Here is a 902,732-nt window from a genome sequence, read left to right on the forward strand (position 1 = left end):
AATTTGAGGAAACCAGGCCCCAAAGAGAAAGTAAAGGCCTTCTGCTTTTCCCAGACCTCAGAAGGCTACAGATTGCTGTGTGAGATCGCCCCCTGGTGAGCAGTCACCTGCAGGTGTCCTGGGTTTGTACCGCATGTTGAGAGGCTTGGTTAGCGGGCTCTGGCTGACCCTCTCCATGGAAAGAGCTCTTCAGGTAATATGAGCAGGGGAAGGGCCTGGTCATGCATCATCTGCAGGAGTCACATGCTTTTGACACACAGTGATACACAGGGGCCTCACAAAGGCAGACAAGCTAATGTGTGGACACTTGAGCAGCACAGAGATGAGGCTGCCTGGCTTAAGCAGGAAGGGTCAGCAGTCAGCAGTGGTAGCAACAGCTGCCGCATTATTAGAGGAGAACAGATAAAAGGGCAAACGTAGATTCTAAATTTAGAGCAGATTTTAGAGCACCAAACCCCTTACTGGGGACACTGTCTCCAACCCAGTATCTCTGCTCTTGTCTACTAGCAAGCACTCTGGAATTCGCAGGTGCTCTTTTTAAGGCATATTCCAGAAGAGTGGCTGCCAGGCTTAAGGTTTGTGTTCCTGAGGAGCAGCGTAACAGAACCCGTGTTGGTGTGGACCCAAAAGCTCTCTGCGTGTCGCCTGGGCCAGGAGGAAGCGTCAACAGCAAGACTGACTGGACAGTCCCCAGGAATACAGGCCCTGCCTGCTGCAGCTGTGTGGCCTGCTTGCTGGAGAAGAGCCCGTGGCACTTCCCTCCTCATTGTCAGCACAACACACTGGCTTCTTCGGGAAAGGAAGCAAAGAAAAAAGTAGGCAGTTGGGGTTGGGAGGTCACAGAAACCAAACACACCAGGATGGGGCTGCTGTCTGAAGCTCTGCTGGCCAGAGTGCCACCTGTGTGGAGGCCAGATCTCACTAACGCAGGCCTCCATAACTGAGGGATTCAGTTAAACATTAAAAGCTGAAGGAGCCAGTGCCCTTATACAAAGGCTGTGATGTAACAAAAGCACATAGAGAGTTTTGCCTGGGCCTTTCCTGGGCCTTGAAGCGTGACAAAATAACAAAGGAATTCTTACAGGAGCCATTCAGGATTAAACAAGTTTATTGGGGGTCTGAAGGAACTCCCCCACACCTCCATGATTTAGCAGGAGACAAGAGAAAGGTAATCACCCCAGCACCTGGACCCTTCTGGATTAAACTTACTGAGGCGTCAGTGGAAGGTCTTCAAGACTCAGACGTTAGTAATAGATTAAAAGAAGTTAGTCACTTGGGTCTTCAGATGAACGCACACTTACGACGTATAGCTTAGAAGATATATAAGCTCTTGGAAACTGTCATTTTCAGTTGGTCTGGTGATAATTTCCAGGCCTTCTCCCTATAACCGGTTACAGAAATAAAAACTCCCTTCTCTCCCAGTTCATCTGCATCTGGTTACTGGGCCGCAAGACTAAGCAGCCCAACCCTCAGTTTGGTTCAGGAACGTCTGGAACCCTGAAAGGATATAGGGATGGTGGGACCAGTTCAGGATTGCCCAAGCCAGACTCCAGGTGAGGTGGAACAAGGCCAGCACTTGAGTTTCTATTCTTCAGTGGGATCACTTTGTCCTTTGGTGTAACAGGAGAGCCTGGAGATAAATTATCCTATTCCCCTTCCCCATTACCCAGCATGGGACTCATTCCTGCGAATTCCATTCGTGGGTCCTCAGTGACACCATCCTGACTCTGGGTTGCCCAGAGGTGATGGGCCACTGACATGTGGATGGGGCCTTTGGCAGCTCCATGCCTGTAGAGTGTGGTCCTTCAACCGAAGCCACAGAGAATCTTGATTTCTTTCCTGCCTGGAGTGAGTTGTGGGGAGTTCTCCATTGCCTGGGGTTGCAAGTGTGTACCTTCTGCTCCAGGAGCTCTTTGCTTCTTCTCTAAAGCCCAGCAAATTATGCTTCCTTTTAAGTGAGTTTGCACTCTGCTCTACAAGAGAAGGAACTTCATTAGTGCCATAGGAGCCAAGAACTGCAGTTGGCAGATCACAAGTTGTTAAGAGCAGCTCAAGGCAATTACAGGTGAAACTTACAAATTGGATTTCATACTGGGTGGGGGGTAGGAAGGAATTGGTTGTCAAGATCCAGTTCTCTGAAATTTGCAAACTTCTAAAAGGAAATAGGCTTCCTGGACACAAACTGACTTCCTTGGATCCCAGATAACCCTCTGTACAGGTATGTGCACACACACACACCAACTAGTGCCTCCCTTGCCCTCTGGGAGGTGCATGGAAGCAGCCAGAAAGCTGAGTGATAACGCTGTGAGGGCTTCTGAGGAATCTGCAACTATGGTGACCAGGGTCCTCGAAGCAACTCTCCTGCGAGAAGGGCGGTATAGGGACTCAGGTTTTCCCCACCAGGACCACCCATTGCTCACCAGCCCACACTTGAGCTGGCATCAAAGAGCAAAAACCTACAAGCCCTGGTTCATCTTTGCCCTGGGATGGGGGATGGGAGGCAAAATGTACCTCAGGTAAAGAGAACGTGGAAAGGTAAAGTCACCAGGCCCCCCAGGGAGGGGCAAAGTTGAATGCCTTGAAGAGCTGAGATGCTCCTCTTCCAGGGTAAAGGAGTCTGTCTCTAGAAAGCCATCCCTGGCAGTGCTTCCCATGGACTAGCTAAACAGCTTAATTTCATTTTCACAATCCAGTGAAGTGGTTTCTAGAATTATCCCCATTTTGCCCACGTGAAAACAAACCAGAGAGCATTTGTTTGCCCCAGATCCTTAGTGAGGGAACTAGCATTTGCCCTCTGGCGGTCTGACTCCACCTCCCAGCTTCCTGGAGTGAGGGACAGTCTTCCCTCACTCTCTGGTTGTCACACCAATATTATCAGTAGCTCCTTGGTGTCCAGAGAAGAAAATCCAGTTGCTGATTCTTCCACCTCTCATGCTTCTTGCTGAGCAGACACTACAGCAGCCCCCACTCTCCAGGCTGGCCTAGAAGACATGCATTGAAATTCTCCGCACTGGCATTGTTCCTCTTCTTTTTCTTCCTGTTCTTCAGGGCCCCATTCAGCCAAGAAGCTTTTGGGGGGACATCCATCTGAAATCACCAACTCACTCCCCAGATTCAGCTCCTGGCCTGGTATGTGTGTGCATCTCCCTTCTGGTGAGCTCCTCCAGGGAGGCTGGAGCTTTACCTGCTCTGCCTGCTATCCTCAATGTCTGACTCGAGTGGCAGGAAGACAGGAGGAAAAGAACTACCGGTGGCTGCTCTGCTGGGCCAGGCTTTCCCTCACATTACCTCATTTGATCCCCACTACAGCCGTTTTACAGATGAGGAAACTCAGAGTGGGTAAGAAACTGGCCCAAGGCTGCATAGCTGGTAAGTGGCACAGCTGAGATTCAAACCGAGGCCTGAAGCCAGTTCTCCCACCACCTTACAAGTCTTTGTCTGTTGACTTGTTTTTGTGCCAGTGGATAGGTAGGCTCAGGCCTAAGGGTGTTTGCTCCAACTGTGACAGACTGGGGTAGCCCAGGAGTGCTTCCTGCTGTGGGCAGAGTGTGTGAGTGAGAAGGAAGGGCTGGACCCACAGCACTGGCCAGGCTGAGCAGTCAGATCGTAGCTTACCTGTACGGCCAGCACTTTTCCCTGTCAGACCTTCGCTGAGCTCCTGTAGGGTGGCCAGGCCAACGCAAGGTATGGACACTGGCCACCTTTGAGACGTTTCCTCTCCAGGCCCCTGAGCAGACGTGCTGTTGGCTCTCCACCAGGAACCACAAAGGCAACTAAGTGGCCACCAGCTGCCACAGAAGCAACTGGCAAATTTATTTTCCTTTTTATCTTTCTCTTTTTGGTTAACAATCTGCTCTCCATTTACCTACCCCCTCCACTCCCACCCTGTCTTGGTAATCAAGGGTGTGAAGTCCTCAACCCCTAAGAGCTCCATGCATGAACAAATATATACAAGACATACGTATATACCTGTAGGGTTCCAGTCTCTTACAAAAATTAGATTTTAATGTGTACAATACTTTGCAAATTGCTTTTATCAATACAGTACATTGCTTTTCTTAACAATACATCATTGGCCAGCTGTGGTGGCTCATGCCTGTAATCCCAGGACTTTGGGAGGATCGCTCAAGCTCAGAAGTTTGAGACCAGCCTGGGCAACACGGTGAAACTCCATCTCTACAAAAACAAAAATACAAAAATTAGCCAGGTGTGCTGCACACCTATGGTCTCAGCTATTCAGGAGGCTGAGGAGGGAGAATCACTTGAGCCCAGGAGGTTGAGGCTGCAGTGAGCTGTGAACTGCACTCTAGCCTGGGCAACAAAATGAGATCCTATCCCCCAAAAAAAACAAAAACAAAAAAAATCATGGACATCGTATTTCTTTAGCTTCTCACGTTAAAAATAGTAGCAGTATATAATATACACATATACGAATAGTATGATTTATTATTATTATTTCCACTTCTTCAGACATTCAGCCACCTTCTCATAGGGATAGCTAAACAACAGAATATGAGAAACTACTCCTGAGAACTATAAAAAGAGATGCACAGATACAGAGTTGAACTATCGGGTCATCTTGAATTTTAATAAAATTTGAATTTTAAATCTCAATGGGTTTTTTTTCTGGAGTGAGAAACTTTACAAAATAGTTCTCAGAGTCACTTGGAGGAATGAATAGATGAAAGAAACTCAGAAATTTTTGAAATTCAGGGCATCATGGAGCAATGAAAAAGCTATGATCAATAAAACAGTGTGATACAGATACAAAAAAAAAGATCAATGTAATAGAATAGGTAACTTAAAAACAATTTAGTATGAAACTAGCATATGTAATATATGATAAGACATCACTATATGAGAAGGAAAAAAGTTTATTCAGTAAACTGTGCTGGTACAATTGGTTAGCTATTTGGAAAATATTAATCTGTATACTATAAGCTGAAATAAATCCAAACAGATCAAACAAAGTTATATGCCATAAAGGAGAGAAAAGAAAAATTCCAAGAACTAGAAGGAATGTCAAGTCAACACATGTTTCATCTCTTGTTGGGAAAGGACTTTGTATGCTCAGGAGCAGTGGAAGGCATCTGAAAGGGAACGATCAATGGGTTTGACTAAAGATGATAAACCTTTGTCCACGGAAAACAGCAGAAACAAAATCAAAAAGTAAATAACCAAGAAAAAGATTTCAGCACACATAACAGACATAGGGTTAAAAATCTGAGTTATAAAGAGCTGTTACAAATCATTAGGAACATAAAACACTAATAGATGAGAACAGAGAAGCCACAGAAGAACCCAAATGTTTAATCTTTCTAGAAACGAGAAATAACCTAAGATGGAATATCTTAAAATAAAAAATCAACAGCTTTTTCTGATTGATTACAAAATAATACCTGTTTATAGTAGAAAATGTGGAAGACAAAATTGACCCACTAGGTCACCATCTAGAAATGACCACCATTAACATGCCCTGTAATCCTGCAACAGTTGTTGACTCAGTCTGTTTTCTTTTCATTAAGATCACATTGTTGGCACCCTATTTTCCGTCTATCAAATTAAAAAAGCTTATACTCCATGCTGGTGACAGTGTATACGGTTCCATCAATGTTGGTGCAATTCAATTGTATGGAAACGGACTTGATTTATGCCATCCTGGGATGCTGGGCAAGGGCTGAGCCCAGTAGTCAGGGTGGGGGCGGGTAATAGAGATTCAGATCTCCAAGGTCAAAGTGACAGAGTCACCAGGGAACTTTTCAAAAGGAAAGACCTCCCATGTCCAGTGACTCCGAGACCCCCTCCTCCCCAGGTCCTCCAGCTATTCTGAGCTTGTAAGGAGCCTCTCTGCCTGAATCTGGATTTCGCTCCAGGTTCCACCTCTAGCAAACCGTCCTCAGCCACCCTCTGAGCCTTGGTTTTGATGGGGCTGCTACCCCACAGGGTCATTGTCAGGATTAAAGGTCAGAGTCCGGCAAGTGTGTGTAGTCCACTGCCAGGCAATAGTAAGTGCTCAAATATTGTTAGATCAGAAAGGCAAACTCTGAGCGAGTATTTACTTTCTGTTTTTATAGCCAAGGACTCATCACGGGATTTCTGCTGAACAAAGGCACTGTGAATTCAAATCTTGGCCTCATGAGAGTCAGAAGCTGCGTGCAGCTTTTGAGTGGCAGTCTCTCCAGCCTTCCAAATATCTCCTGGCTGATTTCAGAAAGCCTGGTTAACAGTCGTTTCTCTGAACACCTCCTACCTGCCCAAGGTGACATAGCACATCAGAGGCAGAAATAGGTCCACACCTCTGATTCCAAGCCTGCCTTCCTCCCTGCCTTCCTCCTTTACTGGGGGAGAGTCAGGCACAGTGGTAAACTGACAAGGGGCAGGGCTGTGATAGGAAGTAGGGGGTGAGGATAAAAGCAGCTATTGGGGGCGCCTCCAGCTCTGGGCCGATGTGCTCTTTAGAGGGTCAATGTGTCCAGAAGCACCCCCTCCCTCCCTCAGCAAGGGGCCGGCCCAGGCCCTCGGCCTTCCTCGGAGCCAGCTGCCCACATCACAGCCCTCATTTCAGCTCCCCTCATGACACTGTGCCTTGCATAATAAATGCTTCAGTTGAAGGGACTTTACTTTGGGGAAAGTCATTAAACTACTTTTGTGGAAACATTTTAATTGAATTAGATTGTTTTCTGATTGTAATAAATGTTAATTAATTGAGTGGGCTGAGTGTCCTTGGATCTAGCTGGCTTCTCTCCGTTTAATTAGGAGGTGAATGTGGACTTACTTCTTTTTACTATGAGCCTGTGGTTTAAATTTATCTTTTCAGCTAATAAAGTGATCAGGCGAATGCAGGGAGCAGATTATTTCTTCTATCTGAAATTTAATAGCCTGCTTCGCTCACAGAGCCAAGTGGCAGCGTCTGCCTGGCATCATTGGGGCATGACCCAGTTCTCCATCTTGTCTTAATGAGGTTTCTCTATTTCTCTTGGGAAAAGAAGTAAGTTTTAAGTTCTGCAAGCCTGCCTTTGTCTCAAGGATACTAGTCACCTTGGGGAACGACGCTGCTGGTTCCCACAGGTGTGGATGACCTGACAGGCAGGTGGTCTGCCAGGCAGCTGAGACTCCTGAGCTTTTTGTCCATCCCTGGAGCAGGCAGGTAGGACTTGTGTAGTTACTGAAACTCAGAATAGCCAACAGCCTCTGGCAGCTTCCTCACTGTAGAGATGCTGCAGCTGCAGCCCAGAGACGGAAAGGGCATGCCCAAGGCCACACAGCGTGGCCCTGGGACAGTAACACTTACATCCCCTGGCATCTCTGACTAGTAACAAATTCAGTTTGGGTCAGCCATCACTGACATAAGCCAGAGCCTTGGCTAGGTGAGAGGGTCAAGGTAGGTCCAAGGTCCTCAAGGAGATTGCAAAATAGTGACAGCCATGTTGTATAAACTGAATAATGACAGAGGGATCCACACAACATAGAAGATAGCATGAGGGGCCAGGCATGTTACCTTGACTTGGGGATGGAAAGGGCAATCTTGGAAGCCTTCTGAGAGGAGATGAGTCTGCACTGGGTTTTGAAGGATGAATAGGAGTTCTCAGGAGGCAAAGTGTGGTGAAGGTTATTACAGACAGAGGCAACAGTATATGCAAAGCCATGTTCATTCTGGCATGTGCTGGCAAAATGTAAGAGCCACAGGAAGCTCTCAGCAGAGGCAGGATATGCCCAGATTTGCACTGTAGGAATGATCTCTCAGGCTGTAGAAGTGGAGAGACCAGAGGGGGAAATTAGGGGTAGAAAAAACCAAGGGAGAGAGGCTGGGAGCCCCCAGCTCAGCTCACAGCCATGGAGATGGAAGAGCAGGGGCAGATTCTGGAAATATTTAGGAGGTAGAGTCACCAGTCTCCAGCTTCCCAGAGAATCAGGCCTCCCGTGGAGGCCCCCACGAGGGAGTAGGTGAAGAGGAAGGAAGGGGTAATTCCCTCCCTCTTGGACAAGTTCTTTGGCAACTAAATGGCTCGTGTTCCCCTGAATAGTGCTGCGAGGTGACAACACTTGCAGTGACAGTGACAGCTCACATTGAGGAGCTTCCTTAGGCCAGATACCATTACATGTGACATGTGATGAACCTTATCTTCAGGACAAGCCTGCAACATGGCTCCTTTTCCCATCCATTCCACCAGTGAGGAGACCTGGGTGTGGAGATGGACCCTGACCTGCCCAAGGTCACCAAGCTTAGGAAGAAGCAGAGTGGTAGCTCTCCTAGGCCAGCCAGGGCCTCTCTGATAATATATATGTGCTCCACATTCAAATAGGGCTTGCTTGACTCTTTACCCAAAATTATCTATTGTAACAGGCAACAAGAGTCGAGGTTTTCCTTTGAAAAAATCAAAAGGCCTTCCAGCACCAAACATCATTCCCCAGGGCCTTGCCCTTCCTTGTCCATGCCCAGGCCCCCTGCGGTCTGGTGCGAGAAGGCAAGGAGTCCAGGCTGGACTGCTTTTCTGCAGACCCCTCACTAGAGAAAGGAGGGCCTGGTTCAAACTCACTGACTCCCTGTGTGATCCTGGGCAAGTCCCCCCGTCTCCAGGCCTCAGCAACTGACCAGGTCTGCATCAGCCCCTCCCAGGGCTGCTGTGGAGTCTCCAGGAGCCACATGGGTAAGGCTTCCGTCACACAATAGTTGATGGCTGCTGTGATTAAGGCTGCCTGGGCCTTGCTCCTGGTTTTCTCGAGGCAAAGGAGGTTTGAGACACAGGACACAGAAAAGTGTCTTCACAGGGGCAGCCACTAACCCCAGAAATTGGCCCTCAGGTCCTGCCGCCCAGGAATCAAGCTCACGGCTTGTGGAGTCTCTTTCTTCAGTAGGCATCCTTCTTCTGCAAACCCCTAGTTTGCTGGGGACCCCAGAGGCACATCCTTTCCCACCCACATGTCCCCACTATCTCTGCCTGGCAAGACTGTATTCACCCTTCAAGGCCTCAGTCTAGCCCATCTCCTCCCCAACCCCATCAGACTTCTCCCCCATTGCCCTTTTGGTGCTTCCTATGGGTATCTGGCCCCACTCTGCCCTTCTCTGCCACTGGGCACTTGTCTGATGCTGGAGAATTCCCAGGGCAGGCTCATGCCTCTGACTAGCCCAGAGCCTGCCAGAGTCCTCCTCTGGGCAGCTCCAGCTGAGGACTGTGGATAGCTAGAGAGAGGAAGAAATTCACCCTCCACACTGCTGAGCATGCACACATGCACGCACACACACCACACCACACACACACGCACACCACACACACCACACACTGCACACACACCACACACGCCGCACATGCACAAGCACACACAACACCCATGCACACGCGCGCATGCACACCGCACACGCGCGCATGCACACCACCCACGCACACACCACACACCACATACACACACAGCACACACACACACAGGCACACACACACAGGCACACACACACACATGCACACACCACACACATACCACACACACCATACACATGCCACACACACACCCACACATGCACACACACACCACACACCCTCACACCCCCACACACGCACACACACCACATACCACCCACAGCACACACACCACACACAGGCACACGTGCACACACGCACACACCACACACATACCACACACACCCACACACGCATACACACACCACACACACACATGCACACATACACCACACACATATCACACACACACACCACACATGCACACACACACCCCTCACACACACACACACCCCACACACCTAGCCCCTCTCCCATTTTGCAGCCACAGCTGGCCTTCTCCCTAGCTCTGCCCTGTCACTCTGGGACCTCTCCCCACTCTGCCCTGCGCTTCATCAGGCTGTTCTGGATGCTTATCCAGCCCCGGGACATTCTCACCCCACCCTTCTCACTGGAACATGCCCTGACTTTGGGCAGGGGCTGGCACTAGGCAAGCTGTCACTACACACCACAGTGGCCCTGTCTCTGGGAAAATAAATGGAACATGGCTCTGGAGCTGGTCATCTTCCGGCTCCAGGAGACTCCCACAAAAACCCAGGGAGGAAGCAACTGAGATCTTTCTCAAGTAGGCCAGTAAAATAGGCCCTGAAAAACAGGATTAAGAAGCTTTTCCCTCTCTCTCTCTCTCTGCTTGCTAGAGAGCAAAGCATCAGCAGGGTTAACTGGTTCCCAATTGATAGGTTTCCTGTCACCCTTCCCCCTCCTTCGCCTACAGGACAGACCAGCTGTTGGGGCCAGATTAATGGCCACAATTAAAAGCAAAATGCCCTTGGTGTGGCCCACTCTCCTCCCACACCTGTGAGCCTGGAGGCTGCGCTCTAAGCCCCAGGAACGGGAGATTTGTAATGAAAACAGACAGGCCTCTTAACCGCTGATGCTATCAGGGCCCAGGGGAGATGCAGACTTATTTCCTAATCTCCCCAGGAGCATCTGTCAGCCTCACTACACAGCAATGTCATTCCTGCGTGCAGCAAGGACCTTTCACGGGGCAGACTGTCAACTGCCTACCCGGCTGCCCACCCGCCCCCAAAGCTCCCAGTGGCTGCTTCCCCTTTCCTGGGCTCAGGCTGCACAGTCATTCACAAATGCTCACACTCCACACACTCACATCCTCTCATCCACACACAATCATTCTGATTCATTCATAAATTGCCTGCTGTGCCCCAATTGCATTGACAGACAAAAGAGAAAATAAGAACATCTCTTCAGCAGTGTTGGAAAACAGAAAAGGGTATCACTGATAAAGCAGTCATTTGGAGGGATTCCTAGAAGCTGAGAAGCGGATGAGAACAAGCGAAAGGAGAGGCCCATTGATGCTACACAGCTAGACAAGTCGCGGCCGCTTTCCCTACTGGAGCCCAGGGATCTCCCCAACTCCGGTGGCAGAGCTGAGCAAGGAGCCTGGAGGAGGCCTCAGGAGCTGTCTCCAGCCTGGCCTTTGTCCCAGGCTTTACTGGGTTGGAACCATGTGCTGAGTCCTCAAGGGGTTTGGACAGCCTGCGCGGGACAAAGGGTGTAGGACCCCACGGTCCCCACAGAGGGAAAGCAGGGAAGGGTCTCTTTCCAGCAGTGGCCGCTTTTACCATAGCCTACTGGTCCCTGTGAAGCCTGGTCCCTGCAAAGACACCCTAAGGTCCCATTAGCAGTGGCAGGTGGAGGGAAGCAGGCGGCATGACCTGGACTCTGCTGAAGCAGTGCCTGGAAAGCTGCCTCTCCCCACCCTACCCCTTAGCCCCAGCCTCAGCACCAGCTGCACTCCCTGACACCTCAGACTTGAGGCACAAGGGACCCCAGGGCCATTCGCCGCCAGTTCATGCACTTGGAAAGGGAACACTTCCTGCCCACACCCCTTCAAGAAGGGTCCAATTACGTCAGGAAACCCCAAGTACCATAGCCTGCTTCTTGACATTCATAATATGCCTTAGCTTGTTGAAGGCTCTGAAAAGTCTTGTGGCATCTTTTATTATGTAATTTACATTCCGTGCAGTTACAGATCTTAAGCATTGAGTAGAATCAATTTTGACAAAAGATTACACCCATGTAACCCACACACACATCAATATGTAGAAAATTCTCATCACTCCAGAAATTCCCCACAGCCACCCCACTGGCAACCGCATTATGACTTCTGTAATGATAGATTCATGTTGTCTGTTCTAGCGCTTCACAGAAATGGAGGCTTCGGGCCTGGCTTCTTTCACTCACTGTACCCATGTTGCTATGTGTCAGGAATTCCCTACTTTTCATCATCAAGTATATTTTATTGTAAGAATATACTTACGGCCGTGCGTGGTGGCTCACGCCTGTAATCCCAGCGCTTTGGGAGGCCGAGGCGGGTGGATCACGAGGTCAGGAGATCGAGACCATCCTGGTCAACATGGTGAAACCCCGTCTCTACTAAAAATACAAAAATTAGCTGGGCATGGTGGCGCATGCCTGTAATCCCAGCTACTCGGGAGGCTGAGGCAGGAGAATTGCTTGAACCCAGGAGGCGGAGGTTGCGGTGAGCCGAGATCGCGCCATTGCACTCCAGTCTGGGTAACAAGAGCGAAACTCCATCTCAAAAAAAAAGAATATACTTACTACAATTTGCATATCTATTGTCCTGCTGGTAAATATTTAGTTTCTTTCCATTTTTACTGTGAACACAGCTGAGATGAACACTTGGGTACTAGTCTTGTTGTAAGAAGATGTTTCACATTTTCCTGGGCAGGTGCACCTGGAAGTGGGAGTTGCAGGTGTGTGCACACTGGCAAACTGTTTGCCAAAGCAGTGTGAGAGTGCAAAGCAGTGCTCCACGGCCTCACCGTTATTCACGTCGCTTCTACAGGAACGTTAAAAACAATTGGTTTAATTTAGCATGTCCCACACTAATTGAGCTGCTGAACTTCTAACATTTTAAATTTAGTATTTTCTTATTTGTTTTGAGATGGAGCCTCACTATGTTGCCTAGGCTGGCCTCAAACTCTTGGGCTCATGCCACTGTGCCTCCAAAGTAGCTGGGACTGCAGGTGTGTGCCACCACGCATGGTTGAACTTAAAAAAAAAAATCCCTTTTACCATAGAATGGAACAAGTGTTTTGTAAAATTTATTTTGGAGAATGAAGATCTAGATCTTTGTTTATAAGTAGGAGAAACAAAAAGATTAGCTACAACGGTAAATCACCAGATCAATGAGAAGGAGAGGCTCAGAAGACAGGGCAAGGCTGAGAAAGCTGAAGAAATGGCCTCCCATGAAAAGGAACGTGTGCAATCGATCAGACTAACTGCGAGGTTCAAGAGAATGTTGCACAGATAAAACCAAATGGAGCAGCCTGCAATGAAAGAGAAAGAATTTGGAAACGACCAGCGTGGCTGCCAACATGAAAGACTTGAGAATTAATAAACTACGGTATAAGCTCTGCCCCAAACTAGTGATACCTGTGGTTAAAGATAGTGGAGTGAAGGCATCTCCACCCCTTTCTCCTCTCTGAAATCAAGTAAAACCTTAAGGAAAATGGGAAAAGAGAGAAACGCTCTTTTGCGTGAAACTTGGACATTCATAGCACCAAAACATAATTTACGAATACGATAACAATTGGTTTGTATCCCAGTCTCCAGGGATAGGGAGAGGATTCTGAGAGACCATACACCCCTAGGGACCGGGAAGGATAAAACCAAAGATCCCTCTGCTGGAACAGCAAGGTCAGAGTGTTTGGATGGGCTTCCAAACTTGCCCGAATGCTGCTTGACCATGTGGCATGGCTGGGGAGGGAGCACTGAAAACGGGAAGGCCTGGGTTGCCATCTTTGCGGGAAGCTGGATGACCACCTAGTGGGTGACTGTGAGCCCTGCCACTGCTGGTCTTGATGGCTACAGAGAAGCAAAGATTGAACTGCCACATACAAACCCGGGATATTCTGGGGGCTTGACTGTAGGTGCCCTGCTAGTCTAGGGTGAAGTCACACCCTGAAGAAATTGTGGATTCAAAAGTATATTAGTTCCTGTGACTGCTGAAACCAATCACCACAAACACCAGAGATGAATTCTCTCGTAGGTCTAAAGAGCAGAAGTTCCAGACCTGTGTTACGGGGTCTCAATCAAGGTACTGGCAGTGTGGGGCTCCCTCTGGAGGCTTAAAGGAGAATCTCCCTCTACCAGCTTCCAGGGGCTGCCAGCACTCCTTAGCCCGTGTCTGCCCCACTCCAATCTCCGCCTCAGTGGTCATATTGCCCTCCTCCCTCCTGTCTGTGCGTCAGATCTGCTCCCGCCTTCTTCTCATTAAAAAACTTGTGATTGGCCAAGCTCTGTGGCTCACGCCTGTAATCCTAGCATTTTGGGAGGCCAAGGTGGGCAGATCTCCTGATATCCAGAGTTCAAGACCAGCCTGGCCAACATGGTGAAACCCCGTCTCTACTAAAAATACAAAAATTGCTGGGTGTGGCAGTGCGCACCTGTAATCCTAGCTACTCAGGAGGCTGAGGAATCACTTGAACCGAGGGAGGTGGAGGTTGCAGTGAGCCAAGATTGCACCATTGCATTCCAGCCTTGGAGACAGAATGAGACTCTGTGTCAAAAAAAACAACTTATAATTGCATTTAGGGCTCAGCCAGATAATGCAGTATAACTTCTCCATCTCAAGACCCTTAATTTAATCACTATGCAAAAATCTTTGCCATTTAAGGTAACATTCACAGGTTCCAGGGATTAGGCTTGATATATTTGGGGCAATTATTCAGTTGACCACAGAGATTATCACAAGACAAAGCTCAAAGATAAGCTGCACGCTGGCTCCATACAATCTTGTTTTTTGTTGTTGTTGTTGTTTGTTTTGTTGTTTTGCCTTTTTTGTTTGTTTTTTTAAAACAGAGCCTTGCTCTGTGGCCCAAACTGGAGTGCAGTGGCAGGATCTCAGCTCACTGCAGCCTCCACCTCCAGGGATCAAGAAATTCCTTTGCCTTAGCCTCCCAAGTAGCTGGGAGTACAGGCACACACCACCATGCCCAGTTAATTTTTGTGTTTTTGGTAGAGACAGGGTTTCACCATGTTGGCCAGGATGGTCTCAAACTCTTGGGCTCAAGTGATCCTCCCACCTCAGCCTCCCAAAGTGCTGGGAGCACAGGCCTGAGCATCACACCTGGCTCTCTGTACAATCTTTCCATAGAAAACGAGTCCAAAAAGACTAGAAAAAGCAAGTCAAAAATGAATAACAAACAACATACAAAACAGCAGAAAGGCCAAACATGTCCTTTTTGCCAGACAGCTGTGACTTAGCCAAGTACCTCTACTTAAAGAGAAAGACCCAAATACTGGGCAGGCACTGCAGATACACTCTCATATGCAGACTTACACAACTCCAGCTGTACACCAGTCACAAAATACTCAAGACAGCAAGAGTCACATGGAAGGCCTGGCTGAGATGTCCCAGGCAAACGCTGACATAAAGAAAGCAACAAAGGACATGCTTACATCAGACAAAATAGAATTCAAGGCAAGATGCACTAAACAAGACAATAACTTGTTTTTTTTCAAACAAAAGTACAATGTGCCAAGAGGACGTGAAATGAAAAGGTCTTTTACCCAGCAATCGTCTCAGTGGGAGGATTTATCATAACTTCCTCAGACTCAAATTGAGTAGAGGAAACAGAGGTTTAAATAAACTTTGTGTATACTCTTAAAGCAGACTGTTTTATTTTCAAATCCTCATGCAACAATGAAAAAAACTGACCACATACCAGTCTACACAAAACTCAGTAACCAAAAAGTAGGAATCATATGAACCACATTTTCTGATCACAGTGGAATCAATCTAGAAATTAACAACAAACAGACAACCTCTTCACCCCAGGTCTAACCACTTATACATTTTCAAACATTTCTCCACAGCTCAAGTTAAATTAACAGATTACAATTGAGGCCAGGCATGGCGGCTCACACTTGTAATCCCAGCAATTCGGGAGGCCGAGGCTGGAGAATCACTTGAGGCCAGGAGTTCAAGACCAGACTGGGCAACATGGTGACACCCCATCTCTGCAAAAAAAAAAAAAAAAGATATCACAAATTGTCTGAAATTATTATTAACAATGAGAATATCATTGTTAGTAATTGGAATATTAAAACCTAGATAATGAGACGAAAGATTTTCTCAGAGCAGTGGTCATAGTCTTAAACCCTTATGTATAAAGTCAATAACTCATTCATTCATTCATTCCAGAGATATTTTCTGAGTGCCTATTACATGCCAGCACTGCTCTAGGTGCTGGGACTGAACAGAAAGAAGAGAGATTCTTTTTGCAGAGCTTACATTCAAATTGATAATGGTAAAGAGTTTGCAGGGGGGTGGGTGGGAATGCCCTGAATATTCAATTCAAGAAGCTAGAAATGTACAACAAAATACTCTCAGAAAACCAAGGAAGTTCAAAAAGAAAATATGCAAATTAATGACAGAAAAATAAAGAACTGATAAAATTAAGCTTTGGTTGAACTCTGTCAAGTCTAAGAAAAAAGAGAAAACACAAATATTTATAAGTAGTAAAAGCAAAAGGGATTATAAACTGCAAACACAGAGGCAATTGTATAGATTATAAGCAAATAATATGTGTACAATGATGCCAAAATTTGAAAACCTAGATAAAGCAGGTAGTATGTATAAAAACGGATACATTTCCAGAAACATGTAAATTACCAAATAGGTTCAATAAGAGGTAAAAAAAAAAAAAAAAACCTGAGCAGCAGCCAGGCGTGGCGGCTCACTCCTGTAATCCTAGCACTTTGGGAGGCCGAGGTGGGTGGATCACCTGAGGTCAGGAGTTCTTGACTAAAAAAGAAAAAGAAAAAAAAAAACACCTGAGTAGCCCAGTGACCACAGAAGAAATTGAAAAGCATTCAGGGTCTACCAACCAAAACACATAAATATCTAGATGACTGACTGAAGGCAAAATCTGACAAGCCTTTTTTTGTTGTTTGAGACTGAGTCTCCCTCTGTTGTCCAGGCTGGAGTGCAGTGGTAAAGTCTCAGCTCACTGCAGCCTCTGCCTCCCGGGTTCAAGCCATTCTCCTACCTCAGCCTCCCCAGTAGCTGGGATTACAGGTGCCTGCCACCACGCCTGGCTAATTTTCTGTATTCTTAGAAGAGACGGGGTTTCACCATGTTGGCCAGGCTGGTCTCGAACTCCTGATCTTGTCATCTGCCCACTGTGGCTTCCCAAAGCACTGTGATTACAGGCATGAACCACTGCACCCAGCCTGACAAACTTTCAAGACACTGATAATATTAAACTATGTAGAACATAAAGATGGAAAGATACTCTTTTGCAAGTCTGGCATACCAAAATCTGATACACAAAACACTCATTGGAATCACAATTCCAAGCAGGAAGGCTGGAGCACACACTGCCACTGTTGTGGCTGAAAGCACCAAGGGGTGTTCCCTGGAGCACACGGGTGGCTTGGTGGCTTGTCGCCCAAACACAGCTGTGGGGATATTTCACCTACTGTGGTCCTGTCCTCCTCTCACTCAAACTGCACTCCACATCTACGGCTTCACGGGTGTTCCTTTCGGCCAGTTGACAGAGGAGGATAATTGAGTAGAGTTTACCCCAACTGATCCAGTAAAAGTGCACAGCTGAAGTGTTACTCTCCCACTCCGGAGTGGCCCCAAAAGACAGCGTGGAGGAGAAATCCTCTCAGGGAGTGGAATTGAGAGCATGACATCTTGAACACTTTCCCCGAAGGCCAGATGGCCTGAGACATGGATCTACATTGGCTCACGGCCAGTAGTGGTTTTGCTGGATAACCGGGGACTCCAGAACAAGATGGGAGATTGGAGACAGGGTGGTTTGGGGAAGAGAATGTGCATGCATCACTCAGACCTGACCCAGAGGCAATAACTATTTGTGTGCCACGTGGATTCTCTCCAAAATGTCATCACTATGGAGGAAATTCTCAATAGTCAGGTGGACAAGATGACCCACCAGTGGATGAGTAAGTGCATGTAAGTCTCTCTCCTCAGTCATCCTTGAGCCCACTCAGGAATAAAGCAGTTTTGGCGGCATTATTCTGGCTACCTATCCAAGTAAGGGCCTAATGGCCTCTCCAAAGCTGAAGCAGCCACTGCCACCGATGAGGGTCTAACTTCCAGCAGTAAAGGCCAATTCTGTAAATCTGTTATCATACTACAGGGAGGAGGACCAGTTAGCTACTTGATGGGAAGTTAGTTTTACTGGGGCTCCTTCCATCGTGGAGGGGCAGGGACTTGACATCACCAGAATAACTATTTATATTGAAGTTGAATATACATCCTCTGTTTATCATGTTTCCATCCACACCACCGTCGGGGGCCTGAATAATGTCCTCCTCTCCATCACAACAACCCATATGACACTGTTTCTACCCAAGGATCAAGAAGTAAAGCAATGGGTTGAAAGTACAGTCAAGAAGTAAAGCAATGGGTTGAAAGTCGTGGGATTCACTGGGCTTTCATACATGCAGGAGCAGCTGGCCCTATAAAAGGGCAGAGTGGACTGTTACAAAGGATCAGTCCGGGCCAGTGTGGTGGTTCATGCCGGTAATCATAATACTTTGGGAGGCTGAGTGGGGTGGATTGCCTGAGCTCAGGAGTTTGACACCAGCCTGGGCAACATGGGGAAACCCCATCTCTGCTAAAAATACAAACAATTAGCCAGGTGTGGTGGTATGTGCCTGTAATCCCAGCTACTTGGGAGGCTGAGGCACAGGAATTGCTTGAACCAGGAGGTGGACATTGCAGTGAACCGAGATCATACTACTGCACTCCAGCCTGGGTGACAGAGCGAGACTCTGTCTCAAAGAAAGAAAAGGATCAGTCCCAGCACCCTGGTAGACAACATCTTATAAATTTGGGACACTGTCCTCCAGCATTTGGTATGTGAGCTCAACCAGCAACCAATTTAGAGTGATCACAGCAATTTTGGCACCAAAGCATGGATGTGGGAATGGTGCCCTTCACTGTTACCCAAATAACCCCCTTTCAGTAAATGCACTTCTTGTTTCCGCAGCTCTGCACTTGCTGGTTTCAAGGTTTTGATATCCAAAGGAGTAAAGCTTCGATGTGAGTACGACATAATGGCTGCCTACACAGGGAGTGAATATGGACAGCCCGCTATGGACTCTCCATGGTGCTGAACGAACAGGCCCAAAGGGAGTTCCCAGCTTTGGCTTCAGTGATTGATTTAGACCGGTGTTGTCAATACTGCGGCTGCTAGCTGCACTTGGCTATTGTATTTAAATTAGCTTGAATTAAACAAAATTAGAAGTTTAGCTTCTCAGACACATGAGCCACCTTTCAAGTGATCTGTATCCTCATGTGGCTCCTGGCTGCCATATTAGCCAGAGCAGCTATGGAACATTTCCATCCATGCAGAAAGTTCTATGGGACAGCACTGATTTAGACTATCAAAGGTAATGGGGAGGTCACTGCAACGGGGACATGAGAAATGAGGTTGACTTCCAGGGACCCTCTGTCCTGCCTGCTTGTCCTGCTGTGGTCAACATGGGAGAAGATCCAACAAATCTATTTAGGTGAGGGCACCAGGGCTTAGCTCCCTCAGGAATAATGGTCTAGGTCACCCCACCGGTAAAGAACGCCTGCCACCCGGGGTGTGGGCGGAGGGCAAAGGATGGAATAAATGAGGGGGGAGGTCACACAGCCTAGCCACAACCGTATGGAAACTGTATGTTTTTCCCCACAGTGCCATGGGTATGCAAAAATAAAAAATATATTTTAATGAATTGATCTTGTCTTTCCCTTTAATCTGCGATTGTATACATTGTTTGCAGAACATTGAGACAGGATTGGGACAGAACTAGAGAAGGAATGGACTTCACCCAGAAATACTGGACTTGGAGTTCTACAGGGTAACCAATTAGGCTGTTCTGGCATTGCTACGAAGAAATACCTGAGAGTGGAAGATTCATACAGAAAAGAGGTTCTGCAGGCTGCACGGGAAGCATAACGCTGGCATCTGCTTCTGGGGAGGCCTCAGGGAGCTTCTGCTCATGGTGGAAGGCAAAGGGGTAACAAGCGTCTCACGTGGCAAGAAGCAACAACCAGTCTCCCGAGAACTCACTGTCTTCCCTGACCCAAACACCTCCCACCAGGCCCCATCTCCAGCACTGGGAATTACATCTCAACATGAGATTTGGAGGGGACATGCAAGCTGTATCAGCAATTGAGAAAAGAAATGAAGATATTTTCAGATGTTAGCCTGCACCTTCTGAGGGAGGGGTACTAAAGGCCCAGAAAGAACGTGGAACTGTGATAAAACCTTGGTGATTTTGCCTGCCCAGAGTTTGATTCTCCCAATAGCCTTCCCATGTCGGGTTAAGTAGAGCTGGTCTCTGCTGTTGGCAAACGAAACCTCTGACTGATCCAGAAGTCTAAATGTTCGTGAAGAACGGACCACGTGGCTGTTTGCAAATAACATGTTTGTCTTCCCAATCAACAGAAAAAGAAAATAGAAATCATCAAGGAATTTACTGTGGTGCAAAAAACAATAGTAAGTTTTGGAGGTGATGGACATGCTAACTACCCTGATTTGGTCACGACACACTGGTGAAACATCACGCTGTACCCCACAAATATGTACAATTACTATGTGTCAATGTTTTTAAAGGTCAAGAATTTACAGTGGTGGCCAGATACAAGATTGCTTTCTTGTTTATCAGTTTTATTCTGAAATAAAATCTTAATTTTTAAAACCTATTTTCAGCCAGGTACGGTAGCTCACACCTGTAATACCAGCACTTTGAGAGGCTGAGGTGGGTGTATCACCTGAGGTTAGGAGTTCAAGAACAGCCTGGGCGACATGACGAAACCCTGTCTCTACTATAAATACAAATGTTAGTCGGGCGTGGTGGCCGGCACCTGTAATCCCAGCTACTTGCAAGGCTGAGGCAGGAGAATCGCTGGAACCCAGGAGGCAAAGGTTGCAGTGAGCCAAGATTGTATCATTGTACTCCAGCCTTGGCGGAAAGAGCGAAACTGTGTCTCAAAAAAGAAAAAAAAAAAAAACAAACTATTTCCAATGTAAAATAAAACCAGACCCAGAAGGGCCTTAAATGCCCAACTGTTTTGTCCTGGAGGACGTGAGCAGCCAGAGAAGGTGTGAGAGCAGCAAGGCCCAGTACAAAGCCTGGTTGCAGGAGTGTGTGTGAGGGTGGGGCCTCCCAGGACCAGGGGGAGGTGCCTGCTGCTGTATGCGGCACGGGGACCTGGGGCTGGGCATGGCTCAGATCCACGGCAGTGCCAGCTGCAGTGCACTCTGGTGAGAGATGGGGGTGTCTCACCCACAAGAGCCAAAGGAGAGAGTAGGAGGGCCTGGGGTATTGGAAGGATCTTTTGCGGAGTGTGTATCAGTGCAGCCCCTCAGCAGATGCAAGTTTTGTGGGCCCTAAGCTTGTGCAATTTGGAGGCCTGCCTTAAGGAAAATAATAAAAATCTTAAAGACAAAATTAGGAGCTGGGTGCAGTGGCTCACACCTGTAATTCCAACACTTTGGGAGGTCAAGGCAGGACGGCTTCAGGCCAGGAGTTCGAGACCAGCCTGGGTAACATGGTGAAACCGTCCCTACTAAAAATTCAAAAATTAGCTGGGCCTAATGGCATGTTCCTGTAATCCCAGCTACTCAGGAGACTGAGGCATGAGAATTGCTCTTGAACCCTGGGAGACTGAGGTTGTAGTGAGCTGAGGCGCGCCACTGAGCTCCAGCCTGGGTGACAGAGCGAGACCCTGTCTTAAAAAACAAAAAGACAAACTTAGGTACAAACATGAATAGTTACTTGGGATGAGAAATATGAGAAACTAAAACAGCCTGCAAATAAGAAAATTGGACACTACAAACATTGTAAAATACCCTCCATAGCAGTGTGTTTCTTATTCAGTGCTTAATAGACATTTGTAATACCTTTTTTCCCTTCATTTTTGGCTATATGTCATTTAGCTGCTTTTTCATATGACAGTATTTTGGGCTGCCATTTTCTTTCTTTCTTTTTTTTTTTTAGACGAAGTCTCCCTTTGTCGCCCAGTCTGGATTGCAGTGGTGCAATCGTGGCTCACTGCAACCTCCACCTCCTGGATTCAAGTGATTCTCCTGCATCAGCCTCCTGAGTAGCTGGGATTACAGGTGCCCGCCAAAACACCCAGCTAATTTTTATATTTTAAGTAGAAATGGGGTTTCACTATGTTGGCCAGGCTGATCTTGAACTCCTAACCTCATGATCCACCTACCTTGGCCTCCCAAAGTGCTGGGATTACAGGCATGAGTCACCACATCTGGCCTTGGCTGCCATTTCCTATAAAGAAAATAGAAAGATAACTCATTGCTTGCCGTGGCGTGGTTGACTAATTTGTCATTTTATTAGTGAGAGTTTACAAAAATCTATTTTGGTTTCATGACTTACTGGTAAAGTTGTATAAATTTTTATAGGATTGTTGTCAAACTGGGGGAAACCTTTATCAAATTTCTTTTCTAAGTGAGCTATAAGATTTCAGGGGTTTCAAGTTTTCTTGCACTAAGGACCAATCTTAAATACTCTGAATTGATGGTGCTCGTTAAGGAGAGCAATTCAGATGCATTCTTAAATTGCTACTACATTGCTTTCAGCTACATAATTGTGTAATAAAATTACTCTTATGTTCTATCCACCATACTTACTGATGAGCTGGTGTAGGAGTTTGGTGGCAGGAATGCTTGTTTCTTCAGGCTGTCTTGCTGTGTTGGTGACAATTTCATGTGCCATTTCATCCAGAACTGCCAGACCTTATTAGGACAAGATGTATCAGTTACACCAAGATGTGATTCCATATACTGGGGTACATAAAACATCCAACTTCACACACAAAAGTACTTGGTGCTTGTAGAACTGCTGTAACACTCAAGCACTCACTATCAGCAGTGATTTTTTTTTTTTTAAGACAGGCTCTCTCTCTGTTGTCCAGACTGGAGTGCAGTGGCTCAATGACAGCTCACTGCAGCCTTGACTCTCAGGCTCAAGTGATCCTCTACCTCAGCTTCCCAGATAGCTGGGACTATAGGCACACACCCTCCACAGCTGGCTAATTTTCATATTTTTTGTAGAGAGAGTGTTTCACCATGTTGCCCAAGCTGGTCTCAAACTCCTGGGCTCAAGTGATCCTCCCACCTCAGTCCCCCAAAGTGCTGGGATAACGGGCATGAGCCACTGTGCCTGGACTAACAATGGAATTCTGATCAATTTTATTTTGCATGAATCTCATCAAAGAGAAACAAATGTGTGGCACACATGTCATGGTATATGCTACATTACTGCATGTATTCTTGATGAGAGAGAACCTTCGTTCTGACTGGGCATGTTTGAGAAACGAGTCCCATATTCTGATGGTGTAAGAATTTTCTACAGACTAGCTTCGGGCTTTGTACAAACTTTGTTTCTCTTCCACAAACTGCTAGTGGTGGGAGTGACATTCATATTTCAATATGGCATCTGGCCCTGCATCATCATGTCACAATGACGGGTGAGGCAGCATGGTGAGTACTGGTGGATAGGAGGACCATTCCTGGAAACCATTCCTAAACCAGAATGGCTAGTAATAATTATACACTGTAAGCTTCATAAATAGATCCCACTAAGCCAGATAAACATGTCTTTGACGCAACTTCCCTTTAACCAGATCCCCAAAATGCCCATGGCCATCCCAAACCATCCCACATGTGTGGAAATACAACACAGAAGTTGGCGTGGAAGAGACAGTGATCTTCACAGATTGTAGTTGAAACATTTTACTCCTATAGGTTTTACAGAAACATTAGGACCGTGTAAATACATTGCTAGTACCACTCCTGTGGCTTTGGAGGGGAATGTTATTAAGCTTAATTCACAACACACTTCATCCTCCTTTGGGCTTGGGCTGCCGGAGTGGGAGCTGGGGAACCAGGGAATGGTCCCATTCATCATCCTCTCACCACAAAGCACTCCACAGTTCACACAGCAACCCTCATGCTCGCCTTCTCATTTCTTCGGGCAGGCCTTGTCATTCCCACTCCACAGAGAAAAGTGGAGGCCCAGAGAGGAAGAACTCTAGGCCAGGGTCACATAGTTGGCAAGTGACAGAGCCCAGCTTTCTGGGGTCCCCAGTCAGGCGTTCAATCCCTGCACCAGGGTCCTTCTGCCTCATCTGAGCCCATTGTCATCCTGACGGGGGCAGGGAAGGAATCACGTCCCTGTCTCATAGAAGTGGTGGCCTTTATATTCACCCATCTACACCCACAGGACAGCAGAGGGGACACTTGGTGCAGAGAAATTTATTTAACTCTCACGGCAGTGTGCAGGGAGTGTTACCCCCATGTTCTGGTGGAGGAAACTGAGGCTCACGGAGGTCACGTGGTCTGATTAGGAGTCGGGGAAGAGGCACCTGAAGCCAGGTCTCTGGACTCGTAGTTCAATGCTCTTTTGCTGATCTTTGCTTCTTCCCCTTTAGAGATGGACGGGACCTCGGACTATCATCCAGCCCAATCCCCTTTCCACATGAGAAACCGAGGCCAAGAGGAGAAGCCGGGTCCTACAGCAATCGGGACGGATGCCTGACTCAGCAGTCTGGTTCGCCTCTCTCCTTCAGGCCCCCGAGAACCTTCGATCTGCTCCCTCATGTCTAGGGATCCCCATTGCAGGCTGGACCTTTGCTCTGACCTTTGAGTGACCCATCCAGCAACAGCCTGGACCAACCAAGCCTATGACTGTCCGTCTGTCCAAACTCCTCTACCTTGAAACTGTCTCCACCCACAGCCCAGGAAGAGAGAGACGAGTGCCTGGCAGCCCGAGAGCACAGAGTCACCACGCCCTCATGGCCGAAGCTGATTGGGTGACACCCGATCCAGGAAAGCCAATCCAGTCTGAGCAAAGCCAGGCAGCTCTGAGAGCGCAGAGTCACCACGCCCTCATGGCCGAAGCTGATTGGGTGACACCTGATCCAGGAGAGCCAATCCAGTCTGAGAAAAGCCGACTGAGTAGGCGGCAAACCGGAGTGATGGGAGAGAAGCCGGACGGATGCAAATGCAGAGCCCACTGGCAGAGGTGCAGAGGCACCCACCGGAGGCAGGAGGCCCCCAGAAACAGCCGCCGCCCTGTAAGTTTCCCACGCCCATGAGCCTTAACAGTCCCTGTGTCTGTGCTTTAACACACTCGCCTACCGAGTCGCAGGAGAGGGTTTTTGTGCCCTGCAATTTAGACATTATAGAATTTATTTTTATTTCAGAATAATGGCTAATGTTTATATGGTTCACAAATCAAAACCAAATGAAAGGAATACCTTAGGAAGTCTCATTCCCACTCACCCTATTCTTTAGTCCCCACTCACCTCATTCCCACTCACCCTATTCCCAGACACCCTATTCTTTATTTAGTACCCAGTCGTCACTTTTATTCATTTCTGGCCTATGTTTTCCAGCATTTCTTGGTGCAGATATAAGCAAATACCAATATATTCCCTCTCTCTCTCATTCTCTCTCTCTCTCTCTCTCTCTCTGTCTCTCTCTCTCTCTTTTTTCTTTTCGTGAGATAGAGTCTCGCTCTGTCACCCAGGCTGCAGTGCAGTAGCACAATCTCACCTCACTGCAACCTTGACCTCCTGGATTCAAGCAATTCTCCTGCCTCAACCTTCCTACTTACTAGCTGGGATTACAGGCACACGCCACTATGCCTGGCTAATTTTTATATTTTTAGTGGAGACGGGGTTTCACCATGTTGGCCAGGCTGGTCTTGAACTCTCGACCTCAGGTGATCCTTCTGCTTCAGCATCCCAAAGTGCTGGGATTACAGGCGTGAGACACCACGCCCAGCCCCAATATATTTTCTTACTCTACCCTCCTTACCCAAAGGGAGCATTTATTTGTGTTCCTTGAGATCGCATCACGGCACTCCAGTCTGGCAACAGAACAAGATTCCATCTCAAAAAAAACAAAAAAGAGCAGCTCCTATATGACGTCCTTAGCCTGCCTCTCTGCTACCCTCAATGCACCAGGCTGGTGGCGCTGGACGCTGGACAGAGCTGAGCCCCAATGATGAAAGAGAGCAATTGGCCTGCACAGGGTAAGGGGCAGGAAGCAAAGCTTGTCTATTTTTCTGCACCCGTACATGAGGGCACAGCTGCCGGAGACTGCAGTCCTATGGGAATCACTGGAGCTGTCCTTGCCTTTCAGTGAACCAGCACCTTCATATGTGTGGAGGCCTTAATATCACCTGAATCCCGTCAGTCGGAGCCCCTGGTCTGGAGGGAGCCACACTGTTCAATCAACAAACCATTACGAAGGCCCTGCCATGAACTGGGCACAGGATAAGAGATGCACAAGAAACAGCTCTTCCTCTAAATAGCCTAAGAACTGCAAACAATTGTCTGGGTGCAGTGGCTCATATCTGTAATCCCAGCACTTTGGAAGGCCGAGGTGGGCAGATCACCTGAGGTTGGGAGTTTGAGACCAGCCTGACAAAAACGGAGATAACTTGTCTCTACTAAAAATACAAAATTAGCTGGGCATGGTGGTGGATGTCTGTAATCCCAGCTGCCCAGGAGGCAGGAGGCTGACGTAGAAGAATTGTTTGAACCCCAGAGGTGGAGGTTGCAGTGGGCCGAGATCGTGCCATTGCACTCCAGCCTGGGCAACAAGAGCGAAACGCCATCTCAAAAAAAAAACTGCAAAGAATCCAAATGTCCCTCTGCTATAAAATACATACATTCTTTGTGCTATCATTACACAACTGAATATATGAATAGTCACAAGAAATGAATGCACCTCTTCATGCAACAACATACATGAATCCCATAAATATAATGTGGAGTGAAAGACGCTAAACACAGAAGATCATGACTCTTCATGATTCATGTATATGGAAGATTTTATTCATAAAAAGTTCAAAAGCAGATAAAACGGATCTAGTGTTAGAGTCCGGATGGTGGAGAGTCCTGCTGGGGAGGATGGCAAGGGACCGTGAGAGATTTCTGGGTAGCTGGCCACCACTGTTTCTTCATCTGGGTGGTGGTTCCACAGCTGCTCTCGCTTTGTAACAGTAAAGCCATGTACTTACTGTTTATGTACTTTTCTGTTTTTTTTTTTAATTCAGTAAAATTTTTAATTAAAAAAAGTAGGAAGTGGCAAATTGCGATATAAAGGACTTCTAAGGCGTCTCACACTCAGCGACCTGGCTGCCGTCTGTGTCACGTGCTGCTGAGCCGTAGAGCTGAGCACTGCGTTTGTTTTCCCATGTAATCCCCTGGGATTAAATGCACTCTGTGAAATCGGTATTATTCTTATCACCACACCCATTTTGAAGAAAGTACAGTAGTCCCCTCACATGCACAGTTGCACTTTCCACAGTTTCAGAAACCCACGGTGAACTATGGGCTGAAAATGGCAAATGGAAAATTCCAGAAGTAAACACTTACTACGTTTTAAATGTTGTATCATTCAGAGTAGCATGATTAAATCTCTCGCCATCCTGCCCGGGATGGGAATCCACCCTTTGTCCAGTGTACCCGGCCATTGGGTGGTGTATACGGTGAGGGTGCACTGGACACTCAGTAGCCCTCTTGGTAATTGGATGAAAAAACACAGTGGATATAGGGCTCCATACTGTCCTTGGCCTCAGGCACCCAATGGGGGACTTGGAACTTATCCCCTGAGGATAAGGGGGACTGCTATACTAGTATATATATAAATATGCATATATATATATGCATATATATATGCTGTCTGCAGTATATATATATATATATATATATATATATATATATATATATACTTTTTCTTTTTCTTCTTTTTTTGAGACAGAGTTTCACTCTTGTCACCCAGGCTGGAGTGCAGTGGCACCATCTCGGCTCACTGCAACCTCTGCCACCAGGTTCAAGTGATTCTCCTGCTTCAGCCTCCTGAGTAGCTGGGATTGTAGGCATGCACCACCCCACCCAGCTAATTTCTTGTATTTTTAGTAGAGATGGGGTTTCACTATGTTGGTCAGGCTAGTCTCAAACTCCTGACCTCAGGTGATACACCCACCTCAGCCTCCCAAAGTGCTGGGATTACAGGGGTGAGCCACCGCATCTGTCCTATACTAGCAAATATTATTCCTTATTTTACAGATGAGGAAACTGAGTCCCAGAGAGTTTAAAGTAACTTGGCTAAGGTCACCTGAGGAGTAAGAACTCAGAGTCGCATCTCAGCAGTTGGTCCTGGGACCCATGCTGTTTGCCACCCCACTGACTCAGTGTGTCAGCTGTGTATCTGTTTCACTCCCTTCCCGGTTCCTGGAAAAGTGTTTTCCAGCTACACAATTCATCCCGCAATTCATGTGGCATCTTTGCCATGTTTGATGACACGAAAAACAATAATGGCTCCTATTGTTTCCAGCACTTGCCAATAATAGACAGACTTTTAAAAAGCTTGGGACACAGTGCCAGGAAAATAGCTGAACAAAAGGTCTTCTGTATTTTGTCAGTAGAAGCAGAGTTGTGAGGGGCAACACAATGCATTTTCACTGCCAAGAAACTTGCATAATGATTTTCTGCCTCTGTAAAGGCCTGAATCTATTAAGGCTTTATAATTGGTAAAGAGTAATACACGAGCAAATGGAAAGTATTATCCATCCTCAGCACCCCTTTGTGTCCTCTTTTATCTCGGAACTGCTAAAATGTTTCAGTTAACTAGGCATAAGAATTCAGAGTAATCAGTGTATTACTCTGTATCTAAAAATGCAGAGGCAAGTTTTAGGGAAACACACCAGATTATTAATAATAGTTATCTCTGGGTTGTTCTTGTAGACTCAAATTTTCTATAATGAATATATGCCAACTTTTAAAGCAGACAACAATTTTTCAATCAGGCTAGAATACATAGTTTTATAAAATACGTAACTACGATTGTATTAAAATGTGCACATGGCAGAAATTGTTAATAGGTTTTTTTCCAGATGTAGAGAAATGAACTTTTTTCTTTCTTCTACTTTTTGGAATTTTCCGATTTTTCTGTAACAGTCATTGTATTCGTCAGCATTCTTGATGATAAATGACAGGAATAGACTCCAGCTACCTTGAGCATGAGAGGATTTATTGTAAGAACATTAGGTAGTTCCAGCATTCTTTGGAATGCTGGAGGCTAAGGAAGGTTTAGCAGGAGGGAGCTCAGCCAAGGTCAAACTGCAGGGATGGTGTGGTTAGAAGGCTGCTGCTGGCACTGCCACCCGGCACACACAGCCACAGCCGGCACTGCCACCTGGCACACATGACCACAGCCGAAACTGCCACCCAGCATGCACGGCCACAGCTGGCATTGCCACCTCGACACACATGGCCACAGCTGAAACTGCCACCCGGCATGCATAGCCACAGCGGCATAGCTACCTCAACACACAGCCACAGCCGGCGCTGCCACCCAACATGCACAGCCACAGCCGAAACTGCCACTCGGCACATATGGCCACAGCCAGCATTGCCACTTCGGCACACACAGCCACAGCCGGCACTGCCACCCAACATTTACGGCCACAGCCGGCACTGCCACCCCAGCACACACAGCCGCAGCCGGCACTGCCACCCCGGCACACACAGCCACAGCTGGCATTGCCACCCCGGCATGCATGGCCACAGCTGGCGCTACTGCTAGACTCAATGCTTGCACTGCCACTGTAAACATTCTCTTTCACCGTCCCTGTGTCTTTGCGTCACTCTCTCAAGGTCCAGATTCCTGGGCAGGATCATCTGACTTGCCAGCATTCATCACATGGTCATGTTGTAGCTGCCTGAGTGCAGGCAGAAAGACTGTCAGGCTCCAGACTGGGTGCCCCCAAAATTCATACAGTGGGATTTTCCCCAACAGATAGGGTGATCCAATGCAGGGTGGCACAAAACAAGACAAATGGCCACAAGCAGGTATTGTGATTATTATTTATTATTTACAATGGCCCAAATCATACTGCAGAGCTGGTCTACGAAAGGCACAAACCGCCACAAGCAGGCACTGCTTTTACAGTGGAAAAAAAATGAATGAACCTTTTCTTCTTTGGTAAGAGCTAGACTCTTTGCGTCATAAAACATGGATCAGAGTGGATTTAACTTCACACAGTATGGGTTGAAGAACACAGTTTACTGTGGCAAGTTATAAGCCAGGGGTCAGTAAGCAAAGGCACAGGTGCTCCATCCTCCCATTGTCCCTAGACAGATGTGCCTCGGTCAAAGGCAGTGAAACAGAGGGGGTCTGTGTTTCGTTGGGAGGGACTTCATGCCCTCAGTTTCTCTCTTTCTTATAGGAGCAACTTTGTCAGTGGAGGGAAAATCAGACTTCTTGAGCACGGGGTAGTAGGAATTTGGAGTTCCAAGAGTTACCCAGAAAGGCTAATTTTCCAGTGAGCAGGAGGATCCTCTCAGTGGGTAGAAGGGATCAGTGAGGGAGCCTGTGCTGGGTCATAAAACCCAAGTCTTGGCCCAGGTAAGAGGATGGGTGTGCTGTTCAGCGAGCTAAGGAACACAGGGAGAGGAGAGGCAGGCTGAGGGGGAGTGGTGAGTTCAGTCTTGGGCCTGCCAGGTCTGGTGCACATGTAAGTTAACCCCATGCAAGGTTAAGATATGGTCCCTGTTATAAACTCTCACGGCAGCCTGAGAGTCTCCTTTGCATTGCTTATCCCAACTACAATTAGATCAATAATTTCAAAATCAGTGTTGAATCTCTGCTCTGGATTGCAAGCTCCCTGGGGCCATCACACACCCAGGTCTAACCACTTTGCTGCTAGAACCCCACCCAGCACCTGGCATAGGGTCAGGCACAGAGCAGGTAACCAATAAACATGTTGAATCAATAAGTGAATCCACCTGGAGCAAGGCAGCAGGCAGCTGTATATCCGGATAGGAAATTGAGAAAAAGACCTGGGCTGAAGCTGTAGGTTCAGGAAAGTCCTGTGTGTGGATAGCAACGGAATCCAGGGCTCTGGGTGAGCTGGCCCAGGTGGGTTGAGAAAATCGAAAGACCTAAGCTCGTACTCTGGGAAACACCAGCATCCAATGGGTGCACAAAACAGGTGCTGCTGGAGAGGCAGACAGTGAACTAAGGGACAAAGGTGTTGCGGAAGCTAAAGGAAGGGAGAGTTCTGGGTACGAGGAAGTCAATGGAACCGAAAACACTGCTAGGTCTCGGAATAATACACTCTGATGATTATGTAGCATCTGTGTGCTGGGTACTTTTCTGACAGCTCTATGTGTATGAACGCACTTAATTCTCACAGCAACCACGCGATAAGGAAGTAATGTCATCATCACTTTCTTCCTATGATGAGGATACTGAGGCACAGAGAGAGGACCCAGCTAGGCTACCTGGTCCCTGAGCCTGCTCTTAACCATGATCTATGCCACCTCAGAGAAGGGGTAGCCGATAAGTCACTGGTAACATTGGCAAGAGCAATCTTGGTGGCACCGTGAGGGTGATGCCACATGGAATTTGAGCATTGAGATGCCAAATGCTCAAAAAGTGAGTGGGAAGCAAAAGAGTCAAGGGCAGAAGTCCAGCACTTTGCTACCAAGAGGGGTCCAGCTGCAGCACCACTACCTGGACTCTGCGTCTTCAGGTGATGTGTGCACGTGGCAGAGTCTGAGCAGCACTAGATGAGATGATTCATTTAGGACCTTTGGCTGAGAGGAAAAAGAAAATGCAAAACATGGTGTTTAAATGAGAGGCTTTTCTTTTTAGGATAGGAGAGGCATGACCATGCTTGTAAGCTCAGAACTGTGGTTTGCAGCCTCCACAGCATAGTCAAATCACCTGGGGAGTTTTTGAAAAAAAACTGATTCCCTGAGGCTCACCCCCAGAGAATCTGATGGAGTTTGTCTGTGTGGCCCAGAAGATTCTAATGTGGGGTGGGGTGGTCTGAGACACACTCAAGGAGAAGGCACAAGTAAAGGACAGGATGAGAGCTCCGCAGGGAAATGAGAAGGGATGTCACGAGGACGAAGAAATGAACAGGAGATGTTTTGGAAAAGGAGGAAAAGCAGTCAGAGCAGAGAGAGAAATTTACAGAGGGTAGGGGCCTCAAGAAGATAGATGTTCAAGGGGAATCATATTTGAGAGCCATGGTTTTCCTTTCTTCACAGTTTTATCTAGGACCTACGTGTTATGGCAAGAATAGCACTTGAAACACTTAATCAGATGGTGTTACTGGTCTGCTCAAAGCCTTGCTCCTGGCTTCGTCGGCTGCTGGTGATCTGGCCCTGCTGACCTCCAGCACACCAGGCTCTCGTGTTCCCCTTCCTGCAGCACAGTGATCGTGTTCCTGCCTCGGGGCCTTTGGCCTTGCTGTTTCCATCTCTGGGCTGTTCCCCTCACCTCCCTTGGGTCCCCTCCAATGCCCTCTCCTCAGAGAGGATTCCTCTCATCACTCCATTCCTTTCCTCTGAATTGTTTTCTAACACTACCGCATGTCATATACCAACTCGCCTGTTTGTTTATGGTCCGCCTCCTCTGCCGGAGAAGGAATGATGTCTCTTGCTCACAGCGGATTATCCACCACCGACAACAGTGAGGCACAGAGGTGAGTGACACTCGCGGCAAGTTTGATGAGTGACTCAATGGCTGTTGCTGCTGCTCGGTGTAAATGCACAGGATGCTGAGATGAACAGGTACTTCTGAGAGTGCCTGGGGAAAGTGATGAGTGGGGGAGATTGCATGAGAGCGAGCTGGTTAAAGACAAGTAAATGGGTATCCTTAAGGGTCCAATCAAGGAGGGAGTGCAGGATTATAATGGCAGGAAAGACAGCAAACAGAGGCAGTTTACCGTGTGACTGATGATGTGGTTTTTGCACTAGACCACTTACTACATGTGGCTCCGGGTGAGCTTGTTAACCTTTCTAAGCCTCAATCACCTGATCAGTAAAATGAGGCTGATATTGCCTTCCATCTAGGGTTGTGGTGGGGGTTAAATGAACTAATGGAGCCTGGCACCCGGTAAGCACCCAATGATTAATTGCGATGATGGATTCAAGGTTGGGGGAAGAGTGTGAAACGTCGCAGTGCAAAGAGATGTAATCGCTGCGAATCTTGGTCCAAAACGTACCACCCTGGAATAGACCTCGCTCCCAACCACTCACTCACACAAACATGACTCTGCCTTGCCAACGCCATCACCAGCCTTTTCTCCTGACTCTTCCAAGAGCTAGCCCAGCGCCTGGCACAATACGTTTCTCCATAAGCATTTGTGGTTATTCACTGCACTTCTCACCAACAGTGCTGCCAAGATTTTAACCTGGTCAGGAAAATCTTGATATGGACTGGGAGAGATTAGTGTCTCCGAGCTTCCCAGGGGAGAGTGGGCTAGGTAGAAAGATAGCGCTCAGAGGGCTCTGAATTATCTATAAGGCTGGCATACTAAACGTAAGTCATAGAAGGAGAGTGGGTTTGGTCTACCAGAACCTCCCTAGGGAGCCATCTGCATCCAAGGGCGGCCAGAGGCCCGGAAAAGGCGTGAGGCGTTGTCTCCTTTAAGAGGCGTGGCCTCATTGCAGCCTCCGTAGAGATGATTGGCTGAAGCGGCCGGCCACGGGGGGCGGGACCCGGTTGCCAGGGAGCGGCGCGGGAGCCCTGAGGGGACTGCGGCGGCTGCGCGGAGGAGAGAGGCGCTTGTTGGGGTCGACGCGGCGCGACGGCGCAGGGGCTGCGGGAAGAGCCGCGCAGGCAGTGCAGTTCCCAGCGGGGAGGCGTCGCCGCCATTGCCGCTCTCTCGGTGAGCGCAGCCCCGCTCGCCGGGCCGGGCCGGGCCGCCGTGGGCCACCGGCGCCATGGGCCAGTGCGGCATCACCTCCTCCAAGACCGTGCTGGTCTTTCTCAACCTCATCTTCTGGGTGAGCCGAGCCGGGCCGGGCAGGGCGAGGGGCCGGCGGCTGGGCAGGGCGAGGCAGCGGCGGAGGCGCCTGTGGGGGCGGGACCTGGGCCTGGGCCTGGACGGGTGCTGCGGGGGCGGCGCTCAGGCCGCTGAGGCGAGGGTAGGGCCGGATCCGAGGCGGCTTCGCGAAGTCCCCGCCGAGCAGAGCCGGGAGCCCGGGCGCGGAGGACGACGAAGGGAGGGCTTCGGAAACTCCAGGGCCTCCGAGACTCCAGGGCCTCCGGAGACTCCAGGGCCTCCGATACTCCAGGGCCTCCAGCCGGCGCCTCGGCCCTCGGCCCACGCGGGCTGGCTCCGTACCAGGGGCCCCCGTCGCCCCCTGGAGTCGCCGGCTGGACGGAGAGCGAGCGCTCTTTACAGACTCTTCTAGGACAACGGGCTTGAAATAATATCTTCCCCAAAGGCTCAGGTTGCGCGCTGTCTGTCGGGGCCCGCAGTCGAGGGGCCGTCCCGAGGAGGGCGGATCCGCGGGGAGGCTGCGAAGCCGGGGCGGGGGTTCGTTCCCCTCAGCGCCCTTTGTGTGTGGAGAACCGGCTGGCTCTCACCAGCCCAGAAAATGAAGGGTTTCATCTCGAGGAGCCAAATAATCTATTGACCGAGATAATCGGTCTGTTTGTTTTGGTCATGGGGATGACCAAACCATGAGATTATAACCCTGTGTGATTGAGATGTCACAAGATTTTAAGAGTGGTGAGTTCACTTTCAATAAAAGGAGGCTTATGAAATTTTGGGGGGGCACGCCCGCGGAGAAAAGAGTATTTATAACCATGTCGTCTTAGTTTGGGTTCTTATCTCATAAGGGAATTTTATAGTAAGTAACCTATGCTGTTCCTATCCGTCTCTCCACCCTCCAGTCTAGGTGGAGAGTCCGGTCCATCTGGACTTTGCACCCGGATAAACCTTTCAAAACGTTTCCTCCACCACTTTATCTAAAAATAAGAAAAACAGAAGCTTCAGCGGTGGAATAAATTTCGGCTCCTTCACCTGGTCTTGCAGCTGAAGTCCTCAGTCTGGTCCCTAATCACCTTGCCTCTCTGAACCTGTCGTTTCCTTAAACACTTGCGTGCCCTGGACAGGTTGCTCTGTCCACAGTCCCCACAGCATTCCTTGAACATTCCCGTTAGCCTTACTCTGTGCCGCCGCCTCCTCCTCCTCCCCCGCCTCCATCTCACTGGTCCTCATTCAGCTCTTCCCTCCCACGCGTACACACACCTGTTCGGGAAAGAATCCTTTCCTCCTCCCTGCAGCCCCCCAACAAGGGATAAAACTGTCATATCCTGACAGCTGTCCCATAAAAGGAAGCTTATGTATTAAAAAGCACTCACTACACACTTGTATTGCCAGAATCCTTCAGGGCATTGGTGTGTGAAGAAGAATTCTGACTGGGAGGTAGGACCAGTTTGCAACCACCCAGGTGACACTGGGACTTACGTGACTTCTTCTTTTCCAATTAGAGCGGTGTTTCTTATACTTTAGTTTGAGTTACAGGCTTTTTTATTTTATTCTTCAGTTTCATGGACTTATTGTGCAGAATGAAATGTAGATACAACCAGTTCCACTAAGCAAAAGTCAAGTCAGTCTCCTCTTTGAAGATGTAGCATGATTTGTGAATCTGACCATTGTAACTGCATCTCTTGCTAATTTAATACGTATCTATATACCTGCTGCTACTTTTGCATCCGTAACATTTTTTATTCCATAAAGAAAAATATCTTCTACGACGATTAAGTCACTAACTGATAGCATCTTGTTATAAACCAGGAGTCAGCAGTCTCCAACCCAAGAGCACAAAACGGTTAGCCACCTGTTTTTCTACAAAAACAAGTATTCTCGGAGAGCTGAGAATAGCATTTACATTTTTAAATGACTGAAATAATATTATTCTTTTCATTTGTTTCATAACTGAAATAGTATTACATTTTTAAATGACTGAAAACAAATGAAAAGAATACTATTTCTTGACATATAGAAATTAGATGACGTTTTCCTGGGACCCGGTAATCCCACCTACTGGGGTAGATCCCCAGAGGAATAGAAATCATTCTATTATAATCCAGATACGTGCACACGTTTATCCACTGCACCACCATTCACAGTAGCAAACATGGAACCATCCCAAATACCCATCAGTGGTAAACTGGACAAAGAAAACGTGGCACAGATACATCATGGAACACCATGCAGCCACAGAAAAAGAACAAGATCATGTCTTTTGCAGGGACATGGATGGAGCTGGAAGCCATCATCCTCAGCAAACTAATACAGGAACAGAAAACCAAGCATCATGTTTTTTTCATTTTTTTAGTTACAGGCTCTTTTTAAAAGGAAAAATAATTTTCAGGAGTCCCCAAATGAGAAACACTTTGTTAGCTACTGAGCTACTTAAGAGGCAGAGATGTGGCTTTGTACTCTTTACAGTTCCTTGTGAATTTATGGCCATGACTATTTGATTTTGAAGATTATTAGGCATCTTCTAGGTTATTCAAGCTCAGGGACTAGAATTGTTCATGTAACAAAATATTGGAAATACGGTAACCATTTTCTTTAGATTTTTAAATAACTAAAATACAGTAATTTAAAAATTAAAATAACAGTTCCAAGTGATTGCTTTGAATCTTTGGTTAGTATGTAAATATATGTACTGTTATTCCAGTGAAGAAAGTTATTTTGAACTTCAGTGGTGCGTTTTATTGTGGGTTATTGCCAAAATTGAAGTCCTACTGTTTAGTAACAATACCATTTATCTTGGTTAGTAGGGTAGTAAAGTTTTTGTGAGCTTTCATAAGGAAGTTAAGCAGATATGCCAGGGGGGCAAATGTGGCATAGTGCAACGTAACTAATGAGGAAACAGCATTAGGTAGGTCTCTCAACACAGTATTAGTTTATGGACTGACTGTGGGAATCTGATGATGATGGGTAATGACAGTTTTTTTTTTTTTTTTGAGACGGAGTTTCGCTCTTGTTACCCAGGCTGGAGTACAATGGCGCAATCTCGGCTCACCGCAACCTCCGCCTCCTGGGTTCAGGCAATTCTCCTGGCTTAGCCTCCCGAGTAGCTGGGATTACAGGCACACGCCACCATGCCCAGCTAATTTTTTGTATTTTTGGTAGAGACGGGGTTTCACCATGTTGACCAGGACGGTCTTGATCTCTTGACCTCGTGATCCACCCGCCTCGGCCTCCCAAAGTGCTGGGATTACAGGCTTGAGCCACCGCGCCCGGCCGGGTAATGACAATTAACATTTGAGTGCTTACTACACCCCAGACATCGTGCTAAGCACATTATGTGATGTATCCTCGCAGCATTCCCATCTGGCAGGGAATATTATGTGTATTTTACAGATGAGAACATTAAGGTTGACTGAGCTAAAGTAGCACACCCAAGGTGTGGTAGAGCCTGCGTTTAAACCCAGGTTGTCCCATACTCTAGAGACTGTGGTGCTAGGACAGTGTGATTTCAGAAGATTTGTAAAGAGAAGAAACTTGTTAGAATCACTTCTCTAAAGCATACTGATTTTAACATTGCTAAAATTAGAAACTGCACCAGTATTTACATGACCCTTTGTGTTGAATTAAGTCATTATGAGGAAGTACATTAAAAAATATTAAGACTCTTCCTGAGAGTTTGTAATGTGTTCTTCAGTTCTAATAAGTATATTCCTATATAGTGGCCCCTCCCTCCTCTTAATGCCTTGAGATGTGTAAGTGGAAGAATAAACATTCTCTCCATAGAGCGTATCAGAAGTTTACCTAGGTTCCTTTGGGCAACTGTAGGCAATAAAAACTTTAACTCTGTTGCACTGGCTCTTCACTGTCGGATGGTAATGACTGATTGTGAACAAGTGTCAAAGTTTAATTGCTTTGGCAAGACCTTTAAACTACACCTTCTTATATCTTGATATCCTGATTCAGCTGGCAGTTTGTTCACTGAGCTGTGATGTGGAGATAGATATATACCTGAAATACTCAGGCTCTAAATGATCTGACAGCTAAAATCGTTATTGTTGATTTGGTGTAGATAGTTTGGAACAATGCTGTAAGTATGTTACTGTGGAAAGCACAAACCAAAAGTGGAAACAATCATTTCGAAAATCCTGAAGTTTGTCTTAATGGAAATAGGAAATTCCTGCTGTGGTTAGCATGTTTGTCCTTTCTAAACTCATGTGGAAACTTAATCCGCAGTGTGGCAGTTTTGAGAGGAGGGGCCTTTAAGAGGTTATTGGGTCATGAGGGCTCTACCCTCATGAATGGATTAATGGGTTTTCATGGGAATGGGAGGCAGAGAGACCTGAGCCAGCATGCTTAGTCCCCCTCACCATGTGATGTTCTGGGCCACTTCAGGACTGCAGGAGGCCCTTACCAGATACGGCACCTTGACCTTGAACTTCTCAGCCTCCATGTATGTAAAAATTCCTTAAATTACCCAGTTTCAGGTATTCTGTTCTAAGCAACAGAAAACAGACCAAGACAGTTTCTCACCAAATTCTAGAATATTAGGATTTGTAGCTTGAAAGATAATCTTGGACAAGTGAGAGGACATACAACTTGGATCTCTGTTTTTATAGAGTGATGTAGCTTTAAGTATAAGTGTATTCATGCTAGACTTGTGAGGATTTATTGAAGAAGCTTAGAAGTGTTTGACAAATGACTAAATTTTAACGGCTATTGTATTAAAAAGTCATTAGCCCATGCTGTAAACTGTACCTTTGTACCAAGGTCAGACAGGATTTTTAATTTGGTAGGTCATATTTGACCAAAGAGGGTGCATCGAAGACAAGTTTAAATCAGTACTTCCTAATAGTAAGTTTTTATTCTGATAAGTTACTGAATAGTTAATCAAGTCCTGTGTTGTACAAATTATCTTTTTTTTTTTTTTTTTTTTTTTTTACCATATGAGAAAAACTGGTTGGCTAATACTTATTTTGCTCATACTTATCTTAGGCATTACAAGGACTGTAACAGAAAACTTTGTTCATGCTTATATAATTTATAATCTTAAATATCTATTTAGGTTGCTATTTTTCATCTGAGAGGTGATAATATAACACAGACGCCTGTGGAGTGGGGGAAGTACCACAAAAAAGTCAAACACCTTTTAAATAAATGCCTTTAGAAATAGCTTTGGAACATGGCACCTTCACTAACCATCATTCAGCATATGAAATACTTTATACATACAAATTATATTTGAAAGCCATATGTAACCTTTAAAACTTATCCTGCTTTAAAAAATAAAACTTACAGACTTATATGTCTGTAAATGTATAATTAAGGAAAATTTGCTTTATTAAACAAATATTAACACTAATATTTGAGCACCTACTTTGTGCTTATATTGCTGATAAATGACGAAAAGACAGTGAAAAATCCCTATTCTTACATAACTTACTTTCTGGTGAAGCAAGGTCACACAATTAAAAATAAACAAGAAAAATAATCAGAGTGATGTGTTAGGCAGAGAATTAAAGGGTGAATGACAAGGTGATTGGGTAGTGTATCTTGGGAAAAAATCTGGAGTATAAGTTGCTGGCTTGGGGTGATTTAGAAGAGATTGGGAGATTGAGGGGATTCAGAACTGAAGGAGCAGGCTATGTAGGCTATAACGTGAAAATATGCTTGCTATGTTCAAATTGCCAAGAGGTTTATATCGTCATGCTTTTGTTTAAAAAATAAAATTTCATTATGAGGTATTTCAAGTGTGGTTCCCCCTTGTCACAAATATTTTTGTACATACTTTGTGTTTTCCAGCATTCTACACATTCCAGGTGGTAATAAGATACTTTTAAACTGGAACCTGTATCTGATATCCTGGAATTTGTTTCTCTACTTCCTGTATTTCTCCTATCATGAATGACTGCTCTGACAAAGAATATGTAATTGGGACACACCTTCAGCTAACTTTTCTTTTTCATACTTGTTTTCAATTCACTAGAAGAAAATCTAACTTGTCAGGAAGCAAGTACATAATAGGAAATGTATGTCTTCATTTGTCTTCAACAGTTAAGAAAATGAATGTTTCCACTCTTACTACACTCTTCAGTCAAATGTCTGCTGATCAAGGGCCTTGTGGCCCTGAGTAATCATTTAGAACTTGGAATCAGCAGGAGCACTCCCTAGTTGCAGTTTAAGGAATGAGTTATTAGCTTTCTAGGATATTTATCATGCATTGAAATAATTTAATGAGATTTATTCCGTAAGATCCAATTCAGGTTAGGCTTGTTTGATTTTTTTCGGAAAACGTATTCCATAAAATTTGTATTTAGACCGAACAGGTAGTCAGTCATCATTCGTGAGTAAATGCATATTGAATATCTACCCTTGACCTATTTTTGAGAAATCGAGTAAACATACATTCCCTGTTGTCTGACACCTAATAGGGGGAGAGGGCAGACTTTTTATCAAATTAAATTCCTAGGTGCACCTTTCCCCCAGAAATCTCACAGGTGGTCTCAAGTCTTTATTGAAAAATATTAACATATCTTCTTTCTCTTCCTTTTCCTCACCCTCTTCCTTTTCGTAGTTAGGCAGAGGTAATAGATTTTTAAAAATTATCTGCATTTATGTGTTGTTTTTAATCTAAAGAGGTTCTAGAATAAATGTTGACATTTTGTAACTTTTTGTTACTACTGATTAAACACATAACCCAGACATGGATGAACTCTAGCTTTACAAAACTTAAGGACCTCAGGCTCCTACGGTTTTGTAAGACTCTTTTTACAGTTAGAGTAGGATGGGGTACAAGAGGGTCAAAAAGAAAATACATATTTAAATTTCATGCTTCTCAGATAACCTCAGGAGCCCTACCGTCTGGAAACAACGAGCTTCCATGCTGTTACAATAATTTGGCAATGGCAATTGGTTAGTCTCGAGTTTCTTTGCCACCTGAACTTTTCAGTTGTTCAACCAGTAGATATAAATTGGATTAAATAGAACAACTTTGTTGAGCTGGATAAACAATGATTATGAAAAACCAAATAGAGAAAAAGTAAAAGTAAAAATAAGGCAGAATTGAGGATTATGACTTGGCATATCATCAGAGTAATAGCAGTATAAAATGATGAAAATATTTCTTATTAAGAAGAATGGCAATAATAATAGTGCTGTTGATGGCAAAAGTGGCTTATCAAACTTGACACTCTTAGCCAGGCATGGTGGCACGTGCCTGTAATCCCAGCTATGAGGAAGACTAAGATGAGAAAATCCCCGGAGCGCAGGAGACTGAGGCCAGCCTGGGCAACACAGCCAGACCCTGCCTCGAAAAAACGAAACAGAATTTTCTCATTAGTATAGTCGTGAGTTTAAAAAAAACAGAACACAAAACTTTACACCCCAGTTTAAGTACAACTTTTAAAAAACTTGTCTCCTTGAAAAGTATTATTTATGAGAAAAGGAACATAATGTGCATTGAAAGAATTGTGTTAGGTAATAAGATAACATGTACAGGATGAGTCAAAGCCACACAGACCTGAGAAAAGTGGCAAGTGGGAGAGATTGGCAGAGGTGCCTAAAATATTTAGGATGGAAGAGGTGCCTGTGTTTTTTTTTTTTAAGACAGAGTTTTGCTCTTGTTACCCAGGCTGGAGTACAATGGCGCTATCTCAGCTTACCGCAACCTTCGCCTCCTGGGTTCAAGCAGTTCTCCTGCCTCAGCCTCCAGAGTAGCTGGGATTACAGGCGCACACCACCATGCTCAGCTAATTTTTTTTTTTTTTTTAGTAGAGACTGGGTTTCACCGAATGTTGACCAGGATTGTCTCGATCTCTTGACCTTGTGATCCACTCTCCCAAAGTGCTGGGATTATAGGCGTGAGCCGCCATGCCATGCTTCAAGAGGTGCCTGTTTTATGTTGGTTGGTTAAGGACACATTTAGGAATTAATTTATTGGCGATAGAACAGCAAAGCCTCAATTTCAGACATTCTTTTAACTATTACTCTGATTATGCAGGTGATGTGTTTTCTCTTAAGACACTAAAAAGTATTTTAAAAAGCAAACTGATAACACCCATAGTTCTACCACCCAGAGACAACCAATATTAACATTTTGGTTTGTTTCTAATATGTGAGATGTGTGTTTTCCCCATCACACCCACAAGCATATTACTAAAATATGCTTTAAGAAAATATTTCAGGGCTGAATGTAGATGTACCTCTGAATACCAGGGCTTTTTCATTTTCATTTTTGCAGCCACAATTTCGTTATAACAGCCCAATGAATTACCTTCTACACAAATCTGTGTTTCTGACTAACTTTCTTAAGGATAGATTCCTAGAAGTGGAATGAGTAGGTATAAAGGCATCAATGCTGAGGCAGATACATATTGCCAGATTGCTTTCCAACAGGATGATTCTGTTAGTTTGTGCTTCCTCCCATCTGAGGCCCCTTCTCTCTGCACCCTCACACATCTTTAAAATACTCCTTAACTTGAACATTGACCAGTTTGTTAGGTAAAATATGATACTATTTAATAGCTTCAGAAATTCTTGGTAAGAGTAGCTTTAATTTCTGAAAGAGGATTTGGAGTCTTTGGAATGGCCTTTTTTCCCCTTGATAATTGGTAGGAGAGTAAATGAAATATGCAGGTAGTGGACTTAAATAGGAAGTAATTGTGTGTAGTGACATAAACTATTCTATCAGATTAAGTCAGAGTTGAAAGAAAGCATGGTTGAATTAGAGAATATACATTATGGCAAGTAGAATGCTAAACGATTTAAGATGATTTTAAGATACCTGTAATGGCATAAGGGTGGATTTTGGGGAAGCTTTCAGAAATCTACTGTATGGAATTACCAGTGATTCTTCCCAGAAGAGAAATGAGATATATGAAAAACTAATATGACAGTACAGGAAACTCTGGATAAAATGTTAAATGCATAAGATGGATTTCTGCCCATTTTTTCCCTCTGCTTTTAAAACCTGCTTTCTTATGAAGTTGGGTACAGCATTTTTTTGCTCAGTCTTTTTTACTTGTTGACTTTTTTTCCTTTCTCTCAATACTCCACTCACTTCTACTTTACTAATTGATTCTTTGGCAGAAATCACTCCAAAGGAGCAATTCACACAGGCAAGCAAGAATTTGTCAGGCACTGTGCTTTTAGCTGAATAAAGTCCAGATGGTGCCTTGTCTTTACATTGTCTTGATTCTTGCCAGTTCTAGATGTGAGTCATCATCAGCGTCTACTACATACCACTGCAAGAAAATAACTTCTGTTCTTTGCTTCAGCTTCGCCCAAAATGTTCTGTGGGATGCTTTCACCTTCACATTTCTAAATCTCCTTATAGGTATACTTTTGACCACAGAGATAAAGTAGCTCTGTTGTTTCATTTTTAATAGTGCCACATTCCAATGGCAAGTTACACTGTAGTTGATGAAAATGAAAGAATTTAGTAGTTTTACAGATTTTAACATGTTATTCATTTGTCTGTTTCATAGAATATTTGAAAATTACCTGCCCCAAAAACTAGTTTCTAAGCTGTGGAAACTCATCTAAAAATGAAATACCTTTAAGAGATTTCACACTTGCGCCTATGTAGAGGAAGGGTAAAGCATAAAATGAAGTATCATGCTTTTAGACAAGATGGCTTTATTTTTTAGAGAAACAGCTTCGTGGAAAAGCACTGGCTCTCCTAAAGTTTTAAAATTCTTAAGAGTACAGGCTTATTAAAAGCTATTATTCTTTCTGTAATTTCAGACCTCAGCCTTTCGCCTAAATTTCCTTTCACTTCTTTGTAAAAAGGATGAATATTTTTAGTACACTGTCCTGGCACAAATCCTCCTTATAGACTCAGATTTTCTCAGTGGTGACTAAAGCAGTTCAGCTGCTTCCAAGTTCTACATTTCATCTCCTCTTCTGTTGCACCTCCCTCCTCCCCACCCCGCTCCTTTGCAGCTGCTTTGTTGGCAAAGCTCAGATCCTTTGACAGATCTCAATCCCATCATAGCCCTTCAAAAGAAGAATTTAAGCTCACCTTTTTATAGCTTTTCTGATAGCCACAAACTTTTACATTAAAAAGCTGACGACAATGTCCCTATGCATACTAGTTAGGAATTTCTTATAACCTTTTGTCGTTTACCATACAAACTCTAGTGTTTTCCATGTTCTTTTGGGTGTTTTTCATACTAATGGTTGGATACCATTACAGCAATTACTTTTGGCTGTTTTTAGGTCTTCAGTCGCTACTGGGATACCTCCTCTATATTTTCAAAGTAACTGGTGTCATTTCATGAAGATATAAGCACCATAAACAGATTTCAGTAAAAGAAGCAAAATTTGAAGCTGTTTTCAATTTAGGAAACACATCCTCTAATAAGCAGTTTGATGTGTATGGTTTCATATCAGCAATCAGTGCAGTTTCCTCTTTGGTGTGTGCAACTAGTAAGTTCTTTTCACTATATGTTGCCAAATAGAGCTTTATTATGCACTCATCTTGTTGTGTGACTTGAGTGTTGACTGGGAAAATAAACTATTCTATAGTCTATCAGAAAAGAAGAGGCAGTTTTACAAATGGCATCTCCCCACAGCCCTCCATTCCATCTGCTTTACGTGTGGTTGTCTCTTGTTGGTTTTTCTGCTTTCAGAAAAACAAACCAAGTCTCAGTTTCAGGTGAGTGCCCCTTTTAGGGGGAGTGGCAGTGGCAGCAGGGGAAACGTTTCCCTTGGCCCATCTCCAGGCAGCACTGAGTGTGATTCTCATAGCAGTCTTTTTAGATTGAAAGCTCATCATTTTATATCTAAAATGCAAGTAGTTCTTCAGGCTGATTGTTAAGGACATAAGTCCTTCTCTTACTTTCATTTAAATATACATAGGCTAAAACTTATCAAAAGCTCAGGAATGGAATTCATTCTAATTCAAGCCTTTTAAGTAATAAATATTGCCTTTTGGATTAAAAAAAAAAAGCTACAACATTAAAGGATAGAGAAATCCCTAGTGGAAACAAATGACGAAATTTGATTAATTTACCCTTTGGATTGCTTCTAATTTAACTTGAGGACTGATACTATTTAGCAAAATATGTGTGAATATATATCACACAAGTGGTCAATAAAAAGGGGTATTTGGTAAGATTGTTAAGTAGTGGGCATATTTCTGTAACAAATACACCCAAATTAAAATTAAGCTATTTCTCTTCTTTTCCCCCCACTTTTTTGCTCACCTTCATTCTCTAGTTCTATGCCCCAAAGCAAATATGTCAGTGAACTCCAAGAACCTTTGAACAGGCAGTTTGCTATAAGTACAACATTTATATTTATGACAGATACTTATGATAAATTAATATATTCCAGTTGTAATAGCCATCAGAATTCAGCCAGCTGGATTAAATTGCCAAATATTTGAATAGTGAACTAAAAGTATAAGCATTGAGCTAAAGAGAAACCAGTTACAAACCAAATAGAAATACAAACCAATGCAAATATACACCAAAGCTTATGATAGAGATGGGAGGGTGATTTCAAGGGAAGCAGTAAGATGAGGTATACTCAATAAATTTTAACTGATACCTGCTATGTGCCAAGCACTGTTCTAGATGATACAAGGCTGAAAGACAGGTGGGGACAATTTGTGCTCTCAAGGTGTGTTGAGACAGGAATAGCAATAATTGGAACCGTTTTGATAAATATTCTGTTAGAGCCATGCACTAGGAGATGTGTATGTCCTCCAAGGTAGCTAATCCAGCCTGAAATGGTCAAGAATGGCTTCCAAAAGGATGAAGTGACATTTAAGCTTCATCTTAATGAGCGACAAGGAGTTCCCAGGCATCTGAAGAGAGAGCATTCTAGAGAGAACAGCAGAGGCAAAGAAGTCAGAGAATATGTGGTCCATTTGGGTATAACAGTTTTATATTGTTCACAGTGCGTGAGGGGTAATGATATCTGAGGCTGAAAAGGAAGAACAGCTTGATTCATCATGGGACTCACTTGTCTCATCCTGATTTTAAGTGAAAGGGATAAGATAAGGCCCAAATTAAGATAAAGCACTGTAGTGGGATTGAAGAGGAATTGAGGTATTCAAATAATGTTTTGGAAGTAAACTTGAAGTTTTGTGATCGATGGGCTATAGAGGTAGGGCAAGGAAAGAGTTAATCCTCGGATGTTTGACCAGAAAAATTAGCTGTCTGGTACCTTTTGCTATGATGGGAATGTAAGGGAAGATTAGATAGGCTGGGCAGGAAGGCAGAAAGGGTTTGAGATGGTTGATGTTGCCATGTCTCTGGAACTTGCAGGTGGAAATGTATAGGTCTGAGATGATAGCTCAGGTAGTGAGCTACGATGACTAGTGAAGCCATGGCTCATGTAGCCCACGGAGAGCCCAGAGAATGACTAAAGAATAAGGCTGAAGACAGAACCCTGGAGATTACTCACGTCTCAGAGTCCGTGAAGAGAATGAATACGTGAGCAGCTGGGGAAGTAGGAAGAAAACCAGCAGTGGGGCCTCTTGGAAGCCAGAGGATGAGAGTTTTAAAACAATGTTTTTAAAAATTGCCTTCATTATTCTAGTTGTCTTCTCATTTTAAAAGTTCATGTTACATTTTTTAAAAATCAAATTACTTTCCCAAATTTACGTAAGTGGAGTCTTTTTCTTCCTCATCTGACAATGATCCTAATGGCCTTGTGTAAGAAAATATACTGATGATGCCCAAGCTTACTAAATGTCATAAACTTAAGTGATCTGGGTTTTCAGGTTCAGAGAAGTTAATGATATTTCCAGTACCATTGTGGCAGCTGTTTCTAGTTTGAAGATGATTTATATGTTAAATTTTAAAGGATGATGAAATACCTCTTGTGAAAGTTTCAAAGTGCTCTACAAATGATAGTTCATTAGACCAAATGTTTTCAGTTACTTGGACACTGCATTTGCTTGTTTGCATATAAGCCAGTGGCACGGGCCGCCAGCACAGAGCTGGTATCCAAAGATAGCAAAATTAACAACAGCAGAGAAAGTAAAACTGCAGCTGGAGAGGGATTCCTGGAGCAGCAGCTGAAATAAGGCACACCTATCACTTGCCTTTGTGTGCTCACCTTCCCTTTAGGTCTTTAATACCCTGTTACCGGAAATGTGCTCCGAGAAGAAGTTGCCCCAGCATCACCGGGGAACTTGTTAGAAATGCACACTCTCAGGATCCACCCTCCTGAACCAGTCTGCATTTTATTCATATCCTCAGGCAGTTCCTATTCACTTGAAAGTTTGAGAACCACCATTCTAAAGAATTATTAGAGGGTTTATAATGTTCTTTAGTGACTGAGCCCTCTAGCTTTGCCATTTCACTGTTTCTAGGACAGCAAGATTTTTTTGGAAGTGGGGTGTAGGTATCATGCTTACTAGTTGGTATATTTTCTTTCCCCTGAGGTGGAGTAGGTAGTGATTAGAAGTACAGATTCTGGAGTCAGATTGCCTGAGTTCAAACCCTAGCTCTGTCATTTCTACCAAATTTCCCCACTTACTGAGGGCAACTGTAGTGAGAAGGGATCCCCGACACCATACTAACCCATCTGGGATGTGGAATGGAGCTACAGTAAGCCTTTAGGGATGTGTAGGTGTGTGTTGCCATCATTGTTATTTCTTGGTTATGGTTTCTTGGTCCTAGCTGAACAATTAATTATTGAAAAGTAGGTGAAGTGTGGACAGCTTTTTAACTTTATCTTGTATGGAAATGTTCTTAATAAGGAATCATAGAAGATTTTTCAGCTTTACTGAAAAAAGTCTGTAACAGTGTAACTCATTAAATTATACTGTACTAAGCAATATAGGAAATTTTTTGCCAGCAGTGCTTAGAGACCAGTACTGACTTTGTTTTCTACAGGGGGCAGCTGGCATTTTATGCTATGTGGGAGCCTATGTCTTCATCACTTATGACGACTATGACCACTTCTTTGAAGATGTGTACACTCTCATCCCTGCTGTAGTGATCATAGCTGTAGGAGCCCTGCTTTTCATCATTGGGCTGATTGGCTGCTGTGCCACAATCCGGGAAAGTCGCTGTGGACTTGCCACGGTAAGATGTGCTGTCAGAACACGCAGGAGTATAGTCTACGATACTCTTCTTGAACATGAGACACCTTGGCTCTCACAGTTGGAACAGAGTTAGCATTTAAACTTCCAACAGTGATTTCTGATATTGTTTTTTTAATCAAGAGTGTATTTAAAGTTATTTCTTCATTTGTATATAATTTTAAACAATTTTTTCTTACAGTTTGTCATCATCCTGCTTTTGGTTTTTGTCACAGAAGTTGTTGTTGTGGTTTTGGGATACGTTTACAGAGCAAAGGTATGTTGTCTATTGTAATTCTCATAATGCCTTAAAAGTGGTTCAAGTTTCTCAAGTAAAATACAACACATTCATTTTATCAGAGTAAATGTTTTCTTTTGCTTTACTTGTTTAATCTGTATTTTAAATATCTAAAGTTAATTGGCAAATATTTACATATCAAGACTCCTGACCTCATTTAATATAGCAGAGTATTATATAGGTATTGTTCTTGATTATAGCTATTTATAGCTGCAAATGAATAATCAGCTGAGAAGTTTGTTCAGGTTTCCTCAGCACATAGATTGCCTATATGAGGGAGAGCCATAATTTTCTGATTTCTGCTTTAGAAGAACCAAACCTAAGATTTCGTTTTCCATTGTCTCTTTAAAAAATACTTCATTCCTGAACATAGAAAAGGATGTCATGAGTTGTGATCCTACCTTCCACCCCATCCTGAGGAAGAAGGGGTCCTGCCAACTTAGAACACCAAGGCAGCTGTTGCCAGCACTCCTTTCTTGCCTTTCATTCTTCTTAGTCATTTTCTTTTATTTCACTGTTCTTTCCTTTCTATTTTGCCTGATTTTGCTGTCTACCTCTAGTACCACTTAAGGCTAAATAGGCTGCTTTAAATTAATTAATATGGGTATAATTTTAGAGGCATGGTAAAGACATAATAGACTCATTCTCATTGTAACTTAATGGTTTTGAGTCAAGGGCATAATATGCCAAGTTAATTTTCAGACCATTGATATGTAAGGTACTATACAACTGTGCTAAAAAAAAATACGATGGATTATGTCCCCACCTATGATCTGGTTGTCAGTTTTATGGACTTCTTATATCACTGTTAAAATTACTAGATAGGTCCAATCCTCAGAGGGATAGGGAGGATCCGGTACAAGCAAACTTCACTAAATTACACTTGCTTGCCACTTTAGCAATTAGCAGCAATAAGCTATGACGCTTGTTTCCTGTCTCCTCTTTGCAATACATTGAACAGCAGCTGTTTCAGAAGGTACCGCTTCTAAGGACTGATTTTTTTTTTTAACCTGCTGATTACTTTTGCACGTTTAGCCAGCTCTGAACATTGAATAAATAAAATGAAGATAATGTTGGCATTTGTCCTAAAAGTATCTTATCAGAGCTTCAGAGTTGTTTTATTTTGCCTCCTTTAGGAAAGGAAAATGAGTAGTCTGAGAGCACACTGAACTTATTTGTACAAGGAAGGCATCCGTTTATAATTCAGGACATCTATCCCAAGCCTGCACTTTTCTCCCTTTTGAATACATTGTTAGCCTGCCATCTTGCACACAATCTTCTCTTTGAACACTTTAATCTGTGTGGTATATGTCTGAATTTTTACCTGTCACTTTTCTCCTTCCTGCCTTCATCTATATATGAAGATGAAAGCAGGAAGGGAGAAAACTTTACAAGAAATCCATAAAGATCTAGCAACTTGTAAACATTGCATTTAAGTATTTTAGCAGGAGCTTTGGCTAATGTTACTTTTACTAGTATTTTCGAGGGACTGAATTCTTTGTTCTGATTCAGGTGGAAAATGAGGTTGATCGTAGCATTCAGAAAGTGTATAAGACCTACAATGGAACCAACCCTGATGCTGCTAGCCGGGCTATTGATTATGTACAGAGACAGGTGAGCTTTCAATCACTATTGGGTCAACATTAATCTCATTGCTATTTCTGTGTAAATTAGCCATGTCTCTTCACATCCATGGCTATCCTGATGTGACCAGTATTTTTCCCCAGCCTTCACCCTTGAAAAGTTTGTTTTATCACCTGGCCTGATAAGAAACATCTTGAACTTTTTTTTTTATCATCTGACTTTCCCTTCCCTGACCCCAGTGTGTACTCTCCCAAAATACTTAGCAAAGGGGTGATAATGGAAGAGCGAGGTATGTGTCACAGGAAAGGTGGGAGTCCAGATAGACTCTAGGGGAGGTGGGAGGTCTATATATCCTTTAGAAAACGAGATCAGAAAAGGCAACAGACAGACTGTCGAAAAAATTGTTATGGACAGTTTGACATACACAAAAGTAGAATAGTATAGATGTTTGCACCCCAGCGTTGCCTCAAAAATAACAACTTTTTGTCAGTCTTAATTATCCCCACTTATTTTTTATTTCATTGTCTTAAAGCAAATCTCATGCTTTTCATACAAAATATTTTAAACACTTTTCATTGGAAATAATATTTAACTTGGAACCAGATATTTAACATGTAAGATATTTAACATGAGCCACTGTGCATGGCCTGGCAATGTACTTTTCAAATGGAGGTTCTAGAGCTACTAACCATATCTGACTGTTTACATGAAATTTTAAAATATAATTCTTTAGTCACACTGGCCACAATTTAAGTGCCAAATAGAGCTTCATGTGGTTAGTGGCAACTATATTGGACCACGGAGACTTTCCATTATTATAGAAAGTTTATATTGAACATCACTGGTCTAGAGTAGCTTATTTTAAAGCTCCATAGTACATGGAACCTCAGATATTTGGGTTTTGTAAGGAATAATACCTATTCTCTTCTCTTCTAGCTGCATTGTTGTGGAATTCACAACTACTCAGACTGGGAAAATACAGATTGGTTCAAAGAAACCAAAAACCAGAGTGTCCCTCGTAGCTGCTGCAGGGAGACTGCCAGCAATTGTAATGGCAGCTTGGCCCACCCTTCCGACCTCTATGCTGAGGTGAGTCTCTTGGCCAAGACTTGAGTTAACCTGATTAACCTGTTTTTCACCACGTCTTATCACCATCTGGAACTTCTTTTCTCCCACCTTTTGCTTGTCTTTAATGTCATTTTGTTTTTACTGTAAATTATCAAATGCATTGTCTTTTGCTTTAATTATGTGTCTATAAATTATATCATCATGGAATCTTCTCCCTCTTTCAGTTTCTGTCATTTTCCTTTCTGTCATTAACCTGTGAATCTGCAGCTTCCACTTTTAAAGAAGACTTCTAATGAGGATGACTGCGTTTGTTACAGGGGTGTGAGGCTCTAGTTGTGAAGAAGCTACAAGAAATCATGATGCATGTGATCTGGGCCGCGCTGGCATTTGCAGCTATTCAGGTAAGCACAGCTTGCCAAGGAGCTGGTATCAGAGTGAGTTGGTTCTTTGATGTCAACCCTGAATGGTTTTAATCCCCATCACAGCGAATCTTTGTGTATGTAGGTAATGTGGAAGTGACTGAGGTACTGGTCTCCGGTTTCCCACATCTTCCATTTCTTGTCTATACACTTAGACTCAGAATAGTCTAAAAAAACCAGAAATCTGGATGGGGAGGGAACTGTTTGCCTTACTGTCTTTCTTGATGAGTGAGTGGCCTGTTCAAAACATAAACAAACTCTTGTCATAGTATATTCTTTGAAGGTATTTTAATAGAATATCACTAGCTGGGCATAGTGGCACGTGCCTGTAATCCCAGCTACTCAGGAGGCTGAGGCAGGAGAATTGACTGAACCCAGGAGGCGGAGGTTGCAGTGAGCCGAGATCGTGCCATTGCACTCCAGCCTGGGTAAACAAGAGCAAAACTCCGTCTCAAAAAAAAAAAAATAGAATATCACAACATTTTTACAAATTATATTTCTTTCAGTTTGGAAATACAAGCTTTATTCAGTCTTTTCGTATGCTAGTTCTCCTTTTAGTTCTTGTTTTTCTGTCCTTACGGGTTTCTATACCTAAATCAAGAACTGGTACTATAACTCTGGTCTCTTGCACTAAAATTTTTAAAAATAGAGACAAGGTCTCACTCTGTCACCCAGGCTTGAGTGCAGTGACATGATAATAGCTCACTGTAACCTGTACTCCTGGGCTCAAGTGGTCTTCCTGCTTCAGCCTCTCGAGTAGCTAAGACTACAAACATGGACCACCACACCCAACTAATTTTTATTTTTATTTTTATTTTTGCAGAAATGGAGTCTCATTATGTTGCACAAGCTGGTCTCAAACTCCTGGCCTCAAGCAATCCTCCTGTCTTGGCCTCCTAAAGTGCTGGGATTTACAGGGGTGAGCCACTGCACCCAGCAATATGCTTTCTTTTTTTTTTTTGAGACAGAGTTTTGCTCTTGTCGCCCAGGCTGGAGTAGTGCAATGATGTGATCTCGACTCACTGCAACCTCTGCCTCCTGGGTTCAAGCAATTCTCCTGCCTCAGCCTCCCAAGTAGCTGGGATTACAGGCAACCACTACCATGCCCAACTAATTTTTGTATTTTTAGTAGAGACAGGGTTTTACCATGTTGGCCAGGGTGGGCTTGAACTCCTGACCTCAGGTGATCCACCCACCTTGGCCTCCCAAAATGCTGGGATTACAGGTGTGAGCCACGGTGCCCAGCCTCAGTTTATGCTTTCTTAAGCTTGAAGCTTATTTCGAGAGCTAAAAGAGCCAGGTATGATGGCTTACACCTGTAATCTTAGCACTTTGGGAGATGGAGGCAGTAGGATCCCATGAGGTCAGGAGTTCGAGACCAGCCTGGGCAATGAGACGCCATTTCTACCAAAAACAAAAAAAATGTTTTTTTTTTTGAGACGGAGTTTCGCTCTTGTTACGTAGGCTTGAGTGCAATGGTGCAATCTCGGCTCACCTCAGCCTCCTGAGCAGCTGGGATTACAGGCATGCGCCACCATGCCCAGCCAATTTTTTTGTATTTTTAGTAGAGACGGGCCTTCACCATGTTGACCAGGATGGTCTCGATCTGTTGACCTCGTGATCCACCTGCCTCGGCCTCTCAAAGTGTTGGGATTACAGGTGTGAGCCACCGCGCCCGGCCTAAAAATGTCTTTAAAGGAAAGTGTAGATATCTATTAATTGTTAGATAAAACCAATGTAATTGCTAGTTTAAATGTAAGTTGCTTGGATTGCTTGCTCTTTGTATATTTGAACAGAAGCTAGTGTAGGAAAGGCCTTTTAAAATGGCAAAAGGATGATTGTTTACTTTGCTGATATTCAAACAGCCCTGAAATGATTCATTAAAAAGCCTACCTCTTTATTTGCCATGGTCTTTGCCCTTCTAAGCATTTACCTTGCAGCTCAGCATAGCAGTAATCTGATGATCAGCAGGGATTTATTTCATATTTTGATTATTTATGCAAACACATTCATTTAGCTAAAAATAATGAAATATGAAGGAGGTCTCTTTTCCCAAGTAGAATTCTGAACTGTGCATTCTTAATGATTTTACGTTCAGTAATAAAGCTGCATGTATTAGTATGCAGCAAAAAAGCTACATACATGAAATATGAAACATGTATATAGAAGACTGATGAAAATAAGCACTTTAGCTATGTCCCTCATCTAGTTAAGCAGCTTAGCCTGGCAGATATTTCTTTATTAAATATTTTTTAATAGGGGCTAATCAATATTTTAACTAGTCTCTTAATTTAAATATGACTGTCATATGTGTTTTATAATTAAGTCACCCTGACCTAAGTAATAGCTGATAGAGCTTGATATTTTCAGTTCAGCAAGGCTGCTCAAGTTTAGGGATTCAGAGCTTTGACACACTCAAAACCTAGTGGTTTTGAAAATTTAAAAAGCTTAGGTTTTTAAGGGGAGAAAATTCATCTGAAATAATAAAAGAATTTTCTCTTTTTTTTTTTTTTGAGACGGAATCTCACTCTGTCACTCAGGCTGGAGTGCAGTGGCATGATCTCAGCTTACCACAACCTCCGCCTCCCAGGTTCAAGCGATTTTCCTGCCTCAGCTTCCCGAGTAGGTGGGATTACAGGAGTATGCCACCACGCCTGGCTAATTTTTGTATTTTTTAGTAGAAACAGGGTTTTATCATATTGGACATATTGGTCTCGAACTGCTGACCTCATGAACTGCCCACCTCAGCCCCCCAGAGTGCTGGGATTACAAGCATGAGCCACCCCGCTGGCCCCCTAATTGTTATTAAGAGTACCTATAAACATCTAAGCTTTGGGTATTCAAAATCTGATAGATTAGTGCCCTGGATATGGAACACCTGAACAAAGGCAGAAATAACTCAAAGATCAGTGAGCTTTTGTGCTTGTACACTGATCCTAATATAGAAATTTAAGGCTGAAGAGGATGCTATGGAGATTTTCTAGTTGCGGTCTTCTTCGTTTTGCCACAAAATTTAGGGCAAGCAAGGATAGTATGACATGACCATCACACAGAGAGTGGCAACACTAAAGCTCGACCCCCACCTCTGTTTGTACTCACCTCCAGTTACAAATATAAGATTCTCAGAAGATTAAATTCCTAAATGTTGTCAGGAAACCTGACGATTGACACTTCAGCTGGATAAAATACAGAGGTAAAATGGTGGAGTTGAATAGTTAGAGCAGAGTCTGATTTTTGTCTTGGTTTGCAAAGCCTAAAATATTTATGATATGGTTCTTTAAGAAAATGTTTGGTGACTCTTGCTCTAGTTCATTAAATAATCCAGATTTGGGTGGGACCAAAATGACCAAGAAAGAAAAACCTGAAAAATAGCAGATAATTATTATAACAGGATTTTTTTTATATAAAAGAATTAGGTGGTTTTTTTTTTTTTTTGAGCCGGAGTCTCGCTCTGTCGCCCAGGCTGGAGTGCAGTGATGCAATCTTGGCTCACTACACCCTCCACCTCCCCGGTACAAGCGATTCTTCTGGCTCAGCGTCCTGAATAACTGGCACCACAGGTGCACGCCACTTAGTAGAGATGGGGTCTCACCATATTGGTTAGGCTGGTCTTGAACTCCTGACCTCATGGCGTCATGGCTCATGCCTATAATTTACAGCACTTTGGGAGGGCAAGGCTGGCAAATCACCTGAGGTCAGCAGATCACCAGGAGGCAGAGGTTATGGTGAGCTGAGATTGAGCCATTGCATTCCAGCCTGGGCAGCAAGAGGGAGACTCAATCTCAAAAAAAAAAAAAACTGTATATACCCTTTATTAATCAGCAGAATATTTCACTTCTTTGAGAATAGCCAGTTAATTTAAGAATTAACTCATGATCAGTTATGAATTTTATATTTAAAGAGTCTGGTCATAATAATTGACAAAAATCTAAGTTTTGATTTGTCAAGCTCCTGAGTATCTGCTGTAAGGTTTCCTACAAAGGCAATATGGGGAAAATGGGAATCGTGTCTTTATTTTGGGGTCTCATGAAACTGGCATGTCCTCAAGATAGAATGATCAAGAACAGACTTCATAGAGAACTGTTTCCCAAGGCTATGTTGCTTTTTTTCTGGTCTCTATGCCATGTGTGAAGCCAGTGGAGACTGCTCTTTCCTCCTCCTCCTCCTCCTTAATTACCAGTTATTCATTAAAATGAGTAACTTCCTTCTCCTTCCCCTCACACCCTGGCAACATTGCAAAATATTATATAAATGGATTCATACAGTTTGCAACCTTTTGTACCTTCTTAAAAACAAATGAGTGTATTTTGGATATAGATCTGCTTTTTTAATTTCATGGCTGCATAGTATTCCATTTTATGGGCATACTTTCATCAACATTAATGGGCTGTTTATAGCAAAAGTTTATAACCATGAAATTACAGGATCAGAATGTATGAATGAATTTTGATAGGTATTTTCAATTTTTACAGCAAAGAGTGTTTCTAATGTGCAAGAATTCTCATTTTTGTGTAAGAATGCCTATTTCCCCATACCACCACCTACATAGTATATCATAGAACATTTTACTTTGGCAGTCAGTTTTTTTAATGACCACTTGTCATTTTTTTGCAATTTTTGCAGTTTCTGGGTGTTAAATTTGGGCTAAGTGAAGTTTAGTTCTTATGCCTTGAATATTGCAGGAGAGCATTTCACCGCAAGAAATAATGTTGGAGCTAAAATATTTGTGTAATATTTCCAAGTCTGTTGTTGAAAAATTTCAAAAATCAATGAAATTTCCGTATAGCAGGCCTTTGGAAATGAGCCTGTAATACTTGATGGTGAGGATGAGAAATTATTGTATAGAGCTTAATGTTCTTAAGCAGACTGATTTCCAAGCATGAGTAGAATTTTATCAAGCTTATTTAATTGTTTTAAGATCAATACAAGTTGACTTCATTGAAATAAACAAATCAGGAAAGAAATACTTATTTCAGACCTCATTTTGAAAATGCTGACTCCTCCAATAGAAGTTAACCAATGGAAAGCAATGTGGGGAGGTGGGGGCAGGAAGAGAGATTTTTTTTTCCCCCTAGCAAGTCAGTGATTTCTGAGCTGAGCATTTTTATTGCTCAATTTAACATTGCCTATGAACATAACTGTGTTTGAGTTTATAGCTGTTCTAACAATGTTTTGATGTACAGAGAACAGAAATGTATTTCTCTAGGAATTAGGTACTACATCAGTCTAGAATTGACTTAAATTATTTAGTAAACTTTAAACAATATTCACCTCTTAAGTGTGTTTAAGGTGCTTTGCATGAGTAAGCACTCAGCAAATAGTGAAACTGATGGATTTGAGCAGCAAATATATATCCCAAATGGGCAGAATATAGGTAATGTGAGGGTAGAATTGGAGTGGGTGACTTTATGCCATGGAGAATTCAGATTGAGGGCATCATCATGTGTATGTGTGTCTTAGTAGTAGTTAATCTTCCACTTCAAACTTCAAGAGGCTGTTTATGAATTGGGTACATTTTGCTGAAATTAGATTGATCCCCATATGTATAGAGGGTCCTGTCTTTTAAAATCAAATAACTGAGGCTTTTCCCCATCAATGAGAAGTTAGAACAGCAAATTAACTTTGTCCTATTTAGCCCTTTGGTTACTGTTTATATTTTGTGAGAAGGTAGGTCAAGAATTCTAGAATCATTTTCTCTTTAATCCAGCTTTATCCTTTTGCTTATCCAAAATAATATGGCATGACTTTATTACTATTCCAGTATGCTACCACAGAAGGATTAGGACTTATTAAAAGAAAATGATGAAGGAAGAGTGACCATTCAAAAGTAATATGTATGTAATACCACAGAGCCATGAATTTCAAAAATAGTAAATGTGAAGGAAACAAACTTCCCAATCCTTTTTTTTTTGGCATCAAAATTGGTTTTCTACCATAGGGCTGTTCACATACTGAATTTTGTGGATTCCTATAAAGCCCGTTTCTCCAAAAACCAAAAGCCTTGAAAAGACCACCATTAAACACACACATTCCTGCTCATTCTACTCCCCAGACCTTTGCTATCCGGATGGTAACCACTAGCCACATGTGTCTACATTTACATTAATTTAAATAAAAAAGAAAATGCAACTCCTTAGTTACAGTAACTACAGTTCAGGTTCAGTAGCCACATGAGGCTAGTGGCTACCAAATTTGACAGTGCAGAAGTGGAATGTCTCCATCGCTGCAGGAAATTCTTTTGGACAGCACTCAAGAGACTAGTAGTGGGGATGCCAAATGAGAGAGACTTGATTCCCTGCTTTCACAAAGAGTTCCTGGGAGGGAAGCTGAAGCTTAGGACTTAGTTCCTTAAATAATGTACTCATAAGAAATTTCTTGTATCACTGTTCTTATTGCCTTGTTGATGATTTGAAGTCATTGAACTTCGAAACAGCTCTATTACCAACAAAGAAATATACACCTGCCATGAGAGGGTTTTCAGCCTTTCTTCCCCATTGTTTTCTTTCAACAGCTACTGGGCATGCTGTGTGCCTGCATCGTGTTGTGCAGAAGGAGTAGAGATCCTGCTTATGAGCTCCTCATCACTGGCGGAACCTATGCATAGTTGACAACTCCAGCCTGAGTTTTTTGGTCTTGTTCTGATTTGGAAGGTGAATTGAGCAGGTGTGCCACTGCTGGCCTCTGGAGTTCATTTAGTTAAAGCACATGTACACTGGTGTTGGACAGAGCAGCTTGGCTTTTCATGCACCCATCTACTTACCTACCCACCTGCGACTTTTTTCCCCTTGTTCCAGCTGACTCTTCATGCCCCTAAGATTTTAAGTGCAGTGGTGAATGTTCTAATTTCAGAACCAGTTGTGAGTCATGTAGTGTGGTAGAATTAAAGGAGGACACAAGCCTGCTTCTGTTACCTCCAAGCGGTAACAGGACTGATGCTGAAATGTCACCAGGTCCTTTCAGTCTTCACAGTGGAGAACTCTTGGCCAAAGGTTTTTTCGGGGGAGGAGGAGGAAGCCAGCTATCTGGTTAAGGTTAACACCAGATGGTACCCCTCATCAGTGTCCTTTTAAAAAATATTTACTGTAGTCCAATAAAATAGCAACTGTACAAAATGACTAAAATAGATGTTAGGATCATACGGTGTATATCTTGGTTCATCTTCAAAATCAGAGACTGATCTTTGAAACTAGTGGTTTTTAATCAAAGCTGGTTTTATAGGAGGAGTATAATGTATGCACTACTGTTTTAAAAGAATTAGTGTGTGTGTTTTTGTATGAATGAGCCCATTCATGGTAAGTCTTAAGCTTGTTAGAAATAATGTACTCATGTAGACTAGCAAAATAGTATGTAGATGTGATCTCAGTTGTAAATAGAAAAATCTAATTCAATAAACTCTGTATCAGCCCCCAGCATGTCATTTTTCATTATTTGGGGGATATTTCGATTCCAGAGCAGCAGTGTAATGTTTTCTTTGTTGGTGCTATCTGTAGTTCAGCATGATTTTCAAGTGTTTTCATTACAGCTGTTGCCAGATTCTAAAGGCCTTGATATTGGAAAAACAAGTGCTTTCAGTCTAGCACAGTGTACCCTAGAAATATGGAGCTCTGCACTGTGCAAGGCACTGGGTGAGGCTGTCCTTGTCTTCAAGGAGGTCGGAGTTCTCGTATAGGAGACACACAGGAACAGATCATTTTCACACTGTGCAGTGATTGTACTAATAGAAGGGGTGGCCCTGAGAGGTCAGGGGTGACTTCCTGGAGGAGACGCTTAAGTGTGGAGGCTGGTTAGGCTTTGTTGAAAGATGGTACACAGGTTGTGTTCAGGGAGCTTAAAATACAGGCTGGGGAACGAAGTTAGAGAAGAGGAAAGCCCAAGTCCTCTAGCGTCTTAGAGGACATCGTGTGGAGGTGAGCCATGACTTGTAGGTGCAAGCGGCTCTTCAGAGGTTTGATTTGGAAGGTGAATTGAGAAGAAGGTGGTGATGCAAGCCAGCCGTGCCGCAGCCAGGATGAGTTGGAGAGGCGTGACTGGGTTTCAGTTAGGCCGGCGTAGCAGTTGAGGAGAGAGAGCTTGGTAGCGGGCAGCAGGGCACTGCTGGGGGCAGTGGTGAGTGGTGGACTGGGGCTGTTTGGAGGCAGAATAGTGGCGGCATTTGATCACTGATGGGATGTAGGATGGAGAAGAAGGGAGGAATCAGGATGAGTCCCAGGTTTCTGGCTCTGTCAACTGGGGAAACAAAGTCACAGAGATAGGGAGTAGTTAGAGAACACATCTGGGGGTGTGAGCTCACAGTCAGTTTTGGGCTTGTCAATTTTGAGATGCCCAAATATGCAAATCGGTCCCTTCTGAAAATGGAAAAGACACGGGAAAGGAGAGGAGTAAAGACTAACTCCTCTTCACAAAGTGGAAGTTACCAGAACATTTGTGATTCCAGAGGCCCAGGGGGATTTGTCATGTGGCTACTGACCCATCCCACCTTTTACCCCTTCCTGTTGCACAGTGGGCAAGAAGGTTTATGACTTTACACTACCACCACCTCCCCCCAGCGCAGTCCCCCAGTTTTCCATATGAACCATCCTGTGGCTACCGTGTCACAGGCTGGCCCTGAGGTGAGCAGTATTTGGACTGTGATGTTGCTTGCCCTCCACTTTTCTGCAGGATAGAGCAGGACCTCTAGAGTGGGAAACGTGCCAAGCAGTAGCCTTGTTCTTGAACTTGCGCAAGAGGATAATTCCCCACACCCTTCCTGTACTCATTCCTCGGTTTGCCTGGTGAGAGAGCAGCCTCCTCCCCTGTGCTCTGCCAGCTGGACCAAAACTGGCCACATTAGTGGTGAGACCAAAAAGGTGGGGGTGGGGAGGTGGCTCTGAGGCCCAGGAAACCATTCCAGCTCCTGCCAGCTTTAAATTGTGTTTAATTCCTGGCACAGTGGTCCTGGAAATGCCTTTTTCTCTTGCCTGGGAACCTCTAGAAGGGGAATGGTGGTCTGTGTTGGCCAGGGCCATAAAATTCAACTTCTCCCTGCCTCACATCTCATTTCTGCCTTTCCTCATGTAGCTGAGGCTAGGCATTCACATTCCCCAGGGACCGTGTTCCCCAGTGCTTATTCTTCATGTCTGGAATTCAGTGAGCTCGCCTGCTAGGCCTGTGTGGCCCGCCCATGGCTACACATTGGAAGCACTGTGGCATTTTGAGAGCTACAGATGCCTGGGTCCCAGAGCTACTGAGGTGGTCTAGGGTGCCTCCAGGGCACAGCCCCGGTGGAGGACCACTGCTATATCACATTGCCTCTTTTAAAAAAAAATTAATCTTACTTGGAAATGATTTCAAACCTACAGAAAAGTTGCAAGAATAAGAACTGTATATATGAGGCTCAAATACCTTTTGCCCAGATAAACCTATTAACATTTCTTCCCATTCGATCCATCATGTGTGTCTCAAATGTGTGTGTGCTCTCTCTCCCTCGCCCCAACCCCCCATCTCTTCCTCTCCCTCCCTCCCCCTCGATCCATACCCACCAAGGCCTTTTACCCCTAATACCTCAGTGGGTACCCACCAAAAAGATTTTCTCTGACAACTGCAGTACCATTGTCAAACTCAGTCCATGTAACACCGTTGAAATACCTCGCCACTCATACTCCCGTTGGCCGAGTCACGTCCTCTAGCATTTTTCCCTCTGTGGGGCTGGATCCAGTCTGGATTAGGTATTCTATTGAGCTATCATGTCTCCCAGGCCACCTTTAATCTGGATCATTTTCATAGCTTTGTCTCTGATGACAGGAACAGTTTGTGTTAGATGGTGCTGCTTATCTGCGTTTGTCTGTGATTTCCTTGTGATTAGATTTGGATTTGCATTCCAGGTGGCTGAACCACTACCTGCGTCACGTGGCCTCTCAGGGCACCCCTAATACCTCGAGGCATGCAGTGTCCATCTGCCCCTCAGTGGGAATGTTCGTTTTGATTGTCTAGTCCGAGGAGAAGGAAATGTGAACAGGAAGATTTTAATATAAATGTTAACTGTGTAGAAGGTAGTTAACTACTAAAAGGGCTCTAAAGCAGCTTAGCAGAGAACAGCCATCACCCCTAGGTCTAAGGGAAGAGAGAACAGGGAGGAACTCGGAAACTCTGAGGAGGTTCCCCAAGGTGGAGAGATCTCCGAGGGCAGCTGTGGCTGCCTGGGACACGCTTCCTGTCCCATGCTGGAGAATCAACTCCCCAGAGATGCCCACCGCCAGGCCACAGGAGCAGAGAGCTGCCATTGCAGGGAATGCTACTGGGACCCGTGCCAGAACAAAGGAGACAGAATAAAAAGACTGTCTTCCTCCTCTAGCCCTGTGGGCCAGGCTGGCCAAGGATAAAGGGGTTTGCAGAGTCCCCTCTTCAGTGTGACAAGGAAGGGCAAGGTCAGGGGAGCTTGGAGCTAAGAGGCAATAAATAAATGAATACCTGGCACACCTGGTGGAGGTGTGTCCACTTTCTCCATAGTATAGTTACTGTTTTTTTCTTTCCAACTAATAAGAAATATCTGGAGACACACCATCTCCACGTGCATACCCTGTTCCTCATCAGACTTGCCCCAGGTTCAGCAAATGTTGCCGATTCTGGCCCGATTTCATCTTTATGATGATTGCCAAGCGACATGTTTGCAGTCCAGCACTCCTTCCTCATTTGCCTCTCATCCCTTCCTTCCCCTCACTTTTATATATCCACTGTGGATTCCCACTTTTCCAACGGTCTACTTCATCATTGACCTTTGGGGGTGGGGGAAAAGTTCCTCAGATAGTTCCAGACTTGGTGAGTGGGAGCCCCTTCAGGTTGCCTCCTATATCCCAGCATTTTTGGAAGCACTCCCCTAATTTCTGGTCTAACAAGGTGTCCCGGGCCCCTGGGCACCAGCCCTGGATCAGCGTTTCTCCTGGGAGTCCTGGTCCCCAGCACTAGGTGTGCTTATTGTAGGTGGGGTGTCTTCACTTCTTGTTCTGCAGATTGACAGGGCTTGTCTTATTGCCTTTTTTAAGTGTATATATTTTTTTAAACAAAAGTAACTGGTGCTTTAAAAAATGTAAATAATACAGATATCTGTAAAGAACAAAGTTCCCACAGGGAAGCGAGTTCAGACTCTACAGACACAGAAACAGTCGATGGTGGGTTTTGGTTTGCTTCTTGCTAATAGGAATTTCATCCTACAAGGTCGTCTCTGTCTTCACAACACACTCTGATGCTCTTTCCGTGTTGGACAGCAGGATGTGTCATTCCACTGTGTTAGCTGCCTGGGTACATTAGTACCCTGATTAACCGAGGTATAAAGGACAGGCCTGCAGGCTGCCTCCAGTGCCTCCACTACTCGCCACAGTGACCGTCTCTGTACACGCTGCAGTCATTTACAAATTTTTTAAATTAAAACAATTTTTATTGCGATGAAATTCACATGGCATAAAATTAGCGATTTTAAAGTAAGCAAGTGGCCTTGAGTACATTCACCATGCTGTGTAACCACCACCTCTAGTTTCAAAGCACTTTCATCACCCTGTATTACGTATTTTTGCATGAACTTCAGGGGTGGATTCTTGGATAGTTGGATTTACTCTGTATCGAAAGTCACATTTGGTGGGCACAGTGGCTCATGCCTAGCACTTTGGGAGGCTGAGGTGGCTGGATCACTTGAGGTCAGGAGTTCAAAACCAGCCCTGCGAACATGGTGAAGCCCTGTCTCTACTAAAAATACAAAAAATTAGCAGGGCTTGGTGGCGTCCTGCATACTCAGGAGGCTGAGACAGGATAATTGCTTGAACCTAGGAGGCAGAGGTTGCAGTTAGCCAAGATTGTGATACTGCACTCCAGCCTGGGTGACAGAGCAAGACTCTATCCCGCCCCCCCCCCAAAAAAAAGTATGTTTAAACATTTTCATGGATATATCTGGTTGCTCTTCAGAAAGATTATATCAATTTAGATTCCCACCAGCAGTGTATGAAGTGTGCATTTCTTTTTTGAGATAAAGTCTCACTCTGTTGCCCAGGCTGGAGTGCAGTAGCGTGATCTTGGCTCACTGCAACCTCTGCCTCCCAGGTTTAAATGATTCTCATGCCTCAGCCTCCCGAGTAGCTAGGATTACAGGTGCCTGCCACCACACCTGGCTAATTTTTGTATTTTAGTAGAGACGGGCTTTCACCATGTTAGCCAGGCTAGTCTCAAACTCCCAACCTCTGGTGATCCACCCACCTCGGCCTCCCAAAGTGCTGGAATCACAGGTGTGAGCCACCATGCCCAGCCTGAAATGTACATTTCTTTATATCCTTGTCGACACTTCTGGTATGATCAGACTTCATCTTTTCTTCCAGTGTGAGAGATGAAAATATGTATTTATTTGACCGTTAGCTAGGGCCAGTGCTTTCAAAGGTGCATCAGCCATTTGTATCTTCTGAATGTTGTTTCTGTCCTCTGCCCGGTTTGCCTGGTTGTTGGGTTTTTTTCTTTCAGATCTTAACAGAATTTACTCAGGAGACTTTTAATGTCTGTTGCTATTGCAAATGAAATGGTTTTCCTGACTTATTTCCCAGCTGGTTGGTGGCAGTGTGTAACAGCAATTGCTTTTTGGGTGCATCCTTGCAGTTCTTGAAAATAACATGTGTGTTGCACGTGGCTTTTTATTGCAGTGCCTGTGAGGCCTCCTGAGGGTACCACTGACCTGGTAGAAACCTCCTATCTCCTGAGTACCTTTTTGGATGGTGCTGCTGCATTGCTAGTTGTGGCGAAGTTGAGTCATATACAGATCCTGCTCTCCTGAGTTTATCCAAAGAAGACAGTAGGACAGATGTAGAAATTATAGGGTAGAAAAGAGTCCTGCTGATCTTTTTTTCCCTAAGAGTCTTGCTCTGTCACCCAGGCTGGAGTGCAGTGGCGTGATCTCGGTTCACTGCAGCCTCCACCTACCAGGGTCAAGCAGTTCTGCCTCAGCCTCCCAAGTAGCTGGGACTGCAGGTGTACACCACCACACCCGGCTAATTTTTGTATTTTTAGTAGAGACAGGGTTTCACCCTGTTGGCCAGGCTGGTCTTGAACTCCCAGAGTGCTGGGATTACAGGCGTGAGCCATTGTGCCCAGCCTACTTGCTGATCTTTGTTACTTCCAGCATCTGGCAAGTAGTGGGCACTGTGGTCTGAGATAAGTCACTATGGTGCCTTAAGTGTTTTCCAAACTTTTTTGAATGTTCAACTGAAGATCCTATTAGCCCGGGGTTTCACAGCTTTAGCTGCATACCAGAATCACAGGGAGAATGTTTCAAATGTTTATGCACAAGCTCAGTTTGCAGGGATTCGGTTTTCATTTGTCTGAGGTGGGACCCAAACATCAGCATTTTGAAAGCGGCTCAAGCAGCCAGGTTGAGAACCACTGCTCGTGCAATCTGTAAACTCTCCAAGTAGAGCTCCAAGTGCTCCTTTCTCCTCCCTTTGGGTTCTACGAGGGCTCTACTGAGCACAGTTTGATCATGGGCAGCGAGCCCACTTGCTGATGTGACCTCATCCTGGGCTAGTGCTGGCTCAAATGCCAGGATGGAGAAACAGGCAGACACCCAGGTTCAGCCAGACCATGGCAAGCCCGTGACCTTATGCTGAGGTTTCTTGGCCTAGGAAAGGCTGTAACAGAGTGGGTGGAATTAGGTGTTGGACACCGGTTGTGCGTGCTTCCAATTTGGGCAAATGTAAGTTGCTTCTGTTCGTCATGATTGCGAAGGATTCACTATAACCACAGTTGTCCCAGAGATGGGCATGCTGAACAAGGGTGCTTATGCCGTGCTCAAAGCTGCTGTTGCGTGTAGCCGAGATTCAGAGCTTGTGGGCCTTTTCCTTAAAAGTGGTATCCCTTGCTTTGAAGTAGCACCTAACCATGTCTGATTTGAACCTTAGGTGATTGCAATCGTGCGCCCATCTGACTGATGCTGAAACAGGCCCAGAGAAATTGTGACTTGCCTAAGATTGCCCAAGGAAGCGTGAGCCTGGATTCAGGCCCTGATGCCCCGATTCAGAGAGCTTACCTGCCCTCCTGCTCCATGCTGCCTGTGAGTGGCCCTCTGTCAGGAAGAGGCTGCAGTTATTTATACACCCAATTACACACTAACTCCCTCTTTATCTGGCACCATCTCTGCTGGGAAGGCCACCCGTCCATGCAGTAGGCTGCCAGCAGCTGAGGTGGTGACCCGGTGCTGGAAGAAGGGAGAAAGCTGCAGAGCAGTGAACCTGACTCAGATTCATTTGTGGGCATTCTCCCCCTGGCATAAACTGTAACCCAAGAATTGCTTTCAGTTCTATTCTCTGGTCGCCGGAACGACTGGAGAATAGGCTCTGTTATCTAACTCTCGTTACCCGTCACCCTCTGGGGCTCACAGACACTGCGGCACCTGTCAGAGATGATGATAAATATCTAGGCCAAAGGTTTTTAAAAAAATCTTTGCAGGGGAATGGAATGTTCAATCAAGATGACAAGGCATCTTCAAGGAATAAATATCGATACCTAACTTTCTACTCTTTCCCTTCCCTGCCCACACACAACCCGACCCAGTGGTAGCTGTCCTGCCTATCCCAGCCCTGGCCCAGGCTTTGTTCCCACCCTGCTCCCCCTCCAGCTCCTCCACTGGGGGAGGAGCCCATCTTCAAGTCACTCCTCACCTCCCTTTCCTGTCTTCCCACCCCTGTCTCCCATCCCCTAAGTCACCAAATTCCATCCCTCTGCTTTCTGAGTTCTCCCAGAATTGCTCTCCAGCCCAGTCACCACTTCCCAGACAAGCCACCCTCCCTTGCTGTACGGCCTGCAGTGGCCCCTCAGGCCCACTCACCCCGCTCACTGCCTCCCAGCTCGGCTTAGAGGGTGCCTGTCTGCCCTCCTGGGCTGAGTGGGCTCTTTGAGGGCCCCTTTATCTTAGCACCACGCACCCATCATCAGGTACAGCGTGGGTCACATAGAAGTCATCTGAATATCCTGGTTGAATTACTCGGACCACCTGACATCTGGAGCCCGGCTGGACCTGGTACGGCTTGAGATGTGTGTCCTGGGCAATGTTTTTGGCCCAGGCAGGCATTTTTGCAGCCAAGGCTTTATCCACAGACTTCTCTCTCCTCCAGGAGAGTGTAAGACCAAGCACCTGATGATATTTTTTTCTCCAAATGTCTCTATTGGGAAACCTCAGATGGATCAGGAGTGGACATCTGGTCAGCTCTCGAAGGATGGCTTTAGGAGGGAAAATGACATTTCAGGAAGGATTTAGGCATCACTGTATTTTTTCAGAGAACCAAAGCCTTTTCCCACCCTGTCTGCCACACACCCTCTGGTGGAAAGCAGTGATAGGTGACACCCAGCAGACAGCTAGCCCGTCCCCAGCTCCAGAGCCCTGCTTCCAGGGTCCCGCATCTGCACCCTAGGGGCTGCATGACCGCAAGAACAGCCCCCTCTGTGCCCAAAGCCAGCCTGCCTGGGCTCTGAAGCCTTGCTCAGCTGGGGCTGCCATATTGAGGGGAGTGTCACGGACAGCAGCGACTTCCCCAGGCCCCAATTGTACATCTGCCTGGCCCTAGCACTAACAACACTTGGGCTGTGGAACAGCCCTCTCACTGCACTGCAGACGTGAAAGGTGCTCAGACACCTAAGATGGTGACCCAAGGGCACCTTCCCTCCCCCGCCTTCACCAGGTCTCATGCTTGCTGAACCAAACCCACTTTTTTGCTCAAGTGAAGATGAAGGTGTAAAGATGGCCATTTGTGTTAAATGCCAGAGCCCAGAAAGTTGAAGCCCCTTTCTGCCAGCCCCTCCTTGCCCTCTTCTTAGAGCAGAGCTTGGCGAAAAGCCTCATTTTTGCCACAGTGACATCTGACAGTGACCTGGGCACGTGGGAGGGCCTCTGTAAGCCAGCTGGCTGCCAACCTGGCAAAGCCAGGACCAGTGGGGAAGCCGCAGGTCCACCCTGGGCTTCTGCGGGGCATGAGAGCTCCCTGTCACTAGAGATGTTGAAGCCGGCTAGGACGTCCATCCCCCGGGGGTGGCGAGGCAGGCATTGTGCAGGAGGTGCCACGAGATTCTCTCGGAGTCTCAGCTAGTCCTCAGTCCTGGGGAATGTCAGGGGCAACCTCACTCCTGTCACACACAGGAAACGTGGTCCGGTGCCTCCTCCTTCCCCAGCTATGCCCTCCACTGGCGCCCTCTGCAGGCCATCTCTGCATCTCCCTGCAGCACCCCTTGCTGGAGCTACCAGAGGCAGGAAGGAGCAGAAGGGAGTCCCCCCATCTCCTTTGCATGTTTGGGGCCTACTCTGCCCAGAAACCTTGGTGACATCTCTGTGCTCTGGGACATTTCCTGTAGCATTCTTCAACTTTCTGGGCTTTCAAGAGTTCCTTGGATGGAGCAGGAGACTGAGGCTTTCACCTCTGATTTGGGGGCAAAGCCGGCCCTCCCTAGGCCTGGCACAGAGCCATGTCTGTAGAGAGCAGTCCCCAAAGGGTATGGATGAGGAGAGGCCAAGCAATTTGCAGTCCAGAAAAAGATGGTCTACAGGGAGCAGCAGGGCCCTGCAGCAGCTCGTCAGCGTGGTCCCAGTGGAGAAGGACCACTGTGTCCCCCGTCCCGCCCCTTACAGTAGTCCTGGGCCTGCCTGGTCCCGGGGCAGGGATCCCAGGCACATGTGGGGTGGGTCAGCTTGGCCACTGCCAGGACTGAGGAGCAGTCAGTGGCCAGGGGCCCTCTCTCCCATACCCACTCCCAATGCCTTAGGCAAGGAGGAAGCCTATTAGTTGAAGCAGGGCTTGGCCAGTGATGGAAGTTATGTCCCTGGATCCAAACAGAAAAGGCTGGAGGCCGTCAAGAACAGCCCCCTCTGTGCCCGGGGCCAGCCCGCCTGGGCTCTGGAGCCCTGCCTGGCTCGGGCTGCCATATTGAGGGGAGTGTCACGGGCAGCAGCAGCTTCCCCAGGCCCCAATTGCACCCATAAGCCGCAAGCCTGTCTTCCTGGGCTCCCACCACAGCCTCTCCAACAAATCCATCATCCAACAGCTTCCTGTTTCCAAACTGAGTCCTCAGAATATTACTGGGTGTACCCCCAATCTCACTTGCGCCCATGCACTTGCTCTGGCCTGGCCGCTGCTGCCCGTTTGTGGCCCTGCTCAATCCTCTGCCCCCAGGAAGCCTGCCCTCCCCATCACAGCCCTTCCGAGCCCCTTTTGCCACATCCTCCTGCACCCCTGTAGCCTCTGTTTGCCCAAGTATGAATGTGTCTCCCTGGCAGTCTGGTAGCTGCTAGCAACTGGGGCCAGGCCTCTTCAACTACAGCTGAAGCCTTGGCTGAGGGGGAGAGCTCCGCCCCCAGGCTCCTTCCCTTGTTCCTTTGCCTCCTCTGAACTGAACACGGACAATAGAGCAGGAGAAAGAGAGAAAGGGACCCCAGCACACCAAGGAGAACAGAACGCACTCCTTTATTCCCTGGGAGACAGGCTGCCGCTCGGGGCTCGGGGATGCTCGGCTCTGGGCCCCAGCAAGGCTGGGACAGTGTGGGGCACTGCTGGCTCCACCAGCAGGGCAGGTCCGAGGGGGCTCCTGCCCCTTCCTCAAAGCTTCTCCAGGTAGGAACCAGGGACGAAGCCACGCTGCCCGTTCCGCTCCACGGTCCACCAGCCATCCTCCCCTTCTAGGATCACCTCCAGGATGTCACCCGCAGAGAGGTCCAGCTCATCTGGGTTCTGGCCAAGAGATTGAAAGTGCATGACTGGAAGGGCCTGTGGGGCAGGGCCTGGCTGATGTTCCCCCACCCAGCAGTAAATGTGGCATGTCTCCCAGGGTGGGCAGGGGCAGCCAAGCTGTGTCCATACCTGCTGGGGCAGCCTGTTGGAGACATAGGATGAGGGTGCCCCAAGAGACCTGGCCTCCCATCCCCTCAGTTTGTCATCGTAGGCCTCCTCCGCACCTGGGTTTTTTCCCCAGCCTCACCTCCCCTCTCCCACTCTGGAGAGACACAGTGACTGGAGCACTTCAGGGGTCAGGGCTGCTCATCATGCCTCAAGCCCAGGGCATACTCAGGCCCAAGCTCACCACGCAGCCTCCCCTCTGTGGTCCCCAGTCCCAGCTAGCCGCTGCCATCCGAGCACCCCATCACTCTCCTGGCCTGGCTTCCCTGCCTCCCGGAGCCTTGGCCTGGTCAGCAGAGCCCACTCACACCCAGCCTGCCTGGCCACGCATGGCGGGGGGTGCTTGGCCTCAGGACAGGTAGATCTGAGGTCTGGCTATGCACCCCTCCCTTCAAGCAGGGAACAGAGTGGACCCTCTCTCACAGCTGCCCTGTGGCTGCCTTAACGCATCCTCACCACGTGGACATCAGAAAATCAATCCTGGCATGATTGCAAGACTCATTTTGGCCAGTTTTCCGCACCCATGGCCAGGAGGATGGCCCTGACCCAAAGGTGCAGAGCCTGGCCCTCAAGCTATGACCTGCAGGCAGCCCCAGGCTCTGCCAGCACCCCACCCCTTGCACCTGTGAAGCACGCAGTGCCCAGCCTGTGTGGATGGCACAGGCACGTGTGCTCCACGTGTGTGCTGTGTGCAGGCTGAGCAAATGCAGGCCTGCTGCTGCCAGTTTCCATTCAGCATATGCGCTGAGAGGCCCTCCAAGCCCCAGGGGCTGTTCTCAGAGCCCACACTGAGCACACTCTCAGGCGCCTTTGCTAGGTGTGGACACACGATCAGGCACATGTGCCCTCCTGAGCAGGAGAGGACACTCGGAGATAACTGAAACCACCAGGAGAGACAAGGCCGTGAGGCACTGAGTGGGACAGGGAGCTCTCAGGTGTGGGGAGGTAGCACAGGTGGCTTGGGACGTGGCGGCCTCACCTGCGCTGTGTAGTCGTAGAGTGCACGGTATTCCTGGGCTGGTGAGGCCGAGTTTCCCTGCATCTCCTGCACTGCGATGGCTGCGTAGACACCCTCATTCCGCTCGGGGGTGGGGGTCAGGGTCTCTGTGGAGGCTGAGAGCAGGGTGAGGCATGAACCCTTCCCCTTTCTGCGGCCCCTGGAGGTCCTGATGGGAGGGGGTTTCTCCATGCTGGGCCCCGCCTCTTCCCTCCCCTCTCCACACTTGCTGTTGGGGGGCACACCCTTCCCCTTGAGGAGTCTCAGTGGCCCCATCTGTGCCATGTGGGAGACCTTCCCCTGGGATCAATGTGTTTGGGGTTCCCCTCCTGACCCCCTTTACCAGCAGAAGCTGCCAACGAGGTGGTCTTGGGACTTCCGTGCAGCAGTCCAGAGAACCTGGGGACAAGCAGAGGAAAGAGGGTAAGAGCCCCACCAGCAGGGAGGGTTCAGCAGGGAGAGTTCTCAGAGCTGTGGGCTCTGCCCCGGCTGGGGCTGCCCCAGCCTCCAGGCATGGATGTGATTGATGAGGTGTTCCTGGGGCAGGAGGGTTCCCCAAAACGTGGTCCCGGTGGCTCCTCCCTCCCCAGCTGTGCCCTCCACTGGCGCCTTCTGCAGGCCATGTCTGCACGTGCTCCCTACAGCGCCTCTTGCTGGAGCTACAGGGAAGACCCCGAGCACCCTTCGGGGATTCTAGGACCTCTGTGCTGAGGCCTCACCCTCAGGGCCCTGCCCCAGCTGGCCCTATCAGCCTCCCCGACGGGGGTGAGAAGTGCACTGCTGCACAAAGTCTGGCTCACACGAGCCCTGCTGGGGTCTCCGCTGCCTGGGCCAAGCCAGCCCTCCTCCCCGCCGGCTCCGGGAATCGGGCCAGCTCTGCCACCCTGTGCACAGGAGTTCCTGGACGGCGCTGGGCAACTTTACCCCTGCGCCTGCGCCAGGCTTAGGCCTGGACTGAGCTGGGGTTGTGAAGATTTACTGAATAAAGGAAATAAAACAGAAGAAGCGAGAGGCCGATGCCGGGGGCACCCCCTGAAGCGGGCAGTAGTGAGGGCTCAGAGGAGAGGCTGACACTGCCTCTGAGGCGGGAAGGCTTCTTGGTGGGCTGCGGCTGAGTCTTCAGAGGTGAGTCTTCAGAGGTCACTGCCGGTGACCAGGAGGGGAGCATGCAGGTGCAGGGGAGGAGGCCCTGCCAGTGACCAGGAGGGGAGCGCGCAGGTGCAGGGGAGGAGGCGCGGGCAGGCAGGGGGCTGTGGAGTGGATGGACCAGTTTGGGTGCGTGGGGGACAGACTTGAAATCGGGACCGAAGCAGATGCTGAGGGACCCTAAATGCAGGTAAGAGGCTGAGCCATGACTCAGGGGCCTGCGGGAGGCTGCCCTGCAATTCAAGGTGGCATGTGGGGTCCTTTCCCATATGAGGGGCCGAGGGCGGAGGCCTAGGAGTGCACACACATGCACAGGGTGGACATGCATGGCCCAGCACGTGAGAGGGCCTGACACACAGGCGTGCAGACACATGCGGCAGCACCCAGCAGCAAAGGACAGGGTGAGAGCGCGGTGGGGGTTGGGGGTGCAGGGCTTCCTGAGCCATTGTGCTCCCCGCCCCACACCTCTTTTCCCCAGACTATCTACACTTCCAACTCTCAGCCACTGACCCCTGCCTCTCCCCAACCCTGCCTGGTTTCTAACTGCCCCATCCAGAGGCCTGACCAGCTCTCTTCAGCAGCCAGGCCTCCCTCTGCCCTGCAGGACACCTCTCTCTGTCTCTCTCCCCCCGTTCCTCTCTCCCTCCCTCCCTGTCTCTTTCTCTCATCCTCTCTGGGGCATCCCTTTCTGCCCCTTCCTGACACTGCCTCAGGTGAGCTCTTTGTCCAGTTGTGTGAATGACCACCTTTGCTGGGATCCAGGTCCTCACCAGCTGCAGGGAGGCCCGAGTACCCCAGCTTTTGTAGGGTGCAAGGCTGCGGATGTGCTGCCTCCTGGGGTGACTGCTTTCACAAGATTCTCAAAGGGGTGTGTGTACCCCCCTCTGTGAGCACGGGTGGTTCCCATGAGCCTCTGCCTCCCAGGAGTAGGAGGCTCCAGAGGCTCCTAAGGCCCTGGAATGAGCTGGTCCTTGCGAAGGCCCGGGAATTGCATCTGCTCCTCCCTGTGGTCTGCTGCCTCCCAGAGGCAGGGCCTTCTTGGTTGAGGGTTGGCTGGAGAGAGGAGGGTGGCATGACACTGGGGGCACAGGCACCACATGAAACCCACCGACCCTCGTGGATGCTCACAGACAGGGCACATGGCCCCCTCAAAGGCCTGGCTCTGAGGGCTCCCTGAGCTGGCTGGTGCTCTTAATGGGCTGTCACCATCCTCACTCAAGACCTGCGCCAGGAGGGGTCCTTAGGTTCTGAATCTGACCCCAAAACCTAGGACCCCGGCCCTAGAGAGTGTGAGTGATTTGCCCAGGTCACACACTGAGGCCCGGCACTAGGACCGCGGCACCTGACTGCAGCCAGGCTGGGGAAAGGGCTCTGGAAGAGTCTGGAGAATTCTCCAGATGCCCCAGTCTTGCCCCAACCAGAGAGCATTGCCCTGCAGGCTGACAGTCAGGGCACCAGGCTCTCATGGGGACCCCAGGCTCTCATGGGGGCCCCAGGGACAAGGAAGCCAACACAGGGGCCTCCCCAGAGCTCGGAAAACAGGCCCTGGTGAATAACTGGGGTGTGATTATTCACTTAATGTCGGGTCCCTTAGGCTGAGGGTTCCATAGGCTGAACCGAGCCTATCTTGTCTCCAGAGAGTGCCCAGCACCCAAACTAGTCACCGATTCATAGAAGGTGCTCAGTGAACCAGGAAGGGCCAGGCGCAGGGGAAGGGTTTGGCCTACTTCCTGGCCCAACCTCGAGCCCTGCCTCCATCTTCCAGGGCCTCACCTCTTTATCATGCCACAGGACGGCTGGATGCTGGGGCTGCCAGTCAGCGGGGTGACCTCCCGGTCATAGTAGTTCTGGTAGAGCACCGGAGCTGCAGAGAGCAAGCTGTGAGGACCGGGGCAGCCCCCAACACCCCATTCTGGCCCTGCCAGAGAGCCAACTGGGGCCCCACGTTCCCAATCTGGTCCTGGCCCATCCTGGTGCCTGTGTCACTCCCATGAGAGACTCCACCGTAGGGACCACCAAGACCTAATATTCTGTACCCATGATTCAGTGGAACCAAACAGGCGAGGAGTGGGACCGTAGGAGCTCCTCCCCTCAATCCCCACCCCCAGCTCTTCCTCTGAGTGCCATCATGCCCTTAGCTTTGCCTGTGAGGAGGCAGCAGGCCCAGGACCCAGCCTGAGACTACACTGTTTCCAAACCCCCACAAGCCCTGGGGTCTAGCTAGGGCTCCTCTGCCCGGAGGGGAGATGTGAGCTACTCCAGCCCTGTCCTGGCACGAGGCTCAGAGGCTCTGGGCCAGGCCTTCCACAGGGCTCAGTGCGCCCAGAGGCTGTGCTGTCTGCAGACGCCTCACCCGGGGGCTCCGTGCCAGTGCTCTTGGCCTGGATGAAGCCGTCGATGTCGGCGTCTATGCTGCAGCCTTCTAGTGTCAGCCGCACTTCCTCGTAGAGCTGGGGTGGGAAAGAGCAGAGGCTGCAGCCCGATGCCCGCTCTGCCCCTCTCTGGGTCTGAACTCTGGCCGGCGGCCCCCACCCCACCGGCCTCCTCACAGGCCTTTGTGCACAGCTCGGGGTCTTTGATCCTGAGGAGTCACAGCCCTGGCTGACAGCTCCCCATTTCCTGAACACCTGCGCGCAAGGCCCTGTGCAAGGGACGTAACTCACACCTGTCCTCTGAAGTAGACACCTTTTTCCATTGGATGGAGGAGGAAACTCAGAGGAGAGTGACTGGCCCAAGATCACAGAGCGAAAATGCAGCACAGCCAGGCTCGGGCCAGAGTCGGTCTGAGCTCACACCTTCCACCCCGAGGAGGCGAGGAGGGAGCAGGGGGCAAAAACAGCAAAATCAACGCCCCAGCCCTGGGCAGGAGCGTCAGGCAGGAAACACAGCAGGCACGGGGGCCAGGGCTGCCTGGGAAAGCTGGCTCTGGGCTTCCTCAACAGTGCTCAGGACCCCTGGTGGGGGTGGCCGCTGTCTGCTGGGGAGGACCACCTCAGCAGGTCGAGCTCGGTAAGGGGAAACAACACACCCTGGAGATGTGGGGAGCAGAGGGAGGACTGTGCCTGCCTCCTGCAAGCACCAGGCCTAGAGCAGAGCAGCCAGGGTCCTCTGGCCTCTGCCAACCCCTGAGAGCTGCGTCCACCTCCCCTCCCAGCCCTGGCAGAGGGAGCAGAGGAGGAGATGGCAGATGCCAGGGGAACCACAGAGTCACCGTCTTCGAGGCAGAGATGCCGTGGCCCTGTGTGGTACTGAGCTCCTGTCCTGGGGTTCTGGAGGCGAAGGCTGAGCTGCTGAGCCCTGAGAACCCTGCGCACCTGGACCACAGAGGACCAGGTGCTTGTTGACTGGCTCAGATGGACCTGGGCATGTTGTTGGCTGGAGGCTGCCCTCCCTCACCCCACCCCAAGGCCCTTAGCCCCTACCTCATCGTCCTTGACACACTGCATGGAGAGCTGGTTGCTGTGTACCCAAAGTGCATTGCGGAGAATGGTCAGCCGGTCAAACTCTTGCAGCTGGAAGGCCTAGGGGGAGCGGGAGCGAGGTGAGCAGTGGGAGGAGGAGCGGCAGGGCCAGGCCAGGCTGGGCCCCACTCACAGCTCAGCTGGAGTTGACCAGGCTGGCACCCTCTGTTGGAAGCCCAATCAGAGGAGAGGGCGCCCTGGGGTCCCTATCCCCACTCTGGACCAGCCCTGAGGCTGCAGGAAGGGAGGTGGAGCTGCCGGGGTGGGGTGGGGGTCCCTGCCCCAGTCTTTCTTGAGGCCACGCCACACTGAAGCAGAGGGGTAGTGAGAGGAACGCTGGACGGGAGTCCTGAGCCTTATTCCCCAGGCCCTGGCCATCGGCAGTGCCCAGAGAGGCTGTGGGTTTTGTCCGAGTTTCAGTTCTGGCGTCAACAAAAAGGGTGGAAGATTGCCTGCCTGCAATGAAGGGGCCCAGGACTGAGGCCAGGCGGAAGCACCCAGGCCAGGGCCCCGCCCAGGGCCTGTGAGCAGGAGGCTGAATGAGTGAGTACCGCCCCCCACTGCCTCTTGTGGGTCCCGTGAAGTGGCGCAAGCAGGGATGGGTGTCTCCCACTTCTCGGCTGGGGAAAGTGAGGCTCCACGTGGGCCACTCACCTCACAGGTGCTCCGGTGCTCCTGCTCCCACTCAGCCCGCACCTTTTCCAGCTGCGCAATGCTCTGCCTGTACACCCGCTCTGCAAGTGCAGGCGGCCTCAGGGAGGGCCCAGACATGAGCTCCTCCACCCTGTGCTCCTGCAGGGTCCCCTCCTGGAGGCCACCTCCCCCGTGGGACCTGCCCTGGCAGCTGGCGGGGCCTCTTCTGAACACGTTGCCAGGGCCACCCTTGCTGGTACTGCTCCCCCACTGTGCTCTGAGCTGCCCAAGGGCTGGAGTGGAGCCTCATATATGCAAGTCCAGAGTTCTGGGCGCCCCACCTCACTTTCCAGAGGGGAAACTCAGGCACAGGGAGAGAAGCTATGCACTGGAGGAGGGGTGGAGGGGTGGAGTCCTGCAGGCTTGGGTCACAACTTGTGCCCAGATCTCTGGAGGTCACCTGTCCCCAGCCAAGAGAGTAGCTGGGTCCCAGGAGAGGCAGAGCACAAGGGAGAAGCCTTCCCAGGGGAAGGGAGGAGGGTGGGCGCTGGGTCTGGTGGGTGGGGCACCAGCAGGGACAAGGATCTGGGCATGAAGTGAAGGACAGAGGCCCACAGAAGTCTGTGTGCACACGTGCGTGTGCCCGAGTTGAGAGCGGGCGTGCACGTGCATGTAGGATGGGATGAGTGGCTCTGTGTTCTGGGGCTGTGCCTGTGTGTGTGGCTCTGAAGCCCGAAGGCCTGGGTCCAAATGCAGTCCCCACCACTTATTGGCTGTAACCTTGGGCAAGCACTGGACCTTTTAGTGCCTCTGTTTCCTCATCTGTTAAGAAAGGGAATCATAACGGCAGCCACCTCAGAGGGCAGCTGTGAGGACTGAACACATGAAGTGCCAAGAATGGCCAGCGAATGGGAGAGCACAGCGTTTACTTTGATTGCAGGCATCTGGACTGAGGGTGCCGCGCCTGCGACTGTGCAGCCAGGTGGAATGTGTGTGTGTCCCCAGGGTAAGGAGGTGTGTGTGGGGAGGACCGCCCAGCCTCCGCCTGGTAGGACGAGGCGGTCTGGGCCCACATACCTGCCTCGGCAGCTGAGTCCCTGCACTGCTTGGCTTTGTTCTGGCTCTGAGGAAACAGGGGGAGCAGTGCTGAGCCCCTGCCCCAGGAGCCAGGGCCCACCCCAGTGGCTTGGAAGTGACTGTCACACCCTCCCCAGCCACCCTGGGGGGGACACTCAGGAGCCAACTGTGGGCAGATGCCATCATCCACCAGCAACCTCCCCCTACAAAGGACCACAGGTTGGTTGCATGGAAAGGGAGTGAAGACAGGAAGCCCAGCTCAGGAGGGGCCCATGGAGGAGACCCATGAACATGGAGAGTGAGACCTCAACTCACAGGAGAGACATGACCACTGCTCAGGCCCCTGGCTGGGACTTGGGCTCTGGCCCCTGACTGACCCCAGCTCACCCTTGGGACACTTCCCTCTGTGATCCTCAGCCTTCCTGTCTGTGCAATGGGTAACATGTTTCCTGGGCCCTGGAAGCTCTGACACCCCCTCTCTGGCCTGGGGCCACAGCATCAGGAGCATGGGTTCTAGACCCCCTGAGTTGGGGTCCCTTCTCTGCTGCTTCCTGGCTCTGAGATCTTAGACAAGTCACTTCCTGTGAGCCTCAGTTTCCTCTCTGTGACATGGGCCTGCTGAGCCCGTCTCCCAGGTTGTGTGAGGGCTGGGTCTGCTCTCATCGCCCCATGAGCCTCAGTGGGCCTTCTTCGAGGAATGATCCCCTGAGTGCCACCTGACGGTGTCAAAGGGGATCCAGCTGACCTACCTGCCCAGGCCCTGAGGCTCTGTCTTGGAAACCCGTTTCACAGAAGAGGAGACTGGGGATCAGAGAGGGCTGAGCAGCTAGCGTGTCCCAGATGCAGACCTTGCCTGGGGTGTCTACGGCACTCCTCCCCGACAGCCCCCAGCCCCGGGCGGCCCACAAGGCCCGGCTGCCCAGCGCACCTTCTCCACCTGCTTCTGGTGGCCGTTGGCGCTAATGCGCTCGAAGGTCTGCTCGGCGTCGTCCGCGTCCCGGCACTTCTGTTCGTATGTCTTCTTGGACTGGGGGTGCGGAGGGGCGTGACTTGGGGGCTGCGCAGCCCTGCTCTGTGGTACCCGGGAGTGAAGCTCCCTGAGCCCAGCCTCCCCTTTTCCCTGGCGGGGCCTGTGGGTGGAGTGGGAGCATCCTCACCAGGGACAGGGATCTGGGGGTCCAGAAGGAGATGGAGAAGGTGTGGGGGCTTCTGGCAGTCCTGCTCCCAGGCCCTCGCGACCGAGGAGGGCGGGGCCTGCCCCAGGCTCCGCCTCCTGGGTGGTGCTCCTCGGCAAGGCCGAGCCATCGTAAGAGCCCCTCCCCTTTCCTGCCCAGTGTCTCGCAGGATCCAGCTCAGGGATCCCTCCTTCCTCCACCCTGGAGTCCCCAGCTGGCTTCATCTGTCCTTCAGCCACGAGCTCCCCAAGGGACGGGCCGGGGCGCATCCCCACGGGCCATGACGCCCAGCGCAGGCCCAAGCGCCCCGCAGGCCGCTGCACGCCGCAGGACAGAGGCCGAAGCCAGCCTGTTCCAAATGCCCCGCCCAGGGCCACAGCCCAGGATCTCACCCTGAGCCCTGCGCTGCGCCCCGAGGGAAGGCCGTGGCCCCAGGCCCTGGCGCTCACCTCCATGGCCTTCTTGTAGAGGGACAGCTTGGTCTTCTGGACCCGGTCCATGACGGCCTCATACTGCAGGGGACACGAGGTTCTGAGCCGAGGGCCGCGGCCTCAGGACGCTCCCCTAGGCCAAGAGGACGGGGTGTCCCTGGGATGAGGCGCAGCACCTCTCCTGGCTCTGGAGAGGGGTGACAGGCTGCCCTCCCTCCCCCAGAGCTTGCTGCTTCGCAGCGACCCTCACCACGGAAGGCGATAGAGAAGCCCAAGGCATGGGTGTGCCATGAGGTCCTTGCTGCAGACTTTGGCCAGAGCTTGGTCTACAGCTGGGGAGTCCCCATCCCCACACACATGCGCACACGGTCCTTCATCCTGCGTCACCCAGCCTCTGCAGGCACTGCAGCTGCTCACACGTGTCTGCATACTCTGACACACGCATGCAGAGTTCCACACGAACTCGGAGGCACACAGGCCCCCATCCCCAGATACCCACACGCATGCTCACCGGCCTTCCTGTGCACGCCCACAGACGCCACTCACAAGTCTACTCACAGTCACCCACACGCAACCACAGGCCACATGCAGGCACAGCGGCCCCTGGGCCCCTGTGCCAGGGGCTTCCTCTTCTGATAGAGAAGGAAACACAGCCAGGACAGAGACTGGGTTATGAGGCAGGAGGAAAGCTGAGCCAGTTTGTGCCTGGGGTCTCAGGGGAGGGGTTCTGTGTCAGCTGGGAGACCAGCGAGGCATGAGCACGCGCACACACACACATACACCCACTCCAAAACACCCAAGTGCACAGGGCTGGACTAGGACACATGCTCGCAGCCCTATGCAGGGGAGGATGGGCACGTGCATACACTCCTGTGAGCCTGTGTCCTTGCTCTGCAGCGCAAGCACACACATACACACACAGGCTCAGACATGCATGTTACACACTACAACACAGCGCTCTGCCTGTGGGGCCCTGGCCACCTGGAGAAGGAGTGCTCTGTCCAAAAGAGCTTTTGCAGCCACTGCAGCTCCTCTGACCACAGGAGGGCCCAAAATAGCTGGGCTGGGGTCCCTCCGTCACAGCAAGCTCTCTGCAGGCTCTGCTGGCAGGTCCCAGCTCAGAGTGTGCCTGCTCCAGCATCTCAAGCCTGGGCTCGCTTCTGGGGACCCACTGTCTGCTCAGAACCCCATATTTGGAATCCGGAAAGCCCAGCTGATGGATGGGCAGGTGGTGTGGGCAACCCCTTTCCATTTCTGCCAGCAGAGCCGCTAACCAGAGCTGCAGCCCTGTCCGTGGAGACTGAGGGGGCGCATGGCTTGGGCTGAGCTTCCAGGACTTGGGAGGTAGACATATGTGTCCCATCGTGAGAGGGAAACTGAGGCACAGAGATGGGAAGTGGCTGGGCCAGGACACCCAGGCCCAGCCAGGCCCCAGCCTCAGGTACAGCTTTTTCCCCTTCCAGGCTCAGCTGTGACTTTCCATTTTCAGTTTTACAATGATCCTTCGTCTCTAAGCAAGCAGTGGGTCTGTGTGCTGCCCTCCCACCCTATGCCGGGCACCACCCTCATCACTAAGGCCTTGAGAGGCCAAGCCCCCATCCCCACAGGCCCAAGCCCAGCCTCCAGGCTAGCCTGCATCCTGCCGGCCCTCCAAAGAGCCCATCCCCAACCCCAGCCCTGCAGCCTCCCTGACAAGGATCTGCCAGCCTCTGCTTACACACCTCCCATGATGAGGACCTCACTTCCATGCAGCCACTCTGTCTCAGGATAGCCATGCCCTACGTATGGGTGAGAAGTAGCTTCGGATGCTAAGCAATGCCACACAACTCCCCCATCCCAGTCTGTGTCTGACTCCTCCGCCTTGGGCAGTCCTGCAGGGTGACTGGCTGCACGTGTCTGACTGCTCCGCCTTGGGCAGTCCTGCAGTGTGACTGGCTGCACGTGTCTGACTGCTCCGCCTTGGGCAGTCCTGCAGGGTGACTGGCTGCACGTGTCTGACTGCTCCGCCTTGGGCAGTCCTGCAGGGTGACTGGCTGCAAGTCCGCCTTTCTCCGGGACAATCAGCCCTGCTCCTTAGACTCAAGCCAGTTTCCAGTGATCTCCCCACAACTCAGACTGCCTTGTCTGGACACCCTCAAGTTGCCACAGACTCTCCATAGTCTGCAGTAGTAGGATCTTCCTAGGCGTGAGGCAGCTTGACCAGAAGGACCCTCCATGGGGCCCTGGGACTGGGAGCTGGCCTTGGTGCCAGCAGCCAGGCCTCTGCCCTCCCCACCCACTTCAGATCACCCTCAAGCCCCAAAGCCTGGGATACTGTCCCACCACCACCCCCCTGCCACCCTCCACTGGCTCTGCGGGGAGGGTCAGCCCCCCCACCCACAGAGCAAGTGAAAGGCTGGTGATGGGGGAATTGCTCCCCTGCCCCCTGCACCTGCCTCACCTTCTTCCTCTGCTCCTTCTGCCTCTCCCGGAACTCCTCGAGACTCCGCAGCTCCTCGCGCAGGGTCAGGGCCAGCTGGATGTGTGAGCTGCCCACATTCTCCATTTCTGGGGGCAGAGCATGGACACTGGTTCCCAGTGTCAGACCTGATGGGCCTCAGCCAGCCACAACTCACCCCTCTGGCCCAGCACAGCCTCAGCCCAACACCTCATTTTCTGTTCCTCCAAACCCTCCACCAGCCTCAACGTCCCTAAAGATCCCATCGCCCCAGGGTAGGGTACTTACGCTGCTTCAAGGAGTCAAAGGAGGCCCTCAGGGAGCTGCAAAACAGACAGGTCCAGGTCAGGAGGAGGAGAGCACAGTGGGAACCTGAAGTCCAGGCTGGCCCAGGGGGACTTTTATTTTGGTGGGAAGACCCTGGGTCACCCTAGAACCAAGGGACCCTTTAGCCAGATGGTGACCATCCACTGGGGCCCCAAACTGTGATTTCTGGAAGGCAAAGCTCTCTGCAAATTAAACAATCAAACTCCCTCCATGTGGTAGAAGAAGGAGGTACCAATGCCCATGCTCCCACCATCTGTGCTCCTGGCTGCATTCTTAGAGAAGAAGGGACTGTCTTTAGGACCCTCCTCCTTCCCCTGAACCCACAGTCACAGCCCTCTCTCCTCTGCAGGTACTGAATGGCCCCACGGTGAGGCTGCAGGGGAGAGGACAGTGTTCAGATGGGCTCTCAGCAGGTGGCCCAGGGGATGTTTGGAGGGGCTGGATGGCCATGGGAGAGGTTAGCAGGGCAGGGCACCGGAGGTGAGAGGTGGGCACTGTCTGCCAGGGAGGGAGGGAGGGAGGGAAGGCCCAGCACAGGGCATGGGAGGAAATGATGGGCAGGGGGGGAGGGCTGTGGAATGAGCACAGAAAACACAGGACACCAGTGCAATGCGAATCTCAGATGAACGAGAACTTTTCGAGTTTAGTATGCCCCTTGTCGTATTTAAATCGTATTTTTATTTTTTAATTTTTTTGAAATGGAGTCTCAGTCTGTCACCAGGCTGGAGTGCAGTGGCACCATCTCAGCTCACTGCAACCCCTGCCTCGAGGGTACCAGCAATTCTCCTGCCTCAGCCTCCCTAGTAGCTGAGACTACAGGTGCCCGCCACCACATCCAGCTAATTTTTGTATTTTTAGTAGAGACGGGGTTTCACCATATTGGCCAGGATGGTTTCAATCTCCTGACCTCGTGATCCACCTGCCTCAGTCTCCCAAAGTGCTGGGATTACAGGTGTGAGCCACTGCACCCGGCCTAAAACCTACTTTTTTTTTCCTCTTGTAACTGCCATTTATCATATATATTGTATATATAGATCAAATACATTTTGTACATTTACATTTTATGGTTTCTTTTTAAAAATTATTTATTTATTTATTTTATTTATTTATTTTACTTTAGGTGCCTACTATATCTGGCATTTCTCCCATGTTATCCCTTCCCACTCCCCATTGTCTGTATAGCCAAGACAATCCTAAGCAAAAAGAACAAAGCCGGAGGCATCACACTGCCAGACCTACTTTTGTTTTTAAAGAATTCGTTGTTTATCTGAATTCACATTCACCTGGGCATCCAGTATTTTATCTGGCTCTCCCCGTAGCTTCTCTGTGGAGCAGCTCGCCCGCCCCCTGGCGGCCATATGGCCTCATGACTCCCACCAGACAGCCCTGGGTGGCGAGGGCAGCGCACCAGGCAGGCTTCTCAGGGAGCTTCTCCTCTCGATAGACACCTGGGGAAGCGGAGGCCAAGGAGGAGCAGCAACCTGGCAGGAGCCCTGGGGGTCCAGGCCTGGGGGGAGATCTGTGGGGGCCAGGTCCCTCGCCCTAAACTCGTGGATCCCAAAGTGAGGTCCACAGGCCAGCAGCAGCAGCATCCGCGGAGCCTCTTAGAAATACAGATTCTCAGGCTTCTCCCTGTCCTTCTGAGGCTGAGGCTTCGGGGTGGGGGCCGGCCCCAAGCGCTGCGATGCCCATCCAGACGTGAGACCTGCTGGCCTGAGAGACGAGACCTCACAACTCTGCCAGCCCTTTATTATCCCATTTCACAGATGAGAAGCCAAGGGTAAGAGGGATGAATGCGCTGCACTCGTGGCCGCCCTGCGGAAGGAAGCGGAACCCAGGGAGAGGAAGGAGAGGGGGTGGCTGAGTGGTGACCCCACCTTCCCTTGTGGGGCTCAGGACTCTGACTCCTCACCAGCCGTGACACCTGCAATCCCTCTGCTTCCTGTCAGTGCACCCCTCGGCTCAGTGTCTCCCATTCACAGAAGCCTCCAGGAGCAGTGCGGTCCCCTGTGCCCCCACCCAGCCCTCACGCATGCCACCCTTGGTCCCCCTTCCTTCATGACACAGCATCCCCAGACTTACTGCCTGGCCCTCACCTCTGGGGTCTCACACCTTTGGAGTCTCACAGCTGAAATCCAGCTGTCCAAAACCAGACTCAGCACCTGTCCCGCAAAGCTCTCCTCCTGCCAGGCTTCCCACTCAGCAAAGATTCCCCTGTCCACCAGCTGTACACACCAGAAACCCAGGACTCACCCCGTCTCTGTCCTCTCCCTTCCTTGCCACCACCTTCTATTTTATCTCCTAAATCTCATGCCTGTCCCATGCTTGCTGCCACTACCCTGCAGCCCCTGCCCCCCACCTTCACCTCCCATCTGTCAGCCCTGCTCTCTGCTCCTCCCCCCATTCCTTCCAAGTGCCATCTCCATCTTGCCTCAGGGCCTTTGCACATGACCATTTCCGTTGCAGGGTCTTTGCCTGACACCCTCTCCTGTCCTTTCTGAGCACTGATGTCACCGTGGGCTAACCCAGTCCATGTCTGCACCCGCTGAACCACCAGCCCTTGAGGACAGGGGCAATGCCTGGCTCTCGTCCCCCTTGTCCCCAGGCTCATAGCCTAGACTTTCTCAACCCCAAAGCCGCCTATGGGCCACCCTGGCCCATTGTCTCAGGCTGGGGGTGCTGTAAGGAATCAAAGGTTCTGGGTGCTGCTGGCCCTTTACCCAGCCCCCCACCTGGAAGCTGGGAGCCTGCCTGAATCCACAGCACTGCCAGGTGGACATTCAGCCTCTGTCCCCGCCCCAGGACAGTCTTGACAATGACAGTCTGTGCTCACCTTGAACTCGCATTTGTCCCCATGACCTGGCTGAGCTTTGGAGGCTGCATAGATGCTGGTGCTGCCTCTGCCTGGGGCAGGGCAACTGGGCAGGTTCTGGCCCCTCCAGGCCCCCTCTGCTGTCCCCTGGGCTGCAGGCCTTCCTGCCGCAGGTCCCCTGTCCCCACTGCTGGAACCATCAGGCTATCCTAGTTCTGCTCACACAACAAGGCCCAGGACACTCCTTTTCCCTTTCTTGGGCCCAGACTTTCAAGGACGCAGCCTCAGCTCTGTGCATGAGCCCAGCTTTGCCCCAGAGCTCCCAAGGTGAACGGCCTTGAGCGCTGATCTTCCAGAGGATCTGGGAGCCCCTGTAAAGTCGTAAAGTCGTTTTCTGCCCTATGAAATTCCCACTTCCTCACCCACCGCCCTCCTGTCCCCCCGCCCCCCCACCACCGCTGCTCAGAGAAACTGTCAAGATGTCCCTGAGCGCCTCTACTGTGTCTCGATCACATGTCGAGGACAGGTTCCCTGCATAGGCCTCTACCTCCTGCCATCTGTCTCCAGTGCCTTCACGTGTAATTCATCCCATTGCCCTTTTTGACTGGGCTCTCAGGAAGCTCAGTCTGAAATTCTGTGCTCAAACACGGTCTAGATTTCCAGTGTGTTTCCTGCTCTGTCCCCACTGCAGCTTGCCCAGCAGCTGACAGGAGTGGCCCTCTCGATTCCCTGTGCTGAGGCTGTGCCCACAGTGAGCCAGTGTCAGGGGACACCTGACAGGAACAGGGCCTGGCTCGCCCTCACCAATATCCTCAGCGAAGTCGTCATTCTCTCTGAGTTCAGAGGAAGAGAGACCATGAAGAAAAATCTCTCTGGCAGGAAAACCACAGCGTTTTTGGTTTGTGACGAGTGGGAGTGAGGCAGGGACGTGAGGATTCAAACTTGCACCCCTTGGTGGCTGCCCTGCTCACCAGTAACCACAGAGGGGCTACAGGAAGCTGGCCCAGCCCTGCCTGCCTCAATTTTCCTTTGTCTTCCAAAACACTGCCCTGCGTAGCTTCGGGGTCATATGGTACCCCCAGTACCTTACCTGAGACAGGAGGAGCAATAGGGGGTGGGGGCAACAGCTTTATCAGGGAGGTGGCATTTCAAGCAGGCCTTGAGGGATGGGTGGGGCTGGGCAGGGGAGGAACAGGGAACCAGCAGGAGCAGAGGCCCAGAGGCTAGAAGGGAGAGTCAGGCACAGCCTCTGCAGGGCTGGACACGTGATGTCAGCAATATTGGTAAGCCCTTGCTGATACTAGCTGCTTCTGTTTGTCTGCTTGTTTGTTTTTGAGACGAAGTCTCGCTCTGCAGCCCAGTGGAGCCAGCTGGGCTCACTGCAACCCCCGCCTCCTGGGTTGAAGCGATTCTTCTGTTTCACCCTCCTGAGTAGCTGGGACTACAGGCTCACACCACCATGCCCAGCTAATTTTTGTATTTTTGATAGAGATGGGGTTTCACCATGTTGCTCAGGCTGATCTTGAACTCCTGACCTCAGGTCGGCCTCCCAAAGCGCTGGGATTACAGGTGTGAGGTATCTCGCCCAGCCTAATATTGTCTTTAAAAGGCACTGAAAGCGCTGTTGGGGATCGCTAGAGTTTGGGGACTGGGTCTTACTTGTTCATCCTCCATTACCGCTGCCCCATGGATGTTTGCTGAGTTAACATGTGAAGGAGCTACACGTCAAAAATCACCTAAGATGTAACCTCCTGTTAATTTCAGTGGCCTGAGGCTTCAGGCCTGAGGGTTGCTCCTGGCTGGTTTGAGGTCAGGGGGTGTGCAGAAATGCAGCACCTTCAGGCAGCGGGGCTGGGGACTCCGGCCAGTTCCGCCTTCAGTACTGACTATGCTATTTATGGGGCCACTTAACCACATGGCTTTTGTCCTCATTCTGCACCCTGTCCCCAGCCTTCCCATCCCCCCAGTCCCTGCCTATTCTTTAAGGGGTATCCCACAGACCTGGGGGGCAGCTGGGGCCTCAGGGAAGCCAGGGCTTCATGTCCTCAGGGTTGGGTCAGCAGCCCCCATGGTGAACAGCCAGGCCACCTTTCCTGAGGGCCAACATACATACCCCCAGGAGTCCAAGATGAGGAAAAAGTCCCCGCCACTGCTCATTCTTCCCCACCAAAAGCCCTTCAGGTTGGCATGGGGAGAGGTAACCTGGTCTAAGCCAAGACTCTGACAGTGAGGCAAGGCAGGGTGTCTGGGAGGTTTCCTGGAAGAGGTGGGGCATAAGAGGGCCCTGATGCAATGAACTAGGAAGAAGAAGGAAGTCACTCTCAGTGTGCTGGACTCTGGCTAAGGAATGGCAAAGCCCTTCATTTTATTTTATTTTATTTTAAATTAATGAATCTTCCTGATGCATCCCGGGCACGACGTATAGCAGGTCCTCAGTTAGATGGTGACTAAATGGATGGAGGACGGATGCTTGGCCTGCACTGAAGAACAGCTGCATGGTCTCAGCATCACTACTTCATGCCACGTGGGTCAACAGCAACACTACGGAGCCCCACTGTGTACAGTGACCCAGCCTGTGCAGCAGGTGAGCAGGGCTGGGCTCAACTCCCCTCCTCCACCAGTCCCTTCCCTCTCCCTCCCTCCCAGTAGGCTCCCCAGTCCACTGCACGGCTCTTCCCTGACAGGGAGCTCAGGCTCTGCAGGTTTCTCCCGACACTTCCCTGTCTGCCCTGGGAAGCTCTGCGTCTGGGTTGCTGGCCCTGGGGCTTTGTTTCTGCCTTTCCTGCTGCTGCTTTGACTGAGCCTCGGGCCTGGTACTCCTCACCCCAGCTGAGCACGAGGCCAGCTCTGACAGTGCTCCCAGCCCTGGTCTGTGGCTCCCCTTCCAGGGACTCCCAGCCTCCAGCTGCCTAGGTGGCTTTCCCAAGGGCCTGCGGTTCTGGGCCAGGGAGGGGCTGGGTCCCAAAGGAAATGGTCTAGGCTACTGGGTCAGGCCTCTCAGCCCCAGACTGAGCAGGGGACTACAACTGATCTGATGTCTAGAGGGCTGGAGCTTTGGGGGGCTGTAGGGTTGGGGGTTGTTATTAGGCACCCCTGTGGCTTGGCAGTCTCTGCTTGTCCTTGTGACTGCCCAGAACACCTCTCCAAATGACCATCCCCTTCCACAGGTACAGACCCTGGACTCAGACAGGGAGGACCATCCAGGACCACACAGGGGATAAGTGAGGGCAGACTCTGCCCCGCCTGGCCTTGCATAACTAAGGCGCACTCAGGGCCGCCCAGAGCCTCCACCTGGCCCCTTCCTAGTTATACAAATGGAGCAAGATGTTGCCTACCTCTGCCTTCCCACAGCCCACCCTGTTCCCCACCCCCATTGCATTTTTCCCATGGGTAGCTTCTCCTTCCTTGCTGTGAATCCCCTGTGACTCACAACCCCCTGAGTCTGCATCACACACACCCCAGCCTGGTCCCCATCATGCCTTGCCAGGGGCTGTCCTCTCCCTCTCTCCTGAGTCTCTGAGTTCTCCCCATGAGGTACCCTATCTTTCTGGGAAAGTACTCTTCCAGCTGGCCTGGAGGCCGGAAGGGGCTCCCCCAGCCATGCTGCCAGGCCTGCACAGCTGCCCCTCCCCTGCCTGAGAGCTCTGGGCACTGCTTCCTGCAGAAGGCACCTCCCCACAGACGCCCATTCACTCCTCACCATGTCCTGCCTTTCCTGCTGCTGCTTTGACTGAGCCTCGGGCCTCCTCACCATGTCCTGCCTTTCCTGCTTCTGCTTTGACTGAGCCTCGGGCCTGCCCAGAACACCTCTCCAAATGACCATCCCCTTCCACAGGTACAGACCCTGGACTCAGACAGGGAGGACCATCCAGGACCACACAGGGGATAAGTGAGGGCAGACTCTGCCCCGCCTGGCCTTGCATAACTAAGGCGCACTCAGGGCCGCCCAGAGCCGGAAATAAAATAAAATAAAATAAAACTCTGTGCCCAGCCTGCACCCGGCCCTCAGCACTTCCCTTGGGAGGCCCTCAGAGTTGATCTGCACAGCAGCTCACTGGAGTGGGAGATGAGAAACCAACTTGGAGAGGCTAAGCGACTTGCCCACAGACCACAGCTCCCAGTGGCTGGGCCTAGACCAGAGCTCCCAGGGATCCTTAGAGCGCTTGTCCTCCCAGGGCTGCGTACACACTTCTGGCCTCATACACGAAACCTTGCGGCATTGCATGTGGATCTCCCCGGCTCACGCCATGTGAAAGCCTTCCTGCCATCGCTCCTGGCTGAAAGCAGGAGCTGCCAGCATGCCCAGTGTCTTTGGGGGAGCTTCAGAGTATGGCACATTCAGTTCCTCTCTCGGGGAGCAGTCAGGAGGGGAAGGGGGTCCGCAGCAGCTGCCAGGTCGGGCCTCAGGGCCCCTCAGCAGGATGACTCTGCAGAGCCCTTTCAAGAACTTGGAGGCCGGCAGTCTGTCTGCCCCTCAGCCTGGCTCTGTCCTCACCCAGGGAGCAGTCTGGGCCTTCTCAGAGCCCCTGCACGCCACTGTTAACGGTGGCTCTGTCCTGACCTCAGCCTCCTCTCCTCCTCTCTCCTCCAGCCCCAGCAGTCTGCCCGCAGAGACCTGCAGGGCTGGAGACCCCCTGCTTCATCAGAGCCACTCCCCTGATGGCCTCCCCTACAGCCAGGCCTCAGCTAAGCCCCTGGGCCCACTTCCTCCTTTGAGGAAGGCTGTGTGATTATCCCATCACTGATGAGGAAACCGAGGCACAGCGTGTGTCAGCAGCAGCCCATGGTCAGACAACTGCAGGGTGAGGAGCTGGCACTGGAATCCGGTGTGTCCCCTCCCAGCCCCGGCCCCGGCCCTGGCTACATCTCCATCCTTGAAGCCCAGGCTGAGCCAGTGCTATAGGGGGCTTGCCTGCCACCTGCCACCTGAGAAGCCTGTCACCTGCCCCTCAGGACTTCAGTGGAGGCCACCCAGGTTGGTGCAGGCTTCGCTGCAAATGACAGAGGATGGATGGCCTCCTGCCTCCCCTGTCCAGACCCTTCCCAGCACTCAGACCTCAGGTTTTTACCCACACAGAACCTGGCCTTACTCTGAATACCAAGGAGGGGTTCCAATGCCGCCTGAGCAATCCAAACCTTCCCTGGTTCTGCCCAGCCCACCCCATGCTAGGAAGCCCTAAACCTCCCCTCAAGGCCCAGAAACTGCCAGCAGAGGAGAGGAGTGAGCCCCAGGCCCAGGAGCTCTTACTTGATCTCCGTCTGGCCGCCTGCCTTCCTTGCGATCTGCACCAGCTCCTTCCCGTACCGCTCCTCCGCCTGGGCCCTGCACAGACAGCGAATTTGAAACTCATCAGTGACTTGCCCCCTTGGGGGAGGCCCAGGTTTGAGGGAACACAGGAGAGTCATACTCCTGACTTTTTAAAGCAGGGGTGTTCTGACTGGGCTGGGCTGGGCTGAGGGCCCTGGCCACTGCCAGAGGAGCCGAGTAGAGGGCACCTGCCTCCTGCCCTGCGTTCCCCGTGGCCTGCCTGGCAGCTCACCTCTGCCTCAGCAGCTCCTCCATGTCCTTGCACATCTTCCTGCCATCCAGCAGCCGCTGCAACAGCACCTCGTAGCCTGTGTGGGCTGTGAAGTCCCTGCACTGTGACACAGGACAGAAGGACACATGAGGGCCACGGCCAGGCGGCACTGGGTACAGCCCTGGGGGCCCTCCCACCACCTTCAGGAACAGCCTCTCTCCTGCCTCCATCTCCCCTGCTCAGGGCAAGCTTTTGGGATTCCAGACCTGGCCTCATGCAGGAAGGCACACAGGAGGTTCCCTCACATCTGCAGAGGCCACAGGTGCATAAGTGAGCCCCAACCATCTGACAGGGCCAGGGGTGCCTGGTCTGGCATCAGAGCTCGAAGGCTGGGACATATTAGCATGAAAGTGATGGGAAGGGCCACCCATAAGTCCCCCGATGACAGCCAGCCCTGAAATTCACTCAGTCATGGTGCCACCTTCCCAATATCCCTATCTCAGCTAAGTGGGGAAACTGAGGTGTAGAGGGGTGACATTCGACCTCATCCAGAGTAGCCCAGCTGGAAGGTGGCTGGCCTGGCCTTGAACCCCAGGCCGTCTGGCTCGAGACCCTGCCTCTCACCCCAGCACTGTACAGTCTCCGTGACCATCACAGCAATTGCAGTTTCTTGGGCACCAGCCATGTGCCAGACGCTGTGCTGGGCTCTCTGTGGGCTCCGGAACCCCTCACGCAGATCCAGGGAGGTGGGCAGGGAGGGTGACTTCCGTGAAGGCCAGAGCACACACAAGCACACCTTACATTCACCTCTGGACTTAGGTGGGGTGGGGGCCTCAGAGAACTCTCCAGGGACAGCTACCCTCTGCTTCCTGGCACTTGCCCGGCTTGCCCTGGCTATCATTCCCTGCCCACCCAATCTCCTTCCTCCCGTGCGGTAGATTCCAGGCCTGTGTCTGAGCCACCGGTGTGGGAAGTTGGGGAGGGAGGTTGTTAAGGACTATGAGGGAACGAGGTCTCCCAGGACATCCCCAGGCCTGGGGTCCCAGAGCCAGTCTCCCCCTCAACTCCCTCAGCTCTCCCAGGCCCTGTGCACAGGCTTACTCCAGGGGAACTGGAGGGGCACTGGGGGAGGCAGTGCTTTTGCCACCAACTACACCTGACATGTCAGGGCAGGCCTGACACTCTGCACCTAGTCTGTCTTCCTTTCTATCCCTGAAGACCCCCAAAGCCTCAGGGACTGGGGAAGAAGCCCCAGCTCCCCTGACCATACATCCACCCTCCAAGGTCACACACACACAACACTCCAGGGTCACGCACACTTCACTCGACTCAGGCAAAGCCTGGTGCTCCTTCCCCTGACCTGTGTCTCCCCTTAAATGCCACCTTAGGGGTGTGCAGAGAGCAGGGGTGGAGTCCAGATCTAGGAGAGCTCTTTGCAGGAAGAGGCATTTGAGTCAGGCGCTGGAAGGAGAAGGTATTCTCCAAGGTCTAAGGAGAATCAGAAGTAGCAGGGAGGGGTAGCAATGGCATAAATTGTCTCAACAGGTGCCGCCCCCTCCCTCGACTCCAGCCCACCCTCAGCAGACTCAGAAGGATGGAATCTCCTGGCCTGTAGGACACGTAGGACCCCAAGCTCCTACCCTCTCCGTAAGCATCCCTAGAAATTCCTGAGGAGGGCTTGGCCCAGGCTCAGCTGTCCACAGAGCAACAAGCAGGTGTCTGGCCTGGAAGATCCCCCAGCCTCAGGTCAGGCATCCACTCCCATGTCCAAGCTGGCATCACTGGGCTTGCCTGGCCCAGGCTTCCATTTCCGTGGCTTTGGTGGCAGCTGCTTGCAGCCAGCAGGCCTCCCCTTCCCACCCCCAGCCTCTGCCCTGGCTCCAGACCCTCCGGTCAGAGCTCGTGGCAGCTGGGAATAAGAGCAAAACTGGAGCCTCAGCCTCCTGCCTCTGCCCAGGGGAGTCATGCTGAGCGGGACACCAGCATTCAGGTCAGAATGCCACAGACCCCCCCCCAGAACTGGGAAGCACCTTGTGCGGCTCCCCTCACTCTTGGGGAAACTGAGGCCTGAGAAGGAAATGGCTTCCCTGAGACTGCAGAGTCAGGACGAGAATCTAGACTCTCAGGGGACCTGTCATTCATTCCTGACACCTCTGGGAGAGGCCACCTGGATCCCAGCCCACCCCCAGCCCTGACGTCAAGGGAACCCTTCTTCTGTCCCTACAGAGGCCCCCAGAGTGGAAAGAGATGCAAATGGAACCTACATTGGCCATTCTGAAGGCGTCAGGAGGCGGTAAGAGGCCCTGCAGGCCGCGTCCTCCGTGCTCAAGTCCCCAGAGGCTGCAGGCTCTAGGATCCCACCCGGTCCCCCGCTCAGACCTTCAGGCTGCTGGCAGGGGCTGTGGTCGAGTGAGCTACTGTCACAAGGACCAGGCTGTTCCAAGGAAGTGCCTGACACTCCAGGGGCAGCTCACGATGCTTCCCAGTCCTGCACCCCTTCCCCCAACCTGCGCCCTCCTCCTTCACCCCCACCCCCGCCACCTCCTCAAGAGCATGGGTCTGACTCAGTGCTCTGAGCTGGGAGAGTCAGGCTCAGGATGCTGTTAAGGAAATGAATGAACCAATCATCCCATAAATTAATCAGTCGTGTGGGTCCACCCAGCACCAGTGTCACCCCCAGGGGGCCTACCCTAGCTGTCCCCCACTCCTCTTCCCTCCCTCTTCCCTCCCACTGTCTGCCCTCTGTCACCCGGTGTGGCCTGTGGCCCTGGCCGTTGGGAATCTCTATTTATCAAGCCCACCTGCCACACACAGCACCAGGAGCAGCAAGGCGTTGTCTTCCTGACCACGACGCCAATCCTGGGAGGGAACAATGGGGACAGGAGGCCCAAACAGGGAAAGAGACTGCCCAAAGCCACTCAGTGGGTGAAGGGCAGAGTTTGGGATCTGAATCCAGGTCAACCTGTCCCCAAAGCCATATACCCATAACAGCCATTTACTAGGGAGCCCAGGAACCATATTCTATTTTGGAACACCCAAACATTATTTGAAAAAAGAACTCTTGAAAATGATTACTCAAATTCTCTCCACCTCAAATCAAAGCTGTATTTCGGGGTATAATTCGGTTACTGTGGATTCAGAGGCTAGCCAGGTGCCCGGGCTGGGTCAGATGATCGCTGCCCTAGAGAACCAGTGAACACCCAGTGGCCACGGCCCAGCCATGTGGCACCCAGGACAACCTGTCCTGGACTAGGGGTGCCAAGTGGGGAGCAGGCACAGTCTCTTCCTCTGGGAGGCTCCCTCGAGCCGAATGTGGGACCCAGCCCTTGCCGTCCATGGTGTGTGGTCATCGAGCCGAATGTGGGACCCAGCCCTTGCCGTCCATGGTGTGTGGTCATCGAGCCGAATGTGGGACCCAGCCCTTGCCGTCCATGGTGTGTGGTCATCGGCTCCAGGCTGCAGCCCAGAACTCCAGGAGGAGGCTCCCGGAGGAAGCATATTCCTGCCTCCACCTCGAGGCCATGCCGCAAAGGCCTGGGTGCCCTGTTCTGTCCAGGGACAGTCCACCGGCTTCATTCTCTGGTGGGTGTTGGTGTGAGCCATGGCGAGGCCTGTGAGCTGGTCAGGGCCCCTCCGCGCCCCACGGTTCAGTGGAGCAGCAGCCTCGGTACCTACCGCCACTTCCCCCTTTTCCTGCCCATAACACTCTTGGTGGCTGCAGGGGTGAGACCACAGACACCAGGGCCTAAAGCAAGTTGTTTTACTTCTCAGGACCTGGTTTCCTCACTGGGGAAGCGGGGACAGGAGGCTAACCCCTTTTCGGGCCCTGATAGCCCAACCCTCTAGGGCGCAGCTCCCCTTGTGTGGACTGCAGATCAGAGAGGGCACTCGGGCCTGTTTGAGAGTCTGGGAAGGGTCTAACCGACTCGCTGTGGGTTCACACCTGCCGTGACCCTGGCCCATCTCAGCTCATTTCCTTCTCTGTGAAAATGGGCCTGATATCGTCACCACATAGAGCTGACCTGAGAAGAAAGTGAAATCACGCACATGGGGGAGAACAGTGGACTCAAGATCGGGCTCGCCACGAGGCGGGTACTGGGCTAAGGATGATGACTCCCATTTTACAGATGTGGAAAAGGCAACCCAGAGAGGCTACCCAACCTGCCCAGGGACCTGCAGGGCACAGCCCGGATAAAACCCAGAGAGGCCAAGCTGCGATCTTGGCTGTTAACCTCCCATTACTTCCCCTCTCTGCAAGCCCCACACTCAGGGCCTGTCATCCAGTGACAGTTCAGCAAGCAGCAGCTCCCTGAGCCCTCCCACCTGCCTGCCACCTCCCCGACCAAACACAGCCTTCCTCAGCTGGGGCCAGGCTGGAAGAAATGAGTCACCTTGTCACCTCCCCTCACCCTACACACCTTCCTCCACCAGAGTGTGGCTTTAAAGGGGAGTAAAACCTTTTTCAAATGCTCCCTTGCCTGGCACTCCAGAATACAGCATCTATCGAAGGACAGCTAAGCCTCCAACCTTGGGGGAGATGCCTGGGTTTTGGTTCCAGTTCCCATCTGCTATGTCCAAGAATTGGCACTGAAATCTTACCTGGGAACCAAGTGGGGGCCGTGAGAACAGCCTGACAGGGAGAGAGGGGCCCCAAGCAGACGCTGCGTGGAGCAGACTGCTGGATGCAGCGGGAGGGGCCGGAAGTGGAAGGGTGTAGGGAACGGAGTGGTCAGGGACTCCAGGGGGGCATGGTCACCACAGAACATGCCCAGATGCCAGGAAGAGAAAGAGCTGACCTGTGTGCGTTTGCTGTCACCAGTTACAACAGTATCAGGGCAGTGAGGTATTTCTCCCCTCTACAGTCATGACCCCATGCCCTGTCGTGCCCATGGAGACCCCAGAGGCAGCTGGCAGTGGAGTGTGGGTACTCCATGGCCAAGGAGGAAAGCGACCCTGTTCTGTTTTCCCCATCAGAGGTTTTCAATGAAAGTTGGGGGACTGGGCACTTTGAATGGAATGATAGAGTGAAGCTGTGATACAAGGTTGGACTGGATTGGGGTCCACCTGAACATGACTGGCAAAGCTCCAGTATGACCCACGGGTGGGGAAGCAAGACCCAGCAGAGGCCTTGAAGGTAGAGGAAAGAAAAGTGTTTCTACCTGCCCCCTACCAAGTTCAAAAGCACCTTGTAAAAGTCTTCCCAGTCTTGTTGAAAATCTTTCTAACAGCTGACACGTTCTTGGGTTGATAGGTTCTTCCCTTTCTGAAAACCTTTTAAAAAGATCATCTTTTATTGGCAGGTGAAGAAATGGAACAGGGAGTGTAGATTCCCTGCCTGTCATCTCACAGGCCTCGGAGCCAGGGCCGGCTGTGTCGGATGACAGTCATGGAGCTGCGTGTGCTGAGCTGCTGGTTTCCCTCACACCAGCAGGGACTTCTGCAGCCGGGGTAGCCGACACTGTGGGTTTGCTAACACCTAGTTTCCTGTTGCTTGTCTTCTGTGGACTGAAAACCTGGGGTAGGAAGGGCCAAGCTCCATGGAGGCAGAGGGGGGGTCTTTCAGGTTCCCCACTGGATCCCAGCACCTGGTGCCTGCACACAGCCCTGCTCACAGACACGCCATGAAGGGCTGGAGAAGTGCCTCGGTGAGGCCCTCTAGAGGACAAGGCTCTATGACTGCTGTTTCCTGAGGTGCCCTGTGGAGGGGACCAGATCGTCTGCTTGCAGATTCAGTGACCCATTCCACAGCACCTTTAAAGAAGCCAGACAAACTAGTCCCCTCTACTTCTTATAACAGTCCTCTGAGGCAGGTATTATCATCCCTATTGTATAGATAGGGAAACTGAGGCATGGGAAGGATAAGTCAATGGGTAGCAGCCAGGCTCCTCCCACTGCCCTATAGTCAGTACCCCACAATGGGACTCCTCTCCACCATTACTGGTTGGCAAATTGAGGCAGGCAAAGGACCAAACACTCAGGTGCAATTTGGATGGATGGATGGATGGATGGATGGGTGCATGGATGAAGGGATGGATGGATGGGTGGATGGATGGAAGGATGGATAAATGGGTGGATGTATGGGTGGTTGGGTAGATGGGTGGGTGGATGGGTGGATGGGTAGACGGGTGGGTGGGTGGATGGATGGACTGGTGGATGGGTGGACAAATGGAGGGATGGGTAGATGGGTGGATGGATGGATGGGTAGATTGGTGAATGGGTGGATGAATGGAGGGATGGGCACATGGGTGGATGGGTAGATGAGTGGGTGGGTGGGTGGGTGGGTGGCTGGATGGATGGATGGATGAGTGGGTAAGTGGATGGATGGATGGATGGGTAGACTGGTGAATGGGTGGATGAATGGAGGGATGGGTAGATGGGTGAGTGGGTGGATGGATGGATGGTTGGATGGATGTTGGATGGTTGGATGGATGAGTGGGTGAGTGGATGGATGGATGGATGGCCAGAGCCCTCAGTAATAAACAAGGCAGTTGCTTACCCAGAGAATCTGGGAGGAGGTGATGGGAGGGAATGGAGGGTTCCAAGCCAAAGCTGTGGAGGAACTGCTGAGGAACAGTCTCTCCGGCAGATCTCTGTGGGGCCATCAGGAGCAGAGGGAGCATTAGAGGCTGGAATTTCCCAAACCAGGACAGGATTCATAGGGACAGAGACAGGGAGGCCAACTCCAGGTCAATGCAAGGAAGGGCTTCCCAGGAGCCTGAGTGGTGACAGGTGTGGAAAGAGGGTGGGGTGCTTTGACAAGTGAGGAGGGCCCATCACTATGGTCTAAGCAGGTTAGGTTCCACAGAGAGGACTCAAGCCTCAGCTTGCCTGTTAAACTAGGGACTTGGTGTCTAGGAGCCCCCTGACCCAAGTACTGCAGCGGTCCAAGTATAGGCAGGTAAATATGGGATGAGGATGACTTACTGCTTTCTGAGATGGCCCAGGGTAAGTGTTGAACAGAGAGGGCCAAGAAGGCAAAGACAGACTTTTAGCTTTTAGAGAACAAATACACATTAATGTCAGATGAGCTACTCTGTGTTCATCTGGGCCAACTGGACCTTGAGATTAGAAATGAGTTTCCAGAGTGCCACAGCTCTCCGCTGAGTCCCAGTCTGATGGCCCATGCTAGGCCTTACAGGGCCCCTTGCCTGAGCAGCCCAGCTGGGCTGGGCTCCATTGTCCTGGGATGCCCACAGACCCGTGGCTGACAGGGGTCTGTCTCCCAGGGGTCTGACTCCCAGGGGTCCCACTGAGGGGGCAACACAAGCCCTGGACAAGGCCACACTGCACATGAGCTTGGCACCTGCCCTCAGCAATACTGACCATGAGGTAGCTACTGCCTGTCATGAGGATGAAGAAGGTGAGGACAAGAGAGGTGACTCTAAGGCTGTGGGGCATCTGGCTTTTGACCAAGATCTGCCTGGCTTGAAAACTTTGTTGTTTTAAATAGGCCTTCTCAATGATGAGGCAGGGAAGTTCCCACCGCCTCCATTCCCACTTCCTCCTGAGCTTTCATGGGGCCAGCGCAGATCCCTCTTCTTTCTCCTGCGTCATGAAACCAAAACATGCAGAAAAGTGAGAGAGGGCCAGGGACAGTGGCTCACACCTGAAGTCCCAGCACTTTCAAAAAAAAAAAAGGCACGTTCAAAAATGTTAACGGATACCTGGATACATTTGGTTGCTCTCCAGAAAGATTATATGAATTTAGATTCCCACCAGCAGTGTATGACATGTGCATTTCTTTTTTTCTTTTTTGAGACAAAGTCTCAGTCTGTCGCCCAGACTGGAGTGCAGTGGCATGATCTTGGCTCACTGCAACCTCTGCCTCCCGGGTTCAAATGATTCTCGTGCCTCAGCCTCCCAAGTAGCTAGGATTACAGGTGCCTGCCACCAGGCCTGGCTAATTTTTGTATTTTAGTAGAGATGGGCTTTCACCATATTGGCCAGGCTGGTCTCAAATTCCTGACCCCTGGAGATCCACCCGCCTCGGCCTCCCAAAGTGCTGGAATTACAGATGTGAACCACTGCACCCGGCCTGAAATGTGCGTTTCTTTATATCCTTGTCAACACTTCTGGCAACAAAACAAAAAGTAGACACATTGAATTCATCAAAATGAAAATCTTTTGTGCATCAAAAGACAATATCAAAAAAGGGAAAATGTGGCACATATATACCATGGAATACTGTGCAGCCATAAAAACGATGAGTTTGTGTCCTTTGTAGGGACCTGGATGAACCTGGAAACCATCATTCTCAGCAAACTGACACAAGAACAGAAAATCAAACACCACATGTTCTCACTCATAGGCGGGTGTTGAACAATGAGAACACATGGACACAGGGAGGGGAGCATCACATACTGGGGTCTGTTGTGGGGAATAGGGGAGGGACAGCGGGGGATGGGGAGTTGGGGAGAGATAGCATGGGGAGAAATGCCAGATATAGGTGAAGGGGAGGAAGGCAGCACATCACACTGCCATATGTGTACCTATGCTACAATCTTGCATGTTCTTCACATGTACCCCAAAACCTAAAATGCAAAAAAAAAATTAAATAGAGTGAAAAGACTCCAGAATTGACTGGGTGCGGTGGCTCACACTCTGGGTGACAGAGTGAGACCCTGTCTCAAAAGAAAAAGAGAAGAAAAGTGAGAGAGGAGGCAAGGAGCAAACACCAGGCAGCCAGAGGTAAAGGGAGCCACGCCCCTCAGGCTCACCTGCCTGGAAGTCCAGTGCTAGCGCTGCTCCTATACAAGCCTGCTTCAAGGCAGCAGGGACAGGTGCGGGGAGACAGAACAGGTGTCTGTAAAGGTGGCCTGAGGCCAGACAGAGGAGAGCCAAGTCATGCAGAGTAAGGGGCAGGACCTTCCCAGGAGGTCACAGGAAACAGGGCCAGGTTCCAGGTGCAGGGGAAGGGATTGAGTGGGTGGGATGCCTGGTGGGGCTCTCAGGCATGACCCCTTCCGATCCTCAGGAAACCCTGTCAAGTCAGTACTGTGCGGTCACTGTCCCATCTTACAGGCAGGCGAGGAACTGAGGCTAACAGTGACCAGCCCAGCTCACACAGCTCTGTACCACCCCTGCCAAGCTAATTTGGCAGTCGGGGCTCACTAGGATCCAGCAATGGGTGAGGGAGATGGCAGTGGCTGAGGGCGAAGGCAACTGAGGGAGGCCGGGGGCCCTTGGGAGTGACTGACACAGGGGAGGATGGAGCTGAGCCACCCCAGACCCCAATCTCTGGATGAGACGCTGACCCGGTAGCCAACCAGGAAAGGTACAGCTGTCTTCATAGGAAGAGCAGGGCTCCCTGCTGCATGGGCTCCCCGTCTGTGAGTGACCAGCCAGGTGGTGATGCAGCCAGGTGGGTCCTGGCACATCCCGGTCCCAAGCATCACCCTCCTGCACCACCTATGCCTGCAGGGATGTCCCAGGGGAGCACAGGCCCACCACAAGTGCAGGCAGCGGGGCGTGGTTAGGCTCAGGCACTGGTTCTGGTTCTGGCCAGTTCCACACAGTCTGCACAAGTCACAAACCTCCTGAGTGCAGACTCCTCCTCTGTGAGACCAGGACCAGCGCATCACCCGCTGCCAGGGGCTCTGAGGACTAAAAGGACAACACCTGCAGGAGACTCACACAGGGCACCTGGCACTTGCTGGGCTCCTGGAAGGGCAGCTGAGAGGATTAGTGCCTGTGAACTCAGAGGAGCTCTGGGAAGGGGCGTTGACAAGGAGAACTGGGTTTGATCCTAGCTGGGACACTTCTCTAGGCTAGTGGCTCCCACTCTCTGGCCTCTATTTTCTCATCTGTAAATTACGGAGAATACATGGCCCCCTAAGCCCTTATAGGGCTGCTATGCTTTGTGGCTGTGAATTGCTGCAGGTGTGAGGGCTGGCAGGCTCCCCTGGGCTTGGGGCTTGCTCAAGAGACAGAAATGAACCCCCAGAGCTTCAGGGGAGCCCCGCTCCTATGCCCATGCCCTTCCCTGAAGGCAGGGACAGACCCGGGCAGCCTCTGGAGACCCTTGGGCCTCCTCTGCCGGCCTTAGCAGGTCCTGGTCCTGCAAAGCTGAGCCTGGGGGCCTCCCGCGCCTGGGGATGATTGGACTCCACACCTGCCGGGGCTTGTGGGGCTGCTTATCCTTGGTTGGCCATTAACATGCGTGTCTCCACTCTCCATCCTCTAACCACCAAGGTGGGTTGAAAATACTACGATGCTTACTGACAAGGAACCAGAGGCTCAGAGAGGTGAGGGCTCCCCAGGGCACCTGGGAGTATAGTAGGATCAAAGCGGGCCGCTGGGCTCTAGGGCCAGAGTGACAGACAAAGGTGGTGCCCGCCAAGTAAAGGCTTCTGCGTGGGAGCCTGGGAAACTGCTCTGCTCTGCCCAGCACAGCCAGTGTACATGTCGCCCAGGGCCACGCTGTGGAAAAGCACGGCTCCAAGTAGAGTCAGATGCCCCGCTGCCCTCAGGCCGGGGGAGCTGGGCTGTGTGAGGAGGTTCTCTGGGACCATTCATTGTTTAACGTTTTACTCAGCCTGCATGGAGGCAAGACTCAACAAGACTGCATGGTGGCTCACGCCTGTAACCCCAGCACTCTGGGAGACCAAGGCGGGTGGGTCACTTGGCCTATCCAAGTAATAGGCTAATAGAAGACCAACCTGGCCAACATGGTGAAACCCCGTCTCTACTAAAAATACAAAATTAGCCAGGTGTGATGGCACATGCCTGTAATTGCAGCTACTCAGGAGGCTGAGGCAGGAGAATTGATTGAGCTCAGGAGACAGATGTTGCAATGAGCTAAGATCAGGTCACTGCACTCCATCCTGGGCAACAGAGCGAGACTCTGTCTCAAAAAACAAACAAAGAAACAAGACTGCCGGAACCTGAGTGAAACCTCCTTCCCTTGAGGACTGGGAGTTATCTGAGGACTGGGATGAAATTCTCACAGCTTCATGGCGGCTCCTGCTCTGACCCTAGACCCAGGCTTAGCCGCTGGTCTTCCCCTGGTCCTGGCACCAGCCACAGCTGTTTCTTTGGTTCCAGGGTCAATTTCCACACGCAAACACCCCACCCATTCCCAGTGCTTCCTGTGCTGTGCAGACATCACACCTGGCTGTGTTTAGTATTCACTGCATCCAGGGACACCGATTCCGAATTCCATGCTGATCTGCCCTCCACCCCCAGCCCTGCTTGCCTGAACCATCCTCAGCTGTTCCGGGTCTTCCTACCACCTATAGTCCAGGGGCCTGACGCCTGGGAGAGTGGGCTGAGAGCTGGTCCAGGCCAATGGCAATTGTTCAGGAGGTGACTGAGAAGAGAATCCTTTCTACTTCAGTGACTGCGGTCCTCAAAGTTTTCTATTTCCCAGGCTGGAGTGGAGGGGTGTGATTAGAGCTCACTGCAGCCTCGACCTCCTGGGCTCAAGTGATCCTCCCACCTCAGCTTCCCAAGTAGCTGCGACCACAAGTGTGCACCACTACGCCCCTGATAATTTTTGTATTTTTTGTAGGTATTGGGTTTTGCCGTGTTGCCCTGGCTAGTCTTGAACTCCTGGGCTCAAGCAATCCACCTGCCTCGGCCTCCCAAAGTGCCGGAATTACAGGCATGAGCCACTGCACTGGGCCAGAAGTCCTGATTTTTAAAGGCCCCTCAGGTCCAGGCAAGCCGAGGCCAGGATCTCCTCTTAATCCGCTAAGGAAGTTGGTGGCCCAGGCCCCAGGCCTTCCCTCCAGACCCTCCTTGAAGAAGAGAGAGCTGGTGGGGCCTCGAGGAAGCCAGGAAGTCATGGATGGACCTTCTTGGGGAGCTGGAAGGCAGGGCAATCACAGGGAGGAGCCCACAACCCCACAACCCTGAGGCCCTCTAAAGCCAGTGTCTCCCTATGTGTGCCCTGGGTGGGAGTATGATGAGGAGTTTGTCATGGACTTATGGCCAGTCCAGTCTGGGCAAGCTCAGGAGGGTCCAAGCCTCAGTCTCCTCACCTATAAAATGGGAACAACAAAAGCAGCTCTACTCGAGCCCTGAAGAGCCAAAAACAATCTTGAAAAAGAAGAACAAGGACTCACACTTCTTGATTTCAAAGCTTACTACAAAGCTACAGTAATTGAAGTAGTGTGGTACTATCCTAAGGACAGACATTTAACCAATAGAATAGAATAGTGAGCTCAGAAATAAACCCTAACATATACGGTCAATTGATTTTTGACAAGGGTGCCAAGACCATTCAATGAAAAAAGGAAATGTCTTCAACAAATGGTGCTGGGAAAACCAGATAGCCACATGCAAAAGAATGAAGCTGGACCCTTACTCTATTCTACATGCAAAAATCAACTCAAGATGAATCGGACACCTAAATGTAAGACCCAAAGCTACAAAACTTTAAAGGAAAACATAGGGAAAAGCTTCATGATATTTGATTTAGCAGTTATTTCTTGGATATGATATTAAAATCAGGCAACAAAACAAAAAATAGACACGTTGAATTCATCAAAATGAAAAACTTTTGTGCATCAAAAGACAATAACAAAAGAGTGAAAAGACACTCCAGAGTGGGAGAAAATATTTGCAAATTATATATCTGATAAAAGATGGGTATCCAGCATATATAAAGAACTCCCACAACTCAACAATAAAAAGACAACCAATTCAAAAGTGGGCAAAGGTCTTAAGTACACATTTCTCCAAAGAAGGTATACAAATGACTGATAAACACATGAAATGATGCTCAACATCACTAATTACTAGAGATATGCAAATCAAAACCATGATGAGATACTACTTCATGCCTCCTAGATTGGCTATGATTTAAAAAAAACAGAAATTAACAAGAGTTGGCAAAGATATGAAAAAACTGGAACGCTTCTGCATGGCTGATGGGAATGTAAAACTGCTTGGCAGTTACTCAAAAAGTTAAACATAGGATTACCATATGATCCAGCAAATCCACTCCTAGGTATATATCTAAAGAATTGAAAGCAGGGTTTCAAACAGGTGCTTGTACACCAATGAAAGGAATATTATTTTGTCATAAAGAGGAAGAAAATTCTGACACATGCTACAACATGGATGAGCCTTGAAGAAATTATGTCAACTGAAATAAGCCAGACACAAAAGGACAAATATTATCTGATTCTATTTATAGGAGATGAATAGAACAGGCAAATCCATAGAGATAGAACGTGGAATCGAGGTTGAGCAAGGTATGCGGTGAAGGGATATAGGGCACATTGGGAGCCTGACGTAGGGCTGATGGCCCCACAGGGTCTTGGGGTGAGCCTTATGCTGTGCTGAGGTGCAGGATCCGAGAAATAAAGAGACAGGACACAGAAGTACAAGAAAAACGCAGCTGGGCTCAGGGGGCCACACCACCTATAAGCGGAGTCAGGCGAGGCCCCGAATGTCCAGAAGCATGAGTATTTATTGTGTATAGGTTAGGGCGCAGGGCAGTGAGTGAAATCATCTTTAAGGATAGTGATAGGGTCGTGAGCAATAAAACATGGGGTCCACCCCCATTAGGTCACTTAGGCCAGGAGGTGGACAGTGCACAGCAAAGGGCCCCTTCCCACGAAGGCAAGGGCCGTGAGCAGTAAGCGGTCCACCCCCATTAGGTCACTGAGGTATGAAGGTGGGCCATGCTCAGTGTGCAATACTTCTATCTATGGTCAAACTACTTCTAGGAAGATTTATAGGAGGATGCTTTGAGTCACACAGCAGTGACAGAGCTGTCAGGGTTACCGCCACCTTCTGGTAGCTTCCAAGGGGTTCTATGGGAAGATGCTTTTCAAGCAGTACAGTAGCAAGAGCTGATAAAGTTCACAGTCACCAAGGTGGATTGCCGGTCTGAGGGCAGCCTTCCACAAGAACTGGAGCAAGGTCCTACAACTCCTTTATCAGGAGGAGTGGCTCTCGCCCCAAGCCTGCCATACAGCGGGCATCTTTATGATACTGAACGCTGCCGCCTGGGCCATGGATTCTTGTCCTGGCATAACTGTTTTCCCTTAAATCATGCTCTGTACTGTGTCCACTCTAGGCATTCCTCCGATATGAACTAAGATATAATTATAGGTATATATGTAGGGAAATATTCTTTAGGCACTCATACTATTAACTATTATATGATTATATATAGAGGATTATATAAAGGGATTTGTCAAGCCCTAATTCTATAAACTAATATATGATTATATAAAGGATTATATAAAAGGAAATAGCTGAGTGGTAACACTATAAAGTGAGATATTCCTCAAGCCCTAACTGTGCCGGGGTTCTGCTTAGCTCTCATTCCTCGGTGCCTGTATGGGGGGTTACCCACAAAAGGGTGGGAAGTTCTTGTTTAATGGGTACAATTTCTGTTCAGAACGATGAAGCAATTGAGGAAATGCTGAATGTTCTTAATGCCACTGAATCATACACTTAAAAATGGTTAAAATGGTTAATTTTATGTTACATCTAATTACCGCAGCTCTCAAAACTTCTAACCTCTGTTCACTCAGGTGAATCGAACAAGGTCATGAAAATGATAAAAATTAGATGTATGCCCATTGTCGGCAATGGTAAGTTTTGTTTTGTTTTGTTTTGTTTTGAGATGGAGTTTTCACTCTTGTTGCCCAAGCTGACGTGCAGTGGCACCATCTCAGCTCGCTGCAACCTCTGCCTCCAGGTTCAAGCAATTCTCCTGTCTCTGCCTCCTGAGTAGCTGGGATTATAGGCATGCACCACCATGCCCAGCTAATTTTTTTGTATTTTTAGTAGAGACAGGATTTCACCACGTTGGCGAGGCTGGTCTTGAACTCCTGACCTCAGGTGATCTGCCCACCTTCGCCTCCCAAAGTGCTGGGATTACAGGCATGAGCCACCACCCTCAGCCAGCAATGGTAATTAATGACCACAATTATCTATGTTGATGCCTCTCAACCTAAAGTTTTACATGGAGGCTCTGGGGAACTTTGAAAAATATGGATGTCCAGGTCCTACCCCCAGAAATTAGGATGTAATTGACCTGGGGTATAGCCTAGGCATTGGGAATTTTTTACAATGACAGTCCTACAAGATCTGACTCTCTGTTGCCCAGGCTGGAGTGCAGTGGTGCAAACAGGCAGTCAGTACAGTCTCCAGCTCCTGGGTTCAAGTGACCCTTCCACTCCAGCCTCCCAATTAGCCGAGACTACAGGTGTGCACCACAGGTCCAGCTAATTTTTGTTTTTATTTTTGCTTTGTTTTGTTTTTTAAGAGAAGACGTTTTACCGTGTTGCCCAGACTGGACTTGAACTCCTGGGTTCAAGTGATCTTCCCACCTCAGCCTCCCAAAGTGCTGGGATTACAGGCATGAGCCACCACATCCGGCCCTGTTCTATTTCTGACCTTATCTTCAGCTACTCTCCACCTTGGTCACTCTCTCCCGCTACGAGGGCATGTTCTTGCCTCAGCCCATCACCCCTTCACTTCCCCCACAGTGTGGCTGTTTCCCGTTCCTGTTTCCACAGCTGGGAAACCCTGAGTTCCATCTGGCCACCACATCCCCACACTGGTTGCTGGTCTCCAGGGCTCTGGCTGGCACTTCCTGTTGCCCAATGGTGGTTGGCCTGTCAACACCAGCAGAAAGAGCTGTCACTCTCCTGCCTGCTCCATCGCCCACTGCTCAGAGCGCCGGGCGTCGGCAAACCACCACACTCTCCCATTTACTGCAAAGGGCTCTCTGACATAGGCCTGAGCAGGTGGCATCCAGGCCCAGCCCAGCCCGAAAGTCCATCTGTGTGGCATCCCCCAGGCCCACATCCCTTCCATGAGGCTCCGTTTCCTCTCTGTAAAACAGGAATAAGAATACTGACCTCACAGGACTATGGGGACTATTGCTGGAATTAAGTGAGATAACATAGATCAGCAGTGGTGCAACTGTGGCTCACTGCAACCTCCACCTCCCAGGTTCAAGCGGTTCTCCTGCCTCAGCCCTTGAAACCAAAGGAACGATTCTCTAATGGTAGTAGTGAACACAGTGGAGGAGGCATCCTGGAAACAGCAAGATCTATATATAAGTCTCGCCCACTAGGTGCATATCCAGTTATACATCTGGGTGCACTGACATGTTCCTGGTCTGCTGTCCCACTACAGTGAGCAGGAGGAGGTGGTCCCTCAGCACTGCCCTGAGCCTCCCCATCCTCAAAGCCCTTATCTTAAGTGAGCATGACTCTGACATCCTACAGATGAGGAAACTGAGGTTCAGAAAGGGAAAATCATTCTCCAAGGCTACCCAGCAAGTGTGGGTAAGGGCTGGGTGAGGCTTTGAAGAAACCCGTTTCCTTCCATTTTTTTTTTTTTTTTGAGACATAGTTTTATTCTTGTTGCCAAGGCCGGAGTGCAATGGTGCAACTGTGGCTCACTGCAACCTCCACCTCCCAGGTTCAAGCGGTTCTCCTGCCTCAGCCCCCTGAGTAGCTGGGATTGCAGGCACGTGCACCACGCCTGGCTAATTTTTTTTTTTTTAGTAGAGATGGGGCTTCACCATACTGGCCAGAAAGGTTTCAAACACTGGCCTCGGCCTCCCAGGAAGCTCACTTCCTTCTAAACCTGGGAGGATGGGGCATGACTGAGTCTGTCAGGGAGAAAGCTTCTGGAGCCAATCCAGAGAGGAGTCCTGGTGTGGGCGGCCCAAGGCCCAGGGCATCATTCTCTCTAGTTGGAAGCAGAGGCAGTCTCGGTTTCCACCCCCAGTTCCCTCCATCGTGCGGTTTGCAGCGTCAGCCAGGCTCTGGGTGAGGAGGAAGGGCATCCCTCTCACAGCCCGCAGCCTCTGTGCTCTTTTGCACGAGAGGAAACAGCCACTGCCAGAGAGGGTGCAAAGAGGCAGAAGACAGTATCTCTGCCACCACTTAGGGCAGAGACCTTTCACAACCCAGCTCACGCCTCCCTTCCTACCAGTCACCTTGCACAATGCTCCGGGCCAGAAAACTGAATTCCAGACCCCCTTCCACACCTTTGCCCATGCTGTACCTCCCACCTTGAGTGCCATTTGTCCTCCTGACATCTCCCAAATCCTCACCCACCCTTCAAAGCCCAAAGCAAGGCCCTCCTTCTCCATCTCACGGGCTGCCCTAGCTCTGTGTAGATGCCAGGAGCAGCCAGGAAAAGCACATGAGTTCCTGGGGACTGGAGTGCAAAGCAGATTATCAAGAAGCGGTTCTTGCTTCCATCAAGAATAAATTTCAATTCAGAATTCAGAACACCGAATCGACCAGAACACTGCAGCCAGCAAATCCTGGCAGTGACCATCTGCAGGCATCACGAAAGCAGAGCGAGCATGACCACAGACCTCTGCGATCTTCTAACACCCGAGACAGCCAGCCGCGTGCCATGGAATGGGCACAGATGAACCCAGCTCTTGGTCCCCAGGGCCCAAGTAGCATAAAGTATGCGCAGAGTGTGTGGAAGAACTCATGCTAGCAAACCACACATTTGGCCTAGAAACACCAACTCAGTCTTGAAAGCAGGAATTGCTTAGTTTTCTTTTTAATGACACAGGTACTCTGTATGGACTTGCAGAAGATTAGCTGGGGAATGGAAAGAATCCTTCTTCCAAATCCACAGACACCAATGTTAACATGTGGGGGCGGGGGGACATCCTTGCATCCTACAGAAATTAAAATAGGATCAAGAACAAACTTTAGCATTCAGGGGCAGAGGGCAATGGAGTCCAACAGACTGGGGTAGGAGTCCCTGCCCTACCCTGCACGTGACCCTGGTCTGGTCCTAGACCTGCTGTGCCTTAGGTTCCATCACAGAGTCAGGAAAACACTGGTGATGGGTTTGGGGGCATGTGGAGTGAATGGCACCGTGCCTGGCATGGAACGGGCACTCAGCAAATGGGCAGCATTGCTGCTCCTCTGGGGGTGATGTAACTAGCTGGGATTCAGGGAAAAAGTCTTCATGGGGTTTGAAATAAGTGTCCTCTTTTCCAGTTTTAGTTGTTTGATTTAATTTTTGAATAACTGATACATTCATATGGTTCAAAAATCAAACAGTATAAAAACATCAATCCTGAAAACGTTCACAGCTGCTCAACCTCATCCTTCATCCATCTCTTTTCTTTCATTCTCCCAGCGGCAACCACTTTAATTAGCTCTCTGTGCCTACACCCACAGATCCTTGATGTTCATTCAACACGCCTGTGCCAGTATAAATGCTTATTTCCCCACTTTTCACAACAGGTTGCCGATCAGACGCATTGCTAGGCTCTCTGCTTTTTACACGGAACACCAGGTCTTAAAGCGCTTTCCCAATCAGGACCGAGAGCGCCTCTGTCCTCATTCCTTCTGACAGATGCAGCCAGGCAGGTGCTGGGAAGGGACTGACTTGGTGGCAGCAAAGGCAGGAGGGCCAGGGCCTCTCTTTCCCACCTCCTGCACTGTCTGCAAGCCCCAGGTTCCCCAGAGAACTGCTCCTCAGTCACTGGTCTCCTCAGCCTCAAGGCCACAGCAGCTTGCCAGGATGCAAGTCTTTCCGAAAAGTCAGAGCAGGCTCTGGTTTCCACAGGGCACCGCCCACAGGCCCTGCCCCTTCTGAGTTCCCTCCTTCTTGTGTGAAAAAGCTCCTGCCCAACCAGAGGACTGCCGGGGATCGATCCCGAAGTGGCTGCTAGTACCCGTGGCTAGAGAACTGGCCCCCGTCTTTCACCCAGAAATGCATCCTCCCCCGGGAAGGAGTCATTAGCCTCCTCTGCTGAAAGAAATAATCCTCAACTGAAAAACTTTTATAGTCAAAGATCTACCCATGCCGTCACCATCCAGAATAATAAATAATTAGCAGTAACCTAAATGCTCAGCAATGGGGGATTGGGCTAATAATCACAGCATGGTCACCAAATTCACAAGCTAGAGAACTGTGCAGCCATGAACAGTGGTGCTTGGGAGATGAGGAAGCCACGTCCACATCCACACGTGGTCCCAATGGAGTGAGTTACGCTAAAAAAAAAGGGGAGGCTTGCAAAGCGCGAACATACCCAAACCATAGAGCAAAAAACAGTTAAGATGGTAAATTTGATGCTGCGTGTATTTCACTACAATTTAAAATAATGCTAGAAAAAAAAGGAGGGAGGGCCATGCATGGTGGCTCACACCTCTGGAAGCCAAGGCAGGAGGATTGCTTGAGCCCAGGAGTTTGAGACCAGCCTGGGCAACACAGGAAGGCTGCATCTCTACAAAAATAAAACATTTTTAAAAGGGAGGGGAAATTCAAAATTGCATACATAATATGCTTGCACCTATGTAAGACGCTCTTATGCAAACACAGTGAAACACTAGCAGTTGTGGGATGAGACTGAAGGTGCTTTTTTGTTTCCTATTTTTCTCCATTTCCCCACTTTCCTTTTAGGATCTTATATTAATTGATTTTGTTTCTTTAGAAAGTATCTGTATAGCTTTAAGTGCCCAGGACAGAACAGGTACCCAGCAAATGTCAGGCTCTGCTGATGCCCCTGGGCCATGGTAGACAGGCCTGGGGGTAGGGACAGGCAGCTTTATGACAGGTCAAAGTAGGGTCCCTCAGTCCCCTTCTCTGTAGCCTCGTAAATGGATGCCTCAGCATCTCAGAACTAGGAATAGAAAAGGCACCAGCGGCTGAATGTCACATAAGGAAGGGGTGGGCTAGCCCTGCAGGTCCCACTGTGTGAAGCTGGTGAGTCACTGCCCCATCCAGCAGCCCTGCTGTCTCCTGTTAAATGGACTTGGGGAGGCTCAGCTCCTCCCAGTGTGGCACAGGGGGTTCCAGATGGAGCCAGAGCCCAGCCTCAAAAGAGAGCTACACCCACATGTCATGGGGGGCTGGGGGGGAATTCAGGCCTATTGTCCCCACTCTTGGTGTCTCCCACCCAAAGGGTGGGTGACGGTCATTGTAGTGCATGTGGCCCAGCTTCCCCAGGTCCTTCCTTTTCCTTTTAACTACCCTGAAAGGGCTAGGATGTGGATCTCAATCGAATCTGGTCCAGAACTATATTTTCCCTCTTAAAACAATATCTAATGACATCTTTGCAAAGGCCATTGGATAGACATACACGTTTCGGGGAATGGGGAACCTGGGAGGGGACAGCACAGTTGAGATGCTGCTCCCCTCAGAGTACTCCTTGCCTGGCCCAGTTATTCTTCCAGCCCTGGCACCAGGCTGTGCCTTCCTTCAGGGCAAGGCAGTCTCATTCGTCTGATTAGATGTGGGGGGTGAAGATGCTCAGGGGTCCAGGGTGGACTACCTAGTAGAGAACCTTGCTCACCAAATATTTGCAGAATATAACAAAAGTGAAATGAAGTGCTGGGCGTGGTGGCTCACACCTGTAATCCCAGCACTCTGGGAGTCTGAGGAGGGCGGATCACCTGAGGTCAGGAATTCGAGACCAGCCTGGCCCACATGGCGAAACCTCGTCTCCACTAAAAATACAAAAATTAGCCGGGTGTGGTGGCAAGCAACTGTAATCCCAGCTACTCGGGAGGTTGAGACTGGAGAATCGCCTGAACCCAGGAGGCAGAGGTTGCAGTGAGCCAAGGTTGAGCCCTTGCACTCCAGCCTGGGTGACAGAGTGAGACTCTGTCTCAAAAAAAAAAAAAAAGTGAAATAAGTAAAAACTGGGTTCAGGAAGGGAGGTGGCCCATGAAGCCAGTCACTCACTGTACATTCGTTTATCCTATCAACACTTCCTCAGCAGGTACCCCACTTGTCAGCCCTGTGCAGAGGATACAGACAGACGTTTCTTGCAATAGTTTGGCCACCTGCTGGGAGTGGAGCCACTGACAAACTGGGTGAATGGGGAGGACCGTTCCTTTTCTAGGCTTCCCAGCACCTTAGCCTCAGTGCTGGGCCAGACAACATGAGGTCTAATGCCCTCTCCACTCAGACGGCTGGTATTCACAGACTCAACCTTGTCTCACTGACAGGTCCCACTCTGAGGCTCATTCACAAACTTCCTGCCAAGGAGTGATGCTCTTTATCATCTGCATGTATCACAGAATCACATTATCCCTTCCCTCCCCCTGTGGCTGGTCTGCCCTGCCTCACTCCTACAGCAGCGTGCATCTGAACGCTCGGCTGCAGCTGAAATCAGGCCATAAAGAAACACTATGTGGCCACGCTGACAAAATTGCAAAAACAGGCTGACTGAGGGGCAGGACTGTGTCAGCTCCCACGCGGAGTGTCCCCACTCCTCCTGTGCCACAGCAGCTGCTTTTCAGACTGTTTCTGTCTCCTTCCTTGCAATCAGGCTACTAGCTGTCTGTGAAACGTTCTCTCATAGGTCAGGTCCAGCAGCAGCTGTAGATCAGGTGCTGTGCAGGCTGCCACTAATCACTACATCTCCAGGCTAAAAGACCCCGTGACCAAGCTGTTAAAACTGAGTGAAATTAGAGTTCATAGGCCCTGAGTAAATGCTAGGGGACATCTCCTAGGAGTGCAGTGTATGAGCTTTCAGGAAAGCTCTTAGGGAAATCATCTTTGGCTCCCGAGAAACCACTTTTGCTTCCTCTCTTACTATGAGCTGCAACCAGAAACAGCAGGGCTGGCTCCCCTCCCCCACCGGTGTTCTGAATGGGTGAGGTTGCCGGATAACTGAAGGGCTGTGGTATCAAACATAATCTTTCTAGTTTAGCCAAAGTGGGGTCCCTCCACTCTGTCAGCTCTGTCACCCAGACTAAAATGCAGTGGTGCGATCTCGGCTCACTGAAACCTCTGCCTCCCGGGTTCAAGCAATTCTCCTGCCTCAGCCTCCCAAGCAGCTGGGATTACAGGCGCCTGACACCACGACTGACTAATGTTTGCATTTTTAGTAGAGGTTTCACTATGTTGGCCAGGCTGGTCTCAAACTCCTGACCTGAAGTGATCCGCCCGCCTCAGCCTCCCAGAGTGCTGGGATTACAGGCGTGAGCCGCCACGCCCAGCCTAAAACCAGTCATTTCTAAACAGTGTGCTGCCAGGCTGCAGCGTTTAATGACAGTGCCTTGGGCTGGGGTGGGGACAGGCATGGACAAGGGCCGAGGTTCCTGGGCTGTACCTAACATAAGCCCTGCAGTCAGAGTAGTGTGCCTTTTCTGTTTTACAGATTGGTCTGCGAATAGAGCTTCAAAACACTGTTCTTGCCGCCTTGTCTGATCTTCTTACCCCTCTGGGAGCTAAGAGGATTTCTTCTTTACCCTGAAGCCAAAAGATTCAGTGATAGGTAGAGAGAGGGATCCTGCAACCACACAGGCTCTGGAGCCCACCTGCCAGGGGTTTAATTCCAGCTGTGTGACCTTGTGCCAGTCTCTGATTGTCTCTGTGCCTCAGTTTCCTCATCTGAATGGAAGAGATAACAGTAGCATCTGTTTTGAGGATTGAATGGGTGACTATGCAGACATCTTGAGAACAGCGCCTGGCACATCCTTCATGCTCAGCAAATGTTAGTTGTTGTGTGCACTGGGATGGGCTGAGCACCAGGAGGTGTTTGCATCCAGAGCCCTGGGCCAGGTGGTGCCTACAATGACCTTTCAGGGTGTCCGCCCAGACTCAGTGTGAGAGGTTCCCACTGGCTACTTCTCACCCCTTCCTGCTGTGGCCTTCCCTAGGGAAACTGTCGGCCTGCCCCAGACCCAGGGAGCCAGCCACAGAGGAGGGCAAGCAGTTGGAAGCCAGGAAGCCCAGAGGTGTGATGAGCGCAGAGTGTAGGCAGGATGCCGCCCAGGAAGCTCCACAGGGGCTGGTTACTTGCTTCTGTGCTGTCGCCACACCCTGCTCCATTATATGCCACCCCTATCTGTGCCAGACCCTGCCATTGAGCCTGCTCCTTGTCCAGCTCTGCCCTAGGGAAGGCAGGCCCAGGGGCTCTGGGCCTGGACAGAGGACTCAGTGTTAAAATAGTCAGGGGGTCCTGGACTGCCTAGGGCTACAGAGTGGCCTGGGTTTCCACCTACCCCTTCCCCCAACTTTGCACACCAAGGCAGGGCAGCGATGTGGTGACCTCACCTCCCTCCCGCCAGGGCTGCGGCTGCCAGCTTGGGCCGTGGGCATCCTGGTGCCTGGTCCTCCGGATGGGCTGAGGCAGCTCTGCTTCCATTGGCTTCTCTGGGCTGGCCCACCCTCTCTTTAGAGATGGGGAAGCCAAAGCCCAGAAAGGCACAAGGCGCCCTCCCCACGGGGAGTCCTTTGCCTACTGTGCAGTCAGTGGAGAGGAAGCAGAACGCTCACACGCTGGCCACAGGCCCCAAGTGGAACTGGCCGGAAGGGAAGGAAGGCCTGGCTCTGCAGCTCTCATCCTCCTGGCCGCAGCCCCAGGAAAGGGCCCGGGGAGGGCCAGGTTGTTGGCCGGGGCTCAGCAGGCTAAGCCGAGGGCCAGAGGGTCCTCGTCAGGGTTGGCAGCAGCACCCCAGGACACCCATATTCCCCAGCTCCAAGAGGTCTCAGCTTTTCCCCAGAGCCCTGGGCACAGACAGAGCTGAGGGGCAGAGGGGTGGTTGAAGGACAGCTGGAAAATTGCTGAGATGATCTGGGACTCCAAGCTGGGCTTCAGGCTACGCCGCCTGGGCCAAGCCACTTCACCTCTACCACAGGCTGGGCGCCCTTATTTCATGGGGAAATGACTAGATGTAAGCCCGTGTTGAATTTAAGAAAGTAAGCAAGCAATTCCCGCCTGGGTGCCTCCTGGAAGGACCCCTAAGGTCTGCAAGGGACAAGGGGCTGGATGAGGGGACAAGAATTACCATTTGGAGTGAGGCAAGGTGCTGGGGGGCTTTAGCGTGTCCAATTGGTCCCCTTGCTTGATCCAATGCTTTAGTTGATGTGTTGATATCTATCCCCATTATATAGATGGAGAGACTGAGGCTCAGAAAAAGAAATGTCTCACCCAGCCCTTAAGTAACAGAGCCAAGACCTGAACCCAAGTTTCTCTGGTCCCTAAATCTGCATCCCCTCCTTTGCTACCCCACACATGCTCTTCAAACCCGCACCCAAGTGTTAGCCTCTCCTAAGGGGCTCCTGCTGTGGGGAGAGGTCTTTCAGAGGAGAAAACAGCTGGGGCAGCAGAGAGGAGGCCCCTCACTCACGGAGTCCGTTTGCCTTCCAACCCAGAGAGGGTGGGGGCCCCGGGCCGCCTCCGCAACGATTAAGACCAAGAATCAACCACTATTTGATGAGAAAGCTGCCCTCTTGGAGCCGCATTCCGTGGCCCCACGGAGATTTCAGCCTCGCTCTGCCCGCTCCACTTGTCCAGTGCCCCCAGCCATCCTCACTTACCCAAAAGGCATCTTTGAACTGCAGCTGGGGCATCATTCTCAGGCGTCTGCCACGGCAAAGCTCGCTCTCCTGCCACAGGCTGGCCTGATGGAGGGCCGTACGCCAGGAGCACCGTCCCAGTCCTGGCAGGGCTGGCCCAGGCCCCCCTTCCCGGCCGGCGCCGTCTGCAGCACTCAGAAGGCAGCCACGAGCCAGGAGGAGCTGCCGAGGGGAGGAAAAAGGCTCAACCTGTTTTGTTTGGGGCTAGAATCGGCAGCAAAATGAGGAAGGAGCGGAGCTCAGTGATGGGAGGGCGGATCCTGGTGTCCAGCCCAGCCCCTCGCCGACCCTGCGGAGATGGAGGACACAGTCTGGGACCCAGGGCAGGGAGCAGGGATGCCAGCCCCGGGGGGGAGGCAGTGGCCAGTGGAAGAGGCAGGCTGGAGCACAGGCCAGGCGGGCAGGCAGCCCGACCTACGCAGTAAGGTTTGTGCAACCTCCCCCGGGGGCAGGCACGGGCCGTCGCCCACAGGAAGTGGAGCTGTGGCTCTCCCCTGTGCAGCCCCGCCTGCCACCTGCCACCCTACTCCTGCCTCTTCCTGCCCCCTTCCGAGGCGCGGGCTCATTTTATTCCAGAGGCCATGCGCTAAGGGAGCTTGAGGCCCACTGACAGTGTGGCCAGGAGGGGCCCAGGAGCCCCAGGTGTGTCACCCTCCAGCCCAGCACTCCTCCAGGCTGGGCCCAGAGACACTAGACTCCACCCCTCACCCCTAAGCCATTCCGGAGGGGCTCACCCAGGCCTAGGACGTTCCTCAGAACCTGGCTGCTCCGGTGGGACCAGGTCCTGCCCTCAAGGAGCTCACGGTCTGGAGGCAGACACAGCTGTGCTCTGGGGGCTGTGAACACACAGAGACGAGGTGAGAGACAGCATATGAGGGAGAACAGCCTCAAGCCCAGCACTGCCCCGCCCCCCACTGCCACCACCGCACGACTCCAGATTAGATGCCCTTTGGAGCAGAGAGCCCTCCTCTGAAGATGGAGTCTTCAGGCTCAGTGAATGGGAAGGGATGGAGAGAGAAACAGGATTATCAAGGCACAGAATGTGGGGTGTTTGGAGACCCAGGCTGAGACCTAGTTTTTGTTTAGTTTTGACCCTACCCTTCAGGGGCTGAGGGACCTTAAAAGACCCTCCAACTCACGGAGCCTCAGTTTCCCCATCTGCCACCCCCAGTCTTTGGAAAGGAGACGGTGTCAAGAACATTTCTGGAATCTCCAGTTTGGCGGGCAGTTGCTGGGGGCACTGTGTGTGCTGGACCACCTTAGGAGGAGCCCTGGGCCAGATCCCAGCCGAGCCCTGAGTCCTGAGGCGCCAGGCCTTGCCTGCTCAGCAGAAGGCCCCGGGTGAGTCAGGGATTGTCCACAAATTACCACTCTCACTGATGTCTGCCTTACAGCTGACGGGGTGATAAGACAGATGAGAGCGGCTGCAGATGAAATAGCTGAGCTCACAAGTGCCCATTATGCACGCCCAGGGTTTAGAGAGGGGGGCACACCCAGGCTCTGAAATAGCCACCCAAGAGGAAACACTTCCACGAGAACTGCAGAGTGAAGGGACTGCCCCCAGAAGGCCCTCATCTCCAGAAACCTTGGACTTGAGCTAATAAACACCTTTAACCTTAAGGCTGCCCAGTCAGGGTTTTTGTTACTTGTAGCTGAAGACAACTAATAGTGTAAAAATCCCCTTGAATTTTGTGGGCCATAGAGTGAGGCAGGCTGCCCCTCCCCTTCCAATGGCACCACCTCCTCTGAGAGCACTGGCTCAGCCTCCCTGAGCTCACTGTCTCCATCCACCCAATGGATGATGCCTCTCCGTCTGGAGCAGACTAGGGACCCGAGTTAAAAGAAGGCTCCTGCCCTCTTATTGGCAGAACATTTCAGAGCTGGGCTCCCTGCCCTTCCTCTCCAGGTGTCCTTCCCATCACCTCCCACAGAATTCCGCTCCAGCCAGGCCGCTTCCTTCTCCCCAGAGGCACCCTTCCCACTCCTACCTGCTCTGTTCCCAGCCTCCCTCCTGGCTTGCCTTCCTTGATCTTCCTCACCTGGGCAAATCCTACCACCCCTCCAAGCCAACCTCAAGGCTCCCACACATGAGGCCTTCCTTTCCCAACCGCACTTGTCCAGGCAGGGCAGCCCCAGATGCAGGGCCATGCTGGTGATGGGCTGGAAGGAAGTGATGGGGGAAACCTCTGGAGAGACTGCAGCTCCTCCTCTCCTCCCCTCCCCCCTTACCTGTTGCAGCTCCCCAGGCTGGGTGAGGAGACCGCCAGTTTGGCTTTGGAGTACCCAGCGCCGGGTACGTCATTCCGCTTTTCACACGGACCGCCTCACTTACGCTGTCATTATCCCACTTTACAGATGAGCAAACCAGTGATAAAAGAGTGTAAGTAACGCACCCAAGTAACAGCCAGTAAGCGGAGGGCTGGGCTTCTGTCCTAGATGTGTCTGATGCCAAAGTACACCCTCTTAACTTCCACAGTTGACTTTTACCAACAGCCCTCTATTTAAAAAGGGTTTCATTGTTCCTTGCTCCAGCTCTGCCTCGAGACCCTCTCACCCAAGTCCGTAGATGGAAAAACCGTCTAGGGAAGCCACTCGGCTGATGGCGCTATTGGGGTGAGAAGCCAGCCTTTAGCACATGCTGTTCTGCAGTGGCTGTGTTATTTGCATCAGTTGAGGATGTTTTTGGCTGCAAGGAGCATAAACCGGAGGGTCTGACACAGATGACGTGTGCTGTCACCCACACAAGGGGGCCAGAGGCAGCGCAGCCTCCAGCTGTGGTACGCCAGGCTTCAGCTCAGTCTCTGAGTTTCTCCTGCATTTACGATCTTCCTCCTTGGGCTGGAGGCCAAGGAGCTACAGCAGCTCTAGTCTACAACTCCAGACACAGCCACAAGCAGAGAAAGAAAAGGACACCTGCCCCAGTGTCTCCTTTTTTCCAAAGCCCCTGCACCCTCCCTTCTGCCCTGCCCCCCAGGAGACCTTACCCTGTGTCTCCTTGGCCTAAAGTGGGGCACATGCTCATACTTCCCTGTGGTTGGCCTTGGGAATGGGCAGCTGTGGATGCTGAAAGCCAACCACATGGTCACCACAACCTTCTCAGCCCAGGCACACAGCACCACTGGGTACACAAGCAGGCACAGCAACTCCTGCAGGGTTCCGCTGGGACCCTGGCCTCAAGGGGAAGCAGACTTGGTTTTTGCCCTGAGGGGCCTGGAAACTGACAGTCAGGTTCCAGGAAGTTCTTTCTCCATTAGGAATGGCTCAGAGCCGGTGAGACCAGAAGACACTGTGATGACTCAGACAGGAATGAGGTCTGGTTGGGGCAGGTGGATGGGACTTGGCTGGATTGGTGGGATGTCAGGGAGGCGGAGGAGCAAGACTGAGGCCCCTCAAAAATGAATACTGCCCTGGGGAGGGCCCTACTTCACACCAGCCCCACCCACACCCAGGCCCAGGCCCCTGGGGAGAGGAATCCAGTCCTGAAAATCACCACTTTTTAGTGACGGTTCCAGCTGCTTCAAAACATAATTTGCCTTGAGGTCTGAGCGGCTGTGCCTCCGGCCGGCTGAGCTGTGGGGGATCCCCCTCCCAGGCAGAGCCCCTGCCTGTTTTGCTTGGTATTTGAACACATCTGCTTGAAGAAATCAAGAAGCAATAGCTCTAAGGATTGAGAATAAAATGAAAAATCAGTTTCTATGACATTTATTGTCATAAAATGACAGGCAGGACTCAGCTCCTGAAGCCACTTCGTCCAGAGTCACATAAACATCAAAACCAGTAGCACCAGCTGTCACAGAAAAAGGATCAATATTTACCGGACCTCCACCAATTTCACCGCCTGTGCAGCTACATAATTTGTGGGGCCAGTGCAAAATACAAATGTGAGACCTCTTAGAAAGCAGGGACAAAATTGCCATTAAAGGTACTAATATATAAAACTTGTTTCTCAACCTGGAATGGTGTTTTTGATTTGCTATTCAACTTGACACTCCCTTGGGCATGGGGACAACCCACCCCGCCCCACCCTCTGCCTTGACTCAGTTCTGTGTGAAATTCACCAGTTGCTGGAGTTCTCCTCCTGCCAGCCACCATGCTGACCTGCGTTCTGGTTCCCTAGCTGGGGTTGGGGAAGGCAAGCCAGGCATTGCCATTTCCCACAGACCTGCCTCCCCAGCCCACAGTGGACAGGCAGTCCTTAGGGGTGCTGCAAAGTCCAGGCCTGGATGCACTAGGGACCTGGGTCAGAGTGAGTGAGAAGCTTAGCCCCAAGTCACCCGCTGAACTTACCATGGTGTTGCCAGCCTGGGGCAGGGGCCACACTGCCATGGCCAATCCTCAGATGCTACCAGGTGAGCCCTTGACCCTGACTCTCCCCACGCCTGCACTCAGATCTCTGCTGGGGGCAGAGGGTGGCAGTGGTTGCTAGGCAGAAGTGGAGAGGGAGACTGAGAACCAGTCCAGGGGAAGCAGTCAAAGGCAGGACCACAGGAGCCAAGGCTCCAAGCCCTTGATGTGTGCTGCATTGTCCCACCAGACGGTACTTAAGAAACGCAAATTCAAAAATAATATGGTGAAGAATTCCAAGATGGCAGTCTCAGAGCTTTGGGCCCGGAGTGCAGTTCTCTTACATGACTTGCGCATCTATGAAGCCAAGCCTGCTCATGCCTGTCTGCGCTTCACACACCAGAGTAACATTTTCAGACCCACATTTGGTCCTGTCTATGTCCTGCTGTCACCTTGCCATGATTTCCCATTATTTTCAGGACAATGGCCATTGCCCTTACATGGCCTACAGACCCTGCATAATTTGGTCCCAGCCAACTCTTCAAAACTGCAACTCACACTATGCCTCCCTCAATTCCTGGTACTGCTTCCTGTACCTTCTTTCAATTCCTCCATTCTGCCTCATTCTCTTCTACCCTGGTCCTTCGCACATGATCTCCCCTCCGCCTGGAAGCTTCTTCCCGCTCCGTCCTAGACCCTGTCTTGTACCAGCTAACTATTCCTCATCCCTCGGCCCTCTTATCAAATGCCACCTCTTCAGGAAAGCCTTCCCTGATCAATAAATAGATGGACGAATGGACAAAATGCAGGCAAGATGGAAAGCAAATAAACTTTTCCTTTTCCCTCCCCTCCCCTTCCCTTCCTTTCCTTTCTTTTTTTGAGACGGAGTCTGGCTGTATCACCCAGGCTGGGGTGCAGTGGTGCAATCTCGGCTCACTGCAAACTCCGCCCCCTGGGTTCAAGCAATTCTCCTTGCCTCAGTCTCCTGAGTAGCTGGGATTACAGGCACGCACCACCATACCTGGCTAATTTTTATATTTTTAGTAGAGACAGGGTTTCACCATGTCGGCCAGACTGGTCTCAAACTCCTGGATCTCAAACTCCTGGAGGATCAAGTGATCCTCCCGCCTCAGCCTCCCAAAGTGCTGGGAGTACAGGCCTGAGCCCCTGAGCCTGGCCAAATAAACACAGTTTTGAAGGAAGTTCAGCCAAGTTCTCAGGGGCTGGAAGAGAAGATGTGGATGGGGGAATAGCCTTCAGAGGTGAGGCGGACACCAAGCTGGAGGGCGGGGCTGCACTCTGTGGGTCCTAAGATTGTCATTTGTTACCCAGGAAGAATCTAAAGCGAGAGCTTCGAGCCTTCTGAAGAGGGGAGGCGGCTGGAAAGACGAGGGAGAGAAGGAGGGTCTGAAAGCTCTTTGGTGACATTGGAAGAGCCAGGAGGCCCTTGCCATGAATTTCCTTTGGAGACAGCATTGCCACTGGTCCAAGGGGTAGTAGGGCAAGTGACGCCTGCTTCTTCCTTCTGCAGGGGAGCATCTGTCCTGCAGGAGTGACCCTCAACCTGTTGCCAGCTTATGGCCAGAAGGGCATTCATGAGTTGGCCATTTAAAGCTCGGTGGGGGCACTGCCATGACGCTGCCCATGACTGTCGGGTTGCCCACCCACCCCATGGCTAAAGTGGGATGTCCCAGCCCCTGGCCATGATGGTTCACTGTTGCTGGTGCAGGGTCCCTCCAGGTGGCCATAGGCACATGTACACTGTGCTGGGCACCCACTGTCCACCCCACCTGCCCTGTTCCAGAATGGAACAAGCTCCACTGAAGCATGCCTGCCAGCATTTTCTGAGCCTTCCTGCCTGGGAACATGGAAATGAACAAGGCTCGCGCCCTGACAGTCCGGTGAGGGACGCAGCCCAGGAAGGGTAACATGCCGAGCACAGGCATCAGAGAGAAGCTGTTGAGGAGCCTGGCCCAGGAAGTCCTCCCCCAGGTGGGGAGCTGGGTCTTGATTAACGGGAAAGGGTTCACCTGTGAGGCCAGACAGGCGTTCCAATAATGCTAATAGCCTACTAGGGCGGGGCTGCATCAGGCTCCGTTGTAAGCACCTCACATGCCTTATGTGTCACTGGATCTTCCCAACAGCAGTGTGAGGCACTGTAGTAGTTCTGGTATATTACGGTACTATTCAACAGATCAGGAACCTGAGGCTCAGAGAGGTCAGTTAACTGTTCAGAGTCCCATCTGCGAATTAGGGTCTTTCCTCCCCAGAGTGTGGGGCTGGCAGTGAAGGGCCAGGGCCTGGGGCAGAAACAGGATGTGGAAGAAGGGAAAAGCAAGTCCCCGCTGAGGAGGAAGTGCAGAGCCCATGCGCGGTGGGGGTGTGGGCCTCAGATGGAGGCTCCTCGCCTCTGACTCTGGGAAACATCCTTGCCCCAGAGTCCTCCACTGGGGCTGAGGGTGTGGCCTTTGGTCTTCAGGATGTGATACAGAGTCTGTTTTTCAGTTTGCCCCAGGGACAGCAGTTGCAAAAAACTCAGCTCTTCGTAGTTGATGAGGAGCTTTCAGATTGACTCATTTGCAGCCACAAGAGGGTGACTGAGTTTCCAGGCATTATCAGTTGCCGGAAGCTGCGTGCTGGTCAGGATTCTTGAAAGACAGCAAAAAGGTACAGAGTGGCCTTTCAGGAGGTGGCCCAGGAACTGGCGGGCATGGGGAAGGCGCCTCGGTGAGTCCTGGGAATCCACTGACACCCGCTCACTGGTCAGAGGGTGGAAGCCTGCAGCAATGGAAGGGCCCGCAGAGGCCATCTGGAGAGGCTCAAATGGCACGAAGGGCACCTACCAGAAGCAGGACTTTGTTTTAAAAAAAAAAAAGGTCACATCGCAGCTTGCATCAATTTCAGGTTTCATAAGTGAGTCGGACACACATTTTGGAGCAGAACTCCTGCTATTGCCTTACTGTTCCATTTTACAAATGGGAAAACTGAGGCCCAATAAGTTGGGGGAGGAGCAGGGCCCAGAGGGGGACCAGTAGAATGATCTCATTGAGAGGGAAGGAAAGGCAAAACCATCTCCCAGCCCTCACCCCCTTTTCTAGCTTGTTCTGTTTTTTTTTTTTTTTTTCCATTATGGCAGCTGTCTCTCAAAACAGCTTCAAAACGTGTTTCTAGCATCCTCTCTCCCGTTGGGTTGGTTTTAATTCAGGTGGAAAATGACTTGTTCGCAGTAAGGCAGAGCTTGATTTTAGCCCAGCTGGTGTTTAATTATCCATGAGAACCTGGGATTCAGAGGCAGGAGACCCCAACTTCAGGCTTGGCTGGGCCAGAAAATCAATAGTCAGAGATGCAGTGGCGGCTGTGTGCTGGCTGTGAGCGTGTTCCGAGGCTCAGAGCAGGAAGCCCCAGCCTGTCCGAGGAGTGGAACTTAGTGGGGGTCGGGGGGGGGGGCAGATGACTCCTGGACTCAGAGTTGGAAGAGCCTCACCTCACTGAGGTTCAGTTACCTCGTCTGGAAAACAGAAATGATGAGCCTACATATTTAAGCAGGTTACTCTAAAACTTAAGCAAGATTCTGGCCAGGCCTGGTGGCTCATGTTTGTAATCCCAGCACTTTGGAAGGCCGAGGTGGGTGGGTCGCTTGAGCTCAGGAGTTCGAGACCCGCCTGAATGACAAAGCAAAATAAAAAAAAAGTAGCTGGGCATGGTAACATGTGCCTGTAGTCCAGCTACCTGCTAGGCAGAGGCGAAGGGATCACTTGGGCCTGGGAGGTTGTGGTCACAGTAAGCTATGTATAATTGTGTCACTGTACTCTAGCTTGGGTAACAGAGACACCCTGTCTCAAAAAAAGGGAAGATATCTAACGTGCCTACACCAGGGTTTGATAACATGAAAAGGCCCCTAGCCAGGTTCCCCCACAGTAGGCTCACAGCCAGGGTGACGGCTGTACCCTTAGACCTGACAGTGTTGCTGCTGACAGCTTTGTCTGCTCAGGCTCAGCTGGAAAAGCCTCATTCCCAGGACTTCAAATCATAGAACCAAGCTGAGGAGCGGCTGGAAGCCAGAATAACAAACAGACTTCCAGGCCCATGAGAGCCCCCGCCCTTGGAGCGCCCCCTCGGGTCATCTAGAAGAGGCAGGCTTTCTCATGTTCCTTTTTTTGTTTTTGTAAACTTTTATTTTTGTATAATTTTAAATTTAGAGAAAAAAGTACAAAACATTCCTGTCCATTTCACCAGATCCATCAGATTGTTTACATTTTACCTCAATAGCTTTATTATTGTCTCCCTATTTTTATATATGCATATTGATTTTTTTTCTATTAGTTGGGTAAGTTGCAGATATAATATCCCTTCACCCTTAAATTCTTCAAGTGTATATTTCCTAAGAACAAGGAAATTCTCTTATCTAACCACAGTACAATTACTTAAATTAAGAAATTTATCACTGGCCGGTGCAGTGGCTCACACTTGTAATCCCAACACTTTGAGAGGCAAGGCAGACAGGTCACTTCTGCTCAGGAGTTCAAGACCAGCCGGGGCAACGCAGCAAAATCCTGTCACTACAAGAAATTAGCCGGGGGTGGTGGCATGCACCTGAATCCCAGCTACTCTGGAGGCTGAGGTGGAAGGATTGCTTGAGCTGGGGAGGTGGAAGCTGCAGCGAGCTTTGATCATGCCACTGAACTCCAGCCTGGGTGACAGAGTGAGACCCTGACTCAAAAAAAAAAAAAAAGAAGAAATTTAACATCAATACAATGCTATTGTTTAATTTGCACTCCATATTCAAATTTAATTTCATGAATTGTAATGTAATTTAAAGTTTGTTTTTCTTTCTTTCTCTTGGTCTCCTTAATTCGGTGACATTTCCCCAGTCTTTCCTTGACTTTCATGATTTTGACACTTCAGAAGATTGCAGGCCAGTTGTTTTATAAATGCCTCTCAATTTGGGCTTGTGTCAAGTACTCTCCTCATGATTAGACGCAGGTGATGTGTTTTTGGCAACAGATAGCACACATGTGATGCTGTGTCTTTCTCAGTGCATGATATTGGGAGGCACGTGATATCAATGTCTTATTATTGGTGGTGTTAACTCACTTGATTAAGGTAGTGTCCACCAATTTTGTTCACCTTAAAGTTACTGCTTTTCCCTTTGTCATCTGTAAGTATCTTGTGGGAAAATCCTTTGAGACTCTGTAAATATGTAGATCACAGTTCTCTTCGCATCTTCGCCCACTAGCTTTAGCATCCACTGGTGATTTTCCAACTCCTTCATTACATCTACATTTATTATACTGTAAGGAAGAATTTTCCCTTCTCCCATTTACTTATCCACTTAATTATATTAGTGTGGGCTTGGTAAGTTCTATTTCATCCAATGAGTTACAGTCTGTTACTATTATTATCTATTTATTTATTTATCTTTTGTGACAGAGTCTCACTCTGTCGCCAGGTGCCAGGCTGGAGTGCAGCCGCGAAATCTTGTCTCACTGCAACCTCTGCCTCCCGGGTTCAAGCAATTCTCGTGCCTCAGCCTCCTGAGCAGCTGGGACTACAGGCGTGTGCCACCACGCCCAGATAATTTCTGTATTTTAGTAGAGACAGGGTTTCACCATGTTGGCCAGGACGATCTTGATCTCTTGACCTCATGATCTGCCCACCTCAGCCTCCCAAAGTGCTGGGATTACAGGCGTGAGCCACCGTGCCCGGCCACTATTATTATTTATTATGATGCTCAAATCATCCCAGATTTGGCCATTGCAAGTCCCTTAGGTGGCTTCTGTTTCTTTCTGTTATGGCCCCATCATTTACTGAGCACTTCTTTACTTTCTGGCACAAGTTTTCAGGCTCAGCTTGTAAGTTACCTGCCTCCCACTCTCAAATCAACCTTTCTCCAAGGATTCCTGGTTCCTTTCAGTGGTGAGTCCAGAGCTCTGGCTCTTAACCTATTATTCTTTACCTCTTTTCTCCTAGAAATTGTTTGAAGTAGACTTTGAGGACACAGTTGAGAATTTTTGTTTGTTTGAGAAGGAGTCTCGCTCTGTAGCCAGGCTAGAGTGCAATGGCGCAATCCCAGCTTACTGCAACCTCCGCGTCCCGGGTTTAAGCAATTCTCCTGCCTCAGCCTTGTAAGTAGCTGGTACTACAAGTGTGTGTCACTGCCCGGCTAATTTTCGTGTTTTTGGTAGAGACGGGGTTTCACCATGTTGGCTAGGTTGGTCTCAAACTGTTGACCTCATGTGATCTGCCCACCTCGGGCTCCCAAAGTGCTGGGATTACAGGCGTGAGTCATCGTGCCTAGCTGACACTTGAGGTTTGGTGTGAGCAGATGAGCCAAGTAACTTTAGCTTATTGCTGGTACTGAGCCCCTCTGCATGCCCATGGTTTGATGGAGACTAGAGAAACATGCATCCTTTGATTATTAACTATTTATTATCACCATAAACAGGAATAAGCATTTTTCCTCATTCTTACTCACTGACCCCCACTCTGTGCCAGGCTGGGGGGAAGCAGCCCAGCTCATCAGGCACTTCATGTCAGGCCGAGGGACTGGATTTCAAGCTAAGGGCACTAGCAGGGCACTGAAGGCCTTGAAGCCAGATGCACCCTCCTCTTGACTCAGTTTCTAGAACTTTCGGGCTGCCTCCTTACTCCTGACTTCAAGGGCTCATGGCCAAATCTCACAGAAATAGGAAAAGAAGGGAAATGAAGCTCTTTGCCTTAAACAGAACTAAAGAATCATGTGGCAGCTTCATCCAGCAGAAAGCATATTACCAGGCCCAGGAGCTAGCACAGTGGGAGGGGAGGGAAGTGGTGAGATATGACAAGCCAGACATTTCAAAACTGCCAGGCCAGAAAGTCAGGAAGCAGTGGACCGAGAGAATCTGACCCTCCTAATTGGGACTCCTTTAGTACAAACACAATGACTTTTATTTTCCGTATCCACATTTATCAAAGCATCTGTTCAAGGCACAGGTTTGTATTCACTAAAGTTTCTCTCTTACAGGGCTGCCATGTACAGTTGAGCAGGTAGTTCACTGCTTAAAATGTGATGGGCATGGAGATGTGCAGCCCAGATTCCCCCTTCAAGGGAGGATCTGCTGCTCAGCTGCAGGGAGAGGGGTCATCAGATAGTCCCAGCTTTCAGTTCCTGCAGAGCCTGCCCCCACTGAGTAATGTTATGCCATTTCTGGGGTAGCCCACATCTGGTGACTGATGGCGGCAGGAGTGTAGAGGCCCATCCACTTAGGTCTGATGCTGGACGACTTTGAACACCACCGGTTTAGCTGAGACTTTGCTGAGCTGCAGCACCGGTCACCTTCCCTCTGCCCAAGCCTGCTTCCCCCTCCTTTCATAGGTGTTGACTGCTAATAAATATCATGTGCCCCAAATTCCGTCTGTGTCTGCTTCTGCGGAACCCAACCTGAAACACAAAGGTATCCAGCCAAGGGGATGAGTGAGGTCGGAAAACCATCCCTCATTCTTCTAGGCAAGCGATATAAACATGAGACTTCAACAGCCAAAGCAGGTGACATTTTCTAATCTTCATTAAGGGACGGTGTGAATGGCAGGGAGCCCAAGACAATCCTTGCCCTGCCTTGGGGCTCCCCACTGGGCACCTCCCACCCCGGCACTCCTCTCACCCTTGCTTCCTCCACCCCCTGCCTCCCTTCCCCCACCCCCCCAACCCTGCTGTGCTCTGGCTGTGTGGTCACTCTCTTTAAGCAAGCCTCCTCCTCCTGGATTTTCTTCCAATAATCCTCCTGAAGGGTTTCCCATTGCTCCAGGAGAATCAACTACACCAGCGCTTGTCCCCTGTCTCCTGCAGGAGAACTGTATTGTGAGGGTTTTGAACTTATGCGGAGGCCCAGCTGGAGTGCCATCAATCTCTTCAGGACACTGCCAGGCCAGAGGATGTCCGAGAAGGAAGGCCACCCAGGAACTTCTGCAAATGGGTAGATCAGTGCACACCAACATGAGGCTTTTGTTCAGAGTCACACAGTGAACTATTCACAGATCCAGGCAGTGGGTGTTGGAACTTCCTGGGACCCATTCCTCTGGCCACCTAGCAGCTGGATTCACCTTATGTCCTAGTACTGAGCCAACCCTTTCCTTTGGATCTCAGCCTCTGGTCTGGAGCTTCCCTGTCCACTCTTCCTCCCCACACCAAGCTCTCTCCCTCCCCCTCCTTCCCAGTCCCCTTTATCCCCCTCCCAGGAAGCCTGGCGGTCACTTGCCCACTCTGTTCTGCCCTCAGAGCCCTTTGCTCCCTTCTCTGGTCTCAGACCTTGGTGTTGGCTTTTGCTTTCTGCCCATGTGTCTGAAAGGATCCTGGGGGCCCTGCTGGGTCAGTGAAGGGACACATATACGTGGCTTGTGGGGTCTCACTCTGCAGCATCAGCTTCCAGAAGCCGAACGTTTATGCCAGTCCCAACCAAGGAGATGCCATGCTGTCATGATAAACAATTCCTGTGCTCCTACTGTGCTCCAGGCCCTGTGCTGTGTGCCCTGCATTCAGGGTCTTGATTCTCACAAAACTGCTTGAGGATATTATCACCTCTATCACACAGACAGAAAATAAGGCTCAGGAGGGTGAGGCCATGTGATCAGTAAGAAGCCCAGAGCTGTGTGACTGAAACCACTCCAAGCCCACCTTCTCTTCTGTAACTCCCATGTCTCCACACAGATGCAAGGACATGGCCATAACTGCAACCGGCCACACCAGAAAGCCACCTGAGAAAGACACTCAGGCCGTGAGAATCAAGGGATTATTGAGAGATTTAAAAATGCTCATATGCTGTGTCCAGAATTTCCATGACTACAAATCTCCCCAAGGTAATAAGAATCATAGGAAACAATTCTGTACAAAGATACTTGTAACAGTATCATTTACCAAAGAAAAAACCTGAAAACCACCTGAATGTCCGAGACTTCTTCTCACACCTGTAATCCCAGCACGTTGAAAGGCTGAGGCAGGCAAATCACTTGAGCCCAGGAGTTTGAGACCAGCCTGCCCAATATAGCAAGACCTTGTCTCAAAAAAAAAAAAAAAAATCAGAAAAATTAGCTGGATGTGTTGTTGCATACCTGTGGTCCCAGCTACTTGGGAGGTTGAGGTGGGAGGATCACTTGAGCCCAGAAGGTCAAGGCTTCAGTGAACCATTATCACACCACTGCACTCCAGCCTGGGTGATAGAACGAGACCCCCTCTAAAAAAAAAAAAATCAAAAACCAAAAAACTATGGCATTGCTTTACTGAAAATACAACTGAAAATGTTCCAAGAGTTTTATAATATTATAGGGCAAAAGTTCATTGCCAAATAAAAATAGCAGATTAGGCTGGTGACTCACACCTGTAACCCAGCAATTCAAGGGGCTGAGGCAGGCTTATTGCTTGAGCCCAGGAGTTCAAGACTAGCCTAGGCAACATGGAAGACCAAGTCCTCTATGAAAAATACAAAAATTAGCCTGGTGTGGTGACACACCTTGGCTCCCCACTGGGCACCTGTAGACCCAGCTACTTGAGAGGTAGAGGTGGGCAGATTGCTTAAGCACGGGGGTAGAGGTGGGTGGCAGAGGGTGGAGTCTACAGAGACCCTATCTATAACAACAACAACAAAAAAGCAGGTTAACAAGGACTCTGAATAGCCAAAGAAATCCTGAGGAAAAAGGATAAAGCTGGAGGCATCACACTTCCAGCTTTACCTGACTTCAAAATTTACTATAAAGCTATAATAACCAAAACAGCATGGTACTGTCATAAAAACAGTCACATAGACCAAAGGAACAGAATAGACAACACAGAAATACATTCACATATTTAGTCAACTGATTTTTAACAAAGGTGCCAAGAATGTCCTTTGGGGAAAGGACAGTCTCTTTAATAAATGAGTGTGGGGAAAACTGGATATCAATATGGAGAAAAATGAAATTAGATTCTTATCTCTCATCATTTAAAACATTAAATCAAAATTGATGAAAAACTTAAACATAAGACCCCAAACTAGAAAACTACTAGAAGAGACCTGGAAGCAGCTTCTCTGCTCTTTCTTGAATCTCCCCCTGGTTCAGCCTGCCTGCCTCCACTCCAGCCTCCACCATGTCCATCAGGGTGACACAGAAGTCCTACAAGGTGTCCATCTCTGGCCCGCAGGCCGTCAGCAGCCGCTTATACACAAGTGGGCCCAGCGCCCACATCAGCTCCTCAAGCTTCTCCCAAATGGGCAGCAGCAGCTTCCGGGGTGACCTAGGTGGAGGCTATGGCAGGGCCAGCAGCATGGGCATGGGTGGCATCACAGCCAACTCGGTCAACCAGAGCCTGCTGAGCCCCTTAACCTAGAGGTGGACCCCAGCATCCAAGCTGTGTGCACCCAGGAGAAGGAGCAGATCAAGACCCTCAACAGCAAGTTTGCCTCCTTCATCGACAAGGTGCAGTTACTGGAGCAGCGGAACGAGGTGCTGGAGACTAAGTGGAGCCTCCTGCCGCAGCAGAAGACGGCTCAGAGCAACGCGGACAACACGCTAAAGAGCTACATCAGCAACCTTCGCAGCAGCTGGAGACTTTGGGCCCAGGGAAGCTGAGGCTGGAGGCGGGGCTAGGCAACAGGCATGCGCTGTTGGGGAGCTTCAAGAACAAGTAGGAGGATGAGGTCAATAAGCGAACAGAGACGGAGAATGAATTTTCCCTCATCAAGAGGGATGCGGATGGTGCTTCCATGAACAAGGTGGAGCTGGAGTCTCCTGGAAGGGCTGACTGATGATACTGACTTCCTCAGGCAGCAGTGTGACAAGGGGACCCGGGAGCTGCAGTCCCGGTCCTAGGCACGTCCGTGGTGCTACCACGGACAACAGCCGCTCCCTGGACACGGACAGCGTCATCGCTGAGGGCCAACCTCAGCCGGGCAGAGGCTGAGAGCCTGCACCAGATCAAGTATGAGGAGCTGCAGACGCTGGCTGGGAAGCACGGGATGACCCACCGCGTACAAAGACTGAGATCTCCGAGATGAACCAGGACATCAGTGGCTCCAGGCTGAGACTGAAGGTCTCAAAGGCCAGAAGGCTTCCCTGAAGCCTCCATCATGGATGCTGAGCAGCGCGGGGAGCTGGCCATTAAGGATGCCAACGCCAAGCTGTCCGAGCTGGAGGCCGCCCTGCAGCAGGTTAAGCAATACATGGCACAGCAGCTTCCTGAGTACCAGGAGCTGATGGATGTCAGTCTGGCCCTGGACATCGAGCTCACCACCTACAGGAAGCTGCTGGAGGGCAAGGAGAGCCGGCTGGCATCTGGGATGCAGAACATGAGTATGCATATGAAGACCACCATGCGCTGAGCTCCAGCTATGGGGCCATCACAAACCCCGGTCTCAGCTACCGCCTGGGCTCCAGCTTTGGCTCTGGTGGGGGCTCCAGCTCCTTCAGCCACAACAGCTCCACCAGGGCCATGGTTGTGAATAAGACGGGGACCCCTGAAGGGAAGCTGGCATCTGAGTTCTCTGATGTCCTGCCCAAGTGAATGCCCTGCCCAAACTACCCCTCCTGTGGCTGCCCCAGAGCCCATGGGGGAGGCTGAAGCCCACCCACAGGGCAGGGGGAGCTTACTGCCTGGGGCACCCCCCTTGCCTATGCCTCCAGCTACAAACCAATTCAATTTTTACAAAAGAAGACCTCAACTAGCTCTGCCTCTCCCCCTGCCAAAAAGAAAAAGAAAAAAAAACTAAAACTACTAGAAGAAAACATAGAGGAAACACTTCAGGAAATTGATCTGGGCAAAGATTTAATGGAGACGACCTCAAATGCACAGGCAACAAAAGCAAAAACTAGACAAATGGAATTAGATCAAACTAAAACACTTCTGCACAGCAATGGAAACCAACAGAGTGAAGAGACAGCCTGCAGAACAGGAGAAAATATTTGCAAACTATTCATCTGACAAATGACTAATATCCAGAATATACAAGGAACTCAAATAACTCAACAGAAAGAAACAAATAATCTCATTTCAAAATGGGCAAATGAGCTGAATAGACATCTCTCAGAGACATACAAATGGCCAACAGGTATATGAAAAAATGGGTGACATCGCTAAACAGGAAAATGCAAATCAAAACTATGATGAGATATCATCCCATCCCGGTTAGAATGACTACCATAAAAATGATAAAAAATAACAAATGCTGAGGATGTGGAGAAAGGAGAAGCCTTTACATTCATGTAGTAATTTACATTCATGGAAATGTAAATTACTACAGCCATTATGAAAACTTTACATCAGTGTAAAGTTTCCTCAAGAATCGAAAATAGAACTCCGAGATGATCCCACAGTCTCACTACTGGGTATACATCCAAAGGAAAGGAAATCAGTATATTGAAGAGATACCTGCACTCCCATGTTTATTGCAGCACTACTCACAATAGCAAAGATACAGAATCAATATAAGTGTCTATTAATGGAGGAATGGACAAAGAAAAGCTGGTATACATACACAACGGACTGCTGTTCAGCCAGAAAGAAGAGTGAAATCCTAACATTCACAGCAATAAGATTGAGCATGGAGAACATTATATTAAGTGAAATATGCCAACGACAGGAAGAAAAATACCACATGTTCTCACGCATATGTGGGAGCTAAAAGAGTTGAATGCATAGAAGTAGAAAGTAGAATAGCGTCACTAAAGCCTGGGAAGGGTGGGGATAGAGAGAGGTTAAAGGATACGAAATTACAGCTAGAACAGGAGGAATAGCTCTCATGTCCTATAACACCCTAGGATGACTATAATCAACAATTTACCATATATTTCAAAATTGCTAGAGGAGTGGATTTAAATGTTCTCAACACAAATAAATGATAAATGGGCTGGATGCCGGTTCATGCGGGTAATCCCAGCACTTTGGGAGGCTGAGGTGGGCGGATCACAATGTCAGGAGTTCCAGACCAGCAGGACCAACATGGTGAAACCCCATCTCTACTAAAAAAATATAAAAATTAGCCCGGTGTGGTGGCAGTTGCCTGTAATCCCAGCTACTCAGGAGGCTGAGGCAGGAGAATCACTTGAACCCAGGAGGCAGAGGTTGCAGCGAGCTGAGATCATGCCATTGCACTCCAGCCTGGGTGACAGAGCAAGACTCTGTCTCAAAAATAAATAAATAAATAAAATAATAATAATAGCTGGATGCAGTGGCACTTGCCTGTAGTTCCAGCTACTTGGGAGGCTGAGGCAGGAGGATCGCTTGAGTCCAGGAGTTCTGGGCTGTAGTGTGCTGTACTGATTGGCTCTCTGCACTAAGTTTGGCATCAGTAAGGTGACCTCCCAGGAGCAGGGGACCACCACATTGCCCAAGGAGGAGTGAACCGGCCCAGATCCGAAATGGAGCCGGTCAGAACTCCCATGCTGATCTGTGGGATCACGCCTGTGAATAGCCACTGCTTTCCAGCCTGGGCAACATAGGGAGACCTGGTTTCTAAAAAATTTTAAAGAAGAAGAAGAAACGGCACGTTATAAAACTATACAGAAAGGTAGGTCTCAATTATTTAAAAAAAAAAAAGTGCTCTGAGGTTAAAAAAGAGAAAAAAAGGAAGCGTGACTCTTCAGCAGCTCCACTTCCTCAGGGTTCCTCCTGTGTCATGGACACACCTCCAACAGCAATTTCACAGTTTCTCTTTGCCTTGTCTCTCTCTCTCTCCATTGGACTGTGAGCAGTTAGGGTGGGAGCAGTTGGGTCTTAGTTCTCTTCGATAGAGCAGCATCCAGGACAGAATCTGGGCCTGAGTAGATGCTCAATCCACATCTGTGGAACGAATGAGCAGATGAATGGAAGGAAAGGATGGGAAGACTGAGCCAGACCCCAAGCCACCGACTTCCTTGAAATCAGTCTCCCCCACCCACACTCTGCTAGGATTCTCTCCTAAAGCTTTTGGCAGCTTTGTTGCCTGAGAAGCAGGAGGATCCTTCCCCTGAGCAGTTCCCCATCACCCTATGCCTGGGGACATGGGGCTGGAGGCCTGAACAGCCACTCGGGAGCAGGCTCTTCAGACATAATTTCCTCCCATCCTCACAGCAATCAAATATCAGAATTGTGACTCCTCATTAACAATTGCAGAAACTAAGTCTCAGGGGTTGAAATTTGCTCAAGCTCTTATAGCAGTAAGTGGCAGCGTTCAAATCTCCCTGTCTCAAAATCCATGCTCATGCCTTAGAGACAAGACTGCAGAAGCGACGTTGGACAAGCCCCCTCTCCTATGTGAGCCTTGGTTTCTCCTCTGGGTAATGAGGCTGCTGGTCCTCAGAGGGCTCAGCGATCCATTTCCACTCAGTCCATGATAATAAAATGTCCCAACTCATTCCTCCCCAGCCTCCTTGAGCTACCGGCAGCAGCCTGGAACCCATCAGAATGTGGGACTGCAAGCCGGCCAAGCGAGGCCATGTTCACCTGGCAGGAGAAGAGCGCCTGTTCCTCCTCAACGCTGGCAGAAAGCCCTGGGAGCATAGGAGCCCCTCATCTGAAGCCCACATAAACAGGCGTGCATGCAGTTGCTGGCCATTGCCTTACATGCCCCCGCCTAACCCCCTGGGTTGGCATCTAAGGGTTGTGGAGGTGTTTCATGCTGGCTTTGTTCAGGTCTTCTGGCCAAGAGGTGCCAAGAAACACAATATCTCCCTCTGTCCCAGTACACACCCCATCCACAGGGAAAACCCTCGTAATAACAGCCCACACCTGCACAGGCTCCCACCTTACCAGGACACGGATGGCAGCCCCGTGTTATAGCTGGGGATCCTGGGGCCCAGAAAAAGACAGCAATGTTCCAGAGACCACCCAGCAGTTAAGTTCCAGCCCCCAGGCCAGTATTTAGTGCTTTCCTTCCAGACCTCATATTTGTCCAGGTCATGTAGCACATTTATTGAGCCCTGCCACAGGCAGGGAACCCTGAGGCCATGGAATGGGCAAGATGCAGCCTCTGCCCTTGAAGGGTTACTGTTCAGAGGAGCAGAAAGATAAGGCCTCACGCAGGAGCTAATAAATGAAGATTAGGTTGGGCACAGTGGCTCATGCCTATAATCCCAGCACTTTGGGAGGTCGAGGCAGGCGCACTGCCTGAGATCAGGAGTTCAAGACCAACCTGGCCAACATGGTAACCCCGTCTACACTAAAAATACAAAAATTAGCCAGGTGTGGTGGCGGGCGCCTGTAGTCCCAGCTACTCAGGAGGCTGAGGCAGGAGAATCGCTTGAACCCAGGAGGTGGTGGTTGCAGTGAGCCGAGATTGTGCCATTGCACTCCAGCCTAGGCAAGAGAGCAAGATACTGTCTCAAAAATAAATAAATAAATATGATTAAGATCACAAAACAAGTGGATGATGTGTCAGAGCGGTCTGAGTGCTGCCCGGGAATGACGGGCACATAGTAGGAGCCTGCAGAGCCTGCTGAATGCAAGGCTGGCTGATGGAATGAGCTGTTTCATTATTGAGAGGAAGGCAGCAGGGTGAGGGCATTGAGGGACAGAAAGAGATGCGGCAGAGGGATGAACACCCACAGTTTGACATACATGCAGGGTGCACCTCTGAAATCAAGCTGTAAAAATTCAGTAAGGCCACAGTTTTGAACCACTTTAGATGCCAGGCCACGTAGTTTCAGAGGTCATCTGCAGATGAAGGCTGCTGTTATAAAATATGGTTTTGAAGCATTAATTTGGCAGCAAAACAGTAAATAGAGAAACAGTGGCAGTCCCTGGTGATACGTGGACAGGGTGAGCTGGAGGCAGGGAGGCAGATGAGGATGCTGGAGAGGGGCTGGGCCAGGGCCAGCCAGGGACAATGGGAAGGGAAGAGTTGTTGGGTGACAGGGGCTGGCTTCTGACATCGCCTTCCTCCTATCCAACAGCTCGGCCTCCCTGATGGCCAGCCTCAGCCTCACCCCATCAGGGGGTCAGTCCTGACCAGAGAGGAGAGTAAGCAGCCAGTCTCACAAGCCCTGCTAGGGTCAGCTTCCTCTCTGGAAGAAGCACACTAACACGGTGAAGTGTGGGCAAGCCCCTGGCATACAGGTCCACTCAGCCTCTAGTCCCAGGCTTACATCTTTCAGACCCGTATGTGCCACTTCTTCTGGATGTGGGACTCTTCCTCCAGCCAGCCAGAGCTGGAGTTAGGATCCTGAACCCCAAGCCAAGCTACATATGGCCCCAATGCCAGGAGCCGCCCAGCTCTCCATGTGGGCCTGTGTCTGTCCCCCTCATTCTTACTGCAATTAACAACGCTGCATTTGCTTACTTGCTGTTTGTCTCTGATACTCTCCAGTGTCAATTCTTTGACACTAAGACCCACACATCACTTGCTCACAACTGTATCCTGCAACCAGCATGATACCTGACGCAAACAGATCTCAAAAATGGTTGTGGAATGAATGAGTGTTTGTTACCCTCATAATCGGTGCCCTTACTCAGCCAGGGGGCCATGTTTATTTCCTAAGGGTCTGCCACCCCCTCCACCTTCACTCTAGGTTGCCCCAGAGGCACTCACAACCCCATGGGCTCCTACTCACCTCCCCACTCTCCTACCCTAATCTCACCTGACTTGTCCCAGGCTGTCCTTAACCATCAGAGTCATGCCATGGGTTAAGGGCCTAGGGGACAAATAAAAGTCCTTCCTCACCCCATCCTCCCACTACTTACTGTGTGGTGGTGTCTATTATACAGAAAAGTCATGGCTCTGTCTTTTTGAGATAGGCCCATCCTGGCGGCCATCAAGGAAGGCCCCTGCTCCCCTGCGAGGCAGAGTTAGGAAATGGAAGTTCTGGGCCAGGCAAGGTTGCGGAGAGCTCAATCCCTCTTGGTCTGCATTTGGAAAATCTGGATGAATGGGAAGAACTCCTGGAGTCAGGGGAGAAAGATGGCACTGGGGTCAAGGCGGACGACACCCAAGCTGTGCCCCAAAGGAGTTTTCCAGGTTTGGGTGCTGCCTGGAAGAATTTCCATTGTTCTTCCTCATGCCTTTATCTGAATGGTCTTTACCAGCCCCACCCCTCGCTGCAGCTGTCACGTGGCAGCTGCCCTTGCTGCAGACTGTTTCTTGGATGCTAGGAGAACAGCGCCCCCTAGAGGCCAGGAAAGTGGGGCAGCAGAAGGCAGCACGAGCCCCCTATACGCCAGGTCAGGGCTTGAAAAGCCTGGTGTGACAACCAGCCTGGATGTTTCTGAATTTTATTTAGCCCAAGAAGCCTGAGCTTCCTATGGCAGCTTCAGTCTAACAGTTAGTGACACTGCATCCATCCCGGGTCCAGGGGCAGGTGCAGAGGTCAAGGAGGCGCTACCCCATCCCAGGGTGTCCCTGCTCAAGTCTTCTGCCTGCCCCTCCCTGCCCTGCCGCAGGCCTCCTCAGCCTTGGGACAAGAAGTGGCTGTTCCCTACCCCGAGCTGTGCAGAAGGGGCAAGCTCGGGGTGCAGGACTCTCCAGCAAGTCCTTGACAGTTGCTGGGACACTTGACTAAACCCCGGGGATACCTTCTCCCAGAGCAGAGGGGTGGGGACTCGTGGATCTCAGCTGTAACCTCCCTACCCCAAATCCTGTTGTTTTGAGAGTTAATTCTGGAGATACAGGGAGGATGGGAGGCATTACTGCTCTTCAGACCTCCAGAAGGTCTTCTTCAGGCACAGGAAAGGGGTTTTGGCACCTGCCGTGCTAGCGGTTTTCCAGACTGAAACTTCCGTATCAGTCTTATGACTCAGAAATTCTGTTCCTGTGCCTGTGATGAGGGAGTGAGGGGCAGCCGGCGGGGCCACCTGCCCGCCTGATGCCCCAGAGGTACGCGGATTACAGATATAATGGAAATATCTTAAAACCAAAGTGTTTAGTGAGAAAAATAGGAAGCAAGGTGAGATTTTTATAACATAATGCCATTCCTGAACGTTAAAAATAGACACGTGCTAATTTGTAGCATTGTGTTATTGCCTCTGGTGTTAATAAAACGAACACGTGAGTCTCTGGCACCTGTATGGGAAAAGGACTTAAAATACTTATTTTTAGGATATGAGGCGAATATGTTTTTATCTAAAATCTGGACATTAACCTCACAGGCAAAGACGATTACATAACATCTCTCTGATGTTAGGGACTTTTTAATCCGGAACTTTTGCATAGTCACATAGTTGGAAGGTATTTCGGTGGTATTTTCAACAATTCAGCACACTTTTTACAATGTGCTTGAAAATTCTATAAATTGACTTAGGAATACTATACTTAGCCGGGACTGTAAATATGCATGCTATATTTTTATATATGTATATTCACGATATATTTTGCTCCCTAAATTATTTTTCATCTTCACATTGCCTTGGCCCTGAGTTTGAAATAATAAGCTTATTCTAAGCAGAGAGGAAACTGGTGAAGGAGGATTATTTTGAAGAGAGTTTTGAGAAGTACTTATGTTTCTTCTCCCTTTAACCTCTTGAAAATAATTATAGCCACGACATCACACCTAAAAAGTAATTAACAATAATTTTAATATCATCAAATATCCAGCCAGTGTTCAAATTTCTAATTGTCTTTTAAACGTCACCAAAAATTTATTTCATTTTGTTTAGATTGTTTGAATCTCGATCTAAATGTTTCACAGGTTGTGATTCTTTTAACTATCAGTTTCCTTTACATTTCTGTTTGTTTTTCAGTCTATTTGTTAATGAAGCTAGATAATTAGGCCTGATGAGGTGGCTCACACTGTAATCCCAGCACTTTGTCAGGCCGAGGCGGGTGGATCACTGGAGCCCAGGATTTCGAGACCAGCCTGGGCAACATAGCAAAACCCTGCCTCTGCCAAAAAACAAAACCAAAAAGTAGCCAGACATGGTGATGTGACCTGTAGTCCCAGCTCCTCAGGGAGGCCGAGGCAGGAGGATCACTTGAGTCTGGGAGGTCAAGGCTGCAGTGAGCTGTGATCATGCCACTGCACTCCAGCCTGGGTGACAGAAAAGACCCTGTCAAAAAAAAAAGAGAGAGAGAGAGAGAAAGAAAGAGAGAAACGAGATCATTTATCCTGTAGTGCTTCCCACAGTATAGATTGACTGATTGCATACCCATTGTGTCCTTTAATATTTTCTTCTGTTTCCTGTATGTCATGTAAATTGCCATTTGAATCTAGATTTAGGTCTAATTTTTTGGCAAGAATACTTCATAAGAGGCCTATGATGTCTGGTTATCTCAATTTGTGATATTAGCAGACATTACTGATCAGTGCCACTATCCATTAATTAGGGGTTGCCACATGGTGATATTCAGATTCTACCATTTCTTCTTGATTTATGAGCTGAATTACTTTTATAAAGAGAAACTTCTCCTTATCTACTATTTGGTTACCTGGTAGTAGTTTGTACAGTACAGGCAGGATAAATGCTCAATTATTTCTCTTTATCAGTTTATGAACCATTGAATACTCCAGTTATGTTAAGTTCTGTGTTTTCTTTTTTCTTTTTTTTTTTAAGACAGGGTCTTGTTCTGTCGCCAGGCACCGGGCTGGAGTACAGTGGTGTAATCTCGGCTCACTGCAATCTCTGTCTCCTGGGTTCAAGCAATTCTCCTGCCTCAGCCTCCCTAGTAGCTTGGACTACAGGCGAATGCCACCACGCCCAGCTAATTTTTGTATATTTTAGTAGAGACAGGGTTTCACCATGTTGGCCAGGATGGTCTTGATCTCTTGACCTCATGATCCGCCTGCCTCGGCTTCCCAAAGTGCTGGGATTACAGGCGTGAGCCACCGCGCCCGGCCAGGAACCACTGAATACTCCAAAGGTGACCAATTAGATATGTTTCAGTATCGTTCTGAACTCATGGAGGTAAACATATTTGATGTGCTTCAATCCATTGCAATTTTTACCTTTATTGATGCAAAAATGGTCCCATCTTTGGCCAGAGGGGACCTCTTCAGGTTGACTCCTGAGTCCTTTGGATAGCATCCTAGGTGTCTTAGAGAACTTTCCTGCCGTCTGATATGGCCAGTGTTCCAGGCCCCTGTTGTCCATTTTCTGTCTCAGACCTGGAATCAATCACTTTTTCAGGGAACACTAGTTCTTTCACTGGGTATATTTCAAGAACACAATCTAGGCATTGCGGTGTTCATAGCTGCTGAAATCTTAGTGTTCTTTGGTCTTTTCTAAGGTCAGAACTAGGAAATACATTTTTTCTCAATCATAAATATAAGCACATCATAAGTTCATATTGATACTTTCAATTAAATTTAGGTCGGTAGGGTGTTTGCACAACTTCTTCCTTCTTCCATCTGCATCTCCTTTCTCCCATGTCCAGAATCTCATTTCTCAAAAACACCAGGAATTTCAGAATTAGAATTTCTCATAGTGTCCCATTTGCTTCATTCCGCATTGACACACAGTCTCGGAACACCAGTACCGAGTCTCCCATCAGCCAAGTGACTGCTGAAACAATCTGAGATTTTCGTTTGTGCCTCTGCAGTTCTTTTTGTCTGCAGGCTATATCCTTTGGGGGTTGTACAGACTGTGTTTAGAACAGTTCATCTGCGTGCGGACTCCACCAACCAGATGCACAGTATGTTTATTTGCTTCTTTTGGGGGGGATTCCTTTTTATGTAATTTTTTTACTTTTATGAAATACTCAGTTCCAAAGTCACATGTACAAAACAAACTATCTTCAATTAAGTCCAGCTTCCATCCCTGTCTCTTCCGTTCTGCTCCCTGCCTCCTCCTACAGGTAGTCACTCTTCATTGCTTGATCTTTCCGTTGCTTGCGTGTTTTAAATGCAAGCAGATACATTTACATGTTTATGTAGTGCATCCCTGCCTTCCTTAGAGAAATATGAAACACACATTCTTTTTCTTAATAATATATTCTGTATGAAAACACTCTTCACTCCTTTCTCCAGCTGCCTAGGACTCCTTTGCATGCTGTACCATAGTTTATTCAACCAGCCTATTGATAGACATTTGGGCCGTTTCTCATTACAAACAGTCTTGCAACTCAATGCCTTTTTTTGTTTTGTTATGTTTTTTATTGTTTTGAGACAGAGTCTTGCTCTGTCACCCAGGCTGGAGTGCAGTGGCATGATCTCAGCTCACTGCAACCTGCGCCTCCCAGATTCAAGTGATTCTCCTGCTTCAGCCTCCCAAGTAGTTGGGACTATAGGCACGCACCAACCCACCCAGCTAATTTTTGTACTTTTTTAGTAGAGATGGGGTTCCACCATGTTGGCCAGGCAGGTCTCCAATTCCTGGCCTCAAGTGATCTGCCTGCCTGAGCCTCCCAAGGCGCTGGGATTACAGGTGTGAGCCATGAAGGTGACTTGCCTGCCTTTTATATTTTGATCCGATTTCATTCAGATGCAAATCCTCTACATCATTATCATTTCATCAGAGTTTTTCGATATTACCAATGCGGTCAAGACTCTCCCCTGCTTAAAACCCAGCAATGGCTTCTGATCACTCATAGGATAAAGTCCAAAGTCAGCTCGACAAACGGTACCCATCAGATCCCGCCTGGCCCCTTGCATTGGTCTACCTTCCGGTCTGAGGCATTTGAACCAGAGCGACTCCATCTTGAGTGAGGGCTAGGAAAATGAGGCTGGGACTTGCTGGGCTGTGTTCTCAGAAGGTCAGGCATTTCTAGCCTCTAGATGTTTATAGTTAAGGGAACAAATTCATACTGTTTACTAAACAAACCCAGACTTGGGAGTGTCCACACACCCCGATATCTGGAGAACAATTTTGCTTTAAAGATAATAATATAGATTCTTGCGCAATATAATAATTAAGAAAATTAATTCTTTATCACAAACCCTTGCAGCAGAGCACATCTCTCTGTATATACAGCATTGTATGTAGGGCGGATGCATTCCTCCCTTACTGTTGGGAACGTCCTACTCCATCTATGGAGCAGCTGTTCTCCTACCACTTTACTTTCTTAACCAACTTGCTTTTACTTTGCACTGCAGACTCGCCCTGCATTATTTCTTGTGCAAAATCCAAGAAACCTCTCTTGGGGTCTGGATTGGGACCCTTTCCTGTAACATTCTGGCCCTCTCTACCCAGCACCTCTCATGCCCTTCTCCACTCAGGAAGAAGCCCACGCTGCCCTGACTCTGGGCCGGGCTGCCCACACATGCTCTACTCTATGTTTTTTTTTTTTTTGAGACGGAGTCTCACTCTGTTGCCAGACTGGAGTGCAGTGATGTGACCTCAGTTCACTGAAACCTCCGCCTCCTGGATTCAAGCAATTCTCCTGCCTCAGCCTCCCAAGTAGCTGGGATTTCAGGCATGCGCCACCGTGTCCAGCTAATTTTTTTGTATTTTTAGTAGAGACAGGGTTTCACCAAGTTAGCCAGCATGGTCTCCATTTCCTGACCTAGTGATCCACACGCATCGGCCTCCCAAAGTGCTGGGATTACGGGCGTGAGCTACCGTGCCCAGTCTCTCTGCTTAGAAGGCTTGAGGTCCTTTTCTTCACCTGGCTAACTGTATATGTATAGCAGCCTGTGTAAACTTATCAGTGTCAATTCCAGTCTGTGATCTTTCTTTCTTTCCTTCTTTCTTTCCTTCTTTCTTTCCTTCTTTCTTTCTTTCTTTCTTTCTTTCTTTCTTTCTTTCTTTCTTTCTTTCTTTTTTCTTTCTTCTTTCTTTTTTTCTTCTTTTTTTCTTTTTTCTTTCTCTTCCTTTTCTTTTCCTTCCTTCCTTCCTTCCTTCATTCCTTCCTTTCCCTCTTCCTTTCTTTCTTTCTTTTTTTTTTTTTAGAAGATGAAGCCTTTAGAACCTGGGCTGTGATTTACTTGTGTCCATCTCCTCCTCATTGACGGCACCTTCAGAGCTGGGGCTGACTGAAGATCCCCAGTGTCTGGACACAGTGACTCATGCCTGTAATCACAGCACTTTGGAAGGCCCAGGCAGGAGCATCACTTGAGCTCAAGAGTTTGAGATTAGCCCGGGTGACACAGCAAAACCCCATCTCCACAAAAAAATTTAAAAATTAGCCAGGTGTGGTAGCTGCTCCTGTAGTTCCAGTTACTTGGGAGGCGGAGGCGGGAGGATCTCTTGAGGCCAGGAGTTCAGGGTTGCAGTGAGCTAAGATGGCATCACTGCACTCCAGCCTGGGCAACAGAGCAAGACCCTGTTTTATGTATTTTACATATACATACATGTATGTATATATACACACAAACATATTATATATATACACTAATATAATATATATATTTATATATGCATATTACACACCCACACACACACACACACACACAGTGACCAGCAAAAGCTCAGTGACTCTGTGGGCTCAGTAAATGTTTGTGGAATGAATGACTACTTGTCTTGTCTTTCCTTTCAAATAAACAAAAACGGCTCCAGGTCACAGCCGTGCCTCTTGCCAAGCAGAGAGGCAGCTGCACTATAATGAAATCTCCTTGGTGCTATTCTTTTTGTTATCGTTCTGAAGGGAAAACATTTTACTCTTATTAGATGTTTATGAGAAAGACTGGCGCTATCATCATTGTCGGGGGGAGAAAAGACTTTCTAATCCAGAAACTCAAGTAGTCCAAGAATTTTATGACAAAGTTCTGGTTCTGTTGGAAAAAACAGACTCAGAGCCAGCAAGTATTGGGCAGACGAAGGAGGGCCCTGGCTGGCGGCCCTCCCCTCCGTGGTACATCCATGGGCCTTCTCACATTTGGCGCCTTTAGAGTCCGGGAAGTCCCCCCAGGTTCCCCTCTGAGACCCCACCAGGGCAGGCTCTGACAGTCTCCTAGGCTACCTTCAAGACGGGTTTCCCCCAACATGGCAAAACCAATTCTACCCATGCCCTTCCCATTGGCCCAGGCTCTGGGCTGTCTGCCTTTTCTCCTGCCTGCACCAAAGGTGGCAAAAGGCTTGGTTAAACCCAAATTGCCTCTGCTGTCTGCTGTCACTGCCATCCTTGACCCCACCATGGAAAGCCCTCACTGTGCGCCATCCCCGGAGAGGGACATGCGAGTCGTGTGGCTGCAGCAGCACTCAATCGCGTTTCTCCCCTTCCCCGTAAACATCACCACCTTGGTGACACCACATCCAAGGAAGTGTGTGGGCAGCTCAGGGAAAGGCTGGGAGGGGAGCAGAAGTTCCAAGTGGCAAAGGTGTTGAAGAACCGTAGACTCAGAGGAGCTCCTGTCAGAAAGAACTTGACACTCACCCAGGATACTCCAAAGGGGTGTCCACAGGGGAGGGCTCCAGATCCCTGTCACAGGGGTCACCAAAGAGGCCTTGCTTTGATTGTTTTATAAATTGTGGTACCACGGTGTATTATCTCATTCGAAGAAAGAGTTCTGCTTTAAAACATGTTTTTAAGGTCTGCAAAATATTGACCCTGGTACAGTTTCCTGCCTGATACAAGAATTGTCTTTCCTACGGCGTCTCCGTCACATGGCCACTCAGACTTACATACTCCCAGTGCCAGGAGCTCCTTTTTACCCCTGAGATGTCACCCCATTGTTGGGTAGCTCTGTTTAGCAAAAGGAGCCCCTGTTTTTCCATGGTTCACTGCAAGCCTCCTGTTCCTGGTCCTCTTCCACATGACAGGGAGGGAGCCCACATCTTTCCCTCTCCCCACCTCATCCCTTCTCCATGTTAAATGTCCTCAGGTCTTTGGTCTGCTCCTTTGGTATTTAACAGACCATTACCTGCCCTAAAGGGACTCTCTTGTCAGAAGTAAAAATGTTTTATGGCTATCACCTCAATTTGCCCTGCCACCGTCTCCAAATAGCAGATGCTTTTCTCTTTAGAGTAAATGTTGTTTTTCTCTCCTGTGAGTTCTTCCCCCTTTTAAAGGTGCGAAGATTGAAGGCTGATCTCTGAAGGTTTCAGGTTTTCTCCCTATGCTTTTGCAGCACTCTACCCTCCACCCTCTCCTGTGGTCATAGTTGTTGCTGACACAACCTTAGAATGAGGCTACTTAAGGTGCACAGAATTGAAGCAAAGAATAAGGACTCAACTACAAGAAAAGCCATTTGATGAACCACCCCAATAGAAACATGTTGAAATCGGTGGTTCTGACCATGCATGAGCGTCCCCCAGAGGACTTGTTAAAACACAGACTTCTGGGCTCGCCCGAGAGTTTCTGATTCCAGAGGTCTGGATGGGGCCTGGGTATTTGCATTCCTACCCATTCCCAGGTGATGCTACTGGTCATAGAACTGCAGTTTGAGAGCCACTGGAGTGCATGGCTGTATTAGCCCATTTTCATACTGCTATGAAGAAATACCAGAGACTGGGTAATTTGTAAAGAAAAAGAGGTTTAGTGGATTGACAGTTCCACATGGCTGAAGAGGCCTCACAATCATGGAGGAAGGCGAAGGAGGAACAAAGGCACATCTTACATGGCGTCAGGCAAGAGAGCGTGTGTAGGGGAACTGCCTTTTGTAAAACCATTGGATCTCCTGAGCCTTGTTTGCTATCACTAAGACAGCAGGGGAAAAACCCACCTCCATGATTCAATTACATCCCACGGGGTTCCTTCCTCCGCATATGGGGATTATGGGAGCTACAATTCAAGATGTGATTTGCGTAGAAATGCAGCCAAACCTTATCAATGGCCATGGAGAAACACCCCCCAAAAAAGCAAGATTGCAAGGCACAGAAGCCTTTCTAAGTGCCCAGTAGGAAAGCGTGTGCCTGGGCCTGCCACTCCACAGCTGCCTGGGCTTACCTGGGCTTCTTCCTGAGGTGCTTCCTCCCCGACCAGCAGCATCTCCCCACAAATCGAGTCTCACAGAGCTGGACACAGAGCAGCTGACACATCTAACCTTGCCCTGCTGAGCATTCTATCTCAGAGAGCAAAGGAAACTTTTCCTCTGGACCCAATTTTGGCCACTAAGAAAGAATTGACAAGAAAACAGCCATTCTCATCTTGGAGACGGCAACACTGTAGCAGGAGCCGCCACGAGAAACATCTCTCTCGAACACCGAATAAAGGAGGGAGGAGTTTATCTGGCCAGGAGACCGGGCAGTAATTTGTCAAAAACCCAGCTCCTCTAACAAAGGAAGGTTCTGCCTTTATATAAGCTTATACTTTAGATGTTACACGTGGAAGAATCTTAGGTTCATAGTTTTAGGACTCACATGTGAAAAGGTTCTGGTTTACAGTTTTAAGTAAAAATAGTGCCTTCTGGAGTTTCCCCAAGGCCTAGCCTGTCACCTATAGGAAGGTAAAACCAGAGGGGCCAGGGTCAACCTTTTCTTCTGTTGAAATGCAGCATGATAGGCAAAGGGGAAGCTGATCTGAGAAGCTGGGTCTCCCTCTTCAGTACCTAAGCATAGTCATGCCCTCATCAGGCGTTTTAAACAGCGCTGTGTATTAAATGCCTGCAGACATTTCCTAGAGACCTTAAAAAGGCAAATTTCAAAATTCCGAGAACACAGGTTTTCAGGATACGTGACGTCCTATGGATGAGAACTACTTTAAAGTAACAATAACAACCACAGCTCTGGAAAAAGAGAGGCCAGATCTCGGCTGACACCACAGCAAACAGATGTTAGAATTTGGAGGTTTCTGTTGGATTTAAAATATTTAACAACGCCTGAGCATCAAAGACTGACAACAAACTGTGAAATTCCCCACACCAAGAGGGAAGGCAATCATGTTCAAGGGACAGAGCTGTCAATTGGTGGCCAATATATGCAGACCAGAAGCCTTCAAGCCTTCATCTTCGACATCTTAACTCCAGCTGCCGAGTTCAATTCACCTTGCAGCCTTATCAAAGCTTTGCCTCCCCACCCAACCCCGGTTTTTTTTTTTTTTTTTTTTGCTTGGAAAGTCACTTTACCGAGATCCTGAAATGCCGTTTTCAAACCATCATCCCCTCTTAGAACTTTGTCGGGCTTTAATCAAAATGTGTGTATTTCCTGCTGTAACCTTTAAGAGAAGCTGTGCCAGTACCTGCTGAGGTTTGATGAGGACTGTTTTATGACAGCGGGTTCCAGAACTTTCCTTCGCTTTGTGTTTTGGCCCTGCTTGTCTCATCCTTCTGTTATTACCTAGCAAGGAAAGAATTTCCGTCTTTTTTTTTTTTCTGGTCTAAACATTCTCCCAGGAGAAAAACTGTCGACTTCTCTATTGACTAATAAGCCCAAAGAGCCTGTTAATAAAAATTAAAGTTCATTTAGAAATTCATGGCAGGTATAAAGCAATATCATTCATATTCATCATATTTTTGCTACCTGATAGAGCATAAAAAGTGGATCAGCTTCCTAAGCTTGCACCAAAGGAGCGAATACAGGGTTTGCTCTGTAATGGAGTGTATCAGGCTAGTCCTGTTGATGGTTCTGCCGCCAAAATGTCCCCACTCTCTGCTCCCAGGACAGTGGCCCTACCCAAAGGCCCGTTATTCCCTTTCCCGAGGAGTCTACACCCTCCTAACTGACCTCCCCACCTACTAATAATCCGTTCTCCACACACTTCCTCAAAATGCAGGTCTGGGCACCAGTTCCTCTCTCATAGCCCGCAGGATCAAGTCCAAACTCCTTCTCAGGGGCGCCACAGAGCCTCTGTCTTGGCCTTATATGCCTTCCCAGCTTTGCTTTGCCCGGGCTCCCAGCTCAGCACACCTGACCTGCTTTTCCAGCCCCAGGCAGGCAGGCCTCATTCAGTCATTGGTTCCTTCCCTCAGCACACATCAAGCCCCCATTCTGTCCCTGGGGAACAGCTTTAAGAACAATAATAGAGGCAGGAGCAGTGGAGCTGGTCTGTAGTCCCAGCTACTCTGGAGGCTGAGGTGGGTGGATCACTTGTGGCCAGAAGTTAGAGTCCAGCCTGGGTAACATAGTGGAAATTCTCCTCCTCGCCTCTAAACATTTTTTTAAAAATTGGGTTGGCGAACTAATTTACACTCCCATCAACAGTATAAAAGTGTTCCTATTTCTCCACATCAAAGACAGTGTGGCAATTCCTCAAGGATCTAGAAATAGAAATATCATTTAACCCAGCAATCCCATTACTGGGTATATACCCAAAGGATTATAAATCATTTCTATTATAAAGACACATGCACATGTATGTTTATTGTGGCACTGTTTACAATAGCAAAGACTTGGAACCAACCCAAATGCCGATCAATGATAGACTGAATAAAGAAAATGTGGCACATATACACCATGGAATACTATGCAGCCATGAAAAAGGATGAGTTTATGTCTTTTGCAGGGACATGGATGAATCTGGAAATCAACATTCTCAGCAAACTGACACAAGGACAGAAAACCAAACACTGCATGTTCTCACTCATAGGTGGGTGTTGAACAATAAGAACAGATGGACACAGGGAGGAGAAGATCACACCCCAGGGCCTGTCGGTGGGTGGTGGGGCTAGGGAAGGGATAGCAGAGGGGATTGGGGCGGCATAACATTAGGAGAAATACCTAACGTAGATGACTGGGTGACGGATGCAGCAAACAACCTTGGCGGGTTTGTTTGTGTAACAAACCTGCACGTTCTGCACATGTACCCCAGAACTGAAGTATATAATAAAAAATAAATAAATAAAATAAATTACTTTGGTGCAAAAGAATCATGATTTCTGCCATTACTTTTAAGTGGCAGAGTCTGCAATTACTTTTGCACCAACCTAATAATTTAAAAAACAGTTATAACAGCTAACACTTATTGGGGACTTTGTGTGCCAATCGCTGTTCTTCAGGTGAGAACTCATTTAATCCACACAATGACCCTATTAGGTAAATTCAGGAACTTGTCAACCCCACTTAGCAGTAATTAAAATAGAGACCCAGAGAAACTAAGGAGCTTGCCCAAGGTCAGACTTCACAGTTTATGGGAGAGGCAGAAGATCCATGGTGCGGTGGTGAAAGTGTGAAATTGTAGTGGGAGACCAGGGGGCTTCCACCATTCATTCAGTCATCCATGCACTCATTCACTAAGTGCTTTTTGGATCAGCTGTTATGTTCCAGGAACTGTTCTAAGTGCTTAGAAATGTGAAAGAAGAAAACAAAGAACCCTGCCCCCCAGGATCTTCTTATGTTCTAGTGGAAGGAAATAGACATTATAAATAAATTATGTGGCGTGTTTGAAGGTGGCAAGTGCTATGAGGAAAAAATCAGGGCAGGCGTAGGGGATGGGGAGTCAGTACGTGGGTGGCAGTTTGGGGTATTAAATAGGGTGGTAAAGAGCAGCTGCATGGAGGAGGTGACTTTCACCAAGAGCTGAGTTATGTAACGAAGTCACCCTCCAGCTATACGGGAGGTCTTGGGAGAGGGAACAGCTCATGCATAAGTCCTGAGGCAGGAGCCTGGTGTGCTTGAGTCTCTACAGGGGTGTCCAGTGTGGAGGGAGAGGAGTAAATGAGGGGAAAACAGTAGAGAGATGATCCTGTAGGGCCTCATAGTTATTGTTAAGACTTCAGCTCTTACCCTGAGTGAAATGGGAAGGACGGCAGGTGTTCTATGCTCTGGTGCCCTGTAGAGAGTGGATAATGGAGAAGGGGGTGGAGAGCAGGAAAGAGGCAATCACGTTAAGGCAGCCAAGAGATGACCCAGGCAGTGGCAGTGGGGATAGTGAGAAGTGGCTGGATCAGAAATGAAATGAAAAAGGGTAGTCTACTGGGCACGGTGGCTCATGCCCAGCACTTTGGGAGGCTGAGACGGGTGGATCACAAGGCCAGGAGTTCAAGACCAGCCTGGCCAAGGTGGTGAAACCCCATCTCTACTAAATATACAAAAAATTAGCCAGGCATGGTGGCAGACGCCTGTAATCCCAGATACTTGGGAGGCTGAGAGAGGGAACTGCTTGAACCCAGGAGGTGGAGGTTGCAGTGAGCCGAGATTGAGCCACTGCCCTCTAGCGTGGGTGACCGAGCGAGACTCTGTCTCAAAAAAAAATAATAATAGAGGAGTCAAAGACTCCAAGATTTCTGGTTGGGGAGAGTGAGGAAGGCTTCACTGGGACTATCTTAGGCGGTCTTAGGGACTCTATCCTGCTCATTAACAGGTAGTTGTATACAGGTCTGTTCCTCTGATTTGATATTAGCTATTAAAGGGCAAGGCCCCATGACAGCCATTTTTGTTTCAGGACTGCCATTTGCACCACTCCAGGGTGCTCCATTCACAGTGTGGCCTTCGGGCAACGCGCTGCCCGCCACCGTGTTTCACTTGTGAACAGCGCCATACACAACGCTGGAAGGATGAAAGGCGGGCAGGCAAGCGGGCGTTTCTTTGGATTATCACAGACTCATCTGAAGTCACACACCCCAAACTGGAAATCGCTCATTTAAATTCACTTCATACTAGCATTACACTTTTTAAAAATAACATCTACCTTTTTAAATTCCTACAGACTTTTTTTTGCCTTTGAAAGTTAAATTGTTCAATTCATCATCTCCACTTTTAAATTCCTCTCATAAAAAAAGGCAGTGTTTCTTCCTGTCTGTTTAAATCATATTCCACACTGAAATTGGTTATGTAACTTAGGAATGAAAACAATGTCATGCCTTACTTTTAGTTTGTCCCCTGGGAGGTTGGGCATGGGGGAGGGTGTACAAGAAACTTACTGAGGTAGAGGTGGGAAATCAATAATGTCACAGCCCTAAAGCAATTTAATTAATTCATTCTTAATTAACTGGGAAACATAACATTCTTTTCAATAAAGGTATCAAATGTAAAATCCAATTCCAACTGGTTGCTAGGGAAAAGCAGGCAGAGAGAAAAAGTCAGAGCTGGAAGGAAATGGAAAGATACACTAGTTGGACCTCTTCCTTAGCCCTCTGCTAAGGAAGCAGACCCAGGGAAGGCAGAGAGCTACCCAGCAACAGTTTTTTTGTTTTTGTTTTTTTGTTTTTTTCTGAGACAAAGTCTTGCTTTGTCGCCAGGCACCAGGCTGGAGTGCAGTGGCGCAGTCTTGGCTCACTGCAACCTCTGCCTCCCAGGTTCAAGCAATAATCCTGCCTCAGCCTCCTGAGTAGCTGGGACTACAGGGGTGCGCCCCATGCCCAGCTAATTTTTGTATTTTTTTAGTAGAGGTAACGTTGAACGTCCCACTACTGAATAGCAGTGAGAACTTCTGACATCAACCCAGTGCTTTTTCCAGGCACTGTTCTGCAGCTTCCTGGGAAGGCATAGGCAGAAAACAAGACAATGGGCTTTCAAAACCAGTCGCTTAAAGCAACTCAGAGCAACTAGGCTGATGGTTCTAAATAGGGTGTGATTTTGCACCTCCAGGGACACTTGGGCAATGTCGGGAGACATTGTTGTCTGGCACACCTTGGCCCGGGGAGGGTAGTACTAGCATCTCATGAGTAGAGGCCAGGGATGCTAAGATCCTTCTAAGCACAAGACAGCCCTCCCCGCCCCAGTGAAGAATCATTCTGCACAAAATCTCGACAGTATCACTGCTGAGAAACCTGAGCTAGACCGAGCTTTCAACCCTAGCCAAGTATTAGAATCACCTGGGCCACCTCCGATCATCTGAATCAGCATCTCCAGGGAGGGAAGCCAGGCATTGACATTTTTGAAAAGCTCTCCAGATGTTCTTAATGTGCCCCAAGTTTGAGAATCACGGATTAAACCTCCACAAATTGGAAAATGAACAAACAATCAAAGCAAATAAGACATTTAGCCCCTATTACATGTCTGGCAGAAACTGAAGGAAACAAAAAGACATCAGTAACACAGTCCCTGCCTCAGGGAGTTTACAGCAGGGATGAGAAACAAACCAAGGAGATCAAACCAAATTCATTGAGGGTAAGTTAGGCAACAGCTGAAGAGCAAGGGGAAGTGCGATGGGAAAGCGGGCAGCACACAGCAGCAGTGTGAAACCAGGAACCCAATGGTCACTGCCAAAGCTAAGGCTATTTGGTGGAGACTGCCTCATTCGTTTGGCATCTTGTCTTACCCTCACTTCTATGATCAGAAAAAGAATTATTTTCTCAGTCTGCTAGACCCAGATTCACCACTTAAGTTTTCTTTCTCCTTGTTCGTAACTGAATAATATTATATATAATGTATTCTATGAGTAAATTCATGCTGCATTATTTTTCTTTAACATTATACAAGCAGTTTTGTGTAACTGATACATTTAAAAAATAATTGTCCCCGAACTGTGATTAGGTGAAGTCATCTTTCCCAGTGGGAGGGAGGTTCCTTAAGGATATCTTGGTCAGATTCCTTCACCTGCCTGTCATTTTTGTGACTATAGCTCTCTCATTTCGCTTAAGACACTGTATTTAAGACGCAGTCTTTTTCATTTTTAAAGGGTCTCTGTTCAAAACTGGTTTCCCTTAGAGGGTGGTTCTAGGCAGTGATTGTCAATCCTAAAGAGATTCAGTTCTCCCTTGCTGTAATTATGTAGCAGCATTTGCTTTACAATCTTGAAATGAAATTCATAGGTAGTCTAACTAACTTATCTACATATAAAAATTTAAAAAGATCAGTGTGTACTGATTACCTCTCTTCCCCCATCTCTTCTGTATTGTCCTATGGCCTGGCCTGGCCTGGCCTGGCCTGTGATTATCCCCCACAGATTGCATCGGCCCGCTTCCCTCGCTCTGTGGGTTCATGGTGCAGCGGTGCAGCAGAAGGCACAGACAGGAGATGCAACAGGGGAGAAAGAAATGAGGGCATTTATTCCCTGCCCCACCAAGATACCTACCGTACAGGCCTACCTCTCTGGTCACAGCTCATGGAGACAGACAGAGGAGGGGCTGGGCTTCACCAACATTATTCCTGTCCCAGGCCCCTTCAGGCCAAAGGGCAGCAAGGCCTTTCTGCTGTTGCTTATTCCAGGGTGCCTCACTAAGCCCAGTTGGTTCCCTTAAACCCACCCTCTACTCTGCAAATATTGAGCCCTCTATTTCCTATTGTAGCAGGTGTAGTGTAATGTTCTAACCAGAATAGGAAGGAGGAAAAAAAGGAAAGTAATTTTGATTAAAGAAGTATTATTTCAATATGTAAATACTTGGATATGACTTTACCGGAGACATATTGAAGTACTGTGGTCAATCACTTGCACCGCGAATGAGCTAAGGACAAATGCAGGCAGTGGAAATGTCATTTGTGACTTAGTTTCCTAAATGGCAACTAACTCTTGAGAATGTTCTGAATAAAACAAAGCATCAAATTCCTTTGATTTACATAGTAGCTGAATTTCTGGAAATGCTATGTCCATGAAAGAAGCTATATAAAAATAATTTAAAATAGAATTTGATTCTAGGCTCAAATGATCACAAGCAGGCCTTTCATCGACATCTGGGGTCCGAAACCCCTGGGCCACAGACAAGTACCGGTTCGTGGCCTGTTAGGAAACAGGCTGTGCAGCAGGAGCTGAGTGGTGGGAGGGCGAGGGAGTGACGCTGCATCTGTATTTACGGTGGCTCCCCATCACTCCCATTAAGGCCTGAGCGCCGCCTCCTGTCAGATCAGTGAGGGCATTAGATTCTCACAGGATTCGAACCCTACTGTGAACTGCGCATGCGAAAGCATCTAGGTTGCACTCTCCTTATGAGAATTAATGCCTGATGATCTGTCACCATTTCCCATCACCTCTAGATGGGACCATCTAGTTGCAGGAAAACAAGTTCAGGGCTCCCACTGATTCTACATTATGATAAGTTGTATTAATATAATTATTTCATTATATATGACAATGTAATAATAATAGAAATAAAGGGCACAATAAATGTAATGCATTTGAATCATCCCGAAACCATCCCCCAACACTGGGTCCATGGAATAATTGTCTTCCATGAAACCCATCCCTGGTGCCAAAAAGGTTGGGGACCACTGATCTACATGAATGTCCACTGGGAGGTTCTAAAACCGTGAAAGACAGAGGATGATTAGTTCTTGTGCAAGACTAAATTGCAGCATCCTAGGATTCCTGACCCTGCTTCCCCCCCACCCCTTTTTTTTGTTTCTTTTTGTTTTTTTGTGATGGAGTCTCACTCTGTAGCCCCGGCTGGAGTGCAGTGGTGTGATCTCAACTCATTGCAACCTTTGTCTCCTGGGTTCAAGTGATTCTCTTGCCTCAGCCTTGCAGTAGCTGGGATTACAGACACCCGCTACCACACCCAGCTAAGTTATGTATTTTTAGTAGAGATGGGGTTTCACCATATTGGCCAGGCTGGTCTCGAACTCATGACCTCAGGTGATCCACCTGCCTTGGCCTCCCAAAGTGCTGGGATTACAGGTGTGAGCCACCACTCCTGGCCGACCCTGCTCTTTAAACGCTTTCAAAATGTCCCCAAGGGTGCTCCCATTGAGCACTAAATTTCAGGGATTGCAGTAGGGTGGGGTAGGTATGTAGTCTGCTGGGAGGCAGGTAGAGCCGGGTTGGGGGTTGGTAACCATCTCTGGGTAGATAGGCTTCTCTCTCAGGTGGTCATCACTATACATAGCTCACACTGATTAGTGAAGCCTTCTGAGGAGCAGCTTTCTGGTGGGAAAGTCATGTGTGTTATGTTTTTTCTTTTTGAAATGGGCTTATGATAATATAATTGACATGCCACAAAATTCACCCATTTAAAGTGCCCAATTTGAGTACAAAAAAGATAGAATGAATAAGACCTATTATTTGAGAGCATAACAGGGTTGACTATAGTCAATAATAACTTAATTGTACATTTTTAAATAACTTGAAAAACTTAAGGAGTGTAAGTGTATTATTTGTAACTTGAAGGACAATTGTTTGAGGGGATGGATACCCCATTCTCCATGATGTGCTTATTTCTCATTGCATGACTGTATCAAAACATCTCCTGTACCCCATAAACATATATACTTACTATGTACCCACAAAAATTAAAAATCAAAAAAACATTTAAAAATAAAGTGCACAATCCAGGGGTTTTTAGTATATTCAGAGTATTGTGCAACTATCACCATAATCTAATTTTAGAACATTTTCATCACTCCAAAAAGAAATCAAGTAGTTATTAGCCAACACGCCATACCCCCATCCTTAGCCCTAGGCAAACATTAATCTGCTTTGTCTCTATGCATTTCACATAAATGGAATTATACGACATATGGACTTTTATGATTGGCTACTTTCACCTAATGATTTAAGGTTCATTCATGTTGTAGCACATATCAGTACTTTATTCCTTTTTATGGCTGAATAAATATTCCATTGTATAGATATACGCCACATTTTACTTTATCCATTTATTACTTGATGAAAGTATAGATTGACTCCATTTTGGGGACTAGTATGAATAGTGCTGCTATGAACATTCTTGTACAAGTTTTTGTGTGGATATGTTTTCATTTCCCTTGGGTATATACCCGAGAGTGGAATTGCTTGGTCATATGGTAACTATACTTAACTTTTTGAGTGACAGCCAGACTGTGTTTTCCAAAGCAGATGGATCATTTTACATTCCCACCAGCGATGCATGAGGATTCCAATTTCTCCACATCCTCTCCAACACTTGTTGTTGTCTGCCTTTTCATTATACACACACGTTTAAATGAATCTGAAGTGGTATTTCACTGTGGTTTTTATTTGTGTTTCCCTAATGAGCATCTTTTCATGTGTTGATTAGCTATTTATATATCTTCTTTGGGTACATATCTATTCAGATAATTTGCCTATATTTTAATTGGGTGATTTGTTGTTTTGTTTCTTAGTTATTAATTTATAAGAATTCTTTATGTATTCTAGATATATAAACCACTTAGCAAGTATATGATTTACAAATATTTTTCTCATTCTATAGGTTATCTTCTCACTTTCTCAATTACTCTTTGAAGCACAAAATTTTTAATTTTGATGAAGTCCAATTTATCTATATTTTTGCTTTGTCACTTGTGCTTTTGGTGTCAGATATATCTAAGAATGCTTTGCCTAACCCAAGGTCATAAAGATTTGCTCCAGTATTTTCTCCTAAGAGTTTTACAGCTCTTACATTTAGGTTTATGATCCATTTTGAGTAAATGGTTGTGTATGGTTTGAAGAAAGCATCTAACTTTATTCTTCTGTATGTAGCTATCCAGCTGTTCCAGCATCGTTTGTTGAAGAGGCTGTTCTTTCCCCATTGCATTGTCTTGATACCCTTCTCTATAAACGTGAGATTTTGTTGCTGAACTCTGTTTGATTCGACTGATTTATATGCCTATCCTTATGCCGCTACCACACCACGCTGTCTTAACTACTATACCCACACAGGTTTTTAAATGGGTCTCACAAGGGCTTCCCCGACTTCATACTTCTCCTCACATGGGGAATCCAGCTCCTGCTTAGCCTGTCCAGAACTGACAAAACCCATGGGGCTTAATAAAGAGGCAAATTGGAAATCATGCTGCATAAGGACACTTCCACAGTCTTGGATATGCCCGACTCCCATGAAAACAGCTCATTAAGATGCAGTCAATCAAAGTGTGCAAACCACATAGGAGTCAGTGAACTAACAGATGGGACCTCCACTACAATTAACAGAATAATCCCAAAGTATTTTAAAATAAATGTATTTAAATATCCAAAGAGATAACGAATATAAAAATCAAAAGAACAGACTAAGAGACGCTAAAAAATACAGTCACTGAAATAAACTGATACTATATCAGCTCTCTGTCATCTTGTATCATTCCATTGGTAAATTTATTCAGTGGCTACTATGTCCTAATCACACGCTGGGCAGGGGAGATACAGTGATGAAAGAAACAGTTGCAGCCCTCAAGGAGCTTGCTTTTTTTTCCTTTTTTTTCATTCTGAGACAGGGTCTTACTCTGTTATCCAGGCTGGAGTGCAGTGGTGTCATCACAGCTCACTACAGCCTCAACCTCCCGGGCTCAAGTAATCCTCCCAATTCAGCCTCCCGAGTAGGTAGGACTACAGACACACCCACTAGGTCCCGCTATTTTTAAAATGTTTTTATAGAGATGAGGTCTCCCTGTGTTAGCCAGGATGGTCTTGAACTCCTATCTTCAAGCAATTCTCCCGCCTCAGCCTCCCAAAGTGCTAGGATTGTAGGCATGAGTCACTGTGCCTGACCTTTTTCACTTTAATGTAGGACAATTGATTTCTTTTTACCTTTTCTTTTTCCTACATGAAATTTTATAAATTAGATGTTTCTCATGTCTTTAAATCTAGCAGAAGGTGGCATCAAAGTACATCATTCTTGCCTCTTTCCTTCTCTAAGCTCCCAGAAACAGTTGTTTTGCTTTGGTGGGCTGTTTGGGAGTTTAGGAGAGTTTCGCCTAGTCATTTGGGATTATAAAGTGGAAGGGCTGAAAACTAATTGCTATATGACAGCAAGATAAAATTACTATAAAGTAGCTTAGTCATAGCTCAGCTTCAGCCTAGCCTCCTTACCACCATGAAGGCAGTCCACAATTAACTTCAATAAAGTTTTTCATTACAGAGTACTCTTACAAAATAAATCACTTGCATGACATCATTTGTTGTAGACGGAACAACAAAGCATTAATTCAGACAGGCCAGCAGCTGGCACAGAAAGACCTTAGTTTATGCTTTTAGTGTGTCTTGTAATGGAACAATCTCTCTACTTTGGTTACCAATCATTGCTAATGGTGCAATACTGAGCAAAATGATGATGCCTCTGCTCATTGGAACCTGCTCTCAGAAGAAAAACATCTCTGGAACAGAAAGCAAAAGTAGAGTTTTTTTCTTTAAGGTGTGAAAAGTCATGATTAAAAGCTATGAATTTTTTTTTAAATCCCTTTAATCACTTTCAAATAGTTTTATAAGCTCAAATGGTTTCCCTTCTACAGCTCAGGAACTAACTGGTTAATTTGAGATAAAGATAGGGCAAACGCTAGGTATTCAGCAGTACTCGTTTTTCTTTGTGCTTGGATTCATTCCCCCCTCCCTGCCCCCAAATAAAATAGAGACGTTTTAGTAGCTGCACTGGAGGCCCTCAGGTCATTGGTTACTAGTTGTAAAAAATTTTATAGCAGGCAGGAAATCTGGCCAAATATTTATTTGACAAAAATTCAATGTTGAAATGCAGCAAATTAGTTGTTATGGTTGTTTAAAAACTTTTACTCTAGGTGGCTTTCCTAAATCATCTTCCTAGGTGGAAAAGAGCTTGTAAGTTTTGAGCTGAAATTTCTCACTCAAAAGGAGGTATTATAACACACAAAGATCTGAGAAACAATAGCGTAAATTTATCCTCACATTTAAATTGCAAAGGAATGATATTCTGCAACAGGCAAAACTGTAGAGACAGAACCATTAGGGAAATGCAAATCAAAGCCACAATGAGATACCACTTCTCACCCATTAGGATGGCTACTATATATATATAAAAAAACTATATATATATACAGAAAGTAACAAGTGTTGGCAAAAATGTGGAGACAGTGGAACCCTCGTGGACTATTGGTAGAAACGCAAAATGGCACAGCTGCTGTGGAAAACACTATGGCAGTTCCTCAAAATACTAAAAATAGAATTACTATATGATCCAGCAATCCCACTTCTATGTATAATATATACCCAAAAGAATTAAAAGCAGGGTCTCAAAGAAATATTTGTACACCCATATTCATAGCATTATTCACAATAAAAAGTGGAGGCAACCTGTCCATCAAAGGATGAAAGGATAAGCAAAATGTGGTATATACATACAATAAAACATTATTCACCTGAAAAAGGAGGAAATTCTGGTAATAATATGGGTGAACCTTGGGGACATTATGCTAAGTGAAGCCAGTCACAAAAAAACAAATGCTATACCAGTTTAATAGAGACAAAAACTAGAATGGGAGGCTGGGCATGGTGGCTCATGCCTGTAAGCCCAGTACTTGGAGAGGCTGAGGCTGTTGGATCACCTGACATCAGGATTTTGAGACGAGCCTGACCAACATGGTGAAACCCCACCTCTACTAACTACAAAAAATTAGCCAGGTGTGGTGGTGCATGCCTGTAATCCCAGCTAGTCGGGAGGCTGAGTCAGGAGAATCACCTGAATCTGGGAGGCAGATTTTGCAGTGAGCAGAGATCATGCCATTACATTCTAGCCTGGGCAACAAGGGCAAGACTCCATCTCAAACAAACAGACACCCAAAAAACTAGAATGGTGTTTGCCAAGTGCTGAAGGGAAGAGGAAAGAAGGAGTTATTGTTTAATGGGTATAAATTTCAGTTTTAAAAAATGAAGTTCATGGAGATGGAAAGTGGTAACAGTTTCACAACATATGAATGTATTTAACATCACTCCACTGAACTGTACAATTAAAAATGGTTAAGATGAATTTTGTTATTACTACAATTTAAAAAATTATGAACAGTAAAAAGAGGAGTATTGCTAAGGGTTACAAGGAAGGGAAGGGTCAAAGGTGGAACAGAGACTATAGGGCAGTGGAAATACTCTATGGCACTACAATGGTGGGAATATGTAATCATACGTTTGTCCAAACCTAGAGCATGTGCAGCACCAAGAGCGAACCCTAATGTAAACTGTGGCCTTTGGGTGATAATGATATGTTAATATAGTTTCATCGATTTTAACAAATATACCACTCTGGTATGGGATGTAGGATAGTGGGGGAGGCTGTGTGTATGTATGTGGGGCAGGGGGCATATGGGAACTCTGTGTACTACTTTTTGCTCAATTTTGCTGTGAACATAAAACTGCACTAAAAAAGCCTATTTTTAAAACTGCAAAGGAAAGAACTAAGTAAAGAAAACATGGTGTGTTGGTTTTTCCTCTGAATGTCCTGGCTTCCTTTAAATTTATATCATAATCTAGACAGTCATTTTCTAGACAATCAGAACTACATATGAGCCAACATGTGCATATCCCATCAACTTTTCCACTTTGAAGTTGTACCTGAAGTCAAATAATGGAAGTGATTTCCTTCAGGCAGAGTCAGCCAATGATTCAGAGTCTCAAACTATTTTTACTCTGATGCTCAAGAATAAATTCAGATTATTCTAATTCTATTAAAACCAAAATAAAAGCTTTATTTTAAAAAACAGTCTTATTTAAAATTCAAATCCAAAAAAAGCCTTAAAAAAAAAGTTTTCTATTTTGACTCAGCAGTAGATATAGCATCTCTGTTGAAGCAGATGATTCTTTTTCTCTGCATGCTTATAAAAAGCCAATTGTTAAATGCGAAATCTTCACTCAGTCACGGCAGGATAGGCTCTGCTGTGGTTAAAAACAAAAAAGCACAACCAAATCTCAGTGGCTTAACATAATAAAAGCTTATTTTTTGATCACACAAAGCCCACTATGGAGCCAGCTGACTGCCACAGACTCAAGATCAAAGCCACTTTGATCTTGTGGCTCCACCATTTCGGCTGAGGCCTCCTGCACAGTGCTGTGACAGAGGAAAGGGGTTTGTCATGAGATAGTCTGACAGTGACACACACTACCGCCACCCATGTTTAACTGGTCAGAACTGGCCATCTCCTACCTACAAGAGGGCTGGGAAGTGTAGTTTTCTGTATACTAGGAAGGAAAGTAATACAGAAATTGCACTTCTGCAAAGGATTGAAATAGAATACAGGAGAAGCTAGAGAGAAAAACAAATAGTTAACATACTAGTCAAACAGGTGATTTCAAATATGCCAGCTTCAGTGAGGCTGACAAATGACAAAGGAGCGATAGTGGTAAATCTGTAATTTTTCAACTGCTATAGCCAGACAGGTATTGTAGGTTAAAATGAAAGTCATGTACTTTAGACACCTGAGTAAGCAAGCACTCATTAAGGTGTGAAAGCTTACAATTTGCAAGCACACCTCACATCAGCAAAGATTTGGCAGTAGACAGGCATATAGGTGCAGTCGATTCTATCAGAAAAGAATGTCTTCTCAAACAGTCACAAGTATTTCTTGAGCCCCCAGAATGCGATGTGTGCTATATAAGAGACAACTTTAGCCTGGAAAGTGATTAAGAGAATGCATAGCTGACTTCTTCATCCACAAATAAAAGTGATTTAAAGAATGAAAAACTATCTCTGTGGGTCAGAACTAGAAAAAAATTAATTCCTCCTCCTTCACTTTTCCCTACCCCACCTCCACCAAAAATAAGTAAGTTGCCTACTGAATTAGGTTAAAATTGATTATCATGCTTATCAAGTGTGATTTTAATTTCAGTAAAATTGATATTGAGCTCTACTGTTGCTATCTGACCAACTCTACTGGTAATTCCAACCTGCATAACTCAAGATTATTTCTAGCCCCAAAGAGCAAAACCACATTTGCTATAAGACCAATTAAAATGTGTCAGGTGCGCATTCAATTATATTATGATTATTTTATTTAAAAAAAATAAGAAAATGCAGCAAGAATAATTTGACAGTTTTGGGAACTACCCAAATAAAGGAATGGATGAGGCAAGATAACATACAATATGACAAAACCTGTGCTAAATTCAAGAGTTATCTGAAAAATTAAAGAAAAGCAAACATATAAAAAGATAGGACATTTCATTTTTAATCACTCAAAAATGAAAAAGGTTTGGACAATGTCAAATTCCACTCACCATAATGCTATAGTTATACATTAAATATAATTACTATCTATACATATGCAAAAATATAAAGTTCTATTTCATACAATAAAACCCTTTATAGAAACCATTTCAAAATTAAGCAGAACTTCTCAACATTAATATGTGAGGTCTAAGTCCTTCTAAAGGTTCCTTTAAAGGTTTTTAAACAAAATGCTAAACCTACAAACATTGTCCTGTCAGTTCTCAAATTAAATCTACTTAGAACACACACAAAAATTGATAGCTCAATCACATACTACTTAAATAATATTGTTCAGGCATCTCTAAAATCCTCCATTTCTTCAAGTATGGAAATAGAACTCAAATATTCCACAATACAGTACTAAACAGATGGAGTATTTAGGAAAGACTTTGTTGTCATATGGCACAATATTAATGTTTTGTTTCTTCAATAGATTTTGAAATAAATATCAGGTTTTTGTTGTTTGTTTTTTCCTAAAAGACCAAAATTATAATCTACATTAAGGTAATTCTGACTGTGGTAAGACTTAAGAGTGTAAAATACAACATCAATATTTTATCACAAAAGTAAAGCTGGTAACAAATTATAAAAGGATCCAGTACTCTACTGAGATGGACTTGGAGATTAAAGCTCATCATGATAGAAATAGTCATCATGGAGCTGTCTGCCATAATCTGTGGCTTCACTGGTAAGAAACAAGTCCTGGTTTTCCAGAATCTCTTCTTCAGAGAGCTTTTTGTCACCATTCAAATCCATTTCATCAATGAGATGAAGAGCCTTCAAACAAAACAAAAAGGTGTCAAGTGTAATAAGTATTTTCAGCAAGATGTTCAGTTTAATGTGATTTGACTTGTCAAAATCATGCAGGTGCACAAGTACTCATTATTGTTTAAGTATCTTAAAATGTTACACATTGTAACCAGGTCTGTCTGCTGCTTTTCCCATTATCTCTTGTCTTCGTTTTTACTGGGTTCTGCCTCTCTCTACTCAAATCCAATCCAGGATGTATCAAGGCAAGGCAAAATTATTATAACCTACTTTGAGTCCCTGTAGGTAAATACAAACTATTATTCTATTCACTGTACTATCAAATTAATATATGACATAATCTTAACTTTCTTGTCTCCCTGATAATCTAAAATAGTTCATAAATTTAAAACATAGCAATGCATCAAACCCAAATAACCCCATTACTTCTTTCTTTGGCTTAAGATTTTGAACTTCTTTCCCTATAAACAGCACCAAATTTAGGGGGAGAAGGTGGAGAGGAACAGTTGTTCTGTAACACTTACCTCCTCTTGTGCAATGCCCTGATTGTTAGGTACTACCCAAGATAACAGCTCTTGGGGATCAAGCCTGCCATCGTTATCTTTGTCATAATCATTCACGAATCTGTCTTTCTCAACAAGTATCCATTCTGGATCTTCATTTGCAGCTTAATATAAAAAAACACAAATATACACACACAAGAATATCACATGTATCCAATAAGAAGTTTGGTATATCCCTAGAATAAAGGAAGTGAATTTAAAGTTTACTACATAAAGGAACCCCAATAAAACAGAGCAACTTAACTGAAAAGTCCTGATATACAAATATAATATTCAAAAATGACACAAGTCTAAATAACCCGTTTTAAAATCATTGGAACTAGTAATTTGTTTGCGACATTTGTTTGTAATTTGCTGCTATTTGTTCTGATATCTAGTTTTCCCAAATGTGAATTGGGTAATGTTTTACTGTATATCATGTGACTATACAAAGTTTCTTACATGTTCTCACAAAGCAATACCATGTGTAATTTTAAGGTGACAATCAGAATAAGTACAACTGGTGATCAATTTAAAAATGGCATTGTTTGGTGCCTTTAAGCAACAATTCTGAAAAAACAGCTGCTAATATAAAAGCAAACTCTTAATTTCAAACACTTATTCACCTTCTACTAAGCTTCCTAATAGTGTTTACGCCAGTATTTATAGTGTTCTATGTTTTCATCTCTTTTAAGATCCACCTGCAACAGGACGGGATTTTGTTTAAAAATATCTACCTTACTTCCTTTCCCATTTGAATTAACATTAGATTTGTTTGAAAAGAAATAAAAATGTTTGAATCTAGACACAGAAGTAAAAGTAAGCAAGACAGTGTTCTCAGATAAGCTATAAATCCATTTGTTGAACTTGTATTACAGTTAACTTAATGAAACAAGCACGATCAGGCACAGATCCTTGTTAAATTTCCTGTTAAAGCTCTCTGAAAGAGCTTTCTTTCGAAGAGAGCTTTCAATGAGCAAGGCTGTCTTTCAATGTCTTTCTTCCATTCCTTTTCTCCTTTCACATTCTCCCAGGTAACTTACTTGGATCCCGCCTGTAATCACCAAGAAATTCTTCCAAACTAACAAATCCATCACCATTTTTGTCATGTTCTTCTAAAGCTTCTTGAATGACAAATTCCTATTCCATGTTCATTAAAAAGAAAAAAAAAAGTTACAAAATGTTCAATCCCACCACCATCTGATTCAATCCTACTACAGAACTTCTTTAGAAATAAACAATTTTTGGAGCTTCGGTGGTATAATCAGCTGGTGAGGTACTTTACAGGAAAAATCATTTTGGTTGTCCATACCTTCAAGACAATCCTTCTAAACACTGGAATTTAGAAGCAAGAATAAAACCTGAAGTATTAAGTAGCTTTAAATTCAACATCCTTAAGCTCCTGATATTGTGAAGAACTCCACTTTCACTCTTATAAACCACCTCAACATTAAACTCATGCTATTTTCTGCATATCTCTCCGTCTCAAGAACATCTTGTACTACCCTTCTATTTAACTCCATTTGCCCTCCAATCCATGAACAACGCTGAAAGAGCCCTTACCTTAGAAGTGCTGTTCTGCCTCCAGATCTAAAATGTGCCAGCCCCCCATTAAACCTGAACTTCCTTGCTTCCCCTTCACCAAACCTAGCCCGGTCTATCCTAAATCGCCCCTAAATCTGTTCCTCCCTCTTATCAAAGCTTCTTATCAAACAACCAATCCTCTTCCCTAAAGATGACCTGTTCAATGTTCAGCTGTTTCAGTACTTTCCTCAATAACTTCCTATGTCTTTTCTTTTTTTTTTTTTTAAGATGGAGTATTGATCTGTTGCCCAGGCTGGAGTGCAATGGTGTGACCTTGGCTTGCTGCAACCTCCGCCTCTCTGGTTCAAGTAATTCTCCTGCCTCAGCTTCCCAAGAAGCTGGGACTACAGGCACATGCCACCACACCCAGCTAGTTTTCACATTTTTAGTAGAGATGGGGTTTGCCATGTTGGCCAGGCTGATCTCATTTCTAACTCCTAACCTCAGATGATCCGCTGGTCTTGGCCTCCCAAAGTGCTCGGATTGTAGGCGTGAGCCTCCGCGCCCAGCCCTGCCTTTTCTTTTTTCCTTCAAAGACAGGATCTCATTCTGTCACCTAGGCTAGAGAACGGTGGCACAATAATAGCTCACTATAGGCTCAAACTGGACTCAAGCGATCCTCTCACCTCAGTCTCCCAAGTAGCAAGGACCACAGGTGCATGACACCACAACTGGCTAACTTAAAAAAAATTTTGTTTGTAGACACAAGGTCTGCTGTGTTGTCTAGGATGGGCTTGAACTCCTGGCCTCAAGCGATCCTCCTGCCTTGGCCTTCCAAAGTGCTGGGATTATAGGTCTGAGTCACCATGCCTGGCCCATCTCTGACTCTTACCTTCCCTTAACACTTATTTAGTAAGTCAACATTCCTGTGTATGCTTTCTTCAAAATGTTGCCCAAATCTATTTCATTCCATTGCCAGATAGCCCTCCGGACCATATCACATAATGTCTAAATTATTTCATTGCTTTTATTGGTAATTCCCCTCTTTCACCTTCAATTATTCCTTATTCTCCAGAGAATTAAGATCTAGCATCCTTTGAATGTCATTCTTGGGCTCCATTAGCTTGTCCCAACTTAATTTTGGCACTTAAATTACACCCAGCACTGTTCTTAAACTGGGTCATGTCTTCTGTGCCAATGAGAAATTAAAAGCTTCACAATGGCAAAAGAAGTGGTATTAATGGCAGTGTCTTACCACTGAGCTACAGAGAAAAATGTATCTGCAGCCTTGTTATTAAAGGTAGAAGGGTCTACCACAACACATTACACAAAAAGCTGTATCTTCCCTCCTTGAAATATCCAGGGAATCAAGCCACATGGCTGGAGGCCGATGTCATACAACAGGCTTCAATATAAATGTTTAGTCTCTTTTTTAAAATAGCTATTTGTTACATTAGTCTTTATTCCCCAATGTGATGTTTATGCTTTCAAGCTTGGACAAGTCATAATAGGGACTCAATTAAAGTTTGTTGAGTTAAACTTATAATTCAACAAAAGTTTTGAAAAACTGGTACTTCTTTTAAATACTAAAGGGATGAGAGGACTCATTATGCTTAAAATTGCAAAAAAACATTACTAGTCATTAGCGGCTGCACCCCCACCAACCCTATGAAGAAGAATCCAAACATGACGTTATCCCAGACCAAAAGCTTTCATAAGTGATGTAAATTAAACAGAAGTCCTAGTGTTATTAACATTGAAAAACCAAAGAAAAGTCTGAAAGCTATAAAACGATAAGGAAGGCACTGAAGGTAACATAGTTATGAGAGAGAAAAGAGCCAGAGGAAGCCTGCTGCTCATATACAGTACAGAGATAAAAAAAACTCAGTCCTTCACCTTATCCCTCCCAATAAGCAACTTTGCCACCACCAAAAGCCTCCTTACTACTCCTAATTTTAGGTGGGGAGAACTCGGATCATTTTTCATCTGTGTGTCTCTTAAAATTCTAGTTGTATGATTCTTCTTTTTTATTATTATTATTTATTTTTATAGAGACAGGGTTTCACCATGTTGGCCAGGATGGTCTTGATCTCCTGACCTTGTGATCTGCCCGTCTTGGCCTCCCAAAGCGCTGGGATTACAGGTGTGAGCCACTGCACCTGGCCTTTTTATTTAAAAAAAAAAAAAAATTTTTTTTTAATATAATTCATTTTAACAATTTAACAGGTTTTAAAGTTTTGGTCACTTGGGAATGTAAACTCGTACAACCACTACAGAGAACAGTTTGGAGGTTCCTCAAAAAACTAAAAATTGAGCTACCATACAATCCAGCAATCCTACAGCTGGGTATATACCCAAAATAAAGGAAATCAGTATAGCAAAGAGATATCTGCACTCCTATGTGTGTTGCAGCACTGTTCACAAAAGCCAAGATTTGAAAGCAACCCAAGTGTCCATCAACAGATGAATGGATAAAGAAAATGTACATATACACAATGGAGTACTATTCAGTCATAAAAAACAAAGAAATCCTGCAACAACATGTTGATCCACACAAGAACATGGACAGCACTGGAGATCATGTTAAGTGAAATAAGTCAGGCACAGAAAGACAAACGTCACATGTTCTTACTCATTTGTGGGATCTAAAAATCAAAAACAATTGAACTCATGGACAGAGAGAAGGATGGTTACCAGAGCCTGGGAAGTATTGGGGGAACAGAGGTCAGTCAATGGATACAAAAAAAAAAGTAAGAATGAATAAGATCTATTATTTGATAGCAAAATAGCATGACTATAGTCTATAATAACTTAATTATACATTTAAAAATAACTAAAAAAGTGTTAGCTGGATTGTTAGTAACACAAAGGATAAATGTTTAAGGGGATGGATACCTCATTGTCTGTGATGTGATTGTTTCACATTGCATGTCAGTATCAAAATATCTCATGTATCCCATAAACATATACACCTACTATGTACCCACAAAAGTTTTTAAATATATTTTTTTAAGTTTTGGTCACTCAGTAATTATTTTAAAAACTTCGTTCTTACCGTCATATAATCAACTTCTTCAGGATGCTCAAAAGCAATAAATTCTTCAAGACTCAAACCGGGACCTGAATCCTGGTTAGCTTTTTCAAATCGCTTCTTATCCTTTAAGTGAAGCTTTGAAAATTAACATTTTTTTCAATGTCTCATTAGTATACCACATCATTTTAAATACTTTGAAAAATATTTTAACATTCCCATCCATTATCTCATTTATTCGTCACATTGTCCTTTGAGGGTAAACTAGGCGAATATATTAAAGGCAGGATAGACTCACAAGCTCTAGAATCATATAGACTCAGACCTGAATTCCAGCGGTGCCACTTACTAGCTGTGGCTCAGTGCAAACTGCTTAACCTCTCTGGTTTCCCCATCTGCAAAACTGGGATAAAAATTTCTAATAAGCAATTGGGAAAGAATCCCTACTACACAATTAATAAAGCTTAAGTATTTAGTGTTATATACTATTATTATTGATAGAAGAGCAGATTAAATGATTTGATAAAAGCCAGAAATACAGCTAAAAAATATTCAGCATGGCATAGTGGTGCATGCCTATAGTTCCAGTGACTTGGGAGGACTGCTTGAGCCCAGAAGTTCAAGGCCAGCCTTGGCACCATAGCAAGACTCTGACTCAAAAAACAAAACTACTGAACTTGGATCCTCCTTATTCTTTCTATGATAGTATACAATCTACTTTAACAATTAATCTCAATACTGTTTGAATGCCCAAAAGTCAATAAATTTATACCATGTATTAAATCTTGGCAGGGCTTTTAAAAATTATTTCTGGTCCTCTAAGTGACTTCTCAAAAATTCATTATTATGTTTCAGAAAAAAGGTACTCTTATGTTGAGAATCTCATAATATTAGTATATATACCTAATATGTGGAAGTCTTTTCTTTTTTGGGGGGGTGGGGGATGGGGTCTCACTCCATCATCCAGGTTGGAGTGCAGTGATGTGATCTCAGCTCACTGAAACCTCCACCTCCCAGGTTCAAGCGATCCTATCATCCCAGCCTCCCAAGTAGCGGGGACCACAGGCTTGTGCCACCACACCCAGCTAATTTTTTGCATTTTTTATAGAGATGGGGTTTCACCATGTTGTCCAGGCTGGTCTCAAACTCCTGAGCTCAGGCGATCCATCTGTTTTAGCCTCCCAAATAGCTGGGACTATAGGCATGAGTCACCATTCTTAGCCTGGAAGTCTAGTCTTAGTAGGCTCTTGATAGTGTTAATTCTGTATATTCAGATATAAATACATCAAAAGTTTAAATGGATCCCATTGTGAGGGTAAATAAATACAGATCCTTTTCTACTTTCTCTCCCATCTTCCCCTCTGCCTCCTTTTTCTAAATGATTCAGCACCTATCAGGGACAACACTGCTTTTGACAAAATTTTCAATGGTAATTCTGTAACCAAGAGGCTTGGAGGGCCATAATGCTACATTGCTAATCCTGCATAATTTCTGTTTTGAGAATTTCTGGGAATAGTTTTCCTTCCTATAAACCGATATGTATTAAACTGTGCATTTTTCAAAAGCACAATTTCAAATATTTCAGAAGCTTTTAAGTGTTTCACTACTGAATAAAAACGTTCTTTTCAGTTTTCTAGAACAGAGGTCAGGGGGCAGTCATTTATCTAAACACTAGTTCTTTTACAATTACTGATTAACAATGGAAAGGCTCACCTCTTTCCCCAAAGAATTTGTTTCATTAACATCTAGACTCTACAAGCCAAGTTATATTCACCCAATCATGACAGAAAAGAAAAAATAATAACCTGTTTCCAAATAGCTCCTTTTAACTTAATGTTTCATAATTTTAAAAAACTAGACCAAATGATTTGCATGTTATGTTCAAGTTTAACATGGAAAAAGCAAACAAACAAGAATTTGAGGTACTTTGTTGAGTCAATCAAGTTCTTTTTGAATAAACCACTATTCAAACGACCAAGTGCTTAGATTTCTTATGAAAGAACCCTTCAATTTGGAGCAAAAAGGTCCATGTTTCAGGAGAAGAGCTAAATTTGGCCAAATTTGCCTATGGAAAGAAAGGATCTCTTTCAACAAGCAGAGATTTCTTTAAAAAAAAAAAAAAAAAAAAAAAGGCAGGAGGGGAGAGGAGGGGGTAGGTTTTTCTGGTTCACATTTCATGGCCATTTGTAGAACACAAAATATGAATAGCTCATATTAAGTCGAAGAGGACAAAAACAGAAAGACTTTTTTCAAAGTGACAAATTCCTAAACACACACACACACACACACACACACACACACACAAAAGATGGTCAGTTTCATAAAACCTCAACACTCTCTTTTTTCTTCTATATAAAAACCTTGTATTCTAGTAGAGGGTAAAAAGTGTTATGTACAGTAATAAAAAAGCTACCATAATCATTTTTATTTTTAGATTGCAACAGAAACTTGTGAGGAACAAAACTGCCATCTTTTGGTAGACTAATGATTCTACATGAGGAAATATATAAAGTGTGATTCTAGAACAAGCATCTAGGTCTTAAAAATTCACATGCAAGGTTATATCTTACATAAATAAATACTGCTTATACATGCACATTCAGTAGCTGACTTTAGAAGTTAGAACACTTCAACTTTTGCCAGATAGGTCCCCAAATTTTAATTATCCTGTGTTGACTACAACTGTTCTTTATATTATAAAGAAATGCTTCTTCAGGCATTTCACAGCCTGAAAGGGTTATCTTTATTCTCTATATGAAAACTTATTAAATATAAGATAAAATTCAGAACAGGCATGGTGGTTCACACCTGTAATCTCAGCACTTTGTAGGCCAAGGCAGGTGGATCACTTGAGATCAGGAGTTTGAGCCCAGCCTGGCCAACATGGTGAAACTCAGTCTCTACTAAAAGAAAAATACAAAAATTAGCCAGGCGTGGTGGCACAAGCCTGTAGTCCCAGCTACTCAGGAAGCTCAGGCAGGAGAATTGCACTCCAGCCTGGGTGACACAGTGAGATTCCATCTCAAAAAAAAAAAAAAAGGTAAAATTCAGACATCAAGTTGGCCTTTGTTTTTAGTAGACTTTCATATAGAAAAATTTATTTTATTCACATATCCAATTACTTTTCTTTTTTTTTTTTGAGACAGAGTTTCCCTCTTGTTGCCCAAACTGAAGTGCAATAGTGTGACCTCTGCTCACTGCAACCTCTGCCTCCTGGGTTTGAGTGATTCTTCTGCCTCAGCCTCCCCAGTAGCTGGGATTATAAGCGCGTGCCACCATGCCTGGCTAATTTTTTGTAATTTTAGTAGAGACAGGGTTTCACCATGTTAGCCAGGCTGGTATCCAACTCCTGACCTCAGGTGATCCGCCTGCCTCAGCCTCCTAAAGTGCTGGGATTACAGGTATGAGCCACTGCGCCCAGCCCCAATTACTTTCTATGATTGTTTTATTTATGGTATAGCGTTTAGTCTATAACTTTGAGACTGATTCATTCTTCATCCTTTATTTTTTGTTTTGAAGAATAATGCATATGACTTCTGGGTTCATCTTTACAATCCACATCAATTTGTAGGAGGTTATTTATTTATTTATTTTTAAAAGGTGAGGTTTCACTATGTTGTCTAGACTGGCCTCAAATTCCTGGGCTCAAACAATCCTCCTGCTTCAGCCTCCTGAGCAGCTGGGACTATAGATACACACAGGAAGTTAGTTATAGCAAATTCTAAAAACATATGATTAGAACTTCATGAAGATAGAGACATATTCCTACGCTGTCAAAAAAAAAAAAAAACCCAAAATGACTTCCATTGAAGTGTTCATTTTAGGGATCAATCAATTCCTTTAGGCTAAGATTCATCTAATTCACCCTTTAAAAGTAGAGTGTTATAATCAACATGTTCTAAGAAGCTGGTGGGGAACACAGAAACAGAACCAGACACCTTTTAAAAAAACTGTTCATAAACAAGTTATATTAATGAGTCATGTATCTCTTCAAAGTGAAGATTTTCTTCTCAGCACCATCTATTATATCACCCCCTTCTAAGAATACAGGAATACACACTTCTTATTTTTTTAAAGTTGATTAAATATAAATTTATATAAATGTTTTCTTCAGCAATATTCTTTTAAATCAAAACAGAACTGCTTACCCCTCCAGTTGCCACCATTTATTACCATTTCTTCACATTATTATAATCCTAAAGGGAGAATATTTATTTTTTATTATCTTTTCAGAAATGGGGTCTCTCTGTTGCCCAGGCTGCAGTGTAGTGACATAAATATGGCTCACTGCAGCCTTGACTGCCTGGGCTGGAGCAATCTTCCTGCCTCAGCCTCCCAAATAGCTGGGACCACAGGCACACACCATCATGCCCATCTAATGTTTAAATTTTGTTTAGGCATTTGTTAACTATACAGCTTTAGTTAGGATTTAATTTTTAAGGGGAAAATGTATCCATAGGCTCAAGTGATCCTCCCACCTTGGCTTAGGTGCTGAGATTACAGATATGAGCCACCACGCCTGGCCTGAATGGGAATTATTATCCCCATTTTTGGAGATGAGGAAACTGAAGCACATGAAAGTTTAATAACTTACCCAAAGTTACACAACTGTGAAGTGCTGGAGTTAAATGTGAAGCTAAGTAGACTGGCTCTGAGGATGGAGCCCCAAACCTCCACATTGGTGGTATAGTTATTAGCAGAGAATTAACCAACTTAGAGTTAGTGGTGGCTTACAGAGTTCAAGGGGCCAACATGATTCTAAATAAACAGCACATTTAGAAAGCATTTACCAAGGGAATGGGGTGTTATTGTTTAACACATAGTTTTAGCTTTTCAAGATGAAAAAGAGTTCCGGGGATTAGTTGCACTACACTGTGAATGTACTTAACACTAGTGAATGGTATACTTTAAAATGGTGACAATAAGTAAACTTGTTATATACTCAATCCCTCCATATTTGTGAAATATTGGTTCCACAACCTCCCTAGGATCCCAAAACCCAAGGGTGCTCAACTCCCTGATATAAAGTAGTACAGTATTTGCATATAACCTACATATATCTTCCCAAATATTTTAAATTATCTCTAGATTACTTATAATGCAAATTACAATTTAAATAAGTAAATAATTGTCATACTATATTGTTTAATATAAATCATGGCCACAATAAAAAAATTAAAAGGTATATACCAAAACAGGTTAAAAAACAGAAGAGCCTCAAATATTTTCGAGGTACCCCTGACTAATGTTTTGGGATGGTTTGCAACAGCATGTTTGAGTTTATTTTTATTTTTTTCTACACATTAAAAGCTATCTTGGGCCGGGTGCAGTGGCTCAAGCCTGTAATTCCAGCACTTTGGGAGGCCAAGGTGGGTGGATCATGAGGTCAAGAGATCGAGACCATCCTGGTCAACATGGTGAAACCCCATCTCTACTAAAAATATTTTTTTAAAAATGAGCTGGGCATGGTGGCGTGTGCCTATAATCCCAGCTATCTAGGAGGCTGAGGCAGGAGAATTGCCTGAACCCAGGAGGCGGAGGTTGCGGTGAGCCGAGATCGCGCCATTGCACTCCAGCCTGGGTAAAAAGAGTGAAACTCCATCTCAAAAAAAAAAAAACAGCTATCTTAAAAAAAGTTCTTGGTGACAGGCACTCTAATTACTCTGATTTGATCATTATACCTTATATGCTTGTATGATATGAAAATAGCACATGTACTCCATAAGTGTGTATAATAAAATATCATATTAGCTTTGAAATACAAAAGTATTTGCTAGAGCAATTTCTCAAGCTCACGGTCATTTCTGTTGATATACTTTCAGTTTAACAGACTTCCTAGAAGTCTTGAAAAGTTCCTACTAATTCCTAAGTAAAATTAGTCTTCTTCAGCTCTGTTTAATTAAGAAGGATGTATTTCAACAAATTAAACCATGAGACACATTAGAACTCATAGTGATACTGAATTTTCAAAAAATCAATAATTTGGGGCCAGTTACAGTTGCTCACACCTGAAATCCTAGCACTTTGGGAGGCTGAGGTGGGTAGACTGCTTGACCTCAGGAGTTTGAGACTAGCATGGGCAAGATGGTGAAACCCCATCTATACAAATAGTACAAAAATTAGATGGGCATGGTGGCTTGAGCCTTAAACCTCAGCTACTTGGAGGCTGTGTTGGGAGGACTGCTTGAGCCCAGGAGGCAGAGGTTGCAGTGAGCTGAGATCACACTACTGCACTTCAGCCTGGGCAACAGAGTGCGATTCAAGAAAAAAAACAAAAAGAGTTACTTTTGAAGGGTGTATACACCATGGAAAATGGTACTGTGGTTTCTCAAAAAATTAAAAATAGAATTACCATATGATCCAGCAATGTCACTTCTGGGTAAATACCCAAAAGAATTGAAAGCAAGATCCCTCAGAGATTTGCAAATCCCAAATCCAAGATGCTTCAATGAGCATTTCTTTTGAGTGTCATGTCAATGCTCCAAAAGTTTCATATTTAGGAGTATTTTGATTTTGGATTTTGGGATTAGGGATACCTAACCTGTACATACAACAGAATATTACTTTGTCTTAAAAAGGAAGGAAATTCTGATGCATGCTACAAAATGGAAGAACCTTGAGGACACTATGTTAAGTAAAATAAGCCAGTTTCAAAAAGACAAATAGTGTATGATTCTACTTAGCTGAGGTACCTAAAGTTGCCAAATTCAGAGACAGAAAGTACAATGATGGTTGCCAGGAGCTACTGGGAGGAGGGAATGAGGAGTTTTGTTGAATGGATAGAGAGCTTCAGCTCTGCAAGATGAAATGAGTTGCGGAAATTGGTTGCACAACACCGTGAATGGACTGAACACTACTGACATGTACACTTTAAAATGGTTACAATGGTCAATTTGTTACACACTCCTCCCTCACACATTCATGAGAAATTGGTTCCAAGACCTCCCTAGAACATCAAATCTGAGAATGCTCAAGTCCCTGATATAAATGGTACCTTACTTGCACATAGTCTATATACATCTTCCTGAATACTTAAAATCAGGGACTCCCAATCCCTGGGCCACGGACGGGTACTGGTCTGTGGCCTATTAGGAACTGAGCAACACAGCAGGAGGTGCGCGGTGGCATTACCATCTAACCCCTGCTCTGCCTCCTATCAGATCAGGGGTGGCATTAGATTTTCATAGGAGCGCAAACCCGATTGTGAACTGCACACGTGGGGGATCTAGGTTGCATGCTCCTTATAAGAACCTAATGCCTGACTACCTGAGGTAGAATAGTTTCATCCTAAAACCATTCCCCAACCCCTCTGCCACACACTGTCTGGTGGAAAAATTGTCTTCCATGAAACTGGTCCCTGGTGCCAAAAAGGCTGGGAACTTCTGCTTTAAATCATCTCTAGATTACTTATAATACAAATTACAACTTAAACGAGGAGTAAATCATTGTTATACTATATTGTTTAAGGAATAACCAAGAGAAATAAGTCTGTATATGTTGAGTAGAAGCACAGTTTTTTTTTTGGAAGGCTTACTTTTTTGGATACTTAATTAAAATCCTCAGTTGTTTGAATCCAAAGATGTGGAACCCATAGATTTTTTTTTTAAGTGACTATATAAACTATGTGCTTAAAATGGGAATGGGCTATAATAGCCATCTTAATAAAGATAAAACTGATTGTTTAATGATATTAAAATATTGAGACACATATTCAAAACACATTTAAAAAGGAACTCTGGAAATGAGGACAATTAAATGATGGAGCTGAGAACAGATACAAGGATCATGTAGGTAATCTAGAATAAGAGCCCCAAATCTGGCCAGAAAGGAAACCATCAAAATGACTGCTGAAGTGGAACAGGTGATTTCCTAGAGAACAAAACAATCCAGTCTACGACCTCAGGCCCTCTTGTGCTCATTCATGTGGGAAGGTAAAGTAAGCTGATATGATCAAAAGGAACAGCTTGTGCACATGAACTCACCTGCCTAAAGGACTCCTCTTCCGCATCATCCAGAGCCGTGTTCTCATCAAAGTCAATCACACGATCATACATCTGAATGTTGTATTCATCCCATGTAACAGTACCATCGTTGTTTTTATCATATTCAACAAACTGTTGTTTTGCTTCTTGCATAGCATAATGCTTAAAAGACATCTGAATCCATGAACTGAGTTCACCTGTGAGAATTTCCCAGAACACAATGCATGTGACGTTAATTAATTCTCATACTTAAGAGTAAGGATTTCTAAACCTTCTCTGAAAAGGCAAAATCTTTGATGTTTGCAAATACTGAGAATTGGCCTAGTTTTATTAATAGAAATAGGGTAGGAGGTGGGAAAGGCTGTTTGGAAGAGCTCATGGAGTTTTGTTTTTTTGGAGACCGAGTCTGGCTCTGTCGCCCAGGCAGAGTGCAGTGGCGCAATATTGGCTCACTGCAACCTCTGCCTCCTGGGTTCAACCTCTGCCTTCAAGCGATTCTCCTACCTCAGCCTCCTGAGTAGCTATGACTACAAGCACACGCCAACATGCCAGGGTAATTTTTTTTTTTTTTTTTGGTAGAAACAGGGTTTCACATATTGGCCAGGCTGGTCTCAAACTCCTGACCTTGTGATCCACTTGCCTCAGCCTCCCAAAGTGCTGGGATTACAGGTATGAGCCACTGCACCCAGCTGGATCTTCTATACTATGACATATGATTCTATATAGAATATAAGCTCCATGAAAGTTTGGGTATGTTCTGTTCACTGATGTATATCAAATACCTGGAAAGTTCCTGGCTCTGTAAGTATTTGTTGAATGAATTATCAACTGGCCAAAATAGACCTTACTTTTTAAAAATATTATCGAAAAAATTGCAGAAAGCCTTTGCCAACTACCACAGATCTCTCAGGAAGCATAAATATGTGGATAACTATTTATTTTAAAATGTATTAGAAAAAAAGTGTTTTTTTTTTATTTATGAAGGCGATATAAAGCTTTCCTTTAAAATACATTTTATGTGGGTTGAATTAAAACTACATTAAGAAAATAATAGATGGTTAAGTAGATACGGCCTAAATTGTGAAAAGGTATTCAAGTGACTGAGAATACTGCTTCAGTATATTACCTTTAAACATGTTGTAAAACATATGGAGGAAATTTTAATGAAGTTATGGGTAGCAATTTATGCCCTTCATGCAACAGCTATCTGTCTTAACTTGGTACCTGAAGGTATAGGAAAAGAGTTTCTATGTCCCGTTTTGAATCAACTTTAAAAAAAATCTATTTGGCTGGACGCAGTGGCTCACGCCTATAACCCCAGCACTTTGGGAGGCTGAGGCAGGCAGATCACCTGAGGTCAGGAGTTCAAGACCAGCCTGGTCAACATGGTGAAACCCTGCCTCTACTAAAAATATGAAGATTAGCCGAGTGTGGTGGCGAGTGCCTGTAATCCCACTATTCGGGAGGCTGAGACACAAGATTATCACTTGAACCTGGGCAGCAGAGGTTGCATTGTGCAAGATCACACCACTGCACTCCAGTCAGGCAAGAGCAAGACGTGGCCTCAAAAAAAAGAAAGGCCAGGTGCCATGGCTCATGCCTGTAATCCCAGCACTTTGGGAGGCCGAGATGGGTGGATCACAAGGTCAAGCGATGGAGACCATCCTGGCAAACACGGTGAAACCCCATCTCTACTAAAAATACAAAAATGAACTGGGTGTGGTGACACGTGCCTGTAGTCCCAGCTACTTGGGAGACTGAGGCAGGAGAATCACTTGAACCTGAGAGGCGGAGGTTGCAGTGAGCCGAGACTGCACCACTGCACTCCAGCCTGGCAACAGAGTGAGACTCCATCTAAAAAAAAGCTTATTAATAGAAATATTTACTCTGCCACATTAAAGCAAACAAAGGGAGGGAAAAACAGGAATATTTATGAGGACAGCATGAGTATACCATTTATCAGGGCCCTCTATATATGTTGCCTCTAATCTTCAAAACAATGTGATTATAATAATCACTATAATACAACTGAGGAAACTGAGGTTCAGAAAAGTCCAAGCCTTCACAACTAATAAATAGCAGAGTCCAGATTCAAACCTGTTTGGCTTCAAAGCCTAAGCTCCTACTGAGTTTTGCTACCTCTTAACATCTGAATCCAGACCTGGCCCTCAGAGTGCAAACTGCCAAAATTCTCTTAAGGGTCCTCAAGTAGAATGAAGGCTTTTGTAAGCACCATGAGTCTTTCTTCTAGTTTATTTAAAGAGAGCAGCACGGCATAGTAGAAAACAGAATGGAACAGGGATCAGAAACATGGGTTCACACTTCAGCTTTGCCATTGGGGGTAGTTTACCATCTCAAGCTTTTTTTCTCATCTGTCTAATGAAGATTTGGACTAAAATTTTTCTAACTTTAAACTTCTTAAAACCTTACTATTAAATATTTGAACATATTTAGGTCTTGACAGACAGGTGCCACACAGTCTTCCAAATCAACATGTTGTGTTCTTTGGTTACTCTAGTATAATCAAAGATTGACTTATTCTCAGCCTGGATAATCAGAGACCAAAGGTTTTGTTATTATTGTCTACTTAAGTAGAAGAAAAAGCCTCCAATCTTCCAGAGGGTTCCAATGTGAATATGTCATTGACAGCACATCTTAAATTTACCAGTTTATAATTTTCTCTGGGAACTTCATTCCTTGATGGTGAACAGCATTTAAATGAGAGTTGCAGAAAAACAGCTAACTTAAAGAGTCACAGTAATAACCTGAATTTTTCTGAAGACCCACTTGGAATGCTGACAGGGCACATCACTTGAGTTGAACAATGGGGAGAGACAGGTGCACAGCAATTTATTTAGAACATTCTTTTAATAGTCTGTGCATTTCATTTCTGACTACACAACTTATCTGAGAGCACTCAGATTTCTTTTTTTAAATGAAGGATATTAAAACCTGAATTAAAAGCGGGATACCTGGATTCTAGTCCTGGCTTTGCCACTTATTTGTAAAAGGCATTTATCCCTATGAACTTCATTTCTTCATCTATAAAGAGATGTAGACAAGATGATCCTAAGGCTCCTACCAGCTCTAACATTTGGGTATAATGTAAGAAACGTAATTCACACACAACAGGTCTTTTTCTGTTTGTTTACAAAAAGAAGCAAATTCCTAAAATTTAAATGAAGCATATATCAAAAGAGCGATAAATCATTTACTGCCTTAGTTTTGGGGCATATTTCTCTAAAATAAATCGTATTGTTGACACTAACAAAAGTCATGTGAGAGGGTGTCTCAAGGTATGACTTGCCTGTAGAGTACAGGGTCAGTGATGGTAATAGATAACCGGAGAAAGCACTGAGTTTCACTTGGTTCTCAGCGTCTAATGATCTGAAGGTATGAAACCTATTCTCCACGTCCTTTTTTCCTTCTCACAGGACTTCAACTTGGGACACTAGCAATCTACATTCAGCAGACGCCCCTGCTTAACATGTCTGTGTTTGTCTCCATTGTTAGTTGTGTGGGACAGTCCTTACTTTCAGTGAGAAAGCCATCTGAGTCCAGGTCGATTTTCTTTATGATCGCCTGCAGTCTTTTTTGCTGCTCTTCGTGGCCGAGTTTAACATATTCATCCACATCTTCCTTTGGGGGGAAGCGACACACAGGAGGGCCAAGCATTACTATCAGCGGGGCAAAATGGTGGAGAAAAACAGCTACTAGAAGACCCCATTGCCAAGGGGTTTCGGGGCGACCCGCACCTGCACTTCAAGGCCCCTATCCCCTACACACCCTCCATGATTCTGCCTCCTATCCTGAAGGTAGACGGGATCCAGCTCTTGGGCCCCGCCATCTCCTCAGGCTTTCCAGGCCCCGGGACCCCCAGAGAGCGAGCGCCGCGCCGCCCCGGCCAGGCCTCTCTCGGCTGCCCCCCTTTGTCCCGGGACAAAGCCGGCGGCGGCTGCGGTGCGAGGCTCGGCCCCCCAAGCCCCGGTCTGGCCGCCTCACCTGGACGCCCAGCAGCGCCTCACGGTCGTAGTCGCTGCGGTGCTCGCCCTGCTGGTAGTGCAGCTCCTCGGCCTTGCCGGCGCCGGCTGCCGCGGCGCACAGCAGCAGCAGCCCCAGCGCCGCCGGCCTCTGGCCCAGCCGCATCGCGCCGGCCCGCGAAGGACACCGAGGGACGCTAGGAGGGAGGCGGGCGGGGGCCCGGGCCGGCTGCGACGCTCCGCGGGCCGCCACGGAGAGGCGGCGCGGTGTACGTCGAGGGCGGAGAGGACGGAAGGCGGAACCCGCGGTAGCGGCCACAACGCCCAGAGACAGGCCAGGGGCCGGTCCTCCACTGCGGTGCGGAGGCGAGCCGGGAGGAGGCCTATATGGCCGGCGCGGAGTGGCGGGGCACGAGGCCGCGCCGCTGATTGGACAGCGCGGCGCTGGGGGCGGGCCGCCGCGATCTCCGGGTCAGCAGCAGCAGATCGCCGCGGCCCAGAGAGCTCCGGGAGCCACGCGGGGGCCGCAGACAGTGGAGAAACCCAGGACCCACTCCTTATGTTTCCCCCGACACCCTTCGAAAAGCACGCCTCCAACCCACCCCACCCCTGCCCTGTCTTCCACTCAGCCTCGTTCCTGCCAGAAACTCCAGGTCCACTCCATGTTTCCCTCCTACCGTCCATCAATGAGACAGGCTGGAGGTTTCAGTGACAGCAATACAATATCGAAAATTTTTTGCCTGAGGAATCTACCAACAGTATTCATTTCCCAGTCTTATATACTTCTACTTATTTATTTAATTAGAGTAGAACGTAAAAACTCAGGAAATGCAGCCAGATGCTTGTATCTGATGCTCAATTTCGTAATTTACAAGTTACGTGACCTTACGTTAAATTTCTTGGCCCCTGAAAACTTGTTTGCTTATCTATAAACTGAGCATAGTAATAAGACTACCTTAAAGAACTGTCGTGAAGATTAAATTAAATAATGTAATGTGTTTAGAACAATAGCACACATGACTAAGCGTTCAGTGAATGTAAACTTTCATCCATGCAAGTAGAAAAGCAAAAGATGATTGCGCAGAAAGAATAGCTTAGTAAGTACCTAGCAAAACCTTCAGGAACAGGATGCATATACTCCATGTCTGTTCACAGGTTTGTGTGATTTCTCCACCTCATCCTGAACACATTAAACCCTTAAAAATTTGTAGGCTGCAGCTCGAGCCCTTTTCTTTATTGATTGCTCCACTTAGGATCAGGGCTTTCACACAGAAGAAAAGGCTTTCTGGGTTCTCTTTCATGTCTCTCAGTCTCCGTTTGGATTGGGAGCAAGAATTCTGTTCCAAACAGAAAAGCTGAGTGGGCACAAGTTGCAGAAATTTCCTGGGTTGGGTTGAAATTTATTGTGTGGTCAAAGACCATTGAAAGATTCACAGAGCAAAGAGTAAGTTCAATCTTTCCAATGTTATAAAGATCAAGGAAGAACAAAGTTTTAAATTTCAGAGTATAAATATAAGCAAATTTTAGAGTTGATTTCATTAAAAATAAAAGAAAACTGGATCAATTTAATTTTCACTTCCATTCTGGGTTTTGAGGGAAAAAAAAAGGGAAAAATGTCCCAATTTAATTAATGTAAGAAACTCAGCTTTGTATAGGTTATTCTCCAATAAGTAAAAGGCAAACTTTGACCAGCTTCCGGAGTGAGTCCAATTACAAAAGGTAGGATACAAGGTACTGTGGAAGATCTACAGATGGAGTTTTTGGGGCCAAGGGGATCTCATGGTATCTAAGGAGACAATGGAGTAAACAGTATCAGAAGGCTGGGTTCTGTCTTCAGCCCCTAAACAGGCGATTTTCTCTCCCTGGGTCTATCATTTTCATCTGGAGGAAAAGGATTGGGTTATCTCAGTGGATTTTAATTTGAGATCTTTGGGTTCCTAAGTGGGTCCCTACGTGGGTTTCAGTGTTGTGTTTATCCCAAAATCCTTGTGCATTGTGTATATTTCCAGGGAGGAAGTCTATAGCTTTGCTTTTATCAGAGTTTCAAAGGATCCATATGGCAGAAAAAGTTAAGAGCCCCTGAAGAAGGCTCTGAGCATCTTTTTGACTCTTAAAATCCACATTTTTTTTGTGATTGTTTGGAAGCAGATTACATTAAAGGCCTATGCTTAAAAGAGTCATGACTGATCCAATGTCATTACTTATAATTAATCCATTTTACTCAGAGAAAAATAAGTATCCAAAACAAGTAACGTGTTTTTAAAAATGTGTTATGAGAATCCAAAGATCAATTTTCTTGACCTATAAAAGCTCATGGTACATAGCAAATTTGGTTTCATTTATATTTTTATTGAGGTATAATTTACATAAAGTACGCAAATATTAAGTATACAGTTCAATCATTTTTTTAGATTTGTTTGCTGTGAGAGCCTTGAGGTAAGGAACTGTGTGATTTCTCCTAGTTCACCTACAAAGAAGAGGAACTAAATAAATTTTTGTGAAATGTATACATTCTGCTCTTTTGGCATTCCTTTAGAAGTATGTATTATGGGTAATAGAGTTAACTTTGAAACTATTGAAAGAAAGATTTGTAGATTTCTTAACTTTTTTAGTTACAACACATTTCTTAACTTTGTGTATTACAATGAGCAGTGACTTAAAAAACAAAGCAGTACTTAACATACATGGGTGCGGACCCTTGTGTTACAGGCTGATTTCTACCAGAATGAATGAGATTTGCCACAATAAACAACTTAAGTGGGAAAGCCAAAAAACTCAATGAGATTGCAGCTTTGCACAGATGGAAAACACAAGACAAAAGAACAGACTATAAGGCAGTGACTGGGAGAACAACTTAGACTGAATGATCATGCAATTACGGGGATTTTGTTGGCTGTTTAATCTTTCGTCAGTCTTTTGAAGGGAGAAGGAAACGTGAGAATTCCAGGGTTATGGTAGAGTCTTAGAAGGTGACAGAAAATGTGTAGGTGAGTGGGTGTATTATAATACCTAGAAAATCTTTTCATTTCCAAGGAATATCTGAATGTGTAAGTAGTCACAAAACCTTTATAACCTGTTAGAAGTACTTTCAAGAAATTCAATGTAACTGTTTTTCACCGAATAAGATTTCTCTAAATTAAAGATGGATCTGTCCCAATGATCAAATGTAATGATAGCTCCAACCTCAAATAGAAGCCGTCCTCTACTTCCGGCAATTCACATTTATGGCCTTTGGCCAGTTATACTGGTGCATCTCTTGCCCTAAAGGTAGCGCAAGTGGGTAGATATTAGAGTGCCTTCCCTGACTTGCTCCCTATACACATAGGGTGACCATACATCCTGGTCGACCGGACATGATTATTAATAGTGACTCTTTCACACTCAAAAGGATACCAGAATGGGGTGATAAATTATATGGTCACCTTACCTTTGGGTCTCACATTCAAACTGTCCAGCCCCCTCCCTGTACTCCTCCCTAAGCCCCAGGCTTTATTATGCCTCAAAACCTTTTCCCACACTCTTTTCCCCAGGTTTTCAACAATAGGTCCTTGAAGTCTTAGTTAAACACATTAGCAGTAAAAATAAAGAACACTAAGAAAGAGGGCATGAAAAGAGGACTAGACTGTGGCTTAAGCAAGCGTTTCTTATGAACTACAATGAAATTGATTTACTTTGGCATTACCAAACCAGCTCTGAAGACAATTTCATGGAGGAAATAAAAAACTGAAACAAGCAGAGTGACTGTGAAAGACAGCACTGCTTGAATTTATAAGTTCTTGAGTGTTTGTAGAAAGAAAACTGAGGCATGGCTTTCTAATCACACCATGCATTTAAGTCTTAGGTATTCACAGTTCCCACTGAAGAAGAGAAAATGCAGTTACTCTGATTGCGACTCCATCACAAGATGGTGTTCAGCGAACTGTGATTGATTTGGTCTTTGGTTTTTTGATTCAGGATCAAACTCAAGTCTATGGAATTTTGAGGTTAATTTCTGTTTAAAAAATAAAACTAAAAATTGGCCAGACTCAGTGGCTCATGCCTGTAATCCCAGCACTTTGGGAGGCTGAGACAGGCAGCTAGCTTGAGCCTCAGTGTTCAAGACCCGTCTGGGAAACATGGAAAAACCCCAGATCTATAAACACAAAATACTAAAAAGAAAATTAGCCAGGTGTAGTGGCATGTGCCTGTAGTCCCAGCTGCTCAGGAGTCTGGGGTGGGAGGATGGCTTGAGCCTTGGGGGGCAGAAGATGCAATGAGCCAAGATCACGCCACTGTACTCCAGCCTGGGCAACAGCGTAGAAATAAAGGAGTTATACAAGTTGTGCATGCTTACTTATTTATTTTGGGAAAAATTAGTGTATACAAATAAGAAAAAAGGAAAAGAGATCCCAAATCACATTCTCATAAATAACTGCTATTAATATTGGTGTACAACTTTTCAAAGGTTTTCTGTGCGCAGTATATATACTTCTAACGGTGGTGTTCTAATCCATTTGTGCTTCCATAACAAAATACCTGAGACTGGATAATTTATAAAGAACAAAAATTTATTTCTCACAGCTTTGGAAGCTGGAAAGTCCAAGATCAAGACGTGGGAAGGATTCGTGTCTGGCAAAGGTTGTTCTCTGCTTCTGAGATGGGACCTTGTTGCCGGATCCTCCGGAGGGGAAGAATACTGTGTCCTCACATGGCAGAAGGAATGGAAGGGCAAAAAAGGCTAACTACCTCTGTCAAGCTCTTTTATATAAGGGAATCTGGTCCTCTTCATGAAGGCTCTGAATCAATCACTGCCTGAAGATCGCACCTCTTAATACTGTTACATTAGGAATTCTGTTTCAGTGTGAATTGTAGAGGAGCCAAAAACATTCAAACCATAGCAGGCAGATACACCTTTTGCAAAAATAGGATACAAAGGAAGCTCCTACTGTCAATGAAATAGCCCAGAAAAGCAGAGAAACTGTCCAGAATGACCTAGAAGGCCTGGGAATCATTTTAAAATCCTCAGCAAATACACACATTTTATCTCAGGAGTTTCTCTGTATCAATTAACTGTTGTCTGATATGCTTTTCCTTATCTTTTACCTCTTTGGTGGCATTTCTTTAGCTCTTACCACAAATAGTGCTTCCTCCGGATTCATCTGAACTCTGGGAACCTGCAATCTATTTTGGAATTGAGTATAGCAAGCTAGACCTTGAGTCCCCTCTAAAATATAACTCCTGGTCTCTACTTGCAGAGTCTACTCATTATACCCAAAGTGAGAGGTATCCCATATCCTCTGGCTAAACAAACCCCTACCTGGCCCTTATTTAATAGTGGAATTAGAATGCAAATGTACAGGGGGCATGGAAACATGCATTTATTGTATTTGATATTTATTCTACTAGAGAGGTCAGACCTTAGACTTCTGCTACCTGCACCTTCTTTGAAAGAGTTCCCACCCATGTGCAATGAGGGAAAACATCTATATTCTGAAGTTGTTGTTTATAGTTTTCTGTATGTGTCAATTAGTAGCATTTGTTAATTGTGCAGTATAGATCTTCACTATACTGGTATTTTGTCTGTTTGTCATTGTCACCTACTGAAAGATGTTTTTATAATCTCCTGCCCTGATTGTATATTTCTGTACTTCTTTGTCAATCTTTGTCATATGTATTTTGAGAATATTTTATTCAGGACTTATATATAATTGTTTTCTCTTCCCTGTGGACTGCGGTTTAATCATTACAAAGTATTTTCTTATCTTTAGTAGAGTTTTTGTTGTAAACTCTGCCTTGTTTGATGTTATTATTGCCCAGAAGATTTTATTATTTCATAAAATTAAAATTTATGTAGAGTTTCCTTTTTCTTTTCTTTCTTTCTCTTCTTCTTCTTCTTTTTTTTTTTTTTGGAGACGGAGTCTCACTCTGTCACCCTGGCTGGAGTGCAGTGGCTCGATCTTGGCTCACTGTAACCTCCACGTCCCTGGCTCAAGCAATTCTCCTACCTCAGCCTCCCAAGTAGCTAGAACCACATGCGCCTGCCACCACACCTGGCTAATTATTGTATTTTTAGTAGAGACAGGGTTTTACCATGTTGGCCAGGATGGTCTCAAACTCCTGACCTAAGGTGATTCGCCTGCCTTGGCCTCCCAAAGTGCTAGGATTATAGGCATGAGCCACCATGCCCAGCCACTTTCTTAATCTGAGAAAAAATATCTACAAATTCATTATACCTAAAGTTAAACTATTGAATGCTTCCCCACTAGAACAAGTAAAGAGACTAAGATGCTCACTATTTTCTCTTCTAGTCAATATCATACTAAAGATACAATTCTTGCTATTGCAAGAAGATAATACAAGGAAATAAAAGGTATAAGTGTTGGAAAGAAAGAAATAAACTGGTAGTATTTGCAAATGACATTGTTTTGTATGCCAGAAAATCCAAAGGAATCCATAAATAATCTATCGTAATTAAATAAGTAAACTTACCAGTATTACTGGTACAAGGTCAATCAATTTAATTCTATATTCCAGAAATCTAAGTTAGAAAGTAAAATTTTAAAACAATACTCTTCATAATAGTCTTTTTAAAAAAATCAAGTATGTTCCATTAAGTATGATGAAAGCTGTTGAAATTATCTACATAGAAGGTTTGAAATGATTTTGAGAGTTAGTGTTTTATATTTAAGGCATTTTCCTGCCAGACTATGAAGATATTCTCCTAAGTTATCTTTTGAAAGAGAAATGAAAGAAGACATTTAAAACCCCAAAGCATATACTATGTTCGAGGATTAGCAGATTCAATATTGTGAAGATGTGAATTCTCTGCAAATTGATGTATATAGTAAATGTAATCCCTTTCAAAGTTCCAGCCGTTTTGTTTTGTGGAATTGATGATGGATTCTAAAACTCATCTGGAAATGAAAAGGACCAAAAACAGCCAGCTCAATCTTGAAGAAGAGAAAGAATGTGGGAGGATTTATGCAACTGTATATTAGACTCATTACACAGTTACTGTAATTAAAACAGTGTGGGATCAGCACTGCATAGTGTCAAGAAACAAACCCACACATATAGGCCCACTTGATTTATGACAAAGTCGGAACTCCAGAAGAGAGTGCTAAAGACAGTATTTCCAGTAAACGTTACTGGGTCAATTAGATGACCATATGGGAAAATACAAAAACAAAGACAAAACTTTGATCCTACTTTACACACATAAATTCCATGTGATTTGTAGATCTAAATGTATCATTAGAATAATAAAACTTCTAGAAGTCAACATAGAAAAATATCTTTATGGCTTTGAGGTAGGCAAAGTTTTTTTTTTTTTTTTGACGTGGAGTTTCGCTCCTATTGCCCAAGCTGGAGTGCAATAGAGGGATCTTGGCTCACAGCATCCTCCACCTCCCAGGTTCAAGCAATTCTCCTGCCTCAGTCTCCCCAGTAATGGGGATTACAGATGCCCATCACCATGCCTGGCTAATTTTTTGTATTTTTAGTAGAAACAGGGTTTCACCATGTTAGCCAGTGATCTTGAACTCCTGACTTCAGACAATCTGCCCGCCTCAGCCTCCGAAAGTGCTGGGATTACACACGTGAGCCACCATGCCCAGCCTCAAAGATTGTTAAACAGGACACCAGAAGTACTAACATAAAGAAAAGAATTCACAAATTTCTGCTTGCTTCGGCAGCACATATACTAAAATTGGAACAATACAGAGATCAGCATGACCCCGGTGTAAGGATGACACGTAAATTCGTGAAGAGTTCCATATTTTTGTACTGAAACAGAGATATAGACCAGTGGAGCATAATAGAGGCCTCAGAAGCACCACCACACATCTACAACCATCTGATCTTTGACAAACTAGACAAAAACAAGCAACAGGGAAGTGATTCCCTGTTTAATAAATGGTGTTGAAAAAACTGGCTAGCCATGTGCAGAAAGCAGAAACTGGACCCCTTCCTTACACCTTACATTAAAATTAACTCCAGATGGATTAAAGATGTAAACATAAGACCTAACGCCATAAAAACCCTAGAAGAAAACCTAGGCAATACCATTCAGGACATAGGCATAGGCAAGGACTTCATGACTAAAACACCAAAAGCAATGGCAACAAAAACCAAAATAGACAAATGGGATCTAATTAAACTTAAGAGTTTCTGCACAGCAAAAGAAACAATCATTAGAGTGAACCAGCAACCAACAAATGTCTTGCATGTTCTGCACATGTACCCCAAAACCTAAAATGCAATAAAAAATTTAAAAAAAAATTTTGCAATCTACCCATCTGACAAAGGGCTAATATCCAGAATCTACAAAGAACTAAAGATTTACAGGAAAAAAAACAAACAAACCCATACAAAAGCGGGCAAAGGATATGAACAGACACTTTTCAAAATAAGACATTTATAAGGTCAACAAACATAAGAAAAAAATGCTCATCATCACTGGTCATTAGAGAAACGCAAGTCAAAACCACATTGAGATATCATCTCACGCCAGTTAGAATGGTGATCATTAAAAAATCTGGAGACAACAGATGCTAGAGAGGATGTGGAGAAATAAGAACACTTTTACACTGTTGATGGGAGTGTAAACTAGTTCAAACATTGTGGAAAACAGTGTGGCAATTCCTCAGGGATCTAGAATTAGAAATTCCATTTGACCCAGCAATCCCATTACTGGGTATATACCCAAAGGATTATAAATCATTCTATTATAAAGACACATGCACACATATGTTCATTGTGGCACTGTTTACAATAGCAAAGACCTGGAACCAACCCAAATGCCCATCAATGATGGACTGGATAAAGAAAATGTGGCACATCTACACCAAGGAATACTATGCAGCCATAAAAAAGGATGAGTTCATGTTCTTTGTAGGGACATGGGTGAATCTGGAAACCATCATTCTCAGCAAACTGACACAAGAACAGAAAACCAAACACTGCATGTTCTGACTCATAGGCGAATGTTGAACAATGAGAACACATGGGCACAGGGAGGGGTACATCACACGCTGGGGTCTGTTGGAGGGTGGGGGCCTAGTGGAGGGAGAGCAGAGGGCAGGGAAGTTGGGGAGGGATAACACTGGGAGAAATGCCTGATGTAGGTGATGGGGGGATGGAGACAGCAAACCACCATGGCATATGTGTACCTATGCAACAATCCTGCAAGATCTGCACATGTACCCCAGAACTTAAAGTACAATTTAAAAAAAAGAATTCACAAATTTGGCAATATAAAAATTAGGGATGTCTGTCAAAACACACTAGAGGGAAAAGGTTGCCAAAAATCCAGAGAGGATATTTGCAATACGTGTAATTGACAAAAGACTCAATCAGAATATATATTGAACTTCTACGAATCAACCATAAGAATAGAAAATACCCTTCAGAAGACTTTCAAATGTCCAATAAGCATATGACAAGGTGTTAGCCCCATTAGTCAAAGGGAAAATGCAAATTAAAGGTCAAATGAGGTACCACTACGTAATCACCAGAATGGCTAAACTTTAAAGGACCAAAATATCAAGTGCATTTGAGCAGTAAGAACTCTCATACATGCTCATGAAAAGAGTAGGGGAAATTAGTACCAACCTCAGAGATTTAAAGGATATGGAGGTTGTTGTCCCTAACATATAAACTCTTACTCTTCTGGGTTTTACTAAAGTCCAGTGGATCGACAGTGGTCAAGACAATGTGTCACTGGCATAAGAATAGACACATAGGTCCATAGACTAGAATTGAGAGTCCAGAAATAAATCCATATCTTTATGCTTAATTGATTTTTTTGACAAAGTTGCCAAGACCACTTAATGGGGAAAAGATAGTATTTTCAGCAAATAATGCTGAGACAAGCAGATATTCACATGAATTAATACATCCAAAAGAATAAATTTGGATCTCCAGCCCACGCCGTATGTAAAAATTAACTCAAAATGGATTAAAGACCTAAATGTAAGAGCTAAACCTATAAAACTCTGAAAAAATAGGTGAAATTATTGTGACCTTGGATTAGGCAATGGTTTCTTAGATATAACACCAAAGCACAGGCAACCAAAGGAAAAAAAGATAAATGTGATTTCATCAAAATTTAAAATTGTTGTAACTCAAAGAACATAGCCTGGAAATTAAAAAGACAATTCACAGAATAAGAGAAAATATATACAAATTATTTATCTTATAAGGGATTAGTATTCAGTATGTATAAAGAATTCCTACAACTCAACAACAAATAAACCAAAATCACCAGATTCAAAAATGAGCAAAGAATCCAAATAGAAATTTCTCCAAAGAAGATATACTTCTTTAAAGAAGAAATGAGAAGCTCAATATCACTACTTATCATTATGAAAATGCAAAACTCCAATGAGATATCATTTCACACTCAGTAGAATGGTTTTATATATATGTATATATATATATAAAGATTAAGTGTGGATAAGGATATGGAGAAATTGGAACTCTTTTGCATTGCTGATGGGAATGGAAAATGGTACAACCACTATGGAAAATAATTTGACAGTTTCTTAGTTAGTTTGACAGTTAAATGTAGAGTTACCACATGATCCAGTGACTCTTCTTCTAAATATACACTCCGAAGAACTGAAAGCAGAGATCTAAACAGATACTTGTACACAAATATTCACAGCAGTATTATTTATATCAGCTAAAAGGTGGAAACAACCCAAATGTCCATCAGCAGATGAATGGATAAACAAAATGTGATATATATATATATATATACATATATATATATATATATATATATACACAAAGGAATATTATTCACCTTAAAAACAAGGAACAGTCTGATACATGCCACAACATGGATGAGCCTTGAAGACATGATACTAAGTGAAATAAGCCAGACACAAATAGACAAACATTATATGGTTCCACTTATATGAGGTGCCTAGAATATTCAAATTCATAGAGACAGAAAGCAGAAGTAGGCTAAGGCTGGGAGAGGAGTGATGGGTAGTTATTATTTAATGGGTACAGAGTTTCTGTCTAGATGATGAAAAGTTTTGGAAATGGAAGTGGTACTATGACACAACAATGGGAACATGCTTAATGACATCAAATTGTTCACTTCAAAAATGGCTAAAATATAAATGTTATGTTACATATGTTTTACCAATATAAGAAAAATAAACTGGCCAGGCATGGTGTCTCACGCCTGTAATCCCAGCACTTTGGGAGGCCAAAGTGGGTGGATCACCTGAGGTCAGGAGATCAAGACCACCCTGGCCAACATAGCAAAACCCCATCTCTACTAAAAATACAAACATTAGCCAGGCATGGTGGTGGGCACCTGTAGTCCCAGCTACTCGGGAGGCTGAGACAGGAGAATCGCTTGAACCCAGGAGGCAGAGGTTGCAGTGAGCCAAGATGGCACCACTGCACTTCAGCCTGGGTGACAGAGCGAGACTCTGTCTCAAAAAAAAATAGAAAAATAAACATTTTTAAAATTTAAAAATGGTTACTTTTATGGTATGTGAACTGTATCTCACAAAAAAAATATTTTTAACTCAGTGGATCATGGTGGATGACAGTAGACTACTGTAAACTTAATCAAGTAGTAGTCCCACCTGCAGATGTTGTGCTAGATGTGCTATCTGTACTGGAATAAATTAATATGGTTGCTGGTGTATGATATGAAGCTATTGATTTGGTGAATGCATTATTTTAACCACCCATTACAAATTGGGATCAGAAGCAGTTCTTTCACATGGGATGGAGGACAGTATACAGTACACACTCACAGTGTTGCTCTAATCTGAAGGGACCCAAATCATATGGACATTCCCTGGAACATCACATTGGACCACTATACTGGCGATATCATGTTGACCATCGGGACAGATAATAAATGGTATCTACTTTGGATACCTCGGTAAGACAATCCAGTCCAGAGTGTGGAAGATAAATCCTACAAAAATACAAGAGCCTGACACAACAAAAAAGTTTTTAGGAGTCCAGTGGACTAAGACAATCTATCCAAGGTAAAAGACAAGTTTTCAAATCTTGCACCGTCTACCACTAGGAAAGAAACACCCACTATGTTGGGGTCCGGCACGTCTGCCGGGGGCTACCAACCTGCGGGAGTCCCCAAGACCGCCAACGTAGATGTCTCGTTCAACCTGAGGGAGAGAGTGCACGGAAGTGAAAGAAAAGAGAAAAGCGGAGTCTGGAGGGCTGGCTTAGGCTATGTCCAAGCAGCAATTTTATTTTTGCAATATGTTCCATTATATACTTTTCTGAAGTTAATGTTGTTTACGCCAGATCAACATATTTATGTTACAGTAAGCAAGTTATGCCCACTAAGTTATGCCCAGTAAGTAAGTTAAGCCCAGTAAGTCAGTTAAGCCCAGTAAGTTACGGTAAGTAAGTTACAGTTATGCCCAGTAAGTTATGGTAAGTAAGTTACAGTTACACCCAGTAAGTTATGGTAAGTAAGTTACCAAGTGTAAATACTTAAGTTAATATTTTACAATGAAGGTAACAAGGGTCCAAAATGAACACAATCAAGCAATAAACCATAAGGAACCGAAAGTGGACACAATGCCTCCCAAGTCCTCATATCCATAAACTAATGTCTGTTAATTATTTTGAATAGCATAGTCCCTCTCTCAGTTCCTGCTTTCCCTCAGCTCGACTCCCCCAACCGGGAATCTGTGTCTGGGCTCAAGATTACCGTATGGTGAGGCCCATTTCCTAGGGGCCTCACATGGGAGCGATCCCCACAGATCCCTCACCACTAAGAAAAAATAAACATAATACTTGGAAGGCCTTTTCAGGTTTTGGTGGCAGCATATTCCACCCTTGGGAATGCTGCTCCAACACATCTATCAGGAGATGCAGAGAGTTGCTAGTTTTGACTGGGGTCTAGAATCAGAGTTCAATAAGCAGTCCTGCCATTTAAGACCATAGAACCTGGAAGATCCTGCAGTATTAGAGTTTCTGTGAGAGAAAAAAGACGCCACCTGGAATATCTGGCAAGTCCCCTAGGAAAGTCGTAGCATGGACCGTTTGGGATATAGAGCAAGGCCACAACATCTGTAGCAGATAACTCTATACCATTTGAAAAGCATCTCCTGGCATGCTATTTTGCCCTGGTGAAGAATGAACATCTATCTATGGTGACATGCTGTGGGGCTAGGTCACTATCTTTATCCTTAAACCAACAGTCACTGTATGACGCTGCCTTTCCAAGTCAGTGCAACACATGGGTCTGAGAATCAAAGAGTAGAGTGGAGGTGGCCCCTTTCCCCGTCACTCTTGGAGACCCAGAATTTGTTCTGCCTGTCCTCACAATTTTAAGTCTTGTGGTGGTGGAGATTGTGATTTTGGGCAAGGATACACTTCTACCAATCAACAGAGGGTCCCACTAAACTTAATACTACAACTGCTTCCTTGACACTTCGGGTTTCTTGTGCTAGTGGAAAGGTGTTACCATCGGAAGAAAATTGACTCTGATAATCATGAGGAGGGTAGGGCTCCTGTTGTGTAAGGGGTGCAGGCAGAAGAAATATATTTGGCATTGGGATGATCCACCATCTTGGTACTCCCATGCCGAGTTTTAACTGTGAATAGAAAAATTCAGTAACCAGAGTCTGATAATGGCATGGTAACCAGGAGCTCAGGCTCCTCAGAGGTAAGGGTCTGAGGCAACTCATCTGACAAATCACGCAGATGGCAGAAGTACTGCCCGAGGGTGAGGAGGGAGAGGTGATGAACACCAGTGATGGCCTTGGGTGCAACTGCAGCAGTGGGGTTTGTAGCTCATCTCACAAACTTTCCTGTCTTAAGTTTTTCCAGAAACTATAACTAACCACAATCCCAGAGAAGCCGTGACAGGGTGGAGTAAACCTGATGTGAAAAGCACACAAACCTGAATGATGCAATAGGTGAACCTCTGCGGACATTGTTGGTGCCTTGCCCAAATCTTCTGGACTCCCCTCTTTCCCCAGTCTGGTTCTCGGTTGTTTATTTCATTTGTTTGTTTTTGAGATGGAGTCTCACTCTGTCACCCAGACTGCAGTGCAGTGGCACAATCCCAGCTTACTGCAACTTCTGCCTCCCGAGTTCAAGCGATTCTCCTGCCTCAGCCTCCTGAATAGCTGGGATTAGAGGCACGCGCCACCACACCCAGCTAATTTTGTATATTTAGTAGAGACAAGATTTCACCATGTTAACCAGTCTGATCTCGAACTCCTGACCTCTGGCGATCCATCCATCTTGGCTTCCCAAAGTTCTGGGATTATAGGCGTGAGCCACCACACCCATCCTGGTTCTTGTTTTTAATGCCCACCTGCCACAGATATCTTGGGTAATGGGTCATACCCACAACTGTCTCTAGATAATTTTCCATGTATGTCTGAAATCTCTGGGGCTAGAGATTCCTGGGAATAATGCTAACCTCTCATTTCACAGACCATGAACTGGGGCATGATAACAAAAATTCCACCCCTTTTTCCAGTGCAGGATGGGTTCTGCCATTCACTTTATACTCCAGAGCTTCCTGTAAGATGTGGTTGAAGCTAGATTTCACCTTGAACCTCATTCTTGCGTATGTTGTTTCCTTTCCTGCTTTGCTCCCTTTTACCTGTCTCTCCAGAATGCGCCCTCAATAAATCACAAGCACACAAATCCCCATCTCACACTGTTTCTGAAACCTACTTAAGACACCAACCAAATAAACTACTCACACCCAAGTTCCTCTCCAAAGCAAGAAAGAGGTTATTCATCCAATGGATTTTTAAAGGTGAGAGACTACAAGACCCTAAGTTATTGTATGAAACAGTTCCTGGACTTCAACTGTTATAAAATCATGAACACCAGATCATAGCATATTTTGGTATACATAACTATATTTATACTTTTAAGGCATTTCAATAGATTGTGAGTTAATTTTTTTTAATTTTTGAGATGGAGTCTTGCTCTGTTGCCAGGCTGGAGTTGCGATCTTGGCTCACTGCAACCTCTGCCTCCCGGGTTCAAGCGATTCCCCTGAGTCAGCCTCGTGAGTAGCTGGGACTACAGGCATGCACCACCATACCCAGCTAATTTTTTGTATTGTAGTAGAGACAGGGTTACAGCACATTGTCCAGGATGGTCTCGATCTCCTGACCTTGTGATCTGCCCACCTCAGTCTCCTAAAGTGCTGGAAATATTGGTGTGAGCCACTGCACCCAGCCGAGTCACTTTCTATATAGAAGATTGTATTTGCAGAAACTTCATTAATAATGAAATGTAAAAGACTTCAAGATTTGAAATTAGTTTCAAGGTATAAGTTACAGTGAGAAAAAATTCCATTGAACACAAAATAACTTGTAGCCATTAGAGTGGCCTCAGGTTAGGTTGACTTTCCTGTCGTCTTAGATTTCTGGACGCAAGCTGGATGCTCACTTGGTGAAGACTAAACAGAGGGCTCTTCAGACATCAAGAGGATTGGACTGGTAGCTAGAAACTTAAGTACAGGGCTGGTCACGGTGGCTCACACCTGTAACCCCAGCACTTTGGGAGGCTGAGGCATGCAGATCACTTGAGGTCAGGAGTCCTAGACCAGCCTGGCCAACATGGTGAAACCTTATCTCTACCAAAAATACAAAAATTAACTGAGCAGGATGGCTTATGCCTGTAATCCCAGCTACTTGGCAGGAGAATCCCTTGAAATTAAAAGGCGGAGATCACAGTGGGGAGAGATCATGCCACTGCACTCTAGCCTGGGTGACAAAGTGAGACTCCATCTCAAACACAAAACAAAACAAAACAAAATAATAAAATTTAAATATGTTATTTTAAACATCTTTAGTTGGAGGAATTACTGAAAAATCATTTCCAGTAATTTACTTTATATATGTGTTTTTTCTTTCTAGCACCCAGTACTAAATTCATCTTTTGTTTTGTACACATTTTTCTTTTTGTTGTTTTTTTTTTTGTTTTTTTTTGAGATGGAGTCTTGCTCTGTTGCTAGGCTGGAGTGCAGTGGCACCATCTCAGCTCACTGCAACCTCCGCCTCCTGGGTTCAAGTGATTCTTCTGCCTCAGCCTCCCAAGTAGCTGGGACCACAGGCACATGCCACCACGCCTGGCTAATTTTTGGATTTTTAATAGAGACGGGGTTTCACCATGTTGACCAGGATGGTCTCGATCTCTTGACCTCGTGATCTGCCCGCCTCGGCCTCCCAAAGTGCTGGGATTACAGGCATGAGCCACTACACCCAGCTACACATTTTTCTTTAAGTAAATCTGATGATGGTAACAACTGTGAGTAACACAACCCATACACTAGCCTGTGGGAGCTTTTACTGAATTGTGCTGGGCAGTGTCTCTTACTGATGCTGTGAACGGAAAACCATGAACTTCCTACCCCTGTAGGTGGCTAAAATGCAATTTAAAATTGACCCTGTGGATTGCTGAATTTAGGCATTTAATGAATTCACAGCCATTCTCTCTTTTTTCTTTTTTTGAGACGGAGTCTTGCTCTGTCACCCAGGTTGGAGTGCAGTGGCATGATTTTGGCTCGCTTCATCCTTTGCCTCCCGGGTTCAAGCGATTCTTCTGCCTCAGCCTCTTGAATAGCTGGGACTACAGGCACATGCCACCACGCCAGTCTAATTTTTGTATTTTTTTTAGTAGAAACGGGGTTTCACCATATTGGCCAGGCTGGTCTCGAACTCCTGACCTTGTGATCTGCCCACCTCGGCCTCCCAAAGTGCTAGGATTATAGGCATGAGCCACCACGCCTGACCTACAGCCATTCTCTTATATGAAAATGAGGGCATCAGAGTGTAGGATGCCTAGAATTAAAGTGGGATATATTGGAGTGTTTGGGTGGTTGCTATCTGATGGCAGCATTTAGTATTCCTGCCCATCATGCCCCTGAAACAACACCATCCGTCACCCTTAAATATCTTGCACACCATCAGGGTATTCCATGTAACATTGCTTCTAACAAAGAACAAAACACTTTATGGTGAAAGAATTAAGGTAATGAATGATGCCTGTGGAATTGACTGGCCTTATCATTTACCCCATCACTCAGAAACACATGGTCATATAGAGAAGTAGGATGGTTTATTGAAGCCCAGGAACAATGTTAGCAGGGAAATTTTTCCAGGTTGGGGTGCCATTCTAAGATATGTTATCTGCACTAAGTCAGCAACAAATATGTGGTGTTTTTTTTCATTGCAAAAATATAGGATACAGCCAGTCATGGTGGCTCACACCTGTAATCCCAGCACTTTAGGAGGCTGAGGCGGGCAGATCACGAGGTCAGGAGTTAGAGACCAGCCTGGCCAAATATGGTGAAACCCCGTATCTACTAAAAATACAAAAATTAGCTGGGCATGGTGGCATGCACCTGTAGTCCTAGTTACTCAGGATGCTGAGGCAGGAGAATTGCTAGAACCTGGTAGGCAGAGGATGCAGTGAGCCAAGATGGCGCCACTGCACTCCTGCCTGGTGACAAAGCAAAACTCCATCTTTGTCTTTCTCTCTCTCTCTCTCTCTCTCTCTCTCGCGCGCACACACACACACACACACACACGGATCCAAGATGGATGTAGAAAATATGCTTTTTACACATAGCACAAACTTGCAAATTTTTGGTTTCCGTCCACAAAACTCTTTAATGTGCTCATTTAGAGGTCTTAGTATGCGTGGGAGGAATCCTGCTAGGGAACAAAACTATAGTCCCACTGAATTGGAAATTAAGAATGCCACTTGGATAATTAAAGTTCCTCATGTCGCCAGGAAAACATGCCAAAAATGGTGCTTGCTGAGATGATTAATCCTCACTATCAAGAGGAGATAAGGGGCCGGGTGTGGTGGCTCATACCTGTAATCCCAGCACTTTGGGAAGCCAAGGCTGGCGGATCACCTTGGTCAGGAGTTTGAGACTTGCCTGGCCAACATGGCGAAACCCTGCCTACTAAAAATACAAAAATTAGCTGGGCCTGGTGGCGTACACTTGTAATCCCAGCCACTCGGGAGGCTGAGACGAGAATCACTTGAACCCGGGAGGAGGAGGTTACAGTGAGCTCAGATCACAGCACTGGCACTTGAGTCTGGGTAACAGCACGACTCAGTCTCAAAACAAAACAAAAAAAGGAGGTGATAAGGTGCTGATAAATAACAGAGGCTAAAAGGACTACCGCTGGGACTCACAGATCTCCTTGGGTGACTCCTGGTACTGCCAAGTTCTGGTGGTAAAGTTCACTAGCAATAACCATCTTATGTGGACAAGACAATCCAGGGCTGAGATCCTTTAGGAATGAAAGTTTGGGTCATTGTATCAGATAATAAAGCCTGCCAGCTGCTCTGGGCAAAGAGAACATGAAATGGCTGGTGGAGGAAGGCAATTAGAAATACCAATTACAGTCTTATGATTACTTGCAGAAATAAAGATCAAAGTTTCTCTCATTTTCTCCCTTGTTCAGTCAGTATACATATTTAACTAATTTTTCTTCCTTTTTTGTCCCTTTTCTTCATGGTATGCTGCTGGTGGTTAATTTTTACAATTTCATTCATGTGTTACAGATTCCTGAGATGAGATCATAATGGAACCAGGAGAGGACTGAGTGTCACCCAGAGATTCTGTATAAGCTGGATGTAGCTGCCAATGAGGTTATCGCCCTTTTAGAGAAGGGATGAGCACATTTTGCTTTCATAAGAATAGTAGCATTATGATAATTGGCAATAATCTTTCTTTCCTATGGGAAGAGGGTTTTATGTTAATGTTGAGTATGCATAGTAAAGAAGTGAACTCTGGTGAATATTGCCAAATTCTGTTTCATCTAGCATCTGTTTTCTTTTTGATGTTTGAAGAACTCCCAACCTTAAAGAATGCCTCCCACTCTAGAAGCTGAAGATGGCATATACTCTTTCTCCTAATCTTTCTTATAGCTGGAGTACATGATCTAGGACCCGCCACTAACCACAGTCTCCCAATTCTCTGAATCAGAGTTAGACAGGAGAGGTCTGAGAGGAGCGCTCAGATGGCACCAACATCATGGAAAGATCAAATTCCCATAGCAGTGCTGCCTTCCAGTACCAATTCTGGTGTGGGAGTTTGGGGTGTAGTTTCTGGCTGAATTGTCCTGAGCTCACTGAGACTGATTCTCCAGCCCTCCCAGCAATTCTGGTGTCACGATCCTTGGGGTGTCACTTAGCCAGCTGGAAACCTCTATGGCTGGCTGCACGTTTCTGCCTATTGCTCGTTCCTGCTGGGCTTGTTCCACTCACTTGGCCTGGCAGGCTGCACTTGGTTCAACTACCAGGCCGGATCCCACACCTGCCTAGTGTGAGCCAGGGGCAGAGCAACAAGGGGTGCGTGTGGGTGAGCACGCATGGGTCCAGCCACCGAACACAGCCAGGCACACTGGCTGCAGCGGTGCAGGTGGCTCCTGGTGCCAGTACGGGTGCCGCCTCCATGCTATGCTGCAGCTAGACCAGAAGTACTGCGTGTGGCTTCTGCTGCAGGCACTCATATTTGGGTGAGATGAACGCGGTGGTGCCCAGAAGCTTGGAGACACCAGGAACTACAGAACCCCAAAGGGGGTGTCAGAGCCTTGGCTTGGGGAACCCTTAGGTGCAGGCTCCCCGGAGAGCCAAAGCTCTTCTTGCCTTCACAACATAGCGAGTAGGGGGGCATGTTTCAGCCCTATTTGTGTTACATCTCTTTCAGTTCCACCATTTAGTAGGTCCCGAGTTCTTGTCCCACATCCATGGACCTCATGGACTACCTCATACATGGAGAGGAGCTTCACTGAAAGCAGAGAGGCAATAGAACACTTCTCAGAAGACCCAAAGCGGACAGCTCCTTTCCTTTCCTTTCCTTTCCCCAGGCAGGTCTGGGTCATTCTCAGGAGTGTCCAGCCCTCAGCGGTGAGAAGACCTGCAGCGGGTAGCTTCCAGCAGAGAAAAGATGAGTGTCTCGCTTGGGGGTAGCTCCCAGCAGAGAGAAAACAACTGTCCCACTCTCAGTAGGCAGAAGACCCGCGGTGGGTAACTCCCAGTGACTCCAATTCCCACGCAGGCCATCCCATCATCTCTACAGCCCTCAGTAGAGAGGAGACCTGGAGAGTGTAGCTCTTATCGGCAGGCAGGTGGTCCTGTCCTCTGCCCCCGAGTCTGGCTGACTCAGGGGCTTTTATGGGCTTCAGAGGAGAGGAAGTGTGTGCTGATTGGTACATTGTGTCCATGGGCAGCCGAAAAAAGCACAAGTTCTCAACCCGTCTGCAGAACTGTCAGGGCGGCCCCCAGACTTCAGGCCATCCCTGGCTTGAAGGTGGGGCTTCATCGGGACTGCCTCTTTCCCTGCTCCCCGCCCTCCGGAGCCTGTCTGCCTCCTGCCACCATCAACCTGCTGTCCGTGGTGTCCATGACTCCCATGGCGCCCAGGGTGTTCGTGCCAAGGGGGGCCTGCAGGCCTGCGCTGAGCTGCCCTCTGCCTCCCTCCCGTGCTCCTCTGTGCCCAGTGTTCGGAGGGGGCCGAGGCGGCAGGAGGCTGGTGTATTAGTGTCGCCCCAAATGTGTGCACACCCAGCCAGGTCGCGACAGAGCCTGGGCTCAACCTCAGCTTTGCTCTGAAATTGGAGTTGGCGCTGCCAGCGGGAGAGACCAGCCAGCAGGAGCAGGCACTTCCAAGCCTGTCGGGGAAAGGGAGCTTCCCGGGTCCTGATTGTGCAGAGATGCCCCAGGTAGGCAGTCGCAGACAGTAGACTGCAGCTGTACCTGGGAGGTATGGCTCTCGTCCCTCCAACTTGGAAGGGGGCGGGGCTCCTACCTGTTCAGGGCTCGGCCGGCTGCTTGGAGCTCACAGCTCGCCTTTTAGCAGCGGCTGCTCCAGATGAACTGCTGTTGCCATCACCGGGAATTACATTTTTGTTTCTTTACAACTTTTAATTTTGATATCATTTCATACTTGAGAGCAAAGTTACAAGAATATTTAAGGAATCATATATACAAGGAACCATATAGAGAGAATATGAATCAGCAAATTTGGGCAAAGTGTAAACAACTAGTACATCTAAATAAAGGAAATATGCGAATTCCTTAATTATTCTTGCAATACTCACACACAGACACATTTTTTTTCTGATTCATTTGAGAGTAACTTGCAGCGTTGTAGTTCCATACCTCTAAATATATCATAAGAACAAAGATATTTTCTTATGTAACCACCATACAATTATCTACATTAGGAAATGTAACTTTGATATAATACTATTATCTATCTAATCTACACTCCATATTCAAACTCCTATAACATTTAAACAAATTCGTTTACTTCTTAAATGAATCAGAATTAGCTTCTATAAACTCCAATTCAAAGTCTCAAATCTCACTCCCTCCGGACCTGCTTTTGGGCCTAACTCTGGGTTAGACAGCTCTGTTATATACCATTATAACATGGAGTACTCTACCAGTGTATTTTAACTCTCTGCTCCTGATTATTTATGTCTGTCTGCCTCTCCTATATGAGTTAAGCCAACTAAGGGCAGATATGTCTCTTTTTCACTGGTCTTTCTTCACTGACTAGCATAGTGTCTAACACATAGTAGATACTCACCAAATACTTGTTGAGCAACTGGATCTGTACACTTTAGTGGCAATTTAAATAAAACACATTTTAAGTTGAACTTGTCATACTCCTTATTTCAACTGAAGGCAGTGTCAGTCAAGGTTCAATGCAGAAAGCAGAAACCACTCCAGGAATTTTTTGCAGAAATAGATTTATTGCGGGAAATTGATGCTTAGAAAGGCTAGCACAGCAAGATCAAGGCTGGACCAATAGAAATGATTCTCAGAAAAATACAGAACTGGACTAATCAGAAACATTCCTAGTTCAAAGGTTATTTGAACCATTCAAGACACACCACCATAGCTTTGATCCCGAGGTCAGGAAACTAATTGAGAAGTAGCTGCTACTGATATGATGAATGCTGGCACTGCCTTTCGACACTCAAAAAGCAGGAAAATGGCCACTGGAGTCCCCTTGCAGAAAAAAAACCCTCATATTTTCATACATTTTCTAGACAGTAAAAAGTATTTAAAAGTGTGTTTTTCCAGGCCAGGCACGGTGGCTCATACCTATAATCCCAGCACTTCGGGAGGCCAAGGCTGGCGGATCACCTGAAGTCAGGAGTTTGAGACCAGCCTGACTAACAGGATGAAACCCTGTCTCTACTAAAAATACAAAAATTAGCTGGGCATACTGGCTGGCACCTGTAATGTCAGCTACTCGGGAGGCGGAGGAAGGAGAATCACTTGAACCTGGGAGGTGGAGGTGGCAGTGAGCCAAGATCGCACCATTGCACTCCAGCGTGGGTGCAGAGCAAGATTGTCTCAAAAAAATAAAAAAGGGTTTTTCCTTCACCTTACTTCTGCCTGTCATGTTTCAGTTCATCACATTATCAGAGACTAACATTCAGAAACTTAGTTGCAAAGAAGTCCAGAATGTGTACTTGTCAACTCTCTAGTCCTCAGTGCAGGAAGACACCTCGTGGTTTGGAAGTTGAGTTAATCCACATTACACATCACAATGACATCTCTATTCATGAAGCCACTGAAGCTAGACACTGGCGTGCAATCCTCAACTTTTGTTAAAGCCAAAATGCTCCTCTTGGATAGAGGTGGTTGCATCCCTTATCCTTGAGATTAAACCTAGAGGATATTTAGTTTGTCAGTGCTTCCAGTGAATGGGATGAAGTGCGCCTTGTTCCACTGCTCCAGAATCAACAATCGTTTGAGAAGTTTTCTGCCTGAGAAAATGGAAGTCACATAGCCAGTTTATACCTTTCCACCTCTAGAAGTGGCAGTAACGTGCTGACTCATTTGCCAGGTACCTCAGTGACTTCTAGGGTCAGAGCAATGGGAAAAAAGTGTGGTAACCAAGGACCAGAGCGATGAGGGGACATGTGCAACATATGGAAAGAGCATGGGCTTTGTAGTCACGTGGATTTGAGTCCAGGTTCTGCCCTGTGCTAAATATAACACCTGGAGCAAGTTCCTTAGTATCTTCATATTTTGGTTTTCTTGTCTCCAAACTACCTACTTCATAGTGTCATTAGGAGGATGAAATTAGGTAACACTTGTATAGTACAGATACATAAAGTGCAAAAAGAAATGGTTCTTTAGTTTCATATGGCTACTGTAACAAATTACAACAAACTTAGTGGCTTAAAACAACACACATTTATGTTCTTATAGTTCTGGATGTCAGAATTCTGAAATCAGTTTCACTGGGCTAAAATCAAAGCGCTGGCCGGGCTTCACTATCTCTGGAAGCTCCAGGGAAGAGTCTGTTTCTTGCCTTTTCCACTTCCAGGGTTGTATTTCCTGTGTGCCTTGGTTAGAGCCCCTTCCGCCACATCTGAAGCCTGCTCCAGTCCTCACACTGTCTTCTTCTTTCTCAAATCTCCCTCTGCCTCTTGCTTGTGATTGACAATTAAGGCCCACCTGGCTAATTCAGAATTACCCCCATCCCAAGATTCTTAACTTAATCACACTTGCAGATTTCTTGTTCCACTATAAGGTAGCATTCACAAGTTTCAGAGAGATGCATATATTTTAGGGCCATTATTCAGCCAACCACAATTTCTTTCATCACCAATCTTTACTACTGTTCTAGGCTAGTTGGCATCAAAGGAGTAAAGTCCAGTAGAAATATAATGTGAGCCACATATGTAATTTTAATGATTCTAGTAGCCAAATTAAAAAAGTAAAAAGAGGCAGGAGGTAGTGGCACATGCTTATAATCCCAGCACTTTGGGAAGCTGAGGCAGGCGGATCACAAGGTCAAGAGATCGAGACCATCCTGGCCAACATGGTGAAACCCCATCTTTACTAAAAATATGAAAATTAGCCAGACATGGTGGCATTCACCTGTAATCCAGCTACTCAGGAGGCTGAGGCAGGAGAATTGCTTGAATCCAGGAGGCAGATGTTGCAGTGAGCCAAGATCATGTCACTGCACCCCAGCCTGGTGACAGAGAAAGAGAGACTCTGTTTCACACACAAAAAAAAGTAAAAAGAAACAGGTGAAATTCATTTTAATGATATGGTTTATTTAACATAATATGCCCAAAATATCCTCAACATGTCATCAATGTGAAAATTATTAATGTAATATTTTCTTTTTTTCATACTCAGTGTTGTTGTTGGTTTTTTTTTTTTTTTTTTAAGATAGAGTTTCACTCTGTCACCAAGACTGGAGTTCAGTGGCAGAATCTGGAGTCACTGCAACCTCCACCTCCCAGGTTCAAGGAATTATCCTGCCTCAGCCTTCCGAGTAGCTGGGACTACAGGCATGTGCCACCACACCCACCTAATTTGTATATTTTTTGTAGAAACAGGGGTTCACCATGTTGGCCAGGCTAGTCTCGAACTCCTGACCTCAAGTGATCCACCCATCTTGGCCTCCCGAAGTGCTGGAATTACAGGTGTGAGCCACTGTGCCTGGCTCATGCTCAGTCTTTGACACCTGATGTGTAATTTACACCTAGTGCAAATCTCAATTCAGATGAACCATGTTTCAGCTGCTTGGTAGCCACACGTAGTTAGTGCTCAGTGTAGGATAGTGCAGGTCTAGAAGGTTGTGAAATTAAAAGGGCTAAGAGTAGCTTGGACCATGTGCTCTTCACATCCAACCCATAGCTGTAGCTTTCACCTCTGCTATTTTATTTTCTGCCTACATTCACCACTGAGATGATGACCACAGCTCAGACCCTTGTCACTATGCCAAGTCTGCCACCAGTAGATCATAATCACCCACAGGGAACCTGACTGGGCATGGGATTAACATTAGGTTATGTATCAGTTAGGTTTATCAAGAAAACATAACCCACCCTAGGGCTGAAAAGCAGAGGGATTTTAGTTCAGGATTTTACTTATACAAGTTGATGGGAAGGTTGAAAAGTCAAATAGTAGACAATGAGACAAACCACACATTAGCAACCTTACACAGCTGCTACCGCTTCTAGTGATAGAGGGACAACAGCAGGAGGTAGCGTTACCACAGGCTGAAACGTGCTGCCCATGAGCTAGATCACGGCAAAGTGCTTGGATCACGAAGGAAGGAACTGTTTAGTGAGAGTTGGAGACACGGAGGAAACATAGCCGCTACTGCAGATGCTGCCTGAGGAAGGAGTGAGAGAAATGCCTTGATGCTCCTTACTTCCATACTCTGGTGTTCTGTCAGGGTCTTCCATTGGCCAAACACACCTGGAAGCCATTTGTCAAGGAATCCTGGAAAATGTAGTTCCTTGAAAATTAGATCCAGCGTAGGGGAGATCAGGGAAGGGATCCAAAAACTAATAGGCAAATAAGTGTCACAGTTCACTTTTTCTTTTCTTTTTTTAAATTTTGAGACAGGGTCTCACTGCTGCCCAGGCTGGAATGCAGTGGCACCCTCTTAGCTCACTGCAATCTCTACCACCTGGGCTCAAGTAATTCTCCTACCTCAGCCTCCTGAGTAGCTGGGATTACAGGCATGTGCCGCCATGCCCTGTTTAATTTTTGTACTTTTAGTAGAGACAGCGTTTCGCCATGTTGTCGAGGCTAGTCTCAAACTCCTGGGCTCAAGCAATCTGCCTGCCTTGGCTCCCAAAGTGCTGGGACAACAGGTATGAACCACTGAGCACAGCCAGTTCACACCTTTACTATTTTTCTATATTTACCTCCAATCTTACAACAACTTCATGTTTCTGTCTAACACAATCTAATTATACTTTACACGAATGAAGATGTCCTCATGGTCTCCTCAACATGGGGAGATTAGTCATCATTGCCATCATACAGTCCAAGATGTTTAGTGAATTTACAGTTTTCTCCATCAAACTGTGGCTTTTCACGGTCTGCTAACATCTGAACTAACTGGCAAGATTAAATACCATTGACCTTTTTGTACAAAATAGTAAGAAGGAGGAAAAAATAATTGGTTAATATTAATATATACATAACAAATATATGCAGTCATTTCCGTAACTGGTCCTAAGGGTACAGTTGATACTTACCAGTTCCTTCTTTCACTGCTCATTTCCTGCTCCCACTGCCCTTAGTTAACACTTTGGCTGGTTGTGGTCCTTCACCTGGGTAATGGCCCAAACCCTTGTTCTTAAAGGATTTGAGTTCTTAGTGGTCTTTCCTTTGTTGAGTCTTGCCTTTAATGGGTCTTGTCTTTATTGAGTTCTTCTTTTAACATTTTCTGCTGGAAACAGAAGAATAAAATGGTGCCCCGGTGGTTCCCACTGGGTTCTAGACAGGCTCTTTCCTGCCCTCATTGTATAGCGGCAACCCAAATTTCCCTTGTTAATGGGAATGTATCACTCCATCCATTATAACTCCTCATTTCGCTGTTGGTTCAGTGGCATGAGAACACCAAAATAGTCAGATGGCAGTTTCAACTTCTCAATCAGTGCGACCAGTATTGTGTACTCCGAAGATGAGAGCATACCTCTCTTGGTAACTATATCAGCTGAGCTAGATGTCTCTCCCCATGTCCCCTTGGACCACCTGAGTTCAGTGGCAGCTGTAATAGAGAGTTTCCTAAACGATGACAGCTTTTCCTCATTTCTCCTCTCTTCCTATGGGCTTTCTCTGGTACTCTGCCACAGGACAATGCATAGTAGTACCCTGTGAATTGGAGTTGGTGGGTATATACTTTGCCTTCCCATCCTCTTAAAGGACAATTCTAAAGCTTATTCCACACTATGTCTTCAGAGAGTTATTGGTGAGAAGCTTTGGTTGCCCTCATCGGTCACCTGCTCATCATTACACACCTTATTGGATTTTCTCCCTTCTCTGACTGATTTTCCTCTTTTCCTGCTTGTGCTTAGTGGGATCACATCCCAGACGAGCTATCTGCGCCCAACAGCTTTTCTTAGGACAAGAACCCAAACTAAGACAGGAAGCAAGACCTATAAAACCAGAAGAGTCTCTAGGTGTGGAGAAAGGAAAATACAGTTGGCTAGTGAGTCATAAGGTGTAATCAATTCCAGAACCTGGGTATTTGGACTGTAAGAGAAATAGCACCATCTGTTGGTCACTGGTCCAAAGCATATACTCTATCCTGTAGGACAGCGCTCGGTCTCACAGGGTGTTATCTCTCAGACAGTGCTCTAATGATGGCTTCAGTAGGCCAATCCACCAACCTACCAGGTTACCTGTTCTCAGATGATGAGTATGTGGTAAGATTAGTGAATTCCAAGAACATGAGCCTGTTTCTCTTGCTTTCAACAGTGTATAGGATATCATGAAGATGAATCATACCATCATAACATTCCATAAGACCACAGAAGGTGATTCTGGCAGAACCATTTTGAATAGGGAAAGTTTTAAAAAATGTCTATTCCAGAGAGGACAAATCTCTGTCTGTCCATGATGGAAGAGGCCCAACATAATCAACATGTCCCCTGAGTCCCAAGGAATGGTGCATCCAGGAGCTCACTGATGGCTTCTGTTTTTGGCAGGCTGCTTTTTCTGCCTTGGAGAGGCGGATCATGTTGCTGATCCCATGGATGGCCCCATCCCTGCAGCCATGGTTAGTAACATATAGGTCCACTAAACAATACTGGCATGACTGAATAAAGAAGCTGACTGACATCCACAGAATGGATCTTCTTGCCCATCTGATTATTGAAAGCCTATTCAATGGATGCCCTTTGGTAAGCATTCATATGGGTCACAAAATCCTCATACAAAAATCCTGCCTCCTTCCAGGTAAAGTGGACATCTTGATATATGCTCAAAGTTTTCCCCACTGAGAGAATTGCCTTTCATCATTTTTTCAGAGACACTTCTCAACAGAATGATAATACTGCAGTTGTCCACTTTCAGCTGATGCCAACATGTTGTACAGACCCATCTTTAAATAAGGCTTAAGTTTTTTTTTCCCCTCTGAAAACTGGTTATAGGAAATTCCTTTTGAGGCCCTAGAGTCTGAGCCACCTGCCCATGCAACTTACTTGTGTCCTCCTGAACTTCTAAAGCCTGACCTTTTATATGCCGCTTTTAATTGATGATGGATTGTGCTGTGTATACACACCCAATCTTATGGCAGTTCACATGGGCAACTCAGAGCCCATTGATCTTGACATCATCAAGACCTAGCCTTTACTAGAATCTAGTACTCTTTCAGCAGAAAAAACCACAGCATCGTGTCAAATCTCTGGGATTCTGTGCTTTGGACCCTTATTGGGGTCCATACAGCAGGATGCACACAGCATCCTTACTTGCCGTAGACACTTTGGGTTTTCTGAATTATCAAGCTTGAGTAGCAGGATAGCTTGCATAGCACCCTGGGCCTGCTACAGAGCCTTTTCATTTTCTGGGAGAAAATGGTGCTCAGTAAGTTAATCAGAGAAATACACCCAAATGTGGCATATGTGCCTCTTTCTTAGTGTTAGGATGTGCAAAATGCAGAAAGTTGTATCTCACTATAAGTTATAGTAGGGATTCTCGATCTCAATCTTGTTATCTTGGGCTTGATCATTCCTAGTCCTGAGGAGCTATCCTGCACATTGCGAGATGTTTACAGCATCCTTGGCACCTACCTGCAAGATGCCAGTAGCCACTAACTTGCCCACCCTCAGTTGTGACAACCAAAAATGTTTCTATACATTTCCTGCAAAATGTCCCCTAGTGAATGAAATCACTTGGTTGAAAAACACCGCTGTACAGGGATATGCCGACATTCCTTTCACTGAATTTTTGTGTCTCTGGCATGCGTGTGCCTTACTACAGCTTCTAGAATATTTGCTACTTTCTGTTCACCAAGCTAATTAGCACGATGTTTTCAATGTGGTGGATCACAGTGATGGTGTTCTGTGGGATGTCTAGATGACCAAGGTCTCTGTGGACTAGACTGCTACAGAGTGGGAGAGCCAGCATAGCCCTGTAAGACTGTGGAGGTGTATTGCTGTTTCTGACAGGTAAAAATTTGCTTCTTTCTAATTTTTCCTGCTAATCGATAGGAAGGGACACGATTTTCCAGATATATAGCTGCATACTAGATGGCAGGACTATGTCGATTTGTTCCAGCAACAATACCATATCCAATATGGAAGCTGCAAGTAGAGTCACCATCTAGTTTTGTCACTTGTCAAACACAGGAATTTATGCAGACGTATGATGAGAATCCTCACTCTTGAATCTATCAAATCTTTAAGGGTGGCACTAGTTAATATCTGCAATTCCCACAGGGATGTGGTGGTGTTTTTGGCTTAACAAAAAGTTAGAGAAGAGCAGTTCCAGTGGCTTCTACTTGGCTCTACCTAACCATAAGAGTCCTGTCTTTACGGGTCAGGGAGCCTGTGCAGGTATTTTGCCAGTTCACAAGTATGGCTAGTCCAAATAACTTCAGAGTGGGTCTGCAGAACCTACTGAGCCCTCTGAGTGATGAACTTGATTATAAATTTCATTTTTTTACCTGATCACCCAAAGCTCTCAATTTATCCAGTGATCCTCAAGGATTAGCATAAACTCAGAGTAGTGTGTAATAATCTTTCAGTCTAGGTATGCCCCTTTCCTCAGTGCACATGCATCCTGATAATAGCCACAGGTCCTTTTGGAAAATGTTTGGAGAAATATATTGTTGTGACAATGTTGTAGTGTCTTTCCTCAAGGGGACCCAGTTTCTGCTTCAATCCCTGGGCCCCATGTATGTGAAGCAGTTTAAATCTGGGAACTGAATGAGAGGCTATGATTTCCTTTCGTGGCAACTCAAGACAGGTTGCTGCTCACTTGACTTCAGCAGGCTGCCCATCTATTTTATTCCCAGGGACGATGTAATCAGTTAGCACGCCCACGGATCTCTCAATGTCAAAACTTTCTGACTGCCTCCTGCCCATTATGGTAATTGTGACTCCTTGTCTCTGTTGGTTAAATATTACTACATGGCCCCTGCCATGATGCCAACATTCTCATTGAAATCAGATCATCGTTTCAATCTTCCTTAGTCTAGAGAGGACAGCCACTGCAGAACTTTCTTTCTTTCTTTTTTCTTTTTTAATAAAGACTGGGTTTCACCATGTTGGTCAGGCTGGTCTTGAACTCCTGATCTCAGGTGGTCCACCTGTCTTGGCCTCCAAAGTGCTTGGATTACAGGCATGAGCCACCGCGCCCGGCCCACTGCAGAACAGGATGACTATGCTTCTCTGAGTAATGTTTTCTCATTGCCTTAGTGCCCTCTGGGTCCTTCCAGGACACACAGTCAGGAAGTGGGTGAACGGGTTACACATCATTCCGACCTTCTCATAACCTTGACCCTTTTGTATATGACACTGTAGTTTGACTTTTTTATTTTTAAATAAAACCCTTTGCTTTTCCCACATTATATGAGATGTTCTGGCATGTCAGCTCAGCTTCATTGAATGTAGGCCACCACTGAATCCTAGTTTCGGTCAGTCAACCAAGCAAACCATTAGAGATGCTTCCTGTTGCTCTATTTATGTATTTGTTTTTTAATTAATTAATTAATTTATTTATTTTGAGATGGAGTCTTGCTCTGTCATCCAGGCTATAGTGCAGTGGTGCAATCTTGGCTAACTGCAATCTCTGCCTCCTGGGTTCAAGCAATTCTCCTGACTCAGCCTCCTGAGTAGCTGGGATTACAGGCATGTGCCACCATACTTGGCTAATTTTTGTATTTTTAGTAGACATGGAACTTCACCATGTTGGCCAGGCTGGTCTTGAACTCCTGACCTCAGGTGATCCAAGCACCTTAGCCTCCCAAAGTGCTGAGATTACAGGGGTGAGCCACTGTGCTTGGCCCAGTTGCTCAATTTAGCACATTAAATGAGAATCTCAGGTAAGGACATCCATATTGTAAGGTTAGCCTAGCCTGTTGTTATATTCTATCTTTTTCTACACAACGCCTGTAGAATCTACTCCCATAAATGTTTTTCAGGTTACTGCTGATGAAAATACATACATTATTGCAGTGGTTTTGGTGTATACATTTCTATCTCTTGGAATAGACCTTACATTTCTCTCCTAAGTCACTAGATTTGACTTTAGAAGTGGGTCTGAGGCTGGTCATGGCATAGTAAACAGTTGAGTGGATTCTTGTTCCTTGCTTTCAAAGAATTCTAACTATTTAAGTTCATACAAAGCGCTTTGGAAGCCCAGAGGAAGGAGCAACCACGCCTGCTGCCAAAGTGCAGGAAAGGATATCTGGGGAAGTCCTAGAGGCAGGTGGGAGTTTATCAGGTAGCAAAAAGGAGCAGGGGCATTTTGGAGAGACTCGTGTGTGGAAGTCAGGAGGTGGGAAAAGACAGGGCAGCTGAAGAAAAGGGGATAGTTGTATAGTAGTACCCACTTCATGTGTTTGTCGTGAGATTAGATATGGTGTTATGTTATAAAAGAAACATTATAGTTGGCACAATTTGACCTCTTTCTCTATGCTAAACTGTTCTAAGTGCTTTCTAAAAACTGATTCATTCATACTCACAAAATCCTTTGAAGTGTACTTTATTGCTCCATTTTACAGATGATGAATGTGAAGTTTAGAGGGTTTTAGTAATTTGCTCAAGGTCACATATTATGTTATCTGTCTCCAAAGTCAGGGTCTTAAATTGCTGTGGGATACCACTATTCTATACTTTGAGTGCATGGATTTCTTTATGTATGTTAAATATAATCCAGGAAAAGTCCATGCTAATATCCATGTAGCATAATGTCTGCCACATAGTAAACGCTGAATAAAATTCAATTGTATCTAGCTCTTAGTATATATAGCATAATGACTCAAAGAAGGGCTTTGGAATCAAACAGATCTAGGTCCAAATTCTGGCCCCACTCCTTCCTAGCTCCAGGAAAAATAAATCTAGGGGCTTTGTTGATTTGAATATAGGATATGGTACCTAATTCTCAGAGTTGTTGTCAGACTAAATATATGTATGTCAGACCAAATGTACCTACACACATACATACACACACACATAGATATTTTATCTGACAACAATGCACAAGAATGTGTGTTGATCTCAATCTCCTCACCTTGTGATCTCACACCTTGTGATCACCTTGTGATCTGCCCACCTCTGTCTCCCAAGTGCTGGGATTACAGGTGCCTGTGCCCGGCCTTTATTGATTTTTGATTCAAGTGGAGATGATCAGTAGGTAGTTAATTACGTGGCCTGGATCCCAGGAGCAGAAATCCAGAGCATAAAGATGCTAACCAAAGTTCTGTAAAATGCAGTGGTCATGTATAGAGTGTGTGCAGTGGGAAAAGAGTGAGCACTTACACCTATTCCTGTGGGATACCAATATGTAAAGGCTGGGAGAAATAAGAGTGATTTTAAAAGAGATGGAGAGGGAGTGGTTAGAGACGGAGAGTAAAAATGGAAGGCAAGGAAAGAAAATGTTTCCAGAAGGAAGGAATGTCACGAAGAGAAATTAAGTTAGGTCATGATGATAATGTCCATAAAATATACAGTGGAGAAATCTCTAGTGACTTTTTTTTTTTCTTGCAGAGTCTTGCTCTGTCATCCAGGATGCAGTGCAATGGCGCGATCTCGGCTCACTGCAACCTCTGTCTCCTGGGTTCAAGCAATTCTCCTGCCTCAGTCTCCTGAGTAGCTGGGATTACAGACACACACCACTAGGTCCAGCTAATTTTTGGATTTTTAGTAGAAACCGGGTTTCACCATGTTGGCCAGGATGCTCTCCATCTCCTGACCTCCTGATCAGCACGACTTGGACTCCCAAAGTGCTGGGATTACAGGCATGAGCCACTGTGCCTGGCCTGGCTTTTTTTTTTTTTAATTGAGACTGAGTCTGGCTCTGTCACCCAGTCTGGAGTGCAGTGGTGTGATCTCAGCTCACTGAAACCTCTGCTACTTGGGTTCAAGGGATTCTCATGCCTCAGCCTCTCAGGTAACTGGGACTACAGGTGTGTGTCACCACACCTGGCTAATTTTTTTTTGTATTTTTAGTAAAGACCGGGTTTTGCCACATTGGCTAGGCTGGTCTTGAACTTCTGACCTCAGGTGATCTTTCCACCTCAGCCTCCCAATGTGCTGGGATTACAGGTGTGAGCCACAGCGGCTGGACCCTAGTGACTTTAGAGAGAATGGCTTCAGTGGCGGTGGTGGGGCAGAAACCACAGTGCAGTAAGTCCAGACTTGAGTAGTGGTTGAGGAATTGCAGGCACTCTTGTTTAGATAATTGGAGAAATGTATTATAGGAAAGAAAGCAGAGGTTGAAGTGGAGTCTGGTAGGTTGGGTGGGAGATTTCAAGATGGAAGAGACTTCAAGTTCTTTATATGCTTATGGATATGAAAGGAAGAGGGGGTAACTAACAAATTAGGCCCTGACCATCCTGTATGAAATTGTCCTATGTTCCCTACCCCACCCCACTTATCCTACTCATTTTGTTTACTGTAGTGCTTATCATCTTACGTAATTTACTTATTTACTGTGTTTACTATTTCTTGTGTTAAAAGCAAAACCTTAGTCAAAGTAAACAGAGTTTAACTGAGCAAAGAACCATTCCCGAACCAGGCAGCCTCCTGAGCCAAAGTAGGTCCACACATGGTGGAAAAACGTTTATAGACAGAGAAAGGAGGGTGAGGCAGGGAAGCAGCCGGATTGGTTATAGCTAGACGTTTACCTTATCTGAACATGGTTTGAACAGTTGGCCGCCTTTGGCCAAAATTTGGTGATTGGCCCAAGAGTAGGTTGCAATCTCTTTATACCTCCATCTGGGTTATACTTCACTATTTACGGAGAAACCTTCAGGTTCAACTTAAACTATGTAAGGACACAGCTTTTGGCTAAACTTGATGATGATGATGATTTGAATTATTATTATTATTTGAGACAGAGTCTCACTCTGAAGGTTTCTCCGTAAATAGTGAAGTATAACCCAGATGGAGGTATAAAGAGATTGCAACCTACTCTTGGGCCAATCACCAAATTTTGGCCAAAGGCGGCCAACTGTTCAAACCATGTTCAAATAAGGTAAACGTCTAGCTATAACCAATCCGGCTGCTTCCCTGCCTCACCCTCCTTTCTCTGTCTATAAACGTTTTTCCACCATGTGTGGACCTACTTTGGCTCAGGAGGCTGCCTGGTTCGGGAATGGTTCTTTGCTCAGTTAAACTCTGTTTACTTTGACTAAGGTTTTGCTTTTAACACAAGAAATAGTAAACACAGTAAATAAGTAAATTACGTAAGATGATAAGCACTACAGTAAACAAAATGAGTAGGATAAGTGGGGTGGGGTAGGGAACATACTACAATTTCATACAGGATGGTCAGGGCCTGATTTGTTACTAGGCTGGAGTGCAGTGATGCAATCTCGGCTCACTGCAAACTCCGGCTCTCTGCAAACTCCGCCTCCCTGGTTCCAGCAATTCTTCCGCCTCAGCCTTGAGTAGCTGGGACTACCGGCGCGCGCCACCACGCCCAGCTAATCTTTGTATTTTAGTAGAGACGGGGTTTCACCATGTCGGCCAGGATGGTCTGGATCTCTTGACTTCGTGATCCGTCCTCCTCGGCCTCCCAAAGTGCTGGGATTACAGGCATGAGCCACCGCGCCCGGCCTAAACTTGATTATCTAACACTTGCCTGGTTTCACCCTGCTCCAAGAAGTCGGAGGTTTTTTAGAGATTACTGTTTATTCTGCTCACTCCAAGCATCTAGAATACCGTCTGATATATAGTATGTGCTCAATAAACTTTTGCTGAATAAATGAAACAGCCAGTTTTCTAAGAAGCGAGAGAGGAGGGGAGCCAGAACTTAGCCAACCATATGGTTCCTGCCCCAGCAGCGCTTGAATCCAGGACTTCCGCCTACTGCGGGTGAGGAGGCAGAGGGAAGGGAAAGAGCTGTTTCCCAGCTGGATGAAAAGGGACGGGGAATATTTGATTGATAATTATGGTGTGCACTGAATCTCTTTTCTATTTTGTTCATACTGATTTAAATGTTAAAGTATTTTATTCATCATGTGTTTGTCTTTGAAGTATATGAAACGTATTCGTTAGGTCTCTGTACCTCGACCTTCCAAGCCTGGCACGCAGGAGGTCCCGATAAAGCTTCTCGGAGGCCTAGCTGTGCTCGGCGCAGCCGGGCGGGCTCCTGTCAAGTGCTTTCACCAGCACAGATTTCCGTGAGGCGCGTCTCTAAGTCCTTAATCTCTGGATTGACTGTGACGATAAGGCCGGCGGAGGGAAGAGATTGAGTACGAGAAGGACCTGTGTGTCTAAAAGCTGCGGTGTGAGCTTAACCTAGGAAAAGAAACAGTTTCGGAGAAGGCTAACCAAATCAACACTCCAACCTCCCGCCGGGAAGCCCCGGCTGCGCGAACCCGGGTGCGCCTGCGCGTGGCGACACGGAGCTTGCAGCCGGGAGTGGCGCGGCAGCGGCTGAGAGTCACGTGGTGCGCAGGGAAGCCGCCCCGCCTCTCCGAGGCTTTCCCGCCCCGCCCCACCCCGCCCCTTTCCCGCCGGGACGCTCTGAGCTGCCCCGAACTGCGCAGGGCGGCCGGGGGTAAGTGTCCGTGAGGGGCGTGCGTCGCGCAGACCCAGGCGGGTCCGGGCTGGGGCGCGGGCCGTCTCAATGCCTGCGGGGACCAGGGGACAAAATGGCGGCGGGGTACGCCCTTTGACCCCCCTCCCCTCACCTGGGACTGCGGGCGGAGCGGGGCAGGGATCGTTGCTGGGGGAGGGGAGCCGCAGTCGCCTGGGGAGGGCTCCGGGGTCGGACTCCGGGCTGGGGCGCGGGTGAGCAGCGTCAGGGCCTGCACTGAGGGCTGAGTAGGGGTGTGAGGGACGTGGGACCCTGCACACCACGCGGTCGAAGGGGTGAGTGCTGGGCTGCCCCGGCCGCGGGTGACGAGGCTTCTGGAGTGTTTAAATGCGAGGGGCTCCCGGGGGAGGCTCCCGTCGTTTGACAGGTGATCGCCGTCGTCATCTCTCAATCCCAGCAGGGTTTACCATGCTTCCCCTGCACCGAGACTCTGATCTTAGCTCCGCTCAGGAAACAGGGCGGGAATGGCCTTCTCCGTCTTCCAGATGCGTGCGCTGAGGCCTGGAGGGGTGAAGAACCCTTCGCACCTGGGAGTGGTGGGACCCAGCCTCCCGTTCTGTTACCGCTCTTTTTCCCGCACTTCCTTCGCTCCTTTCTCCTACACCGTTTTCCAGTCGCGTTCGTGGGAACGGCATCAGGGAGGAACGGATTGTTAGAAAGCTGGCAGAAAATTGGTCCTCTAAGCAACTGACAAGGGTCTCCCGCTGAGATGGGGCCCGCCGGTTTGTAAGCAGCTTCCTGTTGCTGGTGGACTGCATTGCTCATTCTATTTGTGACAAGTTACTTTCCATGAAAATAGCTATTCACTAGTAGTCATTTTACCGAACAGATACTAATTCCTTATATGAATTATAGTTTGTCTTAGTTTATGGATTAATTTCATCATTAACTTTTCATCTTCATAAACAATCTGTGGTAGAAGGATGGATGGGCTAGGAGTAATGCTTATTTTGTGGATGGGGAAACCGGGACTCAAAAGGTAACTTGCGGTATATCACCAGCTGGTGAGTGGTAGATCTGGGATTAAGTTTTCTGACCTAATGTTGGTAGTCTGACCACTGTCCCACTGAGGCCTATACTGGTGTCCTGTCCCTTGTATTATTTCTCTTAACTATAACTTTTCCTCAAAGATTGTTGGGTTCAGATTGATTTATGCTACTTATTGAAGAATGATATCCACCAAAGAATTAGTGTTTTTAATCAATCAGAGTCCGTTTTTAATATGATTTGGAAGGTTGTCTTTGTGGGAGAAGTGATCAGCTTTGAAGGCAGACTGATTTTAATTTGAATCTCAGCTCCACCCTTTGTTTTTGGCGAATTAATTTTTCTGAGCCTTTCTCATCTGTAAAATAGGAATAATATCCACCTCATAAATTTGTTGATAGCAATAAATTAGGTGTCTGTAAAGCATTTAGAACTGTTCCCGGCCCATGGTAAGCCCTCAACAAATGCTGTTTTTCCTCCTTTCTTGCCACTCCCTTGAGCTGCATTAAAAATACTTTATGTGCCGGGCATGGTGGCTCATGCCTGTAATCCCAGCACTTTGGGAGGCTCAGGCGGGTGGATCACAAGGTCAAGAGATTGAGACCATTCTGGCCCTCATGGTGAAACCCTGTCTTTACTAAAAACATACAAAAATTAGCTGGGCATGGTGGTGCATGCCTGTAGTCCCAGCTACTCGGGAGGCTGAGGCAGAAGAATTGCTTGAATCTGGGAGGCAGAGATTGCTGTGAGCTGAGATCGTGCCACTGCACTCCAGCCTGGAGTTGATACTGGACAGTACTGCAATGAACATTCGTGTGCATGTGTCCTTATAGTAGAACGATTTGTAATCTTTTGGATATATACCCAGTAATGGGATTGCTGTGTCAAATGGAATTTCTATTTCTAGGTCCTTGAGGAATCCCCACACTGCCTTCCACAATGGTTGAACTAATTTACACTCCCACCAACAGTGTAAAAGTGTTCCTATTTCTCCACATCCTCTCCAGCATCTGTTGTCTCCAGATGTTTTAATGATTGCCATTCTAACTGGTATGAGATGGTATCTCAGTGTACTTTTGATTTGCATTTCCCTAATGACCAGTGATGATGAGCATTTTTTCATATGTTTGTTGGCCTCATGTATGTCTTCTTTTGTAAAGTGTCTGTTTGTATCCTTCACCCACTTTTGAATGGGCTTTTTTTTTCTTCTTGTAAATCTGTTTTAATTCTTTGTAGATTCTGGATATCAGCCCTTTGTCAGATGGGTAGATTGCAAAAATTTTTCCCCATTCTGTTGGTTGCCAATTCACTCTAATGACTATTTCATTTGCTGTGCAGAAGCTGTGGAGTTTGATTAGGTCCCATTTGTCTATCTTGGCTTTTGTTGCCAATGCCTTTGGCGTTTTGGTCATGAAGTCCTTGCCTGTGCCTATGTCCTGCATGGTTTTGCCTAGATTTTCTTCTAGGGTTTTTATGGTGTTAGGTCTTATATTGAAGTCTTTAATCCATCTGGAGTTAATTTTAGTGTAAGATGTGAGGAAGAGGTCCAGTTTCTGCTTTCTGCATATGGCTAGCCAGTTTTCCCAACACTATTTATTAAACAGGGAATCCTTTCCCCATTGCTTGTTTTTGTGAGGTTTGTCAAAGATCAGGTAGATGGTTGTAGATGTATGGTGTTGCCTCCCAGGCCTCTGTTTAGTTCCATTGGTCTATATCTCTGTTTGGTACCAGTACCATGCTTCTTTGATTACTGTAGCCTTGTAGTATACCCTGAAATCCAGTAGTGTGATGGCTCCAGCTTTGTTCTTTTTGCTTAGAATTGACTTGGCTATGCGGGCTCTCTTTTGGTTCCATAGGAAGTTTAAGATAGTTTTTTCCAGTTCTGTGAAGAAGGACATTGGCAGCTTGGTGGGGATAGCATTGAATCTGTAAATTACTTTGGGCAGTGTGGCCATTTGCACGATATTGATTCTTTCTAACAATGAGCATGGAATGTTTCTCCATCTGTTTGTGTCTTCTCTTATTTTGTTGAGCAGTGGTTTGTAGTTCTTGAAGAGGTCCTTTATGTTCCTTGTTAGTTGTATTCCTAGGTATTTTATTCTCTTTGTAGCAATTGTGAATGGCAATTTGTTCTTGATTTGGTCTCTTTAAGTCTGTTATTGGTGTATAGGAATGCTTGTGATTTTTGCACATTGATTTTGTATCCTGAGACTTTGCTGAAGTTGCTTATCAGTTTCAGGAGATTTTGGGCTGAGAGAATGGGGTCTTCTAAATGTATCATGTCATCTGCAAATAGAGACAATTTGACTTCCTCCTTTCCTATTTGAATACCCTTTATTTTTTTACTTGCCTGATTGCTCTGGCTAGAACTTCCAATACTGTATTGAATAGGAGTGGTGAGAGAGGGCATCTTTGTCTAGTGCCAGATTTCAAAGGGAATGCTTCCAGTTTTTGCCCATTCAGTATGATATTTGCTGTTGGTTTGTCATAAATAGCTTTTATTATTTTAAGATACATTCCATCAATATCTAGTTTATTCAGGGTTTTTAGCATAAAGCGCTGTTGAATTTTGTCAAAGGCCTTCTCTGCATCAATGGAGATAATCATGTGGTTTTTGTCTTTGGTTCTGTTTATGTGGTGAATTACATTTATAGACTTGCGTATGTTGAACCAGCCTTGCGTCCCTGGGATGAATCCTACTTGATCATGGTGGATAAGCTTTTTGATGTGCTGTTGCAATTGGTTTGCCAGTATTTTATTGAAGATTTTTGTATGTGTGTTCATCATGGATATTGGCCTGAAGTTTTCTTTTCTTGCTGAGTCTCTGCCGGGTTTTGGTATCAGGATGATGTTGGTCCCATAAAATGATTTTGGAAGGATTCCCTCTTTTTGGATTGTTTGGAATAGTTTCAGAAGGAATGGTACCAGCTCCTGTTTGTATGTCTGGTAGAATTGGGATGTGAACCCATCTGGACCTGGGCTTTTTTGTGTGGTAGGCTCTTAATTGCTGCCTCAACTTCAGACCTTGTTATTGGTCTATTCAGGGTTTTGACTTCTTCCTGGTTTAGGCTTGGGAGGATGCAAGTGTCCAGGAATTTATCCATTTTTTTGAGGTTTACTAGTTTATGTGCATAGAGTTGTTTGGAATAATCTCTGATGATGGTTTGTATTTCTGTGGAATCTGTGGTGATATCCTCTTTATTGTTTTTTATTGCATCCATTTGATTATTTTCTCTTTTCTTTTTTATTAATCCGGCTAGTGGTCTATTTTGTTGATCTTTTCAAAAAACCAGCTCCTGGATTTATTGATTTTTTTGAAGGGTTTTTTTGTGTCTCTGTCTCCTTCAGTTCTGCTCTGATCTTAGGTATTTCTTGTCTTCTGCTGGGTTTTGAGTTTTTTTGTTCTTGCTCCTCTAGCTTTTTCAATTTTGACGATAGGGTGTTGATTTTAGATCTTTCCTTGCTTCTCATGTGGGCACTTACTGCTTTGTATTTTCCTCTAGACACTGCTTTAAATGTATGCCAGAGATTCTGGTACGTTGTGTATTCATTCTCGTTGGTTTCGAAGAACATCTTTATTTCTGCCTTTGTTTCATTGTTTATCCAATCAACATTCAAGAGCCAGTTGTTCAGTTTCCATGAAGCTGTGTGGTTCTGAATTAGTTTCTGAATTCTGAGTTCTAACTTGATTGCACTGTGGTCTAAGAGACTGTTTGTTATGATTTCCATTCTTTTGCATTTGCTGAGGAGTGATTTATTTCCAATTACATGGTCAGTTTTAGAGTAGATGTGATGTGGTGCCAAGAAGAATGTATATTCTGTGGATTTGGGGTGGAGAGTTCTGTAAATGTCTATTAGGTTTGCTTGGTCCAGACTTGAGTTCAAGTCCTGGGTATCCTTGTTAACTTTCTGTCTGGTTGATCTGTCTAATATTGACAATGGGGTGTTAAAGTCTCCCACTAATATTGTGTTGGAGTCTAAGTCTCTTTGCAAGTCATTAAGAACTTGCTTTATGTATCTAGGTGCTCCTGTATTGGGTGTGTATATATTTAGGATCATTAGCTCTTCTTGTTGCATTGATCCTTTTACCATTATGTAATGTCCTTTTTTGTCTCTTTTGATCTTGGTTGGTTTAAAGTCTATTTTATCAGAGACAAAGATTGCAACTCCTGCTTTTTATTGCTCTCCATTTGCTTGGTAAATCTTCCTTTATCCCTTTATTTTGAGGCTTTGTGTATCCTTGCATGTGAGATAGATTTCCTGGATACAGCACACCAATGGGTTTTGGCTTTTTATCCAATTTGCCAGTCTGTGTCTTTTGATTGGTGCATTTAGCCCATTTACATTTAGGGTTAATATGGTTATGTGTGAATTTGATCCTGCCATTTTGATGCTAGCTGGCTGTTTTGCCCGTTAGTTGATGCAGTTTCTTTATTGTGTTGATGCTCTTTACCATTTGGTATGTTTTTGGAGTGGCTGGTACTGGTTGTTCCTTTCTATGTTTAGTGCTTCTTTCAGGGTCTCTTATAAAGCAGGCCTGGTGGAGTTGAAATCTCTGAGTACTTGCTTGTTCGTAAAGAATTTTATTATTCCTTCCCTTATGAAGCTTAGTTTGGCTGGATGTGAAATTCTGGGTTGAAAGTTCTTTTCTTTAAGGATGTTGAATATTGGCTCCACTGTTTTCTGGCTTGTAGGGTTTTTGCCAAGAAATCTGCTGTGAGTCTGATGGGCTTCCCCTTTGTGGGTAACCTGACCTTTCTCTCTGGCTGCCCATAGCATTTTCTCCTTCATTTCAACCCTCGTGAATCTGATGAATATGTGCCTTGAGGTTGCTCTTCTTGAGGAATATCTTTGTGGTGTTCTCTGTATTTCCTGGACTTGAATATTGGCCTGTCTTGCTAGGTTGGGGAAGTTTTCCTGGATAATATCCTGAAGAGTATTTTCCAGCTTGGATTCATTCTCTCCGTCACATTCAGGTACACCTATGAAATGTAGATTAGGTCTTTTCACATAGTCCGATATTTCTTGGACACTTTGTTCATTCCTTTTTACCCTTTTTTCTCTAATCTTGCCTTCTTGTTTTATTTCATTGAGTTGATCTTTGACCTCCGATATCCTTTCTTCTGATTGGTCAATTCAGCTGTTGAAACTTGTGCATGCTTCATGAAGTTCTCATGTTGCGTTTTTCAGCTCCATCATTTCACTTATATTCCTCTCTAAGTTGTTTACTCTTGTTATCATTTCATCCAATCTTTTTTCAAGGTTCTTAGTTTCTTTGCATTGGGTTAGAACATGTTCTTTTAGCTCAGCAAAGTTTCTTATTACCCGCCTTCTCAAGACTGTTTCTGTCAATTCATCACACTCATTCTCCATCCAGCCTTGTTCCCTTGCTGGTGAGGAGTTGTAATCCCTTGTAGGAGGAGAGGTGTCCTGGTTTTGGGTGTTTTCCTCCTTTTTGTGCTGGTTTCTTCCCATCTTTGTGGATTTATCCACCTGTCATCTTTGTAGTTGTTGGCTTTCATATTGGGTTTCTGAGTGGACGTACAGTTTGTTGATGATGAAGTTATTTCTTTCTGTTTCTTCGTTTTCCTTCTAACATTTAGGCCCCTCTGCTGTAGGACTGCTGAGGTCCACTTCTGGCCCTGCTTGCTTGGGGATCACCTACAGTGGCGGCAGAACAAACAGTAAGGGTGGGTGCCAATTTCTTCTGCTTTATCCCAGAAAGATACCTGCCCAATGTCAGTCTGAGCTCTCCTTTATGAGGTGACTCTTTGGATATATGGGGTCAGGGAGCTGCTTGAGGAGACAGTCTGTCCTTTATAGGAGCTCAAATGCTGAACTGCGAGCTCTATTGTTCATTCAGAGCTGCTGGGAAGGTACATTTAAGTCTGCTGCAGCAGAACTCATAAACCCCTCCCTTTTTTTTTCCCCAGGTGCTCTGTCCCAGGGAGTTAGGGCTTTATAAGTTTCTGTCATGCTGCTGCCTTTTTTCAGGGTTGCCCTGCCTAGCGAGGAGGCACCCTTGTCACTGTCTGCCTGCAGAGGCTTTGCTGAGCTGCAAAGCTGCTGTGTGAACTTCCTTGCAGTCCTTTTCATACGGTTATAGTTAGAACTGCCTCCGCGATGGTGGCCCACCTCTGTAATGGCGGACTCTCTCTTTAATGGTGGGCTGCCTGTGCAATGGTGGGCTGCTTCAGCAATGGTGGACTACCTTCGTAGTGGTGGACTGCCTTGGTAATGGTGGACGCCCCTCCCTGACACAGCTGGGCCATCCGTGGTTCAGCTGTGCTTGCTGTGAAACACTCCATCCAGAGTGTTTCAGATTGCTGTTTTTTTGTGGAAGTGGGACCAGCCAAGCCTGATCACCTGGCTCCCTGCCTCAAACCCCCCCTTTTGTTTTTTCTCAGTTGAACGGGCGACTCTGTCTCCCAGGTGTTCCAGTCGCCTGTTGAAAAGGTGTTGGGATCTGTGTTATTTCCCGTGCGGCAACCCACGGTCAAGATTCGTGGTGCTTTTTTTTGTCCAGGAATCTCCTGGCCTGGCTCCCTGTTTCAGTTCCCTTTTTTATCAGTTGAATGGGCAACTCTGTCTTTCAGGAGGTCCAATCACCAGCTAAAACAGTGCCTGGACCTGTGTATGTTGTGTGGAGACCCACCGTGCCGGGGTGCCAGACAAAACAGTCACGCTGGCCAAAACAGCCCCGCTGGCGACCCGTGGGGCTCCTCCTGGTCTGTGGGTAATAAAAATCTTTCTGTAAATGCGGCATCCACTCACCCTCAGCGCTTTTTGCTGGGAGCTGCAATCCTGAGCTGCTCCTAATCGCCATCTTGGATCCCCAGAGTATTTTTAAAGGAGAAACAGAATTTCTTTGGGAATTACAAGTAATGTTCTTTAAACACTTAGAAAGTGGTGGTATTATTTAGGGGGAAGTTTAATAGAATTCTGTCTAATGGTGCAATTTGATATCTATTGTGGAATTGGCATTTCTGAAATTATAGAAGAGAAAACTGTAAATGGCTGGCATAACAAAAATTAAATCATTAATAAAATTCTGTTTGCAGTTTCTGCTGGATGATAACCTTTTTTTAACAAAAAATTCAATTTTATTATAAAGGGTACATGTGCAGACTTGTTACATGGGTAAATTGTTTGATGCTGATGCTTGGGGTTCCAGCTATCCCATCACACAGGCCATAAGCATAGTATACAACAGGTGGTTCTTCAGCTCATGTCCCCCTCGGTCTAGTTATCTCCAATGTCTGTGGTCTGGTGATCTCCAGTGTCTGTTGTTCACAACTTTACAATCACGTATTTGGTGTTTAACTCTCATTTCTTTTCTCACGTTAAGTCACTTGACAGTGGTCTCCAGCTCTATCCATGTTGCTGCAGAGGGCATCTTTTTTTTTTTAATGGCTCCATAGTATTCCATGGTGCATTTGTAGATAACCTTTTTCACAAACATGTTTGGCTTTCACTTATTGGCTATAAGTCTTGTGAAATATAAAGAGTGAAAAGATCTACAGTCCAATGATGGAGCTAGCCTTAAAAATTATTAGAAATTATTTATGGAAAGACTTTATCTTCTGTAACATGAAACACTAAGAATTTCATGAAGTTTTGCTAAAGTGGTAACTTCTTAAAGTAATATGTTCATTTTGTGTCGTTTTGAAACATATGACAAAGAGAATAGAATGAACTGCTACGTATCAATCTATTTAAAAATTACCTATATGTAATACATGGGCAGTGTTATTCCATAAAAATTACCTCCCCACTAAATTGTTCGGAAGCAAGTTTCAGATATCATATTTCATTTGTCAAGATTTTAGTATGCATTAGCCCCACCTTTAATATATTATTTGGAAAAAAAGAGAAAGTTTCGATACTTTCAATGGAGCATGCCACATTCATGAGAGAAAATAAATGACTTAGTTGACATAGTCATGGCAGTATATATAGAAGTAATCAGAATTGAAAATCTTATTAAACAACTTAGAATTATAAAATGTCTATATTGCTCTTCAAACTACTCATTTTTACCTTAATACACTTATTTTTCATTTAGCAAAGATGTGAGCAGTTACTGGTAGTTTTTGAGTATACCTACAACAACATCAAAGTATCAGACACAGAAAGGCAAATACTCAGATTTTCTTAAATTTTGGAAAAGGCAACAACGTGGGTGATAGATTTTGTGAACCCTGGAGAGGAACGGTGATTGCGAACCTCATTTTTTCTACAATTTATTGACCAATATGTGGATAATTCATAGATGTACTATCCTGGCTTCAGTTAGATGGGCCCCTATATTTTAGAGTAGTGCTACCAGCAGGCTTAGGTTTATCACTATTTTGGGTCTGTCATTTACTCCTTGCCCTTCTACAACCTGTGTACTCAAACATGGATAAAGAAAGGAGAGAGGCTGGGCATGGTGGCTCACACCTGTAATCCCAGCACTTTGGGAGGCTAAGGAAGGTGGATCACGAGGTCAGGAGTTCAAGACCAGCCTGGCCAAGATGGTGAAACCTTGTCTCTACTAAAGATGCAAAAATTAGCCTGGCATGGTGGTGGATGCTTGTAATCCGAGCTACTCTGGAGGCTGAGGCAGAGAACTGCTTGAACCAGGAGGAGATTGGAGTGAGCCGAGATGGTGCCACTGAACTCCAGCCTGGGTGAACAGAGTGAGACTCTGTCTCAAAAAAAAAGAGAAGAAGAGAAATTGAGCCCATCTCTAGGATTCTTAGGCATCTCTATAGATACTTTGGGATTGTGGAGCAGAATGAGACAATTGAGACTTCAGTTCTGAACAAGGCAGGAACTTGTTCAGACACTTTGGGCTCAGCCAAACCTAATGTTCTTTCCCTGTTTACTGCCTTTTTAAAAAAATTCCTTTGTTGGGTGCTCCACTTCCTGCATGGCTACTGTTTTTTTGCAGCCCGAGTTTCTCAAATTTCATTTGAGTACCACATCAATATTTGCCATAGCCAGATTTTTTTGTATCTTAACATTTAAAATAGTATTGCAGATAATTATGTAAATTATTATATAGGTGGTACTTAGTTATGGCAAATATCATGAAGGTAACCGAATGATTCCAATTTTGGACATTTTGGATTAGGACATAGCTTGCTTGCTTTTTTAATTTAAAGCTTTATTGAGATATATTTCACATACCATAAAATCGACCCATTTAAAATGTACACTTCAGTGATTTTAATGTATTCACAGAGTTGTACATCCATTGCCACAATCAATTTAGAATATTTTCAGTACCCCAGTATGAAACCCCATAAGCATTAGCAGCCATTTCTCATTCTGGCCTCCCTCCCCACTTTCCCATCTTATCGCCAGCTCCAGCCACACAATAGTCTACTTTCTGTCTTGATGGATTTGCCTATTCAGGACATTTCACATAAATGGAATTATATGAAATGTGGCCTTTTGTGTCTCGCTTCTTCCATTTAACGTAATGTTTTTAAGATTCATCTATGTTATAGCATGTGTTAGCCCTTCATTTTTATGGACGAATAATACTCCATATGGACATACCACATTTTATTTATTCATTTATCGGTTCGTGAACATCTTGTGTTGCTTCTGCTTTTTGGCTATTGCTGCTGTGAATGTTCCTGTAGAAGTTTTTGTGTGGACTTGTGCTTTCATTTCTCTTGAGTATAAACCTAGGAATGGAATTTCTGGGTTATATGGTAACTTATCTTTTACTTTTTGAGAAACTGCCACGCTGTTACCAAACCAGCTGTACTGTTTTACATTGCCACAGCAGTATGTGAGGACTTCAGTTTCTTCACATTTTCTCCAACACTTGTTTTATCTGTCTTTTTGACTGTATACATCTTGGTGGGTATGAAAGTATGTCTCGTGGCTTTGGTATGTATTTCCCTAATCACTAGTGATTTAAACATCTTTTCATATGTGTATTAGCCATTCATGCAATTTTTTGGAGAAATGAAAACATAACCCTTTTAACCTGATATAGTGGTGCTGTTTAACCTGATGTGGGTGCTTATTCTTCCTCTTACTTGCTCTCTGTTGGCTTTCTATTCCTATAAGTAAGTGAATTGCTCCCCAGAAGTCCTTTATGGTAGTCTACTGTGAAATATACATCTTCTACTTATGTTTACTATTGGATTGTAGTACCTGTTTACCTGAGAGCCCCTGGAAATATCTGGAATTTATTTAAAAAAAAAAAGTCCCGCATCATAAGTATTATTGACTTTCAGTTCACAGGCAGAAACAATAATCTGTCAGGTGCCTAATTGAACAGTAGTATACCTAACGCAGTGATGTAAGGATTTGAAGTTAATCAGTATCTGGTGGGACTAAAGAAATAACAACTCAGTCTTTTTTTTTTTTTTTTTTTTCAAGGCAAAGTCTTGCTCTGTTGCCCAGGCTGGAGTCTAGCGGTATGATCTTGGCTTACTGAAACCTCTGCCTCCTGAGTTTAAGTGATTATCGTGCCTCCATCTTCTAAGTAGCTGGGACATCAGGTATGCGCCACCACACCCAGTTATTTTTTTGTATTTTTAGTAGTGAAGGGATTTTGCCGTGTTGGCCAGGCTGGTCTTGAATCCCTGAGCTCAGGCAATCTGCCCACCTCAGCCTCCCAAAGTGCTAAGATTATAGGTGTGAGCCACTGTGCCAGGCCAATAATTCAATCTTGAAATAACTTTTTTTTTTCCTCTTTGGAGGAAAAGGCCTGTAATTAGATTTTTGTGAACTCTGGACTGAAAAATTTTAAGTCACAGCCTAGTTTAATCTGTAATTTGGAAGTACTTTAAATTTAAATCATTACATGCTTTTAAAGTTGTAATTGCAGTGCAGTTCAATCATATATCAGAAAATCGGAAAATAACAAAGAAAGATTGCCCATAATCTTCGTGGTGCACAGCTACCAAGTATTGAGTGCTGGTTGTTTGCCATCAAACATTTCTTCACATGTACTTTCTTTGATTTTGAAAATAACCCTACAAAGTAGATTTTTTTCTTTGAGACAGGGTCTTGCTTTGTTGCCCAGGCTGAATTGCAGTAGCTTGATCACAGCTTACTGCAACCTCTGCGTCCTAGATTCAAGTGATTCTCCTGCCTCAGCCTCCCGAATAGCTGGGATTACATGCACATGCCACCACACCTGGATAATTTTTGTATTTTTAGTAGAGACGGGGTTTCACCATGTTGGCCAGGCTGGTCTTGAACTCCTGACCTCAGGTGATCTGCCCACCTTGGCCTCCCAAACTTCTGGGATTACAGGTGTGAGCCACGGCGCCTGGCCCAAAGTAGGTATTTTTACTTTTGTTTTATAGCTGTGTACCCTGACGCTAAAAAATGTTAAAGAATTTACGTAAAGACTGTGTAGTTTGTAATTGACAGTATTCAGATATGGATTTGCATCTAACTTCAGAATTTATTATTTTTTTAAAAAAATCAGTGTTTTTAGAGATCAGGTCTCACTCTGTCACCCAGGCTGGAGTGCAGTAGCACAATCATAGCTTACTGCAGCTTCTGTCTCCTGGGCTCAAGTGAGCCCCCCTCCTCAGCCTCCCAAGTAGCTGGGACTACAGGTGTGTGCTACCACCTGTAGTTTTTTTTTGTATTTTTGGTGGAGATGGGGTTTCTCCCTGTTGCCCAGGCTGGTCTCAAACTTTGAGCTCAAGTCATCTTCCCACCTTGGTCTCCCAAAGTGCTAAGATTATAGGATTATAGACATGAGCCACTGTGCCAAGCCTAATATTGTTTTTTCTGTTTCTGTGAGAAACATCATGGAAATTTTGATAGGGATTATGTTGAATTTGTAGGTTGCTTTGGGTAGTATGGATATTTTAACAATGTTAATTCAGTTCATGAATACGGGATGTCTTTCTCTTTATTTGTGTTATTTTCAGTTTGTCATCAATGTTTTATGGTTTTCAGTGTATAGATCTTTCTCTTTCTTGGTTAGATTTTTTCCTAAGTATGTTATTATTATTATTTTTGTTGTTGTTGTTGTTTTTTAGAGAAGGAAAGAAAAAAAAGGAGTGAAGGGGAGGAAGAAAGAAGAAAAAGAGGGAGAGAGAATGGAAATGTTGCTTTATTCTAAAAAAAAATAGGTGTTAATAATGGCCAATCAATATTTCATTTAAACCTATGAGTAGGTGTGATGTGGTATTGACAAGAATGTATATTTTGTGTATTTAAAGTGGAGAGCTCTATAAATATTTATTAAGTTTACTTGTTCCGGATCTGAGTTCAAGTCCTTGATACCCTTATTAATTTTCTGTCTCATTGAGTCTAAGTCTCTATGTATCTGGGTGTTAGGATCGTTTGCTCTTGATGTTGCATTGATCCTTTTACCACTATATCTTTGTTGTTTTAAAATCTATTTTATCAGATACGAGAATTGCAACTCCTGCTTTTTATTTATTTATTTATTTATTTTTGCTCTCCATTTGGTTGGTAAATCTTTCTCCATCCCTTTGTTTTGAGTCTTTGTGTATCCTTGCATGTGAAATGGGTCTGGATGTAGCATACCATTGGGTTTTTGCTGTATCTTTTGATTGGGGGATTTAGTCTATTTAAATTTAGGATTACTGCCATTTGATGTTAACTGGCTGTTTTATCCATTTGTTGATGTAAATTCTTCTTTATGTTGATGCTCTTTACTTTTTGGTACATTTTTAGAAAGGCTAATACTGGTTGTTTCTTTCTATGTGTAATGCTTCTTTCAGAAGCTCTTGTAAAGCAGACCTGGTGGTAATAAAATCTCTGAGTACTTGCTTGTTCATAAAAGATTTTATTTTTCCTTCAGTTGTGAAGCTTAGTTTGGCTGGATATGAAATTCTGGGCTGAAAGTTCTGTTCTTTAAGGATGTTGAATATTGGCCCCCACTCTCTTCTGGCTTGTAGAGTTTCTGCTGAGAGATCTGCTGTAAGTCTGATAGGCTTCCCTTTGTGGGTAACCTGACCTTTCTCTCTGGCTGCCCTTAGTATTTTTTCCTTCGTTGCAACCCTGCTGAATCTAACGATTATGTGCCTTGGGGTTGCTCTTCTTGAGGAATATCTTTGTGGTGTTCTCTGTATTACCTGGGGTTGAATATTGTCCTGTTTTGCTAGTTTAGGAAAATTTTCCTGAAGAATATTTTCCAGCTTGGAATATTCATTCTCTCCGTCGCATTCAGGTACACCTATCAAACGTAAATTTGGTCTTTTCACATAGTCCCACATTTCTTGGAGACTTTGCTCATTCCTTTTTATCCTTTTTTTCTCTAATCTTGTCTTCTCGTTTTATTTCATTAAGTTGGACTTCGACCTCTGATATCCTTTCTTCTGCTTAATCAATTCGAGTGTTTAAACCTGTGCATACTTCTCGGCGTTCCTGTATTGTATTCTTCAGTTCCATTAATTCACTCATACTCCTCTCTAAGTTGTCTATTCTCATTAGGATTTCATCAAACCTTCTTTCAAAGTTCTTAGTTTCTTTACATTGGGCTACAACATGTTCTTTTAACTCACAGAAGTTTCTTATTATCCATGTTCTGAAGCCTGATTCTTAATGGGATGCGCTTGTTCTCCATCAAGCCTTGTTCCCTTGAGGAACTGTGATCCTCTTTAGAGGGAGAGGCATTCTGATTTTGAGTATTCTCAGCCTTTTTATGCTGGTTTCTTCCCATCATTGTAAATTTATCCACCCGTTGTCTTTGTAATTACCAACTTTCAGATTAGGTCTCTGGGTGAACGTCCAAGTTGTTAATTCCCAGGGCCGAAATATGAGCAACCCACTGCCCCGGCCAAAACAGCGGCATTAAGACTGATGGTGCTTTTCTGCCTGGGAATCTCCAGTCTGGATTCCTTGTTGAGTCCGTAATAGGCGACTCTGCCTTCCCGGAGCTCCAAACATCGGTCAGAAGGGGAACCAATTCCGTTTACTCTGCTCCAAGAGCTGCCGTGCCGAGGTGCTGGCAAAACCGCTGCGCTGGCCACCCGTGCAGTTCCTCCACTTGGAATCTTCTGCTCTGTGAGCGACCAAAATTGGTTTGAAAGTGTGGCGTCCTCTCGTTCTCTGTGCTTTCACTGAGAGCTGCAATCCCGAGATGTTAGCGATCGGCCATCTTGAATCGTTCCTCCCTATTTTTGTTGTTTTTAAGACAGGATGTCATTCGGTCACTCAGTCTGGAGTGCAGTGGTATGATCACAGCTCACTGCAGCCTTGACCTCCCCAGGCTCTGGTGATCCTCCCACTTAGCCTCCTGAGTATCTGGGACTACGGGTACACACCACTATGCCTGGCCAGTTTTTGTATTTTTGGTAGAGACACAGTTTCGCCATGTTGCCCAGGCTGGTCTCAAACTCCTCGGTTCAAGTGATCCACCTGTCTTGGCCTCCCAAAGTACTGGGATTAAAGGTGTGAGCCACTGTGCTCAGCCTTTTGTTGTCTTTTATGCTGTTGTAAATGGGATTGTTTTCTTGATTTCTTTTTTGGATGGTTCATTGTTAGTGTGTAGAAAAGCTACTGATTTTTCTATTTGTATTTTGATTTTGTATTCTACACCTTTACTGAATTTTATTAGTTCTAACAGTTTTTGTTGGAGTCTTTAGGGTTTTCTGTATATAAGATCATGTCATCTACAAACAGACAATTTCACTTATTTTTTTCCTAACTTGGGTACCTTTTCTTTCCTTGACTAATTTCCCTTGCTAGGACTTCCAGAACTGTATTGAGTAGAACTGGATGAGATGGCATTCTTGTCTTGTTACTGGTCTTAGAGGAAAAGCTTTTCACTTTTCACCGTTGAGTATAATGTTAGCTGTGGGCTTGTCGTCTATGATCTTTATTACTACATTACTTATGTACCTAATTTGTTGGAAGTTTTTATCTTGAAAGGATGTTGAATTTTGTCAGATGCTTTTTCTGCATGCATCTGTTATAGATGATCATATGATTTTCTTTCTTTGTTCTGTTAATGTGGGGTTTCACTGTGTTGGCCAGGCTGGTCTTGAACTCCTGGTCTCAAGTGATCCACCTATCTTGGTCTCCCAAAGTGCTAGGATTACAGGTATGAGCCACTATGACCAGCCAGTTATAGTTATTTTTAATACTTTTGCCTTTTATCTTTTATGCTGAAGTGGTTTTTACATCACCATTACAGTATTAGGGTATACTGAATTTGACTGTATCCTTACCTATATAGTGAGTTTTATTTTTTAAATTTTTAAAAAATGTGTTTTATTTTTTAAGTTTTATTTTATTTTATTCTTTGACAGAGTCTCACTCTGTCACCCAGGCTGGAGTGCAGTGGCACGATCTCAGCTCACTGCAACCTCTGCCTCCTGGTTTCAAGTGATTCTCCTGCCTCAGCCTCCTGAGTAGCTGGGATTACAGGTGTTCACCACCACACCCAGCTAATTTTTGTATTTTAAGTAGAGACAAGGTTTTGCCGTGTTGCCCAGGCTGGTCTTGAACTCCTGACCTCAGATGATCCACCCACCTTGGCCTCCCAAAGTGCTGGGATTACAGACATGAGCCACCGTACCTGGCTGTGAGTTTTATTTTTATACATTTTCACATTGTTAGCATCCTTTAAAAAAAATTTGTACAGATTTATGGGGTTCATGTACAATATTGTGGAAATGTGAATTACTACACCCTCTATGGAAAACAGTATGGAGATGTCTTAAAAACACTACAAAACAGAATTACCACTTAATCCGACAATCCCACTACTGGGTATCTACCCAAAAGAAATCAATATACCAAAATGATAACTGCACCTATATGTTTATTGCAGCAGTATTCACAGTAGTAAAGATAATGAAATCAACCTGGGTCTATCAACAGATGAATGGTTAGTGTTCCTTTGTTTCAACTTGAAGAACTTCTTTTAGCCTTTTGTAAGGTGGGATGAACTCCCACAGCTTTTCTTTGTCTGGTAGGGTTATGGTTTTAAATAGGGCCTGGTGTACATGGTGGCTCATGCCTGTTATCTCAGCACTTTGGGAGGTCGAGATGCATGGATTCCTTGAGCCCAGTAGTTCGAGACCAGCTTGGGTAGCATGTTGAAACCCTCTCTCTCCCAAAAAATACAAAAGTTATCTAGGCATGGTGGTGTGCACCTGTAGTCCCAGCTACTCAGGAAGCTGTGGTGGGAAGATGGCTTGAGGTGGGAGGCAGAGGTTGCACTCCAGCCTGGGCAATAGAGCCAGACCCTGTCTCAATTGTGGTCTGGCTAACAGACCACAGCTGAGTGAGTGAATGAATGTTATATGGGAAGGCCTTATCGAGAGTGACATTTGTGCAAAGCTAAGTGAATTGGGAGTGTTCCATATGGGAAGTCTAACAGGTATAAACCCCTAATGCTAGAATATGTCTGGCATGCTGGGAAACATAAGGAGGCCGTGTGATTGGAGTAGAATGAATGCTGGGGAGAAGGGGTATATGGAATTAGAAAATTTGGACATGATGGGCCACTATGAGGACTTCGGCTTTTGCCCTGAGTGAGATGGAGAGACATTGGAGGTTTGTGAGCAGAGGTAGTATATTTAAAAAAATATAATAGCTTTACTGGTAAATGATTCGTATACTATATAATTTCCCCATTTAAAAATAGTTTTTAGTATATTCACAGAGTTTTGCAGCCATTACCATAATTAATTTTAGAACATTTTCATCACCTTCTAAAGAAACCCTGTACTTATTAGTAGTTACTCCTCATTTTCTCCTAACTCTCCAGCCTTCAGCAAACTGTTTTCTGACACTATGGCTTTGACTGTTAGGGACATTTCACATATGTGGAGTCATATAATATTCTTTTATAACTAGCTTCTTTTGCTTAGCATAATGTTTTTAAAGTTCGTATTGTAGCATGTATCAGCACTTTCCTTTTTTTGTCTTTTATGCATTATTATGTCCTTTAATTCATTGTGTGAATATACAACATTCTATTTATCCATTCATCAGTTGATGAGTATTTGGGTTGTTTCTACTTTTTAGCTGTTATGAATAATGGTGCTGTGAACATTTGTATATAAATTTTTATCTGGACATATGTTTACATTTGAGGTACTGCATTTTAAAGGAGCAAATTTTCTTGACAGAGGATCAGTGACCTAGGTTCTCTTCCAGAAGGAGGTTTGGTTCTAGTTGCTACTTTCTTTTCTTTTTGTTCACTGAGTCTTCATACAGGGTTAGGTTATTTTTTTTTTAAAGCCATTTCCCTGTCACTTTGTGTTTTTTAATTTCTCTGATTAGGATGTCTTTGAGTAAAAGTTTGGCCACATTAAATAGGTTTTCTGAAAGGTACAGGCTGTTCTGTGTATGTGTGTGTGTGTGTGGTTTGCACTATTTATTGCGGAAGTAAAATTAAAGGTATTTTCTGTATAACTGTTTAGTTCCTTTGAAACGGTAGGTAGCTAGTCAGGTATAAGCAGGGCAGGCAAGGCGCCCCCACCCCACACCTGGAGTGCTGGGAGATCATCAGGTGGTGGTCAGGCGGTTGTTAGCTATTTCTCTAAAGTAATAATTGGTCACAGCTGGTGCTAGGAAAAGGTAGTCTCCTAATAGAAAACACCTGAAACTGATCAGCAGCTTCCCAGTAAGATCTCGGGAGTGGGAGAAGTAATGGAAGATCCTGGAAGTAGGCCGGTGTATAAAGCCCCGAGTCAAGAGGTCAGGCTGCACACTTGGTTTTTCAAGTCACAGGCTTAGCTGTCTTCCAGGTTGTACTTTCCTTCTTTTCTTTCCTTTCCTTCCTATTCTAAAGCTTTTTAGTAAGCTTTCACTCTTGCTATGAAGTTCGCTGTGGTCTCTTCTCTGCTTTGAATTCTTGCTGTGGTCTCTGCCTCAGTTGAATTCTTCTGAGGAGGTGAGAGTTGAAGTTGATGCAGACCTGTGTAGATTTGGGTGCAGGCTGTTCTACTTAGAGCCTTATGTAAGTTATGTTAGTTAAGATATTCTGATAAAATCTCAGTTTATGAACGTTCTTGAGGAAAGTTACACAGGGTTTTCTACTGTGAGTTGAGACTCATTAGTGAGTCATTTCAGTGAAAGCAGCATTTAAAAACTGAAATAGAATACAGAAGGAAATATTAGAGCACATTTGTTACTTTATGAAACTTAATTCCGTTAAACATGTGTGAACTGGGTAAGATATAAAATATGTATATGTTTATGGGTTGTAGTAAAAAAAGTTTGAAACCCCTCTGGGTTAGGATGTCCATGTAATTAATACTGTTTCTTTTCCATTTTTATTTTTTGGAAAGCATTGAGGTCTTGTTCAGTATGGAATATTTAAAGCATTATATATTGTACCCCAACAGGCAATGTAAAGGAGAAGTTTTTGTTGTTGTTGAATGTAAGTGTGGGGATGAGATTTGTATCTTTTTATAAATAATTATGATTTTCTGGTAATATTATAATTAAGTGTGTGTGTATATATATATATATATATATATATATTTTTTTTTTTTTTTTTTTATTGTAGGAGTCATACTCCATGGGTTATGTGATAGATGATCTTGGCATAGAAGACAATTTAAAGAATGATGGTAAGTGATACCTTAAAGACTAGCCTTAGTTTTTTGGACTTTCTATTTTCTTCCTTTTACTTTTCATTTATTAAATGTAGTATTTGTTTCATTCAAGATACCCTATGGAACACACAGTGATAATGTGAGCAGCCACGAAATGTGTTATTTAACTTTAGAGCCCAGGAATCCTGCTCCTCCACATGCTTGCCTCTAACACTTATGGTACCTAGGTTAGGAGTACAAGTGGAAATCAGCTTTTAAAATGTCTTAATATTGAATAGTTACAAATCAATGGATGCCAATAGCCTGACCTGTCCTCCTACCCAGGGTCCAGCTGGCTCTTAAAGGAACCCACTCTCCCTGGACCAGGTAGGGTAGAAGTTAGGTTGGGGTAGGTCTGGAATCTGGTATGAGGACTGATGTGAAATTCCCCAGAGAGCCAGGGAAAACAGGTTTCTGTCGCCTACAATTTATTTTTCTAACTCAAGATTTTTCAGGCAATTCCAAATATCTTCTTAAACTACACAGATTGAGGAGGAGGAAGGAATCCAGGTATACAGGGAGCCCAGTCTGCCTGGATACTTCCTTTGGGATAGCTGGGGTGACTAACCTTAATCAAAAGTGGATATTTTTGCTCTGGTTTTTCCAGCACAGAGGCTGATTTGCCTTCTTCCTTCTCCTCTTATTGTCTGGCCTGAGGGGACCAAGTTTAGTTTGTGAGTCCCTCTCTCTTAATTTGTGTTCATTCAATTAGTTTCTGATTACTTTTGGATTTTGATATTTTTGATAGGTGCAGTTTTTAAAGTGTGAGGCTCAGGGCAGAGCCCCTTCTTCTGGTTGAAAGAGCAGGAGAGCATCTATCTGTGTGCTCTTATCTCATCCCTCCCTGCTTCATGCTCTTTCTCAGTTCTAAGGTTTTGATTTTTCATATCTGTCATTTGGAGTCATTTTCTTTTTGTCTGCTATATCCTGAGAATTTTCTACAGCGAGGAGAGGGTCTTTTGGTCATAAATTATGCTTTTGTTTGCCAGAAGATTTCCTTTTTTTTTTTTAATCTGCCCTAATTTTGAAAGATGGTCTTACAGAGGATAGAAGTCTAAGTTGACAGATTTTTTTCTCTTAATGTCTTTTTTTTTCCTTCTTGAGACAGGGTCTCTCTGTCACTCAGGCTGGAGTGCAGTGGCACAATCATAGCTCACTGCAACCTTGACCACCTGGGCTTAAGCAATGCTTCTGCCTCAGTAGCTTGGGACTATAGGTGCATGCCACTACGCTTGGCTAATCTTTAAGTTTTTATTTTTTTATAGTAGTATAGTCTTGCTTTGTTGCCCAGGCTAGTCTTGAATGCCTGACCTCAAGCGATTCGCTTTGACTTGGCCTTCCACAATGCTGGTATTACAGGCATGAGCCGCTATTTCTTCTCCCTCTCTTTTTTTTTTAGATTTTAAAATTAAATTTAAATTCTTTTTTTATTATATGAATACACATGACCTTTGCAATCTGAACCGTTTTGAAGTGCACAGTTCAGTGGTATTAAGTGTATTCATATTGTAATGCAGCTATCACTATTCATCTTCAGAACACTTTGTCTTGCAAAATTGAAACTTAGTATACATTAAAAAATAACTTCCCATTTCCCGTCACCCCTTGCTCCTGTACCACTTGCTGTCTCTGTGATTTTGACTACTCTGTGTACCACATATAAGTGAAATCATGCAGTATTTGTCTTTTTATGTTTGGCTTATGTTATTCAGCATAATGTCTTCAAGGTTCATCCATGTTGCGGCATATGTCTGAATTTCCTTCTTAAGACTGGATAATATTTTATTGTTAGTGTATGTTACATTTTACCTACCCATTTATCAGACACTGGGCTGTTTTCCCTTTTGAGCTATTGTGAATGATGTTGCTGTGAACATGGGTATACAAATATCTCTTCAAGACTCTGCTTTCCGGCTGGATACAGTGGCTTATGCCTATAATCCTAGCACTTTGGGAGACCGAGGCAGGCGGATCACTTGAGGTCAGGAGTTTGAGACCAGCCTGGCCAACATGGCGAAACCCTGGCTCTACTAAAAATATAAAAAATTAGCTAGCATGGTGATTAGCTACATGAGAGGCTGAGGCTTGAGAATTGCTTGAACCCAGGAAGCAGAGGTTGCAGCGAGCTGCGATCATGCCACTGCACTGTAGCCTGGGTGTCAGAGGAAGACTCTGCCTCCAAAAAATAAATAAAAAAATAGTAAATAACCATTTTCTGTTATTTTGGGTACATAACCAGAAGTGGAACTTCTGGATAATACGGTAAATCTATTTTCAATTTTCTGAGGAACTTTCGTAGTGTTTTCTGTAGTGGCTGCACCATTTAAAATTCCAGCAATGGGAGAACCATCCCAGCAACCCCACCACGGCTGGTCTTCCCTGGACAGCATGAACCACACTGTCCAAACCTTCTTCACACCCACCAACACCGACCGTCCACCCAACTATGAGATGCGGAAGGAGGAGCATGAGATGGATGTGCTGGGGGCACCCCACAACCCTGCTCCCCCGACATCCACCATGATCCACATCTGCAGCAAGACCTCTGTGCCCGACCATGTCGTCTGGTCCCTGTTCAACACCCTCTTCATGAACTGCTGCTGCCTGGGCTTTATAGCATTCACCTACTCCATGAAGTCTAGGGACAGGAAGATGGTTGGTGACTTGACTGGGGCCCAGGCCTATGCCTCCACCACCAAGTGCCTGAACATCTGGGCCCTGATCGTGGGCATCATCAGGACCATTCTGCTGATCATCATCCCAGTACTGATTTTGCAAGCCTATCAATAGATCAAAAGGAATCATCCAGGCCAGGGGCTCTGCCCATGACCTGTCTCCCATGTACTCCACCTTGCATTCTTCGCCCTGCCCCTGAGCTGAGACTGGTATCAGCCCTTTATCCTCACACACTTGTCTACTCCTGGTGAAAAAAAAAAATTCCCACCAATGGTGTACAAGAGTTCCAGTTTTCCCACATCCTTACCAACGTTTGTTATTTTGTTTTTTTTATAGTAGCCATTTTAATGGGTGTGTGGGTAATCATTTTTATTAGTGTTTGATTTATCCTTTATATTTTCAAAAAGAGTGTATACATTCATATGTATATATATGTGTTTTTCTTTCTTGAGCCTGAAGATAATATATTTTAGTATCTTGGGAGGTTTTTTTTTTTCACTTAGCAGTATATCCTAGAGTGTTCGAGATCTTCGTTTCTTTTTGTAGCTGCATAGTATTTCCTATTGATCTTTGTTTTGAAACTCTAGCAAGTAAGATAGAGTAAAGCTTTCCTTATCTGCCAGTTGTGCTTCTAAGAGGAATGTGGCCAAAAACCTGAAAGTAAATGAAAAATGCCTATGATCATACACAACAGATAGTCCACACACTGAAAGTATATTCACTGTACTTGAAGAATTCTCGAGTTCCTTATTCAGAACTGTGATAGTACATTTCCTGTAAGCCTACCAAATAAGAATTGACAGCTAATAGCCTGTTGGGGAAGAGGAGAAAATAATTAAGAATTAAGCTTTTGTGTTCTACTTAATCATTAGGAAGTAAAGAACTAAAAAATTTTTAACACTTTTGTCTGGGCCCATTTATTTTAGGATAACTATCTTTTGTATTTTCATAACTTCTGAGGCATAATTAAATTATAGTATCATACAGAAGTTGTTCATAGTGATAACCTGAAGTTATCAAGAAACAAGTAAGTTTCTTTAGTAGATTCTGTTTCAGAGGTCAAGAAAATGTGTTCAGAGATTTTCATACAGAACAATAAAACCAAAAAGAATCTGTGCTTAGCAGGACAAATTTTGGTTATCAGTTTACGTAGAACACCTCATTTCCCAATAATGTTCATTTATTTATGCTTTTTTTAAAAAATCATGCTGTCAGTCATTCATTTATTCACAACATATTTATGTGCCAGGCACCATCCTAGACAGTGAGAATAGAGTAGTGAACAAAACCTAGTCCTTCAAAAACTTACTGTCTAATGGGAAGACAGAGTAAACACATTAAGTTTATGATTTAAAATATAATTGTGGTAAGTGTTAGAAAAGAGTACACATTGGTTTGAGTATATAAGAGTCCTGGCCAAGTCTGGGGGTTGAAGAAACCTTAGCTAGCCTTAGTGAGTTACATTTAAGTTGGAATTCGAAAGATCATTAGGCTTTGGCTGGGCTAAGAGGAATATTCTTTTAGGATGCTTTTGGTAGCAAGTAGAGTTGGCTTCAGGTAAGAGTTGATCCAGTGGCTCAACAATGTCATCAAGAATTTGATTGCTTTTCCTCCACTTACTCTGTCTTCTGTCTTGTTGCCAGTATTTTAAGGCTTGTTGTCTTTATGATCCCTAGATAGTTAGCAGTAGTTGCCAAAGGTGTATAGTCCCTAACATATGGCCAGTAGGAGAGTCTTTTCTCTAACATTCCATTAAAAGATCTGAGATCCTCTCAGTTTTGATCACCTTAGGTCACATGCTAACCTCTGGATCACTTGTGGCTAGGAGAGTAGATTGGCTTAGGCAAGGTCATGTGCTGCACCCTGGAGTTAGGGACTAAATGTGCTTATCTAGAACCACAAGGGACCCCCCCCAAAATGGAATTGTTAGGAAAGGAGGATGTAGAGAATGAATGCTAGAGAAGAAGCCAATAAATGCATTACAGAGGGGCAGACTATACCCCACAGAGAAGAAAGAATTCTGTATAAATGTCCAGAGTTAGGATGGAGCTTGGTGCTTATGGGGAACTGAATGAAAGTCAGTGGTACTGGAGCATGGCAAAGCAGGAAAAGAATAGTACGAGATGAGACTGGAGGCCAGGTTATATATTAGATCTAGATAGTACCAGATTCCCAAAGTGGTGCTACCAGTTTCGTTTCCTGTTAGTAGTGTATGGGAGGAGTTGCCTCAGATCACCAGTACATGGTATAATCATTTATTTATTAAAAAAATTTTTTTAAGTAATTTTGATGACTGATTCTTAGTACTTTTTCATTTTATTATTGGCCATTTAGATATCATTTGTGAAGTGCCTTCTCAAGTTTCCTGCTCATTTTACTATTGACCCAGTAGACTTCTTTTTTGAGTCAGTGTCTGACTTTGTCTTCTTCCTTTTCTTTTTATTATTTTTTAATAGAGACAGAGTCTCACTATGCTGCCCAGGCTGGTCTCAAACTCCTGAGCTCAAATGATCTTGTCTCAGCTTTCCAGAGTTCTGGGATTACAGGTATGAACCACCATGCCTGGCCTTGACTCAGTGGCTTTCTTTTTTTGCAATGGATTTAAGGAGTTTTTACCTTGACTGTAATAACACCTTTGGCACTTTTATGCATATGTCTTCTAGTCTGCAGCTTGCTTTTTCATTTTCTAATACTGTCTTTTGAATAGGATCTGTTCTTAATTTTAATGAAGTTTGGTTAATTTTTCCTTTCTGATTAGTGCTTTTTGTGTCTTAAGATATTTCTTTCTACAAGAAAATATTCCCCTTTATCATTTTTGGTAACTTTTAATTTCATTGTAATTTCAAATTTAAGAAAGATTGTGAGAAGACTATGAGGAATTCTCGTATATCTTTTTGCCAGATTTACCAATTGCTAATTTTGCCCCATTAGCTTTATTCTTTTCTTTCTCTCTTTGTATGTATAAAACACACAAACATCTATAAATATACATATATCCATATACACACATCTGCCTGCACAGATATGTGAATATATGCGTATCACTTTTTTTCCCTGAACCATTTGAGAGTATTTGAAGCCAACATACTCCTTTATCCTTAAATACTTTAATGTATATTTCCTAAGAATTAAGGGCATTCTTTTACATGACCACAATTCAGTGATCAAAATGTGAAAATTTAACGTTTGTACAATATTACTGTATAATCCACAGTTGATATTCAAAATTCGTTATTACCTGAATGATGTCTTTTATAGTTGTTTTCTTCTTGATCCGTTTAGTTGCTGAGTCTGTTTGGTCTCCTTTAATCTAGAACAATTCTTCAGCCTTTCTCTTGCTTGATTGCCATTTTTGAAGATTACAGAACAGTTATTTTGAAGAATGACTCCCCAACTTAGATGATGTTTCATCATGATTAGATTCAGGTTTTGCATTTTGGGCAGGATATCACATGAATGATGATGTTTCCTTATCAGTACATCACATTAGGGGGTATATGATGTGAATTTGTCCTGCTTGTTAACTTTGATCACTTGGTTAATGTAGTGTAGTATCAAGATTTTTACTTTAAAGTTTATTTTCTCTTTTTATATTAGTAAGTAATTTGTGGAGAAGCACTTTGAGGCTTTGTAAATAGTACCTTATCAGACTGTCACTAACTAGTTTTAGAATCCATTAATGATTAACTTATTAGTTAAAGATCTATAAGGAAGAGGCTTACATTCTCTTCAGTTATCTGTCTGGACTCTAATTGTTAATTTTATTTAATGTAATCTAATATCATTATTTATTTTGATACTTAGATTGTCCCAGATTAGCCAGTGGGAGACTTTAAGCTGGCTCTTGGATATTTTTTTTTTTTTTTTTGAGACAGGGTCTCTGTTACCTAGGCAAGAGTGCAGTGGCGCAATTACAGCTCACTGCCGTCTTGACTTCCTGGGCTCAAGCGAGCCTCCTGCTCAGTCTCCTGAGTACCTGGGAACCTGGGCCAATTTTTTAAATTTTTTCTAGAGATGTGAGGGTCTCCCTATGTTTCCCAGGCTTGTCTTGAACTCCTGGACTCATGTAGTTACCCTGCCTCGGCTTCCTGAAGTGGTGGGATTACAGGTGTGAGCTGGTGTACCTAGCCAAGTCTATTTGGTACATCCATATTATTCTTGGAGCATTTCTATACTTCCTAGTATAATAAGCTGCTCTAGGTTCAGCTTGTAATTTCTGTGTTTTATTCTTTTTCTCATCTTATTACACAGGCTAGAACTTCCAGCATAAATGTTGAATGGAAGTGGTGATAGTAGTTGACATCCTTGTCTCTTTCAATTTTATACCATTAAATATGGTATAGTTTGCTAAGATTTCAAAAGTTATAAACAAATATTAAATTTTATCACATACTTTTCTTTCCATCTGTCGATGTAAATATAAGGCTTTTCTCCTTTATTCTGTTAATATTATATAATTCTGTGAATAACTGGGCTTCCTGAAGTGGGATTACAGGTGTGAGCTGGTGTACCTAGCCAAGTCTATTTGGTACATCCGAATAAAATGATAACATTTTATTATCATTCAACTAAAAATGCAGTTTCCATTGTGATTTTTTTCCTTGATCCTCGAGTTATTCAGAAATGTATTGCTTGGTGTGGTGCTGTAGCTCACACCTGTAATCCCAGCACTTTGGGAGGCTGAGGTGGGCGGATCACTTGATGCTAGGAGTTCAAGACCAGCCTGGCCAACATGGTCAAATCTGTCCCTACTAAAAATACAATAAATTAGCCAGACATGGTGGTGGGTGCCTGTAATCCCAGTTAATATTATATAATTCTGTGAATAAATTTATTAACAGATTAATAAATTCTGTGAATTACATTCATCAATTTGAAAATGTTAAATCAGCCTAGTATTCCTGAAATAAATCCAGCTGGGTTATGTTCTCTTACTTGAATTCAATTTGTACATATGTTTATGTGTGTGTGTACATACATGTATTAATGTGTGTGTATACATACGTGTGTATTTTTTTTTTTTTTTTTTGCTTTTGTCTTGAGACAGAGGCTCACTCTGTCACCCAGGCTGGAGTGCAGTGGCATGATCTCAGTTCACTGCAAACTTCACCTCCTGGGTTCAAGCAATTCTTGTGCCTCAGCCTCCTGAGTAGCTGGAATTACAGGCACGCACTACCACGCCCACTAATTTTTGTGTTTTTAGCAGAGATGGGTTTTGCCATATTGGCCAGGGTGGTCTTGAACTCCTGACCTCGGCCTACCAAAGTTTTGCTGGGATTACAGGTGTGAGCTACTGTGCTTGGCCTACGTGTGTGTGCTTGTACACATACATATATATGATTTTTACATCTTTTCTCTTAAAAGACACTGAATTGTAATTTACCTTTCTTGCATGGATCTATTAGGTTCTTATATCAGAGTTTTGCAGGCCTCATCAGATGAGTTTCTTTATTGTCTAGAAAATTTAATGTAATTTGTTGCTTAAATGATTAGGAGAATTTACCAGTGAAACCTATCTGATCGTGGATTTTCTTTTGCGGGATTCAATTTCTTTAGTAACTATTCAGATTTTCTGTTTTCTTTTATGCCAAGGTTTGGTCTTTTATGCCAAGGTTTGATCAAGGGATTTGTCTGTTTCCTGGAGATTTACAAATTTATTGCTACAATGTTATTTAATTATTATCATTATTATTTTGAGAGGCAGAGTCTCACCCTGTCACACCCAGACTGGAGTGTAGTGGCGTGATCATAGATCACTGAGACCTTGAATTCCTGGCCTCCAGGGATCCTCCTGCCTTAGTTAGCCTCCTGAGTAGCTGGGACTACAGGTAGTGCCACCATGCCTGGCTAATTTTTTTTTAACTTTGATTTTTTGTAGAGAGAGGTCTTGCTATGTTGTCCAGCCTGGTCTTGAACTCTTGGCCTCAAGCAGCAGTCCTCCTGCTTTGGCCTCCCAAAGTGCTGGGATTACAGGCATGAGCCTCAGTGATTGACCAGATACAATTTTATTTACAATATTCTTTTGTTGCCTTTTTGGTGTTTGGAGGTTTCTAGGATCTGTAGTGATATTTCTTTTCAATTCCTGATACTATTTATGCCTTGTCCTCTTTTTACTTGATTCCTCTTGACAAGGAGTGTACATTTCATGAGTGTTTTAAAATAATTCACTGTTGGTTTTATTGATTTTTCTGTATCTCACGTTAGTCTTGTATTATATTGATTTTTTGCTGTTTATTATTTCCTTTCTTTCTTGGGACTTAACATGCTGCTCTTTTACTAACTTCTTGAAATAGAGACTTAGATAATTTATTTTTAGTCTTTTTTCTTTCTTACATGTCCTTTAAAGCTATGAAGTTTCCTTTAAGCTGCATCTTGTATTAACCTGCCATCATTTTATTATCATTGAACTAAAAATACAGTTTCCATTGTGATTTTTTTCCTTGATCCTCGAGTTATTCAGAAATGTATTGCTTGGTGTGGTGCTGTAGCTCACACCTGTAATCCCAGCACTTTGGGAGGCTGAGGTGGGCGGATCACTTGATGCTAGGAGTTCAAGACCAGCCTGGCCAACATGGTGAAACCTGTCCCTACTAAAAATACAATAAATTAGCCAGGCATGGTGATGGGTGCCTGTAATCCCAGTTACTCAGGAGGCTGAAGCAGGAGAATTGCAGGAACCCAGGAAGCAGAGACTGCAGCGAGTCAAGATCGAGCTACTGGACTCCAGCCTCGGCAACAGAACGAGACTCCATCTCAAAAAAAAAAAAAAAAATAATAAAACAAATGTATTGTTTAACTTCCAAACACATGGGGATTATTCAGGTTATATTTCTTTGTACTTTCTGTACTTTGAAATTTAGTGAGACCTGAGTTATGACTAAGGATATTGACGGTTTGGAAAACATACACCTGGAAAAAATATATTTTTGCCATTGCTGAGTGCTGGGTTCTGGATATGTCAGATTGATCAGCCTTGTTAGTTATGTTGTTCAAGTCTTCTGTATGGTTACTTAGCTCTTTTGTCTACTTGTTTCACCAGCTTCTAAAAGAGTGTGTTAAAATCTTCCAAAATAATTGTGCTTTCTCTATTTCAATTTTGCTTGTACATTATTAGATATGTGCACATTTGACATTGTTATGTTTTCCTGGTTGATAAACCTTTTTCTAAAAGTATCATTATTTATATATACTCTAGCAGTATATCTTTCTATTTCTTCCTATAAGCCGGTTATTTATATATTATTATTATTTTTTTTAGTGGGCACCCTAGAGATTATAACATTTCTCTTTTCTCTCCCTCCCCCTCTCCCCCTCCCCCTTCTCTCCCTCCCCCTCTCCCCCTCCCTCTCCCTCTGTTGCCCAGGCTAAGAGTGCAGTGGAGCCATCATAGCTCACTGCAGCTTTGAAATTCTGGTCTTAGGTGATCCTCTCACCTCAGCCTCCTGAGTAGCTGGAACTATGGGTGCCACTATACCTGGCTTAAATAATTTTTTTTTTTGTAGAGACAATTGCCTAGGCTGATCTTGAACTCTGAGCCTTAAGTAATACTCCCACCTTAGTCTCCTAGAGTGTTAGGATTACAAATGTGAACTACTGTGCCTGGCCCAGCATTTCTTATTGATTTATTAGAGTCTATTATAAATTGTTACTTTTTTCACTTCATGGAGAATGTAAAGGCCTTATTACATTTTAATTCTGCTTACTCCCCTTCTACCTTTTGTGAAATTGTCATATACTTTGTTTTTCATGTCTTTAAAATTTCATAAGGTTATAGTCCTTTCATATAGTTTGTGTTCATACTCTTTTATTCATATTTTTGCCCTTTTTTGGTGTCTTCATTTGCATGCCAACCTAGATTAATATAGTGTATTAACATAGTATGATAGTATAATATAGTACATAATATAGTATAATAGTAGAATGTAGGTTTGCATGCAAATCTAGATTATTATACTATATTATACTATTAAACTAGATTAGAATACTTTTTTTGTGTGTGTGTGTTTAATAAGCATATTTTATGCTTATTAAAATGGAGAATTTACTGCCTATACGTACAAGGCTTTTTATACTAGAAAACAATAATTTTCTTTCAGTACTTTAAAGGTGCTCCACTGTTTACTGACATCATGTCTGTTGGAAAATCAGCTGAGGTTTATTTTCACTCCTTTGAAGGTAATGAGCTCTTATCCTCTCTGTACACTCTTAATATTTTCTTTGTTTCAGGTTTTCATCAGTTTTTCTGTGATATATTTATATTTGGTTTTCTTTGTATTTATCCTGCTTGGGGGTTTGTAGAGCTTCTGGGAGAATTTGACTAATACATTTTTGTCAGTTTTAAAGCCATTCCCTTTCAAATTTTTTTCTGTTCCAATTTCTCTTGTACCAGCTAAGATTTTTTTCACTATGACTCATATTTATTTTCTGTTGTGTATTCTTTTTTCCTCTGTGTTTCATGTAGATATTTCCTACTGTTGTATTTTCCAGTTCACTTACCCTTTCTTCTGCTGTATCTAGTTTGTGGTTAAACACATTTATTGAGCTCATAACCTCAGTAATATTTTATTTCTCTTCTAGAACATCCATGTGAATTTCATTTTTTGTTTTTCCTCATTTATTTTTAATTTTCAAAATACGTACTTTTAATGAAAAGGTATATCATATAGCTTTTAAGAATCTGTGTAATATTTTGCTCATAAAAATGCAAATTGTGCTAGGTGTGGTGGCTCACACCTATAATCCCAGCACTTTGGGAAGCCAAGGTCACTTGAGGTCAGGTCAGGAGTTTGAGACCAGCTTGGCCACATGGTGAAGCCCCATCTCTACTAAAAATACAAAAACTACCGGGGCATAGTGGTGTACACCTATAGTCCCAGCTACTCGGGAGGCTGAGGGAGGAAAATTCTTGAAGCTGGGAGGTGGAGGTTTCAGTGAGCCAAGATAGCGCCACTGCAGTCCAGTTTGGGTGACAGAGCGAGACTTCAGCTTGGGTGACAGAGCGAGACTCCGTCTCAAAAAAAGAAAAATGCAAATTGTAATACATAAAGCCAGCAGTTCCTTGGATTTGGTAATTAGTTACCAATTCCCATTCAGATCCCCTCCTGCCCTCGTTTCCCAGGTGACTGTGTTTTTAAAAAACTTCTTTTCTTTTTCTTTTTTTTTTTTTTTTGAGACAGAGTTTCGCTCTTGCTACCCAGGCTGGAGTGCAATGGCGCGATCTCTGCTCACCACAACCTCCGCCTACTGGGTTCAGGCAATTCTCCTGCCTCAGCCTCCTGAGTAGCTGGGATTACAGGCACGCGCCACCATGCCCAGCTTATTGTTTGTATTTTTAGTAGAGATGGGGTTTCACCATGTTGACCAGGATGGTCTCGATCTCTTGACCTCATGATCCACCTGCCTCGGCCTCCCAATGTGCTGGGATTACAGGCTTGAGCCACCGTGCCAGCCTCTTATTTTCATTTTTAATTAGTTTTTTAATGGATATTTTCACATATTTCTGCATGGCAGTTATTTACTGTTTTCACTTTGAAGGTATTATTTTATTGACTTGCATTTATTTCTTATAGAAAGTCACTTGTAAGTTTTATTCTTATTGAGGTTATTTGTGACTACTTCTAAGGCCTTTTTTTCCCCTTTGGTTGTCAGTACTTTTAACCTTAATATGCCTATAGTTTGTCTTTGTATTTTACCTTCTTATTTAAAAAATTCACAATTTTATTCATAATACCTATTGATTTGTGGTATGATCTGTTTTTGTTAATTTTGGAAAGTTCCCAGCCTTTCTGTGCTCTAATCCCATTTTCTGTTTCTCTTTTCCTTAGATTTCAGTTTTTGCTTCTATGTTTGACCTTTTTAAAAATTTCTTATGTTTCTTTTGCTCTTTTCTATTTTGTTCTGTTTTCATTCTCGGTATTTTAGTCTAATTCATTAATTTCTTGTTAAAGCCATTCATTGAGTTACTAATTTCAGTTTTTCTATTTTTAGGTTTTACAATTTCTACTTGATTCTTTTAAGGAATCTAGTTTTCTGTAGAAAATTTTAATCCTTTTATTTTCAGGTCATATTAATTAGAGGTATTTTAAAATCGCTTTCTGATGACATTGCTTGTCTCATGTGTAGGTATATTCCCAGTTTTTATATTTTTTCTTGGTTTTTAGTCTTTGGACTTGTTTTCTAGTATCCCCAGTAAGAATTTATTTTATTTTGTTGCTGTATAAGAGATGTACATAATTTGGGGGGTACATGTGATAATTGAATACAGTCATATAATTTGTTAAGATCAAATTAGTATACTTGGTTATATCATCAACCTGAATATGTCTTTTTATACTAGAAACATTCAAATTATTCTCTTTTAGCCATTTTGAAATGTATAGAAAAGTATTATAACTATAGTCACCCCACTGATATATCTAACACTAGATCTTGTTTTTTCTCTCCAACCATATATTTATACCCATGAATCAATTCTTTTTATTCCCTCCCACTCCACCTCCACTACCTTTTCTGGCCTTGGGTAACTACCAGTCTACTCTCTATCTTTATGAGATCCACTTTTTTAGCTCCAACATATGAGGGAGAACTTGGGATAGTTCTCTTTCTGTGTCTGGCTTATTTAATGACCTCCAGTTCCATTTATGTTGTTGCAAATGACAGGATTTCATTCTTTTTCATGGCTGAATGATACTCAGTTTTGTATATCTAATACATTTTCTTTATTCATTTGTTGATGGACACTTAGGTTGATTCCATAAATGTGAATAGTGATGCAATAAACGTGGGGTACAGCTATCTTTTTGATATATTAGTTTCCTTTATTTTGGATATATACCCAGTAGTGGAATTACTGGATCATATGGTTGTTTTATTTTTAGTTTTTTTTTTTTTTGAGGAACTTTGTACTGTTCTCTATAATGGCATACTAATTTTCATTTCCACCAGTAGTGTACTAGGGTGCCCCTTTTTCCACATCCTTGGTAGCATATTATTTCCTGTCTTTTGATAAAAACCATTTTAACTGGGGGAGATGATAGTTCATTGTAGTTTTGATTTGCATTTCTGTGGTGATTAGCGATGTGTCTTTTTTCATATATCTGTTGGCCATTTTGTATATCTTCCTTTGAGAAATGTCTATTTAGATCTTTTGCTCATCTTTAATTTGGATTATTTGTTTTTTGCTAGTGAGTTGTTGGAGCTCCTCATATGTTCTCGTTATCAATCTCTTATTTGATGGGTAGTTTCCACATATTTTCTCCTATTCTGTGGATTGTCTCTTTGTTGATTGTTTCCTTTTCTGTGCAGAAGTCTTTTAGTTATAATATAGTCCCGTTTGTGTTTTTGTTCTTGTTGCCTATGCTTTTGAGATCTTACACAAAATTTTTTTTTACCAAAACCTGGAGCATTTCTCTTAAGTTTTCTTTTAGTAGTTTCATAGTTTCAGATCTCACATTAAAGTTTTTAATCCATTTTGATTTGATTTTTGTGTATGGTGAGAGAGAGGAATCTAGTTTTATTCTTTTGCATAAAGTTATCCAGTTTTCCCAGTACCGTTTATTGAATAGGGTGTTCTTTCTCTGGTGTATGTTCCTGTCAACGTTGTCAAAGATTAGTTGGCTGTAATTGCATGAATTTATTTCTGGGTCTCTATTCTGTTCCATTGGTCTGTGTGTTTGTTTTTATGCTAGTACCATGCTGATTTTGTTACTGTAGTTAGGTACTGTGATGTCTCCAGCTTTATTCTTTTTGCTTAGGTTTGTTTTGGCTATTTGGAGTATTTTGTCGTTTCATATAAATTTTAGGATTTTTCTGTTTCTGTAAAGAACATCATTGATATTTTGATAATGGATTACATTGAATCTGTAAATGGCTTTGGGTAGTATTGTTGTTTTTATAGTATTCTTCCATTGAACGAGCATGAAATATCTTTCCATTTTTTATATTCTCCTCATTCTCTTTCATCAATGTATTACAAGTTTCCTTGTCTAGATCTTTCACTTGTTTGGTTAAATTGATTCCAAGATACTTTATATTCTTTGTAGCTATTGTAAATGGGATTGCTTTCTTGATTTTCTTTTTTGGCTTGTTCACTGTTGGTTTTTCCATGTTGATTTTGTATCCTGTACCTTTACTGAATTTGTTAATCAGTTCTAACAGATTTTGGTGGAGTCTTTAGGTTTTCTTTTTTTTTTCTTTCTTTTTTTTTTTTTTTTGCGACAAGGTCTCACTCTGTCACCCAGGCTGGAGTTCAATGGTGCAATCATAGCTCACTGCAGCCTTGAACTCCAAGACTCAAGCGATTCTCCTGCCTCTGCCTCCCAAAATGCTAGGATTACAGGTGTAAGCCACCACACCTGGCTGTCTTTATCTTTTTCTAAATAAAAGGTGTCATCTGCGAAGGAGGCTAATTGGACTTTTTCCTTTCCAATTTGGATGGCCTTTATGTTTCAATAACCAGAAGGGGTACCAACAGATTAGTAGCTTATTTGTTGTTCACTTAATAGTTCATTGTAGGTATTCAGCATGTGACCTTTCACATGTTGATGGGACTGAATTTATTGTTATCTTTTGACTCCATCATTCTTTAGAGAGTCCTACTAGGTTCTGTTCATCTGGCCAGTAAGTGGGGAATTGAGGGAAAGAGCATAGTCAATGATACAGGAGACTTTTAAAAAGATAAACCAGGCCTGGAATTAGCTTATCTAATTTTCCCCTATATTCTAGCACGCAGAACTTAGTCACATGGCCATCTGTCTGCAAGAAAGACTGAAAGGTGTCTACCTTTGTGACAGGAAAGAAAGCAAGTGGTTTTGGTGCATATGGTAGTCTCTGTCATGGAGACTTATACAGTATTAATAATTTAGGTTTGAGATGATGATAGCTTGGACTAGGGCAGTGGTAGTGGATTTACATTCTCCAGTTGTGTTTAGGAGATAGACTCGATAAGACTTGATATATTATTTAGGATTTAGGCTAGTGAGCTATAACAGAGACTCCGGAACAGAGTAGCTCATGCAAGATAGAAGTTGTTTCCCCCTTATAATAGTGTAGCCATCCTTAGTTCATCTGTGGTTTTACCTTTAGATGGTGTGAAATATCGGTAAAAACTGATAAAGTTATCATAAATGATTGAACAGGATTCCAGCTTATCTTTCTATTAGGGACGTCGTACTAGTTACATGGTTTCTCAGGTAAGCTTAATGAGTAATCTTGTCTTCGTACTACCCAAAATATTAGGGGCTTTAGTAGTGGGAATTGAAAAGAAAGGTTCTTCTCTGAATTATTCAGAAAGATGAAAAACATTGGAAAAAAGATAAAGGAATTTCATTTTATGGGCAAGTAGTGGTATGAATGGATATTGAGGAACTTGTATAAAGTAGAAAGTTTTGTGGAGGCAGATCCATGGACATTTAGTAAATAGCACTTGTAACTTTTTCAAGATTATGGGGAAAATTGTTAAAATGGAAATTATTTAGATTTTTTAAACCTAAGAGAAGTTTCTTTCTCTGAGAGCAAGTCTTAGAAGTACCTAGCCTCTTTGGTGACTATTCTAAACTTAGATTATGTACTGTAATATTTTAACATAACACTTCCACTCAGGACTCATATTGATACTTTTAATTGAAACGTTAAGCGTTTGAACAGGCCTCTGTCAAAGCTCCATACAGCACTAGGTGGCACACTGTGACTTTGGATGAAAATACTCCTGTAAGAAAAGAACCTAGGTTTAAAAAAACACTGTTTGATATAGACATCTATTTTATGAAATATCTTAGAACCGTTTATTGCATTTTAAACCCTGATACAGAGATTAAAATGCTTAAAACTATTTTATTTACATTACTACTGACATTTTTATAAGAATTGGATTACTAAAAATCATTAGAATTTCTGAGTTTTTACTGAAAGGAGTCCATTCAGCATATATTACAAAAAGCATCTGTGCTTTACAATGAAAACTGTTTTTCAATCAGATCTTGTAGTAAGATGAGTGGTTATAATGTTTTTGCTTATTAAGTATCGGAATTAAGAATAAAATCAAAGTCTTCAGCTAGTGGCTTTTTCTTTGAATGTGTGTCTATGTATATATGCTAAATACAAAAGAGCCAACTTGGTAAAATTCATAGTAGAGCTGAAATGTTTATGGAAGTAAAGAATATTAGATTTGAAGTTTTCTGGTCTAGTGTTAACAACATTGTGATTTTGTGATTATTCATTTTAGTTTTTGGAAACTCATTACTTTGTGAGGACTCTTGGCTTAGAATATAACATATGGCATAGTGAATTTTATGACCTGATACACACACACACATGCACATACACACACAGGATGTTCTGTGATTGTGTAAGGGAATTATCTGAAATAGAGCTGAAAAGTAGGCCATCTATTTATACTTGTTCATTTGTCATGGAAGGAATAGTGGTACTCTTGGTTAAAACAATGCTTAGGTAACCTAAATGATAGATGCCACTGTAAGTAAGTTAGATAGAACTGACCAACGCGTAATGGGAGATGTGCTTAAGTTAAAGAGGAGGTTTTATGGTTTTACATTGATTGCAAAGCATGGGAATGAGAAGAAAAGTGACTTTTGCAAATCTAGAGGACACTGAATGGGATTTGGACAGTGATCACAGACAAATGAGTTTCAGTGAAAGCTTAATGAGTCAGGTAAGTAGATGACACATGGATATTCAGGGTAAGGTCAGAGGAATGAAGGAATATGGGTAGAGATGTTTATGTTAAAGATGTGAAAAGTGACAAGTTCTGGAGGGGAAAATTTGAGTTAGACTCTCATCACAGAGAATTAGAGTAGAAGGACAGAGTCTTTGTTTTCCTAGTAGTTTGGATATTAGTTGATTAGTTCATTTATTTCTGTACCGAAACCTGATTCCTGTCACTCACAGATTTAGCACCGATTGTCGTTCCCTCTTTCCTACCATAACACAATTTCTCTCTCTACTGGATCATTCCCATCAGCATGAAAGTATGATATACTATCACTGATCTTTTTTTTTTTTTGAGATGGAGTCTTGCTTTTTTGCCAGGCTGGAGTGCAGTGGCACAATCTTGGCTCACTGCAACCTCTACTTCCCAGTTTCAAGCAATTCCCCTGCCTCAGCCTCCTGCGTAGCTGGGACTACAGGCATGCACCACCACGCCCAACTAATTTTTTTATTTTAGTAGAGACAGGGTTTCACCATGTTGGCCAGATGGTCTCCGTCTCCTGACCTCATATCACTCATCTTAAAAATCCATTCTGTTTATTTTTTTGTTCTTTTTTATGGCAAAACTCAAAGTATCTTAATACTATCTCCATTTTCTCATCATTCTGTTTTGAAACTTTTTCAGACAGAATTTTGACCCTACTATTTCACTAAATAGGCAATACATTACCAATTTATTAGAGTTTATTATAAATGATTACTTTTATTGCTTCCTGGATAATGCAAGGCTGTCAGTCTCACTGCTGTTGCTTTAAAGGTAGTGAGTTGATTTTTCCCTCTCCTTTGTACTCGTAGGATTTTTCTCTTTGTTTCAGGGTATCATCAGTTTTTCTATGATCTGCTTAAGTGAGGTTTTCTTTGTATTTATCCTCTTTGGAGTTTGTAGAGCTTCTGGGATAATAGGGCTAATATCTTTTTCTCAGCTTTATTTTATGCTGTCAAAGACATTAATGGGACAATTGGTGAAATTTAAATGCTGTAGTTTAAATAATAATTCTGTATCAGTGATAATTTCCTGATTTTGATAGTTGTAGTACAGCTATATAAGAGAGTGTCCTTAAAACATAAAATACATAGTGAATTATTTACTAGCAAGGGAGTATACCTGCAGATTATTCTCAAATGCTTCAGGAAAAAATGTGAGGGTATGCTCGGTATTCTTTGTGTTGATTTATAACTTTTAAGTAATTTGAATTTATTTCAGAATAACAAGTAGTAAATATCTGTTTATCTCACTATTGGCTTATTTGTTTGCATAGTGACTATGGCTGCTTCACAGAAAATGGCAAAACTGAGTAGTTGTCACAGAGATGTTATGGCCTGCAAAGCCTATGATAAAAAAGTATTTTTTATCTGACCCTTTGTAGAAAATTTTTGTTGACCCTTGCTCTAGAGAATACTATAGTGACTTTTTTTTCTTTCTCTGAAGTCATGCTACTCATTAATTTCCTTCATTTGAGAATAATATGTTTTTTCTTCACATATCTCCCAAAAGGATAACAATCAGCCAGTAGGTGGGGAGAATCCAAAATGGAAGGCAAATAGTAACATCTCCCAGGTAAAGATGAGAACTTATTACATGATTTTGGCAAACAGTACTTTGGCTATTGTAAGGCTAAAGATAAGAACTATATATAAATGCTGTAACGTAGTTAATAAATGTGTTTCTTTTAGGAGTATGGGTTAGCAATTCTGAAACTGAACAGATAATAGATTGTAGATAATGAAAGCTGGGGTTCTTATGTTAGAGAAAGAAGTTTCAAACAAGCAAAGAGAAGGGCTGAAGCGAACCTTGTGGCATAGGATTGAGATCAATCAGTATAAACTCACGATTTCTAATATCTGTATACAGCTAGATCCAGATGTGCGTATTGTGGGTTAGGGTGCATTCATATAAGTTCCTTTTATCTTTCTGTGAGTTGACTAAATGGTTTTTATGATGTGATGTTGCTGGGGTACTGGCATGGTAGCAGTTTTTCAGGGGCTCAGCTAGACTGGAATGCCCAAAATGGCTCACTCACACAATGGGCAGAGGATTCTGTCTGTCTTCTGGGAGTTCAGCTAGGCCCTGTCAACCAGAATGCTGCCTATGTGTGGTCTCTCTACTTGTGGCTTGGGCTTCTCTTAGCCTGACAGCTGGATTTTAAGAGTGACTACCCCAAGAAAGAGCATTCTAAGAGACTCAGGTGGAAGCTGCAAAGCTTCTGATGACCTGATCTCAGAAGTTATGCCATGTCCTTTCTGCCTCATTTTATTGGTCAGAGAGCAAGTCACAGAGACATATTCAAGGGGAGTGGATTACACTAGGGCATGAACATCAGCAGGTGTGGTTTACTGGGGTCAAGGGGGACATCTTTGGAGACTACCTGCCATGCTTGTTAATTCATATATTATTTTTTACTCTTTTTTTTTTTTTTTGAGATGGAGTTTTGCTCTTGTTACCCAGGCTGGAGTGCAATGGTGCGATCTTGGCTCACCGCAACCTCTGCCTCCTGGGTTCAGGCAATTCTCCTGCCTCAGCCTCCTGAGTAGCTGGGATTACAGGCACGCGCCACCATGCCCAGCTAATTTTTTTGTGTTTTTAGTAGAGATGGGGTTTCACCATGTTGACCAGGATGGTCTCGATCTCTTGACCTCGTGATCCACCCACCTCGGCCTCCCAAAGTGCTGGGATTACAGGCGTAAGCCACCGCGCCCGACTTATTTTTTACTCTTACATGTTTGCTTCATTTACTTGGATTGTTAGCTCTTTGAGGACAAGCACAATACTCTGTATTTTTTTGTATTCTCCTCAGGCTCTTATTTGATGCGTTTTACATAGTAATTGCCTCGTTAAATGTATTGTGCCTTAGGATTCCAGGAATGCTGAAAGTCTAGGCTGGCAAGAACTGTAAGAGGGCATGGAGGCACCTACTGATTGGACTGGGATTTTGGACTGGCCCAGTGGTGAACTTGTTTCACAAAGAGGCAGGTTGCCCACACAGATTTAAGGTTTAGATAAGGAGGCTGTATCCTCATGTTTGTATGGGTGTTTTATGATCTCTTTCTTCTCATAGATTCTTGGCTTATAAAAACAGATTATTTTGATATTCATTAGTGTGGAAGCAATTTCCTTTATTTTACTGGACCTGGCTCCTAGCTGGCACAGGGTCTTGGTGGGGCTGAACCTGTAGGCTAGTGTTTTTAGGCCAGGAGGGGTTGGAGCAAGCAGGAAATTACACATGTGTGTACAGTAGTTTGAGTTTTAAAAATTGCAATTTAAATCTATCTTTTAACAGCAGTTATTATTTGAATTCTAATAACTTAGAGATAAAATTATATAGCTAACAACTAAATGTTGATTTACTTTAGCAAGATCTCTAGAGAATAAAAAAAGGATTTTCCAAAATATTTTATGCTAAAGAATCTTTTTGGGGAAGTTCATAGCATGTTTGTAAAAACTGGTCTCTTTTACATTTGGACCTGTTGATAAGTAAGGGATGGTGCTGATACTAGTCCACAGCATGTTTGTGCTCTTTAGGCCACTTTTTCAGACCTTAGATTATATTTGTCATTGAAATAGCTTCCTTTTTAGAGTTGTAGAACTCAGTGTTTTTAGACCTAAAAAAGACTTGTGACTTTGTTTTCTCTGCTTAACTACCCACCAAATCCTAAATTAGTTTTAAGTGTTTTCTTTCTGAGAAAAATATGAGAACTAATGACTTTGTTAAATACATTATATATTTTGACTAATATCTAATTAATAAATACCATCTTTTCCATATATAGGCTTCATTCCAGCGCTCCAATAGTCATGACAAAGTAAGGAGAATAGTTGCAGAGGAGGGTCGTACAGCAAGAAACCTAATAGCTTGGAGTGTTCCACTAGAAAGCAAAGATGATGACGGTATGTATTTAAAAAATTAGTTTCATTTTTGTGGTAAATAAGAAGGATGTACTTAGTCCTAAATAGATAGACTGAAAACTGTTTGCAGTTAGACCTCTTGGGCTGATTAGTATATGTTAAGTAAGAAATAATTTTTTATTGCTTTTATATACACATGGCTTTATAAAAGCCTTATTGTTGTTTTACTTTTTCAGATAGTAATGAAATTTGAAATTGGGTTTGTTGTGTTATTATGACCGACAGATTAGGGCTTTTTAAAGCGATAAGAGATTTAGTGATATGATTAGGCTTTCTCTCTCCTACCCAAATCTCACCTTGAATTATAATCCCCATAATCCCTACGTGTCAAGGGAGAGATCAGGTGGAGGTAATTGGATCACGGGGGTGGTTTCTCCCACGCTGTTCTCATGATAGTGAGTGAGTTCTCATGAGATCTGATGGTTTTATAAGGGACTCTTTCCCCTTCACTTGGCACTTCTTCCTGCTGCCTTGTAAAGAAGGTGCCTTGCTTGCCCTTCTCCTTCCACCATGATTGCAAGTTTCCTGAGGTCCCCTAAACCATGCTGAACAATGAGTCATGCTGAACTACGAACTCTTTCCTTTATAAATTACCCAGCCTCAGGCAGTTCTTTATAAGCAGTATGGAAATGGACTACTATATTTGGGGTTTTCTTATATTAAATTCTTATAAAAATAAAAAGTTTTAAAAAAGTCATCATATTTACCATAATTAGGTGCAATTTAATTTAATATTTTAAAAAATAGAAGTTTTTTTAGTTATCTTTATTATTATGTGAACTGGAAAAAAAAAATCTTCTCTCCCCTTCCTTTAATGGCTAGAGGCAGTGTGAGGCCCCTGTTTCTGGGGCTGTTGAAGACTGGTTAGAGATACAGAGGACAGGAGGTCTCACTCACTTTGAAATTTGTTACCGGAGATCTCACTTTGAAATTTTCTGAGGGCTTGTAGAATATTCCTCACAGTTGGGTTTGTCTGATGTCTTTTCATGACTAGATTCAGGTATGTGTTTTTAGTAGGAATTCTATAGAAATGATGTGTCCTTTTCAGTTATCAGAGGAAGTTCATGTTAACTGTCTCATTACTAGTTAAGCTTAATCAACTGCTTAAAGTGGTGTCTGCAAAATTTCTCTACTGTAAAGTAACTAATTTTTACCTGTGTAACTGATGAATAATTTGCAGTAAGATAGTTTGAAATTATGAAAATATCCTGTTTTTTGTTGAGACAGTATACTTACAGCTTTTAGCTTCTATTGATAATCCTTGGTTACGTTACTCCTCTGGTGGTTGCACAGTGGTGATTTGTTAATGCCATCATTCCTTCTGCATTTGTTAGCCTTATAATGTGAGGAAGAGCTTTACTGTCTCCTCTTTATTTTTATGTATGTGTGTATTTATATTTTCAATTTGTGTGGACTCATGGCTTCTTACGGTATTTAATGAGCTACATTTACTCTAATTTGATGCTCAAATTGTTCTTGATTTTTTAAGTGAGAGATGCTTTAACTTGGCTCTTGTTCCTTTTGACATGTTCTAATAATGTTTCCATTCTTTGAGAGCATCTTTATACAAGGTATTTCAAACTAAACAAGCATTCACCTATTTTTTTCTCTTAAATTTATATTTAAATTTTATTTAAAATTTTCTTAAAAATTTTGAAAAATCTTTATCTTCTTTACAGTTGGTCCTCTGATCCATTTGTAGTCTATTCTTACATACAGTGTGTGGTGTGGATCTAATTTTATCTTTTACCTTAGAGCTAACAAGTTGCCTCAGTATAACTTATTATAATGTTTATCTTTGCCCCAGTTACTTCACATTCTACCTTTCTGTAGAGGGAATTTCCATATATAATTGTATCCCATTCTACTAGTTTGCTTACCTAATTCATGAGTGAGTGCCATACTATTTTAATTATGGAGGCATTAAAGTATTTTAAAATGCCTGCTTGGACCTGTCTTCCTCTGTAGCTTTTCTTTCTCAGTTTTTCTAGCTCTTTTTAGAGAGCAGTTACTTTGAATCACAAAAACTATCAAATAAAGGGGAAATTGGATTTGTCTTTGAAATTCAGCTTCTTAACAGTGAATCTTTCCACAAAGATCTTACTATTAGTTTATTTCTTTGATAAAAGTACATATCAACATGATTTATTGCAAAAGTAAAAACAAAAATATTTTGTGGTTGCTATATATTATAAATATTTTTATATGAAGTTGTAATCTCTCATTTTCTATGGGTTATTCTGAACACAAAATAGTACAAAGTTGTTTCTATTAAAGTTGTTCCTATTCAAAAACCATAAAAGGAAAGAAAATATAATAAACATCTATATATAACCTGATTTTTCATATAAGAACATAAATAATTGGCCAGTACAATTTTAAAGCTTCATTTGTGACTATTGTAACATAATAAAACTGTAAGCCAGGCCAGTGCGGTGGCTCACGCCTGTAATCCTAGCACTTTGGGAGGCCGAAGTGGGTGGATTGTCTGAGCTTAGGAGTTTGAGACCAGCCTGGACAACATGGTAAAACCCTGTCTCTGCTAAAATACAAAAAAAATTATCTGAGTGTGGTGGTGGGCACCTGTAATCCCAGCTACTGGGGAGGCTGAGACAGGAGAATAGCTTGAACCTGGGAGGCAAAGGTTGCAGTGAGTTGAGATCATGCCACTGCACTCCAGCCTAGGTGACAGAGTGAGACTCCATCTCAAAACAAACAAACAAACAAAAAACCTGTAAGCACAGATAATTAGAACTTTCTAAATATCTGTGGTAATGATGGCAAAAGAAGAATGTTAACATTTATAATTTTTTTTTTTTTTTTTTTTAATTTTTTATTGGATTATAGGTTTTGGGGTACATGAGCAGAGCATGCAAGACAGTTGCGTAGGTACACACATGGCAGTGTGCTTTGCTTTTCTTCTCCCCTTCACCCACATTTGGCATTTCTCCCCAGGCTATCCCTCCCCACCTCCCCCTCCCACTGGCCCTCCCCTTTTCCCCCCAATAGACCCCAGTGTTTAGTACTCCCCTCCCTGTGTCCATGTGTTCTCATTTTTCATCACCCACCTATGAGTGAGAATATGCGGTGTTTCATTTTCTGTTCTTGTGTCAGTTTGCTGAGGATGATGTTTTCCAGATTCATCCATGTCCCTACAAACGACATGAACTCATCATTTCTGATTGCTGCATAATATTCCATGGTGTATATGTGCCACATTTTTCCAATCCAGTCTATTATCAATGGGCATTTGGGTTGATTCCAGGTCTTTGCTATTGTAAACAGTGCTGCAATGAACATTCGTGTACATGTGTCCTTATAGTAGAACGATTTATAGTCTTTTGGATATATACCCAGTAATGGGATTGCTGGGTCAAATGGAATTTCTATTTCTAAGGCCTTGAGAAATCGCCACACTGTCTTCCACAATGGTTGAACTAATTTACACTCCCACCAACAGTGTAAAAGTGTTCCTTTTTCTCCACATCCTCTCCAACATCTGTTGTCTCCAGATTTTTTAATGATCGCCATTCTAACTGGCGTGAGATGGTATCTCAATGTGGTTTTGATTTGCATCTCTCTGATGACCAGTGACGATGAGCATTTTTTCATATGATTGTTGGCCTCATATATGTCTTCTTTCGTAAAGTATCTGTTCATATCCTTTGCCCACTTTTGAATGGGCTTGTTTGTTTTTGTCCTGTAAATCTGCTTGAGTTGTTTGTAAATTCTGGATATCAGCCCTTTGTCAGATGGGTAGACTGCGAAAATTTTTTCCCATTCTGTTGGTTGCCGATCCACTCTAGTGACTGTTTCTTTTGCCGTGCAGAAGCTGTGGAGTTTCATTAGGTCCCATTTGTCTATTTTGGCTTTTGTTGCCAATGCTCTTGGTGTTTTGTTCATGAAGTCCTTGCCTACTCCTATGTCCTGGATAGTTTTGCCTAGATTTCCTTCTAGGGTTTTTATGGTGCCAGGTCTTATGTTTAAGTCTTTAATCCATCTGGAGTTAATTTTAGTGTAAGGTGTCAGGAAGGGGTCCAGTTTCTGCTTTCTGCACATGGCTAGCCAGTTTTCCCAACACCATTTGTTAAACATGGAATCCTTGCCCCATTGCTTGTTTTTGTCAGGTTTATCAAAGATTGTATAGTTGTATGTATGTTGTGTTGCCTCCGGTGCCTCTGTTTTGTTCCATTGGTCTATATCTCTGTTTTGGTACCAGTACCATGCTGTTTTGATTACTGTAGCCTTGTAGTATAGTTTGAAATCCGGTAGTGTGATGCCCCCCGCTGTGTTCTTTTTGCTTAGAATTGACTTGGCTATGCGGGCTCTCTTTTGGTTCCATATGAAGTTCATGGTGGTTTTTTCCAGTTCTGTGAAGAAAGTCAATGGTAGCTTGATGGGGATAGCGTTGATTCTGTAAATTACTTTGGGCAGTATAGCCATTTTCACGATATTAATTCTTCCTAACCATGAACATGGAATGTTTCTCCATCTGTTTGTGTCCTCTCTGATTTCGTTGAGCAGTGGTTTGTAGTTCTCCTTGAAGAGGTCCCTTACGTTCCTTGTGAGTTGTATTCCAAGGTATTTTATTCTTTTTGTAGCAATTGCGAATGGCAGTTCGCTCTTGATTTGGCTTTCTTTAAGTCTGTTATTGGTGTAGACGAATGCTTGTGATTTTTGCACATTGATTTTATATCCTGAGACTTTGCTGAAGTTGTTTATCAGTTTCAGGAGTTTTTGGGCTGAGGCGATGGGGTCTTCTAGGTATACTATCATGTCGTCTGCAAATAGAGACAATTTGGCTTCCACCTTTCCTATTTGAATACCCTTTATTTCTTTTTCTTGCCTGATTGCTCTGGCTAGAACTTCCAGTACTATATTGAATAGGAGTGGTGAGAGAGGGCATCCTTGTCTAGTACCAGATTTCAAAGGGAATGCTTCCAGTTTTTGCCCATTCAGTATGATATTGGCTGTTGGTTTGTCATAAATAGCTTTTATTACTTTGAGATACGTTCCATCGATACCGAGTTTATTGAGGGTTTTTAGCATAAAGGGCTGTTGAATTTTGTCAAATGCCTTCTCTGCGTCAATTGAGATAATCATGTGGTTTTTGTTTTTGGTTCTGTTTATGTGGTGAATTACGTTGATAGACTTGCGTATGTTGAACCAGCCTTGCATCCCTGGGATGAATCCTACTTGATCATGATGAATAAGTTTTTTGATTTGCTGTTGCAATCGGCTTGCCAATATTTTATTGAAGATTTTTGCATCTATGTTCATCATGGATATTGGCCTGAAGTTTTCTTTTCTTGTTGGGTCTCTGCCGGGTTTTGGTATCAGGATGATGTTGGTCTCATAAAATGATTTGGGAAGGATTCCCTCTTTTTGGATTGTTTGAAATAATTTTAGAAGGAATGGTACCAGCTCCTCCTTGTGTGTCTGGTAGAATTCGGCTGTGAACCCATCTGGACCTGGGCTTTTTTTGTGAGGTAGGCTCTTAATTGCTGCCTCAACTTCAGACCTTGTTATTGGTCTATTCATAGTTTCAGCTTCCTCCTGGTTTAGGCTTGGGAGGACACAGGAGTCCAGGAATTTATCCATTTCTTCCAGGTTTACTAGTTTATGTGCATAGAGTTGTTTGTAATATTCTCTGATGATGGTTTGAATTTCTGTGGAATCTGCGGTGATTTCCCCTTTATCATTTTTTATTGCATCTATTTGGTTGTTCTCTCTTTTCTTTTTAATCAATCTGGCTAGTGGTCTGTCTATTTTGTTGATCTTTTCAAAAAACCAGCTCTTGGATTTATTGATTTTTTGAAGGGTTTTTCGTGTCTCAATCTCCTTCAGCTCAGCTCTGATCTTAGTAATTTCTTGTCTTCTGCTGGGTTTTGAGTTTTTTTGATCTTGCTCCTCTAGCTCTTTCAATTTTGACGATAGGGTGTCAATTTTGGATCTCTCCATTCTCCTCATATGGGCACTTATTGCTATATACTTTCCTCTAGAGACTGCTTTAAATGTGTCCCAGAGGTTCTGGCACGTTGTGTCTTCATTCTCATTGGTTTCGAAGAACTTCTTTATTTCTGCCTTCATTTCGTTGTTTACCCAGTCAACATTCAAGAGCCAGTTGTTCAGTTTCCATGAAGCTGTGCGGTTCTGGGTTGGTTTCTGAATTCTGAGTTCTAACTTGATTGCACTATGGTCTGAGAGGCTGTTTGTTATGATTTCAGTTGTTTTGCATTTGTTGAGCAGTGCTTTACTTCCAATTATGTGGTCAATTTTAGAGTAGGTGTGATGTGGTGCTGAGAAGAATGTGTATTCTGTGGATTTGGGGTGGAGAGTTCTGTAAATGTCCACCAGGTTTGCTTGCTCCAGGTCTGAGTTCAAGCCCTGGGTATCCTTGTTGATTTTCTGTCTGGTTGATCTGTCTAGTATTGACAGTGGAGTGTTAAAGTCTCCCACTATTATTGTGTGGGAGTCTAAGTCCTTCTGTAAGTCATTAAGAACTTGCCTTATGTATCTGGGTGCTCCTGCGTTGGGTCCATATATGTTTAGGATCGTTAGCTCTTCTTGTTGTATTGATCCTTTTACCATTATGTAATGGCCTTGTTTGTCTCTTTTGATCTTTGTTGCTTTAAAGTCTATTTTATCAGAGATGAGAATTGCAACTCCTGCTTTTTTTTGCTTTCCATTAGCTTGGTAAATCTTCCTCCATCCCTTTATTTTGAGCCTTTGTGTATCCTTGCATGTGAGATGGGTTTCCTGGATACAGCACACTGATGGGTTTTGGATTTTTATCCAATTTGCCAGTCTGTGTCTTTTGATTGGTGCATTTAGTCCATTTACATTTAGGGTTAATATTGTTATGTGTGAATTTGATACTGCCATTTTGATTCTAAGTGGCTGTTTTGCCTGTTAGTTGTTGTAGATTCTTCATTATGTTGAAGCTCTTTAGCATTCAGTGTGATTTTGGAATGGCTGGTACTGATTGATCCTTTCTATGTGTAGTGCCTCTTTTAGGAGCTCTTGTAAAGCAGGCCTGGTGGTGACAAAATCTCTGAGTACTTGCTTGTTCGCAAAGGATTTTATTCTTCCTTCACTTCTGAAGCTCAGTTTGGCTGGATATGAAATTCTGGGTTGAAAGTTCTTTTCTTTAAGAATGTTGAATATTGGCCCCCACTCTCTTCTGGCTTGTAGTGTTTCTGCCGAGAGATCTGCTGTGAGTCTGATGGGCTTCCCTTTGTGGGTGACCCAACCTTTCTCTCTGGCTGCCCTTAGTATTCTCTCCTTTATTTCAACCCTGTTGAATCTGACGATTATGTGCCTTGGGGTTGCTCTTCTTGCGGAATATCTTTGTGGTGTTCTCTGTATTTCCTGCAATTGAGTGTTGGCTTGTCTTGCTAGGTGGGGGAAATTTTCCTGGATGATGTCCTGAAGAGTATTTTCCAGCTGGGATTCATTCTCTTCGTCCCCTTCTGGTACACCTATCAAACGTAGGTTAGGTCTTTTCACATAGTCCCACATTTCTTGGAGACTTTGTTCATTCCTTTTTGCGCTTTTTTCTCTGATCTTGGTTTCTCGTTTTATTTCATTGAGTTGGTCTTCGACTTCAGATATTCTTTCTTCTGCTTGGTCAATTCGGCTATTGAAACTTGCGTTTGCTTCGCGAAGTTCTCGTATTGTGTTTTTCAGCTCCTTTAATTCATTCATATTCCTCTCTAAGGTATCCATTCTTGTTATCATTTCCTCGAATCTTTTTTCAAATCTTTTTTCAAGGTTCTTAGTTTCTTTGCATTGATTTAATACATGATCTTTTAGCTCACAAAAGTTTCTCATTATCCATCTTCTGAAGTCTAATTCCGTCATTTCGTCACAGTCATTCTCCGTCCAGCTTTGTTCCCTTGCTGGTGAGGAGTCTTGGTCCTTTCTAGGAGGCGATGTGTTCTGGTTTCGGGTGTTTTCCTCCTTTTTGCGCTGGTTTCTTCCCATCTTTGTGGATTTGTCCGCTGGTCGTCTGCGTAGTTGCTGACTTTTCGTTTGGGTCTCTGATTGGACACCCAGAATGTTGATGATGAAGTATTTCTGTTGCTTGGTTTTCCTTCTACCAGTCTAGCCCCTTCGCTGTACGACGGTTGAGGTCCGCTCCAGACCCTGCTTGTCTGGGGTGCACCTCTAGTAGCCGTGGCACAGCGAGGGATGCTACCAGTTTCTTTTTCTGCTCTCTTTGTCCCAGGATGATACCTGCCTAATGACAGTCTTTTGGATATAGAGGGGTCAGGGAGCTGCTTGAGGAGACAGTTTGTACTTTATAGGGGTTTAATTGCTGAGCTGTGCACTCTGTTGTTCATTCAGGGCTGTTAGGCTGCTATGTTTGATTCTGCTGCAACACAGCTCATTAAACAACCCTTTTTTTTTTCTCAAATGCTCTGTGTTGAGGGGTTTGGGCTTTATTTTTGGATGTCCGATCAGGTGTCCTGCCTAGCTCAAAGGCAGACTAGCCACTGTTTAGCTGCCGAGGCTCCGCCCTGCTGTTGTGTGATTCGCGCTGTTCCTGCCGGCTCTGCTGTGGTCTCCGCCACGCCCTGCGGTGGAGTCTCTTCGTTGTAGCGTGTTGCCTCAGCAACGGCAGGCTGCGTCAGCAGTGGGCGTGTATCTCAGTAGGGACGGGTTGCCTCGGCAACGGCTGGCTGCGTCAGCAGTGGGCGTGTATCTCAGTTGGGGCGGGTTGCCTCGGCAACGGCTGGCTGCCTCAGCCTTGGGCGTGTATATCAGTTGGGGCAGGTTGCCTCCATAGTGGTGGACGCCCCTCCCCCACAGAGCGTCTCGGACCGTCTGCCCCGGGATAGTTTGAAATCGCGGTTTTGTTCGTCCCACTGGGTATCCCAAGCGATCTGTCCCTGCAATCCCCTGGGCTGGGCTACTGTGCAAGTCTCCTTCAGTCTCAAGTCCAGCCCTCTCAAGTCTCAGGTTGCCGGTTCAACAAGGCACCCGGACAAGCGCGCCCTGTGGGGATTGCTGGGTAGGGCCGGCCGCCGCCGCCCCGGCTGCCGGCTTCGCCAGGCAGACCTACTGCCTGGCGTCCTGTGTCTTTTTATACTTGGGAGTTTCCCCGTTCTGTGGGCAACAAAGATCAGTCTGGAAATGCAGCACTGACTCACCGTTTGCGAATTCAACGCGGGCTCCAATCCTGGGTTGTTCTCACAGCGCCATCTTGAGTCCCCTCCAACATTTATAATTTTTATGGATTATTTTATATTGTCAAAACTTTGCCATATATAGGAAAAAAAGTTTTTAATAGCAACTTGTTCTTGTTTTATGATTACAATATATACTTGGGTGTTTTTGAGAAAAATTCCACTTAAAAAAGTTCCCTGCTTCATATTATTTCTGTTTCTAAGCTGATTTTTCTGCTGGATATTCTAAAAGCCTGCTGGTACACTGCAGCTTGTGCTTATTCTAAGCTGGTTTTTCTGCTGGATAGTCTAAGAAAACTTGCTGGTACATTGTTCTATATAATAAAAGGATAAAGGATGTGGCTCTTGAGGTTAGTGTAGCGTTCTCTCCTTTTACCCCTGGTGGAACAGTCAGGGTATCCCACTTATGTCAGATAAGTTGATAGTTAGGTACCTGTGTGTCAAGGCTCATGTAACTTATGCTGCTTCAGGGGACCTGGCCCCAAAATTATTTTGCAGAAAGGAAAATTATTCTATTATACATTATAGAATTTTATTCCTGTTTTGAGACGCTGGCGAGGTTGCAGAGTAAAAGGAACACTTACACCCTGCCGGTGAGGATGTAAATTAGTTTGGCCATTGTGGAAAGCATTTTGATGATTGCTCAAAGAGTTAAAAACAGAATGACCATTTGACCCAGCAATCTGGTTATTGGGTATATTCTCAAAGAATATAAATTGTTCTACCATAAGGACACATGTACATGTATGTTAATCACAGCAGTACTTACAATAGCAAAAACATGGAATCAACCTAAACGCCCATCAACAGTAGACTAGATAAAGAAAATGTGGTACATATAGTACATATATACACCATACACTATGGACTACTATGTAGCCATAAAAAGAATGAATCATGTTCTTTGTAGCAACATGGATTGATCTGGAGATCATTAACCTAAATGAACTAATGTAAGATCAGAAAACCAAATACTGTGTGTTCTCACTTATAAGTGGGAAGTAAACATTGAATACATGCACAAGGACACAAAAAAGGGACCAAAGACACCAGGAACTACTTGAGGGTAGAGGGTGGGGGGAGAGTGAGGTTTGAAAAACTACCTATGGCCAGGCGTGGTGGCTCACGCCTGTAATACCAGCACTTTGGGAGGCTGAGGAGGGTGGATCACGAGGTCAAGGGATGGAGACTATCCTGGCCAACATGGTGAAACCCCGTCTCTATTAAAAAATACAAAAATTAGCTGGGTGTGGTGGTGCATGGCTATAGTCCCAGCTACTCGAGAGGCTGAGGCAGGAGAATTGCTTGAATCTGGGAGGTGGAGGTTGCAGTGAGCTGAGATCGTGCCACTATACTCCAGCCTGGCGCCTGGCGATGGAACAAGACTCAGTCTCAAAAAAAAAAGAAAAGAAAAAAGAAAAACTATTAGGTTCTTTTACGCTAATTACCTGGGTGATGAAATAATCTGTGCACCAAACTCCTGTGAAATGTAATTTGCCTGTATAACAAAGCTGCGTATGTACCCCTGGACCTAAAGTAAAAGTAAAAAAAAAAAGAATTTTATTTCTATTTTGCATTGCTTTTGAGAATAGTAATTACAAAACAGTAAGTTGATATCTTTCTTACAAAGACGAATGAGAAAATACAAAGACTTGAAACCTCACTTTTCACATTGAAATTGTGCATTTCATATATCAGATAAACTAAAACAAAATATTGAGGTTTTATATTGTAAAACATACAATCTTCATTTTATTGTTGAAATAAAATTTGAACTTAAAGAACTATGTCCAGATTTGTTTACAAGTTGAGGAGTACTAGTAACTGGACCTTGTTTTTAAGTTGTCAGAGTATCTGACTTCTTTAAGAAGTAAATTTACTCCTGTTCAGAGAAATGTATTTGGTAATAGCAGTCTCTGGGACTTTGGAAATTTTTTGTTGTTTTAATTATATTGGTTTATATTAACCATGAACAGACTGTACTATACTGTGGTCTCTGGAAGGAGATTAAATGTTAGTATGTCTGAATGATTTGTGTAGTTTAGGTTTATATTATCTAATTACCTATAGTTCAATTTTGTGTTATCTATCATTCTGTATGTCTACATATTTATTTATTTTTTTCTTGCCTTGAAGGAAAACCTAAATGTCAAACTGGTGGAAAATCTAAGAGGACAGTTCAAGGCACTCATAAAACTACTAAACAGGTATGGTAAAAATATATAACATTTTTACTTATTTACTTTTAATTTCAATTTCTCAATGTATTATAAATTATGAAAATGTTATTTTGCAGGAGTTGAATATTTAAATAAAAATTTTATGTACTTTTAAAAAAATGTATATATAGTAATCAGTGCGATTTACTTGTACTAAATACTTTATAGATATTAATTTATTTGGTTCTTATAAACTTTGATGTAAGCATTACAGTTATCCTCGCAGTGAAGTTTTATTACAAAGAGAAACTGAGGCAAAGAGGGGGCATGTAACTGGCTAGTAAGTGACAGAGCCAGGGTTTGAACCCAGGCAGTAAATTTCTTTCTTTTTTTTCTTTGAGACAGTGTCATCCTGTTTCCCAGGCTGGAGTACAGTGGTGTGATCTTGGCTCGCTGCACCCTCTTCTTCCTGGGGTTCAAGCAGTTCTAGTGCCTCAGCCACCCCAGTAGCTGGGACTACAGGCATGTGCCACCACTCCCCGCTGATTTTTGTATTTTTAGTAGAGATGGGTTTTCACCATGTTGGCCAGGCTGGTTCCGAACTCCTGGCCTACTGTGATCTGCCTGCCTTGGCCTCCCAACATGCTGGGATTATAGGCATAAACCACTGCATCCAGCTTAATTTCCACAATTTATGCTCCTAACTCCTCTGCTACATCTTCCATGTTTGCCAGTTCTTTTATGATTTTCTTGAGATAAGGATGCCTTTATGTTGTAGGCTAGTAAAAATGTTTTGACTCTAAAAATTTTAAATTGTTCTACTAAAATTTTAGAGAACACAAGCCTACTTTATTTTTTGAAAGTGTTTAGCATAATTATAGTTAGCTCTTTAATCATAGCTATTTTCTCTGAACTTTTCATATGTGTTATTATTTTATTAATTTAATTTTTTGAGATAAGGTCTCGGTGTTGCCCAGGCTGAGTACAGTGGCACGATCACACGTCACTGCAGCCTTGACCTCCTGGGCTCAAGTGATTCTCCCACCTCAGCCCTCCAGAGTGGCTGGGACCACAGGTGGGCACCATTGTGCCTGACTAATTTTTGATTTTTTGGACAATTATTTTGATATTTTTAAGTATACTAGTATGTATTAGGTAAGATAAAACTTCATATGAGAAAAACGTGGACTTCTAATCATGATATCACTGAGTTCACAAAGAATTCTCCACCCACACACACAAAGGCATCAATGATTTTATATATATATGTAATATATAATACATATTTTCTATATACTGTATATAATAAAGGTTAAAAATATATACATGTGTATGTTTTTAATAAATATACAGCTATAAAATATACATATATACTTATATATGCACATATATACACACACATATATTTCTTATATATGTATATGTATTTTAGGTTCAGGGCTACGTGTGCAGGCTTGTTATATAGGTAAACTTGTTTCATGGGGGTTCATTATACAGGTTACTTTGTCATGCAGGTACTAAGCTTAGTACCCAATAGTTATTTTTTCTCTTCCTCTTTTTCCTCCCACCCTCAAGGAGGACCCACCGTTTGCTGTTCCCCTCTTTGTGTTCACGGGTTCTTATGATTTAGCTCTTATAAGTGAGAACATGCAGTATTTGGTTTTCTGTTTCTGTGATAGTTTGCTGAGGATAATGGCCTCCAGCTCCATCTGTGTTCCAGCAAAATACATAATCTTGTTCTTTTTTATGGCTACATAGTATTCCATGGTATATATGTACTACATTTTCTTTATCCAGTCTGTCACTGATGGGCATTTAGGTTGATTCCATGTCTTTGCTACTGTGAATAGTGCTGCAGTGAACATTCGAGTGCATGTGTCTTTATGGTAGAATGCTTTATATTCCTCTGGGTATATACCCAGTAATGGGATTGCTGAGTTGAATTGTATTTCTGTTTTTAGCTCTTTGAGGAATTGCTATGCTGCTTTCCATGATGGCTGAACTAATTTACACTCCCAGCAATAGTGTATAAGTATTCTCTTATCTCCACAACCTCACCAAGATCTGTTATTTTTTGACTTTTTAATGGTAGCCATTCTGACTGGTATGAAATGGTATCTCATTTTGATTTTGATTTCCATTTCTCTATTGAACAGTGATAATGAGCTTTTTTTCATATGCTTATTGCCAGCATGTATGACTTCTTAAGAAAAGTGTTCAAATTCTTTGCCTACTTTTTAATAGGGTTGTTTGTTTTTATCTTGTAAATTTGTTTACATTTATTAGAGATGCCAGATGTTAAACCTTTGTCAGATGCATAGTTTACAAAAATTTTCTCCCATTCTGTAAGTTGTTTACTTTTTTTTTGGCTATACAGAAGCTCTTAAGTTTAATTAGATCCCATATGTCAAATTTTGCTTTTGTGTCAATTGCTTTTGGTGTCTTTGTAAAGAAATCTTTGCATGTTCCTATGTCCAGGATGGTACTGCTGGTTGTTTTCCAGGGTTTTTATAGTTTTGGGTTTTACATTTAAGTCTACCATCTTGAGTTGATTTTTGTATATGGTGTTTCAGTCTTCTGCACATGGCTTCCTGTTTGCAGAAGGGATAGCCATTTATTGAATAGAGTCCTTTCCCTATACCTTGTTTTTGTCAGCTTTGTCAAAGATCAGATCGTTGTAGGGGTGCGGCCTTATTTATGGGGTCTCTGTGTCAGTTTTTTGTGTCTGTTTTTGTACCAGTAACATGCTGTTTTGGTTACTGTAGCCTTATAGTTTGAAGTTGGGTAGTGTCGATGCCTCTAAGGTTTTTTTTTTTTTAAACTTAGGATTGCCTTGGCTATTTGGGCTTTTTTTTTTGGTTCCACATGAATTTTAAATAGTTTTTTTTATCGTTCTGTGAAGAATGTCATTGGTAGTTTGATACGAATAGCATTGAATCTGTAAATTGTTTTGTGCTGTATGGCCATTTTAATGATATTGATTCTTCCTATTCATGAGCATGGGATGTTTTTTCATGAGTTTATATCATCTCTGATTTCTTTGAGCAGTGTTTTGTAATTCTTGTGGTGATGTTTCGCCTCCCTGGTTAGCTATATTTCTAGGTATTTTATTCTTTTTTGTCACAATTTTGAATTGGATCGGATTCCTGATTTGGCTCTTGGCTTGGCTGTTGTTGTGTATAAGAATGCTAATGATTTTTGTACAGTGATTTTGTATTCGGAAACTTTGCTGAAGTTCTTTATCAGCTAAAGGAACTTTTGTGCTGAGACTGTGGGTTTTCTAGATAGTAGAGTCAGTAATCAAAAGGATGTTTTTACTTCCTCACTTCCTATGTGGATGCCCTTTATTTCTTTCTCTTGCCTGATGGCTCTTGCCAGGACTTCCAATACTGCATTGAATAGGAGTGGTGTGAGAGGGCATCTTTGTCTTGGGCCAGTTTTCAAGGGGAATTCTTACCACTTTTCCCCATTCAGTATGGTGTTGAATGTGGCTTTGTCATAGATGACTCTTACTATTTTGAGGTATCTTCCTTTAATACTTAATTTATTGAGAGTTTTTAACATGATGATATGTTGAATTTTATTGAAAGCTTTTTCTGCATACATCGAGATAACTATGTGTTTTTTTTCTTTAGTTCTGATTATATGATGAATCATATTTATTGATTTGCCTATGTTGAAGTAACCTTGCATCCCAGGGATGCAGCCTACTTGATTATGGTGGATTAGCTTTTTAATGTGCTGCTGAATTTGGTTTGCAAGTATTTTGTTGAGGATTTTTGAGTCAATGTTTATCAAAGATACTGGCCTGAAGTTTATTTTTATGTTGTGTCTCTGCCAGATTTTGGTATCAGGATGATACTGGCTTCATAGAATGAGGTGGGGAGGAGTTCTTTTCTTCTCAATTTTTTGGAATAGTTTTGATAGGAATGGTACCAGCTTTTCTTTGTATATCTGATAGAATCTGGCTGTGAATTCTTCTGGTAGTAGACCTTTTTTGGTTGATAGGCTACTTATTAGTGATTCCATTTCAGAGCTTATTATTGGTCCATTTAGGGAATCAGTTTGTTTCAGGTTCAGTCTTGGGAGGGAGTATGTGTCCAGGAATTTATCTGTATCCTCTAGGTTTTCTAGTATGCATAGAGGTGTTCATACTGGTTTCTGATGGTTATTTTTATTTCTGCAGGGTCAGTGGTAATATCCCTTCTGTCATTTCTAATTGTGTTTATTTGGATATTCTCTCTTCTCTTCTTTATTAGTCTAGCTAGTGGCCTATCTTATTAATTTTTTTAAAGAACCAACTCCTGGATTTATTAATCTTTTGAATGATTTTTCATGTCTTGATTTCCTTTGGCTTATCTCTGATTTTGGTTATTATCATGTCTTCTGCTAGTTTTGGGTTGATTTGCTCTTGCTTCTGTAATTCTCTTAGTTGTGATGTTAGATTGTTAATTTGAGATCTTGCGAACTTTTTGGTGTGGGTGTTTAGTGCTATGAATTTCCCTCCTAACACTACCTTAGCTGCATCCCAGAGAGTCTGTGTCTTTGTTCTTATTAGTTTCAAAGAACTTCTTGATTTCTGCCTTCATTTCATTATTTACCCCAAATTATTTCAAGAGCCTCTTGTTGAATTTCCATGTAATTGCATGGTTTTGAGTGATTTCCTTAGTTTTGACTTCTGTTTTTATTACATTATGGTTTGAAAGTGTGTTTTGGGAAAGAACTCTCTATTCAATAAATGATGCCGAGATAACTGGATAGCCATATGTGGAAGATTGAAACTAGGCCCCTTCCTTATACCATATACAAAAATCTACTCAAGATGGATTAAAGACTTAAATGTAAAACCCTAAGCTATACACAGATACATAGAATCTAGGTACATAGAATGAAGTCATCAGCAAATGGATATTTTGACTTCCTCTCTTCCTATTTGGATGCCTTTATTTCTTTCTGGTATTATGATTGCGGTTCTTTTTGCATCTGCTGAGGATTGTTTTATGCCCAATTATGTAGTTGATTTTAGAGTATGTGCCATGTGGCAATGAGAATAATGTATAGTCTGTTGTTTTTGGCTGTAGAGTTCTGTAGAGATCTGTCAGACCCATTTGGTACAATATTGAGTTCAGGTCCTGAATAGCTTTGTTAATTTTTTGCCTCGATGATCTAATACTGCCAGGGGAGTATTGAGGTCTTCCACTCTTATTGTGTGGGAGTCTCTTTGTAGGTCTTTAAGAAGTTGCTTTATGAATCTGGGTGCTCCTGGGTTGGGTGCATATATATTTAGTATAGTTAGGTCTTGTTGAATTGAATCCTTTATCATTACATAATGCCCTTTTTTTTTGTCTTTTTTGATCTTTGTTGGCTCAAAGTCTATTTTGTCTGAAGTTAGGATTGACCCTTCCTTTTTTTCTGATCTGCATTTGCTTGGTTAATTTCTCTCCATCCCTTTATTTTGAGCCTATGGGTGTCTTTATATGTGATATGGGTCCCTTGAAGACAACATACCATTAGGTCTTTTTTATTCAACTTGCCACTCTGTGCCTTTTAAGTGGGGCATTTAGCCCATTTACATTCAAGGTTAGTGATATGTGTGGATTTGATCCTGTCATGTTGTTGTTAGCCAGTTATTATGCTGGTGTGTTTGTGTGGTCACTTTATAGTGTCCCTAGTCTGTGTTTTTGAATTGGTTGGTAGCAGTCCTTCCTTTCTATATATTGTGCTGCTTTCAAGATCTCTTGTAAGTCAGGACTGGTCATCATAAACTCAGCATTTGCTTATCTGAAAAGGATCTTATTTCTCCTTTGCTTAGGAAGCTTAGTTTGACTGGATATGAAATTCTTGGTTGAAGATTTTTTTTTCTTTAAAAATGTTGAAGATAGGTCTTCAGTCTCTTCTGGCTTGTAGTTGAGAAGTCTGCTGTTAGCTTTATGAGGTTCCCTTTGTAGGTGACCTGCCCTTTTTCTCTGTTAAAGCTGCCTTTAACATTTTTTCTTTCATTTCAACCTTGGAAAATCTGATGATTATATGTCTTGGGGGGGATGATCTTCTTGTGTAGAATCTTGCAAGGGTTCTCTGTATTTCCTGAATTTGATTTTTGGCCTCTCTTTCTATCAAGGTTGGGAAAGTTTTCATGGATACTATTCTGAAGTATTTTTTCGAGTTGTTTGTTTTCTCCCCATTCTTTTCAGGGATGCCAGTGATTAATAGATTTGACCTCTTTACATAATCCCATATTTCTTAGAGGTTTGTTCATTCCTTTTTTTTGTTGTTGTTATTGTTGGTCTTATTTCAGAAACTCAGTCTTCAAGTTCTGAGATTCTTTCCTCAGCTTGGTCTATTCTGTTAATACTTGTCATTACATTGTGAAATTCTCATAGTGTGTTTTTTAGCCCTGTCATATCTGTTAGGTTCTTTCTTATACTGGCTATTTTATTTTTCAGTTCCTGTATTTTATTGTGATTCTTAGTTTCCTTGGATTGGGTTTTGTCCTTCTCCTGAATCTCAGTGATCTTTGTTCCTACACACACACAGACACTTTTTTTTTTTTTTGAGAGAGTCTTGCTCTTTCACCCAGGCTGTAATATAGTTGCGCAATCTCTGCTCACTGCAACCTCCATCTCTTGGGTTCAAGCGATTCTCCCACCTCAACCTCCCGAATAACTGGGATTACAGGCACCCACCATCATGCCCAGCTAATGTTTGTTTTTTTGTAGAGATGGGTTTCATTGTGTTGGCCAGGCTGGTCTTGAACTCCTGACCTTGGATGACCCACCACCCTTGGCCTCCCAAAGTGCTGGGATTACAGGCTCCATTCATATTCTGAATTCTATTTCTGTCATTTCAGCCAGCTCAGCCTGGTTAAAAACCCTTATTGGAGAACTAATGTCATTTGAAGACATATGACACTTTGGTCATTTGAGTTATTGGAGTTCTTGCATTGGTTCTTTCTTTTCTCTGAGTGTGGGCATTTCTTTAACTGTAGTATAGTTTGAGTAGAGTTAATAGACTTCTTTTCTGGATGTTTTCACAGGACCGAAGCTTTGTGCAAGGTCTTTGTTGCTGACTTCTTTTGTTTGATTTCATGGGGACGGGTATGTTAACCATATGGTTTGGCTCTGTGTTTCCACCCAAATCTCACCTTGAATTTAATCCCCCTAATTCCCATATGTCGAGGGCAGGACCAGGAGGAGGTGATTGGATCGTGGTGGTGGTTTCTTCCATGCTGTTCTTGTGATAGTGGTTCTCACGAGACCTGATGGGTTTATAAGTCTCTGGCATTTCCCCTGCTGGCACTCACTCTGTCCTGCCACTCTGTGAAGAAGTTTCCTGTTTCTCCTTTGCCTTTGCCATGATTGTAAGTTTCCTGAGGTCTCTCCAGCCATGTGAAACTGTGAGTCAATTAAATCTCTTTCCTTTATAAGTTATCCAGTCTTGGGTATTTCTTTGTAGCAGTGTGAGAACTAATATGGGAGTGTGTTTTTGGTGTTGAAGCTTTGGGATGTGATCCAGTAGGTGGTGCATAGGTGGTCAGTCGATAGGTTCTTCCTTGGTTGGGTGGTTTCCTCACAGTTGTAACTGTGCTCTCTCTCAATGCTCTCAAAGTGTGGGCTCCTCTCCCACTGCTTTAGATTGTGACTTGACACTCCCAGGCTGCCCATTGCAGCTCTGGGGTGATCTCAGGGTTTATGTTTCCTCCCCAACTTGGAGCCAGGAGAGGAAGAGACTTTAGCAGTGGCATCACAGGGTGAAGGGTCTGTGCTGTGGGCCCAGGCTAGGAGTTCCCTGTCTGTTGATGAGCAGGGGGGTGGGTGGGACCCATGGGAGACAGACTGGCCTTCTCTCCTTGTGTTGACTGCAGCAGTTTGTCGAAGGTGTGGATAAGGCACTTTGGGTGTTTGGTCCTTTGTTAGTCTGAGGATAGCAAGGACTGTTCCATGGCAGAGGTAGTGGCAGAGAGGCTTTTGGTTGCTCCCAGGGGCTCCACCTCCAAGAAATGTGAAGCCACTGTTACTGAGGGTGTTTAGCCAGTGGGATGGGGCAGCTGCACTGCTGGCATGACCTTGGGGTTCCACTTGTTGGGGAGCCTCTTGTTGAAGGCTCACAGGGAGAAGAGGTTGGTCTCTTCTCCATATGGTGGCTATGATGTACTACTGTAAGCTTGGGTGTAGCCCTCAGCCTCTTTGTTTCTGTCCCAGACCAGGGGCAGCAGGGATAGCACCATTACTGTGGCACTGGCAGAGGTGCTGTCATATGCCTTTGGGAGCCTCTTCCCAGGGAAACTCCATGTCACTACCAGTGTGTATGCTCAGCTGTGACTGGGGTGACTGTTCTGCATTCAAGAGCCATGGGCCTTGACTAGTGAAGAGTGGGGGTGTTGGGGTCCTAGGGAAGAGAGGCTGCACTCCTCTCTCTATGGTGGCTGTGGTGTGCTAGAGGTGCCATGTAGGCCCTTTTTTACCCCCCAGTCCAAGGGCTGTTGGGGCTGTACCACTCCAACTATAGTGGTGGGGAGGTTGTGGCTTGACTCTGGGATTTCCTCTTTGGAGAAATGCTGGGCTGTCTCTGCTTGCAGTGATCAGGTGGGGGCAGGGTGGTTGTGCTGGAGTCCCAGGTCAGGTGGCCGTGCCCCATGAGGAGAAGTGAGATCTGGGATCTGCATGAACAGTACAGCTGCCTTTCTGTGAGGTGGTTGCTCTATGCTGGGGGTGTGGACCAGCCCCTGGTCTCCCACAGATTCTTTTGAGCCTGGAGACAGCAAGGGCAAGGGTTGCCACCTTCTTCACAAGGTGGCAGGAAGAACTGCTGAGCGAAGCAGGGAAGAGCACCTTAAAAAAATCCATCAGATCTTGTGAGAACTCACTATCATGAGAACAAGATGGGGAAAACCACCTCCATGATTCGGTTACCACTTGGTCTCTTCCTTTACACGTGGGGATTATGGAGAATTGAATTATAATTCAAGATGAGATTTGGGTGGGGACAGAAGGCCTAACTGTATCAATCTCCCATGGATATCAAAATCTTTGGATGTTCAAGTCCTTTACATAAAATGGTGTAGTATTTGCATATGACCTATGCATATCTTCCCATAGACTTTAAATCTCTTTAGATCGCTTATAATACCTACTGCAGTGTAAATGTTATGTAAATAGTTGTTATACTATATTGTTTAGGGAATAATGACAGGAAAAAAGTCCATACATATTCAGTACAGATGATGCTTTTTATTTGTGGAATAGTTTTGATTTGTAGTTGATTGAATCCATGGATATTGAGCCCATGGTTATGGTGGACTGGCTGTATAGTTCTGTATATATTGTTATTATTGTCATAGTTATCAGCAAAAATAATGGAAGAAAGCCTTGCTTTGGAACAGATGCCAGTTGAAAGGGATTTCGAATTTGGTTTAGTCCAAGAAGGGAATATTTCCATGCTAATTAAATCATTTACCATTTAGTGCTGGAAAGAACTTGGAGAGCAATTGAGGTACAGGTTTTGTGGACTGTTGAAAATATCTTTAAAGTTCATTGCTTTAGTTTTGACAAAGAGATGGCTTTTCCCATCTTCATTGATATTTGGGCCTGGATTTGCTATTTTTTATTTGCTGTATATGCCAACAATAGTCTGGATGGGGAACTAGAGAGGGAGAGGGAAGATGAGCAGCTTCATCTGGAACTTTTGAGAGAGAGAGAATGTGTGTGGGTGTGTGTATTCTCTACTCTAGGGCTCTACTATTAAAAAGAAAAGAACAAAGAAGAAAAACCCAAACAAATGATGTGAGATTGTTTGTTGGTCTAAGTGTAGTAATAAGTTAGCATTTCATTTCATTACATTATTTATTTTATTTTATTATTTTAGTTTAAGTAACTACATAGCGATAAGCAGCTCCTTTGTATTTCTAGTGAGAAAGTTTAGGTTTGAGTTTTTAATTTAGGTCTTATTATCAGTAAATTGCATGCTTATGGTTTTGGTGGAATGATCCTGTGGTGCGTTCTGTAAAAGTATAGACTATAGTTCTGTACTTTCAAAGTCTGCCTCAGGAAGTGAAGAAATAATGGGTCGTGAGAACACTAAAGTTACATTCTTTGGTGAGTCTGCTCTGGCTGTAGCCGGAGCTTGCTTTTATTCTTTGTTTTCTTCTCTAGTAAGTTATTTCTTGTCTATATGTTAAATTTTACATTTAGAGGAAAAATAGTTTAAGAAAATAAAATAACAACATAGCTGTAATACATGGCATTTCTAGATGAAAACAATATATACAATTATTATTTGTGAATATATATAAATGTGCCATGTATACATTCTAGTAAATCATGAGTAACCGGATGCTCCAGTTTTGCTGACATTCTCTTCACTGTTAAAGTCATCCCAATCTTCATTAAGACATGTCTGAAATAAAAGTTGACTTCATAAATCTGTTCCTTTTAAGGTGAGAAACTTGTTTTGATGAACTCACATGTGATATAAGCAGAAAATAAGAATGTCTTATTTTTAAGTATTTTAAAAATGTACTTCATATGAAAATCCAATCCCTAGAAGTCCTTTTATTTATTTCTTTTCATGTTTTATTTTATTTCACCAGAGTACTGCAGTGGACTGTAAAATAACATCATCTACAGCTGGAGATAAGCACTTTGATAAAAGTCCCACTAAAACAAGGCACCCTCGGAAAATTGATCTAAGAGCTCGATACTGGGCATTTCTTTTTGATAATCTTCGCCGAGCAGTAGATGAAATCTATGTAACTTGCGAATCAGATCAGAGTGTGGTTGAATGTAAGGTAAGGTTTGCTTTGAGGCATTGTAATCCATTCGAACTCAGATTCTTTAATTTTTGCACTACATCTGACTTGATCTTTTTTTTTTTCTTTGAGACAGAGAAACATTTTCTTTTTTTTTTTTTTTTTGAGATGGAGTTTCGCTCTTGTTGCCCAGGCTGGAATGCAATGGCACGATCTCGGCTCACCGCAACCTCCGCCTCCTGGGTTCAGGCAGTTCTCCTGCCTCAGCCTCCTGAGTAGCTGGGATTACAGGCACGCGCCACCATGCCCAGCTAATTTTTTGTATCTTTAGTAGAGACGGGGATTCCCCATGTTGACCAAGATGGTCTCGATATCTTGACCTCGTGATCCACCCGCCTCGGCCTCCCAAAGTGCTGGGATTACAGGCCTGAGCCACCGCGCCCGGCCAACATTTTCTTTTTTTCTGTTGCCCAGGCTAGAGTGCAGTGGCGTGATCTTGGCTCACTACAGTCTCTGCCTCCCCAGTGATTCTCCTGCTTTAGTCTCCTGAATAGCTGGGGTTTCAGGCAGATGCCACCACACCTGGCTAATTTTTGTACTTGTAGTAGAGACGGGGTTTTGCTGTGTTGGCCAGGCTGGTCTCAAACTCCTGACCTTAAGTGATCCACCCACCTCGGCCTCCCAGAGTGCTGGGATTACAGGTGTGAGGCACCGTACCTGGCCCTGATTGGATCATTTATCTCACTTTTTCTAGTTTTAATAAATTCCATATGCTTTTCATTTCATTACCTCTTATGAAAAATTGTTCTTTTGATCCATATGCTAACATCAGCATTATGCTTCAGATTTTCTTGATTTTGAAGATTTTTTTTGTATTAACTAATTATGTATTTTATATTCTGTGAAGGATTTGGTAGAAAGCTGTCTTGGTACATAGTTTTGGACAGGGAATTAAAGGGTTGGATATATACACATTGTTTTAAAAATCCTTACCTGTATTCTTCAGTGGTGCTGTAGATGGCACTAGTGAGACTTCACATTCTTTGGTTTCATGTTTAATGTCTTTAATTGGACATTACTCCCTTTCCATTGAGATACTTATCACTCTCCTAATTCACTTTGGTCAGGGAGAAGTGAGATTGATGGCTAACCATAAACAATCCTGGGTGGGATTGGGATGTCATTGTAAGGTGTGTTTTCTAATTTTAGGTAATCTTGTGTTTGTAACAGGATATTAAACAGACACATGGTGTAGAGTGTCTCTAAAAAGCCTGGCCTTTTAGTGAGTAGAGACTGTATACCATATTATTTTTACTGAATAAAACTATTTTGAGGAAGACCAGAGTGATACATGTTTATAGAACTATTAAAGGGATAACTTTTGTTTTTATGGTGAACATGGTTGAAAACCCTGGAATTCATTATTTAACCTTTGAAATATATGAGGGGTCACAGAAGAGTTACATGTTGAGACAGCAGCTATGTTTCCTCTTAAATTGGAAACAGTTAAAATAGGTTTTAGACTAGCTTAAAAATATTAGTTATTAAAAGCAGGTTTCAAAATGAACAGTAGTTGAAAACATCTAAATATGTGTTATGTGGTTGTTACACTTAAATATTGTTACTATCAGCATGTAAAAACTTTCTTTTTTTTTGAGACAGGGTCTTTTTCTGTTACCCAAGCTAGACTGTGGTGGTACAAACATGGCTCACTGAAGCCTTGACCTTCTGGGCTCAAGAGATCCTCCTGCCTCAGCCTCCTGAGTAGCTGGGACCACAGGCATATGCCACCATGCCTGGCTAATTTTTAAAAGTTTTTTGTAGAGATGAGGCCTTGCCGTGTTTCCCAGGCTTGTCTTGAGTTCCTGGGCTCAAGCAATCCTCCTACCTCAACCTCCCAAAGTGCTGGGATTATAGGTGTGAGCCACCATGCCCAGTCACTTTTTATGTTTTAATAAAAACATTTTTAGGTAAAATCATATTCTTGGAGCTCAATGAGTCAGTATGTTGTGGTAGAGGACACTACTGGATTTAGTTTTGTGTTACACTTCATAGACTGAGCATGTGGGTCTAGAATATCTCTAGATTACCCCTAGAAATTAATCAAAGCAGCAGTTTCTTTGGTTTTGTGATTAAAAATAACAAATGACGGATGAAACAAATTTGCTTAAAATATATATATATATATATATATATATATATACTTCTTCAGAGTAAAGTGAGATTGACCAATTGCACTTATGTCTTTTTATGATAAGCAAAAACTCTTGCACGTGTCTCTAACATGACTGTGTTTTAGAAAGCTAGAATTGGCTGCAAGAAAGTGTGGCTTTTATTTTTGGTTCTGTCACTTATTCGAAGCTTTATAAAGGCTTAATAGCAATAGAAATTTTTTTTGTGTAAGTTGTAGATTTAAAAGAATTGAGAAAGTTTTGACAAAGTGAGAGGAATGGAGATGTGTTTTCTGTACTGTGCCAAGATGCTGCAAGGCTTATGCTGGGAAACCAGCAGTTTAAACGTTATTTATATATTCTGTTCTTCTCCTCATCCATACTTACAGGTGGTGATCTGAAAAGACACAATTTAACATTTGGTCTAAGCACATGCTGGGTATCTACTAACTAGTTTTCTTGTTTTGTTTTGCTTTATACTCACTACGAAAGCCCTGCCATCCACGATCTCATTTGGTTAGTGTCTTTACGAGATACATGACTCAATAATTCTTCCTCATTTTGTAAGTGGATTCAACCATTGTTTTGTTGATGCATTGAAGGATTTATTCCTATTTGTGATTTTTATGTTTTAGCCTTGGTTAAATAGCCACAGTTCAGTTCTCTGTCTTATGTGTAAAATGCAGTTAACATTATGTAATTCACATTGTAATATAGCATGATGTGAAAAGTATCTTTCCTGTGTGCCCAGGATTTCTGACTAGATGGTAACTTTGTAATCAAAAGAAGCTAAATTCCCCATTTTTTGAGTTTGAAGATTGTGCCTATTTATGACATCAGCTACTTTACTACATAAATTGCTAAGAACTGGAAAACTCCACTCTAAGCATCACCCCTACATTTCCCATGCTCTCTTACAAAGGAGGCTAGAGTGGGCTGGGGGAATTGTTTTTTGGAATGTACATAGTTAATGAAATGGTGGCCATCCCCTCATTTGTTCTCACAAAATTTTGAGGTAAGGGTTGAAAGAGTTGGTTGTGAAGTTTGTGGGTGTGGCTGCCAGAAGGGGAGATTGGCATCTTCTTCTCTGGTTGAATGTTTGCTGTGTGGACAGATTTTGGTGTCTCTGGAATGTACTGAATGAGTCTAGGGGAAAACATGCTGGGAATACACTTTCCTTTCCTTTCCTTGTTTCCCATTTCAATCTGGAGGGAACGAGATGTGTGTGTCTCTGGAGGTGTGGGGGCACCTTTGGATACAGAGGCTGGCACCTGCATCTGGCTTACAGATTTCTTAGCACAATAGACTTGCTGGAGTAGCCTGTGCCAGCTGGGCTTAAAGGGGCTCTTGGACAGTATGCCTTGAAAGAAGGTCTCGGTGATCAAGTAAAGAAGACCCGAGTGTATCTGATGATCTATGTGAGGGAAGGAGCATAGGCATCAATGAAGATGTCATAGGAGCTTTCTCTGGGGACACTCGGCTAGGTGAGTATATGTAAAACTCTGATGGAGTTGGGCCCGTGTCTCTTATTCCCATGTGTGTTTCTGTGTGTACTCAATCTTTAGCTCCCATTTATAACAGAGAACTTGGTATTTGGTTTTCTATTACTGCATTAGTTTGCTTAGGATAATAACTCCAGCTGCATCTGTGTTCCTGAAAAGCACATGATCTTGTTTTTTCCTATGTCTGCATAGTATTCCATGGCATATATGTACCACATTTTCTTTGTCCAGTCTACCATTGATGGGCATCTAGGTTGATTCCATGTTTTGCTATTGTGAGTAGTGCTATAGTGAACATATGTGTACCTATATCCTTTTGGTAGAGCAGTTTATATTCCTTTGGGCATATACCCAATAATGGGATTACTAGGTCAAATGGTAGTTCTGTTTTCAGTTCTTTGAGAAATCTTCAATCTGCTTTCCACAGTGGCTGAACTAATTTACATTCCCACCAGCAGTGTATAAGCATTTCCTTTTCTCTACAACCTTGCCAGCATCTGTTTTTAACTTTTAAATAATAGCCATTCTGTCTGGTATCTCAGTGTGGTTTTGATTTGCATTTCTCTAATGATTAGTGATGTTGAGTATTTTTTTTCATATGCTTGTATATGTATTCTTTTGAAACATGTCTGTTCATGTACTTTGCCCAGTTTTAAATGGGGTTGTTTGATTTTTCTGACTGATGTGAGATGGTATCTCATTGTGGTTTTGATTTGCATTTGTCTGGTGATTAGTCATGTTAAGCATTTGACGTGATTTGGATCTGTCCCCACTCAAATCTCATCTTAAATTGTAGTTCTTATAATCCCCACATGTCATGGGAGGGAGCTGGTGGGAGGTAATTTAGTCACAGGAGTGGTTACCCTCATGTTGTTCTCCTGATACTGAGTGAATTCTCATGAGATCTGATAGTTTTATAAGGGGACTTCTCCCTTTTGCTCAGCTCTTTTCCTTGCTGCCACCACGTGAAGAAGGATGTGTTTGCTTCCCCTTCCACTGTGATTGTAAGTTTCCTGAGGCCTCCCCAGTTATGCTGAACTGTGAGTCAGTTAAACCTCTTTGCTTTATAAATTACCCAATTTCAAGTATATCTCTATTAGGAGTGTGAGAACAGACTAATACAGCATTTTTACATATGCTTTTTGGCTGTGTGTGTGTCTTTGTTTGAGAAGTGTCTGTTCATGTCCTTTGCCCATTTTTTAATTGGGGCTGTTTGTTTTTTGCTTAAGTTCCTTATAGATTCTAGATATTGGATCTTTGTCAGATGCATAGTTGGTGAGTAATTTTTTCCTATTTCATGGGTAGTCTGTTTACTTTGTTAATTGTTTCCTTTGCTGTACAGAAAATATTTAGTTTAATTATGTCCCACTTGTCTATTTTTGTTTTTGTTACCATTGCTTTTGGGGACTTTGTTATGAAATTGTTGCCAAGGCATATATCCAGAATGATGCCTTTTAAGTTTTCTTCTATGGTTTTTATAGTTTGAGGCTTTATAATTACTTTTTAAATCGATTTTGAGTTGATTTTTACATATGATGAAAGGAAATAGTTCAGTTTCAGTCTTCTGCATGTGGCTAGCTAGTTATCCTAGCACCATTTATTGAATACGGAGTCCTTTATCCATTGCTTGTTATTGTTGACTTGTTAAAGATCTGGTGATTGTAGGTGTGTGGCTTTATTTCTGGGTTCCCTAACAAGTTTCATTGTTCTGTGTATCTAATTTTTGTACCATGCTATTTTGGTTACTGTAGCCTTGTCGTATGGTTTGAAATGGAGTGGTATTCTGCCTCCAGCTTTGTTCTTTTCACTTAGGATCTCTTTGGCTATTGGGGCTCTATTTTGGTTCCATATGAATTTTAGAACAGTTTTTTTGAATTCTGTGAAAAATGACATTGGTAGTTTTTTAGGAATTGGCATTGGTAGTTTAGAATTGGTAGTTGGTAGCTTGGTATTGAATCTGTGAATTGCTTTGGGCAGTATAGTAATTTTAACAGTATTGATTCTTTCTATTCATGAGCATGGTCTATTTTTCCATTTGTTTGTGTGATCTCTGATTTCTTTCAACATTGTTTTGTAATTCTTATTGTAGAGGTCTTTCACCTCCCTGGGTTAATTTATTCCTAGATTTTTTTTTATAGCTAATGTGAATGGGATTATGTTTTTTATTTGGTTCTCAGGTTGGATGTTATTGGTGTGTAGAACTGCTACTGATTTTTGTACATTGATTTGGTATCCTGAAACTGAAGTTAGCAGTTCTAGGAGCCTTTGGACAGAGACTACAACGTTTTCTGGGTACAGAATAATGTTGTCTGCAGAGACAGCTTGACTTCCTCTCTTTCTATTTGGATGCCTTTTATTTTATTCTCTCACCTGATTGCTCTGGCTAGGATTTCCACTACTGCATTGAATAGGAGTGGTGATGTGGGAATCCTTGTCTTGTTCTGGTTTTCAAGGAGAATGGTTTCAGCTTTTGCCCATTCAGTATGATGTTGGCTGAGGGTGTCATAGATGGCTCTTGTTATTTTCAGGTATGTTCTCTTGATACGTAGTTTCCTGAGGGTTTTTAATATGAAGTGATGTTGAATTTTATTGAAAACCTTTTCTGTATCTGTTGAGATGCTTATGTGGTTTTTAGTTCTATTTATGTGGTGGATCACATTTATTGATTTGCATGTGTTGAACCAACTATACGTCTTAGGAATAAAGCCTACTTGATCATAGTGAATTAACTTATTGATGTGCTGCTTGATTGAGTTTGCTAGTATATTGTTGAGGTTTTTTTTTTTGTTTTTTTGTTTTTTAAATTATCTGTGTTCATCAGGGATATTGACCTGAGCTTTTCTGGTTAAATTTATTCCTGTTTGTGGCTATTGTGAATTGGATTGTGTTCTTGATTTGGTTCTCAGGTTGAACATTATCGGTGTCTAGAAGTGCTACTGATTGTTGTACATTGATTTTATATCCTGAATCTTTGCTGAAGTTGTTTATCAATTCTAGGAGCCTATGGACATTGAGTCTCTGTCAGGTTTTGGTATTAGAATGATGCTGGCCTCACAGAATGAGTTAGGAAGGAGTTCCTCTTTCTCAATTTTGGGGAATAATTTTAGTAGAATTTTTATTAGCTCTTCTTTGTATGTCTGATAGAATTCAGCTGTAAGTCTGTCTGGTTTAGGGCTTTTTTGGTTTGTAGATTTTTTTCTTACTGATTTCATTTCTCAACTCACTCTTGGGCTATTCAGGCTTCAATCTTGGGAGGTTGTATGTTTCCAGAAATTTATTCATTTCTTCTAGTTTTTCAGTTGGTGTGCATAGAGGTGTCTATAATAGTCTCTGAGGGTTTTTTTTTTTTGTATTTCTGTGGGGTTGGTGGTAATGTGAACCTTGTTATTGCTAATTGTGTCTATTTGGGTCTTCTTTTTTCTTTGTTCATCTAGCTAGAAGTCTATCAACTTTATTTTTTTTAAGAACCAACTTTTTTTCATTGATCTTTTGTATGGATTTTCACATCTCAATGTTGTTCAGTTCAGCTCTTCCTCATTAGTATGGTGGTGAGTATCCTTGCCTGTCAGTGTTGTTCAGTTCAGCTCTGAGTTTGGTTATTTCTTTTCTTTTGCTAGCTTTGGGGTTGGTTTGCCATTTAATTTGACTTCCTCTAGGTATGATGTTAGGTTGTTAACTTAAGATCTTTCTAACTTCTTGTTGTGTGCATTTAGTGCTGTAAACTTTTCTCTTACCACTGCTGTAGCTGTGCCCAAGAGATTCTCTTATATTATTTCTTTGTTTTCCTTAGTTTTAAAGAGTTTTTTGATTTGTCTTGATTTCATTGTTTACCCAAAAGTGATTCGTGAGCAGGTTGCTTAATTTCCATGTAATTGTATGTTTTTGAGAGATCTTATTATAGATTTCTGTTTTTTTTGCACTGTGGTCTGAGGGTGTAGTTGGTATGATTTCACTTTGAATTTGTTGAGAATTGCCTTATAGCTGAGTGTGTGGTCCATTTTGGAGTATGTACTATGTGCGATGAGAAGAATATATATTCATTTGTTGTTGGGTGGAGTATTCTTTAGATATCTGTTAGGTCCATTTGATCAAGCATCAACTTAGGTCCTTAATATCTTTGTTAATTTTCTACCTTGATCTGTTTAATACTGTCAGTGGGGCATGGAAATCTCCCGCTATTATTATTATTCTCTGAGAACTTAGGTCTTAAATCTAGGTGCTCTAATGTTGGGTACATATATGTTTAAGATAGTAGTCTTCTTGTTGAATTGAACCCTTTATCAATATGTAATACCATTCTTTGTCCTTTTTGATCGTTGTTGGTTGAAAATCTGTTTTCTCTGAAATAATGGCAACCACTGCTGTTTTTTTTTTTTTTTTCTGTTTGCTTGATAAATTTTCTGTCCCTTTACTTTAAGTCTGTGGTTGTCATTGCCTGTGAAATGCATCTTTTGAAGACAGCCCACAGTTGGGTCTTGCTTTTTTTTTTTTTTTTTTTTTGAGACAAAGTCTCACTTTTGCCCAGGCTGGAGTGCAGTGGCACAATCTTGGCTTACTGCAACCTCCACCTCCCAGGTTCAAGCAATTCTCCTGCCTCAGCTTCCTGAGCAGCTGGGATTACAGGCATGCATGTCCATGCCCAACTAATTGTTTTTTGTATTTTTAGTAGAGACGTGGTTTCACCATGTTGGTCAAGCTGGTCTTGAACTTATGACCTTGTGATCTGCCTGTCTCAGCCTCCCAAAGTGCTGGGATTACAGGCATGAGCCACCGTGCCTGGCTGGGTCTTGCTCCTTCATCCAGCTCACAACTCTGCCTTTTAAGTGGAATGTCTGGCCCATTTATATTCAGGGGGCAATATTGATATGTGATGCATTAATTATATCATCATGTTGTTAGCTGGTTGATTCTTATATCAACTTGATTGTATAGTTGCTTTATAGTGTCAGTGGGCTCTTATGGTGGCCGGCATTGTTTTTTCATTTTCATGTTTAGCACTCCCTTAGAGACCTCTTTTAAGGCAGGTCTGATGGTAACAAATTCCCTTAGCATTTGCTTGTGTCAAAAGGATTTTATTTCTCCTTTGCTTATGAAGCTTAGTTTGGCTGGATATGAAATTCTTGGTTGAAATTTATTTCTTTTCCTTTTTCCTTTTCCCACTCCTTCCCCCCTCCCTTCCTTTCTCTTGCCTCCTTTTCTCTCTTCTCCCCTCCTTTCCTCTCCTTTCTCCCCTCCTTTCTTCCCCACTCTCCTCTCCCTTCCCCTCCCTTTCCCTCCCCTCCCCTCCTCTTGTCACCCAGGCTAGAGTGCAGTGATGCAGTCTTGGCTCACCACAACCTCTGCCTCCTGGGTTCAAGTGATTCTCCTATCTCAGCCTCCTGAGTAGCTGGGATTACAGGCATGTGCCACCATGCCCAGCTAATTTTGTATGTTGGGGAGAGATGGGGTTTCTCCATGTTGGTCAGGCTGGCTTCAAACTCCCAACCTCAGGTGATCCACCTGCCTCAGCCTCCCAAAGTGCTGGGATTACAGGCATGAGCTACCACACCCGGCCCAGAATTTATTTTCTTTACAGATACTGAATATAAGCTCCCAATCTCTTCTGGCTTACAGGGTTTCTGCTGAAAGTTCTGCTGTTAGCCTGATGAGTTTATCTTTGTAGGTAACCTGCCCCTTCTCTCTAGCTGCCTTTAAAGGTTTTGTTTTTGTTTTTGTCTCTTTTTTTTTTTTGCACTGACCTTGGAGAATCTGATAAATATGTGTTGGAGGGATGGTTGACTTATAGTATTTTGCAGTTGTTCCCTGAATTTGCATGTTGATGTGTCTAGTGAGGTTGGGGAAATTTTCGTGGACAATTTCCATGTATTTCATTTGTACACTGCTATGAAGAAATCCCTGAGACTAGGTAATTTATTTTTATTATTATTATTTTTAGTGTACTTTAAGCTCTGGGCTACATGTGCACATTCCACAGGGTTGTTGCATAGGTACTGACATGCCATGATGGTTTGCAATCTCCGTCCCCCTGTCACCTACTTCAGGCATTTCTCAGTGTTTTTCCTCCCCAGCCTTCCTCCCCCAACCCTGCTGTTTCTCTCCTAGCCCCCCAACCCTCAACCTACCCCAATGTGTGATGTTCCCCTCCCTATGCCCATGTGTTCTCATTGTTCAACACCCACCTATGAGTGAGAACATGCAGCGTTTGATTTTCTGTTCTTGTGTAAGTTTGTTGAGAATGATGGTTTCCAGATTCATCCATGTTTCTACAAAGGACACGAACTCATCGTTTTTTTATGGCTGCATAGTATTCCATGGTGTATATGTGCCACATTTTCCTTGTCCAGTTTATCATTTATGGACATTTGGGTTGGTTCCAGGTCTTTGCTGTTGTAAACAGTGCCACAGTGAACATACGTGTGCATGTGTCTTTATAATAGAACTATTTATAATCCTTTGTGTATGTACCCAGTAATGGGATTGCTGGGTCAAATGGTATTTCTATTTCTAGATCCTTGAGGAATCACCCCACTGTCTTCAAAAATTGTTGAACTAGTTTATACTCCCACCAGTAGTGTAAAAGTGTTCCTGTTTCTCCACATCCTCTCCAGCATCTGTCTCCAGATTTTTTTTTTTTTTTTTTTGAGACGGAGATTTGCTCTTGTTACCCAGGCTGGAGTGCAATGGCACGATCTCAGCTCACTGCAACCTCCGCCTCCTGGGTTCAGGCAATTCTCCTGCCTCAGCCTCCTGAGTAGCTGGGATTATAGGCATGTGCCACCATGCCCAGCTAATTTTTTGTATTTTTAGTAGAGACAGGGTTTCACCTTGTTGACCAGGATGGTCTCGATCTCTTGACCTCATGATCCACCCGCCTCGGCCTCCCAAAGTGCTGGGATTACAGGCTTGAGGCACCACGCCCGGCCTTGTCTACAGATTTTTTAATGATCGCCATTCTAACTGGGGTGAGATGGTATCTCAGTGCCCTTTTGATTTGTTTTCTCTAATGACCAGTGATAATGAGCATTTTTTTCATGTTTGTTGACTTCTTTTGAAAAGACATAAATGTCTTCTTTTGAAAAGTGTTTGTATGTTTTGTTCACTTTTTGACAGGATTGTTTTTTTCTTGTACATTTGTTTTAGTTCTTTATAGATTCTGGTTATTAGCCCTTTGTCAGATAGGTAGCTTGCAAAATTTTTTCCCATTCTTTTGGTTGCTGGTTCACTTTCATGATTGTTTCTTTTGCTGTGCAGAAACTCTTAAGTTAATTAGATTTATTTTGGCTTTTGTTGCCATTGCTTTTAGTGTTTTAGTCATGAAGTCATTGCCTATGCCTATGTCCTGAATGGTATTGCCTAGGTTTACTTCTAGGGTTTTTAATGGTGTTAGGTTATGTTTAAATGTTTAATCCATCTGGAGTTAATTTTTGTATAAGGTGTAAGGAATGGGTCTAGTTTCAGCTTTCTGCACGTCATTAGCCAGTTTTCCTAACACCATTTATTAAACAGAGAGGCCTTTCCTAATTGCTTGTTTTTGTCAGGTTTGATAAAGATCAGTTGGTTGTAGGTGTGTGGCATTACTTCCGAGGCCTCTCTTCTGTTCCATTGGTGTATATCGCTGTTTTGGTACCAGTACCATGCTGTTTTGATTACTGTAGCCTTGTAGTATAGTTTGAAGTCAGGTAGCATGATGCCTCCAGCTTTGTTCTTTTTGCTTAGGATTGTGTTGGTTATGTGGGCTCTCTTTTGGTTCCATGTGAAGCTTAAAGTGTTTTTTTTTCCAGTTCTGTGAAGAAGGTCAGTAGTAGCTTGACGGGGATAGCATTGAATCTGTAAATTACTTTGGGCAGTATGGCCATTTTCACGATATTGATCCTTTCTAACCATGAGCATGGCATGTTTTTTCATCTATGTCCTCTCTTATTTACTTGAGCGGTCATTTGTAGTTCTCCTTGAAGAGGTCTTTTACATCCTTTTTTGTTGTTGTATTCCTAGGTATTTTATTCTTTTTGTAACAATTGTGAATGGGAGTTCACTCATGATTTGGCTCTCTGTCTGTTATTGGTGTATAGGAATGCTTGTACTTTCTGCACATTGATTTTGTATCCTGAGACTTTGCTGAAGATGTTTATCAGTTTAAGATTTTGGGCTGAGACATTGGGGTCTTCTAAATATACGATTATGTCATCTACAAATAGAGACAGTTTGACTTCCTCTTTTCCTAATTGAATACCCTTTATTTCTTTTTCCTGCCTAATTACTATATTGAATAGGAGTGGTGAGAGAGGGCATCCTTGTCTAGTGCCAGTTTTCAAAGGGAATGCTTCCAGCTTTTGCCTGCTCAGTATGATATTGGCTGTGGGTTTGTGGTAAACAACTTTTATTATTTAGAGATACGTTCCATCGATACCTAGTTTATTGAGAGTTTTTAGCATAAAGGGCTATTGAATTTTGTCGAAGGCCTTCTCTGCATCTATTAATCATGTGGTTTTTGTCTTTGATTCTGTTTATGTGATGGATGACGTTTATAGATTTGGCTTATGTTGAACTGGCCTTGCATCCCCAGGATGAAGCCTAGTTGATTGTGATAGATAAGCTTTTTGATGAGCTGTTACATTTGGTTTGCCAGTATTTATTGAAGATTTTTGCATCGATGTTCATCATGGATATTGGCCTGAAGTTTTCTTTTTTAGTTGTGTCTCTGCCAGGTTTTGGTATCAGGATGAAGTTGGTCCCGTAAAATGAGCAGGGAGGATTCTGTCTTCTTGTATTGTTTGGAATAATTTCAGAAAGAATAGTACCAGCTCCTTTTTGTACGTCTGGTAGAATTCAGCTGTGAACCTGTCTGGACCTGGACTTTTTTTGGTTGGTAGGCTATTAATTGGTGCCTCAATTTCAGACCTTGTATTGGTTTATTCAGGGTTTCAGCTTCTTCCTGGTTTAGTGTTGGGACAGTGTAAGTGTCCAGGAATTTATCCATTTCTTCCAGATGTACTGGTTTATGTGCCTAGAGTTGTTTGTAATATTCCCTGATGGTGATTTATATTTCTGTGGAATCGGTGGGGATAGCCCCTTTATCGTTTTTTGTTGCATCTATTCAATTCTTCTCTCTTTTCTTTTTTATTAGTCTTGTCAGGCATCTATTTTGTTTCAAAAAACCAGCTCCTGGGTTTATTGAGTTTTTTGAAGGGTTTTTTGTGTCTCTGTCTCCTTCACTTCTGTTCTGATCTTAGTTATTTCTTGTCTTCTGCTAGCTTTTGAATGATTTTTGAACTTGCTCCTCTACCTCTTTCAATTTTGATGATAGGGTGTTGATTTTAGATCTTTCCTTGCTTCTCATGTGGGCATTTATTGCCATGAATTTTCCTCTAGACACTGCTTTAATGTGTCCCAGAGATTCTGGTGTGTTGTTTCTTTGTTCTCTTTGGTTTTGAAGAACATCTTTATTTCTGCCTTCATTTTGTTGATTATCTATTCGTCATTCAGGAGCAAGTTGTTCAGTTTCCATGTAGTTGTATGGTTTTGAGTGAGTTTCTTAATCCTGAGTTCTAACTGGATTGCACTGTGGTCTGAGAGACTGCTATGATTTCTGTTCTTTTACATTTGCAGAGGAGTGATTTACTTCCAATTATGTGGTCAATTTTATAGTAAGTGCGATATGCTGAGGAGAATGTATATTCTGTGGATTTGGGGCGAAGAGTTCTGTAGATGTCTGTTAGGTCTGCTTCATCCAGATCTGCATTCACGTCCTGAATATCGTTGTGGATTTTCTATCTCATTGATCTGTCTAACATTGGTAGTGGAGTATTGAAGTCTCCCACTATTATTGTGTGGGAGTCTAAGTCTCTTTGAAGGTCACTAAGAACTTGCTTTATGTATCTGGGTGCTCCTGTATTGGGTGTGTATATATGTAGGATCGTTAGCTCTTCTTTTTGCATTGATCCTTTTACCATTTGTAATATCCTTCTTTGTGTTTTTTGATCTTTGTTGGTTTAACATCCATTTTATCAGAGACTAGGATTGCAAGCTCTGCTTTTTTTTTTTTTTAGCTCTTCATTTGCTTGGTAAATCTTCTTCCATCCTTTTATTTTGAGTCTATATGTGTCTTTGCATGTGAGATGTGTTTCCTGGATACAGCACACCAATGGGTCTTGACTTTTGTATCCAGTTTGCCAGTCTGTGTCTTTTGATTGGAGCAGTTAGGCCATTTACATTTAAGATTAATATTGTTATATTTCCGTTTGATCCTGCCATTTTGTTGCTGATTAGTTGTTTTGCCCATTAGTTGATGCAGTTTTTTCATTGCCTTGTTTGTCTTTACCATTTGGTACGCTTTTGCAGTGACTGCTACTGGTTGTTCCTTTCCATGTTTAGTGCTTCCTTCAGGAGCTCTTGTAGGGAAGGTCTGGTGGCAGCAAAATCTCTCAGCAATTGCTTGTCCATAAAGGATTTTGTTTCTCCTTTACTTATGAAGCTTAGTTTGGCTGGATATGAAATTCTGGGTTGAAAGTTCTTTTCTATACAGATGTTGAATATTGGCCCCCAACTCTCTTCTGGCTTGTAGGGTTTCTACTGAGAGATCTGCTGTGAATCTGATGGGCTTCCCCTTTGTGGGTGACCCAAGCTTTCTCTCTGGCTGCTCTTAGCATTTTTTCCTTCATTTCAACCCTGGTGAATCTGACGATCATGTGTCTTGGGGTTGCTCTTCTTGAGGAGTATCTTTGTGGTGGTCTCTGTATTTCCTGGATTTGGATGTTGGTCTGCCTTGCTAGTTTGGGAAGTTCTGGATAATATCCTGAAGAGTGTTTTCTAGTTTGGATTCATTCACCGTGTCACATTCAGGCACACTGATCAACCATACATTGGTCTTTTCACATAATCCCATATTTCTTGTAGGCTTTTTCATTTCTTTTCACTCTTTTTTTTCTCTAATCTTGCCTTCTCATTTTATTTCATTGAGTTGATCTTCAGTCTCTGATATCCTTTCTTCTGCTTGATCGATTCGACTGTTGAAACTTTATGCCTCATGAAGTTCTTGTGCTGTGTTTTTCAGCTGCATCAAGTCATTTATGTTATTCTCTAAGCTGGTTATTCTAGTTAGCATTTTTGTCTAATCTTTTTTTCAAGGTTTTTAGTTTCTTTACATTGGATTAGAACATGTTCCTTTAGCTCAAAGAAGTTTGTTATTATCCCCCTCTGAAGCCTGCTTTTGTCAATTCATCAAACTCATTCTCTATCCTGTTTTGCTCCATGGTCCCTTGGTGGAGAGCCATTCTGATGTTTGATAATTTTGTTCTTTTTGTGCTGGTTTCTTCCCATCTTTGTGACTTTATCTACCTTTGATCTTTGAAGTTGGTGATTTTGGATGGGATCTTTGAGTGGACATCCTTTCTGTTGAGTTGAAGCTATTTCTCCTGTTTGAGGTGTTTTTTTTGGTTATGCAGTTGTCAGGAAGCCACTTGACAAGGCAGTCTGTCACTTGTCTGCCTGCAGAGATGCTGCTGGGCTGCCTGGGGCTCAGCCCAGCTGCTGGGTAATCTTTCTCCGGGTTTTGTTTACACACATGAAGTTAGACCCGCCTTACCAATGGTGGATGTCCTTCCTCCCGCCAAGCTCGATCATCTGGGGTCGAGCTCAAACTGACCTGCTGGCCACAAAACTCTAGTGAGAGGGCTTCAGTTTGCTGGAGTTTGTGGGGGTTGGACCTGCCAAACTGTATCACCTGTTTCCCTGCTTTCAAGGCTCCCTCTTTCTCAGGGATGGTCAGTTCCGTGCAGCAGGCGTTCTCGTCATTAGCCAAAACTTCCACCCAGATCTGTGCCAACAACTGGCAGCACTGTGCAGGCTGGAGCTATTACTCAGATCTGTATTGATAATAGCTCATGCTTTTTAGCCTTTTGGCATTCTCCTTTGCTGAGTTGCAGAGGGCATGGGGGAAGTGCAGTGTCTGGACCGGAGTGCCGAGGGGGTATGGTCCCTGATCCTCCAGGCCAGTTGCCCTTCCCAGGTGGGGCAGTGCACCAGCCTGCTTTGGTTAGCCCTCTTTGGGCTACTCCTGCCCTGCTTTGCTTTGCCCTTTTTGGGCTGTTCCCACTGTCCAACCAGTCCCATTGAAATGAACCTGTTACTTCGTTTGGGAATGTGGAGATTGCTCACCTTCTGGGTGTCTCTCACTGGGAACTGCTCTCTGGAGTTCTTCCTATTTGGCCATCTTGGTGGAAGTCCCTTGAGACTAGGTAATTCATAAAGAAAAGAGATTTAATTGGCTAATGGTTCCACAGACTGTACAGGAAGCATGGCAGTTTCTGCTTCTGGCATGGCCTCAGGGAGCTATTACTCATGCAGAAGGTAAAACAGGAGTAGCAGGCATCTTACATGGCAGGAGCAGGACCAAGAGAAGAGGGAAGGTGCCACACATTTTAAACAACCAGATCTCGTGAAAAGTCTATCATGAGGATATTACCAAAGGGATGGTGCTAAGCTATTTATAAAGGATTCATTTTTGTGATTCAGTCACCTCTCACTAGGCCCTACCTCCAGCATTGGGGATTACAGTGGAACTTGAGATTTGGGTGGAGACACCAATCCCACCATCTAATTCCTGAAATAGGTTTTCCAAATTGCTTGCTCTATCTCTGACTCTTTCAGGAATGCCACTATGTTAGAGGTTTGGTGTTTTTACATAATCACATATTTCTCAGAGGTTTTGTTGATTTTTAAAAATTCCTTTCTTTATATGCCTGTATTGATTTGAAAGAGCAGTCTTTGAGCTCTGATATTTTCCTCAGCTTCATGTATTCTCTTATTAATTGTATTGTGAAATTCCTTTAGTGAATTTCTCATTTCCAGATGTTCAGTTTCGTTCTTTGTTAAAATGGCTATGTTGTCTTTCAACTCTTGGATCATGTCACTGTTTACCTTGCACTGGTCTTCAGCCTTCTCCTGTATCTTATGGATTTTCCTTCCCATCCAGATTCTGAATTGCAGGTCTTTCATTTCAGCCATTTTAATCTGGTTAAGAGCCATTGCTGAGGAGCTAGTGTAGTTGTTTGGAGATAAGAAGATACTCCGGTTTTAGAGTTGCCAGAATTTTTGTGCTGGCTCTTTCTCATCTATGTTTGCTGATATTCTTTTAATTTTTGAAGTTGCTGTTCTTTGTATAGGGCTTTTTGTTTCTATATTCTTTGATGCCCTTGAGAATTTAACTGTGGTATAATTTGGGTTTAGTCAGTTGGCTTCATTTCTCAATTCTTTAAGGGCACCAAGCCTCAGCAGAGCACTCCTGGGTTGTGCGCTCTAACCTTGATTGGCTGTTAGTAGGCCTGCAGCTTTGTTCTTTGGCCCCTAGAGATCAAGCACCTGCCGCACTAGAGGGATCGACATGCTCCCAGCCAGCTGACAACTGCATTCTGACTGGGACTGCTAGTCACGGAAGGGGTCATGGGAGTGTACTGTGGTTGGGGGCATTGTGGGGGAGTGTGTACCAGTGTGGTAGTGGGGCAACCACAGGTGATCGTGCACCAGTGGGGTGGTGGGGGGTGCTGTAGCTGAGTACTCACCAATGGAGTGGTTGAGGGGGAGGGGTTGGTGTACACCAGCAGGACAGTTGGGGCCCTATGGGTGTGCACAGTGGTGGTGGGTCCTCGTGCATGTGTGTGCCGACTGACAAGGGGATGTTGTGGGTATGTGTGTGCCAGCTGGGTCCTGTCTACAAATTCACTCCTATGGAAGGGTGAGGGCTGCGAAAAAGTTATGGTGGTGGCCACTGACAAGCTTTTCAGTGGGGCCACTGTGGCTGTATTGAAAATGGGTGTGGCCAGGAAGGGGCCCTGGAAGAGGCCAGCAAATGGGAGTATTTATATCAGACTGGCCCTGTACTGCAGGCAAGACAGCCCTGCTCTCTTCTTATCTGGCAGCTAAGAAAGGCTAAAGCCCAACCTGTAGGAGATGATTCTGTGGTAAGCCTTGGGGAACAGAAGCCCTTGGCCATGCTCCATAGTAGCTGTCCATGCCTAACCCTTTGGACTTTGTGCAGTTTGGAGTTCTGTCTCTGCCAACCCCTGGGCAGTTCTCCATGCCATCTCAAATGTCTTTGGAGGTCATGAGGGTCTCCTGCAGGTCCATGGTGAGGGTGGACCACTGCCATGCCTGTTTTACTCACCCCTTCCATAGGAGCCAGTTTGGTCCAGTAATGGGTCATGGAGCTTGGCAGCTTGGTTCAGGGTTCCCAGCTTCCTTTCCCTTGCGCCCTAGGGTCTGTGTTCTCCCTCTATCCACTCTTAATGCTTTCTTTCCAAAGGTCTGCTTGGAGTGTGCCAGTGTACTTGATGTTTTGATCTCTCTTGGTGGGTGAAGCTCTTCTTCCTGGCTACGTCTAGTTGGCCATTTTGGCTCTCCTCTTTCACAACATTTTAAACTGGTAAAAGCAAGTTCATGATCTCTCCTTCCCACCCCAAACCTGATGTGTTTCTTTCCTTGAATGGCGCATACTACTTCCACCCCCAGGTGTTTGGTGCTTGAGACCTGGGAGACATCCTTGGTTCCTCCCCTCACCTCACAAAGCCACTCACTATCCAATGGCTTAATTTCTTTCAGAATTACCTTCTCAGTCTTTCCAGTCCATTCACATCTCACTCTACTGCTACCATCCTAATCCAAGCTGTCATAAAATGCTTAGATTACAAGTGAAGACTTCTAACAGGACTTCCTGCATTCTTCTAATCTATTCTCCATGCTGCAGGCAGATCGATACTTAAAAAATGACAAATATGTCTCTCTCATTGCTTTGCTTATAGTCGTTCAAAGGTTTTCCTTTACTCTGAGCATCAAAATTTTTAATGTCACCTTCCAATCTTGTGTGACTTGATCCATGAATTCTTCATTTCACACCACTTTTGTCTCCTCACTTCTGTCTCATGTAAATCAGCCTGCCTTTAGTTCCTTAACCATGTCACGTCCTTACATGTTTCCTGGTCTTTCTAATTTTTCTGCCCAGAACACTCTTTACTTCTCCTCCTTGCCCAACACCTTCTCACCTCCTTCATTTCTTTTACTTAACTCCTATTCATAATTTACATTTCAGCCTAAGTGTCACGTTCTCAGGGGAGCCTAACTTATGTTTCAGACTGTGATATGTTCGTACAGTATATATGCTTCTCTTTGGAAATGTATATCACATTTGAAATGAAATAATTATATATTTAATTGTTTATATGTTTCCCTTTCTAGATGCTAAGCTTCACTGTATTGTTTACCCCTCCATCTTCAGTGCTTGTCCTAGCGCTGGATCATAGAAAATGCCCAGTAAATAGGTGTTGAATGGGTGTGCATAGCCATGAGACTACATGCACAGTTGCACGGACATTAGTCTTCATAGTTAGGTGATTCTTAATTCCCCCAGTGATCCTTAGCAGCCAGTCATATGCTAAAAAGGCACAAAGATGGTGGGTATATGGATTAACCTTGAGCTAGTATTTTTTTTTTTAATTTTTTTTATTGCATTTTAGGTTTTGGGGTACATGTGCAGAACATGCAAGACAGTTGCATAGGTACACACATGGCAGTGTGTTTTGCTTCCTTTCTCCCCTTCACCCACATTTGGCATTTCTCCCCAGGCTATCCTTCCCCAGATCCCCCCCCGCCGCTGGCCCTCCCCTTTTTTCCCCAATAGACCCCAGTGTTTAGTACTCCCCTCCCTGTGTCCATGTGTTCTCATTTTTCCTCACCCGCCTATGAGTGAGAATATGCGGGATTTCATTTACTGTTCTTGTGTCAGTTTGCTGAGAATTAGGTTCTCCAGATTCATCCATGTCCCTACAAAGGACACAAACTCATCATTTCTGATTGCTGCATAATATTCCATGGTGTATATGTGCCACATTTTCCCAGTCCAGTCTATCATCGATGGGCATTTGGGTTGGTTCCAGGTCTTTGCTATTGTAAACAGTGCTGCAATGAACATTTGTGTGCATGTGTCCTTATAGTAGAACGATTTATAATCCTTTGGATATATACCCAGTAATGGGATTGCTGGGTCAAATGGAATTTCTATTTCTAAGGCCTTGAGGAATCGCCACACTGTCTTCTACAATGGTTGAACTAATTTACACTCCCACCAACAGTGTAAAAGTGTTCCTTTTTCTCCACAGCCTCTCCAGCATCTGTTGTCTCTAGATTTTTTAATGATCACCATTCTAACTGGCGTGAGATGGTATCTCAATGTGGTTTCGATTTGCATCTCTCTGATGACCAGTGACAATGAGCATTTTTTCATATGATTGTTGGCCTCATATATGTCTTCTTTTGTAAAGTGTCTGTTCATATCCTTTGCCCATTTTTGAATGGGCTTGTTTGTTTTTTTCCTGTAGATCTGTTTGAGTTCTTTGTAAATTCTGGATATCAGCCCTTTGTCAGATGGGTAAACTGCAAAAATTTTTTCCCATTCTGTTGGTTGCTGATACTCTAGTGACTGTTTCTTTTTCCGTGCAGAAGCTGTGCAGTTTGATTAGGTCCAATTTGTCTATTTTGGCATTTGTTGCCAATGCTTTTGGTGTTTTGTTCATGAAGTCCTTGCCTACTCCTATGTCCTGAATGGTTTTGCCTAGATTTTCTTCTAGGGTTTTTATGGTGCCAGGTCTTATGTTTAAGTCTTTAATCCATCTGGAGTTAATTTTAGTGTAAGGTGTCAGGAAGGAGTCCAGTTTCTGCTTTCTGCACATGGCTAGCCAGTTTTCCCAACACCATTTATTAAACAGGGAATCCTTTCCCCATTGCTTGTTTTTGTCAGGTTTATCAAAGATTGTATGGTTGTAGATATGTTGTGTTGCCTTTGATGCCTCTGTTCTATTCCATTGGTCTATATCTCTGTTTTGGTACCAGTACCATGCTGTTTTGATTACTGTAGCCTTGTAGTATAGTTTGAAATCTGGTAGTGTGATGCCCCCCGCTGTGTTCTTTTTGCTTAGAATTGACTTGGCTATGCGGGCTCTCTTTTTGTTCCATGTGAAGTTCATGGTGGTTTTTTTCCAGTTCTGTGAAGAAAGTCAATGGTAGCTTGATGGGGATAGCGTTGATTCTGTAAATTACTTTGGGCAGTATAGCCATTTTCATGATATTGATTCTTCCTAACCATGAATATGGAATGTTTCTCCATCTGTTTGTGTCCTCTCTTACTTCGTTGAGCAGTGGTTTGTAGTTTTCCTTGAAGAAGTCCCTTACGTTTTTTGTGAGTTGTATTCCTAGGTATTTTTTTTTTTTAATTTTTTATTGGATTATAGGTTTTGGGGTACATGAGCAGAGCATGCAAGACAGTTGCGTAGGTACACACATGGCAGTGTGCTTTGCTTTTCTTCTCCCCTTCACCCACATTTGGCATTTCTCCCCAGGCTATCCCTCCCCACCTCCCCCTCCCACTGGCCCTCCCCTTTTCCCCCCAATAGACCCCACTGTTTAGTACTCCCCTTTCTGTGTCCATGTGTTCTCATTTTTCATCACCCACCTATGAGTGAGAATATGCGGTGTTCCATTTTCTGTTCTTGTGTCAGTTTGCTGAGGATGATGTTTTCCAGATTCATCCATGTCCCTACAAACGACATAAACTCATCATTTCTGATTGCTGCATAATATTCCATGGTGTATATGTGCCACATTTTTCCAATCCAGTCTATTATCAATGGGCATTTGGGTTGATTCCAGGTCTTTGCTATTGTAAACAGTGCTGCAATGAACATTCGTGTACATGTGTCCTTATAGTAGAACGATTTATAGTCTTTTGGATATATACCCAGTAATGGGATTGCTGGGTCAAATGGAATTTCTATTTCTAAGGCCTTGAGGAATCGCCACACTGTCTTCCACAATGGTTGAACCAATTTACACTCCCACCAACAGTGTAAAAGTGTTCCTTTTTCTCCACATCCTCTCCAGCATCTGTTGTCTCCAGATTTGTATTCCTAGGTATTTTATTCTTTTTGTAGCAATTGGGAATGGCAGTTTGTTTTTTATTTAAGTCTGTTATTGGTGTAGAGGAATGGTTGTGATTTTTGCACATTGATTTTATATCCTGAGACTTTGCTGAAGTTGCTTATCAGTTTCAGGAGTTTTTGGGCTGAGGCGATGGGGCCTTCTAGGTATACTATCATGTCATCTGCAAATAGAGACAATTTGGCTTCCACCTTTCCTATTTGAATACCCTTTATTTCTTTTTCTTGCCTGATTGCTCTGGCTAGAACTTCCAGTACTATATTGAATAGGAGTGGCGAAAGAGGGCATCCTTATCTAGTGCCAGATTTCAAAGGGAATGCTTTCAGTTTTTGCCCATTCAGATTGATATTGGCTGTTGGTTTGTTGTAAATAGCTTTTATTACTTTGAGATATGTTCCATCGATACCGAGTTTGTTGAGGGTTTTTAGCATAAAGCACTGTTGAATTTTGTCGAATGCCTTCTCTGCATCAATTGAGATAATCATGTGGTTTTTGTTTTTGGTTCTGTTTATGTGGTGAATTATGTTTATAGACTTGCGTATGTTGAACCAGCCTTGCATCCCTGGGATGAATCCTACTTAATCATGATGGATAAGTTTTTTGATTTGCTGTTGCAATTGGCTTGCCAATATTTTATTGAAGATTTTTGCATCTATGTTCATCATGGATATTGGCCTGAAGTTTTCTTTTCTTGTTGGGTCTCTGCCGGGTTTTGGTATCAGGATGATGTTGGTCTCATAAAATGATTTGGGAAGTATTCTCTCTTTTTGGATTATTTGGAATAGTTTCAGAAGGAATGGTATTCGCTTCTCTTTGTGTGTCTGGTAGAATTCGGCTGTGAAGCCATCTGGACCTGGGCTCTTTTTGTGTGGTAGGCTCTTAATTGCTGCTTCGACTTCTGACCTTGTTATTGGTAGTTTCAGCTTCCTCCCGGTTTAGGCTTGGGAGGACACAGATGTCCAGGAATTTATCCATTTCTTCCAGGCTTACTAGTTTATGTGCATAGAGTTGTTTGTAATACTCTCTAATGATGGTTTGAATTTCTGTGGAATCTGTGGTGATTTCCTCTTTGTCATTTTTTTTTCTTTTTGAGACAGAGTTTCGCTCTTGTTACCCAGGCTGGAGTGCAATGGCGCGATCTCGGCTCACCGCAACCTCCACCTCCTGGGTTCAGGCAATTCTCCTGCCTCAGCCTCCCGAGTAGCTGGGATTACAGGCACGCACCACCATGCCCAGCTAATTTTTTGTATTTTTAGTAGAGACAGGGTTTCACCATGTTGACCAGGATGGTCTCGATCTCTTGACCTCGTGATCCACCCACCTCGGCCTCCCAAAGTGCTGGGATTACAGGCGTGAGCCACCGCGCCCGGCCCCTTTGTCATTTTTTATTGCATCTATTTGGTTGTTCTCTCTTTTCTTTTTTATTAATCTGGCTAGTGGTTTGTCTATTGTGTTGATCTTTTCAAAAAACCAGCTCTTGGATTTATTGAGTTTTTGAAGGGTTATCTCCTTCAGTTCTGCTCTGATCTTAGTTATTTCTTGTCTTCTGCTAGGTTTTGAGTTTTTTTGATCTTGCTCCTTTAGCTCTTTCAATTTTGACGATAGGGTGTCAATTTTGGATCTCTCCATTCTCCTCATATGGGCACTTATTGCTATATAGTTTCCTCTAGAGACTGCTTTAAATGTGTCCCAGGGATTCTGGCATGTTGTGTCTTCGTTCTCATTGGTTTCGAAGAAATTCTTTATTTCTGCCTTCATTTCATTGTTTATCCAGTCACCATTCAAGAGCCAGTTGTTCAGTTTCCATGAAGCTGTGTGATTCTGAGTTGGTTTCTGAATTCTGAGTTCTGACTTGATTGCACTATGGTCTGAGAGACTGTTTGTTATGATTTCAGTTGTTTTTCGTTTGCTGTGGAGTGCTTCACTTCCAATTATGTGGTCAATTTTAGAGTAGGTGTGATGTGGTGCTGAGAAGAATGTATATTCTGTGGATTTGGGGTTGAGAGTTTTGTAGATGTCCATCAGGTTTGCTTGTTCCAGGTCTGAGTTCAAGCCCTGGATATCCTTGTTGATTTTCTGTCTGGTTGATCTGTCTAATATTGAAAGTGGAGTGTTAAAGTCTCCCACTATTATTGTGTGGGAGTCTAAGTCTCTTTGTAAGTCATTAAGAACTTGCCTTATGTATCTGGGTGCTCCTGTATTGGGTCCATATATGTTTAGTATCGTTAGCTCTTCTTGTTGTATCGATCCTTTTACCATAGTGTAATGGCCTTCTTTGTCTCTTTTGATATTTGTTGCTTTAAAGTCTATTTTATCAGAGATGAGAATTGCAACTCCAGCTTTTTTTTGCTCTCCATTTGGTTGGTAAATCTTCCTCCATCCCTTTATTTTGAGCCTTTGTGTATCCTTGCATGTGAGATGGGTTTCCTGGATACAGCACACTGATGGGTTTTGGTTTTTTTATCCAATTTGCCAGTCTGTGTCTTTTGATTGGTGCATTCAGTCCATTTACATTTAGGGTTAATATTGTTATGTGTGAATTTGATACTGCCATTTTGATGCTAGCTGGCTGTTTTGCCTGTTAGTTGATGTAGATTCTTCATTATGTTGATGCTCTTTAGCATTTAGTGTGATTTTGGAATGGCTGGTACTGGTTGTTCCTTTTTATATATAGTGCCTCTTTTAGGAGCTTTTGTAAAGCAGGTCTGGTGGTGACAAAATCTCTGAGTACTTGCTTGTTTGCAAAGGATTTTATTTTTCCTTCATTTATGAAGTTTAGTTTGGCTGGATATGAGATTCTGGGCTGAAAGTTCTTTTCTTTAAGGTTGTTGAATATTGGCCCCCACTCTCTTCTGGCTTGTAGTGTTTCTGCTGAGAGATCTGCTGTGAGTCTGATGGGCTTCCCTTTGTGGGTGACCTGACGTTTCTGTCTGGCTGCCCTTAGTATTTTCTCCTTTATTTCACCCTGGTGAATTTGATGATTATGTGCCTTGGGTTGCTCTTCTTGCGGAATATCTTTGTGGTGTTCTATGTATTTCCTGGACTTTAATATTGGCCTGCCTTGCTAGGTTGGGGAAGTTTTTCTGGATAATATCCTGAAGAGTATTTTCCAGCTTGGATTCATTCTCTTCATCACATTCTGGTACACCTATCAAACGTAGGTTAGGTCTCTTCACATAGTCCCACATTTCTTGGAGACTTTGTTCATTGCTTTTTTCACTTTTTTGTCTAATCTTGGTTTCTCGTTTAATTTCATTGAGTTGATCTTCGACCTCTGATATTCTTTCTTCTGCTTGGTCAATTCGGCTGTTAAAACTAGTGCATGCTTCGGGATGTTCTCGTGTTGTGTTTTTCAGCTCCTTCAATTCATTCATATTCCTCTCTAAGTTGTCCATTCTTATCATTTCCTTGAATCTTTTTTCAAGGTTCTTAGTTTCTTTGCATTGATTTAGAACATGTTCTTTTAGCTCACAGCAGTTTCTCATTATTCACCTTCTGAAGTCTGACTCCGTCATTTCGTCACAGTCATTCTCCATCCAGCTTTGTTCCCTTGCTGGTGAGGAGTTTTGGTCCTTTGTAGGAGGCGAGGTGTTTTGGTTTGGGGTGTTTTCCTCCTGTTTGCGCTGGTTTCTTCCCATCTTTGTGGATTATTCTACCTGTCGTCTGAGTAGTTGCTTGCTTTTGGATTGGGTCTCTGAGTGTACGCCTAGATTGTTGATGCTGAAGTATTTCCATTACTTAGTTTTTCTTGGACAGTCTAGCCCCTCTGCTGTATGACTGCTGAGGTCCACTCCAGTCCCTGCTGCTGTGGGCTCCACCCTACTGCTGTGGGCTCCGTTCTGCTGCTGTGGGCTTCGCCCTGCTGCTTGGGCTTCGCCCTTCTGTCCTGGGCTCCACCCTGTTGCCCATGGGCTCTGCCCTGCTGTTGTGGGCTCTGCCCTGTTTGCGGAGTCTCTCTGTTATGGTGGGTTGCCTTGGCAATGGCAGGCTGCGTTAGCAATGGGTGTGTACCTCAGTAGGGGCAGAATGCTTGGGTAGTGGCGGACGCCCCTCTTCCACGGAGCTGCACCGTCCAGTATTTAGCTGTGCCTGCAGTGAAACTCTCAACCCTGAGGGTTTCGAATCTACGTTTTGTTTGTCCCTGTCGGGGGTGGGACCTGCCGAGCCTGATCACCTGGCTCCCTACCTCAGAGCCCTTTCTCCCTCTTTTTTTTTTTTTTTTTTTTTAAAGTTGAACGGATGACTCTCTCCCAGGTGTTTTATTCGCCTGCTGGTAGGGCACCCGGATATGTGTGATTTCCCGTGCAGGGGCCCACTGCACCGGCTCAAATGTCGCTTCCCGGGAATCTCCTTGTCTGGCTCACTGTCCAAGTCCCGTTTAATCAGATGGATATGCTCATTTGCCCTCCCAAATCTCAGATTGCCGGTTTAACAGGGCACCCAGAGCAGCGCGTTTTGTGTGGGGTGCCGCTGCGCTGCCGCACAGGCCAAAACGGCCCGTGCAAGCCGAGAGGGCTGTGCTGGCTTCCTGTGACTCTCCTACACCTGGGAATTTCCCCGTTCTGTGGGCAACAAAGATCCGTCTGGAAATGCGGCTAGGTCTCACCCTTTGCACCTTCACTGAGAGCTGCAGTCTTGAGTTGTTCCTACAGGGCCATCTTGGAAAACTCTCTCAAGTGTACTTACATTTCATTCATCTGTGTTTAATGAATATTATAACATGCACTGTTTTGGGTGAAATACAACAAAAATGCTTTAGATAAAACACATTATGTTGATTTAAATGCCACAGTTTTTCCCTTTTATAACTTATTTAAAGGCTTTCTTTTAGGAGGGAACATCCATGCTGCTCCTTCTGTGGATGTCACCTTGGGCTATTTATACATTTTATTGAGAGATTCTGTTTTTTATTAAAAATTCTTTTTTTACTAATAATTTGAAATGAAGAAATTTATCAGAGAATGACTGCAACATAGAAAATAGATTTTTTGTGGCTGGGCATGGTGGCTTACGCCTGTAAGCCCAGGACTTTGGGAGGCTGAGGTGGGGACTAGCCTGATCAATGTGGTAAAACCTTGTCTTTACTACAAATACAAAAATTAGCTGGGCGTGGTGACTTGTGCCTATAGTCACAGCTTCTCAGGAGGCTGAGACAGAAAAGTTGTTTGTACCTGGGAGGTGGAGATTGCAGTGAGCCTAGATCATGCCACTGCACTTCAGCCTGGGCAAGAGAGAGAGACTCCATCTCAAAAAAGAAAGAAAAGAAAGAAAACAGATCTTCTTGGTGCCCAGACCACTAGGTGTAGTAGGAAAGATTATAATTTTGTTGTTTTATTATTCTGGGTTATTGAAGGGATTTGAGATTTAATCACTATGGAGAAAAGAGTCAATTTATGATTTTGGAATAAATTTTGCTCCTCTATGCATGTTGCCTGATTCAAGGTAACTATTTTAAGGAAATAGAGTTTTTTTTTGGACTAATAACTTAGAAAGTGAAATATGTTAATACGGACAAATATGGTTTGAAAGAGAAAGGACTTTCATTTTTATAGCACTTATGAGCTTGACTATGCATTGACATTAGTCATTATACTTGATGTGGCCCATAGGAGGAGAGGTAACTTCATGGGATCGTAGAAGAGTTTCTGTGTGTGGTGTTTGTGCAGGCCCTTAAAAGGAGAATAGGAGCTATCATTGGTTAATAGTCATTTTAATGTGTCCTCTAAGCTAGTTATGCGATTTTGGAAAAAATTACCAAATTGTATTCAACCTTTGTATTCATAAATGAAGAGGTTGGACTAGATAAGGGCTGAAGATACTTCAGGCTGAATAAAAGCATGTAATTGGTATTGGGAGAATATTCTAGGCAAAAGGAAGGCCTTGAAGCAGTTGTTTGGAGGTAACTGTGCAGGCATCTGTGACGGATTTGAATTTGAGTATGTTGATTTTGTGCCTTATCACTTAGCATTTTTGTCTATTTATTCTTATTGTTAGTAGCTCTTCAATTTTTCTTAGTGGGAAATACTATAAGAAGCATCTAGTCAGACCAACTTGCAAGTGAGTTCAGGTAAAAATTGGTTAGCAATTGTAGTAAAACATTTGTTTCATTACCCTGGCAAATACAAATTTTATTTACCCACAGAGATGCAGATAAGGATTAAATGATAAAGGAGAATGGCTTTCATTAGCAGATTTTAATTGTTAAGTTTTTGGTTGGTGAAGATACTAAGTATTCTTTTTCCAGATGAATTATATTGAAAATTTAGGAGAGATATTAAAAAAAATGATTGAGCACTGACGATGGGTGTGAATATTAGTTGACAGTTTTGCAAATGGTTTACTTGATGTTTTGCTTTAAGATGATATTCCTGTTGAACTATTTATTCCAGTAGTAGCGTTCAAAAAACTAGATAAGATGTTCTTTAAAAATAATGTGTTAAAAAGCTTGTTTTCGTTTTGATAAAGCTCCTTTTTTTTCCACGAAGATTCCCTTTTGTCACTGACTTCTCATGCAGTGCATGTTTCTAGCCCTTCATCTCGACGGGAGTATTCCACTGTGCTAATTCCTGTAGCTGAATTGGAGGGCTGTATTGATGTCCTGGGCCCAAGGGCCTGTGCACTAGTATTGTGTGTCAGGAGGACAAAGGGATGGCGCCAACCTTCCTGCTCTGTGCGCCAGTAACTAGAATTAATTACAAACCAATCGAATCCGTTGCAGCCAATTGGTAAACTAATTGGTAATTTTAGCTGTACATCTATATGGAGTTATCTAAATGCCTATAACATTACTTTCAGAGCAACTTTTGTTCTGTTTCATCCTGCTTGACAAAATGGCCTTCATAGCTTTGAGGAGAAAGATGTGCATCAGTGACTATGAGGTTGCTCCAGCTGCTTGTCTTGTTTGTATTCCCTTGTTCGTAAAACATGACTCGGATTACAGCTGCGTGGTACGACTCTGATCATTTTTGATAACGTTGAGTTAAACATTTCTTAAAATAGGCTGTGTAAGCTACCAAATGAACTCTCTCTTTAACAACAAGTTTCAGAAGTTTAACTGCTTATATTCTTGCTCTTTAGATTTTTTTTTTTTTAGCAAAAAGAGAAATCAGTGGGAAACTTCTGAAATCAAATTATTCTGAGTTGTCTTTTTTACCTTAATATAGGTGATTTAAGTGAAATTAATTTGATCAAACAATTTGAATTATATAAGAATAGAGGAAAGGAGGCCAACTAAAATTTAAAATTTGTCCTGTTCCTTCTTGTAGAAGACTTTTTTTTTTTTACCAGTTATTTGTCACCAGGGATTACTTTTGAAAGGAAATAAACAATACTTCTTTGTTTAGAAGGGTATTTTAAAGTAGAATATAACTTTTATGACCAAGGAAAGAGTGGTACTGCCTTCATTTGTGATTAATTTGATGTATATTTATTGTTCGTCTTGGGTCTGATTTCCAAAGTATTTATCTGTGTTTAGATGTTATGTTATGTTATTGGTTTTTTGGAGATGGTGTTTTCACTCTTGTTGCCCAGGCCGGAGTGCAATGGCGTGATCTCGGCTCACTGCAACCTGTGGGTTCAAGCGATTCTCCTGCCTTAGCCTCCTAGGTAGCTGGGATTACAGGGGCCTACCACCATGCTCAACTAATTTTTTGTATTTTTAGTAGAGATGGCGTTTCACCATCTTGGCCAGGCTGGTCTTGAATTCCTGTCCTCAGGTGATACACCCACCTCGGCCTCCCAAAGTGCTGGGATTACAGATGTGAGGCACTGCGCCTGGCCCAAAGTATATCTATGTTTAAAAACACTTATAAGTAAAAAATATTTTTGAGGTATTTGAGCGTGACTGATAGTACAAAGTCAGACTAAGCTATAGAAAAATAATGTATTTATAGTACAAATGATCATTTTTATAGCTGGTTGACATTTTCTGATTGTCGTTTTCTGAGAGAATTGGTAAAGTTGTCTTTGTATTAAGGTAAGACTGGTATATCTTTATGGCAAGGTGAGAATGGTATGAGACTGGTAAAGCAAATATGTTTTAAAGTTCTTTAAATGCAATTAAATGACAGCTTTGGCTGATGTACCAGTACGTACACACACAGTCACATTTGCTCTCAGTTTCTTCTTCCTGAGGAATGGAGTGATTAAATTTTAGTGGCCTATGCTTTTACAGTCTTTTCTTCCATAAAATTTTAATTTCCATTTAGATGCATAAGTGATCAGTACCAAAAAATTACCTTTGCCAAGTGTGTAGAGTGTATTGTCACAATAATATAATTTTGTGTTTTTTAAAGGACAGAATTAGCAGCAATGGTAATCATGAATGGTGCAGTAGGCACAGATGATTTATATGTCTTAGTTAACCTGCTTTGAAGATGATCTGTCAGATCCAGACAATTTAATATTTGTCTTTGGAAGTTCAGTGTCAGTGGAAATGTTACATTTGGTAACAGAAGGCAGCTAACCCATCATATAATTGAAAGTGGTTTTAAATCGTGCAGAGTTGCCTTTATATATTTAGCTTTGTATTAGCTGCTTAAGAAATATTGGTAAAATTTTAAACATTTACTTTTTCAAATGTTTTCTTCTTTTTCTTTCCTTTCCTTCCTTATTTTTGACTTTATTTTTTTAAGACTAGTTTTAGGTTCACAACAAAATTATGAGAAAGGTAGACGTTTTCATATATTACCTACCCCCATACATGCATAGCCTCCTCCTATCAATATCATACACCTGAGTTGTATATTTGTTACAGTTGATGAGCCTTTGTTTGCAAATCATTATCACTTCAAGTCCATAGTTTACATTTGTGTTTGCTCTTGGTCTTATGCATTCTATGATTTTAGACCAATGTATGACGACATGCATTTGTTATTATAATATACAGAGTAGTTTCCTTGCCCTAAAAATCCTCTGTGCCTGTTAATTCCTCTCCAGTCCCCTACCACTAACCCCAGCAACCACTGATCTTTTCAATCTTTCCATAGTTTTGCTTTTTTCAGAATGTTGTATAGTTGGAATCGTATAGTATGTAACCTTTACTTTTATTTATTTATTACTTATTTTTAGAGATGAGGTCTCACTGTGTTGCCCAAGCTGACCTCAAATTCCTGGGTTCAAGAAATTCTCCCACCTTAGCCTCCTGAGTAGCTAGGACTACAGTCATGCATCACCATGCCTGACTAATTTTTAAACAATTTTTAGTGGAGATGAAGTCACACTGTGTTGCCCAGGCTGGTCTTCAACTCCTGGGCTCAAGCAGTTCTGCTACCTCAGCCTCCCAAAGTGCTGTGACTACAGGTGATAGCCACTGTGCCCAGCCCCACTGTAGTGTTTTGTTTTGAGAGAGGGTCTCACTCTGTTACACAGGCTGGAGTGTGGAGGTTGATCAGAGCTCACTGCAGCCTCAACCTCCCACGCTCAAGTGATTCCTCTCCCTCAGCCGCTCCAGTAGCTGAGACTACAGGCATGCACCACTATGCCTGGCTAATTTTTTTGTAGAGATGGGGTTTTACTGTGTTGCCCAGGCTTGTCTCAAACTCCTGTGCTCAAGTGATCTCTCCACCCTGACCTCCCAGAGTGCTGGGATTACAGGCGTGGGCCACTTTACCTGGCCCCCACTGTGTTTTAAAATACTTTGATAGAGCATTCTTTTTTTTTTTTTTTTTTTCTGAGACGGAGTCTTGCTTTTGTTACCCAGGCTGGAGTGCAATGGTGCAATCTCAGCTCACTGCAACCTCCGCCTCCTGGGTTCAGGCAATTCTCCTGCCTCAGCCTCCTGAGTAGCTGGGATTACAGGCATGCGCCACCATGCCCAACTAATTTTTTTTTTTTTGTATTTTTAGTAGAGATGGGGTTTCACCATGTTGACCAGGATGGTCTCGATCTCTTGACCTCATGATCCACCCGCCTTGGCCTCCCAAAGTGCTGGGATTACAGGTGTGAGCCACCATGCCCAGTGATTCATTATTTTTTTACATGTGATGTCCCATTTATTCTAGCATCATGTGTTGAAAAACAATCTTTGTTCCCTTATATTGCCTTTGTACCTTTGTCAAAGATCATTTGTTGAAAAACCAATCTTTTGTTCTTGTTATTGTCCTTGTACTTGAGTCAAAGATCAGTTGATTATATTTATGTAGTCTATTTCTGAATTCTTTGTTCTGTTCCATTGCCCTATTGGTCTTCTACCCTAGTACCAGCCTGTCTTGATTACTATAGGTTTTTAGTAAAGCTTCACATTGGGTAGTGTTAGTCTACCAACTTTGTTCTTCAAAATTGTCTAGGCTCTACTGAGTCTTTTGCTTCTCCATATAAAATTTAGAATCAGGTTAACTTGCTGGGATTTTGATTGAGATTGCATTGAATCTATAAATCAGGTTGTAAAGAAGTGACTGACAACTTGACAATATTGAGTCTTCCAATCCATGAACATGGAATATCTTTCCATTTATTTAGTTCTTTAATTTTTTTTCATCAGTTTTGTTGTTTTCCTGATATAGATGTTATACATATTTTGTTAGATTTATACCTAAGTACTTCATATTTTGAGCCGTTAATGTAAATGTTATTGTTTATTTACATATATATTTGTTATATATATTTGATGTTTATAACTTTTTTAACTTTTAAATTTTTTTAAATTGTACTTTATATTCTGGGGTACATGTGCAGATCTTGCAGGATTGTTGCATAGGTATACACATGTTATGGTGGTTTGCTGTCTCCATCCCCCTGTCACATACATCAAGCATTTCTCCCAGTGTTATCCCTCTCCTACCTTCCCAATCCCCTGCTGTCCCTCTCCTAGCCCCCCATCCCCCAACAGACCTCAGTGTGTGATGTTCCCCTCTCTGTGCCCATGTGTTTTCATTGTTCAACACCTGCCTGTGAGTAAGAAAATGCAGTGTTTGGTTTTCTGTTCTTGTGTCAGTTTGCTGAGAATGTTAGTTTCCAGATTCATCCATGTCCTTACAAATGACACGAACTCATCATTTGTTATGGCTGCATAGTATTCCATGGTGTATATGTGCCACAGTTTCTTTGTCCAGTCTATCATTGATAGGCATTTGAGTTGGTATCAGGTCTTTGCTATTGTAAACAGTGCTGCAATGAACATACATGTGTGTGTGTCTTTATAATAGAATGATTTATAATCCTTTGGGTATATACCCAGTAATGGGATTGCTGGGTCAAATGAAATTTCTATTTCTAGATCCTTGAGCAATCACCACACTGTCTTCCACAATGGTTGAACTAATTTATACTCCCACTTACAGTGTAAAAGTGTTCCTATTTCTCCATATTCTCTCCAGCATCTGTTGTCTCCAGATTTTTTAATGATCGCCATTCTAACTGGGGTGAGATGGTATCTCAATGTGGTTTTGATTTGCATCTCTCTAATGACCAGTGATGGTGAGAATTTTTTCATTTGTTTGTTGGCCTCATAAATGTCTTCTTTTGAAAAGTGTCTGTTCATATCCTTTGCCCACTTTTGAATGGGTTCGTTTGTTTTTTCCCTTGTAAATCTGCTTTAGTTCTTTTTATATTCTGGATATTAGCCCCTCAGATGGGTAGATTGCAAAAATTTTTTCCCATTCTGTTGATTGCCGGCTCACTAATGATTGTTTCTTTTGCTGTGCAGAAGCTCTTAAGCTTGATTAGATCCCATTTGTCTATTTTGACTTTCATTGCAATTGCTTTTGGTGTTTTAGTCATGAAGTCCTTGTCTATGCCTACGTCCTAAATGGTATTGCCTAGGTTTACTTCTAGGCTTTTTGTGGTGTTATATCTTATGTTTAAATCTATAATCCATCTGGAGTTAATTTTTGTATAAGGTGTAAGGAATGAGTCTAGTTTCAGCTTTCTGCACATCATTAGCCAGTTTTCCCAACACCATTTATTAAACAGGGAATCCTTTCCTCATTGCTTGCTTTTGTCAGGTTTGTTAAAGATCAGATGGTTGTAGGTGTGTGGCATTACTTCTGAGGCCTCTCTTCTGTTCCATTGGTCTATGTCTCTATTTTGGTACCAGTACCATGCTGTTTTGATTACTGTAGCCTTGTAGTATAGTGTGAAGGCAGGTAGCATGATGCCTCCAGCCTTGTTCTTTTTGTTTAGGATTGTGTTGGCTATGCGGGCTTTCTTTTGGTTCTATATGAAGTTTAGTGTTTTTTTCCGGTTCTGTGAAGAAGGTTGATGGTAGCTTGATAGGGATAGTGATTAATCTGTGAATTACTTTGGGTAGTATTCATTCTAACCATCAGCATGGGATGTTTTAATGATATTGGCCATTTTCACAATATTGATTCCTTCTAACTGTGAATATGAAATGTTTTTCCACCTGTTGGTGTCCTCTCTTATTTACTTGAGCAGTGGTTTGTAGTTCTCCTTGAAGAGATCTTTTACATCCTTTGTTTGTTGTATTCCTAGGTATTTTATTCTCTTTGTAGCAATTGTGAATGGGAGTTCACTCATGATTTGGCTCTCTGTTTGTCTGTTATTGGTGTATAGGAATGCTTGTGCTTTCTGCACATTGATTTTGTATCCTGAGACTTTGCTGAAGTTCCTTATCATTCTAAGGAGATTTTGGGCTGAGATGATGGGGTCTTCTAAATATATGATCATGTCGTCTGCAAATAGAGACAATTTGACTTCCTCTTTTCCTAACTGAATACCCTTTATTTCTTTTTTTTGCCTTATTGCTCTGGCTAGAACTTCAAATACTATATTGAATAGGAGTGGTGAGAGAGGGCATCCTCATCTAGTGCCAGACTTCAAAGGGAATGCTTTGAGTGTTTGCCCAATCAGTATGATATTGGCTGTGGGTTTGTCATAGATAGCTTTTATCATTTACAGATACCTTCCATCAATACCTAGTTTATTGAGGGTTTTTAGCATAAAGCGCTGTTGAATTTTGTTGAAGGCCTTCTCTACATCTATTGAGATGATCATGTGGTTTTTGTCTTTGGTTCTGTTTATGTGATGGATTATGTTTATAGATTTGTATATGTTGAACCAGCCTTGCATCCCCAGGATGAAGCCTAGTTGATCATGATGGGCAAGCTTTTTGATGAGCTGTTGCATTCGGTTTGCCAGTATTTTATTGAAGATTTTTGCATCAATGTTCATCATGGACATTGGCCTGAAGATTTCTTTTTTAGTTATCTCTGCCAGGTTTTTGTATCAGGATGATGATGGTTTCATAAAATAAGTTAAGTAGGATTCCCTCTTTTTGTATTGTTCGGAATAGCTTCAGAAGGAATGGTAGGTACCAGCTCCTCTTTAGAATTCAGCTGTGAACCTGTCTGGACCTGAATTTTTTTGGTTGGTAGGCTATTAGTTGCTGTCTCAACTTCAGACCTTGTTATTGGTCTATTCAGGGTTTCAACGTCTTCCTGGTTTAGTCTTGGGAGGGTGTAAATGTCCAGGAATTTATCCATTTCTTCCCAGGTTTAGTCTTGGGAGCTTACAAGTGTCCAGCAGTTTATCCATTTCTTCCCGATTTACTGAGTTATGTGCATAGAATTGTTTGAAGTAATCTCCAATGGTAGTTTATATTTCTGTGGAATCGGTGGTGTAACCCCTTTATTGTTTTTTATTGCATCTATTCGATTCTTCTTCTTCTTTTTTAAATTAGTCTGGCTAGCAGTCTGTTTATTTTGTTGATCTTTTCAAAAACCAGCTCCTGGATTTATTGATTTTTGAAGTGATTTTTGTGTCTCTGTCTCCTTCAATTCTGCTTTGATCTTAGTTATTTCTTGTCTTCTGCTAGTTTTTGAATTTTTTTGATCTTGCTCCTCTAGCTCTTTCACTTTGGACAATAGGGTATCAATTTTAGATCTTTCCTTGTTTCTCATGTGGGCATTTATTGCTATAAATTTCCCTCTAGACACTGCTTTAAATGTGCCCCAGAGATTCTGGTACATTGTGTCTTCATTTTCATTGGTTTTGAAAAACATCTTCATTTCTGTCTTCATTTCATTGTTTATCCAGTCATCATCCAGGAGCAAGTTGTTCAGTTTCCATGTAGTTGTGTGGTTTTGAGTTAATTTCTTAATTCTGAGTTCTAATTTGATTGCACTGTGGTCTGAGAGACAGTTTTTTATTATTTCCATTCTTTTGCATTTGCTGAGGAGTGATTTATTTCCAATTATGTGGTCAATTTTAGAGTAGGTGTGATGTGGTGCTGAGAAGAATGTATATTCTATGGATTTGGGGTGGAGATTTCTGTAGATGTGTATTAGGTCTACTTGGTCAGATCTGCGTACAAGTCCTGGATATCCTTGTTGATTTTCTGTCTCATTGATCTGTCTAATATTGACAGTGGAGTGTTAAAAATCTCCCACTATTATTGTGTGGGAGTCTAAGTCTCTTTGTGGGTTGTTAAGAACTTGATTTATATATCTGGGTACTCCTGTATTTGGTGCATATATTTTTAGGATAGTTAGCTCTTCTTGTTGCATTAATCCTTTTACCATTATGTAATGCCCTTCTGTCTCTTTTGATCTTTGTTGGTTTAATGTCCATTTTATCAGAGACTAGGATTGTAACCCCTACTTTTTTTTAGCTCTCTATTTGCTTGGTAAATCTTCTTCCATCCCTTTGTTGAGTCCATGTGTGTCTTTTTATGTGAGATGGGTCTCCTGAATACAACATACTGATGTATTCAGTTTGCCAGCCAGTTTCTTTTGATTGGGATATTTAGGCTATTTACATTTAACATTAATATTGTTATATGTGAATTTGTTCCTGCCATTTTTGTTACTGGCTGGTTGTTTTGCCGATTAGTTGATGCAGTTTCTTCATTGCATCATAGGTCTTTACAATTTGATACATTTTTGCAGTGGCTGGTACTGGTTGTTCCTTTCAATGTTTAGTACTTCCTTTTGGAGCTCTTTTAAGGCAGAGCTGGTGGCAGCAAAACCTCTCAGCATTTGCTTGTCCATAAAGATTTTATTTCTCCTTCACTTATGAAGCTTAGTTTGGCTGGATATGAAATTCTGGGTTGAAAGTTCTGAGGATGTTGAATATTGCCCCCCACTCTCTTCTGGCTTGTAGGGATTCTGTCAAGAGATCAGCTGTGATGGGCTTCCCTTTGTGGGTGACCCGACCTTTCTCTCTGGCTGCCCTTAGTATTTTTTCCTTCATTTCAACCCTGTTGAATCTGATGATCATGTGCCTTGGGGTTGCTCTTCTTGAGTAGTATCTTTGTGGTGTTCTCTCTATTTCCTGTATTTAAATGTTGGCCTGCCTTACTAGGTTGGGGAAATTCTCCCGGATAATATCCTGAAGAGTGTTTTCCAGCTTGGATTCATTCTCCTCATCACATTCCAGTACACTGACTAAATGTAGATTTGGTCTTTTTATATAATCCCATATTTCTTGGAGGCTCTGTTCATTTCTTTTCACTCTTTTTTTCTCTAAGCTTGCCTTCTCATTTTATTTCATTTAGTTGATCTTCAGTCTCTGATATCCTTCCTTCTGGTTGGTCGATTCGGCTATTGAAACTTGTGTAAGCCTCCCCAAGTTCTTGTGCTGCGTTTCTCAGCTCCATCAAGTCATCTTATGTTCTTCTCTAAGCTGGTTATTGTAGTTAGCATTTCGTTTAACTTTTTTTTCAAGATTTTTAGTTTCTTTGCATTGGATTAAAACATTTTTTCTTAGCTCAGAGAAGTTTATTATCCACCCTCTGAAGCCTGATTCTGTCAATTCATCAAACTCATTCTCAATCCTATTTTGTTCTCTTGCTGGTGAGGTATTGTGATCCCTTGGAGGAGAAGAGGCATTCTGGTCTTTGATGATTTCATGCTTTTTGTGCTGGTTTCTTCCCATGTTCATGGATTTATCTACCTTTGATCTTCAAAATTGGTGATTTTGAATGGGGTCTCTGAGTGGACATCCTGTCTGTTGATGTTGAAGCTATTTCTTTTTGGTTTTTAGTTTTCCTTCTAACAGTCAGGTCTCTGCTGTAGGACTGCTGGAGGTCCACTCCAGGCCTTTCTTTTCTGGGAATCCCCGGTGGGGGCTGCAGAGCAGCAAGGATTGCTGTCTGATCTTTCCTCTGGCAGCTTTGTACCAGAAGTGCACTCACCAGGTTCAGCCAGAGCTCTCCTGCGTGAGGCATTTTTTTTGGTTATACAGGGGTCAGGGAGCCCTGTGTAACCCCAATTTTGGTTATACAGGTGAGATTAGACTCACCTTTGCAATGGCGGACACCCTTCACCCCACCAAGCTCAGTCGTCCCAGGTCAGACTCAATCTGATGTGCTGGCTGCGAAACTCTCAAGTGAGAGGGCTTCAGTTTGCTGGTCTTTGTGGGAGTGGGACCTGCTAAGCTGTGTCACCTGTCTTCCTGCTTTCAGCTCTCCGTCTTTCTTGGGTGTGGGTAGACCCATCCCCCAGGTGTTCAGTCAAAACTTCCATCCAGATCTGTGCAGACAACTTGTGGCACGGGGCTGTTGGGAGCTGGTTGCTCAGATCTGTGTTGGTAACTTGCGGTGCTTTTTAGCCTGGCTGAGTTCTTCTGGACTGTGGGTTGCAAAGGCCATGGGAGAAGCACAGTATCTGAACCAGAGTTCTGAGGGGGCAAAGTCCCCAATCCTCTGGCCAGTTACGCTTCCCAAGTGGGGCAGTGCCACAACCTGCCTCAGTTCGCCCTTCTTGGGCTACACCCACTGTCCAACCAGTCCCGTTGAAATCAACCTGGTTCCTTGGTTGGAAATGCAGAGATGACTTCTGCATGTCTCTCACTGGGAACTGTGCTCTGGAGCTGTTTGTATTCAGCCATCTTGGCAGGAGTGCCTCATAACGTGTTTTGACATACAAATAGGTAGTAAAATGATTACTGCAGCCAAGCAAATGAACGTTATTACCTCACAGTCGTCTTTTTTTGTGTGTTAAGAGTACCAAAACTACTCTTTTGATGAATTACTGTATACTGACTTTATAGACCTGTTCATCCTACAGAATCAAAAGTTTGTATCCTTTAATCTACATCTCCCAATTTCCTTCTTCCCTGTGACCTTGTTAACCAACCACTGATCTTCCTCTCTTTCTATGTATTTGACTTTGTTTATATTATGTACATATAAATAAGATCATACACTATTTTTCTTTCTAGGTATGGCTTATTTCTCTTAGCATGATGTCCTTGAGGCTTATTCATGTTGTTGCAAATGTCAGGATCTCCTTTTTAAATATGGAATAATATTTTATTGTGCGGTCATGTGCTGCATAACAATGTTTCAGTCAACAGCAGACCACATATACAATGGTGGTTTCATAAGATTTTAATGTACCTGAAAGATTGTTGTTACCTAGTGATATGATAGCTGTCATAATGTTGTAGCACAATATATTACTCAGCATTTGTGATGATGCTGATAGAAACAAGGCTTTCATACTACCATTCATATGAAAGTATAGCACATACAGTTATGTACAGTACCCAGTACTTGATGATTATAGTAAATTATGTTACTGGCTTATATGTTTTATACTATTTTTTTTTTTTTAGAATTTATTCCTTCTATTTACAGAAAGAAAGTTAACTATAAAACAGGCTCTGGCACATCTTTAGGTGATATTTCAGGATAGAGCATGGTTATCAGGAGATGATAGCTTCATACATGTTATTTTCTTGCTCTTAAAGACCTTGCAGTGGGACAGTATGTGAAGGTGGAAGATCCTGATCCTATGTAGGCCTAGGCTAATGTGTGTGTTCATGTATTTATTTTTAACTAAAAAGGAAAAAAAGTTAGATAGAAAAAAAGGTTATAGAATGAGGTTATAAAGATATTTTTGTACAGTTGTACAATGTGTTTGTTTTTTAAGCTAAGTGTTATTGCAAGAGTCAGGGTTTAAAAAATACTAAAAGGTTGGCCGGGCGCAGTGGCTCACGCCTGTAATCCCAGCACTTTGGGAGGCCAAGGCGGGCGGATCACGAGGTCAAGAGATTGAGACCATCCTGGCCATGGTGAAACCCCGTCTCTGCTAAAAATACAAAAATTAGCCAGGCGTGGTGGTCCGCGCCTGTGGTCCCAGCTACTCGGGAGGCTGAGGAGGAAGAATCGCTTGAACCCAGGTGGAGGTTGCAGTGAGCTGAGATTGCGCCATTGCACTCCAGCCTGGCGACAGAGTAAGACTCTGTCTCAAAAAAAAAAAAATACTAAAAGGTTTATAAAGTAAAAAGATTATAGTAAGCTAAGTTTAATTTATTAGGAAGACAGAAAATTTTTGCATGAGTTTTGTGTAGTTTAAATATACAGTTTATGAAGTCTACAGCAGCATACAGTAATGTCTTAGGCCTTCACTCACCACTGTCTCCCTTACTCCCTTCCTCTCCATCCCTTACCCAGAGCAACATTTAGTCCTGTAAACTCCATTCATGGGAAGGGCTACAGGTGTATCATTTAAAAAATATTTTATAACACATTTTTACTATACATTTTCTATGTTTAGATGTATAAATACTTAGTATCGTGTTACTCTTGCCTGTAGTATTCAGTATAGTAACATGCTGTACGGCAGTGGTCCCCAACCTTTTTGGCACCAGGGACCGGTTTTGTGTAAGACAATGTTTCAACAGATTGGGATTGGGCTCGTTTGAGGATGAAACTGTTCCACCTCAAATCAACAAGCATTAGATTCTCATAAGGAGTATTCAACCTAGATCCTTCACATGTGCAGTTCAGAATAGAGTTTGTGCTCCTATGGGAATCTGATACTGCCCCTGATCTGACAGGAGGTGGAGCTCAGGTGGTAATGCTCACTGGCCCACTGCTCACCTCCTGTTGTGTGGGTCAGGTTTCTGCTATACAGGTTTGTAGCCTAGGAGCAATAGGTCATACATACAGCTTAGGTGTATAGTAGGCTATACCATCTAGGTTTTTGTAAATACACTCTGATGTTCCCACAATGATGAAATTGACTAGCAATGCATTTCTCAGTATATCTCTGTTGTTAAGTGATACTTGACTGTATGTATGTGTATGTATATATACACCACAATGTTTTTATTTTTTATTTTTATTTTACTTTAGGGGAATACTATATCTGGCATTTCTCCCCATGTTATCCCTCCCCACCCTCCCCACCTTCCACTGTCTCTCCCCTATACCCCCCAACTGCCCCCAGTGTGTGATGCTCCTCTCCCTAAGTCCACGTGTTCTCATTGTTCAACACCCACCTATGAGTGAGAGCATGCGTACACCATAATTTCTTTACCCATTTACCCATTGATGGACACTTAAGGTTGTTTCCATATCTTGGCTATTGTGAGTAATGCTGCAAATAAACACAGAAGTTCAGATGTCTCTATGAGGTGCTGGTTTCATTTTCTTTGGCTGTATACTCAGAAGAGGGATTTTTGGGTCATATGTTAGTTGTATTTTTAGTTTTTTGAGAAACTTTCATACTGTTTTCCATAATGGTTGTACCAATTTACATTTTTACAAATAGCATACAAGGGTTTTCTCCACACCCTGGCCAACAGTTGTTATCTCTTATCTTTTGGATAATAGTGGTTCTAACAGATGTGAGGTGGTATCTTATTATAGTTTTAATTTGCATTTTCATGATGATTAGTGATGTTAAGCACTTTTTCTTATGCTTGTTGGTTGTTTTTATGTTTTTTTTTGAAAAAAGCCTCTTCAGGTTCTTTGCCCATTTTAAAATCAGTTATTTGTTTTCTTGTTATTGAGTTGTGTGAGTTCCTTATGTAGTTTGGATATTAACTGCTTACCATATACAGGGTTTGCAAATATTTTTCTCAGTCTGTAGTCTGCTTTTTCATTCTGTTGAATGTTTTCTTTTTATTTTTAGGAAAGTTTTTATTTTGATGTAGTCTCACCTGGATATTTTTGTTTTAGTTGCATGAGCTTTTGGTGTGATATCAAAACAATTATTGCTTGAGGTCACTATTAAGGAACTTTTGCTTTAGTTTTCTTCTAGAAGTTTTATAGTTTCAGGTCTCATGTTTACGTCTTTCACCCATACTGAGTTTGTTTTTGTGTATGGTTTCAGATAAGGGTCGAGTTTCCTTCAACATGTGGTTATTCAGTTTTCCCAACACTGTTGAAGAGTTTAGTCTGTTCTCATTGTGTTTTCTTGGTAGCCTTGTTGAAAATTAGTTGACCATATATGTGTGGGTTTTTTCTGGGCTTTGTGTTGTGCTTCTTTGTTCTGTTGATCCTCATATCTGTCTTTACAGTTTAGATTACTATTGCTTTGTAATGTAATTTACAGTCAGGAATTGTGATGCCTCCAATTTAATTTTTCTTTCTCCACATTGCTTTGGCTATTTAAAGGTTTTTGTAATTCCATCCAAATTTTAGAATTTTTTTTTTCTATTTCTATGAAAAATGGTAGTAATTGCATTGAACACGTCACTTTGGATAGTATGAATGTTTTGACAGTATTAATTTTTACAACCCATAAACATGGACTAGCTTTCTATTTATTTGCATCTTCTTCAGTTTCTTTAATCAGTGTTTTATAGTTTTCAGTATATAGATCTTTCACTTCCTTTGTTATATTTATTCCTAAGTATTCTTTTGATGCAATCATAAATAGGATTTTGGAAATTTCTTTTTAATACAGATTGTTATTGATGTGAAGAACGCAACAGGTTTTTGAATGTTGATTTTTGTATCCTACTTTTCAAGGATGTGGAACAAGGAGAGTTCACATGCACTGCTGATGGGAGGGGCAACCACTTTTGGAAAACAATTTGGTGTTCATACTAAAGTGGAACATATGCTTACTCTGTGACTTAGCAGTTTCACTCATGGGCTTATACTTACCAGTAATTTACATAAATGTGCAGAAGACCTACACATGAATAACAGCATATAATCTGTTGTTTCCAAAAATTGGAAATCACTCCAATGTTTATCAACAGCAGATTAGATAGATATTAAGATAAATAAATAGAAATATCATTCAATAAACATACACAGTAGATTTGATAAATATGCAACAGAATTTAGTTCGGCAAGGACTTTGGACAATGATAAATAAATTGTAGGTATACTTTTCAGTATTGGTGAACCTAGTAAACAGAGGTACAAATAAGAAAAAAATAATAGATGCTGGAAGAGTTCATTTCTGTGCATTTCAAAAACAGGTAAAAATAAATGATTAGAAATCAAGGCAATGGTTAACATGGTGGAGGGATGGAAATAGTGATTGGTATTGGACACCAGGGAAATTTTAGATTGGCATTGTTGTACTTTTTGTCATGGATGATGGTTACATGGGCCTTTGCTTTGCAGTAACTTGTCTGTAGATTTATGTTTGTGTATTAGTGGTGGTTACAAGGGTCTTTTCTTTATGATAATTTATTTGTACATTTATGTTTCTACTTTCTGTATATTAAAATTCATAATAAAAAGGTTGAAAGGATGGCTGTTGGGGGAGGTTTTGAGAAGAAACATCAATATCATTTCTTGGTCTTTAGACTTTTCAACCGATTATATTTTTTATTATCTTACCAAACAGAATGAAAAAGCAAAAACTGTATCAGTAAGTTATGCAGCTTTTACATTAAAGAGCAAAATGTAAAAACTATTAATATGCTTAAGATGTTCACTCTGTTTTTTTTTCTTCAAAGTTTTTAGTCTCAGAATGGAATTTAATGTTTTGTTTGTTTGTTTGTTTGTTTTAGGAGGTGCTAATGATGCTGGATAACTATGTAAGAGATTTCAAAGCATTGATTGACTGGATTCAGCTTCAGGAAAAGCTAGAGAAGACAGATGCTCAAAGCAGGTAATGAGTTCTCTGGTCTCAATATTTTTATCATACAGCAGTTTTCAATAGCAGTCATTGAAAATGACAATGGACTTAACCTCATATTGACTTGAAACTTGTAAAAATCTAAAAATCAGGTGCTGCATTTTTTATTCAATTAAGTAACAAATATTTACTTAATTGGTATTTATCAGTGAGTATTAACTGGTTATTACTTTCTTCAGTACAGAAATTTGTGACACATTTACTTTCATGGAATTTTGAGCCTAAGTGTGATTGAAAATAGAACTAAGTATAAAAAACTATTATGGTTCTTCAAAGAAGGACAGATCTCTCTTGGAGGATAGATAGGGAAGATTTCCGGGGGTTGCAGAAGAAGTGTTTCAAGGATGGGATGGATTTTACCAACTAGTTGTCCATTTCGGTGAAGGGAGTAAATTCAAACAGCTATGTAAGTGTAGGGCATGTGCGAAGTCAAAGTAATATAGGGAAAGATATAGCATTTCTTTTTAATGTATTAGGCAATGAGGAAAATTGATGATTTTTGATTAGGGGAATAATATGAGATGAAAGCTTCTTTAGAAAGATTCATTTGGAATCAGCACACAATATCTGAATGCTGTGTGCCAAGGTCTAGGACTGTTGCAGTGAAGAGGACAGACGCAGTCCCTCCCCTCATAAAGTATATAGTGCATGCTATGGTCTGAATGTGCCTTCTCAAATTTCATATGTTGAAATTTAATCACCAGTATGATAGTATTAAGAGGTGGGGTCTTTAGGAGGTAGTTAAATTGAGAAGGTGGAGCCCTCACGATTAGGATTAGTGACATATAAAAGAAGTGGGAGCTGTTACCCCTTCTACCTTGTGAGGACACAGCTAAAAGATAATCTTTATAAGGAACAGGGCCTGTTTCAGACGTTGAATTTGCTGGCACCTTATCTTGTACTTCCTAGCATCCAGAACTATAGAAATACATTTCTTGGCTGGGTGCGTTGGCTCACGCCTGTAATCCCAGCACTTTGGGAGGATCACAAGGTCAAGAGATCAAGACCATCCTGGTCAACATGGTGAAACCCCATCTCTACTAAAAATACAAAAAATTAGCTGGGCATGGTGGCGTGTGCCTGTAATTTCAGCTACTCAGGAGGCTGAGGCAGGAGAATTGCCAGAACCCAGGAGGCGGGGTTTGCGGTGAGCCGAGATCGCGCCACTGCACTCCAGCCTGGGTAACAAGAGCGAAACTCCGTCTCAAAAAAAACAAAAAAAAACACCACATTTCTTATTGTTGTTGACAAATTATCAGTTGTAAGGTATGTTGTTGTAGCAGCCTGAATGGACCAAGTGCATTTCTAACAGGAAAGGTTGATGTTAAGTAAGTAAGAATATGCCAGGTGTCATCAAGAAGAAATACAGTTTACTCTGGGAGTATAAGAAGAAGCACCCTTAACCAGTTTGCTAAGTCCAGAAAGGCTTCCCTGAGGATATGACATTTAAATTGAGACACAATTGTTAAGTAGGAGTTAAACAAAGAGAAAAGAGTAATTTGAGATAATGCTAACAGTGTGTGTGATGTCTTTGAAGGGGACGGGAGCACAGTGTAATCAAGGAATTTAGAATTTAGTAGGGCGGGAGTGAAAAGAACAAGGGAAAAGTAGCATGAGATGAGCCTAGAGAGCTAGTCTAGGACCATGTTGTGTAGAGCTCTGTAGAAATGATAAGGGATTTAGATTTGACTTTGAGCCAATAAATGGTTTTAAAGTAAGAAAGTGACATCTCAGATTTATGTTTTTAAAAGATCATTTTGGCGGCCATGTAGGAAGGTTGAGATATGGCAATGTAGTTTAGAGATGATGACTACTCAGATTAAGGTAGTAATGTAGGGAGAATGAGCTATTCCAGAGATAGATTATCTAATGGACTTAGTATTGTTTTGGTTATGGACAAAGGCAAAAGAGCAGTTTAGTTTAGACATGTAAATAATTCCTAAACTCTGGCAAACTTGCCAAGTCACTTGGAGCTACAAGGCTGCTTCCCCTACCCCGACCAGAGCCAACAGGCCTCTCCTGCCTTTTTGCCTTGGATTTAGTCTTGGTTCAATCTTACTGGGTGGAACTATCCAGTAGAGAAGACATCTTTTGTCTCATACTGATGTGTCAGCGCTATGGGCAGGCAGAACCAGTAGGGTAAAGGAATTCCAAGAGAGAAATCCAGAAGGGCTGGATTCCTGGGAAACCAAATCCAAGGAAACTAAGATAGGTTGATCCTTTTAACAGTTTCATTTCTCACAGTAGAATTTTTGATATATTTTTTAGTGCCTACTTCATTCACAGTCCCTAGGTGGGTCAGCATAAAAGTCTTTGTTTGTACTAAGTAATTTTATCCTTAGCCCTTGGTAATAGGTGATTGGATCTGTGGTTTTATCCTTTCACTGGGTTGAACCAAGCTCAGAGATCATCATGCTGATTTGGGACTTGTGGCTATATCTCCCTTGTGATAATAAGCAGAGTAAAGCAGGTTGGAAAAGAAATGAAATAGATTTATAGAAAGAAACAGAACTTATGTGGCCTCTGAGAGCCTATACTGTGTCTAATCCTCGTGAGCCCTGATTCTGGTCACCCCCAACTTTTGCATGTCTTTGACCTTGTATAGTTTATATCATTACAGTAAATTTTTATTTTCTTTTCATTTTTTATTTAACTTGATTGAGTTTCTATTTGTTGTATCCAGAAAAGATCTATAATATAATCACCAATGCATTAAAAAATAGATTATTTTTTTGTGCCAGCAAAATTCAATAACCTATTGGTGGCTGTGTTTAGGATTGTATTGAGAAAGATATAGAAGCCAAACCCAAGCTTAACAGAGTGATTACCATTCCTCTCTTGGCATTATGGTTCAGAAATATACCTGAGGCATCGCCCCTCCCCCTCCCTTTTTTGGAGACAGAATCTCACTCTGTAACCCAGGCTGGAGTGCAGTGGTGCTATCTTGGCTCACTACAACCTCCACCTCCCACTTTTAAGCAATTCTCCTGCCTCAGCCTTCTGAGTAGCTGGGATTACAGGTGCTTGCCACCATGCCCAGCTGATTTTTGCATTTTTGGTAGACACAGGGTTTCACCATGTTCGCCAGGCTGGTCTCAAACTCCTGACCTCGAGTGATCTGCCCACCTTGGCCACCCAAAGTGCTGGGATTACAGGAATGAGCCACCATGCCCGGCCGAGGCAGCCCTTTTACTTTCACCAGTTATCAGCGTTTCTCTTCTTTGCCTCATGAGACAGCTCCTAGATATGGAAAGCAGTCTTAAATGCTCTATAGATGGCATTATCCATCTTGCATTCTTCAAATTATGCATCAAAATTTATTTTGGCTAGCCTTGAGATTTAAATGTAAAAACTGAAGTTGTATGTGTTTAAAGAAGAAAATATAGATAAATACTGATAATATTTGTTTTCCATCTGAGGACTTTGTAAGACAAAGGCAGACACCACAAAGAAAAATTTTAAATACCCTTGATTGAATAGGAAGAAAACAAATGTTTCCAAATAAAAAGGAAAAAGGCAGAATAGTTGTATCACCAATGCAAATGGATTTTTAAAAGTAGTAGTAAGCTATTTCAAATTAACCAGAAAATGGTGCAAATTCCCGTGGAAGAAATGAGGCAAAGATACCAACATGCAAATCCCAAATGAAGAAATTCAGATGGTTGGTTAAAAAGTTTATTTTCATTAGTAACTATAATAAACATATAATTTACAAAACAAAGACAATTGAATACCATTTTGCCAATGACATTTTTAAAAGCAGATACTAATAGATGGCAAGATTGAAGGGAAATACAGAGTAAGATACAGGGATACCCATGGGATTTATGGGGATTGGAGTGAGGGCATGTTACACATCCTGTCAACTGATTGGTTGTGGGGCCAGTGAAGGAGGAGGAGTAGACATTAAGTTACACTTCTTTGCTTTCCCAGCAAAGAGCAGTGAAATCTTTATATTCCTGCTCTCATGAGTGATTAAGAGGTAGAGGAAGGACATTTTATATTTTCCTACTCATCATTTAACCCTTAGCGTATTCTTTCTCTTGATACCTGTTTCACAAACTTCTCCAGGGTATCAGAGACAGTAGATTGAAGTAGTACCATTTCATTTTTAATATTTTTTAAGCTGGGTATATGGAAGCTTATAAATAATAAGTAGTGTATCTCATATCCCTGTAACTCCATGACCTTTTTGAGGTAATTAGAGTAGTGTTGCTATGCTGCAGTCATTAGAAAATCCTGAATCATTTATCAGCTATGATTTCTTACTGGTAGTATGGTAAGTTTCTGGTAATCAGTGCTCTAGGGAAAATTTTGCACATTTTGTGATTTTTTTTTCCTGTTGAAAAGTAGGATTATTTTTTTCACCCACTGGCAGCCAAGAGAAAAGATTGTTTGTTTCTCCCCTTTCTCTGTTAATTTAATCTGGTTTGTATATTGAATTGGCAGACCAACATCATTGGCATGGGAAGTAAAGAAGATGTCTCCAGGACGTCATGTGATTCCAAGTCCATCCACAGATAGAATAAATGTAACGTCAAATGCTCGACGAAGCTTAAATTTTGGGTGAGACAAACTAAGATGAAACTACTAGGAGTTGCATTACAGTGAATTATTTTCTTAGATGTTATGGTATTATGAATCTGATTTTCTACTATAAAAATGTTCATGCATATGTTATGCGGAATACTGCATACAGGTTCCAGCACTTAGGAGGGGAACACTGTGTGTTGGTTAGCAATCCCAGGGGAGGACTCTAAACATCTCATCAAATCAATTTCTGCTAAGGTTCCTAGATTTGGTGGAAGGTTTTGCATAAACCCAGTTGCCAGAGGAGGAGTTTGATGAGTCGTACACTGACTTGCACCAGTCAGGTAAAGCAATTTTATTACTCACAGGTAGCCAGCAAGAATCAACAGAAGCCTAGGATCCATGGCAAGATTGTACCCCAGGACTCAGGAAAGCTAACCAAGGGAATGGAGTTTCATTTATGTGAGTTCCACTTACTACCACAGCCAAAAGACCCCAGAAGCACCCTGCTCTGGGTTTTAAACACTGATGTCACTCAGATTACAGAGTGCAAGCGTTGGAGGACATTCTCTTCTACCGGGATAAGGACAAAACCTGGGCCTTTGCGGGTAGTTCCTTCTTATTTCAAGATGTTGCATTCTTGGTACATTTTGCCTGAAAATTGCAAGCCAGAGGGGGAAGAGCTGCATTTACCAAGGGACCTGTCTTCCTGCATTGTGGATATGTTTGAAATTGTCTCAATAAAAACACCAGTAATCCTAGCACTTTGGGAAGCCGAGGTGGGAGGATCACTTGAAGTCAGGAGTTTGAGACCAGCCTGGCCAGTGTGGTGAAACCTCATCTCTACTAAAAATACAAAAATTAGCTAGGTGTTGTGGCACATGCTTGTAATCCCAGCTACTTGATGGGGCATAGGTTGCAGTGAGCCAAGATCATACCACTGCACTCCATCTTGGACACAGAATGAGACTCTGTCTCAAAAAAAAAAAAAAAAATTTAAAATCCAGGAGATTAAATTTTAGCTTTTAGGATTTGTAATATATTCAAACATAAATACTAATTCAGAGATTAAAATTCACATATTTCATTCCAAATATTTTATAACACAAATTAGCAATTTCCTTTGCAACAGATCTAAATATTAATATATATCATACGTTGTGTTATTGTCCTACAAATTACATGATTTCTACATTACAAGCTCATCAACACAGTTTTAAAATTACTGTTTTATGCAGTTGTATCTCTTTAATCAGATAGGAGAAGAAAAGAGTTACAAACAAAAACTACATTTATATAGTCTACCTAGTCTACCTGTATGAGTTCAAGACCAGCCTGGACAACATGGCAAAACCCTGTCCCTACTAAAAATACAAAAATTAGCTAGGCATGGTGGCACACGCCTATAAATCCAGCTACTCAGGAGGCTGAGATTGTGTCACTCCACTCCAGCCTGGGCAATAAGTGAGACTGTCAGAAAGAAAGAAAGAAAGTTTCCTTTTTTAGTCCTTTATTGGAGTCTTCATTTCTTCATATGCATTCAGATTACTGTCTTTTGTCCTTTCATTTCAGCCTGGACTCCCTTTAGTGTTTCTTGTTGGGCAGGTCTGTTAGTAACAGATTTTCTCAGTGTCTTCATTTATCTTTCAGTTTTTGAAGGGTAGTTTTGCAGCATGTAGACTTCTTGGTTAACAGTCCTTTCTTTCAGCATTTTGTTTTCTGACTGTCTTCTGAATGCTGTGGTTTCTTATGAGGAATCAGCTGTTACTGAGGATCCTTGACTGTGATGCATCACTTTTCTCTTGATTCTTTCAAGGTTGTCTGTCTTTGGCTTTTGTTCCTCTGACTATGATATCTCTATATGTGGATCTCTGAGATTATCATACTTGGAGTTTGTTCAGTCTCTTGGATATATATTTAATGTTTTAAATCAAATTTGGGAAGGTTTTGCCCATTATTCTTTTAGATGTTTTTTCTTCCCCTTTTACTGTCTTCTCTCCATTGAAAATTCCACTATGCACATGGTCATACTCTTGATGCCATGCTGTCCCATAGGTATTTGAGGATCTGTTGTTCTTTCTTTCTCTCTCTCTTTCTTTCTTTCTTTCTTTCTTTCTTTCTTTCTTTCTTTCTTTCTTTCTTTCTTTCTCTCTCTCTTTCTTTCTTTCCTTTCTTTCTTTCTTTCTTTCTTTCTTTCTTTCTCTTTCTTTCTTTCTCTTTCTTTTTCTTTCTATCTTTCTTTCCTTTCTCTCTCTTTCTTTCTCTTTCCCTCCCTCCCTCCCTCCCTCCCTCCCTCCCTCCCTCCCTCCCTCCCTCCCTCCCTCCCTTCCTTCCTTCCTTCCTTCCTTCCTTCCTTCCTTCCTTTTTCCTTCTTTCATTGTTTCTCTTTCTTTCTTTCTGACAGAGTCTCACTTATTGCCCAGGCTGGAGTGGAGTGACACAATCTCAGCTCACTGCAATGTCTGCCTCCTGGGTTCAAGCTATTCTTGTGCCTCAGCCTCCTGAGTAGCTGGATTTATAGGCATGTGCCACCATGCCTAGCTAATTTTTGTATTTTTAGTAGGGACAGGGTTTTGCCATGTTGTCCAGGCTGGTCTTGAACTCATGAGCTCAAGTGATCTGCTTTCCTTGACCTCCCAAAGTGCTACGATTACAGGTGTGAGCCAACACACCCAGCCCTCTGTTCATTTTTCTTAATTCTTTTTTCTTTCTGTTCCACAGACTAAATACTTTTTTTTTCTTTTTTTCGAGACAGAGTCTCACTCTGTTGCCCATGGTGGAGGGCAGTGGCGCAATCTTGGCTCACTGCAACCTCTGCCTCCCAGGTTCAAGCGATTCCTGAGTAGCTGGGACCACAGGTGACCACTACCATGCCCAACTATTTGTTTGCATATTTAATAGAGACAGGGTTTCACCATGTTAGCCAGCCTGATCTAGAACTACCGACCACATGATCCTCCTGCCTTGGCCTCCCAAGTTGCTGGGATTACTTAATTTACCTTTTACTTTTCATGAAACATTATTCTGCCAGGTCAATTCTGCCATTGAGTCCCTCTGGTGAATTTTTTATTTCATTTATTACACTTTTCAACTCTGGAATGTGTCTGTGGTTCCTTTTTATATTTATTTACTCTCCTCATTGATATTTTGTATTTGGTGAAATTTTATTTCTTTTCTTTAGTTGTTTAAACATAGTTTCCTTTTGTTCTTTGATGTTCTTTTATTTTTCTTCTTCTTTTTCTGAGACAGTCACTCGGTTGCCCAGGCAGGAGTGCAGTGGTGAGATATTGGCTCACTGCAACCTCCACCTTCCAGGTTCAAGTGATTCTCGTGTACCAGCCTCCCAAGTAGCTGCCTGAGCCACCATGCCCAGCTAATTTTTGTATTTTTAATAGAGACAGGGTTTCACTGTGTTGGCTAGGCTGATTTCAAATTCCTGGCTTAGGTAATCCACCCTCCTTGGCCTCCCAGTGTGTTGGGATTACAGGTAGAAGCCACTGAACCTGGCCACTTGGATGTTCTTTATTGATTTATTTTTTTTAGAACATTTATTTTTTATTTTTTATTGCATTTTAGGTTTTGGGATACGTGTACAGAACATGCAAGATAGTTGCATAGGTACACACATGGCAGTGTGTTCTGCTGCCTTCCTCCCCTTCACCCACATTTGGCATTTCTCCCCAGGCTATCCCTCCCCAGATCCCCCTCTGCTGTCCCTCCCCTATTCCCCCCAATAGACTCCAGTGTGTAGTACTCCCTTCCCTGTGTCCATGTGTTCTCATTTTTCATCACCCACTTATGAGTGAGAATATGTGATATTTCATTCTCTGTTCTTGTGTCAGTTTGCTGAGAATGATGTTCTCCAGATTCATCCATGTCGCTACAAAGGACACGAACTCATCATTTTTGATTGCTGCATAATATTCCATGGTGTGTATATGCCACATTTTCCCAGTCCAGTCTATCCTCGATGGGCATTTGGGTTGGCTCCAGGTCTTTGCTATTGTAAACAGTGCTGCAATGCACATTCGTGTGCATGTGTCCTTATAGTAGAACAATTTATAGTCCTTTGGATATATACCCAGTAATGGGATGCTGGGTCAAATGGAATTTCTATTTCTAAGTCCTTGAGGAATCACCACACTGTCTTCCACAATGGTTGAACTAATTTACACTCCCACCAACAGTGTAAAAGTGTTCCTATTTCTCCACATCCTCTCCAGCATCTGTTGTCTCCAGATTTTTTAATGATCGCCATTCTAACTGGAGTGAGATGGTATCTCAATGTGGTTTTGATTTGCAGCTCTCTAATGACCAGTGATGATGAACATTTTTTCATATGTTTGTTGGCCTCATGTATGTCTTCTTTTGTAATGTGTCTGTCCATATCCTTGTTTTGGGACAAGCCCAAAGAAGTCCAAATGGGCTTGTTTGTTTTTTTCCTGTAAATCTGTTTGAGTTCTTTGTAAATTCTGGATATCAGCCCTTTGTCAGATGGGTAAACTACAAAAATTTTTTCCCATTCTGTTGGTTGTCGATTCACTCTAGTGACTGTTTCTTTTTCCATGCAGAAGCTGTGGAGTTTGATTAGGTCCCATTTGTCTATTTTGGCTTTTGTTGCCATTGCTTTTGGTGTTTTGGTCATGAAGTCCTTGCCTACTCCTATGTCCTGAATGGTTTTGCCTAGATTTTCTTCTAGGGTTTTTATGGTGCCAGGTCTTATGTTTAAGTCTTTAATCCATCTGGAGTTAATTTTAGTGTAAGGTGTCAGGAAGGAGTCCAGTTTCTGCTTTCTGCACATCGCTAGCCAGTTTTCCCAACACCATTTATTAAACAGGGAATTCTTTCCCCATTGCTTGTTTTTGTCAGGTTTATCAAAGATTGTATGGTTGTAGATATGTTGTGTTGCCTCCGAGGCCTCTGTTCTGTTCCATTGGTCTATGTCTCTGTTTTGGTACCAGTACCATGCTGTTTTGATTACTGTAGCCTTGTAGTATAGTTTGAAGTCTGGTAGTGTGATGCCTCCTGCTGTGTTCTTTTTGCTTAGAATTGACTTGGCTATGCGGGCTCTCTTTTGGTTCCATATGAAGTTCATGGTGGTTTTTTCCAGTTCTGTGAAGAAAGTCAATGGTAGCTTGATGGGGATAGCATTGATTCTGTAAATTACTTTGGGCAGTATAGCCATTTTCACGATATTAATTCTTCCTAACCATGAACATGGAATGTTTCTCCATCTGTTTGTGTCCTCTCTGATTTCGTTGAGCAGTGGTTTCTAGTTTTCCTTGAAGAGGTCCCTTACGTTCCTTGTAAGTTGTATTCCTAGGTATTTTATTCTTTTTGTAGCAATTGTGAATGGCAGTTTGTCCTTCATTTGGCTCTCTTTAAGTCTGTTATTGGTGTATAGGAATGCTTGTGATTTTTGCACATTGATTTTATATCCTGAGACTTTGCTGAAGTTGCTTATCAGTTTCAGGAGTTTTTGGACTGAGGCGATGGGGTCTTCTAGGTATACTATCATGTCATCTGCAAATAGAGACAATTTGGCTTCCACCTTTCCTATTTGAATACCCTTTATTTCTTTTTCTTGCCTGATTGCTCTGGCTAGAACTTCCAGTACTATATTGAATAAGAGTGGTGAGAGAGGGCATCCTTGTCTAGTGCCGGATTTCAAAGGGAATGCTTCCAGTTTTTGCCCATTCAATATGATATTGGCTGTTGGTTTGTTGTAAATAGTTTTTATTACTTTGAGATATGTTCCGTCAATACCGAGTTTATTGAGGGTTTTTAGCATAAAGGGCTGTGGAATTTTGTCAAATGCCTTCTCTGCGTCAATTGAGATAATCGTGGTTTTTGTTTTTGGTTCTGTTATGTGGTGAATTACGTTTGTAGACTTGTGTTATGTTGAACCAGCCTTGCGTCCCTGGGATGAATCCTACTTGATCATGATGGGTAAGTTTTTTCATGTGCTGTTGCAATTGGTTTGTCACTATTTTATTGAAGATTTTTGCATCTATGTTCATCATGGATATTGGCCTGAAGTTTATTTTTCTTGTTGGGTCTCTGCCGGGTTTTGTTATCAGGATGATGTTGGTCTCATAAAATGATTTGGAAAGGATTCCCTATTTTTGGATTATTTGGAATAGTTTCAGAAGGAATGGTACCAGCTCCTCTTTGTGTGTCTGGTAGAATTTGGCTGTGAAGCCATCTGGACCTGGGCTTTTTTTGTGTGGTAGGCTCTTAATTGCTGCCTCAACTTCAGACCTTGTTATTGGTCTATTCATAGTTTCAGCTTCCTCCTGGTTTAGGCTTGGGAGGACACAGATGACCAGGAATTTATCCATTTCTTCCAGGCTTACTAGTTTATGTGCATAGAGTTCTTTGTAATATTCTCTGATGATGGTTTGAATTTCTGTGGAATCTTTGGTAATTTCTCTGAGTGGGCGCCCAGATTGTTCATGATGAAGTATTTCTGTTACTTTGTTTTCCTTCTAACAGTCTAGCCCCTCTCCTGTAGGACTGCTGAGGTCCACTCCAGGCCCTGCTTGTCTGGGGTACACCTTTAGCAGCTGCGGAACAGTGATGGGTGCTACCAGTTTCTTCTTCTGCTATCTTTGTCCCAGAATGATGCCCGCCAAATGTCAGTGTGATCCGTCCTTTTTGAGGTGACTCTTTGGATATACAGGGGTCAGGGAGCTGCTTGAGGAGGCAGTCTGTACTTTACAGGAGCTCAAGTGCTGAGTTGTGAGCTCCGTTGATCATTCAGGGCTGTTAGGCCAGTATGTTTAAGTCTGCTGCAGCAGAATTTATAAAACCCGTTTTTTTCCTCAGATGCTCTGTCTCGGGGAGTTAGGGCTTTCTTTATGAGTATTCGTTGCACCTTCCTGCCCAGCTAGGAGGCAGTCTAGTCACTATTTGCCTGCCTAGGCTTCGCCCTGCTGCCATGGGCTCCGCACTACTGTTGTGGGCTCCGCCCTGTTGCTGTGGGTTCCGCCCTGTTGCCGTGGGCTTCGCCCTGCTGTTGCGGGCTCTGCCCTGTTGGTGGAGTCTCTCTGTTATGGTGGGTTGCCTCGGCAACGACAGGCTGCGTCAGCAATGGGAGTGTACCTCAGTAGGGGCGGTATGCCTCGGTAATGGCGGACGCCCCTCCCCCACCGAGCTGCACTGTCCTGGGTTCAGCTGTGTCCCAGTGAAACTCTCAACCCCGAGCGGTTTGAATCGCCGTTTTGTTTGTCCCTGTGGGGGTGGGACCCGCCGAGCCTGATCACCTGGCTCCCTGCCTTAGAGCCCTCCTTTTTTTTTTTTTTTTTAAAGTTGAACGGTTGACTCTCTCCTAGGTGTTTCAGTTGGCTGCTGTTAGTGCATCGGGATCTGTGTGATTTTCCGTGCAGCGACGCATTGCGCTGGCTCAGACGTCTCTTTCTGGGCATCTCCTGGTCTGGCTCACTGTCCAAGTCCCGTTTAATCAGATGGATATGCTAATCTGCCCTCCCAAATCTCAGATTGCCGGTTTAACAGGGCACCCAGACCAGTGCGTTCTATGCGGAGTGCCACTGCGCTGTGGTGCCGGCGGAAATGGCCGTGTGAGCCAAAACAGCTGCACTGGCGTCCCATGTCTCTCCTACACCTGGGAATTTCCCCGTTCTGTGGGCAACAAAGATCCATCTGGAAATGCGGATTGAACTCACCCTCTGTGTCTTCACTGAGAGCTGCAATCCTGATTTGCTCCTACCATGCCATCTTTGCAGTCTCCCCCCTGGATGTTCTTTGAATATAATTAATAGCTGATTTTAAGTCTTTGTCTAGAAACTCCAGTGTCTGGGCTTCCTGTCACTGCTCTTCTTGTGAATGGGCCATACTTTCCTGTTTATTTGCACATCTTCTGATTTTTGTTGTTGTTGTTGAAAAGTAGGTGTTTTAAATAATAAAATGTGACAGCTTTGCAGATCAGATAGCTACCCTCCAGGATTGTAACTGTTGTTGTTATTTTTAGTTTAGTGCTACGCTTAACTCATTCTGTGATGTCTGTATACATTGTTGTATGGCTACATGCAAGATGGCTGTATGTTGATATATGTTGTATGTATCTATACAACAAAGTATGTTTTGTTAACATCAACTAATGATTTGATAGGTTTCCTTACATACCTTGAGCCAATAAATCTCTTAGTTCTCACCTAGGTCTGTGTGTCTGTTGGGGCATACTTTGAATGCTCTGGCAGATTATAACTGCCTTTGCTTATGAGTTCCTCCTTTCTTAAAGCCTCAAGGCAAGTCATAGGTGAGACATTAGGGTCCTCTCAAATTGTTGTTAGGTATGCACACAACCTGCCTATATGTGTGGCATTCTTGATTTTTAGGAATTTGCTAGAACTTTTCAAATCCCCCCATGGATAGCTCAGTCTCAAGCTTTTCCTTTTAAGTTTTTTGGTTAGCCGTTTGCCTCAAATGATATTTCAGCCTCTGGTAGTTGTGCTATTTCTGATGAACATTGATGTGAAAATCCTCAGTAAAATACTGGCAAACGAAATCTAGCAGCACATCAGAAAGCTTATCTACCACGATCGAGTCAGCTTCATTCCTGGGTTGCAAGGCTCGTTCAACAAATGCAAATAAGTACACATAATCCATCACATAAACAGAACCAATGACAAAAACCACATGATTATCTCAATACATGCAGAAAGAGCCTTTGATAAAATTTAACACCCCTTCATGCTGAAAACTTCCAATAAACTACATATTGATGTGATGTATCTCAAAATCAGAGGCGCTATTTATGACACACCTATAGCCAATATCATACTGAATGGGCAAAAACTGAAAGCATTCCCTTTGAAAACAGGCACAAGACAAGGATGTCCTCTCTCACCACTTCTGTTCATCATAGTATTGGAAGTTCTGGCCAGGACAATCAGGCAAGAGAAAGAAATAAAGGATATTCAGATAGAAAGAGGAAGTCAAATTGCCTCTGCGTGCAGATGACATGATTGTCCATTTAGAAAACCCCATTGACTCAGCCCCAAATCTCCTTAAACTGATAAGCAATTTCAGCAAAGGCTCAGTATACAAAATAAACATGTAAAAGTCACAAGCATTTCTATACAACAATAACAGAGAGCCAAATCATGAGTGAACTTCCATTCACAATTGCTACAAAGAGAATTAAATACCTAGGAATACAGCTTACAAGGGATGTGAAGTACCTCTTCAAGGAGAACTACAAACCACTTCTTGAGGAAATAAGAGAGGACACAAACAAATGGAAAAACATTCCATGCTCATGGATAGGAAGAATCAGTATTGTGAAAATGGCCATACTGCCCAAAGTAATTTATAGAGTCCATGCTATCCCCATCAAACTACCATTGACATTCTTCACACAATTAGAAAAAGCTACTTTAAATTTCATATGGAACCAAAAAAAGCCCATATAGCCAAGACTACCCTAAGCACAAAAAGCTGGAGGCATCGTGCTACCTGACTTCAAACTATAGTACAAGGCTGTGGTAACCAAAACAGCATGGTACTGGTACCAAAACAAATATATAAACCGATGGAACAGAACAGAGGCATCAGAAAGAACGCCTCACATCTACAACCATCTGATCTTTGACAAACCTGACAAAAAAAAACAATGGGGAAAGGATTTACTATTTAATAAATGGTGTTGGGAAAACTGGCTAGACATATGTAGAAAACTGGACCCCTTACTTACACCTTATACAAAAATTAACTCAAGATGGATTAAAAACTTATAAGACCTAAAGCCATTAAAACCCTAGACGAAAACCTAGGTGATACCATTCAGGACATAGGCATGGGCAAAGACTTCATGACTAAAACACCAAAAGCAATGGAAACAAATGCCAAAATTGACAAATGTGATCTAATTAAAGAGCTTCTGCACAGCGAAAGAAACTATAATCAGAGTGAACAAGCAATCTACAGAATGGGAGAAAATTTTTGCAATCTGTCCAACTGACAAAGGGCTAATACCCAGAATCTACAAGGAACTTAAATTTACAGGAGAAAAAACAACCCCATCAAAATGTGGGTGAAGGGTATGAACAGACACTTCTCAAAAGAAGATATTTGTGTGGCTAACAAAGATATGAAAAAAGACTCTTAATTACTGGTCATTAGGGAAATGCAAATCAAAACCACAATGAGATACCATCTCACATCAGTTAGAATGGGGATCATTATTAAGTCAGGAAACAGCAGGTGCTAGAGAGGATGTGGAGAAATAGGAACGCTTTTACACTGTTGGTGAGAGTATGAATTAATTCAACTACTGTGGAAGACAGTGTGGAGATTCCTCAAGGATCTAGAACCAGAAATACCATTTGACCCAGCAATCCCATTACTGGGTTTATACCCAAAGGATTATAAATCATTCTATTATAAAGATGCATGCACACATATGTTCATTGCAGCACTGTTTACAATAGCAAAGACTTGGAACTAACCCAAATGTACATAAATAATAGACTGGATAAAGAAAATGTGGCACATATACACCATGGAATACTATGCAGCCATAAAGAAGGATGAATTCATGTACTTTACAGGGACATGGATGAAGCTGGAAACCATCATTCTCAGCAAACCAACACAGGAACAGAAAACCAAACACCACATGTTCTCATTCATAAGTGGGAGTTGAACAATGAGAACGATGAGACACAGGGAGGGGAATATCACACACTGGGGCCTGTTGAATGGGCAGGATCTAGGGGGAGGATAGCATTAGGAGAAATACCTAATGTAGATGAACAGGTTGCTAGGTACAGCAAATCACCATGGCACATGAATACCTATATATACAAACCTGCACGTTCTGCACATGTATCCCAGAACTTAAAGTATAATAAATAAAAAATTGTCACATTTGTTTTTCACAAACAAAAAATTGCTTTTAAGACTAAGTTGTTTTGGATTCTATTTATTTAGAGTGAGTGTTAACATCTGATGTGTAATGGAAGGATTGGTAAGTAGTCTGCTTGGTCAGTTTTCTTTTCTCTGTTAAAACCTGACTTTTCTTGTTTGCTTTTTATCTTCCAACTTCATGTCACAGTTAATAGCTTTCACCTCTTCTTACTGCTCAACCTTGGATGCAGTTGTATTGTCACATTTGCAATGTCTTATGCTTTTTCTTTTAATGTCTATTTTTTTTTGCATTTATACTAGGACCTTATTTGAGGCCAGATTATTGTCATATCTCTTTGTTCTCAGTACCTAGCACTGTACGGCACTTAGTAAAAGTTGATGAAGCGTTTCTAGAATCAAACTTTTGCTTTCAAGTTCCTTTATGGAGTTATTAGATAGTATTGCCTTTAAAGGTTGATGGGCTTTGGGACTATTTAATAATTGAACCATAGTGGGGTGGGGAAAAGATATGTATGCAAATGAAAACACATATTTGTATATCCATGCACCATTTTAAGGAAACTTGCCCTCTAATGTATTTCATTGGTATGTGGTTCAGAATGTTACATAGTGCATGGTTTAACACTCAAAGTTGTTAGTTCATGTGTGGTAAAAGTTCTCATATTGATCTCCACATAACTGTGTCATTTTAATTGTCTTCATTATCATTGTAGAACATACTGTTTCTTTCAGTTTGAGGAACATTTTGCCTCATAGGCCACATTTTGTATATTTACTCACTTCCCTTCTTACTGGTTGAGTGATATAATTTACTTCAAATGTGGTGTTACCAAACTTGGTTTATGTGAATTGTTTTCATTATTTTAACTCATAATTTAAATATTAAGTAAACTATTAGATATGAGTGTCAAAAGAGTCATTGTTTTTGTGAAAACTGATAAATTTTTGTGAAGCTTTGATAAAGGGAACTGTTGCTGTTAAATGAGTGGACAGGACAACTATAAAAATTTGGGGGAAATATTAAGGTTAAGGAGAATTGTGCATTAAATTATATAATAGACATCACTGAATTTTAGTCCACTGTAAAGGAAGCAAATTTAGACATTGTCAGTGAAACATTGTGCTTGTGGCTCATGTAAGAAATGTACACAAAGAAAAAGTCTGTTTAATAGTGTCTGTATCAAGATTGACAAATTAATGCATATTTATATCTTTTTCTTTCTTTCTTTTTTTTTTTTAATTGAGATGGAGTTACCCAGGCTGGAGTGCAGTGGTGTGATCTTGGATCACTACAGCCTCTGCCTCCTGGTCTCAAGCAGTCCTCATGCCTCAGCCTCTTGAGTAGCTGGGATTACAGGTGCACACCACCATGCCCAGCTAATTTTTGCATTTTTAGTAGAGATGGAGTTTCACCATGTTGGTCAGGTTGGTATCGACCTCTTGGCCTCAAGTGATCTTCCTGCCTTGGCCTCCCAGGGTGCTGGGATCACAGGCATGAGCCACTGCACCTGGCCTATATTTCTATCATTAAAGTACATAAGTGAAAATAAAAACTTTAAGGTACCTGTGCATGATTTTTTAAAAGCTTCCTCATTTAAGTGAATTTTTCTTTGAAACAATGGAGGGCTTTAATCCTTATTCTCTTGTTTATTTCCATATGTTATAATATGTTATACTATGTAAAATTAATGAAGTGTTAGATCAAGATAAATTTATGAATATACTTGCCTTAAATTGCGATGGCAAATTATTATTCTGTATATGTCAATATTCATACACATAATTAATTTAAATTTTAAATATATCTAGCATATATTCAGAAGTTTTTCTTTTCTATTTAATTTATTAAATGTGTTTATTTTTCTTCATAGAGGTTCAACTGGCACAGTGCCAGCTCCTCGTCTGGCTCCCACAGGTGTCAGTTGGGCCGACAAGGTAAAGGCTCATCATACAGGCTCTACTGCTTCTTCAGACGTCACATCCGCCCAGTCTTGCCCACCAATGACAGTGCAGAAGCCTTCACGCAGAAATGGCAAGTGACTTCGAATTAGCCATTTTGTGTAGTAAACAGGTGGATATATAGAGATATTTATTTTGTTTAAAATTGGTCCTGTTTTTCTTTTTGTACACTATTTGTGATATTAATTTACCATAGTTGCAACATAAAATTATCTTGAAAGCTGAGCAAAACTACTTTTGAGCACTGTAGATAGCTTATGGAGATCATTCTAGTTTCAGGTTTGCTGTGTGTAAACTCGGCAAAAGAGTATGATGTCTTTTGTCAACTCATTATAAGCTCCTTTAGAATTCTTTTTTTTTTTTTTTTTTTTTTTTGAGTTGGAGTCTCCCTTTGTTGTGCCCAAGCTGGAGGGCAGTGGTGTGATCTTGGCTCACTGCAATCTCCATCTCCTGGGTTCAAGCCATTCTCCTGCTCCAGCCTCCTGAGTAGCTGGGACTATAGGCACCCACCGCCACCACGCCTGGCTAATTTTTTGTATTTTTAGTAGAGACAGGGTTTCATTATGTTGGTCAGGCTGGTCTCAAACTCCTGACCTCAGGTAATCTGCCTGCTTCAGCCTCCAAAAGTGCTGGGATTACAGGTGTGAGCCACTGTGCCCATCCCACTAGAATTCTTTCGACTTCATTTGGGAATAAAAAAGGCTAGTTTATCTCTAGTCCAGGCAGGAGTACCTTTTAAGTAGCATGTTACTACTTCAGCTATTTAACACTTGATTGTTATTTTATACTGCAAAAGAATATTCTGTGTTTATCTTTGCTCACACATCCATTTTCTATACCATCAGAATAACTAAGGAATATACATAATTAGAAGATGGATTATTTTGGAGGACCCACCTGGAACAATTTTATCCCATACGAATTATATAGATGTTTTATATAAACATCTTTTTTATATAGAAGTCACGAGTGGATTTTTATACATTCATAGGGCTGGGATATTAGAATGATAATAGGTGATAATGAGTTTTGTGTCATGAATTCAAGAGAACTTCAGACACTGCTTCTTGTTTTCTTCAGTGGAAGATGCCATTAGAGCTTTTTGGTTCAGAAAGAAATGTTTTATTGCACATAACAGAAGGCATTGCTATCTGTGTGTTACGAATGTGTTTATGTTTTTTCACTTTTCTCAGTTGTATTGGCTTCAGTATGTTGCCCCTCTTTTCTTCATATAGACTGAGTAGCAGATAATTGACTATAGGCAAGGGTTCTTTTAGGAAAGGGTAGGAAAATGTAAAATCAGAAAACTTAGTTTCTGTCTCTTGAAAGATTCTAAGAGAAATGTGTTGTAAAACCAAAATTGCAAAAAACTTAAAGGAATCATGATGTTAGTACATCTTAGTTTTGTTCAAAGCAGTCCACTTCCGATTATTCATTAGTAACTCACCTAGTTGAGATTAAATAATAGAACTTGATTATATCTATACTTAAGGAAACCCTAATGTATTGGGAAATTTTGTTTTGGATCAGTTTTATCTTCAGTTTTGGGGTTTCAATGTAGTGTTATACACAGTGAGTTATGGCATTCTGTGGGAAAAGAAAACTGTTTTTCCTCTGCTCTCATGCCACAATAATCAAACACAAATGACTTTTGTGACCTCTGATCACCACGAAGTATGTGGGGATTTCTCCCCACCAACAATCAATCAATCAGTTCTGCAGCAGACACCAGCTGGTTGTCCTCTAATTCAATTTAATTCTGACACCGTGGATATGTAGATAGTGTCAGATACCACAGGTTGAGGGCTCAACTCCCAAGACTGCTTCCCACTTCTTATGCTAGTAACAAGCCCCGGGTTATTTTACGTGTGCTCTGACCAACTAGCTATAAATTAGGATTCCTTGCCTTTGATTAGTTTGCTAGAGTAGCTCACAGAAGTCAGGGAAACATGTTTACAGGTTTATTGTAAAGGATATTGCTAAGGATACAGATGAAGAGATGCATAGGGCAAGCCGATGGAAAGGGATGAAGAGCTTCCATGCCTTCTCCAGGCACACCACCCGCTAGGAACCTTCAAGTGTTTAGCTATCCAGACGTTCTCCGACCATGTTTTTTTTTTCCCTTCTTCCTCTTTTTTAAAATTTTTTATTGCATTTTAGGTTTTGGGGTACATGTGAAGAACATGCAAGATTGTTGCAGAGGTACACACATGGCAGTGTAATTTGCTGCCTTCCTCCCCATCACCTGTATTTGGCATTTCTCCCCATGCTATCTCTCCCCAACTCCCCACCCCCCGCTGTCCCTCCCCTATTTCCCCCCCAATAGACCCCAGTGTGTGATGCTCCCCTCCCTGTGTCCATGTGTTCTCTTTGTTCAACACCCACCTCTGAGTGAGAACATGTGGTGTTTGATTTTCTGTTCTTGTGTCAGTTTGCTGAGAATGATGGTTTCCAGGTTCATCTATGCCCCTACAAAGGACACACACTCATCATTTTTGATGGCTACATAATATTTCGTGGTGTATATGTGCCACATTTTGCCTGTTCAGTCTATCATCGATGGGCATTTGGGTTGGTTCCAGGTCTTTGGTATAGTAAAGAGTGCTGTGGTGAACATTCGTGTCCATGTGTCCTTATAATAGAACGATTTATAATCCTTTGGATATATACCCAATAATGGGATTGCTGGGTCAAATGGAATTTCTATGTCTAGGTCCTTGAGGAAACTCCACACTGTCTTCCACAATGGTTGAACCAATTTACACTCCCACTAACAGTGTAAAAGTGTTCCTATTTCTCCACATCCTTTCCAGCATCTGTTGTCTCCAGATTTTTTAATGATTGCCATTCTAACTGGCGTGAGATGGTATCTCAATGTGGTTTTGATTTGCATTTCTCTAATGACCAGTGATGATGAGCATTTCTTCATATGTTTGTTGGCCTCATGTATGTCTTCTTTTGAAAAATGTCTGTTCATATCCTTCACCCACTGTGGGGGTCCAGCACGTCTGCTGGGGGCTTCCGACCAGCGGAGAGCCTCAGCCCCACTCAAGTGTTCTTAACCTGGAAGAGGGAGTGCGCGGAAGAAAAGATAGATAGAGAGCGGGGTCTGGAGGACTGCCAGGCAATGCCGAAGCAAGAAGTGCCAAGGCAGCAAGTTTATTTGTGCAAACTACAGGTTATATACCTTTCAGTGTTTGAGGAGTGACGTACATTCCATTGTATCTTGAAATAAAGTCAAGAACAAAAATCACAAGAAAAGGGGTACAGAAAGTATGACTCTTAATCAAAGGGTGTACAGCAAAGGGACAATAAAGCTTGCAAAAAGGGGATCATAAATCTAAACATGTGTTTTTCTAAAATCAGTTAAGCAAGCAAGATCGTTAACAAGGTATAGCTGGACCTTTCTAAATGACATTCTAACCTTGCCTATTCATATAGGATCATATGCAAACAATATGATTGAGTTAGCAGAGGTAAATGAAGTCATACAGTTATTGTGCAGAGAAGGAACTAGGAGGCACACAATGTCTACCCATACAATGTCTCATTAGACCACAAGGCCTGAGCTCAGCCATTCTGTTGCAAATGTCAGAGGCAAAGATTGATGTTTATAAAATCAGTGCAACCAGACTTCCTCCTTTCCCTTAGCTCAACAGCCTCCAGGAGAGGAGAAACGTGTATGGACTCAAGCTCAACATGGCGAGGGTCCTGTCAAGGGCCCTTCACAGGAGCGATCCCCACAACCCACTTTTGAATGGGCTTGTTTTTTTCATGTAAATCTGTTTTAGTTCTTTGTAGATTCTGGATATCAGCTTTTTGTCAGATGGGTAGATTGCAAAAAATTTTTTCCCATTCTGTTGGTTGCCAATTTACTCTAATGACTGTTTCTTTTGCTGTGCAGAAGCTGTGGAGTTTGATTAGGTCCCATTTGTCTATTTTGGCTTTTGTTGCCAATGCTTTTGGTGTTTTGGTCATGAAGTTCCTGTTTTTCAAAAAGGTTTCTACAGAAACCTCATTAGGCATGGTTGATTAAACCATTAGTGAGCAATCTAACCTTCAACTCCTTTCCTCTCTCTCCTCCCTGAAGGCCGGGGAGGTTTGGGGCTGGAAGTTCCCATGTTTTAATACTGCCTTGCTTTTTCCAGTGACCAGCTCCCATCCTGAAGCAACCTAGGGGCTGCCAGCTACTAGTCATTAGCATACAAAAAGACACATCACTCTGGGGATTCCAAAGAATTTAGGAGTTGCATGCCAGGAGACTGAGATGAAGACCAAATATGTATTTTGCAATATTACAGGTGTATACTTCAAGTAATATATAATAACAGTAGCTATAAGAACTGAAGTTTGTAATTTTATGCTATAAAAAATATAGTTAAAGATGACAGTGACCACATGCATTTAATGTTTTCTTCCCCAAACCCACCTAAAATGTTATAAAATGATTTAGAAATTGAACTTAAAAAAAGACAGGAGAAGAGGTGATATGAACACATTTTTGGAAGTTAGAAAGGAGAAAGATTAGTGGTAACTGACGAACATACTGAGTGAGCTAGCTGAATCCTGTGCTAGAAAGAGGAGGCACAACTGAAAAGCAGTCCAATTTGTTCCAAGAAACTCTCATAAACTTCAGAAATTTCTGGGAGCAGGTATCTCTAGAAGTGAGGATAAAGATAGAGCTAGTATTTTCAGAAGCATTTAGTCTTCCAAATCCTCTCCTTCTCCCTCTTCTTCATCTCTGAATGGTAGCACGGTCCTACCTCCCTCACCCAGAGTATTGGAGGTTTATTTTGTAGAGTCGGTTAAAAAAGATGATGTGTGATCTGAGGGATACCAGACACATTGGAAAGGTGGGAGTAGTGTATTGAAAACATGGGATTAAGTGAAAGTCTCTATAAAGGTATTATTGAGGCCTTTCACACTCACTTCTTCCTCCAGCTCTCCTCTCCCATTGAACTTCTAAGCTTCCAGAACAGAAAATTCACACTCACGGAACACTTTCAGATCTGATATAGATCATGAGATACTGATCTACAAGGCTGAAATTGGGTGAGTCATTGGCAGTCTTGGGAGACTTTGGCAATGTAAAGTTAGATTGTGGGCGCTGGTAGATTGTTCACAAAGATGGGTGCCGTCAGTTTCTCCCAGCCCAGTGCTTGCATGCCACTCCCACTGTCAAGTGGTGGAGACTGTTCACCCTCCCCTTGAATCTCTGGTTGGACCTGTGACTTTAAATGATCAATTGAATATGAGAACTGATTTTTTATAACTTCTCAACTGAGGCCTTAGAAGCCTTGCAGCTTTCATTTTCTCCTTGTTGGAAGCCAGATGACAGTTAAAGCAGCCCGGGAGAGATCACTGAGTAATGAGAGACTATGTGAAGAGAAAGAGGCTATAAGAAGAACTTAGGTGTCTTAGCTAAAGCCAGTACCGAGGCTTCAATCATGTGATAAAATCATGTTGGATACTTTGGTTTCAGCTCAACTTTCATAGCTGACACCATATGGAGAAAAAATGAGCCACTCCACTGAGCATTGCTCAGATTTCTGACTCAAACCATTAAGTGAAAATAAAATGGTAACTGTTATAAGAAGGTAAGTTTTGGGCTTGCTACATAGAAATAGATAATTTGTATAACATGTTATATGTTATACAGTATTTGTATATATATACAGTATTTGTGTGTGTATGTATATATACAGTATTTGTGTATATATATATACAGCATTTGTATAACATATGTTAGAGATTGAGAGGTAAAGGAAAAATCATGAAAGAGATAATTTGAGGAAATTTCCTATAACAGAAGGATATTTCTAGCCAAATAGGCCCATTAAGTGCCCAGAACAATGGATGAAAATAGATTGATAGCCAAAGCATGTTGGGAAATTTCTGAATACTACAGAAGATGAGAGATTTTAAATGATTAGAAAGTAATCAGTTTGTATACAAATGACAAAGAATAAGAATGGCATGTGCTTTTGCATAAATACATCTAGGAGCCACAAGAAAATTGTGCAGTCTTCAAAATTCTGAAGGAAAATAACTTTCTAGTCTAAAATTCTATGTCCAGCAAACTGATCCATTATAAGTGAGAGTAGATTAAAGATATTTTCAAACATGCAAGATCTCAAAAGTGTTTTTTTTTAATTTCCCATGGACCCCATCACTACTGGAGGGAACCAGCACAGAAGAAAGGCAAACTTAATAACTCTTTGGTTGTAATCCCAGGGCGGGTGGTAGCTGTGATTAGGTATAGAGAGCAACAAGTCTAGATTTCTGATGATCACAGTGCTCTGAAAGATTCAGGAAGATGAATGAATTTCTTAAAACCTGTTTTTGCTTATATTGAGATTTGAAATTTAGGACAGTTAGGGGTTGATTCTGAGTACAGTAGAAAATATTGAGACTAAATCATGGAGAAAAAAGAGATAGACAAATGGGGAGAATGTAAGAGCCACACCTGTATATGAAGTCCATGAAAGGGTGAAATGAGTGGCACAAAAGCAACATTAGAAAAGATTGTCTCTGAGAATTTCCTCAAACTGTCAAAAGACATAAAGTCTCAGATTCAAAAAGTACTCTAAACCCCAAGCAGGAAGAATATGAAACAAAGCTCATCTAGATAAAATATAATGAAAATGCTGAATATGAAAGAACATCAGAGGGGGGAAGAAGACACTATTTCCAAAGGAGCAAGAGTAAACTGATAGCTGTTTAGCAATAGAAACTACAGATGTTAGATGACTATGGAATGACAACTTTGAGGCCCTGAAAGAAAATAAATGACAAGCTGGACTTAAGTATTCAGCAAAAATATCCTTAAAAATTAAGGTGAATTTAAGACAATTCCAGCCTAGCGAAAGATGAGAAAATTTGTAATCAGCAGTCCTGCACTAAAGGAAACGCTACGGAGAGTTTTTTGGGTAGAAGGAAAATGATTTTAGATGAAAACCCAGAAATGCATGAAGGAATGAACACCTGGAGTAGACATGTGGGTGACATTAAATGTTTATTGACAGTGTGAAACATAATGTTTTGTGGGACTTGAAATATATGTAGAATGAAAATTTATGAAAGTAACACAAAAGATAGAGGAATAAATGGAGTTTATATCTTCTAGGGTCTAACCATTTTCTGGAAGTTTACAAAAGTATTTGTATTTGATTATGATAAATCAAGGAAGTATATTGTAAACTCTAGGAAACCACTAAGAAGAGCAAAATACTGTATAATAGTATATACAGGGGATGATAGATTAATAAAACTATTTGATTAATCCAAAAGAGAAAACAAACATAAAACAGATGAGACAAATAAAAAACAAGTTATGTGATGATAGAAGTAAATACAAATATGTCCATCTCTACATTACATGTAAATTGTCTGGGTATTTAATCATGAAAGCAAAGATTATAAGACTACATTAAAAGCAAAGCTCAACTGTATTTAGCTTACAACAGATGCGCCTTCAATATGAAGACATAGGAGTCAAAAGGATGGGAAAGGATATTTTCTGCATGTCCTATTCAAAGCTGGAGCTCTAATATCAGACAAAATAGACAAAGCAGGCAAAAAACATTCTAAAGGGAGATGTTCTTAATGATTAAAGAGTCAGCTCTATAGGAAGAATTTGTAAAGGGCCAGTTCAAGAGAAAGATACAGTAATTCTAAATTTATACATACCTAAGACAACTTCAAAACAGAAAGCAAAAATGGACAGAACTGAAAGGAAAAATTGATAACTCTACACTCATTCTGGGAAACTTTAACGTAACCGTCTCAACAACTGGCAGTACAAGCAGACAAAATTCAGTAAAGATATAGAATATGTGAATAATGTGATTAATGAACTTGACATAATTGACATGTCTAACAAATAATGGGTATTCTTTTCCTTTTTTTTTTTCTTTTGACACTTCGATCTGGATACTCTTTACTGATGTGAATTCTGGTCCATTAATCCTCTGTTTTGTATGTCTAATATGCTATTAAGCCTGTATGTGAAATTCATAATTCGTATTCTTTATAAATTCTAGAATTTTGATTTGTTCATTAAAAAATAGCTTCCTGTAGCTACTGGTGTTCTTCATCTTTCTATATGTTATTGAACATATTTATCATAGCTATCTTAACACATCTGTGCCTTAAAACATCCGAATTACCTGTGGGTGTACATTAAAATCTTTTTTGGAGTTTTACAATTATTTGACCCCCTTTTTTTTAAGCATCAATCACAATCTTAACACTGTGTATTGAAGATTATAGAGCCTCCTGCTAAAATGATTGTTCTTTTGTCTGTCAAGATGATAGAGAACAAGCAGATTGCCCAAGTTCCCTCCCAAAGGAGGGAGTGAGCTGCCTGTTCACTATCATTTTACCAGACAAAAACCCGATCATTTGTTTTCTGTCTCCCTTTGAGAGAGGACGTGGGTGACCTTTGATTTGGTTTGAGATTTTATTATTAAGTTTGATTTGTTTTAATTTGTCCTTATTTCTTTTTGGGTCTCAGTGAAAAGCTAGGGTGTTTGCCAAGTCCACTGCATTCCTGAATTTGAACATTTTTTTCTCAGCACTATACAGTTGCTACAATATCAGCTTAGCTCATTGGCTTCCCAGTTGCTGCTTTCTGTTAGGTTTCTTGGAGTCTGCAAAGTTTAGCAGTTGTCAGCCTTCTTAAGGAGAGATTAAATGAAGATTATTTGACTCATTTCCCTCCACTACTTTCCCACTCCCTCTAAGATTTTTGCCCCTTAAGTTCCAGTAGTTTAGATTCTCTAAATTCGATTATCTATTTCAGCTTGTTGGGGATGCGGGCTTCCTTGCATCCTGAATTCCAAGTAGTTTTGGAGAAAACGATATGGTGAATGTGGATCTGATCTTGTTGTCTTCTCTTTTCCTGGGAATTGCAGTTCCTTTAAACTTGCCACATTGGCTGCTTTCCAATGCCATGAAATTTTGTCTAGTTTTTATAGTTGTTTTTGGCAGAAAGAGGGCCAGTTTTAACACAGGCTGTTTTGCCATGGCTCTAACTGTAAGTCCAAATAGATAATCAAGCACATATGGAACATTTATCAAAATTGAAACATGCGGGGTCATTAGACATGTCTTAATAAATTGCAGGTGACTTAAGTGATTGTTACTGATCACAGTGGGATTAAATTAGAAATCAACTACAAAAAATACAGCTATATAATTCTCAAAATTTTTGGCATTTTGGAATGTGCTTTTAAATAACTCATTGAGTCAGAGAAGATAACACAGTAAAAATGAGAAAAAGTGAATTGAATGAAAACGAGCATTTAAAAACTAGCCTTAATTATACACACTAGAAAAGAAGAAAAGCTAACATTCACTCTTTGGTCATCTGATGAAGTTAGGAAAGCAAGTTAAATCCAAGGAATATAGAACAAAATAAACTGTGTAGGTGAGAATAGAGAAAACAGAAGAAGACAAAAGTGGTTCTTTAAAATAGACTAATAAAATTAACAGACCTCTAGTTACATAGTACTGCACTTGATCTTAGCCAAAAGATCAAGAAGTGATTGTTACACAAGGTTGATCAAGAAGACGACGACGAAAGGAGTAATACCAGGAATGAAATAGAGGATTTTGCTACAGATCCCACAAATATTAAAAAGATAAGAGGATTTTTATGAGCAGTCTTAAACACTAAATTTAGAAATACAGAAGAATTGACATTCCTTGAAAAACACAAGTTCAAATTTGCATTGTAAGAAATAAAAACTTGAAGAGACTTAGAAGTATTTTAAGAAAGTGTGAGTCTGTAACTAAAAAATTTTTCATGAAGAACATTCCAGGTCAAGATGGTTTCATGTGTTACTTCTTCCAAAATTTTAAATAGCGTGAATCTTATGAAAACTCTTCTGGAGGATAAAAAAGGGGATCAGGTTTTAATGTTGCCAATGTAACCTTAATATAAAAATCTAACCAGGAGTTAAAATAAAACATCTCTTGAGCATTGATGTAAATATTTTAAACAAAATATTAGTGAATTAAATACAGTGATACAAATGGTGTTTCTCAGTAAGATTGAGATTATTCCAGGTGCACATCAGTTACTGGTTGTGTTGACTTGAATTTAGTGCAACTTTCTTAATAACATTTGTAAAATTTTTAAAATTCTACAAGTATAAAAACTATGAAATGAAAATGAAATGTAATTTTTAGTTTTGTATACTCTCTTCTAACCTTCTAAGTATTTAGAAGTTCTCTGACAGTTTAATTGCATGATTTGCTGTTCTTAAACTTTCTTTATTATGGGAATAATTTTTTAATATAGTTTGCACTGAAGGTTTATTAAAAATATAATTTGTCTATAACTAATTTCTCAGTTTTAAAGAGACCTACGTTATAGTTCCTAGTTTGATATATTTCTCTCTTGACTGCTTTAAATATTGTTTCAATTAAAAAAGTTATATGTTAGTGTTTGTGTTGGCAATTTTATTGGTTAAAGGACTAGGTCCAAGTTTTAAGCAGTATTTCTTTCTGTAAGGAAGCTTTCAAAGAAGGGTGTTTTTCTTTCCTTTAAAAAATAAAATGAGTAAGCGTAGTGCTTCTAAGGCTGAGCCAGTTATCTGGAAACTAAGATCTTTTGTTAAACTTTCTTAATTTTATAATATGTTTTTTCCCTCTTGGTATGTGTGGTTTTTATATGATTCATCTTATGATTTTTATTTTAATTTACATTATATGTATTTAAAGGATAAAGCATAAATGCATAATATGTGCTGAATTTTAATAGTGAACAGATGAAAATTGAACATGGAGTAGATACACAATTTAAGGAATTTTTTTGAGTATCATAATGTTGTTATATTTTTAAAGAAAATACCTATTTATATTCTTACAAAGATACATACAAAATATTTACCAGAGAAATGTATTTGCTTTAAATTATTTCAGAAAAGATAATGGGGAAGGGGAATGGATTGAAAAAAGAATGGCAGAAACTGGGCTGGGTGGCTGTGGTTCAGTAGTCCCCGATTCTCAGAAGATTTAGGCTGAAGAATTGCTTGAGCCTATGGGTATGAGCCGGGGCAACATAGCGAGACCAGTCTCAAGAAAAAAAAAGCGACAAAATGTTGGTAATTGTTGAAGCTGGATTATTGGAACATGGGTTCGTTATATTATTTTCTCTGTGTTGTATATTTGAGAACTTTCATAATAAAGAACTTCAAAAATCCACAAAACAGATGTAAACATACTTTTTCTTAGAGATTTCAAAGTCCAGCTCTATGAAGTAAAATGTTAGTTTCTAATATTTATTTTAAAATAAATATAACAATATGAACATACAGTTTTATATTTAAAAAAATAAGATAATGAATTAATATACCAGTTACAGGAATGAGCATTTTGGGTTTTGTTTTCTCCTGGAAATAAATTTTTTTTACCTTTAGTGAATCGTGTGATGGTATAACACACTGTTCTATGATATACAGATTTATTTTGTTTTTGTAGTAATGTACATTTTCAATTTTGTAAAAATAAACCTCAGAAATTGGCTTCCTTTTTTCTGTTCAGTTTTATACCAGCTTTATTGAGATATAATTCACATACCATACAGTTTACCCATTTAAAGTATAGTTCATTGGTCTTTAGTATATTCATACATAATGTACAACTATCACCCCAGTAAATCGTATAACATTTTCTTCACCCATAAAGAAATTACATACACTCTTACCTGTCACTCTCATAACCCCACATCCTCCATAACCCTGTGGTGTTTTGGTGTTATCACAGAATTTTGTTTTAGCAATTTTGATACATGCATTGTGGTTTTAATTTGCATTACTTTAATGACTAATGATGTTGAACATGGTGGGCTTATTTTCCCTTTGTATATCTTCTTCAGTGAAATTTTTGTTCATGTCTTTTGCCCATTTTCTTTTCTTTCTTTTTTGAGACAGAGTTTAACTCTTGTTGCCCAGGCTGGAGTGCAATGGCGTGATCTCGGCTCACCGCAACCTCTGCCTCCTGGGTTCAGGCAATTCTCCTGCCTCAGCCTCCTGAGTAGCTGGGATTACAGGCACGCACCACCATGCCCAGCTAATTTTTTGTATTTTTAGTAGAGACAGGGTTTCACCATGTTGACCAGGATGGTCTCAATCTCTTGACATAGTGATCCACCTGCCTCGGCCTCCCAAAGTGCTGGGGTTACAGGCTTGAGCCACCGTGCCCAGCTGGACTTTTGCCCATTTTCTACTTGAACTGTTTGTAATAATACAAACAGTTTATTAGTTCAGTTTTTAGATTTCTCTGTGTATTCTAGACACTAGTGTTGCATTGAATATTTTCTGCCAGTCTGTCTTTCTCTTCACAGGGTGTTTTGCCCATGAAAAGCTTCAATTTTGATGAAGTATGATTGATTAGTTTTTTAATACATCATACTATTGTTATCAAGTCTAAGAACTCATTGCCTACGTATAGGTTCTGAAGGTTTTTCTCATATTGCCTGAAAGTTTTATAGTTTAAAATTCTGTTTTAAACTATAAAATCTGTGATCCATTTTGAGTTAATTTTTGTATAAAATGTGCATTTAAAGTCAAGGTTTATTTTTTGCCTGTGGATATTCATTTACTCCACCAGTTTGTTGAAAACTCTTGGCCAGGCATGGTGGCTCACCTGTAATCCCAGCAGTTTGGGAGGCCAAGGCAGGAGGATTGCTTGAGCCTAGAGGTTTGCATCCAGCCTGGGCAACATAGTGAAACCTTGCCTCTACTAAAAATAAAAAAATTAACTGGGTGTGGTGGCACCTGCTTGTGGTCCCAGCTGCTCTGGAAGATCGCCACATTCCTGCCTGGGGGATGGAGTGAGACCTTGTCATAAATAAGTAAATAAATGGAAAATTATTTTCTTTCTCTGTTGAATTGCATTTGCAATTTAAAAAAAAATTAGCTGGCCATATTAATGTGGGTATGTTTCTGGGTCTGTCTTCCATTTCATTGACTATATGTTTGTTTTTCTGTCAATTCTATGCTGTCTTAACTCTGTGCTAAGCCTTAATATTGGGTAGAGTGATTGCTTCCTCTTTTTCAAAATTGTTTTTAGCTATTTTAGGTCCTTTGTATTTCTGTATACATTTTAGAATAGACTTATTTACATCAAAAATGTTGCTGGGAGTTTTAGAGAACAGTTACAACTATAGATCAATTTAGGGAGAATTGGTATGTTTACAGTGCTGAATCTTGTAGCCTATGAACATGGTTTGTCCCTCCATTTCCTTAGGCCTTCTGATTCTTTCATTAGTATTTTGTAATTTTCAAGATAGACATTCTCTACTTTTTTGTTGGGCTTACAACTGTTTCATTTTCTTTTTGCGATAAAGTTTTTAATTTTAGTTTCCACACATTTGTTATTAGTATACAGAAATGAAATGGACAATTAGGGTGTTAGTTTTGTATCCTGCAACTTACTGAACCCGTATAATTCTTACGTATATTCTCTGGGATTTTCTATTATGTCATCTGAAAATAGGGACAATTTTATTTTTTTCTTTCCTGTCTGTATGTCTTTTTTCCTCTCTCTCTTTCTCTCTTTCTCTCTCTCTCTCTGTGTGTGTGTGTGTGTGTGTGTGTTTTGTGGCACTGTCTAGAACGTTCAGTACTATATCAAACAGGCTATTGAATGAGCTTAGTGATAGGTGACATCTTTCTCTTGTTTTAGATCTGGGGGGAAAGCAGTTTTGCACCACTAAGTATTATGTTAACTGTAGGTGCTTTTGTGGATGTTCTTTATCAAGTTGAGGAAGTTACCCTCTATTAAGATTTAATGCAAATTTTTATTATGAATGGATGTTGGATTTTGTGAATTGCTTGTCCTATATCAGTTGATATGGTCACATGATTTTTCTTGTTTAGTCTATTGACAATGGTGAATTACACTGACTGGTTTTTGAATGGTGAACTGGGATGGCATACCTGGAATAAATTTCACTTGGTTATACTGTATAATTGTTTATATATATTGATATATTTGATATACTAATATTTTGTTGAAATTTTTTGCATCTAAGTTCATGTGATATTTCTTTGTTTTTAGTCTGTGATTTTTCTTTGTATGTTTCACTAAACTTAGAAATTTTTCAGCCATTATTTTTTCCATACTTTTTTAGTATTGAAAAGTATTTCCTTTTCCTATACTGTTTTTCTTGGACTCTGGTGACACAATTATTGTCTCATAGGTCCTGAGATTGTTCATGGTCTTGTGATACCTTTGCAGCAAAAGTAGCAAACCAACTTGCATCTCTTCCTTTCCTCCTTCTGGTTTTGGAAGCTCACCCCCCTTTTTGGCCACATTGACAGTAAGGAGGGGAGAGGTGGAAGCAGAACTGACTCATATCACCTTGTTGCTGTAGGTTGGGGTGGGGTCCTAGTTCCCTACTGGGCTCTGCTGATATAAGGAAAGGGGGAATCCCAGTGCCAAACAAATCTGCTTCCCACTACTTTTTCTGCCTCGTTGATGCTGGTTGTAGCAGAAGCTCAGTTTTCTATAGGGCCCTGCTGATAATGGGTGAGGGTAAGAGCTAGTTTTGTTTCACACTGTTGTTGATACCAAATGTGAGAGGAGGCTCTGCTCACCATTGGGCCCTGCTGATGCTACTTAGATAGGGGAATCGGAGTACCATCAATTTCTGTTAGGTGGGAGATAGAAGTTAAGCTCCCAGTTTACCCCTACTTAAACCGTGGGGAACACTGGTTACATTGGTGGTTGGCTGCAGTAGAGTGGATATTGCTAAAGAGATTTTCTGTTTTTCTAGCCTACCCCCTTTTTTTTCCTGTGCTTTGTCTTGGCAGAACAGGCATTTCTTGATGCCTATTCTGTCTGTCTGTGCCTATTGATGTTTTAGAGACTTCTGCAGCATCCTGTCTGGAATACATAGGAGGCAGTAAGGAAACCCAGGGAACTCACTTCTGTGCTGCTTTTCAAGTTCCCCAAATCCAAGGCAGTCTACTGTTGTCTGTCTCTCAGAGTCTTCCTATGTTTGATGTGTTTTATCTAGGGTTTTTAATTGTAAGATGGAGGGCCCGAAATGACGGAATGGTTACTTCATTTTGGCCAGAACTGGAATTCTTTATATTAGTTTTGGAAAACTGTAATTAGCTAATAAGAGTTTTAAATTAGGGCTATAAGCACCACTATACATGTAAATCCCTCCATATTGTTGTATTTTAGAGAAAGATTCTTATTTATTTTAGGCTATTTTGGTGTGTGGCTTTGAACGTAGGCCCTTAGTTTCCAGTACATGTGATGAAATATTGGACTAGATCCTCTGGAGTGCTATCAATTAATATCCTATAATTTTATGATCCTAAAAATAGTTTAAGTCAAGGTATGCTGTTGGTGCTGGGATAGAGGAAAGAACTTGGACTTTGGAGGTAGATGTGTGGATTCTGAAAGATGAAGAGACAGTTTTTATGTAGCCATTAGGATAGACACCAGAACCAATATACCTAGACTAGCATTTTGGCATTACCTTTACTCTGTGTGTGATCTGGGACAAATTACTTAATTTCTCTTTGTCTCAGTTTCCTCATTGATTAAATGGGTATGATAATACTGATCTTACAGGATTGTTGTGAAGATTAACAGATGCTATATATAAAGCACTTAAAACAGTGCTCGCACATAGTATACACTATTTAAATATTTATTATTACTCACGGACTGGATAGTCTAAGATAAGCCTTAATCTGAATTTCAGTTTTGTCATTTTTAAAGTAGGAATAATTATACATACGTTTATTTAAGTATGTATATACAAATGCACAATTTGTACGATACTTAATGCCATGTTTGTATATTAGTTGTATTTGTTGGGAATTAAATTGGAAAATGTTTTTATTTTTTGGGTTTCCAAATACTTTTATCATCTAAAGAAATTTTAATTTTTTACTTTAATTTCATAGAACGGAAAGATGCTGAAGGATGGGAGACTGTTCAGCGAGGACGGCCTATTCGTTCTCGATCAACAGCAGTGTTGCCAAAAGTTTCGTTGGCAACAGAAGCTGCAAGATCAAAGGATGACAGTGATAAAGAAAATGTATGTCTTTTACCTAATGAAAGCATACGGAAAGGTGAATTTGTTGGAGATGGATCTTCTGATACTATAGAATCTCATCCCAAAGACTCATTACACTCTTGTGACCATCCTCTTGCTGAAAAAACCCAGGTAGTACATTCTGAAAATCCTTTTACTGTCTTTTTTAAAGGAGTGTGTGTATGTGTGTACTGGAATATCTTAGTCTAGTGTTTCATTTTTTAACTTATTGTGAAAAATTTCAGATCTACAGAAAAGTGGCAAGAATAGAACAGTGAACTCCTCCCACACTGTTCACATACATTCACAAGTTAACATTTGCCACAGTTTTTCTTTTCTCTTACCTGTTACACATACATTAAATACTTAATATTTGAGAGTAATGTGCAAACATCATAATCATTCACCTTTAAATCCTAGAGCATGGATCTCCAAAGAACAAAGAAACTTATTTATATAACCACATTACAATTATAAAATTCAGAGAATTTGACATATATATGTATTATTTAATTTATAGTCTATATTTAAAGTTTTTTAGTTTTCCCAATGATTTTTTAAATAGAATTTCCTCCAGGATCCAATGTGGAATTACATTGTTCATTTGGTATGTTTCTTTAATATCTTTCACTGGATACAGTTCCTCAGCCTGTCTTTCTTTGTCTTTCATTACATTAATAGTTTTGAAGAATACATTGTAAGGGTTTTTTTTTGTACATTGTCCTTGGTACATTGTTTGTCTAGAATTCAGTTTAGCTTATGCATATTTGATAGGAATAAAGTGATTGTCCTTAGTATCACATCTAGAGGCATGTGATATCAATTTGGCTAGGTTTGTTATTAAGTTAAGGTGGTATCTTTGTGCCTCATTTGCAGTGTTAAAATTTGAACTTGTTCTACTTACTGAAAATTGAGTATAATTTGCCAATATTTAATATAAGTCCTTAAAGTTAATATTCCCAATATTTCTTTTGTTAGTTGAGTTGATGTTTATTTTGCTTATTTGATAAACTAGTTTATACTTTTAGGTATTTTTTTATATAAAGGTTTATGTTCAGTTGGTCTAATTTTGTGTAAAATGACTAATGAAATATAGGAACTTTTTTTTGATATCATACTATAGGAACTAAATAGATCAGTTGTAAAATGGTTGTAATATCTTTGGTCTAGAATAGTATCTGCTTTTTAAAACTCTCTCTTTTTACCTGTAGGATCTTTTTTCAACTGGAAATGCTTCTTAAATTCCTTATCTTCCTTTACTGATGAGAATGGCTCTTAACATTGTTTCTGATCTGTAGACTCTTTAATGAGTATTTGTTTTATGCCTGTGTGAGATTGCATATTCCTTCTGGGCAGTATTTTATGTGGCTGTTTAATTTCTCACAATATGGAAGAGTCCTAAATGCATAGGAAGTAATTGGTGTATATTTGTTGGATGTAACTTTAAGAAAATCTTTAGTGTATGTAAGCTACATTAGAGATACTTAGTGAATAAACTACTTTTTATATTACTTAACAAAAGCTAGCGTTTTTGCTGTTTCAGCTAAAAATATAACTTAGTATAAAGATTATGCAGTTGTGTGTGGTGAATAAATCTATATGCTATTGAGATTTCAGGAATAATATGTACATAGGACTTTTGAACAATTAAACTTGCTAAAATTTTTCAGTATAAAAGTTCACTGCTCATGGCAACCAAGCTGATAATTGTTTTTTCCACTGTCATTCTAAAGATGGAATTAACATATTAAGGTCTTTATAGTTTCCCTTTGATTTTGTTATATAAATGATACTGAGTTTTTTTAATAAGTGGGATTGAGTATTGTACACATAAGTAATGCTAATGTAAATATTGCCAAGAAGATTATAAACCATAGTGACTGTCATAGAAATAATGTTGATAGCAATATAAACAATGTTGTATAAAATTTAAATAATGCTTATGCTAAAATCAACACTTTGGGACACTTTAAGTTTTGACCAATAGTAGAATTTTTAAAGTAGTTTATGAGACTAAGCCAAGTTTGATATTTGTATAAATAATCAATCAAACTTGGGGGAAGGTGGTTTATGGCCACTGCAATGTTTTATCTAATGTTTATGTAAGAAGTGATGTGAGTTTTAAATTCACAATTTTAGATTTTAGTTATTTAACTTGGAGTATCATTGGAAAACACAGTACATTCTTTCTCCACTCTGTTAGAAAGTAAAAATAAAGGCTTTACTCTATTATATTGAAAAGTTTTTAAAAAATGGATATGTATTTAGCCTAAGCCAGTGTTCATTTTTTAATATTATATTTATATTTCTCTTGGTTTGGTATTAAATATTCCTAAAGAGGAATAGGGAAGATATCTAAATCTAAAATGTATGACTCTCATAATGAGACACTGCGTGCTTTTGGTCTTCACCCTTAGATCATACTTTTCTCTTTCAGATCTGAGAATTGGTGTCGTGTACCATATGAATTTTTGTCAAAGATACTTTGAGATCATGTTAGTATTATCTGAAGAGAACAAGTTTTACATTTTTGTGTAAAATGCCCTCCAAATATATTTTAGGTAAAAATTGGTGTTAGGATTTTTTCAAAGGTGCTGAATGTCCTCATTTGGTATTAGACAGTTTTTGCAAAAGACCATGTGAATACTTTTGGTTGTATAACACAATGAATGCCTCATACTTGTGACTAGATTTCATTCGTGAGGGATGCAAAGTATTCATCACAAATTGGCCTACAAGAAAATCACCATATAAATTGTTTAATTTCTTAGAATATTTTGGACAGTGCCCAATACATAGTAGGCATGCAAGTAAAATTTGTACTTAATGATCCGTATCCTTTTGTTACACTTAAAACACAAAAAGGATAAGTAAATTTTGTCATCTAGTCAGGTACCTCTTCACAGTTGATAAGTTAAGCAAAATATCTCTTCTAGAGTGGAATAGTTGGTATTTTTTATTATCTCTGATTCATTCTATAAATATGTTTTGTTAGTTCACAGTGAGTACATTGGACGATGTGAAGAATTCTGGCAATACTCAAGACAATTATGTACGAACTTCTGAAATATCTACTGTCCACATTGATACAGAGTGTGTTTCAGTTATGCAGCAAGCTAGTACACCTCCTTTGCAAGTAAATGAAGAAAAATTCCCAGCAGAGAAAGCAGGGATAGAAAATGAAATGGACCCTTCAGATATTTCAAATGTGAGTGCTGCTAACTTGGTAAGAACAACTTATCAGAATTCTGAGTAAATATATTTAAGAGGCATAAAGCCCAATAATAACAACTTTTCAAGGCATTTTTATATGTTATTCATTTTTAACATTTTATTCTTATGGCAATCTTTTCATATAGTTGAGATTCTTGTTCTTTAGAGGAAGAAAGTGAGACTGTGAGAGTTAAATGACTTGTTCAAAATCATTGTTAGTATGTGATTTGATCAAATGACCTTTAGCCAAGAATTAAGAATCTAAACCAGTAACAATAAAGTCTTCCATGCTACATCTAGCATTCTGATAGATGGGAAATGGTGTCTGCTAGACACTTAGTTTTAAAAACTTTCTTAACAGAGTACTTTACTTTAGACAGCTACTTTCATTTGCTTGGAGTTGGGTCTTTAAGATGAGATTTATTTACCATCCCTATTCCAGAATCTCTAAAAATGCATTGATTTGTGTTTATTTATAAGTTTATGATTTTAGATGACAACTTATTTCTACCCATCTCTTCCTATTGCTCATTTTAGTATCAAGATACTTGACCGGGGGATAATCCAGAATAAATCATGCTAACTTTGTTTAAAAACTAACTTTTCAAAGAAATAGGCACATATAAAAAGCTGTGAAAAATTACTTAATTAGTTTCTTCTAAAGTGTAATGCCTTATACTGAAAGATCTTAACAGCAGATGGTATTAGGTAAAATTATACATTTTATAGAGATAAGAATAGAAGTGAAACTTGATATGGGTTAAGCATAAAAAGGAAAAGAAAGATTATAATGATATAAAAAACAAATGTTTAAATTATTTTAATAAGGCAGAACAATTGTTATTCATCTTGTGTCTTTTAGTAATGAATATTTTTAAATGTTGAACATAATTATGGTCAAATAAGTAGTAAGCTTATTGTATGGGGTGGAATTTGGTAATTTTTTTTTGTTTTGGTAGCTGGATATCAAATTGTATATTTTGCAGTTTGATTCTGTGAGAATCAAATTTTAAAAGAGGAAAAGTATCCCATACTTAAATAAGCATGAAATAATTAAAAATTCTTACCTACATAGGTGACGGGGGATGGAGGCAGCAAACCACCAGGGCATATGTATACCTGTGTAATAATCCTGCAAGGTCTGCACATGTATCCAAGAACTTAAAGTATAATAAAAAAATTCTTACCTTATTATTTTTATTCATCATATATATAAACATGCAGAGTCATAAAACTTTTTGGTTATTTTGAGGGTCAAATTTGCATACTTGAGAGAAAGTAAGTTCTGCTTTAAATGTGAATATTAGTGTATTCTTAGAGGTCTTAAGAATACTTTTTGGTTTGTTTTGACAGAAACATTTCTATGGGTTTCTCTAGAGAAGCACCTTATTGTTTAGTTTCCAAGTGGAGAATTACAGAGAATTCCTGTAGTGATGAGACAACTGTTTTTTCTATTCTTTCTCAGTACAGTGTTGTCACATAGCTGTGTAAAGTTATCTGCCATTTGCTTATTTAATAGAAACTTTTACAAAAAGCAATCACAGTGAGATCTTTCTACCTAAGGTCAACTTTTGCCACCCTTATAAATGTGTACTGTTATAAACCCAGCTTGCATTGGATTTACTAACATTTTCAGTATTTATTGAAAATTTATAAAATTTCTAAATAATATATGCAGATATTTTATTTGTATTTCACCATGTGAAAATAGTTAAAGTTGTAAATGATTAATTGAATCACTATTTTACTTGTAAACTCTTCTTCAAGGTTAGAATATTTTCAGGTCTTCAGATGTTAACTAAAGAGAAATGTTACAGCCTGGGGAAAGATAAAACTGAGACAGGAAACAGAGAAGGTTCATGTGAGAGCTTACTGTCTGCAGACTTACATGTATTCAACTCTATATTTAGATTTTAATTATTGTTTCTTATAGAGTTTTATGGCACATTAACAATAGTCAATTGCTATAGGGCTTTTGAGTTTATAGAGAAGAGCTTATAATGCACAGAAATAGTCTCTCTTCTCAACTTCTCCATCTCATTCTGTTACCTAGGGACAATCTGTGTGTTTTAGGGGAGGGGAGCATGGTAGAGAGGGGGAAAGGAAGCCTTAAAAGATGACAACGCCTAGGCTTTAGGCCAGAGCACATATGTAAACTGAGGCTGAAGCATTTATATTTTTAACACTTTTATTGAGGTTATAATTGATTTTTTAGCAAACTTTACATATTTAAAGTATGTAAATGGATAAATCTTGACATGTATTTACATCTATGAAACCATCACTATAATCAGGGTAGTAAACATAATGATTACCACCAAAGGTTTTCCCCTTCTCTTTTATAATTCTTGTATCCTGCCCTTCCCATTACCTCCTTCCTAGGCAAACACCGTTCTGCTTTATTTTAATCTGTATTAATGTGCATTTTCAGAATTTTATATAAATTGAATTGTGTAGACTTTGCTTGGCTTCTTTCACTCAACATGTTTATTTTGAGATTTATCCATGTAGCTATGTGTATTAATATTTTATTCTGTTCATTGACATTACTAGTATTCTGTTATGTGCATGTAACACAGTGTTTGTTCATTCACTCGCCCAGAGACATTTGAGTTACATCTTTTTTTAATGAATAAAGATGCCATGAATGTTTTTGTCTACATCTTTGGGTGAACACATTTTTATTTCTTTGGAGAAAATACCTAGATCAATTTTATTGATAGTATTGTTCAGGTCTTCTATATCCGTACTAGTTTTTTGTTTACTTTTTCTGTCAGCTGAGAGAGGGGTACTGAAATCACTGAATGTAACTGTGAATCTATTTTTCTTTTTTTTAACAACTTTATTGAGATAATTATTTACATATAATTCAATCCATCTGTTTCAGGTTTACTGTTGTTTTTTAGTATATTCACAGAGTTGTACAACCATCACCATAATCAGCTTTGGAATTCTTTCAATACTCTAAAAAGGAAACTCAGTGCTCATTAGCAGTTATTCCCTTTCACTCCATGCACACCCACCGTAGATAACCACTACAATGCTTTTTGCCTATTTTAGGCATTTCATAGAAATTGAATACAATATGTGATTATTTGTGAGTGGCTTCTTTTACTTAGCATGTTTTAGACGTTCATGTCTTAGTTTGTCTCAGTACTTTGTTCGTTTTTGTGATCAAATAATATAGTCCACTGAATATACCACATTTTATTTATTCATCAGTTGATGGACATTTAAGTTGTTTCTACTGTGCTGTTATGAATAGCACTGCTTTAAGTATTTGCATACAAGTTTTTGTGTGGTCACATTTTTATTTCTCCTGGATGTATATCTAGGAGTGGAATTGTTGGGTTATATGAACTCTATGTTTAACCATTTGAGCAACTGTCAGACAGTTTTCCAACCATTTTACATTCTCATTAGGTTTATTTATTTTTGCATTTCTATAAGATTTTGCCTTACATATTTTGAAGTTCTGTTAGGTCTGTAAACGTTTAGGATTGTTTAGACCTCTTGATGAGTTGACGCTTGTATTATTATAAAATGATCTTCTTTATTCCTGGTGATATTTTTTGCTTTGAAATCTGTGTCTGATGTTAATACTTCAGCTTTATTTTAGTTATTGTAGATCTTTTACTTGTAATCTACTTTTTTCTTATAGGAAGGATGTAATTCAATCTAATTTTTTATTCAGTTTGATAATTTTTGCCTATTATATGTTATATTTACATGTAATGTAATTATTGATATAATTTGTTTAAATCCAGCATTTTACTTTTTGTTTTCTCTTCGAATCGTGTTTTTCCTTCCCTTAATTTTTTCATAATTTCATTTTATCTCCTTTAATGGCTTATTAACCACACATACTTGTTTCATTATTTCAGTGTTGGATTTAGGATTTATAGTATACATCTTTAGCTACTCATGAGGATTTATGAATTAATGATTCTCCTGCATATTATTACTTATAATGCATTTTTTAAAGTTAGGTGTATGTATGTTCAGAAATCATCATTACCAGTATGGCATGTATTCTTTCCATGTTCCCATTATAGTATACTATTTTGGTTTTACATTTAATGAGTATATTCAATCTATAATTGTTTTGATTTTTGGTACTCAAATGAAATTCACACTTTGTCATTAATAATACCTGTTATTTATATAACTTCACAGTTTCTCATACATAACTGTCTGGTAAATAAGGTAAGTCATTGATTATTGTTCTATTTGGTGGAATACCAAGTAGGTTCTTGGTTTTTTAGAAGCTTCTAAGGCACACAGCTAGTAAGTGGATGAACCTATATAGAAATCCAGGTTTTTTGATTCTAGATCAATACTATTCTATGTATACTGTTGAGTTCATGATTAGAACTTAAAAACTGATCACTTTCTGGTCAAGTGATGATTTTTCTTTTTGTTTATGTGTTTTTAACTTTATAGTCTATGGCAGAAGTCCTTGCCAAAAAAGAAGAGCTAGCAGATCGTCTAGAAAAGGCCAATGAAGAAGCCATTGCTAGTGCTATTGCTGAAGAAGAACAGTTAACTAGAGAAATTGAAGCTGAAGAAAACAATGATATTAACATTGAAACGGACAATGACAGTGATTTTTCTGTGAGCTTTAAGACTTTTTAACGTAACTATTCAAAATTTATATTTAGAAACAAAATTATCCAGAAAGACTTGGAGTCCATCTAGTTCTATTTCAAATTATTTATTTAAAACTCATCTTCAATAATAATAACTATTATTTGTAGGGTGATTTAGACTTATACAATAAACAATAGCGAATATTTTGTTAGCATTTTACTGTTACTAAGCATTTTCATGTATGATACAGTTGACAAGTTTGAAGTTGTTATTCTTATTTTACAAGTCTAGAATTTGAGTCTGGGCTGGTCCTGGTGCCATATGTCTGTAATCTCAGCACTTTGGGAGGCCAGGACAGTAGGATTGCTCAAGGACACGGGTTCGAGACCTGCCAGGGCAACATTGTGAAATCCCCATCTCTATTAAAAAAAAAATTTTTAAATTGAGTCTGACTTAAAGTGAGAACTCATCATTACTCAGATTATAATTTGTAGAGAGTGAAGAGGAATCTAAGGTATTTTACTTTTGTATTCTATTAAAAAAACAGATGATACACTGCCTTCTGTTACTAAGTGCTTAGGATATATATGTTAATGATGGGAATTTGCTAAAGAATAAAAACAACTAAATGTTGTACATATTCGTTTATTAAACTTTAATTCTTCAGTATTTGCTTTGTATATGTTAGCATTTATATAGTAATAGGATAAGGCCAGTATATTCAGTATATTTCTTAAATTTTCTTCATTAGTCTCTGCTGTTAATGGCTGCTAGGCTCTTAAAGTTTATAGGCTGTTGGTAGTTACTATGATTGTCCTGGTAGTTACCTTTTTTTCTGGTTTTCAGCTGTTGGTTAAATGAAATATATTAACAATAGGTAGGACAGTTTCATGTATAGTTTATTTTCTAAAGTTATAATTGTGTTCAAATATTTTTTTTTCAACTTCCCTTATTATATTTTAGGCCAGCATGGGCAGTGGGAGTATATCTTTCTGTGGTATGTCCATGGACTGGAATGATGTCCTTGCAGATTATGAAGGTATTGTGTGTATATATAGTGAATATGTAGTATGGGGTTTAAAAGTTTGTTCTCAAATGTTCTTTTGACCTATGTGGTTAAATAATAATGGTTATTTTTTTTTTCTTTCCGAACAGCTCGTGAGTCTTGGCGTCAAAATACATCCTGGGGGGACATTGTAGAAGAAGAACCTTCTAGACCTCCAGGACATGGAATTCACATGCATGAAAAACTTTCTTCACCGTCTCGTAAAAGGTCTGGCATTTGAAACTTAATTTGAAATCATTCACAGGAAGGAAACCAGCCACTCTTGACTGTTAAATAAAATTGCTACATGACATTTTTGGGCACATTACTTTAGGACAGTTTCAAATCCATTGGAAAGTAACAAAGCTTTCCTGAAATGTTGGACCAAATTAGTTTTGCATACTTGAAGAACTATGAAGTCTAAAGAACACTCTTTCTGGTCTTATCATGTAAACATTTCATGTCTCTTGTCCGTTTGTTTGTATTAATAGAACAATTGCAGAATCTAAGAAGAAACATGAAGAAAAACAAATGAAAGCACAGCAGCTAAGGGAAAAATTACGTGAAGAGAAAACATTAAAGCTTCAGAAATTGTTAGAAAGGGTGAGTTTTTATTTTTTTAGGAAATAATGATAGTCTGAAGTTGGTGGGCTTAATTTCAACTGCACTTCTGGTCTGAGAGAAGCTAAAACAACCATAAAAATAATTAAATTTGCTAGGAAATAAAGACATTTTAATCTATTGATCCAAGAAGTTTAGCTATAAAAAATTGTCATTTTGAAATTATCTAGTAAATTGATATTTTGCAGGGTTAGCATGGATTATTGAACCTGTACTCGTCTTTTGCCATTTTCATCAGAGGGTTTCCTTGGGGAGGTTTGTCTGAAGTGTAGAATGGCCTGATAGGACAAGTTTGGAGCCTAAGACTATCAGTTTATAGTGTGTTTTCCCATGGTCAGCCCTGATCCTTGCTCTTGGCTCTGATTTTTACTTCCGTTTATGTATCTGCGGCCCTTCAGCTATAGGAATGCAAGCTACTGCCCTGTCCCACAGTTGTTGTCAATGCATGCCCATATGCAGCTGGCCAAATAGCCATGCACACACATGGCCACAGCTGGCCATGGTCCCCACTGCCACATGTATGCCTGCAACCAAACTCCACCTGGCCTCTGCCATCACCTGCCTTGGCTCCCACCCAACCAGGGGTGCTCACTTCTTAACACAGAGGTGCTGCTTGCAGCCACTGCCTATACCCTGTAGCTGCCACAGCAGTGCATACATACAGACCAAGAGTTGTTGTATTTCCCCACACTTTGGCACTCTGTGTGCCAGTAGGCTTAGTGCAACTGTATGCTCCTTCATTTCCCCCAAGTCAGTGCTCCCATCTGAGCAATTGACTATTTTTTCTGAAGCCAGTTCATAAAGAGTGGAGAAGGTGACTGCTTCTTTAAGTGCATAGACAGCAATGCAAGGATACAAGGAACATGAAAAATCAGGAAAACTTGACACCACCAAGGGAACACAATAAATATCCAGCAAGCAACCCAAACAAATGAAGATCCAGGAATAACTGTTGATGGTCAGTGAACTGTAATAGAACACAGATAAGTAATGTAACAAAATCAGGCAAACCGTACAAAAACAAAAAGGGGATTGTCAAGAAACTTGTAAATAAAGCCCCCATCTTCCTGGGACAGAGCACCTGGGAAAAGGGTTGTGGGCACAGCTTCAGCAGACTTAAATGTCCCTGCCTGGCAGCTCTGAAGGGAGTAACAGATCTCCTAGCACAGCACTCGAGATCTGATAAGGGACAGACTGCCTCCTCAAGTGGCTCCCTGATCCCTGTGTATCCTGACTGGAAGATACCTCCCAGCAGGGGCCAACAGACCCCTCATACAGGAGAGCTTTGGCTGGCAGCTGGTGGGTACCCTCCTGGGACGAAGCTACCAGAGGAAGGAAGAGGCAGCAATCTTTGCTGTTCTGCAGCCCCTCACCCCCACCCCCCGATGCTTCCCAGCAAGCAGTGTCTGGAGTGGACCTCCAGCAAACTCCAACAGACCTGCAGCAGAGGGGCCTGACTGTTAGAAGGAAAACTAACAAGCAGAAAGATACAGTTTCAACATCAACAGAGAGGATATCTACTCAGAGACCCCATCCAAAGGTCATCAACTTCTTTTTTTTTTTTTTTTTAATTTTTTATTGGATTATAGGTTTTGGGGTACATGAGCAGAGCATGCAAGACAGTTGCGTAGGTACACACATGGCAGTGTGCTTTGCTTTTCTTCTCCCCTTCACCCACATTTGGCATTTCTCCCCAGGCTATCCCTCCCCACCTCCCCCTCCCACTGGCCCTCCCCTTTTCCCCCCAATAGACCCCACTGTTTAGTACTCCCCTTTCTGTGTCCATGTGTTCTCATTTTTCATCACCCGCCTATGAGTGAGAATATGCGGTGTTTCATTTTCTGTGGTCATCAACTTCAAAGACCAAAGGTAGATAAATCCAGGAAGATGGGAAGAAACCAGCACAAAAAGACTGGAAATTCCAAAAACCAGCATGCCTCTTTTCCTCCAAGGGATCACAATAAAAAAGAAAAAGAAAATCAATAAGGAAATAGCTGACTTACAACACTGCACACTAAATGTGCCTAAGAAATATATACAAGATTTTCTACCCCAATATCAGCAGAATGCTCATTCTTCTCAAGTGTACATGAAACATTCTCCAGAACAGATCACATGTTAGGTCACAACACAAGTCTTTAGAAATTTAAGAAGATGGAAATCATACCAATATCTTTTAGACTACAGTGGAATGAGCCTAGAAATCAATAACAGAAAATAGGAAAATTAGCAAAAATCTGAAAACTAAATATTATATGGTTGAACAACTATTTGGTAAAAGAGGAAATAAAGGGAAATTTAAGTAATACCTTAACAAATGAAAACAAATATAACTCACTAAAATTTGTGGGATGTGGCAAAAGCAAGACTCTGAGGGAAGTTTATAGTAATAGATACCTGCATTCGAAGAGAAGAAAGAGCTCAAACAACCTCGTTTACTAACTCACAAAACTAGAAAAAGAAGAGATAAACTAACCCCAAAATTACTATAAGGAAAGAAATAATGATTAGAGCAGAAATAATTGAAATGCAAAAGAGAAAAATGATAGGAAAAAAATTAACAAAACAGAGTTGGCTTCTTGGGAAGATAAAAAAAAATCAACGAACTCTTAGTCTAAGAAAAAAAGACGCAAATAAATTAGAAATGAAAGTAGAGTCATTATAATGGATAACACAAAAAGGATCATAAAGAACTATTACAAATAATTATATGTTGCTAAATTGGATAACCTTAGAAGTGGATAAATTCTTAGATATATACAACCCACTGTGACTGAATCAAGAAGAAATAAAGAGCCTAAACAGACCAATAACAAATAAAGAGATTGAATCAGTAATCAGAAATCAACAGAAAAAAAAAAAGGCCCAGGGCCAAATGGCTTCACTGATGAATTCTTTGAATTCTATTTAAGGAGAAGTAGTACCAACCTTTCTTGAACTCTTCTGAAAAATTAAAGAAGGGGGAACATTTATATGAAATACAAAATATTCTGTTGGTCTCTGCCTCTAGTTCCTGACATAGAGCTCCTAAAACTCTGGTAGATAGAAGCAGCAGGAGAATTTTTTTGTTCAATATTTGTTCTCTGAGCCTTGTTCCCAACAGATAACTTCTATCATCTTTGTAGTTTCTTGAGCCGTAAGAAAACAGTGCATCTGAAACAGAGTTTCTAAATACCTTAGGCTTTGCTGAGTGATAGGAGTATCTTTTGTTGTAATCAGGCTACTCTTGGTAGTGTCCCTGATGGCCTCAGAATTGGTGCTGGTCACCAGAACTTTGACGTCCTGGTTCAGTTGATGGCTAAAGCCAGTGTTTTAATAAATCATGCCTCTGTAATGAAGTATCCGTTAAATACCCCAAGAACAGAGTTTGGGGAGCTTCTGGGTTGTTAAACGTGTGGAAGCCTGGAAGGTGGCACACTTGGAGAGAGCATGGAAGTTTCATGTTCTTCCTTCACACTTTGCCCTAGGTATCTTTTCCATCTGGCTGTTTATCTGCATCATTTAAGAGTTCCTTTGTAATAAATTGTGAATAATAAGTAAAGTGTTTCCTTGAGTTCTGTGAACCACTCTAGCAAATTAATCAAACTTGAGACAGTTGTGAGAGTGCCAGATTTATAGCTGGTTTGTCAGAAGTATGGGTCAGAACTTGGGACTTGTGATTAGCATCTGAAGTTGTGGGGCAGTCTTGTGGGAGTGAGCCCTTAATCTGTGGAAACAGGTAGAAAATGTCAGAATTACATTGAATTATAAGACAGCTAACTGGTGTCAGAGAAGTGGTCAGTGTGAGAAACCCCCCCTAAAAATCTTGGTGAACAGAATTGTTACTGTATTGTAGGTGAGAGTAGGAAAAACAATTTAGTTTTTGCTATCTCTTATGACTCCCAAACTTGTATTATGAGGCCAGCATCACTCTGATTCCAAATCTAGACGGAGATAACACAAGAAAGGGGAGAAGGCCAATATTCCAGACGAATATAGATGCAAAAATCCTCTTTAAAATACTAGCAAACCAAAATCAAGAGTATGTTAACAATCATACCGTGATTGAGTGGGATTTATCTCTGGAATGTAATGTTAAGTATGGTGAAATATACTAAAATCTATAAATATAATATGCTACATTGATACAACGAAAGGCAAAAAATATAAGAGTCTCATAATAGATGTAGGATAAACGCTTGACAAAGTTCAACATTCTTTCATGAAAAAACCCTTAATAGGTATAGAAGGAACTTTTCTCAGCACAATAAAGGAAGATGCTGCTGTTTTAATATTTGTCTCCTCCAAAACACATATTAAAGTTTCATTGCTATTGTAACAATATTAAGAGGTGGCCTGTTAAGAGGGGATTAGGTTTTGTTGGCTCTGCTCTTAGGAATGGATTGATACCTTGTTGTGGAAGTGGGTCCTTATTATGGTTGCCTTCTAAAAAGTTGGATTCAGCTCCCTTTAGTGCCCCTGCCCCCTTTGCCCTCTCTTGCCCTCTTGCTTTCCTCCAGGGTTGAGTTAGTAAGAAGGCCCTTATTAGATGCCAGCACCTTGATACTGGACTTTCTGTCTCCAGAATGATTATATGATAAATAAATTTCTTTTCTTTATACATTACCTAGTTTCTGATATTCTGTTATAGCAGCACAAAACAGACTAAGACAGCCCATATATACACAACCCATAGTTAACATCATAATTGGGAAAAACTGGAAGTTTTTCTCTATGCCGGTAAAAGGCAAGTATGCCTACTTTTACCGTTTCTCTCCAACATAGTGCTGGAACTACATGGAAAAGCAGTCAGGCAAGAAGAAGAAATGAATGCATTATATGGGAAGGAAAAGGATTAAAATTGTCTATTTGTACATAACATCATAAACATAGAAAATCTTAAAGATTCCACAAAAAACTTTGAGAAATAGTATATGAATTCAGTAGCGTTTCAAGATACAGAATCAACAGCTTAGAAATCAGGTTTCCATACACTAACTGTGAACTGTGTGAAAGAGAAAGTAAGGGAACAGTTTTCTTTTTATTAGCAACAAAAGGAATAAAATATTTAGGAATTAACTTAAGCAGAGAGGTAAAATACTTATATAGTGAACATTTAAATTTATGAAAGAAAATTTAAAACAGCAAGTAAATAGATATTTGTGTTCATGGATTAGAAGAATTAATATTATTTCAATGTCCATACAGCCCTACGTGTGCTGCAGTTTCAGTGCAATCTCTATCAAAATCCCAACCATTTTGTTTTAGAGACATAGAAAACAGTCCTAAAATTCATATGGAGCTCCAAAAGACCCCAAAGATCGAAAGTAATCTTGAGCAAGAACAAAGGCTATGTATGGTCGTAACACTTTCTACAAATGTTATGAAGGTGTAGTAATCAAAACAATTTGGCACTGCCATACAAACATGCACACAGACCAATGGAACTTAATGGAAAACCCAGAAATAAACCTATGCAATTATGGGAAAGTGGTCTTTGACAAGGGTGCTGAGAACATACAATGGGGAAAGCATAAGTTTTTGGATTTCCACATACAAAAGAATGAAATTGGACGCTTATCTTACACCATATACAAAAATCAACTCAAAATGGATTAAATACTATTCTGTTACCTACTGATACTAGAAAGGAGTATAAATACACATAGGTTGAGCATATTATTCAGATTACTTTTAGTGTGTAGTTTAAATTTGGGAGAAATAGTTGGACCACATAACCTGAATATTTATGAAAATGCGTTAGGTAATACAGGATTCTCTTGTACTGCAGTAAAGTTGACTAGGACTATAAGAAAATTTTGTGATTTTTTTTTTCTTGACTCTCAAGAATTTGTCATGTAGATGAACAAATTAGACATGAAAAGCAGTCTCCTGTGGGGTTCTACAGGAGTCAGTGTTTTGTTTTAATTTTAGCTTAAGAGAAGTGCTCTAACACAGTAACAATTCTTCTCTTACTGTGTTTCTTAGTAACAGCAAAATTACAGCGTATTTTTTATATCTAAATATGATCTCTGAGTATTCATGCAAGAAAACCATAGATTAATGAAAGTATAGAAGAGTTCAGATGTTTTCTGGTTATTTTCTTATCAGTGTAGGTATCCTTTTAATTAATTTTAATGGCAGATTTCATCTTCCATTTGTATGATGGATTATTGTTTTCAACACTGTTTCACATGAGTGATGTCATCTGATCACCACAATAAATGTGATGTACACAGGGCAGTTATCAACCCTCATTTTATAGAGGTAAAAAAAAAATCTAGCGGAGGCTAAGTGTTGTTTCCAATGTTACACAGCCAATAATTTGCAGAGCTAAGGCTTTAAGGACGTGTCATCTGGCTCTTAGTATAGTGCTATTTTTGTATCATACTTTTTTGGATGGTTCAACACATTATTTAGAGAAAAATTTCAATTAAAATGTTAGTTTTTCCCACACATAGTGATCCAATTTCTGATTTTCTGTAATTTATTTTCATGGTGGTGAATCTTACTTCCTGGAGCACAGAACAAGCTTTTGTTTATTCTATTTGAGGTTGTTTCAAGGAGTTAAGATTTTAAGGAGTTAATTTCTTAAAACAACATTAAATAGCAATTATTATATCTGTCTATATTTTGTAGGTGAAACCCACTCTAATCCTTTAGAAAATGTTTCTTATGCAAATAATGTGATTTGTTAGATATCATTTTTTAGTTTCTAGGATGAAATTCCTTATTTTTCTTGAATGCGGGTTACATCACAGAGATGTTAAAGCTTATAAGGATAAGAAATATACACTATATTCATTTGAAACATACTCATGGTAACAGTGCAAGAATAATAGCAAATATTTCTGTAGAGGCATGTGTAAGCCACTGTTCTGAGAGTTTTACATACATTAACTCAATCTTCAAATAACCCTATATGAATTAGGTACTATTATTATTCAGACAAGGAAACTGAGACAGGCTAAAAAAGTTGTCCAGACTGTGCAGCTAGTAAGTGGCCAGCGTAGATTATGAATTCAGGTTGTTTAGCTTCATAGTCTGTCCTTAATTGTTAGGTATGCTCCTGCACATTTTCCCAGGCCTTATAAGCTATTTACTTATTTTTACTTCTTTTAAATGATTGTGTATGTTGAAATTAATGATGTGATATGATAATTCACTGTATGTAGGAGAAGGATGTCCGGAAGTGGAAGGAGGAATTACTAGATCAGCGACGCCGGATGATGGAAGAAAAATTACTTCATGCTGAATTTAAGCGAGAAGTGCAATTACAAGCAATTGTGAAAAAAGCACAAGAAGAAGAAGCAAAGGTATATCATAGGAGCTTTAAATGTTGACTTAATTACCTAAGTACTTTTTTCGATTGTTATATAATAGTAATAGAAGATAATGGTTTTCAAATGTTTATTCTGTTCTAGAATAACAGCATTTTACAGGCTCATTTAAAACTTACTAGGTGTAATATTTTATCCCTTTGATAATTCTATGAGCCATCTATTATTTTTACAACTCTATAAACGTATAATTGATAGAGAATAAACAGCACATACATATGTAAGTATTCTGTTTGATGAGTTTTGACATTCGTATGTCCCTGAAACTATCAGTACTGTGAACATAATACACAATTCCTCTTTGTAATTAATTCCTTCATTCGACTCTGTTATCATCTAATTACTGATCTGCTTTCTCTCAGTATAGATGTTTGCATTTTCTGGAACTTTTTGTGCATGGAATCATACAGTATCTACTCTTTCCTCTGGCTTTCCCTCATAATAGTTACTTTGAACTTCTTCCATCCTGTTGTGTGTGTCAGTAGTTCCTTGCTTTTTATTCCTTCCATATGAAAATACCATAATTTGTTAACCCAGTCACTTGTTGATGGACATGTGTTTTCTTTCCATTTTTTATCTATTACAAATAGAGCTGCTGTGGCAATACATATATATGTCATTGTGCAGATGTGTACTTTCATTTTTGTTTTATAAAAACCTAGGAGTGGATTGGTATAGCATCTGAAAATAGGTTCATGTTTAATGAACACATGGTTTTCCATATTGGTTACATATTTTACATTCCTACCAGCAGTGAATGAGAGTTCTAGTTATGCCATAGTCTGACCAGTACTTGACTTACCCATTTTAATTTCAGTCATTAAAAAAAAATGTGTATAGAGTCTCATTTTTTTTCCAATTTTTTTTATTATGGGTAAAACATAAAATTTGTCATCTGAATCATTGTTAAGTATACAGTTAAGTGTTTTCAGTAGTAGTAGTGTACCATTATACATTCCCACCAGTAGTGCCCAAGGGTTCCAGTTATTCCATATCCTCTCTAACTCTCATCATTTTGTTTTTGTGATAATAGTGGTCATTGTAGTGTGTGTTACATAGTATCTCGTTGTAGTTTTGATTTGCATTTCTCTAGTGATTAGTGATGTTGAGCATCTTTTCATGTGCTTATTGGCCGTTTGTTTATCTTCTTTGGAGAAATGTCGATTCAAGTCCTTTGACCATTGTTGTTTGTTTTTTTTATTGTTGTTGTTGTTGAGTTTTAGGAGTTCTGTATGTATTATTGATATCAATTTGTTTTTCAGTCAAATATATGATTTGCAAGTGTTTTCTCCCATTTCGTGGGTTGCATTTTTACTTTGGCAATAGTGTCTTTTGACATGCAAAATGTTTTAATTTTCACAAAGTTCAGTGTGTCTGTTTTTTTCTTTTGCTGCCTGTGACTTTGGAGTCATATCCTATAAGTCATTGCAAAATCCAGTGTCATGACACTTTTATCCTGTGTTTTCTTCTAAGAGTTTTATAGCTTTAGATCTTACATTTAGGTAATTGACCCATTTTTAGTTAATTTCAGTATATGGTGTTAGGTAAAAATTTAGCTTCATTCTTTTGCATGTGGTTGTCGAATTTTCCCATTACCATTTGCTGAAAAGACTGTTCTTTATTTATTAAATTGTCTTGGCACCCTTGTCAAAAATCATTTGACCATATCTGAGGGTCTGTTTCTTAGCCCTCTGTTTTGTTTCACAGGTCTATGTCTGTTTTAGTGCTGGTACTATACTGTTTTGATTATTGTTGTTCTGTTTTAAGTTTTGAAATCACAAAGTGTGAGTCACCCAATTTTGTTGTTCTTTTCAAGATTGTTTTGGTTATTTGGGGTCCCTTAAGATTTCAAATGAATTTTAGGGTGGACTTTTCTGTTTCTGCAGTCATCATTGAGATTTTGATCGAGATTGCATTGAATCTGTAGATCACTTTGTGTATTGCTGATATCTTAACAATATTAAGTGTTCTCGTTCATGATCATGGGATAATTTTTCATTTATTTGTCTCATCTTTAAATTTTCAACGTTTTATAGTTTTTATTGTACAAGTCTTTTGCCTCCTTGGTTAATTACTAAGTATTTTATTATTTTGATCCTGTTGTTAATGGATTTTCATAATCTCCTTTTCAGATTGTTCCATGTTAGTGTATAGAAATGCAGTTGATTTTTGTATGTTGACTTTGTATCCTGCTACTTTGCTGAAGTTTTATTAGTTCTAACAATATTCTGGTGGAATCTGTGTTTTCTACATATAGGTTCATATAATCTGTGAACAAAGATAATCTTACTACTTTCTAAATTTGGACACTATTTCTTTTACTTGCCTACTTTTTCTGGCTTGAACTTCTAGTGCTACCTTAAATAGAAGTGGTGAAAGCAGATATTCTTCATCTTGTTCCTGATATAAGAGTAAAAGTTTTCAGTCTTTTACCATTGCTTTGGTTTTGGTGCTAAGAAATAATTGTCAAATCCAAGATCATGAAGATTTACCTCTTTATTTTCTTCTAAGATTTTGTGGTTTTAGATGTTTAAGTCATAAAGACATTTTGAGTTAATTTTTGTATATGATCTGAGGTAGAGGTTCAACTTAATTCTTTTGCGTAAGAATATCCATATTTCCCGTTTGTTGAAGAGACAAACCCTCCCGTTGGTCTGTCTCAGCCCATTTGTGTTGCTATAAAGGAATACTTGAGGCTGGGTAATTTTAAAGAAAAGAGGTTTATTTAGCTTACAATTCTGTAGGCTGTACAAAGAGCATGGCACCATCAATGGTGAGGGCCTTAGGCTGACTCCACTGATGGCAGAAGGTGAAGGAACCAGTATGTACAGATCACATGGTGAAAAAGGAGGCAGTAAGAGAGGAGGGAGGTGCCCAACTTCTGTAAACAACCAGCTTTTGACGAAACTTTTTGTAGGAACTAATATAGCAGAACTCACCCCTCTCCCCTGAGGGCATGAATCTATTCATGAGAGATCTGTTCCCATGCCCCAAACACCTCCCATTAGGCCTCTACCTCTAACATTGACGATTGTTTCACATTTTGATCACATATTTCTTTTTTTTTTTTTTTTCTTGAGATGGAGTCTAGCTCTGTCCCCAGGCTGGAGTGCAGTGGCACAATCTTGGCTCACTGCAACCTCCGCCTCCCGGGTTCAAGCAGTTCTCCTGCCTCAGCCTCCTGAGTAACTGGGACTACTGGTGAGCGCCACCATGCCCAGCAAATTTTTGTATTTTTAGTGAAGACGGGGTTTCACCATGTTGTCTGGGATGATCTCGATCTCTTGACCTCATGAGCCACCTGCCTCAGCCTCCCAAAGGCTGGAATTACAGGCATGAGCCACCGCACCCAGCTAGATCACATATTTCATCATGTGCTTTGAGAGGACAGACAGCTAAACCATAGCAGTCTATATGTCTATCCTTATGCCAATATTGCACTGTTTTGATTACTGTGCTTTTTAGTAATCTTTGAAATGGGAGCGGTGAGTCCTCCAACTTCTTTATCCCTGTCCCCACCAAACATGATGTAGCAACATAGTGTACCCTGCAATTCCATGCGAATTGAGGTTTGGTTTTTCATATCTGCAAAAAAGCCCATTAGCATTTTGTTATGGATTACATATCTTTATATCCCTTTGATTAGTATTACCATCTTAACAATATTAGTCTTCCAGTTTATGAATGTGGACTTTCCTCATTGATTTGTCTTCTTTAATTTCTTTCAGCATTGTTTTGTTTTCATTATACAAGTATTTCACTGCTTTGTTTAGATTTATTCCTAAATATTCTTTTGGATGTGATTATAAATGCTATTGTTATCTTAATTTCATTTTTGATTATTTATTGGCAGTGTACAGACATACAGTCAATCTTTATATATTGATCTTACGTCTTGTAGTCTTGTTTGAACTCCTTCATTAGTTTTAATAGCTTTTTAGTGAATTCTTTAGGATTTCTCATAAACAAGGTCGCATAATCTGCAAATATAGTTTGTTTTGCTTTTGCTTTCCAGTTGGTTGTCTTTGATTTCTTTCTCTTGTTTAATGCTCTGGCTAGAACCTATAGTGTGTTGTTGAATAGAAGTGGTGAGAGTGCACCTCCGTATGTTATTCTTGATATTCCTAGATAGATTTAATCTCTCATCAAGTATGGTGTTAAATGTAGAGTTTTCATGTACAGTTGATCCTTGGCATCTGTGGGTTCTGCATTTGCAGATTCAACCACCTGCAGATCGATCAGCAGGTGGTCGAATCCGTGAATGCAGAGGGTCAACTGTAAGGGACTTCATCATCTGTTGACTTTGATATCCGTGGTAAATCCTGGAATCAATCCCCCATGGATACTGAGGGACAACTATATGTTCTTTATCAGGTCAAGGAAGTTCATTTTTATTCATTTTTTGTAGAGCGTTTTTATTATTAAGGGATATTGGATTTGTCAAATGCTTTTTCTCAGTCTATCGCTGTTAAAGTGTATTTTTTTGTCCTTGTTCTGTTGATCTGGTATATTATATTAATTGAATCTTAGATATTTTGTATATTTGTCCAATTTGGTTATTTGTTTAAATTTCAAGGGTAAATTTCATCCTGGTACTTATGGCTGGAAGTGGAACTTCTGATCTGTGTATTATTATTATTTTTATTTTTGAGGGACAGTCTAAAGGTATATTATTGATGATCATAGAGGCAGTATTCAAATCCAATTCTTTCTGGTTCCCAAGGCTCTGATTCTACCACTGTACTTACTGCTTTAGTTTTCTTATTTTGTGATAATTTATAATATGACTTAGGTACATTTTGACTTGTCTAATTGCTTAATATACTTACTTTCAATATGATTTTATTAAACCAAAGTGACTCTTACAAGCACATTAACCTAATTATTTATCACAGTTTAAATAATTTCCATAGAGATGGATGGTCAACTCCTGGGTATCTTTACACGAGAATATCAGCTACCATTTGTAATTACTTTAATTCTTTTTCTTAAAATTTCAACTTTTATTTTAGATACAGGGGGTTTATGTGCAGGTTTGTTACATGGATATATTGCACCCAAGTAATGAGCATAGTACTCAATAGGCAGGGTTTTCTTTTTCTTTTTTTGAGATAAAGTCTTGCTTTGTCGCACAGGCTGAAGTGTGGTGGCGCGATCTCAGATCACTGATAGGGCTGCCTCCCGGGTTCAAGCGTGTCTCCCACCTCAGCCTCCTGAGTTGCTCAGACTACAGGCATGTGCCACCACACCCGGCTAATTTTTTAAATTTCAGTAGCAGCGAGGTTTCATCATTTTGGCCAGACTGGTCTCAAACTCCTGACCTCAGGGGATCCACTGCCTCAGACTCCCAAATTGCTGGGATTACTGGTTGCTAGGTAATTTTTAACTCTCTCTCCCTTCCCCGTCCACCTCTAGTAGTCTGCAGTATCTATTGTTCCTCTGATTATGTCCATGTGTGCTCATTGTTTAGCTCCCACTTATAAATGAGACAGTTGTCTTTTGGTTTACTGGTCCTGCATTGATTCACTTAAGATTATGGCCTTGAGTTCCATCCATGTTGCTGCAAAGGACACAATTTCATTCTTTTTTTTGGCTGCATAGTGTGTTCCTTGGTGTATATGTACCACATTTTTTTAATCCAGTCTATTGATGGGCTCCTGGGTTGATCCACGTCTTTGCTATTGTGAATAGCATGGCAATGAACATGCAACTGCACCTGTCTTTTTCGTATAATGATCTGTCTTCTGTTGGGAATATCCCTAGTAAATGGAATTGCTGGGTCAAATGGTAGTTGTGTTGAAAATTCTTTGAGAAATTGCCACACTGCTTTCCACAATGGCTGAACTAATTTACATTCCCACCAACAGTGTATAAGCATTCCCTTTTCTCTGTAGCCTTATGAGCATCTATGATTTTTTGACTTTTTAAATACAAATCAAAACTAACATACACACAAAAAAACAAAAAAGAATTTGTATTTAAAAAGTCAAAAACCAACAGCATCTATTGTTTCTCTGATGCTTAGTGATGTTGAGAATTTTTTCATGTTGGACGCTCGTATGTCTTTTGAGAAATGTCAATTCTTGTCTTTTGCTCATTTTAAAAAATGAGTTTTTTTTTTTTCTTGTCGATTTAAGTTTCTTATAGATCCTAGGTATTAGACTTTTGTTAGATGCATTGTTTGCAAATATTTTCTCTCATTCTCTAGGTTGTCTGTTTACTCTGTTGATAGTTTCTTTGGCTGTGCAGAAGATCTTTAGCTTAATTAGGTCCCACTTGTCAGTTTTTGTTTTTATTGCAATTACTTTTGGAGACATAGCCAAAAATGCCTTGCCAAGGCAGATGTCAAGAAGGGTATTTCCTAGGTTTTCTTCTAGGATTTTTTTTTTTTTTTTTTTGAGACGAAGTTTCACTCTTGTTAACCAGGCTGGAGTGCAATGGCACAATCTCGGCTCACCGCAACCTCCGTCTCCTGGGTTCAAGCAATTCTCCTGCCTCAGCCTCCTGAGTAGCTGGGACTATAGGCGTGTGCCACCATGCCCAGCTAATTTTTTTATTTTTAGTAGAGATGGGTTTTCACCATGTTGACCAGGATGGTCTTGATCTCTTGACCTCGTGATCCACCAGTCTCGGCCTCCCAAAGTGCTGGGATTATAGGCGTGAGCCACCGTGCCCGGCCTCTAGGATTTTTATACTTTGAGGCCTTACATATAAGTCTTTAATCCATCTCGAGTCAATTTTTGTATGTAGTTGAAAGTAAGGGTCTAGTTTTGTTGTTCTGCATAGAGTTTGCCAGTTATCCTAGTGCCATTTATTGAAGGAGTCCTTTTCCTATTGCTTGTTTTTGATGGTCTTTTCGAAGATCAGATGGTTGTAGGTGTGCAGCTTTATTTCTGAGTTTTCTGTTCTGTTCCATTGGCTTGTGTGTCTGTTTTGTACCAGTGCCATGCTGTCTTGGTTACTGTAGCCTTGTAGCATAGTTCGAAGTTGTGTGATGCTTCAAGCTTTTTTCCTTTTGTTTAGGATTGCTTTGGCTATTGGGGCTCTTTTTTGGTTCCATACGAATTTTGGAATAGTTTTTTCTAATTTTGTGAAGAATGCCATTGGTAGTTTGATAGGAATAGCATTGAATCTGTAAATTGCTTATGGCCATTTTAATGATCCGAATTCTTATAATCCATGCTCATGGGATGGCTTTCTGTTTGTGTGTCATCTCTGATTTTTTTCAGCAGTGTTTTGTCATTCTCATTGTTGAGTTCTTTCACCTCCTTGGTTAGCTATATTTTCCTAGGTATTCCATTTTCTTTGGCTATTTTATTTTTATTTTTTATTATACTTTAAGTTCTGGAGTACATGTGCCGATTGTGCAGGATTGTTACATAGGTATACACATGCCATGGTGCTTTGCTGCATCAATTCCCCCATCATCTACATTAGGTATTTCTCCTAATGTTATTGCTCCCCAATTCCCCACTCCCTGCTAACCCTCCCCTAGCTCTCTCACCCTCCAACAGGTCCCAGTGTGTGATGTTCCTCTCCCTGTGTCCAAGTGTTCTCATTGTTCAACACCCACTTATGAGTGAGAATATGTGGTGTTTAGTTTTCTGTTCTTGTGTCAGTTTGCTGAGAATGATGGTTTCCAGCTTCATCCATGTCCCTGTAAAGGACATGAACTCATCTTTTTTATGGCTGCATAGTATTCCATGGTATGTATGTGCCACATTTTCTTTATCCAGTCTATCATTGATGGGCATTTGGGTTGGTTCCAAGTCTTTGCTATTGCAAATAGTGCTGCAGTGAGCATACATGTGCATGTTTCTTTATAATAGAATGATTTTATGATACCAACATCATCCTGATATGAAAACCTGGCAGAAACACAACTAAAAAAGAAAATTTCAGACCAATATCCACGATGAATATTGATGGGAAAATCTTCAATAAAATAGTGGCAAACCAAATCCAACACCACATCGAAAAGCTTATTCATCGTGATCAAGTTGCCTTCATCCCAGGGATGCAAGGCTGGTTCAACATATGCAAATCTATAAACATAATCCATCACATAAACATAATCCGTGACAAAAACCACATGATTATCTCAATAAATGCAGAGAAGGCCTTTGGCAGAACTCAACAGCCCTTTATGCTAAACTCTGAATAGACTAGGTATCAATGGAATGTATCTCTAAATAATAAAAGCTATTTATGACAAACCGACAGCCAATATCATACTGAATGGGCAAAGACTGGAAGCATTCCTATTAAAAACTGGCACAAGACAAGGGTGCCCTCTCTCACCACTCCTATTTAGCATAATATTGGAAGTTCTGGCCAGAGCAATCAGGCAAGAAAAAGAAATAAAGGGTATTCAGTTAAAAAAAGAGGAAGTCAAATTGTCTTCTCTATTTGCAGATGACATGATTGTATATTTAAAAGATCCCATCATCTCAGCCCAAAATCTCCTTATGCTGATAAGCAACTTCAGCAAAGTCTAGGTACAAAATCAATGTGCAAAAAAGTCAAGCATTCCTATACACCAATAACAGACAAACAGCCTAATCATGAGAGAACTCCCATTCACAATTGCTCCAAAAAGAATAAAATACCTAGGAATACAACTAACAAAGGACATGGAGGACCTCTTCAAGGAGAACTACAAACCACTGCTCAAGGAAATAAGAGAGGACACAAACAGATGGAAAAACATTCCATGCTTAAGGTTAGGAAGAATCAGTATTATAAAAATGGCCATACTGCCCAGAGTAATTTATAGATTCAGTGCTATCCCCATGAAGCTACCATTGACCTTCACCAAACTGGGAAAACCACCTTAAACTTCACATGGAACCAAAAAAAGTGACCACATAGCCAAGACAATCCTAAACAAAAAGAACAAAGCTGGAGTCATTATGCTACCTGACTTCAAACTATCCTACAAGGCTACAGTAATCAAAACAGCATGGTACTGGTACCAAATCAGAGATATAGACCAATGGAACAGAACAGAGGCCTTGGAAGTAACGCCACACATCTACAACCATCTGATATTTGACAAACTTGACAAAAACAAGCGAAGAGGAAAGGATTCCCTGTTTAATAAATGGTGTTGGGAAAACTGGCTAGCCATGTGCAGAAAGCTGAAACTGGACCCATTCCTTACACCTTATACAAAAATCAACTCCAGATGAATTAAAGATTTAAACATAAGACCTAATTCTGTAAAAACCCTGGAAGAAAACCTGGGCAATACTGTTTAGGACGTAGGCATAGACAAAGACTTCATGACTAAAACACCAGAAACAATGGCAACAAAAGTCAAAATAGACAAATGGGATCTAATTAAACTTAAGAGCTTTTGCACAGCAAAAGAAAGTATCATTAAAGTGAACTGGCAACCAACAGAATAGGAAAAAATTTTTGCAATCTACCCATCTGACAAAGGGCTAATATCCAGAATCTACAAAGAACTTAAACAAATTTACAAGAAAAAACAACCCCATCAAAAAGTAGGCGAAGGATGTGAATGGACACTTTTCAAAAGAAGACATTTATGCAGCCAGCAAACATGAAAAAATGCTCATCATCACTGGTCATTAGAGAAATGCAAATCAAAACCACATTGAGATACCATCTCACGCCAGTTAGAATGGCGATTATTAAAAAATCTGGAGACAACAGATGCTAGAGAGGATGTGGAGAAATAGGAACACTTTTACAGTGTTGTTGGAAGACGGTGTGGTGATTTTCAAGGATCTAGAAATAGCAATACCATTTGACCCAGCAATCCCATTACTGGGTATATACCCAAAGGATCTTTGGCTATTTTAAATGGGATTGTGTTCTTGATTTGACTCTTTGCCTGGGCATTATTGCTGTAGAGAAGTGCTATTATTTTTGTACATTAATTTTTGTATCCTCAAACCTTCCCCAAATAGTTTATTAGTTCCAGTAGCCTTTTGACAGAATAATTTAAGTTAATCAAGAGTCTGTAACTAAAATTCTTGCTAATATGAGAGATACTGTTTTAAAACCTTGCTACCACTTGCTCCCCTATTGGTGGTCTTAATTGTCACTGTTTTTAGTTCAATAAACTGTGAAATCCTGTCTGGACATGTATTCCATTTCTACAAAGAAAACAAACACTGTATTTGTTTCCTTATTCAAAAGTATTTTTATTATCATAGTGAAGACTGAAGTCTCTTGAGTTAGGTAAACTTGAATTTGGGTTCTGACTCTACCTCTTAGTAGCTGAATGGCCTTAGGTATTATTTTACCTCTCTAAGCCTATTTATTCATCTTTAAAATGGGAATAATTTTACCTACATCTCAATTACTGTAAGTATTAAGTTAGATTATGCATGTTGTGAAGCAGTTAATGTCATCTTTGGTATAAAATAAGCACTAGTAAAATACTAGAATTATAGAAGATGAAATCTACTAATTTTTTTCTTAAGTCTCTCCTGTAGTTCTGTTGTTCTGTTACTAATCAAAAAGTACTAATAATCCAGTGATTTTTTTCCCTGATTTAAAAAATATTTAAATTTTACTGGAAATGTGCTTTCCTTGAGACATGTACCAAATATATTCATTTTAGTCCTGTTACGTACTCAAGATGATCTTTTCCATGTATGCTTTTTATGAGTCCTTGAGGTAAATTAATGGTCATTTCTCATCCTTTAGTTATTTCTTAGGTAGATAGATGGTTGAAAATAAATTAGCTATAGTTCTTTAAGGGCTTTGAAGGAGACTCTTCTACCAGATAACTGTGAAACAAGCACTGACCTTGCCAGGATAGAGGCCACCCAGGCTCCTGAAGCACCTCAGAAGATTTCCAAGACAGTCCCAAGTTTTGACTCCCTCTATCCAGTGACAAATCCGATTACTTCCTCTAGGAAACTGGAAGAAATGGATTCCGAAGAGCAGTTCTCTTCCTTTAGTTGTGAAGATCAGAAGGAGGTCTGTGCCGTGTCACAGGACAGTAGTTCAAATGCTGCTCCAGGCAAGGGCTCAGGAGATCTTACTACCTCGAGAACGCCTTGTTTTTCATCTCCAAATGTGATCTCCTTTAGTCCAGAGCAGACAGGTCGGGCCCTGGGTGATCAGGGCAATGTTACAGGCCAAGGGAAGAAGCTTTTTGGCTCTGGGAATGTGGCTGCAACTCTTCAGCACCCCAGGCCTACAGACATGATGCCCCTGCCTGCTGAGATCCCTCCAGTTTTTCCCAGTGGGAAGTCAGGACCAAGCACAAACTCCGTGTCTGGTGGGGTACAGACTTGCAGGGAAGACTGGACTCCAAAGCCACAATCTGCCTCTGTTGGCAGCATCAAGAATGAGAAGACTTTTGTGGGGGGTCCTCTTAAGGCAAATGCCGAGAACCGAAAAGCTACTGGGCATAGTCCTCTGGAACTGCTGGGTCACTTACAAGGGATGCCCTTTGTCATGGACTTGCCCTTCTGGAAATTACTCCAGGAGCCAGAGAAGGGGCTCAGTGAGCCTCTGGAGCCTTCTCTGCCCTCCCAACTCAGCATCAAGCAGGCATTTTATGGGAAGCTTTCTAAACTCCAACTGAGTTCCACGAGCTTTAATTATTCCTCTAGCTCTCCTACCTTTCCCAAAGGCCTTGCTGGAAGTGTGGTGCAGCTGAGCCACAAAGCAAACTTTGGTGCAAGCCACAGTGCATCACTTTCCTTGCAAATGTTCACTGACAGCAGCACGGTGGAAAGCATCTTGCTCCAGTGTGCGTGCAGCCTGAAAGCCATGATCATGTGCCAAGGCTGTGGTGCGTTGTCATGATGACTGTATTGGACCCTCAAAGCTCTGTGTGTTGTGCCTTGTGGTGAGATAATAAATTATGGCCATGGGAAACATTGTCTATTTAGTGTGTGTATTTTGATAATGATTGATCTTAAATCAGTATACAGAATACCGTTGATACAATACTCTTTTTAGGCGGGAGCACTCTTGCCTTTCCCCCAAATTTATAGTGCTCTGTGTCACTTGTCGACCCCTCTGGTCTTGCTGGAGGGATTTTCTGGGTATAACCCATTGGGCTGCCCAAAGCCAGCCAGCCTGAGCTCTCCTGCAGACAGAGCCTGATGTGGCAGGGAGCAGGGTCGGGGCGGTGGGAGGTGCTGCCTGACTCCCAGAGGGACTTGAAACTGAAGCAAGAAGGTTGCATTCTCTACCAAGGGAATTAACCTACCTGAACTAAGTAGACATTCCAGTCTTCCACTGTCCCCTCCCTGCCATCTTTTCTTCTGCTACTTGGTTGGGGGAGTTGTTGGTCTCAAAGAAGCCAGCACAGGGTTAAAGTAATTCTCATCATTGCCCACCAGGGGGCTGGAGCACCGGCTGACCTTAGGGTCACAGTTGAGTCATTTGCCAGTTGATGGAGCAAGTTTGACGTTAGTTCTGTTGCTGAAGCAAATTTGGGACTTTTCTGTCTTGGTGCAATCCACTAGCCCACAGGATCATTTGGAACCTTGAATAGCTCTGCTTGGACAATGGGGTTGGGGAATAGGGTTGTCTTTCCTATGAAAATGCCATCTGTAGACCTGGCGAGTCAGCTGTCCAGACGGTTGCAGGTGAATTCCTATGCTTGACATCTTCCCTGTCACTTTGGACCCTTTGGGAGTGGGCATCTCCACGCACTTGTGTATGTGAAAGTCATTTTACATTTCAAAGCACAGTTTGTGTTTCTTATTTTTATATTTTTAACTCTTTATTCTTGGATGTATAAAGTGAACTTTTTGGCTTCTGTAAGTATGCTCTATGCACCTCTAATGTTTTATCATGTATTTATATGTTGTACACAGTACTGGCCGATTTTGTAAATGGATGTATTGTACAGAGAACATGAATGTCTCTTCCTAATTTTACATCTTCAGCATCATTGCATTAAAGTGGTGTAATTTGCTTCTCTACACCTGTTGTCAGAGCCACTGAGTGCTGTGCTGCTCGACGTGAGGGTGAAATACTTGACTTGTGACCTGCCAGGTTGCCTGATGCCCTGTCGGGTCACCAGGTGAATCTGCTGCAGCCTGCAGAGCCACAGTCAGCCTGTCCACACGCCACTGAGCAAACGCATCTTGCTTCTCACACCTCTCCTCCTCCTACAGCCTTTAATGGCTGCTCGCTGCCATATGCGACAAATCACCACCACCAGTGTTAAGAGCTTCTGGATTCATGGGTGAGTTCCCTGGGCAGCTCCCAGGAAGGCCTTCCAGATCTGGCTCCAGGGTCACCACCTGTCACAGCAGTGCCTGGGACCATGCTCTCCTGGGACCGTGAGGCTCCTTTTGACGTACTTTTGACATTAGGCAGGTTTGGGAACAAACAAAGCCATGCCTGCTCCTGCCTCTCTCCCAACATGTTCCTAGCAAGTAGATGCCCCTGCATGTGTCTTCTCTTGCCTTGTTCCCTGCCTTATTTCTTGTATTTTCGACTTATTACAGAATTGAGGATCCTTGCTTAATTTAGGACAAGGATAAAATCTTTATGACTTCAAGTCTAATTTTATCTGAAAGTTTTTTTTTCTCATTTAATCTGATGTGGCATTTTCATCATCTGAAGCATGAGTGACAAGTTGCCAATGATGTGATTTAGAATGCAGTATTGGCCAAGTCCAAGTTGTCAACTTAAGCATCTGTTTACCGAAGGACGGGAACAGGGGCCTAAGCACGTCCAGTCCTCTTCCCTCTGCTGGAACCTTTGGGGACACTCAGGGTACACAGTTTGACACTGATCTGGGGCTACCCAGAGAAAGCACTGATCTGGGGCTACCCAGAGAAACCACTGCTTTTGTATGTCTGTTGTGGTATTGGAACAATAAACCCATACAACCTGCAAAAAAAAAAAAAGAAAGAAAAAGAAAAGAAATTAGCTAGTATTCAGTTGATAGTGATTAATATTGGAGACAGAGTTATTCAGAACCTGATTTTATATTCGATCATAGTCCATTATTTAGTAGTATGATATTGACTTTCAGTTTCTTAATGGTCTCATTGACTCATTTTCACTTGCAACATGTCTAGTAATAATTGTTGTTTATTTTTATTTTTGAGGAAGACACCTTTTCTTATTCCTTCTGCTGTGGGTTCTGTTTATGTCTTTCTTGCTGCTCTTGGAATTGCTTTTTTTTTTTTCAATCAGTTATTTTCTTGTACCTGCTCCTTTGCTGTCTTCTTCTAGATAAATAGATTACCGGTTTTGTACTTTTAAAATCCCCAAATTTCTGAGAAATAATTGTCTGAGCTTGCTTCTACTATCTCATCACCCATGTCTTCTTTAATTCCTTATATCATTTTCCCCTTTCTGCTATTATATTTGCCTTTGAGAATATTACTCTGTTTTCACTAAGTTAAAAAGATTTTTCTGAATCACTTCATATGAACACCATCAGGCCCCTTTTTCTAGAATACTTTCTTCTGCACTGTCTTGATTTTCCCTCTACTCTCTAACCAATCCTTTACTCTCTTTCCTTCTTTCTTTTGTTGGTTAAATGTAAATGCAAAATGAAGTTTCACCTCACTTACTCTTTTTTAGTATCACAGTTACTACCACTCCTTCAATTGTCTTCTCTGCAGTGATTTCTAAATCTGAATCTTTAGCTCTACCTTCAGCTGAGCTCCCGACTCAATTTCCTGTTGTTCGGTGCTTGTATCCAGTGGAACTCATCAGCTCATCATCGCCTTCATTCCATACCAAGTGCTTTATACTGAAGTCCATATTTCAGATGATGATGATAATAACTAGTCACCTATTAACCTAGATTTGAAAAACTTGTATTCATTTACTTCATTTCATTGTTCTTCTTAATCTCTTTTTTATTATGTTTTGTGTAATCAGGAAGATACTTTTTTCTGACATTTTCTTTGGAGTCCCATGTATACATTCACCTGCAGTACTATAACTCTGAAGGCACCTGTGTGTTTTCCGTTGCAACTGCCATCAGGTTATTTTTATCTCCCTCCTAAATATTTACAGTTGATATTCTTCCCTTTTGTTTCTCCTCCTTCCAAATTTATCTTTCTGGAGGGCATTATTGTAATACCTCTCAGTCCAGAAATCTTCAGGGACTTTTCATGTTCTTCAAGCTTAAATATAAATCCATTACTCTAGATTTCTTTAATATTATTTTGTATTTAAAATAGTGACCATATTTTTATTTTAAAAGTGATTAATTTTTATTTTGAAGACTTTAAGCAATATGTACACCCACCTAGCCAACCAGATCAGCTGAATTAACCCTGGGATCAATGGGGTAACAGATTTTGCAGCCAGATTGCCCTCACATCCAAGTTACTAATTATGAATGAGCAAATAATGTGGTTTCTTGAGATGGAATCTTCCTGGTGAAGATACTGTGAACATTGTTGAAATAAATTATTTAGAATATTCTATAAAATCAACTGATAAAGCAGTAGCAGGTTTTGAGAGCATTGACTCCAATTTTGAAAGAAGCTCTACTACGGGTAAAATGCTATCAAACAGCATCACATGCTACAGAGAAATCTTTGAGGAAAGGAAGAGTCCATTAATGTGGCAAACTTCATTGTTGTCTAGAAATTGCCACAGCCACTGCAGCCTTCAGCAGCCACCATGCTGATTAGTCAGTAGCCATCAACATCAAGGTAAGACTCTCCTCCAGAAAAAAAGATTGTAACTTGCTAACGGCTTAGACGTTCATTAGCATTTTTTAGAAAAATTGTTTTAGAATTAAGATGTGTACAGTATTTAGACATAATGCTGTTGCACAATTAATAGGCCATAGTATTGTATAAAAATAACTTTTGTATGCACTGGGACATTTGATAATTTGTGTGACTTCCTTTATTGTGATACTCAGTTTATTGTGGTGGGCTGGAACCAAACTTGTAATATCTTTGAGGTATGCCTGTACATGTTCAGTACAAACACAATCACCCATTAAAAAATTTTTTTTGATCTGTGGTTGGTTGAATCTATGGATGCAGAGCCCCATGGATATGGAGGGCTGCCTATATAGGTATTGTTCGTGATTTCAGGCATCCACTGCGGGTCTTGGAATGTATTCCCTGTGGATTAGGAGGGACTACTGTATGTTGTTTTGTCATCTTTTCTTTGCTTCTTTAAATTTATGTTTTTGTCAAATTCTTCAGTGTTGTCGTTTGTCTAATGAATTTTCTGCTGTTTCTTAGGTTGTCGTTATTATTATTTTTTGAGATGGAGTCTTGCTCTGTCACCCAGGCTGGAGTGTAGTGGCACAGCCTCCACTCACTGCAACCTCTGCATCCCAAGTTAAAGCAATTCTTCTGCTTCAGCTTCCCAAGTAGCTGGGATTATAGGTGCACGCTGCTATGCCTGGCTAAGTTTTATGTTTATTTTTTTTGTATTTTAGTAAAGACGGGGTTTCACTGTGTTGCCCAGACTGGTCTCCTGGGCCAGGCTGAACTCCTGAGCTCAGGCAGTCTGCCCACATCGGCCTCCAAAGTGCTGGGATTACAGGCATGAACCTCTGCACCCTGCCAAGATTGAGTTGCTTAATCTGCTTTTGCATACTCTCTCCCTTCTGAGTTTTATTTTATTGTAAAAATTTGCTTACTGTATTAGGTCCCATTACTTTTTTTTTCATCTTGATTATGTTTAATATGTGTGCCCTGATATAGTTTGAACATATTTTCCTTGAACATATTTGTTTATCTTGTTTTTTTAATTTTTATATATTTTTTGAGACAGAGTCTCACACTGTCGCCCAGGCTGGAGTGCAATGGCACAATCTCGGCTCACTGCAACCTCTGTCTCCTGGGTTCAAGCAGTTCTCCTCCTCAGGCTGCCAAGTAGCTGGGACTACAGGTGCCCACTACCACACCCAGCTAAGTTTTATTTTTAGTAGAAATGGGGCTACAGCATCTTGGCCAGTCTGGTCTTGAACTCCTAACCTCATGAGCCACCCACCTTGGCCTCCCAAAGTCCTGGGATTACAGGTGTAGCCACAGCACCCAGCCTGTCTTGTGTTTTGAGTACTTTCAGTACATGTTGAAGGATGTTTTTGTGATTTATTCTACTTATTAAAGTGCTTATAGAAGTGATATCATGGCTTGGAGATTGGGAAAGATTAGTTGGATCTTCAGACTTGTCTGAGATTTATGAAATATCTGAACATAGGTTTTACTCCATCCAGCATGGATTTATGCAGTCTGCAGCTGTCAAAGAGAGTTGTCTGTAGTGTTCACTTCCCTACTTCACTCTACCATTTTAACTGTAGCCTACCCTCCCTCTGGCTTTCAGGAATAAGAGGTTTGATGCCACCCGATTTTTTAGCTTTATTATTAGCTATTCTTTGCTCATAAAATCTCTACTTTCTAGCAAAACTTGACTGGCAAGAATCAATATATGTGAACCCTAAGTATGCAATGTATAGTTTCGTACTTTGTACCTAATTGTCACTCATTCAATATATGTTGAAGAAAAATAATTTGTTTTTTATCTTACATTTGTCCTTTCCAGCTCATTAGAATAACGTGAGCATATCTGTTTCAATGTTTGTGTAATTCGTATAGTTGCAAATTACAGTGTTAATAAGTAGAACTTTATAAGATGGTCTCTATAAGAATTTAAAATTGTTTCTTCACTTAAAAATATTTTCAGTGGCAGACCTCTAAATCACTTCTTTCTAAGGCCTGTGGATTTTTAATACACGTTGGATAATTATCCATTTTGAGGTAAATATTGAAAGAAAAAACCCATAATTCATTTTTTTTGGTTCCACGCCTTACTACTGGTTAATGTTATTATATAAAGACTGTTGTTAGATTTCTTATTTTTGTAATGTGCCCTGGAATTAACTTCATCTGAACCTTACCTTCTTTGTTTTTTAAAGGTAAATGAAATTGCCTTTATAAATACCCTTGAAGCCCAGAACAAACGCCATGATGTTTTATCAAAATTGAAGGAATATGAACAGAGGCTGAATGAGCTACAGGAAGAGCGTCAGAGAAGACAGGAAGAAAAGCAAGCACGTGATGAAGCTGTGCAGGTAGAATTTCATTTAGCAATGTTGATTGAGCACCTGTCATATTTTAGACTTAAAGCCACTTGCTGAGGACCCAAAATAGAGTAACCTAGTGTTTGTTCCCACCAAAGGTGCATGGTTTAATATAGCACTCTAGATAAAGTCTGATTTATAAAAGAGAGTGTTCTCCTTCAGTTACGGCAGTCAGTTCTTTAATCAGTAGACTGTAGTCACAGCAGTAGAATAGTTAGCTTCAACCAGGTGAAGGACTAAATTGCTCTGGATAGGTTATTATCTATTATTTTCTAATTGAGCTGGGCAATAATATGGTCCTCTCCCAACAATGAAAACAAAGGTTGTTTTTGAATCAGTATATATGGCCTCAATGTTTTTGCCTATGATGAGGCAAATTTAGGGCAATTTTTATGCCTACGATAAGGGGCATCTGTTATTTTTTAGACGGTATCATCAGATACCATAATTCGATTTTAACCTCTACAGCAAACCCTACCTTTGCAGCCATTTTCAAGATGAGGAAAAGGTTAATGCATAAACTGTGCTGCTACTTATACTCTATTTTAGATCTCCCTCAGTAAAATGCCTTGACCATAGAGTCTTTAAAAAACCTGACATATTTTTTGAGGTAGAGAACAAATTTTGCAATATTTATATATAAATTCACACATGCTGTATTTATTGTTTATTTGTTCCTTCAGTGATCATTTCATTGAGTTACTGCAAGTCATATGTTAGGCTCAAAGATATGAAAAATATACATCTGTGTTCTCAGTGGGGAGACGTATATGTACATAAAGAAGTTTAGGAAAAATGCAGTTCTAAATGCATTGTCAGTAGCACAAAGGACAACACCTTATTTATATAGAGAGTAGAGGGAACATGAAAAAAGTCAAGAAAAGTTACTGGGTAGAGATGACATTTTTACTGAGTTTTCAAAAATGAAACATACAAGTGATAAGTTGTGGTATGGGAGGGCATTTCATGCAGAAGGAGATATGAGGAAGCAGTGTATGTAGAGTTAGGGTGCAGCAGGTCATGAAAAGCTTTGTAGGTATGTTAAAAAATTTGTGAGTATTGTATTTCATGTGTCTTGTTATCAGTGATTTTAGTGAATTAAAATATTAACATATTTTAAGTTTGTTGATCACCTTTTGCTATTTGTGGGCATTAACAGGCATTCCCATATTCACCCTGATCGCTGTTTGATTTGAGTCCAGTGTACTATTTTAATGAATGCAAAGCTGACTTCATGTTTAAAAACACAGAATGCTCCTGTTAGAGACACTAGTTTTTGCACTCCAAGAAGCAGTAAAAATTTTCATTTTTATCATTTATAAGCTATTTATTAAATTGTATTCTTAAATGAGTAAAAAAATATAATGTTTAATTTGAATCTTCTCTTTAGCATTATTTCTGTTTTTTTATAGGATAAATGCTATAAATGTCTGTAGAGAAACAGAAATACAGATAAAAATAATTATTGTTTGTAAATTTTGTGTTACTTTAATAATAATTCAGTGAGATAAATAAGACATTTTTGCCTTTATAGTAAATAATAAATTACAGTTTAATGTGAAAGAGCGTAATTAGAGTATATACAAGGTACAAAGGTACTGCAGAGGAGGGAATAATTAGCTTGATTGGTAGAAGTAGAATTTCAGGGGAGGTTCTCTAGAAAAGGTAACTTCCTAGCTATTTTTTTTGGTCGGAGACATATGAGTAATATTGTATATTTTTAAATAGACATCTTTGGTCCCTTTCTCTGCCTTTTGCAGATTTGAAATATAAGTTATCTTTCATTTAAAAATGATGACTCTCCACAGTTTGTAATATCCATTAAAACTTAAAGGAAAGCAGTTTACTTATGTAGTAAGGAATTTCCTCTACCAACCAACACTTTAAGAACTGTTTTGGCTCTTGAATTATTTTTGTTTTTAAAAGTGCTGAAATTTCCTGTGGATTTAATTTCAGTGAAAAATTTTAAACCTGTCTACATATGCTTGAGATACACTGAGATAGATAATTAGAAGAATCCACTGGTAGATAATATATGTAAGGTTAAAATTTTAAAAATGTGTAGTCATTACATGCTGTATGACATTACAGGCACTAATGCCAAGCATTCTATAAATACAGTAATAGTAAGATCCTAACTTAACAAAGAATTTCAAAGACCCTCCATCCATTTTATTCTTACTCTTTATTCTTTATTGATTAATTATAAGCTTTTTTTTTTTTTTTAACATATACTGCTTTGTTCTTTTGTCCTAATCATTTGAATTGTAGGCATAAAGAGGAGCTACAGAACCCTTTCTTAGGCTGCCTTAAACACATCCCTGGCTAGGATATGTGGGGGTCTGAGAGGTCCTTCTGTAGGCTTAAGAATTAGATTTTTAATTCCTTTCCTGTAGGTTTTAATTCTTTCCTTGTGGGCATATAGATTCATAATGCATGTTATGTTATAAAGTTGTGCTTCATTTATTAAACAGATATTTAGGAATTCCTGCCTTTTGCAAGGTGCTTTGTGGGGTACAAAGTTTCCTGTCTTTTGGGGATTTAAATTTCAGATTGGGAAATGGTAGCTGAATTTTACTAATTTTATTTGTTAGCTGTGTGGTTACCAATTCTCTTTTCAAGTTATTGAAAATGGAAATTAATAGGTTGGGTAACTTTTTACATCCAATTATCTCTTTTTGTACAGTGTTGGAGTTGGTCTTGTATCCATTAAAGCAATCAGCAAGTTGACATTATGTTTTCAAGTCTACACTTGGCTACATTGTACATACCTGAAGTAATATTTTTACGTAGTATATATCTTATAAGCTCAGTTTAGGATTTTAAAAATTCCATTTCTCAAGCCTTTAGTCTTACATTAAAATATTAAATGCAAAGTTCTGTTTTAATTATTTATAATAATAAAATATGAAATGAAAAGTTGTTTTAATTCTTTATATTTAATGCCTAAGCCTTGGTATTTTGTTATGAAGCACGAGTTTTCATATAATATGGAATTTTTTAAACGTTAGATAAATTGGACTCTTATAGTCCAATTTATTTGGAATTTTTTTGTTCACATTTTTTTAATGGAGGAAATTTACTGTGCCAGATTTGATTGTTTTTAGTCTTAAAAGTTTTGATATCTTTTTGGCTAAACAAGTTTTCATATATTATTTTTGATTAGTAATGAGACATAGCTACAACTATGTTTATGTATAGTATGCCAGATAGTAAAAGATATATTTAAATTCTAAATGCCTGCCTCCAGCATTCTGCAGTGTGCCTGTTATGCCCTCCTGAAATCAGGGCATTCCTCCCAATTCACAGTCTACCAGCTTCCTAATACCACCCATCCCCCTAAAGAAAAAGAAAGAAATAAAGATCCTTTTGGCTATTTTTAAAAGACTTTTTTTCCCTGCAGCAGATAGAGCTTGTTGTGGAGATGAAGTTAGTGTTGTGAGCTCAGTTAAGTATTAGAAATGTTCAAATCTCTCTTCTGTGTTCCCCGATCAGAAATTGTTTTGTTTTTTTTTCCTACTGTTCTTTATTGAGCCCTTACTATGGCTAAACTCTATGCTGAGAACTTACCTAGAATTAGTAATTTACATCTCAAAATCAACTGAGAGTCTCTTTAAGATGAATTGCCTTGCCCAAGGTTATATAAGTAGTAGGTACTAGAGCCTAGATCAATGTATTCCATTAATTATAGAGGAGGGGCCATCGAGAGATTGTGTGTGCTATCTGGGGAGTGGGTATGGATTCAGAGAAACATTAATAACATGAGGAATGTGTTAGTGACAAATATTTCAAGTTGAAGTTAGCTGGTTTTGATAACTTACCTTCTGGCTTGATGATGATAATGATAATGATGATGATAATTACTGAGAATTTTCTATATGCCAGGCCCTATGGTAAGTGCTTTTCTTATATTAGCTCATCTGTTCTTTATAATATCCAAAGAAATACATATTATTATTTATCTTCTAGAAAACTAAGGCACAGAGAATGTGACTAAGTAGCTCAGCATCACTGTGCTGGTGAATAATGGAGTCGGGAAACAAAACCAGGGAATCGGACACAATTTCCACTGTTATACCAACTATGCTATATTACATTACCTCTTTTTCCTTCTCACAAGCTGTCTTCACTTAATTCCATCATGAAAACTTAGTTTAGAAATAAAAACTGTTAACTGTGGTTTTTCATCATATTCAGGTATTTCTATAATCATATTTAACATACATTAACAAAAGGCTTTAGAAGTGATTAATCAGAAAATATAAAGTTCTGTATTAGGGTTCTCTAGAGGTACAGGACTAATAGGATATATGTGTAGGGTGTGTGTGTGTGTGTGTATACACTAATAGATATAAGCATAGATATAAAGGGAAGTTAATTATTTAGTATTAACTCACACAATCACAAGGTCCCATAACAGGCTGTCTGCAAGCTGAAGAGTAAGGAAAGCCAGTCTGTGTCCCAAAACTTGGAGTCTGACGTTTGAGGGCAGGAAACATCCAGCAGGGGAGACAGATGTAGGCTAGGAGGCTAGGCCTTTCCACATTTTGCTGCCTGCTTTATATTCTAACTTTGCTGGTAGCTGATTAGATTGTGCCCACCCAGATTAAGGGTGGGACTCCCTTTCCCAGCCCATTGACTCAAGTGTTCATTTCCTTTGACAACACTCTCACAGACACACCCAGAATCAATATTTGTATCCTTCAATCCAATCAAGTTGACACTCGATCTTAACCATCACAAGTTCCCACAGAACAAATATAACATAGTGTTTGCTTAGGAAAGGAATTATTTTCTTAATTATGTGTAACACTGGTAAATGGCTTTCAAAAACCAGACATCATTGCTATTTGAATTTTGTTTAAACTTTAAGAACCAATGTACCTAGTGGCAAGCGCAGAGTTCTACTTGGCTTAAACAGGTTAAGTTTGGTGAAAGGTATATTACCTTGAATCATTTTTATTTTACACATAGTTCTAATATTTAAAAATACATATATTTCTAACATTAGGAACGCAAGAGAGCTCTAGAGGCAGAACGGCAGGCCCGGGTGGAAGAATTGTTGATGAAGAGGAAAGAACAAGAAGCTCGAATAGAACAACAGAGGCAAGAAAAAGAAAAAGCCCGTGAGGATGCAGCCCGGGAAAGAGCTAGGTATCTCATTTGCTGTCTTGATTTTGATCTTGATGAACATTTTGCACTGAGTGAATATTCAAGTTGAGGTCTTAAAGCCATTCACTGTCATGGAGTTTTTTTGTTTTTTTTTTTTTGAGATGAGGTTTGCAATGTTGCCCAGGTTGTCCTTGAACTCCCTGATTCAAGTGAGCCTCCTGCCTCACCTTCCTGAGTAGCTTGGAATACAGGTGTGTACCACCACGCTCAGATACAGAAACATAGAATATGAATCTGGCTAGCTTCAGAAAAAGGGAATTTTTGGGAAGATACTGAGGGTGTAAGTAATAGGAGGTTAGAGAACCAGACTTGGAAATGCTCTGTCAGTCATCAAAGTCTAGATCACAAGAACCACAGCTGTGGATTTTTTTTTTTTGTTGTTGATGGAAATAGTCTGGTCAGCATCTTTTTAAGTGCTTTTTAGATTTGTATGTTGCTGGTGTTTAGAAATACCATTAATTTTGCTTCTAGCAACCTCGTTAAATTCTGTTAACAATTGTAATATTTAATCTTAGATTTTTTTTTAGGATTTTTCTATATAAATAAACATCTTATCTACCACTATATATTTTGGGTTTTTTTCCTCAAATTTATGCCTTTTGTTTTGTTAGTGGGCATCTTATTTATAAGGGATGCTTTCCACAATTAACCATTAAATATATCTGCCGTAGCTTTTTAGAAAAATAGTGTTTATTTGTTGTTTATTTAAGGTATACGTCATGATGTTGTAGAATACGTATAGATAGCAAAAGGGTTACTGTAGTGAAGCGAATTAACATAGCTATCTTCTCACCTAGTTACCCATTTTACTTGTTTTGGTGGCAAGGGCAACTAAAACCTCATTTATCACAAATCCCAATACTGTACAATTTTATTAACTGTAGTCCTCCTGTTGTACATTAGATCTCTAGACTTGTTAATCTTACATGTCTGTGGTTTTGTATCCTCTGATCTACATCTCCCCATTTCTGCCCTCTCCTTCTTATGCACACCCCTGATAACCCATACCTTGTTTTCTATCTCTGTATAATTGAAATTTTTTTCAAGATGTCACATAGGCAATATTATTCTTTCTGTATCTGGCTCATTTCACTTAGGATAATGTTTCTGTAGGCTGGATACTAGCCCTTTGTCAGATGGGTAGATTCCAAAAAATTTTTCCTGTTCTGTTGGTTGCCAGTTCACTCTATTGATAGTTTCTTTCGCTTTGCGAAGCTCTTTAGTTTAATTAGATCCCATTTGTCTATTTTGGCTTTTGTTGCCATTGCTTTTGGTGTTTTAGCATAAAGTCCTTGTCCATGCCTATATCTTGAATGGTATTGTTTAGATTTTCTTCTAGAGTTTTTATGGTGTTAGGTCTCACATTTAAATCTTTAATCCATCTAGAGTTAATTTTTGTATAAGGTGTAGGGAAGGGATACAGTTTCAGCTTTCTGAGTATGGCTAGCCAGTTTTCCTAACATCATTTATTAAATAGGGAATCCTCCCAAAGTGCTGGGATTACAGGCATAAGCCACCATGCTTGGCCTAGTTGTTTATATGTTTTGGATATTAACCCCTTGTTAGATATACAGATTGTAAATATTTTTCCCCAGTCCTTAGGCTGATGTTCTACTGATTTTTTTCTTTGCTATGTAGAAACTATAAACTTCCCTCTTAGAACTGCTTTTGCTGCAACCCATGGATTTGGCTATGTTGCGTTTCTATTGTTGTTTGTCCCAAGATATTTTTAAATTTCCCTTTTGATTTCTTCTTTAACTCATTTCTTATTGAGGAGCATGTTAACTCATTACTTATTGAGGAGCATGTTATTTAACTGCCATGTATTTGTGAAATTTTCAGGATTCCTTTTTTTATTGATTTCTAGTTTTAAATCATAATGATTTGAAACAACAGTAGATGTGATTTAAATCTTCTTAAATTTGTTAAGGTGACTTGTTTTGTGGTTTAACATGTGGTCTATCCTGGATAATGATCCATGTGCCCTAGAAAAAAATGTATTGCTTTTGATGGAATGTTTTGCCTATGTCTGTTAGGCCCATTTGGTCAAAGTACAATTCAAGTCTGGCATTTATTTTCTGTCCAGTTTATCTATTGTTGACAGTTGGGTATTGAAGTCCCCTGCAATATTATATTGGTATCTGTTTCTCCCTTAATATTTGCTTTATAGTTTTAGTGCTCCAATGTTAGGTGTGTATATATTTATAACTGTTACTTATCATTGATGAACTGACTCCTTTATCATTAAATAATGATCTCTTACTGGCCAACATGATGAAACCCTGACTGTACTAAAAAATACAAAAATTAGCTGGGCATGGTGGCACGTGCTTTTAGTCCCAGTTACTTGGGAGGCTGAGGCAGGAGAATCGCTTGAACTTGGGAGGCAGAGATTGCAGTGAGCCAAGATCACACCACTGCACTCCAGCCTGGTGACAGAGCAAGACTCTGTCTGAAAAAAAAGTCTTTTTATCATTTGTATATTTGCCATAGTTTTTTGCTTTGTAGTTATTGTGAGGCTTATGCAAAACATCTTATAATTAACTGTTATAAATTGATAACAGCTTAATTTCTGGCACATACAAAAACTATACTTTTACTCTCCACCCCACAAGTTATGTTTTTTATGTAACAATATTCATCTTCTGTTATGTATTCCTTAACAACTTATTGTAGCTTTTGTTATTTTTGACTATTTTGACTTTTAACCTTCAGAGTAGAGATGTGCATGGTTTACATGCCACACTTAACAGTTTTGAAGTATTCTGATTTGACTAAATATTTATCTCTACCAGTGAGTTTTATACTTTACATGTATTCATGGTGGTACTTATTAATCATTTTCTTTCTGCTTGAAGAAGCATTTCATGTAACATACAGGTCTAGTGTCAGTGAATTCCTTCAACTTTTATTTGCCAGGGAAAGACTTTATTTCTTCATTTCTGAAGAATAGTTTTCCTGAGTATAGTATTCTTAGTTGGCAGACTTTTTTCCCCTTTCTACACTTTGAATATGTCATCCCATTTTCCAGGTTTGCAAGGTTTCTGCAGAAAAGTCCGATGATACTCTGATGGCTGTTCCCTTGTATGTGACTTGACATATCTCTTGCTTTTAAAATTCTTTCATTGTCTTTTCACTTTTGACAGTTTGAGTATAATATACCTTAGAGAGAACCTTCTAAAGTTTACCTGAGGATCTTTGAGCTTCATTGATTTGTATAGTCATGTCTCTCTCTTCCTAAGTCCCAAAAGTTTTTAGCAATTATTTTATTTATATAAGCCTTTTCTGTTTCTTCACCTTTGGAATTCCTACAATGTGAATATTTGTTTGCTTAATGGTGTCCCATAGGTTCTCTTCATTCTTTTTTATTCTTTTTTCTTTTTCTTCTCTTCTGAGTCATTTCAGAAGCCTTCAAGATTCTTTCTTCTGCTTGATCTAGTCTGCTGTTAACCCTCTGTGGTATTTTTTCTTTCATTGAATTCTTCAGCCTAAGATTTCTATTTAGATTTTATTAAATCTCTTATTGAATTTCTCATTCAGATCATGAATTATTTTTCTGATTTCATTGAATGGTCTGTTTTTATTCTTTTTTTCCCTTAAGACAGAATCTTGCTCTGTTACCCAGGCTGGAGTGCAGTGGCAAGATCTTGGGTAATGCAACCTCCGCCTCCTGAGTGCAAGAGATTCTTCTGGCTCAGCCTCCTGCGTAGCTGGGGCTACAGGCGCCAACCACCACGCCTGGCTAATTTTTGTGTTTTTAGTAGAGACGGAATTTCACTATGTTGGTCAGGTTGCTCTTGAACTCCTGACCCTGTGATCCACCTGCCTTGGCCTCCCAAAGTTATGGGATTAAAGGCATGACCCACCACACCCTTAGTTTCCTTAGTTTATTATTTTGAAATCCTTTTGAGACAATTTGTAGATTTCTGTTACTTTGGGGTCAGTTACTGGAGAATTATTGTGTTCTTTCTAATAGTGTCATATCTCCTTGCTTTTTCATGTTTCTTGTGACCCTGCCTTGATGTTTGTACATCTGATGGTGTAGTCATATCTTTCCAATTTTACGGAGTGTGAAGGGGAAGACTTTCCCCTGAAGATGGGCCTGGAGGTACTGCTTGGGCAGGACACAGTGGCTCTGCTTACGTGTGGGTGTAGTGTTGTAGTGGTCATGCAGCTTCTTAGTTGTGATCAATGTCAATGAAGACTGTGAGTGCCTCAGTGGTCTGGGCTGTAGGAGTCTGTGTCAGTGGTGGTGACTACTGAGGTTATTGTTGCAAGGGTTTTAGGGGTCTTTCTGTTCCTGTGCCTGTCTTCTCCAAAGTAGGGAATCTTCATTGAGGGGATCTCTTTTGGTATCAGGTCTGACATTGCTCACAGGCAGCCACAGCGGTTCTGGGTTCCAGGGCACAGTGGCTCAGAGCAGCTGTGGAGCCAAGTTCCTGGGCTTAGGGTCTTGTGAAACTGCTATAACACCTGGGACTTCAGGCATAGGTTCACTTTCCAAGGCATGAGTGGATTCAGTTCTCCCACTACACAGGGTTTGTTGTTGTGGGGCATACCCCAGCAGCTTGGGCCCAGGGGGCTGCTTGGGGTATGCTGCACTTGGGTGGCAGAGTGAGGCACTGGCATGATTCTGGGGAAGAATGAGTCTCTGGAGACTCAATCTCTGGGGAGCAGAGAATAGTTGTCATTTGGGACCTGGAACCAACTGGGTAACATGGTAGCTTAGGCTCTGGGTGATAAGGAGCATACAGTGGTCACTTTGGACTCTGGCTTGGTACAATAGCCCAGGCTCTATGGGGCTGGGTCCAGTGGCAACAAGGACCCAGGAATGGCAAGATACAGCTGTATCTTCTGCCCTGTGGGGTAGGACACAGTGCAACAATGACTCCTTGGAGAGGTAGGGTGCCTCAATATATTGGAATGTAGGGGAACTAGTCCAGTTCTAGGTAGGTGGGGCACTGTGTCTCTTTGGCCTAGAACACAGGGTATCACTGCTCAGCCAAGGTTATGAATCCCTAGAATGCACGTTGCCACATGTGGTCAGCCTAGAAAGCATAGCTACTTGGGTTAGTAGAGCCTTCGGATCCCTAGGGGGTATGGTACTGCATCAGCTGTTGGTGGGGCTGCAACTGCTTTGGTGTGCCACAGGCTTAGAGCTTCTGGTAGTGTGAGGTGCTGCCTCACAGTGGTATTGGTGAGAGTGTATGTGGGCTAGGGGAGATGTCAGCTGTTTCTGTGTGCCAGAGGCCTGAGGTCTCCAATGGGTGGGATGCCACTTCAGCTCAGTTTTAAGGGGAGGATGTACTAGCAACTAGAATTCAGCACCTCTGCAGTAGCTTGGCCCTATGTGGTAGGGTGTAGCAGCAGTTCAACTGGGAGATGTCATGCTGCTGACTGGATGTTGAGTTTTTCAAGTTTTTAAAAATATTTTTTATATGGAAATAATTCTGTAAAATTTCTCCTTTAATCTGTTAATGTAATTCATTGATTGATTTTTCTAATATTAAATCAGACTTGCATTTCTGGAATAAGGTTAACTTAGGTTTGACGTATTATTGCAATTTACTGACATAAATTATTGTTGGATATGGTTAACTAATTTTCAAAGTTTTTAGCCTGGGGAGTAAGATAACCATATATTTTTAAAAACAGTAAACATTTTTATTATTCATAACAAAAATACACAAATGTGTAAGTGTACATCTTGATGAATTATCATCTCACCCATGTAATTACCTGGTCAAGAAATAGAACATCAGCTCCCCAAAAGCCTCCCTTATGTCCCTCCAAATCACTACTGCTACTACAAGATAATCATGTTTTTAACACTGTAGTCTAGTATATGCTTAGGAATGGAATTGCTGGGGCCCAGGACATGCAAATATTTAACCTAAGAGCAGACACCCTCAAATTGTTTAGTAATATAGTTGTACCAATTTGTATTTCTAATGATTTCTGTATTCAGATGCTCCATACCCTTGCTAGAAATTGAAATTGACAGTTAAAATTTTTTAATTTACCAGTTATTAAAGTGTACAATTTGGTGAGTTTTCACATATGTAACCATTGTAAAACCATCTGCACAATCAAGATAATATATCCATCACCCATCCCGCCCAAATTTTTCATGCTGCTTGGTAATCAATTTCTCTTCTTCTTTATCCTCAGCCCAACACAGCCACTGATTTACTTTCTCTCTTGTCTGCCATCTTTTACTCTGCCTTTTTTTTTTTTGCCACTCCTACTTGTTATATGTATTTGTGGCTTGCTCTTTTTTTTTTAATTGCTGAGTAGTATTTGTATATATGTCATGCAAATTACAATCCATTTACCTCTTTTAGACATTTGGATTATCTCCAGTTTTTTGGCTATTACAGATAAAGCTGATATGGATGTTTGCATATGGGTCTTTGGGCATTCACTTTTGTTTCTCTTGAGTAAATAGAGAAATGGCTGGGTTGTAGAGTAGATGTATATTAAATTTGTTAAGAAACTTCAAACTGTTTGTCAGAGTGTTTGTTCTATTTTACATACCCACCAGCAGCAAATGAGAGTTTGAGTTTTTTCACAACCCTAACAGCATTTGGTGGATCAGTTTTTTAAATATTGAAGTTTTTTCTTGTTGGTGTGTGGTTGTATTTCATTATTTTAATTTTAATTTCTCTGACGACTGGCGCTATTAAACATGTTGTCAGTGTACATTTCTATAGTGAAATGTCAAACCTTGTGCTCATTTTTCAGGTGGTCATTTTGTTATCGAGTTGTAAGAATTCTTTATATATTCTGGATAAACATTCTTTGTGAAGTGTATGACTTATAATCTGTGCTTATCTTTTCAGATTTTAAATAGTGTCTTTGAAGAACTTGAGTTTTTAATTTTGATGTCTAATATATCAAATTTTATTTTATGTATAACAGTTTTCATATCTAAGAAATTGTTGCCTAACCCCAAATCACAAAAAATTTCTTCTGTGTTTACTTCAAGACGTGTTTCAGTTTGAGCACTTATCATTTAGTTCTGTAATTCCTTTTGACTTGTAAATTTATTTGTCTGCATATAGATATCCAGTTATTATAGCACTGTTTGTTGAAAGGCTGTCCTTTCTCCATTGAATTGCCTTACCAACTGTTAAAGATCAAATGATCATTGATGTAATGGTATATTCTATAATCCATTCTGTTATATTGATATCTGTATCTGTTCTTGTGCCAGTACTATAGTTTTAGTTACTGTAGTTTTATAGGATATTTTGAAGTCAGTATAAGTTCTCCAACTTTGTTGTTCTTCTTGAAAGGTGCATTTCCATATAAATTTTAGGGTCAGCTTATCAGTTTCTGCAAGATAGCCTGCAGGATTTTGATAGGAAGTGCATTTAATCTGTAGGTCAGTTTAGGGAGATTGACATCCTTACAATATTGTGTATTACAATCTGTGAATATGATGTTTCTCTCTGTTTAGATCTTTTTAAATTTCTGACAACGTTTTGTAGTTTTTTGCAGATAGGCCCTGCAATTCTTTTTAAAATTTATTCCTAAGTACTCTTTAAAGCTGTTGTAAATGGAATTGTTTTCTTTAGTTCAGTTTTGGATTTTTTCTTGCTAGTATGTAGAAATACAGTAGATTTTAATTTATTTCATCCTACAACTGTGCTTTTTATGACCTTGTTAATTTTGCTTACAGACATTCCTTGACTTATGATGGAGTTAAGTCCTTATAAACCCATCATAAAATCAAAAAGCCGTAAGTTGAATGACTATAAGTTGGGGACTGTCTGTATTAGTTTGTAGGTTTTAAAAATTTGTTTGGTTCATTAGTACTTTTTATACATAAAGGCTCATGGCATCTGTGAATAAAGTTTATTTTGCTTATTTCTTTCTAATGTGGATGCCTTTAATTTCTTTTCTTTTTGCCCTCTTGCACAGGCGCGCTCTTACATAATGTTCAATGGAAGCTGTGATGTTGGATTTCCTTGTTTTGCTCTCAATCTTAGTGGGAAAGCATTCAGTCTTTCACCTCTATGTATGATCTTTGCTGTAGATTTTTTGGTAAATCCTCTTTATTAGATTGAGGAGTTTTCTTCTATTTCTAGTTTGTTGAGAGTTTTTAATGTGGACTTTGAATTTGGTGAAATTCTTCTTTTTATGTGTCCATTAAGATGACTGGTTTTATTCTTTATTTTATTAATATGGTATATTACATTAATTTTTGGATATTAAAATAACCTTTGATTCTTGGGTTAATTCCTGATTTGTCATGATATGTAGTAGCTTTTATATGTTGATGGCTTCTTGCCAAGGGCATGTTCATGAGGGCTATTTATCTGTAGTTTTCTTGTGATATTTTCATCTGGCTTTTGTGTTATGGCGATTCCGACCTTACAGAATGTGAGAAGTATTCTTTCGTGCTCTATTTGAGAAAACATTTGCATAAAATTGGTATTATTTCTTTCTAAATGTTTGGGTGAATTTACCAGTGAAGACATCAGGGCTTGGGTTTTTCTTTGTGGGAAGATTTTAAATTACCAATTAAGTTTTTTTTCCCCTTGTTTTTGGTCTATGGAGATTTTTCTATCTTTTCTAGAGTCGGCTTTGATAATTTGTGTCTTCCTAGGAATTTGTCTTTTTCATCTTAAGTGAGCTAACTTATTATTATAAATTTATTTGTAATTGTTTTATAAGTATTTTGAGTGTGATTTATAGTAGTATCTCATTTTCTTCTTTTTTTTTTTTTTTTTTTTTTTTTGAGACAGAGTTTCATTCTGTTGCCCAGGCTGGAGTGCAATGGCACCATCTTGGCTCACTGCAACCTCTGTCTTTCAGGTTCAAGCAATTCTCATGCCTCGGCCTTCCAAGTAGCTAGGACTGCAGGCATGTGTGCCACCAAACCTAGCTGATTTTTGTATTTTTAGTAGAGATGGGGTTTCACCTTGTTGGCCCAGGCTGGTCTTGAACTCCTGACCTGAAGTTATCTGCCCTCCTCAGCCTCCCAAAGTATTGGGATTGCAGGCATGAGCTACTGCTCCTGGCCAGCCTCCTCTTTCATTCTTAGTTTTGGTAATTTATGTCACTTTTCTTTTTGATTAATCTAGCTAAAGGTTTATGTATTTTGTCGATCTTTCCATTAGGTTTTATTGCATTTCTATATTGTGTTTCTGTTTTTTGCTTCATTGACTTCTGCTTTGATGCTTATTATTTATTTCCTTCTGCTTACTTTGGGTTTGATTAGCTTTGCCTTCTTTTCTTTGTGAGGTTGAAGCTTAGTTGATTGATTTTAAAATACTTTTACATTTATGTATTTAATATTTTTTCTTTTTTTCCTACCCCACCCTCCCTGCATTTCTAATATAAACATTTAAAGGTTTACAGTTTTTTTAAGCATATCTTTAAGTACATCTCATCAATTTTGATATACTGTATTTTTATTTCCATTCAAGATACAGTTGTCTCTCTGTATCTGGAGGTTCTGCATGTGGATTCAATCAACCATGGGTCAAGAATATTCAGGAAGGCAACCCCCCAAAAATGAAAGAATAATACAAATACAAAAATACAGTATAATAACTATGTATATAACATTCATATTGTATTAGGTATTATAAGTAATCTAGGTATGATTTAAAATATGTGGAAGAATGTTCATAGGTTATATGTAAATACTACATTATTTTTTTATAAAGGACTTGAACATCCTCAGATTTTGCTATTCGGGGTAGGAGGAGGTCTTGGAACCAACCCCCCTTGGATACTGAGGGACAACTGTATTTTGAAATATTTCTTACTTGATTCATGGGTTATTTAGAAGCATGTTACTTGTTCCTATTGTTAATCTATAATGCAACCATTTATGATTGGAGAATATACTTTGTATGATTTCATTGCTTTTACATTTATTGAGATATACTTTATGTCTTTGGATATGGACATTACTAGAGAATGTTCCTTATGTTCTTGGAAAGTGTGTGCGTTCTGTTGTTGTTGGATGGAATGTTCTCTAAATGTCAGTTAAGTAAAAGTAATTGATACCATTGTCTGGTCTTCTGTATGCTGACTTACTTTCTCTGTAGTTCTGTAAATTCTTGAGACAGGATTATCAAAATCTCCAAGTGTAAGTTGAACTGTGTATTTCTTTTTTTTAGTTGTGACATTTTGGCTTCATGTATTTTGGTGTACTGTTAGTTGCCTATAGTTTATAATTGTTCTGCCTTACTGAGGTACTGATTCATTAAAAAATGTTCTTTCTTAGCTTTTAAAAAATATTTCTTGTCTTAATGTCAGTTGTCTCTGTTGTAAATGTAGTCATATGTACTATTTATATGGTATGTTTTCTGTTCTCTTCCTTTCATACTTTTTGTGTTTTTGTATCTCAGATCTGTGTCTTGTAGGCTGTATATAGTTGGGTTTTGGTTTTCTATCTGGCTTGCTAATTCCTGTCTTTTGATTGGAATATTTAGTCCATTCTCATTTGATGTAATTATTGATATGACTGAATTTATGTCCGCCATTTTGATATTTGTTTTCTGTATGTCTCAAGTCTTTTTTGTTCTCCTTTACCATTTTTTAAATTAAACCAACACTTTTTGTTGTATTATTTTATTTTCTTCATTGCTTTTCTAAAACTATATTATTTTAGTTACTTGTTTAATAGTTGCTTTTTGGATTGTAGTATTTATCTTGACTTACATTCTACTTCAGAATAAAACTAATTTAATTTTGTTAAAATAGAACAACTTTGTACCAAAGTTCTATGTCCTCTTTCCCTTGTGTTACTATTTTCACATACCTTACATATATATGTCATAAATGAAACAATGCAGTCTTATTTATACAGTCCTATATTTTTAAAAGATATAGGAGAATAAAAGAGAAAATATATTTATTACATTTTGTGTGTGTGTGTGTGTGTGTGTACCAACAGTTTGCTTCTTTTTTAAAATGTTTTTTTTGTTTTTTTTTTTTACTTTTTAAAAATTTATTATACTTTAAGTTCTGGGATACATGAAGGGAGCAGTATGTAAAGCTGGCCATGCATGCTGTATGAGTTTGTGTTGAACAATGAGAACACATGGGCACAGGGAGGGGAACATAACACACGGGTATATGGGGTAGCGAGGGGCTAGGGGAGGGACAGCGGGGAGTGGGGAGGTTCAGGAGGGATAACACTGGGAGAAATGGCTGATGTAGGTGATAATGGGGGATGGAGACAGCAAACCACCATGGCATGTGTGTACCAATGCAACAAACCTGCAAGATCTACATAGTACCCCAGAACTTAAAATACAATAAAAAAAAGTCAAAGGGTGCCACTTGTCTCATCATTTCAGTGTGTAGATTTTCACTTAAACTTTCTGTTTTCAGTATATTATCTCACCTCCAATTTGCCTTCTGTCTTGAATGCCGGTCTTTTTGTTTAGCCACTCTAGGGTGTAATCTCTTCACCTTCTGCCAGAGGGGTTGATTTGGAGACTTGCTGTTTTTTTAAGGCTTTCCCAGTCTGGTTATTTTTATCCTCATCATTTATTCCTTCCTTTATAAGTGAATAGTTTATTCAGTTTCTGAGCTTTAATGGAATTTTGCTAGTAGAATTACCTTGCTTATTAGTTTCCCTCTGAAAGCTTAGATCTCAGTTTTCTTGGGATCTTAGTTTTAGAAATATTGATGTCCATTTTCTGTGATTATTTCCTCTTTTACTTTAATTGTCTTTGTGAGTTTATGCCTTTTCTATTCCTTTCTTGTGTTTTTAATTGAGTTTTCGGAAGGGAATAGAGATAAATATAGTTTTCAACATGCCATCTTTAAATGATAGTCTTTGAGCTAATATTTAAACCCATTTCATAACTGATAATCTCTATTGTTTGCCAGACTTTTAATTAGCAATATGTCTAAGATTTAGTAGGCACTCTTAAATATATATATTTTTTGTTTGTTTGTTTTAAAATAACCTTTTTGACTATATAAGCCTATGTGTCCTAACTGTGTTTTTGAACCTCATGAAATTTGTTACTTTAAGCAGTTGAGTTTATAATTTTTACTCTCTTCTTACAGAGACAGAGAAGAACGATTGGCAGCACTCACAGCCGCTCAACAAGAAGCTATGGAAGAGTTACAGAAAAAAATTCAGCTCAAGGTAAGGATATTACGTATTTTTAATTTGAAATTTTAGAGCTTAAGGTGGAGCATGAGATAAAAATTTTATAGAACAAAAATGGAATTAATTTGTCTTCTTAATCTCTGCACAACAAAGCTTATATGATTTGCATATGACCATTTATAATTCAATATCTGGAAACTAAGTTTACTTTGATATGGTAGAGCCACCGAGAAAAAAAAAATTAAAGAAGTTTGACATTTCCTGTTCTCACTAAGCAACTTATTAATGACTTGAAGGCATTAATGGTAGGCCTTTTATATTCATAGGTTTTAATCACTCAAAAGTAAATTAAAAGATGTTTCTTTTAATTTACTTCACTTGATTTCAGTGCCTATGAATTGCATAATTGTAGCTTGGGAGGTTGTGACAAACTGATATTTTGTGGAAATTTTTTAGCATTACTATAACCTGTAGGGAGTCTCTGATAGTATGAATGTTTTATGTTATATTACAGTTATTTACATGCTGGCTCCTCACAGGGATAGTAAAAGTCTTAAGGTAGAAGACCATATTTTACTATTTGTATAGTCCTAGAAATTTATCATTCATTTAAATTTATTGTAGCAAATATTTATTGAGCCTTGTGGTAGGCAGGGGAATGCAGAGATAAGTTAAGGCATGGCTCTGAATTTTAAGAAGCTCTTCATTTAGTTGAGATTCAGATGCTAAGTACATAACCTCCACAAAGGTAGAGGCATGCATGAAGTGCTGTGGAAGCAAAGAGGACACTGAAAACATGAGGAGTGTCAGAGGTCAGGGAAGTGATTTTAAAGAACAGTTCCTGAACTAGGTCTTGAAAGGAGGTTGAGTAAAATGGATAGGTAGGTGGGATGCCATCCTAGCCATATGAAGTAGATGAGCATAAGGACAAAGGTCTGAAATAGTGTTTTTTCCCCCAGGATTGTCACTGGAGGCATAAAAATGGAGTAGGTTTATAGTTTTGGTCATGATGGGCTTTGCCTGCTATGTGGATAAACATGTGATTTGCCTTTAGGTTAATCTTTCCCATGGTGAGTTCTAGGACATGGTTCTCAAAAATATGTTGTTGCCAAATAATTTGTAAGGTGATGCCTACTAAAAGCTAGGTGTATAGAGTCATGATCTCGGTGACATACTGGAGGCTCTGTAAAGTTCTATGTTAAAAACCTGTTTAGCTTTAGCTTATTGTTTTCCAAATTTATTTGACCATGGAACCTGTTCTGCAAAACACCTATTAATATCTCCTGGAGCACACTTTAATAAACATTATTGTTCATGTGGCTGATATTAAAGGGCTTTGTGTAAAGCTTTGTCTTCAGTGTATAAGTTGACATAGAAACAACACTCTCATATTATTTTTGAAGTTTTAATGGAAATATTATTTTTCTGAGTTCTCACCATAATTTGAATAATTTTTGGAATTCTTGCACTTTGACTTCATGTACAGCATGATGAAAGTATTCGAAGGCACATGGAACAGATTGAACAAAGAAAAGAAAAAGCTGCTGAGCTAAGCAGTGGGCGACATGCAAATACTGATTATGCCCCCAAACTGACCCCATATGAAAGAAAGAAGCAGTGTTCTCTCTGCAATGTCTTGGTAGGTTGTTATTATCAATATGATAATAATATAATTTACCACTGTAAAGTTTATGAAACCATGGAAATTTATTCTTCCAATCTTTTAAAACTCATGCTAAGGCAGGCCAGGTGTGGCGGCTCATGGCTGTAATCTTAGCACTTTGGGAGACCGAGGTGGGCATATCACTTGAGGCCAGGAGTTCGAAACCCCATCTCTTCTAAAAGTACAAAAAAATTAGCTGGGCATGGTGGCACATGCCTGTAATCCCAGCTACTCAGGAGACTGAGGCATGAGAATCCTTTTAACCCTGGAGGCAGAGGTTGCAGTGAACCAAGATTGCACCACTGCACTCCAGCCTGGGCGACAAAGCAAGACTGTGTTTCAAAAAAATAAAATAAAACTCATGTTAAGGCATCTGCTGAGTGACATGGATTTCTTTCACGATTCTGAGTGAAAAGTGGTACAAATAACAGCATTTTGAAATAGCACTACAACATGCTAAAGAATGCAGTTACCATTAAAATGGATGATTACTTGCTTAATGTGATAGCCCAACTCAATATTTTTGGGGTACGAGATCTGAAAAAAAAAGGAAGTAACATTTTTATGCTGAGACTTGAACCTTCAAACTTAGAGGAAATAATTTCCTATTAGGGTGGCTAAACATGCCCTTTTTTTTTAAAGCCATTTGTCTTCTAGAGGATTCTCAGAATTATGTTCTGAGAAAACTATTTTTAAGACTAGTATGTAAATGCTAGAGTTATTTCCACTCACATATACTGGATTGAATGTGTAGTATTTACAATTCATGTAATGCTAAATTGATTACATTGCTTTGATTTTATGCTTTTAGATCTCTTCAGAGGTATATCTTTTTAGCCATATCAAAGGGAGAAAACACCAGCAAGCTGTGAGAGAGAATAGCAGCATCCAGGGGCGTGAACTTTCAGATGAAGAAGTGGTAAACTTTATTTTTGTTCAACAGTTGTTTATTAAGTACCCAGTATGTGCTGTTTTATTATAAAGAATTCCATGTTTGTATTTATTTCTATGATTATTTAAAACTATATTTAGCACTTAATAGCTATTACAATATAGTCTACAAATGTCTTATTATTTTAGTATACATATTAATTTAACAAGAAACAGAGAAACAAGAATTTAATACTGTTATTTACATAATTTCAACTTAAGGAAAGGTTATGGTATATTGATATTTTAATAATGCAGGAAAATAATTACTCGATGGCGTACCAGATTTTTTGGAAAACAGTTAATCATGTAAATTTCAGGAGAATTTTGGATCAGTATACCATTTAGAAGCTTTTGGAAATTCATTATTCCTTCTCACATAATCATTGTCAACATGGAATTTAGATTTGTATAAATATTTATATGAATATTTTTCATTTAACTTTTTTTAAACTTGATGATGTAGCTAGATAATCTACTAATTTGTTGTCCTATTTATTATAGTAGATTTCCAAAACTACTCAAGAATAGGAAATTTGTATTTTTGCATCATCTTTTAGTGTTGCCTGTTCTTGAATTTCATGTAAGTGGTATTATACAGTATGTACTCTTTTGTGTCTGACTTATTGCATTCATGCTTAAATCTGTGAAACTGGTACCTATTATTTATATGAAGCTGCACTTATTTTTCCTAGTGTTATGTCAGTGCCCTGCTATGTACCATCATAAGAACACATCTGTAGTTGAGTAATATTTGGTTTAGTGACTTGTTAAAAGAAGGGGAAACAGGAAGAGCCAAGATGGCTGACTAGATGCAGCCAGGAAGAACGTCTCCCACCGAGATACCAGACCATCAAGAAGGCTGGCACACTCTGAGCAGATCTTCCTAAGGAAGGCATTGAGAGTAGAGGGAGGGATGGTACACCCTGGGCTGAAGCTGGAGGAGAAAGCTGGTAACCCTGTCTGGCTTTGCAGAGCACCAGGACTCTCCTGAGGAAGAGGTAGTTAACTAAGTGAGGAGTGGCCCACTTTCACCACAGACCTCTGGAATCCTAGCTGCAGGAGACCCCATGACCCCCATGGGCATTTGAGCTGACAGGGAGAATTGCTTAGAGAGGTTGCAGGGATGGGACTCAGCTTGTGAAGAGCCCAGAGGGTTTGACACAGGAAGAGCTGCTGTGGCGGGCAGCCAGAGATGTCCAACCCCCGAGTCTCACTGTGTTTCTCTAGGTGGCTTTGGCCATTGCTGTCTGTCAGGCCTGCGTGCAGCAGGGCTGTCTTGACAGTGGGACAGGGCCGGTATAATCTGAGCACCCTGATCTGATCTCCCAGGATCCCTGCCTGGCTGTGCCTTCTCGCAGTGCAGCCTTGGATGCCCAAACTTGGTGCTTCCAGGCAGCTGCCAGTTTAGCTCCTGCCCCAGGAGACTCTGCCTGACCATTGGAGAGCTTCTGCAGATGGGCCCCTGCTGGCATGCAACTACCCACAGCCTCTCCCTACCACTTTCTGGCAGCTGCATGGACTTTGCCACCCTGCTTCTAACTGGTGCTGGTGCAGGTGTGGACTCTGTTGCCACTGCCCTGCCACTGCTGGTTGAATACATGTTGTCACACTCTGCCAGCTGCATCTGCATGCACACGGAACCTGCCATGCTAGCCTGTGCACTTGAACCTGTTACCACTCTGCCGATGAAGTGATTTTGCCAGCACCTGCCATTGAAGTGTTGCTGCTAATGGACCAGGAACACCTTAACCACTCCAGTGCAGCAAGTGCTTAACCTTGAGGTGCCAAAGAAGAAAGCAGTGAACCTGGTCTCAGCCCCCAAGGGCATGTAGTCCAGCACTGCTGAAATCATCCAGAAACAATGCCAGTCCACTGAATGCAGTGTATGGTGTATGCTGCATTCAAATCTTCAAAGGCATCAAATAATATAAAAACAAAATGCCCCATCCAAAGGACAGCAATTTTGAAGATGAAAGGAACATGCCTTCATGTTAAAAACCCTCAACAAACTAGGAATTGAAGGAACATAGCTGAAAATAATAAGAGCCATCTATGACAAACCCACAGTGAACATCATACTGGAGGAGTAAAAGCTAGAAGTATTCCCCTTGAGAATTGGAACGAGATGAGGATCCCCACTCTCACCACTCCTATTCAGCATAGTACTGCAAGACCTCGCCAGAGCAGTTGGGCAGGAGAAAAGGATCAGAGGCATCCAAATAGGCAGAAAGAAAGTAAAACTATCTCTCTTTGCAGATTATATAATTCTATACCTGGAAACCCCCAAAAGGTCTGCTGAAAATCCCCTAGATCTGATAAACAACTTCAGTAAAGTTTCAGGACACAAAATGAATGTATAAAAATCAGTAGCATTTCTGCACAGCAACAACCTCAAAGCTGAGTGCCAAGTCAAGAACTCAGTCCCATTCCAAATAGCTACAAAAAGAATAAAACACCTAGGAATACGGCCAAATAGGGAGGTGGAAGATCTCTATAGATGAGAATTACAAAACTGCACAAAGATATCAGAGAGAACACAAATGCAAAGATGTTTCACCCTCAATAGGAAGAGTCAATATTGTTAACACAACCATATGGCCTAAAGCAATTTACAGATTCAATGCTATTCCTATCAAGTTACCAATGACATTCTTCTCAGAATTAGAAAAAAACTATTCTAAAATTCATATGGAACAATAACAACAAAATAGCCCCAGTAGCCATAGCAATCCTAAGCAAAAAGAAGAAAGTTGAGATGCATCACATTATCCAACTTCAAACTATACTACAGGACTATAGTAATTAACATTGCATGGTACTAGTACAAAAACAGACACATAGACCAGTAGAACAAGTTAGAGAACCCAGAAATAAAACCACTAAACCATCTGATTTTCAACAAAGTTGACAACAATAAACAACGAGTAAAGGATTTCTTATTCAATTAACGGTGCTAAGATAACTTTCTGGCCATATGCAGAAGATTGAAACTGGACCCCTCCTTTCACCATACACAAAGGTCAACTCAAAATGGATTGAAGACTTCAATGTAAAACTTCAAACTATAAAAGCCCTGGAAGATAACCTAGGAAATACCATTCTGGAAATAGGACCTGGCAAAGATTTCATGATGAAGATGCCAAAAGCAATTGCAACTAAACCAAAAATTGACAGATGGGACCTAATTAAACTAAAGAGCTTCTGCACAATGAAAGAAACTATCATTAGAGCAAAGAGGCAACCTTCAGAGTGGGGAAAAATTTTTGCCATCCATCTATCTGACAAAGGCCTAATATCCAGAATCTATAAGGAACTTAAATTTATAAGAAAAAAGCCCAGCACCCCCATTAAAAAGTGGGCAAAGGAAAAGAACAGGCACTTCTCAAAAAAAGCCATACAGGTGGCCAACAATCATTTGAAAAAATTCTCACCATCACTAATCATTAGAAAAATGCAAATGAAAACCACAATGAGATATTATCTCATACCAGTCAGAATGGCTTATTAAAAAGTGAAAAATGATCAAATGTTGGTGAGATTGCAGAAAAAAAGGAATGCTTGTGGTGGGAATGTAAATTAATTCCATCACTGTAGAAAGCAGTTTGGAGACTTCTCAACTTAAAATGGAACTATCTTTGGACCCAACAGTCCCTTTATGGGTATATACCCTAAAGGAATATACCCTTTATGCCAAAAAGACACATGCACTCCTGTGTTGATTGCAGCACTATCCACAATAGCATAGACATGGAATCAACCTAGATACCCATTAGCAGTAGATTGGATAAATAAAATGTGGTACATATATACCATGGGATCCTACAGTCATGAAAAAAATAAAATCATGTCCTTTGCAGCAGCATGATTGGAACTTGAGGCCATTATGCTAAGTGAATTAATTTACAAACAAAACACCAAATACTGTATGTCCTCACTTATAAATGGGATCTAAACATTGACTACACATGGACACAAGGGAACAAGAGACACTGCAGCCTACTCGTGGGTGAGGGTAGCGGGAAGGAAGCTTTGAAAAACTACCTGTAGGGTACTATGCTCATTACCTGGGTGATGATGTAATCTGTGTACCAAACCCCTGTGACATGCAGTTTACCCATGTAACAAATCTGCACATGTAACTCCTGAACCTAAAAGTTGGAAAGAAAAAAAAAGGAAACACACACCATGAGTAGTTGTGGAACTTTTCAGTAAGAATGTGTTTGAAAGGATTTATAGTATTTGGCTTGTGCCAAGTGCCCAGTGATTTTGGAGAAAGTTGAAGGAGTTGAGGCTTTGGTATGGATTGGATACTGTCAGGAAGGAAGATGTATTGGGCTGTTCTTGCATTGTTATAAAGAAATACCTGAGACCGGGTAATTTCTGAGAAAAGAAATTTAATCTTATGGTTCTGCAAGCTGTAGAAGAAGCATAGTAGCATCTACTTTTGGGGAGGCCTCAGGAAGCTTCTAGTCATGATGGAAGGCAAAGGGGAAGCAGATGTGTCACAAGGTGAAAGCAGGGGCAAGAGAGCAGAGAGGAGGAGGTGCCATATACTTTCAAATGACCAGATCTTGCAAGAACTCATTCACTGTCATGAGGACAGCATCACGTGGATGGTGCTAAACCATTCATGAGAAACCCACCCCTGATTCAGTCACCTCCTACCAGGCCCACCTTTTACTCTGGGGATTACATTTCAGCATGAGATTTGGGCAGGGACAAATATTCAAACGATATCAAAGAGAAATTCTGTGGTTTGTTTCCTAATAAATTTTATCTAAGCAAGAGGAACTGAAGCAGCTGTTTTTACCTGGGTTTCTGGATATGACCAGTGTTTGGGTGTGGTGGGGGGGGTAAATTGCACATCTTTGAGTTCACTTTTTGTTTTTTGTTTTTTTGAGGCCGAGTCTTACTCCGTCACCCAGTCTTACTCTGTCACCCTGCAGTGGCATGCTTTTGGCTCCCACCCTGCAACCTCTGCCTCTTGGGTTCAAGTGATTCTTAGGCCTCAGCCTCCTAACTATGACCACAGGTGCATACCACCATGCCTAGCTACTTTTTTGTGTTTTTAGTAGAGATGATGTCTCACCATGATGGTCTCAAACTCCTGAGCTCAGGTGATCCTCCCACCTTGACTTCCCAAAGTGTTAGGATTACAGGTATGAGCCACCATGTCCAGTCTGAGCTCACTTTTCTGTGATTTTTTTTCCCTTGGAAGAATTTTGCCCCTCGAGTTTTAACTACTTTGATGGCTGTAAACTCCAAATTGTGTCTCCTCAGCTCACTAAGACTGCTGCTTTCTGCTTGCACTATTCTCCCATGCCAAAAATGGGCATAAACCCTGAAGGAAGTCTCCAGAATGAATGTATGGCTAATTTTATGTGCTTCCCTTTTTTTAGGTATCGTAGTCTTTCAAGTCCTGTGTGTGTTGGCTTTTGTTCCATTCAAATAATTGTTTTGTGTATTTTGTGCAACTTTTGGTGTTTAGAAGATTAGTCCAGTACAAGCCAGTTCACAGTAGCTAGAATTAAAAGTCTTCAGGGTTTGAGCCCTGTATGTTGATGTTTGATATAATGCTTGACATACAGTTAAGGTTATTTATAAATGCCCATTTAGGGAGAAAAACCCAGGATTGAAGCTCTCGGTGATTGCGCGGAGAGGGTGAGTCAGGGCCGCATTTCCACACGGATCTTTGTTGCTCACAGAACGGGGAAATTCCCAGGTATAAAAGAGACGCGGCACGCCAGGCAGAGGTTTTGCCTGGTGAAGCCGGCAGCCGGTGTGGCCGGCGGCTGGCACTGTAGCGCAGTGGCGCTACACAGCGCTCCGCACAAAGCGCACTGGTCCAGGTGCCCTGTTGAACCAGCAATCTGAGACTTGAGAGGGCTGAACTTGAGACTGAATGGGACTTGGACAGTGAGCCAGCCCAGGAGATTCCAGGAAAACAGCGTTTGGGGTAGCGCAGTGGGACAAACAAAATGGAGATTCCAAACGCTCCTAGTGGAAAGGTTCCCTTAGGGCACAGCTGAACCCAGTACGGTGCAGCTCCGTGGGGGAGGGTCGTCTGCCATTACCGAGGCAATCCGCCTTTACTGAGGTACACGCCCATTGCTGACGCAGCCTGCCATTGCCGAGGCAACCGGCTACAACAGAGAGACTCCGCCGCAGGGCGTAGCCCTTGGCAGCAGGGCGGAGACCGCAGCAGAAGGGCAGAGCCTGCAGCAACCGGGCAAACCTCACACCAGCAGGGCGGAGCCTCAGCAGGCAATAGTGACTAGACTGCCTCCTAGATGGGCAGGACAGCTCAACGGACACTCACAAAGAAAGCCTCAACCCCCCCACCCCGAGACAGAGCATCTGAGAAAAAAAGGTTGTTTTTTTTTTTATGAGTTCTGTTGCAGCAGAATTCAACGTAGCAGCCTAACAGCCCTGAATGAACAACAGAGCCCACAGCTCAGCACTTGAGCTCCTATAAAGCACAGACTGTCTCCTCAAACAGCTCCCTGACCCCTCTATATCCAGAAGACTGACATTTGGCAGGCATCATTCTGGGACAAAGATAGCAGAAAAAGAAACTGGTAGCATCCCTCACTGTTCCGCAGCTGCTATAGGTGCACCCCAGACAAGCAGGGCCTGGAGTGGACCTCAGCAGTCGTACAGCGAAGGGGCTAGACTGGTAGAAGGAAAACCAAGTAACAGAAATACTTCACATCAACAATCTGGGCATCCACTCAGAGACCCAGTCGAAAAGTCAGCAACTACACAGATGACAGGTGGATAAATCCACAAAGATGGGAAGAAACCAGTGCAAAAAGGAGGAAAACACCCGAAACCAGAACACCTCGCCTCCTAGAAAGGACCAAAACTCCTCACCAGCAAGGGAACAAAGCTGGATGGAGAATGACTGTGACGAAATGACGGAATTAGACTTCAGAAGGTGGATAATGAGAAACTTTTGTGAGCTAAAAGAACATGTTTTAAATCAATGCAAAGAAACTAAGAATCTTGAAAAAAGATTCGAGGCAATGACAACAAGAATGGATAACATAGAGAGGAATATGAATGAATTAAAGGAGCTGAAAAACACAATACGAGAACTTTGGGAAGCATGCACTAGTTTCAACAGCCGAATTGACCAAGCAGAAGAAAGAATATCAGAAGTCGAAGATCAACTCGATGAAATAAAACGAGAAACCAAGATCAGAGAAAAAAGCGCAAAAAGGAATGAACAAAGTCTCCAAGAAATGTGGGACTATGTGAAGAGACCTAACCTACGTTTGATAGGTGTACCAGAATGTGACGAAGAGAATGAATCCAAACTGGAAAATACTCTTAAGGACATTATCCAGGAAAATTTCCCCCACCTAGCAAGACAGGCCAACACTCAAATGCAGGAAATACAGAGAACACCACAAAAATATTCCGCAAGAAGAGCAACCCCAAGACACATAATCATCAGATTGAACAAGGTTGAAATAAAGGAGAAAATACTAAGGGCAGCTAGAGAGAAAGGTCGGGTCACCCACAAAGGGAAGTCCATCAGACTCAGAGCAGATCTCTCGGCAGAAACACTACAAGCAGGAAGAGAGTGGGGGCCAATATTCAACATCCTTAAAGAAAAGAACTTTCAACCCAGAATTTCATATCCCGCCAAACTGAGCTTCAGAAGTGAAGGAAAAATAAAATTCTTTGTGAACAAGCAAGTACTAAGAGAATAAGTTCTTTGAAACCAACGAGAACGAAGACACATCATGCCAGAATCTCTGGGACACACTTAAAGCAGTATCTAGAGGAAAATAAATAGCAATAAGTGCCCATATGAGAAGAATGGAGAGATCCAAAATTGACACCCTATCGTCAAAATTGAAAGAGCTAGAGGAGCAAGATCAAAAAAACTCAAAACCCAGCAGAAGACAAGAAATAACTAAGATCAGAGCTGAACTGAAGGAGATAGAGACACGAAAAACCCTTCAAAAAATCAATAAATCCAAGAACTGGTTTTTTCAAAGGATCAACAAAATAGACCACTAGCCAGATTGATTCAAAAGAAAAGAGAGAACAACCAAATAGATGCAATAAAAAATGATAAAGGGGAAATCACCACAGATTCCACAGAAATTCAAACCATCATCAGAGAATATTACAAACAACTCTATGCACATAAACTAGTAAGCCTGGAAGAAATGGATAAATTCCTGGACTCCTGTGTCCTCCCAAACCTAAACCAGGAGGAAGCCGAAACTATGAATAGAACAATAACAAGGTCAGAAGTCGAAGCAGCAATTAAGAGCCTACCACACAAAAAAAGCCCAGGTCCAGACGGGTTCACAGCCGAATTCTACCAGACACACCAGGAGGAGCTGGTACTTCTGAAACTATTCCAAATAATCCAAAAAGAGGGAATCCTTCCCAAATCATTTTATGAGACCAATATCATCCTGATACCAAAACCCAGCAGAGACCCAACAAGAAAAGAAAACTTCAGGCCAATATCCATGATGAACATAGATGCAAAAATCTTCAATAAAATATTGGCAAGCCGATTGCAACAGCAAATCAAAAAACTTACCCATCATGATCAAGTAGGATTCATCCCGGGGATGCAAGGCTGGTTCAACATACGCAAGTCTATAAATATAATTGGCCACATAAACAGAACCAAAAACAAAAACCACATGATTATATCTTAATTGATGCAGAGAAGGCATTTGACAAAATTCAACAGCCCTTTATGCTAAAAATCCTCAATAAACTCGGTATCGATGGAACGTATCTCAAAGTAATAAAAGCTATTTATGACAAACCAACAGCCAATATCATACTTAATGGGCAAAAACTGGAAGCATTCTCTTTGAAATTCGGCACTAGATAAGGATGCCCTCTTTCACCACTCCTATTCAATATAGTACTGGAAGTTTTAGCTATAGCAATCAGGCAAGAAAAAGAAATAAAGGATATTCAAATAGGAAAGGTGGAAGCCAAATTGTCTCTATTTGCAGACGACATGATAGTATACCTAGAAGACCCCATCGCCTCAGCCCAAAATCTCCTGAAACTGATAAGCAACTTCAGCAAAGTCTCAGGATATAAAATCAATGTTTAAAAATCACAAGCATTCCTCTACACTAATAACAGACTTAAAGAAAGCCAAATCAAGAATGAACTGTCATTCACAATTGCTACAAAAAGAATAAAATACCTAGGAATACAACTCACAAGGAACCTAAGGGACCTCTTCAAGGAAAACTACAAACCACTGCCCAATGAAATCAGAGAGGACACAAACAGATGGAGAAACATTCCATGTTCATGGTTAGGAAGAATTAATATCGTGAAAATGGCTATACTGCTGAAAGTAATTTATAGAATCAACGCTATCCCCATCAAGCTACCATTGACTTTCTTAACAGACCTGGAGAAAAACCACCATGAACTTCATATGGAACCAAAAGAGAGCCCACATAGCCAAGTCAATTCTAAGCAAGAAGAACACAGCGGGGGACATCACACTACCGGATTTCAAACTGTACTACAAGGCTACAGTAATCAAAACAGCATGGTACTGGTACCAAAACAGAGACATAGACCATTGGAACAAAACAGAGGCATCAGAGGCAACACAGCATATCTACAACCATACAATCTTTGATAAACCCGACAAAAACAAGCAATGGGGAAAGGATTCCCTGTTTAACAAATGGTGTTGGGAAAACTGGGTAGCCATGTGCAAAAAGCAGAAACTGGACCCCTTCCTGACACCTTACACTAAAATTAACTCCAGATGGATTAAAGACTTAAACATAAGACCTGGCACCATAAAAACCCTAGAAGAAAATCTAGGCAAAACCATCCAGGACATAGGAGTAGGCAAGGACTTCATGACCAAAACACCAAAAGCATTGGCAACAAAAGCCAAAATAGACAAATGGGACCTAATGAAACTCCACAGCTTCTGCACGGCAAAAGAAACAGTCACTAGAGTGAATTGGCAACCAACAGAATGGGAAAAAATTTTTGCAGGTTGACAAAGGGCTGATATCCAGAATTTACAAAGAACTCAAACAGATTTACAGGAAAAAAACAAGCCCATTCAAAATTGGGCAAAGGATATGAACAGACACTTTACGAAAGAAGACATATATGAGGCCAACAATCATATGAAAAAATGCTCATCGTCACTGGTCATCAGAGAGATGCAAATCAAAACCACATTGAGATACCATCTCACGCCAGTTAGAATGGCGATCATTAAAAAATCTGGAAACAACATATGCTGGACAGGATGTGGAGAAAAATGAACACTTACACTGTTGGTGGGAGTGTAAATTAGTTCAACCATTGTGGAAGACAGTGTGGCAATTCCTCAAGGCCTTAGAAATAGAAATTCCATTTGACCCAGCAATCCCATTACTGGGTATATATCCAAAGGACTATAAATCGTTCTACTATAAGGACACATGCACATGAATGTTCATTGCAGCACTGTTTACAATAGCAAAGACCTGGAATCAACCCAAATGCCCATTGACGATACACTGGATTGGGATAATGTGGCACATATACACCATGGAATATTATGCAGCAATCAGAAATGATGAGTTTGTGTCATTTGTAGGGACATGGATGAATCTGGAGAACATCATTCTCAGCAAACTGACACAAAAACAGAAAATGAAACACCGCATATTCTCACTCATAGGCGGGTGATGAAAAATGAGAACACATGGACACAGGGAGGGGAGTACTAAACACTGGGATCTATTGGGGGGAAAAGGGGAGGGCCAGCGGTCGGGGTTGCTGGGGAGGGATAGCCTGGGGAGAAATGCCAAATGTGGGTGAAGGGGAGAAAGGAAGCAAAACACACCGCCATGTGTGTACCTATGCAACTGTCTTGCATGTTCTGCACATGTACCCCAAAACCTAAAATGCAATAAAAAATTTTTTTTTAAATGCCCATTTATTTGAATTGAATTGAAAAGTTTATACAGAGTGGCTTGAAGGCATCATCAGAGTAGACCTCTCAATTTCACCTTTGTAAATTCTAGGTACTTTTAATACAAGTGAAATGAACATGAAACTAATAATCTAGTTTACCTCAAATAATTTTCTGCCTTTTACTCATATTGTAAAATTTTAAATCTTTCATGATTACCCCTGTTTTCTACTTGAGTTTCCTGTTTAGAACTATAGTCATGTATTTCTATATTCTACTTTGAAGAAAATCCTTAATTGCCTCAATTACTTTAATAATGTCCATTGTAAAGGATATTCTTTCCTTTATAAAAATTATTTGGGGCCAGGCATGGTGGCTCATGTCAGCACTTTGGGAAGTCAAGGCTAGTGGATCACCTCTTGGCCAGGAGACCACTCTGGCCGACATGGTGAAACCCTGTCTCTACTAAAAATACAAAAATTAGCTGGGTGTGGTGGCGTGCACCTGTAATCTGAGCTACTTGTAGGGCTGAGGCAGGAGAAAGAGTTGCTGAACTTTGGAGGCGGAGGTTGCAGTGAGCTGAGGTTGTGCCATTGCACTGCAGCATGGGCGATAAGAGCAAAACTCTTTCACACAGACACAAAAATAATTTGTAATTAATTTCCCTTAATAAAGCAGCTAAAAATATTATTTATAACAAAATACTTAATTTTTCAGTAATATGGTATTATGTGCACTAAAATATAAATTTCACACATTTTTATTTCAATGAGAAAAGGTTAGGAAATTATAGGATTCATGCACTTTGGAAGAAAAATGTGCAACACTGTCTGATTTTTGTAGCCATCATGGCAGTCTGATGTTTAGCCATTATGGTTTGAGATTTGATTGATGTGTTCATTTTGTGTACTGTTTCAGTTTGAAGGAAAGTTCTTTCTTAATTCACGTTGTTATTCTTGGTTATAGCCTCTTCATCCTGAAAACGAGTGTACAATATAGCATATGAATTATGTGATATGGAAAGGCCATTTTCTATTATTCTTATGGAAGTTTCATTTTTTAATCAATGGAGGGTATCCATAGTAAACATACTTGTTCTACTTAAAGTTATTACTTGTCAGCTATGATGTCTTTATATTATATACACCTTGTCTGTGACCTTTCTTCTTTGACATATAAGATTTTATTTATATTACCTCTGACCTAATAAAATTGTACCTTTGACCTTATGAACTTAGCATCTCAGATAACTTACTATTGATCTTTGACACATTTTGTTTTAAGCCCGTTAAACATAATAGGTAGCTGCTGAGTAAGAAAGCTTTATTGTTTTGTGTTTTTATTGTAATTTGACTGGGCACTTTTTCTAGTGTTTCTTGAGACTTAACAAAAGGAACTATATTTGAAGTATATGTTTGATTTTTTTTCCCCTCATTCATCTTAGAATTCAAATGATTAAAAAAGTGGTTTTTAAATGTCAAAAATGGGTACTAATTTTAAATACATTCTAAAATTTAACTTTTTACTTGCATTGCTAAAGAAATCAATGAAGTATTATTTTTAGTACTTGAAATTTTTGTGGTTCTGTTTTCAAACTAAGGAAGCCGGTATTATTTTTGGTAGAAGTTGCTTGAAGTAAATGTAATTGTGTATGTAGAATGAATTTAAAAAGGTTTTTTGTTTTTCATTTTAAATCAATGTATTTTAGTGTTTGTGAGATTTATTAGCTTTAAAAGCATGTAAATTGTATAAGCTCTATACCCTGTATACTAAAAGAAAAAAATAATAGTTAATTTTCATTTGATTCCTGAAAGGTATGAATAGGGCCTTCATGAAGGATCTTAAGTTAACTATAATTCATTGGATGTTTACAGCCACATGTGATTTTATAAATAACATTATTTGCTTACATGGGCAATATATTTCAATTAGGTGATTGAAGAGAAAATAAATTTTAAATTAGGAAAATAAAGAAATTTTAAATTAGCAAAATCATAAAGACATCACTGTATTTAATAAAATGTAAGCTGACTATTTTGGCCAGGGTGTGCCTGGCATTCAGATAGAAAGAAGTGGCAAGATGGTTCCCAGATTTATGATAGTCTGGGAAAATAACAGATAATTTCTTATAGACTCATTTATTTCTTCACCTTCATTGCCTTTGTAGAATAAATATTCAGTCTTTTTATAATTATATTATGAAACATCTTATTTGCCTTTCAACAGGAAATCAAGTGAAATTTATAAGCTAGAAGTAATTTAAAATAAATCCTCAGTGTTTTTTTTTTTTTTACCATCTAGTACCTCAGTAGGGTTAGTAAGTTTAAGACAATTTGAGAAATGATTTTAAAACATATTACCCTTTCTTTTAAGGCATAGCTTCCATTGACTTGATTTTCTCCTTAATGGTGTGAGAAAAATTTTGTGTGTGTGTGTGTGTGTGTGTGTCTCTGTTTGAAAATGTATATGCATTCAGTATATAATGTACACACATACACGGCTGATTATATATATTCTAAGTTTTCACACAGTAACCTGGATGTGCAGAAAATATGTGGCTCTATATCTGTGTGGCTGATTTATTGAACTTTATTTAGTTCAAGGAAAATTTTTAGCCTCCACTTATTAGTTCAAGGAAAAAGATTTAAATGGTTGTTTGTTTTTTTGTTTTTTTGTTTTTTTTGAGATTGAGTCTTGCTCTGTCACCCTGGCTGGAGTGCAGTGGTGCGATGTCAGCTCACTGCAGCCTCCACCTCCCGGGTTCAAGCAATTCTCCCTGTCTCAGCCTCCCAAGTAGCTGGGACTACAGGTGCCTGCCACCACGCCTGGCTAATTTTTGTACTTTTCAGTAGAGACAAGGTTTCATTTTGTTGGTCAGGTTGGCCTTGAACTCCCTACCTCAGTTGTTCCATCCACCTTGGCCTCCCAAAGTGCTAGGATTTCAAGCATGAGCTACCTCACCCGGCTAACAGGTTTTTTTTTTGTTTTTTGTTTTTTTTTTTTTAAAAAAACCTTAGTTTGATCCAGTGATTTAAACAGTTTTCTTTAGTTAGAACCCAGCCTCTTTTGAATAAAAATGTTCTTTCTCTATTATGGTGCTGAATATGTCCTCTCAAAATTTATATTTTGAAGCCAGGATTTCAGATGTAATCATATTTGGAAATGAGGACTTTCGGAGGTAATTAGGTCATAAGGGTGATCAGATTAGTGCCTTTATAAGAAAGCCACCAGAGAGCTCGCTCTTTTTCTCTTGTTCCCTGCCATTTGTGGATGTGACAAGAAGGAATCCATGTGAGGAAAACCAGAAACCAACTGTGCTAGCACCCTGATCTCAGACATTCAGTCTCATCAGAACTGTGAGAAATGAATGTTTGTTGTTTAAGCTACCTCATCTGTGATATTCTATTATAGCTGCCCAAGCTGACCAAAAGAATTGGATTCCTTGCTTAGTCCTCAAGGTAGAATGTGGCCTACATCAGACTGGTGCCCGCCTGTGGCCACTTAGAAACTAGGCTGCACAGCAGGAGGTTGGCAGTGGGCAAGTGAGCATACCACCTGAGTTCCACCTCCTATGAGGTGAGTGGCAGCATTAGATTTTCTTACAGGTATGCAAACTCTATTGTGAACTGTGCATGCAAGGTATCTAGGTTGCACACTCCTTATGAGAATCTCATGCCTTATGATGTCAGGTGGAAGTGGAACAGTTTCATCCTAAAACTGTCCCCACTAACTTCCTGACCATCTGTGGAAAAATTGTCTTCCACAAAACTGGTTCTGGGTGTCAAAAATGTTGAGGACCACTGGTCTTACATGACCCCACAACGAGTAGAAAATTTAGGATCTTGCGATGTCTTCTGTACTTTCTGATCTTCGGTGTGAATCCCTTGTTTACCTTTCCTCATTACTCTTTTTACATATCTCAGAGTTTTTCCCATAACCTTCATTTTTGGCCCCTGGCAGGCCTCCTCGCTTTTACCATGGGGTCCGTATCACTTAGGAACTGAGAGCATCTTGGAAGAGCTGAACCAAAGGGCCCCTTCCTCACTACAGAGCATGACACCCCATAAGGTGCTAGGGAGTGCTGGAGAGATAGTCTCTTTTGGCATTATTCTCACTTAGTTAATTTAACTTCTTTCTCTTGCTGTATTAATCAATTCTCACACTGCTATAAAGAACCACTTTGGACTGGATAATTTATGAAAAAAAAGAGGTTTAGTCAACTCATAGTTATGCAAGCTGTTACAGGAAGCATGGCTGGGAGGCCTTAGGAAACTTACAATCATGGTGGTAGGGGAAGGGGAAACAAGCACATCTTATTGTGTGGAGCAGGAGAGAGAGTGAAGGGGGATGGCTACTCACTTTTAAACCATCAGATCTCATGAAAACTCGCTATCATGAGAACAGCAAAGGGAAAATCCACCCCCATGATTCAATCACCTCCCACCAGGTCCCTCCCGAACATTGGGAATTACAATTTGACATGAGATTTGGGTGGGGACACAGAGCCAAACCATATCAGGACACAACTTAGTTTTTTACTTTTCCCCTTCAATCACCAGAATTTTTTGGTGGGAAAGAAATAAAATTTACTTAAATCTCTTTTCTCCTTACTCTTACCAAGTAACCAAGCCTTAATTAAGTTTGGAAAAGGTATGTTACCTTTTCCACCCCCTACTCTGTGGAACTAAATTTTTTCTCCTGGAGTAAATGCTTTAATTTGAATCCTCCAGCCTTGATCACTGATGTGCTAAATGGCATGCAGATACATTTAAATCTAAGGATATTAATTTATGGGCATTGGTGTATAAGTTTTGTTGAATATATCTGTTTTACATATCTGAAGTTGATTATTTTAGCATGCTTTTTACCTGGTGTTTATAATTTGAAATATTCAGTTATATTTATCCATTATGCTACTTCAATGCTATATGACCTTTTCACTTTCACTGCTAATAATTACAGTCATTTTTCCATGTTTTTTTTTTTACATTTAGTTTTGGAGATAGTATTAATCAGTGATTTTGGATCAGAAACATAAATTCAAATTTCTTATGGTTTTTTCAGTTTGTAGGCAGGTTGGCAAATTAACAGCTATATGAAGTTTCTTTTTATGAATCTTAAACAGTTGCTTAAAGTGCTAAAATAAGTAACAAATGCATCTTAGGAACTTAATGTAGTTTAAACTTCTTTTCTTGACTCCTAGACAGCTCTCATAATACTGTTAAACTAATACAAATATGAAAAGCTATTTCAACCATGTTTTTATGCACACATCCTTGGAGCATAGATACTATAATACGCTGTTTTGTTAGTCTGCATTACTGTGGTTGCCTAATTTTAGTGTACTTATAATAAAGTCTATTTATCCTCTTTCAGTGTCTGAGGACTAGAATGGAATGTTTCTAGATGATAGTTTAAGTATTGAGAGTTATAATCTGTTGTTTGTAGGTTACCTGTTGCCTTTAAGAAGTTAACTATGTATGTAAACACTATTGCTTTATAAAATACATAAACCCTTACTCTCTTATTTCAGTTCCTGTTAACTTGCAATGAGTAGAACTGTGGCTACTTTTTACATCCACAGAGTTACAAGTTGATACTTTCTCATCTGACTTTTATGTCAGTTGTGAGGACTTGCAGAATTTTGGCTGTGGGGGTGATATTAAAAACTGGAGTAATGATGATGGTAACTTCCCAACTTCTCTCTTACAGTTGGATGATCAAAGATCAGAAACAAGGTTATGAGGAGGCAAATTTATGCAACTCAAAGCTGCCTCTACTTGAATATGCTTTCAAGGTTTTGTAATATATACTTTTTATGTAGAAATGTTATATGTACATAGTTTTGAAATTCATAATATGGTAGTTTCATGTGGGGAAAATAATGGAAATGAAGATTTATTGGTAGGAGTTTGAGTGGGAATACTTTTTTTTTGACAATGAGGACAAATTACAGTTTGGCATTTTACCTGCCTAATTTAGATCATGCTCTTAATTTTGCTTGAGAAATAATTGATTATAAATGTTCTTTAAGGCTTTATTCTTTATTTGAAGTTGAGTGGCTAGTATTTAAACTTCCAACTAGACATTTATAGGTGACCACAGAATGCCTATTCCTGATCAGTTACTGAGTTTTAGTAATGATAATCTTGTCATCTTGGCTTCTCTTGTCATTGGCAGAGAAGGTACATCTTTTCTCAGGAAAATCAGAAAGTTTATTTAAACAGCATTTTCACAATTCTGCAATTTAGTTTTCTCTCTCAAAAGAATATTTTTAGGTTACAAAGTATATCATCATTAGAAATCAGTATAGTAAACCCAATATTCCTGCCACTTGGATAACACTTCTTTCCCCCATATTGGGAAGAATGCGAAGATAAAATGTTTGATAGTACGGCTAGGTGCAGGGAATAGAGGTAAATCTTCAGGTTTTATGGTCAATAGATAATCCTAAAACTGAAAAAAAAATGAAGTAGCAATACAAATCTGTACTAAGGAACATAGGAAAGAGGTAAAATGATCAGCTCATTTTGTTGCCTCTGGATTGGGGAAAGAAGTGATGAGCGTAGTAGAAGTGAAGAGAACAACAGTTCTGTGTCTGTGTTGCTCAGGAGTCTTCTTCGTCCTGTCCATTGTTCTCTGATCTGGGTTAAAATTGGTTAAATGAGTTCATCTGCGTCATCGTAGCAAAGTTGGATATTTTGACTAATTGCATTCTAATTTTCAAAACTTCCAATGTTTTTTGATGCCAGTTTAAGAGACAAATCCTGGATTCTATTTAGGGCCACTTTGATGAGATTTGTTCTGGTAGGTGCATATACTCTTAATTTCAAGCTTGCTTTTTAGAGTTTTAGACTTAACTCAAAACAGAAGAATTAAGGTATAGACAGTTGACTCTTAATGGATTTGTAGCTGTGTTAGTCAAGGTGTAAAATTCAGAGTGCAAAGTGACCTTAGAACTACACTAGTAGCTAGTTTAGTAACTTGGCATTTTAAGATGAAGAAAGTTAAGACTTTGTTTTACTCCATTACTTTCTAATTTGCAGTTTTAATTGAGTCAATTTAAAGGTTTTGATTAATATCTTTTATATTAAAGAAGGTCCTTTCTATCTCTAATTTTGTAAGATCTTAAAAATAATAAATTGTTATTAATTTGTGTTGAACTTTTCCCCCATCTTATTGCTTTCTCCTTTAATTGCTTTAATTACAGCAAAAAGTGTTTTTTGGGCAAAATTGCAAAAATTTTTTCAAATTGTTTATGTGATATACTACATTAATGGCTCATCTAATATTAATATTTAACTTATTTGATCATGATTTTGAAAATATGTAATTAAATTTGTTTGGTAAATATATAAGATTTTTCTTAAGATTGTATCATCTTCATATATAAACTGACTAGATTTTCCTGTTTTATGTTTATTCCTGGGACTACGTTGCATCAAATAGAAATTGTCTCTTCCTTAAAGGTTTTGTTTAATGTGTCTATAAAATTGTATGTTCCTGGTATGTGTTTTTTGGGATTTCTCCCCTCCCCCCCCTTTTTTTAAATTTTTTACTGCATTTTATGTTTTGGGGTACATGTGCAGAACATGCAAGACAGTTGCATAGGTACACACATGGCGGTGTGTTTTACTTCCTTTCTCCCCTTCACCCACATTTGGCATTTCTCCCCAGGCTATCCCTTCCCACCTCCCCCTCCCACTGGCCCTCCCTCTTTCCCCCCAATAGACCCCAGTGTTTAGTACTCCCCTCCCTGTGTCCATGTGTTCTCATTTTTCATCACCCGCCTATGAGTGAGAATATGCGGTGTTTCATTTTCTGTTCTTGTGTCAGTTTGCTGAGAATGATGTTCTCCAGATTCATCCATGTCCCTACAAACAACACAAACTCATCATTTCTGATTGCTGCATAATATTCCATGGTGTATATGTGCCACATTTTCCCAATCCAGTGTATCGTCAATGGGCATTTGGGTTGATTCCAGGTCTTTGCTATTGTAAACAGTGCTGCAATGAACATTTGTGTGCATGTGTCCTTATAGTAGAACGATTTATAGTCCTTTGGATATATACCCAGTAATGGGATTGCTGGGTCAAATGGGATTTCTATTTCTAAGGCCTTGAGGAATCGCCACACTGTCTTCCACAATGGTTGGACTAATTTACACTCCCACCAACCGTGTAAAAGTGTTCCTTTTTCTCCACATGCTCTCCAGCATCTGTTGTCTCCAGATTTTTTAATGATCGTCATTCTAACTGGTGTGAGATGGTATCTCAATGTGGTTTTGATTTGCATCTCTCTGATGACCAGTGACGATGAGCATTTTTTCATATGATTGTTGGCCTCATATATGTCTTCTTTCGTAAAGTGTCTGTTCATATCCTTTGCCCAATTTTGAATGGGCTTGTTTTTTTCCTGTAAATCTGTTTGAGTTCTTTGTAAATTCTGGATATCAGCCCTTTGTCAACCTGCAAAAATTTTTTCCCATTCTGTTGGTTGCCAATTCACTCTAGTGACTGTTTCTTTTGCCGTGCAGAAGCTGTGGAGTTTCATTAGGTCCCATTTGTCTATTTTGGCTTTTGTTGCCAATGCTTTTGGTGTTTTGGTCATGAAGTCCTTGCCTACTCCTATGTCCTGGATGGTTTTGCCTAGATTTTCTTCTAGGGTTTTTATGGTGCCAGGTCTTATGTTTAAGTCTTTAATCCATCTGGAGTTAATTTTAGTGTAAGGTGTCAGGAAGGGGTCCAGTTTCTGCTTTCTGCACATGGCTACCCAGTTTTCCCAACACCATTTGTTAAACAGGGAATCCTTTCCCCATTGCTTGTTTTTGTCAGGTTTATCAAAGATTGTATGGTTGTAGATATGTTGTGTTGCCTCCGATGCCTCTGTTCTGTTCCATTGGTCTATATCTCTGTTTTGGTACCAGTACCATGCTGATTTGATTACTGTAGCTTTGTAGTATAGTTTGAAATCCGGTAGTGTGATGTCCCCTGCTGCGTTCTTTTTGCTTAGAATTGACTTGGCTATGCGGGCTCTCTTTTGGTTTTATATGAAGTTCATGGTGGTTTTTTCCAGTTCTGTGAAGAAAGTCAATGGTAGCTTGATGGGGATAGCGTTGATTCTGTAAATTACTTTGTGCAGTATAGCCATTTTCATGATATTAATTCTTCCTAACCATGAACATGGAATGTTTCTCCATCTGTTTGTGTCCTCTCTGATTTCGTTGAGCAGTGGTTTGTAGTTCTCCTTGAAGAGGTCCCTTACGTTCCTTGTGAGTTGTATTCCTAGGTATTTTATTCTTTTTATAGCAATTGTGAATGGCAGTTTGTTCTTGATTTGGCTTTCTTTAAGTCTGTTATTGGTGTAGAGGAATGCTTGTGATTTTTAAACATTGATTTTATATCCTGAGACTTTGCTGAAGTTGCTTATCAGGTTCAGGAGTTTTTGGGCTGAGGTCATGGGGTCTTCTAGGTATACTATCATGTCGTCTGCAAATAGAGACAATTTGGTTTCCACCTTTCCTATTTGAATACCCTTTATTTCTTTTTCTTGCCTGATTGCTCTGGCTAGAACTTCCAGTACTATATTCAATAGGAGCGGTGGAAGAGGGCATCCTTGTCTAGTGCCGGATTTCAAAGGGAATGCTTCCAGTTTTTGCCCATTAAGTATGATATTGGCTGTTGGTTTGTCATAAATAGCTTTTATTACTTTGAGATACGTTCCATCGATACCGAGTTTATTGAGGGTTTTTAGGATAAAGGGCTGTTGAATTTTGTCAAATGCCTTCTCTGCGTCAATTGAGATAATCATGTGGTTTTTGTCTTTGGTTCTGTTTATGTGGTGAATTACATTTATAGACTTGTGTATGTTGAACCAGCCTTGTATCCCCGGGATGAATCCTACTTGATCATGATGAATAAGTTTTTTGATTTGCTGTTGCAATCGGCTTGCCAATATTTTATTGAAGATTTTTGCGTCTATGTTCATCATGGATATTGGCCTGAAGTTTTCTTTTGTTGTTGGGTCTCTGCCGGGTTTTGGTATCATGATGATATTGGTCTCATACAATGATTTGGGAAGGATTCCCTCTTTTTGGATTATTTGGAATAGTTTCAGAAGGAATAGTACCAGCTTCTCTTTGTGTGTCTGGTAGAATTCGGCTGTGAACCCGTCTGGACCTGGGCTTTTTTTGTGTGGTAGGCTCTTAATTGCTGCCTCGACTTCTGCCCTTGTTATTGGTCTATTCATAGTTTCAGCTTCCTCCTGGTTTAGGCTTGGGAGGACACAGGAGTCCAGGAATTTATTCATTTCTTCCAGGTTTACTAATTTATGTGCATAGAGTTGTTTGTAATATTCTCTGATGATGGTTTGAATTTCTCTGGAATCTGTGGTGATTTCCCCTTTATCATTTTTTATTGCATCTGTTTGGTTGTTCTCTCGTTTCTTTTTAATCAATCTTGCTAGTGGTCTGTCTATTTTGTTGATCTTTTCAAAAAATTAGCTCTTGGATTTATTGATTTTTTGAAGGGTTTTTCGTGTCTCAATCTCCTTCAGTTCAGCTCTGATCTTAGTTATTTCTTGTCTTCTGCTGGGTTTTGAGTTTTTTTGATCTTGCTCCTCTAGCTTTTTCAATTTTGACGATAGGGTGTCAATTTTGGATCTCTCCATTCTTCTCATATGGGCACTTATTGCTATATACTTTCCTCTAGAGACTGCTTTAAATGTGTCCCAGAGATTCTGGCATGTTGTGTCTTCGTTCTCATTGGTTTTGAAGAATTTATTTATTTCTGCCTTCATTTCATTGTTTATCCAGTCAACATTCAAGAGCCAGTTGTTCAGTTTCTATGAAGCTGTTCGGTTCTGGGTTGGTTTCTGAATTCTGAGTTCTAACTTGATTGCACTATGGTCTCAGAGACTGTTCGTTATGATTTCAGTTGTTTTGCATTTGCTGAGCAGTGCTTTACTTCCACTTATGTGGTCAATTTTAGAGTAGGTGTGATGTGATGCTGAGAAGAATGTATATTCTGTGTATTTGGGGTGAAGAGTTCTGTAAATGTCCATCAGATTTGCTTGCTCCAGGTCTGAGTTCAAGCCCTGGATATCCTTGTTGATTTTCTGTCTGGTTGATCTGTCTAATATTGACAGTGGAGTGTTAAAGTCTCCCACTATTTTTGTGTGGGAGTCTTAAGTCTCTTTGTAGGTCATTAAGAACTTGCCTTATGTATCTGGGTGCTACTGTATTGGGTCCATATAAGTTTAGGATCGTTAGCTCTTCTTGTTGTATCGATCCTTTTACCATTATGTAATGGCCTTGTTTGTCTCTTTTGATCTTTGTTGCTTTAAGGTCTATTTTATCAGAGATGAGGATTGCAACTCCTGCTTTTTTTTGCTCTCCATTTGCTTGGTAAATCTTCCTCCATCCCTTTATTTTGAGCCTTTGTGTATCCTTGCATGAGAGATGGGTTTCCTGGATACAGCACACTGATGGGTTTTGGATTTTTATCCAGTTTGGCATATCCATGTGTCTTTTGATTGGTGCATTTAGTCCATTTACATTTAGGGTTAATATTGTTATGTGTGAATTTGATACTGCCGTTTTGATGCTAGCTGGCTGTTTTGCCCGTTAGTTGTTGTAGATTCTTCATTATGTTGATGCTCTTTAGCATTTAGTGTGTTTTTGGAATGGCTGGTACTGGTTGTTTCTTTCTATGTGTAGTGCCTCTTTCAGGAGCTCTTGTAAAGCAGGCCTGGTGGTGACAAAATGTCTGAGTGCTTGCTTGTTCGCAAAGGATTTTATTTTTCCTTCACTTCTGAAGCTCAGTTTGGTGGGATATGAAATTCTGGGTTGAAAGTTCTTTTCTTTAAGGATGTTGAATATTGGCCCCCACTCTCTTCTGGCTTGTAGTGTTTCTGCCGAGAGATCTGCTCTGAGTCTGATGGACTTCCCTTTGTGGGTGACCCGACCTTTCTCCCTGGCTGTCCTTAGTATTTTCTCCTTTATTTCAACCTTGTTGAATCTGACTATTATGTGCCTTGGGGTTGCTCTTCTTGCGGAATATCTTTGTGGTGTTCTCTGTATTTCCTGCCTTTGAGTGTTGGCCTGTCTTGCTAGGTGGGGGAAATTTTTCTGGATAATGTCCTGAAGAGTATTTTCCAGCTTGGATTCATTCTCTTCGTCACATTCTGGTACACCTATCAAACGTAGGTTAGGTCTCTTCACATAGTCCCACATTTCTTGGAGACTTTGTTCATTCCTCTTTGCGCTTTCTTGGTTTCTCGTTTTATTTCATCAAGTTGATCTTCGACTTCTGATATTCTTTCTTCTGCTTGGTCAATTCGGCTATTGAAACTTGTGCATTCTTAACGACGTTCTCGTATTGTTTTTCAGTTCCTTTAATTCATTCATATTCCTCTCTAAGTTATCCATTCTTGTTATCATTTCCTCGAATCTTTTTTCATATCTTTTTTCAAGGTTCTTAGTTTCTTTGCATTGATTTAAAACGTATTCTTTTAGCTCACAAAAGTTTCTCATTATCCACCTTCTGAAGTCTAATTCCGTCATTTCGTCACAGTCATTCTCCGTCCAGCTTTGTTCCCTTGCTGGTGAGGAGTGTTGTTCCTTTCTAGGAGGCGAGGTGTTCTGGTTTCGGGTGTTTTCCTCCTTTTTTTGCTGGTTTCTTCTCATCTTTGTGGATTTATCCACCTGTCTTCTGTGTAGTTGCTGACTTTTTGATTGGGTGTCTGAATGGACGCCCAGATTGTTGATGATGAAGTATTTCTGTTACTTGGTTTTCCTTCTACCAGTCTAGCCCGTTCGCTGTACGACTGCTGAGGTCCACTCCAGGCCCTGCTTGTCTGGGGTGCACCTATAGCAGCTGCGAAACAGTGAGGGATGCTACCAGTTTCTTTTTCTGCTATCTTTGTCCCAGGATGATGCCTGCCAAATGTCAGTCTTTTGGATATAGAGGGTTCAGGGAGCTGCTTGAGGAGACAGTCTGTACTTTATAGGAGCTCAAGTTCTGAGCTGTGGGCTCTGTTGTTCCTTCAGGGGTGTTAGGCTGCTATGTTTAATTCTGCTGCAACAGAACTCATAAAAAAAAAAAACCTTTTTTTCTCAGATGCTGTGTGTGCGGGGGTTGGGGCTTTATTTTTGAGTGTTTGTTGTGCTGTCCTGTCCATCTAGGAGGCAGTCTAGTCACTATTTGCCTGCCGAGGCTCCGCCCTGCTGGTGTGAGGTTTGCCCTGTTGCTGCAGGCTCTGCCCTTCTGCTGCGGTCTCCGCCCTGCTGCCACGGGCTACGCCCTGCGGTGGAGTCTCTCTGTTGTAGCCGGTTACTTCAGCAACGGCAGGCTGTCCGCAATGGGTGTGTACCTCAGTACGGGTGGATTGCCTCGACAATGGTGGACGCCCCTTCCACACGGAGCTGCGCCCTCAGGGAACATCTCCACCGGGAGCGTTTGGAATCTCCGTTTTGTTTGTCCCGCTGCACTACCCCAAACGCTGTGTCCCTGGAATCTCCTGGGGTGGCTCACTGTCCACGTCCCGTTCAGTCTCAAGTTCAGCCCTCTCAAGTCTCAGGTTACCGGTTCAACAGGACCCCTGGACCAATGCGCTTTGTGCTGAGCGCTGTGTAGCGCTGCTGTGCTACAGCGCGGGCCGCCACCTCACCGGCTTCCGGCTGCTGGCTGCCAGCTGCACCAGGCAAAACCTCTTCCTGGCGTCCTGCGTCTCTTTTATACCTGGGAATTTCCCCGTTCTGTGGGCAACAAAGATTTGTCTGGAAATGCGGCCCTGACTCAACGTCTCCGCGCATTCACCGAGAGCTTCAATCCTGGGTTGTTCTCACAGCGCCATCTTGAGTCCTCCCCTCTCCCCCCGTTTTTTTGTGGTAAAATGCACATAACTTGAAATTTGCCATATTAGCCATTTTTCCAACCTTATTGAGGTATAGTTGACAAATAAAAATTGTGTGTATTCAGTTGTGCACATCTGATGTATACAACATAATGATTTATTAATGCATACACTGTAGTGACTGCCCCAGTTAGTTTTGTTTCTATACACTAAGAATGAAATTTCTGAAAAAGAAATTAATGAAATTATCTCAGTCATAATAGCATCAAAAAGAGTAGAATATTTTAGAACAAATTTAACCAAGGAGATAAAAAATCTTTTCACTGAAAACTAATAAGACATTGGTGAAAGAAGTTGAATAATATATTATTCTACAAATAAATGAAGCTATCCTGTGTTCATGGATTAGAAGAATTAATATTGTTAAAGTGTCCATACTACCCAAAACAATCTATAGATTCAATGTAATCTCCATCTAAATTTCAATGACATTTTTAAGAGAAATAGAAAAAAAACTTCTAAAATTTGTATGGAACCACAAAAGACCTGAGTAGCCAAAGCAGTCCTGAGAAAGAACAAAGCTGGAGGCATTCCACCTCCTGATTTCAGTGTAAAATACTAAGCGATAGTTACCATCTTAACCCCTTTTAAATGTGTATTATAATTTAGTGGCATTAAGTTCATTCACTTTTTTATGCTACCATCACCACTGTTAATCCGCAGAACTCTTCATCTTGCACATCTGAAACTCTGTACCCATTTAACATTAGCTTTCTATTCCCTCCTCCCTCGAGACACTGGCAATCGCTATTCTAATTTCTGTCTCTATGAGCGTTATGTAAGTGGACTCATACGGTATTTGTCATGTTTGTGGCTGGCTTGTTTCACTTAGTGTAATGTTCTCAAGATTCATTTGTGTTGTATGTATCAGAATTTCTTTTTTATTTGAAGGGCTGAATAATATTCCATTATATTTAATCATATTCTGTTGTGTATACTGTATTTTGTTAGCTGTTCATCTGCTGGTAGACACATAGGCCACTTTCAGCTTTTGGTTATTGCAGATAACAGTGTTATGAACATGGGTGTACAAATATTTGTTTGAGTCCTTGCTTTCAGTTCTTTTAGGTATATACCCAGAAGTGGATTTCTGCAGCTTATTCTGTGTTTAATTTTTTGAGGAATGCTATACAGTTTTCCACAGCTAATAAATTTTTTACACACCTACCAGCAATGTACAAGGATTTCGATTTCTCCACATCCTCACCATTTGTTGTTTTTAGTTTTTTAATAGTAGCCATCCAAATAGGTTGGTCTTACTTTAAATTAGCAATTCATTTCTTTCAGTGTATTACAATTTTCTGTGATTTACTATGTGTGTTTGGGTAAATTTTCATATCCTAGGAAAGAATCTGGTTTTTCTCTTAAGTTTCTAAATGTCTTGGCAAGACCTGTTTGTGGTATTCTTTTAGATATTTAAAGGCATCTCAGTTTTTTATGTAATTGTGTCTTTTTTCATTTCTAAAATTGTTGATTTGTACCTTAATTCTTTTTCTTGAACGTTCTTGTCAAAAGTTTTTATTTCCAAAAATTTGAATTTTGGTTTTATGGATTCTATTGCTTCTTTTTTTTTATTTTATTAATCACATTTCTTGATTTTATTTTTTCCTTTTTACCTTTTTTGGAATTAATTTTGATGTTATTTCTTTTCCCTCTCTTCCCGTCCCCTCCCGCTCTTCCCTCCCCTCTCCTTCCCCTTCTCCCCTCTGCTCGCCTCACCTCACCTCTCCTCTCCTCCCCTCTCCCCTCTCTCCTCCCCTCTCCTCACCTCACCTCACCTCATCTCACCTCTCCTCACCTCTCCTTCTCTCCCCTCCCCTCACTTTGCCTCTTCTTGCCTCTCCTCCCCTTTCCTCCCCTCCCCTCTCCCCACTTCCTCTCCCCTCCCCTCTCTTCCTCTTCTCATCTCCCCTCTCCCCTCCCCTCCCTTCCCCTGGCTCCTCTTCCCTTTCCCCTCTCCCGTCTTCCCTTTCTCCTCCCCTCTTCTCTCCCATCTTCCCTCTTCCCTCTTCCCTCCTCTCTCCTCCCTTCCCTTTTTTCTTTTTTCAAGACAGAATCTTGCTCTGCTGCCTCAGCTGGGGTACTGTGATGTGATCTTGGCTCACTGCAGCCCCTGCCTCCTGGATTCAAGCTATTCTCATGCTTTAACCTCCCAAGTAGCTAGAATTACAGACATGCACCACCACATTCAGCTGATTTTTGTATTTTTGATAGAGATGAGATTTCACCACTTAGGCCAGGCTGGTCTCAAACTTCTGGCCTCATGTGATCCACCAGCCTCAGCCTCCCAAAGTCCTGGGATTATAGGCAAGAGCCACCATGCCCAGCCTTCATATTACTTTTCTAACTCCTTATGGTGAATACTTGTTGGCTCATTAACTTTTGTATTTAATGTAAGTACTTAAAAATATTAATTTCTCATTCTGTTTGGTACAAAGTATTTTCATTATTCACTTCTAGTCATTTTCTAATTTATTTCATAATGTTTTTGATCCATGAGTTGCTTAGAAGGTTGATTTAAAATTTCCAAATTTGGTATTTTGTCTTTTGATTTCTAAATAAATTGCAATAAGATTAGATTATGTGGTTTTTGTAGTCTTACATAACACATAGATTTTGTAAATATGCCTTAAGAGAATGTATTTTTTTGAGTTATTCATTCTATCAAGTCAATTAACTATACCATTGCAGTATTCTGTATCTATGCTGAGATTTTTCTACTGTTTCTTTCAATTATTGATTGAGAGGATTACAAATTTCCCAACATGATAGATTTATCTCTTGTCTCTCTGTCAAGTTTTGTTACATTTATTATAAGGCTGTGTTATTAACAACATGCAAGTATAGAATTATATATCTTCCCAATGTCCAGTCTTTTAATGGACTCTTTTTGCTATGAGAAATGCAGTAGATGCATAGTTTTTTCTTTTTTCTGCTGTCACTTTCTGGTTTTAAAATCAAGCTCATAAGCCATTCATAAAACCAATTGGGAGATATCTAACTTGAAAAAGTTTTCTTGAAGTCTATTTTGTGGCCGGGCGCGGTGGCTCAAGCCTGTAATCCCAGCACTTTGGGAGGCCGAGGTGGGTGGATCACAAGGTCAAGAGATCGAAACCATCCTGGTCAACATGGTGAAACCCCATCTCTACTAAAAAATATACAAAAAATTAGCTGGGCATGGTGGTGCGTGCCTGTAATCCCAGCTACTCAGGAGGCTGAGGAAGGAGAATTGCCTGAACCCAGGAGACGGAGGTTGCCATGAGCCGAGATCGCACCATTGCACTCCAGCCTGGGTAACAAGCGCGAAACTCCGTCTCAAAAAAAAAAAACAATAAATAAAAATAAAGTCTATTTTGTTTGACAGTAATACAGACAAACTGGGTTTCATTTATTCAGTATCTGTTTGCTATGTCTTTTACACTTTCAAGAGTTTTGGCGACATTCATCATGTGTACAGAAGAGTGCCTAGGATGTATAAAACTATTCATAGAATAATAATAAACAAATATCTTTGTACCCATCATTTGGGTTAGTGAAAATCTCCTGGTGGGGAAATTTTATTTTTCTTGTCTAAAATTTTGCTTTTATTTGCTAATGGGGTTTTCCCTGGGTATAGAATTATAGCTTGAAACTTTATTCTCCAAGAATTGATAAGTAGATATTTTTCCCCATCTTCTTTCTTCCATTTTAAATACAGTAAGTTCAGTCTTTATTCTTTTTCCAAATTGCCTAACATATATTTTTCAATTTTTGTATAACCTTTGCAATAACTTGTTCAGTTCAAAAATAACCGTTTGAATTTTGATTGAGATTGTTTTAAAATCATAAATTATCCTTACGAGATTTTATTTAAATATTGATTCTTTCCTTCCAGAGACTTGAATGTTTGTCTAGTCATGTCTTGCAGTTTTGTGTATGTGTCATTGAGTAAAGTTTATAGTTTTCTTCATTTAAATTTTGAAACATTCTTTAATAATTCACTAATTTTTTAAATACCTTTTTTCCAATTATATAGTCTTACTTGGTTTCTGCTGGTATATAGTAAATCTGTACATTTCTTGGCATTGATTTTATATCTGTCCACTAAGCATTTTTATTCTCTTGGATTTTCTGGGCTGATTTACTAATTATTTGGTCTGAAAGCAGTGACAGTTTGTATGGCATTTTCTAATATTTTTACTTTTTTAAATACATGCTTTTGTTTTTATTGCATTGGCTAGGACTACATTGCAATGTTGAAAAGGAGTAGCAGAAACAAGATCAAGAGCCCCCTTTGAATATTATTTTTGGTATTAATATTGCAAACCTGGTTTTGGTTAATGTTGCTTGATAGGTCCTCTTTCCTCTTGTCTTGTTCATAATTTATATTTTGCCTTTTTTTGCTTGTAGGTCTATTCCTAAAATGTATACTTTTATTTTGGTTGTTTATTGCTTTACAAAAAGAATACCTTGCTGTACGTAATCTTTATGGACTTGTGCCTTTTCATTCAATATTATAATGAATTTCGTTCATTCATTCCAAATTACTATGAAGAGCTTTATTTAGTTTATTGGTTTTGGTACTCTGTTTTGTGATTATGCATGATGTATCTGCTATCCTGTTGATTGGTGTTTACGTTGTTTTAAAAACTTAAAGTTTTTGCTGTTGTAAGTAGTGTTGGTGTTAACATTCCTATTTATACCACTTGTACATGTATAAGAGTTATTTTTTTGAATATATATATCTAGGGGTGGAATGCTGAGTAGTATGGTATATAAATGTTCAATTTTAGAGACGATCCCACACTGTTTTTTTAGCTGGTTGCACCAATTTGCACTCTTACCAGTGACATATAAGAGATGCAGATTTATATTCTCCACAGCTCTTAGAATTATATGGGTTTTTAACATTTGCCAATCAAGTGGGCATGAAGTGGTATTTCATTATAGGCTTCATTTTTTTTCTTTTTTTCTTGAGACGGAGTTTCGCTCTTGTTACCCAGGCTGGAGTGCAATGGCGCGATCTCGGCTCCCCACAACCTCCGCCTTCTGGGTTCAGGCAATTCTCCTGCCTCAGCCTCCTGAGTAGCTGGGATTACAGGCACATGCCACCGTGCCCAGCTAGTTTTTTGTATCTTTGGTAGAGACGGGGTTTCACCATGTTGACCAGGATGGTCTCGATCTCTTGACCTCGTGATCCACCCGTCTCAGCCTCCCAAAGTGCTGGGGTTACAGGCGTGAGCCACTGCGCCCGGCCCTATAGGCTTGATTTTTAAGTACGCAAATATTAATGACATAAAGCATTTCTTCATCGTTTAGGGAACTATTTCCTCTTCTGTAAAGTGTCTGTGGCTGCTCTTCTTTTTTTCTATTGGTTTTATTGGGTTGTTTACTTTTCCTTTTTAGTTTTAGGGTTTTTTCATAAATTGTTCCTAATTTTTTATTATGTAATTTTTGAAGTATCTATTACAGTTTTTAACTTAGATTTTTATATTCTTGTATCTGTTATCAAGAAATCTTGATTTCAGCAATCAAATTTATCTATGTTGTCTTGTATAGATAGTACTTTTTGTGTTCTGCTTCAAAAATCTTCTCTATCTTACATTATAAAAGCAGGTCACCTATATTTTTCATTAAATGTTTTAAAGTTTTGTTTTTGACATTTAAATCTCAATCCACTTAGAGTTATTTTTTACAGCTCCTTTTATTGGACTCTTCTTTCACCATCTCACATGTCACCTCTGTTTTATGCTACATTTCATGCATGCATGAACTGTTTCTGGGTTTCCTATGCTCTTTTATCTGCCCCACCATCATGTTATCTTATTTAATAAGCTTGTTCTCCTACATAGGAGAGCAAGACCTTTCTTGTGGCTTCTTGTCCTTTTACTCATCCTTATATATTTTATAATTAAATTGTCAAGTTCTATCAAAAACTATTGAGAATTTTTAAAAATCAGATCATTTGGGAAAGAATTCACATCTTCCTGATATTCTTCTTATTTGTGAATACCATATTATTACATTTCAATTATGCCTTTGAGAGTATGTTTTAATAGGTAAGGTTTTATAATTCTCCCTAGTGGTATTTTTTACCTGTCTGTTAGTTTGTTGCTCTATAGAAATGCAAGTGATTTTTGCTGGGCGCGGTGGCTCATGCCTGTAATCCCAGCACTAAGAGAGGCTGAGAAGGGCGGATCACCTGAGGTTGGGATTTAGAGACCAGTCTGACCAACATTGAGAAGCCCCCGCTTTACTAAAAATACAAAATTAGCCAGGTGGGCTGGCGCATGCTTGTAATCCCAGCTACTCGGGAGGCTGAGGCAGGAGAATTACTTGAACCCAGGAGGCGGAGGTTGCCATGAGCCGAGATCATGCCATTGCATTCCAGCCTGGTTAACAAGAGCAAAACACTGTCTCAGAAAAAAAAAGGAAGAAAGAAAAGAAGAGAAATGCAAGTGATTTTGTATATCAAGCTCATATTTAGCTCTCTTGTTAAACTCTTATCATTTCTAGTAACTTGTCTGTAGATTGAGAGGTTTCTATGTAAATAATCATACTGCAAATAATAAGGCTGTATTGCGCATTTCCATTGTTTATAACTCGAATTTACTTTTTCAATCACACTGGCTCGTATCTGTAGTACAACGGTGAACATATGTAGTGGTGGCATTCTGTCTCATATCTGATTTCAAAGAGTATGATTTTAAAGTTTTCTCACTTAAAATGACGTTTGCTTTAGGTGTTCAATAACTAGATAGAGAAACTTCCTTTTCAGTTAAGGAAGTTTATCCTTAACTGAAAAGGAAGTTTCCCTATCTAATTTCCAAATTTTGGGCTATTTGTGGTTTAATCTTTTAGTATAGTGATTTATATTTATTTTCTAATATTAAACTGTTTTGTTCCTAAGCTGGGATAACCCTAACTCATTACTGGTATATTGTCTTTTTTATACATTCTTTGCTAATATTTCGTTCACTTCTCTTGCATATAAATTCATGAGTGATAGAGTTGTATGATTTTTCCTTTTTTGCATTATCTTTGGTTTTGTTACCAGGATTATGCTCATACAATAAGTTAGGAACTATTTTTTATCTATATTCTGGAAGATTTGTACAATCTTGTGATTATGTATGATGTACAATACAATGATGTACAAAAGACAATTCAATTGTCTTTTTGAAATTTTGAAAGAAATTTCTTGTAAAACTCATCTGGTCCTGTTCCTTTCTTTGTGGGAATATTTTATTTTATTTTTAATATACTTTAGATTCTGGGGTGTATGTGCAGATCATGCAGGATTGTTTCATAGGTACACACATGGCAGTGTGGTTTGCTGCCTCCATCCCCCCCTCACCTACATCTGGCATTTCTCCCCATGTTATCCCTCCCTGACCTCCCCACCCCTCCACTGCCCCTCCCTTGGCTGCCCCCCAGCAGACCTTAGTGTGTGATGCTCTCCTCCCTGTGTCCATGTGTTCTCATTGTTCAACACCCACCTATGAGTGAGAACATGTGGTGTTTGATTTTCTGTTCTTGTGTCAGTTTGCTGAGAATGATGGTTTCCGGATTCATCCATGTCCCTACAGAGGACACGAACTCATCATTTTTTATGGCTGCATAGTATTCAATGGTGTATATGTGCCACATCTTCTCTGTCCAGTCTGTCATCGATGGGCATTAGGTGGGAAGATTCTTAAACAACACTTTAGTATTATTAATAATGACTAGTCTATTTAAACATTTTATTTCCTTTTGAGTTTCTTCTGCAAAGTTGAGTTTTCTAGAAATTTATTTTTTTACTGTTTTAAAAATATTTTTATGTAGTTATTGAAAGCGTTCTTGTATCTTTCAATTTCCTACTTCATTTGTAGTTATACCCCTTTCTTAGTCAATATTGTTTGGGTATTTTTTTATTTTTGGTCTTTCCTTAGTTTTTTTTTTCATTTTTAATATTTTAAAATTTATTTAATTTTTAATTAAATTGAGCTTATGGGTATCAGTTCATATGAGATGGGTCTCTTGCTTTTTCATCCAACTTGCCACTGTGTGCCTTTTCATTGGGCATTTATGCCATTTACATTCAAGGTTAATATTGGTATGTGCAAATTTGATGCTGTCGTCATGGTGTTAGTTGGTTATTATGCAGACTTGATTGTGTGACTGCCTTAGTGTCAGTGTTCTTTTTTTTTTTTTTTTAATTTTTTATTGGATTATAGGTTTTGGGGTACATGAGCAGAGCATGCAAGACAGTTGCGTAGGTACACACATGGCAGTGTGCTTTCTTTTCTTCTCCCCTTCACCCACATTTGGCTTTTCTCCCCAGTGTCAGTGTTCTATGTACTTAAGTGTGTTTTCGTAGAGGCTGGCAACCGTCTTTCCTATTCGTATTCAGCACTCCTTTGAGGACCTCTTATAAGGCAGGTCTTTGGTAATGAATTTCCTTAGCATTTGTTTGTCTGAAAAGGATCTTATTTCTCCTTTGCTTTTGAAGCTTAGTTGGGCTGCATGTGAAATTCTTTTTAATTTTTTAATTTTTAGAAACATAGTCTTGCTCCATTACAAGGCTGAACTCAAACTCCTTATCTCCTGAGTTGCTAGAATTACAGGTCTGAACCACCTCACCCTACTCTTCAATATGAAATTCTTGGTTGGAATTTGTTTTTCAAAAATGCTGAATGTAGACCCCCAAAGTCTTTTGTCTCATAAGGTTTCTGCTATACAGTTTGCTGTTAGCTTGATAGGGGTTTTTTTTGTAAGTGACCTGTGCCTTCTTTCTAGCTCCCTTTAACATTTCTTTCATTTTAACCTTGGAGAACTTGATGACCGTATGTCTTGGGGATGGCCGTCTTGTATAGTATTGTGCAGGGTTCTCTGTTTCCTGAATTTGAGTGTTGGCCTTTCTATCATGATGAGAGAAATTTTCATGGATGATACTCTCAGATACGTTTTCCATATTGTTTGCTTTTTCTCCTTGTCTTTCAGGGATGCCAAGGCATCGTAGATTTTGTCTTGTTATATAATCCCATATTTCTCAGCGGTTTTGGTCATTCTTCTTTGTTCTTTTTTCTTTATTTTGTTTGACTAAGTTAATTTGGAGAACCAGTCTTTGTGATCTGAGATTCCTTCCTCGGCTTGGTCAATTCTGCTGTTAATACTTGTGATTGTATTATGAGATTCTTGAAGTGAGTTTTTTAGCTCTATAAGATCAGTTTGGTGTTTTCATAAAATGAGCATTTTATTTTTCAACTCCTTATCGTTTCATTGTATTTCTTAGATACCTTGGGTTGGGTTTTGACTTCTTAATCTCCATGATCTTTCCTCCTATCCATTTTCTGAATTCTTTGTCATTTCAGCCATTTCAGCCTGGTTCAGAACCATTCCTGGGGAACTAATATGATACTTTTGAGGTAAGAAGACATTCTTGCTTTTTGAGTTGCCACAGATCTTGTGATGATTCTCTCTCATGTCTGTGGGCTGATATTCCTTCAGTCTTTGAAGTTGCTGTGCTTTGGATGGGGTCATTTTGGTTTTAATCTTATTTGGTGTTCCTGGGGTTTCATTGTGTTATAAGGTGGGCTCAGTTGGCTGACTTCATTTTTGGAAAATTTTAGGGGGCCAAAGCTCAAATCAGCACTTCTAGTTTGTGTGCTCTAACTCTGGGGGGCTAGTATCCAGCCGTCTGCTTTCTTTTTTGGCCTCTTGAGGTTAGAAACCTGCTTTCCTGGAGGGGCTAACGTGTTTCTGGTCTACTGGCCACAACACTCTGATGAGTGGTGCCAGCCAAAGTGCCTTTTCAAGGTGGTGCCTTGGGATCCATGTCCACTTGTATGTGTCAGCAAATGCCACAGTGTTTTGGGTATGCTCATGTTAGCTAGGGTGAGGTAGCAGCAGGAGCTGGACTGTGGCTTTCCTGCCTATGCTTGTGCCAGCAAGGGTGGGGCAGGGTTTTCAGCATTTGTGTTTGTACTAGCGCTTGCAGTGGCAGGGTCTTGATGGGTGTGGGGCCGCCAATGTCTGTGCGCACATTCTAACTGGCAATGGTGGCACAGCTGAGTGCCTCTGTATCAGCTGGGGGCATCATTGGGTTGTGCTGGTGCCAGCAGCAGTGGCACAGTGGTGTGTGGTTGTGGTCTTGTGCATGATGGCAAAGTGCCTGGGGAAGGTTGTGGGTAGGCTGGTACATTTAAGCAGGGGCCAGTCTAATGGAACTCTCTGATGGTCAGGTGCAGTGTTGGCAAAGAACATATGATGAAGAGCCCTAGTGGCACTCTGGTTGGGCATCTGAGGCAGAGCTCCAAGTGGTGCAGCCATGCTGGGGCTGCAGGATAGGCTAACATACAGGGCAGAGCTCGGGTCGGAGTGGCTATCTCATGGGCAACACCACCCTGCTCTGTCCAAGTCTGACAGTCACCCTACAGCTAAAGTCTCCTAGAGGAGCACGGTGAGCCTTGAGGGATGGTCATTCATTGCCAGGCTCTACTGCAGACATTCCCACACCAAACTCTCTGGGCTTCACACAGGCTGGAGTCCTGCCCCTATGGTTCCTCTAAGCCGCTCTCCCTGCTAGCATAAGTTTCTTTGGGGGTGTGCCGTCTCATGCTGCTAGGATTCCAGGGATCCGTGGAGAGACAAGGCCACTGCTCGCCTACTCAACTCACCTCTTCCCCAGAATTTTTTGGGAGCCAAGAACTAGCCCTGGTTCTCGGTATCCACATGCGGTGTTTCCAGCCTCCTCCTGCTTCGGCCCAACATCTGCTCCTGCTTCTGTTCACTCTGGCTGCTTCCCCCGGACAATCTTCTCAGAGTGTGCCAGTCACCTCTATGTCCCAGTCACTCGGTGATGTTCCTCCTGACTCCCTCTAGTTGGCCATCTTGGCCATTATACTGTTTTATATCACCTTTGGTTTTAGATGAGTCTCTTACAAATAGCTTGTGCCTGGATTTTGTTCTTTTAAACCAGTCTTACAGTATTTGTCTTTTAGTTGAGGATTTGTTTTTAAGTGGACACAGTATTTAATAGTATTGAAGTATATAATGCATAATTATTATTTATTTTACAATGTGTCTTACTGTGGAAATTTGAAAATTGGGTAAGTTCTCCTTTCATTTATAGGGTTAGGAATAGATTTTTCTTAGAAATGTGTAGTTACAGTTGATAGCTCTGAGGTATAACTGTCAAACGTTTCTTACCCTGATTTTTAAGGGTATAATTTAATAAATTTTGGCATATACATAATACCATGGAACCATCACCATGATCAAGATAGTGATCATATTCATCACCTCAAAAGTTTCCTCATCTACCATATCCTTGCTGATTTTCTCTTGTCTCACCAGTTTTTGTGAGGGGATGTTGAAATCTCTGATTTTAATTGTGGGTTTGTCTGCATGTGATTCGAAGTTGTTTTGTTAGCTATATCAATGTGTCTTAGTCTGTTTTTGTGTTGCTTCAGAAGAACACCTGAGGCTGGTTAATTTATAAAGAAAAGACATCTCTTTAGCTCATAGTTCTGCTAGCTGTAAGGTTTCACATTGAGCTCGTGGTGAGGTCCTCAAGCTGCTTCCACTCATGGCAGAAAGTGAAGAGCTGGTACATGCAGAGGTCACATGGTGAGGGAGGAAGCAAGAGAGTGAGGAGGGAGGTTCCAGGCTCTTTTTAACCAGCAGCTCTCACGGGAACTAGTAGAGTGAGGACTCATGGCTTCACCAAAGAAGGGCCTTTATCTAATCATAAGGCATCCACCCCATGACCCAGTAACCTCCCAGTATGTCCCACCTTCAACATTAGTGTTCAAATTTTGATATGAAATTTGGAGTGGACAAACATCCAAGGTATAGCAAATGCTAAGGATTGTTAGGTTTTCTTAATTGCCCTCATTTTATTATTATGATTACAAAATGACCTACTTTATTCCTGTAGATATTCTTTGCTGTGCAATTTACCTTGTCTAATATTAATATAGCCATTTCAGTTTTCTTTCGTGTTAGCATGGTAAATCATTTTCTGTCATTGTATCCATTTCTGTCATCCTATGTATTGTATATTTGTATTTTTTTTGTCAGTATTTAGAAGTTAGCAGCACTGTGATGAAGCTGCTGACACCCTCAAGCCCTTGTCACCTATGGCTGTGGAAGCTACTAGAAACTAAGGCCTTCTGGCTTAAGCATTATCTTCTCTTTGATCTTGGTTTGAAAGATTGATGTTATTTGTGATATATGGTATTACTGTTACTCTATTACTAAAGTATTTTCTAAGGATGAAGCCTGATACTAGTCAAGTTGCTGTATTTGAAATCTGAGAATTCTGAGAAAACACTTTTCATTACAAGGCACGGTTCAGAACAACTAAATCTTTCCTTGTTGCAATATTGAGCTCAGACCTTTCTTAGTCTTCACAGCATGATAAATTAATAACCTTGTTGAACTGTGGGCTTTCCTTTAAGTCATCTGTTAAACCTCAGATTAGATCAGAAAGGAACATCAGAATCTGCAAAAGGAGGCTTTACCTCATTCATCATTGCCACCTATCAGAAAACTGATTGTAACTGAGTGGCGGGGGGACAGATGGTAAACTGTCATCCTTATCAGCGGATGGCTTTTTCTCTTTTGCATGGTGTCTGTTTCACAGTATTTCATTAGCTTTATTTTTCTCATCTGTCACTTTAAACAATATAATAAATAAATTGTAACTGATAAAAATATAAGGATATCCTGCATCTTTGGAAAGGGACCTTAGCAGAGTTGAATCTTTTGTATAATTAAAATGACCTATCTATTTTCAAAAGTTGTCATTGCCATGTATGTTTAAAATGATGCTGTCACAAATGATGCATAAATAATAAATGATGCATAAATGATGAAAAGGCATTGCATTTCCAGTTTTCAAATTTTCTCAAATTTACTCTATGACAGAACTTCAAAGTTGAATGTAATGGAACTGTCAGTCTTTTTCTTTTTTTTTTTTTAAGGCATTTCTTGAGCACTTGCTTGTGTAATCTCTATTAGGCCAGGTGCCAGGGAAACAGTAAATGATGTCATGTGAGCCTACCTCTGACAAATGTCATAGTTTCTTGAATCTCTAAACACTCATTTTAATATGAATTAAGTGATTTTTCTATATCGTTTTAATTTTTGAATAGTCTTTGGATAATATCCATGGACATTTCATTTGATATGGCTAATGCCATCCAAGAATTTAGTAATTACAAATCAGTTTAAAGAGTTCCTCTGTGTTCTTTCTGGCACATAATCTGTTGGAATGTTTTTTTGGATGAGTGATCATCTATGAAAAGAACAGTTTACTACAGACTGCTTTGGTCTTAGTCTGAATAAAACTCTGACCCCCCAGAGAATCGTTCCTCTTTAACATAAGCAGTTAGCATTAAGTCCTCGATGCATAGTAGGTGTTGAATTAAATGTTAGTGAATTGCGCTAAAACCCTAACTTACTATCTTCAGTATGCTGTGTCTGTGAGGGTGCTATACGAAATAGATGATAAAGTGCTGTCTAAAAATGCCGTGTGTTTTTAGTTAAGTGTTCCTTTATTTTTCCCTTCTTTCATCTGTTTCTCTCTTGTTCTATTTTCTTTGTTCCTCTCCTTTCTTTTCCAGGTATGTTGATCTCTTTCCTGCCCTCCTGTACCTTCCTCACCTTTTTACTTCTCTCACCCTCTTCATCATCCAGAGAAATAAGAAATATAAAGTTTAACCCTTGAGTCCCCCACCCCTTCCCAGTTTGGGAAGAAGGCAGTGCGGGAATATTATAAATGCTTCCTGTTTATCTTATTTGTTGTCAGGCTAGGCAGGCTTAAAACACTTGTGTACTTAATATTTTTTAAATGTGAGGAAACATGGATTTTTCAATAAACTGATATCACTGGATTTTAGATTCCAAAGTTGATAAAATGTAGGCTGAGACTGAGGAAAATACTGTTTTTCCAAACGACATGTGAAAATCACTGTACTAGTTTTTTATATATTAGATGTATAATTTGGTTTCCACCCTGGTCTTGAAAATAAACCTTAAAGAAATAAGCCTCTTAAGCAAGATGTTGAATTTTTATTGAAAAAACAGTTCTGATTTTCTAATAAAAAATTTTGTATTACTGTAGTTAAGCTTTGGATCCTTTTTTTCAAAGCATACATTTAAATCCTTTTGGTCTAGGAAGAAAAATATCTTTGAATATTCTAAATTCTGTTATAATATTTTAAAATAATGGGAAGGAGATTATTTACTTCATTTTGCCACATTTTATGGATTGTGTTGAGACAACACTTGACAGAGCTCTGTAAGTGGCAGCTTAATAAAATTCTATGTTATGTCATTTATATTTCCTGCCTATTCTATTTTTAGAACTTTTATATTCTTTTCCAAAGATTATGAACCTATTGGTCAGGTTTTTTTCCTTGTCTCTTAAAAAATAAGGAAATATGGGAACCTTTAGGAGGAGTCTGATAGACTATCAAGGTCATAAACCTGAGTATCAATTATTTCATAGAATATAGTAAATTATGTTCGGAAAACCAGAGCTTTGGTCTAGTATGCCATAAAAAGTAATTAAAAGAGTAAGAAGGTGTAAACTTTGATGAGATCATGTCTGCATAGGTATTAGTTTCTTTATGTACATTATTAGTATTTTAAACTATAGCAGTGTTGTTTAAAATTTCACAGTTATGACTTAAAAACGATACTTAAAATTTTATTGTGTGTGTGTGAAATTAGCCACCATTAATTAGCTTTTGGGCTTGTTATATTGATTTTTAGAACATTAGGGAAGGGGAACTTTAGAATGTATTATCCCAGAGAAATAGTCATGAGTTGCAGACTTTATCTTGCTGTGGATCTCTTGACTCACAGTTTCTGCTTCTACTGCATCGAGCTCTTTCCTGTACCTAAAATGAAAACAATGTCTTCTTTAAGGCTCAAGTAGAATGAGCAGTATGAAAGCTGGTCAAATAACACTAATTTCTGATTCTCTTAGTAGGAGATAGGAATTGTATTATGCAAGACTCAGTAAGGCTAGAAGTTGCATTTTAAAAATTAGGAAGGAAGGAGATCCAGACACCTTTTTGGAAATTTTTACTGTGATTTACATTTTGAAAATGAGTAAGTAAATCTTAGCTACTGTGTCTCACAGGGTATAGATTTGTTTTTTCTTGTGCCTGTGACATAATTATTAGTATTGAGAGTAGATACGAAAAGGTGAGTGATGTCTACACAACAGAGACTGTACAACAACTATAACCTTATGCAAATTGACCCTCTAACTTGAAAGATACTGCTTTTTCTTCCATTTCCTTAGTAAAATTAATTTTATAATGAAGTACATATTAATATATATTTTAGAAAATTGAAATGAAAACAAAGTAATGCCTGCTGTATTAACATTTTGATCTAATTATTTTCTGCTCTTTGTGCCCAAATATGCAAAACTCACACATTTGTATATAAACTGCATTGCATAGATTTGAATCCAGAATTTTTATCTAACATTATACAATGAAAATTTTAATATAATTAAATCTATGTAGTATCATCTCCATGTATGTGCCATAATTTATGTAATCAATTTCCTACTGCTGATATTTTGTTGTGAATCTCACTGCGGTGAATATAGAGAAATCTTTTTGTACATCCCTACTTCGTTATGTACAAATCTTTTGTATGTCTCTACTTCAGAATAAAAATTTAAGTATGTTTTAATGACTGAGCACTTACTAAATATTAAGCAGACTGGGATGTAAGACTAGTTGACTGTTTAGCAAGGTAGATTGTTATGAAATGTGACAATATAGAACAGGGGCAGGTATACCAGTATCCAAAGAGCTCCATCTTTTTGATGACTAGAGCTATAGATGACTTGAAGTGAACAGCATTTGAAATAAAGGAGGTAAAATTTCTATACTTTTCTGATCCCAGCCAGTGCAGGCTGGGTGAAGGAGTGGGGTGTTAAGAAAGGATGCCATCGCCGGGCATGGTGGCTCATATCTGTAATACTAGCACTTTGGGAGGCTGAGGTGGGCAGATCACCTGAGGTCAGGAGTTCGAGACCAGCCTGGCCAACATGGTGAAACCCCATCTCTACTAAAAATACTAAAATTAGCTAGGTGTGGTGGTGGGCACCTGTAATCCCAGCTACTCTCAAGGCTGAGGTAGGAGAATCACTTGCTCAGGAGGTGGAGGTTGTAGTTAGCTTAGATCTGGCCACTGTACTCCAGCCTGGGTGACAGAGTGAGATTCCACTCAAAAAAAAAAAAACAAAAAAACCCAGTTTCATGGAATGCACTACCCATCCCTGAGGATAGAGTAAAGAGTGCTGCATACCCGAGTACATAGGCTCTCAAGTATATTAGATTATGGACCTAGAGCATCAAGAGTAATTTCAGAACCTACGGGTTAGTATGTGGATCCTGTTAGTGTACTTCCTGTCATGGCAGATTTGGCTGTGAAAAAGGTAAAGGTCATTAGAACCTTCAATTCAAAGTAGCTCCAGAAATCAGAGCCTGACTCTTTTTCATCAGCATGTTACTTAGAAGGTTCAGCTTCTGTGTCATTCTGTAATTGCCAGTTAACGCTTGTCGTGTTCCAAAGTCTCAGACATAAGAGAACCAGGCAAGGAAAGTGACTAGATTGATACAAATATATCACCTCTTCTTTCAGTAAAGAATGTCTTTATTAATTTTATTTTTCTGCACAAGCTTGTTTTCTCCTATCCTTATAACACATTTCAAACTTGCAATATAGTATATGCTTTCAGCACTTGAAGGTGCACAAATATGTTAATTTCATTTTAATTTCACATCATTAGATACTTGAAAGATATAAATATTATAATTTTCTTTACTTATTTGGCAAGCCAATATACAAAATGACTATTTTATAAACTAATTATTATGGCGAATTAAAAACCTACATAATAGTGGACAGAATAGTATGATAAACCTCCACTTACTCATCATATAACCTTGCAGTGATAAACTTGTGGTAAATCCTACCTCACTGATACTCCATCCTCTCTCCGTAAGTACTATTTTGAAGTCAGTTCCAGATAACATTTCATTATGGATATTTTTTATGGACATTTTCTTTCTGCTTCTGAAAGTAATACATACTTGTTATAAAAGAGGAAATGAAAAACTTGTCACAATCATCTAGTGAGAAATTTTAATTTTTGCTTTTTCTTATATTTATGCATATCAGTGTATACATATAAATATACACGAAATATATATTATGTGTAAACTTTTTCTGCATAATTGTATTAGGGAAAGGACTAAGCTGCTATGAAAGCACCAAAATACAATGGTTTTAAGAATATAGAAATGTATTTTTTACAGTACAGTTCTGAGGTAAGCAGACTTTCAATTGCTTTATGTGAGATGTTTTTCAGGGACCCATTTTCTGTCTTTACCATCTCTTCAGGTATGCCCTCCCTTCATGATTAGAGCTGTTGTTACAGGCTCTTTTGTGTTGCAGTTTGCAGAAGGGGAGGAGTAAATGAACCTTAAAACACCAAGTATGTGTTCATTTTCCAATTAGGCATACTCAGTCACATGGTCATCTCAAGAGGGACTGGGAAATTCAGTTCCTGGTGAAAGGCTTATGTGACTTGCTATAAAGCTCTGTTACTATGGAGTCTGGTGCAGTGCAGTATTTTCTTTGTCCTCTTTTTCTTCCCATAAAGACACATGAACCTACTGTCTTGGTCAGACTCAGATTTGATCCATTTGGTAAGACTATAATGGTATTGAGTTCTTTCATCAAGATGAACATAATTTATTGTGTTTTCTTTTTGTGGTATTGACATATCAATGATTGACCCTTAGTACCTAGATCCACTAATTCATAGATATGGGGATATTCCAATTCTGCATTTCATTTTCATTTATTATTTATACATTTATAAAGAGATGGTTCCCTCATCTACTATTTGACTACTGAGTACAGCTTGTGTGTGTGAAAGTCAGTACACATTTTTTTATTTACCAGTTTTCAAAATAATGAACCAGTTTCTTACTATCTTCCATTTGATTGGGGTGTGTGTGTGTGTGTGTGTGTGTGTGTGTGTTGTGTGTAAAGATAGATAAATTATGAACTATTATGAACTGATGGATTTAAGTATTTTTAATGGGTTTCAGTCATTTGTAGTTTTTTTTTTTTTAATCTCAAATTATGCCATCTTTTGTTGAGTGGGAGTCTGTTAGAGTTTGTTTTCAAGTCCTTTTGACATGAGCCCAGTCGAATTTGATAGGTGCCTTTCTACCCAGTTTGACAAGGTGTTAGACTCATGGTCATATATTTTGGTAAGAAACTCTGGGTACTTTTACTGGGAAATTTTATTTTAAGACCATAATCAGAAATGCTCATTGCTAATGGGTTGATCATTGTGAACAGAATTACAAAATGAAGAAATGAAATATGTGTATATGTGTGTGTCCACTCGGCCTCTTCTGTATTGCATCCTGTGTATCTTTTCCTCCATACCAAATATTTGGTTCTCAAGGATACAAGAGATGATAGATTATAATATAATGGCATTTGCTCTATCCTGCCTAACACGCACAGCAGTCTTAGAATAACATTACTAATAGTACCACCATCAGTGTAATTACCAAGAACAGTTTAAAATTCTTTTAATACGTTTTCCCCAGTTTCCCCATATTTTAAAAATAGTATCACAATGAGACACCAGCATTATATACTGGATTCTTTAGCTTTTTATCGCTAATTTAGTCTCAGTTCTATAAGTATACACGTAATGTTCACCAGTAGTCCTTATGTCCATGTTTCTCTAGTCATTTTTCTTTTCTGAGACATATTCTCTAGTAGATTCCTCAGAAAGGTTTATGAGAATATTCTCTAGGTTCTTAAAATGTTGATAATAGTTTATTTGTGCTTTTTTTTTGCTTGAAAGTTAATTTTACTAGATAGAAAATCCTTACCTTCTATTTCTTTCTTGAAAATACTAAATAATTATTTTCTTTTGGCATAAAATGTTGCTGTCAAAAAGGCTTATGATAATTTAATTTTTTTCCTTGTAAGTCACTTGTTTTTTTTACCCTAAATGCTGAAATAAATTTCTTTAAATTTAAGGCCCAGAAATTTTAATACGATATGTCAATATTAGTCTCTGTAGGTCAGTATTTTTGAGTGTATGGTATACTTTTTCAATATTTATCTTGTTGAAAGTTTTATTGGATTAATGTTTTTAATATTTGATCTGTTCTCTTGCTTTGGTTTACTTTTTCAAGAACTCCTATTATCTGGATCTCATCTTTGCCTATCTTCAGTATTTTCACTTACTTTCAAATCATTTTTATTTTTTTATTTAAAAAATTTTATCCTTTGTACATTTTATTTGAGGCATTATTTGTTGTGTTTATTTACTCTTATACATCTTCTGTTTTGTTTTTATTTCTTAAATGATTTCTTACATTGCGGTCTTTTTTTGTTTTATGACCTAATTATTGAGTTTTTAAGATAGTGATTTCTGTTGTTCTCTCATGCCTTATATATATATATTGTGTGTGTGTCTGTGTGTGTGTGTATTTCAGCTTATTTTGAAATAGAAAGTTACATTTTGACCTGTGCATACATTTTTTTGGTGTGTTTTTTTGTTGTTGTTTGTAAGGTTGCTATTCTATTTATTTGTTTTCTTCTGATAACTTTGGCATTTGGCCTTGATAGTTTTCTGTTGCTAATTTTTACATGGAATTAGATTTATGAAACTTGAAATGTGTTTATAGAAAGCTGGACAAAAGAAACATCCTAAGTCAAAGAAAACAAAATGTAGACAAATAGTCAAGCATACCTAATACCAATTTTTCAGTTAACTAATCGACAGATTTACAAAAAAACAGGAACATTACATACTGGCAAACCACTTACGGGGACATAAATTAATTCCCATTTTGGTTGTTCAATTTGGGAATACTTATCAAAAAGTCTTAAATATATGTGTAATCTGCGGCCCAGGTTTTTTATTTCTGTGATTTGATCATAAAGAAATAATTGACTATTTGTTTAAATTTGAACTGTAGGAATATTTTGTTGCACTATTTATGACATTGAAAAATTAAATATTATCCAGATGTCTGACAACAAGGCATTGGTCAAAATAGGTATATTCATGAAATGGAGTAGCTTACTTCTGTTAGCTTATGTTGTAGAATATTTAATGGTGGGAATATATATCAAATATAGCAGATTTTAAATTTTATAAATGGGATAACCTATTTTTATAAAACTTTATGTGCAAAGAAAAATGTCTGGAAGAATATACTTCAAAATATTAGTTTTTTTCTAGGTATCAGAAATATTTTAATCTTAATTTTATTTATATATATTTTCTATAATTAACACGTTTTGTGTTAAAAAATTTACTATTAAGTCAAACAAAACATATGCTTATTTGTCTCTGGTTTTGAGATTTTAAAAACATTAACATGAATGACTGATGTATGTGGTTTGTATGTGAATATGAGTGTAAAGGCGTCTGTAACAAAGGTGTGATTCTTGATAGTTCTGGTTAGAGACCACGTTTCTTTGTATAGTGACTGCATTTGTGTATAAGTTTCCTCAATGGTTTCTGTTAGATATGTAAATAACGTTTATATACCACTGAAAAATATTATAATTTCGACCTTTCACAAAACTGAAGATATCATTTAGAATATTTCTTTTCCTTAGTACAGTGATCAAATTACATGTCAGAGACTAGCCTGCATTAGCAGCATGGCAGGAGGGAATGTGGAGTAGTAAAAAAGCATGATCTATTAAAGTCAGCCAGTCGTGGTTTTGATCTTGAGCTTTGTGACCATGGGCATCATACCAAACCTCTTTGAAGTTTGCATCTGTAAGCATTTGTGTTTGTTAAGCATCTGTGAAATGTAAACATACTATCTAACCTGCTTTATGGGATTGTGAGGATGATAGGAAATTGTGTAATTGATCCAGTCCTTTGCTTATCACATAATACGGTTTGCTTATCACATCATATGTGTTCAGTAAATGATAGTATGGATGGTGATTTCACATATGACTTGCTTTGTTCCATATATCTTTGGGAGATAATGGGAAGAGGGTTTTCTCCCCCTGACGCTCACTCTGTTCTTTCTTTGAAAAGAAAGACCTGGGTTATTTTTTTTAAGTTGTATTTATATGTGTGTACTTACAACTTAAATCATTACTTTAGGTTAGTGCCGCCATATAAAGGTGTAGTATACCATGGGCCTGGTTTATCAAAGAAAATAGGAGAAAGAAATCAAATTTTCTAATCAAAGAAATTCTGATTTTCTAATCAAAGAAACAGAAAAGAGAATATTTTCTTCATTTGACTGTGGGGTTTTTGTTTTTTTTGTTGCTTGTTTTTTGTTGGTAGGTTCATAATTTGGAAAATGAGCACAATTCTGTAACTCAAACCTATTTCCAGCCATATCTTTAAGGTAGTAGTCAAGAATGTGGATTCCCTAATCATCTCTCTGGGTTTAAATTTGGACTCTGTTGCTTTACTAGCTGCAAAGTCACTCAGTCATGGTTTTGGTCTTCTAACTTTAAAAAAATTAGTTAACTTTATGTTCAAGTTTTCTCGTAGTTAAAACAAGGATAATAAAAATATGTACCTTCTAAGTATGTTCTAAGTATAGTTCTAAGTATGAGATGAGTGATAATATTTAAAGTTCTTATCTGAATGTATCTTGTATAACAAGCCCTCATAAATACTATTATTAGCTGTTATTACATTAACTCTTTGTATTCATTTATCTAATACATACATACTAAGTGCTTGCCATGTATCAGGCACAGTTACAGACATAGAAACATCAGTGAACAAAACAAAGTCATTGCCCTTCGGAAACTTGTGTTTGAGGAAGGAAATTGCAAATTAATATATAATGTTAGGCAGTGATGTGAAAGAAGTCCTATGAAGAAGCATAGAGAGAGTAAGAAAATAGCATCTAATAGAGGGTGTTATTTAAGGCGGCATTCATTTTGGCCGAGACCACGCAAATACCCGAGAGAATATTCTTGGCTAAGGGAACAACATATATAGAGTCCTGAGGCAGTAACGTTTCTGATGGATGTGGGGAACAACAAGAGGACCGCTGTGGGTGTAGTTTTAGTGAAGAAAGAAGAGAGTTGGTAGGTGAGACCAGAGAGATCAGTGACTCAGCCTTGTAGGCCATGGGGAAGAATTTGGATTTACTCTAAGTGTGATGAGAATCTAGGTTGATAAAAGGAATAATGTGATTTGACTGTATAAAAAAATTTGGCTGCTTTTACAGCGAAAACACCTAGGAGTCAAGTTAGAAACTGAGAGATGAGTTAAGAGGCTATTACAGTAGTATAAATGAATGCTGATGGTCACTTAGAGTAGGTGATGGTGTAGGGAGAAGTGGTTGAATTGGGGATATATTTGAAAGGAGAACTGATAGGATTTGCTCATGTATTGGACATAAGCAATTATGTGAATAATGGTATGATTTACTGAAATAGAAAACACTCTTGGAAGAACAACTTGATGTACACAAGGAACATAAGAGTTTTGTTGTAGGCGTGTTATTTTTGAAATGCTGTTTATGGAAATGCTCCACCTAACTGGAGATTTCGAGGATACTTTTTTTTTTTTTAAAGACAGTCTTGCTTTGTTGCCCAGGCTGGAGTGCAGTGGCACAATCTCAGCTCACTGCAACCTCCACCTCCTGGGTTCAAGTGATTCTTCTGTCTCAGCTTGCCCGGTAGCTGGGATTACAGGTGTGTATAGACATACACCACCATGCCTTACTAATTTTTGTAATTTTAATAGAGATGGGATTTTACCATATTGGCCAGGCTGGTCTCGAACTCCTGCCCTCAAGTGATCCTCCCACCTCGGCCTCTCAAAATGCTGAGATTACAGGTGTGAGCCACTGCGCCTGTCTGGGGAGACATTTTTACACAGGTGACTGCAGTTCAGGAGAGAGATGAGAACTAGAGATAAAAATTGAGAATGTTCTGTGTATGAATATTTCAAGGTACTGTACTAGATGAGTGAGTTTGGACAGAGAAGAAGAAAGCTCTGAGGATAGCTCTGGGGTGCTGCAGCATTTAGAGATCAACAAGAGGAAAAGGACCCAGCAAAGAAGACTTAGAAGGAGCAGCCAGTGAGTTAAAAGGACAATGTGATGTTAGGAGACCCAGTGAAGGAGGAGTCTCTAGTGAGAGGAAATGATTTGTAGGACTAAGGTTGCAAGAAACACATAAGAACTGAACGTTGGCCACCGGCATTGTTGACCTTGACCACGAAAATCTGTAGATTGGTAAGGGTGGTAAAGGCCAGCTGGACTAAAATGAATTTGGGAGACAATGAGAGCTAAGCAAATAGAGGCAAAATACACTTTCTTTGAACAAATTTGGGGTAGCAGCTGGAGGGGGACATACAAACAATGATCCTTTTGAGATGATTTAAGTAGAAACAGGAAAACTGATGATGCAGGTAAGAGGATTTCTCCTAAAATGTGAGACAAGGAATGGGATCCAGTGTATATTTGGAGGACTTGATCTTAGAAAGGAACGTGTGTTCATATATTATAACAGGAGGGAAGAGAGTGTATGGTCACATATGCAAATTGTTCGCTACATTTGTCTGTGGGAGTGTGTGGAAGCTCTCTTCTGAATAATGCTGTTTTCCTCAAATAAATGTGGTCATTAACTGAGGGATGGGGTTAGGAGATGCGGGATATTGGAGATTTAACGATAGAATCTAAAATTTTTAGCAAAGTGAGTATAATGAAGGGTTGTTTGACTGCCTGGGAATACTAGAGGCCACTTGAGGTTTCATTTCACAAATTTAAAGTTTGTAATTAATAGCCACATTAATCTGCTTCAAATGCAGGCTCAGAATAGGGAGAGAGTTGGATTTAGGGTTGGGATTTTGCCATGCAGGTACATGCAGCAGAATGATCATAGTTATAGGCCATAAAATCTAAGATGGATAGGGAGGGAAATGGGGCCAAACACTGTGTGCTGTCCTCGAACCAAAGCTTTGCTGCTGATACCCATGTTCCACTTTCTCATCTCTAGAATATGTTTTCTGAGATGACATTCTTTTCCCTTCCTGCAACCTTATCCCACTCCCAGCCCAACCACACATACTTATCTAATATCCATATGTGCACGTTATCCTTTCTTCAAGGGATAGCAAATATAGTGCTTTCTTCCTGAATTTTCCCCCCTTAACCCTAGTGAAGAGTGCTCTTGTTTCCCTCTTTGAGCTCTTCCAGCACTCTCAATCTCTCATTGACTTGGTATTATAGGTGGTATCATAGTTTCATACGTATACTTTACATTTTCTACTCTACTCTTGTGATATTATGGTAGGGAGTATGTCCTTGTATCCTTAGCATGAGGCACAGTTGATATGTAATGAAGTGAATTCAGTGATGTACAAACCTTAACTGAAACAGTTGCTTCGGCGTTTTCCAAAACAATTGTAAAACCAGTGTATCACAGAGATTACTTGTAGTTTTATCAAATATCTTATACTCACTGTAGTCTGCGCAATCCTATATTACATTTAAATACTCATCCTCATGATTATGATTTTATTTGTTTTTCTTGCAGGAGCATCTTTCCTTGAAGAAGTATATTATTGACATTGTGATCGAAAGTACAGCTCCAGCAGAGGCTTTGAAAGATGGAGAAGAACGGCAAAAAAATAAAAAAAAAGCCAAAAAGATAAAAGCCCGAATGAACTCCAGGTACCTTAAATGCTCTTAAAAACAAAAGAAAAACTCTTATGATGTATCTTTTAATGTAAATCCAAGGAAGACAAAAAAAGTTTAAAGTTGTTTGCTTCGTGAAAGCCTTGGAAATAACACTGATGAGCCTAATTTATAGCCACTTTCCTTGATTGAGAAGGAAAACTGCGTATCGATCTAAAGCCCTTGCTTTCACCTGTTAAGAGCTCTTCTTATAATTGGATGCCAAAGCTCTGCCAAACTTGTGCCTCCTTCAGCATACAATAGTATGTTTAAGTATGTGTAAACCAAACCTATTTTTCTTTCCAACTATTGATTTTTAAATGAAGTATCAAAGAAAATCAATAGCAATCAACAAATAGATGTCTACTGGCTGTAGTGTCAAATCCCATGACTAGATTTAATCAATTTGGTTGCCTGTCACAACAAGAAAAAGTTCAAGAAATATCTTAAAATGGAAAGTGAGTTGTCAGACCTGTAGTTTATCATCAGCCTCCAAAGTGTCATCTGAAGTTCAGACAGCTATGTAGTACATCATTACCTCACAAGCTTTGAGTGTCATCTGATGACAGATGAGTCCTGTTGGAGGACACAAAGATAGTTCTTCTTTAGTAGCTAATCCATTGCTGTTTGAGGGAAACTATTCTGAATATGCCCTTACACTTTTATTACTAAGTATCTCACAGATGGAGAAACTTGAGCTATGGGATTATAGAAATAAACAACTTACAAATGGTGAATAGTGCAGTATGAGTTTTTAAATAGTTTTCTCGAATTCTGTTAAGAATGTCATTGGTAGTTTGATAGGAATAGCATTGAATCTATAAATTGCTTTGAGTAGTGTGGCCATGTTAACAATAAATTCCTTCTCTCCATGAGCATGGAATATTTTTGCCTTTGTTCATGTCATCTCTGATTTCTTCGAGCAGTGTTTTGTAATTCTTGTTGTAGACATCTTTTACCTCCATGGTTAACTGTATTTCTAGGTATTTTATTCTTTTTTTGTGGCTGATGTGTGAATGGGATTGCATTCTTGAATTGGCCCTCAGCTTGGATGTTGTTGGTGTGTAGAAATCCCACTGAATTTTGTACATTGATTTTATATCCTGAAATTGTGCTGAAGTTGTTTATTGTATCTAGGAATTTTGGGGCAGAAACTCTGGGGTTTTCTAGATATTCAGTCATATCTTCTGCAAACAGAAATAGTTTGACTTCCTCTCTTCCTATCTGGATGTCTTTTATTCATTCTCTTGCCTGATTGCTCTGGCTAGGACCTCTACTACTATGCTGAATAGCAGTGGTGAGAGTGGGAATCCTGTCTTGTTCCTTTTCTCAACGGGAATGCTTCCAGCTTTTGCCTGTTCATTATGATGTTGGCTCTGTGTTTGCCATATACAGTTCTAATTATTTTGAGACGTATTCCTTTACTGCCTATTTTGTTGAGGATTTTTAACATGAAGGGATGTTGAATTTTATTGAAAACCTTTCTTGTGTCTATTTAGATGATCTTATTTTTGTTTTGGGTATGGATAAATCCTGTTTATTGATTTGTGTTGGTTGACCAACCATGCACCCTAGGGATAAAGCCTGTTTGATCATGGTTAGCTTTTTGATGTGCTGCAGGGTTTGGTTTGCTAGTATTTTCCTGAGGATTTTTTTTCATCATGGATAATGGCCTGTGTTCTGTTCTTTTCTTTTCGTTTCTTTTCTTTTTTCTTTCTTTCTTTCTTCTTTTTTTGTTGTGTCTCTGCCAGATTTTGATATCAGAATGATGCTTGGCATATAGAATGAGTTAAGAATCCCTCCTTCTCAATGTTCTGGAATAATTTCAGTAAGAATGGTACCAGCTCTTCTTTATACATTTAGTGGAATCTGGCTCGGAATCTGGTCCTGGGCTTTTTCTGGGTGATAGGCTTTTTATTACTGATTCAGTTTCAATCCTAGTTATTGGGCTGTTTAGCAATACAATTTCTTCCTCATTCAATCTCGAAAGGTTGTCTGTTTCCAGGAATTTATCACTTTTTTCTAGAAAAGAAGAATTTATCATTTTCTTCTAGTTTGTCTGCATAGAGGTGTTTGTAATCGTCTCTGAGGGTTGTTTTTACATTTCTGTAGAACTGGTAGAAATGTTCCCCTTGACATTTCTGATTGCGCTTATTTGGATCTTAGGTCTTTTTTTCTTTATTAGTCTTGTCAAAACTAGGTCTATTCGTCTTTGTCAAAACAATCAGCTCTTGGATTTGTTGGTGGTTTGCATGTTTTTTTCTCATCTCAGTTTTCTTTTGGTTATTTCTTTTCTCCCACTAGCTTTGGGGTTGGGTTCCTCTTTCTGTGGTTCATTTGGGTATGATGTTAGGTTGTTAATTTGAGATCTTTTTAACATTTTGATGTGAGTTTAGCACTGTAAACTTCCTGCTTAACACTGCTTTAGCTGTGTCCCAGAGATTGTAGTATGTCATATATTTTTTCTCATTAGTTTCAAGAATTTCTTGATTTCTGCTTTAATTTTATTGTTTGCTCCAAAGTCATTTTGGAACAGGTTGTTTAATTTCCATTTCATTATATGGTTTTAAGCACTCCTCTTAGAATTGATATTTATTTTTGTGGTGTCGTGGTCTGAGATCGTAGTATGATTTTGTGTTTTTGAATTTGCTAAGAATTGTTTCGCGGCTCACTGTGTGGGTGATTTTAGACCATGTGCCTTTTGCAGATGAGAAGAATATGTATTATGTTGTTTTGGGTTAGAGGGTTCTGTAGATGTCATTAGTCCATTTAGTGAAGTGTCAAGTTCAGGTTCTGAATATCACTGTTAGTTTTCTGCCTCAGTAGTGTGTTTAATGCTATCGGGGGGTATTGAAGTCTCCCACTATTATTGTGTGGCTATCTAAGTATTTTCATAGGTTTCTAGGAACTTGTTTTATGAATCTGTGCTCCTGTGTTTGGTACCTACATGTTTAGTATAGTTAGGTCTCTTGTTTTATTGAACCCTTTACTATTATGTAATGCTCTTTGTCTTTTTTGCTTGTTATGGATTTAAAATCTACTTTTTCCTGGAATTACAGTAGCAACCCTTGCTTTTTTCTGTTTCCTCTTGGTAGATTTTTATCCATCCCTTTACTTTGAACCTGTGACTATCACTGCTTGTGAGATGGGTCTGTTGAAGACAGCATATGATTGGGTCTTGCTTCTTTATCCACCTTTTAATTGGGGGCATTTTACATTTAAAGTTAATATTGATATTAAGTTTGATAGAAATGGCATTAAATCTGTAAATTGCTTTGGGTTGTACAGCCATTTTTACCATATTAACTTTTCCATTCCATGAGCATGGAATGTTTTTCCATTTGTTTGTGTAATTTGTAATTTTTTCAGCAGTTTTGTAGTTGTTCTTTTAGAAGTCTTTCTCCTCCTTGGTCAGCTGTATTCTTAGGTATTTCATTTTTTTGTGTGGCTATCATGAATGGGATTGTGTTCTTGATTTGACACTCAGCCAGAATACTGTTGGTATATAGCAACGCTATTGATTTCTGTTCATTGATTTTGTATTCTGAAACTTTACTAATGTCATTTATCAATTCTAGGAGCCTTTGGCAGAGTCTTTATGATTTCCTAGGTGTAGAATCATGTTGTCAGCAAAGATAAATAGTTTTATTTCTTTTCCTATTTCGATGCCTTTTATTTCTTTCTCTTTCTTGATTTCTCTGGCTAGGACTTTTAGTTCTGTGTTGAATAGGAGTGGTGAGAGTGGGCATCCTTGTCTTGTTCCAGATCCAAGCAGAATGGATTCTGTCCCTTCAGTATGATGTTGGCTCTTATTATTATCATTATTATTTTAAAATATTTTTTGAGACAGAATCTCGCTCTGTCATCCAGGCTGGAGTGCAGTGGCATGATCTCGGCTCCCTGAAACCTCTGCCTCCCCTCCCAGGTTCACATGATTCTGCTGCCTCAGCCTCCCAAGTAAAAAATAAAAAATTTAAAAATTGCAAAGCATGGTCGCAATTTTTAAATTTTTTAAAAATATTTTATTTTTTAGCAGAAATGGTTTGACCAGTTGGCAAGGCTTATCTCGAACTCCTGACCTCAAGTAATCTGCCTGCCTCAGCCTTCCAAAGTGCTGGGATTATAGGCTCACATGAGCCATCGTGCCATCCTTATTTTTAGTTATGTTTCTTTGATGCATAATCTATTGAAAGTTTTCATCACGAAGAGATGTTGAATTTTATCAAAAGCTTCCTCTGCATCTATTTAGATGGTTATATTGATTTTGCTTTTGATTTTGTTTATGTGGTGAATCACATTTATTGATTTGCTGGTTGAACCAGCCTTACATCTCAGGAATAAAGCTTATTTGATTTGTGGTGTATTAACCTTTTAACGTGCTGCTGGATTTTATTTGCTAGGATTTTGTTGAGGATTTTTGCATCTGTGTTCATGAGGGATGTATGTCTAAAGTTTTTTTTTCATTGTGTCTCTGCCAAATTATGGTGTCAGTCTGATGGTGGCTTCATAGGATGAGTTAGGGAGAAGTCCCTCATCTCTAGCTTTTTTGGAATAGTTTCTGTAGGGTTGGTATCATTTCTTCTTTGTGTGTCTGGTGAATCTATCTGGTCCAGGTTTGTTTTCTTTTTGGAGTTTCTTTATTACTAATTCAAATTCTACATTGATACTGCTTTATTCATGATTTCAGTCTCTTCCTGATTCAGTCTTGTGCTTGCATTGAATTAGGAAGATTGTGTCCTTGCACTGAAAACATTCAATTTTAGAACATCACAAGTATGCCCACTCTCACCACTCCTATTCCACACAGTACTAGAAGTCCTAGCCAGAGCAATCAGGAAAGAAGAATAATTCAGTCTTGTGCTTGCATTGAATTAGAAAGATTGTGTGTTCTTGCATTGAATAAAATTTTGTTATTTTCCTTTTAATTTCTGTATAATTTTTAGTGACATCTTCTCTTTCATTACTGAAATTTTAATTTTTTTTCTTTGTTCCCCCGATCTCTGGCCAAGAATTTATCAATTTTGTTAATCTTTTGAAATAATGAATTTTTGCTTTATTTGATTTTCGTTTATTTTATTTCATTTGTGTTCTTTATTTTTTACTTGTATTTACTTCATATTTATTTTTTCCTGCTTTCTTAAGTTGGCCTCTGAGAGTATTGATTTGAAAGCTCTTTTTATAATATATGTAATTATAGCTATCAGTTTCCCTCTAATACCTACTTAACCTATATTCAACATATTTTAATGTTGTATTTTTATTTTTATATAGTTTGAAATATTTCTAATTTGACTTTTAATTTCTTTCACCCATTGATTACTTAGAAGCGTTTTGCTGAATTTTCAACGTATTTGGACTTTCCAGATATCTTTATGTCCTTAAGTAGTTAATTTTCTGTGGTTAGAGAAGATACTGGGTAGAATTTCGTTCCCTTTGAAAATATTAAGATTTGTTCTGTTTCTCAGCATCTGGTCTGCCTTGGTCAATACTGCTTATTTACTTGAAATGCACTTATATTGTGCTTATTATAGGTGTACTTTCTTTTTTTTTTTTTGAGATGGAGTTTTGCTCTTGTTACCCAGGCTGGAGTGCAATGGCGCGATCTCGGCCCACCGCAACCTCCACCTCCTGGGTTCAGGCAATTCTTCTGCCTTAGCCTCCTGAGTAGCTGGGATTACAGGCACGCGCCACCATGCCCAGCTAATTTTTTGTATTTTTAGTAGAGACGGGGTTTTACCATGTTGACCAGGATGGTCTCGATCTCTTGACCTCGTGATCCACCCGCCTCAGCCTCCCAAAGTGCTGGGATTACAGGCTTGAACCACCGCACCCGGCAGGTGTACTTTCAATGTCAGTTAGGTCTATGTTTTTAGAATAGTGTTAGAATCTTTTGTAATGGTCAATCTATAATATTGTCTATCTGATACTGTTTTGTTTGTTTCTTTAAAAAGAATGTCCATATTTTCAAATTTCATTATGTTTTAAAAAGTTTCTCCCTTCAGGTATTTTCTTCGAATTTAGAAACATTATTAGATGTATACACATTTAGAAGCATATAGTCTTGAAAAATGAATCTCTTTTTCATTATCAGTTTTCCTTCTTCATATCTTCTTCTAATTCTCTTTATCCTAAAACCTACTCTGTGTAATATTAAGAGCACCATTTCTATTTTTTAAAATTTATTTTTTGTGTGATATCTTTCCTTTTAAACTTTAACTGTGTCTCTTTATATTTAATGTGTTAACTATTATACTTACATAATTGAATCTCCTTTTTTCACCTAGTTTGGACATTTGTTTCTTCTTTGATTTATTACCTCTACTACTTTTTATTTTTAGTGCTTACTCAGTTTCAAATATGTATTTTTTAACCGTCACAGTATGCCTTCAAATAATTTCGTAGTATTTCAATTACAGTTGTAGAACCTTATAACAGTATGCTTCCATCTTCCTTTCTTCTGCCTTTTGTGTTATTGTTATCATGTATTTTACTTCTTCATGTTACAGATCCCACAATATTTTAAATTTTGTTCCAATCATTCAGTTGTCTTTTAAATAATTTAAGAAACTATTCGTTATGTTGTTTGCTACTTCTTTTAGTTCTAAATTTTTACGTGGGGTTGTTTTCTTTCACCCGAATAACCTTCTTTAATGTTTGTAATAGTTCAGGTCTACTGGCAGTAGGTTTTCTTAGTGTTTATTTGCCTGAAATGTCTATTTAACCTTTATTTTTGAATGAAATTTTTAATGGATGTAGAGTTCTGTTATGGCATTTTTTTCTTTCATCTTTTAAACATTAATCTTTTGTTTTAATGGCTTTGGTAGATTGTTTTGATCAGCAGAGAACACACTTTTTTTTTTAACTGTATCTGATATTTTTTCTTTTCTGCTATATATACATATATATATTCATATTACGGTTTTAAGTAATTTTGTTATAATATGCCTTGGTAGTTTTTTTTTGGTTTGTTTTTCCCTTTTCCCCTTTCCCCATTCCCCTTCCCTTTTTTCTTTTTTGTCTCACTTGGTCACCCAGGCTGGAGTGCAGTGGCATGCAGCTCACGGTAGCCTCAACCTCTCTGGCTCAACTGATTCTCCCGCTCCAGCCTCCTGAGTGGCTGAGACTACAGACATGCCACCATGCTCAGCTACTTTTTAAATTTTTTTTTGAGACTGGGTCTAACTGTTGAAGTGGTGTAGTTGTCTGGGGTAATACCCAGGAGTTGTTGCCTCATACCAGGAAAACCAAGGACAGGGACACCCACAAGGAGTGAGTTTAAGACCAGAGGTTTAATAGTCAAAAGAAAAAGAAAAGAGAATTGCTCTTCCCTTTAAAAAGAGATGGGTGCCCAAGTGGGTCTTCTGGTTTCATGGAGAAATGCATGGGGTTTTATAGACAAACTTGAGGAGAAGGTGTTGATTTACATAGGGCCCCAGAGATTGGTTGGACCAGGTGTGCTGTTCACATGGCACATGAGGAAGCTGGCTATCCCACCCTAACCTTTTATTATACAGATGGTGTCACTACCTGGCGGGCGCCATGTTGCCTCCCTTTTTACTGCACACGTGGTGACAAAGAAAAGGGAAGAGGGAATCTCCATGTTGAACATGCCCATCCTTCGGTAGCCTTTTTTCCCTTTTGGCACAGCTGCCGGCATTTACCTGTGCAAGCTTCCAGCTTACTTATCTATGCCTGCAGCTTAATTTGTCAGGCTGCTTGTTGTTAGAAAAGAAATTATTTGGGGGCTACTTTTTCATTAAAAGGAAACCTTACTGAGGACTTTCTTATCCTTACTATCTGTTTCTACCTCCCGTATCACTGTGTTGCCCAGGCAGGTCAGGAACTTTTCTTGGTATGGTTTTCTTTGTGTTTTTCCTGCCTGATATTCATTTAGTTTCTTGAATCTGTGAGTTTATGCTTTCCCCCAAATTTGGAAAAATTTTGGCCATTGCTTCTTTGAAAAGTTTTTTCTGCCTCAGTCTATTTCTCTTTTATTTTCTGATTCCAGTTGCACTTAATACAGAACATTTTCTATTGTCCCATAGCTCAGTCTTTTTTCTCTCTAGTTTAGATAGTTCTATGTCATGTGTGATCTTTTTTTCTACTCTATCTGATTTACTTTAAAAATCATCCAATGATGTTTTTATTTCATGTGTTATATTTGTCATTTCTAGGAGTCCCTTTTGGTTGGTTTTACAGTTTCAGTTTCTTGTTGTTTTTTAAATTCTGTTCATGTTTTCATTTTTTTGATTTAATATGTTTATGAATTGTCTTGACGTCCATTATATCTGTCGTTTTTTAAATTCTGTTCATGTTTTCATTTTTTTGATTTAATATGTTTATGAATTGTCTTGACGTCCATTATATCTGTCATTCCATTTCCTGCTTTTTGGCTGATTTTTCTCCTGAGTATGGCATATATTTTTTGCTTTTCATGCTTAGTAATTTTGTTATTAGTATTTTATTTTTTATATATTGGACAATATGAATGCTACATTGCTCTATATGTTTTATTGTTTTCTTTAAGAGAATGTAGAATTTAATTCTGTAATGCATTATTTAAACTTGTAGGTCTGCTTTCATCTTTGAAAACGTGGTTTTAAACTTTGTTAGTTTGATGTAGAGTAACCTTTAATCCTAGGGCTCCGTTGTTCCTCCTTGTGAGGTATGTCCTTTGAACTCTCTATGGAATGACTAGGATGTTCAGTAAGTATTCTCAAATATAACAGTTGAAATGCAAACATTTTCCAGATTTAAGAAAGCTCCACTACTTGTTCAGCTTACAGTTCGTTGATAGTTATTTTTTCCTCAGTTTTGGAGGTTCTTGCCTGCTCATTCAGCAGATTGATATGGCCAGAGACTCAGTGAGGCCTCTCTGAAGATTTGTAGACCTTCTCTGCATACATCTTTTCACTCTGCTACTCTGCCCCACTAATTCTAACTTTTTCTTAGCTCAGACTTACACTATTTTGGCTACTTCCCTCCTCCCATATGTTGCTATTTGGAAAGTGCCTTCAGGTACAAAGGGTGAGACAGTCAGAGGACTTATTTCACTTGCTTTCTTTTTCTTAGGGATTTCAGTCCTGTGCTGAAACTTGTTCATACATGAAAAAAATTCATATATTTAAGAATTTCCAAGTTGCTTGTAATAGAAACGACAGTATGATACTAGTTACTCAATCATGGATGGAAGCAAAAATTGTCAAGGCCTTAATAAAATAATAACCTCCACTTCAACCTTCTCTTTTCCCAACTTAATTTTTTACCAGTACACTTAACCATCATCTAAAGTACTGTATATTTCAACTGTTTATATGTTTACACATTATCTTTCTCCTACTAGAAAATAAATTTAACAAGGAAACGGAAAACAAAAAAGCAGGGGTTGCAAAGCCAAATTTCTGACAAAAAAGACTTTAAACCAACAAAAATAAAAAAGGACAAGGGTAGTACATAATGATAAAAGGGTCGATTCAACAGGAAGAGCTAACTATTCTAAATATTTATGCACCCAGTACAGAAGCACCCAGATTCATTAAATAAGTTCTTAGAGACCTACAAAGAGACTTAGACTCCCACACAATAATGATGGGAGATTTTAACACTTCACTGTCGATATTAGACAGGTTGTCAAGACAGAAAATTAACAAAAATTATCAGAACTTGAATTCAGCTCTGGATCAAGTGGGCCTGATAGATATCTATAGAACTCTCTACCCCAGAACAACAGGATATGCATTCTACTTGATGCCACATTGCATTTACTCTAAAATTGATCACATAATTGAAGTAAATAGCTCCTCAGCAAATACAAAAGAACTGAAATAATAGTCTCTCATACCGCAGCACAATAAAATTCGAACTCAAGATTAAGAAACTCACTCAGAACCACACAACTACATGGAAATTGAACAACCTGCTCCTGAATCACTCCTGGGTAAATAATGAAATTAATGCAGAAATGAAGAAATTCTTTGAATCCAATGAGAACAAAGAGACAGCGTGCCAGAATTGCCAAAAGAGACAATGTGCCAGAATCTAAAGCAGTGTTGAGAGAGATTTATAGCACTATGTGCCCACATGAAAAAGCTAGACATATCTCAAATCAACACCCTAACAGCTCAACTAAAAGAACTAGAGAACCAAGAGCTAACAAACCCCAAAGCTAGCAGAAGAAAATAAATAAGCTCAGAACAGAACTGAAGGAGATAGAGACGTGAAAAAATCCTTCAAAACAGCAATTAATTCAGAGGCTGTTTTTTTTTTTTTTTGAAAAAAATAAAATAGCTGGCTAGACTAATAAAATAGAGAAGAATCCAATAGACACAATAAAAAATGATAAATGGGTTATCACCAATGACATCACAGAAATAGAGAATACTGTATTTCTATAGTATTATATACTATGTTTTGGTTCAGCAGTTTAGAAACACACTTTGTGTAGAATCTAGAAAGGTACATTTCAAACTGAATGGAAGCCTATGGTGAAGAGACAAATATCTCATGATAAAAACTAATGGAAAGCTATTGTTGAAACTGCTTTGAGATGTGTGCATTCGTCTTTGACAATTTAACTTATGTTTTGGTTCCACAGTTTAGAAACACTCTTTCTGCAGAATCTAAAAAGAGATATTTCAAGCTCCACTGTGGCCTATACTGAGAAACCGAATATCTGGCAATGAAACCTAGAAGCAAGCTATCTGTAAAACTGCTTTGCTATGTGTGCATTCATCTCAGAGAGTTGAACCTATGTTTTGTTTCAGCAGTTTAGAAACATACTTTGTGAAGAATCTAGAGAGGGAAATTTACTGTAAACAACTCTGCATAATATAAAATAAAAATACTATAAATAACTCTGTGCAAATAAACTAGAAAATCTGGAAGGAATGGGTAAATTCCTGGACACAAACACCCTCCCAAGACTGAATCAGGAAGAAGTTGAGTACCTGATAGACCAATAACAAATTCTGAAATTGAGGCAGAATTAACAAATAGCCTACCAACCAAAAAAAGCCCAAGACCAGATGGATTTAGAGTTGAATTCTACCAGAAATACAAAGAAGAACTGGTACTATTCCTATTGAAACTATTTCAAAAAACTGAAAAGGAGGGATTCATCCCTAACTCATTCTGTGAGACCAACACCATTCTGATACCAAAACCTGGCACAGATACAACAACAAAAGAAAACTTTAGCCAATATCCCTGATGAACATCAATGCAATAATTCTCAGTAAATACTGGCAAACTAAATACAGCAGCACATGAAAAAGCTTATCCACTATCATCAACTTGGCTTCATTCCCAGGATGCAAGGCTGCTTCAACATATGCAAATCAATAAACATAATTCATCACATAAGCAGATCTAAAGAGAAAAACTACATGATTATCTCAATAGATGCAGAGAAAGCCTTTGATAAAGTTTAACATCCCTTCATGTTAAAAACTCTCAATAAACTAGGTATTGAAGGAACATACTTCATAATAGTAAGAGCTATTTATGACAAACCCACAGCCAGTATCATACTGAATGGGCAAAAGCTGGAAACATTCCTCTTGAAAACTGGCATAAGACAAGAATGCCTTCTCTCACCACTGCTATTCAACATAGTTTTAGAAGTTCTGACCAGGGCAGTCAGGCAAGAGAAAGCAATTAAGTGTATTCATATAGGAAGAGAGGAAGTCAAAGTGTCTTTGCAGATGAAATGATCCTATATCTAGAATAGCCCATCGTCTCAGCATGAAAGCTTCTTAAGCTGATAAGCAACATCAGCAAAGTGTCAGGATACAAAATCAGTGTGCAAAAGTTACAGGCATTCCTATCCACCAACATTAGGCAAGCAGAGAGCCAAATCATGGATGAACTGCCATTCACAATTGCTACAAAGAGAGTAAAATGCCTAGAAATACAGCTAACAAGGAAAGTGAAGGACGTCTTCAAGGAGATCTACAAACCACTGCTCAAGGAAATCAGAGAGCACACAAACAAATGGAAAATTCTTCAATGCTCACAGGTAGGAAGAATGAATATTAAGATGCCCATACTGCCCAAAGTAATTTATAGATTCAATTCTATTCCCATTAAACTACCATTGACATTCTTCACAGAATTAGAAGAAACTATTTTAAAATTCATAATGGAACCAAAAAAGAGTTTGTATAGCCAAGACAATCCTAAACTAAAAGAACAAAGCTAGAGACATGACACTACCCAACTTCAAACTATATTACCAGTCTACAGTAACCAAAACAGCATGGTACTGGTACACAAATAGACACATAGATCAATGGAACAGAATAGAGAGCCCAGAAATAAGGCCACACACATAGAAGTATCTGATCTTTGACAAACTTGACAAAAGCAATGGGGAAAGGATTTCCTACTCAATGAGTGGTGATGGAATAACTGGCTAGCCATATGCAGAAGATTGAAACGGGACCTTTCCCTTATATACAAAAATTAAATCAAGATGGATTAAAGACTTAAATATAAAACCCAGAACTATAAAATCTCTGGAAGGCAACCTGGGCAATACCATTCAGAACCTAGGCACGGGCAAAGATTTTATGATGAAATCACCAAAAGTAATTGCAACAAAAGAAAAAATTGACAAATAAGATCTAATTAAAAAGCCTCGGCACAGCAAAAGAAACGATCAGAGCAAAAGGCAACCTACAAAGTGGGAGAAAATTTTTTGGAATCTATGCATCTGATAAAGGCCTAATATTCACAGTCCACAGGGAACTTAAATTTATAAGAAAGAAAAGCAAACAACCCCATTAAAAAGTGGACAGAGGACAAGAACAGGCACTTCTCAAAAGAAGACATTCTTGCGGCCAACAAACATATGAAGAAAAGCTCAGCATCACTGATCATTGGAGAAATGCAAATCAAAACCACAATGAGATGCCATCTCATGCTGGTCCCAGTGACAATTATTGAAAAGTCAAGAAACAACAGATGCTGGCAAGGTTGTAGAGAAATGTGAATGCTTTTACACTGTTGGTGAGAATGTAAAATAGTTCAACCATTGTGAAAGACTGGTGATTCCTTAAGAATCTTGAACCAGAAATACCCAACAATCTCATTACTGGGTAATATACCCAAAGGAATAAAAATTTTTACCCAGCAATCTCATTACTGGGTATATACCCAAAGGAATAAAAATCATTCTGTTACAAAGATACATGCAGGCATATGTTCTTTACAGCACTATTTACAATAAAAAAGACATGGAATTGACCAAAATGCTTATCAGTGATAGACCGGATAAAGAAAATGTGGCACATATGCACCATGGAATACTATGCAGCCATAAAAAGAACAAGATTATGTTCTTTGCAAGGATATGAATGGAGATGGAAGCCATTATCCTCAGCAAACTAACACAGGAATAGAAAACCAAATACCACATGCTCTCAGTTATAAGTGGAAACTGAACAATGAGAACACATGAACACAGGGAGGGGAACAACACACACTGGGGCCTGTCAGAGGGTGTGGTTGGTGGTTGGAGAGCATTAGGAAAAATAGCTAATGCATGTTGGCCTTAATACCTAGGTGATGGATTGATAGGTGCAGCAAACCACCATGGCATCTATAACAAACTTACACATCCTGCACATGTACCCCAGAGCTTAAAATGAAAAAGTTAAGTAGAATTACAAGAGACTGACTAATAGCCTAAACAATCTTGAAAAAGAAAAACAAACTGAATTGCTCAATTTCAAAACTTACTACAAACCTATAGTTATTAACTATTATCTTAACGTAAGGATAGACATATAAATTATTTTATTAATCTATATTAGATTCTAGTCTGTTAGAATTGAGATTCCAGAAATATGTCCAGATGTTTATTGCCAAGCTTTGATGTCTGCCAGTAGACCCTACATATTTTTTAAAAATTTCCACAGAACATTTATAAAATATGAACATACAACAAAACACAAAAGACCAAGAATTCTAATCTTCTAATTCTGAAATGAAAATTAAATATTCATTGTGCATAAATCAATCAAACTAGAAATTTATTACAAACGATCAAAGCCCCACCTCACCACCACCTCTGAAAATAAACTGATTTTTAACACAGGAAAAAATTCGAACACACTCAACTAGAGAAGATACATGAACAGCAAATATCCATGTAATAGGTTTTTTAAATCATTAGGAAATTGCATATTTAACCACAGTGAGATGCCACTATACCCTCAGAGGAATTTCTAAAATTAAGAAGATTGGCCAAACCAAGTACTGGCAAGGTCTAAAGCAACTGAAACTTTCATACTTCACTGGTAGAAGTGCAAATTGGAATGATTACTTCAGAAAATACTTCACTCATCTAAAGTTCAGAAAATATCTTGGTCATTAAAGTTAAGTACATGCTTATTACATGACCCACTCCTAGGTAATTTATCTGAGAGAAATGAAAACATTTTTCACACAAGTACTTGTCTGCCAGTTTTCATAGTAGTTTTATTCATATGAATCCTAATCTGGAAAAAAGTGAAATATCTAAATTTGTGAATGGATAAACACATTTTCAGGTCTCTAAACAGTGGAACATTCTTAAGCAGTAAAAACTAGTGGTACCAATTTGGATGACTCTCGAGAGCTTTATGTTAAATGAATTAATTTAGAGACAATAATGTATGCACGATTGTAGTAATTGTATATTCTAGAAAGCCTTACTGGTAGAAACCAGATAACTCATTTCTAGGAGCAAGGGGTAGGGGAAGAGATTGACTAGAAAGAGACAAAAGAGAACTTTGTGGTGCAGTGGAAATCTTTCATATCATGATTTTGACTTTGGTTATATTGGGGTACACAATAGTGAAAACTCATTGAATTATACACAGAATTTTTTTATTATATGGAAATTATGCCTCTATAAAACTGACTAAAATTTTTTTAAATCATAAAGAGAAAAAATTTTTTGGAAGCAAGTGTGATAAAAAACATTTTCAATATGAATTTTTAGGAGTAAATCAAAATGAAAACTACAGATTATTTGAAATTTATGACAGTATGAAACTTACAGGATGTTAGCAATGCTTTGCTCAGAATGAAATTTTTGCTTTAAATGATTTTGCCATTAGTTGATGTAGAAATGATCTAAATAACTCAAGGAGCTAGAGCAATATTGTTACCACCCCATGGAAAACAAGATTGATGGATTTACTTAGTTTTATTTAGCAAACACACGTGGCACAATATACAATTTTTTATAAAGATAACGAAGTCTAATTTCTTGAGAAGATTTGTAAAATAGCCTGCAAAAAGCTAACAAAAAATGAAATGGAGCATACAAATAGCCTACATTATGACTGAGAGGGAGTATAACCAAGATGCTATTGAGATTAATAATGAGAAGATGCAGTGTACAATACTACACTAATAAAATTTAAAATCTTACCGAAGTAGACAATCCTCTAAAAAACAAATCATCAGACTGTAATTGTAGCAGTATATTTTAAAGGATTCTTTCAACCTTATCTCTTGCTATTCTCACATTTTAATCTTTTGCTCTAAGCAAATGGGTCTCTACAATGTTCTAAGCATAACTCATATTTTTTCCTTATGTTCAGCATTGTTTACTCAATTTTCTCTGGTAGTAATGTCATTTCCTTTTTTTTCTGTGTATTCAGAGACCACCTGACTTTCAAGAGAGTACACATTCCATTTTCTTCAGGAAACTTAGCTGGAAATGAACATACCATATTACTTACCTGTTACTTACTCTGCTCCATGAAATTAGGTTTTTGTTGTTTTTTTTTTTTTTTTGGACCCAGAGTCTCCCCCTGTTGTCCAGGCTGGAGTGCAGGGACCCAGTCTTGGCTCACTGCAACCTCCACTTCCCGGGTTCAAGCAATTCTTGTGCCTTAGCCCCCTAATTAGCTGGGATTACAGGTGCATACCACCACACTCAGCTAATTTTTGTATTTTTAGTGGAGACAGGGATTTGCCATGTTTGCCAGGCTTGTGTTGAACTCCTGACCTCAAATGATCCACCCGCCTCAGCCTCTCAAAGTGCTGGGAATACAGACATGAGCCACCGAAACTAGCTGGAATTATGTATCTTTTTATGCTGTTACATCATCATCATCCTTCTGCAGGATAAGTTTCTTAAATATTCTCATTATGTATATACCTCTTTGTATCCCCCCTGGTCCCCATAATATAGTTTAGTTAATGCAGAGTCAAAACTCAGGAAATAGGCCAGGCGCAGTGGCTCAAGCCTGTAATTCCAGCACTTAGGGAGGCCGAGGCGGGTGGATCACGAGATCAACAGATCGAGACCATCCTGGTCAACATGGTGAAACCCCGTCTCTACTAAAAATACAAAAAATTAGCTGGGCATGGTGGTGCGTGCCTGTAATCCCAGCTACTCAGGAGGCTGAGGCAGGAGAATTGCCTGAACCCAGGAGGCGGAGGTTGTGGTGAGCCAAGATTGTGCCATTGCACTCCAGCCTGGGTAACAAGAGCGAAACTCCATCTCAAAAAAAAAAAAACCTCAGGAAATAAATATTTAATTGAATGCTAAAAGTGAATCAAATGAGAGGTGCTTACAGATGGCTGACTAGAGGCAGCTAGTGTGTGCCTCCTCCACAGCAAAGAACCAAGATAGTGAGAGAGTAGATAATCACACCTTGAACAGATCATCTACGAAAATACTGGCATTCAACCGAGAAGTGACAAAACACTTAAAGCAAGCTTGTCCATCTCACATCCTGCAGGCCGCATGTGGCCCAGGATGGCTTTGAATGCGGCCCAACACAAATTCGCAGACTTTTTTAAAACATGACAGGATTTTTATGTGATTTTTTTTTTAAAAAGCTCATTAGCTATTGTTAGTGTTCATGTATTTTATGTGTGACCCAAGACAGTTCTTCATCTGTTGTGGCCAGGGAAGCCAAAAGATTGGATACCCCTGACCTAAAGCAAGATAGGAGTGGAAAGTGAGGTGGCCTGCTCTTCTGGTATCAGCTGGGAGCCTGGGATCCACCCCTATGATCCAGCCATTTTTGTTAGGCCCCACGTCCCACATTGGGGATCACATTTCAACATGAGATCTGGAGGGGACAAATATCTGTTCACTGTTTGATAATTGATATTGAACTCACTAGCCCATTGCTGCCACCCCTGTCACCAGAGCAAGCTGCCTGGAGGCCCAAGAATCAGTTCAGCTGGACCTGCTAACATCCGTGTCAGTGTCACTGTGGAGCCTAAGAACAAGTACATGTGGCCCATTGCTGCCACTTCTGGGGCTTGAGGTGTCCCCGTCCCCAGCAAGACTTCACCACAGCCTTTACTAATAACCCTACCATATAAGTCACCGAGGAAATCACAGATACCACTGATGCTGTTTACAATTGAAAAACAGCCTATGTGACATAGGCAACATCATAAAGTGACACAATACTCAAATTTGCAATGTCCCAGAAGGTGAAAAAGAAATGAAAGTAATTTTAGAAATAGCATAGAATCTGCAGGTTACTTTGGGCAGCTGTTTTAATGATATTGATTCTTTTAATCCCTGAGCTCATATGGAATTTTTTTTATTTATTTGTATCATATATGATTTATTTTAGTAATGTTTTATAGTCCTGCTTGTAGAGATGTTTCACCTCCTTGGTTTAAATGTATACCTGGGTATCTTATTTTTGTGTATATGTGGCTACTGTAAATGGGGTTGTGTTCCTGATTTCGCTCTCATTTTCAATATTATTGGTGTATAGAAATGCTACTGATGTTTGTATACTGATTTTGTATCCTAAAACTTGACTGAAGTCGTCTATCAGTTCTAGGAGCCTTTTAGCAGAGACTTTAGAGTTTTCTAGGTATAGAATCATATTGTCAGTGAAGAGAGGTAATTTGACTTGTTTTCCTATTTGAATGCCTTCTATTTTTCCTGCTATTTGCTCTGGCTAGGACTTGCAGTACATTTTATAGGAACGGTGAAAGTGGACATTCTTGTCTTGTTTCTGTTCTTCAGGGAAATGCTTCCAGCTTTTGCCCATCCACTATGGTATTGGCTATAGGGTTGCCATAGATGGCTTTAAAAATTTTTTTTATTTTGAGATATGTTTTTTCAATTCTTAGTCTGTTGGGGTTTTTTTTCTTTTTTAGATCATGAAGGGATGTTGGATTTTATTGAAAGCTTCTGCGTATGTTGAGATGATTGTATGGTCTTTGTTTATCAATGTCATTTTTTTTACAAAATTTTGAAAAGCTATTTTAAAAGGCATATAGAGCCATGAAAGAGCCTGAAGAGCCAAAGCAATCCTAAGTAAAAAGAACAAAACTGGAGGCATCACATTACCCAATTTCAAACTATACTGTAAGTCTACAGTAACCAAGACAGCATGATACTGGTACAAAAACAGACACGTAAGACCAGTGGGACAGAATAGAGAACCCGGAAATAATGCAGCATACCTATAGCCATCTGATTTTTGGTAAAGTTGACAAAAATAAGCAATGAAGAAAGGACTCCCTATTTAATAAATCGTCCTAAGATAACTGGCTAGCCATATGCAGAAGAAATAAATTAGACCCTTACATTTCACCATATACAGAAGATAACTCAAGATGAATGAAAGATTTAAAGGTAAGACCTCTAAACTATAAAATTCATAGAAGAAAGCCTAGGAAATACCTTTCTGGACATTGGCCTTGGCAAAGAATTTGTGACTAAGTCCTTAAAAGCAATTGCAGTAAACACAAAAACTGACAAGCGGGACCTAATTAAACTAGAGAGCTTCTGTGCAGCAAAAGAAACTATCAACAGAGTGAACAGATAACCTATGGAATGGGAGAAAATATTTCACAAACTATGCATCCGAAGGTTTAACATCCAGAATCTATAAGGAACTTGGACAACTGAATAAGCAGAAACCAAATAAAGCCATTAAAAGGTGGCCAAAGGATATGAACAGACACTTCTCAAAAGAAGACATACAATCAGCCAAGAGACATATAAAAGTTCACAGGGTGAGGTGCCATACTCTTAAATAACTGGATATCACATGAACTCATTATTATTCATTCCTGTAAGGAGAGCACCAAGCTATTCATGAGAGAGCCACCCCTATGATCCAGCCACCTTTCAGTGGGCTCTACTTCCAACATTGGGGATCATATTTCAGCATGAGATTTGGAGGGGACAAATATCCAAACCATATCATAGAGATAATACCATATTGCATTTTTAGATACATGTGATATTATTGAATGTACAGCGGCCAGCAGAGTGCTTGGAACATATTCAACCATGCATAATTGGTACTTTTCCCACCTTTCAGATAAGGTCACAATTACTTGCAGCTACCTAGTGGTTATTTCTCCATTACAATTTGCAAAATGTTTATATTTTTAAAAATCTTTATATTTTTAAAAATTGTAATATTTAGGCTGATGGCAGTGAGCATACTTAGGTTGAAAAAATATATAATTTCATATTTCATTCCAATTTAGATATTTCTTTATTCCAAAGCATAACCTGTCTAGTTTGCTTCTTTTTCTCATTAGGGCTATTATAATTTGCATCTTCTCACTTTTTTAGGTAGGAGTATTTTTTTTCACCTATCATTGCTCTCTAGATTGTTTTACTTGTGGGTAATTTTTTCATAGATCACTGGATGAATTCTTTGACACCAGGACCCTTTGGATGAGCAGTTAACATTTAAATTGGCATTTTCCTCCTTTTTTTCTCCAAAAAGAGCAATGTACAAAATAATTCAACATTAACGGGTTGCTATAGTGAGAGCTATCATAGATCAGTGACCTGCTTGATGACTGTCACCTACTAGTTTAGGCAAGCTGGAGCCTAGTTAGAAAGTGTCAGAGAAGTATCCTAAATTTCAAAACAAATCTTTGAGGATCTGGTCAAGTTATTTCCCCTGTCCTTTTAATTACTTCTAAAATTAAATGATCATTTTTCTGGTACTGTTCTTTACCTCTGTTTATCTTTTCATTGTATAACTCTTGAGGTACATACGTAGTCAACCACTTCAATCACCAAATTTAATAGACTGAGTGTTAAATTTAATAGGGGAAAAATACAGCCAACATTTTGGTTTATTATAAAAATTAGCAGTGAAATAACTGTTAAAACTTTTTTTCTCTTTAGGGCTAAGGAATATGAGAGCTTAATGGAAACCCAAAATTTTGGCTCTGATTCACCTTATAAAGCAAAGTGAGTATTCTACATTTTAGTTCTCCCTTTCTTTAGTCTCTGCTTGTAGTAAAAGTATATATCAACCATCATGTTATATCTGTAATGAGGTGTTTTTTTCTGATTTCTAGAACAGCATTCTCTTAACACAGTGGTATCTAACTAGAGGAGAGTTTGCTGAGGATATTTGGCCATGTCTGGGCACAGTTCTTGTGAGCACAACTTGGGGCTGCTAGCATCAAGTGGGTGGGGGCCAAGGATTCTGCTACAGATTATTCAGTGTACAAGACAACCCTCACAGAGAGACTATCTCATCCAAAATGTTAAGAGAAGCAAAATGATGATGGCTTGTTTACCTAGCTGTTGTTTCATTACATTTACACCTCAGTGGTGAAGTCTAAATTCTCATCTAAAACCTCATGAGAATTAGCCTTAGAGAATTCTGTTTCTCTTTATGGACTGGCCCTCCCTAGGAACAGTCGTTAAAGTGATCTCCTCAGAGCAAGCACCAGCATGGCCTTGCTTTGCCAGAACCTGATCTGTTAGAACAGAGATTCTCAACCTTGGCACTATTAACAAAAATACTGTCAGTAGAGCTGCAGTGAGAAAACTACTCACATACACTATTGAAGGGAGTACAGACTAGTTTGGTCTTGTCGAAAAGCAGTGTGCATTAGGAAGTCCTGTTCGGACCTAAGCCTACTCAGTGAAATAGGACAAAATGTGCTCAGATTATTTATAGACATGAATGACTCTTTAAAAAATTTTTTTTAATTTTAAGTTCTGGGGTACATGTGCAGGATGTGCAGGTTTTTTACATAGCTAGACGTGCCATGGTGATTTGCTGCACCTATCAACCCATCACGTAGGTATTAAGCCCAGCGTGCATTAGCTATTTGTCCTGATGCTCCCCCTCCACTCTCCTCCCCACCCCCGCAGGCCCTGGTGTGTGTTATTCCCCTCTCTCTATTTGTGTGTTCTCATTGTTCAGCTCCCCCTTCTAAATGAGAACATGAGATTTTGGTTTTCGGTTCTTGCACTAATTTTGCATGGATGACTCTCTTACTGGTACTTTTCACAGTGAAAAAGTCAAGAAACAATTTAAGTGCCCAAATTGAGGAATATCCATAACCATTTGCTGGCGTAGCTGTGCTATAGAAGGTTAATGTAGCTGTTATGTGCATTTGCAGTGGACATATTCTTGCCTATAAAAGACACTCATCAGCTTACTACTTTTATTTATTATTGTTCTGAAAGTATTAGGCATTGCAATTTAAAGGTAAATATATATAAAACATTTAAAAAGTAAGAAAATTATCAAGATTATGAAGATACTATATATCACAAAGTCCAGGAGAATGGAGTGAAAACTAGTAGAAGCAATAAGAGAAATCAGTTCAGTAGGATGGTGGAGTACCAAATTAATATAACAACAGTAGGTAACATTTCCTGAGCCATTACCTTATGCTAGACTCTGTGTGTGCTAACTCATTCCTGACAACAATTCTATAAGGGTAATTAGGGAAACTAAGCTCTAGAGAGTGTTCTGAAGCTACAGAACAGCATATCTAGCATACAAAAATTAATAGCTTTCTTTTGTGATAACCAGTTAGAAAATATATTTACAATAGCAATAAAAAGAAGTATAATATTTGAGAGAAAACGTGTGTGTGTGTGTGTGTGTGTGTGTGTGTGTATATGTATGTGTGTGTGTGGAAGACAGAGTCTTTGCTCTGTCACCCAGTCTGAAGGGCGTTGTCGTGATCTCGGCTCGCCGCAACCTCCACTTCCCAGGTTCTAGCAATTCTTGTGCCTCAGTCTCCCACATAGCCACCGTGCCCAGCTAATGTTTTGTATTTTAGTAGAGACAGGATTTCACCTTCTTGCCCAGGCTGGTCTCAAACTCCCGTGCTCAGGCAATCTGCTCGCCTCAGCCTCCCAAAGTGCTAGGATTACAGGTGTGAGCCACCATGCCCGACCTGTAAGAGGAAATGTGAAGGATCTATTAAAAGAAAATCTTAGAAAGCTAACAAGAGATATAAAAGACTTTTATAAATAGAAAGACAAATAATACTCTTGGATAAAAGTTACAGTATATTCCTACAAAGGTATTGTAATTCCTGTAAAATAGCAACCTTTTTTTTCCATAGATCTGAAATCACTCTAAAGAGAATATAGAAAAGTCTGAGAATTTCTAGGAAGAATTTTTGAAAGAAGGAATATGAGATACGACTCAGCTAATAGATATTTAATAAAAATTTTAAAGCTGCACTCACTGACACAAGAATAAAAATACAAATTGTTGGAAGAGATTTTTTTCTTTTTTTGAGAGAAAGTGTCACTCTATCACCCAGGCTGGAGTATAGTGACACGATCTCAGCTCACTGCAACCTCTGCCTCCCGGATTCAAGTAATTCTTGTGCCTCAGCCTCCCAAGTAGCTGGGATTACAGGCACCTGCTACCACACGTGACTAATTTTTGTATTTTTAGTAGACAAGGGGTTTCACCCATGTTGGCCAGACTGGTGGTCTAGAACTCTTGACCTCAAGTTATCCGCCCACCTTAGTGTCCCAGAGTTCTGGGATTATAGATGTGAGCCACTGCACCCAGCTGGAAGAGATTTTTTAAAACAGTCTAGAAATACTTCTAAATACTTGAGGAAATTTAATATATGACTGTGGTATAGTATTTCAAAGATGGCCAGAAGAAGTCGAGCCATTTCTGAATACATGCCCCTTTGTAGTATAACTTTGCTGTTGCTCCCATCAAGAAGTGGACTCTGTTTCCCTTCCTCTTGAACTTCTGGACCTGTGACTTGTTTTGGTCCATTGAAAGCTGTAGAAGTGATATGTGACTTTCAAGCATTAGCCTCATGGGTCTGTGGCTTCCATTCTCACCTGCATGTTCTTATTCTTTTGTAACTGCCATGTAAGGAAGCCTGGGTCAGCCTCCTTGTGAGTGAGAAATCACATGAAGGGACAGCTCAGTTGTCCTGGCTGTCCCTTCTAAACACCCTAGGCAAGGGAGTAAGGCCATCCAGAACCAGTTAGTACCTAGCCAATCTACCAAATTACTGTGCTTCCGCACATAAGTTACCTTAGGTGAAACCAGAAGGGTTACCTAGCTGAGCCCAGATCAAACCGCTGAAAGCAAATAGATAGTTGTTTTAAGACACTGAGTTTTGAGGCAGTTTGTTTCACAGCAAGTAATTACTGATACAGTGACAAAAGTGGAATTCCCCGTCATTAGTGAAAGGATAGAATAGCCAGTAAATGTTGATGAATACTCATTTCACTCTTACTCTAGCAGTTAAATTGCTGATTAATCATTGACTGTATCAAAGTGAAAACTTAATGCTTGGGCAAAGACCATAAAGAAAAAAGAGGGGTGGAGATATTTACAACAAAAATGATAAAGAGCTCATATTATATGCAAATACGTTGTATAAATGAATGTGAGCCAGATCAATCAGTGGTAGGAAAAAATATTGGGTATGATCAGATAATACAAGGAAAAATAAATTTAAAGGGCCCAATTTGTTTTACTTTTGAAATTCCAAACTACTTAATTGGATTTTAAAAAATTATATCTATAGACATTTTAATGCTATGAGGAAATGCTTATGATGATTGAAAAACTTTTATTTTTGATACAGTGTGAGTTTTATACATTAAAATGATAGATGCCCTAAAGGGTAGTAATGCTACTTAAATTCAAATTTCTATACACATCTTCCTAAAAACTCTATTTATCAACAAGGAAAGCAAATTAAGTGATTGATACTTCATATCTATACTATATCTAGGAGACATAGATGGCTATTAATGTACTTTTAAAAAATTTTTTAAATGGTGATGAAATACACATAACATAAAATTTACTATCTTACTCATTATTAATACAGTTCAGTGATGTGAAGTACATTCATATTGCTGTGTAGCTGTTACATCATCCAGCTCCAGAACTATGTTCATCTTGCAAAACTGAAACTGTACCCATTAAACAATAATTTCCCATACCTCCTGTCCCTAGCACTTGGCAACCACCATTCTGCTTTCTATCATTATGATTTTGACTACTCTGGGTAATTCATGTAAGTATAAACATACAGTATTTGTCTTTTTGTGATAGGCTTATTTCATTTATCATGATATCCATGTTGCACCAAGGATAAGAATATTTGTCCTTTTTAGGGCTGAATATTACTCCACTGTATGTGTTGCTTATCCATTAATCTGTTATTAGACATTTGGATTGCTTCCACTATTTAGCAATTATTAATAATACTGCTATGAACATGGGTGTACAAATATCTCTTTGAGTCCCTGCTTTTAATTCTTTTCTGTATATTTCCAGAAGTGGAATTGCTAGATCACATTGCAAATCTATTTTGAATATAATACATTGAGGAACCAGCATACTGTTTTCCACAGTAGCTATACCATTTTTTACATTCTTACCAACTGCGCACAAGAGTAACAATATTTCAGCGTACTCACCAGTACTTGTTATTTTCTGCTTTTTCCGGGGTGGGGGGGTGGTACTAGCCATCCATATAGTTGAGATAGTATCTCATTTTGGTTTTGGATTGTATTTGCCTGATAATTAGTGACATTGGACATCTTTTCATGTGCTTTTTGGACTTTTTTTTTTTTTGAGACGACGTCTTGCTCTGTCACCTGCTTGAGTGCAATCGTAGGATTTTGGCTCACTGCAGTCTCCCCTTCCCGGTTCAAGTGATTTTCCTGCCTCGGCCTCCTGAGTAGCTGGGATTACAGGTGTGTCCCACCATGCCTGGCTAATCATTTGTATTTTTAATAGAGACAGGGTTTCACCATGTCTTGACCTCCTGACCTTGTGACCCGCTCATCTTGGCCTCCCAAAGTGCTGGGATTTACAGGTGTGAGCCATTGCGCCTGGCCTCATTTGAATAGTCTTTAGAGAAATATCTATTCAAGTACTTTGCTAATTTTTGAACCGGTTGTTTTTATACTTGTTGAGTTTTAGGAATTCTGTATATATTCTCTATATTAACCTCTTACTGGATATATAATTTGCAGACATTTTCTCCTAATCTTTTTTAATTTTGCTTTTTTATTTTGCTAATAGTGTCTTTTAATGCACAAATTTTTAAAACACTTAGGAAGTCCAATTTGTGTATTTTTTGTTGGCCGTGCTTTTGGTTGTCATATCCAATAAATTATTGCTAAATCCATTGTTGTAAAGCCTGTACCGTATGTTTTTATCTGCGTTTTATGTCCTTAGGTCTTACATCCATTTTTGAGTTAATTTTTATGTATGGTGATAGGTAAGGGTCCACCTACATTCTGTATGTGAATAAACAGTTTTTTCATCACCATTTGCTGAAAAGACTTCCCTTTCTCCATGTAGTATCTTGGCATTCTTATCAAAAGTCATTAGATTATATATGCAAGGGTTGTTGGGGGTGGGAAGGCCTTAGTCTATTCCATTGGTCTTTATGTCCGTCTTTTGTCAGTCCCATACAGTTTTGTAGTAAATTTTGAAATCAAAAAGTGTGAGCTTTCCAGTTTAGTTCTTTTTCAAGATTGTTTTGACTGTTCAGGAATCCCTTGAGATTCCATATGAACTTTAGGATGGTTTTTTCTATTTATCCAGAAAGCATGATTGGGATTTGGATAGTGATTGCATTGAACGTATAGATCACTTTGGGTAATATGGACATTTTAACAATATTAAGTCTTTCAATCCATGAAAATGGGATGTGTTTTCATTTGCTTATGTCTTCTTTAATATCTTTCAGCAATATTTTGTTATTTTTATTATACAAGTCTGTCACCTCCTTGGTTAATATCTAATATTTTATTCTCAATTAAGAATTGTTTTCTTAATTTTTTTCAGATAGTTCATTGTTAGTATATAGAAATGCAATTTATTTTTATCTTGACTATGTCCTGCTACTTTGCTGAATTTGTTTTTTTTTAGTTGTAACACTTTTTTTTTAGATTCTTTAGCATTTTCTACATATAGCATCATATTATCTGTGAACAGAAATAATTTCCCTTTTTCCTTTCCAGTTTTGATGCCTTTTATTATTTTTTTTCTTGTCTAATTTCTCCGGCTAGAATTTCCAGAATTATGTTGAATGGCAGTGATGAAAGCAGGCATCATGCCTTGTTCCTGATCTTAGAGGAAAATTAGTCTTTCACAGTTGAGTGTGATGTTCATTGTGGGTTTTTCATGTGTGGTTTTTATTATGTTGTTGTTTGTGGGTAGTTTTCTTCTATTCCTAGTTTGTTGAGTGTTTTTTATCATGAAAGGGTGTTGAATTTCATCAGATGCTTTTTCTGCATTAGTTGAGATGATCATGTGCTTTTTTTCCCCCTTTAATTCTTAAGATGATCATATGGATTTTACCCCTTAATTATGTTAACATGCTGTATTACATTCATTTTTTTTCGTATATTGAACCATCCTTGAATTTGAGTAATAAATCCTTCTTGATCATGGTATATAATTCTTTTAATATGCTGTTGAGTTCTGGAAGTATTTCCTTGAGGATTTTCATATTAGTGTTCACAAGAGATACTAGTATGTGGTTTTATTTTGTATGTTTTACTGACTTTGATAATGTTAGTCTCATAAAATGTTAGGAAGTATTCCCTTCTCTTTAATATTTTAGAAAAGAATGAGAATGATTGGTATCACTTTTTTCTTTTTTTTGACAGAGTCTCACTCTCTCACCCCAGTTAGAGTGTAGTGGCACGATCTTGGTTCACTGCAACCTTCACCTACTGGGCTCAAGGGATCCTCCCACGTCAGCCTCCCGAGTAGCTGGAACTATTATTTTTTGACTTTTAAATCATAGCCATTTTAACTGGTATCACATGGTATCTCATTATGGTGTGGATTTGCATTTCTCTAGTGTTTTGATTTGCATTTCTCTAGTGACCACCGATGTGGAGCTTTTTTTCGTGATTGTTGGCCATATGTATTTCTTCTTTAGAAAAATATCTGTTCATGTCCTTTGCCTACTTTTCAATGGGGTTGTTCTTTTCTTGTAAATTTGTTTAAATTCACTGTAGATGCTGGATATAAGATCTTTGTTGGATGCATGGTTTTCAAAACTTTTCTTCCATTCTGTTGTTTGTTTATCCTGTTGATAGTTTCTTTTGCTGTTCAGAAGCCCTTTAGTTTAATTAGATCCCATTTGTCAGTGTTAGCTTTTGTTGCAAGTGCTTTTGGTGTCTTCATCATGAAATATTTCCCCATGCCTGTGTCCTGAATGGTACTGCCTAGGTTGTCTTCTAGGGTTTTTATAGTTTTGGGTTTTGCATTTAAATCTTAAACCATCTTGATTTAATTTTTGTATATGGTATAAGGAAAAGATCCAAGTTTTAATCTTCTGCATATGGCTAGCCAGTTATCACCACACCATTTATCGAATGGGAATTCTTTTCCCATTGCTTGCTTTTGTCAGGTTTGTCAAAGATCAGATAATTGTAGGGGTGTGGCCTTATTTCTGGGCTCTCAATTCTGTTCCATTGGTCTACATGTCTGTTATTATACCAGTACCATGCTATTTTGGTTACTGTAGCCCTATAATATAGTTTGAAGTCCAGTAGTATGATGCCTCCAACTTTATTCTTTTTGCTTAGGATTGCTTTGGCTATTTGGGCTCTTTTTTGGTTCCATATGAGTTAAAAAAATTTTTTTTCTAGTTCTATGAAGAATGTCAATGTTAATTTAATGGGAATAATTGAATCTAATAAATTGCTTTGAGCATTATGGCCATTTTCATGCTATTGAGTCTTCCTATTGCATGAGTATAGAGTGTTTTTCCATTTGCTTGTGTCGTCTATCATTTCTTTGAGCAGTGTTTTGTAGTTCTCCTTGTAGAGCTCTGTTACCTCCCTAGTTAGCTGTGTTTTGGGGTATTTTATTCTTTTTGTGGCAATATGGAATGGGAGTTAGTTCCTGATTTGGCTCTCAGCTTGACTGTTGATGTATAGGAATGCCAGTGATTTTTCACATTGATTTTGTATCCTGAGATTTTGCTGCAGCTATTTTATAGCTCAAGAAGCTTTTGGAGGGCTGGGCACAGTGGCTCATCCCTGTAATCACAACACTCTGGTAGGCCACGACAGTGGATTGCTTGAGTTCAGTTCAAGGCCAGCCTGAGCTACATAGTAAAACTCTATCTCTACTAAAAATACAAAAAATCAGCCAGATATGGTGGCTTGCACCTGTAGTCCCAGCTACTCGGGAGGCTGAAGTGGGAGAATCACCTAACACTGAGAAGTCAAGGCTGTAATGAGCTGAGATTGCACTACTGCACTCCAGCCTGGGCAACCAGAGTGAGACACTGTCTCAAAAAAAAAAAAGAAAAAAAGCTTTTTGGGTGGAGTCTGGGATTTTCTAAATACAGAATCATGTCATCTGCAAACAGGGATAGTTTGAATTTCTCCTCTCTTCATATTTGAACATTCTTTCTTTCTTTCTCTTGTCTGATTGCCCTAGCCAGAACTTCTAGTACTGTGCTGAATAGGAGTGGTGAGAGAGGGCATCCTTGTCTTGTGCCAGTTTTCAAGGGATCTACTTCCTGGTTTTGCCCATTTAGTATAATGTTGGCTGTGAGCTTGTCATAGATAGCTCTTTTTATTTTGAGGTATGTTCCTTTAATACCTATTTATTGAGAGTTTTTAACATGAATGGATGTTAAATTTTAAAAGGCTTTTGCCTTTTCTGCATCTTTTGGGGTAATCATGTGATTTTTGACTTTAGTTCTGTTTATGTGATGAATCGCATTAATTGACTTGCTTTGTTGAACCAACCTTGCATCCAGGGGTTGAAGCCTACTTGATCATGGTGGATAAGCTTTTCGATGTCCTACTGACTTTGGTTTACCAGTATTTCATTTTGGATATTTGCATCAATGTTCATCGAGGATGTTTGCCTGAAGTTTTATTTTTTTGTTGTATCTGCCAGATTTTGGCATCAAGATGATGCTGGCCTTACACAATATGTTAAGGCGTAGTTCCTCCTCCTCAGTTTTTTGCTAGAGTTTCAGTAGGAATACTACCAGTTCTTCTTTGTATATCTGGTAGACTTGAGCTCTGAATCCTCCTGGTCCTGGGCGTTTCTTTAGATGGTAGGCTATTACTGCCTCAATTTCAGAACTCATTATTGGTTTGTTCAGGGATTCAGTTTCTTTCTTGTTCAGTCTTGGGAAAGTGTATGTGTCCAGGAATTTATCACGTTCTTTTCCATTTTTTTCTTATGTTTTCTTCTAAGGGTTTTATAGTTTTGAGTCTTACTTTTTTTAAAATCTGTTTTGAGGTTTTTTGTGTATTTTATGAGACAGGTGTTCAATTTCATTTTTTTGCATAAGGATACTCCATTTTCCTAGCACCATTTTTTGAAGAGACTTTTCTGTCTCCATTGCATGTTCTTGTTGCCCTTGTCAAAGATCAGTTGACTCTAAATTTGTGGGCTTATTTATGGATTCTCTATTCTATTCTATTTGTTCGTAGGTCTATTTTTTATGCCACTATCATACTGTTTTGATTACTGTAGTTTTGTAATGTAATATCAGGAAGTGTGATGCCTCCAGTTTTGTTCTTTTTGCTCAAGATTGCTTTAGCTATTTGGGAAATGTTGTTGTTCCATTTGTATTTTAGGATTGTTATTTGTGTTTCTGTAGAAATGCTTTTGGAATTTTGATAGGGGTTGCACTGAATATGTAGATCACTTTCGGTATTATAATCAGTTTAACAGTATTCCTACAATCTGTGAACATGGGGTATCTATCCATTTATCTATGTCTTTTAAAATTTTCTTAATTAGTGTTTTATAATTTTTAGTGTATAAATCTTTCACCTTTTTAGTTAATTACTAAGTGATTTTTTTGTTTTTCTTGTTGTTAATATAAATGGAATTGTTTTCCCAATTTCCCTTTTAGATGGTTCGTTGTTTGTATATAGAAATACTAGTCACTCTTATATGTTGATTTTGTATTCTACAACTTTACTGAATTTGTGTATTATACTATCAGGACTCTTTTGTAGAATCTTTAGGGTTTTCTTTGTTTGTGATTTTATTATCTCCTGTCATTTTACTTCTTTTCCGAATTGGATGCATTTTATTTACTTTTCATGCTTAATTGCTCTAGGTAGGAGTTCCAGAACTCCAGTAGCAGTGGCGACAGTAGGCATCTTTGCCTTGTTCCTAATCTTGGAGGAAAGCTTTCTGTTTTGCTTGAGGTCTGGGGCTGATTGTGGACTCATGTGTGATAGTCATGCTGGGTTTCTTGAGGGACATGCTTGGTGGTGCTGGCTGGAGTGCCATTACAGTATAGAGGATGGTGGGTGATTCACACATCTGGGGTTTAGGAAGACATAAGCTGTGGGGTCACTGATGCTGAAAGCTAGGAGTGGGAGCACAGTGCTATGCTGGCACTTGGTTTTCTCAGTTGCAGAGGCTGCTGGGGTCCTCTATAGAGTAGGCTGCTGGGCACCACAGTGGCATCATGGGAGGGGGAAAGTAATTATTTTGAAATATGTCAGAGCATTCCATTCTTACAAGGCCTACCCTCAGGAAAGAAAAACTGTTTCACCAGAGCCTAACTTTCTGGGGTTTTATCATAGCCTATTCTAACTGGTGAAATGGGAAAACCTAACTTCTCTATGTGCATCAGCCATGCTGTTCCCCTTAAATGAAAAGTATTGGTGAAAGTCACAGTCCAACTGCACAGGCAAGCCAAAAGAGTGAGACCTAATCATAGAACTATAGAACATTTACCCTCCTTTCATGTCTTACCATGATTTTACTAAAGGCTTATTTACTACTATAGTTCTGTTTTCCCAGTACATCATGTCCATCTTTAAAAAAAAACTGACAGGATATACTAAAAGGCAGAAAATGCAATTTGAGGAGACTGGATTAGCATCAGATCCAGAATCAGATACAGCAGAAATGTTGGAATTACCACATCAAAAATTTAAACAACTATGAATTATACACTAGGGCATTAATGGGAAAAGTGGACAACATGCGATGACAGATGGCTGATAGAAGCTGGGAGGTTAAAAGTATTATTTTTTTTTTTAAGTGAGACCTTTTAATCAAAGGTCTCATTCTGATGCCAAGGCTGAAGTCCAGTTGGTTGTAAGCTCAACCACCTGGGCTCAGGTGACTCCCAGCTCAGCCTCCTGAGTAGTTAGGACTACAGGCACACACCACCACCCCCAGTTATTTTTTTATTTTTTTTTTTTTTGAGACAAGATCTCACTATAATGTTGTGCAGGCTGATCTTGAGTTCCTGGCCTCAAGCGATCCTCTTGCCTCAGCCTCCCAAGACACTAGGATTTTAGGTGAGAGCCATTGTGCCCAGCCCAAAATTTATGAAAGAATAAAAAGAAATGCCAGAATTTAAAAGCACAATAACAAGTGAACAGTGCTATTGACAGGCTCATTAGTAGAGCAGATAGCTGAGGAAATAATCTCAGCTTGAGGATATGACAATAGTAACTTTCAAAATTGAAAAGCAATTTAAAGAAGATTGGGGGAAAAGTGAACAATATCTGAAACTGTGAGACAACTACAAAAAGGTATAACATACATGTAATTGGGATACCAGAAAGGAAAAGAAAGTGAGGAGGAACAAAAGCAGTATTTGAAACAACGATGACTGAGAATTTCCCTCAAATTAGTGACAGGCACCAAATCCTAGATCTAGGAAATTTAGAGAATAAGAGAACACCAAGCAAGATAAATGCCTCCCCCCAAAAAACAAAAACAAAAACAAAAAATTCTACTTGCTTTTTTTTTTTTGGTAAATATTTCTTTGTTTCTTTATTTTGAGCCCATGTGTGTCTTTGCATGTGAGATGGGTCTCCCGAATACAGCACACTGATGGGTCTTGACTCTTTATCCAGTCTCTGTCTTTTGATTGGGGCATTTAGCCCATTTACATTTAAGATTAATATTGTTATGTATGAATCTGATCTTTCCATTAAAGATCAGATTCTAGCTGGTTATTTTGCCCATTCGTTGATGCAGTTTTTTTCATAGCATTGATGGCCTTTACAATTTGGTATGTTTTTGCAGTGGTTGGTATCAGTTGTTCCTTTCCATGTTTAGTGCTTCCTTCAGGGGCTGTTATAAGGCAGGCCTGATGGTAACAGAATCTCTCAGCATTTGCTGGTCTGTAAAGGATTTTGTTTCTCCTTTCCTTCTGAAGCTTAGTTTGGCTGGATATGAAATTCTGGGTTGAAAGTTCTTTTCTCTAAGAATGTTGATTATTGGCCCTCACTCTATTCTGGCTTGTAGGGTTTCTGCTGAGAGATCCACTGTTTAGTCTCATGGGCTGCTTTCTGTCAGTAGGTAACGTGACCTATTTATATGGCTACCCTTAGCATTTTTCCTTGATTTCAACCTTGACTAATCTGTGTCTTGGGATTGCTCTTCTCGAGGAGTATCTTTGTGGTGTTCTCTGTATTTCCCAAATTTGCATGTTGCCCTGTTTTGTTAGGTTGGGGAAGTTCTCCTGGATAATCCTCCAAAGAGTGTTTTCCAACTGAGAATCCCTGTCACTTTCAGGTACACCAATCAAATGTAGGTTTGGTCTTTTCACATAGTCCCACATTTCTTGGAGGCTTTGTTCGTTCCTTTTCATTATTTTTTCTTTACTCTTGTCTTTACGCTATATTTCATTAAATCCATCTTTGATCTCTGATATCCTTTCTTCTGCTTGATTGATTTGGCTATTGATACTTGTGTATGCTTCATGAAGTTCTCATGCTGTGTTTGTCAGCTCCATCAGGTCATTTATGTTCTTCTCTAAACTGGTTATTCTAGTTAGCACTGTGACTAACTTTTTTCAAGGTTATTAGCTTCCTTGCATTGGGTTAGAACATGCTCCTTTAGCTTGGAGGAGTTTGTTATTACCCGCCTTCTGAGGCCTACTTCTGTCAATTCATCAAACTCATTCTCTGTCCAGTTTTGTTCCCTTGCTGGTAAGGAGTTGTGATCCTCTGGAGGAGAAGAGGTATTCTGGTTTTCAGAATTTTCAGCCTTTTTGCGCTGGTTTCTTCTCATCTTCATGGATTTATCTACCTTTGGTCTTTGATGCTGGTTGCCTTCTGATAGGGTTTCTGTGTGGACATACTTTTTGTTGATGTTGATGCTGTTTCTTTCTGTTTGTTTTCCTTCTAACAGTCAGGCCTCTCTGCTGCAAGTCTGCTAGAGTTTGCTGGAGGTCCATTCCAGACCCTGTTTGCCTGGGTATCACCAGCAGAGGCTGCAGAACTGCAAAGATTGCTTCCTGTTTCATCCTTTGGAAGGTTCATCCCAGAGGGGCACCTGCCAGATGCCAGTGGAACTTTCCTGTATGAGGTGTCTGTCAACCCCTGCTGGGAGTTGTCTCCCAGTCTGGAGGCAGAGGAGTCAGGGACCCACTTGAGGAGGCAGTCTTTCCCTTAGCAGAGCTCAAGCACTGTGCTGGGAGATCCACTGTTCTCTTCGGAGCTGGTAGAAAGGAACATTTAAGACTGCTGAAGTGCTCACAGCCATCCCTTTCCCCAGGTGCTCTGTCTCAGGGAGATGGGAATTTTAACTGTAAGCCCCTGACTGGGGCTGCTGCCTTTCTTTCAGACATGCCCTGCCCAGAGAGGAGGAATCTAGAGAGGCAGTCCGGCTGTAGTGGCTTTGCTGAGCTGTGGTGGGCTCCACCCAGTTTGAACTTCCCAGTGGCTTTGTTTATGCTATGAGGAGAAAACTGCCTACTGAAGCCTCAGTAATGACAGACACTCCTCTCCTCATGATGCCCTTGTGTCTCAGGTCAACTTCAGACTGCTGTGTTGGCAGTGAGAAATTCAAGCCAGTGGATCTTAGCTTGCTGACCTCTGTGGGAATGGGATCTGCTGAGCAAGACCACTTGACTCCCTGGCTTCAGCCCCTTTCCAGTGGAGTGAACAGTTCTGTCTCGGTATTCCAGGTGCCACTGGGATAAACTTCGAGCTAGCTGCAGGAGATTTTAAAAAAGAAAATCTCCTGCAGCAAGCTCAGTGTCTGCCCAAACGGCCACCCAGTTTTGTACTTGAAGCTCAGGGCTCTGGTGATGTAAGCAACTGAGGTAATCTCCTGGTCTATGGGTTGCAAAGACCGTGGGAAAGTGTGGTGTCTCGGCCGGAGTGCACTATTCCTCATGGTACATGCCCTCACCTGATGGTCCTTACCTACCCACCCTGGTAGCTGAAGACAAAGGTCATACTCTGTTAGCTATTCCTGGGCCCCACCCCACCACCAGATTCTCCCCTGTACTACCTCAACTGATGCTCTCTTGAAAAATACCACCTCCTGGCCAGCAACCGATCCACACAAAACTAGTGTATTGTACAACTACACCTAAGGACCCTCACAGAGACCACTTCACTCCTTACCATTTCCACCAGAACAGGTGCTGGTATCCATGGCTGAGAGACCTGAAGACAGTTAACATCACAGATATCTGTGCACATACCCCCCAGTACCAGCCCGGAGCCTGATAGTCCTGCTGTGTTGTTAGATCCAGAAGAGAACAGTCACTACAGTTCAGCTCTCAGGAAGCCACGTCACTAGGAAAAGGGCGAGAGTACTACATCAAGGGAATACCCCATAGGACAAAAGAATCTGAACAGCAGCCTTGAACCCCAGATCTTCCCTCCAATCTAGCCTACCCAAATGAAAAGGAACCAGAAAAACAATTCTGGTAATATGGCAAAACAAAGTTTTTTTAAACATCCCCTAAAAAAAATCACACTAGCTCACCAGCAATGGATCCAGACCAAGAAGAAATCCTTGATTTGCCTGAAAAAGCAGAAAGTCAATTACTAAGCTAATCAAAGAGGCACCTGAGAAAGGTGAACACCAACTTAAGGAAATAAAAAAAATGATATAAGATATGAGGAGAGGCCGGGTGCTGTGGCTCACTCCTGTAATCCCAGCACTTTGGGAGTCCGAGGCAGGTGGATCACGAGGTCAAGAGATCGAGACCATCCTGGTCAACATGGTGAAACCCCGTCTCTACTAAAAATACAAAAAAATTTAGCTGGGCATGGTGGCGCATGCCTGTAATCCCAGCTACTCAGGAGGCTGATGCAGGAGAATTGCCTGAACCCAGGAGACGGAGGTTGCCATGAGCCGAGATCGCGCCATCGCACTCCAGCCTGGGTAACAAGAGCGAAACGCCGTCTCAAAAAAAAAAAAAAAGACACGAGAAAAATCTTCCATAAAATAGCCCAAATAAAAACCAGTTACAACTTTTAGGAAATAAAGGACACACTTAGAGAAATGCAAAATGTAAAGTCTCAGCAATAGAACCAAACAAGCAGAAGAAAGAACTTCAGAACTTGAAGACAGGTTTTCAAATTAGCCCAATCCAACAAAGACAAAAAAAAATTTTTTTTTAATGAACAAAGCCTCCAAGAAATTTGGGATTATGTTAAATGACCAAACCTAAGAAAAATTGACATTCTGAGGAAGACCAGAAATCTAAGTTTGGAAGACATATTTGGGAAAATAATAGATGAAAACTTCCCCAGACTTGCTAGAGAGCTAGATATCCAAATACAAGAAGCTCAAAGAACACCTGTGAAATTCAACACAAAAAGTTCATTGTCCAGGCACATTATTATCAAGTTAACTAAAGTCAAGACGAAGAAAAGAATCTTAATTGCTGTGAGGCAAAAGCACCAGGTAAGCTCTCATTTTAACAGCAGATTTTTCAGTAGAAACCCTGCAAGCTAGAATGGACTGGGCCCTATTTTCAGCTCCCTTAAAGAAAACAATTATCAGCCCAGAATTTTGTATCCAATGAAACTAAGCTTCATAAATGAAGGAAAGATACAGTCCTTTTCAGACAAACATGCTGAGAGGATTTGCCACTACCAAGCCAGCACTACAAGCACTACTTAAAGGAGCTTTCAATCTTGAAACAAATCCTGGATACACATCAAAACAGTACCTCTTTAAAGCATAAATCTCACGGGATCTATAAAACAAAAATACAATTTAAAGAAAAAACAAGGTATACAGGCAACAAACAGCATGACGAACGGAATAGTACCTCACATCTCAATACTCGTGTTGAATATAACTGGCCTAAATGCTTCACTTCAAAGATACACAATTGCAGAGGCTGGGCACGGTGGCTCACACCTGTAATCCCAGCACTTTAGGAGGCCAAGGCAGGTGGATCACGAGGTCAGGAATTCAAGACCAGCCTGGCCAATATGGTGAAACCCTGTCTCTGCTAAAAATATAAAAATTAGCTGTGTGTGGTGGCATACACCTGTAGTCCCAGCTCCTTGGGAGGCTGAGACAGGAGAATCGTTTGAACTCAGGAGGCAGTGGTTGCAGTGAGCGAGATCTGCACTCCAGCCTAGGTGACAGAGCAAGACTTTGTCTCAAAAAAAAAAAAAAAAAAAAAAGATACAGAATTGCAGAATGGGTAAGAATTCACTAAGCAAGTATCTGCTGCCTTTAAGAGACTCACCTAACTCATAAGGGCTCACATAAAGTTTAAAGGGGTAGAAAAAGTTATTTCATGCAAATGGACACCAAACCAAGCAGGAATAGCTAGCTATTCTTATATCAGACAAAACAAACTTCAGCAGCAGTTAAAAAAGACAGAGGGGCATTATATAATGATGAAAGACCTTGTCCAACAGGAAAATATCACAATCCTAAACACATATGCACCTAACACTGGAGCTCCCAAATTTATAAAACAGTTACTACTTACCTAAGAAATGAGAGAGCATCACAATAGTGGTGGGGGACTTCAGTACTCCACTGAGAGCACTAGACAGGTCATCAAGAAGAAAGTCAACAAAGAAGCCATAGATTTAAATTATACCCTAGAACAAATGGACATAACAGATATTTACAGAACATTCTACCCAACAGCCAAGAATATACGTTCTATTGATCAGTTGCATGGAACATTTTCCAAGGTGGACTATATGATAGGCCACAAAACAAGTCTCAGTAAATTTAAGAAAGTTGAAATTGTTTCAAGTACTCTTTCAGACCATAGTGGAATAAGATTAGAAATCAACTCAAAAAGGAATCTTCAAAACCACACAAATACATGGAAATTAAATAACCTGCTCCTGTACGGTCATTGGGTCAGCAATGAAATCAAGATAGAAATTAAAATATTCTTTTGAACTGAACAATAACAGTGTCACAACCTATCCAAACCTCTGGGATACAGCAAAGGTGGTACAAAGAGGGAAACCCATAGCTTTAAGTGCTTCCTCAAAAAGTCGGAAAGAGCACAAGTCAACAATCTAAGATCATACCTCTAAGAACTAGAGAAACAAGAAGAAACCAAACCCAAACCCAGCAAAAGAAAAGAAATAACCAAGACCAGAGCAGAACTAAATGAAATTGAAACAAACAAAAGAACACAACAGATAAATGAAACAAAAAGCTGGTTCTTTGAAAAGATAAATAAATACAGTTAATTGGTAAGATTAACCGAGAAAAGAGAGAAGATCCAAATAAGCTCAATTACAAAATGGGAGATATTACAGCTGACACCACATAAATACAAAAGATCATTCGAGGGTACTATGAACACCTTTGCCTACATAAACTAGAAAACCTAGAGGAGATGGATACGTTTCTGAAAAGATACAACCCTCCTCGCTTAAATCTGGAAGAATTAGAAACCCTGAACAGACCAATAACAAGCAGCAATATTGAAATGGTAATTTAAAAATTACCAACAAAAAAAGTCCAGGACCAGACAGATTCACAGATGAATTCTATCAGACATTCAAAGAAGAATTGGTACCAATCCTACTGACACTATTCCCCAAGATAAAGAGGGAATCCTCCTTAAATCATTCTATGAAGCCAATATCACCTTAATACCAAAACCAGGAAAGAACATAACAAAAAAAAGAAAGCTATAGACCAGTATCCCTGATGAGCAGAACAGTATCCCTGATATTTAATAGACTTGAGCATCTGTGGATTTTTGTCTCCAATGGGGATAGTGAAATCATTCCCAAACCGATACCAAGGGGTGACTGCATATGTAGTACACATATACATTTATACACACATATATATGTATGTACATGTATACACACACACACACACATACTTATTTTCTTGCTCTGTTCATTGAAGAGGTGTGAAAAGAATGCCCAACTCAGTAGCAATGAGCATCTCTAGTGCTCATTGATTTGGGGCTTGAAATACCTTTTCTCAGTAAAAGAAACAAGAGCTTCTTTGGATAATGGCTAATTCCAGATCTGAATGTTTAAATATAGCCCTAAGTTTATTAATTCCAAATATGCATGTCTAAAAATAACCCAAAATTTAGATCATGTACCTTCCAAATAGAGGAGGTGAAAGGTTAATGAACTGATGTCTTCCTATCCATTATGCTAAAGAAGAATGTTAGTTCCTAAATGGACCAAGTATCTTTTCTTACACTTTACAAAACCTTCTAAATGATCCTAGTGGGCCATCCCACCACCCCACGCAAACTTAACTGTGATAAAAGTTAGGAATTCTTGGAGAGATACTTTCACATTTCACATTTACCAGTAACTGACTTGAGCTTAGAATTGCTGAAATTTGTTCCAGTTTTAAGAAGGAAGTATTTGATCTTAGAACATTATTCACAAAGTCATTTACCTGACAGATACTTCTCATATTCCTAGGCTGGGAGTTACGCCTTCACTTTTTCTTTTCGTGCTAGAAAAATTATCTGCCAGAAGGAATCCAAATAACAATTTCTGTGTTAAAAACTGCCCTCCTTAAGCAGCTCCTGTTTTTGCACTTTGAGGAAAATAAAGTTTTCAGAGCTTGACTCCTCTGACATCCTATAATTATTTATAGTATGAATTAAAATCTAGTGCTTTTTTCCTTGATGGGCTATTTTATTTGTGGTACTTCTGTGAAGGCAGAGAATGAGACAGGGGTTTAGCTCATATTACCAAAGCATCCCCTTGATTTGGCATTCTTCCTTGAAGGATAGGTTGAGAATTGATTTACCTCGAGTGAAATACAAGCCTGTTGTATTCTGTGAATTAAAGTGGTCCTTGTGCCTCCCTCAGTACTCCTGATTTTCAGTCAAATGTCAGCATTCTTGGTAAGAATAGTGCTAGGTTCACATGCATCTGTTGCTATGGCTGGATATTTAGTTACATGGTATGCAGACATTAGCCAAAAGCTGAAGTGGCTACTTACCTATCACACTGAAGTTCATTGCCAATAATCTTCCACACGATAAGGTCAGTAACTTTAATTGGATGTGACTCTAGCCCGTTATTTGATTAGAAGGTAAAAGAAGTATGCTGCTACTATTTGATTTTTTTATTTTTAATATTGTTTTTCCTTTTGTTAGATTGAGACATACTGTCAATGCATAGTAATAATAGTTGACTGTATTTTTATACTTAGTAATGACTCCCACTTCCCCACTACCCTTCCCAGCCTCTGGTGACCATCGATCTACTGTCTGTCTCCCTGAAATCAGTTGTTTTAATTTTTAGCTCCCAAGTGTAAGTGAAAATATGCAAAGTTTGCCTTACTTCACCTGGTTTATTTCACTTAACATAATGACCTCCCATTCCATCTGTGTTGTGGTAGATGACAAGATCTCATTTCTTTTTATTGCTGAGTATACTCCATTCTGAATATATACCACATTTTCTTTGTCTGTTCATCTCTTGATGGACACTTAGGTTACTTCCAAATCTTGGCTATTATGAATAGTGCTGCAGTAAACATGGGAGATCAGATACCTCTTTGATACACTGATTTCTTTTGGGTGTATACCCACCAGTTGGATTGCTGGATCATATGGTAGGTCTGTTTGTAGTTATTTGAGGAACCTCCAAACTGTCCTTCATAGTGGTTTTACTAATTTATAATACATTCCCAACAGCAGTGCATGAGGGTTCCCTTTTGTTCACATCCTCACCAACATTTGTTATTGTCTTTTGAATATAAGCCATTTTAACTGGGGTCTGTTGTCTCGTAGTTTTGATTTGTATTTTTCTGATATCAGTGATGATGAATACCTTTTCATATACTTGTGTGCTATTTGTATGTCTTCTCTTGAGAAATGTATATTCAGATCTTTTGCCCACTTATTTTTTTTCTTTTTGAGACGGAGTTTCGCTGTTGTTACCCAGACTGGAGTGCAATGGCACGATCTCGGCTCACTGCAACCTCCGCCTTCTGGGTTCAGGCAATTCTCCTGCCTCGGCCTCCTGAGTAGCCATGACTACAGGCACACACCACCATGCCCAGCTAATTTTTTGTATTTTTAGTAGAGACGGGGTTTCACCTTGTTGACCAGGATGGTCTCCATCTCTTGACCTCGTAATCCACCCGCCTCGGCCTCCCAAAGTGCTGGGATTATAGGCGTGAGCCACCGCGCCCGGCCCTTTTGCCCACTTTTAAATGGGATTATTAGATTTTTTTTTCCAATGGAGTTCTTTAAGCTCGTGTATATTCTAGTTGTTAAACCTTTGTCAGATGAATAGTTTGCAAATATTTTCTCCCATTCTGTGAGTTGTTTCTTCGCTTTGTTGATTCTTTTCTTTGCTATGCAGAAGCTTTTTACTTGATGTGTTCTTATTTTTCTATTTTTGCTTTGGTTGCCCATGCTTATGGGATTACACTCAAGAATTTTTTTTTTTTTAAGATGGAGTCTCGCTCTGTTACCCAGGCTGGAGTGCAGTGGCACAATCTTGGCTTACCACAATCTCCACCTTTCGGGTTCAAGCAATTTTCCTGCCCACTGCAGTGTTTACTTGTAGTAGTTTCATAGTTTAAGGTCTTAGATTTAAGTCTTTAATTCACTTTGATTTCATTTTATTTTTTTTTTTTCTTTTTTTTTTTTTTAATTTTTTATTGGATTATAGGTTTTGGGGTACATGAGCAGAGCATGCAAGACAGTTGCGTAGGTACACACATGGCAGTGTGCTTTGCTTTTCTTCTCCCCTTCACCCACATTTGGCATTTCTCCCCAGGCTATCCCTCCCCACCTCCCCCTCCCACTGGCCCTCCCCTTTTCCCCCCAATAGACCCCAGTGTTTAGTACTCCCCTTTCTGTGTCCATGTGTTCTCATTTTTCATCACCCGCCTATGAGTGAGAATATGCGGTGTTTCATTTTCTGTTCTTGTGTCAGTTTGCTGAGGATGATGTTTTCCAGATTCATCCATGTTCCTACAGACGACACGAACTCATCATTTCTGATTGCTGCATAATATTCCATGGTGTATATGTGCCACATTTTTTCAATCCAGTCTATTATCAATGGGCATTTGGGTTGATTCCAGGTCTTTGCTATTGTAAACAGTGCTGCAATGAACATTCGTGTACATGTGTCCTTATAGTAGAACGATTTATAGTCTTTTGGATATATACCCAGTAATGGGATTGCTGGGTCAAATGGAATTTCTATTTCTAAGGCCTTGAGGAATCGCCACACCGTCTTCCACAATGGTTGGACTAATTTACACTCCCACCAACAGTGTAAAAGTGTTCCTTTTTCTCCACATCCTCTCCAGCATCTGTTGTCTCCAGATTTTTTAATGATCGCCATTCTAACTGGCGTGAGATGGTATCTCAATGTGGTTTTGATTTGCATCTCTCTGATGACCAGTGACGATGAGCATTTTTTCATATGATTGTTGGCCTCATATATGTCTTCTTTCGTAAAGTATCTGTTCATATCCTTTGCCCACTTTTGAATGGGCTTGTTTGTTTTTTTCCTGTAAATCTGCTTGAGTTCTTTGTAAATTCTGGATATCAGCCCTTTGTCAGATGGGTAGACTGCGAAAATTTTTTCCCATTCTGTTGGTTGCCGATCCACTCTAGTGACTGTTTCTTTTGCCGTGCAGAAGCTGTGGAGTTTCATTAGGTCCCATTTGTCTATTTTGGCTTTTGTTGCCAATGCTCTTGGTGTTTTGTTCATGAAGTCCTTGCCTACTCCTATGTCCTGGATAGTTTTGCCTAGATTTCCTTCTAGGGTTTTTATGGTTCCAGGTCTTATGTTTAAGTCTTTAATCCATCTGGAGTTAATTTTAGTGTAAGGTGTCAGGAACAGGTCCAGTTTCTGCTTTCTGCACATGGCTAGCCAGTTTTCCCAACACCATTTGTTAAACATGGAATCCTTGCCCCATTGCTTGTTTTTGTCAGGTTTATCAAAGATTGTATAGTTGTATGTATGTGTTGTTGCCTCCGGTGCCTCTGTTTTGTTCCATTGGTCTATATCTCTGTTTTGGTACCAGTACAATGCTGTTTTGATTACTGTAGCCTTGTAGTATAGTTTGAAATCCGGTAGTGTGATGCCCCCTGCTGTGTTCTTTTTGCTTAGAATTGACTTGGCTATGCGGGCTCTCTTTTGGTTCCATATGAAGTTCATGGTGGTTTTTTCCAGTTCTGTGAAGAAAGTCAATGGTAGCTTGATGGGGATAGCGTTGATTCTGTAAATTACTTTGGGCAGTATAGCCATTTTCACGATATTAATTCTTCCTAACCATGAACATGGAATGTTTCTCCATCTGTTTGTGTCCTCTCTGATTTCGTTGAGCAGTGGTTTGTAGTTCTCCTTGAAGAGGTCCCTTACGTTCCTTGTGAGTTGTATTCCAAGGTATTTTATTCTTTTTGTAGCAATTGCGAATGGCAGTTCGCTCTTGATTTGGCTTTCTTTAAGTCTGTTATTGGTGTAGTCGAATGCTTGTGATTTTTGCACATTGATTTTATATCCTGAGACTTTGCTGAAGTTGTTTATCAGTTTCAGGAGTTTTTGGGCTGAGGCAATGGGGTCTTCTAGGTATACTATCATGTCGTCTGCAAATAGAGACAATTTGGCTTCCACCTTTCCTATTTGAATACCCTTTATTTCTTTTTCTTGCCTGATTGCTCTGGCTAGAACTTCCACTACTATATTAAATAGGAGTGGTGAGAGAGGGCATCCTTGTCTAGTACCAGATTTCAAAGGGAATGCTTCCAGTTTTTGCCCATTCAGTATGATATTGGCTGTTGGTTTGTCATAAATAGCTTTTATTACTTTGAGATACGTTCCATCGATACCGAGTTTATTGAGGGTTTTTAGCATAAAGGGCTGTTGAATTTTGTCAAATGCCTTCTCTGCGTCAATTGAGATAATCATGTGGTTTTTGTTTTTGGTTCTGTTTATGTGGTGAATTACGTTGATAGACTTGCGTATGTTGAACCAGCCTTGCATCCCTGGGATGAATCCTACTTGATCATGATGAATAAGTTTTTTGATTTGCTGTTGCAATCGGCTTGCCAATATTTTGTTGAAGATTTTTGCATCTATGTTCATCATGGATATTGGCCTGAAGTTTTCTTTTCTCGTTGGGTCTCTGCCGGGTTTTGGTATCAGGATGATGTTGGTCTCATAAAATGATTTGGGAAGGATTCCCTCTTTTTGGATTGTTTGAAATAGTTTTAGATGATTTCAATTTATATATGACAAGAGATAAGGGACTAGTTTCATTCTTTTGAATATGGATATCCAATTTTCTCAGCACCATTTATTGAAGAGACTGTCTTGAGACTGTATTTTCCTCAATGTATGTTCTTGGCAGCATTGTCAAAAATGAGTTCACCATAGATGCAAGGATTCGTTTCTAGATTCTCTATTCTGTTCCATTGGACTATGTGTCTGTCTTTATGTCAGTACCATGTGGTTTTGATTACGATAGCTTTGTAGTATACTTTGAAGTCAGATAGTGTGATTCCTTCTTTTTCGTTCTTTTTGCTCAGGATAGCTTTGGCTATTTTGGGTCTTTTGTACTTCCATAAAAAATTTTAAGATTTTGTTTTTCATTTACGTAAAACAGAAAAATGCCTATTTCATTGGTATTTTGATAGTGATTGCATTGAAACTGTAGATTACTTTGGATAACATAGACGAGTATTTTAACAATACTCATTCTTTCATTTCATGAGCATGGAATATCTTTCCATTTATTTGTGTCCTCTTCAGTTTCTTACATCAGTGTTTTATAGTTTTCATTGTAGAGATCATTTATTTGGCTAATATCTAGGTATTTTATTTTATTTGAAGCTATTGTAAAAACGATTACTTTCTTGACTTCTTTTTCAGATTGTTTGCTGTTGGCATGTAGAAACACTGGTGATTTTCATATGTTGATTTTGTATCCTAAACATTTACTGAATTTGTTTATTAGTTCTAATAGTTTTTTGGTGGAGTCTCTAGGTTTTTCTAAACATAAGACCATATCATCTGCAAAGAAGGATAATTTGACTTTTTATTTTTCAGTTTGGATGCCATTCATTTCTTTCTCTTGTCCAGTTTCTCTAGGTGGGACTTTCAGTACTATGTTAAATAACAGTGGTGAAAGTGGCATCCTTGTTTTGTTTCAGTTCTTGGAGGAGAGGCTTTCAGCATTTCTCTCTTCAGTATACTAGCTCTGGTTGTGTCATAAATGTCTTTTATTGTGTTGAGGTATGTTCCTTCTATACACAGTTTTTTGAGGGTTTTTATCATGAATGAATGTTGAATTTTATCAATTGCTTTTTCAGGCTGGACGTGGTGGCTCAAAGCTGTAATCCTGGCACTTTGGGAGGCTGAGGCAGGCAGACTGCCTGAGCTCAGGAGTTTGAGACCAGCCTGGGCAACATGTTGAAAACCCATCTCTACTGAAATACAAAAAATTAGCTGGGCATGATGATGTGCACCTGTAGTTCAAGCTATTCGGGAAACTGAGGCACAAAAATGGTTTGAACCCAGGAGGCAGAGGTTGCAGTGAGCAGAGATTGCACCATTACACTCCAGCCTGGGTGACAGAGTGAGACTCTGTTTCCAAACAAACAAAAACAAAAACAAATGCTTTTCAGCATCCATTGAAATGATCATATTGTTTTTGACCTTCACTCTGTTGATATGATGTATCATATTGTTTGCTTTAGATATGTCAAACCATCCTTGCATCCCTGGGATAAATCTAATTTGGTCATGATGAATGATCTTTTGAATGTGTTGTTGAATTCCATTTGCTTGTATTTTGTTGAAGATTTTTATATCAGTGTTCATCAAGGATATTGACCTACAGTTTGTGTGTGTGTGTGTGTGTGTGTGTGTGTGTGTGTGTGTCTTTGTTTTGTTTTGGTATCAAGATAATACTGACCTCCTAGAATGAGTTTGAAAATATTCCCTCCTCCTCCAGTTTTCAGAATAGTTTGAGCAGGATTGATATTACTTCTTTAAAAATCTGGTTAAACTCAGCAGTGAAGCCATCAGGTCTTGGACTTTTTTTTGCTGGGAGACTTTTTATTATGGCTTCAATCTCATTAGTTGTTACTGGTCTTTTCAGATTTTGGATTTCTTCATAGTTCAGTCTTCCTAGGTTGTGTATGTGTAGGAATTTACTTATTTCTGCTAGGCTTTCCAATTAATTGGCATATAGTTGCTCCTGGTAGCCTCTAATGATCCTTTGAATTTCTGTGGTATTGGTTGTAATGTCTCCTTTTTCATCTCTGATTTTATTTATTTGGGCATTTTTCTTCTTAGTCTGACTAAAGGTTTGTTGATTTTGCTTATCTTTTCAAAAAAACCAACTTTTCACTGATCTTTTGTATTATTTTCTTTCAATTTCATTCATTTCTGTTCTGATCTTTATTATTTCTTTTCTTCTACTAATTTGGGGTTTGGATTGCTCTTGCCTTTCTAGTTCTTTAAGATGTAGCTGTAGGTTATTTATTTGAATTTTTTCTACATTTATGATATAAATGCTTATGGGTATAAACTTTTCTCTTAGTACTGCTTTCACTGTATCCTATAGGTCTTGATATGTTATATTTCCATCATAATATTTTTCAAGAATTTTTTTATGTGTGGAGATGGGGGTCTTGTTTTCCTGTCCAGGCTAGCGTCGAATTCCTGGATTCAAGGGATCCTTCCATCACAGCCTCCCAAAGCACTAGGATTACAGGCATGAGCCACCACAAATAGCTCTTTTAAGAAAATTATTAATTTTTTTCTCAAAATCTTCATTAACCCACTGGTTATTCAGGACCATGTGGTTTAATTTCCTTGTGTTTGTATAGTTCCCAAAATTCTCTTATTATTGATTTCTAGTTTTATTCTTGTTTTGTCAGAGAAGACTATTGATATAATTTTAGGTTTTTTGAATATTTTAAGACTTATTTTGTGGTCTAACACATGGTTTGTCCATGAGAATGATCCATGTGCTAAGGAGAGGAATGTGTATTCTTTAGCCATTAGATGAAATGTTCTGTCAATATATATTAGGTCCATTTAGTTTATGGTGTAGATTAAATCCAGTGTTTCTTTGTTGATATTCTGTCTGGATGATCTGTCCAGTGCTAAAAATGGGATGCTAAAGTCTCTAGCTGTTACTGTATTGGGGTCTGTCTCTCTCTTTAGTTCTAGTAATATTTGCTTTACATATCCCGGTGCTCCAGTATTGGGTGCATATATGTTTATAATTGTTACGTTGTCTTACTGAATTGACCATTTTACTATTGTATAATGACATTCTTTGTCTCTTTTTATAGTTTTGTCTTGAAATGTATTTTGTCTGATATCAGTATAGCTACTTGTACTCTTGTTTGGTTTCCATTTTCATATAATATCTTTTTCCATTCCTTTATTTTCAGTCTGTGTGTGTGTCTTTATAGGAGAAGTGTGTTTCTTGTAGACAACAAATAGTTGGATCTTCTTTTTTCAATCCATTCAGCCATTACATGTCTTACAATTGGAGAGCTTATTCCATTTACATCCAGTTATTGATAAATAACGACTTACTCATGTCATTTTGTTATTTGTTTTCTGGTTATTTTGTGGTCTTTTTTTCCCTTCTTTTCTTCCTGTCTTTCCCATAGTGTTTTAATTTCTTGCTTTTTATTTTTTATGTGTCTGTTATGTGGCTTTTGGTTGGAGGTTACCACAAGACTTGCAATTAATATTTTATAACCCATTATTTTAAACTAGCAACAACACTAATTGCATAAACAAACTAAATAACAAACAAGCAAAATGAAAACTAATAAAAACTCTACACTTTAACTTTATTCCTCTGCTTTTTTACTTTTTGTTGTTTCTATTCGTATCTTCTTGTACTATGTCTTAAAACGTTATAGTTACTGTTTTTGATTGGTTCATCCTTTAGTCTTTGTACTCAAAATATAAAGTTTGCATACCACAGTTACAGTGCTATAATAGTATTTTTCTGTGTGCTTACTATTACCAGTGAGTTTTGTACCTTCAGATGATTTTATATTGCTCACTAACATCCTTTTCTTTCACATTGAAGAATTCTTTAACATTTCATATAGGAAAGGTCCTGTGTTGATGAAATCCCTCAGCGTCTGTTTTTCTGGGGAAGTCTTTTTTCCTCTTCATGTTTGACGGATATTTTTGCTGGATATAGTATTCTCAAATAAAAGGTTTTTTCCTCCAGCATGTTAAATAAATAATAAAATGCCACTCTCTCCTGGCCTTTAAAGTTTCCACTGAAAAGTCTGTTGCCACAGACATATTGCGGCTCCATTTTATGTTATTTTTTTTTCTTGCTTTAATAATCCTATTTTATTTTATTTATTTGAGATAGAGCCTCACTTTGTCTCCTAAGCTGGCATGCAGTGGTATAATCCTGGCTCACTGCAACCTCTGCCTCCCAGGTTCAAGCAATTCTCATGCCTCAGCTCCCCAAGTAGCTGGAGTTACAGGTGTGCACCACCATGCTCAGCTAATTTTTGTAGTTTTAGTAGAGACGAGGTTTTGCCATGTTTGCCAGGCTGGTCTCAAGCTCCTGGCCTTAGGTGATTCACCCATCTCGACTTCCCAAAGTGCTGGGATTACAGGCATGAGTCACTGTGCCTGGCCTCTATAGAATGCTTTTTTAAAACCTTGACCTTTGGGAGTTTGAGTATTAAATGCCTTGAGATAGCCTTATTTGGGTTAATTCTGCTTCGTGTTCTATAATTGTTTTGTACTTGATTATTGCTATATTTTTCTACGTTTCTCAAGTACTGTTATTATCCCTTTGAGTAAACTTTCTGCCTGGTCTTTCTCTCTGCCTTCTCTTTGTCTCCACTGTTTTCAAATAGCCTGTCTTTAAGCTCACTAATCCTTTCTTCGGCTTGATCATTTCTGCTGGTAAGAGACTCTGATACATTCTTTAGTAGGTCAACCACATTTTTCAACTCCAGAAATTCTGCTTGATTATTTTTAATTATTTTCATCTCTTTGTTAAATTTATCCAATAGAATTCTGAATTCCTTCTCTGTGTTGTCTTGAATTTGAGTTTCATGAAAACAACTATTTTGAATTCTCTGCCTGAAAGGTCACATATCTCTGTTTCTCCAGGATTGGTCCCTGGTGCCTTATTTAGCTCATTAGATGAGGTCATATTGGATGTTTGTAGGTGTCTGGGCATTGAAGAGTTAGGTATTTATTGTAGCCTTCACGGTGTGGGCTTGTTTGTACCTGTCCTTCCTAGGAATGCTCTCCAGGTATCCAAGGAGACTTGGGTGTTGAAGCCTAAATTATTGGTTACTGTAGCTATATCTGCATTAGGGAGAACCCCGAGCCCAGTATCACTATGGCTCTTGTAGACTCCTAGAGGTACTGCCTTGGTGGTCTTGGATAAGATCCAGAAGAATCTTCTGGACAACCAGCAGAGATTCTTGTTCTCTTATTTTCTCCCAGACAAATGGAGTGTCTCTCTCTGTGCTGAGCTGCTTGCAGCTGGATGAGGTTTGACACACCTCTGTACCCACCACCATTGGGACGGTGCTAGGTCAGACCTGAAGCGCAGAGTACTGTGTCTTGCCCAGGGCCCACAGTAACCACTGCCTGGCTACCACCTTTCTTTGCTCAAGTCCCCGTAGTGCTCCACAGTCAGCAGGTGGCAGAGCCAGCCAGGCTTATGTCTTTCCCTTCAGTGCAGCAAGTTCTGCCTGGCCCAAGCAGGTCCAGATATGCCATCCAAAGAGCCAGGGCCTACAGTCAGAAACCTTAGGAATCAACCTGGTACCCTGTTCTACTGTGGCTGAGCTGACACCCAAACCACAAGACAAAGTCCATCCCACTCTTGAGAGAAGTCTCTTTCTGTGGCCACCACCACCCCAGGCCCATGGTGAGTACTGCCTGGCTACTGCCAATGTTCACTCAAGGCCCAAGGGCTCTTCATTCAGCTTGTGGTGAATGCTGCCTGGCCTGGGCCTCTCCATTCAGGACAGTGGCTGCCCTATGACCCAGGGCAGGTGTGGAAATACCATCCAAAAGCCAAGGCCTGGAATCAGGGACCTCAAAAACCCACTGGGTACTCTACCCGACTGGGCAAGCTGGTACCTAAGCTGTAAAACAAAGTTCCCTTGCTCTTCCTTTCCTTTTTCTCAAGCAGAAGGAATCTCTCCCCGTAGCCACCACAGCGGGGAATGTGCTGTATCCCATCTGAAGCCAGCACATCTCTGAGTCTCACCCAGGGCCCTTGGCGAGTGCTTCCTGGGTACCACTGCTAACTATTCAGGGCCCAAGGACTATTTCATCAGCAGATGACAAATCCTTCCAGGGCTGGGTCTTTCCCTTTCAGGTAGTCCATTCCCTTTTTGCCCAGGATATGTCTAAAAATATCATCCAGGAGCTAGGGCCTGGAATGGGAGCCTCAGGATTCTGCCCAGTTATTCTGTCCTACTATGGCTTAGCTGGTTTCCAAGTTGGAAGACTAAGTCCTCTTTTTAAAAAACATTTTTTTGAGACAGGGTCTTGCTCTTTCACGCAGGCTAGAGTGCAGTGGCATGATCATAGCTCACTGCAGCCTTGACCTGTAAGACTCAGTCCATCCTGCCTCCTCAGCCTCCCAAGTAGGTGGGACTACAAGTGTGTGGCACCATACCCAGCTAATTTTTGTATGTTTGGGGCTTTCACCATATTGCGCAGGCTGGTCTCAATCTCCTGGGCTCAAGAAATCTGCCTGTGGGGCTGGGCGCGGTGGCTCAAGCCTGTAATCCCAGCACTTTGGGAGGCCGAGGTGGGTGGATCACAAGGTCAAGATATCAAGACCATCCTGGTCAACATGGTGAAACCCCGTCTCTACTAAAAATACAAAAAATTAGCTGGGCATGGTGGCGCGTGCCTGTAATCCCAGCTACTCAGGAGGCTGAGGCAGGAGAATTGCCTGAACCCAGGAGGCGGAAGTTGTGGTGAGCTGAGATTGCGCCATTGCACTCCAGCCTGGGTAACAAGAGCGAAACTCCATCTCAAAAAAAAAAAAAAAAAAAAATCTGCCTGCCTCAGCATCCCAAAGTGCTGGGATTATATGTCTGAGCCTCTGTGCATGGCACAGAGTCCTCTTTACTCTTCCCTTTCCTCAAACATAGGGAAGCAGTCTGTACCAGAGTTGTGAGCCACCTGGGGTTGAGGGAGGGGTGGTGCAAACACTCCCTTGGCTGCCCTGGCTGTTCTAGTAGGTCCTGCTCTTTCCCAAGTTCACTGGCGCCAAGCACAGCACAACACCAGGACCTGCCCAGGAATTGCAGTTCTTGTGGCTTAAACCATCTTTCAAGTTTATTTCGGTCCCCAGAACACTTTAACCTGAAGTAACAAGGCTTGCTGGAACTCAGTTTCTGACTGCTGGGATGGGCGATTCCCCTCTCTCTAAGGCTGGTCTAAATGCTCTCTCTGTGGGTGCCAGCTGAATTCTGTCCTGTTGCTTTCCCTTGTGACCTTGAGACTTTGCATGGGAGAAGCTGATTTCCAATGCAGAGTCTCACTTTCACTGTCACTGTCACGGTGCTCCCTCTCTCCCAAGTGCATAGATTCTCTCTCTGTACCACAGGGTGGTTGCTGGGGGTTGGAGGAGGCGTGGCATCAGCATTGCACGACTGTCTTTCCTGCCCTCTTCAGTGCCTCTTTCAGTGATATTAAGTTAAAACCAGGTACTGTGGTGATTCACGTGACTTTCAGTTCTTATTAAGGTACTTGTTTATGTGGATAGTTGTTCAGTTTGGTGTTCCTGCAGGAAAGACAGTCTGTGAAGGCTATTTGGCCATCTTGCTCTGCCTCAGTTTTTGCATTTTTTCAAATAGGGATAATACTAATGGACAGTGTTGTTGAGAGGATTGAATTAGATCATGTACATGAAAGTATTTTGTAATCTATTAAGTTATTTATTTTTTTTTTAGAGATGGGGGTCTCACTCTCTTGCCTGGGCTAGAGTGCAGTGGTGTAGTAATAGCTCACTGCAGTTTGGAACTCCATGGCTTAAACAGCTCTCCCACCCTAGCTCCTGAGGAGCTAGGACTGCAGGTGCATGCCACCATTGCCAGCTAAGTTTTTTTTAATTTGTTTATTTTTTGTGGAGACTGATCTAAGATTCCTGGCTTCAGGTGAGCCTCCTGCCTTGAAGTCCTAAAGTGTTGGGATTACAAGCATGAGCCACCATCCCTGGTCTAGATATTGTTAAAATTAATGGAAAGAAGCAATTTTCTCTGTAGGACATTAATTCATTAACTATCTAATGAGTGTACTTCTGTATAAGTAGCATGTTACATGATAAGGATAGTGAACAGATAGACAACCACCTCTCTCATGAAGTTAATACTCTGCTTCTGCACTGTTCAATACAATAGCTTCTAGCCACCATGTTGGACAGTGCAAATACAGAACATTTCTGTCACTTCAGGAAATTCCCTTGTAAAGCTTTGCATGGGAGAAGCACACATTAAACAGTTAGTTCAATAAGTATTTTTAATTCTCTTGTGATGAGTGCTTTAAAGAAATAGTCAAATCAGAGCAAGTATTGTTTATACTAAGAGCTGAGGGATAAATAGTAATGTTCTGGGTAACGTAGGAATGGAGGAAGCATTTCAGAAGGAAAAGATGAAGAACATTTGCAGAAAGCCCTGAAACAGGAAGAAGAGAGAGCTGGGTTTTCTAGAGATCTGGATCTCTAGATCTAGAAAGAACTCATACATACATCCTGTGTGGTGAGATCAGTCCTGCCTGGAAGGAATGACTGTAATAAGAGGAACAAAGAAGAGCTCATTGGGTGAAATGCAGATAAGTTTGTGGATTTTATGGCTGAAAGTGAAAATTTTCTTGTTCCAATAACTTCTGTTTTCTCTGTGAAATGTAGGATCATCTTATGAAAGCAAGAGAGAGAAAGGAAAGGGTAGAATTTTGAAGAGAGTGGGGAATGTATGAAGCAAATCTTTGTGGACAGTGGGAGAATGAGCACCCTAAGGAGATTTAGTAAGATCTCGAATTGTAGTCCTACCAGTTTTTTGCATGATGTTACTTTTCCCCCTGCCCAGGTTCAGAAATGGAAAAGTCTGGCAGTTGTTTTCATTAATCCAGCTAAAGAAACTAATGCATGCAAGACACTGAGAGTGGCACCTGGCCTATAGTAAGAGCTAAACAAACATTACCACTGCTGGGGTTTGTCTAAGCAGAGTAAATAACAGAACAACAGAGAGGAAATGTAGGACATTTGCAAGAAAATGATTATAATGATGTACTGTGGAATCTACCACAGATAAAAATTTAAGTAAGGCACTGGGGATGATCTATAGGGGGAAAGTGGGGAGATCTGATGAGCATGTATTAGTGGATGCTCAAGCAGATAAGTGGAAAGCAGAGGAGGGTTGCTCCAAGAGTGGGGTGCAGGAAACCATGTAGGGGCCACAAAGAAGTATTGCACACAGTGATCCGAATAAAGACTCTTAGAGTCCAGGTATAATGCGGTATTTCTTGGTGAAAAGCAAATAAGTGTTCTGTTTTCTAAGTAAATGACATGAGCAGTAGCAGATAATCCCCAAACTGCCTGTGAACAAACATTCAGAAGTGCGGCATTCTGAGAGTTTATAAAGCTAATAATACCCGACCTGTTTGAAGATTTAAATCAAAACGTAAAAACCTGCTCAGGTTAGGATACTCATTTCCTCTGCTGTCATCCTCTCACCTTCTCTCCATTCCTAATTCTGTTCCAATTTAAGAATTATACAGAAACTAATGGCACCGATTGCTCTAGCTAATCCTGTAGATTGATAGTACCGTCCTCTAGTTCTGTTTTGTGCCATGTCATGAACATAAAATAACAGCAGCTTTATTAGTTGTCTGGTTTTTCCTCCCTCAGGTACTCTGTGAAGCATTTTCAAATACAATACTGAAAGTAACTTGTGTTTCAAATGTTTTGGAAAATGAAGTATTATAGTCTGATTTATTAATGTCATTCTTTCCTTTCATTTGGTGTTCAAGGCTTCAGCGATTAGCCAAAGATCTTCTAAAACAACTACAAATACAAGACAGTGGCTCATGGGCAAACAATAAAGTATCTGCTTTGGATCGGACCCTAGGAGAGATCACTAGGATACTGGAGAAAGAGGTGTGTAACTAATCTCTGACTTTTGAACCTCAATCTGTGTAATCCTTTCTCACTATGATAGTAGGTAGAACTATAAGGCAGACTCAGTGTATGCCTTTCCTCTGTGTTTTCTAAAGCAGGTCAATAATAGATGATTTTTTTTTACTTTTGTTATTTTTAGTTGTTTAATTGAATCCGTTTTCAGGTTTTTTAAATTGAAGTCCTCTTTAGGTCATAATTTCCTCAGTCATGTTTTCCCCATACAAACAAACTGAAATTATTTTGTCAGGAATCACAATAATAAAGATGTATGACTTTATGGCAGAAAATGGAATGCTTTGAATTATAAAACCTCATAAATCACAATCAGATTTCTACAAAAACACCAATATCCCTGATTCCAATAGATTTGGCAGTTTTCCTTAATGACTTAGAACCATTAAATATCTTAATTGTAGACATCCTCAGTGATTTTTAAAGTATTTATTATTCACTGTAGAAAAATGTTAAATGTACAAGGCAGAAAGAAAACTCCCTGTAATATCAACTGATAACACTTTATTGTATTTTCTTCTGAACCTTTTATTGGAATTTTTTTACATTATTTTATCTGGCTAATTTTATTATAAGTACTTTATCATGTCTTTACAAATCTTTAATGGAATGAACATATCACATTTTACATAATGTATAACATTTAGGTGGTTTCTAATTTTATATTTAAAGTAATGGCCACTTTCATTTATTAGCTATAGTTCCCCCCCCCGCCCCCAGTTTTCTGGGTTTAAAGGTTATTATTGTAAGATTTGGTATATAAATTCTTCACTGTATTAACTTGTTTAACAAGTCTTGTCTAGAGGACTTGTTAAAACACAGATTGCTGGGCCTCACCCCCTGGATTTCTGATTAAGTAGGTTTAGGGTGGGTCCGGAAAATCTGTATTTCTAACAATTCCTAAGTCATATCGATGTAGTCCAAGGACCATATTTTGAGAATCACTACTCTAGTATAGGGCATATACCTCAATGGTGGAGTTGTGCGGTTATCAGGCATATGAATGACCAACTTTACAAGATAGTACTCAACTACATTGGAGGAATCGAAAGCAGCGTATTCAGTGTGGCATTGTGGCAGAGCTGTAAAGTCAGTTCTTGTGTGTAACACATCCCTTTCAGGGTGTCAGAGGTTCAGAAAGTGGTAGTTGTCACACATTTGCTGAATGAAGTATTTAAAGATTTCATGTGCCTTGATTATTTTTGTAAAGACAGAGTACTCTGAATTAAAAGGCAATTGCTTGAAGACACTGCTATGTGTATCTTATCTCATGAATATTGTTTTAGATTAAAGTAATAGAACTTATGAGGAAAAGGCAAAATGATCTGTATAAGAAACTTATTCAGTATGAAAATGTAACTAAAGTTATTTAATTCACAAAGGGGCAATTTACTGAAATACCACTGATTTCTTATAATTTGGGGGAGAAAAATGTTGTCTGGCTCCCAGTCTAAATGGTCTGTGTCAGGAACCTTGCTGTAAAGCTGTCCTCAGAGTATACACTGCAGGGCCACCTAAGCGTTCAGACTTACCTACAATAAGATCCTTTTGCTACTTTTATAACTAAAATCCTTTTTTCCTAGCCAAGACACACTTACTTTATGAAGACTTCTGTAGAGTAATACTGACATTTTAGTGTGATTCAGCAGGTCATATTTATGATTTCAGTCTAGGAATTGTAAATAACCATTCCTTTTGTTTGGAAAACTGCCTGGAGTAACAAACTCATTAGAGCCAAAGCCAAGTACCCAGTGAAGGATATTTGAAGACAGTGTAGAAGAGACGAGGTAGGACTGGAAGAACTTGGGCAAGTGTAAGCACTAATGGAGGAATGGTGAGAGATGAATCTGGAGGTCTTTATTTGCTTATTTTAGACCTCAAAACACAGATGCTTTCTACTAATACTTGACACAATGTTTCTTTAGATAATTTTCCTCAAGTTTTGAGAACCATTTTAGACCTGAAGGGTTAGACTTGTGATGTATAGAAACGCTCTTGTCATGGAAAGGGTCAGGAAACCGAGGAGGCCTGGGTTTTGCAGCACTTATTGCGCATTTTAGGCCCCTTCTGGTTTTTGGGGTTTTCTGACTTCATTCAGAAATTAGGTCTGTAAGCTTTTTTAATGTGTTATGCTTTTAAAAAAAATCTAAAGCTACTTCTGTTTATTAACATACTTTGGTCTAGGGTACTGGTACCACCACTCCCAAGAAAAACATGTGAAAGTGCTGGGTGGGGAAGAAAGCAGTGTTCTTGAAATCATCAGAGAGCTAGGAAGAAATTAAAATATTCCCAGTCCAAAGAAAAAGCAAGAATTTAGAAAGTTGTGCTTATTATTGAATTGCCCCAAAAAAGCATGTGCCAGATTGGCAAATGTGGGTTGTGGTTTATAAGCGTTATCGTGTACGGTGATAAAAGTAAAAGTTCTTAGGGCTGCCTAGGGCATGAGGTCAAATAGGAGATTTTTCTTTCATAAAGGTAAGACCACATCAACCTACTCCATCACTTAATCATGAACCTTCTCATCCCTCCCTCAGGACTATGAAGAAAGCACCTTGGTACAGTGCAGAATTTATACCCATATTCCAGCCCCTGGGATAGATTTGCTGCTCAAATTCACATCATCTGTATTATTTCAAATGATGAATTGAGTTTAAAGTTGTCCTAGATTGATTTGTGGTGTCCTTAGGAACCAAGCAGAGGAGAATACAAATCCTCATTGGAAGAAGATACCTTCATTCTAGTCCTCAGATAATTTCTGTTAAATAATTTTACAAGGACACATAGCCATGGTGAAAATATAAGCCCAAAAGTTAGTCAGTCATGATGAGCGAGCAAAAACTAGAACTGCAAGCCTGTTATTACTTGTAACAGATTATCAAACTATGCTTGCTGTCTTCTGAGGAAGTAAAAGGCAAGCTTGAAAATTTTGATAGAATAGACTTGGCAATAGTGACAGTAGATAATTCAGGACTATCCTCCCACTGATGACAAAACAAAAATATGAAATAAAGCTGAAATACAAACAGGGTGATGAATAATTACTGGGCCAAGATCCAGCAATTTGGCATTTTGGGACTAGGTACCATTGATGATCCAAAAGAAATGGACCTGAGTTTCATCAGTACTTTTGACATTATTTGCAGGACTGGTGAGAAAACAAAAGTGGCCTCTAAGATAATCAAAGGTAGGCACTGTGGCAAAAAACTCATATCTTGGTTTGGGATCTTAAAGGATTGTACAAGGAAAGAGGGTAGACAGGAAGTATACCAGTCGCTACACGGACAGCTCAATTTCAAATCATGTAGGTGGCTGGGAAAATCCAAATCGCTGAAAAAAAGATTTAAATGATCCTAAATTGCTAGTACCCCATGTGGCTAACAGAAGCAAATTGGAAAATTTATTTTGGAGAAAAATAATAGCAACTTAAGTCTCAAATTATCTCAACAAAATAAATTTCAAATGAATTCTTTGACACAGTAAGGTGATTAAGCATACAAAGGGACAAGAAAACGTGCATAAAATCCAATAAAAATAGACCTACAGAGGCTTCAGAACTGTGCTTACCATGATCAAAAATATAATTATTAATTATTTTTTAAAGATATCTAGCACATTTGAGAAAATTTGAGAACTGAACATTTTAGTAATAAAAATTACAAAAATTATAGATGAGGTAACAGTAGAATAAACCATACACGGGAAGATAAATCATAAGAAAGAATCCAGACTGAGCATGGAGAGAAAAAGATACAGAAAATAAAGGGAAGAATATAAGGATGATATGTCTACAAAAAACTGAAACAAATTTACAAGAAAAAAACAACCCCATCAAAAAGTGGGTGAAGGATAAGAACAGACACTTTTCAAAAGAAGACATTTACATGGCCAACAAACATATGAAATAAAGCTCATCATCACTGGTCATTAGAGAAGTACAAATCAAAACCACATTGAGATACCATCTCATACCAGTTGGAATGGCGATCACTAAAAAATCAGGAGGTAACAGATGCTGGAGAAGATATGGAAAAATCGGAATACTTTACACTGTTGATGGGAGTGTAAATTAGTTCAACCATTGTGGAAGACAGTGTGGTGATTCCTCAGAGACCTAGAAGTAGAAATTCCATTTGACCCAGCAATCCCATTACTGGGTATATACCCAAAGGATTATAAAATGTTCTGTTGTAAAGACACATGCAGTCATATGTTCATTGTGGCACTGTTTACAAGTGCAAAGACCTGGAACCAACCCAAATGCACATCAGTGATAAACTGGATAAAGAAAATGTGGCCTATGTACACCATGGAGTACTATGTAGCCATAAAAAAGGTTGAGCTCATGTCCTTTGCAGGGACATGGAGGAAGCTGGAAACCACCATTGTCAGTAAACTGACAAAACAGAAAACCAAACACGGCATATTCTCACTCATAAATGGGTGTTGAACAATGAGAACACATGGATACAGGGAGGAGAATGTCACACACTGGAGCCTGTTGGGGAGTGGGGAGGGTAAGGGAGGGATAGCAGGGGGTAGGGGGATTGGGGAGGGATAGCATTAGGAGAAATACCTAATGTAGATGACAGGGGGAAGGATGCAGCAAACCACCATGGCATGTGTATACCTGTATAACAATCCTGCACAATCTGCACATGTACCCGAGAACTTATTTTTTAAAATAATAAAAAAATAAAAAGAAGGATATACACTTTGGAAAATTATGATCTATTGTATTAAAAGAAAAAAATCTCAAAAGATGCAACAAAAGCGTTTGGTAAGTTCAGCATCAATTAATGATAAAGATGCATAGTAAACCTGGAATAGAATGGAATTTCCTTAATCTGACAAATTTAATCTACCAAAAAATATTATAGCAAAACAATATTTACTGGTGAAATGTTGAAAATGTTCCCTTTGAAATTGTGTACAAAAGGAGAATACCTGCTGCCAACACTTATGCTTAAAATTGAGGTTGTAACTAGTGGAAAAATAAACAAAACTTGTAAGATTTGAGAGAAAAAGTGAAATATTCATTGTTAGCAAATAATATGTTATACATAGAAAATTTAAAATAATTTACAGATAAATATTAGCACAAATAAATTAGATTAACAAGGCTACAAAACTAAGGGCAGGATATAAAAACCAATTATATATAATCAAAATATTAAATAGGAGTAAATCTATAATGTTATGGATTGAAAAACTTACTGTGGTATATTTTTCTTTCCTGGCCACACTTATTTGTAGATTCAGTGAAATCTTATTTAAAATTCCAACACTTTCCAATATTTAGGTGCAGATTCTAAAATACAGAATTTCAAAGACCTAATGAAACAGTGTCGCAAACACTGTTGAAAAAGAACAATATGACCAGCATTTGGGAGGCTGAGGCAGATGGATCACTTGAGAACAGGAGTTTAAGACCAGCCTGGCCAACATGGTGAAACCTTGTCTCTACTAAACATACAAAAATTAGCCTGGTGTGGTTGTGCTTGCTCACCCCAGCTACCTAGGAGGCTGAGGCAGGAGAATCGCTCAAACCCAGGAGGCAGAGGTTGCAGTGAGCCAAGATCGCACCACTGCACTCCATCCTGGGCAGCAGAGCAAGACTTCTGTGGGGGTGGGGGAGAACAATATGGGAAGATTTGCTCTACCAAGTATAAACACTTTTTATAAAGCTATAGTAATTAGGATAGTGTACTATTGGAGATAAGATGGAGAAAAAGAAGAATGGAACATAATTGAATTCATAAGCAGTCCCATTTGTATGTATATGCTTGATTCGTGACATGTGAGGCACTTGTCTATGCACATATGGAAAAAAGGAGCATCACAAAGCATTGTGGGAAAGTATGCTCTAGCGAATAATGCTATAATGATTGAATATCCTTGTTTTTTAAAAAATGTAACTTATCTCACATCATAAAAAATTAATTCAGATGGAGCTAAGTATAAAAAGAAAAAACTAATTTTTGGAAGATAATATAGACTAATCTCTTCTTTACCTCAGAGTTCTGCCTGGACAAGCAAAGGACACAAGATAAATTAACAATAAAGGGAAACTTGATAAATTGGGCTGTGTTGAAAATAAGAACTTTTGTTCATCAAAAGACACCAAGAAGAGATAACAAGACAAGTATTAGAAGGGAAGAGTGGCATCCAGAGTATATAAGGAATTCCTACAAATTAATGAGACGTAAACACAAATAAAACCAGAAGATAATGGGCATTTTGAAAGAAATCCAGATAGCTAAAAAATAAATGTGAAGACAATCAACTCTTTAGTAATCTGGACAATTCAAATTAAAAATTCAACCTGACAATGTGATTCACTTATCAGAATGACAAAAATTTGATTGAAAATACCAAGTAGGCTGGGCGCGGTGGCTCACGCCTATAATCCCAGCACTTTGGGAGGCCGAGGCGGGTGGATCACGAGGTCAAGAGATCGAGACCATCCTCGTCAACATGGTGAAACCCCGTCTCTACTAAAAATACAGAAAATTAGCTGGGTATGGTGGCACGTGCTTGTAATCCCAGCTACTCGGGAGGGTGAGACAGGAGAATTGCTTGAACCCAGAAGGCGGAGGTTGCGGTGAGCCGAGATCATGCCACTGCACTCCAGTCTGGGTAACAACAGCGAAACTGTCTCAAAAAAAAGAAAAGAAAATACCAAGTAATGGCAATGATCTAGAGCAATGGGAACACACATTGTTTGTGATAACATAAGTTGACCCTGCCATGTAGCAGACAGTCTGCTATTCTCTACTAAATTTGTAGACATGTGTTATCATATTTCACTTTTAGGTATATACACTGGGAAACAATGCATATATGCACCAGGCAAGATGTACACAATTATTCAATGGCAGCATTGTTTGTAATCACCACATATGGAGAATAGCCCAAGAATCCATCAACAGCTGGAGATACAAATTACGGTATGTTCATGTAATGGACTATTATTCAACAATAAAAATGAGTCAACTACATCTATGGATAACAATATGGATGTATCTCACAAACTCTTTAGTGAAACAAGTCACTAAAAAATATATTTGCTACTACAAATTCCAGTCATATAAAGTTCAACCAAAGACAAAAGGACCTATATTGTTTTGGGATATACACATAGGTGGTAAAACTATAAAGAAAAGAGAACAAGAAATTTCCTAAAACTCAGGATGGTGATTGTTCAGAGAGAAGGGTGGGATGTGTGATCAGAAAAAATCATATAGGTGGCTTCTTTAGTGCTTCTAGTTTTCTTTTCCTTGACTGGATACTGGTTACACAGTGTTCAAATTAAAATTGTTCTTTAATTTGTTCATACATGTTTGGTAATTTTTCTGACTTTTCTGTATGTTCATGTTTAATAATAAAATACATTTATAGAATTTAAGATAAAATAAATTGCTCCAAATAAAAGATCCTTTTGTTGAAGAAATGTTCAATCATTTCAAATAAGAGTTTAAAAACTCTTACATATGCAAAAGCATTTTCTTTTTTCTTACCATTGTATTAAATTTCGTCCAAGTGAACGTGATCCGTCTTTGCATTGACTTTTCTCATTGCTTTGTGATGCTAAACATTACATTTAAGTTTGGATAGTAACAGCATCCCAGAAGCTCTCTGTGGTTTATCAGTAACAGGAGACATGTGTATGCTGTTACCATAAATAAACAGTTTAAGCAGATGAATTGGACATGGAGTTTGTCCAATTGCCTTTCTGACTTTATAGAATCCTGCCAAATTTAAATAGAGATTCAGCTGTAACTCTTTTGAACCTGAATAAGCAAACCACATAGCTGGCAGCATTCATGATTTGAAGTGAATTGAGAGATGTGAAATCACAGTTTATGTTGTAATACCTATAGCAAACCATGCCATCCTTTGGTATTTTCAAAATTCATCTTGTAAAATTCATTTACAGATACCTGTACAAGGTAGAAAAGTAGAAACTCTTCCCGACTATTTTCCTCTATTTGCAAACTGTTTTGGCTATGTAACACATGCCTAGGCTCAGAGAGTGTAAATCACTAAGCCTTTAGAGGTTTTCCAACCTAATTATATTCAGAAAACTGTGTTCGGGTCTTGCTAGACACTGCCTGTCTTCCAAACCCCATGGTTCTGCTTCTCTTATTCTCAGCTGGAAGTCTTCAGCTGAAGAAATGGGAATGATTCAATACTAGGAATCTCTTCTTTTGATCCCTTTACTATGTTCTCAGCTTGCATAGTTGTTTCCTCGTTGCAACTGATAGATAACTGAATATAGCTTGTATGACACCCATATTTTGTCAGAAGGTGACAAGTATATAGCCCAAAGTAAAATGAAAATGTTTTTCAGATGTTTTTCAGCTAGCTTCCCTTGGATGACTCATATAAAGAAAAATTGAATTGTTATATAATATGACAGCTTTAACTTATAAATGGTTCATATTTTTTTTTAAAAAGAAACAAGGTGTTGAGGAAAGGAGAATTTACTGAAAAGGGGCATAAGGAAATTTCTAGGGTGATTAAAAAGTGTTCTGTATTTTGTTTTAGGTGGTGGTTACATACTTGTGTGCATTAGTCAAACTTCATCAAACTGAGTACTTATATCTTTATTGCATGTTAATTATACCTCAGTTTTAAAAAGTACAGTTTGTCAATAATGACTTCAAATTTATATTATTTTTCAGATTTATAAAGTGAGGCTTGCCTTGATAAAAGCACACTATTTTAGTCATCTCTTCCGGACTCACTTATTGTGGCATCCTTGTGGAAAATACTCTTATTTTTATTGTATTTATTTATTTATCTTAGTAGAGGTGGGGGTCTCACTATGTTGCCCAGGCTGGTCTTGAACTCCTGGCCTCAAGTTATCCTTTCACCTTGGCCTCCCAAGGAGCTGGAATTAACACCATGAGCTACCACACTGGCCAGAAAAGTACTTTTTTAAGGCAAATAAATTTATGATAAAAACTCAATGAGGATTGGGAGGTCGAGGTGGGTGGATCACGAGGTCAAGAGATCGAGACCATCCTGATCAACATGGTGAAACCCTGTCTCTACTAAAAATACAAAAATTAGCTGAGTGTGGTGGGGAGCGCCTGTAGTCCCAGCTACTCAGGAGGGTGAGGCAGGAGAATTGCTTGAACCCAGGAGGCGGAGGTTGCAGTGAGCCAAGATCGCTCCATTGCGCTTCAGCCTGGGTAACAAGAGCAAAACTCCATCTCAAAAAAAAACAAAAAAACTCAATGAGGAATATTAATGGTGCTGGTTTTGTTTTTAGGTTTTTTTGTTTGTTTGTTTGTTTGTTTTAGAGTTAGGATCTGACTCCGTTACTGAGGTTGGAATGCAGTGGTGCAATCATAGCTTACTGAAGCCTGGAACTCTGGGGCTCACACAGTTCCTCCTGCTTCAGTCTCCCTAGTAGCTGGGACTATGGGTGTGAGCTACCATGCCTGGCTAATTTTAAAATTTTTTTGTGGATACCAGGTCTTGCTATGTTGCCCAGGCTGGTGGTGAACTCCTAGTCTCAAATTATTTTCCCAACTTGGCCTCTCAAAGTTTGGCTCACAGGCATGAACCACCACATCCAGCCTGATGGTGCTAATTTATAGGAACATTTTTCACACAAGTTGTGGTATTTTTTTTAACTTTTAAGTTCAGAGGTACAAGTGTAGATTTGTTACATAGGTAAACTTGTGTCATGAGGGTTTGTTGTACAGATTATTTCATCATCCAGGTGTTAAGCCTAGTACCCATTAGTTATTTTTCCTGATCCTCTCTATCCTGCTACCCTCCACCATCCAAAAGGCCCCAGTGTGTGTTGTTTTCCTCTGTGGATCCATGTGTTCTCATCATTTAGCTCCCACTTATAAGTAAGAACATGTAGTATTTGGTTTTCTGTTCCTGTGTTAGTTTTGCTAAGGATAATGGCCTCCATCTCCATCCATGTCCCTGCATACTATATGATCTTGTTCTTTTTTATGGCTGCATAGCATTCCATGATATATATGTACCACATTTTCTTTATTCAGCTTATCACTGATGGGTATTTAAGTTGATTCCGTGACTTTGCTATTGTGAATGGTGCTGCAGTGAACTTACACGTGCATGTGGCTTTATAATAGAATGATTTATATTCCTTTAGATATATATTCAGTGTATTACTGTATTCTCACACTGCTGTGAAGAAATACCTGAGATGGGTAACTTATAAGGCAAACAAGTTTAATTTACTCATAGTTCTGCATTGCCGAGGAGGCCTCAGGAAACTTAAAATTGTAGGGTAAGGCAAAGGAGAAGCAGACACGTTCTTCACAGGGCAGCAGGATGGAGTGAGTATCAACAGGGGAAATGCCACACACTTAGGAAACCATCCAATTTTGTGAGACTCACTATCAGAAAAACAGCCTGGGGGAAATTGCTATTTACCTGTTACTTCCACCTGGTCCTGCCCTTGACACACAGGGATTAGGGGGTTTATAATTCAAGATGTGATTTTGGGCAGGGACACAGCCAAACCATATCATCCAGTAATGGAATTCCTGGGTCAAAAGGTATTTCTATCTTTAGGTCTTTGAGGAATAACCACACAGTCTTCCACAATGGCTAAACTAATTTACTCTCTCACCAACAGTGTATAAGCATTCCTTTTTCTCCACAACCTCACCAGCATCTGTTATTAGCCGTTCTGACTTTTGAGATGGTCTTATTGTGGCTTTGATTTGCGTTTCTCTAATCAGTGATGTTGAGCTTTTTGTAAAATGATTGTTGGCTGCCTGTATATATTCTTTAGAAAGGTGTCTGTTCATGTCCTTTGCCTACTTTTTAATGGGGTTGTTGGTTTTTATTTTGTATATTTGTTTAAGTTCCTTAGAGGTGCTGGATATTAGACCTTTTTAAGATGCATAGTTTGCAAAAGCTTTCTCCCATTCTGTAGGTTGTCTGTTTACTATCTTGATAGTTTCTTTTTCTGTGCAAAAGCTCTTTAGTTTAATGAGATATTATTTGTCAGTTTTTGCTTTTGTCGCAATTGCTTTTGGTGTCTTTGTCATAAAAATCTTTGCCTGTGCTTGTATCCTAAATGGTATTGCCTAGGTTGTCTTCCAGGGTGTTTATAGTTTTGGGTTTTACATTTAAGTCTTTAATCCATCTTGAGTTAATTTTCATACATCGTATAAGAAAGGCATCTAGTTTCAATCTTCTTTATATGGCTAGCCAGTTATTCCATCGCCATTCATTCAATAGGGAATCCTTTCCCCATTTCTTGTTTTTGTCAGGTTTATAAAAAAACAGATAGTTATAGGTGTGTGGCCTTATTTCTGGGCTCTCTGTTCTGTTCTGTTGGTCTGTGTGTCTTTTTGTACCAGTACCATGCCATTTTTGGTTACTGTAGTCCTGTAATATAGTTTGAAGTTGGACAGTGTGATGCCTCCAGCTTTCTTCTTTTCGTTTAGGATTGCCTTAGCTATTTAGGCCCTTTTCTGGTTCCACGTGAATTTTTAAATAGTTTTTTTTTTCTAGCTCTGTGAAGAGTATCAATGGTAGTTTAATGGGAATGCATTGAATCTAATAAATTTCTTTGGGCAGTTTGGCCATTTTAATGGTATTGAGTCTTCTTATCCATGAGCTTGGAGTATTTTTCCATTTGTTTTTATCATCTCTGATTTCTTTGAGCAGTGATTTGTAGTTCTCCTTGTAGACACCTTTTACTTCTTTCATTAGCTATATTCCTAGGTATTTTATTCTTTTTGTGGTGACATGGAATGGGAATTTATTCCTGATTTGGCCGTCAGCTTGACTGTTGTTGGTGTATAGGAATGCTAGTGATTTTTGCACATCGATTTTTTATTCTGAGACTTTGCTGAAGTTGTTTATTAGCTTAAGCTTTTAGACTGAGATGGTGGGGTTTTCCAGATATAAGATAATGTCGTCTGCAAACAAGGATAGTTTGACTTCCTCCCTTTCTATTTATATGTACTTTTATTTCTTTCTCTTGCCTGATTGCCCTGGCCAGGACTTCCAATACTATGTTGAATAGGAGTGGTGAGGAAAGGCATCCTTGTCTTGTGCCAGCTTTCAAAGATAATGTTTCCAGCTGTTGCCCATTTAGTATGATGTTGGCTGTGGGTTTGTCATAGATGGCTCTTATTATTTTGAGGTATGTTCTTTCAATACCTAGTTTATGAATGGATGTTGAATTTTCTCAAAAGCCTTCTCTGCATCTATTGAGATAATCATGTGGATTTTGTCTTTACTTTGATTATGTGATGAATCACATTTATTGATTTGTGAATGTTGAATCAACCTTCCATCCCAGAGATAAGACCTACTTGATCGTGGTAGATAAGGTTTTTGATATGCTGCTAGATTTAGATTGCCAGTATTTTTGTTGAGAATTTTGCGTTGATGTTCTTCAAGGATGTTGGCCTGAAGTTTTCTTTCTTGTATCTCTGCCAGGTTTTGGTATCAGGATAATGCTGACCTCATAGAATGAGTTATGGGGGAGTCCCTCCTCCTCAATTTTTTGGAGTTGTTTCAATAGGAATAGTTCCAGCTCTTCTTTGTGTATCTGGTAGACTTAACTGTGAATCCTTCTGATCCTGGGCTGTTGTTGTTTGGTTGGTTAGCTATTTATTGCTGCCTCAATTTCAGAGCTCATTGTTCAGGATTCAGTGTCTTCCTGGTTCAGTCTTGGGAGGGTATATGTGTCCAGGAATGTATCTACTTCTAGATTTTCTAGTTGATGTGCATAGAGGTATTCATAACATTCTCCAATGGTTGCTTGTATTTCTGTGGGGTCAGTGGTATTTTCTATTATGATTATGTAAACTATTTTTGGACTATTTAAAAATGTATCTTCAAAACCCCTTGCCTTAAGTAATACAGTACACAGATACTTGCACAGAATAATGAAAACTATAATGGCAAAAACTTCAGTGATTACTAATTGAGACATAGGATATTGTTAGCATCCCAGACCCTTTTGTCTGCTACTGTTTATTTTGCTAATCACACTCCTTCCTCTGAATTTTATGATAAACTATTAATTTGACTTTTTAGAAGTGACTTGCTTTCTCCTTTATGGTTTTATCACTTAAGGATCTGTTTCTAAACACTGTATGTTAAACATGTCTGGTTTTGAACTTCATGTAAATGGAATCCTACTGTCAATATTTTGGTGACTTGCTTCTATCAAAATTATATTTTTGGGAATTTATATGGTAGTTATTTTTCCATTACTGTATAATGTATCATTGTATGATTTTTTCATGATATTTATCCATTCCACTATTGATGGACTTCTGGATTATTTTTATGAAAAATGTACCTGTAAGCCTGTATCCTAGCAAAAATTTCTCTAGCAAGCAGAATTCCTGGGTCATAACATATGCCTGTCTTTATCTTTTCTTGATAATACTAAATAGTTTTCCAAAGAAAATGTACCAGTTTGCATTTCTACCAGTAGTGTATAAAAGTCCTGTTGCTTCCTTTCTTTCCAGCACTTGTTATTATCAGACATTTTGATTTTTGCTACTCTTGTAGGTAGACAGTGGTATCTTGCTGAGATTTTAGTGTACATTTGTCTTCTGGCAGATAGACTCAGGCACCTTTTTATATTTATTGGCCATTTGGGTTTCTTCTTTTGTGACATGTCTGTTCAAGTCTTTTGCACATTTTTCTACTGATTGTTGGAATTTTCTGTGTGTTCTGGACACTAATCCTAGGTTGTTCAAATATATTAAACATATCTACACCTGTTATTTAGCTGTGTTTTTACTGTCTTTTGGTTATTTTAATGAACAAAAGTTCTTAGTGCAGTATGTCTTTTATAGATTTATCAATATTATCTTTCATAAAGGTTAATTGTTTTTGCTCTCCTTTAAAAATATCCCATCCCAAACTTAAGATCTTCTCCTCTTGAGGTTTTACTTTTGGTCTCTTGTCCATTTGGTATTATTATTATTATTATTATTATTATTATTTCTCAGGACAAAGCTTCACGCTTGTTGCCCAGGCTGAGTGCAATGGTGCAGTCTCAGCTCACTGAAACCTCCATCTCCTGGGTTCAAGCAATTCTTCAGCCTCAGCCTCCAGAGTATCTGGGATTATGGGTGCCTGCCATCACACCTGGCTAATTTTTTGTATTTTTAGTAGAGACAGGGTTTCATCATGTTGGCCAGGCACGTTTTGAACTCCTGACCTCAGATGACCCACCCACCTCAGTCTCCCAAAGTGTCAGGATTACAGGTGTGAACCACTGCACCCAGCCTCTGCCTCATATTTTAAAAAATGACTAATGCTAGGAGGTGAAGGTTGCAGTGATCTGAGATCACACCACTGCACTCCAGCCTAGGCAAATAAAAAGCAGAACTCCTCAAAAAAAAAAACCTGAGGCAGAGAATTCATTTTGTTTTCTTGCCCTTGTAGATGCATAATTTCTTGAGCATCATTTATTGAAAAGACCAGTTTTCCCCACTCTTTTTCAGTATCTCCTCTATCATAAATCAAAGGTTTGTAAATACTCATACAAGATTTCTAGTTTCTCTTTTTTCCTATTTGTACGATTTCCCTTTCCTTTAACCAGTATTTAGATGCTTTTTTTAGTAATTATAATTGTATAGTAAGTCCTGATTACTTCTGATTTATTCTTTCTTCACTTGTCTTCAATACACTCTTAAAATATCTCTCAAGCAGTCTCTAGTATACTCTTAAAAATAATCCATTACATTCTTAATTTTAATCACAGTATTTTATTTTCTATGTTTAGAAAGTCTACTCGTTTTCAAATCTCCTATGGCCTGTTTTATAATTTCTTGTTTTTTACAGATTTTCAAGCTTCCTCTTTATTTATTTATACATAGAAAATATTTTATGGTCTGTGTCTGATACCTTCAGTATCTCATGTCTTGGACTGTGTATTTACAGTGCTGTTTTTGCAAATTCTCTCTTACACTGTATTTTTAACCTGTTAATTTTTTTAAGAGAAAAAAAAAGAAAAAAATGAATTAAAAAAAAAACAAAAAATTTAGAAAAAAAGAATGAAAGAGAGGAAGAGGAAGAGAAAGAGGGAGAGAGAACAGGAGTGTGGCTTTATTGCCCAAGCTAGAATGCAGTCTAAAAATGGGTACTGAAAACTTCTTTTATGCCAATAATTATGCTTAACAATGGAAACAGGAAGGAATAAGGGAGGAAAATAACAAACAAGCAGCCAACTAATATTTGATTTAAACCTGTGAAATGCTTTGCAATTGCTGAGGAGTGATTTACTTCCAATTGTGTAGTCACTTTTAGAGTAGGTGTGATGTGGTACTGATAAGAATGTATGTTTTGGCCGGGCGCGGTGGCTCAAGCCTGTAATCCCAGCACTTTGGGAGGCCGACGCGGGTGGATCACGAGGTCAAGAGTCGAGACCATCCTGGTCAACATGGTGAAACCCCGTCTCTACTAAAAATACAAAACATTAGCTGGGCATGGTGGCGTGTGCCTGTAATCCCAGCTACTCAGGAGGCTGAGGCAGGAGAATTGCCTGAACCCAGGAGGCGGAGCTTGCGGTGAGCCGAGATTGCGCCATTGCACTTCAGCTTGGGTAACAAGAGTGAAACTCTGCCTCAAAAAAAAGAAAAACAAAAAGAATGTATGCTTTGTGTATTTGGGGTGGAGAGTTCTATAAATGTTTATTAAGTTTACTTGGTCAAGGTCTGAGTTCAAGTCCTGGATATCCTTGTTAATATATTCTGTCGCATTGCTCTGTCTAATACTGATAATGTGACTTTAAAGTCTCCCACTATTATTGTGTGGGAGTCTGAGTCTCTTTGTAAGTCATTAAGAACTTGTCTTATGTATCTGGGTGCTCCTGTATTGGGTGCATATATATTTAGGATCGTTAGCTCTTCTTGTTACATTGATCCTTTTACCATTATGTAATGTCCTTCTTTGCCTCTTTTGATCTTTGTTGCTTTAAAATCTATTTTATCAGAAGCAAGAATTGCAATTCCTGCTTTTTATTTATTTATTTATTTTTGCTCTCCATTTGGTTGGTAATTCTTCCTCTATCCCTATGTTTTGAGTCTTTCTGTATCCTTGCATGTGAGATGGGTATGAATGCAGCATACAGATGGCTTTTGGCTTTTTATCCAATTTGCCTGTCTGTGTCTTTTGATTGGGGGGTTTAATCGATTTAAATTTAGGATTAATAATAATATATGTGAGTTTAATACTGCCATTTGATGCTAGCTGGCTGTTTTGCCCATTAGTTGATATAAATTCTTCATTATGTTGATGCTCTTTACTTTTTGGTATATTTTTGGAAAGGCTGATAGTGGTTGTTTCTTTCTATGTGTAATGCTTCTTTCAGAAGCTCTTATAAAGCAGGCCTGGTGGTGATGAAATCTCTGAGTACTTGCTTGTTCACAAATTTTATTTTCCCTTCACTTGTGAAGCTTAGTTTGGCTGGATATTAAATTCTGGGTTGAAAGTTCTTTTCTTTAAGGATGTTGAATATTGGCTCCCACTCTCTTCTGGCTTGTAGGGTTTCTGCTGAGAGATCTGCTGTGAGTCTGATAGGCTTCCCTTTGTGGGTTAACCTGACCTTTCTCTCTGGCTGCCCTTAGTATTTTCTCCTTCATTTCAACCCTGGTGAATCTAATGATTACGTGCCTTGGGGTTGCTCTTCTTGAGAAATATCTTTGTGGTGTTCTCTGTATTACTTGTAGTTGAATATTGTCATGCCTTGCTAGGTTAGGAAAGTTTTCCTGGATAATATCCCGAAGAGTATTTTCCAGCTTGGATTCATTCTCTTCGTCACATTCAGGTACACCTATCAAAGGTAGATTAGGTCTTTTCACAGTCCCATATTTCTTGGAGACTTTGCTCATTTCTTTTTATCCTTTTTTCTCTGATCTTGTCTTCTCATTTTATTTCATTGAGTTGGTCTTTGACCTCTCATATCCTTTCTTCTGCTTGATCAATTCAACTGTTAAATCTTGGGCATACTTCGTGAAGTTCTCGTGTTGTGTTTTTCAGCTCCATTAATTCACTTATATTCCTCTCTAAATTGTCTATTCTCATTAGCATTTATCAAACCTTTTTTCAAGTTTCTTAGTTTCTTTGCATTGGGTTAGAACATATTCTTTTAGCTCACAGAAATTTCTTATTATCCACCTTCTAAAGCTTGATTCTGATAATTCATCACACTCATTCTCCATCAGGCCTCGTTCCCTTGCTGATGAGGAGCTACGATCCCCTGAAGGAGGAGAGGCATTCTGATTTTGGATGTTTTCAGCCTTTTTATGCTGGTTTCTTCGCATCTTTGTGAATTTATTCACCTGTCATTTTTGTAATCGCTGATTTTCAGATTGGGTCTCTGAATGGACGTCCAGCTTGTTGGTGGTGATGTTATTTCTGTTTCTTTGTTTTCCTTTGGCGGACGCCCCTCCCCAACAGAGCTGGGCCTTCCTGGGTTCAGCTGTGCTTGCTGTGAAACTCTCAACCATCAGCATTTCTAATTGATGTTTTTTTGTCAGGGTGTGACCAGCTGAGCCCGATCACCTGGCTCCCTGCCTCGGAGCCCCTTTTTTCTTTTCCTAATTGAATGGTCGATTCTCTCCCAGGTGCCCCAGTCGCCCACCAAAAAGGCGCCAGGATCTATGCAATTTTCCACGCGGTGACTGCACCAGCTGAAACAGCGATGCTGAGATTTGTGGCGCTTTCCTGCCCGCGAATCTCCCGGTCTGGCTCCCAGCTTCAGTTCCCCTCCCAGTCAGCTGAATGGGTGACTCTGCCTTCTCGGAGTTCCAAACGCCAACCAAAAGGGCACCCAGTCTCACATACTCCGCACTGAGAACCGCCATGCCGGGACGCCAGCAAAACAGCCGTGCTGACCAAAAGAGTTGGGCTGGCGACCCATGGGGCTCCTCCACTGGGAAACTCCTGGTCCATAAGCAACAAAAATTCGTCTGGAAGTCTGGCGTCCACTCACTCCCTGCGCCTTCACTGGGAGCTGCAACCCTGAGCTGCTGCTAGATGGCCATCTTGGATCTCTCTCCCTAACCTGTTAATTTTTGAACTTCATGCTTGTTATTTTATTTGTTGAGAATGTTTGCATCTGTATTCATAAGAGATACTAGTCTTTAGTTGTTTGGCATTAGTATCAGGATAATAACAGCCTCATAAAATAGGAAGTATTCCTTCCTCTTCTGTTTTGGAAGAGGTTGAGAAGAATTGTTATGCATTATTCTTGAAGTGTTTGATAGGATTCACCAGTGAGAACCTCTGGTCCTGGGATTTTATTTGTTGGGAGGTTTTCTATTACTGATTTTGTTGCTTATTATAGGTCTACTCAGGGTTTTTATTTGTTCTTAAGTCCGTTTTGACAACATGTATATATCTAGGGATTTGTTTATTTCAACCAGATTAATTTGTTGGCATATACTTGATCATTATATATATATATATATAAAATGATATGTATAAATTTTTTTTCGACAGAGTCTCACTCTGTCTCCAGGCTGGAGTGCTGTGGCACAATCTCGGCTCACTGCAACCTTCAACTCCCTGGTTCAAGTGATTCTCCTGCCTCAGCCTCTTGAGTAGCTGGGACTACAGGCACGCACCACCATGCCCAGCTAATTTTTTGTATTTTTAGTAGAGATGGGGTTTCACCATGTTGGGCAGGATGGTCTCGATCTCCTGACCTCCTGATCTGCCCGCCTCAGCCTCCCAGAGTGTTGGGATTATAGGCGTGAGCCACCATGCCTGGCCTTTTCTACTCCTTTTTATTTCCTTAAAGGTGGTAGTAATGTCCATACTTTCTGATTTTAGCAATTTATGTCTTCTCTTTTTTCCTTAGTCATTCTAGCTAAAGATTTTCATTGATCTGTTTAAAAAATCAACTTTTGGTTTCATTGATTTTCTGGATTCTTCTACTCTCTCTCTTTTTTTTTTTTTTTTTTGAGATGGAGTTTCACTGTTGTTACCCAGTCTGGAGTGCAATGGCACCATCTCGGCTCACCGCAACCTCCGCCTCCTGGGTTCAGGCAATTCTCCTGCCTCAGCCTCCTCAGTAGCTGGGATTACAGGCATGTGCCACCATGCCCAGCTAATTTTTTGTATTTTTAGTAGATATGGGGTTTCACCATGTTGACCAGGATGGTCTCGATCTCTTGACCTCGTGATCCACCCGCCTCAGCCTCCCAAAGTGCTGGGATTACAGGCTTGAGCCACCGTGACCGGCCCTATTCTCTCTTTTTTCTATCTCCACTCTAATATTATTTCCGTCCTTCTACTAGCTTTAGGTTTAGTTTGCTCTTCTTTTTCTAGTTTCTTAAGTGTAAAATTAAGTTAATTTGATATATTTCCTCTTTATACTAGAGGTGTTTACAGCTATAAAATTTCCCCTGAGCAATGCTTTTGCTGCATTTCATAAGTTTTGTTATATTGTGTTTTCATTGTAATGTATCTTGAAGTATTTCCCAACCTCCTTCGTGATTTCTTTGACCCATTGGTTGTTTAATCTTCCACATATTGGTGAATTTTCCAGATTTCTTTTTCTTACTGATTTCTAATTTCATTCTTTTATGGTCAAAGAAAATACTTTGTATGATTTCAGTCTTATTTTTTTTTCTGGTTACCACATTTCTTTATTTGAAGGAATGGTACAAAGAACTTAAGCGGATGTTTTGGTACAACTTACAGAAAAGGTAAAGGAAACCCCAACATGCTTTGGTGACCAGGGAAGGCTATGGGGAATTAATATTTAGTGAGACTTGCTTTGTGATTATTGCATTTGAACAATTTTTAAAATAATTTGAGACAATATGATGTTACCTTTCTTTGGAAATATTTTTATTTACTTTTGTTGGGTACTAAGACTACTACAATTTCTGAAACCATCTTAATACAATTTCAAGGTATAGGATTCCCTAGATGACTTGGGTATCCTGAGTACAGGCTGTAAATATGTAGATTGACTAACTTCCTTCCATGTCATCCTTATAATGAGGGTGAAACTTTTCAGTGTTCATTGGAATGTTTTGCCTTGTATCATTTTTATGTTTTAAATGTTTCTCACAGATCATCAAAAGGAGCCTTAAGAGCTGTATGTCTCTCTCTGGATTTTCACCTTCTCTTGGATTTTTGACTTACTTTCTCTGACAGCATTGGTTTTTAATAATATTAGAAAAATATTTTATTGAGCTTTTTCGTTTTTTTTTTCAGCAGGAGGTTTATCCTGATCACCTAATGTGTCATTGAATGAGAGGGTCCTTTTAATGAATTTTAAACCATTTTAATGAGTTTTAAAAATAAATTAATATGACAGGATGGAAGAACATTAAAGTCTATAACATCAGAATTTTAGCAAATGGCTGTTGGAATTTAATTAGCCATTTGCTAACTGAGGATCAACCTATTTCATATCAAGTCATGTTGTAAGTCTTGGAATACAGCATATGCTATCTTCTCCTTAGAAAAGTACCACATGTAGAGGGATTCATTGAAAAAACAATGAGGTCTGTCTTGGCTAACTGAGCCTAACAGGTCCTCATTCAGAAAAGTATCCCAATTGACTAGAAATATAGACTATTAGACTAGTGTTCACTAAATTTTAACACACACATTTTTTGGTGGCTATTTGTTTCTTTCTTAGAGAATCCAGGCATGACAAATCAAATTACACTTACCAGGTAGATGAATACCTATACACTGTGATTAACCACCCTTCCCTAAAACAGTGCATGAGAAGTTACTCAAAGCTAATGAAATAGCACACTTCCCTGAAGTATCAGTTTTGTTCAAACTATAGGGGACAAATACATTAAAAAAATTTTAGTTTTGTCCATATTTGTGCAAAAATTTTTTTTAAATATCTCTTGAAGAAAGGTGGTATATAAAATACTTCACGGTAAAATAATTGTTAAAGAAAATTTCAGCCAGGTATGTCAGTTATTACAATAGGTAAGAAATATAATGAAAATGATATTTGAGAGCCAGAAGTAGGACCATTAATTATTTAATCTTAATTTTAAGTAAATAAATTATAAGACATTCTTTTGGCCCAACATGTGACATTGAGTGATTTTATTTCTCAGTAAGCAGATGTGCTTATTGAGGTTTTTGCTTATAGCAGCCTGATAGTATTCCATCATGCTACCTCTCTGGGTACATTCTGCTCTAAGCTCACCTTAGTGATTGATTGCCTCATGCAGTGAGTAAATGCTTACTGTTTTTAACCATATTTATATAAGTCTGGGTTCTCGGAAATAATGACACTAAAAAAATGGGAGAAAAATTGCCCATGTCTAGATCTTGATGCTAGTTATCTTCAGTTCAGCTCAGTTCTTTTAAATTAGTAGACTCCATGAAAGATGCCCTGTATATTAACTAACACAGGTAGAAAACTTTTATCTCTTTAATATAAGACATTATTTTCTAGTTATGGTAAATTTGGGCCACATTGAAAAAATTGAAACATTTTATATATTTGAAATAATGCTCATGAAGTCTCAAAGGTATTTCTTTCTATTGCTAAGTGTGTATACTCCAGCCCTGCGTTGTGGAAATTCCTTTTTCTCTGACATTACAGCGTCTTCAGTAGATACTTAGAGAACGGTACGGTAAATTAAATCATCTAGCTTATTTTCTGTTCCATTCTCAGGAATTATGAAGAAACAGGATTGCTGAAAGTGATGATGTGGGTTAGATTTGGATCATCATTGGGAAGGTATTTAAGGAAGCAGTTAAGAGCAATGTTAAAAGCACAGACCTAGAACTTATTGTTTTGTTATTGTATGACCTTGGACAAGTTAATTAATTTCTCTAGGTGTCAGTTTCCTTACCAGTAAAGTGTAAGATTTTCATACATCCCAAACAGTTGTTTGGCTATTGAATGAAATACTGCATGTTAAGCTCCTAGCAATCAGTAGGCAGTCAGCAAGTGCTGAAACAATATAATGCAGCTGTTAAGAGCACAGGCTTTGTAGTGATGGACCTGAATTCAAATTCCAGATAGATCATGTATTAGCTCTGTGAGTTCACTCAGGTTTTATTACCCTTTGTAAGTTTCAGTTTCCTCCTTTGAAAAGTAGGATAGGATTACTCCCTTCAACATCCTTCACAAGGGTACTAATTCCATTCCCAATATCAGAGACCTCCTAAATTAATCACTTACCCAACGGGCCCACATCCAATGCTGTCACACTGGGGATTAAGCTTCTACATAAAATTTGGAGAGAGGAACACAAACATTAAGACCACAGCATAAAGCTAATAAGAAAAAAAAAACTCAGTGGGAATGACACCATAAATATTTGATGTGGGAGAATTTGATGTTTCTATCAAAATACTGTAACTATGTAACTTTCTTTACAAAGTAGTAAAACACACACACACGTTCATATATACATATTCCATTTTATTTTTCTTTAACTTTAGTTTTACGGGCATATATGCAGGTTTGTTTCATAGGTAAATTGTGTGTCATGGGGATTTGGTGTACAAATTATTTCATTACCCAAGTAATAAGCATAGTACCCAGGAGGTAGTTTTTCAGTCCTCAGGCTTCTCGCAAGGTCCACCCTCAGGTAGGCCTTGGTATCTATTGCTCTCTTCTTCGTGTTCATGTTTACTCATATTTAGCTCCCACTTATAAAGGAGAACGTGTGGTATTTGGTTTTCTTTTCCTGCATTAGTTCACTTAGGATAATGACTTCAAGCTCCATTCATGTTGTTGTGAATGATATTGTATTAGTCTGTTTCATACAGATATAAAGAACTGCCTGATATTGGGCAATTTATAAAAGAAAGAGGAGGCCTTTCCTCACATGGCTGGGGAGGCCTCAGGAAACTTACAGTCATGGCAGAAGGCAAAGAGGAAGCAAAGCACCTTCTTTATAAGGTGGTAGGAAAGAGAAGTGTTGAGCGAAGGGCAAAGAGCCCTTTATAAAACCATCGGATCTCGGCCAGGTACAGTGGCTCACTCCTGTAATCCCAGCACTTTTGGAGGCCGAGGTGGGTGGATCACTTGAGGTCAGGAGTTCGAGACCAGACTGGCCAACATGGTGAAACCCCATCTCTACTAAAATACAAAAAAAATTAGCCAGGCCTGGCAGCAGGCACTTATAATCCCAGCTACTCAGGAGGGTGAAGCAGGAGAATTGCTTGAACCTGGGAGGCAGAGGTTAAAGTAAGCCATGACTGCACCACTGCACTCCAGCCTAGGCTACAGAGCAAGACTTCATCTAAAAAAAAAAAAAAAAAAAAAAATCAGATCTCATGAGAACTTACTCATTATCACGAGAACAGCTTGGGGTAAACTGCCTCCATGATTCAGTTACCTCCACCTGGTCTCTCCTTTGACATGTGGGGATTATGGGTATTACAATTCAAGATGAGATTTGGGTGGGGAGATACCTGTATCTCACATTTTCTTTATCCAACCCACCATGAAAGGGCACCTGGATTGAGTCCAGGTCTTTGCTATTGTGAATAGTGTTGCAGTGAACATACACGTGCATGTATCTTTATGGTAGAACAATTTCTATTCCTTTGGGTATGTACCCACTAATGGGATTGCTGTGTCAAATGGTAGTTCTAAGTTCTTTGAAAAAGCATCACAACTGCTTTCCACAGTGGCTGAACTAACTTACTTTCTCACCAAATAGTATATAAGCATTCACTTTTCTCTACAGCCTCACCAGCATCTGTTCATGTTTGACTTTTTAAAAATAACCAATCTTACTATTATGAGATGGTATCTCATATATCTCATTGATTTGGATTTCTCTCATGATTAGTGGTGTTAAGCATTTTTCACATGCTTGGCTGTCCATGTGTGTGTTGTCTTTTTAGAGGTGTTGGTCCATGTCCTTGGCCCACTTTTTCTTTGTTTTTTTTTGTTTGTTAATTTGTTAAGTTCCTTATAGATCCTGGATATTAGACTTTTGTTAGATGCATACTGTGAAAACATTATCTCCCATTCTGTGGGTAGTCTTTTTGTTCTGTTCATAGTTTCCTTTGCTGTGCAGAAGCTCCTTAATTTAATTAGGTCTCATTTGTTCATTTTTGTTTTTGTTGCAACTGATTTTGTGGTCTTAGTCATGAAATCTTTGCCAGGGTCTGTGTCCAGAAGAGTATGTCCTAGGTTTTCTTCTAGGGTTTTTATAATTTGAGGTTGTATACTTAAGTCTTTAATCATCTTGAGTTGATTTTTTTGATATGGTGTAAGAAAGGTGTCCAGTTTCAATCTTCTGCATATGGCTAGCCAGTTGTCACAGCACCATTTATTGCACAGGGAATCCTTTACCCATTGTTTGTTATTGTTGATTTTGTCAAAGATTAGATGGCTATAAGTGAGCAGCTTTATTTCTGGGCTCTCTATTCTGTTCCATTGGTCTGTGTATCTGTTGTTTTTGTACGAGTACCATGCTGTTTTGGTTATGCTATTAGTCTGTTCTCATATTGCTATAAAGAAATACCTGAGACTGGATAACTGGTAAAGAAAAGAGGTTTAATTGGAAGCATGATTCTGTCATCTGCCCAGCTTCTAGGGAGGCCTCAGGAAACTTAGAGTCATGGTGGAAGTCATACAGGGAGCAGGCACTTGACATGGCCAGAGCAGGAGCAAGAGAGAGAGTGCCACACAGTTTTAAACAACCAGGTCTCATAAGAACTCACTATCGCAAAGACAGCATCAAGAAGGTTGGGACTAAACCATTCATAAGATGCCCACATGATCCTGTCACCTTCTGCCAGGCCCCACCTCCAACACTGGGAATTACAATTCAACAATGAGATTTGGTGGGGACACAGAGCCTAACTGTATCAGTTACTATAGCCTTGTAATGTAGTTTGAGGTTGGGTACTGTGGTATCTCCAGCTTAGTTCTTTTTGCTTAGCATTGTTTTGGTATTGGGGCTCCTTTTTTGGTTCCATATGAATTTTAAAATAGTTTTATTCTAATTCTGAGAATGTCATTGGTACTTTGATAGGAATAGCATTGAATCTGTAAATTACTTTGGGCAGTATGGCCATGTTAATACTGATTCATCCTGTGGATGAGCATGGAATGTTTTTCCATTGTTTGTGTTATTTCTGATTTCTTTCAGCAGTGTTTTGTAATTTTCTTTGTAGAAATCTTTCACCTCCCTATGTAGCTATATTCCTAGGTTCTTTATATGTTTTGTGGCTAATGTGAATGGATTACGCTCTTGATTTGGCTCTTAGCTTGGATGTTGTTGGTATATAGAAATGCCACTCATTTGTATGCATTGCTTTTTTAATCCTGACACTTCCTTGAAGGTGTTTTTCAGATGAAGCTTTTGGGCAGAAACTGGGATTTTCTAGGTATAGAAGCATATTGGGTACAGACAGAGATAATTTGACTTCCTCTCTTCCTATTTGGATGCCTTTCATTTCATTCTCATGCCTCATTGTTCTGGCTAGCTCTTTCACTACTGTGTTGAATAGGAGTGGTAAGAGTGGACATTCTTGTCGTAATTCCAGTTCTCAAGAGTATGCTTCTAGCTTTTGCCCATTCAGGTTGATGTGTTTATCATCAATGGCTCTTGCTGTTTTGAGATATGTTCCTTGAATGGCTTGAGTTGTTGAGGGTTTTTAACATCAAGTGATGTTGAATTTCATCAGAAGCCTTTTCTGATCTATTGAGATGATCATGTGGTTTTTAGTTTTAGTTATGTTTATGTGATAAATCACATTTATTGATTTGCATCTGTCAAACCAAGGATAAAACCTTGATTGTGGTAGATTAGCTTTTGATGTGCTGCTGGATTTTGTTAGCTAGTATTTTGTTGAGGATTTTTCATCAATGTTCATCAAAGATAGTGGCCTGAATTTTATTTTTGTGTTGTTGTCTATGCCAAGTTTGATGTCAGAGTGATGCTGGGCTCATAGAATGAGTTAGGGAGTCCCTTGTCATCAATTTTTTGGAATAGTTGCTGAAGGAATGGTGCTATCTTTTCTATATATGTCTGGTAGAATTTGGCTATTAATCCATCTGTTCGTAGGCTGTTTCTGGTTTGTAGGCTTATTACTGATTCAATTTCAGAACTCATTATTGATCTGTTCAGTCTTTTAGTTTCTTCCTGGTTCATCTTGGGAGGTTACATGTTTTCGGGAATTAATCTGTTTCTTTTTTAGGTTTCCCAGTTGGTTTGCATGGAAGCTAGTTTGTGTGCATAGAGGTGTTCATAATAATTTCTGAGGGTTTTTTGCACATCTGTGGGTTGGTGATAATGTCCCCATTGCCATTTCAGACTGCATTTATTTGGATCATCTATTTTTCTTTTATTTGTCTAGCTAGCGATCTATCAATTGTATTAATTCTTTTAAAGAACCCACTTCTGAATTTACTGATCTTGTGTATGGTTTTTCACATCTCAGTTTCATTTAGTTCAGGTCTGATTTTGTTATTTGTTGTCTTCTCCTAGCTTTGGGGTTGGTTTGTTCTTATTTTTCTAATTCATTCAGGTGTGGTGTTAGGTTAACGCTATAAACTTCTCTCTTAACACTGCTTTAACTGTGTTGCACAGGTTCTGGTATGTTGTGTCTTTGTTCTCATTAGTTTCAAAGAATTTCATTTCATGTTATTTTCATTGTTTACCCAGAAGTTGTTCAGGAGCAGGTTGTTTAATTTCCATGTAATGGCATGGTTTTCTGTGCTCGCTTTGGCAGCTCATATACTATATATATGGTTTTCATATATATAGTACCTTCCTAGAATTCATTTCTCTTTTTATTACACTGTGGTCTGAGAGTGTGGTCAGTATGATTTTGGGATTTTTTAATTTGCTGAGAATTGTTTTATGGCTGATTGTATCATCAGTTTTTGAGTATGTATCATGTGCAAATGAGACGAATGTATATTCCATTATTTGGGTGAGGAGAGTTCTATTCATATGTATTAGAGTCAGTTGGTCACATGTGGAGTTCAGGTCCCGAACATCTTTGTTAGTTTTCTGCCTCAATAATCTGTCTTGTCTAATACTGGTAGTGCAGTGTGTTGAAGTCTCCCACTATTATTATGTAAGTTTCTTTCTAGGTTCCTAAGAACTTGTTTCATGAATCTGGGTGCTCCTGTGTTGGGTGCATATATATTTAGGGTAGTTAAGTCTTCTTGTTCAATTTAATCGTTTGCTATTATGTATGCCCTTCTCTGTCTTTTTTGATCATTGTGCTTTAAACTCTGCTTTGTCTGAAATTAGAAAGCAACCCCTGCTTTTTTTGTTTTGTGTTTGCCTGGTAGATTTTTCTTCATCCCTTTTCTTTGAGGCTGTGGGTGTCACTGCCTCAAAGTGACAAGTGAGATGAGTCTCTTGAAGACAGCATACAGTTGGGTTGCACTTCTTTATCCAACTTACCACTCTGTGCCTGTTAATTGGAATAGTTAGCCTGTCTCCATTCAAGGTTAGTACTGATGTGGGCAGATTTTATCCTGTCATCTTGTTAGCTAGTTGTCCTGCATACTCAATTGTGGAGTTGCTTTATAGTGGCAGTTGTCTATGTACTTAAGTGTGTTTTTGTGGTGGCTGGTAATGGTCTTTCTATATTTAGCAATCCCTTAAGGACCTTTGGTAAGGCAGTTCTGCTGGCAATGAATTCCCTTATAATTTACTTATCTAAAAAGGGTGTTATTTCTCTTTAGCTTATGAAACTTAGCTTGGCTGGATATGAAATTCTTCATTGGAGGTTTTTTTTAACAATGCTGAATATGTGGCTAGGCATGGTGGCTCACATCTGTAATCCTAGCACTTTGGGAGGCCAAGGCAGGTGGATCACTTGAGGTCAGGAGTTTGAGACCAGCCTGACCAACATGGCAAAACCCCGTCTCTACTAAAAATACAAAAATTAGCCGGGTGTGTTGGCACACGCCTGTAATCCCAGCTACTCAGGAGACTGGGTCAGGAGAATTGCTTGAACCCTGTAGGCAGAGGTTGCAGTGAGCCGAGATCACACTACTGCACTCCAGCCTGGGCAACTCCTCAACAGCAACAACAAAGAATGCTGAATATAGGCCCCCAATATATCTGCCTTGTAGGATTTCTGCTGAAAAGTTCAGTTAGCCTAATGTGGTTCTCTTTGTAAGTAACCTACCCTTTCTCTCTAGCTGCCTTTTCTGTTTCTTTTCTTTCTTTTTTTAAGGTCGACCTCGGAGACATAAAAAATAGCCAAAGCAATGGCAAAAAGAACTAAGCTGGAGGTATCATACTACCCAACTTTAAACCATACTACACTTGGAGAACCTGATGACTGTGTGTCTTGAAAGATGGTCATCTTGTATACTGTCTCATAGTGGTTCTCAGCATTTCCTGAACTTGAATTTTATTCTTATCTAGAGATTTTGGGGAAATTTTCTGGATTATATTCTCAAATATGTTTTCCAGGTTGCTTGCTTTCTCTTCCTCTCTTTCAAGGATGTCAATGAGTTGTAGACTTAGTCTTTTTATGTAATCCCATATTTCTCAAGAGGTTTTGTTCATTCTTTAATGATTTTTCTTTATTTTTGTCTCAGTTATTTTGGAGAACCAGTCTCCAAGCACTGAGATTTCTTCCTCAGCTTGATTGATTCTGCTGTTAATATTTGGTGATTATCTTATGAAACTCTTGTGTGTTTTTCAGCTCTATCAGATCAGTTTGGTTCTTTCTTAAAATGGCCATTTCATCTTTTATCTCCTGTATTGTTTTATTCTATTCCTTAGATTCCATGGATTGGATTTTGCCTTTTTCCTGAATCTTGATGATGATCTTCATTTCTGTCTACATTCTGAATTCTGTCTCTCATTGCAGCCATTTGAGCCTAGTCAAAAAAACATTGCTAGGGAACTGGTGTAGTCATTTGCAGTTAAGAAGTCACTCTGGCTTTTTGAGTTGCTAGAATTCTTGCACTAGTTCTTTCTTATCTGTGTGGGCTGACGTTCCTTTAATCTTTGAAGTTTCTCCTTTGGATGGGGTTTGTTTTACATCTTTTTTGATGATCTTGGGTTTGGTTGTGGCATAATGTGGGATATTTTGATTCTGGAAGATTTCAGAGAGCCAAGGCTCAGCTTAGGACTCCTTGGCTGTGTGCTTTTCCTCTCAGTGACTGGAACTAGGCCCTTGGCTTTGTTCTCTATCCCCTTGAAGTTAGGAACCTGCTGTGCTGGAGAGGCCTAGGTATTTCTAGTCTCCTGGCCCCGGTACTCCCAACGGGTTGTGCTAGCCAAAAGGCAATGGCATCGAGATCTGTGATTGTTCCTGTGTGCCAGCAACTGGTGGCACAGCAAGATGCATGTACATTAGCTGTGGGGAACACCTGCAGGAGTGGGCAGAAACACTCATGTATGGATTCCCGCCATCTGTGGTGACACTGTGGGGTGTCCACATGTTGGGCGTGTGGTGACAGGGGTGCTGGCATCTATACATGTACTTGTGCTGGCAGGGGCAGAGGTACTGGTATCCGCACACACTCTGGTGGTGCAGGTGGAGCACCAGCAGGAGCTGGATTCTGGCATCTGCACAGATCCAGCTGAGGAACAGGTAGCCTACCATGTAGAGCAACACAGCAGCATGCTCTACGTGGTGGCCTACCTCTGCCTCAGCTGAGCTGGACAGGGTAGGGGAGGAGTGTGTGCACATATGGGCACCATCGAGGGAGGGGAGACAGGGTCCACCCACGCCCATAGCCAGCAAAGCACTGCTGGTTGGGGGGTGCTGTTGGCAAGTGCATGCCAGAAAAGTGGCAGAGGGGAAGTTTTGAGGGGAGAGAGACTGTGAGTGGACTGGGGTCCTATCTGCTGGAGCTCTCCAACTAGTAAGCATGGTCTGCCAGCAAAGGAGCTATGATGAGGGTCCCTGGGAAGCACTCCGGTTGGACAATGGAAGTTGCCCAGTAACCCCAGGCATGGCCAGACTGGGGTTCCTGAAGAGGCCGGCATGTAGGGGGCACTATGATCGGACAAGTCTGATCATAGTGGGCAAGTCTGCCCTGCTCTGTTCAGATGTAACAGTCTCCCAAAGGCTAAAGCCATCTAGCAGAGCTTGGCATTCCTGGCTGGGGGTTGGAGTGGTGGGCATGGGCATCTCTCCCCATGCTGCACTGCATCAGTTCCTGCACCAAACCCCTAGGCTGTGTATGGGCTGGAATCCTCTCTGCTACTTTTCTGTGCAGTTGTTCCTGCCAGCTCAGGTGTCCATGGGAGTCATCAGTTCTCCTGCAGCCAGGATACTAAAGGTCCGTGGCAAGAGGGGGTCAGTGCTCACCTGTTCAGCTCCCCTTTTCCTGGAAGCCAGAGGGATCCAGAAGCCTGTCCCAGTGTTTGGCCAACCATGCGCAGGATTCTCAGCTTCATCCCCCTTCAGTCCAGTGTCCACATCCTCCCTCCATCCACTCTTTATGCCTTCCCTCTGATGATCTGCTTGTAGTGTGCCAGTTTTGCAGATATCACAGTCAGTCCCTTTCCTGTTTTATTCTATTTTGTTTGTTTTGAGATAGAGTCTTGTTCTCTTGCCCAGGTGGGAGTGCAATGACACAGTCAGCTCACTGCAACCTCAAACTCCTGAGCTCAAGGGATCCTCCTGCCTCAGCTCACCTGATAGCTGGGATTACAGGCATGTGCTACCATGCTTGGCTCATTTTTAAATTTCTTTGTAGAAACAGGGTCTTGTCTTGTTGCCGAGGCTGGTCCTGAACTCCTGAGCTAAAATAATCTCATCTCAGCCTCCCAAACTACTGGGGTTACAGGCATAAGCCACCGTTCCCAGATTCCTACTCCTGTTCTTTACAGCCTGCAGGTCACAAGGCTATGGAGGCTACAGGAAAACCATCTAGGCCTCCCAGACCAAAGAGAAAGGAGCAATGGAAACTGACCAAGCAACAGACATGTAGGGATGAGAGACGAAGTCCAGCTGAAGTTGTATTTTCTATGTAATTGACTCATAATAATTGTGCGTATTTATGGGGTACAGTGTGATATTTTAATACATGTATATATTGTGTACTGATCAAATCAGTGTAGTTAACATATCCATCACCTCAAACATTTCTTGTTTCTCTGTGATGAGAACAATCAAAATCTTCTACTAATTTTGAAATACAGAGTATTATTAGCTAGTCACCCTACTATGCAATAGAACACCATAACTTATTTCTCCTATCTAACTGTAGTTTTGTAACCATTGACCAATCTTTTCTCATCCCCTCCTCTCTGCTACCCTCCCCAGTAACCAGTATTCTACTCTGTACATGTGTGAAATCTGGTTTTTTAGATTCCACAAATGAGTGAGGTCATGCAGTATTTGTCTTTCTGTGCCTGGCATATTTCACTTAACATAATGTCCTCCAAGTGTATTCATGTTGTTGTAAATAACAGGATTTCATTCTTTTTTATGGCTGAATAGTATTCCATTCTGTAGATACACCTCTTTTTTTTTTTTTTTTTACTCATCCATTCACTGACGGACACTTAGGTTGATTCCATATCTTGGCTATTGTGAAGAGTGCTATAATAAACATAGGAGTGCAAATATTTCTTTGACATACTGATTTTATTTCCTTTGGATAAATGGCCACTAGCAGGATTGTTGGGTCATATGGTAGTTCTATTTTTAATTTTTTGAAGAACCTCCATACTAATTTACATTCCCACCAACAGTATAAAAGTGTTTTCATTGCTCTACATCTATGCTAGTATTTGTTATTTTTTGCATTTCTGATAATAGCCATTCTAAATGGGCTGAGAGGGTATATCTCTTTGTAGTTTTCACTTGCATTTCCTTGATGATTAGTGACATTGAGAATTTTTTTTATATACCTGTTGGCCATTTGTGTGTCATCTTTTGAGAAATGTTACGTCTCATGCCAGTCAGAATGGCAATTATTAAAAAGTCAAGAAACAATAGATGCTGTAGAGAAATAGGAATGCTTTTACATTGTTGGTGGAAGTGTAAATTAGTTCAACCATTGTGGAAGACAGCGTGGCAATTCCTCAAAGATCTAGAACCAGAAATACCATTTGACCCAGCAAGCCTGTTACTGGGAATATACTCAAAGCAATACGAATCATTCTGTTACAAAGATAACATGCACATGTATGTTCATTGCAGCATTATTCACAATAAAAAAAGGACATGAAATCAACCCAAATGCCCATCAGTGATAGACCGGATAAAGAAAATGTGGTACATATACACCATGAAATACTATGCAGCCATAAAAAGGAGCAAGATCATGTCCTTTGCAGGGACATGTATGGAACTGGAAGCCATCATCCTTAGCAAACTAACACAGGCACAGAAAACCAAACACAGCATGTTCTCACTTATAAGTGGAAGCTGAACAATGAGAACACATGGACACATGAAGGAGAACAGTACACACTGGGCCTGTCAGGAGTCAGAGGGAGGGGGGAGCATCAGGATAAATAGCTAATGCATGCTGGCCTAATACCTAGGTGAGGGGTTGATAAGTGCAGGAAACCACCAGGGTACACGTGTACCTATGTAATAGACCTGCATGTCCTACACATGTATCCTGGAACTTAAAATAAATTTTTGTTTAAAAAAAGAAATGCCTGTTCAGGTCTTTTGATCTTTTGTCTATTTTTAAATTGGGTTATTTCGGTTGTTTCGTCGTTGTTGTTGTTTTTACTGTTGGGCTGAGTTCCTTATACATTCCAGTTATTAACCCATGTCAGAAGCATAGTTTGCAACTATTTTCTTTTATTCTCTAGGCTGTTATTTTATTAACTGTTTGTTATGCAGAAGTTGTTTTTACCTTGATGTCTGTTTTTTAGCTTGATGTTCATTTGTCTGTTTTTGCTTTTGTTACTTGTGTTTTTAGAGAGTTTTCAAAAAAATTCTTACTTACATTAATGTCATGAAGGATTTCCCTATGTCTTCTAGTAGTTTTATGGTTTCAGGTCTTATATTTAAATCTTAAATCCATTTTGAGTTGATTTTTTTTATATGATCAGAGATAGGAGTCTAGTTTCCTTGTCGTGATCCTTAATAGTGACAAAAACTATGCCTAGAAATAAATCTTTTAACCATTTTTCCATTTGCCCTGAGAATACTCACCAGTGGTACTTACAGATACAGCATTTACCCCAAGATAACTTTGCCATGAAATGTCTCGCTTGTATTATTATTTTCACATTGTTCTAGTATATTGACTTTGGAAACAAGATTCAATTCTATTTATAGCATTCTCTTTTGCGTAGTGGTATTTCCATCTACAAAATATAGTAATTCTTAATCTCTGAAAATGTCAAATCTTAGAAAACATAGCATTCCTAATGTGTGATGGTAACATTATTCTCAAACAGTTGTTGGCTGAAGATTCATTTGATAAAGCTGATTTTTCTAAAATAGACAATTCTGATTATTCAATTCTAATGTTCTGTTTAGAAATAACTCCAAAAACAGTTTTTGTATTTTATTTTCACCTTGAAAATCAGTTCAATTTGCCTTAGCCTCAAAGAGCGTGTTTATATAAAATTAAATAAGTACTTGCAGCAAGTTGTACTTCTTTTTTAAAATCAGGAAAAGGACTAAAAGAAATAAGAAAGATTTTATGAATAATAAAATTCTATTGAAAGAATAAAGAAATGGAGATCCAGGATGCTCATAGTTTGGTAAACTCAATACAATAAAGGTGTCAAGTCCCCATAAATTAAACCATAAATAAAATTCAATCAAAACAGCAATAGACATTTTTGCGGAATATTACAAAGTGATTCTAAAAGTGCAAAAATATAAATGAGTGAGAATAACCAACAAACAAGACTTTTTAAAGCTTTAGTAATTAAAAGCTTCTTATTAGTACAAATAAATTAATAAATTAGTGGAAAATATTAGTTCAAAAATGGTTTGACATATGTATGTATATGTGTATACATACAACATACATGACCCTTTGATAAATGGGACTGAGTCAGTTATTTTTTCTCATCAGTCGATCAATGAGTGGATATATGGATAGAGTAAGTGAGCGAATGAAAAACCACACCACACACAAAAATTAACTTCAGAGTGAGTTAAAGACCTAGATGTGAAAAAGCAGAACTTTTAAAATTTAGAAGAAATAAATTTTATGATACCAGCTAGAAAAGAATTTGAGATCCCAAAAACACTGTTAATTAAGGTAATATGACTGATGAAATTCAACTAAAAGAATTCTTCAGGAAGTAATACAGCGTAAACAAACTTGGATGTCAAAGAATATAATGAAGATATTTACAACATAGAAACTGGCAAACAGCTTAGTACAAATATACTAAAAGGTATCCTACAAATCTGTAACTCAGCTCATCAGAAAACAGAAAAGTCATAGAAAAAGAAATCCAGATGGCTAATAAGTATTTGGATAGATGATCAATCTCATCAATAATCAGAGGTCTGTAAATTTAAGTAAAATAACATTTTACTCCGTCTTCTTTGTCAAAAATTGAAAGTTCAAAATACCAAATATGGTAAAGCATATGGGGAAAGGGAACTCTGTACACGGCTAGTGAGAGAGTAAATTGAAACCCTCTTTGAAGAGCAAGTTCTGGTAAAATTGAAGCTGTGCATTCCCTATTCAACCCCAAAATTTCCATTTCTAGGCTTATGCTTTGGAGATTTTGTAGTTGAATGTGGTCAGATCTATACAAGGATGTGTGTTGCATCATCATTTTAATAGCAGAAATCTGAAAACAAACTAGATGTTCGTCAGTGGAAAAATGGCAGTAGGGAAGGGGGTAAGTTTGTAGCATTGGCATAGAATAGAATACCATCAAATAGGTCATTGACTCATTTATTTAAAAAAACATTAATGAACTATCCACTGTATGCCAGATACTTTTCTAGATACTGAGGATATGATGATAAACAAGACAAATAATACTCTTAAGTCATAAAACTTAAGTTGATGTGTATATACAGTAAGCTACAAATGTGTAACACTTGCAAATACTTAAGGAAATGCTATACTTCTTAGCAGAGAGAGAATCTACGTGTGTGTGTGTGTGTGTGTGTGTGTGTGTGTGTATGTGTGTGTGAGTGATAGGGAGAGAGACAGAGAGAGAGGCAGAGAGATAGAAGTATAAAAGCATCAAAAAGAAAAAATACCAGTTTAAGATAGTCTTTACCCCTGAGAAGAGTAGGAAATTGGGTGGGGGCAGGGAGGTTAATCCTATTCTGTTTTGTTTCTTTTTTGAAAACACTAAAGCATGGCTGGGCATGGTGGCTAATGCATCTAATCTCAGCACTTTGGGAGGCCAAGGTGGGAGGACTGTTTGAGCCTAGGAGTTCGAGACCAGCCTGTGCAACATAGTGAGACCCCATCTCTAAAGAATAATTTTTTTTAAAGCAGAGTTGAAAAACTTATATTTTTAGATATAGACAGTGGATACATAAATTTTGGTTATATTATTATTTTTTTGTGTATTTGAAGTATCTCATAATTAATACTTTTAACTTGGAGTGGTAGTCAATAACATAAAACATCTTGGTCTTTCTTATATTTTCATCATTTGTACTTTATACTTCCACTACCCTGGGGTGTATCTTGGTTTTTTCCTGGGAAGGGTACTAAACCTGCTGGTAAGCAGTACTCTACCATTTAAGGACTTGTTTTGAAATTTTACTCTAGGCCTAGTTTAGTCCTGCTATCAAGGTGTAGCTATTTTGGGGTTTCTTCTGTGTGTCCTGGATGTTGACCTAGGACTTTCCCCTGGCTGATCAGGACTCCAGTTTTTCCCTGCCCTGTGTGAGCTCTGGGGATTTCTTTTAGGAGATGGGAGATGTCATTTTTTAATGTCAGTTTTTTGCCTTGTCTTGTGAAGTTTCATCCACACATGCATGACTTAATATTCAGCAACAGAGTTAAAAAGAACCCCAGGCAAATTTCTGTAGTTAATTTATTTGTGTTGCTCCATCTTTTCTGGCATTTTGTCCTACATATTCCATCTAACTTCACCTTCCTGAACTCTTACTTCCTTCTCCTCAACTTAGTGAAACCAATGTCGTTTGTACCTCCTTCCCTTCACGGTAGTCTTCAAAAAGCCAGGGTGATTATGAAGCTCACATCATTAATTTCCCTTCTCCTAAGCATCACAGTGCTGAGATACCTATTATCTTAATGTCTGAAAATAGTTGTTTCATATATTTTATTCAGGATTCTCATTGTTGACTTCAGGAAGCTTAGCCTGGTCCCAGTTACTCTCTCAATGGCCAGGGGTGGAATTGATGATATATTTTTCTCTTCTAAAAATGTGTATTTTCTAATCATGTACACTGTAACAGCATCAAAGACACCTTCATAAGACAACCCAGTAGCAATATTGTTGTCCCTAAATATTCCTAAAAAAAGAACCAAGGTCATTGGAGAAATAGTTGGATCTCTAGCACAGAATGTTCAGGATGAGCCTGAGGTATTTTCTTGTGCCAGTTAACAAGGAAGTTAAGAAGTGCTGAGTTCTTGTCAAAACAACACAAGAGCTATCCTCAAGGGGGTATTGCCATTCCCCACAATAACCATTAGAGTGTCCAGAATAATGACTATGGTTTTACACCAAAAACATTAAAAATCCATGAATTCATAATGATAATTTAAGAGGAAAAAAATCTCATCGGCGTTATTCTGAAAATTGGTAAATTACAGGAAGAAACCAAGTATATATACTGCTTTGCTTATATAAATTGTATTTCAGGGTAGTCAAGTTTAATGTTAATCAATTCAGAAAGACTGATAAAGATATGAAACCACTATTTTGTAAATCCTCTAATGAAGTAGTGAACCTAGGTAACAACTATCAGTGTATACAGAAACAATTGAGTGTTTGGCTAGTTGGGATCTTCCATATATCAAACTTAAAGAGACTTAATTAATATACCATGCAAGTTACCTACTTAAAATATCCAATTAATGTTTTTTGGTATATTCAAAGAGTTGGGCAACCATCAGCACAATCAGTTTTAGAAGATTTTTTATCACCCCAGAAAGAAACCTCATACTCATTGCCAGTTATGCCCCATTTCCCAATAACCTCCCATCCTGGGCAAACATGAATCTACTTTCTGTCTATATAGACTTGTCTATTCTGCACATTTTATATAAAATTATTCCATATGTGGGCTTTTGTGACTGGCTTCTTTCACATTACATATATTTCAAGACTCAGCTATATTATAGCTTATATCAGTATTCTCTTTTTATTGCTGAATACTAGCTCACTGTATATATACAATAGTATTCCATTGTATAGGATATTTTATTTTGTTGATAGACATTTGAGCTGTTTCTATTTTTGGCTATTAATAATGCTGCCATAAATACGTACAAATTTTTATATGAACAGATGTCTTCTTCAGGGCACATTTCTAGGAATGGAATTGCCAAGTTGTATGGTAATTCTATAGTAAACTTTCAAGAAACTGACAAATCTTTCCAAAGTGGCTGTATCAGTTTACATTTTCATTAGCAATGTATGAATATTTACAGTTTTATATGTCCTTGTTACTGTCTTTTTAAATATAGCCATCCTAGTGGGTCTGAAGTGGTATCTTATAGTTTTGATTTACATTTCCCTAATGACTGATGATATTGAGTATCTTTTCATATGCAATTCAACCATTTATGTGTCTTCTTTGGAAAAATCTCTATTCAAATCTTTTACCCATTTTTAAACTAGGTCTTTTTTTTATTGTACTTTAGGTTCTGGGGTACATGTGCAGATCATGCAGGATTGTTGCATAGGTACATACATGGCAAGGTGATTTGCTGCCTCCATCCCCCCATCACCTGTATGTGGCATTTCTCCCTGTGTTATTCCTCCCCAACCTCCCAACCCCTCACTGTCCCTGCCTTAGCCACCCCCCGCAACAGACCCCAGTGTGTGATGCTCCCTCCCTGTGTGTCCACGTGTTCTAATTGTTCAACACCAGCCTATGAGTGATATCATGTGGTGTTTGATTTTCCGTTCTTGTGTCAGTTTGCTGAGAATGATGGTTTCCAGATTCATCTATGTTCCTATGAAGGACACAAACTCATCGTTTTTTATGGCTACATAGTATTCCATGATGTATATGTGCCACATTTTCTTTGTCCAGTCTGTCATTGATGGGCATTTGGGTCGGTTCCAGGTCTTTGCTTTTGTAAACAGTGCTGCAGTGAACATAAATGTGCATGTGTCCTTATAATAGAACAATTTATAATCCTTTTAGGTATATACCCAGTAATGAGACTGCTGGGCCAAATGGAATTTCCATTTCTAGATCCTCGAGGAATCGCAACACTGTCTTCCACGATGGTTGAACTAATTTACACTCCCACCAACACTGTATAAGCATTCCTATTTCTCTACATCGTCTCCAGCATATGTTGTCTCCAGATTTTTTAATGATCACCATTCTAACTGGCATGAGATGGTATCTCAATGTAGTTTTGATTTGCATCTCTCTAATGACCAGTGATGATGAGCATTTTTCATGTTTGTTGACCTCATATATGCCTTCTTTTGAAAAGTGTCTGTTCATATCCTTTGCCCACTTTTGAATGGATTTGTTTGGTTTTTATTGTAAGTCTGCTTTAGTTCTTTGTAGATGCTGGATATTCGCACTTTGTCAGATGGGTAGATTGCAAAAATTTTTTTCCCATTCTGTTGGTTGCTGGTTCACTCTAATGATTGTTTCTTTTGCTGAATAGATGCTCTGAAGTTTAATTAGATCTCATTTGTCTATTTTGGCTTTTGTTGCCATTGCTTTTGGTGTTTTAGTCATGAAGTCCTTGCCTATACCTATGTCCTGAATGGTTTTGCCTAGATTTTCTTCTAGGGTTTTTATGGTGTTAGGTCTTATGGTTAAATCTTTAATCCATCTGGAGTTAATTTTAGCATAAGTTGTCAGGAAGGGGTCCAGTTGCAGCTTTCTGCACTTGGCTAGTCAGTTTGCCCAACACCGTGTATTAAACAGGGAATCCTTTCCCCATTGGTTGTTTTTGTCAGGTTTGTCAAAGATCAGATGGTTGTGGATGTGTGGTGTTGCTTCTGAGGCTTCTCTTGTGTTCCATTGGTCTGTGTCTCTGTTTTGGTACCAGTACCATGCTGTTTTAATTACTGTAGCCTTGTAGTGTAGTTTGAAGCCAGGCAGAATGATGCCTTCAGCTTTGTTCTTTTTGCTTAGGGTTGTCTTGGGTATGCAGCTCTCTTTTGGTTCCATATGAAGTTTAAAGTGGTTTTTTTCCAGTTCTGTGAAGATCACTGGTAGCTTGATGGTGATAGCGTTGAATCTGTAAATTACTTTGGGCAGTATGGCCATTTTCATGATATTGATTCTTCCTAACCATGAGCATGGAATGTTTTTCCATCTGTAACTGTCTTCTCTTATTTCCTTGAGCATTGGTTTGTAATTCTTCTTGAAGAGGTCCTTTACATCCTTTGTTAGTTGTATTCCTAGGTATTTTATTCTCTTTGTAGCAATTGTGAATGGCAGTTCATTTTTGATTTGGCTCTCTTTCACTCTGTTATTGATGTATAGGAATGCTTGTGATTTCTGCACATTGATTTTCTATCCTAAAACTTTGCTGAAGTTTTAGTTTTAAAGCTTAAACTTTGTTATCAGTTTAAGGAGGTTTTGGGCTGAGATGATGGGGTCTTCTAAATATACAATCATGTCATCTGCAAATAGAGACAATTTGACTTCCTCTTTTCCTAATTGAATACCCTTTATTTCTTTTTCTTGCCTTATTGCTCTGGCTAGAATTTTCAATACTATATTGAATAGGAGTGGTGAGAGAGGGCATCCTTGTCTAGTGCCAGATTTCAAAGGGAATGCTTAGAGTGTTTGCCCGATCAGTATGATATTTGCTGTGGGTTCGTCATACATAGCTTTTATCATTTACAGATACCTTCTATCAATACCTAGTTTCTTGAGGGTTTTTAGCATGAAGGGCTGTTGAATTTTGTCTTAGGCCTTCTCTACAGCTATTGAGATAAGCATGTGGTTTTTGTCTTTGGTTCTGTTTATGTGATGGGTTACATTTATAAACTAGGTTTTTTTTAAAAAAAATTTGAGTTGTAGGTGCCCTTTATGTGTTCTGGATCTATAAGCCCCTTAGAAATGTTATCTGCAAATGTTTTCTCCCATTTTCTGGGTTGTCTTTTCACTTTCTTGATGATGTCTTTGAAGCATGTAAGTGTTAATTTTGATAAAAGTCAGTTTATCTGTTTTTTGTTTTGCTTGCTTATGGCTTTGGGTCATTATCTAAGAAATCATTACCTGAGCCACGGTCATGAGTTGGATGTCACCACATTCATAGGATTTAGGGTATTCCCTATCTTGCAGCTATGGCACAGCCATATGATATAGGTTCTTCCACTTTGAAGCATCCATGCCAGATTTTGTATTAGAGCCTAGGGAGGTAAGGAAGAAGGGCACTGCAAGAATTCCATTTTGGTAAGGGTAGCAGATATATCTAGTTTCCAAATTTCACCATTGGCAGAAGTTAGGGGTAACATGCAGCTTCTGTCCACAGTGCAAACCACAGTGCCTTGCCCACCAGTTGCAAGCACGGAGTGTACACTGGAAATCTTTTTCTTACTGTAAGTAATTCATTCTGAAATGAATCCATTCTGTATGAGAATACTGACTGGGAGTCTACTTCCTGTTATTTTAAAATGCATTACGTGTCAACCTTAAACCCACAACCAATTTCCTAAACTGTAGTAAAACACAGTTAAATGCATATATAAGTAATAAGCATGCATATTAGAATATAAAATGCTTAAAGCATCAACATAATTCCTGGTTTGCTTTGTATGCAGTAACATGTTACACCTCCCCTTTGTTGACACCCAGTGAGTTTTTCAAAATGTCTACATGTGATTCTGACATTCTAAAAACTCTATTATGTTTAAAATCTATGGAGATGTACAACTATTATATACCCATAATTATTTTTCAAAATTAAAAAAAATTTACTGAGTTTGGGGTATATTTTTTTTTCTTTATAATAAACAACTGAAAAACTTTGCATTGAGAACTAAGTATGTTCTATCAAGTTTGGGTATTAAAAACCAAGAGGCATTCTATGAGGAAAATATTAAGCATGGAAACTTTCTGCAGAGGTATGCCTGTATTAATCGAGTACCTGTAGCAGACATGGCACCATACAAGGGTGCACATGATGTCTGTTAAGTCCATGTTTTCAGTAAAACACAGTGGTGTTTCATAACCATGGCTTAGATACCCCAAGACTTATATAAAGAGTGAAAGTAGCAAAATTCTTTTTTATATATTCTTCTTTAGCTAAGCTATACCTACACCTCTCTCTAAGGAAGGTTGTAAAATAATCTCATGCCAAAACTTGTCTAGGAGTTGTGGATTTTTTTTCTTTTTTTCTTTTTTTTTTTTTTTGTTTTTTGAGACAGAGATGGAGTCTCACTCTTGTCGCCCAGACTGGAGTTCAATGGCGTGATCTTGGCTCATTGCAACCTCTGCCTCCCGGGTTCAAGTGCTTCCCCTGCCTCAGCCTCCCAAGTAGCTGGGATTACAGATGCCTGCCATCACACTTGGCTAATTTTTGTATTTTTGGTAGAGACGGGGCTTCGCCATGTTGACCAGGCTGGTCTGGAATTCCTGACCTCAAATGATCTGCCCACCTCAGATTCCCAAAAAAGTGCTGAGATTACAGGCATGAGCCACCATGCCCAGCCAGAGTTGTGGATTCTAATCCCAGCCCTGATAACACTTGGCAAGTCATTTCCCTTCTCTGTACTACAATTTATCTGTAATATGAGACGTATATTGAGTTGGATCTAGGGTTCTGTCTAATTTAAAAATTATTTGATGTTGTATTTTAAAATATGGTCATCTAAGCAGAAAATAATCAGATGAGTAAAACAGTTTTCAATGCTTCTCCTTTTAGAATGTCCAGATTTTTCCTAAATAGCTTTTATCTTATAATTATTTTCAGGAAAACTCAGGTTCCCCTCATTTAGAAATTATATCCTGATCTGACATTAGGAAGATCAAAAATGGTTTTCAAACCGATTTATTTTGTTAATTTAAAAAATGTTACAAGCAAGTATTTTTTTAGATGCACAAGATCTACAAAATTGATTATTAACTTTTTATCACATATGTTTTTAGGTGAATGTCTGTAATAGGAAAAGGGCCATGGGAAGATAAATTTGGCAGTGTTAATAGGCAAGCCCTCATTGGAGTATTTTTTTCTTTTTCTAGGCATTACTCTGCCACCAGTGAAGTCTCATTATTTCTGAGTGTCCTAATCAATAAGGTCATGAAAGATTGATTTCAGGAGCTGTCGCTGTGTTTATGACAAGAAGCATATAGAGTCATTTATAGAAGTGGGCAGTAATTCTCCTGTTAACTAGCAAGTCAAGGAATCAGTAAGCCCATTTTACATGTCTTTGAGTGGTGAGGAGACTCTTGATGGTGTCCCTCACTGACAGAGTAAGAGACTAATATTGTTAATTGAATTTCCCTAAAGAGAACAAAAATATACCATCGTGTAGGGGGAAGGGTAGAAGGGACAAATCCATACAGGTCTCCAGTATGTATGAGTTGGTTGCATTGATTTTCCTCTGCTAATGGCCTAGGATAGATATTGAATTGTCCTCAGAAAATATAAAGTTGATTAGAGCAGCTCATTTCCACTTGAGACTTTTTAAATTGCTACTACAAATATTTCAAAGATAGGTTGTGCACATTTAGATATATATATAATTTTAAAATAAAACATTTTTTTCTATTAGTATGTGTTATACCATGTGTAACTTATAAGCATTTCCTCATTATTCCTAACAAACATGATTTTAAGGACCACATGATATTCTGTCATATAGGGTATTATAATTTATTTGACTAATCCTGTATTTTACATTTAGGTGTACAAGGCCTTTTGAAAAGAATCATAATTATTATTACTGTAATACATGTTTATTATAAAAAAAACTGGACAATACAGAAATATATAAATAGAATAAGTTTAAAAAATTCTTTCATTTTTCTCTCTTTAGACAGAACAGTTGAACAGTTGAGAATGTATTCTTCCAGATTTTTTCTATGTATATTTTTGTAAATATACATATATACATATAATTTTTTCTTATTAAAACAATAAAAATATAAACACATATATATAGCTTTTTCTTTTCATTAAGCAGTGTGTATGAACATTATTTCATGTCAACACATGAAAATCTACCTAATTCTTTTTTGATTAGCTGGAGTTTAAAAAAAAATTTTTTTTTACACCTAGGATCTTGCTCTGCCCCCCAGGTTGGAACACAGTGGCACAATCATACCTCACTGCATCCTTGAACTCCTGAGCTCAAGCAGTTCTCATGCCTTGGCCTCCTGAGTAGCTAGGACTACAGGCATCCATCACCACACCCATCTAATATTTTTATGTCTCTCTAGAGACAGGGTATCTGAACACCTAGCTTCAAGCAATCCTTCTACTGCAGGATTTTTTTTTTAATTTAAAAAAGATGGCTACACGTGGTTTTTTTTTTTAAAAAATTAAACTATCCAAAAGAGAATGCAGTGAAAAAGAAATTTCTCTTTTACTTTATCCTGGGAATTATTTTTAAAGACTGCATGGTATTCCATGGAACAGTTGTTTCAATAACTTATTTAATTGTTTCCCTATTGATTGACATCTGTTTGAATTGTTTTTAGAGATTTTGCTGTTTCAAACAATGTTTCAGTGGACATCCCTGTACATATACCATTATGGACTTGGACTTATTTTCCAGGATAGATTTATTGAATGTGGAATTGAAATTTTGATTTTAAGAAACTTCAGATGTGTTAAAAAGTAGACAAAATAATTTGGATCAGTAGTTGGTCAGTTAAGCCCAAAAATTCAAACCAAAGTAAATCATAATAAATGATAAATAAATGCCTGAAGTGTTTTAACTTTAAACATTTTAAGTGTAGATTTCTTTACCAATATTCTGATGTAAGAGCCACGCTTTTTTTTGTAAATGATTCTCTTCTTGGGAGTTCCATTTAGGTTTTCTTGCATAAAACTGTACCTATAATACATTGTCTACCAATTCCACTTTGAGGTTTTTGTAAGTGAAGCAAGCACATAAAATAATCTAGTTTGTTATTGATCCTCTAGAATTAAAAATTTTCCCATAGTCCTTTTACTTGTTTTATCTACACCTAATTTGCTAGCATTTTTGTGTAGCAGTTGCTATTACTGAATCTTTCAAAAACATTCAGCTTAGTTTTTTAGTTGAAACTTTTTTTTTTTTTACTTACAACAGTTTACTTTGCATTTAGTTAAGCTATGTAATTATGGTAGAGTTGATTCATATAAACTTGTTTGGGAACAGATAGGACCTACTCACTATTAACATAAAATTTAGGGGCAAGAGCATTCACCAGGATGCAGGCATCAGTCTTCAGTTTTACAGATGAATGGAAAGTGTCCTTTAATTCAACATTTTGGCTAAGTGGAGATCAGCTAAAAGAACTTTCTGCTATACCATTGTATATGCTCATCATAATTTTCCAGGTTCCATTTCTATGTATGCTTGCTAAAACTAGGCATGATCGATAAAGCATTTTAAAGCTGAAAATGTTTTATCAGCAAACAATAACCAAAAAATCCCTAGCCTTTATTCTCTTGTAACACTTTATAATGTTGTCTCATTAACTCATTGCCATTAACTCTATAATGCTATCCTCATTTTAAAATTAGGAACAATGAGACATAGAGAGATTAACTTTACCAAGGTCACACGCAAGTGGTAGAGCTGAGATTCAAAAGGTTTTTTTTTTTTTAATTGTACTTTAGGTTCTGGGATACATGTGCAGATCATGCAGGAGTGTTGCATAGGTACATATATGGCAATGTGGGTTGCTGCCTCCATCCCCCTGACACCTATATCTGGGATTTCTCCCCATGTTATCCCTCCCCACCCCCCACTGTCCCTCCCCTAGCCCCACTTCAAACAGACCCCAGAGTGTGATGCTCCCCTCCCTGTATCCATGTGTTCTCATTGTTCAATACCCACCTATAAGTGAGAATATGTGGTGTTTGATTTTCTGTTCTTGTATCAGTTTGCTGAGAATGATGGTTTCCAGATTCATCCATGTCCCTACAAAGGACATAAACTCATCGTTTTTTATGACTGCATAGTATTCCATGGTATATATGTGCCCCATTTTCCTTGTCCATTCTATCATCAGTGAGAATTTGGGTTGGTTCCAGGTCTTTGCTATTGTAAACAGTGCCACAATGAACATACGTGTGCATGTGTCTTTATAATAAAATGATTTATAATCCTTTGTATACCTGGTAATGGGATTGCAGGGTCAAATGGAATTTCTGTTTCTAGGTCCTTGAGGAATCGCCACACTGTCTTCCACAATGGTTGAACTAATTTACACTCCCACCAACAGTGTAAAAGTGTTCCTATTTCTCCACATCCTCTCCAGCATCTGTTGTCTCCAGATTTTTTAATGATCGCCATTCTAACTGGCATGAGATGGTATCTCAGTGTGGTTCTGATTTGCATTTCTCTAATGACCAGTGATGATGAGAATTTTTTCATGTTTGTTCACCTCATATATGTCTTCTTTTGCAAAGTGTCTGTTCATATCCTTCATCACTTTTGTTTGGGTTTGTTTGGGTTTCTTTGTAAATCTGCTTCAGTTCTTTGTAGATTCTGGATATAAGCCCTTTGTTAGATGGGTAGATTGCAAAAATTTTTTTCCATTCTGTTGGTTTCTGATTCACTCTAACGATTGTTTCTTTTGCTGTTTAATTAGATCCCGTTTGTCTATTTTGGCTTTTGTTGCAATGCTTTTGGTGTTTTTTTTAAATCAAGTTTTGCAGAATATAGAAGTAGTCTTTGTAGTATATGAGATGTATTTATCTTTCAAGACGTGCTTTCAGAATAGTTTTAAAATTTTACTCAGTAAGTATATCTTGAGCCTACAAATTACTGGAAAACCATAGAATGTTAAAAGTTAAGTAACATAAAGAGTGATTAAGCCAGCTCTCTCATTTAAGCAAATGGGGTAATAAAGGCCCACAGAGTTGGAGTGGCCTAAGACCCTATGACTACCGAGACCAGAACCCAGGTCTCTTGACTCTTCTGTCATACTTTTATTGAGATGATTCATAAACTGATAGCCACATTATAAGTAACTGATCTAACTTAACCAGGCTCCTTCAGCCCATGTAGTCTCTGCAGAGCCTAGAGCCTGAATGAAAAGATTTCATTCGTGAAATCTTGGTGCATTTCTGTAGGCCAGCAATACCTGTAGGTTAGAGACTAGTCCAGGCACATAAATCTTCCATCAATGTTTGTGGAATATATGAATGAACTATGCTGATGCTTCACATTTGCAAGGGTATTTACAGTAAAGATTAAAATTAGAATTTCTTATACTCTTAGCAGAGGATGATAATGTGTCATGGGCATGAAAAATTATCAATCTGTAATCATAAATGTTAAATTCATTTCTACAGACCCACTGAGTGTGTCTAACTCCTGTATGTTTTTGTGGCCTAAGTTAAGACCCGTGTTTCTCTATACATTAAGCTATACATTTGTTTTGGACTCTGATTTCTAATAGATTTATTACCATGTCTTGTAATGACCTCCATTCCATTTTTAAACATTTTTAATATGTTTAGAAATAAAATATATTTATTCTTCATGTTAAAAGTTATTAAGCTCTGAGTATAGTTAGTCCAGGAATAAAGATGTAGGAATTTTAAACATTTATAAACTAACATAAACAATCAGCAATATTATAACCTTATAATTTATAAATATGATTTAATTCACCCTTATAATTTGTAATTATAATAGACTTTGATTTGCAGTGTCATCTTAATTTAAAACATATCTTGAAGTCTTCAAGAGAACTATTCATCCCATTGGACTTGTATAACTTCTCAGAAAAGCTGTACAAAGGAGTAATAACAATTACGTTTCATAGAGTGGAGGAAATGAAAGAATGGGATTCATTACATTTTGTAGAAAGTTAGAATTACAATTTTATTCCACACCTTTTCACCTAAAATCACTGAAAAACCAGAAACTAAAGTTAACAGATTTTTAAGTTATGCTCTGATTTAAAACTGTCCTTTAGAGGCAAAATGTTACCCTTTTTCTACTGACTTCTAATCGTTTTGCCTCTCATATTACTTACTCTTGCCTCAACTAAATTGTGACAGTATCTTTGGTGCATATGTTTTGAAGACTGATGACAGCACTTATGACCTCCCAAAGCTGCTCCCTTGGTGACCACTAATGGTTTATCTAGTGTCAAACAAGATCTTTGTTTTCTTGATTTTAGATAAATTTGCAGCCCACTGCTTCACCAGTCATGATGTCAGCTGTTTACATTTCAGCACAGTGTTTGTCGTAACTTTCAAATACAGGGGAACTGTAGACAGACGGTGTTTATCACGTTGTAGAGACTGTCAGAAATGGCTGGCCTCAACATAACTGAGTCAAGCCCAGTGTTTACATTTTAATCTGCAAACTGTCAGGCCTGCTCACTATAGTGACCAGTTGCATCATGAGAAGATGAATAGCATAGAAATTTTATACTAGTTGCTATATATTGCTCTGAATTAATCTTTTAAAAATATGTATGTTACAATCATAGTAGCTGAAGAGTAAGAAACCATTCCAACGATGGAAGTGGTAATATTACTAATTTGGTTAATAATCCTCTTCTGGAAGTGGAATGTGGAAACTCACGTGTAGAATGTGTTTTCTGTGGAGATATTCTTTCCTAGCTCTTCTGACTTATGTCAGAAAAGTGTGCTGACAGGTAGACAGAGGAGTAGCCCTTTACTTGCACAGTGGTCATGTCAACTGTGTCACCTACTTAGACTGTTCTCAATTTCAGGCATTTACTCAGTTATTTACTGAGCAAGGGTGAAGAAATGTGTAATAATTTTAATATTGCTTAAGATATGTCCTTACATCATACATAGGTACACTCATGCATTGCTTACCAATAGGGAGACGTTCTGAGAAGTGTGTCCTTAGGCAGTGTCATTGTTGTGCAAACGTCATAGCGTGTACTCACACAGACCTAGAGAGTATAGCCTGCCACACACGTAGGCTATATGGTATACCGTATTGCTCCTAGGGTACACACCTGCACGACATGTTACTGTACTGAACGCAGGCATTTGTAGCACAACAGTAAATATTCATGTATTTAAACATATCTAAACATAGAAAACATACAGTAAAAACATAGTATTATAATTTTATGGGACCACAGTTGTATATGCTGCCAGTTGTTGACCAAAACATCATGATGTGGCGCATGAGTGTATGTAAATATCAACGTATTTAATTTTTAACAGTGCACTCCTCCCCGGCTGCCTGCATGCCATTTCCTCCTCTGAAATACCTACTCCCCAAAGCCAACTCCTGCTTACTCTTCAAAACTAATCTCAGTAATCTCTACCTGTAGGCAGCCTTTCCCGGTTCACTGTTAAACACTTGCCCAGCTACATCATTGCTGCATAATTGATAATTTCCACCGCATAATATAGTTACTTATTTTCTTGATTGTTTTGCTATCTAAACTGCAGTTTCTAAAAGGTAAGGACTGTTTTATTTAACCGTGTGTCACTAGTGAGAAACAGAGTGTTCTGCATATAGTACGGCTAAATAAGTGCCGTGTCATGTAATTGGGGACATCTTTCTCCTGCCATAGAGCCCTGGCGTTCCTGGCCCTCTCGTGCTGCTGCTTGCACTTCCCACCTCCCAAAGACATCATCACCTGTTAATCAAAGCAGCATCTTCTGCACTGTGCCTGTGCCGTCCATCATTTCTGTATTTTCCTGTGGTGTTACTTCTGTAATAGTCCCTCATTTCCTCTGCTTATCGTGCAGAGGAAATTTTCAAGACCATTCAAAATCCATTTAAAATGGATTTTCTTCAGAAAATTTATGATTAATTTAATCGTTAATGCCGTAGAGACTTCAGTGAGAAATACAGGCCCTCAGATTACTTTCTGAAAAAAAAATGAATGAGTGATAGAAAAATTGATGAGTGAAAAGTCAGCATTAGCCTGCAGACTTGAAAGAGAGAAAATAATGGTAAAGAAAGAAGAAAGTAGGCTGGGTATGGTGGTTCATGCCTGTAATCCCAGCACTTTGGGAGGCTGAGGTAGGAGGATCATTTGAGCTCAGGAGTTTGAGACCAGCCTGGACAATGTAGCAAGACCCTGTCTCAATTTAAAGAAAGAAGGAAAGAGGAAAGTGAGTGATGGGAAAAATAATGTTAAAGGAATTTGAATATTAGTTATATATTTATTCTTTGACATCTCGAAGATGTCATCTCTATGATGAGGGAGAGCATTGCCACAGAAATGATAAGCCTCAGCTTCTTGCCCCAGATCTGCCTGCATGTATGCCCTGGGAAACGACAAAACTATTCAACCTCAATTTCATTATCTGTGAAGCAGTAGGTTCTTCTATATCTCTAATCTTGGACTGTTACAGATAGGTGACAGTGGCAAAGTTTATTTGTTGGTGAAACTGTTTAGAAGGCTGACTTAATTTTAACGCGTGTTTTCATATGGTAGTTTTTGAAACCACACTATAGAAGTTTCTGCTGAAAGAGGTGTACAGTCATGGCAAATGGGGAGTTTTAAGTTATTATCCGATGAAAGAAGAGAAGCACTATATGATTTCAAGGCAGAGATTACATCATTCAAGTAGAATTTAATGGGTTTTTTTCCTCTCCAGAATCACAAGTTGGTGGAATCTCAGAATAGATGCACCATTTCTCCAGCTCTATAATATTAATGATAGTAATACTTATGCTTGCAGAATACATCATGATTTCCAAACAATCTTTTTCACCCCGTTTTTCATATGAGCAGATTTTCTTGCAGAAGTTAAACCAAAGCTCATGGGCCAGTAAGCATTGAGATGATCAATACCTGTGAAAAGAAGAGGAAAAATATATAAAGTCTAACATTTTAAAATTAAAAAAAAAAAAGTTGAGATGAGGACAAGGAAACCACGGATACCTGTTGGGGAGTAGGAGAGACCTTATATTCTAATCATCTCTATCAGAAAGAGATGCATTATTGCTAGAGCAGGATTCTGATGTACGTGCTTCTTTCCAAGCCCTGCTGCCAAAGGGACAAGGAATCTGCTGACTGAAAGAGCGTGGACACAATCCAGTCATACAACACACTGACTTTTCTGAAGACTGGGCAGTAGACCACCAGCTCTCTGTGGGATGCTCATGGCCACCTTTACTCACAGTCAGAAGACACTGGGAAATAAAATAGCTCTGGGCAATTTTATTAAATAGGTGCAGGCTGATAATCATAATTAACACTGTGTACCAGGTACCATCCTTTTTTTAAACATAGATTTACACATTTAATCCTCACATCATTCCTTTTGCTTTTCTTACCCTTATTTTACAAATGAGGAAACTGAGGCACACGTCCGCAATCCCACAGCAAATGTAAGTGGTAAACCATGATTTAAAAACAGATAGCTTGTCACCAGTTAATTACTATGCCATACCGACTAAAGCAAGTTGGGATTTTCTCTTGCTGCCTCTTGCTTGAGCAGGCATCCGGATGTAACTGTCCCCAGGTTCCTCAGGAGAGAGCACTAGGACTGTCTTGACACATTCCCATAAGCCACAACCAGGAGTCGTGTTTCAGTCTCAGATAGCTTTTTGTAGGGAGTGTTTTTCCAGACCAGTAAATAAAACATGCATCTCTTCCCAAGTGGTTTGATTTTCTGATTTCCTCTTCCAGCTTTACTAGATTCTTGTAGCAGGTTTTACTTCAGGACCTTTACGTCCTAAACTTTTGCTAATATATGTTCATAAGAAGTACCGGTATTCTCTCTTTGTTTTTTCTTTTTTTCTTTTTTTGAGATGGAGTCTCACTCTGTCACCCAGGCTGGAGTGCAGTGTGTGATCTCGGCTCACTGCAAACTCTGCCTCCCGGGTTCAAGCGATTCTGCTGCCTCAGCCTCTCGAGTAGCTAGGACTACAGGCGCCCGCCACCACACCTGACTAATTTTTGTATTTTTAGTAGAGATAGGGTTTCACCGTGTTCGCCAGGATGGTCTTGATCTCCTGACCTTGTGATCCGCCTGCCTTGGCCTCCCGTGTGGGATTACAGGCATGAGCCACTGTGCCCAGCCTTTTTATTTTATTTTTGAGACGAAGTCTTGCACTGTTGCTGGGGCTGGAGTGCAGTGGTGCGATCTAGGCTGACTGCAACCTCTGCCTCCCAGATTCAAGCAATTCTCCTTCTTCAACCTCCTGAGTAGCTGAGATTACAAGCGTCTGCCTCCATGCCCAGCTGATTTTTTGTATTTTGTAGAGATGGGGTTTCACTATGTTGGCCAAACTGGTTTCAAACTCCTGAGCTTGCAGTCTGCCTACCTTGGCCTCCCAAAGTGCCGGGATTAAAGGCTGAGCCACCACGCGGGGCCAGTATTCTTGAAGGTTAACTGCTTTATAACCACCGTTTTTATTGTGAGATTCACAAACTTGTGCCCTAAATTTTTGTTATATTCGATTAATAATGTTTTATCCATATAATACAGAACTGTTTTTTTTAACTTACTTTTAATCTCTTTGTGGTTTGGATTAAATAAATGTATACATATATATATGTACACATAAGCCTGGCTTTAAAGTTCTTTGATTATAAGAAATATGTCTTGGGGATTTTTTTTTTTATTATACTTTAAGTACTGGAGTACATGCACAGATCTTGCAGGATTGTTGAATAGGTACACACCTACCATGGTGGTTTGCTGCCCCCACCCCATCACCTACCTCAGGCATATCTTCCAATGTTATCCCTCTCCAACCTCCCCACCCCCACTAACCCTCCCCTCCCCCTCCAACCCCCAACAGATCCCAGTGTAGGATATTCCCCTCCCTGTGTTCATGTGTTCTCATTGTTCAATACCCACCTATGAGTGAGAACATGCAGTGTTTGGTTTTCTGTTCTTGTGTCACTTTGCTGAGAATGATGGTTTCCAGATTCATCCTTGTCCCTACAAAAGACATGAAGACATCTTTTTTATGGCTGCATAGTATTCCATGGTGTACATGTGCCACATTTTATTTATTCAGTCTATCATTGATGGGCATTTGGGTTAGTTCCAGGTCTTTGCTATTGAAAACAGTGCCTCAGTGAACATAGATGTGCTTGTGTCTTTAAACAGAACGATTTATAATCCTTTGGGTATATGGATATAATGGGATTGCTGGGTCAAATGGTATTTCTTTTTTTTTTTTTTTTTGAGATGGAGTTTCGCTCTTGTTACCCAGTCTGGAGTGTAATGGCGCGATCTCAGCTCACTGAAACCTCTGCCTCCTGGGTTCAGGCAATTCTCCCGCTTCAGCCTCCTGAGTAGCTGGGATTACAGGCAGGCACCACTATGCCCAGCTAATTTTTTGTATTTTTAGTAGAGACGGAGTTTCACCATGTTTACCAGGATGGTCTCGATCTCTTGACCTCGTGATCTACCCACCTCGGTCTCCCAAAGTGCTGGGATTACAGGCATGAGCCATCGCGTCCGGCTCAAATGGTATTTTTATTTCTAGATCCCTGAGGAATCCTACACTGTCTTCCACATTGGTTGAACTGATTTACACTCCCACCAACAGTGTAAAAGTGTTCCTATTTCTCTACATCCTCTCTAGAATCTGTTGTCTCCAGATTTTTTAATGATTACCATTGAGATACCATCCTAACTGGCGTGAGATGGTGTCTCAATGTGGTTTTGATTTGCATTTCTCTAATGGCCAGTGATGTTCAGCATTTTTTCATATGTTTGTTGGCCACATAAATGTCTTCTTTTGAAAACTGCTTGTTCATACCCTTTGCCCACTTTTTGATGGGGTTGTTTGTATTTTTCTTGTAAGTCTGCTTTAGTTCCTTATAGATTCTGGATATTAGCCCTTTGTCAGATGAGTAGTTTACAAAATTTTTTCCCATTCTGTTGGTTGCCAGTTCACTCTCATGATTGTTTCTTTTGCTGTGCAGAAGCTCTTAAGTTTAGTTAGATCCCATTTGTCTATATTGGCTTTTGTTGCCATTGCTTTTGGGATTTTAGTCATGAAGTCCTTGCCTATGCCTATGTCCTGAATGGTATTGCCTAGGTTTTCTTCTAGGGTTTTTATGGTTTTAGGTCTTATGTTTAAATCTTTGATAAATCTGGAGTTAATTTTAGTGTAACTCATCAAAGGAAGGGCTCCAGTTTCTGCTCTCTGTACATGGCTAGCCAGTTTTCCCAACATCATTTATTAAACAGAGAGTCCTTTCCCCATTGGTTGTTTTTGTCTGGTTTGTCAAAGTTCAGATGGTTGTAGATGTGTGGCATTACTTTTGAGGCCTCTGTTCTGTTCATTGGTCTGTATCTCTGTTTTGGTACCAGTATCATGCTGTTTTGATTACTGTAGCCTTGTAGTATAGTTTGAAGTCAGGTATTGTGATGCCTCCAGCTTTATTTATTTATTTATTTTTTGTTTTATTTGCTTGGATTGTCTTGGCTCTGCAGGCTCTTTTTTGGTTCCATATAAAGTTAAAGGGAGTTTTTTCCATTCTGTGAAGAAGGTCAGTGGTAGCTTGATAGGGATAGCATTGAATGTATAAATTACTTTGGGCAATATGGCCATTTTCATGATATTGATCCTTTCTAACCATGAGCATGGAATGTTTTTCCATCTGTTTGTGTCCTCTCTTATTTCTTTGAGCCGTGGTTTGTAGTTCTCCTTGAAGAGGTCCTTCACATCCTTTGTTAGTTGTATTCCTAGGTATTTTATTCTCTTTGTGGCAATTGTGAGTGGAGTTCGCTCATGATTTGGCTCTCTGTCTGTTATTGGTGTATAGGAATGTTTGTGATTTTTGCACATTGATTGTGTATGCTTAGACTTTGCTGAAGTTGCTTATCATCTTAAGGAGATTTTGGGCTGAGGCAATGGGATCTTCCAAATATACAGTCATGTCTTCTGCAAACAGAGACAATTTGACTTCCTCCTTTCTTAATTGAATACCCTTTATTTCTTTTTCTTGCCTGATTGCTCTGGCTAGAATTTCTAATACTGTGTTGAATAGGAGTGGTAAGAGAGGGCATGCTTGTTCGAGTGCCAGTTTTCAAAGGGAATGCTTCCAGATTTTGCCCATTCAGTATGATACTGGCTATGGGTTTGTCATAAATAGTTTTTATTATTTTGAAATACGTTCCATCAGTACCTAGTTTATTGAGACTTTTTAGCATGAAGGGCTGTTGAATTTTGTCTAAGGTGTCTGCATCTATTGAGATGATCATGTGGTTTTTGTCTTTGGTTCTATTTATGTGATGGATTATGTTTATAGATTGGCATATGTTTAACCAGCCTTGCATCCCTGAGATGAAGACTACTTGATCGTGATGAATAAGCTTTTTGATGTGCTGTTGCATTCGGTTTGCCAGTATTTTATTGAAGATTTTTGCATTGATGTTCATCATGGATATTGGCCTGAAGTTTTCTTTTTTAGTTGCGTCTCTGCCAGGTTTTGGTATCAGGATAATGTTGGTCTTATAAAATGAGTTAGGGAGGAGTCCCTCTTTTTGTATTGTTTGGAATAGTTTCAGATGGAATGGTACCAGCTCCTCTTTGTACGTCTGGTAGAATTTGGCTGTGAACCCATCTGGACCTGGATTTTTTTTGGTTGGTAGGCTGCCTCAACTTCAGAACTTGTTATTGGTCTATTCAGGGTTTCAGCTTCCTCCTGGTTTAGTCTTGGAAGGGTGTAACTGTCCAGGAATGTATCCATTTCTTCTAGATTTACTGGTTTATGTGCATAGAGTTGTTTGTAGTCATCTCTGATGGTAGTTTGTATTTCTGTGGAATTGGTGATGATATCCCCTTTATCATTTTTTATTGCATCTGTTTGATTCTTCTCTCTTCTTTTTATTAGTCTGGCTAGCAATTTATCTATTTTGTTGATCATTTCAGAAAACAGCTTCTTGATTTACTGATTTTTTTGAAAGGTTTTTTGTGTGTCTATCTCATTCAGTTCTGCTCTGATGTTAATTATATCTTGTCTTCTGGTAGCTTTTGAATTTGTTTGATCTTGCTGCTCTAGCTCTTACGATTTTGATGATAGGGTATCGATTTTAGATCTTTCCTTGCTTCTCATGTGGGCAATAATGCTATAAATTTTCCTCAAGATATTGCTTTAAATGTGTCCCAGAGATTCTGGTACATTGTTTCTTCGTTCTTATTGGTTTCAAAGAACCTCTTTATTTCTGCCTTCATTTCATTGTTTATCCAGTCATCACTCAGGAGCAGGTTGTTCAGTTTCCATATAGTTGTGTGGTTTTGAGTGAGTTTCTTAATCCTGAGTTATAATTTGATTGCACTGTGGTCTGAGAGATTGTTTGTTATGATTTCCATTCTTTTGCATTTGCTGAGGAGTGATTTATTTCTAATTATGTGGTCAGTTTTAGAGTAGGTGCCATATGGTGCTGGCAAGAATGTATATTCTGTGGATTTGGGTTGGAGAGTTCTGTAGATGTGTGTTAGGTGCACTTGGTCCAGATCTGTGTTCAAGCCCTGGATATCCTTGTGGATTTTCTGTCTCATTGATCTAATATTGAAAGTGTAGTATTAAAGTCTCCAACTATTATTGTGTGGGAGTCTAAGTCTCTTTGTAAGTCATTAAGAATTTGCTTTACGTATCTGGGTGCTCCTGTATTGGGTGCTTATATATTTAGGATAGTTAGCTCTTCTTGTTGCATTGATGCTTTTGCCATTATGTAATGCCCTTCTTTGTCTCTTTGGTCTTTGTTGATTTGAAATCCATTTTATCAGAAACTAGGATTGCAACCTCTGCTTTTTTCTTTTCTTTCCATTTTCTTGGTAAATCTTCCTCTATCCCTTTATTTTCAGTCTATATGTGTCTTTGCACGAGAGATGGGTCTCCTGAATCTAGCACACTGATGAATCTTGACTTTTTATCCAATTTGCCAGTCTGTGTCTTTTGATCTGGGCATTTAGCCCATTTACATTTAAGGTTAATATTGTTATGTGTGAATTTGATCCTGCCATTTTTATATTAGCTGGTTTTTTTGCCCGTTAGTTGACACAGTTTCTTCATTGTGTCGATGGTCTTTACCATTTGATATGTTTTTGCAGTCACTGGTACTGGTTGTTCTTTCCATGTATAGTGCTTCATGGGCTCTTCTAAGTCAGGTCTAGTGGTAATTAAATCTCTCAGTAATTGCTTGTTTGTAAAGGATTGTATTTTTCCTTCACTTAATGAAGCTTAGTTTGGCTGGATATGAAATTCTGGGTTGAAAGTTCTTTTCTTTAAGGATGTTGAATATTGGCCCCCAGTCTCTTTTGACTTGTAGGGTTACTGCCGAGAGCTCCACTGTGAGTCTGATGGGCTTCCTTTGTGGGTAACCCAACCTTTCTCTCTGGCTGCCCTTAGCATTTTTTCCTTCATTTCAACCCTGGTGAATCTGATGATTATGTGCCTTGAGGTTGCTGTTCTTGAGGAATATCTTTGTGGTGTTCTCTGTATTTTGTGGATTTGAATGTTGGCCTGTCTTGCTAGGTTGGGGAAGTTCTCCTGGATAATATCCTGAACAGTGTTCATGTATGCTTAGTGAAGTTCTTGTGCTGTGTTTTTCAGCTCCATCAAGTCGTTTATGTTCTTCTCTAAGCTTGTTATTCTAGTTAGCGTTTTGTCTAACCTTTCTTCAGGGTTTTTAGTTTATTTGTATTGGGTTAGAACGTGTTCCTTTAGCGCAGAGAGAAGTTTGTTATTACCAATCTTCTGAAGCCTGCTTCTTTCAATTAGTCTAGCTTATTCTCCATCCTGTTTCATTCCCTTCCTGGTGAGGAATTGTAATCCCTTGGAGGAAGAGAGGCATCTGGTCTTTGGTGATTTCATCCTTATTGCCCTGGTTTCTTACCCTCTTCATGGATTTATCTACCTTTGTTTTTTGAAGTTGGTGATTTCAGATGGGATCTCTAAGTGGATGTCCTTTCTGTTGATTTTGAAGCTATTTCTTTCTGTTTTTTAGTTTTCATTCTAGCAATCATGCCCCTCTGCTGCAGGACTGCTGGAGGTCCATTTGAGACCCTACTTGCCTGGGAATCGCCCACAGGGGCACATAACAATAAGGAATGCTGCCTGTTCTTTCCTCTGGTAGCTTCATCCCAGAAGGTACCCGCTAGATGTCAGCCAGAGCTCTCCTGTATGAGGTGTCTTTTTGGTTATATGGGGGTCAGGTAGCCACTTGAGGAGGCAGTCTGTCCCTTATCAGAGCTCAAGTGCTGTGCTCGAGCTCCATTGCTCCCTTTGGGACTGTTAGGCAGGGACTCTTAAGTCTGCTGCCACAGAACTCACAATCATCCCTTTTCCCAGGTCCTCTGTCCCGGGAAAGTGGGCTTTTATTTATAAGTCCTTGAGGTGCTGCTGCCTTTTATTTGGAGGTGTCTTGCGCAACAAGAAGGGAGTCCAGTCACAGTCTGCCTGCAGAGGCACTGGGGCTGCCACGGGCTCAGTCCAGCTGCTGTGTGAGCTTCCTCTGGCTTTTGTTCACACAGGTAAGATTAGAACCACCTCGGCGATGACAGACGCCATTCTCCACACCAAGCCGCATTGTCCTTAGTGGAGCTCAAACTGATGTACCGGCTGCGAGACTCTCAAGCCAGAGGGTTTTAGTTTGCTGGTCTCTGTGGGAGTGGGACCCGCCAAGCCGTATCACTTGGCTCCCTGATTTCAGCCCACCCTCCCTCTGGTGAGCAGGAAGCTCTGTCTGGCAGTCGCTCCAGGCAGCAGCCAAAAGCATCCGCCCAGATTTGTGCTGACAGGCTGCAGCGCCATCCAGAGCAGATGCTCAGATCTGTGCTGGTAACTCAGGGCACTTGTCAGTCTGGCAGAGAGCTCCTGGTCTGTGGGTTGTAAAGACCTTGTCAGAAGTGCAGTATCTGAACTGGAGTGCCAGAGGGGAAAAGTCCACAATGGCCTTTGTACAGTAGGAGGGGAGTCCTCCAGCCAGTTGCACTTCCAGGGTGAGGCAGCACCCCTCCCTGCCTCAGTTTGCCCTCCTTGGGCTATACCCACTGTCCAGCCAGTCCCATTGAGATGAACCTGGTACCTTGGTTGGAAGTGTGGAGATCACTCACCTGTGTGACTCTTGCTGGGAACTGCACTCCGGAGCTGTTCCTATTTGGCCATCTTGGAGAAAGTCCTGTCTTGGGGATTTTTTTAAGTCTCTACATACTTCCCCCTCTTTGTCTCTCCCTTTCTTCCTTTCCTTTCCCTGTTTCCTTTCTCAGCACAGTGAATTGTTTTGTAAATCATGGTGCTGTACATGATAATTTTTAGAGACATAGCTCATTCACAGGAAACAGATGCTCTTTCCTTTCTCTGGTGCAAACTCAGAAACCATGTGCAGGTACACACTTACCAAATTCAGTTGTTTGGAAAAGCCATAGGAAGAACAAGACTGTCCTAAGTATGACCACAGAGAGGTTAATAAATTTCCCATAGTGCCTCTGGAACAGATAGATGTTTGGGACAGTGGAGGCCAGTACATGATGCCTTTAATTTTTTTCTCATTCTCAGACCACATTTAGATAATTTAGGCTTCAAAGGTTCAGAACATGGTTTACAGCGTGACTGTGCACACTGCTCTTTCAAAAGGGTATAATAATAAAAAAGTAAATTGGATGCCTGAGAGCTGGATTCATCTGCTCATTGACAACCAAGGAATCACATGGTCATTAAAAGATAAGGATAAGTCATAACAAATAGATAATTTAGTTCATGGACAAATATTTTATTGTGATATATTCTGCCTGTTATCAATATTCTGGAAGGATATTTCATCTCTCCACTAAAAGGCATAACAATATTATATGCTGTGTTCTTATTAGAGCACATTCCTGCATTCCTGAAAACCATGTTCAAAACAGAACTTGGGAAGTAGATCATTCTTTCACCAATATGAATGCCTAAACTTTGGGTCCGACCCTGCTCATAAGACACTTTAATAGCTGGCTTCAGTCAGGACGCAGTTAAGATGTAGTCAGTTGTACAGTAGCAGGTCTTCTTGCTTCCGTCCTTGCTACTTTCAGTGTGCTCTCTGTGCAAACCTCCAGAGTGATCCATAAGTCAGATCACACTGCTTCCGTACTCAGTACCCTCCAGTGACTCCACAGCATATTCAGAGTAAATCTAAAGTACTCATAATCACCGAGAAAGCTCTAGATTTGCCCCACTCTGCATCTCTGACCTCTTCCCTCACTGCTTTCTTTCCTCATAAGCTCCGCTCCAGCCCCGTGGCCCTTGCTATTTTTCACATACGTCAGCTTTCTTCTGCTTCAGGCTCTTGGCTCTTACTCTTCTCTCTGCCTGAAAGTTCTTTCTGAAGATCGTTGCGTGGCTTTTCCTCACTTCCTTCAGGCCTTTACTCAAAGGACAACTTCTTCAGAAGGCCTTCTCTTACCACCTTATTTAAAATTGTATCTCCCTCTACCTCCACAGCCCAGAGACCCTCTTCTCTATTTTTCTTTGTGGTCTTTATGGTGATAAGGACTACATCTGACTGTCTAACATACTAGCATATTGCTAATGACTTTCTCCCCCAACTAGAATATTCCTAGAAGTAGAAGTAGAGATTTTTGTCTGTTCTTAAGCATTTGTTGAATCAATCAGTGAATAAAAGTTAAATACAAAATTCTGGTGGGGAGCAGTGGGCTCACACGGATACGTCTATCGCTTTGGGAGGTGGAGGAGGGCGGATCGCTTGAGGCCAGGAGTTGGAAATCAGCCTGGGAAACATGTCAAAACCCTGTGTCTACTAAACATACCGAAAAATTAGCCAGGTATGGTGGCACAGGTCTGTAATCCCAGCTACTCAGAAGGCTGAGGCACAAATATTGTTTGAACCTAGGAGGCAGAGGTTGCAGTGAGCCAAGATCGCACCACTGCACTCCAGCCTGGGTGACAGAGCAAGACCCTGCCTCAAACAACAACCACAGCAAAGTTCTATAAGAGCACATAAATCCAGTAACGAATATCAAAGATGACTTTTAAGTTAAAATGTAGCTAAGATTTGGCAGATATGAGTAGGACATTTTTAAGAGTGTTTCAATCAGAGAATGAGACTTGTTAAGACCCAGAGAAGCACAGAAGAAAGTGTGGTACTTCAGTCATTCATAGTGGCTGGAGCATAGCCAGGCTGGGAACGGTAAATGGAGATACTAGAGAGATAATCAGAGACTGGTTAGTGATGAGTGAGATAAAGACAGTGGGAGCCACTGAAGGAAGAGTGAAATGATTAAGTTTGCATTTTGGAAATATCTTTCAGGTTGCAAAGTGTTAAGTAGATTGGAGGAAGGCAAAGCTATAGGAGAAAAGCCTCTAAGGAGCTATTTTGGATATTCAAGTGAAATGGTGGCAGCCTGAAGTAAGCTGACAATGATAGGAATTGTTTGAACCTGGAGAAGTGCATTTGAAAAGTGTTTAAGAGACAGAATCAATATTGGCTGTGAAGAGTAAGGAAAAGGAAGAAGCTAAAAATCAGGTATCATTGGTGGTGCCATTCAGGATCGGGTTTAATTACTTGTAAGAAAAATAATAAAATGTTGATGTGCTTGTAGGACATCCAAATGGTAGTAAGATGCCTGGTAGAAATTTATCTATAAAAGTATGGGATTTAGAAGAGGGATCTGGACTGGAGATACAGGCTTGGGGTCATCAGCTTAGATGTAGTAAAGGAAACAGTAGAAATGGATGATAATCTAGAGTGAAGAAGATAGGACAAAAGAAAAACATAAGGAATATTATTATTTCAGACAGAGACTGGCAAACTACAGCCCGTGGACCAAATCTGGCCTACTGCCTGTTTTTAGTGGTCCACCAACTAAGAATGGCTTTTACATTTATAAAGGGTTCCACTTTATCTAAAGTTCTTCATTTTGCCACTTGGCCTGCAAAACTTGTACCATTTACTATCTGGCCCTTTAAGAAAAAGTTTGTTAACCCCCGATTTAAAGGCAAAAAGAGAGGCTTCCAAAGACAAAGATAAGTGTTAGAGTGTTGGGGAAGATCAGAGTGCAGTGTCGTGTCAGCCAATCGGAAAGACAAGGTTTCCAGACAATTGGGGGAAGTTTTGAGTTGTCTTCCCACAGTAAGTTTATACATGAAACACCCTTCTGCTCCAAATACATAAAAAACAATACTTAAAAAAATTTTAAAGAGAATTAAGAGGATAAAAACAAAACTGGGATTTCTATGGACTAGAAATAGAGTGAACATAAACACAAGACAGTGAAATTAGCAGAAGCCATTCATAATTCTGTTGTGCTCCTGGTCCAGAGGCAGACTGTGGTGACTAGGATTGGGCTTCTGTGGAAATGGTGTCCAACAACTATGTTTGCAACCTAAGGTCAGAGCTTGGGTCTTTTCTTCTCCCAGAAGGAGGTTGAATAAAAACTGCTACAGATTACAGCAGCTTATTAGGAAGCTTTAAGCCTAGGGAAGAAGAGAGAGCACACAGCTTCACAACCAAAAATTGAACCAGGCCACCTGCCAGCTCGTTAACTACATCTGCAGTATCTCCAGTATCAATGCTGGAACTCCAATCACTGCATTGCCATTTATATGACCTGGAGCCATAGATGCCCAGGAAAAGCAACTGTGAAGCTGCTAAATAATAGAGGAAGAGGCAGAATAAGACAAAAAGGCTCTCACTCAAAATGCAACTGCAAACCAAAACTATAGACACGAGTAAATCAAATATTAAGAAAGCCACAAAATAATTTTCAAAAATGGAACAAGAATTTATAACATAAAATTACAGGTGAAATTAATTTTATAGAACTCTCTGAAAAAGATTTTTGGGGAAATATGTTTAGTATTCTCAAAGAGATAAAGTATTGATTTAAAAACAGGTAAGTATGAAAAAAGAGGCAAAAATGAAATCATAGGTGATTTAAAAAGTGAAATGTAGGAAGTAAAAATATAGCTTTTGTTTTTTATTTTATTTTTTTCTTTTTTGTTTTAAAAAGTTATTTGCAGAGAAAAGGGATTGGCAGGACAAGTTAACAGTAATGATTATTGAGGGCAAATTTGAATTATTTCGATTTTCTTCTTTTTTTCTATATTTTCCAATCCTTGAAAATAAATACTACTCATAACAATAAAAATATTATTGTTCAAAAAAGGAGATTTGAGATTTTGTGAGCTGATCTGCCCTCCCTGTCTGGCCCTACACACCAAGGTCATTGTAAGGTCACAAATATCCCTTGTCTCCTTTTGAACCTCACAATTTGGCCTGTTATTAATTATCATTTTGCAGATAACCTCTGTTGACATTTCCCTACCTATAAAAACTTGACAGGAAAAAATCTAGACGAAGTAGAATTAAGAGCTTGGGTCATAGTATGAATATTAAGGAATATATCTTTAAAATAGCAGAAGAACCGATAAAGAATGTGAAAGGATGGTTCAGAATGATAGAGTGTAAAGTGTGGGGCCCATTGATGTTTATTTGGAGTTCTGGAAGAAGACAATGGAAAGAAAAGAAGAATTAGCACTATTTGACATGAAATACCTGAAGATTTTTAAGAATTGAATAAAGACATGAATTCGTATCATAGTCAGTGCAGAAGATCAAAGAGAAGAAGAAAATATACTATCAGCGTAGAGACAGATTCTGTAAAAAGTACCGTTAGACTGGTAGCAAACTTCATCTTAACAGTAAGAGCTGCCAAAAACCAATACAGCAGTAGGTTCAAAATGCGTAACTATCACATAGAATTGCATGCACAGTAAAATACTGAAGAATGAAGGCAGATGAAGCTATTTTCAGACATTCAAAGATCAGGAAATCTAAGTGCCATAGGTCATCACTAAAAGAATAATTAAAAGGCATGTAACAAGAAAAAAGTGAGTTCAGAGGGAAGGAATGGGATATATAAAAATGATGAGCCTAGAAATTGTAAAAAATACATTATTTTATTATTGACAACGTTCAACTACTTTTTTAATTCAAAAAAAACACAGATGCTGGCAAGGCTGAGAGAAATGGAATGCTTCTACTCTGTTGGGAGGAATATAAATTAGTCCAGCCACTGTGGAAAGCAGTCTGGAGATTTCTTGACCTTAAAACAGAACTACCATTTGACCCAACAATCCCATTATTGGGTATAAACCCAAAAGAAAATAAATCATTCTACCAAAAAGACACATGCACTCTTCTGTTCACCACTGTGCTATTCACAATAGTAAAGACATGGAATCAACCCAGGTGCCCATCCATGGTGGACTGAGTATCTCTCACATAGAATTTTATGAAGAATGAAGGCAAAATGAAGCAATTTTCAGACATTCAAAGATAAGGAAATCTAAGTACCACAGGTCATTACTCAAAAAATAATTAAAAGGTATACTGCAACAAGAAGAAAATGAGTTCAGAGGGAAGGAATGGGAGATATAAAAATGAGTAAATAAAATAAGAAATACACACACACACACACACACACACACAGACACACATACACACACACACACCATTGAATGCTGCACAGCCAAAAGAAAGAATGAAATCTTGTCCTTTGCAATAATATGAAGGCCATACTCCTAAGCAAACTAATGCAGGCACAGAAAACCAAATACCACATGTTCTCACTGACAAGTAGAAGCTAAGCATTGAGGACACATGGACATAAAGATGGGAACAGTGGACAGTGGGGGCTACTAGAAGGGGAGGGAAGGGGAGCAAGCTGAAAAACTACCTGTTGAGTACTGTGCTCACTACCTGGGTGATGGGCTTAACCTCAGCATCCTGCAGTATTCCTATGTAACCCACACATGTACCTCCTGTGTCTAAAATAAAAGTTGAAATTTTCAAAATAAAATGACTTGTTATTTAAGAGAGAAAGAAGACAATTTTATGCTGTAGTCCACAATCATAACATAGTAGGATGGCATATAATAGGGAGTTACAGCATGCTAAGGAGCTTATGATGGACACGGTAGAATATGAATTTAGGAGAGTGAAGATTTTCAATAGGTTACTAATCCTGTGGATCAAAATTACTATGCAGGAATAACATCATAATTGTAAGTTTGTGTTCTAGACCAAGGATTCAACCTCCGTTAAATCATAAGCTCAGGCTAATTATGTCATAAAGGAAAAGATAAAATTACTTGATCTACCCCTGAAAATCTTTAACAGTATAAAATTCTAACAGGGGCTAATTAAAATAGGTACCCAGACAAAGGAATGCCTATATATTTTTTAAGTATACATATAGGAAATCCAGCTTTACCAAAAAATAAATTATACCTAACAATCATTTATTGGTTTAGTCTGTTTTAATATGGTTAGTAATTACATTTAATTTTTCACATTTTAAGGGATATGTGATGGATTATTTGAATGGTTGGGTCAGTTAGATCTTCCTTGAATGTAAACCTACCATCCACATTTATTCCCTATATCTTTCAAAATTAGGTTGCAATTCTTGTTTCCTTTTATGCATACACTCTTATGTATTGGTAAGTTTTTACATGAATGGTAAAAAAAAATTATAACTTCAGAAGCTGTAACAGCCATCTGAAACATCTTGAAGTACAGAATGAACTTTTCTAAGTAGAATTTGGACTGTCCTTATTTTCTATTTCTGAATGTCATAAAAATATGCAGTAAGATGTAAATATTAAGTGAATATATTTAAAAATATTCACTTAGATGTATGTTGATCTTGTTTCTGTTAGAATCATTCATAAATGTTTAGTAATTTAAATGAATATCTTTTCCCAGAAATAATGATCTTCTCTTTTCTGAACTCTGAAACACTTTGCACTTTTCTTCGGACACCTACCAAATTTTACCTTATCTTGTAGCTACTTATTATCACTTTTGTCTCGTCATATAGACTCTAGTCTCCTCAAGGTCTTCTACCATGGCTCTCCATTCTGCACAGGGTAGACTAGTACCATCCATACAGAGCATAAAAATGTGGCATGCATCCTTGCCAAGCATACATGGAAACATGCTGCAATAGTTATTTTTCATATATAAAGTATATATTTTCTTCAAAAAAAGTAAACCATAATTACTCTTCTCTGCTCTCTGAGCCCTCTGATTGTACTCCTGTTACAACATGTACTATGGAATTATGGTTAATTGTTTAACTGTCTTCCTAACACAGACCCACCTAGGTATTTGGCAGTGGGTGGATGCCCAAACATGTTTATTGAATGAATAAATGATTTCCTGGAAGTAATTTAATTGCCTTTGAAATTTGGATCCTAAAGGTCGTTTATATTATTACTCATTTTTCTGAAGCAAATAGATTCTGATTCTCTTTGTTGATTATTAGTTGGTTCTATCAGATTTCCATAAAGGATAATCAGTGAAAGACCTGGGAACCGTAGCTCCGTACTTTTGTGGCCACAATATTGGAAATGTATTGGCTGCTTTGAGAAAGAAAAACATGGCAGTTTATATCTAAACCTAGAATCATGGAGTTTTGTCTGATTTCAAGTCTTCCTCATTTTATGCATATATATTTTTCTCATCTGTTATTTAAAACTTTATAACTCTAATTAGTTTAACTGAGTGTTAACCCTTTTATAAAGTGAAAAATATTTTTATAAAATCATCTTCTAATTTGAATTTTGTGTATCGTGATTGCTTAAAGCAGTGTGCCACTTTTATTAAAGACATCGATACTTCATGAGAGTTAAGCTAAACTATTTTGGAATTATGGGAGGAATATATAGGAAACCAGTATTTCAACAAGTTGCATTTTTAATTAGACCATTCTGTTAATATTTTTAACAGCTCTGCTTAGATATAATTTTATGCCATACAATTCATTCATTTAAATTAGTGGCTTTTAGTATAGTCACAGAGCTGTGTGACCGTGACCACAATCAATTTAGAACACTTAATTACCCAAAAAGAAACTCTACACCTCCTAGTCCCAACATTGTGTTAACATTTACACTCTATGGTTGAAATACTTATTTCCTACCCTGTCTTAATATTAAAACCTTAAGTTTGCATTTTGCACATGCATATATGTATTTCAACCATCTCTTTCTGTACAGTCCTTATTTTCACATCTTGCTACACGCTGTATGTGCAAATGAGCTTCAGAATTAGAATTTGAATATTTTCATTTTATTTTTTCCTCAAAATGTAAAACTTAAAAATTAGTTTATTATTTGAAGATGAACCATTGCTTTATTAATATAATTGAAATCAGCAATCTTGTAACTGACTTCCTACTGGTGAATCAGTCATTGTGTAGTGATGGAAGAGGTAACCCTCCACCAGATTCAAACTGGAGTAAGTTATACTGGGGTACTCGCTCTCTGTCTCATACTCTGACCTAAATTATTATTATTATTCATAATTTTTTACAATTTTTAAAAAACTAAAGTTAGTAATAATGCATTTTGAAGTTTTCAGAATAGAATTCCTTACATAAATGACAAATAATGTTATGCACTAACAGTGTATTTTGATGAACAAAAATGTTGTCAGAAACATATTACGTGATTTTTTATGTGTAATTTACACTAAATTCTTCTTGGCAAAAAGCATTCTCTGAATTAAATTCTCTGTGACACAGTAAAATGTATAATGCATTTCTGAATAATGCATTAACTTCCTTATATTTAAGATCAATGATAAACTAATGAGTAACCTAGTGTCTGCGGACACAGTGCTGTGAGACTGCTGAGTTCATTTGTTGGAAGACTTTAGAGACTTGTCTACTATCTTTGCATCCATTGCCATAGAAACAGATTTAATAGATTTTAAACATATTTAATAGATTTTTAAAACAAATTTAATAGATTTATTTAAAGCAGTGTGCCACTTTTATTAAAGACATTAATACCTCACGAGAGTTAAGCTAAACTGCTTTGGAATTATGGGAGGAATATATAGAAGACAGTATTTAAACAAGTGTTTTTTTAATTAGTAGACCATTTTGTTAATATTTTTAACAGCTTTGTATATACTTTATATAAGATACATCATTTATGTATTGTGATAACTAATCGTAACATCAGGGACACAAATGGATAACTGAAATACAGCTATGAAGGGCTAACTCTTCTTATCACTTTAGTTTACTAACTAATGAAAATTGGACTCGGACTCCTGGCCTCATGAGGTCCTCTCTCTCCAACCTCCCAAAATGCTGGGATCACAGGCATGAGCCAACACTCCTGGCCTAATTATTTGGGTTTTTTGTTTTTTGTTTTTTTTTGCTAACCTTAGATTTGGTCTTGTAAAGCACCAGCTATACATTTCTTATATATTCTAGATACTAGAGAGTTTGCTGAATTGATATAACAAAACCTGTTTATATATGAATCCAAGACAGTAAGTTATAAAACATAACATAAAAAGCTAGTAAGACTGCAGATACCCAAAATGGCCATCCTAGTATATTCCAAGGCATATCTTTGTCTCATCTAATAGTATTTGATTTTCATAAATAAATGGGAGATAATTTTCAAGTCTCTTCCTAATCTAAAATTTCCAAATTCTGTACTTATTTTGTATCTTTTACCATTGATCCTTAGCTACTTGGATAATGACCCTTCCCCTTCTTCCCCTTCTTCCCCTTCTTCCCCTTCTTCCCCTTCCCCCACTTCCCCCTTTTCGACAGACTGTGTCGCCAGTCTGGAGTACAGTGGTGCAGTCTCGGCTCACTGCAGCCTCCGCCTCCCAGGTTCAAGCAATTCTCCTGCCTTAGCCTCCTGAGCAGCTGGGACTACAGGCATGTGCCACCATGCCCAGCTAATTTTGGTATTTTTAGTAGAGACGGGGTTTCAGCATGTTGACCAGGATGGTCTTGATCTCCTGACCTCATGATCCTCCCGCCTCGGCCTCCAAAAGTGCTGGGATTACAGGCATGAGCCACCACGTCCGGCCAATAGTGACCCTTTTCAAAGCTTCAGTAGCCTTTCTCTCAGGAGTAACATAGAGCCATCACTGATCTAAACGTTTTTAGTTCATTATGTCTGTAGGACTATCATCTGTCTAGGAAAACTTCCCAACACTGATACTTTATATGATTGCATTCACTTTATAGACATTTTAGCTCAGTTAAACAATTTTGTTTTGCATCGTATACTATGCACAGAGGCAATATAGAATGGTGTTCAAAAGCACAGATTCTAGAGTCAGACATATCTGGGTTTGATTTCTAGATCAGCACTTACTGTTTATATAATCATAAGCCAACTACTGATTCTCTCTGAGCTTTAGTTTCCCCATGTAAGTGGGAATAGTAATTGTATCAACCTCCTGCTCTTGTGATTTGAGACAGTTCTTATGAGGCAGCACTTAGGAGAGTACTTGGAGGGTGTGTATGTGTGTGTGTGTGTATGAGTTCAACAAATGTTAGTGATTTTTTAAAATGTAGCAAGCACATGGGTAACAGCAGTGATAAGACAGCTATAGGCTGGGTGCAGTGGCTCACGACTGTAATCCCAGGACTTTGGGAAGTCAAGGTAGGTTGATCACTTGAGCCCAGGAGTTCGAGACCAGCCTAAGCAATATGGCAAAACCTCATCTCTACTAAAAATACAAAAACTAGCTGGGTGTGGTAGCACATGCCTGTAGTCCAGCTACTGGAGAGGCTGAGGTGGGAGGGTCACTTAAGCCCAGGAGGTAGAGGCTGCAGTGACCTGAGATCACACCACTGCCCCACCTGGGTGACAGAGTGAAAACCTGACTCAAAAAAAAAAAAGCAACAACAACAAAAGGTAGCTATAGGCTCAGTCCTTCTAGACAAACAAATAATTACAATAAAGAGTGATGACTATTACAACCGAGGAAATACACAGTTGTTCATGGATATAGTAGGAAAACTAAACACAATCTGGAGGTAAGAGAAAGCCCCTTTGAGGAAGTAACATGAGCGAGTAGTTAGACTCTTAGCTAAAATTTAGGTATTATGAGGTAAATCATACTGTAGTACAGTTTTAAGATATTACAAAGATCCCAGGATATGTCCATCAAGAACATTAAGGGGCTACTGTTATGAGTATCACTTAGCATTGAATGAAACAGAAATGAAATGTGAAGCCCAAGAAAAGCAAAAACTCTTTAGAGTGGAAACTAACATTTATTTCGTAAAAATGTATTAGGCACTTATATAGCTAGAGAAGAGGAGTTTGAGGGGGCAGAATTTAAAGATGATCATCATTTATACAGATTATTCAGTCATCTAAACAAGCACTTGAGATAGGAAGTATTATCTCTGTTATATGAATAAGAACACAGAGGCGTCAAGAGGATAAGCAATTTGCCTGATGTTATGTGGCTAGTAAGAGGAGGTGTTAAGATCCAAACTCTGGCAGAATTATTTCATAAGCCATCCTCTTAGCCCCTGTTCTCATAGCCTCTGAACAGTGGATACATGGTCCATGCTCGTAAGGTGCTCACAGTCTAGAGGACAGTAATTGTTCTGGGCTATAGCTGCTAGGGCAAGACTTATTTTGAAATCACTTATATCACAAAGTTAGCAACCCTAAACGGTCTTTCTGCCTCACTCCCCTGATAAAGTACCTCATTTCTACCTGTCTTTCTCAGATGCCTACTTCTCCCCTTCCCTGTTAAAAAGGCCTCCTGGCGTTGTGTGCCATTTATTGTTTACAAATGAATATTATTAGAGGTAAGATTTTTTTTAGGATCTTTACATTTCTTTTCTATATGATAGCTTTCCTTGCCTATGTAGTGAGGATATAAACTTGCCTGCTCACTTAAAGCTAAATGTATTTTAAATTTCAGATTAAAAGCATTGTATAAATATAAACTGATCTTCAAATTTCTCTTTGAATGAACTTAAAAGTGCTCCTTGTGAAGAAGAAGGGGTTTTATATTTGCCTTTTTATAAGGAAATAAAATTCTTTGAGGGTCGGGTGTCCTTCAGGCTTAACGAGTCCTCTGAGTTTTGTTTGCCTTCAATGAGCAGCCTTTTAAATGTTTCCATTCACCTTTAGTAAAGGTCTTATTCTCACTAGCTAAGAGTAGCAGCACAGAGTAGCTCTGAAGTTAGAATTCAGTGGGGCAACATTAATTCTTCAGTAAACATGTGATCATGTTTGCTTTAGCAAAATCAAGAAGAAAGACCAGATATTCTGAAAAAGTTTTCATGCTGTTCTCTGCATAAGATGGTATTATTTATGACATTATAATGGAGAACAGCAGCTCAACAATGTTAAACAGTGTTCATCCATGAGCAAAGTATAGATTAACATGGGGTCCTTGAAGTCCCCATGCTGAAGGGCTGTTCATCTTTGCCTTCTTCCTTGCTGCATTTTGTATCAGATAGTCTGATAAGAACACATTGTGCAGTGTTTTTGTCTCCTGTGTTTCTCCCATACACCTTTTAGGTGCTAGCGAACAGAAGGATCTAAACCAGACAGCAGGCTCCAGATAATCCATCTGAGAAAACTCTGACCCTGCCTATCACTAGCTGTTTCCTTCCCTTCGTTTCCTTTCGACTAAATTGAGCAGACCCAGTGCTTGCTAACAGGATCACCTCTAAAATTAGCTGTGCTTGCCTTTCCTTTTGCCTCATCTAAAGACCCCAGCTGCTTCTTGGAATGAAAAGAAAAAATCTTGCAACAAATATCTTATCACTGCACAAGTGGAAAAGGCTTACTCTAAAGACTGTGAAGCAGTATCTATGCTGAAGTTGGATGCAGAGCCTGCAGAGATGGGAGCTCCAGTTCTCTGACATCCAGCAAGGGAAGTGTTTTGAAAGATGCCCTGGCTGAGGAAGTATTGAAGGGCACTTGGGGCTTGAGCTGCAGGGAGGCCATTTTGGGCCACCTGGAGTCTCTTCTAACCCTGGTCCCACATTTTCCCACATTTCCTCCAGGCTTACCCAAGGCCTGCTTCCCTCCTGCTGTGTGCACATTTCTTCCCATTTCCTGGCAATCTCAAGAACTGCACCACTGGTCAAAAGAACTACTCATATTTCAGTCCCTTAGAATCTAGTTAGCTCTTTCATTTCCTTTTTTATTTATTTGTGATAGTCAAACTTAACATTCCTTTACATTCTTTGAGTCTGGATTATTTCAAGGATTTTTTTCTTTAAGCTGCTAGTGAATGCTAATATAAGAGAGCTCAGAATCCCTCCTCTAATCCTAAAAGTAACTTTACTTATCTTTAAAATATTATTAAGCTAAATTCAGTGTGGTATGCTAGATTCAATCCTGGAACAGAAAAAGGGTATCGATAGAAAAACAGAAAATCAAAACAAAGGCTGTAGGTTAGTTAAAAGTGTAGTACCAGTATAATTTCTTAGTTTTGATAAACATAACATGCTTAGGTAAGATGTTAATATGAAGGAAAGCTAGACTAAGGCATACAAGCCCTCTCTACTATCCTTGCAGCCCTTCTATAAATCTAAAATTACTTGAAAATAAAAAGTTTTAAAAATATATTTCAATATATAATACATATACATAGATAGATAGATTTTGTAATATCTTGGGCTGTAAGTAGCCCAAGATTTTACAAATTTGGGCTATTTAGAAATAAGAGTGCCAAAAGCCAAACACATACTTAGAGTTACATGCAAGATTTTCCCACAACATTCTTGGTGTAAACCCATTACGCACTCAAAAGTCAGATAAACCTAGACTCAGTTCCCAACTCTGCTACCCCTAGCTTTGTACATTTGAGCAAGTAACTGACTGTTGTAAGACTGATTTCCTTACCTGTATAATGGGGCTGATAAGTCCTATATCACAGGATTGTTGTGATGGCTTATATGTGAGGATAGCCCAGGGCCTGCCACATGGTAAGCCCTCAAAATGTTGCTCTCAGTAGCCCTCCAGGATGGTAATTTGAGAAAAGTAAAATCTGGGTTCCTGTTTCCTCCTCAAGTTTGTTTCGACTCCACACCACCACTACCCCACCCCCAACCCCACCCCCACCATCCCTCAGGATATAGAAAGTTCTGGGTCACTACTTTCCCTAAGAAAAGTGCAAAAAAACTGATCCCAATATGAATAGGACAGGATGATTAAGAAAGGGCCTGTGTTTGGCCTTCACGTCTCTGGTCTCTCCTTTCCCTCTTTCCCTTCAGGCAGACCTACAACCAGGACCTGACTTCTCTTGTCAGCACAGATAAAGACCAGTAACATTTTCCAAAGTTTCTAGCTTACTTGTACCCTTACCTTGACTATTCCAAGGCTGTGGGTTTCTAAGCGTTTTCTTTCTCATTTATGGGCTTTCTCTCCTCTTAAGGGAATTTCTGATGTCAGAGCCCCAGAAATTAAATTAATTGTAACTTTATTCTTTGAGTCAGCAAATATTTATTGAATACCTACTTTTTGCTAGACCCAATATAAACATAATCCCAGCTGTTAGAGAGCTCACATTCTAGTTTGTGATAAAGTAAACAGATAATGTAATCATGATGATTTAGTTTACAACCAAACAAACAGAAGAATCAGAAGTGTTATGATGGAGAGAACATAAACATTGCCACCTCTGAGAAGAGCCTCTGAGCTCCAAGGTCCTGCCCCCTAGAAACTGCTGGACCCAATAGAGTTTGTCCATGTTGCTGGCTCTTGTCCATGTAACCCATTTGCCCAAGGCAAATTGTATTTGCTCTCATAGTCCCAAATTTCTTTTAGCTTCAACCCTTAAAACATTCAGGATATGAAGTCAAGGAAAAAAGGAACTGCTGTGTTAAGACTCATAAGGTTCTACTGTAAACCAATGGGTATACTTGGAAGTTGAAAATCGTTGGAGTATCAAGAAGTTGTACAAGGAACCTCATATAGACATTCTTGACTTAGGTCCTTTGTCTTTTAATTCGAGAGCATAGTAGCTCAGAAAACTGTCCATGTTGACACCAGTTGTGTTCTAAAGAATTAGTCAATCATGCCTGTAATCCCAGCACTTTGGGAGGCCGAGGCGGGTGGATCACAAGGTCAAGAGATCAAGACCATCCTGGTCATCATGGTAAAACCCCATCTCTACTAAAAATACAAAAAATTAGCTGGGCATGGTGGCGCACGCCTTTAATCCCAGCTACTTGGGAGGCTGAGGCAGGAGAATTGCCTGAACCCAGGAGGTGGAGGTTGTGGTGAGCCAAGATCGCGCCATTGCACTCCAGCCTGGGTAACAAGAGCAAAACTTCGTCTCAAAAAAAAAAAAAACAAAAAGAATTAATCAAAGGAATCATTTCTTCTGTGTGCATCTTTTTATATCCCCCTCATTATCACCTTTATCTCACTGTATTGCATTTATCTATTTATAAGTCTACTGCTTACTAGACTATCAGTGCTGGTCCTGGCCCAGTGCCTGCCACTTGGCAGCTTTGGAGAACTTGAGGGTAAGGAAGATCAAAATAACTGTCATGAGCTTTGTTGGATTGCGGTAATGAACTCTTCACACTAATCTTTGGTCATCTACCTCATAACAGCTTAAAAAGAAAGACTAAGAGCACTGAAGTCTTGTGGTCTGCTTCTGTCTTTCAGTTACCGCACCCATCCCCTGACTCACTCTGCTGTTTCCTCCCTTAGTCCAGATGGGACAGAAATGGTACAATTTCAGCTCCCTCAGGGAGCGCCTTCCAAAGGGTCCAACTTCTAATAAGCATCACAAAGGAATTGTTCCTTTAATACTGAGAAAGCGTTTCTTGCCTCTCAGCCCCACTTACTGTATCTAAGCCTTCAAACTGTAGCTTATAATTTTACTCTTTTTGGCATCACATTCCCCTGGTATATGGTTTTGTTCTTATAACATCCTTGACCCCAGAACCTGAGTGCTGTCAGTGTTAGTGCCTACAGCTGAAAAGCCGAGCGTAGATATTTATGTAGATCATGGGATATGAAGAAGCCAGAAGTCAGAAAGTTTGTAAGGGAAAAACAGAACAAGGAGCATCATCTCATGCTTGCTTCTTTTAAACTAATACTAACAGATAAGAATAGTAGAAAAGTGAAAATGATGTCTTTTAAGTGTTAGTAAAGTTTTCCATATTGGGAAAAACAGCCATAAAGATTTTCACTTCAGGATCTTCTCATCTCTATAAATGAGGCTACTGAGTTCTAAATTTATGGACTTGCCAAAATCTACTTGTATTATCTCTAAACAGGTCTTAAGGTGCCACAGATGCTCAGAACAAATTTAGCCTATACTGCTAATGAACACGCACACAGTTTTCCCCATCTGCCACCTCTGTCTAAAAAGCTTTGAAGGCCTTCCTCCCTGATCACAAAGAACATAATTATTGTCTACACAAAAGTCAGTTACAAAGGCCACTAGCCTTTGCAGGCCGCCAAAGATTAACAGCTGCCTCTTCTTTGATTGGGAGAGGTAATAACAGTTACTCCAGTTAATAATTGGATGGATTCCCTGGCTGTGTAATTCAGATTGAGACTGTCATTTTTTGCTGGCCTTTAGCTAAGTGGGGTTATTAGAATGGAGCCACTAATCCTATTAGTCAGTTGTCAGTCTCACAGCGGGTGAGAGCAGGGGAAGGCAGAGCTTTTAAGGTATTATGCCAGGTACATAAGGGAAGCCACACATTTTATCTTTAAAGGTATGTTTTTCTCAATCAAATCAGAATTATAAAGCTCTTTATAAAAGTTTTTTCCAGTTTCATATGTCTGAATGCAGAGAATTAGAAAAGGGATAAAAGGGAGTTCACCTTTCTAGAATGAAATGTTTTCAATCACTGAAAAAACTTGGCTTGATACCTACAGTGCGTGCATCATGTGCTTGGCCCTGGATAGGAACACAGGCATAGGAGAGTTTAGGCTTTACTGCCTAGTACATGGACACAACTAACTTTATATAAAGTAGAAAGTGGGAAGGGCCACACAAAAAAATACAGATAAATTTACGGAGAGCTTTGACTTTAGTTGAGGGGATCTGAGTGACTTAACGGAAGAAGCAACATTTGATCTTGGTCTTAAGGGATTGGGAGAGCATTTGAACATTGCAAGTTGGAAAGGTGGCGTTTGGATGGAGAAGATAATTCTGGTTAAGCATTTATAGTGTACTTACTTTTCTTGATGCTAAGAGGGATAGGGACAAGCATAAATGGTATATCTGAAGAGCATTCCGTGTTATTGTGGCATTAAGGCATCCAGAATAGAATAGGAGCACTGTATGAGAAGTGCCAAGTGACTGGCATAGGAAGTTGGTGTGGTACAAAAAGAGAACGAGATTGGGAAACTTTCTGTGTCCTTTAAGTCTACCTGTATTTGTATGAAGATTATTTCTTTTTTTTTTTTTTTTTTGGAGACGGAGTTTTGCTCTTGTTGCCCAGGCTGGAGTGCAGTGATGCAGTCTTGGCTCACTGCAACCTCCACTCCCCAGATTCAAGCAATTCTCCTGCCTTAGCCTCCCAAGTAGCTAGGATTACAGGCATACACCACCAGGCCCAGCTAATTTTGTATTTTTAATAGAGATAGGGTTTCTCCATATTGGTCAGGCTGGTCTAGATTTCCTGACCTCAGGTGATCCGCCTACTTTGACCTCCCAAAGTGCTGGGATTACAGGTGCGAGCCCAATTATTTCCTTTTTTGATTTGCATATAAGGTATTTAACACCACATGCTTGGGAAGGTTTTTTTCTCTCTCTTCGTTTTAACATTTGGTTGGCTCATCACTGAGATATCTTTATTTTCCCTTTCTGTCCCCATGAGATGAGGAAGTCATCTCTAATTTCACAGGATTGTGTTTCATCCATATTTATCTATAAACTGTTGGGAATGGGATCCAGTGAGTGGCATTTCTCCTTCTTATAATAACATGCCTCTATATTGTGTTTATCTATTATATCTCACAGGACACTTTTAGTATATGAAATAAATTTTTTCATTGGTTCATTCTTTTGTTCCATCACTTGTCTATCAGGTATTTACCATTTCTGCTCTGTGCCAGGACTGGGGCTGCAAAGATAAGTCAGATGCCACTCTTGAGGAGCTTGCAGACGAGAGAATGGGACCATGAGGTAGGGAAGAGGTTATGGTTTGAATAGGGGTTGATGTGGGACATGGGGAAATTAGGAAGATACTGAGCAGTGTTTCTATCTAGCCATGCTCCATGGAAGAGTTCACAGGTGGCTTGTTGCATCTCTAATCTGGAAGTACACAACCAGAATATTCCTTAACTCCAAGGGGTGATTTGGGAGATATCACAGTTGATTTTGTTTTTTGGTTTTTGAAAAGCTACAAATAATAAACTAAAACTTCAGTTTTCAATGTACATTAGTAAAAAGTTGGCTCTGAATGGCCTGTATCTTCCTGAAATTGGCTTATTTGGTCCTGTTTAATATCTGTTAGAGCTTGTGTCTTAAGTTTTTCAAGAGGTCACATCCATGTTGTTGGCATTGCAGAAAAGACTTTGAGGGTTTTTCAGAGGTTTTTTTTTAAGACATAGATGTATACATTAAAATGATCTGCTTTTACTCACTCCTTTTCCCCTCCACTTCTGCATTGGTGGCGCAGTTTCCTCCCATTGTGGAGGGGTCTGCAGGAACAGCAGTGGTGCTGCTCAGTTTCCCTGTGGGCAGATGGATCGACTGGTGCTTCTGCTTGGCTTAAAGTACTCTATACCCTGTTTTTGAATTGAGAGATGTCAATACATAAAGGCTTTACACTAAAGTGGAATATGATAGGAGAGTTTAGTTCCTTCCTTGATGGTTGTTAAGGAAGTTCAGGGTGAACATGCTCTTCAGTCTTGAAAAACTGAATCTCATTCTTTGGTCATGAAGCTCATGTCCAGTGAAAAACTATTCTGTGAGGCAAACATAATAACCAGACTGGAGGATTTCATCCTGCAATCATACCAGAGAAATTATTGTTTGTGTTTTTAGTTAAAACCATGTATAATGTAAGAGAATCTTTGTCAGCCTTCCTTCTCATTCAGCAACCATTGTTAAGCATTACTGAATGCAGTCCCCTGTGCTAAGTTTTTGGGATGTGATGATGAAGCAGACTTCATCTCTTGACATCAGCAAGCTCAGAGTTTAGTGAGGATACAAAGATGAAAACGAGAGGATTTTCCTTCCTGAAAAGGAACGGTTTATGCAAAAGCACAGAGGCATGAAAAAGTAGGGGTCATATGTTTAGTTGCAAGAGAGGCCAGGGTCCTGGCAGGGAAGGAGGCTATTGGAGAGGGATCAGATTCTGAAGAATCATTCTAAGGTGCATGGAGCTCGTTCTGTGAAGAAGTCATCCCTGGAGTGTTTGAAGCAAAGAGTGACATAATGACATTTACTCCTTAGAGTATTTCTTCATTGTGTATCCATGGCAGGACTACTCAAATAAGTCAGTGCCAGGCCACTGTAACCAAAATGAGATAAATACACAAGAGCAAATTTTGCAAGTTGACAGAGTGATTTTATGTCTGTTGCATCTACCATTTTATCTATTTATTTTTATTTCCATAGGTTTTTGGGGAACAGGAGGTATTTGGCTATATGAGTAAGTTCTTTAACAGTGATTCGTGAGATTTTGGTGCCCAATGTGTAGTCTTTTATCCCTCACCCTTTCCTCCTGAGTCCCCAGAGTCCATTGTGGGTGTTTGTTTGTTTGTTTGTTTGTTTGTTTTTGTGATGGAGTCTTGCTCTGTCACCAGGCTGGAGTGCAGTAGTGCGATCTCGGCTCACTGCAACCTCCGCCTCCTGGGTTCAAGCGATTCTTCTGCCTCAGCCTTCCGAGTAGCTGGGATTGCAGGCATGTACCACCACGCCCGGCTAATTTTTGTGTTTTTAGTAGAGACAGGGTTTTACCATGTTGACCAGGCTGGTCTCCAACTCCTGACCTCAAGTCATCCACCCACCTTGGTCTCTCAGAGTGCTGGGATTATAGGCATGAGCCACCACACCCAGCCCATTGTGTCGTTCTTATGCCTTTGCATCCTCATACTTAGCTCCCACTTATGAGTGAGATCACACAGTGTTTGCTTTTCCATTCTTGAGTTACTTCACTTAAAATAATAGTCTCCAGTCCCATCCAGGTTGCTGCAAATGCCATTAATTCACTTCTTTTAATGACTGAGTATTCCCTCGTGTGTGTGTGTGTGTGTGTGTGTGTGTTCGTAATGTGTAGATATGTGTATATATATGCATATACACACACCCCCCACAGTGTCTTTATCCACTCACTGATTGATGCGCATTTGGGTTAGTTCCACATTTTTGCAGTCAGGAATTGTGCTGCTATAAACATGCATGAGCAAGTATCTTTTTTGCATATTGACTTCTTTTCTTCTGGGTAGATACCAGTAGTGGAATTGCTGGATCAAATACTTCTGCTTTTAGTTCTTTAAGGACTCTCCACACTGTTTTCCATAGGAGCTAGACTAGTTTACATTCCCACCAGCAGTGTAGAAGTGTTCCCTTTAAACTGCATCGACATCTATTTATTTTTTTTTATTATAGCCATTCTTGTGGGAGTAAAGTGTTACCGCATTGTGGTTTTGATTTGCATCTCCCTAATCATTAGTGATGTTGAACATTTTTTCATACGTCTTTTGGCCATTTGTATATGTCCTTTTGAGAATTGTCTATTCATGTCCTCAGCCCACTTTTTGATGGGATTGTTTGTTTTCTTCTTGCTAATTTTTCTCAGTAATTTGAGTTCCTTGTACATTCTGGATATGAGTTATTTGTTGTATGTATAGATTGTGAAGATTTTCTCCCACTCTGTGGGTTGTCTGTTTACTTTTCTGACTGTCCCTTTTGCCGTGCAAGAGCTCTTTAGTTTAATTAAGTTACAGCTACTTATCTTTGTTTTTATTGCATTGCTTTTGGGTTCGTGGTCGTGAAATCCTTGCCTAAAACCAATGTCTAGAGGGGTTTTTCCGATATTATCTTCAAGAATTTTTATAGTGTCAGGTCTTAGATTTAAGTCCTTGATCCATCTTAAGTTGATTTTTGTATAAGGTGAGAGACGAGGATCCAGTTTCATTCTCCTATATGTGGCTAGCCAGTTATCCCAACACCATTTGTTGGATAGGGTGTCCTTTCTTCACTTTATGTTTTTGTTTGCTTTGTCAAAGATCAGTTGGCTGTTAAGTATTTGGATTTATTTCTGGGTTCTCTATTCTGTTCTGTTGGTCTATGTGCCCATTTTTATACCAATACCATGCTGTTTTGGTGACTGTGGCCTTGTAGTATAGTTTGAAATGAGGTAATGTGATACTTCCAGATTTGTTCTTTTTGCTTAGTCTTGCTTTGGCTATGCAGTCTCTCTTTTGGTTCCATATGAAATTTTAGGAAGGTTTTTTCTAGTTCTGTGAAGAATGATGGTGGTATTTTGATGGGAATTGCATTGAATTTGTAGATTGCTTTTGGCAGGATGGTCATTCTCACACTATTTTAAAATGTGGCCTTCTGCTTAGCACTTTTTTTCCCATTTGTTCAGTACTTCATCTGTATTGTATTTGACAAAATTCTATGATGGAGTAAAAAATTTAAAAACAAAAAATTGGCTTTTATTCGACAGAGTTTGGGAAGCGGTGTTCTAGGGAATGGACTGGTTAGGGTAAGCTTGGACCCAAAGATGCTAATAGGTTGCTACAATACCTCAAGCAAGATCCCATGAGATCCTGACTAGACATGGCACTGACATGGTAATTAACAGTGGGCATGGATAGAAGAGGCAAGAACTATCACAGAAGCAGAATTCTCATAATTTGGAGGCTGAATCAGTGTGAAAGCTGAGGAAGAGGGGATAGTCTAGAGGAGCAAATGTTCTTTTGAGAATCTACTAAAAATTGGACCCTTCCCCTATGCATTACTATGAGCTTCTCCATCCCTGTTTTACAGAAATGTTTCATTTAATTTTTAAAATGGTTATGATTTTTAATGTTTTAAAATATTTTATCTTGAATCCTTGTTTCACTTATAAGAAAGGAGGTGTGTGTATGTGTTTACGTCCCCATCTTGACCCTCCACCATTTTCCCTACACTTGAGGTGTTTCCATAGTTCCCTGGGCTTGTTTTAAAACTACAGGCAGAATAACCAATCCCTACCAAATTAAATCCAGAAAATATTTATACGTACTATATGATCTCATTTATACGAAAATCTACGATAGTTGGGCCGGGCGCAGTGGTTCACGCCTGTAATCCCAGCACTTAAGGAGGCCGAGGGGGACAGATCACCTAAGGTCAGGAAACTAGCCTTACCAACATGGGAGAAACCCCATCTCTACTGAAAATATAGAATTAGCCAGGTGTCATTGCAGGCTCCTGTAATCCCAGCTACTCAGGAAGTTGAGGCAGGAAAATCGCTTGAACCCGGGAGACAAAGGTTTCGGTGAGCCAAGATCATGCTATTGCACTCCAGCCTGGGCAACAAGAGTGAAACTTCCATCTCAGAAAGAAAAAAAAAAGGAAAATCTGTGATAGTCAAAACTATGGAACAAATCAGTGGTTGCTTCAGGGAGGAGGGATTGACCATGGAAGGAGCACAAGGGAACTTTCTGGGGTGATAGAAATGAGTGTGTTTTAATAAGCATTTGTCATTTGATTGAACAGTATATTTAGGATCTGAGCCTTTCACCCAGTTATAAAATATACCTAAATTAAATTTTTAAAACACGTACAGCCAATAAGCATAAGATGTTCCCCTGGTCATCAGGAAACAGCAAATAAAAACCTCAGTATAATGCCAGTACATGCTCATTACAGTGACTAAAGTTAAAAAGACTGGTAAAACCAAGTTTGGGTGAGCATGTGGAATAACTGAAATTAGCATGATACTGCAGATATTATTTCAAATATTTTAGAAAACTGACCATAGCTACTAAAACTGAACCTAATGCATACTCTGTAACCCAGCAGTTCTACTCCTAGCCTGTCCAACATAGCTGCATATCACATTGCCAAATACATGTGCACAAATGTTTAAAGTAGTGTTGTCCAAAGCATCAAGGTAGAAACAAGCCAAATGTCAGTCAGCAGTGAAACATTTCAATGTAGATATAGAGGGTGAGACAAAGGAATAATAGACAGCAAGGAAAATGAACGAACTGTTATAGGCAGCAACATGGATGAATTTAGAAATAAACAGTCAACCAATAAAAAGCCACATACAGTTGGATAAAGTGTGACATAGATATGAAAAGAAGGCAAAATGAAATCATGAGTTTAAAAGTCAGAATAACCTTTACATTTTGGGACAAGGGAGAGATAGTGAATAGGATGGGCACGAAGGATACTATGTGATGCTATAAAGCTTTGTATTTTAATTTTGAAGTTGTTACACAGTGTGTTCAATTTGTTTTAACTCATGTAGCTGTACAATTATGATTAGTGCAGTTTTCTCTATGTATATTATATGATAATACAGAGCTTATTACTGGTTTCCAAATGTATTGACATCCTAACATAAGAAGAGTGAATAACAACAGCATTACAGCATTAAATAAATTATTAAGTAGCTGGATTTCGCAGTTATTGATTGTTAGTTTTATTGCAAAGAAATATTCTTCCATTAATAACAAAATTATTAATTTTTAATCTTAAGTATATGAGTCTTGTCTAGCTTTCACAATGAACTTGTTGTCACAAAATGTATTTTATTGTGCACAGAGAGAGCAATTGAATGATTAAGATAAGCATTTGATTATACTACTAAACTCTAGACATGTACTGGCAACAGTAATGGATACATTATTAATGCTCAGAACATCAGAAGAATCAGGCAGATATGTTTGACAGAGCTTATGTATACTCATATCTTCTCCCCATTCCCTTTTCAAAAAACCTCAGTATTTCAAAGTTTCAAGGCTGTGGAATGTAGTAGAAGAAATGTAAGGTGGTGAGGTAATAGAGGGGTTGTATTTGTTTGCTTGGGGCTGCCATAACAAAGTGCCATAGACTGGTTTGCTTAAACAACAGAAGTTGGTTTTCCCTCAGTTATAGATGCTGGAAGTCCAAGATCAAGGTGTCCACAGGTTTGCTTGCTCCTGATGCCTCTCTCCTTGGCTCATGGATGGCCACCTCTTGCTGTGTCCTCATGTGGCTTCTTGATTGCACAGGTGTAACCCTGGTGTCTCTTTCTCCTCTTATAAGAACACCAGTCATATTGGACCAGAGCCTACTCTAAGAGTCTCACCTTTAACTTAGTTACCTCTTTAAAGATCTTCTCTTCAAAAACAGTTACATTCCGAAGTACTGGAGTTGGGGCATCCACATATGAATTTTGAGGGGGACACAGTTCAAGTCACAATAGGTTATATTATTTTTTACCTATATGTTGCAGTGATTCTGTCTATGCTTAAAAACATACAGTGTAGCATAGAATTACTCTTCTCTTCCCCATGCCAAAGTAATGCAAAGAACTTGGAAGTGTTATTTCCCACAAGAGTTAGATACAATTCATAAATTGCATGAAATAATCATAGGTTTTGGTTACTTAATGTTCTTCCAGAATAGCTGAAATGGTATTTTTAAAAAAGGATACAGCTAAAATGGTTAGATACTAGACTATCTTCTATTGCTGAAGACAAATATTCTAGCAGAGGGAATCTTTGTTGAAGTCTATATTGTTAGGTGGTAATTAAGATTACAATGTGATAAAACTGACTTTTAGAGGAGTATTACAAAAATTTACAGAGAAATGTTTTCCTTTGCCTGCAGTGTTTTGTCTCTTCCCCCTTTCTTTGGCTTGTCTTAAAACCTCAGTTTGCTCAGAGAGGCCTATCCTGACCCTTTCCCCATCATATAGTTGATTCCTCCATTATTCTCATAGAGAACATTTTCTCTTTCAAGGTACTTATAATTAAAATCACCTTATTTATAAATATCTGATTAGTGTTGTTCCTAGCCACTCATATTTTTTAATTTTTAATTATTGTGGATATATAGTTTGTATATATGTTTATGGTTTACATGAGATATTTTGATATAGGCATACAATGCTTAATAATCACATTGGAATAAATGGGGTATCCATCATCTAAAGCATTCACCTTTCTGTTACAAACAGTCCAACTGTATTCTTTTAGTTATTTTTCAATGTACAATTAAATTAGTATTGATTATACTCACCCTTGTTGTGCTATCAAGTACTAGGTCTTATTCTTTCTGACTACTGTTTTGTACTCATTAACTATCCTCACTTCCTCCCCTATTAGCGCCCTCCCCCCCACCACCTTCTCGGACTGTGGTACCTATCCTTCCATTCTCTACCACCATGAGTTCAGTTGTTTTAATGTTTAGCTCCCACAAATAAATGAGCACATGTGAAGTTTATCTTACTTCGCCTGGATCATTTCACTTAACATAAAGACCTCTGCTTCCAGCCATGTTGTTGCAGATGACAGGGTCTCATTCTTTTTATGGCTGATTAGTACTCCATTCTGTATAGGTACTACGTTTTCTTTATTCACTCATCTCCTGGTGGACACTGAGGTTGCTTCCAGTTCTTGGCTATATTGTGAATGGTGCTGAAGTAAATATGGGAGAGCAGATACCTCTTAGATATATGGATCTCCTTTCTTTTGGGCATATTCCTGCCAGTGGACTTGCTGGGTAGCTCTGTGTTTAGTTTTTTGAGGAACCTCCAAATTGTTCTCCATAGTGATTGTAGTAATTTACATTCCCACCAACAGTGTACAAGGGTTCCCTTTTCTCCGCATCCTCGCCAGCATTTGTTATCACCTATTTTTTGGATAAAAGCCATTCTAACTGGGGTGAGATAATATCTCATTGTAGTTTTGATTTGAATTTTTCTGATGACCAGTGATGTTGAGCACCTTTTCATATGCCTGTTTGCCATTTGTGTGTCTTCTTTTGAGAAATGTCTATTCAGATTTTTAGCCCCTTTTAAAACTGGATTATTAGATTTTTTTCCTACAGAGTTGTTTGAACTCATATATTCTGGTTGTTAATCTCTAGTCAGATAGATAGTTTGTGAATATTTTCTCCCATTCTGTGGGTTGTCTCTTCACTTGGTTGATTGTTTCCTTTGCTGTGCAGAAGCTTTTTGACTTGATGTGATTCTACTTGTCCATTTTTGCTTTGGTTGCCTGTGCTTGCCATCTACCAAATTTTAAGCTTCATGGAGGACAGCAGCCATGTCTTTTATGCTCACTCCTATTGATCTATATTTCCTAGTACTGAAACAATTAGCAGTGAGTAGCATTCAACAAACATTTGTAGAATAATATTCATAGAATAATGGAACCATCAGAATGTTTCAGACTATGTATATCATTTGGTTATAGTTTTATTCCTGGGAAATTGGGCTAACTTCTGTTTGTATTTCTGTCTAGAATGTGGCAGATCAGATTGCATTTCAAGCTGCTGGTGGATTAACAGCCCTTGAACACATCCTTCAAGTAGTAGTCCCAGCCACGAATGTGAACACAGTTTTAAGAATTCCTCCTAAGTAAGTATAGTTTCTTAATCTATTTTTTACGTTTCATTTGTGATCATTTCTGCCCTATGGTTTCCATATGGAGAACCACAAGAAGATTGTGTGTGTATTCAGGGTTGAATACCAAAAGCTTATACTCCCCATTAGGGAGAAAAACAGAGGTGCTCAACGTCAGTTGCAAAACTCAAATTGAGCCTAAAAAGCCTTATAAAGGAAATCTTTTTAGTCTGTGACCTGCTCTAATCTGAAATCAAGAAGAATTGATGAACCCCTGAGCAATTTTAACTGCTTCCAAAAATTGAGCACAAATAAATAATAATAACAAAGCTAACTTATAGTGTTACATGTGAGGAAAAAAATGGTAAGTACATTAACAAAGGTCTGAGCTGTGAAATTTCAAGAAGTTCTTACCATACAGGAAGAGCAGTCAGAGGCAAAGAGTGCCATAGTCTAGAGTCCCAGCCAAATTGCTGGGAACTGAATTGCACTTTAGTCTTTAACGGTAAATTGCTTTCCTATTCTCTTAAGTCCCCCTTTAGTCCCTAGCCACCTGGGGTACAGCAGCAGTGTTATTTCAGAAGTATTGTATTCCTGGGTTGTAACATATGCAGTTTCTGGGTATTTTGTGGAGACTCTGATTTACAGAGTTTAAATGAGAGGTTTTAATAAAAGTTTATTTATGCAGGGCACAGTGGCTGACATCTATAATCCTAGCACTTTGGGAGGTCAAGGCAGGAGGATCACTTGAGGCCAGGAGTTTGAGACTAGCCTGGGCAATGTAGCGAGACTCCGTCTCTACAAAACATTAACAAATTTACCCAGGCATAGTGGCACGCACCTGTAGTCCTAGCTACTCAGGAGGGTAAGAGGAGAGGCTCACTTTAGCCTAGGATGTCAAGGCTGCAGTGAACCATGATTGCATCACTGCATTCCAGTCTGGGCAACAGAGCAAGACCCTATCTGAGAAAAAAAAAGTGAATGCTTCGTTTGTCCATTGGATATAATAGGGAAAGAAAAATTCCAAGAATATATTATCTTTTTTTTCTGAGAGACATTTGTATTAAAAAGAAATAGCATTGGCTTTGGAGTCAGACAAACCTGGGCTCTACTTTTACCTCTGCCAGGCTACTAGCTAAGAGAATTCGAGTGAGTGCCTTTATTTCATTGCATCTGTTTTCTTATTTGAAAAAATAAATGTAATCATACTAACTTCATGGTGCTACTGTGAGATCAGTTGAAATAATGTACATGAGAGCTCTATTGTAAACTGCTCAGTGTTTATTATAATGTATATTTGTATATTATTGTAATGTAAAGTTACTTTGTAAATGTTAAGTGAGAGTTTATAAAAGAGTCTTGCTTGGTTTAAAACAGTGCTAGCTACCTGACATGAGATATTTCTGAGTACAAGCTTTTGACATTAAAGTTAATTTGGATTCCTTTTCCGTACTAACAAAGATTAATGAAGAATGGTATAGATGTTCTTTAAGTCAGGAATTCTTTCTGTGAAGCAGAAAGCTCCCGAACAGGCAAGTTATAGCATGCATAGTGGTTTTTGTGACCCACAAGAGTATTTACAGGGTAGTGCTGGGTGGGTTGTCTTCATTTATTGTATGTTAATTGGCAGGGAAAAAAGTAGAAAGGAATGAAACATAATAAATATTTGAAATAAGAAAGGAAATGATATTGACTCCTTGGGAGAGTGCTTTGATAACTGTTAATAATTCATATTGTTCATCTTAAATTCACCTAGAGCTGTTTTGTTTTGTTTTGTTTTGTTTTGTTTTGTAATAGGCTTCAACATGCATGACACTAAGCTCTCTGGCTGGTAACCTGGAATAAATGCCTGTTTCCCAAAAGCTACTACTGTCATTGTGACAAAGTATGTTGTTCTGGTGCTTATCTTTGCCTCTCGTTTAGGAAATGGAAGAGGTGACCACAGTTCCTTAAAAGACATAAGCAAGAACTAGCACACACTCCCTTTGCAAAGGAGCTGTAGAATCTTGAGAGTCCAGAGCAGTGCCCCACAACTGGTCAGCACTAACTGACCCACAGGGTCAGGATTAAGAGCTTGTTCCTTATTCTCACTTTAGACCAATAGAATTGTGTTTTCAGCTAAGTGCTGTTTATTGAGTGAGTCTAGCACCCGGAAAGCTGTGGGCATCCAGCATTGACTGTAAGATTCTTCTGTCCTGAGCAGAGTCTCAGTATCATAACTCTACTTTCTAAACCAGCTTCAGTTCGCAAGAATAAAGCCATGAGTGTGTTATGCTGTTTCCTCAGAGAACAGCAAGAGGAATTCTGCAACCACTTCAAATTTAAATGTAGAATAAGGGCATACTGGTGGACATGAGTCAGTGGCTTACTTCAAAAAATATTTTTTCTCATTTTCCTTCCAACTGCTCTCATGCAGAAATCCCTGCCCAGGCCTTGGGCTTGCCACAGTCCCTGGGCACTCCATTTGTTCTCAGCCTGTCCAGACTCTCCATCCCTAATGGATTCCCATCGCTCAACTCCATGAACCTTTTGCCACCTTAGCTCATGCTGTTTCCCGCCTCCTATGGCATTTCATGGCTGTTACCTAAAGAGGCTAGTTTAGAATATCCTGTTTAATTTTTCTCAGTGATAAACAGCAGAGGATTTGATAAGTTTAAGCCACTGTCTCATAACAGCTACCCTGTTGAAACCTGGAGTCCTATGGCCATAAACCTTGTGTGTCACTGCTTCTGAAGCCCTGAGCTCTTTGTTAGTGGATAAAACGGCTTCCTCTTCCTCTTCTTACCGTCCTGTTCATATCTCTTTACTCCACATAGTACCTCAGTATTTGCGTGTCTTGCTCTGTCCTGTAATTATGGCTAAGCAACTTCCTATGAATGAATATTTGCTTCCAGAAGATTTTTTTATGTGAAATTGAGAATTATACCTGCTTCTGGAAATGTAACTTTTTGAAACCGTTCTGAGTCTGCAGTGGGTTATTTTGTTCTACTCAGAACCAGGGAAAGGCCATAAAACTGCTTTAATTATTTTCAAGTTATCATTGAAAGGGCTTAGGTAAAGATATGTTACTATAAAAATCAATCATTTAAACAAATGTGCTCCAATAAATTTGTTTTCAGTGCCTAGAAAGATCACCCTGAAACAAACAGCTTGTATCTCCTTTGGGCAAGACTAATGTTATTCTGCCTACAAACTTTTTTTTTTTTTTTTTTTTTTTTAAAGAAACAAGGTCTCACTCTGTCACCCAGGCTGGTGTGCAGTGGTGCAATCTCCGCTCACAGCAACCTCCACCTCCTGGGTTCAAGTGATTCTCATGCCTCAGCCTCCTGAGTAGCTGAGATTACAAGTGTGGGCCACCATGCCTGGCTCATTTTTTTTGTATTTTTATTAGACACGGTGTTGGCCAGGCTGGTCCCAAACTCCTGACCACAAATGATCTGCCCACCTCAGCCTCCCAAATCTACAAAGTTTTAATTGCAGAAAACAAGTACGGACAAATGAATGACCTCTTCTAGCCTTTTTAAAACTTTGGACTAGTAATAGTGGTTCATCATAGCTTTTAAATATTTGAAAATACATGGGAGTTTTCACTTTTTTTAAGCATAATGGCCCATGTTGTATAAATAAGAAGATCAATCTGCTGTGACTAGAAGCAGCTGTACCAAAATTTTGTGTTGTCTTTTTATAGTGCATATGTGTATATATATATATATATATGAGCATATATACGTATATATATATATATGTATATGTATATGTGTGTGTGTATATATATATAGGAGCAATGATAACTAAAGTGAGAGGTGATTCTAAACTGGCACTCCACATCTCTAAGCTCTTTCCAGGCAGCAGTAGATGTTTCATAATTTACAAGGCAACCAGCAAACCTCTTGGGCCACCAAAAAGAGTCTTCCCAGGTTGGCTTTTACTTACTTAATATTTGTAATTTCTGATAGTAACACAGGGACAAGGGCCAAATAGTAAACTCTGTGAGCTACTTTCGGTTGTTCTGTTGGGGTACTAACCAGGTGCCTATTTCTTCTCTGTCAGCCTAGCTTATCCCTTCATCGTCCCTGTGGCACACAGTTTTTCATGTAGAAGTACACTGATCAACACAAAGCAAAGCAGACAGCATGATATAGTGAAAAATGTGTAGGCTGTCGAGTCAGATCCAGGCTTAACTCTGCTTTTTACTAATTAGCTATATGACCTTGGCCCAAACTACTTGTTATAACAGAGCCTCAATTAAATGGTAAGACTAATACCTATCTTATAGAGCTGTTACAGGATTAAAAGTACATGTGTTTAAGTGCCTGCACAAAGAAACCACTTAGTTATTTTCAGTGTTTTTTGTTGTAGTTATTGTTTTGACTCCATATTACACTGCCTAATTATGAGATTTGCATCCCTAAGTCATTGTCACTTTGGCTTATAAGAAGCCATAATCTATTAATTTTACGAGGGTATTTGTTTTTTTCACCCTAACTTCAGACTTCATCCTGGTAAATTTTAGCCCAGTACGTCAAGATCCTGATTTAGCCTCTAATTCAGTTTCATTTTCCTTACTTTGTGTCAGCCCTAAAGTTGATGTGTAGAACATTTTTGTCTTCATCTTATCATTGAAAAAAATGTCAAACAGGTTAGAGAGTAGTTCGGTTTAGCACTTTATGATGTCCCGAATTGCTGAGTACTCCATTTGCTGTACTGTCATCTCCCCAGCTAGATTCTAAGTCCTTGGGATCATGAGACATAGTAAATACAGTATTTGTAAATCTTGTGTCGTCATAGTTAATACTGTATGAATATATGAATGAATTCTTTCTCCAACGGATGAAAGGAAAGCAGGAAAAGGGCAGATTGCATCAAATACTGGACTCTGTGGACTTACAATATGATCTCATTTTCACCAAATATGGCCCTTGTGATTTTGACCACTGTTACATGGATTTTAGGCAATAACTTTTTTAGTATGTCTTTAAACTTCCATGAGTTTTTGAGTGTCATGTATTTGTGACTGTTGCCTACTCAAAAGGCCAAAGAGTGTGCTAGAACTGTATTCTTAGGGTCATTGTCGTTACCACAGTTTAGGAGTAAGAGTACATCAACAGGTATAAGATGGCCCCACTTTAACCTAACAGGAAAAATAATTCCTTTTTTGTAAAGTATGCCTAGTTATTCATATCAAATAGATTAGAAAAGTTGCTTTCTATTTCTTTATAAGTGTTTATCTGCCTATTGTAAATCAGTCCTACTCACGCCAAGCAGTACTCATCAAATATAATTTTTAAGAATTTAGAATGATGTGAAGTGGAACTTTGTTCACTAGGAAGATCATTTACAGCAAGATATCACAAATTTATTCTCCAAAGTAAAACTTGAGACTTTACTTGGCACTATCGCATTCACCTGATCCTTTGAGTTAGTAAGGAGATACAAACTAACATTTATTGTATCCTTGGTACCAAGCACTGTGCTAGATGCTCTGCAAGCATTACTTTGTTCATTCCTCACAGTCACCAGCAACCGTGTATGTGGCTCACTGCCAGATGAGTGTTGGAAGCAGTCACATTTAGGGTGTGACTACAACCTGACAGCGCTATGATACCCCTTTGAAAGAGCGTTTAAGAGAATGTTCAGAATTGCTCTCGCATGACTTACTGAGGTTTTGGCCCCAAAGTCTTCTGTTTCCCTCTCTTGGTGTTCTGTTGAGGCTGATGCAATTCCTCTTATAGTAGAAAAGGGATAGCTCATTGTGCTCCAGAACCAGGTAAATAATCTAGGGCTTCTAGTCTTTACACCCAGGAAACTATTTTCTAGCATTGCCCTTCTTTGGATCACTTGTGGCCATGGGAATAGGATTGCCACACCTAGAAACCATTTGAAATAGACCCTGTCCTCAGGGAACTTACAGTCATGGAAAATGAGATATAGTAGTAGTAGTAGCCTACTGTGTTACCTTTGTGGAACAGCCACCCTGGTACTATACACAAGACTCTTCATAAAATGAATGTCTTGTTACATATGCCAGTATCTGTCAACTTAGTTTCCTGAGATGCTGGGCCTCATGTGCTTACTTCTTATTCCAGTCTCTTGATTCATTTGGCTGTTCTCTTTGGGATTCATCTGCTATTAAGTCTTTACCTTTGTCTTCAGTTTGCAACACCATTCAGACTCTCACACTTTTCACTGTGAGTTTCCTTCCCTGCTCCCTTCCTATTTGTTGTGTCCTTTTTTTCAGGGTTTTATGAATACTACTTATTCTAGGCATTACATCCATGCCTAGTCAGCTATATTTTATGCCATCCATGTGGTGCATGCCTCAATGGCCATAGCTGACTAAACTCTAAAGAGAAGACGTTTGACTCAAGAGCAGCCAATCTACAGACCAGACAGCAAGATAGGATTTATAATCCAATACAAAAAGTTGAACTGGCCTAGTCAAGTTTCTCTCTTGGGAATTTTCAGCTGGGAAGTTGTAAAACTTCAAGTCATTTTTTTCTTGGGTATTTGAATTTGAATAATTATGTAGAGTCACTTCTGGGATGGCCATTACAGAGCTATGTGCTTTCCAAGTTTAGCAGGACTAAGGAAGGCCATTTTGGGAAAAGGTAGACCAAAACTGCTTCGTGGGACAGAAGGGGGCTGGAAATGAAAGCAGTCTAGTCCACAGAGCTATCATTGTTCCTGCTCTCTTGAGATATGGTTTTTCATTTTCTCCTGGACTCAAGTGAAAGTTCCCAATAGCCTTACAATAAATGGCTCTTTTTACTGGAAATATTTTGAGTAAATTTTTGTTCCTTCTAACCAAATGAACCTGATACTTTCAAATACAAATATTAAGGATTATTTTAACACTAGATTGGCTTGAAAATATTTGACTTTGCTATAGAGCCTTCCTTGTGACCTCATAGTTGTTTTTCCAAATTCTTCACATCAAGAAAGAATGAATGCCTACCGTTTAAAGTAGGAATGAAGAGAGAAAGTATACTCTACAAGCTCTCCAGGGTACATTTCTGTATGTATGTTAAATGCCGTTACTACAGGCTGGGACTGGCTGAACTTTCCTGTTTTCTGTTGACCTCAGTTTGGATAATCTATACAGAAAATGACATTCGTTAAACTTACTGTCCCTATGTCCTTATATAGTAAACACACTTAAAGATAGCATACCTACAGTGACAAGCTTATCTTCAGAATCAAAGATAAGAAAATAGATTATGTATAGTTTAAGAAAAATAAAAGTTCTGTAAGAACAAATAACAGTACTACTCATATTCTTTATAACTCTCAAATATTAGTTTCTAGGAGGACTTAGTGTCCCAGACTGGTTATCTGGTCGTTAACTTTATAATGAGCACTTAGTTTGAAACCCAAGAGCATTGTCCTACATTTACAGACAACAAAAAAGTTTATTTCTTTAGACCCTGCTCTCTCAGACTTGATTATAATGGTCTATAGTCCAGCTTTTTAATAAAAAATCTGGTTGTTATTGAGAAATGTGATAATTTCACCAATTATTTTTCTGAAATTAGAAGCCAGTTGCCTATTTTGAAAGTGAGGTTAAGGTGTTCAGAAGGCATGAGATTATAAGAGCGTACCCACATAGACCTCTTTTTCTCCTTCTCTCTCTCCCTTCCCCCCCACCGCCTTTCATCTCTCTCTCATTCTCTTTCTTTTTCCTCTCTCTTTCGCTCTTTCTCTCTCCCTCTCAAATCCTAGCAGCATAATACAGCTCAGAACTTTAATCCTACAGCTACAAGATAAAGCTTTACTATATTATGCCTTTATTATTTACACTTAACAGTGCAGTTTCAACTGCTAAGAGAGAAAAACACAGCATTTGAAAAATATAAATGATCTTTTCTTAGTTAAGTCATTTTGCAGTGCTTAACAGAATGAAGAAAATCATTGGTTTGTATCATTTCAAGCCTATTTTCGAATTACAGTTTTGTTCCTCTCTAGGAAACCCAGAAGTATCTCCATATTATTCACCTACCCTGAAGAATGATATTCTCAAGTACCAGATGCATGTTTTCAGAGCATTGCATTGTCTCTTTTTTTTTTTTTGAGAACGGAGTCTTGTTCTGTGGGCCAGGCTGGAATGCAATGGCACAATCTCAGCTCACTGCAACCTCCGCCTCCCAGGTTCAAGCGATTTTCCTGCCTCAGCCTCCCAAGGAGCTAGGTTTCAGGCACATGCCACCACACCTGGCTAATTTTTGTATTTTTAGTAGAGACAGGGTTTCACCATGTTAATTAGGCTGGTTTTGAACTCCTGACCTCCATGCCTGGCTAATTTTTCTATTTTTAGTAGAGATAGGGTTTCGCCATGTTGACCAGGCTGGTTTCGAACTCCTGACCTCAGGTGGTCCACATGCCTTGGCCTCCCAAAGTGCTGGGATTACAGGTGCGAGCCACTGCACCCGGCCTGCATTATCTTTTATTTCTCTCACTCTCTCTCGCCAATGAGAAATGCAAAACTTTATTCCAGATAAATAAAGCGTTGTTGTTTTACCAGTGTGAATACTGCTACAAAATGGCGAAGTTAAATAAGAAGAAAAAGTTGCACTGGTAGGTGCTGGGTTCATATTTTCTGATAAAAGCAGCAGTGTTGAGATTTCTTTTCTTTAATGTAATCTCATTTATGGTAAGGCATTTGATTTCCATGTTGAGCTGTCGGATATATTACATTTATTTAACAATCAGTATTTGGCATGTTTTCATCATTATCACACTATATAAATGAAGAAACCAAACCCTTTAAAGACTGAATGATTTGCCCTTCATTTTTAGTTTACCTGAGCTAGGTTTGAGCATCCTATTCTGGTGTTCTTCCTTCTGTACCTTATTGCCTGCATGCTATCATCAGAGAGAAATATTATCAGTCGGCAAATATTTGTTGAATTTGTTCTGTGCTGGGATATGTATGAGTTTTGCCTTAAAAGAGCTTACATCACAGTTGAGAAGAGACCAATCAATAAGATATTCTATACTACACAACAAAACAAAATTAAATTATTTAAGGCAAGCAGAAAGTACTATTTAGTTCAAAGTCTGCATCAATGAGGGTTCGTGGTTGGATCTGTTATGAAGTTAGTGTTTGCAGGGTAATGATAGCTGTACTTTTGTTTCTGATTTGTGAACATAAAACTTTCACTCTTTTAATAAAAGTAAAATATCATTTCACTGATATAAAAAATACTGTTACTCCTGTGAGTTACTGGAGGGTTGTTATTTTGTTTGTTTCGTTTTTACATTTCGATGGGATAGATACTGTTTTGTTGATTGGGTTTGGATTTTTGGCTTGGGTTTTTTTGTACTGGCTTATTGTTGTAGTTATAGGAAATTATCTGTGAAATCATTTTTGCCACCTAGCTGACTAGGACCAAAGAGGAACTGACCTAACAGAAATTGAGAAAGGTGAACCAAAAACCACTTGTAGCTGTTTGTACGTGTGAGACATAATGTTCACGTGAGATCCAACAATGAAGTCTAAAAATGAAATACAGCATTCCTGTGTGCTGTAAACAGCCTTTCAGGCTCAAAGCTGGCAAATATGGAGTAAACTTCTCATAGGATTTACTTCTTCTAAATAATGGATGAAGACATGGAATTGAAACCTGTGTGTCACTTTCTGGGTCTACTGCATCACAGACCCCCAGTAAGCACTAACTGTATTTGCCAGTTACAGTGAAATTTAGACCACAATCCATTGTTGATAAATACTGACTTCTAGTTGGGATTCTTTTAATATAATTTTAACTGTCCATGTGTAGATAAAGGTTTACTAAAAGTGAATTGTTATCCCCAATAGACAACAAAAGTAAAAAATTCTTTGTAAGCTAATTAGCAACAGTGATTGATAAATACTGTTCTCCATTTGACATACTGAGGCATTTTGTTTATGTCTCAAAAGGCTTTATAGAGATGGTTACAGTTGACAGCTGTTGTACCACTAATAAGATTAAAGAAATTAGTTGTGTCAACTTTAATCTGCTATTTAACACTGCAAACCACCTGGGGTCTTCTCCAGAGGCAACATGTTTAATTGTGAATTTAAAATTACATAACCAGATCCTACTTAAGAACATGTCTACAGACTTACTAATCATAGTTGTTTTGTTATTAACAAATTCATGTTAACAGTAAAAATAAAGCTCTAGCTCTAGAGTTTAAAATTAATGAATTAATTTGATGTTCACCCTACTTTTTAAAAGGTATTATTGTAATCTTTGAAACATAACACTTTCTCAGTCATAGGCTAATTTGAGGAAATACGGAAAGTCTAATTAGGTTGATGTTTAAAATATATATGATTTCCTTTCTAAAGTTAGAATGTCTCTGTGGAGTAATTAAATTGCCTATTCTATTTGTAGCAAATTCACCAATTAAATAAAAACCCTTGAAATAGCACATCTAGTTGAAGACTTCATACTCCTTACTCTGAAGCATCATTATGATTAGGAAAATAGTTTAATTTTAACATTAATTTAGACGTTATTAAAATGTTATATTTTATGATATGAAATGCAGAGAAATAATCATTTGTGATTGTTATATTGACTTGATACAAACTCAAGTTTATGATGCATATAATTTATAGCCCCACAGTGAAGATTAATTGTCAGAAAGTATTATTAGCATCCCTTAAAGACCCCTGTCTGGAGCTGGTTTGCTATTGCAGCATGGTAGTTCTCCCCACTATCCCCACCCACTCTAAATGTTCTGGCCTCAGAAAGAATGAGCCAAGAGACAGGGAAGGCAGTGTAGGTAGTGTAGGTTTACACTAGTCATCACAGTGCCAGTAGGAGAAATTTTCCCCCTTCATCCACATCTCACACTCTGATCCAAATATCCATCCCATTGTCTGCTGCAAAAAAACCACTCTCAGATTGTGTTACAAGTCTGACTTCTCTGTGGTCATGAAAATGTCAAAAGTGAATAATGTCTTCAGTTTCAAAGAGATTTTAAATCTTTCTTTATATTTTAAATTTTTCTGTCCCTAGATTTCTTTGCCGAGAGGACATTTTCTTATTATCTGTCCCCAAGTTTCTTGCTGAGAGGACATTTTCCCAATACTTACTCATCTAATTGCACTAATTCAATACCTTCTAGATTTATTATTGAAACAATAACATTAAAAGTATTTCTATATATGCAAGTCCACATGTAGGTCTTCTAATAAATACATTCTTCATGTCAAATACTATTTTTCTTTATTTCTGTTTAATATATTTTATTCTGATCATTACTATATTTAAAATATGTTTGGTACAACAGACCCAATCAGCATAAGTAAAATAAGATACCTTTGGAAAAATTTTCACCCTTGCCACAATAAATAAATTTGTAAACATGGTTAAATAGCAATTTTTTTCTCTTTGTAACCACTCCATGTTGTTTTGTAATTTAAAATTCATTGCTTTGATAATGTATATATTTACTAGTAATTCTACATTCTGTGGAGATGAACTAGGACATATGCCTGGTATATCATTTGTTCTTGAAAACAAGATCTGGTTTTGCTCATTTAAAAATTTTAAAAATCGTAAACCTGCATGTTTTCTAAGCTGAGAAGAGTAATTGCTTTACTTATTTGGGGAGAGGAAGAAAGTATTATAGTCATTAATTCCGTCAATCAGGGTATATTTTTACATTACTGCTGCAAATACATTACAGAATAAAACAGTTAATAAATGTGCAAAAGATTTCAATAGGCACTTCACCAAATGAGATACAAAGATGCCAAGTAAGCACATGAAGAAATTCTCAGCATCATTAGGAAATGCACATTAAACCTACAGTGACATACTTCAACATTTCAATTAGAATTGCTTAAAAAACAGAACAAGCCAGGCACGGTGGCTGATGCCTGTAATCCCAGCACTTTGGGAGTCTGAGACAGGTGCATAACTTGAGGCCAGGAGTTCGAGACCATCCTGGCCAATGTAGTGAAACCCTATCTCTACTAAAAATACAAAAATTAGCCGGATGTGGTGGCAAATGCCTGTAATCCCAGCTACTTGCGTGGCTGATGCACAAGAATTGCTTGAACCCAGGAGGCAGAGGTTGCAGTGAGCCAAGATCACACCACTGCACTCCAGCCTGGGCAACAGAACAAGACTGTCTCAAAAAAATTTTAAAAAGAACAATAATACCAAGTTCTGGAGAGCATACACAGAGAAGTTGAAATTACACATACTACTTGTGGGAATGCAAAATGATATAGCCACTTTGGAAACAGTATGTAAATTTCTCAGAAAGTTAAACATATACTTAGTGTACAGTCCAGCAATCCCACTCCTAGGTAGTTACCTCAAAGAAATAAAAATACATGTTTTCACATATTTTTTATGTATGTATTTATATCATTTATAAATATAAATGAATTTTATGGATGTTTTATGCATAATTACTAAAAAGTGGAAATGATCCAAATATTCTTCAACTGGTGAATGATTATACAAACTGTAGTACATCTGTGCAGTGATATACTATTTGGCAATAAATGTAACAGCAGTCTTGAGAATGAAAAACATAGCTGGAGTCATAACAGTTCCTGATTTCAAAATATACAAGCTACAGTAATTAAAACAGTATTGTTTCTTTTGCTGTGCAGAAGCTGTGGAGTTTGATTAGGTCCCATTTATCTATTTTGGCTTTTGTTGCCAATGCTTTTGGTGTTTTGGTCATGAAGTCCTTGCCTACTCCTCTGTCCTGAATGGTTTTGCCTAGATTTTCTTCTAGGGTTTTTATGGTGCCAGGTCTTATGTTTAAGTCTTTAATCCATCTGGAGTTAATTTTAGTGTAGGGTGTCAGGAAGGGGTCCAGTTTCTGCTTTCTGCACATGGCTAGCCAGTTTTCCCAACACCATTTATTAAACAGGGAATCCTTTCCCCATTGCTTGTTTTTGTCAGGTTTATCAAAGATTGTATGATTGTAGATATGTTGTGTTGCCTCCGATGCCTCTGTTTTGTTCCATTGGTCTATATCTCTGTTTTGTTACCAGTACCATGCTGTTTTGATTACTGTAGCCTTGTAGTATAGTTTGAAATCCAGAAGAAACAGTTACTAGAGTGAATCAGCAACCAACAGAATGGGAAAAAATTTTTGCAGTCTACCCATTGGACAAAGGGCTGATATCCAGAATTTACAAAGAACTCAAACAAATTTACAAGAAAAAAACAAACAAGCCCATTCAAAAATGGGCAAATTATATGAACAGACACTTTACAAAAGAAGACATACATGAGGCCAACAAACATATGAAAAAATGCTCATCATCACTAGTCATTAGAGAGATGCAAATCAAAACCACATTGAGATACCATCTCATGCCAGTTAGAATGGCGATCATTAAAAAATCTGGAGACAACAGATGCTGGAGAGGATGTGGAGAAATAGGAACACTTTTACACTGTTGGTGGGAGTGTAAACTAGTTCAGCCATTGTGGAAGACAGTGTGGTGATTCCTCAAGGCCTTAGAAATAGAAATTCCAATTGACCCAGCAATCCCATTACTGGGTATATAGCCAAAGGACTATAAATCGTTCTACTATAAGGACACATGCACACGAATGTTCATTGCAGCACTGTTTACAATAGCAAAGACCTGGAACCAACCCAAATGCCCATCCAGATGATAGACTGGATTGGGAAAATGTGGCACATATACACCATGGAATATTATGCAGCAATAAAAAATGATGAGTTCATGTCATTTGTAGGGACATGGATGAATCTGGAGAACGTAATTCTCAGCAAACTGACACAAGAAAAGAAAATGAAATACTGCATATTCTCACTCATAGGTGGGTGATGAAAAAGAGAACACATGGGCACAGGGAAGGGAGTACTAAACACTGGGGTCTATTGTGGGGAAGAGGGGAGGGCCAGCGGGGCGGTGGGGAGCTGGGGAGGGATAGCCTGGGAAGAAATGCCAAATGTGGGTGAAGGGGAGGAAGGCAGCAAAACACACTGCCATATATGTACCTATGCAAATGTCTTGCATGTTCCGCACATGTACCCCAAAACCTAAAATGCAATAAAAATAAAATTAAATTTAAAAAACCCACATAAATATCCAATTAAAAAATAAAACAGTATTGTACTGGCATAAAGACAGGCAGATGGACCAATGGAACAGAACAGAGAGTCCAGAAATCTGTGTATATACAGTCAACTGATATATTTTTTTACCTAGAAATTATTCTTTATTGATTAAATCACCAGAAATTTTCTGATTTAAGATTTAACATCTTAATGACCACCAAGGCTGGGGCTCTAAGGCTCTGTCTGCCTCTTCCAGTCGTTAATGAAGTTTAAAGGGAGAGACATCATTAACAGATACCAACTCAGAAAGATCAGATGGAGTCAACTGATCTTTGACAAGATGAATACACAACACAGAGAGGATAGTCTTCAACAAATGGTATTGAGAAAACTGGATCGTCACATGCAAAAGAATGAAATTGAACCCTTATCTTATACCACAACACAAGAATCAACTGAAAATGGATTGAAGACTCAAAACATAAGACCTGAAATTCTAAAATTCATGAAAGAACACTTAGGGGAAAACCTTCATAATATTGATCTTGATAATGAATTCATAGATAGTACACCAAACACAGACAACAAAAGCAAAAACAAACAGTGGGTCTACATTAAACTAAAAAGCTTTGGCACCTGAAAGGAAACAATCAATAGAGTGAAAAGGCAGTCTACAAAATGGGAAACTGTTTGCAAACCATACGTCAGAGAAGGGGTCAAATTCAAATATATAAGAAATTCTTACAACGCAATAACAAAAATATTAACAACTTAGTTAAAAAATAGAGAAAGGACTTAAATAGATATTTCTTCAAAGAAGACATACAAATGGCCAACAGGTATATGAAAAGATACTCAATGTCCCTGTCAGAGGAATGCAATTCAAAACCACAGTGAAATAGCACCTCACACCCATTAGAGTAGTGTTCATTATCAAAACAACAAAAGGAGACGTGGAGAAATTGGAACCCTTGTACACTCTTGGTTGGAATGCAAAATGGTAGAGCCACTATGGAAAGCAGTATAGAGGTTCCTCAGAAAAATAAAAATAGAGCTACTGTATGATCCAGCAGTCCCACTTCTGGCTATTTATCCAAAAGAATTAATATCAGAATCTCAAAGAGATATTAGCACTTCTGTATTTATTGCAGCACTATTTTCAGTAGTGAAGAGGTGGAAACAACCTAAATGTCTATTGACGTTGAGATGAGTAGACAAAGAAAATGTATATACATACTATGGAATATTAGCCTTAAAGGAGAAGGAAATCCTGCAATATGTGACATAATGGTTGAACCGTGAAGACAGTATGCTGAATGAAAAAAGCCAGTCACTCAAGGACAAATACTGCATGATTTTGTTTATATGAGGTATCTAAAATATTTAAATTCACAGAGCCGAGAGCAGAACTATGGTTGTCAGGAGCAGGAGACGGGAAAATAGGGAGTTGCTGATCAACAGGCATAAAGTTTCAGTAATGAAAGATGAATAAATGCTAGAGACGTGTTCTACAACATTTTGCCTAAAGTTAACAATACTGCATTATACACTTAAAAATCTGCTGTGGGTAGATCTCATATGAAGTGTTTTTACCACAATAAAATAAATATGACATTTTAAAAAGAGGGACAAACAACTGATGCATGCAGCAACATAGATGCATCTCAGATGTATTGTGCTAAGTGAAAGAAGCCAGACCCGAAGGCTGCACGTGGCACAGTTCCATGTACATGACATTCTGAAAAGGACAAAACTATGGGAATAGAAAACAAGGGTTGGCAAGGAGTTAACTAGAAAGAAGACAGCAAGGGGAATTTAGGGAGACGATAGATCTACTGTATCTTTATTGTAGTGGTGCTTTCACAACTGAATGCATTTGTTCAAACTCTTTACCCTAAGAAAAGGGTGAATGTTAATTGTGTATAAATTGTATTTAAATTTTTTAAATTACATAACAAAAGAGCAAAAATAGTATTAGGTTGGTACAAAAATAATTGCAGTTTTTTCTTTTAATGGTGGAACTGCAATTACTTTTGCAGTTATAAATCATGCATCAACCTCATGCATGATTTATAAAGGAAAGAATTAATGTAATATCAGATTTTTTAATATCAATGCTTTATTTCACAAGAAGAGTAACTTTTTAATACACCCTTGAAAAGAATATATGTACCAAGAACTTCATATTCAACAAAACTGACGCTCTTTTATAAAAGGCAAGATGTACTGTTATCAGGATGCAACATGTGAGAACTGAGGGAATATTGGTTCCACAAGCCCTTCCTAAGGAACCTACTAGAGAGAACAAGCTTCAGACAAGCAAATGACTGCAGATACAGTGACATAAGTACTTGCAGTGAGTGCAAAATAGGTATATTTATAGTTCTAAAAGTAAAGAAGATTGAAGGGGAAAGTATAGTATGAAATGACATGTTCTGACAACGTAACTAGTATAATGACAAAAACCTAGGAGTAGAGACTGAGTATGACATATGCCAGAACATTTCCAGCTGTTCTCAGTAATCATTATTGGTAATGGTACTATTAATACTGTCATTATGAAACTGTTATGTATTGTAATGTAGCATAAACAAATTAAATATTCTATATAATTCTAGGTATTTGAATTTTATCACCCTGTGGGCCCTTGAGCACCAGGATTCTCCATGTGAAAGAAAAGAGAGAGAGCTGTTATATAAAAGATATTAAAGAAAAAAATTCCTTAGTCTAGAATTTGAATCTGAAATATTATTAAAAATTCAGAAGTTATTTTATCTTGGGGGTGGGAGAATGGGAATGGGAAGAGGTTCCTAGATCTATTCATTCTAAAGGTCTAGAAACAGTGACCACCGCAGTAGTATTGAGAATCTGTAGGGCAAGATTATAGATTTGAAGTATTATTTCCCATCATATTAAACCAGGATCACAGGCTGATTACATATATGGGGCAGGAAATGACCCTCAAACCTCTTATCATCCCTACTAGATCAAAGTTCTCAAACACTAGTAGAATTCAGTCAAAGGATAAAGATACCAAGGACCTCAAATGGAACAAATAGATCTCTGATATGAATAAGAATTGCAGGAGATTAAAACCTATCAAATACATCGAAATCCTTGAGATTTTTTTTTAATTAACAGACTTTATTAGGGTAGTTTTAGATTTACAGAAAAATTGAGCAGAAAGTACAGAGTTCCCATGTATTTCCTCTTCCCATCCTGCCCTCAGTTTATCCTATTCTTGAAATCTTGCACTGGTGTTGTATACTTTTGGTTGATAAGCCAATATTGATATGTTGTTACTAACTGAGGTCCATAGTTTACATTAGGCTTCACTCTTCGCCTTTTACAGTTCTATGGGGTTGACAAATACATAATTTTGTGTATCTACCAAGTTAATGTCATTCAGAACACGTTTACTACCCCAAAACTTCATTGTGCTCCACATATTCATTCCTCCCCACCCACCCAACCCCTGGAAACCACTGATTTTTTTTTTAAACTTTTAAGTTCAGGGGTACATGTGTGGGTTTGTTACGTAGGTAAATGTGTGTCATGGGGGTTTGTAGTACAAATTGTTTTATCACGCAGGCCTAGACCCCATTCATTTTCCTTTCCTGACCCTCTTCCTCCTCCCAACCTCCACCCTCCAATGGGCCCCAGTGTGTGTTGTCCCCCTCTAAGTGTCCATGTGTTCTCATTAATTAGCTCCCACTTATAAGTGAGAATATGTAGTATTTAGTTTTCTGTTCCTGTGCTAGTTTGCAAAGGTAATGGCCTCGCGCTCCATCCATATCCCTGCAAAGGACATGATCTTGTTCTTTTTAATTACTACATAGTATTCCATGGTGTATACGTACCAAATTTTCTTTATTCAGTCAATCATTGATGGGCATTTAGGTTGATTCCATGTCTTTGCTATTGTAAACAGTACCGCAGTGAACATTTGCATGCATGTATCTTTCTAATAGACCAATTTATATTCCTTTGGATATATGTCCAGTAGTGGGAATGCTGGGTTGGTTATTATTTCTGTCTTTAGGTCTTTGAGGAATCGCCACACTATCTTTCACAATGGCTGAACTAATTTACACTCCCACCAAGCGCGTATAGGCATTGCATTTTCTCCACAACCTTGCCAGGCTCTGTTATTTTTTGGCCTTTTAGTCATAGCCATTCTGACTGGTATAAGATGGTATCTCATTGTGGTTTGATTTGATCAGTAATATGGAGCTTTCTTTTATGATTGTTGGCTGCATGTATGTTATCTTTAGAAAAGGGTCTGTTATGTTCTTTGCTCACTTTGTAATGTTTCTTTTTTCCTTGTAAATTTGTTTAAGTTCCTTATAGATGGATGTTAGACCTTTTCATATGCATAGTTTGCAAAAATTTTCTCCCATTCTGTAAGTTATCCATTTACTCTATTGAGTTTTTCTGCTGTGCAGAAGCTCTCTAGTTTAATTAGATGCCATTTGTCAGTTTTTGCTCTTGCTGCAATTGCTTTTGGCATCTTCATCGTGAAATCTTTGCCCATGCCTATGTCCTGAATGGTATTGCCTAGGTTGTCTTCCAGGGTTTATTTTTTAATAGTTTTTGGTTTTGCATTTAAGTCTTTAATCCATCTTGAGTTAATTTTGGCATATGGTATAAGGAAAGGGTCCAGTTTCAGTCTTAAGCATATGGCTAGCCAGTTACCCCAGCACCATTTATTGAATAGGGGCTCTTTTCCCCATTGCTTATTTTTGTCATGTATGTCAAAGATTAGATGGTTGTAGGTATGCTGTCTTATATCCAGGCTCTTTATCGTATACCATTGGTTTATGTATCTGTTTTTGTACCAGCACCATGCTGTTTTGGCTACTGTAGCCCTGTAGTATAGTTTAAAGTCAAGTAGCATGATGCCTCCACCTCTGTTCCGTTTGCTTAGGATTGCCTTGGCTACTCAGACTTTTTTTTTGTTTTTGTTTCATATGAATTTTAAAATAGGTTTTTCCAATTCTGTGAAGAATGTCAATGGTAATTTAATGGGAATAGTATTGAATCCGTAAATTACTTTGGGCAGTATGGCCATTTTAACAATATTGAGTCTTCCTATCCATGAGCATAGAATATTTTTCCATTCATTAGGATCATCTCTGATTTCTTTAAGCAGTGTTTTGTAGTTCTCCTTGTAAAGATCTTTTACCTCCCTAGTTAGCTGTATTCTTAGGTATTTTATTATTCTTGTGGTAATTGCGAATGGGAGTACGTTCCTGATTTGGCTCTCAGATTGACTGCTGTTAGTGATGTTTGCACATTGATTTTATATCCTGAGACTTCACTGAAGTTGTCAGCTCAAGAAGTTTTTGAGATAAGACTGTGCGGTTTTCCAGATATAGTATCATGTCATCTGCAAACCAGATAGTTGAACTTCCTCTTTTCCTATTTGAATGCCCTTTACTTCTCTCTCTTGCCTGATTGCCTGGCCAGCACTTCCAATTCTATGTTGATAGGAGTGGCAAGAGAAGGCATCCTTGTCTCATGGCAGTTTTCAAGGAGAATGCTTCCGGCTTTTGCCCATTTAGTATGATGGCTGTGGGTTTGTCATAGATGGCTCTTACTATTTTGGGGTATGTTTCTTCAGTACCTAGCTTATTGAGAGTTTTTAACATGAACTCATATTGAATTTTATCAAAAGCCTTTTTCGTATCTATGTAGGTAATCATGTGGTTTTTGTCTTTCATTCTGTTTATGTGATGAATCACATTTATTGATTTGCGTTTGTTGAACCAACCTTGCATCCTGGGGATGAGGCCTACTTGATTGTGGGGGATAAGCTTTTTGATGTGCTGCTGGATTTGATTTGCCAGTATTTTGTTGAGGATTTTTGCATCAATGTTTATCAGGGATATTGGCCTGAAGTTTTTCTTTCTTAGTTGTATCTCTGGTGGATTTGGGTATCAGGATGATGCTAGCCTCATACAATGAGTTAGTCCCTCCTCAAATGTTTGGAATAGTTTCAATAGGAATAGTGCCAGCTCTTCTTTATACATCTGGTAGAATTCACCTGTACCTCCATCTGGTCCTGGGCATGTATACACTGTGGAATGCTATGCAGCCATAAAAAGGATGAGTTCACGTCCTTTGCAGGGACATGGATGAAGCTGGAAACCATCATTCTCAGCAAACTGACGAACAGAAAACCAAACACCACATGTTCTCACTCATAAGTGAGTGTTGAACAATGAGAACACATGGATACAGGGAGGGGAACATCATACACCGGGGCCTGTCAAGGGATGAGGGGTAGGCGGAGGGATAGCAAGGGGGAGGGGGGGATAGGGAGGGATAGCATTAGGAGAAATACCTAATGTTGATGACAGGGTGATGGAAGTTGCAAACCACCATGGCACATGTATACCTATGTAACAAACCTGCACGTTCTGCACATGTACCCCAGAACTTAAAGTATAATAAAATAAATAAATAAATAAAAATAAAATCAATTTATCAGTATCAACAGAGTGACTAGCTTGGATTTTGATTGATACTGCATTGATCAAGTTAGGAAGAACTGACATTTCATTTTTGAGTCTTCCTGTCTGTGAATATGGAATATCTTTCCATTCATTTAGATCTTTAACTTCTTCCACCAGAGTTTTATGGTTTCCCTTATATAAAATAATGAGGGTATGTACATATTTGTTAGATTTATACTTAAGTATTTTTTGGTGCTAATTTAAATGGTACCATGTTTTTAATTTCAAATTCAAATTCATCATTGCTGTTATATAAGAAAGCAGCTGACTTTTATCAGGGTTGTGTCCTACAACTTTGCTTTAATTGCTTATTTGTTCCAGGAGCTTTCTACATAGACAATCATATCGTCTTCAAATAAGTAAAGGTTTACCTCTTCCTTCCCAATCTGTATACCTTTTATTTCTTTTTCTTATCTTACTGTACATAAGAGTGGTGAGAGAGGACATACTTAACCTTGTCTCAAAAAGATCTAGTTTTTCACCATTAAATTTGATGATAGCTTTAGTTTCTTACAGATGCTCTTTAGTAATTCACGAGTTTTTAATGATATTTAAAATAAAACTAAAAACTAACTTGTTACTTTCTAAGTATGACAGGGAACCAATTATGTTGATAACTGGAAAAATAAAAGGAAAATCTCAAACATTTATGTGGAACTATACCACTAGGCAATCAAATAAATGAAGGGACGTGTCTCCTTATAAATTATTTCATCTAACAAATTGAAACAAAATAAAAGAATTTGAATATCACAGTTTTATACCCATTGAAGAATGAATCCTTGATGAATTAATGGCTCTAGGCATTGATCATCAATGACTGCTAAGCTGAAAAAAAGGAGTGACATTCAGATATTATGTGACTCCTGATTAAAGAACTCCACCACCTATAGTCTTGCCAAAAGAGGTCAAACCTGAATCTGATCAAGCCTCCTCCGATCCAGCTTCCAATTTTCAGGAAATGCTGAAGAAAAAGGAACATTTGAACTTCACCATGTGTATGCAGGCAGCAAAATTGTAAAGAAAATAGAGGAACTGGGGGGAACTTCACAAATTAAAAGAACTGTAAAAGACATATCCAGACATATTTTTTGGCTAGGCTTGGCTCACGCCTGTAATCCCAGCACTTTGGGAGGCTGAGGCACACGGATCACAACGTCAGGAGATCGAGACCATCCTGGCCAACATGGTGAAACCCCATCTCTGCTAAAATACAAAAAATTAGCCAGGCGTGTTGGCTCATGCCTGTAGTCCCAGATACTCTGGAGGCTGAGGTGGGGGAATCACTTGAACCCGGGAGGCAGAGATTGCAGTGAGCTGAGATCGCTCCACTGCACTCCAGCGTGGCAACGGACTGAGACTCCATCTCAAAAAAAAGGGATATATCCAGGCATATTTTTAAAAGGCTTTGTAAAAAGTAGGTAAGACTGGGAGCTTCGGGAACCGCGGCTTGGGTGCAGACATGGCCAAGTCCGAGAACCACACCACACACAACCAGTCCCGAAAATGGCACAGAAATGGTATCAAGAAACCCCAATCACAAAGATACGAGTCTCTTAAGGGGGTGGACCCCAAGTTCCTGAGGAACATGCGCTTTGCCAAGAAGCACAACAAGAAGGGCCTAAAGAAGATGCAGGCCAACAATGCCAAGGCCATGAGTGCACGAGCTGAAGCCATCAAGGCCCTCATAAAGCCCAAGGAGGTTAAGCCCAAGATCCCAAAGGGTGTCAGCCGCAAGCTCGATCGACTTGCCTACATTGCCCACCCCAAGCTTGGGAAGCGTGCTCGGGCACGCATTGCCAAGGGGCTCAGGCTCTGCCGGCCAAAGGTCAAGGTCAAGGCCAAGGCCAAGGATCAAACCAAGGCCCAGGCTTCAGCTCCAGTTTCAGTTCCAGCTCAGGCTCTCAAAGGTGCCCAGGCCCCTACAAAGGCTTCAGAATAGATATCTTTGTCTGCCAATGTGAGGACAGAAGGACTGGTGTAACTCCCCTGGGGCTGCCATCTGCATGGGGCTGGGGTCCTCCTGTGCTATTTCTACAAATAAACCTGAGGCAGGATTAGTTTAAAAAAAAAAAAAAAGTAGGTAAGACTAACCATGGATACACAGTATGGGAGATACACCCTTAGGAGATAAAAGCATAGTAAAATGCAAGGAAGTGATCACTGTAAATGTCAGAATTGCAGCTACTTTGCAGAGAAGGAGAGGCTATAATTGGGATGAGGAGAAATGTGTGTGGGGCTTCTTAGTAACAAAATTCTGGACCTGAGTGGGGATTTTAAGGGTGTTTTCCTTATAATAATTAACTAAGCTATACTATTGTTTTGTGTAATTTTCTGTATCCATGTTTTATTTCATTAAAAATGTTTTTTTTAACAAAGATTATATATGCATATATGCAGCTTGAGGTCAGGCCAGGTAGCTAATTATTTTCATAGTTTCCTGTTGCACTTAGCATAGTGCCTAGACATAAATAGGTGCTCAGTAAACAGTAGTTGAATGAATAGTCATATAATCCCATCGTAATTCAGCTCTCTTTTACACAGAATCAGTAAATTATATCTCCTCTCAAAATGGCTTACAGTGAAAAGCTTAATAAAATAACTTTTTAAAGTTTTAATCTTGCCTTCCAGCATATTTATAAAGCAGTTTAGCCACAACCTAATTTTTGAAGTTCTAAAATAATTTTCCTTCTTTATAAATCCACTTCAAAACGTTTAGATACTTCACATTTTTTTCTGCTGGGTCCAAAAGTTATTCCTGATAGCTACAAAAAATAAAACCTTTCTTTGGTGCTGAGAATAAACTAGATTGGCTGAGAATAAATCTTCATGATTAAATGAGCACTAAAAAGTAGAACAGTGGAGAATGAGATTAATTAATATATTCTGCAGTTGTACATTCTTGTATGTTTGAAACAAGGAGGACAGTTGTCCCTCCCTTAGATATCTGTGTGCTCAGCCAAAACAGTATGAAGGCTCCAGACAGAATGAGCCAGACAAAGATCTTGCCTAGAAGCAACTTAGGCTGGCTTTGTAACAGAATACAGTTTTCAGTGGTTTGACCCAAGACTCAGTTTCAGCCTCTAGAATTGGCATGTGCTTTCAGGGGTGGCACTCCTGCAGGGCCAGGCCTAGATGGCACATCTCATTCTGTGAGAAGGCCACTCACTTAGTGGGTTCACTTAAGGCATTAGACTTCTAAGCACAGTTAGATCTCCCAAGTTTCACATAATTTTTTAAATTAAATCTAATGAAATTAGTTTGGAACTTTAGAAAATAAAGCATAATTTGAGAGTGAGTAGATACATATAAACTGTATGCTATTTATTAAATCCTTAGTGCAAACCAAAGGTATTCAGTAAATTACATATGCACTGGGGCTCGGGTGTTAACATTTGTCTCTCCCTTTCCTAAGGAATTGGAAACCTCTGGGTCTGGGTGTTCTGGTCCAACCTAGATAGTTTTCCTCAATCTAATCTTGTATCAACTGCTAATCCTCTTTGTTTTGCAAGGCTCTGTCCTTTTGCATTTATCTGCATCAGGTCAATTCCTTTCTTACTTGAGGGCAAAACGATAATTGATTAAAAACACCAAGTTTCTCTTTGCAGCCATATTTATGTGATCCTAGTACTTGCTGTCCCTACTTGGCACAGAATTTTATTGTGCCAGAACTTACAGCCATTCTCTCTCCCCCATGTAGATTTTGTGAAATTGCCTTTGGCAGTTGTTTAAAAATGGTTGCTCTCTTGACCCAGGTGTATAACAATGGATTTTGGTGAACAGTTTTTTTTTTTTTTTTTAAGTCTTAACCACTGCAAAATGCACAAGAATATAAACTATGAACTTTCTCGGTTATATTATTAAACCTTCTTAGTGGCAACTACCTGGAGCTTTTCTGTTTAACTATTTTGTACTGTCTTATGTGTATACTACACTTGTATTCTATTACTGTCCTTTTTCTATGTCCTGTACTTAATGTCAAAAGACCCAGTTTTATGATGCTTTTCCTGTCCTCTGTTTTTTCAGCAGAAACATTTTCAGTGAGAAGACTTACTTACACAAAAATTCACTCACATATTCATGATGTTTTGGAGCAGAAAGCCTTTATCTCAAACCCCCCAACCATAGTGTACTTTTGACAGGATGGACAATAAGATTTTAATGTCTTAAAAGATACTTTGAAAATCTGGTGCTTTCTGTTTGATGTGAAAAAGTGCTTCTAGTCATTTGAGTTTAAAATTACAGGGAAAGCTGCTTGGGTAGACCACCCAGGCTGGGTTCAAAGAAGTGATCTTTCCAAGACAGGTACTCTTCAAATAGAGGTTGTCTTTCAAACAAGTTTTACTGAATGGACAAGTTTTTCCTGACCCTGAGTTTTTCGGTCCCCTCCTCCTTTTTTTCTCTCATCAGAAAGTGGTTTCTTTGTGAAAGTTTCTTGGGAGAGTTTTGTGAGCATAAGATTGTATAGATACACATTCCACACTTTACTAGTAACTGATTTTTCTGCATAATGTAAAGCACAGAGGGCATTAGGACATCAGTCCCATGCTGTGTGTTGTTTATGCCTCGTGATAATCCACAAAGGATTAGAAGCAAGTACTGGGAATTACACTGAATAAAACAAATAGAAATTAAAAGTAAAGGTCATATAAATATAGTTCAAAACCAAAGGGAAATAGGATAAACTGTAGAGTCGTAATATTCCACACGTTATTCTTAATACCTCCAAATATTTGTAAAAGCCTTTAGAGATCTGCAATTTTATATATTAACCTGACTGTAAAGCCACAATACACAAAACAGTGTGAAATAGACAAAAAGACAGATAGTTACCAATTAGAGTATGATAAAGATGGCATTTCAAAGCAGTGGAGAAAGAATACTTCTGCATGGGAAAAATTAATTCAGGCTCCGGCCTCACGCAACACATCAAAATGAATTCTAAATGAATCAACAGTGAATTAGAAAACCAAAAAACTAACGTGCACAATGATAATTCAAGAAAAATAAATACAAATGGCTAGAAGGTGATACAAATGAATAATTACCTCATCTCATAGTGAGAGTGAGAAAGAATTCTTAAAGCATAAAAGGAAAAGCAGGAAAAAGAAAACCACAAAAATTGTTAGACTACCTAGAATTATTTAGTCTTAATACATTAAAAAACTTTAAAATAGCATAAGCAAAATAAAAGACAAAAGTTAAGCTGGAAAAACATTAACACTATGTATTAACCATTTGTCATATTTATAATGAGATAATCTTCATAAATTATTTTTAAAAGATGAAAACCTCCACAAATTTTAAAATAGCAAACTAGAACAATTAAAAATATAACAATAAATAGCAACTTTATTTTGAAGAAAAATAATAAAGTAAATGTCTGCCTTTTCCCTTATCCCCAAATCAAGTTTATATTGTGAATTTAAATGCAAAGTTTATAAAGGTACCAGAAGTAAATTTAAAAGAATCTTTTTATAATATTGAAGTGGAATGGCCTTTCTGAGTCTGACAGAAATCTCAGATGTCCTAAAGGAAAAGTTTGGCAGATTGTATAAAATAAAAATCTGAAAGTTCTTTATGACCAAAAAAAAATTAAGATAGCAATAAACTGGAAAAGTTATTTTTAAAATATGACCAAATGGGTTAACATCTATATTATCAGCAAAGAGCCTAATAAATAAATTTTTAAAAACACACCCCAATAGAAAATAGATAGAAAGCACATGTGATCATGCAAGAAAATGTAAATAGAAATGCAGATAAACACTGGAAAACAATCTCTAATCATACTGATAATGAAAGAAATGCAACCTTTAAAACACCAATTCATTTAGCTGTCAAATTGGTAAATATTTGTTTTAATGAGATTATTTAATGTTGGTGAAAACATGGAAAAAAATCTTTTTCTGGGGGTATAAATCAATTTACACTCTGTTGGGGGTGCTTTAAATTTGATAATGTCTATCAAAAGCCTTCATAAAATAGTCATATCCTTTGACTCAGATTATCATTACTGAAAATTTATCCTAGGGAAGAGGGCAGAGTGGTACAGAATGATTTGCTCAGCAGCTGTGGTAAGCTGTGGGTTGTGCTGTTAACCTGCACAGCATATCAGCCATCACCCTATGTTTGCAGAATTCCCAAGCGTGTAAGGTGGCTCTCATAGAACCTGAGAATGCCAAGTATTTGCTTCCCAGTCTCTATTGTGTCTAATACACAGGAATGTGACTGAGGTTTTACAGTCCAACATACCCACACCAGCCTTTTACTCTGAAGGCAATGAAGTAAAGAAGTACTTCAAACACATCTCAAACTGTATTCTTTGGAGAGTTTTAGGCAGCTGTATCTAGTGTTCAAAGTCACAATGTTAGTTCAGTCTGTCTCATATGGTGCCCAGCATTTTTTTGTTTGTTTTATTCAGCAGACCAGTTTGCTGTTGTGTTCTTTGGATATGAGTCCTGAACCCAGGAGGCGGAGGTTGCGGTGAGCCAAGATCGCGCCATTGCACTCCAGCCTGGGTAACAAGAGCGAAACTCCGTCTCAAAAAAAAAAAAAAAAAGACATTAGGTACTTATGTCTTCCAAGAAAATTCATGGAAGCCTGGGTGTGTTGGCTAATGCCTGTAATCCCAACGCTTTGGGAGGCCTAGATGGAATGAAAGATCACATGATTCCAGGAGGTCAAGACCAGCATGGGCAATATAGTGAGACCCTGTCTCTACCAAAAATAAAAATAAAAAATAGCTGGGTGTGGTGGCGTGCACCTGTAGACTCAGCTACTCTGGAGGCTGAAGTGGGAGGATCACTAGAGCCTAGGAGTTTGAGGCTGCAGTGAACAATGATCATGCCACTGCCACTGTGCTCCAGCCTGAGTAACAGAACAAGCCCCCGTCTCAAAAGAAAAAAAAAAGAACAGAAAAGAAAAACTGTTGTAAGATTTCTAGATTGACTCTTAAAAGAATACCAAACGAATTCACAGGGGTACTGTTCCCCCTGAGGCCAACACAAGTTAGGGGGGAAAGAAGCTAATGCCACACAAATAACTATTCGCACCCAAGAAATCACAGAATGTGTACCTGAAGCTACAGATGAGAAATTAGCATAACTTATCCCACTGATTTTTGACACTCGGGAAGCTAGAAAATGGACCCCGGAATGCTGCTGCAGGAAAGCCTCATATTTCCAAACCTTGCTAATAACAGCTAATAACACTCAGGTTCAACCTCCAATTTTATAGGATACTGTTTGGGTAGGGGAGAATAAAACGCTTGCGTGTGCACAGATTGTCTCTGGAAGGATATGTTAACCAGTAACCATGTTGATTTCTAAGACGAGGCTGGGGGACGTGAGTAAGAAGGAGAAACTTTTGTTTGTTTGTTTGTTTGTTTGTTTGAGCAGATGTCCTGGGAAGTTTATTTGGCTTTTTGTTTGTTTGTTTAAGGACTTAAACTTTTTAGAGCAGTTTGAGGTTCACAAAACAACTGAATGGAAGATAGAGAGATTTCCCACATACCTTCACCCCAACACATGTAGCACCTCCTCCATCATGAACATTCTTGACTTGTACATTTGTTACAGTTGATGAGCCTACATTGGCATATCATTTCCACCCATAGTTTACACCAGGGCATCGTACATCCTATGGGTCTTAACAAATAACACGTATCCCTCATTATAGTGTCATAGGAGTAGTAGTTTCACTGCGCAAAAAAGTCCTCTGTGCTTTGCTTATTCATCCTTTTTTCTCCCAAACCATTGATCTCTTTACTGTCTCCATAGTTTTGCCTTTTTTTAGAATGTCATATAGTTAGAATTATACAGTATGTAGCCTTTTAAAGTTGGCTTCACGTAGTAATAAACATTTAAGTTTCTTCCATGTCTTTTATTTATTTATTTATTATTATTGTACTTTAAGTTCTGGAGTACATGTGCAGATCATGCAGGATTGTTACATGGATATACACATGCCATGAGCTTTGCTGCATCCATTCCCCCTGTCATCTACGTTAGGTATTTCTCCTGTTATTCCTCCCCAATTCTGCCACCCCCTGCTATCCCTTTCCTAGCTCCCTGACCCCCCAACAGACCCAGGTGTGTGATGTTCCCCTCCCCTGTGTCCATGTGTTCTTATTGTTCAACACCCACTTACGAGTGAGAGCATGTGGAGTATGCCCTTTTTTGGGGGATGGAGGGGTATATTGTACTGGGGTTATCATCACCTATTCAAAAAGCTAGCAAGTTAAATTTTACCTGTATCTTAGCTCAGTAGTTTTCACTATATTTCGAGGGAACACACCCCCAGGCCTCTAAGGAAGCTTTCAAGGGTCTTTGAAAGGGGAGAGCAGGGTAGGTCCCTGGGTCTTCAACTTCTGCTTCAGCCAGAGCAACTCTGATTCTATCTGATATTTGGTTCAAGCTTCTGAGTAAGATTAAGTTTGAAGAAAGTGTTTTCCTGCTCTTCTTAAAAATTAAGAGCTGGTTGGATGTGGTGGCTCATGCCTGTAATCCCAGCACTTTGGGAGGCCAAGGCAGGTGTATCACCTGAGGTCAGGAGTTCGAGACCAGCCTGGCCAACATTGCAATAAAAATTCAAAAATTAGCCGGGTGTGGTGGTGTGCACCTGTAATCCCAGCTACTCGGGAGGCTGAGGCAGAAGAATCACTTGAACCTGAGAGGCGGAGGTTGCAGTGAGCCAAGATTATCCCACTGCACTCCAGACTGGGCAACAGAGTGAGACTCTGCCCTAAAAGAAATATTAAAAGCTAGCATTATGGAAGAATATTAGATGTCATGGAGAACTGTTTGTTATTATATATTAAATAGGAAATGGGATAAAAAATAAATGTAAATTTATTTACAAGAATAGGAAAAAGATTAGAAGTACAAATGCCAAATTTAATATTGATAGTATTTTACTATTTCTTTGTGGTTCTCTTTCCCAAATTTATGACAGTTATTTTTAAAATTATTTTTATCAGCATAAATACACATTATTTTTTAATTAAATAGAAAAATACTCTTGAAAATTTAGACACATTATCAAGTAAATGAAATGCTGCTGGTTGACATCTGTGAAGAATTTCCTAGATGAAACCTCCAACTGATATGTCAGAAATGTGTTAGATGTGAGTCAAAGTTTTTTTTTTTTTCATTACTAGGTGAAATTTGATTAGTCTGGAAACAGGTGAGTCTCCTTCTGGCTCCCATCAACTTAGTCCTTTCAGTATTTATGTCAGTATACCATGAAAAAATTTGGGAAGAACTGTGTTTTACTAAACTGGAAATAAGCATCTGTAGCATGCTTTCCTTATTCATAAAGAATGATAAGATTAATAACCCAAATAATCGCCTAATATCCTTAATAAGAGCTACCTTTTATTAAGTACTTATATGCCAGGAACTGTCCAAAGTACTTTACATCTATTATTTCAGTTCTCATGACAGCCATATGAAGTTTACATATTCCAGTTTTATAGGTGAAAAATGGATGTGACTATGTGAAATTAGTAACATGCTACAATCTTAAATGGTAGACATAGGATTCTAACCCAAGTATATCTTACTCCGGTGTCTCTAGTCTCAACCAGTACAGTATACTATACTCTTTTTTCAGGAACCTATCAATTATGTGAAGCAGTATACAGCTATATCACATGATTACAAGTATGACAAGGACTGTCTTCACCATCTCTCTCCCACTAGAGCATCAGCTCCATAAGGACAGAGAACTTGCCTGTCTTATTCACCTAGCACAATACCTGGAACATCATAGGAACTTAGATATTTGTTGAATGAACAAATAACTCTGGCTGCACATCAAAATTGCCCATAAAGATTTCAAAACATTGAGATGTTGGGAGCCTACCTCATCTCCCAACTAGCATCACCAAGGGAAGAATTCAGGCAAGCATATGTTTTTAAAGATCTGCAGGTATCAGGCATGGTGTCTCATGCCTGTAATCTCAGCACTTTGGGAGGCTGAGGTGGGTGGATCACATGAGACCAGGGGTTCAACACCAGCCTGGTGGCCAACATGAAGAAACCCATATCTACTAGAAATATAAAAATGTAATGGGCGTGCTGGCACACTCCTGTAATCCCAGCTCCTCAGGAGGTTGAGCTGGGAGAATAGCTTGAACCCAGGAGGCAGAGGTTGCAGTGAGCCCAGATTGTTGTACTTCACTCCAGCCTGGGTAACAGAGTTTGAACCTGTCTTAAAAAAAAAAAGAAGAAGAAGAAGAAGAAGGAGGAAACTACAGATGATTCTAATGCTTAGTCAAGATACAGAAACCCCTATCCTAGAGCAGTGGTTCTCTAACTTTAACATGTGGCAGAATTACCTGCAGAACTTGTTAAAATTCTGAGAGCTTCTGTTGACCTGGTCTGGGGTAGAGCTTGAGAATTTGCATTTCTTACAAGTTCCCAGGTGGTACTGGTACTGCTGGTCTGTGAATCACATGTTTAAACTACTGTTCTAGAGACTTGGTTGTATGGGACTAAATCAAAACGTTTTTACCTAGAACTTTAAGCAGGAGATTTAGTCAGACAAGCCAAAATAAACGTTGGTCACTCAGGCAATGCAGGTTTTAGTCACAGTATTCAAAACATCCAGGACTCTCGTGCACATTGAGCATGTTGCTCTAAAAGTTTCTTTGAACAATTGTGTATCATTTTTTTCCAAGCCAAACTATATCCAGCTTTATTAAAGATACTTTCCATAAATAATCAGGGTATTTCAGGCAGAACATGGGCAGATAATAGTTAACAGTATACAACAACTTTCAAACTCTCTTCTTCAATAGACTACCAAAATTAGAAAGCCACTATGAAACCCAGTTAAGTCTTCATCTGATGCTCTGAATAGGGAAGGTTTAGAGTGAGGGTTGACTTTTCACATTTGGCATGTTGTTTAACAGCTTTTCATGAGCCAACCCTGACTTCCAAGAAATGAAATAAAAATGGCAGAATTTATCCAAAAATCCACAATCTAGAAATGGAACCTTTACTCTTTTGTGGGGGGGGGGCTTCATCTCAGTGGCACCACTGGAAAGTCTGATTGCCTGACACACTGGTAACCAATTACTGAGGGGGGTCAAGGCCCAACAGGTGTCTGGGTTTGAGAGTTAAGTCTACGTTGAAGATGGCAGTGGAGAAGAGGACATAACAACAAATTTGTTTTTTCATGCCACAAGGGATTTGTGCCCAGGTGGCAACATGTGTCAAAGTCATGGAATCCCTCCTTGGAGTCAAGAGGAAATCTCTCAAAATGGGAAGGGAAAGGTGTTTTCCTCACATCAATCCAGTGTCAGAGACATTCTATTAGTGACCTATGACCCTTCCCCACAATACAACAATAAAGTGTTCTGTGTGCTAACAACATAGCTTAAAAAAAAAGTAAAAAAGGCTAGGAATGGTGGCTCATGCCTGTAATCCAGCACTTTAGGAGGCCAAAGCAAGTGGATCACTTGAGGTCAGGAGCTCCAAGACCAGTCTGTTCAATATGGTAAAACTCTGTCTCTACTAAAAATACAACAGATTAGCCAGACATGGTGGCAGGCACTTGTAATCCTAGCTACTGGAGAGGCTAAGTCAGGAGAATCGCTTGAACTCAGGAGACAGAGGTTGCAGTGAGCCAAGTTAGTGCCATTGCACTCCAGCCTGGGCAACAAGAGCAAAACTCCATCTCAAAAAAAAAAAGTAAAACAAATTCTGCATTTTTATGAAACTTGATAAAAATAGTATTTCAAACTGTATAGTGACCAGAAGTGCACAGTTAGCAGAAATGCACACATTTCACTTGGCATCTCCAGCACCTTCAGCTTTCTGTGCCTGGTCTGTTTTGGCATTTCCATTTTCTGCAGGGTGTCAAAGCTCCCTGCCAGTGTCAGCTTTTTCCTTTTTCCTTTGGGTGCCTCCTCTCTCTCTCCTTTGCCAGGGCCTTTTTAGGGTTGGGCTCTGGCTTCGGAGGAGCAGGTTTAGCAGAAAACCTTGCGGATCTTCTCTGGTTTGTTCCTCACCTTGGCTCTGCCTCCTGTAGCATCCCCTACAGCTTTTTCTTGGGCATGGCAGTGATGTGGCAGGATATAGACGATGGATGCAGGAATGCAGCAGCATGAAGACTTTGGTTGGGCTGCGGTTGTTCTTGCCCCCTCTTCACATTGCTCAGGCTCTTGGGGCTTTATAGGTTTTTCAGCATATTTTTTTAACACCCTAGAGAAAAACATTTCTTTGAACAGTTCAACCTTAAACTGTTTGGGCCTGCACAGTCCAGTTTTTACACTCTGGGAAAGATGTCCTTATCTGCTCAGGCACTCTTAGCCATATACCACCTCCAAGCAGCGGTGTCCACTCCCTAGAACTCCGTGGGTCTTGTCTTAGGTGGACAGCCCCCAGTCTCTCCTCATGGTGCTGTCTTCTTCCATCATCGTCCTTATCCTGGACCAGGAGATCTGGCAACAGGAGCTTTGATAGAGTCTTTTTCCGTTTTTTCCTGGTAATTATTTCAAGAACCAAAGTTCCTGGATGATATCTAGTCTTAGGGTATTAAGAAACTATTATAGACTGTAAATATGTTTCCATTATCTGCAGCTGCAGCTAATAGAAATGAGAAAGAGTTATTAGGTACCACTGAACACTGGGCTTTGGGTGAAAATTATAAGCTTCTATATCTAGCTGACGGGCCTTATAACTAATAGTATTCGGCTTGGTTTTTAGAGTGACTTCCATCTCATGCCTGTTGCTTTCGTGCCATTCATTTTATGTATTTCTAATTGTTTAAAGAAGAGCTGCTCGAGTTTTATAAATGGTGTTTTTCTCCTTCTGTTAGGTCTCTCTGCAATGCAATCAATGTTTACAACCTCACCTGCAATAACTGTTCAGAAAACTGCACTGATGTTCTGTTTAGTAACAAGATTACCTTCTTAATGGACCTCCTGATACACCAGTTGACGGTATGTAGTATTATTGCTTTGAGTTAGAAGCAGTTAAGGTTAGAGAAATAGTCCCTGTGGAGAAAACTAAAAGAATTCAACTTATTTACTCTCCAGATGAAAAAAAATAAAGAAAGTGAAGATGACTATGAGAATCAAATAGAGACTGGCAGACAAACGTTAATAATTTGAAATTTTTATACTAGATTCTTTTAAGTTCTGATATTTAATGGATAATAGGCTTGTAACACTTGCTAAGGTTACAAATTTACACAGTTAGATTTAGGCTTTGGAATCAGTTGGATGTAAAGCCACACCTCTAAATCCACAGGAATGAGTACTGTAGAAGGGAAGAACGTTAAGAAAGCCTCAAAACCTCTCTTCTCAGGTTAAGTTAAAAGGGTCAGTTTAAAAGGACTTTTTGATGGATATTTATGTTATTTTAGAAAAGAAACTCCTCTGTTAGAAAGGGGAAAACTTGTTATATTGTTGAAATGGGAACAAGCAGTCAATTGTCACCTTAAATTTTACTTCAGTTCACAGATGTTGAAAGAGGTAAGCTCAATATAATAGCCAAAGGTTTAAGTATGTCAACTGCAGTCACCAGGAGTTTCCTGGTGAAGTTTCTAAGCCCCTGAGGTATTGGCACAGAATAGCTCTCAAGCTGCAAGTTTATAACAGGAGATTTATTTTTCAGAACTGATTTACTTGTATTCAGCATATAGTCTAATAACTCTTCCTTAAACTATAAGCTTTTGCCTCTGTCTGGTTAATTCCTGTGCATTTTGCAATCCTTAACCAAGGCTTAATGGTATCTTTTTCATGAAATCTTCCCAGCCTGACTCTTTCCCCAAATCCAGGTTAAGTATACTACTTATGTGATCTTAGGCATTATTCTCTGATAGACTTGATCACATTGAACTGTATTTAACTATTTTCTTGTCAATTTCCCCAACTAGCCATAAAATCGATGAGGACAGGAAGTAAGTTATCACTATCTCTAAGATTCTAACACAGGACCTGGCACTTAGTAGATTCAGTACACCATTGTATGTATGTGTGAGTGAATAAATGAATTTTGATGTATCACAAGCTGAAAATCAGAAATTGAATTATGAATCCCTTACAGTCAGATATATTGACATTAAGAGGGAATAGCAATAAGGGAAAGCAAACAAAAATACAATTTTTGAATTTTGAACTGTTGCACAGTTAAACAATGGCTTTTTATAGTGAATCATCAATCAAAGGCTACATTATATATGATTCTGTCTAAAAAATAAGCATTAAAATATTAGTAAGATATTTTAGCAAAATAAATTCTATCAGAAATATTTGAAAGGCAGCACAAAGAGAAAAGATAACGTTTGTTGTGTGGCCTTATATCCCAGGCATTTTAATATATACTGCTTCATTTAATTTTGAAAATAGCTTCTTAAAGTCAGTATTACTATTCCATTTCATGGATGAGGAAATTTAAGTCCCAGAGAAGTTGACTTGCCCAAAGCTACGTAGATATTAAGTCGGAAAGCTAAGAATCAGACCTAGGTGTGTGAAACCCAAGTTGGGGGACATTCTGCACAATAACTGACTAATATTTTTCAAAGCCGTCAATGTCGTGAAAGACAAGGAAAAGGTGAGGAACTGTCACAGAATGGAGGAGACTAAGGAGACATAACAATTAAATGTCAGGTATGATCCTGGACCAGAAAAAGGACATCCATAGGAAAACTGGGAAATTCAAGTAAGATTATAAAATTGTTTTATCAGCTTGATGTTAATTTCCTCCTCTCAATTATCATACTGTGTTTTTGTAAGATGTTAACAGTAAGAGACACTGGATTAAGAAATGCTCTAGTTTTGTAACATATTTGTTTACTTAAAATTATTTCAAAACAAGAACAAAAAAAAACTTCATGCTCTCCCATCATTCCATACTGCATCATTTGGAAGAATTTACTCTGTGAAGCTTATTCTATGTTGGTGGTGGAAGAAGAGACGTAGCTTTGAACACAACAAGTAATGAAAGAGAACGGCCTTTGACATGTGAGGGAATGAACAAGAAGACTTAAAGAATCTTGACTCTGCTTATGCTATAAATTTCGTATGCCATAGTATAGATTATATATTGTCTTAGTCCAGGCTGCTATTAAAAAATACCATAGACTGGGGGGCTTATAAACAACAAAAATTTATTTCTCACATTCTATAGTCTGGAAGTTCAAGATCAGGGTACCAACATAGGTTATGGTGAGGGCCCTCTTCCAGGTTTCAAACTGCTGACTTCTCACTTCATCCTCAGATGGTGAAAAGAGAGCGAGCTAATTCTCTGGCCTCTTTTTATAAGGGCGCTAATCCCATTCATGAGGATTCCACCCTTATGACCAAATTACCTCCCACAGGTCCCATCTCCAGATATTATCACATTAAGCATTCTATTTCAACATTTTAAGTTGGGAGGGACACAGCATTCAGACCCTAGTACTTATAGTAAACAATAGGATGGCAACCTGTATAGAGTTCTGTGGGAGCACAGAGAAAGATATTCCATAATCCTGCCTGGGACATCACAAAGGAGGGACATTGGAGTTTGTTCTCAGCTCCTCATACTAGCTATTGTTAAGTACTAACCATGTGCCAGGAGCTGGTAAGTAAGTACCTTGATCCTCTTCTTCTTCTTTGAAAGCCCTAGTTCCCTTTGAATCTTGCTTGTAACCCAAGGTTTCCTGACCTCAGAAAAGCTTTGAATCTCAATGGAGTTGACCACATTCTGTGTTTATTCTTCCCATGAATTTTACTCAGTTTGGAACTGGGATTCTGGGACATTAGTTTTCCAAACACATTTTATCCTTTTTATCCTTACACATGGCACTTTCTGGGTTTTATCATTCCTTTTGGGCTCTTTATTGTATCGCCATCAATTCTTACTGTTACTGTGACTGGGTTTGTGGCAATGAGTAAAGGAGGATGTGTTTCCTGGTTTGGGGTGGTTGGTGATGGTGATTTTTATGTTTCTGAAAATCACTTGAGTATGTTTTCATTTTTCTTGCTAACTGGTTTTAATGTACATGTAACTGAAATATGGACCACTAACTTGTTAGTTGTTTCCTTTAAATAAGGATTAAAAAATAGTTGTCAAAGCATTTGCAAACAAGAATAGAAAAAAGCATAAAAGAAGCTAATAAGTTATTTACAAGACAACTGATTATCATCAGGTTCTTCTGTCTTTCTGGTTGTTTAGCAAACCCAGATGGCTTAGGAGACATTTTTCTTCTAGCCACTTGGAGTGTGTTTTGGCACTCTTGTATTTCATTTTAATTACTATTTGCAAAGCATTGTACAGATGCCTGGGTTATGGAGGTGAACTGGACACAGTTCTATGACTCTAGAAGCCCACACACAGTTAAGGAAGGAAGAAATTACATACACAAATATTAATGACTATAAGAAGCTATGAGAAGTTCTGTAATGTTATCAGAGCTACAAAGTAGCCTAGACAACCTAGTAGTGTACCTAGCACATAATAGGTGCTTGTTCAATATTTGATGAACGAATGAATAAATTCTAACTTGGGGAATTGGGAAGATTTGGGGGAAGAAGTCTAATATGATGATACCTTGAGTAATTTGAACCCAAGAGTTCAAAGCTATAGTGGACCATGATTGTGCCACTTCACTTCAGGCTGGGCCACAGCATGAGATACTGTCTTTAAAAAAAAAAAAAAAAAAAAAAAAAAAAAGACACCCAATTCTCAGCTTCTCCGGGAGGGAGAGAGATGAGTGTAGCATGTATACAATATCCCAGCTTTTTGGAAGGCTGCCTGAGAGACTGCTATCTGTCTTGCCTGACCTGGGTGCTGATAGGAGGCTAGCATACTTTGGATGCTGCTGAGAACAACAGAGAGCAGGGAGGCTTGCTGCCATAAAACTAGAGAACATGCAATGTGTATTAGTCTGTTCTCGCACTGCTATAAAGAACTACCTGAGACTGGGTAATTTATAATGAAAAGAGTTTAATTGAATCACAGTTCTACAGGCTGTACAGGAAGCATGGCCGGGGATCCTCAAGAAACTTGGAATCATGGCAGAAGACAAAGGGGAAGCAGGCACATCTTACATGGCTGGAGAAGGAGGAAGAGAGTGAAGGAGGAGATGCTGCATGCTTTTAAACAACCAGATCTTGTGAAAACTCACTGTCACAAGAACAGCAAGGGAGAAATCTGCCCCCATGACCCAATCACCTCCCACTTGGCCCTCCTCCATCATTGAAAGTTTCAATTCAACATGACCTTTGGGCAGGGACACAAATCCAAACCATATCACAGTGCTAAAGACAGATACCAGAGGAAGGAAGAGAATATGATCACTTGAAGAAGAAAGCACCAAGTGAACCAAAGACGAATGAATTAACTGACAAAGGATTCAAAATAACCCTCATAAAGATGCACTGTGAGCTCAAGGTAACAATGCATGAGCAAAATGAGAATATCAACGAGATAGAAAATACAAAAAAAAAAAAAAACCCGACAGGTTTTGGAACTGAAGAATACAATAACTGCACTGAAAAATTCATAATAGGGGTTCAGCAGCAAGACTTCATCAAGCAGAAGACAGAAACAGCAAACTCAAGACAAGTCATTTGAAGTTATCCACCCAGAGGAACAAAAAGAAAAGAAAATGAGAGAGAGTGATGAAAGCCTTGGGAATGTATGGCATACCATCAAGCCAACCCACATACACATTATGGAAAGTTCACAAGAAGAAGAGAGAAAGAAATGGGCAGAAAGTTTATTTAAATAATAGCCCAAAACTTCCCAAACCTGGGAAAGAAAATGGACATCCAGATTCAAGAAGCCTAAAGGCTCCCCAGTAAGATCAACATAAAGAAACACAAACACACACCAAGACACATTATTATAAATTGTCAAACTCTCAAAGACAGAGAACTTTGAAAGTAGCAAGAGAAATGTGGCTTGTCATACACTAGGGGAACACACATAAGAACATCAACGTATTTATCAGCAGAAAAACTGCAGGCCAGAAGGGAGTGGAGGGATATATTCAAAGTGCCAATCAACTGATCTTTGACAAGATTGCCAGGAATACACAGCAGGGAAAGGATAGTCTTCAATAAACCGTGTTGGGAAAACTGGATATCCACATGCATAAATATGATATTGGACCCTTATTTTACACCATACACAAAAATAAACTCAAAACTGATTAAACACTTAAATGTAAGACTTGATCTTAAAAAAAACTCCAAGTTAAAACATAGGGGAAAAACCTTCATAACATTGATCTTGGCAGTATTTATTGAATATGACACCAAAGCAGGGCAACAAAAGCCAAAAATAGATCAATGAGACTACGTTAAACTAGAAAGCTCCTGCATTAGAGGAAACAATCAACAGTGCAAAAAGGCAGCCTATAGAATGAAAGCAAATATTTGCAAACCATATGTCTGATAAAGGGTTGTTACGGGCTGAAGGTTTGTATTCCCAGAATTCATATGTTGAAACCTAATCACCACGGTGATGGAATTAGGAGGAGGAATCTTTGAAAGATGATTTGATCATGAGGGCAGATCACTCATAAATAAGATTAGAACCCTTATAACAGATGTCCCAGAGAGCTGACTTGCACCTTCTGTCAGGGGAGGACACAGCTGGAAAGTGCCTACTATGAACCAGAAAGCAGACCCTTAACAGACACTACTGCCAGTGTCTTGATCTCAGGACTTTCCAACTTCCTAAACTGTGAAAAATGAATTTCTGTCTGTTGTTTATAACAGTATTTTGTTATAGCAGCTCAAATGGACTAAGTAGTTAATATCCAAAATATATAAAGAACTACAGCTAAATAGCAAAAATAAATGATAATCAATTTTAAATGAGCAAAGGACTTAGACATTTCTTCAAAGAAATATACAGATGACTAATATACAGATGAACAACAGGTACATGAAAAGATAACCAAAATCACTAATGACTGTGAAAATGCAAATCAAAACCACAATGAGATATCACATCATACCTGTCAGGATGGCTGTTACAAAACAAATCAGAAAATCAGTATTGGTGTGAATGTGGTGAACTTGGAAACTTTGTGCACTTCTGGTGCAGCCACTAAGGAAAAGAAGTATGGAAGTTCCTCAAAAAAATAAAACTACCATATGATTCACCAGTCCTACTTCTGGGCATTTATTCAAAATAATTATATCTGGGATCTTGAATAGATATCTGCACTGCATGTTCACTTCATTATTATTCACAAGAGCCAAGAGGTGGAAATACCTATATTCATCAACAGACGAGTGGATAAAGAAAATGTGGTCTATACAGTTTACCTTTAAATAACACAGGTTTGAACTGCATGAGTCTATTTACACATAGATTTTTTTCCAACCAAACATGGATCAAAAATATGGGGTACAAAACCCACACGTATGGAGGACTGACTTTTCATCTATCCAGCTTCCACAGAGCCAACTGCAGGACTTGAGAATATGCAGATTTGGGTATACACAGCTGAAGGACAGCTGTACAAACAATGGAATATTAAATCAGCCTTAAGAAAGGAATTCTGTCACATGCTGTAATGTATAAACCTTGATGACACTATAAGTGAAATAAGCCAGTTACAAAAAGAGAAATACTGCATGATTATACTTATGTAAGATATCTAAAAGAATCAACCTTATAGAAACCAAGTAGAATGGTGGTTGCCATGGACCAAGGGGAGGGGGGAAGCAGAGTTGTTTAATAGGTATAGAGTTTCAGTCATGCGAGATGAGAAAGTTCTAGAGATCCATTTTACAACAATATGCATATAGTTACCAATATTGTAATATGTACATAAAAATTGATAAAAATTCATGTTATATGTCTTTTTACCAAAAAAAAGGCTAGTAAAAGTACTGAGTGCTGTGAAAATAGATGAGTAAGCTTTTAATGTTGCACAAGATCTGCATTCCAATATACCGAGTGGCAAATTGAGATGTGGAAAAGGGATCGCAGAGCTACCTAGTGGCAGAACCATGACCTGGACTCTGGTCTCCTGAGTCCCTGACCAGAGCTTTCCTTCCTGTAAGCTAAGATGTGTCCTCACTTTATTAAGTTGACAGATGAAACAAAGCAACAGTTTTGTGACTAATTTTATAAGTTTAATAGTATTACTTTGGTAAGATATACTAAAGTACTTAATTAAAAGATTTCTAATTTCTTGATGTTCCATTGCATTTTAAAAGGCATTAAATATTTTATTAGCAGCCTTATTTTTAATTTATAGTGACCTGTTCTTTATGAAATATTTAAAGAATACACTGATAAATTGTGTGTATGTATTTTTGGGAGCCAAGGAGATAGTTAATTGAAAAGTGATGTACTAACCTTAAATAATTGATATGATACCGTTGAATCAGAGAGGCTGCTGGTGAGCTCTTCAGAAGGTGACAAGAAAGCCCTGGACACACAGAGAGGAAATCTAAGTGCAACCTTACAGCAAGGGATTGTTTTTCACTTAGTCATGTACAGAGCCATCCAGGTGCCTGTTGAATTTCATTACAGCAGCAAGGCCTGGAACTCTCCATTCGTCACATTGTTTCTTTATATTGAGGAGCCAGAACATAGATGCCATAGTTAATTACATGGCAGCAAAAATCTCTCAACTCTACAGGTAACAAATAGGACCCTTCCAGTTGCATCTTGTTTCCTTCTTTCCTCACCGTAGAGTATGGCACTTGCTCAGCATGTCTAGGACACATTGCCTTTTCCTTCAGCAAAAGTGTGAACCCTGTTTATGTCTACTGTGCCATATGTCTTATTGACACAATTTCAAAACTGGAGAGGAGCCCTTCATAGTGTGTAGTCTATTTCAGTCCACTCGTTTTATAGATGAGACTAATAGACTTCAAAAGAGAAGAGGGAAGGGAGACATATTGCCCAAATGCTACAACCTGTTACTAATATAACTGGGATGCAAATTCAGGTCTCCTAAATCCTAAGCTAACTTTCTATTCTTTTACTTAACAGACTGTTTATTTAAAGTTGGTAGGAATAGTTAAGGGATGTTGTGTGTATGGAGTTTTACTCTCAAAGCTACATTCAGAATTCAGTTGTTAAAAGAATATGGGTTGGATTTTTACATTTATATGAAATAGTATCCCCACCACCATTATCACTATCACCTAAAATAATTAAATGACTTCTTGAGGAAGAAGCTGACACATGTACCTTCGTCAATGTGAAAGATTTGTCACGCTGTTTACAAATAGTGATAAAGCATACAGAGGCCAGATGTGGTGGCTCATGCCTGTAGTCTCAGCACTTTGGGAGGCTGAGGTGGGTGGATCACAAGGTCAGGAGTTCAAGACCAGCCTTGCCAAGATGCTAAAACCCCATCTCTACTAAAAATACAAATATTTGCTGGGCATGGTGGCAGGTGCCTGTAATCCCAGCTACATGGGAGGCTGAGGCAGAGAATTGCTCGAACCCGGGAGACAGAGGTTGCAGTGAGCCACGATCACGCCACTGCACTCCAGCCTGGACGACAAAGCGAGACTCCATCTCAAAAAAAATCAAACAAAAGTATTAAAGATGTAAAAGGTTTCAATAAAACTATTAACAGTTTAATGCACATAGACTCTTATGTACAACATTAGAGAATATATATTCTTTATAAGCACATATGGAAAATTTATAAGAATTGATTACTCACTAAGCCATAAAGCAAGTATTATTAAATTTGAAAGAATCAGCATCATAGAAGATGACCCAGTTCTGCTTTGGTTATGGGTGAATAAGCTCCTTTCAGACTGATCATCTTGCAGACAACAAATATAAATGCTGGATAAAGTATGTGAAAACAAATACCTGAAAGGTACTAAAGACCAATGAAAAGCAGACAGATTCTGATGGGAATAGTCACTTGGAAGAAAGGAATAACTTTGGGTAAGTTTCCTGGTTGTTTGGCTTTCAGCATGAGGGCAGGCTACAGTTGGCTAGAATTCCGCAATAGAAAATCCATAATATTTTTATCCTGAAGAACCAGAGGATGGAATTCAGGGCAAAGACAAGTGCTAGAATGTTAGGAGGGTGTTCAGGAGGAGAAAGACACAAAGGTATCCCCTAAGTTTTACAGGTATCTGCATGATTCTGAATATGCTGTACATGTGTGAGACAGACTCCACATAACTCAGCTAAAGACAAAAGATCTGAACTGGGATTTGAGCTGCTATTCGCTAGCAGAGTTTTGCAATTTGAGTCCAAGAAAGTCAAATAAATACCAACACCTGTAAGAGAAATATAGCAGAATCCAGATTCTTCATGACATAGCATTCACAGTGTTTGGATTTCTTAACCTAAAGAAAAAGAAGACGTGCACTATTTTTAAGAGTTAAGGCGATTAACAGAGGCCAACCCTGAGATGGCACAGATGTTAGAAATAGCAAGCAAGGATATTAAAACAACTTTATTGCTCAATAACAGGAAGAAAAATGTGCTGATAATGAAACATGAAATATCACAGAAGAAAAAGCATAATGAAGAATGAAACAGAAATTTTAAAACTGGAAAATACAATACCTGAAATAAACTTACTTTATGAATTAATAAATGAGAAGGAATAATGAAAAACATTAAAAAAAGCCATTAGGCAAAAACCAAAGTAGTAAATATTGCAGGAGAGAATAATCAGTGGATGCAAAAATTAGTGGACATATGTATGATGAGAAAGAGGATATTTGCATAATCTGAATTCCCTACAAGATAATCTTTTTTGGAAAAAAAAGGGAGAGGGTGGGAGATAGTAACTTCACAGTGAAAACCTTGGTAGACATCACTTTAACCAAGTTATCAAAACTAACATCATTACTACTGATGTTGATACATCAATATCAGTACCCTCTGATAATAATACATGTTTACAAGCTCACAGCATCACTTCTGTGATATTCTTACCAAAAATGCATAACCACCATTGAATTATGAGAAAACATCAGACCGAAATTGAGGGGCATTCTACAAAATAACTAACCACAGCTATTTCAAATATAAAGACTGAAAAACAGATTAGAGGAGATTAGAGAGGTATGATAATTAAATTTACTGTGGGATCTTGGATTTGGATTGGATCCCAGACTGAAAAAAAAGAGTATTAGTTGGGAAACTGACAAAATTCTTAGAAGGTTGTGGATAAGTTCATTGTTTTGTGCCAGTGTTAATTTTCTTATTTTAGTAATTGTGCTGTAGTTGTGTAGGATATTAACATTTAGGAACACTAGGAGAAGCCTAAAATTGCTTACAAGAATTTTAAATTTTTAAAAGCTTACTAGATGGGATTAACAGCAGCTTGGAGATAACAGAGGGAAGGTCATTAAACTTGAAGTTATATCAGTAGGAATTAATGTAGTCTTAAGAACAGACAGAGAATTTAAAAGAGAGCCTCAGAGATTTAGGAGACAGTATCAAACAGTATAACCCACATGTCACTGGATATCCAAAAGAAGACGAGAAAGAGAATGAGATGAACATTTTTTTTTTGGTAGAAAATAATGGCTAAAATACTTTCCAGATTTAGTGAAAGACATAAATATGCAGATTCAAGAAGCTCAGAAAAGGAAGTTAAATTGTCCCCCCTTTTTTTTTCCGGCTAAGACACTCCTTGAATAAACATCTTATACAATGATTCTGCCTTTGGCTCTGTTTTTCCTGTGTAGGCCAGGGAGTGCCAGTACCTCCCTCCCTCCCTCCTGTACTATTTTGGCTCTTGCTATGAAGGGAATAGTAAAACTGCTTTATAGAGAGGAGAAGCTTTAGCTGAAGAACAGCTCTGTCTTCCTAGGAACCGGGGACAGTCAATAACCAGGAAGGACAGAGGGCCAAAGGGCCCTTGCTAATCTTACTGTCAGATGGGTGGCAGAGAAGTTAGCAGAGAGAAGGCCATCACCATCATTTTTTCACATGGTCAAAGTAGATAAGCAAAGGAAAGCATCTATGATCCCCTGAAATTCCTTGGAGATGGCACTGGATGTCCCCAAAGTCATTTTCTTATCAGTGGGTAGAAAACTTGAAAAGGGTCCATGTTTTTTTTTTTTTTTTGAGATGAAGTTTCATATATTTAGAAATATCCAGACTTCACCAAAAAACTCTTAGATCTGATAAATGAATTCAGTAAAATTACAGAATACAAAATCAACTTATAAAAATCAGTAGCATTTCTAAATAGCACTGATGAAATAGCTAAAAAATAAATAAGGCAATCCCATCTATAATAGCTATAAAAATAAAATTCTTAGGAATAAATTTAGCCAAAAAAGGTGAAAGACCTCTACAAGGAAAACTACACTGTGTTCTGTTCACAACAGTCGCCCATAGAGAAAGAGGCTCTTATTAAACTCAGATGAAAGAGCTGCTTCTATTGTCAGGGTATTTCCTAATTTCAGTTCAAGGAATAGCCTAAAATTTAGCCTTGTCCAGAATTTACTGCACATAAAAGCGAGTATTTCATTCAGAATAGATCGGTTATTGAAGCAGTGCTGCTAACATTCATTCCCTTTCACACCACCATTTTCATTCTGTTTCTTCCCCTACTCCAGTTCTTTGGAAGTTTATGATCAGGGGGATCTTAGTTGCTTATTTGTTTTGACTCTTTTCTTGTGTGCGGTGGGTAGTAGAGTAGAGATTTCTGGGGAAAAAAAACAGTTTATTTCTTCTTGCCTTTTATGTTGAGTCATTTTTAATATTTTCCTGTAAATATTTTATAATAATTTACTTGTAATGAAATGGATCACAGTGTCATTTCCTAATACAAGGCAGGATATGTGGGAAGAAAATGTACAATTATTTGATTAAAATTATTTCCCACTGACCTAAACTTTGAGTGATTCATGGGAAAAATAAATAAATGTTCTACACAAAGAAAAAAAAAATTGAAGACGGGCCGGGTGCAGTGGCTCACGCTGATAATCACAGCACTTTGGGAGGCCAAGGCAGGTGGATCACGAGGTCAAGAGATTGAGACCATCGTGGTCAACATGGTGAAACCCTGTCTCTACTAAAAATACAAAAATTAGCTGGGCATGGTGGCACAAACCTGTAGTCCCAGCTACTTGGGAGGCTAAGGCAGGAGAATTGCTTGAACCCAGGAGGCGGAGGTTGCGGTGAGCTGAGATCGCACCATTGCACTCCAGCCTGGGTAACAAGAGCGAAACTCTGTCTAAAAAAAAAGGAAATTGAACATGATCCAGGAAAGATATCTATGCTCATGGATCAGAATAATGAATGTAATAAAATGACTATACTACCTAAAGAAATCTACAGATACAGTGATATCCCTATCAAAACACCAATTTCATTTTTCATAGAAACAGAAAATCATATATTAGAAGGCCATAGTAACCAAAACAGCATGATGTTGATATAAAAACAGCCATAATCGATGGAACAGAAAAGAGAAACCAGAAATAAATCCAATTATTTACAACCAACTGATTTGTGACAAAGATGCCAAGAACACACATGGGGAACATACACCCTCTTTAATAAATAAATGGTGGTGGGAAACTGGATGACCACATGCAGAAGAATGAGACTAGACCCCTTTCTCTCACCATATACAAAAATCAACTCAAAATGGATTACAGACCTAAACAAAAGACTGAAATTATATAACTGCTAGAAGAAAACATAGGGTAAACTCTGCTGGATGTGAGTCTAGGCAAAGACTGTGTAGCTAAAACCTTAAAAGTACAGGCAACAAAAATAGAGAAATGGACTATATTAAGCTAAAAACCTTCTACACAGCAACAGAAATGATCAACAGGGTGAAGAGACAAACTGTTGAATGGGAGAAAATATTTGCAAACTATTTATCCAACAAGCAACTAATATCCAGAGTATATAACAGCAAAAAAAAAGCAACACCCTAATAATTCAATTTAATAGTGAGCAAAAGACATAAACAGACATAATTCAATTTAAAAGTGCAAAAGACATAAACAGACATTTCTCATAGACATGCAGATAGCCAACAAGTATATGAAAAAGTGCTGAACATCACTAATTATCAGGAAAATGCAACTCAAAACCACAATGAGATGTCATCTTACTCCAGTTTGAATATATATAGAAAAAATATATATATATATATGCACACACACATAATGGAATACTATTTAGCCATAGAAAAGAATGTAATCCTGTCATTTACAAAAATATAGATGGAACTGGAGGTCATTATATCAAGTGAAATAAGCCAAGCACAAAAAGACAAATACCGCATGTTCTGACTCATGTGGGAGCTAAAAAAAAAAAGTTTAGCTCAGCCAGGCATAGTGGCTTATTCCTGTAATCCCAGCAGTTTGGAAGGCCAAGGCAGGAGAGTCACCTGAACCCAGGAGTTTGAGACCAGCCTGGGCAACATAGTGAAACTTCATCTCTACAAAAAATAGAAAAGAATTTGCCAGGCATGGTGACACATGCCTGTAGTCCCAGCTATCTGGGAGGGTGAGATGAGAGGATTGGTTGAGCCCAGGAGGTCAGCCTTGATTATACCACTGCCTACATGTCAGCGTGGGCAACAGAGTGAGAACTTGTCTCCAAAAAAAAAAAAAAGTTGATTCTATGGAGATAGAGAGTAGAAAGGTAGTTATTAGAGGCCTGGAAGGGTGTGTGGTGGGGCAGGGGCAGATAAAGAGAGATTGGTTAATGGGTACAAACGTAAAGTTAAATAGAAGGAATAAGTTCCAGTGTTCAATAACAGAGTGGGGTGACGTAGTTTACAACACTGTATTGTATACTTCAAACTGGCTGGAAGACAGGACTTGAAATGTTCCCAGCACCTAGAAATGATAAGTACTTGAGTTGATTTTTGTATATGGTGAGCACCTAGAAATGCTGAATACCTGACTTGATCATTACACATCACCAAAATGCCACATGTACTCCATAAAATGCACAAATATTAAACGGGTTATCACCGATTCCACAGAAATACAAACTACCATCAGAGACTACTACAAACAACTCTATGCATACAAACCAGTAAACCTGGAAGAAATTGATAAATTCCTGGGCACTTGCACTCTCCCAAGACTAAACCAGGAAGAAGTTGAAACCCTGAATAGACCAATAACAAGGGCTGAAGTTGAGGCAGCAATTAATAGCCTACCAACTAAAGAAGTCCAGGTTCAGATGGGTTTAAAGCTGAATTCTACCAGACATACAAAGAAGAGCTGGTACCATTCCTTCTAAAACTATTCCAAACAATACAAAAAGAGGGAATCCTCAACTCATTTGATGAGACCAACATCATCCTGATACCATAACCTGGCAGAGACATAGCTAAAAAAGAAAACTTCAGGCCAATATCCATGATGAACATTGACGCAAAAATCTTAATTAAAATACTGGTAAACTGAATGCAACAGCACATCAAAAAGCTTCTTCATCACGATCAAGTAGGTTTGACCATCCTGGTCATCATGGTGAAACCCCATCTCTACTAAAAATACAAAAAATTAGCTGGGCATGGTGGCACGTGCCTGTAATCCCAGCTACTCAGGAGGCTGAGGCAGGAGAATTGCCTGAACCCAGGAGGTGGAGGTTGCAGTGAGCCGAAATCACGCCATTACACTCCAGCCTGGGTAACAAGAGTGAAACTCTGTCTCAAAAATAAAATAAATAAATAAATAAAAATTTAAAATCACTAGGTGTAGTGGTGTGCACCTATAGTTCCAGCTACTCAGAAAGCTGAGGCAGAATTGCTTGAGCCCAAGAGTTCAAGGCTGTAGTACATTGTGATAACACGTGAATAGCCACTGCTTTCTAGCCTGGGCAACATAGCAAGACCCCAGCTCTTTAAAATAAACAGTGCCTCGAGGAAGGTTTATAGCTTTGAATTTTACAATTATTGTTTTCTGAATATAATGCGGTTAAGATAGAAACCAATGACGGTAAAGATCCATATACATTTAGAAATTTAGAGATGCCTGTAATAAAGTCAAGAGTGATAAGGTAAATCACAAGTGTTTAAAACTTAAAGCAGAAAAATCATGAAATTCAAATGTCCAGTTGTATACCTGAAGTATCTACAATTTTTATTTGTCAATTATACCCCATTAAAGCTGGAGGAAGGGAAATAACAACAGTGAAGATACTGCATATCAGAATGTTTGGGATGTAGTTAAATCCGAAAAACCATAAAAAAGAGCGGAAGCTTAAATACTTAGGCTTCGTCGATTAGAATCAATCAAAGAAATTGGGTCAATTTGATTGATCAAGAACAAAGAGGCACAAATAATGAATAAAAACGAAAATTTAACTACAGGTTGAGGAAAAATTGAAAAGTTAAGAAAATACTTTTAACAACTTTATACCAGTGCATTTGAAAGCTGTAATGAATTTAAATTCCTAGAAAAATATAACTTACCAGACTAACTCAATTAGAAATAGAAAGCCTGAATAATTTGGTAACCACTAAATAAATTAGTTATTTAAAATCTATCTATGAAAAAAGCACAAGGCCTAGATAATTTTACAGCCAATTTCCAGCAAGCATTCCAGGAACAAGATCATTTCAATCTTAAACTATGCCAGGCAGAAAAAACATGATTTCTTCGCAGTTCATTTTTTTGAGACTACTGTAACCTTGGTAACAAAAACAAGGATGATACAAGAAAAAAATTAAAGGCCAATCTTTCTCATGTCAGAGTTCTAAAACTATTAGTAAATTCAATGAATTATAAAAATGAGATATTTTTACAAGGTGTGAAAGCAAGCAAAACTAAATGTTATATTATATTCTTTAGGGACACATTTATGTAATAAAATCTTTGCTTAAGTGAGGGAATGATAAACACAAAATCATGATAGTGGTTACTAGGTAGTGAGATGGGGAACGAGATAGTAGAAGAGCGAAAAACAGATTAAATGTATCGATATTATTCTCATCAAATTATTAAAATTTTACTTTAAAAATTAAAGTTGCAGTTGTAGTCTTCTTGGAATTAATGATCAGTGAATAGCTCAAACAGGTGGTCAAATACAATATATCATAAGGATCTTGAGGATTATAATGAGTCAAGACAGGGTGCTGATTTTGGGGGGTCAGAGAAAAGTTCCTAGAGAAAGTTCCTAATATCTAAACTGAGACCTGAAGAATAAGTAGTAATGTGATCATCTAGGAAAAAAATGAGAAAAAAAAATCATCCTTAGCAAAGTTTATAACCCAAGTCAAAGGAAGAGGGATGAATGCTAAATGGTGAGAGCTCTAGCTGGAGACATAACTGGGGATGCACTTGTGAAGGGTACTAAGTTCGTGGTAACGGGACATAGCCTGAGCTCCTGCCCTATAGATGCGCTTGTCTCTCAGGTTTCAAATATGAGGAAAGAATGTACTTACTGTACTACTACATTCTGGAAAATAATGCCCTATATTTTAAATAGATACAAATGATAATTGATCCGTCAGTTTAAGCAGGAAGACCCATATCTCAGATCATCCTCCAAGTATCTTTTTGCCACTTTTTACCAGTGAGAGAGAAATATTTATTTTGTTTATGAAATACTTATGCCATACCCATTTCCGAAGAAGAATGAAAGTTTGTTGAGAAACAGGGTATTTGCCTAATTTCAAAGTACAGTATATTCCTACAAAATTGTTATTAATTGCAAAGCAAAAGAGTAACTTTGTAGTGAAAACACCTGGCACACACTGCCTTACCAAATAATCGAAGTAAACAGTATCAGTTATGCAGAAATCAGAACTGTCTGCTGCCTGATAGGCTGCAAGAAAAGAACACAGCTTCTGTAATACTTCTGCCAACGAGAATATAATCTGAATCTAATTATGAGGAAACATCCAACATACCCAAGTTTTACGACATTCTTCAAAATAACCTGTAATCTTCAAAAGTCTAAAAATCAGGAAAGTTCAAAGAGTCACTGAGGAGTTTTCTAGACTGATAGTAATAAGAGACATAACCAATTAGAACACGATTCTGAACCACATCCTTTTGCTATAGAAGACATTAATGGGACAGTTGGCAAATCTGGAATAGGTTCTGAGGTTTAGATAGTGACAGATACTCAGTGTTAATTTCCTGACTGATGAATATATTGTAATGTAGGAGAATGTCCATTCATTGGAAATACATAAAATTTTTCCGTGGTGATGGGGTATCACGTGAGTATCCTCACAGAGTTCAGGGAAAAAGGTTCTCTTAGCTGTGTTCAGTAGCTCTCACCTGTAATCTCAGCAACTCAGGAGGCTGAGGCAGGAGGATCACTGGAGGCCAGCAGTTTGAGATCAGCCTGGGCAACATAGCAAGACCCCATTGCTACAAAAAAAATTTTTTTTTTAATTTTTTATTGGATTTTAGGTTTTGGGGTACATGAGCAGAGCGTGCAAGACAGTTGCGTAGGAACACACATGGCAGTGTGCTTTTCTTTCCTTCTCCCCTTCACCCACATTTGGCATTTCTCCCCAGGCTATCCCTCCCCACCTCCCCCTCCCACTGGCCCTCCCCTTTACCCCCCAATAGACCCCAGTGTTTAGTACTCCCCTTTCTGTGTCCATGTGTTCTCATTTTTCATCACCCGCCTATGAGTGAGAATATGCGGTGTTTCATTTTCTGTTCTTGTGTCAGTTTGCTGAGGATGACGTTCTCCAGATTCATCCATGTCCCTACAAACGACACAAACTCATCATTTCTGATTGCTGCATAATATTCCATGGTGTATATGTGCCACATTTTTCCAATACAGTCTATTATCAGTGGGCATTTGGGTTGATTCCATGTCTTTGCTATTGTAAACAGTGCTGCAATGAACATTCGTGTACATGTGTCCTTATAGTAGAACGATTTATACTCTTTTGGATATATACCCAGTAATGGGATTGCTGGGTCAAATGGAATTTCTATTTCTAAGGCCTTGAGGAATCGCCACACCGTCTTCCACAATGGTTGAACTAATTTACACTCCCACCAACAGTGTAAAAGTGTTCCTTTTTCTCCACATCCTCTCCAGCATCTGTTGTCTCCAGATTTTTTAATGATCGCCATTCTAACTGGCGTGAGATGGTATCTCAATGTGGTTTTGATTTGCATCTCTCTGATGACCAGTGACGATGAGCATTTTTTCATATGATTGTTGGCCTCATATATGTCTTCTTTCGTAAAGTGTCTGTTCATATCCTTTGCCCACTTTTGAATGGGCTTGTTTGTTTTTTTCCTGTAAATCCGTTTGAGTTCCTTGTAAATTCTGGATATCAGCCCTTTGTCAGATGGGTAAACTGCAAAAATTTTTTCCCATTCTGTTGGTTGCCGATCCACTCTAGTGACTGTTTCTTTTGCCGTGCAGAAGCTGTGGAGTTTCATTAGGTCCCATTTATCTATTTTGGCTTTTGTTGCCAATGCTTTTGGTGTTTTGTTCATGAAGTCCTTGCCTACTCCTATGTCCTGGATAGTTTTGCCTAGATTTCCTTCTAGGGTTTTTATGGTTCCAGGTCTTATGTTTAAGTCTTTAATCCATCTGGAGTTAATTTTAGTGTAAGGTGTCAGGAAGGGGTCCAGTTTCTGCTTTCTGCACATGGCTAGCCAGTTTTCCCAACACCATTTGTTAAACAGGGAATCCTTTCCCCCTTGCTTGTTTTTGTCAGGTTTATCAAAGATTGTATAGTTGTAGATATGTTGTGTTGCCTCCGGTGCCTCTGTTTTGTTCCATTGGTCTATATCTCTGTTTTGGTACCAGTACCATGCTGTTTTGATTACTGTAGCCTTGTAGTATAGTTTGAAATCCGGTAGTGTGATGCCCCCTGCTGTGTTCTTTTTGCTTAGAATTGACTTGGCTATGCGGGCTCTCTTTTGGTTCCATATGAAGTTCATGGTGGTTTTTTCCAGTTCTGTGAAGAAAGTCAATGGTAGCTTGATGGGGATAGTGTTGATTCTGTAAATTACTTTGGGCAGTATAGCCATTTTCACGATGTTAATTCTTCCTAACCATGAACATGGAATGTTTCTCCATCTGTTTGTGTCCTCTCTGATTTCATTGAGCAGTGGTTTGTAGTTCTCCTTGAAGAGGTCCCTTCCGTTCCTTGTGAGTTGTATTCCAAGGTATTTTATTCTTTTTGTAGCAATTGTGAATGGCAGTTCGTTCTTGATTTGGCTTTCTTTAAGTCTGTTATTGGTGTAGACGAATGCTTGTGATTTTTGCACATTGATTTTATATCCTGAGACTTTGCTGAAGTTGCTTATCAGTTTCAGGAGTTTTTGGGCTGAGGTGATGGGGTCTTCTAGGTATACTATCATGTCGTCTGCAAATAGAGACAATTTGGCTTCCTCCTTTCCTATTTGAATACCCTTTATTTCTTTTTCTTGCCTGATTGCTCTGGCTAGAACTTCCAGAACTATATTGAATAAGAGTGGTGAAAGAGGGCATCCTTGTGTAGTGCCAGATTTCAAAGGGAATGCTTCCAGTTTTTGCCCATTCAGTATGATATTGGCTGTTGGTTTGTCATAAATAGCTTTTATTACTTTGAGATACGTTCCATCGATACCGAGTTTATTGAGGGTTTTAGCATAAAGGGCTGTTGAATTTTGTCAAATGCCTTCTCTGCGTCAATTGAGATAATCATGTGGTTTTTGTTTTTGGTTCTGTTTATGTGGTGAATTACGTTGATAGACTTGCGTATGTTGAACCAGCCTTGCATCCCCGGGATGAATCCTACTTGATCATGGTGAATAAGTTTTTTGATATGCTGTTGCATTCGGCTTGCCAATATTTTATTGAAGATTTTTGCATTTATGTTCATCATGGATATTGGCCTGAAGTTTTCTTTTCATGTTGGGTCTCTGCCGGGTTTTGGTATCAGAATGATGTTGGTCTCATAAAATGATTTGGGAAGTATTCCCTCTTTTTGGATTGTTTGAAATAGTTTTAGAAGGAATGGTACCAGCTCCTCTTTGTGTGTCTGGTAGAATTCGGCTGTGAACCCGTCTGGACCTGGGCTTTTTTTGTGTGGTAGGCTCTTAATTGCTGCCTCGACTTCTGACCTTGTTATTGGTCTATTCATAGTTTCAGCTTCCTCCTGGTTTAGGCTTGGGAGGACACAGGAGTCCAGGAATTTATCCATTTCTTCCAGGTTTACTAGTTTATGTGCATAGAGTTGTTTGTAATATTCTCTGATGATGGTTTGAATTTCTGTGGAATCTGTGGTGATTTCCCCTTTATCATTTTTTATTGCATCTATTTGGTTGTTCTCTCTTTTCTTTTTAATGAATCTGGCTAGTGGTCTGTCTATTTTGTTGATCTTTTCAAAAAACCAGCTCTTGGATTTATTGATTTTTTGAAGGGTTTTTCGTGTCTCAATCTCCTTCAGCTCAGCTCTGATCTTAGTTATTTCTTGTCTTCTGCTGGGTTTTGAGTTTTTTTGATCTTGCTCCTCTAGCTCTTTCAATTTTGACGATAGGGTGTCAATTTTGGATCTCTCCGTTCTCCCCATATGGGCACTTATTGCTATATACTTTCCTCTAGAGACTGCTTTAAATGTGTCCCAGAGGTTCTGGCATGTTGTGTCTTCGTTCTCATTGGTTTCGAAGAACTTCTTTATTTCTGACTTCATTTCATTGTTTACCCAGTCAACATTCAAGAGCCAGTTGTTCAGTTTCCATGAAGCTGTGCGGCTCTGGGTTGGTTTCTGTCAAAAATTTTTTTTAATTGAGCTGGGTGTGGTGACACTCACCTGTAGTCCCAGCCACTCAGCAGGCTGAGATAGAAGGATCACTTGAGCCCAAGAGTTCAAGGTTGCAGTAGGCTATAATTGTACCAGTGCATTCTAGTCTGGGCAACTCTGTCTCTAAAAAAAGTTCTTTGAACTATACTTGCAGTTATTCAAATATTTGAGGCTATATGCACACAAAAACACATAGGTATTTTAACAAAGTACACAAATTAAAGTTCTGGAAACCTGGAATGAGTTGATAAGAGTTTTTTGGTTTCCATCAACTACATGCATTGACCTCAATAGCTGAAACACGGAATAACTTAAAACCAGGGCTTATTTATTGCAGCTGAAATACAGCATTCAACTTAAAAAGGTTTCCCTATTGGGAAAATGATTGTTCTTATGAGAGGAAAATGAAGCTTTCATAGTAGACTGTTTATAGCTATATCACTGAAACACATTTAAAATCCTTGTGGAAGAATTTTTAAAACACCCAACTCACACTATGAAAATTCCTCAAAGGGAATGACAGCTATTCAGTGTATACTTTGTGGCAATTTGACCACAACACTGATGTCATTTAATATGGAGATTTAGGAAAATGGGCAATTCCAGTATGCAGTTGGGAAACCCGTACTATCCCAGGTATCTTGTATAGAATGTTCACAGTATAGCTGCAGGGAAAAGTCTACTACAACTGAAAGGCGCAGAGGCCAGGATCAGCAATGCAAGGGAATAGTTCTGTTCTTTATGTCTAACAAGCCTGGAAATACAGGACTTGGTAACTGCTGTTTAGAACGACCGAGAACAGAATCTTGAAACTAAGAAATCTAACAAGTCATACAATATACATGTGTACATATACTCAGAAAGCAGAGAGATGAGAGAAAATGGAAGTGTGAGAGGAAAAGGAAGACAAGAGTAGGACCTAGACGAAGAATGAGACAGAGAGAAGAGGAAGATTAAGGAACGAGGTAAAATGGAGAGGAAAGAGAATAGGAGTGGATCAGGTGTACACATATGTGTAAAAATCAGAATGGCAAATACGGAGAAACCCTGTTTAGACCTTTCCCAATACCCTATAATAATGCAGTTTCTGCCTGCCTTCTTTAAGCTTACATCCCATTGTTGTCATGTTTGTATTTAGATACAGCAAGGCATGAAGCGGTAAGTCTTCTGTCTTTTCCAGTAAATGAGAGAAAATAGTAATATCAAACACTCTAAGGTCATACACACAGCTCAGTTCCTGTTTCTGTGCCCTTTCCCACTCCTCTTGGGGTTTTATGAGATGTGGGAAATGGACTAAAAGCATTCTTTATGGTTGGCCTCTGCTCTTGTTGAGTTCATTCTTACCTGTTAAAGCAGTCTGTTTAGAGAGGAAACAGCAGCAATATTAGGTCTCATTAATGCCTCTGACTGTGGCAAAAGTCTTAACATAGACCACACTTCAGTATGTAGTTGTATTTATTGAAAGATAACTTGCTTTCTCTTAAACCTTGACAATATAGTTTAACAAACTCCTGTGTTTTATAAAGTGTGCTTTCAGTTTGGCAGTTTCTTATAAACACACACTTACCCTCCATCCCAGTAATCCCACCCCTAGCTATTTCTCCAAGAAAAATGAAAACATTTCTCCACAAAAAGACTAGTACAGGGATGATCTTAACATCCCTATTCATAAGGATAATCCCTAAATAACACGCATGTCCACGAACAGGTGAATTGAAACGTGGTATATTCACAGTAGACTATTTAGCAATAAAAAGGAATGAACTATTGATACAACATGGATGAATTATTCAGAATTCATGGAAGCCTTACTCATAGTGCAGAAAGCCGGATTCAAAAATCTACCTAACTGTATGATTGCAGTTATTTGAGATTCTAGAAAATCCAAAGTAATTTATAATGATGCAAAGCAGGTCACTGACTATTGCCACAGGGGTGAAAGGGAACATTGACTTCAAAGGGGCACAGGGAAACTTTTGGAGATAATAGAAGTGTTCTGTATCTTGATTATGATGGTTCTTACATGGATGTATACATTTGTCAAAAGTAATTGAAGTGTACACTTCAAATGGGTGCATTTTACAATTAAAAACAAATTTTGTTGAGACAGAGTCTTACTCTGTCTTCTAGGTTAGAGTGCAATGGCACAATCTCAGCTCACTGCAGTCTCCGCCTCCTGGGTTCAAGTGATTCTCCTACCTCAGCCTCCCAAGTAGCTGGGATTACAGGCATGTGCCACCATGCCCGGCTAATTTTTGTAATTTTAGTAGAGACAGGGTTTCACCGTGTTGGCCAGGCTGGTCTTGAACTCCTGACCTCAGGTGATCCACCTGCCTCGGCCTCCCAAATTGCTGGGATTGCAGGCATGAGCCACCATGCCCAGCCAAATTTTTTTCCAAATTTTTTAAATATGTTTTTACAGACCGGGCGCAGTGACTCACACCTGTAATCCCAACAGTTTGGGAGACCAAGGTGGGTGGATCGCTGAGCCCAGGAGTTGGAGACCAGCCTGGGCAATGTAGCAAAACGCTGTCTCTATTAAAAATACAAAAAATTAGCCAAGCATGGGGCACGCATCTGCAATTCCAGCTACTCAGGAGCCTGAGGCACAAGAATCACTTGAACCAGGGAAGCAGAGGTTGCGGTGAGCTGAGATTGCACTACCACACTCCATCCTGAGCAGCAGAGCAAGACTCAGTCTCAAAAAGTATATATATATGTTTTTTCACAAATGTGGCAAAATGTTATCAGTTAGTGAGTCTTAAGGATATACTTCATCTTATACTTCATTGTACTAGATTTAGAAGGGAAAAAATAATTTTCCCAAAAGGCAGCAATGTAAAGATAATAATTGAATTATTGAGGGGAATATATAAGCCAGAGAGTTTAAGGAATACACCATCTTCATAGAATTTTGTATCTGTTCTTTCAAACTACATTGCTACCTTCTTAATTCAGTGTCTTGATATGTATAGCATCAAGAACAAAGTTATTGATTTGCTTTCCTTATATTTTAAGTGAACATAATTTATTCAGTTTATTCTGAAAAGGCCATTTTGAGTGCCCTTTTCAGACAAGAATATGCTATAGTAGATATCACAAGGAATACAGAGACAATGCAGTATAGAGCTTGCTCTCAAGAAATGTACGGTGTAGCACAGGGGTTATCAAATTCAGATCCGCAGGCCAAACCACCACCTGTTTGTAAATAAAGCTGTATGAAAATAGAGCATTTGTTTACATGTGACTGCTTTCTTCTTACAGTAGGAGAACTGAGTAATGATGGAGGCTATGTAATCTGAAAAGCATAAAATATTTACTGTCTGGCCCTTGACAGAAACAAAAATCGCCAACTTCTGGTCTAGTGGAATAGGTAAGACAGGGATGTTAAAAACAGAGTGTCATAAGCAAAGTAAAGGTCAGGTGTTGTAAGAGGTCAGAAGAGGAAGAGATTCCTTTAAAAGGAAAGTTGGAGAACGTTTCATTGAGGAAGTGGTATTGGTAGCCAAACCTAAGTAGGATTTAGGCAGAGGGAGATTTGAGGAAAACAGGTCGGTAAGTGCTGGGGCAGGAGGTGTGGAGGAAAACTTTTACACATACCCTTGAAAATCACCAAATAGGCCGGGCGCAGTGGCTCAAGCCTGTAATCCCAGCACTTTGGGAGGCCGAGTCGGGTGGATCACGAAGTCAAGAGCTCAGGACCATCCTGGTCAACATGGTGAAACGCCGTCTCTACTAAAAATACAAAAAATTAGCTGGGCATGGTGGCACGTGCCTGTAATCCCAGCTACTCAGGAGGCTGAGGCAGGAGAATTGCCTGAACCCAGGAGGCAGAGGTTGCGGTGAGCTGAGATCGCGCCATTGCACTCCAGCCTGGGTAACAAGAGTGAAACTCCGTCTCAAAAAAAAAAAAAAGAAAGAAAAGAAAAGAAAATCACCAAATAAAGGAAAATAAGGGCTAATAAGCAACCCTGGACTCACTTGTCATAGAATCATAGCATATCAAGAGCTGTAAGCCTTAAAGATTCTCTCATACAATTATTTCAAGTTATAGTTGAGAAAATAGTCATGAAGAGATTAAATTATTCCTACAAGGCCACATACAAAGTTAGTGGGGAAACCATGCTAAAGTTCAGCATTTATGCTTCCGTACTTTAAGCCAGCATTTACTGAATTAAACTGAATTGCTTCCCCAGAGAGACTTTCTAGGGCAAAGACTCTCATCTAAGGTGTGGAATACAGATCAAATCTGTAGAATACATTTTTTCAGTAACATGTGCTCTTTCCTCCTTTGAGATTTACTGAATGAAATGAGAAATGTCCGTTATGGAGATAGGTTCCCCCAAATGAATATTGTGGAAGAGTAAGACCAAAACTTTTTCTAAGAGTATTTCATGCATGGTTTAGTAGGTATTTGATAGGTCTTTATAGAAAAATAAATGATATTTTGAAGACCACTTATTGCTGCCTATGAGTAACTTGGTACTATCTGGATTCTATGTTGGATCACATTATCCCTCCCAAGACTATCACTTTTGTATTTTTCATTCCTGTGTGTGTTTCTGTACAAACTTTGCAAAAATTATGCCATCATTTGTCAAGTGTCAGCATTATCAAGATTTGTTGTATTACTGTCACTAGGTGCTGTCCCGTAGAAGAGATATGACAACTCACTGGCTTCTGTTCTAACTTATCACCCCTTCCTGTCACAACCAAACATCTGAAAGAGCTGTCTGCATCCATTCTTTTCACTTCCACACTACAGATTCACTATCCACCCACTTGGTGTGAAAGAACTGAGAGTTCTTTCACCAAGATCACCAGTGGATTCCAGGTTGAAAGTCTCCCCTCCTTTGGTTTGTAGAAAATCTCCCTCTGGACTTTCCTCCCACTGGGTCATTTTGCAAATGTTGATATTTCTCAGAATACCTTTTTAGTTTTCTTCCTCCCCTTCTCCTACCAAACTGTATAATCTTAATAAACAGTTTCTTTTTTTGTTTCAACTGTTGCCCATACACGGATGGTCCCAAGTCAGCATCTTCATACCAGTACCTGAAACTTACCATGCCAAAAACTGGGCGTATACTTCCCTCAAAATTGTCTTCCCCTCCTGTGTTACCTATTCTGGTAAACAGCTCTACTGAATAAGCCAGAAACCTAGGAAGATTAAAACCATCCCTCCCTTCACTCCTCTTTCCCCCCATTCCCTAAGTATGCAATTAATTTGATTGTTCTCCGTTTCCCATCGTCTTTCATTTGTAAGCAATGTAACAGCCTCCTTCCCTGCTGTTAGTTGTAACCCTTCCCATAGCGGCCTACATATTGTGACGAATCATTTTTCAAAAAATGAAAACTATTCATGTCACTTCTAGCTTAGAATCCTTCACTGTCTTACCCCTCATGTTCAGAATTGAGAGCGAAACCCCTTAGCACAGCAGGCTCTGTGTGATCTGACTGTCTCATACGCCACTAGTCCAGCTATCTCAGCAACCTGCAGCTTTCCCAACACACACTTTCTCTTAAGTCTTCTTTCATGCTGTTTCCTCTTGTGTCCTCTTCACTACCCCACATCACCACCATCCCAGCAGGCTAAGTTTTTCCTCTTGCTGTGAGACTCAGCTCAGAGGTTACCTCCCCCAGGCACTGCACCTTGCACCTGTCCTCATAAAACCGTGAGTTTATCAGCTGGAATTAATTACGCTTTACTTGCCTCTGAACTCTGGAAGGCAAGACTGTCTTTCATCTTAGCCTGTTGAGTTTATCACAGAGTCGAGGACACAGTATTCAAAACATGTTCAATGAATGAAAGAAATTGTTGTAAACTAATGTGTTTTTTCATTCAGAGAATTATATTATCATCTCAGAGATAGGTGTCTGAGAATGCAGGAATAACAAACTCAGTTTCACCTATACTTTTACAACACGAAATGAGTCTGTGGCCTCAGATGTTTAGGAGTTTTCTCCCCCACACACCCGGCCAAGTAGTCCTTCAGCAGCAGACAGGAGCTGGGAGCTTCTAATTCAATCCAATTCTGACTACTTGAAGGTAGCATCTTGCCCACAGGACAAGACTGTCCCCCACTTCAGATGCCGATCACAAGTCTCAGGTGGTTTTACCTGTGCTTCTGACCAACTGACTATAAATCAGAATTCCCATGACCCTTTCCTTGAGTTCAGTGAATTTACTAGAGTGGCTTACAGAACTCAAGGAGACACTTAGATTTACCAGTTAATTACAAAGGATATTACAAAGGATGCGGATGAAGAGATCCGTAGGATGAGGGATGAAGCAAAGAGGCATGGAACTTCCATACTCTCTCCAGGTGCATCACCCTCCAAAAACTTCCATGTGTTTCATTCTCCTGAAGCTTTTCAAACCCTATCCTAGTGGTTTTTGGGTTTTCTGTTTGGTTGGTTGGTTTTTTTTCTGAGATGGGGTTTCACTCTTGTTGCCCAGGCTGGAGTGCAGTGTGGCATGATCTCAGCTTACTGCAACCTCTGCCTCCTGGGTTCAAGCAGTTCTCCTGCCTCAGCGTCCCGAGTAACTGGGATTACAGGCACTTGCCACCACACTCAGCTAATTTTTTGCATTTTTAGTAGAGACAGGGTTTCACCATGTTGGCCAGGCTGGTCTCGAACCCCTGGCCTCAGGTGATCCACCCACCTCAGCCTCCCAAAGTGCTGGGATTACAAGTGTTAGCCACCACACCCAGCCCCAGTTGGGTTTTTATGGAGACTTCATTACATAGGCATGATCAATTACATCATTAGCCATTGGTGATCAGCTTAACCTTCAGCCTTTACTACATCAGACCTAACAAACATCATAGCTTAGCCTAGTCTACCTTAAAAGTGCCCAAAACACTAACATTAGCTTATAGTTGGGCAGAATTATCTAACACAGAGCCTGTTGTACAATGAAGTGTTGAATGTCTCATGTAATGTATTGACTCATACACTGACAGTGAAACAGGGAATGGTTGCATAAGTACTCAAAGTATGATTTCTATTGATCGCATATCTCTTGCACCATCATAAAATCAAAAAATCATAAGTTGAACCGTGGCAAGTTGAGAGCTGTCTGTATATATTTCACAATATTATGAGATTATGAATGACATACATTTCTTTTTCATATGAGTTTGTCTGCTTCATCATATTCACATAACTGCTTCTTCAAACTGTAGGGGGTTCTCTAGAATGTTAATCTCCATTCTGTAGAGTGGACAGCATAGCTTAGTGATTATCCATAACACATCTGTCTTCATGAGTTTCTTCTGAACTTGCCTGATGAGATTAATGGAAATTTCAGTTACCTATATGTGCAAAAACAACCTGGGAGAAAATAATAGATACTTGTATTTCACTGAAGTTCTACCTCTAGAACTTTCCAAGGTTCTTTTGCAGCTTTTGCTGATTATGAAACATGTCCTTCAGGTAGCTATTGCAATGAGAAACAATGTTTAAATGATTCATTAGTACCGGATGCAGCCTGGATTTTCATTTATCTAATCATGATCGCTTGTTGAAGTGTCCTGGAAATGGTAATAAAACTTCCCTCACACTTGTTTAGTGCTTTATAATTTTTGAGCACTTTCACATGTCACCTTGATTAATTTTCAGTATAGTATGCTACAGTAAAGACTCAGGCTCAGAAGTGAGACAGCCTGGACTGAAATCCTGACCCTTATGTAATTTAACCTCTCTGAACCCTAGTTTTCTTGTATGAAATAGAAATACCAATACTTCTGATCTATGGGAGCGTGGTGTAGGTTAAGTGAGATGATCCAGATGAGCTGTTAGCGTGGCACCTCACATTAAGTGCCCACTAAATATTAGCTGCTATTGCTGTTATCACTACTGTGCTTTCCACCACTACTTTTTCTACAAGAAAATTCCCTGTGCAGTAAGAATGGGTATTATTCTCTGGAAGAATCAGAGGCCATAAGAAAGGATTAAGCACTCATGCAACACTCCGTCTCCCCATCACTTGGTGGTGTTAGAGAAGGCTGAGTGGGAAATTGAGATCTTACTCCTCATCCAACAGTAATGATGTGCCTCCACCCAGGGTCCATGGAGACTGTATTGGAAGCCTGAATTTTTACCCCTACTCAGAGATAGTGAGCTGCTCCTTCCCCACTAACCAGGATGGTGCCAAAAGGGGCCAAGTGAGATGCCAGGACTCACCACCTTCCTGTGGTAATAAGCCCTATCCCTTCCTGTGGAAGCCATGTGAGGAACAGTAACATGCCATCTCCGGGTGGCTAAGTCAGGAGCCTGAATTCCTGCCCCTACATGATAATGAGGTAGCCTTCACCCCCACCTGAGAGTAATGAGGTGATACTCCCTGCCCCCACACCAGAACACTGCCAGAGGAAGTTTTCTAAAACAAGATTTAAATAAGATAGAGTCTTATCACACACAAAATTGCCACAATATAATTTAAAAATCACTCATCATAGAACCAGGAAAATCTCAACCTGAATGAGAAAAGACAGTCAACAGATGTTGTAATTCTTATAAGGATTTTCAAGCAGCAACCACAAAAATGCTTCAACTGCAATTACAAATATGCTTAAAGCAAATGAAAAAATAGTCTAAAGAAATAGAAGATATATGTTCTCACTTAGAAGTGGAAACTAAGCTATGGTATGCAAAGGCATACAGAGTGGTATAATGAACATTGGAGACTCAGAAGGAGGAAGGGTGAGAATAGGGTAAAGGATGAAAAACTACCTCTTGGGTACAGTGTACCCAACTCAGGTGACAGGTGTACTAAAATCCCAGACTTCACCACTATACAGTTCATCCATGTGACCAAAAACCACTTCTACCCCTAGAGCTATTGAAATAAAATAGAAGATATAAAGAATAACGAAGTGAAAAGCTATAATTGAAAACTATAATAATCCAAAATTCCAAAAGTCAGTGAATGTGCTCCAATGACTGAATGGAGATAAAGGATGAAAGAATCAATGAATTAGAGTTGGAACAATCAAATTACCCAATCTAAAGAACAACAGAGAAAATAGACCAAAATGTTTTAAATGACCAGGACCTAAGGACTGATGGAGCTGTAACAAGAGATCTAACATTCATGTCATCAGACTCATGGAGGTAAAAGAGAAAAAGGACAGCGATGAAAAAGTATTTAAAAAAATAGCTAAAATGGTCCCAAATTTGGCAAAAGATGTAAATGTGTGGGTTCAAGAAACTGAGCAGAAAACAGACAGAATAAACAAAATGTAAACTGTTGGACTTGAGCCGTAACACATCAGTAATTAAACAGAAACGCTTCCAAAATAACAAAATTTTATTTAAAGATGGGAAAGATTAGTTTATAGCAGGGAGGGGAGAGGGAAAATCTGTAGAAAAACTGAATTACATAATGAACATTTAAAAAATCAACTTCATTTTTTTTTACTTAAGTTTCATCAAGTTCAAGACACTTTTGTAAGTGGTACTACCAGCCACTTAAGTGGCTAAGAAAGGGTCCTGGAAATTTACCCATGGCAGTGTAATCTTTTTTATATAATTAACTGAAGAAAAATAGTTGCCCTTTACAGATTTTTTAAGATTGGGAAATAAAAAGAAGTCAGAAGGAGACAAATCAGGACTGAAAGGTGGATGCCACATGTTTTCCCATCCAAATTCTTGAAAAATTGCCTACATTTGATGAAGAGAATAAGCAGGAGTATTGCTGTGGTGGAAAAGGACCCTTCGGTGAAGCTTGGACCCTTCAGGCTTCTACTCAAAAGACCAGGTGTTGTTCTGTTCATGCTCCAGCTAACTTTCTCAAAACACACACGTAATGGGCAGACGTTATCATTCTTTCAGCCTCCACAAAATCAAAAAGCAAAATGCCTTGAGCATCCCAACATGTTGCCATGGTATTTGCTCTTGACTTATCCACGTTTGCCACTTCTACCTCTTGGTTGCCATTGCTGTGATGGTGCTTTGTCTTCAGAATCATACTGGTAAAGCCGAGTTTCATCTCCTGTTGTAGTTCTTCCAAGAAATGCTTCAGGATCTTAATCCCCCTTGTATAAAATTTCCATTGAAAGCTGTGCTCTTGTCTGCAGCTGATCTGGACACAATGGTTTTGGCACTCATCAGGTGGAAAGTTTGCACATCTTTAATTTTTCAGTCAGAATTGTGTAAGCTACCAATTGAGAAGTGTGTGGTGGTAGTTACTGGTTCTGCTGTTAATTATTAGTCATCTTCAATTAGGACACAAACAGAATGAATTCTTTCCTTGTAAATTGATGTGGATGGTCTGTTGCTGCAGGTTTCATCTTCAACATCATGTTGTCCCTTCTTAAAACAAGTTATCCATTTGTAAACCACTGATTTCCTTGGGCCATTGTCCCCATAAACTTTTTGTAAAACAACAGTGGTTTCACAATTCTTCCACCCAAGCTTCACCAAAAATTTGATGTTTGTTCTTGCTTCAATGTTAGCAGAATTCATGTTGCTTTTATAGGGGATCTTTTCAAATTGATATCTTGTCCTTCTTTGTGCCTCAAAGTAGAGTCTCTTCAGACATGTTATAACAAGTTAGTATGAGTTTATTTTGGTGCAAAAACAAGTTGAAATCCATGCATAGTTTTTTTCCAAATACACTTTATCTACAACACTTTTGAAGACCTCCTCTATGAAGGAAACCCTGCACTGTTTGGGAGGATGAACTAGATAATCACCTTGGGGCTTTCCAAGTCTGAGAGTCACTGATTTTCTCAGTTCCTCAAGGTCCTCCATCTAGCATTATGATTACATGGCAGTTCCCTCAGTGGTGGTGTTATTTTTACCCCAACTTGCACTGTTCACCTGTCTTCTCATTTGCATCAATACACATGCCCCCATCACCTTTTACATTGTTTTTTAAAATTATTTCCTGGCTTTTGCCTATATTTTAGATAGATGAGATTACTTGAATAACTTCATGATCATAAATAAAGACCTGCAGAATCATAGAATCTGAGCTTAAAAGAGGTCTCAGAGATTAACGAGTCCATCCTTACACCAGAAAAGATACAATGGCGTTAGGGTATATCACCTAACATGGAATCAGATGTGTTGTATTTGAGAAGCTACTCCATTATTTGCTGACTTCAAGATCTTGTATAAGTTGCTTAGCCTTTCTGAGCCTCTGTTTTCTCATTTGCATAATAGGCATAATAATAGATACCCTAGAGAGTAGCTATAAACATTTAATGAGATAAACGTATATAAAGGGACCTAACTTGCCATCTTACAGTGAACTGTCAATAAATATTAGGTAAGGATGAATGTCCTTACCTAATACATAAGTAACTAGGTACACACAAGTCATGTGGGTAGTAGTGACTGAGCTAGAATGAGAGAGACTCAGGTCTCCCAGGACAGTGCTTCCGACACACCAAAGCTGCTTTGTAAATGCCTCTAAAACCTACTCATTCTTTCCTTGGACAAATATTTAGGCACTGGAACCACAGAGACAAATTGCAGCTCACGGTCTAGTAGGAAAAACCAGTAAGAGACGTTTAAAATGTAGTACAGTGAGTGCTGCACTAAAGCACAGCTTGTACAAGGTGTTTGGGAATTACAGTGAGGCACACACTTATTTTGGGGGGTGGGGAAAAGAAAAGATGCATTTCATAGACTACAGTAACTGAAAGAAGAGTAAGAGGTGAACACATAGGATATTGCATAGAGAAGGGAGCTGCATGTAAAATTCCTTTTGTCCTTTATTCACTTTACAACTTTGCCCAGATGACTAAATACTATATATTTGTATTTTTAATGCTGGTTTTATCTTTGACCTGGGCCTTCTAAATGTCACAATTATTGATTTGGTGAATTTTTTTGGTGAAAATCAGTGTCTACTCATGCATTTAATAAATATTTATTGAACACCTCCTACATATCTGATGTTGTTCTGGGCACTGGGATTGTAGCAGTGATCAAGACAAAGTCTTGCCCTCGTGGAGCTTATATTCTGATTGAGAGAGAGAGAGGAAATAATGTACAATATGTCAGGAGGTAACTATTGCACTGGAAGAAAAATAAAGTTGAGTAAGCAAGAAAGGGAAGGTAGATTTAGGGAGAGAAATGTTACTTTAAATAAGATACTCTGGCACAGCTGTGGATAAGATGACATTTGAGTAGACACCTAGAGGAAGTGGAGAAATTAATCATGAGGTTACCTGGGGAAGGGTATTCCAGCAGAGGAAATATCAGAATGAGAGCAGGAGACAGACTGACTTAGTATATTAATTTGGAGAGGTAATGGAGGTAGAAGATAGATCAGAAGCACTTCCTTGGGCATCATGAGGTTTGGAGCGTTTAGTTAGCAGGAAGTGAGATCCCAGGGGATGCGCGGAGCAGAGGAAGTATATGATTCAACATGTGTACCAAAGAGTTTTGCAAGCATCCTGACCACTAAGGCACACACTCTGTAAAGTTTGCTGACATTTTATTTTGTTAGGATATTGGCTGCATAAACTATAGGCTCAAAGGCATAAACATATTAGAAAGGGTAACGATATTTAGGATTAATTGCAATGTCTTCTTTAATATTGTCATAACATTATTTGTGACATAAAAAGAAAGGGAATAATTTTTAAAGATAATATTGAAAAACTACCGGCCATCCCTGTGTAATTTCCTTTTATATTTTCAAACCAAGTAAACCATTGAGGTAAATACCTTTCTTTCATCAGTTCTATTTTCTGAATAAGATAACATGGGCATGCATGTTTTATAAATATCAGCAGCAAAAACACTGCTGCATGCTTAATGACTGTTTGGTGTAAGAAATGAGGCCAGCAGTGTAAGACGTTCTGTCTGCTGCTGGAGCCCTTCCACATTTTTTGCCTTCTTTTTTTCTATACTGACACTGTTGTGACAGTTTTCTAAACAATCTCTTATTGGTTCTCAGTGAACCTAATTCATATTCTGACCATTCTGTATACACTGCACAGCATGAAAATATGTAAACCTATCTTCAGAACACTAAAAATTAGTTGTACAGAATTGCCAGTAATTACTAACTTAATTTTCTCTTTCATGGAATCACATTACAGAACAATAGTTTATATTACTAATGAAAGCATCTTTCTATATTGCAAACAAGAATGTTGAAAGTATTTGAAACCACTTTGGCAATGGGAAAAAGAATGCATGCTTGGCTTTTAAAAGTGATAATGACTTTTAATTTAACTTTGCTGAAAACATTTTGATTCAGGGATTGGTCCTATAAACATTGAGTTTCATTTTGGAGTAAGTTTAGAGAATCAGGACCAGTATTTATTCCAGCCATGATGATTTCTGTATCCTCAAGGAAGTCTCTTTCTCCTCTGGATTTTAGTTTCCCCAAAGATAAAATGAAAAGATTTCATTCTAAGATATTTTTCGCTATCTTAAACTGTATGAAATATCAATAAATTTTTAAAAGGTCAAATATCTTTTGAGGGGAAGGGGAAATTTTGTAATAAGATTATGTACATGAAATCACTGTATAATAAACTGCTATTATAAGAGTAAGATAATGACCACTCTAGTGTATTCTAAAGAAATGTTCTAAAGGAAATCTCTTTCATCCATATGAATAGAAAGCTTGGTTTTAGATTTCTGCCTGAGGGGTGACAGGTTCAGAAGAAGGACCAAAAGCTACATAGCTCTCTTTTCCCAGGCCAGGCTTGATACATACCAGCAGGTGGTAGTTACAAGCACTGCTGCATGCTGGGAAGGTAACCTTCCCCTGCCCTCCACAGACCACCCACCCCAGGATGGAATGTGTTCCCAACTCAGGTAAATCAAGTGTGTAATAGAGGAGAGTGGGGGAAGGGAGGAGACTGCTTGCACACCTTGCCCAAAGGACAGGCCATTGGCTCAGCAGCTGTGCTGGGTAAGTTCAAACTCAGGTATTGCTCTATAAGCAGATATCAGAACTCACATAAGTGTGTATTTCATGTATTAAAGGTGTGCCAAAAGAGCAAGCTGCTCACAAGTGAGCTATTTTACCTCTGGCAAGTAACAGTGATACCCAACTAGATGAAAGACAGCAGTGCAGTATACTGCTTTGAATAAAATATCATTTACAGTATAGATACCTTCTCCTTAAAGTTTCTTTTTGTCAAATCTCATTTTTAAGACTAAAAGGTGTTTGGGAGGCTGAAGTGAATGGATTGCTTGAGGCCAGGAGTTTGAGACCAGCCTGGCAAACATAATGAAATCCCATTTCTACTAAAATACAAAAACTAGCCAGGCCTGCTGGCACACACCTGTAATCCCAGCTTCTTGGGAGGCTGAGGCATGAGAACTGCTTGAACTGGGAAGGCAGAGAATATAGTGAGCCGAGATTGCACCACTGCACTCCAGCCTGGACGACAGAGCAAGACTCTGTCTTTAAAAAAAAAAAAAATTCATTTTGTCTCACTGAAGATAAGACCTTCTTACCGTAATTCTGGAAATTTTGAAATTCTTTTCTAGATGAAGCATTGGTTTTCTATTAAAACATTTCTGTAAAATAAACCCAGCAAAAGAAAAGTGTATACAAAGGGACAAGGAGAATTTCTGGGACCAGTTGAATAAAATGTCCTCTGAGACAGACCAAACTATGTTACCAAAGGTTGCAAGCAAAAAACACTATTTTTAACAATGAAAGAGCCAATCTAAATGAAAAAATGAAATTTTCTATGAAAAAATTTGGTGAGGTGCTTGAACTGGATATGAGGCTCATTGAGAATTTGGAAAATAGGAGATCATGGTAAGAAAGCAGGACTGTTCCACAGAGTAAAGGCCTTTAGACCTGGGCCTGAGACCCTAGGATTTGGCCTAGCAAGCCTGACAAAGGGAGATTTGCCTCCTGTGGGGCCACAAGGATTCTTTGTGTAACTGCTAGATTGTTACAGAAGTTTTTTCATTTGTGTTTACTTTATGAGCAACTGACAAAATGGTGTTTATAAAATCAAGCGCATAGCCCCTAGTGAGACAGAAAATCAAAAGTTGTCAGTCAGCAATAGGCAGAGAATATAAGAATAATGCAAAAATATTTTTCTGATTTTCTTTACATTGAGCTAATTTTCTTGGGTCAGATGAGGAGGTAACATTTGGTCTCCAAACCACATTTACAGTTTCTGAATAATGAGATTAATATATTTCACCCAGAATTATCCCAACAGCCCTAAAATATATTCTTAATCTTTTGGCCAAGAGTGAAGCTCCTTTGGAACCCCTAGTTTTTTAATGGAAGAGACATCAGTAAGGCCATATTTTAGTGGTGACCCATTTTCACATCCTCCACCAGAGACACAGCTTCTCCACAACCCTCAGTAAGAGACGCCCAATGGGAGGGAGTCACTGTAGAGTAAGGGAAAGAATCTTAGCAGATTGGGTTCAAGTCCCAACTCTTCCATTAACAACTCGGACACGTTGCTTGGTGTCTCTGAACTTTGATTCCTAGTCTGTAAAAATTAAATTAGATAAGGAAAATGATTAAGAACCTGGCATGGTAGAAAACTCTAGTAAACATTAGTTTTCATTCTGCCCCACAACCCCCATAAGTGTGGCTCCTGTTTTAACCTTTTCTTGACCTGTTAAGGGTGTTATTTTGAAAATTAACAGTTAACACTGATTTTAAGAATTAGCAGTTAACACCATAAAATTAGTAAATCCTAATTTCATAGGAAGTAAAGATGATTGAGTCTAACTGTCCCCAGGTCACAATGCTTTTGCATTGTTGTATCTGTCTTGCTTCCAAAACTAGTATCACATTTTGCTACTGCCTGCCTGTAAAATGGTCACCATTTTTCTCTTTTATATTATTCCTTCTCTTTCTATAAACCAAGAAACCACAGCTTGTTACAGTTTTGTAAAATTAGAGTCTTTAGGGTCTAGATGAAAGCATCACTCTGCTCCCTTGGTTATGTAAGTGTTAGGTACTCAAATGTTAGATGAGCAGCCGATAAAATAAATGACCATCAGTTTTAGTATCTGGGGAGTCTTTAATTTCCTGTTGTTGCTCAACTGTATTTTTAAAAGATCCAATTACTGGATAAAAAAGCTTCAAGATAAATAAAGATTTCTAAGTACAACAAATATATATATAGTGTTTTACTTGAAATACTTCATGATACAAAACAGTACAAGGTTGTTGGAAGAAAAGGAATATGAAAATTGGTGATGAATCAAGAACCCTGACATTACCTAGAAATGTATTACTCATATTCTTTCTGTAGTGTGTAAAAGAAAAAGAAAGTTGTATTTTAGAGGATTTATTGAGTTAATTTTAGAATGTGTCCAGTTTAACACATAAATTACATTCTCTCTGACGAGAGACCCCATTAATATTCTAGTAAATAAATGAAAGTCATTAACATTGAAAGAGCAGAGGAAAGAAAGGAAAGCAAATCTATGTATTTTTCAATCTGGAAAGCACATGATTGAAAGACAGTTGCCTAAACTAGCAAAATGCCAGAAGGAAATTTGTGCCACAGAATCCCAGCAGGGCCCAAGAATTAGAGTTAGTGGCTCTCTCAGAAAATGAGGGTACAAGTGGGACTGCAAAGAGAAGAATTGGTTGAAAGTCTAAATAAAAGGCAGTTTAGGTGCCCTGCATGCCTTAGAGCCCATCTACTGTATGTCTAGCCAAGTGGCTGCCCCTGCCCAACCCTCAGAGAAGACACTAGTTTCAATCAAAGTTACATAGAACATGTGAACACCAGGCACAGCCATACAAAAACACAGTAATTTAGTGAAAACCTCTTCTCACAAGAGTGAGACACTGAACCCTCTTCTCCAGTTAACCTCTGAAAACGGGCACCATGTTACACAATTCAGGTTTGTGGAGAATATACAGTTTCCTTCTATATAGTAAAATTAACTGTCCCAGGAGAATAGACTTATAAATATTGAAAGTTGGGATCCCCCAGTGGAAAAGTGTGATCTCAACCTAATCACCCAAATTGAAACCGCTCACACAGAAGTTTGTATTCAGCTTCTGATTGATTAGATCCAGATTGTGATACACTGATACATTCATTCATCAATCATAAATATGAAGAAAAAGCCCAAGATAACGATATACTTGAGGAAAGCCTCCAACCTGAAATACATTAAAAAAAAAAAAAACTCAAACGAAACAGAGACCATGTAAGAAACAAAAGAAAATCTTTCAAAAATTATAATTTCACAAAGATGAGAAGATACTGCATCCATGAAATAAAAAACAAGATACTACCAAAACATACAAAGAGCCAAAAAGAGCTCTTGAAATTTTAAAATATAATTGATCAAACAAAAAACTAATAGGACCAGAAAATAAGTTAAGGAAGTCTCCAAAGAAGTAGGAAAAAAAACCACAAGAACGTGAAAAGCAAGAAAACATTTTGTTTCAAAATTAGAAGCTCAGTCCAAGTTCAAAATCCATCAGAAGGCCAGGCATAGTGGCTCACACCTGCAGTCTCAGCACTTGGGGAGGCCAGGGTGGGCAGATCACCTGAAGTCGGGAGTTCGAGGCTAGCCTGGCCAGCATGCTGAAACCCTGTCTCTACTAAAAATACAAAAATTAGCCAGGTGTTGTGGCACACACCTGTAATTTCAGCTGCTCAGGAGGCTAAGGCAGGAGAATCGCTTGAACCCAGGAGGCAGAGATTGCGGAAAGCTGAGATCGCAGAAGCTGAGATCGCATCACTGCAGTCCAGCCTGGGCAAGAGAGTGAGCTTCTGTCTCCAAAACAACAAAACAAAACAAAATATCTAACCAAAAATGAATGGGAAGGAATTAGCAAAGAAATAATGCAAGAAATTTTCTCAGAAATGAAACATAAAGCTTTCAAGTTAAAAAGACCACTGAGTTTTCACACAATAAGTAAAAGAAGATCTATACCAAGGCACAGGAAATTAGCCGTAAGAAGATCCTAAGTTTCTGGAGTTTCAAAGTATCTGCAGGGTATGCACTAAAATATTAGGAATTAGAGACTTCTCAACAGCCATGCCGAAGCATAAAACAATGGAGCAATCCTTCAAAACTTAAAGAATATGGATTTTAACCAAAAATCCTATATCCAACCAAACTATCAATAAAATGTAAATATAGAATAAAGATATTTTTAAACATGCAGATCCTCAAAATGTTTCTTCCCATGCACTCTTAGGAAGTTTCTAGAATAGATCCTACACCAAAATGAGAGAATTATGTGGAAAGAAAAGGAAGACATGAGATCCAAGAAATAAGAGCATCTAACTAACCTAGAGCTGTGTAGTAGGCCTAGAGAGCTAGCAGCCTAGATTAGAGAAGGAGGGTGGCAGATTTCAGGAAGCGTCTATTTTGGGCAAAGAAAAAGAATCAGCAATCCCTGATGTATATGAACTTAAGAAATTTCATTTTGACTAGAAAGAAAAACAATGAAGTCGTGATACATAAATAGGAAATTCAACATATTGGGAGAAATGGTTATCTCAGTGAAACCAAAAATTTTGGACAGAGGGTAAATATCATTAAGTAGATTAGCTGTGAATATTTGCATAGTCATAATAGAAAAAACCATATTACTATGCAGTCAATATTCCTGTGTACCAGATGTTCTGATTCTTTCGCTCTTTCCAAGTACATGACAGGATGTCATTTCCTGGCTCCCTTGTGGTTGGGTGGACTGTGTGACTGGTTCTGGCCAACACGTTGCTTGTTTTTTCTAAGGATCCTCCTTTTGGATCCAAGTGATCATTTATTCCTGTATCTTTGGTAGAACTGGTACAGATAAACAGTGAAAATGAGGCAAAGGCTGGTTGTCACTAAGTTAAGTACATTTGTGGAATTTAATATTTTACCAAATATTTTCCCATTCATCATCTTCATTGAACTTCAGAGTTGTCTTGGAACCTAGGGAGATACAGAATGTAAGGAACTTGTCTCAGATCATATACTGCAGAGGCAGGGTCCAAGCTCCAGCATTAAACAACCATGTTGCTTCTTGTAAACTATACACAAAGAGAGCTGAATGTGACATTGTGTACTATGAAAACAACTATTTTGCCATTTAGTAGTAGGAAATGCAAATTTAATTCTGATAGAGCAATTCAGATTCGTTTTTTTTAATTCATTGTAATAAGAAATAGTGCTGTCGTTTTATCAATTGTTTTCTGAATTAATATACATTTTTAATATAATTTATTCAATTAAATAAGTATTTATTGAATACTTACAATGTGCCTGTGTATGTTCTAAGCATTTTATATTTATTAGCTTATTTAGTAATCACAAAAATTTTGTGATACAGGTACTCTCATTATCCTTGTTTTATAGATGAGAAATTGGAATTTTGAAATAGTAACCTTATCCAGGGACACCAGGTAGTGAGGGGAAAGTTCAGATTTGAACTTGCAGTCTGACTTTAGAGCCAACACTCTTGAACATTTTAGATTGCCAAAATTACTTATGATTACAGAAATATTCTAAACCATCTTTGCCCATTTTTGGTGGTTTTATGGAAGCATATTAACTATACTTTTTTTTGGTCTAGGTTTATGTTCCAGATGAAAATAATACTATTTTGGGAAGAAATACAAATAAACAAGTTTTTGAAGGCTTGACAACTGGACTTCTGAAAGTTGGTGCTGCCGTTTTGGGCTGCCTGATTGCCAGTCGACTAGATGGAAACCACCAGCCAGCTTCACCAAAAATACCAACACAGGAAGTGAAAAGCAAACCCTCACAAGGTGATGCTTTTAACAGTCGAGTTCAGGACCTTATCAGGTAAAATTGCTACATTTTTTTAAACGTTGTTCTTTGTTTAAAAATAACTATATTAATGTAAATCTCAAGGCCCATGTCATGGCAGTGGTTCGCACAATGCCATTCATAAATTTCTGGTCTAGAATACCAAGAATACCTTGTAAATATTTCTCAGATTTATCACCTCACTCCATTTCCGCTATTAATCTTTACTTCAGATCCTCAGGCTGTTTTGCAGTAGCAGACAGTGTGTCTGTCTCTCTCTCCCCAACTTTTTAAAAATAAGTTCTTTTTCCTAATTACAAAAGGAATACACGCTCAATGATAAACACAATTTGAAAAACACAGAAGAGTCCAATGGATTTTTTAAGGCAGTTTTGTAGAGAGAAAGAAAATTCTTTTTTTTAAAATATGTATATTTTATTGCAGTTTAGGTTCTGGGGTACATGTGCAGAACATGTAGGATTGTTGCATAGGTACATACATGGCAATGTGGTTTGCTGCCTCCATCCCCCCCTGTCACCTATATCTGGCATATCTCCCCATGTTATCCCTCCCCAACCTCCCTACCCCTCTCTGTCCCTCCCCTATTTCCCTGCAACAGACCCCAGTGTGTGATGCTCCCCTCCCTGTGTCCGTGTGTTCTCATTGTTCAACACCCGCCTGAGTGAGAACATGGAGTGTTTGATTTTCTGTTCTTGTGTCAGTTTGCTGAGAATGATGGTTTCCAGATTCATCCATGTCCCTGCAAAATGAACTCATCATTTTTTATGGCTGCGTAGTATTCCATGGTGTATATGTGCCAGATTCTCCTTGTCCAGTCTATCATCAGTGGGCATTTGGGTTGGTTCCAGGTCTTTGCTATTGTAAACAGTGCCTTGATGAACATATGTGTGCATGTGTCTTTATAGTAGAACCATGTATAATCCTATTTGTATATACCCAGTAATGGGATTGCTGGGTCAAATGGAATTTCCCCATTGCTTGTTTTTGTCAGGTTTGTCAAAGATCAGATGGTTGTAGATGTGCAGCGTTGCCTCTGAGGCCTCTATTCTATTCCATTGGTCTAAATCTCTGTTTTGGTAGGAGTACCATGCTGTTTTGATTACTGTAGCCTTGTAGTATAGTTTGAAGTCAGGTAGTGTGATGCCTCCAGTCTTGTACTTTTTGCTTGGCTATGCGGGCTCTCTTTTGGTTCCACATGAAGTTTAAGGTGGTTTTTTCCAGTTCTGTGAAGAGGGTCATAGGTAGCTTGATGGGGATAACATTGAATCTATAAATTACTTTGGGCAGTATGGCCATTTTCACAATATTGATTCTTCCTAACCATAAGCATGGAATGTTTTTCAATCTGTTTGCGTCCTCTCTTATTTCCTTGAGCAGTGGTTTATAGTCCTTCTTGAGGAGGTCCTTCATGTCCTTTGTATTTCAAGGTATTTTATTCTCTTTGTAGCAATTGTGAATGACAGTTTGTTCTTGATTTGCTGTTTGTCCGTTATTGGTGTATAGGAATGCTTGTTATTTTTGCACACTGATTTTGTATCCTGAGACTTTGCTGAAATTGCTTATCAGTTTCAGGAGATTTTGGGCTGAGAGAATGGGATCTTCTAAATATACAATCATGTCATCTGCAAATAGAGACAATTTGACTTCCTCCTTTCCTAATTGAATACCTCTTATTTCTATTTCTTGCCTGATTGCTCTAGCTAAAACTTCCAGTACTATATTGAATAGGAGTGGTGAGAGAAGGCATCCTTGTCTAGTGCCGGATTTCAAAGGGAATGCTTCTAGTTTTTGCCCATTCAGTATGATATTGGCTGTGGGTTTGTCATAAATAGCTTATATTATTTTGAGATACGTTCCATCAATACCGAGTTATATTAAGATGTTTTAGCATAAAGCATTGTTGAATTTGTCAAAGGCCTTCTCTGCATCAATTGAGATAATCGTGGTTTTAGTCTTTGGTTCTGTTTATGTGGTGAATTATGTTTATAGACTTGTATATGTTGAACCAGCCTTGCATCCCTGGGATGAAGCCTACTTGATCATGATGGATCAGCTTTTTGATGTGCTGTTGCAATCAGTTTGCCCGTATTTTATTGCAGATTTTTGCATCTACATTCATCATGGATATTGGCCTGCAGTTTTCTTTTCTTGTTGAATCTCTGCTGGGTTTTGGTATCAGGATGATGTTGGTCTCATAAAATGATTTGTGAAGGATTCCCTCTTTTTGGATTATTTGGAAGAGTTTCAGAAGGAATGGTAACAGTTCCTCTTTGTGTGTCTGGTAGAATTCAGCTGTGAACCCATCTGGACCTGGGCTTTTTTTGGTTGGTAGGCTATTAATTGCTGCCTCAACTTCAGACCTTATTACTTATCTATTCAGGGTTTCAACTTCTTCCTGGTTTAGTCTTGGGAGAGTGCAAGTGTCCAGGAATTTATCCATTTCTTCCAGGTTTACTGGTTTATGTGCATAGAGTTGTTTGTAGTAATCTCTGATGGTGGTTTGTATTTCTGTGGAATCAGTGGTGATATCCCCTTTATCATATTTTATTGCATCTATTTAATTCTTCTCTCTTTTCTTTTTTATTAATCTGGCTAGCAGTTTATTTTGTTGGTCTTTTCAAAAAACCAGCTCCTGGATTCATTGATTTTCTGAAGGGTTTTTTGTGTCTCTACCTCCTTCAGTTCTGCTCTGATCTTAGTTATGTCTTATCTTCTACTAGCTTTTGAGTTTTTTTGGTCTTGCTACTCTAGCTCTTTCAATTTTGATGATAGGGTGTCGATTTTAGATCTTTCCTTGCTTATCATGTGGTCATTTATTGCTATAAATTTTCCTCTAGACACTGCTTTAAATGTGTCCCAGACATTCTGGAACGTTTTGGTTTTGTTCTCATTGGTTTTGAAGAACATCTTTATTTCTGCCTTCATTTCATTGTTTATCCAGTCAACAGTCAAGAGCCAGTTGTCCAGTTTCCATGAAGCTGTGCAGTTCTGAGTGAGTTTCTTAATCCCAAGTTCTCATTTGATTGCACTGTAGTCTGAGAGACTGTTTGTTATGATTTCCTTTCTCTTGCATTTGCTGAGGAGTAATGTACGTCCAATTATGTGGTCAATTTTAGAATAGGTGTGATGTGGTGCTGAGAAGAATGTATATTCTGTGGATTTGTGGTAGAGAGTTCTGTAAATGTATATCAGGTTTGCCTGGTCCAGATCTGTGTTCATCTCCTGGATATCCTTGCTAATTTTCTGTCTCGTTGATCTATTGACAGTGGAGTGTTAAAGACTCCCACTATTATTGTGTGGGAGTCTGAGTCTCTTTGTAGGTTGTTAAGAACTTGCTTTATGTATCTGGGTGCTCCTGTATTGGGTGTGTATATATTTAGGATCATTAGCTCTTCTTGTTGCATTGATTCTTTTACCGTTATGTAATGTCCTTCTTTGTGTCTTTTGATCTTTTATCAGAGACTAGGATTGCAACGCTTGCTTTTTTTCTCTCTCTCTCCATTTGCTTGGTAAATCTTCCTTCATCCTTTTATTTTGAGCCTATGTGTCCTTGCATGTGAGATGGGTTTCCTGGATACAGCACACCGACAGGTTTTGACTTTTTATCCAATTTGCCAGGCTGTGTCTTTTGATTGGGGCATTTAGCCCATTTACATTTAAGATTAATATTATGTGTGAATTCGATCCTGCCATTTTGATGATAGCTTGTTGTTTGCCCATTAGTTGATGCAGTTTCTTCATTGTATTGATGCTCTTTACCATTTGGTATGTTTTTAGAGTGGCTGGTACTGCTTGTTCCTTTCTATGTTTAGTGCTTCTTTTAGGAGCTCTTGTAAGGCAGGCCTCGTAGTAACAAAATCTCTCAGCAATTGCTTGTTTGTAAAGTATTTTATTTCTCCTTCACTTACAAAGCTTAGTTTAGATGGATATGAAATTCTAGGTTGAAAGTTCTTTTCTTTAAGGATGTTGAATATTGGCCCCCAGTCTATTCTGGTCTGTAGGGTTTCTGCCTAGAGATCTGCTGTGAGTCTGATGGGCCTCCCTTTGTGGGTAACTCAACCTTTCTCTCTGGCTGCCCTTAGCATTTTCTCCTTCATTTCAACCCTGGTGAATCTGACGATTGTGTGCCTTGGGGTTGCTCTTCTTGAGGAATATCTTTGTGGTGGTCTCTGTATTTCCTGGACTTGAATGTTGGCCTGCCTTACTAGGTTGGGGAAGTTCTCCTGGTATAATATCCTGGAGAGTGTTTTCCAGCTTGAGTTCATTCTCTCCATTATATTCGGGTATACCGATCAAACGTAGATTAGGTCTTTTCACTTAATCCCATATTTCTTGGAGGCTTTGTTCATATCTTTTCACTCTTTTCTCTTTAATCTTGCCTTCTTGTGTTATTTCATTGAGTTGATCTTCAATCTCTGATAACCTTTCTTCTGCTTGGTCAGTTCAGCTATTGAAACTTGTGCATGCTTCGCAAAGTTCTCGTGTTGTGTTTTTCAGCTCCATTAAGTCATTTATATTCTTCTCCAAGCTGTTTAGTCTCATTAGCAATTTGTCAAACCTTTTTTCAAGGTTCTTCATTTCTTTGCATTGGGTTAGAACATGTTCTTTTAACTCAGAGAAGTTTGTTATTACCAACCTTCTGAAGCCTGTTTCTGTCAATTTATCAGACTCCTTCTCCATCCAGCTTTGTTCCTTTGCTGGTGATGAGTTGTGATCCCTTGGAGGAGGAGAGGCATTCTGGTCTTGGGTGTTTTCATCCTTTTTGCACTGGTTTCTTCCCATCTTTGTGGATTTATCTACCTGTGGTCTTTGTAGTTGGTGACTTTTGGATGGGGTCTCTGAGTGGGCGTCCTTTTTGTTGATGATGAAGTAATTTCTTTCTGTTTCTTAGTTTTCCTTCTAACAGTCAGGCCCCTTTGCTGTAGGACTGCTGGAGGTCCACTCCAGACCCTGCTTGCCTGGGGATCACCTGCAGTGGAGAACAGTTAGGGTTGTAGGGCTGAGGGTCCCACAGGGTCGTGGGGTGACCCTTATGCTGTGCTGAGGCACAGGATCTGAGAAATAAAGAGACAGGACACAGAAGTACAAGGAAAACGCAGCTGGGCTCGGGAGGCCATGCCATCTATAAGCAGAGTCAGGCAAGGCCCCGAATGTCCAGAAACATGAGTATTTATTGTGTACAGGTTAGGGGGCAGGGCAGTGAATGAAATCATCTTTAAGGATAGTGATAGGGTCATGAGTAATAAAACATGGGGTACACCCCCATTAGGTCACCTAGGCCAGGAGGTGGACAGTGCACAGTAAGGGGCCCATGCCCATGAAGGCAATAGCCGTGTGCAGTAAGGGGTCCACCCCCATTAGGTCACCAAGGCTTGAAGGTGGGCCGTGCACAGTGAAGAGGGTGCAGTATGCAATACTTCTATCTATGGGCAAACTACTTTAAGAAGATTTATAGGAGGATGCTTTAAGTCACATAGCAGTGACAAAGCTGTCAAAGTTACCGCCACCTTCTGGCAACTTCCAATGGGTTCTATGGGAAGATGCTTTTCAAGCAGTACAGTAGCAAGAGCTGATAAAGTTCACAGTCACCAAGGTGGATTGCCGGTCTGAGGGCAGCCTTCCACAAGAACTGGAGCAAGGTCCTACAACTCCTCTATCAGGACGAGTGGCTCTCGCCCCAAGCCTGCCATACAGCGGGTATCTTTACAATACTGAACGTTGCCACCTGGGCCATGGATTCTTGTCCTGGTATAACTGTTTTTCCTTAAATCATGCTCTGCACTGTGTCTGCTCTAGGCATTCCTCCAATTATAAGCTGCTTATTCCTTAATTCATGCTCTGTACTGTGTCCACTCTAGGCATTCTTCTGATTATGAACTAAGATATTATTATAGGTATATATGTAGGGAAATATTCTTTAGACACTCATACTATCAATTATTATATGATTATATATAGAGGATTATATAAAGGGATTCTTCACGCCCTAATTCTATAAACTAATATATGATTATGTAAAGGATTATATAAAAGAAAATAGCTGAGTAGTAACACTATAAAGTGAGATATTCTTCAAGCCCTAACTGTGCCAGGGTTCTGCTTAGCTCTCATTCCTTGGTGCCTATATGGGGGGTTACCCACAAGGGTTGCTGCCAGTTTCTTCTTCTGTTATCTTTGTCCCAGAAGGATACCCACCAGAATCAGCCTGAGCTCTCCTTTATGAGGTGACTCTTTGGATATACAGGGGTCAGAAAGCTGTTTGAGGAGACAGTCTGTCCCTTATAGGAGCTCAAATGCTGAGCTGTGAGCTCCATTGTTCTGTTCAGAGCTTCTGGGCAGATATGGTTAAGCCTGTTGCAGCAGAACTCATAACCACCTTTTTTCCCAGATGCTCTGTTCTGGGAAGGTGGGGCTTTATTTGTAAGTTCCCAATGTGCTGCTGCCTTTTTTCAGAGCTGCCATCCCCAGCAAGTAGGTTGCCTAGTCACGGTCTGCCAGCAGAGGCATTGCTGAGCTGCCGTGGGCTCTGCCCAGCCGCTGTGTGAACTTCCTTGCAGTTTTGTTTATAGAGGTATAGTTAGAACTGCCTTAGTAATGATGGACTGCCTCAGTAGTGGTGGACTGCCCCTGTAATGGCAGACTGCCTTGGTAGTGTGGACTGCCTTGGTAGTGGTGGACTGCCTCAGTAATGGCGGACGCCCTTCCCCCCACAGAGCTGGACTGTTTTGGGTCCAGCTGAGCTTGCTGCAAAACTCTCTATCCAGAGTGTTTCAGATTGCTGGTCTTTGTGGGGGTGGGACCCGCTGAGCCAGACCACCTGGCTCCCTGTTTCAGCCTCCTTTTTTTCAGTTGAATGGGCAGGTCTGTCTCCTGGGCATTCCAGGTACCAGTTGAAATGGCCACCCAGATTTGTGTGAGTTTTTGTGTGGAGAACCGCTGTGCTGGCTGAAACAGCCATGCTGGAAACTCATGGCGCTTTTCATCCTGAGAATCTCCTGGTCTATGGATAGTAATAACTTGTTTGGAAATGCGGATCACTCACCTCTGTGTTGTTCTCACTGGGAACTGTCATAAAATTCTTTTAACAAAAAGCAGTATAGTTAGAGCTCAGCTGTCATACTTGGTTGTTTTTGTTTTGTTTCCTGTCACCCAGGCTGGAGTAGCACAGTCTCAGCTCATTGTGACCTTTGCCTCCTGGGTTCAAGTGATTCTCCTGCTCAGCAGAGTAGCTGGGATTATAGGCACGCCCACCATCATGCCTGGATAATTTTTATATTTTTAGTAGAGATAAGGTTTCACCATGTTTGCCAGGCTGTTCTCAAACTCCCGGCCTCTAGTGACCTGCCCATCTCAGTCTCCCAAAGTGCTGGGATTACAGGTGTGAGCCACTGAACCTGGCTTTTCTTAACATTTAGATGTGTGTTGTTAGAATATGTTCTGTTAGAGTTTTGCAACTTTCTTGATCCAACATTTTCCAATTGAAGGAATTTCTGAGAATTCCCCTATCTCTGGTTATAAATTCAGTTCAGTCTTAAAATATCAATTATGCCCATCTCTGGTTATAAATTCAGTTCAGACTTAAAACAACAATAATAGCTACCATTTATAGAGCACCCATTATAGTACAGTACCCTACATTTAACGGGATTATAGGGTTATACCCTATAAGGGTTATACCTATAGTATAGTAGAGCAACCCTAGAAGGTTACTCTAAGTGTGAGGTATTGTAGTAGGGGCTTTGCAGCCCTGTAAGTGTAAGATTTCTAACTCAAACTTTGTAGGTGAGGAAATTGCTCAGAAAAATTAAGTACTTAGCCCAAGACTATATAATAAAGAAGATTAAAACTATGTAGGAGATCTAAGACTGGAACTCATGTCTAGCTGGACTCCCAACACCTGTATGCTTTCACAACACAAATGTGGCAATTTCTGACACCTGTTCAAGGTCAGCCCTGTTTCCTTCTAATGTCACCTTCTCTCCAAGGAAATTACTCCTCCTTTGTCATCTAAACCCATTTACCCTCTGGAATTTTTTATTTCCCAACAGAGTTTCATCTGGTGTTAATCAGTCACCTGTTCCACCTATCAGCACCTCTTCTGTGATCTGCACTGATGTCTGGCTCCCCAAAACCATGCAATTTGTTGCTCTCTGAAGCTTATGGTTGGTTAACAGGAGAACAAGAATACACTCCTCTGCATTTGCTTCTTTCACAGTTCATAAATTTCTTCTGCTTTCTTGTAGTGCTTTCTCGGGAACAGTTATTTCATTCAGTAGCTTCCTTACCCTTGATTACTTTGTTCACTTACCCCTTCCATCTGCCTGTCCTCTTTCCCCAAGTATATTTATTGCTGCAGAGCACCAGGCCCTTTGGGTCCATAACCATTTATCTTACAGCACTTGACTTTTACCCTCCCTGGCCTTTCTCTTAGTTGCTTGATCCCATTCAATTCCCCATGTCCTTTTGGTTGTTGTAGAGCTTAGCCCTCTCTGCTGACGAATGTCATTCTGTCCCTGCATTCTTCTCCCTTGGGCTACCCTGTGATGCAGCAGCCCTGCATTCTTGTCATCCAGACAACTTAGCCGCGTGCCTCAGCTGTGATGAAGCAGAAGACGTATTCAAATGCTTCATTGCAATTCCAGTGGGCCTTCCAGGGGAAAATACATACATTTTCACATATATTATTGTAATTACCAAATCCTTCTTTTAATACCTTCCTTTAGGAGGTATTTTTCCCCTAATACCTTCCTCCTTCCTCCTTTAGGAAGGAGTTGTGGTAATAGCAGTGGTAATCTGCCAAACCAAATAACTCATGTGACTTAAAAAGGATGATTGACAACCATACTGCTTCAAAAAATCCCATGCCAATCTTTCTCTGATATGAACCCACTATTGGTGAATATTATTTTCTTACAGATTTGTTAGTTGGCTTGATGCCTGTATGTAAAACCACAAACCATATTTCATATCAGCCTAGTGTAGCAAACAAAACTTTTTTTTTTTCTAATCATTTTCATACTTGCCTTCTCACCTTCCCAGATATAAACTGACAAGAAATCTCACTCCACTCCCTGTTACAATCCGGGCATTTTTGTCAGTTGTGAAGTTGCATAGAAAGGGCTCCAATACAGTCTTTGGAGCTGTTCTCTGGCTGTATCCCTGAAGTAGAGCAGTAGCAGATTCTGACATCTGTCCCTTTCTTCCCCTTATCTGGCATAGGAGAGGTGGGAAGGTATCTAAGAGACATGAAATCATTGCAAATTTATTCTTATTCTTTTACATGATTCAGTCAAGTTTTTGTATTAAGCCATTCTTGGAAATATTTTTCAATTCAAAGTATGGTCCCTTATACTAATTTTGTGCCAGATGCCGCAGAAGGCCATATCAAAATTTAAAAAGACCTTTACACTTTATCCAGCTAATTTTATTTTACTATTAAACATCTGAATTTCTTTTACTTTTTAATTTTTAATTGATACGTTGTAACTGTATTAGACTGCTTTCACACTACCAAGACTGAGAAGAAAAGAGCGTTTCACATGGCTTGGGAGGCCTCACAATCATGGCAGAACACAAGAGGAGTAAGTTCATGTCTCACATGGATGGTAGCAGCAAAGAGAGAGCTTGTGCAGGAAAACTCCTCTAAAACCATCGTATCTTGTGAGATTTATTCACTATCAGAAGAACAGCATGGCAAAGACCTGCCCCCATGATTCAGTTACCTCTGACCAGGTCCCTCCCACAGCACATGGGAATTCAAGATGAGATCTGGGTGGGGATGCAGCCAAACCATATTCCGCCCCAGACCCTCCCAAATCTCATATACTCACATTTCAAAACCAATCGTGCCTTCCCAGCAGTTCCCCAAAGTCTTAACTCATTTCGGCATTAACTCAAAACTCCATAGTTCAATATCTCATCTGAAATAAGTCAAGTCCCTTCTGCCTATGAGCCTGTAAAATCAAAAGCAAGTTAGTTACTTCCTAGATACAGTGGGGGTATAGGCATTGGGTAAATATAGCCATTCCAAATAGGGGAAATTGGCCAAAACAAAGGGGCTACAGGCCCCATTCAAGTCCAAAATCCAGCAGGGATCTTAAAGCTCCAAAATGATCTCCTTTTACTCCATATCTCACATCCAGGTCATATTGGTGGGTTCCCATCATCTTGGGCAGCTCTGCCCGTGTGGCTTTGCAGGGTATAGCCCCTCTCTTGGCTGCTTTCACAGGCTGGCATTGAGTGTCTGCAGTTTTTCCAGGCATGCAGTGTAAGCTGTCAGTAGATCTACCATTCTGGGATCTGGAGGACAGTGGGCCTCTTCTCACAGCTCCACTATGTAGTACCCCAGTAGGGACTCTGTGTGGGCACTCTGACCCCACATTTCCTTTCCACACTGACCTAGTAGAGGTTCTCCATGACAGCCCCTCCCTTGCAGCAAACTTCTGCCTGGGCATCCAGGCATTTCCATACATCCTCTAAGATCTAGGTGAAGGTTCTTAAACGTCAATTCTTGACTTCCTTGCATCTACACGCTGAACACCACATGGAAGCTGCCAAGGCTTAGGACTTCTACCCTCTTAAGCAACAACCCAAGCCATATCTTGGCCCCTGTTAGCCATGGCCAGAGTGGCTGGAAGTCAGAGTACCAAGTCCCTATGCTGCATAGAGCAGGGTGGCCCTGGGCCTGCCCCACAAAACCATCTTTTCCTCCTGGGTCTCTGGGCCTATGATGGGAGGGTCTGCTGTGAAGACCTCTGACATGGCCTGGAGACATTTTTGCCATTGTCTTGCAGATTAACATTCAGTTCCTTTTTACTTATGTGAATTTCTGCAGCCAACTTGAATATCTCCTCAGAAAATGGGATTTTCTTTCCTATCACATAGTCAGGCTGCAAATTTTCCTAACTTTTATATTCTGTTTCCCTTTTAAAACTGAATGCTTTTAACAGCACCCAAGTCACCTCTTGAATGCTTTGCTGCTTAGAAATTTCTTCTGCCAGATATCCTAAATCATCTCCCTCAAGTTCAAAGTTTCACACATCTCTAAGGCAAGGGAAAATGCGCCACCAGTCTCTTTGCTGAGCAAGAGTCACCTTTGCTCCAGTTCCCAACAATTTCCTTATCTCCATCTGAGACCAGCTCAGCCTGGATTTCATTGTCCATATCATTATCAGCATTTTTGGTCAAAGCCATTCAATAAGTCTCTAAGAAGTTCCAAGCTTTCCCACATTTTCTTCTTCTGAGCCCTGCAAACTATTCCAACCTCTGCTTGCTATCCAGTTCCAAAGTTGCTTCCAACATTTTCAGGTTATCTTTTTAGCAGAGCCCTACTCTACTGTTACCAGTGTATCTTATTAGGCCATTTTCACACTGCGGATAAAGACGTAACCAAGACTGGAAAGAAAAAGAAGTTTAATGGACTTATAGTTCCACATGACTGGGCAGGCCTCACAATCATGGCAGGAGGCAAGGAGGAGCAAGTCACAACTTACGTGGATGATGGCATACAAAGAGAGAACTTGTTCAAGAGAACTCCTCTTTATAAAACCCTCAGATCTCGTGAGACTTATTCACTATCATGAGAACAGCATGGGAAAGACCTGCCCCCATGATTCAATTGCCTCCCACCAGGACCCTCCCACAGTATGTGAGAATTCAGGATGAGATTTTGGTGGGGACACAGCCAAACCATATCACTAACTATACAGACTTACTGAGTACATTTTAGTGTGTGTGTGTGTGTGTGTGTGTGTGTGTACGTGTACTATAATGATCCAGTCATGATAGCTAATATGTCCATAACTTCATACATTTGTCATTTGTTTGTGGTGAGAACATTCAGAAGTCTCTCTTCTAGCTATTTTGTAATATACAACACTTTACAAATTAAAATTTTTTTGTGTGAGAGACAGAGTTTCACGCTTGTTACCCAGGCTGGAGTGCAATGGCGCGATCTCGGCTCACAGCAACCTCTGCCTCCTGGGTTCAGGCAATTCTCCTGCCTCAGCCTCCTGAGTAACTGGGATTACAGGCACGTGCCACCATGCCCAGCTAATTTTTTGTATATTTTTTAGTAGAGACGGGGTTTCACCATGTTGACCAGGATGGTCTTGATCTCTTGACCTTGTGATCCACCCGCTTCAGCCTCCCAAAGTGCTGGGATTACAGGCTTGAGCCACCACGCCCGGCCAAAAATTTTTTAATTAAATGTTAGTCACCCTACTATGCAATAGAACACCAGAATTTATTCCTCCTGTCTAATTGTAACCTTGTACTCATTGACTACCCTCTTCCTCCTCCCTTCTTCCCCCGCCCTTTCCTCAGCCTCTGGTAACCACTGGTGTACTCTAAGTTTCTGTGATACCAACTTCATCTTCTCTTTTTAGATTCCACATTTGAGTGAGATCATGCAATATTTGTCCTTCTGTGCCTGGCATATTTCACTTAACATAAAAACCTCCAGGTCCATCCATGTTGTAACAAGCCTCCAGGTCCATCCATGTTGTAAAAAAGAAATATTTCATTCTTTTTTATGGCTAAATAGTATTTCATTATTTGAGTATACCATACTTTATCCTTTCCACTGAAGAACATTTAGGTCAACTCCATATCCTGGATATCATAAATAGTGCTGCAATAACATGGGAGTGTAGATACCTCTTTAACATGCTGACTTCATTTCTTTGGATTTATAACCAACTGTGGTATTGCTGGATCATACCATAGTTTTATTTCCATACTTCCTGCATGTTGGCTATACTAGTTTACAATCCCACCAACAGTGTTTAAGTGTTTCCTTTTCTCTGCATCCTCACCAATGTTTGTTTTGTCTATTTTATTTTGTTTTGTTTTGTTGAGATAGGGTCTCACTCTATTGCCCAGGCTGGAGTTCAGTGGCTCAGTTGTGGCTCACTGCAGCCTCAAGCTCCCAGGGTCATGCAGTCCTCCCAAATTAGCCTCTCAAGTAGAGACTACAGGTGCACACTGCCACACCCAGCTAGGTTTTGTTTTTTTTTTTGAGATGGAGTTTTGCTATTGTCACCCAGGCTGGAGTGCAGTGGTGTGATCTCAGCTCACTACAACCTCTGCCTCCTGGATTCAAGCGATTCTCCTGCCTCAGCCTCCCAAATAGCTGGGATTATAGGTGCTTGCCACCACACCTGGCTGATTTTTGTATTTTTAGTAGAGACAAGGTTTCACCATGTTGGCAGGCTCTTCTCAAACTCCTGACCTCAGGTGGTCCACCAGCTAATTTTTAATTTTTTTTACAGAGGCAAGGTCTCACTGTGTTGTCTAGGCTGGTCTTGGACTCATGGGCTCAAGCAGTCCTTCCACCTCAGCCTCCCAAAGTGCTAGGATTACAAGCATGTGTGACTGTACCCAGCATCTTCTTTTGTCTTTTTGATAATAACTATTCTAACTGGAGTGGGCTGATATCTCATTGTGGTTCTGATTTGCATTTCCTTAAGGATTAACGATGTTGAGCATTTTTTTCATATGCCTGTTGACCGTTTGTATGTATTCTGAGAAAAGTCTGTTAATATCTTTCCCCATTTTTGAATTGGGTTATTTCTTTTTTTACTACTGAGTTATTTAAGTTTTGTATATATTCTGGATATTAACCCGTTATAAAATGTATAGTTTGCAGATATTTTCTCTCATTCTGCAGGTTTTCTTTTCACTCTGTTAGTTAACTTCACTGTGTAAAAGCATTTTAGTTTGATATAATCCCATTTGTCTATTTTTGCTCTGTTATTTGTGGTTTTGAGATCTTGTTTTAAAAATCCTTGCCTTACTCAATCTTGTGAAACAGTTCCTCTGTGTTTTCTTCTAGTACATTCATACTTTCAGGTTTCACAGTTACCTTTATAACTTATTTTGGGTTGATTTTTGTATGTGGTGAGAAGTAGGGTTCTAGTCTCATTCTTCTGCATGTAGATATTCTAATTATCCCAGCATGCTTTATTGAAGAGACTCTCATTTCCCTATTGCGTATTCTTGGCAACTTTACCAAAAATAAGTTAGTTGTCAGTGCGTGAATTTATTTCTGGACTGTTTATTTTGTTGCATTTGTCTATGTATCTCTTTTCATGCCAGTATCATGGTGTTTTGGTAACTATAGTTTTGTGGTATATTTTGAAGTTAATTAATGTGATGCCTCCAACTTTGTTCTTTTTGCTCAGGATTGCTTGGGCTATTCAGGCTCTGTTTTGGTTCTCTATGAATTTTAGAATTATTTTTTGTTTCTGTAAAGGATGTCATCGGTATTATGACAGAGACTACATTTAATCTGTAGATTGCTTTGGGTAGTATGGCCATTTTAACAATATTAATTATTTGAATCTATGAACACAGGATATTTTTCCATTTATTTGTGTCCTCTTTCTTTTTATAAAAAATATTTTTATAATCTACAATGTAAAGATGTTTTATCTTGTTAAGTTTATTCTTAGGTATCTTATTTTCATTATTGCTATTTAAATAGAATTGCTCCCTTGATTCTTTTTCAGGTCATTCACTATTAATGTATGGAAATACCACTGATTTTTGTATGTTGATTTTTGTATCCTGCTAATTTGCTGAATTCATTTATTGTAAGAGTGTTTTGGTGGAGTCTTTAGGGTTTTCTTTATGAGCACTTTTTCCATATACTTGTATATAAATTCATATACTGAATTTGTTGAGAGTTTTTACAATAAAGAAATGTTGAGTTTTGTCAAGTGGTTTTTCTGTGTCTCTTGAAATGATCATAGGTCTTTATCTTTCTGTTAATGCAGTATATCACATTTATTGATTTGCATGTGTTAAACCATCCTTGCATTCTTGGAATGAGCACCACTAATCACAGTGAATGACCTTTTTAATGTGCTATTGAATTAAATTTGTCAGTATCTTGTTGAGAATTTTTGCATCTGATTTCAAGCATATTGGTTTGTAATTTACTTTTACATGCTTGTCCAGTTTTGAAATCAGAAGTGCTGGCCTCATAAAATAAGTTCCTTCCTCTTTAATTTTGAGATGTTTAGTTTGAGAATTGGTATTAGTTCTTTAAATATTTGGTAGAATTCAACAGTGAAAATATCAAGATTCTGTGTTTTTCTTCAATGGAATATTTTTTTATGACTGATTTCATTTTCTCCCTCATTCTTGGTTTGTTTAGATTTTCTATTTCTTAATAATATATCTTGGTATGTTGCATGTGTGCAGGAATTTCTTTATTCTGTTATTAAATGTGTTGGCACATGATTGTTCCTAATAGTCTCTTATGATCCTTTATATTTCTTTTTTTTCCCCCCTGTTTTTTTAATAGCTTTATTCAGATACAATTCATATACCATACAATTCAGCAATGTCAACTGTATAATTCAATTTAATTGTTTAATTCAAGAGTTTTTTATATATTCACAGAGTTGTATAGCTATCACTGCAACCAATTTTTGAACATTTTCATCACTCCCCAAAGAAATCCTGCACTGACAGTCACTCCCCATTTCTTCCTAGCCCTAGGCAGCCACTAACATACTTTCTGTCACTATAAAATTACCTACTCTGAGCATTTCATATCAATGGTATCAATGATAATGTCTCCTTTTTCATTTCTGATTTTGTTTGGGTTTTCTCTCATTTGTTCTTAGTCTAACTAAAAGTTTGTCAATTTTGTTTACCTTTTAAAAAAAACAGCTCTTCATTCTGTGGAACTTTTTGAATTATTTTTAATCTCTATTTCATTTGCTTCTGCTCTGAGCTTTATTATTTCTTTCCACCAATTTTTTGTTTAGTTCCTTCTTATTTTTTTAGTGCTTCAAGTATATCATCAGATTAGTAGAGGTTTATCTTGTTTTTTGATACAGGCATTATTGCTGTTAACTTCCCTCTTAGGACTGCTTTTGCTGTGTCCCATAGGTTTTGGTATGATGTGTTTGAATTCTCATTAGTCTCAAGGAATTTTGTTAATTTCCCTTTTGATTTCTTCTTTGACCCATTGGTTATTTAGGAGCATATTTTTTAATTTCTATATATTTGTAAAGTTCTCAAAGTTTTTTTGTTGTGGGTTTCTAGTTTTATAAAATTATGGTCACTCCATGGGATGATTATCTTCTTAAATTTGTTAAGACTTGTAACCTAACATATGATCACCCTGGAGACTATCCTGTGTGCAGTTAAGAAGAAAGTATATTTTGCAGCTATTGGATGGAATGTTCTTTAGATATCTGTTAGGTCCATTTGGCCAATGTGCAGTTTAAGTTTGATGTTTCTTTGTTGATTTCCTGTATTAATGATCTGTCTATTATTGAAAGTGGAATGTTGAAGTCCCCTACTATTATTGTATTGTATTTATCTCTCCCTTTAAGATTAATATTTACTTTGTATATCTGAGTGTTCCAATATTAGGTATACATATATTTATTGTATATACATAGAAATATTAGGTACATATATGTTAATTGTTGTATCATCTTATTGAATTGATCTTTTTATCATTATACAATGACCTTCTTTGTCTCTTCTTCCAACCTTTTACTTAAAGACTATTTTATATGATATAAACATGGCTACTCCTGCTCACATCTGGTTTCCATTTGCCTGAAATATGTTTTTCATTCCTTCATTTTGTTTATTCCTCTTTAATGATGTGGTAAGTCTCTTGTAGGCAGCATTTAGTCGGGTCTTTTTTAAAATACATTCAACCACTTTAAGTCTTGTAAAGAATTTAATCTGTTTACATTCAGAGTTATTATTAATAAGTAAGGACTTATTTCTGCCATTTTGATCATTGTTTTCTGTTTTTTTTAATAGATCCTTTGTTCTGTTCTTCCTCTCTTGTTTACCTCTATAGTTTGGTGGCTTTCTATGATGCTAAGCTCTGTTTCCTTTCTCTTTTTCATTTGTATATCTGCTGTAATTTCTTCGTCGTAATATACTTTCTTAAGCTGATAGCAACTTACCATTTGTTGCATAATAATACACTTTCCCCCCTCTTAACAATTTATATTTTGCTATTTTAATTTACTTCTTATCTGTTGTGTGTTTCTTAGCTTTTAATTATAGTTGGTTTTGTTTTTAACAATTTTTACATGTCTTCGTGGTAGTAATTACTGTCTTTTCATTTCTGGTTGTAGCAGTTCTTTAAGCATTCTTACAAGGCTGGTCTAGTGGTCATGAAATCCCTTAGGTTTTGTCTGCAAAGGTCTTTATTTCTCTGTCATGTCTAAAAGATAGCTTTGCTGAATAAAGTATTATTTTGGCTGACAGTTTTTGTTTTTGTTTTCCATTCAGCACTTTGAATTTGTCCTTCTGTTACCTCCTGATCTGCAAGGTTTGCTGAGCTTCTCATTCATATTATGAATTGTTTTCTTGATATTATTAAATTGTTTGTGTTCTCTTATATTTCACTGAGTCTCCTTAAGATCATTATTTCAAATCTCTCTTTAGACATTTTGTCAGTATCCTTTGCTTTTGGGTACATTATTAAGACTTACTGTATTCATGTGGAGGTGTCACGTTTCTTTGCCTTTTCATGTTTTTGTGTCTACATTGATATATGAACATCAAATGGAATAGTCACTTTTTCCTATGTCCTGTGTTTTCCATCCCTTCATTTTCAGTCTATGTTTATCTTTAATGACATAGTGAATGTCTTGTAGGCAGCCTATAATTGGGTCCTTTTTAATCCTTTCAACCACTCTAAATCTTTTAATTAGAGTATTGAATCCATTTGCATTCAGAGTTATTATTGATAGGTAAGGACTTACTTCTGTCATAAGCTTCATATGGTGAAACCTTTTCTTATAGGCTTGATGTGGCTTGATGCTTCTGGGTTTTTTTTAATCCCACCAGCACCTATTGATTCTGCCTTGTAAGTATTTCTCAAAACTCTCACCATCATTCTGTTGCTACTACCTTACTTCAGGTGTTCAAGCTGCCTTGCAGCAGCAGATGGTATGTCTGTCTCTCTACTCCCACCTTTTAAAATAAGTCCTAGGGTGTTGGTTGGGTATAGTGTGTTGGCTTTGGTTCTGGGTGGACTTAGTAGCATGGTGTCCGTACAGTTTCTTCAACTGTAATTCTCATCAGCAATGTCTGTGATTGCCTCAGTAGCCTAGGCTGCAGGAATTTGAAACAATCACACACTGTAGCATAGGGGCAGTGGTACTGAGCTGGTTGTTGAGCCAGGTGCGTGTTTGTGCAGAGGCTGAGACATTATCTGGCAGACTCTCCAGGAAGGCAGCAGCTACCACCAGGCTGGCTTCAAGGCCTGGCTTAGGCATGTGCAGATGTGGCCAGCTATGTGGCTATACAGTAATCTCTCTGGGGAGGCAGGGCCACCACTGGTCCTATGGCCAGATACAGGAATAGCAGACCAGCCAGCTGTTCAGTGGCTTCACCGCAGTGCATGTTTGCCTGTTCCCTTGGTGGGTGGGATGCCACATGGGTTCAGACACTGGCATCAGTAATTTTGTCTGGCCTAGGCTCCAGGCAGCTACAGTTATAGTGATGCAAGCACTCATGTGAACATCGTGAAATGATGGCAGGGCCTCAGAGATGGAGAGAGTCAGTTGCTACCGTTCCCCAGGGCAAGGACATACTCCACCAGTGGGTCTGGTTTCAAGATGAGCTGTGCTGTGGCAGCTTAGGTTACAGGGGTGGGGAGTGCTCAACATGGGCTCCTACTCTGAGAGAGTTCAGCTTTGCAAATTCCCAGCTTCTCTCGAAACTAGATTTGGGGCCTGTGAGTACTGGGAGATTCTTCTGCAGCAAGGTTTGGAGGCAATGAGGACTGCTGAGAATCTCCAGCTTACTTTTTCCCTGTAAAGTCCTCCCTGACTCTGAGCTAATCCCACCAGGGAAGACTGTGGCAGAGGCAGGACGCCTTGCTTCCCTGTCTGTGGTGCTATCCTGAGCTTCCATGTTCCATGGGGATTTTGCTGCCCCTCTAGTATTCTCCAGTGTACTTCTGTAGTTGCTCCAGTCAAAATATAGTTGTTTGCTTGTTGTTTAGGTCACTTCTTGTTGGGGTGGAGGGGGACAATCACCAGGCAACTCTAATTGGCCATCTTGCTGACACCGCTTGACCACATTAATCTCTGAATTTTTTCTATAAAATGAAAATATTGGCAGTTACTATGTTTGGCATAGTTCAGTAAAAGCCATACTGTAAAAGCATATTGTAATTTGAAAATATATGGATTCAAAATTTTCTCAGGAAATGGACCCACCCTGAAGTTCAATAATTAGTTTCACCTTAATAATTACAATAATTAGTTAGAAATCTATTGCTGTCTCTGTAAACAGTGAAATCAAACTAATGACCAGGAAGCAGATGGATGAGTTCAAGTCACTGACACCAGCCTTTAAGAATCTAAGTTATCAAACATAAGACATGTGTTCAGGGAGAAATTTTAGCCTAGCACTTTCCTGACCACCAGGATGTACCACAGGTACCTCAAACTCCATAGTCCAAAGCTTAACACATCATCTTTCCACCCAAGGGAGCTCCTCTTCCTGTGTCCTCTGACCTTATCAATGGCAGCAATGTCCTGTTAAGTTACTTCAGCTAGACCTATCAGTCTTTTACCAAACCAATATCCAGTTAATCCTCCAGCACTATGATTCTGCCTTGTAAGTATTTCTCAAAACTCTCACCATCATTCCATTGCTGCTACTTTACCTCAGGTGTTCAAGCTGCCTTGCAGCAGCAGATGGTGTGTCTGTCTCTCTACTCCCACCTTTTAAAATAAGTTCTTTTTTCTAATAATGAAATTACTGTGTGCTCAATGACAAAAACAATTTGGAAAACACAGAAGAGTACAGTTGTTGTTTTTTAACCCACACAGATTATCTTTAATTCCACCACCCAAAGGTAATTACTGGGTTTGTGGTTTTTAGTGTATAAATGTAGTTATTTTATTTAAATGTGATACCTATAAATATTGTTTTATAATGTGCTTTTTTTAACTTTTTTGGAGACAGGGTATGCTGTTGCCCAGGCTGGGGTGCAATGGCATGATCATAGCTCACTGTAACTCAACCCCTGGCCTCATGCAATCCTTCTGCCTCAACCTCCAGAGTAGTTGGGGTTACAGGTGAAAGCCACCACACCCAACACATCATGTACTTTTTAAATTTACTTTTTCAATAGAAACTTGCAAATTAATTTTTACTGATTTTCCAAGTATTTCACTATTTAGCAATGATTTACTTCAGGTAACCTATTACACATATAGGTGTATTTTAGTTTTTTACTTTTTCATATAACACTTTTTTTCTTTTTTCATACAATTGATTATTTTCTTAGGATAGATATTGAAAAGTAGAATTTCTGGGTCAGAGATTATACCTTAAGAATTTTTATCCATATTTTCAGATTGACCTACACTAAGAATACATATGAGTATGTCCTTGTACCCTCAACCTAGATAGTATTGGGTATCATCATTCCTTTTAAACTTTAGCCAACTGAGAGATAAAAATATTTAACTTTTTTTCTTTTTTTTTTTTTTTTTTGAGATGGAGTCTCGCTCTGCCACCCATGCTGGAGTGCAGTGGTGTGATCTCGGCTCACTGCAACCTCTACCTCCCGGGTTCAAGCAGTTCTTCTGCTTCAGCCTCCTGAGTAGCTGGGATTACAGGCATGTGCCACCACACCTGGCTAATTTTTTTATTTTTTTTATTTATTTTTTTTTTTTTTGAGACGGAGTTTCACTCTTGTTACCCAGGCTGGAGTGCAATGGCGCGATCTCGGCTCACTGCAACCTCCACCTCCTGGGTTCAGGCAATTCTCCTGCCTCAGCCTCCTGAGTAGCTGGGATTACAGGCATGTGCCACCATGCCCAGCTAATTTTTTGTATTTTTAGTAGAGACAGGGTTTCACCATGTTGACCAGGATGGTCTCGATATCTTGACCTCGTGATCCACCCACCTCGGCCTCCCAAAGTGCTGGAATTACAGACGTGAGCCACTGCACCCAGCCTGTATTTTTTTTTTTTTAAGTAGAGTTGGGGATTCACCATGTTGGCCAGGCTAGTCTTGAACTCCTGACCTCAGGTGATCTGCCTGTCGGATCTCAACAATCCCAACAATCTCCCGAAGTGTTGGTATTACAGGCTTGAGCCACTGTGCCCAACCAATATTTAACTTATTTTTTTTTGAGATGGAGTCTCTCGTCTGTCTCCCAGGCTGGAGTACAAATGGTGCCATCTCAACTCACTGCAACCTCCACCTACTGGGTTCAAGTGATTCTCCTGCTTCAACATCCCAAGTAACTGGAACTACAGGTGCATGCCACCACATCCATCTAATTTTTTTTTTTAGTAGAGATGAGGTTTCACCATGTTAGCCAGGGTGGTATTGATCTCCTGACCTCGTGATCTGCCCACCTTGGCCTCCCAAAGTACTGGGATTATAGCCACCACACCTGGCCAATATTTAACTTTTATATTGGTAGTGATGTGGAATACTTTTTAATGTTCACTGGCCATCTTTTTATTATTTTGTAACTTGCTTCCTTATGTACTTAGCCCATTTTTCTACTATTGGAGGTGTTGAAATGTTTTAATTATAAAAATTATTTATATTTTAAGAACATTAGTCCTTCACTTAATATTGCAACGGCCTTTTTACAGTTAGATATTATTGCCATTTTTAATGTTTAAATTTTCTGTTATTTTACTATGAAATACTTCCACATGCACAAAACAAAAGTATAGATATCTGTGTACCAACAGTTGGCAGCTGATAAGATTTTCCACATTTGTCTTAGGTTTAGATCCTTTTCTTGTTAAGAAACCAAATATTGCAGATATGACTGCCTCCACCCCCCTACCCACCCCCACATCTTTTCCCCTTACTCTCTCCCAAGTGGTAAATCACTGTTCCCAGCCTGGGCAACAAGAGCAAAACTCCCTCTCAAAAAAAAAAAAAAAAAAAAAAAAAAAGATGGCATTCCATTGTCTTCTGGCTTCCGTCATTTCTTACAAGAAATCAGCTTTCATTTATGTCACTTTTTCCCTGTAGGTAGTTTCTTTTTTTTTTCTTCCAATTTCATTCAAGATTTTTTCTTTATATTTGAGTTTCAGCAGTTTGACAGTGATCAGCTTCAGTGTAGTTCCCATTGTACTTATTCTACTTGAGGTTTGCTGGGCTGTTTGAACTGTAAGTTGATGTTTTTCCACCAAAACACAAACCTATTTTTTTTAATTTTCCCCAAAGAAAACTCTGGGTACAGATGGCTTTACTTCTAAATTCTATGACGCACTTAAGGGAGAAATAATGCCAGTCATACACATACCCTCTCAAAGGAGAGGAGGGAATACTTGCCAGCTTGTTTTATGATGCCAGTGTAAGCTTAATAACTAAATCTGACAAAGATATTCCAAAAAAGAAAATTACAGATCAACATTCCTCATGAACATAAATGTAGCAAATGTTAACAAAATATTAGCAATTAAGTTCAACAATATATAAAAGGATAATACATCATGACCATATGAGATTTATTCTAGGAATACAAGGCTAGTTTTAACACTTACAAATTATTCTGTTAACTTATCAAGAACCATAAAAGTTCATAGCTTTTACACTTTTTGCAAGCTAACAAGTTAGCCCACACAGTTTGATGGATGCTGACAAAAGATGCAAGACTCCTAGTCAGAGAAAAGGGACCTCATTACTCACAGACAGCAAGCAATTTCAGCTTTATGTTCTCATCAGTTTTTCTTACCCCCAGGTCCCACAGAAACAACACAGAGTGGGCCCAGATGGATGTCACACATGCAGTGAATTTGTATCACAGCTGAGGAAACCCCCAGAATCTTAGGAAACCACTGTATTTAAAATGGTCAAAAAGTAGACCTGTTGAACGTTTGCCTGGGAGGTGGATACTATCTTTACTATACTGGACAGCCAACACACCTGACCTTTGCTCTAAAGGAAGATGTCATCACCACTTTCCAATGCCATTCCCTATACAGACATTCTGGAAAACATAGTCTAGAACAAAAGCTGTTAGTTCATTTGCTCACAAGACATGCAAAAATGTGTGACCTTTTAAGGATTATCTCCTGGCACTGACCTCAACAAAAGGAAGCTATGATCATCTTAGTAGATGCAGAAAAAGCATCTGAAAAACTGTAGCACTACTTCGTGATAATAAAATAAACAGCAAATTAGGAATAGATGGGAAAAACAGCTAAATCATATGTGATAATAAAAACTATTCCTTTAAGATTAGGAATACACAAAGACTGTTTACCCTCATCACTTCTATTCAGCACTGTATTGAAAGTTCTAGATAGTTCAATAAGAAGGGGAAAAAGAAAAGGCATAAAGTTTGTAAAGGACAAAATACAACTATTGTTATTTAGAGCTCCACGATTGCAAATACAGAAAACTATGTAATCTACTGAGAAAAAAAATACTATTTAATAGAACTAATAAGATTTAAGCAAGGTTGGAATATACAAATATGACTTATGCAAAAAATCAGTTGTATCACTATGTATAGCAACAAATAGAAATTAAAATTTTTTAAATGCCATTTATAAAAAGCATCGGAAAATATCAAATACTTCTGAGCAAATTCCGTGAAAGTAAAGCAACACCTCTACAAAGCATTACTGAGAGAAATTAAAGACCTAAATAAATGGAGATATATATAATATGGATCAGAAGAGTCAATATTCCTAAAACATTACTTTTCCCCAAGTTGATTTATAGATTCTATGCAACCCTAATCAAAATCCCAGCAGGCTTTAAAAACAAATTTATAAGTCAGTTCTAAGATTTCTGTGGAAACGTTAAGGCTCTAACAGAGCCAAAACAATTTTGAAAAAGAGTAATAAGTCAGAGGGATGCCTGATTTGAGGACTTACTGTAGAGTTACATTGATCGGGACAGTGTAGTATTGGTACGAGACTGATCAATAGGTCAAAATGGAATTGAGAGCACAGAAATAGACCCGCACAAATACAATCCAATTATTTGGGGTGGGGGAGCTGATTAAGCTTTGAAAAAAACATACAGTATTTTTTAGGGCAGTTTTAAAAGTTCACAGCAAAATTGAGTGGAAACTATAGAGTGTTTCCATAAACGCCCTGACCACACACATATACAACCTCCAGTAGCCCTTATTAGAGTGGTACATTTGTTACAGTCTGTGAACCTACATTGATGTCATTATCATTTTAAAGTCCATAGGTTTACATTAAGGTTGACTCTTGGTGTTAAGCATCTTATGGATTTTGACAACAATGTATAATGACATGTGTTCATCAGTACAGTATCATATAACTCAATCTATTCATTCCTCCTTCCCCCATAACCCCTGGCAACCTCTTGTCAATTGATTTCTGATCAAAGGATCCATTAAATTAATAGGGAAAGGAAGGTTATTTTAAGGAATAATGCTAGAAAAACTGGATATCCATATGGAAGAAAATTAAGCTCTCATCATATACAAAATTATTTTTAGATGGATTATAGATCTAAACACAAAAGCTGTGACCATAAGACTTCTAGCAGAAAATAGGGGACTATATATATATCTTTGCAATCAAGGGATGGGGAAAGATTTCTTTGGATACAAATAGCTATGTAGCATGGAAAGATACACAAATAGCTGTTTAGCACATGGAAAGATGTTCAGTATATTAATTATCAAGGAAATGACTGTTTCAAATCTGATGAAATGGCTAAAATAAAAAAGATTGATGATACCAGATGTTGATAAGGGTATAGAACAATTGGAGCTCTGATACATTGTTTCTGGGAGAATAAAATGAAATGACCACTTTGAAGAACTGTTTAGCAATTTGTAAATTTAAACATTTCTATGACTCAACAATTCTCTTAGGTATTTACCCAATAGAAATGAAAACACATTTTCACAAAAAGACTTTCCCATGGATTTTCATAGCAGTCTCACTTAAAATAACCAAAAACTTCAAATAACACATACGTCCATCAACAAGAGAAGGAACAAACAAATTATAGCATACAGATTTAGTATGCCCTATCTGAAATGCTTAAGACCAGAGTGTTTTGGATTTTGAATTTCAAGGGGGGATTTTCAGTATTTACATTATACTTGCCAGTTGAACAGCCAAAATCTGAAAATCCAAAATCTGAAATGCTCCAATGAGTGTTTCTTTTGAGCATCATGTTGGTACCCAGAAGGTTTTGGGTTTGAGAGGATATTATATTTTCAGGTTGGGCATACTCAACCTGTATTCATATAGTGAGACTCTAATCAACAATAAAACAAGAATTATTGTCACGTGCACCAACATGAATAAATCTCAAAAAAAAATCATGCTTAGCCAGAGAGAACATTTTGAATGATTTCATTTATATGGAGATAGGAAAGGACTGAATAGAAAACAAGGGAACTTGCTGTGATGATAAGTATGTTCTATATCTTGTTTTTATTGATGGTTATGTGGATTTATGTCATCTTCAAAAATTGTCAAACCAAACACTTAACTTTTTTGTATTTATTATTTGAAATATATATCTCAAGAGAAAGCAGCTTATTATTTTTTTTTTTTTTTTTTTTGAGACCAAGTCTTGCTCTGTCACCAGGCTGGAATGCAGTGGCACAATCTTGGCTCACTGCAACCTCTGTCTCCCGGTTCAAGCAATTCCCCTGCCTCAGCCTCCTGAGTAACTGGGACTACAGGTGTGTGCCACTATACCCGGCTAATTTTTTTGTATTTTAGTAAGAGACAGGGTTTTACCATGGCCAGGATGGTCTCAATCTCCTGACCTCATGATTCACCCGCCTTGGCCTCCCAAAGTGCTGGGATTACCGGTATGAGCCACCACACCCAGCCAGCAGCTTATTATTTTAAAATCGCAGTGAAAGCAGAGAGAAAGGACAAAGGTTATCACAAATATGTTTAGCAAGAAGACAAGACATGTGAAGGATAGAAACAGAATTAAAATATTGAATAATTGATCTTCTCAAATAAGGTAACAGGAGAATTACAGCAGAAAATATACAAAGAAAGAATTGAACACTTCCGAAATGAAGGAAAACATTAATTAGCCATATATGAAGGAACCAACTTTACTGGTGGGATAGGTATTATTATCCCTATTTCAAATATAAAGAGGCTGAGACTCAGGTCAGACCTTGTTTCTAAGATCACACAGTAACTTGGCCTGATAGGATGTGACCTTGACCAAACTATAGCAGTAACCATTAGAGTGGAAGCAAGAAGGATTTAGGACTATTTTAGAAGTAGAATTAGCTTCTGTCTACCTCAGCCTTGGGCCTTGTCTACCTGATGAATTCATTAAAAAGTATAAAGATGCCACCTCTTTTGAGAAGCTGGCCCTGGCCCATTAAGCCAAAATTTGGCACTTCTGCTATGCTGTAGTAATACTTTGAACATACCTCTCCAGTAGAATTAATCATAGTAATATAGAAATTATGTGTCAGCTACAATGTTAAGAGGTCCTTACGGTTAGCATCAGCATCATACTTAGAAATAATTGAGTAGATAAATGCATGATCACAAGTGGTTATCTCAAAATTTCTTGCATTACAGTGAGATGAATGATGACATTGATTTGGAAAAGAATAGCGGGAAAAGGAGATTTCAGAAGAGAAAATGAGATTTGTTTGAACATTCCAATATAGGGGTGCCTTGGGACCCCCAAGGGAGAATATTCATAAACTAATACTTTAGGAAAGAAGTTTAGAAAAGAAGTGAGCCATCGCTCATGCCTATAATCCCAGCACTTGGGGAGGCTGAGGAGGGCAGCTTGCTTGCGTCTAGGAGTTCAAGACCAGACTAGGCAACATGGCAAAACCCTGTCTCTACAAAAAAAAAAAAAAAACAAAAAAAAAAAAACAGGCCTGGTGTAGTCCCAGCTACTCAGGAGGCTGAGGTGGGAGGACCCTTGAGCCCAGTGGTTCGAGGCTGCAGTGAGCCATGATTGTGTCACTGTACTCCAGCCTGGGCAACAGAGTGAGACCCTGTCTCAAAAAGGAAAGAAAAAGTAGGCCTTGAGATAGAATTGGGAATTATTATTAACATATTGAGGATAATCGAAACCATGGAATTGCATGCGTTTACTAAATCTAGTTCAAGGATACAACCCTAATAAGCAACATTTTGGTTGGAATATGAGAGTGGGTAGGTAGACAAGGATGGACAAAGAAGAAGCAATAACTCATTTTAGTTCTTTTTTTTAATAGATTGAGGGGGCACATGTACAGGTTTGTTACATGGATCTATTACGTAGTGAACAGGTGAAGTTTGGGCTTCTAGTGAACGCATAACCCAAATAGTGAACATTTTACCATATATACGTGTGTGTGTGTGTGTGTGTGTGTGTGTGTGTGTGTGTGTATTCATATAGTGGGATACTAAACAATAGAACAAGAATTATTGTCACATGCACCAACATGAAAAAATCTCAAACATGCATACATATGTACATGTATATATACATGTATATTCATATACGTGTGTGTGTGTGTGTGTGTGTGTTTCTAAATATCCCTTTCTGTTTGTAAAGTCCAGTGACAGCTGCAACGGGACTCATTTTAAATTTCAAATTGTCAAGCAAATGGAGAGACCCATTTACTGTGGCGTTTACAGCAACATGTTTCTTTCCCAGGATGTCTGTTCCAAGAAGACTAGGAAGTTTTCTATATTAAAGCTTTTCATCCTGGATTTGGTAACAGTCTCAACATTATAATTTCAACCTAACAGTTACAACACAAAAGATATGTTGCTTTTGACCCTGGTATTCATTAGAAGATTCCATATTCTTCCCTCAAAACTATGAGGTTGACAGAATGAATTTCTCTATGCTGACCTTTCAGGGCCATTTAGTTTAAGCATCTTCTTAGCCAGTCATTTAAAGATTCTCCATGCAGTTTTCAAGACGCAGGCAATTTAGAAAAACATTAGTCTGACTCCATGGTAGGCACCATAGATGGCCCCCGTAACCACAGGAGACCATACTCAGAAACGACAAACTATTCAACAAATGATTGTTTTAGTTTGCCTTGGCTTGTCAATGCTTTTTATTTCTTTGCTCATTTTGTAGTCTGTCCTCCTTTCTGGCTGTTTTAAGGCCAGTACAGGAAACCTAGCTAAGCCATTTTCATCTTGAAACTACATGGTTTTGAAACTTTATTGTGATCACTTAAGACCTCAGTAAGGACCAAAAAAAATGCCCCAGAAAAGCAGCTAATTCAGTGCAGAGGACATTTATCAGGAGTCAGAAGACTCCCGAATGTTCCAGCTGTCTTGCATGAGCTTACGTGCTGCCCTCCTTGAGTGTCAGTCTCCTTGTCTATCAAATGGGGATAGTCACAACAGCCTCCACATGGTGAACTGGGTTTTCTCATACCTTGCTGGTGAGACTATAAATTGATTTTATGTTTTGAATATAATGTAGCTATCTATATTAAGAGCCCTAAAAAATGCATACCCTTTGACTCAGTAATACCGCTTGTGGAAAATAGTCTGAAATCTGGCAAGGATTTCTACTCCAGTGTTCAGCACAGCATGGTTAACTCTTTCATATAATTCTAAAAGTCAGTGATGAATACTGAAAACAACCAAAAGTTGTAAACACATTCCACTGGTAGAATATTATTCAGTCATTAAAAGTAATGTTTATGTATCCAGTCAGACCTAGAACCTAGATCATTTTACAGGAAATAAATAGTTCCAAAAAATGTTAGTTGACACCACAGGGATAGAATCAGCAAAATTCAATTTGGGGGAAGGTGTATAGGATAAATAACCAAGTTTAATCAACAATACATACATTTTCAAAGGGGGTTTAAAAAGGTGGAGGCTAACAGATTAAAAAGAGACTTGAGTCATATTAACCAGTCACAATGTGTGGTTCTTGTTTGGACTCTAATTTTTTTTTTAACTACTTGCAATGGTTAGACATTTATGGTACATTTAGAAATCTGAACATTAGTTATTTGATGATATTAAGGAATGGTGATTTTTAGATGTGATAATGATGTGGTTATGTTTTGTTAAGTGATTTTTTTTTCAGAGATAGAAATGGAAACATTTACAAATGAAATAATATGCTTTGGATTTGCTTAAACTTTTTGCAGGATGGGTGTGGACATATGGGATTGGCCATGGGTTGATGACAGTCAGGGCTGAGTGACGAATGCATGAGTATTTGTTATGCTATTATGTCAGTTTTTTTATATTTTATGTTAACTTTTCAATACTACAATTTTTAAAGGTTTAAAATATAATACTTACAAGGATATTTTCATCACATAGAAGGGGCCTAAAATAGTCAGTGAATGAAATTGAGTATGATGCCAGTCATGTGGAGAAAGAATCAAATAGAAAAACATGAAAGGAAAATTATCAAACTGTGATTGTCTTTAAAAGGTGAAATTATGGCCAACTTTTTCTATTTATTTTTCTGCTTTTCTTTACTATATAAATTTCTATAATGAGTCTGTATTACCTCTATAATCAGAAAAAAACAACAATTTTCCACTCTGGTTAGAACTCTTTTATAACCTTAGCTTGAAATAACATGAGTAAAACAGAATAGTAAAATGGCTTGTGTACCTGGGAAGTTCAAGGTTTGAACTCAGTAATTCCACTTGTGAAAATAGTCTGAAATCTGTTACTTCAGATAATACATTATTATTATGCCAAGGCTCTAACTATAGTAATGCACTGCATAATGACTTTTCAGTCAACAAGAGACCACATATACAATGGCTGTCCCATAAAATTACAATATTGTATTTTTACCGTACCCTTCCTATGGTTAGATACACAAATATTTGCCATCGTGTTACAGTTGCCTATCTTGTTCACTATAGTAACATACTATATATGTTTGTAGCCTGGGAACGATAGGCTATCCCATATAGCCTAGGTTACTCTATACTTTCTAAGTTTGTGTAGATACACTCTGTGATGTTTGCACAATGATAAAGTTGCCTAATGATGCAGTTCTCAGAATGTGTCCCCATTAGTAAGCAATGCATGACCATATGCCATTATGACTTTGTTTCTTTCTTTAAGCTATACTTATCTCCACTTGGCTTTATTCTCTAAGCAAATGTTCTCCACGTAGCAAGTTGACTACCAACACCCCAGACTTATACATTTTGTTTAGATATCCCAGTGGAAAGAGATTTTTCCTATGGTCATACATTATTTCCACAGAAGATGTCAAGTGCTCCTCCCTAGATCATATACTCATCCTGGAACCAGTCATTATGGCCAAGGTGATGAGTACTTTGACTGTCCTGAGGCACATGCTTACTCCTGCTTTAGCAAGATGGTAGCATCTTTAACAACACCCCCAGTACCATATGGAATAGGAGAGGAGAATGTGCTGGGCAGATAAAAACCAATTCTTCCATAGTCTGCTCCCTAATAATGTTCTTGGGATAATTCATTGGGATGATTAAGATAAAAACACTTTCTTTTTTTTTAACATTTTTTTCTTTTCTTTAATTATACTTTAAGTTCTGGGGTACATGTGCAGATCATGCAGGATTGTAACATAAGTATACATAAGCCATGGTGATTTGCTGCATCCATCCCCCCATCACCTACATTAGGTATTTCTCCTAATGTTATCCCTCCCAAATCCCCCCACCCCTGCTATCCCTCCCCTAGCCCCCTCACCCCCGCAACAGGCCCTGGTGTGTGATGTTCCCCTCCATGTATTCATGTGTTTTCATTGCTCAACACCCACTTATGAGTGAGAACATGCCATGCTTGGTTTCCTGTTCTTGTGTCTGTTTACTGAAAATGATGGTTTCCAGCTTCATCCATGTCCCTGCAAAGCACATGAACTCATCCTTTTTTATGGATGCATAGTATTCCATGGTGTAGATGTGCCACATTTTCTTTATCCAGTCTATCATCAATGGGCATTTGGGTTGGTTTCAAGTCATTACTATTGTAAACAGTGCCGCAATGAACATACATGTGCATGTGTCTTTATAATAGAATGATTTATAATCCTTTGGGTATATACCCAGTAATGGGATTGCTGGGTCAAATGGTATCTCTATTTCTAGGTCCTTGAGGAATCCCCACACTGTCTTCCACAATGGTTGAACTAATTTACACTCCCACCAGCAGTGTAAAAGTGTTCCTATTTCTCCACATCCTCTCCAGCATCTGTTGTATCTGGATTTTTAATGATCACCATTCTAACTGGCATGAGATGGTATCTCATTGTGGTTTTGATTTGCATTTCTGTAATGACCAGTCATGATAAGCATTTTTTTGTATTTTTGTTGGCTGCATAAATGTCTTCTTTTGAGAAGTGTCTGTTCATATCCTTTCCCCACTTTTTGATGGGGCTGTTTGTTTTTTTTTCTTGTAAATGTGTTTAAGCTCTTTGTAGATTCTGGATATTAGCCCTTGGTCAGATGGGTAGCTTGCAAAAATTTTTGCCCATTCCATTGGTTGCCAGTTCACTCTAATGATTGTTTCTTTTGCTGTGCAGAAACTCTTAAGTTTAATTTGATCCCATTTGTCTATTTTGGCTTTTGTTGCCATTGCTTTTGGTGTTTTAGTCATGAAGTCCTTGCCTATGCATGTATCCTGAATGGTATTGCCTAGGTTTTCTTCTAGGGTTTTTATGATGTTAGGTCTTACATTTAAATCTTTAATCCTTCTGGAGTTAATTTTTGTATAAGGTGTAAGTGACCGGTCCAGTTTTAGCTTTCTGCACGTGGCTAGCTAGTTTTCCCAACACCATTTATTAAACAGGGAATCCTTTCCCCATTGCTTGTTTTCATCAGGTTTGTCAAAGATCAGATGGTTGTAGGTGTATGGTGTTACTTGCAAGGCCTCTATCTGTTCCATTGGTCTGTATCTGTTTTGGTACCAGTACCATGTTGTTTTGATTACTGTAGCCTTACAATATAGTTTGAAGTCAGCTATTATGATGCCTCCAGCTTTGTTTTTTTGCTTTTGTTTGTTTTGCTTAGGGTTGTCTTAGCAATGCGGGCTCTTTTTTGGTTCCATATGAAGTTTAAGGTGGTTTTTTCCAGTTCTGTGATGAAGGTCAATGGTAGTTTGATGGGGATAGCATGAATCTATAAATTACTTTGGGCAGTATGGCCATTTTCATAATATTGATTCTTCCTAACTATAAGCATGGAATGTTTTTCCATCTGTAAGTGTCCTCTCTTATTTCCTTGAGCAGTGGTTTGTAGTTCTCCTTGAATAGGTCCTTTAGGTCCCATGTTACTTGTATTCCTAGGTATTTTATTCTCTTCATAGCAATTGTGAATGGGAGTTCACTCATGATTTGGCTCTCTGTCTGTTATTGGTGTATAGGAATGCTTGTGATTTCTGTACATTGATTTTGTATTCTGAGACTTTGCTGAAGTTGCTTATCATCTTAATAAGATTTTGAGCTGAGACAAAGGGGTCTTCTAAATATACAGTCATGTTGTCTGCAAATAGAGACGATTCGTCTTTTCCTAAATGAATACCCTTTATTTCTTTTTCTTGCCTGATTGCTCTGGCTAGAATCTCTAATACTATCTTGAAGAGGAGTGGTGAGAGAGGGCACACTGGTGTAGTGCCAGTTTTCAAAGGGAATGCTTCCAGTTTTTGTCCATTCAGTATGATATTGGCTGTGGGTTTGTCATAAATAGCTTTTATTATTTTGAGATACATTCCATTGATACCTAGTTTATTGAGAGTTTTTAGCATGAAGCGTCGTTGAATTTTGTTGAAGGCCTTTTCTGCATCTGTTGAGATAATCATGTGGTTTTTGCCTTTGGTTCTGTTTATGTGATGGATTGTGTTTATAAATTTGCATATGTTGAACCAGCCTTGCATCGCTAAGATAAAGCCAACTTGATCGTGGTGGGTAAGATTTTGATGTGCTGTTGGATTTGGTTTGCCAGTATTTTATTGAAGATTTTTGCATCGATGTTCATCATGGATATTGGCCTGAAATTTTCTTTCTTAGCTGTGTCTCTGCCAGGTTTTGGTATCAGGATGATGTTGGTCTCATAAAATGGGTTAGGGAGGAGTCCCTCTTTTTATATTGTTTGGAATACTTTCAGAAGGAATGGTACTAGCTCCTCTTTGTATGCCTGGTAGCATTCAGCTGTGAACCCATCTGGTCCTGGACCCTTGTTGGTTGGCAGGCTATTAATTGGTGCCTCAACTTCAGACCTTGCTTCTGGTCTATTCTGGGTTTCATCTTCCTGGTTGAGTCTTAGGAGGGTGTAAGTGTCCAGGAATTTATCCATTTCTTCTAGATTTACTGGTTTGTGTGCATAGAGTTGTTTGTAGTAATCTCTGATGGTAGTTTGTATTTCTGCAGAATCAGTGGTGATATCCCCTTTATCATTTTTTATTGTATCTATTCAATTCTTCTCTCCTTTCTTTTTTGTTAGTCTGGCTAGCGATCTATCTATTTTGTTGATCTTTTTAAAAAACCAGCTCCTAGATTTATTTTTTTGAAGGATTTTTTTGTGTCTCTGTCTCCTTCAGTTCTGCTTTGATCTTAGTTATTTCTTGTCTCCTGCTAGCTTTTGAATTTGAACTTGCTCCTGTAGTTCTTTTAATTGTGACGATAGGGTGTCAATTTTAGATCTTTCCTCACTTCTTCTGTGGGCATTTGGTGCTATAAATTTCCTTCTAGACACTGCTTTAAATGTGTCTCAGAGATTCTGGTACATTGTCTCTTCATTCTCATTGGTTTTTGAGGAACATCTTTATTTCTGCCTTCATTTCATTATTTGTCCAGTAGTCATTCAGGAGCAGGTTGTTCAGTTTCCATGTAGTTGTGCAGTTTTGACTGAGTTTCTTAATCCTGAGTTCTAATTTGATTGCACTGTGGTCTGAGAGACTGTTTGTTATGATTTCTGTTCTTTTGTGTTTGCTGAGGAGTGATTTACTTCCAATTATGTAGTCAATTTTAGAGTAAGTGAGATGTAGTGTTGAAAAGAAAGTATATTCTGTGGATTTGTGGTGGAGAGTTCTGTAGATGTCTATTAGGTCCACTTGGTCCGGATCTGAGTTCAAGCCCTGAATATCCTTGTTAATTTTCTGTCACATTGATCTGTCTAATACTGACAGTGGAATATTACAGTCTCCCACTATTATTGTGTGGGAGTCTAAATCTTTTTATAGTTCGTTAATAACTTGCTTTATATATCTGGGTGCTCCTGTATTGGGTGCATATGTATTTAGGATCGTTAGCTCTTCTTGATGCATTGATCCCTTTACCATTGTGTAATGTCCTTCTTTGTCTCTTTTGATCTTTGTTGGTTTAAAGTCTGTTTTATCAGAGACTAAGATTGCAACCCCTGATTTTTTTTCCCTCCATTTGCTTGGTAAATCTTCCTCCATCCCTTTATTTTGAGCCTATGTGTGTCCTTGCATGTGAGATGGGTCTGCTGACTACAGCACACTGATGGATCTTGACTCTTTATCCAATTTGCCAGTCTTTGTTTTTTGATTGGGGCATTTAGCCCATTTACATTTAAGGTTAATTTTTTTTGTGTGAATTTGATCCTGCCACTTTGATACTAGCTGGTTGTTTTGCCCATTCGTTGATGCAATTTCTTCATTGTGTTGATGCTCTTTACCATTTGGTATGTTTTTGGAGTGACTGGTACTGGCTGTTCCTTTGCATGTTTAGTGCTTCCTTCAGTAGCTCTTGTAAGGCAGGCCTGGTGGTGACAAAATCTTTCAGCAATTGATTGTCTGTAAAGGATTTTATTTCTCCTTAACTTATGAAGCTTAATTTGGCTGGATATGAAATTCTAGGTTGAAAGTTCTTTTCTTTAAGGATGTTGAATATTGGCCTCCAGTGTCTTCTGACTTGTAGGGTTTCTGCCAAGAGATCCACTTTGATGGGCTTCCCTTTGTGGGTAACTCGACATTTCTCTCTGGCTGCCCTTAGCATTTTTTCCTTCATTTCAACACTGGTGAATCTGACGATTATGTGCCTTGGGGTTGCTGTTCTTGAGGAATATCTCTGTGGTGTTCTCTGTATTTCCTGGATTTGAATGTTGACCTGCCTTGATAGGTTGGGGAATTTCTCCTGGATAATATCCTGAAGACTGTTTTCCAACTTGGTTTCATTGTCCCTATCACATTCAGCTATACCGATCAAACATAGATTGGGTCTTTTCACATAATCCCATATTTCTCGGAGGCTTTGTTCATTTCTTTTCACTCTTTTTTCTCTTATCTTGTCTTCTCATTTTATTTCATTGAGTTGGTCTTCAATCTCTGATATTCTTTCTTCTGCTTGATCAATTCGGCTATTCAAACTTCATGTATGCTTCATGAAGTTCTCGTGCTGTGTTTTTCAGCTCCATCAAGTCATTTATGTTCTTCTCTAACCTGGTTATCCTAGTTAGCATTTCATCTAACCTTTTTTCAAGGTTCTTAGTTTCTTTGCATTGGATTAGAGCATGCTCCTTTAGCTCAGAGAAATTTGTTATTACCCACCTTCTAAAGCCTGCTTCTGTCAGTTCATCAAACTCATTCTTCATCCAGTTTTGTTCTCTTGCTGGTGAGGAGTTGTGATCCCTTGGAGGAGAAGCAGCATTCTGATTTTTGGTGATTTCATCCTTTTTGCTCTGGTTTCTTCCCATCTTCATGGATTTATCTACCTTTGGTCTTTGAAGTTAGTGACTTTTGGATGGGGTCTCTGAGTTTACCTCCTTTCTGTTGATGTTGAAGCTATTTCTTTTTGTTTTTTAGTTTTCCTTCTAACAGTCAGGTCCCTCTGCTGCAGGACTGCTGGAGGTCTACTCCAGACCCTGCTTGCCTGAGAATCACCCATGGGGGCTGCAGAACAGCAAGGATTGCTGCCTGTTCCTTCCTCTGGTAACTTCATCCCAGAAGGGTACCCACCAGATGTCAGCCAGAGCTCTTCTGTATGAAGTGTCTCTTTGGATACACTTGAGGAAGCAGTGTCCGTTTTCAGAGCTCAAGTGCTGTGCTGGGATCTCTGTTGCTCGCTTCAGAGATGCTGGGCAGGGACATTTAAGTCTGCTTATATGGGACTCACAACCACCCCTTTCACAGGTGCTCTGGCCTGGGAAGGTGGGGCTTTATTTATAAGTCCCTGACAGGCTGCTGCCTTTTTTCAGAGATGCCCTGCCCAGCAAGGAGGGAGTCTAGTCACAGTCTGCCTACAGAGGCCTTGCTGAGCTGCCGCGGGCTCCGCCCAACTACTGTGTAAACTTCCTTGTGATTTTGTTACACAAGCAAGGTTAGAACTCCCTCAGTAATGGAGGATGCCTCTACCACCATCGAGCTCAGCCATCCCGGGATGAGCTCAAACTGCTGTCCTGGCTGCAAAAATCTCAAGCCAGTGGGACTCAGTTTGCTTGTCATTGTGGAGGTAGGACCCATCGAGCCAGATCACTTTGCTCCCGGCCTTCAGCCCCTTTTCTTTTTTTCAGGGTAATGGGTGGTTCTGTCTCGCAGGTGTTCCAGGCGCCAGCTAAAAGAGCCGCCCAGTTTTGTGCTGGAAACCCCCTGTGCTGGTGTTGGCACTGGCAGGAAGCTCCTGGTCTCTGGGATGTAAAGATTGTGGGAAAAGCGCAGTATCTGAGCTGGAGTGCCGGAGTGCCCAGAAAAGTCCCCGATGGCCTCCCTTGGGTAGGAAGGGGAGTTCTCCAGTCTCTTGTACTTCCCGGGTGAGACAGCACCCCACCCTGCTTCGGTTTGCCCTCCTTGGGCTACAACCACTGTCCAGCCAGTCCCATTGAGATGATCCTGGTACCTCAGTTGGAAGTACAGAGATCACTAGCCTTCTGCGTTGTTCTCGCTGGGAACTGCGCTCCGGAGCTGTTCCTATTCAGCCATCTTGGCAGAAGTCCAGAAACACTCTTACTTTGTTGGTGTGCATGCATGTGTGGACAGGGTCTCACTATGTTGCGGCCAGGCTCAAACTTATGGGCTCAAGCAATCCTCCTGCCTCAACCTCCCGAAGTGCAGGGATTATAAGCAAAAAATACTGTACCCAATCAAAACACTTTTTTTTTTTTGAAACAGTGTCTCGCTTTGTCATCCTGGCTGGAGTGCAGTGGCGTAATCTTGGCTTACTGCAACCTTGACTTCCCATGTTCAAACAATTCTCCTGCCTCAGCCTCCTGAGTAACTGGGACTACAAGTGCCAGCCACCATGCCTGGCTAATTTTTCTATTTTTAGTAGAGACAGGATTTCACCATATTGGCCAGGCTGGTCTCAAATTCCTGACCTCAAGTGATCCACCTGCCTTGGCCTCCTAAAGTGCTGGGGTTACAGGTATGAGCCCCCATGCCTGGCTACAGACAAAACACTTTCTAAATTGAGTTCTGTGCAAATGTAAAAGCCAGTTTTTTAAAGTCTAATTCTGTTAAATCAGATTGTAATAAGATCCTCAGTGTGTACATTTATCAGTCTATCAGTTTCCTTTATTATAAGAGAAGAGGTCTGGTGGTCCTCATTTCATACCTCTCAATTTTAAAACTGTAGGAGTCTCAGTAGCCCAGGTAGATACATTTTCTAATGTAAAAGGAGAAAGGAAGCATTATTTTGTACCTTCAAAATAGCAAACTTGGAATGGTTCCAAACATGAATTATTCATCAGATTCTCCTTTCTTTTACAAAAAAGCTATGTTGGTAACTGAACAGTGGTGGGGATTGTAGTGTACTTACATACCAAAACCTCAATTCCTTTGTACATATCTCTGAAAGTTAACATGTTGATTTGCAGAGCTGCTATCCTGCATTTCTCATACATGTTAGTACAGTAGTGTTGAATCTCTAGGCCAAGGCTGATTTATCTACAAGGTCTTTTGTAGTCTTAAAATACTCTTTTTATTTTATTTTATTTTATTTCATTTTTGAGATGGAGTCTTGCTGTCACCAGGCTGGAGTGCAGTGGCGTAATCTCAGCTCACTGCAACCTCTGTCTCCTGGGTTCAAGTGGTTCTTCCGCCTCAGCCTCCTGAGAAGCTGGGACCACAGGCGCATGCGCCACCACGCCCGGCTAATTTTTTTGTATTTTTGGTAGAGACGGGGTTTCACCATGTTGGCCAGGATGGTCTCAATCTCTTGACCTTGTGATCCGCCCACCTCAGCCTCCCAAAGTGCTAGGATTACAGGCGTGAGCCACCGTGCCCAGCCAAAGTACTCTTTTAAATGATTGCTGCTCTGTGGATTGATAAAAGAACTACTGTTGGCAGTCCAGTTTACAAACAGCTCTAGAAAACTGTTTATTGGACTGAAAAGATGGAAATGATTTCTTAAATGTTATTGTCAACCCTCAGGACTGGTACTTTTCATAACAAAAAACAGTTAGATTCTCACTGTTTGTTATGCTGTCGATGGTGATAGATTCTTTAAAAATAGAGAACCTGCAATTGGCTTTAGAAGTTTAAGTTGTGGCCAGGGATGGTGGCCCATGCCCGTAATTGTAGCACTTTGGGAGGCCAAGGCAGGAGGATTGCTTCAGGCCAGAAGTTTAAGAAGAGCCTGGGCAATATAGCAAAACCCCATTTCTACAAATAAAAAATTAACTAGGTGTGGTGGCGTACACTGTAGTCCCAACTATTTGGGAGACTGAGGCAGGAGGATCTCTTGAGCCCAGGAGGTTAGAGCTATGATCATGTACTCCCAGCCTTGGTGACACAGTGAGACCCTGTCTCTAAGAAAAGAAAAAAAGTTTAAGTTGTAACAAAAGTGTCTGGGTTGAATCATTGTACTGTATCTTCTAAATCCCTACATTGGGGCTCCCAAGGACTTTAAAAAGGAACACTTTTTAAGAGCATTCAGGTCATTATAAATCATTTCACCTGTTGTTAGACTCTTTAGACCAGTAAGAATGATTACAAATCATTTTCATTCATTTCTTCTTGAGAAATAATATTCAAATAACCAAAAGAGAGAAGAAAGAGAAAAATACAGAAATAGCTGATTATTCAGGAATAAATCTAAAGAAATTATTACTTGAGATGCTTTACTCAAACTTGTGTTGTGCCTGCTTGTTTGAGAGGTCCAAGCCTGTGTATGGTAAGATTTTTCATTAAAGGTAAAGATGTTGCTGGTCTATTCAGATTGATGACATACATTTCTCCCCCACATCTAGCTACGTGGTGAACATGGGTCTGATTGACAAACTGTGTGCCTGCTTCCTCTCGGTGCAAGGCCCAGTGGATGAGAATCCCAAGATGGCCACATTTCTGCAGCATGCCACAGGACTCTTACATGCTCTGTGCACACTGTGCTTTGCTGTCACTGGAAGGTAAGGCATCTACTTGATCTCAATCTAAACTCAACTTTTGGAATATCTCTTGAATTTTGCCAATTCTTGGGTCATTTCATAGGGATTCAAGTGGTCATCTTGGCCATCTTACCTCTTTGTTCTTTCTCCGTCATTGGCTTTCTATATTTAGATGCATATTCATTTCTTATTATTCTGGGCCACATACTCTTGCCAGAGTCTTTTTTTCTTCTTGGTGTCATAAATTTGACTATCACTGCTAGAAGAGACCTAAGAAGTCATCCAATCCCTCTTCCACTGAGATCCAGAGGAGTCCAGTGAAACAGTCTAGAGCAGACCAAGCCAAGCCCTCAGCCCTGCACAGCACTGCCTGAAAGTGCTCATTACCGTTGCTCATGTGCTTTCAATTATAGGCTCCTAGGTTTATTCATTTTCCTTCTGTCCCTTCTTCTAGAATACTTCCTTGAATAAGGGAAGGGAGCCATCCAAAAACAATAGGTCTCTGAAGTCACACATGACCCATGGCCATGGTAAAAGCCAACGTGCCAGGGACTACTACTGGCCTGGTTGGCTGTTTAGACTACCCCACCCCATCTTATCCCATCCCACCCTGCAAACTGTCCTCAAAAGCAGTAATTCTCTGGAAGGACACAAGTAACCCTCTGGGTCTTCTTTTCTTCTCCCCACCCATCCCTCACCAAGTAAGAATTGTTTATAATAGTGCCTTGATTTTTCCAACAGGAATGTGACATATTCCTTAGGCATATTGAAGATGTTCAGTCAAATAATTTTCTTATAGTTAAATTCTAAACAGCACTAACATGTATAACATATTTTTTAAATTATGTATTTTGTATTTTTAGGAATTTGTCAAGTTGAAGTGTCTAAAGTCTAGCTTCTTAAGGAGGTATTATTCATTTATATTCAATGTTCACAGAATACCAGTGACTATATTCAGAACATTTTAAGAGAGGGAAACTGTATTCTAAAATGAACATTCTCAACATTTTTTAGTTCATTATATATAGGATCCCTAAGCCCACCTATTCTTCCTTACTCTTACCCAGTCCCTCACCATCAGTCACATTCTAATAAAACTGAGATTGTCTAGAGCTGTCAGGGAAGCCAAGCATGGCCTGTATTCTGTGTTTCTAGTTAATCTCTTCCTAGCACGAAATGCAGACAAAGCCCACCTTCAGTGAGAGCTCAGGAAGTGACTGTGGGTCTCTGACCTGAGTAAGATCAGGTAGTACCATGCTACACAAGGTGGTACACCAAACACTGTCCATTTAGAACAGTGGCACTGCCAGCTTAGAGACCACCATGCTGCCCAGCTAGTTCCTGTGCAGTGGCCAGGTGCCTCCCTGGAGATTGTCCTTGTCCTCTCAGGCAGGAGACCTGACCCTGTCTCTTTTTGAACACTCAGCATTACATTACATACCTGCCAGCATCTCAAGTCTGCGTCACCTGTATTTTCTTGAATCCAGATGAATATCACATATCCATATAAGCATATATGTGATTCACATAAGCATATATGTGATTGTTGTACAGCCTGTGGGCTTCAGCTTTCCCTTACACACAGATTCAGTCACTTGAAATCTATGGAATTTAAAAGAAACCTAAAGGTCATTCACAGTCACTTATTTTTATAGAAAAAGCAACTGAGCCAAACTGACTTGAATCACGACCTGAGACTTCTAGCTTGTTGCTCCTTCCACTTGACTTTATGTTATATAAATATAAAGTTAATCCAGGAATCCAGAATCTGAGAGTCCAAGCCAAGTGGAAGGAAAAACTCAATTGAGAGAAAGGGCATGATATGTATATTATGTGGTATACCAGATGTTATTGGTGCCCTTGGTTCACCTGGAGGTCATCTGCCAATCGCTTCCTGTATTTCTCTGCCTCAGGACATGCTCTGGAGAAGGAACTATTTGCTAGAGTGCAGAGGAGTTTAGTGACCCTGAAACAATCAATTGGTGGGTAATACACCCACTTCTCTAATATTCAGTAGTGCAATTCTGAGTATATTCCATACAGTTCGCACAGGTTCCTCAGCCCTAACCTGTTGTTTGTTTGTTTGTTTGTTTGTTTGTTTGTTTGTTTGTTTGTTTTTCTATCTGTTTGTTTTGAAACTGAATCTTATTCACTCTGTCGCCCAGGCTGGAGTGCAGTGGCACTACCTCAGCTCACTGCAACCTCCACCTTCCATGTTCAAGCGATTCTTGTGCCTCGGCCAGCTGAGTAGCTGGGATTACAGGCGTGTGCCACCACTCCTGGCTAATTTTTCTATTTTTAGTAGAGATGGGGTTTCACCATGTTGGCCAGGCTGGTCTCAAACTCCTGAACTCAAGTGCTCCGCCCACCTCAGCCTCCCAAAGTGCTGGGAATATAGACGTCAGCCACCACACCCAGCCTGTAACTTGTTCTTTAACAAATACTTGAGTTTTCTTCCTTCCCTGTTTCTCTTCTCTACATCCTCACAATCTGTTATTTTTTCAGGGTCTACGTTTAGGGCAGTCCAAACCAAGAGATACGGACATAGAAGACTTGGTGTCATGTTTAGTTTAAGTAGCTGTGCAATTGGGCAACTGTGGAGAGGGCAGGAGATGAGGTATTAAATCAACTCCATAAATGTTAGTACTTGGGAGGCTTGAAGGGCTACAAGAGCTAGACTAGAGCTGTTGAAGGCTATTGAAGTTGCTTGAGAGGGAGGACGGGATCAAATTTCTGTTACAGAATGATCACTCCTAAGAAGCACAGGGATGACTGAAATGGCACAAGCCTAGAGGCAGAAGGATTAGTAAAGAGGCTCTTGCATAATCCAAGTGAGACATGTTGAGGGTCTGTGGGGTCAGTGAAAATAGAGATGAGCAAATACATTACGAGGGAGTAGAACAAATGTAGGGGAGATGGTATAGGGTTTCACGGTGTGGGAGGTGAAAGGAAGGGAAGAATCTAGAATGACTCATTTCTGACTATTAAATTTTGAATGGTAGGTAGCATAGTCTCCAAATTTGGAAATATAAACAGTTTTTCATAGTGGAAATATAAGACATGCCTAAGGATTATTATGTATGATATAAGCTGATCATATACACATATGTATAAACTTTGGTCTACTTGGATAATCTTCAGGCATGCCTGGGAACAAACTTATATTTCCACAAAGAAAAACTGCTTATATTCTCAAACTTGGAGACTATACTGTCTACCACTCAAAATTTTATATTTATTATATATTTATATATCTGATAAATTATTATGTATATGAAATATAATGGCTTCTATGTGCACATACAACTGGATTTTAAATAAATCAATGATTTACTCTTGATGGTTTTTAAGGATTCTTAATCTATTTTTCTCCATTATAATTTCCTTCTCTAACCTCAATTGCTTAGCAAACTTCTATTAGTAGGACTCACTATGAAAACAGATTATTCTAGAAAAATCCAGGTGTTTTCCTGGCTTAATTTACTTAGGAAATTCTTAGTAGTATCAGTGTAAGCTGCTTCTCTGAAAGAGTTGGGAAAAATAACCCCTCATTGTTATTCTTTCTCTCATCCTTCAGTCTCCCAACATTTCCTGGACACCACGAGACCACAGGAAAACAGGGAGTTTTTTCTACATCCTCAGATTTGTTTACTTCTGATATTTACAGATAGTTTTATCCTGCTTATTTCTTCATGAAAATTATATTTCTAAACTATAAATGACAGTGACAAGCATTTCGTTACATGCATTAAATACAGTTCTGCTGTAGCCATGTCTGAGAGGAAAGGTCTTATGGTTTTTACTTTATTGGAGTAATTCACATAATGTCTATTTTGGCTACCAGAAGCTAACCAGCTCCAGAATCAAGGAAGGCTTTGTCCTCATAGCCCTTTTGTGACTAGCAGGAATAAAAGAGGGAAAGGAACTAGACAGGGCTTCAAAAATTGCCTCTTGTGATGGCAGAGCCTGAGATAATTAAGGGGACTAATTGATAGCACGGGGCTTTGAGTAAACACTGCAGTCTGCTGGTGGCCCGGCCTTTGTGTGATGGTGATTATCGCTAGTCTGCCTTTCCACTATTCTCCTTTTGTGCCCTTAATCTTCTAATTTTTACCTAGGTTTCGTTTCTTCTATTTTCTTTCTTTTCTTTTCTTTTCTTTTTTTTTTAAGACAGAGTCTCTCTCTTCCGCCCAGGCTGGAGTGCAGTGGTGCCATCTCAGCTCACTGCAACTTCTGCCTCCTGGGTTCAAGCAGTTCTCCTGTCTCAGCCTCCAGAATAGCTGGGATTACGGGCGCTTGCCACCATGCCTGGCTAATTTTTGTATTTTTAGTAGAGATGGGGTTTCACCATGTTAGCCATGCTGGTCTCAAACTCCTGACCTTAGGTGATCCATTCACCTCAGCCTCCCAGAGTATTAGGATTATAGGCGTGAGCCACTGCACCCAGCCAAATTTTTACCTAGGGTTTTCTGAAACACAATTTGGGTGTCAGAATTTGTGCTGTTAGTCTTTGCTTCAACTTGGGGTAGAATAGCTGATGACTTATACTACGCTTAGTTTTGAACAATGAACTTGCATTTTTTTTTTAAGTAAAAGTTGAAATTCTGATCCTCTGATGAAAGGATTGATTTTATGTCAGGATTACTCCAGAATTTTAGTATTGTTAACAAATGATTCTTAATCACTTAAGCAAAATTCGGTAGTCTGTAATAGACTCTCAGAAATGCCTATTTCTGGCCAGGTGTGGTGGCTCAGGTAATCCCACCACTTTGGCAGGCCAAGGCAGGCAGATCACCTGAGATCAGGAGTTCAAGACCATCCTGGCCAATGCAGCGAAACCCTATCTCTATTAAAAATACAAAAATTAGCCAGGAGTGGTGTCAGGCACCTGTAATCCCAGCTCCTTGAGACGCTGAGGCAGGAGAATCGCTTGAACCCAGGAGGCAGAGGTTGCAGTGAGCCGAGATCACACCACTGCACTCCAGCCTGGATGACAGCATGAGACTCCATCCCCCCAAAAAAGAAATGCCTATTTCTTCAGCATTTACTATTAACAGTTTTCTGTTCTTGGTCCTACAAGTAAAAAGAAAGTGATGGTTTTCAAATCTCAGAGCAGGAGCTCAATTGCTATAATTGGTTGAGGCTCATTGGGTCCCCCTTAAGGTGCTGACTCTTTAGCAGAACTAATAGGATCAGCATAATAATGAGTGATTATATATTGACACCAACACAGACCGTTAACTTAATCAGTAATCATTTACAGTATTCCTAACTGTGCTAGGAATTATGGCAAGAAAGCCTGGCAGCAGTGGACCCACAGTAAAAGCGTCTGCAATTCTTACAACTACACTGAAGAGAGGAACTTATAAAACCTGGATAATTCTGATTGGTTGTAAAAGACTTGTGAATTCAAGAATATTTGTATACAAAAACAAATTTAATATTATATATATTTGTGTTTTTCACTTTCACATCCATAGATGACAGTAACAAACTGTGTTCTAGCCAAAGTTCTGGAAACCTGTGTCAGGAGAAGATAAGAATGATTTGTGATTTAGTCTATTTATTATGTGGCTATAAATGAGTGCTTCTCAAGTGTTCAAATGTGCTTGAAAACCATTTGTTCGAGCAAAGGTAAACGTTAACTCTGCCTGCCTGCCTATTTATTCATTCATTGAACAAATATTTACGTAGCACTTGCTCTGTGCCAGACCCTGTGCTAGGATTGGGAGAAAGCAGAAATGACTCAGACATTGATTTTTGTCTAAGGACTCTATAAGCTAGTAGGGGAAAAAAGTCGCCTATACAACTTTCTACTGTACAAAACAGAGAGTGATCAAGAGGACAGAGATAACAAAAGCATGTAACATGCTTCCTGGTACATATTAAATACTTCATAAATGTTCATAAATCATTGATGGAGTTCAAAGGAGAGAGAGATGACTATTACTTGTCTGTGGGGATCAGCTTTGTTTTAGAGCAGCTAAAATCGAACCTGGGACTTGAAAGATGGAAAAGATTGGAACATGTAGAGTTGAGAAAAAAGTGGACAAAGAAAATAGCATCAGCAAAGACATAAAGAAGAAAAATACAAAGAATAGATAGAGTACCTTAAGTACCTTGAGATATATATGGTGGTTATTTTAATGCTCCCAGATCCTTATGAGGCTCAAATGAGATCATAAATATAAAAAAACTTTGTGAACTACATAAAATAATTTGCTGAGATGTGGCGATGACAATAGTGTCATTAATACCCTTTGACTAGAGGAAATGGATAAGTTTCTACACACATGCAACCTACCAAGATTGAAACATGAAGAAATCCAAAACCAAAATAGACCATTAGCAAGTGATGAGATTGAAACTGTAAAAAAAACTCTCCCAGTAAAGAAAAGCCCAGGACCAGAGGGCTTCGCTGATGACTTCTACCAAACATTTAAAGAACAACTAATACTAATCCTACTCAAATTATTGCAAAAAATAGAGGAGGGAATACTTCCAGACTCATTCTACAAGGCCAGTTATTTATTACTCTGACGTCAAAATCACAGGCACATCAAAAAAAGAAAACTACAGGCCAGTATCCCTGATGATATTAATGCAGAAATCCTAAACAAAATACTAGCAAACCAATTCAGCAAAAAAGATCATTCATTATGACCAAGTGGGATTTATCCCAGGGATGCAAGGATGGTTCATCACATGCAAAATAGTCAGTGTGATGCATCATATCAACAGAATTAAGGACAAAAGCTATATGATGATTTCAGTACTTGCTGAAAAAGAATTTGATAAAATTCAACTTTCCTTTATGATTAAAAAAAAAACTCAAAAAATTGGGTAGAGAAGAGACATCCCTTAACACAATAAAAGACAGACCCATAGCTAGTATCATACTGAATGGGGAAAAATGGAAAGCCTTTTCTCTAAGATCTGGAACACAACAAGGATGCCCAATTTCACTACTTTTACTCAGCATCATACTCGAAGTCCTAGCTAGAGCAGTCAGACAAAAGAAAGAAAAGGCATCTGAATCAGGAAGGAAGAAGTCAAATTATCCTTGTTTACGGATGATATGATCTTATATTTGGAAAAACCTAAAGACTCCATCAAAAAACTATTAGAACTAATAAACCAATTCAGTAAAGTTGCAGGATACAAAATCAATGAACAGAAAGTAGTAGCATTTCTTTATGCCAACAACAAACAATCTTGAAAAGAAATAGAAAAAAAGTAATCCCAGTTACAGTAACCACAAAGTTAAATATGTAGAAATTAACCAAAGCGAAAGATTTCTACAATGAAAACTCTAAAACATTGATGAAAGAAATTAAAGAAGACACAATAAATAGAAAACTACTTAATATTCATGGATAGGAAGAAGCAATATTGTTAAAATGTCCATACTACCTTCAAGCAATCTTTGGATTCAGAGCAATCCCTATCAAAAATACCAATGACATTCTTCATAGGAATAGAAAAAAACCAGAATAACCAAAGCTATCCTAAGCAAAAAGAACGAACTGGAAGAATCACATTACCTGACTTTATAATACAAAACTATAGTAATCAAAACAGCATGGTACTGGCATAAAAACAGACACATGGACCAATAAAACAGAATAGAGAACCCAGAAACAAATTCATACATCTACAGTGAACTCATTTTCGACAAAGGTATCAAGAGCATACATTGGGGAAGTCTCTTTAGTAAATGGTGCTGGGAAAACTGGATATCCATAGGCAGAAGAATGAAACTAGATCCCTGTCTCTTGCCATACACAAAAATCAAAATGGATTAAAGACTTAAATCTAAGACCTCAAAACTATGAAACTACTACAAGAAAACACTGGGGAAACTCTTAAGGACATTGGAGTGGGCAAAAATTTCTTGAATAGTACCCCACAAACACAGCAACGGAAACAAAAATGGGCAAGTGGGATCACATCAAGTTAAAAAGCTTCTGCACAGCAAAGGAAACAATCAACCAAGTGAAGAGACAACCCACAGAATGGAAGAAAGTATTTGCAAAGTACCCATCTGACAAAGGATTAACAACCAGAATATATAAGAATTCAAACAACTCTATAGGAAAAACTCTAATAATTTGATTTTTAAATGGGAAAAAGACCTGAAGAGACATTTCTCAAAAGAAGACATACAAATGGCAAACAGGCATATGAAAAGGTGCTGAACAATACTGATCATCAGAGAGATACAGATCAAAACCACAAAGAGGTATCATCTCACCCCAGTTAAAATGGCTTTTATCCAAAAGACATTCAGTAACATGCTGGCAAGGATGTGGAGAAAAGGGAACCCTCATACACTGTTGGTGGGAATGTAAATTAGCCACAACCACTATGGAGAACAGTTTGGAGGTTCCTCAAAATAATAAAAATCGAGCTATCATACAGTCCAGCAATCCCACTGCTGGGTATAATACACCCAAAGTAAATTGAAGAGATATCCACACTCCCATGTGTGTTGCAGCACTGTTCCCAGTAGCCAAGATTTGAAAGCAGCCTGTGTCCATCATGAGATGAATGGATATAGAAAATGTACTCATATACACAATGGAGTACTATTCAGCCATAAAAAAGAATGAGATCATGTCATTTGCAACAACATGGATGGAATTAGAGGTCATTGTGTTAAGTAAAACAAGTTAGGCACAGAGAAATAAATATCATGCATTCTCACTTATTGGTGGGATCTAAAAATCCAAACAAACTCATCGAGATGGAGAGTAGAAGGATGGGTACCACAGGCTAGGAAGGGTAGTGGGGGGGTGGAAGAGAGCTGCGGATGGTTAATGGGCACAAAATAATAAAAGAACTAGAAAGGATGAATAAGACTATTTTATATCACAACAGGGTGACTATAGTCAATAATAATTTAATCGTTCATTTTAAAATAACTAAAAGAATATAATTGAATAGTTTGTAACACAAAGGATAAATGCTTGAGGGGACAGATAACCCCATTTTCCATGATGTGATTATTATTCATTGCATGCCTGTATCAAAATATCTCATGTGTCCCATAAATACATACAATTATGTACCCACAAAAATTTTAAAAAGTGACCTGCTAAGAACCATATTTGGGAGCACCAGTCAGGTGTCATGTAAAGAATGTATTCGAGAGAAGGTGGAAAGTAGAAGGGGCATCAGTAGTTGTCTAGGTAAGAGACAAAAGGAATGGAAAGAAGAATGTTTTGCAAAACCCTCTCATAGACACTCTTTTTATGTATGGTATCACCAGTCTCTCAGGCATCAAGCTCCAAACCTCATCATCTCTATCTCATCTCTCCTGATGCCCCAGATCTAATCTACTGCCACATTCTGTTGATTGAAAGGCAATTTAAAGTCCCCTATCTGGTCTTCCAATCAGGTTTGAATCTTTTCAGTAAGCCTGCCAGTCTCTGTTGAACACCTCCAGTGACAGGAAACTCATTTGTTACTAAGGGGAGCTTGTTCTGTCACTGATGAGTTGTTGAGGCTTAAACCGTCTTTCCTCATACCAAGCTGAAATCTGTCTCCCTAGTGCTACTTACTAGAACAAGGCCTACTTGCTCCTTGGCAACATGCGGACTAATATGAACCCACTCTTCTTCCTAAACTCTCCTGGTCTCACTGTACCTTGTATTTTCCTTTGCTTTTCTTCTTGTTTCGTTCACGATGGCTGTGCAACAAATTACCCCAAAACTTAATGGCATAAAATGATCAGTTATTAATCTCACAGATTCTGTGGGTCAGGAATCCTTTTAAGGTACAGAGAGGATGGGTTATCTTTGTTCCACAATGTCCAGGACCTCAGAAGACCTGAAGGCTGGTGATTGGAATCATCTGAGTGCTTGTTCACACATCTGTAGTTGGTGCCGGCTGTTAGCTGGGGGTCTTCCCATGTGGGGTCTCTGCATAGGCTTAATTAGGCTTCCTCACAGCATAGTGGCTGTGTTCCAAGAACAAGCATCCTGGCAGTGAGAGGGCAGCTGGAAACCATATCACCTTTTATGACGCAGCCTCATTTGAAAAAAGGAGAAACAGACATTGCCTTTTCCTGGGGAAGATGAAAGTGCTAGAAGAACATATGGGACCAGAAATGTTGCTGTGTTATATTTGAAAATATGACCTGCTACTTTCCAACCTATCCTAAAGATAAATGAGTTCCCAGTCTCCTGTGCTCTGCTGTCTTCTGTTCTCTCTGTAGACTCTTATTTGATACTGTCAGCCTATTCCTAAATATTTTGCTGTCATTAGCTACTGTCTTTGGACAAAAGGTTTGTTGGTATTGGGAGATGGGCAATGAAGTGAATGTAACAGGCCTAGGCAAGTAGAACTGAAAGAAGTAAGATTTGTTGAGCATCTTTAATATGCCCTGAGCTGCGTGTTTCATGTGGGCCATCTCCCTACAGGCATTCAGGAGTCCTGCTCACACTGTCAGAGCAGTCATCACACCCTCTAGACTGATGAGGAGGAGTGACTGTCTCTATCATTCAGATCTGGAGAATGAGAAGAACACAGAAGCAGGAACTCCTAGGCTGTCTGTACTCACACTGGCCAGGTGCTAATAGAGGGACTTCCAGAAGATCCATCCCAGCTGACAGAAAGCCCTAGTTGATTTGAAGGGACAGAAAGATGACAATTTCATTGGTACAGTTCACATTGAGTGCTCACTACGTGCTAGGCAGAACTGGATGGATCCCAGCCCATAGGGCCAAAGTTTAGGACAGTCTCCACTGACTTGGCATTCTCACAGGGGACAAGGGATGATGAAGGAAGACCTCAACATGCAGGGTTTAGGGGAGCAGAATATGTCCAGGATACATCTGCAGAAAGATTCTCACTGGCTCTAGGAGATCGAGGAGGCAGGATCTCAAGAGGAAAACCATGTGTAATGTTGTGTTAAAGAGCACAGGTTGGGAAGTCAGAAAGATAGGGGCTCAGTTTCAGCTCTCAGGTCTGTGACCTGTGGTGGTATGCAGAAGCATGATGATGGTTCACTGCATCCTCAATCCTCCAGGCTCAATCTGTCCTCCCACCTCAGCTTCTCAAGTAGCTGAGACCACAGGCATGTGCTGCTGCATACCACTAATCCGTTGATTGATTGATTGATTGATTGTAGAGACAAGCTCTCCCTATGTTGCCCAGTCTAGTCTTGAACTCCTGGGCTCAAGTGATCTTCTTGCATTGGACCCCCAAAATGTTGGAATTACAGGCATGAGCCACCATGCCTTAGTCCTGGTTCTTTAGTTTTTCAAAACCTGTTGCTCTCATATAAAAATGAATGTGTTACTTCTTCCCTCATGGGGTTAAACATGACAGGAGTAAATGGGGGCTGACACATCTGTCACTCTTATCTCTTATCTAAGATGCTACTTATTACATATTCATATATTCATTATAACCCATGTTGTTCCAAAAACTTGAGGTAGCTTATAGAAGTATATGCATTTTTATTTTTTAAAAATTAAAAGATAGATAGGAAAGGTAAATCAAGCCACAGCAAGTAAGGTTAAGACCCAAACCATATTCATAACAAGGCTGTGATAAACATTTCCTCCTGGAATCTCTACTGGCAATTTCTACCAGGAACTTATATTTAATACATTAAATCCTGAACTCATTGGCTTTCACCCAAAGTTGGCTATTTCTACTGACTACCTTATTCTGCTCATGATTCCAGTCATCTGACTAGATTTTAAGAACCAAATCCTTAGTCCTCTTTGACTTCTGTCTCCCAGAATCCAATCCAGCCCTATTTGATTCAATCAAAGGAACGTTTGTCTCTGAAAGCCACTTACTTGATGTTTGTCAACTTGCAGTTCATTATGTCTCTTTCGTCATGTACATGGTTTGTGTCTAGAGTGAAAAGATTTACGGCCGGGCACGGTGGCTCACGCCTGTAATCCCAGCACTTTAGGAGGCTGAGGCGGGTGGATCACGAGGTCAAGAGATCGAGACCATCCTGGCCAACATGGTGAAACCCCGTCTCTACTAAAAATACAAAAAAATTAGCCAGACATGATGGTACACGCCTGTGGTCCCAGCTACTTGGGAGGCTGAGGTGAAAGTATCGCTTGAACCCAGGAGGCAGAGGTTGCAGTGAGCTGAGATTGCGCCACTGCACTCCAGCCTGGTGACAGAGCAAGACTCCATCTAAAAAAAAAAAAATATTTACCCAGGGAAAGAAACTAAATATCCTAGCAGCTCCCCTTCAGTCATATAGCACATGAAACAAAGGAAAATAAGAACTTGAGAAACAGCTGTTTATTGGCAGAGCTAGCAAATACCGGTGAACAATCATTGACCTATGTCAGGAACCTGTTTCTTGGGCCTGCTCTGTACATAAGAAGAAGGACTGCCCACACCTCATGCTCTTCTTTCTCTGAGTTAGGAAAGAGGCATCCAAGGCCTTCATTCCTTTGGCATGCCTTGCTAAGATCAGTTCTCCCTTTCTTCCTTCCATTTCTTTGGCAAATATTTACTCATAACTATTTACTGTGTGCCAGACACTTGTCAAGGTACTGGGAATTGATTGGTGAACAAGACACCACTCATGAAATTTACAGTCTGATGGGAAAAAAAAATCAACCAATATACAAATAAGATAATGTTAGCTAATGACATGAGAAAATAAACCCTGGTAGTATAGCTGACTGTCTTGGTCAGGGGCTTCTTCAGACAGAATGGCCAGGAAAGGCCTCCCTGGGGAGATGACAATCTAAAGAGCCAGCCACGTAAAGACCCACGGAATGAGTATTCTAGTTGAGAAGAATGGCAAGCCCCTGAGGAGGGCTGTTCCAGGAGCAGAGGAAGTGACATATTGGAATGTGAAGAGCCAGTGGTAGAAGATGAAGTCAGATAAGTAAAGGCCAGGAGTTGAGGACAGAAAGATTAGAAATCTGAATTCTGCTCTAAGTGTGACAGGAAGCCACTGGAGGATTTTAAACAGGAGAGTGGCTAAAAAGTAAAAAGAACATCTGCTTACCTTGTGCAGAATGGATTACAGAGACAAGAGCGGAAGCCAGAAAGATCATTTAGGAGGGCACTGGAATCATAATGCAGCCCCTGGTATGACAGTGTTTTCCTCCCAGCGACTCTCCCGGCAGAAGCAATTACGTTGGCAACACAACATGGCCTCTTAACAGATCTCCTTCAGCCCGACTTTCAAATTATAAAAGTAAGAGAGGCCCCAAGTATCAACTAGCAAAACCAGTGTGTCAGCGCAGGGTCCTTTGCTGTTTACAGTGTGAGAAAACTGAAGCTAGAGGGGTCAGAAGTGTCCCATCTGAGAGGCAGTACAGGACAGCAGCCCTAGCCCGAGTTCCAAGACCTAGGAGCATATCTTGTCAGTCACCCAGAGCTGCCTGCCTTCTCACACACAGGCTCCTGCCTGCCCCTTCATCACTCACCTTAGTTTTCCTAAGACGGTCCTGAGCCTGTCGCTTCTTTACTCTTACACTCTGTTTTGTCTACATTCAGTCCTTTACAGGGTCCAGAGTTTCTTCTGAGGGGCCTGTTCTGTACCTTCCATTCCCATTGGTGGGAAGGTCTTGCTCTTCAGCCTCTTCAGGTTGTTGGTCCCGAACACCAAGACTGCTCCTTCCGTTTTCTTCATCTGCCACTTCTCTTCTCAGGAAGGTTCCCGTCTCAAGAGTTCCTCTTTAGCAAGACACAGTGGCTCATGGCTGCAATGCCAACACTTTGAGAGGCTGAGTGGGAGGATCACTGGAGGCTAGGAGTTTAAGACCACCCTGGGCAATATAGCAAGACCTCATCTCTACAAAAAATTAACCAGGTGTAATAGTGCATGCCTGTAGTCCCAGCTACTTGGGAGACTGAGCTGGGAGGATTGCTTGAGCCTAGGAGTTCAAGGTTACACTAAGCTGCAATTGTGCCACCACACTGCAGCCTGGGCAACAGAGCAAGACCTTGTCAAAAAACGAAAAAAGGGTTCCTCTTTGAGTTCATCTGAAACTCATAATCAGGTAACTGGAAATTCTCCCAGGTATCTAAGCCTGTCCTACCTAATGTTTTCACTTTTTCATTTTAATTGTCCCTGTATTCTTACTTCTTTTTTTTTTAGACAGAGTCTCACTCTGTTACCCAGGCTGGAGTACAGTGACACAACCTCAGCTCACTGCAACCTCCACTTCCTGGGTTCAAGCCATTCTCCTGCTCAGCCTCCCTAGTAGCTGGGATTGCTTACAGGCACATGCTACCACGCCTGGCTAATTTTTGTATTTTTAGTAGAGACAGGGTTTCACCATGTTGGCCAGGCTGGTCTTGAACTCCTGACCTCAGGTGATCCGCCCACCTCAGCCTCCCAAAGTGCTGGGATTACAGGCATGAGCCACCGTGCCTGGCCTATTTTTACTGTTCTCTAACCAAATGTACTGACTGTCTTTGAGTGCTTACACATACATACGTTCCACCTGGACTTTTCTCTTGCCCTCAGCTCTCCATTAAGTCATCCCCATTTTCTTCAACAGAGCTCCAAATTAGATTTGCATTAAACAAGCTATTGTCCACATCTACTATATATATAACATAAAAGGTCAGGGAGGGAGGGTGTGCTTTGTGTGAGTGTGAGTGTGTGTGTGAGTGTGAGAGTGTATTAGAGAGACTGACTGTAATTTCCAGGGTAGGTTTGCATCTGTTGTAACATTCCAGAATTGAACGGAATCTTAGATATCATCCAGCCTAATGCCCAGCTGAGTCTTGAGTATCCTCTGCTACTACAGTGGATGTGACCTCCCACCGCTTCTTCTCATGATGAAGAAGAATGTCATACCTCACCAGACAGCCCACTTCTTTTGGGTGTTCTTATTATTAGATTTTTTTTTTCAGAGATAGAATCTCGCTCTGTTACCCAGGCTAGAGTGCAGTGAGGCGATCATAGCTCTCCACGGCCTCGAACTTCTAGGCTCCCATGATCCTCCTGCCTCAGCCTCCAAAGCAGCTGGGACTGTAGGCATTTACCACCACCTAACCCTAAAAAATTTCCCAAAGATTTATCTCATATATGCTTTCTAGTAATGTATCTCCCCTGGGGTCATAAATAAATTAAGTACTTCAGTTTGAAGATAGCCTTTGTGTCCTTCAGTTCTGAGCTAAATTTCCCAATTCCTTCCAATATTCCCTGGGTGACATTATTTCCAGATACTTTTACCACACAAACGTGGGAACTTTGATACCACTGCATCCTGAATTAACGCTGCACCCAGTGTACTGTGCACACAGTACTTCCAGCATAGTCATGCAGTGCACTGGAGCAGGACTAAACCTTCCTTACTGTGTACATTGTACTCCTGTTAGTCAGAATTGAATTGTATTCTTTGGTGATCAATAGTGCTGTTTTCTCATTTGAACTGGTAGGCACCTAATTTGCTAAGCCTTTTTTCCACTTGTTGAGAAGCTGCATTCCATTCCCTGTTACTTACCTTCTTCCCATCTTAAGCATGTGGAATTAGTTTTCATAATCTAAAAATAAGACTCAAGTCATTTGTATATATGTCCTCCTGTTTTTAGTCCTCATGTTTATTTATAGATAAGCCTTGTTGTTGATTACTCTCCTCCTTGAAGCTATTTTCACTCTTCTACTAGGGCAGCACACTCTCCTGGGTTTCTTCTTAACCTACTGGTGACTATTTTTTAGTTTGCTTTGTTGGTTTCTTTTCATCTCTCCTGCTTCTAAACGTTGGGATATCCCAAGGCTCAATCCTCAGACTCTAGACTCACTAGAATGTGTTTCTGGTTTTAAATACCATCTCTGGTGTTGACTTCCAAATATCTCAAACCCACACTCCTCCTCTGAATTTGGTCTTGTACATTTATTCAGCCATTTAACACATATATATTGAATAGCTACTGTATATCAGACATTGTTCTAAGCCCTGGGGATATATCTGTGAAACAAAAGAGACAAATATCCCTATGCTTTGGGAGCTTATTTCACACAGCTTCCAATCCAGTGTCTCCACTGTGATCTATAATAGGCATCTCACATTTAACCAGTTCAGAACTGAATTCCTGAGACATACTCTCTTCACTTTCTTCTCCATATCTATAAATGGCAACCACAGTCTTCCAGTTACTCAGGCCAAAAAGCATTGAGCCATTTTTACTCCTCTTTCTCACACCCACATCCAATTTATCAGGAAATCTATTGGCTTGCCCTTCTGAATATTTTCAGAATCCAACCGCTTCCCACATCCTGTTTCATCCACCATTACCTCTCACTTGGATGATCAAAGAAGTCTCCTGGTTGGTCTTCGTGCTTCTGTCTTGGCTCTTCTCAAGAGTTTTCAACCCAGTAGCTGTAGTGATCATTGTTCAAATGAAGTCAGAGTACATCACTTCACTGCTCAAAACCTTACAATGTCTTTTCATCTCACTCAGTAAAAGTTTGATAATGGTTTCCAAGACTCTACCTGATCTTCCCTGTTCCCTCTCTGACATCATCTCCTATTACTACTTAATCAACCTGCTCTAACCACACTAGCCTTCTTGCTGTTTCTCGAACATGTCACGTACACTCCTGGCTCCAAGCTCTGGGATTTTCTGCTCTTTTACCTGAAATACCCTTCCCCCAGATGTTCACATGGCTTTCTTCCTCACTTCCTATAGAATTTTGCTCCAATAATGCCTTAGAAATGGCTTCCCCCACCACTCTATGTAAAGTAGCTTCACACACAGTCCTACTTCTTCATTTCCTAGGCATGTCCCTTGCTCCTCTGTCACACCATACATTGCATATTACATATTTGTTAGTTGATGTCTTCCTGCACTAAAATGTACGCTTTATGAGAAAAAGTTCATGGATTTTATTGCTGAACTCCAGTTCCTAGAATAGGGCTTGCCACAAAGTTGGCCATCTGTGAATATTTGTGGAATGAATGAATGAATGAATCATGAATGAATAAGTCCTCTGGAGTAGGCACAATAAAGTTCCTCCAACAGTATCTATATTCAAATCTCCAGAGCCTGTGAATATTACGTTGCATGGCCAAAGGGTCCTTGCAGATATGATTAAGTTAAGGATCTTGAGATAGTGAGATTATCCTGGATAATTCAGGGGAGCCCAATGTAATCACAAGGGCTTATTATAAATTATATATAAAGATGGGAGGCAAGAGAGTCAGCATTAGAAATAAATTAAATATATTAAATTATAAATTATAATTTATAAATTATAAAGATGGGAGGCAAGAGAGTGAGCATTAGAAAGAGATTTGAAGATACTCTGTTTCTGGCTTTGAAGCTGGAATAAGGGGCCATAAGCCAAGGAATTGAGGCATTTTCCAGAAGGTGGAAAAGGCAAGGAGCCTCCAAAAGGAACACAGCTCTTGTCACACCTTGATTTTAGCCTAGTGAGATCTGTTTTGGATTTCTGGCCTACAGAAATGTAAAATAATTTTTTTATTGTTTTGAGCCACTGGCTTGTGGTAAATATTCCAGCAAAATAGGAAACGAATATACTCACCTCCCGCATTGGACTGTAATGCCTCTAGAACAGGGGCTTGGGTCTTCCTGAACCTTGTACATCACAGTGCTCAGAGTTCCTGGATCACAGGTACTTTGGCTTCTTAGACAGAACACCTGACATCATGCCTATTTGTGCTCACCTTAAACCCTGGTGAATGATGTTGTCACAGGATACAGTTTGGCTTTCCCAGAATATCCCAGGACAGAAAATCCAAAAACTAGAATACCGCTGAAAAATGTTTACCTCTCCTTGAACTGTCAAGTTCTCATTCACCGCCGGGGGAGACAATAACTTAGTCTCACCTACTCCAACACTATGCAGATTTTTTGAGTGCAGGTCTATGGGTTTAAGGGCTAAAATAGGATGTTCTCACAAGAAACCTCCGGGATTCCAGAACAAAGCCAAAACCCAAGAAGCTAAGAGAACAGTCTAGAAGATCACCTGCACTGCAGATCAGAGTGGATGTTGCCAAGCTAGAAATCTGGGGACCATGGAAATGAGAGCAAACAAACAGAAGAGAAGGGATTGTGGAGTCTGGAACTGTCACTGTTGCTTTTTTAGGCCGACCAAGGCCCGGTGTGTAAGTGGTTTATGAAAATGGAATGGACAGCGCTTTATGCCCTTGCAAATCATGCTGGTTTTGCCCAGCTCTACTTGCCCTTAAGGTAAAGTAGGATTTTCAGGCATTGTGCAGTATTGATGAAAAACCAATTTTAGTTTTTCCTAATTGAATTTAGCTTTCGATGAACAGAAATGAATATCTCACTAAGATCTCTAGTCCCGGAGACCAAACAAAAACACCTTAAAATCTAGTAAAATTACAAAGATCCCAGAGTGTAGTATACAAAATTTCACATCTTATTTTTCACATCTTCTATGTATTTTTAAAGAAAACTTCATAACCCGTGCCTGATATGAATAAGGCCTTTTACTTTTTTGTTGTAAACATTTAGGCTTAAAGTTATTATAACTGACAGTTCAGACCAACAGAAGCCAGTGGCCTGCTCATAGACAAATTATCTGTACTTAAGGCGAAATCAAAAGTAAACATTCTCCACAGTCCCTTAGGTCTACATTAGTCCTGTGGAAGCCAAATGGGACAGACAAACCCTCCCCTTGCCTCCATATATTCTGTGGGCTCTCTTCAATGTGAATGGTCTTTTCCATGAAGCACTATTACATACATTTACTATTATATACATTTTGAACCATTTCCACATCTAAGTTCTCAAATGCTTATTTAGCAGATTCTCCTCAGTTATCATTTTTATTTCATTAGGAGAATTTTTGCAAAAGACTGGGCTGTATTGTTTTATAATCCATCAAATTAGTGTTTTCCTACATAGTGGTACAGGAGAGGAGATGTTCTGATGACCTTCACTTAACTTTTTTTTAAGAGTTTTTTACATGTATTCTTTGGAAGAGGAAACAGCAGTGAATTCATATCACTTAATAAATTCCAGGAAAGACTAAGTATTATGAAATGTTTTAAATGACAAAGCTATATTCCTGAATATCTGTATTTGAATATGCTGATAATCAATTTAAAAGCAACACAAGAAGAAAGAAGGGAAGTCAGCATTCTGAATCACAGAGCCGTAAAACTGTTGTCACCAGCAATGATGTCACTCATCCTCAAGGTCCTGAAAGCCTATTAGAAATTAGCTTCAGGGAGAAATATCTTCTAACTTGTCACTGGTTCTAGAAGGCAATCAGTGTTAAACAAACACAGGCCCCTTTTTGGAACCTATATAATAAACTCAGACACATTAATCTCTACTCACGTCTCTAGTCAGGGTTTGACCCCTAATTCTTTTGGCTTTAATGGAAGGAAGTAAGGGCCAGCTGACATTAGCTAACAGAAGTTGGTGTAAAGGTTCAGATATACCTATAAGCACATAAATAGGCTTTCTTAAACTTTCTTAAACTCTTCTCAATGATACAAGATTGCATTATAGTCTCTGTGTATCCTAACAGTATTTACTTAATCACAACATTTGACTTAAAAGAAGGCAGAGAGAGAAGAGGTCAGCTTCTGTTTGGCCTGGATGTTTTGGTCCGTGGACAAAGCACTGGCCCTAAACAGTCAGAAGCCCTGGTTGATATCCCTGCTTTTGCCACTGAAAATGTGTATGACCTAAAACACTTCACCTTATTTCTCTAGGTCTCACTTGCTTCATGTGTACAATGAGAGGACCTCCCCTACCAACTATGAAAATCCAATAAGCATGAGATAAGGTGAAAGAAATGAATGTTCTTGGCAGATTCTGCCATATAAATGAGATGACAGTATTTCATAAGAGAGCCTCTTTCTTGAGTAGAGAACAAGGTATACAAGGATGTCATATCACTCAGCTGTATTCTTAGAAATATTAGAAATAGTGCACATTAAAGAAATCAGTGTATCCATGGTTATGAATAAAACTACTTTGATGCAACTGGCAAAGTAAAATGAATAAAATAATCCCTTTGGAAAACGTAAGTTATGAATTGCGAAAACTAGACAAGATACTAGAAATTTGCCAGCCAGCACCTCTCAATTCTTATTTAATTAGTGACAGCTCTTGGGTGCTTCTGGGAAAGATAGTGAGGTAAGCATAGTTCTTCAAGGGCTGTCTCCTATCCTGGGTTCCAGCTGAAAGGAATGACAAATGACACCCTATATATATGTGTATATAGATATGTGTGTATATGTGTGTGTATGTTTACACACATACCTATACACACATTTACTCAGATTTTGAACAGTAACTCATAGTGTTAAAATGTAGGGGCTGGGCGCAGTGGCTCACACCTGTAATCCCAGTGCTTTCGGAGGCCGAGGTGGGCCGATCATGAGGTCAGGAGTTTGAGACCAAGCTGACCAATATGGTGAAACCTCATCTCTACTAAAAATACAAAAAGTAGCCAGGTGTGGTGGTGCTTGCCTGTAATCCCAGCTACTCATGAGGCTGAGGCAGGAGAATTGCTTGAACCCGGGAGGCAGAGGTTGCAGTGAGTCGAGATCGCACCCCTGCACTCCAGCCTGGGTGACAGAACAAGATTCCATCTCAAAAAAAAAAAAAAAGTAGGAAAAGGTATTATTCCATGCCAGAAACATAAAAACACTCCTGCTTAATATTGTGTAGATCATGCCACATTAAAGGAAGACTGAGTGGGAACTTGTAACTTGCCTTCCTGAGAAAAATCAAAGTGTCATGAAGAAAGAGCACTGGGTCACCTGGAACAGCACTAAGAGACCTGAGCTTTTGTGCCATGGTTACAAGTGGCTTATAGCAGCTACAGACCTTACGTCTCAGATTCAAACCCAGTTGAGGCAAAAGTGATGACTTCTTCCCAAGCATCTCAGCAAAAATATCTCCCTCTATCCTCTTAGCTCTGACTGTGACATGTGCCATCTCAACAGCCAGAGAAATGTGTGGCTTACTTTAGGCCTGGGCACCCTTGAGCCAGAGTAAATAGGGAGGGAGGCCTATGTGAAGCATATTGGCTATGAGTTAAGGAGAGGTGATTCCTTAGAAATCTTTGTACAGTTTCACTACAAAGATGTACAATTACATATCAATTTGGTTTTGATTTGCATTTCTCTAATGACCAGTGATGATGAGCTTTTTTTCATGTGTTTGTTGGCTGCATAAATGTCTTCTTTTGAAAAGTGTCTGTTCATATCCTTTGCCCACTTTTTGATGGGGTTGTTGTGAAAAGAAGGGAAAATTTTAAAAAAGAAAATACAAAGTAAAGAATACCTTAGTTCAGTGATGAGGTAGATTTAGCATGCCCCTGCTGCTTTACTGTTGATTTTAGGAATTCATTTGCCACTGCCATTGTCTCCTCTTGCTCTTCTGTAACACTACCTGCCATGGTAGCTAAGCTGACATCATCTGATTTGCGTAGACCTCATCCAGTACTTGCTTGTTCTTGGAACTGTGGCTTCTACCACCTGTCCCGCCTGTCCTCCTCGATGTTGGAACAAGGCCTCCAAAAGCAGTTGAAGGACCACCCTACTGCAGTATAGCAACACATTACTGGGTTTTTGAGGCCTCTTGCTTTCCCAGTAGCTGCCTCCCCCAAGAAGAATGCCTTTATATATCCAGAAAGGAAGCTAGGACTGTTTTTGGCCTCTGAGTCCCAAAAGCTTTCATAGACTCTGTCCACTTTGCCCAGACCCAGGATACTAAACACAGTGAGGCTACATAGGGTGTAAAGTGTGGGAAGGATGGGTGGCAGCCTCAGCACTGGCTGCAGAGTGCTCAGTTGACACTGCTTAGCAGCCTGGTCTGCTAGGAGAAGCAAAGGATAGCCACGGTACAGTTGGTGGGGGGGCTGCATTTATTCCTTCAAGTTTCATGTTACCTTATTACACAACTCAGATGGTTTGTTTTTACCGGTCTGCTTGTCTTATTTCATTTAACCTATACAAATTGCTAACATCCTTTGAGCAGATTTCTCTCCATGAATTGAATGTTTCTTTGTCAGGTCATACAGCATATTTGACAATAATCGCCAGGATCCAACAGGGCTGACAGCTGCTCTTCAGGCAACCGACCTGGCTGGAGTTCTTCACATGCTCTACTGTGTCCTGTTCCATGGCACCATCTTGGACCCTAGCACTGCCAGTCCCAAGGAGAGTTACACCCAAAACACCATCCAAGTGGCCATTCACAGTTTACGTTTCTTCAACAGCTTTGCAGCTCTGGATCTGCCTGCTTTTCAGGTACCAAGTATTGGTTTGTATCAATGGTAACCAACCAAGAGTTAGTATTTTAGTGTAGATAGAATGTCAGGTTCTTCTCCTGAATTGGGGCATAAGGAATAAACTACAGTAAATGGAATTATAATTTATTAAGCTACTGTTTTCTGGGAACTGTATCAGATGCTCTACATCATCTAGTGTTCTCATTTATTCTCATAGCTACCATGCAAAATATTATTATTCCCATTTTACAGATAGAGAAGCTGACGGGTATGTAATTTGCCCACTGTTACCTGTTTGTGAACCAGGACTAGTAACCATGGCTCTCCCACCCCAAAGCATGTGTTCTTCCTCTGCCATGCTGCTATTTATACATCTTCTGATTGGAATTCTTTAGATCAGAACATTATCATTTCATCAACTTTTAAATATTAAGGAAAGTAATGGTTTTTTATATAAATAGAACCAAAATTAGATAAATTATTTGATTGATATGACTTTCTGTGGATGGTTTAGCTGATATGTGTCCAATGTAAAGTGTATGACTAGCTAAATATGCAGGTCCCTTTACAAGGAGTTGCATCTCTAGCTATTAAGTTTTTATAGCTAAAGACAGAAGAATTGCTTTATGCTGTAACACCAGGCTCTCAGCTTAGAAACAGATTGTTTTCGTGTGGGAAATTTAATTTTCAAAAACACTGAACCTTTGGAACAGAGCAAGCCCCAAGGAATAGACTTTCTCTTTCAGTTTATTAACTGTCAAGTGATTTCATTAAAAAAGGAACAAACTTGGCAGATGATGAACCCATAATTTAGATGAATTGCTTTGCTCAGAGGGAAAAAGGTTATAGAGATACAAATGTATGAAGAGTGGACTTGGCCATTCTGAGATGGAAGGAATAGTACTATTTTGTAGCTGATGACAAATGTACAGTTCTTTAATTGATGTCTTCCTGTCATTTTGTTCAAAAAAGGAAATTTGTGACTAAGTTGTAACATTGGATCTAGTATCTTTCAACTTTATAGAATTATCTGTTACAAGAACAGAAATCCCTTCCTTTGGGTTAACGCTTTTCTGTTTCCAGAGCAGTTGAACTATCCTTAGGTGGTAACTGACTGCACAGTATGTAGAGTTCTGGGAGGTTCCAGCCACATCTAAGAGGAGAGATATCTGCTCCAAAAAATGGCAGTGGTTCTTGTCTCAGGGTTGAACATAACATCTGTGTTTTTATGAAGACCTAAGCCCACCATATTCTGTCTGGAAACAGTTTGGAAATGTGGGAAACTTAACTTTACATGTTCAGGATATGGAGTCCACCAGTCTACCCATCAGCTGGGTCCAAAGGGAGTGATTTCCTTTGTTAACAGATTATGGAAAAGCAAACATCTAAAAACTGTCTCTTAGCTTCCAGTTTCACGGGTCTTGTTGACAAACATTTATACTGCTGCAGGGTACTCCACATCATAAACAAGCCTCTAGGATAAGTCAGCTGTTCTGTCAGTCACTCTTGTCAGGGAGCCCCAGGTCCCTGCTCCCTGCCCCTCTCCTCCTGTGACCTTATGTCCTGCACAGGCGAACTCACAAAGGAGTACCACTGAACTTCAAGCAGACCTGCTTCCTAGTGGCCTTTAAGCCTAAAGGGTTTAATAATGGGCGATAATGTTAGAAAAATCAAAAGCCTTTCTCTGGAACCCTTTGTGCCCAACTACAATAAATATAAACATGTCTTCTTTCCAGATCCTTGCTGTATCCAGCTTGAAATGTATCCCTACTTGAGCCGCTTTTGCCAAAGCAGTGGGAATAAAACCAGAGTGGCTCGAGAGTGTTCAACTACTCTCAAAATCAGTGTCTCTAGGGATAAAAAGAAATGAAATCACTAAATAAATAAAAAACAGTTATTCTCAAAATCAAATCTGGCTGTCAGCTGGAATGCCCTTTTTTGGCTGGTTCTCACAGTTCTCCAGTACCTTTTCTTCTTTCTTCTTATGCAGCTCTCTATTTCCTTCTCAGTTCTTTCCTTCCTGTTTTTTCTTCTTCTTTGTCTCTCTCCTGTCTCTCCTATCTTTTTTTTTTTAATCAGTCTTGCCATTACTCTTTCTCATTCTCTCCCTAGCCATAGTTTTCGGGTACCCTTTACCCTTCATGTTTCTTTCTGACTCCTCATCAGCATGAGGGGACCTAAATGCCCAGAATTTCTAGCATCAGGGCCTTTACTACATTTACCAATGACTACATTTTTTTTTTCGTTTTTCCTTACCCTTAAACAACCAAATCTCAATTTTTCTCTTAATTACTTACATGCATTTAAAAACAAACAGATAAATGTAGTGGGGGGAAAGAATTATTTCTGATCACAGATTCTAGGAGTTCAGAATTCAGATAGGGCTTATCACAGTGGAAATGGCTTGTCTCTGCTCTCTGCTCCATGATATCATGGCTACAGCTAGATGCTAAAATCACCTGGAGGCTCTTTACTCTCATGTTTGATGTCTGAGATGGCTCAAAGACAGGATTTACCTAAGACTGGTGGCCAGAGCATCTACCTGCTGCTTCTCCATGTGACTTGGGCTTTTTACAACACTATGGTGTCTTGATTCTGAGTGGGAGAGTCCTAAGAGGAAGCTTCCGAAAAGCAGGTGTTCCAAGAGAAACCAATGGAAGCTGCAGTACTTTTTATGACTTAGCCTCAAAAGTCACATGCTTCCCTATCAGCCATACTTCATTGGTTGAGTCAGTCCTAAGCCTTTCATATTCAAGAGAAGGGAAACAAAACAAGCTTCACCAGCTAAAGCAACGCATCTGTCTATATAGACACCATTGATGTAGATGGACACGATCAAGAATATAATGCATAAGTAAATTAAATACATAGTATTTCTACCGTATAGCAATGGCTGAGTTTTCCAGAAAAGTACTATTTTTGTGATAGTTATGGTAAGAGAAACTCATGTTCTAGTTCATCAGAACAACTTAACATGTCAAAAGTGAGATTTTAAGAACTATTATGTAAAGGACAGGATAAGAGATTTTAAGTGGAAAGAAGGAAGGTGTACATCTCAGCATGATCTGACCTCAGAAAAATCTGAGAGACAATCTGAATTGCCTGGGAGGCTCAGAGGAACTGAAGAGAAAACTGAAGTGAGATAAATGATCTGATGTGCTGAAGAGTTAGACAAGATGATATAAGATATGTTGATGATTTGGGTTCAAATGCATCACAAGAATACAGAGCTGTTACAGGGAGGCATCCTCATTAGACCCCTGGATCTAGAGTCAGAATGACCTGACTTTGAGCCATCACATTACCTCTTCAAATTGTATGACCTTAGACAAGTCATTTGAACACTTAAGACTGCATTTCCTCATCTGTAAAATAGAGATAATACCTACCTCCCAAGACTATTTGAGGATTAAATATGATTGCATAAAAGTGCTATGCTAGCTAGCACATAGTAGGCCCTCAGATAATGTGAACTGACTCTGTTTCTAAAAAGAAGAATTTACCCAAACCGTCTTGCAGATGCTGAGTCAGAAAGCTGGAAACTGAATGTAGCATTCCCAATGCTCCTTTACCGTTCTTCAAAGCCACAAACCTGTGTGTGTGCTTATTTTGTGTGAGAACCCATCATGTAATAGTACAAAAGGTTATCCATTAAAGTATTTTCTTAGCTGGTTCTATTTCATTGTATACCAATAAGGCTGTCAAAATATTTTTCTCTCTTCAGCAAGGAGTTTGATTTCACTCTGAATTCATATTGGCACGGGTGGCCTTGAGATCAGGGATATTGTATATTGCGTTCAGTTTGACAGTTTTTACAATTGAAGGTGGTCTCAGGAAACAAATCAATGTACTGACTTGGCAATTAATTCTGGCTAAAAAGGAAATATCGTTTCCTTGAAAAATTGGTTTAATTTTTATATTCAAACTTACATGCCCCTTGACCTGCTCTTATCAGTGAAGGTTAAACAGAGGGCACTGGGTCATAGCATGCTGGACGTGACTAATTAAATAAAGGCTGAGCTGAGAAGGTGTCACTACTTGATTTAAAGAAGGAAAGCCCTTCTGAAGTCTCTTTGGGGCTTGAAAAACAATTTTTTTTTGTTTTGGGGCTGTGAAACTGAGACAAGGGGTACTCTTAAAATTCAGCAGTAATTTTGTTTCAGGAATGCTCACTAAAATAGCTCTGTTTCACCCACCGTTAAGTAAAGTGAATTCATTGAAACTTCCAAGCTGCAACATATCCAACCTGGTTCAAGCCCACTAAGACCTCAAATCAAGAGAGGAGTTTAAAACACTGCCTTTTCCCACAGCCCAGCAGTGGGGCTTCATTCCAGCGTGTGCTGCGAGTGTATTCTGTGGGCTTCGCCTCTCCCCTTTGCCCTCCTGTCGCTCTGTCTGTTTGACATGTTTATTAAATAGAAGCTGCAGGCTGCACAGACAGACTCAGACTCTCTTCGTGAGTCGCCCACCGCCGACAGCCCTTTGCCTCTCTGGAGAAAGGATCCCTGAAGTCGCATAGCGGAGGGGTTTCATGGTTTTAGGGAGAATTTTTTGCTTTGTTGTTTTTTTACATTCTTTGGGGAGCCTTTGGTTTATAGAGCTACTTATTTGAATAATAACTGGTTGTTATTTATTTTTTTTGCTTAAACATAAATAATTAGAAATGTATGTTTAACTCTGTATACAAGAAAGTATTTTCTCCTTCAGAAAAAAAAGCGTTGAAAGTCATCTAAGTGGTACATTTACAGGTGAATTTTAGTTTTTTATACTTTTACAAATTTTCTACGGTAAGAATATTTGTGTATGAGAAAAATTATTATTAAAAATAGAACAAATAACTGTGTTTTAGGTAGATAATGTCTTGATCCATGTGATACAGGCATTTGGTCTGCTGCTGTCCTTTTTCAGGTTAAACATTGCACTTATTATGGTCATTTATTAGAACAAGAATCCCTAAAGCAAAGTGTCCAGCCCAGTACTGTAGAAATGTCTTATGTTTCGGCCAGCACTGCGGCAGGAAGTGCACAGGGCCAGTTTGGCTTTGTGATTTGCAGCCCTGGCTATCCCTGGGCTGAGGACTTCTAACTGCTCCTTGTCTTTGTCAGTCTATTGTAGGGGCAGAGGGCTTGTCCCTTGCATTCCGGCACATGGCCAGCTCCCTGCTAGGCCACTGCAGCCAGGTCTCCTGTGAAAGCCTCCTTCATGAGGTCATCGTCTGTGTGGGCTACTTCACTGTCAACCACCCAGATAACCAGGTAAGAGGCCCTGGAAAGTTCTTAGACTGCTCCCCCCAGGGCTGAGAGTGTGAGGTATTGGAATGAGAAAAGGCAGGCTAGCGGGCTGGAACCCAAATGTCTTCTGTAAAGCCCTTTAACCACACTCCAGGAACATGTCTCTAGCTCCTTCTCTTCCAATAGATTTTTTTTTTCTTTTGGAGACAGCGTCTTGCTCTGTCGCCCAGGCTGGAGTTCAGTGGTGCGATCTCAGCTCACTGCAACCTCTGCCTCCCAGGTTCAACTGATTCTCCTGCCTCAGCCTCCCAAGTAGCGGAATTTCAGGCACCTGCCACCACACCAGGTTAATTTTTGTATTTTTGGTGGAGATAGATTTGCCATATTGGCCAGTCTTGTCTCAAACTCCTGACCTCAGCTGATCCGCCCACCTTGACCTCCCAAAGTGCTGGGATTACAGACCTGAGCCACCACACCTGGTCCTCTTCAAATAGATTTGATAAGAATTAGATTAGTGGGAGGCTGAGGTGGGTGAATCACAAAGTCAAGAGATGGAGACCATCCTGGCCAACACAGTGAAACCCTGTCTCTACTAAAAATACAAAAAAAAATAGCTGGGTGTGGTGGTGCATGCCTGTAGTCCCAGCTACTTGGGAGGCTGAGGCAGGAGAATTGCTTGAACCCGGGAAGCGGAGGTTGCAGTGAGCCGAGGTCGCGCCACTGCACTCCAGCCTGATGCCTGGTGACGGAGTGAGACCCTGTCTCAAAAAAAAAAAAGAATTAGATTTGCAGTAGGGTTTCCTCTTAGAGCTATAAAATAAAATATTTTTAATAAAATATTCTTAAGCCACACAGAAGCATGTCCTCCCTTACCATGTAGATTCTTTACTATCTACTTCGTTACCACATGGAGTCTGCTGCGGTGGCCATCAGGGTTTTTGTTTTGATTTGGGAGCTTACATCTTTCAAGTTGGGTCATTTGCATATAGTAGTAGAGTCTGGTGCTTTATGAAACTCTTCTTGGCTCCTGGCTTCTGCCGAGGTGCTTACAGTTTTCCAGATGGTGTCGGATGGGAGGGTGACAGGGCAGGACTCTCCCTCTTAGATCACTCAGAGTAGTTTTGCTTTAAACTGCTTTGATTATTTGGTTTCTGAGCACGATTTCATAGATTAAAAAAATATGTTTCATAGACTTAATTTGTAAATAGGTTTCTGCTTTTTTATTTGAGACAGGGTCTTTCTCTGTCATCCAGGTTGGAGTGCAGTGGCATGATCATGGCTCACTGTAGCCTTGATCTCCTGGGCTCAAGCAATCCTCCCACCTCAGCCTCCTGAGTATCTGGGTCCACAGGCAGGCACCATCACACCCAGCTAGTTTTCTGTAATTTTTGTAGAGATGAGGCTTTGCCATGTTGCCCAGGCTGGTCTTGAACTCCTGGGCTCAAGCGATCCTCTTGCCTTTGCCCCTCAAAGTGCTGGGATTACAGGTGTGAGCCACCACATCTGGCCTGCTTTCTGTGTTTTTAAGATTTTGGAAAATTTGTTATAAATTTTGTAATAATAATAAAGTCCCTTCTCTTTATTTTTGAAACGAGAGTTATGGCATAACTAATATCAAATAGTAATTCCTGACAACCTCATTTATCTAAAGCCCCCTACTCAGCCAACCTTAATTGTATAGATTTTAACTAAGAAAAAAAGCCTCTGAACAACTCCTTAACCCTTACTCTAAACTTTCTAGTTTTTATTGTAGGCAAATCTCTAACAAGTGTGTTGGCTAGGTTTATCTAGCCTGCAGCAAACTAGATCTGGGTGGTAATAAAGGACGTGATCGTGGTGGCAGAGCCAAGTACAAGGCTAGAAACTTCACACCAAGAGCTGAAATTGCATGCCTGACAAGGAGAAAGAAGATAAAAAAAACTAAGGCAGGCCCAAGAACCCAGAAGTCATAACCATCTGGGTTCAAAGGGACACTAAGCGCTGCTTTGTACTTCCTAGATGATGGTTGATGCCTCTAATACCCACCCCAAGTAAGCATGGAAGCAAAGTGTGTATTCAGTGCCTTCCCTAAAGTACACTGCAGGGATAAGCAGTCTGTTTTAGAAAGAGTCCCGTGGTTAACATATAGACAGTTTGGATCCTTACCAGAGTATCATACACAGAGAAGTTCCCCTTTTACAGACCCTGTTGCCGGGAGAGTAGTTGGCAGCTCTTTCTCCCCTCTCACCTCCACAGCATAGGCGGCGTCCTTCCCTTTCAAACACTTCCTGATGGGGTTGCTCTGTCCTCACTGTGGACAAGGCCTAGTAGGTTCATAGGTCTCTTACAAGCTGCTAAAGGGAAGGGAAGTTGAGGGAAATCTTCCGTGTAGATTTTTTTTCCTTCATGTGCATCCATTCAACCCATTACATTGCATTTTATTTTCTTTTAAAAGTTTATTTTATTTTTCTGATTTTAGTTATTGTGAAAAAGACAGGGCATCCGGGCGCAAGGGCTCACACCTGTAATCCCAGCACTTTGGGAGGCTGAGGTGGGTGGATCACCTGAGGTCAGGAGTTCAAAATGAGCCTGGCCAACATGGTGAAACCCTGTCTCTACTAAAAATACAAAAATTAGCTGGGTATGGTGACGTGTGCCTAAAATCCCAGCTGCTCAGGAGGCTGAGGCAGGAGAATTGCTTGAACTTGGGAGACAGAGGTTGCAAGTGAGCCGAGATTGCGCCACTGCACTCCAGCCTAGGAGACAGACTGTCTCAGAAAAAAAAAAAAGAAAAGAAAAAGGGCAAGTATAAAGAACAAAATGGAATCACAGTTACTCCCAATCTCACCATCTGAGATAGCCACTCTTAACATTTTGGCAGATTCCCCTCCAGTCCTTTTCTCTGAGTAGTTTTACACAGCTGAGGTCATACTGTACAAATGTTCATGTCTTGCTTTATGCACTTAACATTATATGAGAATCACTCTTGGTGAATATTTTTAATGTCTATATAGCTTTATCTTGTATGGACATTCATGGTTTACCTAACAATGTCCTGTTTAATACTTAAATCGTTTATTATATATCAAGACACTGCCCACTGCCTTTGAAAGAGGTGAGTACTTTGTGTATGTGATAATGTTTTGCTGTGTGCAGTTCTGCAGGAAGAAGTTCAGTTCTTTCAGTGCATTTAATTTTAAGGATGGTTTGAAACTTTCTGTTTAAACCAACTCTATTATGACATACTTACTGAACTCAGAATTTCCTGGGATTTCAAACAGTTTTTCTGCTGATGCTGGATCACAGACTGATCCTCTCCTTTAGATAAAACACACACTTTTGGTATCTCTGGGCTCACCAGAATGGAGGGGCATCAGGGACGGGGGACTCATACTTGGAGATGGCATGTAAGACCTGACTTGGACATGGTGGGAATGTGATGGCTGGGCATCTTGGGATGGGAAAAACAGCAGATGAAATGAGTGGACAATACAAGGAGGAAGCGGAGACTGAGACCCTGTCACTTGTCAGTTGTGGAAGAAGAGTATACAGTGGCGTTTGAAGGTTATTGTTGAGAGGTGAGCTCACTCTGAGGAAGAAATTAGAAAAGTGAAAAAAGCCATCCCTGTGTTTCAACACTTTGTCTCCCAGAAGGATTGAATACTAAACTGGACATCCACTTCTGATCTTAGGGAGATGAGAGAGGTCAGTTCAGCTCTGGGGCAGTTGCTGAAATGCAACCATCTATGAGAAGGAAGAACAAGGTTTAAAAATAATAATAAAAGATAGTAATTGGAAGAAGCTGAGACACTGCACATTATGGAGATGCTATTTTGCTATTTCTAAGCGTAATATTTATATTAGAAATATTATAAGGTAGAGGCCAGGTGCAGTGGTTCATGCAGTGGTAATCCCAGCACTTTGAGAGGCCAAGGTAGGCAGATCACTAGGTCACCAGTTCAAGACCAGCCTGGCCAACATGGTGAAACTCCATTTCTACTAAAAAATAGCCAGGCATGGTGGTGCAAGCCTGTAATCCCAGCTGGAGAGGCTGAGGCAGGAGGGTCACTTTAACCCAGGAGGTGGAGGTTGCAGTGAGCAGAGTTCACACCACTGCACTCCAGTCTGGGTGACAGAGCAAGACTCCATCTCAACAAAAAAAAAAAAAAAAAAAAAAAAAAAAGAAAGAAAAAGAAATGTTATAAGGTAGGAATACCTTATATTTGTAGTTCTTTCTACTATTCTTCCCATCTCTTGTCTCTTGAATCTCTGGCACTTCAGTGAGGCTGTAAATACAGGAATTATTATTCTTTTTCTTTACTTTTTATTTTTTTGAGACGGGGTTTCGCCTGTTGCCAGGCTGGAGTGCAGTGACGCAATCTCAGCTCACTGCAACCTCCGCCTCCCAGGTTCAAGTGATTCTCCTGCCTCAGTCTCCTGAGTAGCTGGGATTACAGGTGTGTGCCACCACACTCAGCTAATTTTTGTATTTTTAGTAGAGACGGTGTTTCAATTCAACATGTTGGTCAAGCTGGTCTCACACTCTTGACCTCATGATCCGCCCGCCTCAGCCTCCCAAAGTGCTGGGATTATAGACGTGAGCCACCGCAGCTAGCCTTACAGGAATTATTCTTACCTCACAGACAGGTAAGCAGTTGGGGTTCTAAAAAATAAAGTAATCTCCCTGAAATGACACAGAGAATCTTCCTCTATGAAAGATCAGGACTAGCATCCAGGTTTTGCAAAGCCCAACTCAGTGTACTTTTCATTCATCTTCCATTGCTTAAGAAAGCCAGGCGTGTCACAGGTACCATCCGCTGGGGATCACTGAGGTGTGCCTTGGCTAGGGGTGGGAGTTGTGGAAGACGATGCCTGTTCACCAAGACAGTACATTTGAGAAACTGCCATTCTGCCCCTTATATCCTGATTGGGAAGCTTCTAGGACTTAACCGTGTACCTTATTCAGGGACACTCAAAGATCTTGGAAGGTATAAATGGACATGTTTTATGAGTACAAATGGACTACAGTTTAGCAAGTAGAAAGCTTGGGTTCTAGCCCCAGCTCTGCCGTTAGCTGTGTGATCATAGAGAGAAACTCTTTCCCCTTGAGGTTTGAGCATCACTGACTCTACAAAGAAATAAGTTGGTTCTGGAAGTGGACAGCAGTGATAGTTGCACAATATTGTAAATATACTTAATGCCACTGAATTGTGGGGTTGTAAATAATTGAAATGGGCCAGGCATGGTGGCCGAAGTCTATAATCCCAGCACTGTGGGCAGCTGATGCAAGAGGATCACTTGAGGTCAGGAGTGTGAGATCAGCCCAGCCAATGCAGCAAAAACCCATCTCTACTAAAAATGCAAAAGTTAGCCAGGCACTGTAGCCCATGCCTGTAGTCCCAGCTACTTGGGAGGCTGAGGCAGAAGAATCACTTGAACCTGGGAGGCGGAAGTTGCCGTGACCTGAGATTGCACCACTGCACTCCAGGCTGGGCGACAGAGCAAGACTCTATCTTTTAAAAAAAAAAAAAAAAAAAAAGAAAGAAAAAAGTTGAAACAGTAAATTTTATGTTATACATATTTTATATAATAAAGTAAACAAAAAATAAGTGGATTGTACTAGATGATCTCCCCTGTGAGGTCCATGATTCTGTGACATTTTAAAGGCTGAAACTAGAACCACAGACAGAGCTGCATTTTGATCTCATGGAGACTCCAAGCTATTCTGTGGTTTTTCAGACCTTCCTTACCTACTCCAGATTCCATCTGCAGCAGACAGCTTAATGAGCTGCCTGCCCATTGTGTGGCAGCTTATCATTACAAGCTCAGTATACTTTGGCTCCTCAACAGTAACAGAGGGAGCCCATTGACAGACACTTATAAGCAGACTTCTTAAAGGTGAGATGTCACATACCTTGCTCTGCGAGGCCATCTTCACAGCCACAGTTGTTTTACCTGCGCTAGAAGGCTGTGCTACCGGCTTGTGGCTGTGCTCCATGCCAGTCAGGCTACAGGGCAAGGGCAGGGTATAGGGATAGCCACAAGCTTGCTGAGGTGGTAACTGCTATATCCCATTAGAGTTGGGAAGTTTTTTATAACTGAAAAGCTAATTGTTGGTTTCTTGTCACTTCTAAAATGAGTTCTATTAAATTCACTTTCTACTGCCCCACGAAATCCAATAATTTGCTAAGTGAGCATTTGCTAAGAGGATGTGGTAAGTTTAGTTTCAGCACTTGCCTCATCTTCTTCAGTCACAGATTCACAGCACCTTCATCCTAGAAGGGCTCTGGGAGATGTCGAGTCCATCTCACTCATGATAGGTGGAGGAACGGAGGCTCAGAGAAGGAAAAGGAACTGTCAAAGGGCAGTTCAGTGAATTTCCACCTCGCTTCTATACTTAAGAAAGTGAACTTGGCCGAGTCGGGTGGATCACGAGGTCAAGAGATCGAGACCATCCTGGTCGGGCATGGTGGCCCGTGCCTGTAATTCCAACTATTCAGGAGGCTGAGGCAGGAGAACTGCCTGAACCCAAGAGGCGGAGGTTGCGGTGAGCCGAGATCGCACCATTGCACTCCAGCCTGGGTAACGAGCGAAACTCCGTCTCAAAAAAAAAAAAAAGAAAGTGAATTTATTTCGCCTGTTGCCACTTTCTATAAATCAGAGGAAATTCGCAGGAGAAATTATGATGCTCAATTCATTTAATGTTTCCTTATCATTAGTCAGAAGTCATGCTAATTTGCAGAGCCAGTTTGTCCACAGGGGACTGTAGATTTCCCACTGGGGAAACAGCTTGTGTCTTTGTAAGACAGGGCGTCCTGAAAGCTGTAGCCTAAGGCTGTTTGATTAGGTAACGGCTTTGCAGAAAGGATTGGCACCTTTTATTTGCCACCATTTAGTCTATTAACTGGAAGAACTGAGCCCCATGATATCAATGATGACTTGAGAAGAGAAATGATGTCCCTGTCCTTGATGGAATGAATTATCTGTTTCCTACAGGGTTACAGTTTCTAATTAAAACGTTGTTTTAATCAAAAGATTCCCTGTATTTTATGGCACTATCTTGACTCTTTCTAAATTCCTTCCCATTTAATTATTATAATGAACATAATTAGTATGTGCCATCAACCCTTCACTGTATTTGCATTTTGTATTGAATAATTAAATGGGTCTGATAATTAAATTAGCTCAAATGACAGATGATTTGACTGCCTGCATATTACCATACTGGGAATATGCACCTTTGCATACTCATTTGAGTTAGCAACTGGCTTTTTCATTTGGAAAGCCCCATAGATGGCAGCTATCAGAGTTGGAGTTTCTTGTGATCCAGAAAAGAAGAATCCCTTTGACTTTCCCTCCCCCATCGAGCTCTCTCTAGTAAAGTCTGTGCTGATTGTGTAACCGTCTGCTCTGCACCACAGCCTGCCAAAGGCTCCTGAAAGCTTCTGGGCGGATCAGAACAGGCAAGCAAGTTGGACAGTGAAGCTCATGAAACTCGGTTCTGCCTGAGCCGTATGCCCTGCGTTTTCCAGGTCTTCTGTGACACAGTGAAGAGTTAATTTGACTGCAGTTTCCAAAAATGAATCTGTTGTACTTACCTTGGGTGTTTCCTGCACACAGAAATAAGAAATGGTTTCCTAGAGTCATTGTGTGTTAAGAGTTGCAGTTTTCCACAATCCCATTCCAGCAGAGAACTTTCAGAGGTGGCCTAATTCCTGCTCAGACATTCTTACTTCGCTCTTTGTCTTCCTCAAAGGCAGATGGTCAGTCCTAGGTCACACCCATTTGGGAAACTCCCCTAGCCCCATCCCAGTTCACGAATGGAGGCTGCTGTGGTGGGCTCAGCGTGGAAACTCCAGCACTCAAGGCCTTTCTGTTCTCCCGGAGTTGGCAGCTCATTCTTCAGCTGTCACACAGGCATTCCGATTTCTGTATTTTCTTTCTTTGTGTGACAGATACGTTCCTTTCATAAAATACAAATACATCATGTCCAAGGAAGAGCCAAGAGTTTCAACAATACAACCATTTTGGAACCAAGTTACTCTCACTATTATAGCACCAAAGAAAAAATATGGGGCTTTTTTTCCCAGAAGTAGAACAAAAAAATTTCTATTTAAAAATAATTTATACCTAAACATTTATTTTAAGACTTCTAATGAGTGAACTGGCTGCCATAAGAAAAGAATGGAGAAATTTGCCCATTAGCAATTTTGGCCAGTTGCATTTAAAATCACCAACTTCACAGAATCCAAATTAAAAACCCTGTTCATTTTCCTCATTTTGGTGAATTTTTCCATACAAGGGTAGTTTGAAGCACCGCATGGTCACACTAGATACGGTTTTTACTCCACAAGCCTCCAAGAGGTCAGAAGGAACTCCTGGCTTGCCTGAGTTGCTGTGTTGCTGTCTACGTCAGCTGGGATAGACAGCAGCCAGCCCAAGGAGCTGCTGCCAGGTCAGGAGTGTGCACGAACCTCAGTTATCCTTTGCTTACTTGGAAATCTTCTACTGGGGCATCAAATCTACACCAGAAAATGAGGCCAGAAGGAATCTTATGTCAAAGTTTAATTTATGACCAATAATACAGTTTTTCAGAGCTTGCCTTGGCCTTCAGCCATGTGATTCAGCTAGAATCACCGAGAAAGCCTCTCCTGAGATAGGAGATTTTCTGTTAGACCCTCATGAGTAAGAGAAAGCCCATCACTATGGAACAGACACTGGTACAGCACTCAGGACTACTGGATCCTTCTACAGCTTTATAGCTGTTTGACCCTGGGTAAGTCACTGCCCTTCTCTGAGCTTTAGTTTCCTGTCTGTATAAAGAGTTAGCCTGGGTGCTCTGAAGAGGCCTTTCAGCTCTGTTAGAGGATGAATATATAATTCTAAGTCCCACCACAGCAGCATCCATTCATGAACTGGAAATTGGGAAGTCATGGCCAGACCAGCTGTTGGAACATGGTTCCCCATCTGTGAAGAACCTGTGAGAAACCTCTGCCTACAGGGTTCCTCGGTGGACCAAAACATATAGAAGTACAGAGGATCCTCCCACCTCAGGGGCTCTGGGTTGCCACTCAAAACACCGTTTTGACACAGCTGCCAAGGAGACTTTAGAGTATCAGTCTGATTCTGGTCAGCTGCCAGCTCCCCTTTCCATGTGGGCATGCCTGGTTCACCTGGACATACTGACAGGTGATAAACCTATGCCTGTCTGGAAGGCAGTGAAAGAGAATCTCCACTCACCACCTTGTGCTGTAGAGGTAGAAGGGAAGGAGACCTCACAACCAAATAATTCTCTTACGTATGGGGGAACTGCTAAACTGAAAACACACCACAGATTTAACTCAGAGGTGCATTGAGATTGTGTGAGGAAAAGACACTGGTAAATGGCTCACATGAATCAATGTGAACATTTAATGGGCCTTAATTGGAACCTTATCCTACTATACTTAGAGCAGAGAGATGAAAGCAGAAGAAATCTGAGAGACCATTTATTTCACTTGAGAAAGCAGTAAACTGGAAACTCCAAAAAGATTTGATGACTGTTATATTTTTATGATTAAATAAAATTGTCATAGACTAGTGCTGGAGAGCCCATAAATGCTCCATGGAATGTATCCATGCTCTCTGGCAGCTATTAGGTTATGACCAGAAAACCTATCAGCCTGTGCACTGCATTTATTAACCCTGCTGTTCTCATACCACCCAAAAACTCCACGGCAAGAAAACGTTGTCCTCATTTCTCACTGGAAAGGTCCAAAACCTACTTGGAACCTTTGGATTTTAAGGCATTATTAAATGCTATCCATTCACCTACCCACCTCCCTGTCCCTCCATACACATACCCTGTTAATCCGTGATGGACATAATCTTTTCAGTACCACGTGGGGTGTGGGTGTGTATGTGTAAGTGATCAGTTCTCTTTTCTTAAATATCAGAATAGGTACTTATTGAGAATTTGGGGGTGGCATATTTTATGTAATGAGTTTTTTCCTTTGTAAGAAAAAAATACTCTAAGCACCTTCTCTTTTTACCATGTTCAAATGTCATAGCTATGCAGGTGTGGGCAGCGTAAGATCCCTAAGTGCGTGACTGCTCATAGCACAGGATTCTATTATGTCTGCAGGTTCACAGGCCTTCAGAGATCATCTATTCCAACTCCCCTCATTGCAAGAGGAAAAGGATTTACTCCAGGTCACACTGGAGCCAGGCCTCTTGATACATTATCCAGGGCTTTCTGTGACCAACCTTCCTCCCATCCCCAGCCCCAGTGGTAAAAGAGTTACAGATAATGCAAATATACAAAACATCCAAAATAAAGTAGCTTCTGAAATGTGTGATGATGTGGTGAGTCTGTTTAAGTTACAAGGACAGTGCTCTATAGACAGGTTCTTTCTCAAATGTAAGTTAAAATGGAAGCAGCGCTTACTGCCATAGTCCCTGATGGACTATAGAGCCCATGACTTTTAGCTTAGCCAAGTCTTTGAGAAAATCTAGCCCTGTTTTCTTGTGCTGTGTTTGAACAGAATTTAAAATATGCTTTATTTAAAAGGTAACTCTTCTCACAGAATAGACAACATGAAAGAAGGAAACAGAGCCCCTAACACAGAACAGAAGGCTGGAGGGTAACTCATTATTGGAGAAATCCAGTATTGTGAGCTTATTGTCCACATGAACATTCATCACTCATTTCTCTCATTTATCAGCGTTTACAAAATGCCCACACTGTGTCAAACCATGTGTTAGGAGATGCAGAAATGAATACAACTCAAACCTTGCCCTTGCAAGGTCCACAGCCAGGGGCAGTGCCTTCAGTGCTGACATTCACTCCTTCAGCAGACCTGTACTGAGTGCCTGCAGTGCGCCAGGTAATGGTCCAGACATCTGGGATACGGTGGGAAACAAAAGAGGCAAAGTCCCTGCCCTCAAGTCACTGACATTCTAGGGGTTAGGGGAATAATTAACAAACCTGATCTATGCCAGAGGTTCCTCTTGGAAATGTTTCACAGTGGAGGTGGATGTTTGAGCTGATACCTGTAAGTTCAGTAGATACTTAGAAGGCAGCAAGGTAGGAAAGACCTTCTAGGTATTGGAAGGAACATGCGCAAAGGTACTGAGATGTAAAATGGCCTGGCAGGTTCAGGGAACTGCAAGCTGTTTGTTCTGATTGGAGCTCAGGATGTGGGAAAAACAACAAGCACTAAGACTAAAGAGGCAGTCAGGGCCCAGCTCACGAGGGACCCCAGAACCTGGGGATTGATCCCCTCAGAGATGAGGCCCCTCAGTGTTACAAGTAGGAGAATGATATGATCAGACCATGTCCCAGAGTCCCGGATGTGGAGACTGGTAGGTGGGCATCAGACTTCCACTGAAGCCCCAGGGCTGTAACCAAGCATCCCTGGTTCTGAAGCATTATTCTCCCCTGAAGGAATAGCATGATGTTTGAGGAGGGGAAAAGCCTTTTTTGCATCCCTCTGCTGTTGGTACCCAGCAGACAGCCTTTTCCATAGGAAGCAGACAGCACTGGTCAGGGGCCATCTCATTCAGTTTCCCTGGAGGGACACAGCAGAACAGCCATTCACCCCTCACTACATGAGGAAAACCCTTGTTTTTAGGATCACCTGGTTTCCAAAGCCTAAAGAAGGCCAAGCCCCCAACTACTGGCTTTAGCTTCTTCTGGTAATCCTGGCTGCTTTCTTTCCTCTTTCCCTTCCTCCTCCTCTCTCATCCCTCCTCCTCCTTGACACTTTGGTGGTGCTAGAGAGCAATGGAACCCTGGGACCACCAGGAAGAAGGCTAGTGCATAAGGGGCCTACTCCCCACACGGTCTGCCAAGACTGCTGTACTTAATCTCAGCTTGGAAATCATCTAATGGAAGAAGCCGATCTGGGAGGACAGGAATTTGTTTGCAGTGCCAGCCAAGGGACTCTTTGTGCTTCTCTGCTCTGATTTTGACTTGATTATGTATATGTATAGACTCTTCACATTTTTCTCCTGAGATATTAAAACAAAGCCATTTCTGTACCCTCCCTACCCTAACCCCAAGGCATCAGATTAAGCAAGGTGTGTGTGTTTGGGGCATGCCATATTCTTTATGACGCATAGAGGTCACTGGCCTCAAGGACCCTCTTGTCATATTGCTCATGGGCCTATTCTCCAGGTGTGACAAACTTGGCAAGAGCAATGTGGACAGAGATGCTTGGCTCTTATACCAGCCTAGTCTGGCCACTGTACTGCTGCCTTTTTACCATAGCATTGTGGCAGGACCAGTTTTGGGGAGAGGAATGCAGCAACTACTTTGTTTCTGCTCTGCTAGAAAAATATTCTTTGTTCCAATGATTTACAAACTCTCTCAGCTGTCTTTTTAAATGAATTTAGATGTATAGCCACCTATTTTTGCCCCTGTTAAGGACATCTTGTCTCTGACAAGAAAAGGGAGAAAGTAAAACAAGAATTCTTAGGCGTAAAGAGTTTGCCCTGGTGGAATTTAACTATTTACATTTCTGTCTGACTCCATACAGCACTCACACTACCACACTGACCAATGGAACTGGTTTGGCCTTAGGTTTGACAGGCTGACTTACAAAGCAGCAGAAGGAAACTGCTTCTGCCCCACCCTACCCCTCCTCTCCGTAGCACTGTGCCAAGAGACTGTTGAACCAGCTAGGGTGCTGGCCAAAGCACCTCGATAGCTGTTCTCACACATAGAAAGTGGTGTCATCAGAGTCCTTGAAGGCCCAGGATGGGTAGGCCCAGAGCTCTGGTGTGGTAGGTGCAGGCTCCCTCGAGTAAGGGTTTGGCCCTCAGTCATTCATTCCTGAGTTAGTGAACACCTGTTGTTTTCCAGGCACTGTGCTAGGCACGATGCCAAATACTAGAAATATAGAGACGAATAAAAGGAGCTTAACCACTATGCTCACAGAGCAGACAGCTGAGATTGTTGAAACTGGGGATTCACAGCAGTCTGTCTGCCTAAACAACTGCTCATGTCTGGAGCAGGGCCGTATGAGGTTCTGTCTTCTAGTCCGTGGCAGGCACAGGGCTGGGCTCCCAGTGATTTAAGTATTTAGAAACTTGCCAGAGGGCCTTCAGGGAAAATAAACAACTAATTTAAAAAACACAATATGGAGAGCTTTCTAAAACCACTGATGGAGTTCACCTAAATAAGGAGAAAATGCAGGATCACTCTTAGGTCTTAGCAGAATCAGAAGAGGCACAGAGTATAAGCAGGTAAAACAGAACTTGACCGTTTTCTGTTTTGTTTCCTTGAATATGAGTTCTAGAGAGCTGGGAATTTTACTCTAGGACATCAAGGTTTTATCTATTATGTATGTAAATTATATATTAGAAAGCAATAGATAGAACAAGAAACTACTACGGACCTTTTTCTAGTTTATTTTTATTATTTAGCATCATGGTTTAATATGGTCAGAGAATAGAGTATTCCCATATAAGGGAATTTTTCAGATGACCAAATTTACCTTTAAAAAACAATACGTGGGCTGAGCTTGGTGGCTCACGCCTGTAATCTCAGCATTTTGGGAGGCCGAGGCGGGTGGATCACCTGAGGTCAGGAATTCAAGACCAGCCTGGCCAACATGGTAAAACCCCATCTCTACTAAAAATACAAAAATTAGCTGGTCATGGTGGTGGGCTCCTGTAATCCCAGCTACCTGGGAGGCTGAGGTAGGAGAATTGCTTGAACCTGGAGGCAGAGGTTGCAGTGAGCCGAGATTGTGCCGTTGCACTCCAGCCTGGGCAACAACATTGGAAACTTACCTAAAAAAAAAAAAAAAAGGATGTGTTTTAACATTAGCTTTCCAGTCCTTTTTACAATATTATGAAGTTTCCTTCCATCGTAAACAAATTATGCTGAATACATTATGTATTTTTTGATGCCTTAGGAAATGAGTTCCTACTATGATGTTTAGGCACGAGTATTATTATGTATGTGGAAGCAGATTTTTAAAGTGTAGCATACTAAGGATAATTGGTTATAATTAATAAGATATTTTACTACAATGCAGTAACACTCTCAAGACCAACTGAAAAGGGTAGAGATACTTACTTTCTTATAAACAACTGGCATAGATTTTGTGGAATGACTGGGCACTCTGTGAGGGCAAGAATGCCTCTGGTTTGTTCAGTAGTCCATTTCCCAGTGCCTCACGCCATGCTTGGCTAGAGTACATGCCCAGCAAAGATTTGATGAATGGACTAATCTCTCTGCTCAAGGCCTGCTTGCTCCCTTTCAGATTCTTGACTGAATTCCAGGTGGTCACAGTTCCCTCCTTCTGGGTGAGGGAATCAGGCTGGTTTACGTTTATATAGTGTGACAGACTCTCCACTAGCCACTTCTTGGAATTTTATGGAATGAATGTGACAACTGTCATTTTACACATGTGAAATCTGCAAAGTAACTCGAGGAGAATATGCATTTTTAATACAGATTCATGACCACTCAGTATCCTACCTCCACTTTCCTTTTTTGTTTTCAATTTAAATTTTGGGTAATACTATACATGTAATACTAAGTATTAATATTATAAATATATTTGACATGGTAGCATCTGTTTCAAAAATACAAGACCAGTTTTGCAAGGCACTCAAAACCTGTCAAGGCTGCTCCAGAAGGCATCCAAATAAATGGCCATCCTGAGACAGTGCTCATTTTGGAGTCACGAATTCCAGCAATTCACTCCTGAGAATCTCACCCCATCACCAACCCTTCCTCTCTTTCACGTTCTTACATCTGATAATTTGAGACAAACCCTTGGCACAGCCAGCACATAACCAAGAACTGGTTATTTGATACCAAGCCAAAAAGAGTATAGGTTTTTGGGAAAAAGTCTTTTGTGTTAATCTGTCTATGTCAGGTGGTTTGTCTTTTTGAATGGCAGTATGTCATCCTCATCTTCATCTGGTTGGCAAAGCCATGTAAGAAGCTGGCTGGCAGCCAGTCATGGAAGTGAGTTCAGGCCTAGTGACAGAGAGCCTTTCTACCCAGAAAGGAGCAGCCTTGTGAGTCCAGTGGCCCCTAGATGGGCCTGTGAGGTGAGGAAGAATCCAGCATTCTTAAGAATCTTATTCTTAAGAGATTGCTAAGCCTAGCTCCACCAATGACTGGAACCCAGGACAAGCTCTCTTGAACTTTCTATTAGTTTTTCCATTATAAGAGTATAGTCATCCCTGTATGCCCATTTCAGAATTTAGAGACTTGGATAATGTAGGTAGAGGAGCTTTATAGACTATTGAGTACCATCTCTGCCAGTAAAAGTCTTTCTGCTGTGTTAACTGAGGTTTTGGTAAAGCATTGTCCTAGAAGACCTTGAATTCCTTCATACCAAGTGAAACACCAGTGTTGCCCACATCTGCAAAAGTGGGAGGCTTTTTCAGAACCCTTCTTATAACAAGGCCCAGGATCCCCGAGTTGGTGCCCAAGACCCTGAGGATTCTAATCCTCATTTCCTTCTAGGGTAAGAGACAACTTACCAAAAAATCTATTCTTCAGGGACTTGATGTGCAGACCTAAGGTAACATAATATAGATACAATTGAAGCCTTCAATTCAAAAAATGGCATCTATATTTCATGAGATGAGATGTGGTATGATTCTCCCCCAGGGCAAGGCACCAATTAGTTTGTTTAACCAGGGGCCCTCGTCACTCCATTTCATTCATTCTGGTAACGTTGAGGCCCCCCTTCTGTGCCTAGCCGCCAGCAGAGCAGAGGATACAATACCAAAGACAGTTCCTGGCCTTCTGGAACCTGGGATTCAGCTACATATACTTAGTTATGTGATAGTTGCTGCCCAAGTCTTTGGGTTGAAAAAGAAAGGCTGCCTTTGGCTGTGCTGGCTGGGAAGACTTCCTGGGCTTAAGGATTTCCTTAAGTGCTTCAAGGGAAGCTCATCCTCTCTCTGAATTGGGAGCCCACAACACCAGCCTATTAGCTTTGGCTCTTCCTGCTCTGTTTTCAGATTGACAAGTCTAACACAACAGCCTCAAAGCACACACATGCACAGTAAGTTAAGCCACTGTTTCTTTATACCACTTACCTGTGTTTCTTGGATCATGCTTTTGCTGGGATTTTCTTTTCAGGGCTGTCAGAATACATTTCCTACCCTGCCACTGCAAGATCCTGGCTGCCAGTCCCAGCACTGTTTGCACAGCTCTCTCCTATGCAGGCAGGGCCAGGGAGAGACCGCAGCAATGGCTTCCCAGGTGGCGCAAAGCTTGCTGATGAGTCCCAGCCAGAGAATGGGGCCTGCCTCTGCCAAACCCTGTGCTCTGAAGAGTAGTCTTTATGGAGCAATGGGGCAGGGGGGATGGGGAGTGGGGTAAGATGATGGAAAGCATTTAGGAAGCCTCACACTGGGGCGGGGCTTCTGGTTCTGAAAGTGTGTGGACCTCAGGTCTGGCAGGAGAAGACTGAGCAGCAGAACTGGTCAGCTAACCAAACACTCATAGCTAACACTGTTCTATACTTTATGGTCACACACACTGTCTCATTGGATCCTCAGCCAAAAAGGCTGCCATCTACTCTCATTTTATAAAGACTCTAAGGTTCAGATGAGTTAAGTGACTATAGCAGATGAGGGGCAGAGCCAGACCTAGAGCCCAGGGCTGCCTAACACCAATATTCTTGAGCTGTGGTTTCGTGGCTTATAGCCACTGAGAGACAACTGGCCTACGAAAAGCCACTCAACTGACTCTGAAGTGCACCTGGTTAGAGATGGTAGCCTTTCTAATGGAACACGATTCTGGCTGAGGTTGATGAGAAATGATAAGGGTTGTGCTATGGACTGAACTATTTTCCCAGAATTCATATGTTAAAGCCCTAACCTGCAATGTAGTTGTATTTTGAGATGGGGCTTTTAGGAGGTAATTAAATGAGGTCATAAGGGTGGTGCAGTAATCCAATAGGATTAATGGTCTTATAAAAGGAAAAGAGAGATCTCACTCTCCAAATGCACTCACCAAGGAGAGACCATGTGAGCACATAAGGCAGCCGTCTGGTCTGCACACCAGGAAGGCCCTCACCAAAACCCCTCCCTTCTGGTACCCTGACCTCAGACTTGCAGCCTCCAGAACTGTGGAAAATACATTTCTGTTGTTTAAGTGGCCCAGTCTATGGCATATTGTGACAGTAGCAGCTGCCCAGTAGCCTCTGCTTAGAAGACCAGAAGAGGAGCTGTGCATCCATGGTCTTCTCTCCAGAGAATGATCAGGAATAGCTCCAAGGAAGCCTTGAAGTACCCTCTCTCATTTTCTGTATAGTCAAAGAGTTTCCATATGATTTGCCCAAATTCAAAATGTAGAAATGTAATTTTCAGTGAGAAAGAAAGATTACTTCCTTTTTTTTTTTTTTTTTTTGAGACAGAGTCTTGCTCTGTTGCCAGGCTGGAGTGCAGTGGTGCAATCTTGGCTCACTGCAACCTCTGCCTCCCGGGTTCAAGCGATTCCCCCGTCTCAGCCACCTGAGTAGCTGGGACCACAGGCACCCGCCACACCTGACTAACTTTTTGTATTTTAGCAGAGATGGGGTTTCACTATGTTGGTCAGGATGGTCTCGAACTCCTGACCTTGTGATCTGCCCACTTCAGCCTCCCAAAGTGCTGGGATTACAGAGGTGAGCCACCTCACCCAGCCTACTTATTTATTTTTTATATGTCTCCCATGTTTTTTAAAAATAGATTAGGGGGTACAAGTGTACTTCTGTTGCATGGACATATTGCATTGCATAGTGTTGAGGTGTAACAATCACCTGAATAGTATACATTCTCCCGATTAGGTAATTTCTCATTCCTCACTCCCCTCCCACTTTCCCACCTTTTCCTCCCATTTCTATCATTTCACTTTCTATGTTCATGTGTACATAGTATTTAGCTCCCAGTTACAAGCAAAAACGTGGTATTTGACTTTCTGAGTATTTCACTTAAGATAATGGCCTCTAGATCCATCCATATTGCTGCAAAAGATATGATTTCATTTTTTTATGGCTGATATTTTATTGTGTGTATTTATATATGCACATACATACCTCACTTTATCATCTGTTGATGGACATTTAGGTTGATCCATCTCTTTGCTATTGCGAATAGTGCTGCCATAAACATACAAGTGTGAGTATCCTTTTTAAATGATGATTTATTTTCCATTAGGTAGATATCCAGTTGGTTCTTCTATTTTCAGATGAGAAATCTCCATACTGTTTTCCATAGAAGTTGTACTAATTTACATTCCCACCAATAGCATATCAGCGTTCTCTTTTTTCTGTATCCTCACCAACATCTGTTTTTCTTTGCCTTTTTAATAATAGCTATTCTGACTGGCTAAGATGGTATCTCATTGTGGTTTTAATTTGCATTTATCTGATGATTAGTGATGTTCAGCATGTTTTCATATGCTTGTTGGCCACTTGTATATCTGAAAGAATATATTTAAAGATCCAGCATTCTGGGTAATATTCTCTTTCTTAATTGGGTACTTGGTGACACCGGTGTATACACTTTGTAAAAACTGACCTATTCACGTAAGGGAGGTAAGTGGGCGGCCATAGGGTATGCATGTGTGAAAGGTCAATAAAAAGGTTACTTCTTTTTAAATTCACTACCTTAAAATTAAAACCCAGAGCAAAGGAGCAGTTTTCCCAGGGTCACACGGCTAGTTGGTAAATAAAGAACCCAGATCTCCCAGCTCTTTAGTTAGCTCCTATTGAAGAATCACATCCAAGATCAAGGTTCAATTTCAGCATCTTTTGACCTGAATATTAGTAGAAATTCCGTTGGTTTCCTCAGAGCCCTACTCTGCATCTGAAGGTGGACATCATATTTGAAAGGCTGCTTCTCATTATTATTGAGGCCATGCATGCTCTCTCTAGCTGATGAGTGTGCCCACCAAAGAAATCTACAGGTAGGCCATTCCTGCCATTGGTGCAGTGCTCTGGAAGGAGGCTCTGTGCGAAGCCCCTTGATGTTTGTGTTGGCCTTGTGCACTCTGAAAGGTGAGGCAGGTGCTAGCCAGGCTCACAGTGGTACCTGTCTTAGGACTTATAGGCAGCCCTTTGTCTGGACAAAGGTGAGAGACCAATGGTTATTGACTTAGTAACAGCTCCATCAGGTAGGCAAATGGAGAGAACACCACAGTGTAAATCTGAGGTGTCTCTTAATTATGCATATTTGGTTAATTGAGCAAGACTCTCATATCCCATGATGACACTACTGACTTTGGAAAGCTCAAGCAGTCCAAGTGACATTTGACCACCTAAGGTCTAGGAGCGAATGGTGGGATGAAACAAAACTGAGCCCTGCCCTGTCTATCAAAAAGTCCCTCAGACAGCCCTCTCAGGTTGGTACTCAAGACCCTGAGCATGAGGGTCAGGGTCCTTGCATTCCCAGCCCTGCTCCCTGCCCCAAAGGATAGTGCTTAGTCCAGTTCAGCTGATGGTTCATCTGTGCTCATGACATCAGACCGCCACCCTCTGAGCCACAGGCCCACCTGAATTAAGCCCACTGAGTGTTAGTGCTGCAGGCTGGCCCCTTCCTGAACCTCCTGATCCTGTCTCCACAATGTCTAAAATGTGACTGGAAAGACTGTATCGACGAGATGTCCCATTCGAGCTCATAACCAAGCCGTGGGATGGCAGGGTTGGTGGGGGGAGGTCTCATCCATTGTAGTATACTCCTTACCTGTAACCCAGTTAAGTCCTGTCATAGGTGGTCCTATGGGTAAAGCTCCTTAGAACTTCAAGGTAACCAAACTGCGTACATCTGTTTGCATCTTCTGCAGTCCAGGGATTTAAAAGTAGTGGCTTCTGACAAGTCATCTCACCGCCCTGCTGGTTATCTCTGTAAACTCACTCCGTAAACGGCAGCTGATAACTAGTTCTATTCCTTGAGGGGACCAAGGGGTCTCTTCCCTAAGGGGCTCTGCTTCACCCCAGTGACGTTCAGGAGCCCAGATGGAGTAAATTTCAGTTCCGCTGTTCACATTCTGTGCTGATATGCCAGGAACCAGGAGTTGTCTTTGCGTTAACATTGTACGTGTGCCAGCCAGACTGGCCAGTATAATATCTTTTCAATTAGCAAATCTTCCAATAATAGTGTTTTAACAATGAAGGTCTAAAGAAAAAACTTGTTCTTAATTTTTGTCCAAGGAGGGGAAAAAAAAGACTTCTAATAATGGTATCATCATAAATTCTAACGTGGTGACCATTTGGCTATGTTACAAAATTTGTAGCTAGTAATTAAAATAAAGATTTAAGTAAATGCTTTATCAATAAAGTAAATGATAGGGCATATTCTTCTCAGCCAGAGTCAGAAATGGCAGCATACAGCCATGTGCTGCATTGTCACACAGTGCAAGTCTTTAAAATTCCTTCTGGATTTGATGGTATTAACAAGTTCCCATCAACATTCTCTAAAGGCTTTTGATGTCATTTTAGCTATTGAACAAAAATATGTGAACTATTACTTTGTTGATTTTGTTCTTAAACTAAACTGCATTATCATCTGAGAGTGTGTTCTTAAAGTATTATTAAAAGTACTTTGAAAACTTGTAAATCCCTGTAATTTATGTTTCTCCTGCCTCTGCTGTTTCATTCTCTCCTTCTGGTTTTAATTTGAATGTAGTCCTGTCTGGGTGTGTACCTGTAAAATTGTTTTTCCAAGTACAATTTACAGTTCTGGCCTTAGGTTTACAGTGTTTCTAACCTTCTAGGAGCTTCCTCCTGTACCACGAAGTGGGCTTTGGGTCACCCAGCACTTCCATATTAGAACTGTCTAATCAGGGTTACTTGAAACAGATCGAATTTTGACATTTCTCAGTTTATCATGTGTGTCTAGGGAGTAAATGAAGAGCACTTCTCTGCAAGCCCATTCATTGCATTGCCCTATTTCTTTAAATGTACACAATTGTAAACCTAGACTGCTTCAAGACAAGTCTCATTTGTCTAAACAGTTCTCCTTTCAGACTCAGTGGCACTGATGGAAACAAAGATAAGAAGTATGGAGTGGAGGAAGGGTCTTTTGGAGCCTATAACTTTTTCTGAAACTGTTCCGATTTTCCTTAGAATTACCTCTTCTTTCTCGGACCTGCCTGCATACAGAATAGACCCATCTGCATTGAGTGTATTCAGTGAGCCAAGTTAGGGGAAGACTGCAGTGGGCAGGGCCTTTCTTGTGAGTGAGCTCTTTGCAGGTTTTAAGGAATATGACTACTCTGCTTTAAGGGGGCGTGGGGAGCGCTTTGTTAAAGCAGCGTGTGTTCCGAATCCATTTCATAGGCGTCCTTACTCTGTGGCAGCTACATCTTTCATCATGGATTATAATAACTTTTAAATGACTGCAAAACTTTCAGGATCTTTTCCTTAAGTTGGGAAATGAGTTTTTGTTTTTTTTTTCTGCTCTTTTCAAGTATCACTTAAGCTCTTTTAAGGAGTTAGGAGTCTTTTTCTTTACACTCCTTCAGCACGTTTTCCATGGTTCTAGCCGACACCGACACCGTGCAGCGGGTGAGGGACCGGCAGGGGCGTTTTTGGCAGCTGACCTGGGCTGCTCCTCCATTTCAGGTGATCGTGCAGTCCGGCCGCCACCCCACAGTGCTGCAGAAGCTCTGCCAGCTGCCCTTCCAGTATTTCAGTGACCCACGGCTGATCAAAGTCCTGTTCCCTTCACTCATCGCTGCTTGTCACAACAACCATCAGAACAAGATCATTCTGGAGCAAGAGATGAGCTGTGTTTTACTGGCCACTTTCATTCAGGTACCTTCTATGTTATACCAAATTGTCTGGCTTTATGTGTAAACTAATGCAACAGAAATGTAAAAGTAAGGCAGCTGTTTCTTTTTGCCTTCCACACTACCTTTTAAAATCTTCACATATTTCTATGCTTAAAATTAATTTCTAAAATATCAGCGTAGTTTCTAAAATATTAGTGGAACTGTGATTGGGTGTTGTATAATTTCTACTTGGCGGGTTTCAAGGAAAGGATATTTTTACAGTTAAATGAAATGGTAACCCATACTCAGGAAATGTTTTTAAAAGACTGCCAGACTTCTTTAAGGCTTTAACTATTGTACTTATCTTGCTTTTAGTCTAACTGTAGGAAAGAGATAATAATTGCTGAAGAAAGATTAATTAAACCAGTTTGTACATTTTTAAATCAATGACTTTCATATTTACATATATGTGTAAAATAAAAATCTGTTATATTGCTGTTTTTTAATGTAAAACAACTTTTAAGTACAGCCTTATATTTTTCTGATCCAGTTAAATTCTGTAGGACTAGAATCAGAATTAGTGCCATAGCAAAGTACTGTTTCCACATCAGAATTAACGCAGTCAACTGAAAAATCAAGTTGACTATGCTTTAACCTTTGCCACTAACTCATCCTGTGAATTTCTTTTTGTCATTGTAGAGCATTATTTGCTGAAAGCCTCTCATTCCTCAGATGTTCCACTATAAGATGTGTTTTTGCTCCATGACACACATGTGATTAGTACACAGTACTTTCTTGTCTTCAGAATAATGAAACAGAAAGCAGAGTTCTGGATTAGTATTATTCCATATTCTGGTGAAGATACATCTATCACTGTTGAAAGGGTATGACAGTGCCCAGCTGGCTGGGAACTAGAGGATAGCTAAGGAGTTCCCCAAGCCCTCTTCATCTTAGACAACAATTCAAAGTTTACATTTTCCAGACTGTCCAGTATTAGATAATTAATAAACACAACTAGATCAATTATGTTAGAAAAAGTTTTGTTTTGGGCTTCATTGTTCTGTTTGAATCTATGTTTTATTTTCTGGAAAAAAAAAAGCTAAATTAGATATTCAGGTCTACAAATAGGGATTTCAAAAACTGTCTTATAGTTAAATTAAATCTTAACACAATCTTATAGTACATAACTATCATATCAACACTCAGGATTCTTCATATGCTTTTAGAGCAAAGGCTCTAAACATTTAATTTAATCCTAAGGGATTAAATTAAATAGAAAATACATTATGGGCCAGGCAAGGTGGCTCACATCTGTAATCCCAGCACTTTGGAAGGCTGGGGCAGGCAGATCACTTGAGGTCAGGAATTCAAAACCAGCCTGGCCAACATAGTGAAACCCTGTCTTTACTGAAAATAAAGAAACTAGCTGGCCGTGGTGGCAGGTACCTATAATCCCAGCTACTCGGGAGGCTGAGGCAGGAGAGTCTCTTGAACCCAGGAGGCAGAGTGAGTTGCAGTGAGCCGAGATTGGGAGACTGAACTCCAACATGGGTGACAGAGCAAGACTCCATCAAAAAAAAAAAAACAAAGGACGATGGGGCACAGTGGCTTACACATGTAATCCCAGCACTTTGGGAGGCTGAAGCACACAGATCATGAAGTTCAGAGTTTGAGACCAGCCTGGCCAATATGGTGAAACCCCATCTCCACTAAAAATATAAAACTTAGCCGGTGTCGTGGCGGGTGCCTGTAATCCTACCTACTTGTAAGGCTGAGGCAGAAGAATCGCTTGAACCCAGGAGGCAGAGGTTGCAGTGAGCCGAGATCGTGCCATTGCACTCCAGCCTGGGTGACAAGCAAGACTCCATCTCAAAAAAAAAAAAGAGAGAGAGAGAGAAGAAAATACAAATACATTCTGGATAATTTTAAAAGAGTGCTCTTTCTGAATTCAGATTATTCATTCTTTTATTCAACAGGTAATTTTTGAGTGTGTAAGATTTGCTGGGCACTGCTCTAGGCACTGCAAATACAGCAACAAATAAAACATAAAAATTTCTGCATTCAAGGATCTTTCATTAAAGTGGGGCAGAGTCAAGCAGAAGACAAAAAAATTAGTAAAACAAATAGTATGTACAGATGCTATGGTAAGTGCTATGGCAGTAAGTGCTGTGGAGAAAAGTAAGGCAGGAAAAGGAGTTAGGGACTTCCAGGAGAGGATGTGCAGGTTTTTATGGTATGAGCAGAGAGGCCTCAACAGAGACAGTGATACCTGAGCAAAAACAATTTCGCATCTGTTCCAGCTTAGTTCCCTATGTTTTCCACTGCTTAGACAATGACTTATAATAAAACAAGTGATATCAGGACCTGAAGATTAGATCTATTTTTTGTGCTTACTGACACTGATCACAGAGTATTAAGTCTGCCTTTCTCCATTACAAAAAAAAACTGAAGAAATTTTGTACATGGTTTATTTCAGATAGCATATTAGACTTGTGGAGTTAAATCAAGTATTTTTTTTTTAATAAATGCGCTCAAGAGAATGAATATATATATAGGATTTTAGTTTTTGGTTCCTCAAGGTCTCTATGTGTTAACGTTGTAACTAAGTTACCAGAAAATGACATGAAAATAGGAGCTGATTGTCACAGGTTTCTGAAGATTTACATATTATGTGTTACATTTTTCATTTTCCATCTACAGGTAAAAATTACCAGACTTTAAGATTTAGCTGCAAAGCACATAGGGCTTTTGTATTTGTACTTTTTAAAAAATCATCAAAGTATGTTGATATTTTAAGATAGTAAATTTGGCTTAAATTTTAGCTTATTAGATATGAAGTTGTAATTAGCAAGCTGTCCCCTGGTCATAATTTAGCAAGACGTAAGGCATTACTATTTGGTTTAAATTTATGAGAACCTGGACTATGTAACGTCAGTTTCTTCAGCTTTTATATTTGGGCTCCAAAATATTCATACAAAAGTGGTTGCCCAAATCAGAAGTATATTTAAAGCCACTGTTAGTTAAATTCTCTGTTCATGCATTGACTTAAAGACACTTTTCTCTTCTCATATAGGATTTTGCACAGACTCCAGGTCAAGCAGAAAACCAGCCTTACCAGCCCAAAAGTATGTCTCTATTGAAATTAAATTTCATGTGTTTGTTAGCCAAAGGGACATCTTTCTCATCCTTTCCTCTGGAACTGTTACATTGTATGTACAATTTCCTACATAACCTAAAAATACTTCAGATTCAGATACCAAGTATATTTCAGTAAGTAAAAATATCTATTTTTTTATGAAAAATAGTCATGAAGCATGAATGCATCCAAATATGTACAGAAATCTATGGGAGTAAAAGAAAAGCACAAACATCTTTGTATAATTTATAATCATCTCATGCAAGATATATTAAAAGTGAATACTCAGGAGATGCTTTGCAATACAGGAGCCAGATCGTTAATACTGGCCTACATTACTCACATAAATGCTGAATTCACATAGGTTTGGTTCCTTATCCATGTTCAGAATAAAGTTTTTAGTAATAGTAGCCCACAATTTCCCCCTAAGTTCAAGTGCTTGAATTTTGTTTTGAAAACAATTGTTGTACATGGAGAAAAAGGTATCTAATTAGCAAAGTCCAGGGCAAAAGATTTACAAGTTTGGTTTTGTTTTTTTTCCTATAGCATTCCTGCTGGGGTATTTGCTGTGATTACAGTCAGAGATTCAGAAGTTTTACACATTTTTACTTTTTTAATATGTTGCTACCCAGACTGTAATTGAGAAGTACAAGTTGCTCTTGACTGTTACAACAGCATCTCTGACGAATGAGCTCCTAATCCAGATCTTCTTAAATTCTTCCGTTAGTGTGATAGTCTTTAAAGTGGCCATTTAGAGATGTACTCCCAGCAGGACCCTTTAGCGCACCCACCAAGAACTTGGTGAAGTGGAGCGGGGTGTTACGTTGGACTCTGTCACACACACACAAAAAGCCCTCTACAGTGGACAGGTGTTGAAAAGTGCATAGAAGAAATTTTACTAAAGCTGTTACAATATCATGAAAAAAAAAAGACGTTTTATTGACTCAGGCACTCGGAAAAGTTAAACAGAAAGCTATGCAGCTTTTCAGAAATTCAAGTCTACATCAGTGCCATTTGTCTCAGCAAGAATCAGTCTGCAAGTTCAGGTCTGCCCTTTCTGTTCTGTTCTGTTTTTTTAAACTACTGGAGGATACTTGGGATAAATCAGCAAAATGTGTTACTATTCTTACAAAACAATTTTACTTTGAATAGATTAGAATTAGAAATACTTAGAAAAATCTATTGTATTTGTTTTCTATTGTACAGCGGTTTTGTTTTGTTTGCCACTAAGAAGTAGAAGCATTTTTTCTTACTTTCGCCTGATCACAAAGATGAGTCACAATTTGTTACCCTGTCTGGAACACACAGTCCCAGAAGCTGCCTCTGTCTGCTTGGTGGGCTGAGGCTGTGGAAATCTCAACCTTCTTTCTTTTCCAAAGGATGATCTTTTCCCTGACTTTCATCCTTTCCCCATTTACAGTAGGCTTAACCCACAGAACAGCAAATGGGAAATTGGTCTCTGCTCAGAAAGGGTCATCACTATGTTAATGACAGCTCATAATAGGCTTGCTTCATTTTTTTTAAAAATGATGATGCCTCACTAAGTTACCACTTTGCACCTTGGATATTTGTCCCCCTTTTGCTTAGAGTAAGTCCCCATAAAATGTCTCAAGACATTTTGAGTTCATTGCCCAGGTAAACCTTTAAGTATAAAAGCAGCTCTTGTTAATACCACATTCCTATTGCCCAGGAAGAATTGTGGTTTTCAAATAGCTGCTGCCCGTTTAGCTGCTATTGTTTGCTTTACCGGTGTCACCGGCCAATACAGCTCCTATTCACTCCTACTGGTGCTACACAGGCCTACCGGAACAATTCTAAAGACCAACTACATTTACGTTTTAAATTAAATAGACTATTTCAGAAAAACAAATGTCATTTACAGATTTCCCCTTTCATAGCTAACTTAAGGACAGAATATGTGACTGTTTAGTTTGTTCACTAAAATTTTTTTTTTTTTTCTTTTGGAGACAGGATCTCTCCATGTTGCCTGTCCTGGAGTGCAGTGGCTATTCACAGGTGTGATCATAGCATACTACAGCTTCTAACTCCTGGGCTTAAGCAGTCCCCCCCACTTCAAACTTTCCAAATAGCAGGGAATACAGGCGTGCACCACTGTGCCTGCAGGGTTGCTAATTTTTTCTTGTTGTGGAGTCCAAAAAACATCTTTTTTTGGTAATATTTTATATAGGGGTTAATATTTGCATGTGTTAGAAGCACAAACTTGATTCTGGTTAAAATATATGTCATATATTATATACTACCAAGAGACTGATACACCATAGATCAATCACCTTATTTACCTAAAATGTGTCATGGTTTATTTGAAGTGGATATCTCCATTTTATACTCAGATATCAAAATAAGTTTAATTTCTGAATCTTCAATTTAACTCTCTTTTATTTACCTTTTCTCTCTCTTTTTTCCCCTCTCAGGGAATTGCCTTGGTTCCCAAGACTATCTTGAGCTGGCTAACAGATTTCCTCAGCAGGCCTGGGAAGAAGCTCGACAGTTTTTCTTGAAAAAGGAGAAAAAATAAATGTTTTGGTTGATTCTGTATTTGAGTACTCTTGTTAATATTTTAAATTGTTCAACAAACATTCTAACTGTTCCTTAAGAACTCATTTCCACATGTTTATGTTCTCCCTACACTGTAGATACGGCATGTACTTTACACTATTTATAATGATTGTAGATGCTTGAAGTTCGACTTGCTAATTTTGCAAGTTGAGTTTATTTCATTTATGCAGAATATCTTGGAGTTTGGTAACTTCCATCTTACAATAATATATACTTTGCATTTGTAATATGGGTGAAAGTAGACAAAATTAGCAAGTCTGTTTTGTTCTTGTAATAAAATAACTTATTCTGTTTTCATTGTTGACTTTTCATGTTACGGAAATAAAATCTGAAAGAAAAGTGTTAACTCTAGCTCTTGAAGTATCTTAAATAAAGACTTAAAGTTTGCCTGCTCACTTTTTAAGGTCTACGGTAAAGATATTTACAACACTTTCACATTCTGAGTACATACATAATGTGTTTGGGGGCGATGTGAAATCAACTTAAGGCGTTGTATTCTTTGGTCTGCCCCAACTCTCCTAGCAGGTAATCCTGAGAACCTCTCTTGGCATTGCCGAGCTGAAATTATTCTCCTAAGTAAAAATTAGTGATTAAAAAGTTGTGTCCTAGTGAATCACCCTAGAGTGTTTTCTCAAATGGTTATGAAATGAAGCAAGGCTGAAGTAAGTCACACGAAAGGCCGCGATGGTGCTGAATGCTTTCCCACACTCCTGTGCGCCTCTCGAGTGTCTGCCTGAAGTTGTTGCCCTTTTCACGTCTTGATCTCGTTTCTCCACCTTAAGCCGCTGGTCAGTGCTAAGCCTTTCACTGAGTGACATCAGTAATAATTTGTGTCAGATAATGATCAAACATTACCAAGAAAAAAGATACGGTTGGGGGGAGAAAAAGACCTCAAAATGTATTGGACTCAAGACTGCGGAGCGGGAATTTTCCAGAAGTTTTACGTTTTTCAAAAGCAAACTTACCCACCTAGTGTTCCGGACCCTTCTTTTTGGAGCCTCACAGAGCTGCCGGGTGACGTATTTGTTTTTTTTTTTACTTCTTTGCAAACCGAGAGAAATTAAAAGGTCTGATTTAAAAAAAAAAAAAAAAAAGAATGAGCTCTCCTTCGAGGACGCGGGACCCTGGCGTCTCCCCGGCTCAGCCCGGCCGAGCCCCCACCCCGCGGGTCTCCGGCGCCGCGCTCCGGCTGGAGGGCGGGGACTGGCAGCTCCTGGCAGAGGGACCTGCTCCAGGGCCACCCTCCCGCCTCTCGTGGTGACTCGGCCGCCCGGCACCAGGGCACGGAACCCAGGACTCCAGCCGCCGGCCGCGGGCGCTCAGAAACTCCCGGAGCCGCAGGGCCGGGCTGAGCGCCGCGCCTGCGAGGCCGAGCCGAGGGGTGGCCCCTGGCGCCCCCAACGCTCCTCCCGGGCGGGGCTGCCGCGGGCCCAGTGAGCGGCCCAGGGGGGCGGAGGCAGGTGTCGGCCGCAGGCTCCTGCCACACCTGGGACTGGAGTTCCCGAAGCCCGCGGGCCCCGCGCTCTCGGGGCGTGGACGCAGGAACCTTGTAGCTGAAAGGAATCATCAAGTATTTATAAGATTTCCTGCAAGACGCTTCACAATAGAATATAGTTATCTAGTCGGAAATTTGCCAAAAGCCATAAATAATTGAGACAGCTGTGACTAACCTCCCAGAAACCATACCAGGATTCCCAATTAAACATTTAATTGAACCGTCTCATTGCCCCCTAGTCCCAGAGGGGAGGAGGAGTGAGAGGCAAACCCGGGCTCCACCCAGCCGGGAGCCTGCGCTGCTCAGGCCCGGAGCGCCCGGATGCCTCCCCGGGCACGCGGTTCCAGGGGGTCCCGACTTCGCCGCTTTCGGGCGCCCAGGTCCGGCCCGGGCAATTTAAGCTCCAGCTCCCCGGGCTTTTACTGCTTCTAAATCTCCGGAGCTCGCGGGAGCGCCACGCCAGGTGCGCGGAGCGCAGCTGGGTGCAGCTCGAGGAGGCAGTGCTGCCGCAGGTAGCTTTCTCCCCAGGTTGAGTGGCCGCGGCGGAGCCCGCTGGGCGGAGACGAAAGGCCTTTGCTGGGCCCAGCCTGCGAGGTCGACGGTGCGACTGGGAGTGCTTAGTGAAAGCGGTAACTACGCCGGGCTTCACAGCCCAGAATTAAGAGTCAGATAGGACAGGCTGCCGGAGGCCCGGGAGCAGCGACCTTTGAACGCTCAGCGGCGTTGCCCAAGCCAATTGCCCTAGTGGCGGCTGCTCCCTTCCCGCGGAGCTGCGTGGAGCGCGCCGCATCGTCCTCGCAATCGGACGTCGGAGCCGCAGCTTCGGGCCCCGCCACTCTCCCGCCCTCCGGACTCAGGCAGTAGCTGAGCTGAGACCTTGAACCCTGAACCTGGCCCCGGGAGCCTCGGTCCGGACCCCGGCCTTCCTGAGTTATTTCTTCCAGTGCAATTTGCCACGCTCTGGAAAGTCTTGGGTCTTAATAATCTGTTTAGAAATTACGCTTCCTCACAATCCCGTATCCTTCCACTTCCCACTTCCTCGTCCCTCCCTCCCTCGCCCACCTCACCCCGCTCGAACCTGGGGGTCTTCAGTCAGCTACACTCAAACCACGCTTTAACTTAAATACGCTCTTTCCCAAAGAGGAACCGGCCTTCCTGAGCTTCTGCCGCCCTTGCGCTCACTCCTTGACTCACTCCCGCGCTGGCTCCGACCCTCTGGACCAGGAGTTACCGAGGCGGAGGGCTGGGCTCACCCTGCGTTTTCGCCTCTCTGGCAGGACTGTTGCTGGGGCCCCAAATGTGCTTTATACATTGGGCCGCTCCCTACCCAACTCTACGTCTGGATCCCAATGGAGTATTTGCTTGTGCCCTTTCCTGCTCTCATTACTACTCTTAAAAGCTATTTCTATTCATCTGCATCTTCCATGCACAATCTCCATCAACAAGGTGCTAGTCCGTAATTGGCCACGCAATCCTCATAACTGCACTGAATCCCAGGATTTTCAAGAAAGTTTACTTTTACATCAATCAGACCCAGATTTAAAAGCCTCTAATCTTTCCCGCATCAGCTTAATAAACTCTGAATTTCCTGCTTTTATCACCACTCCACTGGGAACTTGCCTGCAAATGTTCATCCATTGTTTCTCTCTCCAGCATGCTGCTATCCAGCTAATTCTCTTGGTCTCTTTGGTGAACACCCACGAGAAAGCACAGCTAACTAAATGTGTGGCCATCTATGTCCTCCCCGAGGCAGAAGAGGCAGAACCTCAAATTTTCTAGAGAACAATGTTAGACAATGTCCATTTAAATCCTGTACTTGCAGCTCTGACGAAACTGAGCTTCGTTATTCCATATTCAAAACAGAAAGCCTGATTTCTGTTCCACAATCCATTAAATATTAAAGTTTGTTGGAAATACTGCCACAGGGACTGAATCTCCCAGAATTATGCAGTTTTTAAATATGTATTAAATTTGTGTAAAAATGCATAGCCATCAACTTTCCATCTCTGGGAATCCCTTTCCTGCCTCAATTGCATACAGCTCTACAAATTAATAGTTAAATCTTCTGAGAAAATCGTATTCTAAAGTCAATATAGCTACATAACTCCCTCTTTCCACCTATGGCCTCTTTTACAGAATTGAGTTTTTACTGCACAACTGGGTATCTCACGTTAAAAGTTCAGTAAGCATAAAATACAACACTTGTAATTGTTACAGGTAATTTAATTTATGGGGAAATCCCTGCTGTATTACAGAAGATATTTAAAGATGACCTGGGAACCAGTAAAACTGATACTTATTAATGTAACTAACCAAGCGTGGATGTAACACCTCACTAGGGACCACTGTAACAAGGTTTAGAGTTAAACCCTTTCCCTGGAAACCCACATAGAAAGTGATGCACCCCTTTGGGTGGGTGGCAACTATCGGAGAGAAAAGCTTGTAATGTTTTATACAGTGATAGAGAGAGATGCAGGAATCCTAACACACAATGCCACTTTTATCTGGGTAACCTCCCAATATTCAAAAAAGACAGGCATACTCATACAAATATCAAAAAGAGGAATTTGATTTTGGATGTATGGATGATAAGGAAAGAGATAGATGTTAAGAGACAACTAACGCAGACAGTTCCATTCACAGCATTAAAACACTGCAATCTGTCAAAGGCAAAAATTCAGAGCAAATTAACTGTTAATGAAATTCTTTATTCAATAACCTGTTATTTCCTTTTTACTTAAAAGGGAGAAAACTCAAATATTCTGGATAGATCACAAGTTTTTGAAAGTAAGATTTATTGGAAGTTTTAGCCCCCTTTCTAACGGCCAGCCAGAAGGTAAAAGGAGAAATCTGTATTTCTGTGTGGGGAGGAATGGTCTAAGTTAAAGGAAGAAAGCCTCACAGAACCCAGACCTGATTATTAAAGCCATTTCTGGGCACTTGAGCAGTAAAGCTGGTCCTCATTAACCCTGCCTATCTCTTCCCTTATCTCTAAGTTTGCAGCACCATTTCCTAAATCCCAAAGAAAGGGAATGTTCCCTTTAATATTTGTGCTAGCATCACCTTGACTTTCAGGAAGTAAAATATAAATGCGGCTCCATTTTTCCACCTCCTCCCATTTTTTTTTTTTTTTTTTCAGTAATTGCCAGCAAGGCTTCCATCATCTGGAAGGGGGGGGGAGGTGAAGGAATTCTGCCAAAAGCTCTGCTGAAAAACCCACAGTGGCCTCTGGCCATCCAAGCAGTCATGTCTAACAGAAGGCACCTACTTCTCTATCTAAAAACTCCAGGGCCCCCAGACACGTTTCTCTTGCCAGCGTCTACCTAAGCTAAGATGGCAACTATCCCCTACCCAGTGAGGGCGTGGCCCACTTTCAAAACAAACCTTGGAGAAAGGAGGATACACTTGTGGGTCGCTTAACTCGAGGGGCAAGGAACCGGCAAGTCACTGCCAGAGGTTCTTACACCAGCGGGGGACTAACTGGTAGTCGGGAAGCTCCGACTCCACTAAGTGAAGGCTGGCCTGGGAAAAACAACTGTCCCAGGCTGCCAAAGGGTTAAATATTTGTAAAGAGTAAAACCTGAGCCTCCATGGTTTGTTTTTTTTTTTTTTTTCTTTTTTGGTTTCTTGTTTTTGTGGGTGCGCGCGCTTGCCTGGGGGCCTACTGGAGATTCAGTGTCTCTCGGTTATTTCCTGCGATCACTAAAGCCAGTTTTCAAGAAAACAAGTCGCAGGGTTTGAAATGTCACACCAAGTGACCTGGGCACAGCATATCCAGGGGCCATTCCCACCCCCACCCCCTCCACTTCGGTCTGGAAAGAAAATAAACCGAAGACACGCCAGACTGGTTCTGGGTGGACTTATTTTCCCGGCAGCCGCGCTCCTAGCGGGGCCCACTGCCGCCCCTCGGTGTATCGCTTGCAGGTGATGCCAAACGCAGATAAGCAGCCGCCGCCCGGCCCCCGCCTCCGTCTAGACTGGGGAATTAATAAACGCCGCGGATTGATCACGTCGCGCATCCACTCCGGCGACCGCGCTGAGACGGCCCGTCACGTCACGGCCGCCGGGTCTAGCTGGGTTCGGCCTCACCGCTGGGCCGCAGGGTCGGGGCAGCGCGCGGGCTTCGCGCCTCACCGAGGGCCGCGGACGGCGGGGGAAGGAAGCGCCGGGACGGAGGTCGGGGGCGCCTGGCGAGAACGGGGCTCGGGGCGCTGCAGGCGCGCCGCCAGGGCCGGCTCCGGGAACCGGGCGCGCCCTCGCCCGCAGGACCCTAAACCGGAGCCCGCCGCTCAGCCGCTACGGAGCGCGGTGGGTCTCCCGCCCAAACTAGTCCCGCCCCCGCCCGCGGGCCTCGGCGCCCAGGTGCCACGGGGTAGTGCGAGGGGCGCGCCGGCCTCCGGGAGGGCCTCAGTGCGCAGGCGCCCGGCTCCGCCCCTCGGCCGCGCCCAATCCCCGCCGGGCCGGGCCCGCCCCGTCCGCAGCACGCGGAGCCCGCGAGGCCCACGCGGAGCCGCGGCCGCCGACGCCAGCCCGACGGGGACCTGCCTCCTGCGGCCCTGCCGCGGCACCAACAGCACACGGGAGCGGCGTCGCACCGGGGTATGATTTTTTATTAAGATCAAAATGCGAGTCCCACCGTGAACTGGCTGTTCTCACAATAAATAACAATAACTTACGTTTTTCGGCAAAGGCTCACACACTCGGTCCTCCGTCGAATAACTTAAATGCTTTCAAGGCAACGCTGCTTTCTACTCTTTCCCAGCAATCATGCGCTTTGGGGGTTTGAGTGTCTGTTCCTCTGCGTTATCACCTTCCTTTCCCCGCTAGAGGCCGGGAGAAGCCGCTGGGGAGTGGGGGGAGGGGCGGGGGCGGCGTGGGCGAGCTCGGGGCGGCGGAGGTGGGGACACAGGTGGGGCGTGGAGAGACAGAGCGGCGGCCACGCGGAGCGCGGAGAGGAGAGGACAGAGCTAGCCCTAGTAAGTCCCAAATTCTGGCTTTGAAAAATGAGAGTCCTCGGAGCAGGGGACTGCAGTCTCGTGAAAACAGGTTGCATCCTGGCACCTTGGGCTGTCCAGTGTCTCTAGGTCCTCTCTCTTAAATAACAATAGAATAATTACGAAGGCGAGAGAGCTTTCGGAGCTGGAATGGCCTGAGCATGGGTGAGTCTCATGCAGGGAGCATGCGAGGTCCGCGAGCTGGCAGGGAGGGGTTCCCCTCACGTCTCCACGGGACTCGGCACCATACTGTTGGGGGTGTCCGGGAGCTGCGAGGACAGGGAGGTCACGTCGCTGCCGGAGGAGTTGCCTAGGGAGCCGGACTCGGAGAAGGAGACCTGGGGCGGCGGAGACACCGGGAAGAGGCGGGTGAAGAGGCACCCAAGCTGGTGCTCCAGGGCCGCGTGCTCCAAGTCGGGGAGTGTCCCCTGGGGACCGGCCGCCGGCTGAGAGCAAGCCCTGCGGAAAAGGAGGCCAGGTCCCCAGGCGCAAGCAGGGGGGATTAGAGCGGGGGAGCGGGTTGGTTAATCCTGCGACCTCTCTTGTGCACACTTTAATCCAGGGAGACCTGGTTTAGGGCGCGTAATGGGCGGAGATGAGGTTTCAGGACCCACCACTGTTCCCCCTCCCCCACTGCCTAGGGCTGTTCCCAGCCCCTCAGCCCAAGGCCACCCCCTCCCCTTCCAGCCAGGCTAAGTGGCTAAATCCCCAACCCACAGAGTCCCGAGGTCCAGGCGGGTAGGGCAGGGCCTCACCAGCTGCTGGAAGGCGGGTTGGTCCAGGTCGCTCTGGAGGGCGAACTCGCTGAGCGCCTTCCATGGCGGCTGGTACGTCTGCACCTCCACTGCACTGCCCTGCACAGCATTCTCGTGGCGGATGGGGCTGCCCGCTACCAGGGGCGTCCCGGTTAGTCCCTGAAGGCTCTGTGGGGCAAGCAGAAGGTGGTGGGCGCTCTACTTAGGTCTGACCTTTTCTGCAGTCTTTGAGACTGGAGCTCCAGGCCTTGGGGAGTGACTGTGATCTGCATTGCTTTGCGGGAAGGCGCACACTCGACTTCATCGAAAGAGCTCTCTTTCTCCACCCGGGATCTGCGGGGGCCGCAAACTTGCCACCATAGGTCATTCTCCGTGCTGGGAGCCAACCGTCCAGTGAGAAAAGGCAAGGCCAGCACGCCCACCTTTCTCCAGCTGCCGACAGAGGGACAGAACCCACCATCCCGACTGGCGGGCGCTGCCCACAGCCTTGCCGCCTCCGGCTCCGCGCAGCGCCCGGGACCCGCAACCCGTGGCTGCCGCTGGGACAAGGAGAAACCCGGATCCCAGACAATATAGTCAGGAAGCCTCAAACCCAAGGGAAACCTTGCTCTGAAGGTACAGACATACAGCATCCGAAGTGCCCAGTTCTCCCTGGATCTCCCGGGGCTCACCCCGAGAAAGGCACGCAGATACCACGGCAGAAGTTCGGGCCCCACCCAACTCGCGCCTCCGGCCCCGCTGCCACTCACTGTCTTGTCGCTGTGCTGCTGCTGCTGCAGCTGCTTCATGAGAATGGATTTCTTCTTGTCTTTGCAGCGCTTATTCTGGAACCAGACGCGGATGACCCGCGGGCTCAGGCCGGTCATCTCCACCAGCTGCTCCTTCATGAGAGCATCGGGCCGCGGGTTGGCGGCGTAGCAGGTCCGCAGTGTGTGCAGCTGCTTCTCGTTGAGCACAGTCCGAACGCGGGTCGTCTTCTCCGTCTGCTTGTGCACGTGCGGGCGCAACGTGGGCTGCCGGCCCGACCCAGGGTCTGCCAGGACAGGGTGGGGCCAAAGGTGAGCTAGGGGCCGCCACCCACCCGCCCCGCGCCCAACCTCCGGCGGCCGAGCGTCCTGGGGCCCGACTTCGTTTCAGTTTTATTCTGTTTATTTCGTTTGATTGCTCGTCTTCCTCGCCATCTGTTCGCCTTATGCGGAGAGCTGTGCATTTTCGTTCTTTCTCTCAGCCCAGGCTGGGCTGCCCCGCAGCGATCTCTCCCGAGCTCCAGCAGGGCGCTGGAGCTCTAGACAGGCCGCTGCGGGGAAGGAGTGGCCGCCTGGGGTTGTGCCTCCTTTAGTCGCAGGACCCTTGGAACAAGCGAAGCCCTCCGGAAGAGGTCAGAGTTTCAGAGAAAGAGGAAAGAGGCTCGCCTGGGTCTCTGGAGAGGGAAAGGGATGGACCTGGACCTGGGGCGCGGTGCTGCTCCGGGTACTAGGTGGGGGGTGCACATATCCCGAGGCCTACAAGGGCCCTTTCCCTCCTTCAGACCCCATTTGGACAGGGCCGGGCTGCTTGTGTCAAATATTTGTCCAGGGGTATGGACAGGCCTCCAGGGCCTGCAACATTTCCTTCCTGCCCGCCCTTGGGCCTCGGCCCTGGGTCTCTTTCCCCAAGGCTCCGGCTTCCCCAGCCCAGTGGCCTCCCATCCACTAAGCTGGTGAGCGGCCGCCGACACTCTCCTCGCTTGGCCCCAGGTTTTCTCCGTCCCCGGGAAACAGTGACTGATCCCAGAGCCTGCAGGCTGAAACCCGAAACAAACAAAGGGGAGCCTCTCCGAGATCCCAGATGGAGGTGCCCTCAATACCCGCTTCCTGCCATTTCACATCTCCGTTTGAACGTGATCTACACACCACGGATCTGTGCTGCACCATTTCGGGTTATGTTCCCCGCTACACATTTCTCGGTCTGGACAAATATTTACAAATAGTCCATTCAGCCCAATTTCCTCTTTCCATAGGGAGGAAGTGGAGATAGAGGGGAGGAGTGGGGCAAGGACACAAAGCACCCAGAGACCCAGCCTGGTCTACGGATGTGTGCTGCAGGCCGATGGCTACCTGGGGGAAACTGCCCTGCCTGGGGCAGACTGTTTCTGTTCAGCCCTACTTGCCGGCGACACACTCAGACCCCATCTCTGGGCAGCTGTTGATCAGGACCCAGAATATTCCAGTGAGAGTCCACTATGCCTTGATACTCCACCTCCCCCAGAAGAACCTGGCTAAATTGTTCATCAAACTGGGCCTCAAAACAAGACGGCAAACACCCCTCTTTGTTGGGTTCTTGGCTCCCGGCTGACCAAGCCCTTACTCAGCTCCCAGTTGGGAGCTGTGTTAATTACACACATACTCCTAGGCAAACCTCCTTCCCTTCTGACAATAACACTTATTCCTCCAAGAAATTCCTAATACAAGCCCCAAGATGGACACCAGTTAAGATTCCCTGTTGTCATCCACTCTCCTGCTGCTAGCACTGTGCCCTGCATGGTCTTGGTCATGGAGAACACGATTCTGCACAATTCCCCGTGCTCACACACTCATATGCAAGCAGTTTCTCCCGGACACACGTGCATACACAGCCTTGATGCCAGCACACAGTTCCGCATCGATACAGAAAAACACCCCAGCAGACGCCTCCACACACAAGTGACATCTCGGTGACACAAGCACGCCCCTACACACACGCAAGCACACACACCCCCGGCACAGGCCCCGGCGCGCTTACCTGACAGATGCAGGCCGCGCGCGCCTGGGAGAGGGCCGGGGCTGCGCGGGCTGTCGGCCGCTGCGCGCTCAAGCAAGAGGCCGTGGTCGGCGCGGCAGAGCAGCTCGTGCTCCCTTAGCGAGAATTCGTCCCCAGGCAGCAGCTGGCGGCTGCACACGGAGCAGCGGAAGCACTCGATGTGGTACACGCTGTCCCGCGCCCGCATCACCAGGTCGCTGCTGCTGAAGCCCACCTGGCACTTGGCGCACTTGATGCCGAACAGCCTGCGGGCCCAAGGCGCGGCGGCGTCAGAGCGGGGCCTTCGGCCGTCCTGGTGTCCCCAGCTGCTACCGGCTCCAGCGCGCGCCCAGGACACTTTGTGGCCCACCAGGAGGCTGCGGTGACCCGCCTGCGAGCATTCCCGGGCCCCGGGGCGCTCTGCAGCACCCGTGAGGCATGCGGCTGGCCTTCTCCCCGGGCAGACCCTGGGCGCGCGGGCAGGCCGCCATCCCCAGCCCCGGCCCCGGCCCTGGCCCCGGCGCGCGGTGGTCCAGCCCGCGTTCCCGCCGGCCTCACCTGACATAGTCCCGCTTGCAGTATGTTTTCCCGTCTCTCACGAAGCACGTGCACGTCTCGTCCAGGTACTGGCTGCACTCGGCGCACTTGAGGCAGGCGGCGTGCCACTCGAGGTCGGGCGACACCCGCAGGATAAACTGGTCGTGGATCTGACTCCCGCAGCCCACGCACATGGCAGTCCCGGGCTTCTCTGCCGGGAAAGGGCGCGGGGCCGTGTCAGGCCTGACTGCACGGACGCCGGCCGGCCTCAGCCACTCCAGCCCAACCCAACCCGCTCTTTCTCTTGTTCTTTCTTTCAAGACTTGCGACCATAAGGAAGGTGATGAGCTTTCTAAAGGTCCAGACCATTGGAAACGAAAAACCAGTATCTTCTGGATTGCTGAAGGCTTCTTCTGTCCCCCACCCCCAAATATTTCGCTATTACATTCACTAATTACAGTCGTTTTGTCGACGTGTCTTGAAACTAAACGCTAACACGTAACTAAGAAGAGAGCGAATACACAGGCACTGCGGACCCCTGGACATCAACACCTAACGGTGCTGTCTCGGCATTTCCGCTCACACACTCCCACTCAGCGGCTGCCTCCTATCCCAACACAGACACATCGGCTTTCGGCAGTCCCCGCTCAGCTTCTCGGACAGTTCTTAGTTTAAATACCCCAGAGCAAGCGAGAGACAGCTTCCTAGCTTTGAAAAACAGAAAGGCAAACAACAACAACAAAAAAATAAAAATTAAAATCCCCACATCCCTAAATCAAACCTAATTGCCTCTGTGCAAAACAGAAGCAGATCTCGCAGCCCGAAGTCATCCTAGCCGGCTTGAGAAATAGTGTTTACTTATAAAATAAAACAACAGGATTTGCAAAGATAAGCAGTCTTGTAGGAGACATGCATTCGTTTTTTCTCTTCTAAACTATCCTGACAAATAGAAGCCACTTGTAGAATCCACTAAACATTTTTCTGCATTAGAAATTTTGCATATTAAGCGCACACACACCCCACCCCACCCCCACACACACACAGAAAGACTTACTCTTTGAATGATCACCCATAGCACCCAGAAAAGGATAATGAAAAATAATATCCACCATGCAGAAAAAGAGATGTGCGCAAAGTGTGCGGCCAGGGGCAGAAGGACAAGGGTCGCGCGCCCGGCCTCGGCTCTTTGCTAACTAACTCCTCCTGCCCCGCGGAGTTGAAGGACCGATTCCGCACCGGCCCGCACGCAGCATGACGTCAACACGCATTCGCCCAGGGCCGGAGCTGGGGGCGGGACCTGTGGCGTCACGAAGCTTCCCCTGAACTGCCGGGGATGCGGGGGAGGTGATGGGGACCCGGGGGATGATGGGCGGGGTGGGCTTGGGTGGGAGTCTGGGGGTGAAGGGAGATTGGCTGGGAGGAAGTGGGCCAACCCTGATTGGCCCGGAGTGAACAATGGAGCGCAGCCCCCCACTACCCCGAAATCGACAAGGATCCTCTCTCCCGCCCCGGGTCTGGCAATAGGGACTGGACCTTGCGTCACCGCCGAGCTGGCTCCGCGGCCACTACAACTCTGAGCTTCCTCTCGGAATTTCGGGGCGGGTTTCCCAGGCGCGCTGGAGCTGTGATGGATACCTGAGGGTGGAGGTGGCTCTCCTTGAAGAGCTCCCTTCTTATATAAATTTTAAAAATTAAAAAACGCACTCTCAGGACGAGAGCGCTTGGGAAAAGTGGGATCCGTTTGGATGTGACCGTCATCGTCCGGATGGTCACCTTTCTCCTCTCGTGTGCCTTTGTTCTTCGGGTCCAAGCTAGAGAGAGAGAGGTTAGAGAAGGACCACCTGGGTTCTGATAAACTCTGTTTAGACCCTCCTATCCACACAGCCTGTAGAAAACTTCAAGTTGGAGCATTAAGTGGGTTGAGCCAGAACGCAGAATCCAAATGCGCTCACCCGAGACTGGGACGGGTCCTGACTCGATCCTTGCTGCTGCTGCCGCCGCTGCTACTTCGGCTCCACCTCCTCCACCACCACCTCCTCCCCCGCTCCACCTCCTTGCTTTTATTATTATTATTATTATTATTATTTGTTGTTGTTGTTTTTAATGTAACACAGACTCCCCCGCCCACCCCCCATTTTTCCCCTGCCCAAACTACATAGCTTCTAGGAACACTGCTGGGGTCGCGTGTCCCAGTTCCAAAATAAGAGATTTCCCAAACTCTTGTGCTTCATTTGGCAAACCCACTGCAATGCAAATAATCACAAATGAAAGTGAGGCGCTGGATAATTTACAGTGCTATCTGCGAGGAGGCTTGTTGGTCCCGAGACAAACGGAGACTTCTGAGCAGAGTCCAGGCATTCTTTCTTTCAAAGAAATCGCTGTGGGTTTTTGTTTGAAAGGGTTCAAAGACCGGCCCATGAATTATAAATAACATTTATCCAACCATGGTGTCTGTTCTTGTTTTCCCATTAAAAGGAGTACTAAGAACTTGGTGTGCGCCTGGGTGGGGCGCGAGGTGAGGCGCCTGCGGATAAAGTGTCTTCCCCGGCGTTCCAGACGCTGGCCCAGACCTTCGGGCTTGCGGGCCTGAGGGCGCGGTCGCGACTGCAGTTCTAAGAGCCTGAGGTTGGTTGGCCTCGAAAAGGTGCAACCAAGGACGCGGGACAAGGCTTTGTAGACGGCCAGAGCGAGGCCCCTAGTACACGCTAACATTATTACTCGATCATGGTCCACGGTAAACGTTCCTCACTGGCCCCGCGCTGGGCCGAGCGCTTTATGCCCGGTCCAATAGCGTTAGGCTTTTGCCCTCCGTCTCCACCTTTAGAGCGTCTAGTCTTCTCACTGGTTCGGCTTTTTTTTTTTTTAAGTCTGTCATTGTCTCCCAGGCTGGAGTACAGTGGTGTGATCTCGGTTCACTGCAACCTCCACCTCCCGAGTTCAAGAGATTCTCCTGCCTCAGCCTCCGAGTAGCTGGGACTACAGGCGCCCGCCACGAAGTCCGGCTAATTTTTGTATTTTGAGTAGGGACGCGGTTTCACCGTGTTGGTCAGGCTGGTCTCCAACTCCTGACCTCGTGATCCGCCCACCTCATCCTCCCAAAGTGCTGGGATTAAAGGCTGAGCCACCGAGCCCGGCCCCCGGTCCGGCTCTAGTTACAGTTTACCACCCTGTCAGCCAACAGGCCATTTCTTGCGTCTTGGGTCAACAGTCCCGCAGAAAGCGCTCAACCTCAGTGTGTGCCGCCAGGGGTCAGGGGTTGAGGGATGGTGCGTTTAAATGAATGTGTTTATGTAAATGGGGGACAGGAGAGAGGGGGCGGGTGTCTGTGCCTGAGGCTGTGCCCCGCCACCTTATTTAATTCTCCTTCCCTCCTTCCCTCGGTTTCCTCATCTGCAAAATGGGGTATAATAAGCGTAGCTATCTCTATTAGGTAACAATTAAATAAACTATTCTGTAGAAAGGGATTAGAGCAATACCTAGCTCAGAGTAGGTGCTCTATACGTGTTAATTATGACAACTATGATTGTGGCTATATCTTTATGTCAGGAGCCTCTGCCCACACTGCCTGTGTGTGTCTGGGTGGGGAGGGGAGGTCTAACTATGTCTCAGTGTGTGTCATCTGATTTGTTTGTGTATTTCGATGTGTGCTTGCTCTGTGTGTGTCTGCTGTGTGGATGGGGTTCAGAGATGTGTGGTCTGTGCATAGACTTTGTATACAGATTATATCTGTGAATATGGTGCACAATCTCAGAACTGGAAGGGGCTGCTTGGTGCATGTGCCCACATGTGAAGGGGGGAGGTACGTCTGGCCCAATGGCCCTACCCTCAGGTGACCCTGGACCAGGCCTGGCTCCTGGCACCTACTAGGTCTTGCTCACCAGGCCAGGAGCAAGCACATCTATAATTCAGGGATTCAGACAGCTGGCCTGGAGGGGGCAGCTCCAGGCTGGAATAGTAGGCCCAGCGTTTAACCCTCTCCTACCCAGAGAAACTCCTCCTTCCCGTCCAGAAAAACCTATCCTTTGAGACTCCACTAGGGAGCTTGGAGAGGGTAGCACCTCCTGGTATGCCAGGAAGCCAGGTCAAGAACAAATATGTGTTCAGGGCCACCATGTACAAAATTCTTGTTGTTAGGTCTTCAAAGTAATGCCATGCGGTGGGAAGTATTGGACCCATCCAATCCTCAAGGAAACTGAGGCTCAGAGAGGGCAAGTTACTGCCCCCGGTCACAGGTTAAATCAGAGCTGGCATTGAACCCAGGTCTGTCTGGCTCCATCTCCCTCCTTTTTTCAATGTGCCGTTGAAGAGCCACCTGAGTGAGGCTCCACCATTCACCCACTTCACATCTCTGGAGCTGTAAAACCAGGCCGCCATTTCAAAATCGCTCCATGTATGACTTTGGTCACAGCCACCCCTGGGAGACCAGCACTGAGATGGGTGAAGAGAATACCTGTACCTGCTGGGCACAGCCATGGGCACCACTGATGTGGCCCTACCCCAGTGCCCTGCCTCCTGGCTGCTCCCTTGTTAGGTATGGAGAGGCCACATGCTCTCTACATCCCAGGCTGGCACACAGGAGACCTGAGTGCCTTCTATCCTGGGCCTTAGAGTACTTTCTCCTTATCAGGAATAGCAGCTTGAGCTCCAGAGCTGTGCATTACCCCATAAAACTAGCCTGTATTGGGGAGAGTTCAGAAACATAGAGAAGTCTCCCTGATCCTTCTCCCCAAAAGCTCCTCTACCACATAACTCACAAAGGCACAGCCCCGTGCACAATGTCCAGCCAACAAAGAGGAAGCTGTTACTATCGCGGGGGCACCAGTACTCACTGTGAGTATCGGAAAGGAAACTGAGACCTGGTGATCTGTTACCCAGCACGCGATGGTGATGGAGCCGAGAGCCAGTTCCCTGACCCAGGCCAGACCTCTTTCTGCTGGAGTCCCTGTAGACTAGCTTCTGCCATCCAAGGCTGAGACCTTGATGCCCAGCTTAAGTCACTGGAGCAGGTTTCTCCTCTTGCCCCAGCCTCCATCCCCCTCTCTTCTCCTTCTGTCCCATTCCCAAAGACTTTTACTCTTCTCTAAAGGTAGTTGGATGTGTTGACTATGGTAGGTCAGATAGAGCCTCAGCATTCACATCTTCATCCACCACAGGCATCTGAGAACTTACTTTTGGGATGGAGACAGAGCACCATGTTTCAAAGGAGTAACTAAGGCCTGGGGGCAGGAAGAAGCTTGGCAAGTCAGGGTCAGGCTTCAGGCTTCTTGACATCTACAACCCATGCTCTCTCCCAGCCTTGCCTGCCTCTCCCACCCCACATTCCCTTAGAGCAAACAGGTGCCCACGGGCACTGCTGGGCCCCTCTCCGTCCTTCCTGAGCCCCCTTCTCTCTTCCCTAACAGTTACTGAGCACTTGCTGTAGGTGGGGCCCTGGTCTCAGCAGCCGCATGAGGTCTCATTAAAGTGTCCACCTATCTCCTGAGCAGGAACGGCCACATAACTTGCAAATCTCATTGCAAAATAAAAACGCATGACCCTCTGCTCAAAAATTATTACGAATTTCGATGGCCAGGGGCAGTGGCTCACACCTGTAATCCCAACACTTTGGGAGGCTGAGGCAAGGGGATCACTTGAGGTCAGGAGTTTGAGACCAGCCTGGCCAACACGGTGAAACCTTGTCTCTACTAAAAATAGAAAAATTAGCTAGGAGTGGTGGTACGCGCCCGAAGTCCCCGCTACTTGGGAAGCTAAGGCAGGAATCGCTTGAACCCGGGAGGCAGAGGTTGCAGTGAGCCAAGACTGTGCCACTGAATTTCAGCCTGGGTGGCAAAGAGAAACTCTGTCTAAAAAAAAAAAAATTCAAGACAGCAATGGCAGAGCATCAAACCAAGTGTGTCCCTCCCCTCCACACACAGTGTTTCCGCGAATTGGCCCTGCCTCTGAGACACGTCCTAATGTCATCTTTCGGCAGCTAAGAAATAAAGAAAGCAATAACCTTCACAAGTTAATACAACTAGTGAAGAGATGAGACTCAGACCCACACCCACAGCCATCCATGAGACTGGTGATGAGCTTGTGGTACTTGAGCGTGGCCAGATGGGAATAGTTTGGTTTGTTACTTGTGTCATCATGGACATATGCCAAGGTCATTCCGTATTAAAACAAACCAACCCATAATCTATCGTACTCTTGTCCTGAGGGGATCAATGGGGAGTAGCCTGTGGGGAGGAGATAAAAAGACCACATGGGGTCAGTACACAAAGAGGAGAAAAATGAATCCTTTAAAGAGTATATATGGAGCTAGGCGCAGTCGGTGGCTCATGCCTTTAATCCTAGCACTTTGGGAGGCCAAGGCAGGTGGATTGCCTGAGCTCAGGAGTTTGAGACCAGCCTGGGCAACACAGCGAAACCCCGTCTCTACTAAATTACAAACAATTAATCGGGTAGGCTGAGGCAGGAGAATTGCTTCAACCCAGGAGGCAGATGTTGCAGTGAGCCGAGATCATGCCATTGCACTCCAGCCTGCACAGCAGAGGGAGACTCCATCTAAAAAAGAATATACATATATATATATATATATGAAATATATATTAAACATATGTAAATATATATATTTATACTTTTTTTTTTAAGGAAGCTGCCATTTCTTTCCAAATCACATTCTGAGGATAGCTCAGGGATATCCTCCCAAGCCCAAATATTGGGAGGGGATGGGGCCAAGGGAAGTAGCCTAACCCAGAGGCTCTGCGGGGAAAGCTGCATTTTCCTCATCTTTCCAGAAGGGGGAACCCAGGCTGGCTAGCGTGGCCTGGGAGTGGTTCTGCGTGGTTCTGAGCAGTTTGGCCAAAGGTACTGGCATTCCTAGCCATGGGGCTTACCTTCTAACGTTCCACTTTCTTTTAGAAGTACTTCTCTTACTGAGATCCAGCTCCTGGGCAAAATGAGAAAGAAAGGGAAGGAAGGAAGGAGGGACAGAATGAGCTCCAAAGGGAATGGATTCCCTGAAGCAGGACTGGGCGCTTTGTTTTGCAGAAGAGGCCAGCCTCTCGCCAAATGGGCTAGGTTTGCAGCTCAGGCCCTGGATGGAGGAGGTGCCCTTCTCTGAGACAGGCAGCAGTAGAGAGGGGGAAAGATCATGGCAGGAAGGTGCGGGTCGGCACTGTGAAGAGGCTGCAACAGAGCAGTGACCTGGAGCTACCATAGGACACAAAGGGTGGGGGATGGCACAGAGCAGGGTCAGGAGCCTGTGGTGTCTTTTCCCAGACACAAAAAGAGCAGGAAGGTCTCGTAGGAAGAGGGAACAGGCTGACAGACAGAAGGAGGCAGTGTGTGAGTCAAGTGCTTCTAGGGGAAATGTGGGCAGCTAGGAGAGGCTGGAGCCAGGGGTGACTATGGGCAGTGGCACAAGCAGACTCATAGAGACTGGAGGACCCCATAGCCACCCAAGGCAGACCTACACCCCGATGGTTAGGGAGGAAGGAGCAAGCGCAAAAGACAGAAAGAGACGTTTGAGTGAGCTTGGGAAGCTCAAGTGCCAGGCTGAGGAGCTCAGGGTGGGATTCTCTTGGAATAGGGGAGTCTTCCATTGCCTGGCTGAAGAGATTTAGGTGGGAGATGGTATGAACTCGGCCATGGAAAGAGGAACACTTTGATGTGAGGAGCAAGACAAGCAACAACAAGGACGTGAGCCAGGAGGGCTGGGAGGAGACAGGGTGAGAGTACGGCGTGCACGTGGGTTTGACCAGTGCTCCCCTCCCCTCCCCAGGAATAGGCAGGACTGGAGGAAGGCTGGTTTGGGGGAGGGTGGTGAATGGGTGATAAATTAATCTCAACCATTGACATGGGGTGAAGGGAAGAATTTCTATTTGTAATCCTGAGGCTCACTTGTAACTTACAGATAGTGTTAAATATATTGAAAAATACATCTGGCTTGAGATCCAGTTAGCAAGATTCCAGGGAACAATGCTGCTCTGTGAACTGTACCATCCCCGAGCAGGAGTGACTTCAGGGCTTTCGGCTGTGCTCCAATGCTCCAGTACCCGCAGGTCAGTGACCAGGAGCGTGGCATCAGAACTGTCGTGACTCAGGTGGTCCTTGCATTTCTCTTTAGCGGTATTTCTAGATTCAAATTAGATTCAAATATTTCTGGACTCAAATTTCCCCAGCAAGAAAACTGAATATTGTAAGAGGCTCCTCTGTCCTGCACAGATGTGTGTGCATTTAGGTTTTGCAGGCTTTGCTGGCTGGTTGCATCACCTTTATCAATCAGAGATGTTTGCCTTTATGGTATTAAAACAAATGAAAAACACCTCATGATAGATTCTCAAACATGATATTATCTCTTCATAAAGGTATTGTCCTTTTAAAGGGGCTTTTAAGGATGTCATTTATTTTCTCCAACATGTACTTTAAGAAGTTAAATGTATGTGTGGTTTTTTTTCTTGTAACAAAGACCGACAATTCTTGTTCTAATTTGTCTATTCATCACCTTGCAACAGCTCTAACCAAAGTCCATCAAGCAACCATTTCTCAAAAGAATCCCCAACAGATCCTCTTTCATTGGGAACATCTCTGGAGGTTAGAGTTACTGGTAAATTCCAAAAATAGAGAATAAATGAGATAATAGAATCTGGGTTGTCACCTCTTGTCCAATGGGATTATCTGATGTCTAATCATGGACAGATTGTGATTTATGTGATTGTGGATGGGGCATTAATCCGATTCAGGAGGGAATCCAGTCAGATTTTCATCTGCTCCGAATGTGTAATTGGTTTGGATGCAGGAGAAAAGCAGCTTGTACCAGATTTTGCCGCATCACCGTGATGAGGTCTGTTTTGATCAGCTTGAGTTATGGACAATATAAATTATTTATAGCGGCTTTAGACATGCCTTATACTTGTAAAGACCTTCAGAACAAAGTAATAATGCGCCTCTTGCTGTTGGAGGAATGAATCTTATTCAACTAAATGCCGGTGCCCACAGCTTATAAAAATCAAGAAGGAGAAAAGATTAATGGCCTGGAGGTCCATCACCAAATACTGACTGAACATTCTAAGAGTCAAGAGGTTGAGTGAGGCCCAGGAGAGGAGGCCAACTGCTGTGTGAAGAATGGCCATGGCCCTCAAGGGGTTTTACTCTGACTGGGAAGGTAAGACCCAGATTCAGGAAAGCACAGAAGGCAATAGGTGGGAAGGAGAATTCCACATGAACTAGACAAGCTTCCTGAAGGACATGGGGTTGGAGCTGGGCCTTAAAGGGTGAGCAGTCTTCAAATGTGGCCTGTGTAGGAGGAGGGAGAGTGCTGGGAGCAAAGGCAGGAATGCAGGCATGCCCTGGACACAGGAAGGACCCTGGGTTACAGCGGAGGGTAAAGAAAGTGCTGTCACATACTGAGCAGCCGCTATGCGCTGGGTGCTGGCTGGGACTGCATTTACCACATTCAGTCCTCACACACCAGCAGAGTGGTTTTGGTTAAAAGAAAGCCCTGCTAAAGTGGTATTAGGCCGGATCAGTGACTCACACCTGTCATCCCAGCACTTTGGAAGGCTGAGGCAAGTGTATCACTTAAGGCCAGGAATGTGAGACCAGCCTCGCCAACATACAAAATCCTGCCTTTACTAAAAACAAAACAAAACAAAAAAATTAGCTGGGCGTAGTGGTACACACCTGTGGTCCCAACCACTCAAGAAATAGATTCAGGAGAATTGCTTGGACCTGGGAGACGGAGGTGGCAGTGAGCTGAGAGGGTGGTACCGCACTCCAGCCTGCACATCAGAACAAGACTTTGCCTCCAAATTAAAAAAAAAAAAAGAAAAGAAAAGTGGCATTAACCAGAAATGAGTTGGCTCAAACAACAAGCACAGGGGTAGGACAGCCCCTAGAGATGAATGACTCAGTGACTCAGTGGTGTCAACAGGTCCTTTTTGCTTTTTTGCTCTACTATCCGCAGATGCAGTCTCATTTTAAGATGCTTCTTATGGCCACGAAACAGCTGACAAAATACCCAGGACCATATGCTCCCTTGGAGAAGCTGGCTTCTTTCCAGAATCCCCCAGAATCCCTCTTTTCTGTTCCACTGGCCCAAATTGGCTTAGATATGCCTTTTCTGAACCATCCCTGGCAAAGAATTTGGGCTTCTCTTATTGGCTTAGACCAATCAGCACAGTTACACGCAGTCCACCACTGGATGCTGATAGCTGTTCAAGAACTGGTTCTCTGTGGCCGGCCTCAGTGGCTCATGCCTCTAACCCAGCACTTTGGGAGGCCGAGGCAGGTGGATCACTTGAGGTCAGGAGTTTGAGACCAACCTGGCCCACATGGTAAAACCCCATCTCTACTGAAAACACAAAATTTAGCCAAGCATGGTGGCACACGCCTGTAGTCCCAGCTACCCAGGAGGCTGAGCAGGAGAATCGCTTGAACCTGGAAGGTGAAGGTTGTAGTGAGCCCAGATCATGCCGCTGTACTCCAGCCAGGGCACAGAGTGGGACTCTGTCTCAAAAAAAAAAAAAAGAAAGAAAGAAAGAAACAAAAGAAAAAAAAAAGAACTGATTCTCTAGAAAAAAAAAGTGTAGTATATACATGATTATTAAATGTTTTACTGATATAAAAAGTGAAGTATAGCAATGTACAAATGGTAAAATATGCAATGCTCTGAAGTATAAACTCCACATAACCAATCGATTCTTATAGAATGCTTTCACTGACTTTTGCTAAACTTTGCCAACTTATGGTCGCAGAAGTAAAAAATATCTTTCCTATCACCTAGTAAAAATATACTAAAATCAGTATATTCTAAATGAAAATCTTTAAAGCTCTGTCATTAATTCTACAAGATGCGTGTAAGGTGATTCTTGACCAGGGCCATGTTAAAAAACAAACAAACAACACACACACAAATACACACACACACACAAATACACACACACACATACACAAATACACACACACACATACACACATACACAAATACACACACACAAATATGCACACACACACAAATACACACACATACACAAATACACACACACAAATACACATACACAAATACACACACACAAATACACACACATTCACAAATACACACACACACAAATACACACACACACAAATGCATAAAAGTGCCAAAAACACATTCTGGTATTAGTTATGGAATCTCATTTTTCCTCTAATTAATGACAAATATATAAATCTATAAATGTAAATCCAGTATAGCACAAATGCAATTAAATTGCCAAGGGAATTTGACAAAATAATTCTTTTTTTTTTTTTTAATTCTTGAAGACCAGATCTTGCTGTGTTGCCCAGGTTAGGGTACAGTGACTGAATATGGCTTACTGCATCCTCCACCTGCCCAGCTCAAGCAGTTCTCCCACCTCAGCCTTCAGAGGCACTATAGGCACATGCCACCATGCCCAGCTATTTTTTTCTTCTTTAATTTTTCTGTAGAGGGCTCCCTATGTTGCTCAGGCTGGTCTTGAACTCCTGGGCTCAAGCAGTTCTCCCATCTCAGCCTCCCAAAGCACTGGGATTGTAATCCATGAGCCACCATGCCCAGCCTTTACAAAATAATTCTTTCTTTCTTTTTTTTTTTTTTTTTTGGAGACAGGGTCTCACTCTGTCACCCAGGCTAGAGTACAGTGGCACAACCTCTGCTCACTGCAACCTCTGCCTCCCTGGTTTCAGCAATTCTCCTGCCTCAGCCTCCAGAGTAGATGAGATTACAGGCACTCGCCACCATGCCCAGCTAATTTTTATATTTTTAGTAGAGACAGTTTTTCACCATGTTGGCCAGGCTGGTCTCAAACTCCTGGCCTCAAGTAATGTACCAGCCTCGGCCTCCCAAAGTGTGGGATTACAGGCATGAGCCACTGTGCCCCACCTTCACAAAACAATTCTAAAGAAAAAATGAAAGAAGCAATGTCTGAGAATAGTGAGTAGAGTTTATAAAAAAAGAGAAAGAGACAGACAGAAATGAAGGGTTATTTTCCCTACAGACATTCGAAAGCATTTTAAGTTTCTAATGATGAAAACAGTTTGATACTAAAGCAGAACAGATTAATGTAACAAATTAAAAAGGGCAAATTAGACTTTTGATTCCATGTGAAATTCAATGGGAAAGTAAATGATTATTTGGTAGCTATTCTGGGTATATTTGAAAACAATTAAAATTGAACTTCTTTGTACCAGACCATTTACCAAAATCCTCTTCACATGAATTAAAGATTCAAATGTAATGATAAAAACCATAAAGGTGTCAGACGAAAATGTACATTTCCCTCCCCTGACCTTAGAATAAGTATAGGCCTTCTGAGCAGCACAGGGAAGGGAAATTGGGATGGGAAATTCACATGGACTTGACCACATACAAATGCAATGGACTGAGCATGATTGCTAACACCTGTAATCCCAGCACTTTGGGAGGCCCACGTGGGCAAATAATTTGCAGTCAGGAGTTTGAAACCAGCCTGCCCAACATGGTGAAATCCTGTCTCTACTAAAAATACAAAACTTAGCTGGGCTTTGTGGCGCACAGCTTTAATCCCAGCTACTCCAGAGGCTGAAACAGAAAACTACTTGAACCCTGGAGGTGGAGGTTGCAGTGAGTTGAGATCATGCCACTGCACTCCAGCCTGGCTGACAGCGTGAGACTCCATCTCAAAAAAAAAAAAAAAAAAATGCAATGGCTGGTCGGACATGATGGTTTACACCTGTAATCCCAGCACTTTGGAAGGCTGAAGCGGGTGGATCATCTGAGTCCAGGGGTTCAAGACCAGCCTGGGCAACATGGCAAAACCCCATCTCTAAAAAAAAATACAAAAATTCACCACCACAAAAATTAGTCTGGCATGGTGGCACACACGTGTAGTCCCAGCTACTTGGGAAGCTGAGGCAGGAAGATAGCTTGAGCCCAGGAGGCAGAGGTGCAGTGAGCTGAGATCACACCACTGCACTTCAGCCTGGGATTTTGAGACTATCTCAAAAACAAACAAACAAAATGCAGTGGTTGCTTATTATTTATGACAAAGGGATTGATACGAGCCTTAATGTTTTAAGAACTCAAATATCAATAGGTAAGGGAGACCTGTGGGGATTGCTCCCGTGTGAGGCCCCTAGGAAATGGGCCTCGCCATACGGTGAGCTTGAGCCCGGACACAGATCCCCGGTTGGGGAAGTCGAGCTGAGGGAAAGCAGGAACCAAAAGAGGAACTATATCTTATTCAAAATAATCAACAGACATTACTTTATGGATATGAGGACTTGGGAGGCATTGTGTCTACTTTCGGCTTCTTATGGTTTATTGTCTCATTGTGTTCATTTTGGACCCGTGTTACCTTCATTGCAAAATATTAACTTAAATATTTACACTTAGTAACTTACTTACTGTAACTTACAGGGCATAACTGTAACTTATTTACCATAGCTTACAGGGCGTGACTGTCATTTACTTACCTTGACCTATTGGGCGTAACCTACTTAATGGAAGTAACCTACTTACTGGGCGTAGCCTACTTACTGGGTTTAACTTACTTACTGCGAGTAACTTGCTTACTGCGAGTAACTTGCTTACTGTAACTTAAGTACATTAATCTGGCGTAAACAACTTTAACTTCAGAAAAGTATATAATGAAACACATTGCAAAAATAAAATTGCTGCATGAGCATAGCGCATGTAGCCCTCCAGACCTCGCCTTTTCTATCTCCTTTTTTCCGGCGCGCGCTCTCTTCCAGGTTTGGGACCCTCTCGCTGGACGAGACTCCCGGGCTCACGTTCAGTTCACAACAAATAGGAAAGTGATGAATTGTAACACTAACAGAAAAATGGTTTGGAGAGAAGAAAAAATATGATCAATAACCTATAGTTTTGTTAGTTATATTAATTATGCTGCTTAACAATCACCAAAAATCAGTGGCCTAAAATAACACCCATTCATTATCTCACAGTTCTGTGAATCAGAAGGCTAGGTGGCTTCACCACTTTCTCTGCTCAGGGTGTCACAGGGTGGAAACTGATATGTTAGCTGGGCTGCAGCCTCAGATGGAAGCTTGGCTAGGTAAGCATCTGCTTCCAAGCTTTTTCAGACTGGTGGCAGAATTCATTTCACTGCAGCTTCATTTCATGACAGCTTGCTTCTTTTTTTTTTTTTTTAAATTTTTTATTGGATTTTAGGTTTTGGGGTACATGAGCAGAGCATGCAAGACAGTTGCGTAGGTACACACATGGCAGTGTGCTTTGCTTTTCTTCTCCCCTTCACCCACATTTGGCATTTCTCCCCAGGCTATCCCTCCCCACCTCCCCCTCCCACTGGCCCTCCCCTTTTCCCCCCAATAGACCCCAGTGTTTAGTACTCCCCTTTCTGTGTCCATGTGTTCTCATTTTTCATCACCCACCTATGAGTGAGAATATGCGGTGTTTCATTTTCTGTTCTTGTGTCAGTTTGCTGAGGATGATGTTTTCCAGATTCATCCATGTCCCTACAAACGACACGAACTCATCATTTCTGATTGCTGCATAATATTCCATGGTGTATATGTGCCACATTTTTCCAATCCAGTCTATTATCAATGGGCATTTGGGTTGATTCCAGGTCTTTGCTATTGTAAACAGTGCTGCAATGAACATTCATGTACATGTGTCCTTATAGTAGAACTATTTATAGTCTTTTGGATATATACCCAGTAATGGGATTGCTGGGTCAAATGGAATTTCTATTTCTAAGGCCTTGAGGAATCGCCACACTGTCTTCCACAATGGTTGAACTAATTTACACTCCCACCAACAGTGTAAAAGTGTTCCTTTTTCTCCACATCCTCTCCAGCATCTGTTGTCTCCAGATTTTTTAATGATCGCCATTCTAACTGGCGTGAGATGGTATCTCAATGTGGTTTTGATTTGCATCTCTCTGATGACCAGTGACGATGAGCATTTTTTCATATGATTGTTGGCCTCATATATGTCTTCTTTCGTAAAGTATCTGTTCATATCCTTTGCCCACTTTTGAATGGGCTTGTTTGTTTTTTTCCTGTAAATCTGCTTGAGTTGTTTGTAAATTCTGGATATCAGCCCTTTGTCAGATGGGTAGACTGCGAAAATTTTTTCCCATTCTGTTGGTTGCCGATCCACTCTAGTGACTGTTTCTTTTGCCGTGCAGAAGCTGTGGAGTTTCATTAGGTCCCATTTGTCTATTTTGGCTTTTGTTGCCAATGCTCTTGGTGTTTTGTTCATGAAGTCCTTGCCTACTCCTATGTCCTGGATAGTTTTGCCTTGATTTCCTTCTAGGGTTTTTATGGTGCCAGGTCTTATGTTTAAGTCTTTAATCCATCTGGAGTTAATTTTAGTGTAAGGTGTCAGGAAGGGGTCCAGTTTCTGCTTTCTGCACATGGCTAGCCAGTTTTCCCAACACCATTTGTTAAACATGGAATCCTTGCCCCATTGCTTGTTTTTGTCAGGTTTCTCAAAGATTGTATAGTTGTATGTATGTTGTGTTGCCTCCGGTGCCTCTGTTTTGTTCCATTGGTCTATATCTCTGTTTTGGTACCAGTACCATGGACAGCTTGCTTCTTTAAGACCACAGTGAGTTTCCACTGCCAAGAATTTCTAATGTCAAGGAGGCCTTTGAAAAGGCTCACCTGATTAGACACGGCCCACCTAGAATAACATTTTTAAAAATTAACTCCAAGTCAATTCATTAGGAACTTGCATTACAGCTACAGAATCTTTTCACTTTTGGAATATTTTAGTATTGTTTCTAAACAATTCATAGGCATTTAAAAGGGGATATTATCCAAAGGTGTGACTCATTGGGGTCACTTCAGGGCGTGTTCACCATGTAATAATCAAAGGAAAGTGAATTAAAGCATCATGAACTGCCATTTTTGTTCTCTCACACCAGCAAGGATTTTTTTTAAAACCCCAAACTTGAAAATTCCCAGTGTCGATAGAGTGTGGGAAAATTGCCCCTTTCATAGCCTGTTACGAGGAATGTCAAATAATACAACATCCTGAAAAGCAGCTTGGAAAAATGTGCACCAATGCCTTAAAACTCTAATCTCTTTGGCCCAGCAAACCTTCTGCTAGAAATTATCCTATGAAAATACTTATGGATAATGTACATGAACATTTAATCACGAAATTCTACACTGAAGTTTTTTTTGTTTTTTTATTTTTTATTGTTTTAGACAGCGTCTCACTCAGTCACCCAGGCTGGAGTACAGTGGTGTGATCTCAGCTCACTGCAACCTCCACCTCCCAGGTTTAAGGAAGTCTCGTGCCCCAGTCTCTGGAATAGCTGGGACTACAGGCACACATCACCTATGCCTGGCTAATTTTTGTATTTTTACAAAATACAAAAGATGGGTTTTCGCCATGTTGGCCAGACTGGTCTTGAACTCCTGGCATCAAGTGATCCACCTGCCTTGGCTTCCCAAGTGTTGGGATTACAGGTGTGAGCCACTGTGCCAGGCCTGAAATCTCTTTTCTGAGCACTGAGAACATAGCCATAAATAAGAGACATAATTCCTGCCCTGCTTTATGGAAGAGGAGGGTCTGGGACAATCTGTGAGACCAGGGATGGTATCAGTCTCCCCTCCTATCTCTCCACAGAACTAGCAGAGGGGAGCAAGTTCGGCCCTGAGCTACTGAAACATAAAGTCTTCAGGTGCTCTGGGAAGGTCAGCCGAGGGCATTAGAGGGAGAGAGAGACATCCAGTGAAACTTCACTAAGTGCCTCTTAGGCACCTGCAGGCATCTTAGCATCAGAGAAAATTCCGGTGTCCATTTTTGTCCATGGGTATATTGGAAAGATATGCATGTTTTATTAAGCTCAGAATAAGAATTCAATATTTGTATATAAATATGAAGCTTTGCCTCAGCATTATGAAAGCTAGCGAGATGCAAGGCTAATTTGATAATGTAGGCAAACTCCTTTGCCATTAATCCCATGAATCATACATGTCTCCTCTAAGAGCTGAAATATGAATATTTTAGCACAAGTGAAATATCAATAAAGTCAAGTCTCACTAATTGGGACAAACCAGGAGAAGTCAGACTACATTAGAAAATATTTTCAACTCGAGGTCACCCTTTTTATAGTACATACATGTCTATATGTAGATTATATTGAACATCTATAAAATTAACAAAGTGTATGAGTCATTGTCAAATAGCTGTTTTCACACAGAGATAAGGAGCCTGGGAATTTAAAAGCTTATTTGTTAGTACGCCTACAGATGCAGCTGATGTCTGACGGAGCAGTTTCGGAAAATAAATAAAACCACCCATGCACAACTGTGGATGCCTTCAATGTATGTACGTAGTGTATCTTTTTCTCATAGACGATTATAATGGCTGTCCTCATTCCAGTTGGGATCCATAATGTAAAGTCTGAGCTTCTAAACTGCAAACTGTAGAGTCTCCCAACTTGTAACTGTCACATTTTGCAAGTTACTTGGATTATGTCAGTGTCTTTAATTAGCAAGGACTCCTTGTTCTTCAACTTTTATTTTCGATTCAGGTTAGGTAGATGTGCAGGTTTGTTACATGGGCATGTCGCATGATGCTGAGGTTTGGGGTACAATTGACCCCATCACCCAGGTAGTGAGCACAGTACCCAACAGTTGTTCAGCCCTTCCTTCCCTCCCTCCCTGCCCCTCAGTAGTTCTCATTATCTATTGTTGCTAACTTTATGAAGGACTCCTTTTTAAATTTACTTTTATTTTTTCGAGGCACAGTATCACTCTGTTGCCCAGGCTGGAGTGCAGTGGTGGGATCACAGCTCACCACAGCCTCGACCCCCCAGGCTTAAGTGATCCTCCCACCTCTCGGGCTCCTGAGTACCTGGGATCACAGATCCACACCACCACACCGGGAGGATTTTTGTATTTTGTTGTAGAGATGGGGTTTTGCCCTATTGTCCAGGCTGGTCTTGAGCTCCTGGGCTCGAGTGATCCTCCCAACTCAGCCTCCTGAGTATCTGGGACTGCAGGCGCTTGCCTCACTATGCTGCCCAGGCTGGTAACTACCAAGTGAGGTTATAAAAGACTGCAGCTTTATCTTGGCCTCCTCTCTCCCACCCCCTTTATATCTTTCTCTCTGAAAGAAGCCATATGGAGAGGTCCATGTGGTAAAGAATTAAAGCCTCCTGCCACAGCCACATGAGTGAGCTTGGAAGCAAACCCTCCTGTCTCATTTGAGTCCTCAGAGACCACAGCCCGGGCTGATGTTTTCAATGAGAGAACTCAACCAGAACCCAGGTAAGCCATCCCATGATTCCTGATCCTCACAAATGCTGTATGATAACAAATGTTTCAAGCTGCTAAATGTGGGGGGTAATTTGTTACACAGCAATACATAACTAATAGAACATGTAATCCCACATGTTTCTCACCTAAACCCTATGAGGGGCCAGGCTCAGTGGCTCATGCCTGTAATCCCAACACTTTAGAAGGCCAAGATGGACAGATTATTTGAGGCCAGGAGTTTGAGACCAGCCTGAGCAATGTGTCAAAACCCTGTCTCTTCCAAAAATACAAAACTTAGCTGGGTGTGGTGGTGCACACCTGTACTCCTAGCTACTTGGGGGGCTGAGGCATGAGAATTGCTTGAACCCAGGAGACAGAGGTTGCAGTGAGCCCAGATTGCACCAGTGCATTCCAGCCTGGGCGACAGAGCAAGACTTGGTCTTAAAAAAAAAAAAAAAAAAAAGGAACAAAACAAAAACCCTATAAAGAAGGTATTGGCCTCACTCTTTTCTTTTTCTCTTTATTGTCTTTTTGTTTGTTTGTTTTTGTTTTTGAGACAGGGTCTGGCTCTGTCGCCCAGGCTGGAGTGCAGTGGTACGATCATAGCTCACAGGCTCATGTGATTCTCCCACCTCAGCCTCCCGAGTAGCTGGGACTACAGGCATGTACTACCACGCCTGACTAATTTTTGTATTTTTTGTATAGATGGGTTTTCACCATGTCGCCCAGGCTGGTCTCGAACTCCTGAGCTCAAGCAGTCCACCCACCTCAACCTCCTACAGTGCTGCTATTACAGACGTGAGCCACCACACCAATCTAGCCTCACTTTTTTCCCAACAAAGACATACAAGATCAGTGAGATTAAGGAACCTTTATAAAACTTCTCAACTTAACATAGAAAAGACTGGATACAATCCCAGGTCAGGCACCTGCTATCTCCGAGAAAATAAAATCATCACACTTCTCTTACTCAAATAATCTTCCCACTAAGTCTGTCACTCTGTTATCATTTGGGATTTCAACATCTGGTACTAATAAGAGTAGTAATTATGAAAAATATACCACGGGAAGCTGTTTGTGTAACTAATACATGTTCGAGGTTTCACGGTCATGATTTTCAAATAGAGAAATGACAACATGTGGGAAGGGAACAGATAACCTGATAGGAGAATCAGAGAGTGGCATAGTCAAAATCACCGGCGGTTATTTTTTAGCACAAAGAAAGAACTCCTGTTGGCAGACATTGCTAAAAAGGTAGGTCAATTTTCATCTGTGGTATTTAGGAAGGCACAACGTCATTGCAAAATAATTGCTCATTGAGAACGCAAATGGGCCTTGAAAATATCAAGCAGGTTGCAGAAATACAGGCCATTGCTACATGGCCCATACATAAATGGCAGAAGGGACGACTCAGAAGCAGTGCCCTGGGGTCCGATCTCCATCAGCTTTCACACGGTTAGCAGCAAGAACCGGTCTGCTGTGCACCCGCAGCTTCTAGACACAGCTCTGCGCCTCCCACCCATTCAGAAGTTCTGGAGCAGCTATAGAAAGCAGTGCAATTCGAGCCATGCAGATGGATAATAGAGAGAGTTGCACGTTAAATTCGACGTAAAGCAGCAGTTTTCACTCACGGAATCCTGAAACGCTGGTGGGTCAAAGTTGGTGTGTGAGACGCATTACAAGGCCTTTGTAATTATTAACAGTTAAGGCACTGGCCTTTTCAAGTGATTTACCTTTTGTGTTTAAAGACAATGTAAAAGAGAGGACTTATCATAACATCCCTCACCCTCGCAGGAAATTTGTATCTTAGGTATCAGTTTTATTGAGATAAAATAAATAATTAACATACATCCTATGCAACGTACTAATTTAAAGGGTGTAATTCAATGGCTTTTGGCATATTTTCAGAGTTGTGGCACCAGCACCACAACCAATTTTGGGATGTTTTCATCATGTCCAAAAGAAAGCCCGTGCCCATTAGCAGTCACTCCCCATCCCTCTGTCCATCTTCCTGGCTCTCAGCACCGCTCATCTACTTTCTGTGTCTATAGATTGCCTATTCTGGATATTTCATGCAAATGGAATTAATACAGTATGTCTTTTGTGACTGGATTCTTTCACACATATTGTTTTCAGGGTTCATCCATGTGGTGGCATGCATCAGTACTTCATTCCTTCTTATTACTGAATTAAAATATTCTATTTTATGAATATGCCACATTTTGCTTATCTATTCATCAGCTGCTAGACATTTTGGTTATTTTAACTTTCTGGCTATTATGGATAATACTGCTATGGACATTTAGAGTTATTTTTGTTGTTTGTTTTTTTTAAATGGAGTCGTGCTCTATCGTCCAGCCTGGAGTAAAGCAGCGTGATCTTGGCTCACTGCAACCCCCACCTCCCAGTTCAAGCAATTCTCGTGCCTCAGGCTCCTGAGTAGCTGGGATTACAGTCGCACACCATCACGCCCGGCTAATTTTTTTATTTTTAGTGGAGATGAGGTTCCACTATGTTGCCCAGGCTGGACTCAAACTTACGAGCTCAAGTGATCTGCCTGCCTTGGCCTCCCAAAGTGCTGGGATTACAGGAGTGAGCCACTGCACCCAACCTGCTATGGACATTTGTGTGCAAGTTTTAATGAGACATATATCTTCAATTCTCTTAGGTAACACCTAGGAGTGGAATTGCTGGGTCATATGGTAGTAACTATGTTCAACATTTTGAAGAACTGCAGACTGTTCACCAAACCAGCCACACCATTTATGCAGGTTCCCCAGCAATGTTTGAGGGTACCAATGTCTCTACATCCTCGACAATACTTTGCTGGGAGGTGGGGTGGTAGGAGTGTGGTGGCTAAAGAGTCTGAAGTTTCTTTCTGAGGTGAAAATATTCTCAAACATTGTGATGATGGTCATACAATTCTGCAAATACACTAAAAATCATTGATTTGTATACATTAAATTGGTAGCTTGTATGGCCTGTGAATTATATCTCAATAAAAGTTATTTAAAACAATCAATCAAACAAAAGCAGCAAATACCAGAGGGGTGAGGAAGAGGGAGAGAGAAAGCGTAGGCCAGACAGTCCGAGGTTTCATACATGCATCTGCTCATCCGGTCACCCACTCATTCATTTGTTCATTCACGAAGTGTGCATGGAGTATCTGCGAGCACCAGACGTTGTTCTAGGTGCCAGGGATACCACAGTGAATAGAACAAAGTCCTTGTTCTGAAAAATTAAGCACAGTAAGGAAATGGAAAAAATGTGGAAGTGGTGAGGAAAAGCCCAACCAATGGGGTATAGTAGTGTTGAAGCTAAGACCTCAGTGCAGAGTAGTAGCAAACAGTGTAGAAGATGGAGCTGAAGCATTCCAAACAGAAAGAACAGCAAGGGCAAAGGCCCTCAAGGCATGAGCATGCATTTTTGTGTGTGTGTTTTGTTTGTTTGGTTGGTTTGGTTCTGCTTTTTTGAGATGGAGTTTCACTCTTGTTGCCCAGGCTGGAGTGCAATGGCACGACTTGAGCTCACTGCAACCTACGCCTCCTGGCTTCTCAAGTGATTCTCCTGCCTCAGCCTCCTGAGTAGCTGGGATTACAGGCATGTGCTACCAAGCCCGGCTATTTTTTGTATTTTTAATAGAGACAGGGTTTCTCCCTGTTGGTCAGGCTGGTCTCAAACTCCTGACCTGAGGTGATCTGCCAGCCTCAGCCTCCCAAAGTGCTGGAATTACAGGCATGAGCCACCGCCACCCTGTTTATTTGTTTGTTTTGTTTTGTTTTTTTGAGATGGAGTCTTGCTCTGTTGCCAGGCTGGAGTGCAGTGGCGTGATCTCGGTTTACTGCAACCTCCACCTCCCGGGTTCAAGTGATTCCCCTGCCTCAGCCTCCTAAGTAGCTGGGACTACAGGCTTGCACCACCATGCCCAGCTAGTTTTTTTATATTTTAATACAGATGGGGTTTCACCATATTGGCCAGGATGGTCTTGATCTACTGACCTCATGATCTGCTTGCCTTGGCCTCCCAAAGTGCTGGCATTACAGGCGTCAGCCATGGCGCCTGGCCTGTTTGTTTGTTTTTTTGAGAGACAGGGTCTTATTCTGTTGCCCAAGCTGGAGTACAGCAGCATAACCCTAGCTCATTGTAACCCTGAACTCCTGGGCTCCAGTGATCCTCCCACTTCAGCTTCCCAAGTAGCTAGGACCACAGGTGCACACTACCATGCCTGGCAAATTTTTTGTAGAAACGGGGTTTTGCCATGTTGGCCAACCGGTGTCTAACTCCTGGCTTCAAGTGATCCTCCCACCTCAGCCTCCCAAAGTGCTGGAATTACAGGCATGAACTATCACACACAGCCTAATATTTTATTTTACTTTATTTTAGTCATAGTCTTGCTCTGTCGCTCAGGCTGGAGTGCGGTGGCATGATCTTGGCTCATTGCAACCTCCGCCTCCCGGGTTCAAGTTATTCACCTGCCTCAGGCTCCCTAGTAGCTGAGACTACAGGCACGTGCCACCATGACTAGCTAATTTTGTATTTTTAGTAGAGATGGGGTTTTGCCATATGACCTCAAGTGATCTACCCACTTTGGCATCCCTGTGTTGGGATTACAGGCATGAGCCATTGTGCCTGGCCAGATGTTCTATTTTAAATGTGTCACATAAGAATATATATTGCATTTTGGTTGGAGGCTATCACTCACGTCAGTAATACTAGCATTTTGGGAGGCTGAGATGGGCAGATCACTTGAGGTCACATGGTGAAACCCTGTCCCTACTAAAAATGCAAAAAATTAGCTGGGCATGGTGGCATGCACCTGTAATCCCAGCTACTCAGGAGGCTGAGGCATAAGAATTCCTTAAACCTGGGAGGTGGAGGTTGCAGTGAGCCAAGATTGTTCCCCGGCACACCAGCCTGGCGAGAAAGTGAGACTCTGTCTCAAAACAACAAAAACAATATATAGTCCATTTTAAATTTTCTAAATTTTTGGATGGCTGTTCTCCTATGAGTTGGGAATACTGTGGTGAGTGCTTAGTCTGTCAATATATATCATATTCTTTTAGCATAGCTATACTGTTATTGCATAAAAAACACAATGAAAAACAGATTAATTCACATTTCACGGGATTATTGTTCAGGCCTGCATATCAGTTCAGCTACTGCTTCTGTCCAGTTCTGCTGTCTCATCCCTCACACAGGTGCAGCTCCTAAGGGCACCCCCTAACTATCAGCATGTATTCTGAACTTGTCTCCAGCCTGCATCCAAGAGAAAGCAGGAGGGCGGTAGTGGTTGAGAAAACAGGTGGTAAGATGGGGGTTTGAGCTGTATTACTCCTTGCTAGACTAGCACAGAGGACCACAACCTTGCTGGTAGCTGGAACAAGCCTTTGGCATAAGGTGGTATCCAATTAAGACTGCACTAGTGGGGAATTGGGATGGGATGCTTGTGGAAGGAAATATGGGGGAAGTAGTAAAGACAGTGACACTGGGTGGCAATTGCTAAGCTCCCTGCCCTGGATAAAAATTATAAAGGTGTAGGAATAATTAACAGGCAATTGAGAACCATGTATGAAAGTAAGAGAACCTCCTTGACACAATGAGGTAAACTTGAAGGATCTAACCTTCGAGGATCATTTTCCTGTTTAAGTCACTAGTATTATCCCTCCAGGAACCAGAATGAACCTGGAAGATGACAGCAAACTATCACAAACTGACAGAAATAGTAGCCCTATCGCTGCTGCCACACCGGTTTTGGTGTCTTTGCTAGAGCAGAGTAACAGGGCCTCAGGTACATTTCATGTGGACATGGATTTGGTGAATTGGTTTTTTTCTAGCCCTAGGAGGAAAGTGGATCAGAAACAGTATGCATTCACATGGAACGAACAGCAGTATACACTCACAGCTTTGCCCCAGGGCTATGTTAACTTTCAGCATCTATCAATCACAATGCAGCCTGAAGGCGTCTGGACCATCTGGACATACTATAGAACATCGCATTGATCTTTTACATCAATCACATTACATTGATTCAGCTGGATGGAGAAAAGTGGATGGGACATTAGAGGCCTTGGATGACACATGTATTCTAGAGGGTGGGAGATAAATCCTGCAAAGATTCAGGGGCCTGTCACATAAGATTTTTAGGAGTCTAGGGTCAGGGCATGCCAGGAGATCTCATCCAAAGAAAAAGACAAATTATTGCATCTTGCACCTCCCATCATGTAGAAAGAAGCATAAGATCTGATAGGCCTCTTTGGGTTCTGGACACAGTATATTCAACACCTGGAAATACTGCTCTGAGCCATGCCATCAGTGCAGGTGACACAAAAGGCTGCCAGCATTAAGTGGAGCTCAGAGCATCAAAAGGCTATACAGCAGGTCCAGGCAGTGTGCTACTTGGTCATTTGTGCTTCCATAGATGGTATTAGTGTTAGTGGTAGGAAAAGATGCCGTGTGGAGCTTATGACAAACTGCACTGGGAGAATGACAGCAGAGACCCCTGCAGTATCAGAGCAAGGCCATGCCATTTGCGGTGGAGACTTATGTGCCTTTTGAGAAAAACTCCTGGTGTGCCACTGGCCTCATCATAGACACCAAGTGACCATGCGCCACGAATTACCCATCACGAGCTGGGTTCTGTCAAACCCACCAAGTCACAATACCAGGCAGTCAGTAACAATGCATCCTAAGATGGAACTGGTACATCTGGGACTTAATGCAAGTAAGACAAGAAGGTACAAGCAAGTTACATGAGCTGGCAGCCTAGACCCCCATGAATACCACGATTGCATCAACAGCCTTCCCCTGGTGCACCCTTCTGGCTGTATGTAGGGTCCTTTACGACCAGCTGACAAGAGGAGGAAAAATCCTGTACTTGGTTGATGGAGAGTCTGCTGAGCATGTACGTTCAAGCTGAAAATTGATGGCAGTTGCATTATAGCCCTACTTAGGGACAGCCTTGAAAGACAATGGTAAAGGAAAATCTCCATGGGCAGAGCTCCTGGATGTGCTCTTGGTCATCTCCTTTTCCTGCACAGAGAGTCATCTCAAGCATAGAATGTCTATGTACTCAGGGGCAACGAGGAATGGCCCACTTGGCTAGCCAGGGCCCTGGAAGAAGAAAGGTGGAAATGGAAGATGGGGGACAGGGAGGTCTGGGGTAGGGGCATGAGGACGGATGTCTGGAGTGGACACAGAGTATGAAGACCTTTGTATAACATGTTAACACTCACCATAAACCATCCACCACTGAAGAGCCACCGTGTAACTATGAGGACAAAAACATCTGCGCCAGTTGACCTTAGTCGGCCTCTGTCATCAGCCACCTAGTGCTGGTACTAAGGGCATAGGCATGAAATGACCACAGAGGCAGAGAGAGAGGTGGTAGGAGCCTAATACATGGGCTCCCACTTATGAAGGCTGATTGAGCTACTGCTGCTGCTGAATGAGTCCCCAGTATGACACCCTTCCTCCAGGAGACCACTGGCCCCGTGGTGCAAATTGACGACATGGAACCCCTTCTATCTGGAAAAAGGCAAGATTCATCATCTTAACTACCTGGAATCACTTTCATCTGGAAAAAGTCAAGACTCATATTTATTTATTTATTTATGAGACAGAGTGTCACTCTGCCACCCAGGCTGGAGTTGAGTGGTGCGATCTCAGCTCACTGCAACCTCCACCTCCCAGGTTCAAGCAATTCTCCTGTCTCAGCCTCCTGAGTAGCTGAGATTACAAGGTGTCCACCACCATGCTCAGCTAATTTTTGTATTTTTAGTAGAGATGGGGGTTTCACCATGTTGGTCAGGCAGGCTAGTCTCGAACTCCTGACCTCAGGTGATCTGCCTGCCGTGGCCTCCCAAAGTGCTGGGATTACAGGCATGAGCCACTGTGTCCAGCCTATGTGTGTCAAGAAAACACATATATCCCGGGTACTGTTTAGCTTTCCTGTCCTCAAGACCTTAGTCAGCACCACTATCTATCTGAGGGCTTATCCAGTATCTGATTCACTGTCACAGGATCCCACATAACATCGCATCAGACCAGGGACCCAATTTACTGCAATGGAGGTGCAGAAATGAGTTCGTGATCACAGGATTCCCTAAGCAATTCGCAGTCTGCATCATCCAGACACTGCCATCCTGATAGGATATCGGAATGGCTGCTGAAGGCCCACTGGAAGCAGCAGCTTGGAGGCAGCACTTGAGAAGGGTGGGGTTCATCTTCCAAGATACTCCTTGAATATAGTGCTGGGACTTGTAGGGCTAGAGGTCTTTGTCCCCAAAGGGGGAATCTTTCACCAGAGGACACAGCAAGAGTCCCATTGAGCTATAAGCTACAGTTGCCACTTGGGCACTTTGGGCACCTTGTATGCAGGGACCAGAAGACCAGAAGGGGAGTTATCTTGGCTAAGAGTGATCCACTTGGGTGCCTCTGACTACTCCATTGCCCAATTGTGACAATAAACAGACAGTGTGGCAACCCTGGCTTGAGAAGGGCATGCTGGTCTGGAGTTCAGATTCTCAGTCCACGAGGCAGGATGGAGGCATTAGCCACGCAGACCAGGGGAGGTGCTAGCTGGGGGGAGGAGGGATTTAGAATGATTGCTGAGGTGACCCCCAGAGAGTCACAGCAGCTGGGGCTGTAGTTTTTCCTGGGAACTTTCCTCTTCTAAGTTTCCAGCAGGAATCCTGGAGGAGCTGCTCCGGAAATTGGCTTATGAAGGTGTTGCTCCAAATATGCTGGAGTCATCTTCAAGGGTCGACTGTGGCAGTCCTTAAATCCTCCTTCCTCCACCCTCTCTTTTCTGCCCTTTCTTCTTTGGACAAATATTTATTTTCTTTTTCATTTTGAGATGGAATCTTGCTCTGTCACCCAGGCTGGAGCGCAGTGGCACAATCTCAGCTCACTGCAAACTCTGCCTTCCAGGTTCAAGTGATTCTCATGCCTCAGCTGCTTGAGTAGGTGATATTACAGGAACATGCCACCACACCTGGCTAATTTTTGTATTTTAGTAGAGATGGGGTCTCACCAGGCTGGCCTCAAACTCCTGACCTCAAGTGATCCACCTGCTTTGGCCTCCCAAAGTGCCAGGATTAGAGGTGTGAGCCACTGCGCCCAGCCCATTGGACAAATATTTCTACAAATGCTCCATGAAAGTCTGCAAATAACCCAATAATAGGCTGGGCACGGTGCCTCATGCCTGTAATCCTGGCATTTTGGGAGGACAAGGCAGGTGGATCACCTGAGGTCAGGAGTTTGAGACCAGCCTGACTAACACGGAGAAACCCCATCTCTACTAAAAATACAAAAATTATCTGGGCATGGTGGTGGCCACTGTAATCCCAGCTACTTGGCAGTCTGAGGCAGGAGAATCGATTGAACCTGGGAGGTGGAGGTTGCAGTGAGCTGAGATCGCACCACTGTCCTGCAGCCTGGGCTGCAGAGTGAGACTCTGTCTCAAAAATAAAATAAAATAAAATAAATAAATAAAATAAAAATAAGTAAATAAAAAGAAACCATGGGTCCTGCCACCAAAGCAGCTCATAACGGAGTGGGGAACTCATATACCTCTAGGGAAAATCCGCTAATAGAAATTTCTTAGCACACACATTTCTCTGGTATATAACCTGCATATGACTGTAGAACCCTGATACCCCTTCATCCCAAAGCCTCAGAGGGTGTTTCACGTGTGATCAAAACAGGTCTGGTCAGGTGTCACAACTTTGCCCATTTTCAGCCTCTCCCTCGGCTCTGACCTGCTCTGCCAGGAATCCCAGGGACACCAAGCTTCTGCTGTGCACAGCTGCTGCTGATTCCCCCCTAACAACTCTCCCCTTTTGTGTTTCGCTTTGTCCTGGGTGAGGAGGCAGGGAAGGAGGTGAGTTTGTATCTCGGGTTTTTAACATGGTTTTCAGTAAAATATCCTTTTCCATTTTTACTAAAAGGACCCTTCCCTCTTCCTTCCACTCCCATAGGTCTCAGATTCTAGTTCTGTGGGGGACTGGGTTAGGAGGCAAATGCAGTGAGACATGGAATGCTAAATTGTCCCTCCCACAGGCAGATTTACTGGGGGGCAGGGGTCCACAGCTCTGTCCGCCACATGAATTCAGACATTTTTGAAGTGGCTGCTTATGTTTAAGATGAATCCTCACCTCCTTGTTCACAGAGCTAGAAGAGTGAGAAAGAGGAAAGAATTAATTCATCCTGGAGAATCGAGAAAGCTTACAAAAGAAATGTCACTTGGGCCAGGCATGGTGGCTTTGTGCCTGTAATCCCAGTACTTTGAGAGGCTAATGTGGGAGGATCACTTGAGGCCAGGAGTTCAAGACCAGCCCTGGGTAACAGAATGGGACCCTGTCCCTACAAAAAAAGAAAAAAGAAATGAATAGCTGGGCATGGTGGCACATGACTATAACCCCAGCCACTTGGGAGGCTGAGGCAGCTCAGCTTGGGAGGATTGCTTGTTCCCAGGAGCTGGAGACTGCAGTGAGCTGTGACGGCACCACTGCACTCTAGCCTGGGAAACAGAGTGGGACCTTGTCTTGAAACAAAATAAAAGAAGAATTGTCACTTGAGCTGGGTTTGAAAGAGGCTTGTCAGATGGGGAAGGGAATTTCCGACAGAGGGACGACCAGAAAATCACAGGGCCCTTAGCATGCTTGTTGGTTCAGACAAGACTCTTGCTCCAGGGGATTTACACTCCAATGCAGGGAGATCAGCAATAAACAGATAAACAAGTGCATCCCGTTAGGAGTTGATAAAAAAAAGAAGAAAAATCAAACAAGGTGACAGGGAGTTTGGGAGGGGCCTGGGTGCTATTTTAGGTACAGAGGCCAAGATCAGCCTTTCTGTAAATGCAGTTTTTGAGCAGAGACCTGAATGAAGTGAGGACGTACACCACGCTACAGGAGCAACAAGGGAAGAGCATTTCAGGCAGAGGGAACAGTCAGAGTACAAAGCTCTTGAGAGGAGCAGGCTTGTGGGCTCAAGAAGGCCTGTGTGTCCGGGGCACGGTGAGAGAAGAGGGTAGTGGGAGGACAGGGAGCCATCGTAGGGCTTTGAGCAGCGGTCATGATCAGTACATCAGTTTGGAGAAGAGCCTTCTGGAAGCATGGGTAGAAACATAAAGACTAGCTAGGAGGCTTTGCCATGATCCAGGTGAGGGATGATAGGGTCCTGAGTGAAGGTGGTTCTGGTGGAGGAGTAAAGGGTGTTGGAGGAAATTGCTGGATTCTGGTTATCATTTGAAGGTAGAATCAAAGGGATTTGTTGATAGACTAGATAACATTGGAAAGGTACGTTGTTGCTGAATTGGGAACTGAGACAATTCCCGAACATATCAGTTCCCTATTTAACAATGTCGTGATGAAGTCCGGACTCATCAGCAGTCATTTATTCATTTGCTGATTCATTCAACACATACTGATTAAATGCCTACCATGAGCCAGGCATTGCTCTAGGTGTTGCAGATAGACACCAAATTTAAAAGCAGGACATACTTTCTGCCCTTAGAGAGCTTAGATGGGTGAGTCAGACAAGTACCCAGGTCATTACAACCCATGTGACAACTGCTACCATGGGGAAGGACAGGGGGAAACGGGCATATAGGAAAGGTATCTAATTGGAGTTAGCATGGCTCCACTCATATGTCACCCCGAGGTCAGCTCAGTTTTGAGGTTCACTCTAACAGTGTCGCCCATTGCGGGGCTGGGAGACAGTACAGTCTGAGCTCCGTCATCAGCTGGGTCAGTCTCCGCAGCTCCGCGGCCCCGGCTTCCTCGAAGACCCCAAGGGAACAGCCTCACCTTTGCCCCACTTCCCAGTCTAGCTCCTAACTTCCTGCCCTCCATTGGCTGCGCGACCGCCCAATGGGCAGGCGGGAAATGTGGGTTCGCGCTCCCGGCCTAGGGCGTCCGATCTCGTTCGCGCGTCTCGCGAGCGTTAGGTGACTGGAGGGGGCGGTGCCGCTCGGCCGGGCACCGGCTGCTGGGAGGCCGAGGTAGCGGCGGGCGCGGAGACAATGTTCCGAGCGGCGGCTCCGGGGCAGCTCAGGAGGGCGGTGAGTCCGGACAGGGAGGGCGAGCCCAGGGACCGTCTCCCCTCAACCTGCCGTCCCTATGGGATCTTGCAAAGGTCCCCGGCTCCCTCAGGCCCGACCAGCCCTCGCGCCCGCCCGCAGCTTCCGGCCTGGGGCTTGTTCCAAAGTTCTGGGGCCTGCCCTGGACTCCTTCCGGGCCGCCAGGTCGGGCAGAAGTCAGAGGTCGGGGGTCCAGGTGACCCCGAATGATGTGAATTTGCGCGTCTGCTGCCCGTCCTCCTGGCCCACTGTCTGCCCTGCCGCTTCCCACCTTTCTCAGTCACTCTGGGCACTTTCGGGCCGCCAGGTCCTCCACATTTGTTCCACACCCGAGGGAACAAAATGTCGCCGGGGAATGCCCTGCTGGGGAAAGTTTAAAACCTGGATTCCTTCCAGAGGCCGACATTTCTGGAAGAAATAAACACTTTGGGCGCGCTGTGGCTGCTCCGACCACTCACTTAGGGCCGGGGTGGGGTGGGGTGGGAGGCGGCGTGGCTGGTTATGGCAGCTGGCTCTGCTTTCTGGCTTATGGAACAGGGCTGAGTTTAGGTGATTGCATGTGTAAAACCTGTGGTCTGATTTGACAGCTTTAGCTAATTTTCAAAGGCCGACGTCTTTTTATATACTGACTTGCTTTTAACCAGCATATTGTAGGTTAAATAGCCAGGTAACTGGTGATAGTGGTACATTTTCGGTGTTTCATTAGTGACAAACCACATTTCTCTCTTCCCTGTGAGAACGACTGATAGGAAATATATTTTCGTTCTCAATGGAAGAGTAGTATTTGGAGACCAGTCATAAGTCAAGTAATAATTTATATTGTGGATTCTGTAGTTTTCCTAATTTACATTTAGGCGAAAGGAGAAAGAAGATTGGTAAACTTGGGTCAGAAACTTACCTAATGGTTTGTACCTTTTCTAATTTTTTTTTTTTTTTTTTTTTTTTTTGGTACATGGATATTTTCCCCATTCACTCCTGGGATTTTTCTCTCTGAGGTATATCTGGAGCTCTTTCTAGATGTCTGTAGACATTAGACTCTTTTTTTTTTTTTTTTTTTGGAGACAAGGTCTGGCTCTCTTGCCCAGGCTGCAGTGGAGTGCAGTGGCACGATCTGGGCTCACTGCAACCTTCACCTTCCAGGTTCATGCGGTTCTCCTCAGCTTCCCAAGTAGCAGGGACCACAGGTGTGCATCACCACGCCTGGCTAATTAGTTTTCCTGTATTTTTTTTTTTTATCGAGATGGGGTTTTGACATATTGCCCGGGATCCCGAACTCTTGGCCTCAGGTGATCCACCTGCCTTGGCCTCCCAAAGTCCTGGGATTACAGGAGTGAGCTACTGCACCCGGCTTTAGACATCCTTTTTTCTTGTGTATATTCCTTGTTTGATAAAAAGTCCTGACCCCTGACTCCACCTTCCCCTAAAGAGTTTAAACCCATATGTTTCAGGTTAGTGTCCTGTCTTCCCCTCAGGACATGTTCCCCCCTCCCCTTAGGGGATCTAGACATAAACAAGTGAAAGTCATGAATTTGGGAAAATTCCAGGAACCAGAGCCAGACTTACGGAAGAATGCTTCTCTGTGCAACAGTTGGAAAACAATTCTGTGGACAGATTACAAGTCTGGTCTAAGTGAAATTATAATTGTGGTGGGGGATGGAATTTAGGACTCAGCAATTTTGTAGAGCTAACAGAAAAAAATGGAGTGATTAAGTAATTCTTATTATTCACACCGTTGGCTAATGTGTATAGACATGACTTCCAAATATTCATTGTGGTTTGCCGAGGACTTTGACCTTGACTTGCTTTTAAAATTTGAAGTCAAGCTAAGTAGAATAGCTGTTTTAAAGTCATTAAGAATGTTTGAGAGATTTGAATTTCTAGCATGAAAGAAATGGTGGCAACACTTCTAAAGTGGACACATGTTACTAGGTACATATACCTGGTATTTAAGTTTTTAAATTTTGAAACAGTTGCACTTATAGAAAAGTTGTAAGAATAGTAGGAAGAAGTCTCAAAACCCTTTCCCTGGTTTTCCCAGCGTGTTAGCAGTTTGACACATTTGCTTTATCTTTCTACATATATACATAATACTATCTTTCTGAACCATTTGAAAGTACGTTGCAAATGTGCCCTTTACTCCTAAATAATTCAGTGATGTTTTAAAAGAACGAAGAAGTTCACTTTCTGACTGCACTGTAATTGGCAATATCTGGGAGTTTCACAATAAAATACTGTTTTCTAATCTACAGATGTTCAATTTTGCCAGTTGTCTCATTAGTACTGTTTATAGCAATTTTCCTTATTCTGGTCTAAGACACCTCAGGTGCCCTGCATATGGTTTTCATGTCTCTTTACTCTGATAGAAAGGTTCCTCAGCCTTCCTTTGGGTTTACATATTGGTGTATTTGAAGACTACAGGCCTTCTATTTTCTTTTTTTTTTTTTTCCCCCAGGCCTTCTGTTTCTAGACTGTCACTCACTTTGGGTTTGTCTGGTGTTTCCTTATGATTAGATTCAGGTCATATATTCTTGGTGGGAATAGCACAAAAGTGATACTGTGTTCCCTGTGCATCATGTTAGGAGGTACTTAATGTTGGTTTATCCCATTAGTGGTAATGCTAACTTTAATTACTTAGCCAAAGTGGTGTTTGCCAGGTTTCTACACTGTCAAGTGAATACTCCTCCTCTTGTAATTTTTAACTAATTTGTGAGGAGATACGTTGAGACTATGTATGTAACTCTCCTATTTTTCATCTTTTTTTTTTTTGAGACAGAGTCTCTTGCTCAGGCTGGAGTGCAGTGGGGCTATTTTGGCTCACTGCAACCTCTGTCTCCTGTTTTCAAGCAATGCTCGTGTCTCTCCCTCCTGAGTAGCTGGGATTACAGGCACGCACCACCACACCCAGCTAATTTTTGTATTTTTAGTAGAGACGGGGTTTCACCATGTTAGCCAGGCTGGTCTTGATCTTCTGACCTCTTGATCCGCCTGCCTTGGCCTCCCACAGTGCTGGGATTACAGGCGTGAACCACTGTGCCGGGCCTCTGATCAGACTTTTACCCACTGTTAGCATCTGTTGATTTTTGCCTGATAAATGATTACTATGATGCAAAATAGTGATTTTCTGTTTCCATGACACCTTCTACATTTTTTAGTTGTTCTGCTGTACAGAAGAACATTATCTTCTTGCATATTTATGGATTTATGGATTCATGGATCCTTATTTAGTAGGTTATAATCCATTTCTACCTTATGTTCAAGTTGTCTCATTTATAAAATGGGAGCCCGTTCAATCTGACTCCTGTTTATTTACATATATATATTTGCTCTCACAGGGTCAAATAGTTTATCTCAAATCCTCACTCTTAAAATTAAAAAAAAAAAATTGTTCTGTAGGTAACTGTTAATGCATATTTGAAGAGGATACATTTCCAAAACTGTATTTAAAAAAATAAAGTTAGGAACTCTAAAAGATTACCACGGGCTGGGGCAGTGGCTCATGCCTGTAATCCCAGCACTTTGGGAGGCCGAGGCGGGTGGATCACGAGGTCAGGAGATGGAGACCATCCTGGTTAACATGATGAAACCCCATCTCTACTAAAAATACAAAAAATTAGCTGGGCATGATGGCGCGTGCCTGTAATCCCAGCTACTCAGGAGGCTGAGGCAGGAGAATTGCCTGAACCCAGGAGACGGAGGTTGCGGTGAGCCGAGATCACGCCATTGCACTCCAGCCTGGGTAACAAGAGCGAAACTCTGTCTCAAAAAAAAAAAAAAAAAGATTACCATAAACTGTTAACAGTGTGAATATAGTTAACACTACTAAATTATACACTTAAAAATGGTTAAGATGGGGCCAGGCATGGTGGCTCACGCCTGTAATCCGAGCCCTTTGGGAGGCCAGGTAGGTGGATCACCTGAGCTCGGGAGTTTGAGACCAGCCTGGGCAATATGGCAAAACGCCATCTCTACCAAAACAAACAATTAGCCGAGCTCCATGGCACACACCTGTATTGTAGTCCCAGTTACTCAGGAGGCTGAGGCACGAGAATTGCTTGAACCTGGGAGTTCGGGGCTGTAGTGAGCCCAAATAGCATCATTGCATTTCAGCCTGGGTGACAGAGTAAGTAAGGCTCTGTTTCCAAAAAAAAAAAAGATGGTAAACATTTTGCATATATTTTTTTAACCACAGTTTGTTAAACGGTTAGTATAAGTTCGGTGACTTGTATTTGGAATGTAAGTTTTCATTTTCAGTTTTGACTGACTTGTGCCATTGAGCAAAGTTTTTCATTCTTGTGTGTGTGGAAATGGTCCTCAAAGTCATCTGTTAACAAAGGTCGTTTTAATATCTAATAAAGAGCTAGAGAACACACTGAGAGGAAAATAAGTAGGCATTTGCAGTTAATATTCTTACAGGGATAGTAATCCTAATTATTATTATTTTATTGATTTGCTCTTGAAATTGATTTATTGATGAATAATAAGATGCCAAAAAATATTTTTGTGGTGAGTGAAGCAGCACTTTCAAGGTCATTTGACTATTCTTGTCATTGTTCATTGCCAGGTGGGAAGGAGTATCTATCAGGATTGAGAAACTGCGAAGCTGGTGTGAAGGAACATGACATTTTTCTGTCTAGTATTGATGAATAAGATTGAACTCTGTAATTTGCATGCAAATTTAAATTTCTCTTGAAAGAAGAAAGTAAGCCAATTTTGGTGTGGTTCTAAAAGAAAATTTATTGCATAAGGTGAATTCAGTAAAATTATGCCTGCCAATGTGTCTACTAAGAGTCTTGTCTGTTCTTAAAGTGAAGTAAATTGACCGTGTTTTTAGTATTACAGTCAATGTCATATAACATTTCTGGTCATGATTAAAAGCTGCTATAGTTTATTACTAAAAAGATTAAAGGAAGCATTTAAAGTACAGAAATATATACATTTTTAAATTACAAAATGTATATTAAAGTAGGGATAGGTGACTTTAATTATATATTATTTATCCATTTGGGTATGACTTAGAAAGATTTTATAGCTTATTCTTGCCATTTTATTAATTTTTTTAATTAAGAAGCAAACACCACCCTCCCCCCATGCCCTTATTACATCTGATTTCCAAAGATGATTGGGGCGGCGGTATAGGTTAAAATCATTCTTACTACTTTAGGTTGTAAGTGGGTTTGTAAGGGAAAGTACAGAGATTTCAGCTTTTTTTTTCTTTCTTTTTTTCTTTCTTTTTTTTTTGAGACGGAGTTTCGCTCTTGCTACCCAGGCTGGAGTGCAATGGCGCGATCTCGGCTCACTGCAACCTCCGCCTCCTGGGTTCAGGCAATTCTGCCTCAGCCTCCCGAGTAGCTGGGATTACAGGCATGAGTCACCGTGTCCAGCTAATTTTTTGTATTTTTGGTAGAGACGGGGTTTCACCATGTTGACCGGGATGGTTTCCATTCTCTTCACCTCGTGATCCACCCGCCTCGGCCTCCCAAAGTGCTGGGATTACAGGCTTGAGCCACCGCGCCCGGCCTTTTTTCTTTCTTTCTTTTAGCATCTGTGGTAGTTTACTATGTGAATATACAGTTCAAGTCATAGCAAGAACTCTAAAAAACTGAAAAGTTAAAACAATTTCAAAAATGAGGCTGATGCTGGGCACAGTTTCATATGCCTGTAATCACAGCTACTCAGGTGGCTGAGGCAGGAGGATCACTTGAGTTCAGGAGACCAGCCAGGGCAACATAGCAAGCAAGACCCAATCTCAAACACCACACCCCCTCCAAAAAAACCCAAAAACGATTGAGGTTAAATAAGAGAAGGAGCAAAATGTGTTCGTTGGACTTAGCTATAATGAACTTTTTGGTGACTTTAGAGGGAGTGGATTCAGTGTTGTGGAAGTGAAAGCCAGTTTGAGTGAGTGAGTGAGAAAATGGAGGTGAGGTAGTGGAGTTGGTATCTGTGGAAATTATTTTCAAGAAGTTTGGCTTCGAAAGGGTGCAGAGAGGGTGATAACCTCTTTAAACTCTGCCCACAAGAAGTGTACTATCTCATAAAGGCCAGCCAGCTTTATATGGGTATGTGGCTGGCCTGAGAAAGAAAACTTCATAGTTTGCTATTTGCAACCAAGTCTAGTCAGAGTATAGAGAACTTCTCTAAAAGTATGACGGGTGTCTGTTTTAGTGATGTAACAGTTTATATACTATTTAGCCACCCTTATACATATTTAGATGATTACATTGTCAATGAAGAAACAGTTGCTTTTTAGTTTTTTATTATTTTAAGAAAAGTCTTCATTTAGTTACTAAATATTCATTGAGTACCAGCTGTATGCCAGAGATACCAAGTTCACAGTGGAGAACAAGAGAGACCTAGTCCCTGTCTTGTGATGCAAACAGATTGAGGAAGAAACACTTTATTTATTTATTTAGAGACAGAGTTTTGCACATGTTGCCCAGGCTGAAGTGCAATGGTACAAACTCGGTTCACCGCAGTCTCCACCTCCTGGTTTGACGTAATTTTCCTGCCTCTGCCTCAGCCTCAGCCTCTCAAGTAGCTGGGATTACAGGTGCCTGCCACTACACCCAGCTAATTTTATATTTTTAGTAGAGATGGGATTTCTCCATGTCGGTCAGGCTGGTCTTGAACTCCTGACCTCAGGTGATCCACCTGCCTCGGCCTCCCAAAGTACTGGGATTACAGGCATAAGCCACCACCCCCAGCCAGAAACACATTATTTTAAGTGTGATCATTGTTACAGAAAGAACATAGAGGGTATTTGGGAGAGGTTTAATCTAGTTAGAGGACTGGAAAACATTGAAAGGATATCTGTGAAATTATGTTTGCACACTGAGGTGCCTTTATATTATTATTGAGTAATAAAAGCGTGAAGGGTTTTCTTTAAATAAAAACATCACTTCATTTTTTAGTTTTGTCTATCTTAAATCATTTATCATTACTTTAACTCTGCATATGTATTCTTAGACATGTTTTTTTTCCCCCAACTTTTTTTTTAAGAGATAGGGTCTTAGTCTGTTGCCCAGGCTGGAGTGCAGTGTTGTGATCTTGACTCACTGGAGGCTTAAGTGATCCTTCCATCTCAGCCTCCCAAGTAGCTGAGACTATGGGAATGTGTCACCACATTTGGCTAATTTTTTTTATTTTTTCTAGAAACAATCTCACCATGTTGCCCAGGCTGGTCTCAAACTCCTGGGCCAATTTTATTTTAGGTTTGCAGGCTATCTGTGCAGATTTATTACATGAGTAAATCATGTGTCTTGGGTGTTTGGTGTACAGATTATTTTGCCAACCAGGTAATGAACATAGTACCCAATAGGTAGTTTTTCGATTCCCACCCTCCATCCTCAAATAAGCCCAGGTATCTATTGTTCCCTTCTTTGTATCCATATGTACTTGATGTTTGGCTGCCACTTACAAGAGAGGACATTCCATGTTTGGTTTTCTGTTCCTGCATTAATTCATTTGGGTTAATGGCTTTCAGCACCAACCATGTTGCTCTAAAGGACCTGATCTCATTCTTTTTAATGGCTGTGTAGTATTCCATGGTGTATATATACCACATTTTCTTTACCCAGTTCACCCTCTGCATGAGCATATAGGTTGATTCCATGTCTTTGCTATTGTGACTAGTGCTCCCATGAACGTGCACATACATGTGTCTTTATGGTAGAATGGTTTATATGCCTTTGGGTATATACCCAATTATGGGATTGCTGGGTCAAATGGCAGCTCTGTTTTACATTCTTTGAGAAATCACATTGCTTTCCACAGTGGCTGAACTAATTTGCATTCCCATTTCTCTGCAGCCTCGCCAGCATCTGTTGTTTTTTTACTTTTATGTAATAGCCATTCTGACTGGTGTGAGATGTCTCATTGTGATTCTTATTTGCATTTCTCTAATGATTAGTTATGTGGGGCATTTTTATATGCTTGTTGGCCACATATGAGAAGTGTCTGTTGATGTCATTTGTCCATTTTTTTAATAGGCTTCTTTGTTTTTTGCTTGTTAAGTTCCTTATAGATTCTGGTTATTAGGCATTTGTCGGCTGCATAGTTTGCATATTTTACTAATCTGTAGGTTGTCTGTTTACTTGTTGATTTGGCTGTGCAGAAGCTCTTTAGTTTAATTAGGCCTCAGTTGTAAATTTTTATCTTTGTTGCAATTGCTTTTGGAGTGTTTGTAATGAAATCTTTGCCAGGGCCTATGTCCAGAATGGCATTCCTAGGTTTTCTTCTTGTGTTTTTATAGTTTGAGGTCTTACTTTTTTGTTTTGAGATGGAGCCTCACTTTGTCACCCAGGCTGGAATGCAGTGGCGCAATCTCAGCTCACTGCAACCTCCGCCTCCTGGGTTCAAGCGAGTCTCCTTCCCTAACCTCCTGAATAGCGGGATTATAGGCACCTACCACCATGCCCAGCTAATTTTTGTAATTTTAGCAGAGATGGGGTGTCACTGTGTTGGCCAGGCTAGTCTCAAACTCCTGACCTTAGGTGATCCACCTGTCTTGGCCTCCCAAAGTGCTGGGATTGCAGGGGTGAGCCACCGCACCCAGTCTACATTTAAATCTTTAATCCCTTTTCAGTAAATTTTTGTATATGGTAAAAGGTAGGAGTCCAATTTCAATCTTCTGCATATAGCTAGCCAGTTATCCCAGGACCATTTATAGAATGGGGAGTCCTTTCCCCATTTCTTGTTATTGTTGCCTTTGTTAAAGATTAGATGGTTGTAGGTGTATGGCCTTATTTCTGTGTCCTCCAACTTGTTAGGTTGGGTTGTATGTCAGTTTTTGTACCAGTACCATACTGTTTTGGTTACCGTAGCCTTGTAATACAGTATGAAGTCCAGTAGGGTGATGTCTCCACCTTAGTTCTTTTCATATGGCATTTCCAGGGTTAAACTAGAAACAGATGAAAGCATCAGTCACATTAGTTTGATCATTCAAAATTAAAAAAAGAGTTCATGTGGATTCTGTCTAACATAAAGGGGAATGTGCTAAAGGGGCCCTGGAAATTAGGAAAAAATAGGCCTGGAGTAACTGGAGTTTATGTGAAAAGGAAGAGCTATAGTGCCCTTGCTTCAGTGACGGACAACTCTTTAAGGGTCATCCCAGCTCCAGGGCTTTCTTGGGATCAGCTGAGATCTTTGTTGTGACTGCATTGCAGTATTAGAATTCAGCTTCTCCCATTGCCCAGTCCTGCTTCTTGATCACTCATGGATGTGGTTCCCATAAGTACGCCCCAGTAAACTTCCTACGCATACTCATACCTGCACACACAAGAGAAGATATAAATGTAGGGTGACAACAAATATTTTTAAACATCCATTCTGTGTAATGAATGAATGTCTCACCTTTGTGTCTAGAATGGCCTTAGCTATGTTCATTCATGGAATAATTAATAGCAAATCAAGTAATTCTCCATGGTTTAGATTAGCAACATTGGAGGATGGTTGTTTTAGACTCTTAAAATTGCTTTTTATAGCTCAATGTGTAGAGTAAAATTATAAAAAAGAATGATAATCTGCGACAGAAAGTTTTTTTTTTTTTTGAGACAGAGTCTTGCTCTGTCACCTAGGCTGCAGTATAGTGTTGTGATCTCAGCTCACTGCAACCTCTGCCTCCCAGGTTCAAGTGATTCTCCTACCTTAGCCTCCCAAGGAGCTGGAATTACAAGCATGTGCCACCACACCCAGCTAATTGTTTTGTATTTTTAGTAGAGACAGGGTTTCACCATATTGGCTAGGCTAGTCTGAAACTCCTGACCTCAGGTGATCCATCCGCCTTGGCTTCCTAAAGTGCTAGGATTATAGGCGTGAGCCACCGTGCCTGGTAGAAAGTTTTTTGTTTTTTTTTTTAATAGAGTTTAACCTGTGTGGTAGTATACACCTGTAGTCCTAGCTACTCAGGAGGCTGAGGCAGGAGGATCACTTGAGCCCAGGAGTTGGAGGCCAGCCTGGGCAACATAGCAAGACACTGTCTCTAAAAATAAAATTTTTTGAAAATAGACTATTTCTTAGAGCAATTTTAGGTTCACAGCAAAATCCAGTGGAAAGTACAGAGAGTCCCCCTGGTCCACATACCTATAACCTCCTCCACTGTCAACATATAGTCCCAGAGTGTCCATTTGTTATAATTAATGAATTTACATTGACGTCAGCATTGCCCAGAGTCTGTAGTTTACATTAGGATTCACTCTTTGTGTTGTACCTTCTGTGGGTTTGGACAAATGTATAATGACAGGTATCTTACCATTATAACATACAGATTAGTTTCACTGCCCAGAAAAAAAACTCTGTGCCTTGTCCCCCTAATCCCTGGTGGCCACTGGTCACTGTTGCTATAGCTGCTTTTAACAGAATGTCATATAGCTGGAATTAGACAGCATGTAGCCTTTTCAGACTGTGTTTTTTTCACTAATAGGCATTTAAGGTTCCTCCATGTCTTTCTCATTTCTTTTTACTGCTGAATAAGATCCATTGTATGGATATTTATCTGTTCACCTACTGAAAGATATTTTGTTTGCTTCCAAGTTTTGACAGTTACGACTAAAGCTGCTGTAGACAGCTGGTTTTTGTGTAGACATAAGTTTTCAACTCATTTGGGTATATACAAAGGAGTGTAGTTGGTGGATTCTGTTTAGTTTTGTAAGAAACTGCCAAACTGTCTTCCAAAGTGGCTGTACCAGTTTGCATTTTTACCAGCAATGAATGAGAGTTTCTGTGGTCCCACACCCTTACCAACATTTGTTATTGTCAGTGTTTTGGTTTTTTACCATTCTGATAAGTGTGTAGTGGTATCTCGTTTTAATTTCCTAGTGGGCATCTTGATGTCGAGCATCTTTTCATAAGCTTCTTGACCATCTCTGTATCTTCTTTGGTGAGGTACATTCAGATCCTTCCCCCATGTTTAAATCAGGTTGTTCATTGCTTATATTGAGTTTTAACAGTTCTTTATATATTTTAGATATCTTTTATCAGATATGTCTTTTTACTAGTCTATGGCTTGTCTTTGTCTTCTCATTCTTTTGATAAAGAGGTTTTTAGTTTTTTAATTTTTTTGATAATGGAGTCTCCCTCTGTTACCCAGGCTAGAGTGCAGCAACGGATTTCAGCTCACTGCAACTTCTGCCCCCAGGGTTCAAGTGATTCTTAGGCCTCAGCCTCCCGAGTAGCTGGGACTACGGAGTGTGCCACCATGCCTGGCTAATTTTTGTATTTTTAGTAGAAACAGGTTTCACTCTGCTGGCCAGGCTGATCTTGAACTCCTGATCTCAGGTGATCCACCGGTCTTGGCCTCCCAAATTGTTGGGATTACAGGCGTGAGCCACCACACCTGGCTGATGAAGAGTTTTTTAAAAAGAATCTTCAGTTCACTTATTAGGTGTCGACTCCGTGCTAGATACTAGAGTCAAGGGTTATAGTGGTAAGAAATATCAGGCATTGCTCCTGTACTCCATATCAAAGGGGTAAGACAAGACAATCAGGTGAATATAGTCAGGTGATAAGGGCTGTAATAAAGGCAATTACAGGGTACCATGTTGGTGCTAGCAAAGCTAACTAGCCCGAGAAGGCCGAGAGAAGGCTTTTATGTACAACTAACAGTTATTGAGGATTTAATGTGTTCCAGACATCATTCCAAGAGCTTTACATTTATTAATTTAATCCTCACAACAAGTCTATGAGATATCAGTATTATTACCATCATCTCCATTTTACAATCAGAGAACTGAGGTACTGAAAAGTTACGGTGGAGGTAGGATTCAAACCCAAGTAAGGTGGCTCCAAAGCCTATACTCTTTACCACCACAACTGTTCTAAGGCTTTTTGGAGGAACTGGCCTTTCAGCAGAAAACCTAAGGATGATTAATTGGGAGTTAGTTGGGCAACAGGGAAAGAGGTCCTCTAGACAGAGGGAGCAACGTGTGGGAAGCCTGGACGTCTGCGAGAGCAGGGCAAGTTCAAGTATCTGAAAATAAGGCATAAATGGAGTGAGGGATATATGGTTCGGAAGGTAGATCAGGCCATAAAATAAACACGTGATAAACCAACCTATGGAGTCTAGTTACCATATCCAGAGTGGGGCAGGAAGCAATGGCAGTGTTTTAAGCAGGGGAGGATAACATGTTAGATTTGTGTTATGGAAAGATCACTGAGAGACGTGGATTGGAGGGAAGCAGAATTGGAGTTTGAGACAAGCTGGGTTGGGAGATTGTTAGGGTAATAGAGGATAATGACCTGCACTAGGATATTGGTATTGATGGGGAGAGTGAATGGATTTAGGAGTAGCTCTCTTTAGAAGGAAGAATTGTTATGACTTTAATGGTTGGTTGGATGTAAGGTTGAGAAAAAAAACCCAAAGATAGTTCTCTGATATTGGTTTGGGCAGCTTGAAGTCTGGAGAAGAAGCAGTATGGGGAAGGGGTTGGAGAAACAGGGAGAACATGAATTAAGGTTTGACTTTGCTGAGTTGAAAAGTGTTTGATGAGACAGGCAAGTTAAGCACTTAGATATACGGATGTAACCTAATTATAAGTCTAGCACTTAGGAAAGAGATTTGAAGCCTATTTGAGATTCATATATATATATATGTAATATTTGAGTCATTCTTCTATAGGGGTTAAATTAAGCCATGGAAGGCAGAAGGGAGTAGTCAGTAACTTCAAACATTGCTGCAATAACAAGTAAGGTAAAACTTGAAAAGGGTCTGTCGGTAATTTGGGTGTGGGCAGAAACTAGATGCAAATAACTGAGGAGTGAATGAGAATGAGGAATTAGAGAAGCTAGAGTGGAATGTGGGGTTGTGGCTTTTTAGCAGGATTGCTGAGAACAGGGAGAGGCCTCAATCATATTTAAATGTTGATGAGAAGGAACCAGGGTAAAGGGAGAAGCTGGAGACAGTACTGGGAAATGCAGATTACAGAAAGTCTCTGAGTAGATTCAAGAAAGTGGAATCTGGATCCCAGACAAAGGGATCAGACCCAGGAGAAAGGACCCACAGTGTAAGGACAGGAATTGTGATAGGGCAGGGACAGGAATTTGTATGTTGAGTATCAGGAAAGGAAAACAGGTCCCCTCTGATGGCTTCAGTTGTCATTGTTAAGTAAGAGGTGAGGCTGCCTTCTAAGAGTAGGGGGCAGAATGTGTTGGTGGTTTAAGAAACATCAGGAGGCCAGTGGCTCACACCTGTAATCCCAGCACTTTGGGAGGCTGAGGCGGGTGGATCACGAGGTCAAGAGATCGAGACCATCCTGGTCAACATGGTGAAACCCCGTCTCTACTAAAAATACAAAAAATTAGCTGGGCATGGTGGCACGTGCCTGTAATCCCAGCTACTCAGGAGGCTGAGGCAGGAGAATTGCCTGAACCCAGGAGGCGGAGGTTGTGGTGAGCCGAGATTGTGCCATTGCACTCCAGCCTGGGTAATAAGAGTGAAACTTCATCTCAAAAAAAAAAAAGAAAGAAACATCAGGAGGCAGGCATGGTGGCTCATGCCTGTAATCCCAGCACTTTGGGAGACCAAGGTGGGAGGATCGTTTGAGCCCAGGAGTTCAAGACCAGCCCGGGCAACATAGCAAGATCCTGTCTCTACAAAAAAAATAAATAAATAATTGACTGGACATGGTGGGGTGTACCTGTTGTCCTAGCGACTTGGGAGGCTGAGATGGGAGGAACGCTTGAGCCTGGGAGGTTGAGGCTGCAGAGCGCTATGATTGTGCCACTGTACTCAATACTGGGTAATAGAGGGAGACCTTGTTTCCAAAAAAAGAAAAATAAGAGAAACATCAGGAGAGGATATTTGAAATCATTGCTGTGAAGGGTAAGTGCGAGTGCCAAGAAGGAAGTCGTGATAGCATTGCTAGGCAGTTTTGAGGGCCCAGGTAAGGCTGGTGACTGAGAATTTATGGGTAGCATGGGCCTGCATAGTTAATTTTTATTTAAATAGCAGTGTTTGAAGAGATTGAGATTCCTTTTGAGGCAGTTACCTCATTAAGTATTTCAGTCTTTATCTTCAAATGTTTAAGAATTTGGCTCCTTTTCCTCCCATAACTACTGTTAAAAGGGGATCGATCCTAAAGTGTAGAGAGGCGATGGGTTATAAAATAATAAAATGAAAATTTGTTTCCTTTAAAACCTTTTCAGTAATAGACATATACTTTTTTACTCTTTAGTCATGTTCTATACCACTCTTCTACTACAGAATTTTTAGAGCAGGAAAAGAGGTCTTTTGAAATCATATTTTTCTTTTTGACCAGTGCTATTTTTTTTTTTAAGCACGAGAATGTTTGCCAGATGAAATGTTACAGGAATGACCCATGTATAAAACAGCTAAAAATGGTGGTGCTTTGATGTGCAGTGGTAATTAGGAACTCAAATTCTGGAGTCAGACTACCTGGACTTAGAATAACCTGACTCTGCTTCCTATCTGTGTAGCTGCTAAGCTCCAGTTTCCTCATCTGTGAAGTCAGAGTAATACTAGAACCTCCATCATAGATGTTCTAAGAGTTTTAAATAAGATACTATGTATAAAACTGCTTCGTACAGTGCCGTACCAAAGTTAGTTTAGTTAATCTGGTTAAAGCAAAGTTGGGTAGGGAGCATTCTAGCAGCAGTACATGTCTAGTTCCTACCTTATCCAATGTGGTGTGGCTCCTGAGATAGCTTCCTAGAACCCTTCTATAGATGCAGTTTTAAAATTTCTAATCTTGGCTGGGCATGGTGGCTTACGCCTGTAATCCTAGCACTTTGGGAGGCTGAGGCAGGCAGATCATTTGAGGTCAGGAGTTCAAGGCCAGCCTGGCCAACATAGTAAACTCCAGTTTCTACTAAAAATACAAAAATTAGCTGGGTGTGGTAGTGTATGCCTGTAGTCCCAGCTACTTGGAAGGCTGAGGGAGAAGTATCGCCCTGGAGGCAGAGGTTGCAGTGAGCCAAGAGCATGCCACTGCACTTTGGCCTGGATAACAGAGGAAAACTGTCTCAAAAAAACCCAATCTCTAATCTGATTCATCCTCCTAAATTTGCAGATGGGCTTTAGATTACAGAATAACATTTTAAAAGGTTGCAGGCCAATTTCTTCTGCTCTAGGTTCCACACAACCATTATTACTGAATTAAGCCACATAACCATGCCTAGATACTGTAGCTTCTCTCTGGGTGGTATCTGAGAAATGGAATGTAAAACATTGAATTAGAAGGAAGTTTAATATTTTAAAAATTATAAAGGAGTCAATAAAATAGAGTACCTTCATAATGCACATGATGCTTAGTAAAAATTGATCAGATAGATGGTCTGAGTGAGTGGGTTCTTAAATATATTCTTTTGTTGTTGTTTATGCTTATAAATCTAATTTTGATAAATCTTTTAAAAATTATATATAATCTCCAATTGGAAGTTCTAAAAGCTTGATAGTTTCTTAATATAACTACTTAATTTATCTTATGATAGAACTATAATTTACAGCAAATATGGGCCTTCTGCCACCAAATCTTAGATTTATTCTTCTAATGGTGATGGAAATCTCATAATTTTTATGGTAAATGATATGTGAAACATAATCAAAATATGATGTCTGATATATATTGGTAATAAATAGCTTGTTACTGGCAATTCTTGTGAAATGTGATTTAAATAATAAATTATACCGTTGGGTCTTATTCCAAAATATGGTGTTCTTCCAATGAAAAAAGAAAGGGTACCGTATAATTAATTCCACAGACGTACGTTGGGAAAGAAACATTGCACTTGATTCTGGGGATACAAGATATGAGCAGGCATGGTCTTTGCTTTCTAAGGACTTTCATTTCATTCCAGGAATTGTCCTGACTTCCCTTCAATTCATACCCTCCTTTTAAGTTTTCAACTCTGGGTAAATTTCATGCTCTGCTTTCTTCATTCCAACTCCAGAGCTTAAGATTATTGCTGAATTAAGCCACACAGTCATAATATTTGATCCACAGTTCCTCTTTTTCTATTTTTCTTTGCTATTTTCTACAAGAATCGTTCCAGGATTTTTTTTTTCTCATGCCTATGATGCCATTCTTCATCTTCTCACATGATAGGAACATCTGAACTTCCTTTCTCTGTAGCCTTAAGCATTTTGGATCTCTTTGTTATTTAAAAAACCCTGTTCTATTTTCTAATTGTATATGCACAAGTCTAATTTCCTGTGATATATTTGAGCATAGGGACCATTCTTGTTCATCTTTCTGTTCCTTGTGTTTGAAATTATTCCACATGACCATGAACCAATAGTCTGCATTAGATAGGGCTGAATATTCATTGGTTCCAAGATACTGTCTGCAGCCTTCTTTTTTTGAATTCAGAAGCATATTTGAACAGTCAAAACATGACAAAATTGCTGTTTAGTGTCATATTTTGAAAACATATATCCATTATCAATTATTTTGGAATTGAATGCATTTTGACTGAAGCAATAGGAATCAACTTTGGTGACTGATTTCAAACCCATTATTTCTGATTATATTGTACTCCTTAGTACAGTATATAACCAAATGTAATTGGTAGGAGAATTTGACCAGTTCCTAGTTAGGTAGTTAATATGTTCTGTCTAAGGAATTTACATTTACATTCTTATGAGATGTAGATTAGTGGGAAAGTTGTTTTAAAGTGATTAACGTTTTTCCTAACAATAGAAGGCTAATTTGTGTTCTTAATTTTATTAGTTAAGAATATTAGTAGTACAGTGGTAGACACAAATTGCTAGATTTTGGCCATTGAATAAGTATTTTATAAATAAATTTATAGAACAGTATTGTGTACAAAATAGTTTTTTTTTTAAAGCATATGTGCTTAACAGTTAGAGTTAAAAAAAACCTGTGATAACATTCTTTACCTTTTTTTCCCCCTCTTTTCTCTTTTTAGGCCTCACTGCTACGATTTCAGAGTACCCTGGTAATAGCTGAACATGCAAATGATTCCCTAGCACCCATTACTTTAAATACCATTACGGCAGCCAAACGTCTTGGAGGTGAAGTGTCCTGCTTAGTAGCTGGAACCAAATGTGACAAGGTGAGAAATTTTTCAGGTCAGCCATAGCAAATATAATCTCCATTAAAAGACAGGAAAAGATGGCAACAGAGAATTATGCTGAGGACTGTAACCCAAACTGGGCTCTAATCCTCATTAAATGGCCAGTGTCACAACCATTACCATGTGTGAAAGAGGAACTAAAAGGTTTGCTCACTAAGCATTTTATCTTTTGAAATGAGGTAGAATACTTGATTTAGTTCCATTGGCACCATCATGTGCCATCAGGTACCAAGTAGAATGATAATATTTGAGTCCCCTTAGAGGTTAATAGCTGATCCCTTTTTTGTGTTGATGAATATACTTGCTAATTGCTTCTAATTCCTGAAAGTGGTAAATCTGGACAAAGTATTATGGATGTTAATTTTTAATTGAAGAATCTGAATGTTAAGTACTATTCTTTCCAAACACTAGCTGGTACTAAAAGATGTGTTTTTTGTTGTTGTTATTGTAGAAATCAGATGATAAGAGCTTGGGACATCAGCCCTTTAGAAAGGTGCTGTGCCAATGGGCTGCAGTGTAGATGAGTGCTTCCAGTTAAGCTTACACAGCTTGAGCCACCAGTTCCCTCTCTCATGGTATAAGAGTTGCTGAGTGTGTAGTTGGGGTCTTAAACTTCACAGAGGAATAAATCTGGAGGGAGTACGTTTTTAGGATTTTATGTTTTATTAAATAATTGATGCTGGCTCACGCCTGTAATCCCAGCACTTTGGGAGGCTGAGGTGGATGGATCACTTGAGGTCAGGTGTTTGAGACCAGCCTGGGCAACATGGCAAAACCCTGTCTCTACTAAAAATACAAAAATTAGGGGTGGTGGTAAGTGCCTATAGTCCCAGCTACTTGGAAGGCTGAGGCAGGAGAACCTCTGGAACCTGGGTGGCAGAGGTTGCAATAAGCAGAGATTGTGCCACTCCAGCCTGTGTGACAGAATGAGACTCTGTCGCAAAAAATATATTTAAAAAAAATGCAGAGTGTGTGATAATGCAGGTTCATACTGCTGGTATTGCTTCTGTCTAGTTTTTTACCTTAAATTGTTATCTTAAACATATTCTGGCGGGTTTATGATTAGTTATGTGGATTTCTTTACCTGATTCCTGCTAACAACTATAGAATCTTATGTAGTTGATATAGCCACAATGTATGATGTGTGGTGGCTAAGCTATCTTTTTATATTTATGTATTAGCCACGGTGTATGATGGCTAAGCTATCTTTCTGGTTGTCCTGTTTTTGGATATATAGCAATTTTTGGATATATAGGATTTGTTGTTTGTTTTGCTGTGATTTAAAATAATTATTGTAATGATACTTTAAAAATATTTTGATGCTTTATACTACTTTGAGAAAAATCAAAATAGGAATTATCTTTTGTACTCAGTTTCAATCTTAACATGTCATGTTCTAATTTTAAAGAAAACAATCAGTACCTCTATAAAAAGATTGTTAATACAGTTCAGTTTTATATCATTTATTCAGCTATTTGTCATAAACAGCAAGTTATTCTTCTGTATAATGTCAGCAGTTTTTGCCAGTAAAAACAAGATAATTTCAATGGGAAGATTCTGTCCCGTTTTCTATCCCAGGATGCTATGCAGCTACATTGCAATTAACTGGGTTTCTTGCTTGGAAATTCTCTTAAAGTTTGAGAAGCTAAATGCAGCTGCATTCACAATGAAGGTGGCCTCTGTAGTATAAAATGGTATGCTGGTGAACACTTGGCTTAGCAGGGTATTTTTGCACTGCATCCTTTCTTCCGTGAATATTGTGGCAAGCTAACAGTCCATGTGAGGATGGCAGAAGGCACAGCCTTTTAATCCTACTCATCAGTGAATCAATGAATCAGTTTGAGGTAAAAAGGAGACAGAAGATGGTAATATGACTGATACGACTTTGCTAAAGCAGAAACCAGCCATGATGTAATAAAGATACTTAAAAAGGAGAAATCTAATTACCTTCTGAATATAGAAAATCTGAGTGGTCAAAAAGCTTTCTCGGAACCCCATTCTGATTCCAAACAGGAAAAATGAAGAATTAAAATAGCAATTATTTTGCTTTGTCATACATAAATATATTTATGTGGCAGGAACTCAGTGTTGACAATGGGATATTACTAAGATAACTTCATTTTCACCATTTCCAAGATACTGAATTTACACTTGGATTGGACTAAAGAGAAAAGCACAATTTGTAACTAAATTTGAATAAAGAGCCATGTTGAGGCCGGGCGCGGTGGCTCACGCCTGTAATCCCAGCACTTTGGGAGGCCGAGGCGGGTGGATCACGAGGTCAAGAGATGGAGACCATCTTGGTCAACATGGTGAAACCCCGTCTCTACTAAAAATACAAAAAAAAAAATTAGCTGGGCATGGTGGCGCGTTCCTGTAATCCCAGCTACTCAGGAGGCTGAGGCAGGAGAATTGCCTGAACTCAGGAGGCGGAGGTTGCAGTGAGCCGAGATCACGCCATTGCACTCCAGCGTGGGTAACAACAGCGAAACTCCATCTCAAAAAAAAAAAAAAAAAAGCCATGTTGATTTTGGTTTGTCAATTAGCAATTTTCTTTTTGAGTGCAGGAATTTTTGTTTGAAATGCTTGGTTAGTGGCACAATGTAAGGTCAGTCAGTAGTAAGATCAATTGGCATTAGATTTTCTTTGTTAAGGAATCTATTTTAATTCTTTTTTTTTGAGATGGAGTTTCACTTTTCCGCCCAGGCTGGAGTGAAGTGGTGCAATCTTGGCTCACTGCAACCTCCACCTTCTGGGTTCAAATGATTCCCTTGCCTCAGCTTCTCGAGTAGCTGGGATTACAGGCACCTGCCACCATGGCCAGCTAATTTTTGTATTTTTAATAGAGATGGGGTTTTGCCATGCCAACTGCTGACCTCAGGTAATTCGCCCGCCTCAGCCTCCCGACATGGTAGGATTACAGGTCTGAGCCACTGTTTCTGCCTGGAATATATTTAAATTCTTAAGTGGCCCTTTTGTTAATAGGAGTAATTTTTACAGTTGGCCATTAAGAGTTTATGATCTTTTAATATTTATAGTGATGGCTTTATTTGTATATTTCTGATAGATGGATAATTAGGAACCTATCTTTTAATCACAGGTGGCACAAGATCTGTGTAAAGTAGCAGGCATAGGAAAGGTTCTGGTGGCTCAGCATGATGCATACAAAGGCCTACTTCCAGGTGAGGCTTTTCAGTGGAAAAAAATAATTTAGATTATTATGCTTGTATATATGAATGAAAATATTCCAAAATATTTTTTATCAAATGTATTTAATTCTCAGAGGAACTGACACCATTGATTTTGGCAACTCAGAAGCAATTCAATTACACCCACATCTGTGCTGGAGCATCTGCTTTCGGAAAGGTGAGAAGATTGAGAATATGGAATCTGATGTCGCTAGTTGAAAGGGTTAGATTTCATTGTGCTGAAAGTGTACAACAGACTGTTTAGATAGCCAATCTGGATTTATCTGAATTTATGTGGTAGTTTTGCTAAAATTTATTTTTTCCAGATTTTGTCATAATTTTTTGTTTAAACTACCATTTCCAGGTTTTCAAATTGTATTGTGGAGAAGATTCTAATTAGGCCATTATTTTTAAAATATCTGTATTTAAAAGTAATGTTGAATTCTGTTTGCATGTGAGACAGAGAGAGAGAGAGAGAGAGAGAGAGCGAACGAGCAAGAGTCATTTGTATTAGCAGACCATTTTAAGAGATTATTTATTTGGGTGGCAGATGGATATCTAGAAAAACCAAATTTTATCTACGTGGGGAATCTGGAAAGGGCTGCGTGGTGGTTGAAGATAACCTTAAGGTAAAGCTGTAATCTGGGCTGGGCGTGGTAGCTCACACCTGTAATCCCAGCACTTTGGGAGGCTGAGGCCGGTGGCTCATGAGGTCAGGAGTTCAAGACCTGCCTGGCCATGATGGTGAAACTCTGTTTCTACTAAAAATACAAAAATTAGCCGGGTGTGGTGGTGGATGCCTGTAATCCCAGCTACTTGGGAGGCTGAGGCAGAGAATGCTTGAACCCAGGAGGCAGAGGTTGCAGTGAGCCAGCATGGCACCACTGCACTCCAGCCTGGGTGACAGAGTGAGACTCCTTCTCAAAAGAAAAAAAAAACAATAATAATAAAAAAAATAAGATGTACACAAATACATCCTTATTAGGAAGAATGCATGTAGTACAGCAGTATGCAGAGCAAGGTATCAGAGTCCTGCTTTCTTATTCCCGACTCACCCTTCCCTCTTTAGGAGTGTAGCTGTTAACAGTTGTACATTCTTTTAGGCCTCCTCCTACGGATTTTTAAATTACAGTATATGTACAGCTATGTATGTTTTACTTCTAAAATGGAATAATATGGTGTGAATTGTTTTGTGACTAGTAGCTTTTACTTAAGAGTGTGACTTGGGCAGGGTGTGGTGGCTGATGCCTGTAATCCCAGCACTTTTGGAAGATTGTCTGAGCCCAGGAGTTCTCAACCAGCCTGGGCAATACAGTGAGACCTCATCTCTACAAAAAAAAAAAAAAAAAAAAAAATGAAAAAAAAAAAAATTAGCTGAGTATGGTGGTGCATGCCTGTGGTCCCAGCTACTTGGGAGGCTGAGGTGGGAGAATTGCTTGAGCCCAGAAGGTTGAGGCTGCAATGAGCTGAGAACATGCCACTGCACTCCAGCCTGCACTGCAGGGTAAAAGAGCAACACCCTGTCTCAAAAAAAAGAGTATGACTTTGGCTCATGATGTTTTCTGTCTCTTTTTTTTTTAATGGCTGCATAAGATTCCATATTTAGCTAAGGACAGTTAACTTGTTTCCAATTTTTTGCATATATATACTTTGCGGCAACAAAACATGCTTATGCATGCATCTGTGTACACATCGGCTGGAATTTATTTACAATAGAATTCTAGAAGTGAAATCATGGAGTCAAATGCTATGTGCTTTAAAAATTTTGATACCTGTTGCTTAATCGTCAGCACTTGGTACTATACATTTTAACATTTTTTTTCCCCCAATCTGATGGATGAAAAAATCTTTGTGGACCATTCTGTATCTGAGTTTTGATTCTATATTGGATGATTTAAGTAATTTCATGATCCTTGAATTCCTTTCTATGATGACGGTTCACCTAACAGATTGTTAGACCACGAAAGGGTGTCTGTCATTAGCTAGATTTTAGTACTCTGGCCATGATTGCTATGTTGTGACAGATGGGAGTTTTGAGAACAAGGGTCACATAATAGTGGCTGGTCCTGTGGCCTGTAAATGGGTTTGGAATGAGAAACGTCTATCAGAAGAAGCCAAACAATTTGCTGTATGATAGTCCACCACCAACTGTGGTTTTGAGATAACATACTTTTATACTTGTCTTCTAGAATTTAAAAATATGCCATTTTTTTTGTGCACAGAAACACAATAATAGTTATTGCTTCTCCTTCCCAGAAACCATGCAGGCAACCTGTTGGATGGGATATATTTTTAGTAGGATAGATATCTGTGTATCATCCACCCTTAGAACATTTAGATGGATGACCAGATCCAGGAAATCATACTTTGAAGCACCATGGTAAAATTTATTGAAGATATGTTAAAACAAGGGATAATGAAAATACAAAAGACATTAAATTTTGAGCAATTTAGAAAGTTATAAACTTTAAAAAGAGGCAAAGTCGGCATATCATGAAATTTGTAAGAGCATCTGTTCAGCCAAGTAACTATTCCAGTAATAATTCCTGAACAATTAAAGAAGGTGGTTCAGGAGGAGGGTTACTTACTAAGAAGCAAGGTTTAAATACTGACAGATTTGGTTTTTAAACCAGATAAAGTAGGTGTTTCTGGATGGGCATGGTGGCTCATGCCTGTAATTCCAGCACTTTGGTAGGCCAAGGCAGGAGGATCAGTTGAGGCCAGGTATTCTAGACCAGCCTGGACCATAAAGCAAGACCATGTCTCTACAGAAAAAAACAAAACATAAACGAGCTGGGTGCAGTAGTGTGCGCCTGTAGTCCTAGCTGTTCTGGAGGCTGAGGCAGAATAATCTCTTGAGCCCAGGAGTTTGAGGTTACAGTGAGCTATGATCATGCCACTGCAACTTAACAAAATGAAACCCTGTTTCAAAGAAAAAAAAAAAGAAGAGGTAACTGAGACATGGGAGACTGTGACTTTCCTAAGGATTCCTGCTACTGAGGACAAAGTTAGCACATGCATCTATTTTAGTTACTTTTTAAATATGTACTACACAGGCTGTTCTTCAGGTTACTATTACTCTTTTCCTTTTTTTTTTCCAATGTACTCCCAGGCTGGAGTGCATTGGTGTGATCTCAGCTCACTGCAACCTCTGCCTCTCAGGTTCAAGTAATTCTCTTTTTCATGCCTCAGCCTCCTGAATAGCTGGGACTACAGGCATGTACCACCATGCCTGCCTAATTTATTGTGTTTTCAGTAGAGACAGTGTTTCACCATGTTGGCCAAACTGGTCTTGAACTCCTGGCCTCAAGTGATCTGCCTGCCTCAGCCTCCCAAAGTGCTTGGATTATGGGCATGAGCCACTGTACTTGGCCTTAATTTTTATAATGCAATACCAATTTAAACAAATGGTGAAATGTCTGCTTTGAACTTTTGTATATACATTAGGTAAATATATACAAGCATAATCTTTTTCAGTATTTGAGATTTTGCCACTCTTCTAAATTTTTTATATCTTTCCTTATCTAAATTCAATAATCCACAACTGTCACTAATTGATGTTTATTAAAGTAAAGTTCATATCCCATAATTCAACATATTGCATTAAGGTGGCTTAATATTGTAAAACTCATAAAACTCTTAATGTGGTTAGAGTAATGGTAGGCACTCAATCTCTAAGACTATTCAAAAACCTGTGCTTGCAATTGTATATTCAAAGGTGCACATGACATATAAAATATCTGAATTAAAATTTCTACAAAATATGCATTTAGAATGTCATTATTGATGATTTATAGTTATTCATCACTATGTATGTGTGTAACTCACTGCTTATCTTGCTTTTAGAACCTTTTGCCCAGAGTAGCAGCCAAACTTGAGGTTGCCCCAATTTCTGACATCATTGCAATCAAGTCACCTGACACATTTGTGAGAACTATTTATGCAGGTGAGTACTCAAGGAAGATAATTAACATGTTAAATTTTAGTGAAAAGCATAAATTAATCTTGAAGGTAGAATTTTAAATCAAGCCATACAGTTGCTTTAAGTGGACCATCTTAAAGGTTTCTGAGGAAAATTTTAGTCTAGAATTGCTGATGGACCCTTGATAAGGCATTCTCTCTGATGGATCACAAGCACAGTGTTTACCTGCCTGGTCATTCAGTTTGCAGAGTGATATTTTCCTAGTGGTCAATAAAAATTAGATTCACTATTCAATATATTTTGTAAGTGGCACCTGGATAAACAAAACTTTAAAAAAAGATAGTATTCTCTCAGTCTTTGCTGCTTCTACCTCATTTCCTTCTGCATTAAGAAATTCATTTCAGCCAGCTGCAGTGACTCATGCCTGTAATCCCAGCACTTTGGCAGGCTGAGGTGAGAGGATTACTTGAACTCAGGAGTTCGAGTCTGTCCTAGGCAACATGATAAGACCCCCATCTCAAAAATAAAATAAAAAATTAGCTGAGCATGGTGGCATGTGTCTGTAGTCCGATACTTAGGAGGCTGAAGTGGGAGGATTGCTTGAGCCAGAAGGTCTAGGCTATAGTGAGTTGTGATCATGCCATAGCATTCTAGCCTGGGCAACAGAGCAAGACCCTGTCTCAGGCAAAAAAAAAAAAAAAAGATATGCATTTCATTGTCTCTTCAGTTGTTTGATGTTTTGCTAAACACAGTGCTCTCTAGTGGGGTTGGAGAAGGCAGTGAACTCTTCGTTTTTTTTCTGATTAAAGTTGTATATTTCATTATAAATGGCTAATTCTCAAATCAGAGTTTTCATCTTATGTAATGTTTGTGGAAAAATATTTTGTTGTAGTTTAGGTTACTGTTACTGTGATAGCTAATCCAGGGTGTCTCAAATCCTCAAAATCTTGGCACATCCATACCTTTTCTTTATGACTCATTGTGTTTTCAAGGTATTCCTCCTTTAGCTTGCATAGTAGCTATGTTCTTATTAGGTTGTTGCAGCTCATAGTTTTGAGTTACTGATTGTATTGTATTTGGAAAAGGAAGCTTTGTTCATATTCCTTTTAGGGGTGTAGTGTGCCTTCTTAGTGTGGCTGCCTGTTGCAGTTTCCTCCTCCTCGGTGTGGTAGTACTTGCCCTGCTTCTAAAGACATCCAGGGTTATACAAATATCTATTGATATGTTTCTTCACTGTTATGGTCCACTTTTTCTTATACTTAATAGAGTTAGAAAACAACTTGTCAACGGTTATTTCTTGCCTTGTCTGTGAAGTAAATTCCAAGCATCAAAGGAATACTAGTTTTGTTGCCTTTTGTTGTTGCTTTTTAAAAATAGATTGCGTGTTTCAGGAAATGCTGTATGTACAGTGAAGTGTGATGAGAAAGTGAAAGTGTTTTCAGTCCGTGGAACATCTTTTGAAGCTGCAGCAACAAGTGGCGGTAGTGGCAGTTCAGAAAAGGGTGAGTGTTCATTTGGAGTTTTTTGGTTTTGTTTATTTTTTTCATAGACTAAATAATAACAAAAGAGATGACCTCTGCTTAAATTTCTAATGCATAGTATTTTAAAGTTCAATTTAAATGATATTCCCAAGTTTGTACAAAAATAATAAATATATATAACTTACATCTTTTTCACATCATCTTTGATACTAGGATAGTTGCTTTGGTAGATCAAGGAAGTAGGAGACAGAGGGTCTATTAATATTAAGCTTTTTTACTCTTGTCACTGTTTCCTATTATGATATTTAGGTGATTCAATATAACAGAAGAATGTAATAATAGTAAATGTGTAGAGGGTGTTATGCTTTAACATATACAGTGTCTTATTTAAACCTTATAGAAAGAAAGTTATTCCATATTCAGACTCAGAGAATTAAATGTGTTCTCAAGTAATACAACTAATGTGGCAAAGGCTGGAATCTAGTCTCGTTAAGTCTTTCCATAATCAGAGAGAACGAATTAGGAGCATAGAAAATTCACAGTAATTAACAAACTTAAATTTCATGGAATTACATACTTGTGTGTTTTTCTGAAAAATAATTATTGTCATGGAAGTTGAAATCATAGTCATTGTTTTATGTGTATTAATGTGTGCAGCATCAAGTACTTCACCAGTAGGAATATCAGAGTGGCTTGACCAGAAATTAACAAAAAGTGATCGACCAGAGTTAACAGGTGCCAAAGTGGTGGTATCTGGTGGTAAGTGGAATATTAATCTTAAAATATGTAAACTGAAAATACTTTGTTTTGTTTGCTTGTTTTTTTTTTTAATATTAGAGGTACATGGATCTTTTTCAAATATAAGAAATTGAGAAGTTTCAGCTATTGTTCCCATTTAACCAGTTAGGAAAATGAAATTATGAACGTAATACACAGTTTGGGTTTCTGTTGCACACCTAGTCACTGGCACCAGGGGGAGCATGGTATAAATCTCATCTCTGTAGCTTTGCCACTTGGTACCATCTTACTGATAGACTTCTGTGTATTCTGCAGAGTATGGTTGGCTTCTGAATTGTAGACAGAACTGGTTGGAATTTCAGGACTTGTGTATAATTCCTCCCTTTGTTCCACTTGGAAAAATTTCCAGAGTTGCCCATGTCTGTGTATAACTCTAAAACGTTACTTAACATGTAATATCAAAACTGTTAATATTGCATAGGACATGCTTATTTTTGTATACCATGCTCCTTGTCTTTAAAAACAATGGTTTTTTATGGCCCACTGACTGACTTTGAAAGCATAAGGACTGCTGTGCTTTTTAAATCCTTGCAAATTAAACATTCAACAAAATAATTAAGCTTTCAGACAATCTTTATTAAAAGTGGCACTGAGAAAAAATAATATTTTGAAATGATGTATCTGACTTGGTTTTTTGTTTTTTGAGACAAAGTTTTGCTCTTGTCTCTCAGGCTGGAGTGCAATGACATAATCTTGGCTGACCGCAACCTCCACCTCACAAGTTTAAGTGATTCTCCTGCCTCAGCCTCCTGAGTAGTTGGGATTACAGGCATGTGCCACAATGCCCAGCACCTGTAATCCCAGCACTTTGGGAGGCTAAGGCAGATGGATCAGCTGAGGTCAGGAGTTTGACCAGCCTGGCCAATAGTGAAACCCCATCTCTACTAAAAATACAGAAAATTAGCTGGGCGTGGTGGCGAGTAATATAATCCCAGCTACTCAGGAGGCTGAGGCAGGAGAATCGCTTGAACCTGGGAGGCGGGAAGGTTGCAGTGAGCCGAGATTGTGCTATTGCACTCCAGCCTGGGTGACAAGAGCAAAACTTTGTCTCAAAAAAAAAAAAAAAAAAACAAGTTAGATATATCATTTCAAAATACTAGATTATTTTTTTCTCAGTGCCACTTGGAATAGAAGGCTGTCTGAAAGCTTAATTATTTTGTTGGATGTTTAATTTGCAAGGATTTTAAAAGCATGGCAGTCTTTATATTTTCAAATTCAGTCAGTGGGCCATAAATAAATAAATAAAATAATTTTGTATTTTTAATAGAGGTGGGGTTTCTCCATGTTGGTCAGGCTGGTCTTGAACTTCTGACTTCAGGTGATCTGCCTGCCTCGGCCTCCCAAAGTGCTGGGATTACGAACGTGAGCCACGGCTCCTGGACCTGAATTGTTTATTCATTTATGTATTCAAGAAATGTTATATTGGTTATCCGTTCCATGACAGATTTATTGCCCAATGCTGGAGAAGCAGAGATGAAAAGGCAGAATGTTCTTCCTCTCAAGTAAAGTCCTTGAGATGGATCCCATTCAAATAACTTTATTCAGTCAGAGAAACTTATTAAGCATCTATTATATGTAGAGTTTTGTTAAATATTGCAGATATGGCAGTTACCAAGCTAGATATAAATCTTGAAATTAAAGAGTTTTTATTCTAGTGGGAAAAATACTCCTATGAATTACACAGTCAACTAATTAATTGTAGTCATGTTGAATGCTTTATAGAAGTATAAGAGTGTCACAGGAAAGGTCAGAAAAGGTTTTATAGAGGAGGTGACATGCTCAATATGGCAGTTATATAATATGAAAATTTACTTCAGTATATAAAATAGCACAGTTGTTCTGGAATGGATTTGATGTTTGCCTAATTTGTTTTTTCATCTTTTTGAATGAGGTCGAGGCTTGAAGAGTGGAGAGAACTTTAAGTTGTTATATGACTTGGCAGATCAACTACATGCTGCAGGTAAAGTTATTTTCCTTAGTAGAAAGATGTTCCCTTTGTGTTGGAAATATTTTTTCTTCATTATTTTACTTTTTGTGCAAGTCTTTCAACACTACAAATTATTTTACTTTCCAGATTTTCAGTTTTTCTCTCTGAACCAGTTTTTCTTAAGCCTCCAAGTAAATGGTATATAGCATTCAGTGAGGAGAAGGCCTCCTAGTACTTTTTAGTATCTATGTAACACTCTTACATTTGCCTGATCTTAGTAGGTTTTTTTTTCTTCATTTTAAAAATAATGAAATGGGCGAGGCACAGTGATGCACACCTTTGGGAGGCTGAGGCAGGAGGATTGCTTGGGCCTAGGAATTCGAGACCAGCCCTAACAACGTAGTGAGACCGCATCGCTACAAAAAAAATTTTTTTTAATTACCCAGGCATGCTGGTATATGCTTGTAGTCCCAGTTACTTGAGAGGCTAAGTCAGGAGCTTGAGAGAGATGGAAGCAGCAGTGCACTGTGGTCACGCCACTGCATTCCAGCCAGGCCAACAGAGTGAGACCCTGTCTCAAAAGTAATAAAAAGCAAACAAAAAAAATAATGAAATGTTAGTTTTAGTGCCTACTTCAGATTCAGGAATACCCTGTTTTTTTCATCTTTTTTGGTAGTCTTAATATAAATCTTACACAAATGGAAATACAAAAGTTTTTAAGTTTGTAGTTAAAAATTTTAAATTGTAGTTAATGATTTATAGGTAAGGTACAGAACCTATTATTAAAAGTGCATTGATGAGAAGGAAGTGATGTTTTTTGAAAAACCAAAAAAATTTAAGCCGGGCATGGTAGCATGTGTCTGTAATTACAGATATTTGGGAGGCTGAGTTAGAAGGATTGCTTGACCCTAGGAGTTTGAGACCAGCCTAGGCAACATAATTGATACCCTGTCTCGAAAAAAATTTTTTTAAAAAACATTTGATTATTTTTGAATTATGCAATTACTACAATGAATATATATTAAAATTCTATCATCTCACCCTGTTTTTAAAATTTTTACATATACCTTTCCAGAGTTTTTCTATAACTTTCTATGGTTTTTCTGTGCGTTTCTGTTACATAATATGTGTACCCGTAGAAATAGTAGTAGTTTTGTCAGAATAAAGGCATATTGAGTCTTTATAATCAGATGGTAGTATTTCAGGGTTCATTTTCATTCATTCTTCCTTTGAACAAGTATTTACGAAGTGTCTGCCATATTCCAGGTACTATTTTAGGTGCTAAGAAAATATCAGTGAACAAAATAAAGATCCCTGTTCTTATGGAAATTGCATTTCTATTTGGATGAGATAGACCTTGTATTAGTTTATTTTGGCTGCAGTAATAAGTTACTACAAACTTGGTGGCTTAAAAGCAGCAAAGTTTCTCTCTCACAGCTTTGGAGACCAGATGTGTGTCGAAGTATTAGCAGGGACCATACTCCCTCTGGGAGCTCTAGGAGATAATTTGTTCTTTTCCTCTTCCAGCTTCTAGTAGCTACCCTGATATTCCTGGGTTTGTGGTCACATCCCTACAACCTCTGCCTCTATCTTCATATTATCTTCTCTGTGGGACTGCATTCAATCTCCTTCTGTGTTCGTCTTATAAGGATACATGCCAGGTGTGGTGACTCATGCCCGTAATCCCAGCATTTTGGGAGGTCAAGGTGGGCGATCTCCTGAGGTCAGCAGTTTGAGACCAGCCTGCCCAACATGGTGAAACGCTGTCTGTACCATAAATTTAAAAATTAAGGCATGGTGGTACATGCCTCTAATCTCAGCTACTTGCAAGGCTGAGGCAGGAGAATTGCTTGAACCCAGGAGGGGAGGCTGCAGTGAGTGGAGATTGTGCCACTGCACTCCAGCCTAGGCAACAAAAACAAAGTGAGACTCCGTCTCAAAAAAAAAAAAAAAAAAAAAAAGATACATGTAATAGCATTTAGGGCCCAAATAGATAATCCAGGATAAGCTTCTCAAGATCCTTAGCTTTATATGGTATTTGCTTCCACTTAGGTGATATTCACAGGTTCTGGGGATTAGGATGTGAATATATCTTTGGAGGGGCCGTTTTCTTGCCTACTACAGACATTAACGCAATAAATTAGTAAATAATATAATATGGGCTTGGAGTGGTGGCTTACTCCTGTAATCCAGGCACTTTGGAAGGCCAAGGTGGGTGGATCACTTGAGGTCAGAAGTTTGAGACCAGGCTGGCCAACATGGAGAGACCTCGTCTCTACTAAAAAATATAAAAATTTAGCTGGGTGTGGTGGTATGTGCCTGTAGTCCTAGCTACTCTGGAGGCTAAGACATGAGAATCGCTTGAACCTGGGAGGTGGGGGTTGCAGTGAGCAGAAACCGTATCACTGCATCCCAGCCTGGGCAGCAGAGCAAGACTCTGTCTCAAAAAAAAAAAAAAAAAAAAAAAAGTTAGCGGGTCATAAGTGCTATGGAGACTAATAGAATGGGCAATGGGGGAGAATTGGAGGGGATTGAAGTTTAAAATAAGGTAGCCAGTTTTGGCCTTAATGAGGAGACATGTGGCTGGGTGTGGTGGCTCACTCCTGAAATCCCAGCCTTTGGGAGGCCAAGGCAGGCAGATCACTTAAGGCCAAGAGTTCAAGACCAGCCTGGCCAACATGGTGAAACCCTGCCTCTACTAAAAATACAAAAATTAGCTGGGCATGGTGGTGTTCGCCTGTAGTCCCAGCTACTCGGGAGGCTGAGGCAGGAGAATTGCTTGAACCCAGAAGGCGGAGGTTGCGGTGAGCCGAGATCGTGCCATTGCACTCCAGTCTGGGTAACAACAGCGAAACTCCATCTCAAAAAAAAAGAAATTGCTTTTCTCTGCATGAAATGGGAACCATTTGAAGGTTTGAGCAGAAGAATGACATGATCTAACACATTTTTAAAGGATCACTTTGGCTGCAGTTTTGAGAATAAGCTGTAGTGGTTAAGTACAATAATAGGGAGATAATTAGCAGGCTATATCAGTCCTCTAGGTGAAAGATACTCATAGTTTCAACCAGGTAGTTGCAGTTGATGTGGGGAGAAATTGTCAGTTTTGGGATATATATTTGAAGGTAGAGCCATCAGGATTTCCCGACAAATTGGATATAGATTATGAGAGAAAGTATTTGTCCTGGCGAGTGGTAGGATGGAGTTATAATGAGCTGAGATAAGGAAAATCACCAGTGAAGCAGTTTCCAGGGAGAGATCAGGAGTTCAGTTTTGGGCATATTAACTTTTGAGATGTCTAATAATAGGCATCTGAGTAGACATGTCAGTTAAGCAGTTGATATAGGAATGTGGAGTTCGATGGAGGAGTTCGGGCTACAGATATAAATTTGGGAATCAGTTCATCTGGATGATATCCAAAGCCATGATGACAAATTGCTGGAGGCTCCATGTTAAAAACTCCAGGGGGGCCAGGCACGGTAACTCATGCCTGCAATCCCAGTACTTGGGGAGGCCAAGGTGGGTGGATCACTGGAGGCCAGGAGTTCGAGACCAGCTTGGCCAACATGGCGAAACCCCATCTTTACTAAAAATACAAAAATTAGTCAGGTGTGGTGGTGTGCACCTGTAGTCCCAGCTACTTGGGAGGCTGAGAAAGGAAAATTGCTTGAACCCTGGAAGTGGAGGTTGCAGTAAGCTGAGATTGTAGCACTGAACTCAAGCCTGAGCAACAGAGTGAGATTATATCTCAAAAAACAAAACAAAAAAACCTCCAGGGGTATCCAGTGATGGGGTCCCAACACTTTTGTGAGTATTACTTTCAGGAGCTCTTCCTCAGGGTGAAAATTAAAGAAAAATCACCTCATGCTTCTGACAAAGGGAGAAGGAAGAGAACCACTTTAAAATGTCAGAGCATTCTGTTCTTAACAAGGTCTGACCTCCTTCAGGAGGAACTGTTTAACCAGAGATTAACTTTTTGGGGTTTTATCAGAGCCTAACTGACCTGAGGGAAGGTAAATACTCAACTTCCGCCTTTCTAGCCATCCTGTCTCACCTAAGGGAGAGAGAGGAACTGAGAAGCATGTGTAAAGTTCCCAGTCTCAATCTGGGCTTATTGAGGCATGAGACCAAGGCCTCACTGTAGTACTGTAGAATGCTTCCTTTCCCCCAACACCTTACTGCCACGTAATAAAGGCTTATTGACAGCACTTCCTTTTACCCATGTTCATCATGTCCAGCTATCAAGAAAATATTGCAAGATACACTAAAAGGCAAAAGACAGTTTGAAGAGACAGGGAAAGCATCAGAACCAGATTCAGCTGGAATAATCAGACTGGAAATTTAAAACAACTGTGATTAATATGCTAAGGTCCCTAACTGATAAAGAGCATGCAAGATGTGCAATGTAAGCAGAGGGTAGAAATCCAAGAAAGAAGCAGAAATGTTAGAGATAAAAAATATGTTTGCAGAAATGAAGAATACCTTTTAAGGCCTTCTTAGGAGACTGGACTTGGCTGAGGAAAGAATCTCTGAACTCTAGGCTATCTCAGTAGAAACTTCCAAAACTGAAAAACAAAGAGAAAAAGGACCAGAAAAAGGAAATAAAACCAAAAAACTCTTAACTGTAATAGAATATCTAAGAATTGTGGAACAACTACTGAGAGTATAACGTGTAATGGAAATATTAGAAGGAGAAGAGAAAAAGGAACAGAAGCAGTATTTGAGGATTTCACCACATTAATGTCAGATACCAATCCACAGATCTAGGATGCTCAGTGAACACCAAATATGATAAATGCTAGAAAAACTTCACCTAGGCATATCATTTGTACACTACAGAAGATCAAAGATAAAGAACAAATAAAGAAGCCAGAGGGAAAAATCCACCATACCTATACAAGAGCAAAGATAATCATTTTAGCTGCTCTCTTTTCAGAAACCATGCAAGCTAGAAGAGAGTGTAGTAAAATGTTGGAAGTGCTGAGAGAAAATTACCCATTATCCTAGGACTTTATACACTGTGAAATTATCCTTTAAGAGTGAAAAAGAAATAGACTTTCTCATACAAAAATTGACAGAATATTTTATAGCCAGTTACCTTGCAAGAAATGTTAAAGGAAGTTTTTTTAGCAAGAAGGGAATGATAGAGGTTAAATACTCCAATGTATATAAAGCAAGTGAGAGCACTGAAGACGGAATGAGTGAAGGTAAAATAAGTTTTATTTTTCTTAATTGATCTAATAGGTAACAGTTTATTTAAAATAACAACATCATTGTATTCAATTACATATACTTGTGTATTATAATTACCATATGTGCCCATGTATAAATGAAATGAATCACATGTAAGAAACAGGAGAGAGGGATTAGGATTATCTTGTTATTAAATGGTACTTGCACCACCTGTGAAGTAGTAGTGTTGTTTGAAAGTGGACTTGGATTAGTTGTAAATGTATATTGCAAAAGGACAACCACTAAAAGAAACTTTTAAAAAATACAACTAATAGCTAAGAAAAGAGACAAAATGGAATTATTTAAAATGCTCGGATGGTGGAAGACAAAAATAGGAACAAAGAACAAGGACAACAAATAGAAAACCATTACAAATATGGTAGATGTTAATCCAGCTATGTCAGTCATTGCTTTAAACATCAGTAGTCTAAATGCACCAATTAAAGATTGTTATAGTGGATGAAAAAGTAAGACTCAACTGTATGTTGTCTACAAGAAACCCACTTTAAATAAAAAAAATACATATACATATACACTTACATACATATAATGGAGAGAGATATACTGTGGTGATGCTAATTGAAAGAAAGCAGGAGTAGCTATATTAATTTCAGAGCCAGTTTAAAGTTAAGTTTTATTAGGTAAATAAAACCTGAGTTTTAATAAACTTAAAGTTTTAACTTCTAAAACTTACATTTTAATAAAACTTAATATAACTTGAGTTTTACTAGTATTGGGCTCTGTCCAGAAATCATAGTGTAAGGGTTCAGGAATATGGGAGATGGGTGTTGGTTAGGGAGCATGCAGAGCATTATGGGGATCAGTGTCTGGGTTATGAAGGATAACCTTTGAGTTTGGGGCAGGATGAAAGGCAGGGTGTGATTAGTTCTGGCTGACTCAAGATAGTGGTGGTGAGACTGTGCATGTTTGTAGGTAGCCAGTTGTATTGTCTGTGGCTCTCCAGCTCGAAGTGAAGAGGCCTGAGGCTCATTCTTGACTCCTGTTGGGAAGGGGTTGTTTTACTCCAAGTACAGGTTCATTGTTGACTCCTGCTGAATGAGAACAGAAAGTCATTTATTTATTTTTTTGAGATGGAATCTCATTCTGTCACCAGGCTGGGGTGTAGCGGTGTAATCTCGGCTCACTGGCAACCTCTGCCTCCTGGGTTCAACTGATTCTCCTGCCTCAGCTTCCCGAGTACCTGGGATTACAGGCCTGTGCCATCATACCGAGCTAATTTTTGTATTTTTGTTGGAGCTGGGGTTTCACCATGTTGGCCAGGATGGTCTCGATCACTTGACTTTGTGATCTGCCCACCTTGGCCTCCCAAAGTGCTGGGATTACAGGCGTGAGCCACTGCACCCAGCCCAATTTTATTTATTTATTAATTTGACAGCAAATATTGGTTAAACCTTCATCTTGTTATATATGACTCTTTATTATCTTCTCTTTATAATATAAGAGGTAGTATTGCAAAACCTTTCTTCAAAACTTGTGAAGTTATTGCTTAAAAGAGCATTATATAATGACATTCTAAACATCATGAATGCCTTTTTGATAAAGCAGGCAGAAAAGTTAAGCTCAACTTAAAATCTGAAATACTTGAATCTAAATAGAAGTTACTCCTTGAAGCTTTCTTTGTAAAATGCACTAGTACTTAGTACTTAGAATTCTAAATCAATGTCTTTGTTTACAGTTATCAGCGAATATCCTAACTAGCTGAATAATAGAGCTTGAAAAAATGACAAATATTTCTTCCCCTTAGTTGGTGCTTCCCGTGCTGCTGTTGATGCTGGCTTTGTTCCCAATGACATGCAAGTTGGACAGACAGGAAAAATAGTAGCACCAGTAAGTATTGCAATAAAATATGCTGTGCAAAATTTTACGGGGATAAGTACTGTATGTATTTGTTGAACAGTGATCTCAGTGATTTATCTTATTCAGTGTTCCTAAGCAGTTAGCCAGTACCATGGCGAATATGTCCTTTTCACAAGGTCTGTGTAATTCTTGGTCTCAGCAAAATGCTTAGCAGTTCTTAAATCCAGCTTATTTTTCAAGCATTTTAAAGCAGTAGAACATTTTATCAAACTAAGTCATATTGAGTAAATAAAACATTTGTAAAAGCAGCATTTTATCAACTCAAAGTTGTAAGTTCACATTGATAACATTTATTTGCCATAAAGCCTTTAGAGAGTATAAAATCAATGAGAACAATGGACCTATTTTAATGAATACAGAATTTTGAAATTGGGAGCTATGAATGACTGTTTTAGTCTTATATCTTCCTAAATATCTAGTTTATTTCTGTATTTTGTCTAGAAGTATAAATTTCAGAAAATTCTGTTCTATATAGGTAAGTGATACTGGAATATTCTTCAGTTAAACCTATCTAAAACTTAAGGAAGAGCAGGACATTTTCATTTCAAAGTTGAATCATTAAGAGTTTATAATGACTTTTTATATTTCTTCAGTGATACAGCTTTTCAGTGAATAGGAGCCTCAGCCAGTTTAAACTTGTATTCAGGAAAACATGTTTTTTAAAATATATTTCAAAACAATATGAAGTCCTGTTCATTAAAAAAAAATCTTACATCTCAATGCTCTATTCTGTGAGATATTCATTCATAAATTTAAGATATTATAGTCAAATTTTTCTAGGCTTATTTTTGAAGTTTGATGTATCAGTTCAAGTCTTTTGCCTGTTTAAAACTTGAGTTCTTCATCTTTTTATTTTCTCTTTGTAAGAGTTTTTTATATAACCTACATAACAAATTCTTTGTCAGTTGTATGCTGTATTTTTTCCCATGCTAGGGCTTCCTATTCATTTTCTTCTGATGAGCAGACGTCTCATTTTGATAGTCTAATGTACCAGTCTTTCTTCTTATGATTAATACATTTTGTGTTATTCAGCTTACTTGATGTCAGAAAAGAAGATTTAAAGCTTAAAATACATACTAGAACTATTCATAAATTAAGTGACAACATCATGTGGCCTGTTTGCTTGTCATATTGAATTAGGCTGTGAGAGTGGATTTATTGAGTAGATGAGCTTGAGCCTTTCATGACATTTAATTAGCTCTAGCACACATGCACACACATATATATATATATATTTTAAGAGACAGTGTCTTGCTGTGTTACCCAGGCTGGAGTGCAGGGTTTGGTCACAGGCAAGATCATTAACACATCACCGCCTCTAACTCCTAGCCTCAACTGATCCTCCCAACTCAGCCTCTTGAGTAGCTGGTACTACAAGTAGGTGCTGCCATGCCTGACTGGCACACATATTATTTGTGGAAATCTTTCCATTTTACATGAGTAGACATCTTTAGGCCTGATTTTATAAAAGATCCGCAGACTCACAACCTTCCTAACCAAAAATATGTCTACAAGAAATTCAGAGATATATACTGAAGTGACAGAGACTTATTTTGATTGACAGAGAGCACTTGTGGTTATCAAACTGAAGAGTAGAGTGGCCGGGAGTGACTGGTGGTATCCTTTCCTATATTGAAAATAAATGGCATATAATCAGCATTATTCAGTCATATTCTCTGAATATAGAACCATCAAAATTTTTTTTCACAAAGAAATGTATTAAATGCTTTGAAGACTTGAACATAAACTATACAACCCCCAAAAGAATTTTGATTCATTAGCTCTGCGTGTGTGTGTGTAGGTATGTATATATGGATCAGTATGTATATATACTTGTATGTACATATATATGTATATACTTTAATGAATCAGTATATATACGGATTCATTATCTGGGGGGTGTACACACACATACACAATTTGTGTATGTATGTACATTTTGTTAAGGCTCTGAAACTTTTTGGAAACTATATCTCAGATTTACAGAAAACTTATATAAGTACAGAACAAAAACCTTTATTTTTATGGGGCATTTGTGTAAGTTGCTGTGATGATCCCCAAATGTGACATTTTTCTAATATAACCACAATACAACTTTTTAAATTAGACATTAACATTGATACATAGTACCATCTAAGCATCATATCCTGACATTCAGGTTTTGCCTGTTATTCCAAAAATGTCTTTTATAGCAAAAGGATATAATGCAGTCACATATTTTAATTGTCATGTGTCCTTTAATCTCAAATATTAATAGTTCCACAGTCTTACCTTCATGAAGGAATTGTGAAGATTACTGGACAGCTGTTTTATAGAATGTCCCTCAATTTGGATTTGTCTAATGTCTTCAATTTAGATTATATTTCTTGAACACGAATATCACAGAAATGATCTTATCAGATGATACACAATTTCATTTGGTCTTTCATTAATGATTTTCACTTTAATCCTTTGATTAAGGTAATATGTGCCAGCTTCTCCACTGTAAAGTTACTTTTCCCACTGTAATACATATTTTATGTGGAGGTACTTTGAAATGATGTAAATATTCCAATTTTCCTCAAACTTTTTTTTTTTTTTGAGACACAGTGTCGCTCTGTCACCCAGGCTGTGTAGTGCAGTGGTGCAATCTTGGCTCAGTGGAACCTCCACCTCCAGGGTGCAAATGATTCTTATGTCTCAGTCTCCTCAGTAGCTTGGATTACAGGCACACACCAATTTGCCTGGCTAATTTTTGTATTTTTAGTAGAGACCAGGTTTCACCATGTTGCCAGGCTGGTCTGGAACCCCTGGCCTCAAGTGATCCGCCTGCCTTGGCCTCCTAAAGTGCTGGGATTACAGATGTGAGCCACCATGCCCAGCCATAAACTTTCAATTTATTCATTTATTTATATCATTATAGGCTATGGTTCCTATTTTATTCAGTGGGTAAAATCTATGGCTGTCATTATTATTGATGTACAAATCCCTTGTTTGGCTAGCAAGAGGCCCTCTGTGTCTTTCTGACATGTTGTGATCATTCTTTGAATACTTTTTTACTTTCTGACAAGACAAGATGTTCCAGGCTCATTTTGTATGTTTCCTATCCCATCTCTGGAACCAGTAATTTCTCCAAGGAATCTTGGTTCCTTTTGCTGAAGAATAGTATTTAGAAGCCAATATCTCAATGCTAGTTATGCTCATTGCTGTTGAGATGTCAGTGCTCCCACACATCTCAGTGAAAAGAGAATGTGTGTGGGCATGTGTATGTGTAGGCAAATGCATGCATATATATATATACGTATACAAACACATTTACTTCTGTATTTCTACATCAGTTGTATATATTGAAAACCATAGGTGTATGCTGATATCTCTAATTCTTGTCTCATACCACAGGGTTAATTCTAGTTTTCTTCATTATCCTATTTATAATGTCTTTCTCCTGTGTTGAGAAACCTGGACCCTGCCAATACTCTCACAGATGCCCTCCTTGCCCCGCTCAAGCTCCAACACCTTGAACTGAATAGTTTTTTTGTATAGATACCCTCCCTACTCTACTTGGACTCTGACATATCTGTCTGGGTAGTTTTTTCCCAACGTGTTTGTACAATTTTACACCCATACCAACTACGTATGTGGGTTCTAGTTGCTCCTCATTTTTGCCATTTCGTGTTTTAGACATTTTGGTGGACATTATTGGTTTAAATTTGCATTTCCCTACAAATTAATCTAATGCTCATCTAGTGATGATGAGCACTGTTGTATTACTGGCCGTTTAAATATCTTCCTTATGAAGTGCCTGTTCAAATCTTTTGCCCTTTTTTTAATTGAATTGCTTGTCTTCATTATTGAGTTGTAGACGTATTTTACATATTCTTGTACAAGTTTCTTGTGGGTTTTACAAATATTTTCTCCCACTCTGTGGCTTACCTATTTATTTTCCTAATAGTATCAAATTGAGGAGGTTCCCTTCTAATTCGCTGAGTTTTCTGAATGTGTGTTGAATTTTGTCAGATGTTTTCTTTTCTGTTGAGATGATTGGATAGCTTTTCTTTGTTCTGTTAATATGGTGAATTATTTGATTTTCAAATGTTAAATCACCTTGAATTACTGGGGTAAATTGTAGTTGATCATGTTATCCTTTTAATATATTTCTGATTTTGATTTGCTTATATTGTATTAAGAATTTTTTAGTCTGTCTTTATCAGGATATTCTGTAATTTTCTTTTAAAAATATAACTGTATAGTTTTGGTATCAGCATTATGCTAACCTTGTAAAATGGTTGGAAGGTGTTTCTTCCTGCTTCATTTTCTGATGAGATTGTGTAGGGTTGGTTTTTTTTTTTTCCTTAAATGTTTGATATAATTTATCAATGAAGCCATACAAGCCTGGTGTTTTCTTTCTTGGACTATTTGACAAAGAATGCAGTTTCTTTTTTTTTTTTTTTTTTTTTTTTTAATTTTTTATTGGATTATAGGTTTTGGGGTACATGAGCAGAGCATGCAAGACAGTTGCGTAGGTACACACATGGCAGTGTGCTTTGCTTTTCTTCTCCCCTTCACCCACATTTGGCATTTCTCCCCAGGCTATCCCTCCCCACCTCCCCCTCCCACTGGCCCTCCCCTTTCCCCCCCAATAGACCCCAGTGTTTAGTACTCCCCTCCCTGTGTCCATGTGTTCTCATTTTTCATCACCCACCTATGAGTGAGAATATGCGGTGTTTCATTTTCTGTTCTCGTGTCAGTTTGCTGAGGATGATGTTTTCCAGATTCATCCATGTCCCTACAAACGACACGAACTCATCGTTTCTGATTGCTGCATAATATTCCATGGTGTATATGTGCCACATTTTTCCAATCCAGTCTATTATCAATGGGCATTTGGGTTGATTCCAGGTCTTTGCTATTGTAAACAGTGCTGCAATGAACATTCGAGTACATGTGTCCTTATAGTAGAACGATTTATAGTCTTTTGGATATATACCCAGTAATGGGATTGCTGGGTCAAATGGAATTTCTATTTCTAAGGCCTTGAGGAATCGCCACACTGTCTTCCACAATGGTTGAACTAATTTACACTCCCACCAACAGTGTAAAAGTGTTCCTTTTTCTCCACATCCTCTCCAGCATCTGTTGTCTCCAGATTTTTTAATGATCGCCATTCTAACTGGCGTGAGATGGTATCTCAATGTGGTTTTGATTTGCATCTCTCTGATGACCAGTGACGATGAGCATTTTTTCATATGATTGTTGGCCTCATATATGTCTTTCTTTAATAGATTTAGGGCTATTCAGATTTTCCATTTTATTTTGTGTCAGTTTTGCTAAATGGTGCTTTTCAAGAAACTGATTCATTTCCTCTAAATTGTCAAATATGTTAGATGAAGTTGTTTATGATACTGCCTTTTTTCTTTTAATTGTCTATAAGATCTGGAATGATACTTCCTCTTTCTTTTCTTATATTATTAGTTTGTGTTTTTTCCTTTTTTTGTTCTCCCCTCTTCATTAGTCTAGCTAGGAGTTTATAAAAAGTTTTAAATGTTTTCAGTGTTCCAACTTTAAAACATAATAGCTTTGACTGGGCTCAGTGGTTCAAGTTTGTAATCCCAGCACTTTGGGAAGTCGAGTTTTATTGCAATATAATTTACATACCATACACCGCATATGGTTTAAAGTATTTAACTCAGTGGCTTTTAGGGTGTACACAGAATTGTACAATCTTTACCTCAATCAGTTTTAAACGTTTTTTTTTCATCACCTATAAAAGGAACTCCATACTGATTTTCTTCCCAACTCCCCTAGTCCTAGGCAGTTGCTAATCTGTCTCTATAGATTTGCATGTTCTAGACATTTCAAATAAATGGAATTATATAATATTTGATCTTTTGTGACTAATTTCTTTAATTTAGCATGATGTTTTCAAGGTTCATTTATGTCATAGTACTTCTTTTATTGCTAAATAATATTCCATTGTATACCATATTTTATCCATTCATCATTTGATTGACATTTCGGTTGATTTTACTTCTTAACTATTATGAATAATGCTGCTATGAACATTTGCATACAAGTTTTTTGTGTGAACTTGTGTTTTCATTTCAGTGAAATTGCTGGGTCATTTGGTAACTTTGTGTTCAACTTTTAGAGCAACTTGTCCAACCCACAGCCCAGGATGGCTTTGAATGTACCCAACACAAATTCATAAACTTTCTTAAAACATTATGAGTTTGTTTTTTTTTAGCTCATCAGTTATTGTTAGTGTATTTTATGTGTTCTAAGATAATTCTCCTTCCATTGTGGCCCTGGGAAGCCAAAAGATTGGACACTCTGCTTTAGAGGAGCTGCAAACTGTTTTCCAGAGCAACTACACCAACAATGAACCCATGTTTAGCTTTATTAATTTTTCTGTTGTTTCTTTTTCATTTTATTGATTTTTGCTCTTTATTTTCTTCCTTCTAATTAGGTTGGGCTTTCCTGGCTTTTAAGGTAGAACTTTATTAATTCTGTATTTTTCTTATTTTAAAATATAAATATTAAAGCTATACATTTCCCTGTAAGTACTTCTTTAGCTGTAGCCCACAACTTTTGATACAATTTTATCCTTCGTTTCAAAATATTTTCTAATTTCTAAATGTTTTATTTCTAGATATTTGTGTGTTTTTCCCAGATGGCTTTCTGTTACTGGTTTCTGATATAATTTCATTGTGGACAGAGAACATTTTTTATAACAGTTCAATCTTAAAATTTATTAAGATTTATTTTGTGACCCAGCATATGCTCTATCTTGGTGAACATACCTTGTGCACTTGAAAAGAACGTGTGTTCTGTAGTTGTTGGAAGTAGTGTTCTGTAAGTGTAGGTCAACAGGAAAAGTCTGGATTACTGCTTGTATTTGTACTTAAGGTTTTATTGGAATACAGCCATACTCATTCATATACTACTTGTTTGTTTGTTTGTTTTTGAAACGAAGTCTCACTCTGTCTCCCAGGCTGGAATGCAGTGGTGCGATCTAGGCTCACTGCAACCTTTGCCTCCCGGGTTAAAGCAATTCTCATGCTTCAGCCTCCTGAGTATCTGGGACTATAGGCACACACCACCACACCTGGCTAATTTCGGTATTTTAGTAGAGGCAGGGTTTCACCATGTTGGTCAGGCTATTCTCAAACTCCTGAGCTCAGGCAATCTGGCTGCCTTGGTCTCCCAAAGTGCTAAGGTTACAGGTGTGAGCCACCACAGCCTCATTTGCATACTTCTTTGTCTATGTCTGCTTTTGCTTTATAAAAGAAAAATTGAGTGTTTAACAACAGAGACTCTAGCCAACAAAACTAAAAATATTTACTATCCAACCCTTTGGAGATAAAGTTTACCAACCCCTGCTCTACATCTTTTATGCTCTTACTGAATTTTTTGGTCTAGTTGTTCTGTCACTTATTGGGAGAAGGTGTTAAAAACTATGATTGTGTATTTGTCAGTTTCTCAGTTTAGTTGTGTCAGGTTTTGCTTGCTATATTTTGAAACACTCTTACTGGGACACTCATGTGTGATTGTTCTATCTTCCTGATAAATTGGTTATTTTATTATTATGTGATTTTCCTCTTTATGTTTGGTAGTACTCTGTCTTGAAGTCTACTTTGTCTGATATTAATAAAGACACTTCAGATTTCTTATGCTTACTCCTACAGTATAACTTTTTCTGTCTTTTTCAGTGTATCTCTTTCTTTATATTTAAAATGTATTTCCTATAGATACGTATAGTTGAGTCTTGCTTTTATAATCCATTCTGACCAGCTATGATTTTTCTAGTGGAGCTTTAAAGTCATTTATATTTTTCTCTGACTGCTTTTAAGAGTTTCTGTTTATCACTTATTAAGCAATTGGATTATGATACATCTTGAAGTTTCTTTCATATTTCCTGTTCTTGGGGTTCATTGAGCTTCTTAGATCTGTAGGGTTTTACTTTTATCAAATTTATAAATTTTTAAATTATTTAATAAAAAATATGCATATCCAAATAACTTTTCTGCTCCAGTTGCACATATATTAGGTCTCCTAAAGTTTTTCCACAACTTAGTAATGCTCTGTTTTTTTCTCTTCTTTTTTCTCTGTGTTTCACTTTAGTTTCTTTTGCTGTTATTTTCAAGTCACTAATTTTTTTTTCTGCAGTGTCTAATCTGCTGCTAATTCCATCCAGTGTGTGTATGTGTGTATATATATATATATATATATATGTGTGTGTGTGTGTATGTATATATATGTGTGTATGTATATATATACTTTTTTTTAGTACAGACTTTATAGTTACAGTTTTTATCTCCAGAAGTTTGATTTGGGCCATTTTGTATCTTCCATTTTGCTACCTAACATCTTTAATCTTTTCTCTACCTTCTTGAACATCTGGGATATACTTACAATAACTATTAATATCCCTCTTCACAAATTCTTTCATCTTGTCATTTGGGAATTGATATCAGTCGGCTTTTCTTCTCATTATAGATCATATTTAACTGCATGTTTGCATGTGGGTAATTTTTCATTGGATACCACACATTGCAAATTCTACCTTGCTGAATGCTAGATATTTTTGTATTCCTGTAAATATTTCTTTAAGTTTTTTTAAATTTCAAATTTTTAAAACATGTACAAATTTATGGAGTACATGTAAAATTTTATTACATGTGTATAATGAGTGGTGATAAAGTTAGGGTATGTAGGATATCTATCACCTGAGTATGGTACATTTTTGTCAACTAAAGTCACCTACTCTGCTATCAAACATTGGATTTATTCCTTGTATCCTTGTGTATAAATGTACGTTTGTACTCTTTAACCATCTCTCTTCATCCTCCCCCATACCCCCATTCACCCTTCCTAATCTCTGTTATCTAGCTTTCCACCCTCTGCCTCAGTGCAATCTAATTTTTTAGTTTCCACATATATGTGAAAATGTGTGATATTTGACTTTTTGTGCCTGGCTTATTTCACTTAAGATAATGACCTCCAGTTCTATCCCTGTTGCTGCAGATGACATGATTTTATTATTATTATTTTCTTATGGCTTTATTCTAGGATGCAGTGAAAATTGTTTAGAAACAGTTTGAGCTATTCAGATTTTGCTTTTAAATGTGCAGTGTATCCTGGAAATTTGCTCAAATTGGTAGGCTGGGGCAATCAGTGGGCTCATCTTGTTTCTCCTGGTTTTGGAATCTGTACTGCCTGATATCCTTCTTAAGTTTTGTTCAGTGTTTTAGTTATTTCAGGCAAAGGGTACATTCATTTCCTGTTACTACAGCTTGGCTGGAAGTGAAAGTAGTTCGTAAGTATTTTTGCAGTTGGGTTTAGTTCTGTCATTTTGCTATTTGTATCCTGTTTATCCCATTTGTTTTTGTTCATATACTTGCTTTGTTTTGTTCTGTTTCTCTGCTTCTCCTTTTCTGCCCTATTTTTGACCAGTTCAATATTTTAAATTCTTTCATTGGACTTTTAGCTATCCCTCTTTGCATTATTTTGTTTTTTAGTGATTTCGATTGTGATTGCAACATATTTAGCTTTTCACAGAGAGTTAATGTTGTACTAATTCACATAAAACTTTGGAGTCATATACAGTTGATCCTTGAACAACATGAGGGTTGGGGTGATGACCCACTATATAGTTGAAAATCTGTGTATAACTTTTGACTGCCCCTAAATTTAACTACTAATAGCTGTTGACCAGAAGCCTTATCAATAACATAAACAGTTGATTAACACTTATATTGTATGTTATGTATATTATATACTAGCGTTTTTATAATAAAATAACCTAGAGAAAAAATGTTAAGAAGATTATAAGGAAGATAAAATATATTTACTATTTATTAAGTGGATGTAGATCATCATAAAGGTCTTCATCCTCATTGTCTTTATATTGAGTAAGCTGAGGAGGAGGAAGAAGAGGAGTGCTTGGTCTTGCTGTCTCAGGGATGGCAGAGACAGAAGAAAAACTGCAGATAAGGGGACCTGCCCATTTCAAATCCATGTCAACTGTGGTTTCATTTACCATCATGCTTTACTTCTCATCTGTATTATATCTACATACCTCATAGTACAGTGTTATAATTTTCCTGTTAAACATTCATGTGTATTTTAAAGAAATTAAAATATAAAAAAGGATACACTTTAATAGAAACTTACTCCCTGCCAGGTGTGGTGGCTCACACCTGTAATCCCAGTGCTTTGGGAGGCCAAGGCAGGCAGATTGCTTGAGCCCAGGAGTTAGAGACCAGCCTGGGCAACATGGGGAAACCCTATCTCTACAAAAAAGTACAAAAATTAGCCAGGCATGGTGGTGTGCACCTGTAGTCCCAGTTACTCGTGAGGCTGAGGTGGAGGAATTGCTTGAGCTCGAGAGACAGAGGTTGCAGTGAGCCAAGATTGTGCCATTGTATTCCAGCCTAGGTGCCAGAGTGAGACTCTTGTCTTTGCCCCCCACCAAAAAAAATTACCCCCATATATTTACCATTTCTGGTAGCCTTCATTCCATCTAAGACTTGAGTTTCCTTCTTATATCATTTCATGTCCTTCAATTTTGTAGTATTGGTATGATGGAAATGAATTCTGTTTTTATCAGTCTGAAAGTATCTTTCTTTTTTTTCTTTTTATTGCATTTTAAGTTTTGGGGTACATGTGCAGGACATGCAAGATAGTTGCATAGGTACACACATGGCAGTGTGATCTGCTGTCTTCCTCCCCTTCACCCACATCTCGCATTTCTCCCCATGCTATCCCTCCCCAGCTCCCCCCCCACGGTGTCCCTTCCCTATTCCCCCCAATAGACCCCAGTGTGTAGTGCTCCCCTCCCTGTGTCCATGTGTTCTCACTGTTCATCACCCGCCTATGAGTGAGAACATGCGGTATTTCATTTTCTGTTCTTGTGTCAGTTTGCTGAGAATGATGTTCTCCAGATTCATCCATGTCCCTACAAAGGACACGAACTCATCATTTTTTATTGCTGCATAATATTCCATGGTGTATATGTGCCAAATTTTCCCAGTCCATTCTATCATCGATGGGCATTTGGGTTGGTTCCAGGTCTTTGCTATTGTAAACAGTGCTGCAGTGAACATTCGTGTGCATGTGTCCTTATAGTAGAACGATTTATAGTCCTTTGGATATATACCCAGTAATGGGATTGCTGGGTCAGATGGAATTTCTATTTCTAGGTCCTTGAGGAATTGCCACACTGTCTCCCACAATGGTTGAACTACTTTACACTCCCACCAACAGTGTAAAAGTGTTCCTTTTTCTCCACATCCTCTCCAGCATCTGTTGTCTCCAGATTTTTTAATGATCGCCATTCTAACTGGCATGAGATGGTATCTCAATGTAGTTTTGATTTGCATTTCTCTAATGACCAGTGATGATGAGCATTTTTTCACATATTCGTTGGCCTCATGTATGTCTTCTTTTGTAAAGTATCTGTTCATAATCCTTTGCCCATTTTTGAATGGGCTTGTTTGTTTTTTTTCTGTAAATCTGTTTGAGTTCTTTGTAAATTCTGGATGTCAGCCCTTTGTCAAATGGGTAAACTGCAAAAATTTTTTCCCATTCTGTTGGTTGCCGATTTACCTTAATGACTGTTTCTTTTGCCGTGCAGAAGTTGTGGAGTTTCATTAGGTCCCATTTGTCTATTTTGGCTTTTGTTGCCAATGCTTTTGGCATTTTGGTCATGAAGTCCTTGCCTACTCCTATGTCCTATATGGTTTTGCCTAGATTTTCTTCTAGGTTTTTTATGGTGCCAGGTCTTATGTTTAAGTCTTTAATCCATCTGGAGTTAATTTTAGTGTAAGGTGTCAGGAAGGGGTCCAGTTTCTGCTTTCTGCACATGGCTAGCCAGTTTTCCCAACACCATTTATTAAATAGGGAATCCTTTCCCCATTGTTTGTTTTTGTCAGGTTTATCAAAGATTGTATGGTAGTAGGTATGTTGTGTTGCCTCTGATGCCTCTGTTCTGTTCCATTGGTCTATATCTCTGTTTTGGTACCAGTACCATGCTGTTTTGATTACTGTAGCCTTGTAGTATAGTTTGAAGTCTGGTAGTGTGATGCCTCCCGCTGTGTTCTTTTTGCTTAGAATTGACTTGGCTATGCGGGCTCTCTTTTGGTTCCATATGAAGTTTAAGGTGGTTTTTTCCAGTTCTGTGAAGAAGGTCATTGGTAGCTTGATGGGGATAGTGTTGAGTCTGTAAATTACTTTGGGCAGTATGCCCATTTTCACCATATTGATTCTTCCTAACCATGAACATGGAATGTTTCTCCATCTGTTTGTGTCCTCTCTTATTTTGTTGAGCAGTGGTTTGTAATTCTCCTTGAAGAGGTCCTTTACATTCCTTGTTAGTTGTATTCCAAGGTATTTTATTCTCTTTGTAGCAATTGTGAATGGCAGTTTGTTCTTGATTTGGCTCTCTTTCAGTCTGTTATTGGTGTATAGGAATGCTTGTGATTTTTGCACATTAATTTTATATCCTGAGACTTTGCTGAAGTTGCTTATCAGTTTCAGGAGATTTTGGGCTGAGACGATGGGGTCTTCTAGATATACAATTATGTCATCCACAAATAGAGACAATTTGACTTCCTCCTTTCCTATTTGAATACCCTTTATTTCTTTTTCTTGCCTGATTGCTCTGGCTAGAACTTCCAGTACTATATTGAATAGGAGTGGTGAGGGAGGGCATCCTTGTCTAGTGCTGGATTTCAAAGGGAATGCTCCCAGTTTTTGTCCATTCAGTATGATATTGGCTGTTGGTTTGTCATAAAGAGCTTTTATTATTTTGAGATATGTTCCATCAATACCAAGTTTAATGAGGGTTTTTAGCATAAAGGGCTGTTGAATTTTGTCAAAGGCCTTCTCTGCGTCAATTGAGATAATCATGTGGTTTTTGTTTTTGGTTCTGTTTATGTGGTGAATTACGTTGATAGACTTGCGTATGTTGAACCAACCTTGCATCCCCGGGATGAATCCTACTTGATCATGGTGGATAAGCTTTTTGATGTGCTGTTGCAATTGGCTTGCCAGTATTTTATTGAAGATTTTTGTGTCTATGTTCATCATGGATATTGGCCTGAAGTTTTCTTTTCTTGTTGAGTCTCTGCCGGGTTTTGGTATCAGGATGATGTTGGTCTCATAAAATGATTTGGGAAGGATTCCCTCTTTTTGAATTATTTGGAATAGTTTCAGAAGGAATGGTACCAGCTCCTCTTTGTGTGTCTGGTAGAATTCGGCTGTGAACCCATCTGGACCTGGGCTTTTTTTGCATGGTAGGCTCTTAATTGCTGCCTCAACTTCAGACCTTGTTATTGGTCTATTCATAGTTTTGGCTTCCTCCTGGTTTAGGCTTGGGAGGACACAAGTGTCCAGGAATTTATCCCTTTCTTCCAGGTTTACTAGTTTATGTGCATAGAGTTGTCTGTAATATTCTCGGATGATGGTTTGAATGTCTGTGGAGTCTGTGGTAATTTCCCCTTTATCGTTTTTTATTGCATCTATTTGGTTATTCTCTCTTTTCTTTTATCAATCTGGCTATGGTCTATTTTGTTAATCTTTTATAAAACAACCAGCTCCTGGATATATTGATTTTTTGAAGGGTTTTTCATGTCTCTATCTCCTTCAGTTCTGCTCTGATCTTAGTTATTTCTTGTATTCTGCTAGGTTTTGAGTTTTTCTGATCTTGCTCCTCTAGCTCTTTCAATTTTGACGATAGGGTGTCTATTTTGGATCTCTCCACTCTTCTCATGTGGGCACTTATCACTATATATTTTCCTCTAGAGACTGCTTTAAATGTGTCCTAGAGATTCTGGTATGTTGTGTCTTTGTTCTCATTGGTTTCTAAGAATGTCTTCATTTCTGCCTTTATTATTTCATTGTTGATCCAGTCAACATTCAAGAGCCAGTTCAGTTTCCATGAAGCTGTGCGGTTCTGAGTTAGTTTCTGAATTCTGAGTTCTAACTTGATTGCACTATGGTCTCAGAGGCTGTTTGTTATGATTTCAGTTGTTTTGCATTTGCTGAGGTGTGATTTACTTCCAATTATGTGGTCAATTTTAGAGTAGGTGTGATGTGGTGCTGAGAAGAATGTATATTCTGTGGATTTGGGGTGGAGAGTTCTGTAAATGTCTATCAGGTTTGCTTGTTCCAGGTCTGAGTTCAAGCCCTGGATATCCTTGTTAATTTTTTGTCTGGTTGATCTGTCTAATATTGACAGTGGAGTGTTAAAGTCTCCCACTATTATTGTGTGGGAGTCTAAGTCTCTTTGTAAGTCATTAAGAACTTGCCTTATATATCTGGGTGCTCCTGTATCGGGTTCATATATATTTAGGATCGTTAGCTCTTCTTGTTGTATCGATCCTTTTACCATTATGTAATGTCCTTCTTTGTCTCTTTTGATCTTTGTTGTTTTAAAGTCTATTTTATCAGAGACGAGAATTGCAACTCCTGCTTTTTTTGCTTCCCATTAGCTTGGTAAATCTTCCTCCATCCCTTTATTTTGAGCCTTTGTGTATCCTTGCATGTGAGATGGGTTTCCTGGATACAGCACACTGAAGGGTTTTAATTTTTTATCCAATTTGCCAGTCTGTGTCTTTTGATTGGTGCATTTAGCCCATTTACATTTAGGGTTAATATTGTTATGTGTGAATTTGATACTGCCATTTTGATGCTAGCTGGCTGTTTTGCCCGTTAGTTGTTGTAGATTCTTCATTTTGTTGATGCTCTTTAGCATTTGGTATGTTTTTGGAATGGCTGGTACTGGTTGTTCCTTTCTATGTGTAGTGCCTCTTTCAGGAGCTCTTGTAAAGCAGGCCAGGTGGTGACAAAATCTCTGAGTACTTCCTTGTTCGCAAAGGATTTTATTTTTCCTTCACTTCTGAAGCTCAGTTTGGCTGGATATGAAATTCTGGGTTGAAAGTTCTTTTCTTTAAGGATGTTGAATATTGGCTCCAACTCTCTTCTGGCTTGTAGTGTTTCTGCTGAGAGATCTGCTGTGAGTCTGATGGGCTTCCCTTTGTGGGTAACGTGCCCTTTCTCTCTGGCTGCTCTTAATATTTTCTCCTTCATTTCAACCCTGGTGAATCTGACAATTATGTGCCTTGGGTTGCTCTTCTTGAGGAATATGTTTGTGGTGTTCTCTGTATTTCCTCTACTTGAATATTGGCCTGCCTTGCTAGGTTGGGGAAATTTTCCTGGATAATATCCTGAAGAGTATGTTCCAGCTTGGCTTCATTCTCTTCGTCACATTCAGGTACACCTATCAAACATAGGTTAGGTCTCTTCACATAGTCCCACATTTCTTGGAGACTTTGTTCATTCTTTTTTGCACTTTTTACTCTAATCTTGCCTTTTCGTTTTATTTCATTGAGTTGATCTTCAACATCTGAAATCCTTTCTTCTGCTTGGTCAATTCGGCTGTTGAGACTTGTGCATCCTTCACGAAGTTCTCGTGTTGTGTTTTTTAGCTCCATGAATTCACTCATATTCCTCTCTAAGTTGTCCATTCTTATCATTTCCTCAAATCTTTTTTCAAGGTTCTTAATTTCTTTGCATTGAGTTAGAACGTGTTCTTTTAGCTCACGGAAGTTTCTCATTACCCACCTTCTGAAGTCTGATTCTGTCATTTCATCACAGTCATTCTCCGTCCAGCTTTGTTCCCTTGCTGGTGAGGGATTGTGGTCCCTTGTAGGAGGCAAGGTGTTCCGGTTTCGGGTATTTTCCTCCTTTTTTCGCAAGTTTCTTCCCATCTTTGTGGATTTATCCACCTGTCGTTTGAGTAATTGCTGACTTTTTGATTGGGTCTCTGAGTGGATGTCCAGATTGTTGATGATGAATTATTTCTGTTTCTTAGTTTTCCTTCTAACAGTCTAGCCCCTCTGCTGTAAGACTGCTGAGGTCCACTCTAGGCCCTGCTTGCCTGGGGAACACCTGTAGCAGCTGCAGAACAGTGAGGGATGCTACCAGTTTCTTCTTCTGCTAACTTTGACCCAGAATGATGCCCACCAAATGTCAGTCTGATCAGTCCTTTGTGAGGTGACTCTTTGGATATATAGGGGTCAGGGAGCTGCTTGAGGAGACAGTCTGTTCTTTATAGGAGCTCAAGTGCTGAGCTGTGAGGTCTGTTGTTCATTCAGGGCTGCTAGGCAGGTACGTTTAAGTCTGCTGCAGCAGAACTCATAAAGCCCCTTTTTATCCTCAGGTGCTGTGTCCCAGGGAGTTAGGGCTTTATTTATGAGTATCCGTTGCACTGTCCTGCCCAGCAAGGAGGCAGTCTAGTCACTGCCTGCCTGCCGAGGCTCCACCCTGCTGCCGTGGGCTCTGCCTTGCTGCTGAGTGTAATTCCCTGTAGTCCTGTTTATATGGGTGTGGTTAGAACTGCCGTGGCGATGGTGGCCCGCCTCTGTAATGGCAGACTCTCTCTGTTATGGTGGGTTGCCTCAGCAATGGCAGGCTGCGTCAGCAATGGGAGAGTACCTCAGTAGGGGCGGTGTGCCTCGGTAATGGCGGACGCCTCTCCCCCACCGAGCTGCACAGTCCTGGGTTCAGCTGTGCTTGCCGTGAAACTCTCAACCCAAAGCGTTTCCAATTTCTGGTTTGTTTGTTTTCGTGGGGGTGGGATCTGCCAAGCCTGATCACCTGGCTCCCTACCTCAGAACCCTTTTGTTTTTTTAAGTTGAACAGTTGACTCTCTCCCAGGTGTTTCAGTCGCCTGCTGAAAGGGCACCGGGATCTGTGTGATTTCCTGTGCAGTGACCCACTGTGCCAGCTCAAACATCTCTGCCCGGGAATCTCCTGGCCTGGCTTAAGTCCCGTTTAATCAGATGAATGTGCTTATCTGCCTTCCCAAATCTCAAATTGCCAGTTTAACAGGGCAACCAGACCAGTGTGTTTTGTACGGAGTGCCGCTTCGCTGCTGTGCCAGCCGAAATGGCTGCGCCAGCCGAAACACCTGCGCTGGTGGCCCGTGGAGCTCCCACACCTGGGAATCTCCTGGTCTGTGGTCAATAAAGATCCATCTGGAAATGTGGCATCCACTTACCCTCTGCGCTTTCACTGAGAGCTGCAATTCTGAGTTGCTCCTATAGCGCCATCTTCGTTGCTCCCCCTGAAAATATTTTTACTGTACTTTCATTTTGTTTTGTTTTCGAGATGGTGTCTTGCTCTGTCACCCAGGTTGGAGTACAGTGGTGCTGTCTTGGCTCACTACAGCTTCTACCTCCCAGGCTCAAGCGATCCTCCCACCTCAGCCTCCTCAGTAGTTCTGACTGCAGGTGTGTGCCACCACCCCTGGCTAAATTTTTATATTTTTGGTAGAGATGGCTAATTTTTTATATTTTTACCATGTTGTCCAGGTCTTGAACTCCTGAGCTGAAGCGTTTCACCTTTCTTGACCTCCCAAAGTGCTGGGATTACAGGTGTGAGGCACTACACCTGGCTATACTTTCATTCTTGAAAGTTGTTGTTGTTGTTGTTTTTAGATATAGCTTGAGTCTGGTGCCTTAGATCACTGGGCCATCCTGACCCTATTCTTAGGTATAGAATTTCAGGTTGAGCTTCCCCCAGCACTTTGAACTGGTTGTTCCATTGTCTTGGTCTTCATTATTTCTAATGAGAGCTCAGCCATTATTTGTATTGTTACTCTGTATGTTTTTTGTTGCTTTCAAGATTTTCTCTTTGATCTTTAGAAGTTTGATTATGAGGTACCTAGGAGTGTGTCTTTTTGTTTATCCTGCTTCAGATAGCAAGCTTCTTAAATCTATAAATGTATGCTTTTTACCACATTGGGATGCTTTATGTTACTATTTTTTCTGCTTCATTTTTTTTTTCTCACTTTTGTTCTGGGACTCCAGTTACATATATTTTAGATATCTTGATGTTCTTCCCCAGATTGCTAGAGTTCTGTTGATTGTTTTTCTTCTTTTTTCTCTCCTCTCTATAGCTTGAATTATTTCTTTTGGTCCATTTTCAAGGTCATTGACTCTTGTATAATTTTAATATGCTTTTAAACCTATCCAGGGACTTTCTTATTCTAGGCTTTGTATTTTTTAGTTCTAAATTTGCATTTGGTTGTTTTAAAAATTTTTATTTCTCTAATTTCTTATCTGTTTGACCATTACAGATATTTTACTTTACATACTTGAGCATAGGTATAATACCTACTTTAAAATCCTTGTGTACTAATTTCAAAATCTAGATCAGTTCAGGACTGGCCTCCTTCGATTATATTTTCACATTTTTCTCTTTCATCATGTATATTATAAATTTTTCAAATTTTAAATCTTAGGACCCCTTATTTTTAAAAATTACTGGAGGCTGGGTGTGGTGGCTCACACCTGTAATCCCAGCCCTTTGGGAAGCTGAGGCGAGTGGATCACCTGAGGTCAGGAGTTCGAGACCAGCCTGGCCAACATGGTGAAACCCTGTCTCTACTAAAAATACAAACAATTAGCTGGGCATGGTGGTGCACACCTCTACTCCCAGCTACTTGGGAGGCTGAGGCAGGAAAATTCTGCTCATGCAGGAGATCATGCTACTGCACTCCAACCTGGGCATCAGAATGAGAGTCAAAAAAAAAAAAAAAGAATTACTGGGGACTTCTCATATCTATTGATATTTATGTTAGAAATTAGAAAATTTTAATATTTGCTAATTCATTTGAAAACAAAAAAATTGTTTTTTAAGTAACATTTTAATGAGAATGACTATCTTACAAAATAAAAAAAATTAATGAGAATAGAACTTTGTATTTTTGACTTGGTATCTGGCTTCATAGAAGATTGCTAGATTCTCATGTTTTCTATGAATGTGTTGTTTTATGCTGGTTTGATTGAAGAATATGAAGAAAATCCAGCATCACACAGATAGATAGTTGGAAAAAAGTATTTTGGTAGCCTTTTAAGGTAATCGTGAATATTCTTTTCTTATACCACACCAAACTCGAAAGATAGAATTTTCTTAAAGGTTGTTTGCAATGTGGAATCTCAAACCAGTACAAGTGTTTCAGAATTCTGATTTTAACTTAAAAGTTCAAATTTTGTCTTTGATGAGAAATACTTTCAGTCATCTCAGAATCGATGAGGTCGCTTTATTCACAATAAAATATCTGCAAAAAAATGCAAATGTCTGTCAGTTTTTTCTTTGAAGCAAAATTTATGTTTCATGAGAAAAGTACCTGGTTCAGCTTGCAACTCAAACTTTTAATCAAGTGCTTTCCCTCGAGACAACCCATTGTGCTTTAGTATGAAGTGGAAATGCTTTCTACAGTCTTCACAGTTTGTCACACAGAATAGTAAAGATACATGTATTTAATAAGGTTAATAATTATTTATTCTTGAGATGGAGTCTTGCTCTTGTTGCCCAGGTTGGAGTGCAGTGATACCATCTTGGCTCACTGCCTCCTGGCTTCAGGTGATTCTGATGCCTCAGCCTCCTGAGTAGCTGGGATTACAGGTGTGAACCACTGCACTAATTTTTGTATTTTTAGTAGAGACAAGGTTTCACCATTTGGGCCAGACTGGTCTCAAATTCTTGACCTTAAGTGATCCTCTTACCTCGGCCTCCTAAAGTGCTGGGATTGCAGGTGTGAACCACCATGCCTGGCCAAGGTTAATAATTCTTACTGCTTTATCAAGGACCTTAGGGGAAAGTAGCTTTAAAAAAACAAAACCAAACAAAAAACTGTATGTGGCCATGAAGAACGCAATGAATTTGGTGCCATTGTCTTGATGCTACCACTAAGGCAGTGGTAGCTTTACCCACCGTCATTTTCACATCATCAGTGCTTTTTTTTTTTATGAGGTGGAGTCTTGCTCTGTCGCCCAGGCTGGAGGGCAATGGTGTGATCTCAGCTCACTGCAACCTCCGCCTACCAGGTTGAAGCAATTCTCCTGCCTCAGCCTCCTGAGTAGGTGGGATTACAAGTGTGCACCACCACACCCAGTTAATTTTTTGTACTTTTAGTGGAGATGGGGTTTCACCATGTTGGTCAGACTGGTCTCGAACTCCTGACCTCCTGATCCTCCTGTCTTGGCCTCCCAAAGTGCTGGGATTACAGGCGTGAGCCGCTTCGCTTAGCCCAGAGCGATGGTTTCTTTAAAAGTCCTGACACCTCTGGAAAACTCCACTGTACACTGCGAGAGAATGAAAAAAAAATGTTAGTATTACTATGACAATAGGTTTGACTTTGGAGAATCCCTGAAAGGGTCTTGGAGCTCTTGGGGTTATCCTGACCATATTTTGAGAATTGCTGATTGTCTAATACTTTTGTAATATATTGTAGAGACACTGAATATGTTGTATAGATTATGGATTCTGTTATATTCCTATTAAGAATATTAACTTTGTGTTTTAGCAGGCAGTTAACTTGGCTGAACTCAAACTCTACACTCAATCTCCTTATGTTCAGTTCTCTTAATCTTAGCCTGGCAGCTTAGAGCCCACTTCATACATGCCTAATGCAGGGATCAGCCAGAGTTTTGAGTGGAGTATATGTACAGAGTTTGTGGTTCTCCCTCTGTGGTTCTTTCCTTCTGGAATTTTTCCCTCACTTTTCAGCTGGTTTGGCAGTCATGAATACTGTCTTTTGTGTGTTTCCTCAGCCAATAAGACTGCAGGTTTCTCTCCAAAGTATCTCCTTTCTGATCTGCTTTTATCCCTGTGAGGAATCTGCAAATGACCCAAGGGAGGAAATGGAATGTATGCTGGGCTGATTTCAATGTGCCTCCCTCCCCTACAGAATTCTGGCTCCTTAAATGCTGCCTGTCTAAGTTGATCTTCATTGTACTTAAACAGTTGCTATCTGTGTTTTAACCAGGTTTTGTACTTGTTCTCAGCAGGGGGATTAGTCTGATACAAGCTCTTCCCTCAGGGACATAAGCAGAAGACCTGAGGCCCAGAATTGAATGCCTTACTTCGCTTGTGCTCTGACTAGTGCAGAGTTGGATTATTATCTCCCTAAATAATATCTTAATTAATGCTACTTAATAATGCATTAGGTTTTTGGCAGCCATATCCCTCTATTGGCAGGAATTAATACTTGTGGCCATCCAAAATCTCGCCCCTCCTCCATTTGAATTGCCTGCTATTAAACCGCATCTCCCTTGTCTAGTAATAATTCAGTATTTCTTTGTTTTTAAAGCTGAACACAGTACTTTCATTTATCCTTATTTAATTTGGGTCTCTTTTCCCTACCATTGAGGCCTCTTGAATCTTTTAAAGCTTGGTTTCATTTTCCACTTATTTTCCTTTAAACTTTATATTGTTTGAAGATCCTGTGTTTTGTTTTTTGCCACTTTGTTATAGCTATGGAAAGCATCATCAGCACTGCTCTTTCTGATGGTCAGTAGTAAAAAGTTCCCTACTTCATCAAGTAAGGGGACACATAAAGTCAGATTTGGTTATCCTCACAAAATAATATTACTTTTATGAATTTGAAAAAATATGTAATACTCAAAGGATGCTGTGAATTTAGGTTTTTAAATTTTATTATTATTATTTTTTGAGACAGTCTTGCTCTGTCACCCAGGGCTGGAGTGCAATGGCACCATCTCAGCTCACTGCAGCCTCCACCTCCTGGGTTCAAGCGATTTTCCTGCCTCAGCCTTCCACGTAGCTGGGACTACAGGCTTGCACCACCAGGTCCAGCTAATTTTTGTGCTTTTTGGTAGTGATGGGGATTCACCATGTTGGCCAGGGTGGTCTCTATCTCTTGACCTTGTGATCTACCCCTCTCTGCCTCCCAAAGTGCTGGGATTACAGGTATGAGCCACCATGCCCAGCTGAATTTAATTATTTTTAAAATGCTTTTTTGGGTCATTCACAGTAATTTATACATGCATATGAAAGATTATGGAACATTTCCTAGTATACTTATGGATTTATGCTCCCTGCAAGAATTCATAGCCGGTGATAGGAAAACACAACTCAATCCATAGCTTACTATTGTAACAGAGACTTCACCTCTTTATTTTTTATTTTGAAATGATTTCAACTTGCAAAAAGTTGAAAATTAAAAGCAGTACAGCTGAGCGTGGTGGTGTATATCTACAGTCCCAGCTATTCAGGAGGCTGAGGCAGGAGGATTGCTTGAGGCCAGCAGTTAGAGGCTGTAGTGCACTCTGAATATCCCTATGAACAGCCACTGCACTTCGGCTTGTGTAATGCAGCAAGACCCCATCTCTTTTAAAAAATGTACTCTGTGTGTGTGTGCATTTGTGTGTGTGTACATGTGTACATACATTTTCTTCTGAACTATTTGATAGTAAGACCTCAGTGTGTATTTCCTAAGAATAGAAATATTCTCTTATATAGCCAAAACACATTTATATGCCATATCCCAATTTTGTCAGTTCATATTCTGATTCTAATTTTTTATATTCTAATGGAATACTCCAGTTTTATCAGCCTAATAAAATTTATTATATTTGCCTCTTAATACAGAATCCACTTTAGGGCCACGTATTGCATTTTGTTGTCATCTCTTTAGTCTTAAGTTTTATGGTTGTCGTAAGGTATGGTTCTCAGTTTTTATTTAGTCTCAGTCTTAGGCAGATCCTCTGCACGTGGGCCTCAGAGTGAGGCTTTCTCAGTGTTATTGCCCCTACCCACTGTGTCTCTACCTGTGGCACCCAAACTCTGCCTTATCTGTAGTGATGTTTGATAGCAGTTTGAGTCATCCTGAGAAAATTCAAGTGAAAGGTAAAGGCTAGAAAGATGGGTTGAAACTAGGTGAGAGATTATAAATAAACATTCTGGCTGTGTGAGGTGGCTCATGCTGGTAGCACTGGAGGCCGAATTGTAGAACGTACAATAAATTTACTTGTGAAGTAGAAGGAAAGCCAGGTGTTCCAGGGTGTAGTGAGCTGTGATTGTGCCACTACACTCTAGTCTGAGTGACAGCAAGACCCTGTCTCTAATTACATAAAAATAAGATCACCTTAATAAAAAGGATTTTGTGTGGTCCTGTTTGCTAGATGTGGGCTGCAAATTTGGCACTAGGTTTTCTAGAAGCCAATTCATATTGGGAAATAAGGTCAGTTCCCTGATTTACAATGTCCCAACGTAAAAACAAACTAATGGCTCATAGGAAGTATCATTTGGCTTGGTATCAAGATCAGAGAGAGATATATATCCCTTGAGTCCTTATAAAGAAGGCTCCATTGATTGACATTCTCAACAATACCTTTACTATAAATAAGACAGTGGTTTCATAGGACTGCTTATTAATGAAGTCCCTCAGTGTAGGCCAATTGCCTAATATTAAGCACATTTTTGTGAGAGGCAAAAATTTATGTGATTTTGTGTCTGCTTTTCAGGCTTATTCTAGGGTAGTGACTAGTGATCTAGTTGAATCCTTCTTCAAAGGAAATTTTATCAGGAAGCCCCATATTATATAAATATGGGAAAAAGTGGAGTTGAAGTGGGATGGTATATCAAGAGTGCTACTAGCTCAGCTCTCACCCTCTCTCATTTTTCTGAGAGAGTCTGTACTCTCAGAATGACTAGAACCCTGACTGAGCACATTATCAAAATGACTGTCCAGAGAAAATTGTTGAATTGCAAAGCTCCAGACAGTTCTCTACAAATATTTCTGTGGGAACTGAATTCTGATTTTGTTGTCTGTTTTAGTATTTCGACTACTTTATTTTAAATTGTCACCCCTTTTAAAATCCCTTATTTATCAGCATTATCTTATTCTCAGAAACTGGCCTTTTCTTCACAAGTAAACTTATTGTACTTTCTACAAAAGCAAAGCAGTACAAACAAAACTCCAGCTTATCTACACGTAGATAAAAAAGAGGGTCTTCCTTTTTAATTTTGCTAATATGTCTGCCTGTCCTCTGGACCCCATCATTTTGTGCCTTCTTTGAGACAGTGTTCCACTATTTACCCTGTCCTCCAGTGTTCCATTAGTCCCTCCTTCTCTATTGGTCCCCTTTCTGTAGTCTTAAAAAGAAAACCCTTTATCTACCCAACAGCTTCTTTTCCTCATTACCTACTGCCCCTTTCACCTTTCTTGCTAGGCTAAGCTTGAAAATGTGGCTTACACTTGCTGTATTCTTTTTCCTTCCCATTCTTTCTTTTTGTTTAAAATTTATATAAACGTAAACATATATACAACTTATGTAGAAATAGTAAACACTAATTTCTTTTCAGTGAATTTAAGAAACAGTATTACAGTACCATTGAAAACCCTTGTGTACTCTTTCTTTCATACATATTTTTCCTCCCCTCAAAAGTAACCATTACTAGCTGGGCATGGTGGCTGGCTTACACCTGTAATCCCAGCACTTTGGGAGGTGGTGACGGGAGGATCACGTGAGCTCAGGAGTTTGAGACCAGCCTGGGCAACATAGTGAGACTTCTGTCTACTTAAAAAAAAAAAAATTTAGCTAGGTGTGGTGGTGTGTACCTGTAGTCCCAGCTACTCAGGAGGCTGAGGTGAGAGGATCACTTCAGCCAGGGAGATCAAGGCTGCAGTGACCTATAATTGTGCCACTGGACTCCAGTCTGAGCAACAGAGCAAAACCCTATCTAAAAAATGAAAAGAAGTTGCCATTATCCTAAATTTGATTATTACTGTTTCAAGACATTTCATTTTTACTTTTACTACATATCTACAGATCCCTAAGCAGTATATAGCTGAGGCTTTCAATATGAGTATGATGAATGACTTAGAGGCATACCAGATGTTGATCCTCTCAGCCTTTGGAACAGTATGTTTTATAGCCTTATAGCTTTTTTTGGAACAGTAGATTTTATAGCTTTGTTCGTGTACCATACAAGTGTTATTTTCTGTGTGCCATGATATAAAAAAGTTGGGGAGCATTGATATATAATGTTATTGTGTATATTTTTGAAATGATCAGTAGTAATGTCCTACATGTGTTATTTCTCTTTTTGTTCCAATCCATCTTATATTTATGAAATCCATCTATGTTAATGCAGGTAGCATATTTTAAATTTGTATTTCATTTATGTATGGTATTCTATTTATCACATTTTACCTATTTTCTTAGTAATGGATATTTAAGTAGTCTAAAATTTCTTGCTTATAAATAATGTTATCATGAAGATTATTAATAATGTTTCCTTGTATGTTAGTATTTTACTAGAGAAGTATGCCTTGGGGTGAAATTGCTTAATTGTGGAGAATCTTTAGCTTTACCAGATTTTGACAAATTGCTTTCCAAAGTGGTTATTCTAGCTTATATTTATCAACAGTTTTAAAAGCTCTCTGAACTTTGATTATTTTCAGTTCCCATCCTCTCTGAATTTTGGTTATTTTCAGTCTTTAAAAAACTTTTGCAGTTCTTGAGATAGATGGTAGTTCTTGAAGATGTGTGGTGGTGATGGTTGCATGACAAGATGACTGTACTTAGTGTCCCAGAACTACGTATTTTAAAGTGATTACTATGGTAGATTTCATGTTATATATATTTTAGCACACACAAAAAAGTTTTGCTGACCTGATGGGCATGAAATCTCATTGTGCTTTTTATCTGCTTTTCTGTGATTAGTAGTGAGATATCTTTTTGTATGCTACATATCCATTTATGGTTTTTTCCCTTGAATATTTAATGTTAATGTTAATATCATTTGCTCATTTATTTTTGTATTGAATCATCTTTTTCTTATTGATTCTTGGAAGTTCTTTTTTTGAGACAGGGTCTTACTCTGTTGCCCATGCTGGAGTGCAGTGGTGTGATCCTGCAGTGAGCAGCCTCTGTCTTCTGAGTTCAAGCAATTCTCCCACTTCAGCTTCCCGAGTAGCTGGGACTATAGAGATGCCTGCCACCACACCTGGCTAATTTTTGTTTATTTTTTGTGGAGACGGGGTTTTACCTTGTTGGCCTGGCTGATTCTTGGAAGTTCTTTATGTATTCTGGATATACATCCTTTGTTGGTTATGTGTGTTCCATACATTTTCTTTCGGTTTATGTCTGTCTTTCCCATTAAAAAAAATAATACCCTTTGATAGAAAGAGCATTTAATTTTAATGTGCTTCAACATTTTTTTTTCCTTTCTGATGCATACTTTTTGTGTCTTGTTTAAGAAATTCTTAAGGTAGGGTTGTAAAGATACTCACCTGTGTTTGTTTTTAAAATTTTGCCCTGCACATTTTGGTTTATAATCTACTTGATTTGATTTTTATGTTTAATGTGAAATGAGTATTCCATTTTCCCCCCATACAGTTAGTCAAGTACCTCAGCACCATTTATCACACACTTCCCCTCTCCCCCACTGATGCGCAGCATTGTCTCTTACATATCAAGTTTATATGTATGCAAGGGTCTATTCCTGGGCTGTCCATTCTGTCCCATTGGCCAGTTGTTTATTACTGTATCCATACTACACTTAAACTTTTTTTTTTTTTTTCCTAAGACAGAGTTTCACTTTCTTGCCTGGGGTGGAGTACAGTGGCACAGTCTCAGTTCACTGCAATCTCTGCCTCCTAGGTTCAAGCAATACTGGGGTCTCAGCCTCGCACATAGCTGAGATTACAGGCACCTGCCACCACGACCAGCTGATTTTTTTGTTTGTTTTTGTATTTTAGAGACGGGGTTTTACCATGTTGCCCAGGCTAGTCTCCCGTTTCCTGAGCTCAGGCAGTCCTCCCATCTCTGCCTCCCAAAGTGCTAGGATTACAGGCATGAGCCACCGCACCTGCCCTACACTTAAGCTTTATAAAAGTTATCTGGTTGGACAGTATCTCCCTTTCCAGTTCTCCAAAATGTTTTTAGCTGTTGGTTTCCTGCCCTTCTCTTCAGTTTTAGAATTCATTTGTCAAACTCCACAGTTGAAATATTGATTGGAAATGTAGGTCTAACTCATTATGCAGATTTACATTGTTACTAAAATTGTATAGATACTGAAGCACAGAGAACTCAGACCTATATTTTATTATGTAAACAGGGAGAATTAATATTGAAATGAAGCACAAGGAAATTCTTCCAGTGTTTCACCATAGGTATTATGTTTGCTGTCTGTCTTCAGTGGATGCCCTTTATCAGATTTAAAAAGTTTCCTACAATAGGCAGTGTTATAGAATGGTTAAGAATCTATGCTTTCTAGCCAGGTTGCCAGGATTCAGCTGTTACTTAGTGTTGCCACTTGTTGGCTGTGTAACTTTGGATTAATCACTTAACCTCTCTGTAGCACAATTTTCTCAACTATATAATGGTGATAATAATTCATACTTCATATTGTAATATTAAAGATTAAATGATTTTAAAGGTTAATATATATAACAGGATAAAACGAGTTATTTATAAAACACTTAAAAACTGTGCCTGGTCTGTAGTAAGTGCTGTATGTTAGTTGTTTTTACAGTATTGTCATAAATCCTTGTTTTCGAAGAGATTTTGTTTTGTTTTGAAATTGTGAACAGGTATTGAATTCTTATTTCTTTACTTGATGTTTGACACGCTTACTGGATTTTGTTAGCACATTAATATTTTCTACTACAACTATCATTTAATTTGTATGGCCTTTTAAGGGTTGGCATATTTGGTGGCAGTTCCCATTTTATACTTATTTCTAGGTAGCCTTCTATTAGCTCTTTTGATGGTGCTGACCTTACCTTCCTAACCACCGAACATATATGCATATTTCAGTTATTAAAAAATCTGTTATCTAATGCCAGAGAAATGTGTTCTTACACTGGGTACAACTTCTTAGTGGGAGTAGATTATTTTGTGTATATTTTGCTATTTTACTAACAGACCAATTGTCCATTTATAATGGTGAGACTAAGTAACTAGAAGTCAGTTTAAAGTTACCAGATGATAAGCAGTTTTTGAAAAGTTTAGCAATATAATTTTGTTTCTGGGTTCTCTTTTGAAAATTCACTGTTGTTGAAAGTCTGTGTAGGAACAAACTTTATAGACTTAATTGTATACAGCTGGGACTGAATTTATGGGCTGCCCTTCTAACTTGCTAAAAAGCTGAAGATTGACAACTGCTTTCATACTGCATTATCTAGCTTGGCTTTTAACTCCAAGAGAACTGTGTTCACAAATTGATGCTCTGTTCCTTTGGGGTTGGTATAGAAGCATTAAATTGTACTAAAATATTCATATGTGAGTGCATTTAGCTGAAAGCAATTGATGTTCTGTTCCCAAGAGGACAAAGAGAAATGCTGTATGGACCTGTAGTCCAGAAAATACCCTAAGCATGCTTCTTAAAGGTAATTACATGGCCTGGATGATCACAGCCCATACAGTGAAGCCTAAAATGACAAAGAAGAAGTTGTAGAATTTCTAAACTGTGGTTTGGATGTATAAATTATTTGGTTGTACAATAGTTAAAAACTTAATTGCCAAAAACTGGGAGTTTTAATTATATCTTTGGTTTGTCTTCTCAGCTAATTTTTATTAGACTGATTTCTCTAAACATTTATTCCAGAGGTCCAAAATCAGTGAAGTTCTTTATCCATTATCATTTTATTATATAAGTTAAAAATATTAAGTTTCAGAGAGAATATTGAATTCTTTTTTACATGTATATGGTAACTGTTTAAAAGCATGCCACCAATAATGATAAATTGACATGTCTTGTAGATAGTGAATCTAATTTAACAGCCAACATGAAAATCAATGAGAGTAGACAGCAGATCTTTGTTGTAGCTGTGTCGGTGTGGTAACTTGGAAGAAAACTTTTCTAAATTTCTATTCTTACTCTAACTGTGTCGTTTTGGTTTTTTTTTCCTATAAAAAAGCAATTTATTTTCTCATATAGTTTCAGGTTTGATAAATGGGCACATGAATGTCAAAGAACATGAGACGCTATACTAGAAAATGTTGATTCAGTGGATAATTGGTTAGTTAGGGTATGCAGTTCGGTGCTGTGTTCACTTTAAGGCCAAAAATACAAGCACTAAGGTGTAGAGAAGAGTTTAATAACATCGTTTAACTATGTGTTAATATTAACCAAACTTAGTCTGAAAGGAAATTTTGGAAATAGTATTTGGGGCAGGAGGGTAAACTTCACTTTCTTAAAGTGAGATTATTTTAGAGTATCTTGGTTAGGTTGTATAGTAAATTTATTTATTAATTTTTAACTGGCATTCCTTTTTTCCATATTATTAACTCTATTCCAATTCTTACAATTGTAGAAGATGCTTCAAGGAGTTTTTCATAAGTCTTTGGTCTGAAGTTTACAACTCAAATAGCTTTCTCTTAAATAAATATTTTGAGAACAATTTTGGATATCAAGAAAAAAAAATTTTCTTTTTTATTTTTTTTTAATTCGAGACAGAGTTTCACTCTTGTTACCCAGGCTGGAGTGCAATGGCACAATCTCGGCTCACTGCAACCTCCGCCTCCTGGGTTCAGGCAATTCTCCTGCCTCCGCCTCCTGAGTAGCTGGGATTACAGGCATGCGCCACCATGCCCAGCTAATTTTTTGTATTTTTAGTAGAGACAGGGTTTTGCCATGTTGGCCAGGCTGTCTCGAACTCCTGATCTCATGTGATCTGCCCGCCTAAGCCTCCCAAAGTGCTGGGATTGTCAGCGTGAGCCACTGCACCTGGTCTGGATTTAAAGAAAAATTTTGAAGATAGTACAGCGGATTTTTATAAATCCTGTACCTGGTTTTTTTAAATGTATGTTAATAATTTTTCGTGAATACCACAAAATTCTAGAATTTAGTTTTTCGAAGATGGAAAATTCTGTGATGGTTTCTGTCAAGGTTTCTAGTGACTTTTTCTTGTGGTAAAATATAAAAGTGGCTGTTTTAACCATTTTTTTCCTTTTTTTTTGTGATACACTGTCGCTCTGCTGCCTTGGCTGGAGTGCAGTGGTGCCATCTCGGCTCATTGCAACCTCTACCTCCTGCTTTCAAGCAATTCTCCTGCCTCAGCTTCCTGAGTAGCTGGGACTACAGGTGTGTGCCACCACGCCTGGCTAATTTTTGAATTTTCAGTAGAAGCAGTGTTTCACCATGTTGGCCAGGCTGGTCTCGAACTCTTGGCCTGAAGTGATTCCCCCACTTCGGCCACCCAAAGTGCTGGGATTGCAAGTGAACCACCATGCCCAGTTGTTTTGACGATTTTTAAGTGTACAATTGAATTACTTTAATCACATTCACAATGTGCAACCAGCACTACTCTAGAAAGTTTTCACCACCCCAAATAGAATTCCCATACCCATTAAGCAATAACTCATTATATTCTACCTCAGCCCCTTGTAATTGCTAATGTATTTCTGTCTCTATGAATTTTCCTATTCTAGATATTTCATAAAGTGGAATCAAACAATATTTGTCTTTTTGTGATGGCTTTTTTTCATTTGGCACGTTTTCACATTTCATCATATTGTACCATGTATGAGAACTTAATTCCTTTTTGTGGTCCAGTCCTCTGTAAACATTTTGCTTATCCAGTCATCTGTGATGGACACTTGGATTGTTTTATTTCGCCTTTTAGCTGTTGTGAATAATGCTGCTATGAACATTCACATACGGGTATCTGTTTGAATCCCTGTTGTTAGTTCTTCTGAATATATACTTAGGATTAGAGTTGCTGAGACATATGGTAGTTCTACGTATAACTTTTTGAGGAACCTTCAAATTGGTTTCCTCTAGTTGCTTTGTAGCTCTTGCAAACTTCTTGACATAGAAGTTATGATTAAATGTCAAGAAAGGCTATGTGTAAGCAATGGCCTAGCTCTTAGTGATTTGGGAAAAGAGGCAGTTTGATGAGTGGAAAGAATGCTTCTTGGAAGTCAGGAGACCTAGGTTCTAGCGGCAGCTCTGTCTCCCAGGGCCTTGATTTCTGTCATTGATGAAATAAAGAGATTGCATAGATAATTTCAGAGATTCCTTACAGCTCCAAAATTCTACATAGGAATGTAGAATTTAGTATGCTTTGACTTAAATCAATTAAATAACTTTGCTGGTAAAAAATTTTGATAGTCAAATAAACCTTTTTCTTTTTGAGATAAGGTCTCACTCTGTTACCCAGGCTGGAGTGCAATGGTGCCATTATTGCTCACTGTAGCCTCAACCTCCTCAGTTCAAGTGATCCTCCTGCTTCAGCCTCCTAAGTAACTGGGCTCACAGGTGTGTCCCACCAGGCCCAGCTAATTTTTTTTTTTTTATAGAGATGGGGTCCTGTTGTGTTACCTAGGCTGGTCTTGGAACTCCTAGCCTCAAGCCATCCTCCCACCTCGACCTCCCAAAATGCTAGGACTACAGGCATGAGCCACTGCACTCAGCCTTCAAATAAATTTTTTATTTAACCTGTTAAAATGCAAAGCCTTGTAATAGACTTGATTACATAGTCAAGTATTTTGATGTCATATATACAAATATTTCAATGTAAATTAACTGAATAATTTTAGCTAAGTATAATTATATATTTGGCTTTTCGTAATTGTAGGTACACTTAAAGTATATTTTTCCATAATGGAAAATCTGCGAACTGGAATAAAAACAAATTAGATGAGTGCAAAGCATTTAATTATAAAATAATTAAATATCAAAATTATATTATTGTTAATATTTTTAGAAATGGGGTCTTGTTCTGTTGCTCAGGCTGGAGTATGGCAGCATGACTATAGTTCACTGCAGCCTCAAATTCTTGGGCTCAAGAAATCCTCCTGTCTCAGCTTCCCAAGTAGTTGGGATTATAGACTTGTGCCACTGAGCACAGCTAAAATTATATTTTAATGTAAAAATATTCTCTTAAGAAAAAAACTTGTTTCAGGTCCTATACATCTTGCATAATTGCAATCTGCAATTTAAAAAAATTACTAAAAGGCCAAGGGTTGAAAATTCACTTTTTTTCTGGTTTACATTTAAATTTTTGAATTATAGTTAATATCCTTGTTTCAAAAAAATTCTTTTAACTTTGTAGTTGAACAACTGAGTTATTAAATTTACATTTTGAACAAAAAGTATGAAGCACATAACGAAGTGTCTGTTAGTGATATACATCCCATTTGCTTTGGACATATTAGAACTAGGCTAGATGTGGAAAAGACATTTACTTGGTTCCCTATACCTCTTGGGAGAAGAGGTGGGCTGGTTAAAAGAATATGAAGGAGCTTATATCTAAGAATGAATTTGAATTTAAGATTTCAGAGAATCTTTGACTAAAAAGAACCAAGTCCATTTACTGAGCCATAGAATGTCCATTCATGTGAAAAATCTTCAGAGGCTATATTAGGCCCCTGCTTTCCTTCCAAATGCATTTTCTGGCTTTGCCTCTAGACATTTCCCTTTAACAGTTATTTGGAACCAGATACTGACTTCATTGAAAGCCAGGTCAGAATCTTTAGCCGAAAAGTATTAGTTTTCAGTACAGGTTACATAAATTAAAAGAAGGAAACAACAACAACAGTAATTTTAGAGCCTTGCCTCTTTTGTGAGTCAGTCTCCTTGAAGGGCTTTCAGCTGGCCCATGTGTGTGGCGGGTGTGCATTGGGGCTTTCTAATTGACGTGCAAGTGGTTGATATAGCAATAAATCTAAACAGCGTAGCTTGTCCTTATTCATGATAAGGAAACCCAGAGCTAATGTACAAACTGATACTTGTAGTAACGTGGAGTAAAAGCTAATGTTAGCTAAAATCGACAATACTTTTTTTAAATATATACACACTTCAATTGGCTCTTCACCAGGTCTTATCTTGTTTTAGGGATCTTTCTCTAAGATAAATATACTTTGTGGAGTTTTAACAGACTGATGACTTCAACTAAAACATATTACCAATACAGTAACAATATTCAGTCTTATGTGGTATGGAAAAAGTGCTGAATTTAGAATCAACCTAGGTTAAGAAGCCTTTTGAGAGTAGAATGGTGGCTGCCGGGGGAAATGAGGAAATGTTGGTCAAAGGATACAAAATTCTAGTTATGCTGGATGAATAAATTCTGGTGATCTATTGTACAGAATGGTGGCTATAGTTAAGAATACTGGATTATATACTTAAGATTTACTAAGAGAGTAAATCTTAAGTGTTCTCACCACAAAAAAATGGCAACTATGTGATGCAATCGATATGTTAATTAGCCTGATTGTGGTAATTATTTCACAATGTCTACCTATATCAAAACATCACACTGTATACCTTATATATAATTTTTATGTGTCAAATATACCCCAGTAAAGCTGGGGAGGGAGAGCCTGCCTTTCACTAGGTGTGTAGAACGTTGGACAACTCAGCAAGCCTGCCTGAGCCTCTGCTTTCTCTTCTATAAAATAGGAATCGTTTCCACCATGGCGAGTTGTCATAGTTAAGTGAGGTTATGTATATGAAGTACAGCATAGTTACTGCCGTAACATAGTACATATAACTGTGATGAGTGGTGTGCTGGCTTGAATTCTAATAAAACAGGAGCTAATCTTAGTCAGGGGCATGTCCCATCTGATGAATGAGACATAATTTCAGATTCAAACCAAGAGTGTGGCTGAAATAATCCCTTCATGTGAAACTCAGTTTAGCTAGAATCCTACGTGAGAATTTCATAATACAGGCAGAAAGCTGTTTAAGAAAAGAGCCACAGATAGTTGTGCTTTGAATTTTGGGGCCTCTTCCAAAAAGAGTAGAGACTTAGAATTTGGCAAACAAAGGCAATAGTTTGGCCTTTTAAATGAGCAGCAGGATGAAATATAGCAATATTAATGCACAGGAGGCTTGCAGTAATTAGAAAATATAGTTCAGTTAATCTACTTCCCAAAGACACATTCATTATTTTCTATGATAAATTCATTTAACTCCTAACCTGGCATTTTTCCTGTATATGTATATTATGTTTTAGCTATAACAGTTGCTGTTTAAGGTTACACCTGTGTGGTCTATTGAGAAAAGAAGGTTGAGAAAGCATTTGCCATTCTGTAAAACTCTTGTCCTGGCCGAGGCAGTCTTAGGGTATTGTTTTTGAGCACATAATATTGGATCTCTGAACTCTAGATAGAACCACTTACATGATATGTTTAAATGTTTTTCTTTAAAGAAATTTAATTTTTCATGTTCCTTCCCTACCTCTATCTAGAAAGGAACACTTTTGGCAGAAATGAAGTTTAAAAAACATGGTTTTTAAAGAGAGGAAACAATATTGGCATGGTTTTTCTGCTCTGACTCCTCTAGATTTAACCACCCCACTCATAATCATATTTTATATAAACAAAAAGTAAATGTTTAAGTCTCTTCATTCTACTTTATTTAAAGCAGATCTGAAGTTGCTGCAGGCAGAATACTGTTCCAATTCCAGAAAAATGTGAATTTATGAGTTTATATTCAAAATTATGTGAGTACATAATCAAGTTTATATGATCAACTTGATGTCTTAGCACCTGCATCTGAGATATGTATCTTTACACAAAGATTGTGTTAGAAACCTGTAAAGAAATCACCCCAACTTCTAGGCAAGCACTGGCTAGGAAATTGGGCAGAAATTCCAACTTTATGGTCAGTACTAAATGCAAAGAAGAAACTAACAGTTTTCAAAGAAAATTTTTTCTAGTACACTCCCCTGGAAAAATTGTATCAAGTTAGTAACAACTTTCCTTGATAAACAGATAGTAATAGTTACCATTTTAAAGTGAAATTTATGACAGTTGGCTGTCTCCTGTTCTGTTTAGAAATGCCTTCTAGTTTAGAGATTTGGTGATCATTTTAGAAATAATGATAGCATTATAGAAATATTTTGAGTATTTAATGTGCATCTTTTTTTTATCTCCACAACAATTCTGTTAGCTGTGGGTATTTGTCTCCATTTTACACATAACAGCGATTGAGCCTTCGAGAAACTGAATAACTTGCTCAAGCATACAGATTGGCAAAGGAGAGTCATAGTCTGAACCCAGCTCTTATTAACTGTAACAGTGACTGAATAAATGTAGTGGTTTCTTTTACTTGCTCATTTTCAACTTTCTTGAATTGAGATCTGAGCTTACTAATTTTCTATCATCCTTGTTTTCTAATATGCATTTGAGGTTATCAGTCTTTCTACGTATTGGCCAGGCATGGTAATTCTAGCACTTTGGGTTGCCAAGGCGGGCAGATTGCCTGAGATTAGGAGTTTGAGAGCAACCTGGCCAACATGGCAAAACCCCATCTCTACTAAAAATACAAAAGTATTAGCCAGGCAAGATGGCACATTCCTGTAATCTCAGCTTCTCGGGAGGTTCAGGCATGAGAATCGCTTGAACCCAGGAGGTGGAGGTTGCAGTGAGCCAGGATTGTGCCACTGCACTCCAGCCTGGGCAGCAGAGAGAGACTCCATCTCAAAAATAAATAAATAAAATAAATCTTTTTAAATACCACTCTAGCTGCATCCTACACGTTCTGATATACTCTCCCTTTTTTGTCATTTTGTTCCATGTATTTTTTAATTTCAATTTTAATTTTTTTGATTTGCATATTTTAGGTACTTCTTAAATTTTTTTTTAGAACTGCGTGTTTTTGAGAAACATTCTTCAGGTCCATCTAGAGTTTTTAAGAAATAAGTATAAGTTACTGAGAAACAAAATTTGATAGAGAGTTGCTTTTTCAGAGTATAAACTCGCCATGTTAGTTTTCATCTGCTTTTGGTTTTCCTATAATGGGCCACACTACCTGAAATTTGATAGATTTTTGTATCTATTTGTGAGTCTCTAGATTGGTTACTCTCGTTTAATCTTGATGCCTCTAATGCTAAGTCTTCAGCTCTGCCACACTGCTGACTTTCCTTTTTGGTTCATGCTCTCATTGAGTATAAAAGAACCTGTAAGTGATCTTGTTCTGAGCCAATAGAAGCAACACAGACACATAAGACAACTCCATTCTATCTTTAGATCTGTTGTCAGACCATGGTCCACAGTACTCTAGTGGAGTTTACAAGAAAGCTTAGTTTGTTCTATGATTATTTTGGATTGTACTGCCCAGTTAGATAACCACTAAGCCACATGTGATTATTGGATACTTGAAATGTAGTTAGTCTGACCTAAGATTACATTATTAAAATTAATTTTACCTGTTTCTTTTTACCTTAATGTGGCCACTAGAAAATTTAACATTAAATATATGGCTTACAACATATATGAATATAGATACATTGAATAACTCCATTTGGGGCTTCATGGTGATGAGCAAAAATGCAATGTGCAGCAGAGGACAGTTTTCCCTCAGCTTCTACACTAAATTCTGGAACAGCAAAGCTCAGATAATACATCTTAGAATTCCAGGTTTGGGCACAAGTTTTGGGTAAGCAGGAGTAATGTTAGTATGTATATACTTTTTGAAGAAAGTGGCCAAAAACCTAATCATCCACCAGAGAACACTAACCATGTTGAATTCACAGGTTGGTTAGATTTCTGTAAAAGTCTGAAGATTTAATTCCAATCATCCCTCTAATTCTCAGACATGCAGTTTTATCATTAAGCCAAGACCATTAAAACCTGCTTTAAACGCTTGTTTTGTCTAAAGGACTAAGGGAGTAGGAACAGATGGGATAGATTGCAAAAGGAGGCCCCTGTTAGGCAGAGGGTAAAGATACTGTCCCGAATCTGCTTTCTGCTCATGATGGCTTTTCCACTTCTCAGTGGCAGGTAAGAAGTGAGGGATTGATGAGAGACTGTAGCTCTGTCACACCTCTTTTCCATTTTCCTTTATTGGATTACAGATTTTTGTGACCTTGCCTGTAATTGTTAGACTATGAGCTTCTTGAGGACAGGGCACAGAGATTTAGTCATCTTTATATTACCTGTAAGGTACAGTAAGAACAACAGTAAAATCAGTTACCCAGTGCTGCTCAACTCTTTCCTGTTATGGTACACTTAGACAGTTATAATGTTTGTACCACAGGGGATTCTGGCCACCCAGTTCTTAGAGTCCACACAACTCTTTTGTACAAATTATAAATTACTCCTGTCTCGAGTTACTTTACTGCCATCTATTGGAAAGTTATTGTAATAAAAATGCAGGGCTATAGTGATGCCCTCCTCCGGAGTTATTCAGTATGCAGCCTGCTCAGCTGTACATGGCAGTCCTGAGACTACCCTAGGAGGCCACCTGGTGGGCTGAGGGAATCAATAGTTGAACAAACCTCAATCCATGAGTGGCACATCAGTGTGTCTTGGGAAATCCAATACTGTGCTAAGGACTGGAGCTTCAACAGTAACCCTATGAAGTAGGAGTTCTTATAATCCCAGTGTTTTGGATGAGCAAACTGAGGCATAGAGAGGTTACATGAATGGCCCATGGTCATGCATCTATCACATGGCAGAGATGGAATTTGAATGGAGGCAGTGAGGCTACAGAGCCTAGGATCTTAACCACAGTGATATGGTAAACCTGTTAAATTGTATCAGATGCAGCAGTTTCTCAGCCCTGCTGCTGTTTCTATCTCAGCCCACTGTAACTGTAGTCTAGACCTCAGCCCCTGAGTTCTTTGTATGAGTCTATAGCTATAGTCTCTTTTAGGTTTTGGCAAAGGAAGAGGTATTTGTACTTTTTTCTGCCAGTCCTTGTTTGTATTAAGGTTAAGTGCTATCCCTTCTCTGTATTTCAGAATAAGCTCTGGTCCTCTTCCCATCCTGTGGTTTTACTTCTTCCCACAGTCCCTGTTCTTGCATCATAGAGTGATCAACCCAGACTGCTACCAGCCACCTGAGTTGATTCATTCTCTTCTAAATTCTCTCTTCTAGATTCTAAAGCCATGAAGACTGTCTCTAGGTCTATCCCTCCTTCTTTCTGTGTCTGTTCATTCCTTTAATCCCCACCATCCCCTGCCACACCTTGTTTTGAACCCTTAATTGCTGTACTCCCCTGAAGCATCTCTCACTTTCTCTCCAAATTATCTTACTATATGATTTAGAAGGAAAGTGCCTCAGGGCAGGGATTGTCTTGTTATGTTGTGAAGCAGTATCTGAAGTGCTCCATAAATCAGCGTCTGTAGAGTTTTGTATATACTAATGATTATTCTTGAAATACAAATATGCTTTCTGAACCATGAGGAATTAGACTAAGATATTAGCCTAATTGCCTGTACATGTTTTTTAAAAAGGAGGAAAAAAGCCTCTCTTCCTGCCTGAGAAAGCTATCAGAGCCTCGGAGCAGCAGCCAAAATCCCTGGACTTGTTCTGGGTTATTGTCTCAATGCTTTTATATTTATTCAAAGAACCATGTTTGCAAGACAGTAAAATTAAAAGTCCTGTTGGTCATGTGGATCCATTTGGACCATTTATGGTGATCAGAAAGGTAGAAATGGCCCTGGAGCACCTGCCTTTGACTTGTTTTGGCCTAGAATCTCTTATTTCTTTAGTGACATATATGGTTAAAGTCAATGGAATTCATGTTTGGGGACACAGGGTTTAAAATAATTTTCATTTATATTATGTTTATGTTCACTGCCAGAGTGAATCAGCATTTTTATTAGCATTCTATCATGCAAATGGAGCTTTCAAGTCTTGAATTTTACTGTAGACATGTATGACAGAAAGACTCGTTTACAGGACTATGGGTTTTTTCCAATGCTTGCTTTGAGAATATACCTAGAAGAGTGGTGTCTAGCTAAATAGCTTGCTTTAAAAATCTTTATGTTAGAATTTGTTTGCCTGGTTTTACTGAATATTATTGTTAGTGTATTTTGATTAACAATTTAACAAATGTCCTTTTATGAATGAAATGCTAGTCAGAATACACTGAGGCGACCTTAAAATTACCTATTGAAGGCTGGGTGTGGTGGTTCATACCTGTAATCCTAGCACTTTGGGAGGCCAAGGTGGGCGGATTACGAGGTCAGGAGTTTGAGACTAGCCTGGCCAACATGATGAAACTCCATCTCTACTAAAAATACAAAAATTAACTGGGTGTGGTGGCACACACCTGTAGTCCTAGCTACTCGGGAGGTGGGAGAATTGCTTGAACACAGGAGGCGGAGGTTGCAATGAGTCGAGATCACACCATTGCACTCCAGCTTGGGTGACAGAGTGAGACTCCGTCTCAAAAAAAAAAAAATGTGTGTGTGTGTTGAATTACTTGTAAATCTTAAATAGAAAGTAGTGAAAGAAGTTTACCACTTATGAGAGTGTCCATGTCTGACAGATGGTATGATGTCAGGGCCTTATTGCATTGTCTGACTATGTAGGGTCATAATTGACACACTGGATACATTCAAGGTAGAATCACAGAGCATGCAATTGCTGTTTATCCTCATCCATACCTTCTGCAGTATTCCTCCCCACCCTAAGACACAGTCTTATTATGCCAAATTGTTCTTGTCTTCAGGCTTTTGATAACTGTGCAACAAGTTGAATGAGAAAACAAGCTTGTCTCATTTTTAGATGATTAACTCACTTTGGGGACTAGATTGTTTCATTTTCCAGGTTACACAGTGCTGCTCTGGGAGAAGTTGGACACTTTATGCTTGTAAAGATCAGGCATAGGGAGTACTGCAGTGGGCTGGACAGTTTTAAGATTCAGGCTTCCAAAGAGCTGAGGGATCACCTATTGTTAGTGGTTCTCCAGCTCTGCCTGTACATTAGAGTCTCCTGGGGAGTCTTCTTCACAAGCACCAGTCTTGGGGCTGTACCTGTTTACAGTTGGAAAAAATGAGACCCTGAGAGGCGAACTGACTTGAATATGGCCATATACACTTAAGTGCTGTGAAAAATCATAACATCAGGAGGCAGTAACATTATTTCCAGATTCTAGTTGAAATACTCTCTTATTTTGGATTGAGCAATTGTTAAATTAGATCATAAGCAGTGTAGAAAACAAGGTGGGACCACCTTGACACTGTCATTGGCTTTTGAAGTATCTACCCTGTAATAAAAGTATAACAGAACCACCTTCAGTGCCTTCCACATATTACTCATATCAAGGAGAGACTTTACTGTCAGTTGTGACGAAACCTTAGTGTCAGTCTGGTTACGTGATGGTTATATCTCCTACCCAGGCCAGGACTTGTTTGTTCAGTTTTTGTGTGAGAAAGGGTTTTCAGTTGAAGCTTTAATTATACCTGGTTACAGAATGAAGCAGGTAAGCTCTCTACTTAAGCATTTATTAAATTAATAATAAAAGTTTTTCTTAATGGAAGTGAGTTTTTATTTTCAAACATGGGTACTGTAAAAATTTTAGATAAGGGGACAGAACAATGTCAGTCATCATTCCCTTTGTAGTTATTGAGAGTAGGGGGCGGGAAGGAGGTACACATATTATCATCAACATTTACCAAAAACATAGTATGGAGGCCTTTTATTGTTAGGCTCTGGAAACAAATGTGCAGCTCATGCCTTTGAGAAGTTTATTTTTGATTCAGAGAGAACGTGTGTGTGTGTGTGTGAAATATCTTGACACTAATTTGTATTTCTGGTTTTTCTAAATACAAAGTTTGGTAAGTATATCCTAATTACCATTTTAACAAATATCCTTTTGTGATAAGACAAACAACTAAGCCAAACAACTAAGTCAGAATTTATTTTAATATATTTGAGGATATGTGTTGATATGTTAATATACAATGTATATTGTTAATTGTTAATGGATATATACAGCATGTATGAGTTGTGCAGTGATTTTCAAGTGAGTGCCACAGATGAAAAGTGCTACCTCACAGGTAATTTTGAAATCGAGTCACTTGATGTAAAATGCTTAGTGCTGTGTCTGGCACATAGTAAATGTTCAGTAATCTTCATTATCCACGTATTTATTATTATACCACCGCTGCTATAGGAATTCATAGGAAAAAGAGAAATGTGGGTTAAGGAGATCACAGAAAAAGGAAAGCATAATTTAAGCAATATGTATTGCGTCTATTTTATTTAACATTATCTTTTGCCTAAGACTTAAATTGCTAATAGCAAACGCTTGTAAAATATTACATAATATAAATACATATTAATAATGTGGCCTCTTTTATTTTAGGAACTTTACATTGCTGTTGGAATATCTGGAGCCATCCAGCATTTAGCTGGGATGAAAGACAGCAAGGTAATTGTACATCAGTGATGCTAAAAGAAAAAGTTTCCTCATTTTAAGATTTGGCTTACCCTGTATGTTTCCACGTAGTTACAGTGGATGTAGTCAAACCATTCACAGTAATGTAGATCTGGGAACCAAAAGCAATATAAGCTACTGTTCACTGCCTTAAGATGTATTATTGGTGACAGAGGCAGTGCTGTGTCATGGAGAGAGGCCCGAACCTGAGTTGTAGCTCCACTGCTAACTTAATGCGTGATGAGTGCTGTCTGCAAACTCAGTTTCTTTGTCTACCAAATGTGGGTATTGAATGGTGATCACTAAGGTGCCCTTCAGCTTGACATCTATGGATAGAAAATATGAGGCTTAAACAAGTTGATGAGGTTCTGAACATCTAACTTATTTTTGAGGTTTTGATCCCTGATCGTCTCTCTGTCTGCTTCACTCTGGTCCTCTTACTGTCGCAGTCTCATATGTCAGCAGGGCCCCTCTTTTTGGGTTGTTATCAAAGTATAACCAACACATTTTGGGTTGGAGCATCAGGCCATCTTAATATATCAGGAATTGTCAAAAGTACAGTAAGTAAAGGAAGGAAACACTTGATTTTAACTTGCTACTTGGACTACTGTGGAAGTCCTGTGTAATGACTCTGAACATATATTTCAGAATGTGACATATTAATTCATGCATAATAATGTATGGTTTGAATTATGAACTTATCTTTCATGAAGTCATAGACGCCTCTGACACTCCTGCATTTATCCATTCAGATGGAAGCTTGATATAAAAGATAATAAAACTTTTAACAGGCTTAACTTGTAGCTTGAAATGCATGTACTACCTCTTTGTAGCTTCTAAATGAACTGGCCCAAAACCAGTCAGATTTTACAGTTGGATGGTAGGGTTCTTTACTGAGCTATGAAAACAGCAGTGCCAATGGGGAAAATGTGATTGCTGCATTAAGAAAAAAAAAAAGAAACCCCAACACCAGCAGCCTTAAAGTATACTTTTAGCCAGACCAGTTCAGACATAGCTAGAATTCTGCTTCTCTAAGATAATGGGTTCTGCCTGTCAAGAAGATACCAGTGAAAATTCTCACCCCATGTCACAGGGCTGGAGTGTGGGAGAGACACTAGGTAGTGTATGTCAGAGCAAACAGGGAACAGTTGAAGTAAGGAGACTGATGTTGGGGGTCAGCCAAGACTTTGTGTCTCCATCTAGTCAACAAATATATATTAAGACCATTCCTTGTACTAGAAGCTGGGAATGCTTAAATGAAAAAGATATAGCTCTTGCTGTCCCTGTCTAGTCCTGTTGTCTGCGTCACCCTGTGTTTTCATAACCCCATTGCCTGCGCAGCAGACAATCTAGTTGTATTGGTTAAGTTATAAGATGGGATATTAGAATGGCTTAAATATGACAGTTGCATTGCCTACAAGCTGCAATTTTAATTAGAATCCTGGTTTAGTTGAAAGAATTCAAGATTTGATTGTTAAATGAATCAATGTAATGAAAGCACTTTCTGAACTTTTTTATTTTTTTGAGACCGAGTCTTGCTGTCCCCCAGGCTGGAGTTCAGTGGTGCAATCTCAGCTCACTGCAACATCCGCCATCCTGGGTTCAACCAATTCTCCTGCCTCAGCCTCCCGAGTAGGTGGAACTACAGACGTGCATCACCGCACCTAGCTAATTTTTTGTATTTTAGTAGATATGGGGTTTCACAATGTTGGCCAGGCTGGTCTTGAACTCCTGACCTTGTGATCCACTCTCCTCAGCCTCCCAAAGTGAGCCAACCGAGCCCCGCCTTTCTGAACTAATGTATAATATGGTTGAGGCTGGACTCAGTGGCTCATGCCTGTAATCCCAGCACTTGGGGGGCTGAGGTGGGTGAATCACCTGAGACCAGGAGTTTGAGCCCAGCCTGGCCAACATGACAAAACCCCATCTCTACTAAAAATACAAAGAAAAGCTGGGTACAGTGGTGGGTGCCTATAATCCCCAGCTACTAGGGAGGCTGAGGCAGGAGAATCTCTTGGACTCAGGAGGCAGAGGTTTCAGTGAGCCAAGATTGCCCCGCTGCACTCTAGCCTGGGTGACAGAGTGAGATTCCATCTCAAAAAAAAAAAATGGTTGAATACAATCTGCATTTCAAAGCTTTGTAAGGAGGAAGAACATGCCCTTGTGAGGAGCTATTGAGAGAGCTCTTGGATACAAGCAAGACTTTATCATAGTTCATTATAATTGATTATTTAGGAATAGTATTTTAATAATCTGAAGAACAATAACCAGCCCGTTTCTTTTTTTCTTTTTTTTGAAATGGATTTTCACCTTGTAGCCCAGGCTGGAGTGCAGTGGCGCGATCTCGGCTCACTGCAACCTCTCTGCCTCCCGTGTCCCGATTCAAGCAGTTCTCCTAGCTCAGCCTCCCAAGTAGCTGAGATTACAGGCACGAGCCACCATGCCCAGCTAATTGTATTTTTTTTAGTAGAGATGGGGTATCTGGTCTTGAACCCCTGACCTCGTGATCCACCAGCCTCAGCCTCCCAAAGTGCTTTTTTTCTTAAATATTGTAGTGGTTCCTTGCTGACAGTTATATACTCTCTCTTTAAAAATAACTTTTATGGCAGGCATGGTGGCTCACTGTAATCCCAGTACTTTGGGAGGCCAAGGCAGGAGGATCACTTGAGCCCAGGAGTTGGAGACTGGCCTGGGCCACATAGTGAGAACCCCATCTCTCCAAAAAATAAAAAAAATTATCTGAGCATGGTGGTACACCCCTGTGGTCCTAGCTACTCAGGAGGTTGAGGTGGATCACTAAGCCCAGGAGATTGAGGCTGCAGTGAGCTATGATTGTACCACTGCACTCCAGCCTGAGCAACAGAATGAGACCCTATGTCAAAGTAATAATAATAATAATTGTTATATAGTACAATGAAAAAGCTTTCGGATGATTAAACTCTCAGATGTCTGACGAGGTAACCTCTAGGAGAATAATTTACCATCAATAACTAAATAAATCTCTGCTTATCGCCGTGAAGCAGGTTACACATTCCCAAAAGAGAAACACGTCAATGCAAATCAACACCCGTAATTCAGAATGTTTGTTCTCGTGCCTTTGGATTTAAGGCTCCTGTTTGAAACTTGTTTATTGTCTCTGACCATGGGTCTTAATGTGTGTAGCATGTTTCTCTGAATTAGCAGTTACCTGGTCAATACTGTTTTCCAGTCTTAGACATTCTGGCATATTCTGCCTGTCTGTCTGAGGAACTCCTCTATGGGAAATACATGGATGTTGGATATCATGTAGACTGTATTTTAAGTCAGGTGACATCAAAATACTTAATGTATTTTTTAATACCAGCTGTCTTCACAGCATACAGTACCAGACAGGTAGAAACTTAATTTTACTTCTAGAGATTTGAATTATTTTAGTCCACAATCTATTAAAATAATAACACATTAGAGTCAAATTCTAATTGCAGTGGTGTTAGAAGCCTCTGTGGGGAATACCAAACTATTTGTATTGATAAATTATCTGATATTAATAAAAGAATAATTTGAGTGACTGCTTTTCCTTTTTCTTTCTTTTTTTTTTTTTTTTTTTTTTGAGGCGAAGTCTCACTCTGTCACCCAGGCTAGTGTGCAGTGTACATTCTTGGCTTACTGCAACCTCCACCTCCTGGGTTGGAGCGATTCTCCTGTCTCAGCCTCCCGAGTAGCTGGGTGTACAGGTGTGCACCACTACGCCTGGCTAATTTTTGTATTATTAGTAGGCCAGGCTGGTCTTAAACTCCTGACTCAAGTGATCCACTTGCCTCAGCCTCCCAAAGTGCTGGGATTATAGGCATGAGCTTTTAGTTTTTATTTGTAGAGATGGGGTCTCCCTGTGTTGCGCAGGCTGGTCTTAAACTCCTGGGCTCAAATGATCCTCCCACCTCCGCCTCCCAAAGTGCTGGGATTATACGCATGAGTCATCACACCTGTCCTGCCTTTAAGAATATTTTTATAGCAAATAAGAGACATGTTCGATAGCTCTTACGAGATAAAAGTAATTTGCTTATTTTATTTATCTATTTGCTATGTACATAAGGACTTAGAGTTGTTTGTTTTAATGTCCTTTAATAACAGGTTGACAAGACAGTTTAGCTTTCATATTGTTAGAATGTCCCAGAATAATTATTTTATTTTATTTATTTTTGTTAAGACAGAGTCTTGCTACTGGAGTGCAGTGGCGCAATCTTGGCTCACTGCAACCTCTGCCTCCCGGGTACAAGCAAGTCTCCTGCCTCAGTCTCCCAAGTAGTTGGGATTACAGGCATATGCCACCATGCCTGGCTAATTTTTGTATTTTTAGTAGAGACAGGGTTTTACCCTGTTGGCCAGGCTAGTCTCAAACTCCTGACCTCAGGTAATCTGCTCATCTCAGCCTCACAAAGTGCTGGGATTACAGGCATGAGCTACTGTTCCCGGCTTCCAGAATAATAATTTTAAAATAATAAATGAAGGACAAAATACTTTGTGCTACAAAGGCTGTGCATTTCATATAGATCTGTTGCTTTTTCACCCCAAATCAAATATGTTTTCGTAAGTCAAAAGAGGAACTTTAAAAAAATAATGATGTTAAACTCTTTAATACTGAAGATGGGCTAGTTGTGGATGAGAGATAATTTTATTACATTCCAACCCAGAAATTTCTAATAAATTTATAATATTTACACAGATGCATCAAATCTTATTTGGTAGACATTTTAAGAATGTTAATATATTGTAAGGGGAGTTAAAATAGAATTGTCAGTCTGTGTGGAATGTTTTCTTGGTAAAAGTCAAACTCTTTGTTTTTTATTTCATAGACAATTGTGGCTATTAATAAAGACCCAGAGGCTCCAATTTTCCAGGTGGCAGATTATGGAATAGTGGCGGATTTATTTAAGGTAAGCTGGCCTGGAAAGAAATTGCTATTTTCCAGATTGTCATCTGAGAAACTCTTAGAATTGGTCAGGGATAAAGCTGTTAAAAGAAAACATTGTGTGTTTGTGTGTCTGTGTTTGTGTATGAACTGTTAATATATGTACAAGTTTTACCTATTTAAAGTTCCTCTAATAGTAGATATGTGTTGTTTATATAGAGCATTATAACTTTCCCTTTAAGAAAGAGTCCAAATTGTCTTTAAAATATCCACGTGGCTTTTGGCATCCCATGTGCTAAGTTAACACACAATGTAAAGTGACTCAAATAGTTATAAGCTAGAATCATATTTGGCAGTTTCCCTAAAGAAATTAACATCAAACCCCCTTATTCAGGGATTTGCCAGGAATGCTAGGGGAGAGTAGGCACTCATATCCAGCTTATCTCACTCAATAAGAAGGCTCTGCTTGCTGTGTTTGAGGGTTAAGGGCCTTCCTTAGCTGACGAGTGTAGGGAGAGCACTTATTTCCAACTCCTCACATTCTTCACCTTTGAGCATTCATCCTATCTTGCCGTCACCTCCATATTTGTCCTTCCCAATAGAAAAATTATTTTCATGATATTAATTAGTTAATTACAGGTAATGAGCACCTGGTATTAATTTGGCCACATTTAAAGCTCATGACTCATGCATGGCCTGGTCTCTTCTTTTTCCCTGGGTCTGCTTGCATGTTTCTAGGTTATCTTATGCAGAAATCACTCATGCAGGAATTGACACTCTGAAAATAGCATCCAGTCCTAGAAGTGGGTTTGCTGGGGTGAGGAACCCCTCATGTAGAACCACAGTGAGGAGCTGTGGGCTTCAGTGGAAAGGTTGCAGCCTAAGAACAGAGCTTCAGGTGGTCTCCTCAGCAAGATGATTAGCCCATTTCCATGACTTCACCAGCACTGCGTATGAACTAGAGGAACGAGTGAGTGTGCTTGGAGAGCACATTTGTACTTTGCAGTATATGTTCATGCTCAGTGAAGGATGGAAACAGGACCCTTGAGCTGATTACTTCGTGATAACTCAGACTGCATGCAGAGACTAGGATGGAGCTCTCATTCTGGCCCATTGTCGGGCATACTTCCCCTGAGAAGGCCCCTGCCAGAGAGCCTAGATCTCGTTTTGGGAAAAACGTTCCCCCTCTTCAGTGACCCTGAAGCTCTGTATCTGATATTTGGGGTTCAGGTAAGGTCAACTGCTCATGTTGCCTGGCCCAAGTGTATAAGAACAAATAGTAATGTCAGTTATTTCCCACTAAGATATTCCAGTGGGAAGGGGAGCTGCTATGAAAAGGATATTTTTGTTTGTTTGTTTCTCTATATAGTGATAACTTTGTTCAAGTGGTAAAAATTCAGTTCTTAATATTGGTGTGAATAGAGGGATAAATATTCTTTTTATTTAAAAGCAAAATTAAAATACCTTCTGAACCTCATCCATGTTTGCAAGTAGATGTCTACTGTAGTTGCCTTTCTTCTTCAAGAGAACATTTTAGTAAACTTGTAAGTAATTTTGTTTGTTATATTTTTCTGTCTGCCAAGAGAATATTTTAGTAAACTTATAAGTAATTTTGTTTGTTATATTTTTCTGTCTGTACTATGTATTGCAAACCACATGGGGGTTTTCATGATAAAAAGCTAAAGTGTTGGCCGGGTGCAGTGGCTCACACCTGTAATCCCAGCACTTTGGGAGGCCGAGGCAGGCGGATCATGAGGTCAAGAGATAGAGACCATCCTGGCCAACATAGTGAAACCACATCTCTACTAAAATACAAAAATTAGCTGGGCGTGGTAGCACATGCCTGTAGTCCCAGCTACTCGGGAGGCTGAGACAGGAGAATTGCTCCCGAACTCAGGAGGCAGAGGTTGCCGTGAGCCAGATCACACCACTGCACTCCAGCTTGGTGTCTGGTGACAGAGTGAGACTGTCTCAAAAAATAAAAATAAATAAATAGGAAACGATCCAAGATGGCTGATCGCTAACATCTCAGGATTGCAGCTCCCAGTGAAAGCACAGAGAACGAGAGGACACCACAGTTTCAGACAAATTTTTGTCACTCACAGAGCAGAAGATTGCCAGTGGAAGAGCCACACGGGTTGCCAGCACGACTCTTGTGGCTGGCGTGGCAGCTCTTGGTGCAGAGTAAACGGGACTGGTTCCCCTTCTGACCAATGTTTGGAGCTCCGGGAAGGCAGAGTCACCGATTACGGACTCAAGAAGGAAGCCAGACTGGAGATTCCCGGGCAGAAAAGCACCATCAGTCTTAATGCCGCTGTTTTGGCCGGCGCAGTCGGTTGCTCATATTTCGGCCCTGGGAATTAACAACTTGGATGTCCACTCAGAGACCTAATTTGAAAGTTGGTAATTACAAAGACGACAGGTGGATAAATTTACAATGATGGGAAGAAACCAGCATAAAAAGGCTGAGAATACTCAAAATCAGAACGCCTCTCCCTCTAAAGAGGATCACAGTCCCTCATCAACAAGGGAACAAGGCTGGATGGAGAACGAGCACATCCCATTAACAGAATCAGGCTTCAGAAGATGGATAATAAGAAACTTCTGTGAGTTAAAAGAACATGAAGCCCAATGTAAAGAAACTAAGAACTTTGAAGAAAAGGTTTGACAAAATCCTAATGAGAATAGACAATTTAGAGAGGAATATAAGTGAATTAATGGAACTGAAGAATACAATGCAGGAACTCCAAGAAGTATGCACAGGTTTAAACACTCGAATTGTTCAAGCAGAAGAAAGGATATCAGAGGTCGAAGTCCAACTTAATGAAATAAAATGAGAAGACAAGATTAGAGAAAAAAGGATAAAAAGGAATGAGCAAAGTCTCCAAGAAATGTGGGACTATGTGAAAAGACCAAATTTATGTTTGATAGGTGTACCTGAATGCAACGGAGGGAATGAATATTCCAAGCTGGAAAATATTCTTCAGGATATTATTCAGGAAAATTTTCCTAACCTAGCAAAGCAGTACAATATTCAACCCCAGGTAATACAGAGAACACCACAAATATATTCCTCAAGAAGAGCAACCCCAAGGCACATAATCGTTAGATTCACCAGGGTTGAAACGAAGGAGAAAATACTAAGGGCAGCCAGAGAGAAAGGTCAGGTTACCCACAAAGGGAAGCCTATCAGACTTACAGCAGATCTCTCAGCAGAAACTCTACAAGCCAGAAGAGAGTGGGGGCCAATATTCAATATCCTTAAAGAACAGAACTTTCAGCCCAGAATTTCATATCCAGCCAAACTAAGCTTCACAACTGAAGGAAAAATAAAATCTTTTATGAACAAGCAAGTACTCAGAGATTTTATCACCACCAGGCCTGCTTTACAAGAGCTTCTGAAAGAAGCATTACCCATAGAAAGAAACAACCAGTATTAGCCTTTCTAAAAATGTACCAAAAAGTAAAGAGCATCAACATAAAGAAGAATTTACATCAACGAATGGATAAAACAGCCAGTTAACATCAAATGGCAGTAATCCTAAATTTAAATTGACTAAATCCCCCAATCAAAAGATACAGCCAAAACCCAACGGTATGCTACATCCAGACCCATTTCACATGCAAGGATACACAAAGACTCAAAACAAAGGGATGGAGAAAGATTTACCAACCAAATGGAGAGTAAAAACAAATAAATAAAAAGCAGGAGTTGTAATTCTCGTATCTGATAAAATAGATTTTAAAGCAACAAAGATATAGTGGTAAAAGGATCAATGCAACAATAAGAGCAAACGATCCTAACACCCAGATACATAGAGACTTAGACTCCCTGAGACAGAAAATTAATAAGGATATCAAGGACTCGAACTCAGATCCGGAACAAGTAAACTTAATAAATATTTACAGAGCTCTCCACTTTAAATACACAAAATATACATTCTTGTCAATACCACATCACACCTACTCATAGGTTTAAATGAAATATTGATTGGCCATTATTAATACCCATTTTTTTAGAATAAAGCAACATTTCCATTCTCCCTCTTTTTCTTCCTCTTTCTTCCTCTCCTTCACTCCTTTTTCTTTCCTTCTCTCAAAATTAAATCAATCAATCAATCAATCAACTTGTAGACCTCTAGATCCAGGTCGGCAATGTCTCTCTCACTACCTGATTTCCTTCCTTCCCTTCCCTTCTCTCCCTCCCTCCCTCCCTCCTTTCCTCCTTTCCTCCTTTCCTCCTTTCCTGCCTTCCTCCCTTCCTCCCTTCCAAAAAAATAAAATAAAAAATAAATAAATAAATAGAAAGATAAAGTGTTAAGCAGTTGCAAATTTTCAGTGATTTTCCATTGGACACCTGCCTTGGGACAGGAGCTTCTTTGTAGTCATTATTGATGGAATGGGATCCCACACACTGTGCTCCTGTATTTATGGCAGCTCCTAGGCTCTGCATGAGAATATGCATGTGTTTGGACATGAAGCAGTATCTCAGTGAGAGAGAGTCCTAAAACAGTGAAGTGGAACGAGGCCTCAAAAATCATCTAGTCAGCTGATGTCCAGTTTCAGATTATCAGGCTCTTTTGGTATTTTAGGAAGCCCACTATGGACTAGAGAGCGACTTCAGACCAAAATACCATGTTTATTTGCTTTTAGCTAGAATTGTTATTAAGGCAATGACTATCTCATACAGCTGAGAAGTTCTGAAGTACATGGCCAGGCACAGTGGCTCACGCCCATAATCCCAGCACTTTGGGAGGCCTAGGCAACATGGTGAAACCCTGTCTCTACTAAAAATACGAAAAAACAAATTAGCTGAGCATGGTGGCACATGCCTGTAATCCCAGCTACTCCAGAGGCTGAGGCGCGAGAGTCAGTTGAACCCACGAGGCAGAGGTTGCAGTGAGCCAGGATGGTACCACTGCACTTCAGCCTGGGCTACAGAGCAAGACTCTTGTCTTAAAAAAAAGAAGTTCTGAAATGTAGTTATACATGTCTTTAATTAATACAAAAGTAGAGAAGTTAATCACTTCTTAAAAATGCAGTTTGGGGGCCGGGAGCAGTGGCTCACACCTATAATCCCAGCACTTTGGGAGGCTGAGGTGGGCAGATCACCTGACCCTGCTGAGTCACGTAGTAATTCTGAGTTTAATATTTTGAAAAACTGTCAGGTTGTTTTCAAAGTGGCTTCACCTTTTTACATTCCCACCAAAAATGTGTGAGGGCTCTGGTTTTTCTATATACTCACTAATGTATGTTATTGTCTGTCTGTTTAAATATAGCCCTTCTAATGAGTGTGAGGTGGTATCTCATTGTGGTTTTGATTTGCATTCCCCTGATGGCAAATAACGTTTAGTATCTTTTCATCTGTTCATTGGCCATTTGTATATTTCTTTGGAGAAATATACAGTCTGTTCAGATCCTTTGTAATTTTTAAATTACATTATCTTTTTGTTCTTGAGTTGCTAAAGTTCTTTATATATTCTGAATATAAAGTCCCTGATCCGACATTTGATTTGCAAATATTTTCTCTCATTGTGTGGGTTGTCTTTTCACTGTCTTAATGGTGTCCTTTAAAGCATGAAAGTTTTAAATTTGTCAATGCCTATGAAAAAGGGGAGGAAAAGTTTTAAAATAAAGAAAGTTTTAAATTTTGATGAAGTCCAACTTACCAATTTTTTCTTTTTCACTTATGCTTTAAGTCTCATGTCTAAAAAACCATTGCCAGCCAGGTGTGGTGGCTCACACCTGTAATCCCAGCACTGGGAAGCCAAGGTGGATGGATCACTTAATGTCAAGAGTTTGAGACCAACCTGGCCAACATGGTGAAACCCCATCTACCAAAAAATACAAAAATTAGCTAGGTATGGTGGCATGTGCCAGTAGCCCCACCTACTTTGGAGGCTGAGGTAGGAGAATCGCTTGAACCTGGGAGGACGTGGAAGTTGCAGTGAGCCAAGATCACGCCACTGCACTCCAGCCTGGGCAAAAGAATGAGAGCCCATCTCAAAACAAAACAAAAACCCATTGCCTAATCCATAGTGTAGTGAACATTGGTCTGCAAGTATCTGCTCAACCCCTGATTTCAGTTCTTTTGGATATATACCTAGGAGTACAATTGCTGGGTCATGTGATAATTCAGTGTTTCGCTTTTTGAAGAACCTTCAAACTGCTTTCCATAGAAGTTGCATGACTTTGCATTCCCACCAGCAGTGCACAAGGGTTCCAGTTTTTCCACATTCTCAGTAACACTCGTTATTTTCTGTTTTTTAATTCTAATCATCACAGTAGGTGTGAAGTGGTATCTCATTGTGACTTTGACTTGCATTTTCCTAATATCTAGTGATGTTAAGCATGTAAGCATATGAAAAGGTGTTCATTGGTCATTTGTACATCTCCTTTAGAGAAGCGTCTGTCCACCTCTTTTACCCATTTTCAGTTGGGCTGTTTGTCTTTTTGTTGACTTGTGTGAATTCTTTACATATTCTGGATACTAAACATTTATCAGAGATATGATTTCCAAATGTCTTCTCTCATTCTGTAGGTTAGCTTTTCACCTTCTTGAGAATATCCTTTGATGTGCAAGAGTTTTAAATTTTGATGAAGTCCAATTTATCTTTTTTTATTTTGTTGCTTGTGCACCATATCTAAGAATTCATTGCCAAATCTTAGGTCATGAAGAGTCACCCCTGTTTTCTTATAAGAGTTTTATCATTTTAATTAATATATTTAGGTTGTTGATCCATTCAGAGTTCATTTTTGTATATGATGTGAGGTAGGGGTCCATTTTCATTCTTTGCATGAGAATATCCAGTTGTCCCAGCACCATCTATCTGTTCACAGAGACTATTCTGTTCCCATTGAATGGACTCAAAAAACCACCTATCTTTTTAAGCCTTGTTTCTTTCCTTTTCTCCATACCTATTAGCATTCTCTTTACTGTCCCTGGAACCTACAGTTACTTATCTCTGTCTGGTGCCTTATTTTTTGCCTAGAATCCTTTTCTTTTTTAGGTTGATGTTCTGAATTTTCCTAATCCACACTGAATCTTCCTTAATCCAAACTTACTCAGAACTCCTGAATTTGGAGCATTTAATGCTATTCCTTTTTCCTTCTCCTACATTCTAGTATAATTTGAGCACACCTCTGATTGAGTGGTTCATAGGCTTCTATCTATTCTTGCCAACTAGGAGGCAGAACTCCTCTGTCACTTCCATAGTGACAGAGAGCTTCTGTGTTTCCCTTAGTATTATCTTGAGGAAGTAATAAGTGAATGAGTGAAACATACTTGTATTGTGATTTATATCAGTAGGTTGTCTCTTTTTTTAAACATGAGTGCCTTTTGTTGGGTCTTACCAAGTAGGGAGCTGTCTCTGCAATATCTTCTATTTTTTTTTTTCCTGAGACGGAGTTTCGCTCTTGTTACCCAGGCTGGAGTGCAATGGCGCAATCTTGGCTCACCGCAACCTCCGCCTCCTGGGTTCAGGCAATTCTCCTGCCTCAGCCTCCTGAGTAGCTGGGATTACAGGCACGCGCTACCATGCCCAGCTAATTTTTTGTATTTTTAGTAGAGACGGGGTTTCACCATGTTGACCAGGATGGTCTCGATCTCTCGACCTCGAGATCCACCCGTCTTGGCCTCCCAGAGTGCTGGGATTACAGGCTTGAGCCACCGCACCCGGCCTGCAATATCTAAAAGAGAATAGAAACAAGAATCCAGATCTTTCAGTGTGCTCAGGTCATCAGACACTCAATGAACCTGAGTTAGCATTTTCTTTTTCCTAAATAAGGCATCCTGTGGTATGGTTTAAAAGTGTGCAGTTGGACTGAGCGTAGTGGCTTATGCCCGTAATCTCAACGCTTTGGGAGGCCAAGGCGGGTGAATCACCTGAGGTCAGGAGGTTGTGACCAGCCTAGCCAACATAGTGAAATTCCTTATCTACTAAAAATACAAAAAAAAAAAAAAAAAAAAAAAAAATTTAGCCAGGTGTAGTGGCAGATGCCTGTAATCCCAGCTACTCAGGAGGCTGAGGCAGGAGAATTGCTTGAACCTGGGAGACAGAGGTTGCAGTGAGCTGAGATGATTTCATTGTACTCCAGCCTGGGTGGCAGAGTGAGACTTTGCCTCAAAAAAAGAAAAAAAGTGTGTGGTTGATCTAATAAAAAGATATAGATGATAGAGAAAATCTTCTTAACGCTTTTGTGGGAAGTGTGGTAAGGAAGTATTTGGTAAGGTTTTAAAAAGTCATATGTTCTAAACCAAAGTAGTGTTTCACTTCATGGTAAAAGAAGTTGGGCTTGATCCTATTTTTCATGAAATACATAGGTCCCGTCTGAAGCTCAGTTAGCATGTCATCCATGTGACTGACATGTGCTCATGGTCTCTCCACTGAGGAAAGCTGGAGAAGTGGTGCCAGCACTTAATGCCACCCCTGAGCAAATGCCTGCTGGCTCCATGGTAAACATGGACCTTTTAACAGGCTGGAGACAAAGTGACATTCAGAAGAAACAACATGTTGACAATTTCCTTAATAAATTTTGTACGAACACATTATTTCCACCTAATGGAAATGTAGCTCTCTTAAATAATTGAGAGGCTATATTCATCAGTGGCAAGTTCAGCTGGGATCTTTGTGAGCTAAGGCAGCCAAAAGCCCCTTGGAAGACTGGGTAATTGAGATTTTGCACAAGTGGCTGAGCCACTTTTCAGAGTGTCTGTACCGCATTCCTGCAGCCCCCATAGACAGCTCTCCTCTGTCCAAGCAGTCACAAAACAGCTCTACGCTAGAGGCTCTAGTTGCAGCTGCTGCACTGCCAAGACTAAGGATTAGTAATTAATCCTTTTTAAAATGGGAGCCAACTCAGGCCATTTCCCCTTGCTGTGGTCTCTTACTGTGTCTGCTAACCAGCCACTGCATTAGCACACAAGGTCTTAATTTTAATAAAGAGTGATGATACTGAATGTTCAGCATGTAACACATTTGTATGTGCCAGATCATAGGTATGCTGCTGAAAAGCAACCAGTATGTTTGTGAAAATGAATGATGAATGAATGAATGAATGAACACAGTACTAGAGGAGGTTGGCAGGAGTCGTAATTACAGTAAGCTAGAGACTTTGGTGTGGGCTTTGAAGGAAAGTCAGGAATGCAGTAAGGGTAGGAAGAATGCCAAGGAAAACACGAAGGTAAATACACCTTACTCTTAATACAGACAAGAAAAATTGGGCTTCCTGTTTCTAGGGTGCCTTCTTGAAATTTGTGATTGGGTCAAAAAGACAAAAAAGGTAGCCAGGTGCAGTGGTTCATGCCTGTAATCTCAACACTTTGGGAGGCTGAGGCAGGCAGATCACTTGAGCCCAGGAGTTTGAGACTAGCCTGGGCAACATGTTGAAACCCCATCTCTACAAAAATTAGCCAGGTGTGGTGGCTACTCAGGAGGCTGAGGTGGGAGGATTCCCAGAAGGTGGATGCTGCAGTGAGCCATGATCGCACCACTGCACTGCATCCAGAGTGACAGAGTGAAACCCTGTCTCAAACCAAAAAAAAAAAAAAGGCAGAAGGCATGTAGGCAATGAGTGGGCTGTAGGCCCTGCCAGCCCTGGGTCCACTCTAGTCTCCCTGGGTGGGAAGAGAAACTACTACAGGGGAACAAGGGATTCCTGGTGGAGAGGAGGGGCCCTCGTGTCTGAACAGTGATTCGTGTTGTTTCTTTTGGCCTCCCTGTATAGCTTACAGAGCTGTGATCGTATTACAGTCAAGGCTTTAGTTGCTTAATTACTTTTTTTTTAATTTGCAGGTTGTTCCTGAAATGACTGAGATATTGAAGAAAAAATCATGATCATGCCTTAAAAAGAAACATTAAAGTATTCCGCTGAAATGATAGACATTTGTGGATACTATAACAAACATTGGAAAGCATGGAGAGCTACATTTCATAATTTGAGGAAAAATTTCTGACAGATGCCAGAATGCTTTTTTATGGGATTATTATGTTTCCTTTTAATTATTTTTGGTTCCAAGTAATTTTTGAAATTTTAAAATTCTCTAATAAAATCTATAATAAAGCTTTTCCACAGCTTTAAAACTATCAGAAATATGCTTAGTCTCTTAAAGAGAGAAAATTGAAGAAAAGGAGTAAAAATTTGTTTTTTTTTTTGCCTTTTTGGTTCACGGAGAGCTCCGTTTTAGGAAGATTGTAAACATGATTGTTCCCACCAGCCTAATCAACCTAATCTCATTGTTGAAGGGCATATCTTATAGGAGAAGGTAACTGAATTGGCAAATGCAGAGTTAAAAAAGCATGACTGTAAAGCCCGAATATTACCTTAAACGTACTCCAGTCTTCAGAAAACAATAGCTAATGTGACAAAAGCAGACCTGACTTAAACCTGACCTGGCTGCATGTATTTAGTTGACTTAAGGTAAATTTCATTTTCCATTTCATCTTAAGGTTTTGTCAGTTTATAGGACTTTTGTCTATAAAGGAGGGAGAGTGGAGGAGGGGCTGCTTTGAGACAGCATGGCCTTCTGATGCAAATGGATAGTTTGATGTTACGATAAATGTTTAAAATCCTGCACAGATACTGCTCTAGCCTTTCTTTTGCCTTCTGTTGGCTTTTGGGCTCTCTTAGGAAGCACCCAGGCCTGTGTAGTCACCTCTGGCACTCTGATTCTGCTGCCCAAGGCACAGCTGAGGTCCAAGAGTGTCACCAAGGCTGCAGCTGGTGTGGGTGCAGGCCCGAGAGCAGTGGCTGCTGAGGCTTTGAACAGGCCTGCAGGAAGGGTTGGGTAGGTAGACGAGTAGAATGAGGAGGGCTGCCCTCCTGAATCAGATCTGCAGAAGTAGGAGTAGTGACCTGGATCAAGCAGATAGCAGGGAGGAGAAGGGAAGTGATCAGTGATAAATGATGGAAGGGGCTAGAATACCTTTGTTTGGCCAGCCTGGGGCCCTTCCCTGGCTGAGTAATGAACCCTTTCTGATTTGTGTCACAATCACTTGCTATGAAACACTTTTAAAAGTTGTATCTTTGGCATTTCAGTCTTCTTTTAATGAGATGAGAGCAGTAAAATGATGCCTCTTTGCAAGTAATGTCTGTTAGAATCGAAGAATGGTAGAATGTCTGAGCCCAGTGATCATCTGGTCAGACCCCTTGTTGTACAGATGGGGAGACTGAAGCACAGAGAAGTGAAGAAGATAAAGTGACTTGGCCAAGGCCAGTGGCTGGAATCGCCTTTGTGAGAGTAATTCCTATGTCTTGTTCTTATCTTTGAGGATTTTCCTAAGAGGGCTAACCTTGCTCAGGATTTTCTCCATTTACCCCTCATCCCTATTGGATGCTATAACTTGTGGGTGTGGGAGGGGCAGGAGAGATGGCAAAGGTGATGGCTGCAGAGGCACCGCCAGTAGAAGGTGTGCTGGCTCAGGAAGGGACATCCCAGGTGGTGCCTTGGCATGGTTCCTTGACTCAGAGTTGAGCTGGTTGGTCTTTTTTCCTTTTGCTCCCTCCTGTCCTGGCTGCTCTGCCACAGCCCCAAGCAGCTGTTCACTGAACTGGTATTTACTGGGAACAGCTCATCATCATAACATTAAGTATAATGCTTACTATATACCAGGTACTGTTCGCAGCACTTTACACATGTTAAACTCCTTCAGTTCTTACAGCACCCTGTACGTTAGATGCTATTATTATCCCTCTTTTACAGGTGGGGAAGCTGAGGCTCAAAGAGGTAATATAACTTGCCTTAATTCAGACAGCTCATAAATGAGAGTCAGGATTTAGAACCAGGCAGACTGGCTTCAGAGTGGTAACTTCACTAAGGACGTGATTCTCCTTCACCTCAGCTCAAGGGACAGTGTGACTGCACAGCAGCCTCAGGTAAAGAGCACTGAGTACTTCGTGCAGGGTGGGAGGGGCACATTTAGGATCCTGGCTGAGAAGGAGGGATGGGTATTCTGGAATAGTCCCTCCAGTGGGATTTTTTTCAACACAAAACTTTCTCTGAGTGCCCACTTAGAGCTTACCCTAAAAAGGCAGCCATGCGAGGTGGAGGGAAGTCATTGAAATTATTATATATGCAAGAGGCACATGTTTGTGCCCTTTTAATCTCTGTTTTATTGGAAACCCATGTCCAGCCATAGCACCCAGAGCAGTAGCTCTGGAAGCAGTATGGGGGAAAGATGTTAGGGGTAGCTTTCTTTAGTGCTTGCGTATGGGTTTCCTGTCTTTCTCTCTAGTTTCTTTGAGGTCTTTGATTAACCTCGCACAGCTCTGGGAATTTGGTGGCCTGGTTATTTTGGCAGAACACAGAGTCCTTGGGAAGGCAGAAATAGGCATGTTAGAAGGGCAGCCCTCTGAGGGTAGAGACAAGCAGGTCCTTGAGCTGAAGCTTACAGCCTCTTCACTTGCAGAGGGCTTGAGGCCCAGTAAGGGCCCTGTACCCAGCTGCTTAGTAGTTGAGAGGGGACAGCATCAGCTTTCCCCCAGGTTCCACTCGCTCTCAGCAACGCTGTGGGGACGTGTTCCCTGATGGGTTCTCTGGCTCATCCCCTGTGCTGTGGGACTCTGAAGTGAATACCTAGAAGAGCGTAGCCCAGCCACTTCCCCGAAGTAGCTTGTGCTCTTGACAGGGAGGACAATATCCTTCCAGACTCTGAGAGTACAGGGTGTTGGAGCCAAAGACCCTACCCTCAAGGATTTTGCAGCTACCAGGGAAGATGAGATGAGACGTCAGTAAAAGCAGACAGCAGGTCTCAGCATGGACAGCAGATACAGAGAGGGCTCCTCAGGAGGCTGGCACGGCCATTCCTCAGTGGGTGAGGGCTTTTCAATTGGTGTATGGGAGCTGAAGTGGAAACTGATATCAGAGCTCACATGGGTGCATGAGGCAGTGAGGGGCAGAAACACTGGGGTCAGGGAGGAGGTTGAGGGTGGTAGGTAGTTGAGGCCAAATTGGAGAGGACATTGACTTACAGGCTGAGGAGGCGCTTTCCTTAGAGATCAGTGGTTCTCAAACTTTGCCCTCAAGGAACACTACTGTTTCCATTGGACCAGCCATGGTACTGTGATAGTTACACCATACAGGTCTTTTCCTGATTTTCAGGAAAAATTCATCAACAGCAGTTTCCCAGTCTTGAGTCTTTCTTGCATACTTCTTTCTGAAAATTTGGTAGCTGCTACCCCTTGTCTTCTTGGGAATGTGAGCAGATTCCAAGGTAAACGAACAGTAGCAAGTGGATCTGAACAGCAGCTTTTGTTTTTGTCTTGGGACATATTATGGATTTCGTTGATATTTAAAATACTTTATGCTAGTTGGTAATTGTTCCTTGTTTGTTAGATATATCAGTATATTAAGCGTGTCCCATAAAAACTGTATATGACTTCGTATGCCATCTCAACAAGTCTTAAGCACCCCTGGCAACAGGGAGCCATTTACAGTTTTTGAGGAAGGCCTATAACTTGGTGGTATATGCAGGATAGAGGGGGAGAGGAGAAGATGGAAGCCATTAGGGGCTGTTGTAGGAATACTCTGGCTCCAGATGGATTTGGCTGGGGATGGGCTCCTGGAGATTGTGAAAATGGGTCCAGTGCTATGGGTGAGGCTGGCAGAAGGCAGGGCTTTTCTTCCTAGGATAGCAGTGGGAGCCCTGCTGCCACCGGAGACTGAGTGTGTCTGCTGGGCTGCAGGGCTGGAAACCCCAGCTGTAGGTGCACTTTCTGCTCTTTCTGAAAGCGGGGGGGTCAGCTTGACTACATTTCATGCTGTCTCTCACTAAGGGTTTTTGTTTGAGTTTACATAAAAATGGGCTGAAGAGGCAGGGAAACCCAGAGAACACCATTGATTGTAGCAGATGGATTTGGTTAGCTATTGCTGGGCGATAGGAGGCTTGACTGATAACCTTGTGAAAAGTCCATGTGGCATGGTATACTGCCACAATTTCTTATAGCTCTGGGGTTTTATAAAAAATATTTGTGGGGAGCCAATAAGGAAAAGTTGCTGATAATCCTTGGCTTATAAAGCACTTTCATGTATGTCACCCCATCAGCAGGGAAAGAGTAGGAAACATTCAAGAAATCAGACTCTCAGGACAAGAGGCAGTTTGCCCAGGTCACAACACGTGATAGAACTGGCACACAAACCAGAATTTGGGGCCAATGCTACTTATTAAGACCTTACTGTGTGCTGGGTACATTATATAGCCTTCTAATACAACCACCTCTAAAGTGCGTATCATTGTGCCGACCTTCTGGATGAAGAAATGAGCAGAGAGGTAATGACCAGAGGCCGTTAGTGAGATGTGAGACCCCAACTGGACGCTGGGCCTGGAAAACTTGGCCTGTCCACTAGACTGTGGTTCTCCCATCCTCTCCAGGACTGTATGCTCTGGTTTGCATTGCCTCAAAACAGCAGGCTTGTCGTTAGAAGCAAGGAACACCAATGGAGTTAGGGATTTTCTGTGACATAAGCTGGCATTTACTTCCTGTGGTGTCGGGATTGGTGAGAGGGAGGCCCTGGGGTGGCTTTCCCTGCGTGGCCTTTGCCTTCTTCATCTCCTATAATTAACTGGGCCTGTGGTTAAAGACAGGTGAGTGTCTTCTTTTTTGTGTGCTCACCTCCAGGTGTGTTTCCTTCCTAGCATGGGCAGCATAGGAGACAGTTGGGTCTTGGACCTGGAGACCACTGGGTGGACTGGTCACCAGGAGCCTTGGGTTCTCATCCTGTTCCTATTACTGCCCCCAGAGGCACCCTAGTCACCTTCCCTCTCCTTTCAGGTTTCATTTTCATCATCTGTAAAATGGCAATGTGAACTGGGTGATCTTTTTAGATAACAAGATTTAACCTATGAGTGTATTGGTGGGTGTCATACGAGGTGAGTAGATGGAGAGTGATAACTGTTTTTGAGGGCTTCTTGTGCTCAAGATGCTGTGCTGAGCCCTTTACGTATGTTATTTCATTTACGTCTTAAAACCTTACAAGGTGTACTAGTAGTCCCAACTCTACAGATGAGTAAACTAAAGCCTACAGAGCTTAAAACACTTACCCGAGGACTCATGGCTATAAATGGTGACCACACCCAGTCGGCTCCCAACCACATGCTATATCCTGAGTCCCTCCACGGGAGTGCGGAGGAGGGACCATAGCCTGACTGGGGTGGGCTACAGTGGAGGGCAGCAAGATATGACAGCCTTACCAAGTTCAGAAAGAGCAGCAAACTCAACCAGATGAAGACGTGCACTCTGGGCAGAAGGCCAGCATGGACAAAGAACAGCAGTACCAAGAACATGACAAAGTAAGCGGCTTTCTCTGGAAAATGCAAGGGCTAGTCCCCAATGCCTGAGTCCCCTTCTAGCCAGACACTCCTCCATTCTGAACTACTCTTTGCTCAAAGAAGCAGGGATCTTTATACTGCAATCTGGATCCAGTCTGCCCGTTGGCCTTTTTTGGTATTTAGCACGGTGCAGATCCCAGAACCCCCTACCCCTTCTTTAATCCGTGGAGGCGGAGGCGAGCATACCTAGTTATGAGGCCTAATTGATGTTGGGGAGGTACCTAGAGTGCTTGGTGAAGGGTGACCTATAAATCTCAGACACTGAAGAATTCTGCCACATCCATCACAGTGTTTAATGTCCTGATTGATCTCCAGGGTAGTCAATTTCATTTGCTTGTTTCAGGATGAATAGGCAGCCTGCTTCCCTACGCTGCAGCCTGGGGCTCTGCATAAAATTATGCCAGCACTGTCTCCTGGTAGCTTGCAATAAATTTTAGCAGCAAATGTTTTGTCATTTTCCTTAGATAATTAACTATTCGCCAGGAGAGGATACCAAACTTTTCAGCAGTGGAGTCAAAGATATTCAGAATAGTGATGAATTCCTCACTTAGTTAATGTGAGGGAAATACAAGTTTTTGGCAGGTACTCCAGTAGTACTCGCCAAAGGGAGAGGAAGGAAGATAAGGTGCCTCCTGTCTGGGGGATAACAATGCTCTCTTAGCTAACTCAGAGTGACTACAGGCGTGGTTTACAGAGGAACAAATGGGCATGTGTGAGCAGGGATGCACTCAGGAGAGGAGCAAACAGTGGCCGGGCTGACTGTTGGGACTGGGGTAGGACTCACTGCCATCCTCCCACACCAGACTTAGCAGCAGCAGCAAGAGCATCTCCTGGGCAGCTGACCCCAAAAGTGCTGAGTGTGTGCTGGCAGTAAAACACCCCACACTTCTCATTGATAAGGATGCTTTCTGTTTGTGTCTCCCCTGAAACATTCTCAGAGGGCTTTCCCTTCTACTACATCATTAGCTATCCCAGCAGCCCTCAGGGTGGGAGGCACAGGATCATTCCTGTTGTACATGGGGACGAAGCACGTCCAAGGATTTGCTTGGAGCCTCATAGCAAACCAGAAATGGGGCTGGGCTGAGAATCCAGGCTCTGCCACATCCTGTGCATAGGTACAGCAGCACCTGAGGCAGGAGGTGGGTGGGAGTGGGATGAGCAGACTTCTCTCCAGCCCTAAAATGTCCATGGTTTGGCTGTTTGAGCCCCCAGATTTGTTGGGGGTCCTTGTGAAGCAACTCCATGCAAGTGTTGAGGGGAACACAGGGTGCTGTCAGATTGTCAGTAAGAGGGATTCCTTGGGCTCAGTTTGTCAGCAGCTCCAAGAGTGAGGCCCCAACTCTGTCTTCTCTTTTTAGGGGTAACCAAATAGCATCAGAGAGGAGCATGGCGCCAGCACCAAGGTGGGAGCCATGCTCTCTCCACTCTGGCTTCCGTCAAGAGCTGTCTTGGAGGGAGAAAGGAGCTCCTGAGTTGTTCAGGTGGATGCCCACCACGCTAAAGAGAATTCCAGGCCACTAGCCTCTAGCCACACAGGGTTCCCTCCCAACACCCCCGTCTGTGGGACTTGATCTGAAAAGCCATACTTCGAGTTGGGAATCTTGCCCAGGGCTGGCTGGAGAGGTGCCTGTTGTGCCACTCAGGGAAGGCCTTATAGTTCCCCATTCTGGGTGGGCTTCAGGCCGGGGCTACAGGCTCCGGCCCAGCTCCCCTGTGGGTCAGTCACCAGCACTGCTGGCTCTGAGTCCTGATTTCTATCTCTGGCTTTCCTAGTTGCACCTGGTTGATTCCAGGCAGCTTATCTCACAGTTAGCATGGCATGTAATCTAGACAGACCTAGGTTTGAATCCTGCCACGACAGCTTACTAGTTCAATGTGCCCTTGGGCAGTCACTGCACGAGTCATTCCATGGCTGCCATTTCTCCTCTGTAAAGCAGGGAAGATAGCGTCCACCCTCCAGGGCCGTGCTTAGGAGGGAAGCCTGTGAAGAGCACCTGTCACAACAGGCAATGCAGATGTGGGAGTCATTACTGTACCACTCTCCTCTTCTAGCATGACACAGTGGCTGTTAACAGACCTTCCCTTCAGGGAGAGCCCAATGGCTCCTCTGGGCCACCAGAGTGGGTTCTCTAAAAGGGTGGAGGAGAACCAGGAGCCATTTCCCAGAGCTGCAAACCTCCCAGGGAGTGCTCGGCTCCATCTCCCCCAACCCCCAGCTGCTGCCCACCAGCCATAACTCTGGGATACGGTGCCCAGGGGAGCCATGAAAACTGAAGCTTTTACCTCCATCTCCTGCACTCCAGGCCCCCAAGCCCCACCCTAGGACTTGCTGTGAGATGGGGTATGAACCAGGCCTCCACCCACTGCCTGGAGGAAGTACTTTTGAGTCTGCAGAAGGGACTGCCATGTTTCTGGCTCGGGCTCTGGCTCTGGTGTCCTTCTCTATGCTTTTGGTGCCAGGCACAGCCATCCTGATGTCTTATGCTGAGACACTGTAGAGTGGACATGGTGGCATCTCCTCCAAGGCTCAGCTCCTCCAAGTCCACATCTAGTGGGTACCAAGTCCTGTCAGTCAGGTCTCCTCAGTGTCTCTACCACCTGCTGCCTTCATCCTGCCTGCCCGTTTGCAGCCTTGTTCCCTCTCCTCTGGACAAAAGCCCCTCCCTCTGGCTGCTCCTCTGTACCTACCAGAAGACTGCAGGAACCCTTCCATAGTGCTTTATCTCTAGGGAGGACATCTGGCTCAGCTTGTCATGTAAGGCCTCTGTGAGCAGCCTCGCCTGTCCTTCTCCAGGTTGCCCTCATGTGGTCCCTTCCCCTTCCTACCACGCCACCCCCTTCCTGACACCAAACTTCGCTCTTTTCCCAACCCTATCCCCTCGCCTAGTTCACTGCTGTTCCTGTGCTTGCACTGTTGTCCCATCGCCCTCCTTCTGACATTCCTTTTTTTTTTTTTTTTTTTTTTTTTTTAATGGTTTAACGACTGACTTCAAGTCAGGGAGACAATCCAAAAATCCGTGCTCACATTCTCCGGAAATGGGCGAGTTTTGTAGCTCAGTGTCGAAACTACCCCTAAAAATTGCTGTCCTCTCGCACAACAAACCGAAGAGGTGATCTGGTATACTTACTCTTTTACAATCGCCTTTAGATGCT

The 902,732-nt window shown here is 40.9% G+C and overlaps 6 protein-coding genes, 1 long non-coding RNA gene and 3 pseudogenes across 64 annotated transcripts; 6 read left to right on the forward strand and 4 right to left on the reverse strand.

The window, feature by feature from the left end:
- Positions 1-6,971: 6,971 nt before the first annotated feature.
- Positions 6,972-24,337, reverse strand: LOC128928754 (uncharacterized). Its single transcript, XR_013520848.1, has 4 exons — positions 23,920-24,337; positions 22,184-22,288; positions 21,757-21,821; positions 6,972-7,745 (listed from the first exon to the last, which is right to left on the reverse strand). It is a non-coding gene; the product is annotated as an uncharacterized LOC128928754 (long non-coding RNA).
- Positions 24,338-33,116: 8,779 nt separating this feature from the next.
- Positions 33,117-58,178, forward strand: TSPAN3 (tetraspanin 3). The gene is made up of 7 exons (XM_002763449.7): positions 33,117-33,372; positions 47,213-47,404; positions 47,603-47,677; positions 49,211-49,312; positions 50,219-50,371; positions 50,668-50,751; positions 57,281-58,178. Exons 1-7 carry the CDS (start codon positions 33,310-33,312, stop codon positions 57,371-57,373), a joined length of 762 nt encoding a protein of 253 aa, XP_002763495.2. The 5' UTR covers positions 33,117-33,309; the 3' UTR covers positions 57,374-58,178.
- Positions 58,179-68,203: 10,025 nt separating this feature from the next.
- Positions 68,204-113,369, reverse strand: PSTPIP1 (proline-serine-threonine phosphatase interacting protein 1). Of its 6 annotated transcripts, none has more exons than XM_035259276.3 (15): positions 112,901-113,369; positions 88,688-88,788; positions 88,396-88,470; positions 80,297-80,331; positions 80,012-80,118; positions 77,590-77,652; positions 76,894-76,992; positions 75,966-76,011; positions 74,910-74,989; positions 74,217-74,315; positions 73,148-73,244; positions 72,568-72,658; positions 69,992-70,047; positions 69,631-69,755; positions 68,204-68,486 (listed from the first exon to the last, which is right to left on the reverse strand). In XM_035259276.3, the coding sequence occupies exons 1-15, from the start codon at positions 112,934-112,936 to the stop codon at positions 68,355-68,357; spliced, it is 1,242 nt and encodes a 413-aa protein (XP_035115167.1). In that variant the 5' UTR covers positions 112,937-113,369; the 3' UTR covers positions 68,204-68,354. The 6 variants fall into 6 exon arrangements, with proteins under 6 accessions (XP_035115167.1, XP_035115166.1, XP_054095450.1 ...); XM_035259275.3 differs by having other exon boundaries at positions 69,631-69,764; XM_054239475.2 differs by having other exon boundaries at positions 77,533-77,652.
- Positions 113,370-158,397: 45,028 nt separating this feature from the next.
- On the reverse strand, positions 158,398-176,819 carry RCN2 (reticulocalbin 2). Of its 3 annotated transcripts, none has more exons than XM_008990156.4 (7): positions 176,482-176,819; positions 176,013-176,118; positions 172,480-172,676; positions 164,522-164,623; positions 160,986-161,082; positions 159,925-160,067; positions 158,398-159,409 (listed from the first exon to the last, which is right to left on the reverse strand). In XM_008990156.4, the coding sequence occupies exons 1-7, from the start codon at positions 176,623-176,625 to the stop codon at positions 159,257-159,259; spliced, it is 942 nt and encodes a 313-aa protein (XP_008988404.1). In that variant the 5' UTR covers positions 176,626-176,819; the 3' UTR covers positions 158,398-159,256. The 3 variants fall into 3 exon arrangements, with proteins under 3 accessions (XP_008988404.1, XP_002763507.2, XP_035115170.1); XM_002763461.6 differs by having other exon boundaries at positions 164,522-164,635; XM_035259279.3 differs by lacking the exon at positions 164,522-164,623.
- A 7,301-nt stretch (positions 176,820-184,120) lies between these two features.
- LOC118145273 (U6 spliceosomal RNA) lies at positions 184,121-184,220 on the forward strand (annotated as a pseudogene).
- Positions 184,221-211,902: 27,682 nt separating this feature from the next.
- On the forward strand, positions 211,903-762,508 carry SCAPER (S-phase cyclin A associated protein in the ER). Of its 50 annotated transcripts, none has more exons than XM_078333934.1 (35): positions 211,903-211,958; positions 223,368-223,489; positions 231,451-231,514; positions 236,671-236,760; positions 252,707-252,824; positions 264,170-264,240; positions 274,778-274,975; positions 318,255-318,355; positions 322,832-322,948; positions 335,674-335,834; positions 351,700-351,962; positions 354,826-355,056; positions 359,487-359,657; positions 360,597-360,672; positions 360,789-360,906; positions 361,170-361,281; positions 368,454-368,594; positions 386,482-386,637; positions 391,658-391,800; positions 403,864-403,945; positions 405,396-405,548; positions 406,384-406,491; positions 455,938-456,074; positions 476,215-476,280; positions 509,536-509,662; positions 593,990-594,105; positions 627,489-627,612; positions 667,825-668,057; positions 707,146-707,301; positions 729,257-729,494; positions 734,581-734,730; positions 756,252-756,443; positions 759,474-759,525; positions 761,508-761,552; positions 761,969-762,508. In XM_078333934.1, the coding sequence occupies exons 4-35, from the start codon at positions 236,722-236,724 to the stop codon at positions 762,070-762,072; spliced, it is 4,299 nt and encodes a 1,432-aa protein (XP_078190060.1). In that variant the 5' UTR covers positions 211,903-211,958; positions 223,368-223,489; positions 231,451-231,514; positions 236,671-236,721; the 3' UTR covers positions 762,073-762,508. The 50 variants fall into 50 exon arrangements, with proteins under 50 accessions (XP_078190060.1, XP_078190064.1, XP_078190056.1 ...); XM_078333938.1 differs by having other exon boundaries at positions 354,826-355,038; XM_078333930.1 differs by lacking the exon at positions 761,508-761,552 and having other exon boundaries at positions 211,903-212,063; positions 759,474-759,670.
- Positions 233,735-234,473, forward strand: LOC118144827 (interferon-induced transmembrane protein 3 pseudogene; annotated as a pseudogene).
- On the forward strand, positions 377,442-382,496 carry LOC103790415 (polycomb group protein ASXL1 pseudogene; annotated as a pseudogene). Its single transcript, XR_013520850.1, has one exon. The product of XR_013520850.1 is annotated as a polycomb group protein ASXL1 pseudogene (transcript).
- A 5,692-nt stretch (positions 762,509-768,200) lies between the features above and the next one.
- On the reverse strand, positions 768,201-773,846 carry ISL2 (ISL LIM homeobox 2). The gene is made up of 6 exons (XM_002763455.6): positions 773,706-773,846; positions 772,673-772,862; positions 772,118-772,380; positions 770,107-770,390; positions 769,358-769,525; positions 768,201-768,940 (listed from the first exon to the last, which is right to left on the reverse strand). Exons 1-6 carry the CDS (start codon positions 773,761-773,763, stop codon positions 768,824-768,826), a joined length of 1,080 nt encoding a protein of 359 aa, XP_002763501.1. The 5' UTR covers positions 773,764-773,846; the 3' UTR covers positions 768,201-768,823.
- Positions 773,847-802,871: 29,025 nt separating this feature from the next.
- ETFA (electron transfer flavoprotein subunit alpha) lies at positions 802,872-894,336 on the forward strand. The gene is made up of 12 exons (XM_002763456.7): positions 802,872-802,952; positions 819,852-819,998; positions 823,120-823,201; positions 823,303-823,385; positions 827,054-827,153; positions 828,521-828,631; positions 829,268-829,369; positions 831,300-831,368; positions 838,330-838,412; positions 879,294-879,359; positions 884,198-884,278; positions 894,048-894,336. Exons 1-12 carry the CDS (start codon positions 802,914-802,916, stop codon positions 894,087-894,089), a joined length of 1,005 nt encoding a protein of 334 aa, XP_002763502.2. The 5' UTR covers positions 802,872-802,913; the 3' UTR covers positions 894,090-894,336.
- Positions 894,337-902,732: the final 8,396 nt, after the last annotated feature.

Source organism: Callithrix jacchus, chromosome 8 (assembly GCF_049354715.1).
Source record: "Callithrix jacchus isolate 240 chromosome 8, calJac240_pri, whole genome shotgun sequence".
Taxonomy (NCBI): domain Eukaryota; kingdom Metazoa; phylum Chordata; class Mammalia; order Primates; family Cebidae; genus Callithrix; species Callithrix jacchus.

Coding starts and splice junctions, on each gene's coding strand:
- TSPAN3 (XM_002763449.7), top strand. CDS start 33,310: ATGGGCCAGTGCGGCATCACCTCCTCCAAGACCGTGCTGGTCTTTCTC. Junction 49,313..50,218: donor TTGATTATGTACAGAGACAG/GTGAGCTTTCAA, acceptor CTTCTCTTCTAG/CTGCATTGTTGTGGAATTCA. Junction 50,372..50,667: donor CTTCCGACCTCTATGCTGAG/GTGAGTCTCTTG, acceptor CGTTTGTTACAG/GGGTGTGAGGCTCTAGTTGT.
- PSTPIP1 (XM_054239474.2), bottom strand. CDS start 112,936: ATGATGCCCCAGCTGCAGTTCAAAGATGCCTTTTGG. Junction 88,789..112,900: donor AGTTCAAAGATGCCTTTTGG/GTAAGTGAGGAT, acceptor CCTGTGTCACAG/TGCAGGGACTTCACAGCCCA. Junction 80,119..80,296: donor CTTTGACTCCTTGAAGCAGC/GTAAGTACCCTA, acceptor CTCTGCCCCCAG/AAATGGAGAATGTGGGCAGC.
- RCN2 (XM_002763461.6), bottom strand. CDS start 176,625: ATGCGGCTGGGCCAGAGGCCGGCGGCGCTGGGGCTGCTGCTGCTGTGC. Junction 164,636..172,479: donor AAGAGGAGTCCTTTAGGCAG/GTGAGTTCATGT, acceptor TAATTTTCAAAG/CTTCACTTAAAGGATAAGAA. Junction 159,410..159,924: donor AGGGCATTGCACAAGAGGAG/GTAAGTGTTACA, acceptor TTTTGTTTGAAG/GCTCTTCATCTCATTGATGA.
- SCAPER (XM_078333923.1), top strand. Junction 368,595..386,481: donor CACAAGAAGAAGAAGCAAAG/GTATATCATAGG, acceptor TGTTTTTTAAAG/GTAAATGAAATTGCCTTTAT. Junction 756,444..759,473: donor TACTGGCCACTTTCATTCAG/GTACCTTCTATG, acceptor CTTCTCATATAG/GATTTTGCACAGACTCCAGG.
- ISL2 (XM_002763455.6), bottom strand. CDS start 773,763: ATGGTGGATATTATTTTTCATTATCCTTTTCTGGGTGCTATGGGTGAT. Junction 772,381..772,672: donor TGCAAGCGGGACTATGTCAG/GTGAGGCCGGCG, acceptor TTGGGCCCGCAG/GCTGTTCGGCATCAAGTGCG. Junction 769,526..770,106: donor AGCAGCACAGCGACAAGACA/GTGAGTGGCAGC, acceptor CTTGCCCCACAG/AGCCTTCAGGGACTAACCGG.
- ETFA (XM_002763456.7), top strand. CDS start 802,914: ATGTTCCGAGCGGCGGCTCCGGGGCAGCTCAGGAGGGCG. Junction 819,999..823,119: donor CTGGAACCAAATGTGACAAG/GTGAGAAATTTT, acceptor TTTTAATCACAG/GTGGCACAAGATCTGTGTAA. Junction 829,370..831,299: donor CAAAGTGGTGGTATCTGGTG/GTAAGTGGAATA, acceptor TTTTTGAATGAG/GTCGAGGCTTGAAGAGTGGA.